This window comes from Hyperolius riggenbachi, chromosome 7, assembly GCF_040937935.1.
Source record: "Hyperolius riggenbachi isolate aHypRig1 chromosome 7, aHypRig1.pri, whole genome shotgun sequence".
NCBI lineage: Eukaryota > Metazoa > Chordata > Amphibia > Anura > Hyperoliidae > Hyperolius > Hyperolius riggenbachi.
This window is the reverse complement of record NC_090652.1, coordinates 267,010,930-268,035,929: the sequence shown is the minus strand read 5'-3', so window position 1 is coordinate 268,035,929 and position 1,025,000 is coordinate 267,010,930. Positions and strand designations below refer to the sequence as shown.

Genomic DNA, 1,025,000 nt, shown 5'->3' with positions numbered 1-1,025,000 from the left:
AAGATTTTTGGCTTTGGTTTGTGTATAAAAATAGGTTTCACTTACTTTACAGCCTTCCAGTAAGACTACCATGTATTAGTGTTGTCCGGATCATGAACGATTCGGATCTTTGATCCGAATCTATTTTGTGAGTCGAATCATCCGAATCATCAAAATGAGTGATTCGGATCGCAAAAGGGGTGGGGCCAGGAGCGACACGCCCCCTCTCAGCGGGCAGCGGGGTCCTGGAAGCAGAGTAGAGATGAATCGCTCTGTTGTAGGGGAGCCAGCCTTGCACAGGGACAGGTAGATGAGAGAGAGGGGACATGGGTGCCACTGCCAGATATGTGTAGAGCACACATACTGGCTATAACGTGCTGCTCATTATAGGCTGTCTGTTCCGTAGTTGTGCACAGTGAACACATTGGAAGCTTTTGGCTCAGCTCAGCACAGCTCAGTAACTTTGCAGGCACTGTGATTGCAGCGCAATATGATCCTCCTGCACTCGCTCTATACAGCTGCACTTCACTTCTGGGAATGCTTTGGGGAATGCTTTCTTTCACCGTGCAACGTTTGCATTCAGGGTATACAGATGAACATATAGGTGAAATATATGTAAAGCATATGATTGCAGCATGAGGGTATTGTGTGCAAGCAAACATTTCTGCTCTCTGCTCGTCCCTCCTCCCTTCTCTGTCCACTCCCTGCCCTCTGTCCATCTTCTCCCCTTCTCTGTGTGTCCACCCCCCTTCTCCTTCTCCTGTCCACAGCAGGGAAAGACCTGTCCTGCTATTCATTTCACCCCTCGAATGCTTCGGTAGTAAAATGATCCGAGATTCGGATCAAAGATCCGGATCTTTTCAATGATCCGATTCGAATCATCCAGATCATTGAAAAGATCCGAACTTCCCATCTCTACCATGTATGTCTTATAATAAAATGGAAAAAGTGGGTCGGGTTGCGGGTCTGGAGGCCTGTGGGTTAGGTACAGGTACCATATTCACCAGAAAGCAGTTTGCAAGTCGGGTGTGGGTAGCGGGTCGGGTGCGGGTAGCAGGTCTGCCAGTCGGTGTGGGTCTGAAAAATTTGAGCCATGCAGGCCTCTAGCACACGTTGCCACTATGCACCTCAAATGAAAAAAGCACCCACACTACAAGTTCCGACATCATGTCCCCAGGTCCCCATTGTTCACAATGCAGGATCAGATCACTATAGTCTTCATTTCAGAATAATTTCTCACAAGCATTATGGATATGTAAATATGCTATCGCCTGTTAGGATAGGACTGGAGTGGGTAGATCATGACATTGAAGGGCTGGCATAGTGAAATGGTACAATAGTTTAGTGATTCATAACCAATCCTGGAGGTAAGCAGTTTGTTGGTAGTGTGAGATAAGATACGAGAAGTAGAACGGAGGGAGTACTAGAGGGTACTAGAGGGTCAGAATTGATAACATGGATGAGCAGATAGATATGAGAGGAACAAAGGCATACTGGATAGCACTATGTATATAAATACATACAAATATTGTAAGGGCACAAAGGGGTCAGTGTTGCCAAGCGTCTGTGAAATTACAGACGGTCCGCCTTTTTAACCCCCAAAAAGGCAGTGTCCCTTCCTGCCCATACTTGGGGAAAGGCATCCGTCCGTGGAGGGGTGGCATGTAGGATTGCAAGTGACCTCTCTCACCCAGGCCATTGTTTTTTCACCCCACTTCCACTGGGTCGGAGACTTCGGGCCATCCCCACCAAGACCACCAGACACAAGAACTCTTTCTTCCCGATGGCCGTTAGCCTCCTGAACTCCCTTAACATGCTACCATCCCCTATCAGCGACCTACCACCCGCATAGGAGCGGCAGACTTCGGCTGTGTATATCTAATTGTTGAATTGTATATTCGTGTATGCTTATATTTTAGTATGATTGTATCATTCTAACCCTTTTCCTGCCTTTCTTTCTATGTACTGCTCCATTGTGCCAAACCCAATTCCGGGCCTGACCCAGTCATGCTTGGCGAAATAAAATTGATTCTGATTCTGATGTAGGGCGTGAACTGACTGCGGTGTCTAATAGACGTCGCATCAGTTCACCAGCAGCAGGGCTACGGGAAGATGGCTGCCGAAGCCCTGCACTGGAGACTATGGGCTTGATTCACAAAGTGGTGCTAACTTAGTTAGCACGCCTAAAGACTTTTGGGCGTGATAAGCATTGCACTAAGTAGGTTAGCACCGCTTTGAGGGAAAAACTCGCGCGCAAAGTTTTGCGCGAAGTCCAGTGCGCGTGAAATGTTGCATAGGATTAATGGCGTTGCGCGCGTAAACTTTGCGCGCATAAACTTTGCATGCGAGTTTATTTTATCACGCTTAAACTGAGTTTAGGCGTGATAATGGGCTTTTCACCAGCGTGCTAACAGTTAGCACGGCTTTGTGAATCAAGACTCCAGTACAGGGCTTCGGGCGCCATCTTCCCGTAGCCCTGCTCCGCGTGTGAGTGTGAGGCTGAGCGTGGGAATTTTGCAGCTGCTGGCTGCGAGGAGTCAGACCAGGGGAGCTGCTCTGGAGGAAGGCCGGGACTCAGAAGAGGAGTCATCTGCAGGCAAGTAAATGTTTTTTTTCTTTTACCAGGTCAGGTGCTGCCCACATAACTGGTGAAATGTGCTGCCCAGTGCCCATGCCCACATGTATTAATGGTGAAATGTGCTGCCCAGTTCCCATGCCCACATGTATTACTGGTAAAATGTGCTGCCCAGTGCCCATGCCCACATGTATTACTGATAAAATGTGCTACCCAGTGCCCATGCCCACATGTATTACTGGTGAAATGTGCTGCCCAGTGCCCATTCCCACATGTATTACTGGTGAAATGTGCTGCCCAGTGCCCATGCCCACATGTATTACTGATGAAATGTGCTGCCCATGTCCATATGTATTACTGGTGATATGTGCTGCTCATATCCACATGTGTTACTGGTGAAATGTGCTGTCCAGGCCCACATGATTTACTGGTGAAAAGTGCTGCCCAGTGCCCATGCCCACATGCATTTACTGGTGAAATGTGCTGCCCATGTCCATATGTATTACTGGTGATATGTGCTGCTCATATCCACATGTGTTACTGGTGAAATATGCTGTCCAGACCCACATGATTTACTGGTGAAAAGTGCTGCCCAGTGCCCATGCCCACATGCATTTACTGGTGAAATGTGCTGCCCATGTCCATATGTATTACTGGTGATATGTGCTGCTCATATCCACATGTATTACTGATAAAATGTTCTGCCCATGTCCATATGTATTACTGGTGATATGTGCTGCTCATATCTACATGTGTTACTGGTGAAATATGCTGTCCAGGCCCACATGATTTACTGGTGAAAAGTGCTGCCCAGTGCCCATGCCCACATGCATTTACTGGTGAAATGTGCTGCCCATGCCCACATGTATTTACTGGTGAAATGTGCTGCCAACATAGTGTATTTACTGGTGAAATGTGCTGCCCACATAGTGTATTTACTGGGGAAATGTGCTGCCCACATAGTGTATTTACTGTTGAAATGTGCTGCCCACAAAGTGTATTTACTGGGGAAATGTGCTGCCCACATAGAGTATTTACTGGTGAAATGTGCTGCCCATGCCCACATATATTTACTGCTGAAATACGCTGCCCACAAGTATTACTGGTGAAATGTGCTGCCCAGTGCCCATGCCCACATGTATTACTGGTGAAATACGCTGCCCAGTGCCCATGCCCACATGTATTACTGGTGAAATGTGCTGCCCAGTGCCCATGCCCACATGTATTACTGGTGAAATGTGCTGCCCAGTGCCCATGCCCACATGTATTACTCAGAGCAGGGACAAGGTCCTCCAGCACCCAAGGCTGAGACACCAAAGTGCGCCCCTCCATCCCTCCCACCCCAGCCGTCACACACTGATTGCTATTAGACTAAGAGGCGCCACAGGGCCCACAACCTCCCCAACACCTTAATATCTAGTTATATGGCTTGCAGTCACTGCTATGTATCCCCTTTTCTTATTTCTTTCTGCTTCATACACAATTAGAAATGACAGCTGAATGAATTGTGCGCCCCCTCCTACACTGCGCCCTGAGGCTGGAGCCTCTCCAGCCTATGCCTCGGCCCGGCCCTGGTATTACTAGTGAAATATGCTGCCCAGTGCCCATGCCCACATGTATTACTGGTGAAATGTGCTGCCCAGTTCCCATGCCCACATGTATTACTGATGAAATGTGCTGCCCATGTCCGTATGTATTACTGGTGATATGTGCTGCTCATATCCACATGTGTTACTGGTGAAATATGCTGTCCAGGCCCACATGATTTACTGGTGAAAAGTGCTGCCCAGTGCCCATGCCCACATGCATTTACTGGTGAAATGTGCTGCCCATGCCCACATGCATTTACGGTGAAATGTGCTGCCCACATAGTGTATTTACTGGGGAAATGTGCTGCCCACATAGTGTATTTACTGGTGAAATGTGCTGCCCATGCCCACATGTATTTACTGGTAAAATGTACTGCCCACATAGTGTATTTACTGGTGAAATGTGCTGCCCACATATATTTACTGCTGAAATGTGCTGCCCACATGTATTTACTGATGAAATGTGCTGCCGACAAGAAGTTTCCTTAAAGGGGCACTACAGCGAAAAACTGTAACATTTAAAATATGTGCAAATATATACAAATAAGAAGTACATTTTTTCCAGAGTAAAATGAGCCATACATTAGTTTCTCCTATGCTGATGTCACTTACAGTAAGTATTCTAAATCTGACAGAAGTGACAGGTTTTGGACTAGTTCATCTCTTTATAGGGGATTCTCTGGGATATATTTATTTTCAAAAGCACTTGGTGAATGGCAGTTGCTCTGTCCAACTGCCAAAAAACTGTGTAGCAAGCCGGGAAGCTGGGCAGCATCATTGTTTAAATCCTTTTTCGGGAATGTCTTTTTAAAGTATAAAAGCCTTGCTGAGAATCCCCTATGAATAGATGGACTAGTCCAAAACCTGTCACTATCTACTGTAAGTGACAGCAACATAGGAGAAAAGTAATTTATGGCTCATTTTACTCTGGAAAAAAATGTACTTCTTATTTGTATATGTTTGCACATATTTTAAATTTTACAGTTTTTCGTTGCAGTGCCCCTTTAAAAGCCTGTCTCCACCCCCGTCCATACAAACCTTGGCGTGTCCAGATTTTTTGACCATGTCCAGGAAAAATAAGAAATTGGGTTGGCAACCCTGAAAGTGGTTGATTCACTAATTGTAGTGCTGCGTAACAGCGAGAGCTATCATCTGTTATGCGCGCTGTATAAGGCTGTAAAAACAAGCGTGCTTTAATTCCTATTACTGCATGCATGTATTGGCATCATAGCGTGCGTAATGGGGGACTGGGCAGTCAGCGTACGCTATGCTGTTGAATTGCAGCATAGAGAACGCTATAAACTAACGTGGCTCCGATCCTCCCAGCATCACCCGCGTGGGTCCAGTCAGATTAAAGGACTTGATCCCCGCAATCTGATTGGCCCAATAGGCTGCCTGTCAAGTGATGTCATGTTAGTTCATAGCGTTCGCTATGCTGCAATTCAGCAGCATAGCGTAGGCTGACTGCCCGGTCCCCCATTACGCACGCTATGATGCCAATATGGAGCGTAGCGTGCAGTGATAGGTATTAAAGCACGCTTGTTTTTACAGCCTTATACACCGCACGTAACAGCTGATAGCTCGCGCTGTTATGCAGGGCTACAATTAGTGAATCAACCCCAAAGTATTTGATCATATCAAGAATATACACAATTCTCACATTTTACTTTAAAAGCTTTAGAAGATGACTTCCACAAATGACAGAGCCCTCATAAGAACACAAACCTGCTGCTACACTCACAGCAAGTCACCATGCAGACCACAGAGACTCACTGCTGGGGCACATGTCTCTTCCAACTGCTGCTCCTGGGTCCTGATCTCACCATTCTGTCCTGTCCATGGCTGGGAGCACACTGGTCTGCTTGTGTGTTTTCTGCACAGGAAAACTGAGAACTAAGAATGCTTGTAAGGGTGCTGGTTTTGACTTTGAGATGGTTTTGATTACGACTTCATGCACTTTCGATTCAACCGTAATCGAAATTACAAATTTAATTTACATTTTGTAATGAATAGCGGAGAAACCGCCGCATGGGCAAGCGGCATGGTGGCTATCTCCGCGTCTCAACTAGCGGCTGCTGCCGAGCAGCAGCGTGATGTTGCTTTGCCTGGTCCTTCTAGTTCACACAGATGGAGAGCTACGTGCACGCGCGCGTGCCAGACGACAGGACCTTTATGCTGCTAGAAGGGGAGTCAGCTGATCATGCCGATCAGCTGACTCCAGCTATGCTCTGGATTGGCTGAGTGGCTGGGGCGGCGCTGTGGAGCGCTTTTAGTATATATAGGACTTGCCTGTCACTTGAAAGTTGTCTGCTGTTGCGAACAGTTACGTGTTAGCGCTCAGACCAGAGTCAGATCCCACAGTGTGTTAGAACCAGCCGGAGCTGGGAATTCACACTGAGTCAGATTCCTTTGATAGCTTAAAGTACTATTGCTTACTACTGTTTATGTGTTAGACTAGTTCCGGGGTGTTGAGACCAAGGACCTCACACCCAAGACTAGGAGAGATCTATATTGTCACTGCCTATCCGTTAGACTAGTTCCCAGTTGTTGAGACCAAGGACCTCACACCTTAGTCTAGGATTGTGACACTTTACTTGTTATCTGTTATGACCGTTGGCTTTCCTGACTATCCTCTTGTGTTTTGATTCGGTACTTCTGCTCATCTGATTATCTGTTGCCGACCCTGCCTGTACCTGGATACCGAATCAGTCTTCCGCTTCTGTACCTTGTCTGTCCGTGTGTTGCCGACCTGACTTGTCTGACCTTTCTGGCTGTCACCTAGTTCTTGGGTGAGCAGCCTTACTGTACGTCTGTGACACCTGCTCTTCAGGTGGTTACTTGCTGCTACTTCAGTCCTATGGTCACCAGCCCCTCTGGGGGCCATCAGGCAGCATAGTCAGTGGATCTCTACCTCTCAAGGTCCACTGGCTGCAGTACAGTCTGATTCCCAGCATTCTGGGAATCCTTGGCTGCAGTACAGTCTGATTCCTTGTTCATCCAGGAATCTCTAGCTGCAGACCAATCTTCACTACATATCTCCAACCAGTGGTCCCTGCCCCTCAGGTGTCCACTGGCTGCAGTACAGTCTGATTCCCTGCTTCTCAGGGAATCCTTGGCTACAGTAGTGTCTGTATCTCCCGCTCCTCGGGAGATAACTTCCCCATTTACTGTTGCACCAAACACAATCCACATTGGGTGTCCTGTGTCTAGCTATACTAGTATTATTGGTGATTCTGCAGATCACCACATAATCAGGTATAGCATCTGCATTATTGGTGATACTGCAGATCACCAATAATCAGAAAAATCTGTGTTGCTGACACCAATCGTTACACATTTCAATTAGAATTTGATTATGAATCAGAATTCCATGTTGTATCCATAATTGCAAGTCATAATTAAAGGGGAACTGAAGAGAGAGGTATATGGAGGCTGTCATGTTTGTTTCCTTTTAATCAATACCAGTTTCCTGGCAGCCCTGCTGGTCTATTTCTCTGCAGTAGTATCTGATTAAAACCAGAAACAAGCATGCAGCTAGTCTTGTCAGATCAGACTTATAAGTCTGAATCACTGAAACACCTGATCTGCTGCATGCTTGTTCACGGGCTATGGCTAATAGTATTAGAGGCAGAGGATCAGCAGGGCTGCCAGGCAACTGGTATTGTCTAAAAGGAAATACACATGATAGCCTCCATATACCTCTCTCTTCAGTTCCCCTTTAAGACTATATATATAATTAGTGATTAAATTATATACTCGCATATAAGCCTAATTTTTCAGCATCAAAAATGTGATGAAAAGTTACCCCCTTGGCTTATATGAAAGTAAGTTCAGCAGAATGGATGGTGGCGCAGGTTTTGTTACTGGCAGAGGAGCTTAAGGATTGTGCACTAGTGATTCTGCTCTTGCCAGCTGGCTCCCTGCTGTGTCTGTACCCACCATCCCCTGTAATGTGGTATGCAGAGTGCGCTGTTTAACTGCCTGTGTCTCCTGGCTTGTGGAGCTGAGCAGGCAAGTAACGTTCAGCGGTACAATAATCCTGTGTGGGAATCGCTGTGTCTCACATCTATGATGCCATCTAATGGCGTCTTGAGACATAGCTGTATCATCCTTGGGGCACATCTGGTTACAGGGCGAGGGGGGGCTGACTTCTACTGGGGGCACATCTGGCTACTCTGGAGGGGGCTATACTGGGAATGGGGCTTATACACGAGTCAATCACTTTTTCCTGTTTTCTGAGGGAAAGCTCACCTTATACATGGGTCGGCTTATATGCGAGTATATACGGTAATAGCAGAGCCCCCGTACATACAAGAAACACCAAATTTGCAGGGTATGTTAAGGAGGACAGGGGAAAGAAGAGAAACGCATTTTTTTTTCAAAAATACCTTGTAGTTTTTGAGATAATTGATGTTAAAGTTAGAGGAAAAAAGTCACTATTTAACTGCAGTAAAATGACAGTTAATGTATCAACATGTACATAAATGTATTTGTTTGCATTTTTTTTTTATGTTCAGAGTGTGGGAATTAAAAAAAAAAAATGAGCCTCACCCGATCCTCTTTACCCCTCTGTCCCCCATGCAGGCTGGGCTAGCTAGAATGCGAAGCCCTGGCCGCATGGGGCTTCACACCTTGAGCTATACCAGCCCGCATGGTCCATGGTATGGGGGGGCTGTGGAAGAGAGGGGCGGCCAAGCCTCACCCTCTCCCCCCTGTCCAATCCATGGACAAGGGGCTCTTCTTCACTTCCGGTGGCCCAGGAGGAGGTGGGAGCGATGACGCCCTGGGCGGGTGACAGTACAGCCGAGCGAGCTCCTCCATCTTGCTCCCTTCTTGGGGAGCGCTCTGCACCTGCACAGTAGTACCACACATGCACAGAACGCTCCTGGCCACAGTAGCGTGACGGGGGCAAGAGTGCATGCGCAGTATGTGCCGGACCAGAGGACTTTCTGGGGCAATTTGCGGAGGATCCAGGACTGAGGACAACAAGGGAGCAATCAGGCTGGAGCGGGCTGGAGGAAGTCCCATGTATGTATAATTTTGTATTTGACCCCATCTCAGGTTCACTTTAAGTTTGTTTTTAACCTCCCTGGCGGTAAGCCCGTGCTGAGCACGGGCTATGCCGCGCAGGAGAATTTCTCAGGCCTTGCTGGGCCGATTTGCACTTTTTTTTTTTGCAACACGCAGCTAGCACTTTGCTAGCCGCGTGTGCACTCTGATCGCCGCCGCTCCGCGCCGATTAGCCGCCGCCACTCGCCACGCCGGGCCCCTCCAGACCCTGTGTACTGCCTGGCCAATCAGTGCCAGGCAGCGCTGAGGGGTTGATCGGGACTCCCAATGACGTCGATGACGTCGGTGACGTCGACATGGCGACGGGGGAAGCCCTCCAGGAAATCCCGTTCTTTGAACGGGATTTCCTGATCGGAGATCACCGAAGGCGATCGAAGAGGGCGGGGGGATGCCGCTGCACAGCGGCTATCATGTAGCGAGCCCTGGGCTCGCTACATGATTTAAAAAAAAAAAAAAACTGCTCTGCTGCCCCCTGGCGGTTTTTAATAGACCGCCAGGGGGGTTAAGGGTGAGGATTTAGATGATCACTGTGTTGCTGTTGTTGTTTTTTGTATTAACATCATATATCGCAGATGGAGTTGAGAAAACTGGAGCGGAACATCTGCGTTGTTCGTAATGCCAGTTTCAGTAGGCAAACGCATAATGTTAGTCAGCAGCTGGCACAGAGCAGGGCTAATGACCCCTGTGTGGGGAGAATCATGTCTCTGCGCATGGATACTGGCCACCAGTGTTCAGTTGCACTTACATCATTTTACATGACTCTGGGAAGAATCTCATGCAGAATTTTATGGATATTTTTTTTTGCTATCACCTCTGTGATTGCTTTGCAGGTATTATTCAACAGGCATGGTTAAGGAAGTAATGATTTAGAAATTACACAGTTCATAGAGGACCGTTTAGCATCAGCTTAGCCACGCCCCCCCTTCCCCAGCTTTCTGATAGGAAGGAATAGTGTGTGGCAGTTTAGCCACTCCTCAAACTAAGGAGAAGAACAATTGTTTATTCACTATACGGCTACCCATAAAATAGAGAATCCTCGTCAAAATTGCCATGCTAACATTCAAATCTCTACACGACATTGGCCCTGGGTACCTGAAGGATTTGTTGCAACTGTGACACACACCGCCACAACCTCAGATCAAAATGATCCAATAACTTGACCACCACCAGAGTCCAACTAAACGCCTTTGGAGCCATAGCTTCCTGTTATGCTGCCCCTACCCTGTGGAATGCCTTGCCAAACTTAATTAAAACAGCTCCAACTCTGGCTATAAATCAAAACTGAAAAGCCACCTGCTTAGTCTGGCATTTATGATCACATAACGTTTTCCCCTGTACACATCACTATGTACTGATCTGTGACAAGTTTAAGCACTTTTGGTCCTACTGGAGAAAAGCACTTTACATTTAGAATTTACATTAAACATTTCTGATTATCTTAAAGGGAGTCTGAAGTGATTTTTAAAATAAAAAAAAGATGCTCACCTGAAGAGAGAGAAGGCTCTGAGTTGAGTTCCGGACAGAGTGGCGGCCCGGCCGGCGGGGCGGATGTGGGCCTCGTGTCCGTCTCCAATCCATCCTTCTATCCTGTACAGGTTAGGACCGGGGTTGTGGACACATTTCAGGACATGATTGAAAGTGAACTCATGTGGGTACAAAGAGTGTCCAGGGCCAGGTCAGACCTTTCTGTGCAGGAACGGGAAGCACTGCAGTCCCTCCAAAACGATAAATCTATTGTAGTACGCAACGCGGATAAAGGAGGGGCTGTGGTTGTTCTGGATGCCAACTCCTATAATGCGGAGGCCCTGTGGTAGTTAAGTGACATTAACACCTATCAGAGTGGAGATCCCACTGCACGTTTCCAGGCTGAGCTCAAACAATTGTTTAACATGGGGGTGTCCTTGGGGGTGTTCACTGAAAGAGAACGGGATTATCTTATGGTTGAAGCACCAGTTTTCCCTATATTTCATCATCTCCCCAAGGTGCACAAACCAGACGTTCCCTCGAAGGGCCGCCCGATTGTTGCGGGCATTGGCTCTCTGGGTGAACGTCTGGGTCAGTGGGTGGATAGTTGCCTTCAGCCCCTGGTCCAGAGATTACCTGGTTACCTACAGGACACAACACACTTATTGAAAAGCCTGGATCCCTTGCAGTGGGAGAATCACTACTCATGGGTCACCATGGATCTGACTTCACTTTATTCATCTATTCCTCATGATAGGGCCCTTCAAGCTTTAGATATTCACATCCATAGATACGGTTCCTTCTCTGCGGATCTCGGGGGCTTCCTCATGTTGGCGGTAGATCATCTGTTGACCCATAATTATTTTATGTTTGATGGGGTTTTCTATCTCCAAAGATGCGGAGCTTCTATGGGAGCCAAGTTCTCCCCATCCCTAGCGAACGTATAAATGGGATGGTGGGAGGAGCGGAGAACCCCTTTAGAGAGTTTATTTTTTGGTATGGTCGTTACATAGATGATCTGCTGCTGATATGGGGGGGGCCCCAGATCTCGTGCCACATTTTCTATCCTACTGTAATGATAATAATCTCAATTTGTCATTTACTATTTGTTGTGACCCCACAGAAGTCAACTATTTGGATTTGACTCTGAGTGGATCGCTTACACTAAACAGAATTGTCACTAGAACTTATCGTAAGGCCTGTGCAGGAAATTCCTTAATCCTGGCAACCAGCTGCCATCCTAAACATACTTTGAGGGCGATTCCCTATAAATAGATAAAAATCATACAGAGTTGCTGCACAAAGGTACTGATCGCAGACCGGGGTATAAAAAGAGGGGGTTAACCATTTTAACTCCATACAGTTTAGAATACAATAAAATAATGAATATAGTCAAAAAATACTTACCCATTCTGCATTGAGACCCAAAACTCCACAAAATTTCGGAGCAGGGTTGCAGTTTCTCTAGCACCTACCCTGGGGTCTCAGCTCTCCCCAAGTCTTTTCTCCAGCTCGGAGAGAAAGGCTCCCACCTGGTTAACTTACACAGGCTCCTTTAAATGTGGGTATAATACCTGCAAAAATTGCTGTGTTCACGGTGCAACTCGTGAGATAGTTTCTACCTCTAATAGTGCAAAATTTTAGATCAAACAGTACATAAATTGTAATACTAATTATGTGGTCTATCTCGTCGGTTGCCCCGTTTGCAGATTGCAATATGTAGGTTGTACCACACGACCTTTACGTCAACGTATCTCTGAACATTACAATGGACCCTCCAGATGCCTTAGAAATAAAGCTTACATTTCCCAGATCTCCAGCGTGTCTAGACATTTTTTGAATGCACACCAGGGAGATATGAGGGGATTTGTTTTCCAGGGGGTGGAGAGGGTCACGCGTTCCATCAGAGGGGGTGACATGTATAGGATTTTACGTAAAAGAGAGGCTGTCTGGATTCCTAAGGGGTTCAAATCCAGAATGGATGTAACGTATGACACCGGTTCGTAGCACTACATCCTTATTGTATCTTTATTCATACTTCAGCTAGAATCATTCATGTCATTTTTCTTACATAGTAATAGTCTAGTTTATTGCTGTATAAAAGACGATTTTTGGTAATTTATACTAATGACTATTATTATTATTCTTTCCTTTGCTATTGGATAACTTGACATTGTATTTTTGCACTTGTTATTGTATATGTAACATGTTGGTTTTATGAATTTTATATTATGGCTTTTGCCATTTTTATGTAGAGATATATGTGTGTGTTACTTTAAGGCCTTCGGCCACGCCCCCCCCCCCCCCCCCCACCTTGTGGTGGGACGGCACTAGACTACTTAAACCAGTGCATTGTAACAAAATGTAGGCTATGATTAAGGAGCCACGAGCTCTGATACGTGTGAGCTTTTTTAACTTTTTGTACTCACTGATGTGATAATAAATGGAGATTTTTTTCACCCAGCCATTCGTGTAGCGGAACATTCCTTTCCTCCTATAGAGCCATCCCATTCTCCTGCCCTTCTCCGCTTTCCCCCGCAAGCTCCCCCGTTAGCAGTCCACGACCAATTGGTCATAGAATGCTCTCTTCCAGGTTGGGGAGACTTCGGCAGTCTTCAGAAGCATTATACGGTAGCGGGAAAAAAGGGCGCCAGCTGAGGGTGGATGAAAAGGGCGCCGCCATAGACTCTAATGCAATAATTGTTAAAAAAGCAGAAAAAAAGGTGCTGCAATAAATATCGTTAACAACATTAGAACATTAGCGTTTTTGAAGTATGTTATCGTTTTAGAAGCTTGCAACTTCATAGTTTTTGTCATATGATTTTGTTTGTATGTACAGATTTTACGTTTTTATAGATATTATCATTTTTATGTGTGAAAGGGTGTTTCTGCAGAGGGAGTGGTTAGGGTTAGGCACCAACAGGGGGAGTGGTTAGAGTTAGGCACCACCTGGGCGGTGGTTAGTTTTAGGCAACACCAGGGGGGTGGTTAGGGTTAGGGACCACTGGGGGGGTTAGGGTTAGGCACCACCGGGGTGGTGGTTTGGGTTAGACACCACCAGGGTGTGGTTAGGGTTAGGCACCACCAGGGTAGTGGTTAGTTTTAGGCACCACCAGGGAGGGTTCTGTGTGAGGGTAGGGTTGGGTTAAGCTGTTTTGTTGAATTACATAACGATATTTAACTTTAATATCTTTTCATTATTATTTCTCGGCTGTTTTTACAACAGTATTTATCGTTAACCAACAGTATTTATCGTTATCAGATTTCATCATCCACTGGTGCCATTCCGTTATCCAGACTTTTTTATTGCACGCCTTTACACACTTTATTAAAATATTATCATGTTTTGGTAGAAAATGTAACAAGGTGAATTTAAAGTTTAAATTGTGGCCAGAAACTGAGACCTTCAAGATCGCCGCAGCCTCTCCCGTTACAGGACGGAAAAGCCGCCTTTGCTTGAGGGGCTTAAAGTATAATTAAAAGTGGATAAGTGGTATTATAAGGTCATTGTAATAGCTCAATCTTCAGACAATATAGAAGTCATTAACTTTTCCTTATGGTAAGCATGTATGTAATTTGTTCCTTTTGATTCCTTAATGCTAGGTTACCCTGGTGAACAATGCTGGGATCAGACAACATTCCTTCAATGTATACAAATTATTTATCACCCAGTAGGGAAGAACTGAAAACAATGAAGAGAAAAATACATGTTAGAAATCAAGTGGTTTTTTTTTCTGTGTTTGTGAATGTTGGTTTCATTATTCCGGGTCATACACTCAGGGAGTTCAAAATGCAATAATTATCACTAAAGTGTTAGCAAGCTTATCCTTAAATTCACTTACAGTATTTTAAAAGTGAGCCCAGATGCCGATACACTTCTTGATCTTCCACCGGAACATCAGATAGATCCCTCTGCAATTGAATCTGATCAGAGAGGGATCTATTGCCTGCCCACACACTGCAGATACTGGTAGAGTATCCTAGCGTCGCCGCCTCTGCTTGGAGGGCTGCCTCCCCAAGTGTATGTGACCACTACCTACCATCAACCCCCCCAACCACCCCCCTCCGGCTCATATACTGTTTCTGCATGAAATCTATTTAAATAGAGTGTCCATGTAAGACAGCTTCCCTACAAAGACTCAGGGACGTAACAATAGACCCTGCAAGGGATGCAGCTGCAGGGGGGCCTGGAAGCCACAGGGGCCCCTGTCTTCACAGACTGACAACTAGGGGCATGGTGAGAAAAAATGTTCTGCTCTCTGCACAATTGTTCTAATGACTGCATCTGTTCAGCCACTGATAAGTAATCATAAAAAGTTTTGCAGACAAAGATTTGTAGACAGTCCCCATTCAGTGTGCAGCAGGGTCTTGTGTACATCACCCAGCCCCCATGGTGGGAGGGGGCCCCATCTAAAGTTTTGCAGGGGGGCCCAGTGATTTCTAGTTACGCCCCTGCAAGCACTGCATCAAAACTGTGTGTCAGATTTATGGGAGTCACTGTCTGGCTGTCCCTGGAGGCAGGTTGAAGAGAAACCTGGGTTCCTGGACCCCAGAGCAGCTGTTATGGCTAGACTTTAGTTTTATCACTTCTTGTACAGTGGCTGGATAATGTACTGGTTAAGGGCTCTGCCTCTAACTTTGGAGTCCTGGGTTCAAATCTTGGCTTTTCCTGTTTAGTAAGCCAGCGCCTGTTCAGTAAGGAGTTCTTTGGGTGAGACTCTCTAACACTGCTACTGCCTACTGAGTGTACTTTGAGTCTGACAAGAGAAAAGTGCTATACAAAAAAAGGAATTATTATTAGAGTGCTTACTTGCTATCCTGTAAGTAATATCCTTATAGGCTGTAGGAGCTTGTTCATACTTTCCAATTTGTGCTTTCCAATTTGTCAGGAGGTGCACATTGCTCACCCCAAACTGAGGAACTCTTGCATTTATAGTGCACCTTGCATTAGAGAGCTGTGGAGACTGCCATCTTTACCTCCTTCTAAAAATAATGGGATTTGCCTGGCTATAAGGGTGAGACATTCCCCCAGGTCCCCCTTCCTGCTTCTGTATCAGTGTGCCTGCTGCTCTCCCCTCCAACACTGCGCCCCAGGTGGACAAGCCTCGCCCGACCCTAGAAACAGGGCTTCTCCCGACGTGTGAGCGCACAAAACTGCCGGGAAGTTGAAAATTTGGCAGCTGTGGCTGGTTTGTGGAGAAGATAGTGGATCCCATTCCCATATGGACAGAGAGCCAGAGCAGTATCTGGTAGGTAGTAATGGGGGATTATCCCAACCTCCACCCTCCCCCCCCCCCCTTTCCTCAGCACCACACTTCATTAAAGGTTTCTTTTAAAAATGGTGATTAGTTTGCCTTATTGTTTGCCATTCTAGCACAACACTGCTAGCAGCATTCGGATACATTGGAATTTAAACTTCCTATCAGTTATACTAAATTGGGCTGAACCCCCCGAGCGCTTTAATTACAGCGCAGGAAGATTTGGTCGCAGCCGCCGCACCATAGACCGTAATAGGAATTACAGCTATATCAGCGCACACAGAGTAACTCTGGCGCCGTCAGAAGACAGAGCTGAAGTTACTTATAAAACACTGTAATTTGGCCTCCAGCAATAGCTGGTAGCCGAATTACATCATTCTCCACTATCCATGTCGACCTAGAGGGGCAACTTCTGCAGCAGCAGGAAAAGCCATACCGGCTGTATCCTGCGCCCAAGTCTACCGGCGCTGATTTGATACGTATCTGCACCACCATACTGGGAAGCAATCCATTACTGTGCAGTTTGCTAGATAGGGCTAGTTTGAATGAGCTCGTAGCGTTCTTTCCATTTCATAGCCTATTAAAATAATACATTTTTAAAATAAGTCGGGGTGTTCATTCTAAAAGTACACTGTGGGTATTAAATTTCATATAACAAACCGTATAAGTTACAGCAACTGCTGAGAGTGACCTCTATTTTGTTCTGCATGCATTTGGGTACATCATAACTTTGGGAACATTATAAAACATTTTACATGCTATATTCTGGATTGTAGCAGTGATGTTAATCTTTAACTTCTCTTTGTTCTTAAAGTGTACTGGTAAGCCCAAGGAATGAACTTATTTGGGCAGTAAAACTATAACTGGACTTAAAGGCTTTAAATGTAGTTTTACTGGGCAGTATTCTCCCGGTGAGGTAGGTGCATTCGCACGCATGCATAATATGCTGACCCATCGAGGTCGCTGATCCTTAGAGGCTGCCAGTGGGACCCTGGAGAGGATCTGAGCTGCAGATATGACTTGACTTCTATGGGCAGGGCTGGTTCTAGTGACAATGGGGCCCCAGGGTAAAATTAGCCTGGGGGCCCCCAACAAACACACCCTGAACAAAAAGCGGAATTAGGCACCCTTTGTTGCAGCCAGAATTGCCTCCTGGGCCCATGAGACGGCTCCTGACCATCCCTCCCAATCCCCCCCCCCCAGCTTAACTGTGCTTCCTGGGGCCCCTGCAGAGTCTTTGGCAGTATAGTGTCTCACCTGCCCGCCAGTACAGGTGAGAAGCTGCTCTGCTAAAACTCTGCAAAGCCCCACGAGGAGCAAGAGTTAAGATGGGGAGACACCTTGGTGGCCCCTACAGGCTCTGGGGCAATTGCTCCCTTTGCCTCTATGGTAGCACCGGCCCTGTCGATGGGCTGAAAGAAGCCCCAGGTAAGTAAAACTACAATTATTTTGTGGCATTAATGTAGTAGTGCCCCTGACTGCAGATGTTTTATGTCTACAAGCTCAGATGTCAGATAAATCACTGGCAACTACCTGCTCAAGTGTTCCGATGCTGGCTTTTTCCTGTACCACACGCTATGTCTTTTTTTAAAGGAAACCTAAAAATCTAAAAAAAAAGTTTCACTTACCTGGATCTTCTGCCAGTCCCCTGCAGCCGCCCTGTTCCCACACCCAAACCACCCTCCCTTCCCCTGCTGGAACGGAGGCACAGTTTTACTTTCTTCATTCGCCATCCACTACGCCTGCAGGGCACAGGTGCAGTAGAAGTTTGCTTGTACTGCGCTCCCGGCTACAGGAGCATGAAGAGGACGCGTGCAGCCAGGGCCGCACAGGCGCAGTGGTATCAGTCGGCGATAACAAAACTGAGCCACGGCAAGAGACCGGAAAATAGTTTGGTAACGGCATGGACACAGGTTGGCTGCAGGGGGCTGGCAGAAGCCCCAGGTAAGTTAAACTTTTTTTTTAGGTACTTCAGGTCCGCTTTAAAGGCCAACTGAAGTGAGAAGACTTTGAAGGCTGCCTGTAAGAGAACGCGGAAAAGCCGCCGCGTGTACTAGTGGCAAGGCGGCTGATTCAGCGTCCAGCGCGGCGGTTTGTCTGCAGCAGCATGCGTCCAGCGAGGTGGTTTCTCCGCAGTAGCATGCGTCTGGTGTGGCTGGGTCTGTTAGTTCACATAGGCTGAGGAATACACGCGCGCCGAGAGGCAGAGCCTTTATGTCAAACGGTGAGGGATCAGCTGACCAGGGAGGTCAGCTGATCTCAAGGCAGCTGACTATTGGTTGATCACATAGGAGTGGCGCTAGAGAGCGCTGCTCTATATATAGTCACTGCTGGGAACTTTCAGGTTGTCTGCCGTTGCGAACACTTACGTGGATGCACTCAGACCTTAGTCAGATCCAACAGTGTGTTTGAACCAGGAGGACCTGGGAATTCACACTGAGCCAGATTACTTATGTTTGTTATTGTATTATCATTCTGTTATACATCAGACTAGTTCCAGGGTGTCGAGACCACGGACCTCACACCCAGACTAGGGACTCTGTATTATCATTCTGTTATACCTCAGACTAGTTCCAGGGTGTCGAGACCACGGACCTCACACCCAAGACTAGGGACTTGTGTTATCATTCTGTTATACCTCAGACTAGTTCTAGGGTGTCGAGACCACGGACCTCACACCCAAGACAGGGGCCTTGTGTTACCATTTTATTATACTTCAGACTAGTTCCAGGGTGTAGAGACCACGGACCTCACACCCAAGACTAGGCATTGTGGTTATCTGTTATGACCTGTTGCATTTCTGACTTTCCCTCTGCTTTCTGATTCGGTACCTCGCACTTCTGATTACCTGTTGCCAGACCCTGCTCGTTTAGGATACCGAATCAGTCTTCTGTCTTTGTACCTTATCTGTCTGTGTGTTGCCGACCTGGCTTGCTCGACCTCGAGAGCTATCTCTCTCGTTAAGAGATAGTCTCCTGACCTGGTAGTGACTACCACCTTCAGGTGTCACTCACTCACAGGTTCAGCCTACCTTACCCTAAAACTCCACCCCTTTGGATTTCTCAGGCTACTGGAAGGTCTCTGTTCTTCCCTAAAGGCAGTATCGCCCGTACTGCCAAAGACCACCCGCTCCCCGGGTGGTCTTACTCAAAGTTATTACTGTAGCATTAAACACTCACACTATAAGGTGTCCAGAGGTTAGTTATATTTGGATTATTGGTGATTCTGCAGATCCTCAATAAACAGGTATAATCTGTATTCTTGGTGATACTGCAGATCACCAATAATCAGATTCTCTCTGTGTGCTGACACCAATCGTTACACTGCCTTGTTTTTTTCCTTTTAAACCATACCAGTTGCCTGGCAGCCCTGCTGGTCTGTTTGGCTGCAGAAGTGTCTGAATAACACCAAAAACAAGCGTGCAGCTAATCCAGTCAGATCTGACAATAATATCAGAAACCTCTGATCTGCTGCATGCTTGTTCAGGGTCTATGGCTGAAAGTATTAGAGGCAAAGGGTCAGCAGGGCTGCCAGGCAACTGGTATTGTTTAAAAGAAAATAAACATGGCAGCCTCCCTATACCTCTCTCTTCAGTTGTCCTTTAAGCTGCTGCTGCTGATTCTGCTGCTGCACTCATCTGCTTCTGGACATGTGATCAGAATATTTTTTTTCTTGCCCAGCCACCTCTGTGCTTCAGGTCAGTCAGCCACAGAAAAAGGCTAACCTCTTCCAAGAGGCGTCACCAGGGTTGTTGTCACCCGGTGCGGAAACACATGGTGTCATCCCCTCCTACCCCATGAACCTCCAGCCTCACCTCACCAGGTAGTAATGTTGCCTGTTACAGAGGGATGTTAAGATTATCATCATGTCGCCCTGTTGACCTCTGAACTCTGTTAGCCTGGTCTGTATTTACACAGCCTACTTAACTTTCCCTTAGGCTGGAGCTTGGTGTCACCCCCTCTGCTGGTGACACCTGGTGCGGTCCGCACTTACCGCACCCCCCGTAGTGACGCCACTGTCTCTTCCTGTGCAGTTTACAGGCTGCTATTCAGTCTTACTAAACTGCATACTCTGCCAGCCAAGTAATTATAGAAAAGAATAATGCAAAATTGATTTATCCGCAGGGCAAATTTTGCAATCATCTGATGCAAATGTAAGCAGCTTAAAAATGCACCAATCAAAGGCAGCAGTCGCGTCATTTGATTGGTCCATTTTCAAGATTCATACATTTGCTTTACATACAAAACATGGTGATGAATGGTTCATATGATTATATGATTTTCAGATGCCCAGACTACCAATCTAATTTTATTTTAGAAGAAAAGTGATATTTGGGTACATTTCCACACGTTCTATATGTTTTCATTTCTGTCAGGAGAAAATGTCACAACACAACGCTGACAATAGCATTCATTTAAGAAATGCAATAAGTACATAACGTGCCCCTTTCCTGTAATCATTCTGAAAGAAAAAGACAGCCTGTAACATGCGGCTTACACAGTAAATCCGGCGTAATTCATATGAAGGTTACCGCCATAGGAAAACAATGGGCGACAGTCACCTCAGAAATGGAAGGCATTGCAGATAAATAAGTGCTGTGAGGTGGAGGGGGAAGGGGAAGGAACAAGGAACATTCCAGTGAAAGTGGCAGCCGAGAGATGCATTCGAATATAATCTGTTATGGGAGGAATGGTGCATTGTGGGAAATCACACGGATTCCATTATTCTGAATAATGTATACCTTTATTTCAATTCTCTGTTCATTATAAATATAATTTCGCTTCTGAATTTAATGTTCCACCGCCATTGTCATTTGCGACTCATAAATATTATGAAACGCTTCTGGATGTGAAACTGTTCTTTCTTTAACTACCACCAGATGAGATATAAGCAATTCAAGGCTTTGTGTCATTTTTCCGTATCTATGGTATCTATCTATCTATCTATCTATCTATCTATCTATCTGTCTATTATCTATCTATCTACCTATCTATCTACCTGTAAGGATCTGCGCAGGCAGATCCTTATCGAGACATAACAGCAATGAGAGTTTACTTCAATGGAAATACTGAGATTTGCAATGGTTGAATTTGAAGAAAACATGTTTTATTTACAAGGTGCAATTTACATACATCTATACATACATACACACACGGTATACCGATAACCCGAAAAAAAAAGATTGAGGTGCCAGCCGCGCGGATGCGGTGTGTGGGATGCGGGTCTGGCATAATATTCTCCCTCCGGGCATCTGGCTCTTCTCTGCTTCCTGTGATGTCACAGGAAGTAGAGTGAAGCCAGATGCCCGTATGCGAGAATGAATGGTACATTCGGAGGGAGGGAGAATATTATGCCGGACAGACATCCCACACACCGCATCCGTGCAGCTGACGCCTCAATCATTTTTTTTTCACATCTGAAATAATGTCATAACAGGACAGCGGGAGAGACCCCCCCAAATCAGGACAGTCCCGCAGGATTCGGGTCAGTTGTGGGGCATGATATACAGATGCAAGACACGGATCACCATATGTACAATAGCAAAACACTGGACATGGAATATACAAACTGACAATCGTACAACAGCAAAGATATATACACAGATATACAGATAACAGCAGGAATCTCAGTACACAGGAGGATAGTCAAACAAGCCAATATCAATAACCAGGAGATCGAGATCAACACAGGGAGTAACAAGAGAGTAGTCAGACAGGCATGGATCGAAACCAGGAGATCAGTATAAGTTCAAGAGGCAAGGCAAGGAGCTAGGAACAGTGGCGTAGCTAAGGAGCTGTGGGCCCCGATGCAAGTTTTACAATGGGGCCCCCCAGGCACTCTATACATAACAATTGATACGGCGCACCAAAATCTGACAATGGCAACTACAGTGTCAGAGGTGCAAGAAGGGGATGGGGAAGAGCTTGTTAATGTTTACCACTACTCAATGTATATATAGAAGTGATTATTATGAGCACAGGACCAATAGAGAGCTAATACTGTAGTTGAGGGAGGGCCCTTCGGGGCCCCTCTGGCCCAAGGGCCCCGATGCGGTCGCTACCGCTGCACCTCCTATTGCTACGCCCCTGGCTAGGAACAAGATGTGACCAGAGCACAGGCCTAACAGCACAGAATGACCTAGCAACGTTTTTCTGCTAGCCACAGTCTTAAATAGAGCAAGCTGGTCATGTGACTCATCCAGGTGTTCACAGAGCTCCCTCTGCAGGTCAGTCCAGAAATTACAGAGCATCAAACAATAATAGAGACCCCTGCTGGTGGACAGCGGAAGTTCATGCCAAGTCCAAAATTCATCACTAGCAGGATTCCCACAGCATGACACTACCTAATCTATCTATTATCTGTCTACTCCGTCATCTATCTGCCTATGATCTATCTTTCTATCTATCTGTCTAATGCTGGGAATACATGAGTCGATTTTGCCACTCGATTCCGCGCACGATCGTTTTCCGTGCTCGATACTGCGGGCAATTCTCTTATCTTCCATTAGTTTTTCTTATGTTTTCCCATTGTCCTCCATGCAGAATCGAGCTTTAAACGATCGGGCGCGAGATTGGATGTGTCGGAAATTATCTATCGAGCCATCTAAATGGCTCAGAATCGAGCCGTGTATTCCCAGAATAACATCTATCTGTCTGTTATTTATATATCTGTCTGTCTATCATCTATCTGTCTATCTATGATCTATCTACCTGCATATTGTCTTTCTATCCTATCTATCTATCTATCTGCCTGTCTATCATCTATCTGCCTATTATCTATCTGTCTGTCTATCATCATCTATCTGTCTATTATCTATCTGTCTGTCTGTCTCTCATCTATCTGTCTATTATCTATCTGTCTATCTATCTATCTATCTATCTATCTATCTATCTATCTGTCTATCCACCCACTTTATCATTCTATTTATCAGAGAGCACTCAGAAATATGAACCCCTATCTAGCTATTGTTCACACATATAGCAGTATATAAAGGGGCCCATACACTGGTCGCTTTCAGCCATCTATTGATCGATTTGCGCCAATTTCGAACAATTTGATCTATCTGATAGGATGGAAAATCTAGGTCGATCTGCTGCCAGCAGCAGATCGATGGCCCATAAGCCCCATCTACACCATACAATTTTTATGTGCAGTTCGATTCAATTCAAATTGATTCATTGATTCGATTTGATTCAATCCGACATGTCCGATCGGGATTTGATTCGATTCATTTTGCCATTGCAGAACAATGGCAAAATGAATCTAATCAAATCAAATCTCGATCGAACATGTTGGAATGAATCAAATCAATGAATCGAATCGAATTGAATCGAATCGCACAAAAAATTGTATGGTGTAGATGGGGCTATAATAGAGTTGCATTGGATCTATTTCCAATAGACTAGAATGAAATCTATTGGAAATCTGTTCCTAATGTGTGGCACACATTAGATAGATTCCTGTCGGATTCGACTTGACAGACATCTGACAGAAATCTATCTGATGGTCTAATCTGCTGCAAATCTATAAGTGTATGGCCACCTTAAGTGTGTTCCAATGGATAAAAAGTGCTGTGCAAAATTTACTTTGCCTTCCCTGGTGAATATAAACTTGCTTGTGAGATATGAATGTGTTTTTATTGTCCGGACCATCTTTACTCTTGGTTCAGTTGATAAAGACCCTGTTTTTTGCTGTGGCAGTTTTTTACATTAAGGTACTTACAAATATGACCCTGGCAAGTTTGTAAACTTTTGTCCACACCTTGCAAGAGGGACAAAGTGCAAGAGGTGGCGGCACTTGCACTGCAAGGCAGTGACAGTGGATGTGGCTAAATGAGATGACACTAGTACACTACACAATAGCACTGAAATAAAAAAAAACTGGTGCCCAAAGCAGAATATAGCTGCTAATTCCAGTTATTGGAGCCTAAAGGTGGCCATACACTTATAGATTTGCAGCAGATTTGACCATTAAGGTGGCCATACATGGTACAATTTTTCAATTAGATAATTTAGTTCGATTATCCCATTAGATCGAATATAAAGATTTTTCCAGCATGTCCGATCATTTTTCCAGAAAAAACGGGATGATCGTTCGAATTTCTTGATCGAGAAAAAAAATATTTTCAACTTTCATTAAATTCGATCATTTAGATCGAATAAACGGGAAAATCGAACGTTTTTATTGTACCGTGTATGGCCACCATTAGATAGATATCTGGCATATGCCTGTCAAGTTGAATCTGACAGGAATCTATCTGATGTGTACCATTCACTAGGAACAGATTTCCAATAGATTTCAGAATTAAATCTATTGGAAATCGATCTAACTGCATTATTGGACCATTTAGGCTCATACACACATTAGACTATAGTCTTTGGAAACTGAAAGATTACAGACCAATCTTACCACCCTTCATGTAGTATGAGAGCCATACTCTACACAGTCTTTTCTATGGAGCTGAGCTCCCCATCAGAAAAAAATCTTTGCAAGATGCTGTACACACAGATGCTGTACAGATACAAAAGATCAGTATCTGCAAAAGATCTGTTCCTGCCAAAAATCCATTCCTGCAAATTGCAATGATAGTCTATGAGATCTGCAGATCATCATACACACATGATTTAACTGACATTCATCTGCAGATCAAGCAATCATCCGCAGATCTGAAAATCCATCCTGGTGGATCTGATCTGCAGATGGATGTCAGTTAAATCATGTGTGTATGATGATCTCATAGACTATCATTGCAATTTGCAGAAATTGATTTTTGGCAGGAACAGATCTTTTGCAGATACTGATCTTTTGTATCTGTACAGCATCTGTGTGTACAGCATCTGGCAAAGATTTTTTTCTGATGTGGAGTTCATCTCCATAGAAAAGACTGTGTAGAGTATGGCTCTCATACTACATGAAGGGTGGTAAGATTGGTCTGTGATCTTTCAGTTTCCAAAGACAATAGTCTGATGTGTGTATGCACCTTTAGATCCAATGCAAAGGATCCAATGCAAGGGAATCAGCATAGGGAAGGAGTGTGGGAGGCACTGGGGGAGGGGAGTGGGCCATCTTTCCATCATCACTGGACTACTGATAGGACTGATGTACTGGACTAACAGGACTGGCGTACTAACAGGACTGGTGTACAAGGTTAACAGAACTGGTGTACAGGACTGGAATACTGGACTAACAGGACTAGTGTACTGACAGGACTGACATACTGGACTAACAGAACTGGTGTACTGACAGGACTGATGTACTGGACTAACAGGACTAGTGTACTGACAGGACTGACATACTGGACTAACAGGACTAGTGTACTGACAGGACTGACATACTGGACTAACAGAACTGGTGTACTGACAGGACTGATGTACTGGACTAACAGGAGTAGTGTACTGACAGGACTGACATACTGGACTAACAGGACTAGTGTACTGACAGGACTGACATACTGGACTAACAGGACTAGTGTACTGACAGGACTGGAATACTAGACTAACAGGTCTGGGGTACTGGCATACTGGACTAACAGGACTGGATCACTGACATCCTGGACTAACAGGAGTGGAGCACTGCTGGGCATACTAGACTAAAAGGACTAGACTACTGACAGGACTGGCATACTGGACTAACAGAACTGGTGTACTGACGGGACTGGCATACTGGACTAACAGGACTGGAGCACTGACAGGACTGGCATACTGGACTAACAGAACTGGTGTACTGACGGGACTGGCTTACTGGACTAACAGGACTGGAGCACTGGCATACTGGACTAACAGGACTGGAGCACTGACAAGACTGGCATACTGGACTAACAGCAGGGCCGGAGCTACCATAGAAAAATATATGCAGCTGCCCCAGGGCCCCAGAGCCTGTAGGGGCCCCCAAGATGTCCCTCCCCATCTTAACTGTTGCTCCCCAGGGACTCTGCAAAGTCTGTTAAGTTGGGAGGTGATTGGGGGAGGGTCAGCAGCCAGCTCAGGGGCCCAGGGGGGAAGTTTGGCTGCAACAAAGGGCCTCTAATGATGCTTTTTGGTCGGGGGGTGTCTGTTAGGGGGGCCCCCAGGCTAATTTTGCTCTAGGGCCCCATTGTTACTTGAACCGGCCCTGACTAACAGAACTGGTGTACTGACGGGACTGGCTTACTGGACTAACAGGACTGGAGCACTGGCATACTGGACTAACAGGACTGGAGCACTGACAAGACTGGCGTACTGGACTAGCAGGACTGGACTACTAACAGGACTGACGTACTAGACTAACAGGACTGGAGTACTAACAGGACTGACCTGCTGGACTAACAGGACTGGAGCACTGACAAAACTGGCATACTGGACTAACAGGACTGGCATACTGACTGGACTGGCATACTGACAGAACTGGCATACTGGACTAACAGGACTGGCATACTGACTGGACTGGCATACTGGACCAACATGACTGGAGTACTGACAGAATGGTAGACCGACAGAACTAGAATACTGGTCTGAGGGGGCAGTGGGACAACATCTGAAGAGGCTCAGGGACAGTGGCAGAGGAAACCATGGGACCTAAGGAGTTCATTACTGAATCTGAGTGCGGGTGAATGTGAGTGTGACTCATGCTAAGGTTTCTTTTTTGTGCTTCTTCATGGTTTGTCATGTTCTTAAACTCTTTATATTCAATGGTTAAGGGCTCTGCCTCTGAGACGGGAGACCAGGGTTCAAATCCCGGCTCTGCCTGTTCAGTAAGCCAGCCCCTATTAAGCAGGAGACCTTAGGCAAGTCTCCCTAACACTGCTACGGCCTATAGAGCGCGTCCTAGTGGCTGCAGCTCTGGCGCTTTGAGTCCGCCAGGAGAAAAGTGCTATATAAGCGTTTGTCTTTCTCTCTCTTTTTTTTTTTTCCAATAGCATGCATCTCTTCAAGTGCTCTCCATCAGAAGATAGCTAAGCACTGTAGGCACATTAGTAGATATCTGAGCACCATAGGCAGCCACATACCTCCGTACACTCCAGATATCGCCAGTGCCAAAACTGAGCTGGAACAGAAGCCTATCAAACAGAGAGAAACAATGTAATGTAATGTTCCCGAGTGTCTCAAAGGATTAAATGCTCGCAAAATGCATTATTTTAATGAATTGTTTTGCAAGTGATTATGGCATTGCATGTGACTCTTAAAGGCCACGGGGAAATCTGGTTTCAAATCCATTTAATCTGCTTCTCAGCTAAAGGAATAGATATATTCAAATATGAAATGAATGTGATACTAAATCAAACTGTTATCATTTCATTCGGTACAGATGGTGCTAAGAATAGGCCGTTTTATTATGTGAAGGGGATACTGGGAAATGGAGATGGGCCCCTTCACAATATAACTCAATGCAGCTCAGCAGAAAGCATTCCTTATGAGCAGGTCACACTGTATATGACTCATGTTGCCTGGAGATGCCTGCAGGGTGATGTCTCCCTAGAGCCTGAAAAAGGATGGCTGGATGGCTGAAACTCTCCTGTCACAATCTCACCTGGGGCATTTTCTGTTTTGCTGCAGCCAGACTGGTGAATTCCCTGCATGCTGCTGCTGCTTACATTCAATGGCTGCTGCGGTGGCGGCGGCGGCTGCTGCTTCTGCTGCTGCTGCTTCTGCTGCTGCTGCTGCTAAGTTTTTTTTTTTTTTTTTTTTGTGCTTCCTTGGCTCCCGCCTTTCGGCAGGGGCCCTGAATGCTAGGGCTTAAAGCCGCATACCCGGGAAAAATGACAGTGCCATTATAACACTGCCACAAAACCGGGCATGCGGCGCCCTCTGGGTCCTTCTCAAAGGGAAGGACCCAAGGGTTCCCTTCCCCCCGAACCGAGGTTCGGAGAGGAGTGGAACCCTTGCTGCTAAGTGTTGCATTCAATGGTAATGAGTGTCCTACCAATCTGCACTCAACCTGCAGTCTTTAATCAGAGTAGCACAGGAGAATGCCCAAGCAGCTCAGGGTGACCCAAAACCACTATAGGAAAGTAAAGGGGACCAAAAGAGACCAAAAAGCCCTCCTACTAAAAGCAACTCTCAGTGTAATTTGCCTTCTTAAAACAAAAGGTATTTGCGATAATTCATCTTCAAGTTAGCAACTGTGGGCTCCCACAATGCATCGCTACTGAATATGCAAATTGAAAATGATGTCTTTATGGCTCTGAAGCCAGGCTTACATCCAGAGCCACAGGTGTACAGCAAGCCTATAGCTTATGACATTTACAGAGCCACATCAACCCAACATGCAGAAATGTTTCAGACTGTTGGTCCTCCTCAGTGCATGGCAGGGAATGATATGGCTCTATGGGATAGGGGCTTGGACCAGAACGACAGAATACCCAAGCAGCTCGGAATGACCCAAAACTCCTGGGAAAGTATAGGGGACTAAAAGAGACCGAAAAGCCCTCCTACTAAAAAGCAACGCTGTGTTATTACAGTTCCTCTTTAAGTGATCTGGCCTGACAGCCGTTTAGTGAAGTATTGGACCATCAGACGCCTGAACACTATGCACCGCATACTGTGTCACACCTCACTGCAGGCGTCTAGTGCCAGATCTTTTCTGCTCCTTTTTGAACAACTGTGGGGTAGCGTCCTTGAATAGGGTGCGCAACCGGACAGAGAATGCACCTTTCATTCAGAAGAACAGTGGGAGGGGCAAAGTTCAAAGACAAGGTGCTTTTTATACCCTCCCGGAAGCCTCTTGCACACTACATGTGATTCCGATTCTGATTTGTGGTTTTTAGTCGATTTTAACATGAGATTCCGATATTCGATTTTTAATCGGTTCTGCATGCTGCGTTTTTCTTTTTGTTTTAATAGCACCCAGGGAAAACCGGAATCGCAAATCGGATTTGCAGTGTGCAGGGGTCCTTATGACGTCTCAAACTCGCCACCCCCCCCCCCCCCCCCCCCCCTCTTAAAGAGAAACTCTGACCAAGAATTTAACTTTATCCCAATCAGTAGCTGATTTTTTACATGAGAAAGCTATTCCTTTTCACAAACAGACCATCAGGGGGCGCTGTATGACTGATATTGTGGTGAAACCCCTCCCACAAGAAGCTCTGAGTACCGTGGTACTTCTGGCAGTTTCCTGTCTGTGAACCTTGTTGCATTGTCATTGTGGGAAATAGCTGTTTCCAACTGCCAAAAAAAGCATGCAGCAGCTACATCAACTGCCAACAGTAAAAATGTCACCATATAATAAATGTCAGAATGTGAATCAGGGATTTAAAAGATTTTACAATGGGCAAACACTGACTAAATCATTTATACATAATTGTTATAAAAATGAAGCACTTTTTTTATTACATTATTTTCACTGGAGTTCCTCTTTATGTGACTCCAGTGAGCCTGCCTGAAGTTCACTCCTAACTCAGGATTGAACTTCATTCCAGTCAGTAGTTGATACCCCATTTCCCATGAGGAATCTTTAACTTTTCTCTATTAAATCATTAGGGCAGTCTGTGTGGCTGATATTGTGGTGAAAACCCCTCCCACAGTGTGATGTCATGGACATGGTCTTGACAGTTTGACTCCCCTCCCCTAGTGGCTCCCTCCCTCCTTCCCTATGCAGAGTCCCGTGCAGAGCCTAAATGAGGGGGCTACTCACCCAGCTCTCGGCATTCTACTGACGACATCTCTCTTCAGTCAGGTGCACCTCTAGCTACTTAATACTGAGGATACTTTTGGCTACCAAATACTTAGGGACACCTTTAGCTACCTATGATGGCAAGGGAAGTAACGGCTCCTGAGGAAGCCGTTGGTGCGGCGAATCGCGTTAGCCGAGGTAAGGGCCTGCCATGGGTCAGTCTCTGTGAGGGATCCTCTTCAATTTTTAACTTTCACTTGTTTTCACTACTTTCCCCTCCTGGGCATTCTTATTGCACCTTAACTGTGTCCTTTTTGCTTGCTGTTGTTTGTCACAGTCTTTTTCTAATATTTTGCACTATCTTGCACTTTTTTGATATATATTCATTATAAGTTTGCTCTTTTGCACAAGTGTCATATCATGGCACCATATGTACTGTCAGCACTTTATATTCCATTAAAGGGTCCCCATACTGCTATTATTTAATACTTGGTGGTAATATTGTGTATTTTGGCCCATTTCCTGAATTTTGATTTTTAAGAAATGTTTTAATATGATGTTTCAATAAAGTTGGATTGAATTATTGCCTATTCCAGTTTGGTGCGGTCGGTTTTTAAGGTGGTCTTTCTCCTGCTGCTAGTATAGTTGTCTTACACCATTCTGCAAGAACTGGATAGTACTTATGGCTACTAATGCTGTTGTACTCTCAGTTTTTCATGCTATATATCTTGTGATGGTGCTTACCCAATTGTCTGAGTAAAACCACTGCTCTATACCTTCCAGAATCTTCACCCCTCCTCCCCCGAGGTAAGTATATGTTTTAATTTGTTTTTCGTAGTGATTACAGGTCTGCTTTGAGGCTGGGAACACACTTAGTAGTGTGTGAAAGGTCGCGTTTTCTATCATGTGCGTTTGTGCGCTTTTAGTGCGTTTTCAGTGCTTTTGTGTTTTTTGGCCACACATGCATTTTTCTAGCTTTTTTCATGTGTTGTAATGAGTTTGTGGTTCACATATACAAAAGCATATGCGTTTTGTAAGCGTTTTGCATACGTTTTTGATTACACATCGCTAGGAAGTCAATAGGAAGTGGAAATACATCATCAAACTTGTTGTTTTTTTTGTTGTTGTTTTTTAAATGCATATAAAAACGCATGCAAAACGCAATACCTCTGCATCATCATTGACTTTCAATATGTGCATTTTTTATGCGTTTTTTTTGAAAAATATGCAACTAAACGCAAGTATATGCAATTTTACATGCGGCCCATTGACTTGCATTAGGTGCGTTTTTGCTGAGTTTTCCGCAACGCTAATGTTTCTGCTTAGCGTGTTCCCTGCCTAAAGAGGTACTGCAGTGAAAATAAAGTAATGAAAAAAGTGTTTCATTTTTACAATTATTATTTATTAATGATTTAGTCAGTGTTTGCCCATTGTGAAGTCTTTCTTCCAGGGGCGTAACTAGAAGTCCCCGGGCTCCCCTGCAAGAATTTGAGCGGGCCCCCCCACCCCCACCCTACCCTGGGGCCCGCTCATGGTCGTTTTGGGGGGGCAGGAGGGGTCACAGCATGAGGGGAGAGCTTTGCACATCAGCGGGGAGGGGGAAAAGTCCCCCCCCCCCCTCCCTCACCTCTGGCTCTCCCCTCTGCGCTCCCCTCCTTCATATATCTAAGTGTCAGCAGCAGCAGCTATAATTACCTCCATTCACCACCGGAGGTCTCCGATCTGCAAGGGCTTCACATTACTTCCTTTTTTAACAGGAAGTAATGTGAAGCCCTTGCAGATTGGCAACCTCCGTTGTGAATGGAGGTAATTATAGCTGCTGCTGCCTCCGCCGCTGACACTTAGATAGATGCAGGAGGGGGAGCACAGAGGGGAGAGCCTCTGATGTGCAAAGCTCTCCCCTCATGCTGCGACCCCTCCTGCCCCCCCAAAACGGCCATGAGCGGGCCCCAGGGAGGCTTGGCAGGGCTGCTTCCCCTATTGTTACGCCAGTGCTTTCTTCTCCCTGATTTACATTCTGAAATTAATCACATGGCGACATCTTTACTCCTGGCAGGTTATGTCTGTGGAAGGAGATACTGCTTTTATGGCAGTTGCAAACAGCTGTTATTTCCCACAATGCAACAAGGCTCCCACAGTGCCTAGATGTGCCTAGATGCTGACATCACAATGTGGGAGGCGTTTCACCACAATATCAGCCATACAGAGCCCCCTGATGATCCGTTTAAGAAAAGGTAAAGATTTCTCATGGGAAAGGGGGTATCAGCTACTGATTGGGATGAAGTTCAATCCTTGGTCACGGACAGTTCTTCTTTAAATATGATTTATACTTCATGTTCTAGCAACCCCACCCCATGACATAGCCCCCCCCCACCCCCATTCTGAAAAAAACACTTCCACCCACACGCTTTATATACCCTTACTCCAAACCCTATTGTCTCCCAAATTTTAAAGTAAATATAGCTCCTATTTACTCATTTAATGAAGATGTCCAACTCCAAATTCTCTGACTGGAGTTCCTGAAGCCTGTTCGGAAAGCAGTCCACGCTACAGTGAACAAAGACTGAGATTACACGGTTGCTGTCGGCGCCTATTTCTTACAAACTCACTGATGTAGTTGTGTGCACGCCATGCATCAGACAGGCTTTCGAAAATGTTCCATGAGTGATTGTAAATTGTCAGACAAATTCTTTGATAAATCCATTCAAATCTTCTACTCAAAACTGGGCAATATATAGTTGCTAGAGTAGTTTTTGTAAGTAATGGATTACAAGTTACAACTCAGGCCCCCACCTTTGGAGAATGTGCTGCTATGTATTTAAAGTGAAATTTCAAAAAAAAAATCTATGAAATTCTCAGGGACGTAACTAGGAGAGCAGCCCACATATGTATTGTTGCGCCGTTGGTGAGCTGGGCGCAGGGTGAGCCGGATGATGGCTCACCCTGCTGCCGATCAAACCCCCGTCGGTGTTGAATAAGTGCATGCAAATTAAAAAATGCTATCTCAGGAGTGAATGGAAACTTTTCCAAGTATAGAGACTTGTTAATGGCAAAGATCATCTCCCAGAACGGTTGTATTAGAGGCCATTGCCACCATATATGAATATAAGACCCTACATGCTGTAGATACCTCCAACAAACATCTGTTTCCCCTGCTTTGTATTTGACTACAGAGTAGGAACACCAAGAGTCAAATACAGTGTAGTATGTACAGGTAGTTGAAATGAAGTATGATAAAGTAATAAGCTATACTCACAAAGCAGGGTTACCTTCAAGGCAACCACTGTATAGGCAGGTGGGGAGATAAGACCTGACCCCACTCAGGATTAAGAAGTCGCTCTCCGTAGATGAGAAAAAAAGGGGGTAACACCCATCCATCAGGTGTGGACTTAATATAGCGCAGTATGGATACAGAGGCGCCAAAAGGATAAAATAATCTAAAAAGTTTAAAACATGAGGAGGCAGTGGTGGACTTACCGCCTCTAAGCAGACAAAAAAATTGCCAATGTGTTTGTCAAATACAACAAGTTAATTTACATACTGCTCTGTTGTTATTGCCTGATGAAGCAGGAACCTGCGAAACGCGTTGTATTGTCCCCCGGAGTATGTAAATAGACTTGTTGTATTTGACAAACACATTGGCAATTTTTGTGTCTGCTTGGAGGAGGTAAGTCCACCACTGCCTCCTCATGTTTTAAACTTTTTAGATTCTTTTATCCTTTTGGCCCCTCTGTAGCCATACTATGCTACTTTGTATTTGACTTTTTGAGAAGGACACCTGTACCAATTGATAGTTACTTTCCACTAGGCAGCTGTATAAAAATAGCAAAGAATACAACATAACTTTATTGACAATTTCCACCAGGCAACTGTATACAAGTAAAACAGTCCATATGCTGCTGCCTTCCCAAGAAACTAGAAAAGGGAAACATATGCTTCCCATAGTCTTGCTTCCTCCAGTAGTGCCATTACTTCTCAAGAAATGATTTTAGCTGCACAGAGAATTTTTGTTTTTCCCCAGTAAGTGAATTACACAGAGCCTGCTACTGACACCTACTCACAGCATGTCTAGTGACTCATGAATAATCTAATACAAGGAGAACAAAGAGGGCTGCCTATGTATGCTACAAGCTGATTTTCATCAGACGGATAGAGCTGAGCGTATGTACAAGATTGATTATTTCTGCGTATATCCATTGTTAGACAACATGGGTCATTTATTGACTTTTGAAGAACAGCATGCAGAAAATTAATTAAAAGTATCTAAAAGAACTGTGCAAAAAAAAAACAACAACATTATTTTGCAAAAATAAAAAATGTAGCCATAAATCAATGACACATTAAAAGCCATAGGCCCTCAGATTACATAGTCGCTGACCAGGCCATCATAGCTGCGCCTAATCATTATTTATAACTGTACGGGGGCCATATTGAATCTTTAAAACCTAAATTGTGTCCAACATATACTTCACTCTCACGCTATATCCTCTGTAAATAGATATACACTTATCGATTTTCCCATTCGATTCTCAGTGACTTTGATCACTCTGATCAAATCTGCTAGGGATCAATTCCCCAAAATGTTTAATCAATTGACCTTCAAATGGTTTAGACTTAAAAAAGGATAATTGAGACGAAATAGATTGTTAGAACTACGAGAGCAGGCATGTATAGGGAGCTGTCCTCAAGCCCACAGCTCATCTCTGTTCCCCTCCGTTCTCATGTAAGAGCAATCAGAAGCTGCTTCCGATTTTCAGCAGTGTGCAAGCGCTAGGCCCAGCAGCAAGCATCATTGATCGCACTGCCATGGCCAGGAGCGCTCTGCGCATGCGCACTATGTCACGACTTGTAGTGTGCACATGCTGCAGGGCGCTCCTGGCCATGGGAGCTTGATCAGTCACGTGTGCCACTAGGCCTAGCACTTGCGCACTGCTGCTGACCAAGCCAATCGGAATGCAGCTTCTGATGGCTGTTATGAGAGAACAGAGGGGGGCAGAGGTGGGGGGGGGGGTAGAGGAGCAGAAGTCAAGAGGACTGCTCCCTATACATGCCTACTACCCCATTCTAACAATCTTCTTTGCCTCGGTTATCCTTTAAAATTGATTCAAAGTGTTGATTGGACAGGACAGAAAATCTAGGACAATTGGGGCAAGGGAGGAGTAGCAGTAGATCGGCAGACCACAGTTTTGCACTCCCAACACTGCCATTCGATCAATTTTCAATAGATTTCCTGTTAGAAACTATTGAAAATATACTATAATAATAATAATAATAATACTGTGTGTAGAAGGAATCAATTTTTTTTTTGATCAGAGAGGAATCCATTTTTTGCCACATTGGGTGGCAATCTATGAGTGTTTGGCCAGCTTAAAGAGGCACTTAAGTCTGGGGAAAAAAATCAGTTTTACTCACCTGGGGCTTCCACCAGCTCCCTGCAGCTGTCCCGTGCCCTCGCAGTCACTCACGGATCCTCCTGTCCCCCGCTGCCAGCTACTTTCGTTTCACCGACAGGCCCAACAGGTCTGGCCACGCGTTGTCTACTTCACGTTCCCGTCCGCAATAGCATCCTGCGCAGGACACTATTGAAGACAGGATTGCGTAGAAGGAGACGTATAGGCCAGGCCTGCGCAGGTGCAGTGAGCCTGTCGGCAGAAAATGAAACTAACTGGCAGCGGGGGACCGGAGGATCTGCGAGTTACTGAGAGGGCGTGGGACGGCTGCAGGGGGCTGATAGAAGCCCCAGGTAAGTAAAACTGATTTTTTTTATTTTTTTTTAGGCTTATTTGATGCAACCTTTCTCCTGTACCTTTTGTACTACATAATCAGGAGCCAGCTCCTTCACTGGCTTCAGTTTGATTTTCCCCACAAACAAAAGTTTTCGTTTATAGAGTAAGGTTTATTACAAATATCATATACAAGTTCGTTTTAACTGTGTGGTTTACGTAGTTTTTCGTTTTAAAGTTTCGCTTACAGGGCTGTAACAAGTAAATTATCGTTTACACTTATATTATTTAAAATTCATTTTCATACGTATAATGCTTAAAGAGAATCTGTACTCTAAAATTCTTACAATAAAAAGCATACCATTCTATTCATTATGTTCTCCTGGACCCCTCTGTGCTGTTTCTGCCACTCCCTGCTGCAATCCTGGCTTGTAATTTCCAGTTTTAGGCAGTGTTTACAAACAAAAGACATGGCATGTGATAGGCTGAGAGGAGCTCAGTCTGTGACTTATACAGAGCATGCAGGAGGCCTGGAGAGGGTGTGTATAGCTTCTATCCTATCACAAGCAGAACAGCACATTCCAGTGCCTGAGCCCGACAAAGCCGTCAGAGGAAAGAAGATTAGATTATATAACAGAGATAATACAGCCACTGTGCAACTAGGAAAGGCTGCAGTAATCCAGACCACATTAGAACAGGCATAGGAACTTATAGGATAGAAGAACTAAGACTGAAACATTTTTTACAGAGTCTCTTTAAATATCATTTTCAACCTTATTCTATAACAAATACATCATTGGTATTAACTTTGTTTTTTACACTTATAATGCGTCAAATATAGTTTTATTAACATACTAATATATCTCTTTTAATATTAGCGTTATTTTAAGTTTTTTATTGTGTTCGTGATTGTAAGGCTATCTATTCTATTATATATATATATATATATATATATATATATATATATATATATATATATATATATATATATATATATATATATAATTTATTTTTCTATCTATAATATTATTAATGTGTATGTGATTTTAAGGCTATTTATTTTATTACAAATATATACATTATTCTATTCATGTTATTTATAGTGAAGTATTTTAAGGATTAAATATATTATTGTTTATATGTGTGTAAGGGTGTTTGTGCAGTGGGGATGGTTAGGGTTAGGCATCACCAGGGGGATGGTCAGGGTTTGGCACCACCAGGGGGATGGTTAGGGTTAGGCACCACCAGGGGAGATTTAGGGTTAGGCACCAACAGGGGGGTGGTTAGGGTTAGGCACCACCAGGGGGGTCTTAGGGTTAGGCACCACCAGGAGGGTGTTAGGGTTAGGCACCACCAGGAGGGAGGTGGGTAGGGTTAGGCACCACCAGGGGGGTGGTTAGGGTTAGGCACCACCAGGGGGGTGGTTAAGGTTAGGCACCACCAGGGGGGTGGTTAGGGTTAGGCACCACCAGGGGGGTCTAGGGGTTAGGGATAGGTACAGGGACGGTTCTGTATGAGAGTAGGGATAGGTATAGTTACAGTACAATATACACCACTAGTGGGTGGTTAGGGTTAGGCACCACCAGGGGGGGTCTAGGGGTTAGGGATAGGTGCAGGGAGGATTCTGTGTGAGAGTAGGGATAGGTATAGTTACAGTACAATATAAACCACCAGGGGGTGGTTAGGGTTATGCACCACTAGGGGGGGTCTAGGGGTTAGGGATAGGTACAGGGACGGTTCTGTATGAGAGTAGGGATAGGTATAGTTACAGTACAATATACACCACCAGGGGGTGGTTAGGGTTAGGCACCACCAGGGGGGGGTCTAGGGGTTAGGGATAGGTACAGGGAGGGTTCTGTGTGAGAGTAGGGTTAGGTACAGTTACAGTACAATAAATGTAATATATACAATTTATTAAATTATGTGTATTTACACAAGGGGGGGTGGGGGTCTAGGGGTTGGGGATAGGGATAGATCTGTGTGAGCCTACAGTTAGGTATAATTGCAGTAAAATACTTTTTTTCGGCTATATCCTGTGCCCTTTTTTCCAGGCTCCCTTTTTTGATACACGCTTTCCAATAGACCTTGTAGTTTTTAAGAAAATTAATTTTAAAAATGCAAAGGAAAAAACATTTTTAACTGTCATTTTTCTAAATTTAAAAACCATTTTCCTTTGCATTTTTAAAATTGATTTTCTCAAAAAACTACAGTCTATTAACCCGCTAAATTTGGTACAAATTATGCAAACATTGTGTGAAAATGTGAAATTACAGTTCCTGATTATAACTACAGACAAAATGAATTACGATTTTTCATGAAATTTCACATTTCGATTCACGAATTGCGAATTTCGATGTGAAATCTGTGCTCATCATCACTAGAAAACATGGATAAATTCCAGATAAATGACTTCTAGCTTATCGCTTGCTGTGTATGTCGTGCTGTGCATCTCTGACTGATAGAGTAGGCAGTGATATGTAGAGAAGCGCTGATGGATTCTTGTCATCTCACATCAAGAGGGACTGATTTATCAAGAGGGAAGAAGGCACTGGAGCAAAAAGGGAACAACTGCAACATCGTGATTGATTCCATACTTTACTTGTCTTAGACTCCCAACACCCACATCATGCAAACTAAATGGTACCATGGCAGCTGCTCAGTCAGTTTATTACTAGCTTTACACTGATGGCAAGTGCCACGTGACACATGCCAAGTGCCAATTGCCACGTGCCACGTCCGGCATGCTCCTGGCACACATTACACCTGCTGCTGCTGCATTGCCCTGCTCTTGCTGCCTGTGCAGCTCCCACCGCCAGGCCAGGGTGCCACAGGCCACTGATACCACCTATATTTAACCCAAAACACAATTGCTGCGTAATTTTTTGGAGGTGTCTTGGCTGAAAACTGTCATATCCCAGTTGTGCGGTTGGACTTTGGACACAATGTGGGCTGCACGACCGCTGTCTGGAACCTAGGCCTAATGTCAATTGACAGCCATTTTTTTGGAGGGGGGGGATTTTAAGTCTTCACATCATCAATTAGTGTTCCCCTTTACAAAATTATGATGCTACATGTCTCATATGCGTATGTTAAAAAAGGGCGCCGGGAAAAAAGGGCGCAGGGTTTTAAACGATAATCATGAATAACGTTTAAAAAAAAATTGTGCTATATTTCGTTTAAAAATAATGTTTTATAAAGTTATAAATCATTAAATAATGTGTATGAAATGGGCAATTTTAAAAACGTTAATCTTCCTTGTTTAAAAAGTGAAATTTATAATAACATTTTATAAAACATTAATAAGAATTTTACTAAAGCTATACCTAACCCTACTCTCACACAGAACCCTCCCTGTACCTATCCCTAACCCCTAGACCCCCCTGTTGGTGCCTAAACCTAAGACCCCCCTGTTGGTGCCTAAACCTAAGACCCCCCTGTTGGTGCCTAAACCTAAGACCCCCCTGTTGGTGCCTAAACCTAAGACCCCCCTATTGGTGCCTAAACCTAAGACCCCCCTGTTGGTGCCTAAACCTAAGACCCCCCTGTTGGTGCCTAAACCTGAGACCCCCTGGTGGTGCCTAAACCTAAGACCCCCCTGTTGGTGCCTAAACCTAAGACCCCCTGTTGGTGCCTAAACCTAAGACCCCCCTGTTGGTGCCTGAACCTAAGACCCCCCTGTTGGTGCCTAAACCTAAGACCTCCCTGGTGGTGCCTAAACCTAAGACGCCCCTGTGATAAGCATTAATAACGTTTTTTAAAAAATATGGTGTGGTTTTTCGTTTAAAAATGTTTTTTAAAAAAATGTACGGTTTTTCGTTTAAAAGTAATGTTTAAAAAAAGTATTGTACTGTTTTTCATTTAAAAATAATGTTTAAAAAATTATAAATCATTAAATAATGGGTAATCATGAGAAGCAGTTATAAAACATTAAAAGTCTCCGGGCGCCGCTTTTAAAACGTTATTTTTCTCCGGCGCCCTTTTTTCCTGTTGGGCGCCCATTAAACGATATTTATTATGGGAGTGAATGGCGGCGCCCTTTTTGTCCACCTGCCTCATGCGCCCAAATTTCCTGCTTCCGTCTCATATACCCTAAAAAATGTTTTTAAAGCAATTTAAAGGCCACTTCCGGTTTTTCTATCCGGATATCCGAATTTGCTTAGATGTCCCGAATACTAGGGTCGGCTATCTGATTCGGATTGGAAATTTTTTAAATCAGATATCCGACCCGGATTGGTTATCTGGGTATCCCAGATCCGGGTCAATCCGGATTTTGAAAAGGGGTATCCGAGCACCCCTGATACTGTATATCTATGATATATATATATATATAAAATGCATTTAAAGTGGTCTGAAACTCTGACATAACATTTAATAAAAATGTGTTTTCCTACTTTTTATTACCTATACCATTATTATATTTGCTTTTGTGCACAAGTAATATTGTCTATTTACAAATTACAAGTTCCCACGGTACAGTGTATCTGCTCTGAAAGCTGCCAATGCATTTTATTCAAGCTGCTTTTAATGATATATTAAAATCTTCTAGTGAGCTCATCTGAACTGTGTGTATGCTTGAAGCACAGACAGCTCCGTTTCAGTTGTTACACACAATGTAACAACTGAGGAACGCAAACAATAGATACTGTTATCTCCGCTTTGGATCGGATCCTAAGCTGAAGGGGCTTTCCATGGCAGGACAAAGTGCTGTGTTTAACTGTTTGAATGCTGTTCTACTACAATTTTCGTTTGTGCTAGCAGGTTTAACCACCCTGGCGTTCTGATAAGATCGCCAGGGAGGCTGCGGGAGGGTTTTTTTTAAATTAAAAAAAAAGTATTTCATGCAGCCAACTGAAAGTTGGCTGCATGAAAGCCCACTAGAGGGCGATCCGGAGGCGTTCTTCCGATCGCCTCCGGCGCCCATAATAAACAAGGAAGGCCGCAATGAGCGGCCTTCCTTGTTTTGCTTACACCGTCGCCATAGCGACGAGCGGAGTGACATCATGGACGTCAGCCGACGTCCTGACGTCAGCCGCCTCCGATCCAGCCCTTAGCGCTGGCCGGAACTATTTGTTCCGGCTGCGCAGGGCTCAGGCGGCTGGGGGGACCCTCTTTCGCCGCTGCTCGCGGTGGATCGCCGCAGAGCGGCGGCGATCGGGCAGCACACGCGGCTGGCAAACTGCCGGCTGCGTGTGCTGCTCTTTATTTGGTGCAAATCGGCCCAGCAGGGCCTGAGCGGCAGCCTCCGGCGGTAATGGACGAGCTGAGCTCGTCCATACCGCCAGGATGGTTAAAGGGATCCCGAGCACCTCTCATGGGTATGCCTTTAAGCCAGACGACTTCCAACAAAGCCGTGCTATGACCCCTCTGGAGGAGCCACTTGCAATGGCCATGTGTGTCACTTCCACTTCCTGCTTCATTCAGTGATGCACTTCTCTAACAGAGAAGACAGGGGTGACCCGGAAGTTATAACATAGCCAAGATGGCACCCATGATTTTTAAATTGAAATCAAAAGAAAACTATTTGGTTTAGAATGGCATCAAATGAAAGAGGAGAGCACAAGCTACAGAAAGGTATGCACCGTTAAGTACTTTGCAGTACTGGTTGGAGTCTCTTTAAAGCCATACCCATGAGAGGTGCTAGGAGTCCCTTTAAGGCTGTAATAAATCTTTTAGAGTAAAGAAGAAATGCTGAGTTTCAGACCACTTTAATGACAACATTTCCTTGTCTCTATGCTGAAAGTAAATTACCATACATTGAAGTGACTGGGGGAAGGGGTGTAACTACAGAGGAGCAGCCACTGCAATAGCTGGGGGGGGGGGGCAGAGCTGTAAGGAGGCCCCAAATACTACTTAACTCCCTCCAATGAAGGGGTCCATCCTTCAGGCGTTTTTGTGGCTAGACTTTTTATGGTTGTGAAGATTACGAAGTACACACTTGTTTTAAGGCCCTTGCAAGATGGTCCCCCAGGCTGTGAGGGTCACAGGGGATTGGAAAGGGACGATCAGGTAATATTATTAACCTGCACTGCTTGTGCATGGTAGCTTTCATAAATCAACCTCAAAGTTACAACCAGGTAAGGTTAGAAGAAACACTTCAGAACAGTAGTGTAGGGATCACCAAAGTAGACATATCTGCTGCTATAGGGCCAGTAGCCAAGGAGCCTTTGCTGTGACTCGTGAGTGGCCAGTGGCAATAACTGGATCTGCAGTGAGCTTCATGGAGACCCGCAGTGAGCCCCCTGAGGTGCAGATGCAGTATAGGTAGTGCAAGCGGAACATGGGAGAGAAGTGACTTGCCTCTCCAAGCTACACTGATGACCAATCTTCTTTAGGCATTCCAGTCTCCATGACTACAGAGCCCTCTCTCGTCACGTGATCTGTCAGTAGGGTTTCAGGATGAGAGAGGACACTCTAATCATTGAGACAATGACATCTGAAGATGGTAGATCATTGGTGGAGCCTGGAGAGGTGAGTCACTTTTGTCCTAAGATTGTGCTACTCTACATGGAGAAAGGGGGAGGGAGGTCATCTGGCTACCTACACTGAGATAGCTACTTCTGGTTACCTATACACCGAGGGATATCTCTGGCTACCAATACTGGCAGAATACTTAATACTGAGAGGCACCTCTATCTGCCTAAAACTGGCATGTTGGGGGAGGGGGCACAAAGGTTCCTTAGACATTTTTTTTTCAAGATGGGGAGACCAAAATTTTATGTGTCCCTGTGTGTTCTACCTATGCTTCTGCTTCGGAAGTTGTGGTACTGTTTTAGAAATGCACAAATCAAATAGGGGTCCACACACACAATAGCTAGTTTACTATCCATATAAGCACTGAGTAACAGATTATACTGTGCATACTGAAAGTAGCATGCCAACATTGTAAAATAAGTCTAAGTTCAATAACGCAACTGTACTGTACTGCACTGTAATCTCACTTAAAAATGTGTAGACACTTACACTTTACATTAAGAACCAAATTATGATTAATCCCTTACATGGATTAAAAGTTTAATTTCTCTTTCCACAGCATTCAAGAAATGTCCACCCCTGATTGCTTTGATCTTTTTCCGCTACTTCAGCCCTCAGCTGTATGAAAGGACCCAATAAGAAGTGCAAACAGCTCTAGTTATTATATCCGCGGCAACAATGAGGTGTTTGCTTGCCAAAGCCCATTACTGGTTGCCATGGGTGATTAATGATGGGTCTATTCTGGTGCTTATTGGTTGGACCACACTACATTTATGCTGGAGCATTTTTATTCTTGTCCTTTTGTGTGTTCTCTTAGCTTTCTAGAAAACAAATATCCTTGGAAATATAGCTGTAACACAAAACAGCTTATAATGACCTCAGAACTCATTTCACTAGGGTAAAAAAAACAGCATGACTGTCTTCATAAAGCCATACTGATAAATAATGCTAAACCAGTATTAGGCTCAGCACTTTTAATTGGAGTTGCTGCTATGTTTCTTTTCGTTTATCCTGGTTGGTGTATCGAAATGAATGTTAAATTCATATCATTTTATTTTTGCTCAGTACTAAAATATTAAATATTGTTTGTTTATCAAGACAACATGAAATATTATATACACTAATTGGTTTAAAATATGTGGACACCAAAACAACACACCAGTATGTGCTTACTGTTTTTTCTTTTTGTGTAATAGTAATATAGTAATGTAGTTAGTTTGGTTGAAAAAAGACATCCGTCCATTAAGTTCAACTAGAAGGAAAATCAAAACAAAGCAAAATAAAAAAGCAAACAAACCTTCCTGATCCGGCACATATCCCAGTTGATCCAGGAGAAGGCGTAAAACCAAACAAGGCCTGGGCCAATTATGGTAAAAATGTGTTCCCGACTCCATGTGGCAGTCAGATAAATCCCTGGTACTGATGATTGTAATCTGCTAATTTCGATAATGTGAAATTTCGCATAAATGTTTGCAATTATGGCCATACGTAATTACGATTTGAACATTCAATTGATATCGTGTAGTACATCCGTAGTTTTGTATAATTTTCACTTAATTTTTGTGTAATTTCTTGTCAACTTTAGTGGTTAATAGTAAAGCCCTTTTACATGTTATCATCATCAAAATTGCAATGTATGTTAAGACATTTTTTAAAAGATCTTGTAGTTTTTGAGAAAATCGATTTTAAAAATCAAAGGAAAAATGGATTTAAACTCAGAAAAATTAGTTTAAAAAACATTTTTCCATTACATATTTAAAATCAAGTGCGAGTTTTACATTGGGCCCCCTTAAAGGAGTCATCAAGCAACTCCTGCTACCCATAGTACTACTTATCCAGGGCTTCCTCCAGCCCCTGGCAGGCGCTATGTCCCTTGACACAGCTCTGATGGTCCCCGTTCCCCGACAGTGTGCAGTCACCATTCACCTCCAAGTGGTTCCAGACCACGTGGAGGTGATTGACAGTGGCGCTCGTGCAGGCGCAGTAGAGGACGTCCTGCGCACCGTCTGGGAATGGGGGTCGGCTAAGCTGCGGCGAGGGATATATCAGCTGCCAGTGGCTGGAGGAAGCCCCAGGTAAGTAGTACTATGGGTAGCAGGAGTTGCTTGATGACTCCTTTAAAGCGCTTCATACTTAAAGGGACTCCGAGCTCAGAAAAAAAAGGAAAGTTGTACTCACCAGGGGCTTTCTCCAGCCCAGTGCTGGTCAGGAGGTCCCACGCCGGCGTCCTGGCTCCTCTCCTTCTCCCCGCTCCGGAATGGCTGGCAGGCCGCAGCCCGGGCGACACTCTCCCGAGTGTCGGGCTGCTTCTTCCGCATATGACGCGGATTACGTCACACGCCGGCCGCCTCGCGTCATCACGGCGGCCGGCGTGAAAGTACTGCGCATGCGCGAACAAAGCGCGCATGCGCAGTACTTTCACGCTGGCCGCCTTGATGACGCGAGGCGGCCGGCGTGTGACGTAATCCGCGTCATATGCGGAAGAAGCAGCCCGACACTCGGGAGAGTGTCGCCCGGGCTGCGGCCTGCCAGCCATTCCGGAGCGGGGAGAAGGAGAGGAGCCAGGACGCCGGCGTGGGACCTCCCGACCAGCACTGGGCTGGAGAAAGCCCCTGGTGAGTACAACTTTCCTTTTTTTTCTGAGCTCGGAGTCCCTTTAACTATTGATATAGAATAGAGCACCAAAACCTGCTGAAGTGTCAGAGAGGTGTAAGCTGGGGGAGAGGAACAGTTTGCTAATGATTACCACTATTTAAAATACATACAGAGGTGATCATTACCAGCATAGAAAACACTTATGTAGGGCCAATATAGGAATTTAATGAGGGACCCCCTGGTGCTACCCTCTAGTCTAGGGGTCCTAGTGTGGTCACATCCTCTGCATTCCCTGTTACTATGCCACTGAGGAAATGCATAGCTCCCAACTGTCCTTCTTTTGGAGAGACAGTTACTCTTTAGGAGCACTGTCCCTCATTCCTCCTCATTTGTCCCTCTTTCAGGAATGGTGCGCACGCGGCGGACGGGTGCGCGCGCATGCGCACTGACATGCGGCTGTGGCGGAGGTGGGACAAAGACCTAGAGCCCGTTTTTAAATGGGCTTAGGTCAACTAGTCTGTATATAAATCTACTGGGAGGTTTTACATCTTTCCCCTTCTAGAAAAAAAAACCCTTATGATTCTTATTGTCCAGAGACTCCTTTTGACCCACTGCCTTGCTCTCTATACTTCATTTATATTATGTAACCTAGATAACCCTACTAAAGGATAGCTGATCATCATTAGAAATAAGTGAATTATTTAATGCAGAATTGGAATTCTTCAATCACAGCTGATCCCTGGGAGTCTGGGACTCAGTAGTCATCCTTATGTGCTGACATTAAATCAGTATACTGTATGTACGGAGGATAGGAGTTCAAACATGTTGTCCCTTGATCGTATTGCAGAATTTCTGAGATGTGCATTTGCAGTGCGATGCCCCTGCCCCCCACTGCATCGCACCGCAACACACAAAATCACAAACAAATGACCCTGCAGCAGAGTGCGCTGACGGTGTCATAAGCATAGATGTCCCCCCGCATGACCCTAACATGGCGACGTACTCCCTGCTGGACAGAAAGTATGTCACTGGTATTCGTAGGAATCTCTGTCGTATTCCATTGCTCCATGCAAGCGCAGCAATTGACTTACATTACTTCTGCTGCCGTGGGAGTCCGGCGATAAGGAACTGTCACCCTGCATTGCCTTGGCAGGAGATCAAGCACTTCTGGTGCAACACAGCACAGCAATAAGTGTGCTAGGCCCCATTACCTTGCATTGCCATCGCATTTCCCTGCAGTAAAACAGGATAACGCAATGCAGATTTTCAATGCAAGTGTAAGGGTACGTTTCCACTTGAGCGGCGCGATTTGCTTGCGGAAACCGCGTCAACGAATCCGCATGCGGTTGCGGATTCGTTGACGTTTCCATGCGGATTTTCACGCGGAATCGCCCGCGGTTTTAACGACGCGATTTTAACCATGTCAATGCCGGCAAGCATTGACATGGGTTTCTAGACGAAATCGCACGCGGAAACGCTGGGAAAACCGCAAGACTAAAGAGCTTGCGGTTTTCCTATTTAGTTACATTACCGACGATTCGCGTGCGGGTGTGCGGCGTGCGAATCCTGACGGCTCTGCTGTGCAGATTTTTTCTGCATAGCGAGCCGCACAGAATTCCTGACAAGTGGAAACAGCGCCATCCACTTGTATTGGTGGAGCGAATCTGCATGCAGGAAACGCATGCAGATTCGCTCGAGTGGAAACAAGCCCTAAAAGAGGCCTCAATGAACCTCCCCATAAGGGAGATTCATAATAAAGTGCCATTGGAGGGCGGGGGTTGGGGTAAGTGTCATTACTTACTTAAGGGGGGCTACTCCTCTGGCCTCTCAGCCTTTTGGGATCCTAGTAAATGTTCCTAGTGAAGGTGTGCACACATCACAATGCATACTGGGAGATGTAGTTTGTGGATATGAGTACATCTCTCTACTTGCATCCATAAACTACATCTCCCAGCATACAGTTTGGCGGGCACATGCACACGCCTTCAGCAGGAAAATGAAGATGCTGCACTGTGCAGTCGGTCTGCGGAGAAGATTAGAGGTCTCATAGAGACAAGAGACCAGAGGGCCCGCCACAATGCATACTGGTAGATGTAGTTTGTGGATTTAAAGGACACCCGAGGCGAAAATAAACTATTGAAATAAACAATTGTATATATCCTCCTTCTCCTAAAAATGACATTTTAAGATATTCCACAGTTTTATTTTATGTTTAAATCTACTTTTTAAGTTTTAACTGTTTTATTGTTTTTGTATGCCAGAGCTAAAATGTATGAACTATTGAACCTTTTTATCTCCTTCCTGCTCTCAGAAGCCATTTTCTGCTAGGAAAGTGTTCTATAGTTGGAATTTCTTATCAGTGAGGGTCACACTGTAGTCACTTCCTGTCTGAGCCAGGACTGAGTCAGCCACTTACATACCTGATATTTAACTCTTCCAGGCAGAGAAAGAAAAAAAGGAACACAGCATAGTTATTTGTGTGCTAGGCACTGTACATACACATGTCAATTCATCATGTCACATGTCACCTCGGGTATCCTTTAAGTACATTTATCAACTTGCTCAGTTTGCTTTAAAGAGTGTCTCTGCTTTCCTTGATAAAAATACAGCTGATCTCTGTGTATTTTTAAAAGCTTTATTTTACAGGACATACCTGTAATAATTCTAGTGTTTGAACAGGCAGCTGTTCACAAGCTTTGTATGTTTATGTGTGAAAAGTGCTTGGCATGGTTGTGTCACCTGTTACTAAGATGGGAGTGAATATTCACAAACTGTGTAGGATTTCTATACTATTATTATCAGAAAAAGTGCAAAAGACCTTACAAAATGCCCAGGATCTTCACCATGTCTGCACCATGTTGCACAGTACAATGTCTGCTCTCTGTTACTACGTCACTGGAGGAGACAGAGAGGAGACACCATACTGAAGTTCCTGGCAGCTGACAGGTGAGTTGTACCCGCACGCTCCACTACGCACTAGCGAAATTAAAGACACATTTTGTTGATTGCTGTTAGGTACGCTCTGCCTGTGACATTTTGTCAAATAAAACATTTCCATGAGAAATAACCCATATAGCGTGTGCAGTTAGCACAGTGGCAGCTGCTAATGAGTGGCAGTTACTGCTGCTGGCACCTGTATGTGGCACCTCAGCTATGACCTGCAGCTTTGGGGGCCATCAGAAATGGATTGGCGGGCCGCATTTGGCCACCAGGCTGGACTTTGGACATGCCAGGGCTAGATAAACTGGGCAGGGGGTTCTTCCTAATACTCGGGGCACATTTTCTATCTATACTGGGGTGGGCACAATTCGTGTAAGGGGGCACAATGTGGAATGTCCCAGTCCTGGTCACATGCCAGTCCTCCTACTGCTCTTGCTCAGAAGTGCAATCAAGCAGCAGTCTTGTCCATCAACTAATTCTAAAGGCTGCTGAGTATCAGGGGCATGGCAATAGCCATAGCAGCCATAGCAGCTGTTATGGGGCCCAGGAGCACAGGGGGCCCAGGTAGTACTTAACCTATTCACCGTTAACTTTCTTGTGTTTCACCAGCCTCTGACTTTGTCACAGTGCCCATGAACTATGTGCAGTGTTGATTGCATGGAAATGTAAATTGCCAATTAACTCATATCCATGGGGTAGGGGCAGGTGGCAAGAGTGCCTCCATCTGAGGGCCCCATGAAAGTTTTCCTGTGGGGCCCCATGACCTCTAGCTACGCCACTGCTGAGTATATAGGTCCATAGACAGCAGCAGGAGACATGATGACCCAACAGAGATCCACAGCTCTGCCTACAGCAAGAGCTGCAAGAGGGAACATAGATTCGAAAGGATTAACTTACTTCCCATAGACCTCTAGAGAAACTGCAACTTGGAAATGTATATTATGTGCATCTCTGAAACATTTCAGCTGCCCTAAAATGTATATTCTCCAGAGTTCCAGCTTAGATCGTGGCATTACATAACCATGGCCCCCGGTAACAAATTCGATTCCCAGAATAGTTGGAGCCTCAATGGTAATGTTCAGAGATAATTTTTCAACAATGTGCTGATGCCCTCTTGTGGCAAAAAAACACTACTGCAAAATCTTCAACACAGAATAAAACATACCACATCATGTTTAAAGGAGAAAAAAACATAAATTATTATTATTATTATTATTTAGTATTTATATAGCGCCAACATATTACGCAGCGCTGTACAGAGTATATATATATCTTGTCACTAACTGTCCCTCAAAGGAGCTCACAATCTAATCCCTACCATTGCCATATGTCTGTATTATGTAGTGTAAGTACTGTAGTCTAGGGCCAATTTTTAGTGGGAGCCAATGAACTTATCTGTATGGTTTTTTTTGGAATGTAAAGTAGAATATCCATTTACAGTGTAAGCAATAACAAACATGCACATATTAAAAAGTGTGTATAAGCACCAGGGGTACCCTCCTGCAATTTTCTGAACTCAAAGATAATTTTAACCTGAGCAACAAAATGTTCTTCCGTTTCCTCCAGCTGAGGCAGGCTATGCAGTCTCCGTTTGGGAAGGAACCCTTACAGCTTGGTTCAAATGATCTTGAGTCATTATATATTACCGATAAAGTAGATAAACCATTATCTGCCACCTATGAATGTCTTTCACGAGACCGATCTGGGCGAATAGTCAGAAGTCTTACAAAATGGAGCCTGACTTAGATATAGAGGACCTAGAAACTTCTATTTCTGACATGCAATCTGATCAGTGGCATGTCGTGATAGATTAATCTCTCTAAAAATCTTACACCGGGTCTACTTTATTCCACTTCGTCTGCATAAAATGAATCCTACGGTTTCTGCCCACTGTGCGAGATGGGGATTGACCCAGGGTACTTTTGGTCGCATGTTCTGGACCTGTTCTCAATTATCCCTTTACTGGGGAGAGGTCGAAGAGACCATTAAGTTAGTGGTTGAGTTTCCTGGTTCTTTAACACCTAAAATAGTTTTCTTTGGTTTGTTTGAAGCAGATCACCTCAGAAGGCACCATAATTCGCTAATCAGAATCCTATATCACTAAGCTAAGAGAGAAGTGCAAATGGAATAATTAATCCCCTCCTACCAAGAAATTGTGGATACAATCGGTGAATGCAAGTCTTCCATTGTATCAAATCACATACCGTAACAGAAATTGTACAAACATTTTTTACAGACTATGTGCTGATTGGACTAAGTTGTTTGCCCGAGTTTGCTCACTAATCCCTCTATTACACAGTGATTCAGCCATCTCTCTGCACCTCTAGAGGTGTTAATTTTCCTTCTTGCTCCCCCTGGTCGGGCTTCCTTTTTCACCCCCCCCCCTTTTTCCCCCCTCCCCTCCTTTCCTCTTCTGCACTTTTTTCTTTTTTAGATGCCTAAACTATTATGTCACGAAAAAAAAACGCCCTCCTTCCATGTCTAGTATGCTTGATTTTGATCGGGCTACTGGATTTTCATTGAGGGATAAGCACGTAATGCTACGGTAGCAGGAAAAAAGGTCACCGTCTGAGGGTGGATGAAAAGGGCACCGCCATAGACTCTAATGCAATTATCATTAATACGGGGAAAAAAGGGTGCCGTGATAAATATCGTTAACAACATTAGAACATTATTATTTTTGAAATATGTTATCGTTTTAAAAGCTTGCAACGTTATAGTTTTTGTCATATTATTTCGTTTATATTTACAAATTTTACATTCTCAAAAATATTGTCGTTACTATGTGTAAAAGGGTGTTTCTGCAGAGGGAATGGTTAGGGTTAGGCACCACCAGGGGGAGTGGTTAGGGTTAGGCACCACCCAGGTGGCAGTTAGTTTTAGGCAACACAAGGGGGGGTGGTTAGGGTTAGGCTCCACCAGGGGAGTGGTTAGGGTTAGGCACAACTGGGGGGTTAGGTTAGGCACCACCGGGGGGGTGGTTAGGGTTATGCACCACTGGGGGTTGGTTCGGGTTAGGCGCCACCAGGGGAGTGGTTAGTTTTAGGCACCACCAGGGGAGGGTTCTGTGTTAAGGGTAGGGTTGGGTTAAGCTGTATTGTTGAATTACATAATGATATTTAATGTTAATATCTTTTAGCTATTATTTCTCGTCTGTTTTTACAACGGTATTTATCGTTAACAAAGCTTGACAACGATGTTTATCGTTATCAGATTTCGTTAATAACCAGCGCCATTTCATTATCAACTCGGGCCCTTTTTTCATGCTTGCAACTAACTATATCCTGATATTTGTGAGCTGTGCTCACTCTTAGCATTAATATTTGGTTGGTTGATTGTTTGCCATTTGTGCCGTACAACATAGTCATTGCACTTTTTATATATATTCTGATCCTAATTTTTTTTCTTGTAGAGCCAATGCGTGGGTCCTGCCTTGACATTTAACTGGTATTGTTGATCTCTTAAATTACTGATAATTGTTATTGGGTGATTTGTGATGTGTAATTATCTCTGTGTTGTTTTTCAAAAAATCTTTATTGTTAAAATAAAAAGTGTGCATAAGAACAATAATTTTTAATACAATGACAAAGATTCCCATCACAATAAGACTATATATCGGGCCATAGCTTGTGTGTAGGTGTGTAACTCCAAATAAGACTGTATATCAGGCCATGGCTTGTGTGTAGGTGTGTAACTCCAAATAAGACTATATACCAGGCCACCCTACATGATACTTGCTGACAGTATTAGTAGGTGTTTGTAAATGCACGCATACAAATCAAATGAAAAATTGCTTTATTGGCTTGGCCAAAATTCATACAGGCAATGCCAGATCAAGGGGAAATGGGGCACATGGAAGAGGGTGGGTTAGGGGTAAAATGGGTAAGCAGTCCGTGGACATTCTTAGGTTTACAGTTCATTTTTGCTCCTCTCAGTCTGTTGTAATTACATTGCACAGGGGAAGGGGGGGGGGGGAGCAGATGACTCAGGAATGCAGGGGAACAAATCGGGACAAGGAGGACACAGGGTCAAAAAACGGTGATACAGAGGGACAAAGGCTGACACATGGGTGACAAAAACGTGGACACGGGGGACAGAGACTTACACATGGGGACAAAACCGGGGACACGAGGGATAGGTGGACACATGGGAGACAAAAACAGGGGGACAGAAGCTGACACATGAGGGACAACAACGGGGACACACGGGACAGAGGCTAACACATGGGGGACACAGGCGGACACATGAGGTATAAAAACAGGGACACAGAAGGACACAAGAGGGACACAAAGTGGACAGGGGGACACAAAACTCCTGATTGTCCTGCCCCGGGCTTTCACAACTCCATCAGGGCCGGTTCCAGTCACAATGGGGCCCTGGGGTAAAATTAAACCCCCCTACAGCATATTAACACCCTTAGGCACCTGAGTCAACTGCCTACTCCCCCACCACCACCACCCCGACGACCTCCACCCTCAACTGTACTGTACTTTACGGGGTCCCTGCATCGTTTTTTTGTCAGCGTAGTGACTCGCCTGTCCCAGCTGCGGTGCTCCATTTGTCCATGAATTCTTGTCTTCATCCTCGCAGGGCCACCTCTTCTTAGTGACCTGGCACATGTTTTGCCTAATGACCTTCGATGAGTCATGGCGAAGCGGCAACAATCAGGGGAATGGATGGAGCAGCACACCGAGGCATTGAGCTGCTTTGCTTGCAAAATTTGCAGGGGCCCTGAGGTGCACAAGTCAAGCGGAGACCTGGGGGGCCTGGCAGCACTTGGGGGCCCTGGGGCAATTGCCCCATGTGCCTCTATGGTAGCGTTGGCCCTGCACCCCACAAAGCGTAAAACTAGCCTCAATGTAATGTGCATCTTTACTGTTGGGGCATGTGCTACTGTATATTACTGGCAGTTATTTATACAGACTATAGTCCTCAATCCTGGCTGAAATCTATTAGAAAGTGAATTATTTAAATCAGAACAGGAGGAGGGAGCCACATGGGCTGGGTGAGTCATGCTTCCGAGTCCATTAGTCAAATTTATTTCTACATTTGCTGCGTCTTACAGATTTTGCTAATTTAAACTCCTAATGCCGCAAGCCTGCTTCTGCTTTATGATAAATATCTTTTAGTAAAAGGGCTTAAATCCATGCAGATCCATAATACAGCAGAATCCTCAATCTGAGAACGGCATAAAAACATCTGTGTAAGGAGCTAAACTATTTTTCTTTTTTGCCCTTTTTTTTTGCAAGGTCAAAAGTGCATAGAAAATCCTGCAATTATAAACAATATGCCAGCAGCATGCAGCAGATGCACACTAGTAAATGCATAGCGCAATGTAGATAGGCAGTGGGTGTAATCCTCAGCAGCCAATTGGATTGCAGTTCCTTATAACTGTGACACTATGTAATGTGTTATCGCACTTTACACTGGTGGCGTAGCAATAGGGGCAGTGGCGTAAGAGTAGACCCTGCCAGGGATGCAGCCGCATGGAGGCCCAGAAGCTGCAGGGGGGCCTGTGGGGTGGGGGGGGGGAGAAATTTATTTTCTCTGAAACTGGCAACCAAGGTCAGGAAAGAAAAAGCTTTCTGCTCTGTGCACAATTGTTTTAATGACTGCATCTGCTCAACCACTGATAAGGAATATTACAAAGTTTTGTAGACAAAGATGTATAGACAGTCCCTGTTCAGTGTGCAGCAGGCTGTTGTGTACAGCGCCCTGCCCCCAGCCATTTCTCCCCCTTCCTGTGTGCTGTAGCGATGCTGGAGAAGTCTGCAGAGCCAGTCCTGCTCCATCAGAGATGCACAGAGTGAGTGTAATAAGCTGAGGCTGGGCGGACACCCGTCTGTCGGTTTTCTCTATGTATTTTCTGCAAACCATGTGTGTCTGTATATGTGAACATGCACATTTTATCAGAGAAGCTAATGTAATTGATGGAGAAAATGTGTGCAGTGCTTCACTGCTGTCACTCAAGTGTGCACTAGCCTATTGAAGAACATTGGTTCTCAGTTTACCTGTGTAGAAAGTGGAGGGAGACCCATCCAAAGTTTTGCAGGGGGGCCCAGTGATTTCTAGTTACACCCCTGATAGGGGGTGCAGAGGTTGCCACTGCACTGGGACCCTTGGGCCAGTGCAGAGCCAAGGGGCCCTCCTTCAACCACAGTATTCGCTCTTTATTGGTCCCGTGCTGGTAATAATCACTTCTATAGATGCTTTGAATAGTAGTAATGATTAAAGCGGACCTCCAGACAAAATAATTAACAAAAATCCTACAGCATCTTAGTAAAAAAAAAAGTATAGTTAGCTGAGCAGCCTTGTCCAGCGAAGCTGTCCCGAAGACCCCGCATCACCCCACTTCTGGCGCCTGACCCCACATCCTCTCTCTCCCCGAAGGAAAATGCCAAACTATATAATGTGGATAAATACTCTGTAGGCACGTGCCTACAGGCGCCTGATGATAGAAAGGTGGCTCATTCCTCACCCTGAGTGCCTCCCTCCCTCCTTCACTATGCAGAATCCTGATAATTGTAGATACGAGGTCTCTCACTCTGCTCTTGGCATTCCACTGACGAGATCTTCTTTCAGTTGGGGCACCTCTAGCTACTTAAGTCTAAGGTTCTTCTAGCTACCTAATGCTAAGGAGCACCTGTAGCTACCTATGACTGGCAGGGGAAGTAAGGGAGAGGTGACAGCTGGGGCAGCCAGCACACTTGCAGTGCAGTTTTGTGGGGGTTTGCAGGTTCAAGGAGGGCAAAGTCTAAGTTGCCAAAGCATCTGTGCCTAAAGGCTCCTGTGATGTAAATCCGGGCCAGCCTAGACAATTGGGTAAGAACATATGCAAAATAAAAGGTGGTGTATTCCTGGTATGTAGTGTCTAGCATTTAGCACAACTGGTCCAAAAAGATGACAGTCAAAAGCTGGTGACAGGGTCATGGGCACTGAGTCCACAGAAGAGCTACTGTAGCACTGATTGCTGCCTGCCTGCACATGGCAATTTTACCAGTATTTCCAGAAATTACATAGTGCATCCTGCACAGATAGCACAACCAGAACTATGTATAAACTACGGGCTTGATTCACTAACCGGCGTTAAGTGTTAGCGCCGATGTGAAAAGCCACTTTGTGCCCCTAGGGCGTGCAAAGCTACTTCGGGCACAGCCCCGCTCCCCGCGGGTAATAGTGCGCGGTGCGATGATAACGTCGCACCTGCTGCCTTGTAAGCAATGAAAATGGCGCATCGGGTGCCCTCGAAACGGCGCATCAATGCTCTTCTTCAGAGGCACCGGATGTGCTGTTTTCGTCCCACCTGGTGCGACGTTTACAAGGCAGCGGGTGCGACGTTATCGTTTCACCGCGCACTATTACCCGCGGTGCAAGCTGCGCGTGCAGTGAGCGGGAGTGAGAGTGATGTGTGGGCGCAAACTACTAAGTGCCGTGGTTTACAGCCACTAAGTGATAGGGCACACTAACCAGGTTAGCGCCGGTCAGTGAATCAAACCCAACTTGTGTTGCTAGTATAACGCACATTAAACCTTTACATAATCTGAGCTGCACTGTTTGTACAACGTGTGTTACATGATTTGCGTAAGTAAGGGCAAAATTGTTGTACGCTGCCTGCCTTTTAGTGCAGTAATGTCAATATGCCTCAGTGTGTTGCAGCTTGTTGCACATGGGACAGCGAAGTCACAGACCAGTAAGTGTGTTTATCTTCACCCCTGCCCAACTTCCAAAGCACATACGATATACACTGACCTAAAGGATTATTAGGAACACCATACTAATACGGTGTTTGACCCCCTTTCACCTTCAGAACTGCCTTAATTCTACATGGCATTGATTCAACAAGGTGCTGAAAGCATTCTGTAGAAATGTTGACCCATATTGTTAGGATAGCATCTTGTAGTTGATGGAGATTTGTGGGATGCACATCCAGGGCACGAAGCTCCGGTTCCATCACATCCCAAAGATGCTCTATTGGGTTGAGATCTGGTGACTGTGGGGGCCATGGTAGTCCGTGGCATTTAAACGATGCCCAATTGGCACTAAGGGACCTAAAGTGTGCCAAGAAAACATATCCCAAACCATTACATCACCACCACCAGCTTGCACAGTGGTAACAAGGCATGATGGATCCATGTTCTTATTCTGTTTACACCAAATTCTGACTCTATCGAGACTCATCAGACCAGGCAACATTTTTCCAGTCTTCAACTGTCCAATTTTAATGAGTTTGTGCAAATTGTAGCCTCTTTTTCCTATTTGTAGTGGAGATGAGTGGTACCCAGTAGGGTCTTCTGCTGTTGTAGCCCATCCGCCTCAAGGTTGTGCATGCTGCGGCTTCACAAATGCTTTCCTGCATACCTCGGTTGTAACGAGTGGTTATTTCAGTCAACGTTGTTCTTCTATCAGCTTGAATCAGTTGGCCCATTCTCCTCTGATCTCTAGCATTAACAAGGCATTTTCGCCCACAGGACTGCCGCATACTGGATGTTTTTCACTTTTCACACCATTCTTTGTAAACCCTAGAAATAGTTGTGCATAAAAATCCCAGTAACTGAGCAGAATGTGAAATACTCAGACCGGCCCATCTGGCTCCAACAACCATGCCATGCTCAAAATTGCTTAAATCACATTTATTTCACATTTTGACATTGCTTGGAGTTCAGGAGATTGTCTTGACCAGGACCACCCCCCTAAATACATTGAAACAACTGCCATGTGATTGGTTGATTAGATAACTGCGTTAATGAAAAATTGAACCGGTGTTCCTAATAATCCTTTAGGTGAGTGTAAGCATCAGGCATGGACCATGAAGCAATAGAATTAGGTGAGATGATTAGATGAGTCACGTTTTCTTTAACCTCCTTGGCAGTTTGATTATTTCCAGATTTGAGGGTCTAAATGCCGTGCATTTTTTTCATGCTTTTAGACCCTAAAACTGCAAAACAATTATGCCGCCAGAAAGCCTGCGGCAGCCCCTGCACTTACTCACCTACCTGGTGTCCAGCACTGCAGTTCTCGCTCCATACTCTGGGTGGTGATGTAACCCTGTAGTGAGATTGCCGTCTGTCGTCATTACGACAGGCGGCAATCTCACCAGGGGGATGCAGAGCCTCGGAGGACAAGAAGAAGAATGGCTGCCGGCGTCTGGATCCTCACGGAGGTGAGTTAAAATGCCCGCTGTGCACTATGCTCTGCATAGACCTCGGGGCAGTCACCACAAGTCTAGCTTGGGGTTGCCGCTCTGACCTGTGGATTTCCAACCCCGACCCTGACTCTGGGTTACCGCCAGGGAGGTTAAAGTGCACCTGGGAGAGGAGGTGCGTGGACTCCCTCACCGTCCTCTCCGGCTGCTCTGTTCACTTCTTGACATCCCCCCTGGCAATCTGGCCTGCCATGGCTATTAGTACGCTTCTGTGCATGTGAGGCCAGGCCACCCTACTGTGCTCCCATACTTGGGAGCATTCTGGGCCCACGCAGTACTGCACAGCCGCAGAACGGTCCTGGCTGCGGGAGTGCAACAAGGCATGTCCAGAAGAGCGCGGCCAGCCAGATTACCGGGAAACATATGAAGTGAACGGAGTGGCCGGAGAGGATGGCGAGGAAGCCCACGCAACTCATGGGGCTGGAGGAAGCCCTAGGTACAACTGGTCCTTTAATGCAGAGTCCTTGCCTCCATTGGTCAGAGCTGTTTTGGCAGCTAAAGGGGATGATGGGGATCTACACAGCGTCTATTCGAAAAAAAGCTGCAAGGAAATTTGGGAACGGATATTACTATACATATAATATTTTATTGTTGTTGTTACTGCGTTATTGTACTAGCGGATATTCTGGATAGTACAATATTGGGTATTTTATCAATATTCTATTATTACCTTACCTTGTCCCATTTCTCACATAAACATTCCTTACCCCCACCTATGCCTAACACTAACCTCCCATTATCTATGCCTAAAACTAACCTACCCATAGCGCAATCCTCCCACCATCCTGCCTAACACTAACCTACCCCTAAAACTAATCTACCCCCAGGGCCGGCTCTCTCATGAAGCAAGGTGAAACATTTGCATCAGGCGCAGAGATTTCATAATGTATGTGCCATTTTTGTACTGTGTGTCCCTTCCTGAGGAGGAATGGAATGGCTGAAGTTGAGCAGTTTGTTTGTTTGTTTCAGACTCACAGCCAACCAGTGTGCTATTGTGTTGAGCTGCAGCATGTCATGTGAGAACATTAAATGAAGTAGAGTAAATTGTCGGGTGTTGTGCGATCACGGGGTGCGGTGGACGGTTGGAGATGCAGCAAAAAGTCTAGAACTGGCCCTGCCTACCCCCACCTATGCCTAACACTAACTTACTCCTTACAACCTTCCACCATTTATGCCTAACACTAACCCCCCACCATCTGTGCCTTACACTAACCTAGCCCCACCTATGCCTAACACTAAACTCCCACCATCTATGCCTAACACTAACCTACGCCTTTCTTCTAATCTCCTCCATGTATGCCTTACACTAACCTACCCCCACCTATGCCTAACACTAAACTCCCATAATCTATGCCTAACGCTAACCTACCCTTTTTTTCTAATCTCCTCCATCTATGCCTTAAACTAACCTATCCCCCCTATGCCTAACACTAACCTCCCACCATCTATGTCTAACACTAACCTACCCCTTACTCTAAACTCCCACTATCTATGCCTAATACTAACCTCCCACTATCTATGCCAAACACTAACCTCCCACTATCTATACCTAACACTAATCTCCCACTATCTTTGCCTAACACTAACCTCCCACTATCTACGCCTAACACTAACCTTCCACTATCTATGCCTAACACTAACCTCCCACTATCTATGCCTAACACTAACCTCCCACTATCTATGCCTAACACTAACCTCCCACTATCTATGCCTAATACTAACCTCCCACTATCTATGCCAAATACTAACCTCCCACTATCTATACCTAACACTAATCTCCCACTATCTTTGCCTAACACTAACCTCCCACTATCTACGCCTAACACTAACCTTCCACTATCTATGCCTAACACTAACCTCCCACTATCTATGCCTAACACTAACCTCCCACTATCTATGCCTAACACTAACCTTCCACTATCTATGCCTAACACTAATCTCCCACTATCTATGCCTAACACTGATCTCCCACTGTCTATGCCTAACACTAATCTCCTACTATCTATGCCTAACACTAACCTTCCACTATCTATGCCTAACACTAACCTCCCACTATCTATGCCTAACACTAACCTCCCACTATCTATGCCTAACACTAATCTCCCACTATCTATGCCTAACACTAATCTCCCCCTATTTATACCTAACACTAACCTTTCACTATCTATGCCTAACACTAACCTCCCACCATCTATGCCTAACACTAACCCCCCACTATCTATGCCTAACACTAAGCTCCCACTATATATGCCTAACACTAACCTCCCACTATCTATGCCTAACACTAACCTCCCACTATCTATGCCTAACACTAATCTCCCACTATCTATGCCTAACACTAATCTCCCACTATTTATACCTAACACTAACCTTCCACTATCTATGCCTAACACTAATCTCCCACTATCTATGCCTAACACTAACATCCCACTATCTATGCCTAACACTAACCTCCCACTATCTATGCCTAACACTAACATCCCACTATCTATGCCTAACACTATCCTCCCACTATCTATGCCTAAAGGTGAAAACTAACGGTACAATTTCTATTGAAAAATCGTTCGAGCGATCAGAAATTGTTGAAAAATCGTTCACTACACCATCAACTAACCAATCATTGCTTCCTATCTATCACGACCAACAAGAAAATCCAAATTTTGGTTCGACGAAAATTCAATCGGACAATTGTTTTTATAATCGTTCATTATCGATTGTGCCCATCAACTGAGATTATTTACAACCAATCTGATCAGAATTTCTGATAGCTCGAACGATTTTTTGCTAGAAATTGGACCGTTAGTGGCCAGCTTAACACTAACCTCCCACTATCTATGCCTAACACTAACCTCCCACTATCTATGCCTAACACTAACCTTCCACTATCTATGCCTAACACTAACCTCCCACTATCTATGCCTAACACTAACCTCCCACTGTCTATGCCTAACACTAATCTCCTACTATCTATGCCTAACACTAGCCTCCCACTATCTTTGCCTAACACTAACCTCCCTGAAACCGTTAAACTGTTGTGGCTGCCAGTATCATTGTATTGTTATAAATAACCATTATAACCGTTAAATAATAGCACTTACCTCACCCATGTTTACCTATTGTATGAGGCTACGTTGCCACTAGTGCGGTGCGATTCCGTTTCGGAAAACGCGTAAACGGATTTGCATGTGAATTTTAACCCGAAAACGCGTTAGAATTCACATATTTTTGTAAGTATGCGATTTTAACCATGTCTGTGCCTGTATGCTTTTACATTCATTCTACGCGAAATGTATGCAAATTTGCATGGAAAATTTGCATGGCGAAAATGCATGCGAATTTTCTATTAATTACAATACAGGCGAAACGCACACTAGCCTTGCAGTGTGTGAATTCTAATGGCTCTGCTGTGCAGATGTTTGGGCTAGTGGAAACAGGCCCATTGACTATTATTGGCTATGCGAATCTGCATGCAGAAAACGCATGCAGTTTCACTCTAGTGGAAACAGGCCCCTAACGATACAATTTTTTTCATCCAATTTTACCAAATCTATGTAGTAAAAGGATAAACTGAGTGAATATATCTAATGGATAATTTAGGCAATCCCTTATATTACATAGAAATGGTAAGATTGGGTGACAAAGATTGTATCCTTAGTGGCCAGCTTAATAACATTGTACTAATGGTATATAACTGTAATGGTACATAAGCTTTAAATTATATAGTTGTGCTCAAAATTATAGTGTTGTGCCCAAATTGTATAGACTGTGCCTACAATATTGTGTAACACTAAATTACACTAAATTGTAGCTGTGCCCAAATTGCCTTTCAGCACAATCAAAGGACTACTGTGTGTGTGTGTGTGTGTGTGTGTGTGTGTGTGTGTGTGTGTGTGTGTGTGTGTGTGTGTGTGGTGGGGGGGGGGGGGGGGAGGGAAAAAGACACATCTTTGCAGCCAGTGGTGTGCCGCCTCTTCATTTACTTTGGGCTAGGGGGGAAAAGAGTTAAACTTACCCGGGAGTTCTAATTGTCCCCTGCAGACGTCCTCTTCCCTGCGCAGCTACTTGCCGATGCTCCGGTCCCAGCCTCGGGATCACTTCTGGAATTTCGGAACACCACTGTGCCTGCATGGCTGTGTTCTCGCTTCTGCTGACGTCCCTAGGAGTGTACTGCGCAGGTGCAGACCAGACTGGGCCTGCACAATATACTACTGGTGACGTCAGCGGGAGCGATGGCACGGCAACGCAGGCACAGTGGTGTTCCGACTTAAAAGTCGGAGATTTTAGAAGTGAACCGGAGGCGGGGCCGGAGCATCGGTGACAGGACATCGGGACCATTAGAAGCCCCGGGTAAGTTCAACTCTTTTTCCCCCTACCCCCTACAGTACTCCTTTAAGTGATTTAATCTACACAATATTAAAGGAATCCTCAGCAAAAAAAAAATCAGCTTTACTCACCTGGGGCTTTCTCCAACCCCTTGCAGCCGAATGTCCTATGCTGCCCGCTCCGCTCTCCGCCACTGTCCCAGGCTCCCGCACGGTGCAGAGGACGACCTCGAGGTCAATCATGGCCATGTTGTCCGCAGCATACTGCGCAGGCTCAGTAGGGCTGGAGAAAGCCCAGGTGAGTAAAGCTGATTTTTTATTATTTTTCCGCTGATGATTCCTTCAAGCAGTTGGTTTTAATGTTTTGGTTTATCAGAGTTTGCCTGCCTGTAAAGTACAGAAAATGATGTAATTTGCTGCCATCTAGTGTTCAAATGACAGTAAATCAAATGGCAATTATATTTGAGGAAAAGACAGTCTATGGTTTACCAATCTTGTATTGACTATTGAAACATATTAGTACATGAGATCTGGATTTCAGGTCTAGCAGGTCACTTATTTTTATTCAAGGGCAGCTAACATTGATACAAAGCCTTCAAGTGCTGAAATGATGTACCTGTAGCTTCTATGTGAATTTCATTTGTATTGTCTTGGAAGTACGTTTGATTAGCCCAGGTCTAAGCAGCATACAATTTGAATGAAATTTACATGGGGGTGCATGGGATAATACTTTAAAATACCACTTATGCTATAAATAAGACAAAAACACCAATTACATCCTTTAACATATCATTATTATGTTTTCTTTTTAATCATTGGAAAGAATAGGCCATAGGCAGATTTATTTGGGGTTTGATAAAATACAATAACGTATTAAATATTTTCTTATTCCTTTTAAAAGAATTTAACAAATAAATAACCAGTATGACAATTCAACATTAGAGATGGCCCAAACCATTCACAAGCGAACAGGCCATGGGGAATGACCTCAGGGTCATTTCCACGTTCGTCATATTACGCATTACGCATATTACGCATTACTGCGCAGACGCTTTCCCTGCGGCCACACGTCCTTGATTGCGCACCCACAGCCGGGAGCGCTCTGCACATGACATCATGCAGAGCACTCCCAGCTGCGAGAGCGCGATCAAGGATGCGCGGCCGCTGGGAAAGCACCTGCACAGCAATGCGTAAAATGACGAACATGGAAATGACCTGAAGGTCATTTCCTATGGCCTGCTCGCTTGAGAACGGTTCTGGCCACCTCGATTCAACATCAGATATGAACAATAGTCCTTTCAGGTGACTCGACGAGCCAACGGCCATGGCGCATGCACAGCCCTTGCCCTACTGCACGTGCATAGTATTATTATTATTATTATTTATTTATAAAGCGCCAACATATTTCGTGGTTCTGTACAATGTAAGAAAACAAACAAGGGATACATAATGATACAGACAATGATATACATCAAATATGAACACTGATACAAGATACAGCACTGCTGATTACAATTTGATTTAACATGATGACTAAAATATAAATAGTAGAGATTTTCCCGCACTGTGCAAGCGCAGAGCACTAGCATCCAGCACGATGAGTAGGGACGGGGACCAGGGCCACACATTCCGATGAAAGAGGGGCACTGTGGGCGTCTTGTACATCGCGGAGTGATGACGCATGTACAGGATGGCTGCAGGGGGCTGGTAGAGGTTAAACTTTTTTTGTTTTGTTTTGTTTTTTGTTTTGCTTTTTTGTTTTAGGTTCCCTTTAAGAGCGCTTTGTAAGGCAAGCAAATGGTTTTATGCAATTATGACTTGATAAGCAAGCAATGCCTTGATATACAAGCTTTAAACGCATAAATGCGTCACATCATAAGTGAGCTGATGGTTCTTCCCTCTTTTTGATGCTGTAGGATTGTATTTAATCAGAGTGTAAGGACTGTATAATGTCACATTTCTGTGAAATCCTCAAATCAGGCAAAAGCAACCGTCATTGAATAAGCTCCTTGTTAAAGCCACACAAGGAAAAGGTTGGGGTGAGTCAACAAATAGCAACAATCAGGGGCGTAACTAGAAATCACTGGGCCCCCCTGCGAAAATGAGGATGGGGCCCCCCCCATAGGCGCCAAATAATCGTAATGGGCAGCGTTTCACTATAAAATAATCCTAATGCAGCAATGTTTTACCAGACATGAATCGTAAATTGTGCAGCATTTCACCAGAAATGAATCGTAAAATGGGCAGCATTTCACCATAAAATAACCATAAAGTGGGCAGCATTTCACCAGAAATTAATCATAAATTGGGCAGCATTTCACCAGAAGTTAATCGTAAATTGGGCAGAATTTCATCAGAAATTAATCGTAAATTGGGTAGCATTTCACCAGAAATTAATTGCAAATTGGGCAGTATTTCCCTATAAAATAATCGTAAAGTGAGCAGCATTTACCCATAAAATAATCGTAAAGTGGGCAGCATTTTACCATAATATAATCGTATAGTGGGCAGCAGTAACCATAAAATAATCATAATGTAGGCAGCAGTCATCAGAATATAATAGTACTGTGGGCAGCAGTCACCAGAAAATAATCGTAAAGTGGGCAGCAGTCACCAGAAAATCGCAATGTGGGCAGCAGTCACCAGAAAATAATCGTAAAGTGGGCAGCAGTCACCAGAAAATCGCAATGTGGGCAGCAGTCACCAGAAAATCGCAATGTGGGCAGCAGGCACCAGAAAATCGCAATGTGGGCAGCAGGCACCAGAAAATTGTAATGTGGGCAGCAGGCACCAGAAAATCACAATGTGGGCAGCAGGCACCAGAAAATTGTAATGTGGGCAGCAGGCACCAGAAAATCACAATGTGGGCAGCAGGCACCAGAAAATTGTAATGTGGGCAGCAGCCACCAGAAAATCGCAATGTGGGCAGCAGTTACCAGAAAATTGCAATGTGGGCAGCAGTTACCAGCAAATCGAAATGTGGGCAGCAGACACCAGAAAATAGCAATGTGGGCAGCAGTTACCAGCAAATCGAAATGTGGGCAGCAGACACCAGAAAATAGCAATGTGGGCAGCAGTCACCAGAAAATCGCAATGTGGGAAGCAGGCACCAGAAAATCGCAATGTGGGCAGCAGGCAACAGAAAATCGCAATGTGGGCAGCAGGCACCAGAAAATAGCAATGTGGGCAGCAGACACCAGAAAATCGTAATGTGGGCAGCAGACACCAGAAAATAGCAATGTGGGCAGCAGACACCAGAAAATAGCAATGTGGGCAGCAGTTACCAAAAAAAACAATTGCATCTGTGAGAAAACAAAACAATTCACTTACCTGGCAGAAGTCTCCTCTCCCAGCATGTGGCGCGCAGCTCCCCGACGATCCTCCAGCAGCACATCTCCCGCGCTGACAGGCAGAGTGCAGGGCTACGTCAAGATGGCTCCTGAAGCCCTGTACTGGAGACACAAATAGTCTCCAGTGCAGGGCTTCGGCAGCCATCTTGCCGTAGCCCTGCTCTGCCTCCCGGGAGACTGCGGGGCTGTGGGGAATGAACTGGCCCGGCGTCTATTAGACGCTGCGGCCAGTTCCTGGCTGGGGGGTCCCACAATCGGGGGGGGGGGGGGGCGGCAGTGCTTCCCCCCTGCACACGGCTGGTGGGGCTGCATCCCCAGTAGGTACGCCAGTGGCAACAATTCTGTTTTAGGTGAAACTCGAAAAATTTGAATATTGTGCAATACTGTAGTCTATTTATTTCAGTATTTCAACTTAAAAGGTGAAACTAATATATTAAATAGGAACCCTTTGCAGGTGTTTTGTATTAATTAGCTGATTATAGTGTGACACTTTGAGCCTAGAATATTGAACATTTTCACAATATTCTAATAGTCTGAGATTTGTATCGTGGGTTTCACATAAGCTGTAAGCCAAAATCATCAAAATTATAAGAAATAAAGGCTTGAAATATCTCGTTTTGCATGTAATGAGCCTATTTCATATATTCACCTTTTAAGATGAATTACTGAAAAAAATGAACTTTTGCACGGTATTCAAGTCTCATTTGAATAATGAACGACTTTTTTACATTTTTGCTTTATACAGTACATTGCTTTGTATTAAATATTTTTCTATAAATGTTTTTGGATTGTGGAATGAATCATCTGAATTTCCATTATTCCGTATAAGGAGATTTGCTTCCATATTTGAGTGCTTTGGATTACAGGCATTTTTCCAGAACTAATTATGCTCGCAAACCAAGGTTCCACTGTAAATATGCCAGACCTGAAAACCCTCTAGTTCAGGGGTCCTTCAAACTTTAAAGTGAACCTTAACTGAGTCATAAAAAACCTTTCACTTACCTGGAGCTTCCCAGACCGGATGATCGGTGAGTGGCGGCGTGGGCACAGGGCGGGCACGGGCACAGGCAGTCTGCAGGCGGCTGGGGAAAGCCCCAGGAAAGTGAATCTTTTTTTATTTTTTTATTTTTATGAAAGAGGTGTAGCTAGGGTTTTTCTAGGGTGCAGCTAGGGTTTTCTTCGCCCGAGAAGAAAGATGGTTTTTACGCCTCCCCAACTGGACAAGATGTGCGTGGCTACACATCAGAATGGAGTCAAATGTACAAATGTTGTTTAGATAGCCAGATGTACCCCCATCCCTCTTAAAGATAGCGATATGTGCCCCCTTACCCCCATTTAGATAGCCAAATGTGCCCACTTCCCTTGTTCAGATAGCCAGATAGGCCCCCTTTAACCTCCTTGCCGGTTATCCCGAACTCAGTTCGGGGTAACCTGTGCAGGAGGATTTCTCAGGCCCCGCTGGGCCGTTTTGCATAATTTTTTTTTCCTACACGCAGCTAGCACTTTGCTAGCTGCGCGTAGTACGCGATCGCCGCCGCTCACCGCCGATTCGCCGCTACCCGCCGCGCCGAGCCGCCCCCCCCCTGCCCAAGACCCCTGCGCAGCCTGGCCAATCAGTGCCAGGCAGCGCTAAGGGGCGGATCGGGATTCCCTCTGACGTCACGACATCCATGACGTCGGTGACGTCATCCCGCCCTGTCGCCATGGCGACCGGGGAAGCCCTGCAGGAAATCCCGTTCTCAACGGGATTTCCTGCATACTCTGATCGCCGAAGGCGATCGGAGTGGGTGGGGGGATGCCGCCGCCCAGCGGCTATCATGTAGCGAGCCCTGGGCTCGCTACATGATTTAAAAAAAAATTTTTAAAAAAGTGCGGCGCTGCCTCCTTGCCGGATTTTTTAGAACGGCAAGGAGGTTAAAGAGACACTGAAGCGGAAAAAAAAATTATGATATAATGAATTGGTTGTGTAGTACGGATAATTACTAGAAGATTAGTAGCAAAGAAAATATTTTCATATTTTTATTTTCAGTTACATAGTTTTTTCTAACATTGCATCATTCTCTAATATGTGCATTTTACACAACACTCAGCATTCTAAATGTTTTTACAGAGCAGGCTGTGAACTACTGACCTGTCCTCTGGCAGAGAAAAAGAAAATCCTTGCCTGACAGCTCAGATAACAAACTTCAGAACTTAGAGCTCTCTGCGACTTTGAAAGTCGTAGAGCTCAATGGCTTTTTTGCATAGATAACAACTGGAGTCTCTTAACTCTTCCTGTACTGGAAACAACATTAGACTTATGTTTCTGCCCATAATGTTTTATTTCTATAGCTGTACTACACATACAAATCATTATATCATAATTTTTTTTTCGCTTCAGTGTCTATAAATAGCCAAAAGTGCCCCCCTTTAGATAGCCAGATGTGCCCCCCTTTAGATAGCCAGATGTACCCTGCTTTTTTTACTGCGTTAACTCTCCTGCACTCCTCTACAGAGGCAGGGAGAGAAGCAGGGGCACCTCTCACATGTGGGGGTGCAGCGGCTGTGCTTAGCCCCTTGCAGTGCTGTGCCCGGGGACATGTGTTCCCCCTTGCCCACCCATAGCTACGCCTCTGATTTAAGGTTCACTTTAAGTGTGATGGGATAAAACAGGCATGTAGATGTCACAATGGGAATCAAATGCTGCTGAATTAATTTTCATCTTACAAATACGGACATATAGCTTTTGAGTTGACTGACCTTCCATGAAAATGTCTGGTTAATAGATGGCCCGGGACGTTGAAGCAGACACAGCTGCCTTTTGGAAAATGTGACCAGAAGGGTACAACACATTTGGGAAAACTTTTATTTTGTTGATGGTTGTGAAAGGTGCTAATTTCATATGCCGTAATGCATGCAAAAACATTTGGCCAAATTCACCACTCAACACTTTCTCTTTTTTTTTACTATGGAACTACAATAATTCTAATTATGGATCATTCTGTCTTCTTTACACCCGAAGTGTTAAAATGTAAAAAAAAATAATAAAGAGATAAAAAAAATTAAACATTGTTCAGTCCTTGCATTATCTTTGTTTATGTTTGTGGTTTTTTTATATAGAATAAAAAAAAATATTTCAACTTAATTTTACTTATTTTTTTTTCTTTCAAAAGTTTTATTGGTCTTTTTTTTAACAAGGTAAAAAAAGCAATACATAAAACGTTGGCAAATGCAATACAAAAACAGGGTAATGGGGTAACATTATCCATAGAAGACCTTGAAACCAGGTAAACAGTAATAGTGTTAAATTCCGGTAAAAGTAAATAAACAATAAGTATGAAAACCTATGGCTAGTGTGTGTTACTGTGCATAACTGCACAAGCCAGCAACAAAATGTGACAACACAAAACAAATGGGGGGGGGGGAGGTTAATTAGAAATTTAGAACTCTACTGAGCTCCAGAGGTATATAACCAGCTATCTGGAGCTTACGCTATGAAGAACAACTGGGAAGGGGATGACTGGTCTGATGAGAGGAATACCGGTAAAGTGAGAAAGCTTATGGAGGTTTGCTCTAGAAAGTGGGCAGAACCTCTGCTGAGGAGTAGGCTGAAGAGGAAAGAAAAGGAAGAAAGAGTGGAGAGCACAGCGGGTAAAGAAGAGGTAGAGAAGAGGAAAAATAGAAGAGAATGAGAGGGGGCCCACCTCACAGCCTGGTTACAAAGGCATCTTCCATTGCTGGGTGTTCATGCTGAATCCAGGGGTCCCAAGTTCTGTCAACATTCTTATGGGTGTCCTGTAAGATACTGGTTAACTTTTCAATAATCATATAAAAGTCTATCCTGGCTTTGACTTCTCCAAAATTAACAGAGGGTTTTTTCCAGTGTTTGGCAATGGTCATAGTGGCTGCAGAGAATATAAAGGAGGCCAGTTTGTTCTGTAAATCGGTTAATGGGTCTATTTTCTTATGTAGTGCCTGCCAGGGGTTTAATTTTACTTGTTTTAATGGAACTTTAGCTGATAAGGAAAGTCTCTTCAGAAATTCTGTGTGTTTTTTGTTAGTCTCTCAGACAATACAAGTTCCTCACCTGTACATTGCAGGACCTTACTGCTAGGAGGAAGTTTAGGCACCCACTAGTGGCGAAGTTTAGGCGCTGCCATAGGGGCCCATTGTAATTATCGGCAAGGAGGGGAAATTTGGGTGCCCACGGCACCCAATAAATAGTGGAAGTTGGGCCTGCGGGCGTCCAAATTCCCCGTTCTTGCCGATAATTACAATGGGCCCCTATTGATGGTATATGCTAGCCACGGGGACGGTTAAAGTGGACCTGAACTCTTTCACAGGACAGACGCAAAACATAGAAAAATGCACCTAGAAAGTATTTAGAGAGTTTAGCCTGTTTAATTCCCCCTCATTTGTGCCTAATAACAAATTGTAATTTGATCTTTCCCCATGTCATATGACATGGTAGATAAGCTCATTTGAAGACACAGGAGGTTAACAATATGTCTGCTTCCATGAATCAGGAAGTAGAAACTGTGTAGATTTATTTTAAGATTTGTATCAGCTGTATCAAATAAATGTTTTTTGCTTAAAGGTTGCAGTTAGGTGTGGTGTAGGAAGGGTTTGTCGTTGGGGGAGGGGGGTTGGAGCAGCAGGGTCAAGTTTAGGTGTAGGGTAGGAAGGGTTAAGGTTAGCTGTCTGGAAAGGGGGGTGGTTTGCGGTGGCAGGAGCAGTTAAAGGGACACTTAAGTCAAACCAAAAAAATGAGTTTTACTCACCTGGGGCTTCCAATAGCCCCCTGCAGCTGTCCGGTACCCTCGCCGTCTCCCTCCGATCCTCCTGGCCCCGCCGGCAGCCACTTCCTGTTAGGTGTGGGGGGTTGGTTAAGGTTAGACATCAGTAGTTGGAGGGTTCAGTGTGAAAATAGGATTAGGTTTCAGCTATAGTAAAATATTGGTATTTAATACCTATATTTTACTATTGTTTTATCATTTTAATAGTAAAATATCTGTAAATTAACCGATATTCTACAATCGGGATAACTAGACGCCCAAATTTCCTGGCGCCCTTTTTTGATGTACGTGCTAGTATTAGCCTAGTTTGTGTCTAGGCATCCCTCTAGGAGTCAGATGGGGGGTATTGTCTTTTTTTTTTGTTCACCACTCCCATACATTAACCCACATCCACATTTTTTTGCAAAGTTCAATATGGTGGCACAGCAATTGTGAGTGCAACTTTTCAGCACCATTGCATTGTGATACCTTCACACAGTGTGACCCTAAGTTATTGGGAGAATTTTTTTTAATTTTATTACTTGTATATAGAGTATATTTTATTTTCAACTTTGAAGGAAGGTATAAACCTGTGGTCCTCAAGAGGTTAATACATTAAAGGATACCCGAAGTGACTTGTGACATGAAGACATGTGTATGTATAGTGCCTAGCACACAAATAACTATGCTGTGTTCCTTTTTTTTCTTTCTCTGCCTGAAAGAGTTAAATATCAGGCATGTAAGTGGCTGACTCAGTCCTAACTCAGACAGGAAGTGACTACAGTGTGACCCTCACTGATAAGAAATTCTAACTATAAAACACTTTCCTAGCCGAAAATGGCTTCTGAGAGCAGGAAAGAGATAAAAAGGGTCAATAGTTCATAGATTTTAGCTCTGGCATACTTCAATGAATGTGTCATTGAGCAAAAACAATAGAACAGTTAAAACTTAAACAGTAAATTTAAACATAAAAACAAACTGTGGAGTAGCTTAAAAAGTCATTTTTAGTAGAGACCACGGGGACCTTTTACACATGTTGTGGAGATGTCCTAAACTATTTAGATATTGGGAGCAAGTTCTAAATATTATTGATACTGTCTCCAAACAAAAACTGAATAGAACTATAGAACTATGTATCTTGGGTTCGTTGGTGGGTTTAAACACTCAGGAGGGCACGCAAGTGATGATAACTCGCTTATTATTCCAAGCAAGGAAATTAATCTTAGTGCACTGGAAGGATCCAAATCCCCCAAACGTAGAAACCTGGATTAAACAAGTAAATATATACCTAAAGTTGGAGAAAATAATATATCAGCATAGAAAAGCTCCCCAGAAATTTGATAAGGTTTGGTCGGGTTGGCTGGCCGGATTTTTCCCTAATACAGGATAGACTGTTTGCTGGCCTAGGTTGATTTGTTAATCCTTAGATAAATGTAAAGTCTAATACCCCTTGCCAACGTGTGTGTTTTGGAATTAGATAATCGCCTCTCTTTATTATGAATAGGCACAATAAATCTCGTTCATTATCTTTCAACTTTGGTATGAAAACTGCTTAATGGTCAAGTTGTGATTCTAAGGCTTATTCTGAAAAATCATTTTATAATGCTGTACTGGAAACGTGATATATCTTCAAGTTGATTGTATTATGCTATTATGTTTAATAAAGGCTGTTTTAAAAAAAGAAAAGTCATTTTTAAGAGAAGGAAGATGGATACAATCACTTTTTTCATTCGTTTATTTTTGCTTCGGGTGTCCTTTAAGATTTTGTCTTAAAGAGAATCTGTATTGTTAAAATCGCACAAAAGTAAACATACCAGTGCGTTAGGGGACATCTCCTATTACCCTCTGTCACAATTTCCCCGCCGCATTAAAAGTGGTTAAAAACAGTTTTAAAAAGTTTGTTTATAAACAAACAAAATGGCCACCAAAACAGGAAGTAGGATGATGTACAGTATATCCACACATAGAAAATACATTCATACACAAGCAGGCTGTATACAGCCTTCTTTTTGAATCTCAAGAGATCATTGTGTGTTTCTTTCCCCCTGCATCTCTCATGCACTGAAGTTTCAGGCTGCTCTTTTCTTCTTGCAAACAGCTTTGCCCTTGTCTGAATTTCCTCAGTATGTGAAAGCCCAGCCAGCTCAGAGGACGATTTATCCAGCTTGTAAAAGATAAGAGAGAAGAGAGAAGCTGCACTAATCTAAATAATACACAGGCAGTGTGCATAGAGGGGCCTGGAAGGGAGAGTTCATAGCAGAACCACAACACTGAAGAACTTGGCAGCCTTCCAGACACAGGCCGACAAGTCTGACAGGGGAAGATACATTGATTTATTACAGAGACTGTGATAGCAGAAAGTGCTGCAGTAAGCAAGAACACATTAGAATAGCTTTTGGAACTTGTAGGATGATAAAAAACAGGATGCAATTTTTGTTACGGAGTCTCTTTAACTAAACTTTAGTTCAGTACAGTTACATTTTCTAGCCTTCTGAGATAATGAAATGCTTCAAAAATGATATGAGAAAAAAATTAAGCCAACATTTAAGAGGAACTTTAGCAAAAAGGGGAAAAAATAAATCAATATATTGCAAAGTGAGACATTAAAACATTGAAGACAGATCAAGAAATGGTTGATCTTTGCCATGTCATTTGTTCATATTATTTGATCCACAATCAGTCTTCAAGTAATCATCTTTTCTACTGGCAGACATGAAAAAAAACAGGCAGCTCCAACTGCCATTATCTATGACACCACACCCAAATAATGCAATAGGCTTAAATGTTTTTTTACAGATATATATACAGTATATGCACAGAGGGAGATACCGGTTGCTTGGAAATAACAGCTGTTATTTCCCACAATGCAACACTGTTCACAGACAGGAAACTGTCAGGACCTGGGTCCTAACATGACACTGTGGGAGGGGTTCACAACAAAATCAGCCATACAGACCTCCATGATGATCTATTTGAGAAAAGGTAAATATTTAACATGGGGAAAGGGGGTATCAGCTACTGATTGAGATGAAGTTCAATCCTTGGTTACAGTTCCTCTTTAACAAGCTGAGCTGAAGTACCTGAAAGCTTATAGGGTCCCTTTATAAGTCAAACAATCCAAGGGGTCCAAACAGTCAAGTTAAGAATTTGACAAGAACAAAATGGTACCATTTTGCTCTTGTTAACTTGACAAAGGGGCCCTTCAGGGGCCCCAAAATATTTGTTGGTTATACAAATGGATGTGAGTCCAAAAGGGCACCCTTTTGTAGCAGAATCAAAAACCTTGTAGCTGAAAACCTTGTGGCTGAATCAAAAATATAGGCTACAAAGGGGCGCCCTTTTGTAGCTGAATTGAAAACCTCATAGCAGAAATGAAAACTCAGGCGCACTTTTCACCACCTTGTAGTCAAAATTTTCAGAACTACCATTGAAGTCTATGGAGGCGCCCTTTTAGTACAGATGGCTCCTGCCACCTTTCTTGACCAAGGCTCAGGGCCGGGCCGAGGCATAGGCTGGAGAGGCTCCAGCCTCAGGGCGCAGTGTAGGAGGGGGCGCACAATTCATTCAGCTGTCATTCCTAATTGTGTATGAAGCAGAAAGAAATAAGAAAAGGGGATACATAGCAGTGACTGCAAGCCAGGTAACTAGATATTAAGGTGTTGGGGAAGTTGTGGGCCCTGTGGCCCTCTTAGTCTAATAGCAATCAGTGTGTGTCGACGGGGTGGGAGGGATGGAGGGGCGCACTTTGCTGTCTCAGCCTTGGGTGCTGGAGGACCTTGTCCCTGCTCTGCCAAGGCTTATGATACCTGCCAGCTTCTTTGTCACAGCTTGCCTAAAAACAATGATATCTGTTGCCTGCCTCGACCTCAGGTTGCTACCTGACTAGGGATACCTGCCACCTGCCTGAACCAATAATCTGTTTGCGGTCTGCTAGTCTAGGACCTTGTAATGTTTGCAAAGGCTAGAAACAACTTCATGCATGCAAATATTTTCAGCATGATGCAACACAATTAACAGTGGAAACCATCAAAATGAAGCCAAGTTAAAGTGGCCATACACTGGTCAATTTTTTACTTCAGTCGCTTACTACAGGGAGTGCAGAATTATTAGGCAAGTTGTATTTTTGAGAAATAATTTTATTATTGAACAACAACCATGTTCTCAATGAACCCAAAAAACTCATTCATATCAAAGCTGAATATTTTTGGAAGTAGTTTTTAGTTTGGTTTTAGCTATTTTAGGGGGATATCTGTGTGTGCAGGTGACTATTACTGTGCATAATTATTAGGCAACTTAACAGAAAACAAATATATACCCATTTCAATTATTTGTTTTTACCAGTGAAACCAATATAACATCTCAACATTCACAAATATACATTTCTGACATTCAAAAACAAAACAAAAACAAATCAGTGACCAATATAGCCACCTTTCTTTGCAAGGACACTCAAAAGCCTGCCATCCATGGATTCTGTCAGTGTTTTGATCTGTTCACCATCAACATTGCGTGCAACAGCAACCACAGCCTTCCAGACACTGTTCAGAGAGGTGTACTGTTTTCCCTCCTTGTAAATCTCACATTTTATGATGGACCACAGGTTCTCAATGGGGTTCAGATCTGGTGAACAAGGCGGCCATGTCATTAGTTTTTCTTCTTTTATACCCTTTCTTGCCAGCCACGCTGTGGAGTACTTGGACGCGTGTGATGGAGCATTGTCCTGCATGAAAATCATGTTTTTCTTGAAGGATGTAGACTTCTTCCTGTACCACTGCTTGAAGAAGGTGTCTTCCAGAAACTGGCAGTAGGACTGGGAGTTGAGCTTGACTCCATCCTCAATCCGAAAAGGCCCCACAAGCTCATCTTTGATGATACCAGCCCAAACCAGTACTCCACCTCCACCTTGCTGGCATCTGAGTCGGACTGGAGCTCTCTGGCCTTTACCAATCGAGCCTCGGGCCCATCCATCTGGCCCATCAAGACTCACTCTCATTTCATCAGTCCATGAAACCTTAGAAAAATCAGTCTTGAGATATTTCTTGGCTCAGTCTTGACGTTTCAGCTTGTGTGTCTTGTTCAGTGGTGGTCGTCTTTCAGCCTTTCTTACCTTGGCCATGTCTCTGAGTATTGCACACCTTGTGCTTTTGGGCACTCCAGTGATGTTGCAGCTCTGAAATATGGCCAAACTGGTGGCAAGTGGCCTCTTGGCAGCTGCACGCTTGACTTTTCTCAGTTCATGGGCAGTTATTTTGCACCTTGGTTTTTCCACACGCTTCTTGCGACCCTGTTGACTATTTTGAATGAAACGCTTGATTGTTCGATGTTTAAAGGGAACCAGAGATGAACGATTCACACAAAATAAACATATCAGTTGATAGCTTGTAAAGAATAAATGCTCTACCTGATATTTTCGCCACTCTGGTGTGCCTTTTTGAGTGTTTTTTATCCATTATTGCTCCAGGAAATATCCAATATGGCTGCCAGGTTATAAGCTGTTCTGGATGTGCTGTCTAGCTTCTATGAGACTATAGACAAGCAGGGCTGCAGCAGGCTTTCATCTGTGTGCTTTCAATTTTGTTATTCTGGTATGCTGTGTGGCTGCCTGTAGGAAGTGTCTCTCATAGAAATGAAACTGCATACAGTAGATAATGACTGGCTGCACAATGCACACAGATACACTTGTCTGTTTCAGAGCTTCTTTCACGGCAGCAGCAGCCCCTCCTATGTCAACAGCTCTGAGTAGGAAATTTGAGCCAAGAGGGGGCAGGTTTAGGCTTGAAAAGACTCCACAGAAGAGTGGCTCAGCTATAATGATTCCAGGTCAAACCTAGACTGAATCAGTCGGTGGATTCTTATCACAGTTGATAACAGATAGATTAGACTGAGAAGAATAAAACTAAAAGCATGGTAGGTGTTTACTGTCATGTTCCCACTGATAAATGTAATAAAAAACATGAGGGTGCTTCGTCTCTGGTTCTCTTTAATTAGATTGCATGCAATATTAACCTTCTGGGCGATACAATTACATTGCCCAGGAGGGGGCGCAGCACTCTTTTTTAAAAATTTTTAAAAAAATCATGTAGCTAGCCTAGCGCTAGCTACATGATAGCCGCTGTGCAGTGGCATCCCCCTCCCCCCTCCGATCACCTCCGGCGATCAGTGCAAGCAGGAGATTCCATTCAGAACGGGATCTCCTGCTTGGCTTCCCCCGGTGCCATGTGACGCTCGCGATGACGTCACCGATGTCATCGACGTCGTCAGAGGGAGTCCCGATCCACCCCTCACTGATTGGCCAGGCTGCGCAAAGGGGTTGGGGGGGCTACGCGGCATGGCGGGTAGTGGCGGATCGGCGGCGAGTGGAAGTTACATGCAGCTAGCAAAGTGCTAGTTGCGTGTAACAAAAAAAAATTATGCAAATCGGCCCACCAGGGCCTGAGAAATCCTCCTGCGAGACATACCCTGAGCTCAGCTCGGGATTATCGCCCAGGAGGTTAAAGTGGAGCCAAACTAAAAATACAAGATTTTAGAAATAAAATCTATTTTCTAAATTATAAAAATAAATAGCAGCCTTTTTTTCAGCTGCACGATGACAAATATAAAACATTTTACATTTATTGGAGGAACCCCTCACTTCCTTTCATATTGCCGGCAAATAATCCGGCAAACTGGTGGAGTAGATGGTGTCCAGTAAAGGAGGAATTGCTAATGGCTGCCACCTGTATAACCCTAGTTATGCAAAGAGGAGGGTGAAAAGCATGTACTGAAATGCTCATAGGCTTGAAGGAGTGTTTATTTATCTTTGTATGTGTCAGAGCGGTGCAACTAAATATTTTGAATTAAAAAAAATGTTTGGTTTGGGTCCGCTTTAAGCTATTGGATTTTGATAAGGCCCAGCTGAAAAATGATCAGTGTTATTCCTGTGCCTGGAGGTACACTATAAACAATAAAATAAAAAAGTAACGTATTGGAACCGATTCATTATGTTTCTCCTGAGCTAAAGAACATTTCAGGACATCCGTCTGTCATCTGTACGCTGTCAGGACATAGAGCTTGCAACCCACGCATGTGTCACTGTGCATAGCAAGAAGAGTACCTAAAAGAATAGTGAATCAGCCTGCATGTAGATCTGCAGCACAATGGTAGTCCTGGATTTATTAATGTTTACTACTATTATTTGGTATTTATATAGTGCCGACATCATCCACAGCGCTGCACAGAGTATATTGTCACTTAATTATCCCTCTTAGAGGCTCAAAATCTAATCTCTATCATACTTATATGTCTATGTATGTATCGTAGTCTAGTGCCAATTTAGGGGAAGCCAATTAACTTGGAGTGTGGGAGGTAACCAGAGTGCCCTGAGGAAACCCACGCAGACATTGGGAGAACATATAAACTCAATGCAGACAGTGCCCTGGCTGGGATTCAAGCCGGGGACCCAGCGCTGCAAGGCGAGAGTTCTAACCACTACGCCACTGTGCTGCCCACTTAACATGTTCTTCCTGCAAGGGAATGCTGGTGACTGCATTAACAAAAAAATGCTAATACACTAACATTTCAGCAGCCCCACTATGGTCTGATATCATCCAGGCAACAGTTGCAAACTTTGGTTGCCTAATAGCAGACAGTGTTTAATCGATCAAATCCACGTTTGCGATATGAATTATGCTTCTACTTGTTAGTAGAGATGTCGCAAACATAAAATTTTCAGTTCGGGAACGTAAACTTCCGCAAATGTTCGCGAACAGGCGATTTGCCATAGACTTCAATGGGCGAATTTTAAAACCTACAAAGACTGTTTCTGGCCACAAAAGTGATGAAAAAGTTGTTTCAAGGGGTCTAACACATGGACTGTGGCATGCCAGAGGGGGATCCATGCCAAAAGTCTCACCAAAAATTACGGAGTTAATCCCTAAAGGGCAGAAATCACATTATGCACAGTTCTGGGTGTCAGTGGGCTGTGGAGTGTCTCACACAGAGAAATGCAAAAGTACTATCAGACTACAGTGAGATAATAATGCACTGGAGTGGTTCTGTGCCTGCAATTTAGTGAGGCAACAGCAGTAGTGTGCACACAGCTCTGGGTGTCAGTGGGCTGTGGAGTGTCACCAAAAAAAATCACAGGAGACCGATGTGATAGCCCTCAAAAGGGCTGTTTGGGGTGCTTTCACAGCAAGTGAGGAACAAGAACGCAGGCCTAGCTAATGCTTTCCTTACCTATCTGCAGCAAGTCTGACCCTGCTCTCCCTAACAGTCAGAAGAGAATTAATCCAATATGGCCACCGCAACTGCTTTTTGATAGAGGGGTGGGGGGTCCAGGAAGGAGTGCTAGCTGATTGCCTGCCATGTGTCTGCTGACTGTGAGGTAAGGGGTCAAAGTTTAGCTCAATGATGATGTATAGTGGGCGAATCGAATACGCCAAATGTTCGCTGCAAATGTGAACAGTTGATGTTCGCAGAATACTGCTCGCCGACGAACTGTTTGGGCCATCTCTATAGATAGATAGATAGATAGAGTCGATCGATGATAGATACCTTACCCAATAAGATGCCCTTTAAACTACCAGCAAGCAAGAAAATACTCAGAATAATGTGGACAGTACTTTTTTTACCTACCTTTTGGTACTTTTTCAATTGCAGAGTGCTGAAAAGTTATTTTAAACAGTAGAGAAAAAAATTATCTCCTGGGAGAGAAGTTAAGAAAAAATGTGAATTGAAGAAGAGCCATAATATTCTTCCAATTTCCAGTTTTCTGATTTCTGTTTTTCCAGTTTTTGTGTTTTTGGTTTTGTTTTTTTCTCATTCTCTGATGCAGAAAAATGACTAATAAAATACTCCTCAAAAATCGGAAATTGGAAAAACAGAAAATTGGACATTTGAAAATCGGAAAAACAGAAATTGGCATTGGCGGAAATCAAAATTTCCACAGAATTGGAAATAGGCATTTCTGACCATCCCTGCCGTCCTCCCCAGTGGCTCCATTCCTCTGTAAAAGACCCAGTGATAGGGCTTCAGTTGCGCGAGTCGGGGCACTCTGCACATGCGTGGCGCATGCGTGGCCCCACCACATGCGGGCCTCGTCACACTCCTGTTGCCGTGAGCACTCTGCGTCTGTACAGTGCTATCTGTGGCAACTGTGGCAACAGAGTTCATGGGGCTGGAGGAAGCCCCAGGTCGATCCTTTCCTTTACTCAGTCTCACGTACACTGTAAAGAGAATGAGCACACAGACTGGAATTATTTCATTTGCCTTGAAGACAGTTCCAGGTTTTTGCTTTTTTTTAAGAAGATAGTTCAGCAAAGCTTTATGATAAATGTTTGCACTACAGCAGAACGCACTCTGTGCAGCAGGCTCTGTACAGTTCATATACATTGCATGGAGCCTGTCAGATGAATGTGGGTGGATGCTGTAGGCTGTATACCAAGTGAAGTTTCTATTTCAGAGTCTGCAGCTGGAGAGAATTAATATGACTGGAGCTTTGCAATGTCGCCGTTTGCCTTGATTATGTAACTCGAGAAGGGACAGCGATAAAGTCGCCATGCTCCTCGCAACAACGAAGAGGTGATTTGCTTTTGAAGCAAAATGATTTACAGACGTAAGATATTTAGCAGAGTTCCTAGCTAGGCCATGGAGAACAAGAAACACTGGGATTCTGTAAGGCACTAATGGAACCTATAAGTCACTTTACTTAAAAAAAAATATGTTACAGCAAACCTGTAACTTTGGGGGAGGCAAAAGTTAGATTCCAGTGTTGCTTGCAAACTTTCAGCAAAGTCATTTTCACATCAAAAACGCTATTTTAGTTTTCACGTTTTTTTCACGAAAAATACACATTTTTCATGTTTTTGCCCAAATAGTGTATTTAAAAAGCAAGTGCCATTTTTTTACTAAATAGCAATTTTTGAAAATAACTGCCATAATTGAAATGTGCTTTGAAAATTTAAAAGAAGTAATTTCTTTTCTCCCCATATTAGGCCTTAGAGAAAGCAAAAAATCAAAGAGAAAAAAAAACCACTCAATTTTTTGACCGTATGTTCGCTTGTCAAAAAGTAAACTGTACTTATTTTTGCCAAAATAACGTAAAAAGAATATTGGCATTTTCACACATCACTGTTACTGTGGATACTTACCTCAGTAAAAGAAAACCTCTGGAGCGTCACATGACTGTTGGGCAAATATCATGCAGTCGGCCACATGTGTACAATGTCATTTGAACAACATTGTTCTCCTGAATGCAGACATGTTGTGCATACTGTCATTTCTGCTTGCATGCGCAGTATTTGAATGAATTGGTTGTTTGCAACATCGGTATGCGGAAAGTATTGTCAGCAACTCCTCGGGTAAATTATTTTACCTTGGTGCTGGTTTTCTGTTTTCCAACTTTTGTTAAGTGTGTGTACAGACCTTACGCAGGCATACTGGTGTTTGCTGATCTTTCACAGGCAAGACTTCTAGTACCCTAACAGCATAAATATAGGCAGGTGGTCTAAAAACCTTGCAGGTGGTCTAAAAATCATTAAGTTCTGATTTAATTGGATCATTATTATTTGTAAAGGTGTCCCCTGCCCTCTGCAGCTAAACTAGCTCAGGGAGATAGAAATTTGCTGCACTACCCTTTAAAGGGAAGGTCCAAGCAAAAAAAAAAAATGAGTTTCACTTACCTGGGGCTTCTACCAGCTCCATGTAGCCATCCTGTGCCCTCGTAGTCACTCACTGCTGCTCCAGTCCCCCGCTGGCAGCTTTCTGACCTCTGAGGTCAGGGCCACATTGCATACATTTTTACACATTCCAGCTAGTGCAGGAACAAAAATGTACACGTTGCACCACTAACGCGTAAATATGTATGTGTTAATGTTCCTGCACTAGCGGGAATGTGTAAAAATGTACGCAATTCGGCCCTGACCTCCGAGGTCAGAAAGCTGCCAGCGGGGGACTGGAGCAGCAATGAGTGACTACGAGGGCACAGGATGGCTGTATGGGGCTGGTAGAAGCCCCAGGTAAGTGAAACTGATTTTTTTTTTTTGCTTGGACCTTCCCTTTAACCCATTCATTTTTTTGTACGTTAGATTGTATGTCTCTGTACAGGGAAGTCTCCTGAAAATGTAGCCCTCTGAAGCCCCTGAGTTTGCAGTGAATGGATCACTGAGCTTTCCATCATATGATGTGTCTCTTGACATTCATTTATTGAATGTATTGAATGTTCTATCTTCATTAGGATACCATGATTCTTTTTCAAAGTTATATAAAATTATTATACTGTATATAGTTTATGCTGCCATTCATTAGTCTCTTCCAGTATGATGTAGAATATATTTATCACATCCACATAGCTGCAATGTATTTGAAATCCAGTTTGTTCCATCTAATATCCTTAATATGAATTAATAAGCACAGAGAAGGCTTTACTCAGCACAGAAAGAAGAATAATTCCTTGACAGTATTTTATTTCATTGCATGTCCCTTTTTAAATATTTTACAAAGCTTTTTTTTCCATCTGTTGTAAGGTGTGTGGGGGAGTTTAACATTTAAACTAAGTCTTCATAATCCATCTTAGGCATATCAAATTTAGCATCATCTACTCTAAGGACTTTTCCATTCATCAAGGGGGAAAGAGGCACCCAAGATATGATACAACACTGTTAAAAACAGCTAAAAATGAAAAGAGTGAGGTTGCTTACCTAAGTAAAGAAACATTTATATGATAGTTTTACGAACTTTTCACTTGGCAATGCATTTCGTGGATCCTTGCCCACTTCCTCAGACCGAATAGAGTGCCAGAACTAGTCAGAGCCAGAGCAAAATGTGCCTCTCCACTTGCCTACTGTGCATCTCCACCTGCCTATCATGGTTGGTTGCCAGTCTGCAACCTTCCTTTGTGAGTACCATAATCTATACTATCTGTTATTCATTGTTGTGACCAGTGGTGGGCCGAAATTTTGCATATGTGAAATATTGCATCGAAATTCGCAATTACGCATCGTAATGCAAAATTTCAGAGAACATCGTAATTAATTTCATATGTAATAGTAATATTTCATAATTTTGCTTATTTTTTCGCATAATTTTCGCAAAATTTTGCATAATTTTGTGCCGCCTTTAGTGGTTAATAACAAAGCCCCCTTATATGCTATTGCTACCAAAATTGCTACATACAGTATATTAAGAAGAATAGTGGATACAAGTAAAAAAAAATAATTGATCAAAAAAACCTTTAAAATCAATTTTAAAAATGCAAAGAAAAATGTTTTTTAAACTGTCATTTTTCTGAATTAAAAAAAAACTTTTTCTTTGCATTTTTAAAAAACGATTTTCTCAAAAACTACAAGTTTTTGGGGGAAATTATTTTTTTTCACTTGTACCCACTATTCTCCTTAACAAATGTATACATTTGGTGGCAATAGCATGTATGGGGACTTTGCTATTCACTGCTAAATTCGGCACGAAATTACATGAAAATTACGCACAATTTTATGCGAAATTACGCATGCCTGTACAAAATCAATTGAATTTACAAATCGTAAATATGTATAGGAGTAAGTGTGAAAAATTTACGTGAAAATTTGCGTAATCGTAATTAGGTAATTACGATCATCATTAGTTGTGACCTACTGCACCATTAAAGGATACCCGAACTTACATGTGACATGATGAGATAGACAAGTGTATGTACAGTGCCTAGCACACAAATAACTATTCTATGTTCCTTTTTTTCTTTCTCTGCCTGAAAGAGTTAAATATCAGGTATGTAAGTGGCTGACTCAGTCCTGATTCAGACAGGAAGTGACTACAGTGTGACCCTCACTGATAAAAAATTCCAACTATAAAACACTTTCCTAGCAGAAAATGGCTTCTGAGAGCAAGAAAGAGGTAAAAAGGGGAATTTCTTATCAGTGAGGGTCACAGTGTAGTCACTTCCTGTCTGAGTCAGGACTGAGTAAGCCACTTACGAACCTGATAGTTAACTCTTTCAGGCAGAGAAAGAAAAAAAAGGAACACAGCATAGTTATTAGTGTGCTAGGCACTATACATACCCATGTCTATCTCATCATGTCACATGTCAGTTCAGGTATCCTTTAAGGCTCCTGTTGTTTCTGTACTTTTTATCCCTAGAGTGCTCTCCGATCACCCTACACACCCTTTTCCATTCCTTGTTTGTCTGTAGGATTCAGCGATTGTGAGATATCAAGATCTTTGTTAATCGGGATGATTGAATATGGTACATTCTTTTCATTATGCTTGATCTCTATTCAAAATTTCTCCACAATGCTGTGCCTATCTGAGCTATTTTTTTTATGCCTTGTGAGATGTTCTTCAAGATTATTTTTGCAGGATTTCTTCTGCTAAAAAATTTCTTAGGCAGAGTTCACACTTGCTAAATGTTTCACGTATCACGAAACATGGACTGCCGCACACCCAATGTTAATCACTGAGTGGTTCACAGTAGTTCACATTATGTGCAATGTTGTGTTAGCCTTGTATGCATAGGAAAATTAGAACAACTTACAGCATCAAGCTACAGCATTTTTTCGGGAGCTGCACACATTCTCCTTTTTATGTTGTGCTGCTGGAGACAAATGTGAACATACATATTATCGTGTTTTATCGCACATGAACCCACATTATGTCCCCCAAAAAAGTGTGCAAAAATAGTTTTCCGCTCATATAAGTGCCCTAACAATTTTGGCTATTTACTATAATTCTTTAGAATTGCTTTAGCACACTGTTGCCTCTCCTTTATTAGCCCTTTCATTCACTCATAGCCTTCAGTCTCCTCTTGTATTTCTTTTGACCTTTCCATAATGTTTTTGAACCATGTCTCAATTTTTGCAACAATTGCATTCTTGCCTTTAACAGACTTTCTTTGACATTCATTCTTTCTTAAGATGACTCCAATAAACAGGCTGTTCTTCATGTATGGATGCCTGGAGAAGATGGATTGTTGGTGGAGATGAGAGGTGAGTAACTTCTCTATAATGCTCTTGCTGCAAAGCTACTCTGGGGCTACGTCTGGCTACATATACAGGAGTCATCCCTGGCTACCTACCTATACTGGTTGGGTGGGGGGACTCTGGGCACCTAAATTTAGTGTGTGTGTGGGGGGTTATAACTTTTTTGAGGGGCAACCAAAACTTCACTATGGGGCTCCCACAATCTCTAGCTACACCAATGCTTTTTCTAAAACTGGCAGCTGATCAATAAAGGGGCATATGCAGGCTGGATGCAACTCGACCAAGGTAGCCACTTGTGGCCACCTTGGTTGAGAAATCAAATGGGTGTGCAGGTGTCCCCCAAGCTTGTTTAAAGATACAGAATACCAGATCTTAAAACAACAGCAACCCTCGAGCATATTGTTTTCCTCCTCACCCCTCCCGATAGAAGCCACTCCGTTGTGTGTCTTGCCATTGCCCCTTCCTCCTCATAGCAACAGACACATTGCTTTTCTATACCAGAATCATACCTCTGTACAGAGCTCAGACCCTAATCTTTTCCCCATTAACGTGCGTCTTTATCTCCCTCGGGTGACAAGAGTTATTCATTTGTATGCACCTTTAGTCTTCTCTTTGCTTGTTTTCTTAGCAGCAATCTACTCCTCCCTATGGTCTATATTTTCTCTTCCTCTTGAGTACAAAAAGGTGTGGCAATCATACTTTTAGCTCCCCAAAATCTACCCATCTGTCCTTGCTGATACCTAAAATATCAAGTCTATATATGGACAATGCCTTTGCAACTTAGTCTAGTAGGCTCTGCCTAAGTTTTCACTTTCCAAAAATCTATTCTAGTTTTTAGTTCCAGAATCCAAGTCAAAAACTGTTGCTATAGCATCAGTCCAGTTTCCATTTTCTTTTGTGTCTATAACATATATGCAGTCAGAGTAGGAGGAGAAGTGAGAGGAGATCGAGATGAAGAGGTCATCTTTGGGGAAAAGCAGCTTGTTGTGCTGTGTGAGGAGTATGACAGGGAGTGAGGAGGGGGGAGGCAGGAGAGCAGCAGTGTTTCATTTGACTTTCACAGCAGAAGGGAGGAGGTGGCAATGCTGTCCTGACTGATGAGGAATGGAGTGGCTGAGGGTGAGCAGTTTGTTTTGTCAGAGGTTCACAGACAGCCAGTGTGCTATTGGGTTGAGCTGCAGCATGTCATGTGAGAACATAAAATTAAGCAGAGTAAATTTTCGTGTGCTGTGCGATCATTGCAAATCACATCCTCACAAGTTTGCCTCAGGCAGCAAAAAGTCTAGAACCGGTCCTACTTCTAACCACATGGCAGTGGGGACTACACTTTTTAAATGGCAGTGCTGCCTCATCATGTCATAGTGTCGTCATGGAATACATGTCGCATTTTTTTGTCTAAGGAGGAGCCAGCTTCCAACATCTCCACACCCTCATAGCACTACTGCCATAGTAGTCCATGGCTGCTAATATGATTTAATGCTTGTTCACCACTAACCCTTATATCTTTAGACTATTCCACTATGTGCCACCAAGTAGCTGAGGTGTTTCCAGCAATGTACAAGCTGCACAAAGCAGAAAGCATTGCATAGCAACTTTGCCTCACAAAGGTATACTGGTAGGTATGAACTGAGTACTGCTCTCCATCCTACTCCAAAAATAGATTTTTTTTTTCTAGAAAATGTAATACCAGATATCAGCATTTTATCCAATTTTTTCTTGGAATAGTTTGGGAAGGTGACAGAACCTTTGAGATGGGGGGGGGGGGGGGTATTATTGCTTTATCTCCATTGAGGTGGTAATATCTTTCCTCCTTTCTCTCAGACCTCCATTGAGGTTGGTGGATTTGAAAGAAAAGGCATGGGGGAGGGGTTAGAGTTAGGCGTCAGGTAGGTAGTTTGTCGGGTTTGTCGGAGGGGGGGTTAGGGTTAGGTGTCAGGTAGGTAGTTTGTGCCCGGGGAGGTTAAGGGTTAGGCGTCAGGTAGGAGGGTTGTGCAGTGGGGGTTAGGGTTCAGGTAGGTAGTTTGTGTGTGGGGGTTTAAGGTTAGGCGTCGGTTAGGTAGTTTCCACTGGGGGGTTTTAGGGTTAGGCATCAGGTAGGTAATTTGTGCATTCGGTTTAGGCATCAGGTAGGTAGTTTGTGCTGGGGGGTTTTAGGATTAGGCGTCGGGTTGGTAGTTTGGGTGGGGGGGTTTAGGGTTAGGCATTAGGTAGGTAGTTTGTGCATTAGGGTTAGACGTCAGGTAGGTAGTTTGTGCATTAGGGTTAGGTGTCAGGTAGGTAGTTTGTGCTGGGTGGTTTTAGGGTTAGGCGTCAGGTAGGTAGTTTGTGCCGGAGGGGGGGTTTAGGGTTAGGCGTCAGGTTAGGTAGTTTGTGCGGGGGGGGGGGGGGGTAGGAGCGGGCATCAGGTAGGTAGATTGTGCGGGGGGGGTTAGGGTTAGGCTTCAGTAGGTAGTTTGTGCATTAGGGTTAGGTGTCAGGTAGGTAGTTTGTGCTGGGTGGTTTTAGGGTTAGGCGTCAGGTAGATAGTTTGTGCGGGAGGGGGTTTAGGGTTAGGCGTCGGGTAGGTAGTTTGTGCGGGGGGGGGGGTTAGGGTTAGGCATCAGGTAGCTAGTTTGTGCAGGGGGGTTAGGGTTAGGCTTCAGGTAGGTAGTTTGTGCATTAGGGTTAGGTGTCAGGTAGGTAGTTTGTGCTGGGTGGTTTTAGGGTTAGGCGTCAGGTAGGTAGTTTGTGCGGGAGGGGGGGTTTAGGGTTAGGCGTCAGGTAGGTAGTTTGTGCGGGAGGAGGGTTTTAGGGTTAGGTGTCAGGTAGGTAGTTTGTGCGGGAGGGGGGTTTAGGGTTAGGCGTCAGGTTAGGTAGATTGTGCGGGGGGGGGGGGGGGTTAGGGTTAGGCTTCAGGTAGTAGTTTGTGTGGGGGGTTAGGGTTAAGCGTCAGGTAGGTAGTTTGTGTGAGGGGAAGTTTAGGGTTAGGCATCAGGTAGGTAGTATGTGTGAGGGAGGGGTTTATGGTTATGGATGAGGGGTTTAAGGTTAGGTGTCAGGGAGGAGGGCTCTGTGTGAGAGTAGGGTTTGGTCTAGCCATAGTAAAATATCGGTATTTAATATCGATATTTTACATTTTAATAGTAAAATATCAGTATTAAATACCTATATTTTACTATTGGGATTACTAGGCGCCCACATTTCCAAATTGTTGATGTACGCCTTTAATCCACAGTACATCCTTGTCTTTCCAAACAGCTCAATCCCTCCTTCCCTTTGTTGTGAGGCCCCCCCCCCCCCCCCCCCCCACCACCACCACCACACACACACTCGTCAATATATTCCAGCCAAGCATACTGTGCAAGAAAAGCTGCCACCAGGCATCTATCAAAATCAACACACCAGAATACTGCATTTCCCTATTTTTGGACATGAAACAAAAAGCTAACTGGCTGCTTCATGCGAGCAAGAGGAGGTCAACTTAGCATCTGTCTTCCTTTGCAATGCTAAACAGATAGCGGCATCTCTCCCGCTCCAACAACACACATTTGTTTCTGAATTGGCTTCCAGCTTCCCTATTCCCACTGCTGGTATTTAACTCTTCCCGCGCTATAAAATGACACCAGCTATTTATGTGTTTTATCACAATTTATTCTTACTGAACTATTTAATTATCTAATTTTTTTTTATTTTGCAGATGTTTACAAGATCTTATGATTTCCTGTTGTTATTATTTATCAGTGCTACTATAATGATGGTAGTAATTACTGTTATACAGTTTCTGAATTACGTATTCATTTTTTATATATAATTAGATAACACAGGGCAGTTTTAAAAGGAAACAGGCAAAGCTACTATTTCTGAAGTACTGTGTATCTTTGTATGTAGAAATGGGATGATCTAGTTTTTGAAATTAATTAGATCAGCCAAGGTATTTTGGATCCAGACAATGTAGCTGATTTACAAAGCTTTATCTTACTTTACTTATTTTTTTACTCTTCTATAAGGAGAGCTGCCAGTCCAGTGGTATAACTACAATTCATGGGGCCCCAAGCGAAACTTTGGGACCTCCAATGTTTACAACCCTTCCTTGCCTCCCCCTTGGTGCCCATCACGGCCTTGGGGCCCATCTCACAAGGATCATAAAACAGTGTAGCCACAAGAACACCTGATCTAAAGTATAGTCCCCTGTATCAGAGGAAGGGAAGGTTAGTGTATGGGGCCCCAACAGCTCTGGGCCCCACTGTGATCACAGAGTCTGCTCCCCTCTAGTTACGCTACATGGCTGTCACCTCTGGCAAGGTGTCCGGACCATTTCCAAAAGGGTTCCTCCATTCCATGCCGTTGTTCCCCATAAGTGGATTATCCAACTGCATCCAAGTTGCCCAGGTCCTTGCATGAGCCCCTGTGAACTGGGCATGTGTGCATGATTGATAGCAAGGTTTTGCGCATGAGAACATGTTTTCAATGAGCATGTGCAGAAGTGAACTGCACATGCTCAGTTCAGATGCTCACTATACAAGGAGGACACTTCCTGTCAAGTGTCAGAAGAGATGCTTAACCAAGGAAACTGGAACACTCAGGTGGAAACAGACACCTCTCCAGAGGAGTCCATTGGTAAGAATACTGATCTAAGCATACTAATATGTGGTTTTCAACTTTTTAGGTCAGCTCAAGTGTGCCTTAAAGAGGAACTCCGGGGAAAATAATGTAATAAAAAAGTGCTTAATTTTTACAATTATGTATAAATGATTTAGTTAGTGTTTGATCATTGTAAAATCTTTCCTCTCCCTGATTTACATTCTGACATTTATCACATGGTGACATTTTTACTGCTTGAAGGTGATTTTAATGGAAGTATCTGCTGCTTGCTTTTTTTGTGTTTCTGCAGCTTAAAGTGGAACTGAAGATTGTCCTAAAACAAAGAGTTTCACTTATCTGGGGCTTCTGCGTGCTCCTTAAAGCCGTCCTGTCCCACGCCGGTCCTCCGTGATCCTCAATTCTCCCGCCGCAAGCTAGTTTTGTTACCGCTGACTTGTAAGTCGACGGCAACTGCGCCTGTGCGGCCCTGGCCACGCAAATCCTTCTTTACATTCCCGTCTACAATAGCACAAGAAAGCGAAGAAGGATACACAGTTGAAGTCGACTTACAAGTTGGCAGCAACGAAACTGAGCCGCGGAGGGGGGATCGTGGGGGACCGGTGCGGGACAGGATAGCTGCAAGGGGCTGGCAGAAGCCCCAGGTAAGTGAAACTCTTTGTTTTAGGGCAATTTTCAGTTCTGCTTTAATTTTAACTCCGCTTTGTTTATTTTTATTTATATTTTGTGGTTCTATTTTTTATTCATATTTATTTGTGGAGTTAAAGGAGGTTAGTACTAAAGGCTGTCATGGGGAAAGGGTGTGTGTGTGAAAGGGGAAAATATATACTAATAAATACTGTATGGAGGCCCCCCCCAAAAAAATGTATAAAATAATTAAAAACACTTTAAAAGAGAGCGTGAAGTGAAGAAACGGAGCCGTGGGGAGGGAACAAAGGGTTGTATAATAACGGTGTGGGCACAGGGAGGCTGGTAGAAGTTCCAGGTATGTGAAACTTTTTTTCCCAGTTTTGCTTTAACTGTATGCTTTAGGGACATGGGAGGGAACCAGAGTGTCCAGAGGAAACACATGCAAGCATAGGTAGTACAGATAATGCCTGGGCCAAGATATGAACCTGGCCTTAAGCACTGCACAAGGAGATCCTTTACACCACCACATAGTGTCTTGCAGTTGTAGTTGTCGCAGGTGCTATGTTAGCTCTTGTATGTGAACCCTAGGCCAGATTTATACTTTGTGTGCCCCTAGGCCAAATATGGTCTGGCTCCCCTTTCTTGTGCAGCAACGTCCCGTCCTTTCCATGTGCCGCTGCCTCTTCTATATGTATCTTCCATGTACAGCAGCCCTTTTCTTTTATGAAAGGCTCCCTTGGGCCTCAATTTCTCTTTTTCATGTGTTGCTCCCCATTTTCAGCCTCCTTTTCCATATGTAGGAACTCCTCTTTCATGTCCAGGTGCATAATAGGGCTCCAGCCGCACAAGACCCAGGGCCTTTGTGGCCTTTCCAGAAATCTGGCCCTATATGGACAATATATAAGAACCATTGTGCTACACTTGTTTCAGGGAGACCATACATTTGCAATAGTCACATGATATATATGATGCTGCACTTGTCATGTTGGGGATCCCCAGGGACGGATTTGTACAGTTTACTGCCCTAGGCCACAATCACCAATCGCCCCCTGGCCAACAGCAACCCCCCCCCCCCCCACACACACACACACACACACACACACTTTTATTGGGCCCAGTAAAAAGTGTATTCAAAGGTGCCCATTACTTTACTGATTGATCAACCTACCGATTGATTGACTGGATTGGACAGGGTAGTGCCAACCGAAAACAATTGATTAATTTGTCAATTGTTTTATCAATCTATTTTGCAGATCAATTTCATCCAAAATAATAGCATTGGTTATAGTATTTATTTCATTTATTGGCCCATTCAATTCTTTATGATCGTTTCCCTCAGATCACAATTATCAGATTGAAAGGTTCATCGTTTGGTATAATTGCATCATTAATGGGCACCTTAAAGGGAACCTAAACTGAGAGGGATATGGATGTTTCCTTTTAAACAATACCAGTTGCTTGGCTTCCTGCTGATCTCTTTGGTTGTAGTAGTGGTTGAATAACACACCTGAAACAAGCATGCAGCTAATCCAGTCTGACTTCAGTCAGAGCACCTGATCTGTATGCTTGTTCAGGGGCTGTGGCAAAAGGTATTAGAGACACAGGATCGGCAGGAGAGTCAGGCAACTGGTATTATTTTAAAAGGAAAAATCCATATCCTTCTCAGTTTAGGTTCCCTTTAAGGACTTGGTGGTGCTATTTTTTAATTACAAAGCATTGCACAATTTGCATACCTCCTTGAACATCTCCTCTCCTGCTGCAGCTCCAACCCAAGTTCTTATCTTCTTCAAGGAGGTCGCTCTCTTTGCGACTGCGCTATGGGGTTTCTCTGACCTATCTGTCAGCCCCAGTAGCACTGCATGACCTCCCCAGACATCACTGAGTCACACAAGGTGTGATGTAACAAACTTTTCAGGCCCTCCATAGCTCTGACAGGCTGGAGCTGAATAAAGGGCGGAGTCAGACTCGAAAAGCAGCTGGTGGTGACAGTGAGTGACAGACTCAGGTTATAAACAGTAATCTTCCCCTGTTTGCTGTCCCTTCATCCCCCAAGTCCCAGACACCTGCCTGACCACTGCAGTTCACATGTTTGGCAGCTTTACTATATGAGTGTACCAGCCCGCTGCCCGCCCCTTGCTTCCTGGTGCCCTAAGCCATGGCCTTTGCGGCCTTGCTTGAAATCAAGCCATGAGGATCCCCATGTGGGTTTTACCGGCACAAAAGAAGTTATGGTAAGATCTGCAAATCCAAGTAGTCTATATAAATTTTGCTTTGATAAAATTATAACAAGCATTCTAATTGCTTCCACAGCAATATGTTGCAGGTGTTTGAACTATATGCATTTATTTTATCTTAATTAATATACATTCAGAGGTGGCCTTTGTGGTGAGGTGAGGTTTGTCTCCTGTGTGGTTGGGGTGGACTCCCTGGTGCACTTTGCTGAGAGACCCAGCGCTCAACATCTGTTTGATAAACTGCTGACCTATAACTTCACTTTGTGATGCTTACATACAATAACAATTCTGTATATAGCACGCTCTTAATTCTAGCTACCAAGGAAACAGCGGCAGAATGTCACCCATTCATGGCACACTCACAATTGCCACTTCATGTCTGGATAAAGGTGGAATGCATGTATATTGAATTTGAAATTGATATTTTCCTTATTTTTCTACTGTACAGCATCAACAACATGTGGTGCAATTCATACTTGGTTGAGATGAGAAAAAAAAAAAACAATGCTTTGACTTCAGTCCTGTACATGCCCCCCCCAAGCTGCACATCACATTACCATGGTGACGCCTGGCCTCCTCTCACACCCCCTTGAGTTGGGCGCTGGCATGGACATCCGATCCATGGCCATTTTTATTGAGGCGCCTGCAAGAGCACATGTGCAGGCGTTTGACCCGCAACAACCCCCCACCCCCACACTTTGTCTATCACTGTAAATTCTTTACGTGTGCCTGCTGATGGCGGTACCTATTGAAGGCATGGATACGCTGAAATGCGGCGTGAAGTCACCACCAGCACACAGAAGTCCAGCGGCGGGGCACCTAGGATCCACTCTCCATCTTATCCACTAACTTCTGCTTGCCACGGTGGTTTAGAGGCTGCACCCACCCAGGACGCATTGAAGGGCTTCATGCCCAATGCCTTGTTTTTACCACACCATAGTAAGTATACTTTTATTGCACTTGTTTCTTAATAAAATATTGTCACACCATGAAGCACTTCTCCTCTCTGCCTTTTTCACTTTATTTTATGAGCTTGGTAGAAGAGGAGGCTTCCCTGCTAAGCTCTGAATTTAGCACAGTTCTTTGTCAAATTCTGTAAGAAGAACTGGAGGGAGACAATCAAAAGAAGCAAACAAAACAAAAATAGAGGTATCTTTGCAGTAAGTATAACATATTAAAGGAGTAATATTGTGCTTTGCATTTGTACAGAGGCACCAGAAGAATAAAAAGTTGATGTTTATCATCAAATGTTTAAAATGAAGTAGGCAGTGGTGGACTTACTCCTTCAAGGCAGACACAAAATGCTGTTGATTTTTTCAGCATGAAATATGCCATCTGCACAAAGTTGGATGCAGACGAACTATCCATCCCCTCTTGCTCTTCCTCAGTGATGTCAGGTAAGTCCTCCTCCTCCCCCCCAGCCACGAACAATACCATGGGAACGTTGAGCAGCACAAGTCCCCTGCGATGCCTGCTGTGATTTTCTTCTGCCGCTGCCTTCTCCTCCTCTTCCAAAGAAACACCTTCCTCATCATCCGAGTCTGACTCCTCTTCCCCACACGACTCTTCCTCCTCCCCCCTATGTGCTGCCGCAGGTGTTGAGGAAACACCTGGTTCTGATGAGAATTGATCCCACAACGCTTCCTCCCGTAACTATTCCTGTTCACGCTCCTCCACAGCTTGAGCCACCGCTCTACGCACAGCACGCTCCAGGAAGTAAGAGTATGGGATCAAGTCGCTGATAGTGCCTTCACTGTTACTCACAAGGTTGGTCACCTCCTCAAACGGCCGCATGAGCCTGCATGCATTTCTCATGAGTTTCCAGTTGTTGGGCCATCTCCCCAGACTGTGTCCTTCTACTGTAGTTGTAGAAGTACTGGGTGATGGCTTTCTCCTGTTCTAGCAGGCAAGAGAACATAAGGAGGGTCGAATTCCAGCGAGTCGGGCTATCGCAAATCAGGCGTCTCATCGGCAACTTGTTTCTCTGCTGAATATTGGCAAAGCATGCCATGGCCGCGTAGGACCGCCTGAAATGCCCACACAACTTCCTGGCCTGCTTCAGGACGTCCTCTAAGCCTGGGTACTTTGACACAAATCTTTGAATGACTAGATTCAGCACATGTGCCATGCAGAGTACATGTGTCAGCTTTCCCAAATTCAAAGCGGAAAGGAGATTGCTGCCGTTGTCACACACCACGTTGCCGATCTCCAGCTGGTGTGGGGTCAGTCACTGATCCACCTGTTTGTTAAGAGCAGCCAGGAGAGCTGCTCCAGTGTGACTCTCCGCTTTGAGGCAAGACATGTCTAAGATGGCGTGACACTGTCGTACCTGGCATGCAGCATAGGCCCTGGGGAGCTGGGGCTGTGTAGCTGGAGAGGAGATCGCAGCACCAGTAGAGTTGAACTGCCACTCTGCCAAGGAGGAGGAGGATGACGACAGTGAAGAGGATGTAGCAGGAGGAGAGGAGGTGGCAGGAGGCCTGCCTGCAAGCCGTGGAGGTGTCACAAGTTGGTCCGCTACACAGCCACGTACTCCCTACTTGTCATCGGTCACCAGGTTGACCCAATGGACTGTGTAAGTAATGTAGCGGCCCTGACCGTGCTTAGCAGACCAGGCATCCGTGGTCAGGTGGACCCTTGACCCAACGCTGTGAGCCACAGATGACACCACTTGCCTCTCAACTTCACGGTACAGTTTTGGTATCACCTTTTTAGAGAAATAATTGCGGCCTGGTATCTTCCACTGCGGTGTCCCAATGGCCACAAATTTACGGAAGGCCTCAGAGTCCACCAGCTGGTATGCTAACAGCTGGCAAGCTAACAGTTCCGCCAAGCCAGCTGTCAGACGCTGGGCAAGGGGGTGACTGGCAGAAATTGGCTTCTTCCACTCAAAGATTTCCTTCACAGACACCTGGCTGCTGTGGGCAGAGGAGCAGGAACCGCTTAAACTCGGGGGCGGAGTGGAGGAGGGTGGCTGTGAAGGTGCAAGGGAGAAAGCGGCTGAAGATGCAGCACCTGAAGGAGGAAGAGGAGAAGGAGGGTGGCTTTTCATTTTCTGTGCTGCTTTTCCTCTGGTGCCCTTCCCATTGCAGTTTGTGCCTTTTCTCCATGTGCCTTCGTAAGGCAGTTGTCCCTACGTGGGTGTTGGCCTTTCCATGATTCAATTTTTGGAGGCAGAGAGAACAGATGGCATTGCTCTGATCTATGGCAGACACTTTAAAAAATTTCCAAACCGCTGAGCCCCCCTGGGGTGATGGCGCTATGGTGGCATCAGCAACTGACGTTGAAGGGCATGTTGGCTGGCTGTCCATAGGTGGCGATACATGGCACCGGACACTGCCACCAGCTGTTTCTGATGATGAGCTCTGCCTGCTTCTTTCAGGAACACGTCTCCTCCTACTCCTCTCTGACTCCCCCTCTGAACTGTCCCCCTGTTCATCTCCTCTATTGGGAACATACGTGGCATCCGTATCATCGTCATCATCATAATCATCCTGCCCAGCTTCGCTTGCCTCAGACACCTCCAAAACTGCACCAACAGCAGGTACTTCATCAACCTCCTCCTCACACGTTACGTCCATAGTGTCGCCTAACTCAGACATATGAGGTGGTGTAACTTGCTTAGCACCTTCATCTGGTTGTAACAATAATGGCTGTGAATCAGTGATTTCCCCACCAAATAACTCCTGTGAACTGTCAAATGCAGCAGATGTGGTGCTTGTAGTAGCACTGGTGACTGCGGAAGATGAGGTGTTCTGTATTAAATAGTCAACCACGCCCTGACAATCTTGGGAGTTGATGGGAAGTGCCTTCTTCTGAGCACTGTACTTTGGTCCAGGGCCACAAGAAATCACATCAGCACAACCTTGCACAGACCTGCCGGGTGGCCTTCTTTTGGGTCTGCCTCTACCTCTGCCTCCACCTGTTTTGTCCGTTTTGTCCATATTGGGGGGATGAAGTGAAAGGTATGCACTGACTTGACTAATACAATGTGCAGTCACACAGGTGCAGTTAACAGGTATGCACGGGGTGATATATCACACTGCGTGCACTCACGTAGGTAGGTGGGTGCACTGTGAACAACAGGTAGTAGGTATATGCAGTGAAGGGTATTACAATGTGCACCTGTCACACACAGACAGGTTCCGGACAGACACAGTGACACTGCGTGCACTCACGTAGGTCGGTGGGTGCACTGAAGTGAACAACAGGTAGTAGGTATATGCAATGATAGGTATTACAATGTGCACCTGTCACACACAGACAGGTACCAGACACGCACAGTGACACTGCGTGCGCTCACATAGGTAGGTGGGTGCACTGAAGTGAACAACAGGTAGTAGGTATATGCAGTGATGGGTATTACAATGTGCACCTGTCACACACAGGTAGTCACTGAATGTGCTGGGCCTGGCAGTAGCACACACAGTAGGAATTTCCAAGGTTGTCTATGCAACACAAGTGTCTGTGGGACACACACACCAAAAAAAAAATAGATCACAAGAACAAGATTAGCTCTCAAAAGAGCTGTTGAGGGGTGCTTTTTTAGCAATAAGAATCAGCAAGGAGCAAGCTAAGAAGCCTACAAGAGCCTAACTAAGCTTTCCCTATAAGTCTCGGCACAGCAGCTCTCCCTTCTCTAATTACTGCAGGCACACGAGTGAGTACAATGCCTGACACTGCCTGCCTTTTATAAGGGGGGTGGGGCTCCAGGAGGGAGCAATGTGCCTGCTGACTGGGATGAAGAGGGTCAAAGTTGATCCTCATTATGCACTATGGGGGCGAACCGAACTTTCAGAAAAGTTTGCGGTTCTCCGCGATCATGAACCCCGGAAGTTCGCCGGTGAACCGTTCGGGCCATCTCTATTCTTGAACTGAGTCTTTTTTTGTGTATAATGTATTCTTGTTGCAGTTGTATACAAAGAATATTAAAAAATGACATAGAACCAGTATTTCCATAGCTAAAATCTCTAGCTACATAATTAGCTAATGGTCAACAGAAATAACATAAGCATAATATAATATTGGTACATACCAAACCCTCTGAGCTGTATGATAATAAATAGGATACATCAGTATATCTATTAAGCTTCAAAATATGTAAAACCTGGTGGGGACACTTCCCTAATGCATCTGGAATTCATGTGAATTTTAGTAATATCAATAGCTGAAGCCAAGGGGCTTGATTCACTAACCGGCACTAAGCCGGTTAGTGTGCCCTAAGACTTAGTGTGCGCAAACCACGGCGTTAGGTGGTTTGCGCCCACACATTGGATACAGCCCTGCTCACTGCGCGTGCATCATGCATCGCGGGTAATAGTGCGTGGTGCGATGATAACGTTGCACCCGCAGCCCCTTAAACGTCGCACTTAGTGCGATTTAAACGGCGCACTTAGTGCGACAAAAACGGTGCATTGGGTGCCCGTTAAGCATCCCTTTGATGCGCCGCTTCCGTCGCACCCGATGCGCCGTTATCGTTGCACCACGTGCCATGTTTAAGGGGCAGCGGGTGCAATGTTATCGTTGCACCGCGCACTAATATAGGTGCACCCGCGCTGCGCGTGCAGTGAGCGGGGCTCCGCGCAAAGTAGGTTTGCACGCACTTGCGGCAAAAAAGGGCTTTTCACACCGGTGCTAACACTTAGCGCGGTTTAGTGAATCAAGCCCAATGTGTGTTTCAGTCGAAGATGAACTTATGTAACCTGTATGCCATCTATTGTGGTTAAATAATGCCTGAGCAAGTTATGAGTCATACAAAGGCAAAAGCCTAAGCCTAATTTCTTATTTATATTATATTCTACCTGCACTTACTTAAAAATAATAACGACTTGATAGTAAAGATATAATAGTTTCTGACATTATATGGGGGCATAAGGCTATGATTTTATGGATGGGGGTAGCTAGCTGCAATTATTATATGGGGGCAAGAAACTGCATTTTTTATGCTGTGAGGCTGCCCTGTTAAATGGGGAGCATGAGGCTACACTTATTATGTGTGAGCATGAAGCTACAATTGTTATATGGTGACATGAAGCTACACTTGTTATGTGGGGGCATGAGGTTACACTTGTTATATGGGGGCATGAGGTTACACTTGTTATATAGGTAGCATGAGGCTATTAAATTAAAATTAAATGTCATATCTCTTTAAGTGTATTTCTGAATGCATGTTGTGTTGCTGCCAGTTTGAGGATTGTTTTGTCTCCTCCTGTGTCGGCATCTGGTAGTGCTAACCATACACTAAAGGTTCTTGTTCTCATAAAAAAGAATACAAAAATAAAAATAAAAATGTCTTCTTACATGTCATTTATGTCATCTGTAACTTGTCTTGTATCTGCAGTCTTCTACATTTAGGTCTGGTGCACACCGGATGAGTTTTTCTGAGCGTTTTGAGTTTTTGAAACCTCCTGCTAATGTTATCCTATGCGTCTATGCACACTGGAGCAATGAGGTTTGGTAAAAAAAAAAAATATATAGCATTACATTGGGAAGAGCTTTTGAAACCTCTAGCGTGTGGGGAGCTTTTCTGGTGTGTCTCAGCCCTTAAAGAGGCATACATCTTTAAAACAGGATTTTTCCTTTTCTTTCAAAAAGTTATTTACAGGAGCTTTTGCTTTCATCACAAAGTCTGTTCAATTGTCTAGTATAAAAAACAATGTTAATTCTCTTGATAGCAGAACCTCTTCATATATAAAAAATGTTCTTTGTTTGATAAAAACTGCCCTCTCACTTTTCTTTTTCATTGAGCTTATCTCAAAAAGTTTTTCTGCACTTCTAAGGTAGCCATTTTCATAATGTATAGCTAGATACTCTGCTTCAGTATGCTGCTCCAATATAATGTGCTTCATTTTGTCAGAAAAATACATGTAGCGCTATTCCTTTTCTTAGGTTCAATAGGCCAAAGTATTTATTTTCTCTTCTAAGTCTTTTCATAGACTATAAACTGAGTCTTGCTCATTAGTAATTCTCTTCTGTGAGACTTTTAAGCATAAGAATATCTTCCTTCTTTGCTTCAGATTTTGGATGCTTCGTATGCATATCCAACTCTATATATGTGTATAAGAACTTTTTTATTCTCTTATCGCGATACAAAACTATGGTCTATGCTTCCACCATAGAAAGTATATTTCAAGATAACAAGCAAGATAACCATCAACTGTTGGACGCCAACTGTCAAAAACCTGAGCAGTTCTTGCCTTTTTCATGATTGCTAACTCAGTAAAGGACCAGCCCTTAAAGCGTTGCTATCATATAAATCCGGCATAGCGGGGTCTGAACCCTCTATAACAGTAATTATAGAATGACGGTGTACCTTGAAATGAATCAGAGCACTCAGTATTTGATTTTATATAAAAAATTGTATTTGCTTATCATACAGCATATATACAAAATATGAACAGTTCCAAGTAGTGTTTCCTTCTAACAGCATTCCATCTTATCAAGGCTTTAGAGCCAAGTGATCATCAATCTTCTAAGTACATTCAAAAAAGGATATAACAGTTGTGTTATGTAGAATAAGATCAAAAGTAGTCTCATGTGTATCTAGTAGCTGTGTAAAACTTGTAGTAATCTTCTTAAAGAAATAGCATACAAAATAACTTCTAAAAAAACTTCTTGTTAACATCTTAACAGAACTTAATGCTGAAAAATTAATAAAGTAAATCACCAGAATATTAAGCATATTACCCCTTCTCTGTCATCTCTTCAGCATCTAGAACCACGTGTGGGAAGGTAGCTTCTGCCTCGTGTGACTTCTCAGGAGATTGTTGGGCTTCTGCAAACTATGAGCTTTCAGCTCCTACTTTTATAGGGATAGGAAGCAATATGGCTGCCTAATCTGGAATTTCCCTAGATCTCAGGTTCTGATTGGCTAAAGCTTCCATGCGTCAATGCTTTATCATGTTTTGAATACCTAAATCATAATATTATTGTTTATAAATTCTGATTAGGTTATTTCGGACGCAGTTAATTAAAAATGGACGTCACCAGCCATCTTGTCTGCTGGTTGACTTTTTTTCCCAGACATTAAGACTAAACAATGTCATTCATGACGCATTTCTGATAATGTCCCCTTCTGCTAATTAGTTTGGAATGTGTCTCTTCTTTCCCAGAAATAGGATTGGTCAGGTTGACACTGTAACCAGACCTGTGAGAGTCTTCAGCAATTTAAGGCTTATTGAAGCATACAGGGCTTCTAATATACTCATTTAAGTATAAAGCTTATTATAAAATTCTTCTTAAAACAATTAATCATGTAAGATATAACTGCACATTAAAATGTAATAATATAAAATCATGTTCTGTATATTTGCCTTTCTTATGAATAAATATAATAACTGCAACCGGCAGACGTCAGCATTTCATCATCTTTAACTAGTTGGGAAAACCCCTTCTTTGTTTTATATTTTATAAGGCCTGTTCCCAAAACATAGCGTATATTATCAGCCATGAGTGTTCAACTAGCTTAGACAGCCTTGTATCAAGAACACATCAACAATTCTCCAGAATCAAAACAATCCCACGAGAATGTTTCACAGACCCAAAGCATCACTGGTAGAATCCAGCTTTTAACTGTATTTCAAAGTATTAAATTCTATTATTTGTAATTATAGGTTTTAACAATAACTATTTCTTTCTTTAGAAGGACTGTATATATTATGCATATTTAGATTAATAATATTTATGTGCAATAACTGAGAAAAATGTATATATATGTCTGCTGCAGTAATGTGAGTGTAAATGTGTTTCTTTTCAGTCTTCACACAGAAGCATCTTTCAAATGTCAAGGCCGCAGACAAGCGCATTAGACAAGACAAGATCGCGCTTTTCTCCTGGCGGACTCAAAGCGCCAGAGCAGCAGCCACTAGAGCGCTCTCTATAGGCAGTAGCAGTGTTAGGGACACTTGCCTAAGGTCTCCTACTGAATAGGTGCTGGCTTACTGAACAGGCAGAGCCAAGATTCGAACCCTGGTCTCCTGTGTCAGAGGCAGAGCCCTTAACCATTACACCATCCAGCCACATAACATAAACAAGAATTTTTTTAGCGTCTGTAACTAAAATAATATTATAAAGATTCACAGGCCCATATGCAATTAACTTTTTCACCTGAGTTATCTCCTAGGAGATAATTTTCATCTTCTCTTTAAACGATCTTTTCAGCATTTTACAATTGAAAAAGTAGCCAAACATTGTTGAAAAAGTACTATCAAATGTATTTTGAGTATTTTCTTGCTTGCTGTTTGCTTAAAATGCATTTTATGATAAGTTGTGAAAATATCACCTAGGAGAAAACTCAGGAAAAAAAGGGAATTGCATATGGGCCATAGCCTGGAGAATGCCGAGATGTCTCAGAGCAATATATTAAAGAAGTACCCCAACTTTACAGTTTACAATGAAATTTTGCATAGAACATTAAAACTTAAAACATACACATATGACAGCTTTTCCTGCATAAATAAAACCGCTAGAATTCTGACAGCTACAATTGTTATATGGGGGCATGAGGCTACAATTTTTATATGGGGGCATGAGCCTACACTTGTTATATGGGGGCATGATGCTACAAGTGTTATATAAGGACCTGATGCCTTATTATATGGAGCAGTAGGGTATTGTACCGTGTTAGCCATCAGTAAAAGCAAGAAGTTTTAAATCAGGATGATACAATTTATTGGCTAACTAAAAATGAATAAAAATAAGCAAGCTTTCGGCCTTGCAGCCTTCGTCGGACTTATATCCTGTTAGTTTGCAGGCTGGTGGTACAGACAGCTTATCTACATGCAACATCAAAAGGGAAAACAGATATTTTTTTCAAGCATAAATACATGTCATTAAGATGCCTTAATTCAAACAGACCTTCTGAATGGGGTTAGAGGTTATTAGCTAAAATAAGGATCCTTGTTTACGCCATGCTCACAGACCTGGGATTAGGATTGACCCAGAGGTATCGTAAATTCTTAGTTCACAAGTTCAGCTAGAATGGCTGAGAAAGTTTAAATATCATCAGTCTCATACCAATATAAAACATTGTTGTCTTTGTTCAAACCGTTCTGCACAGCTTTGAACCAATTTATACATTTTGTTTCTGCTATTAATCGATCATTTGACGTTTTGAAGCCACCCTTCAGGGCAATGACACGAAGATCATCCATGCTGTGTCAGTTAGACCGAAAGTGTGTAGCAACTGGGAGTCCAGATTTGGTATCATTAATAGTGTGCCTGTGTCCATTCATACGTTTGCGCAGAGTTTGTCCAGTTTCTCCCACATACAGAACATTGGGGCATTTAGCACACATGATCAGATATACCAGATTGGTGGAACCACAGGAAAATGTACCTTGTACTCCTGTTGTGAACCTGGTATCGTTACCCTGTCAGTGGAGTAAATGTGTCTGCAGGTCCCACATATTTTTTGTCGGCAGGATGATGTTCCGTTGTGTTGAGGCCTATTCAAAGAACTCCTGACAATCATCTGTTTTAGATTGTGTGGTTGCCGATATGACAAGAGGGGAGGTTTAGGGAATATCTTTCTCAGTCTGTGATCCTTGTGTAAAATGGGATGAAGTTCCTTAGCAATCCTCCTTAAGATTTCCAGGTGTGGGTTGTAGGTGACAACCAAAGGGACACATTCATCTTTCTGGTTTTGCTTATATTTCAGGAGTTCAGTCCTGGGGATGTTGCTGGCTTTCCTGATTTTCTTCGATTTTTGCCATGAATAGATTTGCATATGGCCAAAATCGAAGAGGAATACCTCAATGCATGTGGCATAAAACCCATGGCCTACTTACGCTTCATTGATGATATTTTAATCATCTGGTCCGCAAGTGAGGATGATCTTCTCCAGTTCCACAGGAACTTCAATGCCTTCCATCCTACAATCAAATTGAAACTTACCTACTCTCACACAGAGATTAGCTTTCTGGACACCACCATATACATCAGGGGGAACAACATACAAACCTCTGTGTATCGCAAACCTACAGACCGTCCCACATACCTAAGATATGACAGTTTTCATCCCAAGCACATTAAGAACTCTATAATTTACAGCCAAGCACTTATTATATGGGGTCATGATGCTACACTTGTTATATGGGTGGCATGAGACTACAATTGTTATATGGTGGCATGAGGCTACAATTGTTATATGGGGGCATGAGGCTACACTTGTTATATGGGTGGCATGAGATTGCAATTGTTATATGGGGGCATGAGACTATAATTGTTATATGGTGGCATGAGGTTACACTTGTTATATGGGGGCCTGAGGCTACATTTGTTATATGGGTGGCATGAGAGTACAATTGTTATATGGGGGCATGAGGCTACAAATGTTATATGGGGGCATGAGGCTACAATGTTATATGGGGGCATGAGGTTAGACTTGTTATATGGGGGCATGAGGCTACAACTGTTATATGGGGAGCATGAGACTACAATTGTTATATAAAGGCCTGAGGCTGAAGAAATTATTGGGAGCAGAAAACGTTACTTATCATATGGAGACCATGAATACACACTTGAGTCTGGTCTGTTATATGGGTAGTATGAAGCTATGACTGTTATAAGGGGGGGCACTCCACATGGAGGTCATGAGACTGCACTTGCAATAGGGAGGACATGAAAATGCACTTGTTTTATGGTATCCCTGAAGATGAACTTGTTTTCTGTGAGGCCATGAAGGTGTGGACATGAGGCTGGGTATTTGGTTTAACAGGCATTTGCCAGCACAAAAGCAGTTAAGATCTGCAAATATAACTGGTCTATATAATAACTGGTTATTTAACCATTTCTGCCACCCGGATGTGAAGCTCACATCCGGGCGGCTGCTCTGCTGCGGTGCCGCGCTTCGGCGCACTCCCACGCGCGATCACAGGCGTGCCCCTGTGCTGTCCCCCGGTAGCCCTGGGATCAGTGAATGGGAACATGGTTACCGATCACCGATCCGTGTCCCCAGCAAAAAAAACGAAGCGCTCTTACAAGAGGCTTTAGTCTTTCTGCACGTAAAATTTTCCGCGTCATCCTTGTGCTACCGCTTAGCGAGAAGCACATGGGGAAAAAAAACCTCAAGGTGGCCATCTTGTGACCAAATAGTAAAACTACATCTACATATTTTTTACATTACAATTTACACATATCATAACATAAAAAATTAACTGTTTATTTCCCACAACAAAATATTACCCAAATAAAATTTTTAATGGGAAAAAAAAAAACTACAATAATAAAAAAAAAGACATAAATAGTTACCTAAGGGTCTGAACTCTTTAAATATGCATTTGAATGGGTTATACTACGAACATTTTTTAAATTATAAGCTTGTAAATAGTGATGGATGCAAAACGTAAAAAAATGCACCTTTATATCCAAATAAAATATTGGTGCCATATATTGTGATAGGGACAACATTTAAATGGTGTCATAACCGAGACAAATGGGCAAATAAAATATAAGTTTTAATTATGGTAGCGTGGATTATTTTAAAGCTATAATGGCCGAAAACTAAGAAATAATGAATTTTTTCCATTTTTTTTCTTATTACTCCTGTTAAAATGCATTTAGAAAAAAATAATTCTTAGCAAAATGTACCACCCAATGAAAGCAGATATAGATCAAATAAACAAGATAAACAAGATATAGATAAATAAATTGGGATAAGTAGTGATAAAGTTATTAGCGAATGAATGGGAGGTGAACATTTCCTTTTTTCACTGCTAATCATGGCTTTTATAATAGGCACCTATGGGGGCACTGTTTTTACCAGAAGGGCTCCTGTGCCTTTTTTTTCCTGCTTCTGGCTAGCACATGTGGCTGCATTTGTTATATGGCGGGAGTGGGTAGTTATTTAAAGATTGACTAGTAGTTTTGCTTCTGGTCAAGATCATCCTTAGCCACTGACGGCATTTCGAAAGTAAGTTAGTGTACTTTGCAAATCCAACCAGTTTAAATTACTTTTGATTTATGAAAATGAAACATTGGATGCTAATTGCTTCCACAGCAATATGTTGCAGGTGTGTGAACTATTTGTATTCATTTATATCTTAATTACTACACCCTTCTGTAATGCTTATTATCCAGAGGTGGCCTTTGAGGCATGTTTTCCCTCCCGTGTTGCTGGGCCCTCTGCTGTGCTTCTAGCTATGCCTTGTATGAGTCCCTGGGGCACTTTGCTGAGGGACCCAGTGCTCAACATCTGTTTTGTAAACTGGTGACCCTATAGATTCACTTTGTGGTGCTTACATACAATAACACTTCTGTATCAGCACGCCGGTACCTCCGGGTACCAAGGAACCAAGGAAACGGCGACAGAGTGTCACCTAATTGTGGCTCAGTCACTATTGCCATTTCATGTCTGGATAAAGGTGGAAAGCATGAATGTTGTTGAGCACATCTTCCTTGTTTCTCACTGTACAGCATTCACAACATGTAGGGAAATGTACGCTTTGTTGAAAAGAAGAAAAAAAGCAATACCCTTCAGTTCAGTTCTGTACATTGCAAGAATGTTATAAGCACTATGTGACTTGCTAACCATATTTTGGCACATATTCACTATTCTGTGGTAACATTGTCATCATCAGCAGGTGACACCAAGGCATGGCTCCCAACTGTCCCTCTTTTGGAGAGACAGTCCCTCTTTGGGAGCCCTGTCCCACTGTACCTCTTTCTTCCTCATTTGTCCCTCTTTCAGGACTTTGTCCCTCTTTTTATGTAAATATATATATATTTCTCTACTAACAGATGTGTTTGATTGACTCTAAACTTTATTACCATGCTTTAAATTGATATATTACTAATTTTAAAATGTTAATATGAAGGAAAATGAACCAGGACCAGTGTGGTTTGAATTGTAAAACAACATATTTTTCTTATGACATCTTTATGGTATGCATGACTAGGGGTGTGACGGGGCGTGGCTTAGGTTTCACTCTTTCCCATCTCAAAAAGTTGGAGGCATGCACCAGGGGCATAACTATAAATCATGGAGCCCTCTTGCAAAACTTTCTGGGACACCCCAATGTTCACACCCTTTCCTTTGTCTAGCCTTGGTGACCCTCACAGCCCATCTTGCAAAGGTCATAAAAAAGGTGTAGGCATTGTAATCTTCACACCCATAACATGTGCAGACACAAAAACACCTGACCTGAAGGATGGAGCTTTTAATCAGAGGGAGTAGTAGTAGTTGGCCCCCCACAGCTCTGGGCTCTCCTGCTGCTCTTCTGTAGTTACACCCCTTGGTGGCACACATCAGCAACAGCACTGTTCTCTTTCGCAAGTTGAAGAGGAGCTTTAACTGAAGATCAAACTTCATCCTAATCAGTAACCGATACCCCCTTTCCCACTAGAAATCTTTACCTTTTCTCGAATAGCTAATCGGGGGTTCTGTATGGCTGAAATTGTAGTGAAACCCCTCCCACAGTGTGATGTCATGACCAAGGTCCTGACAGTTTGCTGTCTGTGAACCTCGTCATATTGTGGGAAATATTGGCTTTTTCTCTCTAACTGCCAAGCAAGCAATATCTCCCTCTGTGCATAGAACTCTCAGTAACGAACATTCAGTACAAATCCACTGGCAAAACTAAAGATGTCACCACCGGTGAAAAAATTCAGAGTGTAAATCAGGGAGAGAAAAGATTTTACAAATGGCAAGCACTAAATAATGACTAAATAATCTATAAATTAATTTTGTAAAAAATAAGCAATTTTATTCATTATTATGTTATTTTCACTACAGTTCCTCTCTAAGTAGCATGCATTATGCGAGTAGGTAACATGCACATTGCTAGTATACTAAGCTGTATGCTACTTGCGTAATGTGTGTTACACTAGCAATGTGCGTGTTACTTACAAAAAGCAAAATTGCTCTGCACGGCTAATTCACTACAATTTGGTGAATATGCCCTTTTACGAGCTTGGGAAACAAAGACGGCGACATAGCAATAGGGGGTGCAGAAGTTGTGACCGCAGCATGGCCCTTGGGCCAGAGGGGGCCCAGGGGCCCTCCCTCAATGGCAGTATTAGCTCTTTATTGGTCCTTTGCTGTAATAATCACTTCTATAGATACTTTGAGTAGTAATAATCTATAATAAACTGTTCCCCTTTCCCCGTCTTGCACCTCTGACACTGTGTTGTCCTTGGCAGGTTTGGGTACCTGTGTTTGGGAAGGGGGCAATGTAAGACTTGCAACGGGGCCCATAGATCCTTAGCTACACAAAGATGCTTTCCTGCTAAACTCTGCATTGAGCACACCACTCTGCCAAACTCTGTGGGGGAAGTGAGGGTGAAAGACGTAGACCAGGGGTGTCAAACTCAAATACAAAAAGGGCCAAAATTGTACACTGGGACCTATTCCCAGGCCAACCTCAATGTCTACTGGCCACCTTATAAAGTTCCCTGGTGTCTAATGGCCTCCATCCAACCCCTGATGCCCCCCCCCCCCACCTTTCCTTATACAGTTCCCTAGTGTTTAGTGTTTTCCCCCTCTCTTCCCCATAGGGCTTCCCTGGTTAACTAGGGCTTCACCTCCAGTATAGATTCCCTGGTGGTCTAGAGTGGGCCAAACATAATGCATAGTGGGGGAACCACTTGAGGGCCAAATTGAATGGCTCTGAGGGTCAGATTTGGCCCACGGGCCGGAGTTTGACATAGACAATGGGCACCATGAAAAGCTTGAACAGATCCAGCAAAACACAAAAAAACAAGCCAGTAAAAATCTGAAAGATCTGAAATATTTTGGCCTGATTCATCTCCTCTCCTCAAATTCTCAGGGTATATACAAGTCAATGTTCTCAACTTCATTCAAGGAGATACTGAGAATCCCCCAAGAGGAGATGGACTATTCCAAACCTTTTAAGATCTGTAAGACTTTTACTGCCCACTGTAAGTGACTTCAGCATAGTAGAAAAGTAGTTTATAGTGCATTTTACATAATGAAATTCCAAAAACTATGCGTACAAATGAATTTTTAATATTTCGTGATAGGGGTTCTTTGAAATGCTTGCAGTGCACAGTATTGTGCTTGTTTTATTTTTATTTTACTTTGTTAGTTGAAAGTGTAACAAAACACTGGATACTTTTGCCATTTATAAAATTCAAAAACAGGGGGAGCAGGCATGTGTAGAATGCTCTCCTCATGCCCAACACTCCCCATGTATGCCTCTGTCCCCCATCCATTAAGGCCTAATGTCCCCCCGAACCTAATTCCGGGTCAACGGCAGGTGCGCACTGCCTGGTGACACTCCTGACACAGAAGTAGTTTTGGGGGGACATTAGGTCTTAACGGAGGGCGACGGAGGAGAATGGGGAGAGAGGTGGGCATGAGGAGAGCTTCCTACACATGCCTGTTCCCCCCATTTTTTAATTTTTAAAAGGGCTAAGGCATCCTTTAAAGGAAGTCAACAAATTAGCCATTTTTTTTTATCTCCTGTTTTAAGAAATTGTTGCAGCTAACAAATGGAAAAGAAAAAAAAAACAGATGAGAATATCTTGATTTTTTTTGTAGGGCTTTGTACAGCAGATTAATCCTAAAATACTGTAATGTACCATATCTTAAAATGGATTTTCCCCTTTGTTGTGAAATAAGCAATCCATTCAGTTCAGCTCTACACATTTCTGTTAATGCTACACATTATTGTAGACTGCATACTTTGTATATTTGAATTCACTTGCTGAACATGTCCATACTCACCAGAGCAGAGTTAGTCAAGTCTGGGGGAGTCAGAACTTCCTGTCCGTCACTCAGTTTGTGCAGCTGTGGAAAACAAGCAACAACTGCTTCTGGCTTGTGCAGCTGATTCCTCCTGCAGGAAGGGGAATATAGGCTAAAGAAAAAGAAGGGACACCGAGAGCCCAATATAGTGTAGTAAGTTGGGTGATTGGTAAATGAAAAAGTATATAATAGATATACTCACAAGTCAGGTTTACCAATTAGGCATCCACTGTGTAGGCAGGTGAGGAGGTTAGGCCTGTCTTCACTCAGGATTAAGATGTTGCTCTCTGTAGATTAGGAGAAGAATGGGAATTCAACCCCTCCACCAGGGGTGGATGCTGATATTGTAAGGAGAACAGAGGCACCAACAGAATAAAATATATCTAAAAAATTTAAAATTCCTCAGGAGGTGGTGGTGGACTCATCTCCCCGAAGCAGACATGATACTGTCGGTTTTAGTACAAGCAAATATATTTATATACTCCAACATACAGCGCAATGCGTTTCGCGGGTATATTCCCGCTTCTTCAGGCAATAACGAACAGGAGTACACACAGTGCAGTCTTAAGGTCACGATAAGCACCTCTGGGTATATAGGCTAGGCTGTCTAATATTCAAGCTAGAAGAGTACACTGTAGATTTCAGACTGGAAATGTAAAATTAATATGTAAAGGTGATTTGAATAACAATGAATTGTAATAATCTATAATAAACTGTTCCCCTTTCCCTTCTTGCACCTCTGACACTGTGTTGTCCTTGGCCGATTTGGGTACCTGTGTTTGGGAAGGGGGAGGGGGCAATGTAAAACTTGCACCGGGGCCCATAGATCCTTAGCTACACCACTGTACAAAGATGCTTTCCTGCTAAACTCTGCATTTAGCACACCACTCTGCCAAACTCTGTGGGGGAAGTGAGGGTGAAAGACGTAGACCAGGGGTGTCAAACTCAAATACAAAAAGGGCCGAAATTGTACACTGGGACCTAGTCACAGGCCAACATCAATGTCTACTGGCCACCTTATAAAGTTCCCTGGTGTCAAATGGCCTCCCTCCAACCCCTATCCAGTTCCCTGATGTCTAGTCGTCATCCCCCCACCTTCCCTTATACCGTTCCCTAGTGTTTAGTGTTTTCCCCTCCCTTCCCCATAGGGCTTCCCTGGTTAACTAGGGCTTCACCTCCAGTATAGCTTCCCTGGTGGTCTAGAGTGGGCCAAACAAAATCCAAAGTGGGGGAACCACTTGAGGGCCAAATTGAATGGCTCTGAGGGTCAGATCTGGCCCACGGGCCGGAGTTTGACATAGACAATGGGCACCATGAAAAACTTGAACAGATCCAGCAAAACACAAAAAAAACAAGCCAGTAAAAAACCTGAAAGCTCTGAAAGATTTTGGCCTGATTCATCTCCTCTCCTCAAATTCTCAGGGTATATACACCAAGTCAATGTTTCAACTTCATTCAAGGAGATACTGAGAATCCCCAAAGAGGAGATGGACTATTCCAAAACTTTTAAGATCTGTAAGACTTTTACTGCCTACTGTAAGGGACTTCAGCATAGGAGAAAAGTAGTTTATAGTGCATTTTACATAATGAAATTCCAAAAACTATGCGTACAAATGTCCCCCCGAACCTAATTCCGGGTCAACAGGGTAGGTGTGCACTTCCTGGTGATGCGTGTGCTTGATCGTGCACCTGTAGCTTGGACCACTTTGCACATGTGCACTACGTTACAACTATATAGTGGGAATGTGCAGAGTGCTCTCATCCGCAGGCGCGCGATCAAGAACGTGCATCGCCAGGCAGCACCTGCACAGAGCACAACGACACTCCTGACACGGAAGTAGTTTTGGGGGGACATTAGGTCTTAACGGAGGGCGACGGAGGAGAATGGGGAGAGAGGTGGGCATGAGGAGAGCTTCCTACACATGCCTGTTCCCCTCATTTTTTATTTTTTAAAAGGGCTAAGGCATCCTTTAAAGGAAGTCAACAAATTAGCCATTTTCTTTATCTCCTGTTTTAAGAAATTGTTGCAGCTAACAAATGGAAAAGAAAAAAAAAAAACAGATGAGAATATCTTGATTTTTTTGTAGGGCTTTGTACAGCAGATTAATCCTAAAATACTGTAATGTACCATATCTTAAAATGGATTTTCCCCTTTGTTGTGAAATAAGCAATCCATTCAGTTCAGCTCTACACATTTCTGTTAATGCTACACATTATTTTAGACTGCTTACTTTGTATATTTGAATTCACTTGCTGAACATGTCCATACTCACCAGAGCAGAGTTAGTCAAGTCTGGGGTAGTCAGAACTTCTTGTCAGTCACTCAGTTTGTGCAGCTGTGGAAAACAAGCAACAACTGCTTATGGTTTGTACAGCTGATTCCTCCTGCAGGAAGGGGAATATAGGCTAAAGAAAAAGAAGGGACACCGAGAGCCCAATATAGTGTAGTAAGTTAGGTGATGGGTAAATGAAAAAGTATATGAAAGATATACTCACAAGTCAGGGTTACCAACCAGGCAACCACTGTGTAGGCAGGTGAGGAGATTAGACCTGTCCTCACTCAGGATTAAGATGTCGCTCTATGTAGATTAGGAGAAGAAAGGGAATTCAACCCCTCCACCAGGGGATGCTGATATTGTAAGGAGAACAGAGGCTCCAACAGAATAAAATATATCTAAAAACCTTAAAATTCCTCGGGAGGCGGTAATGGACTCATCTCCCTGAAGCAGACATAATACTGTCGGTATTACTACAAAAAAATTTATTTATATACTCCAACATACAGCACAACGCGTTTCGCAGGTATATTCCCGCTTCTTCAGGCAATAACGAACAGGAGTACACACAGTGCAGTCTTAAGGTCACGATAAGCGCCTCTGGGAATATCGGCTGGGCTGTCTAATATTCAAGCTAGCAGAGTATACTGTAGATTTCAGACGAGAAATGTAAAATGAATTTGTAAAGGTGATTTTAATAACAATGAATTGCAAAAATGTTTTAAGCAGCATGGACACATGTTTATACCATATTTTAGCATTGAGTAGAATTTTACTTTTAAAAGAACTTCATACTTCTGAGTGATCAGCACCAATTACATCAACTGGACTCCCCCTTCTTCCCCTCCTTTTTTTTCCAGTTCATTTGTTCTTATTTTTCTCTCTACTTACTGAACTCCCACTTAATGTTCAGCCTAGCTGGCAACCAACAGCATATGGTCGGATATTAATAAATACCAAAGTCTCTACTGTTTTAACATATAAATGACTTTATTGTGCTTTTTACTGTTAATGAGACACATAGGATCTGAATTACCAACATGTTTAAGGCCTGAAGGTCATTGGACATAAGTGATGCTATAAGCTTAGCCTGGGCTTATTTAAAGTGTACCTGAGATGAAAACATAAAAGGTTTCTTTATTTACCTGGGGCTTCTTCCAGTCCACCTGCTCTGTCACCATCCTCCTGGTCCCCTCGGTTGCACCGATGTAAGCCCCATTAAATCCATACAGACTACTGTGCATATGTGGTCCTGGCTGTGCGCACCACCCAATCACGCTCTCGTTACCGGAAGCATGCTGCGCAGTTTGTTAAGACTATAATTGGCCTGGTCTCCCCCCTATGAAAGTGTGATCAGATGGTGTACATGACCACGGCCGCACATTTCTAGTGGCATGCAAGCCTCACAGCACAACAACAGACGGGTATCTGAGCCAACTGCCTGGCGTCTCAGTCAGATGCTTTTCTGCTAGTGGGCGGGATTTCAGAATGGCAAAGCAGGAGAAGGAGACATTTAAAAAGGCTTTTTTGTATCCATTTAGATGTACATATCTTTAACTGATACACAGAAGAGCTCTCTCTAGTTGGCATAGATGCACATCTAAAGGGATGCCGTGGATGCACTAGACAGGAAATAGAACAGTTCATGCATAGACTTGTATGAGAAGACTGGTAGCTTGCTGCCTGACCTGCTCCACAGCTGGTGAGACTACAGAACAGGGCCTAGTGAAGTGAAGCATGTTTTTTTGGTATATTACTGAACTTCTACTGCATGCGGGAAATCTTAGTGAATTTGGGAAAAAAAAACATGTGAAATACGGTATTTTTAAGACCAAAATTACTTTATTGAACTGTCCTTAGTGAATTGAGGCCCAGCCAAGGCCCTTTATTTTCCTTTTTCTCTTGTCTTAAAGGGAAGGTCCAAGCAAAATAAAAAAAATGAGTTTCACTTACCTGGGGCTTCTACCAGCCCCATGCAGCCATCCTGTGCCCTCGTAGTCACTCACTGCTGCTCCAGTCCCCCGCTGGCAGCTTGCCGACCTCTGAGGTCGGCAGGCCGCATTGCGTACATTTTTACGCATTCCCGCTAGTGCAGTAACATTAACACATACATTTTTGTGCATTACTGGTTCAATGCGTAAAAAATTACGCATTAAACCAGTAACGCGTAAAAATGTATATGTTAATGTTCCTGCACTAGCGGGAATGCATAAAAATGTACGCAATGCGGCCTGCCGACCTCTGAGGTCGGCAAGCTGCCAGCGGAGGACTGGAGCAGCAGTGAGTGACTACGAGGGCACCGGATGGCTGCATGGGGCTGGTAGAAGCCCCAGGTAAGTGAAACTCATTTTTTTTATTTTGCTTGAACCTTCCCTTTAACTAATAGACTTATTAATATATTATTGGACTATCAATAAAAGTATTTTTGATTAACTATATTTAATAAGCAAACCACCATGCAAATACTTTCCTAACATTGAAAAGCTCCCGATAAAGTCTAAAAGTTGGGACAGAGCGATACTTCGCTGCTGATGTTTGCAAGAAAAAAAGATAGACTCTCCGTGATTCATTTTAAAAAGATGAAATTCTTACTGTTGAAGCACGTACACAACTACAGTTATTCAGACACTAATTCACAAACTTTCCAGGAAACATTGGTATAGTCTGATACGACACAAGTTCATACCTTTTGATTTAATGCCTTGCACACTCTGTTCATGGTGAGTGTATTGTTGGATACCTACCTGGCCAGAACCAAAGCAAAAGCAAAGACACCAGTATCAGAAGAAAACAAAGGTGGTAACCGTACTGATGCACATAATAAGAAATTAACCTGCTGCAGGAGTTTGCATTTTTGCTGTAACAATAATGATTTTTTTTTGCATTTTTGCAAAGTTTTTCTCGATATCAAAAATGCCATTTTCAATGCGAAAATGAGTTTGGCAAAAATTTGAGAGCAACACTTAGTAAGCAACACTTTCCTGCAGCAAACTCCGCAACAACCTTTTGGATTCTGTGGCCACTGGCCAGGAGCAAACACTAGCCTCTTTGTGTCGGTCACCAAGTTTATTTGAGTTTATATAACACATTAATTCTAACCAATAAAACCAGAGATAAAAAAAAAACTTTGGATACTTAATTTATCAGGCCACACAGCACAGGATGCTAACTTGAGACATTAATTGTTTTTTCCATGTGCTGTTATACCTGCTGTGTGAGTGATAGTGAAATCAGCTGGAAAATATAACAAACCCATGCTAATTAGAAAACAGCGTGTTGACCATAATTTGATGCTAAGGTTGTACATCAAAACGGTTTTCTTCCTTCTATTCTCTATTTGGTGACCATATGTTTAAATAATGGATATCAATTACAATGGTTTGATCCTAAATCTTATAACTTTTTGAATATCGTATATTCCGGCGCATAAGACGACTGGGTAAATAAGACGACCCCCCAACTTTTCCAGTTAAAATATGGAGTTTTGGATATACTCGCCATATAAGACTACCCCTTTTCCAACACACACCAAACTTATTTTTTTTAATCATATACTGGTGCTATGTATGAACAGATATTGGTGCTATGTATGAACAGATACTGGTGCTGTATGCCCAGTATATAGGCGATTGACTGGTTGGATTGGTCAACTCTCCCTCTCCCTAAGTGAATTGGTCAGCTCTCCTTGTCTACAGGTAGACAAGGAGCAGGTTTATCAGAGCGGTATGAAAGAATAGGTTGTGCTGTGCCCATAAAACACGCCTATTTCACCCTTCTGGCCCACTCTTGTATCCTATTTACCTAATTCTCTGCCTCTCAGATCTCACACATGTGCACCTGCGCCACTTCATTACAGTCCTCAGCAGCGAGATCTGAGAGTGGGTAACAGGATAGGGCGAATCACCCGGCATCAATGACACCCGGCGTATAAGACGACCCCTGACTTTTCAGAAGATTTTTAAGGGATAAAAAGTAGTCTTATACGCCAGAATATACAGTAATTCGGCAAAGGGAGAAAGTGACTTATCTACATATTTTTTTAAAGTGATCCTTAAGTCTATAAAAAAAATGAGATTTACTCACCTGGGGCTTCCCTCAGCCCCCTGCAGCCGATCGGTGCCCTCGCAGCCCCGCTCAGATGCTCCTGCACCCGTCGGCCAACACTTCCGGTTTGCCCGTCACCGGCGATATTATGGCTGGGAACGTGGAGAATCACTCGCGTTCCCATGCCTGTCAGCCGGTGACGGCCAAACCGGAAGTGTTCGCCGGCGGGTCCTGGACCATCGGAGCGGAGCTGCGAGGGCACCGATCGGCTGCAGGGGGCTGAGGGAAGCCCCAGGTGAGTAAATCTTGTTTTTTTTTATAGGCTTAAGGATCACTTTAACTATTTAATTTGGAGCCACAGAGAGAATTTGTATTGTACTATACAGCGAGAAGAAAAGTTGTTTAAAAAGTTGTTACAAGATCCCTTATCTGCAGTAAAAGGCAATACAAGTTTTTTGAACAATGTGTAGAGACCAGCATGAGTGTTGGAGCCCAAGTGGTCTCAACAATGGTCTTATAGTGGCCCACAAATGAAGTGGGACTTTCAGGCATTAGATTGTAGACGAATGTGCAATGCATGATCTAACATTTTTTTTCCACTAGGAAATCTGTGGCATATGGCCATGTTTATTCATCAGTCATAGACCCAGCTGGGGAGGGGGGGGGGGGGTATGCCACTATTTCTCATGGAGATGATAAGGTGGAAATCTCTGCCTTATTCCTTACTTAACAAACCAAAATAAGATGCCCTGGTCATTGTTTGTTGTGGTGTTAGGTGTGCTTATTCCTACCTTAGGAGTAATCGTCGACAACAAGTTGAATAATTCAATTCAATGCTAAGCAGCTGCAGCTAAAGCAAGCAACATTTGGGGATGCGTTAAAAGGGAAATAAAGATGGATTCTAGCATAATATTGTCCCTCTTGATCTCTCTAATAAGGCCATATCTGGAATATGAAATTCAGTTCTGGGATATTGCAGTTTTAGAGCATATGCAGAGACGAGCAAAAACAGCTGATTAGAGGGATGGAAGGTCTCACATACCAGGAAAGGTTAGATAAACTGGGATTATTTAGTCTGGAGAAAAGACACCTTAGAGGAGATCTAATGAAAATGTTTAATCTTTTCGGCCGGTGGGTATTTTTCACCTTATGCATCAGAGCAATTTTCACCTCCCATTCATTTGTCAATAACTTTATCACTAATTATCACCTCTGGTTTTTGCCCTCTAAACCTAGGTGCATCTTATATTCCAGAGCGTCTTATATGGTGGAAAATATGGTAAATATTTACGGTACCTTCCCGGCTCTAGCGCAGGCACAGTAGTGGCTTTCCACTGCGCTCTGGTGGGAATAGCCAAGCCTGATTGGGTCCGCTCTGATCCCAGAGGGTGAACAGGACAGGGGAAGCCTCATTAAGATACAGAGGCATCCCCCTCCCAAGGTAAGCACCCCCAGGAGCTTTTTTTTTTATATAGGTGTACTTTAATGCAATGCAAGAAGGAAATCCCGCTACACCAGTGTTGTATGGTGAAAAAATAGAAAAATCTTTATTCCATATCCAAATCAGCTATGATTAAGGAGCCATCTCTGCTCCGATATGCGTGAGCTTTTATCTGTACGCTGTGATGCTGTGATTTGGATATGGAATAAAGATTTTTCTATTTTTTTCACCATACAACACTGGTGTAGCGGGATTTCCTTCTTGCATTGCTGAACTTGGTCTAGACTCCCTGCTCCCTTGTTGGGTGAGTGTGAGCGTAGCAGCCTCTCTTGTATCTACTTTTTTTTTTTTTATTCAACATTTTTATTGAGAAGTAAAAGCTTAGAACAATTTAACTTGCACTGAATAATATACAGTGTACAGAATAAGACCACAGTGTCCAATAAGAGAGCTTACATAATTACAACATTTCCAGTACAAGGAGCCCCCAGGGTAACCAGCTTAGTATGAACAGCAGATCACAATGAAACTGGAATGGTGGTGGGGACTACTAAGATCCCCAATCATCCTACCATTCCTATGGAGGAAACCCTGGAATATTACAATTATCAGATAACTTCTCAAAGACTTTTTTATTTATTTATAAGAAGAATACCTAAAGGAGGTAAGAAGGATAGAAAAAGAAGGAAGAAAGTATAGGGGGAGAATAGAAAGAGAGAGAGCAGATCGAGTGTCTGGATTATGCCTTTTGGTTAGTAGACTATGGAGACCGTGCAAGTCCAGGATGTGTGTATCCTGAGTTCACATCTAGCTAAACCTTACTCAGTTCACGAACAGAGGAGATTGCTCCCAGATCTTATTAAATCTGTGTATAGTGTCTGACAATTGAGCAGTCAGATATTCTAATTTATAAACATAGGCCACTCTGGCCAGGAACTCCTGTTTAGAAGGACAGGAGGTCTTTTTTCAGTGTAAAGCTATCAGACATCTAGCAGCTGTTAAATAGTGGTTCACTAATCTCTGGACATGCGCTCTGATTTTAGAAATTGGTTTGCCCAGAACGCATATCCAGGGATCTCTCGGAATCTCCAAATCTATCTGGGAGTGTATAGTGTCAATAATCATTGACCAATAACTCTGAATCTTTGGACACTCCCAGAATAGATGGAACATAGAACTAATTTGACCACATCCCCGCCAACATAACGGAGACACGTTGGGAAAACATTTATGCAACCTTTCAGGAGTCCTGTACCATAACATTAGTATCTTGTAAATGTTCTCTTTAGTTGTAACACATAACGAGGTTTTGGTAATATTACACCAGATTTTTTCCCATTGTTGAAATGGGGTGTTTGTTTTACAAGCCAAGTCCCAGTATCTCATATAATTCAAATTAAAATCCGACTGATCCTTCTTTGGGCTGTTGATCCAAGTGTACAGTTGTGATATGATTCCTTTAGATGTGGGGCCCATCTCCCAGATTCTTTCTAGATCCGTCTTAACGGGAAAAGTCAGTGTTGGAGAAAGTGAATATAGAAAACTTCGAATCTGAAGATATTGCAGGAAATGTGAGTTCGACAGGTTTAAACGCTCCTTCAGAGCTTCGAATGAGTACAAACGTTTAGTGAAGGGATCCAGTATGTCCTCAATCCATAGAACTTGGTTGCATTTCCATTGGGTAAAGGAGAGTTCTGGAATTCCTAGCGGAAATTGTGGGTTACCAAACAATGGTTGAAGGCTTGTGTCTTTAGTAAATAAGGTCAATGATCTATGTAGATGTCTCCATAGTTTTAGGTTAGCAGTTATTGAGGTGAGTATTTTAGTATCGGGAGGTACTTTTCTGTCCGTGGACATTAAAGCTGAGCTTGGGTGCCAGGGTGAAAATTGCATGAATTCTATCTTTGCCCATGGGGCGTGGGGAGTCCTAGAGCCCCATGCTAACATCTGCCTAAGCTGACAGGCTATATAATAGTTATAAACATTTGGAACCGACAGGCCCCCAAATTGCCTTTGAAGCATTAGAGTACTCCTAGCTATCCTTGGTGGTCTGTGGTTCCAGATGAAATGAAAGAGCTTCTTTTGCAGAGGAACAAAAAAAGAACGTGGAAGCCATAGAGGCATAACAGACATTAAATATACCAATTTAGGCATCTTAAATGAAGTCATACGACCTATCCAAGAAGGGTATAAGAGGCGCCCTGGTGTAATAAAAGCATCTAAAAGCAGTTTAAAAACGGGAAATAAATTTGAGGTAGCTTACCTCAGTGACGAAAAAATCTTTGTATTTAACAAAGGTTTTTATTAGTAGCACAGGCAACGCGTTTCGCGGGTCAGAGCCCGCTTCCTCAGGCCAATAACAGTGCCTACATCAGTAAAAAGAGGCTCCTTAGCATACCAGAATATTACAATATACATATATATACATATATACAACACAACGTTATTATCACATGAATTGCATATTTACATACTTTCATATCCACTTGTGCACGCCTACAATGAAGGTCCATATATATATTATCATTAATTGGGAGTAATGACAACTGATACAGTTATTAGTGTTCAGGAGGCGTGCAGCAAAAAAAAAAAAAAATCACATACACATACATATATATATATACACACATACACACATATATATATATATATATATATATATATATATATATATACATACATATACACACATACACATAACTACAATAATAATAATAATACTGCTGCAAATGCATGCATCTAGAAACCATTATAAAAAATGAACAAGTAATGAATAAATAATAGAAGTGTTGCAAATCAATGTATATAAAAATCCTAAGGGAATGACATTGTCATTGAAAATAAAATTGCTGCAAGTTTATATGTATAAAAATCTAGGGGGATTCATAGGAGTTGTAATAAAATTATTTACATACATGAATCAATTGGTGATAAAAAAATGTGGTACTAAGAAGACTTGGCCAGCTCTATATAGAGAGGGAAGTTAGGGAGAAAGGAACACACAGCAGACAGTGCTAGACTCTATGGTCTGCGCTAGTGGAAACATCGTTCCCAAAAGATTTAGTTTATACGGCCGACTGGTATATTTACCTCCAATCATGCTCAGTGGGCATGATGGAACGCATCATAACTAAGAGAGAAAGTTTATTGTTTGAACTTGCCGAAAAGATATCCAATCTTAGAGCAAGACTAGCTCCACATGCAGAGACACAAGAATTTTTGACACTTTCATACTCTCTATCCAATAAGTTACATAGGTTTGAGGCAGACATAATGGAGAGCAAACTTAAAAAACTTAAGAGAGACAGGGCCTCCTATGCTGCTCACACACAACACAAAAAGAAATCCTTCAGAATCACACCACAGGGTGATCAGCCGCCTGCCCCGTCCGGACCCACACCCACTATACCCACTCACCTGCCGTCCATCCCACCCACCCCACTCCCGCCCAGGGGTCCCCGTCCTTTCCGACCACACCCAAATCCCCAGCGACCCACACCCCGTCCCCGCCGCTTTCCACACCCCCCCCCCACCCCCCCATTCCTCCCCTTCCTCCATCCCCTCCCTACTATCCCTCCCTGACCCACCCCTCCCTCCCACCCACCTTCCCACACACCCGGCTCCTCCCGCCCTTCCTCCCCCCTCCCTGCCCACCGACACCCCACATTCCACCGCCATAGCACCCTCTTCCCCCACCCCACTCTCTGTCGTCACTGACCTTGGCCTCAACCCCCTTGACCTCAGCACACACAGTGACACACCATCAGATCATTCTTCCACCTCCACACTACCCACCCACGCATCTTTCATTCCCCATACCCCACCAGCCTCATCCTTGACTTCAACATCCATATCCACTGGTTCCAACCACACCAAGTCAGCCCCCACTGAACCATCAACCCGACTTAAGTCCCGCACAACCATCACTGACTATTTCCCCGCCAACAGCGGCCCACAGTCGGAACATAGTCCCAACCCTACCACTAACTCATCTCAATCTGAATCAGATACGTCCTCTTTTTTAGAATTACCTTCCCTTCTCACCAAAGATCCACCTTTGAGACCACTCCTATCGAGCCCCACCTTCACACAGTGCCCCGCCAAAACCCCGAAAGCTCAAAAGCGACCGGCATCCAGCCCAGAAAACGTGGCAGAAGGGGCGGCCAAAAGAAGAGACCTCACAAAGATAAAACCCAGTTAATTCCCCCTGAATCTTCTCCAAACAGCCCATACAAGTCGATTTTCAACCTGTCATCCCATTCTCTAACACAGATTGAATGTAAAGTCCTTGAGCATGGACTTTCCTTCTGTCCCACTAAACAATCCAATCTCTTTGAGCTATTTGTTGACCTAAATTCCTTTGTAAGGAAACTGACCTTAAAGAGATACTTCACCATGAAAGATCTCAAAAAAACTGATCCTTTTCTCAATCCCAAAACTCAACCTATTTTCACAAATGATCCCATTAACTGCCCCACTGCCTTTCTTGACCCAGAGACATTCACTATGGAACAATTCATACACACTGAGTTTAAGAGAAAATCGCAATTCTACCCTACATCTTACCGGGGCCCACACATTGAATCTTTCTATCTTTCAGTTTTAGAGGACCTTAGACAACAGGATAAACTTCCCAATAAACAGAAACCGAATCTTACGAAAGCAGAACGTACAGCTCTAAATTTACTCAAAGACAACAAAGATATTATTATAAGGGCTGCTGACAAGGGAGGAGGCATTGTCATTTTAAATGCCAGTGATTACACCACTGAAGCATTTAGACTACTAGAAGACAGCATTTACTATACCAAACTTTTGACAGATCCCTCACAGGAATACAAACTCAAATACGACCAACTCATTAAGCTAGCATTTAAAGAAGGTATTATATCCAAAGATGAAAGAGACTTTTTGACCACTACACACCCGAAACTGCCATTTTTTTACTTCTTACCAAAAATTCATAAATCCATCACCAACCCCCCAGGTCGTCCCATCATCTCCGGTATATCTTCACTCACTTCACCCCTATCAGAATACGTTGATCATTTTTTACAGAAATATGTTGTCACGTTACCATCTTATCTCAAGGATTCCAGTCAACTACTGGAGGAACTCAGAACCATTACATGGTTGCCCGAATACCACTGGGTTACCTTAGATGTAGCAGCCCTGTACACAAACATTAAACATGAGATTGGTCTCCAATCATTAGCTTATTTTTTATCTCTTGACCCCTCCATGCCCGTTGTTCAAAAAAATTTCCTCCTCCACGCAACTCAATTCATATTAACCCATAACATTTTCTCTTTTCAAGACACCATCTATCTACAAACCCGGGGTACAGCTATGGGGGCGAATTTTGCTCCATCTTATGCAAATCTCACGATGGGCCTTTTTGAACAACTCTTTTTCGATCAAAACCCTTATCAACACAATATCGTGAAATACTGGAGATATATTGATGATATCATACTCATATGGGAAGGTAATACTGACACAATCCATCATTTTGTCCATTCCATTAACAACAATGATTGGGGCCTATCTTTCACTATGAGTACTGACCCATACACTATTGACTTTCTGGACATCACATTATATATAGAAAAAGATCATATTAAATCAAAAACTTTTTTCAAGAAAGTTGATGCGAACTCCTATGTCCATTTTAGGAGTTCGCATCACAAACCATGGAAGACTAATATTCCTTTTGGACAGTTTAGGAGAATCAGAAAGAATTGTACAGACACATCCACATTTGAAATACAAGCCAATATCCTGCAGAATAAATTTCAAGAGCGCTCTTTTCCTAAATCACTTATCAAATCAGCAAGAAATCGAGCGCGACATCTAGACCAGGTATCTCTTCTATCCACATGTAAAAAAGAACAACCCACCATGGCAACACAACCTTCTTTCATCACCCGTTTTTGTTCTAACCACAACAAGATTAGGTCTGTTTTGAATAAACACTGGAAAACATTACGGAAAGATCCCTACCTATGTCCAAACTTGGATGCCAGACCTAAACTGGTTTTCAGAAGAGCAAAAACATTAAAAAACATACTTGCACCAAGTAAACCCAGAGCTCTTACCTCAGGTGAACCTTTCGCTTACAACAGACCATGCATACTAAGATGTAATTCCAGCAAATGTCGGGCATGTGAATATCTACATCCAGGTACTCTTTCCTTCACATGCAATATTACACACGAAACATTCAATATTCGCCACTCTTTCAGCTGTAACACAACATATGTTATTTATGTGATAACTTGTCCTTGTGACAAGCAATACGTTGGCAGAACAAGCCAACAGATGAGAGCCCGTATAGGCCAACACAAAAGAAATATTAACAAAGCATACCCTAAACACAGCCTATCCAGGCATTTTGCAGAACATCATGATTCAAATTCAAAACTTTTTATTTTTACACCAATTGAACACATCCCAGACAACCTTTCCCCTACTGAACGGATGGCTCGATTACGAGCACGAGAGATGTATTGGATCTTCAATCTTAGAACACTTAAGCCAGAAGGGCTAAATGAGTGCCTGGAACACAACTTTTAACCCCCCCCCCCCCCCAAGCCACCCACTGTTCCTGCCAACACCACCTACAGCGTTACACTTTCCTTCACCTTCAACTTTACCCCTCCTTTAGTCCCTTCCAACCCCCTTTTTTTTTTTTTTTTTTTTTTCCATGCCCCTCCCCCACCCACCCCCTCCCTCTGCACCACTTCCCTATCCTTGCTATTGCCATAACCTTACCCCACACTTCTCACGATTTCTCTCATACCATGCTATCATGAGTAATGTGCATTTACAACCGCATACAAATTATCATTTATATGTCCCCATTTACAACACATCCCTATTCATTAGAGACCACATTGTCACCATCACCCCATTAAAGTTAATATAACAACTATTTACCATCCAAATACTGACCTCCTTTAATTTTCCTCCTATAATATTCCTCATATAAAAATACTCTTATCACCCCTTATTTACAGAACAACATGGTAGGAAAAAAAAAAAAAAAAAAAAATATATATTTTTATATATTCCAACATCAATCTTCTAATTTCTGTAGCAACCACGACTAACTCTAATCCATTCATGGAAAAAAAAATTATATTTCTAATCCTATGCTGCCATCCAGTGGTGATAAAAATACATTACCTAGCATTTCTCTAAATCCATTCTATTCCTGATCCTATGCTGCCATCTAGTGGTGATAAAAATACATTACCTAGCACTTCTTGAAATCCAGTCCATTGAAAACATAGAAGGACTGGCAAACACATTGGGAGCCTATGAGGCGACCTCTTCCAAAATGGTGCCGCCTAAACTTCCTGTAGGAGTGGCTTGCGTGATGTCATCACAAACAAGCCACACCCCTCCTCAACCTCAGCAAGTGTGCAATCCTGCAGCTGCTAATTACATCCATAATCTATTTAGCCCAGTGAGAGATGCCTCCCACTAGAGGCTCCCTTTGCTGAATCTGTCATTTAGTTTGGTAAGTGAATCTTAACCTGCTCTTTATTACTGTCTGCCTACAAGCGCTCCCCCTGCTGCTGGACATTCAGATGATGCACACTTTGTGTTTTTGTAACTTACTTAGTGACCAGCTCTTTTTAATATGCAGATAAGCGCAGACCATAGAGTCTAGCACTGTCTGCTGTGTGTTCCTTTCTCCCTAACTTCCCTCTCTATATAGAGCTGGCCAAGTCTTCTTAGTACCACATTTTTTTATCACCAATTGATTCATGTATGTAAATAATTTTATTACAACTCCTATGAATCCCCCTAGATTTTTATACATATAAACTTGCAGCAATTTTATTTTCAATGACAATGTCATTCCCTTAGGATTTTTATATACATTGATTTGCAACACTTCTATTATTTATTCATTACTTGTTCATTTTTTATAATGGTTTCTAGATGCATGCATTTGCAGCAGTATTATTATTATTATTGTAGTTATGTGTATGTGTGTATATGTATGTATATATATATATATATATATATATATATATATATATATGTGTGTAAGTGTGTATATATATATATGTATGTGTATGTGATTTATTTTTATTTTTTTGCTGCACGCCTCCTGAACACTAATAACTGTATCAGTTGTCATTACTCCCAATTAATGATAATATATATATGGACCTTCATTGTAGGCGTGCACAAGTGGATATGAAAGTATGTAAATATGCAATTCATGTGATAATAACGTTGTGTTGTATATATGTATATATATGTATATTGTAATATTCTGGTATGCTAAGGAGCCTCTTTTTACTGATGTAGGCACTGTTATTAGCCTGAGGAAGCGGGCTCTGACCCGCGAAACGCGTTGCCTGTGCTACTAATAAAAACCTTTGTTAAATACAAAGATTTTTTCGTCACTGAGGTAAGCTACCTCAAATTTATTTCCCGTTTTTAAACTGCTTTTAGATGCTTTTATTACACCAGGGCGCCTCTTATACCCTTATTGTGCAATCATACCCCCTTACCTCACCCGTCTGAGGGGTGGGTACAGACCACACGTGGCTTCGACCACGGCGGATATCTGTCCCCTTTCTTTTACCAAGGAGAGCGACCGCACCCAGGTCCCTAGGGACCACCCCGAGTGGAGTCAGGTTTGTTGTCTCCACCTGCTTCCTGTGGTCGGTTGCCCCTCTGCAACCCACCTTTGTGAGTAGTGTCTTACTTTTATTACGTTCAATTGTTTTTGACATACTACACCATTGGGCTCCCACTTTTGTCTCCTGTATCTTTTAACTAGAGGGTGTTTTTGACACCCACATCCCACTAAGACCTATCCAAGAAATTGGGTAAGTATCCCATTTCAGGAGATCCCTGGTAATTCTCTGGATTGCTGGTGTGATATTCAGCCGTGCCGCCTCCTTAGTGTTTCTAGGTATGAGGACCCCCAGATATTTTAGATTGTTTGATTGGATTCTGTAGGCAAATTTGTCTCTCATAATAGAGCTCTCCACAGGAGATAGGAAAAAAGGTAGAATTTCTGATTTTGAATTATTAATTTTATAATTAGAATAACAGCCAAAGTCTTGTAATTCCTTCTGCAGTACAGGCAGAGAAGGCATGGGCCTAGACAGTGACAAGAGAACATCGTCTGCAAATAACGATATTTTGTAGGTGGAATCCCCATGCTCTATGCCCTTTATGTCAGGGTTGCCCCTAATCCTAGCCGCCAGAGGTTCTATAGATAAAGCAAATAATAAGGGGGACAAGGGGCAACCCTGACGGGTACCATTTGAAATAGAGAAGTAATCATGTGGATTTGAATAGGGTATTTTTAGAGCTACTTTTGGAGAGGAATACAACTTGAATATCACATTCAGAAAAATTCCAGAGAGTCCCATCTGTGTGAGACATTGATACAGAAAAGGCCAACTCAAACGGTCGAAAGCCTTCTCTGCATCAAGGCTCAGTAATACCGAAGGTGTATGGTTGTGATTGATTAAGTCTACAATATTAAATGCTCTCCGTACATTATCTCCCGCATATCTCCCCCTAATAAATCCGACCTGGTCCGGATGGACCAACGAGGGCATGAGGAGTGATAACCTGTTTGCAATTATTTTAGTAAATAACTTCAAGTCCACATTTCAGAGGGAAATTGGTCTATAGTTCCTATGGTCTAGGGGGTCCTTTTGAGGTTTGGGAATAACGACCATGTGTGAGTTTAAAAAAGATGGGGGGATATTTTCTGTTAGTAAAAATGCGTTGAACAGCTGTGTTAATTTTGGAATTAATATGTCTGCATATTTTTTATAGTATGCCCCCGTGAATCCATCCGGACCAGGCGACTTGTGCGGTTTCAATGTCTTCAGAGTCTCCACTACCTCTTCTCTACTTATAGGTTTATGAAGTGATGAAGCTTGGGATTCAGACAGCCTGGAGAGTCCACATTTCCCAAGATATTTTTGTATTTCTATTATGGAGGGGTTTAAAGAGGGATCTGAGTCCTGTAGGTTATAGATAGAGGCAAAGTAATTTTTGAAGATACTAACTATTTTTCTAATATCATGCTGAATGGTACCCTGAGTAACCCTTAATGTAAATACTACGTTTCGTGATTTCATTTCCCTTAATTTTTTTGCTAACATTGTATGAGCTTTATTTCCTTTGTCATAGAATAATTGACGTGTAAATAGAATGGATCTTTCCACCCTGTTAAACTGTAGCTCCGAAAGTTCATGCCTTACTGCTTGTAATTGGGAATATGTTTCAGGGATAGGGTTCTGTTTAAAACTTTCTTCTAGTGAAATTAGTTTGGAGTATAAGGAGTCTATCATTAATTGAGCCTCTTTTTTACGTTTAGATGCCAGTGCTATAATTTTCCCTCTTATTGTAGCTTTATGCGCCTCCCACAGTATTCCTGATGTTTTTACTGAACCCTCATTGTGTATGAAAAATTCCTGAATGGCTTCTAAAATTTCTGTGGAAACGTAGGCATCATTAAGTAAGCTATTATTCAGTTTCCATGCTGTTGGTATCTGACCCGCCCAAGCTAGGTGTAGTTCTATGTCTAAGGGAGCGTGGTCCGACCAGGAAATGGGACCTATATTAGCCTTTTTCAGAGCGGAGAGTAAAGTAGGTGTTATAAAAATGTAATCGATCCTGGAAAAGGTTCCATGGTTATGCGAATAAAAAGTGAAATCCTTATCTAAAATGTGTAGGACTCTCCAGGCGTCTAGTAGCCCATATTCCTTTAAAAGTTCCCTGAACTTACGAGAATCTTTACAAATTTCAGAAAAGTTTAGCGGCTTAGTAGTGGATTTTCTATCACTGGTGGGGGAGAAGACCAAATTAAAATCTCCACCTATTATTATGTTAGAACAATTGAAAGCTGCTACTTTCTTTAGTACTTTATCTATAAAGGAGGTCTGTCCATCATTTGGTGCATACACTGAAGCAATGACTATTGTCACCCCATAAAGGGAGCCTTTTAAGATAATAAATCTTCCACCAGGGTCACTATATGTATCAGATATCACGAATGGACAGTTATGCCGAATTAATATCGCTACGCCTGCTTTTTTAGTCGACGCACTAGCCAAAAACGCCACCGGGTAACACTTACTCCTTAGAAAGCCCCGACTTTTATTAGAGAATCTGGTTTCCTGGAGTAAAACAAAGTCCGCCTTTGAACGCTCCAGGTCTTTTAGTGCAAGATACCTTTTGCGAATTGAGTTAAGACCCTTTGCGTTTAATGTTAATATTTTAATCATTTTTTAAAAGGTGGATATACGCATATCTGATATCATAACTACCCTTCCAGGAACCAGCTTCATCATTTATTTTCATAAACCTTAATCTATCTATGTAATCCAGACACTCAGAGGAAAGAAAGAGAAGGAGGAAGAAGATCAGAAAAGAGAAAGTAGACGAATAGCAGGAGGAAGGAAAAGACCCCGCCTTAAAATGGCGGAGTGCCTCTGTTGCTAGTAATTGCGAACAACCTGTTGGAAAAAATATTAGACATAGCAAACAGTGCAAACATCTAAACTTTATGGGAAATAGATTATCCCATCGGGTATGACCCGCTTCATACCCATATTGAGGGAACATGAAGCACTCACCAACGTGGTTATGCCCAGCTCGCCGCCACTCCCAGGGCCCGGTCTGCCCTAAACCATAACTACCATTTAGTATTACCCAAGCAGTAGATAACTCTGTCTCTACACATTTGTTATTAAAAAATTAACATGTTATTCTAAAATAATGAAGGCACCCTAGCTAAGCCTCAACAATTTTTGGGTGAAGGGTATGCAGGGGAAAGCAGAGGAGGATTTACGTTATCCTGAGGAGATTCTTTCTCTGGAGTTTTCGGGAGAGTGAGCCCCAGTCCTTTCAAAAGGTCCCCAGCGTCCACGGGATCGGATATTGCATGGTAGACTCCTTCCTTTACCACTATTAGTTTAAATGGGTTACCCCATCTGTACGGAATACCTTTTTCCCGCAGTAATGTAGTAACCGGCCGTAATTTACGGCGTTTTGCCAAAGTGATAGAGGAAATGTCACTCAAAATTTGTATTTTTGTGTCCAGGTAAAGATATATTTGCATATTTCTGGTGGCCATAGAAATGATTTCCTTTGCTTCATAATAATGGAATCGCACAATTATATCCTTCAGTTGTGGAGCTCCCGGGGGTCTCGGGCCTAGTGCACGATGTGCTCTATCAAACCTCCATAGCTCCTTCGGAGTGTCAGGGGATAGTGAGACACACAGATCAAGTACGTACTGTTTGATGTCCTGTGGGCGAACAGTGTCTGGTACTCCTCTCAATCTTAAATTTTGTCTCCTGTCCCGGTTCTCCTGATCCTCCATCGATTCTGAGAGCCTGGAGTTCTCTGCCTCCAGATAGTCACAGCGCTGTTGTAATGTCGTCATCTCTTTCTCCAATATGGATGTGCGTGATAGTGCTGACGAAATATCCGTCTTCAGCTCCTGTAGTGCCTCTGTTATCGAGGCCTTCACTGAAAGAGTGACCTTGGCATGTAGGTCTGCAAGGCAGCCTTTCAGCACCTCTTTGGTGATATATCCAGTAGCGGATTCCGACTGCACCTCTTTCGCCGCCATCTTTGGAGAGGAGCGAGGACCAGGCCTTAACAGGTAGTGATCGAGACTACGGTGTCCTCCTCGCTTTCTTCCTCTTTTCTTGCCCATATATCGGAGGCTGGCTTGTTCCCCCACCTGATGCTAAGTAATTAGGGTGCCCGAGATGGGATTTATAATGTAAAAGGGCTTTTAATCCGGTGCATCGGGAAGAGCTCCTCGCCTAGGCAGCCATCTTGGTTCGCGGCACGCATGCGCCCCTCTTGTATCTACTTTAATGCAGTTTAAATACAACCTGGGCACCTCTTTCTCGCTGTTTATATAAGTCAATACATTGCTTATAAATGTTTCATCAGAGGGTGATTCTAAGTTGATTTGCCATATTTATGATGCAAAGGCGTAATACTAGTATGCTTTGATGTTTTCCCCATTGCTGGTGACATTCAGACTATAAAACAGGGAGACAAGAGTGCGAACCACCGTTCTGCCCAACAGTCTTCCTTTTCACGGTTTTAGAATCTAATTTTTTAGTCTCGTTTTGCAGATAATACCTCTGCTGCCTGCAGCACTGCTGGCAGGCGGCTACATGATTTTGTTGTTATAGCAGCCACTCAAATGCAGAGAAGCGGAATACATTACATTGCTTAGGCTGCAAACAATATGTCTGACATCAAAATGTAAACAGTAAAAATTTCCCCACACCTGATCAGCAACGAGGACTGACAGTATATTATACCGCCGCTACGCATCTCCATCCCTCGCATCTCGCCGTCTCCGCCCCAACCACAGGCAAGCGAGACATATTTAGCTAACACATGTTTACTGGAAAATATTAACATATTGAGATTAATATTTTAATAAGTAAACAAATTGAAAATAAATGTGAAATGTATTTGTTTTTGTTGTCTTGAAAAGATTCCTTTCCAAGAGAAAGCGAACCACATGAAGCGCATTTCTCCTGTAAGGAAAAGGAAGAAAAAAATATATATATGGCTGTTCAACAAACCCCCCTCATCTTCCTATAACCAGATGGTAATTACTGTGGAGGTGTATAGAATGCTTGGTGCAGATTTTCTTATAGGGTTTTGATTTTTTTTATTTATTTGTTTATTTACTATTTTATATTCGTTTAAATAGGTTAAAAAGTGAAGAAATACTTTTTTTCTGTGTGTTATGATTATTATGATTATTTCTGGATTTTAAAGTCCAAAAGCGATGCAAATTTTTTGCACGCTTTTAGACCCTAAACCCTTTAGAGTCCAAAAGCAATGCAATTTTTTGTGCGCTTTTAAACCCTAAACCCAGGAAAAAATCATGCCACAGTGAGATCTGCGGCAGCCCTGCACTTACTCACCTCCCTGGGATCCAGCGCTGCAATTCTCCCTCCCTCCTCCAGGTGGCGATTTTACCCTGTAGCGTCATGATGACAAACGGCAATCTCACCAGAGAGATCCAGAGCCTCTGACAACCAGAAGGTGAATTGCTGCCAGCATCTGGATCCCGGGGGAGGTGAGTTGAAATGCCGGCTGCGCTTAAGGCTCTGCATAGACCTCCTGCCGGCTCGGGATTACCGCTAATGGTTTCTTTTTTCCACCCTGAGCCTGAGCCAGGGTTACCGCCAGGGAGGTTAAACTTTAATGCTCTGTCACACATGGTGAAATTTGTAGCAGTAGAGATATTCCCTTGTAAGCGTGTGTACACACATTCAATTTTGTTTGGCCAATGATTGACCAATTTTACCACTTCCATGTAGCATGAGAGCCAACAGATTTTGAACACTATAAACAGATTGCGTAGGTAAGCTCTATACTACATGGCAGTGGTAAAATTGGTCAGTCATTGGCCAATCAAAATTGGATTTGAGTACGCACCCTTATCCAGTAGGATTGCTGTTAAAAGGAACCCGAGGTGAGAGCCATATGGAGGCTGTCATATTTATTTCCTTTTAAAGAGGAACTGTCACAAAAATCTTACAATTTAAAACACATACAAATAAGAAGTACATTCCAGAGTAAAATGAGCCATAAATTACTTTTCTCATATGTTGCTGTCACTTACACTAGGTAGTATAAATCTGACATTATCGACAGGTTTTGGGTTAGTCCATCTCTTCATGGGGGATTCTCAGCATGGCCTGTATTCTTTATAAAGACATTCCCTGAAAAAGATTCATACAATGATGCTGGCCTCCCTGCTCACGTACACTTTTTTTTGGCAATTGGACGGAGCAACTGCCATTCACTAAGTGCTTTTAGAAATAAAGAAAACACTAAGAACCCCCTATGAGAAGATGGGCTAGTCCTAAGTCTGTCAGTAATGTCAGATTTCTACTACTCACTGTAAGTGCAAGCAACATAGGAAAAAAGTAATGTATGGCTCAGCTCCTGATGAGTCAGTTTGTTGACGAAATGCATAGGGCGGAGCTACGCCAGACGTGACCAGCCTGTAGACGGGAGACGGAGCGGTGGAAGTTGCGAGAGCCTGAGGTGATATTGACAGGAGCGGCTACCCGGGGGCGCTATGCTTTGTGATATGCGCTATATGAAGAATCGCTTGTGAGTGCAATTTTGATCAATTTGTATTAAAGCTATACGGTTTTACACTATGGAGGCTATGTTTTAGTTTATAGTGACAGAAGTAACTGGTCAGAGATCCCCATTGGATGCATTATCCCCACAAGGCTGTTATTCCTACCTTCGGATATTGCAGGAGGGCAACTGGGTGAGTGCGGGCAGTTTGGGGGTGCCCGGTTTACACTGGGTGATAAGAGTGAACGCGGCCAAGCACAGGGGAAGGTGGTGGTGTTCAACTGTTACAAACGGAGTTACGCTATTGGATTGTATCTTTGTTTTTCTTGCATATGCTGTGTTGGCCACTTGGAAAGTTGCATCAATAAGTGAGAAGAGTGGGAAAGATCGCATTGGATGGTCTATACATCGCTGATTGGTGGTAACAAGCTCTGAACGCTACTCCACTTGTTGTAAATGTATGGCTCGTTTAACTCTGGAAGTACTTCTTATTTGTATATGTTAATATGTATTTTAACTTTTAAGATTTCTGTGACCGAGGTCCTTTAAACAATACCAGTTGCCTGGCCATTCTGCTTATCTTTCTGTTCAGTAAGTCTGAATCACACCCTTGAAACAAGCACGCAGCTAAACTTGTAAGATTTTTGCTAGACAGATCTGATCTACATGATTTTTCAGGGTCATAGAGGCAGAGGACCAGCAGGCAGAGCCAGGACAAGGTCCTCCAGCACCCAAGGCTGAGACAGCCTCCCCAGCCGTCACACACTGATTGCTATTAGACTAAGAGGCGCCACAAGGCCCACAACCTCCCCAACACCTTAATCTCTAGTTATCTGGCTTGCAGTCACTGCCATGTATCCCCTTTTATTATTTCTTTCTGCTTCAAACACAATTAGGAATGACAGCTGAATGAATTCTGCGCCCCCTCCTACACTGCGCCCTGAGGCTGGAGCCTCTCCAGCCTATGCCTCGGCCCGGCCCTGCCAGCAGGACAGCCAGGCAATGTGAATCGTTTAAAAAGAAATACATGTGTGAGCCTCCATATCTCTCTCCTCGGATTCCCCTTGAAGGGAACCCGAACCAAGTAAAATTATTTAAAATAAACATATGGTGTACCTGCAAATAATTATTACATACTTACCTCACTGTCAGTTCCTCTCAGAAGCTCACCAGTTTGAAACATCAGTTTCTAACTGATGTATCTATCACTCATGTGTATGGCATATCCCCCAATTGTGGAAAAATTATTGCAAACTACAGAAATGTTTTTGTTTTGTTTTTTGAAAAATGGATTAAAATTTTCCACCACAGCTAATGGAGAAATATTAAAAGAAACTGGAAATTTGATCCCCGACTGAAAAAAAGGAAAAATAAATCTTGTTCAACCAATAAAAAAGGACAATCGAATATGGCCACCTTCAACTATTCTTGGGGACTTAAAGGTACAAAGTAGAGAAGCTACCTTATATAAGTATAGCAATAGATATAGAATACAATATGATGGAAAAGGCCCTACAAGAAATGTGTCCATTAGAGGTGAAAGTTAGTGTACCTCTATACCCATTTCTTCTGGGATGGGCCAGACAAATGGGGCTTCCAGGTCCCACTATAAGTCACCCTCCCTTGACCTACCACCACATACGTGGTTTAGTTAGTTACCATTACCTTCCTTACAATGAGGAAAGCTCTTGTCCATAACTTTTGATAAAGGCAGGGGATAAAACACTTGTCCTCCTCACCCTCACCTGCAGGAAACCCCCATTGTTATGGACCATGTGGGTGGGTAATGCTCAAGAGGTAGAGCCCCACACCTAAAGGCTCTGAATTCCGCGAGGAATACATTCCTGCATGTAAGACAATGGCTTAAAACTGTTTTTAAAGTGGGATAAAACTTTATGTTACTGAAAAAAATAAAAAAAGAATTATTGAATAAGAAATTACTTATTTAGTTTACATATCCTGTTGTTTTTAGTGCTCATTGTCAGAATTAGGAGAAATGTGATATGAAAAAAAAAAAAGAATATTTCTGCTGGTTTCCATCAAAACTATTTCTCTGTGATACCAAAAGTGACATCACTTCTGCCATTTTCTTTTCTTTTTTTGTTTCAACCCAGCCTAGTGTTAATATTCCCTCCCTACAAAGCTTACTGACCTCCCCACATCAAACATTGGTTGAAGACAACAGGCTTACATCACTGTGTAAACTCTTCAAATGGAGAGGGTTTCAATTACCCTCTGGTTATAAGATCTTTATCATATCCAAAATAGGACGCTTTCTGCTATTTTCATGCTGAGATAAGCTAACCAGCAATTTTTGTGACAAGTTCCCACTATCGGCCTTCCATTGCATTGCAAATTTGGTGATGATAGCAAGTTTGAAGTGTTTGCAATTTTGTGGGGAAAGTCAGAGCTATAGACTTAACTGCAAACTACTAAGAACTGTTGAAACTCGGAAATGAGCAATTTACAGCTTTAGTAGTTGCGTAGAAACTCAAATTTTGGAATTTTGTGGAGTTCAGTAGCTCGTCCCCTACCTGTAGCTGAGTGCCTACACAGATCTAGGAAAAGATTAGTCCAATGTGAGGGGCTTTAATGATAATGAAGGACATGCTGGAGATCAGATAGAACAGCATGAATGATTTCATGCGTGGCCCGTTATATCACCAAACATGCAGAATACAGCTTTATCTCATCTCCACCTGGGTGGAGAGCACCTGGGATGATCACGTAGCTGAGAGCACCTGGGATGATACCACCTGTTGTCTGTGCTGTCTTCTGCTGATATTCATTCTAAACAGTCAGCAAAATAAGAGTGGGCAGTTCTCTACTATGGGATTGCTGGGCAGGAGTCAGATGTGTGGGGGAAAACACATCTCCCACTGTCAGTATGTAGCTCTTTTCTGATAAGTTTTTTTAAGCTTGTATATTTATAAAATAATGAGTTGGGGGACCAAGACATTATGATACAATAAAGAACTTTGAGGAATAAAGTGATGTAACAAAAACTGATAAGCACAAGAAGCCAGAAATCATGAGGTTTTGCTGGGGCCCCCTTAAAGGGGATCTTTAATTTTTTTTTTTTTTTTTTTAAAAGGTTTCACTTACCTGGGGTTTCTACCGGCCCCCTGCAGACATCCTGTCCCACGCCGGTCCTCAAAGATCCTCTCGTCTTCCGCCCCTGCTCACTTTCCGTTTCTTTGTCTAACAAGTCGAACGCAACATCCTCGCACCCGCTCATGTCACCAGGAGTGTCCTGCAGTAGGAAGTTTTCTTGTATTGCTCCTGTGCAGGACGCTCCCAGTGACGTGAGCGGGAGTGAGGACATGCGCACCCATAGCCGTGCAGGCGCAGTGGCGTTCGACTCGTAAGATGAAGAAATGGAAAGTGAGCTGCGGCAGGGGACCGGCGGATCCTTGAGGACCGGCGTGGGACAGGACATCTACAGGGGGCCGGTAGAAGCCCCAGGTAAGTGAAACCTTTTTAAAAAAAAAAGTTAAGAACCCCTTGCCCTTTAATGTTCACAACCCTTCTCTTGTCTCCCCTTGGTGATCCTCACAACATGGGCGCCCATCATACAAGAGTCATAAAACAAGTGTGGTCATCAGAATCTTCACACCCATAACATGAGTAGCCACAAAAACACCTGATCTTGAGTATCAGAGAAAGGGAAGATTGGTAGTTGGGGCCCTCCCACACCTCTAGGCCCCCTGCAGTTGCAGGGGCTACTCCCCCCTTAATACGCACTTGCCTGAAGCTTATGTGCATGGAGGTTGTATATACTCCATTGGACTTTTCAGCCAGCAAAAAATATATTTTCTCTATAGTTTACAGTACATTTTTAAAGGTATTAGAAGTGCAGGCTAGCCAGGGCCGGCCCTAGACTTTTTGCCGCCTGAGGCAAATTTTTTTTAAAAAATTGCCACCGCCGCCCCTCCCCCCCCCCCCTCGGGGGGGGGGCCGCTCTGGGGGGCCGCCGAGCTGGAGGGGTAGCTGGCAGGACGGGGGTATTGGGCCAGCGGCGGGGAGGGGGTCGGACCCCCCCCCTCCCTCGCCTGGGTCCCCCGTCCTCCGCTCCCCTCCAGCCTAAATAGACGCAGCCGTATATGTAAGAGGCACGGGCGGGGAGGACACTCACTCACGGGCGTAGGGCCCGAGGTCGCAGCAGCAGCCACTTCAGTGTGTGTGACTGTTATACGTCACACACACACACACACAACAAAGTCACGCTGTCTGGGCTGGCTCTGATCTCTGAGGAGATTACTCGTCATCTCCTCTCTGCAGCTGCTGTCACTCACTCCATCCTGACCTTTCGGACCGCCCCCTCCACGCTCCAGTTGGCCCTTCACTGATCTCTGGCTGGCCTGGCTCCTCCCACATCCCTCGAGTGAGCTGCAGGTTCCGCCAGAGTCAGTGTGGGAAAGTCGTGTTTGTCGCCTGCAATCTGCTGCCATAGACAGTCAGTGGGGAGGTCGAGGAGTCCAGAGCTTTGTAAGTCCAGGCTGCATTGCCTCTCCTACTGTGTCCCTGTCTCTCTCCCTAGTCCTTATGGCTCTCTCCCCCCCCCCTTGTCCCTGTCTCTCTCCTTATGGCTGTCCCCCCCCCCCTTGTCCCTGTCTCTCTCCTTATGGCTGTCTCCCCCCCTGTGTCCCTGTCTCTCTCCTTATGGCTGTCTCCCCCCCTGTGTCCCTGTCTCTCCCTATGGCTGTCTCCCCCCCCCCCCCCGTGCCCCTGTCTCTCTCCCTATGGCTGTCTCCCCCCCCCCCTCCCGTGTCCTGTCTCTCCCTATGGCTGTCTCCCCCCCTGTGTCCCTGTCTCTCCCTATGACTCCCCCCCCCTGTGTCCCCGTCTCTCTACCTATGGCTGTCCCCCCGTCCCTGTCTCTCCCTATGGCTGTCTTCCCCCCCTGTGTCCCTGTCTCTCCCTATGGCTGGCTCCCCCCCCCGTGTCCCTGTCTCTCCCTATGGCTGTCTTCCCCCCGTGTCCCTGTCTATCCCTATGGCTGTTTCCCCCCCTGTGTCCCTTTCTCTCTCCCTGTGGCTGTCTCTCTCCTTGTGTCCCGGGTCTCTCTGTCTCTCCCTGTGTCCCTGTCTCTCTCCTTAGCTGTCTCTCTCCCAGTGTCCCTATGTCTCTCCCTGTGGCTGTCTCTCTCCTTGTGTCCCTGTGTCTCTCCCTGTGTCCTGGTCTCTCTCATGGTTTCCCTGTGTCTCTCCCTGTGGATGTCTCTCTTCCTGAGTCCCTGTCTCTCTCTCTGTGGCTGTCTCTCTCTCTCTCTGTCCCTGTCTCTCTCCCTCTGTCCCTGTCTCTCCCTGTCCTCGTCTCTCTCCGTGTCCCTGTCTCTTTCCCTGTGTCTCTCCTGTGTCCCGGTCTCTCTCCAAGTCCCTGTCTCTCTCCCTGGCTATCTAAACTGAGGCACCTACTCTTGGCTACCTATACTGAGGCACCTATTCCTGACTACCTATACTGGGGCACCTATTCCTGGCAGCACCCATTATTATTATTATTTAGTATTTATATAACACCAACATCTTCCGCAGCGCTGTACAGAGTATATTGTCTTCTCACTAACTGACCCTCAGAGGAACTCACAATCTAATCCCTACCTGGCTACCTATACTGGGAGCACCTATTCCGGGGTTACCTATACTTGAACACCGACACCTGGCTACCTATACCCTAGGTACCTATACCTGGCTATTTAATGTAGGGGGGGGGCCCAGTTCCAAATTCCGCATCGGGGCCCTGAGGTTTGTAGCTACGCCACTGCCCCCACTGTAATTTGGTGGAAAGAAAGGACATAAAGATACTTTTCCTCCTGACTGAATCAAAGTATCATCATCCTGTACTAAGGCAGGGAACACACGTGACACGAGTTTTCGTACACGTTTTCTGAACAGAAAAACTGAGAACTCATGTTAATGAATGGGCTAGTTCACACTTAATGTGTTTTTCGCACGCAGAAAAAAAAATGACATTCTGCATCCTGATTCTGCACATTTTGTCAGTTTTCTGTATCAATTACATTAGCTGCTGTGAAAAAAACGCACATTTTCCTGCATAGTAACACACTTGTGTGCAGAAAATGTACGCAGAAAAACACGCGCAGAAAACTGAAATACAAGTGTGTTCCCTGCCTCATTGTTTAACTGGAAAGGCCCTTAGGATTTTCCACGGGGTTCATGTACATTTATAAAAGCATCATGTAGGGTATAATAGGTATAAGGCAAGTCATTTATTTATGTTTGTATATAAATCTTAACTACTTTAGGACTGCCTCACGCCAATGGGCGTGACCGCGGCGGCAGCCCTAGGACCGCCTAATGGCAATTGGCATCAAGTCCTGGGGCTGCACTTTACAGGAGATCGCGCGCAGGCTGCGCGTGCATCTCTTGCTCGGGGGCGGAGCTCCGCCCCGCCTTCAGTCTCGGGAGCCTGTTAGACGGCGTGATCGCCGTCTATTTACATGTGCAGTGCTACGATCGGCAGCAGCGCTGTACTGGGGACAGCCATGTGACACAGCTGTCCCCTCCTGAGACTGGGGAGTGATCGGCTGTCATAGGCTGAAGCGTATGACAGCTGATCACCCTGATTGGCTGGCGGGGGGAGGGAGGGAGCAGGGGAAAATAAATATAAAAAAAAAACATTTATTAAAAAATAAATAAAATAAATACTTATAAAATTAAAAAATAAACAACTGTGGATCAATCAGACCCCACCAACAGAAATCTCTGTTGGTGGGGGGAAAAGGGGGGGGGAAATCACTCGTGTGCTGTGTTGTGCGGCTCTGCAGCTTGGCCTTAAAGCTGCAGTGGCCAATTTAACAATAATTAGCCTGGTCTTTAGGGGGGTTTAACACTGCAGTCCTCAAGCGGTTAAACTAATGACCTGGTTCGTACCTATCTTACCCTAATGATGTTTCTATAAATGTGCATGATGCCCATGAAAAATCCTATGTGCAAATCCAATTAAACAATATTTATGTATGCAGGATGTGGGGATAACAAAGGTTAAATATTCCCCCAATTCTAAATTTGATTACCATTATTTGGGATTATCCCTGGTTCCCCCTTTATGGCTCTATGACTCAGATCACCCTGTGCCTTTATGGCCATGGATGCCCTTCAATGGATGGAAAAAATAGAAGTTCCTTTTAAATGCAGAAGTAGAATTAACCAAAAACATTTCCCTTGTTATTGTTATTGTTAAAGCGGAATATAACCCTGCATTTCAACTTTGCTCTAAAACATTATTTACAGTATATTATATGCAACCAGCATTTTTTTTTTACTAGACCAGCATTGGAAGGGTTACACAGAGCTTTAAAATTCCTGGAGATTTCTGCAGACGCATCCGAAGCTGACATAGATACATTTTGTTTACATAAATGTATCTAAGTGTTGAATGTGACTCGCTCTCTCTGACTGAGAAGGAGCTGGAGGACAGCCAAAGAGTGTGTAACATTTCTTAATAGATACATTTGACTAAATAGAATGTAACAATCTGAACTTCTGCATATCTCTCCACGGAACTTTAAACCTCTGTGTTCTAGTAAAAAAAAATGCTTTTTGCATATAATATGCTGTAAATAATGTTTTAGAGCAAAGTTGAAATGCAGGGTTATATTCCGCTTTAAGGTTCACTTTCAGCCCATCCCAGTCAAGCACACTGGAGACCACGGTGGACATCTGCCTCCCTTCTTTTTTCCAAGGGTAGCGACCGTATCCAGGTCCTTAGTGACCTCCCCGAGTGGAGTCGGGTTAATTGTCTCCACCTGCTTCCTGTGGTCGGTTGCTCCTCTGCAACTCACTCTTGTGAGTAGATTCTTATCTTCTACATTGACAATTTTGACTAAACATATTATACTATTGGGCTCCCGTGTTTTTGTTTCCTGTGTCTTTTCCCCAGAAGGTGTCCTGACACCAATCATCCACTATAGTACGGATTAGGTCAGCATATCACGGTTTGTCACGTGTTTCGTTTCGTGGGTCAGAGAGGCTTCTTCGGCAGTATCTCACTTTCGCATACAATTACTGACACCTGCACTTGGCAGGACTAAATATATCACCCACTTTTTTTCCTCTTATTCCCAATGATCTCCTTAACATATCCTGCAAACTTAGGGTTTCTAGAATTTAAGGTGGATTTGCTATTAACCATTAAAGTCGGTGGGTTTTTAAACGTGTATTTTTTTTCCTTTGAAACTTTAAAATCGATTTTCTCAAAAACTATAAGGTCGATTTGATTTTTTTTTCCTCTTGTAGCCACTGGGGGCCCCTACAAGCTCTGGGGCCCTGGGGCAGCGGACAGGCATAGTGACACTGCGTGCGCTCAACTCACGTAGGTAGGTGGGTGCACTGTGAACAACAGGTAGGTAGGTATATGCAGTAATGGGTATTACAATGTGCACCTGTCACACACACATGTAGTCACTGAATGTGCTGGGCCTGGCAGTGGCACACACACAGTAGGAATTATAAAGGCTGTCTATGCAACACAAGTGTCAGTGGGACACATAGAACAAAAAATAGATCACAAGAACAAGATTAGCTCTCAAAAGAGCTGTTGTGGGGTGCTATTTTAGCAATAAGAATCAGCAAGGAGCAAGCTAACAAGCCTACAAGAGCCTAACTAATCTTTCCCCATGAGAGTCTGCAGCTGCAGCAGCAGCAGCTGTCCCTTCTCTATTTACTGCAGGCACACGAGTGAGTAATATGGCCGGCGATGCCTGCCTTTTATTAGGGGGGGGAGTGGCTCCAGGAGGGAGTGTAGCCTGATTGGCTACAATGTGCCTGCTGTCTGTGATGTAGAGGGTCAAAGTTGACCCTAACGGTGCATTATGGGGGTGAACCGAACTTCCGGAAAAGTTTGCGGTCCTCCGTGATCGCGAACCCCCGGAAGTTCGCCGAGAACCGTTCGCCGGCGACCGGTTCGGGCCATTTCTATGGGCAAACACTGACTACAAAATTTATAAATGAATATTGTTAAAAATAATTATTCATTACATTACTTTCATTACAGTTTCTCTGGGCCTGAGCACACTAACGCAGTTGGTCCGCTTTCAGCAACACATCAATGTTACAGATGTTGAAAAGTGAATAGAAGCAGACACAACTGTGTTAGTGGGCTTGGGTCTAATCTTTCAGCAGTCATAGTCATGTTCCAATATAATTCATGTGAAGTTACAGGATATTGGTAAAACATTTTAATGGCCATCTCTGACTGAGTTATGTATATACAGTATATTTATATATAATTGGTCCTGCAGAATATGCAGATTTATGGCTGTGGAGGAAAGGGGCAGAAGCAAGCAGCATCGTCTGCGGTACTATATCTCAGAAGAAATAATTAGTGATAGCTAATGAGATGCAAATCATTTTGAGTTGATGCAGGATTATACAAATGTTGTATGCAAATGTATGCAGCTTGAAAAGGGACAAAATGAATTTTACCTCAGCAGGATTTCATTGGTTCATTTTCAAGCTGTTTCAAATTTGAATAAAAAATTTACATAATGCTGCATCAACTTGAAATTATTTGTATCTCATTGACCATCCCTAAAAAATAATAGTAGTTGCCTTAAGGTGCATACACACATCAGACTATATTCTTTGGAAAATGAAAGATCACAGACCAATCTTACCACCCTTCATGTAGTATGAGAGCCATACTCTACACAGTCTATTCTATGAAGCTGAACTCCCCATCAGAAAAAAATCTTTGCAAGATGCTGCACACACAGATGCTGTACAGACACAAAAGACCAGTATCTGCAAAAGATCTGTTCCTGCCAAAAATCCATTCCTGCAAATTGCAATGATAGTCTATGAGATCTGCAGATCATCATACACACATGATTTAACTGACATTCATCTGCAGATCAGATCCACCAGGATGGATTTTCAGATCTGCGTATGATTGCTTGATCTGCAGATGAATGTCAGTTAAATAATGTGTGTATGATGATCTGCAGATCTCATAGACTATCATTGCAATTTGCAGGAATGGATTTTTGGCAGGAACAGAGCTTTTGCAGATACTGATCTTTTGTGTCTGTGCAGCATCTTGCAAAGGTTTCTATCTGATGTGGAGTTCAGTTCCATAGAAAAGACTGTGTAGAGTATGGCTCTCATACTACATGAAGGGTGGTAAGTTCGGTCTTTGATCTTTCATTTTCCAAAGACTATAGTCTGATCGTGTATGAGCCTTTAGGGTGCATACACACATCAGACCATAGTCTTTGGAAAATGAAAGATCACAGACCAATCTTACCACCCTTCATGTAGTATGAGAGCCATACCTTCACAGTCTATTCTATGGAGCTGAACTCCACATAAGAAAAAAATCTTTGCAAGATGCTGCACACACAGATGCTGTACAGACACAAAAGATCAGTAGCTGCAAAAGATCTGTTCCTGCCAAAAATCCATTCCTGCAAATTGCAATGATAGTCTATGAGATCTGCAGATCATCATACACACCTTGTTTAACTGACATTCATCTGCAGATCAGACAATCATCTGCAGATCTGAAAATCCATCCTGGTGGATCTGATCTGCAGATGAATGTCAGTTAAATCATGTGTGTATGATGATCTGCAGATCTCATAGACTATCATTGCAATTTGCAGGAATGGATTTTTGGTAAGAACAGATCTTTTGCAGCTACAGATCTTTTGTGTCTGTACAGCATCTGTGTGTGCAGCATCTTGCAAAGATTTTTTTCTGACGTGGAGTTCAGCTTCCATAGAATAGACTGTGTAGAGTATGGCTCTCATACTACATGAAGGGTAGTAAGATTGGTCTGTGATCTTTCATTTTCCAAAGACTATAGTCTGATGTGTGTATGCACCTTTAGAAGATCCAGCCTAGCCAATCACTTTTCTAAAAGCCTAGGCAGGCAAGGAGCACTGGGTATGCCTGTATAGGGGTGATCTGAAAACAGATCTACCGTTTTACATTTCATACATAAGCAAAAAAAAAAAAAAAACATTTGATGTTCACCACAGGTAAATATATAGACTTGATACAACAAATATAATGACAGTATTTCTACATCCTATTAACAATAATGGGCCCGATCAAATTCACTTTTTTTCTTAGTTTTCCCCTAGGAGATCATTTTTCATGTTCATGTTGGTGCTATATTAATACTAAAGAATAATAATAATAATCTTCTGTTTAAAATAACTTTTGCAGTTACAGTGTGAACTTGAAAGAGTACCAAAAAGTAGGTAAATAGTTCTCAGTATTTTCCTGCTTGTTTGTGGCTTAAAAGGCATTTTTTATAATGTGAAAAAGGAGAAAACTCAGGAGAAATTAACAACTGAATTGGATCTGGCCCTTGGGACTTTTTGATGAGAGGGGAAGGATTTAACCCAGAACAACATTTTCAAATATATATATGTGTAGTGTGAAAATAGGTTGGCCATGTATGTGATATGGGCATACATTTTTTTATATTAAAACTTACCAAATTTTATTCTCTAAAAAATACAGAAATCACAACAAATACACATAGACCTATCATCATAGACCTATTTGTATGCAAATATATGCAACTTGAAAGAGGACCAATCAATTTAATTTGATTTAATTAATCAATTTAATTAGTCTGATTGGTCCATTTTCAAACTTCATACATTTGCATAAAAGTTTGCATCAACTCGGAAAAATCTGCATCGCATTGATCATCCCTAGCGACAATGGGGACAGCTTAGTAACGTAGGATGTAGCTGGTACAATTTATGACTCAGGCTGAAGTCTCACTCCATGCACAAGAAAAGAAAAATGGCATTGGGGCCAGGCACAAAGCAATTATAAGGCTCCCTGCACACTGCATGCGATTCCGATTCCAATTCCGCTTTTTAATCGGTTTTTACATCCGATTCTGATTTTTAATCTTTACTGCATGCTGCGTTTTTTGATCCGTTTTTCGGTTGAATGTATTCAGGGAAAATCGGAATTGAACATCGGAATCGGAAACGGAATCAGAAAACGGATTTGCAGTGTGCAGGGAGCCTAAGATAGCAATTTTTGTAATATTTTCACAGGTTTACTACTTCACAGCATTTGGACCCATTGGGGCTGATATACCATATATACTCGAATACAAGTTGGCCTTGTGTATAAGTTGACTACGTTATTCAATCCTCTTAAGCTGGAATTTTTTATTGACTCAAGTATAAGTCTACCCAGCAAAGTTAATGGCTGCACTTGGGGCTCAGGAGAGGTTAATGACTGCACTGCATACACCACTGCAGCCATTAACCCCCTTGTGTCCCTCAAGTGCAGCCAATAAGTCCTCCAGGCCCCCAAGTGCTGCAATTATTCACTTCCCTTTTATGCAGCCCAGTATTTTCCCCAGCCCCTTTCATTGTTAATTGTTGTGGCCAGGACTTTCAGACCTGTGTTTTCTTGGCATTTCCTTTCCCCAAAGTATCACTACCACGGGGTAAATTTCTGCAAATGGGAATTTCACTATTAGTACATACATAACTCAGTGTGCTCAGTGCTGCCTGTGACTCATGTATAAGTCGACACCTATACTTTTATGAAGTGAATCAGACCTAAATTTCTAGACTTATACTCGAGTATATACAGTACAAAAAAATAATCTCATGAAATATCTCACTATTCTTATTTTTCAAGGGTCTGTAAAATACATTCAGCATTTTAGATTTTTTCCCAAATTCACTAAGCTTTTCACACATGAGGTAATAGTTCAGTAAATTTCCCCAAAAGTTGCATGACAACCATAAAGATTTTTACCTCATGTGGTATTTAATTCAGTATTTGAAAGAGTCATGAGGCACTTCATTCAGAATTTGATGGATTATTTCAGTGCAGGTTATAGGTGAAACTCAAAAAATTAGAATATCGTGCAAAAGTCCATTTATTTCAGTAATTCAACTTAAAAGGTGAAACTAATGGAACCCTTTGTAGGTGTTTTGGATGAATTAGCTGATTAGAGGCTGACACTTTGAGCCTAGAATATTGAGGCTGGATTCACATTGGTCAGTTGCATAATGCACTTATTATAATGAGTGTGAACTGCAATGAAGACTGGAAATAGACTTCAATACAAAGCATGCAGCGAGTTAGAATAACGTGATCCGTTACTGTGAACAGGCCCATAGAATTGTATGGACAGTGAGTTGACATGCAGAATTATTCTGTAACGCAACTGTGAGCACTGTGAACTAGCCCTGAACATTTTCACTATATTCTAATGTTCGGAGATTTGTATTTTGGGGTTTTGATAAGCTGTAAACCATAATCATCAAAATTATAACTAATAGAAGCTTGAAAAATCTAACTTTGCATGCAATGAGTCTATTTCATACATTAGTTTCACCATTTTAAGTTGAATTACTGAAAAAATTGACTTTTGCACAATATTCAATTTTTTGAGTTTTACCTATAAATGGATTAAAGATGTGATACAGGCAGCATTTTTTGTTTTTATTATACTGACAAGAAAAGTGCAAGTCCAAGGTGCAAAAAGTATACATAGATATTTGTGTCCGCTCAAAATTATTAGTATCTTATTTACCATTTTTAATTACTACCTAATAATATTGTGAAATCCGGGAAATATGTTTTTTTTTCCTAAATAGTTTAACAGTTTAATTAGTTTCATTTTCCTGAATAGTTTAATTAGTTTTTCCTTTTCTTTTCTCTGTTTCTACCCTTATAACCTTACCGGAAAGCCAATTGTCAGTCGCCGACAGCTCCAAGCTGGAGATAAATACTGAACATCTCCCTGCTTTTACCTCATGCTTTATTCGTTGTGAATTGACATTTATTGAGGTATTCTACCTCACAAGTGGGAAATGTTAGCTTCCCATGCGGTAACAGCATTTGTCAATTGACATTTCATAATATGTTCGGTAAAATCAGCTGTTTTACCAAATGCGGTAAGGCGTTGAAAGGAAGCCAACAGGATTCATTAAACTGAACCCGAGGTGAAAATAAACGGATGAGATAAAACAATTATGTTTATCCTCCTACTCCTAAAAATGACTTTTTAAAGTATCACAGGGTTTTCTTTCTTATTTAAACATTTATAAAGTAGGTTGAATGTTTTACAGTGTCTAATCATCAGTGGCAGTCTATTAAGTGCCCCAGAGTTAGAAAAAGGTCAATAGTTCATGTATTTTATTTCTCCCTGCCCTCAGAAGCTGTATTCTGCCAGAAGAACTGTTATGGCTGTAATTTGGTTATCAGGGATGTTTACTATATTCCCGACAAGGTACCAACAAGACAGAAGCTGACACTTCCATGCCTAGAAATTAACTCTTTCAGGCATCAAAAAACAACAACAAGTAAAACAGCCTTGTTATTAACCTGTTTTGCACTGTACATACACATGTTTATCTCATTATGTCACATGTCACCTCGGGTACACTTTAACAAAAACCTAGTAAAATTACCATGTGCATGCAGTATATTTTACTAGTAATTACACATCAATATAATGTATATTGCGCACATAGCACAACTCATGTTATACATACAAGGCATACACCAATCGTATAGCGCATGTTACGCAAATAGCACAGCTCGTGCTACGCAATCAACATGCACGGTGTACATACCACAAGTTGCAGTATGGGCATAACACGATACATTGATGACGTAAATACCAGTAAAATTACTGCGTGCAGTAATCATTCATCCAGCAATTTTACTGGTGTTTTGTGAGCTAATTTGAGTTAAATTAAACACAGATAACAGAAGACATCACATGATAGAAACAGATGAGGGACAATATGCAATGAACATTTCTAGCGTTCATCTTATCTATAAATTGATAAGTATAATAATTATGGTATTTTATCTTTTATCTTTTTCCTTATTTTTAACTGTTCTTTACAGATTGAAAACATTTATTATTATTATTTCGTATTTAGAAAGCGCAGACATCTTTCGCACTGCATTTAGGAATTTATAAAGCAGCAGTAGTCGGTACTGCACACACACACACACACACACACACACAAACACACACACACACACATATAAACACACACACACACACACACAGGCACACACACACACAGACACACACACACACACACACACAGACACACACACACACACCACACACCACACTCTCACACACACACACACACACACACACACACACACACACACACACACACACCACACACACACCACACACCACACACCACACACCACACACCACACACACACACACGCACACACACACACACACACACACACACATATACACACACACACACCACACACACACACACACACACACACACACACACACCACACACACACACACACACCACACACCACACACACACACACACACACACACACACCACACACACACAAACACACACACACAAACACAGACACACACACACACAAACACACACACACACACACACACACACACACACACACACACACAGACAGACACACATACACACACACACACACACACACACACACACACACACAGACACACCCACACACACACACACACACACACACACACACCTGCACTGCATAAGTCACACCATAGTGGCATAGTGGTTAGTACTCTCACCATGCAGCACTGGGTCCCTGGCTCATAACCCAGCCAGGGCACTATCTGTAGTACCTGGCACTCTGGTTTCCTCCCACATCCCTGAAACATACAGGTAAGTTAATTGGCTTACCCCTAAATTGCCCCTAGACATACACTACACGATACATACATAACATAAACATACAGTATGCCTATGGTAGGGATTAGCTTTTGAGCCTCTCTGAGGGACTGTTAAGTGACAAGACAATATATTCTGTACAGCGCTGCGGAAGATACTATAGCAATACTAAATAATAATAATAATAATAATAATAATGGTACACACCGTGCCATTTTCACTACAGATCTCCTTCAAGATCTGTAGTTCTGGCATCGAACACATATAGAAGAAAGCTAACGTACAAACATATTATTATTATTTTTTTCAATTTCCGACCACATTTTCAATCATTTTTCCAACTGGATATCAATTGAAAATGAATCAAAAGGACATACATGCAGAACGATAGCCAGTATTTTAATCAACATTTTCCAGCATGTGTGATCTGCTTCTGATTTAGAAAGAGATCGATTTTAAGCTTGGGATCAGTCACTAGCGATCAATCAACTGTATATTTTTTTCCCCGATCCAATAATTTTCTCGATCAGGAATAGGATAAAATTGCATGGTGTGTAACAGGCCTTATTGCCACCCTGGAGATAGAGACATCAACAACTGTCATTGTCACAAGATATCACACCATGCTTTCTCCTGTCAGTCACCAGGAGGTTTCCTTTGTTTCCATGTGATCACCAATGTATCTCTACAAGAAGCCGTTTAATAATGCCTTTGAATGCTTTCTTTATCATTTCACTTCCCCGCTGGACATTCCTATATTGTGACTTTATAAACACCAGGATAAGTACAGGGAGAAGTGTAGTGATATCACTATGAAATACAGGAGAACACTACCATTGCATTTAATTAAAGTGCACCGGAGGGGCGGCTCGGCAGGGGAGCAGTTGGGACACAGAGGTATGTTGTGCCCCCCCACGCCGCTCTTCCCCCACACAACCCCCACCCCCGTGCCACACTATCACCCCCCAAAATTGTCAACAAGCAATTGTCGCTAATCTTGAGGGCTAAGGGAGGAGAGGTATTCCCCGCTCAAACACGCGCTGAGGGCGTCCTTGCAGCCCTTTCCTGGCCAGGCATTTTCCTGGCAGTCAGTATGTTCTCAGTTCAGAATACTGCATGTAACATCTGGTGGGGGGTCTTTTGCCCCCATCTGGTCTCTGATCAGTTGGGATAGCGCAGTGTAGTTGCCTCACCGACACCTTCACCAGCTGCCCACTAAACTGTCACTGCAGCAGCTGACAGGAGGTGAGGAAAATAAACTACCACCTGTAGCTGCCCATGAGAACTTAGCTGGTTCTGTGCAAGAATTCAGGTCCACTTAAAGGGAACACAAGGTGGGGATCTAAATTAAAATAAACAATGCTACCTGATCAAGGGGCCTGGGTGGATCAGGTAGCCGCAATCCCCGACAATCTCTGCCGCGCCTGTGGCCTGCTAGGGCTCACTTTCGATTCTGTGACCGCTGGCATCACAACGCTGGAAGAGCTGATCTGTGTGTCTCACACGCAGAGCAGCGTGCAGGGAGGTGGGTGAGTGGCAGGGGAGTGGCCAGGGAGATACAGAGCTGTGCAATGGCAGCTGGGGGAGGCCTGCGCAGTACTATTCTTCACCGCAGAGAGATGAAGGGAGCGCACTGCGCATGCGCCAAACCGGCAGCAAATGCAGAAGTTAAGGGACATGGTACCGAAGAGGGTGAAGACTGAGGATGGTGGCATGGGAGCGATCCGTGTGAATGAGGCTGGAGGAAGCCCCAGGTATGTATAAAACTTTTACGTTTACTCCTAAAAATGACTTTTTCCGTTATCCCACAATTTTATTTTATATTTAAATCTAAATTTTAAGTTTTTACTGTTTCACGGCCTCTTCTCAATGACACATTCATTGAAGTATGCCAGAGCTAAAATCTATGAACTATTGCCCCTTTGTATCTCTTTTCTTCTCTCAGAAGCCATTTTCTGCCAGGAAAGTGTTTTATGACTGTAATTCCTAATCAGTGAGGGTTACGCTATAGTCCGACCCAGTTCCGACCCAGACAGAAGCTATGACTTGCATACCTGATTTTTAATCATTTCAGGCAGAGAAAGTAAAAAAGGAACATAGCCTCATTATTTGTGTGCTTGGTACTGTACATACACATGTCTATCTCATCATGTCACATGTCACCTTGGGTGTCCTTTAATTACTGCTAATGCACTGGTCAGCCACTTGCTTGAACTAACCCTAAGGCTATGTTCACAGTGACATTTTGTGGTGCGTATGCTGTAAAGAAAGATTTGCAACAGAGGGGAAAAGTCGCATTATGCGTTATACCTGCATATGCATACAGTGAAGCCTGCAGTACATGCAACGTATTCTTTCCCACCACTGTTTATGCACACTTTATGCAGTACCTCACTAAATGCATCGTGTTATTCCAACAGATTCTCCCACACCTCACTGCTAACACGCCCATGTGAATGTACCATTACAGTATAATTGCATCACAATAGCAATGCGTTTATACTGTCTTATGCAGCGCAACTTGTCACAGTTAACACTCACTGTGAATGATCAGATACAAAATAGTATCTTTCACTAAAAATCGCACTGCCAAGGGTACCTAACGGTAGAGCTGGATCATCCACAAAGCACACTTAGGCAGTTGCCTAGGGCCTGGAGAGAGTCTAGGGGCCTGGTGGATGCTATCCCCCCATCAAATCTTACTAAAAAAGCCAGGTAAACATCAGGGCCGTTTCTTGGGCAGTGCGAGCAGGGCGACCGCCCTGGGTGGAGACCGGCAAGTAGAAGAAGGGGGGCGCAGGCAGAAGAACATAATGGTGATGTGCAGTGCAGCTAAATGGAAGAAGATTATCAACACTATCACCTTCGTTGACTCCTCCTAGGCTGCCTACGACAGACGTCAAGTCATCATCACGTCACCACTGCGTAATGATACCTGATGTCCTGTAGCAGTACTATAGGCTGTCAGTGCACGGCACCCATGTGTTTTCCCGGTCCCTGCTTGCTCCTGGATGAGCAGCTGGTCACTAGTAAGTAGGCAGATCTACTTGTGACCTGTGACTGTGGGACTGTCCCTAAAGAGTAAGGGTTCGTGAGTCCACGGGGGTGGGAAGGAAGGGGGCGCAATTTTTACACCCTCGCCCTGGGTGCAATTTAGCCTAGAAACTGCCCTGGTAAACATCAGCAGTGGACAAAAACTGCTATCTTGCCTAGGGCCCCATTTCATTTTAAAGGATACCCGAAGTGACATGTGACATGATGAGATAGGCATGTGTATGTACAGTGCCTAGCACACAAATAACTATGCTGTGTTCCTTTTTTTTCTTTCTCTGCCTGAAAGAGTTAAATATCAGGTATGTAATTGGCTGACTCAGTCCTGACTCAGGAAGGAAGTGACTACAGTGTGACCCTCACTGATAAGAAATTCCAACTAAAAAACACTTTCCTAGCAGAAAATGGCTTCTGAGAGTGGGAAAGAGATAAAAAGGGTCAGTAGTTCATAGATTTTAGCTCTGGCATACTTCAATGAATGTGTCATTGAGCAAAAACAATAAAATAGTTAAAACTTAAAAAGTAGATTTAAACATAAAATAAAATTGTGGAATATCTTAAAAAGTCATTTTTAGGAGAAGGAAGATAGATACAATTGTTTATTTCATTAGTTTATTTTCGCCTCGGGACGGGTGTCCTTTAAGGCCTGATTCACATTAGCGTTAAGAAAACGGTCCATTCATAGATTAGAAGGGAATGAATCAGAACGGATGCAAATGGGTCCAACGTTAACCTATGGTTCTGTTCACACCCGTCAGTTCAAAAGGATCTGTTCCGTACGACCCGCTTAACGGACCGCAAGTTTCCTCCTGCAACAATTTTTCCAGACCGCTGAGCCCAGCGGAACAGAAACGGAAGCTGAAGCACTGCATTTGGGGCAATGAGAAAACAGAACGTTTCTTCACACTAGTGAAGAAACTGACTGTTCTAAGCAGAAAAATCCACTATGGTGATGGGCGCCTGGGGGGGAGGTGGGGAAACGGAACGGAAGCAGCTGAATGACAAAGGAGTGAAAACAGATCCAATCAACGGGTAATCAGATCTGTTTTCAAGGATCCATTTGCTACTAAATTGCTAGTGTGAAGCGGGCCTAACCCTTTTCTGCCTAAAAGTACCTATTGGCAGTGTTGCTCACAAATTTTCACCAAAGTAATTTGCGCCAAAATACATTGTATTATCGTAATATGGCAAATGTTTGTGAAACCGCAAAAAAAAACGTTCTTTTTACTGCAAAAGCTCAAAAATTATTTTTACTGTGAAAACACGAAAATCATTTATTTTTTATCACGAAAATTCACGAAAAATGTGATGAATCGCAAACTTATTACAAAATGATCTTCGATGGCATTTTCGCTTGAAAGTCAACTTTAACATTATTTTCGCAAAAATTAATGCAAAATGAATATTAGCATTTTTGCTCATAATTGCCTATTGGCAGTGCAATTTTTAGTGAAAGATCGTATCATTTCCTTAAACCGGCATGACTTGTTTGACATGTTTTTTCATACATATGATCATGGCTGGTTTCAATATCAGGAATAGTTTAGATCCCTAAATGTTGTGAATCAATTACTACAATCTGTTCTTTCAGTCTCTATAATCTGATTGATAAACAAAAAATGTTCTCTAAAAATCCCACTGTTAATGGGCTCCTTAAAGGGAACCCATGGTGAGAGGGATATGGGAGCTGCCATATTTATTTTCTTTTAGAGAATACCAGTTGCTTGGCTGTCCTGCTGATCCTCTGCCTCTAATACTTTTAGCCATAGACCCTGAACAAGCACGCCAAAGATCAGGTACTCTGACTCAGCTGACTCGGGATTTACTGGATCAGCCATATGGTCGTTTCAGGATTTTGACTTAGACACTATTTATGTTAGAAAATCAACAGGACTGCCAGGCAACTGGCATGGTTTACAAGGAAATAAATATGGCAGCCTCCATATTACTATCACCTCGGATTCCCTTTAAAGATGCTGATTAATTATATAATCTTGATTGTACAGTCTTGCCAGCTCTATGTAATATAAGGGAATATCTAAGGTATCTAACGTATCTATTCAAACTATATTCACTCACAATACATTACCTTGTACTATATAGATTTAGTATTTTTGTGCAAAAAAGATTGTGTCATTGATGGGCATCTTAAAGGACACTCGAGGTGAAAATAAACAAATGAAATAAACAATTGTATTTATCCTCGTTCTCCTAAAAAAGACTTTTTAAGATATTCCATAGTTGTATTTTATATTTAAATCCACTTTTTAAGTTTTTACTGTTTTATTATTTTTGCTCAATGACCCATTCATCAAAGTATGCCAGAGCTAAAATCTATGAACTATTGACCCTTTTTACCTCTTTATCTCTTTCCTGCTCTCAGAAGATTGTGTCATTGATGGGCATCTTAAAGGGCACCCCAGGTGAAAATAAACTAATAAAATAACCAATTGTATCTATCATCCTTCTCCTAAAAATGACTTTTTAAGATATTCCTGCTCTCAGAAGCCATTTTCTGCTAGGAAAGGGTTTTATAGTTGGAATTTCTTATCAGTGAGGGTCACACTGTAGTCTGACCCAGTCCTGACTCAGACAGGAACTGCCACTTACATACCTGATGTTTAACTCTTTCAGGCAGAGAAAGAAAAAAAGGAACACAGCATAGCTATTTGTGTGCGAGGCACATGTCACCTCGGGTATCCTTTAAGATTCCTCCTAAGATAATAGGAGATCACAGGTAATGCTTAGCGTAGTTACAGAGCAACCCACCCCTACACTGTATGCATAATAATGGCATAATCATGGAGAGTGAGAGGAGAGGTGTAATCAGATGTCTGTTAATGATTATCACCATTCAAAGCACATATAAAAGGTGATCACTAGAACTACAGGACTAATCAAAATGCTAAGGCAGCCACATTGGAGGAGGGCACCAAGTGGGCCCTATCAGCTCAGGGGCCCTGGTGCAGTCACTTCCTCTTTTGCCACTGGCAATGCTGTAATCCTCAGTTAACCTCCCTGGAGGTAAATCCGACACAGTGTCGGGCTAACCGCCGCAGGGGATCGCATGGCCCCGGGAGGATTTTTTAAAATAAAATTTGTTTTATATTCTTCAGCTAGCACTTGGCTAGCTAACTATGCCCCCCAAGTGCCTCCGGTCCTCATCGATCGCCCCCGATCGCCACCGCAATACATACCCCCCAGGGATCCCGCAATGGCGCAGCCTCCCAATCAGCTCCAGGCTTCGCTATGGGGAGGATCGGGACTGCGAATTATGTCATGACATCATGTCCGATCGTCACCATAGCGACGAGTGAAGGTAATTGGGAAGCTGCAGCTCTCGCGGGATCGTAAATATTGCCGGTAGCGATTGGGGCGGTCAGAGAGGTGCCGGGGGACTTGCCGCACATAGTTAGCTAGCCTAGTGCTAGCTAACTAATACAAAACATTTTTTATAAAAAAAAAAAATCCCTCCTGCGGACACAGCCACTGCATCTGCGTACCGCCAGGGAGGTTAAAATATACCCATCACTGTGACTCGGAAGCAGGGAGCGTGGCCACGAGTGGAGCGGACTGAGAGACGGTAGCGAAACGAAGCCCATTAAAACTCTGCGCAAATCTGAAAACTTCATGTTTGTAAGTGTGCATTCTTTTTCAAAATAAATGCCTTAAATAGTTTTACACTATGGGGGCTCCAGTATGCTTTTATTTGAGGTGATATGGTTCAAGGAGGCCTGACAATAAGAAGCTGAGCGTGGAGGGGTCCTGTCAAAGCAGTGATTATACTGCCTAAACTAAAATTTCAGAAACTACTTTTAGGTACAAAGAAGAATATTTCAAAGTATTTTCAAGCATTCCCTGTGTGTAAAAAAATGTACTATGCAGAAGAAGCTTGCTTATCTATGGCTCTTGGGCAAATTTAATCATTGCTGGCTGAACAGCTCTCTGTCTGTGTCTTCCCTCTGCTCCCCCCTCCCTCTGCTGAGCAAACCCATCCCCAATTCACTTCAGTAGAAAAGGGGGTGGGGTAGTGAAGAGAGAGTTAGAGAGCTTCAGCCAGCAATGATTAGATTTGCTGATGGTGCAGATATTAGTAAATGTTAAAGTTAATGTTTTTACACATAGGGAATGTTTGTAAATGCTTTCAATTGCCCTTTTATGTACCTAAGAGCAGTTACTGAAATTTTTGTTATAGGTGTATAACCTCAATGTAAACATCTTCAGCCCTAAAGCACCCTCCAAAATGACAACCACTGTGTAAGAGAGGGGTAAGCAGAGGAGTGGAAACTGTTTGTTACTGTTTATTGCTATTCAAAGATCATATAAAGGTGATCATAACGACTATAGCACAAATAAAGAGCTAATGCAGTGACTAAAGAAGAGTACCATGTGGGCCCCAATAGGGGCCCTGGTGTAGTCATCAGTGGCGTAGCTGAGGAGCTGCGGGCCCCGATGCGAGTTTTACAATGGGGCCCCCTAAGCACTACACATAACAACTGATACGGCGCACAGTGTCAGAGGTGCAAGAAGGGGATGGGAAACAGTATGTTAATGATTACCACTATTCAAAGTATCTATAGAAGTTATTATTATGAGCACAGGACCAATAGAGAGCTAATACTTTAGTTGAGGGAGGGCCCTTCAGGTACCCTCTGGCCCAAGGGCCCTGATGCGGTCGCAACCTCTGCAACCCCTATTGCTACGCCCCTGGTAGTCATATCCTCTACATCCCCTACTGCTACACCAAAGGGTTTCCTATGCAAGTTCTTGTGGCACCCAATGCATAGAATGCAATGTACAAGCAGATCCCCCTACACTGTCACCTCCAATTTGGACACAAAGGCTGGGAAGTGATTCCTGGTCTGCAATACATGTACTTATTCAGCATATATTATTATTATTATCATTATTATTATTATTCAGTAGTTATATAGCGCCAACATTTCCCATAGTGCTGCACAGAGTATGTTGTCTTGTCACTTAACTGTCTCTCCGAGGGGCTCACAATCTAATCTCTACCATTATCATATGTCTATATCATGAAGTATATATATCTTGGTCTAGGGTCAACATAGGGGGAAGCCACTTATCTGTATGTTTTTATGTGGGGATGTTGGAGGAAACCGGAGTGCCCAGAGGAAACTCACACAGACACGGGGAGAACATACAAACTCCATGTAGATAGTGCCCTGGCTGGGAACCAGGGACCTAGTGCTGCAAGGCGAGTGCTCTAACCCCTATGCCACCGTGCTGCTCACGGAAACAAATGTCACCAATTATAAGCCTGCGACGAGTGCAGAGGTTGCAGATATAGCAGATCTCTATAGAGCCAACACTGCTTCCCAAACAGCTCGTTCTGTTTCCTATAATGATAAATAGTATAGCAGGAACAGCTAGGCTGAAAATAAATGCAGATGCCAGCCAGGCTTTATCACACGCTGTTCCATTGCCCATTTCGCCAGTAAAGCTTTCTCCTTCAATATCTGGAATTGAAAATCATGTCATTATCACCAGCTCAGACATCAGCCGGGTTTGAAAATGGGGGAGCGGGCGCTCATTACCTGCACATTTCATCAGCCCGCTCTTAAGAAGCGACTCATCAATTGTGTAACTACCAACATGCATCATTCCGCAGGATCACACTCTGCAGACATCAATTGCCAACACATTGGAAGCGAAAGGTGAGAATGGAAAAGAATTCTCTTCTGTTACTGCGCCTCAGTTCCTCCTATGTCATTATAGCGCCACAGAACAAGGCTCAAAATTAAAAACCGAGACCAGCCTAGAGACGGCCGACTACATATTCCAGCCCTGCCGGTTTGTCAAGACGTGCTGGGAATTAAACGACTACTATCGTGAAATACAGTGAAATTTAAAATACATGTAAACGCATACAAATAAGAAATATGATTCTTCCAGAGTAAAATGAGCCATAAATTAATTTTCTCCTATGCTGCTGTCACTTACAGTAATTAGTAGAAATCTGAGGGAAGTGACAGGTTTTTGACTAGTCCATCTCTTCATGGGGGCTTCTCAGTACTTAATTTATTCTTTACAAAAGCAATCTATGGAAAGGATTCATTCAAAGATGCAAGTCTCCCCTCCCTACCTGTTTACACACTATTCTGGCAGATGGACTGAGCAACTGTCGTTCACTAAGTGCTTTTAAATACAAAAGAACTATACAAATACTAATATACAAATAAAAATAAAGAAAACACTGAAGGAACTTTAACACTTAAGGTGGCCACTAGATGCAATTTGCTGAACAATCGATTACGAACAATTCTTCATATGAACGATCGTAAACAATCGTTTGAGACCACTAATGGACATAAATCTCCTAAACAATCCAATCAGATTGACAGGATCGAACGGCAATTTGTATCAATTTTATTAATCTGATCAGATTGGTTTGGAGATCTTTGTCCAAAAGTGGTGTCAAATGATCATTTACAATTGTTTATACAAAGAATCATTCGTAATCGATCGTTCAGCAAATTGTATCATTAGTGGCAACCTTTAATCAGTTGGTATGCGTTGGTATGCGTTTTCCACAGCAGTGCATTGTGAAAAAGATTTCCGCTAAAACAGGTATAGTGTGAACTGTGCCATAGGAAAACATGGGCATTACTTTGAAAATCAGTTGTCCTTTCAGTTATAACTGAGAGCACATAATTAAGTGTAAAAGGGGCCTGAGGGTTCTTTTACGCTCTTCAGTTGCTCTCAGTTGTAACTGAAAGGACAACTGATTTTCAATGTAATGTCCATGCTTTCCTATGGCTCAGTTCCCACTATATGCGTTTTAGCTGAAACACTTTTTCACAATGCACTGCTATGGAGAAAAAAACGTAACACATACCAATGCATGCTAACGCATACCAACGCATTAAGTGTAAAAGGGGCCTTAGAATCCCCCATGAGGAGATGGGCTAGTCAGATTTGTCAGATTTCTATGACCTACTGTAAGTGACAGCAACATAGGAAAAAATTAATTTATAGCACATTCTACTCTGGGATAAATATACTTTTTAATTATGTGTTTTCATGTATATTAAATTTTACAATTTATCCCCGATAGTGGTGATCTAAAGATTCTTGTAAGCTTTTCTGCAATCCCCAAAGTCACACAGCTGGAAGAAAAAATTATGCTTGCAAAAAATAGGAATTTCCGCAATAGTGGCCCTAATACAAACGATGCATAGAGCTCAGGCATCAAAAACCATATTACTTAAAACCAGCTAACAAACACACAGCAGGATTGTATACCTGAAAAGTACAGAGCACAAACTGCCTCCCACAGATTTATAAACTCTATAGGTTGATAAATGCAATCAGCGCAGTTTAACATAGGAGGTAATTTGCCGCACAAGCTTAATAAATTGCCACAGAAGCTTAATAAATTGCCGCACAACTTTATAGCTAAACAAAGTTTTAAAACATTTCTGGATTATAAATACTCCATCACAACAAGCAAGAAACAGGAGCAAATAAAGTAGCAGTAGAGTCATGTTAGCCATTAGTAAAATCAGGACGTTTCCTTAAAAGGAAAAGAGCAGGCAGGGAACACACTTAACTGTTTTCGTGTACGTTTTCTGCACAGAAAAACTGAGAAGTCATGTTAATCGATGGGCTAGTTCACACTTTATGCGTTTTTAACATGCAGGGGAAAAAAAAACTGACATCCTGCAGGATAATTCTGCACATTTTGTCCATTCTCTATCGATTCTATTAGCTGCCGTGAAAAAAAGTGCATGTTTTTCTGCATACAAACACACTTGGTGTGAAATGTCATGCATAAATCAAGCCCAGAAAAAGACAAGTAGCCCCCTGCCTAAGCTTTCGGCTAATAGGACTTCTTCAGACTCTGTTCCTGTTGACTGACAATGTTAGAACATGCAGGCAGTCCCTACTTAAAAATGACTCAAGTAAGTTACAATTTTTCGTATATACAAACAAAATCGTCTCCATGTACAAAATATACATTTCTGTTTTTTTATTACTTATTTTTGTTGTTAAATGTTACAGTATTGTATAAACTGTTGAGAGTAGTTTAAAACAAATCCAACCCCCCTCCCCCCCCCCCCCCTAAAAAAAAAAACATTGTTTATACTATATGCCCAACTTCACAGTTGTCCAAAAGTAAATCATTTATCTACATTTCCCTAAGTATAACACTAGAGTCAATGTACAAATATATTCAATATAATTGTATAAATATATTAAACTTACAAACCATATCTGGGAACGTAATCTGTTTGCATGTAGGGGACCACCTGTATACACATTTGAACATCTTGAAAAAAAATCTATATACCTCCTTCTCATGTTCAAATGTATATAAGCTGTGTGTCTTCACATCGTTGTCAGTCAACAGGAAGAGAATCTGAAGAAGGCTTATAAGCCGAACACTCAGGGCTGTTTTCAATCACATGCAAATCGCAAAAAACACAAGGACATCAGCAAATTAATGAAAATCACAGAAACACTTATGGTCTCTTTACATCGGAAATCACAATGGCCATTGTAAGATGCCCTGGGATGCGATTGCAATTTTCTTGTTTTTCCCTACGATTCTTGCCCACTATTAAAAAAAAAACAACGGCCAATCACAAGCGCAGAAAAAATGCAGCATGCAGCACTTTCCCGACTTGCCATAAAATAAGTTGCATTAGTGGAAAAGGGGCATCCCAATTAACATGTTAATTGTGGTACTCTTGGGATCCGCAAAATGCACTAGTGTGATGTGATGCGATTTTTGTATCATCCTGATTCAAACCTAGCAAATAATGGAAAGAGAAAGAGGGGGAAGATAGAGAGAGAGAGAGGGAGAGGGCCATACGCAATTAACTATTTCTCCTGAGTTTTCTCCTAGGGGATAATTTTTCAACTTCTTTTCAAAATAACTTTTCAGCAATCTGCAATTGAAAAAGTACCAAAAACTATGTGAAAAAGTACTATCAAAATTATTTTGAGTATTTTCTTGCTTGCCCGTGGTTTAAAAGGCATTTTATTGACAAAGTGTGAAACAACAATCTAGAAGAAAACTAAGGAGGAAAAGTTAATTGCACATGGGCCAGAGAGAGAGAGAGAGAGAAAGTAGGGGAGGGGGGGGGGGGGTGGGGGGGGGGTTGCTAAGAAAATATATAAAGAAAATAGATAAAAACAGACAGCGAACAAGCAGATGTGTTGCGAGTTGGAGAGAGAGAATAAACAAAGGAGAGAGACTAAGTAAATGAGAGAAAAGGGGGGGGGGGGGCGGAGAGATGTAACAGATAGATAGATAGATAGATAGATAGATAGATAGATAGATAGATAGATAGATAGATAGATAGCGTGAAACAGAAAATTAATATAGGAGACAGGATAAGTCTCTTAATTTCCAGAACTAGTTCAGAGTCATTCTAAAATAGTTTAAATGGATATAGCCATATATAGTTTTTAGCTGGTATTTTATAGCTCATGCAAACAATATAAAAAAAGGAAAACATTTAAATGTAAAAATTATTTACAACACCAGAAGCAGCTCATTGGTTAGTTATGGGAAAATCCAAATCTAGTAAATGATAGTTTTTGAAACATTTAACTTTGATTTTTTTTTTTCTGGGTTTATTTTAGCAGTTGAGGTACAGACAATACAGACAAGCGATACATACCTAGGCAGAACAGTATCTTCACATGTGTGAAACTCACAGACAAACAATGAATAAATAAATTAAAACAACTCAATATAAAATATTTACAGAGCTGTAACCAAAAACATAATATCATAAAAATATTTTTCCTTTAAATGGGATACCAGAATGTGGACATTATTCTGAAGAAGATGCAATCCCCCTCCCCCATTTCAGTGTTTTGGATATAATGTTTTAGAGTTGTAAAAAATAAAAGAAATGTTTTCTCCACAATATAATTGTGTAGATCACCATTGTTAAATAAAACTGAAATAAATATGAAAATAAGAATAAATGCAACTAGACTATTCTTTTTTTTTCAAGACAACTATTCATTAGAAAAAAAAAAGACAATTTGTCCTAGAATGCATCAATTTACAATTCACATTTTATTGTCACTACACTATGTCACCAGCAGGTAAGAATTGAAAGGAAGTTAGTATACTGACAGTTTTAAAAGAAAAAAAATACATTATTATAGAAAAATTATAAATAATATTTAAATGAAAAATAAAACAGAAAACTAAAATAAAACAGCAATTAAAACAATCAATATTTGGATTGCTGTAAAAGCTTGAGTTTGGCAACGCCCTGTATTTGGCACAATAAATAAAATATTTTAATAACAAAATAAGGTAAAATAATCAACATACTCTTTCTTTATATAACTGTTGTGTGAGAAGGTATTGCCTATAAAAGAAATATTTGACACAGTTATTGTGAAAATCCTATTGACAATGTGGACATAAAATACTGGGGTGAGTTGTGCAAGTGAGTTCAATTCGTATGTGTTTTTTTTGGTCAGTAAATGTGAATAATGGAAAAAAATAAATAAATACATAAATAAATAAATAAAATAAAGTTACTTTTTTTCAGGTGTGCTGGCGACTTCACAAAGGTAACAAAACGTACAGTCATCTGGGAGTTTAGCAACTGCCAGTTTGTTCGATATCCCATTCCCTACCATGACTGAAAAAATGCCATTGGGGGAAGCGCTGTATGAATTGAGTTCTTCTAGATTGACAACCCTCCAATAAGCCTCTAGATGACTACGCCATAGCAGCCTGGTAAGCCGTGTAGAAATGGTCAATCAGGTTGCCGAAGCAGACAGTCCCTCTCCAAGGTGCTGAATCTACCAGTTTGGTCAGTCAGGCTGCCCTAGCAGTCAGCCGCGCTCTCCAAGGTGCTGAACCTACCAATGTCCATGGATCTCAACCTGCTGCTGTCCGTGGTGCTGAAATTCCTTTGATAAGGAGCCTAACTATAGCGTGGTCATGGGCGTCCGCACATATGGCAAAACCGGGCATCTGCCCGAGCCTGGCCGCCCGCTGCCCCCCCCTGGCCGCGTGCCCGTGCAGCCAGCAGGAGGGGAACACGCAGAGAAGAGAGAGAGCGCTATGGGCACAGTGGGGAAGGGCGGACGTCTCCCCCCCCTTCCCTCACCTTAGGGGTCTCTCTCTCCCTCGCTGTCCCCTCCGGAATGAAGTGTGCAGCGGCTGGCAGCGGTGGGCGGAACTTACCTCCTCTCGCTCCTGCGCCGGAAGTTCTGGTGCCGCACTCTGGTCTGGATCAGGCCAGAGTAGCGGCTAATCCATCCGGCGCGTGCGACGAGAGGAGGTAAGTTCCGCCCACCGCTGCCAGCCGCTGCACACTTCATTCCGGACTCCGGAGGGGAGAGCGAGAGAGGGAGGGAGAGCCCCCTAAGGTGAGTGCCCATAGCTCTCCCTCTTCTCTCCGCTGCTCCCCTCCTCCTGCACACATGGCCACTTTTTCTGGGGACATATCCCCCTGGCTACATATACCGGGACATATACCCCTGCCTACATATACTGGGACATATACCCCTGCCTACATATACTGTCTGGGACATATACCCCTGCCTACATATACTGTCTGGGACATATACCCCTGCCTACATATACTGTCTGGGACATATACCCCTGCCTACATATACTGGGACATATACCCCTGCCTACATATACCCCTGCCTACATATACTGTCTGGGACATATACCCCTGCCTACATATACTGTCTGGGACATATACCCCTGCCTACATATACTGGGACATATACCCCTGCCTACATATACTGTCTGGGACATATACCCCTGCCTACATATACTGTCTGGGACATATACCCCTGCCTACATATACTGTCTGGGACATATACCCCTGCCTACATATACTGTCTGGGACATATACCCCTGCCTACATATACTGTCTGGGACATATACCCCTGCCTACATATACCCCTGCCTACATATACTGTCTGGGACATATACCCCTGCCTACATATACTGGGACATATACCCCCTGCCTACATATACTGGGACATATACCCGTGCCTACATATACTGGGCACATATACCCCTGGCTACCTGTTCTGGGGACATCTCTACCCCTGGCTACCAGTTCTGGGGACATCTATACCGCTGGCCACCTATTCTGGGGACACCTATAGACCTGGGGCTACCTATTTTTGGGGAACCACTGCTGTCAGATTGAGTGTATTTTGGGGAACTGCTGCCAGGTGAGAGGTGTCTACATATTAAGGGGGCATTCTGCCTATTTATGTGAAAAGCTGTCTATTTATGTGCCTCATGACTGCTGAATTTGTCTTGTTGCGGGCCTCATGGTTACTGACTTTGTCTTGTTGGGGGCCTCATGATTTGTTGGGGGCCTCAAGATTGCTGAATTTGTCTTGTTGGGGGCCTCATGATTGCTGAATTTGTCTTGTTGGGGGCCTCATGATTGCTGAATTTGTCTTGTTGGGGGCCTCATGATTGCTGAGTTGGTCATGTTGGGGGCCTCATGATTGCTGAATTTGTCTTGATGGGGGGGGCCTCATGATTGCTGAATTTGTCTTGTTGGGGGTCACATGATTGCTAACTGCGAGACTATGGAAAAAGCTGAATCATCATCATATGAGACAATAGCATTAAACCTACTTTTTCTGCTTTTTAAAACAGAAAATGAAACTGGGAGGTTCTAAAAAAAATGAATAATTTTTTTCAGGAGTACGATGGATGAAATTGTTTATCTTCACAGTTTATTTTCAACTTAATTTTCCATAATGTTCATGTATGAGTTAAAACGTTTGTATTTAGTTTAAATTGCTGTTGGCACTTTGTGATAGTAAAGTGACTTTGCAGTTTGGACACTCGACCTCCAAAAGGTTCGCCACCATTGTCCTAATCTAATGTCCCACCATTGCTTAGTTCATGTAAACTTGTCTCCACCCACGACCACACCCACATTCTGGTTCATGACCACACCCATTTTTCGGCGCGGCGCGCTACGCGCGCCGCATGACGTAGCTCCATTTAACACCAGCCCAAATTTTTAACTCCCCACTTTTTGCCCCCCCCTGGAAAATTTTCTGCGGACGCCCATGAGCGTGGTATGTGCTGTAGTGCAGATGACCATAAGGATAAGAAGTGAAGTATACGTTTGTCAATGAGGTGTTCAGTGCTGTGACTTAGTACAGTTTTCATAACGTGGCATGTCTTTTCTGACCAGGGCTCCAAAGCGCCATCGAGTCCTTCTGCTACGTGAAGAACCCACTCAATGGCATGGATGGTGCATCTGCAAGGACAGGTGCCAAGGAATTGGTCCGTGAGTGTCCACAAGGTAGCAGATCTTGGCCGATTGACCAAGAAGAGGGTGTAAGGGGTTTAAGTGTGAGTGTAGAAGCCATAGTAGCCAAGGTCCTTGGCACAGATCTTCTCACAGTCCCTAGAGGGCAAAACTTCGCTTTTAAGGGGTGAGGAACTACCAGACACGACGGGGTCGGAGGGGGACAGCCGCCTCCTCTTGGCCTGTTCGTAAATTCCGGAATCTGACGAGTCCATAGATTTGATTGAGGGAGGTGTTTCAATCCAGCTGGAATCGGAGAGGTCCTTGGGTTTGGTGTCCTCACCCAGAGGTGACCTGTCTGCAGTTAGACTGTCAGCTTCATCTGAGCCAGCCAGGTAGGGGTTTGCAGCACCCACCCTGCCACTTGGTGCCCAGCAAGAGAGAACAGAACCCGTCTTGGTGCAATACTGCGGCGGGCTCCGCGCTCCCCACCCAGTAGGATCGCTGTAGTAGCCAAGCGGACGCCCAGCGCAAGCCGCTGTGGGCAGGGGCAGGGCCTTTACTCCTGCAGCCGCGTAAGACAGCAAAGTGGCCGCATTGCCGGCAAAGTCTGAGGCGGCGTCATAGGCAGAAGCAGCCGTGAAGTCCAGCCTGTTATTAGTTGGGGTAACAAACCACCGCTGTGGGGATGGTGCTCCCGGGTCCTCACCTTGTTGGGGGGATAGGAGCCCATTAGTGTGAGGGACACTGCGATCTGTTCCTGGCCCCGGTACAACCCCCGCGTGGTGGAAGCGGGATTTGGCATAGTTGCTGACGAATTGGTCCTGCAGAAACGAGGAGGCCATAGCATAGCGGGCACCGGGAACTATCTGGGACCTGGGAGAGTCATTGGGCGAAGGGGTGAGGCGGTCTAAGTCACAGCCAGTGTAGATCCTGCAAGGTAATAGAATAGCAGTCAGCGCAGGTGTGTTCATAGTATTATACGGTGCAAAAAGTGTTCTGGAAAAAAAATGCAATACTTTACACCACAGACACAGATAGGTACAAAAAGCATTATGTACAACAAAAGGAACTACCGCCTTGATATTGGTAGGCCCCCATAGGCCAATAACACCACTCTATCATTACAGTGGTACCGGAAAGATCCACGCACTATATCTATTCCTTTAATACAAGGGTATGGCCTTGGCCACTAATGATCCAATCTTTTTGTCCAATCTTGCCATTCTATGTAATATAAGGGACTGTCTAAAGCGTCCATGCGTTGTAATCACTCAGTGTACCCTTCTACTATAGATTTGGTACGATTGGCCAAAAAATATTGGATCATTAGTGGCCACCATTGGTGATGACACACAAATCGGGCAGTTACAGTGAAGCAGTATAGCCAATGTTTAAAAAAAAGTCTAGCATGCTCCTTCCTATAGACAATATTTTGCATGCACCGTTAAAGTAACGTGTAATGTATTAAGGTATAATAACTGTCTGCTCATGGTAAATGCAGCAATGACTTGAAATTAGTGTGTTGTTTTCCTTAGCTACAGTGCTCCTATGAAAGTAAACTTATGCTGGCTAGCGCCCTAAGTGATATATAAATATATAAAAAGTGCACCATAAAAGTAATAACTTTATTGTTGTAGAATTAACACTTTTCCCCCTTTCCTTGTTTTTTTTTTTTGTTTGTTTGTTTTTTTACACGTCACATCACAATGGACTGTACCGACGCATTGGGGAAGTGTCGTCCTCCGCTTCTATTGACAGGAAGGGGGCATAATCCAGGCTCACAGTAATTATCTAGCACTGCAATACTGAACTGTACAAGTCCCTGGTCACACCAGTCACACAACAATCTTCTGTCCAACAAACGTGTTTATGCCAGATACAAACTATTGGCTACCGCGGTACAGAGACTATTACTACTATTGCCAGATACAAACTATTGGCTACCCCGGTACAGAGACTATTACTACTATTGCCAGATACAAAACTATTGGCTACCACTGTACAGAGACTATTACTACTATTGCCAGATACAAACTATTGGCTACCGCGGTACAGAGACTATTACTACTATTGCCAGATACAAACTATTGGCTACCGCGGTACAGAGACTATTACTACTATTGCCAGATACAAACTATTGGCTACCGCGGTACAGAGACTATTACTACTATTGCCAGATACAAACTATTGGCTACCGCGGTACAGAGACTATTACTACTATTGCCAGATACAAACTATTGGCTACCGCGGTTACAGAGACTATTACTACTAGTGCCAGATACAAACAAAGCCAGAACTGTTCTGTATTGCTCCAGTGACATGGGCCGTGACCCTATCATGACCAAACATAAGCAGAAGATTAACGATCAAAAAAAGAAAGAAAAAACTATATGTTACACATGTTAGAATCCTACTCAGGTTAACTACTCAATCCTACTGCAAGAGAAAAGTGCAGCTATAGTAAAAAAAAATAAAAAAATCCACATATGCAACCAGATTGTGCCAAAAGAGAATAAATAATACCTATATTCCACAGGCACACAAATGAGGCGCTAGAAAGGGTAACTAGACTCATATAAGCTTTTAACTATGTATGAAGCAGTGCAATAGTATCTCATACAATCCAGTATATATTAAACGATTATCTTCTATTATCCAAACCCGCTGGTTCCTGGATAGTTAAGTCTGGTACACACATCCAATTTGGATTGGCCAATCATTGACTGACTTTACCATCTCCATGTAGGATGAGGATCATCAGATATTGAATACTATGAGCAGATTGAGTAGGTAAACACTTTTACTACATGGAGGTGGAAAATTGGTAAGTTATTGGCCAAACTTAATTGAAAGTGTGTACCAGGCATTAGGTAGTTGAATAAGTTGAATATATATATCCACATACATACACATACCAGCAGCACTGCAGCCCTATGAAAGTGCTGTATTAATACATATACTTTTTTTTATTATTATTTTCAATAGGGATACTGCATTATTCCACTTACGTATCGTAGTTGTCTCGGAATCCTTTGGCAAAAGGATTGTGGTCAATTTTGAGCTGGGTGATCTAGGAAAATTAAAAAATATATACATGTTTAAGCAATTTGTTATTGTTTTTTTTTTTTAATGCAGCAAGGCATGAGTGACATGTTTGGCTATGTTTAGATTATTAAAATACTATTAGGCTTTATAAATTAATAATAACAATAGTTAGGCTACTTTGTATATTTGTTTAACACATCACATCACAATGGACGGGACCGACGCACTGGGCATTTGCTGCAGCTAAGTTATTACATTCACACGTAGAGCAGGTAATACACCAAACCTTCCTCTGCATCTGAATTGAATACAAAGTTATACTTTACAAGTGTAAGAAAGTCGTTCTGCAGTTTCCAACTAAAAACATGTATATAAAAAAGTAATCGGTGCTAGTAAAATGTGACAATGATGTGTCAATAAAAGCGTCCTAATTCCCTGACACGCAATCCTGCAACCTACATACAACAATCTAGAATAACTGTATAAGCATAATATTGTATGTGTGCTTCCATTGTGCTTTTGGAGCTCAGCAATGATGATGGTGACGGTATCAGTGACATTAGGTGTTATTTGGCTGCCAGTTTATATCCCAGACAAGACTGAGCAATCTCTGGGGACGATTTATACCCCTAGCTCCCAGTCTAAAGGTTGTAAATAACAGGCAACAAATCATTCAAATATGACTTGTTTTTTTACTCTACAGCTTATTATAGATGCTGCAACTTAATTACTCTTGTAAACATTATATATACATATACAAGAGAGCATGAGCCAAAATTATTATCTCCAGTCCACATGGAGTCATATATATATATATTACAGCATTCGTCCACAAAATCACATCATCGTGGACTGGCTATTTTTTGGGAAAAAAAGCGATCCATCGATAGATAGATATATAGATGATAGAATTTTATTGCCATCATATTTAATAGCAGGTATAATATTTTATACCACATATATTATAGTGTTTGATCTTTTTGCCATCACAGTTAACATTGACAGCGTATTATAAGGTTTTTCTGATTAGCTATCTGTGAATCAATATTATTATTGGGAGTATTGGAATGGTAATGTTTGCTTGGCTAAAGAGGCACATGGCAGCCCGCCACATTGGGAAGAGAACTGAACCTGATGAAGAAGTCAGTGGTGACTGGAGATACGCGTCATGTTTAAAGAAATGTAATTTATTTGCTCCATTATGTTTTGGTAGTCATTAGTCAAGAGTCATCACCCTGGGGGTTCCTCTTATTCTCTAGTTTCCCTATTTGTCTAAGTCTCTTAGACTATTATCAGTATTAACAATAATACTATATGACAAGGCTAGTCTAATTACATATTTTAAGCTGCAGTTATTATTATTATTATTATTATTATTAGTTTCAAACTGCTATTATCATTGATAGCATTGCTGCTATTTTGTTCCTATCAAAGCCCTGGTAGCCAACATTACTGCCATCACCATGATGATCTCACGTACATCGCATGATGTATACACGGACTGCGGTTAAAGAGACAAAAGGTGGATATTTACATCGGTGTTCTGGTAGGCAGTGACCGCAATGAACTGAGTCTCCGGGAATGTGAAGGTCTGCACTCTGCCAGGCTGGCTGCTGTCTTCTGTGCCATCTTCATTCACTTCCACCACATGCAGCCGCGGCTGGTACTTGTGCAGAGACTGCAAGACGACCATCTGCCGAGGCAACATCAGACAGGAGGGTGATCAGGTGACACCAGTCATAGCTCTGCTCGTGTGTGTGGCTATGGTGGGACACAGATGCTGCTGGCTGAATATGGACCAGGCACTGCATGGATGGCTTGTGTGGTTTTTTGTTTTAGATGGACAGATCGCTGGATGGATTAGAATGGATGGATACGCGTTTCTACGGCAAGGCCATCAAGACTGACACCACAACCTACAGCAATCTGTCGTGGGAGGCTACAGAAGACTATAGATCAGCCACAAGAGACCATCTACTGAAATATTGGAATAATGGAAGTACCAGCGATCACTGAGAGCTATTTCCCCCCCTCGGTCTCATCAGCAGCAGCTCCTATACATTGCACACATGCACGGTAATTTATTCCAGGCTGATCTGTGTACTGTATGTGCAAGTGTTTGAGAAATGTCTCATGCAGATGGCGTACAATGACACACATGCTAAAAATACCCTCCATGCTGGGTGCTTCTGCGAGGCAGGCTGGGGAGGGGAGACTGACTACAAGGGGCAGCATGACTTGTGGTGAGTATAACTTCCCCAACAACCCCCCCCCCCCCCCCCCCCCCCCCCTTAATGAGCAGATTTGTACTGACCTGACCGGTATTATTGGAAGCGCCCTTGTTGTTAGTGAGTTTCATCTTCCCAAATGAGATCTCTTGTCTCATCCAGTGAGCTCCTGTGTTGGGCGAGTCCGGATGCATGTACACCCGGTTACCTGTTGCAGGGGAATTAAAAAATAAATAAATAAAAAATAAATAAATAAATAAAAAACACACTCAAGTGTAAATTATACAGAGGCCGAATATTCAGAGATCAACGTTCCATGAATCCCATTCTTCTCCATTCTAAAGATTCCATCATTTGCATATTATTATTTTCTCTCGATTCTCCATCCCCTATCATCTGCTCCTGTAGCAAGGCTTTCTCTTCCCCCCACTCCCTCTCTCTCTTTCAGATCACAAAGGCTCTAATTAATGTTTCTCACCTAAAAGAGTGTCAGAGACTAAAAAGGGAAAGTGTTAATTGGAACTCGCCTTGAACATTGGTGTCCGCCTTGCCACAAGGAACCCACTTGCCCCCTTGAAATCTCCAGTGATTGGGATCAGCCAGTATCACGTCCACGAAGATGTTGTAGTGGGCTGTGGGGTCCAGGCCGGAGATGTTAAAACTCAGGAACGGGAACATCCGTCTGTTATGGGGAGCAGAGACACAAAACAGAAAATAAAAGAGAGCTTCATCAGTTATCTGAGCAAAAAGCACAGATTGAGAACATTTTAGAATATAATAAAAAAAAAAAACTACAACTTTTTCCATATAAGTCAAAAAATGAAAACAAAACCACACAGCCCAGTGTAACATAACAGCCTAACATGACATTTTAAATATATAATCAGATAATAATAGAAGCCTAATATTAAGTCTAATATATTAATAATAATACAAATAATAATAATAATAATAATAATAATAATAATAATAATAATAATAATAATAATAATAATAATAATAATACTATCTGATTATATATCATTATATAGCCTTTCGATAGATTATTCCAGGGTGTCTAGAATAAAAGGTGTAATTTTTAAACAAGGAATACATATAACACAGCAATACAAATGAACAACTAACTTAGCAAAACTGGGGGGACTACAATTCGAAAAAAAAAGAATAACAAATATAATAGTGATAGTACTATTAATAATAATAGTAAATGTAGTAGTAATGATGGTTAGTATTAATAACAATAATAATCTGTATAAAATATACTACATGTAAGTTTGCGTCTGTATTTCTTGCACATAAAAATAACTAATGCATTAAGCAAAAAAAAAAAAAAAAAAAAAACTAGTGATAAAATATATAAAATGTATTTTTGTTGAAAAATGCAACTCTAGTTTAAAATAGTTAAAATTGCAAAAACTGTTTTTTGAAAGAAAAAATAAAGAAAAGGAAAAAAAACATAAAACATTGTCATTTCCTATGTCTAATTCCCAAAAGCAAGAAAACTTCTCAAAATAGGAGTCCAGTGACTGTGTGAGCTCAGCCAGGAGGTAGCCGGCTGGCACGGTACCCACCTGCCCTGCTTGGTGATGATCATCTCAGTCTGGTGTCTGTGGAACTTGAGCCACAGTGGTCGGTTGCACAGGTAGACCTGAGCTTTGCCAGGCACCAGTCCAGGCTGAGCGGTGGAGAACTGGTAGAAGGGTGACCCTTGGTAGGAGTGCCCGTACTGTTGGGTGTATGGGTATGCGGCACCAGGGTATCCTTGCGGGGAAGAATTGCCCAGCAGGCTGTTGTAAGCTCCATTGGTGATGACTGGGTGGTGAGCCATGTAGCGGCTGGGGCTCCCGATGGAGAAAGCTGGGTGAGCAGGTCCATGTTGGCTCGGATAGGGGAACATAGTAGTTGTAGGAGCCGCGGCTGCAGACTGGGACTGACTGGACTGAGGGAGGAGATAGCGATCTGCAGCAGATCCATCGAAATTATGACGAATCTCAGAAACCCCATCCAAGACAGGAGACAGCTTACTCCTCTGGCCATCCCCTGGTGCGTCCTTGGAGTCAGGGAAATTGTCTGGATCTGACTGATTCGTCATCCCCCTGGTCGTTTTTTTCAGAGGTGAACTTCTCTCCAGGTTGTCAGAAGTGGAGATAATGGGATGATCATGCAAAGCAAGCTCAGATGCTCCTGGATGGGGGTAACTGCTGCTCACACTGAGGAATTTCTTGGAGAGCATGATAGAGGGAGAGATGCAATGATGATCCAGCTGCATAGCTAGCACCAAACTAACCCCTAAGCCCCCTGTTATTGGAAAGCCCTCTTTAAAAAAAAAAAGAGGGGGGACACCTCCTAGAGAACAATTAATGTCCTACTCTGGAGCACTTCATTGCCTTGCCTCCCAGAGCTTTGATCCACTTTTGCTTTGGGCGCACAAATTGGCCAATTGAAGCCACCCAGCAATCAGACAACAGTCACTTTTGATCCTGAGTGTGGAAAATGAGACGACCGACGCTATTGGTTAAGCAGCTGACAGTAATTTAATTAGATCGGCATTAATTAGGATAATCACCTGGCTGTTGGTGGCTGGGATGGCAAATTGAGGGAAGGGTTTCTAGTAAGGATGAGGGGAGAGGAGAGAACAAAAGTGTCTGTTTTTATTGCTATGGACTGAAAGCATTTCTGTCACCTTCAGTGTTTTAAGCACAGCTAGCAGTAGGGAGTGCTAAGAATCTGACACTGCTATCTCTGTTAACAGTATCTAGAAGACATACATATATACAGTATATGTGTGTGTGTATGTTGGTGCTGCTTGTGGTCAGTGGTCACTGCTTAGGCACAAGTTTATTTCATAGCCATATGTGGGGCGGGCCTCATTGGCAGAGATGAGAATGAGTTTGGGTAGCAGATGAAGACTAGAGGGTGATTTCTAAATTAAAATAAACGCGTGGGGTTTTTATAGTATTCGTTAAAGAGTATGTTAAAGAGTATAGATATTTTCCACCATTCTGGTAAATGTCTGTGATCAATATTAACCATTCCCACAATCTGCATAAAAAATAAATCACATTACCTTTAAACACTGAGTAGGAGGACTTTTTGGCCCTTGCGGCCCTTTATACTTTCCTAGCGGTACTGGGTCACCAGGGGCGTAACAATATGGGTTGCAGAGGTTGCGACCGCAGCAGTGCCCTTGGGTCAGAGGGGCCCCAAGGGGCCCTCCCTCAACTGCAGAATTAGCTCTCTATTGGTCCTGTGCTCATAATAATCACTTCTATAGATACTTTGAATAGTGGTAATCACTAACAAGCTGTTCCCCATTCCCTTCTTGCACCTCTGACACTGTAGTTGCCATTGACAGATTTTGGTGCGCCGTATAAATTATTATGTATAGAGCACATGGGGGAGGGGGGGGGGGCATTGTAAAATCGGGGTCCAGGGCTCCTTAGCTATGCCATTGTGGGTCATGAAGGGCTACCAAAATCACGAAAAAACGGTGCAGGAGCCCATATGGATAAAACGGCACAACGATAGGAGCCTTTTATAAAAGTCTTAAATTACGGCAAAGAATGGAAATTCGGGTGCACTGTGGCACCCACTATGCAATGCCGCAGTTTGTATATCTGAAAGCCACCAGCTATCCTACGCGGGGTTAAGGTTCGGGGGGGGGGGGGGTAGGGTTGTCCACCATTAGGGGGGTTTATGGTTAGGCACCACCAGGAGGGATCTTAGGATTAGGCATTGGTAGAGGGAGGGTTCTGTGTGAGAGTAGGGTAAGGTTTATCCATAGCAAAATATTGGTAAACATTATCAGAATCCAGCAACAGAATATCGCTAATTAGAGCAATATTCTACTGGCGGCAATCCCAGCATGTATGCGAGCTATCTGGATATTCTATATTACCTTCAAAGGTATACAATCCTCTTGTAGCATGTAAACGATTGTCGTGTTCTCATTGGCTGACAGGATTTTATGTCTGTGGACACATTGCGTGGCGGCAGCAACCCATCTAATCACTGTTAGGACTGGAGCTTACTAGAAATCGCAAAATGCAATCGCTTAGCACTTTTTCTAGTGATTTTGACAGCGGAGTGATTTCTGATGGTTTTAAAGCGCTTTTGAATTTAATGCTAGTGATTTGTACAGCAAATACGAGTACATTTTTTGTGTGGTTCTGGGCAGAAAAAAACGCTGCCAAATCGCTCTATACAAATCGCTCTCCTATACTTTGCATCAATGTGCAATAGCTCCAAAAATGGTGTAGGACCCACGGTTGTGATTTAGGTAAATCTTGCCTTTCATTAGCCTAGCACTTTTGGAATTGTCATTAATCATCAAATCATGGCTGAAAAAACTCCCAGTACTAAAGCCATATGCACACACGAGATTAAATTCAGCTAAGATGATCGTTAAGGACTCTACCGTGTGTACAGGAGTCCCCAATACTCCCAATATCCTGCATTTATCATACCCATGTGTTGTCACTCCTCCCTACCTCTAAAGAGGAACTCCAGTGAAAATAATGTAATAAAAAAGTGCAAATGTTTACAATAATCATATATAAATGATTTAGTCAACGTTTGCTCATCGTAAAATCTTTCCTCTCAATGCAACAAGGCTCCCAGAGTGTGATGTCAGGACCTCAGAGCTGTGAGGCGCTTACATCACACTGTGGGAGGGGTTTCACCACAAAATCAGCTATACAGAACCCCATGATGATCCGTTTGAGAAAAGAAATAGATTTCTCATGGGAAAGGGGGTATTAGCTACTGATTGGGATGAAGTTCAATTCTTGGTTAAGTTTTCTCTTTAAAGCAACAGATGCGACAATAGAGTATGTACAGCATTCAACCCCAAACCAACAGAATGGATCCTGATCCCTATGGGGATTACAAGTTTTTAGGCTGTTTGCAGACTTTTAATAATGGTTATCTGAAATGATCATTTTTAAATTGTGAAAAAGGAGGTAGTGAGGTTGGAGCGAGTTTTTGGCACCTACGGTAATAAATAATAGTAGTGATCAGATATGGTTTTACAGCATTGCTAACTATAATCAGGGCCGGATTTCTGGGAAGGCCAGAAAGGCCACGGCCTAGGGCGTTAAATCAGATAAGATAAGAAGGGCGGCATGACTTGGAGAGATAAGAGGTCATATGTCAAAGTAAATAATCTCTTCTGGTCCCGCAGCGCAGCCAGCCAGCGCCCTGCCCTGCACTAATAGCTGAATTCCAGAGTTCTCAGAACCCTGCTTTTCTCTCTCTCACTTCCTGATGTGTTATAACAATCAGGATAAATCATAACTGACACCTGATAATCCATCCCTCTGTATGATGGACATACAGATGATGTGAGAAATACCACAGATTTACATTACAAAGCAGATAGAACTTAGTTTCACTGGGTTTTAATACAGGCATTCATAAACATCATTGAGCTCTGCTAGTTTCTTTACCTCTTTTACAGCTTTGACACTGACCCCAGCAGTTGTTAATTACTTTATCTAACCCTAATTTATGTTTCTCTTTTTTTTCCCTAGCTAGCAGTGATCTCTTGTCTGCTTCAGTTAACTCTTTCCTGGCTCATTTTCTGTCCTTCAGCTCCTACCATCTATGAGAACTGCAGGAATAAAAATGCTGTTTGCTTCCCTTTCATTGCTAAACTGCCACTTTATAGGACACCTGAGCTGTTACTACCTTTATGCTAGCGTGTTTGGTTTGGCATCCTTCTACTTTCCTGTAGCAGTAGAGCATTGTACCATCTTAGCCATCAGCGAAAAAAGAGAGTTTTGAATCAGGATGATACCATTTATTGGCTTAAAATAAATAGAGTAAGCTTTCTGTTAATAAGACTTCTTCAGACTTTGTTCCTGTATACTGTCAATATGTTAGAGCACACCACCATATGTACATTCAACATTCAAAAGAGATGCATAGATTTTTCAGCAAATATAAATAAATGTCATTCAGATGCTTTAAAATGGAGCTGAACTCTTGCACAGGGCAGAAGGAAAACAGAGAAATGTACCATGTATGTATTTAGAGAGCCTATCTAATTCCCCCTCCTCTGTGTCTAATCACAAGTTGTAATTTGATCTCTACACTGTGTCACCTGACTGCCACAACATCTAAGCTCATTTGAAAGCACAGGTGTTAAAAATATGTCTGCTTCCATAAAAGCAGAAAGTAGACACACTGCAGATTTATTGCAGGATTCGTATCAGCTGTAACAAAGAAATGTTTTCATTTAAAGGTTATGTTGTTGCATATCTTTTAGAGCAGAGAGGAAGTTCTGAGTTCAGGTCCACTCTAATTACAACAGAACATCCAAAATGGGTCTTGACAGGATGTTTGCTACTTACCTGTTCTCTGTTTTGGATGGGCTTCTCTCCATTGCACTGCCCTGCCACCTGTTTGTGGCTCCGACTGCAGCCAGTCTAACAGAGGACAAAGAACCAGCGCATGCTCTGGCCACTCGTGCTCCCTGTAATTTCTCGCTCCTGCCCATGGCCGGTACAGTGTTATGCATTGTTGACAAGTACCGGTCATTAGAGATGTAGCGAACAGTTAGCCGGCGAACGGTTTCAGACGAACTTTGGTGGTTCGCGTTCGCCTGCCCCAGGCGAACTTTTGCGGAAGTTCGATTCGCCCCATAATGCTCTATTGAGCAAAACTTTGACCCTCTATATCACAGTCAGCAGTCACATTGTTGCCAAACACACTGCTCGAGGCCCGCCCCCCCTCCTCCAAGTAAGGTCCTTATGCCATTTGACTCACCTGTCTGCCTACACTAATTAGTTAAGGGACAGCTGCTTCCCTCTTCCCTCCTCTCTCCACCCTTCTACCTACTTCCTCCTCCCTCCTACCGGAGGGAGGAGGGTCTCATCTGCCAGGGAATTACATTATTTCAAAAGCCAGCTTGCATACCGTGGCTGGGAATTGAACCCAGGTCTCAGTGCATGGTAGGTAACTAACATATCCATTATACCACCAACACTACTAGCCAAAACTAGTCCAAGCTCCAAACTCAATCCGCCAGGAGAAAAGCGTGATATAAATGTTATTTGTCTTGTCTTGTCTAATTTTTCTCTTGACAACTGTTGAACACGAAAGGCAAGGCCATGCCTGCCTTCATATCCTTAAGCAGTGGCTGGAAGGTGTAATGGTTAAGGGCTCTGCCTGGCTATGTATCCTTAAGCAGTGGCTGGATGGTGTAATGGTTAAGGGCTCTGTCTGGCTATGTATCCTTAAGCAATGGCTGGATGGTGTAATGGTTAAGGGCTCTGCCTCTGACACAGGAGACCAGGGTTCGAATCTCGGCTCTGTCTGTTCAGTAAGCCAGCACCTATTCAGTAGGAGACCTTAGGCAAGTCTTCCTAACACTGCTACTGCCTATAGAGTGTGCCCTAGTGGCTGCAGCTCTGGCGCTTTGAGTCTTCCAGGAGAAAAGTGTGATACAAATGTTATTTGTCTTGTCTTGTCTAATTTTTCTCTTGACAACTGTTGAACACGAAAGGCAAGGCCATGCCTGCCTACATATCCTTAAGCAGTGGCTGGATGGTGTAATGGTTAAGGGCTCTGCCTCTGACACAGGAGACCAGGGTTCGAATCTCGGCTCTGTCTGCTCAGTAAGCCAGCACCTATTCAGTAGGAGACCTTAGGCAAGTTTTCCTAACACTGCTACTGCCTATAGAGCGTGCCCTAGTGGCTGCAGCTCTGGTGCTTTGAGTCTGCCAGGAGAAAAGCACGATATAAATGTTATTTGTCTTGTCTAATTTTTCTTTTGGATTGAGCATAAATTGTACATGCTAGGCTAGCTTCAGCTAGAAGTGTTGGTGGTATAATGGATATGTTTGTTACCTACCATACACTGAGACCTGGGTTCAATCCCCAGCCACGGTATGTAAGCTGGCTTTTGAAATACTGGAATTCCCTGGCAGATGAGACCCTCCTCCCTCCGGTAGGAGGGAATAGGTAGAAGGGAGGAGGGAGCTTCAGGTATTAGAACCCTTAAAACATGTTTTCTATCATTTTTTTAGCCAGTAGAAATGTTTGTAAATTTTGAAGTTCGCATCCCCATTGAAGTCTATTGCGGTTCGCAAACTTTTTCGCGAACCGAACTTTCTGCGGAGGGGTTCGCGAACCGATAATCGGAGGTCATACATCAGCGTCATTTCTCAAGTATGCATGCCCAGAACACTATCGGTTGCTGTGCACATTCGGGCAGGAGCGCGAATTACAGGAATTATTTGTTGAATGGGGGGCAGAGCAGCACACCTGAAATGAGCCCATTCAAACCAATGATCACTAGTCAGTCAGAGTGTTGGACAAAATATATATTTTTGGGGGGGAGAGGGGGGGGGGCACTGGAAAGTACAAATCGGGCCCTGTTTATAATGACCAGTTGTCAGACATATGCCCCAAAAGAGAATGATTATTTGGAACAACCTAAGTTGCAGCCTAGGAGTCCTCACCTTCCCCTCCCACGGAACGTTCCTTGTTTATTTCCCCAGTGTAAGAGGACATATAAGAAATCATTAACCCTCAGCACTTAAAACTCGCTCACAGCAACCTGGAACTCTAGTAGCAATAAAAATAACCTAGTTGGAAAATTGGGTTCGGTTGCAAAAATGGAGGATCTTAGCTTCAAAATGGACTGCAGCAGCATTTTGTACTAGACCAATTCACAAGCATTGAGGTTCCCTCTGTAGAAGTGGCCCAATACCGGACCTACACCAATTAGCAAGCAAGAGAACACTTCATGCTCTTAAACCCGAGATTAAAGCGGACGCAATATTAGGTTATACCTTTAAAGCAACCCTGAGTGGTCCTAAAAAAAAAAAAAAGTTAGAAACTCACCTAAAAAGTGGGAAGGCTCTGGAACCCATGGTTCCAATTTTGCTGCCCAGTTGTATTTATTGCTACTAGTGTTCCAGCTCGTGGTGTGTTTTGAGGACAGAGGGTTAATGATTGTTTGTATGTACATTGACCACTCCGTTCAGCACCTGCTTTCCTCTTAAAATCAAAGACCCGGCAGGATGAGCATGGCTACCCTTGCTTGTGTAGAGAACATAAATACCTGGAAGAACCAAGCCTACATGTTTGCATATAAATCTTGCTTATTATTATGTATTTGCATGGCACTTACATTTTCCACAGCACTTTAACCACTTTACCCCCGCGCGTACGTATTTCTCCGCCCCTTTTTCCATCCTTTAAAAACCAGGGACGGAGAAACACGTACTTTCCGCGTTCCCGACGCTGTCCGCGCTCCCGCTCGTAAACACGCCGCCCGCCGCTAGTAAACACGCCGCTGCCCGCTCGCCCGGAGATCAATGAACGGGAAAATCCATTCCCGTTCGTTGATCTAAGTCCCACAATGACCCGCTGCTCTCCTATGGGCAGCGCGATCATTGTGAGAAGAAACTCACGTGTCCAGCCTCCTTATTCTTCCTCCAAGCTTCCGGAAGGAGGCTTGGAGGTCGCAATAAAGCAAAAAGTTACTGTGGCCATCTTGTGGCCAAATAGTAAACTACACCCTACACATTTTTCACATACAAATAAATGACTTTTACACAAAAAATTAACTCATTACCTCCCACACTCCCCATTTTTTTTTTTTTTGTAATTAAAAAAAAATTCAAAATTAGTTACCTTAGGGACTGAACTTTTTAAATATTTAAGTCAAGAGGGTATAACACTGTTACTTTATAAACTATGGGCTTGTAATTAGGGATGGACGCAAAACTGAAAAAAATGCACCTTTATTTCCAAATGAAATATTGGCGCCAAACATTGTGATAGGGACATAATTTAAACGGTTTTATAACCGGGACAAAAGGGCACATAAATTTCATGGGCTTTAATTACAGTAGCATGCATTATTTAAAAACTATAATGGCCGAAAACTGAAAAATAATTTTTTTTTCCCCACATTTTTCCTATTTTCCCATTAAAACACATTTAGAAAAAAATAATTCTTGGCATAATGTCCCACCTAAAGAAAGCCTAATTGGTGGCGGAAAAAACAAGATATAGTTCATTTCATTGCGATAAGTAATGATAAAGTTATAGACGAATGAATGGAAGGAGCGCTGAAAGGTGAAAATTGCTCTGGTGGTCAGGGGGTAAAACCCCTCAGTGGTGAAGTGGTTAAAGAGTACATCAAACAATTTATCTCACTGCCCCTCCTTTATCGGGGGGCTTGCAATCTAAAGTTCCTGCCATAGTGTCTCTACCATCTGTACTGCATTTTCCATATTTTAATATCTTTTATTTTGAAACGAGGGCTGGTGGTGGGGGTGGCATTATTAATATGTACTTGGAGTTTAGGAGGAAACACGAGTGCCTTGAGGGAACTCATGTAAAGAGAGGAGAGAATGTGAGATTCAAACCTGGCACCTAGTGCTACAAATGGCCACCGTGCTGTCAAAGGGAAGTTGGCTACCAAGGTCAGTACAAGTTCAGGACAGGTGTGGACAGACCAATTTACAGTCAGTGCTGCTGCAGACAGGGTCAAGACTAGCAAGGTTCACGTGGATAAGGAATTAATCAGGACTAGCTCCTGGTTCAAGACTAACAGAGTTCACATAGGGACTGTCAGGAATCAGGATAACTGCAATTAACGAGTTACTGGAGACTGATAAAAGAGTGTCTGACAGACCTCAGGCAATTATACAGGTGTCCTAAACGCCCTTGAAGGGGAACTGCATTTAATCACTATTATTAAAACAGGTCCATGTCAAGCTTCCCTTGATAAAATCATTGACTTATACATTTCTGGTGGACGGCCTGGTGGACACTGGGCACCTGTTCTGTGACTTCCTATTTCTAGTGTGTGGACAGAGTGGTACATATTATTATGAATACAGAGCTCACTGATGCTATGCCCCCATATTATTACTAATATTACCAAACTCCCCAGTACATCAGCAGAGAAAAAACTTCCTGAATTGGAACTAAAACTTAGGACTTCAAGGTGGTCACCCAAGCCTATCCAGTTGAGCACATCTTTTGGTTCCCCTCCCTACCATTTCCTTCTCCGCAATTCACTCAAAGCTGGAGCCCACTCTACCAGTTTCACCGCAAACACTGGGACTTCCAAAGGGAATATTGTTGATGTCACAGTGGGGCTTCTGCCCAGCACCCCATTGGCCTTCTTTAGTGAAAATCTGTGAGAGGGCTTGTTGCTTGTTCCTTTTGCCCTTTCTTTTTGTTGTGATTGTGCTTTTCTAAAGTCCTGAACCTATAGATAAAGGTTTCCTACTTTCAGGTCAGGTGAATTGTTCAAGGCGCTCTGTAATTTAAATATATTAATGCTGTGCTGCATAAATACGCTATAATAAGAATAATTAGAAGAATTTCGGCTTACCTATATTCCATTTTCAAAGTGAATTATTCTGACAGTGAAGCCACTGACATATGCTTCACCTCGAGGTGTTAATAGTCCCATCTGCACAATCATGGGTAACTAGCGGGCTGGGGGGACGGTGGTGTAATTAATAGGGGGTTTGGGAGGTCCGTGGGTTGTGTGGGGGGACATTGGGGGTCAGGCAGTACATTTTTATACTGGTTTTCAATGATATTGCAAATATGATTAATACAATTTTTTGATAATTTTTCTAAGATTGGTCTTTGGTTGTTTGTGTTCAGTCTGGCCATACCCATTACTTTAATCATCTCACTGTTTTTGACAAATAAGAATAATTATCTTTGACACTGGACATATTAACACACCAGTCACACTATTTAAACAGATAAATACATTTACTGTACAGATCTGAACACTGAAACCTAAATGATAAACAGCTGAGAATTGGGATTGTATTTCATTGACTTAACCAGCCTGGCGTTCTATTAAGATCGCCAGGCTGGCGACCGGATGTTTTTTTTTAATTAAAAAAAAAACTATTGCATGCAACCAACTAAAAGTTGGCTGCATGAAAACCCACTAGAGGGCGCTCCTGTTACGCACTTCTGATCACCTCCGCCGATCAGAAGTAACAAGAAAGGCCGCGATGAGCGGCCTTACTTGTTTCGCTTTCCTCGTCACCATGGCGACAAGCGGAGTGACGTCATGGACGTCAGCCGACGTCCTGATGTCAGCCGCCTCCGATCCAGCCCTAAGCGCTGTCCGGAACTGTTTGGTCCGTCTGCGCTGGGCTCAGGCGGCTGGGGGGACCCTCTCTCGTGGCTGCACGCTGCGGCGGCGATCAGGTAGCACACGCGGCTGGCAAAGTGCCGGCTGCGTGTGCACCTTTTTATTTGATATAAATCGGCCCAGCAGGGCCTGAGCGGCAGCCTCCATCGGTAATGGACGAGCTGAGCTTGTCCATACCACCAGGCTGGTTAAAGGAGTCATCAGGGAAAGTATAGTAAAATGAGTGGTACTTATTGGGGGCTTCCTCCAGCTCCAAGCTCCCAGGATGTCCCTCGCCGCACCTCTGCCCGCAGCCTGGAGGTCGCTCTGACGCCATCGCCGGAGACCAGGACGGACCTGCGGCGAACGGCTGCGAGCAGAGGTGCGGCGAGGGACATCCTGGGAGCTTGGAGCTGGAGGAAGCCCCCGGTAAGTACCACTTATTTTACTATACTTTCCCTGATGACTCCCTTAAACAGTTGCTCAGCAAACACAGACCGCAATGAAAACAGTGTAACAGTGGTTTATAGTCAGGGCGAGTTCTGAGGGTGCCTGAGACAAACTTGTGCGGTTGCGCCCTACTCCCCTCCTCCCGAATTGGAATGATCGTACAGCACCCGACAATTTGCACCGCACGTTACAGCTGCAGTGAACTCCCCCCAAAACACCCTCAGTATAGGTAGGTAGGTAGCAAGCTGTAGGGGTCCTAGTATACAGTAGCTTAGCCAGGTACAGTTGCCCCCATTATAGGTTGGCCAGGCACTCTTTTCACTTCCTGTTTCTGCCTGGTGCTGCCCCCAGACTTCTGCTGCCAGAGGAAGTCTCCTCACTTGGCATCATGGGCCTGTTTACAGTATGTAAAGAGTTTGTTATGCAAGTATACTGCTCTGTGGTGTACTGCTCTGTATTCCAGCAGTTGTGACATTACTGTTAGCATTGGAGAGACTTCTGTGCAACATTTGTGTTTGGGCTGTCCTGAAGATGGGCCTCCATCCAGCTGCTCAGTACTTCCAAAACAATATATGTACTTGGTGTACTGCAGTAGGTAGTATGGCCACATCTTCTGGGTCTGGGTCTATACACAAACACCCATACAAACAGATCTGACCCCAGAAAGTGCAGCGCTAAGGTATGCTGTATACGTGTAAATATGAATTGGATAGATGGTTACCAAGCCATTGAGTAGTCGTGGCCATCATGTGTAGGTAATGTGTTTACTAGTGTTATGAAGGCATTCTTATGGGACATTTTAATGGTGCAATTTCTTCTAAAGGCATATCTCTAGTACTCCTGATTAAGAGAAAAACATACTGAATAAAACTCGTAGTGGTCTAGGTTACCTCTTCTTGAGTGTCCAGATGCTGCTCGTTGTTGTAACGATTGAGTGCTGCTACTCAGACGTCCGATTATTGGGTGATCTGCAGTATCACCAATAATGCAGACACTATACCTGATTATGTGGTGATCTGCAGAATCACCAATAATGCAAGTATAGCTCACAATGTACTGTGTGATAGTGATTGGTGCAACAGAAAACAATAAGAAGATAGCAACACTGTACTTTAATAATCTGACTGAACCTTACCAGAGGGGCTAGTAAGGTACTATCCGTACAGGTAATGGCTATATAAAGCAAGACCTTACCAGAGGAGCTGGTAAGGTACTGTCAGAATGCGTGCCTGTATACTTTAACCGGACTTTACCAGTGGAGCTGGTAAGGGACTACAGTGAACGTAGCTATGAAGTAGGTACAAGGCAAGATCCTATAAGTAAGTACTGAGTGCTCACTAGAGGAGCTGGTGGGCACTAACTGAGAACAACGCTAGTCTTCACCAGAGGAGCTGGTGGGTACTAGCTACAACAGAACTGAATAGGTTGACAAGACCTTACCAGAGGAGCTGGCAAGGTACTATCAGAGATAAGTGACTGGATAGTTTGACAAGACCTTACCAGAGGAGCTGGCAAGGTAATATCAGAAACAGTAACTGTATAGTTTGGATAGACCTTACCAGAGGAGCTGGCAAGGTACTATCAGACACAGTAACTGTATAGTTTGGCAAGACCTTACCAGAGGAGCTGGCAAGGTACTATCAGTAACAAGTGTCACCTCACCAATGAAGCTGGTGGGTAATACTACAAACACCTCACCAGTGGCAAAGGACCACTGGTGAGAGGAGTGGTCAGACAGGCAAGGTTCGGCAACAGAGAGGCAGTATTAGTACAGAAACGACAAGCAGGAGAATAGTAGGTAATCAGGCAGAGGTTCAGCAACAAGGGTCAGATAGGCAGAAGTACAGAATCAGTAAGCAAATGCGAGGTCAGAGAATAGCCAGAATCATACACAGGTAATCAAATAATAACAATATACAATAGTTCTAGTCTTGTGTGAAATCCCTGGTTTCCTCCCAGATCAAAGCACACCGGATACTAGTCTAAGGTCTGAGCGCTAACACAAAGTATTCACGACAGCAGACAGCTAGCTAATGGAGAACGGAGGCTTAAGAAGCAGAGGAAGGCTCTCAGCCGTGCCCATCTCGGAAACAGCCAATCCGAGCGGCGAGAGTCACCTCTGACGTCAGCCGACCGGTCAGCTGAAGCGCCTCCTCCCAGCATAAAGGTCGCGTCTCCGCGCGAGACAGCTAGTTTTGGTTGAACACCTGGATGTTCGGGTTCGGGTCCGTTCTGCCGAACATGGGCCAGATGTTCGGCATGTTCGGCCCGAACCCCGAACTCAATGGAAGTCAATGGGACCCCCGAACATGCCGCTTTTGGGGGCCCTATGGGGTCGCAGGCATAAGGGGGGAGCATGCCCCGATCGCGGGGGGGGGTGTCAGAAATTCCCCCCACCCCCTCCGCTAGCGCTCCCCCCTCTGCCCGCTTCCCCATAAAAAAAGTTTGCGGAAAGTTAATAGTACCTGGTGGCTGGCTGGCTAGCTGGCAGTGGTGAGATGAGTGAAGAGGAGTCCGACTAGGAGACGCGTTGAGGCCGGGCAGTGGGCGGTTCAGCGGTAGTATCCTTGTGGTACTTCCACCCTTTCTCTGACCTCACGTCCTCTACGTGATGACGCATACGAGGGTACGCGTGATGCGTACCCTCGTATGCCTCATCACGTAGAGGACGTGAGGTCAGAGAAAGGGCGGAAGTACCACAAGGGTACTACCGCTGAACCGCCCGCTGCCCGGCCTCAACGCGTCTCCTAGTCACTGCCAGCCAGCCAGCCACCAGGTACTATTAACTTTCCGCAAACTTTTTTTATGGGGAAGCGGGCAGAGGGGGGAGCGCTAGCGGAGGGGGTGGGGGGAATTTCCGACCCCCCCCCCCCGCAATCGGGGCATGCTCCCCCCTTATGCCTGCGACCCCATAGGGGGGCCGTATTCGGGCGAACAGGGCCCTGTTCGGGGGGCATTGAGTAGTTCGGGCGAACCCGAAATAAAAGGCCGAACGCCATCAGGTGTTCGGTCGAACTCGAACAGCACCCGAACAGGGTGATGTTCTGCAGAACCCGAACAGTGGCGAACACTGTTCGCCCAACCGTTCCCGGCGTGCTAGACGCCGACGGAACGGATGAGGTCTGGGAAGAGTGAACAAAGGTGGCTGCGGGTACACCCTGCGTGTCCCCAGCCGCCATTCCTACAGATGTTACAGTTGTCCTCTGGATAACTCTCGTTCCCATACCTGGTTCTCTTACCTCCCAAGCCTTCTTCAAGGAGTGACGTAGTTTGATTTTGAACTGCACATGCACAAGTTTTGTAATGCACAGTGAAAGAAAGTATTCCTGGACAAGCGCTTACTTTCAATGTGCATGCATGGTTTGGAACTTGAGCCTTTGCAGTTCTGAAACACACAGTGCCCTTTGGGGGAACTTCCAGGAAAGTATTCAACTGAAGGATACCATACAATACTTAGAGGACTGGGCACAGGTAACAAGAGAGCATTTATGTAAAAAAAAAAAAAAAAAAAGGTACCTGGAAAAAAGGGGCACAGGGGATTGCTGCTAGTAGAATATCATTAAAATTACCAATATGCTACTACTTAATTCCTATAGTAAAATATCAGTAATCTTTACCAATATCTTACTATGTTTTAACCTAACCCTACTCTCACACAGAACCCTATCTCTACTGGTGCCTAACTCTAAGCAGGGCCGGGCCGAGGCAGAGGCAAGAGAGGCTCCAGCCTCAGGGAAAAGTGTAGGAGGGGGCACACAACTCACTCAGCTATCATTCCCCTACTGTGTTTGAAGCAGAGAGAAATAAGAAAAGGGGATACATGGAAACAAGGTGGTGGGGGGCCTAGGGCCCCTCTTAGTCGAATATCAATCAGTGTGTGACTGCTGGGGTGGGAGGGAAGAAGGGCGAACTTTGGTGTCTCAGCCTTAGGTGCTGGAGGACTTTGTTCCGGCTCTTACTCTAAGACCTACCTCTACCGATGCGTAACCCTAAGACCACCCTCTACTGTTGACTAACACTAACCATTCTTCTACCTAAGCCTAAGCCTTAAACCCCCCCCCCCCCCCCAGGTGGTGCCTGACACTCAAATAATCCCTCCACCCCCCACCCCCCCTATAAAATCATGGTCACCAAGGCTTCCCCATATGCAAATTTTGGCATTACATAGCGGGTACGGTAAAGCTGCAATTTGCATACCGGGAAGCCTTGGCACCGGTGATTTTACTGGGCACCTCTGGGCGCCCAAATTTTTCTTTGATGCAAACCACAGCTTTTATAATTGGCGCCCATGGCAGCGCCCTTTTTCCTCTTTTCCGAAGGACAACGAGCAGCATCTGGACATTCAGGAGATAAACTAGCCCACCATGAGCTTCACTCCGTTTCCTTCCCCCCCATTCAGGGGTACTTTACAAGTCCCTTTTCCTGAAATAATCACTATTTTCCTAAACTATATTCCTAAACAGTTCTCAGTCCCTTTCAACCAAGTCCAAGCTCTATTGCTCAGCAAAACCTTGGGGGAACTTGTGACAGTTCTTAAAGATGGTACTGTATAGTTGCACAGTTCGTTGGTTGATCCCAAAAAGGATGTTCACTTTGCTCACAGATCTCCTAGACCAGGGGTCTGCAACCTTTAAGAATGAAAGAGCCACTTGGACCCGTTTCCGAAAAGAGAAAAAAAACTGGGAGCCGCAAAACCATTATAAAACAGATATGTCCCCAATATGCACAAATCGTTAGCAGATATGACCCCAATATGCACAAATCGTTAGCAGATATGACCCCAATATGCACAAATCGTTAGCAGATATGTCCCCAATATGCAGATATAACCCCAATAAGCACAAATCGTTAGCAGATATGTCCCCAATATGCAGAAATAACCCCAATAAGCACAAATCGTTAGCAGATATGTCCCCAATAAGCACAAATCGTTAGCAGATATGTCCCCAATATGCACAAATCGTTAGCAGATATGTCCCCAATATGCACAAATCGTTAGCAGATATGAGCCCAATATGCACAAATCGTTAGCAGATATGTCCCCAATATGCAGATATAACCCCAATAAGCACAAATCGTTAGCAGATATGTCCCCAATATGCACAAATCGTTAGCAGATATGTCCCCAATATGCAGAAATAACCCCAATAAGCACAAATCGTTAGCAGATATGTCCCCAATAAGCACAAATCGTTAGCAGATATGTCCCCAATATGCACAAATCGTTAGCAGATATGTCCCCAATATGCACAAATCGTTAGCAGATATGAGCCCAATATGCACAAATCGTTAGCAGATATGTCCCCAATATGCAGATATGTCCCCAATATGCAGATATAACCCCAATAAGAACAAATCGTTAGCAGATATGAGCCCAATATGCACAAATCGTTAGCAGATATGTCCCCAATATGCAGATATGTCCCCAATATGCAGATATAACCCCAATAAGAACAAATCGTTAGCAGATATGTCCCCAATATGCACAAATCGTTAGCAGATATGTCCCCAATATGCACAAATCGTTAGCAGATATGACCCCAATATGCAGATATGACCCCAATAAGCACAAATCGTTAGCAGATATGTCCCCAATATGCACAAATCGTTAGCAGATATGTCCCCAATATGCACAAATCGTTAGCAGATATGACCCCAATATGCAGAAATGACCCCCAATATGCACAAATCGTTAGCAGATATGTCCCCAATATGCAGAAATGACCCCCAATATGCACAAATCGTTAGCAGATATGTCCCCAATATGCAGAAATGACCCCCAATATGCACAAATCGTTAGCAGATATGACCCCAATATGCACAATTCATTAGCAAATATGACCCCAATATGCACAAATCCTTCAGCAGAAATGACCCCAATATGCACAAATCCTTCAGCAGAAATGACCCCAATATGCACAAATCCTTCAGCAGATCTGAAAAGAAAACCCCATTTACTCACCTAGTAAGAAGACCTCCTGTCACGATCTCCTCCTGTCCCGACCTCCGGTCCCGACCTCCTTGTGGCGCGCAACTCCGTCGGCTCCTCTTCCTTCCCGACGTCACGTCCTGCCTGCACTACACTGCAGGGCTACGGGAAAATGGCCGCCCGAAGCCCTGCACTGGTCCGGCGGCCTCTCTGATAGGCTGCCGGCCAGCGGCAGCACACGTGACGTCACACGCGCAAACGTCACACGCGCGCCGCAACCACTGACACCCAGTCACCCACTACCGGTGTAGTGTCAGAATGGGCAGCCCTGCAGCACCGGAGCCGGGACTGAGCCGCGGCAAAGGGGAAAAAGAGCCGCTTGCGGCTCCGGAGCCGCGGGTTGCCGACCCCTGTCCTAGACTCTTTACCCTTGATTATCTACCACAAACCCACTTTACACTTAACACACCTCTCTGGATGGGGCCTCCCAAAAAACAAACAAAATAGAAATCAAATTATCAAAAAGGATTAAGAAAATAAAAGTAAACAAAATAAAAATACAAAGTGACCAATGCACCCAGCTATGCCACCCAAATTACTCTCCCACAATATAACTCTTTTTTAGTGCACTTTGACTTTTAGGCTGAATGAGCTCTAATTTAGAGATGTTGCAAAACTTGTACTCCAAGTAAGCGGGCTCTGTATCTTGGTCAAAGGTCAGTTCACTTCTTACTGTAGCACACTTTTAATATCACAAGACAGAATGCAACTCCTCCTCTTTCAATTATGATACTGACAGGTTCTCTTTACTCTCACAGCTTTAGTAAATTCTGGTTTCTTTAGGGCCGTGTACTTAGGTAATATGCATAAATCACACTTTGGTTCACTTCTTAGTAACACTTCAAAACATAGCACAGAAGAACACATGAACTTTAACTCTGGACTTGACAGGAAGAACTTGACAACGTCTCTATAACAGGACTTCATGCAAAGGGGGGTTGGGGTGGGGTGGGGGCATGTATCAGCTCTGCGGGGTACTTATGGAGGCTGTTAATGTCTCTTAGTGACAGCAAGGCCTTTACACTCAATAAGCTTTATATATTCAGCAGATGATGTCTTTACCTTAGCTGGGCAGCTCTATCTTGCATCACCAACTGTATCTTTGTATCTTTAAAGCTTTTGCACACAAACAGTCTCTAGTAACAGCACTTTGAACAGACTTGGTCTCTTCAGGTTCTGGGTTGCTATATTTCTATCTCAGCAAACCTCTGCTGAACACTGGCTACTAACTGAACACACACTGTAACTTGTAGTTGGCTCTCAGGCAGGGCCGGGCCGAGGCATAGGCTGGAGAGGCTCCAGCCTCAGGGCGCAATGTAGGAGGGGCGCACAACTCACTCAGCTGTCATTACTAATTGTGTTTGAAGCAGAAAGAAATAAGAAAAAGGGATACATAGCAGGGACTGCAAGCCAGATAACTAGAGATTAAGGTGTTGGGGAGGTTGTGGGCCCTGTGGCCCTCTTAGTCTAATAGCAATCAGTGTGTGACAGCTGGGGTGGGAGGGATGGAGGGGCACACTTTGGTGTCTCAGCCTTGGGTGCTGGAGGACCTTGTCCCTGCTCTGCTCTCAGGCCTAATACTCATCTGGCTGCTGATGTCCTTTCTGTCCGGACTAGCTCAGATGGACTCTGTGCATGCTGCCTCTGGTCTCCGGTCACTGTCTGGCCGGGTGGCCTCTGCCTTACTTGGTCCACTGTAGTCTCTTTGCATGGCTGCCGGGTCCCCTCTTAGTCTTTGGGGTGACTGCTACGGCCGTTCTCCTCGTGGCCTCCTTTCCCGCTCCTCACCACTGATCCTGTCTCCTCCTAAGTATATCTGCATGGAGCTGGAATTCTGCACAGGCTTTTAAATGTGGTTACCCTTAGTAACCCACCTTTGTAAGTAGCACTACTCTTTCTCCTTATTCCAGTGTCTATATAAATACTACCTTGGTGCTCTTGGTTTTCTGTTTTTTTTTTTTTACTTTCAAGTTCTGGAGTTTGTCCACTGATAGCCCTTCTCCAGGCACATCAAATACTAGCTTTAAGTTAAAGGAAAAGAGAGATAAGGTAGTATAAAAGATTTTATACATACCTGGGGCTTCCTCCAGCCCCATCCGCAAGGATCGTTCCCACGCCGCAGGCGCAGTACTATTCTCCGCCGGAGAGAGCGCACTGCGCTTGCCCAGACTGGCTGCGACTAGCCAAACTTACGGGACCCGATACAGAAGATGGAGAAGACTGAGGACAGTGGCGTGGGAGCAATCCGTGCAAATGGGGCTGAAGGAAGCCCCAGGTACGTATAAAACTTTTAAACTGCCTTGTCTCCGGTACACTTTAAGACACTCTGATAAAACGAGGCCATATAGGATTTGCAGGAGCTGCCGATCTGTGTCCCTGTATTACTCAGCTTCAGGTCTCCAGCCCGTAGATAAAATAACTCGCGGATCATCTGTAGGGACTTTGTGATCTCAGGCGAGAGGCAGAATATTGAGTCCTTGGGACCTGAAAAAATCATAAGCTGCTGTGTTGAAGTGACTTGATGCATTTGTAGTGATGTTTACAACATCTTGGATAAATGAATATTTCATCTGTGTCCCTAATGCAGGAGAATGTGGAGACACAGGACCGTGTGCTGCCTCCGCCGCACTTTCCAACGGAACTGAGAGTTTGTTCTGCTCTTTATGTCTTATATTCTCACATATCAAGTGCATGTAAAACTTCCTGTAAATTATATGTTTATAAACTGTATGCTGTGAATGGAGCAGATGTGTCCTTCAACTTGCCAGTTGTGCATAGCCTGACAGGTAAGGCAAACACACTGCAGTGCATTGCAGCAGACTCCAGGCTGTGTTGGAATAATAGCAATTGTAGATGTTCTTTAAATTTCACTGTTGCCTGTTACAAAGGTACTAAAACATATAATGACACAACAAACGTATTTTAAATGTTATTAAGAATGATCCTTCCATATTCCATTTGAGTTTGCAGGCAATTCTATATTTTAAAAAATCAGTGGCGTAGCTAAGGTGCTGTGGGCCCTGATGCAAGTTTTACAGTGGGGCCCCCCAAGCACTCTATACATAACAATTGCCACTGCGCACCAAAACCTGCCAATGGCAACTACAGTGTCAGAGGTGCAAGAAGGGGATGGGGAACAGTTTGTTAGTCATTACCACCATTCAAAGTATCTATAGAAGTGATAATTAAGAGCACAGGACCAATAGAGAGCTAATACTGTAGTTGAGGGAGGGCCCTCCGGGGCCCCTCTGGCCCAAGGGCCCCGATGCGGTCGCTACCTCTGCACCCCCTATTGCTACGCCCCTGTAAAAAATTAAAATTAAGCATACACTGTAAATCAAATTATGCTTTATTTTCCCCCACAGCAATGGTATTCTGTCTGGAGTACAGAGTGCACAGAGATTCCCATCTTCCTGTATGAGTAAACAAGCTGCACAGGCCAGTAGCGGTTGTTACTCTCTTTACAGTGGCAGAATGTAGGGGACTGCACGGACACTGAGGGAGCTGACAGACTACAGCGGGCTGGAAGCAGTGGTGTAAGGAACACTGTAGCAGCTATTGTGTCTGCTGTGGGGCCCGTCGCCAACAGTGGATCCACAGTGGGTCTCCTGAGGTGCAGAGTAATGCGAGTAGAGAAAAGGAGAGAAGTTATCTATTCTATGTCTATGTGTTAGCTAATACTTGGGGCCCAACTGGCTACCTATACTGAGGGGCTATTACTGGAGGCCCCTCTCTCAGGGGGACTACCTAACACTGAAAGTACCTTCAGCTGCATTTAGTGGGGAGCACTCCTAGATACTATACTGGGGGGCTACCATTAGTGGAAGTACCTCTGGCTACCGTTAGTGGGGAAGGGGGGGGCTACCTAATACTGTGGATACCTCTGACCTCTTTTAGTGGGGAACACTTCTGGATATCTAAACTGGGGGGAGGGGTTCTTAAAGGGGCACTACAGCGAAAAACTGTAAAATTTAAAATATGTGCAAACATATACAAATAAGAAGTACATTTTTTCCTGAGTAAAATGAGCCATAAATTACGTTTCTCTTACAATGCGGTCACTTACAGTAGGCAGTAGAAATCTGACAGAAGTGACAGGTTTTGGACTAGTTCATCTCTTCATAGGGAATTCTCAGCAAGGCTTTTATTTTTTATAAAGATATTCCCTAAAAATGATTTAAACAATAATGCTGGCCAGCTTCTCTGCTCCCTACACAGGTTTTTTGGCAGTTGGGCAGAGCAACTGCCATTCACTAAGTGCTTTTGATAACAAATATATCCCTGAGAATCCTTTATAAAGAGATGGACTAGTCCAAAACCTGTAGCTTCTGTCAGATTTCTACTACTTACTGTAAGTGACAGCAACATAGGAGAAAAGTAATTGGTGGCTCATTTTACTCTGGCAAAAATGTACTTTTTACTTGTATATGTTTGCACATATTTTACATTTTACAGTCTTTTGCTGTAGTGCCCCTTTAATATTGGGGGTACCTCTGAACTCTGATACTACAGGGTCACTTACTGCAATTCTGTGGTTGCACCTCAGGCTACCTAAAACTGGTGGGGGGGGGGGGGGGGGAGGGAACAAAGGTATCTTATAATATTTTCTTTTGGGGGGGGGGGGGGCAATGAAAATATTGCTATGAGGCGGCACAGGGAGACCAGAAGGAGCACAACGACAGAGTAAGATGCAAAGAGGGGACACAGGGAGGCCAGAGAGGGCACAGGGAAGAGAAAGAGGCACAGAGATGTAGCAGGGTACACAAAGGGTCACATTGGAGACAATGGAAGCACAGGAGGCACGAAGTGGTCATAAATGGAGCATTGGAGGCACAGGGGACAATAGGAGCATATTAGAGGCACAAAGGGAGGCACAGGAGGCATTGGGGCAGAGTGTTCCAATTTACAAACAGATTTAAGTTAAAGTCACTATTTCATTCAGTTAATTGGGAACTATCTGTATAATGATCTGAGCTGACTGGACTGTGTTCTTCTCAACAAAAGTATTCTACTTATTTTGAAAAGAATGCAGTCTATTTAGTTCAGATCTATTTATTGTATAGGATTTTTTCAGTTCAAATCTATATACTGTATTGGATTCATTTTAGGGTAAAAGTCAGTTTAATCCTTTGCACATGGGAAGTCATCCATGTTTTTTCTACAGAGTTTCTGGTTCTTACATGGAATACAAAACTGTATTACCTCTATTTCACAGCGGCTTTGAAATCATGAATAATTGTAGTTTTAAGCTGCATATTTTGGTGGCGGCATTAATTACTGTCACCGATACCTATCAAGATGCATTTGCTCCAGTGCGGACCGTAAAGGGGTGGAGTTACTCCAATTAAAGAAGTGTAAATGAGATAGAAAACATATTTGCCTCGGGGAACTGAATGCAGATACATCTCTGAAACTGTCACTTTTTCCCTTACCTGTTCCCTAAATCGCACTTTTATTAGATCTAGATCTGAGTTTAACATATATAGCAATAGTCTACGAAAACCAAGACTGTACATGGCAAATTCTAATAGCAATCAGGAACATAAGTGAAAATAAACAGTTTATTGGGGAAAAAAAGTCCTGGACAGAATACTTATTTCATAGGTCTAATGTACAATAGGCAAGGTACCAATATGCTCAGGACTGCTTAAGAGGATGATGAGACCTCATAAGGCCAGAAAAGGCCACAAAGGCTCAGGCCTTGGGTGGCTGCTGCCCAAGGGACGGCTGGACATGGAGGAGGGGTTGCCGTATATGGAAGTGGAGGTTGTAAACCGAAAAGGGCAGCAGCAAGTGGAGAACATCATATGGAAGAAGGGAGCTGCTGCATAATGGTGTGGTACATCCTGTGAAACAAAAGGACTGGTTTACATGGACGTTCCACGTGGAAGAGATACCGCACTTGAAATGGGAGGTTGGCTGTTGCATATGGATGGGAAGCTCCAAGAAACTTGGCCTACGGCAGTAAAAGTATAGGAGTAAGTTCACAGTGGGTCTGTGTTGCATTCCGTGTAAAAACAAGAATGGATCTGAGGGGAAGTCGCATTGCATGTTATGTGCACATTATATTGCATATAGTGAAGCATACAGCCAATAAGAAGTATGCTTCACTGCCACTGCTAATGCGCATTATGTGGTGACGGACTGCAGGCTCCCTGTTGAGATACCAGAGTCTGTTGCATCACATCGTTCCGAATACTCTGAACATTGCATAAACTTACAATTGCAGTGCATTACTGGATGTTAAATTGCCTCTGTTACATTACACCACAATACCCCTCTAGGAACAATAGCCTTAATCCATCCCTACCACCTCCATCTGCACAGGAAAAGATTGCAAAAAAGTCAGCACAAAAACTTGTAACAAGATTACTGAAAGTTTTGAGGCCACATAGGTCTTCGGTCTTTTCATCAGGGTATCGGTTCCAACATTATCCCTGGACCTTCATATGAATCCACTAATGGACAAGACTTCACTAGAACAAATTCTTTAAGTGTGCCACTCATATTGAAACTACAAAAAAGATCAGCTCCAAGTGGTACCCGGCCCCCCATGTCCCTTCGAGGATGTCACAACAACATTTTCCAGAGTGCTGAAGGGAGTGCTCCTCTATGGATACACTCCTCCATGTGCCCTCTGGGATTGCCCTAAGGTCGTCCCTTTTTGGAATAGAGTCTTTAAACTAATCTCTTCAGTGGTGGGACCACACTGCTCCCCTTCAGTACACCTAGAAGCAAACTAAATACTAAAGGGAACCTGAAGCTAAAGGTATAAGGAGGCTGCCATATTTAATTCCCTTTAACCACTTGAGGACCACAGTGTTGAACCCCCCTAAAGATCAGGCCATTTTACTGAAATTGGGCCACTGCAACTTTAAGGCCTCACTGCAGGGCTGCACAACTCAGCACACAAGTGATTCCTCACCCTTTTCTCCCCACCAACAGAGCTTTCTGTTGGTGGGGTGGTCTGATCGCCCCCCAGATGTTTATTTTTCCACAAATATTTGTTATTTTTTATTAAATTTCCCTATTTTTTTAAAATATATTTTTGTATTCCCCCGCCAGCCAATCAGCGTGATCAGCCGATCACTTCCGCCGTGTCACACCACTGTCCCCAGTACAGCACTGGCTTAGATCACAGCGCTGTACACGGTAATTAGACGGCCGTCTAATAGTCTCCTAGCAGCGATCGCCGCTGGGTGACTGAAGGTGGAGCAGAGCTCAGCCATCCAAGCAGGGATGCGCGCGTATTAGCGCGCACGATCTCCTGCAAACCACGCCCCAAGGACCTTCTGCCGATCAACGTTAGGCGCTCCTGAGGCTGCCGCCGCGTCCACGCCCATCTGCGTGACGCATTCGGCAAGAAGTTAAACAATACCTGCTGATCATTCTGGCGTCAGTCGTGTCTAAATCTCACACCCGAAACAAGCCTGCGGCTAATCTTGTCAGATTATAGTCAGAAACATCTGATCTGCATGCTTATTCAGGGCCAAGGGCTAAAAGTATTAAAAGCAGATGATTAGCAGGACGGCCAGGCAATATACATGGTTTAAAATTAAATAAATATATCAGCCTCCATATCCCTCTCCTTTCAAAGGAGACTTAAGCAGCCCATACACTCAGCCGATTTTCTGGCCGACCGATCGATCGCGATCGATCGATCGATCGATCGATCGCAAATCGGTTGGCCAATCGACCGATCGACGGCCGATTTCGATCGATTTCGATGGATTTCCATCGAACTAGCAGGGTGGAAAATTTAGGTCGATCTGATGAGATTGCTTATCAGTTTGCATTGGCCTTAATGGAAATCTGATGGCAAAAAAATGCCATCAGATCGAATTTCAACAGATTTCAAACTGAAATCTATTGGAATTCTATCCTGGTAAAAAATGTTCTAAAAACGCATCAGATAGATCATCAGATGCATTTCTTATCTGTCTGCTGCCAATCTGACGAGTGTATGGGCACCTTTAACCATAAGTCACCTCAACCCCCATCTAGAAGTATGGGGTTAGTTACCCCCACCGCCTCTTACGCAAGGAAGGAATGAGCGTCTTATTCTTGACATGGACAAGATTCTGCTATGACATGGACAATGCAAGGCAGGGGAAATTCAGGTGGGGGAGCCCCACGCATAACATACTGCTTTTGTATGAGAGACCAGAGATTAAAAGAGTTTATTTGTGGTGGAGACAACACAGCTCTGTTTTTAAATTTTTACTATAAAATGTAACAAAAAAGAAAGAAAGAAAGAAAATAAAAGAAATCAGTTTGGCGCAAAAAGCATCATTCTTAGTTGAAGGATATAATCACATCATCATCTGGATAAAGCCGGTGAAAAGTTTAGCACTTATCTTTCTTGACATGAAATGACATCTAAAATATATCCACATCTAAAAACCACTAATTGGATCGAAAGAAAATAATATCTGGACATTCAGACGAGATTAGATTCATAGGGCCAGGTAAGGTCAATTTTACTCAGTACTTTTTCTCAATTGAATCATGCAAATATATACTAGACGATCGCTAGCCCTTACCGCTAGCAATTATTGGAATTGCATTATGCCGTGGAAAGTACTAAGTCTCACCTCCTCATGTGAACACAGGGATTCTAGTTTCACAGTTTCTACTACTAATATTTAGCTCCTGACCCAGAGCACAGATGCAGACCAGATGCTCTGACATTCAGATACATTCTGACTTAACTAGTTTGTTTCAAGTGAGTGATTTAGACGCTACTGTTTAAAAGGAACTACCGCAATTATGGCAGCATCGAAAGCAAAGTACCATAGTGGTTATCACTCTTGCCTTGCAGCGCTGGGTCCCCGGTTCAAATCCTAGCCAGGGCACTATCTGCACGGAGTTTGTATGTCCTTCCCATGTCTGCTTTTCCCCCATATCCCAAAAACATGCAGATACGTTTATTTGGCTTCCCTCTAAATTGGCCCTAGACTATGATCTTGTATATCGGTGTATACCATTAACTGTATTGTTTTGTACCCCATGTTTCTTACTTTTGTACAGTGCCCAGGAATACGTTGGCACTTTATAAATCAATAATAATAATAATCATCTTTGGCTGCAGTATTGTCTGAATCACACACCTGAAACTAGCATGCAGCTAATCTAGTCAGATTTTGTCAAACATCTGATCTGCATGCTTGGTCAAGGCCTATGACTAAACGTGTTAGATGCAGGGGATGCACAGGACAGCCAGGCAATGTGCATTCTTTAAAGTGGACTTGAACTCTTGTACATGACAGAAGGCAAACAGAGATAAATGCACCCTGCATGTATTTAGAGAGTTTTGCCTGTTTAATTCCCCCTCATCAGTAAGTAATCACAAGTTGTAATTCCATCTCTCAGCTGTTAGCTGATTGCCATGGCAGAGAGCGCATTTGTAAACACAGGATGTTAACAATATGTCTGCTTCCATGAAAGCAGGAAGTGTGCACCCTGCAGATTTATTGCATGATTGGTACCAGCTGTAACAAAGAAATGTTTTTCTTTAAAGTGACACTGAAGCGAAAATAAACTCATGATATAATGAATTATATGTGTAGTACAGATAAGAAATAGAGCGTTTCTAGCAAAAACCAGCAGGGCTGCCAGGCAACTGGTATTGATTAAAAGGAAATAAATATGGCAGCCTCAGTATACCTCTTACTTCAGTTCCCCTTTAAGACTCCAACCAGTACTGCAAAGTGCTTAAAGATCCAATAAGTCAAGATATAGAAAAAGTGTGGGATATCCCTCTGGCATGTGAACTACCCTTAATGGTTGCTGCTCAGACCTGGGAGATCCACTATATACGATATAAGGGGATGACCCACTACTTTGAAGATACTGTATGTAAGATTTACTATGCACTTCTGATATGCTGTTTTGCCACTGTGATATAACAAGATTTAGGCATTTGGCCATGTTGTCACGAGATTTGCAATAAATCTGAGGACGGAAGGTGCGCGCCTCTAGGATCTTTTTGTTGCTATAAAGTGCTTAAAGAGAACCCGAGGTGTGTTTAAAGAATGTTATCTGCATACAGAGGCTGGATCTGCCTATACAGCTCAGCCTCTGTTGCTATCCCAAACCCCACTAAGGTCCCCCTGCACTCTGCAATCCCTCATAAATCACAGCCGTGCTGTGAGGCTGTGTTTACATCTGTAGTGTCAGTCTCAGCTGCTCCCCCGCCTCCTGCATAGCTCCGGTCCCTGCCCCCATCCCTTCCCTCCAATCAGCAGGGAGGAAAGGGATGCAGGCGGGGACTGGAGTTCTGCAGGAGGCGGGGAGAGCAGCAGACTGACACTATAGAGATAAACACAGCCAGCTCTGACAAGCTGTTTGTCAGCAGCGTGGCTGTGATTTATGAGGGATTGCAGAGTGCAGGGGGACCTTAGGGGGGTTTGGGATAGCAACAGAGGCTGGGCTGTATAGGCAGATCCAGCCTCTGTATGCAGATAATATTCTTCAAACCCACCTCGGGTTCTCTTTAAAGATGCATACCTTTCTGTATCTTGTGATCTCCTCTTTCGTTTGATGAATAGCCGTTCTACACCAAATAGCTTTCGTTCAATTTCAATTTAAAAATCGCGGCTGCCATCTTGGCTATGTTACAACTTCCGGGTCACCCCTGTCTTCTCTGTCAGGGCTCGTTTCCACTATCGCGAATTCGCATGCGTCCAACGCATGCGGATTCGCACATGTAATGCAAGTGGATGGGCCTGTTTCCACTGTAGCGTTGTTCAGGTGCGTCTTTTTCAGCGGTGAAAAAACGCACAAAAGAGCCGCAGAATTCACCTGCGAGTGGAATGCATGCGAATCGCCGCTAATGTATTTAATAGGAAATTCGCATGCTGTTTTGGTATGTGAATTTTCATGCGAATTCGCATGAAATCAATGGAAAAGCACACCGGCATTGCCATGGTTAAATTTGCATACATTGACATCCATGCGAATTTTCATGAAAATTTGCACGAAAATTTGCATGCACACGCATGCGAATTTTGCCGCAGCAATTTCGCAATGCAATAGTGGAAACGAGCCCTTAGAGAAGTGCATCACTGAATGAAGCAGGAAGAGGAAGTGACACGCATGGCCATTGCAAGAGGCGCCTCCAGAGGGGTCATTGCACGACTTTGGTGGAAGTGGCCTGTCTTAAAGGCATACCCATGAGAGGTGCTCAGAGTCCCTTTAAAGGTGATTATGCTGTTGCTTATCTTTTAGAGCAGGATGTTCTGAGCTCTGGTCCATTTTAAAAGGAAATAAATAGCCTCCATATTTCTCTCATTTCAGGTTCCCTTTAAACACCAATTAACAAGGCTGATAGTGGAGTTTTGGTAAGTACATATTTATGACAAATCTAACAAATGACACAAATAAACATACAGGACAAGGTTTGAAGTCACACTTTGGGCCATGCCCTAAGGGCGACTGAATATCTCTAGCAGCTAGTCACAGTAACTAATCAAAGCAACTAGTTAAAATATGAATAAACAACCTAGAACAACAATTGTGAAATGCCTGTAATGCGTTTTCATGTCAACCAGAGGAAATAAAATGCTTGACAGGTAATTAACTGATTCAGCTGAAATATAATTACATGTCCTCGTCCTTCAAAATTCTATATATATCATTTTGAGAGAAGTCAAGGAGATCAAGTAGAAAGATCTGTGTTGTACTACTAGTAAGCGCCTATGCAAGGTTAATAGAGGAAAAAAAACTATCAAAGTTCTGTGCAAAGGTCATGTATCCCAACACTGGAAGGATTTGGCATCATTATTAAGCGACTAATGATATATTGCAAGAGATTGGGAAAGCATGGCACCCCATTTAACAATTTGGATTTTGTATTGGCATAGCTTCCCCCTCCTCCTTTTACTATTAGCATATCATGCAGCTACTAATTATCAAAGCTGTCAGTATGGAGATCACACGGATGCAGAGATAGTAGGGAAATCACTTTTACTTCAAGTTAAAGCTCCCGAGGTGGGTTTTAAGAATGCTATTAGGACACAGAGGCTGGTTCTGCATACTATCACCAGCCTCTGTGTCTGTACTGTGCCCCCCCCTTCCCTGCACTCTGCTGTCCCCTACAAACACACCGCCGTGCTAGCAACATGCACCTTGTCACCAGCAGGCTATTTACTTTAATGCTGCCTGTCACCGCCGCTCCCCGCCTCCGTAAGCTGATTGGAGGTAAGGGACGCAGGCGGGGAGCGGCGCTATCGAGGAGGCGGGGGAGCGGTGGTGACAGGCAGCACAAAGGTAAATAGTCTGCTAGCGACAAGGTGCATGCACAGTGTTTTTTTCCTGGGGGACAGCAGAGCGCAGGGGGGCCACAGTACAGACACAGAGGCTAGTGATGGTATGCAGAACCAGCCTCTGTGTCCTAATAGCATTCTTAAAACCCACCTTGGGTTCTCTTTAAGCTAAAAAAAACAAGACCAGATACTCCCCTATTGAGAGGGAAGGCTTTGGGTCCTATAGAGCCCCACGGCCCCCACGTTCCAGCGATGTCACCATGATTTGAATCTCGTGATGCGGGAGGAGTCAGAAGTCTTCGGGAGCCCGAGTGCTCCCGAAGAGGGGCGGTTCTGTAATGTGCATGCGTGAGTGCGTGATAAAGGGTGCTCAACCATGCGCAGTAAGGAGTACTAAGCTTCAGAACTCACATCTCTGCTGTGGTAAAATCATTCTATTTTCATCTGAAGAAAATCACAAAACTCAAACACCTCATCCCCCCCCCCCCCAGATCTGCCAACCCGCAGTTCATGTCTTCTTTAAGCCCCATTCACACCTAAAACCGCCGGCGATTACCACTAGCGTTTTGCGGGAGTGATTTTGGGAGGAATCGCGATTAGCGGTGCTATGCATGCTAATCGTGATCGCTAATCGCAAATCGCTGGGAAACCGCTGCATGCCACGTGTTTGCGGTTAACGCTAACCGCAAACATGGCAGTGAGAACACTGCCATTGGCCTACATGGGCTAATGTTTTTTTAAAAACCGATAGAGTTTTGCGCTCTACACTGGTCTTCCCCCCAAAAAAAGGACTTGTACCGCCTACAGCTGATACAGAATACTGCGGCCAGACTGTTAACTAACCAACCTCGTCACTGCCACATAAAATCAGTCCTGCACTCCCTTCACTGGCTACCTATAAAGTGGAGGATCCTATTCAAGATCGGCCTACTGGCATTTAAATCACTACGTAACCTGGGCCCTGGATACATGAAAGAAATGTTACAGCTGCGTAGCAATCCCCGCAATCTCAGATACACAGGTTCTAATAATCTAGTCCTACCCAGAGTCCACTTGAAAATCTTTGGTCCCAGAGCCTTCTGTCATGCGGCTCCCATATTATGGAACTCCTTACCTCAGCAGATCGGGACAGCTTCATCTCTGGATGTGTTTAAATCCAGACTGAAAACCCACCTGTTCAGTTTTGCATTTGCAGAAATATAATTTTTGTTGGGTTAATACTTCATCCTGTTACCAATTACTGAATCTGAGAGAGCCTAAGCGTTTTGAGTCCTATGGGAGAAAAGCGCTATAGAAATGTTATTGAAGACTTCCAAAGCCTCCTGTGGTGACCAATCGGTCGAATACTGCTACCGGGGGAGTCCTAGGATCGTGGGGACAGTGAGGACCCAGAGCCTTCCCTCTCCATAGCTGAGTATCTAGTTATTTGTTGCTTTTTATTTTTTAGCTTAACATTCACTTTAAAACTTATATCTGGAGGTTTTTTTTTTTGTAAATCCTCTCCCCATGCTTTACTCCTCATTAGAAAACTCGAAGTTCCATTGCTTTTATCATGGCAGGGCTTCTCCTCAGGTCCCCATTGGTAGGGATGGTCAAAAGGATGCAAATAATTTCGAGAGGATGCATCACTATGCAAATTTATGCAGTTTTAAAATGAACCAATTAAATCCTGCTGAGGTAAAATTTGATTTGTTCATTTCAAGCTGCAAACGTTTGCATAATCCTGCATCAACTTAACATTATTTGCATCTCATTGAGCGTCCCTACCCATTGCCTTTTTGAGTTGGACAGGTGCATCTTCATAGCAGCCAAGCATTCAGTGCTGGCATCTGGGATGGAAGGGGGCGTGGCATGTTTGCACTACTGGCTACCACCCTTCCTCACTGAATGGATGGGGGGGCTGCTAAAGCTATGACTCTCCCTCAGTATCTAACATGACAGTGGTGTAATTACAAAGTTGTAATGTATTGGTAGGAATGGCAATGTGGGGGCAGCACAGGGATGCTTGGGATTTGGTATGGAGGGTCAAGGAGCAGATTAAAAATTGTGGAATTGGGTTTTAAAGGATGAGTACAGCTATACATACTTTACCATCCCTACTCGATTTCCATCTACGTTTTTCACTATTCACCCTGCCCCCTCATGTATTCTTTACTGTCCTTACCCTATCACCATTCTATTCTTTACTATACACACTCTACCACCAAAGCATTGTTAACCCATCTTACCCTAACCCCAATTTCATTCTTTGTCATTTTCATCCTGCCCCTCACAATTTGCATCTCACTGACCATCCCTAGTTGCTACGATAACGTTGCACTAAAAGCACAACTTTTACAGCTGGCTGCAGTAACGGTACTATTGTGCGCCCTCTGCACACAGCAATATGACTGCAGCTTCGTGCACCAACCCCTTCTGCATGTCCATATCAGAGTGCAGAGTTCATCATTTGCACTATAAATCTGCTCCACATGGCTTTGAAAAATTTAAATTCAAGGTTACTTTATACCAATGTCAAGAGCAGTCAGATTTGGCCCTCAAGTGTTTTCCACCACTTGACACCAGGAAACCGTATAAGGAGGGAAGAGGGCCATTAAAGAGACACTGAAGCGAGACTAAATCTCGCTTCAGGTCTTATATATAGCAGGGGCACGTGTGCCCCTGCTAAAACGCCGCTATCCCATGGCTTAACGGGGGTCCCTTCACCCCCAACCCACCCCCCGCAAACCTTGGTCGCAGACTTGGTCGCTTTTCCCCTCTTTCTGGAGGCAGGGCTAACTGCTGCAGCCCTGCCTCCCAGCGCGTCTATCAGACGCGCATCGCCGCCTCTCCCCCTCCCCTCTCAGTGAAGGAAGACTGAGAGGGGCGGGGGAGAGGCGGAGATACGCGTCTGACAGACGCGCATGGGGCAGGGCTGCGGCGGTTAGCCCTGCCCCAACCAGGAAGCGCTCCCCCGCTGCACGGAGGGGGTTTGGGGGGACAGGGACCCCCGTTAAGCCGCGCTATAGCGGCGTTTTAGCAGGGGCACGCATGCCCCTGCTAGCTATGAGGTCTGAAGCGAGATCTATTCTCGCTTCAGACTCTCTTTAAACACCACAGAACTTTATAAGGGAGGGAGGTGGCCACTAGACATTGGCCTCAATTCACTAAGCTTTATCGAACACTTTATCGAACGTTGGATAATTTACCTCATGAGTAAAATCTCATTTTGAATTCGCTAAGGCGTTATAGATTTATCAAATGTTTTATCGATAAAACGTTCAATAAACCTATAACACCTTAGTGAATTCAAAATGAGATTTTACCCATGAGGTAAATTATCAAATGTTCGATAAAGTGTTTGATAAAGCTTAGTGAATTGAGGTCATTGAGGTTGGCCTGTGACTTGGTCCCAGTGTTCAATTTCGGCCCAGTTTGTATTTGAGTTTGACACCCCTGCTTTATACTAACACGCTGCATTATAATAATGAGGTGCAATTCAAAGTCTATTAACGGTGTACACCTCAGCAGCCGTGCTGCAATGCAATGGGTTACATTGTTACAAAGCAGAACATTCAATGGCGGTGCTAGAAATCGCACATGTTGACATGCTCAAGGTGTCAATGAAGGTGCACATTGGTCAGTTGCGACTTTGTCTGCATTATATCACATTGCAAATTATGGTTTTAGTTCTATTATTTGTACCTTATAACACAACACCAGCTCCAGGAGGCTGCACCCCCCCCCCCCCCCCCCTTGCAATCAGCACAAATAAAAATTCCATCATGTTTGGTTAGTGCTATGTTTGTGCCCATTTGTGCTGTAAAAATAAAATTTGTGCTGCTTAATTGCACATATTTTTTTTCCCCAGACAAAAACATCACTGAGTCCCTATGCAACAGCCTACGGCCATGAAACGGGTATGGTTGGGTAGTGCTGTGTTTGTGCTCAATTGTGCTGCAAAATTCATCATTCTATCTTTTATAGTTTTCGAGATATTCAAGTTTTTAGGTCAAATCATCCCCCCTTAGAACATCACAAAAGCTGAGTGGACTTTCGTGAATTAACCAAACGTGATGTCCATTATCACCCTTGATATTTACCTTGACCCTGGAATGAACCAATATTTTTTGTTTTTCTAACATAGGAAACTAGGGTTAATATTTCTGGTATTCCCGCCAAATTAAGGATGATCAATGAGATGCAAATATTTCCACACTACAAGCACTTTTCTGAGCGCTTTGTGATGGATTAGCGCTTTCTGAGCGCTATTTAAAAATTTCTGCCATTCATGTTCCTTAGAAATTTTTAAAAACCACTAATCAATTACAAAGTGCTCAGAAAAGCAATTATAGTGTGGCTGGGCCAGAATTATGTAAATTTGTATGCAAATCTATGCAGCTTGAAAATGGACCAATCAATTTAAACCTGGATGGGACTTGATTGGTCTATTTAAAGCTGCATATATTTGCATAAAAAAATTACATAAATCTGCATGAACTTGGAAATAATTCATTGATCATATCTACTTCAAATCTGAATCCTATAAAAGTTGTTTAATACAGATGATCATATTTCCAAACCCATTAAGACTTCTCAACTTTTTATTTCAATTTTCTGTAGAGTGCTCAAAGTTTAAGGAAAAAAAAATTAATACATTTCGTAAAATATAACACCTGGAGCTTTGAAAAGAAACTTTAAATTGAACTAAACCAATGTTGCTACTGTAAAATGTTTGAATACTCTTGTTGCAGCTGATATATTAAATTTTCCTCCTTGATTAGCGAAACTCCAGAAATATTTCAGTATATGGAAGAAAACTTCACTTTGGTGGCTTGGCAGGTGTAATACAATTAAAATGAATGTTATTCCTTGTCTACTATACTTGTTAAAAACACTTTCAATTAGAACCTGTTCACATTTTCTTCACCCCATCAGATCAGTATTGTTAAACTGTATATGGTCCTTAGGCTACGCTAAAGGGTGCATTGCGGGATAATGGCCCCTCTGTAACGCGACTTGCCGCACCACCATGAACCACTTATGCGACCTTCACAGTGCAGCGGGTGCATTGCGGTACAATAAAGTGCGGCTTGGTAATGCACTGCATGCGCAGTAATGGTTACAGTGAAGTATACTTTTCATGAACTGTATGCGACACTGCTTTCTCAATCTGTTGCATTCCTATTGTCGGGGAATGCAACGCAACAATCACTGTGAACGCAGCCTTAGAGGCAGCTACAATTAAAAATACTACCATGTTTCTATCCAATTACTAAGGTGGGCGAAGCTCTCAGACTGCCTTTATTTTCACACAGCTGCACACCTGACCAGAATAATAGATTGACGCAAGCAAAAATACAAACTGGGGAATTATGGGTAAAATTGGAACAAGACTACACATCAATTCCATTGGGTGAGGCACAATGGCTTCATACTGAGACCATAAACCACTAAACTTGCACCCATTAGATAATTTTGATCTTTCAAAATGAATGACCAAATCGCCATAAGGGCCTGGAACCCACTAGCAACGCTATTCTAAGTGCTGGAGATTTGAGAAGCTCTTGCTAATGTAATGCTATGGGCGTGATCCCACTTGAGGGATGTGATTTTTAAAAATCCCCATAGCCTTACATTAGCCAAAGCTTTCCAAATCACTAGCGCGTAGAAAAGACTGCTAGTGGGTTCCAGGCCTAATACCATCTCTATTGACCCCAGCAATTGCCAATCCACAATTTACTGTACTGGATTAGAAGACATGTATTTCTTTTTAAGTATGTTGAACTTGGTAGAGTCAATGCATATTTTTCCATAGCAACTGTTGAGATTTCCAGGGACATAATGGAACAACTTCTATTAAACCATACTGTATACCATACTTTAAATGTCAACCATGCTCTCCAGCTTAATGGCTTTAATTTCCCATAGAGCACTAACTGGAATAATCAAAACAGAGTGTGAAGATGTAGGTTTATGAGTGGAACCACTGAAGCCTGGTACACACATCCAATTTTGATTGGACAATCTTTCCACTCCCATGTAGCAAGAGATCCAACAGATTTGGAATACTTTAAATAGATTGTGTAGATAAGCTCTCATACTACATGGAAGTGGTAAAATTGGCCAATAAAAATTGGATGTGTGTACACACTTCCAATTATGATTGGCTAATCACTGACCAATTTTACCACCTCCATGTAGTATGAGTCAACAGATATTGAATACTATGAGCAAATTGTGTAGGTAAGCACTCATACTACATGGAATTGGTAAAATTGATCAGTGATTGGCCAATCGTAATTGGAAGTGTGTATACACATCCAATTTTGATTGGCCAATTTTACCACTTAAGACTCACACAGTCTTTTTGAAACTTCCAGTGAAATTTTACCCAAGAACTAGATCGAGAGAGTATTTAATCAACAAGGGAAAACAAACAATAGTATTTTTCACATAACAGTATGTTAACTTTACATTTCAAGTAAAAAGTGGCCAGAGTGATTCTCAAAATTCTTTGAAAAAGACCTCCCTTGGTCTGGTTACCTTTCCAAGACACTGGTGAAATCCACACACATCCCCTGGTCCTGCTCAATGTTTACCCACTTTGGACCAAGGTTGTGGAGATAACTGAACAAAGACCTTTTAAATAACCCAGGTGTTGTAGAATATTAGTTAAAAACTTTATTAGTAACCAAGACGCAACAGCTCTTTACACAATCCTTTCAGAAAGTGTGAAGGTGTGTGTGCATGTGTGAAGGTGGGCGTGTGCACGTGTGAAGGTGGGCGTGTGCACATGTGAAGGTGGGCGTGTGCACGTGTGAAGGTGGGCAAGTGCAAGTGTGAAGGTGGGCGTGTGCAAGTGTGAAGGTGGATGAGTGTCTGTCAGTCTGTCCAGATCGCTAATCTTTTCATATACTACAGAGCTTACAAGAGACAATACCTTGACCACTTCACCACTGAGGGGTTTTACCCCCTGACCACCAGAGCAATTTTCACCTTTCAGCGCTCCATCCATTCATTCGTCTATAACTTTATCATAACTTATCACAATGAAATGAACTATATCTTGTTTTTTCCGCCACCAATTAGGCTTTCTTTAGGTGGGACATTATGCCAAGAATTATTTTATTCTAAATGTGTTTTAATGGGAAAATAGGAAAAATGTGGGAAAAAAATTAATTATTTTTCAGTTTCCGGCCATTATAGTTTTTAAATAATGCATGCTACTGTAATTAAAACCCATGAAATTTATGTGCCCTTTTGTCCCGGTTATAAAACAGTTTAAATTATGTCCCTATCACAATGTTTGGCGCCAATATTTTATTTGGAAATAAAGGTGCATTTTTTTCAGTTTTGTGTCCATCCCTAATTACAAGCCCATAGTTTATAAAGTAACAGTGTTATACCCTCTTGACGTAAATATTTAAAAAGTTCAGTCCCTAAGGTAACTATTTATGTATTTTTTTTAATTGTAAATTTTTTAATTTTTTTTTTAATTACAAAAAAAAAAAAAGGGGGGAGTGTGGGAGGTAATGAGTTAATTTTTAGTGTAAAACTAATTTATTTCTATGTAAAAAATGCTAATGGTGTAGTTTTACTGTTTGGCCACAAGATGGCAACAGTAACTTTTTGTTTATTGCGACCTGCGAGCGTCCTTCCGGAAGCTCGCAGGAAGTACAAGGAGGCTGTGAGTGTTTGTTTTTTCTAATAATGATCGCGCTGTCCATAGGAGAGCAGCGGATCATTGTGGGGCTTAGATCAACGAACGGGAATGGATTTTCCCGTTCATTGATCTCCGGGCGACGGCGTGTTTACTAGCGGCGGGCAGCGTGTTTACGAGCGGGAGCAGCGGCGGGAGTGCGCAAAGTACGGATTTCTCCGTCCCTGGGGGTTAAAGGATGGAAAAAGGGACAGAGAAATCCGTACGGGCGGGGGTAAAGTGGTTAAAAACCGAGATGATCAATGAGATGCAAATAAATGCAGCTTGAAAGCAAATTTCATGCAGCATAGGATTTTGCCAATCAGATGCAATGTTGATTATGGATTGGTCCAATACCATGTTGCATACAATTTGAAAGAAATTTTCATGCAAACCAGAACTGTTTGCATCTCACTGGCCATCTCTACTTCGGAACAATTTCCTTACGTCTGCTCTCATAACAGTCTAAATCGTGTTACAGTAGAATCGGGTATTTCAAACAACTTGAATAATTCAAACAAAGCGAGTGGCCCAGCAGATTATTTCAGATTCAGGCAATTTAAACACACGTGAGCATATAAGATTTGGTTTTGGCATCTGTAAGCTGCCGTGCTATTTACATGTGTGTCACGCGCCATCACCCCTGTATCTAATTGCAAGAATAAAAAACAAAAGTCAGAAAAAGTGTAAATGTATTCTTTTATTATGTAGCAAGACAAAATAAACTTGCAAGATTACTATTACTTTTTGTTGTTGTTGTCAGCAGCCATGAAATGGACAGGATAAATGTGCCCTCCTGTTACTCTCAGACATCTCTGCTGTCTTCAGCTCCCGATATATGGGAAGGAAAGTAATTGGACAACAGAGATTCCAAGGTGTTAGTGTGCTGTTCCCAGGTCGCTTGATGCCAGATGTCCCCCATTGAAAGCAGCGGGCTGTGTTATTGGATGTCTTTGAATCACCTGTAGCCCAGTTTACAGCTGCAGTTAGTGCAACGGAACAGGCCTTAACCCTGCCACTGCCAGAAAAGATGCAGTGGGGTCCATGTAGGACGCGTCTACAGAAGAATGGGCCGTGTCTCTGGAACAGTAAAGGGACAAGCTGGTTGGCTGTTAATCATTTCTCACTGCAGGGCAGGAAGAAGCCGATTGGTTGATTCGGGGTAAAGACGGCTTGTTCTTTATTCAGACACAACCTATAAGTAGGGATGGTCACTGAGATGCAAATAATTTCTCCTTGCATTCAAATTTCTTGAAAAGTTTATGCAGCTTCAAATTAGACCAATCAGAATAACATCCTGTCAATTTTTATTGGGGCAAGTTCCAGCTGCATAACATTTTTTCATTAAATTGGGTACAGGGAATTCCTTAGGCAGATAATTACCAGTTGTCAGAAAATATAGTTTAGAGTCTTCATGAATTTTTGACACTTGCTTTTCTGTCAACCTCAGTTGCAGTGGACAGTTACGCTCTATCCACTACAACTGTGGGATAAAAGTCTCCAGAAATGTGCAGAGGTTCAGATACGTCACTTTGCCATTGACCAGATTGCTCTGTCCGTAAAAATGAGTTAACAAAATGGCTACTTATTTTCTTCTTTAGGTTCACCAACAACAATCCTGAGAATACTGCTGCCTACCAGAACATCTACATTTCCCTTTTGACAATCATCTCTGATCCACATTTTGGCTCTCTCCCTCTCCCACTACTCTAGTAAGGCAAGAATAAAAAGTGGAAAAAATATCCCCCTGCACTCACCCCAATGGGAGGGGACTGAATAGCAGTTTGGCCACGTCTCCCTCCGGGGAAGCTGGATGCAAGAGTATCTGTTAATATTAGTGGTTAGGACTGGCTGCATGCAAGCAAGCTGGACCTATTGGCATCTCATTAACATTATTTAACTGCCACCTCTGGTAAAATTAAAAACAACATATTTGTAAGATTTTTTTTTTAACCAGTTTCTGCTTGCCCCACCAAAATAAGTGCGAGAGTGAGATGGCGGTGTTATAAAAATATGCCTACAGAGACTTTCATTCTCTCTTTTAAAAGCCGTATTATATTCAGTAGCCTGAAACGGGCTATTGTGGTAATGTGAAAACCCACACTGGAAATGCTTACGTTAGATAAGAAAATATTACCTGCCTAGGATAGCTCCCTGCCTTGCAATTTCATGATCTGTCCAAACCTCAGTTCATCGTCCGGCTGGAAGCCCCCAGGGAGGCCGTCTATATCATGCCTGAGCTCAGGGATAGTAACTGGTGCTCTCCTCAACTGAAATAACCATCCAAGTATTCCTGAAAACCCCTAAAAACCCGTACACACAGTCAACAAAACTGCCTGATTATTGTCCGACTTAAGTCCGTTTTAAGGTGGCCACACATCATACAATTTTCAAAATATCTGTTCAATTCAAGAATAGCAATCAATTTTTCTGACAGATTGTAACATTTGAAAAATTTGACCAATGTACCACACACATATGTTAAATTCTTCCACAATTATGATAAAAAGTATTGGAAACTGAGAAAATTGTTTGGAAGTATATAAAAGGAAATTGACAATCTACCACACACCATTCAATTTTCATAAAAATTGATCAGAAAAATCCAGCACTCCGGATAGACTTATTCAATAAAAACAGGAAATCTGATCAGATTTCTTCATAAAAAAAAAAAAAAAAAAAAAAAAAAAAGCTATTTCGATTTTTCAGGAAATCCGATATTTTTATCAAATTACTGTAAAATCGGATCATTTTATTGTATCCTGTGTAGCCACCTTTAGACTCTTGGACGACAATCAAGCGGGTGTACGCGTGCAGACAACTTGATGAGCGACTGATAACAGCCGTTGCGCCTGATCCAACTGTCGGATCTATGTTGGCCTAAGGTCGTCTAATATTGCGCAGATGGTCCGTGTGTACAAGTCATTTGAACAACTGTTAAACGACTTGTACTTGTTTTCAGTGTATAGTCCATCATTCCGCTATTGTGCACAGTATGTAAATTAGCTGGTCGTTTATCTGTCCGGACGTGTGGACATACAGGTCGTGCGGTACGTCAAGTCGTTTGGTTCGTGGTGTGGGTGGTCTTTTGCATGTTGTGCACTTGTTGAGCGTGTGTATGTAGCTTTAGCTGTTTGAGCTTTGAGTGTCTTATTTGCTGATGCCCAACACTGATGAAGCTAAACAAGAACAACAGTTTTCCTAGGAACGTAAGATTTCACTAGTTTAAAGAGGGATGATCAGTTTACTACAAATACTCATTTGAGCCTCATTCAACAGTATATTTCAGATTCGACCTGCCTATATTAAAAAAAAAGATCAAATGTATAATTGGTTATATTCTTCAGCTGTCATCTTTAAGGTCTAAATCAGGGGTCTCAAACTCAATGTACCTGGGGGCCGCAGGAGGAAAAGTCAGGATGAGGCTAGGCCGCATAAGGAATTTCACAATCGCTGCGCATCGCCGCCTCTGCCCGCCCCTCTCACTCTTCCTTCACAGAGAGGGGCGGGGAGAGGCGGCGATCCGTGCGGCGATTGACGTCAGGAGGGGCAGAGCTGAAGCTGAAAGCTCTGCCCCTTCCAGGAAATGCCAGCGGATTGCCCCCCGGGCGATTTGGGGGCTCTGCAGCCCTCGTTCAGCGGCGGGGATGCAGCGGATTACTTGGGAGCACTGAAGCGAACTATAAGAAAGCTTTTGCCAGCGATAACACTATCACACTATTTATAACACTATTTACCATTGCCACCATCTGGTGTGAAATTTCAAAAACTAGCGGATTCAGAAAGGAAGGTTTTTAAATTCCTTACATTGATTCCTTGTACCTCCCAACTTTGCAGAACAGACCACCCTCATACTAACCCAACACGTAAGTGGCACTGTTCCTCCCACCACCTACGTGTCCTCAGGGATGTGAGAATGCTGCCACTTTATTCCCTTCCAACAAGGACCAAATGGAGGGAGGTTCACTGGCAGCCTGGGCCAACCACCTTCTATAACTCCGTACTTTGCAAATATCCTTGGACCCTCTACACAGGATCCAATTGAAGAGTAGAGGAGTCACTTACACTGACAAGAAACCCCCTCCACCCCTTTAATAGTGAAAAATGGGAGGGTTGGTGACCATGCACCACAGCACCCTACCAGAAGACACCATAGAAGGTCCTCATTCACCAGTGTGAGTGAGGTCAATTCGAGGCACCGTGCCTTCACAAAACACTGGGCACCTGGAAAGAACCTGTGTGAGGTCATTGTTAAAAATATGTCAGGGATTTTGTACATTTCAGGAATTTGGCATGGGGTGTCAGCCCAAAGGAGATAGCCAAATAAACCCACCCTGGCTATCCCCTCTTGGCATGACGTCCAACTGCTCAATCTACTTGCAAGTTGTAATATCTTCTTCATCCCACACAGATAATGCATATACAAGTAACTGGCAGGAAACAGTGTTGCCTATAGCAACCATTTACCCCACCCTCACACAGAGTAGGGTTAAGGTTGATTGCTAGAAGTACACACAGAACCTTATAAACATGCAAAAATGACAGCACTAAATATGCATTTCAGCAAAATAAAAACCCCAAAAAACAAAAACAGCTTCTTCCATGATAGACGGCATTTTCCTGTAATATATTTATTGTAACGGTTCAGTAATAAAAATGAGATCAATGAAAAGAAGCTTATTGCAGTTCAGAGGACTGTGAAAGAATAAAACAGCACAGAATATGGTCTGCTGCTCCCATACATAGCCGGTTACAAAACCTACAGCGCACACACACACGCAATCCATCCACTATTTAAATACAACGGTGTCCAACATGGCAGCTAAACACTGGACGATATTCGACGTCATGAGAACATCTACGTGTTCCTCCAAGTGCCGCTTGGGATCCTACAAGGAGGAGAAAAGAAATGACTTATTAATGGACGTCAGAGCGCAGATTGTATACAGATCATCAGCATAGAAACGTAAACATACTGCTAAAACTAACATTTGTAACTGAGCAAAGCAGAAGAATGCGTGCTGCAATCCAGGCTGCCTCAAACCTTTTTGTGAATGGATTCGCATGAGGATTTGCATGAGTGTACGGAAGTTCATTTTGACTTTGCGGTTATGCTTGCCACACCCCTTCCAGCACCTCCCTATTACATCTGCAAGTGTTTAAAGTGGAACCGAAGAGAGAGGTATATAGAGGGTGACAGGTTTATTTCCTTTTAAGTAATACCAGTTGCCTGGCAGCCTTGCTGATCCTCTAATACTATTAGCCATAGTCCCTGAACAAGCATGCAGCAGATCAGGTGTTTCAGACTTTAAAGTCAGATCTGACAAGACTACCTGCAGGCTTGTTTCTGGTGTTATTTAGATACTACTGCAGAGAAATAGAACAGCAGGGCTGCCAGGCAACTGGTATTGATTAAAAGGAAATAAATATGGCAGCCTCTGCATACCTCTTACTTCAGTTCCCCTTTAAATGTCCTAGCTTGAGGTGAGGAGTCTGGATTTTGTAGGTTTTAGTTTACTGCCTTAAACCTCTGTGACAATGAAATGATCCCTACATAACTCCTCCAGCAATGTATTCATTTTTTACTTGGTGATATGGACAGAAAAGCTTCCTCTGGTACTTTCTCGTGGGATTCCATGAAAGTTGTTAAGCTAAATACTCACCTAACAATAACGGATGATGGATCACAGCGATGTCCCCGACGACGAGCGTTCCTGTGGGAGGGAACATGCGACGGCACACGATAGGCGCAAAGGAGAGTTCAAGCAACTGTGGTACTTTGCACAGGAGTCGTCAGGGATCTTAAAGACCTGAGCCGCCGTGACGGTCATTACCGATGTGTCACCAAATGTCACAAGAACGCTCACTCATCGCTCGAAAAAAAACCTCAGCTAGTTGTTGGAAAAATTGCATAGTTGGTACGGACTGGTATGGTAGAGCTCTTGCTTTGTACGTCACATGCTGGATGCTGAATAAACTGCTGACATTTTGCAGAGGCTCTGCAGGTGTGCAGATCTTGTCTTTTTCATCCTGGCTACAAACCGCTATTTTTCTTTTGTGGGGGTTGATCATTGCTTTCAGTTGGGGCCATAAACATACACACAGAGAGAAACGCACGCCGGCACGCATACACTTCCAGCACGTGTTGAACTAAAGTTGAAAATGTCTTTAGATTAACCTTAAAGGACAACTGAAGAGAGGGATACTGAGACTGTCATATGGATTTCCTTTTAAACAATACCAGTTGCCTGGCAGCCCTGCTGATCTATTTGGCTGCAGTAGTGTCTGGATTAGCTGCATGCTTGTTTCTGGTGTTATTCAGTCAGATCTGACAATAATGTCAGGAACACCTGATCTGCTGCATGCTTGTTCACGGTCTATGGCTAAACGTATAAGAGGCAGAACATCCGCAAGACAACCAGGCAACTGGTATAGCTTTAAAGGAAATAAATATGGCAGCCTCCATATACCTCCTGTTACTTTCTGCGTTGCTATGGAGGGCACCCCAGAAGAGTGACTGAAAGCAAAATTGCATTGAGAGACACAGAGACCTTTGGGGGCTGGAGGAATCCCCAGGTAAATTAATCTACAGTCATTTGTTTTGCCTCATGTATCCTTTAAGATCCAATAAATGCGATTTGAAAGTAAAAATGATCATTATCATCCCTTACCTGCTTCCCAACATTCTTTATAGCGAGCTGCTCAGGTGTCATCTTATCTTCTTCTTCCACAGCCTATGTGGCCAAAATAAAAACATCACCATGAAATTAAGATAAATCAAGGAGAATTACGGTACTCTCAAATTTATATACAGAAGCAAAACATTTATGCATGACATATAAAGCTTATTGAACAGAACAATATCGGAGTCGAAAAATGCAACACATTTGCTTAATTACGGAATGTTGAGGTTGGAGGTTCAAAATTCAATAAGACCTAACCTTTATTGTTTTAATTTAAAAGAGAGATAGATTATTAAGATTACCAATTGCTACATTCATTAGAACTGTGGTTGTGTCTCAAAAAGTAAGGCAGTCTAGGCGCCATATCTATACCGGACTCTTCTCCCTCAATTCATTTCAATAGCAACTATTTACATGCTATAAAAACACACATTTCCCTACATGTTTTGCCTCCTACGGAGGCTTCGTCAGGTGTGAAAATGATCTAGTGCTCCATCCAATGCGCTAGTGCACTGGGGTGCATTCACAAAAACAAGATGTATTTACATTGTATTATATGCCCTTTACTACTGAAGAAGCCTCCATAGGAGGCGAAACATGTAGAGAACTATGTGTTTTATAGCATGTAAATCTCCTCCCCAGTTATCTACTAGTACAAGCATTAGCAATAGTAACAGCAGACTCAAATATTCCCAATACTGTCTATTGCATGACTTCAATGGTTAAACAAACAAAACAGGTGATGGTGTTTTATTTACCCAATAAAAGGTTAAAGGAAACCAGAGCTGATAAAAGATAAAAGTTTTATACATACCTGGTGCTCTCTCCAGCCCCAAAAGTTTGGATCGCTCCCACGCTGCTGTCCTCATCCTTCTGCAGCTCCGGTACCACCTTAAATTCAGCCACTCGTGGCCAGTCTGACGTAAGAGAAGTGCGCAGTCTACGCATCTCTTTGGCAGCCGCCGGAGAAAGACGTAGAGGGTGCACTTCTCTTGCGCAGACTGGTTGAAGTTACGGGACCCAGTACTGGAGCTGCAAAAGGTTGACGATGGCGGCGTGGGAGCGATCCGAGCTTATGGGGCTGGAGGAAGCCCCAGGTATGTATAAAACGTATCTTTTATCAACTCTGGTACACTTTAAAGAGAAAAGTACCTCATATCCTTACGTATCCTTCCAGTTGACTGGAAGGGTTTTTTTTACTTCCACCCATGTAATCAGTAAAATCAGAACACATGATCCTCGTACTCATTGCAGGTCAGGGAATAATTATAAAGGGCAGAGGATGAGCACAAGATAGTTCAATTTACTGTATTCAGATTGGTTGGGATGATCAGATCATCTCCGAAATCCTTTTACTGTAGCCTGCAAATGTCTCAGCACATTACTACTGTCGGGGCTGCAGCATAAGTAGGCAAGGTTTACCAAAATCAGAAGCAAAGCTAAGTAATCACTATGCAAAATACTAGAAGATGTAGCCTAGTCAGCCAGCCATAGGTAAATGCTAAGTGTGTACAATACAGAGACCACCTAGTGGTCCATGTGATCTATTTATAGCTGGTAGCCTCAGCCTCACTACCCGGCATACTACTCATTATACTGCACTAAACTACTGAGCACTTGTCACTGCGGCAATAGTGTACAGCATTTCCTGGGCTTCTCTGGTGACAGGAACCGGTGAAGTACACACTCTGTTGTCTAAGTAACATCATTAAAATTACAGAATGAGGACAATGTGTTATACATGCAAAACTACTGTACAAAATGCATATGACATACGTGTGGCTCGTATAGCAAGGTCTCTAACCCAGAGGGTCTTTATGTAAATGTGTTCAGCATGAATGCAGTTATTACTGCTCCATAAAAGGGTACACAACGGAAAATGCAAGGTAAAACTGTTTTCAGATTTTTTATTTTTTATATAAAGGACAACTGAAGTGAAAGGGATATGAAGGCTGCCGTGTTTATTTCCATTTAAACAATACCAGTTGCCTGGCAGTCCTGCTAACCTTTCATGCATCAGTAGTGTTTGACTGGATTTGTTGCCTGCTTGATTCAGGTGTATGATTCAAGTGAATCGGAGATCAGCTATTTGGGCATATTTATACTTACCTAGGGCCAACTTTAGCACCATGAGGTGCGATTGCACCAGCACCGTCATCCTCGAATCAGCCTCTGTAATTTGGCCGGTCACACTCCTCTACGCATGCACAGCCTGGCCGCATGCTCCGCCCCAGGGAGAGTTCTGCACCTGCGCAGTAGTACTCCACAGACGCAGAACACTCCCAGGGGCGGTGGGTATACGGTCGAGACGTGAATGCGAAGAAGTCCATGACTGGCCAGATTACTGGGGCTGATTCCAGGACAACCGAGCGGCCGACGAGGACAGTGAAGGAGTGATCGCACCACATGGGGCTAGAAGAAGACCCAAGTAAGTATAAATATGCCTCGTGTCCTGACCTCAGGTACACTTTAAGTCAAACATCTGCATGCTTGTTCAGGGTCTATGACAAAGTAACAGAGGCAGTGGATCAGTAGAACAGCCAGACATTTTACATTGTTTAAAAGGAAATAAATATATCGGCCTCCATATCCCTCTCACTTCAGTTGTCATTTAGGGCCTGAGCCCACTAACGCAGTTGGGTCCGCTTTGTAGCAACACAGTGTTACAGACGCTGATAAGCGGACACAGTTGTGTTAGTGGGTTCAGGCCCTTAAATTCTTGCTCCAGCATTTACCGCTGCCTCCATGCCACATAAAAAGGACAGAGTGGCACGTGCGTGACGTCACAAGGCAGTCAGCAGAGAAGCATCTTCCAAGAAGTTGGCTGCCGCTCGGCCAAGTTGGTCCGCTGGGCGGATCACTTGCCTTCCGGCCGTCGCTCGTTGGGGGCTGCCATACACATGCCTGACTATCGGCTGAGGCGGTCACATTTGGCCATCTCGGCCGACTTTAGTCAGGCATGTGTACGAGATTTAAGGTTGGCAGTAGTGGTTTGCCCCTCCCTCAGTTTGAGCAATACTGTACAGGGGACAAATCTAAAGACAGATTCAGATAGTTATACTTCCTATATACATAATAGAGTTTGTGAATTAAAGAAAGAAATGGTTGAAAGGCATTCAATGTTGTATTTTTATGTTTGCAGCTTTAACCCGCATGACAAAGTGGTAGCAACCAACCGCTCCACATATACTCAGTGACCAATTCTGAACCCCAAAGTCACTGTAAGGGAACATTAGGCGGCAGTAATTGCTCGACAGCCCCTCCTTCCCTACACTGCCATAAGACACACAGTACAGAAATACAGACAACACAAACTACAGGCGCCATTACTAATCACACTGCAGCATATACAGGTTTCACTGATGTATGTAAATGGGATTCAGTAACAAGCTAACTGGAGACAGAAAACACTAAGCTTTTAACCACTGAAGTGCTAAGAAATGCTAATAAACTCAATGCAAAGTAGTCACGCTACAGCTAAAAAGTGGAAATAAACATACAATGTAACAGGTGTAATGTTGTGCATCATACAGCGCACTGTTTATGTCTGTGCATTCATTTATCAGGATACTGCTGTTAGTTGGTTCAACAAAGATGTAATACTTTTGACCCTCAGAGTCCCCTTGAGGGCCCTTTTACACTAGAAGCTTTTTTTTTTTTCACCACAAACGGACACTACGTCAATGAGAGTCTAAGGAGACTTTCATACTAAATGGGATGAGCTGCGATAGAGGTAGTTAAATTACTGCTTACCTGCTGCATAGTCATCTGTGCGTTACTGCATCACCCATGCCTACCCCACGGATTATGCAGTAATGCAAGTCTATGGGGACTCCATTCAAGTAAACGACGTAGCGGTGTGCATTGCGGGACCCATGCACAGACCAACGGGAATCCCGGTAAAGTACTTCATGTCCAACAGGGAGTACGTAGCTGAACAGTGCCAGGCCTATGCGTATGACCCTGTCGGTGAACTCTGCTGTAGGGTTATATGAAGTGCAGGTACATGCGGTGATCCTGTGGCAGGTTCTCCTGCCGTGAAAATCAGTTTGTAGGAAACCCTAGGGGGGAAAAGGGGGAAACAAAAGTGCCCAAATGGGATATTTAACTCAGTAGAGGGAAGCCTCTGTATAATCCAGATGTCCCCCACCCCCCTCCACCTCGCAGTTCCAGCGCTGGGACCACCAGAAGCTCAACAAGGGCTTGCCGACAGAGTTCAGCCACACTGTGCAGGTGACTCGCGCCTGCAATTAGCAGAGAGCTGAATAGGCTTGGCTTTTTCCGCCAAGCCGAGGCCCCTTGCTACTTTGCAGCGGCTCTTTCACATACAGAATGCAGTTGCGAGCTTCCAGGGGCTCCTGGCGTCCACCGGTGGTCTGCAGGAGGATGTAGAGGTGTGTATCTACATTTTTAATCCCCAAAGCTACAGGTTTCCCTTCTCTCTATCCCTTCTCTCTCTCTCTCTCTCTCTCTATATACACTCTCTTCCAGGACACACTGCGGGGATCTGGGACTGCTGCGGAGCTGAGCGAGCGCCACCGGTAGACGGCAGGCTGCTCCCCTCACACAGCACTCCAGACTTCCCCACTTCGTCCTTCACTAGATTAGGGGCTGTGTGTGTGTGTGTGTATGCATGAATGTATGCATGTATGTATGCATGTATGTATGTATGCATGTATGCATGTATGCATGTATGCATGTATGCATGTATGCATATATATATATATATATATATATATATATATATATATATATATATATATATATATATATATATATATATATATATATATATATATATATATATGTATATATATGTATATGTATGTGTGTATATGTGTATATATATGTATATATATATATATATATATATATATATATATATATGTATATATATATATATATATATATATGTGTATGGGTATGTGCTTACTGTACTACTGTACCTGATTGTATGTGTTGGATTGCACGCATGTGTTTGTACCATCTCCGACCCTGTTGTGCCAAAAATAATTCCAGGTACAACCCCGTTGTACTTGGCGAAATAAATATGATTCTGATTCTGAGGCTTTCTTTAAAATGAAGTGCTACCACTGACTCTATTTCGTTACATGTGCTTTGAGTCCTATAGGAGAAAGGCGCTTTACAAATGGTATTGTATTGTACATCCATAATGGGATGATGGGGCATAGTGGCACATGGCAGCCTGTCACAACATCATCAAGGCAGAGGACGAACTTCCACTATTACAGCCATGTTTTTGAGTTGCCGTAGAGGCAGAAGGCCTGGCCTTAACCATCCTACAGAAAAGAGGGACTTAATGGATAGCTTTACCCTGATTCCCCACAATTTTTACTAGAGAAATAGGAACATACATGCAATTAACCCGCCGGCAGATTTGGGCACAGGGTAAAGCCCAAAAATGGCTCACCCTGCTCCTGCACAAGTCCCAGCGTCGTTTAATACTATTCCCCCTCCAGGTCATCATGGATAGTGAAGAAAGATGTAATTCGGCTTCCAGCTATTGCTAAAGTATTTTGTGCTCTGCCTTTTGACGGCGCTCAAATTACTCACTGAGCACCGCTATAGCCATAATTCCTATTACGTTCATATGGTTAAGCCAAAATCTCCAGCGCTGTTTTTACACACTCTGATAGGAGTGTTAGAGCTTGAGGTCGGTCAATAGTTAATCCAGATATTGCAATGAGTAACAATGGCTTTTATTGTGTGCAACCAATGACTTCTGCAGCAAAGCAGGCATTTCTGCTCAGTCTCACGGCAACAGCACTTGAAACTGCTACTAAGATTATAAAAAAGTGCAATTTGAGCTGTCAGGTTTAAAGAGACTCTGTAACATCTGAAACATCCCCTGGGGGGTACTCGCCTCGAGTGGGGGAAGCCTCCGGATCCTAATGAGGCTTCCCACGCCGTCCTCTGTCTCACGGAGGTCTCGCTGCAGCCCTCCGAACAGCCGGCGACAGACCCGACTGTCAAATCAATATTCACCTTTGCAGGCTCTAGCGGGGGCGCTGTGGCTGCTTTCGGCTCGGAAATAGTCGGAAATACACGATCTCCGTCGGGTCCGCTCTACTGCGCAGGCGCCGGAGACTTGCGCCGGCGCAGTAGAGCAGACCTGACGGCGATCGGGTATTTCCGCCTACTTCGGAGCCGACAGCCACCAGAGCGCCTGCGCAGGAGCCGGGAAGGTAAATATTTACGTCGCTGCTGTACGGAGGGCTGCAGCGAGACCCCTGAGGGACGGAGGACGGCGTGGGAAGCCTCATTAGGATCCGGAGGCTTCCCCCACCCGAGGTGAGTACCCCCCAGGAGACCTTTTGACGTTACAGATCCTGTTTAAAATGTCATAGCTAGAGGTAAGCTGAAATGGAAGGACAATGTTTCACAGTATTAAATTATATATATATATATATATATATATAGATATAGATATAGATATATATATATATATAGAGAGAGAGAGAGAGAGAGAGAGAGAGAGAGAGAGAGAGAGAGAGAGAGAGAGAGAGAGAGAGAGAGAGAGAAGAGAGAAGAGAGAAGAGAGAAGAGAGAAGAGAGAAGAGAAAGAGAGAGAGAGAGAGAGAGAGAGAGAGAGAGAGAGAGAGAAAAAGCTACTGAAAGTACCATACATTTGACCACTTTATCCAGCACTACAGTATCTACGTCTGGTAGCTGAAGCACAGCTGTGCACGATTGGGCCTGCTCCTGTGCACACCTCTGGCACTATCTGCTGCAGCACTAATTGGTGAAAGGGAATTTATGTTCCCTGAGCCAATAAGATTGATTTTTATCATTAAAAATATTTTTATTTTCTCAGTTCATAGTGAAAAATACATACTGCAGCATTATTTTAGAACCAAATATCCTCAACATAAATTGTGACAGGAACATAATCCATAATAATTGTGATAAATCTACAGTGATGCTTTTTATTATTAAACTGGAATTGGGAACACTGAGGAAAAAAAATGTGTTTTTATTTTCCTATATTTTCCCTATGTTTACAATTAAAATATTTGCATAGAAAACAAAATTGTTAGAGGGAAAAACTGTCATACAATGAAAGTCTAGTTTGTCTTGAAATAAACAATATATATAATTTAGGCTTCATAAGTAGGGATAAAGTTATTGTTGATTGGATAGGGACATAGCTAAACTGTCAAAACTGCTCTGATCCATAGGGGGGAAACAAGGTCTGGATGCAAAGTGGTTAAACTCACTCCATGATACAATGGGGCAAATGCATGAAACACTGGGAAAATTGCTGTGCACAGGGAACACACGCTAAAGGATACCTGAGTTCTAGAAATATTCGCAAATCAACACCATATGTGTGTGGGGAGTTGTGCACAGGCATACAGCACCTATTGTGGCCAGGCGTCTTCCGTCAGTTTCCGCACACGCATCAATTTGCGGATATTTTCAGCACTAAGGAACCCTTTATTTTATTATCATGCTGATAAGGTGGAGTACGATAGACAACGCGAGCATTGCTATGTCCTTTAACCAGTTCGAGACCACTTATAATTAAAACTGGGCCACACTTGTGGCTGCCTAAGCCTGATGTGGCGTAGCTAACGCCGACAGCTCCCGAACATGTGACGCAATAGTGCTTCCGGTTTTCATTGACTCCTGACCTCCTGATCACTGCGAGCCGATTACAGTGATTGGGTAGTGAAAAGAAAAATCTTCTGGTCCTTAAAAGGGACCAGAGGCTTTGTTCTGAAATGAGTTAACAGTGTACTTGCTAATTGCACAACATGCACTACACAAAATTGATGGTAAGACTGTGCTGCACTATAGAGGTACATAGGAGAAATCTGCTGCACTACACTTACCTTGTTGTAATTCTTAGCCAGCTCCAGCATCTCCTTCACCACTGACTCGTTTAGTTTACAGTGCTCACTGTAGTCCTGAAGCGTTAATCCTTCCATCCAACTCTTCTTATGTAAATTCAGCAGCATCTGTAATATGGAAACCGTGAATCCTTCACGCCAACATCCTATAAGAGCAGCTTAATAAAAATCTCAGGTAAGCGAATATTTGTTGGCTGCTATTTAGCAGTGTGTAACAAAATCAGCAGAGGATGAGAAGCTGCAGAAGCAGGGTGGATCATTAGTGGCAAGTGTTGATAAAGATGAAATAATGGAGGCTGCTGCAGTCTATTTAGACAGCAATATTTAAAGGAGAGAAATAAATCAGGTTTTCGTTAAGTAATAAATTAATGTGCATCTCCAGTAGTAGAAATAAAACTACAAAGCATTTAATATGGCCAGGCTATATTCCAGCAGCCTGTTGCTACATGTAAATTGTGTTGAAACAAACCTGAAGCGAAAAAAAAAACCCTACGATATAATGAATTGTATGTGTAGTACGGATAATGAATAGAACATTTTTTAGCTAAGAAAAGAGTCTCACATTTTAATGTACTGAAGAGATCTCAGCACTAGCACCATAGTCAGAGGCGTATCTACAGGGGTGCAGGTATGGCACGTGCCATGGGAACCACTTACTGGGAGCCCTGCTCTGTAGAATCACTAGTGTTCTCCATACAGACTACTTTTTATCTGGGGGACATTCTGCTGCCTGGTTACATCTATTTTCGGGACAAGCTTCCTGCTATTTGGGGGTTATGTATGAGCTGACCTATTGTCATACTCCATAATTACAGCTCATGCTTTACCTCTACTTGGACACAACCAATTCAACCAAGACTAAATATTTGGAGAGTGCGCCACGCTCCTTTCCCTGGAAACAGATTTCAGTGTTTGTATTAGGCACGGTTTTCCCTAGAAACACCTCTGACCGTAGTCAGAGGCCAAGTGTACCAAAACATGATTTAGGGCCCTTTTCCACCTTTTTGACATGCATTTTGTGTGTGTTTTTTATGCGTTTGCATTTGTTTTTCTGATTGGCAAGAGTTGTCTCGATTTTTTAAAAAAGATACTAGTGGTTAAATCAAAAAGCAAAACGCATTTCTATGCGTTCCTATACTTTACATTGAAACGCAAATCGCATCACAATCGCACAGTCATGCGTTAGCATTTTTTTTTATTAAATGGGACTGCAGCAGTGGAAAAGGCCACCCACGATTGTTATTTTAAACAAGTTGCACTTAAAGAAAATCTGAAGCGATGATAAATCTCGCTGATTCTCATATATAGCAGGGGCATATTTGCCCCTGCTAAAATGTCGCTATAACGCCGCTGAACGGGGGTCCCTTACCCCCCAAACCCCCCCTGCAAAATCCACTACCAACTTGGTCGTGGATTTTGCTGCTGCTGGAGGCAGAGCTAATGGCTGTAGCTCTGCCTCTCGGTGCGTCTATCAGGCGGCGGATCTCCGGCTCTCCCCACCCCTCTCAGTGAAGGCAGACAGAGAGGGGCGAGGAGAGGCGGCGATCAGCGCTGACAGACACGCTGAGAGGCAGGGCTATAGCCGTTAGCCCTGCCTCACCAGGATGTGATCCCGCACTGCACGGAGGGGATTTGGAGGGTAAGGGACCCCCGTTCAGCGGCGGTATAGCAGGGGCAAACATGCCCCTGTTATATATAAGAGAATCAGCGAGATTTATTTTCGCTTCAGATTCTCTTTAAGAATTAGCAAACCCATAAGTTTTGTGTTTTTAGTAAAAATGCAGCTAGTGGAAAAGGGCCCTAAGTTGGCCTAACAGTGGCATATTTACTAAGCAAGGTTAGAATAGTCATAGGAGGATCATTCACGCCCTCATAATAACTAGCTGATCCCAAGTTACTGTATAACCTTTAACCAGCCTGGCGGTATGGACGAGCTCAGCTCGTCCATCACCGCCGGAGGCTGCCGCTCAGGCCCTGCTGGGCCGATTTTCATCAAATAAAGAGCAGCACACGCAGCCGGCACTTTGCCAGCCGCGAGCAGCGGCGAAAGAGGGTCCCCCCAGCCGCCCGAGCCCAGCGTAGCCGGAACAAAAAGTTCCGGCCAGCGCTAAGGGCTGGATCGGAGGCGGCTGACGTCCATGACGTCACTCCGCTAGTCGCTATGGCGACGATCTAAGCAAAACAAGGAAGGCCGCTCATTGCGGCCTTCCTTGTTTATTCTGGGCGCCGGAGCGCCCTCTAGTGGGCTTTCATGCAGCCAACCTTCAGTTGGCTGCATGAAATAGTTTTTTTTTTATTTAAAAAAAACCCTCCCGCAGCTGCCCTGGCGATCTTAAAGAGACTCCGTAACAAAAATTGCATCCTGTTTTTTATCATCCTACAAGTTCCAAAAGCTATTCTAATGTGTTCTGGCTTACTGCAGCACTTTGTACTATCACAGTCTCTGTAATAAATCAATGTATCTTTCCCTTGTCAGACTTGTCAGCCTGTGTCTGGAAGGCTGCCAAGTTCTTCAGTGTTGTGGTTCTGCTATGCACTCCCCCCTCAGGGGGGAAAGAAACACACAAATGATCTCTTGAGATTCAAAAGGAATGCTGTATACAGCCTGCTTGTGTATGGATGTATTTTCTATGTGTGGACATACTGTACATCAACCTACTTACTGTTTTGGTGGCCATTTTGTTTGTTTATAAACAAACTTTTTAAAACTGGTTTTTAACCACTTTTAATGCGGCAGGGAGCGGCGAAATTGTGACAGAGGGTAATAGGAGATGTCCCTTAACGCACTGGTATGTTTACTTTTGTGCGATTTTAACAATACAGATTCTCTTTAATAGAATGCCAGGGTGGTTAAAGAGGGCTGTAACATCCAAAAATCGACAAAAAAAAAAAAAATTGGTAAGTGCCACAAAAATATATTCAAATTCCTTTTTCCCCCTTAAATATGCCCCCATCGTTTTTCTTTTTACCTGGTCTGGGTGCCTTTGTCTAAGTACAGGAACTATGTAGTGTCAGCAGGATTGTGATAGTGTTTTTTTTTTTTTTTGTCAAAGTAACAAGCTTATCAGCATTCATATAACAGAAAGCTTCCTATTCTGGATAAGATAAGGATGCTATGACCAGAAGATAAGTGAATCTTCTCCTCCCTTTTAAGAGTTTAGGTAAGCTAAATAATTTAGAATAGGTAAGCGAAATAATTTCTTATTGGATGATTTTAATTTTTTTCTATCAATATGGCGTTTCATCCCACTTTAAAGCTTCACAAGTGGGGAAAAATTATTTGACTCTCAGTTGCAAATTGACAAGTTCCTGGATAAGTAAAGCCTGGTAACACACTTTCAATTATAATCGGCTAATCACTGACCAATATTACCACCTACATGTAGTATGAGGTTTTTCCTACACAATCTCCTCCTAGTATTCAATATATGTTGATTCACATTACTACAGAGAGGTGGTAAAATGGGTCAGTGATTGGCCAATCATTATTGAAAGTGTGTATCGGGCTTAAGGCTTGGGTCACACTGCAATGGACCCAGCCAAAGCAGTACCAGATCCATATTCCACAGACATAGGTACCACTCCAGACTTGTAAAAACAGGCACATTAAAAACCTATTAAGGTGAACCAGTCTAACGAGAATACCTGCCCGCTTCGTCCTGTTTTTGTCCACTGCCTATTCTGTGGAAAAAACAAAACAAAACAAAAAAACAGAACAGGGCAGCGGCGCGTGAATCCCATTAAAATGCCCAGTAGTGTAGTGCTGGTTAATAGATGGTGATAAGGTATATGTGCAGGGGCGTAACTAGAAATCACTGGGCCCCCTGCAAAACTTTGGATTGCCCCCCCCCCCAGCTGTCGTTGCTGAAGGGGGGAGTGTTGATGGTAGCGCAAGGTGATGGGGAGGGGGGGGGGGGCGGGGGAGTTGGGCCCTCTTTCCCACTGCTTTTTGTGCCTGCTGCTCCCCCTTCCTGTGCTGCACCCCCTCCTGACCCTAAAAATGGCTCTGGAGGACACCAGAGCCAGGGTCCCCTCTCAGGCTTCTCCCAAGGGCCCCCCTGCAGCGCATCCCTTGCAGGGGCTATTGTTATGCCCCCGTATATGTGCTGTATTTGGGAGATATTAATTCACTATTAATTGAGTGTACAGATCGGGGATTATGCAATGCTGATTCATAACATGTATGCTTCCATGCTGTTAATAGAAGTTGTATGTAAGTAGTGGTTAGATTGTTTATTGAACAATTGCAATCAGGACATAAGATGGGGAAATATTGGAATGTTGTTGCAAATCTTGTCAATATGTAGGCAAACCGACACAGTTTTGTTCCCTTGGATTTTGGCTACAAATGCTTATGCGATTTGTCATTGATACTTTCCCAATAAAAAGCTTTGTTCAAAAAAAAAATAAAAAAAATGCCCCGTAGTTTCATAGGAAAAGCAAATGGAAAGAAAGTGAGGGGTAAACCTGAACTGGTAAAAGGTGTACAGTAGTGAGAGAAATCATGAGAGTTTCCAGTTCATGCACACAAACAGGGCACCCATAACAGACACAGGAGTCCAATGCTCACCTTCTGCTCCAGCTCATTCTTTCTGTAGTTGATGGTAATTGAGTAGTAATGTCTGTTAAGACCATGAATTAAAGCCTGGGAAAAAGAAAAATACATGCAACGATTAAAATATAAACTAGCCATAAGAAAATAATCAGAATCAATTTTATTTGGCCAAATAAGTTCGTATTTACAGGAATTTGACTTGACAGTTGCTTAACACAGACAATAAGGTACAAGGATAGACAGTATAGATATTACATGTCAGGAACAGTATTTAAGTTAAAGTTGTAGTAAATAGGGTGAGAAGCGTTCATTTTGTATGCTGTAATGCTTTCCAGTCCTAGTAGCTGTAGCGTGGTTCTGCATTAAGCATGGCTATTGCCTGAGGGAAGCTATTCCTGTGCCTGAAAGTTTTAGTTGTGACTGACCGGTATCTCAGTCCTGAAGGCATAAACTGGAAGATGGAGTGAGCAGGGTTAGAGGCAATCTTGGTCACTCTCTTTCTGCACCTGCTAGTGTAAGATCCTGCAGGGAAGGGAAGTCACAGGCAATTATTCTTTCTGCTGATCAGATGACAGGCTGCAGTTTCACCATTTCTCATACAGAGCATAGGCTGAACCGGACAATCATAGATGTCATGATGGATTTGATGACTGCCATACAGACCTGCACAATTAATTTCTGTGATAGGCCAAACTTTTTCAGCTGTCATGGGTTGTGCTTTCTTGATGATGCTGATCGTGTTATTATCCCATTTTAGTTTATTGGAGATTGTGGACCCAAGAAATTTGAATGACTCTACTCGGGTCACTGTAGATCCATTTATGATTGGCCTGGGGGGAATTTGACTAAAGTCTATTATCTCCATAGTCTTAAGGTCCAAGTTGTTGCTACTGCACCAGGAACAAAGCTGTCCCATTATATGCCTGTATGCAGACTCCTCTTCATTTTGTATGACACCAACGACTGTTGTGCCATCTGCAAACTTGAGAACCTTTACAAATGGAGTTGTGGGAAAACAGTCGGTGTACAGTAAGTAAAAAGCAGTGGATAAAGCACACAGCTCTGGGGTGCTCCAGTGCTGACTATCATAGAGCCTGAGATGCGTTTCTCCAGCATAAGTGGGTATCTGTGATGGATTTCAGAGAAGCCATTAGCAGTTTTTCAAATGCTTTCATGACCAATAATGTAAGGGGAACTAGCCTATAGTCGTTTAGACATGTAATGCCTTTAACGCACTGGTAGATTTTGCTTTTCTACTGAATTCCCAAATACAACTGTTGAAGTATTATGATAGATAGCCTGGCATTTCAAAACTTTGCACTGTGAGAGATGGCGGTGAGCTTTCTCCACGCCACGGAGCAGAGTCTTTGAAGCGTGACAAGCGCGAAACAATCGTCGACTACCTGTCCCTGTGACTGGCAGCAGCCCCAGAAGGGTGATGTATACTCGATGAACCATCTGTCTATTACTATGTACATCTGAATTACAACTGGATTAAATGAAAGCTCATTTGCACTGGTGCCCACATTGTTCTTTCTACAATTTATGCATCAGAAAAGAAACTTGGTTCACAATTTGATAGCCATCTGACCCCCTCATTCAAAACCTACGCCAGATGTAGAGGGTCAGACTGCACAACTAGAATGGTTTGTGAAACACTAAGGATCTAATAATAAAAATTAAATCGAATGTAATAAGCGCTTTGATCTGAACCTAACCCCATTGAAAGCTAAACGGTTCCGTTTCTAACATCGGAGTTACACTTTAATTTCACTATTCATGTACTAAATGCCTAACTAATAGTTGATAACAGCATTATGTTGTGACAAAACTGAAGTTTTTTAGACAGAAGCCAGCAAGAAAAGGTGGATGCAATGACTTCATATATCGAGTCTACAGAGGACTTATGAGGCATCTTTTTCAATCAACAATTAGCGTAACTAAGATAAGCAGCTAATTATTTGAACGTGGCAAAGGCAGATTGTTATGTTCAATTAGTGAAAACCTGCGGCAGAGTGGGACGCGCTGGATCTGGCGGCTGAAGTGGAAAGGTCCTTAACCCATTTAGAGAAATAATGAAGGAGGGAGAGCTGTTTACACTCGGAGGTGGTCATACATTGGCTAAAGGGTCCAGTGTGTGTTCTAGTCTCTAGGAACTTGCATGCACGGACTTGTCCAAGCCCAGCCATAAACAAAACAGAAGCAATTTCTATTCTCATTAAGACTAATGATGATTTTTCACATGGCATTACTGACATTTTGCAGAAAATACAGTCTTGGCTGTTTTGCTCTATCTGTTTTAATCTCAAGTTTGAAAGAGAAAAAACAAGCGGAGAAGCAAAGATGGTTAAAGAAAGAGGAATAGGGACAGAAGTGGAGTTGGTGCTAATGGCTATAAGAACAGACCACAAACAAGACCGTGGAAACCACAAATCCCTAGATGATGGGAGTCCAACTGCAGCACAGCAGGTGTAGAGTTTCAGCTTTACAGTTAAACCTCAGAATTCAGGACTGGGAACTGATCCAAAGCAGCTGCTTATATTTATCACCGAGTGAACAGAATAAAAGTGGCCATACATGGATCGACTGTCGTCAGCTTATGCGATTGATCAACTGTCTCTGATCAAAATACGCAATTGATTCATCACATTCATAATGCCCGATTTATACTTACCTGGGGCCTCCTCCGGACCCATGGGCTCATCCCCATCCTCTCCGTTCTCCCAAGCTTAGCGGTGTTAATTTGGCCAGTCTGTGCAAGTGCCTGGATACGCTCGCTCCCCTTCCCCCCTTCCGCTGTCGAGAAGCGACTGGCTGCAACTGGACAAATTATCATAGCTTAGCAGAGCGGTTGGGGAGGACAATGGTGGAGCCCACAGTCCACCTGGGGCCGGAGAAAGCCCCAGGCAAGTATAAATTAGGCACTATGGCATGTCTCAGGTACAGTTTAACCACTTCACTTCGAAACCTTGTTTCCCCCTTATGGACCAGAGCAGTTTGACATTTTAGCTATGTCCCTATTTTATCAGAAATCACGTTATCCATACTTATGACACCTAAATGAATATAGACGTATATCTACAGTCTTGCGGCTTAGTTGAAGTCACAGAGGACATAGATACACTGTAGTGGAGGATAAAGTGGTTAAACAAGCCTGTGGTGAAAAAAAAGGGACAAGTCGGATAACGTACTTATCTCAGTAGAAAGAGGCCTCTGGATAATCTACAGGCTTCCCTAATCCTCATCCACCTCACCACTGCTTGCCAGGACCTTCTTCTTCGCGGCCACAGTCCTGTCCATGTACGAGTGCAGTTGCACTTCGCAGGCACACGTACAGCTCATGCAGTAGCCCAAGCTGCTCATGCGCAAACGGAAAAGCCATGTACGAGCAGCTCCATATTAATGTTCAGGCCAAACTTGTGCCTGCGCAATGTGGCTATGCTCATACATGGATAGGAATCGGACATGCTCTCTTTTCAAAATATGTTCAGAGGATCCCAGCACTGGAAGAGCAAGGTCAAAGCGGATGGGGGAAGCCTCTGGATTATCCAGAAGCTTTCTTCTACAGAGGTAAGTATAGATTTTCTCTTGTATTTTCTCACAGTTACACTTCATTGGATCGCTATGAAGAAAATGTGTAGAATTTAAAAATACTTTGTATACATAAATTTACCATGTACATTTGTCTCAGGACAAAATGCATGGTTGATTACTTTTGTCCTGTGGATGTGTCCCTTATCATAAATATAACTAACCTGATGGCTCTGAAATACTTTCTGACAAACTTTTGGACTAGTTATCTTCTAGGTTTTTTTTTTATTATTCTATTCAACCTTACTACTTAGATGTCAACAACCTAGTGAGGCTGCCAGAATGGTTGCATGCAACTAGGCCAGCCCACCAGTATCTTTGTATAGTTCCTTTTGAGGGTGGGCTGTCAAAATTAGAAAAGGTAACTTCAAGAATCCCCCCCATAAGGAGATGGACTAGTCCAAAACTTGTCAATAAGAGACTCAGGGCCTTCAGCTTAACAATACAAGTGATCGCTACATAGGAAAGCACTTACAATGCATTTTACTCACTGATTTTTGTCATAGTGGACAGTGTATGATCCTTTGCCCACCTCTCTTTCCTACAAAGGGCAATGAACAGTACTGTGGTTATCATGAATGCACAGATATAACAGTTATGGATAATCTCCTGGTCCTGTTGTCTGCCGCTGTGTGCTTGTAGCTGCTTCTCCTTGGTGTAACTGATTTTTGGCATAGTGGTCCTTTAATCAGGGTTCTACTGATGACTGGCCCAAAATAAACAACACCACTGCCGTCTAGACAGATTGGCAAATTCAATGAAATCTACTGGAAAACCTGATCCTTGTATAGCTTTTAAAGACATCAATGCCTTATTTGCCATTATTTATACATGCTATAAGACCATGCACAGAGCTATGTGGATCCACCAGGAACATGCCCCTGTGCTTGCCTAAGGACAGGTATCCTTTTAAAAGGGAGAAGCACTGCCTCCTCCTCTGCCCGGCTTCCCATGTTAGTGCATAGAGCTGGAGGGGGGAGAGAAGAGCAGTAACAGCAAGCTAATAGTAGAAAGGCAAACAATGTTGCTGTATAAGGTATACAACATTTTTCAGGGGGAGAAAAAAAATGTAAGTGAACCTGAAGTGGGAGAGAGGGAGAGAAGGGGGGGAAAAAAAAAAAAAAAAAAAAAAGGCGGACACAGCTATACCTGTCCTTCAAACCTGGTGGACCAGACCCTACCCCAAAAATAAACTCTTGCTTAGCTGAGCTACAGGCATGGATGAATGATAACTGGTTGAAACTGAATGCTGACAAAACTGAGGTCCTTTTTGTCCAAAGCCAGCACTCGCCATCAAAACAGCTCTATCCTAAAGCAACACCAATCAGGATTGGGAATTCAGACATAAACAGCTCTAACCTTGTGCGCAGCCTTGGCGTACTAATCGATGGAGAATTGAGTTTCAGAAACCAAATTTCATCTGTAGTTAAATCTTCCTACTTTCATCTTAAGAACATTGCAAAGATTAAACATCTGATTCCCCCAGAGGATCCTCCAACCCTAGTCCACGCCTTCATCACATCACGGCTGGACTACTGCAATGCCCTTTATGCTGGCCTCCCCAAAAAGGACCTGCGTTGCCTGCAATTAGTGCAGAATGCTGCTGCCAGAATGCTAACAAACCAGCCTCGCCACTGTCACATTACCCCGATCCTTCGCTCACTGCACTGGCTACCAGTAGAATGGAGAATACTCTTCAAGATTGGACTGCTGACATTCAAATCCCTGCACAATCTGGGCCCTGGATACATGAAGGACTTGCTGAAGCTGCACCACACCTCTCACAACCTTAGATCAGCAGGTTCCATAAACTTGGTCACTCCCAGAGTGCACCTCAAAAAATCTGGAGATAGAGCCTTCTGTCATGCTGCCCCTACTCTTTGGAACTCCCTGCTACACCCAGTAAAGATAGCACCATCCCTGGAGCTATTCAAATCCAGACTGAAAAGCCACCTGTTTAGCCTGGCATTTCCGGACTTATACAATTCTTCCTCTGTACCACGATGGTCTGAGCCATGCTTATGCGCTTTGAGTCCTACGGGAGAAAAAGCGCTTTACAAATGTTGTTTGTTGTTGTGGTTTGTACATATTTACTTATGTAGAGGAAAAGCTCTCCATAGCAAAGAGTCTTCCTAGTCCTCGCTCTGTCCTGTTTCAAAATGATCTACCCATGTACAATTTTAGGGGCACAATTCTATATACAGTATGGAAAATGTAGTGCAGTCGGGATCTACCATGAAGTCCTTTGTGAACAGGGACATTAGTACTTCCTAAGGCTTTGTTCACATTTAAAATTGAAAAATCGCTGACGCCAGTCCTCCCGGCGCTTACCTGCACGTTTCAATCTTGTGTACATCACTTTCCAAAGAGTTTTTGCAGAGCGATTCTGTTTTTTCACTTCCTGGCGTCAGTCAGGATGTGAACTCTTTGACCCGAAAATGAATAAATACAATGTATTTATTCATCAAAGCGTGAACGCAAACGCCACATAAAGCATTTTTTTGTGGGCATGTTGTGCTTTTCCTATACCTTCCATAGTAGCAAAATCGCCCTAAAAATGGTAGCGATGTATTGAGCGGATGGGAAACAAACCGCTCAGATGTGAACTCTCTCATAGGGAATCATTGCACAAGCGCTTTTAGGCTCCCTGCACACTGCAAATCCGATCTGCGATTCCCATTTTCCCTGAATGCTATCAAGAGAAAAATGCAGAAAAAACGCAGCACAAAGTACTGATTAAAATTCAGAATCGCATGTGAAAATCGATTAAAAATGGAAATCAGAATCACTGAGTGAGCAAGAGGCCTCAGGGCAATTTTGCAAATCGCTGTCGCTTAAAAAATAGCAAAAAAACACTCTAGGTGTGAACAAGCCCTAAAGGCTCTTTCACACTAGGAGCTGCTCCTAGTTTGCGTTTAGAAAGGTAACATGAAAGTCTATTTGACTTCACATTAGACGAAGCGTTCCAAAGCGTTACGTTACAACGCATCTGGGAGCTTCGTAACGTCCAGCCGCAGCGGTTTCCCGTAGGGTAAATCAGAACTACCGCCACTCCACCGCAACTTCTCGATGCAGGCCATTAAAGCGGTACTGTCAACATATAAAAATCAAATTTCAACAGCAACTGGTCTGAGTGTATTAAGTGATAAAGATGCTAATCCTGCATTCAAAACTTGCAAAACTTTTTCTGCTGTTATGGTTTGTAGTTATCACATACTTTAAGTGCCAAAGAGTTGAATGCTGGGAGTTATTTTTATCTATAATATATTCCTTCTCTTACATTTATTCGCTTGTTCTTTAACGCGTGAAGGAAATCGGCTCCTGCACGCGTTCTGTGATGTGAAAGATTCCTAAGGCTGCCTGAGGAGCACTGAAGAGGTATTCCACCACAGAACTTCACCAGGGGACAATGCTGGAACAAATAGAGGACTGGGAAGATTCTATGCGATCCAGAGACTTCGTTCTGAATGGGCAAGTATCGACCCCGAGTATCTACCCTGAGGTGAGTTTCCTCACTTCAGGTTTGTTTTAAAATATTGATATGCTTTCAAAATAAATACAAGGCTAACAAATGTATTTAAAAAACAATTGGTCACTAAATCAGGGCTTTTGATACGGTGACATCCTCTCTTAAAATAAAGGTAAAATGACAAGCATAAAAAAAAAAAAAAAATTATAAACCAAAGTCTGAGTTAAAAATAAAAACAAACCTAAATAGCACATACAGGACAAAAAACAGAAGAAAAAACAAGGTTTGCCATGCTACTTTTGCTCACCTGTATAGATGGCTTGTTTAAGTGGCCAAGATTTGAAGTGGTTTGCCTTGGTTCATGTCCCAAAACCATCATGTTGGCATTGATTAACCTGAAGGCATCAATAACGACCTGTAATGAAGGGGAGAAAAGAACTGTCACATCAATTCCTTGTTGGGCACGAGAGCTGAACAACAGTGGACACTGCATGATCCACTCCTCTCTCAGCTGGCACCAAGCCCAACACTCATTTAATTATAATATTAATAAAAAGGACCCCCTGCCGACAGCGCCATCAGGACATTTGTGTCTCTCTGGAAAGAAAACTAACGCCAATTACTGAGTATTTTTCTGTCATTAGAAGAGAAACACACTCATAAGTAGTTATATATAGTCTATACAAATATCCTAGTTTGTATGTTTGAAGTTTTCTGTAGATCTGACAATGATGTTCCACTTTATCTCCTTCAATGTCAGGAAAAGGCTACACGTGAAAGTGAGCATGAGCTAAGGGACCAAGTCTAGGGCCCAGCCCTGTCACTTCGATTACTCCAGGAAGATATGCAGAATGACAAGAAAATTATAGCCAGCTCGGAACAAATCAGATGGCTTTCAGAAGTTATGGCCATCAATGCCTACCTGCTGGCAATCTGTTGTTCGTAAATTCCCCCAGAACAAGAGGAAGAGCTCACACCTGCATATGAAGGCATACAATTCAGGACAAGGCTTGGACTGTCACTGACTGGGGATGTGAGCGTTACAGATGGAAGGATAAATGTTAGCCAGTATGTGCCCGCAATTCATTACACATTCACCGTTAAACCGTTCACCTTATTTGTTGTGCACAGTCGCTCATGTATCAAAGCCCCTGTTCAGCCACAGTTTTCATTAACACCATGGCCTACTCCCCCTAGACTGGTAGTTATAGGGTGATATCCTAAAAGCACAACGGTAACCAATAAAAACAAAAAGTTAAATACTCACCTAAGAGGAGGAAAGGGTCTGGATCCCCAAGAGCCTTCCCTCCGGGCTATCCATTGGCTAGACAGTGTAATGGTTAAGGGCTCTGTCTCTGACACAGGAGACCACGGTTCAAATCGCACCTACTCAGTGAGGAGACCTTGGGCAACACTGCTAATGCCTATAGAGCGAGTCCACCAGGAGAAACGTGCAATATAAATGTTCTGTGTCTTGTCTACTCTGAGACAACATTTAAGCTTTAACAATTAGGGCGCAGGAGTTCCCAAACTTGTATCACAAAGGCTCAATCCCAATTATAAAAAAACTGTTCTTTTTACATACATCTCTGTGAAAAAAAATGGTCAAGACCTTAACTCCGTACAGGTGGTGTACTCTCCAATTCGTTAAAATGGTTGGAAAGAGCATTGCAAAACAGATATGGACTAGTGAGGCTGTGTAACACTCGACTACCATCCCTGTAGGCACCAGAAATTGTGTACATGTGTGCACCTTAAAATGCTAGCATGTTTGTAGATTCACACTCTCACCACCACTCACCAGGTCAACAGTCTCTAGACCTGCATGTCTCCAGCAGGTACACCACTCCTGCTAAACCAGACTGTAGAAACATACAAAATAGAGACCGCACTCAGAAAGGTTTCTTAATCACTGTAAGCCTTAGTAAAGCACCCCCATGTAAGAACCCCTGAATGCAAGTTCCTTTATGGAATGTCTAAGGGGGTAATCGAATGACATCACACTGTTCTTAAAGTGACAAGCAAAAAAAATATATGATATAATGAATTGGTTGTGTAGTACGGATAATTAATAAAAAAAGAAAATAGTATCATATTTTTATTTTCAGTTATACAGTTTTTTTTGTTTTTTTTTAATAACATTGCATCATTCTCTAATATTTGCAGTTTACACACTACATCCAGCAATCTAAATGATTTCACAGAGTAGGCTAATGACCTTTTGAATTTTCCTCTGCAGCAAAAAACAAAATACAGCGACAGACAGTTGAGAGAATAAGCTTCAGAAGACAGAGCTCTCTGTGACTGTCGGCTTTGAAAGTCGGAGAGTTCAGTAAAGCTTATTTGCATAGATAACAACTGGAGTTTAACTCTTCCTGTACTGAAAACAATATCAGACTCATATTTCTGCTGCTAATAGTTTTATTTCTTAGATGTACTACACCAACAAATCATGATGATCTACGTTTATTTTCACTTCAGATTCCCTTTAAAGGCGCATACACACCATACCGCCGGCAACAACGGGTCCGTCAGACCCTCCCGCTGTGTGGACGTTCAGCCGACAGTAGCACATGTGTACGCGCTGTCGGCAGACTGATAAGGCTGTTTCTGAACGATCCGCTCAGCAGATCGCTGGACTTAACATGAATTTTTATTTTTTTAGATTTTATTTCATAAAATTATAATTTCCAAGAAAAATTATGGATATATCGAACCGTAGTAAAAATATTCCCCTGTCGATATAGATATTGATTGTGCTCTGAATCTTATAAGATTTGTATACTTGTTATGAATGGATTAATATAAGAAGAATAACCTAAAAAATAATTGAGATTAAAATAACATAAAATAATTAAATTCTAAAGAAATTCTTTAGAATGTAATTGTTATTTTAATCTCAATTATTTTTTACATGCTTCTCCATGGGTTTTCCTCAGCATTGCCTCCTTATTAGTTTCACAGAAACCACAATGATCCTGGGTAAAATGGTTACTAAACTATGGAGAACATTCAACATTTTCCAGGTAGAGTTCATGATTGCCCGGTTTTTCTACATTAAACACTGCTTTTAATAACATTTTTCCATAATTATAAAGCTGTAAATCCTACATTCGCTGCTCAGATTAGCTGAACAAGATTTGCTACACTAAAGCAATTACTTTTTTTATATGGAAATTAACTATGGATTTTCTTCTACACCCAAATTCATTGCACAATTGTCTGTTAACTGCAGAAGAACAGCCAGAAAATCTGTGAGTATTTGCTCATTTGTAGAAGTATCATGCATTTATATAGCGCAGATATTTTCAGCTGCACTATACAGAGTACACTGAATAACTCATTCGCTATTCCTCTAAAGGACGCACAGTGTAATTGATAACGGTTACCCAGCCTGCCAGATTTGGGCGTGACCTCAGGGAACACCTGTACTCGCACTAAATTCACACAAGAGTCAGCCACCATACAAGTGCCTCAGTTGAATACCATCTAGCATGTGTATAAGGCTTAAAAGAAAAGAAAAAAAGTTCCTCTGGGGGGTACTCACCTCGGGTGGGGGAAGCCTCCGGATCCTATCGAGGCTTCCCCCATCCTCCTGTGTCCCACGGCGGTCTCGCTGTGCCCCTCCGAACAGCGGGGATGTAAATATTTACCTTCCCGGCCCACAGGACACAGAGAGCCCAATATAGTGTAGCAAGTCGCGATACCAGATTACAAGTATTTAACAATAGAGAATTAAAAAAACGAGGGTTACCACTGAGCTTAGACCAGGGCCCACTCAGGTTCAACAAGTCGCTATCTGTAGATCAGAAAGATGGGCTAACACCCCTCCACCAAGAGTGGACTACACAATATACTAGGTTGTGTAACAGAGGTGCCAAAGCACAATGGAAGACGGCAGAGTTAACAAGACACAGAACATTTATATTGTGCTTTTCTCCCTGCGGACTCAAAAGCACCAGAGCTGCAGCGACAAGAGTGCACTCAGTAGGCAGTAGCTGTGTTAGGGAGTGTTGCTTAATGAAAAGGTGCAGGCTTACAGAGCAGGAAGAGCCAAGATTTGAATCCAGGTCTCCCGTGTCCCGAGCCCTTAACACAAACCTGAAGCCAAAAAAAGTATGATATACCGTAATGAATTGTATGTGTAGTATGGATGACAAATTAATTTTCTCATATTTTCTCTCTCTTTTTAATAACACTGCATCATTCTGTCATATCTCCAGTTTAGAAACCACACTCTGGCTTTTAAACTATAAAACAAAGCAGAAATAATGACCCTTTGGACTTTCCTACAACAAAACTTATCTCAAGCTGCCTCTCACAGTTTCTTGGCTGTTTAAAGAGAACCTGTACGGAGTAAAAATATTTAAAATAAACACATGAGGTAACTTCAAATGAACATTACATAGTTACCTTGCCATCAGTTCCTCTCAGAAGCTCACCATTTTCTTCTGACAATGATCCCTTCCAGTTCTGACAACATTTTGTCAGATCTGAAATATATCAGTTACTGTCAGTGAAATATCAGTTGCTGTCAGTTATAGCTGAGAGGAAAACTGATGTACAAGGTAAAGTCCATGTTTCCCTATGGCTCAAGTGGGCGATGTTACAGTTTAACTGTGTGCTGACCAGAAAGCTGGGTAATGGCCATTTTCAAGATGGAGGATGGAAAATTCCCTTGATCACAGTGAACAAACAGGACACGGGACAGGAGAAAGACACTGAGGAGTAGACTACATGGAAGGTAAGTATGACTTGTGTATGCTTATTTTCACTTTTAATTTTCAGTTCAGGTTTTCTTTAAGGTCTTTAGAAAACAGGACTGTATTTGGAATAGCTCAGAGAAGCTCTTTTGCATAGATAACAACTGAAGTTTAACTCTTCCTGTACTGGAAAATATATCAGAGACTATTTTCTTTGCTACTAATGTTCTATTTCTTAGCTTTACTACACATACAATATATCATCTCATAAGTTTATTTTCACATCAGGTTTGCTTTAACCAGCTACTAATATAAATACACAGTACCATCATCCGGCCACAAAAAAAAAAAAAAAAAATGTTTATATGACCAGCTAAAGTGAGATAGTACAAAAAACGAGCATCAGACATACAAAAGATGCGAGAAAGAAATAGATGAAAATGATGGAAGGATTGCTGTGAAAGGCTTAACTCCGTAATAATGCATATTTTTCTGTTATCCCCAGCAACTCAATAACTGTTGGAAAGCTAAAAGAATGGAAATTCTTGCATGGAAACAGTCAGCGTAATACGAATGTGTACAACATGCACCGACTTGTGCTAACCCCATTTAGAGCCCGCTGGCAGCATGCATGCGATTTACCATTTTATTTAAAGAACAAAAAAATGGTTTTCTCTAGCTACATGATACGGTGGCAAATAGCTGAAGCTTATCACTTTGATACTGTGTACGAAGGCAATGAACCGCCCCGGCTCTTGCCAAGGCATTCTGTGCTTCTTTGGCTTTTGGATTCCAATAGCTTGTCATCTTTGTATGCTTGATTGGTCTCCCACAGATTTGAAAACCTTATGTACAACTTTTGGATTAGTTCCTGTTTTCATTTGCTTGGAAAGGCACCAGTACAGCAGGGTAACGGTTCATGCAATTTCTAGGACTCTATAACAAAAAATAACAGCTACAGAACACAACACATGATTATAAAGTGTTATGAAACTCAGCATTTCTTTTCTGCTCTAAGATTTACAGCCTTAAATCTACTACCACAAAAAAAAAAAAAAAACTGTAGCAGATCATCATTCAAACAGTTAAACACAGCACTTTGTTCTTCAGTGAAAAGCTCCTTGCTTCAGTGGGCAGCTTCTGGCTGCATAGGAATAAGTGATGACATTATCTTTTGTTTGCATTCCTTTGTCAGATACATTTAGCAAACATTAGCAAAGTGCTGGAACTGAGCTGTACTGAGCTGAGATGTGATCACTAGACATAATATAATACAGCAGCTATGCAATAAAATGCAATGGCAGCTTTCAGAGCAAGTAAACTGTACTTTGGGAACTTGTCATTCGCAAACAGACAATATTACTTGTGCACAAAAGCAAATATGGTAACTGTATGGGTAATAAAAAGTAGGAAACATTTTTATTGAATGCTATGTCAGAGTTTTACCCCACTTTATGGTCTCTGGATTTACTGGACCACACCAAAGACAGGTAATCATGTTACACGTCAGGATCAAAGCAAAGCACCCAAAAAGCTCCAATCAAATGACCGACCGTAATGTAAAATTTAATATTAAGTGGAAAGGCAGAACAGGAGATCAAGCAAACAAACAAAAAATAAGCAATGATATAAATAATTAGATAAATATAAAGATGAGATTAAAAAATGATTAGATAAACCATTTTATCTATTGTATAGTTCTTCTGCTAAATAGGACTTTCCTTGAATTCTGTAATCTTATTTTGTACTTAAAGTGGACCTGAACGCAGAACTCCTCTCTGCTCTAAAAGATACACAACAACATAACCTTTACAGAGAACCCGAGGTGGATCTTCATTGGGCAGCTCTCTCCTTGGCCACGCCCCCTGCTGCTTCCCCGCCACGCTGAGACACACACCGGTTCTCAGTGCAGCGTCCATACGAATAGATCACGTAAGTGAAAGTGGGCCACTGAGGCCCACATGAGCGGCGGGGAGCGGCGTTTTTAGCGGCTACCTGATCCTGACCTGATTTTTTTTTTTTTTTTTTTTAGCCCACCTCGGGCTCACTTTAACCCTCCTGGCGGTTTGCTAAAAAATTGCCAGGGGGCAGCAAATCTTTTTTAAAAAATTTTTTTTTTGTTTTTTCATGTAGCGAGACAAAGTCTCGCTACATGATAGCTGCTGCTCAGCGGCATCCCCCCAGCCCCTCCGATCGCCTCCGGCGATCGGCGATCAGGCGTTCCCGTTCAAAGAACGGGATCTCCTGGAGGGCTTCCCCCGTCGCCATGGCGACGGGGCGGGATGACGTCACCGACGTCATAGACGTCGTGGCGTCAAAGGGGCAAAAAAAAAAAATTATGCAAATCAGCCCAGCGGGGCCTTCCGGCGGCATAGCCCGAGCTCAGCTTGGGCTTACCGCCGGGAAGGTTAAACAAAAAACATGTATTTGTTACAGCCAATTTAAATCCTAAAATAAATCTGCACAGTTTCTACTTCTTGATTCATGGAACAGACATATTGTTTACAGCCTGTGCTTTTAAATGGGCTTGTCTGCCATAGGCAGTCATGTGATATGGGGAGCCAATAAATTACAAATTTGAGATTAGACACAAATGAGGGGGTTGTAAACAGGCTAAACTCTCTAAATACATACAGGGCGCATTTTCTATGTTTTTTTCTGTCCTGTGCAAGTTAAGTTCCACTTTAAAGCGACCCAAAGGCGAAGCTCGGGTTCAACATCTGTGACTAACCATTAGAGAGGGAAGCCTCAGGATCCTAATGAGGCTTCCCTCCATTGAAACATGCCCCCTTTTACTGAGCACCCCCCACCCCCTTACTACTGCACATGCATGCTCAGCCCGCTATTGCGCGCACTTGAACCAGGAGGCAGAGCCGTGCGGCCTGATGTGAGTAGCGACAATGAATTGTCGCTAATTTTCTGGGGACGAAGGAATAGCGAGAGAATCCTCAATAGGACCCTGAGGCTTCCCTCTCTTTAGGTAAATATCTGATTTTGTGTACTCGAGCTTCGTCTCTGAAATACTTTAAAGAGTACCTGTAGTCAAGATAGAAAAAAAAAACAAGTTCGATACTTCCCTTAGTAGGGGAGGCCTCTGAAGCACCCAGAAGCTTCCCTCTACAGATGGTATCCTGAAGTGAGGTTGCCATATGCATTTCCTCCTAAACAATGCAAGTTGTCTGGCAGTCCTGCTGATCATTCTGGCTTGACTAGTGTCAACTGCTCACCTAAAACAAGCATTCAACTAATTAATCAGACATCAGTCAGAGCACCTGATCAGTCAGCCCAAAATTGGTCAAATGTATTGATCGCACATGCTGGGAAATTTCAGGCCGACGTGGGTGTGTGGCAGTATCGGAGTGCAATATCAGGAAAAGTGCAGCATGCAACAAAACCCCCGGGCTGCTGCCCCCCAAAACGTAAATGTGCCCCCAGTGCCCTGCAATAAACTACTTTACGCGTCCGCTGTCGCCGCTAGTAACAATGGTGCCCATACGTCTTCTGCATTAGTGCCCCACTTGGCTACCTGCCTATAGCATGTGGGAAGTACGTGTGACGTCACAAATGCGCCCCATGTTATATGCCGGTAGTCACACGGGGTGCACATGATGTCGTACACAGCCACAACTACGTACGCCAACGTCGTGTGCATGTGCAGAGAGCTCCCGCCACGGGTGCACAAATCAAGGATGTGTGCCACCAGCCAGCGCCTGCACATTACTTAAAGACCTTGCCGACCCAGAAGTAGCCGCAGGCAAGGAACAGTTCATCACAGGGACATGTGAACCGATTGTTTAATCTCTATACCCTATTGGGAGTTAATTTATAAATGTATCCCTTAGAACACCAGTGTCAAACTTAAGGCCCGCAGTCTGCATGCAGCCGTCCTTGGAATTTTGTGTGGCCCTCAAGAGCTTCCAATGTCAATCATTGAAAGCAGCCTTCCCGTCCAGAGTAGCACACCGGTGACTTTGTCAGTTTGAGCTGGGGTGCACCGATAACTCATGGGACACCCCTAATGAAATTTGCACTGGCCCCCTTCTTGGATCCAATGATGTGTTGGTCTCTTCTGGTTTTCCTGGCATGCTCTGTTCCGTTCTTCTGTGCTTCCATACCACCTCCTCCTGGTAACCTGATATACATCAGGAGCCAGAGGTATGCAGCATGGTGAAGATCAGAGGAGACCAGAAGCAGCACTGGAGCAGGTAAATATTAAACTACTCCAGTAGTACTACAGCAGTGTGGGGAGTAGCAGGATCCCATATTTCTGCACCCCGCACCAGGGCTGTGGAGTCGGAGTAATTTTGGGTGCCTGGAGTCGGGAAAAAATGCACAGACTCAGACTCCTAATGAATTTAAGCTGTAATTAAAATAGAAAATATGATCAAATGTTCTATTTCTCAGATAATAGTCATCATAAATAATTTATACATACAGTAATATCTGTGCTTAGTCCACAAAAATGAAATAAACCAATCAAAATGAGTTACTTGTGCTGCTTCAATAAAGCAGTCCCCGTATTTTTAAAGTCAGATATACATATCTGATTGTGACTGTATATATGATGTGTACACAGGAATCTCATATATACGAAATAACATCTATGCTGTAAGTATAAAGCCTGATGTGTAGCCGTGTCACTAAGGGCCCGTTTCCACATGTGTTGTCTGTGTTAGAACCTTTCTATATCACCTAATCAGTCCCTCGCTGTCCACCTCCACCACCTGGATCTTCTGCTACGAGTCCTGGTAAATCAGTCAGTCAGCGCAGTCCGGCCGCATGCCACTTCCACAGCCAGGAGCGTTCTGCACCTGCGCAATAGTGCTGCGCAGGTGTAGTACGCTCCCGGCGGCGGAGTGTGTGCATGCGCACTATACAAGACTGGCTCAAGTACCTGGACTCATAGCAGAAGATTCAGGTGGTGGAGGAGGACAGCAAGGGACTGATTAGCCTGCAGGGGGCTGGAGGAAGCCCCAGGTATGTATAAAACTTTAATTTCATCTGTCTCAGGTTTACTTTGTTACACAGTAGTACTATACTCTACATATGCACTCCCCACAGAGCTGCAGGGAATCCACTGAGAATGTTGTGCACATTGAACACAGAGGTGTTGTCTATCACCCATAAACCTGATTCAGATTGTGCATGAAGAATGTGTAATAGAGGAAGAATCTCCTCATTCCCCTGCAGAATACCTGCACATCACTCTTACATGTACCCACAGTTACATTGCCTAGGGCCTGATAGATGTTCTTTGTTCCGGTCTGTACCTTTTACAAGTACTCTTACCACAAACACACACACACAGAACATTTATATCGCGCTTTTCTCCTGGCGGACTCAAAGCGCCAGAGCTGCAGCCACTAGGACGCGCTCTATAGGCAGTAGCAGTGTTAGGGAGTCTTGCCCAAGGTCTCCTACTGAATAGGTGCTGGCTTACTGAACAGGCAGAGCTAAGATTCGAACCCTGGTCCCCTGTGTCAGAGGCAGAGCCCTTAACCATTACACTATCCAGCCAAGTGGTCCCGCTGGCCAATCAGCCAAGGACTAGTTTTAGTCTACGACTAAAGGGAATAAATATGGCAGTCTACATATCCTCCTCACTTCAGTCGTCTTTTGAAATTCCTAAGCGTTGGCAATTAAGAGACGAATTTCATGTTACATACTTTCAATCAACAAGATTGTAATATGCAAATTAGAGGAGTCGGAGTCGAGGAGTCGGAGGAATCCTAAACTGAGGAGTCGAAGTCGGTGGATTTTTTTACCGACTCCATAGCCCTGCCCCCCACTCCTACCCAATTACGCCACTTCGCTTGAGACGGTTCATTAAATGTTAAACCTTAAAGGGCCACTATCATGAAAAATTGTAAAATGAGCCATAAATTACTTTTCTCCTATGTTGCTGTCACTTAGGGCGCATTTCCACTTGTGCCGCACGTGTCAGCGAGACGCGCGGCGGCACTTCTGGGTGTGCAGGATCGCAGGCGAATCCCAGAAGCCGAGCCATGCACGGCTATGGGATTCGCAGCCTCCTGCACGAAATCCGCGGGCAGTAGCGCCTAATCGCTAGCGCAAGCGATTCGGCCGGCGGCGCCATCGTTTCCCATGGCAGAGTTTCCCCGCGCGATTTGCCTGCGGGGAAACTGCAGATTCGGAGCGGTTTCTGCTCCAGTGGAAACAGACCCTAACAGTAAGTAGTAGAAAGTAGTAGTAGAAATCTGACAGAACCAAAAGATTTTTAACTAGTACATCACCTCATACGGGATTCTCAGCTAGGCTTTTATTCTTTCTAAAGACACTGCCTAAAAATTACTTATACAAGGATGCTGGCCCGCCTCCTGGCTCGCTGCACACATTTTGGAAGTTGGACAGAGCCACTGCCATTCACTAAGTGCTTTTGAAAATAAACAAAACCCTGAGAATCCTCCATGAGGAGATGAGAGAGTCTAAAACCTGTCAGTTGTCAGATTTCTACTACCTACTGTAAGTGACTGCAACATAGGAGAAAAGTAATTTACGGCTCATTTTTACGCTGAAAGAAACATACTTCTTATTTTCATGTGTCTACATGTATTTTAAATTTAGTAATTTTCACTATAGTGCTCCTTTAATACACAATTTGGCCCCCGACTTAGACTGTATTTTAGATTTTGGCCCCTTACGTGATTGAGTTTGACAGCCCTGCCTTAAAACGTTTTAAAGTCTAAAAGACCATTAACACTGCAGACCATAAAAAAAATGTAACTAATATATTTTAACTTTCATTTTTGCCTGGACTTGGGCTTTAAATACAGACTGCACCTACATAGGAGATGATTTAAATACACAGTTCAGTTGTTAGCATGTAATCCTGAGGTTCTGACTGGAATATAAATAGAATCCTCTCTGAAGCTTGAAGTAGAAGAAACATGTTGGCTGTCATCTTCACCACCTTTCATGCAATACCTGACTGTCATGTTGACTGGTTGGCTTCCGTTGTTTAGGAGACACACAGAACAAATATCCAGCCTACAGCCTTCTACAAATGCTAGACTGTTCTCCGCTGAGGTAGCTGGTTGTGGCCACCTCCGAGTGAGACTTATTATTTATGTATATAGCAGCAACATCTTCTGTAGCTCTGTACATAGTACAGAACAAATAGTGGGGAGCAAATAGGTTCTGTACAATCAGGGCATCCAGAAATAAAAATACTGATCATGTTGAGTGGTTTGAGACATCACCAATACAGTCCTGGCCAAAAGTTTTGAGACTGTCCAAAATATTGGAAATTAGAAAAGTTGGTGCTTACGTTTTTTATAATAGCAATTTGCATATACTCCAGAATGTTATGAAGAGTGTTCAGATGAATGGCATAGTCCTTATTTGCCATGAAAATGAACTGAATTCCAAAAAAACCTTTCCACTGCATTTCATTGCGGTCATTAAAAGACCTGCGGAGATCATTTCAGTAATTGTCCTGTTAACTCAGGTGAGAATGTTGACGAGCACAAGGCTGGAGATCATTATGTCAGGCTGATTGGGTTAAAATGGCAGACTTGACATGATAAAAAGGAGGTTGATGCTTGAAATCATTGATCTTCTATTGTTAACCATGGTGACCAGCAAAGAAGCGCGTGCAGCCATCATTGCGTTGCATAAAAATGGATTCACAGGCAATGATATTGTGGCTACCTAAATCAACAATTTATAGGATCATCAAGAACTTCAAGGGAAGAGGGTCAATTCTTGTTAAGAAGGCTTCAGGGCATCCAAGAAAGTCCAGCAAGCGCCAGGATCGTCTCCTAAAGAGGATTCAGCTGCGAGATCGGAGTGCAACCAGGGCAGAGGTTGCTCAGGAATGGCAGCAGGCAGGTGTGAGTGCATCTACACGTACAGTGAGATGAAGACTTTTGAAAGATGGCCTGGTGTCAAGAAGGGCAGCAAAGAAGCCCCTTCTCTCCCAAATAAACATCAGGGACAGAATGATCTTCTGCAGAAAGTATGGTGAATGGACTGCTGAGGACTGGGGCAAAGTCATATTCTCAGATGAAGCCCCTTTCCAATTGCTTGGGGCATCTGGAAAAAGGCTTGTCAGGAGAAGAAAAGGCGAGTGCTACCATCAGTCCTATGGCATGCCAACAGTAAAGCATCCTGAGACCATTCATGTGTGGGGTTGCTTCTCATCCAAAGGAAGGGGGCTCACCCACAATTATGCCAAAAACACAGCCATGAATAAAGAATGGTACAAAAACACCCTCCAACAGCAACTTCTTCCAACAATCCAACAACTGTTTGGTGAAAAACAATGCATTTTCCAGCATGATGGAGCACTGTGCAATAAGGCAAAAGTGATAACTAAGTGGCTCAGGGACCCAAACGTTGAAATGTTAGGTCCATGGCTTGGAAACTCCCCAGATCTTAATCCCATTGAGAACTTGTGGTCATTCCTTAAGAGGCGTTGAACAAACAAAAAGCAACTAATTCTAAGAAACTCAAAGAAGTGATTATGAAAGAATGGGTTGCTATCAGTCAGGATTTGGCCCAGAAGTTGATTGAGAGCATGCCCAGTCGAATTGCAGAGGTCCTGAAAAAGAAGGGCCAACACTGCAAATACTGACTCTCTGCATAAATCTCATGTAATTGTCAATAAAAGCTTTTGAAACGTATGAAGTGCTTATAATTATATTTCAGTACATCACATAAACAACTGAAACAAAGATCTAAAAGCAGTTTAGCAGCAAACTTTGTGAAAACTAATATTTTTGACAGTCTCAAAATTTCTTGTTCATATGATAAATTACAGCAGAATAAGAAACACTAGGAGGTCGTCCCTGCCCTTGCGAGCTTACCGTCTCCTTCCCTAATGTCTACAATCAGCTAGTACCCTCTAGATTCTAGAGGGTAGTAGTGGATTGTAGACATTAGGCAAGGAGACACAGGTATGAGGCAGTGAGCCTCTACTGCTACCTATAGCAAATTGTAGGCTTATCTGAACAGTTGTGTTTTCAGAGAGCGATTGAAGATTTCCGGGTGGGATGGTATCTGGAGATTAATGAGGAAATGGAAGGCAGTAATAACTTTTGAAGAGCTTTGTATGATAGGGTAAGGAGTTTAAACTGGATCCTTTGGGTAATAGGTAGCCAATGGAGAGTTTGACAGAAAGGGGCTGCATCAGATGAGAAGCAGGAGAGGTGGATGAGTTCAGTAGGGGCTGGAGAGGTGCTAGTCTGGTTTTTTGTAGACCACAGTAGAGTGTTACAGTAGTCAAGACGGGATATAGTTAGAACATGAACAAGCATTTTAGTGGCCTCCTATGACAGAAAGGGACAAATTCTGGAAATGCTTTTGAGATGGAAGTAGTAGGAGATAGATACTGTGTTAATTTGTGGGGTCCACATGAGAGTGCAGTGTACAGCATTTTTTAGTATCACTCAAGATCACCATGATTTCCCAAAGCCTCAACTACAAATCGTGCACAGTTCTAAGTAAAGTAAGTATTTTGACATTATCAAATCAAAATGTTTCCAGTTCACTTATTTTTATCTTTTAGTTGCAGAATAGGCTGCAAATTCTGCACTCAGGTTATACCTTATTCCCACTACAAGCATTTGTGGATTTTTTGCACGGATATATACTTAGCAAGGTTGCATCTTAAAGGGATACTGTAGGGCAGTGCTGTCCAACTGGCGGCCCGCGGGCCGCATCCGGCCCGCCAGGCCACCTGCTGCGGCCCGCTCGTCTCCCTGGGATGCAGGCATGGCTTGCGCTATGGGCGCCATGCCTGCTCCCTCTTATTGTGTCCCCGCTGGCCTCTCCGGTGTCCCCGCTGGCCTCTCCTATGTCCCCCTGCTGCCGCTGCCTCTCCTATGTCCCCCCGCTGCCGCTGCCTCACAGATCAGACCTCACAGATCGCGGCGACTGATGTAAACAGAGGGCGCATGGTACCCGCACGGAGTACGTCACATGCGGAAGTGAATCATTAGTCACTTCCGCATGTGACGTTCTGCCGCGCGGGTGTCATGCGCGCGCTCTGCTTGCTTCAGTCGCCGCGATCTGTGAGGTCTGATCTGTGAGGCAGCAGCGGCATCGTCAGCGGGGACACCGGAGAGGCCAGCGGGGACACCGGAGAGGCCAGCGGGGACACCGGAGAGGCCAGCGGGGACACCGGAGAGGCCAGCGGGGATACCGGAGAGGCCAGCGGGGATACCGGAGAGGCCAGCGGGGACACAGGAGAGGCCAGCCCCAGAGGTAACGGGCTCGCTACTGGTGGGGGCACCTGTCACTAGCTGGGGGGGGCTCCTGTCACTATCTAACTGGGGGGGCTCCTGTCACTATCTAACTGGGGGGGCACCTGTCACTAACTGGGGGGGGCACCTGTCACTATCTAACTGGGGGGGCTCCTGTCACTATCTAACTGGGGGGGCTCCTGTCACTATCTAACTGGGGGGGCACCTGTCACTATCTAACTGGGGGGGCTCCTGTCACTATCTAACTGGGGGGGCACCTGTCACTATCTAACTGGGGGGGCTCCTGTCACTATCTAACTGGGGGGGCACCTGTCACTATCTAACTGGGGGGGCACCTGTCACTATCTAACTGGGGGGGGGACACCTGTCACTATCTAGCTGGGGGGGGACACCTGTCACTATCTAGCTGGGGGGCACCTGTCACTATCTAAGTGGGGGGCACCTGTCACTATCTAAGTGGGGGGCACCTGTCACTATCTAAGTGGGGGGCACCTGTCACTATCTAAGTGGGGGGCACCTGTCACTATCTAAGTGGGGGGCACCTGTCACTAAAGGGGCATTCTGCTTATTTATGTGAAATGCTGTCTATTTATGTGCCTCATGACTGCTGAATTTGTCTTGTTGGGGGCCTCATGATTTGTTGGGGGCATCACGATTGCTAAATTTGTCTTGTTGGGGGCCTCAAGATTGCTGAATGTGTCTTGTTGGGGGCCTCATGATTTTTTGGGGGCCTCATGATTGCTAAATTTGTCTTGTTGGGGGCATCATGATTGCTGAATTTGTCTTGTTGGGGGCCTCATGATTTGTTGGGGGCCTCATGATTGCTGAATTTGTCTTGTTGGGGGTCACATGATTGCGAACTGTGAGACTATGGAAAAGCTGAATCGTCATCATGAGACAATAGCATTAAACCTACTTTTTTAGGAGGTTCTAAAAAAACCCCCACATTTTTCAGGAGTAGGATGGATGAAATTGTTTATCTTCACAGTTTATTTTCAACTTGGATTTTCCATAATGTTCATGTATGAGTTAAAACGTTTGTATGTAGTTTAAATTGCTGTTGCCACTTTGCGATAAGTGACTTTTGGGTTGCAGTTTGGACACTCGGCCTCCAAAAGGTTCACCACCACTATCCTAATCTAATGTCCCACATTGCTAAGTTCATGTAAATTTGTCTCCACCCGTGGCCACACCCGCATTCTGGTCCATGGCCACACCCATTTTTCGGCGCGGCGCATTTTGTGCAAAGTGCTGCCAATCTAATTATCCTTTAATTGCATTTTTTCCGGGGGGGGGGGGGGGGGGGGGGCCTGCGGCTCTAGCAAGAACCTTCGGCCCTCCACCATGGGGTCTGAAAAAAAAATGGCCCTCCATGCCCATGAAGTTGGACAGCACTGCTGTAGGGGGTCGGGGGAAAATGAGCTGAACTTACCCGGGGCTTCTAATGGTCCCCCGCAGCATCCTGCGCCCGCGCAGCCGCTCACCGATGCTCCGGCCCCGCCTCTGGTTCACTTCTGGAATTTCTGACTTTAAAGTCAGAAAACCACTGCGCCTGCGTTGCCGTGTCCTCGATCCCGCTGATGTCATCAAGAGCGCACAGCGCAGGCCCAATATGGTCTGTGTCTGCGCAGTACACTCCTGGTGACATCAGCGGGAGCGAGGACACAGCAACGCAGGCGCAGTGGTTTTCTGACTTTAAAGTCAGAAATTCCAGAAGTGAACCGGAGGCGGGGCCGGAGCATTGGGGAGTGGCTGCGCCAACACAGTATGTCTGCGGGGGACCATTAGAAGCCCCGGGTAAGTTCAGCTCATTTTCCCCCGACCCCCCTACAGTATCCCTTTAATACTGTGCCTACAACATTAAGTACAAAAAGCTGTGTACAAAAGGACGTTTATAAAACACAGCAGCAATTTGCATTGGTGCAAATTCTCTGAATGGAACAACTATAGCGAAATGCACACAAATTCAAATCACAAAACATGTGTTTCAAAATTGGACAAAAACGTTCCGGGTAGGAATGATATAGGAGGGTTTCAGTGATCTTGTAGTGACCTTGTACTCAATACCTGGTAAGCAGAGAGATCAGGAGCCCAATGGTATAGTATCGTTAATAAATGGTAAGTTGAAAGTATATACAGCTATACTCACAAGAGTGGGTTGCAGATCCCTGTAATCACCGTATAAGACAGTGGGAAATTCACTGTCGCAGCTCGGTTTTCCAGGTCCTGCAGGATGCTAGATGGTCGCCCTCTTGAGTTTGTGGTTTTGGGGGAAACAATACTATTACCTACAAAGACACCTATAGCATATTCACCTTGCTACAAGGCACTGTGCATTGACCTGAGGAAGCGGGCTTGTACCCGTGAAATGCATTGTCTACTTTGTGTTTTGAATAAATACTTTTCCAGTACCACTGGTGTATTTGTTATCAGTAGAGGTAAGAGATTGACTCTCATTCTTATTTTACCTATAAGAACTTTATATATATTTTTACACTTGGGCACCTCAATCTTTACAAGTATCCTGGTAGGAATGAGACCTTTAACTCATGGCATTTTTCACCTCCGAAGTGTGTACAAAACATTTCTTACTATTACTTTGAAACAGATCTCTCTTCACTAAGACGGTACAGTGCATGTTCAACTCTTTTTTTGTTTTCCTGTACGGTGCGTGGTATTGCAAATCACTAAGCTTTGAGCTCGGGCTACAAAAACACAGAGAAACTTAACAGACTGCACAACATCAGTGCTCTGGAGCACAATTTAAATTTAGACGGTGCTCATGATATTAGTCCCATATGTCACAATCTCTGACACAGTGTTTCTCTTGTGTTCAGAAATAGTTCTGTGGAAGAAGAAAAAAAGAAATAAACATAGCTTCACGCAAACATCTGGACATTAAAGTTAATGCTGTAGAAAAGAGACGACAACAAAAACAATTTCTACTATTGTGCATGTTCAAAGTCAGCTATATTTACAAGAAGACGTAAAAAACACCAGTAACCTTGAAGCACCTTGTTTTCTAGAAGAACTACGTACAGATGGTCTTCTATGAGCAGGGAATGGATGCAGAACAATTGGTGTGGCTACGGCTCAGTGTTGTGGCAATAGGTTATTGGGTAAGCAATGGTGATAAACAGGAATTAAGCCAAGTGTTGCTAGCCTTGTCTATTTATACTTGCTGAAGACAAACTTGAAAGTAAATCTGTAAGGGAAAAAATTAGCCCCTGGGGAGTATTACGTTAGGAGGGAGAAACCTCTGGATCCTAAAGAGGCTTCCCTGTCCTCGCAGGCGAGAGGATCCAGCGCTGGGACCTCTCGAAGATCTCCTTGTTGGCTCTTGTCGATGTGCACGCATTGACAGTAGCGCCTCTCCACTCAGGCAGAAATGGCCAAACCCGATCAGGTCTGCTTTACTGCGCAAGTGCAAGTCGCTTTGTCTGCACAGTACAGCAGAGCCCAAATGGAGAGCCACTATTGCGCCAGCAGGAGGAAGTAAATATTGTTGTTGACTTTTGCTCTAGGCTTCCAGTACTGGATCGGGCTGGCAGAGGGAGACAGGGGTAGCCTCATTAGAGGCTTCCCCCTCCCGAGGTAAGTACCCCCCTAGGGGTAGTTCTTTTTACCTTACAGGTTTACCTTAAGTTATGTGCATGCTTTACAGTGGTCTTGGTTGAAGTGATCGTTCAATTACAGGTGTCCCCAGATCGCTGTCCTCCAATTGCTTTTAATCAAGCAGGATTCTCCCCTAAAGTTCCCTCAGTGCTGGACCATCTGCTTGACTTGGTTGGAGCTCTCATCACTAAACTAAAGCTAGCGACTATCACCATATATCTTGGGTAAAAAGAATCTTGCGTCTCCACTTTCAGGACAATAATGTACCTTGCTAGAATTTTAACAAAAAAAAAAAAAAAGGTAATTATGGCCCATTATTTTGGTCTTGAGCAAAGCTTTTGAGACAGGGCACTTTAGTGAGTGTCTGAGAAGTGGTAAACAAGAGCATCACTCAGTCCAGGCTAAGAAACAGATCTGTGATCATTGAAATCCCTTCAGATTTGGGCATCACATTGGATAAGTTAAATTCAGGAGCCAAGCAGCAAAAGGACCTTACACAGGTGTGCCCCAAACCCTCTACTCTATCCAGAGGTCCTGCAAAGCCCTCAGATTCCAGATGTGTGCTATGTACAGTCTAAATGTCCATACGCAAATATGTCATCATGTCTCTCAGCATGTTTTCAGGCCACAAGGTAGTGGACTTCATATTAGTCTGTCCAATCATGGGATAGGTGCAGGGCTGTGTCCTCCGATTGCTTTTAATCAAGCGGTATTCTGACCACGAAATCATCCAACTCCAGGTAACCAAAAATTGCTCCAACTCCTCGATGCCAACTCCAGAGTCCTATCAGGGCTAAGGAATCGGTACAAAAATCATCCAATTCAGACCCCACAGTTTATGAAACCACTGACTCCGACTCCAGGTACCCAACAATTGCTCTGACTCCTCAACTCAGACCCCACAGCTCAACTCAGACTCCACAGCCCTGGATAGGCGTTTAGCACTCTGGTGATGCCACACTAGTCATGGGTTTAAATCTTGCCAAGAATACAATCTACATAGAATATATGTATGCTCTACTCACACTTCTGTGGGTTTCCTTTAGGTGCTGTACTTTATTCCCACATTACTGATAGAGTTATTTGTGAAAGAAGCCAGTTAACCTGTGATGGAAAACTTTGATTTTGAGCTCCTCTGAGGGACAGTGAACGTTGCAACTTCCCTACATCAGCAGTACCAAGACATAAATATTTGACAATAATAGGCTTCTCTCATCCCCACATAAATGAACAAAATGCAGAGAAGCAACATTTCACTTTCTGCTCAGTTACTCAAGCACAGACACGGGAGTAAGGGAACACTCTACTTTGTACACCAAAATACTGTTGCCATGGCTGCAAAGAAACGAGAGTTGAACTTTCACACACTTTTTAAACTGAAAAAGTTATTTTTTCATGATCTTCAATTACAAATGGATCATAAAGCAATGATATGCTAAGAGTTATTTCTTAATAAAAGTGGAATTCAAGTGTGGGTGATCTTCTAATTAGGCATGCTTAAATTGTATTTGCACATAGTTGAATTTATCAGTAAAGCATTATGCATCACTGAAAATCAGCCTCATTTTATAAAAGTAAAAATCAATTAACCCTTCGCACACTCACATGCAAATGTTCAAACAAATGCATTCACAGATTTACTCATCCAGGCACAACTGTTATCCCTACAGCTAAATTAAAAGCCAGGGTTTTAGTTCACAGAAGAATGCATTCTTATGCTTAGTCACCTATACTGCGTAGAAGTACCCAGGTAAACATAGGTGTCCTAACTCTGGCCCTGTAACATGCATAGTGCAGACATGCAAACACATTCATTGCATCAAACCTATCAATGGATTAGGAGCACACATCCTAACTTCCTCTCCTGGGAAAGACAGTGCATCTTACCAATCGCACAAGGGAGCTAATGTTATGTGTCCATGTGCACCATGCGCATACACCAGCATAAGCTGTCTGCATGCTGACAAACATACAGGGGAAGGGGGGAGTGCACCGAATTGGACCCTAGCCACAGGGGTCAATGATAAGAATAAACATACATATATCCAGGCACATCGCCTCTAGTTAGGACATTAAATAAATTATTAGGGAAAGGGAGGTGCTGAAGGGGGTGTGGCTAGAAACAGCAAAAATCAATTAACCCTTCGCACACTCACATGCAAATGTTCAAACAAATGCATTCACAGATTTACTCATCCAGGCACAACTGTTATCCCTACAGCTAAATTAAAAGCCAGGGTTTTAGTTCACAGAAGAATGCATTCTTATGCTTAGTCACCTATACTGCGTAGAAGTACCCAGGTAAACATAGGTGTCCTAACTCTGGCCCTGTAACATGCATAGTGCAGACATGCAAACACATTCATTGCATCAAACCTATCAATGGATTAGGAGCACACATCCTAACTTCCTCTCCTGGGAAAGACAGTGCATCTTACCAATCGCACAAGGGAGCTAATGTTATGTGTCCATGTGCACCATGCGCATACACCAGCATAAGCTGTCTGCATGCTGACAAACATACAAGGGAAGGGGGGAGTGCACCGAATTGGACCCTAGCCACAGGGGTCAATGATAAGAATAAACATACATATATCCAGGCACATCGCCTCTAGTTAGGACATTAAATAAATTATTAGGGAAAGGGAGGTGCTGAAGGGGGTGTGGCTAGAAACAGCAAAAATCAATTAACCCTTCGCACACTCACATGCAAATGTTCAAACAAATGCATTCACAGATTTACTCATCCAGGCACAACTGTTATCCCTACAGCTAAATTAAAAGCCAGGGTTTTAGTTCACAGAAGAATGCATTCTTATGCTTAGTCACCTATACTGCGTAGAAGTACCCAGGTAAACATAGGTGTCCTAACTCTGGCCCTGTAACATGCATAGTGCAGACATGCAAACACATTCATTGCATCAAACCTATCAATGGATTAGGAGCACACATCCTAACTTCCTCTCCTGGGAAAGACAGACAATTCTCCTGGGAAAGACTAATAATTTATTTAATGTCCTAACTAGAGGCGATGTGCCTGGATATATGTATGTTTATTCTTATCATTTTATAAAAGTGGCACCCTTTCCCCCACCACCACACACACACCTGACATGGGAGGGTCACATCTGCACCGCACTATCAGCCCTCCACCCCTCCGATTTTATTCTGAGTTGAATTCAGTCTTTCCACTGGTCCAATTTAAATTCCTGATCTATTTCAGCATCCGCCACCTTGCCACTGCCCTCTTGGTGTATAAATCTAACACCCCCCCCCCCCCACCCTATGTGCATTTATACATTACCTGTTCTGTATCATAGTGCTCATCCGTCTTCCAAATCCCCCACTCTTTCACTAGCGGTATACATGACGCATCGCACATGTGTGACGTCACGTGTGTGCTATGCGCCGGTGGGAGGTTCCTTGTGTTCGTTGCTCATCCCAAAATTGCTCACAGTTACCATTGTGCACTTGATCGACCACGACGTCCCGACATCTTGCAGCATGTCTGATCGACACAAAATTGGTGGGATAGTCGATCGGGCATGCTCTTGTCAGCATAGAATTTCATCTGATTCAATAATTATCGAATCCGATAGTCGATTGGCCAAGTCGCTAGATGTATGGGAACCTTTATAGATTTCCGCCCAATGTTCCAAAACAATCGATTCCTTTCAGAAAAGATTTGATTCAGAAGCAATCGATTCCTACTATACATTGCACATCAATTTCCAGCAGGTAATCTATTAAAAATGGACCAAACTGTAGGCCATCGATCTGCTAATGCTCCTGCATTTTAAAATGTTCCATTCTGTCCCATTGATTCAGTCGATCGAATTTTAGTCCCAAAAAATTGATCATTCTGACATTTTGGAGAATCGATTCCTGGAAGATGAATCAAATTGACAAGGAATCGATTGAGAAAATGAGTGTATGGCCACCTTAAAGGGAACCAGAGATGAACGATTCACACAAAATAAACATATCAGTTGATAGCTTGTAAAGAATAAATGCTCTACCCGATAATTTTGCCACTCTGGTGTGCCTTTTTGAGTGCTTTTTGTGCATTATTGCTCCAGGAAATATCTAATATGGCCGCCGGCTCATATTCCTTCTGCTTCCAGGTTATAAGGTGTTCTGGATGTGCTGTCTAGGCTATATGAGACTATAGACAAGCAGGGCTGCTGTAGGCTTTCATCTGTGTTTTTCAACTTCATATTCTGGCATGCTGTGTGGCTGCCTGTAGGAAGTGTCTCTCATAGTAATGAAACTGCATACAGTAGATAATAATGATGACTGGCTGCACAGACAGAGCACACAGATCACACAGCCACACTTGTCTGTTAGACAGAGATTTTTCCTGCAGCAGCAGCCCCATCCCATGTCATAACAGCTCTCAGTATGTAAAGCATGAAATTTGAGCCAGGAGGGGGAAGGCTTGGGCTTGAAAACACTCCACAGAAGAGTGACTCAGCTATAATGATTCCAGGTCAAACCTCGACTGAATAGTCGGTGGATTCTTATCACAGTTGATAACAGATAGATTAGATAGAGAACAATAAAACTAAAAGCAGGGTAGGTGTTTACTGTCATGTTACCACTGATAAATGTAATAAAATACATGAGGGTGCTTCATCTCTGGTTCTCTTTAACACTTTAGGCTCCAAAGCCTACTTTTTGTTGTTATAGATTTATTTTTTTTATTTATTGATTAAATAGATTTTTTTATCTGAGATTTCAGGCCACGATAAAACCTTTATTACCCATTATTGGTTTTGTTAATTTTTTATAGCACAACAGAGCACGTGTCACTGATATAATTGTATTTTCGGAAAAACCTAGAATAGAATACATTAAAATGGTGTCTTTGGAATGATTTTGTTTGAAAGAATCTTCTAAAAAAACAAACACTTTAATGAATATGGAAATGAGAAGCAATGTATACAGACCTACATAGGGTTATTGAAATATTTCTGCAATATTTTCCATATGTATATGTGCATGAATTTGCATATCGTCAAGCAGATTGTTTTCACAAATAGCATTTTTTGGGTAAATCAAGTAAATATGGCCATCCATTAAGCAGGCAAAAACAACAGAATCAGCTGGCATCGCTATAGCAACAGCCTTAAGGAAACCAGTATACTGAAGAACCTGGGATGTAAAATTAGAAGCGACAACAAAACAACAGTGCCTCTGTGTGTAAATACATATATACATGCAAAAGATTAAACAAAAAAAACCCCACATATATGCATAAAAATATGCAAATCTATACATACATTGCACAGGTTGTGTTATGTATTAGAAATTGATGTTTTTCTTTGCCTGCTGTGAAGCAAAACTCTCTTCTGCAGCATGTTGTTTCAATGAAAAGGGGTTTCACATAAGCAAGGCTCTTATGTGACTGGTAGGTAAATTATATGCCATGCACATTGTAGTACTCTGCAAAAGAAGCTCAAGGGATGTGAGGCGGATAGGTTTTTATGTTCCATTTTTAAACCTTTTCAGTTTTTTGTTTTTTTAATAAGGGGTGAAAAAAACAAAAACAAAAAGTTCCCTACTCAGGCAGGAGAACTGATTGAGCACCTGAACCAAATATAGTTACTGGATATGTCTGCTAATGAACTGCTAGACTCAGCGCAAAGAGAATTTTGGATGTCCATGTCTCAGAACAGTGCAATTCTCCCACCATGGTTAAAAGTAAGCATATTCTTGAATGATATAGTCAGAATTATAATTTTAAATACAATAAAATTACAAAATGTTTTTGATAGAGATGGGACCTATCCCAAATCCAAAAAAAGATCTCAAATATTTTGAACCTTTCTAATCTCAAATCTAATGAATCTTGTACATAAGAATTGTGGTATCCATGTAGGACACATAGTTAGGAATTCAAACTCTTTATTCTTATAAAAAGTCCTTCTTTAACAAATAATTCTTACACAGAAAAGAACCTTAAAGTCTCATTTAGTCTATCCCGCTGGAAACAGACATTTTCCCAGGCCCCTCCCCATATGTCCCAAATGTCTTTGAAGGGTAACTGTGACTCAACCCCCCTCCCCCTTCCATTTACTGATCCTGACAAATTTTTTGGGTGGGTCACCAATGGTCTATATACTGCCAAGAAATTCTGGATCAATGACATATTTATACCCTTGAAGCACGTTTACTAGAAGTTTACTTGAGACATTCCTAAATCAGAACGGTTCAGATACCTGCAAGTTAGACACTACTTACGCCCTGTGAGCCTCGATAGGAGAGTTGACTATCCTTCCCTACTTGAATGACTCTGTGGGGATTGTACAGAGGCACAGTACCTGTGGGCAAGGATGTATGCATTATTTCATGCTGTCACAAATTGCACTTGATTTCAGAGATTGTCACTTGGCTTGAACTGGCCACAAAAGTAGCTCTATCGAACACATCAAGAATCCGTACCACTTCTAAGCCTGAAGCAGACATTTGTTCCGTGAGACGAGCTAGCACAGTGATGGCTAACCTTGGCACTCCAGCTGTGACAGAACTACAAATCCCATCATGCCTTTGCCTCTCTGAGTTATGCTTAGAGCTGTCAGAGTATTGCAATGCCTCATGGGACTTGGTAGTTCCACCACAGCTGGAGTGCCAAGGTTTGCCATCACTGAGCTAGCATGTGAAGCTGAGAGTTCCATCTCGTTAGTTCGCCTTGTAGTAAACGAGGAGGTTTCAGATTTAAATTGACTTGAGTGTCTCATAAGGTTTTTATGGCTTTAGAAGAGTGTAATGTCCTACAATACTCCAGCAGGATGCCATAATTTCCTTAATTTCACTCATGTTCAGTAAACCATTTTTTAGAACTAATTGAAATGTATGAGCCAGGCAAGGCAAGTGGTGAAATGGACTGTGTTATAAAGCTGCTACCACATTAGGACCATTGTCTCATGAAACACACAACTTTTGTTAGAGATACTATTCTTTCATAGTGCTGGTAATGAAAGATTCTATTGCAGATGCTGTATGTGAAAACTCAAGTAAGGGAATACATTGTAAGCACAAGCGATGATGCTGAGAGTTGTCATCTAAGAAGTGAACTTAAAAACTGAGGTAATCATCAGATGTAGATGCCCACGTCTGTTGTGACTCAAACAAAATCATTTTTTCCTAGGAGGTCTTCAACGTTTGTCTTTAACGCTTCATACATTTCTGATTCCCGTCGATACGCCGCTCGATTCCCGTCGATTCGTTTATTTGCGCTCGGAAATGCTCGGAAATAATCGAATCGTCGGGAATCGAGCGGCACATTCGATGCGTGAACGCACCGTGTGTATCCAGCATTAAGCTTCATATGTATACTAGAGGGGATTTGGCCAAGGTCATCTCAACCAAGAATCTTGTGTGCGTATAGGTGCCCTCCAAGTTTGCTTAGAGATCTGGTGTGAACAACAGACAAGCAACTTCTCATACTAACCTCAACTTCTGGAAGTGAGTCAACTATGTTATGCCTCCTTCCCACTCTGTAACAAAGCCGTACATGCCACTTGGGTATACCGGATTAACAAGTCTGTACAGTCCTCACTGCCTGCAGTGTCATCCATATGGCTTGAGCCTGATCCTTACAAGCAACACTAAGGCTTCAATTCACTAATGCCAATTGGCAAAAATAAATAAGGGCAGTAAATTACCTCATTCGGCAATTTAGACTTTTTTTTCCAAATTCTCGAAGATTATCACACATGCTGCAAAGTTTAGTAATTCATCTGAAAAAATTTCTTTATTTCACTAACATCTGGATGGTAATATAGAAGTCTTACCAGTTGGGGAGTAGGCCTCAGCAGCAAGCTGCGATTCTTCTCCTACAAGTGGTCAGCATGAGCTATTCCTGTGTGACAGCTTACTAGAGTAAAAGGCTACCTGCATTCTGTTAAATGTCAATACAGGGCCCTCTTCTGGGTATCAGTGTATAAAGCTGCACATCTAAAAGGAATACAGAAAGCCTTTCCTAATGTCCCACCCAACAGTGCATGAGAACAAATGGGGTCAGAAGCAGGAGCAGGTGGCTCTTCCTATAGGTGGTTAACTATTTGTCTGTCCAGTTTACTCAATGCAGATTGCCAGTTACCAGCAGGTCCAGGTTTGTCTTAAATACAGTACATTTTATTTTACTGACATTTATTGAGGTATTTACCGCACAAGTCAGTATTTTACCTCAATAGTTTACTCTTCAATGCGGTAACAGCCTTAGAGAATTCTCTATACAAAGTATAGCGCTCAACAAGGTAAGGTCTCACTACACTTAAAAATTCCAGGGGTTAAAAAACACACTCTGCACAGTTGGATAATAACATGAGTCCACAATAGATAAACAGTTCCACAATGCAAAATGTTCACTTCAGCCAACTCCAGTTGGTTCTTAAAAGCACAATGGTCTCAATCTTCACACTTTAAATATATACTATTATACGCTCACTGGAAATGTTGGCCGACCACATAGATCAGCAAACGCTTATTTGGCCTTGCCAGTAAAAATCATATGCTCCAACTGTTGCCCTTTAGCTCCACCGGGACTCCGTTCATATAGGGGGAAAGAGACACAACAATAGTGTAATACTGCATGCACCTCCAATACCGCAATGTCACCAGTGCATCCAATCTCACACTGTAACACCCAGCGTGCCTCCACCAGATAAGAACTTTAGCCTCTCACCAGTCTCGGGGCTGACCCAGCACAGACTAGCAAACCAGCGTATTTGTATCTCAATGTTGTCACTCCGAATGTAATAGACCTATGACTCAAACAGGGGGTAGCATAGCGTAATTCAGTTTTATTAAAATAGATTAAAAAAGTAGTGCACTCACAAAAATTGTAGATAAAATGCGCATATAACAAGTATGTTCCACGAGCCCAGGCTCCGCCCAACCAGTTTCGTCGAATGACTCATCAGGGGTTGTATTTGTGTAGCACGCACATTAATGGTAGTGAGCGATCCAAGGGTGTTCTTATTGGTTTAAATGATCCTTGTTCTCTTTTGTTAATAACTTATATTTTATTTCCCCTGTTGGTGGGGTGAGGAGCGCACGCAACATTGTCTTTGAGCCTTAGAGAATTGGGTGTTTGGCAAGATGTTCATTAAAATCAGCTGTTTTTTGCATTATCCAATGTGGTACTGCTTAGTGAATTAGAGCCCTAGTATGTGTGTACATATTATAATAATTGTATCAGCAAAGGGAGGAGGGGAGAAGGCCACAGGCCTTCACACTCCCGCCAGAGAGTCACTGTGTCAGCACTCCCAAATGTGATTCAGAGTAACTATGCCTCTGACACGCGCTGCAGCACAATTTCAAGACAAAAACAAACAAAAAAAACAAACAAACAAAAAACAGAAATCAGGACCAGAAGTATTTAGAGCCCAGTACACATAGGCTTTACATTCTGGTACTGGAGTTTTAAAGATCACATTTTTTGCAGGGCTGAATCTTGACTCAAAGCAAGCTAACTTGTGGCGAGTTCCAGGCATAATAATAATAATAATAATAATAATGCTTTGTTTAGACTCCTATAATAGCTGGTATTCCGAAACAGAACAAAACAGCATTGCAGTCTAACACAAAAGAGGAACAAAAAGTCTCCTCCATTTTCCCAGCAAACCAAACCAGGGGAACATGTCTAGCTTTCTCTCCTATACCTAGGGTACCTCCAGGGCGTATGAGAGGAATCGCCGCCGGGAGACTTGGGTGCAGGATACAGCCGGTATGGCTGATCCTGCTACTGCACAAGTTCCCGGCGACGTTATTACTATTCTCCCTCTAGGTCAGGCATGGGCAAACTTGGCCCTCCAGCTGTTGAGGAACTACAAGTACCACAATGCATTGCAGGAGTGTGACAGCCACAGTCATGACTCAAAGGCAAATGCATTGTGGGATTTGTAGTTCCTTAACAGCTGGAGGGCCAAGTTTGCCCATGCCTGCTCTAGGTTGACATGTATGGTTGGGAATTACAGTGTTTTAAAAGTAACTTCAGCTCTGTCTTCTGAAGTTACTCACTGTGCACCACAATATCTGTAATTCCTATTACGGTCTATGGTGGCGCCGGCTGCGCGCAAGTGTCCTGCGCTGGATTGCCAGTGCTCAACCTCCAGGAGCAGCCAGAGCTATGATTTTATATTACAAAAACCAGCAGCCTTTGCAAAATATGGAATTCCACTTATATTAATAAAACATTTTATATTAAAAGAAATGATAAAAAATTAAATGAAGTTATAGGTTATAATGAGTTACTATGTAAAATGGCTAAGAATTATAAAGTGAAAACTCAGGTTAAGCGGACTTGAACTCAGAACTTCCTCTCTACTAAGCAACAGCAAAATAACCTTTAACCTTCCTGGCAGTAACCCCGAATGTAGTTCGGGGTAAGCCGCGCAGGAGGATTTTTCAAGCCCTGCTGGGCCGATTTGCATAATTTTTTTTTTTGATGCACGCAGCTAGCACTTTGCTAGCTGCGTGAGCACACCGATCGCCCCCGCTCCGCGCCGATTCGCCGAGCCGCACCCCCCCCTAGAACCCTTGCGCAGCCTGGCCTATTAGCGCTAGGCAGCGCTGGGGGGTGGATCGGGACTCCCGATGACATCACGACGTCCATGATATCATCCCGCCCGTCGCCATGGCGACGGGGGAAGCCCTCCAGGAAATCCCGTTCTTTGAACGGGATTTCCTGATCAAAGCGGGTGGGCCCGGGGATGGCGCTGCACAGCGGCTATCATGTAGCGAGCCCTAGGCTCGCTACATGATAAAAAAAAAAAACTAAAAACTGCTGCGCTGCCCCCTAGCGGTTTTTAATAGACCGCCAGGAGGGTTAAAGAAAAATATTTATTTGTTACAGCTGATACAAATCCTACACTAAATCTGCAGTGTTTCTACTTCCTGATTTTATGGAAGCAGACATAATATCCTGTGCCTTCAAATGCGCTTATTTGCCGTGGCAGTCAGGTGACACAGGGAGAGGTCAAATTACAACTTGATTAGTTACAGATGAGGGGGAAATTAGACAAGCTAAACTCTCTAAACAATACATGTTGAAAATATTGTTAAAATATAAAAATAAGTTTTGATGTATTTTGAACACAACTGTGATTGTTCATGAGATGCTCTGAGATTAAAACAGGCGATGCTATGGAACCAAGAGCAAAACACCATCCCTTTACACAATGCTGTGCAGCAGGAAGACTCCATCTCTGGAGGATTGTGGAAGATTTCCCTTATTCTCAACACCGTAAAAAAAAAAAAATACATATATATATCTGTTCAGTTTACCGAGTGCCTGGAGACTTATGGGGTCACCAATGCAGGAGACAATTTATAACAAAGCCATTAGCGCTCGGCCTAGCTTCGGAAAGAACCTCTTGTTATTAACGCCGCATGAATCGGCAGAATATGATGTCTTATAATTTCGTCGGCTTGTTAAAATTATGTTAAAGGTCTGTTTGCTCGCTGAATGCATTTGGTGGGTGTAACGCTGCCTATTTCATGCACTCAAGTCTTTAACAGCACCTTTGGTCTACGTGCAACTCGCAGATCAAAACACTGCACTAAAATAAGGGTTGATGATGCTATTTAAATGTGTGATTCCCGCTGTCTTCTTGTTAGTAGATTTAATATAATAGAAGACCTTGTCTGTTTCGTAATTAACACGTCTTTACTGCAGAGATATTTGGAAGCGATTGCTGTGAATAGACTGGTTAGTCAAATAAACACCATTGCACGCACACACACCAATTTTCCTGCTATCAGACAAATTTGTGAATTATACACATAATACTCCAGATCAACAAACTGTGATCCAACAGCCAACTATGATGCACATTAATACAGCCCTTTATTCTCTTCCCCCCCCCAGAAAATATGTATTTTCTCTGACCCTGCAAATATAATTAGCTGGTGGGATGTGTGGTTTCAGTAACATGGCTGCGGTACTAATTGCAACTCTTGGAATTAAATACTAAATATTTGGAAGCTGTCAATAGAAAATAGAAGCTACATCTTTTTTGTACATCTGCGTTCGCTTGTGGAATCATTATGGCTCAAAAGGAAGGAGGGAAGAGGAGGAAAAAAAAAAAAAAAGAGGAAAAAAAAATACTGGATTGGATTCCATGATTGTTCCATACAAACATGGTTGGTAACTGACCTGTGGCGCATTCTAAATAAATATTTTCCTGGAAAAATATAAACAGAATATTTTCAAGCAGTGAAACCTTCCAAAACTGGCTTGTAGGGGAAGACAAAAAAGGTTTCATTTGGATATTTGTCATCTGCTTCCTGATTATTATTTTTTTTAAGCATGTTGGTGTTTTGGAAAGAATGTGAGCACAGTACATAAAGGGTAATTCCATCTTTCACAATACATTCTGGGGATTAAAGTGATACTGCAGTCTAGTCAGTATAATTTTTTTGTTCACCATCTTAAGTCAGTTTCTTATTTTTGAAACTTTGATGTACAGGTGCAACTCGAAAAAATGGAATATCGTGTGAAAGTTTTATTTCAGTAATTGAACTTATAAGATGAAACTAATATATGAAATAGGAACCCTTTGCAGGTGTTTTAGTTGAATTAGCTGATCAGAGTCTGACACGGTGAGCCTAGAATTTTGAACCTTTTGGGCCTGTTCAGACTATGCGCGTTCCTAGCCGTTTTCAGGGAACGCGTACGGGTACCAAAAACGCATGGAAACGGCTCCTAATGCTTTTAAATGGGCTAGTTCACATGTATGCGTATGAGACGCATACGTTTCTTATCCGCATTGCTGCATGCAGTTCTGTGCGTCACACATAGAAACGGACGCAATGAAAGTCTATGGACGCGTATCAAAAACGCGTACTATTGCGTTTTTAGCGTAGGTTTCCCTCTGCGGTTCCCATAATTCTTTTTTTCCCTGGGTCACATGTGTGTGCAAAACGCAATAGAAAACGCATTAGAACGCAAGAAAAACGCATGCGTTTTCCAACTTGCGTTTCTTTGATTTTATACGCGTGCTTCATACGCTGACAGTCTGAACAGGCCCTTTCACAATATTCTAACGGTCTGAGATTCTGATTTTGGGGTTCTCATAAGCTGTAAGCCATAATCCTCAACATTATAATAAAGGCTTGACATATCTTGCTTTGCATGTGATGAGTCTATTTCATTTACTAGTTTCACCCTTTAAGTTGAATTACTGAAATAAATGAACTTTTGTATGATATTCACATTTTTCAAGTTTCACCTGTATTTTCCCATTTTACCGTCTTCGGTTTGTAATGTTCATGGTTAGAGGTGAAAATTTCCCTCACATAACAGTGCAGCTAGTATTGGGCGTAGCCATAGTGCCAGTTCAGATGTAGCTGTATAAGAGAAAAAATAGTCTGCTGCTCAGGGCAAGTGCAGCTGTCAACAAGGTGCTTTTATTCTCTCCCAGTAAAAAGGCCCGCCCATTAAAAAACAGGCACTAGGTCACAGCCGCTACCCCCCGCAATGCGCGGACATACGCGTCCCGCTTGCTCGTTCCCCCATCACTGTCCGAAGTATGTGCACACAGGGAGCGGCTTGCTTGGCAGTTGGAAAAAGCTGTTATTTCCCACAATGCAATGAGAACGTCTGTGAACCACACACAGCAAACTGTTATATCCGGCCCTGTGTCCTAACTGCCCTGGCTGCGCACATGCTCAGTACAAAAAAGCCAGGGACACACAACCATTCAGTTGATGATGCAGGAACACTTGCATTTTAGGCCCCGTTCACACTGCACGCGTTTCCAGTCGCATTTTGGAAACGCGTGCAGGTGGCCGACACGCACGACATCAGACATTGCATAGAGTGCAATGTCTGCTGTTCACACTGCATGCGTTCCGGACCTGTGCGGTCCGGGAACGCATGCTGCACGCATTTTTTGTAAAAACGCGTGGCAACGCACAGAGACGCACATGACGTGCGTTCCTGTGCGTTGTGTTCTGAACGGAACGCGCCTGCGTTCTGTGATGTGAACGGGGCCTTATTGTATAGGATTCAATTACCAAACAAGCATACTGTATCTCATGCTCACTCCGCATCATAATACTGTAGAACGGTGCTGGAAAACATCTTGCTTGGACCACTACTGAAGAGGTTGTTCTGGCTCGACTTCAGTCACTTTTGCTAGCTTGAAGCATTGTGAAAAAGACTTCAAAAGCTACTATACAAGCCTGAAATGGCACTCATCTTAGCAGTCCAAGATCTCTGCATTACACCATTTCGCTGTTAGGCCTTGTTCCCATTAAAAACGCAGAATACCTGTGCGATTGAAACGCAACGGGCGGATTGCATGCCATTTGCGCCACACTGTTGATCCCATTCACTACAGTGAATGGGTCGGCACTGCGCTTTGCCGAAAATGCATACAGCAGTGCAATAGCGCATCCCACTGCTGCACATCGCATATAAATCTGAACGTCAGAAGTGCTGTCTATGCACTTCTGATGTTCTTGCGTGCCGCATGGCAGCGTGTTTAGTGAGAACGAGGCCTTCAAGTATAATCCTGCAGGAATATTCCTTTTTAAAGGTCGTTCTTTAAAAAAAAAAAAAAAAATACCTGCTTATCACAGACTTCTATTATGTTTTTTTTTTTTTTAAACTAAAAACAATTTTGATGGCCAACTACAGTACCGTGAATTATATTCGTAATGGAATTCTTCCTTCCTTCTACCTAAACTATATCCATAGTTGTCATGCTATGATAAACTCCATTCCAAAAGTGATGTCTGTGTGCAATTCCTTTGTGAAATGGTTGACAAAATGCTGTGGACAGGAGCTGACTTTTAATTAAAGCAAGTCTGAATTGTAAATAAAAAAACAAAAAACCAGATACTCACCCAAGGAGAGGGAAGGCTCTGGATCCTATAGAGCCTTTCTGGTTCATCTCCCGGTGCCCTTGTTCCTTTGCAGGCTTCTTCCAGTTGAATCTACAGCTGCGGGATACTTCAGCAGACTTCGGAAGCACTCGGGCTCCCGAAGGCGGGCAGCTCTGTACTGCGTATCTATGAGAGAGGGCGCTCATGCATGCGCAGTACTGAGTGACCCGTCTTTGGAAGCCCGAGTGCTTCCGAAGCCCACCCAACGCAGAAGAGAGCAGGTTGTGAACTGCTAAAGGGGGAGCCTGCGGGGGACTGCAGAAACTGGGAGAACGGGAAGGTTTTACAGGACCCAAAGCCTTCCCTCTCCTTAAAGGGGTTATTTCGCGAAAAAAGTAGGCAGTTAAAAAAATGTGACAGATGACAGGTTTTGGGCCAGTCCATCTTTTTAAGGGGGATTCTCAGGGCTTTCTTTGTTTTCAACAGCATTTCCTGAACAACAGTTTAACTGTCAAAATAGCAAGATACCAGCCAGCCTCCCTAATCACTTGCACACTATTATGTCAGTTAGATTTTGCAACTATAACAGAAAAAGAGAGGGTCCGCACGTTGTCCTAAAACAGAGTCCTTTATTGTGGACGTATCCAAAAATCAGCACACAAAATCACGCATCTCCAGCTGACATGTTTCAGACCTACTGGTCCTTAATCATAGCTATGATTAAGGACCAGTAGGTCTGAAACATGTCAGCTGGAGATGCGTGATTTTGTGTGCTGATTTTTGGATACAATAAAGGACTCTGTTTTAGGACAACGTGCGGACCCTCTCTTTTTCTGTTATAGACTCATGGATCTGGCCGTTCTGGTTCCAGCACTGTCCTGATCTGAGTGAGCAATGTTTCCGGTGGTTTCTATTAGATTTTGCAACTGTTGTTCAGGAAATGCTGTTGAAAACAAAGAAAGCCCCGAGAATCCCCCTTAAAAAGATGGACTGGCCCAAAACTTGTCATCTGTCACATTTTTTAACTGCCTACTTTTTTCGCGAAAGAACCCCTTTAAGTAGCTTTTTTTTTTTTTTTCCCTTCCCTATAGACTTCATTTAACAGACAGGTAATAGTGCATACTAATGGTTGTAAAGTTTGTGCATGTATGCGTTCAATTTGTGTTTACAACCGTTTTCTTCTGTTATTTTGGTGCGGTCCTTAAAAATCACGGTGGTCATACAAAATACTATACATAGTAGTTTTTGTTGTGGGTTGTATTCATTTTTGCTTCAAACATTTTGAGTAAAACTGAAGATTTTGTTCTTGAGCTACTGATTAAATTCATACTTTTTAAAGGGGGTGTACTCATTTATGCTGAACACTATGTGCCAGCTGATATCGAGACTCAGAGTAGGCAACATTTTTCTAATCATGTATTGTCCAATTTTGGCGAGCTTGTGCAAATTGTAGCCTCAGTTTCCCATTCTTAGCTGACCAGAGTGACACCCAGTGTGTTCTGCTGCTGTAGCCAATGTGCTTCGAGGACCGACCTGTTGTGTCTTCAAAAATAGTATTCTGCATAGCTTGATTGTAACGAGTGGCTCGAAAACAAGAAACTTGTCTACAGAGCTGCAACTCACTGGATAGTTTCTCTTTTTCTAACCATTCTCTGTAAACCCTATAAAGGGTTGTGTGTGAAAATCCCAAATCAGCAGTTTCTTAAAGCGGACCTCAAGTGTAATTCCCAAATTCCAGGGGTCCCATTCTAATAGGAAGTTATAATTGCCCCGCCCAACACCTCCCTAAGTCCCGCCCCCATTACCATCTTGGGTAGAGAAAACACCATGGCATTTTTCAGCAGAGGGGAAGTGCTACACATCGGAACTTGGCAGATACTGGGTCAGGGTAGATCAGGGATGTTGAACCGGTCCTTCGAGGGCCGAGGTCCTCACACATTTTTTACACAGCTCAAATGAATTGATGGGTCTGAATCAGGAAAGGTGTGGTCCATCAGGTAGAACACATTCCTCTTTCTCAGTCCATCCTAAACACTGGCATGGATCTGGCCCTCCAGGCCTGGAGTTCGACACCTGTGGGGTAGATACTGGTTCAGGGTAGGGATTCGGGGAAGAGGGGGTGGGGGGGTTAACACAGCAGGTAATAATACTGTCCTATTACAAGAGGACCTCTGGAATATGCAATGTACACTGGAGGTCTGCTTTAAATACTCAGACCAGCCCATTTGGCCATGCCCTGTACATAGTCACTAATAATTACCCTTTCTTTTCCATCCTGATGCTCTGTTTTAATGTCAGCAAGTTATCTAGTTGGCTGATCGTTTGTGTCAAGTATTGAAACGTGTACCAAATAAAGTAGCCAATTAATGAGTGAGTGTGAGTGTGTGTGTGTTGCACTGGATAAGGGCTCTGCTCCGACACAGGAAACCTGGGTTCGAATTTCAGCTCTTCCTGTTCAGTGAGTCAGCACCTATTCAGTAAAGAGACCTCGGGCGAGACTCCACAACAATGTTACTGTCCCAGCGGCTGCAGCTCTGGCGCGTTGAGTCCACCAGGAAAGCGCAATATAAATGTTATTTGTCTAGATAGATGTGTTTTGTTTTTGTTTTTTTTAAATACATTTCACAAGAGATTTTTATAACCTGGTTACTCAGATTTCTGATTTAAACCCATTTTCAGCATTCCGCCAACATGCAAGGCAAGTATAGAGATACGGCTGTCATCACATGCCTCAGTTCACATACTTCCACACATATGAATGGCAAAGCTTGGCCTTCTGCTGTAAGGGCAGGATCTCCATTCCTTCCAAGCACATAAACTCCCTCTACAATGTCACCAGTTCCTCATTGTTCCCGGGGCAGCTGGCCCCTTCTGTTACTGTAAATTATGTATAGTCGTGTTCCCAATTCCATCATCAGAAGCTGTCTGGTATTTTCTGGGTACTGAAAAAAAAAAAAAAAGGAAGCAAACCCTAAACCTGCTAATCATAGCGATCTTTCAGCTCTTCCTCCTCTGGCATCCAGAGACATAACATCAGCTTTGAAGTAATAGCGACAAGTCACAGGGCTACAGAAGAACTCCAGCGGCAAATAGCAGCAAGTAATTTATCGCTTCTCACAGCACTAAGAAAATGTGACACAAATGTTACATCGATGAGCGCCATTCACCGGCGTGTGATAAAAGCTTTGTAACACGAGTAAACGGGACAAAAGACGTCGAGATCCGTCATCCGCGCACCTTGCAATTTGCAAAGGGACGTTTCCAAACAAGCTGTTTTGTAAGCAGATTAACAACTCCTTTGCAGCTAATAGGCACCAAAAGGCCCTACCATTATACAGTGGTTAACCTTATTTAGTAAATACAAAGCATGCCTCTGGTCTGCGGGTCCCTGGTGGGATTACTTGATTAAAGAGAGCTCTAACCACACACGGAAATGAGACAGCGCCACAAAAAGGTTTGCAGCACCACATATAGGCTTAATTCACTTCAAGGAGATCTCAGTCAGAGATACGATTGCTTGCCACTTTACATTATGCAGGTTCCATCAGACTGGGGCTGGGATCACATATGACATAGCCTGAAAGGCTGCATTTTAGGTCAGGTTTTAGGTTAATGTCGTGTGCGGTTTTACTGTGTTTTTGGTGTGTTTGCGATGCGTTTTGCATAGACAAAACGCATATGCGTCTGGATGCATTTTTCTATTTCCATTTATGCAAAACACTAGGAAGACAACATGAAGCGGAAATACAGCATAAAAAATTATTTTTGGGAAAAAAACACTTATAAAAACGCATGAAAAACGCATACCATTGCATTCCCATTGACTTTCATTATGTGCGTTTTTGGCAGCCATCCTACAAAATATGCAACAAAACCAGCGGTTTTAAAAACGCAGGCTTGAAACCGCATTATATGCGTTTTTATATGCGTTTTCTCCTGCGGCCCACAGACTTCAATAAGTGGCAAAAAGGCAGCATTTTACGCAACGCTAGCGTTTCTGCTATGTGTGCACCCAGCCTGAGGCAGAAATTTGATCGAGAATCCATCAGAACACTTTCCCATAAGCCTTCTACTGATCGATTCAGTACAAATGTTTGCGGCCCACATTTGCATGATCGATAAAAGTAATGCAGTCCATTTTTGATTAGTTTTGTTGAAATTGTCAATCAAAAAATCTGATTCAAAGCGGACCTGAACGCGAACTTCCCCTTTGCTCTAAAAGTTATTATGGTGATGCTTACTTTTAAAGAAAAACATTTCTTTGTTACAGCCCACGGAACGCCTGCAATGAATCTGCAGTGTATCTACTTCCTGTATTCATGGAAACAGACAATGGGTAAATCCTGTGTTTACAAATTAGCGGAGACTGCCAAGACTGAAAAGATCCCTGAGCTGACAAAGCTGAGAGCTCAAATTTCAATTGTGATTACTTACAGTTGAGGGGGAATTAGACAGGCTCTTCTCTCTAATCACAAACAAGTGGATTAATCTGTGTTTTCCTTGTGTTCCGTGCACGAATTCAAGTCCACTTTAAATACATTTTTGTCCGATTGTCTGTTTTTATTGAATCAAATATCTGAACGATGAACATAATTGTACAATGGGTGAGAAATTTGGGAAGGTGCCCAAAGAGTAGCGTAATTAAATAATATTGGAAAGGAGGTCTCTTCCCGCCAGGGAAGACTCACATGGATGAAAAAGGAGTCTTTATTAAAAGAAATTGCTTATTCTGCAGACAACGAGTTTCCCGGGGCTCAGCCCGCTTCTTCAGGTGAATACAAACATATAACCTAAAACAAAGATTTACATACAATATATCATGCCTTTACCAATACGAAAATTGTACAATGGACAGGCAGGACCTTTGCATCAGTTTTGTTTTACTCTTGAAAGGCAGTAATTCTTCGCTTGGTGCTGCAGACCTTTTGTAGTTTTCCAGACATACCCATCCCTTGCACCAGGGTGCATTTGGTAGCAGAGCTGGTGGTTTGGTCACGGTTGAAGCACAGCCGAAGAGTACTGTTCGTGTGTGAGGCGTTTCTCTTTGTTTCTGTAGTAGTTACACACACACACACACACACACACACACATTTATGGCGGCCAACAGATCCTTATATGATCAGAAAGGGATCTGTCCATTTGTCAATCGGCCACCGTAAATCGCTAGAAGTGTGTGTACCTTTATTCCTCATATAATCCCCTTCCTAGCTCCTAACGCTAACCTCCTCCTTAGTTTAATCCTCCTAAGGCACACCTGAAGTGAGAAGCTTATGGAGGCTGCCATATTTATTTACTTTTAAAGTATACCAGTGGCCTGCCTGACCTGCTGATGTTTCATGCATCAGTCGTGTGTGTCTGAATCACACACCTAAAACTATCATGTAGCTAATCCAGTCAGACTTCAGTCAGAAACACCTGATCTGCTGCTTGCTTGTTCAGGGTCTAGAACTAAAGTATTAGAGGAAGATGATCAGCAAGACAAGCAGGCAATTTGCATTGTTAAAAATGAAATAAACAGGTTAGTCTCCAAATTACTGTCACTTCGGGTGCGCTTTAAAAACATCTAACCCTAACCTCCCACCAAATAAATCCCCTTCCTTCCAATCTCCCTCCTAACATCATTCCTCCCCTAGGCACAACCGCAACATTAGTCCCTTCTGGTTCTTCGAGTAGGATCACACTAATTTTAAAAATATATCCATGGCTCAGTTTTTTGGCCCGGATCAAAAAAGGAGCCACGGATACCATTGTTAAAAATAGCAGCCCTCTTCACTCAAGTTAAAAATGGATCCATGTGCATTAAGGGGGCCCATGTTGAAAACCTGAACAGACGGCCCGGATTTTCACAGACCCCGGATACACGGAGGGGTAGTGAAAATCAATAGAAAAAAAAAACGGACCCCCCTCTACACAGGCAGCTTTGGACACAGAAACGGATCAGTTTTCTGTGTCCCAGTCTGTGAGTGGGGGGCGGGCGCCATGCTGGAGATTGTAGCAGCCAGGACCCGTCCCACTCCAGCTATTTGCGCAAATCAGTAATTTAATAGATGCAGCGAGCGGGTAGGCTTACCTTCCTTACACTCTCCACTTGCCGTGTTACTTCCTGCAATGCTGGCATCCGAAGTATAGAGGGAGGCACTGCAGGAAGTCAAGCGAGGAGCAGTGGAACGCAATGGAGGAAGGTAAGCTTCCCTGCTCGCTGTATACTTTACATTTAATTACTACATTTGCACAAATAGCTGAAGGGAGGGGGGCAGGGACGAGGGACCCAGGTGAGGACAACCCCCCTCCCCGCCGCCACCCCCGTCCTGGCTGCTTCCCCCTCCAGTTCGGCAACCCCCCCCCCCCCCTTCCCCATGGCCAGGGCTGGGCATGCATTTACATGGACTGCAAACGTATGCTGCAAAAGTGACATTTGCAGAAAAACGGGGGAGAGAATTTTTTTTTTAAAAAACTGATCCAATCGGCAAGCGGAAAAGTGTGGACCTAGCCTTAACCTTAACTCTGACCGCCCTACAAATGCCCTCTCCTTTCTGATGCCTAGACCTCGTCTCTCCCCTCACAAGGTTATCTTCTTGATACTAGAGTGTTCTTGTCTCTGGCGGGCAGTCGGGGTCCTCTCTGGCAAACTGCCCAGATGCATCATCAAGAGATCTGGAGTGCCAGATTGCCTCAACACAGCTCACTCTTGTCTTCTATACCTTGCCCACCGGAAGCCGCTTTGTTGCCACCCCCTCCAAAGCAAGAGAACTGTCTGTATGGCACTTGGCCCTGAGGGATAGAATTCTGATCCTAGTGGGTGACAAGATTTGTGTGTATATGTATGCACCTTAACAATCACATTTTTCCTCCCCATACATAATTCTTAAAATTTCATAGTCACTAGTGACGATTATAACATGCTCATTATGATTACGCAAAATTTTGCAATTACGGCCACATGTAATTACGATTAGGAAATTCAATTGAATTTGCGAAATCCATTTGTAATTACGCATACATTCCGTGCCGACTTCAATGGTTAATAGCAAAGCTTCCATGAATTCCAAAATAGCTACACATGTCAAGCGGAACAGTGGGAACAAGTTAAAAAAAAAAAGTAGTTTTTGAGATTGATTTTAAAATTTACAAATTTCATTTTTTTTTGTTTACATGATCCTACTATTCCCCTTAACCCCTTCCTCTACATGCAATTGTGAAATTACTGTACCAAGCACATTTTTCCCCCAAAATGTTGCATTACGATTTTGTATCATAATTACTATGCAACATTATTATGTGAAATTCACGCCCATCACTACTGGTGCCAAAACAAAGCACTATCTGCTGTATGTAGATGAAGCCCTGTGCCCAAACCGATGGTCCCATAACGACCTGCTCAGCTTGGACCATCAGTAACATATACTCTTTTGTATTACTGTATACTGAAGCACCTGAATCCACCCACAAAAGCAGTGAGGATTAGAACTTTGCAGATTGGTGCCTTGCTTGGGCTGAAACACAACATATGAAAATGACATGGGCAGCACTACAATATACAGCATTGCTGTCTTAAAAAAGGGAGAGACTGGCATACCTTCACTTCTAGCAAATCCAAAGACCGAAGCAGGGATTTATACCGATTCCAGGACAGCGAGTGGAATCAGACAGGTCATTCCTACGTCCAGGGCTCCTGCTCAAATACCCCTCGTTACATTGCTATCAATTCCCACTAGCAATCTAGATTCAGAGGAAAACTCGCCCACTTACCAAGAGCCCCACAACAAAATCTATGACACACTACGCTAATCGTGTAGAGTTTGGCTGGACATACCACAGAAGGCAGTTGGCCTGGAAAATTACAGACTGCACCCAAGTTTAGAATTTCTCTCTGAATAACGTAGATGTGTAAAAGGATCCATGGATCTGTGTCGAATGCCAGCTGCTGTTCACCACTATGCAGAGGTGGCAGTGTGAACAAATCCATTTTCTGATACTCCAGCTATGTGTGAGATGACTAAAGTCCTGTATACATGCCAAGTTTCTGTCTACCTTACATTTATTGAGCATTAGTGCAATGGTTCTGGAAAAGAGCGCTGTATACACACTGCTCAGCTAAGGCCAAGCAGCATCTTGCACTGGAGATCTCTTAAGGTGCCCACACATCAGTTGATGTATGGGCAGATCGACCAGGAGACAGATCTCTGATGTAATCTGTTGCCTGCCCATATCCCACAGACTGATTTCCGATAGATTTCAGCATGAAATCTGAATTTGCACACCACTCCTCCAACCCCCACAAATCTCACCTGTCCACCAGCCCGATTCCTGGTCTCCTCCGCCGTCACCACTGTGTCCGTCTATATCTTGAGCGCATGTACCACGTGTCACACACACCTGATGCCATGTGGTACAAGTGCTTGCCGTAAAAGCGGATACGGCAGAGGCCAGTAAACATCCAGAAGGACAGGCGAGATTTTAAAGAGAATCTGTACTCTAAAATTCTTACAATACAAAGCATACCATTCTATTCATTATGTTCTCCTGGGCCCCTCTTTGCTGTTTCTGCCACTCCCTGCTGCAATCCCGGCTTGTAATTGCCAGTTTTAGGCAGTGTTTACAAACAAAAGACATGGCTGCTAACCAGAGTGTGATAGGCTGAGAGGAGCTCAGTCTGTGACTCATACAGAGCCTGGAGGGGGGATGGAGGGTGTGTATAGCTTATATCCTATCACAAGCAGAGCAGCACATTCCAGCCTGAGTGCCTGAGCCCGACAAAGCAGTCAGAGGTAAGATTAGATTATATAACAGAGATAATACAGCCACTGTGCAACTAGGAAAGGCTGCAGTAACACAGACCACATTAGAACAGATATAGGAACTTATAGGATAGAAGAAATAAGGCTGAACATTTTGTTACAGAGTCTCTTTAAAATAATGCATATGGGGGACACCAGCCAGGGGTTTGTTGGTCGTCGCGATATTGAACGCCATTATCGCTGCAAATCCAATCAAGCACTTGCAACTGAGATTTCACACCATGCACAATCAATCGAATTTGGGCTGAAATCTGTTGAAGGGATTGATCTGGTGGATACATTGTGGCTAATCAGCCCTCAAAATTGCCTGATGTAAAGCCCCCTCTACACATTGCAATTTCACGTGCAATCGATCGAATTCAATTGGATCAAATTCGATCGTATCGATTAAATCCAACATTTCCGATCAAGATTCGATTGATCGTGTGATTGATTTTGCATTGAAAACTAACCAAAGTCAATCACTCGATTGATCGAATCCCGATCGGACATGTCTGATTTAATCGATCCGATCGAATTCAATCCAATCGAATTTGATCGATCTCACGTGAAATGATATTGTGTAGATTAGGCTTAAGGGCACCTTTACTAAATCAGGCAGAGCCTTTACACACTGGGTGGCACAGTGGTGTGGTAGATCGTGCTCTCGCCTTGCAGCACCAGGGTCCCCAAAATAAATTTTTTTTTAATAAAATTAGGGCCCGAAGGCTACCTGCATGGAATTGGTATTTCTTCAATAGATTTGTGTGGATACCTCTTGCAAACAGTTTTAGGTTAATTGGTTACTCCCAAAAATCGACCTTTCTTTACCCCAGCGACATAACTGACTGTGGCAGGGAATAGATTGCGAGCAAGTCTCAGGGACAGTCTGTGAGAGGACTATATACTCTCCAAAAGTGCTGTGGAATATGTCAGCACTATATAAATACACAATAATAGTAGCAAACACAAACAAATCTAAGCAACTGTTAAAAGGAAAAGAAAAGCAGTGTCCCTTTAAACTCTGTTTCTTTTGCTCTTCTGGTTACGTAACATGTACCTAAAGAGAAAATGGCTGCCATTTGCTTCTGTTGGTTTCATTTCATTTGGCATGCTAAGGAACCTGAATGCACATTTCCGATCTGAAGTCAACCATGCTATTGTAATGTATTCTGTGATCACACAAGCATTGTTGATGTGCCAGGTGTGGAATAAAAGACGAGAAACCTCTAATGTGCCATCTAAACATCTCTTATCACCTGCAACGGATCAGCTATCAACCCCTTGCAAAGCTTGCTGGTCGTTTAAATATTAACGTGGACATGTGACCCTGCTAGAGTGCCCCGACTGCGTTAGTTCTGCAGCCGTGCACAGTCGCGCCGCCACGAGTGGAAAACCTCATCCCTCGTCCCCTGTAATCCCCTGGACATAAAAAATTCAGGGAAATCAGACTTTTTATGCCATTTTCTCTGGAAAGCACAAAGAAATGAAACTGACTCATGCCAAATGAATATCGCTGATTTGCTGTGATTGTGTGCTTTGACTTAAGACACATTCAAATTATTTATACAATGTCAATTTTAGCCGTAGAAAGACAGATTCCTTGGAGTATGTGCATTTTCTCCCTCCTTCCTTTGAGGATTCACCACTCAAGTTCTATTTACTAAACAACTTGGAAATACCTGAAAGTGGCAGTCAGGGTTTAACCCCCTCTTGGCTTGGCGAACCAGGGTGGAAAGATATCGTATAGAAAATGAAACCTTTGGCTAGCTTGTTGTTATGATAGGAAGTATTGTTTTTTTCTGGTTGAACTTGATGGAAGGATGTCTTTTTTTCAACCAAACTTACTATGCAATTCCAAGAGATTCCAAATGGTGTCCAAATTAATATTTCTGTATAAGCTCTCATAGGAGAGCAATCAGCTCAGTGTGGGTGAACTCCCTGGTGGTGGCAGCTCCAGGGCTTGTCTGCGCTCCCCCTTTGGTGTTGTATGCGGGTTCGGCGGTCCCGGGTGGTGGCAGAGCTTAGTACTCTCACCTGTCATGTGCACCAGTGTTTGTGTGTTTTTATTTGGATTTTTTTAGTTTTTAGCTCCTAGTATGCAGATAGGGAGGGGGTTGTGAGAGGAATACCTGCATGAGGTACCCCCTGCTGGTCACCTAGTCTACGACTATGTGCGACCGAACCTTCTCTCCTGTCGACGGCTGAATTGCACAGCTCCTGCTTGATTTGGTATTGCAGACATAGGTGTGAGTTATTTGCACCTTTTATTGGCTGACAGGCAGTCTGCACACCTATATAAATGGCAGAGCGCTGTCTGGGAGTGAGCATTTGTTCCTCTTGTGTTTGGCAATAAACTCTCATATGCTCGGGGTCTTGAAACACCAAAAGAAAAATGTAACGCGTCTTCAACAGACATCCTTTTCCTTCCTAGAGGATGGTTTATCAAGCCTGCAGAGTTTTTGGAGCATCAGAGAAACTACATTTCTGATTTCTCCAAACTCAGCCAGACACATACCTGTATGTCATAGGGATCCAAGACCTAACACACAAGCTAATCAATTTGATGTATGCAGTCCAGCGTGACAAAGAGTGCGGAGATTTATACACTGGAGAGACCAAGCAATCCCTAAAGTCCTGTACATATGCAAAGTTAAAGTCGGTTGAAGAGACCGATAACTCTGCCAATAATCCGTCATGTGTACAGCAGCCCCCGACCAGCCAATGATCCGCCAGACGGATCAACTTGGCTGAGTGACGGCTGACAGCTTTGTTCTCGCTGCTTGGCTTGCGCGTGATGCCACGTGTCGCTCCATCGGCCATCGACCCTCCGCCTCCCCACATAGAGCAAGAGAACACATCAGGGCTACAGGCTAACTACGCGTCTGTACAATCTAGGCAAAGCGATGTCTTACAAAAGATCTGGTTCCAATCCCCTTTGAGTGACCTCAATCTAGTGTGTGTACGGGGGCCTTTGGTAAGTGCATGGTCCAACATAGGAGGGACAACACTGCTGATCAGGACGCTTTGGCGACGTGCACTTTGGACAGAGAAGAACTGGTTTAAAAAAGTGTGAAAAGGCAGTCTATGGCAAACTGGAGCAGCCATCTCAAGGGACGTTGCCTTCACACCATATGACCAACGTATACCGCCATTTTACCTTCATTGCCAGTGCACACATTCAGCTTTAGCCAGGTTCTTCTAACATTTGAAAAACTGTATTAATTACAGAGATTGATGGTTGGAGTAAGTGGATTAGGTATACTTTTACATGTCTAGAAATCTCCTTCACCAACAAGAAATTAAGTTACTTTGCAGCAATGACAAAACATCTTCTAGAACAGAAAAATGTGTCCACTTTTTTTTTTCTTGGAAATCTTTTGTATGTCATTAATTCAGAAAGACTTTACATATTCTTACATTTTCCAACACGTTGCAGAATACAAAAAGTTTAATGGCAGACTCAGAAACCCCCAAAAATGACAAGCTTGGCTATGGTCATGCTCATTTTCAGGAAGTGAAGGAGTAGATGTTAATAGTAAGTATCATCAGCGTAAAGGTGAAAGCTGGAAACCAAGGGTATTTCTCTATACCTATGGTATCCTAGACCATAGGTATAGAGAAAGGAAGAGGACCAAAGTCAGACACTTGTGGTACTCTAACTGGGAGTGGATGACATGAGGAGAGGGAAAAACTAAAATGTTCCATCAGAGATGTGGGCATGAAAGAAGCTTGAAACCTAGGAAGGACAACATTTGTTCTAATAAAGAGAAAACAGAGGTGAATTCTGAAGACCAATCAAGATACGGGAGTATGTAGTAGGGTCCTATTAGCAGCTAGAAGATCATTAGTTATTTTAGAAAGAACGGTTTCAGTGGAGTACTTAGGAAGAACACCAGGCTGGAGGTGGTCAAACAGAAGTTAAAGGGAACCCAAACTGAACCTAAAAAAACAAAAACAAAAAAGTTTAGCTTACCTGGGCCTTCTACCAGTCCCCTGCAGCCTCCTCCTGTCCCCCGCAGATGCTCAGTTTCGATTTAGTCGACTGTGCCAGTCAATGGCCACTGCAACTGTGCCACCAAGGCTGCACACGTTCTCTATCACACTCCCGCCACCAGGAGTGTCCTGCGCAGGAGTTTGATCGCATTGGCAATCAACTGGCCCAGTCGCCGAAATCGAAACAGAGTAGTTGAGGGGGGGAATCGGAGGATCGTTCCATGATGGCGTGGGCACAGGGCGGCTGGAGGGGGCTGGTAGAAGCCCCAGGTAAGCTAAACTTTTTTTTAGGTTTGGTTTAGGTTCCCTTTAAAGGGAACCTTAACTGAACGGGGGGTAAAGAGTTTCACTTACCTGGGGCTATTACCAGCCCCCTGCAGCAGTCCTGTGCCCTCGGCGCCGCTCTGGAATCCTCTGGTCCCCCGCTGTCACTTAGTTTCGTTTTTGACGACTCACCAGTCGCTGGCCGCCATGCGTATTATTGGACGCATTTACCAATACAATTAGCGCTATTGCGGACCGCAACGCGTACAAAAATACGCGTTGCCACATTCCGCACGCGTAGATATGCGGCAACGCGTATTTTTGTACGCGTTGCGGTCCGCAATAGCGCTAATTGCATTGGTGAATGCGTCTAATAATACGCATGGCGGCCGGCGACTGGTGAGTCGTCAAAAATGAAACTAAGTGACAGCGGGGGACCAGAGGATTCCAGAGCGGCGCCGAGGGCACAGGACTGCTGCAGGGGGCTGGTAATAGCCCCAGGTAAGTGAAACTCTTTACCCCCATTCGGTTAAGGTTCCCTTTAAGAGAAGTTGTACACAGAATCTGTGTGAACAAGCCTTTCCTAGTTACAGTAGTTTCAATAAGAAAGGAAGGAGAGAAAAGAACCAGTAGTTTCGAGAGGACAGACAGGTCCAATAAGGGTTTCTTGAGACTTGGTTTTATCTCATGTTTGAATGAAGACGGGAAACATTAAAAGGAAGATGTTAAGGCAGGTATGAAGGATGATAGGTGAGAACAATGTAAGAAAGAAGCGAGGCGGGCTTTGGATTTTAGAAAGATTGGTTTCCCTTTAGCTCACTAAATGGAACATGTCAGAACAGATGTGAAGTGAGGTGACAGGACAGGGAGCAAAGAGTGTCCAGTCAAGCTTTATCTATATATGTATTTGGGAAAGTCACAATTTTTCTGGAAGTGGAGGAGGAATGAGTTAAAGGGGAACTGAAGTAAGAGGTATATGGAGGCTGCCATGTTTATTTCCTTTCAATCAATAACAGTTGTCTGGGAGCCCTGCTGATCCTCTGCCTCTAATACTATTAGCCATAGCCCCTGAACAAGCATGCAGCAGATCAGGTGTTTCAGACTTTAAAGGGGAACTGAAGAGAGAGGTATATGGAGGCTGTCATGTTTATTTCCTTTTAATCAATACCAGTTGCCTGGCAACCCTGCTGGTCTATTTCTCTGCACTAGTATCTGATTAAAACCAGAAACAAGCATGCAGCTAGTCTTGTCAGATCAGACTTATAAGTCTGAACCACTGAAACACCTGATCTGCTGCATGCTTGTTCAGGGGCTATGGCTAATAGTATTAGAGGCAGAGGATCAGCAGGGCTGCCAGGCAACTGGTATTGTCTAAAAGGAAATAAACATGACAGCCTCCATATACCTCTCTCTTCAGTTCCCCTTTAAAGTCAGATCTGACGAGACTAGCTGCATGCTTGTTTCTGGTGTTATTCAGATACTACTGCAGAGAAATAGACCAGCAGGGCTGCCAGGCAACTGGTATTGATTCAATGGAAATAAATATGGCAGCCTCCGTATACCTCTTACTTCAGTTTCCCTTTAAAGGTATTATAAAAATATGTTTGGTATTATGTCACTGTGAGGATATGTGGGGTATGAAAGAATAGGTTTGTTGGTGTCAGATGTCACCCCAGCTGTAGCGCACATTCATATTTTTGAAAGTCTCAGCTATCCTTGGGCATCTTTTCACCATTTTAATCTCATTGGTGTGGGTTGATAGCTGACACAGCGAGGGTAAATTTGGGAGCCAGCTGAAGCTTCTAATGGACAATTGGCAATATTGCGGATATTCTACTAACGCTTCTACCTGCTTCCTAACACTAATCCTCACCCTAGCTACTCCTAAAACTACCCCTACTGTAAACCCTATGCCCAAGGCCAGATGCGCACTGGAGCAATTCAGAAGTTACATGAAATTTTCCGAATCGTGGAAGTACCAAGATTTTCTGTACGATTGCCAGAGCAAATCGAGAAAAGGCCCTTATTGCCTCGTATAGCAATTGCTCTAGATAAATTGCTGCAGGCAGCACTTTTGTGATCTTGTAGAATTCTTCCCATAGGGTTCCATTGGTGGAGCACTTTATTGATCACCGGTGTTCGGCAATCAGTGCTAATGGGCTCCAGCCCCCAAACTACCCATGCCTTTTTATTTGGACTTCAGCTATGTGGCACCAAAAGTGTACAGTATACAGTAAAAGTAGTCGCAATCAATATTACCATATATGGCAGAGCCCAAATTACCCGGTGCAGCAAGGCACCCAAAGTACCTGCTTCAAGTCTAACTCCTTTCCCTATACAAGGATGACTCGATAAAGTCAGGATAGTGTTGGGAGGCTTTAGCTTGTTTTTAACTTGGAGAACATAATTGAGGCTGCTCATCTTCATCCTGTGCTTCACCAGAGAGAGCAGAGGGAGGGTGTGAGAGGAGCCAGGTGGTGGTTCTGGGCTGGGAAAGCAACTCCTACTCTCCTGGGAGCTCTACCCATAAGACACAGGGCTTTAGGTTGTGTGACTGACTTGTCCAAAGAAAATTTCTCTAGAAACTTTCTTCAAATCTGAATATCTCACTAGTACTGGCAGTTTCCTATTTCCTGGTAGGTGCTTTGTGCCTTTAAAGAACAAGCGACACCCATGCTAACCTAGAAATAAAAAACACATATATAAGTAGATAAATATGACTTCTACTTACATAACAGATGTATTGTGCTGTCCACCTAATGATTCCTGTGAATTTTATAAAGAAAAAGCAGAAAATCCTATTCTAGGCAGTGGCCATCTTGCCAAGCTAATGCTGACATCATATCCTCCCTGACTCTTGTTTATCCTAGGATTCTAGGAACTGCACTGTCTTTTTTTTTTTATTTACACATCCAATCACTGAGTCACCTCAGCCTTGCTTGTAAACACAAGTAATCAGATGGTTTTTCTGATAAGCAGCTAGGCAGGGAAATAAATGGAAGAGGAGGAATATATTATAGATAAAGATAACTCCCAGCATTCAACTCTTTGGCACTGTATGGCACTAGGGCCAGTGCTCCTAAAGTATGTGATAACTACAAACCATAACAGCAGAAAAAGTTTTGAATGCAGGATTAGCATCTTACTCACGTAATACACTCAACCAGTTGCTGTTGAAATTTGATTTTTATGGTGACAATACCGCTTTAAAGTGTAACTGTCGGGCATAAAATCAAAAATCAATTATTTTTATCTGGTAAACAAGTAATAAGGGTACTCACCAGGCAATACAAAGGTTAAAATCACGATTACTTTTCTTGTTGATAAATGACCATTCCCCAGTTTACCTGACTACTTTGGTACACACAAAGTAAGTTGCAGGGCATGCTGGGTTGTCCTTTTTTGCTTCTCTACTTTCCCCTCAGACTTAAAGAGACTCTGAAGCGAGAATAAATCTCGCTTCAGAGCTCATAAATAGCAGGGGCACGTGTGCCCCTGCTAAAACGCCGCTATCCCGCGGCTAAACGGGGGTCCCTTCACCCCCAACCCACCCCCCGCAAAAGTGTGTCGTAGAAAAAGTCGCTGGCTGTCTCTTCCTGGAGGCAGGGCTAACGGCTGCAGCCCTGCCTCCAGTCGCGTCTGTCAGCGGCGCATCGCCGCCTCTCCCCCGCCCCTCTCAGTGAAGGAAGACTGAGAGGGGCGGGGGAGAGGCGGAGATACGCGCTGACAGACGCGCGTGGGGCAGGGCTGCTGCGGTTAGCCCTGCCCCAACCAGGAAGCGCTCCCCCGGTGTATCGAGGGGGATTTGGGGGTGAAGGGACCCCCGTTAAGCCGCGCTATAGCGGCGTTTTAGCAGGGGCACACATGCCCCTGCTATTTATGAGGTCTGAAGCGAGATTTATTCTCGCTTCAGACTCTCTTTAACTAATGCAGTCTGATTGGCTGTAGCCTCTTTTCCTCCTGTTTACCCCTCCCACACTTCTGTTCCCCTCTGATTAGCCAATATTTCTCATGCTGAGACAATGCACTTTCTATAGTGGAGGGCAGGCAATGCATATACAATCAGGCAGATGAGAGTAAGGGAGGAAATAACATCAGGAAATAGCCAGTTAAAATGAGAAATGCTAAGAAGGATTTTCTCTTTTTTGACTGTAGAAAAATCACTAAAATCAAAACGCAGACAGTGCAATACACATGTTATGTAGAGCAAGTATTTACCTACTTATATGTGTTTTTTTTTCTGAGAAATTATGGGTGACAGCTCCCCTTTAAGGGGACCTTGAAGTGGCATGTGACAGAGAAATAAACATAGCTAGTTCTCTGTAGCTCAAAGTGGGATGACAGTTCATGCATCCTCACACCTAACTCCTGCACAGAATGTGCTTCCCAGCAGTGTGTCTATAGAGCTACAGTTAGTAAGTGGCCAAGTCCACAATGGACCAGAGTGGTGGCTGATGAGATATCAACTCATCCTTCACCCAACTAGTGAAAACCACAATGGAGAACTTGGAGATGAAGAAACATGCTCACTATGGTCTGAAAGATGCGCGTTTGGATTAATACCATCTCATTATATTGAAAGTGTTTTGTTATTTTCATCATGGTTATCCATGTTTAACCCCCTTTGTTGCAAATGCATTCTGAGCGATAACATGCGGAGTTCAGTGCCAATTTCTGGAGATGTAATTTGCAAGTACTAGAACCAACGATTTTCCATTGCGGATTACGCCAAAAGGACAGCACGAGTTTTTATCCCGCTATAAATTTGTGAACTGCCATTGCCAACTTGTTTTAGAAGGTGCAAGCTCCAAGACGACCACCCTAATCCGTGACTAACTATACAGGTAGTCCCCAACTTATGAACATCTGACTTCCGAACAATCCGCCAATATGAACAGCCTGAAAATGTGAAATTTGATTCTGTAGAAAAAAGTTGAATTTTGAAAAGTTTTTTAGAAAATGGATTTCAGAAAAATGTAAAGAAACCACAGAAGCAGGACAATTTGCTGCGGTACACTGAGGGCATAAGGGGACAGAGATGACACCGTAGGGCAGAGTTCCCCAACCCTGTCCTCAAGGCCTACCAACAGTGCATGTTTTGCAGGAAAGCACAAACATTCACAGGTGAGGTAATTAGTGCTTCACCAGAGCTAATTAAATACCTTTGTGGATTTCCACAAAACATGCACTGTTGGTGGGCCTTGAGGACAGGGTTGGGGAGCACTGCCGTAGGGGACAGAGGTGGCACAGAGGGGAACATTGGAGGCAAAGGGGGGCAAAGAGGAGGTACAGAGACAGATTCAAGTCAAGAATGGACCTTAAGTCTATCTCATTCGCTAACAGGGGACTTCCTGTATAGAGAGTCTGGAACAACCAAGTAGCCTGTCCTGGTTTTGTAATGGTCAAGGCTTGTGCCATGTACAGCTGTTGTGTACAGCAAAATAGGTTAAAAGCCAAAGAGCTAAAGGCCAAGAGCTTGTTCCTTTACAACCAATAGAGCAAGTTTCTTTTTAAATAGGTTTGCATTAAAGAAATCCTGTAATTAAAAGAAAAGTCCAATGGGGGGGTACTTACCTTGGGAGGGGGAGGCCTCTGGATCCTAACGAGGCTCCCCCTGTTCTCTGTCTCTCAGTTGTCCAGCTGTAGCCCCCCGAAATGAGCGATGTTAATATTTACCTTCTGGGATCCAGAACAGGTGCAGTAGCAGATCTCCGTTCGGGTTAAGGCGGAAATAGCCAAACCCAATCCATCAGCTCTACTGTGCAGGCCTAAGTGCTTTGCGCCTGCGCAGTAGAGCGGATACGATCGGGCTCGGCTATTACCACCTAGCTGTAACAAAGAGCGGCTACTGCGCCTGCGCTGGATCCCGTGAAGGTACATAAATCATCCCTTGTCAGGCTTGTCGGGGGAGGATTGCGGGAGGCTTCGGGGGAGCCAATGCTGAATTAGCTGCAGCTACAGGGATGGGGGAAGCCTCATTGGGACCCGGAGGCTTTCCCCTTCCAAGGTAAGTACCGCCCAGAGGACTTTTTTTTTTTTACAGAGTCTCTTTAACGGACACCCAAGGTGAAAATAAATTAATGAAACAAACAATTGTATCTATCCTTCTCCTAAAATGATTAAGATATTCCACAGTTTTATTTTATACTTAAATCTACTTTTTACATTTATTGTTTTGTTTCTTTGCTCAATGACACATTCATTGAAGTATGCCAGAGCTAAAATATATGAACTATTGACCATTTTAGCTCTTGTTTACAGCAGCCAATTTTCTGCTAGGAACATGTTCTATAGTTGTAATTTCTTATCCGTGAGGGTCGCACTGACTGTAGTCTGACCCAGTCCTGACTCAGACAGGAACTGTCACTTACAAACCTGATTAACTCTTTCAGGCAGAGAAAGAAAAAAGGAACACAGCCTAGTTATATGTGTGCTAGGCACTGTGCATACACATGACTATCTCATCATGTCACATATCACGGTATCCTTTAAAAACCTGATTTCAAAAAAAAAAAAAAAAATGTAGGCATACAGAATTAAAAAATAAAAAGCTAAACCCAAGGTCTGCTCAAACCCTAACAGTCATTTTCCATTACCACCAAAACATATGCAAATTACTCTGGATAGTTCCTGCTTCATTACTGGAAAAAAAATGTACACCCTGCTGATCCAATTAGTTGAATAATTAATTGGGGGATCAGGCCTTCTAATACCTCCCAGCCTCTCAGAAAGTATTAATTAGATCGGTAATATGTAAAATCACAACAAATAAAAATCTCCTGCACCTGGGAAGCTTGTACTTCTCTTTCCCGCAAATTGCCCCAAACTTCCAGGAACGTCAGTTCACTCCCAATCATAAGACAGAAAACATCGGCGAGCACGTCGGGATGGCGGCGGCGGCACACAATGTTTAGCGCGGTACATAATGATGGGGTTATTTTAAGAGGAAAGGGAAGAATTTCTGTAATAATGCACCGCGATCATTTTTTTTTTCATTTTTTTTACCATATCTATTATTTTACATTACAATGGAGGTGACATGTTCCAACAAGAAACCTCAGCAGTATTTTAAAGCAGCAAAGCATTCAAGCCAATTTCAGTAGCTTCTGAGTTTTTATAATCCACTCTCCCTGTGGCTGAGCAAAATCGAATTGCCTCTCACATTGGCAGACAGCTCTGGGAAGGTGATAATAGACCTGCACCCTGCTGTCACGAGGCAGGAAATAGGAAAATGGCATATGGGGCTGAAGCGAAATAAAAAAAAAAAAAAAAAAAAAAGAAACCAAACAAGAACAAAAGAAAAATTCAACAAAGGACAACTACAACCCAATATGCTACGCCTGCTAATTTCTTTTCAGATGCATTAGGCATACTTAAATCACTCGTCGGCTTCTTTCGGAAGAGAAAAAGCTTGCATGCTTGTTGAGACAGTGGACTTCGGAGAAGCTAATTGTCAACTAATGCTTAAAGAATTCAGGAGTTCTAGGGAAAAAAAAGTTACTGTGAGCCTGTTTAGGCACAAGAGCCAGATGCGATTGGCTAAGCACCGTGTAATCCTTAGAGGGTCTGTAACGATAGGAGTAGCTCGTTTTCAAAAAACTGCTTCTGACCGATTAAGCAACAATGAGGTGAGGGAAACGGCGTGTTTAAGCCGAGCTGTGAGAGCCAGCTTAATCGTGGAGACAAACAAGCCCCATGGGAGCAAAGCACTGTGTTAATTGTACACTTCAGCTCAAATACTTACAAAAAAAATGAAAGAAAGAAATGAAGTTTGAAAGGGCGAGTGGTTAAATACAGTGAATAGTAAATTCATGGCGGCAATCATTATTTGTTAAGCGGTGCTAGAATATAAAAATAACTTGTACCGTACCTTTCCTTTTACACTCTGAATGGGGTCCACTACCACGGCTACGGCTCTCTCCGATAAGGCTTCGAAGCTCTGCTGAGTGTTGATGTCAACGCCGGAAAGCCAGCAGCCAAAACCGGGGTGACTGTGGTACCAACCCACCACCATCTCGGGCCTGGAACGAGAGAAGACCCGTCAGACTCCCGAACATAACCAGCTATGAAAAGGAGGCATTAATCTAACGGGGTATAAATTAGGACGAGGGGGAAAAAAAAACAGGAAAGCGGTTGGTGTGAATTAGGCACCATTAGAAACGTTCACCATAACATCGTTGTGAACGCATGAACATGAATAAGTGTGACAAAGGAGTGCTATCATTAAGGGATACACATTAGCGATGGTAGTTCTTGCTTTCAGGATATCACCCTGTTACCACACCTTTCCTGAGCCAGTTTTTACCCTTTCAGCACTTGAGTAAATATCTTCTCTTTAAATATCAATTAAACCAGCAGTACAACTAGGAACCCAGTCAAAAAGCAATTTGCACTGTTCCGCTCAGCTGCTGAGCCTTTTGCTAACATTAATTTTGAAGTTCTTTTTTTTCTCTCTCTATTTCTTCGCAGTAAAAGAATTTTGAGCAGGCACATGACAACTGTTGAGAGGTAAAGAATAAAAACTGCATAAAAAGATGATCCATGGAATTAATGTGAGGCAGCTTCACTAGACAGAACTGTTTACTAATAAAGCAATTAAGACCAGGCTTGATGGTAGATCTTCAGCTTCCACTCAGAGAAATTAGGAGGGGAAAAATGTTCTGGTTTTATTAAAAAGAGGACCTGTTTGGTCACAACGCATGATCAAAGTCATCTGGCTGCGGCAGAACGTAGGCACCGTGAGAAGCCAGCATGAACCTGTAGTCCCCTTTAGATCAATTTCTGATTCCACTTTGGGCAACAATAGGGTGTCAAACACTCTGACAGTGCCTTTGGTTTGGTCAAGGTTTTTGTTGAGGTGGTGAGGTGTGATGCTTGAGTTGGTAATTCCCCAGTGAGCGTTCTGCTGCATGTCCACCTGGATATGACCAGAAGATGATATGCAGATTGTACTCAGGGGATTGGGACTTCACCTGACGCAGTTTATTTGCCCTCTTCCACGCGCCAATAGCAGCTCCAACACAGAAGATTGTTAGCAGATTGCATGTGGAAAGGATTGCCCAACAAGAATGTTTGGCAAGATCTGGACTCCGATCACAGTCACATAATCCTTGTTTACTGGGATTCTGAACTGGAATTAACAAATATCAACAAATATGGGGCTTGATTCACAAAAGAGTGCTAACTGTTAGCACGGCCGGTTTCGCGTGAAAATTCACATTTGCGCACGAAAACGTTTAATTGCGCGAGGAAATTCGCGTTCGCAAGCAAACATGAAAATTTGCGTGAAAACGCCCGTGCTAACAGTTAGCACTCTTTTGTGAATCAAGCCCAATGTGTTGACAATTTAAGGATCAAGTGTAACTGATGGATGAGAATAGTAGCGGATTGTCATACTAGCCCCAAAATTGCCTTTATTCATACAGTCCATTACATTGGTCTTATAAACTGGAGCCCATTGCATGAGCAATTACTACGCTGCATATTTACATACAAGGAAGACTTTTTGGTTAGGTTGCACATGAGAAGTATATATATGTGCCACAACACATGTACAGTAGTTGTTTCTAATCGGATTGGTTTACTCATTGTTTTCTAGTTTTCATACCTTATATGACAAGACAACATTTATATTGCCCTTTTCTCCTGGCAGACTAAAAGCATTTCAGGGCTGCAGCCACGGGTGACCGGGAGCTTTATGCTAGGTACCAACGATGCAATTTTCTGACAGATTTACTGTCAGATCGATTATTTCCAACATGTCTGATCTGATTTACGATCAATTTTTGCAATGATTTTTCATAGAAGTGCATGGAAAAAACTATTGGAAATCAGATCAGACATGTTTGAAATAATCTGACAGTAAATCTGTCAGAAAATTATATTGTGCGTACCTAGCATTAGGGAGCCTTGCCCAAAGATGCCTTACTGTTTTACATACTGGCTTGAGCCAAGGTTTGAACCCTGGTCAAAGGCTCACACCCTACATCAAAGGCAACAGCCCCAAAAAAAAGTGGTGTCCCTTTTCTAAAAAAATGAACCCAGGTTTTTTTGAGCAGTCTACACTCTGGGAGCGGCTAATCAGCAACCTACGTGTGTACAAACATGAGCACTGTTGCCCACTGGGAACAGGAGTTGATCCCTCTCGCAAAAGTTCAGGGTTAAGTGTTGTGCCGACTAGTGATGCGCACTATTGCTATGAAGAAATTAACCATAAAAAAATTGCTAAGCTCCCAACACTTCAGCATGAAGATCCTGGTAAAAATTACTGTAGTGAGAGGTATATGGAGCCTGCACTATTCATTTCATTTTAAACAAAACCAGTTGCCTGACAGCCCAGCTGGTCCATTTGGCTGCAGTGGCGTTTGCATCAACCACCTGAAACAAGAATGCAGCTAATCTTGTCACATCTGACATAGTCAGAAACACCTGATATGCTGCATGCTTGTCCTGGGTGTATTGCTAAAAGTATTAGAGGAAGAGGATCAGTGGGATAACCAGGCAACTAGTATTGCTTAAAAAAGGAAAGAAATATGGCAGCCTCCATATCCCTCTAACTTCAGGTGTCGTGTAAGTATTTCTGCTGAACCTTGGCACCATGGTAATAGTTCAATCACTGGAAATTTACAGTACTGAAGAACCATGCAAATAATTCCCTTTTCATCTCCAAGCTTGGAAGCATACAAAGAATAGTTTATAGCACACGCATAGTCATTAAACAGAATTCAAGTTGCATTCATGATTCTGTGTACCGGTAAGTTAAAAAATACAGTTGTACTATAAATCAATGTGGTACCCGATAGAGCCTTCCTATCAGTCTGTCCGTCATCACGTGCAAGTGCTCTCCCACACATTTTTTTTGTCAGAGCGTGCTGCGCTTAGTGTCTTATTTAATAGGCATGTTCAGGCACCAGGAAGCTCAGATAATGCTATGCAGAGGTTTGGGCATGTGCATTGATGGGGGAGCAAGTTGAACCCCAGGATCTCCATAGCAATGCCTCCAACAAACCCCAAATTTTGAGGTTAGGGAAGGGGAAACACTAAAGCCACTTCTCAAGTTGTGGAGAGAAGAAAGAAGAAACGCGTGCACCTTCCATCCTGTAGCCAGGACGGACGCAAAACGGCCATCGTGTGCCCGCCACCCCACCTCTTCTCACCAGGCTGCCGTAGCTGCCAGCACACATGGCGTGTCTATGGGCGATATCAGCATGATTCATGTGTGACGAATTAATGCAATTAACAGCACTGGCTACAGGACGGAAGGTGCACGCTTTTTCTCTCCACAAGTTGACGACTGCACATCCATCAAAAAGGTCAAAAGGTCTAATCTCCGCAGGATTGGTGACGTTTCTGGATTCCTGTCACTTTTTTGCCACAGACAATATGCAATAAAGGGAGTGCCGCACATTCTTTCCACAACTCTAATTGAAAACTAAAGCTACTTCTGTCCTTCTATCCACTCCCTGCTTGCTCTAGTGCATCTCACTCTCTAAAGTGGTGTCATTACACACGACATGCAAGAGATGCTGAGCACTAGTGTGAGCGAGGTGGATAGACGGACATGTGGCCAGAGAAGATGAAAGATGCAAAGCTTCCAACCGCTCCCATACTCTACAATATACACTGGAGTCATGCGTCCCGCTCTGCTGCCACTCCTTCTGCATCCCCGCAGCTGAAATTTTGTCTGTCTGGGGAGGACACTAACAGCAATCTAGCCAGACTCCAGATGTCTTAGAGCTCACCTGAAGTGACCCCCAAAATCCTCAACTAAACATGAGAATATATGTTTTACAGATTGGAAATACTTAGAAGTTCTCCAGTTTCACTGAGCTCTCCTCCCTTTTGCCACCCTGCTCCCCGTTCATGGCTTTGACTGGCTTCAGTTTAAAGGAGGCTGAAGGAGTTATCTTCCTTCGGCACATGCTCTGTTCCACTCCAGACTCTCTATAGGTCCATGCTATGTGCTTTCTGTGTACAGCAGTCATGGCTGGAAACATCCTTTGCAAACGGGCTACAGAGATGGGACAACACGTGCAGAAGGAGGGGAGCTTCTTAACCTCCTGATTGACCAAAGCCAATAGAAGCCTCAAAGGGAGGACAAAGTGACACAGCAGAGTGGAGCCTGACAAAAACCAGGAGACATGAATCAGGCCCCCATAATAGAGACAGTCTCATGTTTAGTTTAACATTTTGGAGGTCAGTTCAGGAGTCCTTTAAGTTTGTATGGATAGATGCACATCTGCTGAAAGTCAGGGTTCACTCCTATCAGTGTGGAAATGGCAAACGTTTTTCACATGCAAATTGTCACCAATTTGCGTTTTTCGCATGCATTCTTTTAAAGTAGGTAAAAAAAAGTAAATCTACATTTATGCTACAAGATGTACCATATTTTTCGGACATGTCAGTGTGTCTTATGGTCCAAAGGACACAAGAAGAGTGTCCCTCTGTCCCCTTCTCCCAGCAAGTTACAGGTAATTGCATTATCAGAGATCCTGGACAGGCATCCAAACAGTGATCAGCATTACCGAAGCACAGAGCAAGAGCTCCTATTAGTGATCAGATCCAATACTTCTTCATGTGGGGCATAAACAATCTGCCCACACCCACATCAATCACCATTCTGTTTGCAACTCTCAGCCAATCCTGCAGTTTTTCAAAGCCATGCCTATCACATGAGTGCGCCAAGCTCCAAGTAGTGCAGAACATCAGGGTGTGCCAATCATCTTGTTAATACCACGTTCTTTGTGCACGTAGAGACCTACAAACAGCCCTGGCAAGCAACAACCTAAGTTGCAGGCTACTGAGGTCTGTGCTGTGTGCTGGGAGTCTGCATGTGGTCTAGTGTGCCTCACTGGGAAAAAGTCAAGTTCTGGGGAGAGCAGAGTAGTGCTGAGCCTATGCCAAGAGACCACAGCAGTGAGAGAACCAAGATCCCTTGAGACCCGGGTGAGAGCAGAGTACTGGGGAGAGCACAGCAGCTACAGAACCAAGGTCCTTTGAGAGCCGGGAGCTTTGTCGGGGCAGCTGGGCTAGGATACTGACACTGTACTCTATAGCAGGGGTCCCCAACTTTTTTCAGCCCGGGGACCAGTATAGAGACCAAACTTTTCTCTGGGGTCCGGAAGGGGGGGCGGCAGGGGGCGAGGTTAGCAGCGAAAGCAGCCCCCCCCTAATTGGAGTGGCAGGAGCCCCCCCCCCCCCCCACCTAGATTTGGAGTGTATAGCTAAGCAAGTAGTATCTAGGTATAGTTGCCTCCAGTATAGGAAGCTAATAAAGTTGCCCTTGTATAAGGAGTAAAGTTGCCCTAGTATAGTTACCCAAGTACAGGAAGTATAGTTACCCATGTATAGCTAGTAGTTACCCCAGTATAGCTAGTATAGTTAGCCCAGTATAACTAGTATAGTTAGCCCAGTATAGCTAGTATAGTTACACCTGTGCAGCTAGTATAGTTAGCCCAGTATAGCTAGTATAGTTGCCCCAGTATATTTAGTATAGTTACCCCAGTGTACCTCGTATAGCTAGTATAGTTACCCCAGTATAGCACTAAGTGCCCCCTCCCTCCACGGCCGCTGCTCCTGTTACCTTATGAGCTGGTGGCCGCTTGCTCTTTTATAATCCCTAGTGGTCCCTCTCCTCCACGCTCTATCGTCTAAAACAGCAGCGCGACCCGCGGCTGCTAACGAGGAAGGAAGCAGAAGAGCGGTTACCATAGTAACGGAATATATCGCCGTCAAAGTAAGCAGCTCTCCTGCTTCCTTCCTCCTTAGCAGCCACGGGTCGCGCTGCTGTTATAGACGATAGAGCGTGGAGGAGAGGGGCCACTAGGGATTATAAAAGAGCAAGCGGCCGCCAGCTCATAAGGTAACAGGAGCGGCGGCCGTGGAGGGAGGGGGCGAGAGGCCAGACTGCCCACGGACCGGCAGTGGGCCGCGGCACGGTGGTTGGGGACCCCTGCTCTATAGGATACTGGTGATTGGGAGTAGAGACTGAAAACACTGGAGTCGCAGCCTCACATGACTGACCGTAGGAGCTAACAGTCTACTCCCTGCCTCACACCACCTTAGGAGCTCTGCACCATAGACGGGCGAAAAGAGGCACACAAGATATGATCAAACGGAGTTAAAAACTGTGAGAGGAAAAAAAAAACGAGGTGGCTTATGCTAACGCGTTGCCAGTGCATATAATACAATCGTTAATTATTAATGACTTGTCTTCATTGAGGTAAGCCACCTTGTTTTTGTCCTTTTACTGTTTTATTGTTTTATCATATCTTGGGCGCCTCTCCACCCTGTTCCCCTTGTGTTCCCATCCTCCTCTGGAGGGGTGTTCTAATAGGTCTTTGGATTTTCAACCATTATTATAACTTTTGGTTATCCTTTACCAAGAGCGCGACAGCATCCAGCTGGGCTGGATACCCGAATGGAGTCAGATTCGTGCATCTCCACCTGCCTACAGTGGTTAGTTCCACGACTGCAACCTTCCTTTGCGAGTATCACACTTTACATTACCTTATTGTATATTGTTGTGATTTATTGCACCATCGGGGCTCCCATTGTCTCGGTTTTTCCTCTCAGGGTGTATTCTAACCACCCTCCTCATTTCCCCTGCACCATACACGCACCAGGTTTAGTATATCTCCCCCCCCCCCCCCCCCCCCGCATATTGTCCTCTAAACTTAGGTGCATCTTATGGTAGGAAAAATACAGTATAAAATACAGTATTTTTCATGCACTTGAGAATGCAAATACAGTTTTGCAATTTTTAAACAGAAGTGCAAAAGGGTAAAACGTATTTTATATCGCACTAATTTATGACTGCTTTCAGAATTTGTCTGGTTCAGTTTTGGGTTAAATTTGGCTTCAAGCACAACAAAATGAGCAAATATTTCTGGCTCCCGTCTTTCCTCGACTTCTCATCTCCCAGTGCAGCTCTACCTTTCCCGACTGTGGATGCCGGGTGGCAGCAGAACTATAGGAAGTGGGTATAGACAGAATAAAGAACTGCATTTCAATATATAACAACATTCTTTATTAAGTGTTTAGCTACTTGAAAGTCCATATCCAGGCCCCGGCTTTTTCTAGGTCCGTGTACTCAGCAGCAGACCTGATTTTCATCTGTAAATACGTTTTATTCAGAAATTTGCAAAAACAAGCTCTGCAATATTGTGACAGAAAGCACATCTGCTGGGAATTTGTGACATTATTCACAAATTTCACAGTCCAGGAGAAAATGGAAGCATAGCCCATAGGAAAACTTGATTCACCCAGAAAAATGCTAAACATTTAGAGGACATTAGATAGCATCCTAAAATGCCCAAACACATGCCCCCTGGTTTGGCGACAGACACTGGCCAGGAGATGTTTTGGACACAACCATGTCTATTTTCAAGCTAAGAAAAGTGCACTTCTCATGGACTGTGAATACAGGTAGTTCCCAGTTAATGAGCAAGATAGGGAATTGCAGGTTAGTTCTGCCCCACCTCTTACCTCTGCTCCTCTCCTCTATGCCCCTATGTGTCACCTCTGTTCCCCTGTGCCTTCAGTGTCGCCCTCTGCCCCCCCCCCCCCCTTCCCCCTACTGTGTCACCTCTATCCCAGCTCTTTCAGCGTCACCCTCTGTGCCACCTTTGTCCCCGTTCCCTCAGTGTCCCCCTCCCACTGTTAACTCTGTCCCTGTTCCCTCAGTGTCCCCCTGTGCCCCCTCTGACACTCCATTGTGCCACCTCTGTCCCACTGCTGCCGCAGTGTCCCAACCTGTGCCACTTCTTGTAAAATTCCATTTTACAGAGTATAAATAAATAAATAAGATTTTTTTTTCTAATCAATTTTCTCACAAATGAAGGTCTTTTTTGAAAAAAAAAATTGACTTGTTCTTACAGAATCAATTTTCACATTTTCATATCGGCGGGTCATTAGTAAGTCTGGGGACTCCCTGTACTATTGCAAGTTTCCAGCACATGTGAAATCACTTTTTTTTTTGCAAATTTGTGAATAAAAACAAGTTTAATCAGAATTTACTGCGATGGCGACTACTGGTCAAATCTACATTTGTGCGGTCTTCTTCTTCGACACACAAAGTCTTACCTTCCAGTCTGCTTCAACATATCCAACATTTTAGCTTGGAACACGGGATCTACAGCCTCCACACTAACACCCTGCAAGAAACAGACCCCCAATCATTAGTTCATGTTTTTCTGTTTATTTGCACTACAGAGATTTACAATATGACTTTGCAATTTTTAACAAAATAAAAAAAAAAAAAATCACAACATGCATAAAATGAGAATATGCCCAGTTTATCTCAATATTTGCAGCGGGGAATGATAGTTGCAAACCAAGCTGTTCCGATAGCTAATGGTAAAGGGTTATTGCTGTTACAAAACAAGACACAAAACTGTTAAAGGAAGCAGGATTCATCTTCTAAAAATCAAGTTAATTAGCAAATGGAGCAATTTGTGACAAACATGACAGTTTTGTAGAAAGCCTACACAGTTATGAGTAAGGCCAATCCAAACATTAGTGATGGCGTTATGGAGAAGGCTGTTTAAGCTGTGCAAAAATCTATTTCACGAAGGTTCAGAACGGCAAGCTTGATTCTAATGTGGATTCTAGAGAACAAGGCTTAAAATGCACATGCTAAAAATATCACAGATAATTTGCACCACAAAGACTGCAGAATGGGATAAGTACAGCTTTACATATGTTGTATCAACCACATACAGCCTCTGGTCAATAATGTAATTATCCATTACGGATTGCTTGCCTGATGACCTCTATTCTCCTCTGCCTTCCTGACACTAACCTCTCCTCTGACTGGCTAACACTAACCTCCCCTCTCATCTGACTGGCTAACACTAACCTCGCCTCTCATCTGAATGGCTAACACTAACCTCCCCTCGCATTTAACTAGCTTACACTAACCTCCCCACTCCTCAGCCTAATACTAACCTCCCCTCTTTGATACCAAACTCTAACCTTTTCACCTTTGCCTGCCACTAAACTCCCCTCCCTCCTCTGCCTGCCTGACAGTAACCTCCCCCCCCCCCCCTCTCTGATGCCCAACAATAACCACTCCAATGTCTAATACTAATAACCTCACCTCTTCCTTTCTGACACTATACTCAGCTCTCCACTGCCTGCCCCTAACCTCCCCTCTGCAATCGCGCAAAACACAGCCGCGTCTGCATGGTCTCACACACACACACACACACACACACACACACTCGTGCATGAAGGATTGTGGCCCACAACGTGATGATTTTGGGGGGGAGGGATTCAAGCTTCCCTCTTGTTAGGCAAGTATGTCTTTTCTCACAGAGGCGCCCAGCACACTGGAGTCCCGGTTAAGATACTACCCTTTTCGCCTGATGAAGCGGGCTGCACCCCGTGAAGCGCATTGCATCCTGGAGTTTTTTTGTTATAAAAATGATTTTTTGAATTTACAGAGTCATTAAATAGGAAGTAAGTTCACTACTACCTCTTTATATAAAAAAAAAAATTAATATATTTTTTAACATTTTGTTGGTGCCTCTGTTACATCTTTCGTATTACCAATTGTCCACTGCTGGTGGGGGGCTCTCAGTTGTCTTACAAGTAGGTCTTTCTGTGCTCTGGGTTCACCTTGGATACACACTAATTACGGTAGCCTGCACACAGGGATTTATTTTAGTAATAAACCCAGGCTTTTCTAGAAAGGTTTTGTGTGTGAAAATTCAGTAGCATAGTTATGAATTCACCAACGATCTCTTAACTGCAGTAATAACGTTATGGATGGATTTTGGCACGGATATAAGACTGCCCTGCATCCACTAGAAATATTCTGTGATAGAAAATAATTCATACATGCGTTCCATTTGTCAATTTCATTCAAAATGCTTTCAGCTCAGAAATGAATGAAAAGACCCTTTTAATAGTTAAACAGTAAAAAGACTTACGGTTCCAGACTGCGGCATGGCGAACACATCAATGACTCTGACGGTGTAATCATCCACAAACTCTCCCAGCATCAGTCCCATGACTTCCATAGGGACTCCCGCCCGGCCGTGCTTCAGCATCTAAGATGAGAAGGACACCATTACCGCTAAGGGCCTGCGCTCTTATGGAAGTGTGCAGGTTAATCAGTTTTACCATCACTGGCTTGTTTTTTATAGCATTTTATACAAAAATAATAATAATATTAATCTCTGCAGTTTTAAAATGCAGAGGGAGGCCACCACAGGAGAATCGCACCAAACCAAAGCCCCTTTCACACTACCCTGCGGCAGAGTGCGCTGACAGGGTAATGTGCATAGGCCCGCCCCCCCACTCAGTGACATACTCCCTGCTAAACAGGAAGTAGGTCACCGGGATTCTCATTGGTGTGCACATGAGCGCTAAAAATCTAGCATGTCAGCAGTGCACCCGATCCCCCTCAATGCGTCAGCAAAAGATCTAGACTGGTGGATCCTCTGGGCCAAGCGTAGGCCCCCTCAATAGATACAGAACACGTTGCTCATTATTTCTCAGTTTTCGGCCATTATAGCTGTAAAATAATACGTTACCGTAACTAAAACCCACACATTTTATTTGCCCGTTCGTCCCGGTTATTGCAACGTTTAAAGGAATACTATCGATTCACATATTTTTTTCAATTGACACAGGAATTGTTTGGGAAGTACTGCTAAGTACTGGTGTATACATTTTAGTAGCAACTTCACTGTTTACTGTTAACAAAATACTTTCAAAGTTTACTGACGCCAAAACTGACGGCTGACTGAGCCATGAGGAGAGGGGAAATTCCCCTCACACTTGATTAGTTAACTCTGTGTAGCTGTGTGTGTGACAGAGAAGAGAGCTCCCAACAGCTGCAGCTCCTGTGTCCTGTGTTTCTGACTGACGTGTCTGAAGAGAGCAGAGGAAATGTAACTAATTGTCACAGCTTTTTCATAGTGTTTTTGCTTTCAGAGTTTGATATGTTTGATATTTGCTTTCTGTAGTCTGCTTCAATGCACAGCCAGAGTTGCATATCATGCAAAAAATGTGTCAGCACACCGGTTTTAAATAAGCTCACGCTCTTTTATTGAGCCATGCGTTACCAACAGGTATAAAGCCGACAATTGTTTCGGGGGCCACACAGGGTCCCCCTTCCTCAAGGCGTATAGTAACTATACGCCTTGAGGAAGGGGGACCCTGTGTGGCCCCCGAAACAATGGTCGGCTTTATACCTGTTAGTAACGCATGGCTCAATAAAAGAGCGTGAGCTTATTTAAAACCGGTGTGCTGACATTTTTTGCATAGTTTCACTTGAGACATTGCCTATGTCTCAGTGTCAAGCACCCGATCACATCTTTTGACGGTGTGCCCTCCGCAACCTCTTTTTTCTTGCAAGAGTTGCATATCAGACACCCCTTCTGCTATTGATTTGTCCCAGTATAGCTAAATCCTACCCTCAATAAATTACTGTTTTTGCCTCTGATATTTAACATGAAAAGTAGGAAAATGTTTACACAGCTACTTAGACATTATTTGCACACTGTGTTTTAGAACACTTGGGTATCGATAGTATTCCTTTAATATATTTTCCTAGAACAATGTATGGCGCCAATATTTTATTTGGAAATAAAGGTGCATTTTTTCAGTTTTGTGTCCATCATTAATTACAAGCCCATAATTTAAAAACTAACAGTAATATACCCTCTTGACATACATATTAAATAAGGTCAGTTCCTAAGATAAGTATTTATGTATTAAAAAAATAATATATATTCGCAAAAAAGTTTTATTTGTGTAACTTTTGGGGAGTGTGGAGGTAAGGGGTTAATTTTAAGGCTACTTACACACCAAGACATTGCATTTAAGGGGACGGTATGGTCGCATAACGTGCCCCTAACGCAGCGTATGGTGGTGTTGAAGTTGGACGTCCGATTGAGCTGCGTTATGCAGCTCTCAAAGCAGCCGCTCCAGGTTAGTGATAGGAAGTCCGGATCTTTTTCAGGATTCGGATCATTTGAATTGGATCATTAAAAAGATCCGGATCTTTGAACCGAATCATTTGAATCATTTTACTAGGGAAGCAGACTGGGTGAAAGGACTAGCAGGACAGGACTTTCCCTGCACTGTACATTCTGTATGTTCCTGTTTCTTCCAGACAGACATCCACTGTGAACCGAATCTTTCATTTTGTTGATCTGGATGATTCAACTCACAAAAAAGATCTGGATCAAATGAACGATTCGTTCATGATCCGGACAACACTACAGTCCTACCACGAGTCTCTGCAGTGCAGTGAATATTAATTAGCCATGTGGCTGGCCGCGGAGGAGGGGAGACCTCCTCCTCCAACATTACTGAGCATGTGCAAGCAGTCTAACGCTGCTTAGCCCAGTATAACGTACAGCATGCAGCACTTTGTTTACACGTGCTGCGTTACTATGTAACGCAACGTGGGCACTGTAAACAGCACAATTGATTTTACAGCGCTGTGAGTTAGGCTGCGTTACTGGCTGCTGTAACGTGGGACTTTAACGTCCCACTGTTAAACCAGCCTAAATGTAAATATGAGTCTATTTAATAAAAAGTGTGTGTCAGTGTAATTTTACTATTTGGCCACAAGATGTCCTCGCGCATAACTTTCCTCTGTGTACTATTAGTACGCAAACAGGAAGTAATGCATGGACAAGTATTGTTTTTTGTGAATGATGGAGGCATCTTATTGAGGCTAGCGATCATTCAAACAGGGACTTAGATCAATTAATGGGAACTGCATTTCCAATCATTGATCTCCCCTCTTGACGATCGGTGGCTACAAAGAGCACGGGACGAGTATCTATGTCCCCGCGAGGTGTAGAGGGATTTTGCAGGGACGTAGATACTCGTCCTAGGTGAGGGCAAGTGGTTAATAATACTTATTTTAGGTTAATCCCTGGAACTAAGCCTTTTGCAATATTAAAAAAAGTCCATAGGTGGGGTGTGGGTTGTTAGGATGGATTTCTTGTTGTTCACAGGTTGAAACCTGATAAATGCTTTTACATCAAATTTAAATATGAATATCAAAGTGAAGTCAGGTTTTGCTACCGGGTGATAAATCTTGCAAAGTGAAGAGTACAACATTTGTAAAGCGCTTTTTGTCCCATAAGACTCAAAGAGCATAAGCTTGGCTCAGACCAGTAATTGGTTGACTGGTACATTTTGGTACAGAGGAAGAATTTTACAAGTCAGCAAATGCCAGGCTAAACAGTCTGGATTTGAGTAACTCCAGAGATGGGGCCGTCTTTACTGGGTGTGGTACTTAGAGGTACCATTATTCCCCTAAACTAGCGATCAGAAGCCCCAATGAGTTGTTTTGGAAGTTGCGAATAGTTACTTTGCTACTCGCAACCATTCCAATGTTTGAAGGGTATTGGGAAGCAGCCCATGTATTTTGCACGGCAGGCTACTGCTACATAAAGTGACACACTTCATTGCTCTCCATCGCCCCTTATGGTGTCTGCCACTATGAGAGTGGATTACACAGATCCCTTAGGTTAAACTGCTACTTTATACCACATCATGCAGATCCCTAAGGGCCTGAGCTCACGGCTGCGTTTTTTAAAAATGCATAAAAATGCAGGTGTTTTTCAAGCGTTTTTGAAACGCGTTTGAGGGTTTTAAAGCTTTAAAACTGCTTAAAATGCATTTTAAAAACACTTGAAAAATGTGTGCATTTTTAAAAAATGCAGCAGTGGGCTCAGGCCTTGAGGGATCAGAGTTGATCACTCTGACCAGATTTTATATTTCCAGATCATTCCCACGTTTACATACATAGAACAATTTGAAAAATGACACCATTTCACATAAAAAAAAAAAAAAGACATCCGCCTAATTTTGCAGACAACCGGCCTTTTATAAACAGGGCTTATACTTGGTAACAAAGCCCCATATGTGGAAGCCAGTGTAAAAGTCTCACTTTGGCTGGCTCATCTATCACAGTGAAAAGAAACAAAATAATAAGTTATGAGCTGAACGCTTACCTTGAGCAAAGCCAGAGAGGAGATGTACACCTGCTCAGCTGTGTCCACTGCAGGAGCATCAGTCGGAGGGCCCTGGAAACACAACAAGGAAACCGTGATCAGTTTCATTACATACTCCATGTATGAAGCAGCTGCTTACAGTACAGAGAAGCTGTGCACAGTTATGGAGCCGATGCATGCTATTGGCAATACGCACCCTCCTCTTAGCGCCAGCTACATTTCTTAGGTGCTGAAGACTAGTATATGTATGTAACATATAATCAAGCACAAAATATTGTCTAATGTATACACAACCACGCAGAGCTCTGGGTTATACACTATTACCGATACCCAGTACTCCAGTGCTATGCAATAACAGAGCAAGGGTGCCCAAATGTTCCAGCTACTAAGATAGAAGCACAGTAGATGAGTGAGTAGGTCTTGGTGTTAGTGGTTAGGCATTAGTTTAGGAGGGTAAGTGTTAAAGCGGATCGGGGATGAAAAACTAACAAGTAACTTGTTTATATATCTGATCTAAAGTTTAGATAGTTTACACAGTTTATGATTGTGTATTCCTGGGATACAATGAAAGCATTACCGCAGCATCATCCACACACGTGAGGCACGGAATTCCGGGCTGGCGTTCTCCGTGAAAGAGAGCTGCGGCATGGTTGAGCTAACAGTACTACGCTCCCAGGCCTATCAATAGGACTCTGCCACATGTACCAGCGGAAGTTTCCGGGATGGGATACCTCTACTTGATATGGGTGAGATCTACCCTTATTTGCTTTGATCAAGCGGCTATGTATTCAAGTTTTGGCGATACCATGGTGAACTGAACCGTTTGGAGGAATCAAAGTTAAAGTGAAGGGGGCCCCCCATATCAAATATTCAGGCACATGTATGTGTGATGAATGAATGCGCGGACGCAAGTTTAAGTGCAGCAAAATTGATGTTTCTGGCCAGATACGGTTTTGTCTTCATGCTTAATGTATTGTATTGTTGCAATTTAGAACGCAGTCAGCGTCATATATGCTATCCGCAGTAACTGTTTTTATAGGGATTAATTGGGGAATCTACTGACCTATGGCAAAAAATGTCTGAGGATTGGTGTCTTTTAATATTTTGATTCAATAAACGTGACTTGGTATACTTTATGAGGCTGTGTGACCAATTTTCAATTTGCTTAGTATATATATACAATGAAAGCGGCCATGTTCTATTTGTCACATTACACACAGGCAAGCAGATAGCATCTCCAGCCCTCAGCCTGTGACAAATTCACTCCCCCTCCTCCTCCCTCCACCCCTCTGCATCTGAAATCTCTGGCTACTAACCTCCTCCTGCCCAGACTGAGCTCCCATAAGCCCTTGCTACAGTGCCAAGGCACTCTGGAGAAGTGTATAGCGAATTAGAGTATTAAAAAAAAAAAAAAAAAGTATTTGACTTGAGGAATGCCCTATAAACTATTTGAAAGGAACACAATTATGCAGTGAGTAAAAGCTTATCTCGGATCCACCTTAAAGTGGATCTGAACTCTTGCACAGGACAGAAAGAAAACAGAAATGTACCCCGTATGTGTTTAGAGAGTTTAGATTGTCTAATTCCCCCTCATCTGTGACTAATCACCACTGTAATTTTGACCTCTTCTGCTGTGTAAGCTTAAGAATCTTATCTGCCACATCAGAGCTGCTAATTTGTGAACACAGGATGGTAACAATATGTCTGCTTCCATGAAAACAGGAAGTAGACACACTGGGCTTGATTCACTAAAACAAACAACATGCCTTATCAAAGTTATCAGAGTAGCATAGCGAGCGCTACGGGGCTCAGGGCAGGACGAGTGGAGCTTTCGTCATTGCCAATTAGCAGGCATAAGTTCGCTATGCTACTCTGATAAGGCATGTTAACTTTGATAAGGCATGCTAACTTTGATAAGGCATGCTATTTGTCTTAGTGAATCAAGCCCACTGTATCAGCTGTAACAAGGAAATGTTTTCCTTTTAAGGTTACGCTGTTGCAGATCTTTTAGAGCAGAGAGGAAGTTCTGAGTTCACGTCCGCTTTAAAAGAATGGAGAAAGGGAAGTTGTATTTCACATTTTTAGTTAGGAGGTTAGGGCTAGGTGCCAGAAAGGAGACCATTTTGAAGGGGAGAGGGGTCTGAGAATGGTGGCTAGGCATCAGGAAGTGGGCAGAAGTTGGGGAAGTAACGTGATAGGATTGTTAAGGGACAGTTGGTGGATTAGGAGAAGCACTGTTATATAGCTAACACTAATGAAGGCAACTATAGCATTTTACTGATACTTTATCACTCAGCACCCAACATAACCGACAATTTTTGTGCATGCACCTCTTCACTTGTTAGTGTCAAAGTATGCAGTATAACTTTATCAGTCTGCTACACCGATTTAAATTAACCCCGTTAATGGAAGCATCCTGTGGGAAAAAAAATAAAAACATGATTCTTGGCTACATGGAACCTGGGATCTGTTCAGTGGAGTACGAGAGGTATCGGCACAGGAGACTTGGGCACAGGATACAGCCGGTATATGGCTGATCCTGCTGCTGCACAAGTCCCGGCTGTGTTAAATACTATTCCCCCTCCAAGCCGCCATGGATGGTGGGGAATGAAATAATTTTGCTTCCAGCAATTGGTGGAAGCCGAATTATTATAACTTCAGCTCCGTCTTCTTACTCCCTGTGCGCCCAAGTCTTCTGAGCTGGATTTCCTGTGTTCGGTTCAGTGGCGATTTAGGAATAAAGAAGAAAAGAAGCAGACATTGATTCTGTATGGTACTGATACAGCTGGCTGCTAAATCCAATCAGATAACCAAACAGATCCTCCCGCATTTTCAATACAAATTTACTGGCGATTTCTGTTCTACCCATGTTCCTATAAAGTTAATGATCCTCTCCTAAATTAAAGCACAACTGAAGTGAAAGGAATATGGTGGCTCTCATATTTCCTTTTCAAAGATACCGGTTGCCTGACAGCCCTCCTGATCTCGTGATGCAGCAGTGTCTGAATCACACCTGAAACAAGCATGCAGCTAATCTAGTCAGACTTCAGTCAGAAATTCCCAATCTCCATGCTTGTTCAGGATCGAAGGCTATGAATATTAAAAACAGAGGCTCATAAGGACAACCAGGCAATCTGCATGGTTTAAAATGAAAAATATGTCAGCCTCCATTCCCCTCTCCATTCATGTGTAGTAGAAGTGAATTATGTGAAATAATGTGGAGTTGTGGTTCCTGTATAAAAATCTGACCTCAAAATTAGCTCAATTATGTTCCAAATCATCAACACGGCTTAATGGGGGGAAAAAATGAGGTTCTGCAGCGAACCAGGGCAACAATGGTGTGCTAATGGGAATCCAACAGATACTATAATTTATGCGTGTTTGGACAGAGTCCTGCTGCATGAGCTATTTCCAGCAGACAAGCATTCTTCACACACACCGAGGCCAATTAGACCAATAGAGGCTTTCTGATTAAAGGCATTCATATCCAGTAAGAAACCTTCGTAGATGAGCGTGAAAGCCAAACCCCAATCAAACATGCTTCAGAAATACAATTACACTGACCAGACTACATAGGTAAATTTCAGTTGTCTATTTATGGAAAACTAGTAGACTCAAGCCTGTTTAAAAAAGGGCTCTAGGTCTTTTTTCTACCGCCGCCAGCGTGCATGCGAGCCCAAAACCCGCCGCGCGTTCCCGCACCCGCCCACCTCACTCCCTGGCCCCGTCCAGCTGTCCGTACTGCGTACATGCGCAGTAGCAAATAACAGGGACAGCTGGACGCAGTGACAGAGGGAGTTTATTACAGAGGACACTCTTGATGCTTTGGCATAGAGCCTTAACAGTTTGCATTCAATGTGCTCATTCATAATCAGTGGGCTTGTATTGGATGTGGCTGTTCTCATGGAGTTCATTCAAGAATCTAACAGGTGAAAAGGGCTGATTGCTGGGAATACACAGCTCGATTAGATGGCTCAATAGATCATTTCCGACATGTCCGATCTCCCGCCCAATCGTTTCGCCGCTCGATTCTGCATTGAAGACAATGCAAAAAGATAAGAAAAACGAGTGGATGATAAGAGAATCGTCTGCGGAATAGAGCGGGGAATCGCTCTGCAAAAGTGTTTACAAAAATGCTTACCAAAACCGCCCAACTCACAGAAATCGCCAGGAAGGGGGGAAAAAAAAGCGTCAAATAACGCCCCCAGCGCAAATGCAACCCGCGATCAGAACGCAATGTGAACGAGGCCTCAGTGAACATTTGTGATTACCCACAATTCACCTCTACTGAATATGCAAATTATCTCTTTATGCCCCTGTAAAGGGATTGGAACTGGATTCCTTGGGTGATAGTTCAGGGGCTGAGCGTTGTACAGAAACCTTGCTGTGCTATAGTGGACTGCAGCTATGGAAGGAGAACTTGGGACTACATACAGTGCATAAGGGAGCAGCTTCTGGCAGGAAGGGTACCTATAGGTCGCTGTCGTTTAAACATCCAGCCTTCTGGGTTTTTGAAAATGCACCCGGGGAAACCGATACACACACTCAATTCTTTGTAGCCACAAATAGTCTGCTTGGCTGAGTTTCGTATAGCATGCAAACATGCCCCAAAGTGGGATAAGACTCTGAAATTTCATTAAATAAAAATGTATTTTCCTACTTTTTTTTATTACCCATGCAGTTAGATTTGCTTTTGTGCATAATATTGTCCATTTACAAATTACAAGTTCTGTAAGAACAGTTTATCTGCTCTGAAAGCAGACTTTGCATTTTATCCATAGATTTTAAATAAATACAGCAGATATCTAGTGATAATTTCTCATCTGTCTCTGCTTCGCTGCTCAGTACAGTTCCGTTTCAGAATGTGGCTGGCTGCATAGTAATTGTAGCAATAGAGGAATGTAAACAAAAGATAATGTTATTACTTCTTCAAAAGCAGATCAAAAGCCGCAGAAGCTTTCCTGTGCAGAACAAAGTGCTGTGTTTAACTGTTTGAAAGCTGCTCTGCTACTTTTTTGTGGCAGTAGGTTTATGGCTGTAAGGAAGCCTTTAGAGCAAAGAAGAAATGCTGCGTTTCAGACCACTGTTAAGATGAATGTTCCAGTAATTTTACTGACAATCTGCTGGTGATTTATTGCACCAAACAATCAATTTTAGGTAGTTTATCGAAGGGCAATCAGCTAGTTCGGAAAAGCTTTGGTGAGCAGGTGGGAGATCGACACCTAACGTATTCTGAAAGGCTGTATTTCCACTGGGGTGCTGCGCCAGTCTAGGAAGCAGACGCGGCACCCATGCAGATGTGAAGTCGCATCCATATCACTTTTCCATGCCATGCATGGCTATGGCTATTTAGATATGTGCTGCGGAAATCTGCTGTATGCATCGTTTTTGGCATACATATGAATTGGCCGTGGGGAGACTTGGGCGCAGGATACAGCAGTTATGGCTTATCCTGCTGCTGCTGCACAAGTTCCCGGCGGTGTTAAATACAATTCCCCCTCTAGGTCCACGTGGATAGTTGGGAATAATGTAATTCGGAAGACAGCAAGCAATGGGCAGCGCTCACAGGCTGCAAGTGAAGTGAAAGCTCCAGAGATATGCCCAGCCCCTTGGGGCTAAATACACACCTTGAATACAAATCAGATGCAAATTATGTGCTAACACTAATCTAAATTCTAAAATTTGAATGCAAGCTGACACCCCTGGAGGCAGCTAGCCTGAAGTATACATAAGTTTTGTACAGCAGAAGGAAATGGCAGTGCTTCCAAACAGACGCTGCACCTGAATTGACTACCTGCACAGGTATGCAGAGCTCAAATAACGGGCAGGTTACACACCTTGCATTCAAAACAGGTACAGTAAAGGGGGGCGTTAGCTAACGCCCCCCTTTACTGTACCTGTTTTGAATGCAAGGTGTGTAACCTGCCCGTTATTTGAGCTCTGCATACCTGTGCAGGTAGTCAATTCAGGTGCAGCGTCTGTTTGGAAGCACTGCCATTTCCTTCTGCTGTACAAAACTTATGTATACTTCAGGCTAGCTGCCTCCAGGGGTGTCGGCTTGCATTCAAATTTTAGAATTTAGATTAGTGTTAGCACATAATTTGCATCTGATTTGTATTCAAGGTGTGTATTTAGCCCCAAGGGGCTGGGCATATCTCTGGAGCTTTCACTTCACTTGCAGCCTGTGAGCGCTGCCCATTGCTTGCTGTCTTCTGAACAAATGTGTATACCATTTATGGCTAGCTGCACCAGGTAAGGATTATGATTTTAATTTTAGACTAGCTAGGGTTCACTGTTGGATATGTTTCACTGTTGAATATGTTTCACTGTTACATTAGTTTGAGGTTTTAACCTTTTTTTTGGACAATTTTCATTGTTTGAACATGCTTCACTTTTTTATTTGTTTCACTGCTAGATTAGTGGTTAGTTTCTCTCCTATGGGGCACGTCACCGCCGTTGGAGAGTCTATTAGGGATAATTTGTGCACAACTTATGCTGAAGCTAACGCCCCCCTTTACTGTACCTGTTTTGAATGCAAGGTGTGTAACCTGCCCGTTATTTGAGCTCTGCATACCTGTGCAGGTAGTCAATTCAGGTGCAGCGTCTGTTTGGAAGCGCTGCCATTTCCTTCTGCTGTACAAAAAATAATGTAATTCGGCTTCCAGCTATTGCAAGCAACTTCAGCTTCCTCTTCTGACGGCGCCGAAGTTACTGACTGCGCGCCACTATAGCTGTAATTCCTATTATGGCCTACGGTGGCGCCGGCTGCGCCCAATTCTCCTGCGCTGTAATCACAACGCTTGTCATTTTTTGTTTCCCTGCATGCTATTTAAATGAAGCCTATTGATTTCAATAGGCTGCGATTCCTCATTCGAAATTGCGTGAGGAAAATTTACGCCTAGCGGAAATATGCCCTTACTGTTATGATTTCAATAGTTTTCCTGATCGATTTTCTCAGAGGTGTATGGAAATCAATTGGCCAGTAAATCTGCCGAAAAAACTCATCTTGTATTCCCAGCATTAATAATGTTGACACCTAAAAGCTTTCTACTGGATCTCAACTGTATAGACCCACTCCTAGATATTTTTCTAGCTCTGTCGAAAAAAAAAAAACTATAAAACTTAACTTACAGCATATTACTGATAAATCCGTTTACTTTATTACCCACACACATTCTGCTTTGGGAACTCAGTACAGGCAGCTGTGGTAGCTGGGGAAAGAATTAGAGGGCAGAATTACAGGAAGTAGAAAAATGTGGTGATTAAATGGTAAAACGTTTTTCCCTCCCACAGAAAGGGCCAGCATGTAAAGAAAAAAAAATGTTCAGCTGCAGAAATCAAATGGAAAATTACAAAATTAAAATCAGATGAACAAACACATAGTGACGGCTGAGGAAATTAGAACAAGGTAAATTCTTCAGCTTTCTGCTGAAAGGTCGGCTACAAGACACCTGAAAATCGATCTGACTGATTTAGCTCTTCAGAAAGAAAAAAACTCTAGCTGCTACAATCTGCCTTTAACTGTCAGAAAGTGTTAGGCAGTGAGCTGACCTGCCTGCAGGGCAATAATCAGAGCCTTCACTCAGGAGCGGGAAACAATCTGAAGCCTGGAGCGTCTTATCCTGGGGCTTCCACTAACTCACAGGCCAGGATAATGATGATATCATGATAATGTAATTGCCGGGGGAAAGTCATTTCAGCTCTGCTGTGCCCAGGACCCAATTCACTTCCCCAGGACTTCACTGGAGAACGTGCGATGAAAAGTTGGGGTCAATTTTTTTTTTTTACGAAATAGGGGGGGGGGGGGGGGGAGAAAGGGAACTGTGCACACCAGTGCAAAGGGGAAAAACAGGAAAAGAAAGAAAGGAAAAATGATAAACTAGCATTAAGTGTAAACTGAACTAACAAACAAGAGGAAAAAATGTTGAAGTTTAAAGAGTTGCGCAAACCTGCCACATGAAAATAAAATAGGTATGCTTTATTTTTATTTTTAACTTCTATAAAAGTCTTAGTAAAAGAAAATAATACATTTTTAAACAAAAATAAAAATATTCAGGAAGATTTTTGACTAGCTTTGAACACAAAAAATTGACAAAAAAAAAAAAAGGAGAGATTAGCTGTGAAATCCATATTTAAAGCGACACTGAAGCGGAAAAAAAAATATGATATAATGCTTTGTTTGTGTAGTACAGCTAATAAATAAAACATTAGGAGCAGAGACAGAAGTCTAATATTGTTTCCAGTACAGGAAGAGTTAAGAAACTCCAGTTATCTATGCAAAAGCTCTGAGCTCCACCACTTTCAAAGTCACAGAGAGCTCTGTCTTCTGAAGCTTGTTATCTGAAATGTCTGGCACTGTAATTTTTTTCTGCAGAGAACAGTTAAAGTTTACTGGCCTGCTCTGTAAAATCATTTAGAATGCTGAGTAGTGTGTAAACTGCAAATATTACAGAATGATGCAATGTAATTAAAAAAAAAAACCTACATAACTGAAAATAGAAATACGAGAATATTTTCTTTACAACTAATGTTCAAGTAATTATCCATACTACACATGCAATTCATCATAATTTTTTTTCTTGCCTCAGTGTCTCTTCTCTCCTCATGGGGGATTCGCTCACTTTTTTTTTTCTTTTCAAAAAACGATCCCTAGAAAAGACCTTTTCCAAAGATGCCAGCCAGCATACCTACTCTCCTACACACTATTCTGGAAGCTGGACTGTGCCACTGCCATCCAGAGACTACTTTTGAAAGCAAAGGAAATTCTGAGAATCCCCCCCACCCAATTAGGAGATGGACTAGTCCAAAACGAGTCAATAAAAGGTTCAGAGCCATCAGAATACACCCCCATTTTACTCTAGGTTAAATTTACCCTTTAGAAGTATGTGTAGATATACTGTATTTTACAGTTAACCTTTTTTCATGATAGCAGGATTTTGATCAAACACTCCTGATAGCTGAAAATGTTTCAACAGCCACAAAAGTATTTAGGGGCATTTTTAGGCATGTATATTATACTGCTGCTCTAGTTTGTAGGAGACTGTACCTTTAGTTTAAAGCCCTTGCCCAAGCCTTCTGCTTTCTCAAACTAACAACTCCCTCTAGCCACAGAAATATATTATATAATAATATATTTGCCCAATTAAAAATATCCCCAAGTACATACATCTTGAAAGAAATGTCAGCGATCACCAGCACCAAACTCAGTGCTTGTTGGCCCCGATCATTTGCAGACTAAGGGCCGTACCATCTAACCTCCAATTACACGTCACGCTAGAATGCTCCAACCCCCTTTATAGAAGAGGGGAAAAGCGGCATCAGGCCACACCTCCCTCCTGCATCCTCATTCTGAGATTGGGTGTGATGGTGAGCAGCAGATAAGCACCACCTCCATTTCGGAAAATCAACCCTTGGTAATGAGGACCCTAGAACAGCGGTGGATCACAATACTGACGGCATCTTCTTGAAAATAAATTAAGTTTAGGGCTTAACAGAATAAAACAAAGTTGGAAAGAAGCTTTAAGAAAACTGTAATGCCAGGACAAAGGCTTCAAATCTAGCTGCAACTGCAACGTGTATGTATATTTTTTTGTATATACTGCCTGTGCTCTTTATGTTGGGCAGAGGTGAAAATACACACAAATTGTAAAATGAGCCATCAATCACTTTTCTCCTATGTTGCTGTCACTTGCAGTAAGTAGTAGAAATCTGATAGTTTTTAACTAGTCCATCTCTTCATGGGGGATTCTCAGGGATTTCTTTATTTTCAAAAGCACTTGTACTAGGTACACGCCATACAATTTTCTGTTAGATTTTCTGTTAAGGGGCCCATACACCTAACGATTTTCACGTCGATATACAGCAGATTCGATCACTGTGATAGAATCTGCTGTGAAATCGTGCGCAAACGCTGACAGAACGATCGATTTCCATCCGAAATCAATCGTTCCCATCGGACGGTCCGTGCTGAAGATTTCGCTTGATCGCCGGCGGATAGCAGCGATCGAATGCCCGACGACCGACGCTAGCGGCAACACATTACCTGCTCCGGCGGCGCGTATCCCCTCTGTCCCCGCTGTTCCTTCTCTTGCTGGGTTCCAGGTTCCGGCTGGCTTCCCTTACTTCCTGTGCTGACACGAAGTTTAAACAGTAGAGCGCCCTCTACTGTTTAAACTTCCCCGAACAGAAAGAAGTGAAGCCAGCCGGAACCCGGAGCGCAGTGGGGACAGAGGGGGACTCGCACCGGCCGGAGCAGGTAACGTATAGCTGGCGGGGGGCAGCGGCAGCTACACAGAATGTGATCGGTTTAATACTGATATCGATTCACAATCTGTTTGCAGTAAAAACGGCCATACGATCCCTGTCTGATCAGCTTCGATCAGAGAGGGATCCATCTGTTGGTCGATCTTATGGCAAATCGACAAGTGTATGGTCACCTTTAGAAAATAGAAAATCTAACAGAATATTGTATGGTGCGTACTTTGCTCCGTCCAACTGCCAAAAAAGTGTACAGTGAGCAGGGAGGCTGACCAGCATCTCTGTATAAATCCTTTTGAGTGTCTTTATAAAGGATAAAGGCCGTACTGTCCCCTATGGAGAGATGGACTAACCCAAAACCTGTCGGTTCTGTCAGATTTCTGCTACCTACTGTAAGTGACAGCAATATAGGAGAAAAGTAATGTATGGCTCATTTTACTCTGGAAGAAACCTACTTCTTATTTGTAAGTGTTTAAATATAATTTTAATTTTTAAGATTTTCACGACTGTGGTCCTTTAAGGACATGTTTCTTTCTGCAGAACTTGGAAGACTAGTGTATAATATATAATAAAATCTTCTTCACTTGAATTTCATGATGCAACAAACAACAAGCAGGCGAGAAAAGCATGTGTCAAACCTATGATAAAACATGCTAAAGAAAGGGAGTGGAAAAAAAAAAAGCTTGTTTCATGAGAGTATGTCATTAAAGAGGAGCGTTGTGGTAATGCCTGCACTGCAAGCCTTGCGCTGCCTGTTTCTTCACATGGGCAGTACTTGTTGACAAAGTGCTACAAAAGGCATTTGAGATGGTAACAGCACAAACCTAATGTGTTATCTGCTCAGGCCTTTTAGCAAATTTATTAACACTATTAGCCGTTTTACTTCACCTTCCTGTTAGTGTGAACTTCTATCACTTACTTAGCCAGGTTTATTAAATACCTGCTGATTAAACAAGAGTCAAAACGACTGATAAGAAAACTGTAATCAGACGCAGTACTGTGTTTGCTGTAAATATGTTTGGAAAGTAAGGCTATTAACAAGGGCTAAAATAATACACATTTGTTTTCCTTTTACATTTCTGTGCAATAGGTTTACAAAACATTCTTTTCTTTTAATAGCTAGAGTTAATGCTGGCTTATACGGCTAAGGAAGGAGGTGATGATGGACGTTAATGGGAGTATTACTTCCTACAAAATGGAATGAATTAGGATAACCGATGACAAATGTACATCAGTTACTACCAAAATATCCATGGGTATATCTTAACTACAAGTATTTTCTTGTCCAATGAAAGTGAAATTTAGATTTTATTTATATAAAATAAATACATTTTCCTATGTCATGTCAATGCTACAAGTCCTTTTGTAATGAATAGCCTAAAGAGGTGTTGATTAGTATAAATTACAAGCATTAGCTCTAAAATTAGCTGTGCACGTATTCCAACGTTCTTAAAGAGCGTTGTAACACGCACAAATAAAAAAAATGCTTAAAATTAGTTAGTGCCACAAATATATATGTAAACCCATTTTTTCATAAAAACAGATCCCTACAGTCTTATTTTGTTTTATTACCTGGTCTGTGTGTGTGTTAACGGTGCAGTGCCAACAGGATTGTGGGAAACTTTTTTTTTTCTTTTTAGCTACAGTAACAAGCTTTTCTCAAGATGCAAATAACAAAAACTTCCCATTTCAGAAAAAGATAAAGACACTATGACCAGAAGGTGATGGCTAATTTACGAGAAAGGGCTTGTGCACACTGGCTGCGTTGTGCTGCGATTATAGATAAAGTGTGGCCTTTATTGGGGAGATCCCTCACCACCCCATTGTGAAGCAAGAAGGAACTTTATTTTTATTTTTTTTACTTCAACAGTGTTAACTGGGTGGAATAGGGGGGACAAAAGATTACAGTTATCTTATGAGGTCCCTGCACATTATAGTGTGATTGCTCCACTCAGATTGCTTTCAATTCAATGTAAAAATTCAAATCCCACACGCAGTATTTTTAACCATGCAGACTAGAATAGTCATCATATTTTTAATGATGTATTGAAGCATGTCACTAAATTCCCTTTTCTAATTGAAGTAAAGCTTAAAGGGAACCTGAAGAGAGTAAGATTATTTAAAATAAACATGATATAGCTGCAAATGAATATTACATACTAACCTCACCGTCAGTTCCTCTCAGAAGCTCACCATTTTCTTCTTACAGTGATCCCTTCCAGTTCTGACAACATTTTGTCAGAACTGAAATATACCAGTTGCTGTCAGGTATATATCAGCAGCTGTCAGTTACAACTAAATGTGCAACATAATGTCCATGTTTCCCTATGACTCAAGTGAGTGACATTACAGTTTAACAGTGTGCTGACCAGGAAGCTGTTTTGGGGTAATGGCCATTTTCAAAATGGAGGACGGAGAATTCCATTGATCACACTGGACAAATGGGATGCAGGACAGGAGAAAGAAATTGAGTAGTAGACTACACAAGAAATAGGTATGACTTGTGTATGGTTATTTTGACTTTTTACTTTCAGTTCAGGTTTTCTTTAAAGCAAACTTGAACATAATTCATTGTATGTTTTTTACTAATGGTAAAACTTTAGTAACAAAGAACAGTCATTTTTATTTTCAGTTATTTCTCAAGACTGAATTCTAAACAGCAGCCATGGCAGTATGATGGTAAATCAGCTTCATTCTGCTGTAAAATTAGCAGAATTCATGATCCTTTCAACTTTTCAGCACAAAAGCCTTATCAGCATAGTTTCCTCGGGCAGATAAAAAGTTTTTTGGTTACCATTTACTTTTCAGGACACTGGGATAAAATTTGATTAGCTGTTCAACTGCCTCATTTGCATTGATAACAGGTAGCTTGTTCTGTAAGAAAGCATAAAGGAACTTAAGACAATTTCTTAGTAGGGATTAGCACTATGTGTCTCATCATGGGGTCGGTCGGATGCATGACTCTGCAGGCAGGTAGTAAGTCACTGGGATTCCCGTCGGTCAGTGCGTCGCACCGATCTCCAGCATTTACGCTTACTGTGTCACCCATAACTTATCACCCAAAGCACTGTGCATTAAGGGCGGTGCTTGCGGTAACATGCCGCAGTCCTTGAATCAGATACTACTGCCACATTGCAATGGACCGCAATGGGTTTGAAAGTCCCCATACACTTTTATTACTTTTGCAGCCCCTTGCGGTACAATAGGGTAATGCAACAAAGGTTTAACCTGCAAGTGTAAAAGGGGTCTGAAGCTGCAGTAATATTGCAGTTCACGAGAATATTACCGTTACTAGAGGCAGCAGGTTACCTCAAGTTAAACTATAAGCGCAACCCGCGGTATTGCTACAGTAACATGCGTTAGTAAGATCATTACACTAGAAACGCTCGTATAACTCAAATACCGCAGTCGCACTAAGTGTAACTTGCAGTAACCAGCTGCTGGTAGTAACTGTAAAATTTCCATGCGCATATTGCACATGCCAATATTACTGAGGTTTCCTGCATGAACCCACATGTCCGTTCAAGCATGCTTCTGTACTGTCTGTCCTTGTATTGCACTGTCTGTGTTAGTTAAAGAGGAACTCCAGTGAAAATAATGTAATAAAAAAGTGCTTAATTTTTACAATTATTATGTATAAATGATTTGGTCAGTGTTTGCCCATTGTGAAAGCTTTCCTCTCCCTTATATACATTCTGACACTTATCACATGGTGACATTTTTACTGCTGGCAGGTGATGTCAGTGGAAGTAGCTGCTGCTTGCTTTTTTGGCAGTTGGAAACAGCTGTAGACAGCAATTTCCCACAATGCAACAAGGTTCACAGACAGAAAACTGCCAGGACCATGGTCCTCACAGTGTTCTGTGGGAGGGATTTCACCACAGGAAACTGCCAGGAGTACCATGGTCCTCACAGTTACCTGTGGGAGGGGTTTCACTCCAATATCATCCATACAGAACCCCCTGATGATCAGTTTGTGAAAAGGAATAGATTTCTCATGGGAAAGGGGGTATCAGCTACTGATGGGGATAAAGTTCAATTCCTGGTTACGGTTTCTTTTTAAGCAACTGCCAAGTCAAATTCCTGCAAGTGCAAACTTATTTGGCCATATAAAACCGATTCATAAAATGGCAGTGTACACCTAAACTGCTTACAAAGAGGAATTCCAAATTAACAATTGACTGACACCAAAACAAAAAATAAAAAAGGTGAAAAAAATTAAAGGTTGTTTTAGGACTGCTCAATCTGCATGGAATCAAATGTCTCCCTTTGTTACGGCCCATTGTTCCTTATCAGCAGTGTAACCGCAAGATATCCATACCTGCAATGTATTTGTATGAGTCTAATGTTAATCTGTCTCTCATATTTCCTATATAGGTTACCACTGCACCAAGCTACACATAAAATGTGGAAAGCAAGGATATACACCTCGGCTGTTTATACCCCAAAAGCAACCTTTTAATGCTTTACATTTTGTGAGCATTAAACAACTAGTGCGAAAAATAAGCTGCATGTAAACTACAGCTCGAGCGTCTGCTTCACTTTCGAGCTGAGGCAACCTGTTCCTGGAGGTGTTAATTGGCAATAGGAGTACAAGTCAGAAGCGTGTTCCCCATTGTCCAAGCCCAGCAAGGCTAGGTCATTAAAGTGGAAATGAATTCGTTCCTGCTGATTTAACCCGTTCAGGCCTAAACTGTCACCAGTAAAATCGTCATAAGAAATTAAGTAGGAACAGCGGCTGTAACATAAATTAGGGCTGGTGGCGCTATGTACATATTTTTAAGAAAATCTGAGAACAGGGGGTTCAAATATGTTATGGCTTTCATTTTACACTGTGAAGTCTGCTCAAGATGTTATTATAAGTGAGATCCAGGTCGGTATATTTTAATGAGACAAAAAAGACAAAGTTATATTAAAAGGAATCCAGTGTTTCCTTCAGAATTTTTGTTTTATGGCCCTGAAAATATTTTATTATTTGTTTTGAATTTTTATCTGCTAGTCTGTCTCACATTGCTGTTGCTGTAAAAAAGCCTTTAAAGTGAACCTTAAGCCAGGAAAAAAAAATGAGTTTTACTCACATGGGGCTTCTACCAGCCCCCTGCAGCAGTCCTGTGCCCTTGCAGCCACTCACTAATCTTCTGGTCCCCCGCTACCAGCTAGTTTCGTTTTTGCCGACAGGCCCGTCAGGACTGGCCATGCGTAGCTTTTTCTGCATTCCCGACTGTAATTAGCTATTGCGGGCCGCAACGCGTACAAAAATACGCGTAGTCGCATATCTATGCGTGCGTAATGCGGCAACGCATATTTTTGTACGCGTTGCGGCCCGCAATAGCGCTAATTACAGTCGGGAATGCGGAAAAAGCTACGCATGGCCAGTCCTGACGGGCCTGTCGGCAAAAACGAAACTAGCTGGCAGCAGGGAACCAGAGGATGAGTGAGTGGCTGCGAGGGCACAGGACTGCTGCAGGGGGCTGGTAGAAGCCCCAGGTGAGTAAAACTCATTTTTTTTTCTGGCTTAAGGTTCACTTTAAAGTGAACCCGAGGTGGATTTATGGAATCTTAACACACAGAGGCATGTCCTGTGCACAATGAAATGCCTCTGTGTCTTTCTGGACCGGCCCCAACCTCAACCCCCTCCCCATGCTCCGCTGCCCCCCCCCCCCCCCTGAAAAATACCGCCAGGCTAGCGACAATCTGTTTGTTGCTAGCCTGCTATGCATCTAAGCTTGTCAATTAGCTACCATTCTATAGCATGGCTCCCCACCTCTGCTAGCTTCCTCCAATCGTAAGCTAAGCCGCGACCCAGGAAATACTTCCTGGGTCATGGCTTAGCTTTCGATTGGAGGAAGCTAGCAGAGGCAGGGAGGAGCTACACTATGGAAGGGTAGCCAAATGACAAGCTCAGGTAAATAGCAGGCTAGCCCTGCAGTATTTTTTTTTGGGGGGGGGGGGGCAGCAAAGCACGGGGGGGGGGGGGGGAGGGGGAGACTGGGGCCGGTCCAGAACGACAGAGGCCAGTCACTGTGCACAGGACATGCCTCTGTGTCTTATTAAGATTTCATAAATCCACCTCAGGTTCTCTTTATCCTTCCTGGCGGTAAGCTGCCACGCAGGAGGATTGCTCAGGCCCGTTGGGCCGATTTTCGTAATTTTCTTTCTTTTGTTGCACGCAGCTAGCACTTTGCTAGCTGCGTGCCGTGCATGACTCGATCGCCACAGCTCCCCACCGATTCACCGCGTTAGAGGGTGTCTCCCCCCCCCCCCCCCGGACCCCTGCGCAGCCTAGCCAATCAGTGCCAGGCAGCGCTGAGGGGTGGATCGGGACTCCCTCTGATGTCACGACGTCCATGACGTCGGTGACGTCATCGTGCCCGTCGCCATGGCGACGGGGAAGCCCTAATGGAAATCCCGTTCAGAACGGGATTTCCTGAAGGGCCTGATCGCCGGAGGCGATCGGAAGGGGTGGGGGGATGCCGCTGCTCAGAGGCTGTCATGTAGCTAGCGCTAGGCTAGCTACATGATTTAAAAAAAAAAACTGCTGCGCTGCCCCCTGGCGCTTTTAATTGATCGTCAGGGAGGTTAAAGCCCCAGATTTTATATGAACTTAAAGTGGATCCGAGATGAAAAACTAACTATAACAAGTAACTTGTCTATATATCTTATGTACAGTTTAGATGGTTTAAACAGCAAATCTGTCTGCACACTGCTTTAAAGTGAGCCTTAAGCCCCCCAAAAAAATGAGTTTTACTCACCTGGGGCTTCCAATGGCCCACTGCAGCTGTCCGGTGCCCTCGCCGTGTCCCTCCGATCCTCCTGTCCCCGCCGGCGGCCACTTCCGGTTTCGCCATCAGGACCCGACAGGCTGGGAACGCGAGTTCAGCTCAATAGAATAGACTGTGTAGAGCATGGGTCTTAAACTCAATTTACCTGGGGGCCGCAAGAGGCAAAGTCAGGATGAGGCTGGGCCGCATAAGGAATTTCACAATCGCGGCGCATCGCCACCTCTGCCCGCCCCTCTCACTCTTCCTTCACAGAGAGGGGCGGGGAGAGGCGACGATCCGTGCGGCGATTGACGTCAGGAGGGGCAGAGCTAAAGCTGAAAGCTCTGCCCCTTCCAGGAAATGCCGGCGGATTGCCCCCCCGGGCGATTTAGGGGCTCTGCAGCCCTCGTTTAGTGGCGGGGATGCGGTGGATTACTTTGGAGCACTGAAGCGAACTATAAGGAAGCTTTTGCCGGCGAGGGCCACAAAATATTGTTTCGAGGGCCGCAAATGGCACACGGGCCGTGAGTTTGAGACCCCTGGTGTAGAGTATGGCTCTCATACTACATGGAACGGGGTAAAATTGGTCTGTGATCTGGTCTTTTCCAAAGACTTTTATCTCAAGTGTGTATGTAGCCTTCGCCCTTAGCCTTAGCCCTTAAAGGAAACATGGAACCCTTTACAAACTTTCGTTTTTCAAAGTGCTAAAAAAAAAAATATACATGGCAGTGTTCACATCCTATTTCGTACAGCCTTCTATTAAAGTGGCCACAAACTTGTTTTCAAACTTATCTTCAAGAAGAAGAGTTTGAAGTCTGGCAATTTCTGTCTCTAACTGTCCAATCATCAGAAAAAGCACACGGACAGTTTCATGATCCAGTTGTAGAAACAGAGAACCAGAGCGTCAATTGAAATAGTTTCCAACTCTTCTGACTCTTTTTAAATACGCTTTATTTACACAATAGGAAAGCACAACTGCCAAAGTTTTCCACAAAAGTGTAAAGACTATAATTTTGAATTTCTCTTCCTGGCACTGGTGGGATCACATAGAAATGTGACCTCTATGTAGCCCTTATTTCACAGCTTTAGTAAAATTTCTAAAATCAGTGTTTCACATTTGAAAATATATTCTTGTCTTGGCAAGTAAAAAAAAAAAAAGTTCACTTTCAAAAAAATAAATAAAATATAATAATAATTGTGGAAACCATTACATAAGGTAGCTTGCTTCTTTCCTTTGTATACTTTGTATAGGTCACCTGGCTCACAGGTAAAATATATGGGCCTTGATTCACTAACCAGCGCTAAGCTGGTTAGTGTGCTTTAAGACCTAGGGGGCGCAAACCAAGGAGTTAAGTGGTTTGCGGCCATACATCGTGCACAGCCCAGTTCAGTGCGCACGCAGCCGGTAATAGTGCACGGTGCGACGATAACGTTGCACCCGCTACCCTGTAAACGATTGCGATGAAACCGGCGCATCGGGTGCCCCCGAAACGGCTCTTCAGTGCGCCACTTCGGGGGCACTAAGTGTCTTTTCACTCCGGCGCTAATACTTAGCGCCGGTTAGTGAATCAAGCCCAAGGAATTGTAACCGGTAGTGCACTTGGCCTATGAGCAGACATTTGCCATGGATGGATGTGAACCCTCCACCCGGCATCAATAAAGCAATCACTATAGAAAATAACGGGGGGAAAAAATGGAGTGGCTTAGTCCAAACAATACATTTTGACATGGGCATAACTGAAGGGATCCTCAAGTGTAGAGATTATGGAGACCTTTATCTTTGATACTTAAAAAATGCTATCTGCCTAGATATCATAATGATATTTGACTACAGCAGTTACTAGTGAAACCTCTCCAACAAGCAAGCCAACCAAGCCCAGTCAGTCACAGACCTTTGAAGGTGGTCAGATGTGCGTGACGACTGGTCAGAAACCGCATAATAAAACGGGGACACTGGACGTAGTTCAGCACTACTGCATGTAGTCCATTTCCTAACGGGATTGGGGGGGGGGGGGGGGGGATGATGATTAGATAAAGTTCCCATAAGTGTGAAGGACCCCATTTGAAGGTATTAAAGTACTCTTCTGTAGCTCTTCTGTATTCCAGAATACAGATTTACACATCCAAAGGGATGCAGGAAAGCCTCATAAAATGTCACCTTCCTCTGCTCTAATACAGTGAAAGACCCGCCAGAATCCCTGTCACATCAAATCAGCTGAGAAGCAGGCCCCTATTGACTGCCTGGCTCTCCTAAAAGGCTGTCAAGTTACCGGCTGCTATGAGCTGGCGAAAAATATTGAACACTTTTGCTCGATTTACCGAATGTGTAAAACTTTGTGAATTGCAATTTCTTGACATTTCCTGAGGCAATTAGTCAGTAATTTACCTCACTAGTCGCGAACTCTAACTTTCAGTGCGGTTTTAGGTTCAGTGAATTGTAATTTGGGAAGGTGATCGGTAAAATCAGCTGTTTTCAGCATTACCAAATGCGGCTTTGTGAATAGAGCCAATTGCAGTTTTAAACCTGAATATGCAGTACAGCAAACCTCAAGTTATTCCGATGGATTTTGCCACACCACTCTGCTAACATGCCGATCTATCCCATTACAACACAAATCATATTGCATTTGCAATGCCATTCTTTTGACTGAATTAACGGCCCTTCTTCAAGTAACTTTTTCTCCTAGGTTTTCTCCAAGGAGATATTACATAGGAGAAAAAGCGATCTGAATAAGGGATAGTTTTCTACTTGTTGATATCTTCACACCTTATCAATAAAATGCCTTTTTCAGCGCTCTGCAATTGAAAAAGTACTAAAAAGGTAGGTGAAAAAAAGTACTAGCAAAATTAATCTGAGTATTTTCTTGCTTGCTGGTGGCTTTAAAGCAATTTTATTACTAAGGTGTGGAAATTTCACCTCGGAAAAAAGTTAGGAGAAAAAATGAATAGCCCAATTTGTCATTGTGAAAGTAGCCTTACAGGGAAAAACATTTTTTGTGACTTTCTGTTGCATCAAAAAACTAATTATTGTTCAATGTGAGTGTATTTGATTTAAATGCATTATAGCTACAGTATATACTGTATATATAATTTGTTATCCAGATCATAAATATAAACCTCAGTGCAAAAAATAACCTGCAAAACAAGAAGTACTGGCACAGAGTTTCATCAACCTATTAGCAACCTGGATAACAAAACTATCTGTGTGCAAACTGGTTAAAGAATTTCACATTTAACCCCACACCTATTAATTCACAACTCTCAAATGTCACCTGAATTTTTAAAAGCCAAGAGATTTTTTTTTTTTTATTCTATGTCCCTGGCAATACACGGTCAATTCCATATGCTGTTAACGAGGACTTAATGACCATTTTCATTTGAAGCATCTGATTTTGCAGTCACAAACAATAGGAGGAAAAAAAAAAATCACAGGGAAAAAAAAAAATGGCATTTTTAAAAACTCTACTTAATGACCTTAATGATGTCATGAGTGTCTCTCTGGTGAGTCGATGGTCTGTGGTCACAGGATAACGAGGACAAGTGCATCCCATCGTCTTCTCGTCGGAACGCCTGCGCAAGCTTCTAACACCAATTAATGGTTCTCAGAACAAGACCGCAATATAAGTCTGGCATCACTGGGGAAGGGGGGGGGGGGGTTACCTTGAGCACAGATACGCTATTTTCATTTTAAAGGCAATGGCTGGTCTAATTGTTTTACTGCCTATATATTCCTATTGAGAAACAGGGCTCAGAAACCGTAGTTGAAGGTCAGATGGCCTAGTTTGAAAAATGCGCAGGATTTACAGTAATGACATACATTAATACGTATTAACTAGGGAGTATAAGAGTCTCACATTAGAGCTACATTAAACTGAACCAACAATAGAGCGAATCAGAAGAATAAAACCGCTTAACAATAATGAAACATATAGGTGTTCTCCCCAGTGTACAGCTGACACCATGACAGTTGTGTCCAATACTCACCATTCCTTCTCCACAGAAACAACAGGAGCCTCTGATAGGTCCTTCCTAATTTTAATACAGACTGGCCCCGCCTCTCAGTGTGCAAGTGACCAATCTCTGGGCCTGAGTGTAGCCACTTGGAATCTGAGGACATTCGCAAATATCTAAATCCTAAGTTAGGTTTCACAGTTGTTATAGAATGTGAAAAGCACTTTGAGCATAGAGGGCAAGTACAGCACAGCAGGCAGTCCCCTTGGAATATCAGAAGTGTACAGAGAAGGTAGGGTGTCATATACAGTTTAAATTCAGATTCTCTTCAAACTTCTTCCTGAATTACAATGAAATAATAATAAAAAAAATAAAATGATATGCCCGAGGAACTCCAGGCTCTTAGAAAATCTCCTATACCCCATTGCTGCACAACCCCGTCCATTTTTGCAGATAGTGTAAAATATATTTGTAATATACTGATATACTCAATCTAACCCTACTGCAGTATACAAGCAGCAAAGTCAATGCAAGAGGTTTAAGAGGTTCAACATGATGCTACAGTGGACAGCACTCTGCTTTGCAGGTGTACAGTCCCACAGTAATTCCCAGCCTGAACACCATGTATGATAGGCGTGTCCTCCTCGTGCTTGCATGGGTTTCCCTCTGGATACTCGGATCTCCTCCCCATCCCAAAAACATACTGCACAATTACGGTAACATTTTATGAAGACAAAGGCCAATATGCAATTAACTTTTTCTCCTGAGTTTTCTCCTAGGTGATATTTTCAAAATTGTCAATGAAATGTCTTTCAAAACCACCAGCAAGTAAGAAAATACTCAAAATAATTTTTATAGTTCTTCCTCGCTTGCCTTTTGGTACTTTTTCAGTTGCAAAGTGTTGAAAAGTTATTTTCAATAGAAGATAAAATATCTCCTAGGTGATAAAGTGAATTGCATATGGGCCAATGACTCTGGGCAGGGGCAGTAGATTATGACTCAAGCACTCTCAACAAATATGGTATACATAGGACAATAGCTTACAAGGCTATAATGACTATAATCATTAGTTGCCCAAGTATTTCGAGTCCTACAACCTACCTTACAAACGTTAAAAATGACCATACATCTAGCGATTTTGCACCCCAACTGACCATCCGATTAAATAGTTTTCTCAAGACGGATGAAAATCGGTGACGACCATGGATTAAAATCTCACCTGTTCCAGCAACTGCGAGTGTCCAGCGGCTCCTTTTCCCCCGTTCAAGCCCCACATGCGTGACGTCATGTGGGGCGTAAATGCAGGAGAAGGAGCAACTGGACACTAGCAGCAGCTGTAACATGAGATTTTAACCTCCCTGGCGGTAACCCATTGGCTCGGTGTGATATAAAAGAAGCTGAGAGCAATAATCCTAACCCTGGCAAAAGGGTAGCCACCGGGAGCTATAAGAAAGCAACGTACGCGCAGAGGCAGTAGTAACGCACCTCCCATGGATCTGGTCGCTTGCAGCTCATCTTCTTCCAGCCCTCGGAGGCTTCCAATCTCTCGGGTGAGATCGCCATTTGTCATATCACTACAGACAGCAATCTCACCATAGGGTTAGATCGCCACCTGAAGGAGAGGATGGAGAATAGCAGCGCTGGATCCCAGGGAGACGAGTCTGTGCAGGTGTGGTTGCAGAACATTCTTCGGTATGATTTTTAACATTTGAAGAAACAGCAGCGGAGGTGCTGAAATCAATCAGGAATCGGCTGCAGTGTACTGGCAGCCAACAGATCTCTCTCTGATCAAATCTGATCTGTCTCTTGGTCAATCTGCCCATACATCACTTGATGTACAGTACAGACCAAATGTTTGGACACACAGCCTCATTCTCTTGATGAACGTCAAGAGGTAGTCACCAGAAATGGTTTTCACTTCACAGGTGTGCCCTGTCAGGTTTAATAAGTGGGATTTCTTGCCTTATAAATGGGGTTGGGACCATCAGTTGCGTTGGGGAGAAGTCAGGTGGATACACAGCTGATTGTCCTACTGAATAGACTGTTAGAATTTGTATTATAGCAAGAAAAAAACAGCTAAGAAAAACAAGTGACCTTCATTACTTTCAGAAATGAAGGTCAGTCAGTCCGAAAAATTGGGAAAACTTTGAAAGTGTCCCCAAGTACAGTCTCAAAAACCATCAAACGCTACAAAGAAACTGGCTCACATGCGGACCACCCCAGGAAAGGAAGACCAAGAGTCACCTCTGCTGCGGAGGATAAGTTTATCCGAGTCACCAGCCTCAGAAATCAAAGTTTGACAGCAGCTCAGATTAGAGACCAGGTCAATGCCACACAGAGTTCTAGCAGCAGACATCTCTAGGACAACTGTTATGAGGAGACTGTGTGAATCAGGCATTCATGGTAGAATATCTGCTAGGAAACCACTGCTAAGGACAGGCAACAAGCAGAAGAGACTTGTTTGGGCTAAAGAACACCAGGAATGGACATTAGACCAGTGGAAAACTCTGCTTTGGTCTGAGGAATCCAAAATTGAGATTTTTGGTTCCAACCACTGTGTCTTTGTGCGATGCAGAAAAGGTGAACGGATGGTCTCTACATGCCTGGTTCCCACCGTGGAGGAGGAGGTGTGATGGTGTGGGGGTGCTTTGCTGGTGACACTGTTGGGGGATTTATTAAAAATTGAAGGCATACTGAACCAGCATGGCTACCACAGCATCTTGCAGCGGCATGCTATTCCATCCGGTTTGCGTTTAGTTGGACCATCATTTATTTTTCAACAGGACAATAACCCCAAACACACCTACAGGCTGTGTAAGGGCTATTTGAGCAGGAAGGAGAGTGATGGGGTGCTGTGCCAGATGACCTGGCCTCCACAGTCCCAACCAAGACGGTTTGGGGTGAGCTGGACCACAGAGTGAAGGCAAAAGGCCCAACAAGTGCTAACCATCTCTGGGAACTTCTTCAAGACTGTTGGAAGACCATTTCAGGTGACTACCTCTTGAAGCTCATCAAGAGAATGCCAAGAGTGTGCAAAGCAGTGATCAAAAGCAATAAGTGGCTACTTTGAACAACCTAGAATATGACATATTTTCAGTTGTTTCACACTTTTTTGGTTATATACTATACTTCCACGTGTTAAGTCATAGTTTGGATGCCTTCAGTGTGAATCTACAATGTTCATAGTCATGAAAATAAAGAAAACTCTTTGAATGAGAAGGGGTTTACAAACTTTTGGTCTGTACTGTATGGGTTCCTTAAAGAGGAACTCCAGTGAAACTAATGTAATAAAAAAGCGCTTCATTTTTACAATAATTATGTACAGTATAAATGACTTAGTCAGTGGTTGCCCATTGTAAAATCGTTCCTCTACCTGATTTACTTTCTGACATTTATCACATGGTGACATTTTTACTGCTGGCAGGTGATGTCAATGGAAAGAGATGCTGCTTGCTTTTTTGGCAGTTGGAAACAGCTGTTATTTTCCACAATGCAACAAGGCTCCCACAGTGTGAGGCCATTAGGTGCATATACCCCACTGGCATCAAAGCATCCGGATGGCTGATGTCCATTTGTAGCTCTACTGGCCATTACTTAATAAAGAAATCATACTAACTCCCGTTATCCTAACACAGGAAGAGCAACCATATTTATTCTTTAAACAGCTTCTGCAGAAAAAATATGAGGAACAACAGACAAGAAAAAGTACAAACATTCTCTTCATTTAACTTTACACATATATGATGGCATTTACCAACGCTGATGTCCCCTGCTGCTGTCACAGCTGCCAACTCCCATAAGCCAATTTCGGAACGTAAGGGTTTCTGAACACCATATGCATTTGCCTCCCACGTGACCACACTTGCACCTTGTGATTGGTTGGATTGGAAGGGAAGGTGGTCTGTCAAATACCGCCAGAAAGTGGTGGCGAAGTCTGAAGCCGCAACAACGGCAGGGGAAATTAGCCACCTTGTAATGTTTATTTACTACAGGATCACTTTAAGAAGAGTTAATGTTTTCGTCCTAAGTGTATAATGTTTACAAATTACAACATTAGCTCCCATTTAAAATATGCTATCTATTAACAGTGTAGCAGATATGCTCAGAGATGTAGCAGCCAGTTTGTAGGCACAGATGGAGGAGGTGAGGCAGCCACTCTGATGTACTTGACATACTTGCCACTCAATGACAGAATATTGCATCACTACCCAATCGTGAGGCCTCTATTTAGTTCTAACCATTGATGAGCCTATTACTAATAATAGTTGGAAGGGATTTCTGGTAATCCGGCCTCACAGTCCTACGATTAGTAACCTTTGTGTTTCTATACTGCTAACATCTGGCGTGCGTAAAAATGGGTCTTCACAGTGCTGTAAGGTCCGGTTTACACTTTCGTTCGATGGCAAACAGATTACCAGTTGATCGGATCCATTTGCCTTTCCGCTGCTTCCGGCCCGTTTCCCCATCTCTACCCCCCCCTCCCCGGGCCCCCACACCCAAGTGAGTTTTGCCCCCTTAGAATGGTGCATTTTCTCACTGCGCCCGATGCAGGGCTTCAGCGTCTGTTTCCGTTCCGCTGGGCTCAGCGATCCTAAAAAATTGGTCCAACAGCAAACATGCAGTGGATCACGGCGAATGGATCCGAACGGATGAATGTGAACGGATTCATAGGTTAACATTGGATCCGTTACGATCTGTTTCCTTCCGATCCGGGAACGGACAGTTTTTAAACTCAAGTGTGAACCGGGCCTAAGGGACCTTGAATAGCTCTTTCCTCCTATCTGACCCAAAGCGCTTGAAGGTACTAGGACAAACTCAATAGGCAGTAGCAGTGTTAGGGAGTCTTGCCCAAGCACTCCTTACTGAATAGGTACTTGCTTACTAAATATGAAGAGGGAGGATATGAACCCTGGTCTCCTGTGCCATATCAAGCCACTAAAGTGAACGTAAACTGTCGTTCTCATAAGTTTACATACAATGGCAGAACTTGTAAGATATTGCGGGGTTTTTTTAAACGACTGATCATAGACAAAAATGTTCTCTGTCATTAAAGTGTACTTATTACCCATAACCCTTTTCCCCCCACTGCATAGTGACAAGTGGAAGCACCTAAATGGCCTTGATCAAAGGTTTACATACCCTTGAAGGTTTGGTCTGATAAAGTAAACACAAATTGACACAGCCAGGTTAACTGGAGATTCAGACAGCTTTTTACACTTGTCTTGCAAACCTGCGTTGCGTTATCCTGATTTACCGCAGGGCAACGCAATGGTGCCTAGCACAATTACGGTGTCACGTAGCACCAGAAGTACTCGATCCACCGCTGAGCAGCTCCGAACTCAGCAGCACATTACTGTCGGACACACAGGAACATGTTGGCGGTGCGCATGTGCAGGATGTGAATAAGACGAGGTAACCTGGGAATCCCAGTGAGGTACTTCCTGTCAAAAAGCGGCAAGGGGAGTGCAGGGGGTGGGGGGTGCACTATGCATATGACCCTGTCTGGGCACTCTGCTGCAGGGTTATATGATTGACATTTTGTGCGTTGCAACTGGGGTGGGCCACCACACTGCAAACACAGGCCAGATGCAAAACCGGCCTAAGGATATTGGTTTGCAACTGTTACTTGTTTTCTAGTAATTACAGTAGTGTGTGTAAAAACAGTCAGTGAGATTCTGGGCTCTTAAGGCTGCCATACACTGGTAGATTGCCACCAGATCGACCAGCAGAAAGATCCCTCTGTGATCGAATCTGATCAAAGAGGGATCTATTGGCTACCAACACAGCAAACAGATTTTGAATCAATTTTACTATGAAACCGATTCACAATCTGTGGAGCTGGAGCTGAACCCCCCCCCCCCCCCCCCCTGCATACATTACTTGATCCAGTTGGTGCGAGACCCCCTGGTCTCTGCTGTCTCTTCTCCGCTCTGGGCTCCAGCTTCACTTTACTTCCTGTCGGGGGAAGTTTAAACAGTAAAGGGTGCTTTTCAACAGCATTTCCTGAACAGCAGTTTAACTGCCAAAATAGCAAGATACCAGCCTCCCTAATCACTTGCACACTATTATGTCAGTTAGATTTTGCAACTGTTGTTCAGGAAATGCTGTTGAAAACAAAGAAAGCCCTGAGAATCCCCCTTAAAAAGATGGACTGGCCCAAAACCTGTCATCTGTCACATTTTTTAACTGCCTACTTTTTTCGCGAAAGAACCCCTTTAAAGGGAAGGTTCAGGGAGGGTGGGGAAAAAATAAAAATCAATTTCCACTTACCTGGGGCTTCCTCCAGCCCGTGGCAGGCAGGAGGTGCCCTCGCTGCCGCTCCGCAGGCTCCCGGTGGTCTCCGGTGGCCGACCCGACCTGGCCAGGCCAGGCCGGCGCTCTGACGTCATCGGACCTCCGCCGGGCTGTACTGCGCATGCGCAGAACTACTGCGCATGCGCAGTACAGCCCGGCAGACGTCCGATGACGTCAGAGCGCCGGCGTGGGACGCAGAAGTACAAGGACTTGGAGCGCAGAAGAGCCTGACCTGGCAGCCGGCCTGGCCAGGTCGGCCACCGGTGAGACCACCGGGAGCCTGCGGAGCGGCGGCGAGGGCACCTCCTGCCTGCCACGGGCTGGAGGAAGCCCCAGGTAAGTGGAAATTGATTTTTATTTTTTCCCCACCCTCCCTGAACCTTCCCTTTAAGCATAGATGGAGATATTGCTGGCTTGCAGTTGGGAAAAAAATCAGTTATTTCCCACAAGTTATTTCAGACAGCAAACTGTCAGAATTATGCTCATAACACACCGTGGGACAATATCAGCGATACAGACCCCCCCCCCCCCCCCCCCCCCGATGAATAGGTAAAGATTTCTTGTGGGAAAGGGGTTATCAGCTACTGACTCAATGCTTGGTTAAAATTCTTTAAATAACAGGACAAACTGCCATCACAGAAAGATTACAATTATTAGAGTTTCAGAGGAAAGATTCAGATGACCACCAACAGCAGTTTCTGATCGGTTTACCTTTTCCTTCCCCGTTGGATGGGCCAGAGCACAAGCTCACAGGCCTATCAAGTGGTAGGCGGGCATCTTACAGCCAAAGTAGCTCTCCATAGGGCTGTGACAGGCGCACTTTACTGAGAAATGCTTGCGTGAGTTTCATGGATACATTTTCATTTGGAGTTTTTTATTCGTCCCTCTGTAGAACCGCAGCATTGCAAAGCTCTTTGGTGAATAGATGCATTCTCAGAACAATTTGCTTGCTTATTAATCAAAACACAAGCTTCACAAATGTGACAAGTGATATCTCTGCTCAGTCAAAAGCAGATGAGAAAGCGTTCTTGTGCAACTGACAGGTCTTACAGGTCTACATATATATTATGACTGGGCTCTCAAAAGCTGTAGAAAACAACTTGGATTTATTTATTCCATTTTTTTGTGAGATTAATGACAGGACCCAGGCTCTGGTATTCACTTTCCAAGTGACATGGGTTGGAGTGCCATCCATGATGCCCTATCCTGGAAGTATCCCAACTATCCCATCTGATAAAATACACTCACAGATGGGAGAGCATGATAGATAATTGGCAACTTGGTTTAGGAATTCTACTGGCTACTGCCATGCGAGTTTACTATGGCTCCAAATCAAAGAGCATGACACTGCTAACACAATCCGGCTCCCTAAAAATGGAACAGCCCAAATGACAAAAGGAAGAGCAGTCGCACACCGCCAAGGTGGACTGACCAATGCCAGGTTATGTGAACTATTATGTAATTGTATAGTGCCCACATCTTACGCACCGCTGTACAGAGTATATATTGTCTTGTCGCTTAAAGGAACACTATCCTGAAAAATTGTAAAATTTTAAATACATGAAAATACAAATAAAAAAAGTACACTACTCTCAGAGTAAAATGTGCTATTAAAGCCGATCCGAGATGAAAAATTAACTAAGAAGTAACTTGTCTATATAACTTATCTAAAGTTTAGATAGTTTACTCAGCAAATCTAGCTGAAAACAGCTTTAATAGAATATGATTATTTCTTCCTGTGATACAATGACAGCAGCCATGTTGTTTGTAAACATTACACACAGGCAGGCTTATCTGCATCTTGAGCAAAAAAAAACCTAATCCCCCCTCCTCCTCCCCTCTGCCTCTGAAATCTCTGACTAGTAATACCTCCCCCTCCTCCTGCCCAGACTGAGCTCCCATGAGCCCTTGCTACTGTCTGAAAGTGCCTTGGCTCTCTGAAAACCTGTGGGCGTGGCTTGTTTAGTTTATAGGGAATTAGAGTATTAAAACAAAAACAAAAAAGTATTTGGCTTGAGGAATTCCCTATAAACATTAGGAAAGGAACACAATTATGCAATGAGTAAAAGTTCACCTCGGATCCACTTTAAATTACTTTTCTCCTATGTTGTTCTCACTTACATTAGGTAGTAGAAATCAGACAGGTTTGGACCAGCCCATTTCCTTAGGAGAGATTCTTAGGGTTTTCTTTATTTGCAAAAGCAATTCGTGAATGGCAGTTGCCAAGGCCAACTAACAGAAAAATGTGTAAAAAGGTGGGGGCAGCCTGCATGTTTATATAGAAGGACTCACCATCTAATCCTTACCATAGTCATATGTCTATATATGTATGTATTGTGTACTGTATCTATCGTAGTTTAGGGCCAATTTTAGGGGGAAGCCAATTAACTTATCTGTATGATGTTTTTGGGATGGGAGGGAACCCAGAATGCCCAGAGGAAACCCATGCAGACATGGGGAAAACATACAATCTCCATGCAGATAGTGCCCTGGCTGGGGTTCGAACTGGGGAGTGCCATCTATTACGCCAGCGTGCTGCTCTACTGATCTTTCATACAACGTGATAAGTTGACAACTATGAATCTGAGGAACAGTTTCTAGTACTAGTAGAACATTAACACCTGAAGCATACAGCAGTGGATGGAGACCTCTTAACACCACCTGGTACGATAGACACAAGGAGGCTCACATTAGCAGTTGTCATTAGAGAAAACCATCCAATCATAGCCAACGATTTAAAATCCAAAAGAAAAAACACTGAACACTGCACAAATTTGCTCAAGTCAAATCAACCCCTCCCCAAAAACACCATAGCAAAAAGGAGATTACTACTATAGTGACAAAAAACACAAACCATTCTCATTGGTATTAAATGTATTGAGTTATGTTGCATTTAAAGCGGAATATAACCCAGCATTTCACCTTTGCTCTAAAACATAATTTACAGCATATTATATGCAACCAGCATTTTTTTTTACTAGACCAGCATTCGAAGGGTTACACACAGAGCTTGAAAGTTTGGTGTAGTGAAATGTGGACGCATCCGAAGTAGTAGATTATGTTATCTTGAGTTTACTTAAATGTATCAAGTGAGGAATGTGACACATCCTCTGACTGTGCGGAAGCAGCTTGACACAGACAGAGTGTCAAAGAATGTCTGCCTTCACTACATAATGAATAAAACCTTATTAATAAAATGCAAAGTCAGCTCACAAAGCAAAAAAAAAAAAAAAAAAAAAAAAACTGTACTTTTGGGAACCTATATCATTCTAAATGAATTATAATACTTACGCACAAATGCAAATATGATAACCGTATGCCATATAAAAAGTAGGAAAACATTATTGATTATTGCTGCAATGGAAACAGAGGCGCCAGCAGAGTAAAAATCATAGGTAAAAACAGATAAAAGTTGGGAGGCAAGGGTGGACTTACCTCCCCAAAACCAAACACAACCACTATATATGGTTTAACCAAGATTTAATTCGTACTCCAGAACAAATGCAACGCGTTTCGCGGGTCTCTAGCCCGCTTCCTCAGGCAATAATACAGAAAGGAGTAACTCAGAAGTTGTGTAGCCAAGTACAGCGCCTCTGACATTTGCTGAGGAATCGGGCTAGAGACCCGCGAAACGCGTTGCAGTTCTGGAGTACGAATTAAATCTTGGTTAAACCATATATAGTGGTTGTGTTTGGTTTTGGGGAGGTAAGTCGACCCTTGCCCCCTAACTTTTATCCGTTTTAACCTATGATCAATTTTTACTCTGCTGGCGCCTCTGTTCCCATTGCACTTATTGTTATCCACCTGGTGGATGTGTGAACACCCTTTCTTTCCTTCTACAGAGAGCAATTTTTTAGCCTGAGTGGGGACAGGCCTAAGGCCTAGTGCACACCGGAGCGTTTCCGCTGCGGTTTGCGATCTGCTTGCGGGTGCGGATCCGCTAGGGTAATGTATTTCAATGGGCTGGTGCACACCAGAGCGGGAGGCGTTTTGCAGAAACGCATACTCCCAGGCTGCTGCAGATTTTGGATTGCGGATGCGTTTCTGCCTCAATGTTAAGTATAGGAAAACCGCAAACCGCTCTGAAAAACGGCACTTCAGAGCTGTTTGCCAGGCGTTTTTTGTTACAGTAGCTGTTCAGTAACAGCTTTACTGTAACAATACATGAAATCTACTATACCAAAACCGCTACACAAAACCGCAAAACGCTAGCTGAAACGCTGCAGAAAAATAAGAAAAAGCTTTTTAAAATCTGCTAGCATTTTGCGGATCTGCTAGCGGTTTTTGGTGTGCACTAGGCCTAAGTGCTGTAAAGAGAAACTCCAACCAAGAATTTAAATGTATCCCAATCAGTAGCTGATACCCCCTTTTACACTATTGCTTTTCACAAACAGACCATCAGGGGGCGCTGCATAACTGATATTGTGGTGAAACCCCTCCCACAAGAAGCTCTGGGACCGCGGTACTTTTGGCAGCTTGTTACAATGTAACAAGGTTCACAGACAGGAAATAGCTGTTTACAGCTGTCTCCAACGACCAAACAGCTAGCAGCAGCTACATAACCTGCCAACAGTAAAAATGTCACCATGTAATAAATGTCAGAATGTAAATCGGGGAGAGGAAAGATTTTACAATGAGCAAACACTGACTAAATCATTTATACATAATTATTGTAAAAATGAAGCACTTTTTTCATTACACTATTTTCACTGGAGTTCCTCTTTAAGTGGTTGCCTGAACCCGGCAACCCATACTTGTGAGTATATTTCTTATTGCTACTACCTTGGCATTCCTTTGTCAACAATAATACACTATTGGGGCTCTCGACTGTGTTTTTCCTTTCTTTTACTTACTGAATATTATGTCAGGGTTTTAAACCGCTTTAAATCATTATCCTCCTGCATCAACATATCAATGACACATCACAAACTGCCTCTATGAAAACTCATAATCTAATTCCAAACCACAGTCAGTCTTATGTCCCTATCATAGTCTAAAGCCTCAATACACACGCTCAACAGCGGTCTTTTATGCAGCACAATTATCAACTTTTGTTGTGAAACAAGTTGAAACAACCCAAAAAAAGTTGCTCGCTATTGTTCACACAACTAATAAGACTGATAAGAGGTCAATCCAACAACTGGTTTGACGTCTTATCAGTTGTGTGAACAATAGCAAGCAACTTTTTTGGGTTGTCACACAACAAAGGTTGTTTGATAATTGTGCTGCATAAAAGACCGCTGTTGAGCGTGTGTATGGGGCTTAAGGGAAATTTGAGAGAGGAATCAAACTTATTTGTACATTTTTGGCAAGTGGGAGGAAACTGGAGTGCCTGGACAAAACAGATGCAAACATAGGGACAACATGTAAACTCAATGCAAATGGGTGCCCTGGTCCAAATTTAAACCATGGACCCTAGTGCTGCCAGTTCTACAGGTTATGGTAGTTATGTCCAGGTGTTGCACTTAACCACTTGAGGACCACAGTCTTTTCGCCCCTTAAGGACCAGAGCCTTTTTCTCCATTCAGACCACTGCAGCTTTCACGGTTTATTGCTCGGTCATACAACCTACCACCTAAAGGAATTTTACCTCCTTTTCTTGTCACTAATACAGCTTTCTTTTGGTGCTATTTGATTGCTGCTGCGAGTTTTACTTTTTATTATATTCATCAAAAAAGACATGAATTTTGTCAAAAAAATGACTTTTTTAACTTGCTGTGCTGACATTTTTCAAATAAAGTAAAATTTCCTATACATTTGAGCGCGAAAGTTATTCTGCTACACGTCTTTGATAAAGAAAAAAAAAAAAAACATTCAGTGTATATTTATTGGATTGGGTAAAAGTTATAGCGTTTACAAACTATGGTGCCAAAAGTGAATTTTCCCATTTTCAAGCAACTCTGACTTTTCTGCGCACCTGTCAGGTTTCATGAGGGGCTAAAATTCCAGGATAGTACAAATACCCCCCAAATGACCCCATTTTGGAAAGAAGACATCCCAAAGTATTCGGTGAGAGGCATGGTGAGTTCATAGAAGATTTTATTTTTTGTCACAAGTTAGCGGAAAATGACACTTTGTGACAAAAAAAACAATACATATCAATTTCCGCTAACTTGTGACAAAAAATAAAATCTTCTATGAACTCATCATACACCTAACAGAATACCTTGGGGTGTCTTCTTTCTAAAATGGGGTCACTTGTGGGGTTCCTATACTGCCCTGGCATTTTAGGGGCCCTAAACCGTGAGGAGTAGTCTTGAACCCAAATGTCTCAAAATGACCTGTGAAATCCTAAAGGTACTCATTAGACTTTGGGCCCCTTAGCACAGTTAGGCTGCAAAAAAGTGTCACACATGTGGTATCGCCGTACTCAGAAGAAGTAGTATAATGTGTTTTGTGGTGTATTTTTACATATAACCATGCTGGGTGGGAGAAATATCTCTGTAAATTACACATTTTTGATTTTTTTTTTACACACAATTGTCCATTTACAGAGAGATTTCTCCCATCTAGCATGGGTATGTGTAAAAATACACCACAAAACACATTATACTACTTCTCCTGAGTATGGCGATACCACGTGACACTTTTTTGCAGCCTAGGTGCGCTAAGGGGCCCAACGTCCTATTCACAGGTCATTTTGAGGCATTTGTTTTCTAGACTACTCCTCACGGTTTAGGGCCCCTAAAATGCCAGGGCAGTATAGGAACCCCACAAGTGACCCCATTTTAGAAAGAAGACACCCCAAGGTATTCCATTAAGGGTATGGTGAGTTCATAGAAGATTTTATTTTTTGTCACAAGTTAGTGAAAAATGACACTGTGGAAAAAAACAATAAAAATCCAATTTCCGCTAACTTTTGACAAAAAATAAAATCTTCTATGAACTCATCATACACCTAACAGAATACCTTGGGGTGTCTTCTTTCTAAAATGGGGTGACTTGTGGGGTTCCTATACTGCCCTGGCATTTTACGGGCCCAAAACCGTGAGTAGTCTGGAAACCAAATTTCTCAAAATGACTGTTCAGGGGTATAAGCATCTGCAAATTTTGATGACAGGTGGTCTATGAGGGGGCAAATTTTGTGGAACCGGTCATAAGCAGGGTGGCCTCTTAGATGACAGGATGTATTGGGCCTGATCTGATGGATAGGAGTGCTAGGGGGGTGACAGGAGGTGATTGATGGGTGTCTCAGGGGGCGGTTAGAGGGGAAAATAGATGCAATCAATGCACTGGGGAGGTGATCGGAAGGGGGTCTGAGGGGGATCTGAGGGTTTGGCCGAGTGATCAGGAGCACACACGGGGCAAATTAGGGCCTGATCTGATGGGTAGGTGTGCTATGGGGTGACAGGAGGTGATTGATGGGTGTCTCAAGGTGTGATTAGAGGGGGGAAATAGATGCAAGCAATGCACTAGCGAGGTGATCAGGGCTGGGGTCTGAGGGCGTTCTGAGGTGTGGGCGGGTGATTGGGTGCCTGCAAGGGGCAGATTAGGGTCTAATTTGATGGGTAACAGTGACAGGTGGTGATGGGGGTGATTGATGGGTAATTAGTGGGTGTTTAGAGGAGAGAAGAGATGTAAACACTGCACTTGGGAGGTGATCTGACGTCGGATCTGCGGGCGATCTATTGGTGTGGGTGGGTGATCAGATTGCCCGCAAGGGGCAGGTTAGGGGCTGATTGATGGGTGGCAGTGACAGGGGGTGATTGATGGGTGGTAGTGACAGGGGGTGATTGACAGATGATCAGTGGGTTATTACAGGGAATAACAGATGTAAATATTGCACTGGCGAATTGATAAGGGGGGGTCTGAGGGCAATCTGAGCGTGTGGGCGGGTGATTGGGTGCCCGCAAGGGGCAGATTAGGGTCTAATCTGATGGGTAACAGTGACAGGTGGTGATAGGGGGTGATTGATGGGTAATTAGTGGGTGTTTAGAGGAGAGAAGAGATGTAAACACTGCACTTGGGAGGTGATCTGATGTCGGATTTGCGAGCGATCTATTGGTGTGGGTGGGTGATCAGATTGGCCGCAAGGGGCAGGTTAGGGGCTGATTGATGGGTGGCAGTGACAGGGGGTGATTGACGGGTGATCAGGGGAGATAGATGCATACAGTACACAGGGGGGGGGGGGGATCAGGAGGGAGTAGGGGGCAGATTAGGGACTAAAAAAAAAAAATAGCATTGACAGATAGTGACAGGGAGTAATTGATGGGTGATTAGGGGGGTGACTGGGTGCAAACAGTGGTCTGGGGGGTGGGCAGGGGGGGGGGGGGTCTGAGGGGTGCTGTGGGCGATCAGGGGGCAGGGGGGGGGGGAAATCAGTGTGCTTGGGTGCAGACTAGGGTGGCTGCAGCCTGCCCTGGTGGTCCCTCGGACACTGGGACCACCAGAGCAGGAGGCAGCCAGTATAATAGGCTTTGTATACATTACAAAGCCTATTATTCCAAGTTAATGCGGCGATCCGGGTGCTAGTAACCCGCCGGCGCTTCCGAGCGGCCGGCGGGTTAGGGCGAACGGGGGGCGGAGCCAGTCCCCGGCGGCTGATCGCGTCACGAATGACGCGATCGCCGCATAGCAACACCCGCAGCCGCCCCCGCCGATGGGCGTATTGCGGTCGTTTGGGCCCGGACTTTGCCGCCGCCCATCGGCTGGGGGCGGTCAGGAAGTGGTTAAACAGTTAATCTCTGCTCGCAGTACCAGAACCAGATGTGCTAGACAGAACTAGACATGTCATGACAGCAGCCAATCTAACCTCATAGCCATCTAAGAAGGGGTATGGCCTAAGGCCCACGCTACATCAACCCTTTCGGTTTACATTTGTAGCAGCTGCATAAATCTATGTGGTCCCCCCCCCTTGCATCCCATTTGGTACTGTGAAAAAGGAAGTAGCTACAGAGTGGGTAGGACATGGCTTTATAAAATGTAAAGGATCCAATAACTTGACAACCCCAGAGTTCAACTAAAAACCTTTGGAGCCAGAGCCGTCATGCTGCCCTTGCCGTGTGGAATGCCTTGCCAAACTTAATCAAGACAGCTCCAACCCTGGATATGTTTACCGTGAGATAAATAAGTGTTTGAACACCCTGTGATTTTGCAAGTTCTCCTAGTTAAAAAAAATCATGGAGGGGTCTGAAATTCACACTTCAGATGCATTCCCACTGTGAGAGACAGCATTTAAAAAACAAAAAACAGGATATCATATTGTATGATTTTAAAAAACAAAAACATACAAAAAAAAAGCAGAAATAATCGCTAACCACAGCAACAATGCGGTGGATTCTTAAAAAGAATCAGTGGATTGCTGGTTTATAAAGCACCGGAGGAGACCGGATATGCCAAACATCATCTATAGAGAGGAATTAGAGCATGTACATGTAGCAGCCTGTAAATCTCAATGTACACTACACACATTGAATTTCTGCAGCTCGTAAAACTTTTTTTTTTAATACTGGAATTCCAGGAATTAAAAGCATTATTAACATATCTTAAAGATTCATTTGAAATTTGCATAATTTTTAATTTAAATTGATAAAAATGCTGACAGCCTTTTAAATACAAAATATCATGTATGAACAGCTGCTATACCTCAGATACAAGGCTTATTCAAAACGGTTGCCAGGATATAGGTTTTAAAGCGATAAACACAGCTTGGATAAAGGTTGCCAGCAGCAATCATTCACGATCACTTTGCTTGATGGTTACCCCTGACCTTATTACAGGTTTGCTTCCTGTAGTCCATTGCGTTCTATGGAGAGTGGAAGGGGAAGAACAAAACATAGGCAGCGTGCTGAAGCATACAAGTGGAAGCATAATGGACACCTTCCCCAGCCCATCATCACCCACATGACCTAGTTTGTGAGGAGCTGAGGAGATACTGACCAATCCTTCCCTATGAGCACAGAACTGACCACTTCATCTCTCCTGCTTCCTGCGTATTATACTCAGAGATGAACTCTCTGTGGCCAGCACTGCAGCTACAGTATGGTATTCTCTCCTATTCCTAATACAGAGTGGAATACAGTATTTAACCCTTTCCTCATCTCTACAGTGCCTCTATAAAAATGGTTAAACAAAATAAGTGAAGACGGGTTCTTCTTTCAGGCAGAGCAAGGAGATGATGGGTATTCATGGCTTTTATAAATCCACTGGGAGCGTGTGGTAAGGGTTGAAGTCTTTATTACACACTGAGTAGGGAGAAAACAGGCTGGAAATTGATGCGACTCTATGGAGTAGCAATACTGGCTGCCAAGAGTTAATCTCGCAGCAGCACAGGACGAAGGGAGGTTGGGTTATGGTGATCTGCTCAATGCTGAGCAGTAAGCTGGTCCCTAGCTGGGGAACTGCACTCTCTTGGCATTCTTGTAAACAGATTATGGGTCCCATGACTGATCATTCCAAAGGGAATTTCCCTACGGTGGTTGGTTCAAATATGATCATTTTAACTCTCTCAGTCTTCTTTACCAACCGCGAAAAACCAGGTACTCTGAACTAGGGTTGGTAGAAGCCTTATAATAAAAGGATGCGATTCAAAGAAAAAAAAAACACTTTTCTGGAGCTTCACAAACCGCTAGACTTATAAAAAACTGATTTTAGAACTGCTAAATTGTACCCAGGAAGTGGAGCTAAAAGTCCTAAAGCTAAATACCAGCTAACAGAACTTTTGGTATTAAAATTTTGTTCGTGAGAACTTAAAATTAACAATTGAAACCTATACTATTAAAGGGATTACATTAGTATAACAGTATTTGATAGGCACTGGAGAGTACGTTTAATGCAATAGGACTAGCACCATAGTAACATATAGTAGAATTTTATTATGTATTTATATAGCGCCGACATATTATGCAGCGCTGTACAGAGTATATTGTCTTGTCACTAACTGACCCTAAGAGGGGCTCCCAATCTAGTTCCTACCACAGTCATATGTCTATGTATGTATCGTGTTGTGTATGCATCATAGTCTAGGGCCAATTTTTAGGGGTACGCAAATAAACGTATCTGTATGGTTTTGGGATGTGAGAGGAAACCAAATGCCCGGAGGAAACCCACACAGACACAGGGAGAACACAAACTCCTTGTTGATATGGCTGGGATTCGAACCGGGGACCCACCGCTGCAGAGCGATCACGCTTACCCACTACGCCACCGTGCTGCCCCAGTTAATTATTCAGGATAACCACATTTACAGTAATTTTCCTGGTTTCGGCATCAGAAACACTTCCTATATCTTGCCCTGCTTTCCGTGTGATGTTCAGCCTAGGCTGTTTAGCTATCTCAGCAGTTCCTCTTCAAAAGGCTATTGCGCTATGAAGCCAGAGGCCTGGGAGGCATTGAATGCAACATGGATGTTCAGCAACACTTTACAGACATCTGAATAATGTTACATTACAGAATGGGCAGCATGGTCACAGCAGGCGATGTCAGCACTCAGCGCTCGGCACCGAAGCTGGGTGCCTTCAAAGCATGGCGGCCCTATAATATGTACGCAGCAAGCTGGCGTAATGGTTAGCACTCTCGCCTTGCAGTGCTGGGTCCTCTGTTCAAATCTCAGCCAGGGCACTATCTGCATGGAGTTTGTACATTCTCCCTGTGTCTGTGTGGGTTTCCTCCAGGCACTCTGGCTTTCTCCCATGTCCCATAAACATACAGATAATGTGATTGGCTTGCCCATAAAAAATGGCCCTAAACTATGTTACAAACACTACACAATACATACATAGACATAAGACTATGGGGGCCCTTTTCCACTACAGCGTTTGCTTAATCGCAAAACCGCAAACCGCTAGTGATTTTACAATCGCTACTGTTTGCTTTTTAACATAGGAATCGCGGTAGGTAATTTCCACTACCGCGATTAGTTTTTTTACTTGATCGCGATCGCGCCGCGGAACGATTTTTGCCGCGATTTTGCTATGCAGTGCATAGCATAGCAAAATCGCGATCACAAACGTCGGGAAATCACCGGGAATTTTTTTCTTTTGCTGAATCGCAATCGCTAGCGTTCAGCGCGAACGCTAGCGATTGCTAGTGGAAAAAGGCCCTGGTAGAGATTAGATTGTGAGCTCCTCTGAAGAACAGTTAAAGAGAGACTGAAGCGAGAATAAATCTCGCTTCAGACCTCAGAGTTAGCAGGGGCATGTGTGCCCCTGCTAAAACGCCGCTATAGCGCGGCTTAACGGGGGTCCCTTCACCCCCAAATCCCCCTCCGTAATGCGAGGGAGCGCTTCCTGGTTGGGGCAGGGCTAACCGCCGCAGCCCTGCCCCACGCGCGTCTGTCAGCGCGTATCTCCGCCTCTCCCCCGCCCCTCTCAGTCTTGCTTCACTGAGAGGGGCGGGGGAGAGGCGGCGATGCGCCGCTGACAGACGCGACTGGAGGCAGGGCTGCAGCCGTTAGCCCTGCCTCCAGGAGCGACCAAATGCACGACCAAGTCGTGCTGGGGTGGGTTTGGGGGTGAAGGAACCCCCTTTGTGCGGCGCAATAGCGGCGGTTTAGCAGGGGCACACGTGCCCCTGCTAACTATGAGCTCTGAAGCGAGATTTATTCTCGCTTCAGAGTCTCTTTAAAGGGAACCTGAGGTGAGAGGGATATGGAGGTTGCCATATTTATTTCCTTGTAAACAATGCCAATCAGCACTGTAGATCTTTGGGCACAAGTAGTGTGAGTCAAAAACCTGGAACAGGCATATGGCTAATCCAGTAGAGTCAGCAGAGTCAGAGCACCTGATCTGCTGCATGCTTGTTCAGGGTCTATGGCTAAAAGTAATAGAGATACGATCAGGAGGACTGCCAGGCAATTGGTATTGTTTAAAAGGAAATAAACATGGCCGCCTCCATATCTCTCTCACTTCAGTTTTCTCTTTAAAGTAAACCAGAGATCAAATAATATAAAGAATGGATACTTACCTGGGGCTTCCTCCATCCCTATAAGCACGCGAGTCCCTCGCCATCCTCTCGCAGTTTGCCGTTCAGCATCAATCAGCCCCGGTAACAGGCTCAGTTCCGTCAGTTGTGGTCTTCTGCGCATGTGCGAAGGTCAATACAATACACTCTGTACAGCGCTGTGGAAGATGTTGGTGCTATATAAATACTAAATAATAAAATGAAACATTGCTTCCAATTTGTGTGTCTAAAAGGTGGCCATACACTTATGGATTTGCAGCAGATTCGACCATCAGATAGATTTCTGTCAGATACCGGTCTATTCGAATCTGACAGGAATCTGTCTGATGAGTGCCACACACTAGGAACAGATTTCAGAATGAAATCTATCTAAATGCATTATTGGACCAACTCTATGGGCCATCAATCTGCTGCAGATCGACCTAGATTTTCCATCCCGTTATGGTGGCCATACATGGTACAATTTTTTCATCCAATCTTACCATTTCTATGTAGTATAAGGATAAATTAAGCAAATATACTGAAACGATTATTTAAGCAGTTCCCTTATAGTACATAGAAATGGTAAGATTGGATGAAAAAAATTGTATCATGTATGGCCACCATTAGATAGATCAAATTCCATTGAAATCGGCCACAAATCAATCGATAGATTTTGATAGAATCGATTTCTGATCGATTCTATAGAATCGATCGATCGCTGAACTCAACCAGTGTATGGACCCCTTTACTGTAAAGCGTTAATAAGCATGTCTTCGCAAGTATGCCAGTGGAGCCATAACACGCAGCAGCAAGGTATACATAATGAAAAGTCAGTACAAATTCATGTAGCGCTTCAGATCCACTACAGTCTGGCTTTACCAATATAACCAGAACCGAGATCTAAAAACAGGGCTGGAAGTGTTATTTATTGCACCGTATTCATCATGCATATGATTTGCACTACAAGAGCAAAGGGAAAAAAAATTAACATTTTGCTAATTTCTCGGCAGAATCAATTGTGTACAGCCCATATGGCGACCTTTCAGACACATTTTCTCACATTCCGGGGAAAGAAAAAAAAAAAAAAAAAAACAGATGACAGAAGCTGGAATTAAGGAAGTTAATTATGACATCATTAAAATGCGCATTGAGAAACTGTAGCGGTAGTCAGATTGCCTGCACAAGGTGAGAAAAAAAAACTAGAGTCTGAAGCCATCCCGACACAAAGGTCGTGGCAACAGACAAAGATCAGAGGTACCCGTCAGCTGGTCATCTGTACGTCGTCTGCTTGGGTGAGGCAAGCAGATGTGTTTTCATGCCAGTTGGAGCAGACGCCCCAGACTCTCCCCTCTTCACATGGAGCAGTTGCTGCTATTATTGGTGTTTTTTCGAGCCATAAGGCCAACGGAGTTCAAGAAGTCAAATGTAATTAATTTTTAACTATGAAGTTTAGTCTGTGATGACATCATTCCCCGTATGTGCTCAAGATCATTAGAAATGTAGAGTAAGTTAGAGTACCTCTAAATCATACATGTTAAACTCCAGTGTGTGGGCCGAATCTAGCCCTCTGAGCCATCAGATTTGGCTCTCAGGCCACTTTGCATTATATTTGGCCCACTCTACACCACCAGAGAAGTAATATTGGAGGGATAGCCCTAGATCAACAGGAAAGCCATATGGGGAAGGGGACAGCACTAGATACCAGGGAACTGTATAGGAGAGGGAAGGGGCCACTAGACACCAGGGAACTGTACGGGGAAAGGAGGGACCACTAGACACCAAGGAATTGTATGGGGAAAGGAGGGGGCCACTAGACATCAAGAAATTGTATGGGGAAAGGAGGGGGCCACTAGACATCAAGAAACTGTGCAGGGGAGGGAGGACCACTAAACATCAGGGATTTGTATAGATGAGGGAGGGATGACCACTAAACATCAGGGAATTGTATAGGGGATAGAGGGGGCAATTAGACAACAGGAAACCTTATAAGGGAGGGAGGTGGCCACTAGATGTTGAGGTTGGCCCGCGACTTGGTCCCAGAGGTTAATTTTGTCCCACTTTGTATTTGAGTTTGACACCCCTGCTCTAAGTTGAGATCATCCAAAATGAATGAAGGCAATAGTGGGCTAGATGACGGCCTCCTGAGAGTGCTGGCGCTGCTTGTTGTCCCCCCTCCCCCGTTCCTCATAGTATTAGGGCCCGTTTTCACTAGCTGTGGTGTGATGCGCTCATCACATCGCAAGCAAATTGAAACTAATGCAAGTCAATGGAGTAGTCTCCACTGATGCAAATTTACAGTGCGATGCCAGGAAAATTATGGATAGCATGCTGCAGATTTCCGCAGCACACATCCAATTCCTATAACACAGTGATCTGCAAACTTGGCTCTCCAGCTGTTAAGGAACTACAAATCCCACAAAGCATTGAGGGAGTCTGACAGTCAGTCATGATTTCGAAAAGCAGGCAAATGCATTGTGGGACTTGTAGTTCCTTAACAGCTGGAGAGCCAAGTTTGCAGATCACTGCCATAGCACTAGTACACAGCCGCATCCGGACTTCCGCAAGACGACCGGAAGTCACCCGTGTCTGGATGTGATGATTGCACCGTGGCATGCGGCTAGTGGAAATGGGCCTTTAGGCTAGGTTTCCACTTGTGCGTTTTGTGTCAGATTTTTCTCTCAGAAAATTTGCATTGTTTTGGCAACTAATGGTAATGGATGGGGCAGTTTCCATTCAATGCAAATTTTCGTACACCTTCCTACGCGTGAAAAAAAAAATCTGAGGTCCTGCATAATTTTTTCGGGGATCGCGTACGACTCGCGCACAATGCTCTGTATAGGCAGCGCACGTTATTTGCCCGAAAATTTGCATTAGATCCATGGTTACAGTAAGTTGTCAGCAGTCATGACTAAGCTGTTCCTAGGCAGATTACGGTATGTTATATTTTACTAATGCATAAAATTACATAATGCATAAAAATTTACATGCAAATTTTCAACAAGCAGAAAAATCTTCTACGATTTTTTGCAGGCGAAAATTTCACGCTACAGTGGAAACGTAGCCTTAGATCTTTAAGTTCTGAACCGCATGTGAACAGCAAAAAGCAAGAGCTCATTCACAAGTGCTTTCTCTGCGAAGTCCGCTCCTCGTTCACTAGTAGTATGCCGGGAGTAGGTGGTGGCTGTTAAAAGGAAACTAAAAAGGGCAAGAGGTCTTGGGGTTCGAACATATAATGGAAGGTGTGCACAGATGCAAGCCACCATCTGCACCATGGGTTGAACCTTCAAAAGTTCAGTTCTAGTTCGAGGGCTTTAGAAAGCCAAAGAAAGATTTTTCTGTAGGCCCCTTTAGGATTCTACTATTATTGGATTGGGCATAAAAGAACTAAGGATGGATTCACACTGTACCAGATCGGTTTTCCATTTAAACCATACATGTAAAATTCTGGCCCTCGGGACAAATCTGGCCCACAGTGCGTCAAATTTGGCCCCCAAGCGGTTTCCCCACTTTGCATTATGTTTGGCCCACTCTAGACCACCTGAGAAGCTATACTGGAGGCGAAGCCATAGAACATCAGGAAATATATATTGGAGGTGAAGTCTTAGATCAACGGGGGAGCCATATGTTGACGGTAGAGGGAAAGCTGAGACACCAGGGAACTTTATAGGGGAGTGAGGGGGCCACTAGACGCAAGGGAACAGTATAAGGAGAGGCATTAGATAACAAGGGACCATATGGGGGGGGGGGGGGGACCAGACACTAGGGAACTTTATAAGTGAGGGAGGTGCCTACTAGGCATTGAGGTTGGCCCGTGACTTGGTCCCAATGTTCAATTGCGGCCCTCTTTGTATTTCAGTTTGACACCCTTGATTTAAATGGATCACTTTCTTACATTGTGCATCAGGTGAGTATCCTGTGAATCACACGTGACGAGTAGCCTATTGAGAATGGACACCGTCTGTTCTCATATAGGCTAGCATCAATTCCGTTTGCTCATCAGGAGATCTAAAAATCTCTTATTGGGGCTGAATGGCATCAAAAATACAAATGGGGGCAACGATAACTGCATAGAATACACACTGTATTGTAAAGAGGACCTAAACTAGCACAGCGTGATCATTGCAACAGTTACAAAAAGACTGCAGAAAACATATTAAAGTAGAATATACGCCGTATATTCCGGCGTATAAGATGACTGGGCGTGTAAGAAGACCCCCCAACTTTTCCAGTTAAAAATGTAGAGTTTGGGAAATACTCGCCATATAAGACTACCCCTCTCCCAACGCACACCAAATAAAAATTTAGAAAAACATCATATATTAGTGCTATGTATGAACAGATACTGGTGCTGTACTGCATGTGGTACCCAGTATATAACAGTATAGGTGATTGACTGGTTGGATTGGTCAGCTCTCCTTGTCTACATGTTTATCAGAGCGGTATGGAAGATCGCACTGTGCCCATAACACATGCCTCTTTCACCCTTCTGGCCCACCCTTGTATCCTATTTACCTCCTTCTCAGCCTCTCAAATCTCACACATGTGCGCCTGCGCCGCTTCACTACAGTCCTCAGCAGCGAGATCTGAGAGTGGGTAACAGGATAGGGCTTATCACACGGCATCAATGACACCCGGCGTATAAGACGACCCCTGACTTTTCAGAAGATTTTCAAGGGTTAAAAAGTAGTCTTATACGCCAGCATATACAGTAGATAGAGGAATGAAAGAGGACAGAGAGAGAACGCCATGGATATATTTTACTCTCTCCACGTGGGCGGTATGTTTGTGCATGCTGTTTTTTTCTGTATATTCTGTATATATGGTACCTATGTTTATTTCATGTCACATGTCAGTTCAGGTACCCTTTAAAGACAGTTGTGCTATGCATATAACACAACAAAAACATGAAGGTATAAGAATTTATAAACACTGCTCAGTTCTCTGGATAGAATTTCACAGGTTTTCATGAGGATCAGTTGTTGTTTATCCATATGGTGCTTTTATTTTATACTTTCAAAGAATGTTTACCATAGAATTAATAGTGTATCAATATGACTTAAACTGAAATTCACTCACCTATGAAGAGTCCCAGGATATGACATTTTAGAACATTTTATTAGCTAAATATAAAGCACAGGTTTATAAAACACAATTCATTGAGTTCTAACTAGTCCAATTGAAAACCTGTTAAATTCAGAGAGAACTACATCTCAACTTATTTGTAGGTATTTATATTTAGTTTATTATGCATAGGATAAACAATTTTTGCAGCCAGTATAAGGACCTCTATAAAAAAAAAAAAAAAAAGTAAGCAAGACCTGTCAGTTTTTGACAGCTTACTTTTGTCGCTGTAGTAGCCCTTTAATATTTTCTTTTCAGGAGTTGATTCTGCTCATAAATTTTTTTTTCCAAACATACCTCACCAGGAAGGGCTTCCCTGAGTCTTCTCTCTCATCCGTCCTCCTAATGTAAACACCCGGACTAAGCTAATGTTTTACTACACATCTCCCTTCTTTCCAACCCTGGCAGTGAATGTTACATAAAGGTCCAGAAATACCTTAGGCAGGGGACACACTTGTCTTTCAGTTCTCCACGCACGTTTTTTTTCTGCATGCATTTTCTGCACACGATGGCCTCGATTCATAAAAGTGCTGTCGGGAAGGTAACGTCGAGCGGGGAAACACCGCTGTCGGTATTTCCGCCTTCAGGGTGGTAATTCATAAAAATTTTGCTAGTTGTGACAGGCGTGCGGAGATATTCCGCTGTAGGCAGGCGTTAGGCTGTCGGGAGACATGCGGAAACAGGAGAAGCAGGCGGAATCCCTCCGTGCGGTGTTCTCTCTGCAGCTGCTTGGGAGGTCTGTCCCATTCACTGCAATGTATTCCGCACGCTTCTCGCCACATTAGAGGTAGCGGTAATACTCGTCCGCATACCGCTACCTCTAATCTTTATGAATTGACTACTTGTTACTTTTGCTATGATAATCACCGCGCAAGGCGGTGATTGATCACTCTGCTCGCGAATGTCGGCTTTTCATGCGGAAAAAGCCTTTATGAATACAGATTTTGCTGTGTGGTCGGTAAAGTGAGCAGTTTTCAGCATTTCCGAATGCGGGAATGCTTTATGAATCGAGGCCCATGTGTGTTTCTATGCAGGAGAACGTGAATGTTTTGTTTTTCACAGCAGCTGTAATTGATAGAGAAAACTGACAAAATGTGCAGGATTATCTTGTGGGCGAAAAACGCATGAAGTGTGAACTAGCCCATTGATTAACTTGAGTTCTCAGTTTTTCTATGCAGAAAACGTACACGAAAACAGTCAGGCCCCGTTCACACTGCACGCGTTTCCAGCCGCGTTTTGGAAACGCGTGCAGGTGGCCGACACGCACGACATCAGACAGTGCATAGAGTGCACTGTCTGATGTTCACACTGCATGCGTTCCGGACCTGTGCGGTCCGGGAACGCATGCTGCACGCGTTTTTTGCCAAAGCGCGTGGCAGTCCCATTCACTTTTCAGTGATGGGATCAGCCACGCAACGCATACAAACGCGGATGGCGTGCGTTCGTACGTGTTGCGTTCCGCATGCGTGGCTGTCCGCGTTCACATTACAGGCAGGGAACACACTTGTCTTTCAGTTTTCTGCGCATGTTTTTCTGCGTACGTTTTCTACACACCAAGTGTGTTTCTATGCAGGAAAACGCGCACGTTTTTTTCACAGCAGCTGAAGTAATTGATAGAGAAAACTGACTAAATGTGCAGAGTCATCATGCAGAATGTCAGGTTTTTTTTCTGCGTGCGAACTAGCCCATTGATTAACATGAGTTCTGCATGAAAACAGTTGTGTTCCCTGCCTCAAGTGTGTCCCCTGCAAGTGTGTCCCCTGCACAGAACGTTGTGATTATTACATGACAGTACTTGAATATATTTTTAAATCATAGTCCAATACCAAAACGAATGAGCTAACCACTTCCCCACTCAGTATAATACAGCACAATGGCTAACAAGGAGATCTGAATATTTTGATGGAATCCCAACAAAATCTATTTTCCATCAAAACAAATGTCAATGTTTAACAAAATTCAACAGGGAATTTCTTAGAGATAGAATTCAGGACTCTCAACAAACTAGAGGAGGACTAAAGATCATATATCTGTCGACTTGGCAGGCAATAAACTATCCAATCCAATAATTATTGAATGAAAATCAGTGCCGCCACAAGCATACCCGATCGACTGATTTCAAGACGAAATTAGTTTAAGGCATCGATTGGACATGCTGGGAAATCTCAGGCTGATAATCGCAACGGAAAATCCCACCAGTGTCCCCCCATACGTTTTACCTGTCTGCTGCGTCTCGGCCATACTTACACATTTGCAGCCCACATGACTACCAACATGCATCATGTGGGGCTCGTGACATTACTTGCTATACGTCAGTAGTCACGTGGGGCTCCAATGCGGAAATACAGTGTGGACCCTCGGGATGGCATGACAGGTAAAGTATAAAAATTCCCTATATATTTCATGGTGAAATCAATCGGCCTGTGCCATATGGGCAGCCAACAGATCTCTCTCTGATCAGATTCGATCAGAGAGAGATCGGTCTCTTGGTTGAATCTACCCATCATCGCTAGATAAATGAGCACCTTAACAAGTGATTTTGTCGTCCATCAGGTAGTGTAGCAGTGGTTTCATTAGGTCTTGATCTGCTCAAAATCTCATCAGTTTTCTATGAGCAGGATAATGATTGGGGTATACTGACTTTGAACGATATAGTGAAACTGACCACCTACATATCTACCTGCTTCACAGAACAGAAATATACACCTCGTTTCCATTGGTATCAAAGGTTATTTTTCTTTAGATTTCAAGTAAGCAACTGAAATTCCCATGTATTAAACAGGACTTAACACTGGAATTCAGAGGTAGCATTCAACTTGCAAGTTGCAGAGGTGCACACTAGCAGCAAGGCTATATATTATTTTATTAAGCCCTTCCTTAGCCCTGGAGTTTACCTGGAGTTCCTAGTTTTAAAGCCCAGCCACCTGCCCATATTATGCCTTCTCATGTCCCAGCCCCTCCCCTCCCATATCAGCCATGCCCTTTTCCAGCTCACTGGAGGTGCTAACACACGCATCTGTTCTAGGGCAAAATTCCATACCTCCCAACTTTGAGATGAGAAAGAGGGACACTTAAGCCACACCCCTGATCACGCCCACATCACACACCTAGTCACACATTCCATAAAAATGTCATAATAAACATGCATTTTATAATTCAAACCACACTGGTCCTTTCTATCCTGGTTCATTTTCCTTCAGATTAACATTTTAAAATTAGTAATATATGAATTTAAAGGATGGAAATAAAGTTTAGTCAAACATTTTTTAGAAGAGAAATATATATATTTACATAGAAAGAGGGACAAAGTCCTAAATGAGGGACAAAAGGAGGAAAGAGGGACAGGGTTCCCAAAGAGGGACTGTCCCTCCAAAAGAGGGACAGTTGGGAGCTATGAAATTCAGCGTCATAAATTTTAATGGTGCTGGGGCAGTAAAGTATCATTGCTTGAACAAAGGCAGGTACCGATCAATGTACTTAAACACAGATCATGCATCTGTTACACATTATAATAACACAACTAATCAGTATGTCTAGTGTAGCTATTAGGTCTCCATTATGTCAAGTAAAGACTTAATGCCCCAATATCAACGCAGAGGCCAGCAGAGAAGAATGGAGTACTGGCTATACTTACCAGGCTTGTTCTGAACTCTGACCCATCTCACATCCTCCTTCCTCTCCTCCTGCATTTCGAATTATGTCACTCGACATGTACCAAAAGAGGAAGATGAGACAAGAGAACGAGCCCACCAATGGAGCATGATAAGTATACCCAACACCCTAATGCTTCCCTGCGGACCTTGGGAATGAGTGGAGGCCAGGCAATGAAAATCACTTGAAACTGCCTTCCCACCGCACCCAGAAACCCTGCTAAATGGTGGATTTGGTTTAACTACCTTTGTAGTGTATGACTACAGTGCCCTAAAAAAGGGAAGGCTAGGAACCAGTAGTGTGGGAATAACCCCAAACTATGTTCATCAAAGAACCTTGAGACGAATGGAACCAGGGCTGTGGAGTCAAAGAGTCTGAGCAATTTTTGGGTATGTGGAGTTGGAGGTTTAATAAACTGAAGAGTTGGATGATTTTTGTACTCCACATCCTTGAGTGGAACAAAAGACTTTTTAAATACCAGAGGCTTCTTCCCGCCCCCTGTAGTCTGTCTGGTCTCGATGTTCTTCCAGTGTGCTCCACTGTGCTGCTGTCAATCAAATGAAATGACTCATGAGCTGTCCCAGGCTGTGTGTCTCCTTGATCACGCTCCCATAACCAGGAACGTTCTGGGCATGCACAGAACACTTCCGTCCTCAGGAGCGCAATTGAGGCCTGCGGCCAGGACAGTCTATACATTGTAGCCGGCAACTCAGCCAATCGGGGACTTTAATGGGGGTGAAAGCAGCTGAGCCAACTGGGAGGACGCAGAGGGAGCTGGAAGAAGCACCAAGTAGAAGTCCTCTTGCTCCCCAAATCTCAGGTATACTTTCTTCAGTGTGTTTTTTAAGCTGTCCAGAATTCACCTTTAATTAGAGAGAAATAAGCGAATCACTGCTTCCGTCTGTTTGCAGCACCCACAGTCAGGTTTCGCTGTGCGGCTGATCCATCAAGACAGGTGCTAAGAAAACTGAAGCAAAGTTGAAGCAGTTGCTCACCGCAATCAATCAAAATCCATGATTTCATTCAACAGCAAACACCCAACTGGCTGCTGTAGGCAACGGCTCTACTTTGGGTCTAGTTTTTTTTGGAACACATTAATACAATTGGTCCTAGGTCCGAGACTCTTGCAAGAGATCTACTCACCTGCCCAAGTCCAGGCATTCCCCCACCAAGCCTCAGGAGTCGGTCCATTATCCTAGAAAAAGAAGATAAACCCCGATCAGTCAACTTCCATCTATCCACCTTCAATCACTCAGCAGGCCAAGTATACTGGTGGTAATTACAACACAACATCAGTCTTCCTGTTAATTAACGCCACATATTAATGCAAGAAGCTGTCTTCTGCACTAATTAACAGACAGAATTTGCTTCTTTAGGTTTAACTTACCGTAAGTCATAAGGGAAAAAAAAAAAAAAAGTTGTTTTCAAGACAAAAATTTCTAATGCGGGAGGTAACTTTTGCTCAATGCGCGTCAGGGAGAAAAAAAAAAAAAAAAGCACCTAAATAGCTCAGTAAACATTTTTAATTGCTGCACACAGCAGAGTCCCTCGTGCCGTACTTTTGCATTTTATTTAAAAAATTAGCGTCCTCATTAGTACGCCTCTGCTAATTAACTTCCGGCTTGTCAGTTTCTATCAAAACGGCGACTGAGCGGTGTCAAGAGAAGAACGTAGCCGGAACGCTCGGATGAGGTCTTTCGTTTGGGCACTTTCTAGCTGATTAAAAAACTTTTACATAAAAACAACAAAAGAAGAGGTAAATGGGTTTTACAGTCTGAATGCGCACAGTTCACGCTTACACCAGCTATTCAATACGGTTCACAACCAAATATAGGGAGAAAAAAAAACCCACATAACTGTGAAAATACTAAGCAGATCAATTTCCCACCGCTTACAAAGTAATAGCGTGCCACTGAAAGTTTAGGCTGGTGCTGTGGTGTTCATAAATAGCCTATGGGAGAAGACTGATGAGAAAAGTGGCTTTTAAAATGAGGACCCGTTCAAATCATAAACTAACTAAAAAAAGCAAAGCTCTTTAGGGCTACTTCATACTTAACACGTTAATTCGAAAATCGCAATCTTATGCCGTGATTTGCATTTTGATTCCCGTTCAACACAATGAGAATCACAACACAACTGCCCCCAAAGCACAGCATGCAGTGCGTTTGCGATTTATACAAACCGTAAACGCTACAGTGAGAATGATCCCATAGGGATACATTAGCAGCAGAGGTCAGCAAAGCACTGATGTGTGAACCAGCCCTTACAAACTTTAGAGTTTGGACATTTTGATTGTTTCATCTAAAGGTGGCCATACACTGGTCGATTTGCCATCAGATTCGACCAACAGAGAGATCCCTCTCTGATCGAATCTGATCAGAGAGGGATCGTATGGCCACCTTTACTGCAAACAGATTGTGAATCAATTTCAGCCTGAAACCGATCACAATCTGTGGAGCTGCCGCTGCTTCGCCCCCCTCCCCCCCGCATACATTACCTGCTCCGGCCGGCGGGTGTCCCCGCTGTCACCTTCTCCGCTCCGGACCGTTCCTGCAGCTACTGAACTTCCTGTCCAGGGGAAGTTTAAACAGTAGAGGGCGCTCTACTGTTTAAACTTCCTGCCGGGAAAGGAAGTTCTGTGTAGCTGCAGGAACGGTCTGGAACCCAGCGCGGAAAGAAGACAGCAGTGACAGCGGGGAGTCGCGCCGGCGGAACAGGTAATGTATACCCGCTGTATTGCGTCGGGCATTCGAACGTCGCTATCGACGCACTCCCGACCCGCCGGCGATCGAGAAAAATCTTCCGCATGGACGGATCGACGGGAACGATCGATTTCGGACGGAAATCGATCGTTCTGTCTGCGGTGTGCGCAGCGATTTCACAGCCGATTCGATTATTGTGATCGAATTGGCTGTATATCAACGGGAAAATTGTTAGGTGTATGGGCCCCTTAACAGAACACTTCTATAGTTTATGCCGTAATGCATGTGTTGTCCTACGAAGGGGGTCCATGCACCATCCTGAGAAAAAGAAACTGGCTGGGGAGAAAAAATTATGCCGGATCCTACCCCTATGAGGGGGGGGGGGGGGGTGTGTGAAGGGGGAATCGGAGCCGGTGCAGGAGAGCAGCTGACAGGTGGTGAATTCACCACCTGTCAGCTGGCGTGTGTAAGGGGCCTAATGTTGGGAATACACCATGAGATTTTTTTTGGCAGATAGATGGTTCGATAGATAATTTCTGACAAGTCCGATCTGATTTTTAATCTTTTTTTGGTCAATTTCTCATAGAAGTGAACGAATAACAAAATCAGAAAATTGATTGGACAGTAAATCTGCTGAAAAATCTCATGATGTATTACCAGCATAACTTATGCAACACATAAGGCGGTTCCAGCACCTCCATCCCACCTACAGCATCAATGCAGTGGCAGGGGAGTCAATACATTCATCAATAAAAGAAGAATGAAGGTATTTCTATAGCACCTTCTGCAGTGGCTCAGTGGACGGAGCTTAGGAGAAGGTTTTTCTGGTAAAGTATGGATTTCAAAGTATAAACATAACCTCTCCATTACTGTATAATTCTGGAACTGGACATGCACAGTAAACAATGTATGTTTAATCGTAATTTGATGGGAGTCTCCTTACCAAGATATCAGAGCATGTATGTGGAAACCAGCTCTCCTCAGAATGCTTTCCGATAATCATTCTTGGGTGTGGATCACCTTTGAACTCCTGTATAGGTTCTTTCCGGTCACTTCCCAAATCAGGCTAAGGGCTGAGCCACACTGCAGAGCACTTTTTGAACTTGTCAGCACTGCATTCGCATTTTTCAAAACATACACATTGACTTGTATTAATTAAAGTCACGGTAAAACTGCTGCGATTTTTCGGAACAAACCATCAATTTTGCAGCGACTTTACGAGTTTTTAAAAATGCCAACACAGCGTTGACAACAATGCGGCTCAGCCCCTTAAGGTGCCCATACACTGGCAGATGGTCAGCAGATTAGACCATCAGAAAGAGCCCTCAAATCTGATCAGAGAAGGATCCATTGCTGCCAATGTAGTGCAAACAGATTTACGATAGATTTCAACATGAAAAATGCAAACACACATGCAACCTTGATTTTACCACTTCTGTTTAGTGTGAGAACTGACCTACACAATCTGTTCAAGGTATTCGAAATCAGTTGGACCTAATACTACACGGAAGTGCGTAAAATTGGCCAGTCAAGATTGGATGTGTGTACCAGGATTACAATGCAAATCTCCACCAACCCTGAGTGCACATTAAAATTCAACGAAAGTCTGCAGTTCTTGATTAACACAAACATGTAGAAGAATTGCTAACTTCTAGCTAGAGCAATCTCCTGCCTTTATCTGGTCAGCAGACTCCAGTCAGCCAATCAGGTGTACTGTTATACACCCTTTGCCTGCTGTACCAAATCTAGCAGGAGTTGCATAAACTAGCATTCAGGTGGGAGGCTTAAGTTGGATGTTGCATTGTTTTACAGGGATGCCTTGTTTAGGCACATCTCCCACACGGTCCCCTCCCTAACCACTCACCTGTCAACCGCATCCTGGAAGCTGTAAAATGAAATTTAAAATCACAAACACTGGTCTGCACGACAGCCGGGGGCCCCAGGTCTCTCTCACTGGCTGGGGCCCCCAAACCACCATGCGATACCTAGAGGAAAGTGCGGGCAAGCCCTGGACCTCTCACCTCCAGGGAACTCACCCCACCACCTCTAAACTGAATGCCAACTGCAACAAACACAATTGCTAACTTCCAGCTAGAGCAATTTTGAGGCGGTGGGGGTGAGTTCCCTAGGGCTTGCCCGCACTTTCCTCTAATGTATCACATGGTGGTTTGGGGGCCCCAGCCAGTGAGGGAGACCTGGGGCCCCCAGCTGTCGTGCGGACCAGTGTTTGTTATTTTAAAGCTTAAAGTGACTCTGAAGCGAAAATGTTTTGCTATATTTACCTTTTAATTAGCTTCAGAAGTCTCATCAGCGGTAAACCGCCGCATCCCCGCCGAAAAACGAGGGCTGCAGACCCCCTCCCCCCAAACCCCCGGGCAAACATTCACCACCAACTCGGTCATGGATTGTGCTGCCCTGAGAGACAGAGCTATGAGCTGTAGCTCTGCCTCTCCTGCTATCAATCACCGACTCTTCCCGCCCCTCTCTGTGAAGGAAGAGTGAGAGGGGCAGGGAGAGACGGTGAGCTGCCGCGATTGACATCAGAAGAGGCAGAGCTACAGCAGAAAGCTCTGCCCCTTCCAGGAAGCGCCAGCCAGATTCTCAACCCCCCGGGGATTTCGGGGGTCTGAAGCCCTCGTTTTTCGGGGGAAGTGCGGCGGTTTACCGCTAATTAATACTGAAGCGAATTAAAAGGTAAACGTAGCAAAACATTTTCGCTTCTGACTCTCTTCAAGTGAGGCGGAGAAAGTATTTGATCCTCTGCTGATTTTGCTTGTTTTACCCTGACCAGTCTAACTGTGATGGTAGGTTTATTGTAGCTGTGAGAAACAAAACTACAAAAGAACACTCAAAACGCACTTCCCCAAAGTCAGAGCTTGATGTGCATTGCAATGAGTGAAATTATTATTTGATCTCCTCTCAAAAGATGACTTAGTACTTAGTGGCAAAACCCCTGTTTCAGAGGTCAGTTGTTTCTTGTAGCCAAAAGGTTTTCATACATGTCGGGAGGGATTTAGGCCCACTTTTTGCAGATCCACTCCAAGGCGGTATGGTGTCGACTGAGTTTGGCAGCTTGAATCTTCAGCTACCTCTATAGTTTTTCTATTGGTTTAAGGTCTGGGGACTGGCTAGGCCACTCCAGGACCTTCATATGTGCTTCTTGAGCCAATCCTTTATTACCTTAGCTGTGTGTTTTGGGCCATTATCATGCTAGAATCCCAATCCATGACCCATTTTCTATGCCCTGGTTGAGGGAAGGAGGTGCTCACCCAAGATTTGACGTTAATGTGGTGAAGGTGTCCTGTCCCCTAGCAGAAAAAGCATAATGTGTCCACCGCCATGCTTGACGGTGGAGATGGTGTTCTTGGGGTCATAGGCAATGTTTCTTCTTCTCTTCCAAACATGGTGAGTTGAGTTAATGCCAAAGGGCTCAATTTCAGTCTCATCTGACAACACTTTTACTCAGTTCTCCTCTGGATCATTCAGATGTGCACTGGCAAACGGCAGATGGGCCTGTGCATGTGCTGTCTTGAGTAGGGGAACACTGAGCTCTGCAAGAGTTGAGACCTTTATGGGGTTATTGTGTTACCAATTGTTTTTGTTAGGCATCTATGGTCCCAGTTGCCCTGAGATACATACACACCCCCCCCCCCTCATGTAGTTCTGGGCTGCTTCATCACTGTTCTCATGATCATTGCAACTCTACAAGGTTTTGCATGGAGCCCTTAACCAAGGGAGATTGACAGTTATTTGGCGTTTCTTCCACTTGCGAATTATTAGGCTAACTTTTGTTGTTACTTTCTCACCAAGCTGCTTGGCGATAGTCTCCTAGGTCCTGTAAGAAGCTGGGATTAGGACCACTCTCTTACAGAGTGTGCTCCTACCTGCATACAGTGGAGACACCTGGGAGCCTGAAATCTTGCTGCTTGATAGGGGGATCAAATATTTATTTTACTCATTACAATGCACATGAAGCTTTGACTTTGGGACACTGGGTTTTTGAGGGTTCTTCTATTGTTATTCTGTCTTTTGCAGCTACAATAACCCTACCATTACAATTATAGGCTGGTCCTTTCTTTGTCAAAGGGCAATCTAGCAAAAGCAGCATGGGATCAAATACTTATTATCCTCACTGTATATACTACATAGCTTTGTCATCCCAGCAGAAGGAAGCTGTCATTAAGGAGGATCTACTGAGCCCAAGCAACCTCCAAATGTTGGCTACATTTCATGCTCCTCCTAAATCCCAGCCATGCTCCTTTCCCTGTGAACCTAGCCTTTTTGGTGATGTCTTTACTCGGCCTCTGCATTATTCATTAGCGGTCAAGTGAGTTTGTGGTAGGAGGTTTGTAGCAATGCCCCCAGTTAGATTTTCGTACAAGTACAGGGGCTTGCTAAGATTTAGCAAAACCCAGTTTGTGAATGCAGCCAGTGCTGCCGAGGCAACGCAAGTACGCAGTTAAAAAAAGTTTATAAAATATTAATAGGTTTACTTTAATTTTCCCCGAAAAGCTTCATCAGTTACTGAGCTGCGTCAGAATGAGTTGCATTAAGCTTTCCAGATCTGCTTTTTGATCTCCAAATCCAGGACATAAGGCATAATTTATAGACTGTAGCTTGTTTGTGGCAGGCGCAGTATGCTCCCGGTGATGTTGGCCCGTAGCGCCAACCTTCAGAGGCTGCCAGCAGAACCCAGGAGACGACTGTAGCGAGGGACAAAAATGACTTGTAGAGGATGGAAGAAGTCCCAGGTAAGTAAAGCTACATTTAATTTTTCACCTCTCAAATCCTTTAAATGTCTCTCAGAGAGGCACAATCTTATCCCTACCATAGTCATAGCTATCATCATAGCCTAGTGACAATTATTATGGGAAGCCAATTAACTGATCTGTAAGTTTTTGGGATTTGGGTGGAAACCAGCGTATCTTGAAGGAAACACACACAGACACAGGGAGAACACACAAACTATGCAGATAGTGCCCTGGCTGGCATCTGAACCAGTGGGGACCCAGCGCTGCAAGGCAAGAGTGCTAACCACTACTCCACCATGCTGCCTAGATTTCACATTATCATCCAAAACTCAGCTTCCAGTTACAGCTTGTTATGCCAGGCAGCAATTCTACTAAATAACCAGATGTCGGATAATTGATCAGTAGCTGATGGCATGAATTGGCTCGATTTCTTTCCAAAGCACGGGTTAGTGTAAATTTGCATATTAGAGCTATTTTTTGTTCAGCACTAGCAACGAAGGTCAGAGATGAAAAGCCAAATCTTGTGGACAGCCGTTTTCGAGGTAAGGTTGTAGAGTCTAATGAGAACAAGTCCCCTTTTCTACAGGCTGTGTGCCATCAGCCTGACCACACCAGAAGCTGTGTGAGGCCTTCTTTCATCAGGACACAGAAAAGAGAAAAAAACCAGGAGTTAGCTCACCTGGTAACGACATTTTTAATAACACTCCAGGACAGGTACACATTGAGACTTGGCTCCTCCCAGGAACAGGAAATATCCTTCAGCCTCTCTATAAATTAAAGATGGACCCAGGGTCAGGCAGTATAATATCAAGTAACAGGAACTCTATACTAAACCTAACTCCTAATATTACATTTTCAAACATATAACATAACATGTATATCATGCAATATTTGATATATATGGGGGTGGGTACCCCCACCTGTCCTGGAGTGTTATTAAAAATGTCGTTACCAGGTGAGCTAACTCCTGGTTTTTCCAATAACACTCCAGGACAGGTACACATTGAGATGATAAGCAAGAAATCAATCACCAACCTCAGGGTGGGCTAACTGCCCTTAGGACAGTTCTTCCGAAGTCCTGATCGGTCTCCGTTAGCCGATCCAGTCGATAGTGCCTCATGAAGGTTCCCAGGTTCTTCCAGGTTGCCGCCTTGCAGATGTTCAATGGCGACGTACCTGCCCTGTAAGCCCACGTAGTTGCGGCTGCCCTGGTGGAATGGGCCCTCAAGTTCACTGGAGGCTCTTTACCCATGATCTTATATGACTCTATGATGCAATCTTTGATCCACTTGGCTATGGTTTTTGTGGATGCTTTTAATCCTTTGGATTTACTTGCATAATTGACGAATAATGATTCCGACTTCCTGAATTCCTTGACTTTTTCCAGGTAGATTAATAAATTCTCCCGCACATCCAATCTATGTTGTTTAGCCTCTTTCTCTGTTTTTGGATTCATACAGAAAGAAGGTAAAATTATCTCTTGTGTTCTATGGAACATGTCTCCTACTTTTGGTAGGAATTCAGGGCTTGTTCGGAGTACAACACGCTCATTAAAGAATGAACAGTACGGCTCTTTGTGTGACAGAGCTTGGAGCTCACTTATGCGTCTAGCAGACGTGATCGCTACTAAAAACACAGTTTTTAGCGTACACATTCTAAGAGAATCTTCCTCAAATTCGTTAGATGTCAATGCCTGCAAGACTAATGACAGATCCCATTTAGGAAATTGTCTTACTGTTATTGGTCTATTTCTTTCAATTGATTTTACAAATCTAATTATAAGTGGATCTAGTGCTAATTTCTTATCTAAATAAACTGATAGCGCGGATATCTGAACCTTAATAGTGCTTAAGGCCAATCCTTTTTCCACTCCCTCCTGCAGAAATTCTAAAATTGTTGCCATTTCTGTCGATTGGAAGTTTGATTTTTCTAACCATAAAATAAAAGTTTTCCAGTATTTCTGGTAAATAAGGCGAGTATTTTCTTTCCTACTCTTTAGTAAAGTATTTACTACTCTGGTTGACAGTCCTTTACTCTCAAGGACTGTCCTTTCAGAAACCACGCTGTAAGTTTCCATCTTTCCAGGTTTACTACAGCTTGGCCCTGCACCAGTATCATATCCTCTGATACCGGTATTTCCCATGGTTGTGTAGCAAGCATTGACAGGAGAAGTGGATACCACGATCTCCTGGGCCAGTTTGGGGCAATCAGTATCATTTGACACTGTGATCTCAACAATTTTTGGAGCACTATGGGAATCAGATTCAGTGGAGGGAAAGCATAGAGTATGCTCTGATCCCAATTCTGAGCCAGGGCGTCTATTGCCATTGGTTTGTCCATCACATTTAGGGAATAGAATTGTTTGCATTTCCGGTTCGACCTGTTTGCAAAGAGATCTATGTGTGGTTGTCCCCACTTGCTCACTATCAGTTCGAACAACTTCTGGTTGAGTGACCATTCTGTGTTCGTAGTCTGCACCCTGCTCAGCTGATCTGCTAGAACATTCAATTCCCCTTTTAGATGTACTGCTGTTAATGAGAGGAAATTGTGTTCTGCTATTTCTAGAATTTCCAGCGTTAGGAACAATAACCTCTTGGACCTGGTTCCTCCCTGGCGATTTAGGTATGAAACTACTGTTGAGTTGTCTGACTGAACTTGTACGTGACATGACTCTAGAAGATGCATCGTGCTCATTATTGCCATTTTCACTGCCATCAACTCTCTGAAATTTGATGACTGCTCTGCCATTGAGTGATTCCATAGTCCTTGTACTTGAACCTTGTTCACATGGGCTCCCCAGCCTGTTTGGCTTGCATCTGTCGTCAAGATTTTTTGTATCGGTATGGACCACAGTCTGCCCTGTGTGAGATGTTGCGATGTCTGCCACCACCTTAGACTGTCTTTTATGTGAGGTTCCACTGTCACTGTATTGTCTAGAGTGTCTTGTTGTTTGTTCCACTTGGATAACATCCATGATTGTAGAACTCGTGTGTGCATCAGCGCCCACTGTATCGCCGGTGCCACCGAGGACAGAAGACCTAGCAGTTGCATAATCTGTCTGATCTTTATTGTCTGATAGGTATTGAATTTTTCCACCTCGGACATTATCTTCTGTACTTTCTCCTGTGGGAGAAGAATCCTCTGTTGTACTGAGTCTATAATGAATCCTAGGAACAGAATGTTCTGTGTTGGCGTGAGTTGTGACTTGTCCTTGCTCACAATCCAGCCTGCCTGCTGCAGCTGTTTCAGTACAGTCTGTCTGTGTTCCTCTAGATCTACTAAGGTTCTTGCCACTATTAACAGGTCGTCTAGATAAGGTATGACGATAATACCCTGTCTGTGTATGTCCCCTATCAGCTCTCCCATGACTTTGGTAAAAATTCTTGGGGCTGATGTTATGCCAAATGGAAGGCAGCGGAACTGGAGATGCTGAATTCTTCCCTCCATCTCCACTGCAAACCTTAGGAATTTTTGCGATTGTAGCTCTATTGGTATATGCCAATATGCGTCTTGTAGATCTATGCTTGCCATGAAGCCATGTGGTATCAGTAGGTTCTTTAATGAGTAAATTGATTCCATTCGGAACTTTTCGTATTTTATGTATGGATTTATGGGTTTTAGGTTCAGAATTATTCTGTACTTTCCTGAAGGCTTCTGAACCAGAAAAATCTTTGAGTAGAAGCCTTCGCCTCTTTGTGTCACTGGCACTACTGATACCACATGTCTGTCCAGCATATCTGTAATAATTTCTTTTAATGCTGTCTGATGTTGAGGCAAGCTGAGCGGCTTGGTCACTACAAACTTTCTTGGCGGTTTTGTTTGAAAGGCAATATGATAACCTCTTTTTATAAGATTTAAAATAAAAGGGCTCTTTGTTATAGTTTTCCAATGTGGAAGGAAATATCCCAATCTTCCCCCCACTTTCAATTCGTCATTGTTTGTTTTGTGTGATAGGGGTTTTGAAACTCGGCCCTGGTTTCCTTTGATCCTTGTTGAAGGACCATGTACGTCTTTTATTTTGGTTATCAGGTCTGTCTGTTTGCCTGTTTTGACGAAAAAATCTCTTTCCTGCTTTAAACTGTTTCTTTTTCGGAAAGGATTTTTTCTTGTTGGCAGTTCTTTCCAGGACTTCATCTAACTCTGGCCCAAAAAGAGTATCTCCTACTACAGGAATAGCACATACTCTGTTTTTTGAAGCCATACTCCCATGCCAGGTCTTGATCCACAGATTACGTCTGGCCACGTTAGATATACCTGCTGCCTTGGCTGTTAATCTAATAGATTCCGAGGCTGCGTCAATAATATAAGCTACAGCTTTATGCATAACTGTCATTGAGTTAATTAGCTGATCTTTTGGCATATCCTTATTAATATTATCTTCCAATTGCTGCATCCATAGTGCTAGCATTCTCGCTACACAAGTTGTAGCAGTGGATGGTCTGAAATTTGCACAAATAGCAGGCCATAATCTTTTTAGGGCATACTCTATCTTTTTATCAGATTGATCTTTAAGATAGCCCAAATCTTCAAACGCAAGTTCATCATCCTTGTTTACTTGTGAGAAAGCAGAGTCTAATTTGGGACTCTTGTCCCACATTTTACAATCTTCCTCAGAGAACGGAAAGCGTCTTTTAAATCCTCTCGACATAAATAGTTTTTTATCTGGGTTTTTCCACTGGCTTGTTATTAGATTTTTGGTAGATTGATGTACAGGGAAATTCAACTCTTGTGCGCTTTCCATGCCTTCGTACAATTTGTCATGCAATGATACTGTCTCAGTAATAGTCTTATTTAGATTTAAATCTTCATATATAGCTGATAACAACATTTCTGTCTCTGCCACAGGAAATTTAAATTTTGACGGTTTGTTTTCTATTTCCTGTGCTTCTGTAGAACTTGCAGAAACCTCCTCATTCTCACTAATTTCCTCTTCATCTGAAACAATAACAGGCCTGTTTGTTTTACTAGTAGCTTTTTTGGGGATTACTATTTCAGACTCTTTAGGCTGAGTGGGTTGATCAGCTTGTGTCGGAGCGTCGGGCTTAAGGGGTACCGACGTAGCTTTAAATTCTTTTAATGTATCTTTTAAATCCTGTCTCAGAGCTTGAATATCTCTCTGAGACGCTGATTCATGTTTCATAACTTTATAAGTGCAATCCTTGCATAATAATTTAGTTGATGCAGGATTCACTTTCACATTGCACACAGGGCACCGTTTTGAGGGCTTTGCAGGGTCAGGTACATTTGCTGTAGTGCCCTGAAACAACATAAAGAGAAACAAACTAACTTGTCTTCCAGCCTATGTTATAAGTCTCAACATATTAACATATTCTTTTATGCATTAATTAGCTTGTGCATTAATTGATTACATCAGTTGCCCATTAGTAAATATGCAAGAGTAGGTTTATCATAAAAACCTGAAACACCACTTTGCCTTGATATGGATATTATTTTTTAAAACACAATAACCATCCAAGCCTGCAGTACAAAAGATTATACAAACAAATAGTAAGGTAGCTTGCTTTCAAAATACAAAACAGCTTCCTGGTATACCAATACCACAGACTCTTTGCAGCCCATCAAAGTTTCCTTGCTGCGTACGGTTTTCCGCCCCCACAAGGGTCACCACCGCTGCCCAGATCTCCGCAGAGCAGTCTTACCCGTCCTGGTTCCTGCTCTACCTCCGACATTCTCCTCGCTGCGTGAGACGCCGTGTGCGGAGAACTCCGGGCGGCTACCCCTCTTCATCCGGCGCACAGGTAGTGACGTCACGCGACCCGGAAGTAATTCCGTAGGTTGCGGCCGGAGGACTTCCGCACTCTGCCTCCGCTATGCGCATCCTCCGGACGTCCTCCACCTTGCCGCTGCCTCCGCATGACGAGTCCTCGGGGCAGCCCTTCCTGAAGCGGAACCCTCTTTGCAAACCAGGCCGACCAACAGGGCTAAAGTCCACTGGGAGCGACGCATCAAAAGCACAAACCCACAGGTACTCCACAGGGTAAAACGGACCTCCTTTCTATCCAGGCCCGCTTCAGTGCCAACATATCCCTAGCCACCCAGGCTCTCCGGGACAGCGAGCACACATAGAGAGACCTGGTTCCTGGACCAGGAAATATCCAATACTGCCTGACCCTGGGTCCATCTTTAATTTATAGAGAGGCTGAAGGATATTTCCTGTTCCTGGGAGGAGCCAAGTCTCAATGTGTACCTGTCCTGGAGTGTTATTGGAAAAAAATGAATAACTTTGGGAAATGGCTATGGGGATAATATGTATTTTGTAGTCTGGTTTATTTTTGAAGAACACATATGCTCCTAAAGAAGAAGGGAGGAAAAAAAAGCCTTGCATTTGCATGGAAGTCGTCCAACATCTATGTCTACCACTACACTGGAAGAATGCAGTGTAGTCTGACATTAAACGGGAGAATGACAACACATGCAGGCACAAGCTAATCAGCAAGTCTTTTCAAGGAAATCTTGTGTCACAATAGTGTTCCAAGGCAGGGAAATCCCTCCATAGACTTCTGTCTCTCCGCATGACTTGACAGGTGTGGCTTCAAAAAAATGAAATGTAGGAATTGTGCAATATCAATGGGGATGTCATTCACAAATCAACCAGCGCCAATTCTGAAGCCTAAAATTTCCATAAATGTATTTATGTTAACAAAAAAAAAGCAAAAAGCTTCTCTCTGTCAAAAAGTCCAACTTCAAAGGAGAACTCCAGGATTGGGATGGATCCCTTCAGGTGATAGTTCAGGGCAGAATTCTCAAGATGCCTTACTAGCCTAGAGGCTAGCGACATGGCTGTTGCTATGGAATGGTGCAGAGAGATGACAGTGGGGCATACAATCTTAACGGGAGCGGTAAGCAGAAAAATGGCTTTGCCGCTGACATCACTGTACACTTGCTTCATTCTCCACAAAGGCAAACCCAACCCGCCTGTTACAGGCTTGGCACTAGTTTACTTGAAGTGACTCAGTGGGTAACCTCCTAAGAAAAAGTTCTCCAAATCACAGCACCATTAGAAGCCCCGGTTAAGTTAAACTCATTTTCCCCCAACACCCCCCCCCCCCCCCCCCCCCCCCCAACAGTATTCCTTTAACCATTTAAGGATCAGCGGTCTCTGGGCACTTAAAGACCAGAGACCGCTGGTATAAAATCCCGACGAATTGCCGCACATACCCGCCCCAACCGCCGTCATCGCCGCTTGCCGAGACCCTCAGGATATAGACTCTACCGTCTGTATGACGGCAGAGTCATGTGAGCCGGTCAGGAGCCGCTTTCATTGGCTCCTGACCCTGTTTTTCAATGTAAGCCAATGGGAATGGCTTACATTGAAAGACAGGGCCAGGAGCCAATGAAATCGCCTCCTGACCGGCTCACATGACTCTGCCATCATAGAGACAGCCAGAGCCTGTGAGATGCAGTGAGACTCGTCGGGTTTGAGCGGCGTGATCAGCGGGTAGCGGCGGAAACGCATTGCGGACAGTGATTGAGATCTACGCCCTGCCAGCCAGGAGCCCACCAATACAGGGCGTAGATCTCAATCACTGCGGTCCTTAACTGGTTAACCTCCCCGGAGGTAAGCCCGACCTGAGCACTGGCTGTGATTTGTATGGTCACAGCGGTAAGCCCATGCTCAGGTCGGGCTGTCAAGAATTTGTTAAACTGGGTCCCGTGCGCGATCAGTGCTGCCAGCGGGACCCAGGTATCTTCCCCCAAGTTTTTCGGCTGCCGGGATCCCCAAGTCCTTTCTATTCTTTACAGCATAGTACCATGTATATTTTTCCAACTGCACTCACCACTTCTTGTAAAAAGAGTTCCTACAAAAAGTAAACACTGACATTGCGTGAACCTTTGTTAGACGAGGATAATGGTGGCCATACACTTATAGATTTGCAGCAGATTCGACCATCAGATACCGTCTTTCCACGAATATAAGACACTGTCTTATATTCCTTTCGGGGAGGAAATACGTGCTAGGGCTTATTTTCAGGGGGGGGGGGGGGGGGGGCTAGACGCTTTGTGTATGGGGAGGCTCTTACCGCAACTCCCTTGTGGCTGCGTCCCCCTCTGTACCAAGTAATTTCTCCGGTGGTGGCGACGGCGGCATGGTATTCAAGCTGTGAGGGAGACCTTTGACCCTCACGCTGCACGCAGTACGCTTTGCCGGCTTTGCTCTGGCGCTCCCTTCCTATCATAATCGTGCGCCTGGCTGATGCGTCCCTGGCGCACATTGATTATTACATGAGGGGAGCATCAGTGCCGAGCCGGCAAAGCGTACTGCGTGCAGCGTGAGGGTCAAAGGTCTCCCTCACAGCTTGAATACCATGTCGCCGTCGCCACCACCGGAGAAATTACTTGGAACGGAGGGGGACGCAGCCACAAGGGAGTTGCGGTAAGAGCCCACACACCTCCCCATACACACAGCGCCCCCCCAGCTAGGCCTTATTTTCAGAGTAGGTCTTATATTTCAAGCATGCTTGAAATATAAGTGAGGCCTTATTTTCGGCAGGGCTGTGGAGTCGGAGTCGGAGTCGTGGAGTCGGAGTCGTGGAGTCGGGCAATTTTGGGTGCCTGGAGTCGGAGTCGGAGTCGGGAAAAAATGCACCGACTCCGACTCCTAATGAATTTGTAACTGTAATTAAAATAGAAAATATGATAAAATGTTCTATTTCTCAGATAATAGTCATTAAAAATAATGTATATATACAGTAATAGCTGTGCTTAGTCCACAAAAATGAAACAAACCAATCAAAATTAGTTACTTGTGCTGCTTCAATAAAGCAGTCCCCATATTTTTAAGGTCAGATATACATATCTGGTTGTGACTGTATATATGTGTACACAGGAATCTCTTATATATACTAAATAACATCTATGCTGTAAGAATAAAGCCTGATGTGTAGCTGTGTCACTAATAGAGATGGTCAACGAGATGGAAATAATTCTGCATTGATGCTGATTTATGCAAATGTATGCACTCCCTTTGCTGATGAAATCAAATAATTTGATATGTTGTTAAAATTTTGTTTGGTGACTACAAATTAAAGGGTACCTGAGACGGATGAAAAGTAAAGTTTTATACATACCTGGGGCTTCCTCCAGCCCCCTTCAGGCTAATCAGTCCCTCGCTGTCCTTCACCACCCGGATCTTCTGATATGAGTCCTGGTAATTCAGCCAGTCAGCGCTGTCCGGCCGCATGCGGCTCCCACAGCCAGGAACATTCTGCACCTGCGCAATAGTGCTGCACAGGTGTAGTATGCTCCTGGCGGCGGAGTGTGTGCATGCGCACTACGCCTGACTGGCTCAAGTACCTGGACTCATAGCAGAAGATCCAGGTGGCGGAGGAGGACAACGAGGGACTGATTATCCTGAAGGCGGCTGGAGGAAGCCCCAGGTATGTATAAAACTTTAATTTCATCTGTCTCAGGTTTACTTTGTTACACAGTAGTACTATACTCTACATATGCACTCCCCACAGAGCTGCAGGGAATCCACTGAGAATGATGTGCACATTGAACACAGAGGTGTTGTCTGTTTACAATCTCCTCATTCCCATGCAGAGTACCTGCACATCATTCTTACATGTACCCACACTTACATTGCCTAGGGCCTGATAGATGTTCTTTGTCCCGGTTTGTACCTTTTACAAGTACTCTTACCAAGGACTAGTTTTAGTCTAAAGGGAATAAATATAGTAGTCTACATATCCTTCTCACTTCAGTTGTCTTGTAAAATTCCTAAGCGTTGGCAGTTAAGAGACGAATTTCATGTTACATACTTTTAATCAACAAAATTGTAATATGCAAATTAGAGGAGTCGGAGTCGTGGAGTCGGAGTCGGAGTCGGTGGAATCCTAAACTGAGGAGTCGGAGTCGGACTCGGTGGATTTTTGGACCGACTCCACAGCCCTGATTTTCGGGGTAGGTTTTATTTTAGGGGAAAGACGGTAGATACCTGTCAGGTCGAATCTGACCGGAATCCGATGTATGCCACACACTAGGAACAGATTTCCAATAGATTTCAGAATTAAATCTATCGATCGAAAAAGCATTATTGCAACAATCGATCCAATGCAACTCTATGGGTCATACATTTGCCAGCATCCGATCGACCCAGATTTTTCATCCAGACCGTTTGAGCAAAATCGATCCAAATCGACAGAAATCGAATGATTGGCCAATCAATCATGCTTCCTGCTGCATTGAAGTCTAGCAGATTCGATCAGAGTGGTCGAATCGGCTGTCGATCGATGGCTGAAATCGATTAGTGTATGGGCCCCTTAAAAGGTATGATAGTTGCAGGAAGAGCCCCAGGTGTCAATACACTCAAGTCCCAACAAAAACAGCACCCGCGGTGATCACAAACACAGACGGCCCCTCACCAACAGTGAAGAGGCTCACCAAAAATTATTCTTACAGCAGAGAGATTTGTTATATATGTTACAGCCAGAACCCGAAGTCTGGCCACTTCGGTTTCTGGCCGCTCAGAATGTGAAGTGGCTGTCTTGCAGCGGCCAATTTCAGAAATGAGTTAAGATTCCGGCTCCACCCCCTGCCTTACTAACTATTCATCCATAGTCCTGCGGCTCTAGCTCCTCCTCCTCTGCCCCTCCTCTCACCACTGGCAGGTGGCAGCTGGTATCCCTACCCACCCTGTATCTTCCCCATTACCGTTCGTCACTGCAGGAAGCGCAAGGAGCAGGGATTCATGCCACCAGAGCAGGTGCTGGCAGAAGCAATGTCTACAGCATTCCTGCTGCCTGCTCCTCCAAGTTCTTGCCTGCGGCGGGGAATGGTGTGCAAGGGGAGATAGAGGGTAGCTAGGGGATAGCGGCTGCCAGAAGTTATAGGGGAGGAGCCGGATTAGTGTCACAATAGCATAATATGGGCTGAATGGTAAGAGGAGGGGGCAGTATATATGTATATCTGACTTCAAAAACAAGGCTGTGAAGTCGGTACAAAAATCATCCGACTCCGCAATCTATGAAACCACCGACTCCAGGTACTCAAAATTGCTCCGACTGCACAGCCCTTGCGTGGCTATGGAGTTGGTACAAAAATAATCCGACTCCAACTTGTGCATGTGCTCGTGTGTGTGTTTATGATGTAATTTTCTTCATATGATTCATCATATGACGATGATTAATTGAGAAACAGACAAATAGAACATTTTATCATATTTTCTCTATTTATTACTGTTTAAATGTATTATGAGGCGGAGTCTGTGCATTTTCTTCTGACTCCCTCTCTGCCTCCAGGTGTCCACAAACTTTTGCAGCTAACAACTTAAGATGCACAAAATATTGTTAAAAAGGAATAAATATTGTTAAAAAGGAATAAATTGCTTCTCATAGGAGGGAGGCACTGCCCAAAGGCTTCAACAGGCGGGTATTAGAGTTGTGAATCTACAGATTCACACAATCCCAAAGAGAAAAAAAAAATTGTTGGTGTAAGGCACAATTTTCTGATAAATATGACGAAAGGGCCAATAGCATGGAAAGGTTTAGCACATTCGGATGACAGAATTATAAAAGCAACACTTTGCTTCGTTCTTTAACAAAAGCTATTATTTTTCAAATTAACAGACATTTTGTGAGAAAATAATGGCTACACTTGCTAAACTCCTCAACAAAGAACTCCAAGATCTCACTCTCGGTGGAGAAAACAGGAATAAAAATCCAAGGGAAAAAACAACAACTTGTACTGGAAAACCGCCAACATCAGCCGGCTCTGCTTTCTAGACAGTCAACTGCAGCAAAACATTATTTCAGAGTAGCAAGCATTTCGTTAAAATAAAAAAAAATAATAATCTTACTTCAAAAAAGAAGGCAAGAAATGTTCACGAAACATGCTGTTCCTCTGCCTAATACCCAACTAAATAATAAAAACTGAATAAAATAAAAAAAGCAAAACATTTTTAAAACAAATCAAGTTGATTGGTGTTAAATATTATTCCGGTAACCATTCTTTCTAAGCTGAAAATTCCAGTGAAAAGCTGTGCATCTCTCCATACAGATTTAGGACTAGAGTTCTCAGTGTTCTCCTCAGGCTCTTTTAGCCGGGTGCTCCATCCGGCTGTCAACTTGCCTCCTCCTCTTCCTATGGTATAAGCAGAGTTGCACTGGCCCTGCATTCCCCCGTAGCACCCCACCCGGCTACTTTTTCATGCCACCCGGCTGGAAAACATTTTTTGGGTAGACCGTTAAGTTCTACAAATTATCTATGAGCATATTGCGCCTTGACACTTATGGTTGAACTTTTCTGGTTGAAACTCGATGGACGTATGTCTTTTTTCAACCCAAATAACTATGCAACTATGTAACACAAGCTAAATTAAAGCAAACCCACAACTTTAAATGAGACAAAGTTAAATAACGTATTTTTCAAAATATAACATGCATGTAGGTTTAAAGGTTTGGCCACGTTCACATCATGAAGCGTGGATGGCGTGTGTTCAGAACGTAACGCGTACGAACGCACACCATCTGCGTTTGTATGCGTTGCTGATCCCATTCAATGAAAGTGAATGGGTCAGCCGCGCGTTTTGTTAAAAAATGCGTGGAGCATGCATTTGCGGACCGCACTGGTCCGGAACGCATGCAGTGTGAACATCAGACAGTGCACTCTATGCACTTTTTGATGTCGTGCGTGTCTGCCTCCTGCACATATTGCCGAAAAACGGACGGCAACGCATGCAGTGTGAATGGAGCCTAAAAGCATCAGGGGTGAAGAAAAAAAATAAAATAATACTGAGCCTATACTTCAGGGGCTATCTCCAAGCTAGTCAATCTAAGCTACACTGACCAGCTACACTACACTAACCCCTGCTGCCTCTACCAGTTACACTGCACCAACCCCCTACTGGCCTCCCAACTAAGCTACAATGCACTAAAATTCATCTCTTACCCATCCAGTGCCGCGCTCCTCTCCCACCTCCTCTGGCAACTTCCGTTATAGCTGTACACCACGGTCACTAGCCACTGCACAGCTCCAGGTCATCCGCTCCCAGTGGCCTACTACTATAACACAAGCGGTGTACAGCTATATCGGAAATTGTCAAAGAGGAAAGCTTGGAGAAGTCAGACCAGGGTGACATGGGAGAGGAGCACAGCGCTGGATGCGGTGATCGCGATCTACCAGTAGATCACAAAAAAGACTACACGGTAGATTCCGACCACACTACATTTTCCAATCTTTATATACAATTGTACTCCTTAAATTGTACATAGGTAGATCATTTTGACTTGCTAATTTTTAAAGTAGTTTACAAGACGAAAAAGTGTGGGCACCTTTGATTTACAATATATTTTGTATATAAAAACGCAGCCACCTTTTCCCCAAATTTTGGGTAATTAAATGTGCGTCTTATATTCCAAAAAAATACGGTACTTGCCTCGGTAGAGGGGAGCCTCTGGATCCTCCAGATTTCCCACAATCTCCTCGAGACCACCGAATCCAGCTCTCTGACCCTCTTGAACAGGGGAAGCTCCTGAATTATCCAGTGGTTTCCCCCTACTGAGGCACTCCTACAGGTACACTTAAAACTCAGCCACAATGACCACTAAGGACCGTCTTAGCTGAGATTTTACAGTAGAGTGCATACGGGGGCAGAAACCCTTCCTGAAGATTCGGCATGCCAGACCTTTTTGTGACACCTAACCCAACATTATTCTCCTCCCCAGTTCTCCTGCTGGAAGCCGCTTTGTCATGCAACGCACATTCCTTCCCACTTCATTGCAAAACATAAATAGCCAGCCCACTGGAGCATGGAAAAGAACCAAATACAGGGAAATGCCGCAGAAATTTTCACTTGATTCAAGAGAGATGGAACAGCACCTCGGCAATCCTCTGAGGGTGTGCGGGAACCAACCCCTTGTACAAACAGGGTGGAGATCCGTCTTGTTTGAAGATAATGGTCTGCACCACACCCAAGTATAAATCAGCTTTATTGAAGATCCATAAAATGCTGTGTAGCAGCTACAGCCCGCTGTTTCGGGTTACATGCCCTTTTACAAGCTGCTGAGCGCGTTGTAAAAGGGCATGTAACCCGAAACAGTGGGCTGTAGCTGTTGAACAGCATTTTATGGATCTTCAATAAAACTGATTTATACTTGGATGTGGTGGAGACCATTATCTTCAAACAAGGCATACATTTTCATTGAATTTCCAACCACTTGGAATTATTGGCATACCAATGACCATCCCTGACCTTTGGCAGCATTGGCTTAAGCAAAATGGGCTTTTTCCATTCACTGTTACTTCACTATACCCTCACTGCCAGCTTGTGGCTTGAAGTACTTCTTCCAGCCGAAAGATATGAAGGCTGCCATTATGACCTTGTAATGCTGATCCTCTGCATCTAGTGTCTTCTCAGCCACTCCACTGCAACAGGCATGCAAATCAGAAACGTTGGACAGCTGATCTGTATCCTTGTTCCAAGGGAGCCATTCAAAAGGAATTCTTGTGCAGGCCAAGCTAGACTGTTAAAGAATTTCACTGATGTGACAGTAAGTGCAGTTTCTTTTCCCGTAACTAAACTGAAAGACAACATATAAAGATGGAAATGAACAGATCTTTATTCAACTCTTCCCAGATTGGAACTGAGGCTAAACAGTCTCAGCCTTAGGGCCTGTTTCCACTACACGCAGATTCTGCATGCAGAAAACTGACTCCAATGAATGTCTATGGGCCTGTTTCCACTGAACGTGATTTTTCTGATGCAGATTTCCCATAGGCATTCATTGGAGTCAGTTTTCTGCATGCAGAATCTGCGTGTAGTGGAAACAGGCCCTCAAAGATGAAGATCAAAAGAATGCACACCAATAGTCTTCAAGTGAACCTGAGAGGCAGGGTGGGAGAGGTGGAGGGAAATATAGAGTGGTGTGAAAAACTATTTGCCCCCTTCCTGATTTCTTATTATTTTGCATGTTTGTCACACTTAAATGTTTCTGCTCATCAAAAACCATTAACTATTAGTCAAAGATAGCTTAATTGAACACAAAATGCAGTTTTAACCACTTCCGGATACCGGGTGGTTTGGCTGATCTGTGCTGCGGGGGCTCTTCAGCCCGCAGCACAGATCAGAAATCAGGCAGGGCGATCAGACCTCCCCCCCTTTTTTCCCCACTAGGGGGATGTCCTGCTGGGGGGGTCTGATCGCCGCCGCGCTGCCGTGCCTAGCGGGGGGGGGCTCCTCAAAGCCCCCCTCCGCAGCACTAGTCCTCCCTCTGCCTCCTTCCCTCCCTCTCCCGTCCCCTGTGTGCGGCGCAGGACGGAAAGCCGTCCTGCGTCGGATAGGATAGGCTTTAGCCTATCAGATGCCGGCGATCCCCTCTACGGCGCTGCTGCTGCGCAGCGCCGTATATATGTAAACACCGGGGAAGATCTTCCCCGCGTGTTTACATTTACCCTGCGAGCTGCGATCGGCGGCTCGCAGGGTGTTCACGGAGACACGAGCGGCCGTTTCCATGGAAACCACTTCAGGATTCAGGGGCGTAGTTAAGCGTACGCAGAATCCTGAAGTGGTTAAATGATGGTTTTTATTATTTAGTGAGAAAAAAAACCTCCAAATCTACACGGCCCTGTGTGAAAAAGTGATTGCCCCCCCTTTTTAAAAAAATAACTTAAAGGTGGTTTATTACACCTGAGTTCAATTTCTGTAGTCACCCCCAGGCCTGATTACTGCCACACCTGTTTCAATCAAGAAATCACTTAAATAGGAGCTATCTGACACAGAGAAGTAGACCAAAAGCACCTCAAAAGCTAGACATCATGCCAAGATCCAAAGAAATTCAGGAATAAATGAGAACAAAAGTACTGTAATTGAAATCTATCAGTCTGGTAAAGGTTATAAAGCGATTTCTAAAGCTTTGGGACTCCAGCGAACCACAGTGAGAGCCATTATCCACAAATGGCAAACACATGGAACAGTGATGAACCTTCCCAGGAGTGGCCGGCCGACCAAAATTACCCCAAGAGCGCAGAGAAAACTCATCCGAGAGGCCACATAAGACCCCAGGACAACATCTAAAGAACTGCAGGCCTCACTTGCCTCAATTAAGGTCAGTGTTCACGACTCCACCATAAGAAAGAGACTGGGCAAAAACGGCCTGCATGGAAGATATTCAAGGCGCAAACCACTTTTAAGCAAAAAGAACATTAAGGCTCATCTCAATTTTGCTAAAAAAACATCTCAATGATTGCCAAGACTTATACCTTGTGGACCGACGAGACAAAAGTTGAACTTTTTGGAAGGTGCGTGTCCCGTTACATCTGGCGTAGAAGTAACACAGCATTTCAGCAGAAGAACATCATACCAACAGTAAAATATGGTGGTGGTAGTGTGATGGTCTGGGGTTGTTTTGCTGCTTCAGGACCTGGAAGGCATGCTGTGATAGATGGAACCATGAATTCTACTGTCTGCCAAAAAATCCTGAAGGAGAATGTCCGGCCATCTGTTCATCAACTCAAGCTGAGGCAATCTTGGGTGCTGCAGCCGGACAATGACCCAACACACACCAGCAAATTCACCTCTAAATGGCTGAAGAAAAACAAAATGAACACTTTGGAGAGGCCTAGTCAAAGTCCTGACCTGAATCTTATTGAGATGTTGTGGCATGACCTTAAAAAGGCGGTTCATGCTAGAAAGCCTTCAAATACAGCTGAATTACAACAATTCTGCAAAGATGAGTGGGCCAAAATTCCACCAGAGCGCTGTAAAAGACTCGTTGCAAGTTATCGCAAACGCTTGATTGCAGTTATTGCTGCTAAGGGTGGCCCAACCATTTATTAGGTTCAAGGGGGCAATTTCTTTTTCACACAGGGCCATGTAGGTTTTGAGGGTTTTTTCTCACTAAATAATAAAAACCATCATTTAAAACTGCATTTTGTGTTCAATTATGTTATCTTTGACTAATAGTGAACGGTTTTTGATGAGCAGAAACATTTAAGTGTGACAAACATGCAAAATAATAAGAAATCAGGAAGGGGGCAAATAGTTATTCACACCACTGTATGTACCTGGGGCAGGATGGAGTAATGGTTAAGGGCTCTGCCTCTGACACTGGAGACTTGGGTTCGAATCTCGGCTCTGCCTGCTCAGTAAGCCAGCACTTATTCAGTAGGAGACCTTTGGCAAGTCTCCCTAACACTGCTACTGCCTACGCCCCCTAGTGGCTGCAGCTCTGGCGCTTTGAGTCCGCCAGGAGAAAAGCGCAATATAAATGTTATTTGCCTTGTCTATTTGTCTTCTTCCAGGCCGATCGCTCCCTCGTCTTTTGGATGTTCTGAAATTGCCCTGTAAAGTCCTCCGGTCTACTGTGTACTCCGCATGTGCCGCCCCGCTGTGCGCACGCAGGATGCTCTTGGCCACAGAAGAGTAACGGAGGGGTGCGCACGGCCAGACTGCTCCAACTGGCAGATTTTCCAGGATCAATGTTAGAAGATCCAGGCGGTGGAGGCAGGTAAAGTATACTGCACAGGGCACATTTTACACTGGGGGAGGGGGATTAGACAGCACCGGGGGGGGGGGGGGGGGGGGGAGTGTTCCACCGTATTTGTCTTGATATCATCCACTATTACTCCCACGCACCCAATCGAGCACGTCGGACCTTCCAGGACCTACATCTTGCAGCATGTCCGATCAATACATGCGACCAATTTCGGCATGAAATTGGTCGCATTGTCGATTGGGGATGCTCTTGGTGGCACAAATTTTAATCAAATCCAATTATAGCAATCAAATCGGATGGTCGTTCATCCGCCAAGTCATCTGATGCATGGCTACCTTTACATGACCGGTGCAGGACCACTAACCAGTGGAAATCCAAAACCCATAACAGGAATGGTCCGCACACCACTGTTCAAGAACTGCATCTATGGTTCAATCTTGACACGCATATGACCACTTCACCAACGATTGTTTCAAGGCTTTGCAGGGTCTCCTTCGTCAAGACACTACTACAGTCCATATTTTATTGTTTGTGGGATACAGGATCCTTGACTAGTATTTATTGCGGTCTCCAGGACTTCTAGCTTTCACATTGAAGCCACTAAGCTCTATGGGTGTCCTAGAGACAGGACATGAGAGAAAAATATCTCCAAGAAGGAGATAATTATTTTTTTAAAAAAAATTGTTTTTTTTACATGATGGTTTGCCTTAGTCTGGTAAAAGGTGGAAGTTGGCGAGAATGAATGCACAAGTGGCACAGTGCTCTCCCCAGGCTCTCAGCTGGGTGCTCCTACCAGCTAATTTTGGTGAGCTGTCATCGCCTCGCCTCCTCATCCAATGCTGTAATCAGAGTTGCACCGGTCCTGCATTGTCCCGTCGTGCCCCACCTGGCTACTTTTTCATGCCACCTGGTGGGGGAAAATGTGGTATGTACTGTTCTATGAAGAGGAGAGCGAGGCAGGGTTCAACTTCCTGACGACTGATGGATACCCCTGCTGGTGTCTCCCCCGCTGGGACACCGCCACATGTATCAATGTCACGTTGCACAGGCACCTGTAGTGATGCCAGACACCGAAGGAGGCCATGATTCGTGCAGGCAGACAGGGGAGCTTTCCACACTCAGCACCGGCCAGGGGGGGGGGGGGTCGCTAGGATGATTTCCAATAAATTTCCTACTGAGATCACAGAAGGGATCTATTTAATGGTCGATCTTGTAGCAAATCGAATAGTGTATGGTGACCTTTAGGGACGTCTCAATCCAATGAAGGTCAGTTTACCAGAAAAAAACAGATTTATTGCAGACCTTTCAGATTTGGCATGTAACGACATGAAAACGGCATATGGCAAATGCCATTGGCCTAAAACATTGTCCCATTGTTTGTCCGATTATGCCAAAAAAGAAAAACCTGCAACAAAGCAGTGGAATTGGACATGTGTATCTGATAGATTGACCTCATTGGATTGAGATGTCTGAAGGTTTTTCGGTACACCCAGTTGTATTATTTGCTATAATATTGATGCAATAGCTATATACATACATCACAGTCAGGGACAGTCAATTAAAATGCAAATGATCCCAACTTGATGTACCATATTTTTCAGACCATAACCAGGGCTGTGGAGTCGGTCCAAAAATCCACAGACTCCGACTCCTAAGTTTAGGATTCCACCGACTCCGACTCCTCGACTCCTCTAATTTGCATATTACAATTTTGTTGATTAAAGGTATGTAACATGAAATTCATCTCTTACCTGCCAACGCTTAGGAATTTTACAAGACAACTGAAATGAGAAGGATATGGAGACTGCCATATTTATTCCCTTTAGTCAGACTAAAACTAGTCCTTGGTAAGAGTACTTGTAAAAGGTACAGGCCGGAACAAAGAACATCTATCAGGCCCTAGGCAATGTAAGTGTGGGTACATGTAAGAATGATGTGCAGGTGCTCTGCAGGGGAATGAGGAGATTCTTCCTCTATTACACATTCTTCATGCACAATCTGAACAAGGTTTATGGGTGACAGACAACACCTCTGTGTTCAATGTGCACCGCATTCTCAGTGGATTCCCTGCAGCTCTTTGGGGAGTGCATATGTAGAGTATAGTACTACTGTGTAACAAAGTAAACCTGAGACAGATGAAATTAAAGTTTTATACAGACCTGGGGCTTTCTCCAGCCGCCTTCAGGATAATCAGTCCCTCGTTGTCCTCCTCCACCACCTGGATCTTCTGCTATGAGTCCAGGTACTTGAGCCAGTCGGGCGTAGTGCGCATGCACACACTCCGCCGCCAGGAGCATACTACACCTGTGCAGCACTATTGCGCAGGTGCAGAATCTTCCTGGCTGTGGGAGCGGCATGCGGCCGGACAGCGCTGACTGGCTGAATTACCAGGACTCATAGCAGTAGATCCGGGTGGTGGAGGACAGCGAGGGACTGATTAGCCTGAAGAGGGCTGGAGGAAGCCCCAGGTATGTATAAAACTTTACTTTTCATCCGTCTCAGGTACCCTTTAATTTGTAGCCACCAAACCAAATTTTAACATATCAAATTATTTGATTTCATCAGCAAAGGGAGTGCATACATTTGCATAAATCAGCATCAGTGCAGAATTATTTCCATCTCATTGACCATCTCTATTAGTGACCCAGCTACACATCAGGCTTTATTCTTACAGCATAGATGTTATTTAGTATATATATATAAGAGATTCCTGTGTACACATCATATATACAGTCACAATCAGATAAGTATATCTGACCTTAAAAATACGGGGACTGCTTGATTGAAGCAGCACAAGTAACTAATTTTGATTGGTTTATTTCATTTTTGTGGACTAAGCACAGCTATTACTGTATATATACATTATTTTTAATGACTATTATCTGAGAAATAGAACATTTTATCATATTTTCTATTTCAATTACAGTTACAAATTCATTAGGAGTCGGTGCATTTTTTCCCGACTCCAGGCACCCAAAATTGCCCGACTCCACAGCCGTGTGTGTGTGTGTGTGTCAGTACGTTTTGTGGTCTGAATACTACGCTCGGACCGACACCAAAAGGGTCCCCTCAAATCGCTATCGCAGATGCGTCTGCAAAATCCTCCCCACACACCACCTCCTGATCTCCACGATGACCTGATCCAGCCGTCAGGCATTCCGATCCAGGCTGGGAGAAGGATGATGGGAGTCTGCTGGGTAGTGATAAGAAACATGCTTTCTACATGTAGCAGCATGTGGTGAGGTGCAGAAGAGCCTAGCTGGTGCAGTATACGACACTGCACTGCAAGCTCAGGCTCCTATAACTTCCTGGCCCCCTTCTCAATGCATGACGTGGGCAGGACCTACAAATCCTGTCACCCCCAATCGCCATCAAATACAGGGCCAGGCAGCCAAACCAGGAGGGGGCGTTGTAGCCCTCAAGTCACTGAACTCACCTGTCCACCTAGAGGGTTTAAATTGGACCTGAACTCAGAACTTCCTCTCTGTTTTAAAGATATGCAACAGCATAATAACCTTCAAAGAAAAACATTTCATTGTTACAGCTGATAGACACACTGTAGATTTGTATGCAGCATTTGTACTTCCTTGTTTCATGGAAGCAGACATATTAACACCCTGTGCTTTCAAATGAGCTTATCTGCTGTGGCAGTTAGCTGACAGGGAGAGATCAAATTGCAACATGTGATTAGATACAGATGAGGGGGAATTAGACGGGCATACAAGTTGCATTTCTCTACATTTTTCTTCTGTCCTGTGCAAGAGTTCAGGTCCACTCTAAGTAAAAATCATCTTGTTAATTGATTTAAAATGCGGCGGTAGCCCCAGTGACCGTTGGCAGGGTCCTGGTGTGCAATCTTACAGTTTTTGTTTCCCGCTGGGTAACCCATTTCATGCAAATTAGTTGGCGCCAGTATGGTTGAGGGGAGTCAGCATGAAAGTCCATAGGACAACTCTGCTAACATGACTGGGTGAAAAGCACCCTTTCAAACTGCTAAGTTTCAGATAGGTTGTAGTTATAACACACCCACACTATTTGGCCAATTAGAAAGCTTCAAGTTGTAGATGTTGCTGTGATTGGAGAACTGTTCCTGATGGACTTTCATGCTGGCTCACCTTAATCATATTTCAGCTCCAGTTAGTGCTTGCGACAAAATTGCCATGAGCAGGGAGCAACTGTTGGTCTATGAGGTTTCCTGCTCGGCCCTTACAACTAGATTAATTCCGAACTTTGAACACTACTACTATTCAAACAGGGAATGTTATGCTAGGTACACAGGATGCAATTTCAGATTGACTGGTAATCTGACAGGAAACTGCATCGTTTGTACATGTCCAAACTGGTTCTGATTGATGATAAGATTGATCTTCAGTTCATTTCTTCATTTAAAAAAAAAAAAAAATTGATCAAGTTATCATTCGACAGCAAATTGGACATGTCGGAAATAGTCAGTGCCACCCTTCAATCTGACGAGAGGTAGCACCATGTGTCCTTGGCATTAAGATCAACGTATGCTTAAAATAGCACCGACATCCTCTGCAACGCTGCACAGAATATATTATCTCGTCATCCCTCGACCCTTCGCTACCCCCCTATCTCTCTCCTCCCCTTTGCCTCAAAACTCCTTGAGCATCTGGTTCACAAATGTCTGACCCAGTACCTCAATGCCAACTCACTGCTAGACCCACTGCAATCTGGATTTCGGCCCACTCAACCGAAACTGCTCTCACCAAAGTGGTCAATGACCTTGCCTTAGCTAAAGCTGAAGGTAAATACTCCATTCTCCTCCACCTTGACCTTTCAGCAGCTTTTGACACAGCAGATCACCCACTTCTCCTCCAATCCATGGGCATTCACGACCTCGCCCTGACCTGGCTTTCATCCTACCTCTCCAACCGCTCCTTCAAGACCTCCTTCAATGAGTCCTCATCCACCCCCAACCACCTCCCGATGGGAGTCCCCCAAGGCTCGGTCCTTGGCCCCCTACTGTTCTCCCTATACACATCCTTCATTGGCAAGGTTATCTCCTTCATGGGTTTTAACTATCATCTGTATGCAGATGATACCCGGATCTACCTCCACATCCCTGACATATCCACCACTACCATGGACCCTCCTGTCTATCAGCCATCTCCTCCTGGATGTCCGCTAGGTTCCTGAAACTAAATCTAGATAAAAACGGAATTTATGATCTTCCCACCCCGGCCATCCCTGAACCTCCCAGATGTGCATGTCACTGTCAACCACACTACCATTCGCCCTACCTCTCAAGCCCGCTGTCTGGGAGTCACCCTGGACTCCGCACTCTCCTTCACTCCTCGCATCCAAAACCTCACAGAGTCCTGCAACTTCCACCTTCGTGACATCTGCAAGATTCGCCCTTTCCTGACCTCTGCCACCACCAAACTCCTTATCCATGTCCTCATAATTTCCCGCCTCGACTACTGCAATGCCCTTCTGTCTGGTCTTCCTTTGACCCGAACAGCCCTGCTGCAGTCCATCATGAATGCAGCAGCCAGAATTATCCACTCCTCCCATCGCTCCCCCACGGCAGCTCCCCTCCGTGAATCCCTCCACTGGCTTCCTATCCAGTCCAGAATCAGATTCAAGATACTGTGTCTGACCTACAAATCTGTCCACAAACCCTGTCCAACCTACATTTCCAATCTTACTGAGAGGTACACAACTAGCCGCACACTCCGCTCCGCCAATGAACTTCACCTGACCAACCCTGCATCACCCAGTCCCATGCAAGCCTCCAGGACTTCTCAAGAGCTGCTCCAACACTATGGAACTCCCTACCTCCACCATCTTCAAGAAGGCCCTCAAAACTCACCTTTTCACTCTAGCCTACCCCCTCCCCCTCACAAGTGCTCTAAACCTGCAGCTGAACTCTGGTCTCCTACCTTTCGTGTCCCTACCTCTCCCTCTAGATAAGCCTTTGGACAGGGTCCTCCTCCTTTTGTGTCATACCTGATCATGCACCTCCACTACTGTGCACCCATGCTATGCAATTGAGTGAACTAAAATTGCCTAATCTCCATGCTCCCATCCAGTGACTGACTAAGCATTACCTTGTACTCAAACTGTGTGATCTGGTTTTTCTTGTATTCCTGTATTGTCATATTGCTGTATATCACCCCTAAATATTGTCTGTAACCTAAACTAATGTCCAGCGCTGCGTAATATGTTGGCACTTTACAAATACAATAAATAAAATAAATTTAAGTGTCCCTCAAAGGGGCACACAATCAAATCCCTACCATAGTTATTCATCTAGGTACGTATCAGGTAGAGTAAGAATCCTAGTCTAGAGTCAATTTAGGGGGAAGCCAATCAACTTATCTGTATGTTTTGGGATGTGGGAGGAAATCAGAGTACCCGGAGGAAACCCACACAGACATGGGGAGAACATACAAACTCAGTGCAGATAGTGCCCTGGTTGGGAATAGAATCGGGGACCCAGCGCTGCAAGGCAAGAGATCTAACCACGACACCACCATGCTGGGTTTTAGAGGAAAATGTATCAAGTGTGTTTGTGGAAACCATTCAGGGTGACAGGTCCAAATCCATTACCCACATTACAGACATTCCCTTCGGAACATGCAGCTCCCCCTAAATAGTCAGATAATCACTTACACGTCTGATTAGTCCTGTGGTAGTTATAATTCAGCCCCCACTACTTTGAGACGCATAAACCAATACAAATCTTGTCATTTTAAACAACAACAAGCTACACCCATGCTAACCTAGAAATAAAAAAACACATATATAAGTAGATAAATACTACTTCTACTTACAGAACAGATGTATTGTGCTATCCACATAATGATTCCTGTGAATTTTATAAAGGAAAAGCAGAAAATCCTTTTCTAGGCAGTGGCTAACTTGCCAAGCTTAATGCTGACATCATATCCTCCCTGACTCTTGTTCCCCCCCCCCCCTTCCCCCTTGCTTATTGTGTATTCATTAGCTGCCCTCCTCCCAGAGTCTTCAGACACTCCCACTGAGATGTATATTAGGAACTGAACTATCTTATCCTCCAATCGCTGAGTCACCACAGCCTTGCTTGTAAACACAAGTGATCAGAGGGTGTTTCGGATAAGTAGCTAGGCAGGGAAATAAATGGAAGAGAAGAATATATTATAGATAAAAAGAACTCCCAGCATTCAACTGTTTGGCACTAGAGTCAGTGCTACAAACCACAACAGCAGAAAAAGTTTTGCAAGTTTTGCATGCAGGATTAACATCTTTATCACTTAATACACTCAGACCAGTTGCTGTTGAAATTTAATTTTTTTTCGGTGACAATATCGCTTTAAAATGATGCACCCATCTCTAGCAGTGGAGGCACAGTGTAAACAATGAGTCTGCACTCAACACAAGACTTCAGGTGAAGTCAGGCCAGTCTGCAGCTCAGCCACACACAGAGGCAAACTGGAGCACACAGCGTAAGTCAGATTCCTAGCTGAGCCCAGCAGCGCCCTCAGCCTGCAGACACCAGGCGTGCACAGCTACTCCAGTCCCTGGATCCACCTGCGGCCTACTGACCACTGCCCTGCCCTCCGTGTCATTCACCCCGGAGGCATCCTGTGTGGAATGGCGGCAGCTGCTCCAGACTCACCTCGCAGTACAGCGCCGAGCACGGGTACACAAAATTCACCACTGGCCGCAGTGAATCAGCCGGATTTCATTCAAAAGAAGATGCACACACTACTTCCGGGTGTGCCCTGACGTGAATCTACTTCCGCTTCTGTTTAGCCAATAGTGATTAGTGTAAAGCTACAAGAGGGCTGATGTCATGCTTTGCGTCACGGGTGAACTGTGCCCGCTGGGGGCTCTAGAGGGAAAGCCTGGTGTGGAGTTCCTGTCTGCGATGCAGGAGACATGATTGCTGGAGCTCTGCGGATATCTGTGTCATGGTGACTCTGCCAAAAGACACCACGAGGGGGGAATAATAGAAGGGGATATAGTTCTCTATGTCCACATCAGAATTATTGTCAAACTAAAGGCTAAATTGGAAAACAGTAAAGCTGGCCACACACAATACATTAAAATGAACCGATTTTACAGCAATTTGATAAATAACATCAGTTGTACAGAAAACATGATTTTTTTTTATTCGTTCGAGAAATCTGATCGAATGTTAAGTTTTTGGGGGGGGGGTTTTTTGGGGGGGGGGTTAAATGAAAGTTGTTCGGGAGTGGGCGGTGCATATTTCTGATCAGTCTTTATGGAAATTGAATGGTGTAGGGTGTATTGTTAACCTGAGATGGGCAGGAAATAAAAAAAAATATACATACCTGGGGCTTCCTCCAGCCCCCTCTAGGCTAATCACTCCCTCGCAGTCCTTCTGTGCTGTCTGGAAATTCCTCCAGTCTGGGGCATAATACATGCCCCCGTTGCGCTCCTCTTGACGGGACGGTTCTGCGCAGGCACAGAATGCTCCCAGCCATGGGACTGCTCGGGCGGACTGCGCCTGCGCAACCTGGCCTCAACTGGAGGACTTTCCATGGCAAATTGCCGAAGATCCAGACAGCGCAGAAGGATGGCGAGGGAGCGATTAGCTTAGAGGGGCTGGAGGAAGCCCCAGTTATGTATATTTTTTTCTTCCCTGGCCATCTCAGGTACCTTTTAAAGTGTACCAGAAACCATAGAACCTAAAAGTTTTATACATACCTGGGGCTTCCTCCAGCCTCATGCGCACGGATCGCTCCCATGCCGCCACTCTCAGCCTTCTGTATCACCGGTACAGGGTCACATAACTTCAGCCATTTGTGGCCAGTCTGCGCAAGAGAAGTGCGCCCTCTATGTATCTCTCCGGCGACTGTCCATCCTTTAAACCAATATTTTTTTTTTCACTTTCAAATGTTAATATGAAATAAACTTAATGACTATAGAAAGGACCTGTGTGGTTTGAATGATAAAACTACATCTTTTGCTTATGAATTTTTAGCAGTATACATGGCTAGGGGTGTGGGTAGGTGTGATTTGAGGTGATATCCCCACCTTTTAAATTGTTATATTTTGAACCTTCAATTATACTATAAGGTAGCCCAGCTTGCCATTTTACCTGCTATTTATGATGATATTTATGCTTTCCAATGGGTTCAGTTAGAAAATGTGCTTATAGCTCCACTTACATGGAAAGCACTACTACTGTGGTCTTGTGTGAATGATTTGACTGTGATTAAGGAATCCTCAATTATAACCATGCCCACCCTGAGAATTTGGAAGGCTTTGTTCCTTCCCTTCAGTCCAAACCGTCCCCTCTAACTGAAATCAAAATGAACCCTGACTTTTAGGGGGGGGGGGGGGGTTCTTCAATTGCCAGGTTTCTCTTTGGTGGTTAAGCCAAGGGGAAACCACCCTCTAAACTTACCTATATAGAGGCATGATTCCTACATGGGCTCAGCTCCTAGATATTATAAAACCATGCCTTTCTGCTTTGCTTACTGCTAGACAACTGTACCACTTTACCCTCTCTTTGGCTAAACCTGGTACATTTATTTGTCCTACCTACTTTGAGGCTGCTTGCACACCAAGACGTTACAGGCGCACGTTAGTGCGCCTGTAACGCTCCCCCAACGCACAGCAATGTAACACAAGTGGGCTGTTCACACAGCCCACGTTGCGTTACATGTAACGCTGCACGTTCTGTGCAAAGTGTAGCATGCTATGGCGTTGGAGCGGCTATAGCCGCGTTAGACTGTTTGCACATGCGCAGTGGGGGGCGGAGGAGGCGGGGAGAGCCAGCTACAGTAGCCGCGCACATGGCTACTTAATATTCACTGCACTGGCGGGCGCTGATTGGCCGGCGGGACCACGTGATGCGGAGTGTCTCGCTCCGCATCACGTGGTCCCGCTGGCCAATCAGCGCCACTCTGGGAGACATTATAGGACTCGAGCCGCCTAACGCGGCTCACTCTACCGTCGGCTCTTGCAGCACCATACGTTGTGTTAGGTGCACGTTATGCGACCTTAACGTGCCACCTAATGCAACGTCTTGGTGTGCAAGAAGCCTAAGAGTATATGCGTGCAGGATCCTATGCAGAAGGGTGTGTTGTCTTTCCTTTATTCAATTTTTAATTCACCCCCTCGTAGGTTCATTCAACCTTACCGGAAATAGTGGGAGCAAGACTAGAGATCTCTGAAAGATGATCAGTGGGCCCTGATGTCATTAAAACACTGTCTAAGGCTGGTTTCACAGTGGGACGTTACAGGCGCACGTTAGAGCAGCCTGTAACGCACCCCACCGCACAGCAATGAAAAATCAATGGGCTGTTCACAGTGCCCACGTTGCGTTACAGTGTAACGCTGCGCCATAATATAACGTACTGCATGCAGTACTTTGTAAGCGGCAGAGCCGCGTTAGACTGTTTGCACATGCTCAGTAACGTTGGGGAGGAGCGGAGAGCGGACAGGCATGGCTAATTAATATTCACTGCACTCAGTGACTGGCAGTGTTTACTTCCTGGAGCGGCCGCTCTGTGCGGCGATTGGCCGGCGGGACCACGTGATGCCGCATGCGTCCAAGAGTGCGCATCACGGCATCACGGACGCCAGAGTGAGCTGCACAACGCGGCTCACTCTGACGTCCAAAGCAGAGAACACCAGGCGTTGCGTTAGGGGCACGTTGTGCGACCATAACGTCCCCTAAAACGCAACGTCCTGGTGTGAAACCAGCCTAAAGGTAGTAGGCGGTCCACTAATCTGAAGTATCTATCCATCATCTACAATCTACATCACATATATTTGGTTCCCTATAGACTACATCTCATTGATGCAACAAAGGATTCCCAATGTTTTAGAGGATGCAGGGCCCCTGGAAATATGTTTCACATTTGGAACTCCTGTCCGAGGGTGTCACGCTTGTGGAAGAGGATTCATGCACTTGTAAACAAGCTATTTGTCCACTTGATCCCTTCTGACCCCAAGATGTTTCTACTGGGGCTTAAACTAGACTCCATACCCCATGTCCAACATAAATTGACCCAGTTTATCATGACAGCTGTGAAGACTCACATTGCAGCCAATTGGAACTCGTCCATGCTTTTCTATAAGCAGGTTATTGATAAAATGAATCATACTCTGATTTGTGAGCATATCAACTCCATGATTTATGATGGGATCCTCCACTTCCACAAGGTGTGGGACCCTTTTATATCTAATGAGCATTCGAGTGCGGTGTGCATAACCAACTGAACCTTTAGCTGTGTCTCTACCTTTTACCTTACCTTTTTTGGTAATAACTCTAGTTGTTATAATACCTTTTCATTACCCTGATAGGTCACCTATGCTTTCGATTTATCTGATTACACTGCAAAATACTATACCTTGTGTATCTTTCCTACCTATGTTGTCCTAATGCTGCCATTGTTAATTGACTTGTCATGTTATTAACACTGCATTACCATCACATGCAGTAGGTACAGTAAAGCATACAGGTAATGAAAAGTATGCTTTCCTCTACCTGGTAACCTGTGCATGTAGAGGCAATGCACTGCAAACAGTGCTTTACCATAATGCTACACATTACAATGCAACGCTAACGTTGCACTGTGAACGGCCCATAGGAATATCATTGCAGTGTGGTAAGCTGCGTTATAAGACTTTATAACTCAGCTCTGCAACGTTCACTGTGAATGTAGCCTCAAACCTTGTTTTATTCTTTATGATATTTGCAGTCCATTTCTGGCTATTCTGTCATTTATGAAAATTGGCACCATGTGCCTTATAAAACATTTTGATACTAAATTGTTATATTTCTTTTTTTTTTTCAAATGTTATAGGTGAGGAAACTCCCTCTAGGGTAGATACATACCCAATAAATGGTATCACCCTGATTTAAAACGTCTTGCTTATACCTAAGTAGAGGAAAGGCTCTGGATAGCCTAAAGCCTTCCTCAATCACTACATTTATTCCTGCACCATATGCAGCACACTTGAAAGTGGAGTACAGATGCGCTCATCTTCAGTACTGCTCAGGGATGCGAGTAGTTCCAAAGGCTGTCTGAGTAGTGCCAAAGACCTAGGAGGATGAGTAACTCCAACCTGGGACAGCACAGGAACGATGGGACAAGCCCAGCACTGAAAAGGCTCTATGGTGGCTATGGCAAACCTATGGCAAGTCTGTCGGAGGCGGCATGTTGAGCCATCTCTGTGGGCATGTGATGTGAGCCATCATCACTGTTATCTGGGAAGTCCCCAACTGTTCTGTAGCCTACAGAGGTGCTGTGCAATTTGCGAATATAGCACACAGCAACAAGGTCACAGGTTGCACCGCCCCTGTCTCCATTGGGCAATGTGCAAGCCAATCCACAGCGGGTGGATGACAGAAGTACTCCTACATGCATGCCAATGCGTTGCAGCATTACATGTGGGCAGCAGAGGGTTCTGCTACATCGGGAGACTGACGTTCATCTAGGCGCAAGAATTGGGGAGTGCAGCAGCCAGGGCAGCAGAGGTTTTGTTACAATACAGACAGACTCAATGCACTGTCCGGCTAGCTGCAGCCTACTTCTGCTGTAGATATCCTGCTGTCCTGGCCAGGGCTGGTTCTAACCACAGTGAGGCCTTTGAAGAAATGACATAGGGTGCCCCTGTCAACCCCATCCCCCTGGAAGCAGCATTATGCAGCTCCTTTTGTTCCTGAACCCCACTTCCCACCTAGATAGTATTAGGTTGTCTCCTGGGGCCCAAAGCTGGCTGGCAGACTCCCCAGGTCTCCTCCCAAGTAGATCAGGGCTGGCACTTCTATAGGGGGACACTGGACAATTGTCCAGGACCCCAGAGCTGGCTCATGGGGCTCCCCCGAGGTCTACCCCCAAGTGAATAGTGGTTCCTCAGGGCCCCATAGAGTATTCCAAGCAGAGTGAACTCACCTGTCCAGCCAGAGGGTTTAAGTAAAAATCATTTTGTTAATTGATTTAAAATACGGTGGTAGCCCCAGTGATGTTCACTAAAGTGGACCTCCTCTCCCTCCCTTGAGCAGCCTTACAGTGCTTAAAGTAAACCTGAGATGGGGGGATTTAAAAAAAAATCATATATACTCAGCCATCTGGATCATCTGCAATTCGCCCTGAAAGTCCCCCAGTCTGGGGCGTACGGCGTATGTGCGGCCAACTGGCCCCAACTGAAGGACTTTCAGGGCTGATCTAGGAGGTGGCGGAGGACAATGAGGGATCGATCAGCCTGGAGGGGGCTGGAGGAAGCCCCAGGTATGTATATGGTTTTTTATTTTTTCTGCCTCAGGTAGACTTTACCCTGCTGCCTGTCTCTTATATATATCACTGAATGTCTCTGTAGTTCCTGTGTGACTCTGGGGAAAAGCTGGGTGCCAGGTTAGGGCACTCTTCACCATACCCTTTGCATGACTTTAGCAGCAGTAATTGTGTTTTCTTTATAGGATCCTTCATAGATGGCAAGATACCCAAACCTAATTAACATGTTCTGCCCCCATTGCATCGCACTGCAACACAAAACACTTCATTCATATGACTCTGTGGCTGACAGTGTGCTAACAGGGTCATATGCATAGCACCCCCGCCGCCCACTCCCCAACCCCCACACACGCACATTCTTCATTGTCCATCTCCGTCCCTTGCCCAGCGAAGTACTCCCTGCTGGACAGGAAGGGAAGTACGTCACTGGGATTCCCGGGTTTTCCTGTCATATTCACATTACTCCACACATTCATGCCGCACTGCCGCTGCCAACAAATTTTAAATTCCTGCCGGATCGGCAGAGAAAAAAGGGAACTTCAGGCACAACGCGGTAAGTCTGCTAGGCCCTATTGCCTTGCATTATCTTTGCGTTACCCTGCAGTAACACACGGTAAGGCAAGTGTAAAAGGGGCTTTAAAGGGACACTGTAGGGGGGTCAGGGGAAAACGAGTTGAAGTTACACGGGGCTTCTAATGGTCCCCCTGTGCCTGCGCAGCCACTCCCCAATGCTCCGGCCCCGCTTCTGGTTCACTTCTGGAATTTCAGACTTTAAAGTCTGAAAACCACTGCGCCTGCGTTGCGGTGTCCTTATACCTACTGATGTCACCAGGAGCGTACTGCGCAGGCCCAGTATGGTCTGTGCCTGCACCGTGCGCTCCTGGTGACATCAGGGGAAGCGAGGACACGGCAATGCAGGCGCAGTGGTTTTCAGACTTTAAAGTCTGAAATTCCAGAAGTGAACCGGAGGCGGGGCCGGAGCATCGGTGAGTGGCTGTGCGGGCACAGGATGTCTGCGGGGGACCATTAGAAGCCCCGGGTAAATTCAACTAATTTTCCCCTGACCCCCCCCCCTACAGTATCCCGTTAATTATCAGTTAAAAAAACATCAGGTCACAAAATGAAAAGAAAAAGCAGTAAAGTCCTCATCATCACTCTACAATGTTACTACATTCACATTTAAATTATTAAGCACATTTTTGATCATGTAACTTTTTCAACTTTTGCTCCAGTTTTCCTTGCACCTTTCTTGATAAATCAGCCCTTGCATTTCTGTGTAGGACTTCACCTTGACAAGTGCATGGCAACACCAGCAGATGAAAGGTGGCATTTTCTCTCTTTAAAGCAACAGTGTATCTAGGTGAGAAATCATTGTACAGCTACAGGAGCAATTTGTAATTGTGCATTCCTTATTACAGTAATTAGCTGGGAAAGGTCAGTGACTGTCATTCATTCATTTCAGTTCGATCTCACCCTGTAAACAAACAACAATACAAAGGCAAATCTACAAAATCGAGGTGCCCTTTAGCAACAATTTATTGCGGTTTCCGACCCTGGTACCCTTCATCAGTTGAGGGAAAACCCACAGCTATAAATGGATGTGGCAATGTACATTGACATACAACACCGAGTGCATAAAGTGCATCATATAGAGCCCACTGATTTCCTCTGCCCTGTGAAGACTCCTGTATACCAACCAAGTCTGTCAGGGTCTAGTGCACAAGTCTGGCAACTGTATGATGTTTTTTGTTTTATACTGTATATTGTATTAGAGTGAATGTCCCGCCTCATAGTGCCTTGTTTGTTGTTTTCTCAAAAGGCATGATACTCGACCTGATGAAGCGTTTGCTATCGCGAAACGCGTTGTTAATCTAAAAGTGCCCTATTAAAGTACTCTTTACATGATATCCTGAGTGAACACTTTATAAGGTAGGATCCGTCCATACCTTTTGTTTGTTGTTTTTTAGATATATGCCCCTATAGGGGTTTTATCAACTAGTGGTATATTAATTATGTTATAAGTACCCCAAGGGCGCCTCCTACCTCTTTCCATTGGCAACCAGGAGGACTACAAGATGGCAAGGAACTGCCTGAAAAGAGAACTGAGAGCCGCAAAGAGGGAGCATGCGGAAAGGATAAGATGCAACCTGCAATCAAATGACACACGTCTGGAAGGGGCTGAAAGCCGCCACAAACTATAAGCCTCCCCCACAACATGCTACACCCAGCACTGAGCTAGCTAAGGACCTCAGCAACTTCTACTGCAGGTTTGAGGACCAGGTAGTACCAGGCGAGCCAGCGACAGTACCCACACACCCCACACCCAATGAAGATTCCGTCTTAGTTTTGAGCCCACCACCTCCAGCTGTGAGTGAGGCTGATGTCCTCTTCCATCTGTCCTCGCTAAACCCCAGGAAAGCCTCTGGCCCTGATGGTGTGTCACCAGCCTGTCTGAATTCCTGTTCACATCAGCTGGCACCCATCCTTGCTTCCATCTCTGCCAATGCAAAGATGGAAGCTTGAGATGAGGTTTTACTGCAGGTAAGTTTAAAGGGTCATTATTTCCTCTTTGTTTTATAGCTTAAAAGACAGAGTGTGGTTTGTAAACTGCAAATATGACAGAATAATGCAATGTAAAAAAAAAAAAAGCTACCAGTATATAACTCAAAATAAATATATGGGACTCTTTTCTTTGCTACTAATGTTCTATTCATTATCCTTACTACACCTACAATTCATCATAAGGGGTTTTGTTTGCTTCAGGTTTTCTTTAAAGTGAATGGGAACTGCATTTAAAAAAAATGAAGCAAATACTTACTTAAGGAGAGGGAAGGCTCTGGGTCGTATAGAGCCTTCCGTCTCCTCTCTCGGTGCCCTCTATCCTGTGCTGGCTCCCCTCCGTTTCAATCCCCCATCGTAAGGCGTGCGGTTCCATACTGCACGCACGTGAGCGTGCAACACAGCGTGCTTGCGCAGGCGCAGTACAGGGCCGCCCTTCTTCAGGAGCTCTCGGGCTCCCTTTGGCTGGGTAAAGCAGTATTTGACTAAGTTAGTCAAATACTGCTAATGGGCGAGCCAGCACCGGAAGGAGGGGACCAGGAGAGAAGCCGGAAGGCTCTATAGGACCCAGAGCCTTCCCTCTCCTTGGGTAAGTATCTGTCTCATTTTTTTAAATGTGGTTCCCATTCACTTTAAATCTCCTAATACATCACGGACAGAAGCCAGGCCTGAACCGAGCGACACATCCCAACAAAATGTTGATGTTTCTTATGTATTGGTAGAGGCTCAGAAATAATGTGGGCTATTAAGAGAAAATCTGTTGATTTTTTTTTTCACTGGTATTTGTGAGTGTGTAATTCAGTTCCCTCTCACTGCTCTGCTTCTTCTCCCATCTGTTTATGTTTGCTTATGTTAGGATGTCTATTCCTCATGCTATGTGTCCATTTCTTTTTCCAGCTTTCCAGCTGTCTGTCTGTCTCTTTGCCATTTCTTTTCTCAGCGCAATTGATCCGCTGAAGAGAGATTTACAGTATGCTGCAGGTAAGTTTGGGATTGTTTTTTGACACACTTATTTACATCCATTTTACCTAATAAAGAAAACAGTATAAATCTTTGTTTTTGTGTAACTGATGCTAAAATAGCAATAATGGCACATTTGATTTCATGCAGTTTTATTGAAAAGACTTAAAGGGAACCTAAACTGAAAGGTATATGGATGTTTTCTTTTAAACAATACCAGTTGCTTGGCAGTCCTGTTGATCTTTTTGTTTGCAGTAGTGGCTGAATCACACACCTGAAACAAGCATGCAGCTAATCCAGTGTGACTTCAGTCAGAGCACCTGATCTGCATGCTTGTTGAGGGGCTGTGGCTAAAAGTATTAGAGACACAGGATCAGCAGGAGAGTCAGGCAACTGGTAATATTTTAAAAGGAAAAATCCATATCCTTCTCAGTTTAGGTTCCCTTTAATGTGAACACTTAAAGTGTTACTGTGCCACAGGAGCACAACTGTGAGTGGCGCTTGCAAACACCTGCGCATGCGCAGAGGGTCGGCAGACGCTACGGAGGGGACCCCAGAAGATTGGGTGACATTGGAATTGTGGCAAGGGACCCAAAGACTTCTAGGGGTTGCAGGAAGCCCCAGGTAAGTAAAGCTGCAGTGCTTTTTTTAGTATCCATCTATCCATTCATGTATCCTTTAAACTTTATTTATAAAGCACTAACATAATATGCAGCGCTGTACAATAGATAGGGGAGACAGTACAGCATTAAACAATGTTACACAGGGACATTATAGAGTTCAAAATAGCAATGTAACAATGTAGGGCTAGGGATAAGTATAACAGACGAGTAGGGATACGTATAAAAGACGAGTCACAAGTTCATAGTGTGGTGGAGAAGTACAAATGAGGAAGAGGGTTGTGCTAAATAGGTTTACAATCTAAGTGCTGGGGTAGAGGCACACATAAGGGGGGATGTAAATCCAAGGGAGGGGGTGGAGCTATGGAGATAGTGGGTAAGCAATGGTGAATAGATGGGGTTTTAAGGCCTGCTTGAATTAGTTGAAGGTGGGGATGAACCTATGATCCTGATGGGGCAGGGGGAATGTTCCATAGAGTAGGGGCTGCTCTAGAAAGGTCCTGGAGTCTCGAGAGAAAGTGATGCAAGAGATGGACATCCATAGAGTGTTGGAGGGCCAGAGAGAGCAGGTTGAGGAGTATCTCTGGATGAGATCCAAGATGTATGAAGGGGAGGTTTGGTGGATGGATTTGTATGCCAGGCAGAGCAGTTTAAATTTGATTCTGAAGGGGACAAGGAGCCAGTGAAGGGACTTATGAAGCGGGGAAGATGAAGAAGAGGCATTGGGAGCAGTGAAGGAGCCTGGCAGGTGCGTTCTAAACAGATTGCAGCAGTCAGAGTCTGGTCTCAGGAAGTTCAGAAAGAACGATATTTCAGTATTCCATTCATGAATGTAAAGGAAGATTTTAGGCTAAAAATATTCCTCCTTCTTTCACATGCTGGTGTATATTTGGTTTAATTCAGAGAGTCCTCCTGACTGTCGTCACTAGTGTCTCCTAAGACCACAGCATAGATCTTTTAACCAGTCAAACCTGCCATGTCTGCTGCCTGCCATTGAAATACAAGTAACTCAATAAAGCATTCCCCCAGCGCCTCTCACCATCCTCTAGTGACCCCCATTACAGAAAACATCTTCTGCCTTTGACTCCTCCTTTGTTCCCCTTTGGTAATCCAACTAATGCACAATATATGCTGTGGAGATAATGTATAGTTAGTAACCTTTTTCTGAATTCCAAGCTGCTAGGCTTCCATCTTCATCCGTTGCCTCCCAGCTGTCCTCCGTTCATCGCCGTGTTTTAACTATGTAGCTGATGTCCTGGATCCCACCCTTCGTCGCCAATATGAAGATGCACATTGGCAATAAAGAGAAGGACCCAGATAAAAGCCTCATACTATAGGGTTCTCGGCTGAGGAGGTTGGTTGGGGCAGCCCCTGCTGGAAATCTAGTGTGTGCACCACGGTCTTGACATATTACCGAGAGATCCAGAGTACTGAATTATCTCAGCCAAGTGTAGGCCATGCCCATTGTTCTCCTCATTACCCCTGCAGATGGTATATCTTGCAATCTATACTTTCATTGTAGAGTACGGGCTGCCTAGAAACCTCCCATCATGCTGCAGGAGTATTGAGCTGCAGAGAGGAGGAGCTACTTACTAGTTTTTCACACCTGGACTAATCACTGACTGGCAACAAACTTAGACACTCCCACACCACAGTCTCTACTAGGACCCCCTTTCAACAACCTTGCTTTACAGGCACATGTTTTACTTGCTTACGTGTAAACCGCGTACTGAAATAACGGTTTTCACCACCGAGTTCTGAAATTAGACAATGGGCTTGATTCACTAAGACAAATAGTATGCCTTATCAGAGATAACACGCCTTATCAAAGTTAACACGCCTTATCAGAGTAGCATAGCGAGTGCTACGAACCCACAGGGGTTCAGGGCAGGACGAGTGGGGCTCTTGTCATTGCCAATTAGCAGGCATAAGGTGCGTACACACGCACTATGGAAGCCAACAACAGGTCTGTCAGACCCTCCCGCTGGGCGGACTTTCAGCAGACAGTAGTGCGTGTGTATGCACTGTCGGCAGACTGATAAGGCTGTTCCTGAACAATCCGCTCAGCGACGTGAAAAGAGGTTACCAGAGAGGAAGGCTGGAGAACATTGCTAGTAGAGCAGAGATTAAGTGTGTAGGGTGGTATCTGGAAATAAGTGAATTTAGATAAGGAGTGTAGGTTATAAATTGCTTTGTAGAGGACTGCTAGGATTTTTAATTGTATCTTTTGTGTAACTGGCAGCCAGTGAAGAGACTGACTGAGTGGCATAGGGCTGGAGAAGCAGAAAAGGTGGACGAGTCATGCAGCAGAGTTCAAGATGGTCTGTGGCGGAGTCAAACAGTTAGCAGGTAGGCCACAAAGCAAAGAGTTTTGGTAGTCTAGATCTGAAATAATCATCGCATGCACTAGAAGTTTGGTAGTGTCCTGTGTGAGAAAGGGTGGATGCGGGAGATGTTTTTTAGGTGGAGGCGACAAGAGGATAATAGTTTGTCAATCTGTGGTTTGAATGAGAGATTCGAGTCCAGTATTACACCTAGGCAGCACCCCTGGAGGACAGGTATGATTGAAGTATCATTAGCAGAGATTGTGTTGTCGGGCAGGGGCACTGAATTGTGGGGTGGAAAAATAACTATTTCGGTCTTGTTTATGTTGAGTCTTAGAAAACGTGAAGACATGAAGGAGGTTATAGCATTGAGACAGTCAGGAACATAAGCTGTTAGAGTAGCCAAGTCAAGAGCTGAAAGGTAGATTTAGGTATCATCAGCGTATAGGTGCTATTGGAAGACAAGGAACTGATGAGCTGACCAAGACCATAAGTGTAGGTAGAGAAAAGGAGATGTCCGATGACTGAGCCTGGTTTTCTGAGCATCAGTGAACTTACTGTACATTGTAGGTCAGTAGTGAAAGTAATTAAGTGTGTCCAGGGATCAGGTTATCCGAAGTGCTATAGCTATAGGGGATGCATAGGTTGTGACCGCATTTGGTCCCTACTTCATCCATCTTATTAGCTTTTTAATGGTGCTATTCTGATAATGAACACCTCTATACTGTATGTGCATTAAGTAGTAGTAATCCTTACCAAGCTCTTTTGTCACTCTAAATACACCTCTCTGACACTGCTGTCCTTGGTAGGTTTTGGGGCTCCATATCAAAAAAGTGCTTGGGACCCCATGTACAACATACACCGGGACCTCAAGCTCCACAGTAACGCCACTGGTTATCCGAAGGGAATGAATAATCAAAAGTCTTTTCCTTAGGGGTTCAGTGGCTTGATATAACAGTTCAAAGCCTTATGCGACAAAAGAGAAATGAATATCCTCTGGCACTGTTGTTTTAATATCTAGTAAAGTGCATGTGCAAAGGGTTACATCAAATGCATACAACATAAGTCATGCAAAATAGCAAAGTTTTGAGATACTTATCCCATCTGGACCTGGACACAGGGTATGGGGAGGTTGCAGTGGGTGCCATTGAGGTGGACAGCCTTATGACCATTTCAAAGGGTGATGCCTAACTTCTACTGAGGCCAACAGTGTGCACTTTTGGCCTCAGAAGAAGCTACACAGAATAATTTTGATAGTACGTTTACACCTACTTTTTTGTACTTATTCCAAATACAGAGTGCTGAACAGTGGCGTAGCTAAGGAGCTGTGGGCCTCGATGCAAGCTTTATAATGGGGCCCCGTAAGCACTCTATACATAAAAATTGATACGGTGCACCAAAACCTGCCAATGGCAACTACAGTGTCAGAGGTGCAAGAAGGGGATGGGGAACAGTTTGTTAGTGATTACCACTATTCAAAGTATCTATAGAAGTGATTATTATGAGCACAGGACTAATAGAGAGCTAATACTGTAGTTGAGGGAGGGCCCTTCAGGGCCGCATGGCCCAAGGGCCCCAATGCGGTCGCAACCTCTGCAACCCCTATTGCTACACCCCTGATGCTGAAAAGTTGTTTTATAGAGAAGATGAAAAATTATCTCCCAGGAGAAAATTCAGGAGAAAAGTGAATTGAATGAGGGCCATTGTGCGGTGCTGTACAGAGTAGAAGACAAACGTGTAACCATAATACAGACATTCATACATAGTACAGAATTTGTAGACATCATATACTGTATATCATGATTATCATGATCATATATATCATGTTTATCATGAATAACGAAACGTACAACATCAAAGACACAAAAGAGAGAGAAACCTCCAGCTGATCTCTGTGGACAGTGGAATCAAAAAACAAAATAAACAACGTCATCAATCACAGAGGAACATCTCATGCTGGTTATAGTAATACAAATCCAGTACGGCAGAGTTTTTCCCATCACCACACTGCGCTCCCAGCGACCAACCAGATTAGGGATGACGTTCGGAGAACGGAAATCGGATTTCTTCAGAAATACTGCATTACTGCATCTGGGTGATTTTATCCCAATTACAGAGTTCAGAAGCATTGGTCCAATCAGAGACTGCAGAGTCAACTCAGAAGTATTTGTCCTATCAGGGAATGCAAACATGACAAAAAAAAAGACTCATCGGAATTCGGAAAAGGAAATTTGAAATCTGCGGAATCGGTTATGGGCATTGGTGGAAATTGGAATTTACACAGAATCAGAAATCAGAATTTCCGATCATCCCTAAGGCCTCTCGCACGCTACATGCAATTCCGATTTTTTTATACAATCCAAATTTTGTTTCTGATGAAAAAACGTTGCAGCATGCAGTACATTTTTTAATCAGAATCAGAAATCGGATTGTATAAAAAAATCGGAATCGCGTGCAGTATGCAAGAGGCCTTAGCAGGTAAGTGACTACTGACCTTTTTTTTTTTTTTTTTTTTTTAAATGGTTTTGGTGGCATTAGCTGATTAAGAAGTTTAAAGGAGACCCGACCGAGCTGAGAAGGATATAGAAGCTGCCATATTTGTTTCCTTGTAAACAATGCCAGTTGTCTAGTAGCCCTGTTGATCTTCTGGCATAAGTAGCGTCCGAGTCTAAACCCTGGAACAGGCATATGGCTAATCCAGCAAAACTTGAGTCAGCTGAGTCAGAGCACCTGATCTACTGCATGCTTGTTCAGGGTCTATGGCTAAAAGAATTAGAGACACAGGATCAGTAGGACAGCCAGGCAGCCTCTGTATACCTCTCACCTCGGGTTCCCTTACAGAGAAGCAGAGCAGGAACAAGGTCCTCCAGCACCCAAGGCTGAGACACCAAAGTGCGCCCCTCCATCCCTCCCACCCCAGCCACCACACACTAATTGCTATTAGACTAAGAAGCGCCACAGGGCCCACAACCTCCCCAACACCTTAATATCTAGTTATCTGGCTTGCAGTCACTGCTATGTATCCCCTTTTCTTATTTCTTTCTGCTTAATACACAATTAGGAATGACAGCTGAATGAATTGTGCGCCCCCTCCTACACTGCGCCCTGAGGCTGGAGCCTCTCCAGCCTATGCCTCGGCCCGGCCCTGCAGAGAAGACAAGCTTAGCCACTGACTGCCTACACAGGGCTAGGAAAATACTTTTGTCTGGAGTTGAGTTTTAATAAGTACAAAAATTGGGAGCGATCCAGAAAAATCATAAATCTGCAAGATGGAAAGCTGGCTATATCTGTTGTCTCACACATAACTCCTGGCTATCTATATATATATTATATGCTGTACTGTATAAAGCTGTATAAAGGTAAAGTGAGGATGCATTTGCATGTTATAGTCTAGACAATATATACAGCATTCCAAGTAATGATTTATTCTTTCTTCTAATTTCCAATTATACAGAACTACCTTCTCAAAACAGAAGGTGTTTACATGCCATTACTAATCTAAACCCGAACAACAAGTTCCTTTTTAAAGAACCAGTAAAGTGAACATTTTGGCATTCTACGAGTTGTCGCAAACCTCCGATTTTGGTTCGCGAACACGCAAAAAAGTTTGCGAACCGGTGAACCTTGAAACCGCCATAGACTTCAATGGGCAGGCAAACCTTTACAACTACAAACATTAATTGTGGCCACTAAAGTGATGGAAAAGATGTTTCAAGTGGTCTAACACCTGGAGGGGGACGTGGTGAAGTGGGATAGACACCAAAAGTCCTGGGGAAAAATCCAGATTTTACACACAGCAGGGTTTAAGGGCAGAAATCCCATTTTATTGCTAAATTGGAGGCCTAAAGTGCTTTAAAATATCTTGCATGTGCATACATCAATCAGGTAGTGTAATTAGTGTAGTGCTTCACACTGACAGACTAAACTCGCTGTGTAACGCATCGCAAACAGCTGTTTGTGTAGTGACAGCCGTGCTGGACCGGTGCGCACCAATGGGGACAGTGCAGGCAATGGCGGTTTTCAAGCCCATATGGTCGGGCTGAGGTAGCTCAATGACAGAACAACAGTGACTGAGTGTCCAGCTGATTGAATTTGGTCTGTCCACAATGAAGTAACAACCTTATTATCTTCTTGGGTCAGGTGTGCCCCCAACCCCAACACACTCATTTAGCCGGTCATTGCTTCATTGTGATACGCAAGCCCCTTCACCGCGGCAAGGTAACGATCACGAAGGGGAATTGACACATGTACATGCCTTTTGTTTTGTTGTTGCAGCCACAGTGCAGCACCGCTCCATCCCTCCCACCCCAGCCGTCACACACTGATTGCTATTAGACTAAGAGGCGCCCCAGGGCCCCCAACCTTAATCTCTAGTTATCTGGCTTGCAGTCACTGCTATGTATGCCCTTTTCTTCTTTCTTTCTGCTTCAAACATAATTGGAATGACAGCTGAATGAATTGTGCGCCCCCTCCTACACTGCGCCCTGAGGCTGGAGCCTCTTCAGCCTCTGCCTCGGCTCGGCCCTGGGCATGTACACACACCAGAAAAATTATTAGAGTGGCTGCTGCTAGCCGCAGCCTTAAAAATTCAGGAATCCACCTGGAGTCCTGGACCCTGTTGGTGGTGGCAGAGAAGGCAGTCAAGTGGCCTGCAGGCAGAGATGCTGTGTGGGGATCGACTTAGTCTTAGGGCAGGCAGTCACACGGCGTGCAGGCAGAGATGCTGTGTGTGAGGACTGACTTAGTCTTCGTGCAGGCCTGACCGTGCTTTGCAGACCAGGCATCCGTGGTCAGATGGACCCTTGACCCAACGCTGTGTGCCAGAGATGTGACCACTTGCCTTTCAACATCATGGTACAGTTTAGGTATCACCTTTTTTGAGAAATAATTGCGACCTGGCATCTTACACTGCGGTGTGTGGCTTTCCTTTTGTGTGCTGCTTTTCCTCAGGTGGTCATCCCATTGCAGTTTGTGCTTTGTAATCATGTGCCTTTGTAAGGTAGTTGTCCCTACGCGGGTCTTGGTCTTTCCACGGCTCAATTTTCGGTGGCAGAGAGTATAGATGGAATTGCTCTCATCTGAGGCAGACACACAAAAAAATGTCCACTCCGCTGAGCCCTGTGGTGATGGCACTTTGATGATGGCTGCCGACGGAGTGTTAAGTGGGGTGCCAGAATCAGAGAAGGAGGAGGAAGATATGTCACGGTTCCGTGCGAAAGCTCAGGAAGATGAGGTGTTCTGTGTTAAATAGTCGACTACGTCCTGACAATATTGGGGGTTGATGGCACATGCCTTCTTCTGAACACTGTACTTTGGTCGACGAGAGCCGCACAAAATCACGAAAGTGTGACCTCGAATAGACCTTCCGGGTGGCCTGCCTCTGTCTCTGCCTCTTATTTTGTCCATATTGAGGGGGATGAAGTGAAAGGTATGTACTGACATAACTAATATGATGTGCGGTTACACAGATGCAGTGAAAAGGTGACTGCTGGTATATCAATGTGCGGTTACACAGTTGCAGTGAAAAGGTTGCAGTGACTGCTGGTACAACAATGTGCGGTTACACAGGTGCAGTAAAAGATATGCAGTGACTGCTGGTATATAATACAATGTGCGGTCAGTCACAGGTGCAGGTACAGGTAAGCACGGACTGGTATTACACAATACAATGTGCAGCTGTCACACACACAGGTCCAGTGAAAATAAATGCACTGACTGCTGGTATATAATACAATGTGCGGTCAGTCACAGATGCAGTTATGGGTATGCACGGACTGGTATTACACAATACAATGTGCAGCTGTCACACACACAGGTGCAGTGAACAGTTTTGCAGTGACTGGTATTATATAACACTGCCTGCTGTCACGCAATTGCAGTGAACATGAACAGGTATGCGCGGTTGGACTGGTATTATAAATGTGCAGCTGTCACACACAGGTGCAGTGAAAAGGTAGGCACTGAATGTGCTGGGCCTTTCACAATATAGCAGTTAGCAAGGGCCAGCTGCGACACACAGGGCTGTATAATGCAGTGTCAGGGGCACACAAAAAAAAAACTTCACAAGAACATTAGCTCTGAAAAGAGCTCTTTTTGTGGTGCTTTTCAACAACAAATATCAGCTAGGAGCAAGCTACAAGAGCCTAACTAAGCTCTCCCTATGTCTACAGCAGGTTCCTCTCCCTTCTCTCTCTACTGCAGCAGCACCGAGTGAGATAATGGCCGACGCAGCTGCCTTATATAAGGGGGCGGGCTCCAGGAGGGAGTGCAGCCTAATTGGCTGTCATGTGTCTGCTGACTGTGATGTAGAGCAGTGGTCCTCAAACTAAGGCCCGCGGGCCGAATGTGGCCCCCTGAGGCTTTTTTACCGGCCCCCAACACAAAAAAAGGAATTATAGATGCAGTCAGCTACATCTTTAAATATTAATGGTCCGCATATAAATGAAGCCAGAAAGCAGTAATTTGCTGCTTTCCAATCAAATTCCACATCAGGTGACACTGTTGTCCAATTGGACTGCAGGTTGTTACCTTGGTATGCTTCATTGTCTGGCCCGCCAAGACGTCTACATCATTTTATGTATGTTCCGGTCCCCCAGCAGTCTGACATATGTTGACCCGGCCCTCAACCCAAAACGTTTGGGGACCCCTGATGTAGAGGGTCAAAGTTTAGCCCAATGATGTAGTATAGGGGCGGGTTGAACTCGCCATAAAGTTCGCGTTTCGACGCGAACGTGAACCACTGATGTTCACGCAAATAAGTTTGCGATCGAACAGTTTGGGACAACTCTATCTACTACCCCTGTAGTTAGTCAAGGAATAGAAGCAGAATCAAGGCCGGATTTACCATAAGACACTGTGGGCACGTGCCTACAGGCGCCTGATGATGGAAAGGCGGCTCACTCTCCTCCCCTAGTGCCTCCTTCTCTCTTTCCTTATGCAGAGTTTTGATGAGAGTGTAAATGAGAGGTTACTCACCCAGCTCTCCGCATTCCAGTATTGAGATCTCCCTACACTCAAAGGCAAGTCTAATTACTTAATACTGAGGTTCCTCTAGCTTTCTAATACTTGGGGCCTAATACTAGCTACTTAATATTTAGGGTACATCTGGCTACCTAATACTAAGGAGCACTTGTAGCTACCTATGAAGAGGATGGGAAGTAGGAAAGAAGTGACAGCTGGGCCAGCCCACACCCTTGCGGTGCAGATTGGTGCGGGTTTGTAGGTTCATGGAGCGCAATGTCTAGGGTGCCAGGACTTCTGTGCCTATAGGCTCCTGGGAGGCAAATCGGGGCCTGAGCAGAATACAATTACCAACATTCTTTCTGTCCTAATAAATGCTTAGAAAGGCCACTTTTCAAGATGTTTCACCTGCTACCACTCTTCACCCTCACAAAGGCAACTGATCTCAGATATTCATCCTACTTCTGGTATAACACTTCAATGAGTCTTCCTCTACTCCCTGTAACTCATAAAATCTGAGTAAAATCACTACGAGCTAATACTGAGGCATGGGTTATACTCTATTTAAACTTCAACCTGCTCGTGTTGTTTAGACCACTGTATTTATATTGACTCTTGAGACATCTGGGGTCCATTGGTCAGTTGTATAGCCAACTGGTGAGTCTGTTGTGGGATTTGCACCCTTTGACAAGGGTTCAAATCCTGGCTCAAGCCAGTATGTAAAAACAGTAAGGAGTCTATGGGCAAGGCTCCCTAATGATCCTGGTTGCCTGGGGAGTGCACCTTAAACGGCTGCAGCTCTAGTGTACTGAGTCTGCCAGGAGAAAAGCATGATATAAAAGTCTTATCTTCATTCGGGTGAATCTTAGATGACAGCTTTGAATCATTTTCCCCTTTTCTGTTTGATGGCTGGTCAGTGAAAAACCAAGCTATCTTAGTGGAACCATCAACAAATGTTTATAATGGGATCAAAATCCAAGAAACAGTTTAACTGCACTCCATACTGAATAGGTGCTGGCTTACTGAACAGGAAAAGCCAAGAGGCAGAGCCCTTAACCATTACACTATCTAGCAACCACTACCAGTCTAAAGATAATGGCGAGTCAGTTGGGTAGAATGTTCATTAGATATATCATCTTGTGCCTCCCCCACTGGGGTTGAAGCAGGAACAAATATGGCCACCTGTGTCCAGAAAGCATCCTAGACAAAGACTGAACTGGAAGTTAGGTAGTGTTGTGGACACCGACAGGAATCCTCATCGGACACTATAATCAGGCACTCTATAATGCCTTTGTCTGTCAGTAATACTTATGGATGCAGCTTTGTCCCAGAACCTTTTTCTTCTGAGGATTATGCCTCTAGTAAGATCACCGTACCCAGTTGATCATAGCTTAGTCTGACTAAGGTAAAGGCTCGTTCACAAACTAGATGTATGTCGCCCAATGGGGATCAGGATAGGATAGCACCTATCCCTCAGGTGCTATCACTTGACCAAGGCTGTACAGACATGTAGTTAAAACATTATTAACCCTATAGAGGAAAGCTATCTAAAACATAATATTTATTGAGCCACCTAAAAATGATCTTACTGTTATAATATTCATTTGAAATATTACCAGCAGCCTGGTAGAGCAGACGAGTACTCTGATCTATATTGTGTCTATTTAAAATGTATATTAAACATTCTGTATCTGCACATTGCACTTGCACCCTAGCAGTGGCGTAGCTAAGGAGCTGTGGGCCCCGATGCAAGTTTTACAATGGGGCCCCCCATGCACTCTATACATAGCAATTGAAACGGCGCACTAAAAGCTGCCAATGGCAACTACAATGTCAGAGGTGCAAGAAGGGGATGGGGAATAGTTTGTTAATGATTACCACTATTCAAAGTATATATATAGAAATGATTATTATGAGCACAGGACCAATATAGAGCTTATACTGTAGTTGAGGGAGGGCCATTCGGGGCCCCTCTGGCCCAAGGGCCCCGATGCGGTCGCTACCGCTGCACCCCCTATTGCTACGCCCCTGCACCCTAGCACTTCTTTTTCCCCTGATGAAGCCCCCGTTTGAGGGGATAAAACATGTTGGGTTGGTGGGGTGTCTTTATGTAATAGAAGCATTTTTGTCAGCACACAGTGATTATGGTCCTAGTGTATATTTACCTTTAAATCAAGTATATGAGGATTCAGAATAGATTAGATCCTGTTCCTTGTTTTTAATAATATTTTAAATGAATATTATGACAGTTAGTTCATTTTTAGGTGTTCAATAAAAGTTACATTTTAGATAGCTTTTCTATGTAGGGTTAGTAATGTGTTAAATAATTAAATCAGAATTTGTGCTGGGTTTTTTTCAGACAAGTAGTTGTTAGCCTGCAGGCTAACAACGTGTTCTGTTGCAATGCGGGGGGTGGAGGGCCAACAGAGTCGTGCAGGTGTGACGTTATACTGTGGGCAGAGTGATCAGGGAGAACAAACTTTGGCCGAATAGATCCACCTGGCGGCAGCCATCGGCAGTTGAGGCTGCTGATCACATGCAAGATTATCGGCAGAGGCGGTTGTTATTTGCCTCCTCACCCAACTTTAATCTAGCGTGTATAAAGGCCTTAAAAGGACAGGTGAAGTCTGCAGGCTGTATTAGTTTCTCTTTTTTCCCAGCTTTGATCTGTAGATATCCATTGTATGGGAATTTCTCAGCCATGATCACCTAAATTAATGATGATCAATAAAATGAAAATCATTCGGAGTTGATGCAGGAGATGGCAATTTCTGCATGCAATTTTATGCAGCTTGAAAAGGGAACAATCACATCCTTACAAGGTTGAATTTAATTGGTCTATTTTAAAGCTACATAAATTAGCATGCAGAATTTGCATAATCATGCATCAACTTGGAACAATTTGCATCTTATTGACCATACCAAATGATCTGGCAATCTGGATCTCTTGGTGCACATCCCGGTGGCCATACACAAACTAAATTTAGCCAGGAACAGACAAGCAAAGGCACAACAATAACTTCATATAACTTTGGACTTGGCAGAGTGATGGCTAAGGGTTAAACACTTTGCAACATTAGAGTTCCTGGTTCAGTTCTTGGCCAGGACACTATCCACATGGAATTGGTGTAAGTTTCCCTTGGGTAATCTAGCTCTAGTCTGTATTAGGGACTCTGGGACTGTATGGTCAATGAGATTCAAATAATTCTGAGCTGATGGAGATTTTTCTGCTAACTTACATGCAAATATATGCAGCCTTAAAACAGACAAGTGGAAAGAAGCTGCTGCGATATTTGATTGGTCCATTTTCAAGCTGGACAAATGTGCATAAAATTAGCATGCAATTTACATAAATTCTGAGTAATTTGCTTCTCACTGACCATCCTAAGGGCTGGGACCAACTGAAAGGAGTTATTCCGCTTTGCACAGCATTTTTTGTGGCATTTTCCAGCGTGATTTGGAGTGATTTAAAAGCTCTTGTTAATGTAATTAATGTTATTGTTATTACTGGGTTTTGGGTGTTTTTTAAATTTAATGTGGGAAGTAGAATTGCTATAATTGCAAAGCATTTTTGCAGTGATCTTATTCTTTGTACTGGAGCTCAAATGCTCCAAAAATGGTGCAGAGAACCCCAATGGCTATTTGGGGTAATCACAGCCGCCCCCTATGTGATCATCCACTTTCATTACCCTGCAGCTTTTTGTAATCTAGCAATTCCAAGGCACAGCTGATACCACACCTGAGGGTCCCAGGCAGGGGAACATCTGCCATGACGAAGCCTGAGGCACGTCATTCAGGTGGTAGAAGGGCGGCACCAGGCACAACACTTCTGGAAGTGACATCGCCACCCACAGTTTTCCCACCCGCCATTTGCCTGCACGCCGCTATGAAGGAGGAGAAGCAGCTGCAGAAGGCGTAAAGACCGGGACTTGCCGCCTGGAGAGCCACAGACATCGCTGACTGACGGAGCTGGAGGGAGGTAAGTGACCACCTGTCTACCTATACCGGGGCACCCAGGCACCTGTGATGGCTACCTATACTGGGGGCACGTATGCCTGGTTACCTATACTGAGGCAACTATACCTGGATACCTATACTGGGGGCAGCTGTACCTGGCTACCTATTCTTGGGGCACATATGCTTGGCTACCTATACTGGGGGCAACTACACTTGGCTACCTATACTGGGGTCAACTATACCTGGTTACCTACCTATACTGAGGACAGGTGTATTGGTCGCACTGTGAGTATATGCAAAATGTTGTGTGCTGTGTGATCATCCTCGCAAGTTTGCTTCAGACGGCAAAAAGCCTAGAACCAGCCCTGATCCCAGGCCTAATAGGGACTTTAGATTGTGACCCCACTGAGGGAAAAGCTACCCTTTAAAATTCTGTGCAAAAACATCCATACTAAATATCCTTGCAAAAATATCCATGCTAAATAAACATAAATATAGTAATATGTGAATAATCCTTGTTTTATGTTTCCTACAGTTTGTCTTTAACAAATAAAGAGTTTGTACTCTATGAATATTGTGCACTGTTGTTTAGCATGAAAAGCATCACCACTGGCTTTGATCCTTGCTAGAAGTATAAGAATATTCCCCAGCGCAGACCTTTATATAGCTAGGCATACAGATGGTTTTTCTGCAGATGCAACATGCCTTTACACAGCTTTATAAAAATAACACAGCGTGACATATGAGGGTATTTTTTTCTTCTATGCATTCTTTTCCCAAATGGTTCCTCAATTTATTTATTTATTTTTTACAGACATAAAATGTAGCAAATCCCTTTTGCCGTACATTTTATTTTATTTATTATTAATAATAATAACAATACAAATTATAATAATTCAAAATAAAGTTTTTGAATTGTCTTTTTTAAGTCAACACTTTGTAGGCAGCCTTATTCAGTTATTAAATATTTTTCTGCATTTACTTCCTCTTTAAAATACAGATGCTATTGACTGTTTATGCCTAATTGTAACTTACGTAATGTTGATTTTAATTAGACATATGCTATTGCATAAGATACCTGTGCAGGAACGTTGTAGTTTGCAAGAATCATTATCCATTAATTATGGAAAGCCAGCAGCTGGATTGCTGACAATATGAATCAATGCATTTCAATGTAATTTCTTTGTTACTATAGCAGAAAGCATGTGACCACTTTGCTATTATATATTTTATTTATTTATTTGATTCCGCTGGATCACTTAATTGCTTTAATTTAGGAAGGTGATATTTGTCTGTATGTTGTGTATCTATGCAGTATATTCAATTATTGTATTGAAGTAATTATATGTCTGTTAATAGCATGTCGAGGAAATTGAGCCAATTGGTCATGGCCTTTGAGGCGTGTCCAAGGTCATTGCGATGGCATTTGTCCTATAGAAGAATCGAATAAATGATTGCTTTTTATTTGCTGACCTATAAGGCTAATGTTTAATGTAAACAGCTGTTTTGTTCTGTTTTCACCAATGTAAATGAGCTCTGTACTGAAAAAAATAGTAACAGTATTGTAGTATACTTTTGAAAAGTGTTAAAATAAAATATTGACGGTTGCCAAAGATTATGAAAATAAACATGTTGATACCTCATAAAAATAATATTTAAAATTAAAGAAGACCTAAATAAATAGTAAATAGTTGTTAGATTATCTTTTTTCAGTTATAATTTCTCAAAGTGCTAACTCCCTCTTACAAGAAGGCCAATTTAAATCCTTTCCACAACTCCAAAAAGACTACCAAATACCGCCAACTGAATTTATAACCCATTTTCAATTAAAACACACCTGGGCTACCATAAAAAGAATATTCCCCAGTATACCTAAATCAGTTCTATGTTTTGTCAAAGCCCCGATGTCTCTTAAAAAAGGTATATCGTGGTGCTACTCGGAACTACTCAGGTCTTCTGAACCTCGTCTTTTGAAATATGTTACTTACTGGTCACACGAGTTGAAAGTAAACATTACACTAGACCAAATTCAACTTGCTTCAACTCTACTTCTCAGATATTCTCGCTGTACCACTCACCGGGAGACATTCCAGAAAATTCTGCTGCACTGGTATTCCACTCCTTTATGTCTCTCAAAATTTAAAAATGACACTTCTTCTGATTGCTGGCGAAACTGTGGCTCCCAAGGATCCTTATCCCATATATTTTGGTTTTGTAAACCTATTAAGGCACTATGGCAAGAAATTAGTCTCCATATAGTATCCTTTATATGAGCACCCTTTAAACTCACCCCTCAACTTGCAATTCTCCACGTAGGCCTGGATTGCATTCCTTCCCCGTATCGCCTTGAGATCTCTCAGATTATCTGTGCCACTCGCCACCAAATAGTGTCCAATTGGAATACCACTAATATTCCCTTGCTATCCCATACCATAGCACTTGCCATTGCTAATATCAACATGGAGGTCAACCTCCGACAAATCCTGGGTGACCACAGTATACTTAACTAGATAATTATTTCTCATCATTTCTCATGTTTTCATTGACTTCTCTTACTTCAACTCTAGAAAATATCCAGAAATCTAGCCCATGTTGACTCTAGAATAAGATATTTGTTCATACAGCATGTTATGTTTCTCCTGTATTCGTGCAGGGATGTTTAAGTTTGTTTTGTTATATGCCAACGATAAGCTGTATATTCTCAATGACTGTACTACCTCTTTCTGTTTTGGCAATAAAAATTTAATGATAAAAAAAAAAAAATTCACGCAAGTGCTTTTATTCACGTAAATCTCCTGAAATGTTCAACCAACAACTTAAAGCGGTATCGTCACCATAAAAATCAAATTTCAACAGCAACTGGTCTGAGTGTATTAAGTGATAAAGATGCTAATCCTGCATTCAAAACTTTCAAAACTTTTTCTGCTGTTATGATTTGGAGTTATCCCATACTTAAGGAGCACTGGCCCTTTAGTAGTCCGTGCCAAAGAATTGCATGCTGGGGGTTCCTTTTATCTATAATGTATTCCTCCTATTTCCTTTATTTCCCTGCCAGCTGCTTATCTGAAACCTAATCCCCTACTCACTTGTGTTTACAAGCAAGGCTGAGGCGACTCAGGGATTGGAGGAGACAAGAAAAAAAGTAAAGGGCAGAAATGACATCACGAGTTAGCCTTAACTGTGGGCAAAAGACATGGCCCCCACCAACAGAATTCTCGTCATTTACTATATAACAATCACTGAAATCAAAACGTGGACAGTATAATACATGTGTAATGTAAGTAGATCAAGTATTTATCTACTTATATATGTGTTTTGTTTCCCTGGCATAGTATGGCTGATCCTACTGCTTTAAAGGGAACCTGAAGTAAGGGGGATAGCTTGGCTGCCATATTTATTTCCTTTTAAACAATACCAGTTGCCTGGCGGTCCTGGTGACCTCTTTGGCTATAGTAGTGTCAGAATCACACACCTGCAACAGGCATGCAGCTAATCTGGTCAGATGTTTGTCAATAACATCTAATCTGCATGCTTGTTCATGGTCTATGGCTAAAAGTATTGGAGGCAGAGGATCAGCAGCACAGCCAGGCAACTGGTATTGTTTGAACGGAAATAAATATGGCAGCCTCCATATCTCTCTTACTTCAGGTTCCTGTTAAAGCACAATGGGATAGGTGGGTACATTCTTGGATCAGAGCTTAATTCAATAAAGTAGAATGGTTCTGTGTATAATAGATTGCTGAGCCCAGCCCAGCCTGGTTTTCAGCATTTGAAAATACAGTATATGGCCTTCTCTGGGTAGGAAATAAGACAACTTACTAGAGACACACTACAGAGAATTTTAAAAATAATACTTTTTTATTCCAGTAAAAAAACCTCCTTCAAATGTTAGCCCTATTCAAGGCAGGGTCCAGTCACACTTAAAAAGTTTTTTTCTTTAAATACACATGTAAAGTGAAATAAATACACTAAGATCACGATTGCATAACATGCAGCCTTGCTTACCTCTCTGCAGGTTCAAAACCACTGTACTCTAGCAGGTCATTTAAAAGCAGATGATTGTTACCAGGATCCATTTTCTTGGTGCTCCTCCATCCAAGAGCGTTCTTCAACTTTCTGTATTTTCAGGGTCATTTCAAAGCAGGTCATTTTGGCGCATGCTCTTCCTCGTGCTGCGCCAGACCTGGAGCGCCGCCATAGAAGTAATGTTAGAACTTCTAGGGCCGCACAGTGGGATTTTAAATATAATTTGGGTGCCCCAAATTACTTCTCCCTCCGAGTTGTAATGACTCGGAGGGGGAATAGTATTTAACGCAGCCCGGTATTCCAGTGGCAGCAGGGCTCATCTTGCATCCAACTGGTGGAGTCCTGGGGGGGAATACTTATATGTGCGCAGGTCGATTACCTGTTAGAGTTTGGTGGCTGGTACTCATAGTTGTTAATGCTTGGGTTTACACACTGAAACGTGGCCTCAACATGGGATTACGTTCATTTCATTCACAGCATTATGTAGGACTTGGGGTTATGAGCAGTGATTTTTACATGCAGAATAATTTGTGCATGGGTGCAAAAATGGCCTCCATAAGCCCAGGGAGGACCACTTCTAAGTGTTGCAGAATGGCACGTAGTAAGTGTGTCTGTAATATTTTGCTTCTGTGTTTGAAACCTTGCTTTGTATGTTGCTCTTGTTGCTGAACCTCTATTTGTTTGGTTGTCCGTTCTATTATTGAACTCTGACCTGGCATAGCCAACTCCCCACTCTGTTGCTGTACCTCTTCTTGTCTGACTGCTTACATTGTTGATAATCTTAATTTTCAAACAGGCAAGTAACCTTCCCACTCAGGTATCACGGAATTTACTGTCCACCAATGGATAACTACTAGGAATACAGCTCCTATTCAACTGTGCCACTACTCAAATCAGAAGGTTGAACCAAATTCATTCAAAGGAAACAACCTGGGCGCTAGTCATCTAAAACTTTCATTTATTCCCATGCGTGATAACAAGTAGTTGACAAGCAAGATGACATGCATGGTATACATCACCCTTTCAGGATTTGCAGCCGCACATAGAGACAATTGTTTTTTATGGGTTGTGATTCCTCGCAGGCTCTGCTCCATGGTGGAGAGTAGAGTCATGATGTGATATTTTACTTCTTTGTTTGTGACCTTGTTATGACCTGTATTATTCAGTAACCTCTATTTGTTTGGCTATCCATTCTGTTATCGAACGCTGGTCTGCCCAACTCCCCAGGGCAGGATTTAGGTCAAGTCCCCCTAGGCCATGGCCTAGGGCACCACAGGAGCAAGGGGCAGGTGGGCAGCAGGCTAAACTGGTGCAGCATCTGCAAGCAGGGAGATTGTGCAGGCGACTGGCCACGGTGGCTGATCGAGACAGAGCTTCTGCGCTGGAGAAGAGCGGAGGTGTCAGTGACATTGATGGCTGCTGCTGTGTGGAGGTAAGCTGGCTACCTATACTAAAGGGAAGGGGTCATCTCGCTACCTATACTGAAGGGGGCAGCTGGTGAGTGACAGTGGCCTTGGACGGCCAAGAGTAGAAATCCAGCCGTGCAACTCCCCACTCTGTTGCTGAACCTCTTCTTGTCTGACTACTTAATATGCTGATAATGCTTGGCCTGGCTTATTACCCGCACCTTTGCTGAACCTCTGTTTGTCTGATTGCCAGCTCTGTTGCTGAACCTACCTTGGTTAGCTACCCAAGTAACTGCTGATTATGCTCATCTGACTATTGATTTCCTACAAAAACTTTGGTCCATGTTTGCTCTGTGATCCCTGCATCCACTCCATGGTCTTGAGATGAGAAGTTTCAAGAGAAGCTGAGGTTTACCTCAAGTCTTCACTATCTGCTATTTGCAAAAATCCCCACATCATCAACATAGATGGTCAGATGTTCTTGAGCCTGAAAAAAACATTTTAGTAAAGATTTAGATTTGTTTCTTATGCAACTAGTCAGATATGCTGGTGTGAATCCATATCTGCTGCCAAAACCCACATTTTTGGTTCTCTTTGTCATCCTTTAGAGGTCACGTGGGTTGGAGAAAATATTGTATGTATTGGAGAAGTACCAAGGTCTAACAGAGAAACTAAAGAGGATGTGTAAAGTGAAGGCCAAAGTGGTTCAAGTGAGGGTAGGAGCAGGGCCGGATTTGTACTTTTTACCGCCCTAGTCCCATTACCTCCAGCCGCCCCATGACAACAACGTGGTTAGGATAGGTTTATCGGTCATAGAAAAGGGGGGGAGGTTAGAAATACTAATAGATCAGGTTATTAGGTTTAAGTACTTACAAAAAAAAAAAAAAAAAAAGGGCTTAGGAAAGATTAAAAAATAGGGCTTTTGGCAATTTAGGTTGAGGCTAAGAATTTGAGAATAGCATTATGGGAAAAGGATTAAAATTGAGTATCAGGTTAAAATGCAGCTGGCCATACAATTATAGATTTCTACCCAATTTTCCAAAGCGATCGGCCCCTTTCTGAAAGGAATCTGTTCAGAAGGAATTGATTCCTACCACACACAGCACATTCATTTTTAATAGATTCCAGCAGGTTATCTATTGAAAACTGATCGAACCCCAACGTTGCACTGTTTGATATAACGCAACGCTATGGCCTATCAATCATCTACCACTCCTGCTCCACCCCCAATTGACCCAGCCGTCCTGTTTGATTGATACTTTAGATACATTTTTGGTCAAAATCAATGAAATATAAAGGAATTGATTTCCATTTGATTTGATCAGAGTGAACGAATCTGCAGGGAATCCAATTAGAAATGTAATGTGTGTGTATGGGGACCTTTGCTGATCACAATACTAAGGTGATTAAAGGACCACTATCGTGAAAAAAGTAGGCATTTACAATCTGACCGGTTTTGGGCCAGTCCATCTCCACATGGAGGATTCTCAGGGTTTTCTTTGTTTTCAACAGTATTTCCTGAACAGCAGTTTAACTGTCAAAATAGTAATCTACCAGCCAACCTCCCTACTCACTTGCACACTATTTTGTCAGTTACACTTTGCAACTGCTGTTCAGGAAATGCTGTTGAAAACATAGAAAACGCTGAGAATCCTCCATGAGGAGATGGACTGGCCATAAACCTGTTGTTCAGTCAGATATTAACTGCCTACTTTTTTCACGATAGCGGTCCTTTAAAGTGCTGCAGAAGATGTTAGCACTATATAAATACATAATAATAATAATGTAGGTCATTAGACTATGACTATGGTAGGATTAGATTGTGAGCTCTTCTGGGGACAGTCAGTGACATGACTATGTACTCTGTACAGTGCTGCAGAAGATGTCAGTGCTATATAAATACATAATAATAATATGGTAGGACATTAGACTATGACTATGGTAGGATTAGATTGTGAGCTCCTCTGGGGACAGTCAGTGACATGACTATGTACTCTGTACAGTGCTGCAGAAGATGTCAGTGCTATATAAATACATAAAAATAATATGGTGGGACATTAGACTAGGACTATGGTAGGATTAGATTGTGAGCTCCTCTGAGGACAGTCAGTGACATGACTATGTACTCTGTACAGTGCTGCAGAAGATGTCAGTGCTATATAAATACATAATAATAATATAGTAGGACATTAGACTATGACTATGGTAGGATTAGATTGTGAGCTCCTCTGAGGACAGTCAGTGACATGACTATGTACTCTGTAATGTGCTGCAGGAGATGTCAGTGCTATATAAATACATAATAATAATATGGTAGGATATTAGACTATGACTATGGTGGGATTAGATTGTGAGCTCCTCTGAGGACAGTCAGTGACATGACTATGTACTCTGTACAGTGCTGCAGAAGATGTCAGTGCTATATAAATACATAATAATAATATGGTAGGACATTAGACTATGACTATGGTAGGATTAGATTGTGAGCTCCTCTGAGGACAGTCAGTGACATGATTATGTACTCTGTAATGTGCTGCAGGAGATGTCAGTGCTATATAAATACATAATAATAATATGGTAGGACATTAGACTATGACTATGGTAGGATTAGAGTGTGAGCTCCTCTGGGGACAGTCAGTGACATGACTATGTACTCTGTAATGTGCTGCAGGAGATGTCAGTGCTATATAAATACATAATAATAATACGGTAGGACATTAGACTATGACTATGGTAGGATTAGAGTGTGAGCTCCTCTGAGGACAGTCAGTGACATGACTATGTACTCTGTAATGTGCTGCAGAAGATGTCAGTGCTATATAAATACATAATAATAATATGGTAGGTCATTAGACTGACTATGGTAGGATTAGATTGTGAGCTCCTCTGAGGACAGTCAGTGACATGACTATGCACTCTGTAATGTGCTGCAGGAGATGCCAGTGCTATATAAATACATAATAATAATAATGTAGGACATTAGACTACGACTATGGTAGGATTATATGTATGCCACTTCCCCACCTGCAGCGTGACGTCCCTCTCCCTCCCAGCATGACAACAGAATGCCTTGTCAGTTAGGCCCAGTGCACACTGGGTGGATCCGCCGGCCGCATCCGCTTGAAAATTCGCATGGCTAATGTATCTCTATGGGATGGTGCACACCGGCGGTTTGAGGTTTTTAGCAAGCCGCAAACGTGCCTCCTGCTGCACGCTTGCGGTATGCTTAAAACCTCAAACCGCCGGTGTGCACCAGCCCATAGAGATACATTAGCCACGCGGATGCTGATGCGGATGCGGCCGGCGGATCACATACAAAATCCGCTCGGTGTGCACCCAAAACCGCTAGCGTTTTGACGATCTACTAGTGGTTTTGGTGTGCACTGGGCCTCACACAGCTGAGACACATCTGTACAGTCCAGCATTGTCACCCAAGGGGATTGGATCTTTATCCCGGACAAGTGACATCAGTCGCAGGTGTGTACGCACCTTAACAACGACCCATAAGTACTAAGAGCGGTACAAACTAATCAGGCAGGTTCAATTAGATAAAAACAAGTGTAATACATTTGTAGTCAACTTTCAAAAGTGCTATTAACCATATAACGTAGCTGCAGGGAGAAAGTGCTGGTGCTCAAACATAGATCTAATTAGGTTGATTCATGACATGTTAGTGCGCTAAGCCACATGGGTTAAACCGGTGAGCGTACGCAATCAGCGTAGCGAGCGCTCTTGGCTGCTTCTTTGAAGTACAGTGCGATGGTATGTAGCACCACCGTCATACTTTACTAGTGCGGCCGCTGCTACATTAAATGTAACAGCAGCTGCGTTAGTAAAGTATGACGGTGGTGCTACATACCATCGCACTGTACTTCAAAGAAGCAGCCAAGAGCGCTCGCTACGCTGATTGCGTACGCTCACCGATTTAACCCATGTGGCTTAGCGCACTAACATGTCATGAATTAACCTCCAATATCCTTTAAAAAATAGGGTGAACCAGTGATCTCAGAAGACTAAAAGTGCAATAAAAAAAGGAGCAAGTGTGGATAGCTGTGCTAGGGCAATGGAAAGACAAATGACTGTGGGGGGAGGAGAAGGGAAACAAATGATAAAATGAATGACGGTGGTATGGAGAGAAGAGATGGAAGCCAGGCTACAGGACAGAGGGGACCACCAGGCAGCCCTGTTTTTAGTCAGACTCCTGGGAAGGAAGAAGGAGGGGGAGAGAGAGGGATCCCAGCTGGTCACTCATTCCCCAGGATCAGGCAGGCACATCGTGATTCTAGTCTAGTGTCCTGCAGACACTTCGACTCCCTCCCTTCCCTCTCACAGCTAGCGCTGCCACCATGTACAGATACCTGTATGCTGTGCTGAGATTAGCCGCCCGTCTTCTTCCTGAATCTGAATCTCGCGGCTTGGCTTCTCTGCTCAGCCCCTCCTCCCTCAGTGTCAAAGTGGAGAGGAAAGGAGGGGAGGGGCGCTTTCCTCCGTGCAGTTCGTAGCAGAGACAGGGGACAGCTGATCTGCAGCCTTGTGTACAGTGTGCGACAGCCGCCCCAGCTCTCCTGTCGGCTGGTTTCCGCCCTAGGAACCGGCCTAGGTGGCCTGTGCGGAAATCCGGCCCTGGCTGCCACCATGTACAGATACCTGTATGCTGTGCTGAGATTAGCCGCCCGTCTTCTTCCTGAATCTGAATCTCGCGGCTTGGCTTCTCTGCTCAGCCCCTCCTCCCTCAGTGTCAAAGTGGAGAGGAAAGGAGGGGAGGGGCGCTTTCCTCCGTGCAGTTCGTAGCAGAGACAGGGGACAGCTGATCTGCAGCCTTGTGTACAGTGTGCGACAGCCGCCCCAGCTCTCCTGTCGGCTGGTTTCCGCCCTAGGAACCGGCCTAGGTGGCCTGTGCGGAAATCCGGCCCTGGGTAGGAGTTTTCAGGGCTGTGATTCTTAATCTAGGAGAGTGACTCCTAGATGTTTGAAGATGAACATCATGGCTGTATGTCCAGAAAGGTGTTGTGCCAGAAACAGCTGTGCAAAGCCCTGAAGCTCCAAAGTTGAACAAGACATATCACCAACAGGGGGAGAAGGAAATCTTTCTATAATCACAAAATACAATTATCTAAGCTCTAAAACTGAAATTACAGTCAACATTTTCCCTCTGTTTCATCAGATTTGCTACACTGTTATAAAGTCTTAAAAAATAAATTCTGTTGAAGAAACAAAACGAAAATGCAAATGGCCCACAGTAACTGAAATGTAATATGGGGGTTATTGCACTTTTTATACAAATACAATTACTTAAAGAGGAACTCCAGTGAAAATAATGTAGTAAAAAAAGTGCTTCATTTTTTACCATAATTATGTATAAATGATTTAGTCAGTGTTTGCTCATTGTAAAATCTTTCCTCTCCCCGATTTACATTCTGACATTTATTACATGGTGACATTGTTACTGTGGGCAGGTTATGTAGCTGCTCCTAGCTGTTTTGGCTGTTAGAGACAGCTGTAAACAGCTAATTCCTGTCTGTGAACATTGTTACATTGTTTAAAACGACAATTATGGACAGCACCATCAAATAATAAATATTGTAATATTATAGTAGGGGGTATGTGCTAAGTGGGTAATAGAACATCAAACAAGCAAAAAAGGAAAGAGCCCACTAATAACAGCACCAAAACACTCCAAAATAATTCAATATATATATATATAAACTTTATTGATAAACAAAATATTAAAATCAATTAAAAATCACCCAAAGTGATTACAGCGGTACACATGGGGCACCAAGGTTATATTATATTGTATTACCTCTCAAAAAGCCTCAAATTTATGCCAATCATACAATCAAAAATATCACATTATACAAAAAAAAGAGTCAAAAAGAGTCCACACCACTGAAGGTATTGTATAAACCTAATAAATTTATAAATATATAACCGTATATATATGTTTCTATATTGCACACAATCCAATTTCCATCAAAATAATGATTGAAAAACCAGCATGTGAAGTAATAATAAATAAATAAATGAATAACAAGGTGTAGTGAATCGTACTCTAAATAGAGTTACTGCATATGAGTATAACAATCCTAGAAGGGGACAGTCCTAAGACCCCGAAGAAATAAGCGTGCAGACAGTGAAGGCAGGAATCAAGACTTACGTGGCAGAGGCTGGAGGAATAGGTGGGCACCGCTGTGCGCCTTAATGCATCTTGCGGGCTCTACCCACTTCAGGAAGGGCCTCTTGTATAATGTGATATTTTTGATTGTATGATTGGCATAAATTTGAGGCTTTTTGATAGGTAATACAATATAATTGTGATGATTTGCTCAGCTGCCTGTGCAGGCAGGCAGCCCTTTGACCATTGTGTAGGTTTGCATGCTGCAGGACTCTGGAAAGAAGAGCTTCTGTCAGTTTTGCAGCTTGTGCTTGCAGAGGAATTTGCATACGTTGTCATGCAAATTGCCTGGCCACATTCATTGGAGGCGTGTACTCAGGGCCGGTCCTGGACTTTCTGCTGCCTGAGGCAAAGATCGTAAAGGCGCCCCCCCCCCCCCCCCCCCCCCAATATTTCTACATAACATGAGCGGCGGCCGGCGGCAGCCAGCCAGCCTTATCATCATCATCGACACGTCGGCGGCGCTCGCTGCTCAGTGACTGACCGTGACAATCAGCCGCAGCCAGGGCAGCAGAGCGGGCGGCAGCCGCCGCCATCAAATCAGCAGGCTTAGGCACTAGGCAGCGTCACCAGCATGCAGCCTTGGAGGAGACAGGAGAGGCTGCAGAGCTCGGAGTCGTCGGACTCGGAGGCCGGCGGCAACAGTGCAGTTTCTAGGCTAAAATGCACCCAGGGCGAGGGTGTAAAAATTGCGCCCCCCCCCCCCCCGGTATAGGTAACCAGCTATAGGTCCCCCCCGAGTATAGGTGGCCAGGCATGGGTGAGCCAGTAAAGTTGCCCCCAGTATAGGTTAGCCAGGTAGTTGCCTCCAGTATAGGTAGCCAGTATAGTTGCCCCCAGTATGTTAGATAGGCAGGCACCCCCCCCCCCGGTATAAGTTAGATAAGTAGGTGCCCCCAGTACAGGTTAGCTAGGTAGGTGCCTCCAATATAGGTAGCCAGTATAGTTGCCCCCAGCATAGGTTAGATAGGTAGGTACCCCCAGTATAGGTTAGTGAGGTAGGTGCCCCCAGTATAGGTAGCCAGTATAGCTGCCACCTGTATAGGCTAGCTAGGTAGGTAGGTGCCCCCAATACAGGTTAGATAAGTGCCCCCAGTATAGGTTAGATAGGTAGCTTCCCCCCAGTATAGGTTAGATTAGGTCGCTGCCCTTCAGTATAGGTTAGATTAGGTAGGTGCCCCCAGTACAGGTTAGATTAGGTAGGTGCCCCCAGTATAGATTAGATAGGTAGCTGCCCCCAGCATAGGTTAGACAGGTAGCTGCCCCCCAGCATAGGTTAGATAGGTAGCTGCCCCCCAGTATAGGTTAGATAGGTAGCTGCCCCCCAGTACAGGTTAGATTAGGTAGGTGCTCCCCAGTATAGGATAGATAGGTAGCTGCCCCCAGTACAGGTTAGATTAGGTAGGTGCCCCCCAGTATAGGATAGATAGGTAGCTGCCCCCAGTATAGGTTAGATAGGTAGCTGCCCCCCAGTATAGGTTAGATAGGTAGCTGCCCCCCAGTACAGGTTAGATTAGGTAGGTGCCCCCCAGTATAGGATAGATAGGTAGCTGCCCCCAGTATAGGTTAGATAGGTAGCTGCCCCCCAGTATAGGTTAGATAGGTAGCTGCCCCCCAGTACAGGTTAGATTAGGTAGGTGCCCCCCAGTATAGGATAGATAGGTAGCTGCCCCCAGTACAGGTTAAATTAGGTAGGTGCCCCCAGTATAGATTAGATAGGTAGCTGCCCCCAGCATAGGTTAGACAGGTAGCTGCCCCCCAGCATAGGTTAGATAGGTAGCTGCCCCCCAGTATAGGTTAGATAGGTAGCTGCCCCCCAGTACAAGTTAGATTAGGTAGGTGCCCCCCAGTATAGGATAGATAGGTAGCTGCCCCCAGTATAGGTTAGATTAGGTAGGTGCCCCCCAGTATAGGATAGACAGGTAGCTGCCCCCAGTATAGGTTAGATAGGTAGCTGCCCCCCAGTATAGGTTAGATAGGTAGCTGCCCCCCAGTACAGGTTAGATTAGGTAGGTGCCCCCCAGTATAGGATAGATAGGTAGCTGCCCCCAGTACAGGTTAGATTAGGTAGGTGCCCCCCAGTATAGGATAGATAGGTAGCTGCCCCCAGTATAGGTTAGATAGGTAGCTGCCCCCCAGTGTAGGTTAGATAGGTAGCTGCCCCCCAGTGTAGGTTAGATAGGTAGCTGCCCCCCAGTATAGGATAGATAGGTAGCTGCCCCCCAGTATAGGTTAGATAGGTAGCTGCCCCCCAGTATAGGTTAGATAGGTAGCTGCCCCCCAGTATAGGTTAGATAGGTAGCTGCCCCCCAGTATAGGATAGATAGGTAACTGGCCCCCAGTATAGGTTAGATTAGGTAGGTGCCCCCCAGTATAGGATAGATAGGTAGCTGCCCCTAGTACAGGTTAGATTAGGTAGGTGCCCCCCAGTATAGGATAGATAGGTAGCTGCCCCCAAAACAGGTTAGATTAGGTAGGTGCCCCCCAGTATAGGATAGATAGGTAGCTGCCCCCAAAACAGGTTAGATTAGGTAGGTGCCCCCCAGTATAGGATAGATAGGTAGCTGCCCCCAAAACAGGTTAGATTAGGTAGGTGCCCCCCAGTATAGGATAGATAGGTAGCTGCCCCTAGTACAGGTTAGATTAGGTAGGTGCCCCCCAGTATAGGATAGATAGGTAGCTGCCCCCAAAACAGGTTAGATTAGGTAGGTGCACCCCAGTATAGGATAGATAGGTAGCTGCCCCCAAAACAGGTTAGATTAGGTAGCTGCCCCCCAGTATAGGTTAGATAGGTAGCTGCCCCCCAGTATAGGTTAGATAGGTAGCTGCCCCCCAGTATAGGATAGATAGGTAGCTGGCCCCCAGTATAGGTTAGATTAGGTAGGTGCCCCCCAGTATAGGATAGATAGGTAGCTGCCCCTAGTACAGGTTAGATTAGGTAGGTGCCCCCCAGTATAGGATAGATAGGTAGCTGCCCCCAAAACAGGTTAGATTAGGTGGGTGCCCCCCAGTATAGGATAGATAGGTAGCTTGCCCAGGTAGGTGCCCCCTCATAATGGCGGAGGGGGGAGCCGGAGCCGCGGGGAGGGCAGCCCGACCTCTCCCTCCCTCTCCCCGGGCCGCCCTCCATGCTCCCCCCTCGGACTTTAGGCAGCAGAGTTAGCGCGCAGGGAAGCGCTGCTGTACAGAGCCTGTTACTCACCTCCCTGGATCCGATCGCCGCTCCCGCCCTGCTGGTCTCCTCTCTGCAATGTAGCCGCTGATACACACGCGGCTGCTTCCTGTTTACACAGGAAGCAGCCGCGTGTGTATCAGCCGGCTAGGCAGAGAGGAGACCAGCAGGGCGGGAGCGGCGATCGGATCCAGGGAGGTGAGTAACAGGCTCTGTACAGCAGCGCTTCCCTGCGCGCGAACTCTGCTGCCTAAAGTCCGAGGGGGGAGCATGGAGGGCGGCCCGGGGAGAGGGAGGGAGAGGTCGGGCTGCCCTCACCGCGGCTCTGGCTCCCCCCGCTCAGACAGTCACAGCCACTTCATCTGGTGCCGCCCCTCCACTTCCTGCCGCCTGAGGAACCCGCCTCACCCCGCCTCATGGGCGGGCCGGCCCTGCGTGTACTATAAGTACTATGTCTTTCCCACAATGCTTCGCTGGTCATACGGATTACGTCCTATGTAACACTCCTGGTGGGGTGTCAGCCTTGCTCTCTGTTTGAACATCAGCTTAGAGTAATTCCTGAATCTGCGCTAGGCAGATTTCCCTAGTGCAGTTAGGATTGTATTATCTGTATTGCCTGTTCTGTCTTGTCTTGCCTGTTGCCATTGTCCTGTCCCTACGGTGGTCGACAGGAAATGGTTCTGATCTCTGTTCTTGGAGTATAGCTGGTGCAGCGGTTGCTACCAGCTATCTCTTCTGTTCTGTCTCCTGGGATCGCGCTAGCTACTTTTCGCTAGCGCTGGGGATCCTTCTGTTCTGTCTCCTGGGATCGCGCTAGCTACTTTTCGCTAGCGCTGGGGATCCTTCTGTTCTGTCTTCTGGGATCGCGCTAGCCACTTTTCGCTAGCGCTGGGGATCCTTCTGTTCTGCTACTCTGTACTTGGATCGCGCTAGCCACTTTTCGCTAGTGCTGTGGATCCTATCTCTCGCTTGTCCCTGTTTTCGTGTGTCTGTCTTGTCTGCTACGCTTGCTGGAGGCTCGGTGAGGTAACCGTTAAGCAAGCGCTCGCGTCCTCTGTTTCATGTTTGTCTGTTAATGGTTAGTTAGGCGTGCTTGTCACTATTGTGCTTATCACGTGGAGACCGCGCATAACCGCGTGCACTGTTGCGAATGAGTGCGGTGTTCGCGGTTAGCTAGCGTTTGTTATTTTCCGTATCTCCTCATTGTTTTATTTGCTGTGCCTTTGCTACCCTCGTATTCTATTCTGATCTGCCTTGTGTCACGTCTGGCGATCGCACCTCTCGCGATCGTGTTCCTATTTCATATCTGCTGTTGTGTGTGCGCGGTCGCGGGGTGGCGACTGGATTGGCGCACACACATACAACCTGTTCCTTTGCTCATTTTCATTTGCAATCGCCTCTCTTGCGATTGCGTTCTGCGTTTCGTACAATTCCTGTCTGGCATTTGTGGAGGTACAGAGGATTGGTTCCTCTGCACTCCCCAGCGCCATCTGCCGACAGGAATTTCCCTCTACAGGTGCGTAGCACCTTTTGCTGGGTGCCTGCAATTACACGCTTGTGGAGGATTTCCACCGTGTCAGCGCACGCGTTGTGCGCTGATCACGGAGAAAGTTCCACAATCGTTACAGTATGACAAGCCCAACCAAAATTCCCAGTGTAGAGGGAATTTCTGATTTGTACGATTTTGTCAAATATGACTCCTGTGCCTTTAAGAGGTTTAAGATACTGGACTCTGAAACCAGAGATGAGTTTATATCGGAATGTTTCAGATTCTTGGCTAATCCTGAATTTCAGGCCACCAATATTTCCACTTGGAGTGGTCAGATTGCTTGCAATCTTTTTCAGGATGATTTGTTTGTATGGGCGGATGAGTGTGTCAAACATGTGAATCTGAGACATAACCCTCGCAGATTTTTGAGGCATATATTTTCTCGTAAGCTTAGAATTCCCCTGCCAGGTCAGTTCTATGAGTTTTTTCCTGCAGAGCATGAAGCTGATCAGATTAGCTTAGACAACAGTTCTGTGTCATTATCATATGTTAATGAGTTGGTGCTTGCAGGCCAATCTGCTGATTTGGCTTGTCAGTCAAAAGATTTGTTGCCCATGGCAACCACAAATAAAGAGGTTGTTTCTGTCAAGTCTGAAATGTGCAAAACCATTCAGTACGATGATATTATTGTCACAGAAATTTCTGAATTTGTATCCGAGTCTTCTTTTGAAAGTCCAGTGCCTGTGACCTCCACTCATGATGATTCTCTGTCCGGTACTGGTTTTGGTCTTGTCGTGCCGGACTGTGAGGTTGGCAGTTCCCCGACATGTCCTGAGGTTTCTCCTGTGCTGGTGTACCCCAGTGTGCTCTGTGACCCAGAAAGCCCAAGTGTGCCTCGGTTACCAGCGTACTCAGATGCTTCCTCGGTGGAGACATGCTTTGATATGGCCTGCCTGCTTGCATGCCCAGAAGTGGTCCCTGAAAGTCTTGATCTTGATGGGTGTCCTCGTAATTCTGAATCCGGAATTGTCATTGGTTCCATGGGGGTTCTTGGTAATTCTCCATGTGAGCCTGGTGATTGTTCTACCCTCTTGGGATCTCTGTGGAGCTTCAAAAGGTTCTGGGAGATTCCGGGAGAAATTTTGCTTGGTACACTGGATAAGATCAACGGTGGCTTTTGTGTTGTAAGAGACACTTCGAACAGGTATTGTGGCAGGTTTGGTATTTTCGGACGCTCCTTGGAAGGTGGTGGGTATTGTCTGGAGGGTGTCGATGGCTTCTTCTCTGGCGTTCACAGTTCTGATGGGTGTTATACTGAGACTGGTAGTACTGATGGGCATGTTTCGGTGGCTTCTGTTTCCGATGAGGTCGGTTTCGGGTGGACTGACTCTGGAATTGGACCTTGTCGGGCTGCCCCGACCTTCATGAGTCTTCAGTTTGAGTCTGTTGCTAATAGCAGTTTTGAGGGTCGTCTGGAATTCGACCCTGGAGGGGGGGTACTGTGATGATTTGCTCAGCTGCCTGTGCAGGCAGGCAGCCCTTTGACCATTGTGTAGGTTTGCATGCTGCAGGACTCTGGAAAGAAGAGCTTCTGTCAGTTTTGCAGCTTGTGCTTGCAGAGGAATTTGCATACGTTGTCATGCAAATTGCCTGGCCACATTCATTGGAGGCGTGTACTATAAGTACTATGTCTTTCCCACAATGCTTCGCTGGTCATACGGATTACGTCCTATGTAACACTCCTGGTGGGGTGTCAGCCTTGCTCTCTGTTTGAACATCAGCTTAGAGTAATTCCTGAATCTGCGCTAGGCAGATTTCCCTAGTGCAGTTAGGATTGTATTATCTGTATTGCCTGTTCTGTCTTGTCTTGCCTGTTGCCATTGTCCTGTCCCTACGGTGGTCGACAGGAAATGGTTCTGATCTCTGTTCTTGGAGTATAGCTGGTGCAGCGGTTGCTACCAGCTATCTCTTCTGTTCTGTCTCCTGGGATCGCGCTAGCTACTTTTCACTAGCGCTGGGGATCCTTCTGTTCTGTCTCCTGGGATCGCGCTAGCTACTTTTCGCTAGCGCTGGGGATCCTTCTGTTCTGTCTTCTGGGATCGCGCTAGCCACTTTTCGCTAGCGCTGGGGATCCTTCTGTTCTGCTACTCTGTACTTGGATCGCGCTAGCCACTTTTCGCTAGTGCTGTGGATCCTATCTCTCGCTTGTCCCTGTTTTCGTGTGTCTGTCTTGTCTGCTATGCTTGCTGGAGGCTCGGTGAGGTAACCGTTAAGCAAGCGCTCGTGTCCTCTGTTTCATGTTTGTCTGTTAATGGTTAGTTAGGCGTGCTTGTCACTATTGTGCTTATCACGTGGAGACCGCACATAACCGCGTGCACTGTTGCGAATGAATGCGGTGTTCGCGGTTAGCTAGCGTTTGTTATTTTCCGTATCTCCTCATTGTTTTATTTGCTGTGCCTTTGCTACCCTCGTATTCTATTCTGATCTGCCTTGTGTCACGTCTGGCGATCGCACCTCTCGCGATCGTGTTCCTATTTCATATCTGCTGTTGTTGTGTGAGCGGTCGCGGGGTGGCGACTGGATTGGCGCACACACATACAACCTGTCCCTTTGCTCATTTTCATTTGCAATCGCCTCTCTTGCGATTGCGTTCTGCGCTTCGTACAATTCCTGTCTGGCATTTGTGGAGGTACAGAGGATTGGTTCCTCTGCACTCCCCAGCGCCATCTGCCGACAGGAATTTCCCTCTACAGGTGCGTAGCACCTTTTGCTGGGTGCCTGCAAATATACGCTTGTGGAGGATCTCCGCCGTGTCAGCGCACGCGTTGTGCGCTGATCACGGGGAAAGTTCCACAATCGTTACAGCAATATATATGTAGCATCCTTACTATGTGATAATATCTTTATACCATATATCCTACAGTATGATTATCTGATATCTGTGTTTATAATTATAATTTAGTGGAGAGGGCCTGATGTATGAAAGGCTGGTAGTGTACAGCTTTTTTACCAGTTCTAACATCAGAGCAGCACCGTCCATTTCTCTATTAGCGTCACGCACCTTACCAGTATCACGTACATGTTTCTATGGTAACATGTGATGTAACATGCATTACAATAGCAGCATATGTGTTACCATTAATAGAGCAATTGGTTTTGCTCCTCTGGTGTTAGGACCTGGGCCGGATTTGTACTCTTTACTTCTCAAGGCTACTGTCAGCAGCTGCCTCCCTTCAGTATAGATAGCAAGATGACCCTTCCCCCTCCCTCCAGTATAGGTAACCTGTTGACCCTTCCCCCCTTTCCTCTAGTATAAGAAGCCAGAGAAGCCCCCCCCCCCTTCCATATAGATAGCTTGATGACCCCCCTTCCTCCAGTATAGTTAGCCAGGTGGCCCTTTCTTTCCCCCTAGTATAGCCTGCTGCCCAACCTCTCTTAATCGTGTGGTGCCCTAGGCCATGTCCTATGTGGCCTTGGTTTAAATCTAGCCCTGGTTAGGACCAGTAAAAGTGCTATTAGCTAACTACAATCAGGCCCAAAGATAGATACTTTTGAAGACCTGCTGAGAGGAACATGGAATACCCTTATGGTTTCGATTTGGTAGTGATCTGAATTTCCATTTTATAAGCAGCCTCCAGGTAAGTCCACTGGCATGTTTGTCTACAGCAGTACATGACCTGGCTTTGGACTCTAGAGTGAGTACAGTGGGTAACACAGAAGTGATACTCGATGAGGCCCCCATGGTTGTTTTTGCAACTGAAAAAGTACCAAAAAGTAGTTGAAAAAGTACTATCAAAAGAATTTTTAGTATTTTTGTATATTTACTGGTGGTTTGACCCTTTAACATACCTAGTATGTGTTTGGCAGGCAAGAGCTTTAACTGTCAACAACGTTCCTAGTACGTTATTTGGCAGTTTGTGCCCCAGGAAGCAGTGGGGAGGGGGCTGACATCATTCGTCCCTTCCTCCACATGGGCCCCCCTCCTCTGCTTCCCTGTAGAGCTGGAGTAGTAGTTGGTGTGTCATTAATCACCTGATCGCTCGCTCCATGCGGTGTCCCTGCCGGCAGCTGTCTCTTCTTTATTTCCTGTATGACGCGTGATTACTACGCAACATTCAGAGATCGGGAGAGGAGCCAGCAATCGGGTGAGCAATGACACCGAACTCCGCTCCAGCTCTGCAGGGGGCCACAGGAGGGAGGCCCATGTGGAGGGAGGGAGGATGATGTTGTCCCCCCTCCCCGCAGTGGCACTTATACCTGCTACCTATACTGGGAGCACCTATACCTACAACCTACACAGGGGCAACTATACCTTTTACCTATATTGTGGGCACCTATACCTACTACCCATATTGGGGCACCTATACCTGTTACCTATACTGGGGCACCTATACCTGCTACCTATACTGGGGCACCTATTCCTGGCTACCTATACTGGCTGAACCTATGTCTGGCTACCTGTACTGGCGGCACCTACACCTGGCTACCTATACTGGCTGCACCTATACCTGGCTACCTGTATGGGCTGCACCTATGCCTGGCTACCTGCATTGGTGGCACCTATTCCAGGCTACCTGTACTGGCTCCACCTATATCTGGCTACCTGAACTGGCGGCACCTATTCAAGGACAGAAAAGTGAGATACCAATACATATCTGGTATCGTTGGATTCAGCAGAATCAGGGCTTTTAAAACAGTAACATTTTGTCAGAAAATTCTCCTTTGAAAAAAAATACAACAGAAAAATATTTTACTTTTTATTTCACTTTTTTTTACACATTTCACTAAAAAATGTTGTTATATCTCTAGAAAAAGTAAAACATTTTGTTTCAGTGTTCAAGCAGAATTCATTACGGAAAAAAAAACAATGGCCTCAATTCACTAAGATCATGCTGGAGATAAGGCAAGAGAAAACGTACCTCCACACAGTAAGAGAGTTATCTTATCTCTTCAGTCCTTAAGTCGCCTCCTCTGTAGTTATTTTCACATGCAGTTAATAAACAGCCTGTCTTTAACTGTGGAGTTATTTTAAGGATTGAAGAGTTAACTTAAAGACAGAAGAGTTAACTTTAGGTTTGCACAATAGGAGAATGATAGGATTGGCACATGCAGCTCCGTATATAAAACAGCTTTATTGAGACCGGCTGTACTTCGTGGGAAATAAAAGTTCCAATGTTAGCAAAAGTTCCTACCCGATCCTGTGCTTGGTGGGGTGAAGTGGGAGTGTTACAGCCACCAATCTACAGTTATTGTACTGAACACTTGCGACTGCAGTGCCTGTTGTTTTCTCTGCTTTTAACTTTAGGTTTGCCTGAGGTAAAATGTTTCCTGAATACGACATGCCTCATCACCATGGTGAGCACTCTAGAAACGTTATTAAAGACAGGAGATAAGCTTAGTGAATTGAGGCCATTATATCATATGTCATATTTCATGTAGGCTTTCTTGTGAAAAATCCTAAGTAAACCTAATGAGTGCAAAATGTCTAAAACTGCTTCAAAATAGATGTTTGCATTTAGGACAAACTGACTGGCAGGGGAAGGGTTAAAGGGCACTTTATCAGCAAGTTGTGAAAATATCCCCTAGGATAAAACTCAGGAGAAAAAGTTTATTGCATATGGACCAAGAGCCTTTATTCAATTCACTTTTTCTCCTAAGTTTTCTCCAAGGTGATATTTCACATCATATCAGTATTCAGTATAAGGCCTATTGCACACTGCAAGTGATTCCGATTCAGATTCCGCTTTTTAATCAGTTTTTACATCCGATTCAGATTCTGATTTGCAGTTTTCTCCCTGCACACTGCAAATCGGAATCTGAATCTGATGTAAAAACTGATTAAAAAGCGGAATCTGAATCGGAATCGCGTGCAGTGTGCAAGAGGCCTAATAGCAACAAAAAGAGGGACTCCAAGAGCCCAATATAGTGTAGTATGCACTGGTAAATGAAGGTGTGTTTAAAGAGTATGTGCAGTATACTCACAAGTCAGAATTACCGCATCGGTAACCACTGTAAAGGCAGGAGGGGACATTAGACCTGTCCCCACTCAGGATTAATGCTACCTATACACTTGAAAGATAAATGAAAGATATCAGACCAATCTTACCACCCTTCCATGTAGTATGAGAGCCATACCTACACAGTCTATTCTATGGAGCTGAACTCCCCATCAGACAGAAATCTTTGCAGGATGCTCTACACAAAGGTGCTGTACACATTCAAAAGATCAGTATCTGCAAAAGATCTGTTCCCGCAAAAGATCCGCTCCTGCAAAATGCATTCATAGTCTATGATATCTGCAGATCCTCATACACACCTTGTTTAACAGACTTCATCTGTTTGCAGCTAGATTTGCTGTGTAAACTATCTAAACTTTAGATAAGATATATAGACAAGTTACTTGTTATAGTTCGTTTTTCATCTCGGATCCGCTTTAAAAGTTGTAAAGTAGTATTAAAAATATTTTGAGGGTTTACTTACTTGCTGGGGGTTTAAAGTACCCCCGAACTGAGAGGAGGTTTGACTGCTGTTAGTTCCATTTTGTGAATGGGGCTGTGATTTAACTCACATTACCATCCTCTCGTTTCTAGGGGTCCCTGCTCTAGTCAGCCGAAACCTTCGACTGACTAGAACGTCGAATATGGGTGGAAAGGAAGTGGCAGTTAACCTCCATTGGAATGGCAATTAGCATACAGAGGCTGGGTCTGCATATAATACCCAGCCTCTGTTGCTATACTGTTTGCCCTAGTCTCCCCTCTACGCTCTGCTGTGCCCCCATAAATCAATCGCCGTGCTGGCGACATGCAGCGTGTCGCCAGCCGGCTGTTTACATCTGAAGTGTCAGTCTCTGCCGATCCCCCGCCTCCGATATCGCCGCTCCCCTCCTGCGTCCCTTCCCTCCAATCAGCGGGGAGGGAAGGGAGGTGGGCGGGGAGTGGCGCTATGGAGGAGCCGGGGAGCGGCTTCAGATGTAAACAGCCGGCTGGCAACACGCTGCATGTCGCCAGCATGGCCATTGATTTATGGGGGCACAGCAGAGCGCAGGGGGGAGACTGGGGCAAACAGTATAGCAACACAGGCTGGGTATTATATGCAGACCCAGCCTCTGTAGGCTAATTGGATTCTTAGAACCCACCTCGGGTTCTCTTTTAAAGTTATTTTAAACAGAATGTGAAAATTATCTCCTTGGAGAAAACTCAGGATAAAAGTTAATTATATATGGGCAAAGTGAATTGAATGAGGGCCCGCAAGTTAAAAGCATGCATAGCAGATTTCCATTGATTTTTTAAATGATTTAAAAAAAAGTATACCTTATAAATGAGATGCTGCCAAGAGTAGAGATAGACTTCTGTAAACCCCCATTATGTATAGTGTAGCAGTTGCGGCAAAATTCTAATAAAGGTTATTCTAGACTACAAGAAACAGTGGAAGATTAGTGTCCAACTCCTTTGTTTTCTTGTACTTGTTCCCATGGTAAAGCCTAGTGGCTCATCAAGTCACATTGTCTTTATACCATAAGTCACTGCACAATATCGTGAAAATATTCAATACAGTCATAAAAATATAAAGTTTATCAACATCAAAGTACAAAAAAATAAATAAACAAATGGCAATTAGTGTTTGCATCCAGTAAATTCATAGCCTGTCATTATTGCATGCCCGTTTTGTGATTCACTAGTCACTTCCTCAGAGGCTAATTGTGAGTTTCTATACCAACGAATGCAGGCTTAAAGCAAACCTGAACTGAAAATAAATTCAAAAAATAATCAATTGCATACATAGCAACAATGATATATTGAAGTTTACTTAAAGGGACACTTAAGTAAAAAAAAAATGAGTTTTACTCACCTGGGGCTTCCAATAGCCCCCTGCAGCTGTCCGGTGCCCTCGCCGTCTCCCTCCGATCCTCCTGGCCCCGCCGGCAGCCACTTCCTGTTTCGGTGACAGGAGCTGACAGGCTGGGGACGCGAGTGATTCTTTGCGTTCCTGGCCACAATAACGCCATCTATGCTGCTATAGCATATATCATATACCATATAGCAGCATAGAGGGTGCTAATGTGTCTGGGAACGCGAAGAATCACTCGCGTCCCCAGCCTGTCAGCTCCTGTCACTGAAACAGGAAGTGGCTGCCGGCGGGGCCAGGAGGATCGGAGGGAGACTGCGAGGGCACCGGACAGCTGCAGGGGGCTATTGGAAGCCCTAGGTGAGTAAAACTCATTTTTTTGGTTTGACTTAAGTGTCCCTTTAAGTCTCACATTGTTATTTTTTTCTACAATAAAGATGCTGGTTTTAACTGATCAGAGTATGCGAATCAAATCATCTGCTTTTTTCTAAGGTGTTTAATTTCTACTGTAAAGTCTGTATAACTGCCATGTCAGTGTGATATAAAATATTTTTCATTCAGCTCCTAACAAAAATAAATTTTGATCTTTTGAGAAGTCTCTTATCATCTCTGTACAGCGCTGCGGAAGATGTCGGCGCTATATAAATACTAAATAATAATAATACCATCTTGCTATTTTCAGCTTAAGACCTTATTCTGAACTTGTCCATTCCTCACACATAACATCACTAAAATGCTAGTCCATACCCTTATTATTATATTATAACTAGCCTTGATTATTACAACATTCGTTTTTTTTTTGAAATTTGATATCTTACAGACTGGCACTACTCATCCCAGCTGAACAGATTCCAGCTGCATGACAAATCCACCTCTTTTCTCACTCTTCAAGTACTAATCCCCTGTGCCAAGTCCTCTACTGGCTACTAAATGCCCATTGGATCCAGTTCAAACTTCTAGTTCTTTAACTTCAAACCTATTCACTAACTTTCTCTTCATACATCTCTTCACTAATTTCCACATACCACCCCAGCCACAACCTACATTATGCTAGCCACCTTCTTCCTTCCTCCTCTAGAATCACCTCTTCACATTTAGGTATACAGGATTTCTCACGGGCCTCTTCTCTCTTCTGGAACTAGCTCTTACTACACATTAGCCACTCTCCAACTCGTGAGTTCAGGGCCGAGCCTGGGCGGGTGCTGCGGGTGCATTGCACCCAGGCACCTGTCTCCGACAGGCGCCGCCCGGCCGCCGCTCACCCCCTCTGGCCGCCGCTCCCTCCCTCCCTCCCTCTAGCCGCTGCTCCCTCCCTCTCTCCCTCTAGCCGCTGGTTACGTCGGAACAGCGTCGCCGCGTCAGAGCTCGATCAGGCGGCGACCAATAGTGCGGGCGCTATGACCTAGCACGCCGCACTGATATGCGGAAGTGACATCACTTCCACATATAGAGCGGGTGCGTCCACCGCTCTGGTCGGATCTCCCGCTGATCCTGTGGTCTGACTGATGCTGCAAGTGAGGGGGGAGCGGTGGCGGCTAGAGGGAGGGAGGGAGCGAGCGGGCGGGCTCCTGTCACTCACTAATGGGGGTCGCTGTCACTCACTACCTAAACGGGGTCCCTATACCTGGCTACATATACTGGGACATATACCCCCTGGCTACATATACTGGGACATATACCACCTGGCTACATTTACTGGGGGCATATACCCCCTGGTTACATATACTGGAACATATAGCCCCTGGCTACATATACTGGGACATTTACCCCCTAGCTACATATACTGGGACATATACCCCCTGGCTACATATACTGGGACATATACCTATGCCTACATATACTGGGACATATACCTATGCCTACATATACTGGGTCATATACCTATGCCTACATATACTGGGACATATATCCCCTGGCTACATATACTGGGACATATACCCCCTGGCTACATATACTGGGACATATACAGCCTGGCTACATATACTGGGACATATACCCTCTGGCTACATATACTGGGCACATATACCTCTGGCTACATATACTGGGCACATATACCCCTGCCTAAATATACTGGGACATATACCCCCTGGCTACATATACTGGGATATATACCCCCTGGTTACATATACAGGGGACATATACCTCCTGGCTACATATACTGGGACATATACCCCCTGGCTACATATACTGGGACATATACACCTGCCTACATATACTGGGACATATGCACCTGCCTACATATACTGGGACATATGCACCTGCCTACATATACTGGGACATATACACCTGCCTACATATACTGGGACATATACACCTGCCTACATATACTGGGACATATACACCTGCCTACATATACTGGGTACATATACTGGGCACATATATCCCTGGCTACATATACTGGGGACATATACCTCTGGCTACATATACTGGGCACATATATCCCTGGCTACATATACTGGGGACACTGGCTGTTTGTCATTATGTGCATTTGCTGGTAAAAAGCTGTCTCTTATTATGTGCATTTGCTGGTGAAAAGCGGTCTCTTGTTATGTGCATTTACTGGTGAAAAGCGGTCTCTTGTTATGTGCATTTACTGGTGAAAAGCGGTCTCTTGTTATGTGCATTTACTGGTGAAAAGCTGTCTCTTATTATGTGCATTTACTGGTGAAAAGCTGTCTCTTATTATGTGCATTTACTGGTGAAAATCTGTCTCTCATTATGTGCATTTACTGGGGAAAAGCTGTCTCTCATTACGTGCATTTACTGGTGAAAATCTGTCTCTCATTATGTGCATTTACTGGGGAAAAGCTGTCTCTCATTACATGCAATTACTGGTGAAACGCTGTCTCTTATGTGCATTTAGTGGGGAAATTTTGTTAGTAAAAATAATCTTTTGTCAGTAAATTTTTAGGTATTTGTCAGTAAAAAATAACGTGAAAGGTTGGCAACACTGGCAGGCTGCGCGGTGCAATGGGAAAGATACAGGCAACCCACCTCACGCTTGGGCTTGGCGGTGGGAGGAGCAGACGACAGCGAGTGAGAGTAGGGTGGTCGCAAGTAGCCATAAATACGCAGTGTGTGACTGCGTCGCACTCGCAGAGCCTCTCAGCCTGAGTCAGTCCAGAGACTAGCAGACTTGAAGGCAGCCAAAGCCAGCCAGGAGCAAGCCCATGGAAGAGGGGTAGGAATGGGGTATCACATGCATGCGTAAAGAGGTGGAAGGTGTGGGTGTGATTAGGCAGGACATGGGTGTGGTTATGTGGTTGGGCACGGTTAATTTAACCACTCCCATAGGCGCCAGAGAAAATCTTGCACCCAGGTGCCAGGCACCCCAGGCTCACCCCTGCGTGAGTTATTGAAATGCATCTTTAAAACTATAATTTTTACACAATGATATACCTTATATACTTGCGTATATGCCTAATTTTTCAGCACAAAAAAATAAAGTAGAGGCTAGACATAGAAAGATAGGTGCACAAAATGAAGCTAATAAAGCAAAAAAAAACCACAGTATACATCATACAAAACAGTTCACAAAAAGTGACAAGAAAAAGTCTGAACATTTAGTCTTGTGGGCACGTTGACTGGGTTGGCCACAGCTTGGGGGAGCAGTATGTGTAGGGAATTTAGGAGACTGACAGCCGAGGGGAAAAAAAGTGTCTAGTAGTCCTAGTGGAAATGGTCCAGAGCCTTCCGGCCCGAAGGGAGCAGTGGCCTGGGTGAGAGGGGTTCATGAGCATCACTTCATCAGGACAGCAGGTATACAAAAATAGCCCGGCATTGAGTGTCTCTCTGAGATATTTGGCTATATGAAGTAAGCTGTACCTGCTCATGAAACGTGTTGCCCAAGTGCAAATAAACTTCTTTTTTTTCCTATATACATTTCATCTCTGAGGTAATCCACCTTCCATGTTTTTTAAGGGTGCCTCTGTGGTTTTTACCCTCCAAAGAAGGGCAGCTTTGTACCAGCTGATCCTAACTGACAGGCCCCAGACTGTTTTCGTTTGAGAGAGCAACTGAAGTACAGTGGTGGCCCTGTACCTGAGTGGAGATGGTTACTCTTAAAAAGGCTGTATTGGTTGGTTGCCCTTTATAGCAACCCTATCTTGTGAGTACTCACCTCTACTATCCTATTCTCCTCTTCATCAGAAAATACTGCAATATTTAGGATCCCGTTGTCTGAATGTTTATTTTCCTTTCCTTATCTCTATAGTTGAGTTTATTAGGAAGTGGGAGTGAGGGACTATGATTCATTTCGTGCCCACCAACCTGCTTGCCCACACTGTCTATCATTTGTTGGGGAAGTGGGGAACTGTAGTCCATGCCTCAGAATAAACACTACAAAGTCTTTGTTTGTAGACAGGAAGGTCCTATACTATTACATGTAAAGTATAATAACACTGTTTTCGCCTTGCATAATTGGTTGATTAGGAAGTGAGAGTGAGGTACTTTTTGATACATTAAGTACCCACCCAAATGCTTGTCCATACTGTTAGAGTGTGTGTTGTCTTTTCCTTTTGAGCACATCTACATCGCTCAAGACTGCATTGGCTCTAAAAGACTTGCTTCCAACTCCTCCCATTAAAATGATGTTTCCATTTTTCTTCTTAAAAAGCCAATAGAAAAAAAATTGGTACACTAGCAGGAAGAAAAAACACATATACACACATTGGCTTATTACAAAATTTGGCACAGCCACAAACCCACCCTTATACTGTATACTATATTTAACAACCTACACTTGTAGAACTGGGAACAAAGCCACAAAACACTAAGTCAATTTTAAAAAATTGAGAGATTTAGCTATGATCACCCCACCTCCAGAGTATAATTAATCCCCGGACAGTGGACAACTGCAAAGCCGCCTATTCAAAGCTAAGGTTAGAGCTCAGGTAGTTCCAATGATTTTTTTTTGGTTTGGATTTTTTTTTTTTTTTGCAGAATGTTATACTATTAATTGCCAATTTGCATATGTGTGCAGCTGCTGTTTTGGCTCCTATCTGAATCCGTTAAGCTCGCTGGAGGTATAACAGAGCACTTGGCAGCTTTCCTATTTGAAAAGCAAGCCTTCCCTAACTACAGAACAGCTGATAAACCCTGATGGCGTGAATGACAATTACACTACTTTTCACACTAAATCTGGGTGATAGCTACTTGGAAAGAAGTTTCATCATCTCTTACCACAAACTGGAAAAAGAATTACATGGTCATGCTGTGCTTTTAAAGGCAGGTTGATTCAGTTTTTTTGTCTATTTAACACCTAATTCTATAATGTCCATAGGTATCCAGATTTTCAGAATTCTGCAGAACAAAATCTCTGTTTGTAATGAAATTTTTTTAATATATTTTTCTTTTTGATCTACCTCAAATTACATTTATTAGCGAGAAGAAATGGAAGTGTTAAAGCTGTCAGACACCTCACTTATTAAATAATTTCTAAGTTTTTTTTCAGTTTTCATAAAAAGAGTCACAGGGTTTCCTTTTTTAATTAGTAATCCATTTTTATTGCAATGCAACTTATATTGCGTGCATGACACAGCAAAAACAAAAAACCCATAAAGAAGGCATTTTTTTCGTGACTGGCATTAAGTAAGGCTCTGCAATTGTGTTTACAATAATAAAATTCAAACATATTGGTTCCGAGGAAGGCTGGAACTGCCTGCTGTACAAACACTCATTAGCCAAATAATACAAATAGGATGGAGACTGACATCATTATCAAAGCATCTTTAGACTGACAGACACAAAAATGGGCAATACTTGCACCACAAGCCATAAGCAGAGTTGTTTTATTTGCATGTGTGCTGTGTCTTTGTGTACATACATGCATGCTCGTCCATGCAAATAAATAAATATGTATGTGAGTATATTTTTAATGTTCTAAGCTTAGTTTTAAATTATATATTAATATCTAAAAGGGTCTATATGAAAATCTAATAATGTAAATATATATACCAATGTAATAAAATATTAGAAAGATTTAAAAAGTATTTTAATGGTAAATATTCATTTTCGGCATTAATATAATAATGAAGATAGTGCGTTTTATTATAATGGATTTTATATGGCATTTTTACAAGTAGGAGAGATAGGAAACATTTATGTAGTATATATGATAACATATTGTGGCCTAACGCATCCAGCATGACTACCATGAAATAGTTTCAAAAATGTTTACAGTTATGGAATATTTTCAGATATGTTAGCATTTCATTTTCATGTATTTCCCTTTAATGCTTTGGAATATTATTTTTGTCGTTTCATCTTTTAAAAGAAACAAATTACCCCATCCGTCTGTCTGTCTGTCTGTCTATCTCTATAGCTTTCCTGTGTATATATTTATGCAGAAGTAGCTAGTAGGTTTTATCTACTGTTTTCCTTTTGTTTCAGTTTCTTAAATATATATTTTTTTATTTACATTCAATATTAATTTATTCTATTTTTACCAAAAAATTTGTTCTTTTTCACTGCCCCAGAACAAATATGTAACATCTACTGGTATGTTACATACCCTATTATTATTATTTTAGTATTTATATAGTGCCGACATCTTACGCAGCGCTGTACAGTGAATATAGTCTTGTCACTAACTGTCCCTCAGAGGAGCTCACAATCTAATCCCTACACTATAATGAACTTCCAGACTTTTCTCAAATGTGAAATCATTTTAAATATTAATTTTTAATGATTTTGTATTGTATTGTTTTGCAATATAAATGTTTGTATAGCTTCATTTGAACTCATCCTAAAAGCAGTTGATTTATTAACTTTATACTCTGGCTATTCAGCAGTTATCACTTTTTTTAATTTAATTGCGCAAGGTTTACATAATATCAGCAAAACAACAATTAAATATATTTATCCAATTTTGGCTATTTCATAGTCAGTGCTTGTGGTCTGTTAAACAATTAATTGATACAAAAAATGATATTAAATTATAAACAAAAACTGTGTGTTAACTTAAAAGGATAAAGCAATTGTATTTATTGTTTAAGTGGCATCCATTTAATATTGTACACTGACCTAATTTAAGATATGAGGAATAGATTTCCTTTTTTTCCCAGTTGCACTGCAGTGTGCTTGTTTATTAGAGTGGCCTACCTCCCACACAATACACATGGACTAGCCAGTGAATGACCCCCTGCAGTGCTGCATTTGATAGAAAGAAAATCCTCACTGCTTTATTGGATCTCAGGGGACCTGGAGAACAGAACAAGATATTGAGAAAAATAATCATGCTTTAACAAGGTAATGATGGAAGGTTAAGACTTCAAAGCCCAGTGATGTGTGATAAATTATCCCAGCGTCTCCTTTCATCAATGATTGGAAAAAACATGTTCTCTTTTTTGTTCATTTACAAAGTATATGTATTAATATTACATCTGTTTTACTTTAAAAAAAAGTATAAAATAGAAAATCAGACTCCATCTATATAAAATACTACAGATTTTTAAGATTATTATTTTTTTTTATTATTTGTTTGTTTTATACGTGCAAATTCATCTCAAACTGAAGCAACGAAGGTGTTAATAAAAGACAATAAAATATTTAATAGCAGAATAGATAAGAGGGTTGTACATGATCATATTAGTAATCAGTTCATTCTTTAATTAATGTATTGATTCAAGGAAGACTTACCGATTTTTTAAATGAAAAAAAAATTATGATTTATTATGTTATTATTGTCATACAGGACAGTTTAAAATAGAAGTTATTTCCATTGGATCACTTCAATTGTAAACCCAAAATGCCAGGAGTTTATTCACAGTATAAGGATAATGGGTGATGCCATGCATTCAATTTTTTTTATATATCTCAGCCACCCACCAGGCATAGAGAATTGCTCCTGTGTGGCACAGAGCAAGCCTTATGTAAAAAGTAATTATTTTTCCATGTTGCATATAGCGGTTTTCAATTTGGTTATCATCAGTTCAAGGTATGGATTTTGTGATATAATAAGATAGTGTAATCAGTCAGGATATTTTCTGACAACAGGAACCCAGTTTAATTGTAGCATTTCTTTGCTAATTTCTGTAAACTTCTGGATAAATCTAATAGCTTAAATGAAAGGAATGTGTAGGCGTACTGTATATGAAGTATGTAATGTGTATATATGATATGTATATGAAGTGATAAGCAGAGATCCCCATATTTTAGAGAGTTAGGCTTAAATCCTGTTGCGCATTTGGTTTTCAGTTTTTATGATAAAGGGGTTCAAGCAGGACAATAATTACCCTCTGTCAATCAAAGACCTGTGCCAAGGCCTCAAGGGTAGCGACTAGCAATAATCATGAAAAAAAAATCTCCTTCTAAGTTTAGTTGCCCCAGCCAGGAAACATAAGTTTGGATTAGCAAATCACAGCTTCTAGAAGCAGATTTAGTCAGCTTTGTAAATTATATATTGATTTTTTAACCTTAACGTCACCTCTTAGGTCAAACATGAGGATGCTACAATCATTTTTCATTCATTACTAGTAGAATTATAAAAGTGGCAGAATGGAGCAACACTTTTTTTAAATTTTTCTTGACTATTTTCTTTAAATAAAACCTGTAAGATCCACAAGCCAAAAATGCAGATACTTAAATGAGAACTGTAGTGAGAAGTATAAGGAGGCTGCCATATTTATTTATTTTTAAGCAATAACAGTTACCTGGTTATCCTGCTGATCCTCTGCCTCTAATTCTTTCAGCCATAGACCCTGAACAAGCATGCAGCAGATGAGGCGTTTCTGACATTTTTGTCAGATCTGACAAGATTAGCTGCATGCATGTTTCTGGCGTGATTCCGACACTACTTCAGCCAAATAGGCCAGCAGGGATGCCAGGCAACTGGTATTGCTTAAAAGAAAATAAATATGGCAGCCTCCATATACCTCTGGATCCACCAGAGGTTTCCCACGTCCTTCCAACCACAAATCCAGTGCTAAGGCCATCAGAAGTTTGCGGCCACACTCCTGTATGCAAATGTGCGTGGCTGCCACTCGGCCTTCGAAGCAAAAAGCCTGTTCGATTCCGTGCTACTTAGCCACCTGCGCAGTGCAACGGAGCTCTATCGACAAGCCTTTGTTAACGAGCGTTAGAGGGTCCCAGCGCTAGAATGGCAGAATGGAGGGGAATAGAAGAAACTTCTGGATTATCCAGAGGTTATCGTTTGCTTAGGTAAATACCCAGTTGATGCCCTTTTTACCCCTTCAGGCACATTTTCGTGTTTCGTGTTCTTTTTATGTATATGATAATACATTTGAATAATTGGTCACGCACAAAGTTTTGTGCATTGCATTTTTGTACGTTTTTCAAGAAGTATTTTAAGCCACTTAACCTCCCTGCCGGTTATCCCGAGCTCAGCTCGGGGTAACCTGCCGCGGAGGATTCCTCAGGCCCTGCTGGGCCGATTTGCATAATTTTTTTTTTGTTACACGCAGCTAGCACTTTGCTAGCTGCGTGTAACTTACGATCGCCGCCGCTCCCCGCCGATTCGCCGCAACCCGCCGCGACAGAGGGTGTCCCCCCCCCCGAGACCCGTGCGCTGCCTGGCCAATCAGTGCCAGGCAGCGTCGAGGGGTGGTTCGGGACTCCCTCTGACGTCACGATGTCGATGACGTCGGTGACGTCATCGCGCCCGTCGCCATGGCGACGGGGGAAGCCCTCCTGGAAATCCCGTTCAGAACGGGATTTCCGGATGGGTATATGCGCCGGCGGCGATCGGCGCATTCGGGGGGACGCCGCAGGGAGGGGGGAAGCATGTAGCTAGCGCTAGGCTAGCTACATGCTAAAAAAAAAAAAAAAAATGCGAAAAAACACCCTCCCTGCCGTGCGCAGCATTTTTTTATAACGGCAGGGAGGTTAAGGACCACAGGCTTACACCCCGTAGTGATCAGGGTATTTTTTTTACAAATCAGTGCTCTACAGCTTTAACAGCTCGTTGCAGAGCCATGCAACTTAGCACACAAATGGATCTGCCCCTCTTTTCTGTCCACCAACAGAGCTTTCTGTAGATGGGCTCTGATCGCGGCTGCCATTAGTAATTTTATTTATTAATTTAAATATTTATTTTTATTAAAAAACTGTAATTTCCTTTTAAATTATTTCCTTATCCCTCCCTCCCCCCGACAGCCAATCCCCACGATCGTCTCTTATAGGCATCAGCCTATAAGAGCGACCACTCTGTGAGCCACTCCAGGGGACAGCTGAGTGACAGGGCTGTCCCAAGTACAACGCCGCTGTAGATCGCAGCGCTGTACAACAATAACAAACGCCCATTTGTTTTTTCTTTTAGTCTGCCAGTGATGATCGCCGCTGACTGTTGATGATCCGTTACTCAAGCGTGCGGGGATGCGCAATCCCCGCTAATCTTTTCCCCCAGGACTTGACGCCTTTCAGTGTTAGGGGGTCCTGGGGTAGCCATTCTGCAGCCGCCAATTGCCGTTAGGAAGTCATAGAGTGGTTAAGCACCTGCTTAACTGAGTCCTGTAGCTGTTTGGTGCCAGGAAAGAGTGACTTGTGTTCCTATCACAGACTAAATCACCTGACCATTCCCACCTTTTTCCTCTGCTGTTGAGAGATTAACATTTTGTGGCCAGAACTGCAACACTCATGCTGGGAATACACGGGTCGATTCTGGAGCTCGATTCTGCTCCCGATCGTTTTGCCCACTTGATTCTCATATCTTCCACTCATTTTTCGTATCTTTTTTCAATTCACTTCAATGACAAATCGAGCGGCAAAACGATTGAACGGTGATCGGACATGATGGAAATTATCTATCTAACCATCTTATCAGCTTAGAATCGACCTGTCTATTCACAGCATAAAGCTCAGCAGAATCTAAGCCTCATCTACACGCGTAGATGAGGCTCCGATCCGAGGGCTCGATTAGCCGCCGGATCGCCTCTTCCGCGTACCCGCCAGATTCGATTCCCCGCTCGTCCCCGCCAGCGCCGCTTATCTTCCGCTCGATTCCCTGCCATTGTCCCCTCGCGGGGAACGAGCAGGTAATCGGCGGTAGCAAGATCGGACCTGTCGGATCTTATCAATCGAGCCGCATAAGCGGCTCGATTGATAAGCCACATCGCCGCCTCATCTACGCGTGTAGATGAGGCTTAACTCACTAACCCTCCTCAGTGTGTATTAAAGATTATACCCCTTCCCATAGCATACCCATTGTGATTGTAAAAACTATGTGTACCTTTGATTATCCTTTTCTGCATGCAATTAAGAAAGTTTTTAAGAAGTGTTTTATTTAACCTTGTTATGAAGTCACTGGGTATGGTGTGTTTTTTATTTGTTTGTATTGTCTTTTGAAATCAATGAGCAGGGGTTGAAAGATAAGATTCTGCTGCGCTGTGATGCTGCAATGCTTATCACCAAGTTACTTTCTCAGCAACAGAAAGAAGAAAACAAAGGGATTCAGGTGATCATCTCTGTGCTCATGAGAGAAGACCAGCTGGTACTTCATCCCACCCCAACCCTGACTAACCCCATGTGGGTGATGATGGGATGGGAGCAGACCTTGGACAGCACCCATAGACCTGGACTGCCACAATAAAATGTACTGTCAAAAAAACATTTCTGATTAATGCAAATATATTACATTGAAAATGGACGGTTAAGATAGGTCTTTCATTTTTTTATGGCCAACTCTGGAAACTTATTTAGAGAGCAGTGAGAATAATTAGAATCATGAGTCAAACGATTTTGTAAATAACAATGGCTGTCTCCTTTTCTTCTTCAGGTTGAATGACAGTACCCTAAAGATGAGTACACACATCCCATTTTGATGGACCAGTTCCAACACTTCCATGTAGTAGGACGGCCAACAGATTTTGAATACTTGGGTAGGAAAGCTCTCATACTACATGGAAATGGTAAGATTGGTCAATCAAGATTGAACAAATGTACTTGGCTTAATACTATGGGTGAATAGAAAATGGCCTGTCTGCAAGCATTCTGGGGATCTGTAACGATTGTGGAATCGTATTCGCGGTCAGCGCACCAGACGTGCGCTGATGCGGCGGATTTCCTCCACAAGCGTATATTTGAGGACACCCAGGCTAGGTGCTATGCACCCGCAGAGGGCAATTCCCTCCGGCAGATGGCGCTGTGGAGTGCAGGCGAACACAGTCGCTGCACAGCCACAGATGCCAGACGGGAATTGTACAGATCCAGGACAAGGTACAATCAGGCAGGGCTGGATAGCCCACAAGAAACAGTGCAAAGGGACAGAACCAATGTGTGTCCACCAAACTAGTCGCCACCCAGCGACGGTGAACACACAACGGCGGAAACGAAGTGGGAATGCAATCGCAAGAATGGCGATTGCCGACAGAGACACAAGACTGAGCAAAACAGGGCACGAGGGTAGCAGCAAATAATACAATAAGGAGATACGGAAAATAACAAACGCTAGCTAACCGCGAACACCGCACTCATTCGCAACAGTGCACGCGGTTATGCGCGGTCTCCACGTGATAAGCACAATAGAGACAAGCACGCCTAACTAACCATTAACAGACAAACATGAAACAGAGGACGCGAGCGCTTGCTTAACGGTTACCTCACCGAGCCTCCAGCAAGCGTAGCAGACAAGACAGACACACGAAAACAGGGACAAGCGACAGAAGGATCCCCAGCGCTAGCGAAAAGTGGCTAGCGCGATCCCAGAAGACAGAACAGAAGGATCCCCAGCGCTACCGAAAAGTAGCTAGCGCGATCCCAGGAGACAGAACAGAAGGATCCCCAGCGCTAGCGAAAAGTAGCTAGCGCGATCCCAGGAGACAGAGTAGCAGAACAGAAGGATCCCCAGCGCTAGCGAAAAGTGGCTAGCGCGATCCCAGGAGACAGAACAGAAGAGATAGCTGGTAGCAACCGCTGCACCAGCTATACTCCAAGAACAGAGATCAGAACCATTTCCTGTCGACCACCGTTGGGACAGGACAATGGCAACAGAACATACAAACAGATAATACAACCTGACTGGGCTAGAAGGGGAGCCGAAAGCAACCCCCAGGAATTAACTATACTAGATAGCAACGGCTGACACTCCAGCAGTGTCCATCAGGAACAGACCATGGAAGGGAAATGTCCAGCAAAGCATTCTGGGAGCAGAATGCTTTTATAGTGCCAGTCATCAAAAGAAGGCAGGTAAGGGATTTGCATGACTAATGTATGCAAATTCCTCAGCAACCCAAGCTGCAAAACTGACAGAAGGTCTCTCTTAAAGAGACCTGCAGAATGCAGACGTGAACAGTGGTCAAAACGCTGCCTGTCTGCACAGGCAGCTGAGCAGATTCTCACAGGATCCCATCATTCATTGGTGAAGAAATTGTGCTGTAACGGTAATAATTGTTATCAAGAACAAAAAAGAGTTGTCCAACTACCTGATTTGTCTTTGGATATACCATGACCAGAAATACAATATAACTTAAAGTGGTCTTAGTAGCTCATGGTTTCAAATAGCTGAAAGGACTGCAATGTTTGAGAAGTTACCCCCCCCCCCCTTCTTTGCCATTATCCAGGGTTGGTGTGAAGTTCATCAAGTATGACTTATCTTATCTGTTTGCAGCACAGTGACCCTCCGTCCCAATGCTATTTGTTTGGTCTCAGCTTCTGGGCAATTAAGTCTAATTAGTAGAGTCCTTATCTGTCTTCCATTTTCTGTGGCTTGTGGGCAACTTGTAGACGGAAGAAGTAGAGGAGGTAGAAAAATACTTCCTGTAATTGACCCTTACATGCAAAAAGGTGAGATACAATGAAAGGAGTTTTTTTATTACCGAGCCACATTTTTAGCATACATTTTTAATGTGTTATTGAGCTACCCTGGGAGTTAAAAATTATGCTTGGTTCTTTTTAAAGAAGCACATTAAGGTCCTGAATAACTTTTATTGTCCAGCACTGTGTAATAAGTTGGTGCATTATATATAAAAGAAATAATAAAAAAATAATAAGGCATCGCAGGCATGGTGTAATCCTGCAAATGCAGGTGGCATTGATGAATAATTGTCTGCCTTTTCAGCTGGGGTTACTAAAAGGTTAGAGTAACGATTGTGGAATTATCTCCGTGGTCAGCGCACAAGATGTGCACTGACACTGCGGAAGTCCTCCACAAGCGAATAAAACAACAGAACCCAGCTTTGGTGCAATGCACCTGTAGAGAGAAAGTGAGCACAGAGACAGAATGTATGTGTGTCCACCAATCTAGTCACCACCTGGCGACGGTGAACACACAACAGCGGAAACCAAGTGGGAACGCAATCGCAAGAGTGGCGATTGCCAACAGTGACACAAGACCGAGAAGACAGTGCACAAGTGTAGCAAGAAAGACACAGCAAATAACAATGATCAGAACGCCAAGGAAAATAACAAACACACTTGCTAAGCGTGGTCGCCGCACGAAAAGCGCAACAGCGACAAAGCACGCTAATGGCGCGGTCTCCGCACGAAAAGCGCAACAGAGACAAAACACGCCAACCCTAACTAACCAATGTAACATGAAAACGAATAGAGAAGGCGAACGCTTGCTAAATGGTTACCTCACCGAGCCTACAGCAAGCGTTCGTTCCAGACAAGACAGACAGAAGGAGTAGCCAGTAGCAACCGCAGCTCTGGCCTACACTCCCAGACAGAGTACAGAAGGAACCACCGCCACTACCGCTAGGGCGGATGCGATCCAGACAGACAGAGAGATGGAGCAACCAGTAGCAACCACTGCTCTGGCTTGCACCCCTAAGACAAAGTACAGAAGGAACCACCGCCACTACCACTAGGGCAACTGCGATCCTAATAGACAGAACGATTTCCTGTCGACCGCCGCTGGCGACAAGATAATTGCAACAGATAGACAGTACAAGGCAAAACAGATAATACAACCTGACTACACTAGAAGGAATGCAAGTGCAGTCCCAAGGAATTACTCTAAGATAATCTTAGCAAACAATTAGCAAAGACTGAGACTCCAGGTAAGTTAGCAGGAACAAACCATCATGACCAGCAGGGAATTCTGGGAGGAAATGGCATTTATACTGCAAGCCATCAAAGGAAGTAGCTAAGCAATTTGCATGACAAGTGGATGCAAATTCCTCACCAGCAGAGCAACTCTGAAACTTGCAGAGTGAAGACAGGTCTCTTTTCCAGAGACCTGCAGCACTCAGACCTAAAAAATGGTCAAACAGCTGTCTGTCTATGCAGACAGCAGCGCGGATCATTACAGTTAGTAAATTAGTGGTTGTGGGATTATCAATGCGTTGCTAATAATTCTGTGTTTTGTTCATGGCTGAATTCATACTTTTTCCACCCCTAGGCCAACATTCTTGCAGCATCCCTTCCATGTGCAGCACCCCCTCCTATTCCTTGTGCAGCCCCCTCTTCCATGTCTAACATTAATGTACAGCAGCCTCCTTCATTTCTATACAGGTCCCTTGGGCAGCAGCTCCCTATTTCCATGTATTGCTCCTTATTTGCAACCTTTGTATTTTACTTGCAGCTTCTTCTTCCATATACAGCAATCCCTCTACCATGTCCAGCTGCCCCATGGCCAGCTGCCGTCCAAGACCTTGGTGACCTTTCCAGAAATCCGGTACCGTTGTTGATGCAACAATTGCTGCATTTGATTAGTCCAATTCCAAACAGCCTAAATTTGCATAAAATCGGCATCAGCTTGGAATTATTGGCATTCTACCATGTATTTACCCATAGCAAAGGCATGCTAAATCCATAGCAAAGGCATAACTTAATTCTGTAACAGCCTGGATACAGAAGATGGAGTGGAAGGCAATGTTGTTTATGGTGATGGTGACTCAAATTTAAAGAGGAAACAAATAAATCAATACATTGCAAAGCATGATGTTAAAAAATAGAAAAGAGATCAAAAAAATGTACTAAAGCATTTATACTTACCTGGGGTTTCTTTCAGCTCCCTGTAGGCTGTTGGCTCCCTCGCCATCCTCCAATTGTCCGCTGACTGGCCTTGTCTCTCCCTACAGATGGCTTGCACTGCGCTGCGCATGTCACAGGGAGTGTTCTGTGACTGCACACTCCAGGCGACAGGAGCGCAATGAGGCATACACAGTACAGCATGACTGAGCCAACTGGAGGGAGAAACCAGGCAGGCCAGCGGATGATCGGAGCAGCTTGGCGAGGGAGCCAACGACCTAAACGGGGCTGAAGGAAGCCACAGGTAAGTATAAATAATTTATTAAGGTACAGTTTAAGGATGTACTGGGTATATACTGTATTTCCCACCTCTATGTACAATGCATTAGCTGACCTGTGCGTCCGTTTATTATCTGTATTTCAAACTGTGTAGTTTGTATACTCTATACACTCAAAATAACAATAATAATATTTAATAATATAGAATGTAGTCACTGGAAAGGATTCTCCAAGCAGCTTCAGCACAGCAGTCAAGGCGCGGACCCCACCTCTTGTTGAACTCTATTTTCATAGTAAGAACTGATTTATCTAATATGTAAAATATGTTGAATGTAAATAGGCTGCACATTACATTGAAGGCAATAGACTGGAAGACCAGCATCCTTGCTTTTTTTACCCTCTGAAAAATGAAGACGTTAAAAGCCCTACATGACTGATAGTAATAGCTTGACACAGCTATTAATGGATGTTGATGATTTCTAACAGGAAAAACTAGTGAGATAGTCAAGTTTCTTTGCAGTGTATCGAGGCCAACACATCTCCTGTGAACATGGAGAAGCTAGGTAGGTTTCTAGGGCAAGATGAACACACTCATTGGCATAATATGGTAATGCTCAAGGTGGCATCAACATTATAAAGAGATTTATAGGAAAAAATCTTAAAGTGTTCCCGAAGCGAACCTCAGGATAAAAAAGAGATGCTTACTTAAAGAGGAACTTCAGCCTAAACAAACATACTGTCATACATTAGTTATGTTAATTAAAATAGATAGGTAATATAATATCTTACCCACCCTGTTTTAAAAGAACAGGCAAATGTTTGTGATTTATGGGGGCAGCCATCTTTTTGGTTGAAAGGAGGTGACAGGGAGCATGAGACACAATTCCAACTGTCCTTTGTCCTGATTACCCCTCCCACCTGCACACACTAGGCTTCAAATCTCAAATTAAAAATAAAAAAAAATACATTTGCGCCAAAACAGCAGAACGAGAACAACAACATCAGAAATCCCATCATGCTTTGCACAGCATCAGGGGAAAAACGCCCGGGCAGTTTTCTTCTATGCAGCTAAAAATGAGGCTTGGGAAAGAAAAACAAAGTACTGATGCTGTGAAACTGTTAAAGAAACACCAAGCTTTACCAGTGCTGCTGAGCAGAATTTTAGTCTGGAGGTTCACTTTAACAAGAGGGAAGCCTGTGGATCCTATAGAAGATTTCTGTCAAAGGTCTTTTTAGAAATGAAAATCGGGGCCACGCTCCTCTTCAGGCAGGAACGCAGCCCTACTGCAACTTCACAAGTACGACCGCGCCTGCGCAGTAGGCCGGAGCCGCTCATGCACAAGAGGCATTGTGCTACTGCACAGGCAGGGTCATGCTCGAGGGGTTGCAGCACAGCCATATTTAAACCTTATGAGGGCCGCAGCCTGGAGAGTAATGGTGAAGGACGCTAGCAGCAAGGAGAATATGGGAAGCGTCTACAGCATCCAGAGGCTTCCCTCTTCTTCACCCTCGGGTACCGTTTAAGGATGATATTAAAGAGGAAAGCGAAAAGGGGGGAAAAAAATCAATACATTGCAAAGTAAAAATTATAAAATAGAAGAGAAATCAAGAAATGATTGATATTCGCCATGTAACTTGTTCATATTGTTTGATCCACAATTAGCCTGTACATAATCATCTTTACTACTGGCAGACATGGAGGGAAAAAAAACAGAAAACTGCCAATTATCTTTACCCACCCTCAATAATAATGCAATAGGTTAAAGGTTGTTTTTTTTTATAGATATACATATGCGCAGAGGGAAATACTGGTTGCCTTGCAGTTGGGAACAGCCGTTATTTCCCACAATGCAACAAGGCTCCCACAGTGTGATGTCAGGACATAGGTCCTGACATTACACTGTGGGAGGGGTTTGACCACAATATCAGCCATACAGACCCCCCTGATTATTTATCTGAGAAAAGGTAAAGACTTCTCATTGGAAAGGGGGTATCAGCTACTGATTGGGATGAAGTTCAATCCTTAGTTATAGTTGCTCTTTAAGTATGATATTAACATTCGCCTTGGGTACCCTTTAAGTATGATATAGATGGCCATTCTTTAGATTTACTTGATTGAGCCCCAATTGTCTGAAGAACTTGTTTAAAAAGTATGAGGTCTCTTTTCTACTGTCTAGACCTGCAATTGTATATACGCACAACCTAACTACTCATCTGTCAGCAGTTCTGTCTCACTTATTATTTTCTATCCGGATTGACAGTCTAGAGTTTTTTATTGCGTCCTTGTCAACCGAGGTGATTGTAAGCAATAACAGCCAGACTTTTTTTCATTAAGAGTGACTTCTTGCAAGCACTTAAAAGTTTTGGACAGTTAGTGGCAGAATATCACAAAGTTATGCAACGCCAAAGCATGCAAATATACTGTATACAGAGATAATGTGCATGGTGTCCAGAAAGAAATCAGCCAGGCTGTCAGGTTTTTATTTTTATTTTTTGCATGTGAAAAAACACAATGTATGGATACAGTCAGATCAAATGGTTTTTGCAGGTGGAAAACCACAGAAAAATGCATGTAGTATGGTATCAATATGGTTTCCTTACCCCCAGGTAAGTAAAACGGTTTTCTTTTTTAGCCTTAAAGCGGATCCGAGATGAAAAACTAACTATAACAAGTAACTTGTCTATATATCTTATCTAAAGTTTAGATAGTTTACACAGCAAATCTATCTGCAAACAGCTTTAATAGAATATGATTATTTCTTCCTGTGATACAATGACAGCAGCCATGTTGTTTGTAAACATTACACAGAGGCAGGCTTATCTGCACCATCAGCACTCAGCCTGTGACAATAACCTAATCTTCCCTCTTCCTCTGAAATCAATGGCTAGTAACAGCTCCTCCTCCCCCTGTCCAGACTGAGCTCCCATGAGCCCTTGCTACTGCCAAGGCTCTCTGAAAACCTGTGGGTGTTGTTTATTTCGTTTATAGGGAATAAGAGTATTAAAACAAAAAAGTATTTGGCTTGAGGAATGCCCTATAAACAATAGGAAAGGAACACAATTATGCAATGAGTAAAAGTTCATCTCGGATCCACTTTAAGAATCCCCTAAAGGCCTGCTTGAAGGTGGGGGGCGAGCCTGATAGGGGAGCACATTTCATACAGTAGGGGCTGCTCTGAGGAAGTACTGGAGCCTTGTGAGTTATGTAAGGGGTCAACATCACCTAGGTTGGCAAAACTTCATCTGACAGCTATCCATGTTACTATAGGGGTTAGCAGTTTAGACTGACTAGGTGCCTGAGAAGGTGATGAAGGACTAGAAACTGGTGCAGCAAGTATTTTTTATATGAGAAAATCAATTTTAAAAATTACAAAGAAAAATGTAAAAGAAATTAAAAAACATTTTTAACATCGATTTTCTCAAAAACCACAAGGTCTTTTTGAAAGATTCTTTTTTTTTTTTTTTTTACTTGTATCCACTATTCTCCTTATTATATGCAGCAATTTTGGTGGCAACAGCATGTATGGGTGGCTTTGCTGTTCACCGCCAAATTCGACACGAAATTACGCGTAAATTACACATAAGTTCATGCAAAATTACGAATGATTATACAAAATCAATTGAATTAACAATTCGTAATTACGTATAGGCGTAAATGCGAAAATGTACACAAAATTTTACGTAATCATAAGTAGCTGATTACGGTCATCACTGATCTCATGGTCCAAAAAAACGGAAAATTGAATACTTACCTAACCGGTAATTTTCCTTTCCTGTACAAACTCCACGTCAGCATACCATGGGTTAACTCCGCCCCTTTAACTCCCTCAGGACATGTAACTATAAATTCTAAGATGGCTGCCTCTGACAGTGCTTTTTTGTAACTAGTAGTAATATTCCCTTCACATGCGGGTGGGAAAAAGCCTGTATGCTGACGTGCAGTTTGTACAGGAAAGGAAAATTACCGGTTAGGTAAGTATTCAATTTTCCGTTTTCCTATACAAACCCACGTCAGCATACCATGGGATTTAACTATTAACAATAAGACACGGGTGGGCGCTGATAATAATGCTTTAACCAGTGTTTAATTTTGCACATATATCATAAAGTGTTACATCACACTAAATTGACTTGTGAGGTTGAGAGAATCCTCTTCCCGAATTCTGATGTAGACCCCGCTGCTGGGTCCACCTTATAATGATTTATAAAAGTGTTGATGGACGACCAGTTGGCCGCTCTGCAGATGGTTTCCGCCGACACCTTAGTATATGCGGCCCATGAGGCCGATACCGCCCTTGTGGAGTGTGCCTTCACTTGTTCCGGAGGCTCTCTGCCCATTGCCTTATAAGCTGCCCTGATTGCCCCCACTAGCCACGTGGCAATTGTTCTTGATGTGGCTGGATGTCCCTTCCTATATCCTGATGGGATTACAAAAAGTCTATTCGACTTCTGGATGGGCTTGGTTAGGTCTAAGTAGGTAGCCAGTATCGTGGGTATATCCAATGATTTAGGATACTCCAAAGATGTGTCCGTAAAATTAGGTAGTTCCTATTCCTGATTGAAATGATATGAGGTCGCTCTCTTGGGGATAATTTCTTCGACGGGCCTGAGAGTGATTCTGTCCGGGAAAAACTGCAAGTATGGACTTTCGCAGGCCAAAGCTTGTAGCTCTGAACTTCGGCGTGCTGATGTGACTGCAATTAGGAACACTATCTTAGTTGTAAGGTTGTTTAGCGAGCATTGTGATAGTGGTTCAAAAGGTGCCCTCGACAATCCCTGCAGTACTAGTGGTAGGTCCCACTGAGGGTACAAGTTTTTCCTTGCAGGTCTTATCTTTGTCACAGCTCTTATAAATTGATCGATTAAAGGATGATTTGCCCATCTTTGATCCGTCAGAGATGATAGTGCAGAAATATGTACCCTTAAGGTATTTACCCCTAGACCTAGGTCTAGTCCCTGCTGTAAAAATTGCAGGATTTCCGTTACCTCCGGGCTGTAGGGGTTAGTGTGATTTTTGGTTGCAAATTCTGTGAATCTGTACCATATACGGTGATAAGTCGCATTCGTTGTCTTTTTCCTGGCGCGTAGCAGGGTGTCTATTACTGCCTCAGTGCAGCCCAGCGTTAGTAGCTTTTGCCTTTCAGCTTCCAAGCCGTTAAAGATAGTATGCCCGGATTGGGATGGACCAGCTCTCCCTGAGTCAGTAAGTCCTGTGGACATGGAAGCGGGATGGGTGCTGCTATAGACAGTTTCTGAAGTAATGGATACCATGGTCTGCGAGGCCAGTTTGGAATTACTGCTATAACTGTGGTCCTTTCTCGTTGTATCTTCAACAGCAAATGATAGATTATTGGTATTGGAGGGAAAGCGTATGCCAGATTCTGGGGCCATTCTGATGTTAGCGCATCCCAACTCACCGCCTCCCTGAACTTGTAGCGGGAGAAAAACATCCTGCATTTCGTATTGAATGGAGTAGCCATCAAATCTATCTGGGGATGGCCCCATCTCTGGCAGATCATTCCGAATACCTTCTGGTTCAACGACCACTCGTTGTTGTCGTATCGATATCGGCTCAGACTGTCTGCTATCAGATTCTTCACTCCTGGTATATGAATTGCTTGTAAGTTGATTAGATTGTCTTGTGCCCATGACATTATTGGGGACTGCGTGTCCCCCCTGGTTCTGAACATACGCTACTGCGGAGGTATTGTCCATCCTTAAGAGTAGACTGTTGTTGCGTAATGTCTCCGCAAAGTGACGAATTGCTTCGGCCGCTGCTCTCAGCTCCAATATGTTGGCTGATATATTCTCTGTCGGGTATGGCCATGTGTTCTGACTGAGCATATTGTTGGTTGAGGTGAGCCCCCCAGCCTATTTGACTCGCATCCGTGGTTAATACCAGAGGTGCTGGTGTTTGCAGACTGTGATAGTTCAGTAGGTTCTGTGGATTCTTCCACCAGGTCAGCTGCTGTCTGGCTGGCGGCTGAATATAAATTAGCTGCGTCATGGACCTTCCATCCCACTGATCGAGGAAGTTTGTTTGGAATATCCTCACGTTCCATTTCGCCCATCGCACCATGGGAATGGTTGCGGTCATTGTTCCCAGTAGGCGTAAACATTCTCTTGCTTGAATGGTTTGAGTCTGTTCCACTGCTACAACTCTCGATATGATCGATAACATTTTCTCCCTTGGGAGCTGGACTGCATTCTTTAGAGTGTCTATGTGTGCTCCCAGAAAAAGGATCTTCTGTGATGGTTCTAAGCTGCTTTTTTCCCAGTTGATAAGCCAACCGAAGTCTTTTAGTGTGACGAGCAATATCTCCCTGTGCTGAATTGCTACCTCCTGCGAGGTTGCCACCAAGAGAACATCGTCCAGATAGGCATGAATCCGAAGACCTCTCTCTCTGAGTAGAGCTATAATTGTTACCAATATCTTTGTGAATGTTCTGGGAGCTGTTGAAATGCCGAAGGGCAATACTCTGAATTGATAATACTGTGCTCCTATTGCGAACCTGAGGAATCTCTGATATTCGTTATGTATCGGGACGTGTAGGTACGCATCTGCGAGATCCAGTGAAATTAACCAATCGCCCAATTGGATTGATGGTAGTATTGTCTGGAGGGACTCCATCTTGAATGCCTCTAAATCGATTTGTACGTTCAGAAGTCTGAGGTCTAATACTGGCCGCAAATTTCCATTCTTTTTTGTCACGAAGAATAGTGGGGAGTAGAAACCTGTGAATCTCTGCAGATGTGGTACTTGTATTATGGCGTTCTTGTCGATTAATTTGGCTAAATACTGGGACAGTATGTCCTTGTGTTGCGATGCCCTTGGGATTCTTGTCGCCTTGAAGTGGTCTGGGGGAAAGTCCTGTTTGAACCGCCAAGAGTGTCCGTTTTGTATTGTGTTGACCACCCATGGATCTTGCACATGTTCCGCCCACACCTTGCTGTATAGTTGTAATCGTCCCCCAACTTTTGGTGTGTGAGCGGGCGTGATCTCAGAATGACTTTGAAGGCTGTGGTGCTGAGTTTGTAGTGCGCTGTCTGTTAAACCTGGCGATGTTTGATTGTCCACTCTGCCATTGGCGACGAAAATTTCTTCCACCTCTTCCGGTGTTAGTCTCTCTATATCGAGATTGAAAGTTTACTCTGTTCCCCATCCGTTGTCTTTTTAGACGACGATCTTGAGGGATTAATCCAGACTTACCCCCGGTTACCCGGCTTATAGCTGCATCAAGTTTTGGTCCGAATAGGTTCTTACCGTCGAAGGGGATCTTGCACCATGTGCTTTTAGAATTAGGGTCAGCGGACCATGACTTTAGCCATAAGGCCCTTTTGGATGTTACTGAGTATAACATGGCCCGGGCCGAAGCCCGAATGATATCGAAAGCGGCTTCGCCGATAAATTCCGCTGCAACACGAAAATCGTCTAAAGCCTGGATAAGAGATTCCCTGTCGAGTTTTGCCTGGATCGCCCCCTCAAGGTTGTCTGTCCAAGAACATAACGCCTTCGCTATTGAGGTTAAGGCCACAGCTGGACGACAGCCCCCCCCCCCCCCCCCCCATACTAGTGTATGCCTTCTTTAGGTCAGCGTCTATCTTCCTTTCCATTACATCCTTAAAAGGAGTTGAGTCCTCTGACGGTAACGTGGTGTGTCTAGCTAAGCGTACAATTGATGCATCAATGATCGGTGGAGAGTCCAACTGTTGGGTTAGCTCTACCTCCAAAGGGTACATCTTTTGAAGTCTGTTAATTAATGGTGCTTTCTTTTCCATTCTGGACCATTCCTCCTTGATTAAATCCGTCACCTCCTCCATAATAGGGAAAGAAACTGCAGACTTCTTAAGATGGGGGTAATAAGATCTGGACTTACTGGGAGGTTCTGATTGTTCATCCCACAAAATAGCCTCTTTGACGGATTTAATGAGGGGGTTGATCAGCGCGAAATCAAAGCCCAGTCTACAATCATCATTATCTATGTCTTCCTCACTCTCTGTTGACCTGTCATCTTCTCGATTGGTCGGTATTAAACTTGAAGATGTATTATGTTCCCGAAGGGTCTGTTGTACTATATCCTTAACTAATGTTGGCAAGTCAGGCATGGGGGGCTGTTTTTCCTTTGGCAATGAGTAAAAACAGTCTGCGCATACTAATTTTCCGGGCATTGGATACTCTCCACAAGCCCAACAACACTCCTGTTCATTATAAAAGCGTTCACTAGGCTGCTGGGACTTTCTCTTTGAGGTAGCCTTCCTGCTTGACCCCGAAGATGACCCCCGTGCATGTGAGGCATCGGGTGTCTCTTTGGAAGTTCCAGGAGTTTGGGGGCTGAGAAGACAAGGAAAAGATAATAGAAGACTGTCAGTATCTCTGATATCCACCCTTTTTTCCTACCTAATACTTACAGTGCTACCAACTCTTACCAATCATTAGGGGGCTGGTCTGATATGCGGGCAGGCAGATTATCCTCTTCCATATTGGGAAAACCCACTATGAAAAAGCATACAAAGATAATGTAAATAGGAGGTAATGTAATAGGGTATATACATGATACAAAAGTTTATGGATGCAAACCTTACAAGATCAATAATACTGCTTTGGCTGAAGCGCACTGGAAAGGGGACCTAGACCTGGAGGAAAAATACATCAAATATATAAATGGCCACAGGAAAGCAAAATCAATAGCTGTAGGGAGGCTCACAGTTGCTCCCTCCTACCTCCTCCAACTCGACAGAGTCCTGGCGATCAGCGACCTGCTGGGGGATTCCTAGGTCCTATATGGCCGACTCGGCGTCTTCCGGGTGGCAAAGCGCATGCGCGTGACGTCGCCACGCTGCTCCGTCAGTGGAGCGCAGCGCTAGAGACCCATGCAATGCGGAAGTACCCACTGCCTAGAGGCACGCCGGAATCCTAGACGAAAGGGGAACACGTCACCCTCTGCCGCCAACATCCGCATGCGGATGGATCAATAACCCCACAGACCAGCAGAAGGGGTCCCGCATGGATAACACAACTTTCGGTCATTGCCATGCGAGCCTCACTCAGGAGAGGGACAGAACCTGAGCGGTGGCCGCAAGAAAACGGCCTGGTAAGAGTAAAATAAAAATACTGAAGATGTCACTAATGTTGTCCTGAGGGAATTGAGACAGATGAAAAAAAGCACTGTCAGAGGCAGCCATCTTAGAATTTATAGTTACATGTCCTGAGGGGGTTAAAGGGGCGGAGTTAACCCATGGTATGCTGACGTGGGTTTGTATAGGAAATGACGGTATACACAGCGAAACATAATCCTCTATAATAAAACCCTAATGTCCCTGCGTCTGTGTGTGTTAGTGCTTTTTAGCACTGCGCATGTGCAGGGACAGACGCAGAGACACTGCGGAGAGCCGGAGTAGGACGGGGCCAGGAGGGACGGGCGTGCGTGCATAGCACGCACGACGGGTACGCGACGTGCACGCGCATGACAGGTGCATGGCGTGCGCTACGGGTGCGCGGTGGGCGCGCATGCGGTGCATTAGGGACAGATCTAGCCTGTTTTTAAACGGGCTAAGTCACTAGTACTCTATAAAATCCATATAAAACAATTCTACTTTAGCTGACGCTTTAACACTCTCAACTGGACCACATCAAGTCATACGGACAGATGATTAATAACAAAGTCTGCTTAAAAGATATTTGTTCTAGAAAATGTTAAGATGGCACATCCCCTTAATTATAAACATGTATACTGTCAGGACAGCCAGCCATTCAGAGGCAGCAAGCTGTGAATTCAGGCCCCCCCAGCAACCACAGTAACGCATACATGGTCTCCTGGCTACCTAAACTTATGCCCATCTGTCACTAGCGAGCCAAAGACTGGTTGGACTTTTTCCTCCACAGTAAGAAATCCCAAGCAGCGATACAATATGTCAGCTGCATAATGCCGTCCCCTATAATGTCTCTCATTTGTGACAGTTACAATTATTTCTGACCGCATGCCTCTGTGCACTTGCTCACACTTGTTAGCACCTAAACTGTTCAGAGAGAGCGAGCGAGGGGAAGAGGGGGGGGGGGGATCTACAGCTGGAAATGATAGGGAGAAGTATGGAGGGTTCAGTTAATTCTGGCAGCAACAAAGGCAAATCACATTCAGGGAAAACTGTGGCAATCTCATAGAGAGCAAAAATGTAAAGGCAATAGGCGAAAAGTAATAACGTGTGATAATGTGAAATAGACTGAAAGGATCGCTGCGAGAGCGCGGTTTCGGAAGCCACGGCGACGCTATTTATTTTGTCACAAACAATGTTTAAATAGGAAAGAGACGGTAAAAAAAAGGTGCCTGGTATTCTTAGGTACAATTCTTCGAATGGGATAAAAACTGCGATAAGACAGCAGCCTCCTAACATCTGTGTTTACTCTCAGTAATAAAGTAAAACCCCGCTTCGCCTGAAATCTGCTGCACGCAAATATCAGCGCACTGCAAGACTTTTTGTCATTTATTGTTCATAAAAGAGATCCTTTTTTTTTTTATTATTTGCTGACAGTTTATGAATTTCTAAAAGCGACTAAAAGCTGAAATCACACTTCCTGGTAAGCCAGGAATCTGTACTCTCTGTATAGAGCACAGACTGCCTACAAAGCACCTATTTTGCTGAAGGAAGAATAAGCTGCACAGAGCAGGATCTGGTTACTGAGTTTCCACACCCGCGCAAATCGAATGACTGAAAGCTAAGTACTATAACACACATACCTATGAAATCCCCGCTGGGAGACCTGTGCGCAGGATACAGCCAAACTATGGCTTACCCTGCTCCTGCACAAGTCCCGGAGGTGTTAATTACTATTCCCCCTCCAGGTCAACGTGGATGATAGGGAATTATGTAATTCGGCCGCCAGGTACAGTGTTTTAAAAAGTAACTTTAGCTCCATCTTCTGAAGTTACTCACTGTGCGCCGCTATAGGCGTAATTCCTATTATGGTCTATGGTGGCGCCGGCGGCGCCTAAATCTCCTGCACTGTTATTACTGCACTCGCTATAACACAGCCTGTATTAGGAACCCTGTGGATAAACTGTGTTTGACAGGCACAAGTTTTTCATGCTTATGTGAAAGTAAGCCAAAATATGATTTATAAATACTGTATAATTACTGGTAATCCCTGCAATGCATGTTAAAAGTACTGGAGGCAAGAAACGGTGGAGTTTCCTTTTAACGGCCTGTGTGCAATAGTTGGAGGAGTTAAAGGATCACTCCAGCAAAAAAAAAAAAAAAAAAAGTTAGGGCCTGAGCCTACTGACGCAGTTGTGTCCGCTTTTCAGTTACACATAAATGTTACAGATGCTGAAAAGCTGACAGAAGAGGACACAACTGCATTAGTGGGCTCAGGCCCTAAGCAGTTAAAATCTGTCAGAGCCGACAGGATTTGGACTAGTCCATCTCCCCACGGGGGTTTCTCAAAAGCATTTCCTGAACGACAGTTGCTAAGTCTAACTAACAGGTGAGTAGGGAGGCTGTCTGGTCTTACTATTTTGGAAGTTAAACTGCCATACAGGAAATGCTCTTGAAAACAAAGAAAATCCTGAGAATCCCGCAAAGCCTGTTGGTTCTGCCAAATTTGAACTGCTTACTTTTTTCGCTTAAGTGGCCCTGTAAATTATGAATGTGAGAGTTTGGCCCGCGACCAAAGTACAGTGTTCAGAAGAAGGAACGTGCCATCAACCCCCAATATTGTCAGGACGTAGTTGACTATTTAACACAGAACACCTCATCTTTCTCAGCTTCCGCACAGAAGCGTGACATATCTTCCTCCTCCTGCTCTGATTCTGGCACCCCACTTAACACTCAGTCGGTCGCCACCACCAAAGTGCCATAACCCCAGGGCTCAGTGGTTTGGAATTTTTTTTGTGTGGCTGCCTCAGATGAGAGCAATGCCATCTGTACTCTCTGCCACCAAAAATTGAGCCATGGAAAGACCAAGACCCGCGTAGGGACAACTACCTTATGAAGGCACATGATTACAAAGCACAAACTGCAATGGGATGACCACCTGAGGGAAAGCAGCACACAAAAGCAAAGCCACACACCGCAGTGGAAGATATGCAATTATTTATCAAAAAAGGCGATACCCAAACTGTACCATGATGTTGAAAGGCAAGTGGTGTCATCTCTGGCACACATCGTTGGGTCAAGGGACCATCTGACCACGCGGTCTGCAAAGCACGGTCAGGCCTGCCCGAAGACTAAGTCAGTCCCCACACACAGCATCTCTGCCTGCACGCCATGTGACTGCCTGCCCCAAGACTAAGTCGCTCCCCACACAGCATCTCTGCCTGCAGGCCGCTTGACTACCTTCTCCGCCACCACCAACAGGGTCCAGGACTCCAGGCGGATTCCTGAATTCTATACTAATTTTTCTGGTGTGTGTACATGCCTGCCTAATTTTTCTGGCTGCACTGCGGCTGCAACAACAAAACAAAAGGCATGTACATGTGCCAATTCCCCTTCGTGATCATTACCTTGCCGCGGTGAAGGGGCTTTTGTATCACAATGAAGCAATGACCGTCGGCTATATGATTGTCTCAGGGGGGGCACACCCAAGATAATAAGGTCGTTGCTTCATTGTGGACAGACCAAATTCGATCAGCTGGACAATCACCTCAGCTTGGCGACCAAATGGGCTTGAAAACCGCTATCGCCTGCACTCTCGCCGTGGTGCGCACCAGTCCAACGTCACAACACAAACAGCTGTTTGCGGTGCGTTACACAGTGAGTTTGCTGTGTCAGTGTGAAGCAGAACTCTAATTACACTCCCTGATTGATGTATACACATGCAAGATGTTTTAAAGCACTTTAGGCCTGCAGTTTAGCATTTAATGTGATTTCTGCCCTTAAAATGCTGCTTTGCGTCAAATCCAGATTTTTCCCCGGGACTTTTGGCGTCTATCCCACTCATCCATGCAAAAACTCAGATTTTAGACTCCTTGAAACATCTTTTTCATCACCTTTCTGGCCAGCATAAATTTTTCTAGTTTTCCAAGTTCGCCTCCCCATCTCTACAGGGCAATAGGATTTGCATTTTTCTGATGATTTGTAGAAAAAAACAAACCCGTGGGAAAAATGCAGCAAACAATTACTATTATAAACATGTTGCCCTTGTGATTGGAAAATTGTTGGCAAATAATATGTTTTCCCCTGAGGGGGCTTTACAGCATGGGAATTAGTGACACCATAAAAGCTGCATTGTTTTTTTATGTGTTTATTTCTGATAGAAGAAATAGGTTTTACTTAGTAGTTTTAGAATCAAATAATATTCAAAACAGTTTTCTTTAAAGTCTGGTGAGCTGAGTCACATACTGACCTAATGAATCCTTCCATTGCTCCACATCTACCACAGACATTGTAAGGCTGTTCCTAATCCTCTTTGAGTGACCTTAGGTTGTCCAGAATATCCTAGGTGTTCCTAGTTCTCATTGGGCACCCTTAGATGTTTTCAGTCCTCCTTGGGTGTCCTTAAGTGATATCAATTATCTTTGTGTCTACTGATGTATTCCAGAACCCCCTTGAATGTCCTTAGGTGTTTCCTCACTGGGTATCCTTAGATGCCTATAGGTGATTCCATTCCCTCTCATTCTTAGTTTTTGCTAGCATTTTTGTAGTGTCCTTAGTTGTCTTCAATAATCCTTGGATGTAATTAGATGGCCCTAATCCTCGTTGGGAGTACCCAAAACTTCTTGATTGTCTTTAGGTGTGTAACGATTGTGGAACTTTCTCTGTGATCAGCGCACAACGCGTGCGCTGACACGGCGGAAATCCTCCACAAGCGTGTAATTGCAGGCACCCAGCAAAAGGTGCTCCGCACCTGTAGAGGGAAATTCCTGTCGGCAGATGGCGCTGGGGAGTGCAGAGGAACCAATCCTCTGTACCTCCACAAATGCCGGACAGGAATTGTACGAAGCGCAGAACGCAATCGCAAGAGAGGCAATTGCGAATGAGAACGAGCAAAGGGACAGGTTGTATGTGTGTGCGCCAATCCAGTCGCCACCCCGCGACCGCGCACACACAACAGCAGATATGAAATAGGAACGCGATCGCGAGAGGTGCGATCACCAGACGTGACACAAGGCAGATCAGAACAGAATACGAGGGTAGCAAAGGCACAGCAAATAATACAATGAGAAGATGCGGAAAATAACAAACGCTAGCTAACCGCGAACACCGCACTCATTCGCAACAGTGCACGCGGTTATGCGCGGTCTCCACGTGATAAGCACAATAGAGACAAGCACACCTAACTAACCATCGACAAACAAACATGAAACAGAGGACGCGAACGCTTGCTTAACGGTTACCTCACCGAGCCTCCAGCAAGCGGTCGTAGCAGACAAGACAGACACACGAAAACAGGGACAAGCGAGAGATAGGATCCACAGCACTAGCAAAAAGGGGCTAGCGCGATCCCGGTACAGGAGTAGCAGAACAGAAGGATCCACAGCACTAGCGAAAAGTGGCTAGCGCGATCCCAGGAGACAGAACAGAAGGATCCACAGCGCTAGCGAAAAGTGGCTAGCGCGATCCCAGGAGACAGAACAGAAGGATCCACAGCGCTAGTGAAAAGTGGCTAGCGCGATCCCAGGAGACAGAACAGAAGGATCCACAGCGCTAGCGAAAAGTGGCTAGCGCGATCCAAGTGAGACAGATAAAAGAAGAGATAGCTGGTAGCAACCGCTGCACCAGCTATACTCCAAGAACAGAGATCAGAACCATTTCCTGTCGACCACCGCTGGGACAGGACAACAGCAACAGAACAAACAAACAGATAAACAATCCTAACTGCACTAGGGAAAACCTGCCTAGCGCAGATTCCAGGAATTACTCTATTATGATCTTCAAACAGAGAGTAAGGCTGACACCCCACCAGGAGTGTTACATAGGCCGAAATCCTTATGACCAGCCAAGCATTGTGGGAAAGACATAGTACTTATAGTACACGCCTCCAATGAATGTGGCCAGGCAATTTGCATGACAACGTATGCAAATTCCTCTGCAAGCACAAGCTGCAAAACTGACAGAAGCTCTTCTTTCCAGAGTCCTGCAGCATGCAAACCTACACAATGGTCAAAAAGCTGCCTGCCTGCACAGGCAGCTGAGCAAATTATCACAAGGTGGTACCAATTTTCCTTGGATGTCATTAGGCGATCCCAATCCTCCTTAGGTGTCGATAGGAGTTGCCAAAACTTCTTGATTGCCCTTACATGTTGTCAATATTCCTTTGGTGTCTTTAAATGGTCCTAATCCACCTTGGACATCCTTAGATGGCGCAAAACGTTAAGTTCTCTTATTTATAATATAGATTTTATTGAGAGTTGGTGCACTTCCTTTTTAAGGACAAAAAGATTTTTCTTTGAAACAGAATTTCCTGGAACAATACATCTTTGGTTACCTCAGTGCAATATTTCCTCTTTTCTCTTAATAATTACTTTGATGTTACAGATTGTGCTGTGCCTTCATCTGTTACAGCACAGCAGTTTATATACAAGCAGGCTGACAACTGGCAGTCCTATTGTGAGGCATTAAATGTCTATGGGACCACCCTCGGAAGAGAACCTCAGATGAACCTTTCCCAAATTTCTGTTTCCCTAGTAACGCACACTGCAGTTTACCTAAACCAAAATATTGCTGCCATTTTGTTCTGTTTTTAGTTACATTGTCAGATTGTTTTACAGGACATAATACACAATTAATAGAAAGTATTCCTATAGGCAGTTTGAATCCCCAGTGTTGCAGAAGTTGGAAGGTGTAAGGAAAGAAGACTCATATAACTTGTCCAACAACCACCTGTTCTTAGAACAGAACTAAAGTCAATTAAGGACAGAAATAACAATCATTATACACTACAGTATAATCTCATTATAGTATACTCCAAGGGACCAGGAAAAGTGGTTTACTGTATCGGAAATTTACTATATTAGAAATTGTCCTAAAAAATAGCCCAGCATGCCTTGGTACAGTCTCTGCTGCAAATGAGCAACTCTGTCCTCCTATTAGAGGTACAGTACAAGCACTTGGACATTTGGTGGGGGTGCGGCTGCCGAAAAATAGGGGGTGCGGCTTTGATGTCTGCAGCACGCGCGGAAAAATGGGCGTAACCATGACATTCTATGGGCGGGGCTAACGTAATGATGCAACAGCGAGGCATAAGAAAGCAGTGTTTACGCCGTGATGTGGTCAAACGTGGATTCGCATCATGGGTGTGCAGAAACTGTGTGATGCTATAATAGTATGCCATAACCCCAAAGCAGCAAACACAGCCAACTATGACCATTAAATAATAAATGCAGCAACAGTTACCCCAGACACCACAAAATAAACGCAATGGGCAACATGTCAGCACAAAATAAACGCATTGCGGCCAACTTTTCAGCACAAAATAAACGCATTGCGGGCAACATGTCAGCATAAAATAAACGCAATTGGGGCAAACATGTCAGTACAAAATAAATGCAATGGGGGCAAACATGTCAGCACAAAATAAACGCAATGGGGTCAAACATGTCAGCACAAAGTAAACACAATGGGGGCAACATTTCAGCACAAAGTAAACGCAATGGGGGCAACATTTCAGCACAAAGTAAACGCAATGGGGGCAAACATGTCAGTACAAAATAAACGCAATGGGGCAAACATGTCAGCACAAAATAAACGCATTGCGGGAAAACATGTCAGTACAAAATAAACGCAATGGGGGCTTCAGCCTATCAGATGCCGGCGATCCCCGGCCAATCAGAGGCCGGGGACCGCCGATCTCCTCTACGGTGCTGCTGCGCAGCAGCGCCGTATGTATGTAAACAGCGGGGAAGATCTTCCCCGCGTGTTTACATTTACCCTGCGAGCCGCGATCGGAGGCTCGCAGGGTGTTCACGGAGACACCCTCCGTGAACTGACATGGAACGTTTCCATGGAAACCACTTCAGGATTCAGGGGCGTACTTATGCGTACGCAGAATCCTGAAGTGGTTAAGTTAGCCAAAAAATGGTATCATCCTGATACTTCTTGCTATCGCTAATAAGGGAAGAGTTACCTTGGGTCGCGTACAATCCCATGGGAGGACTGTGATGATACTTTTATCTGTGATTGCAAAGTGGAATTAGTAAAACTGCAATTTCTTTTCTTTATTATGTTCACATTATTACTAATTTTCCCCAAGATGCTAATTTGTACAGTACTGTATATCCAGCGCCATTATTCTTCTCTTACAAATCTTATCAGGCATCGACTCACCTTTAACCAGCCTGAAAAGAGCAGCCGACCAGGGGTTTCACATTGACATATGACGCATGCGCTGCACACTGTCAGGGCCGGTTTAAGCAACAATGGGGCCCCAGGGCAAAATAAACCTGGGCCCCCCCAACATATACCCCGGAATAAAAATCGGCATTAGGGGACCTTTTTTGCAGCTGGTATAGTCAGGGTGTGAAGCCCCAATCGGTCGGAGCTCCACATTCTGGCTATCCCAGCCTGCATGGGGGACAAGGGGTTAAAAAGTTTCAGGAGGGGGGACCCCACATAATTTTTTTTTAAAATTCCCACACTCTAAACATAAAAAAAAAAATTGGGAAAATAGAAAAAAATGCCAGGGATCTTCATACAGCCATATTGCGGCTGTATAGCAATCCCTGGCCAAAGCGCTGCGGCTGCGTATAGACCCCCTGGAAACCCCGTCAGGAAATTTATTGCGCTTTCGTTTGATGCAAGTAAAATTACACTACTGTTAGGTTTGCTACTAAAAGTGACATTTACCGCATTTAAAAGTATACTTTTTTCCTTCGAAACTTTAAAATCGATTTTCTCAAAAACTATAAGGTCTTTTTGAAAAATTGTTTTTTCCTCTTCCTAATGATCTCCTTAACATATCCTGCAAATTTAGCATTTCTAGCATTTAAGGTGGATTTGCTATCAACCATTAAAGTCGGCAGGTTTTTAAATGTGTATTTTTTTTCCTTTGAAACTTTAAAATCGATTTTCTCAAAAACTATAAGGCCGATTTGAATTTTTTTTCCCTCTTGTAGCCACTGGGGGCCCCTACAAGCTCTAGCGCCGGCCCTGCACACTGTTTACTATATCCAGAGTCAGCATCACATAGGGGCCAAAAATTACATAACAGAAGTTTTAATATATCAGAGTTTATTATACCAGGCTTTGCTACCATAGACTTGTAAAGGAGATTGACGGGACCTGGAAAGATAGTTTACTATACCAGAATGTTTACTATATCGAGAGTTTATTATAACAAGATTATATTGTATTCGCTGTATATAAATAAAGTATGGCAAAGCACTTCTGAAAACAACATCCAAAATACAATGTCCAACAACCTAAACTGAGCTATGATTTCAGCGTTTTGCCTTTAGAAATGAAGACACTCTCCAAAGCTTCTGATTGGAGAATTGGAAATGTGCCCCCAAATCAGTCTCCTGTCTTTCTGCAGACCTTTTAAACTTGAAGTCATACAGAACTCAAAGCAAAGGGTTTTGTTTCAAGAAAGGAAAAACGCTTTATGCACAATGCATGGGCAGTAGTGCTGGCCTGATTTATACATTTTCCACCCCTTGGCCCACTGTCAGGGTCCTGTTGATCTCGGCACCAGTAATTGATGTGGGCACTCACAGGACATCGAATCTAAGTGAGTACCAACCTTGGCTATAGCTTAGTGTTAGGCATAGGTGGTGGAAGGGCTTAGTGATAGGCATAGGTAGAGGTTAGTGTCAGATAAAGATAGTTAGTGAAGGCGATACAGCAAAGTCCCTGTTATCCAGAACTCAGGCAACTGTAAGTCTCAACTAATCGGCATGCCTAAGGGGATAACGGGTACTTTGTTTTTGGGGGTTTCAGGGGTGTTTGCAGGCATTAAAATACTCACAAAGCCTCCAGCGACGTCTTGTAGCCTTCCAGTAGCTCCAGAGTCTGTTCACAGTTCCCGTCTTGTCTCCTGACCCAGGTTGGGCCAAGTGACACGCCTGCTTCTGTGAACGGAGAAAGCCGGAAGGCCGGTAGGAGCAACAGGAAGGCTAATGTTACGCTCGGTGGTATATTCTCCATGGTCAGCACATAATGCAGATCCTGACGTGAAGAACACACACACACGCAAGCACAAGGAAGCAGGATATCCCCAGTGTAGTGGAGGAGAGGACTGACTCCCATAGGAGATGTGTCGCACAGAGCAGGCGTAGATCCGAGCAACCACAAACAATACTTAACAATAATGGCTCAGCGCAAAAGTAGCGCTGAGCGTATCAATGAAACTACAAACGACTGACTAACATATGTATATATCGGCGATGAACCGATATATAACATAAGCAAGGAACACTGGCTAGGAACTGGAGCAATACAGGGAACAGGACTCAGAAGGATTCGCTACTTCTACGCAGAAGTGAGCGCAATCCACGCAAGGTAACAGGAACAGGACTGAACTAGCTAAGCACGGGTGATCACGATACGCGCAACCTACCAAAACGTGCTAGAGCAGACTGACTGAACACAGGATATAAACAGTCCCAGTACGTATATATCAGCAGCACTGATATATTAACGTAACACGAATACAAGGAAAATAACAAACGTGCTAGTAAGCGTATATATCAGCGATGAACCAATATATGATGCAAGACTAGCAAAGTAACAAATACTGATAAACAGGAACAGGACTAGAAGGACTCACTGACTCCTACACAGGAGAGCAATGCAGTCTACATGAATTTACACTAGAACTAGAAACACGGTCTGGGGCCAAAGTAGCAGCAAGACAGGCTTATGCTGGAACTATGATAGCCCATGGAGCACTGCAGGAAGCAGTCCTTTATACTGAGGTCATCCAATGGGAGCAGACATGCAGATTCCCACACAGGTGAATGATAATCAATCACAGGCTGACAGCAGGAAAGGGCAGACAAAGCTATACAGCCTGCAAAAAAGGAATTGCAGCCCCACTGCAACAGACAATGTTTGCTTTCAGAAGAGCATCCTAAACTGTCATTAACTTCAGAGCGACTGCAGATGGAATCAACACTCAGTGTTAGCGCAGGCAGAACTATGCGAGCAAATGCACGCAAAAAAATCAAAAACTGCTTGTCTACAGTAAAACTGCAGCCAGCAGTACATGCTGCAGAAGTGATCATAACAGCTAATGTCAATGGAAGCTCGGTGAGTATTGGGGGGGGGGGGGGGGGGGAGGGGGGGGTTGTGCTTTTTCATCCAGTTGCTCAGGCAACTGGCTATGGCAAATACATGTAACTGGCATCAGGCGATCCCCACTGATGCCGGACACTAGGGATTTGCTGTAGTAAAATATCGGTAACACTACCAATATGCATTAAAGAGCACCCAAATTATAAGATGCCTTTTATAGATGTGTGCAGTAAGGTGAGATCATTTATGTGAAAAGTTTTGTGACTCAACCCCTTTGTGAACAGGGCTGCTGCTTTAGATGCTTTATTAAAGGATACCCGAAGTGACATGTGACATGATGACATAGACCTGGGTATGTACAGTGCCTAGCATGCAAATAACTATGCCGTGTTCCTTTTTCATACCCGATATTCAACTCTTTCAGGCAGAGAAAGAGAAAAAGGAACACAGCATAGTTATTTGTGTGCTAGGCGCTGAGCCAGTCATGTACATACCTGATATTTAACTCTTTCAGATAGAGAAAGAAAAAAAGGAACACAGCATAGTTATTTGTGTGCTAGGCACTGTACATACACATGTCTATCTCATCATATCACATGTCACTTCGGGTATCCTTTAAGTCCTGAGTAGCATTTTATATGAAAGTCAGAGCCTGCAGCTCTGGAAATATGTGCTGTTGGAGGTGGCTACTGAACAGGCTCTTTGAAAGTCATTAATTTGGTAGTAGTTATCAAGGAGCTTGGAAACAGTTCTTCACTAACTGCGTGAACAGGATTAGCAAAACGGTCTTCCCTTGTTGATACACAGGGACATATATGGATATTGCTATGGAAAGAATATGTTTCTATATGAAAAGTTTTTTTAATTGCATATATACACTGCTTGTATGTATAGATTTACAGATACAGATATAACAGGACAATGTAATGCATATCACCTAATATTTATGCATATCACCTAATAGCATTGCAGAAGTCTCCTGTACATTTCATATGGTGGTTTTAGCCATGATTATTATTATTATTATTTAGTATTTATATAGCGCCGACATATTACGCAGCGCTGTACAGTGTATATATATATATATATATATTATCTTGTCGCTAACTGTCCCTCAAAGGAGCTCACATTGATGCAGGACACCTCTATTAACCCTATCATTGACAGTTATTGATATACAGGTGTAGGTATGTTTCAAAGATGGTTTTTAGCCTGGCTATATTTTCTCTTGTTTTTAGTTTGCTCCTTTTGTAGTTGCCTGAGGAAGCGGGCCTCAGACCCACAAAATGCGTTGCATCACTTTTTAGAGTAAATAATGGCTGTTCTTATACTGATTCTGAACCGTCGAGTCTTCTGTGGGGAGATAAGGCCACCACTAATCACCACCACCACCGCATTTTAACAAATTTTATACTACTCTGGCGCCTTAAAGGAATCCTGAAGTGAAAGGGATATGGTGGCTGCCATATTTATTTCTTTTTAAGCAATACCAGTTGCCTGGCTATCCTGTTGATCCTCTGCCTCTAATGCTTTTAGCCACAGACCCTGAACAAGCATGCGGCAGATCAGGTGTTTCTGACATAATTGTCAAATCTGACAAGATTAGCTGCATGCTTGTTTCTGGCGTTATTCAAACACTACTGCAGCCAAATAGATCAGCAGGACTGCCAGGCAACTGGTATTGTTTAACAGGAAATAAACATGGCAGCTTCCATAACCCGCTCACTTCAGGTACACTTTAAATCCTACACAGGATTAGCAAAACATTTAGGCAGGAGTTCTACTTTAATGTTTGACATTTGCCTGACATCCATGCGAAGCTTCGCTCTCACCACTAATATCTTTTTATAGAAGCGTGGCTAGCAAGCTGGGGTCTTCCACCCCACTCCCCCATTAATACTCTATCAGTATGTGTTGCTATTTGCTCATTATGCACTGTAAACAAACGCGACGCACCATCCCAGCACCTTACTATTATTACCGAAATTGTTATAAAAATGCAGTTGGCACACCCACCTACTCAGTAATCCTCTAGGCTCGTCCATATGATGCGTTTATTGTGCAATCCGCATTACAATGGGGATATTTTCCCTGGTTACCATTATGTGCTTTGACAAGCTGTAATGCTAACAGATGGCTTATTACAATAGGGCACTTTAGACATCAAATCCCTTGCATGATTCTCCTTCATCGTGCTCATCCACATAACAGAGCCTGCAAGGGCTGTCTGAAAATCACACCTACCGTTTTAATTACCAAAAGTATTAGAGTTTTCTTATCAGAGCGCATCGAATTGTTTTGTTCTTTTTCTCTGGGAAGAAAAAAAAGAATAATAATGGAGAAGTTGGAGATGAAAGACTGTGATGTAACAGAAGAGCGGATGTTATTTATAATGAGAGGTCTCTGGAAGATTTAAAGAGCTTCATTTACTAAATCGAGGGATTGCACTTTGCGGTCTCTTGGCATGGTTCTGCCATGATCGCTAGGAGCGAGAGCGGTGCGCAGGAAGTGTGAACTAGGAGACTTTCCTGTATTCCTGGAAGCAGCGCAGGATCATCCACCAGGCAACCTAGGCAGGTGCTTGGGGCCTAGTGGGTGTCATGGGGCCCGCCTGTCACCTCTCTTCAGTTCAGCCAGGGGCGTACCTGAGTAATATAGAGCCTATGGCAAACACTGAAATTGTGCCCCCACAGTCAGAGCCCCTTTCCATTCTAAAAACAGCATCCTTTCTTGCGTACATGTGTTATGGTTGCCTGTGATTTTTGGCCCGGGATATTGCTGAATGCTGGAGTTACTTTTTTGGAAATATCTCTTCTTATTCCCTCTCTGTACTCTTTTCTAACACTAAGCGAAGTGCGCCCTACATACATAAATTAAGTAGCTATATTCCCCAGATAACAGAATATTATCAGTAATATTCTGATCTGAGTTGTGAGTGATGGGGACGCATAGGGCAGGCATGGCAGCACAGCACAGGGGCAGGCATTTGGGAGCAGCACAGGGGCGGGCATGGAGCCCATGGTGCTGTGGAGCCCATGGCATGAGCCATGCCTGTACCCCTCCAGATACGCCTCTGATTTCAGCTTACCAAACAGAACACAATGGGGATCCAAATCTAATACTTTGTGTAGGCCCCATTACATCTTAATCCTTCTGTGTCATGGAGCTTTAATCTGCTTGATGATATACATGGTTCCATTCAAATATATAGGGACACAGTGCATTTGTATGGAAATTTCCCTTTGAGCAGGACAGCCAGGTAACTGGTATTGTTTAACAGGAAATAAATATGGCAGCCTCCATATCCCTCTCACTTTAGGTGTGTTTTAAATATTATGATGACAATAGTGTATTTTATGGCTTTTTTCTGTGGTTACAACAAGATTACTCTGATATCGATGGAATAATTAATTCAATGAATTGGTTCATACAACAAGGCAATGACCCTAAACACAAGAATGGTTAAAACAGAAAAATATTCATACTGGATTTGACTTATGTATATGAGGCTTTGACTATGCATATAATGTATATCTTACATGGATAGTCAAAGCTTCACCTTCAACTCATAACAATATTGTAGAAGGATTTAAAGGATACATCTGGGAATTAAAAAAAAAACATTATTTACTCACCTGGAGCTTATTCCAGCTCCTGGAAGCCTGTTAGGTCCCACAGCGCGGTTCCCCTCTTAGCCAGGCCTCCGGTCAACCCTCCGTAAGATCACAACCTGTGGCCGGGTCGTGATCTTCTGCGCATGCGCTGGCATGCCGTGCGCTTCCTGTGATTGTGCTCCCAACGCCGGGAGGGCTCTGCGCTTGCGCAGTTCAATTCTCTCTGAACGCAATCACGAGAGGCATGTGGCACGACTGCGCATGTGCAGAAGATTCCCACATGTATCCTTTACAGTGAGGATTTATTCAATGAAACTCAACAACAGCCTTGATTTGAAGTTTTTTTCAAGAAGGAATGGTCTAACATGCCGCCATGCTGATGTGCTGGACTGATCAGCAACTGAGGGGCATGTACTGTAGAGGGATGTAGCTATTGCTGAAAACAAAAGGTGCACATACTTTTTCCACACAGAAATACAATATGTAACTTTGGATAATTTTCCTCAATAAATGAGTAAAAATGCATCATGTTTTAGACTTTCACCTTATCTACTTTGAGCACTTACCGTATATTCCGGCGTATAAGACGACTGGGCGTATAAGACGACCCCCCAACTTTTCCAGTTAAAATATGGAGTTTGGGATATACTCGCCGTATAAGACTACCCCTCTTCCAACGCACACCAAATTAAAATACAAATTTAAAAATCATGTACTGGTGATGTGTATGAACAGATACTGGTGCTGTACTGTATGTGTTACCCAGTATATAACAGTGTATGGTCAATTGACTTGTTGCATTGGTCAACTCTCCTTAAAGAGAAACTCCAACCTAGAATTGAACTTTATCCCAATCAGTAGCTGATACCCCCTTTTACATGAGAAATATAATGATTTTCACAAACAGACCATCAGGGGGCGCTGTATGACTGATTTTGTGCTGAAACCCCTCCCACAAAAAAGCTCTGAGTACCGCTGTACTTTTGGCAGTTTGTTACAATGTAACAAGGTTCACAGACAGGAATTAGCTGTTTACAGCTGCCTCTAACAGCCAAAACAGCTAGGAGCAGCTACATAACCTGCCCACAGTAAAAATGTCACCATGTGATAAATGTCAGAATGCAAATCGGGGAGAGGAAAGATTTTACAATGAGCAAACACTGACTAAATCATTTATACAGAATTATGGTAAAAAATGAAGCACTTTTTTACTACATTATTTTCACTGGAGTTCCCTGTTTAAGTAGACTGGTCAGCTCTCCTTGTCTACCTGTTTATCAAAGTGGTATGGAAGAATAGATTGCTCTCCCTCAGCAGGGAGATCTGAGAGGCAGTAACAGGATAGGGCGTATCACCTCACCTGGCGTCAATGACACCCGGCGTATAAGACGACCCCCAACTTTTCAGAAGATTTTCAAGGGTTATACGCAGGAATATACAGTACGTGAAAAATAAATAGACAACCTGTTAGGTAATATTTATATGGAAATGTTGGATATTCAAAAGAGTTGACAAACTTTCAAGCACTGCTGTAAATATACAATATTCACAAGACATGATTTTCATTTTATCCGAGGCTCATTCACCAAACGCTTATCATGTGTCCCAAATGATCTTTCCATTGGACTAAATAGTCCAGCTTTGTATACTATGTGCCAAACTGGATCCAGTAGTGATCTGGATAGTTAAAGGGAATCTGAAAGTTATTTTAAAACAACAAAAAAACAGATACTGTACTTATCTAAGGAGAGGGAAGGCTCTGGTTCTTTCCGTTCCCCTGCCGGTCTCCTTGTTCCCCAGCAGGCTTCACGGTTTAAATCTCCCACAGCGGGTGCCGGGAGACATTGGCAGTCTTTGGAAGCACTTGGGCTTCCAAAGACAGGCGACTCTGTACTGCGCACGGGTGAGTGCGTGAGAGGGGGCTCGTACATGCACAGTATGGAGCGGTCTGTCTTCAGAAGCCCAATGGCTTCCGAAGACTGCCAAAGCCAGCCCAACCCAGAAGAGAGCAGTCCACAACCGGTTGTGGACTGTTAACGGGGAAGCCTGCCAGGTAATGCAGAGCCCGAGAAGGACCTAGTGCCTTCCCTCTTCTTAGGTAAGTATCTGAATTTTTTTTTATTAGGATTTCAGACTCCTTTTAAGGGCTCTGCCTCTGACACAGGAGACCAGGTTTTGAATCTCGGCTCTGCCTGTTCAGTAAGCCAGCACCTATTCAGTAAAGAGACCTTGGGCAAGACACTGCTACTGCCTACTGAGCGTGCCCTAGTAGCTGCAGCTCTGGCGCTTTGAGAGTGGCAAGAGAAAAGTGTGATATAAATGTCCTGTGTTTTGTCTTCCTACAAATTTAACCGGGTCTATAATCCCAGGTTCGGGTGATACGGAGTGATATGTGCTATGCCTTATCACCCAAACCTGTTAGTACAGTCTCAGCCTGGTGCACTGGAGGATCACTGCTGCAGGAGACAGAGTAGGCTACAGGCTGAAGGACATGAGTAAACTTCAAGGTAAGTTTGAAGTCTCTTAGTTTAGGCAATCCATAACATCAATGAATTACAGGATGTAACTTGGAGGCACACTGCATAATTATGTTCGGGGGTAAACTTTGGCTAATTATATATGGGGCATACAGCCTAATTATGTTACAGGAGGCACCTTGGATAAGTATGTTATGTTGGGAAAGCGAGATTACTCTGCAAAATTAAAGTATTGGGGGGGGGGGGAACTCCAATCTCAGTTATGTGATTTTGGCAAGCATCTATCAATGTATTGTAATTACCAAATATGTGTCTGCTGGGCACCACACGGATTAAATTAATAAATGGGCAAGGGGACTGCAATAATCCCAGTGATGCCTGTTGAGGAATAGGGGTAGTAATTGGGGGGTTTCCAGTGAAAATGGTGGCATGATTAATTCATTTTGGAACAGCTAAGATGGTGGTGAGGAAGAGTGGATCAAACACGACACATAGTTCATAATAATGGTGTGCCATAAACATGGATGCGGTGGTGGAAGGCAACACGAAGTAGGAAAGCATGGCAAACAAAAATGGAGGTGCCAACATTCTAATTAAGTATTAGCGCCTTTGTCACACTTGTTGCCACCACGTTTTGGTTATGTGTTATTCTTCTGGCTGTGTTTTCCACCATGTCTCCCTTATTATATCCTTTGTTTTGACCTGCCCATGCCACATTTAGGCCCAAGGCATGACTCCTGCCTTGCCTTATCATGCCTGCTGCATTGCATGAGACTAATTGAGTGAAATCTGATTCACCTACTGTTTATTGCCAATACAGTTATCCTACTTGCTTTTGTTCTAAGGTAATGTCATCTGTGTAAAAAAGTACAAGCTCTCCTGTAGAATACAGCAGAGCTGGAAACAGCCATTACAGTGGATGTATTATATCAAAATAATTCAGACAACTCTTTCAGTGCATCGCATGCCAGAGAATGCATAGTCACATATGGAGTTTTTCCTGCTCGATCCCTGCACTTTAGGTCAGGTACCTCACTAAGATGCATAAGGAATGCCGCTGTAAAGAGAGTGAGTGCACACCATGAGCTCACATTACGTCAGCTCATAGTACACTGCGCCACTATCGTCTACACCCTTTGAAGTTATCTGTGATGGAAGGCTACTTTGCATTATTTCAGAGGGCCCTCTTATTACATTATAGAAAAGTTGAAAGTTAAACTTACATTCTGTACACAATGGGGAGAGATGAGAGAGCTTCAAAAATCAGGCTGCATCTGAATGACTTACCAGCAACAGGTGTGCAGAGCCAAAACATAGCTGCAGCCTCTGCATATGAAACAGGTGCTACAAATTCACACCATTGGAGGATGTTAGCTTCCAAAACAATTTGCATGCAAAACATTTTGTACTAGACCCTTTCGCCACAGTGAGGTCATCCTATTGGCAGGGTGCCTATGTCTTTAAGAGGCTCCGCACACCTTTTGCTGGTAAATCATTCAGATGCAGCCTAGTTTTGGATGCGCTGCCATCTCTCCTCTTAGTACATTGACTGTATTACCTCTGCATTATCTGCTTGGCTGTATGGGGATTCCTGCAATTTAATATATTATTTTTCAGATTGTTTACCTGTGTTGTAAGACTGCAACAATATCTATGAATTAGGTTGTTTACCTGAGTCATCTGTAATACACAATTGTTACCAAAAGTGATCTGAGGGTAGATATCTAATGTCGGTAGTGGCCAATATCGATATTGGAATTTTTGTGCATTAATGGGTTAACTTGGATGATGATGTCACTATGGTCAGCTGATCAGGAGGTGGTGTAATCCAAGATCAGCTGTGATTCACTTTATGCTTATACATCTTATATAACCCCTTTGGTTACCTGAAACATGATTATAGAAACACAAGTTTTTTTGAGCCATTGGTGTCCCTCTTTCATTCCTACATTAGGTAACCAATTAACTTACCAGTATGTTTTTGGGATGTGGGAGGAAGCCCATGCAAACATGGAAAGAATACACAAACACCAGGCAGATAGTTTCCTGGCCCAGATTTGAGCCTGAGACACCTGCATTGCAAGACACGAGAAGCATCCACAACACCACCATGCTGCCCAACATTACATCAGATGTCAGCAGGCATCTGATCTATAATCAGATCTATGATGCAACTCCCTTTCCTCTGCCAGATGCAGCCTTGCTATCGTTCCATACTACCTGTTCACCAAAGCAGTTGAAAAGGGCAACTGTGGTCTGTGAAGGTTAAGGCTAGGTGCTCACAGGGGGTTAAGGTTAGTCAGGTTAGTTGCCCACGGGGGAGGGAGGAGGGGTTAAGGTTAGGCTCCCACCTAAGGGGGTGAGAGTGTTAAGGGGTTAGCAGGGCGGGGGTTAAGTGCAGAAGGAAGGTTAAGGTTAGATGCGCGGGGGAAGGTTAATGTTGGGTGCCTTTGAGGAGTTTAAGGTTAGTTGCCCGTTGGGGGGAGGGGATAATGTTAGGCTCCCACTTGGGGAGGGTTAAAGTTAGCAAGGGGGGATTAAGTGCAGAAGGGGGATTAAAGTTAGTTGCCCGGGGGGGGGGGGGGTGACAATCTGCTCAGCTGCCTGTGCAGACAGGCAGCTTTTTGACCACTGTTCAGGTCTGCATTCTGCAGGTCTCTTTAAGAGAGACTTTTTGTCAGTATTGCAGCTTGCTGCTGAGGAATTTGCATACATTCGTTATGCAAATCCCCTACCTGCCTCCTGTGATGACTGGCAGTATAAAGGTTCGGATTACCCACAGTCCTTGGCTGGTCATTCCTTCAGGGTTTGTAGTAAACACTCCTAGAGAGTGTCAGCCATGCTACTTCTTGTTGAAGTTATCTTAGAGTAATTCCTGGAAAACTGCACTAGGCAGGTTTTCTTAGTGCAGTTAGGATTGCTTATCTGTTTGTTTGTTCTGTTGCGATTGTCATGTCCCAGCGGTGGTCGACAGGAAATGGTTCTGATCTCTGTTCTTGGAGTATAGCTGGTGCAGCGGTTGCTACCAGCTATCTCTTCTGATCTGTCTCCTTGGATCGCGCTAGCCACTTTCCGCTAGTGCTGTGGATCCTTCTGTTCTGCTACTCTGTACCTGGATCGCGCCAGTGACTTTCGCTAGTGCTGTGGATCCTTCTGTTCTGCTACTCTGTACCCGGATCGCGCTAGTCACTTTCGCTAGTGCTGTGGATCCTTCTGTTCTGCTACTCTGTACCTGGATCGCGCTAGTCACTTTCGCTAGTGCTGTGGATCCTTCTGTTCTGCTACTCTGTCTGCCTGGATCGCACTCGCCTAGCGCTAGTGCTGTGGATCCTTCTGTTCTGTCTTCCTGGATCACACTTGCTCTGACGGAAGAGCGGTGGATCCTTTCTGCCTAGTTCCTGTTTCACGTTTGTCTGTCTTGTCTGATACGAACGCTTGCTGTAGGCTCGGTGAGGTAACCGTTAAGCAAGCGCTCGCGTTCTCTGTTTCGTGTTTGTCTGTCTTTGGTTAGTTAGGCGTGCTTGTCTCTGTTGTGCGTAACACGCGGAGACCGCGCACGAACGCATGCACTGTTGCGAATGAGTGCGGTGTTCGCGTTCAGCTAGCGTTTTTTATTTTCCTTATCTTTCTCTTTGTATGATTTGCTGTGCCTTTGCTACCCTTGTGCTCTGTCCTGCTCAGTCTTGTGTCGCTATTGGCAATCGCCATTCTTGCGATTGCGTTTCCTACTTCGTTTCCGCCGTTGTGTGTTCGCCGTTGCTGGGTGGCGACTAGTTTGGTGGGCACACATTGGTTCTGTCCCTTTGCTCTGTTCCCGGTGGGCTATCCAGCCCTGCCTGATTGTACTTTGTCCTGGATCTGTACAATTCCCATTTGGCATCTGTGGCTGTGCAGCGGGTGTGTTCGCCTGCACTCTACAGCACCATCTGCCGGTGGGAATTGCCCTCTGCGGGTGCATAGCACCTAGCCTGGGTGTCATCAATTATATGCTTGTGGAGGAAATCCGCCGCGTCTGGTGCGCTGACCACGGAGACGATTCCGCAATCGTTACAGAATGACCAGCCAAACCAAAATTCCCAGGGCAGAGGGAACCTATGATTTGCTTCAGATGTCATTGCCTGAGACAAAAGCTTATGTGGATCCTGCTATAGGTAGGATTGCACACTATATTAAAGCAGTTAAAAAATCTGTTCTTGTTCCTGAACTCCACCCATATGGAGATTATCTGGATACTGGCCTGTTTGAACCCCCATTTGCTTCCTGGGATGTTGGGGCCCTGCTGGAAGAATTCGATTTTGATTGGAAAGCCTTTTGCGATTTTTACATCGCAAAAAGCAAAGATGTCTTGAATGATTGTCTCGATTCTATGTACCTTTTGATTGATTCCGGTGAATGTGACGAGGGTGATGTGGATCTGGTGAATTATGTGTGGCAGACGATTTTGGATGAGTTGCACACACACCAACCAATTGATTCCAATAAAGAGACATCGTTGTCGGATGATTGTTCCTGCCTTTCTGGGGTAAAGCATGAGGGTAAAGCTTGGATGTTCCTGCAGATTGTGATCGGCATGAGTCTGCCGGTTTCCTCAAGGAGGTGTGGGATCCTTTTTCATTTAGAAACAGATCTTTGAGATCTTCCGTCTGTGACCCTGCTATGGGGAAAATTTCTCGACTATGCAGCGTCAAAAGTAAAATTAATATGCCTAATAAAGTTTATTCTGTTGATGTCACTATTTCTTCTGCTAATGAGTCTCTGTCTCACCCTGTTCACACCTGTAAGGGCCCGTTGCCTGGTGACAGTTGCTCCAGTGTTTCTGTCCTGAACACCTTACAGTCTGCTCCGCAGATCGCGGAGGTTTGCGCTATGGAAGCGTCAGTTTCACAACCTAAAGTGATTTTTGATTCGCAGGTTTTGCGTTCTGACTCCTCGGATTCGACATTGTTAGCCGAATCTAAGAGTGAGACAGCGCTTCGGTTTTGCGAATCTGATGCTGAACCTTCTTTGCCTTGTTCAGAGACGCTTTCTCTGAACCTGCCCTGTACCATGAATGAAAACGTGTTTTCCTTTCACACTGACGTTTGTGAGCCCCTTTCTTGCTCTGAGGGAAGTGCTGATTCTGCACCCTGTACTCTGGATGAGTCAATGTGGCCTTGCTTAGAATCCCCTGCAGTGTCCCTAGAGGCTTGTCTAGGTATTGCTGCTATTTTCACCTGTTTTTCTGCACTTTTGGAATTGCAAGCTAGTTTGACTGCTACGCAGAATTCTGGGTACAGTGAGAATGAAGTTAGGGAGTCAGTGAGTGTTCCAGTAAATATTCCTGTACATCCCGCTAATTATGATGAAGTTCAGTCTCAGTTTATGGTGGAACCTTGCCTGGGACATCTGCCCTGTCCACAAAATAAAGTTCCAGTTTTGCCCTGTAACTTGAATAGTTCAGAATCCTTCTTAGAAAACCTGGAAAATGATGTTCCTGAGGTCTTGTTTGATGTTCTGGAGGTCTCCGAGTTCCTCCCAAAGGGAGCAGAACTTGTGGGAGATGTCTCCTGCCCCCCAAGTCCTTCTGAGGTGTTGCCCACTTCAGTAGGCATTGCTGTTGTGCTGACTACCTTTGCAGCTCTGGTGGAGCTTCACTCATATGTAGTCAATGATGATATTACAGTCACAGAAAATTCTGAATTTATGTCCGAGTCTTCTTTTGAAAGACCAGTACCTGTGACCTCCACTCATGATGATTCTCTGCCCGGTACTGGTTTTGGTCTTGTCGTGCCGGACTCTGAGGTTGGCAGTTCCCCGACATGTCCTGAGGTTTCTCCTGTGCTGGTGTACCCCAGTGTGCTCTGTGACCCAGAAAGCCCAAGTGTGCCTCGGTTACCAGCGTACTCAGATGCTTCCTCGGTGGAGACATGTTCTGATTTAGCCTGCCTGCTTGCATGCCCAGAAGTGGTCCCTGAAAGTCCTGATCTTGATGGGTGTCCTGCTAATTCTGAATCTGGAACTGTTATAGGTTCCATGGGGGTGCTTGGTAGCTCTCCATGTGAGCCTGGTGAGCGTTCTGGCTTCTTGGAATCTCTGCGGAGCTTCAAGGCGTTCTGGGAGATTCCGAGAGAAGCTTTGCTTGGTACCCTGAATACGATCAACAGCGGCTTTTGTTTTGAAAGAGATACTTCGAACAGGTTTTGTGGCAGATTTGGTATTTTCGGACGCTCCTTGGAAGGTGGTGGGTATTGTCTGGAGGGTGTCGATGGCTTCTTCTCTGGGATCCACAGTCCTGATGGGTGTTATGCTGAGACTTGTAGTGCTGATGGGCATGTTTCGGAGGCTTCTGTTTCCGATGAGGTCGGTTTCGGGTGGACTGACTCTGGAATTGGACCTTGTCGGGCTGTCCCGACCTTCATGAGTCTTCTGTTAGAGTTGTTTGAAGATATCAGTTTTGAGGGTCGTCTGGAATTCGACCCTAGAAGGGGGGGTACTGTGAGAATCTGCTCAGCTGCCTGTGCAGACAGGCAGCTTTTTGACCACTGTTCAGGTCTGCATTCTGGAGGTCTCTTTAAGAGAGACTTTTTGTCAGTATTGCAGCTTGCTGCTGAGGAATTTGCATACATTCGTTATGCAAATCCCCTACCTGCCTCCTGTGATGACTGGCAGTATAAAGGTTGGGATTACCAACAGTCCTTGGCTGGTCATTCCTTCAGGGTTTGTAGTAAACACTCCTAGAGAGTGTCAGCCATGCTACTTCTTGTTGAAGTTATCTTAGAGTAATTCCTGGAAAACTGCACTAGGCAGGTTTCCTTAGTGCAGTTAGGATTGCTTATCGACAGGAAATGGTTCTGATCTCTGTTCTTGGAGTATAGCTGGTGCAGCGGTTGCTACCAGCTATCTCTTCTGATCTGTCTCCTTGGATCACGCTAGCCACTTTCCGCTAGTGCTGTGGATCCTTCTGTTCTGCTACTCTGTACCTGGATCGCGCCAGTCACTTTCGCTAGTGCTGTGGATCCTTCTGTTCTGCTACTCTGTACCTGGATCGCGCTAGTCACTTTCGCTAGTGCTGTGGATCCTTCTGTTCTGTCTTCCTGGATCACACTTGCTCTGACGGAAGAGCGGTGGATCCTTTCTGCCTAGTTCCTGTTTCACGTTTGTCTGTCTTGTCTGATACGAACGCTTGCTGTAGGCTCGGTGAGGTAACCGTTAAGCAAGCGCTCGCGTTCTCTGTTTCGTGTTTGTCTGTCTTTGGTTAGTTAGGCGTGCTTGTCTCTGTTGTGCGTAACACGCAGAGACCGCGCACGAACGCGTGTACTGTTGCGAATGAGTGCGGTGTTCGCGTTCAGCTAGCGTTTGTTATTTTCCTTATCTTTCTCTTTGTATGATTTGCTGTGCCTTTGCTACCCTTGTGCTCTGTCCTGCTCAGTCTTGTGTCGCTATTGGCAATCGCCATTCTTGCGATTGCGTTTCCTACTTCGTTTCCGCCGTTGTGTGTTCGCCGTTGCTGGGTGGTGACTAGTTTGGTGGGCACACATTGGTTCTGTCCCTTTGCTCTGTTCCCTGTGGGCTATCCAGCCCTGCCTGATTGTACCTTGTCCTGGATCTGTACAATTCCCATTTGGCATCTGTGGCTGTGCAGCGGCTGTGTTCGCCTGCACTCCACAGTGCCATCTGCCGGTGGGAATTGCCCTCTGCGGGTGCATAGCACCTAACCTGGGTGTCATCAATTATACGCTTGTGGAGGAAATCCGCCGTTTCAGCGCACGTCTGGTGCGCTGACCACGGAGACGATTCCGCAATCGTTACAGGGGGGAGGTTAAGGTTAGTTGCCCACTGGGGTTGGGGGTTTAGTTGCCACCAGGGGGTTAAGGTTAGGCACCACCTGGGGGGTTCTTTGTGAGAGTATGGAGAGGTAGGTTCATAGTAAATTATTGGTAAATACTACTGATATTTTACTATATAAATGAAGTAGTAAAATATAGGTGAATTAACTGATTCTACCGGCACTCTTTTCAACAGGTGCCTTTATCAAATGTACACCCTGTTCATCCCCTCCACCCCCCCCCCCCCCCCCCACACACACACACACCAAGTCCTCCTGAGTCACCATCTGAGAAAGAACGGCCTTTCCCATGCAGTAAGATTATAAGCCGCGAATCAAGAGAGCCTTCATTTAAATAGGTTTTCATTTAATTCAATGAATTTATCCTGTCTAGTATCCTATAGCGTACACCTATCTTCATTCCCTATTGCCTTCCTATTTATGGACATCCTGCAACTGTCCTTGAGAACTGCTATCAGTCTAGTGGTGAGAATCAGGCCTGTATCCGTAGTGCAGACGTATAAGCAGACAGTGGGGTAGCAGGTCACTCCCTGGAGCCTGGGCTGCTGTAGTGGCTGGGTTCTCTGGCCAGTGTGTGCTCTTATTAGCATGCATCTCACTGCACGGTGCGTAACTTCTTCTCGCTGCTCCAATCTGTCATGGCTCAGCCAGAGGACGCTGCTGCCTCAGACGTTGCTCCTCAAATGAGACGGATAATTAGCTGCCCCGTACGGATGCTGCACTCTTCTCACCCCTGATTGCTATCACCTCCTTGCTCCTGGCAGTTTTGACACCTCATAATCAGCCTGCTGCTTTTCTCTTTCTTTCCCTGTTTCTATCTGTTTTTTTTTCTTTATCCCTTTTTCAAACCTATTCATATTTTGTTTCTTCTAAGTAGTTTTTTATTCTTTTCCTTTAACCTGGCGTTAAATGTATTTCCATATGAAGAGAGCTGTTATTTCTCGCATTCATATTTAAAACTTAGTTTCTAGATCACATTAGGCCTCCTGCGCTTGGCAGATATTAAACCTTCTGTTTTCCAGGAAAATATGCCTACGGCTTCACCGTAGACCGCGGACGGATTCTCGTTAGCTGGAGGAGAGTTACAAGTAGGTATACGGGAGTGTTTAACCTTTCTGTGCTTTAACAATTAACATCTTGGCTTAAAGTGATGCTGATGTCCAGTATAAGAAGAAAAATACCCGTGCCTGAAAGAATACTTATAAAAGTGACACTGCAACTATAATGCATTGTACAAAATAAAGCTATAATTTACTCAGAGCCAGATAATGCATAGGCCATATAGGCCATAGCAGAGGACAGTTGGTGCCCACTCCCTTTACTTTCATTATACTGTTTTGTACCATGGCAATCAAAAAACCATATAGGAATAAAAAAAAAAACACTTTTATTGTTTTGGAAAAATTAAAACTTTTATCAATTAACTTAAAATAGCACCATAATGGAAGCTTTTACAGACTTTGGGGTACTTCTCTGGGCAATCATCAGCAGAGATGGATTTGCCGCGCCAAAAATGGGCGTGGTCATGGACCAGAATGTGGGTGTGGTCACTGGGAGCTAAATTTACATGAACTTAGCAATGGTGGGACATTAGACTAGGACTATAGTAAGAATTAGATTGCGAGAACCTCCGACACAGGTGCCCCCCAGTTTAGGTAGTGACAGGTGCCCCTAGTTTAGGTAGTGACAGGTGCCCCCTAGTTTAGGTAGTGACAGGTGCCCCCCAGTTTAGGTAGTGACAGGTGCCCCCAGTTTAGGTAGTGACAGGTGCCCCCTAGTTTAGGTAGTGACAGGAGCCCCTCAGTTTAGGTAGTGACAGGTACCCCCAGTTTAGGTAGTGACAGGTACCCCCTAGTTTAGGTAGTGAAAGGGACCTCCAGTTCAGGTAGTGACAGGGACCCCCAGTTCAGGTAGTGAAAGAGACCCCCAGTTCAGGTAGTGAAAGGGACCCCCAGTTCAGGTAGTGACAGGTGGGGGACTCACCATTTCACAGCAGGCAGCACAACGTGAGCTGCAGACCTCAGAATCAGCCAGCGACCAGTGAGAGCAGGCGCACGGTACTCATTATAAAAATGACACTGCAACTATAATGCATTGTACAATAAGCAAGCAAGAAATTACTTAAAATAGTTTTGATAGTACTTTTCCACCTACTTTTTGCTTTTTTTTTTTCCATTTGCAAAGTGCTGAAAAGGTATTCTAAATAGAAGATGAAAAATTGTCTCCTAGGAGAAAAAGTTAATTGCATTTGGGCCTCTGTGTCTATAGAAAAGGGAGGTGAGGCGACGGCACCAGGAATGAAAGAACAGCTTCCACTGGTGGGGTAAGAAGGGAAACAATAACAATGGACTCCATCACTAATTGAATGCCAGATCGTTTAACGACCTTGGAAGATCTCAGGGGACAACTGAACATGCATGCGCTAGATTCTTGGCGGATATCGTCCCGACAGGCTGCCTCTTCCAAGAACAGTTTAGTGGGTATATGAGACTTAAAGTGGGCTTATACTCCCAAAAACTAAAATTTCAGTAAATACTTTGGGTACATAAAAGAACATTTGAAAGCATTCCAAAGCATTCCATGTGTATAAAACATTTACTTTCACCATAGAGAGCAGTACAGGCTATCGTATATCTAGCTAATCGGAAAATGTAATCATTGCTGACCAGAAGTCACAGGCAGAGTTAAGACACAGGCAGAGAGATTCTTCCTGGCAATTATTACATTTGCCAATTAGCCAGAGATAAGCAAGACTGTACTGATCTCTGCAATGCAAGTAATTTTTGTTTACAAACGGAATACTTAGTTACATAGCTTTTGGCTCAACAGGGTCGGTGGTGGTACAGTACAGAAATTGAACAGTCAGCATACAGTAAGTACACAGTAGATACATATAGTGCAAACATATATACAGCGGATACATACAGTAGGTACAATGCATAAATACAGACAGAGTAAAACATAGGCAGAGAACCCGTAAAGAATGGACCCAAGAGAAGGACATCTGCTGCCGTCTATGAACCTCAAAACGCTCCTACAGCGATACTTTGAATCAGATGCCCCTGGTTTATCTTTGGGAAGAGAGAGAGAGAAAGATTAAGAAAGAGAGGAGGTGTAGCAAAGTGAAGCGAGTCCCCTCCGGTTGTGACTTCACCTGTCCGGTTAGTGTCCCCAAATTCTGGCTTCCAACAGCAATGAGATCGCGGCTGCGGTCTTACCAATTTGTTCCACTTCCTTCCCCTCTTAAAAGACAACTGTAACAAGAAGTATATGGAGGCTGCCATATTTATTTCTTTTTAAACAATATCAGTTGCCAAGCTGTCCTGCTGATCCTCTGCCTCTAGTACTTTTAGCCATAGACTCTGAACAAGCATATGCAGATCAGGTGTTTATGATATTAATGTCGGATCTGACAAGATTAGCTGCATAGCTGTTGCTTGTTTCTGGTGTGATTCAGACACCACTGCAGCTAAATATATCGGCAGGGCAGCCAGGCAACTGGTATTGTTTAAAGTCAACCCAAGACGAGAGTGATATGGAGGCTGCCATATTTGTTTCCACCAGAAAAAAAGCTTGCAGCTAATCTTGTCAGATCAGACAATATTGTCAGAAACACCTGATCTGCATATGCTTGTTCAGGGTCTATTCCTGAAAGTATTCGAGGCTGGGGATCAGCTGAACAGCCAGGCAACTGGCAGGAAATAAATATGGCAGCTTCCATAAAACTCTCACCTTGGGTTCACTTTAAAAGGAAATAAATATGGCAGCCTCCATATTGTTCTCATTCCAGTTGTCCTTTAACCCCTTCCAATCCCATTTCACGATCACCCACATCCCTCCTGTTGTAAAGAATAAGGTCAAGTTTAGAATGTCTTTTCAGCACCTGGCAAGCAATAAAGTCTTCAAAATAAAGTTGGCCCTGATAAATAAAAGGTTATTATTATTTTTCTCACTGCATTTTACTACCTTTTTACTTGCTGAAAAAAAAAGTATCATGCAGCCTAAGGTGGGAAACAGATAAGGTTAAAAATGTCACAATAAACATTTGATACGTCAGGGCCAGAATCACAAAGCTCAATCAAATCCTGGCTAATTAGCAAGACTTGGGCAGAGCCTCGCTCACAATACAAACCGCAGCAAACACAGTAAACACATTCCCAGCTCTCGGCCCTGCTAGCCAGGAGTGGCGTCTATGTAACAGAGCTGTTATACTTGTCTTTCAATATCACAGCAATTGAAAAAAAAAAAAGGGAAAGATGGATTTTGTTCTCTAGATCCACAAAGCTACCAATTATGGTAGTAATAATAATAGAATAATAATAACCTAAAAAAATCCCTGACAAAATGGAGAGTCTTGGAATCTGTCAAAGTGCTGTTTTCCTCTCTAATATAACAAGCAGTGACAGTATAATTATCTACAAGCAGCTGTCTGTGGTTCCAGGGAGAGAATGGGGGTGCCACAGGCTGTGCGTGGCATTCCATCTAGACACTGACAAAATAATAAGCAGACCAAGGTGTAGGATTGCTGTCATTTCCAGCATTTCCTGCCTTCCTCTTCCAAGATGCAGAGCAAGAGGGGGATTGGGGGCGCGGCCAGGATGCCTCTGTCCTCTGTCAAATGACAAACTTCCTTCGTTGAAGCAGAACTCCAGCCGACCAAATTTAAAATAGACTTGCATGCAAAAAGTAATCACTAATCACTGACTTTTTGAAATGTACCTGAGATGGGGCAATATAAAAAAATTATACATACCTGGGGCTTTCTCCAGCCCCTGCAGGCTGATCGCTCACTGTCCTCCCGCGCCATCTGGATCTTCTGCAATTCCTCCCCCGGAAAGTTTTTCAGTTGAGGCCAGTCGGCTCAGGCACAGTCCAGCTGTGTGCACTCCCCTGTCGCACTCCCATGGCTGGGAGCGCTCTGTGCATCCAGTGACAGTAGCGCAATAGGGACACATGCACAGGCAGGCAGGCAACGCATACACAGTATGCCCCAGACTAAAAGACTTCCTGGGGCAAATTGCAGAGGATCAAGATGGCGCGGGTGGACAGCGAGGGATCGATCAATGCCTGGAGGGGGCTGGAAAACTGGAAGAAGCCCCAGGTATGTATTATTTTTTTCTGTCCAGTCCATCTCAGGTTTCCTTTAAAGGAAGCATCAAGGGGAAAAAATGAGCTTTACTTACCTGGGGTTTCCTCTGGCCCCTGGAAGCCATCCTATGCTTTCGCCGCAGCTCCGATGGCTCCCGGGCCCCCTCTGGTACAGATGCCAACCTTCGCAAAGGACGGCATCTACTGCACCTGCGTGAGCGCCGCTGTCAATCACTCGCATGTGGTCTGGATCGTTCTGCACAGGTGCCGAAGTATGTCCGAGTGATTGACAGCCGCGCTCGCAGAGGAAAAGTAGATGCCGACCTGGCGAAGTCAAAATCTGCACCGGAGGGAACCAGGATCCACCGGAGCTGCGACGAGGTCACAGGACAGCTGCCAGGGGCTGGAGGAAGCCCCGGGTAAGTAAAACTCCTTTTTGTTCCCTGATGCTTCATTTAAAGAGCACCATTTTCATGAAATGAAGAAGTACCTGGCAGTGTGCCCCATGTTTCCCTGAGCATTTCTCATGGTGAAGTCATGGCTGGGGGATGCGGTTTGAGTACAGTTAGGCCTTTTTCAGACAGGCAGCTGTCAGGCAGTAAATTCACACGGAGTCACATCTGAGCACGGTCGCAGCCATGTTTAAATGTGACATGTCGCATTTCACCTGGCTTCCACCTGGTAATGCCATCGCTAGTCAAGCGCTGACATGAGGGGTGTTGCAAGCGCTCACATTCAGCTGCATTTTAATTGAATGCTAATGGTGCTCGGGACGCTGAATAGCCCAGCAAGCGTACAGTTCTGACATCCGTCTGAAAGAGGCCTAAACGGGCCCATACACCTAACGATTTTCCCGCCGATATACAGCAGACAGAACGATCGATTTCCGTCCAAAATCAATCGTTCCCGTCGATCCGTCTGTGCGGAAGATTTTGCTCGATCGACGGCGGGTCGGGAGTGCGTCGATAGCGGCATTCGAATGCCCGACGTCCGACGCTATACAGCGGCAATACATTACCTGCTCTGGTCGGCGCGAGTCCCCCTAGTCTCCGCTGTCTTCTTCTCCGCTGGGCTCCGAGTCCGACATACTTCACTGACCTTCCTGTCCTGGCAGGAAGTTTAAACAGTAGAGCGCCCTCTACTGTTTAAATTTCCCTGGACGTGAAGTGAAGCCAGCCGATCCGGAACCCAGCGGAGAAGACAGCGGAGACCAGGGGACTCACGCCGGCCGGATCAGGTAACATATGCAGGGGGGGGGCGGCGGCAGCGGCAGCTCCACAAATTGTGATCGGTTTCATGCTGAAATCGATTCACAATCTGTTTGCAGTAAAGACAGCCATACGATCCCTCTCTGATCAGATTCGATCAGAGAGGGATCTATCTGTTGGTCGATCTGATGGCAAATCGACCAGTGTATGGCCACCTTAAGATGAGCTTCTGCCCTGCCCAGTGACTACAAAGAATGAGCTCTGCTGTGAGGGAGCGCCCACCTACAGACCTGAATTTTCTATACATATATTAATCGCCAGTGAGTTGGGTTCAGAGTGAGCTGAATGACGGGCTCGGATAAAGAAAAAAGACACCGAGAGCCCGATATAGTGTAGTACAGGTATGTACTGTAAATGTGAAATTGAAGAGGTAAGTAGTGTTATACTCACAAATCTGGGTTACCGTCCAGTAACCACTTAAGTAGGCAGGTGGGGAGTATTAGATCTGTCCCCACTCAGGTTTAAGAAGTCGTTCTCTGTAGATCAGAAAAAAGGAACCAAGTCCACTGTCAATAGTTAGACAGTAGTACAGAGGCGCCAAAAGTATAAAAAGAGATACATTTTTTAAAAAGAACACGGAGGGGGGGGGGGGGGGGGGAGGGTTTTGTGGTGGACTCACCTCCCCCAAAATAGACACAAAATGCTGTTGATAATTTCAACAATTAAATGGTTTATTTGCGAACTCTGGATAGGTGCAACACATTTCATGGGCACACCCCACTTCATCAGGCAATAGATTGAAGTACAAACAACTCATGCGTTCTGCAAAATAGCTTAGCGCCTCTGTCTCTGTCAAGGCGCTAAATTTTGCAGAATGCATGAGTTGTTTGTACTCCAATCTATTGCCCGAAGAAGTGGGGTGTGCCCACGAAACACGTTGCACCTATCCGGAGTATGTAAATAAACCATTAAATTGTTGAAATTATCAACAGCATTTCGTGTCTATTTTGGGGAAGGTGAGTCAACCACAAAAACCACCCCGGTGTTCTTTTTAAAAAATGTTGTATTCTCTTTTTATACTTTTGGCTCCTCTGAATGACGGGCTCACCCTGCTGCCACTCGAATCCCCAGCTGCCTAAAATACTTTTCCCCCTCCCAGTCGTAGCAACTCGAAGTGAGATGTAATTTGGGGTCCGGTGATTGCCGGAGCCCCGAACTACCCTTATGCACCCCAAACCGTAACCACTCTATCCGGTGGGTGCCTAACTTTAACTCTCCCCCCCCCCGCGATGGACAACTAACCTAAACCCTATGGCCATCTGACATTGCCCACTCCCGTCACTCAACCCCCTGCCAAGCCTTAACCCCCCCTCCCAATTTAATTGAGCTGACTCAGGGCTGCCCAGTGCCCGCTGTGTGAACTGTGGCTACTAATAGTCGGGGCTTTCTATTTACCAGGCTCCCAAATTTGTCCACGCTCCAATTAGCTTTTCTAGTTAAGATTCGATACCCTGGGACAGCCCATGCCAACCAATGATTCCAGGGTCAATGGTTTATTTATTTACTAACAACGAAAAAGCCAAGAAGTCGACCTACAGCTTTAAAGACTCCATCTGAAAAGGTGTAGTGCTCTGATATATTGTTCATGGCACTGATGTGCTGTCACATTGCACTACACATAATATGATATTTATGAAACAGAGAAGATCATCTGACATTTGTAGAGTGATGTGAAAAGGTGCAATGTGTTAGTGCAGTAAGGTCTGTAGATCTGATGTTACTGTGTGAAGAATGTGATGTTTATGAGTTAAGCTGATGCTAACCACAAGGCTGGATTCACATTGTGCGCATTGCATTATGCACGCAACATAATCTGTGTGAACAGCCATGGAGACTGGACATAGATGTTAATTCAAAGCCTTCATGCAGCGAGTTAGAATAAAGCGATCCATTACAACGCAGAGATGTGAACAGGCCTATAGATTTATATGGGCAGTGAGCTGACGTGCAGAATTATTCTGATGCAATGTGAAATAACCTTTAGGGCCCGGTTCCATTAGACATGGTGTGATGCGGCTACATAGCCGCATCGCACTGCGGGTGTCCTGAAACACATGCACGCAATGGAATAGTTTCCATTGCGTGCATGTTGTGCGGAGCGATCCGAGAATCTGCAGCATGCTGCAGATTCTTGCACGGCCGCAACCACCCACAGCCACGTCTCCATCTCCTCAATTCACTTCCGAATCAGGAGATGCGGAAGTGACGCGGGCGCCAGCGGAAGTGATGCGATGCAGCTAGTTAGCCGCATTCGTATCACAGAATCAATGGAAAAGGGCTTTAAGGGATTGATGAGAAAAAACTTGCCATATAACTGCAATAAGAACATATTTATAACAGCAAAAGGAGGTTTGTTCAGAAGGTATAAAATGTTTTGTGCATCTAAGATTGGTTTATTAACATTCTAGTCTTTACACAATCTGGGCCCTGGATACCTGAAGGACCAGTGGCGTAGCTAAGGAGCTATGGGCCCCGATGCAAGTTTTACAATGGGGCCCCCCAAGCACTCTATACATAACAATTGATACAGCGCACCAAAACCTGCCAAGGACAACCAGAGTGTCAGAGGAGCAAGAAGGGAATGGGGAACAGTTTGTTAATGATTACCACTATTCAAATTATCTATAGAAGTGATTATTACCCACACAGGACCAACAAAAAGCTAATACTGTAGTTAAGTTTGGGCCCTTTGGGGCCCCTCTGGCCCAAGGGCCCCGATGCAGTAGCTACCTCTGCACCCCCTATTGCTACGCCCCTGTGAAGGACTTGTTGCAAATGCACCCCCCCTCCCAAACTTAGATCAAAAGGCTCTAATAACTTGGTCACCCACAGAGTCCACCTCAAAACCTTTAGAGACAGAGCCTTCTGTCATGCTGCCCCAACACTTTAGAACTTCCAGCCACACCCAATCAGTACAGCTCCATCCCTGGAAACATTTAAGTCCAAAACTGAAAAGCCACCTGTTCAGTCTGGCATTTATTAACAACCGACCATTTCCTCTGTAACACAGTCCAGCCTGCAACCATGTATTGATCTGAGGCATAGCTATGCGTTTTGAGACGTGTGGAAGAAACATGCTTTACAGATAATATTGTATTGCATTTTTGTATTGATCCCTTCAAAATTCTGTCATGACACAGCCTATTAAAAACTTTGACAATGCTACAAGTAGGGATACTGTAAAAAAAGACAAAAAGGAAGTGCTCCATGTGTTTAAAAGTATAGAATAAATCCTCGCCTTTATCCCGAGAGCGGCTCACCTTATTAGATGGCTGAAAATCCCAGTATTGACAGTTCAACATATGAGCGTATTAGTGGCTAAAGCACTGTTGATCTGTCCTCAATCTCGATCATCTTGTTTGTGTGGAAGCACCATCCAGAGATCCAATATGGAAGCCGTTGAAGCTCTCCAGATGGGTCCTCGGCCGTATCGGGATATGTAAATCACTGGCTAGTTGCACCAATAGGTAAGTAACAACATTTTATTGGACCAAAAAAAAAAATGCATGCAGTGGTCTGACCCATTTCACAAGGATTACCATTGTTTCATCAGAGCTAGTTTGGCAATGACTATCGAGCTCAAGAGGTCTCCAGTATAAAGACTACTTCTGATTCATTCTGTTGGTCAGTTAGGGATCAATGATGTGTTGCGATCTAAACCACGCTCCTGATCCAATGAACGAGTGACATGTGGACCAATATTAGAAACATTAAAGAGACTCTGTAACAAAATGTTCAGCCTTAGTTCTTCTATCCTATAAGTTCCTTTGCCTGTTCTAATGTGCTCTGGCTTACTGCAGCCTTTCCTAATTGCACAGTGGCTGTGTTATCTCTGTTATATGATCTAATCTGTTTTCTTCTGTCAGCTCTGTCGGGCTAGGCTGGAATGTGTGGAATGTGCAGGGCTGCTTGTGATTGGATAGAAGCGATACACACCCTGTGCAGGCCCCCTGCAGGCTCTGTATGACTCACACACTCTGCTTATGTGAGCCTATCACAAGCTGGTTAGTTTGTTTGTAAACACTGCCTAAAACTGTTAATTACAAGCCAGGATTGCAGCAGGGTGTGGCAGAAACAGCACAGAGGGGCCCAGGAGAACATAATGAATAGAATGGTATGCTTTTTGCTGTAAAAATTTTAGAGTACAGATTCTCTTTAAGACAGAGATGCAGTGATAAATACTGGGATTGTTAGTATTGGGAAGCTCAGTGAAGTGGTAGCGGTAGGATAGCTCAACCTGCTAAAGTGTTCCTCAAATAGAGCCGCATGCTAGAAGCAGATATTTTTTACTTTAAAACACAAGAAATGCCTCCATATTATCTTTTATACAGTTTCCCAGCTGTATTGTGGTACTCTACGGAGGAACAACTGCATACTTGTGTTTTTAGCCTTGGAACTATTTACAGTGTGCTCCAAGAGATCTCCCCCATGCATTAGGGGTTTGATATACATTTTTTCTTTGATTGATGTCCACAAGTCAAGTAAGAATAGTTAGTGAGGTGCAAATAATCAAGAGTTGGTGGAGGATTATGCAAATTTATGCAATTTGAATATGGCCCAATAATAATCCCTTACTTAAATAGGAATTTCAAGGCAGGATAGAACTTCAGCTCAATCAGTAGCTGATACCCCCTTTCCCATTGGAAATCTTTACCTTTTACATCAGGGGGGTCTGCATGGCTGATATTGTGGTGAAACCCCTCCCACAGTGTGATGTCAGGACCATGGTCTGGACAGTTTGCTGTCGGTAAACCTTGCTGCATTATGGGAAATAATGGCTTTTTCCAACTGCCGTGCAAGCAGTATCTCCCTGTGCATAGAACTCTCAGTAACGAACACTCCGTACACATGGCAGAATTTACATGGCAGAATTAAAGATGTCACCACCAGTGATACATTTCAGAATGTAAATTAGAGACAGGAAGGTTTTTACAATGGGCAAACACTGACTAAATTATCTGTAAATTAATATTGTAAAAAATAAGCAAATTTACTCATTTTGTTATTTTTCACTACAGTTTCTCTTTTAAGTGTACCTGAGGTGACATGTGACATGGTGAGATAAACATGTGTATGTACAGTGCAAAATATATTAATAACTGGGCTGTTTTACATGTTTTATTTTCAGGCATGCAAGGGACAGCTTCTGTCTTGTCTATACCTTGTTGGGAATAAAGTAAACATCACTGATGGACAAATTACAACCATAAAAGGCTTCCTAACAAAATACAACTTCTGAGGGCAAGGGAGAGATAGAAAAAGTCACTAGTTCATGTATTTTAACGCTGAGACACTTAACCACTTGATGACCCAACCTTTACCCCCCCTTAAGGACCAGCGCTGTTTTTTTGTAATCTGTGCTGGGTGGGCTCTGCAGCCCCCAGCACAGATCAGGGTGCATGCAGAGCGATCAGATCGCCCCCCTTTCCCCCCCTTATGGGGATGATGTGCAGGGGGGGGTCTGATCGCTCCTGCCTGCCTGAGGTTTGCGGGGGGGGGGGGGGCACCTCAAAGCCCCCCTCCGCAGTGAAATTCCCCCCCCCTCCCTCTCCTACCTGTCCCCCCTGGTGATCGGGGCTGCACAGGACGCTATCCGTCCTGTGCAGCCTGTGACAGGATGTCCTCTGTCACATGGCGGCGATCCCCGGCCGCTGATTGGCCGGGGATCGCCGATCTGCCTTTAGGCGCTGCTGCGCAGCAGCGCCGTTCAATGTAAACAAAGGAGACAAATGTCTCCTGCGTTTACATTTAGTCTGCGAGCCGCGATCAACGGCTCGCAGGCTATTCACGGAGACCCGCTCCGTGATCTAACAGGAAACGGCCGCTCGCGCGAGCGGCCTTTCCTGTTTAATTAGGGAGGCACCTGGCGACGCAGATCTGCGTCGCTGGTCCTCCAGCTACCACTTTGCCGCCGCACGGTATGAGTGTGTGGTCGGCAAGTGGTTAATAGACAGCCATTCATCAGAGACAATAAAACATTCAATCTACTTTGTAAATGTTTAAATATAAGATAAAACCATGGCATATCTAAAAAAAGGTTATTTTTAGGAGTAGGAGGATGAATACACTAGTTTATATCATCCGTTGTTTTTTCACCTCTGGTTCACTTTAAGAGCATCCATTTATGCATTTTTTTCAGATTAATCTCCCTGGCGGTCTATTAAAAACCGCCAGGGGGCAGCGCAGCCGTTTTTTTGAATTTTTTTTTTCTAAATCATGTAGCGAGCCTAGGGCTCGCTACATGATAGCCGCTGTTCAGCGGCATCCCCCTACCCTCTTCGATCACCTCCGGCGATCAGGAAATCCCGTTCGAAGAACGGGATTTCCTGGAGGGCTTCCCCCGTCGCCATGGCGACGGGGCGGGATGACGTCATCGATGTCGTGACGTCATCGGGAGTCCCTATCCACCCCTCAGCGCTGCCTGCCGCTGATAGGCCAGGCGGCGCAAGGGGTCTAGGGGGGGGGGGGGGCTTTGCGGCGTGGCGGATAGCGGCGAATCGGCGCGGGGCGTGCAGCAAAAAAAAAATTGTGCAAATCGGCCCAGTAGGGCCTGAGAAAACCTCCTGCGCGGCTTACCCCAAACTACGTTCGGGGTTACCGCCAGGAAGGTTAAGAAATGCCACTGATATTAACAGACAACCAATGACTAACATTGTTTGAAAGGAAAGTCTGTTCTGTCCATTAACAAAAAGACATTTAAACACAATTTGAACACGTAGATTGTTCTTTATTTACCTGATGAAGGTAGTTTAAACCTACGAAACACAGTATTCCATGTGCTGAATAAAGTACTGTGTAAAATGGCTATCCAATATGATCTTTCACAGAAGGTTACTGTACAGCTGCACCACTTTTTAAAGTGGAGCTGTCAGCCATACTATCTCAGAAAGAAACACACATATAAGTAGATAAATACTTGCTCTACTTCGATAACATATGTATTGCACTGTCCACATTTTTATGTTAGTTATTTTTCTATATTAAAAAAAAGTCCTTCTTAGGATTTTCCATTTTGTCTGTGTCCATCTTGAAGCCAATCCAGACATCCTTTCCTCCCTTACTCTGTCTGTGTATTATTGCCCGCCTCCTCCCAGTCTTCAGACACTCCCAGCCAGCTCTGCGGTAGAAAGTGAATTGAGAAATATTTGTGTGGCAATTGTACCAAATAAGAGCCAAGGAAACTGGGCGATGATGTTTTATGGAGAAGAAAAGTAATGGTGATTATAACTTTTGAATTGCCTGGTTAGCATCCGTATTACTTATTTACCAGATAAAAATAAAAAGTTGATATTTGATTTTATGCCTGACAGTTACTTTTTAAATAGACACTGTAGTGAGAGGCATAGGCACTGTCACTTACAATAAGTAATAAACATTTTGGACCAGTCTATCTCTTCCGTGGGGGATTCTCAGGATTCCCTATGTTCTTTACCAAAGCACTTCTTGGAAAGGAACTATACAAATATGCTGACCAGCCTACCTACTCATTTACACCACTATAGCAGTTGTATTGATCGGTTGTTGTTTAGTAAGTGCTTTTGAAAATAAAGAAAATCTTTAGGCCCCATTCACAGTACATCAGTTGCATTGCAGAATACCTTTGCATGTCAACTAGAGATGGCTCCAACCTCCGATTTTAGGTTCGCAAACCTCGAACGCGAACTTCCGCAAAAGTTTGGTTTGCGCGAACTTTCGCGAACTTTGAAAATTGCAAACATTTATGCTGGCCACAAAAGTGATGGAAAAGATGTTTCAAGGGGTCTAACACCTGGAGGGGGGCATGGAGGAGTGGGATAGACGCCAAAAGTGTATACATCAATCAGGGAGTGTAATTATTCACACTTACACACCAAACTCACTGTGTAACGCACCGCAAACAGCTGTTTGTGTAGTGACGGCCGTGCTTTACTGGTGCACACCATGGCGAGAGTGCAGGTGATAGCGGTTTTCTTTTTTTATATATTCTTTATTCATCAAAAGCATTATTTATATTTTTTGACAGGAGAAGTGACATATAAATACCAATAATACCAACTACACCAAGATAATTACAAATCCACAACAGAGATAACAACCCAGATCCCATCAGATACCGCCCCACCTCTCCATCCCTACCCCCTTATCATCCCACTTGGCCCTTCTCCTCTGTGCCCATTCTTCCCCTAAGATATGCGCCAACCTTCAAGTTACTACAGTATCTAATCTAATTTTTCCTGGGGGGGGGGGGGGGGGGGGGGCACTAGAAGCTGGGTTCCGTCCGGGCAGGGATGCCCTTATAAGGACCTCCTCTCCCCGGCACTCATCTCTGAGGGGAAAATAGATAAGATAAGAAAAGAAAAAATAGAGAGAGAAATAGTTATACCAAAGAGCGTACAAAGAGAAAAATTCCTGCCACTCTGAACCCGCCTTTAAAAATTGGCACCTCTCTACTATAGGCCTCTACTCCCTACTTCCGATAAATAGCCTGTTATTCCCCGCCCATGGTCAAAGATCTGGTTAGTTCTTCCGTCTTTCTGACTCTGAGTCCCTTATATTCCATCGAGCTCTTAAATTCAGTCCATTTGTCCCATCTCTTCTCCTCTCTTCCAAACATTATACAAGATAGCTCTTCCATTTTCTGAATATATTGTATTTCATTTAGCCACTCCAGCATGGAAGGGACTGTCTGTGTCTTCCAGTTTTTACAAATTACATTTCTTGTGGAATTTAACATGTGCATCCCCAGAGAACCTTTATATTTTTTTTCAAAGCTCTACCATTGAGATGCAACAGGTATATACTTGCATCATCCGGGAGACCGGGATATCTGCTAGCTTCCAGGTGTAGTGTTTAACTACCTTCCAAAAAGGTTGTAGTTACTTACAACTCCATATAATATGAAGTAGAACCCCTTCTTTCTTCCTCACATCTCCAACATAGGGGATCAGCATCACACATCTTATTCAATTCTTCTGGGGTATAGTACCAGCGTCATTATTTTATAGCCTGACTCTTGTAGCCTTGTTGACACTGAGGCCCGATGGGACATTTTAATTATCCTATTCCATTGGGTTGGGGTCAATTCTCTACATCAGTCCCTCTCCCAGCTGTCCCTGTATATCTGTGTCCAGTCTGTTCCCTCCCCCAAAAAAGAGTATATTCTTGCCAATGTGCCCTTTGTTTGTCCTTTTTCTACACAGAGTTTCTCAAACGGTGTCAACTACCTTGAGAGTTGTTCTTTACTACCTAGTGTAAGGAGGAAATGTCTAAACTGGTTCAAACTCCAGTTATCCACTTTCTCAACCTGTAATAGTTGTGCTACCTGTTTCTCGTTCTTCCAGATTTTATTTGAGATCAAGGTTTTACTCTGAAATCTCTATCCTTTCCGCCATTGCCTATAATTTCCTCTTTGACATCCCAAACCAAATTTCGAATTTCCTAGGATCGGCATCAAAGGGGGAGGCTTGGTGATATATATTACTTTTTTAATTCAACCTTTTAAGGACTGTGTTCAATCAATACCCCAGCAGGTTATTGACATTTAGGTATATATGGCAGCCAGAGTGTAGCCTCTATAGGGCCTTCTATAAATTCCTGTTCCAAGGAAACCCACTGCTTGGTTTCTCTATTCCTGTTCCAATCTTTTTTCTATTAAGGACTGCAGCTTTATAGTACCTATGGGGATCCGGGACTGCCGCTATAGCGGTTTTCATGCCGATATGGTCGCCGGGCTGAGGTAGCTCAATGACAGAACAACAGTGACTGTCCAGCTGATCGAATTTGGTCTGTTCACAATGAAGCAACAACCTTATTATCTTGGGTGTGCCCACCCCCGAGACACTCATATAGCCAGGGGTCATTGCTTCATTGTGATATGCAAGCCCCTTCACCGCAGCAAGATAACAATCACAAAGGGGAATTTTCACATGTACATGCCTTTTGTTTTGTTGTTGCGGCCGCAGTGCAGCCAGAAAAATTAGGCAGGCATGTACACGCACCATAAAAATTATTATAGCGGCCGCTGCTAGCAGCTGGAGTCCAGGACCCTGTTGGTGGTGGCAGAGAAGGCAGTCAAGCGGCCTGCAGGCAGGGATGCTGTTTGGGGACCGACTTAGTCTTGGGGCAGGCAGTCACACGGCGTGCAGGCAGCGATGCTGTGTGTGGGGACTGACTTAGTCTTCGGGCAGGCCTGGCCGTGCTTTGCAGACCAGGCATCCTTGGTCAGATGGACCCTTGACCCAATGCTGTTTGCCAGAGATGACACCTCTTGCCTTTCAACATCACGGTACAGTGTGGGTATCGCCTTTTTTGAGAAATAATTGCGTAATGGTATCTTACACTGCGGTGTGTGGCTTTGGTTTTGTGTGCTGATTTTGCTCAGGTGGTCATCCCATTGCAGTTTTTGCTTTGTAATCATGTGCCTTCGTAAGGTAGTTGTCCCTACGCGGGTCTTGGTCTTTCCACGGCTCAATTTTTGGTGGCAGAGAGTACAGATGGCATTGCTCTCATCTGAGGCAGACACACAAAAAAATGTCCACACCACTGAGCCTGGGATGATGGCACTTTAGTGATGGCTGCCGACGGAGTGTTAAGTGGGGTGCCAGAATCAGAGCAGGAGGAGGAAGATATGTCAGGCTTCCGTGCAGAAGCTGAGGAAGATGAGGTGTTCTGTGTTAAATAGTCAACTACGTCCTGACAATATTGGGGGTTGATGGCACATGCCTTCTTCTGAACACTGTACTTTGGTCGAGGGCCGCACAAAATCACGACAGCGCGACCTTGAACAGTCCTACTAGGTGGCCTGCCTCTTGTTTTGTCCATATTGGGGGGGATGAAGTGAAAGGTATGCACTGACTTGACTAATAAAATCTGCGGTTACACAGGTGCAGTGAAAAGGTTGCAGTGACTGCTGGTACAACAATGTGAGGTTACACAGGTGCAGTGAACAGGTTGCAGTGACTGCTGGTACAACAATGTGCGGTTACACAGGTGCAGTTAACAGGTATGCACGGACTGGTATATAAAACAGCGTGCGGTCACACAGGTGCAGTGAACAGGTATGCAGTGACTGGTATTACAAATGTCCAGCTGTCACACACACAGGTACCCTGAACAGGTATGCAGTGACTAGTATTACAAATGTGCAGCTGTCACACACACACAGGTACCGTGAACAGGTATGCAGTGACTGGTATAAAATATAACACTGCGTGCGGTCACGTAGGTGCACTGAACAGGTATGCAGTGACTGGTATCAATACAATGTGCAGCTGTCACACACACAAAGGTACCGTGAACAGGTCCAGTGACTGGTATATAACACAGCGTGCTTCTGTCACGCAGCTGCAGTAAACATGAACAGGTATGCAGTGATTGGTATTACAAATGTGCAGCTGCCTGTCACACACGTGCAGTGAAAAGGTAGGCACTGAATGTGCTGAGCCTGGCAGTGGCACAGTAGGAATTAGCAAGGGGCCAAGGGCCAGCTGGGACTGACAGGGCTGTATTTGCAAGTGTTAGTGGGACACACAAAAAAACAAAACAAAAATAGATCACAAGAACAACATTAGTTCTCAAAAGAGCTGTTGAGGCGTGCTTTTTAGCAATAAGTAGTAAATAAGAGCCTAACTAAGCTTTCCCTAAGTCTCTGCAGCAACTCTCCCTTCTCTAATTACTGCAGCCACACGAGTGATGGAAATGGCCAAGGCCATGCCTGCCTTTTATAAGGGGGGGGGGGGGGGGGGGCTATAGGAGGGAGTGTAGCCTGATTGGCTACCCTGTTTCTGCTGGCTGTGATGTAGAGGGTCAAAGTTGAGTCTAATGATGTTGTATAGGGGCGGGTCGAACTCACATATAGTTCGCAGTTCACTGCGAATGCGAACCATCGAAGTTTTTGCATTCGAATGTGAACCGTTCAGGCCATCTCTAATGTCAACTCACTGCCCATACAACACTATGGGGCTGTTTTGTAAATGGTGAAGTTATTCTAACCTTGCTGCATGCTGCCTCTGTATTAAAGTCCATGTCCAGTCTCCATTGCAGTTCACACTCAAAATAATGCATGGCACCACTGCAAACCTAGCCTGAGAATGCCCCATAAGCAGATGAAGCAGTCCAAAACAGGGTTGCCAAGCATCCAGCTTTAGACAGACAGTCCGTACAGAAATAAGGCACAAATGGGCTGTCCGTACTTTCAAGAGACACCTGGCTCAGTCCAGAACCCCTAGTGCCCATGTGTGTTTAGTGTGGCCGCAGCAACTTTTAGCCACAGCTTCTCCCTCTGGCAACGATCCTTGCTTGACTTGTTTGCTAAGATTTTTTTTTTTTAAAGTGAACCTGAGGTGATCATTTTTTATGTTAAACACTAAATTATACAGCGCTCCGACGTAAAAATCTGCCAAAAACCAATATGGCTTAAGGATGTATTAAATACAATCAATATGATTAATAACTCCACAACATATATGCTTATTGTATGTAGCAATCTCACACCAATCTGGTATGTTTGCACAGTGTGTATAGTCCCTATATTATACACAGTTCTAAAGGTAAGCTTCTGGAAAAAAGGCTTGAGTTGATCCTTTATTATAAGTATTGTCTCTGCTCCAGACCAGCGCTCCACCGTAGACAATATGCAACAATCACCGCCACCAGGAACACCCTAAAAGATCCTCACTCACCAAATGAGGTGGGCCAGCGGTTACAGTGGCCTTATCTCGCCTCTGGGGTATTTTCCAGGCTCCCCACACCTTATGGTAAACGAATGCTACTCAGATATCAGCTCTTGTCTCTTCTTGAATGTACACCTCAATGCAAACAAACGCTATCATTGCGCAGGCATCTTATTAAGTCAAAAAATGTATTAAAAGGTTCCACTCACATGATACAGGTAGATGGTAAGCCTGTGGAGTTTAGGAAGGGGCTCCACCCCATGCGGCCTCCCGGGCTGGCCGCCGTATGCTGTAATTCAGGGTTCGCTGGCTCCTCCACGCCACCGCATCCCACCACGCCGTCTGTGTTATTTCCGCATGTGGCTCCTCCCTATCGATTTAGTCTTGAAATGACTCATTCAGGGGATGGAGCCACCATGCGGAGATCCTTGTAATAAGGCTGTATGCTACGCCCCTCCGTGACGTCACACGTTACTCCTCCGCAACTCCGCACGCCCACCGGCCAATTAGATGGACTTACTCCGGCCGTCATTACATCACGCGCCACCCTCAACGTGCGCTCCATCTTCTCTGCGTAACACTATGCGTTCCGGAGCTTGGGAAGCTTACAACCAAATTCAAATAGAATAAAACTTTATTAAAATACATCAAACTTATAATACTAAAAGATTCCACATATATTACTTTCTCCCTTATTATCCCCAATTAGGGTTCCCACTATACCTAATCAAGACAAACATTATCCTAAAAAGATCGAACACAATCATATTATCATAAGCCTTCATGTTAACCATCACATCATCATCTCATATGTTCTACCATTACCACTTAGCTTTGTAAAATACATATTTCCTGGAGCATCCATTACTCCACAGGCTTTTACATTACAAGACAGCACAATTTATGTTTTTTTATGCCAGACCCTAATCCACTATCATGTTTTCTCTAATTCCAAAACACCATGTAAATTATCTCCCTTTTTGCACATTATAATGCACAAATTATACTAAGTAGCCCAGAGTAGGATAGCATAGCAATGCTGGCCCCACCATATCGACTCCCTCCAGTGGTACGCCTTGGCATTACCTTCTCTCCCTACCCCTAGGTAAACCTCCTCATTCCTCAGCTATCATCAATGAAACAGTTGAGATCTACCTCCACATTCATTCCTTTTGGTTGCATAGTTTCCATCCTAAAGATCCACTCCGTCTCCTTCCTGGAAATCAATCTGATTTTAATACCCCCTCTCCATGGTATACTTACCTTCTCAATGGCACAAAAATTCAGCCCACTTGGATCCCGATCATGTTCCTTTCTAAAGTGCTCAGATACACTGTGCCCCCTCACCCCCTTTCTTATATTTCTCACATGTTCTGCTATACGTTCTGTTAGCTTCCTCTTTGTCCGGCCTATGTATTGCTTCCCAAACTCACACCACAGCAAGTACACCACTCCCTTACTGTGGCATGTCACATTCTGTTCTATCTTAAAAGATTTCCCATTATGAAAGAATACAAAGCAATCCGTCTTCACACCCTTAGCACCTCTGCACGAGAAACATCCCCCACATGGAAAAAATCCCTTCCTCTGCCAAGGCGCCAATCTGGGAGGAGACGGTGGGTCTACACAACTAGGGGCCAGCATATTCTATAGATTGCTAGCTTTTCTATATATCATTGTAGGTTTATCAGGTAGCAACCCTTTCAGGGTCACATCTTCCAATAAAATTCCCCAATGCTTTGTGACAATTCTTTCTACGTTTTTATGCTGACTACTAAAGTCTGTAATAAATGCAGTTTGATATTGTTGTTGTTGTAGTTCCACTCCTTCTCTCTTATTTTGCAACAAATCCCTTCTCTCCCTTCTTCCCACATCAATCATAGTTTTTTGCAACGTTTCCTCATCATACCCCTTTTCTATAAATCTGTCAATCAGAACCTGTGACTGTTCTCCATATTCCTGTGTGGTGGTACAATTCAATCTCATCCTCACCATCTGGCCCCTAGGTATCCCTCCTATCCACCTAGGATGATGGTTACTATCCATTGGAATAAAACCATTCCTATCAGTGTATTTAAAGTGACTCTTAGTCACTAATCCTGTGCCTACTTTCCTAATAGTTAAATCCAAAAAGTTAATAGTGCCGTGTCAAATTCCACATTGAGTTCAATATTCCAATTATTATTATTCAACCGTAAAATAAATTCATGTAAGTGCTCCACCGACCCATTCCATAGCCAGAACAGGTCATCTATATATCTAGACCAGTGGTGCTCAAATACCCCTTTTCAAAATTCGAGTTAGGTCGAATTCGAATAGTAAATTATTCGAGATCAGTCGAATATTCGAGTCGAATAATTTTTACTATTCGATTCGACCTCGGAATTCGAGCTCACTATTCGAGTCGGTATTCGAGCTCATTATTCGAGCTGACTATTCGAAATGGCCTTAAAGGGATACTGTAGGGGGTCAGGGGAAAATGAGTTGAACTTACCCGGGGCTTCTAACGGTCCCCCGCAGACATCCTGTGTTGGCACAGCCACTCACCGATGCTCCGGCCCCGCCTCCGGTTCACTTCTGAAATTTCAGACTTTAAAGTCTGAAAACCACTGCACTTGCGTTGCCGTGTCCTCAATCCCGATGATGTCATCAAGAGCGCACAGCGCAGGCCCAGTATGGTCTGTGTCTGCGCAGTACACTCCTGGTGACATCAGCGGGAGCGAGGACACGGGCGTGCAGGCGCAGTGGTTTTCTGACTTTAAAGTCAGAAATTCCAGAAGTGAACTGGAGGCGGGGCCGGAGCATCGGTGAGTGGCTGCGCCAACACAGGATGTCTGTGGGGGACCATTAGAAGACCCGGGTAAGTTCAGCTCATTTTCCCCCGACCCCCCTACAGTATCCCTTTAAATAGCTTCCAACACTTGTTTTGAGGGTGAATGATGCAAGAAACCTCTTTTTTTTCCAAGTAACAACAGCAAGTGATTATGTGGGGATGTTCCTTTAAAAAAAAAAAGTTGAAAAGAGAAGTTGTGTCCAGAAATTTGTTCAGTACTGTATATACTTCTTCTTCTTCTTCTTTATCTTCTATATCTTCTTCTTCTTCTATATCTTCTTCTTCTATATCTTCTTCTTCTATATCTTCTTCTATATCTTCTTCTTCTTTTATATTGTCTTCTTCTTCTTCTTCTTCATCTTCTTCATCATCATCTTCTTCTTCTTCATCTTCTTTTTCTTCATCTTCTTCATCTTCTTCTTCATCTTCTTCTTCATCTTCTTCATCTTCTTCTTCATCTTCTTCATCTTCTTCTTCTTCTTCTTCTTCATCTTCTTCATCTTCAACTTCTTCATCTTCTTCTTCTTCTTCATCTTCTTCATCTTCTTCATCTTCTTCTTCTTCTTCTTCTTCATCTTCTTCATCTTCAACTTCTTCATCTTCTTCTTCTTCTTCATCTTCTTCATCTTCTTCATCTTCTTCTTCATCTTCTTCATCATCTTCTTCTTCTTCATCTTCTTCATCTTCATCTTCTTCATCTTCTTCTTCTTCATCATCTTCATCTTCTTCTTCATCTTCTTCTTCTTCATCATCTTCATCTTCTTCTTCTTCATCTTCTTCATCATCTTCATCTTCTTCTTCTTCTTCTTCATCTTCTTCATCTTCTTCTTCATCTTCTTCTTCTTCATCATCATCTTCTTCTTCTTCATCTTCTTCATCTTCATCTTCTTCATCTTCTTCTTCTTCATCATCTTCATCTTCTTCTTCTTCATCATCTTCATCTTCTTCTTCTTCTTCTTCATCTTCTTCTTCTTCATCTTCTTCATCTTCATCTTCTTCATCTTCTTCATCTTCTTCTTCTTCATCTTCTTCTTCTTCATCTTCTTCTTCTTCTTCTTCTTCTTCTTCTTCTTCTTCTTCTTCTTCTTCTTCTTCTTCTTCTTCTTCTTCTTCTTCTTCTTCTTCTTCTTCTTCTTCTTCTTCTACTTCTTCTTCTTCTTCTTCTTCTTCTTCTTCTTCTTCTTCTTCTTCATCTTCTTCTTCTTCTTCTTCTTCTTCATCTTCTTCTTCTTCTTCATCTTCTTCATCTTCTTCTATATCGTCTTCTTCTTCACTTATTTCTCTTTTCAAATTTTTTTCTTTTAAAGAAATGCAGCTATTTTTGAGCGTAACAAATAGCTGGTGGCGCACGCATGTTGGAAGCGCCATTGTATGTGCTCCCTGGCAGTGGAAACACACAGACAGCAGGAGGTAAATTCAGCAGCAGGAGGAGGAGGATGAGTGTGTGGCAGCAGGCAGTCAATGAGGCAGGCAGCGTGACATAATAGCCCTGGTACCTAGCGGTGATACCAGGGCTGTAAATAAACACAGCAGGCAGGAGGTCCCAGACAGCGGTCGTGCAGTCCACATTGTGTCCAATACACAACTGGGACAACACAGTTTTCAACCCGGGCACCTCAGAAAAATTAAACCTTTTTTTTTTTATGGTTTTGTAGTTTTGTTTTTACAACAAATTACACAGACAGATATAGCTATTTTTTGACGTAATAGCTGGTGGCAGAGTGGCAGCAGAAAGTTAAATCTGTGTACCCTGGCGTTGGGAAACACAGACAGACAGACAGCAGCAGCAGCAGCAGGAGGAATGGAGGAGTAATGTGAGCAGCTATTGTTTGACGTAATAGCTGGTGGCAGAGTGGCAGCAGAAGGTAAATCTGTGTACCCTGGCGTTGGGAAACACAGACAGACAGCAGCATCAGCAGGAGGAATGGAGGAGTAGTGTGAGTGTGGCAGCAGGCAGGCAGCGTGACATAATAGCCCTGGTACCTAGCGGTGATACCAGGGCTGTAAATAAACACAGCAGGCAGGAGGTCCCAGACAGCGGTCGTGTAGCCCACATTGTGTCCAATACACAACTGGGACAACACAGTTTTCAACCCGGGCACCTCAGAAAAATTAAACCTTTGGTTTTTTTTTATGGTTTTGTAGTTTTGTTTTTACAACCAATTACACAGACAGATATAGCTATTTTTTGACGTAATAGCTGGTGGCAGAGTGGCAGCAGAAGGTAAATCTGTGTACCCTGGCGTTGGGAAACACAGACAGACAGACAGCAGCAGCAGCAGCAGGAGGAATGGAGGAGTAATGTGAGCAGCTATTGTTTGACGTAATAGCTGGTGGCAGAGTGGCAGAAGAAGGTAAATCTGTGTACCCTGGCGTTGGGAAACACAGACAGACAGCAGCATCAGCAGGAGGAATGGAGGAGTAGTGTGAGTGTGGCAGCAGGCAGGCAGCGTGACATAATAGCCCTGGTACCTAGCGGTGATACCAGGGCTGTAAATAAACACAGCAGGCAGGAGGTCCCAGACAGCGGTCGTGTAGCCCACATTGTGTCCAATACACAACTGGGACAACACAGTTTTCAACCCGGGCACCTCAGAAAAATTAAACCTTTGTTTTTTTTTTTATGGTTTTGTAGTTTTGGTTTTACAACCAATTACACAGATATAGCTATTGTTTGACGTAATAGCTGGTGGCAGAGTGGCAGCAGAAGGTAAATCTGTGTACCCTGGCGTTGGGAAACACAGACAGACAGCAGCATCAGCAGGAGGAATGGAGGAGTAGTGTGAGTGTGGCAGCAGGCAGGCAGCGTGACATAATAGCCCTGGTACCTAGCGGTGATACCAGGCCGTAAATGAACACAACAGGAGGTCCCAGACAGCGGTCGTGCAGCCCACATCGTGTCCAATACACAACTGGGACAACACAGTTTTCAACCCGGGCACCTCAGAAAAATTAAACCTTTTTTTTTTTTTTTATGGTTTTTTGGTTTTGTTTGTAAAACAAATTACACAGATATATAGCTATTGTTTGACGTAATAGCTGGTGGCAGAGTGGCAGCAGAAGGTAAATCTGTGTACCCTGGCAGTGGGAAACACAGACAGACAGCAGAAGGGCAGTACACAGCAGCCCACTGTAGGTGTAAAATGTGTGGCTGCAGGCGACGTAATAGTCAAAGTGAACCAGGCTGGCTTAGTGAGCAGGAGCCAGGAGGTGGTAAAGGGTGGTAAGGCACATTAACGATGGTTCTTAGCCAGTTCATGTCCCCCTCTCGCCGACAACAGGGGCCAGGAACTCGCCTTCCACCCACGCCTGGTTCATCTTGAGAAACGTCAGTCTGTCCACAGACTTGTGAGACAGACGTGAGCGTTTCTCGGTGACCACACCACCAGCTGCACTGAAGCAGCGCTCGGACAGCACGCTGGAAGGGGGGCAGGACAGCACTTCCAGGGCGTACTGCGCCAGCTCGCTCCAGATCTCCAGGCGCTTGACCCAATACTCCATGGGATCAACAGGGGCATCGCTGTCAAGCCCGCTGTAGGACCCCATGTAGTCAGCCACCATGCGGGTCAGGCGCTGGCTGTGACCGGTGGAGGATGCTGCTGCATGCACCTCCTCTCTAGTCACTGCTGCCGGAGCCTCTACAGTCCTGTAGAGCTCGTGGCTGAGAGACAGCAGGTCTGTGGGGCGTTTGCTGCTGGATGCAGGCACCTGCTGCTGCCTCTGTGCTGGCTGCTGGACAGTGGGGGTGGAAGGCTGGGGGAAGGCTTCCTCCAAGCGCTCAACAAGGGCCTGCTGCAAGCTCCTTATTTGTTGCGCTGGGTCTCCTCCTGCAGGCGGCAGGAACTGGCTCAACTTCCCCTTGAGGCGTGGGTCCAACATCATGCTGATCCAGATGTCCTCCCTCTGCTTCATCTGGATCACCCTGGGGTCTCTGCGCAGGCACGTCAGCATGTGCGCTGCCATTGGGAAGAGGCGGGCCACGTCTGCTGGCACATCGACGGCAGTGCTGCTGTCCTCATCCTCCTCCTCTGCCTCGTCAGCCTCATCCTCTCTCCACCCCCGCACCAACTCAGCTGCACTGTGCTGATCCCCCTCATCAGCAGCAAAGTCATCATCTTCTTCTTCTTCATCTTCTTCATCTTCATCTTCTTCATCTTCTTCTTCTTCATCATCTTCATCTTCTTCTTCATCTTCTTCTTCTTCATCATCTTCATCTTCTTCTTCTTCATCTTCTTCATCATCTTCATCTTCTTCTTCTTCTTCTTCATCTTCTTCATCTTCTTCTTCATCTTCTTCTTCTTCTTCATCATCTTCTTCTTCTTCATCTTCTTCATCTTCTTCATCTTCTTCTTCTTCATCATCTTCATCTTCTTCTTCTTCATCATCTTCATCTTCTTCTTCTTCTTCTTCATCTTCTTCTTCTTCATCTTCTTCATCTTCATCTTCTTCATCTTCTTCATCTTCTTCTTCTTCATCTTCTTCTTCTTCTTCTTCATCTTCTTCTTCTTCATCTTCTTCTTCTTCTTCTTCTTCTTCTTCTTCTTCTTCTTCTTCTTCTTCTTCTTCTTCTTCTTCTTCTTCTTCTTCTTCTTCTTCTTCTTCTTCTTCTTCTTCATCTTCATCTTCTTCTTCTTCTTCTTCTTCTTCTTCTTCTTCTTCATCTTCTTCTTCTTCTTCTTCTTCTTCTTCTTCTTCTTCTTCTTCTTCTTCTTCTTCTTCTTCTTCTTCTTCTTCTTCTTCTTCTTCTTCTTCTTCTTCATCTTCCTCTTCTTCTTCTTCTTCATCTTCTTCTTCTTCTTCATCTTCTTCATCTTCTTCTATATCGTCTTCTTCTTCACTTATTTCTCTTTTCAAATTTTTTTTTTTTAAAGAAATGCAGCTATTTTTGAGCGTAACAAATAGCTGGTGGCGCACGCATGTTGGAAGCGCCATTGTATGTGCTCCCTGGCAGTGGAAACACACAGACAGCAGGAGGTAAATTCAGCAGCAGGAGGAGGAGGATGAGTGTGTGGCAGCAGGCAGTCAATGAGGCAGGCAGCGTGACATAATAGCCCTGGTACCTAGCGGTGATACCAGGGCTGTAAATAAACACAGCAGGCAGGAGGTCCCAGACAGCGGTCGTGCAGTCCACATTGTGTCCAATACACAACTGGGACAACACAGTTTTCAACCCGGGCACCTCAGAAAAATTAAACCTTTTTTTTTTTATGGTTTTGTAGTTTTGTTTTTACAACAAATTACACAGACAGATATAGCTATTTTTTGACGTAATAGCTGGTGGCAGAGTGGCAGCAGAAAGTTAAATCTGTGTACCCTGGCGTTGGGAAACACAGACAGACAGACAGCAGCAGCAGCAGCAGGAGGAATGGAGGAGTAATGTGAGCAGCTATTGTTTGACGTAATAGCTGGTGGCAGAGTGGCAGCAGAAGGTAAATCTGTGTACCCTGGCGTTGGGAAACACAGACAGACAGCAGCATCAGCAGGAGGAATGGAGGAGTAGTGTGAGTGTGGCAGCAGGCAGGCAGCGTGACATAATAGCCCTGGTACCTAGCGGTGATACCAGGGCTGTAAATAAACACAGCAGGCAGGAGGTCCCAGACAGCGGTCGTGTAGCCCACATTGTGTCCAATACACAACTGGGACAACACAGTTTTCAACCCGGGCACCTCAGAAAAATTAAACCTTTGGTTTTTTTTTATGGTTTTGTAGTTTTGTTTTTACAACCAATTACACAGACAGATATAGCTATTTTTTGACGTAATAGCTGGTGGCAGAGTGGCAGCAGAAGGTAAATCTGTGTACCCTGGCGTTGGGAAACACAGACAGACAGACAGCAGCAGCAGCAGCAGGAGGAATGGAGGAGTAATGTGAGCAGCTATTGTTTGACGTAATAGCTGGTGGCAGAGTGGCAGAAGAAGGTAAATCTGTGTACCCTGGCGTTGGGAAACACAGACAGACAGCAGCATCAGCAGGAGGAATGGAGGAGTAGTGTGAGTGTGGCAGCAGGCAGGCAGCGTGACATAATAGCCCTGGTACCTAGCGGTGATACCAGGGCTGTAAATAAACACAGCAGGCAGGAGGTCCCAGACAGCGGTCGTGTAGCCCACATTGTGTCCAATACACAACTGGGACAACACAGTTTTCAACCCGGGCACCTCAGAAAAATTAAACCTTTGTTTTTTTTTTTATGGTTTTGTAGTTTTGGTTTTACAACCAATTACACAGATATAGCTATTGTTTGACGTAATAGCTGGTGGCAGAGTGGCAGCAGAAGGTAAATCTGTGTACCCTGGCGTTGGGAAACACAGACAGACAGCAGCATCAGCAGGAGGAATGGAGGAGTAGTGTGAGTGTGGCAGCAGGCAGGCAGCGTGACATAATAGCCCTGGTACCTAGCGGTGATACCAGGCCGTAAATGAACACAACAGGAGGTCCCAGACAGCGGTCGTGCAGCCCACATCGTGTCCAATACACAACTGGGACAACACAGTTTTCAACCCGGGCACCTCAGAAAAATTAAACCTTTTTTTTTTTTTTTATGGTTTTTTGGTTTTGTTTGTAAAACAAATTACACAGATATATAGCTATTGTTTGACGTAATAGCTGGTGGCAGAGTGGCAGCAGAAGGTAAATCTGTGTACCCTGGCAGTGGGAAACACAGACAGACAGCAGAAGGGCAGTACACAGCAGCCCACTGTAGGTGTAAAATGTGTGGCTGCAGGCGACGTAATAGTCAAAGTGAACCAGGCTGGCTTAGTGAGCAGGAGCCAGGAGGTGGTAAAGGGTGGTAAGGCACATTAACGATGGTTCTTAGCCAGTTCATGTCCCCCTCTCGCCGACAACAGGGGCCAGGAACTCGCCTTCCACCCACGCCTGGTTCATCTTGAGAAACGTCAGTCTGTCCACAGACTTGTGAGACAGACGTGAGCGTTTCTCGGTGACCACACCACCAGCTGCACTGAAGCAGCGCTCGGACAGCACGCTGGAAGGGGGGCAGGACAGCACTTCCAGGGCGTACTGCGCCAGCTCGCTCCAGATCTCCAGGCGCTTGACCCAATACTCCATGGGATCAACAGGGGCATCGCTGTCAAGCCCGCTGTAGGACCCCATGTAGTCAGCCACCATGCGGGTCAGGCGCTGGCTGTGACCGGTGGAGGATGCTGCTGCATGCACCTCCTCTCTAGTCACTGCTGCCGGAGCCTCTACAGTCCTGTAGAGCTCGTGGCTGAGAGACAGCAGGTCTGTGGGGCGCTTGCTGCTGGATGCAGGCACCTGCTGCTGCCTCTGTGCTGGCTGCTGGACAGTGGGGGTGGAAGGCTGGGGGAAGGCTTCCTCCAAGCGCTCAACAAGGGCCTGCTGCAAGCTCCTTATTTGTTGCGCTGGGTCTCCTGCTGCAGGCGGCAGGAACTGGCTCAACTTCCCCTTGAGGCGTGGGTCCAACATCATGCTGATCCAGATGTCCTCCCTCTGCTTCATCTGGATCACCCTGGGGTTTCTGCGCAGGCACGTCAGCATGTGCGCTGCCATTGGGAAGAGGCGGGCCACGTCTGCTGGCACATCGACGGCAGTGCTGCTGTCCTCATCCTCCTCCTCTGCCTCGTCAGCCTCATCCTCTCTCCACCCCCGCACCAACTCAGCTGCACTGTGCTGATCCCCCTCATCAGCAGCAAAGTCAGGGACCTCCACCAAGTCCTCCTCCTCCTCCCCCCTCAGAGGTGGACTGTGCAGCTGCTTGCCGCTCCCTGTTCCAGCAAAGCATCGAGGGCCCTGTTCAGCAGACAAACCAGGGGCACCCACTCGCAGACCATAGCATGGTCCCTGCTCACCATGTTAGTGGCCTGCAGAAAGGGAGCCAGCACTAAGCACACCTGCTGCATGTGCCTCCAGTCATCATCGGGGACGATGGACGGGATGTTGCTGGTCTTGTCCCTTCTCTGAGCGGCGGAAACAGTGGCCAGGGCAAGGTACTGTTTGACAGCGCGCTTCTGTTCAACCAGACGCTCCAACATCGCCAGGGTGGAGTTCCAGCGAGTCGGAACGTCAAGGATCAGCCGATGGCGTGGCAGATCCAGCTCCTTTTGCACGTCTTCCAGGCTCGCACAGGCTGCAGCCGAGCGCCGGAAGTGACGCACAACGTTCCTTGCCGTTTCCAGCAGTTCGCCCATCCCCTGGTGGGTGCGCAAGAACTTCTGCACCACCAGGTTCAGCACGTGGGCAAGACAGGGGATGTGGGTCAGGTTTCCCCTGTCTATTGCGGCAACCAGATTGGCCCCATTGTCGGCCACCACCTCTCCGACTCTGAGGCCTCTGGGGGTCAGCCAAATCCTCTCCTGCTCCTGGAGTTTGGCCAACACATGGGTTGCCGTCAGCTTGGTCTTCCCAAGGCTGACCAAGTGCAGCAGCGCTTGGCAGTGGCGGGCCTTCACGCTGCTGCTGAGGCGGGGGGTTTGGCCAGGTGTGCCGGAGGATGGCAGAGGATCGGAGGAACCTGCTGCAGTTCCCCTGACCCTGCGGGGTGGCACCACCCACTGTGTTGCTGCTGCTGCTGTGCCCGCTGCTGCTCTCCCATCCTCACCCCCTTCCACCAAGCTGACCCAGTGGACAGTGAAGGACAGGTAGCGGCCTGTCCCGAAGCGGCTGCTCCAGGAGTCCATGGTGACGTGGACCCTTTCACCAACTGCGTGCTCCAGCCCTCGCTCCACATTGGCCATCACAAAGCGGTGCAGTGCAGGAATGGCCTTGCGGGAGAAAAAGTGTCTGCTGGGGAGCTGCCAGTCTGGGGCTGCGCAAGCAAGCAGCGCACGAATGTCGCTCCCCTCCTGCACGAGCGTGTACGGCAGGAGTTGGGAGCACATGGCCCGTGCCAGCAAGCCGTTCAGCTGCCGCACGCGACGGCTGCTGGGAGGCAGAGCCCTAACCACCCCCTGGAAGGACTCGCTCAAAAGGCTCTGGCGTGGCCTTTTGCTGGCACGGGAATCAGCAGACACAGCGGAGGAGGCCACTGAGGACTGGCTGCCAGAACAGGCCTCAGTGTCGGCGGCAGGAGTTGCAGAGGGGGGAGGAGCAGTGCGTTTCCGCACTCCTGCTGGTGCTGCTGGAGGAGCAGGAGGGCGGGTGGCTGCTGTTGCTGCTGCTGCTGAAGGCTGTGCAGTGATGGGTGTGGTGCCACTGCCAGCACCAGATGCCTTCAGCCTCTGGAACTCCTGATGCTGGTGGAAATGTTTCGCAGCAAGGTGGTTGATGAGCGAGCTGGTGCAGAACTTTAAGGGGTCTGCACCTCTGCTCAACTTCCGCTGACAGTGGTTGCAAGTGGCGTACTTGCTGTACACTGTGGGCATGGTGAAAAAGCGCCAGATTGGTGACAGAAACATCCCCCTACGGCATGGAAGCGCTGCTGCCTGTCTCCCTGTGGTGGTTGGGGGTGGGGCTTGGGGGGCTTGGGTGCGGCTGGTGGTGGTACTGGCAGATGCTGCTGCTGCTGCTGCTGAGCCTGAGACACCAGCAGGCTGTGGGACCTGCCTACTGCTGCTGCCAATGCTTGCAATGATGCGCCTCCTTGCAAGGCCCACAAGAGCATCCTCCTCCTCCTCCTCAGAGCTGCTGAGGACGACATCCCCTGGAGGTGGTGGCACCCAGTCTCTGTCTGTCACCAGGTCATCAACATCCTCCCCCTCCTGAAACATGTCCTGCTGGGATGAGGACCCCCCAAACTCCTCTCCTGATGCATGGATGGGCTGCTTGACTGTCGCCACAGTCTTGCTGTCCAATCCCTCATCCCCCAAAGTGCCCATCAGCATCTCCTCCTCAAGATCGCCAACAACAGCAGACAATTTACTCATGATGCCTGGGGTCAAAAGACTGCTGAATGACAGGTCGGCGAGTGACGGTGAACTGGCCTCCTCCCCAGACCCTGCTGGGCGGCTGCTGCGAACAGGGGTGGTGGTGGTGAGGGTGGAGGCCTCAGATGCAGAGCTGATGGCGGGCTGCTCATCCTCCGTCATGAGTTGCACCACAGTGTCTGCATGCTTTTCCTCAATGGGACGTTTCCGACCCGGCTGGAGGAAAATCGGAGCAGGTGCTACACGCTGCTGCTGCTGTGTCTCTGCAGCGTGAGTTGCAGATGCTCCTGCTGGGCGGCGCCCAAGGCGTCCACGGCCAGTGGCTATGGGAGGAATGTTAGCCACTGACGCTGCTGCTGCTGCGGAACTGTGCATGGTGGCGCGCCCGCGCCCGCGGCTTGCCACAATGCTGCTCCCTCTCCTCCTGATTCCCTTGCTGCCCTTCCCCTTGCCCAAACCGCGCTGGCTGCCACTTCCAGACATCTTCGATGTTTTGGGCGTATAGACAAAAGTTTTTTAAAAGGGCGGGTGAAAAGTGGAGTACTTTAATGGAGTGGGTTGGTGGGTGAGGTGACTGAGTGAGTGTCCCTAGTACAGTAAGTAAGTAGTAACAGTCAGGAAGTACAACTAGCAGTTACAATAATCAGTAGTAATCACAAGTAAATTTAGTGTGTGTACACTACAGACAGTGAGTGCACGCACGCGCAAACACGCGCAGGAGCTAGCCTATGAACAGTGACTGAGTGAGTGTCCCTAGTACAGTAAGTAAGTAAGTAGTAACAGTCAGTAAGTACAACTAACTAATTACAATAATCAATCAGTTATCAGAAGGAAATAGAGTGTGTGTAGTGTGTACACAGACAGTGAGTGCACACACGCAGGAGCTAGTAGCCTATGAACAGTGACTGAGTGTCCTAGACTCCTAGTACAGTAAGTAGTAACAGTAAGTACAACTAACTAATTACAATAATCAATCAGTTATCAGAAGGAAATAGAGTGTGTGTAGTGTGTACACAGACAGTGAGTGCACACACGCAGGAGCTAGTAGCCTATGAACAGTGACTGAGTGTCCTAGACTCCTAGTACAGTAAGTAGTAACAGTAAGTACAACTAACTAATTACAATAAGCAATCAGTTATCAGAAGGAAATAGAGTGTGTGTAGTGTGTGTACACAGACAGTGAGTGCACACACGCAGGAGCTAGTAGCCTATGAACAGTGACTGAGTGTCCTAGACTCCTAGTACAGTAAGTAGTAACAGTAAGTACAACTAACTAATTACAATATTCAATTACAATAATCAATCAGTTATCAGAACTTGGAAATAGAGTGTGTGTAGTGTGTACACAGACAGTGAGTGCACACACGCAGGAGCAGCTAGTAGCCTATGAACAGTGACAGTGAGTGTCCTAGTACAGTTACAGTATATAACTACAATACTAATACAATCAGTAGTAAAGGACAGCAGAAATACTGGTATAGAATAGAGAGAAATAAACAGAGGACAGGAGGACAGCTGCCCACACAGGCAGGCCCTGAGGCCTAAAGCTGTAAGCCTGTAGCAGCTGGCCTGTCTCTATGTAACACAAAAGCTACTAACTAAAATACAATGTCTAACTAACTAACAACAATATAGGTGTGTATAGGAGGTGTATGTGAGCAAAAACGCTAGATAAATGACCACAATAAAGCTCTTGCTAAGCCAAAGCACAAAGGAGCAACTCTCTCTCTATGCAAGTCTCAGGCAAGGACGGAGAAACGTAACATGGCGGCCGCTATTTATAGGGTAGGGGCTGGCCAGGGTCCCCCTCTGTGATTGGCTGCCGTCAGAGGGCCTGGGAGCCCTCTGATTGGCTCTAAGGACATCAATCTGGGCTATGACGCTATTCGAGCTCGGTACCGAGCTCGAATAGCGCTGTTTGCTCGAATAGCTCGAATAGTGAATGGGCTATTCGAGTGTACGCGAATAGCCCATTCGAATAGCTACAGCTATTCGGAGCTCGAATACCGAGCTCGAATAGCTGAAAAAGAGCTCGAATATTCGAGCTACTCGAATATTCGAGCTCTGCTGAGCACCACTGATCTAGACCAGTGACTCACCGGTACCTGTGTTTCCACCTCCAAAATACCCTCTTCCCATCTAGACATAAAGAGATTGGCCAAACAGGGGGCATACCCCGCCCCCATGGCACAACTCCGTATTTGTAAAAAATATTCACCTTGGTGCCAAAAATAGTTCCTCTTAAGTGCAAAATTTAATAATTTCAATAAAAAAATTCTCTTCTCTTGGTGTATTTCCTCATCCATGGCAAGATAGTGTTCAACCGCTTCAAGGGCCAGATGGTGAGGAATATTAGTATACAATGATGAAACATCTGCACTCACCAATACTGTATCCTGCACAACCCCCATATGCTCAATTTGATTCAACATATGTTTAGTATCCTTAATCACATAAGGCAATTTATCTACTATTGGTTGAAGATACCCATTCAAAAATTTACCCAACTTATGGGTAATGGATCCCAACCCACTAATGATGGGTCTTCCCGGTGGGTTCACTTTATCTTTATGTACTTTTGGGATTTGATATACTATTGGTATCCTTGGTGCCGACGGAATCAAGTATGAGAACTCCTGATCATTTAGAATGCCCTCATCTAATCCCTGTTTCAATAAACCTCTGAGCTCTTTCAAGTATATATTTGTGGGATCTCCCCTCAATTTAACATATGTTTGAGGGTCATGTATCAACCTATCAAGTTCTTTTGCATTTTGGGCTTTATTCAACACCACTACTCCCCCTCCCTTATCCGCAGGGCGAACTACCAGATTTTTCTTGTCCAACATATCCCTAGCTATTTTTCTTTCATCACTACATCTGTTTTCAGGAATTTTCCTAATCTCATTTTCAACCATTTTTTTTAAAAACCTCAATGGACTTGCCACTTGCTTGGGGATTAAAAGTTGATGGGTTCCTCAATCCAGAATGACGATATGGTTCCACTTTATTAGCTCTATTGTTTGGGCCTTCTTTCTGTGCAAAATATTTTTTTATATTCAATTTCCGTGTAAACTTCTGCAAATCAATATTTGTCTTAAATTTGTTTATTCCACTCCTAGGGGCATATTTGAGACCTTGATCCAACAAACGGATCTCTTTATTCTCCAATGCCACCCCACTGAGATTATATATACCTTCTCCCCCTAGTACCTTCTTCTTTTGAATTCTCCTCCCTCCCCTGGATCCCCTTCTGCCTCTCTTTTCCTTTCCTTTGTTGGTGTATGAAATTCTACCACCTTCCGCTCCCCGATCTCCTCCCCACCTGGGGTTCTCCAACCTGGAGGGGACCTCCCCCTCCAACCCTCTTCTAAAAAAGGCCTGTACTGCTGTTCACTTCTCAGTGGGTCATACCTATTATGAACCGGAACCTGATATCTGTTTTGATGGCCTCTTCTAGGTTGTGATGGATAATGTCCCCCTCTCCCCCCATGATACTGTGGTCCCCAATATCTGTTGGGAGGGGTCTGTGGGTTCTTTTTAGGGGTCCTGGGGCTATGGTACTTATTTGGTGTCCTCGGGGGATAATATCTTTGTATGGGTTTCTCCTGTTCCCCATTAGCTACAATGTTGGATTCTTGTATTATCTCCTTCCTCTTACTGGTTTGGCAGCTATATTTTTTATGTTCCAAAAAGAGCATTTTTTATGTTCCAAAAAGTTTCAAATACCAGAAAGGTATGGATTGAATTGAAAATACCAGATAGGTATAATATAGCCTGCTGCAGCCATTAATTTAGCTTTTAAAAATGTGAAAAAGTGACCATGCCCACAGTTTAGCTTCACCAACAATACACTTCACCAACAAAGTGCGTTGCTGACTCCGCCCCATCCGTCCAATAGTTTAAGTGTCCAGATTTTTGGGGCCTTTTGTCTGTGAGAAACTAGAAATTAGGTTGCAACCCTGTTCCAAAATCTGTCAGATTTTTACTACTGGTAATTACTGCATATGACAGTGGTACAGGAAAAAAAACTATATATACACTGTATATGTATGTAGTATAGAGCACTTTACTCTTGGACAAATGTTCATCTTACGTGTGTTTTACCTTTTACAATTTTTATGATAGTTGTCCTTTAATGATACATATAGCTGTGTACATCAGTTTTTAATGGAAGTGGAATATCTGCTGTTTAGCTTCTGCTAGTTTTTATCGTTTGATTTACTACAATTTTTTCCATATATACACGCAACTTGCAGTTTACATTTAGCTTTCTTTAAAAATATGTGAAAGTCCTGAAATCATTCCAACTGGCTGGGAATAGAAGTCATTTTACTGTTCACGCATCTTCTTAATCTGTCTTCTTTTTTATGAATAGTGAAGCCTTTCATTTGTCTTCTCTACACCCCCAATAGCAGTCATCATGTCATATGTTATGTATTCTGCAAATGTCTTTGTTTAGCCATAGTGGGGTCTACTCATTCAACTTTTGTAGTGCCTTTAAAGCCTGTTATGTTAATGTTTTAGTTGACTTCACCTTATCTCATGACTGAAAGACATAAAGAGACCATGAATTTTGCATGAGACTGTATAGTGACCCTTATGTGAATGAGGTATGCAGACAGCCATATTTATTTCCTGCTAAACAATGTCAGTTGCCTCGGTGTCCTGTAGTCAAGGGGTGCGGGAGCCACAGAGTCAAAGGCTAAAGTTAAGGTGTGATAATGAGCACTTGTTAGCTCAGGTTCGGTAAAGGAGGGTAGAGGATGCAGAGAGGTTGATAGTGTTTGGAGGTTGAGATTGCAAGTGTTTCTGAACTTGTGTATAGAAGTCTGTGGTGGGGGTGTGTAGGGACTGGATGGGAGAATGTCGAATTAGAGTAAGTTATTATCAGACAGTGGGAGGGAAGAATTGATGAGGTTGCATAGGGAAAAGCATCTAGTAAAGATTAGGGTGAGTGCATCGCTATCAGCATGGTTAGGGTTGATGGGATTAGGCGTGGGAGGTGTTAGGGTTGATGGGATTGTTAAACTCCCCAACAATGACTGAGTGAATGTCAGCAGACAGGTAGAGAGACTGGCTGAACATCCGGGGGAAGGATTAGCAATTTGAAAGTGAAAGGGGGAACAGTCTCAGATTATATATATTGGGGATTTATTGACTCTACATTTACACTAGAGGCAAATATGTAAGGGGACTTAGGAAGACCCATGTACATAGTACTGCTGCATTGTCATATAGTGGCCTCCAGTTCGGCCACACACCCAGACCTGGTAATATGGTGGGGGTGTAGGCATAATTCTTTCCCAACACTGTTCTTTAACCCATTCCCCTGCCATTTGCTTTTCATCCTTCGAAATCCACTAATTTCCTCCATTTATTTTCTCAGTCATTTTTGGATACTATCTTTACTTTTGCTCTGACAAAGATACCCTCTATCCTTCACTTTGGTCAACTCCTTCAGTTTCCCATGCAGGACTTTTCACAATCTTCAACTTTTCTTTGGAACCCTTTCCAACATCTCATCTGTCAGGCCCTCTCTGAGCCTTGATACCTTCATTCACACAATTAAAATGTGCCTCTTCAGACTGCATCAGATTTCTTAAGACTCACAGTCTTATCCATTAGAGTCTTCATCACCTTATTTACTCCCCTCTAGACTGTAAGTTTGCAAGGGCAGAGCGCTCCCCTAGCGTTTTTGTCTCTGCTGCACTTTATGATGTCAATTAACATATGGCGGTATTGCTGAATGATGTCATACAATGTATGTATTTATGGTTTCTAATATTGTCGACATTAAACTCTGTATGGCACTATGAAAGATGGCGGCACTATATAACATAAAATAAAGATAGTCACGCAGGAGGTTGTATTTTTTAAACCTTTCTTTCAAATGATTGAAGTTTTTTGGGGACTCCAATCTTGATCCACAAGTTCTGATAGAAGTCTACTTCCATCTAAAGCCTGATACACCTGGAGGTGGGAAAATTGGTCAGTGATTGACCAATCATAATTGATAGTGTGTACCAGGCTTTACTTGAAGAATCTTAATAGTTTGGTCTAGGACTCCAATCTCACCTGCTGGGTACATTGTATGCCTGGACTGTTGTATTTCCATGGTTCAGTAGCAGATATCTTTCTGCGAGTTTTTCTGGCTAACTTCCTGCTTCATCTGCTATTGGCATGGTATATCTGGTTTTCAGTAATTTCACAGCTCACTAGAAGGCAGGTTTGTGCATTGAATCTAATGGTCCAATAATGCATTTAAATCGATTTCCAATAGATTTCATTCTGAAATCTATCGGAAATCTGTTCCTAGTGTGTGGCGTACATCAGATAGATTCCTGTCAGATTGGACTTGACAGGCATCTGCCAGAAATCTATCTGATGGTCGAATCTGCTGCAAATCTATAAGTGTATGGCCACCTTTACATGTTAGTTTATGCTGTCATGAAGGCTTGCTTGCCACTGTTTCTACATTGACCGTGGAGATCCTGCAAGGCATTACTGTCAATCCTATTCACGGTCTTCTGATAAACTGAGGTAATACCACCACTCCACTTCTATCTACAGTAGAGTCTCATTTATCCGACACCAACGGGTATTGGCCGATGCCAGATAAGTGTGTATTCTGGTTGCTTGTGACTCAATGTTAAAAATAGGCCCAGCTAATACAGTACAATTCTATAAACATACCATGAGCTCTGTATTAAATGTTAAAATTCAGTAATTGAAAGTATATTAACCTTGAGGGAGCCATGGAGCACAGCCTACAAAAAGCCTAAGAAGGTGACTTTCACCACTGTGAGAACTGTCGGCGATGTTTGCTGGTTGGTTGAGAATGCTGGTTAGCTTAGTTTAAATAATTGGAACTCTCTGCCTGGCTTAGGTTTTCTGGATCACGTTGGTTTTCCACCCTTGGAGAAATTAAAGAACACTTGAAATGAGAGGGATATGGAGGCTGCCATCTTTGTTTTCTTCAGTTGCCTGGTGTCCTGCTGATCTTTCATGGATTAGGTCTGATTCATAATAGGACCTCCAGGAGAGGAGCAGGTATTCACAATGTATTTCAGAGACATGCTGTCAAACACATCTTTGCTGAGGGATCGGCATCTGAGGGGGTGGTTACTATACATGTGTCCATGTGCTGCTATATGCTTTATCTAAACCCCTGTTCCACATTTGTTTTTTTAAATAATCACTCCCAACCTCATCTACTCCAATATTAATGTAAGACTGTTGTCAGCCCCAGGAGCCCTCTCACTCCACTGTCTTAGTGACCCTCTGAGGAACTTTGGCTTTAACGCACTGTCCGTAGGCAGCCAACTCCAACAACACCTAAGCCACAATTAAGAAAACCCCACACAGATTTGACATTGTGCTCCCACCAGTGCATCATACCTATAGCCAAGCCCCTGTGAATCTATATACTGGAGAGGTAAATGGCTGAAACAGCCACACTCGCTACAATCATGAAAGGAGGGTGTGAATGGGCTTCAACTGTACACTGCCATGCCCATTCATAACCACGTGGGATCCTAGGAGCCGAGGAGGGCACCATGATCTGCAATTACAACTCTGACATTGTACAAAGTAACCACATTCTTTGCATCACTTTTCCCATATACTGTATCTCATTAATTTGTTTTAGCTGTGCTTCTTTCCCACTGCTGCTTTTATAAAAAGGCATAGAAACACATGCGTTTTTTAAGTGTTATGAATTGCATTTAAATGCTTAATAGAAAGTTAAAACGCATTCAAACCCTTTAAAAACACATTTCTAAATGCTTTACAAATGCATGAATGCATTTCTATGCGTTTTTATAAACGCAGCAGTGGGCTCAGTTCCTGAATGGCTGCGCACATCGCTGGTTTTTTAGGACAGCACATACTATATACCACAGTGTTCTCCCCAGGCTCTTTTAGCCGGGTGCTCCACCCGGCTAGTTTTGATGAGCACCCGGCTGATATCAGCTCACCACCTCCTATTCTGTAAGCATAATTGCTCACAGAAGCACCAGCCCTGTATTCTCTCATCTCGCCCCACCCGGCTACTTTTTCATGCCACCCGGCTACTATTTCATGCCACCCGGCTGGAAAAAATTTCTGGGGAGAACACTGTTACTTGTGTATACTGTATTGTATACTATATATATATATATATATATATATATATATATATATATATAAAGATTAAAGACACTTTAGTGCTTAAATGGTGATCATCTCTAAACCAAGGTGAAATGCAGTAGCCAGTACCCAGATTCAGGGATATATATCCATCTCCTGGAAGCTGCAAACAACTGGCAGTGATCGTACAGGCAAGTGTATTCATCATACATTTACAGTTCCTACTGTAAAACCATCTTTGTTTATGTGCACTTCCAGTGTGCCCCTTGTTACACGTATGGTTTAATTAATGGCTCTTACTTTTATGCAGGGGCAGGGAAAGGTGCACTGGGAAGCATCACAGTTCTCACTACAATTACTCACCATAAACAAGATTAGAACGGAGAAGAAAGAAGCTGGTGCTCTCCCAGCAATACTGTGGGCTTGCTAGGCTGCTCAAGGTTGTTAGGGAGAAGTGCAACATCCCTGGGGATCTGCTACTATGGGGAGCTCCTCAACAGACCAAGCGCTCTGGTCTCTGCTGCACACAGAGCGGGAAAGCAGCTTCTTAACTACAATCCTGATGGTGATAATCTCAGTGTGTGTGTGTGTGTGTGTGTGTGTGTGTGTGTGTGTGTGTACACACACATACGTATACACACATACACATACATACATGAATATACACACACACTTATGTATACATACACGTATATTTATACACAAAACAATTTGATTCTGATTACGTTTTGTGAAGGCACTATTTTAAATCTTGGTTTAGCAGACTTGACTGCATCAACCATTAAGTCAATTTAAAAGGGGGTTTTATTTATTTATTTATTTTTGATCAAGGGTGCCAAAATAAGTTTCTGGGTTAGAATATGAAGGAAGCATTTAATCCAAAAATTAATCCATTTATTTTAATGTTTATGTTAATTGCCAACACAAATTACAAAAAATTACTTAAATCTTTACATCAGTGTGATGCCTTTGCAAGATATTGTTTTACTTCTTTCAAAATAATAATAATAATAAAAAAGAAGAAGATGATGATAGCTATGCACAACGAAAAAAATCATAAGCATTTTCTCACACACATACACATGCTCAAAATAATGGTCATAAAATCCCCCTTTTAATGCTTTCGTTTGACACAAAATATTAACTGAAACTATAAATAGAAACATTTTTATTTATTACTTCCGAGGTGTATTTATAGAAAAAAAAAAAAGTTACAGTTTTATACAACCTATCTGGAATATAATACAGCATATTCTTAAATATATCTCTACATTAAAATGCATCAATAGAATACGCAAAGACACAAAAACATATTTTGAACAATGTATTGGTATTTTTCATTCCATCCGCTCTTAATTAACACATTTTATTAATTTCCTATCACGTATTGATAATAAAGCAATACCTTTCAGGCAGTCGGATACAGAATATCTACTGGATTCTAGTGCTAAAAAATAGTTGTTGGCTTGTTGCTCTGGGGTATTGACACTTATGTGCTGGGAATTTTTTTTTTTTCATGTAATAAACAGGGGAAAAGAGCATTTTGTATTTTAGTATAAAAGTGTTTTTAGCTTAAGGAAATAACCCAAATGTTGTCAACAGAATAAAACAGATAAATATATAATTCATGCTGCCAATATATTATTATTTTACAATGGACATTGTACACATAGAAAAATTAGCATAATGCGGGGTTAACCTGTTCAAGACTCCTGTTTTGTGGGTTATTTATAGGGGAGGAGGCTCCATTCCAATACACGCCCGAACTTCAAGTTTGTATTTCTGCTGAATAAAAACACAGTTTGAACACAATGTCCTTATCATGACTTTTCAAGACATGAAAAAAAAAAAATATTAAAAGTGTGAATCTAGATGCCTAAGAAAGTCTCCCTCAGCTGTCGTAGATGGAGGGAAAACGGCTTGGCAAAATTCACATATGCCCGCGCCATTCCATTCCTCACCACATACATCTAATGAGTCGCTGTCTTCATGTGAAGATGGCTGCCAAATGGTCTACAAAGAGAAAATAAAACATTTAGGTTTGATTTTGCAATTTTACGTTTTGTGATTGTGCTTGGCTGTATTTATTAGTTTGTGTTTTTTATTAGCTTCCGATACTCTCATGCAGTAGACTACCATTATGCTTAATGGAAACAATGACGACTTCTCCAGCTTTGTGCTCTGATGGAGGACCCAATTTTGGCTATCTACTATAATTCCTGAGTTCAGTGTGAGGAAAAAGGTTCATTCCCTCACCATATTAGTAAGCAACCACTCCAAGTGAGCAACCACTCCCAGGGCCGTTTTAAGCAACAATGGGGCCCCAGGGCAAAAATAACCTGCCCCCCCCCCCCCCCCAACAGATACCCCGGAACACAAATCAGCATTAAGGGACATTTTTTGCAGCTGGTATAGTCAGGGTGTGAAGCCCCATTCGGTCGGAGCTCCACATTCTGGCTACCCCAGCCTGCATGGGGGACAAGGGGTTAAAAAGTTTCAGGAGGGGGGACCCCACATAATTAAAAAAAAAAAAGAAAAAACTCCCGCACTCTAAACATAAAATTTTTGGGGGGAAAATAGGAAAAAATGCCAGGGATCTTCATACAGCCATATTGCGGCTGTATAGCGATCCCTAGCCAAAGCGCTGCGGCTACGTATAGGCCCCCTGGAAACCCAGTCAGGAAATGTATTGCTCTTTTGATGCATGTAAAATTACACTACTGTTGGGTTTGTTACTAAAAGTGTCATTTACCGCATTTAAAAGTATACTTTTTTCCTTCGAAACTTTAAAATCGATTTTCTCAAAAACTTTTTTGAAAAATTGTTTTTTCCTCTTATTTCCAATAATCTCCTTAACATATCCTGCAAATTTAGGGTTTCTAGCTTTTAAGTTGGATTTGCTATTAACCATTAAAGTCGGCGGGTTTTTAAATGTGTATTTTTTTTCCCTTTGAAACTTTAAAATCCGTTTTCTCAAAAACTATAAGGTCGATTTGAAATTTTTTTTCCTCTTGTAACCACTGGGGGCCCCTACAAGTTCTGGGGCAATTGCCCCCTTTGCCTCTATGGTAGCGCCGGCCCTGACCACTCCAAGTGTTTATAAAGTGATCAGGGTGCCCAGGCTCCAATCAAATAGCCTATGAATAAATGTAATTGTAGTCATTGGATCCAGGATTAATCTCTGACTCAATCTACTTCCATAGTACTGAATGACAAGGGGAGGTGGACACATAATAGCCTTATAACACGTCCCAAACCAAAAAGAGTGTGTGTGTGTGTGTGTCCTTGGAATTATTTGCATTTCAGTGAACATCCCAATCATATCACCGCCCCACACTTTGGTCTTCAACTGCGCATAAATAATTAGCAAGTGGTAGGAGATTTATTTTTCCTTTTTAAACCAGTTACTAGTTGGTTTATGCCATTTTTCCTTTTTTTTGTAAGCATATAAAAACCTGGTATCCCTCCCTCGTGCCCCCCCCCCCTAAATTGGCCTTACAATACGATCCATACACTACACATGAAATACCTAGGCCTATGATAGGGATTACATTGTGAGCCCATCAGAGGGACAGTTAAGTGACAAAGCCATTCTCTTTACAGCGCTGTGCTAGACCGCAGCGCTGTATACATATATTTTACCTTTTTTGTTTGTTAAAATCAGCCTTCCTAGCTCTGATCGCTAGCTAGCAGGCTGTTCGTGGCGGCCCCCTGTGTTAACTGCAGGGAACATGCACTTGAGCGAGCGCTCATTCCCTGCAAATCTCCCCTCTCGCGAGATGACGCCTATTGACTTTACTGAGACCTGAGAGAGCCACACTCCCGTCGCCGATCGGCCTTAGGCGGTCGGGTGGTGGTTAAAGCTAACCCAAGGCGGACTTTTTTTTTTCTTTTAAAAATATGCTACCTGATCGGGGGGGGGGGGGGGGCTAGCCGGATCAGGTAGCGTCAATTACCACCGCCCCTACATCCTGCAAAAAATGTGCGGATTTTCAGAAAAAAAACAAACAAATATGGCTGTGACCTCTGGGGTCACGATGTTGCAAATCTGTGCTCTGTGTGTCAACACAGAGCGGGGAGTGGCGTGGGAGAGGCGGAGCTGCTCAATCACAGCTGGGGAAGGGTGGGCTAGAGTGGGTGTTTTGCAAGAGTGCCTCTCCTGCAAGGGAGGCCCATTCCCCCTTCTAGCTGCCGACAAGTTCTAGTTTCCCGTTACGTTGCAGAACCAACACAAGAATAATATATAATTATATATATATTCCATTAAGTGCAAAATAAATTCTGCATTCTATGTACTAAGAAAACCTGGCCCGAAGTCATAAAATTGCCAAGATAAAACACAAAGAATATCTTGGAGAGAAGCCACATAACAGAACGACCCCATAATCTTTCATCATTTTTTTTCTGGGTTTTTTTTATTATTTTTATATAGCAAATGTTTATCTCTGATGCATACGTGACACGTTAACCAGTTGTCCTTTAATTAGGCTGTTTTTGTTCACGTTTATAAAGTTAATCTCCGTAATGTTGCTATATTTTCAGTTAATTAATCCATCAGCAAAAACTTACATGAGAAATATAAATAAACTGATCGCAGCCAGATTTGCTAACGGTAACCTGAGAAAAGAAATGAGCAAAGCAACTTGTCGTAGATCTAGCTTGCTATTAGGCTCTCTAAATTATAAAAAGAAAAATTTAAGTGTAAGTGGAGGGTAAACATAGTATTTAACTTAAAGAGACTAACAAAAAAAAAAATAATCCCCTGGAAGGTACTCACCTCGGGAGGGGGAAACCTAAGGGTCCCAATGAGGCTTCCCCCATCCCTGTAGCTGCAGGCAATCCAGCGCTGGCTCCCCCGAAGCATCCTGGAATCCTCCCGACAAGAGCTGATTTATTTACCTTCCCTGGCTCCAGCAGGGGCGCTGTAGCGGCTCTCAGCATGGAGATAAGCAGAAATAGCCGATCTCCGTCGGGTCCACTCTACTACGCAGGCGTAGGAGATTTGCGGCTGCGCAGTAGAGCGGAACGTCAGCGATCAGCTATTTCCATCAAATCTCTGAGCGGAGAGCCGATACTGCGCCTGCACTGGAGCCGGAAAGGTAAATATTTACATCCCCGCTATTCGGAGGGGCACAGCAAGACCGCCGTGGGCCACAGGAGGATGGAGGAAGCCTCGATCGGATCCTGAGGCTTCCCCCACCTGAGGGGAGTACCCCCCAGGGGAACTTTTTTTAGTTACAGGTTTTCTTTAAGAGCTAGTCTGAACAATTAAGGATTGTGTTTTTGGAGCAAAGCATCTCAAAAGGTTGCCCATACTTCAGGCAATGTATGGGCAGATCGACCATGAGATGCATCTCTCTGATCGAATCTGATAGAGAGAGACCTATTGCCTGCCAATACACCACAAACCAATTTCAGGAAATGGCCTAGCGAGGACGTCTATGCCGCCTGCATGGCCGCCTACCATTGGTGCATTTACAGCTGTCCTCCGTTATATCCTAGTTACTGCAAGTGCCTGCAACACTTGCCACGTTAACCACTTAGTGTGTGTGACATGACATGGTACAGGCATGGCGACGGTGTGATGGTGGCAGATGCCAGGAGTTACACCAGCGGTACAAGAGAGAATTTACAGCACAAATGCATATAGGCGGGTGGGGGGCATTTTACGTTTGATGAGGCATTTTACCACCTCTATGCAGTATGAGAGCTTCCTTACAGAATCTGCTCATAGCAGTCAGTCTGTTGGCCCTCATACTACATGGAAGCGGTAAAATTGGACAGTGACTGAATGCTGAACTTTTGTCCGTTGAGACTCAATGAGACTCAATTCTGAGTCGTAAACAGTGCCCTTCCATTCCTCCCTCACTAAGCTCCTAGCAGCTCCCATTAGCCAAATGTTAAGATCTCCAGTCATGTGATTTTGGTGGGAGATTAGTGGACACTTGTCTAGTTATAGTTGGCCCGAAGGAGCAGCTTAGTGAGGGAGGAAGGGGTTGGCACAATTAACCCATTTGCGTTCCGTCGTTTTCACTTGAGAAATGTTCTCCTCCCATTCATTAGCCTATAACTTTATCACAATGAACTGATCTAGATCTTGTTTTTTCCGCCACCAATTAGGCTTTCTTTGGTGGGTACATTTTGCTAAGAGCCACTTTACTGTAAATGCATTTTAACAGGAAGAAAAAGAAAAAAACGGAAAAAATTGATCATTTCTCAGTTTTCAGCCATTATAGTTTTAAAATAATACATGCCTCCATAATTAACGCACGTATTGTATTTGCCCATATGTCCCGGTTATTACACCATTAAAATTATGTCCCTATCACAATGTATGGCGACAATATTTTATTTGGAAATAAAGGTGCATTTTTTCCGTTTTGCATCTATCACTATTTACAAGTTTAAAATAAAAAAAAATATAGAAATATTTCATCTTTACATTGATATTTAAAAAGTTTAGACCCTTAGGTAAATATTTACATGTCTTGTTTTTTTTATTGTAATGTTTTTTTTTTTTTTTATATTAAACATTTTATTTGGGTAGTTTTGGGAGAGTGGGAGGTAAACAGTAGTGTTATAATGTAAATGTGTGTTGATTTTCATTTTCTTTTTACTTTTAGTTGTAGTATTACTTTTTGGCCACAAGACATGAGTTTGTTTACATGGCGTCACTTTAAGTGTAACACACGCTTAGAGCGACGCATGGGGGAGGTAACAGCCAGAAAAGGCACAGCTTCCGAGAGAAGCTGTCGCTTTTTCAGCGGGGGAGAGGAATCAGTGATCGGGCACCATAGCCCTAATCACTGATTGCCTGGCTAACGAACCGCGGGCCGGGAGCCCGCGTGCACGCGCGCGGTCGGGCCGGGAGCGCGCATGGTTCCTGGACGTAGTTTCTACGTCCAGGAACCAAAATAGGTTAATAACTCAGGCCTGAGTCTCACTTCACTTATAGTTGGGCACAGTTTCACCTTAAGGATAACTTGGGAGGCATGTGCGGGCTGTCATATTTATTTCCTTTTGGCATTAGTAGTGTCTGAATCACACACCTGAAACAAGCATGTGGCTAATCCTGTCAGACTTGGGTCAGAGCACCCGATCTGCATGCTTGTTCGGGGACTGTGGCTGAAAATATTAGAGGCAGAGTGTAAGCAGGACAGGATCAGGATGATTTAAAATAGGGAAATAAATGCGTGAGCCTTCATATCGTTCTCATCTTGGGTTGCCTTTAAAGGACCGCTATCGGGAAAATCACTAAATTTAAAATAAATGTAAACACATACAAATAAGAAGAAGTATTTTTCTTCCATGGTAAAAGGAGCCTAAATTACTTTTCTCCTACATTGCTGTCACTTACAGTAGGCAGTAGAAATTTGACAGAAACGAGAGGTTTTGGATTAGCTCATTTTATCATGGGGGATTCTCAGGGTTTTGTTTAGTTTCAAAAGCACTTAGTGACTTGGCAGTATAGTGGTCCTTTAACCTCCTGGGTGATAATCCCGAGCTTAGCTCGGGGTAAGCCGCCGCGGAGAATTTCTCAGGCCCTAGTGGGCCGATTTGCATTTTTTTCCTTTTTGTTACACACAGCTAGCACTTTGCTAGCTGCGTGTACATGCTGATCGCCTCCGCTCCTCGCCGATTCGCCGCTACCCGCCGCGTTAGAGCCCCCCCGAGACCCCATGCGCAGCCTGGCCATTCACCGCCAGGCAGCGCTAAGGGGTGGATCGGGACTCCCTCCGACGCCATGACGTGGATGACGTCATCCCGATCGTCGCCATGGCGACAGGGAAGCCAAACAGGAAATCCCGTTCTGAACGGGATTTCCTGTTTGCTCTGTTCGCCGGAGGCGATCGGAAGGGGTGGGGGGATGCCGCTGCACAGTGGCTATCATGTAGCTTGTGCTAGGCTAGCTACATGATAAAAGAAAAAATTAAAAAAGTGCTACCGCACCGCCTGGCGATATTATTTTATCGCCCAGGAGGTTAAGGTACTTGATAAGATTACTTGCAGATATCAGGACCGGGACAAGGTTCTCCAACACTAGAAGAGGAGATTCCAAATTGTCCTCACCCCCCCCCCCCCCTCGCAAAGTGCATCTACCCCAGTATAGGCAGCAAACATTCCCCCAGTATTTGCTGGCCAGAAGTGCAACCCCCACCGTTCTTCAAGAGTTAGTGAGCACCGCGGATGAGGATTAAAGGCAGCAACCACTCACCGACTCTGAGATCCAGGTGCTGGAGGTTCTGACTGCCTTATCTGTTGTGCCACTGCTCTGTATTTCCTGCTTCTCTGACTGGGCACTAGAGCCCAAACTGAGAAGCAGGTAGTAAAGAGCAGCGACACTACAGAGAAGACAGACATGACCTCCGATGCCGGGCACTAGGAGGAGCGGTGTATGCGCTTCCTGTCCCCCACTGCACTCCGTAACACTGCGGGTGGAAGTGTGTATGTGTGTGTGGGCTGAAGTGCATATGCTGTCAATACCACATAGTGGAAGGAGGGGAGGGAAGGGGCTTGAGGAAAGGGAGGGAGGAAGATGTCAGGCCCCCTCTCCACGCCCTCACAGCCCTGCGCCCAGAGGCTGAAGCCTAACTAGCCTCTGCCTTGGCCCGTCCCTGGCAGATATTAATGACAATTTCAACTACACGGGTTAAATTACGACTTGGATAAGTGTCTGTTATTTCAGTTTTCAGACGTGAGAAGATGAAATAATAAAATCTGCAATGTTGAAATGATTCGAAGCCTTTTTCCCAAAAGGTGCCTCTAATCATGTAACAGTTGATAATCATTTTCACCACTGCTACACTAAGCATCACAGCTCACCACAGTTGCTACGCATCTCCACAATCACTTACAGCCACAGAAGCTGCTGCGCTGCTCAGTTCTATAAACAGCCATGTTTCGTAACAGTGCTTGCTTTCATAGATGGGAAGGGGCCAGCCATATGGACCATATGGGATCTCTGGAGCATACTCGAGATGTCCGTGTTAATATGTCAACCTCCGGCGTAGAGGAAAAGTTGTGTACAGCAGTCTGCATTGGATGTCAGGACAGACGGATTATAGCATACTGAGATTGGGGAAGGGAATTACTTGGCAGTACGTGAATGTGATGACTTATGTGTCGAAACATTCCGTAGACCTCAATTATGTGCCGGAAGGACGACAATGTGTGTCGCTCCCAATTGTGCTCTCAGTTGTCAACAAACTTCTATGTTTTAGCTGACCTTCCTGCTCTAGCAAAAAAAAAAAAAAAAACACACACAAAAAAAAAACAAAAAACAACCTGTTCCTTTCCCATCATGCCTGGTGCATTGCAGGGCCATGTTTGTGAACTGTGTTCGCGGACATGGCTCTGGCAGGGAAACGCTTTCAGAGGACTGGTCAGCAATAGGAATTTGTGACATTCTCAATCCCCTTTCTGAAAATGGATGTGTGAAGATACCTGTGAACATGATATTTTGAAATGACTAATATTTTGGCAAACTGTCTGCTGCATAAAAGGCAGAAACCCGATTTGCCTGGAGTCTCCACAGCTGAGCTGACGTCTGTGAAACCATGATAGATCAGGTGACTTTCCTCAACTGCAGACTTGTTCCAGATGACAGTTAGCCTTGCAGCCAAGCAACTTCTAAAAAGGTCAGGTGTGCAGTAAACCTGAGGCAAACCTATCCCCCCAAAAAAACAAACAAACAAACAAAGATAGATACTTACCTAGGATCTTCCAGAGGCCTCCCTGCGCAGAAGCATGGAGCCACCTGCACAGCCGTACTTGTGCAGGAGCAGTACAGCCACACGAGTGCATGAAGAGGAGTGCGGTCATGATCACATTTCCGACCAGCTTTTGTTGGAAATGTCCTTAAAGTGAACCTCCAGACTAAAAATCGACTCAGCAGCACTGAAAAGGCCTGGTGTTTCTTTAACAGTTTCACAGCATCAGAACTTTGTTTCTCTTATACAAGCCTCATTTTTAGCTGCACAGAAGAAAACTGCCCAGGCATTTTTCCCCTGATGCTGTGCAAAGCATGATGGGCTTTCTGATGGTGTTCTCGTTCTGCTGTTTTGGTGCAATTTTTTTTTCTTTACATTTTGAATTTGACATTTGAAGCCTAGCGCATGCAGCTGGCGAGGGGTTATCAGGACACAGGACAGTTGGAACTGTGTCTCATGCTCCCTGTCACCTCCTTTCAACCAAAAAGATGGCTGCCCCATGACAAAGATGGCAGCCCCCATGAATCACAAACATTTGCCTGTTCTTTTAAAACAGGGTGGGTAAAAAATGATATTACCTATCTATTCTAATTAACATAACTAATGTAACTTAATGACAGTATGTTTGTTTAGGCTGAAGTTCCATAAGTGGCAACACTGGGGGCCAGGATGATATGTGAAGCCTCTGTACGATCCGGAGGCTTCCCTCTTCTTAGGCAAGTATCTCTTTTTTTAATTTTATTTTTCCTCAGGTAACTTTAAAGGGTACCTGAAGTGACATGAGATACACGTGTGTGCAAATCCTACTGGGAACTGGTCTGTGTTACAATTTTTTCTTTTTTTCCTCACTATAAAAATAAGGAATTCAGTTTATCTGTAGCGCTCCTCTCACTGATGACCAATTACAGCTGATAAACCTTTTGCGTAGCAAGGGGACACTTCTGAGGGAAGGGAACATATAGTTCAACAGTTCAAAATGTGTCTGTGTGAGAGCCGGAAAACTTTACAAAGACTGTTATTCACCTGAGAAAGCAAAAACTAAACTTACATTTTAACTTTTAGGTACAAAATAAGACTATGGAATTACAGGAAAGTCTTATTTAGGATTTGGACTATAGATACAATGGTACAGTATATTGAATCAATCTTTCACTTCAGGTGTTACTGGCCTTAAATGTGCTTTGATCAGTAATGCAATATTTTTGATTTTACGCCCATTTGAAGATATGGATATGTCTCCCTAGTGTGTACTGCATAACCTGCTAATCAGTGCTAATACTGATAGAAAACCAATGACAGTGTGTACTGATTCTCGTTTGAAAAAAAAAAAAAATTATGCTTCTAAAATGTTCCCCACTTCTCCCCTTTCCCCTCCTTGGTTAAAAATTGTTCCCATCCACGGTGTTTCAGAATGCTCAGAGAGCCTTAAAGGACAACTGAAGCAAGAAGGATATGGAGATTGCCATATTTATCTCCTTTTAAGCAATATTAGTTGCCTGGCCAGCCCTGCTGATCCTCTGCATCTAATACTTTTAGCCCTAGACCCTGAACAAGCATGCAGCAGATCAGGTCTTTCTGACATTATTGTCAGATGCATATTTGTTTCTGTTGTTACTCAGACACTACTGCAGCCAAATAGATCAGCAGGGCTGCCACGCAACTGGTATTGTTTAAAAGGAAATAAATAGGGCAGCCTCCATATTCTTCTCACTACAGTTGTCCTTTAAATGTTATGTCCTGCTTTGTCCCTTCATCATGATGTTCTAATATGTCAATGTTTGCAGAGAAAGGAATAAGTCCCAAGATAAAGGTTGAAAAAACAAAATCCACTATATATTCCCTTCTTTTTCTTTGGTTTCATATGTTTTTCTCAGCTTAGACGCTATCGGTTTTGTATGTTCTCCCCATGTTTTTTGTGAGTTTCCCCTGGACACTCCAATTTCCTTCCACACCCCAAAAAACATACTAGTTACCCTCCAAACTTGGCCTTACACTATAATAATGACAAACATGACTGCTATACATTTACGGATTATGTAAAAGCTGAATATTCTCCTCACGACCCAGGATGATGGATCCCAGCGACATCCAATGGCGATGAGCGTTCCAAGAGCCACCTTCCTGCGCACATGTACACGCGATGGCATGCCGCGGGCATAAACGAGACTTCAAATAGTTGCAGTACTTTGTAGTCGGGGATCTCAAAGCTCCAATCCGCTATGACAGTCATTATCGCCGCACGTCACTAAGTGTCATTCGCGCCTGTACCCATGTCGTGGAAACGATCGCTCGTTGCTCAAAAATCCCCCCAAAAACACCGGTTGTCGGAAAAATCACACGGTGGGTACGGACCTTTAAACTACATATTGAGTCATGTAATTAAGCATATTTGATATATCAGTCTTGTTAGATTTCTGCAACTGTCTTTAATAAAACCAAATTTAACCGATTAAAAAAAAATCAAAAAAAAATCTTGTTTCGCAAATTATTCTTAGGCTTACAAGTCAAAGTCATCTAAAGACCCCTTCTCCCCCCTGAACCCTGGTGAGAAAGGCAATTATCTAACCTTCTGCCCTGTGCCTTTTGACAGCTCAACACCAATTCACTTGCATTTTTTATCTTTTTTATTTTCTTCCTCCTGCTTACTTTCCTTGCAATCACATACCAGCTGTTTCTTGTGTTCTGGTATGGGAGGAAAAGAGGCAATGTAGCCTGACACCTAGAGGATGAATAATGTACAACAGGGAAGAGAACACATTTATTCCATCAAAAATAAAATTTCAAAATGCGGACAACTAAGTGTGGTAACAAACAGGCAGTGCATTAAGCTATTTACTTTTCTATATATGGTTTAGGAGGGGGAGAAAAAAAAAAGAAGTATTTAAAGGAAACCTGAATCGAAAATAAACGTAGGAGATAATGGATTGAATGTGTAGAACAACTAATAGAACATAAGTAGCAAAGAAAAAAAAAGTCTCAGTGTTTTCCAGTGCAGGAAGGTGCAAGGTTAAAAAACTTCAGTTATCTATGCAAAAGACCTTCTCTGAGTGGGTTAAATGCAGTCCTATTTTCTGAAACACTTACACAGCCAAGAAACAGAGAGATTGAGATAACGTTTTACTGCAGGAAAGTTCACAGGGTCATTATTGCTGCTTTGTTTTATAGCTTAAAGCAAAGCCAGATAAAAAAAAAAAAAAAAAAAAAAAAATCACCACCTCCTCTGGTCTGGGGCATACTGCGTATGCGCAGCCAGGCCGCATTCTGCACCTGCGCAGTACTACTGTGCAGGCGCAGACCGTTACCCTAGATGGGAGCGCGCTTGGCTGGATTGTGCCTGCGCAGACTGGCCCTGATTGAACAGCTTATTGGGGCCAGTTGCGCACAATCCGGGCGGCGACTGAGGACGAAGAGGAAGCAATCAGGCCAGAGGGGGTTGGAGGAAGCCCCAGGTATGTAAACATTTTTATTTGGCCCCATCTCAGGTACACTTTAAAAGACAGTGCGTGGTTTTAAAACTCCAAATGTGACAGTATGATACAATGAAAAAGATATTTAACTGAAAAAAAAAATATGAGACTTTTCTTTGCTACTAATGTTCTATTCCTTATCCGCACGACACATACAATTCATTAGATCATAAGGTTTTTTTTTCGCTTGAGCCTTGATTTAACCTTTTCGGGACCACGTGCATTAGATTCTACGCCGCACTTGTGGCTGTTCTAGCCTGATGCAGCGTAGGATCTACGCCGGCCCGCAATTTCCGCTCCCGACGCGATCGTGCGCACCCGGAGGAGGAGATTAAGCTGTCATATGACAGCAGACATCTCCCTCGAGTGATCAGCAGCCATCGCGTATGGCTGCTGATCACATGATCACTACGATCGCCGTCCGATCGTAGTGATCAGTTTGACAGCTGCGGCGGCAGGGGGGAAAAAGAAGAGGATCCACTTACCTCCCTGCCGTTCCCGCAACGATCGGCACCCCCCTCCGCTCTGGCCGGCATCTCCGCTTCGTCTGACGTCAGCGCCGGGTCCCGGCTTGATGACGTCATCAAGCCGCAACCCGGAACTGATCGTCAGACAGAACGGAGATGCCGGCCGGAGAAGAGGGTCCCGTGCGGCTCATCTCTGGAGCCTGGAAGGTGAGTGAAGGCTGCTGGCAGAAGGGGGAGGCACAGGCCACCATGGGGGGGTGCACCAATCTAGCCAGCCACAGACGGGATCCGGCCGCCTGACCCCCCCAAACGTGCGCACCCCTCTCCCGCGCAAAGTGCCTGGTCCTTAAGGGGGGGGGGGGGGGGGTAGGCGGCCGGTCCCAAAAAGGTTAAGGAAAGCTATATGTATGCAGATTTAAATTGTTAGCTTACATAAGTGTCCTAAAACAGAGCCCTGGCCATTATTATTACGGTTTATCTTCTGTAGGCGATTTACAGATCCATAGTCATGTCATTTAGAGGAGCTCACAATGTAATTTCTATCATAGTCGTAGTCCTATGTTCCTATAAGGCGAATTGACACTAGATCCGAATATACACATTTTCTTGCACATTCAAATTCACATGTCAATGAAAGTGTACCGTAGAACAATTTTCGTGCACGTAAAAAAATAAATAAATAATAATAAAAAATCTTAATACTGTAGCATGTTTTTTTGCACATACTGCATGCATTCTTCATGCAGAGAATAAATGAGCACAAAAAAAATAATAATAATGTGCAACATCCTTTCTGATATGTTGGCAATAGATTTGGTTAGCTGGATCACCACTGTTCATTTACTCACCCCATTGGCTCTATCATGACTGTCATCCCTCAGCCACCTCCACAGCTACAGAAAGCTTGCTAGCCTCTAGGCTTGCAATACGTCTGTACAGACCTCAGCCCCAAACGGTTATGCAAGGGATCAAGTCCCTGATCCACAGTAATTGTATGTTTGTTCAGACCTTAAAATCTCCTTTAACACTCATCAACGCTGTGCAGAGGTTATCAACTATCCAGTATAGATCAGTAGGAGTACAAGACAGTGATGAGTCATTCTTGTAAAGTAGACAATATGAAAGACATGCTTCTATATAAAAGACTCTGGAGGCTGCAGAAAGATATACGGGAAGCCATCAGACCAGTGAGCTACTATAAGCTTGTGAATATGTCCTGCATGCTAGATTTAAGATATTTCAAAGTAAACCTAGCCTTTAAAGGACACCTGAAGTGAGAGGTATATGGAGGCTGCCATATTTAGTTGCCTGGCTGTCCTGCTGATCTTTAATGCATTAGTAGTATCTGAACCACTCACCTGAAAGAAGCATGCAGCTAATCTCGTCAGATTTTTGTGAGAGACATCTGATATGCATGCTTGTTCACTGTCGATGACTAAAAGTTTTAGAGGCATAAGAACAGCAGGACAACCAGGCAACTGATATTGTTCAAAAGGAGATAAATATGGCAGGCTCCATATCCCTGTCACTTCAGGTGTGCTTTAAGTCAAAGAGCAGGAATGGATGATAGTGAGAGAATCTAATATGTAAATCTAAATGTGTACTGTTTAAAGCCAACATAATCTTGGATTCCTATAAAGGCCTAATAAGGATAAAGTACTACATCATCTGCCACCTTAGGGCTGGTTCAGACATACGACTGGTGGTATCTGTCATAGATTAAAGCCAGGATCGAACATTCCCTGCATTGAGATGAATGGTAGCGTTCATCTTAATGTATTTATCGACGATTGTGCGATTGTCGTGGTCGATTGGAATGCCTGAGGTGCTGGGTGTAGCATCCCTCAGCAGTTTGCGTTTGGAGGTTCCATGTCCCCTGTAGGCCTCAAAACGTGATGGAGTGATGGGAACCAATACCAAATGCTACAAATACAGAGGTGCCCAAAGTTCATTGATACTCGTTGGCAGTCACTCCTCTACTGCTTGAAGAAGTAAAACGAATCGTAACAAGGTGGAGTGCTCTCCAATAAAGTGTGTTCTATTCTGAAACAGACCCGTGTCATCTGTTGGGAGGTAAGTCCACTACTGCTTCCCACTTTTAAACAGTTTTTAGTGTATTTTCATCTTTTTTTGGTGCCTCTGTTGATCCTACTTTCAGTCTAGTGGTTGTCCACCCTTGGTTGAGGAGTGTTACTCCTATTTCTAACTACTGCATAGAGCTACTTCTTAACCTGAGTAGGGTCGGATGTATTCTCCCCACCTGCAGTTACAGTGGTGGTCTGTCTGGTAACCCACACTTGAGTATTAGTCCATTCATTTATGTGCAATTTTTACCACAACATACTCTTAAATACTACATTAGAGTGGGCTCTCAGTTGTTCCTCTATACCCCCACCCCTCCATAACCCCACCCCTCTGTGGTTGTTCCTCCATACCCCCACCCCTGTTTTGCTCAGTTGCAGAAAATAATTTAGCATCAGTTGAGCATGCTGTATGCAGAAACCCATCTGAACCAGCCTTAATATTCTACAAGGCTACTACACCCAGAACATTGATCATTTTTTAAATATACTGATATACATAGATTCTGACTTAAGGTTCAGATAAAAAAAGATAACTAAAAGTATGGAGACTAAAGAAGAGAAAAATAAATTATTACCTGCTGAGGTCCTCGGACTGTAGTCCTCGTCACTTCTATGGAGTTATCCATGTCTGGATTCCCAAAGGCATTGTCGCTTCTCCCAACTGGACATTTAGCTCCTAAGAAGAGACTGCTGTCCTCAACTCCTGCCACAAAGTTGTCCCTATAGTTAGATCCTGGTTCACCAAGCTTGACATTGTCCATAGGACACACAGTTCTCGGTGAGCGTGGCGAGTGTGGGGGGCTTTTCAATACTACGCTGAACTTCCTCAGGTTGGTGGGATTTGCCCTGTAAAGTTTGGCATCACTTATGTTCTGCTCCAAAGGTGGCGGGAGAATGGGCAGCTTTTCTGTAGAGCTTTCCAGAAATTCAGAGACATCATTGCTTGGTGGGAACTTGACGCTAAGGTTTGAGAGAGATTCTACGGAGATGCTGACATCGTCTTCTGGTGTCAAGCCTCGTGCCATGATGGGTGCAAAGCGGGATCTGGTCACTTTCACATTTGGTTTTGCCAGGACCTGGGCCTCCTCGTTTTTTTCATCTGTGCACTGGACAGGCATCGAGAACTGCAGCTGAGGCTCTGCATGAAATCAAGCATGGTCTATAATTATTTTTTTTACTAATGACACAGACCCAGTTGCTCTACATTCCCTCTTGGAACACCGCAGTTGTACAGATTTTATTCTTAGAGCAAGAGAAGGTGTGACAAAGTTTATTTAAAAAGGAACTAAAAATAAAACTGAAATTTAAATTCTTTTCCTCTGAAGGTTAGTTCCTTCAAAAAAGGATATCATTGTATTGTTCCAGACATCAATGAGGTAAATCCCCTATACTATTGAGAAACCAGTTATCGTAAATTCTACCCCGTCCACCAAGAGTTTTTATAAAACCTCCAGAGGACTTATTGCCATTATCACAGGCCAGGATATATCCAATAAAAAAGAAGCTGCTTTTAACTGGATTTTTTATTTTCCTATTATGGAGGATATTTCACTAACTGGAACTGAGGAAGAAACTTGGCTTAAAGCAGATCAGAGATGAAAAACTAACTATAGCAAGTAACTTGTCTATATATCTTATCTAAAGTTTAGATGGTTTACACAGTAAATCTAGCTGCATACAGCTTTAACAGTATATGATTATTTATTCCTGTGATACAATGAGAGCAGCCATATTCTGCTTGTTATCATTACACAGGCAAGCTGATCTGCATCTCCACCCCTCAGCCAGTGAAAACTCCACTTCCCCTCTCCGCCCCCTAGCTTCTGAAATCTCATGCATGCTTCAGCAAAAGCCTTTTCCTCCCCAGACTGAGCTCCCATGAGCACTTGCAGCATGGGACTCAGAATGCCTAGGCATTGGAAAAGCTGGGGGTGTAGATACATTGATTTACATGCAATCGGGTAATAAATAATAATAAGGCAGCAAAAGTTTGTCTCAGTTCCACTTTAGGGTGGCCATACACATCAACATGTTCTTATTCGATTTCTTTCAGATTCAATTCATCTGCTGGAAATAGAGATTCTCCAAAATGTCAGATCAATGGATTTTTGATCCATTTCAAACATACATCGATTGATAGAATCAATTGGACAACATGGAAAGTTTAAAACAATCGAGGCGCAGGAGCATTGGCAGTTCTGGCCTTGTTTATATCATTTTTAACATAAAACCTTACATTTAAAGAGAATCTGAAGTGAAAGTAAGAAAAATAAAACAGACTAGCCGACCTGCGGCATAGCATACGCCGAGCTGGAGGGGGTAGCGGGTGGGAAGGGGTAATTGGGCTCAGCGGCGGGGAGGGGGTCGAACCCCCCCTCCCTCACCTGGGTCCCCCATCTGCGCTCCCCCTCTAGCTCAAGTTCAGCAGCAGCTGCTGCTATTAGTAAGAGGCAGCGGGCGGGGATGACTCACCTCTTCCGCGTTCCAGCATGCGCTCCACTTTCGTCGCTTCCGCAATGCCGCCCACTGTATTGTATCTGGACGGCATTGCAGGAAGTGACGACAGTTGAACGCACGCTGGAACGCGAAAGAGGCGAGTCATCCCCACCCACTGCCTCTTACTAATAGCGGCGGCTGCTGCTGAACTTAAGCTAGAGGGGAAGCGCAGATGGGGGACCCAGGTGAGGGAGGGGGTGGTCCGACCCCCCTCCCCGCCGCTGTGCCCAATACCCCCTTCAGCTCGGCGGCAACTGTAGGACCGCCTCTGGGGGCAGGGCACTACTTCTTGCTTGGCCCGGCCCCTTCTTGCTTGGCCCGGCCCTAGGGGCAGGGCGCTACTTCTTCTTGCTTGAAGGTTGAGGCACTTACTCATATATATATATATATATATATATATATATATATATATATATATATATATATATATATATATATATATATATATATATATATATATATATATATATATATATATATATATATATATATATATGTGTATATATATATATATATATATATATATATGTGTATATATATATATATATGTGTATATATATATATATATATATATATATATATATGTGTATATATATATATATATGTGTATATATATATATATATATATATATGTGTATATATATATATATATATATATATATATATATGTATATATATATATATATATATATATATATATATATATATATATATATATATATATATATATATATATATATATATATATATATATACACATACATACATACATACATACATACATACATACACTTTCCAGAGGAAAGGCTCTGGGTCCTAATGAGCCTTCTCATTCCTCTCACGGTCCCCATGTTCCAGCACCTGCTCCCCCGTTCAAATTTCCTGCTGTGGGAGGCTTCAGAAGTCTTTGGGAGCCCGAGTGCCCCCAAAGACAGGCGGCTAGGTAGTGCGCATGCATGCAAAAGCATGCTCGCGCATGTACAGCATGGAACGGCCAGTCTTCAAGAGCACTCAGGCTAACGAAGACTTTTGAAGCCTAGCCCAGCGGCAGAAAGCAGTCTCTGACCCATCGCTCACGGAGACTGCTAACGGGGGAGCCTGCGGTGGAACGTGGGGACCGTAAGAGGATCGAGAAGGCTCTATAGGACCCAGAGCCTTCCCTCACCTTAGATAAGCATGTTTTTTTTGTTCCAGTTTCACTTCAGTCTCTCTTTAAAGGGAACCTGAAGTGAGAGGGATATGAACGCATCCATATTTATTTCCTTTTCAACAATACCAGTTGCCTGGCTGTCCTGCTGATATCTTTGGCTGCAGTAGTGTCTGAATCACATACCGTAAACAAGCATGTAGTTAATGCAGTCACACTTCAGCCACATCACCTGATCTGCATTCTTGTTTAGGGTCTGTGGCTAAAAATATTAGAGGCAGAGGATCAGCAGGACAGCCAGGCAATTTGCATAGTTTAACGGGAGTCTGAAGGGAAAATAAAAAACAAATACTCAACTAAGAAGAGTGAAGGCTCTGGGTCCTATACAGCCTTCCCACTCTTCACATTTCCCTTCAGGCTCCTCCTGTTAGCAATCTACCACCATTCGGTTGTAGACAGCTCTCTTCCAGGTTGGGCAGGCTTTGGCAATCTTAGGAAGCACTCGGGCTTCTGAAGATGGGCCGCTCCGCACTGCGCACACACAAGTTCCCTCTCCCGCACACAGTACAGAGCTGCCTGTCTTTGGGAGTCCAAGTGCTTCGGAAGACTGCTGAAGTCTTCCGCGGCGGGAGATTCCAATGGAGGAACCTGCGGGGTCAGAGTCAGAAGGACAACGGGAAGGCTCTATAGGACCCAGAGCCTTCCCTCTCCTCAGGTATCTATTTTTCATTTACGCTTCAGACTTGCTTTAAAGAGAACCTGTAACAAGAAAAAAAAAAGTCCCCTGCGGGATACTCCCCTCAGTAGGGGGAAGCCTCAGGGTCCCAATGAGGTTTCCCCCTCCGCTGTAGCTGCAGGCAATCCAGCGCTGGCTCCCCCGAAGTGTCCGGCAATCCGGGCTCGACAAGCCTGACAAGGCTAATATATTTACCTTCCCTGGCTCCAGCCGGAGCTGCCGTTGAGGCACTCAGCACGGAGATAGGCCGAAATAGCCGATTTCTGTCGGGTCCGCTCTACTATGGAGACTTGCACCTGCGCAACAGAGCAGCCCGACCGCGATCGGCTAATTCCGCCTATGTCTGAGCAGAGAGCCGATACTGCTCCTGCGACAGTAAGGTAAATATTTACATCCCTGCCATTCCAGGAGCTTTTTTGCCGCCGCCGTGGGACACCAGAGGACGGGGGAAGCCTCGATCGGATCCAGAGGCTCTCCCCACCCGAAGGTGAATACCCCCCGGGGAACTTTTTCTCATTACAGGTTTTCTTTAAAAAGAAAAATATGTCACCCTCCATATTTCTCTCAATTCAGGTGTGCTTCAAAAACAGTATCTCAGTTCATACAATTATGTGGGAAAAAATCAGTATCTTCCACTGCAGCCGTGCCCTGGCAGAGAGACGGCAGGGTTAGTTACATGGGGAGATGTGAAATTATGCATTTCATTCACTGTGAAATATTGAGCACTTTACCAGGCACAATTGCTATCTTCGCGAGAAACGTATTCACGTAGCCTCTTTGTTCCTTCGTTAACTTGCAAATCCGTCTGAATTCTTCCTTTATATCAGAGAAAAGCCGTTCAACACTTTGCCTGTGTGGAGGACATTTCATTGAAAATCTTTTGGAGGCGGCAAAGAAAACAGACACATCTGTGACTTTCAGATTTCATTCGACTTGCAACAGATGAGCATTTGTGCTGTAGACACAGATCATTTCATACAAGCAGCTAGCTACCCAAATCTTCTGCACTGGTAAGTGTATCTGTAGTGACATGATATGATGAGATAAACATATGTAGAGATAGTACCAGTTCTACTAAAGGTGCGTACACCAAACCACCTTGGGTGACATCACCGGGCTCAGCTGTACAGACTTGAGTCAGCTGTATAGCTGACGATGTGCTGTATTGCTGTGCTGGGAGGGGGCAGAACAACGATGGAGCGACACATGCATGATGTCACATGGTGGGTGGAGTGAGTAATTAAGTTGGCCGTCACTGGGGGTGGGTCGAGCCGCCAAGCGAATCACTTGCATGTTGCATCCGCCTCTGTACACACATCTGATTATCTGCAGTGGAGGTCATTATCGGCCGTCTCAGACGACTTGAGTCAGGTGTGTGTACAGGCCTTAAAGTGGATCCGAAATAAACTTTTACTCATTGCATAATTGTGTTCCTTTCATATAGTTTATAGGGCATTCCTCAAGCCAAATACTTTTTTTGTTTTGTTTTAATACTCAAACAGAACATGGCAGCCCTCATTGTATCACAGGAATAAATAGTCATAAACTTTTGAAGTGATTTGCAGCTAGATGTAAACTTTAGATAAGATATATAGAAAAGTTACTTGTTATAGTTAGTTTTTCATCGCGGATCCGCTTTAAGAACTTGTCAATGTTCCATTTTCAGATTTTCATTTATTTATTTTTTTAATTGCAAGGGTAAATAAACCAGTGCTTTATTTCTGCACTCGGAGAAGTTGCAGCTGGCAGGACTCCTGAACTGTAGACAGAAGCCAAAACAAACGTGTTTCTGCCTGAACAAACCCTTTATTGGTAGGGTAGCGTTAAAAATGTAAAATGCTTAATCATTTCTTTTTGTGGGGACTGAATGAACCAAATTTTATGTCGCACTGACATTGCGGCTATTTACACTTCAGTGTTAGAATCTGATACCTTAAATTAAAGATAAGAAACTCCAGAAATATTTAATCTATCATTACTACTTTACATACAATTAACGTCATAAGTTTATTTTTGATTCAACTTTGTTGTACGCAGCTCTGACTGCAACCCAACCTTTATTGTAAGGACAAAAAAACAAAAAGTAAAGGAACACAGGATTGAGACTGTACATACTGTACACAATTATCTCATGTTACATGTCATTTCAGGTACACTGAAGTAACTATAATGTCCGCCCCCTCTACACACCCCTCTCTGCTTAGGGTTTCTTCAAAGCTTAAACACAAAAAAATAGTTTGAAGATACCTTAAAATAAAGTGTTCAGCCTAAATGTATTCCAATAACTAAATTGCAAATATTGTGCTGCTTTGTTTGTGTGGAGTGTTACCAGAAAGTAGGAATAGGCTTCAACTAACTGAACTAGTTTGCCTTGTTGAACACCACGTAACGGGAGTTTGCATGCATAACTGGAGTGGACCTCAAAACCCATTCCTACTCCCAATGAAGTGAACTGTGATTCATGGAATGTATCTTTGGAATTGTGGAACAATTCTCTCTCTTTGAACATTTATGACAATAATTATCCCAGGTTGGTGCATCACTGGAAAAAACTTAAATCATTACTTTTTATACAGTGGATTTAATATCGATATATTAACCCATTAGCAGCTTCAACAGAGTTAATCTGTTTGAGATCAGTGCTCTGCTTTTGACCTCAGTCGACAGAACTCGTTGTGCTGTAAATTCTTTGAATGCTTTGATCTCTCTCCCTAGCAGAAAATATAGAAACTGAAAGCAGAAGTCCTCTGTTATTGTCTCACACTGCCACCTAGTGACAAGTGGCCATAAATACACATTACAGCAGTACTAATTAGAAGCCAGAAAATGTAACAAATAAAGAAATATGATCTAAAATAAATTGGCCTTGAGCACTTCCAAGCCACTAAATTTGCTGCTAAAGGGTTAATGTTTATTTTGGAGACTTGTTTTCCCTTTTTTAAATATCTAATTTGATACTGTCCATTTTCATATTGTCATGAATAAACAACTTCATATTCATGTAAATATTGTTTTATTTTTCTCATTTTATCCTCTCATTATTGCTCTACTATTATCAAATGTGTAGGGAATTCTCATTTAATTAATTATAATTAAAATTCCTACCTTATGTAAGCACCCCTTTTGGAGAGTGCGTTATTTATTTGACCTATCACATTAAATGAATAATTAAAAGGCTTAAAAGATCAAATACGAGGGATATTTTTTACACACAGGGGAATTAAGCATCAGTAATATTGTCCTAGGCATATCAAACTTGTTTTGTTGTCACATTTTTATTGTAGTTCGCCTACAATTATGCTTTTTATCATATGTAGGGATGGTTTAGGTAAAAATGAATTTGTTGATTAAAAATAAATAAATTAATAATAATCATAATAATAATGAATCTTGGTTTAAAAGTACATCCTTCAAGGGATGCCACACCCCAAGTCCCTTTAGGATGGTAAACACAGAGAATACCTTATACTGACAAAAAGAGTTTAAAGGTTATCCCCTTTCAACCTATAATTTATGTTGATGCTTCTCAGCAATGGCCGATTTCTACTTCAAAGGGCTGGAATGCTTCTCCTGAAGAAGTGAAAACTGGTACACGAAATATGTCAAGTATGTGGTGCTAGGCCCCAGAAGATATATATGAGCTAGTATGTAAATTAGATCTTCCTATATGTAGAGTTTTATCTGATGTAATAATCACCAGTGAGAGGAACTCTGGCACTCTGTCTTGATAGTACAAAGCAAAAAAGTCAAAATCCACAGTTGTCCCTTTGGGATAAAAGGATATCCCCCTCGGTACTGGGAACCAGAAATTTAACGTCCATATCTCTTTACGATGGACATTAGTGAGTTTATTCTAGTATGTTTTTATGGTATGATAAAAGTTTTTTATAATGTGAAAGCTGCATGACCTATTCTCTTCCCGGTGACCACAAATGAGGTCATGTGACTCGCATTGTTTTCTCTAAGAAATGACTTACAAATAAACAGCCTGTGCAGTTGAACTTTGTATGTGTTAAAGAACGCTGTGCTCATATTACTAGCCATTGCAAACACTGTTGATCACCTCTATCCCTGATGCTAACAATCAAAATGATTGTCTTATTACATTACATCTTTTTTTAACAGTGATGGCTGACTTGTCACATTGAGTTCTATGCATTTCACCTGCTACTAGTGACTATCTATGCCCCTGATGTGATTATAATCAGAAGATGGTTCTGTCTTGATGCACTTTACAATCACATACTGCCAGCCAGTTTACCTAACATTGGTCCTGTAGTGATGTGACTGGTCAGGTTGGCGTTATAGATGTGTGGATAAGATTTCTCAAGTGGCAGTGTTACATTCCAGGGACAAAAGACTAACCTCCATAATTATGTTGATCCCAATGGACACTGTTACTCCACATCTTGTAGAGGACTATTAATGTCTGAGGGGTGTTGAGTGGATTACCATATATAGTGGATGTGGTTTTTTTTTAAAAAACTTTTGATATGTTTTTATTATGATGGAATACAGTTATTGTGATTTATATTTGAAGCTATGCTTATCTACGCATTACCTGTTTTTTAACCTGTTGGTATTTATCTTATTTTATTTTTTTATCATTGCTTGATGCCAGGTACAGACTTCAGCTATAAGTAGGCAGCTCACTTATTAATCTCAGGAAATGTTTGGAAACTCTCTACTTCGGTGGGCATGCAATAGCAATTAACCAATGAAATCTAGCCCAGAGGACTGCTGATCTTAGCAGCTCCTGGTTTCAAATAGCTAAAAGGACTGCCATGTTCAATAAGTTAATCCCCCTGCTCCCTTTTCACTGCCATTATTCAGGGTTGGTGTGAAGTTCATCAAGTCTAACTTATTTTGTGTTGTTCTTCCTCCCCCCTCCCTAATGCTGAATGGGTTTGTTTGATCTTAGCTTGTGGGCAATTAAGTCTAATTAGAAGAGTCCTTATCTGCCTTTCATTTTCTGTTGCTTTGGACCTGCTTGCACACGGAGGAAGTAGAAAAATACTGCCTGTAACTAAGCCTTAAATGTAAAAAGATGAGCTAAAATTAAAGTTTTTTTTTCCAATAATGAGCCACATTTTTTACATTCATATTTAATTTGCTATTGAGGAGTTCAAAAATGATGCTCGGTCCCCTCCAAAAGACACCTGACGTGAAAGGTATATGGAGGCATATATATATATATATATATATATATATATATATATATATATATATATATATATATATATATATATATATATATATATATAGTTGCCTGCTATCCTGCTGATCTCTTTGACTGCAGTAGTGTCTGAATAACCCACCTGTAACAGTCATGCAACTAATCCAATCAAAATTCAGTCAGAAACATCCGATCTGAATGCTTATTTAGGGTCTATGGCTAAAAGCTTTAGAGGTAGAGGATCAGCAAGACAGCCAGGCAACTGGTATGGTTTAAAATTAAATAAATATGGCAGCCTCCATATCACGTGTCCTTTAGATAATAGTTTCTGGATCAGAAACACTTTTAAAGTCTGTAAATAGCTTTATGAGCTCCCAGCAGTAATACAAACCATCCATTGCCCATCTACATCCATACACCAACACACCAATCAACATGGGAGTGAGATGCAGCAGATACGAAAACATAAATACTTAACATTAACGGTATAAATGGTAAAAGACTGTGCTAATGATATTTATTTCATATGAGCGGCTAGGAAAGCAAGAAGTCCCTGTGTTAGTGGATACTAATTACGGATGACATGATTGTTAATAAATGCTTGCAAATACAAGCAGCAGATGCTGCGAACTGTTAGAAAAATGGAGGAATGTGCTAATAAATGCTTACAGAATCAGAGAATTATAAACTAATACTAGTGAATGCTAATGAAAACTAATAGGAGGAGGGGGAAAGAAAAATCACTGGTTATGTATTAATGGACATTAACAATGAGTGGTGCGGGCTAATTAGTGTTACCGGTGGCTGGGTAGTGCCAAGCACATATTACCCAGGCAGGCTAATTATAGAATATGGAAATAAGCTATACTAAGGAACGACAAGGAGGGACCGGGAACACTGATGCGTGTTAGTGTGAAGCTTTATCTACAAAGAGCCCAAACTCTGCATGTTAATGACTGTGGGGGGAGAGTGGGGAGGGGACAAAAGACACCTGTCACAATCCACAAACCTGGCCAACTCAAACCAAGCATAATGGAGAACAACATAGAGGAGAGAGGAGATCATTAAAAGGTTGAAATTCCGGACTGGAAGGACTTGCCTCGCCGAGGACTTAAGGTGGCCATTAGCTCATCGATTTCTCCAATCCATATATGGTCGTTTCGATTGCTCTGCTCGTATCGATGAGAAATTGGTGCATTTGGCCAGATCGAATTGACCAACAGAGATAGAGCTCTCTCTGATTGGATAATGATCAGAGAGGGATCTAGCTGCTGGCCATATCGATCATTGTATCGAGTAGTGTATGGGCACCCTAAGCTAAATACTAGAATGGTATTTTAATGCACAAGGGACCATAAGCAATGGGCCCTAGTTATCTTCGCCTAAAAACAACTTTTCGGCATTTTACAATTTAAAAAATACCCAAAAGTTGGTTAAAAAAGTACTGTCAAAATAAGACTGGTGGCTTAAAGTTATTCAAACAGAAGATGGAAAATGATCTCCTTGGAGCAAAGGTAGGAAAAAAAGTGAATTGAATAAGGGCCCTTGGCCCATATGCAACTCACCTTTTCCCCTGAACTTTTTAAACCATCAGCTAGCAAGTCATTTTAATAGTTCTTTTTTAACCTATTTTTTTGGTACATTTTTAATTGCAGAGTGTTGACAGTTATTTTAAACAGAAGATAAAAAAAAATTATCTCCTAGGAAAAAAACTTAGGAGAAAAAGTGATTTGATCAGGACCAAAGTGTTTTATTGGGACTAGACCATTTCCTTAGGCCAGTACAGTCCAATTGCTGTAAAACTAATTATGAGGTGCTCAAGTTTTTTTTTGCAGCAGACTATGGGCCATATCCAAATTCACCTTTTTGACAAGTTTTCTCCTAGGTGATATTTTAACATCTTATCAATAAAATGCCTTTTAACCAATTCAGCCTACAGGCCAATTTACCTTAACGCCAAAAGCCATTTTTACCTGTCAACACTCCCTCCCCATTCATTTGGTCATAACTTTATCACTGCTTCTCACACTTGAATGATCTATATCTTTTTTTTTTTTTTCCACCACAAATTAAAGGAAACCAGAGACGAATATTAGTCAAAGTGTTATACATACCTGGGGCTTCCTCCAGCCCCATCCGCACGGATCATTTCCACGCTGCCATCCTCAGCCTTCTCCAGCTCCGGTACTGGGTCCCATAATTTCGGCAAGTCTGAGCATGCGTAGTGCGCTCTCTCCATCTCCCTTCAGCCGTATTGCACCGGAGAGAGATGGTACTATTCTCTGCCGGAGAGAGACAGAGAGCGCACCGTGCATGCTTAGATTTGCCGAAGTTATGGGACCTGGTATCGGAGCTGCGGGAAGACTGAGGGGGGCGGCGTGGGAGCGATTCATGCGGATGGGACTGGAGGAAGCCCCAGGTGTGTATAAAACTTTGACTAATATTCGTCTCTGGTAAGCTTTTTGTGGGAGATACTGGTTTTCAGTAATTATTTTCTATGCATTTTATAGGCAAATGCAAGAAAAAAAATTGAAAAAATACACTATTTCTCCAATTCCATCCTGTAGTTTTAAAATAAGCAATGCTACTATAAATAAAAGCCACCCCCCTTTTCTTTGCCCATTAGCCCAGGCTATCACAAAAATTATGTCCGATATATTATTTGGAAATAAAGTTGTATTTTTTCTGTTTTGGGTTTTTTTTTTTTTTTTGTGTACCATCAATTGCAATTGCAAGCCCCTATATACTAAAATAACAGTAATGTACCCTCAGGACATACATATTAAAAAAAAGCTAAGTCCACTATTTATGGATTTTTTTTTTTACATGTGTTTGCTTGATTACCAGGGTGGGGCTTTGGAAGGGATTTTATTATTTATTTTATTGAATGTTTACCAGTTTTTTTACTTTCATTTCTTTAATTCTTATGAATGGACATGATTGGGGTCATGTCCATTCATAGTAGGAACTCTGATTCGTTTGGGGAAGCCTTGCTTCCCTTTCCCAACCGCCGATGCGGAAATACGTCCGAGTACGAGCGGCGGTCGTGTGCACCTGCTGCTTGAACACTGGACATGTATACTCGTCGTTAAACTTAAGGGGTGCCTATCTGGACGACTATAGTTGTCCAGATAGGCAGAAGTGGTTAAAGAGACACTGAAGTCTTTTTTACCCTATTTTATTCAGTATATTCACTCAGTTTACCCTTATACTACATAGATTTGGTAAAATTGGGTGAAAAAGATTGGATCATTAGTTGCCACCTTAAAAAAAAATAACACTATGCCTGGTGCAAACCTAACAATTCCCATCACTCTGAGAACACCAGTCACACAGTAAAGCATGGTTTTGACACAGTTACCACAGTAAAGCACCTTGGTGACACCATTCCCACAGTGAAGCACCTTGGTGACACCCATTCCCACAGTGAAGCATGATGGTGGTGACACCATTCCCACAGTAAAGCAAGGTGGTGACGCTTTTCCCACAGTGAAGCATGGTGGTGACACCTTTTCAACAGTGAAGCATGGTGGTGACACCTTTTCCACAGTAAAGCATGGTGGTGGTGATGATTTTCATCAAGAAAACTGTACAGAACTGAGGGAAAGATGGAGGGTACTAAGCACGGGGCAATGCTTGAAGAAAAGCAGTTTCAGTATGCCAACAGTTTGAGACAAGTAAAAAGGCTCACTTTACAGCAGGACAATGATCCAGAGCATATTGCTAGAGTCACAATGGAGTGGTTTAAAGGCAAACATTTCAAAGTCTTAAAATAGAAAATACGACAAGGGGCACTGCTAATACAATATACTCTTAAATTGGGGGTTCAATTAACACACCTCAATCAGCCCAATCACAAAGGGTCAATAACTTCCACCCGCTGCTTCCTAGTCTGGCGGGATATCCCCTGTATCCCACCTCTTAGGCAAATCGATTATAAATAATAAATAGGAGTGCTGAGTATGTAGTCAATATAACATTTATTTCTAAACTAACTTAAACTAGCAACCACAATGCACACACATACCTAAGTACAGGTATGTGTGTGCATTGTGGTTGCTAGTTTGAGTGGAGGATTAGTATTACCACTATATGGTCCCTCTTTTTTATATATAATAGAAATAAATGTTATATTGACTACATACTCAGCGCTCCTATTATTTATAATCAAAGTCTTAAAATAGCCTAGTTGGAGCCCAGACATCAATCCAAATGACAATCTGTGGCATGACTTGAAGATTGCGATACACTAAGGCAATCCATCTAACCTGAAGATGTTGGAGCATGGTTTTCCAGGTCCTATTGTCGGGCTGAGGTAGTTCAATGACAGTTAAGTGACCAAAAAAACACTGATTTTGCATTGAGGCCTTATGCAGGGGGCAGTAGTGGATACTAGATGCCAGTAGTGGTTCTGGACACCCAGGTGTTTTTTTGTTTTTGTTTTTAAACTGAATGTCAGTTCACGCAGGTGACAGATTTATGGTTTATGCTATATGCAACAATCAACTCCAAATATAGGCCTTATCCAGGAGGTAGGGATAGCTGATTGGCTGCCATGTGCCTGCTGATTCTGGGGTGAGGTGTCAAGTTTTGGCCCCATGATGATGAATAGGGGGCGGGCCAAACACGCCATGTTTTGCCTGCCGATGCGAACACCCGTTGTTTGCTCGGAACCGTCCACCAAACAACAGTTCGGAGCATCTCTAAATACCTGTGCAAACTCATGATTTCCCGATTTAATGTTTTGAGGCGTTAGGCTACATATCTGCCTATGCTGCATTTTATTGCACACCAAGTTGGTACGAGTATATGGGTGTCAAATTATGCAGTGCATTTTAATGAAAAATGTGAGCGCCACACAGAAAAGCAAGTTTTTTTTTCCCATTGATTACCATTAGCTAATAGGTCTAATGGGTTTCTGCATGAAGAAAAATCAACATTTACAAGAAACGGGGTCTTTAATGTTTGTGTCACAATTAAAAAAAAAAATCTCTCATTTTCAGATTAGTAAGGATGGTGTGTAAATCAGCTGGTGCTATGGTGTGAGTTACAAAGGTGTCACTGGGCTGAGAAAATTGGGAAATGCAAATTATATTGCAAAACAGGCCTGGAAGAGTATGGGCAGTTTCATAAACATTTCTGCCTCTGCCCTCCTCACTGTAAAGAAAAAAGATACAAGTCTGTATATGTATGTGTAGTACAAGTCTGTATTTAAAGTGATCTCTGACATAACGTTCAATAAAAATGTGTTTTTCTACTTATTATTTATGCTTTTGTGCACAAGTAATATTGTCTGTCTACAAATTACAGGTTTCTAAAGTGTAGCTTATCTTTCCCTGAAAGCTGCCATTGCATTTTATTCCAACTGCTTTTTATTATATATTAAAATCTTCTAATGCGTTGTTCTGAACTGTGTGTGCCTGAAGCAGAGGCAACTTCTCAGAAATTGTTTTTTACTTGTTACACACGAATGTATCAACAATGGAATGTAAACAAAGATACTGTTATCTCCAGTTTGGATGCAGATCTGAAGCTGAATAGCAGGACAAAGTGCTTTGTATACCAATTCAGTGATGTTCTGCTAAAAAAAAATAAAAAAAAAAAAAAAAAATCTGGGATAGTAGCATTAAAGCCATGAGAAATCATTTTACAGCAAAGTAGAAATGTTGACTTTCAGACCACAATGTCCAAAATCAATACTGGGAGGACACTGAAAAGTTCAGAAAGTATCTGTAGGGGAGTGTACCCTTTTCCTGCCCCCCCCTTCACCACCACAGTCAGGCCCTGTTCCGATTTGTGCCGAACCACGTGCGGCCAGCGGGAGAGGACAGCGTAAAGTCCGCTCTGATGGTCCGCCTGTAGCCTGGGGCAGATGCGTTACCCCCATAGGCTATATGGGAGAATGATCCGTCTGTCTGTAATTATTGGACTGCAGAGATGTGCGTTCTGCTTACTGCAACGGATCCATCGCAGAGTGACAACTACATAGTCTCCCCTCTTCCAGCATGCTTTAAGCCCTTGTACCCCTTGCTGGTGTTTAAAAAAAACTTCAGTTAACTATGAAAAAGAGCTTCTTCTATTCGACCAACTTTTGTCAAATACAGTCCTGTTTTTTGAAGCACTTAGACAAGAAACAAATCAAAGACAGCTTGGGATAAGGTTTTACTGCAGGAAAGTTCAAAGTGTCATTCTTTCTGCTTTGTTTTATAGTTTAAAAAAGACAAAGACAGTGTGATTTCTAAACTGCAAATATGGCAGAATTATGAAATGTTAGGAAAAAAAAAAAAAAGGTATATTACTGAAAATAAAAATATTAGATTCTTTGCTGCTAATGTTCTATTATATAAGTTGTTTTTTTCACCTCAGGTATGCTATAAGGAGAATTTCCATTGATCCAATGAATACACCTTTGGAGAGCCCTGGCAGCAGATTACAAGATGCTTCTAGCAGGATGCTTTTGGCTGGGGTTCTCCATACTTACTATTGCATCTCTTCTAGAAACCCTCACAACCGCATCTCTGAACTGGCTACCAGTCTCTCCTGACCAATGGGATTCCTTGAGAGTTCCTGAAATCCTGACCTTTGAATTCAGATGCCGTTTTGGGACTTGCGGCAAACAAAAGAAGACGCTGGAATGATGCGGAGCTTATCGCCATTCACGGGAAACTGACAGATTTTAGAACAGCTGTTACAATTGCCCTGCGTAAATAACCAGATATTTAAAAGCTCCCCTATCCAAGTCTAAAAGGAAGAAATAAAGCTACTGCAAGCAATACCAGATTAGAAGACAGCAAGATGAGCAATGGAAAGCCTCCGCTTCAGCCTCACTGATTAGTTTTGATACAAATCTGTGCTAATTGGCAACTTGTTTTGCTGCTGAATGTATATTTACTGGCATTTAAGGGCAAGAATGCAGCTATAACCTAATCTGCCAAATTAGGAGACATTTTTATAACTGCAGCATGTGCGCACTGGGATCCGTTAATGGAGGTGTCGCTGCGTCATAATTAAAGTGTGACCCTAGGCGCAGAAATAGCATGTTACAGCTTCTCAGTGTGGCCCCAACAGCATATTACTGCATGTAATTGTTTTCATTAGATCCTGCGATTCTTGTGCAAAATCTTCTCTATACGCAGCTAGTGATACGCTATCTGGTGCTCACTGATCCTTCCGTAGCGATTGAATGAGCTGGTCAGAGGAACAACCCAACTGAACTTGTCTGATGGTGTTTACATAATCCCCTTGTGTAGAAGGCAGAACATGCCTTTATTTATTCCTAAAGGTGGTCATACCTCAGGCGATTTGGCGGCTGATCGACCATCTGATTTAAGGTGGATCCGAGGTGAACTTTTACTCATTGCATAATTGTGTTCCTTTCCTATTGTTTATAGGGCATTCCTCAAGCCAAAATACTTTTTTGTTTTTGTTTTAATACTCTAATTCCCTATAAACTAAATAAACCACGCCCACAGATTTTCAGAGAGCCTTGGCAGTAGCAAGGGCTCCTGGGAACTCAGTCTGGGCAGGAGGAGGAGGCGTTACTAGCCAATGATTTCAGAGGCAGAGGGGAGGAGGGAGGAGGGGGGATTAGGTTTTTTTCACAGGCTGAGTGCTCAAGATACAGATAAGCCTGCCTCTGTGTAATGTTTACAAACAACATGGCCGCTGTCATTGTATCACAGGCAGAAATAATCATTTTCTGTTAAAGCTGTTTGCAGCTATATTTGCTGTGTAAACTATCTAAAATCTAAACTTTAGATAAGATATATAGACAAGTTACTTGTTATAATTAGTTTTTCATCTCGGATCCACTTTAATAATTACCGAATCGGATGCAAATCGCTGTCACATAATGCATGCCCGATCAGGCTGAAATTGGTCACGCGTATCAATCGGACATGCTGCAAGATGCTCAGTCGGGTGTGTGGCGGTAACAGCGTGCATTAATAGTGGACGACGAACGTGACGGAAACCCGAGCCACTGTCCTCCCAGTTTAAATGTACCCCTGAACGCCCCTGCATGAATACATTATTTCTCCACCACCCACCAGACTCCTCTGTGGAAGGCCCCAGGAGAATGCTGGGCAGGGAGAGTGAGGGGTTTGGCTGTTTTAACAATAGGTCTGTCCCAGAACATTTTAGCTTTTTTTGAAGGGTGCAGAGTAGTCCTTAAAGGAAACCAGAGCCGAGATAAAATAAAAGTTTTATACATACTTAGAGCTTCCTCCAGCCCTATGTGCACAGATCGCTCCCACGCTGCCATCCTCAGTCCTCTCCTGCGCCGATATCGGGTCCTGTAACTTCAGCCAGTCGGACATAAGAGAAGTGCGCTGTTTGCGTATCTCTCCAGCAGCCGCCGGAGAGATACGTAGAGGGCGCACTTCTTTTGTGCAGACTGGCGGCGACTTACTGAAGTTAGGGGAACCGGTACCGAAGAGAGAGAAGGCTGAGGACGGCGGCGTGGGAGCAATCCGTGCGCATAGGGCTGGAAGAAGCTCCAGGTATGTATAAAACTTTTATCTCGGCTCTGGTACACTTTAACGAATCTCTAAAACTAAAAGCTGCAGGTGTACTGCAATTTAGTTATTCGTGTACCACAACCTAGGCCATGCCTTGCTTTTCAGACACTTGAAAGCGATGACCGGTAAATACCTTCTATTTTAAATGGAGAAAACAATGCATTTTAAACGATACCTAAGGTGACATGTGACATAATGTGATAGACGTGTATATACGATGTCAAGCACATCAATAACTAGCCTGTGCTCCTTTTATTCTTTCTCTGCCGGAAAGAATTAAAAAAAAAATAAAAATCAGGTACGCAACTGCCAGTTTATGTCCATTCGGAACTTGGTCAGACTATAGTTTAACCCTCATTGATAAGGTATTACAGCCATAAAACACTTTCCTAGCAGAAAATGGCTTCTGAGAGCGGGGAAGAGATAAAAAGGTCAATAGTTTATAGATTTTAGCTCTGGCATACTTCAATCAATGTGTCATTCAGCAAAGACAATTAAACAGTAAAAACAAAAACAAAAAAAAAAAACTTAAAAAGTACATTTAAAACTAATACAAAACTGATATATTAAAAAAAAAAAGTGCAATTTTTTCGGAGGAGGAGGATAGAGACAATTGTTTATCTCATCAGTTTATTGATTGATTATTCAGGTTTCCTTTAAAAATGACTTGTGAAAATATTTACACCATTTATAAGTAAAGATGAGTGAACAGAAAGTGTTCTTGTCAGTCATCTGTAATGATAACAATCAGTGTGCACAATGTTCTAGCAGGCTGTATTGTATCCCTATTCACACCACATGTGAGGACAAACAACCACTACAAACAATGATATAAAAGTACTTTCCCTCTATTCACATCACATGTGAGGATAAACAACCACCACAAACAATGATATAAAAGTACTGATCCTCTATTCACACCACACGTGAGGACGAACAACCACCACAAACAATGATATAAAAGTACTTTACCTTCCGCTGAGAGCTGCGGCAGCCGAGTCTGGGAGTAAGTTTCTACTTCTCATCGCCTGAAAAAAAAAAATACACCTTCAAATCATTCCCGCTTTGCAACTTTATTGAAAAGTGTTATCTTAGATTGACAAAATGTTAAGTGAAACATCTATACACTACCATCGTATTGGTAATTATCAGGCATAGCTTCTGTCAAGGTAATATTGATGGGTTGATAGAATAACAAAGAGACAGGATGAGATGATGCAGAACAGGCATGATACAATTTAAATACTCCTAATGGAACAAAAATTGCAAATAAAAATGTAGTGTTACACCACCTCCTAGTGGCCAGTATTGGCATTTCTCAAACATGATAACTTAAAAAAAACTATACGCCAAACACTGTGTCACAATAGTTTTGCTGAATGAAGTTTCATTGGATCGGGCACTGAATACAAATGACATTTTTAATTTAAAGTGAACCTGAACCAAGTAAAATTATTGGTACTTGTGTATTATCCCGTCTAGCAGGACAGCTCGTCCGTTAGACAGGCTTAAAAAGTGTGCACTGTGTTTCTTTAGCAGCTGATTCATCACAAATCAGCTGCTCTGTCCTGCTAGACGGATAATACACAATATTAATAATAGGAGGAGGATCAGGGCAGACGGGGCGTTTCCAGTGACAGCTCCCCTCCCTCCCTTACATCCCGGATTGTCGCTGCTTCCCCAGGCTGGTGGCCGGAACAGCCCGGATCACGGCTCGCTGTATAGTGCTGCGCACGGGCAGCGCCTCCCCGTGTCAGCTGGGCCGCTCCTGATCAAGCCCGCCAGCTGCACAGACTCGTCAGGAATCAGGCTAGATTATACAGATTAATGCACGAGAAGTGCTGTCGACTCGCTTCCCGGAGACTCTGCTGCATTTCCAAGTATCCAGAGTTCTCTCGTGAAAACGTGTGCCTCCGAGTTAAAAGTTGCAGGATGAACCTACTGCATTCAGTATTCCCTGAACTAGGGTTTCCCGCATACATGTATAGCACCGCACGGCTGCAGGAGGGGAGTAATTACTGCAGCGTGGAAATCCTCCTGCCAGCACAGCCAATCTGAGTTGGAGAGCCTGAATATTCGGGGAACACTGTACAGCGGATAGCGCAATAGCAGTATACCGCTCCGTAGTGATTGAATGAGGCAGTGGCTACTACTAGATTGTAAGGGATAGGTAATTAAATTCATAACAGTGTTACACAGCTCCGTAGTGCAGTAGTGGGTGGCTCTGAAAAGAGCCTTTGGGTTCACTTTATAGTCGGGTGAGAAGAGATGGTACTGTGCAGAACAGAGCAGCTGATTTGTGATGAATCAGCTGCTAAAGAAACACAGGGCACACTTTTTAAGCCTGTCTAATGGACGAGCTGTCCGGCTAGACGGGATAATACACAAGTACCAAATTATTTAAAATAAATATACCTGCAAATATTACATACTTACCTCAGTTCCTCTCAGAAGCTCACCATTTTCTTCTAACATGGATTCCTTCCAGTAGTGACAACATTGTGTCAGAAATGAAATATAGCAGTTGCTGTCAGTTATATATCAGTTGCTGTCAGTTATAACTGAAAGGACAACTGATAAGCAAGTTAATGTCTATGTTTCCCTATGGCTCAAGAGGGCGATATTACAGTTTAAACACTGTGCTGACCAGGAAGCCGTTATGGGGAAATGGCCATTTTCAAAATGGAGGACGGAGAATTTCATTGCTCACAGTGGACAAACAGGACACAGGAGAGGAGAAAGATTGACGAGTAGACCACACAGAATGCAAGTATGAGGTTTGTATGTTTATTTTGACTTTTTAATTCTTAGTTCAGGTTTGCTTTAGACATGTTTAAAAATGTTTTAGTCCTTTAAAAGTCATCAGTTACAAGAGTTTGAATATTCTTCAGACCATTTCTGAGTTCTGACCAGCCATCTGATTTACAGAAAAAGACTGCTAAATTAATAGGTACCAAGATAATATAACATTATCTTTCAGGTAAGTAACTTCTTCTAGCCAAGACAAAGTCATTCTTTGAAACGGTTTGTGAACTGCAGGGCCACCTCTGCCGAGAATACAGTGTGTGTACAGTGGCAACCAGGGACGGATTACCAACCAAGCACCTGAAGCACTTGCTTGGGGCCCCAGGAAAGGTAGGCATGACTCCCCTTTTCTCCCTCCCTCTCCGTGCAGCCAGGACAGTGCAGGTACAAGAAGAAACTCACCGGCTTCTGATATTCTTACGCTGACAGCTCTCTTCCGCAGCGCCCCCGGTATCTTCTCCATGGTTACAGCAACGGCATATGACAGTACATACTTGGCGTGTCACATGACTAGAGACGCGCCGTACGTGCTGTCACATGGTGCTGCTGTTACCAAGAAGAGGACACCAGGGGTGCTGCGGAAGAGTGCTGTCAGTGCAGGAATGTCGGAAGTTGGCGAGCCTCTTCTTTAACGCTCCGCTCACACTCTGCAAAGGGGAGGGTTCTAGGCGTACTGTGCAAAACTTTCACCCAGTACACCTACAGTCCCCCCTCTCCCTGCAGAGTGCGAGCAGAGCGTTTCACCAAAAGGGGGGGGGGGGGCACATCTGACTATAGAGGGGAAGGGAGGGCACATCTGACTATATGGGAAGGGGGGGATGGGGGAGTGGCACATCTGGCTATAGGGGACAAATCTGACTATAGGGAGTAAGGAGGGCACATCTGATTATAGGGGGAGGGGGGGGGAAGGTGCACAAATGACTATAGGGGGAAAGGGGGGCACATTGACTATAATTTATTACATTTTTGAAGGGTGGTGGAGGTAGGGGGCCAAAATTGGGTACTTTGCTTAGGGCCTCATTGGGCCTTAATCCGGCACTGGTGACCATGATCCCCCTTGATGCATTGTCGAGCGATCTGCCTGGTTGATCACTTCGGCCAAGCACAAGCTAAAGGCATTGTTCACCTATTCACACCACCTGCTCTGTGCCGCGTTGTGATTCGATAGTAACAGATCTCTGGAGGCTGGCCATTTATCTGTACAACATTGGGCCACGAATTGTCGCCCACGCATGGCAACAGAATTTAAAGGTGTGTACTTACCTTAAGGGTAAAGGCACAGACCAAATCAGTGAGAAGACCGAAGCTTATAGAACAGACAGCCTGGAGTAGGAAGTGGCCAGGGTCAAGGCTCCTGATGTGAGAGACATATGGAGGCGGACACATTTATTTCCTTTTAAACAATGCACATTGCTTGGCTGTCCTGCTAATCTATTGCCTCTAATAATTTTAGTCATAAACCCTAAACATGCATGCAGATCAGAGGTTTCTGTCAAAAAATCTTACAAGATTAGCAGCATGCTTGTTTCAGGTGTGCGATTCAGACACTACTGACCAAAAGGATCAGCAGAACTGCCAGGTAACTGGTGTTAAAAGGAAATAAATATGGCAGCCTCCATATGTCCATGCATTCCTCACAAATTGCTTTTCTAAACTTCGTTTAGGAAACGTTTATTTTTCATAATGTCCCCCCCTCTTTTGTAATGTTAAGTTCCAGTTTTAGTTTTGCTGACAATCGCAGCCTCACTACTATCAATGAAGCACTTCTGCCAGATCAGTTTGAAGTATATGGACAACTTCCCAGATTTGAATAGCTCTCTTCTCTCTCCCACGGCAGAACACAAATGGAAGCAGGAAATTTGGGCGCATGAGGCAGGTGGACAAAAAGGGCGCCGCCATTCACTCCCATAATAAATATCGTTTAAATCGGCGCCCAACAGGAAAAAAGGGCGCCGGAGAAAAATAACGTTTTAAAAGCGGCGCCCGGAGACTTTTAATGTTTTATAACGGTTTCTCAGGATTACACATTATTTAATGATTTATAATTTTTAAAACATTATTTTTAAACGAAAAACAGTACAATATTTTTTAAAACATTACTTTTAAACGAAAAACTGTACAAATTTTTTTTTTCATTTTTAAACGAAAAACCGCACCATATTTTTTTAAAACGTTATTAATGCTTATCACATGGGGGTCTTAGGTTTAGGCACCAACAGGGGGGTCTTAGGGTTAGGCACCAACAGGGGGGTCTTAGGGTTAGGCACCAACAGGAGGGTCTTAGGGTTAGGCACAACCAGGGGGGTCTTAGGGTTAGGCACCAACAGGGGGGTCTTAGGTTTAGGCACAACCAGGGGGGTCTTAGGGTTAGGCACCAACAGGGGGGTCTTAGGTTTAGGCACCAACAGGGGGGTCTAGGGGTTAGGGATAGGTACAGGGAGGGTTCTGTGTGAGAGTAGGGTTAGGTATAGCTTTAGGAAAATTCTTATTAATGTTTTATAAAACGTTATTATAAATTTCAATTGTTAAACAGGGAAGATTAACGTTTTTAAAATTGCCGATTTTATACACATTATTTAATGATTTATAACTTTATAAAACATTATTTTTAAACGAAATATAACACAATTTTTTTAAACATTATTCATGATTATCTTTTAACCACTTTACCCCCGCGCGTACGTATTTCTCCGCCCCTTTTTCCATCCTTTAAAAACCAGGGACGGAGAAACACGTACTTTCCGCGTTCCCGCCGCTGCCCGCGCTCCCGCTCGTAAACACGCCGCCGCCCGCTCGCCCAGAGATCAATGAACGGGAAAATCCATTCCCGTTCGTTGATCTAAGCCCCGCAATGATCAGCTGCTCTCCTATGGGCAGCGCAATCATTGTGAGAAAAAACTCACGTGTCCAGCCTCCTTATTCTTCCTCCAAGCTTCCGGAAGGAAGCTTGGAGGTCGCATTAAAACAAAAAGTTACTGTGGCCATCTTGTGGCCAAATAGTGAACTACACCCTACACATTTTTCACATACAAATAAATGACTTTTTCACATAAAATTAACTCATTACCTCCCACACTCCCCATTTTTTTTTTTTTGTAATTAAAAAAAAATTAAAAAATTTACAATTAAAAAAAATACATAAATAGTTACCTTAGGGACTGAACTTTTTAAATATTTATGTCAAGAGGGTATAACACTGTTACTTTATAAACTATGGGCTTGTAATTAGGGATGGATGCAAAACTGAAAAAAATGCACCTTTATTTCCAAATAAAATATTGGCGCCAAACATTGTGATAGGGACATAATTTAAATGGTTTTATAACCGGGACAAAAGGGCAAATACGTTTCATGGGTTTTAATTACAGTAGCATGCATTATTTAAAAACTATAATGGCCGAAAACTGAAAAATAATTATTTTTTTCCCCACATTTTTCCTATTTTCCCATTAAAACACATTTAGAAAAAAATAATTCTTGGCATAATGTCCCACCTAAAGAAAGCCTAATTGGTGGCGAAAAAAACAAGATATAGTTCATTTCATTGCGATAAGTAATAATAAAGTTATAGACGAATGAATGGAAGGAGCGCTGAAAGGTGAAAATTGCTCTGGTGCTCAGGGGGTAAAACCCCTCAGTGGTGAAGTGGTTAAAACCCTGCGCCCTTTTTTCCCGGCGCCCTTTTTTAACGTACGCAACACAAATACTGTATATTTATGATTTTTTTTTTTTTTTTAAATCATATTTTATTTTGGCATCAGCAAAATCACAACTTCATGATGTCAGCAGAGTTCATAAAGCATCGGTGGGAACACGTTTTCTTTCTACTTCCTTCCCATCCCAGTTGGTAGAACTCTCAGATACCAGATTAAAAAAAACAAAAACAAAGGATTTATCACAAGCACATCAATTAAGAAGATTATTATCATTATTTAGAAATAACACTTAATCTAGCAGTTCATTGCTCTGACGCTTAACTAGTAAAAGGAGCAAAGGCAGCAATTGGTGTCAGGAAGAAGGCGACAGGACACACATAGGTCAATAGGAGGATTTAAACTACACCTCACTCCATGAAAAGCTATCTAAGGTAAGCACAGAGGAATATTCATGCTGGTCTCACACATCTCTGTGCATTGATCGTTTTCTTGCCTCCCCTGGTCTCTGTAAATCACTCCTTGAAAAACAAAAAGTGACTTTTGGCAAAAGCCAAATCTTCATACAAGAAGAGGCAGGCTTTCTGCAATGCTCCCTCCTATTCCCTTTCTTGTTACATTCTCTCCCCCCCATGGCTAGCTTTGGTGCATTCGGCAAATTGGAATTTGGAACCTTGTTCCAAATTCTGCTTATCAAAACCTGAATCTTTGTGCATTAGGTTCTGGTCAGCATAATTTTGAACAAAATTCCGAATTCGAATATGACGGATGCAACAACACTAATTGTGGCAAGCCTGCCACCTTCCTAAATATGTGACTTTAGTCAAACGTCAATTTTTTTAAAGCAGGAGGGACAGCCATACTATCCCAGGAACCCCCCACCCACACATTATATATATATATAAATAGTAAGTCGAGATAACTCCTGACTTTTGTGAATCAACCCCTACCTCTGATAGTTACAGGAACAGTTTAGAGAGTTAGGGAACTAAACTCAGAATTCCCTCTCTGCTCTAACAGATTAGCCACAGCATGATAACCTTTATGAACAAAATTTGTGGAAATCCTAAAAAAAAAAACCCTGAAGTTTAGAATTTGGTTTCACTTTGCAGGTAGCACTGAAGGGGTTAGTCTCAGTGTTTACAGTATGGGGAGAAGTCAGCAATGGTGTTCCTGCAGCCTTTTCACCGCTGCTAATCGGAAATAATTAGACACTAGGATTTGGGTAAACGAACACAGCGCAGTGGATTTCTTCAGCAACAATATGCAGAATAAAGACTTTTCATTGTGTGCTTTGCAAGAGTTCAGTTTTGCTTAAAGGTTAGAAAGGTTAGCTAGTAAGGGAAGCCCAGGTAAGTTTTGTGATAGGGTGAGTAGGATGGTTTGGGTCAGGCTAGATTCAGCTTATCCAACACTCAGATGACCCAGAACAAGAAACCATTTCCAAAAAAAGCATAATTTGTGTTTTTCTCCTCATAGCCGTTTTAGATTATACAGTATAATGTCATTACAATAAACTCTGGCATAGTATACATTCGGGTATGGTAAAACTACCTCTCCAGGTCCAGCCAATGTCCATTTTAAGTCTATGGGATCAACACCTGGTTGCATGCGAGTTGATGCCTTATAACATTTATTATGATTGGCAGCATTTAGAAGAGATGCTTCATGATTGGCTCAAGTGTGAGAATAAAGTTTTGTAGGATACCTGCTGCAAGCCCCGCCCACTGAGGTATTGGAGCCACTCACAGGAAGCAAGTGGCTGCCTCTATTTAGTGACGGCTGCAATTTTTAAGGAGCCCTGGATACTGCACCAGCAATTTGTCCAGCCTGGCTATGCAGCCCTAAAGTGTACTTAAAGAAACATTGAAGCCAGTATAAAAATGGCTTTTTACCTTTTATTTATGTGAGGCATGTTTGCCCCTGCTAAAACTCTGCTATCCCGCGGCAGAATGAGGAGTCTTTATCCCAAAAATCCCCCCTGCAAAATCCACGACTTTCTTGGTCATGGATTTTGCTGCTCATGGAGGCAGAGCTTTCGGTTTCAGCTCTGCATCCATGTGTGTCTATCAGCCTTGGATTTCCCCCGCCCCTCTCAGTGAAGGAAGACTGAGAGGGGTGGGGGAGATGCGGAGATACGCGCTGATAGACGAGTGTAGAGGCAGAGCTGCAGCTGAAAGCTCTGCCTCTCACGGAAGCGCTCCCCGTAGGGTGTGCCCCAGGGGATTTGGAGGGTAAAGACCCCTCATTCTGCCGCTGGATAGCAGCGCTTTATCAGGGGCAAACATGCCTCACATAAAGAAAAAGGTAAAAAGCCGTTTTTAAACTGGCTTCAGTGTCTCTTTAACCTTGTAGTCCACCAATTGTGCAAGTGCTTGTACTGAACCTCCAATAGGAGGACAGAGTTGGTGCTTTGCAGCAGACAATGTACCAGGGTATGCTGGGTCATTTCTAAGACAATTTCTGATATAGTAAACAACATTTCCTGGTCCCTTGAGGTTTACTACAATGAGATTAGACTGTAAATAGTTTTTTTTGCCTAACATCACTTCATTATCGATTTACCTCTACTTCAAGCCCATGGACTGTTCTAGAATCCTGTTTGTCTTGCCTCTCATTGGCTTCTTTCAAGAGATTTTTCAAACACTGAATTTCCTCATTCTTACTGGTAAGGTCGGACTTCAGCTTGTTCCGTTCAGCTTCCAGATCCAAATATCGGAGCTTCTCTTTGTCCAGCTGTTCCTGAACCAAGATATAGAGCACCTCTGGTGTGATTACTATTTTCACAGAAATAAAAACATACATTTTCATATTCTTCAGTTCAAAAGTAAAGAAAACAAACGTAAATGCCACACTGACTTATTTACAGACCCGTTTCTAATTTAAGGGACTTAAATTCACTAAGCGTTACCAAATTCAGTTTTACTGAACAGCTTGTAAAATGCCAAAATCACTAAATATACCCCCACTTTGAAAAGTAACATTACCGACTAGTTAGGTAAATGACCAACTTTTGTGGTAAATAGCTCAATAAATGTAAATTCATGAAGATTCGCACTCAGTAAAACAAGGGAGATTTTCGATCGTTTAAGACCAGCCAGAAGCTGTCAGTGACTAACAATCAGCATTCGGTAAAATGGCAAAGGAGACAGCCAATAGCAAGAACCACCCTGTTCTACTACTCAAACCATTGGTGCAGTTAAAGGGACATCAGAAAGTAAAAATAACATAAGATGCAGAAGTAGAGAAAACTCATAGAGGCTTTTTTTGTATCCTTTTGCGTGCGATGCAGCAAAGCTTGCTGTGGAGACCTACTCCACAGCTGGTTAGACATCTACATGCGATTAACAAACTAATATCGCATGTGTGGAAATCTCAGTGAATTTAGAAAATAAGTCCAAAATAACTAACGTGGTATTTTACTGACCTATTATGAATTACTGAACAGCACTTAGTGAATTGATGCCAAGGTCTCTTTCACACTATAAGCTGAAGGTGGTCAATCCACCTGTCAGCTGCTCCTTTCCACTACCTGTGCACTTGCATGTGGAGACACGTCCATTACATTTAATCACACCTATAACTGTATTCATATCATGGAACATGGTTAATTTTTTAGCTGCAGTGCGCTCTCAGTGACGCGGCCGCGCAGGCCCAGTGGTTTGCGACATTAAAGTTGCAAATTCCGGAAGTGAGCAGGCGGCAGGGACTGGAGGATCATTTTGTCCTGGCGCAGGCACAGGATGTCTGCGGACGACCGTTAGAAGCCCCAGATAAGTTCAACTCTGTTTTCCCCCTACCGACCTTACAGTACTCCTTTAAGGCTGAACTGCCCAACAAGCAAGTAGCTCAGCTTAGGGCCTGTTCAGACTATGCGCGTTCCTAGCCGTTTTCAGGGAACACGTACGGGTACCAAAAACGCATAGAAACGGCTCCTAATGTTTTTGAATGGGCTAGTTCACATGTATGCGTATGAGACGCATACGTTTCTTATCCGTATTGCTGCATGCAGTTCTGTGCGTCACGCATAGAAACGGACGCAATGAAAGTCTATGGACGCGCATCAAAAACGCGTACTATTGCGTTTTTAGCGTACCTTTCCCTCTGCGGTTCCCATAATTCTTTTTTTTCCCCTGGGTCACGTGTGTGTGTAAAACGCATTAAAAAACGCATTAGAACGCAAGAAAAATGCATGCGTTTTTCAACTTGCCTTTGATTTTATACGCGTGCTTCATACGCTGACAGTCTGAGCAGGCTGGGCCCACAAATTTTGGACAGAGACAACTTTTTTTTTTTCTAATTTTGGCTCTGTACATTACCACAATGAATTTTAAATTAAAAAAAAAAAACCTATTCAGATGCAGTTTAAGTGTAGACTTTTAGCTTTAATTCAGTGGGTTTAAAACAATTGCATAAAAATGTGAGGCAACTAAATTACCAGTATTTTTTGTAACGCAATCCCTTCATTTCAGGGGCTTAAAAGTAATTAGACAAATAGATGGAAATAAAATGTTCATTTCCAGTGGCATAGCTAAGGAGCTATGGGCCCCGGTAGGCACTCTATACATAATTGATACGGCGCACCAAAACCTGTCAAGGATTTCCACAGTGTCAGCGGTGCAAGTAGAGGATGGGAAACAGTTTGTTAATGATTACTACCATTTCAAGCATCTATAGAGGTGATTATTACCAGCACAGGGCCAATAGAGAGCTAATATTGTGCTTGAGGGAGGACCCCTCGGGGCCCCTCTGACCCAAGGGCCCCGATGTGGTCGCTACCTCTGCAACCCCTATTGCTACGCCACTGTTCATTTCTAATACTTGGTGGAAAATCCTTTGCTGGCAATGGCAGCCTGATGACGAACTCATGGACATCACCAGATGCTGGGTTTCCTCATTTTTAATGTTCTGCCAGGCCCTTACTGCAGTGGTTTCAGCTGCTGTTTGTGGGCCTTTCTGTACGAAGTTTAGTGAAATGCATGCTTTAACTAACATCATAAGACTAACTTAATTCTATCACCATTTCTATTCACAATATACAGGCTATTATTTTGCAAACGTATCCAATCAATGGACAAATCCAGGTTATGAAAATTTACTGTAAATATGGCCTAAGCTCTACAGCTCAAAGCAGCGTTGGAGTTTATCTGCAATCTGGATTCCAAACAGAGCTGCTTGGAAATACTTGCCGTAGTTGACTGTAAGCCGAATTGTATTTTTATTAACATTACACTATAATAGAATCCCTTTATATACCATAGTAAACTCTAATGCTGGGCATACACGGTTCGTTTATGCGCGGAATTGAGCCGCACGATAGATTCCAGTGCGTCCCCGCGGGCGCTTCTTATCTGCCGCTCGTTTTCTTCCATTGTCCACCCGCGGGGATCCAGGGCGGAAATTATCAATCCAGCCATCAGCGGCTCGATTGATAAGAAGAAACTCACCGTGTATGCCCAGCATAAGGGACCTGGGCCAAATAGTTTTCTATATCAGAATTCGTTATACATTGTGTTGTATATACCAGGGCTGTGGAGTCGGTACAAAAATCATCCACTCAGACTCCTCTATTTATAGAATCGCCGACTCCAGGTACTCAAAATTGCTGCCACTCCGACTCCTTAGTCTAATTTTTACAAAGGCTATGGATTTGGTTCAAAAATCATCCAACTCCTGAGTTTATTAAAACCACCAACTCCAGGTACCCAAAATTGCTCCAACTCCTCGACTCCAACTCCACAGCCCTGGTATATACAGGCGCATGGCTGGGACCTGGTGACAGAGTCTACTATAAGGAGATTTTACTGTATTTAAAGGGACACTGAGCATAAAATTTAAAAATGCAATCCTGAACATACTTAGCCAGTGAGGTCCTTTAGCATACTCTGGGTCCCCACTGTTCTACCGCTGCGTTATCTACGCAACCTGGCTGGGAGTTATGCGCAGCCCATCCGCACACCTGTCACCGTGAGGGTTCTGCAAAGCATAACCAGAGCGTGCGCAGTTACGCATGACTCCCAGCTGGGTCACGCTGCTAACAGAGTTGCCAGCAGGAGAACGGAGGGGACCCAGAGGATGCAGAGGGGCCTCACGGGCTATGGGGGGCTGGTGGAAGCCCCATGTAAGTTTAGTATTGCATTTTTAAGGTCTATTTAGTGTCCCTTTAAAGCTTATGGCAGCAATCTGAGTTTATGGCGGTTTTATAATAAAAGTGAACTTTGCCTTTAAGAATGTCATGCTTTTGATGGAATGGGTCATGAATATGTAACTTGAAAGGCGGCTCTTACATACCCATATATCAGTGAAGCAGCGGCGGGCTGATAATTTCTGACAATGTTTTGTCATATAACTGCCAATGTCTTTTGGCTTTCTGGAGCCAAGTAAGTGAATCAGTAACCGGAATGAAGGGCACTATTGTAATATTTATGTCTGCTGACAGCGAGTAGCTTTTTCTTTAGAATGATCATTTCCTGTTCCATAGCACAGTAAGCGTGTAAATTCCCAGCTTACAGGCAGACTATAGGAAACTGGCAATAGATGCAACTATGAGGTCATCCCTAGTAGTTCTCTCTTCTATAATTAGTTTAAACACACAGGAGAGGCGCAATACAGTTCTTCTGAATAAAGTAAAGAAACAGTAACTTAAAGGGGCAGTATGGCAAAAAATGATTTTCTGATAACCATACTAACATATACATAATAGGGAAGACATTTATTTTTCAGCAGAATTTTCTGTTTAGGAGTCTTGCAGAAGTGCTGGTTTACACGTGACAGCTGCTCTCCCCTCAGTGGGCTGCTTACTGAAATGAAGTCTTGGTTTTCCCTAACTGATTTCTGTATCTCTTTACCAAGCAGTAGCTGACCTGAACTCTTGCACAGGAGAAAAGGAAACACAGAGAAACCCACCTTGGGTGTGATTATAGAGAACAGTCAGTCTTCTCCCTTGTCAGCAAGTAATGAGCTAGTGTAATTTGAACTGTCAGCTGTCTGCTGAATTCTGAGCTAATATGTAAACAAAGGAGGTTAACCCTTTCTGTGCTCCCGGGATATCAGGAAGTAACCACTGTGCAGAACCTCAGTAGGAGTTCTATAAGCTGTAACCAGGAAATGTTTTTCTTTAAAGGTTATTATTCTGTTGCTTATCTTTTAGGGCAGAGAGGGAGTTCTGACACTTGTTGCACGGAGTGACATCTGGGCACAGCTGCAGCTGCACACAGACACGACATGAGGTCGTTTCTTGCTATAGGGTAACTGTAATACGTGTCAAACATTCACACATTTGGGGTTCTAAACTCTACCACGAAGCTGCATTAAAATTATAGCTAGAAGGGGCTATCTGACTCGCAAATAGGAGGATGAACTCTCTTGACAAGTGCACAGTTCAGTCTCCCATGGGAAAGAGGCCTAACTGTGCAACCTGCACACAGCTAGCATAATGGTCGCAGAATACCCATGTAAATTTCATTTCTGGTGCACAGGTAGGATGTTGATTAACAGACACCTGCATGGAGTGGAATGTGAAGGCTTTTGTTGTCATTTCCTCTTAAACAATACCAGTTGCCTGGCTGTCCTTCTGATGTTCTGCCTCTAATACTTTAAGCCACAGACCCTGAACAAGTATGCAGCATATCAGGCATTTCTGACATTATTGTCAGATCTGACAAGATTAGCTGCATGCTTGTTTCAGGTGTGGTTCAGACACTACTGCAACCAAACAGACCAGAATGGCTGCCAGGCAATTGGTATAGCTTAAAAGGAAATAAATATGGGAGCCTCCATATTCTTCTCACTTCAGTTGTCCTAAGTGAACCCTTTGTGAGAGGGCTATGGATGCTGCCATATTTATTTCCTTTTAAACAGTACTAGTTGTTGTCTGGCAGCCCTGCTGATCTATTTGGCCGCAGTAGTATCTGAATCACACCAGAAACAAGCATACAGCTAATTTTGTCAGATCTGACAATAATGTCAGACACACTGATCTGCTGCATGCTTGTTCAGGGTCTATGGCTGAAAGTATTAGAGGTAGAGGATCAGCATGACAGCCAGGTAACTGGTATTGCTTAAAAGTAAATAAATATGGCAGCTGCCATATCACTCTCATTTTTTCTCTCAGTTCACTTTAAGTCTCATCACCAGCCAAAATCAATAATACTGCTATACTTTGGCCCTGTTCAAACTATTTTAGAGTGACTGCATGTTTGGGCTGTGTTTCTGATGCATACCACACATACATTAAAACATGCGCATTTTCAATGGCAACTTAACCTCTTGACGACCAGCTAACGCCGATCGGCGTAAACTGGTCGTCTGCGGGTTACCATGGAAACGGCCGCTCAATCGAGCGGCCTTTCCATGTCAGTTCACGGAGGGTGTCTCCGTGAACAGCCGGAGAGCCGCCGATCGCGGCTCTCCGGCAAAATGTAAACACGCGGGGAAGAAATCCCCGCTGTTTACATCATACGGCGCTGCTGCGCAGCAGCGCCGTAAGGCAGATCGGCGATCCCCGGCCTCTGATTGGCCGGGGATCGCCGGCATCTGATAGGCGGAAGCCTATCCTTCAATGCGCAGGACGGAACTCCGTCCTGCGCATTACGGAGAGAGGGAGGGAGGGAGGTAAGGAGGCAGAGGGCGGAAATGGCTGCGGAGGGGGGCTTTGAGGAGCCCCCCCCCCCGCAAACCGCAGATGGCCGGCGGCGATCAGACCCCCCCGGCAGGACATCCCCCTAGTGGGGAAAAAAGGGGGGGGGGGGGAAGTCTGATCGCCCTGGCATAATACTGATCTGTGCTGCGGGCTGGAGAGCCCACGCAGCACAGATCAGCCAATACAGCCCTGGTCGGCAAGTGGTTAATACATTTTAACGTCAATCGCAAGCAGGAAAAAGCAGCAAGCTGTAATTTGTTTTGTGCGCACTAAAATCACTCTGGATGTAAACTGGCCACTACATTTACAGGAATTGTCAGACCGGATTTACTTGCATACACAGGAAAATGCGCACAGTGTGGATGAGGCCTGTATTAACCGATTCCAAAACAGTTGCTCTATAAATACAGTATTCTTTAGGCCACAATATTAGTTTCAATGTTACCTTATAATGCCGTTCGCGCTGCATGCTGACCCTAAGCTCCTCCTGAACCTGGTCCAGCGACGGATTAGGAGAAGATTCACTTTTCCATCCATCTTTATTCTCAAATGTTGGGGACTGTGGTGGGATATGTACACCTATAGAAAAACGTAAAATTAAACTCAGGAGATTTACAGAGGCAGGATCGTGTTGCAGGTTTGGACAATTCGATTACAACAAATAGAACGTTCTGCACTGAATTTGCTGACTGATTCATTCTCTAGAAGTAACTTGTCCTGCAGCTGGCAATGATGCAGTCAGCTTCAGTGAGGTGCAAATATGCATTCAAAAGACATCAGAGCAGTTTTATAGTGTTTTATATTCATTTTTTAGAGTGTTTAATGTGTTAAACTTTTTTATATGATGATAATACCACTAAATGTGACAATCTCCATATTCCTCTCATTTCAGGTGTACTTTCAAGGACAACTAAAGTGACAAGAATATGGAGGCTGCCATATTAATTTCCTTTTAAACAATACCAGTTGCCTGGCAGCCCTGCTGATCTATTTGGCTGCAGTAGAGCCCGAATACCACAGGAAACAAGCTTGCGGCTATTCTTGTCAGATTTGACAATGTCAGAAACACTTGATCTGCTGCATGCTTGTGCAGGGTCTATGGCTAAAAGTATGAGAGGCAGAAGATCAGCAGGGCTGCCAGGCAACTGGTATTGTTTGAAAGGAAATGTGGCAGCCACGATATCCCAGACAGGTTTGGAAATTCAAGGGTGCGTAGGTGAGCCCTCCTCCTGACACTGGGGGGGGGGGGGAAGGGGGGGAGGGGGGTATTTCCTCCGAGTACATTTATTAAAAGCAGTATTTCTCGATTTCATATAAAACTCTGGCTTGAAGACATTTTTTATTTTGTAATATTTACTTTAGTTAACATCTAATCATGTATTTTATCCTCATTTTATATTCCTAGTTTATAATTCCTAATTTTATATTCCCTCATGGGAACACAAATGGAAAAAAAAAGTCTCATCTCTACCATGTTATTCCGCATTATCCTCACCAGTCCATTTATCAAATCATTTCACATAACAGAAAACCCAATAGGTGCAGCACAATACCCTCCCCTCAGCTCTTCAGTAACAGGGGGCAGAGCCCAATTATCCACAAGGCAAACCTAAGCAGTTGCCTAGGGCCTGAAAAGTGTTTAGGGGCCTGGGGGATGCTAGCCCCCACCATATCTATTTTATTCTTGATGCATTTTTAATAATTATTTCTCAGTTTTCAGCCATTATAATTTTAAACGTGGTACTGTGGATAAAAGGCACAAATTGCCTATTTATCCCGGCTATTACAACGTTTAAAATTATGTCCCTAGTACAATGTATGGCGATAATATTTTATTTGAAAATAATTGTGTTATGTTTTCAGTACAGTGCATGTACTAACATTTTAATTGTGTCCTGAGTAGAAAAAGTCGGATGCGTGCTACAGTATGTTTTTGAGTTGGAGATGACAGGAGCTGGTTAAGGATTTAATTTTCAGGAATAAGTGAGAGAGACTAATCAAGTATTACCCCTAAGCACTGCTTTGGGAACAGAAGGGGTGTTATTAACATTTATTGTAATATCAGGCAAAGAGGTGGACAGAGATGGTGGAAAGACGATTAGTTCAGTTTTATTTATATTAAGTTTTAAGAAGCGAGAAGACATGATAGAGAATATAGCAGACAGACAGTTGGGAACCCATGTGGAAGGGAGTTGAGGTCTAGGGCCAAGAGGTACAGTTGTGTATCATCTGTATTGTGTATCATCCGCGTATAGGTGGTATTGAAAGACAAATGAGTTAATTAAGTTGCCAAGGCCGTGCATGTATGTGGAAAAGAGGAGGGGACTGAGGACAGAGCCTTGAGGTACCCCCACAGACAAAGGATGTGGAGAGGAGGTCAGAGTAAGAAACGGTGAAAGACCTTTCAGAGAGATAGGACGATATCCAGGAGAGAGCGAGGTCCTTTATGCCTATAGATGAAAGGATCTGTAGGAGTAAGGTGTAGTCGAGAGTATCAAAAGCTGATGACAGATCAAGAAGGATAAGTATTGAATAATAGCCTTTGGATTTAACTGTGAGATCATTGGCCACTATAGTAAGGGCCGTTTCCGTGGAGTGGTTTGCCCGGAAGCCAGATTGGAACTGGTCAAGCAGGTAATTAGATAAATAATGGCTTAGTACAGCATGAATGTGGCATTCCAGTAATTTAGATTCGAATGTGTATCTTTATGTATGTTATACTTTCACTTTTGTCAAGGATCACCAGCATCTCATTGGTGCCATCTTATCTTATTGATGCCGGTAATCATTGATCACAGGCACTTAGATCGGTGGATGGGAACTGTATTCCCATTTACAGATTACCGTAGTAACGGGTGATGATGAGAAGACGCTGAAGCGCGCACTGGCACATGTGGTGGGTGATCATGGTGGGAGACGAATATCTTCTTCACTGGGACTTCAGATGAAGTCTGTTAGGGCATAGATATGCTGCACGTGGTGCAGTAACTGGGTAAAAAAATAAATGTATGTATGTATGTATGTATGTATGTATGTATGTATGTATGTATGTATGTATGTTTATTTTTCTTCTTCTATACACACACACACACACACTGCTGAGACTCACCTGCTCCGGCAAATGACGAGAGTTGTGATGTCAACAGCGAGATATGAGCTTTCAGATTTGCTATCTGTACCTGCTGCTCGCGTGACTGCTGCTCATGGAGCTCGGCCTTAAAAAAAAATAAAAAAATAATAATTCTATAATGAGTTAGTACAAGCAGAGTACAACATTTTACTGCACACATGGATGCCTAGGCCATAATGCCTTTCATGGGCGGGGAGTAATGTACATCTGTGTTAATGAAAAACTTAAGAATGGATAATGTCAACCCCTTAAAGGAAACATCCAAGCTAATAAAAAAAAAAAAAAAAAAAAAAAAAAAAAAAAAAAAGGATCCACTTACCTGGGCCTTCCTCCAGCCCATGGCAGCCATCCTGTGCCCTCACCGCAGCTCCAATGGCTCCTGGTCTTCTCCGCTGGCGCAGCCGACTTCGCCAGGTCAGGTTTCCGGGTCGGCTTCTTCTGCACTCCACCGCGCGGGTCACGCAGAACTACTGCGCCCGCACAGTACCATCCTGATGACGTCGGAGGGACCACCTGACCCGCACGGTGGAGCGCAGAAGAAGTCGACCCGGCTGCGCCAGCGGAGAAGAACGGGAGCCATCGGAGCTGCGGCGAGGGCACAGGACGGCTGCCACGGGCTGGAGGAAGCCCCAGGTAAGTGGATTTTTAAAAAAAAAAATTTGTAGCTTGAACCATTACCATTAAAAAAACAACTATTGCAAAAAAATCTTAAAGGACCACTATCGCGAAAAAACTGTAAAATTGAACATACATGTGAGCATGCACAAATAAGTATGTTTCTCCCAGAGTAAAATGAGCCATACATTACTTTTCACCTGTGTTGCTGTCACTTACAGTAGTTGGTAGAAAAAAGCGACAGGTTTTGAATTAGTCCATCTTTTCATGGGGGATTCTCAGCATTAGGCCTTTATCCTATATAATAAAACCCCTGTGTCTCTGTGTCCTGTCCCTGTGTGTGTGTCTCTGCTTCCAGACTTCACAGTTTGCTGTCTGAGAACCTTATTGCATTGTGGGAAATAACAGCTTTTTCCAACTGCCAAGCAAGCAACATCTCCATGTGTGCATATACCGTATATACTTGCAAGCAAGCCGACCCGCAAATAAGCCGAACCCCAACTTTTTCCTGAAAAACCAGGAAAAAATGATTGACCCTAATATAAGCCGGGCGTAGGAAATGCTGGCCGTGTGATCCCCCCAGTGTGTCCCAGTAGTTAGTATAGTGGCCAGTATGGGTAGGTAGTGCCCAGTATAGCTAGTGAAGTGCCCAGTACCGCTAGTAAAGTGCCCAGTATAGCTAGTATAGTGCACAGTATAGGTAGTATAGGGCGCAGTATAGCTAGTATAGGGCCCAGTATAGCTAGTATAGTGCTCGGTATAGCTAGTATATTGCCCAGTATAGCTAGTATAGGGCGCAGTATAGCTAGTATAGGGCCCAGTATAGCTAGTATAGTGCTCGGTATAGCTAGTATAGTGCTCAGTATACCTAGTATAGTGCTCAGTATACCTAGTATACTGCTCAGTATAGCTAGTATAGTGCCCGGTATAGCTAGTATAGTGCCCGATATAGCTAGTATAGTGCTCAGTATAGCTAGTATAGTGCTCAGTATAGCTAGTATAGTGCCCAGTATAGCTAGTATAGTGCCCAGTATAGCTAGTATAGTGCTCAGTATTCTAGTATAGTGCTCAGTATAGTTAGTATAGTGCTCGGTATAGCTAGTTTAGTGCCCAAGTATAGCTAGTATAGTGCTCGGTATAGCTAGTATAGTGCTCGGTATAGCTAGTATAGTGCCCCCCGCCTCGCCTCACCCACCCTCCCCCCCCCCCCACGGCCGCCGCCGCTATTAGCTTACTGTGCGGCTTCCTCTATTCCACTCTCCGTCTCCCTCTCCCGGGCATGTAAATAGTTCACAGCAGCTCGCTCCACGGCGGCTGCTGTGTGATGACAGGAAGCTGGAGGCAGAGCGGTTTCCTGTAACGGCGATGTGTATTGCCGTTACTATGGAAACCGCTCTGCCTCCAGCTTCCTGTCATCACACAGCAGCCGCCGTGGAGCGAGCTGCTGTGAACTATTTACATGCCCGGGAAACGGAGAGGTGAATAGAGAAAGCCGCACAGTAAGCTAATAGCAGCAGCGGACGCGGGGCTGGGGGGGAGGCGGCCTTCCACCAAAGAGACTCGCAAGCAAGCCGACCCCCCAACTTTTGGGGGGTCAAAAATTCGGCTTGCTTGCGAGTATATACGGTACTTCAGACAGTGGTGCCGGGGTTTAGCGGGCCGTGGTCTAGCGTCTTGTTTTTAACGGGCGGGCCTTTTTTTTTTCTTTTTTTTTACTAGTTCTTTATAAAGACAGTCCCTGAAAAGGATTTATTCAAGGACCAGCTAGCTTCCCTAGTGGTCTATAGTGGGTCAAACATAATGCAAAGTAGGGAAACCCCTTGAGGGCCAAATTTAATGGCTCTGAGGGCCAGATTTGTCCTGTGGGCCAGAGTTTTACATGTATGCTCTACACAGACTTGCATACGCACCTATTGACCTGAAGAAACAGTTTATACACTGCAAAATGCATTGTCCTATGTGCTGTTCTAATAAATTTAGCTTGAAGCAAATACCGGTAATGGAGTTGTGTTGATAATCTATTGTTTAGTTCCTTTTTAAGGCCTGGTGCACACCAGAGGAGTTTTTCTGAGCGTTTTGAGTTTTAAATCTGCTGCTAATGTTATCCTATGTGTCTGTGCACACTGAAGCAATGAGGTTTTGTAAAAATAAAAAAACCATAGCATTACATTGGGAAGAGCTTTTGAAACCTCTAGCGCCCAAACGCTAGAGGTTTCAAAAGCTCTTCCCAATGTAATGCTATGGGGTTTTTTTTTTATACAAAACCTCATTGCTCCAGTGTGCACAGACACATAGGATAACATTAGCAGCAGATTTAAAAACTCAAAACGCTCAGAAAAACTCCTCTGGTGTGCACCAGGCCTAACTGTGTTATACGTATTGGGAACCTACCTTATCAGTTCATGTCCCCTCAGTGTTTTAGATGTTTTTATATAATTATTGTTTTTGGAGCACGAACAAGCTTACACAGTGGTCGCTTGCTTTTCTAGACAGCACAGGTTTTTGAGTATAGATATCTAATTTATATTAATTATAGAGAATACAACACTACATGATCTCCTGGTGTCCCTGCACATTTGCACACTATTTTGGCAGTTGTACTGAGCAACAGCAGTTCAGTAAGCGTTCTTGCAAATAAAGAAATGAGAATCCCACATAGTACAAAACCTGACAGATTTTCATTATCTACCTAACCGAGAGCTGAAGAAATTACAAAACACGTTAATCCCTCACAGTCCTCTCCACGGCTGAACGGCAGACCGGATCAGCCCCGGTAATAGGCTCAGTCGCATTAGTCTGGGTCTACTGTGCACGTGCAAAAGGTACGCGCATGTACAGAAGACCCAGACTGGATGCAACTGAGACAGTTACCGGGGCTAATCACGGCTGAACGGGAGACCGCGGGAAGACGCCGAGGGACTCAAAACGTGTTTATGCTGCTTGAGGTAGCTGGTACACTTTAAATGGCAGGAACAAAGAGAAAGGGAAATTAATACTGCATTCTACTCTTGGAAGGAAATGTAAACTAGTATAAATGCATTTTACAAATTTTCGCAATAGTTGTACTTTACTTTAAAGGGAAACAGGAAGTGATCTTACCAATGTTCCTTTAAGATCACATGACTAGAGAAACAGTAGTAACATTTCCCTACCATGTCTGCAAAATAGAAAATCATCAACAAATGCAGCTTTCCCTGCAGATTCCAGGTTGACGAAATATGAATGCACTCTTAGGGCTCGTTCACATCTACCTGAAGTAGATGGCCGTGCGATCCGAATGCAACGCATCCGATCGCACGCCATCTGCGCCGCTGCCCTGCTGATCCCATCCATTGACAGTGATGGGATCAGCTCTGCGCTTCCAGGTAAAATGCATGCAGCAGTACGCAAGCGCTTCCCAGCGCATCGTACTGCTGCCCAGCGCAGTAGATGTGAACGGCAGTCTTTGCCCTTCTGCTGTTCCGGCGGTATGCATGGTGTCAGTGTTGTGCAGCAGCGCTTAAAAGCGCCCTAGATGTGAACGAGATGACAGTTTTTTTCCCTTTGAAACCTTACTTTTGCTTTCACAATATGAAAGCACGCCACACAAAAGCTACACACACACACACACACACTGGTCTGAGCTCGGCCACGGGCGACGATAATGACCGACATTACCAAGGATTTGGATCAGACACGGGTGTGTACAGGCCACACATCTGCTAAAGAATGAGCAAGCCAGATGTTGAGCAATCCCTGATGCCCGAGCAATTGTAGTGTACTTGGGAAAGAGACAGGCGGCACCTTTTATACTTTCTTATTGGCTGTGGACCAGCATACAAGCGCAATATTGTTTCGGGGTTCCCATTGCTTGGGCCCCGTATGTAAGTTTTATTGAATTTTATTCATTTTTTTATGGCTATGTGCTATGTTTTTTAATAAACGGGTTACACTTAGATCTACCGTTTATTTGCATGTTTTATTGGCCGTGTACCCGAACTAACAAAATGATTTTTTGAAGTCTTGGATCTTGGGTGGTTCCTGGTCCTTTTTACCACTGAATGCGAGACATACAACCTTATAACGTGGGTTGTCAGCAGTTGGTAAGCTCCCTCTAATCCTTTGGGTGACGGTCTACCACTTGGATATGAGAACTGAATGACCACTTTGTTGAAAGACGATTGACTGTGAAACAGTGGATTCACTTACGATCTGCGCCGACTTTTTTATAATTGTAGTGTACTCCCTATTCTCCTGCCTGCGGGAATTCACTCAGTCGCACGTAGCTTGTTGTTCCTCCAACTCCCTCGCATAGCAACAGACAACAGCCAAGAGGGTGATGATGCCAGGGGCGTAACTACAAATCATGGGGCCCTTTAATGGTCACAACTCTTCCTTTGCCTCTCCTTCATGGTCCTGACAGCCTGGGGGTCCATCTCACAAGGCTCATAAAAAACAAGTGTGGCCATCAGAATTTTCACACCAATAAGAATTGTAGCCATAAAAACAACTGATCTGGACCATCAGAGAAAGGGAAGGTTAGTAGTTAGGACCTCCACACCTCTGGGCCAGCCTGCAGTCGCAGGGGCTGCCCCTCGTTACGCCCCTGGCTGACACGTCTGTACAGCATTGGCAATACTCTGTTGCCTGGCAGGGATTGGTATACAATCCCTTGGGTGACAAAAATCCTGTGTGTATGAGGCTAAAGTGAAACCACCATCTCTGCATGAACTTCACTCAGCTGAACTGTACATCTGAGCAACAGTGGCTCATTTTATGCACTGCTGACGATGACCTTTTACCTTTTGCTGCAGCTCTTTCTTGTAGCGCTCCTTCTCCATACATGCCTGCCGATAGGCTTCATAGGCTCTGTTAAGTTGATCTCCTGGGCTTTTATCCATATTTCCCAGTTCTGTATCATCACTAAAAAAGGGTGTGGAAAATGACAGCAACCTAAGAAAGATTAAAAAAAATTAAATAAATGAATGATGAAACCAATCCAGAATGTCTGGCTTTACAAGGAGTTACATAATCCGTTTATGTCAGAGTTAAACACTCACGTGAAAAAAGGACGAGGAACTGCTTATTGTTCTGCTGAATTTCCTGTTCATTCAAGTCATTCTTGGGATCCTGGAGGTATATCGTAGTATCTATAGGAGAGAAGCCAGAATCAAAGAATGTGATTGGTTGCTGGTACTGCTGCATCCAATGTTATTTTATTTTTTCTAAAAATAACAATAAAATAACTGTGCAAGGAGATGAAGGGAGGGCAAAACCTCCCTCCATTTCCACTGCGCCTTTTAACTAATGCTAAGGTACACCACCTATCTGTGCCCCATAAAAAAGCTGTGTATAACTGAATGGTGGCCTAGAAGTAATGGTGCTAGCAGGGATAGCCATACTATCCCATGGAAAAAAAACAAAAAAACAGAGTAGATATTATACTTGTTCTACTTACATAATATATGTTTTGTACTGCCCATGTTTTAAATTTCAGTGAATTTTATATAGTAAATAGAAGAGGCATTTTCCATCTTGACTGCCTCTAACTGAAGCCAATCTTGATGTAATTTCTTCCATTATGATTCATATCTAGCTTGCTTTGTAAACACACTTGAGCACAGATCGTATTTCAGTAACTTCTGCATAGGGATGAGGTGTGTTACCCTTCTCAGCCTCGTTTCACACTGAACTGCCCTCAGCCAATCAATGAGGAGCAGAAAACTCAATCAGTAAAATGAGTACCTAGCATTTTGTGATCATAGCGCGATCAGATCACAAAACGCACTCAGTGGAAAATATCCCTTATGATGCTCTGGGCCTGATCTAATTTTTTTCGCCTAAGTTTTCTCCAAGGTAATATTTTCCCATACATAAAATGCAGATTGCTGAAATGCAATTTTAAACAGGAGATGAAAAATCATCTTCTAGGAGAATAGTCGAATTGGATCAGGAGATGCACGCGGGTGGACGTCCACTTTTTTTTTTTTTATTTAAGCGTGGGCGCTATCCACCCTAGCAGGGCTCGTTCTTTTTCCCCAGTTACTTCCTGGTCGGGAGCAGCGGTCATGTGACACCTCTCCTCCAGGTGGCAAAGGAGGACAGCAAGGGACTGATTAGCCTGAATAGGGCTGGAGGAAGCCCCAGAGGTGTATAAAACTCTTCATCCATCTCAGGTACCCTTTAATTCGTAGTCACCAAACCAAATTTTAACAACATATCAAATTAGTTGATTTCATGAGCAAAAGGAGTGCATATATTTGCATAAACCATGTGAGGAAACGCAGAAAAGCCGCCGCAAGGACTCAGAGTGAGGCGGCTGTTTCCGCGACTAACATGGCGGCACAACGCGAAGAAACCGCCGCATGGGCAGAGCGGTGGATTCCGCATTGGAGGCGGCAGATTGCACGCAGAGCAAAGCAGCTGACATTGCGGCCGGACGCGGGGAAACGGGTTCACCGCCCCTGAGTCAAGGGTTACATTGCAAGACATGTCTGGTGTGGCTGGGACTGCTAGTCCACATAGGTTCAGAAGAGCGCGCGCGCTGAGAGGCAGAGCTTATATGACAGCCAGAAAAGGGTCAGCTGACCAGGCGGGTCAGTTGACAATTTCACTACCTGCCATTGGTCCAGCACTTAGGGGAGGCGCTGGAGAGCGCTTTACTATATATAATGGGTGCTGGTCATTCTCTGGTTGTCTGCCGTTGCGATCACAACGTGGTAGCACTCAGACCTTGTCTGTATCTGTGTTCTAGCATAGTTTCCAAAGGTGTTGACATGAAGGAGTTCACACCTTAGCATTAGGAACTTTGAATTGTATTATTTGTTATGACCTTCTGCGTGCCTGACTATTCCTCTGAACTCTGATCCTGTACCTTGCTATTTCTGATATCCTGTTGCCAAACTCTGCTCGTTCCTGGACTCTGTATTTGCCTCCTGATTCTGTACTGTGCCATTCTGATACTCCGTTGCTGAACTCTGTCTGTATATTGGATTCCGTATCTGCCTCCTGTATCTGTACCTTATCTGTCTGTGTGTTAACGACCTGGCTTGCCGACCTCGAGAACTGGCCTTACTGTTAGAGGCAGTTCCCAGACCTGTTAGTGACACCCTCCCTCTCGGGTGTCACTCACGCTCTGTCCTTCCTATCCTCAGCCTAGCTCCTCCCCCCTGGAGAGTCTAGGCCATAGGAAGGAACATACTTCTGGAGAAGTACTCAAAGTATACCGTTGCATCTAACACTCACTTGTTCTCTCTGGTGTCCAGGGGTTAGTAGATATATCGGATTATTGGTGATACTGCAGATCACCAATAATCGGGTATATTCTGTATTCCTGGTGAGACTGCAGTTCACCGGTAATCAGATCCTCTCTGTGTTACACCGATCGTTACAAACCAGCATCAACGCAGAATTATTTGCATCTCATTGATCATCTCTATTAGTGACACAGCTACACATCATGCTTTATTCTTAGAGCATTGATGTTATTTAGTATATATAAAAAAAGATTCCTGTGTACACATCATATAGTTACAATCAGATGTGTATATCTGACTTTAAAATTACAGGGACTGCTTTATTGAAGCAGCACAAGTAACTATTTTTGATATTTTGATTATTTCATGTTTGTGGGCCACAAGCGTGCGTGCGTACACACATATACGGATACACACACACATACAGTGGTTTGCAAAAGTATTCGGCCCCCTTGAAGTTTTCCACATTTTGTAATATTACTGCCACAAACATGAATCAATTTTATTGGAATTCCACGTGAAAGACCAATACAAAGTGGTGTACACATGAGAAGTGGAACGAAAATCATACATGAATCCAAACATTTTTTTTTTACAAATCAATAACTGCAAAGTGGGGTGTGCGTAATTATTCAGCCCACTGAGTCAATACTTTGTAGAACCAGCTTTTGCTGCAATTACAGCTGCCACTCTTTTAGGGTATGTCTCTACCAGCTTTGCACATCTAGAGACTGAAATCCTTGCCCATTCTTCTTTGCAAAACAGATCCAGCTCAGTGAACAGCAGTTTTCAGATCTTGCCACAGATTCTCTATTGGATTTAGATCTGGACTTTGGCAGGGCCATTCTAACACTTGGATAGGTTTTGTTTTAAACCATTCCATTGTTGCCCTGGCTTTATGTTTAGGGCTGTTGTCCTGCTGGAAGGTGAACCTCCACCCCAGTCTCAAGTCTTTTGCAGACTCCAAGAGGTTTTCTTCCAAGATTGCCCGGTATTTGGCTCCACCCATCTTCCCATCAACTCTGACAAGCTTCCCTGTCCCTGCTGAAGAGAAGCACCCCCAGAGCATGATGCTGCCACCACCATATTTGACAGTGGGGATGGTGTGTTCAGAGTGATGTGCAGTGCTAGTTTTCCACCACACATACCATTTTGCATTTTGGCCAAAAAGTTCCATTTTGGTCTCATCTGACCAGTGCACCTTCTTTCACATGTTTACTGTGTACTCCACATGGCTTGTGGCAAACTGCAAACGGGACTTCTTATGCTTTTCTGTTAACAATGGCTTTCTTCTTGCCACTCTTCCATAAAGGCCAACTTTGTGCAGTGCACGACTAGTAGTTGTCCTATGGACAGATTCCCCCACCTGAGCTGTAGATCTCTGCAGCTCGTCCAGAGTCACCATGGGCCTCTTGACTGCATTTCTGATCAGCGCTCTACTTGCTCGGCCTGTAAATTTAGGTGGACGGCCTTGTCTTGGTAGGTTTATAGTTATGCCATACTCCTTCCATTTCTGAATGATCTCTTGAACAGTGCTCCTTGGGATGTTCAAGGCTTTGGAATTTTTTTTTTGTAGCCTAAGCCTGCTTTAAATTTCTCAATAACTTTATCCCTGACCTGTCTGGTGTGTTCTTTGGACTTCATGGTGTTGTTGCTCCCAAGATTCTCTTAGACAACCTCTGAGGCCGTCACAGAGCAGCTGTATTTGTACGGACATTAGATTACACATTAGATTACACACAGGTGCACTCTATTTAGTCATTAGCACTCATCAGGCAATGTCTATGGGCAACTGACTGTACTCAGACCAAAGGGGGCTGAATAATTATGCACACCCCACTTTGCAGTTTTTTGGAAAACGTTTGGAATCATGTATGATTTTCATTCCACTTCTCACGTGTACACCACTTTGTATTGGTCTTCCATGTGAAATTCCAATAAAATTGATTCATGTTTGTGGCAGTAATATGACAAAATGTGGAAAACTTCAAGGGGGCGGAATACTTTTGCAAATATGAGATAGCGATATTATGACTATTATCTGAGAAATAGATCATATTTTCTATTTTAATTACAGTTTAAATTCATTAAGAGTCGGAGCCTTTTTTCTCCCACTCCAAGTACCCAAAAACAGCCCTGATACACACACACAGTGAGTGGCCAGAAAATTAGATACACTTTCTAATAACGAGTTTGTCCACCTTTAGCTCTGATCACAGCCAATTTTCTTCTTTGCATGGGCTCAACAAGGTGCTGATAACATTGCTGAGAAATGTTAGCTCATGCTAACATAATGGCAGCTCTAGGTTTGGTCAGATTGGATGGTGGCATTTCCAAGCTCTGAAGTGATCTTTCAACTTTGTCCAATAAACCAGGGCTGTGGAGTCGGTCCAAAAATCTTCCGACTCCAACTCCGACTCCTCTGTTTCTGAAAACACGACTCCGACTCCGGGTACCCAAAATTGCTCAGACTCCGACTCCTTAGTCTAATACTTAACAGGGCTGTGGATTTTGTACAAAAAGCATGCGACTCCCGACTCCTCAGTTTCTGAAACCATGACTCCGACTCCGGGTGCCCAAAATCGCCCCGACTCCGACTCCTCGACTCCAACTCAGACTCCACAGCCCTGCAATAAACTGCTCAATAGGAGCATTTGAGACCAATCAGGCATGATGGCAAGGGCCCACAACAGGTGTCTTTTACTATTTTTCTGTGCTATCAAAAGGCACTCAATGATTTTCTGCTGCTAAAGCCCATCCTTTGCAAAGTCAGTCTTGTTACACGTTGGGATATGCGTTGTGATGCACCTGCCTTGAATTTAGCAGTAATTTGTTGTGTTGCCCTTCTGTTGCTGTGGACTGTGTGCGCTACTTGTCTTTCCCCCCCACCCCCTCTTGTTCACCAGCCTTTCCCACCAGAATAGTCCTGATCCCTTGAAGTTTTTTTTCCCTCAATGGCCACTCTCTAAACACCTGAGAGACTGTTAGGCAAGAAAATCCCAAGAGCCATCGTTTCAGAGATGCTCTTCTTGCACCATCAATGATCCATCTTCAAAGTCACTTAAATCATTCGTCTCACCCATTTTCACATTAACTTCCATTATAACTATGTCGCCCAAAGCCGACACACACACACACACACACACACACACACACACACACACACACACACACACACACGTGGGATGCGAAAGTTTGGGCAACCTTATTAATCATCATGATTTTCCTGTATAAATTGTTGGTTGTTACGATAAAAAACGTCAGTTAACTAGATCATATAGGAAACACACGCAGTGATATTTGAGAAGTGAAAAAGTGTGCAATAATTGTTTAAATAAAATTAGGCAGGTGCATAAATTTGGGCACCACAAAAAAGAAATGAAATCAATATTTCATAGATCCTCCTTTTGCAGAAAATAAAGCCTCTAAACGCTTCCTTGCGCACAATAGCTGGCTGGTGAAGCCCCTTTGGGTGATCAAAATTGAGGTTTGTATGATGAACTGTAGATATTTTTTGCCTAACTCAGGAGAAAAAAGTTAAGGCTAGCGCATTCAGCAATGATAGGAACCAAACATAAATAATACAAACAGAACTCAGAGGCTTTTGGGCAGAGCAGATTGTCCAAATGATGGTGCAATTATTGAAGAAAAGTTATCCGCAGATGTAGTTGGCTAGTTTGCTGGCATGCTTTAAGGCTTTTTTCAACTACCCTTCGATTTGTTTCCAAAGGTACATTAAACTAATGGAAACGGCAGCAGCAATTTCCATTAGTGCGATACGATTGCGATGGGATTTTGGTCTAAGCGCAATAGTGGTCCTGCCGTATGTTGGATGCGATTGAGCTCTACTATACTGAGTATAGTAGCTCAAATCGCATAGTGAAAATTGAAACACGATTGAGGTGATCGCATTTCATAGTGGAAAAGAGAGCCCTGAATCCTTACTTGCTAGCAAGCTGCTTTGTGTGAACAGATCACAGACAAATCATTCCAGTTCCCAGCCTGTGTCTGACTACTCTACAAGCAAGGAGGAGGGGAGGGGGAAGAGGCTGGAGGGAGATAAACACTGTGGGTGCACATGGTCTCCCCGGTGGTGGTAGCACTTGGGTTGACCGTCAGCGCCCTCCCTCCCCTCGCCCCACCTACCGGCGTGTTCGCTCCCAGGACATGCATTCTGCAGTATCTTGCAGTTGGGTACAATTTGCAAAAATAAGGTATCTCTCCTTTGGGGGAAGGGCAGCATGAATGGTTCCCCGCCTGGGCCTTGGCCACGTCCGGGGGTTGTGCTGTCTGCGTTTCTTTTCTCCCTCGCCCCGGGGTCAGTTGTGACGCTCCATAGCAGTGGTAGTGCTTTGTGGGGGTGTCTGCACTGCCCCTCATTTCTTGAGGGCATGAGGAGGCCTATGTGCGGTGCCCCCGTTTAGAAGCAAAGTATTTTGCGTGGGCTAACTCCTGCAGGAAACGGCAGTGAGGTAGTTTTAGATGCTGCATATTCTGGCAAGCAGATGCGAATTGCAAATGCTGTACCATTTTAATTAAATAGACATGAGGCAGCCAGATGGCCCAGTGCACACTGAGCGGTTTTAGGTGCGATCCGCCGGCCTCATCCGCATGTAAATACGCTTGGCTAATGTATTTCAATGGGATGGTGCACACCGGTGGTTTGAGGTTTGTAGCAAACCGCAAACGTGACTCCTGCTGCACATTTGCGGTTTGCAGAAGCATTTATGCCTCAATGTAAAGTATAGGAAAAATGCAAACTGCTCTGAAAAATGCTACTTCACAGCGGTTCGCCCGGTGTTTTAGTTAGAGAAGCTGTTCAGTAACAGCTTTTACTGTAACAATACCTGTAATCTGCTACACAAAAACGCTCCCAAAACCGCTAGGTATGTTTAGAAAACCTCTCTAAACATACCTAGAATCGCTTTGAAATCATCTCCCAAAACCGCTAGCGTATTGCGGATCGGCTAGTGTTTTTTTTGTTCACTGGGCCTAAAAGTCAGGCGACACTGGTCTGAGCACACACCCCTTTCTTTTCTTGAAATTTTATCTACTCTTAGGGCCTTTTTCCACTAGCCTGCGATTTGCTTCTGATCGCAAATCGCAAGGTACATTAAACTAATGGAAACTGCAGCAGCAATTTCCATTAGTGCGATCCGATTGCGATGCGATTTTGGTCAAAGCGCAATCGTCGTCCTGCCGCGTTTTGTATGCGATTGAGCTGGACTATAATGAGTATAGTAGCTCAATCGCAATCGAATGGTGGAAATTGAAACGCGATTTCATAGTGGAAAAGAGCCCTTAAAGTGATTCTGTCACAAATGGACCTTTGTAAAAGCTGGAATCCCCATTCTTACATTGTTATCTCGGGGGTGATTTACTAACCACGCCAGGCTGCTAAGCTGGATTCTTTAGTCTTCATTTCCTTTTCAACCCTGAGAGCATCACATGAAGAGGTGTTTTACCTGATTCCTTCACATTAACATAAGTTTGTAAAGCTGCAACATATCCAATCATTAAAAAAAGTCAAGTAGAAGAGCTTGAAGAGGTTAGACACTTCTGGCATCTCCTCAATCAAGCTAGAAGACAAGCACTGCAAGGCAAGCTACTAGGCGGTCAACAGAAGAAGCTACTATCAAGTGGCGGTGGTTCAGAAGACAGGAGTTCAAAATAAAGGGTCCCTTTAAATTTTGCTCTGTGTATTTGCGCAGCCTTGTAAGATTTGTATTGGTTAAGAACTCTGCTTCTGTCACAGGAGACCTGGGTTCCAATTTTGGCCCTGCCTGTTTAGTAAGCCAGCACCTACTCAGTAGGAGACCTTGGGCAAGCCTCCCTAGCAATGCTACTGACTATACAGCGTGTTCTACTGGCTGGAAAACACATATACCAGAGCTAAAAATCTATGAACTATTGACCCCCCCTTTTTTTTTTATATCTCCTTTCACACATGTCTATCATCATGTCACCTTGTGTATCCTTTAAGTACACTAACACTTTACAGCTTGATGGTATTAAATTACACTGGAATTTAGTTAAGTTACATCATCGCACTGAAACATAGCCTCTCACATGACAAGGTCCTGTTTTGCTGGAATTACGCAAGATCATGTAACTGAAATGTCACAATACCTTTGATTAATAAAACAGTGTTTTTCAAGAGTTGCCCAATCCAGTCCCAACCTCAAAAAACTTCTCACCGTACTAAATGTACCATTACAAAGGACCGCATGCACTACACCACCTGCCGTCATTGCCAGCATCCACTCAGGATCTTGTCTATTCAGGGAGTATGACATATTAAAAAAGGTGTGTACTACAAAAATGGATGTATTCACCAAGCAAAACATACGTGACGCAAGGCTGGCGATTGTTGACATTATATACACTAACTCAGGGGATGTCAAACTCAAATACAAAGTGGGCCGAAATTAAACACTGGGACCAAGTCGTGGGCCAACCTCAATGTCTAGTGACCGCCTCCCTTATAATGTTCCCTGGCGTCTAATGGACCCTCTCCCTCCCCTATATAGTTCCCTTGTGTCTATGGGCTCCCCTCCCTCCCCTATAAAGTTCACAGATGTACTGTGTCCCTCCTCCTTCCCCTGTATAGTCCCTTGGTGTCCAATGGCAACTCTCCTTCCCCTACACAGTTCCCTGGTGTTTAGTAGCCCATTTTCTCCCCATACAGTCCCCTGTTGTATAGAGGCCCTCTCTTTCCCTTATACAGTTCCCTGGTGGCTAGAGGACCCCCCCCCCCATGCAATCCCTGTTATCTAGTGCTTTCCCCTTCCCCCCCCCCATATGGCTTCCCTGGTGATGTAGTGCTTTACCTCTAATATTACTTCTTGGTGGTCTAGACTAGAGAGTGCGAAACATTATGGAAAGTGGGGAAACCACTTGCGGGCCAAATTTGATGGCTCTGCGGGCCAGATTTGGCTCGCAAGCCAGAGTTTGACATGTATGCACTAACTCAATCCAAGCCATCAGTAATGATGCAGCGCATACCCAATGGGGGAGCATTTTAAAGAACACCTAAACTAAGAGGGATATGGGAGTGGACATATTTAATTTTTTTGAACCAATAAAAGTTGCTTGGCTGCCCTGCTGATCTTTTTGACTATAGTGGTATCTGGAGCACCCACCTGAAACAAGTATGGGACTAATCCAGTCAGAAACCCCTGATCGGCATGCTTGTTTATGGTCTACAGCTAAAAGCATTAGAAGTAAATCAGCAGGACAGCCAGGCAATGTGCATTGTTTAAAAGGAAATAATTAGGTCAGCCGCCATATCCCTCTCAGCTCAGGTGTCCTAAAAGTCTTCCCTTCACATTTTCGTAAGAGAAAATTTTTATTAAAAAAACATTCCAACAATTCTTGAGCTTTTTTTCAATGAGGCTAGGTAAGCAGTGGCCAGTTGAATAATGCACGCGTTATAATGTGTTAGGAGTCATGACTGAACTGCAATGGAAACCAGACATAGGCCCATATGCAATTATCTTTTTCACCTGAGTTTTCTTCTAGATGATCATTTTAAACTTGCCAATAAAATTTATTCTAAGCCACCAGCAAGCAAGAAAATACTCAAATTAATTTTACTAGTACTTTCTCACCTACTTTTTGGTGAAAAGTGCTGGAAAGTTATTTTAAACTGAAGGTGAAAAATGATCTCCTAGGAGAAAACTCCGGTGAAAAAGGGAATTGCTTATGGGCCATAGACTTTTATACAAAGCTTGCATGCAGCGAGTTAGAATGATGTGATCATTTATAATGCAGTACTGTGAACAGGCCCATAGAATTGTATGGGCAGTGAGTTGGCATGCAGAATTATTCTGCAACAAAAGAAGTTTATCATTAAACATAAAAAAAAATATATATATATATATATATATATATATATAATAATATTAATAATAATAATAATAATAATAATATGGGAGCCTGCCTCATCAGTAGCCTCGTTCACATTGGGTGCGTTGAGAAACGTGCAAAACGCATGATAAAAAAAAGCATGCGTTTTGCGTGTTTCAGTGCGTTGTGGTGTTTTGTTTTGTTTTTTAAGCATGTTTTGCATTTGTGTAGCAGTTGTCAAAAACTTGTTTTCAAATGAATGTGTTTTTTTTTTCTTTCAATTTAGGGGTAAAAACAAAAACACATTTGTTTCTATGCGTTTGTATGCACTAAAAAAGCGAACCCATTCACTTGCATTGATGTGCGCTTTACAGCTCAACGCACAGAAATGCATGCAACCAGGGCTGTGGATTCGGTACAAAAATCTTCCGACTCCAGGTACCCAAAATTGCTCCGACTCCTTAGTCTAATTTTTACAAAAGCTATGGATTTGGTTTAAAAAAACATCCGACTCACTTTATTAAAACCACCGACTCCGACCTTAGGTACCCAAAATTGCTCAGACTCCACAGCCCAGCATGCAACACTAAGTTTTTGAAACGCAGCTCAGCGCATAGTTGTGAACCAGGCACATAACTACAAGGGAAAATCAATACCGTGCAGAACGCACAGCGCAATGCACTCTGAAGAGCGCGCAAAAACGTACCTTGTGTGAACGAGGCCTAAACCCTTAAGTGTTTGCTGAGGAATACCAACCCACAAGGTCGATAAAATTGGGGTAAGGGAATTTGGGGGGATATATTAATCTGAAAAAGATGAGCAGCAAAGCCCCCCCTCCCCTGCACAGTAGTGTGCTCTTGTCCAATGTTAAAGTACAACCAAAATGAAGAAAAAAAAATGGTAATTACCTTATTTAGTAGTTAGAAGCCCCTGGAAGGTCCAGAGGCTTACTGAATCCTGGTAGAGCCACCATTCTAGGAGCAGGGCCCCTCTATACCTATTCAGCATGCACCAGTTGCATGTTTCTTCCAGCTATGCTCACAGCCCTGGATGAGCGTATCTGGGCCGGGAATGAGCATAAGTAAGTCCAAGCATGCCCAGTAAGTCCAAGCATGCCCAATAGAACTAAGCGCTCAAACACAGAGGGGAAAAAAAAATGACGAAGCAGCTTTGTTCTACTGGGCATGCAGGGATGTTACAGGGACATCCCCAATCCAGATGTGCTAGTCCACAGCAGGGAGTGCAGCCAAAGGAGAGATGGTGGAGTGCCAGAAGATACAGGAAGCCTTTGGGACATTCATAGGCTCCTGGCAATGCCCAGCTCAGATGCACTCATTCCTGTGCACTGGGCATATGGGGCTCGTGAGACCCCAGTTTTCACAAGAATGCCTTGGATGGAATGATGGACCCCAACTCCTAGTGAGTACAGTAGTAGGCTATATGCTGCCAGCAACAACCATAGTGCAGTAATGTGGACCATGTTCTGGTTGTGATTTTGGTGATTATCAAGATCAAGGTCTGTAGACATTTCGGGGTCAAGGGTTGGCAGCAACAGTCATGTAGGGGAAGCTAAGCCAAGGTCAGAGGTAGGCTGCAGACATATGTAATCCTGGCCACAAGCCAAGGTCAGGCCGATAACCAGAACAAGCAAAAGAACCAAAGTCAGGGCAGGCAGATAGCATAGTAAGATCAACTAGGTGAACAGGCACCCATGTGCATAAAATAGTTTTAAATTCTGTAGATCTGAGTTGGTGTAACCATATAGTCAAAGCACAAAGAATTTAGGAAATAAACAGGTACAACGCACCTTAATCAGTACTTATCCAAAGCAATAACTTTATTTTGCACACGTATAGATTTAGAACACAACGATTATTTAAAATCAGATGTCATGTCAAGAAATGTACTTAGATAAAAAAAAATGTCTGCACAGAAAGCAATAAAACCATAAGGCGATGCCATTGAACCTATTCAAGTCTAGCACATAGCTTAATATAGTAATAATTAGCTAGCTCAAAAAAGACCTGGCTGGCCAGAGCCCACACTCAAATCACACCACCTAAGCATTCATGCTGGAAGCCCCATGCACACAGCAGCTGCCTCCCTCTAAGAGGGAAATAAGTCAGATATCATATAGAGAAAAAGTCAGAGGCGGAGGTCAAACGAGGAGAACAGATCAGGAACAGCACAAATAGAGAGATCAGGCAGGCCAAACCTTCTGGATATTACCAGGTAAAGTCAGGCACACCAGCTGGTGCAGCCATCAGCACTGTCTGTTTTTAAGGCCCGCTTCACACTGGCCTACAAATCAAAAGGTTTAGCGGACTGTAATGAAACGGACGATAATAAATCCACGGTTAACCAACTGGTCCGTTCAAACAGATCCATTTGGCACATTCTGTTGAATGGACAGCAAGTTTGGGTCTGCCGTGATTTTTCCAGACGTCGCATTGACCGCACCCTAATGGAATGGAGGGTTGTAGATAGAAAACTGAGTGTTTATATGTAAGCTTCTGATGAATTTCTGGCGCTAGTCTACTTTAGGGCACCAAGCAGGAAACTTCATAGGGAAATTCTGCTAATGTGATTGGGTGAATGGCACCCTCTCAAACTACGCCCCCACTATTCAGCCAATCCCAATGCTTTGAGAAATAGAGGGTTCTATGATTGGAGAACTGTTCCCTATGAGGTTTCCTGCTGGGTCCCCTAAAGCAAACTAGCAAAAATGTACTGTGACATGCATGTTTGCCAAACCTCATGCAAAGGTGAACACAAATACCCACACCTCCAACCATGGCCAGAAGGCCACAACCACCTACATGTGCACACATAGAGGCATGCTGATGTCTTTACAGGAGTGTTAAAGGGAACCTAAACTGAGAGATATGGATGTTTCCTTTAAGACTACTTGCACACCAAGACGTTGCGTTAGGTGCTACGTTAAGGTCGCATAACGTGCACCTAACGCAAGCCCTGGTGCTCTTCAATGTGGACGTCAGAGTGAGCCGCGTTGTGCAGCTCACTCTGGCGTCCGTGATGCCGTGATGCGTACTCTTGGATGCATGCGGCATCACGTGGTCCCGCCGGCCAATCGCCGTACAGAGCGGCCGCACCAGGAAGTAAACACTGCACGTCACAACATGCAGTGAATATTAATTAGCCATGTGCCTGGCCTCTCTCCGCTCCTCCCCAACATGACTGCGCATGTGCAGACAGTCTAACGCGGCTTAAGCCGCTGTAACGCCGTAGCATGCTGCACTTTCGGCAGAACGTGCAGCGTTACATGTAACGCAACGTGGGCTGTGTGAACAGCCCACTTGTGTTACATTGCTGTGCGTTGGGGGAGCGTTACAGGCTGCACTAACGTGCGCCTGTAACGTCTTAGTGTGTAAGCAGCCTAAAACAATACTAGTTGCCGGACAGCCCTGCTGATCTCTTTGTATGTAGTAGTGGCTGAATCACACACCTGAAACAAGCATGCAGCTAAAGCAGTGTGACTTCAGTCAGAGCACTTGATCTGCATGCTTGTTCAGGGGCTGTGGATAAAGTATTAGAGACACAGGATCAGCAGGAGATTCAGGAACCTGATATTATTTTAAAAGGAAAAGTCCATATCCTTCTCAGTTTAGGTTCCCTTTAAGTATACCAGCTTTGTACTGAATTGGGTATAACAAAGCTGGTAGCAGTACCAGAGCTATTAGATCAGACCTCTGTGGAGATCCAAACTCAGGACTATGGAGTTGCCTAGAGATGGACTTCATGTTCAACTTTAAGATGTTTTTATTGCACCATAGGAGCAGAGTTCACCTGGGATGACCTGGATTTTGCAAAAAAAGCTAATCAGGTTTGGAAGAGTCAAGATTAAAATACCTGACAGCTAATTAATCACACAAGCTGACAGGTATCAATCTTTAACTGCTCAAGGTCAATTAGTTCTGGATAAACCTAGGTTCATCCCAAGGAATTTTTGTATATAAAGCAATGCTTTAAAAGACTGGCACTGTCAAACTTCCCATCACATTTCTAGTAGGGACAGTCCACGTTCACACTGGCCATTGTGGTCTCTTTGACAGCAGGAACGCCAGAGATCGGGACAGCGACGCTGCATGGAAAAGTAGGCTTCACTTCTGCTGTGAATGCGCGCATTTTACAGTAATTTTACCAGGCTGTACTCCATTGTACCGCAATTCACCTGCCCCACTGTGAACGACGCTTAGGGGGTGCATTGCACTGCAGTAAGCCACATTACAAGGTCAGCCGTTACGCTGCAACACACCACTATGAACGCCGCCAGAATGGACTGTGAGTTCTGCGGAGAAGCATTGTCAGCTGCTAGACTAGAATCCACATGAGGAAAGATGCGCCAATCACAGCACTCTCCTAAAGCACGATGCGCTGTGATTGGCTGAGTAGTGTGGGTGTAGTTCATTATAACTAGCAGTTTGAGTGGGTGCAGTCCAGCCAATCACGTTAGTGGAATGTGGAATTTCTCTATGAGGTTTCCTGCTGGGTCCCCTAAACTACACTAGCGCCTGACAACGGTTCTCCACAGAGCTCACAGTCCATTGTGGCCACGTTCATAGTGGTGCATTGCAGTGTATCGGCTGGCCTTGTAACCTGGGCTGTGAAGTCAGGGTCAGAGTTGAAGAGTCGGAGCAATTTCTGGGTACCTGGAGTCGGATGATTTTTGGGTACTTTTCCGTTAGCCGGGCGCATCCACTAGGTGGCGTTAATTACTATTCCCCCTCCAGGCTGCCATGGATAGTAAGAAAAGGTGTAATTCTGGTGGAGTTTCAGGCTGGTTTCACAGTGGGACGTTAAAGGGACACTTAAGTCAAACAAAAAAAATGAGTTTTACTCACCTAGGGCTTCCAATAGCCCCCTGCAGCTGTCCGGTGCCCTCGTCGTCTCCCTCGATCCTCCTGGCCCCACCGGCAGCCACTTCCTGTTTCGGTGACAGGAGCTGACAGGCTGGGGACGCGAGTGATTCTTCGCGTTCCTGGCCACAATAGCGCCATCTATGCTGCTATAGCATATATCATATACCATATAGCAGCACAGAGGGTGCTAATGTGTCTGGGAACGCGAAGAATCACTCGCGTCCCCAGCCTGTCAGCTCCTGTCACCGAAACAGGAAGTGGCTGCCGGCGGGGCCAGGAGGATCGAAGAGGGGGGGGGCGGGGAGAGCACCGGACAGCTGCAGGGGTCTATTGGAAGCCCTAGGTGAGTAAAACTCTTTTTGTTTGACTTAAGTGTCCCTTTAAAGGCGCACGTTAGAGCAGCCTGTAACACACCCCACCGCACAGCAATGAAAAACCAATGGGCTGTTCACAGTGCCCACGTTGCGTTACTTAGTAACGCTGCGCCATAAGACAACGTACTGCATGCAGTATTTTATAAGCGGCAGAGCCGCGTTAGACTGCTTGCACATGCTCAGTAATGTTTGGGAGGAGCGGAAAGCGGCCAGGCACATGGCTAATTAATATTCACTGCACTCAGTGACGTGCAGTGTTTACTTCCTGGAGCGGCCGCTCTGTGCGGCGATTGGCCGGGCGGGACCACATGATGTCGCATGCGTCCAAGAGTACGCATCACGGACGCCAGAGTGAGCTGCACAACGCGGCTCACTCTGACGTCCACATAAGAGAGCACCCGGCGTTGCGTTAGGGGCACGTTATGCGACCATAAAGTCCCCTAAACCGCAACGTCCTACTGTGAAACCAGCCTTATCGCCACCTAGTAGTACCGATTTTTGTACCCACCTCATAGTTCTGCATGGGCTGTGGAGTCGGAGTCAGATGATTTTTGTACCGACTCCACTGCCCTGCTTGTAGCGCAGCTTGCTGCAGTGCTATGCACCATCTAAGCAACATTCACAGTGCGGCGGTTGAATTGCGATACAACGGAGTGCGGCATGGTAACGTTACTGCAAAATGCGCACGTTAACAGCAAAAAGTTAAGCACACTTTTCATTGATGGCATCTTCATTGTACCCCACGCAACGGGAGGATAACGTGCAGCGCCGCTGTCCCGATTTGTTGCGATCCTGCTGTCACAGGGGACACAACGGCCACTGTAAACGTCGCCTGTCCCTACCAGTAATTTGAATTGTCATAAGTATATACTGTTAAGCGCCTCCGAAAATTTTCTGTACTTACATTATTGCATGATAATGAAAATCACCAGCGACAAATCTCAAACAAATTAAAATGAAAAGTTTGCTCAAAAACTACACTTTCCCTTTAGATCTTCTTCCTCCTTTACAATTCCTATTTCTTATAATAAAAAGGACTTTCCAGTTGTAACTCTTTCACTCTCACAACCAGGATGTAAAGAGAACTAAGACAGAACAATATAAAAAATATGGACAATTTAAACTACAGATACCCAGCTAACAAAACTCCCCCTGGAGGATCAGTACAATGTGATCCTGGAGGAGCCTAAAGCCACAGACTCTGCCACCCCAAATAACCTCTGTTACAGTGAGATCCTCCTGGAACCCCCACAACTCACCCAGGCAGCCAGCCCTTGGCACTAATACGGAAGCAGCTTCCTGGCCAGAACGCAATAGGAAGAGCTACATACACACACCAGTCATTCTGAACGCAAAGACCCGCCCCTTATGCAGATGAGATTAGGTAACACCCGCAGATTTCTTTGAGGAAAGGAAACCGAACGGAGGGTGAGCCGCGCCCCCTTGACGTCGCAGACACGCCTTCTTTGCACACGCTGTAACTGTAGACTGTGCGGAAGAACTTTGGTATTACGTTTTCTGACTAGAAGTAGAACTGGCAGCACTTCATGCTCGCTCAGGGCAGGACACAGCACTGATTGTGGAAGAAGAGGACTAATATTTTATAACTATGTAAGCTGACCATACATCAGGGAATTGTGGGCAGATTTGACCAAGAGACAAATTTCTCTAAAGCCCCCTCTACACCATTCAATTCCAGGCGAGATCGAATTCGATTGGATCAAATTCGATTAGATCGATTAAATTCAACATGTCCGATCGGGATTCCATCTGTGTGTTCGATTTGCATTGAAAAATAGCCAAAATCGATCAAATGATTGATCGAATCCCGGTTAAATCCCGATCGGACATGTCGGATTTAATCAATCTAATCAAATGCGATCCAATCGCGCCTGGAATTTAATGGTGTAGAGGGGGCTTCAGATCGATTCTGATCAGCATGAAATCTCTTGGGAATTGGCCACATATGCCGTTTCACCGCTGTTCCCCTAGCCTAGTGTATAAATGTGCATGTATGCGTGCGTTTATACAACATTACTTGTCCTGTGTCGCGGTGCCCATCCAACTTCCCAATCCTCCGCTATTCCACTAGCCCTGTACACGCTGCTGGGGTGGTGCGTGTGTGATGTCACATGCTAAGCGCCCGGCGGTGTGTATAGGGCTAATGGAAGGGCGACGGATTCGGAAGACGGACGGACACCGCGACACAGGACAGGTAATTATTATTAAGTATTTCTAGCACCCACATCTTCTGCAGCGCTGTACAGAGTATATTGTCTTGTGGCTGAACTGTCCCTCAGAGGGGCTCACAATCTAATCCCTACCATAGTCATATGTCTATTTATCGTGTAATGTATGTATCTTAGTCTAAGGCCAATTTTAGGGGGAGGCCTATTAACTTATGGGTATGTTTTTGGGATGATGGAGGAAACTGGAATACCCAGAGGAAACCCACACAGACACTGGGAGCACATACGAACTCCAGACAAATGTTGATCATATGGGATTTGAACTGGGAACCCAGCGCTGCAAGGTGAGTGCGCTAATCACTGTGTCACCGTGCTGCACGCATACATGTACAGTTATACACTAGGGGACAGCGCCAGGGGGTTTAATGCGTTTGTCACACACTGGGGTGCTTTTCAGGAGCACTGTAACAATGTATCCTTATAGGACCATTCTCACTGCAGCATTTGCGATTTGTATAAATGGCAAATGTGCTGCATGCATCGTTTCAGGCATAATCGCGAAGTGAGCCACGTTCTCTTTGTATGATAATCGCAAAAAGCACAATCGCCATGAAATTACCATAAATAGCGAATGTGTTTTTTGATCTGAGAGTGAACCAGATCAATCTCTGGCAGAAATTGACTGACATTACAAATCGGACAGGACTCTTTCTTCGATCGATCAGATGCATTAGCATCTATGGAGGGGTGCTGTATCCAGAAATGCGTCTTCCCTGCTAATGCTGCTCTCCTCTGGACCAGGTGTGCTTCCTCCTATGTGCTGTGTCATCTCCTAGTGCCTCTACTGATCCCATGGCGGTGTACGCACTCATACACCGTCAGCTCACGGGGGACAGTACAGGCACGAGACATGATGGCAGCATTGAGGAAGGAACGCGCCAGCTGGAGAGGTGAGTGAGAACACTTCGGTGCAGTAATAGTCAGCACTAGTATGGTTGAGGTGAGCCAGCTTAAAAGTCCGTAGGGAAATTCCACTAACGTGATTGGGTGGACAGCACCCTCTCAAACCCATAGGCTTTAGATAGGTTTGTAGTAATAATGCACCCACACTATTTGGCCAGTTAGAACGCTTCAAGTTGTAGACATTGCTTACTGGAGAACTATTTTCCATGGACTTTCTCACTGGCTCACCTCAACCATACTAGCTCTTCATACTCTTCATATGGCCCCAAAAAGAGCAGCATTAGTAGGGTAAACATCCGGCGGAGTGGTTGTAATTGATTTTTCATAGATGTCATGCTGATATTTTTTAAAGATCCATGTGCAGAGAAGAATCCATGTTTGGATTTGGGATTTGGATTTGGAAAGTCTGTCAGTGTGCGGCAATTTTTACATTTGAAATGTGCAGTGACTCCTTTAAGCTACTTACTTACCACCCGACTGGTCCAGCGATGTCCCCTTGACGACCGTCGTTCAGCGACGCCTCTTTCTGCTGGCGGGTATGCACGCATCATTCCACGTTACACGCCAGCCGAAAAAGAGTTCAAGCGATCGCGGTACTTTGCTTGGGAGTCGTCAGGGATCTTAAAGATCCGATCTGCCATGATCCGATATCGCGGAATTGACCACTTGCCGCTCAAAATAACCCCGCTGGTCGTTGAGAACATTTTCTGTAAAATCGCAACTTGGATACATAGCTTTAAAGTGCAAGTGCTCTCAGAGAAGTTAATTCATATTTTAAACTATGATCATTTTTATATTTCATATTCTGGACCCAAATCAATCTCACTCCCCTTCCCCATACTGTAGTCTTTAGAAAAGTGTACCTATATTCATCATATTTAGTTGCTTTTGTTGGCACGTAAACTGTGATGTTGGAAGATCAGTTATCACCTGAGTTTAAATATGAACGCTAGGCTTAGGCTCAGTTCACACTGCATAGATCAGAAAACTGATCTAGTAAAAAACTGATCCAATTTCACATCAGTGTCAGTTTTCTCCCCAGAAATATTTTACAGCTGGGTGGAGTGAGATGAGAGAATGGAAGGCCGGAGCTTTTCTGCACAACTCTGCTTACAACAGAGGAGGAGGTGAGCCAATAACAGCCGGGTGCTCATCAAAACTAGCCGGGTGGAGCACCCCGCTAAAAGAGCCTGGGGACCCTGAAGGGACCCTGAACAGATGCATTAAAGCAAATCTGAACTTACCTGGGGCTTTCTACAGACCACAAGGTCCCTCTACGTCCTCTGGGTCCCCTTAGTGCGGCGACTTCAGCCGAAGTCATGTGCAACTGTGCAGGCCAACTGCACCTAGCTTGATCACGCACCTGTTGCCGTAAGCATCTAGCACAGGGGTCTCAAACTCGCGGCCCGCGGGCCATTTGCGGCCCGCGATACAATATTTTGTGGCCCCAGGGCCCCAGAGCTTGTAGGGGCCCCCAGTGGCTACAAGAGGAAAAAAAATTTTTTCAAATCGGCCTTATAGTTTTTGAGAAAATCGATTTTAAAGTTGCAAAGGAAAAAAATACACATTTAAAAACCCGCCGACTTTAATGGTTAATAGCAAATCCACCTTAAATGCTAGAAACCCTAAATTTGCAGGATATGTTAAGGAGATCATTAGGAATAAGAGGAAAAAACAATTTTTCAAAAAGACCTTATAGTTCTTGAGAAAATCGATTTTAAAGTTTCGAAGGAAAATAGTATACTTTTAAATGCGGTAAATGTCACTTTTAGTAGCAAGCCTAACGGTAGTGTAATTTTACATGTATCAAAAGAAAGAGCAATACATTTCCTGACAGAGTTTCCAGGGGGTCCATACGCAGCCGCAGCGCTTTGGCCAGGGATCGCTATACAGCCGTAATATGGCTGTATGAAGATTCCGGGCATTTTTTCCTATTTTCCCAATTTTTTTTTTTATGTTTAGAGTGGGCGGGCAGAGGCGGCGATCCGCCGCGATTGACGTCAGGAGGGGCAGAGCTGAAGCTGAAAGCTCTGCCCCTTCCAGGAAATACCGGCGGATTGCCCCCGGGGCGATTTGGGGGCTCTGCAGCCCTCGTTTTGCGGCGGGGACACGTGAACTCCCTTATGCGGCCCAGCCTCATCCTGACTTTGCCTCCTGCGGCCCCCGGGTAAATTGAGTTTGAGACCCCTGATCTAGCACATTCTCGAAAGACAACCATGCATGCTCAGGACGCTTGCAGCGACAGGCACGTGATCAAGTCGGGTTTGTGGACAGGCCACACATACGCAGTTGTTGCACTAATGGGGTCGCCAGCGAGACCACAGAGGGGACCCAGAGGACACCGAGGGACCTTGTGGTCTACGGGGGGCTGGAGGAAGCCCCATGTAAGTTCAGATTTGCTTTTAATGCTTCTGTTCATGGTCCCTTTAACATTGGGCATCAGTTTTTCATCCGTGCGTTCCGTTCACCACTCTCTCAGAGCAACAAATCTGATGATCTGGAATTGCACACTCCCCATATTTGCGTTCTATTCGCAGGTACAGAATAAACGGATCCGTCACGAATGGACTGATGTGAACAAATGCTATTGCTTTGCATATGATCCCTTTCAAAAACTTTTTTTGCGCAGTGTGAACCTGGCCTAGCACAGATGGATTTGAAAGCAGGTGCTTTACCACCATCGTATCTTCACACCATGAAAATAAATAAATAAAAAATTGCTTTCCCTGTTCTCACATAAACGGTTGAAATGATGCAGAATGCACTGCCAGATTAAGGTAGCTACCTCCAGACCAGCTGTGAATGTCGGGATGGGCTGCAGTATTTTTTCCACAGTGAACTGTGGTGGGGATGATCCATGAGATGCAAATAACTTCACAGTGGTGGGATTTGGTCCATTTTTCCAGCCACATCAATTTTCATAATCCTGCATCAATTTGTAATTATTTGCATGATTGACCAGCCCCAGGGCCGGCCCTAGACTTTTTGCCGCCTGAGGCATAATTAGAAAAAATCGCCGACCCCTCCCCCCCCACCCCAGCTGTGGGTGGGGGGGGGGGGGCACCGAGCTGGTGGGGTAGCTGAGAGAAAGGGGGTATTGGGCCTAGCGGTTGGGAGGGGGGTCGGACCCCCCCCCCCCCCCCTCCCTCGCCTGGGTCCCCCGATCTGCGCTCCTCCTCCAGCGTTAAGTAACCAGCGTGCATAAAGATGAAGAGGCAACGGGCGGGGGAATCACTCACCTCTTCCGCGTTCCATCGTGCGCTCCACTGACGTCACTTCCTGCACGGCCGTCCACTTACAATACAGTGTGCGGCGTTGCCGGAAGTGACGTCAGTGGAACACACGATGGAACGCGGAAGAGGTGAGTGATTCCCCCGTCCGTTGCCTCTTCATCTTTATGCACGCTGGTTACTTAACGCTGGAGGAGGAGCGCAGATCGGGGGACCCAGGCGAGGGAGGGGGGGTCCGACCCCCCTCCCCACCGCTAGGCCCAATACCCCCTTTCTGTCAGCTACTCCTCCAGCTCGGCGGGCGGTACCCAGCATCCACAGACAGGCGGGTGCCCCCCCCCCTAGAACTGCCGCCTGAGGCAAATGTTTCACCCCGCCTCATGAGCGGGCCGGGCCTGACCAGCCCTAAACTATGGCATCCACTGTGCAGTAGAATTATGTTGTTACTGTACCATCGCTGAGTCTGACCCTGTATGTGTCAAAAATAATTCCGGGTACAACCCCCTTTGTAAAAGGCCAAAGATAGGCAAACTTGGCTCTCCAGCTGTTAAGTAACTTCAAGTCCCACAATGCATTGCAGGAGTCTGACAGCCACAGTCATGATTCATAAAGGCAAAAGCATTGCAGGACTTGTCACTCCTTAACAGCTGGAGAGCCAAGTTTGCTTATCACTGTTTTCTGAAGTATGAGAGCAATTTTTCCTCATGTGAAAAAAAAAATTTGATTTTCACTTTAGGTGGCGCTTTTGAAACCAGGAAAAGTCAGGGCCTGATACTGAAAGCAGTAATATGAAGATGGAGATTCCCAGCAGGGACCAAACACTTCCAGTTATTCTGCTCCAAGGACACAATGATACCTCCAGGGTAAGTAAAGACATTTTCATTGTACTGCTTTTCAACTGCTGACCCTGGTTATTCACTACTATTACTGGTGAAGTTCTATACGCAGTAAGGGCGTGTTTCCATATAGCGCGCTTTCAGTCACGCTTATGGAAACACGATTGCAGGGACAGCAGACAGTGCATGGACTGCACTGTCTGTGATTTCCATTCACACGTGGCAATCAGGGCCGGATTTCTGAAAAGGCCACAAAGGCCACGGCCCAGGGCGATAAAATCAGATAAGATAAGAAGGGCGGCATGACTTGGAGAGAGAAGAGGTCATATGTCAAAATTAATCACCTCTTCTGGTCCCTCAGCGCAGCCAGCCAGCGCCCTGCTCTGCACTAATAGCTGAATTCCAGAGTTCCCCAATTCCATCAAGTCTCTCTCTCAATCAACATCTGCTGTCACCTCATCTGATGATCAATTCCTCTTATCATGATCATACAAGTTGATGTGAGAAATACCAGGGATTTACATTACAAAGCAGATAGAACTAAGTTCTGCTGAGTTTTAATGCAGGCATTCAAAGACATCAGTGAACCCTGCTAATTTCTTCACTTTCTCCTTTACAGTTGTGACCCAGCAGCTGTTAATTACACTTTCTTATCTCTAGTCTACTTAAATTTATGGCTTTAGGGTTTTTTTTTCTTCCTAGCCAGCAGTGGTCTCAGTTAACTCTTTCCTGACTCATTTTCTGTTCCTACCATCTATGAGAGGAATAAAAATGCTGTTTGCTTTACTTTCATTGCTAAACTGTCACTGTCACCGGAGCTGTTACTACCTCTATGCTAGTCTGTATAGTTTGGCATCCTTCTCCTTTCCTGTAGCAGTAAAGCATTGTACCATTTTAGCCACAGCGAAAGCAGAGAGTTTTGAATGAGGATGATACCATTTATTAGCTTAAAAGAAAAAAAGTAATCTTTCTGTGAATAAGCCTTCTTAAGACTTTGTTCCTGTATACTGTCAATATGTTAGAGCACACCACCATATGTACTTTCAACATTCAAAAGAGATACATAGATTTTTCAAATATAAATAAATATCATTCAGATGCTTTAAAGTGGAGCTGAACTCTTGCACAGGACAGAAGGAAAACATAGAAAAATCTACCTTGTATTTTTTTAGAGAGCCTGTGTAATTCCCCCTCATCTGTGTCTAATCTGACGTTGTAATTTGATCTCTCCTGTGTCCCCTGACTGCCACAACATCTAAGCTAATTTGAAAGCACAGGATGTTAACAATATGTCTGCTTCCATGAAAGCAGGAAGTAGACACTGCCGATTGATTGCAGGATTTGTATCAGCTGTAACAAAGAAATATTTTTTAAAGGTTATTATGTTATTGTGTATCTTTTGAAGCAGAGAGGAAGTTCTGAGTTCAGGTCCGCTCTAATTACAACCAAACTTCCAAAGTGGGTATTGACAGGATGTTTGCTACTTACCTGTTCTCTGTTTCTCTCCATTGAGCTGTCCTGTCACCTGTTTGTGGCTATGACTGCAGCCAGTCGCACAGAGGACAAAGAAGCAGTGCATGCTCTGGCCACTCACGCTCCCTGTCACCTGTTTGTGGCTCTGACTGCAGCCAGTCTCACAGAGGACAAAGAAGCAGCGCATGCTCTGGCCACTCACGCTCCCTGTCACCTGTTTGTGGCTATGACTGCAGCCAGTCTCACAGAGGACAAAGAAGCAGCGCATGCTTTGGCCACTCACGCTCCCTGTCACCTGTTTGTGGCTATGACTGCAGCCAGTCGCACAGAGGACAAAGAAGCAGCGCATGCTCTGGCCACTCACGCTCCCTGTCACCTGTATGTGGCTATGACTGCAGCCAGTCGCACAGAGGACAAAGAAGCAGCGCATGCTCTGGCCACTTGCGACTTGCGCAAGTTTTCTGCTCCTGCCCAGATGTGCACAGCAACCAACGCCAGTATAGTGTTATGCATTCTTGACAAGTACATATATCAGCGTCATTTCTCAAGTATGCATTCCCAGAACACTATTGGCTGCTGTGCACTTTCGGGCAGGAGCACAAATTGCAGGAATTATTGAGCAGACAGAGCATCCTCTGATTCTTGGCTGAATGGGAGGCAGAGCAGCACAACTGAAATGAGCCCATTCAAACCAATGATCGATAGTCAGTGTTGGTCAGAATGTTTTTTGGTAGTGGTGGTGGTGGCGGGGGGGGGGGGGGGGGCGTTAGATGACAGCAGGCCTAGGGCACTGGAAAGTACAAATCCGGCCCTGGCGGCAATACCGCAGGAACGCCTCACATGGTTTGCTGCATTTCGGGGCGATTCAGCCCGCAATCCCATTCAATGTAATGAATGGGATCGAAAGCTCCGCCCCCGGCGTATGACGCGCAATGCATTAAAGTGGAAACGAGCCCTAAGGGCTTGTTCACACTAAGAGCGATTTTGCTCTTTTTTTAGCGCTGGCAATTTGAAAAATTGCCTTAAAAGCGCTTGTGCAATGGTCGCTTATGTGAGTGGTCTCACATAAGTGATGAGCTTTCTATCCAATTGCAAATGTGGCTCCTGCACCATTTTCTGAGCATTTGCGATTCAATAGAAAGTATAGGGAAATAGCAAAGCGCTTGAAAAAGCGATTTTAAAAGGGAATTTCTGAGCGCTTAACCTCCCTGCCGTTATACAAATTTGCTGCGCACGGCAGGGAGGGTGTTATTTTGCATTTTTTTTTTGTTTAGCATGTAGCTAGCCTAGCGCTAGCTACATGCTTCCCCCCTCCCTGCGGCGTCCCCCCTTAATGCGCCGATCGCCGCCGGCGCATATACCCATCCGGAAATGCCGTTCTGAACGGGATTTCCATGAGGGCTTCCCCCGTCGCCATGGCGACGGGCGCGATGACGTCATCGACGTCGTCAACGTTGTGACGTCAGAGGGAGTCCCGAACCACCCCTCGACGCTGCCTGGCACTGATTGGCCAGGCAGCGCACGGGTCTCGGGGGGGGCAACCTCTGATGCGGCGGGTTGCGGCGAATCGGCGCGGAGCGGCGGCGATCGTACGTTACACGCAGCTAGCAAAGTGCTAGCTGCGTGTAACAAAAAAAAATTATGCAAATCGGCCCAGCAGGGCCTGAGGAATCCTCCGCGGCAGGTTACCCCGAGCTGAGCTCGGGATAACCGGCAAGGAGGTTAAATGAATAAATACATTGTATTTATTCATTTCCAGGTCAAAGAGTTTACTCTGACGTCAGGAAATGAAAAAAATCATCGCTCCACAAAAGGGCTTAGAAAAGTGCTTTTCTAAGGGAAAAAAGCGCTTGTTTAAAATGCTTTAAAAATCACCCTGTAAATCGCTCAGCGCTTGTGATAGCGCTGGCGATTTATAATGTGAACAAGGCCTCAGGGTTTGGACTCAGTTCACACGGTCACTAAAAACATACCGTTTATTAGATCGGAAAGGCAGCAGATAAATGGACATGTTATGGATCTAAGTTTAGGATCAGAAATGTCTAATGTTGGCTGATGGTGTAATGGTTAAGGGCTTTGCCTCTGACGCAGGAGACCAGGGTTCGAATCTCGGCTCTGCCTGTTCAGTAAGCCAGCACTAATTCAGTAGGAGACCTTAGGCAAGTCTTCCTAACACTGCTACTGCCTATAGAGCGCGTCCTAGTGGCTGCTGCTCTGCTCTGGCGCTTTGAGTCCGCAAGGAGAAAAGCGCAATATAAATGTTATTTGTCTTGTCTTGTCTATTGTGAATGGATCCATTCCTTCTGTTCTGATAAGTGGAATACATAAAAAGTCTACATATGGCTGACACTGTGAAGGCTAATTGAATTCAGATGCTACTCGGGCTTCTCTGCCACGGGTTGCCGCTTCTGCTGCTGACGATCCTAGTTGCACACTCAGTGGACCATTAGAATCCTCCTTAGCCTATCACATTGTTAGTGGGTGTGTAAAGATAAGGGCAGTTGGTGCCGTCTGTTTGCTGTTTTTTTTTGCATGCCTGTCAGCAGTAAAGAAGCTGAACTGCAGGCTCACAGAGGATCAAATAACAAGAACAAATTACACAGCGAATATCTGTCATTTCTTGATCTATATTCTACTTATAACGTCTCACGTGTCTTGGTTTGTACAAATCAAATCAAAAATAGCTTTATTGGCATGACCAAGCTTCAATACAGGTATTGCTAAAGCAGGGGGAATGAGGGACATGGGATGGGGTGGGGGTGCAGTGAGTTAGCAGTTTGTAGACATTTGGGGGGGGGGGGTAGTTTACAGTTCATTTATTCTTCCCCTTACTAGTAACGTTCAGTAAAGTTACTCTTTAAAGTAAACTTGAGATTCATTAAAAGGAAGAATTCATCCATACCTGTGGCTTCCACCAGCCCCCTTCGGCCTGATAGCTCCCTCACCGCTGTCCTCCTCCTCTTGGATCCTCTGCTATGGCTTTTGGTAACGTTGGGAGTCAGAGCTTACTGCGCATGAGCGGCCTGGTCGCGCGCATGCACCCCATTTACTCCCGATGCAGGGAGCATGGTGCGCCTGGCGCAGAACGCTCCCGGCCACAGGAGCATGACGGGGGAGTGCACGTGGCAGCACTGCACTTGCGTTGAATGGCAGTTACCAGGAGGATTGTGGAGGAAACAGGAGACGGGGGACTGCGACAAGGAAATGATCAGGCCAAAGGGGGCTGGAGGAAGCCCCAGGTATGAATGGCTTCTTCCTTTTATTTAATCTCAGGTATACTTTAAGTGAGAAACAAACTTCCAATCTAAAATAATAAGGTTATGTGTTACAAAAAAGCTGGCACAAAAGCGGGGTACTTTCTTAGCATAACCAATCTGGTGTCAACTGTTAAATTAATTAAGTATCCTGATTGGTTGCCCTAAAGTGCTCTATTTTTGTTCCATTTTTTGATAATCTGTATGATTATGATAACTTACTGATTAAAAAATAACTGAACTTAACAAAAGTACAGTCATCCTGGTGCCTTCTGGAGTTTTTCTTAGTAGGTATGGAGGTGTCGAACTTCCATCCCATAATGTCCAGCATGACCTGTGACGTGAAGTCAGCTGGCCAGTAAGGATGGAGTTCATTACGGTGACCACATTTGCGAACCCGCGTTCCCAACAGAACACACAGGTTTGCCAAAAGCACTGACTACTAGTTAACTACCAGTACATTGTCAAGGACCGTAATATAAAAACTTGACCCCCACCTTATACTCTCCACTACTAACATAGATGGAGAATGACATCAGGGATTATAGTTCCCTATCTCAGTCAACTCCTATGGATCAAAAGTAGTGATGTGTAGGGTCCACAACCAGTCCAATGGAGCATTTCTTCAGGCTCAGCACTGTGCTTAAAGTATACGAGTCAAACAAAATACAATCAGATTTACTTACCTAGGGATTCCTCCAGCCTCTAGAAGCCTATGTGTCCCTCTCTACAGCTCCTCTCTAATCCAGTATCCTGGGGTCCCCTCCCCTGAGTTCTCCTCCTTAGCGAAAGCTAGCCTGGTCAGCTGCTTCTGTGCCTGTGCAAGCCTGCGCAGAGCACCCCAGCCACGGGACTGCAAATAGCGCGCTACGGAGGGGAACCCAGGAGACTGGCTGACAGAGGAGCTGTGACGAGGGACTTATAGGCTTCTAGGGGCTGGAGGAAGCCCTAGGTAAGTAAATCTGATTTTATTTTCTTTGACTCGTATCCTTTAAAGGATCACTATTGTGAATATATACAGTACATGTAAAATGTACATTTCTCCCAGAGTAAAATGCAAAATGAAATACCTTTTTCCTATGTTGCTGTCAGGTACAGTAGGCAGTAAAAAGCCAACAGATCTGACAGATCTGAGTTTGGAGTAGTCCATCTCCTCATCAGATATTCTCAGCATTACTTTTATTCTTTACAAATGCACTCCCTGCAAAGGACCTATACAAAAATTTCAGCCAGCCTTCTTATATGTTTGCAAACTGTGGGGTTGATTCACAAAGGTTACTTATTTTTCACCTTAACTGTAAGGAGTGCTAATGCAGGAGATAAACAAAAAAGGAGAGATAATTTACGAGATAAATAGATAAGGAGAGCAAAACCATGCGTTATGTCAAATAAGGAGAGCTAAACCATGAGCACGTCAAATAAGGAGAGCTAAACCATGCGTTATGTAAAATAAGGAGAGCTAAACCATGAGCATGTCAAATAAGGAGAGCTAAACCATGAGTTATGTCAAATAAGGAGAGCTAAACCATGAGTTATGTCAAATAAGGAGAGCTAAACCATGAGTTATGTCAAATAAGGAGAGCTAAACCATGAGTTATGTCAAATAAGAAGAGCTAAACCATGAGTTATGTCAAATAAGGAGAGCTAAACCATGGGTTATGTCAAATAAGGAGAGCTAAACCATGAGTTATGTCAAATAAGGAGAGCTAAACCATGAGTTATGTCAAATAAGGAGAGCTAAACCATGCGTTATGTCAAATAAGGAGAACTAAACCATGAGTTATGTCAAGTAAGGAGAACTAAACCATGAGTTATGTCAAATAAGGAGAGCTAAACCATGAGTTATGTCAAATAAGGAGAGCTAAACCATGAGCATGTCAAATAAGGAGAGCTAAATCATGAGTTATATCAAATAAGGAGAACTAAACCATGAGTTATGTCAAATAAGGAGAACTAAACTATGAGTTATGTCAAATAAGGAGAGCTAAACCATGAGTTATGTCAAATAAGGAGAGCTAAACCATGAGTTATGTCAAATGAGCAGAGCTAAATCACGAGTTATGTCAAATGAGCAGAGCTAAACCATGATTTAAGTTAGATAAGGAGAGCTAAACCATGATTTAATCACTTCAGGACCATAGGCTTACACCCCCCTAGTGACCAGGCTATTTTTTATAATTCAGGCCACTGCAGCTTTAAGGGTTTGCTGCAGGGCCATACAACTCAGCACACAAGTGACCCCCCCACCCCCCTTTTCTGCCCACCAACAGAGATTTCTGTTAGTGGGCTCTGATTACTGCTGCCATGTTTTTGTTTTTAATTTGTTTATTTGAGTTTATAAAATAAATTTGAGTATTTTTTCCCCCCCTCCCTCCCGAGTGACATGGCTGTCTCAGTACAGCACTGCCACAGATCGCAGCGCTGTACAATGTAAATAGATGGCCGTTTCGCCGTCTAACAGTCTCCTAGCGGCGATTGCCTCTGGGAGACTGATCTCCTGCAAAACCATTTGACGTTAGGCGGTCCTGGGGCTGCCACCCTCCCGACGCCAATCAGCGTTAGGTGGAGGGGGTTAAGTTAGATAAGGAGAGCTAAACCATGAGTTAAGTTAGATAAGGAGAGGTAAATTATGAGTTAAGTCATTTAAATTGAACCTTAAGTCTATTAAAAAAAATGAGATTTACTCATCTGGGGCTTCCCTCAGCCCCCTGCAGCTGATCGGTGCCCTCGCAGTCCCGCTCCGATGCTCCAGGACACGCCGGCGAACACTTCCGGTTTGGCCGTCACCGGCCGACAGGCATGGGAACGCGAGTGGTTCTTCGCGTTCCCAGCCATATCGCCCCTTATGCTGCTATTGCGGCATAGGGGGCGATATTATGGCTGGGAACGCGAATAATCACTCGCGTTCTCATGCCTGTCGGCCGGTGACGGCCAAACCGGAAGTGTTCGCCGGCGTGTCCTGGAGCATCGGAGCGGGGCTGCGAGGGCACCGATCAGCTGCAGGGGCTAAGGGAAGCCCCAGATGAGTAAATCTCATTTTTTTAATAGACTTAAGGATCACTTTAAGGAGATAAATTGTGAGTTAATAAATAAGGTGAGATAATTTAACAGAAAAGATTTGTGAATCATGCCCTATTTCAGCAGTTGGACTGAGCAACTGCAGTTCAGTAAGTGCTTTTTAAAATAAATAAATCCCTTAGAATCCCCAATGAGGAGATGGACTAGTCCAAAAAGCTGTCAGAACTGTCAAATTTTGACCACCTACTGTAACTGAAATGTACATTCATACAGTACGTATGTATTTTAAATTCTACATATTTTCATGATAATTGTCCTTTAAAGTCCAAACTTTATTATAAACACACGAAAAAAGATTCAGACACTGCCAACAAACTTCCATGCTATTACAGATCCGATACATAACTGTACAGTATAAACACCATCAAAATAAAGCCAATTATTGCTTCGAGTAGGTGCAAAGAGAATCAGAACTTAGAGTGCAATATGGTCAATGTTTTGGATACGCCATCCATTTTTTTATATTTATATGGCTCACTAATCTCAGCCTCCAATCACATTACATTAATATCCCTTGCCATTGACCAATTACATTATCTCTGACAGAGAGGAGGTAGTGGAGCTGATGGGTAACAAAATACTAAACTAACAGTCATATTTGAAAAAATTAAACTAGAAAGGAAAGTGGGCGTGGTTACAGATAATGGCAATTGGTGCTGTCTACTTTTTTTTTCATCTGCCAGTAGTAAATATGATGACGTACAGGCTCATTGTGGATCAAACAACATGAACAAATTACATGGTGAATACTTTTGCACTTTTCAATTCTCATTTTGCAATGTATTGATTGTATTTTTTCCCCCACTACTATTTTTCGGGAAAAGTTTGTCTTTAAAGTGATTGTAGTGACAGACTGGCCCACCATGTGACCACATGGCCTCACTGGCTAGTAATGTATAGAACAGGAACGTTTTAACAGCATAAAATACTATTGAGAACTTCGGGGGTACATGCATTTCTGAACTTCGTATGTAAGTAGTTAGCCTTTAATCCAGGGGAGCACTGCCACCCAGTGGCTTTTACAGGTATGTGTTAAAGTACAACTTGTGTTTTTATTTTCAGCTCCAGTGTTGTTTCCTAACTTTAAAGCAAGTCTGAAGCGTAAAAAAAAAAATACTTACCTAAGGAGAGGGAAGGGTCTGGGTCCTATAGAGCCTTCACAATCTCCTCATTCCCTGCAGGTTCCTCCATTTGAATCTCCCACCGCGGGAGACTGCGGAAGTTTTCAGAAGCACTCGGGCTCCTGAAGACCGGCGGCTCTGTACTGCACACGAGAGAGGTTGCTTGCGGGTGCGCACTAAAGTGTGCTTCCGTAGACAACCAAAGTCAGCCCAATGTGGAATAGAGTCGTAGACTGCTAACCGGGAGCCTGCCGCGGAATGCGGGACCGGTTGGAGACCAGGAAGGCTCTATAGGACCCAGAGCCTTCCCTCTCCTTAGGTGAGTATCTGTTTTTTTTTCCTTTCAGACTCCCTTTAACCTTTGCCTAAAGCTATGTGTGCACTATATTATATAGATTAGATATAAATATTGAATCTATCAAATATCAATTGAAAAAGGAAGACGCATTGATTGATGTATAGCAAGAAGATCAACCATTGCTTGGAACTGAGCCAATTAAATTTCCTTCCAATAGAATTTGATTGGCCTAATTCAAGAGCTGAATACAATGTGCATGCAAGCCAGAAGTAGCATCTCATTGACTCTCAACAGACCACACCAATAAAGAACCGAATAAGAATAAATAAATTAATAGACAGCTAGATTGTCTCAACAAGACTGTAATACTTCCCTGAGGCAGGACGAAATAGACTTCAGAGAATGGACAGACCAATGAGGAGTTAAAGAGAATCTGTAAGTTAAAAAAGTGCCCTTATGGGGTGCTGACCTCGAGAGGGGGAAAATTCTGAATCCTAATGAGGCTTCCTCCAACCTCATGTGTAGTACAGCGCTGGCTCCACCAAAAAATCCACAGAGAGATGCGCTCAGGTGCTGTAGTGCATGCAACACGCAGCGATATTCATCTTTGGGATCCAGCGGAGGCATAGTACAATCTTCCCCTTCAGGCTTCGGCGCAAATAGCCAAGCCCGAATGCGTCCGCTGTACTGCGCAGGTGCGAGAGACTTGCACAGTACAACGGACCTGATCGGGCTCGGCTATTTCTGCTGGAGCCCGGCGAGGGGGTGGAAGAGATAATATATACTATGCCTGCGCTGGATCCCAAAGATATCTATCGTCACATTCTGCTGTCCGGGGGTCCCAGCGTTGGATCCAGGCTGCACAGGATAAAGGGAGAAGCCTTTAGGATCCAGTGGCTCTTTTTCTTACAGGTTTTCTTTAAATGAACTACATTTCAAGTTGACGCTTCTTCGATGTTAAATTCATGCAGCTTGGAAATGGATCAATTAAATGCAGCAGCTGATTATTTGAGTCATCCTGTTCTGGGGTTGATCAGTGAGATGCAAATAATTCAAAGTTGAAGAAAATTGTTATGCTTGTGTTATTTCTATTTATGTAGCTTGAAAATGGACCAGACAATGACACAGCAGCATTTAGTTGGTTATTTTCAAACCACCTATCACTACCTAGCCTATTCACAAACAAAAACAAGCTGTGCAACAGTCCGATGGAGGATTTGGGCATGGAGTGGGGCATTAAATATTATCACTATTGTGGCTTTGATATATTGTCATGAATGAAATCTACTGCAATATCCAGAAACACCACTAGGTGGCGCAGTTATTGTTATTCACAGTTCCTTTTTTTATACTCCTTTTGTTGTATGTTCCCCTCTCTATGATTCAGCATTAAAAGAAAAATGTATTCTCTTTCTTCTTTTGTGGAAAACCTCTTAGGCTATCCAGAGCCTCCTCTAGCTCACTTATCTAAAGTAGGGGCCCTCTTTACCTGATTGACTCAGTCCAAGTCGACTATGTTCCTTCTGGCCGCCGCTCCCAGTCATGGGTGAATAAGGTTTGTGCATGCTCCCAGTCGTAGGTGAGTAAGGTTTGCGCATGGTCTCAGTCATAAGTGAGTAAGGTTTGCGCATGCTTCCAGTTGTGGGTGAGTAAGGTTTGCGCATGCCCCAATCGTAGGTGAGTAAGCTTTGCGCATGCCCCAATCGTAGGTGAGTAAGGTTTGCCCATGCTCCCAGTTGTTGGTGAGTAAGGATTGCGCATACACCAAGTTGTAGTTGAGTAAGGTTTGAGCATACTCCAAGTCATCGGTGAGTAAAGAATGTGCATGCCCAGTAGAACAAATTATGCAACTTTTTTTTTATTTGGGTAACAAGACAAGACACTAAACATTTATATTGTGCTTTTCTCCTGGAAAACTGAAAGCACCAGAGCTGCAGCCACTAGGATGTGCTCTATAGGCAGTAGCAGTGTGAGGGAGGTCTGCTGAATAGGTGCTGGCTTACTGAACAGGAACAGCTGAGATTGAAACCTTGGTCTTCTGTGTCAAAGGCAGAGCCCTTAACTAGTACACTATGCAGTACACAAGTATACTTTAAAAAGAAACCGTAACTAAGAACTTAACTTTATCCCAATCAGTAGCTGATACCCCCTTTTACATGAGAAATCTATTTCTTTTCATAAACGAATCATCGAGGGGCTCTGTATGCCTGATATTGTGGTGAATCCCCTCCCACAGGAATCTATGAGGACCATGGTCCTGGCAGTTTCCTGTGTGTGAACCTCGTTGCATTGTGGGAAATAACTTACTGTGTACAGCTGTTTCCAACTGCCAATAAAGCAAACAACATCTCCTTCCAGTTACATCACCTGCCAGCAGTAAAAATGTCACCATGTGTTAAATGTCTGAATGTAAATCAGGGAGAGGAAAGATTTTACAATGGCCAACCACTGACTGAATAATTTTGACATAATTATTGTAAAAAATGAAGCACTTTTTATTACATTATGTTCACTGGAGTTCCTCTTTAGCATTGTTAAAGGTTATTCTACAGTGTAGTAGCCTGTGACTTACCAATCCCTGGAATGTATTATACTTGCTGGGTTTCATGCTTTGATAACTCCTGCTTCCAGGAAAAACGTTTTGGATGGTATGGTAAGAGGTTAGAACCTTTGCTTACAGTCTTCTGTCCTCATCTGTGAGAATGTCCTGTCCATCACTTCCTGTACTCAAAGGAAATGGGGGAAATTTCTCCAAGTATGAGACTGGAAAAAATACAACTTTCTTCTAAATTGCAGAATTGTTAGAATCCCTGACTAGTTTTTATTCCTCTGCCTCATTTCCTGTCCCCAGGACTAATTAAGGTCACAAAACACCAGAAACAAGAAATAAGGTAAGAATTGCTCACATGAGGTTATAGACAGCAGTAGAACCCCCAAACCTTTCTAACCCTATTCTACACTAACTAAAACTAGAATTTAAAAAAATGAATTGGGATTGGGACTTAACCATGCTGCAAAGGACAACTGAAGTGAGCGACATATGGTGGCTGCCATATTTATTTACCTTTAAATAAAACCATTGCCTGGCTGTCCTGCTGATCTTTCTGCTCAGTAGTGTCTAAATGACACACCTGAAACACGTATGCAGCTAATCTTGTCACATATTCATCAGAAACACCCGATCTGCTGCATGCTTGTTCAGGGTTTATGGCTATAAGTATTAGAGGCGGAGGATCTGCAGGATAACCAGGCAATATGCATTGTTTAAAAGAAAATAAAAGGGAAGCCCCCATATCCCTCTCACTTCAGGTTTCCTTTAAGAGGTCACTTTTTTGTTTGCTAAAACATTTTGGAGTAAATTCTGTTTGCTAGAATTGTCCATGGTTTGCGTGACCCATGCATATCAGGTAATTCAACAAATCTGATGATAGACAGGATAAATATATGTATAATGGTTTTCAGCAGGATCATCCACACGGCAACTTAAGCAGGTGCCTAGGGCCTAGGGAGTGTCAATAGGCCCAATTTCTAACTTCTCTGACCCCTCTTCACTTCAGATTACCAGAAGGACCACAAGGGGGAGCCAAAGCTGCTACCTTGCTTAGGGTCCTTTTTTATGTTAACCCATTTCTGATGGTTCATCCTTATTTTCCTATGAATATTGACATGGTATATAATCAATCAATATCATCTGAACAGGGCCGGTTCTCTCATGAAGCCAGGTGAAATATTTGCATCAGGCGCAGAGGTTACGGGGGCACCATGTTTGGACTGTGTTTACACTAGCAGCATGCAGTCAGAGTGGGAGGAGAAGCGAGAGGAGAGCGAGGTGAAGAGGTCATCATTGGGAGAAAGCAGCTTGTCATGCTGTGTGAGGAGTCTGACAGTGAGTGAGGAGGGGGGAGGCCGGAGATCAGCAGTGTTTCATTTGACTTGCACGGCAGAAGGGAGGAGGTGGCACTGCTGTCCTGACTGAGGAGGAATGGAGTGGCTGAGGGGGAGCAGTTTGTTTGTCATAGACTCACAGCTAGCCAGTGAGCTGAGCTGGCTGTGTTGAGCTGCAGCATGTCATGTGATGTGGGAACATTAAATGTAGCAGATTAAATTGTTGGGTGCTGTGCGATCATTCCAAATCGGGAAGGGCGAGGGGGGGGGGGGGGGGCACATCCTCACAAGTTTGCCTCAGGCAGCAAAAAGTCTAGAACTGGCCCTGCATCTGAATGACCCTTGTACCCATTTGTAGAGGGTAAAATGTAACAAAGAAGAAGACATGCAGAGTTAGGGCTCTTTTCCACTGAGCGAGATTCAGTTTGAATCACAAAACGCCATTTTTATTTAAATCGCTAGGGTTGGTAATTTAAAATGGGAATCACGGAAAGTATTTTCAATTTCCGTGATTCAATTTTATGTGAAGCATAATCACTTTTTGGAGCGATTTTACCTGCAATTGAGGTTCAATGTTAAAAGATAAATACATGATTAGAGATGTCGCGAACCTCCGATTTTCGGTTCGCGAACCCCGTTTGCGAACCTTCGCGGAAGGTTCAGTTCGCGTAAAAGTTTGCGAACCGCAATAGACTTCAATGGGGAGGCGAACTTTGAAAAATAGAAAAAAGTATGCTGGCCACAAAAGTGATGGAAAAGATGTTTCAAGGGGTCTAACACCTGGAGGGGGGCATGGAGGAGTGGGATACATGCCCAAAGTCCCGGGGAAAAATCTAGATTTGACGCAAAGCAGCGTTTTAAGGGCAGAAATCACATTGAATGCTAAATTGCAGGCCTAAAGTGCTTTCAAACATCTTGCATGGGTATACATCAATCAGGGAGTGTAATTAGAGTTCTGCTTCACACTGACACACCAAACTCACTGTGTAACGCACCGCAAACAGCTGTTTGCGTAGTGACGGCCGTCTGGACTGGTGCGCACCGTGGCCAGAGTGTAGGCCGTGGCGTTTTTCAAGCCCATATGGTCGCCGGGCTGTGGTAGCTCAATGATAGAACAACAGTGACTGTCCAGCTGATCAAATTTGGTCTGACCACAATAAGCAAACAACCTTATTATCTTTTGTTTGCCACCCCCACCCGAGACACTCATATAGCCGGCGGTCATTGCTTCATTGTGATACGCAAGCCCCTTCACCGCGGCAAGGTAATGATCACGAAGGTGGATGGGCACATGTACATGCCTTTTGTTTTTTTGTTGCAGCCGCCCGCAGTGCAGCCAGAAAAATTAGCCAGGCATGTACACGCACCAGAAAAATTAGTGTAGCGGCCGCTGCTAGCAGCGGCCTTAAAAATTCAGGAATCCGCCTAGAGTCCTGGACCCTGTTGGTGGTGGCGGAGAAGGCAAGCGGCCTGCAGGCAGAGATGCTGTGTGTGGGGACTGACTTAGTCTTTGGTCGTGCAGTAGCCCTCCGTGATCCATTCCTCATTCATTTTGATAAAGGTCAGGTACTGAACACTGTCGTGACTTAGGTGACTTCTCTTCTCAGTAACTATGCCTCCAGCTGCACTGAAGGTCCTTTCTGACAGGACGCTTGCGGCAGGGCAAGATAGAAGTTGTATGGCAAATTGGGACAGCTCTGGCCACAGGTCAAGCCTGCACAACCAGTAGTCCAAGGGTTTATCGTCGCTTTTCACAGTGTCTACATCCACACTCAAGGCCAGGTAGTCGGCTACCTGCCGGTCCAGGCGTTGGTGGAGGGTGGATCCGGAAGGAATATGGTGAGGAGTTGGACTAAAGAACGTCCGCATGTCCGACATAACCCTGAGATCGCTGCAGCGTCCTGTCCTTGCCTGCGTGGACTTGGGAGGAGGAGGGTTACTGCCAGTGGTACCTTGATTGCGTTGTGCAGCCACATCACCCTTAAACGCATTGTAAAGCATCATCGACAGCTTGTTCTGCAAGTGCTGCATCCTTTCCGCCTTGTGTTGAGTTTGTAACAGGTCCGCCACTTTGTGCCTGTACCGAGGGTCTAGTAGCGTGGCCACCCAGTACAGGTCATTCGCCTTGAGTTTTTTGATATGGGGGTCCCTCAACAGGCTGGACAACATGAAAGTGGACATCTGCACAAAGCTGGATGCAGACGTACTCTCCATCTCCTCTTGCTCTTCCTCAGTGACGGGATGCAACTCCTCTTCCTCCCCCCAGCCACGAACAATACCACGGGAACGTGGAGCAGCAAAAGCCCCCTGTGACGGCTGCCGCGGTTGTTATTCTTCTGCCGCCTCTTCCTCCTCCACAGAAACACCTTCCTCATCATCACCATCATCAGAGTCTGACTCCTCTCCTTCCCCACACGACTCCTCTTCTTCCTCCTCCTGCCCCCTCTGTGCTGCCGCAGGTGTTGTGGAAACACCGGGTTCGGATGTAAATGGCTCCCACGACTCCTGCTGCCGTAACTCTTCTCGTTCACGCTCCTCCACAGCTGTATCCACCACTCTACGCACGGCACTCTCCAGGAAGTAGGCGTAGGGGATCAAGTCGCTGATGGTGCCCTCATCGCGACTCACCAGTTTGGTCACCTCCTCAAAGGGCTCCATGAACCTGCATGCATTTCGCATCAGTGTCCAGTTGTTGGGGCACAACATCCCTATCCTCCCAGATTGTGTCCTTGTACTGTAATGATGGTGTAATGGTTAAGGGCTCTGCCTCTGACACAGGAGACCAGGGTTCGAATCTCGGCTCTGCCTGTTCAGTAAGCCAGCACTAATTCAGTAGGAGACCTTTGGCAAGTCTCCCTTACACTGCTACTGCCAATAGAGCGCGCCCTAGTGGCTGCTGCTCTGCTCTGGCGCTTTGAGTCCGCAAGGAGAAAAGCGCAATATAAATGTTATTTGTCTTGTCTTGTCTTGTACTGGGTGACGGCTTTCTCCTGGTCTAGCAGGCGAGAGAACATCAGCAGGATGGAATTCCAGCGAGTCGGGCTATCGCAAATCAGGCGTCTCACCGGCAAGTTGTTTCTACGCTGAATGTCCGCAAAGCGTGCCATGGCCTTGTAAGAGCGCCTGAAATGCCCACACAACTTCCTGGCCTGCTTCAGGACGTCCTCTAAGCCTGGGTACTTGGACACAAATCTTTGCACGGCCAGATTCAGCACATGTGCCATGCAGGGTATGTGTGTCAGCTTTCCCAAATTCAACGCAGCAATGAGATTGCTGCCGTTGTCACATACCACGTTGCCGATCTCAAGCTTGTGCGGGGTCAGCCATTGCTCCACCTGTTTGTTAAGAGCAGCCAGGAGAGCTGCTCCAGTGTGACTCTCCGCTTTGAGGCAAGACATGTCTAACACTGCGTGACACTGTCGTACCTGGCATGCAGCATAGGCCCTGGGGTGCTGGGGCTGTGTAGCTGGAGAGGAGATTGCAGCACCAGCCAAGTAGGAGGAGGAGGATGACGACAGCGAAACTGTGCTAGCAGGTGGAGAGGAGGTGGCTAGAGGCCTGCCTGCAAGCCGTGGAGGTGTGACAAGTTGGTCCGCTGCGCAGCCACGTACTCCCTGCTTGCTGCCATCGGTCACCAGGTTGACCCAATGGGCTGTGTATGTAATGTAGTGGCCCTGCCCGTGCTTGGCAGACCAGGCATCTGTGGTCAGGTGGACCCTTGACCCAACGCTGTGTGCCAGAGATGACACCACTTGCCTCTCAACTGCACGGTACAGTTTGGGTATGGCCTTTTGTGAAAAATAATTGTGGCCTGGTATCTTCCACTGCGGTGTACCAATGACCACAAACTTACGGAAAGCCTCCGACTCCACCAGCTTGTATGGTAATAGCTGGCGAGCTAATAGTTCCGCCACGCCAGCTGTCAGACGCCGGGCAAGAGGGTGACTGGCAGACATTTGCTTCTTACGCTCAAATACTTCCTTCACGACAGCTGGGTACTGCTGTGGACAGAGGAGAAGGAACCGCTGAAGGGAAGAGGCGGTGTGAAGGAGGGTGGCTGTGAAGGTGCAAGGGAGAAAGTGGATGAAGACGATGCACCTGAAGGAGGAAGAGGAGAAGGAGGGTGGCTTGTCTTTTGAGGGGTGCTGCTTTTCCTCAGGTGTTCTTGCCATAGCTGTTTGTGCCTTCTCTCCAGGTGCCTTCGTAAGGCACTTGTCCCTACGTGAGAGTTGGCCTTTCCACGGCTCAATTTTTGCTGGCAGAGACAACAGATGGCTTTGCTTCGATCTGAGACACACACGTGAAAAAATTTCCAAACCGCTGAGCCCCCCTGGGGTGATGGCGCTACGGTGGCATCAGCAGCTGACGTTGAAGGGCATGTTGGCTGGCTGGCCATAGCTGGCGATACATGGCGCCAGACACTGCCCCCAGCTGTTTCTGAGGATGAGCTCCCTCTGCTTCTATCATGGAGTCGTCCCCTCCTCCTACTCCTCTCTGGCTCCTCCTCTGAACTGTCCCCCTGGTCATCTCCTCTACCAGGAACAAATGTGGTATCCGTATAGTCGGCATCATAATCCTCCTGGCCAGCTTCGCTTTCCTCAGACACCTCCTCAACTGCACCAACTTCAGATGGTTCATCATCCCCCTCCTCACACGTTACGTCCATACTATCGCCACCTAAATCAGACGTATGAGGTGGTGTACCTGTGCCTTCTTCTTGTTGTTGTAGTAGTGGGTGTGAATCAGTGATTTCACCACCACCACCAAATAACTCCTGCGAAGTGTCAAATGCAGCGAATCTGGTGCTTGTTGTAGCGCTGGTGGCTGCGGGAGATGAGGTGTTCTGTGTTAAATAGTCAAGCACGTCCTGATCTTGGGAAGTGATGGCACGTGCCTTCTTCTGAGCACTGTATTTTGGGCCAGGTCCGCACGAAATCACAGCAACACCACCTCGCACAGACCTTCCGGTGCCTGGTGGCTTTCCTCTGGGTCTGCCTCTACCTCTTCCTCTACATGGTTCGTCCATTTTGTCCATCTCGGGGGGATGCTAGGTATATGCAGTGAGGTGGGTTCACTCAACACAACAGGTAGTTAGATGCAGTGAGGTGGGTTCACTGAACAGTAAAGGTACTTAGATGCAGTGAGGTGGGTTCACTCAACACAACAGGTAGTTGGATGCAGTGAGCTGGGTTCACTGAACAGTAAAGGTACTTAGATGCAGTGAGGTGGGTTCACTGAACACAACAGGTAGTAAGATGCAGTGAGCTGGGTTCACTGAACAGTAAAGGTACTTATATGCAGTGAGGTGGGTTCACTCAACACAACAGGTAGTTGGATGCAGTGAGCTGGGTTCACTGAACAATAAAGGTACTTAGATGCAGTGAGCTGGGTTCACGCAACACAACAGGTAGTTAGATGCAGTGAGCTGGGTTCACTGAACAATAAAGGTACTTAGATGCAGTGAGCTGGGTTCACTGAACACAACAGGTAGTAAGATGCAGTGAGCTGGGTTCACTGAACAGTAAAGGGACTTAGATGCAGTGAGCTGGGTTCACTTAACACAACAGGTAGTTGGATGCAGTGAGCTGGGTTCACTGAACAATAAAGGTACTTAGATGCAGTGAGCTGGGTTCACTGAACACAACAGGTAGTAAGATGCAGTGAGCTGAGTTCACTGAACAGTAAAGGTACTTAGATGCAGTGAGGTGGGTTCACTCAACACAATAGGTAGTTGGATGCAGTGAGCTGGGTTCACTGAACAATAAAGGTACTTAGATGCAGTGAGCTGGGTTCACTCAACACAACAGGTAGTTGGATGCAGTGAGCTGGGTTCACTGAACAATAAAGGTACTTAGATGCAGTGAGCTGGGTTCACTGAACACAACAGGTAGTAAGATGCAGTGAGCTGGGTTCACTGAACAGTAAAGGTACTTAGATGCAGTGAGGTGGGATCACTCAACACAACAGGTAGTTAGATGCAGTGAGCTGGGTTCACTGAACAGCAAAGGTACTTAGATGCAGTGAGGTGGGTTCACTCGACACAACAGGTAGTTAGATGCAGTGAGCTGGGTTCACTCAACACAAAGCTAGGTATATGCAGTGATGAGTTGGGTTAAGTAAACACAACAGGTACTGGGTATATGCAGTACTGGGTAGTACAATGTGCAGCTCCCTGTCACACACACAGGTAGTCACTGAATGTGCTGGGCTGCTGGCAGTGGCACACACACTATCAATTAACAAGGCTGTGCATGCAACAAAATTGTCAGTTTGACACACAGAAAAAAAAAAAGTACAAGAGCTGTTGAGGGGTGCTATAAAAGCAATAACAATCAGCCAGGAGCAAGCTAAGCAGCCAAGAACCTAACTAATCTGTCCCTAGAATAACAAGTCTGCAGCAGCTGTCCCTAGTCTGTCTCTACTCTCTAGCAGGCACACGAGTGAGGCTAATGGCCGCCGCAGCCTGCCTTATATAAGGGGGGGTGGGGCTCCAGGGCTTCGTGTAGCCTGAATGGCTACAATGTGCCTGCTGACTGTGATGCAGAGGGTCAAAGTTGACCCTCATAGTGCTATATGGGGCGAATTGAACTTCCGCAAAAGTTCGCCTGGTGCAGGCGATCGCAAACCCCCAAAGTTCGCCTGGAACCGTTCGCGGCATCTCTATGCATGATCACAATTGCAAATACAAAATAGATGAAAAATCGCAATTGCTTGCGTTTGTGTTTGCATTAGGTGATTGCTAGTGGAAAAGAGCCCTAAGGCCCTTTTCACAGTGGGACATTCGTTTGATGCGGCGTTAGTCGCACAACATGCCCCTAACGCAGCGCATGTAGATTATGAAACTAGATGTTATTTTGCACTGCGTTATGTGTCTACTGGTGCGCCGTTTTCGTCGCATACTGATGGAACGAAGACGGCGCATGCGTTACATTTAAGAAAAAAAACAAAAAAAAACCTTACTGAGCATGTGCAACACACATAACGCAGCAAATTTATTGCTTAACGCACAGCATGCAGCACTTTCTAAATATTGCTACACGTTACACACAACGCAATGTGTGCACTGTGAATGTCGCACAGACTTTGTATTACTGTGCGTTAGTCTGTGTTATAATTTTTTTATAATGTGCGACTTTAACATCCCACTGTGAAAGAAGCCTTAGGGTCCTTTCACACTATACATGTGGTGAAAAGTTGCATTGCACAATAGAAGAGCGATAGAAGTTTATAGCAAGTGAAAGTATGCTTCACCACCACTGTAAATGCGCACATTGTCCAGAAAGCGTACAGCATGCTGAAATATATTAAATTGCATTAGGATACGATTGTCTAGGAACTGCAGTGAAAATAACGTAATTGATAAAATTGCTTATTTTAATTACTTACTCAGATTTTGGTCAGTGTAAAATCTTTCCTCTCCCTGATTTACATTTTGAAATGAATCACAGGTGGCGACCTCTTTAGCTCTGCCAGGTGATGTCATTGCATAGAACGCTCAGTAAACGAACATTCCGCCAAGGGAGATACTGTATTCTTGCCAGTTGCAAACTGTTGTTATTTCCCACAATGCAAAGGGGTTTACAGACATGATACTGTCAGGGCCATTTTCCTGACATCACACTGTAGGAGGGGTTTCACAACAATATCAGCCATACAGAGACCCCTGATGATCTGTCTGAGAAAAGGTAAAGATTTCTCATGGGAAAAGGGGTATCAGCTACCGACTGGTATGAAAGTCAATAAAAGTTCCTCTTTATAAGGAATATGTGTCTTTGACCACAGAAAATTTGTACTCTGGCTGGAGAATGCCACAGAGCAGGGAGCAGCTCGCTGAATTCCAGCGCAGTGATTGCAGAGACCCACATATTGCCTCAGACCGGACTATGTTGCACAATGCCTGGCAGTGTTTAGAAGAACAGTTCACCAAGCAAAATCACACTGGTTTTCGGGGTTAAAAGGAAATTACGCTTTTGTTAAAAAAAATAAAAAAAACTGCCACAAACCTAGACCTGTTCTTCACATGCTGTTTTGCAGTTTAGTGTTATCAACATTTCTCTTCCAATTTCACTCTGAAACCAGCTAAGATTTTCCTGATAATAGGCTGAAATAGTCCTTGCAGCCTGAGGGCCCTTTCACACCAAGGCAGTGCGGTATTTCTACCACACTCCACCGCCAGGCAATGAAAGTTTGTGGAGACTTTCATACTACTTCTGTGGTATGGCATAACGCGACAGAAGTGACCTTTTCTACGCATCCCCGATGCAGGTCAAGAAGTACGTTAACGTTGTGGCACTGTATCAAGTTGCGGTGATCTGCATCTGCCCGGAAGTCATGTTAGTCTATGGCGATGCATGGACTTTTAAAAATTCACAGATACGATGTCGCGGCGCACATTGGCAGAAGCGTATTTTAACAATACTCGTGCACTTCCACATACCCGAAGCAGAAAGTGACGGCAAGCGCGCGCCACACGGGCATCACTTCCTGCTTGGCCGGTGGCCAGACTGGGAACACCGTGATACAGCGCAGTGTTCCCTGAAGGCCTGTTTTTGACGGTGTGATGCAGTGCGTCGGGCGCAACACACCGCATCGCTGACACTGGTTTCTGGTGTGAAATCAGCCTTAGCAACAACACTTTGTTTACCATACCTCCAAACTTTTGGGGATAAGAAAGAGGGACGCTTTAAGACACACCCCTGTCACACCCCTAATCACACCTCCACCACGCCCCTCCTCATGCATATTACAAAGAATTCAGTACCAAAACATATATTATTCAAACCACACAGGTCCCTTCTATCATCATTAGTTTTTCTTCATTTTAATGTTTGAAAATAAGAAATATATCAATTTAATTGATGGGAATAAAGTTTACAGTCCGTTATACACACTTTTCAGTAAAAAAAAATACATATATTTACTCTGTACACCAGTCGTGAGAAAGGCACAAACAAGAAAAACGAACAGAGGGATTTGGTTCAGGGGCATCAACTACTGTACAAATCATGGGGCCCCAGAAAAACTTTGATGGAGCTCCCTAATGTTCACCACACCGCTTCCCTTGCTTCCTCTTGCAAGCCTCACAGCATTGGCCAGGCAGCGCACGGGGTCTCGGCTAGGGGGGCCCTGTATCACGGCGGGTAGCGGGCGAGCGGCGGCGATCGAGTAAGGCACGCAGCAAGCAAAGTGCTTGCTATGTGTTTTAAAAAAAAATTGTTCAAATCGGCCCAGCAGCGCCTGAGCGGTGACCTCCAGCGTGTCTGGACGAGCTTAGCTCGTCCAGAACGCCAGGGAGGTTAAATGTTGCTGTAACCTGGACAAATGAGCAAATAAAATGTGTGGATTTTATCCACAGTAGAATGTTTTATTTTAAAACTATAATGGTCATAAACTAAGAAATAATAATTTTTTTTCTAATTATTCCCATTAAAATGCAGTTAGAATAAAATAATTCTTATCAAAAGTACCACCTAAAGAAAGCCTAATTGGTGGCGAAAAAAAACAAGATATAGAGTGTTTTGTTGTGTTAAGTAGCAATAAAGTTACAGGCAAGTGAACAGAAGGAGCACTGAAAGGGGAAAATTGCTCTGGTTTTAAGGGGAAAAACCCTTGGATGTGAAGTGGTTAAGCCACCAACAAACAAGAGAATTCCAATCATTTTGGAACTTTTTTAATTGCACAGTGCTGGAAATTTACTTTGTGGGAAAGATGAAAAATTATCTCCTGGGAGAAAACTCAACAAGCTACCATACCAAAAGACTGTAAAAATCATGCCACTGTCAGATCTATCTTGATACACTTCTGCACACCTTCCTGTGTTAAGGTGCATATGCACCTCTAATTTTGATTGACCAATCAGTGGCCAATTCTCCCACCTCTATGTAGTTTGAGGGCCTACGGATTTTTGAATACTATGAACAAATTGTGTAGTTAAGCCCTCATACTACATGGAGATGGTAAAATTGGCCAATCATTAACCAATCAAAATCTGATGTGTGTACACACCCTTAGGGCTTGTTCACACTGCAGGCGTTTTTGGCTTTTTTTTCAAACGCGTGCGGTTTATAAAAATGCCCCCCGACCGCGTGAACAATGAATGTCTATGAGAAGGTTCATATCAGCGCCAGTCATGCGCTGTGCAGCTAGCAAAGCAGTGCATGTAGCATTTTTGAGGGGATTCCGCCTCAATGGAAAGTATAGGAGAAACGCGAAATGCTCACAAAATCGATTTGTGCATCGATTGCGGTTGCATTTTTAAGAATAAATACAATGGCCTCAATTCACTAAGCTTAACTCCTGTCTTTAATAACTCTTCTGAGCTATTTTACAGTTATCACCATGGTGATATAATTGTGATAACTGTAAAACAGGTCAGAAGAGTTATTAAAGACAGGAGTTAAGCGGCGGAGACACCGCCGCGCGGTCTGGCGGTGAGGCGGCTGTCTCCGCGTTGAGACCGGCAGTTTCCGCACAGCAGCATGCGTCTAGTGTATCTGAACCTTCTAGTGCACTCAGATGGAGAGCTAGGCGCGCGCGCTGGGAGGCAGAACCTTTATGGCAAGAGAAGAGGGTTCAGCTGATCAGCTTGATCAGCTGATCCCAGCGCAGATCGTCATTGGCTGAGCGGCGCTGGGTGGCGCCGGGGAGTGCTGCCCTATATATAGATCTCGCTGGTCAGTCTCAGGTTGTCTGCCGTTGCGAATGCTTATGTGTTAGCACTCAGACCATAGTCAGATCCCACAGTGTGTTAGAACCAGGTGGACCTGGGAATTCACACTTAGCCAGATTACTGTGTTATTACTGTGTTATACTTTAGACCAGGTCCAGGGTGTTGTGACCACGGACCTCACACCTAAGCTTAGGGATACTGTGTCAATACTGTGTTATACTTTAGACCAGTTCCAGGGTGTTGTGACCACGGGCCTCACACCTAAGCTTAGGGATACTGTGTCAATACTGTGTTATACTTTAGACCAGTTCCTGGGTGTTGTGACCACGGACCTCACACCTAAGCTTAGGGATACTGTGTCAATACTGTGTTATACTTTAGACCAGTTCCAGGGTGTTGTGACCACGGACCTCACACCCAAGCTTAGGGATACTGTGTCAATACTGTGTTATACTTTAGACCAGTTCCAGGGTGTTGTGACCACGGACCTCACACCCAAGCTTAGGGATGCTGTGTCAATACTGTGTTATACTTTAGACCAGTTCCAGGGTGTTGTGACCACGGACCTCACACCCAGCTTAGGGATACTGTGTCAGTACTGTGTTATTCTTTAGACCAGTTCCTGGGTGTTGAGACTACGGACCTCACACTCTAGACTAGGCCTCTGCTTGATATCTGTTATGACCTATTGCTCGCTTGACCTCTCTCCTGCTATCTGATTCGGTACCTATGCACATCTGATTACCTGTTGCCGACCCTGCCTGTACCTGGTTACTGAATCAGCCTTCTGTCTCTGTACCTTATCTGCTCGTGTGTTGCCGACTCGGCCCGGCCGAGCCTTCTGGCTGTCACTCACTCCTTGGGTTATCAGCCTGGCTGTACTACCTGTCATACCACCTGGTTAGGTGTCAAGTAGCTGCAGAGACTCCCTGCCTCTCAGAGGGGATTCTCTGCAGTCCAGTCAGGGACTCTATCCCATAGAGTCTGATTCCCAGCAGTTCAGGAAATCACCGGCTCTCTGGTTATCTCCAGTCCTTTACCAAGGAGATACTCCTCATACGGTCAAGGGCCACCTGCTCCTCAGGTGGTCCATGCTCATCTACTGTTGATCCAAACACTTACACGTTATCAGGTGTCCAGAGGTTAGTTATACTTGTATTATTGGTGATTCTGCAGATCATCAATAATCAGGTATATATCTGCATTGTTGGTGATACTGCAGATCACCAATAATCAGATTATCTCTGTGTGCTGACACCCATCGTTACACCTGCCGGATCTTTTAAAAGTCTTAGGGCCCATTCACACTAGAAAGTGCTCAACGCAATCGCAAAAGCTGAGCGTTTTTCTGCCATTTTCCAGCGTTTTTTGCTAGTGATTTTGCAGCGTTTTTACATTGTACAAGGAGCGTTTTGTAGGTGTTTTGCATTTTCTAGCTCTGGGCTGTCAATTAGGAACTGTCATTTATTGAGAATTGAGAAGCGCTAATCGCTCTGAATCACTCAGAAAATGCTGCATGTAACGTGTTTGCGTTTCAGCAAATTACTGATCGCTTAAGTAACTTATCGACTAAACAGCGTTGTAGCGCTTTTTGAAACGCTAGCGCTTTCCTGCGATGCTGAGATCGCTAGTAAAGCGCTCTAGTGTGAATGGGCCCTTAAAGAGGAACTCCAGTGAAAATAATGTAATTAAAAAAAGTGCTTCATTTTTACAATAATTATGTAGAAATGATTTAGTCAGTGTTTGCCCATTGTAAAATCTTTTAAATCCCTGATTTACATTCTGACATTTATTACTTGGGGACATTTTTACTGTTGGCAGGTGATGTAGCTGCTGCATGTTTTTTTGACAGTTGGAAACAGCTGTAAACAGCTATATCCCACAATGCAGCAAGGTTCCCAGACAGGAGACTGCCAGGAGTACGTACTCAAAAGTTTCTTGTGGGAGGGGTTTCACCACAATATCAGTCATACAGCACCCCATGATGGTCTGTTTGTGAAAAGGAATAGATTTCTCATGTAAAAGGGGGTATCAGCTACTGATTGGGATAAAGTTCAATTCTTGGTCGGAGTTTCAATTGAAGGTGGGTACACATATCAGATAAAAGTCTTTGGAGAATGAAAGATCACAGACCAATTTTACCCCTTTCCATGTAGTATGAGAGCCATCCTCTACACAGTCTATTCTATTGAGCTGATCTCCCCATCAGATAAAGATCTTTGCAAGATGCTGTACACAAAGATGCTGTAAGGCCCGTACACACGCCTGACTGCAGGCAACGACGGGTCCGTCGTCACCTCCCGCTGGGCGGGCGTTCCAGCGACAGTCCGGCGTGTGTACAGTCTGTCTGCAGACTGATAAGGCTGTTTCTGAGCGATCCAGTTATGAAGGTGGAAGTTGCAGGACTTTGTGAGGTTTTGAATGTGGGGAGTGAAGGAGAGTGCGGAGTCCAGGGTGACGCCCAGACAGCGGGCTTGAGAGGTAGGGTGAATGGTAGTGTGGTTAACAGTGACCTGCACATCTGGGAGGTCCAGGGATGACCTGGGTGGGAAGATCATAAATTTCGTTTTGTCTAGATTTAGTTTCAGGAACCTAGCGGACATCCAGGAGGAGGTGGCAGATAGGCAGGAGGAGACCTTGTCCATGGTAGTGGTGGATATGTCAGGGGTGTTGAGGTTGATTTGGGTGTCATCTGCATACAGATGATAGTTAAAACCCATGGAGGAAATAACCTTGCCAATGGAGGATGTGTATAGGGAGAACAGTAGGGGGCCAAGGACCGAGCCTTGGGGTACTCCCATTGAGGATAGAGGAACTCCCATTAGGATCCAAAGGAGCACTTTTTTTCCCTTACAGATTATCTTTTAGTTTTGTGATAAATGGAAGAAATAGCCAGATAAAGTAGTTTTTTTTTCTACAGTAGCACTTTTTATTGTTAAACTAGAATTGGTGAAAAATGAGAAATGATGTATTTTTTTCCTCTTTTATCATAAAATGTTCTTGGGACAAAATGCCACCCAATGAAAGTTTAGTTTGTCCTATAAAAGCAATATATATTTACTGGTCTATATAATTTAGTTGGGGGGATAAAGTTATTGCTGATTAAATAGTGACATAGCTAAAACGTCAAAACTGCTCTAGTCCATAAGGGGGAGACAAGGTCTAGATACAAAGTGGTTAAACTACAACAATGACCAAAACTGTATAATAAAAGTTACATTTATGTTTCAGATAGAAAAGCTAAAATAATATGTCTTTACAGTGGTCACAGTGGTTGCAGAGAGTTGATTGAAAAATTAAGTTCATTTACATATTTTTTGCAATCGAGCTCTTATTAAAACCACGTTGGTTACAATTTCCTCTTTTTTACATACTTTATATTTCACCTTTAAAGTAACATTGTATTTATATTTATGAGGAACATGCAAATCTTACTGTGAAAAGCTAATGCAATTCAATCACCAATTTGGGAAAAAAGCAATACAGTACTTTATTTATGTATCATGAAAATCCCCCAAACTTTAAAAAAAATGTCCTATATATTCTTTCATAGTTTGTCTCGCGCCTCATTCACATTGAGTGCGTTCAGAAAAGTATTTAATATACATAATAATAAATGCATGCGATTATGTGCTTTTCATAACTTGTTTTAAGTGCGATGCAGTGCTTTTTTTTTTAAGCGGACCCCTGCATTTCCATGCGCTTGAACGCATTTTTGCATAGTATGTTTTGCTTATTTGATGTAGCAGTTGATACTACAGATTTGTATTAATTTAAATTTTTTTTTCTTTTTCATTGGAGGTAAAAGACGCATCTCCAAAACGCATTGCTATGTGCTTCTATGTGCTAAAAAAGTGCACCCATTAATTTACATTGCTGTGCGCTTCACAGCGCAACGCATAGAATTGCATGCAACACCATGTTTCTCAAACAGACAGTAACAAAACGCATAGATGTGAACTTGTTACATTAAAATCAATGGAAAAAAGCCGTACCTAGCAAAGCGCACAGCACAATGTGCTATGAAAAGCGTACTACAACGTCCCTAGTGGAAACGAGGCCTAAACTTTGGAATACATAAGCAGCTTAGGGTGACCCAGAACCACTAGGAAATTATAGGGGGCTAAAAGAGACCGAAAAGCCCTCCTACTAAAAAGTAACACTCAGGCTAATTTCACAGTGGAGCGTTGCATTGTAAAGTTGCAGCGCAACATTACAACGCAACAAAAAAGTGGTAACGCAGATTAACGCTGCGTTACTGTCGCATAAAGAAGGTACAGTAAAGCATACAGGCAATGAAAAGTGTGCTTTCCTGTACCTGGTAATGTGTACGTTTAGAGATAATGCACTACAGCAGTACGTTACCATAATGCTAATAATACTAATGCAACGCTAACATTGCACTGTGTTTTAATTACATTGCGGTAAGCTGCGTGCGACTTTATAACGCAGCTCCGTAACGTCCTACTGTGAACCTAGCCTTAGTCTTAAAGCGCACCTGAACTCAGAAGTCCTCTCTGCTCTAAAAGCTACATAACAGCATAATAACCTTTAAAAAAAATGTATTTGTTACAGCTGATACTAATCTTAAAATACATATGTACTGTTTCTACTTCCTGATTCATGGAAGCAGACATATTGTTAACATCCAGTGCTTTCAAATGGGCTTATCTGCCATCTCGCCATGTGACACAGGGAGAGATCAGAATACAATTTGTGATTATAAACAAATGAGGGGGAATTTCACAGGCTAAACTATCTAAAGATACACAGGGTGCGTTTCTCTCTGTTTTCCTTCTGTCCTGTGCAAGAGTTCAGGTCCACTTGTAAAACAGAAGGTTTCCCACAATGCATCACTACTGAATATGCAAATAATCTCTTTATGCCCCTGCAGCCAGGCTTACATCTAGAACCGCTGGTGTACAGCAAGTCTGTAGCTCTGAGCTTGAACTTTGCTGACATAGTTTTCTTGAAATCTAATACAGCCGTCTCCAGGCATATCCTGTTTTCAGCTGAGACTGACATTTCCCAAGCAAAATACCTTTGAGGCAATCAGGAATCCACTAATTACAGTGAAATGTTAGCCAACATCAAACCAACATCAATTTGAGCTTGTAAAGTGATAAAAAGTGATAAAAAAGTGATAAGTGATAAAAAAGGACCACTATCAAAAAAACACCAAAAATGTAAAATATGTGTATTTTTCCTATGTTATCACTTACAGTACATTTTAAACATATGACAAAACTCGCAGATTTTGGACTAGTCCATCTTCTCAAAGAGGATTCTCAGGGCTCTATTTGTCTCCAAAAGCACTTAAAGAGAATCTGTATTTAAAACATGTAGAAAAACATACCTATGTGTTCGGGGACATCTATTACCCTCTGTCATAATTTTGCCGCTCCCCACCGCATCAAGCATAATTAAAAACAGTTTTATGAACTTTGTTTATAAAGAAAAAAAGGCCGCCAAAACCGGAAGTACATCAGCAGAGCTTTTTTTCCCCTGCAGCTCTAATCCACTGAAGTGTAACAGGCTGTTTGTTTCTTCTGAGCCTGCAGACTCGAGCACTCTGCCTGTTACTGGGATTGCTCAGCATGTGACAGTCCAGGCAGCTCATTTATCCTGGTTACAGCTTGATTTTACAAGCTGTAAAAAGCCTGCTCGAGTCTGCAGGCTCAGAAGAAACAACCAGTCTGTCACTCTATACGCAGCTCTCTCCCTGGTCGGCCTCAGATGCCGCTCTCACTGATAGACAGCAGAGAGGCTGCTTAATCAAAATAACACACACGGGAGTGTGCATAGAGGGGCATGGAGGGGGGGGCGTGCATAACATCAACAACGCTGAAGAGTTGGCAGCCTTCCAGACACAGGGCAACAAATCCAATAGGGGAAACATAAGTTGATTTATTACAGAGACGGTGATAGTAGAAATTGCTGCAGTAAGCCAGAGCACATTAGAATAGGTTTAGGAACTTGTAGTATAGTAGAAAAAAGGATGAACATTTTGTTACAGAGTCTCTTTAAAGGGAACCCAAGGTAGGTATATAGAGGCTGCCATATTTATTTCCTTGTAAAGAGTGCCAGTTTATTAGCAGACCTGCTGATCTCAATAAGTAATTTCTGAGTCACAACCCTGGAACAAGCAGATGGCTAATCCAGGAAAACCTGAGTCAGCGTACCTGATCTGCTGCATGCTTGTTCAGGGTCTGTGGCTAAAAGTATTATAGATACAGGATCGGGAGGACTGCCAGGCAACTGTTGTTGAAATGAAATAAATGTGGCAGCCTCCATATCCCTCTCACGTAGTGTTCCCTTTAAATGGAGTCTGAAGCGATTCTGAGAAAAAAAAGATACTTATCTAAGGAGAGGGAAGGCTCTGGGTCCTATAGAACCTTCCTGGTCCTCTCCTAGTCTCCTTGATACCCTACAGGCTCCTAAGCTCAAATTTTCCGCTGCGGGAGCCTTCAGAAGGCTTCAGGAGCTTGAGTGCCCCTGAAGACGGGCCGCTCTATTGCGCACTCGCGCATGCACAGTACAGAGCAACCCCTTTTTCTGGGCACTTGGGTTCCAAAAACCTTCCGAAGCCTACCGCGACGTGAGATTTCAATGGATGAGCCTGCAGGGGATCAAGGGGACCAGGAGGGGAACAGGAAAGCTCTATAGGACCAAGAACTTTTTAGAGATACTGAAAAGTTTTGGAAAAGTAGAGGATTTGGACTAGTCCATCTCCTTATGAGATGGGGATACTTAGTATTTTTTTTATTCTTTACCAAAGTACTCCCTTGTAAAGGATCTATACAAAGATGGCCAGCATTCCTACCTGTTTGCACACAATATTGTTTTTTGGACCAAGCAACTGTCCTTCAATAAGTACTTTTGAAAATAAGAAATCCCTGATCATTTCCCATCACTCACAAAACCCTCTATTAGATGTATTGGATGTTTACTACATACCGTGACAGCAACATAAGGAGACAAGGGGCGTAGGAATAGGGATAGCAGGCATAGCAGTTGCTATGGGGCCCCAGGCCACTAGGGGGCCCCATCCTGGTAGCAGGAAACATTTTTTTTTAATTATAAAATTTAGTTTATTAACAGAGCAGGAAGAAAGCACCCTCTACCCTCCCCAAAGCCCCATTTCCCAATGATCCTGGCTAAAATCTTGAAGCAGCAGCAGGCAGGTGAAAGGGGACTATTTTCTCACCAGTCTGTTGTGAATAGATGCCTCCCTGGCTGGCCGACAATTAATCTGTAGTTCCGACCAGGGAGGAGGAGCTGCTGGTGGTGGTGGTGTGCACGGAGGATTCCCTGATGCTGCTGTGCAGAGTGAGGGGACAGCCTGTGTGTGACATACAGCTCCTAGGAGTGAGTGCAACCTCACTGTTCCATCCATGTGAGTGGAGAGAGCAGCGCTGCTGATGCTGTTTCTCTGGCTACTAATTACACTGTCTGCAAGTAGAGAGTAAGTGTAGAGGGGGAGGGGGTTGCAATGCTAACTTCTATTAGAAAAGATTAGAAAGGGGACAAAACTTGTAACCTGATCAGAGGTGTATTTACTTACAGATCTGACACATGGCTGTAGCCCACCAGAAAAGAGTTCCCCATACACAATGCTGCATGTGGTGAGGAACAGCTCTTTCAGCTGAGGGGCAAATGTATATTCACTTTCCATCAGACTGCACTTCTCACATTTTCCTTCATTTGACCATTACTAGCTGCCCAGTGCAAATTAGCATGTCCCCAAAAAATCCAGCATGCATGTACAAGCTCTGTTGGTACTGTTTCCACTGCGTACATTTGTGACAGTTTTCCACAATTGCGTTTAGACAATCTTCTGCAGCACATTACAGAGTACATAGTCATGTCACTGACTGTCCCTCAGAGGAGCTCACTATCTAATCCTACCATACTTATAGTCTAATGCCCTACCATATTATTATTATTATGTATTTATATAGCCCTGACATCTTCTGCAGCACTTCACAGAGTACATAGTCCTGTCACTGACTGTCCTTAGAGGAGCTCACAGTCTAATCGTACCATAGCCATAGTCTAATGCCCTACCATATTATTATTATTATGTATTTATATAGCACTGACATCTTCTGCAGCACTTTACAGAGTATATAATCATGTCACTGACTGTCCTTAGAGGAGTTCACAGTCTAATCCTACCATAGTCATAGTGTAATGTCCTACCATATTATTATTATTATGTATTTATATAGCCCTGACATCTCCTGCAGCACTTTACAGAGTACATAGTCATGTCACTGACTGTCCTCAGAGAAGCTCACAATCTAATCCTACCATAGTCACAGCCTAATGCCCTACCATATTATTATTATTATGTATTTACAGAGCACTGACATCTTCTGCAGCACTTTAAAGATTACATAGTCCTGTCACTGGCTGCCCTCAGAGAAGCTCAAAATCTAATCCTGCCATAGTCATATGCCCATCGCAGTCTAGGGCCAATTTTAGGGGAAAGCCAATTAAGTTATCTGCATTTTTGGGATGTAGGAGGAACTGGAGTGCCTGGCGAAAACCCATGCAGACATGGGGATAACAAACTCCATGTAGATAGTGCCCTAGCTGAGATTTGAACCGGAACCCAGTGCTGCAAAACAAGAGTGCTATCCACTATGGCACCATGCTGCCCACACATTCTAGCCACATTATGCTAGAAAAAGACAAACAACATTATAGACATCATTAGTAGAAGGCTGTTAGTAGGCTGTTAGCACCATCAAAGGGAGACCACTGGCAAGTAGGTGTTTGTTTGGCCAGGTGGGCTGGTCAAAAAAATTGCTATGGGGCCCAGTGAGCTGTAGCTACGCCCCTGTAAGGAGAATGTCATTTATAATGCATTATATTCTGGGGCAAAAGTATATCTTCCTCACATGCATGTATTTCAAATTTATTATGATAGTGGTCCTTTATCTAGTTTCTGCCCACCCATTAAAATGACACTGAAGTGTAAAAAACTCATGAATTGGTTGTGTAATATGGGAAATTAATAGAACATTAGTAGCAAAGAAAATAGTGTCATATTTTTAGGTATATAGCTTTTTTTTTATAACATTGCATCACTCTCTAATAATTGCAGTTTCCACAATACACTCAGCATTTTAATTGATTTCACAGAGCAGGCTAGTGAGCTTTTGAACTTTTCTCTGCAGAAAAACCATAAACAAAGAAGGAACAATGAGAGACAGTTGCGATAAATGCTTCAAAAGACAGTGCTATCCACAACTTTATAAAGTCGCAGAGCTCACAGAAGCCCTTTTTTGCATAGATAACTGAAGTTTCTTAACTTTTCCTGTACTGGAAACAATATAAGACTCATATCTGTGCTAATAATGTTTTATTTCTTAGCGCAGTACTACACATACAAATTATTATACCATAAGTTTATTTTAACTTCAGATTCCCTTTATACAATCATTACCGATCATGCACCCCCCCCCCCCCCCCCCTCGTGGGTGTCACTTGATTGCTGCTACTGCAAATTGAATGCTTATAAAAGTCCTAGTTGCAATACAAAGTGCAAAAATAGGACATTTTAAAATGTCCATTTTGCAGGAAGTGGTTAATGTAATGGTATTGCCCTGCTTATATAGTCTACATACATTAGTTCAGTTAACGTTAACCCTCCACTCCAAGCACAAGTGATTTCTGAGATCTGAATAGCAGAGCTTTATTGCCTGTACACAAGTTCCTGAATGAGCTGATTTTAAATAAATCACTTATAAAATATCTGGTTAGGAGTCCAGATACTGGCCACTTCCTGCTCCACCTACTCTCATTGTTATAGACTGCAATCTTCTCAAACAAATTTAGTGTGTGCCTTTCCCTTGCAGGCTGAACAGTGCGGATGATGCAATCCAAGCAACATTAGCAGCCACACCCACAGCACCTGAAAACTGACATAGGCCTCAATTCACTAAGATCACACTGGAGATAATAAGGCAAGAGAAAACTTGCCACGACACAGTGAGAGAGCTATCTTATCTCTTCATTCCTTATGTTATCTCCTCTGTACTTAAGTTACCTCCTCTGGAGTTATGTTCACACACAGTCTTTAACTTTAGAGTTCTGGAGTTATTTTAAGTATTGAAGAGTTAACTTTAGGTTTACCTGAGGTAATATGTTTCCTGAATACTACATGCCTTATCACTATGGTGATAACTCTAGAAACGTTATTAAAGGAGTTGTCAGGCATATTTGAATAAAATAAACGCTACTTATCGGGGGCTTCCTCCAGCCCCAAGCTCCCAGGACCTCCCTCGCCGCAGCTCTGCCCGCAGCCGTTTGCCGGAGCTCCGACCCGGTCCCCGGCGATGACGTCAGAGCGACCAGGAGGTCGCTCTGTACTGCGCCTGCGTGATCGGCGCTGTCCGCTCCGGCCCACGTGGCGGTGATTGACAGCGCCGATCGGCAGGCGCAGTACAGAGCGACCTCCAGGTCGCTCTGACGTCATCGCCGGGGACCGGGTCAGAGCTCCGGCAAACCCCTGCAGAAGACAGAATTTTTGCCAATTCCTCAACTAGATTTTCTGGCAAATAGCCCCACCCCCTTTCAGCATAGGGGGAGGGGTTACATTCCGGAAGCTTGCAGAGATGGGGCTCTAGAAGTTATTCAGAAGATATAGACCCAGCAGGCATTTATAACTTCATAAGAGGAAAGGATCCATAGAATGTTTAAATTAAACTGAAAAGCCTCTTTAAATGGTCAGTAAATCCTGGACTGGATTTAAACAAATAAACAAATAATGCCTGTTCCTAGGAGGCAAACTTTTCTCAAGTTTTGCCAGGGTCACAACTGATTGCAGCACAGATTTCTGAAAGCTTAAAGAGAACCCGAGGTGGGTTTGAAGAATGTTATCTGCATACAGAGGCTAGATCTGCCTATACAGCCCAGCCTCTGTTGCTATCCCAAACCCCCCTAAGGTCCCCCTGCACTCTGCAATCCCTCATAAATCACAGCCATGCTGCTGACAAACAGCTTGTCAGAGCTGGCTGTGTTTATCTCTATAGTGTCAGTCTGCTGCTCTCTCCGCCTCCTGCAGAACTCCAGTCCCCGCCTGCATCCCTTCCCTCCCTGCTGATTGGAGGGAAGGGACAGGGGCAGGGACTGGAGCTATGCAGGAGGCGGGGGAGCAGCTGAGACTGACACTACAGATGTAAACACAGCCTCACAGCACGGCTGTGATTTATGAGGGATTGCAGAGTGCAGGGGGACCTTAGGGGGGTTTAGGATAGCAACAGAGGATGGGCTGTATAGGCAGATCCAGCCTCTGTATGCAGATAACATTCTTTAAACACACCTCGGGTTCTCTTTAAATAGAGCTCACAGAAATGCAGCCGTGTGCATTTTTTTTTAAGTATAAGACAAACTGGATTTAATAGAAACATTTTTCAATGAAGGTGATCACTATTTGATCAAAAAAAACAAAAAAAAATATTTTTTTGCCTTATGTAAATTTTCAGGCAATATGCTTCAGAGTGGAAAAAACGTACAGACATTAATTATCATGACGTTTCCTGAAATGTAAAGTGGAATGAAACTCAAAACTACCGCTGTGCTCTAAAAGTTTAATCACACAGTGCTAATTTTTATGGGGGAAAAAATTTGAATTACAATTTAGGCCCGGTTCACATTTGCGCTAAAAAACGGTCCCTACCCGAATCGGAAGGGAGCGGATCAGAACAGATGGGAACAGATCCAATGTTAACCTATGGATCCGTTCCCATACGTCCGTTATAACGGATCCATTCCGCATGATCCACTGAACGGACGGCAAGTTTCTTGGAGCACCAAATTTTCCGGACTGCGGAGCCCAGTGGAACGTAAGCTTTAGCGCTGCATTGCGGGCAATGAGAAAATGGAACTTTCTTCACACCAGTGAAGAAACAGAGCATTCCAAATTGAAAAATACACTTGGGGAGGGGTGTCTGGGGGGATATGGGGGACGGAAAGAAAACAGAGCAGCAACAGAGTGAAAATGGATCCGATCAACCAGTGATCAGATCCCTTCTCAAGGATCCGTTTGTCACTCTAACGCAAGTGTGAACCGGGCCTTATGGAAATCTTAATAAAAAATGAAGTTTTACTTGGTTTCACTTTTGCAGAATGCACTGAAAGGATTAAGCCTCAGTGTTTACTATCTGGAGAGCTCTCCTGCAGTCTATTCACAGTTGCTGATAAGAACTAATAACACACCTTGATCTGTAGGAACTAACACAAAAGACGCAGAGAAGTGTATTTCTTCAGCAACTATATTGCTAACATTGAAACATCATGCAATATCGTGTTCAGTCTCGTATCACTGAGCCAAAACAGGTTACTTTTAAAGTGGGCCCTGAACTCTTGCACAGGACAGAAGGAAGATATAGAGAAATGCGCCCTGTATGTATTTAGAGAGTTTAGCCTGTCTAATTTCCCCTCATCTGTGACAAATCTCCACTGTAGTTTGATCTCTTAGCGGTGTCAACTGGCTGCCTTGGCAGAACAGCTAATTTGAAAACACAGGATGTTAGCCCTATGTCTGCTTCTATGAAAGCAGGAAGTTGACACACTGCAGACACACTTGCAGGATTTGTATCAGCTCTAACAAAAAATGTTTTTCTTCAATGGTTATCATGCTGTTGCTTATGTTTTAGAACAGAGGGGACGTTCTGAGCTCAGTAAGAAATCCTTCAACACCTATTATAAGCATAGACATTATTTGTTTTGTATTGAGAGACACTATTATATAAAGTGGCACTTTAGTGAAATATAGTAGAATACAGTAAAGTATTCAGGATACCCTTTTTTTAATTACATGATTTTCACTACAGTTTCTCTTTAATGGATCAAAGCAATCAAAAAGACTGGGGCCCATATGCAATTAACTTTTTCTCCTGAGTTTTCTCCAAGGAGATAATTTTATTTAGAATAACTTTTTAGCATTTTGCAAAAAAAAAAGTGAACAAGTACTATCAAATTATTTTGCGTATTTTCTGGCTTTCTGGTGGTTTAAAATGCATTTTATTGACAAGTTTGAAAATATCACCTAAATGAAAATTCTGGCCTGGATGTTTGGTGGAGAATGGATGATAAAAATCCAACTGTACATTTTTAAAATTTCCACTCAACACTTAGTAAAAAAAAAAAAAAAAAAAAGAGAGACAAATTAACATTTCTTATATTGTACTGTATTGCATTATGTGTGAGGATACCTAAACTTTCCCAGGGGCAGCTAGACGGAGTTCTTCTGCAAAGGTATGGCAATAAAACTGAAATCTGACCATCTCTGCATGTGACTTACGGTCATAAACCACAAAATGTACATAAGCAATTGTAAAAGCACTTAACAGGACCAAGGCCTGATTCAAGTAGCTTTTCTCCTTAGTTTTCGCCCAGTTGATAATTTGTCAACTTACCTATAAAATACGTTTTCAACACTTGGCAAAAGTAGCCAAAAGCAGATAAATAGTAATTTCATACTTATTTTGAGTATATTTTTTTACTTGCTGGAGCTTAAAGTGTATTCTATCGATAAGGTGTAAAAACATCTCTTGGGAGAAAACTCACAAGAACAGTTAAATAAATAGTGGCCCAACAGTTCTACTGCTCTCCTGGCTGATTTACAAAATTAATTGTAACATTGTAGTGACTTGAGTAGGAATTGCTTGAGGTAAGCATATTTTATATAAAAATAAAAAAGAATCCCTTCTTGCCCCCAGCAGATGGTATATCTCTTCCAAAACTCAGGTCTTGGGACCTTGACGGCCCTGATTAGTATTACAGCTGTTTTTGAGACTGCACCATCCTAGAAAGAGAGCTGCGCATTTTTATTTTTTTCATTTTGTTTTGTCTCGGATGGAGTAGAGAAAAAAACTTGTTTGTGTGTGTGTGTGTGTGTGAAAATGTAATTTATATCTCCTATTTTAATAAGTGTGTGTAAATATATAATATATGTGTGTGGGTGTGTGTGTGTTACTAAATTCCAGAATGTATAGCATCGGGATCTTTTACATGCTGTGTGTACTGAGCCACACCTATACTGATTTACAAGTTGTTTTGCTCTGTCATTTTGTAAAAGTTGAATCCCTACAAGTGATGAAATTACTAAAAGAAGCTCCATATGAATACTTCTACAGCAAACCGAGTGCATAGAAAAACAGTATCTAGAAACAGCGCACCATAAGTCACATTTAACCCAGGCAGTGTTATGGCTTCAGAAATGCAATTCATTTTTAGTTTTTAATCCTATTAGATTTTGAAGCACTCTGATGATTTATTGGAGCAATGTTCCACTGACACTACAGGTGTGTGTCCCTGTCTTTGTTTGTATGTATTTCTATGTGTGTGTATAGAGAGTGAATGAATGTGCGTGACTGTGTGACACACACACACACACACATATATATATATATATATATATATATATATAGTGAGATATATAGTTTGCTGTATCAGAATTGGTCATACATTGTATATTTCTACAAACGCATTTGCTGGGACCTGAGGACTGAGTTTACTATAGGCAGAGGTTTACTATATCAGAGTTTACTATAACGACGAGATTCTATCTATCTATCTATCTATCTATCTATCTATCTATCTATCTATCTATCTATCTATCTATATATATATTGTCTGCAAACACTTAGCACTTATTTACAAAGCAATACTACATTTCACATCTTTAACATTTTTGCGTTTTTAATGACACCTATCCAGAAATAATTGCTGGCTATTATTGTTATAACTTATCGGTTCATTATTATTACCAAATACAGTTGATAGCAGTGATAATAACTAACTAATCACTTTAGTTATATTAGAGATGGATTCAATTTTTTTTCTGCCACATACTTTGAACGTTTTCATTAAAGAAACAATGAGTCATTTCCAGTTTCACTCTTTATATGTCTCTCTTTTGATCAGTCTACAAGAAAGTGGAGAGAGTTTATTGGCTGTATCTGTCACATGCAATGCAGATATCAATACTTTGCCCAAAGAGGCCCAGTGCAGAAAAAGTACAGCTAGCAAACAAATATCACCCGAGCAGCAACTTCTGCCAAACTGCATTGCTGCCGACGCATAAGACTGACAATAACATGGCTCTATAAACAGATTGACATTTACCTTACAGTCCTGGCGGTTTGTGGGGGTCAGCAATAAGCGGGGATAAGGAGAGAGGTTCAGTGTGGGAGGCTGTGTGGGTGCTGAATGTGAAGTTACAGCAATCACACTGGCTTGTACAGATGGTGATTGCTGCTAATGTGTGGGAACTTCCAAGGGGAATCCCCACGCAGCTCAGCTTCCTTATTTGTTATACATTATCAACCAATTGCTTTCAGTATCTCTTAACCCAAACTGCTCTGCAGCAGTGGACTGTGCTCAGGCAGGCGTGTGTTTCTCTCTTTAAAAACTGACTTTATGTTGTTTTTTTCTTCTCTAAAGATTTAAAATGTTGTGCTTTTCCAGCATGCCGAGAGCTAAAATTCATTAACTAGTGAATGCTCAAGTGCCATTCCTATGTGTGATGCAACTTAGGACTAGCTTCCTCTTTCGATGATATTCACTATCTATGTAGGTGTCCTGTCATAATGTTACAGAGGAGTTTATTAACCTGTTGCTTTCCAGCAATAACAATGCAAAACATTTTGATGTCCCTTTTCAGGCACTGGTTTAAAGGAGTACTGTAGGGGCATCGGGGGAAAATGAGTTAAACTTACCCTGGGCTTCTAATGGTCCCCCGCAGACATCCTGTGCCCGCGCAGCCACTCACCGATGCTCCGGCCCCACCTCCGGTTCACTTCTGGAATTTCAGACTTTAAAGTCTGAAAACCACTGTGCATGCATTGCTGTGTCCACACTCACGCTGATGTCACCAGGAGCATACTGCGCAGGCACAGACCATAATGGGCTTGTGCTATACACTCCTGGTGACGTTAGTGGGAGCGAGGACACGGCCATGCAGGCGCAGAGGTTTTCAGACTTTAAAGTCTGAAATTCCAGAAGTGAACCGGAGGTGGGGACGGAGAATCGGTGAGTGGCTGCGCGGGCACAGGATGTCTGCGGGGGACCATTAGAAGACCCGGGTAAGTTCAACTCATTTTCCCCCAACCCCCCTACAGTGTTCCTTTAAAGCGAACCTGAAACCTTGCGCAGGATAGAAGGAAAACAGAGAAATGCAACCTGTATGTATTTAGAGAGTTTAGTTTGTCTAATTCCCCCTCACCTGTGACTAATCACAACTGTAATTTGATCTCTCGGCTGTGTCAGCTGGCTGCCTCGGCAGAGCAGCTAATTTGTAAACACAGGATGTTAACTTTATGTCTGCTTCCATGAAAGAAGGAAGTAGATACATAGTGCATTTATTGCAGGATTTGCATCAGCTGTAACAAATAAATGTTTTTCTTTAAAGGTTATTATGCCATTGCTTATCTTTTAGAGCAGAGAGGTTCTGAGTTCAGGTCCACTTTAAACATACCGTTTGATAGCTTAGTAAACAGACTGTCCAGAGCTTTTGTGTTCTGTCAGATTTAGTAATCCGATAATAATAATCCAAACGTTTGTGTAACGCTTTTCTCCTGTTGGAGGGAGGAGGAGAGGGGAATTAAGTTTTCACAGGCTGAGGGTTGGAGATGCAGGTCAGCTTGCCTGTGTGTAATCTGACACGCTCTCATTGTATCACAGGAATAAATAATCATAAACTGTTGAAGCTGTTTGCAGCTAGTTTTGCTGTATAATCTAGACTTTAGATAAGATATATAGAAAAGTTACTTGTTATAGTTAATTTTTCATCTTGGATCCGCTTTCAGTTAAAGAGAACCCGAGGTGGGTTTTAAGAATCCTATTCGCACACAGAGGCTGGTTCTACATATAATCACCAGCCTCTGTTACTATACTGTTCCCCCCCCCAGGCCCCCCTGCGCTCTTTTAGAAGCAACTTTTAGAAGCAACAAATGCAACTAAATTTAGCTTTAACTTGCAATAAGTCTTGCTTTAAATTAACTTGCAATAAGTCTGTGGAGGATGTTTTAGCCCACTCCTCTTCGCAGAATAGTTTTGATATACCCATATTTGAGCATTTGCATACCTAACCCACCTTTTTAAAGATAATCTGTTCTCTAAAATTCTTACAATAAAAAGCATACCACACTATTCATTATGTTCTCCTGGGCCCCTCTTTGCTGTTTCTGCCACTCCCTGCTGCAATCCTGGCTTGTAATTGCCAGTTTTAGGCAGTGTTTACAAACAAAAAACATGGCTGCTAACTAGCATGTGATAGGCTGAGAGATGCTCAGTCGGTGACTCATATAGAGCCTGGAGGGGGCGTGGAGAGGGTGTGTTAAATTTCTTCCTATCAGAGCAGTGCAGCACATTCCTGCCTGAGCCGACAAAGCTGACAAAGGAAAGAAGATTATATAACAGAGATAATACAGCCACTGTGCAATTAGTAAAGGATGCAGTAAGCCAGACGACATTGGAACAGGCATAGGAACTTATAGGATAGAAGAAATAAGGCTGAAAATTTTGTTACAGAGTCTCTTTAAGGCCATTCCACAGCATCTTAGTTTGATTCAAGCCTGGAGTTGACTAGGCCATTCCAAATCCTTTATTTTTTTTAGCTTCTTTTAAGACACTCAGAAGTGATCTTGCTGGTGTATTTTGGATCACTTTCCTTCTGTAAAACTCAAGGGCGCGTCAGCTTAAGGCCACTATCTAATGGCCAGACATTCAATCACAGCAAGTCGTTCAGGTAATAAAGCAGCCACAGACCATTACACTTCTACCACCATATTTGACAAGTTGGCATGATATTCTTTTTCTAAAATTCTGTTACTTTTACACCCTATGTAACGGGAAGCTCCAAAAAGTTCAACTTTCTAGTCAATCCCCAGAATATTTTCCCAAAAGTATTGGAGATCATCTAGATGTTTTTTGGCAAAAGTGAAATGGATGCTTATGTTACTTTTGGTCAGCAGTGAATTTGGCTTTGGATCTCTGCCATACTTGCCATTTTTACCCAGTCTCTTTCTAATGGTTGGGTCATGAACACTGACCTTAACTGAGGCCTATTGTTCTGTAGATGTTGTTCTGGGTTCTTTTGTGACCTCTTAGATGAGTTGTTGCTACTCTCTTGGTGTAATTTTTGTAGGCCAGTCACTCCTGGGAAGATTCATCACTGTTCCACGTTTTCCCCATTTGTTGATAATGATTCTTACCATAGTTTACTGGAGTCCCAAAGCTTTAGAAATAGCTTTGTAACCTTTTCCAGACTGTTGTTTCTCATCTGTTACTGAATGTCTTTAGGTCTTGCCATTTTGGGATCTCTTGGCCTACTTCACTTTGATAGGTGCTACTTAAAGTAAACACGAGATGGGCACACTAAAAGATTTTATACTTATGCTTCCTCCAGCCCCATGAGCACCGATGCGTCCCTCGCTGTCCTCCCGGGTGGCTCTATTTGCCTGTTATGGGTGCCGGTAACGGGCTCAGCCGCGCCACTCGGGCTCTTCTGCGCATGTGCGGAGGGGTCGCCCATATGCAGAAGAGCCAACTGGGGCAACTGAGCCAGATCACCAGGACCGATACCAGGTGAACGGAGGCACTCAGGAGGACAGCGAGGGATGCATCAGTGCTCATGGGGCTGGAGGAAGCCCCAGGTAAATATCCAATCTTTTAGTGTGCCCATCTCAGGTAGACTTTAAGTGATCACACCAATCAAAAAATTTGATTAACCATGGTTACTTCATGATTTAAAAAGGAGGAGGCAATTACTTTTTTCACATAGGGCCATATACGGTAAGTTTTTATTTTATTCCTTACTAAATAAAATCGCCAATTAAAAATGGCATTTTTTAACCTTCTTTACAGGACTGGATTTCGACACTTGTGCTCTAGAGGGAGGTGCAGAGCAGCTACGTAGCTGGTAAGTCCCATCCCAATAAATATCTGCATCTGTATATGTTCGATCATGGATATTTATCCTGTATGACCGGATATTGCTTGACCCCAATGGTTGATCCTCTTAGGCTGCGTTCACATTATGTATATTGCTGGGCTCTGCATTTTTGGATGCTGGATGTGAAGACGTTGCCAGTACAGTTGTAATTGCATGTTTTCTTCTTGGTTTTATAATGGACCACATTAGCTTACTGTGCATTTTTGGACAACGTGCATTAACAAGCACATTACCTTAAAGGGAAGGTTCAGGGACAGTTGAAAAAAAATAAAAATCCGCATCCACTTACCTGGGGCTTCCTCCAGCCCGTGGCAGGCAGGAGGTGCCCTCGGCGCCGCGCCGCAGGCTCCCGGTGGTCTCCAGTGGCCGACCCGACCTGGCCATGCCGGCGGCCAGGTCGGGCTTCTTCTGCGTTCCAAAATGCGCCTCACGGCGGCGCACTGAAGTCATCGGACGTCCTCCGGGCTGTACTGCGCAGGCTCAGTAGTTCTGAGCCTGCGCAGTACAGCCCGGAGGACGTCCGATGACGTCAGCGCGCCGCCGTGAGGCGCATTTTGGAACGCAGAAGAAGCCCGACCTGCCCGCCGGCCTGGCCAGGTCGGGTCGGCCACCGGAGACCACCGGGAGCCTGCGGAGCGGCGCCGAGGGCACCTCCTGCCTGCCACGGGCTGGAGGAAGCCCCAGGTAAGTGGATGCGGATTTTTATTTTTTTTCAACGGTCCCTGAACCTTCCCTTTAACAATTAAAACTATCATGCACATTATAATATGCAGATTGCGCATTGCAGCATGCCCACATTATAGCACGGGCGATAGGCAATGCCCATTGGGCCATATCCTGTCAACTTTTCTCCTGAGTTTTCTCCAAAGAGATCATTTTTTCTCTTATCTAAAATGCACTTTTTCAGTACTTAGCAACTGAAAAACGACCAAAAAGTTAAAAAAGGTAATATCAAACTACTTTTGAGTAACCTCTTGCTTGGTGGGACCTTTAAAAGTATTTTATTGATAAGGTTTGAAAATAACTACTTGAGAAAGCTCAGGAGAAGGGTTAATAAGGTATGGTTCATTGTGTGAACTTGGCCTAAGCTTATTAATTGTCATTTTCAGTTTACTGTAATTCTTACAAAGTTTCATATGAGAATTTTTGCGAAAATATGTGACTATAAGAAAACACATGGGGCCTGATCCAATTCACTTTTTCTCCTTAGTTTCACCTAGAAAATATAATTCTGAGAATACAGCAAAGTCCCTGTTATCCGGAACTCAGGCTACCGGAAGACTCAACTAAGCAGCATGCCTGACTTTGCTTTTGGTCGGTTTTGAGGCTTTTGAAATACTTACTGAGCCCCAGTGACGTTTATCAGCCTTCCTGCAGCACCTAGCAGGCTCCTAGCGGCTTCCACCCTCCCTGCATGCAAATTGACGTGTCACCTAACTCGATGAGGGTCAGGTGACATGCCAGATTGCATGCACCAGGGAAGTTGAAAAGCTGCTAGAAGCTCTCTAGGTGCTGCAGGAAGGCTGCTAGATATCGCTGGAGGCTTGGTAAGTATATAGGGGGAGGTTTGTGCTTTTTAGGCTGGTTGCTCAAGCAACTGGCAAGCACAAAGATTGGCATCAGGTGATCCCCGCTGGTGCTGGATACCAGGGACTCTGCTGTATATTGCTTTCTGGTCGCTTAAAAAGCATTTTATTCATAGGACCCAGGAGAAAAGGTGAATTGTATCGTGCCTTTTTTCATCTAATTTGTGTGAAGTTAATGGACATGAAAAAAAACCTCTTTCATACAGATGGGAATGTTTGCTAAAATATATAGGCACTAATATTGCAGTTGACGTGTACCAGAGATGAAAGAGAGGAAAGGATTTTTACCTACCTGAGGATTCCTCCAATCCCCACTTGTGTGCCATCCTCCCGCTCTCCTTGGTTGTGCCACTGTCACCCCTGTAAAGTTGTGGACTATAGGGATAAACTTTCGGATTGGATTAGTTCCGCATTCCAAAGTTCCGCATCGGAATTCGGCCATTTCGAGTAAAATCATGAAGCTCGGAATATACACTGTTTTGAGTACCAAGTTCTGCTCTGAATATTAGCTTCTAAAATAAGAATTTTCAGCCCATATTGATGTCAACAAAATGTATGACAGGGACTCCCTGGTCCCCGGAGGCCACACTAAAGTGGCAGAATTAGCAGTTTTTCACATGAATGGGGGTCCAGGGGACAAGAGCATCCCCTTTCCTGGTCCCTTGGACCACTGATCTATGTGCAAAACTGTTCATTCTGCCACTCTAACATGGCCTCCTAGGCCAGAGATTATCCAGAGGCCATTTTGTTTGCTGAAAATTCTCGTTTAAGAAAACAATTTTTGTGTTGTCTGCCTTCGGAACATGAAAATCGGAACTCGAAATTTGGAATTTGCCTGTGGAACATGGAATTCAGATGGAATCAGAATTTGGCTGTTCTGATCAACCCTAAAAATTAGCATATCGTCTATGTACCTTTGCCATATATTGATCTTACCACATTCTAATCTATTAGCTTCCTCTTCCCATTTTGACATGTATATGTTCGCCTGGGTAGGTGCAAAAGGGGCCCCATGGCACACCCCTTAATTGGCACATAAAATTCTCCCCTATACCAGAAGTAATTTCTCTGTAATGCGAACCCCAAAAGTTGTATGATAAATTCAGTTTGTCTGATTGGCCGCTGACCTTCTTTTCTAAACACCCTCTCCACCGCCTCCAACCCTCCCTGATGCGTAATATTTGTGTATAGGGATTCCACGTCTGCTGTAACCAACAACGTAATATCCTCCACCACCGCATTCCTGAGGATCTGCAGTGTGTGGGAGGTGTCCTTTATAATTCTGGCAGTCTGCCAACCAGTGGTTGTAAAAACCAATCAAGATATTTACCAACTCTATGCGAGATGGACTCGATCCAATTTATAATGGGTCGCCCTGGTAGTGACGTGACAGACTTATGTATCTGGGGTGATTGATATATAATAGGAGTTTGGGGGCCTAATGGTGCCCATATACGATACAATAAAAAGTTTGATTTTCCCGTTTTTTCGATCTAAATGATTGAATCGAATGAAAGTAGAATTTATTTATTTTTTTTGCGATCAAGAAATTCGAATGATTATCCCGTTATTTAAAAAAAAAAAATATGATCGGACATGTTGGAAAAATCTTTATATTCGATCTAATGGAATAATCAAACTAAATGATCTCCTTATCACCTTAAGGGTGCCCATACATGGTACAATTTTTTTCATCCAATCTTACCATTTCTATGTAGTATAAGGGTAAATTCAGTGAATATACTGAAAGGATAATTTAGGCAGTTCCCTTATACCACATAGAAATGGTAAGATTGGATGAAAAAAATTGTACCATGTTTGGACACCATAAGGAACAAGATAATCAAATTCAGCTTCACACACACCGACATGGGACGCAGAGACACAGGGGTTTTATTAGGTAGGATGTTACTTTTATCTCTGTCATTACCAATTCTGTATTTAGTATTCTGTATTTTGTATCGTTTTTTGTATTTTGTCTCTAATTATGTACCTTGTATATTGGTGTACACCATTGTCTGTATTATTATGTACCCCATGTTTGTTTCTTACTTTGTACAACGCCACGGAATATGTTAATAATAATAATAATATTAGTTTGAATATGTTTAGTACCTGTATTAGCTCTAGTGGTGGGGCCTTTTTTGTCCAAAAAGTAAATAAATTTGATACATTTATCGATATACAAAAATGTGTTCGTAAGATCAACCTGCGTAGGGCAGGTTGATCTTACGAACACATTTTTGTATATCGATAAATGTATCAAATTTATTAAGGTCATTTTTGGGGGCATATTTAAGACCCATATCAAATAGCTTGATTTCCTGTTTTTTTAATTCAAACCCACTAATATTTAAAAAACCCTCCCCCCACTACTCTTTTCCTTTCTTGAGCTCTCCTTCCTCCTCTGGGTCCCATCCTAGCTCTCTTGTTCTTACATTCTCTGGTGTGTGGTAAGGTTCCATACCTCTTGGCAACATCTTGCCTTGGAAAAAAAGGGGGGATTTCCTCCTTTACATAAAGCTGTAGGGTTCAAGCCTATTATACACCGGTAATTCAGGAGGCCCAGGATTACTGGGATAATTCCTGTTAAAGTTATGATAGGGGTTGTTGAGGGTGCTGGAACTGCCCATTTCTATCAATACCGTTAAAACTATAAGATTTCTGTGGTCAAAAATAAATACAAATTGAATCATGTATGGGCTCCTAAACAGTGATAGAAAGAGAAAGGGACTGCAACAAAGTTCTATGAAGAATTGGGGCTATACTTTCACATTATCATCTCATCGTATCTCGTGTCATTTCAAGTACCCTTTAATTCACAGTTTATCTCTCCTTATCTGTTTCTATCTCATTAACTATTTCCCCTTATCTGTTTCATCTCATGAACTATTTCTTGTTATATGATTTATTTCATGAATTGAGGCAAGAGGAGTTGAAAAATAAGAATGACAAGATAATTCATGAGATATGTTTTGTGAATAAACAACATATTTGTAACGATTGTGGTATATCTCCGTGGTCAGCGCACAAGATGTGCGCTGACACTGCGGAAGTCCTCCACATGCGTGTCAGAAATGATAGGACCCAGCTTTTGGTGCTAAGCACCAGTAGAGGGGAATTCCCACTGGCAGATGGAGCTATGGAGTGCAGAGGAATAAACCCTCTGCGCTGCCACAGATGCCAGACGGAAATTGTACGAAGAGAAGCAACACAGGGCAAGATAGCCCCTAAAGAGAGAGAGCACAGAGACAGAATCAATGTGTGTCCACCAAACTAGTCGCCACCCAGCGATGGTGAACACACAACAGCAGAAACGAAGTGGGAACGCAATCGCAAGAATGGCGATTGCCAAATAGTGACACCAGACTGAGCAGGACAGAGCACGAGAGTAGCAAAGGCACAGCAAACAACAATCAGAGGATAAGGAAAATAACAAACGCTAGCTAAACGCGAACACCGCACTCATTCGCAACAGCAAACGCGTTTTTGGCACGATCACCACGCGTTAGGCGCCCAGTGATAAGCGTGCCAGCCTAACTAACCACAAGTAACACAAATGAGCACAAACAGACAAGACAGACAAATGAGGTAGCCAGTAGCAACCGCTGCTCCAGCTTACACTCCAGGAACTCAGATCAGAAAGATCCACAGCCACTACCGCTAGAGGCTAGTGCGATCCAAACAAGACAGACAGATGAGGTAGCCAGTAGCAACCGCTGCTCCAGCTTACACTCCAGGAACTCAGATCAGAAGGATCCACAGCCGCTACCGCTAGAGGCTAGTGCGATCCAAACAAGACAGACAGATGAGGTAGCCAGTAGCAACCGCTGCTCCAGCTTACACTCCAGGAACTCAGATCAGAAGGATCCACAGCTGCTACCACTAGAGGCTAGTGCGATCCAAACAAGACAGAGCGATTGGCTATCAACCGCCGCTGGCGACAGCGCAATCGCGACAGACAAGACAGGACAGAATAGGCAGTACAAATTATACACAAACTGAATTCACTTAATAGGAATGCAAGGAGCACTGCCCAGGAATTAACTATACTAAGATAGCAGTGGCTGACACTCCAGGTGAGTCCAGTAAGAACAAACCTCTATGAGCAGCAAAGGATTCTGGGATCACATGGCATTTATACTGCAAGCCTTCAAAGGAGGCAGCTAGGCCGTTTGCATGACAAGTGTATGCAAATTGCTCATCAGCAGAGCAGGTCTGAAACTTGCAAAGCACAGGCAGGTCTCTTTTCCAGAGACCTGCAGCCCTCAGACTTAAAGAGACACTGAAGCGAAAAAAAATATGATATAATGAATTGGTTGTGTACTATGAATAATTACTAGAAGATTAGCAGCAAAAAAAAATATTCTCATACTTTTATTTTCAGGTATATAGTGTTTTTTCTAACATTGCATTATTCTATAATATGTGCAGATTACACAACACTCAGCATTCAAAATGATTCTTTCAGAGCAGTCTGTGAAATAATGACATCTCCTCTGGCAGAGGAAAAGTAAATAGTCCAGGAACAGTTGAGATAATAAAAGTCAGAAAACAGCCCTCTCCACGACTAACTTAGTCGGAGAGCTTAATGGCTTGTTTGCATAGAGATAACAACTGGAGTTTCTCAACTCTTCCTGTACTGGAAACAATTAGACTGATGTATCTGATCTTAATGTTTTATTTTTTAGCTGTACTACACATACAAATCATAATATCATAATTTTTTTTTCGCTTCAGTGTCTCTTTAAGGAATGGTCAAACAGCTGTCTGTCTGTGCAGACCGCTGAGCAGATCATTACAATATTGTACAGGACTTATCATACACGTGTTATACAGACTACAAAATTTTGAATTCTATAAAATGATATAATTAAATAGTCTGAATTAGTCCTACTGCAAATGCCTTTCCCCGAATGAGGCCTACCAAACACAAAGATATTATTATTCACGTTATTTTTCCATTCTTGCTGGTAAGAGCATTGGCGGTAGATATGGAATACAATGGAGGGAGAACAAGCATACAAACACTGCAGGGAATTGAACACCGTCCTGCCAAGCAGGAGTGCCAATCACGAATGTTTTTTGCTTTTTTTTCTCCTCCTCTGATCTGGACTGGTTGAAAAGCAAAACCTATTGGAATGTCTGAAAATCTGACTTTCTGATAGGAAAAGAAAAACTACTCAATGATACTTACAAGCAATTAAAGATAGGGGTTATATCGAGGCTGCCATCTTTATTTATTCTTCAATATCTAACAATAACCTCCCTGTGGTGAACATTACGGAAAGTCGTGCGCAATTGCCAACGACTTGCGTAATGGTCCAGCCCATTACTGTCAGTCCTGTGTAGAATAAAACAAAATACCTTTCCTTTTGCTCTTCTCACTGAAAGCAAAAGCCCCTCACCCCATATCCAGAGTCCTGATAACATGAAAAAAGGAATTTCACACCTGGCTGACCTCCTGCCAGGACCATTTCCTGCTTCAGCCCTCTCCCAAAAGAAAGCCAGCTCGAACCAGTAAGATAAGAGATTCCCTCCAAACTCATAGACTCAAACAAAGGAAACTTTAATTGATTAATAACTAGCTGGTCGCCCGGCGTTGCCCAGGTATGTAATTGGCTAGTGTTAGGTCTGCCCACTTTTTCTAATCCTAACACACAATTACTCAATGATGACCTAGTTTGTGAGCTTTGCGGTCTTTGGCATCAATAATTGGCATTGAAATGAAATAAATCTAATTGGCTGTGGCTCCACTCCTTTGAAAATCAATAGGTGAATTTTGATTAGCTTTTGTAGACTCCACCCACTTGTCTGAATATTAATCCCGGTCACCCAGTGACCAACTGTGCAAATTTTAAGAACCCTGCCATTGACAGACAGTGTAAGAATGGCTGCAGTTTACATTCTAGCAGTGACATTTGTATTTTTCTCCACACACTGATGTCCTAATGTTTCCCGGGTATGTATTTGGCTGCTGTTGGCTGTGGCCACTTTTTCTAACCCTAACACACAATTGTCAATAGTCAATGACCAAGTTTGTGAGATTTGTGGTCTTTGGCATGAATAATTTTCATTGAAATGAAACACATCTGATTCGCTGTTTGTGGCCCCACCCCTTTTCTAAATTTTTAACCGCAGTCACCCAATGATCAACTGTACCAGGTTTGAGGCTTGTGCTATTAACAGTGCAAAAATGGCAGCAATTAAATATTTGCCTTGAAAATCAATAGATGAATTGTGATTGTTTTTTTTAGGCTCCACCCACTTTTCTGAATATTAATCCCAGTCACCCAGTGACCAACTGTGCAAAGTTTTAGAACCCTACCATTAATAGTGTAAGAATGGCTGCAGTTTACATTTTCCCAGTGAAATTTCTGTTTGTCTCCACCCAGGTATGTATTTGGCTGGTGTTGGCTCCGCCCACTTTTTCTAACCCTAACACAAAATTACTTAATGACCAAGTTTGTGAGCTTTGCGGTCTTTGGCATCAATAATTTGCATTGAAATAAAATAAATCTGATAGGCTGTGGCTCCACCCCTTTTCTGAATTTGAACCCCAATCACCCAATGGTGATTAACAGTGCAAGAGGCTTGCACCATTAACAGTGCAATCAATGGAATCATTTAAATATTCCCCTTAAAGATTAATAAGTGGATTTTGATTGGCTTTTTGTAGGCTCCACTCACTTTTCTGAATATTAATCTCAGTCACCCAGTGACCAACTGTGCAAAGTTTGAGAACCCTACCATTAATAGTGTAAGAATTGCTGCAGTTTACATTTTCTCAGTGAAATTTGTATTTGTCTCTGCCTACTGATGACCCAGCATTGCCCGATTATGTATTTGGCTGGTTTTGGCTGCGCCCACTTTTCCTAACCCTAACACACAATTACTCAATGACCAAGTTGGTGAGCTTTGCGGTCTTTGGCATCAATAACCTGCATTAAAATGAAACAAATCAGATTGGCTGTTTGGGGCTCCACCCCCTTATATAAATTTAAACCCCAGTCATGCAATGATCAACTGTACCAGGTTTGAGGCTTGTGCCATTAACAATGCAAGAATGGCAGCAATTAAATATTCCCCTGAAAAATCAATAGGTGATTTTTGATTGTTTTTTGTAGGCTCCACCCACTTTTCTGAATATTAATCCCAGTCACCCAGTAACCAACTGTGCAAAGTTTGAGAACCCTACCATTAACAGTGTAAGAATGGCTGCTGTTTACATTTTCCCAGTAAAATTTGTATTTGTCTCCGCCCACTTATGACCCTGCATTGCCCTGCTTATGTATTTGGCTGGTGGGCACCACTTTCCTAACCCTAACACACAATAAATCAATTACTCAATTACCAAGTTTGTGAGCTTTGCGGTGTTTGGCAACAATAATTTGCATTGGAATGAAACAAATCTGATTGTCTATTTGTGGCCCCACCCCCTTTCTGAAATTGAACCCCAGTCACCCAATGATCAACTATACCAGGTTTGAGGTTTGTGCCATTAACAGTGCAAGAATGGCAGGTTTGAGGCTTGTGCCATTGACAGTGCAAGAATGGCAGAAATATTCCCCTTGAAAATCAATAGGTGAATTTTGATTGGCTTTTATAGGCTCCAACCACTTTTCTGAATAATAATCCTAGTCATCCAATCAGAGGCGGGACAAGGTCCTCCAGCACCCAAGGCTGAGACACCAAAGTGCGCCCCTCCATCCCTCCCACCCCAGCCGTCACACACTGGTTGCTATTAGACTAAGCGGTGCCACAAGGCCCACAACCTCCCCAACACCTTAATATCTAGTTATCTGGCTTGCAGTCACTGCTATGTATCCCCTTTTCTTATTTCTTTCTGCTTCAAACACAATTAGGAATGACAGCTGAATGAATTGTGCGCCCCCTCCTACACTGCACCCTGAGGCTGGAGCCTCTCCAGCCTATGCCTCGGCCCGGCCCTGCATCCAATGACCAACTCTCAAAGTTTGAGAACCCTACCATTAACATTGTAAGAAAAACAAAAGTTTGCTTTCTTAAAACAGAAAGAATTTGCGATAATTCAGGTTGGAGTGAGCTTGAGATGTCTCCCAGTGCATCACTGCTGAATATATGCAAATTAACCATTGTACCCTTAGCTAAACACACCTCCAGTGTAACAGTGTAAGAATGGCTGCAGTTTACATTTTTCCAGTGAAATGTGTATTTGTCTCTGCCCCTTTTTGGTTATAGGAATAAAAAGTATCCTATACTTTATTCCAGGTAATGTACTATGTGTGTGCCAAATTTCATTCAAATCCATTCAGCCGTTTTTGTGTGATCGAGTAACAAACATCCAAACATCCGAACTTTCCCATTTATTATATTAGTAGGATTCAAAATAGGTTTGGCACAGAAAGACAAAAATTACATTTTCGGATACCCATAACGCAGTTCTATCATTCACCTGAACTACAATTTTCTAACTGTCAGGAATCCGTAGTAAAACCACTTTATCCGGCCTGCGTAGAGCGAATGCGATAGAATAGGCATGTATAGCGTCGTTTGATACAGGGTCGCAGGCCACTTATGAATATAGCCTCGGATTTGCGATGCGCCAATATGGGGCGGAGTCACACAGAGACTTCATAATTGTTACAATTTTTGCCTTGAGTCTGGGGGGTGGCAACCTGCTGATTAGGAGGTAACCCCGCCTTAAACACACCTACTTTCCAGGTAGTGACAGCCCAAAACTCAGGTCCTATAAAAATGGGGCGGGACCAAACCCACCCAGTTCTCCAAATTCCATCGACCAGGAAAGTCCAAGCAGGCGTTCAAGGAGAACCGACGCCTGCTGTGTTCAAGGACTCTTAACATTAATGCCTACTTTTAAACTGGACTCTGTTTCTTCATTCTCCAAATGGACTATCAGCCATACTAAGTAAGAACTTTCTAATTTTACCCCTTTATTTTTAAGCTTTGTGATATATGTTAATTGGTGTATATAACTGCATGTAATGCATTTTTGTTATTAAATGTTTTAAAAATCGTTTAGCGGTTATGACCTGTTGCTGAACATACACAATCGTACCTATTCTCCTGAAATCGCTACCCTGTGTTTAATAGAAGTGTGCCTTTATAACCCGTATGCGAGAACCCGGCCCAGATATAACGATTGACCCAGGTTCCTGCATACTGCTAAGGGTTAATAGAGGGTTCTCGAAGTCCTAGTATAATTACAGTAGCGGGCTGTGTAACCTGCTTGGTGGCAGATCTTTGAATTGTATGTGTGTGGTGAATCCGTTGGCGTCTGAACGCTCCGTGAGTCAGTTCATCAAATTGCGAAGTCAGGTTACCCTTCGTGATGAGCAAAATGACTGTGTGAGAGGATTTCTGACTCTAATTGATTGACCCCATCCGCAGACCGGCCTTGCGGTCTGTGACACTCCCCATCTCCATTCCTAACACTAACTTCTGCATCTCTACTCCTAACACTAACCTTTCCCTTTCCACAACTAATCCTAAACTCTCCATCTCCACCCCAAATACTAAACTCTCCATCTTCACCCCTAACACTAACCTTCTTCTCTCGACTCCTAACACTAACCTCTCCCTCAACTCCTAATACAAACCTCTCCATCTCCACTCCTAGCACTAACCTCTCCCTCTCCACTTCTAACACTACCTTCTCCCTCTCCACTCCTAACACTAACCTCTCCCTCTCCATCTCTACTCTTAACACAAACCTTTCTATCTCTTCTCCTAACACTAACCTCTCCATCTCTACTCCTACCACTAACCTCTCCCTCTCCACTCCTAACACTAACCTCTCCCTCTCCACTCCTAACACTAACCTCTCTCTCTCCATTCCTAACACTAACCTCTCCATCTCCACTCCTAGCACTAACCTCTCCCTCTCCACTTCTAACAATAACCTCTCCACTTCTAACACTAACCTCTCCCTCTCCACTCCTAAATCTAACCTCTACATCTCCACTCTTAACTCTAACCTCTCCATCTCTACTCTTAACACTAACCTCTCTATCTCCACTTCTAACACTAACCTTTTCCTCTCTACGTCTAGCACTAACCTTCTCAGTGTACATTGAATCTGGTGAAAAAATACTTATGAACAAAAAGTAAAAGCATACATTCACATGTTTTCATATTTATGGGTTGGCAGCTCAGTCTTCCCTCTGTAGAAGATGACCCAAAACTGGCACCATACTGACATCACATTACTTTTCCTTCATTTATGTTGAGCTTCATGGAGCCATCCCCATAATCACCTGTGTTCATTTCATTACATTTTACTGTATAACTTCTAATACGTTACCATGTTTCACTTTCCACTTATCATTTATATTTTCACTTTGCCAACATATTACTATCATAAGAAGTAAAATAAAAGGGAAAAAAAGATCTGCATCAGCTTTCAGGGACACTTTTATTACATTTCATCACATCAGAGAGTCCTTTGATTGTGTCAAATTGGCCAGTGGCCCAGATAAGTCAGATTGGATAGAGCCTCACACTGGATCAAATTTGGAACAGAATCTGGGTGTGTTTCTGGTATGTGTTATGGTGCTGCAGATACCCATTTCTGTTTAAGATTTATGTCCACCGTGCCAAGGTAGACTCTTGTTCGGCAGGTCCTACTCTACACTATCGCTAACCTATCCTAACTGATGCTAGTCATCATCTTGTCTTCCCTATTCTGTGTGTGTTTGTGTGTGCGCATGTGCATGTGTGTGCGTCAGTCCTGATTTACTACTAATCTATAATCTACAACCCTCTCAGTGAATGTTCTCTAACCTACCCTATTTCTATACAGTCAGTGATGCTGATTTATCCAAACAGATACCGTATATTCTGGCATATAGGACTACTGGGCGTATAAGACGACCCCCCAACTTTTCCAGTTAAAATATAGAGTTTGGGATATACTCGCTGTATAAGACTACCCCTCTTCCAAGGCACACCAAATGAAAATAAAAAAAAAATCATATACTGGTGCTGTGTATGAACAGATACTGGTGCTGTACTGTATGTGGTACCCAGCATATAACAGTATATAGTCAATTGACTGGTTGGATTGGTCAACTCTCCATCTCCCTAAGTGGAGTGGTCAGCGCTCCCTGTCTAGCTGTTTATCAGAGCGGTATGGAAGAATAGATCACGATGTGCCCATAAAAGACGCCTCTTTCACCCTTCTGGCCCACCCTTGTTTCCTATTTACCTCCTTCTCTGCCTCTCAGATCTCGCACATGCGCACCTGCACCATTTCACTACAGTTCTCAGCAGCGAGATCTGAGAGGCGGTAACAGGACAGGGCATCACCTGGCATCAATGACACTCGCCGTATAAGACGACCCCCAACTTTTCAGAATATTTTCAAGGGTTAAAAAGTAGTCTTATACGCAGGAATATACTGTACTTTAAAATTTAGGACAAAAGGGAAACAGTTGCACAGAGCAGCCAATCACAGCAACTGCTCCACTCTTGCTCCATATTTCTTTGCACCTATCTTGACAAATCAGCACCGGTGAATGTCGGTTAGTATGTGTCAATCTAAATCTGTCAGTGTTTATTAGTTAGTGACTGTAGGACTCATTTATCATCACAGCTGCAATAAATAAATCTCCAGAGTTCTTTGCCCTTGTGTTAATAAATCATATTTGGTTTGTAAATATATGCAATTGTGAAACATGCGCGGGAACGCTATAGCGGGCGGGAATGCGAACAAAGCTATGCGTAGCCCGGGCCGCACAGGCGCAGTTGCTGTAAGTCGACGGTAACAAAGCTACACCGTGGCGGGAGAACGGAAGATTGTGCAGAACCAGCGCGGGACAGGACGGCTGCTGGGGGCTTGGGGAGCCCCGGGTAAGTGAAACAGTTTTTTTCAGGGAATTTACAGTTTCGCTTTAAGAATGGCAAAAAATCCAGGATCCGGGAAATTATAGACCTGTAAGCTTAATGTCAACTGTGTGCAGACTATTTGAGGAGTTACTAAGACTAAGACTACAGTATACAAGACTTCATAGCAGAAAATAATCTTATTTCTGAGCATCAGCATGGATTTACTAAGGACAGGTTCTGCTTGACTAACATGCTCAGCTTTTATGAGGTAGTAAATACTAATGTGGATATTAGATATGCTGTAGATGTGATATACTTGGACTTTGTAAAGTCCTTTTACACTGTTCCCCACAACAGTCTGATGCAAGGACTGGTGAAGAGTCTTTGTGCATGGATAGGAAACTGGTTAATGGACAGAAAAAGAGTTGTGGTCAATGGATCTTATTCATAATAGGTGACTGTTAGCAGTGGGGTCCCACAGGGGTCAGTACTGGGTCCAGTGCTCTTCAATGTATTTATTAATGACCTAGTAGATAAAGTAGAGAGCAATGTTGCTATTTTTGTAAATGATACAAAATTTTGCAGAACCAACAGCTCTTAGGAGGATAGTGACATATTGCAATATGTTCTAGATAGGATGGCTATATGGGCACATACTGTAAATGGCAGATGAAATTCACATTTTCCTCAGTGCATCTGGCTGCATTTCTTTCCCCTTTCGTTTACAAGCAGCCTGCTAGCCACGGTCGGCGGCTAGCAGGCTAATCACAGAACTCCGTTCCATGAAGTGCCAGGGAACGATCGCGCATGTTCCCTGGAAAACTGCAGCCCCAGGACTTGACGCCAATTGGTGTTAGGCGGTCCTGGGGCTGCCGCCGCGGTCACGCCCATTGGCGTGAGGCAGTCGTAAAGTAGTTAAGCAGATACAAAAGATGCTTAAGGCTGAGCTGGCAGCTGCAACTAAGACTATCACATGCCAATTATATGAGATTGGGGGCAGAGTTGGGGAACTGGAGGATCGCCACAATGTCATGGCTGAAGCTATTGAGGAGGATAGGGCTAGAATTGATGAGCAAAATGCCAGAATTGGATGGCTTGAAACCCATATGGAAGATTTTGAAAAGCGTACAAGACGCTCAAACCTACGCATTAGGGGCCTGCTGGAGGAGATCACTGCTTTAAAGGAAACTGCACTGAATTTGTTTTCTGCGTTGCTCCCACAGACCGACCCATCACACAGACAGCATTCATAGGGCCTTAGGTTGCCCACATAAACCCGATATCCAGCGGTGACGCTATACTCAAGTTCCATTATAGTGAAATTAAAGATCAGTTATTACTAGCAGCGAGGGACCTTCGAGCTCACCCTGGAGTTCCACAGTCTGTGCAGATCTTTTCTGACATCGCTCCCGCTATGCTGCAAAAGCGCAGATTACTCAGACCAGTTACACAACTTTAATTTGAGAAAAAATACCATACAAATGGGGCTCAACTTCACTGCAAACTACATGACCGCCAGCGGACAGTGCGCTTGTTAGGCGAAGGCAAGAGTCTTTTTGGTGAGGAGCTCATCAGTATGGAAGAAGTTCCTGCTACGTCTTCTCAGACCCCTAAGCCACAGCAGCCAGAACGGATCTGGAGAACGTTGACTCGCCGCTGACACCACCAAATCTCCACTCCTCCCCCAGATGAGCCCACCTGGCTATGCTGGCTAAGTACTGTCTATTGCTTCCTATCTGAGTCCACTCCTACCTAAACTTTTTTAGGCTTAACCAAGTCATCTTGGGCATACTGCGAGGTGATATAAGATGTATTCCACCCACTTTTATGTTATATAGTTTTATTTGGGGTTTTCGCAATCCAGGGGAATGACCTTGTGTATTGCAGGATGGACCCAGTTGGTAGATGATGTGTTGCCTAGCTCCGTGCATTATGGCTTTAGCCCTACACACATGTTCTATGTTTTCATATGCACTGTTGCTGATTGATTTAAAAACGTACAGTATATGTTCACATTCTACACCCCTGATGCTACTCTGTGTTTATAAGATTATTTAACTCATCTTTGAGGCTTGATTAATGCCTGCTCTGCTTGAGGATTAAGTGCTGTTTATCCCAATTTAGAGGTCAATTGCGACTAGTCCATATTGGACATGTCTCAATACCCTCTCTTCAGGAGGTTTGATAAATCTCCTATTTGATTTCTAAAGGTGGCCATACACTGGTCGATTTGCCATCAGATTCGACCAACAGATAGATCCCTCTCTGATCGAATCTGAACAGAGAGGGATCTTATGGCCACCTTTACTGCAAACAGATTATGAATCGATGTCAGCCTGAAACCGATCACAATCTGTGGAGCTGCCGCTGCTGCCGCCCCCCCCCCCCCCCCCCGCATACATTACCTGTTTCGGCCGGCGCGAGTCCCCTGGTCCCCGCTATCTTCCTCTCCGCTCCGGGCTCCAGACCGTTCCTGCAGCTACTTCCTGTTCAGGGGAAGTTTAAACAGTAGAGGGCTCTCTACTGTTTAAACTTCCTGCCTGGACAGGAAGTTTTGCGTAGCTGCAGCCGGTCCGGAACCCAGCGCGGAAAGAAGACAACGGGACCAGGGGACTCGCGCCAGCCGGAACAGGTAATGTATACCCGCTGTATTGCGTTGGTCGTCGGGCATTCGAACGCCGCTATCGACGCACTCCCGACCCGCCGTCGATCGAGAAAAATCTTCCGCACGGACGGATCGACGGGAATCGACGGGAACGATCGATTTTGGATGGAAATCGATCGTTCTGTCATCGGTGTGCGCTGCGATTTCATAGCCGATTCGATCACTGTGATCGAATCGGCCGTATATCGGCAGGAAAATCGTTAGGTGTATGGGCCCCTTAAGTCTTACTACCATTGAAAACTTGCATTTTCTTTTAGTTTTCATTTTGGTTTGATGTTTAATTTCATCTTTATTTGGTGCATGACAAAATCTGCATGATTTCATGACGTTTAACTCTAACAACGGAACAGTCGCAGAGGACCTATCTCTCTAAATTATCTCCCTTCACATCAGGGGCTTTAACTCCCCTGCAAGAGATGGAAAATATTTTTGGCACTTCAAAAGCATAGTCCTGATATAATTTGCTTCCAGGAGATCTATTTCTCCCATGTCTCCTTTCCAAAATTTATGAACCAGAAATATGGGATGTTCTTTACGTCGACAGCCCCTAGGAAGCATAGAGGAGTTATGACTCTTATTATAAATAACCTAACACTAGACATTACTGATGTGTCGAAAGACAACAACGTTAGATATCTTATTATAAAAGGAGCTATGCTATCCCCTTATAATCATTTCCTATGCCCCTCCTGGAACGGCCTTCTCCACCTTCCGTCTCATTGCAAAGAGGGTTGACGTCCCCCCCACATACCTACATATGCACAGTGCGGTGATTTTAACTTCACATTGAATGAGGCTCTAGAAAAATCAAAGCCAACACCTGATAAGCTTACAAAAACGCAAAGGCAGGCCCTGACGTCCGTACTGGAGGAGAACTTTTTCATTGGCGCCTGGAGGGCAAATAACGGGAACAAAAAGGGGTACTTGCACCACTTGCAGGCGCATAACATGTATGCAAGAATCGACCACATTTTGCTCACTTCCTTTTCGATACCCTGTCTATTATATGCCAGGCACCTGATCTTTCCTCTCTCGGACCATGACGCTGTCCTTGTAGGGCTAGATATACAAATCCCTGTGGCGGGGCTTTCAAACGGAGGTTAAATTAGTCCATTCTCCTTAACCCCGACTATAAACAGACCATAGCATCAGAACTTAAAATGTATTTTGAGGTCTCACTATTATCCCTTGATGATCATAAAGCTTTAAAGAGACTCTGTAACAAATTTTTGCAGCTTTAGTTCTTCTATCCTATAAGTTCCTATGCCTGTTCTAATGTGCTCTGGCTTACTGCAGCCTATCCTAATTGCACTGTCTCTGTAATAAATCTTATCTCCTTTCCTCTGTCATGTATGTCGGGCTAAGGCTTGAATGTGTGGAATGTGCAGGCTGCTTGTGATTGGATAGAAGCGATACACACCCTCTGCAGGCCCCCTGCAGGCTCTGTATGACTCACACACTCTGTTTATGTGAGCCTATCACAAGCTGGTTAGTTTGTTTGTAAACACTGCCTAAAACTGTTAATTACAAGCCAGGATTGCAGCAGAGAGTGGAAGAAACAGCACAGAGGGGCACAGGAGAAAATAAGGAATAGAATGGTATGCTTTTTAGTGAAAGAATATTACAGTACATATTCTTTTTAAGAGCTAAGAGATAAATGTATACAGCTGGCCTCTCATCTTTCGAAACAGAGGTCTGAGGCCTATAACAAGCTGTAATCTAAGCTACACGCTTTATTATTCTGAACTAGAATGAACTTTCAAAGTTTTTATCCAAGCAGATCAGAGATGTCCAACTCGAGTTAGACTTGCTACTTGCCCGTGAAATAAAAAAATCCCTTAGATGGACCAAGGTGGTACTATTTATGTGCTAACAAACAAAATACTTGGCTCGCTAGGAAATTTAAGTCCCAGCAACGGGCGAACGTTATCTTTAAAATCAGGAACCCGACTGGTCAGGTAACTGACAACCCATCAAATATAGGTGTTGCATGATTTTTATAGCCAGCTATATGACCATGACCCAGCATATCCTACTCATAAATTGGACTCTCTTTTCTCACACTTACAACTTCCTCGATTGTCCCAGGAAGTTATTAAAGGGGAACTGAAGAGAGAGGTATATGGAGGCTGCCATGTTTATTTCCTTTTAAGCAATACCAGTTGCCTGGCAGCCCTGCTGATCCTCTGCCTCTAATACTATTAGCCATAGCCCCTGAACAAGCATGCAGCAGATCAGGTGTTTCAGACTTTAAAGTCAGATCTGACAAGACTAGCTGCATGCTTGTGTCTGGTGTTATTCAGATACTACTGCAGAGAAATAGACCAGCAGGGCTGCCAGGCAACTGGTATTGCTTAAAAGGAAATAAACATGGCAGCCTCCATATACCTCTCTCTTCAGTACCCCTTTAAGACATTAAATAATGTGAGGTGATAAGATAAATGAGGAAAAGTTGGTCTATCTGTAAGAGTGGAAAGGCACCAGGCCCCAATGGGCTATCAGCAATCTATTATAAAAAATCCCATAGTCTGCTGTCCCCAAGCTTACTAAAGTCCTGAATAGCTTTCAGAAGGTACCCCAGATCCTGCCGGAGTTCCTTGATTTACAAATTACCTTGATACTGAAGCGGAAGAGAGACCTGCTTGATGTTAAAAATGTTCGACCCGTCTCCCTACTTATTAATTTTGATTTTAAAGAAAACCTGTAATGAGTAAATCTTCCCCGGCGGGTACTCACCTGGGGTGGGGAAGTCTCTGGATCCTATTGAGGCTTCCCCGGTCCTCCTCGGTCCTGCGGCGGCGGAGAATAAACTCCCCGAACAGTGGGTATGTAAATATTTACCTTCCCAGCTCCAGTGCAGGCACAGTATCAGCTCTCCGCTCGGAGATAGGCGTAAATAGCCGATCGCTGTCGGCCCTGCACCTGCGCAGTAGAGTGGACCCGACGGAGATCGCCTATTTTCACCTATCTCCATGCGGAGAGCCGCAACAGCTCCCCCGCTGGAGCCAGGAAAGGTAAATAAATCCGCGCTTGTCAGGCTTGTCGAGGGAGGATTCCGGGACACTTCGAGGGAGCCAGCGCTGGATTGTCTGCAGCTACAGGGGAGTGGGAAGCCTCATTGGGACCCTGAGGCTTCCCCCTCCCGAGTTGAGTACCCCCCACGGGAACTTTTTAACTCTTTAAAATATTTACGTAAATTTTGGCTGCTAGGCTGAACAAATTTCTTCCAGCTCCAGTCGACAAAGACCAGGTTGGCTTCGTCCCCCTTTGTAAGGCTAACGATAACATCAGGCAGGTCGCTAGTCTTATTGCACACTCCAATAGGACACAGCAAAAGCTAATGCTGTTAGCCTTAGACATCGAAAAGGCATTCAATACGATCCTCTGGCCTTATATGCAGTGCCTTCCTGCAGTGGATTCATTGACAATACTCTAGCCCTACCACATCCCTGAAGATTTTAGGTGCTGAGTTCAGAGGGTTTTCCATCAGGAGAGGGACTAGGCAGTGGTGCCCTTTATCACCTGCTATTTTTGCTCGCATGATGGAACTCGTTGTGGACCTCATTAGGAAAAATGGGGGTATCTCGGGGTATGGAATAGGGGGCCAAGTACATACTATTCAAATGTTCGCGGACAATACCTTGCTTACCTTAACAAACCCACTTGTCTCCATACCTAACTTACTTCAAATGCAATACCAGTTTGGGAAAATATCTAGTTTGAGGTTAAATGTTTCTAAAACTAAAGCCTTATACTGTAACTGTAAATATAAGGAAGCTAAACAGATCTCTGCAATCTTCGCCTTTCAGCATAGGGAACATTACCTCACTTACCTAGGAGTTGAAATATGCAACAAATTAACTTCTATGTATAAACTAACTATACCACTATATATGCTAAACATAGAAATCTCCTGGCTACTCTTCCCTATCCTGGGCTGGCCACTATTAAAATGACCAGGCTGCCCAAACCTACATACAGTGGGTTGCAAAAGTATTTGGCCCCCTTGAAGTTTTTCACATTTTGTCACATTACTGCCACAAACATGTATCAATTTTATTGGAAATCCACGTGAAAGACCAATACAAAGTGGTGTACATGTGAGAAGTGGATCAAAAATCATACATCACTCCAAACATTTAAAAAAAATAAATAACTGCAAAGTGGGGTGTGCGTAATTATTCGGCCCCCTGAGTCAATACTTTGTAGAACCTCCTTTTGCTGCAATTACAGCTGCCAGTCTTTTAGGGTATGTCTCTACCAGCTTTGCACATCTAGAGACCGAAATCCTTGCCCATTCTTCTTTGCAAAACAGCTCCAGCTCAGTCAGATTAGATGGACAGCGTTTGTGAACAGCAGTTTTCAGATCTTGCCACAGATTCTCGATTGGATTTAGATCTGGACTTTGACTGGGCCATTCTAACACATAGATATGTTTTGTTTTAAACCATTCCATTGTTGCCCTGGCTTTATGTTTAGGGTCATTGTCCTGCTGGAAGGTGAACCTCCGCCCCAGTCTTAAGTCTTTTGCAGTCTCCAAGAGGTTTTCTTCCAAGTTTGCCCTGTATTTGGCTCCATCCATCTTCCCATCAACTCTGGCCAGCTTCCCTGTCCCTGCTGAAGAGATGCACCCCCAGAGCATGATGCTGCCACCACCATATTTGACAGTGGGGATGGTGTGTTCAGAGTGATGTGCAGTGTTAGTTTTCTGCCACACATAACGTTTTACATTTTGGCCAAAAAGTTCCATTTTGGTCTCATCTGACCAGAGCACCTTCTTCCACATGGTTGCTGTGTCCCCCACATGGCTTGTGGCAAACTGCAAACGGGACTTCTTATGCTTTCTGTTAACAATGCCTTTCTTCTTGCCACTCTTCCATAAAGGCCAGCTTTGTACAGTGCATGACTAATAGTTGTCCTATGGACAGAGTCTCCCACCTGAGCTGTAGATCTCTGCAGCTCGTCCAGAGTCACCATGGGCCTCTTGACTGCATTTCTGATCAACGCTCTCCTTGTTCGGCCTGTGAGTTTAGGTGGACGGCCTTGTATTGGTAGGTTTACAGTTGTGCCATACGCCTTCCATTTCTGAATGATCGCTTGAACAGTGCTCTGTGGGATGTTCAAGGCTTTGGAAATCTTTTTGTAGCCTAAGCCTGCTTTAAATTTCTCAATAACTTGATCCCTGACCTGTCTTGGACCTGTCTTGTGTGTTCTTTGGACTTCACGGTGTTGTTGCTCCCAATATTCTCTTAGACAACCTCTGAGGCCCTCACAGAGCAGCTGTATTTGTACTGACATTAGATTACACACAGGTGCACTCTATTTAGTCATTAGCACTCATCAGGCAATGTCTATAGGCAACTGACTGCACTCACATCAAAGGGGGCCGAATAATTATGCACACACCACTTTGCAGTTATTTATTTGTAAAAAAATTTGGGAATTATGTATGATTTTCGTTCCACTTCTCATGTGTACACCACTTTGTGCTGGTCTTTCATGTGGCATTCCAATAAAATTGATTCATGTTTGTGGCAGTAATATGACAAAGTGTGGAAAACTTCAAGGGGGCTGAATACTTTTGCAAACCACTGTATTTCTTTCAAATATTTCTATCATGGTCTCCATGTCAGATATTAGCTTGCTTCAGAAAGATGTCACCTGATTTATTTGGAATGGAAGGGGCCACACAATTGCTGGAAGCTGGTCGGTCCCTAACCTACTATTATATTTTTACGGAGCTCAGTTAGCCCCGTTCCCCTTTTATCCTCTGCAGAGCACGCTCCTAAGTGGGTTGCCCTTGAAGATGCTTTGCTTCATCCTGTGTCCCTTAAAGGTGTATTGTGGGCCTCTATAGCTAATATGCCTGCTATTCGTCAAGCATTGCCGATCTCTGCCCTTACGGTAATGCAATGGCATAAATCACGCTTTAATTTTTCCCTCCAGGCAATTCCATCTCCTCTTACACCCATATTACGCAATCCTGATTTTCCAGCAGACCGTTCTGCGTCTCTATTTGATTAGTGGAGTTTACAAGGTCTCACTACTATTGACCAGTTCCTCTCAGGCGATAAATTATTATTCTTGAATACCATACGAGAGACTTACCATCTTCCCCTAGGTGAAATCTTTAGGGCTAAACAGATATACCACTATGTCAATTTGCAGGTTGATGGTAACTGGGAGATAATCATGAAATCTTTTGAATTATTATGTCATACTGACCCAGAACGAAGAGGCACTCTCTCCTGGCTATACTCTGTCCTGAACAAAGCTCCACAGCCCCATAGTCTACACTTCGTTCAATCATGGGAGCAGGATTTAAACATATCTTTAGATTCTGAGGAAATGGTCTGACTTCTTCGAAATGCTATCAAGGGGGGGGGGGGGGGGTCTCAAGGCATCTCATATCAAAGTAGCTTTGCGACTCTACATGGTCCCAGAAAGGCTTTATAAGGTGGATCACTGAAACTCCTCATTTTGTTTTAGGGGATGTCCCTCTACCGGAAGCCTTCCCCATGTGTGATGGACATGCCCGATGTTGGCGGACCTTTGGTCCAAAATTTTGGCTGACTTTTGGTCTTTCTACAGAACATTTTTAAAATGTACGCACGCTCCCGCACATGCTCCCTGCCGTTCATTCATTGATCTAAGTCCCTGTATGAAAGACCGACACCGCCAACGAGACGGCTCTGTCTTTTAACAAATCTCCTGCTGCCCCATCCACTCATTACTTCTGCTTTGCGGAGGAACTTTTCGCATGCGGAAGTGAACTGCGAGGGCATCTTGTGGCCAAATAGTAAAATTACTTCTGGAAATAAAAATTTCCAGATAATGACATTTTTTTACTTTTAAAATTAGCCCCTTACCTCCCACACTCCTTGAAAAGGTACACATATTTTTTTTTGCAAATAAATAAATAATATACAATCCAAAAAATTACATAAATAGTTATCTTAGGGACTGAACTTTTTTTTAATATGTATGTGGTAAAGTATATTACTGTTATTTTTTAGTTTCAAACGTTTTTTATTGAAAAATAATTTTCAAAACATACAGTCATGCTTTTGAGAAAAACCCTTGCAAAGGGCAAGTCATAAAGATATGCACAACATATTTATCTGGCTGAAAAATAACAAAAATAACAATTAACAACGAACAATAGAGCACAGATCCTTGAAAGGTAAATTGGCTGGAACAATCAGGGATGAGGTATAATTATCAGAAGGATAGTGCACAAGATCTTAGACCCAATAAGGTAGTAGCAGAAAGCCAGGGCTGCCATGTTCTGGTAAGGGATAGAGTTGTGTCATTAACAATGGCCAGTAGTCTTTCGGAAATTAATATATCTTTAATAATTAAGTCTGCACTTTCCATAGAAAGAGTGGGCTTTAGCCATTGTCGGGCAATATGCAGTCTTGCCGCTTTGGCAATATGTTGCACTAATCGATGGTGAGGAAACTTCCATTTCCGAGGTTTATCTCCTAGTAAGAGTAGTAGCGGGTCAGGGGAAAGTGGAGTTTCAAGGGCTGTGCTTATAGCATAAGTAATTTCAGCCCAAAATGTTTTCGCAATTGGGCAGAACCACCATATGTGTGCCATATCTCCTACTTGAATCCTCTGAAACAGAGGCGTAATGTGGAGCTAGAGATACAATGGAGTTTTTGGGGTGTTAGGTAAGTACGGTGTAGTATTTTATAGTTAGTTTCGATATGTGAGTAGTAGTTGCTTCCTTTAGTTAGGGTGAGACAACATTTAGCCCAATTTTTCTCCGAAAGAGTCAGACCTAAGTCGGTTTCCCAGGCCCTCATTGAATTTAGTTCAGTGAATATGAGGGTTTGGGAGATGACTGAATATAAGTAAGAAATCAATTCCTTCCACCCATGGTCGGGTAAGGCACCAGGATTCATATGGGGTGCGAGAGACAATGGTATTGGTCTCTATTGGAAGGGATTTTAAGAAGTGGTACATTTGTGTAGCCTGGAAATATTCAGCGGGCGGAAAGGAGGTAGCAGAGGAAAATTGTGACCAAGAGGGGGTTTTGTCATTGACTAAGAGTTTACCGATGGTAGTTATGCCTTGTGAAACCCACCAGTTAACGGATCTTATTTCAAGTCCTGGTGGAAAATTGGGATTGTTAAAGAGTGGAAGTTGCATCGGTATGATAGATTGCAGATGTTTAGTTAGCTTAATGCGATTCCAGATCTGCAAAGGTGGGCAGTTAGAGTTGACTTTATGGCATATTTGGCTGGAGATACATGAAGCGACCACTGGAGGGCAGGAAAGGATGCCGGAGGCAGAGACAATAATGCGTTTTCAATATTGGCCCAAAGGGAATGGTTGTGTTGTGAATGCATTTGGACCAACTGAGCAATTTGAGCAGCACTGTAGTAACTAAATACATCTGGAACACCCATACCACCACTGAGTCTGTTCATATACATTATTCTTTGGCTTATCCTGCTTCTTTTTTTATTGTTAAAGAATTTGAAAATAGATGATTGGAGGTCCTTAAGTTAGACCTTAGTGACTTGTATAGAGAGAGTTCTGAATAGATAGAGCAGACGGGGGAGCAGATTCATTCTGACTGCTTGTATGCGTCCGGTCTACAATAAGGAAGGAGAGTTCCATTTGATAAGTTCTCATTTCAGCTCAGCCGACATTGGTTTATAATTAGAGGCAAAAAGGTCTTTAGGATCGGGGGATATTTTGACTCCAAGATAAGTTATATAGTTGGTTCTAAGTGTTAGGCCTAGGGAGGTTGCTAAAGAGGTTGCGCTTTGTTTAGTGAGATTTATACATAGGATTTCCGATTTATTGATATTGAGACAAAGGCCTGATAAATTGCCAAATTGCTTGACCATAGAGAGGAGCTTGGGAATTGATGTGTGTGGGGAGGTTAGTGTAAGCAGTAGATCATCTGCAAATAAGTTAGCTTTGTATTCTCATGAGCCTATTTTAACTCCCTGTATGTCAGAAGATAGTCTAATCTTGCTAGCAAGAAGTTCTATGTTTAGGGCAAAAATTTCAGGTGACTGAGGGCAGCCCTGCCATGTGCCATGTTGGATAGGGATATTAATGGGAGATTGTGTTTGAATTTTTAATTGAGCTGTGGGATTGGAATATAAACATTGGACTGCTTGTAGGAAGTTTCCACTAATTCCTGCCTTTTGAAGAGCAATTAGCATAAAGGGCCAGTCTGTGGTGTCAAATGCCTTTTCCATGTCGAGAGATAGCAAGGCGAATGGAAGCTAACGGGATTTTATTACATGTGGGATATTGACGACTTTTCTAACGTTATCAGGGGCCTGTCGAAGTGGGATAAATCCCACTTGATCTCTGTGGATCAGGGGGTTCATAACTTTATTTAGTCTAGCTACTAGAATGGACGTTAATAATGTGTAGTCAAGATTGAGTAGGGAAATTGGTCTATAGTTTTTTTTATGTCTACGGGGTCTCTTTTTGGTTTGGGTCTGACTGGTTTGACAGATTGCAGGAATTCAGAGGGGGGGGTTCCATCTAATATTGAGTTAAAAAGGCATTTAGATATGGTTTGAGAATTTTCTTACATTTTTTATAATATGGGGCTGAAAAGCTATCTGGGCCAGGAGCTTTGCCATTTTTGAGTTTTTTCTTGGCAAATGAGAGTTCTAGGTCAGTTATTGGGACATTGAGAGCCGAGGACTTCTCTGGAAGTAAGTGGGGAGTTCGTAGTTGGTGGAAGAATGGTGGTAGGTTAGTTTCACCCTTGGTGGGGGGCTTAGCTGAATGGAGTTTTTTTATAGTATTCTGCAAATTCTTGATGGATCTTAAATGTGTAAGAGGTTACGTTGCCATTCTTAGTACGTATTTGCAGGATTTTGTTAAGAGACGGGGTTTGGCGCAATTTCCTCGCTAGCCAGGTATTGGGTTTATTGTATTGTACATATTGCTTCGATTTAGATTGCTTTCTCACTGCGATCTGAAAGAAGAACTTCTATCTGGGTCTGAGTGTCATTGATCTTTTTTTCGAGATATCTGGAAGGCAGGTGAGCATGTGCTCTTTGAAGTTGTGAGAGTTTACGCTCAAGGTTTGATTGTTTTTCTGTTTTGGCTCTCTTTTTTTGAGAAGCTATTCTAATTAAATGTCCCCTAATAAGGGGCTTATGAGCCAGCCAAAGAGTATCAGATCGCACGTCATTAGTGTCATTTATTTGAAAGTATTCTTGAAGTTTTTCTTCAAGATCCACGATGGTCTCATTGTCAACTAGCAGGCTCTGGTTAATCCTCCAGGGAGGGCGTATGGTTGGAGTTATTAAGGAGCTACAAGCAGTCCAGACTATGTTGTGCTCAGACCATGAACTAATAGCATGTCGAGAAAAAATTAGGTTAGGTATCAGAGTGGCTGATATATATATATGATGTCTATTCTAGAGTAGGTATGGTGAGCTGCTGAGTAAAAAGTGTAGCCTCGGTTTGAGGAGTTATATTCTCTCCAGGTGTCTACAAGGTGGGCTGTAGCTAGAGCCTTAGTAAGGGAGCACGCTAGTTGACGTTGTCTAGCAGAGTTGGTAGGATGTGACCTATGCAGTGTAGGGTTAGGAGCGACATTGAAATCACCTGTCCAGATAATTAAGTGGTGAGGGAAGTCATTTAGTTTTTCTGTAATCTCCCTAAGGCTCCCTGCACACTGCAAATCCGTTTTCCGATTCCGATTCCGATTCCGTTTCCGATTCCGATTCCGATTTTCCTTGAATACATTCAACAGAAAAACGGATCAAAAAACGCAGCATGCAGTTAAGATTAAAAATCTGAATCGGAATCGGATGTAAAAACAGATTACAAGAGGCCTTAAAATCTGAATCTGAATCTGATTTGCTTGCAGTGTGCAAGAGGCCTTACAGCTATCATGGGGGACTCGGGAGGGAAGTAAACATTTATCAAGCAGATTTGGAGGGATTGTATTGATCCTATAAGAATAACATAACATCCATCATCATCTGTAATGCACTTATCCACCACCAAGGGCAGATATTTTTTTAGTAGGGTGATTACACCTCTATATTTGGTTGAAGAGGAGGAGGCAAAGTGTCGCTGAAATTGACTATGGAAGTATCTAGGTGCAGAAGTTTTGGTAAAATGCGTTTCTTGTACACAAATAATATCTGGTGAACATTTTTGATAATCTATAAAGGCTTTACATTGTTTAAAGGGAGCATTTAGCCCCTTCGCGTTGTGAAAGATAATATTCAAGGGTGGCATTTTTGTTGAAAGTGAGCAGCTAAGAGAAGAAGGGGAGCAGTGTCACTGTGCCTCCTCATCCTCTTGTAGTTCGAACCCCTGCATCGTTCATTAGGAGGAAACATAAAGATCTGTGCTAACATAAAGATATGTATAGATAAGTAACCAGACCAGCGTGGTCTAACAAATAACATGGTGTAACGATTGTGGAATCGTCTCCGTGGTCAGCGCACCAGACGTGCGGTGACACAGCGGATTTCCTCCACAAGCGTATAAATTTGCAGGAACCCAGCAGTAGGTGCAATGCACCTGCAGAGGGAAATTCCTGACGGCAGGTGGAGCTGTGGAGTGCAGAGGAACAGCTCCTCTGCTCTACCACACACGCCAGACAGGAATTGTACGAAGGGAAGAACCGTAATCGCAAGAGAAGCGATTGAGAGTGAGCACAGAGACAGATTGTGTGTGTGTGCATAAAACTAGTCGCCAACCCGCGACTGTGCACACACCACAGCAGATACGAAGCAGGAACGCGATCGCAAGAGGTGCGATCGCCAGATGTGACACAAGGCTACAGCAAGGCGGAGCACGAGAGTAGCAAAGGCACAGTAAATCATACAAAGAGAAAGATAAGGAAAATAACAAACGCTAGCTGAACGCGAACACCGCACTCATTCGCAACAGTGCACGCGTTCGTGCGCGGTCTCCGCGTGTTACTCACAACAGAGACAAGCACACCTAACTAACCAAAGACAGACAAACACGAAACAGAGAACGCGAGCGCTTGCTTAACGGTTACCTCACCGAGCCTACAGCAAGCGTTCGTATCAGACAAGACAGACACACGAAAACAGGGACAAGCGAGAGATAGGATCCACAGCACTAGCGAAAGTGGCTAGCGCGATCCAGGTACAGAGTAGCAGAACAGAAGGATCCACAGCACTAGCGGAAAGTGGCTAGCGCGATCCCAGGAGACAGAACAGAAGGATCCACAGCGCTAGCGAAAAGTGGCTAGCACGATCCCAGGAGACAAAACAGAAGGATCCACAGCGCTAGCGAAAAGTGGCTAGCGCGATCCCAGGAGACAGAACAGAAGGATCCACAGCGCTAGCGAAAAGTGGCTAGCGCGATCCCAGGAGACAGAACAGAAGAGATAGCTGGTAGCAATCGCTGCACCAGCTATACTCCAAGAACAGAGATCAGAACCATTTCCTGTCGACCACCGCTGGGACAGGACAACAGCAACAGAACAAACAAACAGATAAACAATCCTAACTGCACTAGGGAAATCTGCCTAGCACAGTTTCCAGGAATTACTCTAAGATAACTTCAACAAGAAGTAGCATGGCTGACACTCTCTAGGAGTGTGTACTACAAACCCTGAAGGAATGACCAGCAAAGGACTGTGGGTAATCCCAACCTTTATACTGCCAGTCATCACAGGAGGCAGGTAGGGGATTTGCATAACGAATGTATGCAAATTCCTCAGCAGCAAGCTGCAGAACTAACAAAATGTCTCTCTTAAAGAGACCTGCAGAATGCAGACGTGAACAGTGATCAAAACACTGCCTGTCTGCACAGGCAGCTGAGCAGATTCTCACACATAGTAATGGAAGGAGAGGAAATCTTCCTCTGAGCAATGGAGTGAATTGTCAGCAATAATAGGAAGCTGGACTCGGACCATTTGTTACTGTTATTTTTTAAATTATGGTCTTAAGTGATGAACGCAAAACTGAAAAAATACACCTATATTTCCAAATAAAATATCGGCTCCATACATTGTGATAGGGACATAATTTAAGCAGTGTAATAACCGGAACAGATGGGAAAATAAAATACCTGGGTTTTTAAGTACGGTAGCATTTTTTATTTATTTATTTATTGTATTTATAAAGCGCCAACATATTACGCAGCGCTGAAAGCATGTATTATTTTAAAACTGTAATGGCCGAAAGCTGAGAAATAATGCATTTTTTCAATTTTTTTTCTTAATCTTGGTAAAATGAATTTATAATAAAATAATTTTTAGCAAAATTTACCACCCAAAGAAAGCCTAAATGGTGGCAGAAAAAACAAAAAAGATATAGATAATTTTATTGTGGTGATAAAGTTATTGGCAAATGAATGGGAGGTGAAAGTTGCTCGGATGCATAAGGTGAAAAGACACTGAAGGCTGACGTGGTTAAAGCGGAATATAACCCTGCATTTCAACTTTGCTCTAAAACATTATTTACAGTATATTATATGCAACCAGCATTTTTTTTTACTAGACCAGCATTGGAAGGTTTACACAGGCCTTTAAAGTTCCTGGACAGAACTGCAGACGCATCCGAAGCTGACATAGATACATTTTGTTTACATAAATGTATCTAAGGGCCCGTTCAGACTGCACGCGTTTCCAGACGCGTTTTGGAAACGCGTGCAGGTGGCCGACACGCACGACATCAGACAGTGCATAGAGTGCACTGTCTGATGTTCACACTGCATGCGTTCCGGACCTGTGCGGTCCGGGAACGCATGCTGCACGCAGATTTAGCAAAAACGCGCGGCTGTCCCATTAACTTTTCAGTGCTGGGATCAGCCACGCAACACATACAAACGCCGATGGCGTGCGTTTGTACGCGTTGCGTTCCGCATGCGTAGCCATCCGCGTTTGTAATGTGAACCGGCCCTAAGTGTGGCATGTGACTCACTGTCTCTGACTGAGAAGGAGCTGGAGGACAGCCAAAGAGTGTGTAACATTTATCACTTGTATCTATCTGAACTTCTGCATATCTCTCCACGGAACTTTAAACCTCTGTGTTTAACCCTTCCAATGCTGGTCTAGTAAAAAAAAATGCTGGTTGCATAGAATATGCTGTAAATAATGTTTTAGAGCAAAGTTGAAATGCAGGGTTATATTCCGGTTTAAGGACACCAAGATGTTGCTTCTTGGATACAAGCCTGAATCCGTGAAATTTGCACCCCATAAACTCATCCAGTTTATAGCGGTAGCTGCTAAACACCAAATTGCTTCACAATGGCTGAAGCCAGATTTAAGCTATTCTCGCCTCCTATCGTTAATGCCATCTAGTCAATGAAAAGATAGCGGCATTGTATAATGACTCTATGCCCCTTTCTCTTACGGTTTGGACACCATGATTGAGAAGATGGGGAGTTCAGGTGTTCACGCTCTTTTGATTGTTTGATTACTTTATTAAGCTGTTGCAAATTAAGTCCCCCTATGCTTAACTCTATTTTTATTAAATACCCTCTATACAAGCTGATTCACTGATTTTTTTTAATGAATTTTATGCTCAGATCCACATTTAGAAGATATAAAACCACCACTAAAAACATTCTTGGTATCCCTACATATACAACAATCTCTGCAAGGATGGTAACCCGGTCTCTGCCATGGTATCACCCTTAGAGGTGGATCTGAACAGCTGGGTACCAGTAGGACCTTTAAATTTGGAGCTCTTCTGTATATACATTGAGGTTTTTATGGAATTACTCTATTCAGCTGTGCGACTCTATTCAGCTGTGCGACTATGAAAAATACTCTCCAGTTGTCTAAATTGAGTGTTAAATGTAGAAATGAACGGGAACTCTAAGGGGTTAGCCCTCTTACCATGTCTCTCCTCTAATAATACAGTTCTATGCATTAGGGCCACCTGATTCTCTAGGTCCCCACGAGCCTACATTTCATACCCCTTCTGAAGAAATCTCTTTGTTAGAACAGGAGCCTGATCACGATAGTCCGGCAAATTAGAACAATTCCTCCTCACCCTCTGTAGTTGTCCTTTAGGGATCGCCCTGATCCAGGCAGGATGGTGGCAGCTAGTGGTGGGACTAAACCCATTTCGATTGGTCTTCTTATAGAAACAACATGTATTAAGAAACTCATTATACTTAAAAATCATTAAATCCAAAAAGTTAATATTAGAATAGCTAACTTCTGTCTCCAGTTTTATATTAGGACACAAGTTGTTTACTTCATCCAGAAAGACTTTCTACTCATCTACTGACCTCTGCCAGGAAATGAGTAGTGTCAGGAACCGGCCCGCGGCACGCCTGCATATACGGTTCCCGACTGCGGGTTTGACCAGATCAAGCGGGGAGCAGCCTTATTCAAGCTACAAACAAGGCTGTGACCCCTCAGAACACTTCTCACTGCCACCACTAGCGGTGTGCTAGACACGTCAACTCTGCTGTCGAGTCCTCAGCGCGCAATCCGCGTTTTCGTATTCGGGTCAGCTTTGCGCTTTAGGCCGAATATGGGAACGCCACAGCACAATCAGGCACTGACTTGTAATGCAAGTTACACTGTCGTGCAGCCAAACCACTAACAGTCGTTTCGAACGATACTGTTAGCCACTCCCACTCTGCTGTCGAGCACAGAAGTGCCCCATACACACAATGCAATTACAATTTCATATGGTAGTGTTGTTCAAGCATACAATTAGGCATGGACTTATACACAGTTACACTGCAGTCTCTTCTATCCTATGAGTGTTAGTTTAGTACAGCAGAAGTCAAACTTATTTAAATAACGATTTAATATTCCAGGAAAACGTGGAACAGTGCAGAAAGTAATATATACAACAGATGTGCAAAAAACAAAGTAAAAAAAGTTACAAAGTAAAAATACAAGATAAGAGTTTACAAAGATACACACAAGGATATTTGCGTAAAAATCAAATAGTTATTAAAACGTTACCAACTGGAAGGTCTAAACGTTGTTGGCGGGAGCATGCCGTTTTTTCGACCAGGAGTCGAGATCATCCCTAGCTATGCGCTATCTCCAGGAGAAGGTACCTGTGACTGTCCTGGACCAACTTAAATAGTCAGAAGTGTCCCCTGGGGCATTTAATGTCCAGCCCCCAGGAACTAATGCAATTTCCCCATTTGTGACATCACTGAACGCTTGTCCTAGTCTTCCTGTGATATGCAAACTTAAAAGGGTTCCTGTTTTAGCTTTTTGAAGGTTGCAGAATTCAACAGGTAAGATTGTATCCTAACAGACATCAAAAGGCTTCCTCAACATTATGTCCTAGCATCAAAGCTTTCCTGTCTCCGTTTTTAAAGTCTGCAGAGATTTCCAACCCCTTCCAGCCGGCTGTCAGGTAATTTCAAAACTTCAGGTGTCAGCTTCCCCTGTCCCCCAAGACTCTGGTAGACTTGCTTTGTATAATGGGACAATGGCTGACTCCCGAGTTCAAAAGCCATGCCAACCAGCCTATTCTTCCTCAATTGGCAGCTAATTAGCAGTAGACACAGTTTCCCCTGCTGGACAATGAGGGCAGAGGTAATGTACATTTACATGCAGATTTACATTAGCCTTCAGTTTACTCTGGCCAGGTGACCAATTACTCCCAAGCACAATACACATCTGAGGTTTCACCCAGTAGACAGAAACAGGACAGAAATATGTTCTGTTATTATCCTTAACATTATCAGCACCCCAATATATCACCACACCTCCCCTCTTTAGAATGGTGCTGGGAGGTGACTCCCATGAATCACCTTGCCAGCGCCTACATTGCCGGCCGAGCCTGGGGGGGGGTCAGTGACCGTGAATTCACGACCATAGAGACAGTGCTGCAGCTGGGGAAGGGTTCCAACCGTCGCTACACACACTTTCTCTATTGTGGCAGGAGCTATCTCTCGGTCCCTTTGGGGAACGATTATCTGCCGGTCTGCCTCCTCCACTTCGGACAGCTCCGAGGGAATAACTTCCCAGAACCCTCTCAGCTCGCCCCTCCCAGCTGGTGACCTGCTGGCCAGACCCCTGCGCTGTTCCAGGCTGCTGTCAAGTCGAACAGCCCCAGAGAGCTCAGTGCTGCCTGTCACACATTCCAGGAAGGCTGCCGACAGAGAGGCTCCTGGGCCCTCAGGGCCAGGTTCCGAAGTGGAGGTTGCTGACCCAGCAACATTTGTCACTTCAGTGGACAGTTCCTCTGCTGTAGACTCGCTAGCGCTGCGGGTTACCACGGCAGCTGAGGGAGCGCCCACATTACACATATCATAAACCACATCACCTTTGGTCTTGAAAACATCTGAAAGGGGAAGATCTGGCCTGGTGCCATCTGCCCCTTCAGTGGACAGTCCATCTGCTGCAGCCCAGCGAGCACGGCTGGTTACTCCTGCAGCTGACGGAGTGTCCACCTGACACACAGCATTATGTAGCACAACACATATGACATTAGCATTATCCGTCTTACACACATTGACATTTAGAACATCACATTCCACATCAACATTATCTGCCGCATTATACACAGTGCTACTCAGCACTTCACAAGTAGCATCAACAGTTCCTGCATCGATCACCTCGATAGTCCGTACGTCATGAATAACATCATCAGTTTCTGCATTCTTTGTATCAACATGTCCCACTCCAGGCCTAGGCACTGGAGAATCACTAGGGCTGGCTCCTAGTACACAGTCCGTAGCCCCTGGGGCCTCACCAGCACTCCCCACTTGCCCAGCATTATCAAACAGTACCTTGCAAGAGTCCTTAACGTCTGCTGGGGATGCAGGCTCCACGGGGTTGGGAGTAGGCTCATACCGGGCCACTAACTGTCCCAGGTCAGTACCCAACAAAACGTTTGTGGGATGGCATCCGTTACCCCCACTTCTTTCATTCTGCTGCCGGCCCCCCAATCCAGGTGGACCAAGGCGGTGGGTATGGCTGGGGTGACACCCCCAACTCCTCTGACAGCAATAATTTTCCCAGTTATGTACTGCTCCGGGTTCACAAGCTTGGGATGTATGAGAGTCACTTCTTCTCCTGTGTCTCTCAGCCCAGTGGCAACTGTACCCCCAACCGTGACAAGCTGCAGATTCTCTGCATAGCCAGTGACATTTCTGGTAGCACACAAAGCAGTTGGGACTTCACTGGGGTTTGAGGCCTCACTGGATTTTGGGGCCTCCCTCTTCCTCTCTGGGCAAGTCGTGCTGATATGACCCACCCTGTCACATACAAAGCATTTCCAAGTGTCAGTGGTTGGTTGCTTGAATCCAGGAGACAGCGGTGCTTGCCTCCTCTGGGTGCTGGGTGAAACCGGTTTAGCAATCTGTTCTCCCCTCCAGCTGGGCGTAGTAGTCCTCCGGGACTCGGGTGCTCTATGGGCCGTGTAGGAATCGGCCATTTCCACAGCCTCTTCCACTGTCTTTGGTTCTCGATCCAGCACAAACAGCCGGACCTCAACAGGACAGGTGTGTAGGAACTGGTCTTTTATCATCAGCTCCTGCAGGGCATCCAAGGTTTTGACTGACAGTCCTTTTAACCACTGCTGGAAGGCAGTGCGCAGGTTGCACGCATGATCCAGGTAACTGTCATTAGGACCTCGCTGCACTGTCCTGAAACGTTTGCGATACACCTCTGGCGTGAGGTGGTATCGCGCAATGATGGCTTTCTTAATTGCCTCAAAGTCTGTTTCTTCCTCCTGGGGGAGGCTCACAAACGCCTCCAGGGCCTTGTCTCTCAGCCCTGGTGTGAGGTATCTTGCCCACTGCTCACGGGGCACCCCATACTGCCGACAAGTCCTTTCAAACCCCTGTAGGAAAGTGTCTATGTCAGAGTCCTTGTCCATAGCGGGGAACTTATCCAGGGGGATTCTGTGGACTCGCTCACCTTCGCGTTCTGCGGGTCCAGCAGGCCGGTTCTGCTGCTGAAGTTTAGCCAGCTCCAGCTGGTGTCGCCGTTCAGCTCTTCCCTCCTCTGCCCGTAGTCTCTGTGCAGCTTGTTCCTTCTCTGCCTGTCGGTGCAGTAGGATCAGCTTTAGGCGCAGTTCGGGATCAGCCGAGTTCAGTAGCTGTAGATCAGCTTCCAGAGATGGCATCTCCCTGCTCTGTGGATCGTCCAGGACATCGTCTCCACTTGCATTCTGTGGCGCGAGCGATTCCTCCTCTTGCGTGTCCTGAGCTGCATCCGCTGACGTTGTAGCACGGGCTTGCTCTACCTCATACTCCTCGAGGGCACAAACTAACTGCTCCTTAGTCTGGCCGCTCGCCGTCTCGATGCCTTTGTGCTCACACAGGTTGAGTAATATCTCTTTGCTTTGCCTTGCATAGCTGGATGCTTTCTAAGCCATCATGTTGCCAAATAAAAAGAAAAGAGGGGGGAGGAAAAGCAAAATACCAAGTGTGTATCTTTGAAAAAAGAAAAAAGTATATAGATTCTGCACTGAGTAGACTTCTGTAGGCTAGTCGCTTCTAGCAAGCTTCCAGCCTTTAGTACTCAGAATAGCGAGCTAAACTGCGTACTAATGTACTAAACATCCCACCACTGCCAGCCAATTATGTCAGGAACCGGGCCGCGGCACGCCTGCGTATACGGTTCCCGACTGCGGGTTTGACCAGATCAAGAGGGAAGCAGCCTTATTTAAGCTACAAACAAGACTGTGACCCCTCAGAACACTTCTCACTGCCACCACTAGCGGTTTGCTAGACACGTCCACTCTGCTGTTGAGTCCTCAGCGCGCAATCCGCGTTTTCGTATTCGGGTCAGCTTTGCGCTTTAGGCCGAATACGGGAATGCCACGCACCCACACACACAGTACAGTTGTACAGTAACACAGCACAATCAGGCACTGACTTGTAATGCAAGTTACACTGTCGTGCAGCCAAACCACTAACAGTCGTTCCGAACGATACTGTTAGCCACTCCCACTCTGCTGTCGAGCGCAGAAGTGCCCCATACACACAATGCAATTACAATTTCATATGGTAGTGTTGTTCAAGCATACAATTAGGCATGGACTTATACACAGTTACACTGCAGTCTCTTCTAGGCTATGAGTGTTAGTTTAGTACAGCAGAAGTCAAACTTATTTAAATAACGATTTAATATTCCAGGAAAAACGTGGAACAGTGCAAAAAGTAATATATACAACAGATGTACAAAAAACAAAGTAAAAAAGTTACAAAGTAAAAGTACAAGATAAGAGTTTACAAAGATACACACAAAGATATTTGCGTAAAAATCATTATTAAAACGTTACCAACTTGAAGGTCTAAACGTTGTTGGCGGGAGCACGACGTTTTTTCGACCAGGAGTCGAGATCATCCCTAGCTATGCGCTATCTCCAGGAGAAGATACCTGTGACTGTCCTGGACCAACTTAAATAGTCCGATGTGTCCCCTGGGGCATTTAATGTCCAGCCCCCAGGAACTAATGCAATTTCCCCGTTTGTGACATCACCGAATGCTTGTCCTAGTCTTACTCTGATATGCGAACTTTAAAGGGTTCCTGTTTTAGCTTTTTGAAAGTTGCAGAATTCAACAGGTAAGATTGTATCCTAACAGACATCAAAAGGCTTCCTCAACATTATGTCCTAGCATCAAAGCTTTCCTGTCTCCATTTTTAAAGTCTGTAGAGATTTCCAACCCCTTCTAGCCGGCTGTCATGTAAATTTAAAACCTTCAGGTGTCAGCTTCCCCTGTCCCCCAAGACTCTGGTAGGCTTGCTTTGTATAATGGGACAGTGGCTGACTCCCGAGTTCAAAAGCCATGCCGACCAGCCTATTCTTCCTCAATTGGCAGCTAATTAGCAGTAGACACACTTTCCCCTGCTGGACAATGAGGGCAGAGGTAATGTACATTTACATGCAGATTTACATTAGCCTTCAGTTTACTCTGGCCAGTTGACCAATTACTCCCAAGCACAATACACATCTGAGGTTTTTCCCAGTAGACAGAAACAGGACAGAAATATGTTCTGTTATTATCCTTAACATAGAATCTCGCCAAAGGACCAGCACCACTCGATGTATTTAGAAGCTCTTTATAAATTTATTGGCATCAATATGATAGCAACGACAGACGCTGTTTCGGCCCCCATGGGCCTTTATCAAGTTGCACAGGATCATCAAATGACAATATCAAAACTGCACATATCTATAGTCAAACACAATTACCCATGATTCCTCCATCAGCCAATCACCAACACCCTAGGGCAGAGGACCTGATGGAAGACTCATGTAAAAAATACACCACCAATAAAAACACAATGTTCAAATTTGAATCTCACCACTCAGAGATCAAGAGATTAGTTTCCACAATAACATGTAACTGCTGCAGCAGTCCCTGATAGGCAAAATGGTGTCATGATCACATGACAAATCACATGTCTTGTCAGCTGACCAGCACAAAAAAAATAAAAAAATAAAAACATAATCAAGATGCGACGCATAAAAAACGCCACAACGCTGCAACAGCAACGCGTACAAGAAGCTGCATCACCGCAACAGCAACGCGTACAAAAAGCTGCATCACCGCAACAGCAACGCGTACAAAAAGCCGCATCACCGCAACAGCAACGCGTACAAAACGCCGTATTACCGCAACAGCAACGCGCACAAAAAGCCGCAGCACCGCAACAGCGACGCGTACAAAAAGCCGCAGCACCGCAACGCGTACAAAAAGCCGCATCACCGCAACGCGTACAAACAAGCCGCATTGCCGCAACAATGCGGCACGCGTAAACACGTGCAGCGCGTAATAATCGCCGCAACAAAAATGCAACGCATACAAAACGCCGCGTCGTCGCAAAAAGAGCACACAAAAAAAGCAACCGGCGCTACGCGTAACTACACGAAATGTGGTAGAGGTAGTCAGCTATAAAAATTAGACATGCGCAATCCAGACACTTACGCGCAGACAAGCAAACGGTACCAATTAGAAACCAATTGCATGTCAATGCGCATAATGTCAAAAATACATGGATGGGCGGAGCTGGAGGCGGCTACCAAATATCAAATATCATATAAAGCGCAGAAAAATAACGCTAGAAAAATTATATATAGCCAAGCCAAACTCAGCACTCACCCATCCACGATGTTAAAGGGGAACACCTCGATCTCTAAAATCCTAGATATGTGAGATCTACAATAAATTAAAAACTACAGTAAGCCTAATAAAGTACAAAAGGATCATATACATCAAAAGTTACACAGTACAATAAATGTGAATACCATAATCATAAACAGAAACCCAGGTCCAACTCACGATTAAGACCCGCCCTCCCCATGGCATCCAATCGTTTAATCCATGCTGCTTCTCTCCGTAGCAATTCTTTCTGTTTATTACCTCTCCATTGTGGGGGTACCCCATCTATAGCCATTATCCTCAGCTGGGAAACATTATGTCCACAATCTCTAAAATGTTCTGACACTGCCTGACCCACCGTTTTATTCCTAATTGCTGATTTGTGTGATGAAATTCTCAACTTAAGGCACTGTGTAGTCATACCTACATAAATAAAACTGCATGGGCACTTGAGTAAATAAACAACATGATCAGAGTCACATGTGTAGTGCTCCCTGATATGATAAACAGTGCCCAAAGTAGGATGTTGGAATGTATTCCCACGTATTACGCTATTACACATGTGACATGATAAGCACGGAAACATGCCACCCCTACGTGAGCGAGCCCGTTCGCGTGGTGTCACTTTCGCGCGCAGCTTGTCGCGCAAAGTGGGGGCACGACGAAAAGACATCATTGGAGGGTACCGAAACTCCGGCACCCTCGGAAAACCATCACACAATAAATGCCAGTGTCTCCGGATGACCCTAGCAATGCCGTCACTGCAAGTGTTAAAAGTAGATACAAAGGGGATACGTGGTATCCCATCATGATTCCGTCGGCGCCGTGACCTATCCCTATGTAACACTTCTGAGGGATAGCCCCGCATACGAAATTTTTGCGATAATTCTTCCCGACGATCAACAAGCAACTCCGGCTCACTCACAATACGGTCAATCCGTGTGAATTGGCTTTCAGGAATGCCATCCTTAACCGAAATGGGATGAAAACTCCCATAATGGAGGGTGGAATTCCTGTCTGTAGCCTTCACAAATAGGTCAGTAGACAATGCTCCATCACCTTTTTTAACAAGAACATCCAAGAAAGGAATCTGTTCAAGGTCCCAGTTAACTGTTAGTCTAATTGCGGGGCACTGCTGATGGGCTGAAAGGATGAAATCATCCAAAGTATCACGCGGCCCCCTCCATATGCAAAACACATCGTCGATGTAACGCCACCAACAAAGCGCATGTTTACGAAAAAGGGGGCTTAAGTAGACAAAAGTCTCTTCATATAGTCCCATAAATAAATTTGCATAGGAGGGGGCCACGTTAGAACCCATAGCAGTACCCCGCAGCTGACCATAATACCGCCCTTCAAATTCAAAGTAGTTCTCTGTGAGCACAATCTCCAATAATTTAATCAAAAACTTTCTCTGTGGTACAGTACAATCTGACTGTGTCATTAAATACCAGTCTACAGCCTCTACACCCCCATCATGAGGGATGGAGGTGTAGAGGCTCTCGACATCCAAGGTCACAAGAGCTACCTCATCATCCAAGACAGGTAGTGCCCTCAATCTGTCCAGAAACATATTTGTGTCTCTTAAATATGAATCTAGAGACTGCACCATGGGCTGCAGGAGTTTATCAAGATATCGTGCCAGAGGAACAAAGACCGATCCGACTCCCGCCACAATCGGCCGCCCCGGAGGGCAGACCAGAGTTTTATGAATTTTTGGTAGAATATAAATATGCGGCGTAGTCGGATCGGTCTGTTGTAGATAGGTGAATAAAGATTCATCTATAACATCTCTGGCAAGAGCCTCCCTTAGTATTCCCAAAATGAGTCTCTGAATCCGAGGCAGAGGATCACCCTGTAAGATAGAATATACACATTTATCGGATAGCTGTCTTTCAATCTCAGACACATATTGACAGCGATCAAGCACCACAACAGCTCCACCCTTATCAGCAGGGCATATAATGATGTTATTATTATTGTGCAGAGCACTAAGGGCAAGCTTATCTTCCCTGGACAAATTATGGGACACTCGAAAGAGTCCGCTCCTAAAGTCACGCTCAATATTAGCAACTTCTTCACTGACACGAGTAACATACGTATCAATCAATGAGTGACTGGGTGGCTTGAAGGTACTTTTGTTACGTAAACCAGTATCCTTCAAGCGTAAAGCACTGTTCTCAACAGTCTCCAAATTTCTTGATACAGTGCCCTGTGGAAAAGTACTGAAAAAATGTTTCAATTTAATGGAGCGAAAAAAGCGATACAAGTCCTGTTCAAGTAGGAAAAAATCAGGTAGAAAAGTGGGACTAAAAGATAAACCAAAGTTAAGAAAATGTTCCTCAGCTTCAGATAATGTGTAGGAAGAGATATTTACCACCAAATTGGAAGTCACATTCTGCCCCTCCTGGGTCGTAAGTTCATGGGGTTCCTGGGAGGCTTGTTTTTGGGTCCTCTGCCTATGCCTCCTACCCCCTCTCCTCGTCCTTGTTCTTGGGGGCGGTTTGGAGAATTCTCTCTAGATGTAATAACATCCTCCGAACCTGATGACCCGACTCCTGAACCTCCACCAATAGGGTACTTCCTCCCTGGTGTCCTCCTGGGGCGTCGTGGTGGTCTATTAGGAGATGGCGTAACTTGCTTTTGCCATGGATACACGTAACCATCAGTATAATCGGATTTGTCACGATTAAATTTTGAACGCTAGACTTCTTCTTGAATTTTCAGATGTTCCTGGAGTTTTTTATCCACAGATAACATATATTTGTCATAGTCCTCCTGAATCATGAGGTCTTTCATCTGTTTTTGTAGGGATTCCACTTTCCCATCTATGACAGGTATCTCTTTCTGAATCCTCACAATTGTGTGGAGCATGGCATCGTAAGAGGCTTTATTCCAGATCCTAACCCATACAGCACAGAAGTCCGGATCTTTAGGAAATAATAATGGTGCCACATGCGAACGCATCGCCCGTGGTATTCTGTGCGTTTTGCAATATTCCGCCAGCGTTTTGGCATGCACCTCCAAGTTAACCTTTATTTTCCTCAGATTCTCATACTCCACCTGAAGAGGCTTGACATCTGGTTTAGAAAGAAAGGCAGTGTCAGTTTCAATGGACGCCAAGATGGAGGCGGCCTGGGTTCCAGAGTAATAAAAAGTATCTTCCACAGATGTTGCTGTGTCAGCCATGGTGCTCTACCGGAAGTGGTACAAACAAATTTCTTCCAAGTGCCCAGGAGCACTCACAGTGGCTTTAGTGCAGGAAAGTGTGCCTAGGTCCTCACCCCAGTACCAAGGGCTCACAACATAGAATCTCGCCAAAGGACCAGCACCACTCGATGTATTTAGAAGCTCTTTATAAATTTATTGGCATCAATATGATAGCAACGGCAGACGCTGTTTCGGCCCCCATGGGCCTTTATCAAGTTGCACAGGATCATCAAATGACAATATCAAAACTGCACAATCACCAACACCCTAGGGCAGAGGACCTGATGGAAGACTCATGCCAAAAATAAAATATTTTTTTATTTTTTTTTGTGCTGGTCAGCTGACAAGACATGTGATTTGTCATGTGATCATGACACCATTTTGCCTATCAGGGACTGCTGCAGCAGTTACATGTTATTGTGGAAACTCCTCTTGATCTCTGAGTGGTGAGATTCAAATTTGAACATTGTGTTTTTATTGGTGGTGTATTTTTGGCATGAGTCTTCCATCAGGTCCTCTGCCCTAGGGTGTTGGTGATTGGCTGATGGAGGAATCATGGGTAATTGTGTTTGGCTATAGATATGTGCAGTTTTGATATTGTCATTTGATGATCCTGTGCAACTTGATAAAGGCCCATGGGGGCCGAAACAGCGTCTGTCGTTGCTATTATATTGATGCCAATAAATTTATAAAGAGCTTCTAAATACATCGAGTGGTGCTGGTCCTTTGGCGAGATTCTATGTTGTGACCCCTTGGTACTGGGGTGAGGACCTAGGCACACTTTCCTGCACTAAAGCCACTGTGAGTGCTCCTGGGCACTTGGAAGAAAGTTATTATCCTTAACATTATCAGCACCCCAATATATCACCACAAGTAGGGTTGAGCTTTTGGATTTGAACAGTTCTGAGCTACAAGTGTTCCGCATCAGAATTCAGCAATTTTGAGTAAAATCCCAAAACTCTGAATTTACACTGTTCCGAGTACCGCATTCTGTTCCAAAATTAACACGGCGAAAATTGGCTTCTAAAATAAGATTTTTTAGCCCATATTGATGTAAAAAAAATGGCATCCAGGGATTCCCTGGTCCCTGGAGGCCTCACTACAGTGGCAGAATGAGCTGTTTTTCACATGAAAGGGTGTCCAGGGGACAAGGGCATCCCCTGCCCTGGTCCCCTGGACTCCCGATCCATGTGCAAAACTGCTTGTTCTGCTGATCTAACATGACCTCCGGAGACCCAGGTGCCATTTTGTTGGTGTCACTGTTGGAAAAAAAATTATTATTTCCTCCAGCTTCAGGTAAGTAAAAATCCTTTCATCCCTTTGTCTCAGGTCTACTTTAACCATTTATGCTGCTGGACATGATTGTCACGTCCAGGCGGCTGCTGCTGTGCTTCGACACACTCCTGTGCTTGATCACGCGCATGCCCGCGCGCTCCCGTGCCGCCCCCGTTAGACCGGGGATCAATGATTCATTGATCTAAGTCACCGGTAGAAAGACCGACGGCTTCTTTTCAGAAGCCGCAGTCTTTCTGAGAAAAAAAAAACTGTTTTCCATCCTCCTTATACTTCCTGGAAGCTTCCAGGACAAATTTTTTTTTTTTTACTGTGGCCATCTTGTTGCTTAATAGTAAAACTACAGCTACATACATTTTGTTAATAAAATAAACACACGTTATTACATTTAAAATTAACTGTTTACCTCCCACACCAAAAATTTACCCATATAAAATTTTTAATAAAAGAATATTACAAAAAAAAAACATAGACCCAAGGGTCTGAACTTTTTTAATATGCATGTGAAGAGGGTATATTACGAGCATTTTATAAATTATAAGCTTGTAAATAGTGATGGATGCAAATCTGAAAAAAGTCACCTTTATTTCCAAATAAAATATTGGCACCATACATTGTGATAGGGACATAATTTAAATGGTATAATTACTGGGACAAATGGGCAAATAAAATACATAGGTTTTAATTATGGTAGTATGTATTATTTTAAAGCTATACTGGATGAAAACTGAGAAATAATTATTTTTTTCCTTAATATTCCTGTTAAAAGCATTTAGAAAAAAATAATTCTTAGCAAAATGTACCACCCAAAGAAAGCCTAATTGGTGGTTGTGTTTGTAATTAGTGATAAATTTATTGGCTAATGAATGGGAGGTGAAAATTGCTCTGATGCATAAGGTGAAAAATACCCGGGGGCTGAAATGGTTAAAGCAAATCTGTAGCATAAAAAAAAAAGTCTTATACTTACCTATGGAGTGGGAAGGATCTTGATCCTGTTGAGACTTCCCTGTCCCTTCTTAGGCCTCGATTCATAAAGCATTACCGCATGCGTTATCACCCAATCAGTAAATTACCACGTGGTATGTTGTTGATAGTGGATTCATAAAATGTATCGCATGTTTACGCATGTTTTACCGCATGGTAATGAAAACGTTGTTTGTGTCGGTAAACTGAATGAAGTGTATTCATGGAAAAATAGGGGGAGTAAGGATGCGATAAATAACAGCTTGTTATCGCCAACAAAGACCTGGCGAGTTTGCTCTACACAGTAGCATTTTAGGTGACAAATGGAGCCCTTTGAACTTAATGTTATGGAATTTTTAAGTATACAGAGGAGGAAGGGTGGTTGTAATATCACCCAGGTTTTTAGAAATCGCACAGTTAGATAATTTATAAGAATAATTATAATATATATACATATTATAATAATAATAAAAAAAAATTATAATTTTATAACAAATAAGTCACGTGTGTCTAAAACTGCTTACTTCTACTCAGCATGCACCTTGTCATTAGGAAGTCAGCAGCAAACTACCGCACTCAGCAAATTATACCGACAGCTTTCCGCACCACACCGCACACTTACCGACTGCTATCGCAATCTCCTCGCACTCTGAATTTTTTTTAATGAATTCACTGCAAAAACTCCCATTTACCGCCAGCGGTAATTTCCCGCCCTTCTCTGAACTACCGCACTCACTTTTATGAATTGAGGCCTTAGTCTCCTCATTCCAGCATTATCCCCTGGTGAAGTTACGCTGCCTCTGGGAGCACTTGGAACACTTTGAGAGCCCGAGTGCATCTGAAAAAAAGGCAGCTTCATACTGTGAATGCACAGTATTTGTCTTTGGGAGCATTCGGGAGTACAAATGCTCTCAGAAGCCTTCCAATGGTGCCTAAAGGCTTGTTCAATCAGTTGGCTGAATACATGGAAAGGAGGTCAGGGGCACTTCTGGAATGAGGGAACCAAGAGGGGACAGGGAAGGCTCTACAGGATCCAGAGCCTTCTCTCCCCATAGGTAAGTATCAGATTTTTTTTTTTGCTTCAGATTTACTTTAATGAGTAACCATAACCAAGGATTGAACTTCATCCCAATCAGTAGGTGATACCCCTTTTCCCACGTGAAATCTTTACTTTTTCTCGAATAGATCATGCTGTGCTCACATGTGGTTACAAAGCAAGCTAGCTCTGACAGTGCAGTTTCTAGGAGAGAAAAAAAAGTAAGGGAGGAAATTACATCAGTATTGGATTCGGGCAGATGGAATTTAGATGGCAATTGCCTGGAACATAATTTTCTTTATTTTCTATATACAATTTTGTGAAATCGAAATGTGGATAGTACAATACATACTGTATGTTATGTAAGTAGAACAAGTAGTTATCTACTTAGTTATCTAGTTATATATGTTTTTTTTCCTGGGATAGTATGGCTGTCCCTGCTGCTTTAAAGATCATATAATTAGGTTGTGGCAAAAAAAAATCTCAATACTAATAGGCTTTTATACTATAGATTTTAGCTTGGCCATGTGGAAGGGAATACCGTCCTTTTTCTGAGACTGGAATATCTTATGTGTGGCTGACAGATTAGGAAATGAACTTCCAAAGTTCTTCAAAGATGAACAGTAAATGTGATGGTGTGATGAGTTTCCGAGATCATCCTCATGAAATGCTAGATCAGGCTGATCAATGGATCTGTCATTTTGCATAATTAAAGCACGAGAGAAGAAAAAAACCTGAACTTGGCATGAATTCAGCCTTTACATTCACCAGCTGCTGCTCCATCTTCATATGCCTGAATGGGTTTTCAAAGGCAAAACACACCTGTTTTGCTACCATTTATTGCTGGCTGTGACAGATTTTCTGCTGCCGTCTTTCCTATATCATCCTAATTTGTGTCATTCAGTAATCACTGAAGAATGAGGAAAATAAAGGATATTTGTGAGAGAAGATTTAAACGGGAAAAAAAATCTTATTTTAACCCAGTGGTGCACTTTCCACAATCTCTCCATACTTAAAGTGACCCTGCAGTGAGAGGCAAATGGGAGGCTACCATATTTTTTTCCTTTAAAGGGAAGGTTCAGGGAAACCTTTAAAAAAATAAAAATCCATATCCACTTACCTGGGGCTTCCTCCAGCCCATGGCAGGCAGGAGGTGCCCTCGCCGGCGCTCCAGAGGCTTCCGGTCGTCTTCGGTGGCCGACCCGACCTGACCAGGCCGGCTGCCAGGTCGGGCTCTTCTGAGCTCCAAGGACGGCTTCTTCTGCGTCCCACGCGGGCGCGCTGACGTCATTGGACGTCCTCCGGGCTGTACTGCGCAGGCGCAGTAGTTCTGCGCCTGCGCAGTAAAGCCCGGAGGACGTCCGATGACGTCAGCGCGCCCGCGTGGGACGCAGAAGAGGCCGTCCTTGGAGCGCAGAAGAGCCCGACCTGGCAGCCGGCCTGGTCAGGTCGGGTCGGCCACCGAAGACGACCGGAAGCCTCTGGAGCGGCGGCGAGGGCACCTCCTGCCTGCCACGGGCTGGAGGAAACCCCAGGTAAGTGGATATGGATTTTTATTTTTTTAAAGGTTTCCCTGAACCTTCCCTTTAAAGGGAAGAGAGAGGTGAGAGTGATATTGAGGCTGCCATATTTATTTTCTTTTAAATAATGGACACAATTCACTAAGATCATGCTAGTGTATAATAAGGTAAGTGAGAACTTATCACCACATATTGATCGATATTTTAATTCAGTGAAGAAGCTTGCCTCATTTTAATGTGTAGTGATGGGATTTCACCATGAGAGTGTTATCTTATTACTCCAGTCATTAAAGGACTTCTGAGGTGATTAACCAGATTTAGCTTTACTTACAAAGTCATTTGTGTCCTTCACTACAGCTCTGGTCTTCTTCCAGGTCCCACTGGCAGCCTCTGAAGTATCGCGGACCCCAATGGGCATGCACTTGCACCAAGCGGGAACGCACGCACGTCATCTACTGCGGTACTCATTATGGGTCAGCGATACTTCAGAGGCTGCCAGGGGGACCTGGGAGAAGCCAGGAGCTGTGGTGAGGGACACAAATAACTTCTAGGGGCTGAAAGAAGCCCCAGGTAAGTAAAGCTATATTTAGTTACTCACCTCAGAAGTCCTTTAAGTTATCACCTCTGTAGTTACTCTTACATGCAGTAGATAGGGAGGGGAGGAGCACAGGCAGGCAGTAGCTCTGTCCCTCTTGCTGCCATCTCTGCCAGAACGATTATAGCTAACCTGCAGGAGGATCCTGTGTATGGTAGCCAGGGAAGGAGCGGATGTGTGGCTGTGTATACATACACTTGATGTCTCTCTCTTCCTCCCTCTCTGTGTGCCTACTGTGTGTATTAATCTCTATTTAGAGTCCCCTTCTGCATAAACTACTAAAACAAAAGGCCCAGTAATAATTTCCCACACACTTTACAATTGTTATCACTTGGATTCCTCTCTGTGAATTAACATCCTGGCCCATATTTAACCTTTTCTCCTGAGTTTTCTCATAGAAATTAATTTTTAAAATTTTAAAATAACTTTTCAGCACTTTTCAATTGAAATAGAATAGAAAACTCCACGCCGATCGACGTGAACGCGGCAGCAGCCCCCGAACCGCTCAACACCAATTGGCATGAAGTCCTGGGGTGGGATTTTGCAGGAGATGCGCGCGCATCTCTGCTTGAATGATGGAGCTCCACTCCGTCATCAGTCTCCCAGCGACGATTGCCGATAGGAGACTGTTAGACGAAACTGCCGTCTATTTACACTGTACAGCACTGCAATCTATGGCAGCGCTGTACTGGGGACAGCCGTGTCACTCGGCTGTCCCCTCTGGCAGCACAGTAGCGATCGGCTCTCATAGGCTGATGCCTATGACAGCCGATCGCTGTCATTGACTGGTGGGGGGAGGGCGGGGAAAGAAATAATTAAAAAAAAAATTATTAAACAAACAACAACAAATTAATAAAATAAATAAATAAACACAGCAGCAGCCATCAGATCCCAACAACAGAAAGCTCTGTTGGTGGGCAGAAAGGGGGGATCACTTGTGTGCTGAGCTGTATGGCCCTGCAGCGAGCCCTTAAAGCTGCAATGGCCTGATTTGTAAAAAAATAGCCTGGTCAATAGGGGGGGGGGGGGGGGGGGGGAGGTTAAAGCCTGTGGTCCTTACATAGTTAAAGGACCACTATAGCAAGACATTGTACTATTTTAAATACATGTAAACATATACAAACAAGTAGTATGTTTCCTCAATTGTAAAATTAGATTATTTTTCTCCTATGTTGCTGTCACAGTAGTTAGCAGAAATCTGATGGAACTGACAGGTTTTTGTCTCGTCCATCTTTTCATGGGGACTTCTCAGTATTTCTTTTATTCTTCACAAAACTACTTTCTGGAAAGGGTCTATAAAAAGATGCAAACCATGCCCACTACCTGTTTGCACACTATCCTGGCAGTTGAACTGAGCAACTGCCATTCGCTTAGTGCTTTTGAAAATAAAGTAAACCCTGAGAATCCCCCATGAGGAGATGGGCTAGTCCAAAACATGTCTGTTCTGGCAGACCCACCCCTATACGACATCATCGGGCTAAACTTTGACCCTCTACATCAGTCAGCAGACACATGGTAGCCAATCAGGCTGCATTCCCTCCTGGAGCCCGCCCCCTTATATAAGGCAGCAGCGTCGGCCATGTTCTCACTCTGTGTGCTGCAGTATTAGTGAGAGAAGGGAGAGACATTGGAGAGATAGGGAAAGCGATAGTTAGGAGGTCTGTTAGCTTGCTCCTTGCTGATATTTGTTGCTAAAAAGCACCCCAAAACAGCTCTTTTGAGAGCCAATGTTCTTGTGATGTGTATTTTTCGTGTGGCCCACTGACACTTGCATATACAGCCCTGTTTGTCGCAACTGGCCCTTGCTAATTGCTATACTGTGCCAGGCCCAGCACATTCAGTGCCCACCTTTTCACTGCACCTGACCTCTGTGACTGCTGCACATTTGTAATACCAGTCTGTGCATACCTGTTCACTGCACCTGCGTGACAGCATGCAGTTTTATATACCAGTCACTGCATACCTGTTCACGGTACCTGTGTGAGTGACAGCTGCACACTGTAATACCAGTCCGTGCATACCTGTTCACTGCACCTGTGTGTGTGACAGTTGCACATTGTATTGATACCAGCCCGTGCATAACTGTTCTCTGCACCTGCGTGACAGTACACAGTTTTATATACCAGTCCGTGCATACCTGTTCACTGCACCTGTTTGACTGCACATTGTATTAGTCAAGTCAGTGCATACCTTTCACTTCCCCCCCCCAAAATGGCCAAAACTGGCAGAGCCAGAGGCAGGCCACCAGGCAAGTCTGTTTGAGATCTTGCTGTCGTGATTTAGTGTGGCCCTGGACCAAAGTACAGTGTTCAGAAGGCACGTGCCATCAACCCCCATGATTGTCAGGACATAGTTGACTATATAACACAGAACACCTCATCTTCCTTAAACTCAGCAACAAGAAAAAGGACCACCTGACATCATTAATAATTCAATAGAGCAAACAAAGGAAAAATCCAGGATATGATTGAATGCAAAATGTCTTTATTGATAGCCACTACAAATTTAAAATCAATTAAAAACAATAAGACCAACCTGGACCAAATAATCCCTATAACTCAATAATATATAGAGCCTGTTACCAGCACTTGGCTTGGTAAAAATATATATGTGTCACAGTCTGAGCTTCCTGCGAAAAATCAGGCACAGTATCTGGACTGAAAATATACCCAATACTTGTAATTATATATAAGTATACTGTGTCGCAGAGAATAATTCAGACATGAAGGCACATATGGGGCAATCCCAGTATCAACAAAAAAGGCCCCCCCACATCTAGTTGTTAATTTATGTCAAGTTGCACTTTGAGCACTTTATATTAATATGCACTAGCACCTCATCAGTGGCAGCTTATGTGTGTCAGTCCCCACACACAGCATCTCTGCCTGTGACTGCCTGCCCCAAGACTAAGTCGGTCCCAGCACAGCATCTCTGCCTGCAGGCCGCTTGACTGCCTTCTCCGCCACCACTAACAGGGTCCAGGACTTCAGGTGGAATCCTGAATTATTAAGGCCGCTGCTAGCAGCGGCCGCTAACAAAAAAGAATATTTTTTTCTGGTGCGTGTACATGCTTGCCTAATTTTCCTGGCTGCACTGCGGCTGCAACAACAATACAAAAGGTATGTACATGTGTCAATTCCCCTTCATGATCGTTACCTTGCCGCGGGGAAGGGGCTTGTGTATCACAATGAAGCAATGACCGCCGGCTATATGAGTGTGTTGGGGGGCACACCCAAGATAATAAGGTTGTTGCTTCATTGTGGACAGATCAAATTCGATCAGCTGGACAGTCACTGTTGTTCTATCATTGAGCTACCTCAGCCTGGCGACAAAATGGGCTTGAAAACCGCCATGGCCTGCACTCTCGTCATGGTGCGCACCAGTCCAGCACGGCCATCACTACACAAACAGCCGTTACACATTGAGTTTGGTCTGTCAGTGTGAAGCAGTACTCTAATTACATTCCTTGATTGATGTATACACATGCAAGATGTTTTAAAGCACTTTATGCCTCCAATTTAGCAATGCAATGTGATTTCTGCCCTTAAAATCCTGCTCTGCGTCAAATCCGTAATTTTCCCCCGGGACTTTTGGCATGTATCCCACTCCGCCATGCCCCCTTCCAGGTGTTAGACCCCTTGAAACATCTTTTCCATCACTTTTGTGGCCAGAATTAATGTTTGAAGTTTTGAAAGTTCGCCTGCCCATTGGAGTCTATTGCAGTTTGCAAAGTTCGCGCGAACCCAAACGTTTGCGGAAGTCCGCGAACGCGGTTTGCAAACCTAAAATCGGAGGTTCAAGCCATCTCTACTGTACATACCTGGGGCCTCCTCCAGCCCTCTCCGGCCTTATCGCTCCATCTTAGTCCTCCACCTCCTTGTCCTTCAGCAATTAGCCCCGGAAAATCCTCCAGTCGTGGGCCAACTGTGCATGCGCGTCTCAGCTCCCGCCACGCTCCCATTGCTTGAAGCATTCTGCACCTGTGCAGTACTACTGCGTAGGAGCAGAATGCTTCTGGCAATGGGAGCACAGTGGAGGAATGTACGCAGCCGGTCTGCGCCTGCCCCGACTGGCCTCGACTGGCAGACTTACTAGGTCCAGTTGCCGACGAACCAGGTGGCGACTGAGGACGATGAGGGATCAGGCCGGAGGGGACTGGAGGAACATGTATATTTTCTTTTTAGGCCCCATCTCAGGTACACTTTAAATATAGTCAGGAGTAGGTTTGCAAAAGAAAGTGTAATGTGAATAGAGATGATCCATGAGACGCTAATAATTCCCTCTTACAAGAACATTTGAAGGGAACCTGAACAAAGGAGATATTTACCTAAAGAGAGGGAAGCCTCTCTTTAGCTTTAGGTACACTTTGATGCAAAATCTATTCAGCTTGGAATTGGGCCAATCATATGTACTACCTGCCCATTTTAAATGGCCCAGTTTCGAGGTGTCTGGAGTCTTAAAGTGTACCCAAGGTGTCAAAAAGATCAAAAAGTAAATACTTACCCAAGAAGAGGGAAGCCTCTGGATCCTATAGAGGCTTCCTAAGTCATACTCTCTGGTCTCCCGTTGCCAAGTGTGGACCCCCCTGATGACTACTGACAAGGGCTTGTCGGTGGGAACAACGGGGCCACACTGCTCTTCAGGCACAAAACACGGCCTGCGTAGTAAGCATCTGTCACTTGAGCAGGTGCGGATTTGCTTGCGCAGGTGCTACCCCACTTAGAAGAGGAGCATTGCCCCGATGTTCCTGAGGAACAGAAAACAGCATGGGAAGCCGGAGGATCCAGAGACTTCCCTCTCCTTAGGTAAGAATTTACTTTTTGAGTTGTTTGATGCCATGGCTTCCCTTTAAATATAGGATTTTTTTAAGTATACAGACTTGGGAGTTTTTTGTTTTTTTTTACATTTGGTTGACATTTCTCCTGCATTTTCTAACAGGACATGTCTACACATCTTAATAATACAAGGTCCCATATGCAATTAAAGGGGAACTTCAGCCTAAACAAACATACTGTCATTAAGTTACATCAGTAAAAATCTATGTACTACCTTTTGATGTTGCATGTATAAAGCTGTCTGTACCATCAGCCTGCAAACATACAGGATTGTAAGCCCGACGAAGGCTGCAAAGCAGAAAGCTTGCTTATTCTTATTCTTTTTAGTTAGCCAATAAATGCTATTATCCTGATTTAAAACTTTATTATTATTATTTTTTATTTATATAGCGCCAACATCTTCCGTAGCGCTGTACATAGTACACACAAATAATGAGGAAACAAATATACATAAGAAATACAAGACACTGTACAGTCATGACATTGAATAAAATAAATACAGATACATACAGTTGATGTGTAGTTGGTACATGTACATATGTTAAAATTACAGCAGTATGAGAAACACTAGGAGGAGAACCCTGCCCTTGCGAGCTTACAATCTAAAGGGTGGTGGGGAGGAAACAAAAGGGAAGGAAACACAAGGATTAGTGGGTGAGCCAGTGTGCCTTCAGTGCTGCCTATATCAAATTATAGGCTTGTCTGAACAGGTGTGTTTTCAGAATACGTTTGAAGGTTTCCAGACTCGTGGCATGACGAACCGGCTGAGGGAGAGAGTTCCAAAGAAAAGGGGTAGCCCGTGAGAAGTCTTGGATGCGAGAGTGAGAGGAGGTGACTAGGCTGGAGGGTCCGGGCGGGGAGGTATCTGGAGATTAAAGAGGAAATGTATGGAGGCGATAGCTTGTGTAGAGTTTTGTATGCAAGCGTGAGAAGTTTAAACTGGATCCTTTGGGCAGCTGGCAACCAATGGAGAGATTGGCAGAGAGGGGCTGCCTCAGAGGATCTAGAAAAGAGGTGGATGAGACAGGCCGCGGAGTTTAGTAAGGATTGGAGAGGTGCCAGTCTGCTTTTTGGCAGACCACAGAGTAGGGTGTTGCAGTAGTCAAGACGGGAGATGATTAGGGCATGCACAAGCATTTTAGTTGCTTCTTGTGAAAGGAAGGGACAGATTCTGGAAATGTTTTTGAGATGGAAGTAGAAGTAGGTAGTTAAAGTGTTAATATATTGTTTAAAGGAGAGCTCAGAGTCCAGAGTTGCCCCTAGGCAATGAGCTTTGGGGGTTGATGCCACCGGGAACCAGGAGGAATACAGGAAGGCAAGAAACCTGCTCGACAAGGAACTGAGAAGCGCAAAAAAGGGATACGCAGACAAGCTGAAGGAGGACCTCTCCTCAAACAACTCCCAAGCTGTCTGGCGGGGACTAAAAGCTGCCACAAATTTCAAGCCCCCCCCCAAAGCGCACCTTCCAGCACTGAGCTGGCGGAAAAACTCAGTGACTTCTACTGCAGGTTCGAGGAGAATGAGACTCCTGCGAGGCTCCCGGGACTACAGGCTACCCACTCTTCACCCAATACCGCAGTACCACCATGCCAAAACCTGCCTCCCCCGACCGTAAATGAATCGGACGTGGCGTGCCACCTGTCCAGGCTAAAGGCCAGGAAAGCCTCAGGACCTGATGGAGTGTCACCAGCCTGCCTGAAAGCATGCGCACAGCAGCTCGCTCCTATCCTTTCCTCCATCTTCAACAAGTCCCTCCAGTGTGGCATAGTACCGGCATGCTTCAAGAGGTCCACCATCATCCCTGTTCCCAAAAAGCAGGGCGCGTCCAACCTCAATAATTTCAGGCCTGTCGCCCTCACATCGGTCATAATGAAAACTTTCGAAAAGGCAGTCCTGCCCCTACTGAAACACAAAACAGAAACCCAGCTAGACCCGTACCATTTTGCTTGGGCAAATAGGTCGACCGACGAGGCCATTAACATCTGTCTGGAGCTTGTCAACAATCACCTCGACAAACCAAAATCATATGCCAGGGTTCTCCTCCTCGACTTCAGCTCGGCATTTAACACCATTAGCCCCCTGATACTACAGGAGAACCTGGCTGAGCTCGGGGTCCACCTCACACTCCAACTGTGGATCAATGACTTCCTTACAAACAGATCCCAAGTGGTAAAGCTGGGCGCCATCTACTCGCAACCAAAGACCACCAACACAGGGGCCCCACAAGGCTGCGTCTTGTCACCATTCCTGTTCTCCCTTTACACGAACAATTGCAGATCCTCAGCAAGCTCTGTCAAGGTAATTAAATTTGCAGACGACACCACCATAGACGGCCTGATCTCCAACAACGACGAGCAGGCATACCGCCACCAGGTGGAAAGGATTTGCCACTGGTGCGAGGAGAACAAGCTGATCCTCAACAATGCAAAAAACAGTGGAGATTATCATTGACTTTAGGAAACATGCCTCCACCCCACCTCCAATGCACATTGGTGGAACGGCAGAGGCTTTACCTCCTCCGCCAACTGAACTGAAGTTCGGCATGTCACGGAAACTCCTGGCGAACTTCTATACCGCAACCATCGAATCCGTCCTCTGTTCTTCCATCACTGTCTGGTATGCTGGCTCCACCGAAGACGACAGACACAAATTACAGAGGGTCATCAGGTCAGCTTCCCTTGGGTCAGAGGTACCGGTCCATCTCCACAAAGACCACGAGACACAAAAACAGCTTCTTCCCCTCAGCTGTAATTTCACTAAACTCTATAAACTCTGCTCATGCTCTGCCCCTGTAGGCCCCCCATGTTGACTTTGTGCATGCAAACCACATGACAGATGTATTTGGAAAAGTATTATGTATGTTTTTGAGATGAAGTGTTGTCTACTATGTTCTATGCTCTGTTTGTCTCTTATGTTTCTATACATATGCCCTGTATTCATGTGCCAAGCCCAATTCCGGGCATGACCCAGTCGTGCTTGGCGAAATAAATGCGATTCTGATTCTGATTCTGATAATCGGAGGTGGAACAGAGAGCGAAGGTGGAAATATCACAATCTCCGTTTTGCTCATATTAAGTTTAAGGAAGCGGGATGACATAAATGTAGATACAGCGGATAGACATTCGGGGATTTTTGATAGTAGTGTGGAGAGGTCTGGGGCAGAACAATAAATTTGGGTGTCATCAGCATAGAGGTGATATTGAAACCCAAAAGAGCTTATTATTTGTCCCAGGCCATGGGTGTAAATGGAAGAGAGGAGGGGTCCAAGGACGGACCCTTGTGGTACTCCCACAGACAGTGGGCGCGGAGAGTAGTTGGTATTGGCATAGGAGACCATGAAAGAACGTCCAGACAGGTAAGAGTTGATCCAGGAGTGCGCTAGGCCCTTGATTCCCAGTGTTGAGAGGGTCTGGAGAAGTAGGGTATGATCAACAGTGTCGAAGCTGGAGGACAGATCTAGGAGTATTAGTACCGAAAATCTGCCTTTGGCTTTAGCAACTAGGAGGTCATTGGCAACCTTAGTGAGAACAGTTTCCGTAGAGTGTTGAGGGCGGAAGCCAGACTGGAAGGGGTCCAACAGGGAATTAGCAGAGAGAAAGTTAGACAACTCTGAGTAAATGTGGCATTCCAGCAGTTTGGAGGCAAAGGGAAGGAGAGAGACTGGGCGGTAATTAGAAAGGACAGTAGGGTCTAAGGAGGTTTTTTTTATTAGGGGTGTTATGATAGCTCGTTTAATGAAGAAGGGAAAATGACAGTTGAGATGGAAAGGTTAAACAGTTTTGTTAAAGCAGGAATGAGTTGATAGTAGTGGAGCTGTCGGGCAGAGAAGAAAAAGGAAGAGGTGATTGGACTGGCGAAGAGGGTTGCTTTTGAACGCTGTTCTGTAGTGTTTCAATTTTGCTCACAAAATATGCTGCAAAGTCTTCTGCAGACAAGCATGTGGTTGTAGCGGGAGGCGGGGGGTGGAGAAGAGAGCTGAAGGTGTTAAAAAGTTGTTTAGGGTTATGGGATTGTGAAGAAATAAGTGTAAAAAAGTATGAGTGCTTTGCAAGTGAGAGAGCATCCCTGAGCTGGAGCAGCGTGTTTTTATAGTGGGCAAAGTCGTCTGCATTGGAGCTTTTCCTCCACTGCCATTCTTCTGCCCTGGACTGTCTTTTCATTGATGGGTTCAGTTAGCCAGGGCTCTCTGTTGATGTGGTGGGGGCGGAAGTTGGTGAGAGGGGCGGCTGTGTTCATGACAGCAGTGACTGTGGTGGAGTAGTAGATGGAAGCTAACTCGGGGTCAGTTTAGGACGACAGGGAGCCCAGGGGTTTTAGAGAATAAGCTAGGGAGCAGAGATCGAGGTTGCGATAATTCCTGCATAAGCGTGATGTCTGCACTACAGTAGCTGGAGGAGGCAGGGAGGGGCTGATTGTAAAAGTTATGAGATTGTGATCTGAAAGTGGGAATGAAAAGTTGTTAAATGTGGAAACTGGGCAGAGCCGGGTAAAAACTAGGTCCAAAGTGTGGCCATCTTTGTGGGTGGAGGTTGAGGACCACTGGGAGAGGTCATAGGATGAGGCGAGTGAGAGGAATTTTGTGGTAGTGGAACAGTTAGTGCCTATGGGGATGCTAAAGTCCCCAATGATGATGGAAGGAATGTCGGTGGATAGAAAGTGGAGGAGCCATGTGGAAAAGTGGTCAATGAAGGTGGAGGCTGGTCCAGGAGGACGGTAGATGACAGCAACCTGGAAGTGGTTAGGGGAGTAGATGCGGACAGCATGAGCCTCAAAAGAAGAGAAAGCCAGAAAAGGTGCAGGTGCAAGCGGTGTAAAGGAGCAGTGTTCAGAAAGAAGAATTCCCACCCCACCCCCATGTTTGTCCTCCGATCTAGGTGTGTGGCTAAACTTGAGGCCACCGTATGAAAGGGCAGATGGAGACACAGTATCAGATGGGGTTAGCCATGTCTCAGTGAGCCCCAGGAAGGTGAAAGCATTAGTGATGAACAGATCATGGACGTGGGCTAGTTTATTGACTACAGAGCGGGCATTCCAGAGGGCCCCAGATATGGGAGGGGGAGAGCTGGGAAGGCAAGGAATGGTGATCAGGTTACATCGGTTAATGTGTGTGGAGGAGTGAGGACGGTCAGTGCGGGATGTGGTATTTACCAGAGTGCAGTGAGGTCTGGGAGAGGGTCCTGGATTGGGTGATATGTCCCCAGCAGCAAGTAGGAGTAGTAGGCAGAGATGTGAGAGGTGAGGATATCATTTGTATGTGACAGAGGGCTGTTTAAGAGATGTGGAGGAAGGTATGTGTGATTTGAGAAATAAGAATAGTTCATGAGTAGAGAGAAGAGAGAATGGTAGGAGAGAGGGAGCAATGTAGATGTTATTGCTGGCAGCGGGAGGGGTGAGTGATGTAGGTATTTTAAGTAGTGGGGCTGACAGGATAATGGCTGTAAAAAGGATATTAAACATTTTGCAAGTTGGTGTGTGTGTAATTATAATTATGTTAATTAAAATAGATAGGTAATATAACCTCTTACCCACCCTGTTTTAAAAGAGCAGGCAAATGTTTGTGATTTCATGGGGGCAGCCATCTTTGTCATGGGGGCAGCCATCTTTTTGGTTGAAAGGAGGTGACATGGAGCATGAGACACAGTTCTAACTGTCCTGTGTCCTGATCACCCCTCCCAGCTGCATGCGCTAGGCTTCAAATGTCAAATTAAAAATAAAAAAAAAAAAACATTTGCACCAAAACAGCAAAACGAGAGCAACAATATCAGAAATCCCATCATGCTTTTCACAGCATCAGGGGAAAAATGCCCGGGCAGTTTTCGTCTGTGCAGCTAAAAATGAGACTTGGGTAAGAAAAACAAAGTTCTGATGCTGTGAAACTGTTAAAGAAACACTAAGCCTTTTCAGCGCTGCTGAGTAGATTTATAGTCTGGAGGTTCAGTTTACGTTTTTTCTCCTTAGTTTTCTCCTAGGTGATATTTTCACAAGCACCAGCAAGCAAGGAAGTACTCAAAATAATTTTTATAGTACTTTTCACCTACTTTTCAGTTCTTTTTCAGTTGTAAAATGCTGAAAAGTTATTTTAAATAGAAGATGAGAAAATATCTCCTAGCAGAAAACTCAGGAGAAGACATGAATTGCATATAGGCCAATATCTTTTAAGCCATCAGCAAGCAAGGGAATAGTTACATTAAGTTTGGTATTATTTCTTTCTATAGCTTCTTTCTAGTACTTCTTCAATTGTTAGGTGCTGAAAAATTTGTTTCTAGAGAAGATGAAAAAAATATCTCCTGGAAAAAAAAATATCTTTTATGTTATTTTTTTTTCATGACTTTCTCCAAAAACTGTTTTTTCATTTGGGGAATACATTCAAGCTAGAAATAGTTCCAAACTATGGGCTTGATTAATGCATGCCTTACAACATAGTAGCGCTCGCTGCTATGTAAGGAGCGTCCCTTCCTTAGAAGCGTGTCGTACTTAGATAGGAGCGTGCCTTTCTATACATAGTTACTATGTATAGGAAGGCACGCTCCTATCTAAACAAGGCACGCTCATAAGTAAGGCACACTCCTATATAAGGAAGGCACGCTTCTAAGCAGGGCCAGATTTACTATAAGGCACTGTAGGCACGTGCCTACAGGAGCCTGATGATGAAAAGGTGGCTTACTCTCCTCCCATAGTGCCTCTCTTCCTCCTTCCCTATGCAGAGTACTGATGAGAGTGTAAATGAGAGGTTACTCACCTTGCTTTTGGTATTCCACAGACGAGATCTCCCTTCAGTCAGGGGCACCTCTAGCTTTTTATACTGAGGTTCCTGTAGCTACCTAATACTTGGGGGCACCTCTAGCTACGTAATATTGAGGGTACTTCTGGCTATCTAATGCTAATGGGCACCTGTAGCTACCTATGACGGGCAGGGGAAGTAAGGGCAAAGTGACAGCTGGGAAACTTTGGTGGGGGTTTGTAGATTAATGGAGGGTGAAGTCTATGGTGCCAGGAGATCTGTGCCTATAGGCTCCTGTGGGGTAAATCCAGGCCTGCTTTAGCAGTGCAGCTTAAAGAATCAAGCCCTATGTAAAAGACATTTTAGCATAACATGGTCTATGGAGCAGATTTATCAAAGGTGAGAGGAAAAGAGAGGAAAATTGGAGCAAAATTAGTGCAAGACAAATGGAAAAGTGGAACAGTGTTCCACACATTTTGTACTGCAAGGTGGCAGATATGCAAATCCATTTATTAATATAGGTCTGCAATGTAGGCCCAAAAGAGGGACAACTGAGAAGGAAAGACCAACAGGTTAATTTAGTTCCAAAAGAGCAAAATTCCATGCAAAAAAAAAAAAAAAGATAGTTGGGAGACTATGTACATCTTACGGTGCCCACACCTGACACAATAAAATGATTTAATTTTCACATTTTTCTTTTTTCCAAAATAGTTGGTTCTACAGAAAAATGTAAAGTTAAATTTGTGGGAGTGGGAATTGTAATCGAATTTCCTGTTTTGTCTTTTTTTATTTTTTTAGTTTTTTTTCTATAAGTTGATCAGGAGTAGCAGAAATTCTGATCAGTTTTTCAGAAAATTGAATGGTGTAAGTTGGATTGTCAATTTCTTCCAAGAATTGACAATTGATCATTTTTTTAATAACTGTGGAAAAAATTAACCCAGGTGTGTGATACATCAATCGGTAAAAACTGAATGGTGTGTAGCCACCTTTAGGGCCTGTACACACTGCTGCGCTTTTAAAATCGCATGCGATTTTTAAATCGCAAGCCTTCATGAGAATAGGCAAAGCGCATCGCACCAGTGTGTACAGGTCTCCACGATTTTCATGATTTTTCAAAAGACCTTGCGATTAAAAAGCGCATGCGATTTGAAAAGCGCAGCGCAAGCGCAGCAGTGTGTACAGGCCCTTAGCCAGATTCGTAAATACAAAGCATTGTAAGCTGGCAAGGGCAGGGCTCTCTCACCCTTTTGTGTCTTTTAGAATTAGTCACACATTTATTCATTTTAATTTTGTCACTGTAATGACCAATTTTGTATTTTAAACCACTTCTGTATTTTGTAATAACTGTGTATTTTGTGTGTTGGTGTTTACCATTGTCCGTATTATTATGTACCCCATGTTTGTTTCTTACTTTGTATAGCACCACGGAATATGTTGGCGCTTTATAAATCAATAACAATAATGATAAATAAGAAAGTAGCTGCAGGTGTGGTAGAGGGTAAGAGCTACCGAGGGTCATGGGGAGAGAAGGGATCAGACAAGCATTTAGGTGACAGTAACTAATAAGGACACTTATCCTTTAAGGTCTTTGGCCTCCTTACAGTATGTGCTGTATCCCAGATCAACATAAAGAAAGTCAACAACCCTTGTAATATGTTCGTTTTATCAGCCAGCTTGAAATTCGAAGCATTTACAGCACATAGCATATGGCGCTATCTAGCACCTCAGCTGCTGCTTGCCTCTATCTGCCAAGCTGCATCTCAATGTTACTTTTTCCTACTGCCAGGATGTTAAATATGACTGTTCCTATCATTTTGGTTGACTCATTCTTTCTTTGCCTAGTTTATTCAGAAAACACAGTTTCTTAAAGCTGAATTCCAGTCCCAGATATGATCTTACCTATGGATGATGCTAGCATGACATGATCAGATATACTCGGAGGATGCTGGGAGTTGTAATAACTGAATGCAAAGTTTAGTGCTAAAATTGCAACCGGTGTTAATCTTGCCAGTCAGAAGGCCAATCGGCCTACCTCAAGTGCAAATAACCATAATTCTGGATGTAGTATATTGAAATCTACAGTGGCTTGCAAAAGTATTCGGCCCCCTTGAAGTTTTCCACATTTTGTCATATTACTGCCACAAACATGAATCAATTTTATTGGAGTTCCGCATGAAAGACCAATACAAAGTGGTGTACACGTGAGAAGTAGAACGAAAATCATACATGATTCCAAACATTTTTTACAAATAAATAACTGCAAAGTGGGGTGTGCACTAACACTAACCTCCCCACTCTCTAGTCCTAGCACTAGACTTCTCCTCTCCTAACACATTAACCCCTCCTCCACTCCTAACACTAGCCTTCCCTACTCCTAACACTAACCTCATCCCACTCCACTCCTAACATTAGCCTTCCCCTCTCCTAACACTAACCCCCCCTCCACTCCTAACATTAGCCTTCCCCTCTCCTAACACTAACCTTCCCCCACTCTACTCCTAACACTAGCCTTCTCCTCTCCTAACACTATCCTCCCCCTATCCACTGCTAACACTAGCAACCCTAGCACCTCCTACCTCTCCACTCCAACACTAACCTCCCCCTCTCCACTCCTAACACTAGCCTTCCCCTTTCCTAACACTAGCCCTCTCCTAATACCAACCTCTCCCCTCTCTACTTCTAACACTCACCTCTCCCCTCTCCAATCCTAACACTGGCCTTCCCCTCTCCTTACACTAACCCCCTCCACTCCTAACACTGGCCTTCCCCTCTCCCAACACTAATCCCCCCCCTCTCTACACCTAACACTAACCTTCACCCTCTCCTAACATTAACCTCCCCCTTCTCCACTTTTAACACTAGTCTTTCCTTCTCCTAACACTAACCTTCTCCATCCACTCCCAACACTTGCCATCTCCTTTACTAACACTAACTGCCCCCTCTCCATTCCTAGCACTAGCCTTCCCCTCTCCTAACACTAACCCACCCCCACCCCCTCTATTCCTAACACTAGCCTTCCCCTCTCCTAATACTAACCTATCCCCTCTCCACTCCTAACACTAGCCTTTCCCTCTCCTAACTCGAACTTACCCCCTCTCTACTCCTAACACTAACTTTCACCCTCTTTACTTCTAACACAAGCCTTCCCTTCTCCTAACACTAATCTACCCTCTCTACTCCTAACACTAACCTCCACCCTATCCTCTCTTAACACTAACCCCCCTCTCCATTTGTAACACTAGCCTTCCCTTCTCCTAACACTTACCTCCCCACCCACTCTTAACATTAGCCTTCCCCTCTCCTAACACTAACTTACCCCCCACCATTCCTAACACTAACCTCCCCACTCTCTAGTCCTAGCACCAGACTTCTCCTCTCCTAACACACTAACCCCTCCTCCACTCCTAACACTAGCCTTCCCTACTCCTAACACTAACCTCTCCCCACTCCACTCCTAACATTAGCCTTCCCCTCTCCTAACACTAACCCCCCCCCCCCCTCCACTCCTAACATTAGCCTTCCCCACTCCTAACACTAACCTCCCCTCTCTCCTAACACTAGCCTTCCTGTCTCGTAACACTAACCCCCCTCTCCAAACACTAGCCTTCCCTACGCCTAACACTAATGCCCCCCCCCCACTCCACTCCTAACACTAGCCCTCTCCTCTCCTAACACTAACCTCCCCCCTCTCCATTCCTAACACTAGCCTTCTCCTCTCTTCTCCTAACCCTAACCCCCCCCCCCTCTATAATCCTAATGCTAGCATTCACTTCTTCTTTCCTAACCCCCACCCCCCTTTCCCTGTAGCCGATTGCCGCAAGATGAGGCTACAATGTTTGCAGAAGATGGTAGGAGCTGCAAGCATTGATGGTTCAAGATGGCGGGAGCTGCAAGCAATGACGGATCAAGATGGCGGGAGCTGCAAGCATTGATGGTTCAAGATGGCGAGAGCTGCAAGCAATGATGGTTCAAGATGGCAGGAGCTGCAAGCAAAGATGGTTCAAGATGGCGGAAGCTGCAAGCAATGATGGTTCAAGATGGCGGGAGCTGCAAGCATTGATGGTTCAAGATGGCGAGAGCTGCAAGCAATGATGGTTCAAGATGGCAGGAGCTGCGAGCAATGATGGTTCAAGATGGCAGGAGCTGCAAGCAAAGATGGTTCAAGATGGCAGGAGCTGCGAGCAATGATGGTTCAAGATGGCGGGAGCTGCAAGCAATGATGGTGTAAGATGACTGGGACTGTAAGAAAAGATGTTTCAAGATGTCGGGAGCTGCAAGCAATGATGGTTCAAGATGGCAGGAGTTGCAGGCAAAGATGGTTTAAGATGGCAGGAGCTGTGAGCAATGATGTTTGTAGGTGGTTGAAGCTGTAATCGATGACAGTGGACAAAGGAGACGTACACTGCAGGAGATGACAGACACTGCAGGAGATGAATTAAAGGAGAAGATCACTGCAAGAGATGACAGGCAGTGTAAGAAATGAATTGAAGTAGTCGCTCACTGCAGTAGAGGAGTCACTGCAGGGATAGATAGGATCTGCACGTGATGGCTGCAGAAGTCGCTCACTGCAGTTGATGACATGCACTGCAGGAATAGATTGGAGCTGCAGGTGATAGCTGCAGAAGTCGCTCACTGCAGATGATGACGGGTACTGCAGGAAAAGGTAGGAGCTGCAGGTGATGGCTGCAGAAGTCGCTCACTGCAAGCGATGACAGGCACTGCAGGAAATAAAAAAATAATTTAGGAAAAGCCAGGAGCAGGAGGCGGTGGAGAAGCTGACAGACACTGTGGCAGAAAGACAGTAGGTGCAGATGACAGCAACTTCAGCAGATGGAAGAATTCTCAGGAGCTGCATGAGAAGGAAGGAGCTGTATAGGATGGAAAGAGTTGCAGGACATGGATGGAGATGACAGGAGCTGCAACTACCCTGGCAGGAGGCAACAATCACTGCATGATGCAACACAAGAAACGGGGTCTGGACCTAAAACACTGGTCACAGACATATCCGCTCCCTGGTTCCATAGCAGTGCGTTCCTCTGTGGTCAGTCTGGAACCCCGGGTGGCCAGGCCATGATGGTCCATTCTCTTCCTTCTCCATCCCCGATGACTCAGTCTCTTCATGACCTAAGGGAATTAAACAAACATACATGTTAGACGTTTGTAAAAAAAAACAAAAAAAAGATTCATCATGTTTCATATTCTGGATTGCGTGATTACACGAGTGCAGGAAGAGATGGCGGTCAATAGAGGTAGAGCTGAGTGGTGACAGATTATTGTTTAGGATTTAGATTTTTTTTTACTTACATGACGGCACTCCTCACGACTGACCCAGGCCCGGAATCTCATCCGTCTAAAGAGGGTCTTCGTGGCCTCCTTGAATTCTTCCTTGCTGCTGAAGTACCAGGTGGCGAACAGGAAGATGGAGTGGTAGAAAGGGATGTCTTCTTCCATCTGGTTGGCCAGGAACCTGCAAAAATGATGGAATAATAAGAATGTGCTATAAAAACATCCCTATTTGTATTGCTAACTATATACTGTATATCTATATGCTACCAGACCCCTCAATATAAGTTACCCCTATACTGTCAGCTATATGAAAATATACATGAGAAGAGGACATTATATACTTACAGAGCAGCATAGAAGTTCTGAATGTTGTACTCGGCGATGGAGAGACCAGCTCTGCTGAAATAGATGAGCACCATGGCCAGTAGGTACTGTAATGGGAAACACAAATACAGATTAGATTAATCGTTACTGATAGACAATCTTTGCTATTGCAGCTAGAATTTGTAAAAGAAACACAAAACAAGCCTTCTATGTAACATTTGATAATATTTACCTTGTCTGAAATTCTTTTGCATCCATCATCTTCCATGAAGAGTTCGATGGTGCGGTCATCTGTGGGAGACAAAACAGTAAAATGTGAGAGTCGTGGTATGTTGTATAAATGACTTTGCTTTATGAAGATATTGTCAGACGCAACCCAACTTGTCACTGCGCATGTAGCCAAACATTTTTGCACTCTCTGTTCTTTCTCACCTATAAAAACATTTATTGCAAAATGTATTCCCAAAATAAATATTAATCCAAAGACAGTGAGGTACAGAAAAAACTGGAGCCAAAGTGGAGGAGTTCCTGGAGCAACCAATCAGAATCATTATTTCAGTTAAAGCGGACCCAAACCAAAACATTTTTTACTTTAAAATATTTAGTTGCACCACTCTGACACATACAAAGATAAATAAACACTCCTTCAAGCCTATGAGCATTTCAGTGCATGCTTTTCACCTCTCTCTTTCCATACCTAGGGTTATACAGGTGGCAGCCATTAGCAATTCCTCCATTGCCAGACACCTCTTACTCCACCAGTCTGCCGGATTCTGTCATCATGCAGCTGAAAAAAGGCTACTATTTATTATTATAATTTTAGAAAATAGATTTTATTTCTGAAATCTTGTATTTTGAATTTGGGTACACTTTAATAGTTAAAAAGACCTGCTTATTCTTTGTAATTGTTAGTGATTGTTCCTCCAGTTTACTTTGCAATTCATAAATGACACTCACATATTGTTTGTGATGGTTAAACAGGTTAAATATCTCACCAAGGAGCTTGTAGAAGGCTCTCCTCATCTCTCTTGTGATGGTGACCGGCTTCTGAGGAACTGATGGACCGGCTCTGGCTGGTTGGTCGGGGTCTGTCACACTCTCCCACTTCACACTCCTGTACGGCACATCCTCGTTTCCAGGTGTGATGAGTGGGCTGGGAATGCGAGGTCTTTTGATTCGGATGGGATTGTCAGGTGTTTTGTATGGATTTGGACACTCAGATGTTTTTAGTGGACTGGGAGACTCAGATGACACAACTGGACTCGGAGTCTCAGGTGTTCTGAGTGAGCTGGCAGACTCAGATGACACCATTGGACTCGGAGTCTCAGGTGTTCTGAGTGAGCTGGGAGACTCAGACTCAGAAACGACTTTGCCTGGTGGTATAGGTGTCTCTGCAGGCCTGTCTGAGATCTGTGCAGGGCTAGATGGTACAGGTGAAGCTAGTGCAACCAGATCACTAGTGGGTGATGGAGATGGTTCATCAACCCCATCCAAGGCCTCTGCAACCTGTGCCATGGAGAGAGTGTGGATGGTAAAACTCTCATTTGGAGAAGGTGCAGTTGGCACAAATTCCTCAGGTGCATAATAGATAGGCACTGCAAAGTCAGAGTCTGAGGAGGAGTCAGACCTGCCAGTCATGACACTCCCATCCTGGGAATCAGAGGGAGAGAAGCTGATGGTGTTTGTTCTGTAGGAGACGATATAAAATAAATAGTGTAAGTTAAAGCATTCCTGTGATAATGACCATTAAAAAACATAGCGCAGCTCTGGGCAATGTGTGCGTATATCGCATATAAACGCACCAGTTATCTGCAAAACCGCATTGCACCTGGAGCTAGTGGAGCTGAAGCTAAATCTTATAGTCTAACAAAATGTACCTACACATCGATGTTCACATGCCATATACTATAACTAACTATACTACAATATTTTGGTATTATTGGCGTTATACTATTACCTAGTGGCCACTGTTTGCAGCACTTATGATTACATTGATTGGATTAGACTATTGCTCGTATAGGTAGTATAGGTAGCATAGTGGCCCCCAGTATAGGTAGTATAGTTGCCCCCAGTATAGGTAGTTAGTATAGTTGCACCCAGTATCGTTACTATGGATACCCCAGTATAGGTAGTATAGTTCCTCCAGTATAGGTAGTATAGTTGCCCCCAGTATAGGTAGTTAGTATAGTTGCACCCTGTATAGGTACTATGGGTGCCCCAGTATAGGTAGTATAGTTCCCCCAGTATAGGTAGTATAGTTGCCCCAGTATAGATAGCCAGTATAGTTGCCCCCAGTATAGGTAGCATAGTTGCCCCCAGTATAGGTAATATAGTTGCCCCAGTATAGGTAGCTAGTATAGTTGCCCCCTGTATAGGTAATATAGTTGCCCCCAGTATAGGCAATATAGTTGCCCCAGTATAGGTAGCTAGTATAGTTGCCCCAGTATAGGTAGGTAGTATAGTTGCCCCCAGTATAGGTAATATAGTTGTCCCAGTATAGGTAGCTAGTATAGTTACCCCCAGTATAGGTAGCATAGTTGCCTGACGCATTAGACCACCTGAGGAAGCGGCGTCACCTGGCGTCATGGGCGGTCTGGAGGTGGTTATTGCCCTGGCTATGCCAGTGGGTGGCAGGAAATGCTGCACCTTCTTGTGTCACAGTCATATTAAAGAGTAGGGAAGCAGATACTGTGAGTAATACAATGATGGCATGTGTGGCAGTGGCAGCAGAGTATGATCTGCACACAGGGTAGCAGCCGATGGAGAAGGTTGGGGTTCGGGGCAGTCAGATGGCTGCATGGAAATAAAATGCTGCAGCTGCCTTGTGTTATGCAGAAAGGGATTCAGATGAAATGAGGCCCAAGGCAAGATAGCACTTTATGCCCACCGCTGATGATCACCTGGCCTTTTTTAATAAGATTTGGTGGGGGCTAGCATCCACCAGACCCCTAATCTCGCTCCAGGCCCTAGGCAACTGCCTAGGTTTGCCTTGTGAATGATCCTCCTCTGGTGTAAGCTTCTTATGGTGCCCATACATGGTACAATAATAAAACATTTGATTTTCCCATTTATTCGACTAAAATAATCAAATCGAATGAAAGTAAAAAATAATCTTTCTTTTTCCGATCAAGAAAAACAAGCGATTATCTTGTTTTTTCAATAAAAATCCGATCGAACATGTTGGAAAAATCTTTATTTTCCATCTAATGGAATAATGCATTATATTTAAAGCATTTTCATAATTTTCAGATATTAATTTGGAATGATGTGAAACATAACACTGCACATAGACCATGCCAAGCTATCCAAGCATAGGGAAAGGATGCCGTCATGTTTCTCACATCCTTACTTTAAGGGCCGTTTCACACTAGGGAAGTGCGATAAGTCAAATTGCCGCACTGCTACCGCAGCCTAATGAGAGTCTATGGGGAAGTTCATACTCCCCACGTTGCAGTACACTGCGCCGGAAGTGCCCAATTTAACGCTAGCGCATATCTACATTAATGTGCAGCGATTTGCATCGGTCCAGAAGTCATGTTAGTTTATGCAGCGCAGGGTTCTTTAACCACGTTGGCGTTGTGACGTCACGGCGCACATGTGCGGAAGCGTATTGTTAGCATACCCGAAGCAGGAAGCGACCACAAGCGCGCGTCGCTTCCTGCTTTGCCGAATGCCAGACAGGGAATACTGAGTACTAACGCGGTATTCAATTAAGGCCTGTTTTTGGTGCCCGCCGCACCGCATCACTAACGCCAAGATGCAGTGTGAAACCAGCATAAAGGGAACCAGAAGTGGGGAATATGGAGGCTGCCATTGGAAGCAATGCTAGTGGCCAGGCTGTTATGCTGAGCTTTAAGGGCCCTTTCACATATAACTTTGTCTCCTGAGTTTTCTTCTAGGTGATATTTTCACACCTTGCCGTAAAAATGCATTTTAAGCCACCAGCAACTAAGAAAATACTCAAAGTAATTTTGATAGTACTTTTTCAACTACTTTTTGGTACTTTTTCAATCCCAAAATGCCGAAAAGTTATTTTAAAAAGAATTTGAAAAATAATCTCCTAGGAGAAAACTCAGGAGAAAAAGTGAATTGCATATGGGCCATGAAGCGTTGCGATTTGCATGCAACATAATAAGCCTGCTGCAGTGCATCCCACCTAGGGCCAGATTTGTACTTTTTACTGCACAAAGCCGACTATCACTAGGTGCCCCCTGACCATAGCATCCAGCCTCCAAGAACTGGTAGCCTGATGCCACCCCCTCCCTTCATACAGGGAGCTCACTGCCCCCCCCCCCCTACAGTATAGGTAGCCAGTTGTGCCCCCCCCCCCCCCCCCAGTATAGGTAGCCAGATGCCTCCCCCAGTATCGGTAGCCAGATGCCTCCTCCTATATAGGTAGCCGGATGCACCCCTTTCCCTTAGCATAGGTAGCCAGATATCCCCCGCCCCTCCCTTAGTGGAGCAGCCAGATACCTTCCTTTCCCTAAGTATAGGCAGTAATATGCCTCTCTTCCACTTAGGATAATCAGATGCCAGCCCCACTTGTATAGTTAGATGCCCCCCCTTCAGTGTAGTATAGGTAGCCAGAAATCTCCCTACGTATAGGTAGCCAGATGCCCCCCTTAGTAAAGGTAGCCAGCTGTCCCCTTTAGTATAGGTATCCAGTAGTAAATTTTCCTTTTAGTTCACATGGAGTTGAGCACTTTATTTCTTGTATTTTGATTTCTTATAAAGAGATGCTGGTCAGCTACGAGCCATTCTGCTCTATGGAGAGGGGAGGGGTGGTGACACGTGAGCAGGAGGTGAAGAACAATAGTGAGTGTTTAATGCTTGTTTAGTTATCCAGTATAGCACACATCTGAACCATGTCTTTGAAGCTTTCCACACACTCTTGATTTTTGCTTGCAGCTTTCCATCTGCTTTTCTCTCTCTCCTCCTTCTCGCTCCACTTTCCCTCCTTTAGCCCTGTCTCTGCTGACTGCTTCTCTAGCCTTCTATTCCTGTATTGCCCCCACTCCAGTCTCCTGATTTTGTCTCCCATGATGATTTGCGCACAAATGAGAATATATATGAAAACACATGGGCATGCAAAAACGCATTTTTTTCAGAATTCAACAGACATGAGAAAACACCTTTATATAGTATACATTTTACCAACAGCCATTATAATTTTGTGAAAATTTTGCACCTGGTGAAAATATAAATTTTTATGCAAAAATTACTTTTGATACAACCATTAATTTGAGCTCATCCCTAAACATAAAGCCCTGTAAAGAGATCAGAGTTCGGTCTACACAGGTGTCTCCTCACCTACAGCCGACCCTACCAATAAAAAGCAGTTTAGGTGCCCATTGACGACACCATGTTAGCGAATGGATCAATGAAACGATCGATTGATTGAACATTTTTGTTGGATTGGCACCATCAACACTATCCAACCCTGTCAATTGGAAGATCAATTGGTTGCTAAAATTGTATCGTTACTGGGCATCTTAAATCATATTAGATCCATTTGATTGATTGCTATTTTATTCTACAGCAAGATCCCCTTCTCTTTATACTACATGATACTTGGATAAGAGGCAAACACTGCCAGGACACTCCAACTTGTGATCTTACAGCATTCCAGGTTATCCAAGTCACTTTGTGGGAGGGGGCTACAGGTTATAGTGCAGAGTGTAGCAGGCCCTGTACAATATGGAGAAGGGGAGATTGCAGGTTACAGCAGAGGGGCAATTATAAATGGGAAAGGGGGGGGGGGGGGGTGCAGGCCACAGCAGAGGGGGCATGGTGTAACACCTCAATACATGTGCCTTGACTGATGTTTTGGTGTAGTGAACAGATATGTATGTAATGTGCACTGTTATGTATGTGGACACTGCTTGTGCTGCTGGTATATTTGTTGTGCCACTGCTGGGCATTTCATGACTGTCTGTTGCCAATGTTTAGTACATATATTTCTACATTTCCTTTAAAGAGTCTGTAAAGTCTAAAATCTACAATGCATGCACCACATTGTCATAAAAAAACGTATAATGACTTCACCTGTGTTTTTAAAGTAACCAGAAATGAAAATAGATGAAATGGGGCCCTAGCAGTGGCATAGCAATAGGGGATAAAGAGGTCTGTGATTGCACTGGGGCCCTTGGACCAGAGGGGCATACTAGGGGCCATCCCTCAACCACAGTATTAGCTCTTCAATGGAGCTCTGCTGGTAATGATCACTGCTATATATATGCTTTGACTAGCTGTGATCATTAATGAACTGTTTCCCTCCTCTGCTTGCACCTCTTACACTGTGGATGTCCTTGCAAGGTATTGTTGCGCCATATGAATTGTTATGTTGTCAATGCTTGGCGGGCCCCATGTAAAAGCTGCAAGATCCTTATCTATGCCACTGTGCCCTTGGCAAGATAACAGTTTTTGCAGACCGCAGATGGTCATCTGGCTTTTTTAGTAAGATTTGATGGGGGTTAGCATCCACCCTGCCCCTAGACTGTCTCCTGGCCCTAGGTAACTGCCTAGGTTGGCTTTGTGGATGATCCGGCTCTGATGCTAGGCCTAAGCCCTACCTAGGCTACTTCGTCACCAAGGAGAAAGCTAGGCCTAAGGCGTACCTATTCCACATGTCACCACAGAGATGAATATCCCACAATCAGGCAATAAAAGGTCCCCTTGCAGCCCAGATTTAGTAGCAGGGCTCTCCTCACTGGCTTTTTTTTACTAGGATTTGATAGGGGTTAGCATCCACCCTGCCCCTATACTATCTCCAGGCCCTAGGCAACTGCCTAGGTTTGCCTTGTGCATGATCCGGCTCTGATGCTAGGCATTAGCCCTACTTAGGCTACTTCATCACCAAGGAGAAAGCTAGGCCTAAGGCCTACCTACTCCACATGTTACCAAAGTGATGAATATGCCACAATCAGGCAATAAAAGGCCCCCCTGCAGCCCAGACTGTAGCAGGGCTCTCCTCACTATCTTTCTATCCCCCACAGCTCTCTGATGCCCTCTGTTGGCTCCACTTACCTCTCGATGTCTTGTCTGGCACTCATCTTGGGCGAAAAGGACCAAAATTGATTAAAAATATCACTGGTTGATAGTAAGTCGCTGGAAATGTTGCTTTGGAGTAAAAAAAATCGACTGGAAGTCACAAATATTCGCTGAAAACCAAAGAAGCAGGAGAAAATCCGTTAAGATGTTTCCTGATCGAGGGGTTGCATGCGAATGAGGACCAACTGCCATTCTCAACTGCTTTTATCAACTGCCAGTCTCATGGCAAGTCTCACGGCCAGTCCCATGGTCAGTCCCATGGTCAGTCTCATGGCCAGTCTCTTGGCCAGTCTCATGGCCAGTCTCACGGCCAGTCTCACGGCCAGTCTCATGGCCAGTCTCATGGCCAGTCTCACGGCCAGTCTCACGGCCAGTCTCATGGCCAGTCTCATGGCCAGTCTCATGGCCAGTCTCATGGCCAGTCTCACGGCCAGTCTCATGGCCAGTCTCATGGCCAGTCTCATGGCCAGTCTCACGGCCAGTCTCACGGCCAGTCTCATGGCCAGTCTCATGGCCAGTCTCATGGCCAGTCTCATGGCCAGTCTCACGGCCAGTCTCATGGCCAGTCTCATGGCCAGTCTCACGGCCAGTCTCACGGCCAGTCTCATGGCCAGTCTCACGGCCAGTCTCATGGCCAGTCTCACGGCCAGTCTCACGGCCAGTCTCATGGCCAGTCTCATGGCCAGTCTCATGGCCAGTCTCACGGCCAGTCTCGTGGCCAGTCTCATGGCCAGTCTCGTGGCCAGTCTCACGGCCAGTCTCGTGGCCAGTCTCATGGCCAGTCTCATGGCCAGTCTCACGGCCAGTCTCATGGCCAGTCTCACAGCCAGTCTCACGGCCAGTCTCATGGCCAGTCTCATGGCCAGTCTCACGGCCAGTCTCGTGGCCAGTCTCACGGCAAGTCTCATGGCCAGTCTCATGGCCAGTCTCACGGCAAGTCTCATGGCCAGTCTCACGGCAAGTCTCATGGCCAGTCTCATGGCCAGTCTCACAGCCAGTCTCACGGCCAGTCTCACGGCCAGTCTCATGGCCAGTCTCACAGCACTGCTGCTTGTTGACAGGGAACTGTCCCTCACCTGCAGCACTCATCCTATTCATTTAGCCACAATTTTATTACTGCTTATGACACCTGAATGATCTATATCTTGTTTTGTTCACCACAAATTAGGCTTTTTGAGGGTGATACTTCTTTGCAGTAATTATTTTATTTTCTATGCATTTTTAAGGGAAAAATTAGAAAAAAAATGAAAAAAATCCTCTATTTCTTAAACTCTTCCCTATAGTTTTAAAATAAACAATGCCACTGTTGACAAAAAAACACACATTTTATTTGCACATTTGTCCTGGCTATCACAACATTGAAATTATGTCCCTAGTATTTTGTATAGCGACAATATTTTATTTGGAAATATTATACAAAGTAGAAAAATGGTAGGGCTTGTGCACACCAAGAGCGCTCCTAAGCGCTTTTCAAATCGCCATTGCTTTGAACTTGGCTAATGTAACCTATGAGGATGTTCCCACAGCAGCGCTGCAAACGTGCTGCATGTAGCATTTTTGGGAGCGATTCAGCTTTAATGAATGAGCAAAAATTGCTCTGAAAATCTCTTGACAAAATCGCAACCTGTAAGCGCTAGCCTCTTTTTCTCCACACATAGGCTATCATTCATAAAGCATTTCCGCACGTGGAAATGCTGAAAACAGCCGACTTTACGGAGCACATAGCAAAATTTCCATTCATAAAGGCTCTTTCCACATGAAAAGCTGACATTACCAAGCAGAGCGATAAATCACCGCCTTGTGCGGTGATTATCGGAACAAATGTAACAAAATGTCAATTCATAAATATTACGGCAAGCGGTATGAGGACGGGAAATACCGCTCCCTTGGATGTGGCGAGAACCATGCTGAGTTAATGGAGACACAGACCTCCCAGGCAGCTGCAGTAGAGTGGAACACGGAGAAATGTATCAACTCGGCAGCTTCCTGTGTTTGCGCAAGCCTACTGCCTGCCTACCGTCAGCCTAGTTCGGGAAATCTCCGCACTGCTATCGCAACTGTGCACTTTTTCATGAATGACCACACTGTGGTCCAAAGTACCGACAGCTGTGTTTTCCCACACTGATTCTCATTACCGACAACACTTTTATGAATGATACACATATTGTTGTGTGTTTCTTCCAAACAACTCCACCTTGGTTTCATCTGTACACAGAATATTTTACCAGTACTGCTGTGGAACATTCATGCAAGCTTTAAACCTGCAGCAATGTTTTTTTTTGGACAGCAGTGGCTTCCTCTGTGGTATCCTCCCATGAACTCCATTCTCGTTTAGTGTTTTATGTATCCATACCATTCCAACAGGTTCACATTATTTTCCTTGCTACTGTAATTGCCAAGCTAAACAGGTGGTTTTTCAGTTTTCATTTAAATGTCTCCAGGGTTAGAGCTGTCCTAATTAAGTTTAACAAAGCGTTCCACAGGGTAGGGGCAGCATGACAGAAAGCTCTGGCTCCAAAGGTTTTTAGTTGGAATCTTGGGGTGGTCAAGTCATTGAATCCTTTGTGATTGTAATTATCATTGATAGTAAAGTGCCATTTCATGCATCATTGCAAGAACTTATTAATGTAGTTTCACACATATTCAAAAAATGTATTTGTGCATTTAAAAAAAACAGGTACTCCTGCTAGGATTAATCAGTGTATTTCACCAGTACCCTTGTCTTGCATCTTCCTCTCTATTCCAAAGCATATTGAGCAATGGACCTCAAAATATACCATCAGAGTGAGGTGGAATTGATGGAGGAGGGGAATGGAGGGAGTGTGGTCATTTTTCTGATTTTCCGCACTTCCCTGATGAGGATGAGCACTGCAATGAGATAATGGTTATCCCTACTCTTGGTGATTTATTTCAGCACATTAATTTTAGAACAATTGAATGCTCCCGAATACAACAGTTCAGCACAGTTTCAGTACCAAACATGCAGATAGGGTCGGGGGGAGGTCACTACGTGCGTTTCAGAGACTCCAGTGCTTCCTCAGAATCAGAATATCATTTATTCGCTTGTACAAGTCCACACACAAATACCAAATATTCAAAATACAGGTGTCTGCTGTTGCTTGCACCCATGGAAGAACATTAAGGAAGGAGTGAACTGGCGGATTGATTGTAATAACTGCAGCCGGGGGTCAGCACAGCACAGGGGAACAATGGGGCGCAGGGAGTGGAGTGAGTTCAAGAGGTTGACAGCACCTCCTTGCCTACAGAAAACTGTGATACGAATTCAGACCAAAAGGACGGACTAGCGAATAAGCTGCTGCCAACCCGAGAAACAAATGCCTGGAATATAAACATAGCAGCCTCTGCTTGTTGTCACATTTTAGCCACACCTAAAAAGCCATTTGTAAATGATGACAAAAGTTGCAACTCAATAAATAACTGATAAAGCTTATCTTAAGGCCTCTTTCACACTGGGACGTTTTAATTGTGTTGCGATACCCTTTTTTACTGCAGTGTAATGCTAAAGCAATGAAACCCTATAGGACATTTCATACCTCCTGTGGTGCGATACAATGTGCCAGAAGTTGAGAAGTCAAGCTCTGCATACTTGTGCAGGTAGTCAATCAGGTACAGCGTCTATTTGCAAGTGCTGCCATTACCTTCTGCTGTACAAAAAACATAAGTACACTTTAGGCTAGCTGCATCCATGGGCTTCAGTTTGCATTCAAATTCTTAGTATAGTGATTAGTATATCATTTCCAAATGATTCATATTCAAGGTGTGTCATTAGCCTCAGGAGGGCTCTGCACATCTCTGTAGGTTTCATTTCATTTGCAGCCTGGAGCGCTGCCAATCGGTGGCTACCTTCTGAATGATGCGCCAGATGTACCAATTTACAGCAATGACAATAGCGCGTTATCAGTGACCACCTGCGGTGTTGTGCTGCAACCGAAAGTCATGTAAGTCTATGGCGCGTGGAGATATTTTAAACTGTTTGGCATTAACGTCGCGCATGTGCGGAATTGTATTTTGTCTGATTGCACCGCACCTATAACGCTGGTTTCTAGTGTGAAATTGGCCTAAAGCTTCCTCTCCTTGTATCCAACCATCAACATTAACCACTTCTGTCTTCAGTGTATTTTCCCCTTATGGACTAGAGCAATTTTCACATTTCAGTGCTCCTCCCATTCATTCACCAATAACTTAATCAAAACGAAATGATCTATATATTTTTTTTTTTTGTCACCAATTAGGCTTTCTTTTGGTGGTACATTAGACTAAGAAGTATTTTATTCTAAATGCATTTTAACAGGAATAATAAGAAAAAGGATGAAAAAAAATCATAATTTCTCAGTTTTTGGCCATTGTAGTTTTAAAATAATGCACGCTACTATAATTAAAACCTACGTATTTTATCTGCCCATTTGATCCGGTTATTACACCATTTAAATTATATCCCTATCACAATATATGGCGCCAATATTTTATTTGAAAATAAAGGTACATTTTTTCAGTTTTGTATCCATCACTATTTACAAGCCCACAATTTAAAACATTACAGAAAGATTCCCTCTTGAGTTACATATTAAAAAAGTTCAGTCCCTAAGGTAACTTAGATCAATGAATGGGAACTGCGTTTCCATTCATTGATCTCCAAGCTAACGGGCGTGGCGAGAACGAGCACGGGTGCATGCTCATGAGTGGCGCAGAGCGGGGTTGCGGCGGTGGTGCTTACATTTACGCCCCTAAGGCTTAGGTGAAGTTTTTAGATATACTGCCTTGGAGGCAGAAAAGGTTAAACTATTGCTTCTGCTTTTCTGAAGCCGAGTACCCACGCAGATAGTGGAACATTTAGAGGGAGTCCATTCATACTCCAGAGAGAGTACACATTTCATACCTAAAAGGAAGGCCAAATTATGCTGCAGTCAGTTTTGGAACTTAGAGGCTTATAGAGGCAACGCAATAACATATTGTATAGTAGAATGTAATGCATTATTCAGGATACACAAATTTATGTTAATTATCTTGGTTTCAGCATCAGACACACTTCCGATCAGAGCTGGGACAAGGTCCTCCAGCACCCAACAAGCACAGCTTGAATCTCTTCTGTGAGAGCAACTGACAACTGTGCGTGGTTTGGCAGAGAGAGGACCGATGGACATTGGTACCCAAAGGTTTCTCAGCACAGTAATCTTGAAAAATGACCAACTTTGTATTTCTTAAAGTAGGATTCGAAACTAAAATTTTAGCAACTACTCTTAGTTATATAAAATAACATCTGAAATCATTCCCACACATTCCCTGTCTAAAAACTTTTATTTTCACTGCAGTGAAGCTTGCTTATCTCTTGTCATCAGCAAAGGCAACTATAATCATTGCCATCTGAAGCTCTGTCATGGATGTCTCTTCACTCATCCTCTGCTGAACATACACATTGCACTGGCAACAGCTGAGTCACTTCAGCAGAAGAGGAGGGGGGCAGAATGAAGACACATGCCTCATAGAACTTCAGCTAGCAATTATTACATTTGCAGATATAAGCAAGCTTCCGCAACGAAAATAAACTTTTTTACACACGGGAAATGTGTAGAAATGCTTTCAAATGTTTATGTAACTAAGATTAGTTACTGAAATTTCAGTTTTGAGAGTATAATCCCACTTTAAAGCCCTTGTTCAGCCTCCCAGGTTTTTCATTGTTAGTAAAGGTGATCAGAGGACTACGCCATTGCTAACACCATTTTCATACAGTATTTGATGCAGCTATTTCAGATTTTTTTTTCGGTCGCATGACACAGAGAATTGTGTGCACAGTTTAAGCTGCCAGCAGAGTGGGAGTTTCTCTTTGTACACTGCCTTACTTTATTCCTTTCCTTCCCCCGACAGCTGTGTACACATCATACAGTTTGTCAGTGAGGACCTTCTTCAGCACCATACTAGAGCTTCCAGAAAGTGTAACACTGATCTCCTGTTTCCAAAGTCCCGAGATGGACATCAGGAGGGATAAGCAGACAAAAATTATGTAAGTACAGTATAATAGGTGCAATGTGTTAGCCACCAGTAGTAGAGAGCTGCCCTTTTCCCTGTACAGCCTGAAGCAAAGCAGAATATGTGAAATAGGACGCAACACAACTCGTCTCAACGCTACACATTAAGTGTGGTTAGGGCCTGAAAGAACAACACGTTCGTCCACTACACAAACCCCTTTTTATCATTAGAGCTATCAGAAGACAGGTTGTATAAATTCTGTTTGTAATCATATGCCTGGTACACGCCACACAATTTCCCATCAGATCGACAGGTAGAATTGATAATTTCTAGCAAGTCTGGTCTGCTCCTGATCCAGAACGGGATCTGCATGGCGCAGATCAGTACTGCAAAAATCCATTCCCGTTTTCGACTGAGAGCAGATCAGACAAGCCAGAAATGATCAATCCGACCCGTCGATCTGATGGGAAATTGCGTTCTGTGCACCAGGCACACCAGGAGAGTGATTATTTTCCTCAGAGAAATGCTGGAAATGTGAAAAGGGTGGAGAAGAAAGTAATGCCAAAACTCAGATGCTGTACATTGGGTGCATTTGGTGGCCATGCTTGCGGCTGGGGACTGGAGCACAAAATAATGTTAGTTACATACAGCAGATAACGATAAAAGTGATGTTTATGAAAGATTAGTGCTTTACAAACAAGTGAAGAGACAGAAAACATAAGAGGAACTAAAACACTTTAGGAAAACGCATTTCATTGGGTGCCCACTGCTTCTTCAGGTGAATGACACAAATTGCGCCAAGTGGCTTAGATGAGCAGGTGAGAGTACTAATCCTTACTTTGGCACTTATAACCTTTCATCAATGCCCACATTGTTTCAGTATAACCCAGGCTAAAGCTGCAATCCTGAACCACAGCAAAAAAATAAACAAATACACAATCCTGTTTAGGTTTTTAGGGTTATGAGAAGAGCTCAAAAGATGCTTTAGTAGAAAAAAAAAAAACAATTCCCATATAGCCTTAATGTACACTCAAAAACATAGTTATAGATAAGCTGTAAGTAAAAAATTACCTTAAGTTAGCCACACAGGTTACATAAAAAAGTTTTTTCACTAAACATGGTGAAAAAAAAAATTGATCAATTTTGTTTATGATAGATTGTCAATTTCATGATCTATAGATACAAGCAATTTTTTTCCTTGGGGGAGGGGGAATCAGAGTTTTCAAATCGGGAAAAAAAAAATTACAAATAATGTACATGATTAGATCATGAGCTCTATTAGTGACAGGACATTTGTACTCTATAAAGAGCTTTGGAAGGTGTCATCACTATAGAATCAGAATTTATTTTCCGCCAAGCACGACTGGGTCGTACCCGGAATTGGGCTTGGCATAAGCAGGGCATAGAAACAGTAAAATGACACACACCAGAGATAGCAATACATCAAAAACAAATACAATACGGTACAGTAATTACATAAGCAGCCATTTCCAAAAAGAGAGTTCTGCAGTGCAGGTAATGCTTAAAAGACTATTCTAGCTAGTGAAGCAAGCGGCCTAAGGAGGGGCCGCTCTTCTTTCAGTTGTGGGGGATGGGAGCGAGTCCAGTGAGTTCAGTGATTTGACAGCTAAGGGGAAGAAGCTGTTCCTGTGCCTTGAGGTCCTGGTGTAGATGGCCCGATACCTCTGGCCTGAACGGAGACGACAGAAGAAGCGGGAGCCTGGGTGCGAAGGATCATTTGCGATCCGCAAGGCTCTGGAGCGCAGTCTGGTGTTGTAGAGTAGGTCCAGTGGGGGAAGTGGTTTTCCGATGATCCTTTCCGCTGATCTGATGACTCTCTGTACCTATTGTCTGTCGCTGGCAGAGGAGCCAGCGTACCAGACGAGGATAGAAGAACAGATGACGGATTCGATGGTGGCTGAGTAGAAGCTCGTCAGCAGTTTCTGGTCCATGCCGAACTTCCTCATATATAAATATATATATATAAATACACAATGATTATAATTACAGTATTTTCTTTATTTTCAAAACAGTTTAATGTGGTTGTTCGTCAAATACACAACTCCTACAGTACAGACCAAAAGTTTGGACACACCTTCTCATTCAAAGAGTTTTCTTTATTTTCATGACTATGAACATTGTAGATTCACACTGAATGCATCCAAACTATGAATGAACACATGTGGAAGTATAGTACATAACCAAAAAGTGTGAAACAACTGAAAATATGTCATATTCTAGGTTCTTCAAAGTAGCCACCTTTTGCTTTGATTACTGCTTTGCACACTCTTGGCATTCTCTTGATGAGCTTCAAGAGGTAGTCACCTGAAATGGTTTTCACTTCACAGGTGTGCCCTGTCAGGTTTAATAAGTGGGATTTCTTGCCTTATAAATGGGGTTGGGGCCATCAGTTGGGTTGTGGAGAAGTCGGGTGCATACACAGCTGATAGTCCTACTGAATAGACTGTTAGACTTTGTATTATGGCAAGAAAAAAGCAGCTAAGTAAAGAAAAAGAAGTGGCCATGATTACTTTAAGAAATGTAACTTAGTCAGTCCGAAAAATTGAGAAAACTGTGAAAGTGTCCGCAAGTGCAGTCTCAAAAACCATCAAACGCTGCAAAGAAACTGGCTCACATGCAGACCGCCCCAGGAAAGGAAGACCAAGAGTCCTGCTGCGGAGGATAAGTTCATCCGAGTCACCAGCCTCAGAAATCGCAGGTTAACAGCAGTTCAGATTAGAGACCAGGTCAATGCTACACAGAGTTCTAGCAGCAGACACATCTCTAGAACAACTGTTAAGAGGAGACTCTGTGAATCAGGCCTTCATGGTAGAATATCTTCTAGGAAACCACTGCTAAAGACAGGCAACAAGCAGAAGAGACTTGTTTGGGCTAAAGAACACAAGGAATGGACATTAGACCCGTGGAAATCTGTGCTTTGGTCTGATGAGTCCAAATTTGAGATTTTTGGTTCCAACCACCGTGTCTTTGTGCGACGCAGAAAAGGTGAACGGATGGTCTCTACATGCCTGGTTTCCACCGTGAAGCATGGAGGAGGAGGTGTGATGGCATGGGGGTGCTTTGCTGGTGACACTGTTGGGGATTTATTCAAAATTTAAGGCATACTGAACCAGCATGGCTACCACAGCATCTGCAGCAGCATGCTATTCCATCCGGTTTGTGTTTAGTTGGACCATCATTTATTTTTCAACAGGACACACCTCCAGGCTGTGTAAGGACTATTTGACCAGGAAGGAGAGTGATGGGGTGCTGCTCCAGATGACCTGGCCTCCACAGTCACCAGACCTGAACCCAATCGAGATGGTTTGGGGTGAGCTGGACCACAGAATGAAGGCGAAAGGGCAACAAGTGCTAAGCATCTCTGGGAACTCCTTCAAGACTGTTGGAAGACCATTTCAGGTGACTACCTCTTAAACCTCGTCAAGAGAATGCCAAGAGTGTGCAAAGCAGTAATCAAAGCAAAAGGTGGTTACTTTGAAGAACCTAGAATGACATATTTTCAGTTGTTTCACACTTTTTGGTTATGTACTATACTTCCACATGTGTTCATTCATAGTTTGGATGCATTCAGTGTGAATCTACAATGTTCATAGTCATGAAAATAAAGAAAACTCTTTGAATGAGAAGGTGTGTGCAAACTTTTGGTCTGTACTGTATATTTTCAAGCTCTCACAAAAAAGCACTTTTTAGAGAGATGCAATAAAATATAACACCACTAGATGGCACCTTCTGCTTTATAAAACAGCAACTACTGTATACTAATGACAATATCTAAGTGGTAAATATTTTGAAATCATTACTAAAGCCTTAGTGCTAGTTAACATTTGGAGCGCTTATTGCGATCACATTAATACATTTGCATTTTTACTGTAATATATGCTTGTGATTCCAGTAGAACAAGAATCACAACGTGATCATCCCAAAAGCACTGCATGCAGCTCCTTTGTGATTAATAGCACACGCTGCAGTGAAAATGTATCCTTAGGGATACATTAGCAGTAGTGCTTTGCTGATCACCGTCGATCAGGAAAGCGCTACAAAAGCGCCCAGTGTGAACCAGCCCATACTCAGAACTCCTTTTTGATATCTGCTAGAACTGTTTAGTTTTCATTGTTTGTAGCAAACATTTTTTTACCTTTTATAGTGACAGAGGGTTAAAGGTCCTTTTACACTTAATGCGTTAGTATGCGTTGGTATTCGTTTCTTCCATAGCAGTGCATTGAGAAAGAGATTCAGATAAAACGCGTATAGTGTGAACTGTGCCCTAGGAAAACATGGGCATTACTTTGAAAATCAGTTTTCTTTCAGTTATAATGGAGAGGAACTGATTATGGCCTCTTTCCCAACAGGACGTTGCATTTTAGGGGACGTTATAGGTCGCATAACATGCCCCTAACGCAACGCCTGGTGGTGTTAGAGGCGGACGCTACCTAGAGATGCGTTATGCAGCTCTTGGTGCGCCTTTTTTGTGGCATGCGATGCGGAGACCACGTGATCCGCATCACGTGGTCCCGCCAGCCAATCGCCGCACAGAGCGGCCGCTCCAGGAAGTAAACACTGCACGTCACTGAGTGCAGTGAGTATTAATTAGCCATGTGGCTGGCCGCGGAGGAGGAGGGGAGACCTCCTCCTCCAACATTACTGAGCATGTGGAAACAGTCTAACGTGGCTTAGCCGTGTATAACGCACAGCATGCAGCACTTTTACTTGACGTCCAGCGTTACAATGTAACGCAACGTGGGCACTGTGAACAGCCCATTGATTTTTCATTGCTGTGCAATGGGCTGCGTTACAGGCTGTACTAACGTGCGCCTGTAACGTCTTACTGTGAAAGCTGCCTAAGCGTAAAAGGGCTGTAATAAGGATCCTTTTACACTTAATGCATTGGTATGCGTTAGTGTGTGTTAGTATGCGTTAGTATGTGTTGGTATGCGCTTTTTCCATAGCAGTGCATTGTGAAAAAGCTTTCAGTTAAAACGCGTGTATTGGGAACTGAGCCACAGGGAAACATGGATATTAAAACGTAGCTTTTATTACTTCTACATTTAAAATAATTTACTTTCCTAGGTCGCTGTCACTAATATACAAACTCAATTTCTTATGAACTGGGAGTCTCCAGTCAGCATCACAGGAGAAATATTCTCCGCCCCTCAGTTTATATAGTAATAATAAATTACACTACTATTATTATTATTACTATATGAACTGAGGGGCGGAGAATATTTCTCCTGTGATGCTGACTGGAGACTCCCAGTTCATAAGAAATTGAGTTTGTATATTAGTGACAGCGACCTAGGAAAGTAAATTATTTTGAATGTAGAAGTAATAAAAGCTACGTTTTAACAGTCCTTAGTTTGTCCTTAGTTTGAGGTAAATTACTGTTTATCGTTATATATTTGTTCACGTTTTGTGCGTTTATTAAACATGGATATTACTTTGAAAATCAGTTTTCTTTCAGTTATAACTGAGAGCAACTGATTAAGTGTAAAAGGGCCCTTATTTATGTTTCCAATGCCAAATAGCAGAATGTTAATCCATGGACTTTGATTCTATATAATTGCTTTCTTATGCTTTTAGTTAAAGAGACTCTGAAGTCTCATAAAATGCAGGTTTTTATTTAAAAAATGTCTTTAACATCAATGCCCTAACTAAAACGCTGCATCCCCGTGGCTGAACACTAACTAAATCACCCCAAACTCCACAGCAAAAATCCACGACTTTCTTGGTCGTGGATTTTGCTGCCCAGGGAGGCAGAGTTTTGATTAGTTTTAGTTCGGGCATTGATATTAAAGAGATTTTTAAAATAAAAACCTGAATTTTGAGAGACTTCAGTCTCTGTTTAACTAAAATATACCATAATAGACGTTCCTCTCCCTGGTGCCGCATTGCTAATCTCAAACTGTATGTGGAAAGACCGAGATTAGGGCAATGAAAGAGTAATCTGGGACAGTGACTCGATATACAGAATGAACGACTTGAAATGTAGCAAAGGGGGTTGGATAAATTTAGAAGAGGGGGGTTGAACAGATGTTGGACAGCGGTTGGATTGACAAAAAATCACAGCGATTGCCCTATGAAATCCAACATCCAAAACATTTTTCCTGACCAGAGTCCAGACAGGACTTCAGAGGATGCCTATAAAGATATCAGATCGCAGTCCAGTCAAACCACATTATTCACAGTGAGCAATATTAATCTGATTTCTACTCAGATTTTAATACATTCGATTTTTTTTTAGGAATCCCTGTAACTTTTTTTATATACTTTGTTACAAAATGACAGTCAGTGAAAGTATTTATTAACACTTAATTGGAACATGGATACTCTATTATTATCCTAAACTTTCAACTGAGTTATAAAATAAATGCATACTAATTAACATAAGCTAATTACACATCACTTAACTAAGAGCACAAAAGGATACTCATCCAGCCGAATTCTACAGTTCCTCTAATTACCAGGCGACCAAACAAATTTACTGACAAATTGTCGAGAAACTGTAAAACGTTCCTGATCCGTATCAAAGGCAGCTGGGAGTTCTCACAATCCCATAATATTCTTTATTTTGTAATTGCTGCTTCAGTTCGATTAGCTAGAAAAACAAGTAAGTTATGTTTTGTTTTTCAAGTCTGGACAGAGAAAATATTGTGCCTCTCACAGGAAAAATCAGTTTTATGGATGTAGAGTAGGTAGAAAAAAAGTTTTGTAAAAGTAATAACTTTTAATGGCTAACTGCTAAAGTTCAATTTTGCAATCTTTCTGTGATCTAGAGGTAATGCCGCTGCCTAAAGTGTACCAGCTGTAACAAAAAAATGGAGAATGCCATTACCAGTTTTGTTTTTTTTAGATATATTTTTATTATAGAGAGTCATAAAAACAAAACATACACAATAGCATCTCTGAGACTACGTTATATTTCACCAATAGATGAACAATGCAAGATTAAATTATACAACAGAAAAATCAAGAAAAAGAAGGCTCTCTATAGGATTTTCGCTTTTTTATAAACCCAACACTACCACCCCATCTAAATTTCCCCTTCCCCCTTGGGTTTAAGACCACAACAATGGGAAAGTTCTGGGCAGTTCCAGTGGTAGTGAGAAAAGAAAAATAATACATTAACTAAAAGAGAGTATTTTTGCCCAGAAACAATGTTAGAGTATAAGATTTAAAGAGGAACTCCAGTGAAAATAATGTAATAAAAAAAGTGCTTCATTTTTACAATAATTATGTATAAATGATTTAGTCAGTGTTTTCTCATTGTAAAATCTTTAGTCTCCCCAATTTACATCCTGACGTTTATTACATGGTGACATTTTTACTGTTGGCAGGTGATGTAGCTGCTGCATGCTGTTTTGGTAGTTGGAAACAGCTGTAAACAGCTATTTCCCACAATGCAACAAGGTTCACAGACAGGAAACTGCCAGGAGTACCACGGTCTTCAGAGTTTCTTGTAGGAGGGGTTTCACCACAATATCAGTCATATAGCGCCCCCTGATGGTCTGTTTGTGAAAAGCAATAGATTTATCATGTAAAAGGGGGTATCAGCTACTGATTGGGATAAAGTTAAATTCTTGGTTGGAGTTTCTCTTTAACAACCCTCAAACAATGTCAATCAGGAACAACTTCAATATCTCTAGAGTTACTCTCACTACTTCCAAAATATGAAGTAACAGAACCTATACCCCACAGCCGTCTAAAATTCCAAGTTATTTTCTCTAAGGATCTGATCCAGTTTACTATGAGTAAATAAGTAAGGAAAGGGTCAAGAACATATTACAAGGAAAAGCAGGCAAAGCTTTTAGATAACTTCATCAGATGTCATCATCAATCTCCAATGGACCCAAGGTTCCAGCTATCTTCCTCTTTGGGCATCAAAGTTAACTAAAATTCTAAATGCCAGTAATTGCTAGCAAATAGCAATACAAAGGCTTTTTTTCATCTTTTCATTTTTTTATGTGAAGAAAATATGACATTTACAGAGAACAGTTTTCACTGTGGTTATTAATATGGAGGCCTTTATCCAGAACATTCAGCATACAGAAACAGTCCTCACTGTCTGTTATCCTGTGACACAAATCTCTTCAGAATGTTAGAAATCAGAAATATAGATTCAAAGAGTGTGTAAATGACTCATCAGCTGATCCTGTACCTCAGGCAGTCTAAGGTAAACAGAGTCTACAGCCAGGAAAAGCTCATTCTTAATGGGGGGAAGAGGCATCCAAGAACAGGAAAAAGTACAGGTCCTTCTCTTCAGATCCTTCTCAGCTGTTCTTATATGATCTGTGAGCAAGCAGTGTGTGTGTAAGCAGGGCGGAAACAAACAGTAAATCTACCCTCTGTGAATAGTAAAAGCAATATGGAACTTATCTACATAGTACAGCTCTTGCTTCAACGCTGACACCAGCTGTTACAAAAGCTGATGAACAAAGCATTCCTTTAACACAGGCTGTGATGAGAGACTTCTGAAAAGCTTTCTAGTGTTGCTGGCTAAAAGCTCTAGAGGTATGTGGGGTTTAACGTCAGTTTCTATGATAATTCCTCTTTAACCTCCCTGGCATTCAATTTATGCAGGATTTTTGTGCAAAAATTGGTTCAATTAATTTTCGTGAAATCTTTGCTTGCAACTTACTAAAATCCATCAAGCAAGGGTCTAGTATCCATTCTGAGTATAATAAACATTTTAAATAAAAAATCATGTCAAAAAATTAAATTAAAATTTCTAAAATAAACTTTTTAATCACAAATAGAAAAATCCTCCTCAAATATGGATGAATAAATAAATCTACAGATGCAGAAATAAATACTGTCCAGTGTTTACCTAAAACATCTCCCTTGTGTGGTACAACAACTAAGGGACAGTTCACACGCATACTTTATTGCCGTTTATGCAAAAGCAGCATTTTGATCTTTATTTTTTCCACTGTCTGGAAGCAGCTCGGTCAGGTCGTTCTGGGGTCCATTAGCACCGCACTCCGGTGTCCACCTACGGGATGAAAAATTACAGTAGCTGGGAATCGCCATTGAAAGTCGACAAATGCCTTTCTGCATGCTTGCAGAAAAGCATTTGGAATAGACACTAGGCAGGTGATTGAGACATCCGTCTGAACCAGCCCTACAGGCACATTGTCTGAACTCTGAGTAGTGGACCATAATGACTGCCATGGCGGGGTGGTCATCATGGTCAGACCAGTGTGACTACATCAGGCACACAATGATTGCATGAAGATCCGGCGTGTTAGATTTTTAGCAAAACCCGAGCACAGCACATTAGCATTGTTCTCGCTGCAAAGGCTGATGACACTTCTGTACAGTATTGTTAGTGCGCTGTTGCCTTTTGCTGACGATGCATTTGTTGTGATGTGGGGGGGAGGGGGCAACAAGTGCTTCTGACGGAGTGGCTTCCAGCAGGTGGGGAGGTGCCAAGAACAATGTCGTTGGGTCATGCTTAGGCATAGTTAAAGGTCCGATATGCCAGATATTTAGGGATCATCATTGGGCCGCTGTACAGACAGACTCTGGTCTGCTGCACAACTCTTAGCCATGGTGGTCGTTATAGTCCATCACGGCTGAGTTCAGACCAGTGTGGTAATAAGTGTCATTCTCTGTACAATAAATAGCAGGCTTTCTAAACCAGGGTTCCCTAAAAATAAGCACTAAATTGGGGGTCAGAATAATAATGAGCACATAATAAAAAGAACTAGAATAAGAAGACATGGTAATGATGGCACTGTAATAGAGGGTAGTGACAAACAGCTACACCAGCTTTTGAAGGCCATGCCAGGGGTTTCCTGAGATTTAAAAATTACTTGCAGGGTCCCTCCAGGGTAAAAGGTTGAGAAAGGCTGATATATAGTATGGTATTAGATTCCAGAAATGTTCTGTAATGCTGTAATATGTGGCTACTGCCAGTAGGTGGTGCACATGCACCATTCTAACTCTTTCCAGGCCAGTTTTCAGCGTAGACAAGGCTAACTCGTCAATACCAATTGTAGAAAGTTTTTTAATAACGAGTCAGCCTCATCCTTACCACCAGGAAGGCTACGCTATGTACACACATTAGATACAAATTGCTTGGAACCCTAGTAAAACGACCAATTAATGATGTTTCGACCGATCATCGTAGAGCAGACGTGACCAACTGACCTGATTGACTGATCGTTTCAGCTAGCTGCATCTCAGACGTCACTTTCATATTATTTGTCAATTCCTTCTTTCTTGGATTGTTCATCTGTGTATACAAGTCAGTCGTTTGAGATTGTTGACCTTCATCGATTGATCGTCGGTCAACGGTCATTTAGACCAATTTCCACCTGAGGTGTGTATGTACTTCTAGGCTGCTTTCACACAGGAGGCTAAACAGATCTCGTAAAGGATATTTGAGACAATTCCCCCCCCCCCCTTCCCCCTTCAAATCAGTATACATTTACATGCAAAATGGTATTAACTCATGGACAGCGTTGACCGCTTGCCCCCGTAAGCCTCTGTTCATCCGCTATAGTTCCTTTACTAGGCCCAGACTAGTAGCGCTCAGGACCTTTGAGCCAGAAGATATATGTTGCACGTATGCGCAGTTGCTTACTCTGAGAGCTGTGAGTGTACAAGCAGACACAAGAAGGCCACCAGGAGAACAGATGAAGTGTAGTGAGAATGGCCACAAGTAAGCAGCTGCGCATATGTGCAGCATATTTCAAAGGTCCCAACCACTACTAGTTGGGGCCTAGTAAGGAGGATGTACGGTGGCTTATGGGGCAAAAGGTCAATGCTGTCTATGAGTTCATACTAATCTGCATGTAGGTGTATACTGATATATGGGGATGGGGGGCAGAGTTGGCTCAGATATCCTTTTAGATGCAGTTCAGCCTCACATCTGACTGCCACTGAACACCTTCCAGTTGCAGCTTAATGAAACTAATAAGTTTAATACTTATCTAAGAAGAGGAAAGGTTCTGGATAGATAGAGCCTGCCAGGTCCTCTGTCTAGCTTGTCGTTGCAACGCTGTCCCATTTGAAACTCCTTTGACAACCTGCGGAACTACTTGTGTCCCTGAACAGTACTGGGGACTCCAGCATGCTCAATACAGATGTGCCAGTCACCGGTACTACTCACAGACATGGATGGATGTGCATGTCCTCAGGCACACAAGTAGTTCCAAACAGCTATTTGACTGAACAGGTACAACCGAGTTGGCACTGCAATGACGGGCCAGATGGAGGAATGGGAAGGCTCTATGCTATCCATAGGCTTCCCTTTAATTAGGCAAGTATCAAAACTAAAGTGAGATTACTTTATTTGTGTATGAATGTTTTTCAAATATTGTGCTTTTAATGAAAACCTGAGGCCAGCATGACCTAAAAAAAAAATGACTTGTCTAGGAAGATGGAAGCCTCTGGATCCTCCAGAGTGTCCTACCATATCACTGCCGCTGGCGAGAACCTGCTGTAGACGAGTGAGGCTGAGTTTGGCTCCACCTGCACAGTAGCAAAAAACTGCTCGTGGACAAGAGTAGTGATGAACGTAATCAGCCAATTACGATTACGTGAAAGTACACGTACATTTTTGCAAGTATGCCTGTACGTAATTGCAAATTGGATTTTAAAAATGCAAAGAAAAATCTCAGCAAAATGACAGTTTGAAAAACATTTTTCTTTGTATATTTAAAGTCGATTTTCTCAAAAACTACAGGATCTTTTTGAACAATTCTGGTTTTTTTTAACTTGTACCCACTATTGTCCTTAACATACTGTATGTAGTAATTGTTGTAGCAATAGCTTGTATGGGGGCTTCGATATTCATCAGCTAAGTCGGCACAAAATTACACGTAAATAATGCATTAATTCATGCGTAATTAGGTATGCTTACAATAAAGTACGACATTGATTACGCTTTTCCCTGAAATTTTGCATTACGATTATGATGCGTAATTGTGAATAACTATGCGTAATTACGCATAGGCGTAATTTCTGCTCATCACTAGACAAGAGGCGCGGTCTTACTTGCGCAGGAACAGTGCAGCTGTACACGGCCATGATAACATATCCGACAAGCTCTTGTCGGATATGTGCTGGGGGTCCATGCTTGGCAACATTGGGAGCAAGGAGGAAGTATTGGAGGAAGTATCAGAGCTAATTGAAATGTACCCTGTCCAGGTGTTCGGTGCTGAAATGGTGCTGAATGCACGTGTTCAGGTCCCAAACACAGTAATGCCGAATTCAACCAACAACACTACTGCTCAGCAACACTGACTAGGCTCTGATATGACGCTGATAAAGGATGCTACATCCTAACCACCTAATAGCAGGCAATGTTTAATTTACCCAATCCATGTTTGCTGGTTACTTTGTAGTATGCCCACTGAAGATGCTTGGAGATCTTTGGAAGATGCTTTAGTAAATTAGTCTCTGAGTGTCTCTTTTACTCCTCATTAGCACCCCAGTGATCCTCTTGTAGGCTAACAGGATGATGCAGAGTTGTATCTGGTGGGAACAGATGCCTCATATTTTTTGGAAAGCTATCTTTGGCAGTATTCATGGGCATAACAATTCCCCCTGCGACCCCTGCCATCACAGGGGGGGGGGGGGGCAGAGGCTTTGAGGGGCCCCTCCTCCTCCACAACCACAAGTGCAGCCAATTAGCAAAAAAATTCTCCCTGTTTGCTCACAAAAACCATGTGTTGGAACATGTGTACATTTTTCCTGCTTTCAGACGCTGCTTAACAGCAGAACACTCTCTGCTGCCATTTGCTGGCTTCCGATCATGTGACTTGCATAGGGTTTGGGGACCAACAGGGCCCTGTGCTATCATTTTTGAGGGGGGGGGGGGCTGTTAAGTCTAGTTACTCCCCTGGCTGTATATATTTTTTCTGGCTCTTTGGAAATTCTCCGAAACGGGCTAGTGTCGCCTGAAAATTTGACATTATCTATTGACATAATTGTCAAATTGTATGATCCTCTGTTAGGCCTTGTTCACATTGCATTCGGCTCACGTGTGCATCCTTGGGCATTTTTTCCACGTTTTTGAAAGCGTTTTCTGGCGATTTTCTGCGCACTCGCTCATTTTTGTGGGCGTTTTTGCAAGCTTTTTTGACGAGCACTTCTGTCTTTTGATGCGGAAAAAAATAAATACAATATATTGTTTCTTCAAAAACGCTTGATCGCTTGCCAAAGCGATTTTGTGAGCGTTTTGCGTTTTTCCTCTACGCCCAGAAGGCCATGTGCGCTCCCGCGGCCAATCGCGCGGCCGGGAGTGCACGCATACTCCCGGCCGCGTATCAATAGCCCAGGAATCAATGAATCGGGACATGGTGCTCGATCACTAATTCCTTTCCCTGGCAGAAAAAGTGACCGCTTCTCTCGGAAGCCTTGCTTTTTCTGGGTCCTATGTCCCCCTACGTCCCTCTAAGCGTACATGTTACGCTTAGAGTGACGCCATGTAAACAAACTCAAGGTTGCCATCTTGTGGCCAAGAAATAAAACTACATCTACATGTAAAATAAATAAATAAACACATGTTTACATTAAAAAATTACTATCTACATCCCACCCTTCCCAAAAATACCCAAATAAAATGTTTAATAATAAAAAAAGCATTACAATTAAAAAAAAACAAACACATAAATATTTCCCTAAGGGTCTAAACTTTTTAAATATCCATGTAAAGATGAAATATTTTTTTTTTATTATTATTATATTTACATGTAAAGATGAAATATTTTTTTTGTTTTATTATTATTATATTTACTAGCTAATTGCCCGGCGTTGCCTGGGTATGTATTTGGCTAGTGTCATTTCTGCCCACTTTTCCTAACCCTAACACACAATTACTTAATGACCAAGTATGTGAGCTTTGCAGTCTTTGGCATCAATAATTTGCAATGAAATAAAATTAATCTGATTGGATGTGGCTCCACCCCTTTTCTGAATTTGAACCCCAATCACCCAATGGCCAACTGTACCAGGTACAGGTGATTAACAGTGCAAGAATGGCAGCAATTATATATTCCCCTTAAAAATCAATAGGTGGATTTTGATTGGCTTTTATAGGCTCCACCCACTTTTCTGAAAATTAATCCCAGTCACCCAGTGACCAACTGTGCAAAGTTTGAGAACCCTACCATTAACAGTGTAAGAATGGCTGCAGTTTACATTTGCACAATGACATTTGTATTTTTCTCCACTCACTTATTTCCTAACATTGTTTAGGTATGTATTTGGCTGGTGTTGGCTCTGCCTACTATTTCTAACTCTAACACATAATTACTCAATTACCAAGTTTGTGAGGTTTGCGGTCTTTGGCATCAATAATTTGCATTGAGATTAAACAAATCTGATTGGCTGTTTGTGGCTCCACCCCTTTGTCTAAATTTGAACCCCGGTCACCCAAGGACCAACTGTACCAGGTTTAAGGCTTGTGCCATTAACAGTGCAAGAATGGCAGCAATTACATATTCCCCTTGAAAATCAATAGGTGAATTTTGATTGTCTTTTGTAGGCTCCACCCACTTCTCTGAATACTAACCCCAGTCACCCAGTGATCAATTGTGCAAAGTTTGAGAACCCTACCATTAAAAGTGCAAGAATTGCTGCAGTTTACATTTTCTCAGTGAAATTTGCATTTGTCTCCACCTACTGATGACCAGGCATTGCCCGATTATGTATTTTGCAGGTGCTGGCTGCGCCCACTTTTCCTAACCCTAACACACAATTAATCAATTACTCAATGACCAAGTTTGTGAGCTTTGCGGTCTTTGGCATCAATTGCCTGCATTAAAAGGAAACCAATCATATTGGCTGTTTGTGGCTCCACCCCCTTTTATAAATTTAAACCCCAGTCACCCAATGATCAACTGTACCAGGTTTGAGGCTTGTGCCATTAACAGTGCAAGAATGGCAGCAATGAAATATTCCCCTGAAAAATCAATAGGTAATTTTTTATTGCCTTTTGTAGGCTACACCCACTTTTCTGAATATTAACCCCAGTCACCCAGTAACCAACTGTGCAAAGTTTGAGAACCCTACCATTAACAGTGTAAGAATTGCTGCTGTTTACTTTTCCCAGTAAAATTTGTATTTGTCTCTGCCCACTTATGACCCGGCATTGCCCGCTTATGTATTTGGCTGGTGTTGGCTGTGCCCACTTTTCTAACCCTAACGCACAATTAATCAATTACTCAATTACCAAGTTTGTGAGCTTTGCAGTGTTTGGCATCAATAATTTGCATTGGAATGAAACAAATCTAATTGGCTGTTTGTGACTCCACCCCCTTTCTGAATTTGAACCCTAGTCACCCAATGATCAACTGTACCAGGTTTGAGGCTTGTGCCATTAACAGTGCAAGAATGGCAGCAATGTAAATATTCCCCTTGAAAATCAATAGGTTAATTTTGATTGGCTTTTATAGACTCCTCCCACTTTTCTGAATATTAATCCCAGTCACCCAGTAATCAACTGCGCAAAGTTTGAGAACCCTACCATTAACAGTGTAAGAATGGCTGCTGTTTACATTTTCCCAGTAAAATTTGTATTTGTCTCTGCTTACTTATGACCCGGCGTTGCCCTTTTATGTATTTGGCTGGTGTTGGCTGTGCCTACTTTTCTAACCCTAACACACAATTAATCAATTACCAAGTTTGTGATCTTTGCGGTGTTTGGCATCAATAATGTGCATTGAAATTAAACAAATTTAATTGGCTGTTTGTGGCTCCACCCCCTTTCTGAAATTGAACCCTAGTCACCCAATGATCAACTGTACCAGGTTTGAGACTTGTGCCATTAACAGTGCAAGAATGGCAGCAATGTAAATATTCCCCTTGAAAATCAATAGGTTAATTTTGATTGGCTTTTATAGACTCCACCCACCTTTCTGAATAATAATCCCAGTCACCCAGCAACCAACTGTGCAAAGTTTGAGAACCCTACCATTAACAGTGTAAGAATGGCTGCAGTTTACATTTTCCAGTGAAATTTGTATTTGTCTCCGCCCCCTTTTTGGTTATGGGAATAAAAAGTATCCTATACTTTATTCCAGGTAATGTACTATGTGTGTGCCGAATTTCATTCAAATCCATTCAGCCATTTTTGCGTGATCGAGTAACAAACATCCAAACATCCGAACTTTCCCATTTATTATATTAGTAGGATTATTATAAGCTTCTAAATAGTGATGGATGCAAAACGGAAAAAATGCACTTTTATTTCCAAATAAAATATTGTCGCCATACATTGTAATAGGGACATAATTTAAATGGTGTAATAACCGGGACTATTAGGCAAATACAATACATGGGTTTTAATTATGGAGGTATGTATTATTTTAAAACTATAATGGCCGAAAACTGAGAAATAATGCATTTTTTCCGTTTTTTTCTTATTCTTCCTGTTAAAGTGCATTTACAGTAAAGTAGCTCTTAGCAAAATATACCACCCAAAGAAAGCCTAATTGATGGCGGGAAAAACAAGATATAGATCAGTTCATTGTGACAAGTAGTGATAAAGCTATAGGCTAATGAATGGGAGGTGAACATTGCTCCGATGCATAAAGTGAAAACGACTGAAGGCTGAAGTGGTTAAAGCGGACCCAAACCAAACATTTTTTTAATTAAAAATATTTAGTTGACACATACAAAGATAAATAAACACTCCTTCAAGCCTATGAGCATTTCAGTGCATGCTTTTCACCCTTGTCTTTTCATAATTAGGGTTATACAGGTGGCAGCCATTACTTCTGAGCTTAGTAGGAGGTTTTAGATCATGGGTGTGTTTGTCATCAGCTACCCTCCCTCACAGGGGCATCGTCTATGTGAAATCTCACACAAGCTGAGATCACCTCCCCTGTGACATCATCCGTAGCAGCCTGTGTTTTGTTTTTGTTTTTTATCTCCTCCACCAGTTTGCCGGAAAATCCCAGCAATATGAAAAGAAGGGAGGGGTTCCTCCAATAAATGTAACATTTTTTATATTTGCCACCATGCAGCTGAAAAAAGCCTGCTATTTATCACTATAATTTAGAAAGTAGATTTTAATTCTGAAATCTTATATTTTTAACCATTTCTGCCGCCCGGATGTGAAGCTCATGTCCGGGCGGCTGCTCTGAAGCGGTGTCGCGCTTTGGCGCGCTCCCGCCCTCGATCGCGGGCGCGCCCCCGCCTCCCCGTGGTGTCCCCCGGTAGCCCCGGGATCAGTGAAAGGGAAAACCGAAGCGGCTCTTCTGCCCAGAAGAATTTCCGCATCCCCCTTGTACTTCCGCTTAGCGAGAAGTACAAGGAGGGAAACCAAAAATGAAGGTGGCCATCTTGTGGCCAAATAGTAAAACTACATCTACACATTTTTTATATCACAATTTATACACATAATAACATTAAAAATTTGCTATTTATGTCCCACACCAAAATATTCCCCCAAATAAAATTTTTAATGGAAAAAAAAATTACAATTAAAAAAAAAAAAAAAAGACATAAATAGTTACCTAAGGGTCTGAACTTTTTAAATATGCATTTGAAGGGGGTATACTACAAACATTTTTTAAATTATAAGCTTGCAAATAGTGATGGGCGCAAAACGGAAACAATGCACCTTTATTTCCAAATAAAATATTGGCGCCATATATTGTGATAGGGACAAAATTTAAATGGTATAATAACCGAGACATACGGGCCAATAAAATACATAGGTTTTAATTATGGTAGCATGGATTATTTTAAAGCTATAACGGCCGAATACTGAGAAATAATGAATTTTTTTCCATTTTTTTCTTATTAATCCTGTTAAAATGCATTTACGGTAAAGTGGCTCTCAGCAAAATGTACCACCCACAGAAAGCCTAATTAGTGGCGGAAAAAATAAGATTTAGATCAATAAATTGTGATAAGTAGTGATAAAGTTATTAGCGAAAGAATGGGAGGTAAAAAATTGCTCCGATGCATAAGGTGAAAAATCCCCGCGGGCTGAAATGGTTAATTTGGGTCCACTTTAAGGAAAATCGCCTCAAAAATGGCCCAAGCATCGCTTTTCAAAGCGGATCGCAAACGAACCGCTCTGATATGAACTCTCTCATAGAGAATCATTGCACAAGCACTTTCAGGGCAATTTTGAAAATCGCCTGCGCTTAAAATTTAACAAAAACGCCTGTAATGTGAACAAGGCCTAACTGATGGACTCTTTGTCTCTGGAGCTTCTCCTTTTGACAAACAAAAAGTATTTCATTGGAAATGAATGCAATTTTGATACAATAAAGTTTGCAAACCGAGTTTTGGAATAATCAACAATTTTGCAGTGGTTTTTCAAGATTGTTTATCCTCCTAACTCCATATACAGTATGTCTCTTCTACATAGCCATTGCTCATCACACTCAGAAATTTGGTATTTTAGATAACACAGCTTTAGCTCCTAAAATGCTTATTCTAAACCGTGACGGCTGAGGATGAGAAAGTGGTATAATTTCATGAACTGCGCAGTGCTGGTCTAGTGAACATGACCAATGTTGCAGAGAGTTCTGAAGGAATGCGCTACAATCTCTAAGCCTTTATTGATGGATGGCAGGAATTGGTGAGGCTGTGCAATGATTCCTGGCAGAGACGGAGAGGCAGCTGTCAGTTTTATGTCTAGGCTGCAGATTCATGAAGAGGACATGTCATTCATCAGGCCACAGGTGTGTGTCGTACTCTCCAGTAAGGAATGTCAAGCACACGCTAGCCATGGAGCATTTTAATCAGGGTGACTGGGAATTAAAGGAACAGGGGAGCATGGCTATTCCATGTCATAAAACGCTCACATGCTGAAGCCGTGGCCAATTACTTATATCATTGCATACAAAAGATCTTTCAGTGAATCACATTGGGCTTGATTCACAAAGCCTATTGTGCTGTAACAGAGCAAGGTAAATCTTCTTACGGTCATAATTAAAAATAGCGGCACTTCCTCTTAGTGCAGGCATGCTACGCGCGCTAGTGGCAATATAGCGTGCCCTCCTTAAAGAGAAACTCCAACCAAGAATTGAACTTTATCCCAATCAGTAGCTGATACCCCCTTTTACATGAGAAATACAATGCTTTTCACAAACAGACCATCAGGGGGCGCTGTATGACTGATTTTGTGCTGAAACCCCTCCCACAAGAAGCTCTGAGTACCGCGGTACTTTTGGCAGTTTGTTACAATGTAACAATGTTCACAGACAGGAAATAGCTGTTTACAGCTGTATCTAACTGCCAAAACAGCTAGCAGCAGCTACATAACCTGCCCACAGTAAAAATGTCACCATGTGATAAATGTCAGAATGTAAATCGGGGAGAGGAAAGATTTTACAATGAGCAAACACTGACTAAATCATTTATACATAATTATTGTAAAAAATTAAGCACTTTTTTTTATTACATTATTTTCACTGGAGTTCCTCTTTAACAATGCCGCTCTTTCCATATGCTGCGCGATAGTAACATATCGCAACCGCGATACTTCACTACCGTGGCCACTACTATGTTAATTGACATAGTTACTATAGTAACTATGTTCATTAACATAGTAGCGGCTATGCTAGTGGAGTATCGCGGTCACAGTATGTCAAAGTCATGCAGCATATAGAAGGAGCAGCCGTTGCTAAGGAAGGCTCACTATGTTGCCACTAGCGCACGTAGCATGTCTGCGCTAAGAGGAAGTGCCTCTAGTTTAAATAACAAGCGTAAAAAGATTTACCTTGCACTGTTACAGCGCATTAGGATTTGTGAATCAAGCCCATTGTTCCCTCCATAAAAGATCATATAGCCACAAAACATACAATACATTTAAAGCAGACTCAAACACAAGTATACCCAAATTGTGCGTACATCCCTAAGGGCTGGAACCCAATAGAGCGCTTTTGGCTGCGATGTTTGGATCGCCAATAATTTCCGGCGATTCCAAAAACCACTTTGTAATCTAGAGAGTGGGGAAACCACTAGAGAGATTGCAAATAGGGCTAGTTTGCAATCGCAGAATACGAGTGCTGCGAACATTGATTTGAATCACCTTTCAATAGCGACTTTGCAGCGATTTGTGGGCCAATTATTTTTTGTTTGTTTAAATAAAGTTTAATTTACTAACCAGGAGTGCCGATATCTGATTAGAGCTAGAGAAGCACCTAAGACCTTTTGCTAGGGGCCGGGGCTCCGGGCATAAGCCAGACATTGGGACAGCTGGTAAATATAATGGCCTCAATTCTAGTAGAGTTATCAAACAAATTACCTCATGTGAGGTAATTTACCTCGAGAGGTAATGACATTTAGCAATTCTGTTAGGTTTTAGTCATGTTTTACCTCATGAGGTAAATTATGAGGTAATTCATGAGGTAATTTACCAAAAATAGCTGTTCTCATGGAAATTAGGGTGCATGTTAGCACATAATTTACCGATCAGTTTAAGACTTGCCTGTACCTAGAGATAAAGTCGAATTTGTATGCATTTTGCAGTTTTTAGTGGAGTTCTTATTGCTGTTTTAGTGTCGTTCCTATTCAGGCTGTGTAATAGAAAAGAATAGTAGAAATAAAACTCCAAATATTTGCTGGATTTTTTTTTCAAGGGATGCCTATAAATATACATTCCATAGGTTGCTACATGATCAAATACAGCTTCCCCACTCAAAAGAAAAAAAAAAAAAAAACATCTTCCAAAGACTATCCTAACTTATGGAAGACAATTAAAGACTACTATTATTTATTTACTGCATGCTTACCGCTGAAATACCTCATGTTTTACCTCACATAATGGATTTACCTCATGTTTGACCTCATGTTTTACCTCATGTTGGAAATGAAGAAAAATATTTCAGAACTGCTAAAAAAAAGAGGTAAATAACTCATTAGGTATTTTACCTACAAAAAAATATTTACCTCACATAGCTACCATAATTGAGGCCAATAAACTTTATTCACACAGAAAAAAACGCCCACAAATTTGCATTGCTTTAGAAATCGCTGCGCACAGCTTTTGCGCGATTTCAAAGAGATGCAGTTGTTGCTAGTGGGTTGCCCGCCCTTTGTGTGCTTGTATTTATGCATGATCAATAACTTTCAGGGGATACAGCACTGTATCCGCTCTGGTGAGGAGGATGGGGGGGAAGTCTCTTTAGGATCCAGATGCTTCCCCCGCCCAAGGTAAGTACTTTAACTTTACTTTAAAGCACATCCGAGACATAAGAAAATCAATGTTATGGTGGCCATTAACCTTACAATTCTCCGAACAATCAATCATCTGATTGGACCATCATATTGTTTGTTTGGGCCCACTAATGGAAGGAAAGCTGCTATGGATGATTGATTAAATTGATGGAATTGATCTGAAAAATGGGTAATTACCATTAATTTGATCTGATTGCAAAGTAGCCTTCCTTCCGTTAGTAGGCCGAACAATCTTTTTCGATATTATGATTGTGTCAGATGAGCAATCATTGGGAGAATTCTATCATTAATGGCCACCTTAAAATGTATTACCTCAGGTTGTTAGTAATGCCCTGGGGGCAGCACCAGGCAGAAACAGGAAGTAAAGAGAGTGCCTGGCCAACCTATACTAGTGGCAACTGTACCTGGCTACCCATACTGGGGGCACCTATAACTGGCTACCAATGCTGAGGGCACCTATACCTGGCTACCTACCTATACTGAGGGTGTTTTTTGGGGGGGCTCACCATAGCCATAACGTGCAGTGCAAATTTTCGGGTGCTGTGCGATCATTCTAATGGGGGGGGGGGGGTGGCGCATCCTCACAAGTTTGCCTCAGGCAGCAAAAAGTCTACAAACATCTCTGCCTTCGTTATCAGGTTCTGACTAATACTAGTCAAGACGGCCCTTTCACACCGGGGCGGTGCAGTTCGGTATTTTTACGGCACCCCACCGCCAGGCAATGAAAGTCTATGGAGACTTTCATACTGCCACGGTACGGGATGTTTTCCCTGCATCCCTGAAGCTAGGACACTACGTTACCGCACATACTTGCACGGGAATTTAAAAAATGTTGGCGTTGTGGCGCGCATGAGTGGAAGCATATTTTAACAATATGCTTCTGTGCACTTTCGCATACCCAAAACAGGAAGTGACGGCAAGCGCGTGTCACTTCCTGCTTGGCTGGTGGCTAGAGAGGGAACACTATGTACTAGCCCTGAAGGCATTTTTCTGGCAGTGCGATGTGGTGTGGCGTGCGTGATACACCACATCGCTGCCGCCAGTTTGCAGCATGAAACTGGCCTTAAACTGGAAGCTATGGAAGCTGTGCATGCACAGCAGCAATGCACGGATGGCGCATGCAAAGTAACAACATGTGGACAGCATCCTGGGGAGCGCTCACAGCACTGGGAGCAGTGCATGTTAAGCTATTCCCCCAGGACAAGTAAACACTGCCATTGTTTACACAAGGTTTACACATTGTTTACAGAAAGAGTTAAGGTGCGTACACAGACACTACCAGAGGCAACGACGGGTCCGCCAGACCCTCCCACTGGGCGGTCTTTTAGCCAACAGTAGTCCTGTCACCAGACTGATAAGGCTATTTCTGAACGATCCGCTGAGTGGATCGTTCAGAAACAGCCTTATCAGTCCGCCGACAGTGCGTACACGCACTACTGTCGGCTAAAAGATCACCCAGCTGGAGGGTCCGGCGGACCCGTCGTTGCCGCTGGTAGTGCGTGTGTATGCACCTTTAAACATCTGTGTTTACATATTAGCTCTCAACTCTGCAGACAGGTGACAGCTCAAATTACACTGGATAATTACTTGCTGAGAAAGGAGAATTAGGCAGGCTGTTCACTATAAACACACACAGGGTGGATTTCTCTGGGTTCGCCTCCTCTCCTGTGCAAGAGTTCAGTTCTGCTTTAATGTAACACCCACAGAATAATTATTATTAATGGTCACCTCAAGAAAGCCGCCCAGTTAAAAGGCTTCCTGTCACATCTGTGTGCATCAAGTATTGCCGTTAGTTATATTTTTAGTCCGGATAATGAATAGCGTTGTTAGAGAATTAAATGAGCTAGCATCTAAACATATCCTCTTTTAGAGACAGAGAGAGAGAGACACCCTCCTCTGCTGTTGTTAATAACGCTGCTGTAACAAATCATTCAAAGCATCTAATGACAATCATTCAGTCACTCATTTACACAGATTCAGGAAAAGCTGAACACATGCCAGAGCTTCCCATTCAAATATCACTTAAAAATCTGTTTCTTCTGTTTCATCCTCTGAGCTTGCCAACAGGGATGGGGCTGTGCCAGCTTTCTTCTGCTGCCATGCTGAATTTTGGTCATCAGTTATCTAAAAGTAAAAAAAAAGAAAAAAAAAGAAGTTTATTATAATATAGGGAATGTGACATATTTTAAACAACACTGGTGTTTGTAATCAGAAGAGAAAGATGGCATAACATCTTTAGGATGCTCATTTTGTTGGCATTGATGTTGATGTGTTGGTTGGGATAATATGTTCCAATTTAGAGTGGCGATTAAGGCGGAGTTCGTGCTTATTAAAGGACCACTATCGCAAAAAAAGTAACATTTATAATTCATATACAGTGGTGTGAAAAACTATTTGCCCCCTTCCTGATTTCTTATTCTTTTGCATGTTTGTCACACTTAAATGTTTCTGCTCATCAAAAACCGTTAACTATTAGTCAAAGATAACCTAATTGAACACAAAATGCAATTTTAAATGATGTTTTTTGTTATTTAGTGAGAAAAAAAACTCAAAACCTACATGGCCCTGTGTGAAAAAGAAATTGCCCCCTGAACCTAATAACTGGTTGGGCCACCCTTAGCAGCAATAACTGCATTCAAGCATTTGCGATAACTTGCAGCAAGTCTTTTACAGCGCTCTGGAGGAATTTTAGCCCACTCATCTATGCAGAATTGTTGTAATTCAGCTTTATTTGAGGGTTTTCTAGCATGAACCACCTTTTAAGGTCATGCCACAACATCTCAATAGGATTCAGGTCAGGACTTTGACTAGGCCACTCCAATGTCTTCATTTTGTTTTTCTTCAGCCATTCAGAGGTAGATTTGCTGGTGTGTTTTGGGTCATTGTCCTGCTGCAGCACCCAAGATCACTTCAGCTTGAGTTGACGAACAGATGGCCGGACATTCTCCTTCAGGATTTATTGGTAGACAGTAGAATTCATGGTTCCATCTATCACAGCAAGCCTTCCAGGTCCTGAAGCAACAAAACAACCCCAGACCATCACACTATCACCACCATATTTTACTGTTGGTATGATGTTCTTCTGCTGAAATGCTGTGTTACTTCTACGCCAGATGTAACGGGACATGCGCCTTCCAAAAAGTTCAACTTTTGTCTTGTCTGTCCACAAGGTATTTTCCCCAAAGTCTTGGCAATCATTGAGATGTTTTTTTAGCAAAATTGAGACGAGCCTTAATGTTCTTTTTGCTTAAAAGTGGTTTGCACCTTGGATATCTTCCATGCAGGCCGTTTTTGCCCAGTCTCTTTCTTATGGTGGAGTCGTGAACACTGACCTTAATTGAGGCAAGTGAGGCCTGCAGTTCTTTAGATGTTGTCCTGGGGTCTTTTGTGGCCTCTCGGATGAGTTTTCTCTGCGCTCTTGGGGTAATTTTGGTCGGCCAGCCATTCCTGGGAAGGTTCATCACTGTTCCATGTGTTTGCCATTTGTGGATAATGGCTCTCACTGTGGTTTGCTGGAGTCCCAAAGCTTTAAAAAAGGCTTTATAACCTTTACCAGACTGATAGATTCAATTACAGTACTTTTGTTCTCATTTGTTCCTGAATTTCTTTGGATCTTGGCATGATGTCTAGCTTTTGAGGTGCTTTTGGTATACTTCTCTGTGTCAGATAGCTCCTATTTAAGTAATTTCTTGATTGAAACAGGTGTGGCAGTAATCAGGCCTGGGGGTGACTACAGAAATTGAACTCAGGTGTAATAAACCATCTTTAAGTTATTTTTTAACAAGGGGGGCAATCACTTTTTCACACAGGGCCATGTAGATTTGGAGGTTTTTTTTATCACTAAATAATAAAAACCATCATTTAAAACTGCATTTTGTGTTCAATTAGGTTATCTTTGACTAATAGTTAACAGTTTTTGATGAGCAGAAACATTTAAGTGTGACAAACATGCAAAAGAATAACAAATCAGGAAGGGGGCAAACAGTTTTTCACACCACTGTATATGAAATGCACATTTGATCCACAATAAAATGTGCTATCCACTTCACCCCAAGGCGGTTTTTACCCTAATGGACAAGAGCGATTTTCACCTTTCAGTGCTCATCCCTTTCATTTGCCAATAGCTTAATCATTACTAATCACAATGAAATGATCTATATCTTGTTTTTTTTCACCACCAATTGGGCTTTTTGGAGTTGATTTTTGTTTTCAGTATATACTTTATTTTCTATACATTTTAAAGGGAAATACAAGAAAAAAATGAAAAAAATACACTATTTCTCCAAATTCCTTCCCTATAGTTTTAATATAAACACTGCTACTGTACATAAAACCCACACATTTTATCTGCCTATTTGTTCTGGTTATCACAAGATTTTAATTATGCCCCTAGTACAAGTATGATGAAAATATATTATTTGGAAATAAAGGTGTATTTTGTCTTTTGCAGGTTTTTTTTCTCACTATGTGCACGTACGGGAGCACGCATGTGCATGCGGGATCTTGCGCGCGCGCGCAGCAGCAGCACTGTCTGATTTATAAAAACGTCCTGGAGCCATTAAGAGGCTCTAGCAGGACGTTTTTATAAGTCAGCATGTCATTAAGTGGTTAAATATTTTCCTATGTTCCTATGCTTTCACAGTAGGTAGTTAAAGGGACTCCGAGCAGTGCAGAAACTATGGAAAGATGCATATCATTTTAAAGCTCTCTTTCTCCTCTTTCCAATGATATATAAACCACCACCCTATGCCTTTTAGTTTTCGCAATTTTCGCGATTGAAATTGCCGCGGCCACGACTTCGATCGCGAATATAGAGAAGACTAAAAGGCGTAGGGCGACGATTTAGGTGTCGCCGCCAGAAAGAGGAGAAAGAGAGCTTTAAAATGATATCCATCTTTCCATAGTTACATTGTATTACACAGGGCGACTTTTTCTCAAAGTCAGCAGCTCCATTCAGCAGAAAAGTCGCCCTGTGTAATACAAGTATAACTATGGAAAGATGGATATCATTTTAAAGCTCTCTTTCTGGCGACACCTAAATCGTCGTCCTATGCCTTTTAGTTTTCTCTATTTCGATCGCGAAAATAGCGAAAACTAAAAGGCGTAGGGCGGCGGTTTATATATCATTGGAAAGAGGAGAAAGAGAGCTTTAAAATGATATGCATCTTTCCATAGTTTCTGCACTGCTCGGAGTCCCTTTAAAATCTGACAGATCTGACAGGTTTTGAACTAGTCCATCTTCTCATGGGAGAATGTCAGAGTTTACTTTATTTACAAAAAGCACTTACTGAATGGCTGACTGGCATCATTGTATAGATCATATACAGAGAGTCCATTTGTAGAGAATAAAAGAAATGCTGAGAATCCCCCATGAGAAGAAAGACAAGTCTAAAATCTGTGAGATCTGTCAGATTTGTACTGCTTACTGTAAGCCCCAGCCACATAGGAAAAAGTTAATTCATACTGCATTTTACTCAGGAAGAAATATACATCTTATACATATGGGTTTCACATCTTACAATTGTTCACGATAGTGGTCCTTTAAAGGGAATATCCAGGCAAAAAAAAAATGAATTTCACTTACCTGGGGCTTCTACCAGCCCCATATGCCATCCTGTGCTCTCATAGTCACTCACTGCTGCTCCAGTCCCCCGCTGGCAGCTTGCCGACCTCAGAGGTCGGCGGGCCGCTTGTGTACATTTTTACGCATTCTCGCTAGTGCAGGAACAGTAACACATACAGTTTTACGGGTTAGTGGTTCCATGCGTAAAAATTTACTTCAGAGGACTGGAGAGGATGGGACTTAGACATAGCCTTCTGGGTAGATATTACCTGGCTTGGACAAACACTGTTGCACTGTGTGGAAATAAGACACAGATGGAACTCACAGAAAGCCAGTGAGACGGACACTGGGGTACTATAGACAGGGTGTGTGTGTGTGTGTGGTGGTGGTGGGGGGGTTGCAGCTGAGTTGGACTCACAAAAGCCCCCAACCTCTCTACTCCTCCCCAAGTGCTGTGTACTGTACTGAGGGGGGGGGGGGGGGGCATCCAAAGTTTTGCAGTGAGGCCCAGTGATTTCTAGTTACGCCCCTGCACAAACAGAACTTTTTTTATTGTCAATGTGAGCTGGGCCTAAAACACAGCAGTTAAAACCCTTTTGTGAATCAAGCCCAATCTCTTTGAATGCAAGTTGTGTAATCTGCCCGTGTTTTGGGCTCTGCACATCTATGCAGCTGGTCAACTCGGGTGCAGCCTGCATTTGGAAGAGCTGCCAATATCTCCTGTTGTATATGAAAAGTTTTGAACTGAATAGGTAATATGGACAAAGCTGAACACAGGGAATGCACATGAGTTGAAGGTGAGTAGAAAATAAATGTAATTAAAAAAAAAAAAGTTTTACAGCCATGTTTTGACCCTACCTGCACTAACAGGTAATCTCTATGGAAGCGTGAGAAGAGAGTGAACAGTACAACTACATATGGTGGCGGCCGTTAACAACTTATTGGCTGCCTGCAAACAGTGCTAACTTAATGTGGAGGGTCTCTATATGACCTCTGGGTTAGCAGGCCCATGCCACAAATGTCATCAAAGTGAACACTGTTCCTTTGCGACTGGTCCATGAGACATTCGAAGCTGAGTTTACCAATCCTGTGGACATTCCCACACATTCCAGGTATGATTGGGGATTTGGGTGTGATGGTGTTAGGGAAGCTGAGGGAGGAGGGGGAATTAAAATCCCTCAGCAGTTATTAAAATTAATGTTGTGGATACGACAGGGGACAAGGGAAATGTTAGGCTACTCTGGAGGCAGTGGCATAACTACAAATTCGCAGGGCCCCAGAAAAACTTTGATGGAACTTGCCCTATGTTCTCACTACCTTATCCCTGTGGCCCAACTGCAAGTGTGGCCACAATGTTTCAATCATAACAGTGTACTTACTATGACTACTCCACTCATAACAAATGTGGTCACAACAAAAACAGCACTTAAAGATAGGGCTCCCTGTGGCCATGGGCCCCTCCACACCTGCATGGATCTCCACCGCAGTAGTCATGCCTCTGCTATGGGGAGTTGTGGTTATGGCAGGTCAATATGGGGAGGGGGGTTCCGTTTCTAAGAAATCAGTGTACAAATATTAAGAACCAAAAGGAGCCGCAGCTCAGGCTTATAAGCTTAAAGTAGACATTGCAATCAAAAGGATGTATACTACCAATGACTTCCTCCAGCTACCTGTAGGCCATGGGCTCCTCATTGTCTGTCCGGTCCCTTTTGTTGTCCTGCTGTCAGCCCCGGTTTTTGGAGACTACTGCATATGTCTGACCCTGGTCCTGTGCCTCCTAGGCTGCGTTCCCATGGTCGAGAGCATTACCTATGGCAGAGGACAGTGCCAAGTCCCACTAGGCTTCACGCCGCAGGAAAAATGCATACCTGTCCCAAAGAAATTCAGCGCCACCATCCCGGCTCGTCCTGGCTCACCCTGTCCCCACTTGTCCCAGAGAACCGGAAGCATATGGCTTTTTGTTGGTTTGCAAAAGAACCATTGGGAATCCTCCTGCAGCAGAGAAGATTCTCATTGGTTCATGTGGACCAATGAGGATACTCCATGTTGCTAGGTTGGATTCTCATGTTTTTGGATTTTTTTTTTTACAAACCAACAGGAAGCCCCAAACTTCCTGGTCCCCAGGTGAGATGCGGATGAGCAGCAACGAGTGGGCATGGCACGGACGACGGAAAGTATTGGGAATATCGGCAGATGGGTGAGTGGAAAGGGAACGTGTGAACGACACCAGCGCATCTGCTCAGGTCCTGTGTATTGTAGCCTTGCAGGGGCACAAGCAAGGAGGCACATACGCAGTAATCCTCAACTGGCTAAGTCTGGGATTTTACCATAGCTGACAGTGGTGGAACGGACAAGACCAGACAGACACAGAGGGGGCCCATGGACCAAAGAGGCTTAGAGGAAGGCAAGTTATACATTTCTTTGATTGCAATGTCTCCGGTACACTTGAACCTTCATCAAAAAGACTCTGCACAGGTATATTGCTACCAAAGACTATCAATGCATCCCGGTGGATTACATTATGCATTTACTTCATCATTTTACTTGAATTGCTTTAAAAAAAGAGTGCCTTGTTATGACAAGCTGCAACACACAGACTAATTCTCTTTCAAAGACTGTAACTGAATAGCTTTACAAGTCGCTGTTTTTCTCCCCCTTTTCGAAAAGTGTCGAGTCTGCCTACAAAAGCCCGCCGTTTATTTTTTTATTTTGTATTGTTCATTTAATTGTGCATTTAAGCTTGAAGAATCAATGTTATCGCAGGCGGCCGCGGCGGGCTCCCATCCATTTCACACGTTCTGATGAATAGGCAGCAACTCGAGAGGCTGTTCAGCTGCATAATGTTATTCTTCTGATACTAGTGCCACTTGTAACTAAATAGTCCCGGTTAAATTCAGGCAGCCTTAATTTATTCTCAATAGGCCGCGGAATGGAAGTGTTTATATGTTTTACAAAGTGTCAAGCTGGAGAGAAGAATGTGACAAATGCATCATAATATTAGTGCGCGGCGAAGAGGGCTCCAGAACCAGGCAAACTTCTATTACGCTGTCAGCAGCTTCTCTTCTGCTTGCTGAAGCAGTTTCTTCATTTAAGAGGAAGCTGTGCGACGTTATCCAGTTATTTATGCCTTCGCTTAAAGTGAACCTGAGGTGAAAATAAACTAATGGGATAAACAATTGTATTTATCCTCCTACTCATAAAACTACATTTTTTTAAGATATCTCATGGTTTTATTTTACATTTAAACATTTACAAAGCAGGTTGAATGTTTTACTTTCTTTAACCACTGGCAGCCTATTAAAGAGAACCCGAGGTGGGTTTGAAGAATATTATCTGCATACAGAGGCTGGATCTGCCTATACAGCCCAGCCTCTGTTGCTATCCCAAACCCCCCTAAGGTCCCCCTGCACTCTGCAATCCCTCATAAATCACAGCCACGCTGCTGACAAACAGCTTGTCAGAGCTGGCTGTGTTTATCTCTATAGTGTCAGTCTGCTGCTCTCCCCGCCTCCTGCAGAACTCCAGTCCCCACCTGCATCCCTTCCCTCCCTGCTGATTGGAGGGAAGGGACGGGGGTAGGGACCGGAGCTATGCAGGAGGCGGGGGAGCAGCTGAGACTGACACTACAGATGTAAACACCGCCTCACAGCATGGCTGTGATTTATGAGGGATTGCAGAGTGCAGGGGGACCTTAGGGGGGTTTGGGATAGCAACAGAGGCTGGGCTGTATAGGCAGATCCAGCCTCTGTATGCAGATAACATTCTTTAAACACACCTCGGGTTCTCTTTAAGTGTCCCAGAGTGTCCCAGGTCAATAGTTCATGTATTCTATCTCTCCCTGTCCTCAGAAGTTGTACTGTTCCAGGAAACCGTTTATGCTGTAATCTGCTTATCAGTGATTACTTTACTTTATTCGTGACAAGCTACCGACAAGACAGAAGCTGTCACTTCCATGCCTAGAAATTAACTCTTTCAGGCAGCAAAATAAAACAAGTAAAACAGCCTTGTTATTAATGTTTTGCACCGTACATACACGTTTATCTCATCATATTACATATCGCCTCGGGTACACTTTAACCACTTAAATAGACTCTGAAGTTTCTCAAAAATCCTCTTTTTATTACAAAATCCTGTGTAACATTATTGCCCTACCTAAACCGCCGCATCCCCGTGGCTGTAATCTAACTAAATCCCCCCTAACTCCCCAGGGGGCAATCCGGGCAGCTCTGCCTCTCAGGGCGTCTATCAGCCCGGATCGCCGCCTCTCCCCCCCCCTCTCAGTCTTCCTTCACGCCTCCTTTTTCCTAACCTTCCTAACGCGTCCTATTTTACAACAGTTGTAGAAGGAAATGGCACTATCTAGTTATGTCTTAAGATGTCTGTGACACGGATTTCTAAAAACCTGACACTATTTTGTCTCAGAAACTCTTGATAAATGTCCCCAATCTGAACAAATTACATGGCAAATATCAATTATTTATTGATCTCTGTTCTATTTTCTAACTGCTCACTTTGCAATATGTTGATTTATTTTTTTCCTCCTTGTTCGGTAAAGTTCCACTGAGTTTTCTCTCTTGCCATGCTGTCACCATAATCCCTGCACACCTTCAAAGTGGCTTTAACATATTGCTTCTCAAGAAAAAAAATTACAATAACGATGACCTTGGTGATCTTTCCCATTGGCCTGTCTGGGTGACATTGGCCACCTGATACTGTCAGCAGCAAGGATAAAGTGCAGCTGTTGGTTTCAGCAGATCCCTTGACCTTATTCTAACCTCTCTCCTGCATGTTTGTTCCATGTCTCCTGCTGTATTTCACTCTGCACTTGAACTTTGTACGGAATAAGGCTGCCCTTTCACACACATTAACGTACACAGAGACTTTTCATTGCATATGTGTGTAATTCACGTGAATTTTAAATAACCTGGCCGTAAAATCCACTTCTGCTTCAATGGAAGGTGTTGTTTAAATAACACAAGTTATGCAAGTCTATGAATGTAGTTCTCCTGGCAATTATTTCATTACAGCAATTAAAGGGACACTATAGCAAAAAATAGTAAAATTTAAAATATGTGCAAACACAGACAAATAAGAAGTACATTTTTTTTCCAGAGTAAAATGAGCCATAAATTACTCTTCTCCTATGTTGCTGTCACTTACAGTAGGTAGTAGAAATCTGACAGAAGTGACAGGTTTTGGGCTTACTTTTCTCCTATGTTGCTGTCACTTACAGTAGCGACAGGTTTTGGACTAGTCCATCTCTCCATAGGGGATTCTCAGCAAGGCTTTTGTTCTTTATAAAGATTTTCCCTAAAAACGATTTAAACTATGATGCCGGCCAGCTTCCCTGCTCGCTACACAGCTTTTTGGCAGTCGAACAGAGCAACTGCCATTCACTAAGTGCTTTTGAAAATAAATAAATCCCTGAGAATCTCCCCATGAACAGAAGGACTAGTCCAAAACCTGTCGCTTCTGTCAGATTTTTACTACCTACTGTAAGTGACAGCAACATAGGAGAAAAGTAATTTATGGCTCATTTTACCCTGGAAAAAAACATACTTCTTATTTGTATATGTTTGCACATTTGCATATTTTAAATTTTACAATTTTTCACCATAGTGCCCCTTTAATTTATTATTGTTTTATATTCAAATAGCAATGTGTAACGAAGGGTGTCAGCACACAGAGAGAATCTGATTATTGGCGATCTGCAGTATCACCAAGAATACAGATATATACCTGATTATTGATGATCTGCGGAATCACCGATAATACAGATATATCGCTAACCTCTGGGCAACTGAAGCGTGTAAGTGTTTGGTGTAACAGTATGGATCGGACTACCGGGGTAGCAGGTGGTCCAATAAGTAGAAACAGACTTTACTGCAGTCAGGGACTCCAGGAGAGAGCAGACCTTGACCGGTATGCAGCAGTGCCCCCTCTGAGAAGCAGGGGACCCCTGCAGGAGGACTGAGCACCCAAGGGGTGGGTGACAGTCAGACAGGTCAGGCAGGCCGAGTCGACAACACACAGACAGATAAAGTACAAAGACAGAAGGCTGATTCGGTATCCAAGGCAAGCAGGGTTTGGCAGCGGAATATCAGAAGTGCAAGGTACCGAATCAGAGAACAGAAGAATAGTCAGGAAAGCAAAGTCATAACAGATATCAAACAATGCCTAGTCTGGGTGTGAGGTCCATGGTCTCTACACCCTGGAACTGGTCTGAAGTATAACAGAATTATAACACAAGTTCCCTAGTCTGGGTGTGAGGTCCGTGGTCTCTACACCCTGGAACTAGTCTGAAGTATAACAGAATGATAACACAAGTTCCCTAGTCTGGGTGTGAGGTCCGTGGTATCTACACCCTGGAACTAGTCTGAAGTATAACAGAATGATAACACAAATTCCCTAGTCTGGGTGTGAGGTCCGTGGTCTCTACACCCTGGAACTAGTCTGAAGTATAACAGAATGTTAACACAAGTTCCCTAGTCTGGGTGTGAGGTCCGTGGTCTCTACACCCTGGAACTGGTCTAATGAATAATACAGATGATACACAGTATTCCTAGTCTGGGGTGTGAGGTCCGTGGTCTCTACACCCTGGAACTGGTCTAATAAATAACACAGATGATACACAGTAAACTGGCTAAGTGTGGATTTCCAGGTCCTCCTGGTTCCACCACACTGAAGGATCTGACTAAGGTCTGAGTGCTAACACATATGTATTCGCAACGCCAGACAACCAGCAACTGAACAGCAAGAGATATATTTAGTGAAGCCCAGCTCCCATCAGCCAATCATCTGCTGAGCTGGGGTCAGCTGACCGTCCCGATCAGCTGACCCTTCTCCTATTGGCATAAAGAGCCTGTCTTGCGGCGCGCGCGCGCTCGTAGCTCTCCATCTGTGTGCACTACTAGGTCCAGATAACCCAGACGCATGTTGCTGTGAGGAAACCGCCGCTCTGTGCGCGGAAACCGCCGCCTCACTGTCGGCACAAGCGGCGGCTTCTCCGCAATCCTTCACACAATGGCGTCTTCCACAGAGCTTTACAGATTATATAGCCATGTCACTAACTGTCCCTCGTAGAAGCTCACAGTCTAGTCCTTACAATAGTTACAGTCTAATGTCTTAAAGGGGGATCTGAAACAACCTAAAAAAAGGACTTAGATACTAAAGACTAGAAAAAAGAAGGTTGTGGATCCCATAGAGCCTTCCCAGTCCTCTCACTGTCCCCTCATTCCACCAATATCCCCTTGTTTGACTTGCAGGTTGAATAGTTCATCGGCCCTCCTCAGGCTGCCTTCGGAAGTAGGGGGAGGTGGTAACGCTTCCCAAGACAGGCTGAATCTAAATGACTAACAGCATAGGTGTGCAGAGCCTAATTATAAGCCAGGTACATATCTTGCATTTAAAACAGATGCACTAAATTAACATTAATGGAGGATGTTAGCTTCTAAAAAGAGTTTGCTTGCAGAGTGTTCTGTACTGGACCCTTCCACCACAATGAAAAGTACTTGTGTCCCCGAGTACTTCTGAAGACAGGCATCTTGTTCATGTGCGAGTCTGGATGGACTCACGGATACAACTCGTGGACGCAAGTTCTTTCCGAAGTCATCCAAGGAATCCTGAAGGCACCAATTTTGAAAAGGAAGATAGCGGTGGAATGAGGAGACAGAGAAAGGATCTGGATGGCGCTATGGCTTCAGAGCCTTCCCCCTGCCTGAATATCGAAGTGTTTTCTTTATGTCGTGTTTTCTTTATGTCACTTCAAGTTTAATTAAAGGACTATTTTTGGGGGAACTAATTAACCACTTGCCGACCGCCTACTTCATATTGGCGGCGGCAAAGTGGCAGCCCCAGGACCACGTAACGCAGATTGGCGTCAGGTCCTGGGGCACTCTCTGGCCGGGGATCGCGCGCTGGGATGCGCGCGCATCCACCGGCAATAGGCTCCGCCCACCCGCGACGTCAACCCGCCGGCCAATCGGAAGCGCCGGCGGGTTGTTAACCCGACGATCCCTGGATAGGAAGCGTATAATACGCTTTGTAATGTTTACAAAGTGTATTATACAGGCTGCCTCCTGCCCTGGTGGTCCCAGTGTCCGAGGGACCACCAGGGCAGGCTGCAGCCACCCTAGTCTGCACCCAAACACACTGATCTGCCCCCCCCCTGCCCCCTGATCGCCCACAGTACCCCTCAGACCCCCCCCTGCCCACCCCCCAGACCACCATTTGCACACAATCACCCCCCTAATCACCCATCAATCACTCCCTGTCACTATCTGTCGACGCTATTTTTTTTTAGTCCCTAAACTGCCCCCTGCTCCCTCCTGATCACCCCCCCACCCCTCAGATTCTCCCCAGACCCCCCCAGACCCTCCCCCCCCCTGTGTACTGTATGCATCTATCCCCCCTGATCACCTGTCAATCACCCGCCAATCACCCGCCAATCACCCGTCAATCACCCGTCAATCACCCCCTGTCACTGCCACCCATCAATCAGCCCCTAACCTGCCCCTTGCGGGCAATCTGATCACCCACCCACACCAATAGATCGCCCGCAGATCCGGCATCAGATCACCTCCCAAATCCATCGTTTACATCTATTCTCTCCTCTAAACACCCACTAATTACCCATCAATCACCACCTGTCACTGTTACCCATCAGATTAGACCCTTGCGGGCACCCAATCGCCCGCCCACACGCTCAGATTGCCCTCAAACCCCCCCCCCCCCTTATCGATTCGCCAGTGCATTATTTACATCCGTTCTTCCCTGTAATAACCCACTGATCACCTGTCAATCACCCCCTGTCACTGCCACCCATCAATCACCCCCTGTCACTGCCACCCATCAATCAGCCCCTAACCTGCCCCTTGCAGGCAATCTGATCACCCACCCACACCAATAGATCGCCCGCAGATCCGACATCAGATCACCTCCCAAGTGCAGTGTTTACATCTCTTCTCTCCTCTAAACACCCACTAATTACCCATCAATCACCCCCTATCACCACCTGTCACTGTTACCCATCAGATTAGACCCTAATCTGCCCCTTGCGGGCACCCAATCACCCGCCCACACCTCAGAACGCCCTCAGACCCCAGCCCTGATCACCTCGCTAGTGCATTGCTTGCATCTATTTCCCCCCTCTAATCACACCTTGAGACACCCATAAATCACCTCCTGTCACCCCCTAGCACACCTACCCATCAGATCAGGCCCTAATTTGCCCCGTGTGGGCTCCTGATCACTCGGCCAAACCCTCAGATCCCCCTCAGACCCCCTTCCGATCACCTCCCCAGTGCATTGATTGCATCTATTTTCCCCTCTAACCGCCCCCTGAGACACCCATCAATCACCTCCTGTCACCCCCCTAGCACTCCTATCCATCAGATCAGGCCCAATACATCCTGTCATCTAAGAGGCCACCCTGCTTATGACCGTTTCCACAAAATTTGCCCCCTCATAGACCACCTGTCATCAAAATTTGCAGATGCTTATAACCCTGAACAGTCATTTTGAGAAATTTGGTTTCCAGACTACTCACAGTTTTGGGCCCGTAAAATGCCAGGGCAGTATAGGAATCCCACAAGTGACCCCATTTTAGAAAGAAGACACCCCAAGGTATTCTGTTAGGTGTATGATGAGTTCATAGAAGATTTTATTTTTTGTCAAAAGTTAGCAGAAATTAGATTTTTATTGTTTTTTTCACAAAGTGTCATTTTTCACTAACTTGTGACAAAAAATAAAATCTTCTATGAACTCACCATACCCCTAACGGAATACCTTGGGGTGTCGTCTTTCTAAAATGGGGTCACTTGTGGGGTTCCTATACTGCCCTGGCATTTTAGGGGCCCTAAACCGTGGGGAGTAGTCTAGAAAACAAATGCCTCAAAATGACCTGTGAATAGGACGTTGGGCCCCTTAGCGCACCTAGGCTGCAAAAAAGTGTCACACATGTAGTATCGCCATACTCAGGAGAAGTAGTATAATGTGTTTTGTGGTGTATTTTTACACATACCCATGCTGGGTGGGAGAAATCTCTCTGTAAATGGACAATTGTGTGTAAAAAAAATCAGAAATGTGTCATTTACAGAGATATATCTCCCACCCAGCATGGTTATATGTAAAAATACACCACAAAACACATTATACTACTTCTTCTGAGTACGGCGATACCACATGTGTGACACTTTTTTGCAGCCTAACTGTGCTAAGGGGCCCAAAGTCCAATGAGTACCTTTAGGATTTCACAGGTCATTTTGAGACATTTGGGTTCAAGACTACTCCTCACGGTTTAGGGCCCCTAAAATGCCAGGGCAGTATTGGAACCCCACAAATGACCCCATTCTAGAAAGAAGACACCCCAAGGTATTCCGTTAGGAGTATGGTGAGTTCATAGAAGATTTTATTTTTTGTCACAAGTTAGCGGAAATTGATATGTATTGTTTTTTTTTTTCACAAAGTGTCATTTTCCGCTAACTTGTGACAAAAAAAAAATCTTCTATGAACTCACCATACCCCTAACGGAATACCTTGGGGTGTCTTCTTTCTAAAATGGGGTCACTTGTGGGGTTCCTATACTGCCCTGGCATTTTAGGGGCCCTAAACCGTGAGGAGTAGTCTAGAATCCAAATGCCTCAAAATGACCTGTGAATAGGACGTTAGGCACCTTAGCGCACCTAGGTTGCAAAAAAGTGTCACACATGTGGTATCGCCGTACTCAGAAGAAGTAGTATAATGTGTTTTGAGGTGTATTTTTATACATACCCATGCTGGGTGGGAGAAATCTCTCTGTAAATGGACAATTGTGTGTAAAAAAAATCAAATAATTGTCATTTACAGAGATATTTCTCCCACCTAGCATCTGTATGTGTAAAAATACACCCCAAAACACATTATACTACTTCTCCTGAGTACGGCGGTACCACATGTGTGGCACTTTTTTGCACCCTAAGTGCGCTAAGGGGCCCAAAGTCCAATGAGTACCTTTAGGATTTCACAGGTCATTTTGCGACATTTGGTTTCAAGACTACTCCTCACGGTTTAGGGCCCCTAAAATGCCAGGGCAGTATAGGAACCCCACAAATGACCCCATTTTAGAAAGAAGACACCCCAAGGTATTCCGTTAGGAGTATGGTGAGTTCATAGAAGATTTTATTTTTGTCACAAGTTAGCGGAAAATGACACTTTGTGAAAAAAAAACAATTAAAATCAATTTCCGCTAACTTGTGACAAAAAAAAAAAAATCTTCTATGAACTCACCATCCTCCTAATGGAATACCTTGGGGTGTCTTCTTTCTAAAATGGGGTAATTTGTGGGATTCCTATACTGTCCTGGCATTTTAGGGGCCCTAAACCGTGAGGAGCAGTCTTGAAACGAAATTTCTCAAAATGACCTGTGAAATCCTAAAGGTACTCATTGGACTTTGGGCCCCTTAGCGCAGTTAGGGTGCAAAAAAGTGCCACACATGTGGTATCGCCGTACTCAGGAGAAGTAGTATAATGTGTTTTGGGGTGTATTTTTCCACATACCCATGCTGAGTGGGAGAAATATCTCTATAAATTGACAATTGTGTGTAAAAAAAATAAAACAATTGTCATTTACGGAGATATTTCTCCCACCCAGCATGGGTATGTGTAAAAATACACCCCAAAACACATTATACTACTTCACCTGAGTACGGCAATACCACATGTGTGGCACTTTTTTGCAGCCTAACTGCGCTAAGGGGCCCAAAGTCCAATGAGCATCTTTAGGCTTTACAGGGGTGCTTACAATTAGGCACCCCCCAAAATGCCAGGACAGTGAACACACCCCACAAATGACCCCATTTTGGAAAGTAGACACTTCAAGGTATTCAGAGAGTAGCATAGTGAGTCCGTGGCAGATTTCATTTTTTTTTGTCGCAAGTTAGAAGAAATGGAAACTTTTTTTTTTTTTTTTTTTTTTTTACAAAGTGTCATTTTCCGCTAACTTGTGACAAAAAATAAAATCTTCTATGAACTCACCATGCCTCTCACTGAATACTTTGGGATGTCTTCTTTCCAAAATGGGGTCATTTGGGGGGGATTTGTACTATCCTGGAATTTTAGCCCCTCATGAAACCTGACAGGTGCGCAGAAAAGTCAGAGATGCTTGAAAATGGGAAATTCACTTTTGGCACCATAGTTTGTAAACGCTATAACTTTTACCCAATCCAATAAATATACACTGAATGTTTTTTTTTTTTTATCAAAGACATGTAGCAGAATAACTTTCGCGCTCAAATGTATAGGAAATTTTACTTTATTTGAAAAATGTCAGCACAGAAAGTTAAAAAAGTCATTTTTTTGACAAAATTCATGTCTTTTTTGATGAATATATTAAAAAGTAAAACTCGCAGCAGCAATCAAATAGCACCAAAAGAAAGCTGTATTAGTGACAAGAAAAGGAGGTAAAATTCATTTAGGTGGTAGGTTGTATGACCGAGCAATAAACCATGAAAGCTGCAGTGGTCCGAATGGAAAAAAAGGCTCTGGTCCTTAAGGGGTTTTATGACTGCAGTCCTTAAGTGGTTAACTTATCTGAATAGTTTTGGGATATGGGGGACACCAGTGCACCTAGAGGAAACCCATGTAAGCAAAGAGAAAGCATAGAAGCTCCATGTAAATAGCGTCCCACAATTATGTCAGATCTCGAGGCCTCATCATATACTTCTGTTATTTGCTTGGAAACTGAACTGGCACTAGACAATGTGTGTCAGAAACGGAGCTGGATGATTTCCTACTTGCAACCTTGTAACACTGACCTCTCTGCTCATGGGTGAGAGTTTAGGAAATTCCTCAAGGATGGAGAAAATCAGGCACAGGAGGTAATTGCAACCATGTTTATTTCAGGTCTCAGCACTCCACACTGGTGATGGGTGATTGGTAATGGGTGAAAATTCTTAACAGCTGTTTCACACGGTGCTTTCTCAGAGGACTAATCCCATGCGTGCCTGGCTGGTGGGCTCTTTCCCTGAAGATACTGCATTCACAAAGGAGCAGCAACGGCTAGGTTACCTGTGTCTCAAGACTCCCAACGCAACCCATTTCTAAATTCTACCTTCATTCATCCCAATATGACCTGCTAACAAACGTCACTCAACACTTCAGAGTGAGCTGAACACTGCTGAGAGAGTTACCTGCACCACCCACATTCACTCCTTCTGTGACTGACTGCCAGTGAAAACTAAGAAGGAGAAAAGCCTTAAAGCAAACCTGAACTGAAACATAAAAGTCAAAATAAACACATACAAGTCATACATGCCTCCAGTGTTGTCTACTCAGCAATCTCTTTCTCCTCTCCTGCGTCCTGTTTGTCAACTGTGCTTTGTGTCCTATGGGAGAAAAGCGATTTACAAATGTTTTGTTGTTGTTGATCCATGTAATTCTCTGTCCTTTATTTTAAAATGGCAATGAGCACATAGAAACTTCCAGGTCAGCGCTCTAACCTGTAATATCGCCCACTTGAACCACAGAGAAACATGGACATTACCTTGCACATCAATTCTCGTTTCAATTATAACTGACAGCAACAGATATAGTAGAAATCGGACTAGAACTAGATCTAGTCAGAACTGGAAGGAATCATTGTTAGAAGAAAAAGGTGAGCTTCTCAGAGGAACTGGCTGCAAAGTATATATTCATTTGCAGATACATCATGTGTTTATTTTAAGTAATTTTGCTCAGTTCAGGTTCACTTTAAGGAAGGCAGAGGGAGGAAAGAGCACTCTAGTGGTCCCCTGTCACGGATGAGGCAGGCAATGCCAATTGCACCCTGTGTTGAAGAGCCAACTGACGTGCTCAGAGAGTTGCAAAGACAGTGGCCTTTATTAATTGCAAAGGTCATTAACAAACCAGCTGTGGGTTTCTAACTGGTACTGTGTCACAGAGCCCCAGAAGATGTGCGGGAGCGCAGAACGAACATAGAGTCATCGTACTAGTTGGCAACCAACAGCTGGTGCGGTTTTAACAGCGTTTGGTAATTACCCTTGCAATTAATAAAACCCACCACTGACTCGCAGTGCAAGGTGTATTTTTCTCTTTTTGCCAGTTTAGAGAAAAGCCTTACTTCCCTGAACAGCATCATTTGAATGTAGCTCTGCCTCGTTCATGGAAAAGGCCTCGATCTTTCTCTGCCTCCATTGTTAAAGTTATAGAAAAGGCCTCTTTATTCAAAGGCAATCATACAAGAAGGACACGGCACTCACAGGCTGTTTGCAGCACAAGCTGTATTGGAGCTTAGTGAACACACGACATGTTTCGGGCGGAGCCCTTCCTCAAGTGTGTCAAGCTGCGCCTGAAACATGTTGTGTGTTCACTAAGCTCCAATACAGCTTGAGCTGCAAACATCCTCTGAGTGCCATCTTTTGGGGGTGAGAAAAAGACACAGAGACACCGGGAGCCCAATCTCGTGTAGTATCGTCAGGTTAAGGATGGTAGCAAGTAGAAAGAAGTATATATACTCACATAGGTGGGTTGCAGACAAGGCAACCACTCATACTGGCGTGTGAGGAAGTACCGTCCCCACTCGGCCTTTGTGAGAGGATGATCTAGCGGTCGCTGCTTCAGTAAACAAAAAAGGGGAGTCTTTCCACCTTCAAGGATGTCTAGGACTCAGTTTGATCCTCTAGAGGAGTGCACTAAGTATGTTAGGGGAGGGTAGGAGGCGCCTAAGGTGTAAATATCCAAATTGATTGATAAAATGGTAAGAAGATCTTACCTTAGTGCTGCCAATTTCAAGAAAGCAAGGTTTTTCGTTAAAAATATATGTTTTTATTATGCACATCATACAACGCATTTCGTGGCTACAACCGCTTCATCAGGTCAAATTCAAGTGCCCTTAATGGTTTGATAGTGGTAATCAGCCCTGAGCGCCTAAAAAACATATATTTTTAATGAAAAACGTTGCTTTCTTGAAATTGGCAGCACTAAGGCAAGATCTTCTTACCATTTTATCAATCAATTTGGATATTTACACCTTGGGCGCCTCCTACCCTCCTCTGAGTGCCATGTCCTTCTTGTTTGATTGCTATTTTACTACAGGATTGGTGTACCTGTCGGACACTGGGCACCGGCTGGCCAGATTATTGCCGGTTTCTCCAAAGGTTTGGAAGTTGTGCCTTTTCTTTTTATTCAAGGGGGAGGAGCTACGCATCAGAACCCAGATAAAATGGGTTAGCTGTATAACTTTACACTATCAGGTATGTTGTTGTTTTTATATTCACCAGACGTACGATTTGTATTGATGAATAAAATCAGGGTTTTTTTCAATGTTATTTTATAAATGATTTGTAATATCAATATTTGTCCATTGAAAAAAAAATCTTGCACTGCAAGAGAGAAGCCGGTATATGTAGACTGGGCTATGCAGAAACATGGGGCTCCCCATTTAAAAGCAAAAGACCACTGGGAATCCTCCTTTACAACAGGGGGATACTTTTTGGTTCATGGTGGACCAACGAAAATCCTCCCTTTTGCTAGAGAGGAATGGTCTATTGCAAACCAATGGGGAACCCCATGCTTACTCCGGGCTCTGATCTGTGTATACCAGCTATTCCCTAAACAGCGGCTGTGGTGGACTGCAGCGGCCAAAGCGAATGGGTGGCGACACGAATGGAGTGAATGTAAATTGGCAGGTAATGTAAATGATGGCACATAAATGATGTTACAGAGCACAAATCATCCACTGCGTTATTTTGCATCCACTTAAAGAGACACTGAAGCTAGAAAACAAATTATGATATAATGAATTGGTTGTGTAGTACGGATAATTACTAGAAGATTAGTAGCAAAAAAAAGATTCTCATATTTTTATTTTCAGTTATATAGTGTTTTTTTATCACATTGCATCATTCTCTAATATTTGCAATTCACACACTACTCAGCACTCTAAATTATTTTACAGAGCAGGCTAGTGAACTTTTGACCTGTCCTCTGGAGAAAAAAAGAAGATAAAATGACTGACAGTTGAGATAGCAAGCTTCAGAAGACAGAGCTCTCTGCAACTTTGAAAGTCAGGGAGCTCAATGGTTCTTTTGCATAGATAACAACTGGAGTTTCTTAATATTAGACTTATGTCTCTGCTCCTAATGTTTTATTTCTTACATGTACTACACATACAAATGATATCATATTTTTTTTCTGCTTCAGTGTCTCTTAAGTGGGAACTTCTTTCTTCTACCTTATCAGAGTCTATTTATGTTAGCGTAGCATTGCTTGGTTGAAAAAAAACAAAAAGTAGAGTTCTTTAGAAAACTTTAGACCTACTTTCCGTTAGCTTCTAGGGGTCCTTGACAGATTCAGCAGGTTAAGTGAATTTCATAGAGTCAACAATGTAACGGGAAGCTTCCATTATCTTTTGCTCCCGTTCCATCAATTTTTTTTTCCCTGATGCGAGAAATCTTATCTGTCTTGGCAGCTTCCTACCAGTCCACAGATTCCCTCATTGACCTCTTCTGAGGATTTTATTGCTTTGTTCTGAACCTTCCTATCTGTCGGAAGAACCCACAAATCACACATTTTTTACAATGTGTTTTTTTGCTAGCCAGATGATATGAATGTTGCTTATTGGTTTTCTCTTCTAGATTTAGGAGGTTTATTGATACTGACGGCTGTAATGTAGTGAAAGGAGGAGGTGGAGAAAAACCTCAAAATCACTCAAAAGTGAATTGCAGAAGAACAAATATGATGACAGTGGGATTAACAGACACAAAGTGTTAGTAGACTTATACTTATGTGTGCCCACAATAAATTAAAGGAAACTGACCACCAGAGTCTTTATTTTTTAAATGAACCTCTCCTTAAAGTGAACCGAGCACCATTTTTAGCAACCAGGGCATCTCAAATCACAAAGCACATTTAAATGCATACTAACCATGTGATTCATTAATAAAAACATCTTTCATTTTACCTCATCTTTTTACATTTAAAGAGAACCCGAGGAGGGTTTGAAGAATATTATCTGTATACAGAGGCTGGATCTGCCTATACAGCCCAGCCTCTGTTGCTATCCCAAACCCCCCTAAGGTCCCCTAAGGTCCCCCTGCACTCTGCAATCCCTCATAAATCACAGCCACGCTGCTGACAAACAGCTTGTCAGAGCTGGCTGTGTTTATCTCTATAGTGTCAGTCTGCTGCTCTCCCCGCCTCCTGCAGAACTCCAGTCCCCGCCTGCATCCCTTCCCTCCCTGCTGATTTAAGGGAAGGGACGGGGGCAGGGACCGGAGCTATGCAGGAGGCGGGGGAGCAGCTGAGACTGACACTACAGATGTAAACACAGCCTCACAGCACGGCTGTGATTTATAAGGGATTGCAGAGTGCAGGGGGACCTTAGTGGGGTTTGGGATAGCAACAGAGGCTGGGCTGTATAGGCAGATCCAGCCTCTGTATGCAGATAACATTCTTTAAAAACACCTCGGGTTCTCTTTAAGGATTAATAACGGACAGTGTTCTTCTACTTCGCCTCAGTCTTCTTCTACCTCAGTCCACAAGCTATCCACAGGCCACAGAAAATGGAAGGCAGATAAGGACACTTCCAATTAAACTCTAATAGATCGTTTCCGTGATTTTGCGATGTGGGTACGGGTGCACGATCACGGGAACGACATTTAGCGATGCACGTCCATAAAAACCGGAAAACAAATCAGATCTTTAAGTTTCCCGAAGATGCTCAAATTACTACGATCACTTGACTTTCTGTTCACACCCGTCGTGTGACGTGTGAGGCCCGTCGTGTAAAGATAGATCAGGGGGCGCTTGTCATGGGCGGGGGGGGGGGGGGGGGATGTCATGGAGGGGAGGTTATGGGGGGGATGCATTTATCTTATGCTAAATGCATTTTAATTAATTTCATTAATAAGAAAAACATGGCAAAAATTTCTCATTTTTCAGCCATTATAGTTTTAAAATAATACATGCTATTGTAGTTAAAACCCACCTATTTTATTTGCCTGATTGTCCCGTTGATTACAACACTTAAAGTATATGCCTAGTACAATGTATGGCGACAATATTTTATTTGGAAATACAGTTTTTTTTTGGGTTTTGCATCTGTCACTAATTACAAGCCCCTATTTGCAAAAATAACAGTAATATACCCTTATGACATACATATTAAAAAGTTTAGTACCTAAGGTAACTATGTGTTTGTTGAATGTCATATATATATATATATATATATATATATATATATATATATATATATATATATATATATATATATATATATATATATATATATATATACAGTGGTGTGAAAAACTATTTGCCCCCATCCTGATTTCTTATTCTTTTGCATGTTTGTCACACTTAAATGTTTCTGCTCATCAAAAACCGTTAACTATTAGTCAAAGATAACATAATTGAACACAAAATGCAGTTTTAAATGATGGTTTTTATTATTTAGTGAGGAAAAAAAACTCAAAACCTACATGGCCCTGTGTGAAAAAGTGATTGCCCCCCTTGTTAAAAAATAACTTAACTGTGGTTTATCACACCTGAGTTCAATTTCTGTAGTCACCCCCAGGCCTGATTACTGCCACACCTGTTTCAATCAAGAAATCACTTAAATAGGAGCTATCTGACACAGAGAAGTAGACCAAAAGCACCTCAAAAGCTAGACATCATGCCAAGATCCAAAGAAATTCAGGAACAAATGAGAACAAAAGTACTGTAATTGAGATCTATCAGTCTGGTAAAGATTATAAAGCCATTTCTAAAGCTTTGGGACTCCAGCGAACCACAGTGAGAGCCATTATCCACAAATGGAAAAACATGGAGCAGTGATGAACCTTCCCAGATGTGGCTGGTCGACCAAAATTACCCCAAGAGCGCAGAGAAAACACATCCGAGAGGCCACAAAAGACCCCAGGACAACATCTAAAGAACTGCAGGCCTCACTTGCCTCAATTAAGGTCAGTGTTCACAACTCCACCATAAGAAAGAGACTGGGCAAAAACGGCCTGCATGGCAGATATACAAGGCGCAAACCACTTTTAAGCAAAAAGAACATTAAGGCTCATCTCAATTTTGCTAAAAAACATCTCAATGATTGCCAAGGCTTGTGGGAAAATACCTTGTGTACCGCCGAGACAAAAGTTGAACTTTTTGGAAGGTGCGTGTCCTGTTAAATCTGTCGTAGAAGTAACACAGCATTTCAGCAAAAGTACATCATACCAACAGTAATATATGGTGGTGGTAGTGTGATGGTCTGGGGTTGTTTTGCTGCTTCAGGACCTGGAAGGCTTGCTGTGATAGATGGAACCATGAATTCTACTGTCTACCAAAAAATCCTGAAGGAGAATGTCCGGCCATCTGTTCGTCAACTCAAGCTGAAGCGATCTTGGGTGCTGCAGCAGGACAATGACCCAAAACACACCAGCAAATCCACCTCTGAATGGCTGAAGAAAAACAAAATGAAGACTTTGGAGTGGCCTAGTCAAAGCCCTGACCTGAATCCTATTGAGATGTTGTGGCATGACCTTAAAAAGGCAGTTCATGCTAGAAAACCCTCAAATAAAGCTGAATTACAACAATTCTGCAAAGATGAGTGGGCCAAAATTCCTCCAGAGCGCTGTAAAAGACTTGTTGCAAGTTATCGCAAACGCTTGATTGCAGTTATTGCTGCTAAGGGTGGCCCAACCAGGTATTAGGTTCAGGGGGCAATTTCTTTTTCACACAGGGCCATGTAGGTTTTGAGGTTTTTTTCTCAATAAATAATAAAAACCCTCATTTAAAACTGCATTTTGTGTTCAATTATGTTATCTTTAACTAATGGTTAACGGTTTTTGATGAGCAGAAACATTTAAGTCTGACAAACATGCAAAAGAATAAGAAATCAGGAAGGGGGCAAATAGTTTTTCACACCACTGTATATATGTATGTGTGTGTGTTTTACTTTAGTATCTATGGGAGAGTGGGGGAGGTAAGTGGTTAATTTTAATGGTGTATATATATATGTAGTTTTGTTTATGTATGTGTAATTTTACTATTTGGCCACAAGATGTCCCCCACGTTATCTTTTTGTGTGTATAGTACGCTAACAGGAAATAACGTGTGTATGTGTTACTTTTTGTTTTATCATTGATGCTGGTGGCCATTGATCACAGGCACTTAGATCAATGCATGGGAAACATGTTCTCATTTACTGATCGGTGTACTAGTGCACCACCACAGAGGGGTGGTTGCCGGCATGCATATTTGCGCGCACCGCACATAGACAATAGAAGATTACTATCTACATCCCTGGCAGGGCGTAGATATACTGCCGCAAACGTAGTTAGTGGTTAATTACGCAAGAGGCGACTGGACATAAAATGTGATGTGATGCAAACCATATTGGAAGCTAAAGTTCCTCCTAGCTTAATAAATGTTAGCACTTGTGTTGGATGCAGGGCATGCATTTTTCAGTCTGGCAGAGGTGGTGTATGCCTGTGCGATTAACCATTCAATTGCAACATGTGTTTAGGGATGCGCAGCCTTTCCCCCCAACTTTTCTTAACTTTGTAACTATGTAACTATCAGGTTAGCTGCTCCCAGCCCCTCCTCCTGAGTTTCCTGTTTGCATAATAAGTAGTAGCAGATTTGCATGTGATTTGCATCTGAATTGAATGCGAGGTGTGCAGGAAGTCTATTTAGGTGCTGCACACTGAGCTGGTGGTCATTTCAGATGCAGCCTTAGCGGTATGCGCTGGCGTTCTCCTCGCTATAAAATGTGATGTGGCTGCTGCACACACAAGGGGCTTGATTCACTAAAACAAATAGCACGCCTTATCAAAGTTAGCACGCCTTATAAGAGTAGCATAGTGAGTGCTACGAACCTGCAGGGGCTCAGGACAGGTCAAGTGGAACTTTCGTCATTGCCAATTAGCAGATATAAGTTTGCTATGCTACTCTAATAGGGCTTGTTAACTTTGATAAGGCGTGTTAACTTTGATAAGGCGTGCTATTTGTCTTAGCGAATCAAGCCCATGGAGTCTACTTCATATATAGAAGCAGATCTGCACATGGAAGAAGAAAGACGAAAGATTAGGAGTTCCTTCGATAGTTGCTGACATGACTACAGACTCTGAAACTGTGCAGAAGATTTTAGTGCAATATAAATACACAATAATAATTAGAAGAAAAATCTATATAACATACATGATCACTACAAATCAGGACATAAAACTTATTATTTACCATTTCACACCTATAGGTCTGCTGGGTTGCAGTGACACATGATTCCCCAAGGTGGAGATAACTTCATGTCCATGAGGATGCAGGCTATGCATTTACAGCAGTTGAAAGAACCTACTTCCGCCTTGGTAACAACTGACAGCCAAACAGCTCTGCTTTCCCAGTAAAGCATACGGAGCGACTCAGAGGTAAATCAGTGGGCTCATTCATATCAAATGCAATTTTTTATTTGTGGCAAAAGCTTGCAGATGTTTCACCCCCCGCATATAGATTCACGTTTTTGTATATTAAAAATGTATTGCTTGGCAGCTGTAGAAGTTGCATTTTATTGCGAGTGAACAACAATTGTGTGTGTAGGAAAATTAGGGTCAAAAGATGACTGCAAATGTAGTAGTGTGATCTCTCCCTGAACCGCTACACTAAAGGCGTGTACACACCTCACAATTTTTCTGATGACTGGAGATTTTTTGAGTGATGAGCGATCGTTTCCGCTATCTCGCGGCATGGGTACAGGTACGCGATTATGCAAATTAAAGAGGAACTCCAGCCTAAACAAACATACTGTCATTAAGTTACATTGGTTATGTTAATTAAAATAGATAGGTAATATAATCTCTTACCCACACTGTTTTAAAAGAACAGGCAAATGTTTGATTCCATGATGGCAGCCATCTTTTTGGTTGAAAGGAGGTGACAAGAAGCATGAGACACAGTTCCAACTGTCCTGTGTCCTGAGCGCCTCTCCCAGTTGCCAGGCAACGTGAATAACAACATAGGAAACCCCATCATGCTCTACACAGCATCAGGGAAAAAAAGCCCGGGCTTTTTTTCTTTGATGGGTGGAGCTTAGGTAAAAATGCAGCTAAAAATGATGCTTTGGTAAGAAAAACAAAGTTCTGATGCTGTGAAAATGTTAAAGAAACACCAAGCCTTTTCAGTTCTGCTGAGTAGATTTTTAGTCCGGAGGTTCACTTTAAGCATAGTGATGCGCGGCAGTAACAAACGTCTAGGTCAGGCATGGGCAAACTTGGTCATGACTGTGGCTGTCAGACTCCTGCAATGCATTTTGGGACTTGTAGTTCCTTAACAGCTGGAGGGCCAAGTTTGCCCATGCCTGGTCTAGGTGGATCAGATGTTTAAGGTCCCTGAAAATTCCATGCAAAGTACCGTAATCACTTGACATTATACTTGCGCCACAGGTAGATGGATCGGGGAACGTTTGTCCTTGAGTATGTCCTTGAGATCCATCTTTCTGGGTCCCGAGGTGAGTATTCAGCTTAAAGGACATCCAAGGTGAAAATAAACTGATGAGAAAAACAATTGTATTTATCCTCCTTCTCCTAAAAATGACTTTTTTAGATATCCCACAGTTTTATTTTATATTTTAATTTTTTACTGTTTTTACTGTTTCATTGTGTCTGCTCAATGACACCTTCACTGCAGTAGGCTAGAGTTCAAATCTATGAATTATTGACCCTTTTTATCTCTTTCCTGCTCCAGGAAGCCATTTACTGACAGGAAAGTATTTTATGGCTGTAATTACTTATCAGTGAGGATTATGCTATAGTCTAACCCAGTCCAACCCCAGACAGAAACTGTCACTTGCATACCTGATGTTTAACTCTTTCAGGCATAAAAAGAAAAAGAAGCAACACAGCATAGGTATTTGTGTGCTTGGCTCTATACATACACATGTCTATCTCATCATGTCACATGCCACCTCTGTTGTCCTTTATTGGTACATACATAAGGCATACAAATGTCTTTAGCTGCCAGGCAGAGACAAAAGATAAAAGATTTCAGCGTGCAGGCACAAGCGACAGTTCGCCTCAGTGACGAATGTACACACGCGACAACATTCGTAGCAAGTTCACAGCAGAAGCTGTCTGTCAGGGACTCCGTAACGACGGTGTGATGTTACGCATATGCTTATTGGAGACAATTCTGCCATCTTTAGCAAGCAGTCGTACTCACGGCACAACATGGCGAGTCTGCGCGACGGTTTTCACAAAAGTTGCGAGCGATTGGACATTTCAATCACTCGGAATAGAGCTAGTCTTTGTTGCGCACTGTATACACACAGCACAATTGTCACATGAACCATTGCTCATCGTGTGTCTGCAGAGACATTTGTCTGCCGTGTGTATGGGCCTTAAGGGCACGTTCATGGGGCTTGATTCACTAAACCGTGATGACTCATATCACGGCCGTTTTCGTGAGCATTTTCGCATTTGCGCACAATCGCGAATTATCGCGAGTGAAAACGGCCATAATATGAGTTATCACGGTTTAGTGAATCAAGCCCCTGCTATGGTGATTAGCGGGCAATTCCCGCTAATGGCCAAAGCGCTAGTGCTATTTTGCCCTAAGACATTGATCTCACTGCCACAATTGGCGCCGATCGCGGGCGTTTTTCCATTAGCACCAATCGCAAAAAAGCATTACATGCTGAATTTTGCTGCAATTCTGGAGCGATCGCTATACAGTGCTTATAAAGCATTGACCGCATTCTCTCTGAATCACGGAAGTGTTAGCATTGATTTTACCGCGCAAAATGGTAGCGCTTAGCGATTTATAGCGTGAATTGGTCGTAACACTTATAGGTCACAGCAGTCCCTGGCTGTCCTCTGGCTGTGTGTACTTTGCTCCAATGTTTGCATGTCAAAGACTTGTGTAAAGTTCACAAGTAAGGTTAGCTATTAAATTAACATAAGGTTTGTAAATAACTGTCCGTGTGTTCAGGTCAAGAAGTAAAGGTCTAGGAGCATCTAAAATAGCAGAAGATTTACACGCTAGTCACACTTATCTAATCCTTTATCCAATCCCGGTCCTATGTCAAGTACAAGTTGGCTACAGAACACCCCTGGAATGTAGTGTAGCCTGTTGATATACAAAGAGTACAGCTTCTGACTAACAGATGAGACATTTTTATTAGTGCTATCATAAATTCAAATAGCACTGACGTATTTTCTTTAGTGCCTTATAGACTACCTTGATGAGACAGACTATAATGTTCGTCAGACACTGAGGTGTGCATAGGGACAGAATCTGCTTGGTTCCCACCCCTCCTCCTTTACTTTGGGTCATCCCATTGGCCCTGGGGCTGGGGATGGGACCAAAATGAATAGGTAAGGGTTGGGATGTTGTAAGATATTGTCACACACCTCTACTCAGAAATGGACACAACCTAGTCTTCCTAGTATAGTTTAGGGCCAATTATTTGGGGAAAGATAGTTAAAGGAAGTGCATTTCAAAATGTGCTTGATAAGATAAATGCATATACAGGTATAACCTGTGATAATTAGTAGTTGCTTCCCATCCGCTTTCATTTTTATGGCCTGTAGGTTTTATAATCATAATGATTTAAATCTCTTCATGAGCGCAGGAAGTCTGTGTCCTATATTTGATTACTTCTGTCTATGTGAGAATAAAAGCTGGTTCCTCTGAAACATTTGTTCTGATTCCAACTGTCATTACTATAGTGTTGATTTGCAAACAAGTAAAATAACTGGTTGCTCCGAGCAACAAGCACAAGTACTTCCCACACATGAAGCTCTGGGGTGCAGTTTTATGTTTCCCACAAGAACAGTTCTACAAGAATATCCAGCAGTTGTGACCACTCATGATGTCATTAGTTTCCCAAGAGGAACCCAACATGAGAGACATATGGAGGCTGCCATATTTATTTCCGTTGCGTGATTTCCGATCGTTAGGGAGCATTACTCAGGCAAAAGCCTGTGCGATGTTCCCGTGTCCCGGGCGATGTAGAACGAGGTTTTACACTGTGGTGCTGTCCTTCAGCACCACGGCCCTGCTGCCTCGCTCCCCAGAGATATGTACACACCCACCAAACATTCACCGCCATCTTCCGCCGCTGTATCTCTAGGTCTCTTTTAATAAGGGGACTCCCACAGCTCCCTGTCAGGCCACCGCACATCGCCGAAGCTCCCCACAGCTGTCCTAGTCACCCCTGATCAATTTACCTGCAGCTGCTAAACATCCGCCGCCCTGTCGCCACACGTCCCGATGTTGTAATTACAGTATCTCTCGTAATTACTGTATCTCTTGTTGTAACTACAGTATCTCTCGGAGCCCCGACAAAGCATCTTTGGAGTTTCTGCTGGGGTTCCCAATTGGTCCACTGTCTGGACTATTTTTTATTTTGGGAGCGCCTCCTCCCAGCTCAGAGGATTGTGGCAGCCTGACTGGACAGTGGAGTCATGTGACACCACAAATTAAAGATCCCCATAGAGGGGGCAAATGAACGTTTAATGCAAAATGATTAAGTGAAAGTACATTTGATTGGCCCAATTCTAATGTGTGTAGAGTCTGCATTTTATTTGCACACAAGCGCGTTTTACTAACACATAATTAATCACCTTTGTCAACTGGGTGCAATATACGTTTCTGCAAATTTCTGGGAGTAACACTTAAAAATGGCCATGTTTGCTTATAAAAATCAAGACTAACAGGCAGCTGTGCCAGTGCTTTCATAGGGTCAAATTGGGTACTTCCCAAGGCTCCAAGCTCCTTTAAGGCCCCACAAGTCCGGGACTGTAGAGGTCACACTTTTACTGTCAGTACAGTATGAATATGTAAGGGGCCCCACATTTATGTTTGCCCTATTTTAGCAAGGAATCGTTAAATTAGCATAGATATTGCAATTCTTGCAGCTGAACTGAAATCAGTGCTTTTTTTTATTTTTTATTTGCTGATCAAGAATGGAACTACCTTTATCCCTTCATACTGCTTAGCAACTGGGATAATCAATGAGAGATGTTAATTTTCTGAGTTTTCAATGCTACATTTTTACAAATAAAAAGCTACTTCTAACTGAGCCAATTAGAATCAGTGGCTGCGGACTTTGATTAGACTAATATTTTATTAGCTATTTCTGTTTTCGTGGACAATGTTTCAGCAATGGGTTCAATGAGTAGCTTCAAATCACACAAAGAGAGATTAACAAGAGAGCCAAAATGTATACATTGGTTCAAACCTGTAGATGAAGGTTTAAACAAGGACTCTAACTTCTTGTGCTGGTACAATGGGGTTTAAATACCACAATTCTTTTTATTTTTTATTTCTTTTGTTTCATTTGCTGATAAGATGGTATTTTAGTGTCACTATTCATTTTCTTTCACATGCTAGGAAGATGGGTTTTAAATGCCACAATTCTCTTTAGCTTATAACTAATGGTGTATGTACTCTGCACAGTCACGTTTGAACTCCAGATTTATGTCTCCCCATCACCCAGAGTCTGTGGTATGTGATGTTTGAGCAAACTAGGGGTTTTATCTATTTGTCATAAATTAGCTAGCATCCCTGTGAGACCCTCCTGATGTAATGAAGGCATCTAATGACATTTATTTATGTTTGCAAAGTAATGTTTCTCTTCTGAATGTCCAGTGTATTTAAAGGGGTTATTTCGCGAAAAAAGTAGGCAGTTAAAAAATGTGACAGATGACAGGTTTTGGGCCAGTCCATCTTTTTAAGGGGGATTCTCAGGGCTTTCTTTGTTTTCAACAGCATTTCCTGAACAGCAGTTTAACTGCCAAAATAGCAAGATACCAGCCGGCCTCCCTAATCACTTGCACACAATTATGTCAGTTAGATTTTGCAACTGTTGTTCAGGAAATGCTGTTGAAAACAAAGAAGCCCTGAGAATCCCTCTTAAAAAGATGGACTGGCCCAAAACCTGTCATCTGTCACATTTTTTAACTGCCTACTTTTTTCGTGAAATAACTCCTTTAAGCTGTGTGATTCAACATCTTGTTAATATTCAGGAACTAAGGCCTCGATTCATAAAGCATTCCCGCATTCGGAAATGCAGAAAACCGCTCACTTTACCGACCACACAGCAAAATATGTATTCATAAAGGCTTTTTCCGCATGAAAAGCCGACATTCGCGAGCAGAGTGATCAATCACCGCCTTGCGCAGTGATTATCATAGCAAAAGTAACAAATGTCAATTCATAAAGATTAGAGGTAGCGGTATGCGGACGGGTATTACCGCTACCTCTGATGTGGCGAGAAGCGTGCGGAATACAGTGCAGTGAATGGGACAGACCTCCCAAGCAGGTGCAGAGAGAACACCGCATGGAGGGATTCCGCCTGCTTCTCCTGTTTCCGCATGTCTCCCGACAGCCTAACGCCTGCCTACAGCGGAATATCTCCGCACGCCTGTCACAACTAGCAAAAGTTTTATGAATTACCACCCTGAAGGCGGAAATACCGACAGCGGTGTTTCCCCGCTCGACGTTACCTTCCCGACAGCACTTTTATGAATCGAGGCCTATGTCTGAAGAAGGCTTATTAGCCGAAGGCTTACTTTTTATTTACCTCTAAGTTAGCTAATAAATGGTATCATCCTCATTTGAAACTTCTTGCTTTTACTAATGGCTAACACAGTACAACACTCTACTGCTTCTATTGGGCTAATAACAAATTGCACGCTATCTCAGAAGATTAGCATCTCATTGATCATCTCCTGATGTGCAGCAAACAGAACACAGCGAATGCTTTATCAAGGAGTGAACACACGAGGGCAGTAGAATGCAGAGTGATAATGCAGCTGCTAAACTCCATCATGTAGCAATGAAATTAGGATAGAGCCTGATGACCAAACATTGAAGTTAAATATTTAAATAGTCCTAATAGATGTTTCTTGTCCTACAATATCACATGCAGAAGTTGACGTAAGCATCTTGGAGCTTGATAACTGATTAAACATTGTGACAGATTTTTTAAGGGCTCTCAGAAAAATAACAGTCAATTAGGGCTCTTTTCCACTATGAAATGCGATTGCGATCGCGATTCCGATAGCGATCGCAATCGCGTTTCAATTTCCACCATGCGATTGCGATTGAGCTACTATACTCATTATAGTCCAGCTCAATCGCATACAAAACGCGGCAGGACAACGATTGCGCTTTGACCAAAATCGCATCGCAATCGGATCGCACTAATGGAAATTGCTGCTCCAGTTTCCATTAGTTTAATGTACCATGCGATTTGCGATCAGAAGCAAATCGCAAATCGCAGGCTAGTGGAAAAAGGCCCTAATAGGGATTTAAAGTGAACCTGAACTCTTGCACAGGAGAGAAGGAAAACAGAGAGAAATGCACCCTGTATGTATTTAGAGAGTTTAGCCTGTCTAATTCCCCCTCATCTGTGACAAATAACAACTTTATCTTGATCTCTTAGCTGTGTCAGCTGGCTGCCGTGGTATAGCAGCTAATTTGTAAACACAGGATGTTAGCCCTATGTCTGCTTCCATGCAAGCAGGAAGTAGGCACACTGCAGATTTATTGCAGGACTCATATAATCTGTAACAAAGAAATGTTTTTCTTTAAAGATTATTATGCTGTTGCTTTTCTTTTAGAGAAGAAAGGAAGTTCTGAGCTCAGGTCCGCTTTAAAGCAGGAGGGACGGCCATACTATCCCATTGTCCACATTTTGATTTCAGTGAATCTTACAAAGTAAATAAAGAGAAAACAGCTCCTGGAATGTTTCACTTTTATTGCTTCTGAGTTCTGACTGAAGCCAATCCCGAAGTCAATTCCTCTCATACTCTTCCCCCCCCCCCAAGAAACTACACTGTCATATCTAGCTTGCTTTGTAAACACATGTGAGCACAGCATAGATCATATTACAGCAGCTCACTGAACTTCACTCAGCCAATCAGTGAGGAGCAGGAATGTGGGAGGGGTGATGACAAGCTTCCTTCTCCTTGGCAATGGAACAAATAGAGCCAGGCTCACTGAGATAAGCTTTATAACAGCAGAACCATTTATGATTATATTGTAATACTTGCAGTGCAGACTGCATGTAGACTACATAATAAACACAGAGCAGTGGGTAAATGGAATTTGATTTTATGGTTGACAATCCCGCTTTAAGAGGTTATTTTTGTTTATTTTAGGAAAACAAAAGCAACTTAGTCAGGGTTTTAAAAGGAAATGTAATATTGTAAGGATTGACTGAAAACCTCGTGTCAGTTTGCTTACTTTCTTATGTGTGCATATCTTTTATACTAAATGATGTACAGTAATTATGGACACACTGTGGCCAGTTCACAGTTAAACTGCACAGTTAGCAAGTGGCAACTTCTTATTCAACAGCCGACCTTTCAGGAATCCTATATACTAACCGAAGGTTGTACACATGCACGGACCTGGAAGTACTACACATTCAGCTCTCTTGTGAACCAGCCTTAAAGAGAACCTGTACTGAGTAAAAATATTTAAAATAAACACATGAGGTAACTTCAAATGAACATTACATAGTTATCTTGCCATCAGTTCCTCTCAGAAGCTCACCATTTACTTCTGACAATAATCCCTTCCAGTTCTGACAACATTTTGTCAGATCTGAAATATATCAGTTGCTGTCAGTAAAATATCAGTTGCTGTCAGTTATAGCTGAGAGGAAAACTGATGTACCAGGTAATGTCCATGTTTCCCTATGGCTCAAGTGGGCGATGTTACAGTTTAACTGTGTGCTGACCAGAAAGCTGTTATGGGTAATGGCCATTTTCAAAATGGAGGGCAGAAAATTCCCTTGATCACAGTGAACAAACAGGACGCTGGACAGGAGAAAGACACTGAGGAGTAGTAGACTACATGGAAGGTAAGTATGACTTGTGTATGCTTATTTTGACTTTTAATTTTCAGTTCAGGTTTTCTTTAAAGAGGGAATGTCAGCCTCAAAATCTAATTCCGTTTACCCACTGCGCTGCATTTATTATGCAGCCTGCAGCCGTACCCTGCATTGCAAGCACTCCAATCTATTCAGAAATGGTTCTGCTGTAATAAATGTCACCTGTCAGTCTGGCTCTATTTTCGCCATTGCCAAGGAGTAGGAGGCTTGTCATCACCTCTCCCACATCTCTGCTCCTCACTGATTGGCTAAGGGCAGTTCAGTGTGACATGAAGCTGAAATCTGATCTTGCTGTGTTCACATGTTTACAAAGCAAGCTATCTATTACCAGGCAGATTCTAGGAGAGGAAAAAAAAGTAAGGGAGGAAATGACATCAGATTTGCCTTCAGTCAGAGGGAACCAAAATGGCAAATGCCAGGAACAGTTTTCTCTTTATTTACTATATAAAATTCATTGAAATCAAAACAAGTAGTTATCTACTTATATATTATAGCATAGCTGACCCTGCTGCTTTAAAGTGCTGTGTCAGTGCTATGTGAAGACATAGTAATATGATAGGATCATTCATGTCCTGTTTTGAAGGCACAGTAACAGAATAATAAATTGTGTTGTTTTTTTGTCATTGGATAGCAAATAACATGAATAATGGATCTCAGAATCCATCCCTCCCACATCCCCCCATTCAGAAAAATACCTAAACTATAATATATGAGAAAACCATTACCCTGACTGTGGTAGTAAATGGAGACTTCACCACCATGTGGTGACCGGTATTCAGCCAGTGGTTACATTATATCTTTATCTTGTTTTCTATAGCGGGTGAATGCTGTCTGGAAATTGACAGATTTAAATAATGCGGTGAGTCTGGGCAGATCAGAAATGCCTGCTTTGCAAAGTCCATGAAGGGAGTTAGGTCATTTCCTATTTCCCCCCTCAGAGTTCTCTGAAAAAATGTTATCTCCCGCCTTCCAGCGACAGAATGGTGTTTTTCCCTGATGTCCCTCAACACTTCCACTACAGTGTGTGCTGCGGGGCTCTGACTCTTTCCAGGTTAATGTTAAGTTTGGCAAAAGACCTGTTGAGTGTTTTAGGAATCACTAATTGTGTTTATTATTGCAGTATGCACATAGTGCCAACACAATCCACTGTGTTTTCCAGAGTGATTATAAAACCATCTACATCTGCCCATCATAATATAATCTACCCGCTGCACTCATATAAGCAAACACACTCAGGAGGTCACCAGACAGAAACTAGCCAATCAGATGGTTTTGGTTTCTGTGAGGAATCCTACACAGAGTACTTAGAGTATCGTGACTCATACTTAAAAATCTACAGCTACAGCTCCCAACTGTCCCTTTTTGGGGGGCGCAAGATCTCGCTTGTTGGGAACCACAAGCTTGATTCACACAGGTATGGTAAGATTGCTGGGAACATTTTATTGTTACTAGTACCCATGGCAGCTCAGTGTGTGTTTCCTAATTAACATGACCCATTGCTAGAGTTACATATGGTACAATGGGCCTAATGCAATTTACTTTTTTTTCTAAGTTTTCTCTTAGGCCCCGTTCACACTTGCGGTTGTTTGCCAAACGGACCGGATGACCTGACCGGATCCGGACCGGATCCGGATCGGAACCGTACGGTTCTGATCCGGATCCGATCCGGATCCGGTCAGGTTGCATCAGGTGTTCATCAGGATGCGATCCGGATCCGTTTGGCAAAAGTAACGTAAAAAACAAAAAAAATGTTGGGGTCTGGGAGGTCAGCAGAAGGGGGACCTGTGGAATCAGGCCCTCCGCTGTTTAGCACTCACCTCCACCTGCGACATGCTGCCAACATCTCCGGATCCGGATCCAGCTGTGCTGCTCCACTCCAAAATGCTTGCCCATGTGTCCCCATCCAATATCGCCGCAACAATCCGCATAGGAAGTGGGGTAGAATATCCGGATTTCTCAGCCAGTGTGTTGTGCACTCTCCGGTTCCCATTGGTTTGTATTGGCCGGATGGTGCAGTCCGGCTCCGCCCCGGATACGGCTGCCGGAGGAGCCGGATCAAAAAATAGCGCATGTTGGAACGGAGGCCGGAGTCCGGATCCGGCCCGGATCCGGTCCGGCTCCGGTCCGGCAGAACGGACACATGTGAACGGACGCATAGGCTTTCATTGCTATGCCGTGCGTCCGTTCCGTCCGTTCTGCAAGCGGTGCGGCTCCGGCACGGCGATTCCGGACGGCCACCGCTAATGTGAACCGGGCCTTAGGAGATAATTTTTCATCTTCTATTTAAAATAACTTTTGGTAAAGGAGAAAAAGAGAAAGCCAGCACTGCTGACACTTGCTTTATTCAAAAACATGTTTACAATCTTGTTACACATGCTCATATGCTGATAATAATGTGTCACATACCAGTAGGAGTGATGGGTAGCGGTTGGGGTTGGCTTCTGAAGCCTGACGACTGTTTCACACAAATTGTGTTTCTACAAATGCTGCAGGGCGGTGCACATAGACTTCTGGTAAATGTAGCCGGAAGTCACTCTGTAATTGAAAAAGTACCAAAATTAAGTGAAAAGTGCTGTCAAAATTATTTTGAGTGTTTTCTTACTTTCTAGTGGCTTAAAAGTCATTTTATTTATAATGTGAAAATAGCACCTAGGAGAAAACTTAGGAGAAAAAGTGAATTGCACCGGGCCCAATGTGCATTACCCACAAGCAACGTTAGGTAATTCACCTTTTCTCCTGAACATGCATTTCAAACCAACAGCAAGCAAGAAAACACTCATGTAATACTGACAGTACTTTTTCATTTGCTGTTTGGTACTTTTTCAAATGCAGAGTGCTCAAAAGTTATTTTAAACAGAAGATGAAAAATTATCTCCTAGGAGAAAACTCAGGAGAAGTTAATTGGATCGGGCCCTATTTCTTTTACTAATGAATTCTTTGTGATGTGTGTACCTAGGGGCATTACGGGGATGTGATTATTGGTGTGGCAGGGGCGTGTCTTACAGGTGTCCCTCTTCCTTTTCTCAAAAAGTTAGTAGATAATGGTGTGCCGTACTTCCACTCACACAAGCCTCACCACATGCAGGATGCACTGATGAAGGGCTTGTACTCTAAAAATCTTTATGTAAGTTGGATTAATAATTCTGTGTAATTAAAGTGACTTCATAGTGCGGATAACCTTACTAAACTAAACCCATGTGTACGGTGAGTGCTGTCAGTGTTCTCATCCTCATTAGTATCGTGTAGGCAGAGGCGTATCTAGAGGGGTGCAGGCATGGCTTATGCCATGGGCGCCACAGCACCATGGGCGCCATACCTGCTTCTGTACTGGGCTGCAATGCCTGCTTCTGTGCTGCGCTGCCATGCTTGCCTCCGTGCCTCCCTGTCAATTAGATCTCATATCAGATTCATTCCGTTATCCGGGGTACATGGCAGTAGTAGAAAAGAGGACAGAGAGGGAAGAAGAGATATTTCTAGAAAAGTTACTTCAGCAATGTCACAAGTCAAAAAAAAAAAAAAACACAGGCAGCCGTAACACATGTATGTGAGAAAGTATGCTGTTTTTAGTCGGGAAGGGAGCTCTAACGGGAGGGAGCAGGGAGGAGGGGCGCAATTTCTGTGTTTGCCATAGGCTCTATATTACCCAGGTACGCCCCTGAGTGTAGGGTTCCCCTTGGACTGGTGTCAAACTCTATGCACAGCCAACCATCAGCCTTGTCACCAGAGCAAGGCTAATGGCTCTGACCACCTCATCTCCTTCCTGTCCACATTGTGATAGCACTCCCACCCGCCTTGCCTCATGTAACGATTTATAGTGTGTGCGTGTGGGGGGGGGGGGGGGGGGGTAGGTAGGAATTGGAAAGGAGCAGGAGGTAAAATTCTGTTTACCTACAGACAGTATAAAGGAAAGATCATCAAAACCCCTAAAAGTACTGTCCCAAGCTCAAAAGCAGAATATTGGCGATAACACTTTACTGATATTCTAACAGCCCCGCCCATCGCCTAGTAAACAGGCGTGTCAATCAAACATATACCTGCAGTGGTCTTTTTAGGTCCTGGATTATTATATACTGTATATTATAAATCAGAACTCATCATGTTCTGCGAAACAGGCAAAAACATAGATGGAAATTTGGGTGCGCCATGCGCCACAATAGGCTGTAATGTGAATTACGGCTATAGCGATGCTCAGACAGTAATATGGGTGCTGTCAAAAGACAGAGCCCAAATTACTATAAAAACAGCATAATTTGGCCACCAGCAGCAATAGCTGGCAGCCAAATTACGTCTTAAACCTGAGTCCACGGAGGGGAAATAGTAATTAACACCATATGGACATTTGCAGAAGCGGGGTCAGCCATTTTTCGGCTTTGCCCTGTGCCCTAATTTTTCAGCACCTCAATTACATGCATGCCACGTTCTGTGGTTGGAGGCACTTGACCCGCCATCAGTTTTTATTACTTTTAATTACTTTATCATAGTTGGGCAGCTCTTCAGTAGTATTGAACCTTTAGGCAGATAAGACGTTTACCTTGTGCATTAGTTTGTCGGTAGGTTGAGCTGTTTGCCTGGATTTGCGCTGTACTGAATAGCTGGGAGGTTTATGTTACATTTTACCGCTCCTTTACATTTCCAGGCATGGAGTGTTGCATTTCATCCAGAAAAGGAGGAGTATTTCCTGCTAATTAGTTTTGCACATTTGATAGTGTTTGGTCTGTCCCTCTCAGCTTAGAGGAATCAGCTATTCAAATATTTCTTCAACATTTTGCCCCCAGTTTTTAGACTTTATTAAAATAACCAGAAGAAGGATGTGTGTTTTGTCTAATGAAGGGACCTTGCCGCTGTGGGGTGGCAGCAGAGGATTTAGCTCGGGGACAGAGGACATGAGAAAGTAGATACTTGTAAAATATTTTCCTTACACTTAAAGTGACACTGAAGCGAAAAAAAACCTCATGCTATAATGAATTGGTTGTGTAATACGGATAATTAATATAACATTAGTAGCAAAGAAAATAGTGTCATATTTTTATTTTCAGTTATATAGCTTTTTTATAACATTGCATCACTCTCTAATAATTGCAGGTTCCACACTACACTCAGCATTTTAAATTATTTCACAGAGCAGGCTAGTGAGCCTTTGAACTTTTCTTTGCAGAAAAACCATAAACAAAGAAGAAACAATGAGAGACAGTTGAGATAAGTGCTTCAAAAGACTCTTTTGCATAGATAACAACTGAAGTTTCTTAACTCTTCCTGTACTGGAAACAATATGAGACTCATATCTGGGCTAATAATGTTTTATTTCTTAGCTGAACTACACATACAAATCATTACATCATAAGTTTATTTTTACTTCAGTTTCCCTTTAATAGAAGCCTAAATTCAATTATATGATTTGTAGATCTGATCTGACCAACTAACTTTGTGAATCAGGGCCCAGATCCCCTGTCGTTCATTTCTCTTTATTTGTCCCTCTTTCGAGCATTCCGCCAATCCATCTTCTTACCCGGGGAGCACACGATGTCACGCGATGGCACACGATGGGCGTGAATGAGAGTTCAAACAATCGCAGCACTTTGCGCTGTAGATGTCAGAGATTTTAAAGTATTCTCAAGGCAACATATGATATAATGAGATAAACATGTGTATGTTCAAAACATATTAACAACCAGACTGTTTTACTTGCTTTATTTTGCTGCCTGAAAGAGTTAACTTTTAAACATAAAAAAGTGACAGCTTCTCTCTTGTCGTAGCTTGTCAGGAATATAGTAAATATCACTGATAAGCAAAGTAGAGACATAAATGTTTTCCTGGCAGAATACAACTTCTGAGGGCAGGGGAAGATAAAATACATGAACTATTCACCTTTTTCTAACTCTGGGACACCTAATAGGCTGCCACTGATTAGAGACAGTAAAACATTCAACCTACTTTGTAAATATATATAGTGGGATGCGAAAGTTTTGGCAACCTTGTTAATCATCATGATTTTCCTGTATAAATCCTTGGTTGTTACAATAAAAAATGTGAGTTAAATATGGGGCTGTGTGACCAGTGCAAGGGACTGGGAATCTTGTCAAAGTTGAGAGACGCATGGATTCCACTCAGTATCAGCAGATTCTGGAGACCAATGTCCAGGAATCAGTGCCAAAGCTGAAGCTGTGCCGGTGCTGGATCTTTCAACAAGGCAATGTCCCTAAAGGGCCCTTTTCCACTAGCAATCGCAATCACAAATCACAAACGCCAGCGATTGCGATTGCGATTTTTCATTAATTTTGTTATGCGATTGCGATTTGTGATTTTCATTTGCATTGCATTATCATTGTAAAAATCGCTCTAAATCGAATCACTGTAGTGGAAAATACTTCTCGTGATTTCTATGATAAAGTAACAACCCTAGCGATTTAAAAATCACTAGCGATTTGCGATTTTGCGATTCAGCAATCACAATCGCTCTAGTGGAAAAGGGCCCTAAGCACTGCTCACAATCCACTAAGGTGTTCATGCAGAGGAACAAGTACAACGTTCTGGAATGGCCACCTCAGTCCCCAGACCTGAATATAATTGAAAATCTGTGGTGTGAGTTAAAGAGAGCTGTCCATGCTCGGAAGCCATCAAACCTGCATGAACTGGAGATGTTTTGTAAAGAGGAATGGTCCAAAATACCTTCAACCAGAATCCAGACTCTCATTGGAACCTACAGGAAGCATTAAGAGGCTGTCATTTCTGCAAAAGGAGGCTCTACTAAATATTGATTTCAATTCTTTTTTGTGGTGCCCAAATGTATGCACCTGCCTAATTTTGTTTAAACAATTATTGCACACTTTCTGTAAATCCAATAAACCTCATTTCACTTCTCAAATCTCACTGTGTGTGTGTCTCCTATATGATATACTTAACTGACATTTTTTTATTGTAACAACCAAAAATGTATAAATGAAAATCATGATGATTAACAAAGTTGCCCAAACTTTCGCATACTGTATATATATATATACACATATATATATATATATATATATATATGTATATATATATATATATATATATATATATATATATATATATATACATAGAAACCCTGGGATACTGTAGAGGGATGAATATAATTGTTTTATCTCATCAGTTTATTTTCACCTCAGGTTCACTTTAAAGATCCGATCCGCTATGTCAGCCGTAATTAATGTGCGGCACAAAATGTAGTTTACTATAACGCACACTCGTATGCCGCAACATCACAGAAACAATCAATTATCGTGCAAAAGAAGCCAGTCGTGGAAAAAAATTGCTTCAAAAATCGCGGCATGGGTATGTAGCTTTAGATGACAGTCTTAGATACTAAATGGTTGGTTATCTGACTGTGCCCTATACAGAAGGCCGAATTTATACTTTTTCTACCCCTAGGCTAACGTTCTTGCAGCTTCCCTTCCACGTGCAGCACCCCCTCCTATTCCGTGTGCAGCAAGTCTAACAATGATGTACAGCAGCCTCCTTCAGTTCTATACAGGTCCCTTGGGCAGCAGCTCCCTATTCCCATGTGGTGCTTCTTATTTGCAACATCTGTATTCCATTTTCAGCATCTTCTTCCATATGCAGCAATCCCTCTTCCATGTCCAGCCGCCCTTGATCAGCTGCACCCAAGGCCCACGCCTTGGTGGCCTTTCCAGAAATCCAGTCCTGCCATTACACCTGATCAAACATGTCCTTAATGGGATGACTGGATTGTGTGGCCACTTTATATGTCGCACTGGGTATGTACTTGCACAATTAGAAAATGGTCTGTCCTGTGTTATAGTTATGTCTGTAATTTCAAACTTGAGCAGACACTAAAGGCTGCTACACAGTCCACGGTGTTCTTGCCTGAGGGGGCCAGTCAGGGCCGTTTCTGCAGAGTAACTAGCGTGAGTGTGGCCACCCCAATCAGTTGCAGAAAGACCCGGATTGCTGGATACAAAAGTGGAATTGTTTTCTAAATTTCAAACCTAAGAATCCCCTTCCCCCACTATTGAAAATGTGGCTCTTGCTCCACAAAAATCCTTATACTCACCATAGTGGTTTTCAGCTTTTGGGGTAAGATTAAACAACTTTGGTGGTAAAGTTCAACACACCCTCCAGGAAGAAGGAAATTGTTCTCCCACGATCAGTAGAAACGTGGGCACTGCTATTGGTGCTAGATTTCCCACTCTTGCCGCTATACTGGTGCCAATGGTGGCACCTGAACATTTTTGTTTTTACAGTGGATTGGCGGTGGGAGGGGGAAGTTGGCTAAAGTGAGGCATGGGGGTAGTGGTTAAGGGTAGTCCTGGGGGGGGGGTTAAGGTTAGGCAGTGAAGGGGAGTGGTTAAGGTTCGGTATGGGGGGGATTTGAGGTTAGCCGTGTGTGTGTGTGGGGGGGGGGGTGTTAAGGTTAGGCATCCTGGGGGGTTGGTTAAGGTTAGGCATGGGGGGGTTGAAGTTAGTTGTGTGGGGGGGTTAAGGTTAAGCATCCTGGGGGGTTGGTTAAGGTTAGGCATGGGGGGGTTTGAGGTTAGTCGTGTGGGAGGTTAAGGTTAGGCATCCTGGGGGGTTGGTTAAGGTTAGGCATGGGGGGGTTTGAGGTTAGCCGTACGTGTCGGGGGGTTAAGGTTAGGCATCCTGGGTGGTTGGTTAAGGTTAGGCATGGGGGGGTTTGAGGTAAGTCGTGTGGGGGGTTAAGGTTAGGCATCCTGGGGGGTTGGTTAAGGTTAGGCATGGGGGGTTTGAGGTTAGCCGTATGTGGTGGGGGGTTAAGGTTAGGCATCCTGGGGGGTTGGTTAAGGTTAGGCATTGTAGAGGATTATAGGGTTAGGTTTTACTTTTGTGAAATGTCGGTAAAATGTACCCATATTTTACTAGCAAGAAATAACACTGTACAATATAAGAATATCTGTAAAATACCAATTTTTTACTATCGGCTATTCCCAGGCAGCCACATTTCCCTGCACCTCTATTTCATGCACGACCGCCTCCCACCCAAGAGGATAGCAATGCACCTCCCTGCACCATCATTGTTTCCATGTGTCCACCTACCATTTAAAGGGAACAAGAGCAGGCTTCCAGGCCGTGTCTATCTCCTTCTTCAAACCTCTGTGTCACATTGCACAGTGCTCCATGGGGCACCCCGTTAGCATTGGCTGTGAAGTCCCCCAATAACATTACAGGAATTATAGGCATTTACAGCTGCGACCCACCCCTATATGGGACAGAAAGGCACTTCAGCAGGAGCCTAACTAGAGGGGAGCAGCCCCTGAGATCACAGGAAGGCCCAGAGCTGTAAAGGGGCCCCAACTACTAACCTTCCCTTCCTCCGATACAGAGCACTATTCTTCAGACCTGTGTTTTTCCGGCTACACTTGTTATGGGTGTGAAGATCATGATGGCCTCACTTGTTCTATGGCCCTTGTGAAATGGGCCCCCAAGCCAGTGAAGGGCGGCCGGCCATGGGAGACAAGGGAAGGGGTGTGAACATTGGGAGGCCCAATCAAAGTTTTGCGTGGGGCCCCCATGAATTGTAAACAAATACCAAGGGGTGAGCAGCACAAACCAACTTTAAGCATGCACGCAACAATGCAGATTCCCAATCTCCACAAGAAACATATATAAATACAGAGGGTGCTGCAGCACACAACAGGGAAACAGTGACAGGGGCTCTTGGTTACGCTTTAACGCACTTAAGCTCACCAAGTGCGCCAAAGTGTCCCCGATCTGGTGAATTGTAATTACGGAACTGCACTTCAGGAAATGGGGCACTCTGGAGACCAGGCTGGAAGGCACCTGGTGGTATCCTCACTAAGCCATTACTGCCAATTTTATAAGTATCTGAGGATTTGTGGGTGAAGAGAGGATGTTTTATTGAATAAGTTGTACCCAGAGGAGATGGACAGAATAAGTCCTGTATAGCCACCGAAATCCATGTACTTTACTTCATCTTCATTAAAATTCCGAATAGCCCAGGAAACTGTTAGAAAGTGTCGCTCACGACGCAGGAGATAAGAAGTTGACAGCTGTTTCGTGCAAGTAACAAAGCTTCATGCAGAATTTTAATGAACAAGAAATAAAGAGCTTGGATTTTAGTGGATGCCCTCCAGAATTTTCTGTATTTTAGAGACTTTTGGATTGTATGTTAGTCTGCTTTTTGCAGATGGACATCCGATTTAAACAGAAAAAAAAAAGGTAATCAGAAATAAAGAGCGAAGAGAAGATTGTATCACAAAACAAAGAAGAGAACGCTAGCTGCATCCCATATGATAGATATAAGGCTGGAGCAAAAATAAGTTGTACAAAACTCAAAGCTTATGGAACCCCCTAATTCATTTATCGCCTGCTCTGCCAGCAAGCAGGGGTGTAACTACAAATCAAGGAGCCTCCAGCAAATTTTTTATAGCCCCCCCCCCCTTGATCTATTAGCGGGTTCAATAGAGATAAGTTCACTGCTTTTGACCTCAGTCGGCAGAACTCGTTGTGCTGTAAATTCTTGGAATGCTTTGGTCTCTCTCTCTAGCAGAAAATATAGAAACTGAAAGCAAAAGTCCTCTGTTATTCTGGCACACTGCCCCCTAGTGACAAATAGCCATAAATACACATTACAGCAGTACTAATTAGAAGCAGGGGAATAAAAAATGTGCTAAAATAAATTGGCCTGGAGCACTTGCAAACCTCTGAAATAAATTAGCGGCTAAAGGGTTAATGTTGACAACCCTTCTGATGCCTCCGCTGGTGACCCTCAGAACATGGGGGCTTATCATACAAGGGTTATAAAACAAGTGTGCCCATCAGGATCTTTACACTCATAACATGTGTAGCCACAAAAAAAACCTGTTCTGTTGTATCAGAGAAAGGGAAGGTTAGTAGTTGGGGGTCCCTCCCCAACACCTCTGGGCCCCCTGCAATCACAGGGGCTGCTTCCCTCTAGTTACACCCCATCCAGCAAGCTCCTGTGAGAAACACAGATTGGTGTATAGAAATATCTCGAAATTCTGAAGCTGGAAACAGATTGTGCTGCCTCATCAGGCCCCTTCGATTGTCTTCCCCAAAGCTATGAGACAACAGTAAATCAATGGTCTGTCAATGACAGGGAAGACACAGACAGGAAGCTCATAACAAGGTAGACTTACTGCGTAAACACACTGAAAGCCATTCTGTGCTGATGTCCTGGCCAGCGGCAGCCACAATGAAAGCTATAGCTTACCTTATGCTCCAGTCTTGCCTCTGGGTCTTAAACTGGACCCATAACATCACAAAGCATGACCACACTAACAGCTATGTTACATACAAACATCTTGCCGTGCCTAGGGTCAGTCAGTGGGAAAATTCACCTTTGATAAAGTGGAGCTGAACTCTTGCACAGGCCAGAAGGAAAACATAGAGAAATGCACCCTGTATGTATTTAGAGACTTTAGCCTGTGTAATGCTGGGAATACACCATACGATTTTCAGCAGATAGATGGTTCGATAGATAATTTCCGACATGTCCGATCTTATTTTCGATCGTTTTTCTGATCGATTTCTCATAGAAGTGAATGGAAATTGATAAGAAAAGATAAGAAGATTGATCGGAAAATCGATCGAAAATAAGATTGGACAGGAAATCAACTGAAAAATCTCATTATGTATTCCCAGCATTATTCCCTCTCATCTGTTTCTAATCACAAGTTGCAATTTGATCCCTCAGCTGTGTCAGCTGACTGCCACGGCAGATAAGCTCTTTTAAAAGCACAGGATGTTAATATGTCTGCTTCCATAAAAGCAGGAAGTAGACACACTGCAGATGTATTGCAGGATTTGTATCAGCTGTAACAAAGGAATGTTTATCTGTAAAGGTTATTATGCTGCTGCTTATCTTTTAGAGCAGAGATGCAATTCTGAGTTCAGGTCTGCTTTAAGGCTATTACATAATGTACTGCTTTGCAAGTCATTTTGTAATCTATTGTTATTAGAAATGTTCTTTCTATGTCAGTTTGCAGCCATCTTTGAATGCTTGTAAAGAACTATAAGTTTTAATAGCATTTTTTTTTCTGATGGTGAAATCTGTAGATTTTAGTGTTCTCCCCAGTAACAGTAACATCCTCCCCAGTAACACCTAGTAACTCCCTCTTTCTGCAAAAGCAAGAACCGCAGAATGTATGTGTCTGTGTGTGTATGATGATCTGTCATTCTGTCTAAAGCTACAAACACACACTAGATTAAACTTGGCCGTGTTGGCCGATAAAGACCACATTGGCTGAGGACCTAGCATTCATCTGGTGTGTGTACAGAGGCTGCCCGAAGTCTCCTAAAGATCCGGCATGCCTACAGCCCCTCCCCAACATCGCTTCCCTGGTGTCTAGAGCTTCCCCCTCCCTCCCTCCCTCCCTACCCAACCTTACTTCCCTAGTGTTTAGAGCTCACCCCCTCCCTTCCTAACATAGCTTCCCTGGTGTCTAAAGTTTCCCCCTCCCTCCCCAACCTAACTTCCCTAGTGTTTAGAGCTCACACCCTCCCTTCCCAACATAGCTTCCCTAGTGCCTAGTGCTTCCCCCTCCCTCCCCAACCTAACTTCCCTAGTGTTTAGAGCTCACCTCCCCCCCTTCCCAACATAGCTTCCCTAGTGCCTAGTGCTTCCCCCTCCCTCCCCAACCTAACTTCCCTAGTGTTTAAAGCTCACCCCCTCCCTTCCTAACATAGCTTCCCTGGTGTCTAAAGTTTCCCCCTCCCTCCCCAACCTAACTCCCCTACTGTTTAGAGCTCACCCCCTCCCTTCCTAACATAGCTTCCCTGTTGTCTTGAGTTTCCCCCTCCCTCCCCAACCTAACTTCCCTAGTGTTTAGAGCTAACCCCCTACCTTCCTAACATAGCTTCCCTGGTGTCTAAAGTTTCCCCCTCCCTCCCCAACCTAACTTCCCTAGTGTTTAGAGCTCACGCCCTCCCTTCCCAACATAGCTTACCTAGTGCCTAGTGCTTCCCCCTCCCTGCCTAACCTAACTTCCCTAGTGTTTAGAGCTCACCCCCTCCCTTCCCAACATAGCTTCCCTAGTGCCTAGTGCTTCCCCCTCCCTCCCCAACCTAACTTCCCTAGTGTTTAGGGCTCACCCCCTCCCTTCCCAACATAGCTTCCCTAGTGCCTAGTGCTTTTCCACTCTTTTCCTCCCTCCCCCATATAGTTTCCCTGGTGGTTCTTGTCTTGTGCCCCCCCCCCCCCCCCAGTCCAGTATATGCAGAGTAGCAGCGGTAGCCGTGCTTATGTCATCTATTCCGGGCTCCTATGATTGGCATCCATCCCCTACAGCTCAGCGTTGTGCCGATACTCTGCTGCATATACTGGAGCTGTAGAGCACAGGACAGGGGTGGGCTAAAACACAAGGAGGGTGCCACAGGACACGGGACCACCCCTCTCGACCCGGAATAGCCCCAGCCAAATTAGGATGCTTGGAAGGTATCCATGAGATTGTGTCATCTGCGTGTGTATCTTTCTGCTTGTGTTTGTGTGAGTTTATGTCTGTCTGCTTGTGTGTGTGTGTGTGTGTGTGTGTGTGTGTGTGTGTGTGTGTGTGTGTGTGTGTGTGTGTGTGTATGTGTGTGTGTGTGTGTGTGTGTGTGTGTGTGTGTGTGTGTGTGTGTGTGTGTGTGTGTGTGTGTGTGTGTCTCTCTCTGTGAGTGAGTGCACTTTGTGTGTGTATGAAGTGACTAATGTAAACGGTTCTTGGTATTCTCAGAAGTACTGCAAAATATATGCAAAACATAACCTAATTTTAAGACATTTTTTTCCAATTTAAGTTTATAAAATAATATTTATAGTTTTTCCTGTGCAGAGACTGATTGTGTGCCACACTGTGTGCCATCATATGAATAGGAAGGATAATATTTATCCTGGGAACAGACAAGTCTTACTTGGGTTGCATTTATTACTGGATGTGTCTGGAGCTGAACTGGGCAGATGTTATGGTAGGAACTTGACTCTGTACCATCAGCTCCATTAGCAGCGGTCAAATGGGTAGCATGAAAAAAAAAACATTCCCTTGCAAAGACCATAATTCCCCCCATGCATGTACTAGTCACAACACTGCTCCTTTCCCAGTCATCAAAACCTAGTCCTTTTTTATCATGTCTACAAATGTTAATTCTGAAGACCATAACCCTTCTATGTCTGCATGCCTAGGAAATGTCCAAAGATCACACATACATTTTATCTTAAAGGGATCCTGAAGTGAGATGCATATGATGGCTGTCACAGGTATTTCCTTTTAAAAGGACTCTAAGCAGAGCCTTACCAGAGGCTTCCTCCAGAGCCCCTCCCCGTAGTCTGCAAGGTCCCTCAGTGTCTTCTGGTTCCCCTGCGGGAACACAACACATATAGGGAGAGGGTGGAGCTACAATCTTAAGAACTCAATCTGAAAGGCTCACCACAAGGTGACTTTGTTAAACATACAATAGAGGAATAATCAGGCTTATTTTATGCATTAAAATTCTCACTGTTAAATTACATTTATTTACTATTTTTCTTCAGGTAATCTTTAACCTGCTGAGCGGTCTGGACGAGCTCAGCTCGTCCAACACCGCCAGAGGCTGCCGCTCAGGCCCTGCTGGGCCGATTTTAATGAAATAAAAAGCAGCACACGCAGCCGGCACTTTGCGAGCCGCGTGTGCTGCCTGATCGCCGCTGCAGCGCGGCGATCCGCCGCGTGCAGCGGCGAAAGAGGGTCCCCCCAGCCGCCCGAGCCCAGCGTAGCCGGAACAAACAGTTCCGGCCAGCGCTAAGGGCTGGATCAGAGGCGGCTGACGTCCATGACGTCACTCCACTCGTCGCCATGGCGATCGGAAGAACGCCTCCGGAGCGCCCTCTAGTGGGCTTTCATGCAGCCAACTTTCAGTTGGCTGCATGAAATAGTTGTTGTTTTTTTTTTAAAAAACCCTCCCGCAGCCACCCTGGCGATTTAATCAGAACGCCAGGGTGGTTTTAACAGGAACTCCCTTTTTTAGTTGAAAAAATACTCAGCGATTTCTGTTCATCTATCTATATTTCAAGGCTCAATAACAAATAGTATTACAGCTTGTTCTGCTGCTCTATGTAGCTAATTTCTCGTGCAGCAAGGTGGGAGACTCTGTACCGTTGCTTGGCAACAGTAGACCAAACAGGCTTCCATTGCCAAGGTTGCAAAGTAGAGCTATTGAGCTTATTGTTGTTGTTTTTTGGGGAAATCCTTAGCTAACTAGAAAAAAACTGAAATGGAAAGATCATTTTTAACAGCATTACATTACAAAATGACTTGGGCAGCACCAATCTTTATTTATTGCAATTTTATAACAAAAGTGAAATTTTCCTTTAAATAAAAACACACACACACAAAAAGCCAGTGTTTATTAGACAAAATGTCACTAATGCTCGCTGCAGACATCTTGCTGAATGTTTCAGCAGCTGAGGCACTAAACGTGCTGCCATTTAAGCTGTAATTCTACACTAGATTCCACATTTAACATGGCAAGCCGACTGTAAACACAATGTATTGTAATTGGCGTCTAATAAAAGACTCTCAGCAGCGCGGTGCAAGTTAAATCCGTAAGAAACATGGCTGACACCTTTTGTGATCCACAATACCTTCATGGCATGCCAAACAAAATGAAACATTCCTCGGGCCTCTCTCTGACGTCCGCTTTCCTCGGCTGTGCTAAGTTTCAGAAGTGATCCATGGTCGGATAAGGCACGTATTATCCCAATCGTTCTCTGCAGAGTATTAGTGGAGCAAAAACAGATTGCCAGGTTCTCAGGAAAATAATTCACTTTCACGGGATTAGGAAAGCTCTATAATAAAAATACATTTAAGGGATTGTGACAGGCTGAATACACAAGTTTTAGCTTGAGATTTTATATGGTGATGTGATCCACAGAGTTGGTACAGAGAATGTAACTGGGGCCTTGCAGAATAAGGAATCTGAAATTGTATCCTAGGATGGAGCCACTCCCATTTATTAACACGTCCTAGCAGGGTCGTAACTAGAAATCACCTCTCTGTGAAGCTTTGGATGGCCCCCTTTCTCCCCCCTCTCAAAAACAGAAATTGGAAAGGCAGGCCAGGTAGGAAAGAAACAAAAAACATACTTATAGGTAGCCAGCTATAAATGCCCCCAGAGCTACTGGCCCTATACAACCTAATTGTTTTATATTAGTGGCTAGATAGTGTAATGGTTAAGAACTCTGCCTCTGGCACAGGGGACCAGGGTTCGAATCTCGGCTCTGCCTGTTCAGTAAGCCAGCACCTATTCAGCAGGAAACCTTAGGCAAGTCTCCCTAACACTGCTACTGCCTATAGAGCGCGCCCTAGTGGCTATGCTTCCTACTCATCAAATACCAACTTTGTGTATGCATCTTAAATTACTTTCGATAATTTAAGAAAAAAACTGTTTTTGATATTGATATTTTTAAATTAATAAATGTGCTGAATAAAGCAAATTTTAAAAGCAGGTCTAATATTCAACTCACTTTCTCTCCTCAGTTTCCTCATAGGAGGTAGTTTTTCATCTTCTATAAAAAAAAAAAAAAAAAAAAAAAAACTTTTCAGCAATCTGCAATTGAAAAAGTTGGTGTACTGTCAAAAGGGCCATTTCTGCTGATAATCTAGCATGTGTACAGAGACCCTCCCCAAGGAGTTGCCAAGTGATCCAGATGAAATCCGAGGTGGCCGATAATGACTGCCTCTTCCGAGAATCGAGTGTGTAGAGCAGCCCCTGATGACTCCCGACAATTCGGTCAGCGATTCCTCCTGGCGGACCCCACTCAGTATCACTCCCATGCCACTTGCCCTTTCCCCCTTCATTTTGCAAGCGAGTGACATATCTGCACAGCCTCGGTCCTGTAATGTCGTCTGAGGGATCAGGTACTAAACCCTGTCAGGTGATTAGTAACTAGTTACCACCCCACGGACAGTATATACGCCCCTCAGGACTTCATCTGAAGTCCCAGGGATGTAGATATTAGTCTCTCGCCGCGATCACCGCTGTGCACGCTCCCGTCGGCTCCCACATGCCATTCTGGCCGCGATCTGTTAGTGTACAGATCAGTGAATAGGAACACGGTTCCTATTCACTGATCTAATTGCCCGATATCAATGAATTCCGGCATCAAGGAGATGCCAGAGTTCGTTGAAAAATATTATTGTATTGCGTACTTGCGTTACTTCCTGTAACACGTGTCCGCCGTCAAAAGTAGAATGTAAAAGTAAAATTACACCTTAAAACTTCAATGCTATTTTAAATACATTTTAAAATAGCATTGATTAACTCCTTACCTCCCCTCCTATAGTTACCCAAATAAAACTTTTAATAAAAAAAAGGGGTGCTGTGGGCGATCAGGTGCTTGGGTGCAGACTAGGGTGGCTGCATCCTGCCCTGGTGGTCCCTCGGACACTGGGACCACCAGGGCAGGAGGCAGCCTGTATAATAGGCTTTCTATACATTACAAAGCCTATTATACACAAGGATCGGCGGAGATTTGTATTCCTCCGCCCGCCGGCGCTGCTAAGTGGCCGGCGAGCTGGAGGCTAAATCCCCGGCCATCGATCCCCGGCGGAGGATCGCGTCACGGATGACGCGATCGCTCCGCCCATGCCCGTACAAGGACCGCCGCCATTTGTACATGCGGCGGTCCTTGCGGGATCAACTTTCCGTCCGCCCCTGTGCAGTGGGCGGTCGGCAAGTGGTTAATGTAGTTTTTATATGATATGTTTGCTACGTCAGAAATTTGTAATAAATATTTTATATAGATTTAAAGTGATACTTAAATGAAAACAAAGTGAAGAGATAAAAAATTGTATCTATCCTCCTACTCCTAAAAATGGCTTTTAGATATCTCAAGGTTTTATGTTATGTTTAAAATCTTAAGATTTCTTGTTTTTGTCTCAGCGGCATGTAATGCATGGTACACACGATGAGATTTTCTGGCAGATTAACTGCCAGATTAAATATTTCCAACATGTCCAAACTGATTTCCGATCGATTTACCGTTCACTTCCGTGGAAAAATGATCGAGAAATCAATCGGAAATCAGATTGGACATTTTGGAAATAAAATCTGCCAGAAAATCTCATGTACCAGGCATAACAGTCTGTCTCTGTGTCTCAGAGCACATAAATATACTGTATGAACTATTGACCTTTTTTATCTATCCTTCCCTGGCAGAGAACTGGGCTTCCTAGAGCAATTTAGTTTTTGGCTGTAATTCCGTATCATAGTTTGATTGGGTCGCACTCCTGACTGGAGAAAAACTGTCAGTTGTATAGTAGAATATTTAAGGTAACCATTCATCTCGCAATTCTGATTCAATCGACAAAGCTATCGACTTTATTGAGCAATCAACTTTAGTTTGGTTGATCAAAAGTTGATTGATTACTGGCCCACACACTACAAGCAATTTTCTATGTGATCAACTTTCACTAATCGATCTGACCAATGTTGTATCTCCATGCTCTGAATGCAAAAATCAACTCAGAGTCCATCGAATGATAAGTGAACATTAGTCGATTCCTGTGCGATCGACCGATATCTGCTCAATCCACTAAGCTTCGTCATGATATCAAACATTTTTAATTGATTCGGCATACTGGAACACACTCGATACTCTCTCGATCCGATAAAATGAGCAAATCAAATGGTCGATTGTACAGCCAAATCGCTAGATGTATGACCACCCGTGCTCTTTAAGGCAGAGAAAGGAAAAAGCATCACAGCATAGCTATTTGTGTGCTGTGCACTGTACAAACACGTCTTTCTCATCATGTCACATGTCACTTAAGGTTTCCTTTAAATATTAAGATATTATATAAGCCACTGCAGAGACATCACGGTAAACACTGTATGTCACTGATCAGTAACTAATGAAATAAGATTTCAGCCATGTGGTGGAGGGTGTTTTTCCAAGTCACACATGACCCATTAGGCTTTATATATTAAACTTCATAGAGTGCAACAATAGTGCATAGGTTCAAACCACAGTGATGCTCAGGGCTCCCACCTTTATCATTTGCTTTACATTTTATGTTAACACTGACACAATAAAAAAGTAGTGTGTTTCCACCCCTAAGTATACAATCTTCTAAACACACACGAAAAAACTGGGTTTTTCTTGAACCTAAAAGTTCTCTTGTTTATTCTTCATATATTATATCTTCAGATTACGGATAATATGTGTAGATACAACATCAGACCTTCACTTCACATCACAGAATGCCTGACACGTGTTTCACGGCCAACAGCCGCTTCCTCAGAGGCAGACCGTATACAAAAACATCCGTGGGCCTACGTCAAATTCAATAGTCGCAATCTGAAGTGTAAAATAAAGCTGCTATCAGCGTAGATTCCCCAGCTGAGTGGGCTGCAAGAGACTCAGCTGGGGAATCTACGCTGATTGCAGCTTTATTTTGATGTGAAGTGAAGGTCTGATGTTGTATCTACACATATTATCAGTAATCTGAAGATATAATATATAAAGAATAAACAAGAGAACTTTTTGGTAAAAAAAAAAAACAGTTTTTTCGTGTGTGTTTGGAAGATTACATTTTATGTTTCCTACTTAAAAAATACCAAAATTTGTTCATGCATAATAAATTATTTTAGATAATTTGAAAAAAATACCATTTTTGATATTGAATTTTTTTTTTTTTTAATTAATAAATGTGCTGAATAAAGTATATTTAAACATGTATATATTTTTATATTATAATTGATAAAATGAGTAACTGTTTTTTTTAATATCAGAAATAAATAGATGGCTGTGCATTTCCATACAAGTTTATCTGCAATCGCCCCGCATCATCATGCTTTAGTTTATTTTTCATCCCAAAATTTACTAGAAAAGTACTTCTCAGCTAGGCGAGCACGCTGATACGATTAGGGATAGTCGAAATTTCCATCGAAATTAACATTTCTGATTTTCCGATGGTAAATAGGGTTTCCATTTGGAAAATCAGAACTCGGTAATCACCATCTAGTAATCGGATTTCCGCGGATATCTGATTTACCACAACTCGGTAATTTTAGCTCAATCACAGAACTCAGAAGCATTGGACCAATCAGAAAATGCCGACATTTTCAGCAAAAATCGGATTGCTATGGTAATTATAGACCAATCACAAGACTCCAATACTACCGAGTATTTTTTGAGTCTCCTGATTGGCCTAAAATGTCCATGGTTTTCCAATGTTTGCATTAAATCACCCCATTCTCTGATTGGTCCAATACTACCAAGGATTTCTCCACAGGGGCATGACTGTGGTTGGGGCTGTTGCAACCCTCGCTGTGTGAGTATATTTTTATACCACCGATTATTCCAGTTATTCCAACATACTACACTACAAAGGGCTGCTGGTGTCTTTCTATCTTTGTTTTCTCTCTAGGAGGCACATTGTGACATCTGAGACCTCCAATCTGGCTCCTTCATAACCCCATACTTATTTACAGGTACCATTCAATGCATCTGAGCATTGCTAATGATCTCCCTTTTTTACATCCATTCTATACACCCCCTGCACCCCCACATCTTATCCTTGCGCCTCCGCAACTCCTCCCATGCCTCTCTCCCCTCTGGAACTTCCTCCTTAATATTGTACTATCCATCCATTCCTGGATAGTACACTTTCATGATAAACATCAGAATTTAAGTGGCTGGGTAGTGTACTGGTTAATGGAACTGCCTTTGACATAGGAGACCAGGGTTCAAATCTTGGCTCTTCTATTTCAGTAAGCCAGTACCTATTGGGTAAAGAATCCTTAGGCAAGACTCCCTAACACTGCAAGGTGGTCTACTGAATGTGTCATTAGTGGCTGCAGCTCTCACACGATTTGAGTCCGACAGGAGAAATGCACTAAAAAATGTTTTACTAAAATTACTGTAACCCATTCCACCTGTGTATGAGTGAAATTGCCGCTGGGAGATTTGGGCGCAGGATACAGCCGATATACAGCTTAGCCTGCTCCTGCACAAGTCCTGGCGGCGGTAATTACTATTCCCCCTCCAGGTTGACATGGATGGTAGGAAATGATGTAATTCGGCTTCCAGGTATTGCTAGCGGACGAATTACAGCATTTTAAAAGTAACTTCAGCTCTGTCTTCTGACGGCGTCGAAGTTACTAACTGTGTGCCGCTATAGCCGTAATTCCTATTATGGTCAATGGTGGTGCCGGCTGCACCAAAATCTCCTTCGCTGGATTTGACGTGATCGTTCCACCTTTTGTAATGTTTATATCCGCCCCCAAAACTCAATTCAACGACAATCACATAATCTGACATTGGCCTTTTTAGCTGGTTAAGGATCCAACATTGGTTTCAGCTATGCCTTGCATAAAGTATTACTAAGTCTTACCCTAACATCACCTCTTGTGAACACCCCTTATCGTGTAAGCGTGAAAGGGTTGGGCCATAGATAAATGGATAGGCAAATACATACTAGATGGATTAGTTGTTATATTGAACTTTATTCCTGTCTCAAGGTTTTTTGATGGATGGATTAGCACAAAGCTATGTGGGCTCAGGTTTGTATACTTGATTTAGGCTACAAATTCATGGATAAGTACTGCGATACATTATTATTAGTCCATTTCAAAATAATAATTGTCTCTGAAAGGATTTCACATTTATTTAAAATACAGAAATAATTGTCTCCATGTTGTATAAATAAGGATAATTAAGATATTTATAATTAATTAAGTAAATGATTAGCAAAGGCTGATAAAGAGAGTTTTAACAAGATGTAGTTTAATCATTTTATAACAACAGAATTTTGGCTTCAAACATGTATATATAATTAAAATATGAAAACAGCCTACAGCAATGTTTAAAAATTCATTTTTCAGCAACAACAATATTTAAAAAAAATCTTTAAAGCGGCAACGTAGTGACATATAGTAGAATGCAGTAAATTATTCAGTATATCCACTTTTACGTTAATTATCTTCTGGGAGGGTTCAGTATGAGAATAGAATTATGTTTAGCTATAGCAAAATATCGGGATGTATTATCGATGGCACTTAAACAATTTCTGGACCACATTGGTAGAAATCTATGTCCTGCAGGTGGCTGCGTAGCTCTGTCAGGACATAGATTTCTCCTTCCCTGCTGTGCGCTATCGCCGATCTTGTCGCTCTGCACCCGCCCTGCCGTCTGCCGACGTTCCCATTCTAGTTTTCATAATGGTAACATTTATGACAAGTATCGAATGTTCTGTCACTCCAGGGCCTTTGATAAGAAAAAATGACATTGTTACATTTGGTGAAAAAAAATGGCCTTTAGTGCTACTTGTAGTTAACAGTCAGCCATGTGCCCAAAAAGCTATCTGATTATGTACAGGTAGTCCCTGGTTTACAGATTCCCGACTTACGAACGACCCGCCAATACGAACGGTCCGATCCCGTCGCAATGATGTCATTTCCGTGGGCGAACTTTATAGAAGCAGTTCCAAACGTCCCGACTTAGGGAAGAACGGATTCAAGTTGAGAACAAATCTACAGTCCCTATCTCGTTCTTTACCCGGGGACTACCCAGGGACGGATCAAGACCAAGTTGCGCCTGAGGCAAGGTCAGGTTTTGGCGCCTAAAGGTCAGGTTGTGGCGCCTAAACTGCCATTCATTTTGCCGCCTTTTTAAGAATTCAACAAACTACGCCTGGGGCAAGATACCCGCTTGCCCCCCCCCCCCCCCTAGATCCGTCCCTGGGAATACCTGTATATAGGTTATGAGTTTAACCGTGACAAGCCAAATAATAGAATTTGAGGTGTTTGCGAGCTGAGGCCTATGTAATTTGATTTTTTCTTTGACCCAAAGTGTAAAAAACTGTAAAAATAATACCATTTTCAAATTTATGGTACAATTTCAGCAGAACCGCATAAGTCCAAATATTACAAAATATGTATAGCTGAGTAGGCCTGGCTGGGTCTCTACTTTTCAGAATGATGACATTTATGGTTTTTCTTGACTGTTCAGTTGCTCCATGGGCTTTGCTAAGAAAGTATGACTGTATTACTTTTGGTGCAAAAAATGGCTTTGAAAAATCAGTTGGTGCTGCTCATGGTTAACAGTGTATTACGTGGTCAAAAAGCTATCTGATTGTTTATATAGGGTATCATTTTAACCGTGACAAGCGAGAGAATATAATTTGGGGTGTTTGAGATCTGAGGCCTATGTCATTTTACATTTTTTTGTGCCAAAGTGAATGAAAAGCAAGAAAATTGTTATTTTTGTACACACTCTACCAAAATAAAACACTTGTAAAAAACAAACAAAAGTGACAGACTTGAGAAGATAATACATAAATTGTTACCTTAGGGATTCAGCTTTTTAAATATGTATGCCATGAGGGTGTATTACACTTATTTTTGCTAATAAGGGCTTGTAATCATTGGTAGTGTACAATGAGAAAAGAAAACCACAACACAGAAAAAATATACCTTTATTTCCAAATAATATATTGTCACTATACGTTTTACTAGGGACATCATTTAAATCTTGTGATAACAAGGACAAATAGGCAGATAAAATGTGTGGGTTTTATGTACGGTAGCACTGTTCTTTTAAATTTTTTAATACTGTAGGGAATGTAATTGGAGAAAGTGTATTTTTTAATTTTTTCTCTTTAAAGTACATATAAAATAAAGTAATTACTGAAAACAAATATCACCCCCAAAAAGCCTAATTTGTGGCAAAAAAACAAGGTATAGATCATTTTGTTGTGATAAGTCGTGAAAAACGTATTGGCAAATGAAAGGGAAAAGCGTTGACAGGTGAAAATTGCTCTGCTCCATTAAGGTAAAAACCCTTGGGAGTGAAGGGGTTACAGAATGACTGCAGTGAAAATAACGTAATGAATAAAACTGCCTTTTTTTGTTTTGTTTTAACAATATTCACTTATAAATCATTTAATCAGTGTTTGCCCATTGTAAAATCTTTCATCACCCCTATTTACATTTGGTCATTTATCACAGATGGCTACATTTTTAGGCCTGACCGGTGATCTCTGTGGAACGTTCGTTTCTGAGAGTTCTGTGCATAGAGGAAGATACTGCTTGCTTGGCATTTGGATACAAACATTATTTCCCATAATGCAACGAGGTTCACAGACAGCAAAGACCTCAGGAGGGTTTTTTGCACAATATAAGCCATACAGACCTCCCTTATTATCTGCTTGAGAGAAGGTAAATATTTATCATGGGAAAGGGGGTATCAGCTACTGATTGGGAAGAAGTTCAATCCTTGGTTAAAGCTCCTCTTTAAGTTCAATAATCAGCTTTTGGACAGCACAGGTAAAACCCGGCTGCCTACCTTTATGTCTTTAAGAGTGTTAAAATATTCAGCTTTATTTTACTAATCACAGCATTCCTTGAAGTCACATCAGCTCTGTCTGCAAAGTTTCCCTTAAATTGCAAATCACTGCAGTGAAAAAAAAAATACAACCAGCAATTTTGCAAAACATAATTATTCCCATGAGCCTCCTCTCTTCCTGTTAATGCCACAGAAGTATTTGTGAAGAAGTTGAGAGTTCAGCTGCAATGCCTGGACTGGTGCAGCGCATAGTGCACACGTTTTATCTCAGACAATAGACGGAGCCCCTGCTCACATTACCCATGTGGAATAAAAGATTATTGTGCGAGGCAGGAACCTTGGCACGTGACGATGCTTCTTAACATCGCCAAGCTCAGGTGTGAAATCAAATATTCAAAAATCCAGATAGCGACACTTCCTTCCCCATCAATAAGCTCATGGAATGAGGACACAAAGGAACTTCAGAGATCTGAAATTACTTACAACTAAAAAGGCTCTCTTTGTTCACGGAAAACATAAAAACACAGGGAAATGTTTTGCTTGATGGATTAGCTAATGTGTAGATCCCTTGAAGAAGAACTGCTGAATTAATGGAAATGGATTATCATTATCAGAAAAGGGCATTTTAATAAAAAAAAAATATAGATATAATTATACATATATTCTGTTGGCAGTATCAACAGAATTGCCTAAACTGCAGTATAGTTAAACAACCACAAGATGTCACTGCTATGTAAAGTGCTGCAATGATCTCTATGGTATGATGGTGATTTCCTGTATCCACTCTGTGTTCCTCTCTGTTCTAAGTAAGCTGTATTACCTGATGGTGGTGTATGATATATTTCTGGATGTTTTTCTTCAGTGAAAAGTTCTAACTTGTTATACTTGGTACCTATCTGTGTGTACAGACCACCCTGCCCCATTATATTTTCCGAAAACATTTTTTTACATTTATGTTTTATTAAAACTAGCTGTGTACTGACAGTTAGAGATGGGCCGAACCTCCGATTTTAGGTTCGCGAACTTTCGCGTAACGTTCGGTTTGCGTTAAAGTTCGCGAACCGCAATAGACTTCAATGGGGATGCGAACTTTGAAAAAAAAAAATAATTATGCTGGCCACAAAACTGAGGGAAAAGATGTTTCAAGGGGTCTAACACCTGGAGGGGGGCATGGCGGAGTGGGATACATGCCAAAAGTCCCGGGGAAAAATCTGGATTTGACGCAAAGCAGCGTTTTAAGGGCAGAAATCACATTGAATGCTAAATGACAGGCCTAAAGTGCTTTAAAACATCTTGCACGTGTATACATCAATCAGGTAGTGTAATTAAGGTACTGCTTCACACTGACACACCAAACTCACCGTGTAACGCACCGCAAACAGCTGTTTGTGTAGTGATGGCCGTGCTGGACTGGTGCGCACCATGGCGAGAGTGCAGGTTTTGGTGGCTTTACAGCCCATATGGTCGCCTGGCTGATGTAGCTGAATGACAGAACAGTGACTGTCCAGCTGATCAAATTTGGTCTGACCACAATGAAGCAATGACCTTATTATCTTTTGTGTGCCCCCCGAGACACTCATCTAGGCGCCGGTCATTGCTTCATTGTGATACGCAAGCCCCTTCACCATGGCAAGGTAATGATCATGAAAGGGAATGGGCGCATGTACATGCCTTTTCTTTTGTTGTTGAAGCTGCCCGCAGTGCAGCCAGAAAAATTAGGCAGTCATGTACACGCACCAGAAAAATTATTACAGCGGCCGCTGCTAGCAGCGGCCTAAAAAATTCAGCAATCCGCCTGGAGTCCCGGACCCTGTTGGTGGTGGCGGAGAAGGTAGTCAAGCGACCTGCAGGCAGACATGCTGTGTGGAGGGACTGGGAGCGACTTAGTCTTCTTGGGGCAGCCCAGGCAGCCAGTCACACGGCGTGCAGGCAGAGATGCTGTGTGTGCGGGGACTGACTTAGTCTTGGGGCGGGCAGCAGCCCTCCGGGATCCATGCCTCATTCATTTTGATAAAGGTGAGGTACTTAACACTTTTGTGATTTAGGCGACTTCTCTTCTCTGTGACAATGCCTCCAGCTGCGCTGAAGGTCCTTTCTGACAGGACGCTTGCGGCAGGGCAGGAGAGAAGTTGGATGGCAAATTGGGACAGCTCTGGCCACAGGTCAAGCCTGCGCACCCAGGAGTTCAAGGGTTCCTCATCGCTGTTCACAGCAGTGTCTACATCCACACTTAAGGCCAGGTAGTCGGCTACCTGCCGTTCCAGGCGTTGGTGGAGGGTGGATCCGGAAGGGCTACAGCGAGGCGTTGGACTAAAGAACGTCCGCATGTCCGACATCACCATGAGATCGCTGGAGCGTCCTGTCTTTGACTGCGTGGACACGGGAGGAGGATTAGTGGCAGTGGTACCTTGCTGGCGTTGTGCTGTCACATCACCCTTAAAGGCATTGTAAAGCATAGTTGACAGCTGGTTCTGCATCCTTTCCACCTTCCGGTGAGTTGGTAACAGGTCCGCCACTTTGTGCCTGTACCGAGGGTCTAGTAGTGTGGCCACCCAGTACAGCTCATTCCCCTTGAGGTTTTTTATACGGGGGTCCCTCAACAGGCAGGACAGCATAAAAGACGACATCTGCACAAAGTCGGATCCAGTACCCTCCATCTCCTCTTGCTCTTCCTCAGTGACGTCACGTAAGTCAACCTCCTCCCCCCAGCCGCGAACAATACCACGGGAAGGTTGAGCAGCACAAGCCCCCTGCGACGCCTGCTGCGGGTGTTCTCCTGCCGCCGTCCCCTCCTCCTCCTCCTTCCCCAAAGAAACACCTTGCTCATCATCCTCTGAGTCTGACTCGTCTTCTGCACACGACTTCTCTTCTTCCTCCTCCTCCCCTCTCTGTGCTGCCGCAGGTGTTGAGGAAACAGCTGGGTCTGATGAAAATTGGTCCCATGCCTGTTCCTGCCGTAACGGTTCCTGGTCACGCTCATTCACAGCTTCATCCGCCACTCTACGCACAGCACGCTCCAAGAAGTAAGCGTAGGGAATTAGGTCGCTGATGGGGCCCTCACTGCGGCTCACCAGGTTGGTCACCTCCTCAAACGGCCGCATGAGCCTGCATGCATTTTTCATCAGTGTCCAGTTGTCGGGCCAGAACATCCTCATCTTCCCAGACTGTTTCATTCTACTGTAGTTGTAGAGGTAGTGGGTGACGGCTTTCTTCTGTTCTAGCAGGCGGGAGAACATGAGCAGGGTCGAATTCCAGCGAGTCGGGCTATCGCAAATGAGGCGTCTCACCGGCATGTTGTTTTTCCGCTGAATTTCTTCAAATCGTGCCATGGCTGTGTAAGACCGCCTCAAATGCCCACAGAACTTCCTGGCCTGCTTCAGGACATCCGCTAAGCCAGGGTACTTTGCCACAAATCTTTGAACAACTAGATTCATGACATGTGCCATGCAGGTTATGTGTGTCAGCTTCCCCATATGCAAAGCGGCAAGCAGATTGCTGCCGTTGTCGCACACCACGTTGCCTATCTCCAGGTGGTGCGGGGTCAGCCACTCATCCACCTGTTTCTTAAGAGCAGCCAGGAGAGCTGCTCCAGTGTGACTCTCCGCTTTGAGACAAGACATGTCTAAGATGACGTGACAGCGTCGTACCTGGCATGCAGCATAGGCCCTGCGGAGCTGGGGCTGTGTAGCTGGAGAGGAGAACTGCCACTCAGCCAAGGAGGAGGAGGACAGCGAAGAGCATGTAGCAGGAGGAGAGGAGGTGGCAGGAGGCCTGCCTGCAAGCCGTGGAGGTGTCACAATTTGGTCCGCTGCGCCCTGCTTGCCATCGTTCACCACCAGGTTCACCCAATGGGCTGTGTACGTAATGTAGCGGCCCTGCCCGTGCTTGGCAGACCAGGCATCCGTGGTCAGGTGTACCCTTGACCCAACGCTCTTCGCAAGAGATGACACCACTTGCCTCTCAACTTCACGGTGCAGTTGGGGTATGGCCTTTCTCGAAAAATAAGTGCGGCCTGGCATCTTCCACTGCGGTGTTCCGATGGCCACAAATTTACGGAAGGCCTCAGAGTCCACCAGCTGGTATGGTAACAGCTGCCGAGCTAACAGTTCCGCCACGCCAGCTGTCAGACGCCGGGCAAGGGGGTGACTGGCCGAAATTGGCTTCTTCCGCTCAAACATTTCCTTCACGGACACCTGACTGCTGCTGTGGGCAGAGGAGCAGGAACCGCTCAAGGGTTCGCTTGCCTCAGAAAAATCCAAACATGCACCATCAGTAGGTCCTTCATCCTCCTTACACGTTATATCCATAGTGTTGCCGCGTAACGCAGACATATGAGCTGGTGAAAAATCATCTGGCTGTAACAACAATGGCTGTGCATCAGTGATTTCACCACTAAATAATTCTTGCGAAGTGTCAAATGCAGCGGAAGTGGTGCTAGTAGTAGCGCTGGTGGCTGAGCAAGATGAGGTGTTCTGTGTCGCTAAATACTCAACCATGTCCTGACAATCTTGGGAGGTGATGGGACGTGCCTTCTTCCGAGCACTGTACTGTGGGCCAGGTCCACACGAAATTACATTTACACGACCTCACGCAGACCTGCCGGGTGGCCTTCCTCTGGCTCTGGCATTACCTCTTCCTCTACCTGTTTTGTCCATATCGGGTATGCACGGAGTGGTATATCACACTGCGTGCACTCACGTAGGTAGGTGGGTTCACTTAACTGCACAGGTATGCGCACTGATGCGGTGGGTTCACTGAACACAACAGGTATGCAGTGGCGGGTTCACTGAACACAACAGGTATGCAGTGGCGGGTTCACTGAACACAACAGGTATGCAGTGGCGGGTTCACTGAACACAACAGGTATGCAGTGGCGGGTTCACTGAACAGGTATGCAGTGGCGGGTTCACTGAACAGTACAGGTATACAGTGGCGGGTTCACTGAACACAACAGGTATGCAGTGGCGGATTCACTGAACACAACAGGTATGCAGTGGCGGGTTCACTGAACAGGTATGCAGTGGCGAGTTCACTGAACAGTACAGGTATACAGTGGCGGGTTCACTGAACACAACAGGTATGCAGTGGCGGGTTCACTGAACAGGTATACAGTGGTGGGTTCACTGAACAGAACAGGTATACAGTGGCGGGTTCACAGAACAGGTATGCAGTGGCAGGTTCACTGAACACAACAGGTATGCAGTGGTGGGTTCACTGAACAGGTATACAGTGGCGGGTCCACTGAACAGAACAGGTATGCAGTGGCGGGTTCACCGAACACAACAGGTATGCAGTGGTGGGTTCACTGAACAGGTATGCAGTGGTGGGTTCACTGAACACAACAGGTATGCAGTGGCGGGTTCACTGAACAGTACAGGTATACAGTGGCAGGTTCACTGAACAGAACAGGTATGCAGTGGCGGGTTCACTGAACAGTACAGGTATACAGTGGCAGGTTCACTGAACACAACAGGTATGCAGTGGCGGGTTCACTGAACACAACAGGTATGCAGTGGCAGGTTCACTGAACACAACAGGTATGCAGTGGCGGGTTCACTGAACAGGTATGCAGTGGCGGGTTCACTGAACAGTACAGGTATACAGTGGCGGGTTCACTGAACACAACAGGTATGCAGTGGCGGGTTCACTGAACAGGTATACAGTGGCGGGTTCACTGAACAGAACAGGTATACAGTGGCGGGTTCACAGAACAGGTATGCAGTGGCAGGTTCACTGAACACAACAGGTATGCAGTGGCGGGTTCACTGAACAGAACAGGTATGCAGTGGCGGGTTCACTGAACACAACAGGTATGCAGTGGTGGGTTCTCTGAACAGGTATGCAGTGGTGGGTTCACAGAACAGGTATGCAGACAATCTTGGGAGGTGATGGGACGTGCCTTCTTCCGAGCACTGTACTGTGGGCCAGGTCCACACGAAATTACATTTACACGACCTCGCGCAGACCTGCCGGGTGGCCTTCCTCTGGCTCTGGCATTACCTCTTCCTCTACCTGTTTTGTCCATATCGGGTATGCACGGAGTGGTATATCACACTGCGTGCACTCACGTAGGTAGGTGGGTTCACTTAACTGCACAGGTATGCGCACTGATGCGGTGGGTTCACTGAACACAACAGGTATGCAGTGGCGGGTTCACTGAACACAACAGGTACACAACAGGTATGCAGTGGCGGGTTCACTGAACAGGTATGCAGTGGCGGGTTCACTGAACAGTACAGGTATACAGTGGCGGGTTCACTGAACACAACAGGTATGCAGTGGCGGATTCATTGAACACAACAGGTATGCAGTGGCGGGTTCACTGAACAGGTATGCAGTGGCGAGTTCACTGAACAGTACAGGTATACAGTGGCGGGTTCACTGAACACAACAGGTATGCAGTGGCGGGTTCACTGAACAGGTATACAGTGGTGGGTTCACTGAACAGAACAGGTATACAGTGGCGGGTTCACAGAACAGGTATGCAGTGGCAGGTTCACTGAACACAACAGGTATGCAGTGGTGGGTTCACTGAACAGGTATACAGTGGCGGGTCCACTGAACAGAACAGGTATGCAGTGGCGGGTTCACTGAACACAACAGGTATGCAGTGGTGGGTTCACTGAACAGGTATGCAGTGGTGGGTTCACTGAACACAACAGGTATGCAGTGGCGGGTTCACTGAACAGTACAGGTATACAGTGGCAGGTTCACTGAACAGAACAGGTATGCAGTGGCGGGTTCACTGAACAGTACAGGTATACAGTGGCAGGTTCACTGAACACAACAGGTATGCAGTGGCGGGTTCACTGAACACAACAGGTATGCAGTGGCGGGTTCACTGAACACAACAGGTATGCAGTGGCGGGTTCACTGAACAGGTATGCAGTGGCGGGTTCACTGAACAGTACAGGTATACAGTGGCGGGTTCACTGAACACAACAGGTATGCAGTGGCGGGTTCACTGAACAGGTATACAGTGGCGGGTTCACTGAACAGAACAGGTATACAGTGGCGGGTTCACAGAACAGGTATGCAGTGGCAGGTTCACTGAACACAACAGGTATGCAGTGGCGGGTTCACTGAACAGAACAGGTATGCAGTGGCGGGTTCACTGAACACAACAGGTATGCAGTGGTGGGTTCTCTGAACAGGTATGCAGTGGTGGGTTCACAGAACAGGTATGCAGTGGTGGGTTCACAGAACAGGTATGCAGTGGTGGGTTCACAGCACAGGTATGCAGTGGCAGGTTCACTGAACAGGTATTCAGTGATGGGTTCACAGCACAGGTATGCAGTGGCAGGTTCACTGAACAGGTATGCAGTGATGGGTTCACAGCACAGGTATGCAGTGGTGGGTTCACAGAACAGGTATGCAGTGGTGGGTTCACAGCACAGGTATGCAGTGGCAGGTTCACTGAACAGGTATGCAGTGATGGGTTCACAGAACAGGTATGCAGTGGCAGGTTCACTGAACAGGTATGCAGTGGTGGGTTCACAGTACAGGTATGCAGTGGTGGGTTCACAGAACAGGTATGCAGCCAGCCAGGAACAAGTTAAGCCTAACTAATCTTTCCCTGAGAGACAGTCTGCAGCAGCTCGCCCTACTCTCACTAACGCAGGCAGCACACGAGTGACCGTAATGGCCGCCGCTGCCTGCCTTATATAAGGGGGGGGGTGGGGCTCCAGGGGCTAGTGTAGCCTAATTGGCTACACTGGGCCTGCTGACTGTGATGTAGAGGGTCAAAGTTGACCCTCAAGGTGCATTATGGGGCGAACCGAACTTCCGCAAAGGTTCGCCAGCGGGACGCGAACGCGAACCACCGAAGTTCGCGTGGAACCGTTCGCCGGCGAACCGTTCGGCCCATCTCTACTGACAGTTTCCAAAGCTGTAGGTACAGCTTTGTCCCTGCCAGTATCACTAGAACGAAATCATGTCCAAATAGATTTTCGCAGACCCAAGAATTATTTATTTATTTATAAAGCGCCATCATATTACGCAGCGCTGGACATTGGTTAAGGTTACAGACAATATTAAGAGGTGACATACAGCAAAATGACAATACAGGAATACAAGAAAACCAGATCACACAGCACAGTATGAGTACAAGGTAATGCTTAGTCAGTCACTGGATGGAGCATGGAGATCAGGCAAGTTAGGTTCACTCAAGAGTTCACTCCATAGGATGGGTGTACAGTAATGGAGGTGCATGAACAGGAGAAACAAGGAGGAGGTCCCGGCCGAATGCTTACAATCTATAGGGAGAGGTAGGGACATGAAAGGTAGGCGACCAGAGTTCAGCTTCAGTTTATAATGCTCGACATATGCGGCTTGTTTGCCTGTTTCCAAAACTCCTTTAGATCAGATTATTGGGAATGATATTTATTCCAACCATTTAGCTGTTCTAGAGAGGGTGAGGGGCGGTAAAGCTGGGTCAGGCCCACCTCACTTGCTTTAGAATAGTATGTTAACAAAAAGGAGTTTACTTAAAAAAAACCAAGCAGCATGTGTAAGCAAAATTGTTTCTAGATAGGTTAGCTTACAGGGACAACAAAGGATGAGTTGCATATTCAGCAGTGATGCATCATGGGAGACATCACATGTTTACTCCAACCTGAAGACAAACTTTTTTTTTTGCTTAACATTTTAGTAAGAGGGCCTTTTGGCAGCGGCGTTTCTAGGTTCTTGGGAGATCTGGGGTACCCCTGGACGCCAAGAGGGAATGAGTGTGTGGCGCACGTAAAGTGGGCGTGGTCATAGGTGGGGCCAAATGGCCTGGCTGACGGTGATGCTGTGCCAGCTTGGCTGGTGGTGATGTTGAGCCAGCCTGGCTTTGCTAGGTGACTTGTTGGGGGCTTTGCTGGGCTGGGCAATTTGCTGGGGGCATTTTGCTTTACTAGGCTTTGCTTGGCTGTATGCTTTGCTGGGCTGTGACCAGGAGGCTTTGCTTGGCTGGGGGGAGGGTTGCTTTGCTGAGGGCTCTTCTTTGCTGGGCTAGGGCCCTGGGGCTTTGCTTGGCTGTACATAGGTAGGTGCCTCCAGTATAGGTTAGAAGCCAGGGAGGAAGTCGGAAGAAGCTGGAGGCTGCGATCGGAGGTGAGTTTTTAACTGCCCGCTCCCCCCCCCCCCCGCCCCCCCCCCCCCCGCCGCTCTGCCCAGTGCCCCCTCCTGCAAATCAATCGATTCGGGGCACCATGGCAACAGGTTCCAGGCCGGTGCCCCGGATCAAAGGCCCTAGCGACGCCTCTGCGTTTTGGTCCCTTGTAAGTTGTAGCCCCTTACAGACTCCAATGAGTTCTCTTTTGGTTGGGTAGTCTGTGGGCCATATGCAATTCACTTTTTCACCTGAGTTTTTTCCTAAGAGAAATTTTTTAACTTGTCGATAAAATGCCTTCTAAGCCATCAAAAATCAAGAAAATACTCAAAATAATTTTGATAGTACTTTTTGTTACATTTGTGGTTGAAAAGTGCTGGAAAGTTATTTTAAATCAAAGATGAAAAATTATCTCCTAGGTGAAAAAAGTGAATTGCATATGGCCCTGTAACTCAAGCTAGGGAAGCGAGAGATATTTTCTAACCCACAGATATGCAATATGTACTTTGGCTTCTGAGCACATTCCTACTGCTGACATGTCTTGCAGTATGGTCACTTAGTCAAGTTGAAACAAATGAGATGCAAATAATTGTTGATGTTGGATTGTGCCAATTTTGAAAAAGGACCAATCTGATTCCACCTTAATAAGATTTGATTGCATAATCTCGTATCATCTCAGAATTATCTGCATCTCATTGACCAGTATTATTACTAATTTCTAAAGTGACAACATATAAACATTTACAAAGTAGATTTGATTTTTTATTTTGTCTGCTCAATGGCAGTGTCTCAAGAGTTCAAGAGTAATAATACATGAACTACAAAGCGTTTTCATCTATCCCTTGCAGTCAGGATTTTTTCTGTGCAGGTAAGATTTTATGGCTGTAATTCCTTAATCAGCAAGGTCTACCCAACAAGGTACCAACAAGAGAGAAGCTGTTACTTGCATGCCTGAAGATTAACTCTTTTATCGAGGAAAAGAAGAAAAAAAACACAGCCTAGTCATTAACTCGTTTGGCACAGTACATACACCTATATACATATACATGTTTCAGGCTGGGTTCACATATGACATACCGTGAAAAGGGAGTGTTTTAGGATGGTGTCTTTGCAATTTTTTGCGTTTTTGATGCACTTTGCATATGCGGTTTTTTTTTACGCAGATGCATTTTTCATGCGTTTTAATACCTTTGCGGTTCGCTAATGAAAAACGCATATGCATTTTGTATGCATTTTTTAATTTAAATTTATGCAGATCACTAGGAATACAATAGAAAGCGGAAACACATCGGAAATCTTCAATTTTTAATTAAAAATGCATTAAAAAAACGCATGCAAAACGCAATGCATATGTGTTACCATAGACTTTCATTATGTGTGTTTTTGCAGCCATCCTGCATAATATGCAACACTACCAGCGTTTACGAAATGCATACTGTAACTTTATTACGTCTTATCACAACAAAATGATCTATACCTTGTTTTGTTTTTTTGTCACAAATTAGGATTTTTGCGGGCAATACTTGTTTTTACTTTCTATGCATTTTATAGGAAAAAACAAGAAAAAAAAAAAGAAAAAAATACGCTATTTTTCCAATTCCATCTAACTATAGACCCTGCAAGGGATGCATCTGCAGGGGGGCCCAGAAGCAGCAGGGGGCCCCATGAAGGGAGAAATGTATTGTCCCTTTTCTGAGAGACTGACAACTAAGGGCACTGAGAGAAAAAAACTTTCTGCTCCCTGAACAATTGTTCTAATGACTGCATCTGCTCAGCCAATGATAAGGAATCATTCAGAGTTTTGTAAACAAAGATTTGTAGACAGTCCCTATTGAGTGTGCAGCAGGCTCTTGTGTACAACACCCAGCCCCCAACCTCTCTACTCCTCTGTACTGTAGTGATGCTGGATGAGTCTGCAGAGCCAGTTCTGCTCCATCAGACATGAACAGAGTGAGTGTAATAAGCTGAAGCTGGGAGCTCACTCATCTGTCGGTTTTCTGTATGTGATTTTTTCACACCTTTTGTGTTTGTATGTTTTGAAAACATGCACGTTTTATCACAGAAGCTAATGTAATTTATAGAGAAAATGCTCCCAGTGCTTCATTGCTGTCTGTTTTTATCTATATGGGTAAAACACATGCAAGTGTGCGCTAGCCAATTTAATAACATTGGTTCTCAGTTTTCCTGTGCAGAAAGCGAGGGTGGGAGGGGGCCCCAACCAAGGTTTCGCAGGGGGGCCCAGTGATTTCTAGTTACGCCCCTATAGTTTTAAAATAAGCAATGCTGCTATAAATAAAGCCCACCCATTTTATTTGCCTGTTAGTCCCGGCTATCATAACATTTCATTTGTGTTCCTAGTACAATGTATGTCAACAATATAATATTTGGAAATACAGGTGTAATTTTTCTGTTTTCGTTTTTTGTGTGTGTCTGGTCCATAATTACAAGCCCTTACGTACTACAGTGAGTCCCTAAGGCAACTATTTATGTTTTTTTTTTTTTTATAAACGTTTTTCTTTTTTTACATGTATTTGGGGGGCGGGGGCCTTTGGAAGGGATTAATTTTATTATTTTATTTGTAATTATAAGTGTATGGTGTGTGTGTGTGTGTAATTTTACTCTGCCACCATTAGATGGCTACAACAATTATCCTGGTTTACCAGGAAGTGTTCACTTTTTTTTTACATTTTACTCACTTTTACTACTTCCTTTACTATGAATGGACATGGCCCCTGATTGGGGTCATGTCCCTTCATTCCAGGCACTGTGATTGGTTTGGGAATGCTTATTCCCCTACACCAATCACGGATCTCCGAGACCAATGGATATGAGCAGCAGGCAAGCACACACACGTGCACGGCGGCAGCGGGGGGGATGGACCATTAAACTGTCCTGGAGCCGTTAAAAGGCTCCAGCATGACATTTTAATGCGGTGGCTTGCTGCTTAGAGATTAAAATCTTTAAGCCACTGGCCCAGATTAAGCTTGCAGTTCGATGCTTTGACTCTGGAGCAACTCCATTGGCTGCATGTTTGTGGCAGGTGTATGACTTAAAAACAACTAAAGTAAAAAGCTCAGCATGACACCCAGGCAATTGGGGGACGCCCAAAAGATCAGGTTCATTCATAGTATGTGCTCATTCATTCACATTACTCTACTGCACTTTGTTTGCTATCTGCATGTCACTTCATAGTTTCAGGAATTGGCCATATACTGTAGGTTTAGCGCTCAAGTGCTCGCAGGCCAAATATAATGCGAATTAGGGAAAGTATTTAAAGAGGAACTTTACCAAAAAATAGTAGTGGGGGGGAAATAAAACAAAATATTGCAAAGTGAGAAGTTTAAAAATAGAAAAGAGATCAAGAAATGATTGATATTCACCATGTAATTTGTTCATGTTGGTTGATTCACAATCAGCCTTCACAGAATCATCTTTGTGACTGGCAGACATGAAAAAAACTATATGGCACCAACTGCCATTATCTAAACCCACACCCAGTAACAATGCATTAGGCTAAAAGGTTGTTTTTTTTATAGATGTACCCAGGGCTGTAAAGTTGGTCCAAAAATCATCCGACTCGAACTCCTCAGTTTATGAAACCACCGACTCCAACTCCGACTCCAAGTACCCAAAATGGCTCTGACTCCTCGACTCTGACTCCAGGTACCCAAAATGGCTCAGACTCCAACTCCTTGACTCCTTAATCTAATTCTTACCAGGGTTGTGGATTTGGTAAAAAAATCCGACTTCCGACTCCTCAGTTTATAAAACCACGACTCCGACTCCAGGTACCCAAAATTGCTCCGACTCCAACAGCCCGGGATATACCTATGCACAGAGGGAGATACTGGTTGCTTGCCAGTTGGAAACAGCCGTTATTTCCCACAGTGCAACAAGGTTCACAGAGAAGAAACTGTCCAGACCTTGGTCATGACATCACACTGTGGGAGGGGTTTCACCACAATATCACCCACAGTCCCACACAGACACCCCTGATGATCTATTTGAGAAAAGGTAAAGATTTCTCATGGGAAAGGGGGTATCAGCTACTGATTAGGATAAAGTTCAATCCTGGGTTAAAGTTCCTCTTTCAGGGTTAAATTTGATGGCACTGCTGGCCAAATTTGGCCCTCAGGACAAAATTTGACATGCATGGTGTAAGTAAATTGGGTCAGTGCTCCACATGATAGTGTTGCAGTATAATGCATGGCCACCATACACTCCTGGTTTGATCAAGTGCTTAGCGATGAGAGATGACCCGTGTTTTCTCCACGGTAAAGAACAGCAAGGAATAGGTCTGAGAATGAACTTCAAAGATCAACTGTGGCTTCCCTGGCATCTCGAGTGTTTTTGTCTGCAATAATAATTATGAGAGGAGAGAGTGAGGGCACTTCCCAAAATGTCTCTCCACGTTCCTATAATATAACAATTCAGATGCTTTCTGCAGAAACTTGTCTGGTAACAATGGGGAACCCAATCAAAACAGTCTCAAGATTCCTCGCTGCATAACTGTGGTTAAGAGTCTCAGTCTTTCCTAAGTAGTCATCTTTCCCATATAGCCTGGGTTGTTGTCTTAGCCTCCTGCAAAAACACTCAATGCCCTAATGACTGCACGGCTTGTTCCCATGGAAAGAACGGAGGTCATGTAGCCTCACACAGCACCATTATCACTTTCAGCTAAACCTTCTAATTTCACCTAATTCATACAGGACAAAAAGAATTCTTCCGAGTCTTATATTATTCTTATGAACATTTGAGCTTTTTGTTGTGTTTTAGTTGGTTATAACTATATTTTAAAACAAGCAATAAACAATTACAAAGTTGTTTATTTAAAGCGGATCCGAGATGAAAAACTAACTATAACGAGTAACTTGTCTATATATCTTATCTAAAGTTTAGATAGTATACAAAGCAAATTTAGCTGCAAACAGCTTCAACAGTATATGATTATTTATTCCTGTGATACAATGAGAGCGGCCATGTTCTGTTTGTCACATTACACACAGGCAAGCTGATCTGCATCTCCAGCCCTCAGCCTGTGAAAACTTCACTCCCCTCTCCTCCTCCCCTCTGCCTCTGAAATCTCTGGCTAGTAACCTTCTCCTCCTCCTGCCCAGTCTGAGTGCCCATAAGCCCTTGCTACTAAGGCTGAGAGTGCCAAGGCACTCTGGAGAAACTGTGGGTGAGGCTTGTTTAGTTTATAGGGAATTAGAGAATTAAAACAAAACAAAAAAGTATTTGGCTTAAGGAATGCCCTATAAACTATATGAAAGAAACACAATTATGCAATGAGTAAAATTGTATCTCTGATCCACTTTAAATGCGCTGCCATTTCTCCCTACTGTGTATAAAAATGTAAGTTTAACTTTTCTATTGTGTACATTTCCTGAAAGGGTGTATGCGTGCCACTCTGCCAGTGTACAGCGCCATACAGAGGCACTGTACACTGGTACACAACTTTTGAGTTACTCCTGTTTTTCCCTTAGGAAGCGGCTTGAGACCCGTGAAACACGTTGTAAGCTGTTTTTGGAGTAAGAATAAAAGTTTTTCCTGATTGTGAATATATACAATACTTGTGTTTTTCCTTGGGAGGTAAGTCCACCCTTGCCCCCCATTTTATGTTGATTTTAACCTTAATTGCATTTTATCCTGCTGGCACTTCAGCTTCTCTGGCAAACTACATTTGTTAGTATACATCTACTGTTACCATTTATGCCTATTATTATTGGTAATACACTATTGGGGGCTCTCAATTGTGTTTTTTTTCTCTGTTTTACATACTGAGGGTGAAGAAAACCAGTTGAAAGAGCACTAAATAAATTCCCAGATAGTGACAGATACGTCATGAGGCCAGCTGGATGCTTGAAAGACTTTCCCAGTAAGAGTATATGAGGACAATCCATTTTTTGAATTGCAATAGGATGTCAAAGATATTTCAAGAAAAGAAATAATCACAGAGCAATTGAAAATACCAAACAGGCAGATTGTTTATTGTGACATGTATCTGGAAAGCCATGTTTGCTGCTAGCAAGAGCTGAACTTCAGAAGTCTATGGTGTCACCTCGTATGGCCCAGGCTCTTGGCCTCAGGCTCTCTGTACACAGCTGCAGTGGCGAGGATCCATCACATAGTAGTCCCAGATGTTGTAACACCCTACCTGGCTTACCCCCGTATCCCTTCAGCTGGGATTCCTCGACTCACGAAGCTGGCTTGCTGTCACTGCAGATCTTTCATGAGATGTGTTTGTGCTGCTATACAGTAAACGTCTGGAGTCTTTACAAATTGGGAGGACCGTGGCCTTCAAAGAACCTATTGTGTCCAATCTGTACACAATCCATCACAAGGACAAGCAGCTCGTGTGAAATAAATGAGCTACAAGATAGTTTGCTGGGCCCATTCAAAATGCTTTTTGAAAATGGCATGCAGCTATACAGGATTAATTAGCCATGCAGAAGAGGAACATATGTTACAGGCTGCTTTCTGTTATGGAACCCCCATTCACAGTTCACTTGGGAGCTAGTGGGCAACACCATGTTTGAACAGCTAGGAATTTATAAGGACAGGTGCTACTAAATCTTTGTCAGGAAAGGGACAGTGCACATTTAGTTGTGTTTTTTTTCAGGGAAAAAAAATCTCACTGCCTGGAATTGTGTTGGATAATTTTAAAGTAAAACGTAGAACTTGATGTTTTAACATACTTATACACATGGTTACATATTGCCCCTCAAAAAAAGCATATATAAATAAACTGGATTCCTGTCCCAGGATGATTGGGTAGAGGAAGCTGAACACTCAGGCCCCTTCCACACTGGCACCTTTTCATTGTGTTGCATTACTCAAGTTTAACTCAAGGTGACGCTAATGCAATGAAAGTCTATAGGACATTTCATAATAGATGCGGTGCGATGCCCCAGAAGTATCTGATTTGACGCTAGGTCAACAGCGCGTTATGGGACAGCATCTGCGTCAGTGACGAACTCTGTGGTAATTCCCCCCGTGTCATCTCAGCCAACACCCAGCTCAGCAGCCATGCAGCCTGATTCACAAAGCGGTGATAACTCAGTTATCATGCCTAAAAGACTTTAGGCATGATAACCTTTGCACCGCTGAGTTAGCACCGCTTTGTGCTGATTATCGCGTGCAAAGTCCCGCGCGCAGCGCAAAGTCCCATAGGCCTTAATGGGCACTGCGCGCGAAGCACGGTGCGCTGCACCCGCGCGATTGCGCGAGCAAAACTTTGCGTGCTGAAAATTCGTGCGAGTTTCTTCTTATCATGCCTAAACTGAGTTTAGGCGTGATAAAGGGCTTTTCACTGGCGTGCAAACACTTTGCACCGCTTTGTGAATCAGGCCCATGGCCTAAATGGGAAGGGGGGTAGGGAATGGCAATGCAGGTGAAGGTGGACACAGAGCATTGGGAACACTTCAGACCATAGCGGGTGCGGGGGAGAGAGCCTGACGTCTAGACAAGGTGCAAGACTCCATCTATTGCGTGAGGCTCAAGCAGGCAAGGACATCTGGGTTAGAGCTGCGATTTGCGAGAGAGATAAAAAAGGTCATTGCAGTTTTTCTAATAGGGAGGGGGTGGAGTTATTGCCGCTGACACACGCAGATCCTTGCAGCTATAACACAGAGCTTTACATTAAGGACTCTTTCCCCCTTTTATTAATGTACAAGCTTCTTCCTCTTACACTTACAAAGAAGCAGCTCCTCATGTTCAAATTACTGTTGCCATAGCTTGTGAAGGAACTCTTAAAGTTCATATCTCATATCTCTCTCTCTTCTATCCCTCTTGAGTGGTTTTTGGGGGTTGATCTTCATCCTCCATCACACACACCATCAGTCACTGATATTCTTTTAGTTAGTAGAACAGGAAATGTCAAAAATGCCATTAATGCCGCTGAAATCGCCTAAGAAACAAGTGTTCATTATAATAGCTCTTATCTCCACATACTGAAAGCTGAGACAGCAAGCATTTTTTTCCTTTCATTTAATAATGTAGCTGCCAGAGTGTTCTTCAGAGATCGCAGCTGGTTAGAAGCTGTAGTGTTTCTTGAGGGTTCTTTGAGTGAAATCAAGTCTTGAAGGTAGTTTTTGTTTCTGGTTCTCAAAGCTGGCGAGTGTTGGGTTGAGCGTTATTCTTAAATGTTCCTGTTGATAAAAGTACGGGGCACTTTAAACGGACAGACAGGATCTCTGGACTTGCATGAGTGAAAAGCAGAAGGAAATAAGCTGGAGAAAAACAAGATGACATTCAACCAACTTTTTTGTGAATTTCCAAGGGACGATGATATGGATGTTATGGCTCAAATTGGGAGAGTGAATGGAACAAAGGCCTCAGATAACCACAGGCAACACTACTCTCATAGAAACATATTTAAAGCGGTATTGTCACCATAAAAATCAAATTTCAACAGCAACTGGTCTGAGTGTATTAAGTGATAAAGATGCTAATCCTGCATTCAAAACTTGCAAAACTTTTTCTGCTGTTATGGTTTGTAGTTATCACATACTTTAGGAGCACTGGCCCTAGTGCCAAACAGTTGAATGCTGGGAGTTCTTTTTATCTATAATATATTCCTCCTCTTCCATTTATTTCCCTATCTAGCTGCTTATCAGAAACACCCTCCGATTACTCGTGTTTACAAGCAAGGCTGAGGTGACTCAGTGATTGGATGTGTAAATAAAAAAATAGACAGTGCAGTTCCTAGTATACACCTCAGTGGGAGTGTCTGAAGTCTCTGGGAGGAGGACAGCTAATGAATACACAATGAGCAAGAGAAGGGAGGGGGGAAAACAAGAGTCAGGTAGGATATGATGTCAGCATTAGCTTGGCAAGATGGCCACTGCCTAGAATAGGATTTTCTGCATTTTCTTTATAAAATTCACAGGAATCATTACGTGGTTAGAAAAATACATCTGTTATGTAAGTAGAAGTAGTATTTATCCACTTATATATGTGGTTTTATTACTAGGTTAGCATGGGTGTCGCTTGTTCTTTAACCACTTGCCGACCGCACGCTTATACCGTGCGTCGGCAAAGTGGCAGCTGCAGGACCAGCGACACAGTACTGCGTCGCCAGCTGCAGGCTGATTAATCAGGAAGCAGCCGCTCGCGCGAGCGGCTGCTTCCTGTCAATTCACGGCGGGGGGCTCCGTGTATAGCCTGCGGGCCGCCGATGGCGGCTCGCAGGCTAAATGTAAACACAAGCGGAAATAATCCGCTTTGTTTACATTGTACGGCGCTGCTGCGCAGCAGCGCCGTAAGGCAGATCGGCGATCCCCGGCCAATCAGCGGCCGGGGATCGCCGCCATGTGACAGAGGACGTCCTGTCACTGGCTGCACAGGACGGATAGCGTCCTGTGCAGCCCGGATCACTGGGGGGACAGGTAGGAGAGGGAGGGGGAGGGAATGTCGCCACGGAGGGGGGCTTTGAGGTGCCCCCCCCCCCGCAACATGCCACCAGCAGGAGCGATCAAACCCCCCCTGCACATCATTCCCATAGGGGGGAAAAAAGGGGGGCGATCTGATCGCTCTGCGTGCCCGCTGATCTGTGCTGGGGGCTGCAGAGCCCACCCAGCACAGATCCCATCAAACAGCGCTGGTCCTTAAGGGGGGGTAAAGGGTGGGTCCTCAAGTGGTTAAAAAGGAATTTTAACCCAGGATTCAATTACATCCCAATCAGTGGCTGATACCCCCTTTCCCACGAGAAATCTTTACCTGTTCTCAAATGGATCATCAGGGACATTTGTATGGTTGATATTGTGGTGAAACCCCTCCCACAATGTGATATCAGGGCCGTGGCAGTTTGCTGTCTGTGAACCTGGTTGCATTGTGGGAAATAACGGCTTTTTCCAACTGCCAGGTAAGAAGTATCTCCCTCTGTGCATAGAACTCTGAGTAACGAACATTTCACAGAGATCACCTACCAAGATGTTACAATGGGCAACTCTGAGTAAATGAATAAATCAATATTGTAAAAAATATGCAATTTTATTCATTGCATACACTGCTGCGATGGGAGTGTGGCGCAATCGGCGGTAGCGACAGGAGCGTGTGGCGCGGTAATTTAAATCTACGCCCTGGCAGAGATAATAAGTCCCAAACACGGCATAGATTTTAATTACCGTCGTCCGGAAGCAGTTAATATCTATTAATATTATTATTATTGTGTATTCACATAGTACTTACATGTTCTGCAAGGTTTTACAGAGTGTATCATCATGTCACTAACTGTCCCTCAGAGGAGCTCATCATTTCATCCCTACCTACAGTAGTAATATTCAAGCATTCCCACCAGTTTTAGGGGCAACTAATTCACGAAACCTCTTGAGGACTGCAGGGCTAAACCCCCCTAGTGACCAGGCCATTTTTAGTCAAATTGGCCACTGCAGATTTAAGGCCAAGCTGCAGGGCCGCACAACTCAGCACACAAGTGATTCCCCCCCCCCTTTCTCCCCACCAACAGAGATCTCTGTTGGTGGGGTCTGATCGCTCCCCCCATGTTTATTTTTTTTGTGACAAATATTTTTGTTTGTCGTTTTTTTTTTTTTTTTTTAAAAGCCTGTTTCTTTAATTTCCTTCGCTCCCTCCCTCCCCCCAGCAAGCCAATCATAGCGATCAGCTCTCATAGGCTTCACCCTATGAGAGCCGATCGCTCTCTCGTCCCCCAGGGGGACAGCCGTGTCACACGGCTGTCCCCAGTGCAACGCTGCTGCTGATCGCAGCACTGCACCATACATGATCGCCGTCTAACAGTCTCCCGAGCGGCAATAGCCGCTCGGAGACTGAAGGCGGCGCGGAGCTCCGCCCCCCAAGCAGGAGATGCGCGCGCAGCCTGCGCGCGATCTCCTGCAAAACAGAGCCCCAGGACTTTACGCCAATCAGCGTTAGGCGGTCCTGGAACTGCCACCGCGGCGTGGTCGGCAAAAGGTTAAAGAGGAACTGAAGGGAAAATACGGTAAATTAATGAATAAAATAGCTTATTTTTTACAATATTCGTTTATAGATGGGCAGCATGGTGGCATAGTGGTTAGCGCTCTCGCCTTACAGCGCTGGGCCCCCGGTTCGTATCCCAGGCAGGTCAACATCTGCAAGGAGTTTGTATGTTCCCCCCGTGTCTGCGTGGGTTTCCTCCAGGCACTCTGGTTTCCTCCCACATCCCAAAAACTTACAGATAAGTTAATTGGCTTCCCCCTAAATTGGCCCTAGACTACGATACATACACTACACCGGGGGTGCCCAATACGTCGATCGCGATCTACCGGTAGATCGCGAACGAGTGTCAGGTAGATCGCGGCGGCGTGGCAGCGACCTGTCAAATTTTACTGCCGGCGCATTGATTGCGTCCGCCGCGTTCTGTTACATTGTGCTGCTCTGCTTTCCAATGCAGAGCAGCACACAGCCAATCAGACGAGAGGGGAGAGGCAAGATGAGAGGTGCGGCTGAATTGGAGTGGCGCGGCTGAATGAGAGGCGGCATCTCCCCCTCCAGCACTTCCTGTAGGAGATAGCCATCCTTCGCGTGCAGTTCACATGCGTTAGTACCCTACTGCTACTACTATGCTTTAGGGAGGACGAGAAGCTGGCGAGTTGCAGCCACACAGCAAGGAGAATGGATCTAGCTAGGACGAGGAAGTGAAGAGAGTATGGAAGAGAGGAGACTGTGGAGATAGCTGTAGGTGAGTATCTGTGTTTATTTTTGTTACAGGTGGACACAAGGGATTTGGGGGTACGCTGCACTATGTGGGGGTCTAATTACTTTGTAGATGGAAATCTGTTACTATGCTTGAGAAGGGTGATTGCATCTAATTATGTTGGAATGGGAAAGCTGTGACTGGGGTTATGATAGGTAGCTAGCCCAATTATTTTTGAAAGATTGAGGATATTTATTATATGTGTGCATTTAGGGGGGACTCTGATCTATATTTGAATATTTATGGGGGACTCTGCCTAAGTACTGTAAGTTTGGAGATGGGGAAGTGGGAGTCTGACCAATTATGTGTGTGCTTCTTTTTTTTTTTGGGGGGGGGGGTGCTGTAGTGCAGTAGATCTCTTTGACTGGATGATTCTAAAAGTAGCTCGCAAGCTGAAAAGTGTGGGCACCCCTGCACTACACAATACATGCATAGACCTATGACTATGGTAGGGATTAGATTGTGAGCAGGGCCGGTTTAAGCAACAATGGGGCCGCAGGGCAAAATAAACCTGGGGGGCCCCCCAACAAATACCCCAGAACAAAAATCAGCATTAAGGGACCTTTTTTGCAGCTGGTATAGTCAGGGTGTGAAGCCCCAATCGGTCGGAGCTCCACATTCTGGCTATCCCAGCCTGCATGGGGGACAAGGGGTTAAAAAGTTTCAGTAGGGGGGACCCCACATAATAATAAAAAAAAAATCCGACACTCTAAACATAAAACAAAAAAAATGGGAAAATAGGAAAAAATGCCAGGGATCTTCATACAGCCATCCCTGGCCAAAGCGTTGCGGCTGCATAAGGACCCCCCTGGAAACCCCGTCATAAAATTTATTGCTCTTTCTTTTGATACATGTAAAATTACACTACCGGTTTGCTACTAAAAGTGACATTTACCGCATTTAAATTTCCTTCGAAACTTTAAAATCTATTTACTCAAAAACTATAAGGTATTTTTGAAAAATTGTTTTTTCCTCTTATTACCAATGATCCCCTTAATATATCCTGCAAATTTAGGGTTTCTTGCATTTAAGGTGTATTTGCTATTAACCGTTAAAGACGGCGGGTTTTTAAATGTGTATTTTTTTTCCTTTGAAACTTTAAAATCGATTTTTCTCAAAAACTATAAGGTCTTTGTCACGGACGATTGCGGGGACGCAGGCGCGTCCTGGAACCGCCCGTGAAGAAAAGAACGATCGCACTCGATTCCTGCATCGATTGCGCTTCAGATCAATAGAACCAAGATTTGATGCCTAGTATTCCTCTGCCTAGGAACAGCTGGGGGATCTGTCTTAGCTGAAGTGACAGCCTGGGGGGAAGGTGCTAATTAGCTTGGACATATTCCCTGTGGAAGGCACAATTTCCCTTTTGGTTCTGGGATCCAGGTGACACTTAGCTGATCTCATGGAGATGTTAATTAACCAAAGGATGCCTAGGTGCAGCCAAGCAGGCTACAAATCCACGGGAGGTCTTGACACTTTGCTCCCTAGTAAAGATCAAAGGAAAGTCAGCTGTTAGCAGCTAGAACACAACCTCAGTCTCATGGCATAATCCATAACTTCCCAGATCTGTCATATTTCTGGGGTTCCTGAGATGGCAGCTTCGCCAAACGTGGGGGAAGTGTAGCATGAGCCCCGGTGCTGGTTCTGAGGAAGTTTCAGAACATTCTGAGGTAAGGACTGCCAGTTAGGCAGTTTGAAAATGCCCTGATGATACCACAGGGGTCCCACCCCTCATGTCTGGTATCAGGGCGCTGGGTAAATCGAGACAGACCTGAAAATGTTAATAAATCTGCCCTGACCTGTACGGTTCTGTGAGATAGAGCCCATATATGGGTAGATATGATTTCTAGCCCCAGTACAAGGGGAGGGCTCATCTCATCTTTGAAGAGGGTGTATGGCTCCCCGCCCTCACTCCCTCCTACTGAAGCAGGGGCATAAGAATGGCTGAGGACCCAAACTCAGTGTCCTCCACCCTGAAACATCTTGAACTCATCTATGCCAGCTTGAGGATATGCTGGCATCCACCTGGTCTGAACTCTGAACTCTGGACTTTGAAACCAAGAACTTTATGATTCTTCCCACAATAAGGACATCTTTCCAGGAACTAAGTATTTTTCTCCCTTCTTTTATTTTTCATACTGGCTATTACTGTCTTAATAATTGTGATTTTTAATAATTGTCTGTATATATTAATTATTTATATTGCGTGAATAAACGACTTTCTCCAAGTCATTCACTTTCCGCTACCCTGCTTATCAGCACACACAGAAATGATCCCGGGTCTCTGAAGATACGCTACTGTTTGTTTGTTGTTGGCTAGACAGAATATCGTGTGTTTAACCGTTTTATTCGCAGGATTAGTCAGTCAGTTAGTGGGCCCCACGGTCCCATAGTAACCGCGGTGGTGGCAGTTTACTCTGAACCAGTAGGTGACGTTGTAATTACCCGTGTCTCACAGGCTCCCTTCGGAGTTGTCTGCGGCTAATTCTTAACGGTTCCTGCGCATTGACTGCGACCAGAGTTCGCACGATCTGTGCGCTGGCACCGTTTAGAAGGCTAAGTGCGGTCAGCCACGAGGGCCCTTGTGACAGTGTTAGGCAGCGGTTGGGACCTGTGTTGTGCTGAAAGTATCTACGATAGCGCTAGCGCTATCGAGAAACGAACTAATTCGTTGGTGTAGCTGGAAGGCAATATATTTTTTATATATACAGAGAGACTGTGTAGCCAGTACCCCTCCCCAAAAGTTTTATTTTATTTGGCGTGGAAATGTCCGGGAACTACAAGAAAATGTGCCTGGCGGACCTGCAAAATCTTTGCCAAGAGAGAGGCATTGATGTCGGCCGCAAGAAACAAGGGGACCTGGTAACGGAATTGTTTCAATGGGATACCCAGCAACTGCAGGAGCTGGATGTGTCTGCTGAGGTAGACGCTGACCCATCTGACTCAAGGCAAGGGGAACCAGAGACTGAGACTCCTGACCGTACAGAGGTTGTGCATCCTGAGGGCCCTGCATCAACAGTTACGCAGGAGAATGTCAGTGTGGACCCCAATCCCAGAGTTTCTGAAAGTACTCGCCTGGAACCGGCCAGTACTGGACTGTCCGTTTGTACTGATCCGCTAATGCAGCAGGCATTACAAAAGCTGATGGACACTGACCTGGACAAGTACCTGCAGTACATGCGTGAGGAGCGCCAAATGCGGGAGGAACGGGAGCGGCAAGCCGCTGCTGCTGCAGCCGCTGAGCGAGAATGGGAGCGCCAACGACAGCATGAGCTAAACATAGCAAAAGTGCAACAGGCCAGCCGGAGTTCACCGCCCAGCCTCCCTGCTGAAGGAGCTGCACCACCCGTAAGTGCAAAATTTAAATTTGCTAATATTGAAAAAGACACAGACATTGACTTGTTTTTGCGGTCTTTTGAAAAAGCATGCCGTCAGTATCGTCTGTCCCAAGACCAGTGGGCCAGACATCTGACACCTTTGCTGCGCTACAAAGCGTTTGATGCCTTCGCAGAATTGCCTGCGGAGAAGGATAATGATTATGCTGCTATAAAAGACGCTATCATTACTAAGTACCAGCTGACGCCAGAAGCCTATCGGAAAAAGTTCAGGGCCTGGCAGAAAAAGCCTTCTGATTCGTACCGAGATGTGGCCAGCAGCTTGCTCACCACACTCCGCCAGTGGACGCTAGGCCTCACCAAAGGGTCTTATGGCGTCCTGGAGGACTTGATAGTCCTCGAACAATTTCTGAACATTTGCCCTGCTGATGTACGACAGTTTGTGTTAGAACGCAGGCCGGCTTCAGCCACTGTCGCTGCAGACCTTGCTGAGACTTTTGCAACTACCCGGGTGGCTGATACCCGCAGAACTGTCCCATCCAGCTGGAGAGGAGGTCAGCCCAATACCTCAGCAGACCCTCCTGCCCCTGTGAGCCGTCCGCCACAGAGGCCACCCAGCGCAGCTGCTGCACCCAGGCCTGCAGCGCCTGGGGAGGTCACCTGTCACTACTGCCGCCAGCCCGGACACATGAAATTCGACTGTCCGGAGCGGAGACAGACACCACCAGACACCCACAGCAGAGGCAACCCGCCAGCGAACCACAGCCTGGATCATCAGATTTTGTCCTGTTTGCCCGCGGAAAGGAAATCCGCGACCGAACCGACCAGCAGCAACTTGTTAGAGTGAACGGCAAAGTTGTCACCGGATTCCGAGACACCGGAGCTGACATCACGTTAGTTCACTCACACCTAGTGCCAAAGGAGAACATCAGCCCCAGCCGATCCCTTGCCCTTACTGGAGTAGAGGGCACCCTTTTTCACATAGCCCACGCGAGAGTGAAGCTGGATTGGGGAGGAGGGGTCCACGAAAGGGTTGTTGGGGTTATGAAGGATCTCCCAGTCCCTGTGTTGCTAGGGACTGATTTGGGCAAGCTTGTGTCCTACTATGAACCTGCCACGACCGCCTTGTCGCTCACGGAAGGAGACGGACCCTCCACCCACCACCAGGTACTTTATACACTTGGGGGAGCACCAGGGGGAGGTGGGTTGAATGTGCCCAGTTCAAGGGTACCAGGTTCAATAGTGCCTGCTTCAAAGGCACCTGAGTTTGATGTACAGACTGCCTGTTGTGATGATGCTGTAACTGTACCTGAGTTTACTGTACAACCTGTCTGTAATGAAAAAATGTCTATACCTGTCAATGTCATTACTGCATGCAATGATGATTTGAGTAATGTCCGTCTGTGCCATTCTGACAGTGTACCTGTGCTAGCAGTACCGCGCAGCTGCACTGCTCAGAACCCGAGCTCAGAACAGGTGGAGGGGTTTCCGGCCTCCTCCCCCTCCTCTGACCGCAGGGATGAGACCTTTCAGCCGCTGGCCTCGTGTGACATGAGCCAGTTGGCTGAAACTGACAGCGCCATATTCTCAGCCGCACTACAAAGTGACCCAAGCCTGGAGGTGCTCAGGCAGCAAGCCGCTGAGCCCCTCACAGACGGGGCCGCTTTCAAGGTTTACTGGGAAGGTGGGAGACTGTACAGTGAGTCTGTACAGCCCCCTACAGGTAGATCCCATGCGAATACCAAGTGGCTTGTGGTCCCGAGTGCGTTCAGGGGACATGTGCTGAAATCCGCACATGGTAATCCTCTGACAGGGCACTCGGGTGTCCGCAAGACACTCGCCGGTATTCGGAACCAGTTTTATTGGCCCCGGATGAACAGGGATGTAGCAAACTACTGCAGGGCATGTGCCGTCTGTCAGGAGCTGGGAAGGTCCAGGGATTCCCGTGGGGTTCCCTTAGGTCCACAGCCACTCAGCAGGGGAACCCTGCGTGGGCTGGCTGTTGACCTAACCAACCCACTGCCCGTTGTCAGCAGTCCCGGCAGACACCACGTCCGACTGCAGTGGCGCAAACGCCCTGTCCAGAACGGTCCATGTTGGGTCAACCCTGAGGGTAGCAGACCGCGACCGGTCCAGGGGAACCGAGCCACAGGCTCCAATAGGTTCTCCCGCCGTACCGGCAACTCGAGGCCCGTCAGCCAGGTTAGCGGCGCCGCCACACATCTTGCGGATGAGTGGCTAAGCCACAGACAAGGGGGAGGGCTGTCACGGACGATTGCGGGGACGCAGGCGCGTCCTGGAACCGCCCGTGAAGAAAAGAACGATCGCACTCGATTCCTGCATCGATTGCACTTCAGATCAATAGAACCAAGATTTGATGCCTAGTATTCCTCTGCCTAGGAACAGCTGGGGGATCTGTCTTAGCTGAAGTGACAGCCTGGGGGGAAGGTGTTAATTAGCTTGGACATATTCCCTGTGGAAGGCACAATTTCCCTTTTGGTTCTGGGATCCAGGTGACACTTAGCTGATCTCATGGAGATGTTAATTAACCAAAGGATGCCTAGGTGCAGCCAAGCAGGCTACAAATCCACGGGAGGTCTTGACACTTTGCTCCCTAGTAAAGATCAAAGGAAAGTCAGCTGTTAGCAGCTAGAACACAACCTCAGTCTCATGGCATAATCCATAACTTCCCAGATCTGTCATATTTCTGGGGTTCCTGAGATGGCAGCTTCGCCAAACGTGGGGGAAGTGTAGCATGAGCCCCGGTGCTGGTTCTGAGGAAGTTTCAGAACATTCTGAGGTAAGGACTGCCAGTTAGGCAGTTTGAAAATGCCCTGATGATACCACAGGGGTCCCACCCCTCATGTCTGGTATCAGGGCGCTGGGTAAATCGAGACAGACCTGAAAATGTTAATAAATCTGCCCTGACCTGTACGGTTCTGTGAGATAGAGCCCATATATGGGTAGATATGATTTCTAGCCCCAGTACAAGGGGAGGGCTCATCTCATCTTTGAAGGGGGTGTATGGCTCCCCGCCCTCACTCCCTCCTACTGAAGCAGGGGCATAAGAATGGCTGAGGACCCAAACTCAGTGTCCTCCACCCTGAAACATCTTGAACTCATCTATGCCAGCTTGAGGATATGCTGGCATCCACCTGGTCTGAACTCTGGACTTTGAAACCAAGAACTTTATGATTCTTCCCACAATAAGGACATCTTTCCAGGAACTAAGTATTTTTCTCCCTTCTTTTATTTTTCATACTGGCTATTACTGTCTTAATAATTGTGATTTTTAATAATTGTCTGTATATATTAATTATTTATATTGCGTGAATAAACGACTTTCTCCAAGTCATTCACTTTCCGCTACCCTGCTTATCAGCACACACAGAAATGATCCCGGGTCTCTGAAGATACGCTACTGTTTGTTTGTTGTTGGCTAGACAGAATATCGTGTGTTTAACCGTTTTATTCGCAGGATTAGTCAGTCAGTTAGTGGGCCCCACGGTCCCATAGTAACCGCGGTGGTGGCAGTTTACTCTGAACCAGTAGGTGACGTTGTAATTACCCGTGTCTCACAGGCTCCCTTCGGAGTTGTCTGCGGCTAATTCTTAACGGTTCCTGCGCATTGACTGCGACCAGAGTTCGCACGATCTGTGCGCTGGCACCATTTAGAAGGCTAAGTGCGGTCAGCCACGAGGGCCCTTGTGACAGTCTTCTTGAAAAAATATTTTTTCCTCTTGTAGCCACTGGGGACCCCTACAGGCTATGGGGCCCTGGGGCAATTGCCTCCTTTGCCTCTCTGGTAGCGTTAGTGACAAGACTATATCCTATGTACAGCGCTGCGTAAGATGATGGTGCTATATAAACACTAAATAGTAATAATAATAATAGATTATTTAGTCAGTGTTTGCCCATTGTAAAATCTTTCCTCTCCCTGATTAACCTTCTGAAATGTATCACTGGTGGTGACATCTTAAGTCCTGCCAGGTGATCTGTATGGAATGTTCGTTACTGAGAGTTCTATGCACAGAGGGAGATACTGTATTTGTGGCAGTTGGAAAAAGCTGTTATTTCTCAAAATGCAATGAGGTTCACAGCAAACTGTCAGGACCATGGGCATGACATCCCACTGTCACCTCAATAATATCAGCCATACAGACCCCCCCCCCCCTGATGATCTGTTCGAGAAAAGGAAAAGATTTATCATGGGAAAGGGGGTATCATCAGCTATTGACTTGGATAAAGCTCAATCCTGGGTTATAGTTACTCTTGAAGTGGGTTAAGATTAGGTTTAGATTAGGAGGGGAGGTTGGTGTAAACGTTCGTACACAAGCCTGACTTAAGTCAACAATCAGGCGTCTGTACAACACACAATTGCCCCCGACGTCTAACCAGTGAGCGATCCACCGGACAGATCTACTCAACCCCAGCGACGCCGATTCCACCGTTCACACCGAACACAGCAGCTCTGAGTACCTATACGTTACTGCATATAATCCGTTAGAAGCGCAGCTAATAAGTCATGCAAAAATATTTTAGTACCACAAAACCTGGCAAGCGTAAAAGCTCTGTGCTGCCAACTCCTTAAACTTTTCTTTGGCAAGAACATTACTTGTTGTGCTATTTCAATAACTTTCTGTTCTTCCTCATATCCTTCTTTTTCACAATTTAGGAAATAATGGGTTTCATTTCCTATCAGTAGTCTGTGAATGATTTCTCACCCGCACTTTGTATGCCAATTAGCTGTGACATAAGAAAAAATCTCCCTCATATTTATGGAAAATAGTGTTGGGGAGTTTATCAAGGCAGACAGAACTGGGACGACTTGCAGCTCGGCATTCATCTTCCGCATCCTACACGGCGAGCTTGGCGAAGTCTGTAGCTATAGCGACAAAAGTCACTCTAGATTGTCCTGATGGATGTTTGAGAATGTAAAGTCTGGAAATGACTCTGCTCTGCCATTTTTTGTGTCGCACTTTGATCCTCTGCGCTCTGCAAGTTAGATACATGGCAAAACAACTCAGGGCTTGTTCTGGCTTTTAGGTGCAGCAGAATGAAAGCAGTTCATTTGGGCAAGAATAATAAACGTTACTGAATGTTCAATCGGCATCCCACATTGCCCAAATGAATATTCACGATGTACACTTACACCACACACTGCTGGGGTGGTTCCTGCTGGTTTGTAAGCTTCTGATTGCTCCTCTGCTCCCTACAAACATCCTGGCTGCAAGGGCATTTTTTACACATTAGTAACAGGCCTAGGGGACGCTGTTACTATGAGATGGAACTCAGGACCAGGAAGCTAACAGTGCATGCGGCACATGGAACCCAGCAATGTGAGTATCTGCTTGGGAAAAGAATGGCAGCGCTCAATCAGGCTGCCACTGAAATGAAATCGACAGAGGTGTGTACCCCCTGGAAAATACCCCCCCCCCGGGAATTGAAATTACACACCTTGAATACAAATCATATGCAACAATATGCCCTAACCCTAATCTAAATAAATTGAATGTAAACTGATACACATGGATGCAGCTAGCCATAAGTGGACTTACATTTTTGTACAACAGGAGGTATTGGCAGCGCTTCCAAATATAGGCTGCACCCGAGTTGACCAGCTGCATAGATGTGCAGAGCCCACACAACTTGCATTCAAAACAGATGCAGCGAATGGAGGACGTTATCTTCAAGGACAGCCTGTGCACAGATTGTACAATACTACACTCTTCCACAACAATGACGTTCGCTCTCTGAAGAGACCCAACCACTAGCTAACAGTTAAAACATAGTATGAACCTGAGGCCGCTGGCCATAATTGAGATATCTGATTACCCACTCAGCTGCTCTATGTGCCCACCGCTGCACCCCCCACGCAGTACTTGGGGAGGACAAGTGCCCACCCCCAGGCCCAGTCGCAGTGGAGACTTCCGCGACTGTGGCCCCTACACCATTGATTAATGATCAGCAGAACTGCCAGGGAACTGGATTTGTTTAAAGAGACACTGAAGCGGAAAAAAAAATATGATATAATGAATTGGTTGTGTACTATGAATAATTACTAGAAGATTAGCAGCAAAGAAAATATTCTCATATTTTTATTTTCAGGTATATAGTGTTTTTTATAACATTGCATCATTCTATAATATGTGCAGATTACACAACACTCTGCATTCAAAATGATTCTTTCAGAGCAGTCTGTGAAGTAATGACCTCTCCTCTAGCAGAGAAAAAGTAAAAAATTAACTAACACTTGAGATAGTAAAAGTCAGATAACAGCCCTCTCCACGACTTTGAAAGTCGTAGAGCTTAATGGCTTGTTTGCATAGAGATAACAAGTGGAGTTTCTTAACTCTTCCTGTACTGGAAACAATTAGACTGATGTATCTGATCTTAATGTTTTATTTCTTAGCTGTACTACACATACAAATCATAATATCATAATTTTTTTTTTCGCTTCAGTGTCTCTTTAAAAAGAAATATGACTGCTTCCATATCCGTCTTACTTCAGGTGTCCATTAAGACAAGAAAAAGATAAATTAACTGCCAGCAGAGATATATACCGTCAATCTGCAAGAAATTTGCATATTTGGTTGTAAAATGGAAAATAAAATAGTGAGGTATTCACTCCACTTTAGTAACTGTATTAGAAAGAATAGCTCCCTATATACTGTGTAATGGTGCAGGGAAATTCTGCTATCAGAACAGGATATGGGGTAACCTTGAACTTTTACCGATGTACTCAGTGCATTCTGTCTCTGGCAATCCCCCAGTGCAGGGAAGTTTATTTATGGGCGGTTGTGTGAAGATCTGCTCAATATCATTCTCCTCTGTGCCTTGCTAACATTATACTCTCGTCTGGTCTTTGTGAGCGATCACACTGACAAAAAACATTCAGACCTAGTTCACAGTGCATCAGTGTTCAGACCTAGTTCACAGTGCATCAGTGTTCAGGCTTAGTTCACAGTGCATCAGTGTTCAGGCCTAGTTCACAGTGCATCAGTGTTCAGGCCTAGTTCACAGTGCATCAGTGTTCAGACTTAGTTCACAGTGCATCAGTGTTCAGGCCTAGTTCACAGTGCATCAATGTTCAGGCCTAGTTCACAGTGCATCAGTGTTCAGGCCTAGTTCACAGTGCATCAGTTGCGTTGCAGAATAATTCTGCATGTCAGCTCACTTGTCCATACAATCCTATGGAGCTCTTCACAGTACTGCTATGTAACTGACTGCATTTTTCTAACTCTCCCCATGAAGGCTTTGTATTAAAGTCTATGTCCGGTCTCCGTTGCAGTTCACAGTCATTATAACACGAGTGTTATGCAACTGACCACTGTGATTCCAGGCTCAAATAATGCGAAACGTCCCTGAAAAATTTAAAAATGCTGTTACTAGATTTTTTTCACAGTATAGAATATGAATCTAAAGAAGAATTCTGCATGTGTGTATTCCCATGTCTGTTGAAAGTTTTTGGAATCTTCAATTTGTCTTTGTACTTATAATTAAAGGGGCACTATGGTGAAAAAATGTGAAATGTAAAATATGTGCAAACATAAACAAATAAGAAGTATGTTTTTTTCCAGAGTAAAATGAGCCATAATTACTTTTCTCCTATGTTGCTGTCACTTACAGTAGATAGTGGAAATCTGACAGAAGTGTCAGGTTTTGGACTAGTCCATCTCTTTATAGGGGATACTCAGGAATTTATTTATTTTCAAAAGCATTTAGTGAATGGCAGTTGCTCTGTCCAACTGCCAAAAAACTGTGTAGCTAGCAGGGAAGCTGAGCAGCATCATTGTATAAATCCTTTTTAGGGAATATCTTTATCCTCTATAATAAAACCTCTGTGTCCCTGCGTCACGCTGTCCCTGTGTAGCTTGGTCCGTGCTTTTTGCTACTGCGCATGTGCGTAGCACGGACCCAGCCTCACAGAGACAGGAGGACAGGGCCAGGGAGACTGGAGGGTGTGTGAGCGGGTGTGCGGTGGGTGCGCGAGCACACGCAGTAACATGTGGCTGAGAATCCCCTATGAAGAGATGGACTAGTCCAAAACCTGTCGCTTCTGTCAGATTTCTACTACCTACTGTAGGTGACAGAAACATGGGAGAAAAGTAATGTATGGCTCATTTTACTGTGGAAAAAAATATACTTCTTATTTGTCTATGTTTGCGCATATTTTAAATTTTACAATTTTTCGCCATAGCGCCCCTTTAAGTGTGGTTAAAGGGTCTTAAAATGAGACTTTCATTATTAATAATGCATTATACTTATATACTATACTCTTTTCTTCCTCCTGGGTCACTCCCGCTTACAAGATTTCTCTCGATCCTCTCCCCTTCTCTGGAGCTCTCAGGAAGAGAGGCTTGGTAAGTTACTTGCCTCTCCTCAGAAATCTAGCATCAATCTACTGAGCTTCACATCAAGCTGGCTGTAATGACACTCTGGCCCATATGAAATTAACTTTTTATCCTGAGTTTTCTCCTAGGAAATAATTTTTCCTCTTCTATTTAGAATAACTTTTCAGCACTTTTCAATTCAAAAACTACCAAAATGTAGATGGAAATTTACTACCAAAACTACTTATGTATTTTCTTGCTTCCTGGTGATTTAATAGGCATTTTATTGACGAGTTTGAAAAGATCACCTAGGAGAAAACTCAGGAGAAAAAGTGAATTACATATGGGCCCCTGGCTGGTGCGGTGTTATCTCAAGCTGCATCACCCAAGCTGTCATATAGCTGGATATAGCAGCTGTGGTCAATCCCTTCGTTGCCACTCTGATGGAACATCATGGGGGCTGTTGTGGGACATGGGACTATAGTACTGGTAGAAACTGGTAGGAAGGCAGTTGGTGCTGCAGCAGTGTGTAGCCAGCATGGAAGGGGATTAGGCAGGTAGAACACATCTCACCCACAGTGCTGTAGCTTGCGTGCTCTGATCCAAGGGAAGTACATACATGGAAGAAGGAGAAGAAGGAATGATCGGCACTGCAACGTACATTTATTCTTCAAAAAGTGAGGCACAGTCCAAATGCATAAATACAAGACAGTAGTGCAGCATACATGGACATACCGCTGCTCAGAGGTGTGGTGGTGGTGACGGTGGGTGCTGGGCACTGCTCGCCTGACGGCCATTTCGCGCTGTGTCGCGCTTCTACGGAGGCTGAACAAGACATGGGACTATGCCTCCCAACCAGGGACAGTCCCAACAAAAATCTGGACAGTTGGGAGGAATGTATAGGGTTACAAATGCTGCCGCTTGGCTGCATGTAATTGCAGTCGAAAGGCGCTTGTGGCTGGCAGCTGTAAGGTCTTTTTCCACTAGCGTGATTGCGTTTGCTGAATCACAAAAGCGCAAATCACTAGTGATTTTAAAATCACTGGGGTTTGCTAAATAACATAGGAATCACGGTAGGTTATTTCCACTACCGCAATTCGATTTTTACACAAACGCTAACGCGCGGCGGAGCGATTATTGCCACGATTTTGCTATGCCCTGCAGTGCATAGCAAAATCGCAAATGCTATCGCCGAGGAAAAAAAGGATTTTGCTGAATCGCAATCGCTAGCATTTAGCGATAACGCTAGCGATTGCAAGTGGAAAAGCTCCCTGAGGCTGATCTGCCCAACAAGTGTGCAGTCCAGCCTCTTGTGTGAAAGAGGCCTTACTGTAGTACCCAAGAGAAAGGGGAGATCACCAAGCTGGCTCAGGTCTCTGGCTGGGGTACTCAGAACTGTCTGAATCACAAGGACAGATAGAGAAAGCTACAAATCTGCTGACTTGTGAGATATTTGAGGTATTTCATGGATACAGTATTTCATGAATGAATATTAGGAACTCAGAGATTTCCAAAAATAAATATTCGCTGTATTTGGCCTAGAGGAGCGCCACAAAGTCTTCCTCCAACAGGAAGGTTTCTGTATGCTCCGGGGATCAGCAGCTGTGCTGGTGCTGTAATTTAATCTAAATATTGGAACCTCCAACCACTCTTGATTGCAAATAAATGCAGGTGCAGTGTGGGAGTTTTTTTTATAAGATGTGATTCTTGTTACTCTGATAATTACTGGATACCAAAATTCAGATCTTGAGAAGGGTAAACACCAAATATCAGATATGCAGAAAGCAGTCAAAATAGTTTTTTTAATTACCTACAACAGAGGAAAAGGCGCACCTATAATATAAAAATGGGTGCGAAATAACGGTAATAGAATATCAGTAATTTTACAGATATTCTGTTACCCACTATAGTAGAATGTCAGTAATTTTACCAATATTTTACTATGTCCTAACCTAACCCTATTCTCACTCAGAACCCTTCCTCTTGATGTCTACCACTAAATGATCCCCCCTGCTAGTGCCTAACACTGAGGACTCCCAGGTGTTGCCTAGCACTAAAACTCCCCTGGTGGGCACCTAACCGTAACCCCCCGATGCCTAACCCTAGGTGGGTGACTAGCCTTAATCTCCCACAGCTAACCCTAGGTGGGTGCCTAACCTTAACTCCCCATTGCCTAAGCCTAAAGACTCCACACCATAGGCACACATATAAAATCTGGCTATAACAGTAAATTTAGGCACCAAACTCGCCCGATAAAATAGCATGCGCTGAGGCCACCTGCAATGCAAATTGTGGCTATAAATGGCAGCGCCTAAATTTAATGTCACGAATCGCGCCCAAATTTATGTAAGGTTGCATCTGTTATGCCTGTGGTACGATGCATACAGTATTGGAGACCAGAAAAGAGTGAGAAAAATTTTGTGAAAAGCAAAACTGTCCTGAATGTTCGGAGGGCATGGATTTAAAAACAGTTTAAAAGTTGAGATATTGTTGGTTTACCTCTCACGAAGATACACACCAGTCATTAATACATTTTGGCCTCGATTCACTAACCGCCGCTAAGCCGGTAAGGAGGCCTTAACAGTTTGTGGGCGCAAACCACAGCGTTATATGGTTTGTGCCCACAGGACCACCCACATCCGGTATTAGTGGCCGGTATTAGTGCGCGGTGTGACGATAACGTCGCACCTGCTGCCTTGTAAACATGCAACGAAAATGGTGTATCGGGTGTGCATCAATGCGCCGCTTCGGGGACACCTGACCGGGTGCGACGTTCACAAGGCAGCGGGTGCGACGTTATCGTCGCACCGCGCACTAATTCCGGCCAACCGCGCTGCGCTATGTGGGTGGTCCTGTGCGCGATGTAGCTTTCCGCGGCTGTAAGTCCGCGCAAAGCTACTTTGGGGGCACTAAGTGGCTGTTCACTTTGGCACTAACACTTAGTGCTGGTTAGTGAATCAAGCCCTTATTGTTTTATTGCTCAAAAACAAGGACAATGTGTTTCGCTGGTCTATCTCGCTTCTTCAGGTCAGTAAAGTAAATGTGCTGATGCTGAAAGGCTGGCATGGATAAGACTAAAGGGCCTCTTTCAAGGTAACTTCCCCATGTCACTACCTCTCACCTCTGTGTTGCATGCTGCCCTTCATCTTTCTGAAATCCGGCTCTGAATGCGGAAGTGGTGAGAAGATGGAGAGCATCATACACCACAGTGGTGAGAGGCAGATACATAGGGAAATTGTCCTCGGTTCTTGAACACTCCAGGAAAGTTTTGCATTTCACAAAACTTTCCTGGGCCATCCCTTATGGGCACATTCTTCTTTTTGCCAGCAGCAATACCAACAGCATGCCTGGTCACAGAGATCTCCGGAATTTAAGGTAAATTAACATTTTCTCTTTTTTATTTTATATAGAGGCCCAGGCCCATTACACAACAAACAACGGTCTATCCTTTAATGCTGCCGGCATGTAGATCTCAAGCGGATATGATGTTTTTCTTTAGATAATAGACTTGATATGGACCTCTATGTCTCTAAAGTTTGTCCTTGTTAAAATATTTTAGGGGGTAGAAAAGGCAGGGTAAAGAAGCTAGGGGCTATGTTCGCTTTAACAGGAAAATATTTTTCTTTAATTCTGCTAAGTTTAATTTGGCTGCTTACCAGCGATATGAGCTCACTGTGACCCAGTTTCTCCAGCCACCCCGCGACCTTCCACCTCCTCTCCATGCCTCTTCCTTCCTCCTGGGCTTTGCTGACCAGAAACATTTTTTCAGAAGAGGGTTGAACTTCTGAGTATTTCCACACGGACTAGGTTGTTTTTATAGCCCAGTTGTTCATTTTATCTCCTAACAGGGCCACACATAAACCCTGAACCTGAAATATGGATGAATTGCTAACTCTTGTTCTCATTTTTGGATTTACAGCCACTTTCCCATCAACTGGAACAAAGGCAGTTTATAGTAATATATATATAGACATGTTTTTTACATTGCTTTTACCTGTATTGTTTGCGCTAGATCATTTATAGGAATAGACGTGCTATTATATAGAGCAGATAAAAATCAATGACATGGCTAAGTGAAGCACTCATAGAAAAATAACTGAGCGGGCAGCGCTGAACACCACTACATTTACCATAAACCAACTGGGCAAAGTTTCACGCTTGCTACTGTAGTCTAAGCAGAGGGCAAATTTAAAAAACAAATACGGGCAGCCTAAAAAGTGTTTATATTTATAGGTAACTTTTTTATTTACTAGAAATTAGGGATGAACGCTCAGAAACAGTCAAAATCAGTTTTGCATTGGTTTTAAAGGAAACCTGAGACGGGGAATACAAAAATGTATAAATACCTGCGGTTTCCACCAGCCCCCTTCAGGCTGTTCGCTCCTTCCCCATCCACCCGGGCCACCTGGATCCTCCACTAGCTGCCCCGGTATTTCCTGTGCATGCAAGGCCCAGCCGCATGCCCCAATTTGGTTTTGGTCTCTGAGGAAGCGAGTTGTACTCCCGAAACGGCTGAAATGGACGAATATCAAATTTTGGGTTTGCAATTTCAAACCCGAATCTCCACAAAAGTTGACGAATCTGGCGAATCTGCGAATCTCCATAGACTTTAATGGGCAGGAGAATTTTAAAACCTACAAAGACTGTTTTTGGCCACAATAGTGATGGTGAAGTTGTTTCAAGGGGCCTAACACCTGGACATGCCGGAGGGAGAAGTGGCAAAAGTCTGACCAAAAATTATGGAGTTGACGCAGAGTCATGTTGCTAAAGGGCAGAAATCACATTACATTCCTAAATTGGTGGAATAAAGTGCTTCAAAACATCCGGCGTGTGTAAATGTCGATCAGGTAGTGTAAGGGTTATGCCTGCTTCACACTGACAGACGAAACGCCACGTTTAACACATCACAGTCCACAAACAACCACAAAGACCTTTAGTGATTACATCAGGCGAGCAAATCTTTGTTTTTACCAGTTGACACCTCCAGGACATAAATGTTGGTCCTCTCGGCTGCAATCTTTGTGTAGTGGTGTGTAGTGGCCGGCTTGCTTGTGCGCACAATCCTGGGAGTGCAGGCGATTGCGGTTTTCCAGCCTCTATGGTCAGGCTGAGGTAGTTCAATGACCCAAAAACACTGATTCTGCACTGAGGCCTTACACAGGGAGCAGTAGTGGATACTAACTAGATGCCAGTAGTGGTGGTGAAGGATTATTGGGTTAGGGTCAGTGCACTACTAGGACCAGCAGCAGAGCAGACCTGTCTCCAACAGCACTGAGGTTTTACACAGGGACCAGTGGATGCTAGATGCCAGTAGTTGTGTGAAGGTGGGTTATGGTCGATGTACTACTGGGACAAGCAGACCTGTCTCCAACAGCTAACTTGTGCACTGGCCACAGAAAAGCAATACACTGCCAAGAACAACAATGTATCAGCCCTAATGCTGGGAATACACGGTAAGATAATGCGCCAGAATCGAGCCAGAGGCTCGATGCCGGCGTGTCCCTGCGGCCACCCGGATCGATTCCCGCTCCTCCCCGCGGGCACTTCTTATCAGCTGTTTGTTTTTTTGCATTGTCCACCCGTGGGGATTGAGCGCGGAATCGATCCGCCGCGGTGATCGGACACGTCGGAAAGATCAATCGAGCCATCAGCGGCTCGATTGATAAGGATAAACTCACCGTGTATGCCCAGCATTAGAAGGGCTTAGCTGTTCAGGACAATGTGGTAGCAGCAAGAATCTGCACTGTGAGGATACAGAACACAGGCCTACCTAACTCTCTCCATGTCACAACACACTGTCCCTCATCTGCCTTGCACAGAAGCCAAGCACAGACTGCAAAATTCTGTCTGTGCTGGTTTTCTAATAGGTGAGGGGCGGTCCAGGTGGGATAAATAGCTGATTGGCTGCTATGAGTCTGCTGACTGTGAGGTAAGGGGTCAAAGTTTAGCTCAATGATGATATATAGGGGTGGGTCGAACACGCCATGTATTTGCCTAAAGGGGGCAAACGCGAACACCCCTTGTTCGCCGCTTAAAATTCGCCGGGCCCATCTCTACTGTTAGGCCGCTTATACTACTTATGTGTCTGTTTGTATTGAGGATGCAATTAAGAATGGCGTCTTGCAACAGCAATCTTACTGGTTCCCCGGAACCTGTTTCCTACTGTATTGGAGTGACAAGGTTGTTCGTGTCCTGAGGCACAGTAAGTCAAGGCTTCCCTCAATTTGCTGTCTAGTCAGCATCTAGTACCAACCTGCACCTTTTCTACTACTTCCTCTGCTGCAGCCTCTCACTCTCACTCTGCTTCAATCTTCCTCTCAGGGGGAGGAGGGGGGGGGGGGATTGGATAAGTAGGATATGATAAAACTAATATAACGAAAAATGAAGTCCATATTTTGCGATATTATATTTGGCTATACCAACACCAGGGTAAATGGGAACCTTCACAGAAATATATTTCCAATCATTTCTTTAGTACACATACATTTCTTCTCCATCATTTCCATTCTTGCTCCCTGAAGACGTGGTGAATTTGGATAATTTTCAAAAGGCAGTGTAAGATCTTAGCCGATAAGCATATTCACTTCATTAAAGCGTACAGCCACATTAATTATTTGGAAAGGTTACGTTTTCTCGTTCTGTTATTTTAAACATCCAAATTGATGCTTAGTAATAAAACGACTCCCACACACATTCCAAGACTGATGTCGCAATTTTTAAATTCAATTACCAGTAAACATAGTTATGCCTTTCACATAATAATATATTTCTTTATGGTTAAATGAGAACAGGTCACACAATTTAATGTTTCCAGGTTTACAAGCCTCAGAGGAAATCTATATCCAGCCTGATTTACTAAGGCACCTCAAAGGTTAACGATAAAATAATATACATCCGTGTTGCTTAAAGCAGCGGGGACAACCTTACCATCCCAGGAAAAAAAAACACATATAAGTGCATAAATACATGTTCTACTTACATAACCTGTATTGTACTGTCCACATTTGATTGACTATTATCCTCTGCCTCTAATACTTTTAGCCATAAACCTGGAACAAGCATGCAGCAGATCAGGTGTTTCTGACATTATTGTCAGATCTGACAAGATTAGCTGCATGCTTGTTTCTGGTGTTATTTGGACACTGCTGCTGCCAAATAGACCAGCAGGGCTGCCTGGTAACTGGTATTGTTTAAAAGGAAATAAATATGGCAGCCTTTAAATCTAAAACAATACATACTGTATTTTAGACTCACTTTTTCTCCCCCAAAAGAGAGGGTAAAAAGTCACTGCGCCTTATAGTCCAAATGCAGGGAGTTCCTGACTTGTATACACCTGCCAATACGAACCTCCAACCCGCTGCAATGTCGGGGACTCCCTGTACTGTGCCCATGCAGAGGAGGACACAGGGAGACAAATGGAGGACACAGAGGGACACAAAAGGGGCATAGAGGAGGACACAGGGATACGCAAGAGGTACAAGGGGGCATAATCCACAAGATGCCCATTCACCATTAATGCACCTGGTTTAATATATATTTTTTTCCCCCTGGATTTTGTCCTCTAAACCTAGGTGCGTCTTATGGTCGGGAGCGTCTTATAGTCCAAAAAATACGGTATATTAAATCTTGCATGTGCAATAAATACAAGACAAAAGATTAACAACCTACAATAAATACAGCTCACGCAGCTAGCTATCTTATTGAAAAGTAGGAATGATCAATATTGCCAAATTCTGAAATCTCATGTTGTATTCCAAACGATTTTTTGATGTTGTATATTCCGAGTCTGCTTTGCAAAATTGTAATGTATAGCAGCGAATATATTGTTGTACTAGCCATAAGGTTAAGTATGGTTAGCGCTAACGTGGGAAACTATGTTCACAATAGGTCAAAATTTCACTTTGAATTTTCCCATTTTTGCTTAGAATTTTCCCTCTTTATGTCTCTTGCTTTCACTATGTGTGCAAAACAATTTTACAAAAATAACTTTCTGAATTTAGATGCCAGAATTCCACAAATTCTGACTTTCAACTCAAAATAGAAAAATTCAGAATTACACATCCCTGTTGAAAAGAAATCCACACCAAAGTGTACCTGAAGTGACATGATGGTAATGGCCACCATTGGGCCATTGGTGAACAAGCAGAGAAGCTGGAACTCAGGATGGGCAAACAATCAGTGAAGAGGACACACAGAAGCCAGGGAGATATATTTGAAACTTTCTCACTCCTTTAGCTGAGGACAAAAAATACCGCAAGAATTAAGCCAACTGTTTTTCGTCCTGTGTTCAATTATTATGCCTCCAGCTGTAGCACTGCATAAGAGGTCAGCTAATTGTACATAGGCATTTAGGCATTTGGCTTGGACCCAGACTTGTCTAGTTTTTACTCCTTTGATTGCCTGATGAAGCAGGATAGAACCTGTGAAACGCATTGAATTGTGGCGTACTTAAATAAATGGTATCTTTGTTGAACATTTAATCAACACAGTCTGTGTTTTACTTGTAGGGGAGGTAAGGCCACCGCTGCCACACATTTTAAACGTTTTTAAAATGTTTTTACTCTAGTCTGGCACATATGTTCAAGCTTCTCTTCGAATTGTACATAAAGATGAACTGTGTACTGGATAATTATAAGTTATGGCTTTTTTTCTGGTAAAATTCCATAACACTACTATTCCGTTGGATAATCTCCTTTTAATCCCCCCCCCCCCCCCCCCCAGCACAAAAAATGAGTTTGGCAGATAGGTCATTGCTAATACAATAAGTGACAGGTATAACTGTAGCGAGACTGTGCTTCTAGTGCACCTAATCGTAACAGTCTGCGGAGGTTTCCTGTCTGTAGCTAATGGGATGTTTCTGTATGATTTTGTCACCATGGCGAGTGCTGTGTAATACACAAACATTTGCGGTGCTGGAAATACACCCACTCTTGTTGAAAGAGAGCAAGGGGTTTCGTGGAAATGAATTCCAACCTCCCCGCTGAGCTTTAAGATAAGCCTTCTGAGTTTGCATTCTGAGTGGCAGAAAAGAAAATGCTGCTGGTTTTATTTCTAGGAAACCTACACATTCCTTTCCAGGCCCGCGGTGGGGAAATTAGGTAACACCTGAAGCCAATTGCTTTGTCATATTTTCATCCCGTAGAAATAAATTAAAAGATGAGGCCAGTTCTAAAAGGAACCCGAGATGAGAGACATATGGATACATATTTATTTCCTTTTAAGCAAAACCAGTTGCCTGGCAGTCCTGCTGATCTTTCTGGACAGTAGTGTCTGAATCACACACCTGAAACAAGCATGCAGCTAATCTCAGATTTTTGTCAGAAGCTTCTGGCCTGCATGCTTTTTCAGGGTCTATGGCTAAAAGTATCAAGGTGCCCATACATCTAGCAATGATAGGCAGATTTGACCAAGAGACAGATTTCTCTCTGATCAGATAGAGATCTGTCAGCTGCCCATACCAGGGGCAAACCCAACATTTTTAAGGGGGGGATTCCTGAAAGGTCTTCCTCAGCCACGCACAATACAGTATAACAATATGGTAGGACATCAAGCTGGGTACACATAATGCAATTTCCCGTCCGACTGACTGAGGATTATTTTCGAGGTGTCCGATCTGCTCCCAATTGACAACGGGATCAATCAGGAGCCGTTTGGATACAGATAATAATGAGGACAGCCGACATTGCTAATGAAGGGGAAAGTAAGGCATTCACACAGCAGGGCACAGGGCTGTACTCATACCTGGCTCTGTGCTCTGTTAATTGCCCCAGAGCTGCTCCATGCTCTGCACATCCAGTCAACTGTAGCAGGGAAAGAAAGGTGGCAGTGCTGTGGGCTGCAGGATGCCTTCTGATGTCTCAACTTGTGCCTGGCCCCAGACACTGCACCGGCCCTGATCTGAGGGGAGATTCTGGGCAGCTGTAATTCCCCTCTGTGTTTGCCTATGCATACACCACAGGAGGATTTCAGATCGATCTCAGCATGAAAGCGATCTGGAGAATTGGCCTGGTGATGCCGCATCCAGCACCTCTGTCGCTGCCCCCTAGTGTAAATGTGCCCCCTGTGCATGCATTTATACTTTACCTGTCCCCTGTCACCCGCTGTCTTCGGCTTCCTCCATTTGTGCCTCACACGCTGCCGGTGTTGCATGTGTGACGTCACAAATGCGTGCACGGGGCGCACATTTACACTAGAGGAGAGAGCGCCGGGGGTTCCATCACATTCGTGGCTCATCCTGATATCGCACGTAGTAACTACCACACACCTGATCGAGCACATCGGCCCGAGATTTACCAGCATGCCCGACCAATACATGCAACCAATTTTGGCCTGACATTGGTGGCATTGTCGATCGGGCATGCTCTTGGCGGCATCGATTTTCATTTGATCCGATAATTATTGAATTGGACGGTCAATCGGCCACCAAGTTGAGTGATATATGGCCAATTTTAGAGGTAGTAGATCAAGAGGATAGCCAGGCAATTTGCATTGTTTAAAAGGAAATAAATATGTTAGCCCCTCACCTAGGGTAAGGTGGACATATTATTTTAATGTATAGGTCTGTAAAAATAAACATGTTATGTCTAATATACTGTATGTCTATATCCACTTTGATTACAAAAGTGTCTATTTAACTTTATTATTTTATACATTTTTTATTACTTATACTATGTAAACATTGTCTGTCACAGCATATAAAAAAAAAAACCTTGTTTCCCTACTTTGTATTGCCCTTACTGTACAGTAATCCTATTCACACAGCTTAGGCCTGGTTCACATTAGCGTTCCCTGTCCGGATCCGCCTGATCGGATCCGGACCGTATACTGAACAAACGGAACGTACGTTCCGCATAGCAATGCAAAGTCTATGCGGACGTTCACATGCGTACGTTCCGTACAGAACGGAGCCGGATCGGATCCGAACTCCGGACACTTTTCCAACATGCGCTATTTTTCGGGTCCGGATCATCCGGCCCACGCACCCGGACCGGAGCCTGACTGCACCATCCGGAAATAGAAACCTATGGGGAACGGAAAGCACAGAACACACAGGATACAAACACCTGACGTTCTACCCCACTTCCTATGCGTATTCTAGCGGCCATTTCGGATGGGGACACATGGGCAGCAGTGGAGCAGCAGTGACTAAAGTGCTGGAGCTGTTTGGCAGTATGTCGGAGGTGGAGGTGAGGCCTAAACAGCGGAGGACCTGATTCTACAGGTGCACCTTCTGCTGACCCCAACAATTTTATTAGTAATTTCTCTGAGGGACAGTTAGTGACAAGACAATATACTCTGTACAGCGCTGCACAATATGTCGGCGCTATATAAATACTAAAATAAATAAACCCTAGGTGAAAGTAAACTAATGAGATAAACAATTGTATTTATCCTTCTACTCCTAATAACTTTTTTTTAAGATATCCCATGGTTTTATTTCATATTTAAAGGGATACTGTAGGGGGGTCAGGGGAAAATGAGTTGAACTTACCCGGGGCTTCTAATGGTCCCCCACAGACATCTTGTGCCCGCGCAGCCACTCACCGATGCTCCGGCCCCGCCTCCGGTTCACTTCTGGAATTTCAGACTTTAAAGTCTGAAAACCACTGCGCCTGCGTTGCCGTGTCCTCGATCCCGCTGATGTCATCAAGAGAGCACAACGCAGGCCCAGTATGGTCTGTGTCTGCGCAGTACACTCCTGGTGACATCAGCGGGAGCGAGGACACGGGCGTGCAGGCGAAATGGTTTTCTGACTTTAAAGTCAGAAATTCCAGAAGTGAACTGGAGGCGGGGCCGGAGCATCGGTGAGTGGCTGCGCCAACACAGGATGTCTGCGGGGGACCATTAGAAGCCCCGGGTAAGTTCAGCTCATTTTCCCCTGACCCCCCTACAGTATCCCTTTAAACATTTGCAAAGTACCGTATTTTTCGGACTATAAGACGCACTTTTTCTTCCCCAAAAGTGGGGGGAAAAAGTGGGTGCGTCTTATAGTCCGAATGTGCATCCATGTGTCCCCCCAGAAGGAAGTGCAGGGGCAGACTAGAGTGCACTCACCTACTCAATCCCGGCTCTGAGTGCTGCATCTGCCTATTTCACCTTCCCTGCAGGCAAGTGATAATCACAGGCTTTGTCCCCGCTGATGGTATCAGCCGACATGCTGCATAGGTGGCTCTGGCACGAGCCTGGTCATCCATATGATCTTCACTGCTGGTGGCTGACATCGGAGCGGTGCATCTGTGCACCGGCTCTCTAGTGGTTTCATCCCGATGTATGTCCGCATATCATCCGCGGGCCCCCCTCGCCGCAGATCCATGAACGGGAACATGGCGTCCACCCTCTTCTATCTCCTAGACCATTATCCAATCAGGCGGGGGGCGCTGTCCCTGACCGCCAATCACAGCCATCCTCTGCCTCCTCTCCTCTCCTGATTGGCCGCGATGGTCCCGCCGGCGGGACCATCGCGGCCAATCAGGAGAGGAGAGGAGGCAGAGGATGGCTGTGATTGGCGGTCAGGGACAGCGCCCCCCGCCTGATTGGATAATGGTCTAGGAGATAGAAGAGGGTGGACGCCATGTTCTCGTTCGTGGATCTGCGGCGAGGGGGCCCCGCGGATGATATGCGGACATACATCGGGATGAAACCACTAGAGAGCCGGTGCACAGATGCACCGCTCCGATGTCAGCCACCAGCAGTGAAGATCATATGGATGACCAGGCTCGTGCCAGAGCCACCTATGCAGCATGTCGGCTGATACCATCAGCGGGGACAAAGCCTGTGATCATCACTTGCCTGCAGGGAAGGTGAAATAGGCAGATGCAGCACTCAGAGCCGGGATTGAGTAAGTGAGTACATTCTAGTCTGCCCCTGCACTTCCTTCTGGGGGGACACATGGATGCACATTGTCAGGGAACAGAGGACACAGGATGGACAGAGGACAGGGGTATGGACAGCAGACACAAGGGGCGTAGACAGGTGACACAAGGGGATGGACAGGTGACACAGGGGGACAGATAGAGGACACAGTATGAACAAATGTCATAGGGGGTATGGTCAGCAAACGCAGGTGGCGCAGACAAGTGACATAGGGGGACAGAGGACATGGTAAGGGCAGAGGTCACAGGGGCTATGGACAGAGGACACAGGTGGACATAATAATTGGGGGGAAAGGGTCTACAAGACACCCCTGCTCTGTAGATGCAGCAGGTTTACCATATATTTTTTTTTCCTGGATTTTGCCCTCCAAACCTAGGTGCGTCTTATAGTCCGGTGCGTCTTATAGTCCGAAAAATACGGTAGATTGAATGTTTTGTTGTCTCTGCTCAGTGGCAGCCTAATAAGTGTCCCTAAATGAAAATACATGAACTATTTCTATCTCCTCCTGCTCTCAGAAGTTGTATTCAGCCAGGAAAACTTTTATGGCTGTAATTTGCTTATTCATGATGTTTACTATATTCCAGACAAGGTACAGACAAGTCAGAAGCTGTCACTTCCATGCCTAGAAATTTACTTTTTCAGGCAGCAAAATAAAGCAAGTAAAATAGCCTGGTTATTAATATGTTTTGTACTATACATACACATGTTTAACTCATCATGTCGCATGTCGCCTTGGGTACACTTTAAATCTGTGTTAACTAGGGTGTCGTGTAATAGAGGATGAAACATTTCACGTCAAAAACCTGAAGAAGTCACTGAAGACTTCATTTTGCAATATTTTTAATAAGGAATCCATTAAGTCTGTGGCTAATGTAATGAGTGAGAAGATCAGTGCTGTTTGCTCATGAGCCAAGTGCAGTTCATTCAGTAATTTGAGGCTCTGCAGTCCCCTGTCTGCTTGAAGGTTATATAAACAGTTCTGTAAGTAGACACCTATTCTGAGCGGGAGACCATTACTGACAATAGCCTTTTTCAGACTGCAGAGGCACTGCTCCATTACGGCACAAAGGACAGAGCTGGAAGATTTATGATTGAGCACAGATGTTTTTTTCAATCGGTTGCACAGCCCAGATCTTCATCGATCATTTTCTTCTCTCTTTCGCCTCTCTGATACAAGTCAGTATTAAAAAGTGTAATGCTGAGCACACAGGGGGAGATTTTATCAGGAAGATTTTCTTTCTTTCTTTAGTTTGTAAGTTGGAAGGGCAGGGCTCTCTCCCCTTTTGTGTCTTGGAATTTGCTGTATGTTATACATGTTACATTTCTTGGTGAAATTTGCCTTCTTAAAACAGAAGGAAATTTGCAAAAATTCAGCTATAAGTGAACATTTGTGGCTAACCACAATGCACCACTACTGAATATGCAAATTATCTCTTTTTGCCCTTGTAAGCCAGGCTAGCATCCAGAACCGCTGGTGTATAGCAAGCCTATAGCTTTAAATATTACACAGCCACACCATCCCCACATGTAGACAGCCTGTTTCGGGCTTTTGGTCCTCATCAGTACATGGCAGGGATTGATAAGGCTGCATGAAATAGGACTTGGACCAGAACAACAGAGTAACCAAGCAGCTCGGGGTGACCCAAACCACTAGGAATGTATAGGAGGTTACATTTGTAACTGTAATGAATACGTCTACCAATTCTGTATTATGTAGCAATGTCCATATTTTGGGTATGCCATTGTCTGTTCCCTGCCTTTGTGAGCTTACAATCTAAAAGGAGTATGGAGGAAACAAGAAGAGGGGTACTATATTATGTGTGTACCTAGAGGCAGTGTGTTTCTCCTATCCAGTTCTCTGGTGTCTGGTGGCCCCCCCTTCCCCAAACGGTTCCCTGGTGTCTACTGCCTACCCTCTCCCTCCTCTATACAGCTCCCTAATGTCTAGTGGCCCCACTAACTCTCATTTACTGTTTCCCAGTGTCTAGTGGTTCCCCTCCTACCCCTAAATAGTTTCCTGGTGTCTAGTGGTCCCCTCTTACACCCCTAAACAATTCCTTGGTGTTTAGTGCTTTACCCTCCCCAGGAAGGTGAGTGGATCCTCTTCTTTCTCCCCCCCCCCCCACCCCCCACTGCCGCAGCTCTAATTGTGATCACTACGATCCGCTGACGATCTTAGTGATCAAAATGCTCTGTGAATCGTTTTTTTCCTATGCCGCTGTCACTTACAATAGGTAGTGAAAATCTGACAGATCTGTCATGTTTTTGACTAGTCCATCTCCTTATAGGGGATTCTCAGTTATTTCTTTATTTACAAAAGCACATACTGAATGGGAGTTGCTCAGTCCAACTGCCAAAATATTGTGCAAATGAGTAGGGAGGCTGGCTGACATCTTTGTATATATCCTTTCCAGGAAGTGCTTTTAAGAAAATAAATAAAGGTAATACTGAGAATTCCCCCAAGAGATGGACTAATCCAAAATTTGTCAGATCTGTCAGCTTTTTGCCACCTACAGTAAGTGACAGCAACAGAGGAATAAAGTAATTTATGGTGCATTTTACTCTGGGAAAAATGTACATTTTATGCGCATGTATTTTACATTTTACATTTTTTTTGGGTGATAGTGGTCCTTTAAAGTAAACCTGAGATTAAAGAAATTTAAAAAAAAATGGGGTATCCTCCAGCTCTCTTCAGGCTGCTTGGTGCCACGCCATCCTCCTCCGCCACCTGAATCGTCCGCAGTTTGGCTCAGTGATCCTGCTAGTCGGCAGGTACAACGCATTTTGCACATGCGCCCTGCCGCTCTATTGTTGCCAGGAGAGTTCTGCACAGTACAACTGCACAGGCGCAAAATACTATTGGCCTCAGGAGCATGACGAAGGAGCACACGCAGCCGGACTGCGTCGACTGACGGGATTACTGGGCCGCCTAGAGGAGGATCCAGGTGGCCTTTGAAGACAGCAAGGGACCCGTCAGGCTGGAGGAAGCCCAGGTATGTATATATTTTTTTCTGTCATCTCAGGTACCCTTTTAGAAGTTTCTGCTAGATCTGAAAGATACACAATATATTCCTCTGGCACAGGGGAGAGTAATCAATTACATGTTCTGTTCTGATTGGACAGTAAATGTTACTGCTTTGCTTCCTCCACCAATCAGCATGACTTTATGGCATATTGTATAAAAAAAAACACTGCAGGATATCTCTTCTGATTGGTGTAGGGATGGGGTAGCCAATCAGAACAGGGAAACATTTTACTACTCCATGAAAACATGAAAACCTATACCATAGCTTAATATAGAATAATGCTGAAGATGTACTTTGTTTTTTCTTTTTTTTATTCCCATATGCTTTATTCTTTCTTTTTTTTTTTTTTTCAGTTATTCTTTAGTTCTTAGTTTAACAACTGATCTGAGTTTTTGTTTTTTACTTCCGGATCTTGTTTAAGCGGCCTCAGTGGCTTGCAAAACTTTGTTCTTTAATAATAGTTTGGAAGTAAAAAATGGATTTGTAATACAAGAATATATTAAAAAGTCATCGCCGGTGCGTGAGACGCAGCAAATGCAGAAGTGACAGGGTATATAATTAATGGTATTTTTCTACCAAGGAGAGCAGCAGCTTTCTGTTTCCTGACATCCCACATATTATTCCTGCTGGAGAGTAAAAAGTCTTCTGAGACCTTGAACTAACTGGTACACGGAGCATTAAGGTAACATTAGACGTTGGTGAGTGGGAGGAACATTTCTGGCACACATAACTCATTTGCCATGAGCAGAAATTCACCTTAAAGGAAAATTACACTACACGTTGGTAAGGTTTATGTAAATATTTTAAGTAGTTTTTTTTAAATTGGTGCTGCAAAACTTTGAAATACTGGGCTTAATTTACGAAACCACAGTTGTTGATCTGACTAAACAATTAATAGGCATGTGAAAACAGAAGGCAAAAACCTGGCACTGCTGCAGGCAAGTTGACATTTTATTGGTCACACCATCAGCACTGTAACTAGTATGCGAGTAGCAGGTGCAATAGAACGTGCGTACCGTATTGCCGGGGAGACAGTGGGTGCGGGCACTGGAGAGCCTGATGGCCGGTTTGCGCTGGGCGGCGCTTCTTCTGTGTCTTTCTGGAGCCCACTTCCCCCCCCCAAAAAAAAAACCAAGGCAGTTAATTTAGTCACCGTGCAGCACCTGGTAGTTTGGGGCGCCGCCAAAGACCCCAATTTTAATTAAGTGGTGCTTGCTGTATAACTTAGGCGTCAGATGTAGCTCGAATTGTATTGTTGAAATGTGCTCAATAAATCTCTTTGATAAGAAAAAAAGATGTAACTCGAATTTACACCAAGAAGGGATGGGTAGTGTTAGGTGTAAGGTTTACGGTAGGGCTAGATTGAGGAATAGCTAAGGGGGAGGAATAACATAAATACTATATTCTACTGGCAGCTTCATCCGGCACCCAATGTATGCAAAAGAAAACCCAAATACCCGTGCAAATGTATGACAGTCACCCATTGAAAAAACAAATTCCCCAACAACCGATCATTGTAGCTTGAAATAATATTGGCGAATGGCGATGATCATACCGTTATCCGAAGATACCAGGCAATGCTGATTTACAACATTTTCTTGATTTTGCTGATTTGTTGATTTTAAAATGAAATTTTGAAATTGAAATACAATTTTAGCGAAAGTGTAATTTAAGTTAAATGGAATTTTGAGTGCAATGGAGACTGGACATAGATGTTATGTTGGAGCCTGCATGAAATCGTAATGCAAAATTTGGGGGAAAATCAGGAACCATCATTTTGCAATTTCACTAAATGTTTGTGTAATTTTGTGCCGACTTTTGTGGTTAATAGCAAAGTATGTTAAGGTGAATGGTAGAAACAAGACCTTGTCGTTTTTGAGTAAATCAGTTTTAAATATGCAAAAAAAAAATATATGGTTTTTAAACTGTCATTTTTCAGAGTTTAAAAAAAAACTTCTTTTCCTTTCGTTTTTAAAAAACAATTTTCTCAAAGACTACAATGTCTCTCTCATGTAGGTCAGGGCTTTGCATCAAAAGAGATCTGTTGTAAATTGATTTGTGTGAAGGGATCCTATTGACAACATAGAATTTGTTGACACGTGTGTTTGCTGACTGGTAAAAAGGATAAAAAATGTAAGTTTTTCTGCTCAAATGTTAATTGAGCCTTAAAGGGGTTCTAGGGGGTTTGGAAATAAAAACGGACACCTTCTACCGGCCCCCTGCAGCTGTAATGTCCCGCGACATCCTCCCAACGATCCGCCATTCCCCTCCGCCGCTCCCAGTCTAATTCGGCATCTGATCCAACTGCGGCTGCGCGTCTGTGGGCACGCGCGTGCGTGCTTGCTCCCGCGCGCATCATCGGGAGCTTACTGCGCAACCGCAGTACAAGAAAACTTCGTACTGCGCCTGCGCAGTAACCTCTAGATGAAGCATGCGGGAGTGAGCACTATTTGTCTTGTTAGACGAATATCAAACCGGGACCGGTGGTTGGGAACCGAGGATCGTAGGAGGACGGTGCTGGACATGACAGATGCATGGGGTTGGTAGAAGGTCCAGGTAAGTGTCCGTTTTTATTTTCAACCACACAGAACCCCTATAAGCTGGGTTCTCACCAGCAGATGGATCAGGGAACCTACAGCGACCTGACCTGACAAGGAACGAGTTTTCCCCGATCCATCCTCTACCGCGGGGACACGCGACGGCACATGATGGGCATGAACGATAGTTCAAACGATCGTGGCACTTTCTGCGGGAGTCGTCTGGAATGTAACGATCTGATCCACCATGACGGTGGTACGTAGCCATGGTCGCGAAATTGCAGAAATGATCGCTGGTCGTTGAAAAAGTCTTGCATCATAGAAAATATTGCCGCAAAAATTGTTTTGTGGGTACTGACGTAAACCTCACTAATAGACAGTTATTGAATTATTAATTTAAATTCAAAATGTGTCAGCTCTATATAAATGCATAATAATTGTAATAATAGTAATTTCCCCCTAATTACTCATTGCTTATTTGTTTTCTAAAACGCAGTCCTTTTATAACATGATGATGATTAATACTGTGTAATTTAAATGCCGCCTCTGTATGAATACACTCTAAGTGAACGAGAAAACAACTTTTGATCGCATAATCATATATTTGTAGGAAAGCTGCCTATCCGCCACACAGCGATGACCCGGCGACTCGCGGCCCGCTGCGCCACTACTTTACACTTTCTATCACGGTGAAAAAAAAGAAAATATATACTGTATGTATATATATGGCAGCTCCATCCCCACCAAGACTGACAGCGTGAGGTCTCAAACATCCATATTCAGCTCTGCAGGTTCTTCATTTCAGCCTATGTCGGCACCTGAGTCTATTTCCTGATGCTTTTATTCTTGCGACAACTTTAATTAGTCTTGTAAACAGCATTCTTTGATAAATGATTACCTGTGAATTGCATTAAACTGGTTTCCTATAAACAGCACTGTGACGGGACCACCCAGGGAGACAGTAATGATCCATTTCTCTCTGCCTCCCTTCCAATGGAAGCTGTGTGCTGTCTTCCTTCTTGCACCCATTAGTGACTTTGTCATCCGCACATAATGTTTTGGTCATATATATTTCTGCAGTGTGTGCGGAATAGGGACATGGCGGGTCACACAGGCCACAGCTGCAGGCAAGATACAGCACCTGAGAAGGGTGGGGGACTTTCCCGCCATCCATCAGGGCAGCCAAAGCTTGCTCACCCTCTCCAGTAAAATGCACCTGCCGACAAAGCCGAATGTATACTTTTTGTGCCCCTAGGCCAGTGATGGCTAACCTTGGCACTCCAGCAGTGACAAAACTACAAATCCCGTCATGCTTCTGCCTCCCCGAGTTATGCTTAGAGCTGTCAGAGTATTGCAAAGCCTCATGGGAATTGTAGTTCCACCACAGCTCAAGTGCCAAGGTTAGCCATCACTGCCCTAGGCCAAGTATGTTTTTAGCTCCCCTTTCTTGTGTCACAGCACCCCTCCCATTCCATGTGCTGCCCTCTCTTCCATGTGTAACATCCATGTACTGTAGCCATTCTCTTTCATAAACAGCTCCCTTGAGCATCATTTTCCCTCTTTCATGTGTTGCTCTCTATTTTCAGCATTCTCTTTTATATGTAGCAACCCTCTTTCATATTCAGGTGCAACATTGGTTTGCAACCACCCAAGGCCTTTGTGGTCTTTCCAGAAAACCAACTCTGCCTGCCAATTTAAAAAAGGAATACATTATATTGGGAAGTGCTGCATTTTTTTTATTATGGTTTAATATTTCTCAAAAAAGAGATAAAATAGCTTAGACTGGCAACCTTTCTGTCCTCTAGAGCAGTGTTCCCCAACCCTATCCTCAAGGCCCACCAACAGTGCATGTTTTGTGGAAATCCACAGAGGTAGATAATCAGCTCTGCTGAGGCACTAATTACCTCACCTGTGCATGTTTGTGTACTGTTGGTGGGCCTTGAGGACAGGGATAGGGAACTAGGCTCTAGACCAGGGGTAGGGAACCTATGGTTCGAGAGCCAGATGTGGCTCTTTTGATGGCTACATCTGGCTCACAGACAAATTAGTAGGGGTTGATTCACTAAGTTACACTGCTCAACCAGTGCAGCTTAGTGTGGCAGCGCAAATAAAATTTTTAAAGTAGGCACGCTACTGCTGTAACATGCACTACTAACTTACACTCCCCCCAAAACTAACAGTTGCTCCAATTGTCCCACTCTGGATCCTGTCAGGTCTAGAGATGGCCCGAACCTTCGATTTTCGGTTCGCGAACTTCCGCAAAAGTTCGGTTTGCGCAGACTTTTGCGAACCGCAATAGACTTCAATGGGGAGGCGAACTTTGAAAACTAGAAACACTTATGCTGGCCAGAAAAGTGATGGAAAAGATGTTTCAAGGGGTCTAACACCTGTAGGGGGGCATGGCGGAGGGAGATAAACACCAAAAGTCCCAGTGAAAAATCTGTATTTGACGCAAAGCAGCGTTTTAAGAGCAGAAATCACATTGAATGCTAAATTGCAGGCCTAAAGTGCTTTAAAACATCTAGCATTTGTATACATCAGGGGTCTCAAACTCGCGGCCCGCGGGCCATTTGCGGCCCTCGATACAATATTTTGTGGCCCTCGCCGGCAAAAGCTTCCTTATAGTTCGCTTCAGTGCTCCCAATTAATCCGCCGCATCCCCGCCGCTAAACGAGGGCTGCAGAGCCCCCAAATCGCCCAGGGGGCAATCCGCCGGCATTTCCTGGAAGGGGCAGAGCTTTCAGCTTCAGCTCTGCCCCTCCTGACGTCATTCGCCGCACGGATCGCTGCCTCTCCCCGCCCCTCTCTGTGAAGGAAGAGTGAGAGGGGCGGGCAGAGGCGGCGATGCGCTGCGATTGTGAAATTCCTTATGCGGCCCAGCCTCATTCTGACTTTGCCTCCTGCGGCCCCCCAGGTAAATTGAGTTTGAGACCCCTGGTATACATCAATCAGGGAGTGTAATTAGAGTACCGCTTCACACTGACACAACAAATTCACTGTGTAACGCACCGCAAACAGCTGTTTGTGTTGTGATGGCCGTGCTGGACTGGTGCGCACCATGGCGAGATTGCTCTTCCTCAGTGATATCAGGTAATGTCTGACTGCCTTATCAACTTTCGATGATAAAGCTTACATCTATTTTTTTTAAATTACATTTTCTGCTGGCTGTTCAGTACCTGCAACGAGAATCTGTTATGGAAGGCAAGTCTGCCATTGTCAGTGACCACGGGTAATGGTCGGGGAATCAGGGTTCAATTCCGGTCCGGAATGGGAGCCTGAGAACTGGCTACCACCACCGCACATCCAAGTAAGGACCCATTTGCTATATAAATAATGTACCAGCCCTGACCGTGCTTTGCAGACCAGGCATCTGTGGTCAGATGGACCCTTGACCCAGCGATGTGTGCCAGAGATGACACCACTTGCTTTTAACGAGAATGTGTTATGGAGGGCAAGTCTGCCATTCATTCAACTGTGTGAAACTTTAGATGTTACTTTCTCAGTAGCATGTTGACCACGGGTAATGGCCGGGGAATCCTGGCTCGATTCCGGTCCGGAGTGGGAGCCTAAGAAACGGCTACCACCACACATCCAAGGAAGGCAGCAGGCACGCTGTAGGCAAAGGAGCAGAAACGGCTACCACACATCCAAGGAAGGCAGCAGGCATGGCATGCACGTCCCGAGGTAGTGAATAAAAAATAACAATACAGGAGGACTTTCGAGGCCCTGCTGTATATGACACTGATAGGCTTTACTACCTGTAAAGGGAATCTGTTATGGAGGGCATGTCTGCCATCCATTCAAGTGAAAGGTGTAACGAATGTGCGCTGACACTGCAGAAATCCTCCACAAACGTATAACTTGCGGAAACCCAGCAGAAGGTGCAATGCACCTGTAGAGGGACATTCCTGTCGACAGGGGGAGCTGTGGAGTGCAGAGGAACAGCTCCTCTGCCCTACCACACACGCCAGACTTGAATTGCACGAAGGGACGGAACGCAATCGCAAGAGAGGCGATTGAGAATGAGCACAGAGACAGATTGTATGTGTGTGCACCAAACTAGTCGCCAACCCGCGAAGGTGCACACACCACAGCAGATATGAAGTAGGAACGCGATCGCGAGAGGTGCGATCGCCAGACGTGACACAAGATTACAGAGCACGAGAGTAGCAAAGGCACAGCAAATCATACAATGAGGAGATACGGAAAATAACAAACGCTAGCTAAACGCGAACACCGCACTCATTCGCAACAGACACACGAAAACATGAATAAGCGAACGATAGGATCCACAGCACTAGCGAAAGTGGCTAGCGCGATCCAGAAAGACAGAACAGAAGGATCCACAGCACTAGCGCAGGATGCTAGTGCGATCCAGGTATAGAGTAGCAGAACAGAAGGATCCACAGCACTAGCGCAGGATGCTAGTGCGATCCAGGTGCAGAGTAGCAGAACAGAAGGATCCAGGGAAACAGATCAGAAGGGGCTACCGGTAACAACCGCTGTTCCGGTTAGCACCCAGACACACAGAACGATTTCCTGTCGACCACCGCTGGGACAGGACAATCGCAACAGACAAACAAAACAGATAAGCAATCCTAACTGCACTAGGGAAACCTGCCCAGTGCAGTTTCCAGGGATTACTCTAAGCTGATATTCAAACAATGAGCAAGGCTGACACTCTCCAGAGTGTTTCATAGGAGGAATCCTTATGACCAGCCAAGTTCTGTGATATCACATGGTATATATAGAGCAGGCCTACAAGGGATGTGGCTAGACAATTTGCATGACAAACGTATGAAAATTCCTCAGCAACAGCAAGCTGAAAAACTGACAAAAGGTCTCTCTTCCAGAGACCTGCAGAATGCAGACCTGAACAATGGTCAAAAAGCTGCCTGCCTGCACAGGCAGCTGAGCAGATCATTACAAAAGGTATGCACTGACTGCCAGGTATAATACAATGTGCAGTCACAGATGCAGTGAAAGGTATGCAGTGACTGGGATTACAATACAATGTGCAGCTGTCACACAGGTGCAGTTAACAGGTATGCTCGGAGTGGTATATTACACAGCGTGCGGTCACACAGGTACTGTGAACAATTATGCAATGACTGGTATTACCTGTTCACCTGTCACACACAGACAGGTACCGGACAGACACAGTGACACTGCGTGCGCTCCAGTAGGTGGGTGGGTGCACAGTGAACAACAGGTAGGTATATGCAGGGGGTATTACAATGTCCACCTGTCACACACACAGGTAGTAGTCACTGAATGTGCTAGGCCTGGCAGTGGCACACACAGTATGAATTAGCAAGGCTGTCTATGCAACACATGTGTCAGTGGGACACACAGAAAAAAAAATAGATCACAAGAACAAGATTAGCTCTCAAAAGAGCTGTTGTGGGGTGCTTTTTTAGCAATAAGAATCAGCAAGGAGCAAGCTAAGAAGCCTACAAGAGCCTAACTAAGCTTTCCCTATGAGAGTCTGCAGCACCTATCCCTTCACTAATTACTGCAGGCACACGACGAGTGAGTGAAAAGCCTGACGCTGCCTGCCTTTTATAAGGGGGGTGGGGCTCCAGGAGGGAGTGTAGCCTAATTGGCTACAATGAGCCTGCTGACTGTGATGTAGAGGGTCAAAGTTGACCCTCATGATGCACTATGGGGGCGGCCTGAACTTCCCGGAAAAGTTTGCGGTTCTCTGATCACGAACCGCGGAAGTTCGCCAGTAACCGTTCGCCGGTGAACCGTTCGGGCCATCTCTAGTCAGGTCTAGTGTAGGACGAGATCCCCATACTTTGATTGGCCCAGTAGGCTGCCTGTCACTTGACAGGCAGTCTATTGGGCAAAAGTGCGGCGATCTTGTCCTACAAAGTGAATCAACCCCCAAGTCAGCTAGCTAATTGTACAAGCTGTTAGTTGGTATTTCTCCTGTCTGGCTCTAGGGGAAATTGCTGATGCTGCTGAAACCCTCGAGAAGCTGAAGACATGTCTCGCACTTCTGCTGCCTGGTGGATCAACTGTACACACATCACCATAGCAATAGGGACATGAGCCCTCTGCTGCACATGCACACAGTGCCATTTTTAAACATATTGTATGGCTCTCAGGGAAATAGATTTTAAAATATTTGGTGTTTATGGCTCTCGGCCAAAAAGGTTCCTGACCCCTGCTCTAGACTATGTTTCATCGCTCTTGCTGCACAACTTCAGTTCAAAAGAGGTGAAGGAAATTCTCACACCTAACTACAAGTAATAGACTGGGAGATGGATTATGATATAATGGGGCCCTAGGCAAGGTAGTTGATTTGACGCCCCCTTGTGGTCCTTTTGGTAATCTGAAATAAAGAGAGGCCAGAGAAGGTGGCAGGAGGGTAGCGCTGTATAAACGGTGCCGGAGACTTGGGAGCAGCCGGCGCCATTGTAGGCCGTAATAGAAAGCGCTCAGTGCGTAATTTAAGCAACGCACAAATTATGATAAAAAAACACTGTAATTCGGCTGCCAGCAATAGCTTGCAGCTGAATTACATTGTTACCCCACTGTTCATGGGGACCTGGTGGGGGAATAGTAATTAACACAGCTGGGAATTGTGCAGAAGCAGGGTGAGCCATTTATCGCTTTACCCTGTGCCCAAAATTCCCGGCAGCTTAATTATATGTGTGCGGCAGGTGGGCCCCTTGACACCCACTAGACCCCAGGAACCTGCCTATGTTGCCTGGTGGATGACACTGCTCTGAATATACTTCCTCCAGCAAAAAGTGTAGTTTACCGATATTGATTGTTCAAATGTAATGAATGTCTCATACTTATGGTGTGTGTTTTTTTTAAAACATTCAGTACATTGACCCCCAACTGCAATAAAAGTCTTTTAAAGCGGGATTGTCACCATAAAATCAAGTTTCAACAGCAACTGGTCAGAGTGTATTAAGTGATAAAGAAGCTAATCCTGCATTCAAAACTTTCAAAACTTTTTCTGCTGTTATGATTTGGAGTTATCACATACTTAAAGAGAATCTGTACTCTGAAATTCTTACAATAAAAAGCATACCATTCTATTCATTATGTGCTCCTGGTCCCCTCTGTGCTGTTTCTGCCATTCTCTGCTGCAAACCTGGCTTGTAATTGCCAGTTTTAGGCAGTGTTTACAAACAAACTAACCAGCTTCTAATAGGCTCAGCTAAGCAGAGTGTGTTAGTCACACAGAGCCTGCAGGGGGTGTGTACAGCTTCTAGCTAATCACAAGCAGCCCTGCACATTCCAGTCTGACTGCCTCAGCCTGACTGTGCCGACTATAGAGAGAAGATTAGATCATATAACAGAGATAACACAGCTACTGTGCAATTAGGAAAAGCTGCAGTAAGCCAGACCACATTAGAAAAGGCATAGGAACTTATAGCATAGAAGAAATAAAGATAAACAATTTGTTACAGAGTCTCTTTAAGGAGCACTGACCCTTTAATAGCCATTGCCATTCAGTTGCATGCTGGGTTTTTTTTTATCTATAATATATTCCTCCTCTTCCCTTTATCTCCCTGCCTAGCTGCTTATCTGAAACATGATCCCCTGCTCACTTGTGTTTACAAGCAAGGCTGAGGTGACTCAGCGATTGGAGGAGAAAAGAAAAAAAAAGTAAAGGGCAGAAATCACATCAGGATTTAGCCTAAACTGTTGGCAAAAAACATGGTTCCCACCAGGAACAGAATTCTCTTCATTTACTATATAAAATTCACTGAAATCAAAATGTGGACAGTACAATACATGTGTTATGTAAGTAGATCAAGTATTTATCTACTAATGTATGTCTTTTTCCCCTGGCATAGTATGGCTAATCCTACTGCTTTAAGGAGTGGTGCCCTTGCTGACTTCTTTTCTGTTAAATACAAATTTTTGTACTACTCAGTATACTGGACTGCGTACACCAAATTGCCTGGCTTGTATTTAAATGTTGAATTATCTTTACAATATATACATTTCTATCAGTGTATAGCTTGTCTTCAAGAAAATAAGTATGTAATAAAGATCCTCCTGTGTTTTTCACATTTCACACATATGTGGGAGCCAATGACACCAATTGTCATCAACAAACAATGCTTACAGCCTTATTTTACAGGCAATACACCTTCAGTCAGGGAATCTCAACAATTAACACCTGACTAATTAGTGTCAATTAGCTAAGCTGTTTGTGTCTCACATTTTAAATAAGCTAGGCATCAATACTAAGCCCAGTTTTAAGGCCTGTACCCACTACGCCATTTTGCAGACGATTTTTACACGACCGGCAATTTTTTGAGCAACGAGCGATCATTTCTGTGATCTCGCAACATGGGTACAGACATGTGATCATGCAAACAAACTTAACGACACACAGCGACAAGGACCGTCAGCCACAACATCACATTCCATTTACCCACTGCTCTTTGTTTATTATGCAGTCGACATCCTGACCCTGCATTGCAAGCATTCCCATATAATCATAAATGTTTCTGCTGTGATAAATCTTATCTCAGTCAGCCTGGCTCTACAGTTGTAATGATCTGCTCAGCTGTCTGCACAGGCAGACAGCTGCTTGACCATTATTTAGGTCTGAGTGCTGCAGGTCTCTGGAAAAGAGACCTGTCTTCACTCTGCACGTTTCAGAGTTGCTCTGCTGGTGAGGAATTTGCATCTACTTGTAATACAAATTGCTTAGCTGCTTCCTTGATGGCTTGCAGTATAAATGCCATTTCTTCCCAGAATTCCCTGCTGGTCATGATGGTTTGTTCCTGCTAACTCACCTGGAGTCTCAGCCTTTGCTAATCGTTTGCTAAGATTATCTTAGAGTAATTCCTTGGGGGTGCACTAGGCATTCCTTCTAGCGTAGTCAGGTTGTATTATCTGTTTTGCCTTGTACTGTTTATCTGTTGCGATTGTCTTGTCGCCAGCGGCGGTTGACAGGAAATCGTTCTGTCTGTCTGGATCGCATTCGCCCTATCGGTAGTGGCGGTGGTTCCTTCTGTACTCTGTCTTAGGGGTGCAAGCCAGAGCAGTGGTTGCTACTGGTTGCTCCATCTGTCTGTCTGTCTGGATCGCATTCGCCCTAGCGGTAGTGGCGGTGGTTCTTTCTGTACTCTGTCTGGGAGTGTAGGCCAGAGCTGCGGTTGCTACTGGCTACTCTTTCTGTCTGTCTTGTCTGGAACGAACGCTTGCTGTAGGCTCGGTGAGGGTACCGTTTAGCAAGCGTTCGCATTCTCTATTCGTTTTCGTGTTCATTGGTTAGTTAGGGTTGGCGTGCTTTGTCTCTGTTGCGCTTTTCGTGCGGAGACAGCGTCATTAGCGTGCTTTGTCGCTGTTGCGCTTTTCGTGCGGCGACCGCGCTTAGCGAGTGCGTTTGTTATTTTCCTTGACGTTCTAATCATTGTTATTTGCTGTGTCTTTCTTGCTACACTTGTGCTCTGTCTTACTCGGTCTTGTGTCACTGTTGGCAATCGCCACTCTTGCGATTACGTTCCCACTTGGTTTCCGTTGTTGTGTGTTCACCGTCGCCGGGTGGCGACTAGATTGGTGGACACACACACATTCTGTCTCTGTGCTCACTTTCTCTCTACAGGTGCATTGCACCAAAGCTGGGTTCTGTCGTTTTATACGCTTGTGGCGGACTTCCGCAGTTTCAGCGCACATCTTGTGCGCTGACCACGGAGATAATTCCACAATCGTTACAGTATGACCAGCCAAACCGAAATTCCCAGTGTAGAGGAAATTTCCAAGTTGTCTCAGTTTCATTGCCCAAAGCAAAAGCATATGTGGATCCTATTATGGACAGAATTATACATTATATTAAAGCAGTAAAAAAATCTATGCATGTTTCTGATCCCAACCCATATGAGTGTTTCTTTGATATAGGGTTGTTTGAGCCTCCATTCGCTCCGTGGGAGATTGGGGCTTTGATTGAGGAGTTTGAATTTGATTGGAAGGCTGTAATGGATTGCGGAGACACCGCCGTGCGGTCTGGCAGCGGGGTGGCTGTCTCCGCGTTCAGACCGGTGGTTTCCGCACAGCAGCATGCGTCTGGTTTGTCTGAGCCTAGTAGTGCACACAGATGGAGAGCTGTGCGCGCTGGGAGGCAGGACCTTTATGCAAGTAGGAGAGGGATCAGCTGATCAGGACGATTAGCTGATCCCAGCGCAGTAGGTGATTGGCTAAGTGGTGCTGGGCGGCGCAGAGGAGCGCTGCACTATATATACATCTTGCCTGTCATTTGCTGGTTGTCTGCCGTTGCGAATACTTACGTGTGAGCACTCAGACCAGTCAGATCCCACAGTGTGTTAGAACCAGGAGGACCTGGGAATTCACACTTAGCCAGATTACGCTTGTGTTATATGTTAGACCAGTTCCAGGGTGTTGTGACCAAGGACCTCACACCCAAGCTTAGGGATACTGTGTCATTGCTGTGTTATACTTTAGACCAGTTCCAGGGTGTTGTGACCAAGGACCTCACACCCAAGCTTAGGAATACTGTGTCATTGCTGTGTTATACTTTAGACCAGTTCCAGGGTGTTGTGACCAAGGACCGCACACCCAAGCTTAGGGACACTGTGTCATTGCTGTGTTATACTTTAGACCAGTTCCAGGGTGTTGTGACCAAGGACCTCACACCCAAGTTTAGGGATACTGTGTTATACTCTAGACTAGTTCTCGGGTGTCGAGACCAAGGACCTCACACCCCAGGCTAGGACTCTGTGATATTTATATGTTATGACTATTTGCTCTGTCGATCTTTCTCTTGCTTTCTGATTCGGTACCTCTGCATATCTGCCTACCTGTTGCCAGATCCTGCCTGTACCCGGTTACCGAATCAGTCTTCTGTCTCTGTACCTCATCTGCTCGTGTGTTGCCGACCTGGCCTGCCCGACCTCCCAGGCTGTCACTCTCCTTGAGTGCTCAGTCTATCTGTACTAGCAGTGACACCATTCCACCAGGTGTCAGCTGCAACCAGGACTCCCGCTCCTCAGAGAGTCCGGCCTGTTAGCCGCCAGTGGCCTCTTCCTCTGGAGTCCCCTGGCTGCAGTACAGTCTACCATCTGATTATTATTATTCCTGGTTGCCAGGTCCTCACTATCAAGGAGATAGTTTCTGCACTGCCCAGGCCCACCTGCCCCTCAGGTGGTTCTTGGCCAGGCTGCCTATATCTCCCGCTTCTCGGAAGATAGCCTTCAGTTCATCAAACACTTTTTAGGTGTCCAGAGGTTAGTCATACTTGTATTATTGGTGATTCTGCAGATCATCCATAATCAGGTATACATCTGTATTGTTGATGATTCTGCAGATCATCAATAATCAGATTCTCTCTGTGTGCTGACTCCAATCGTTACAGAACGGCAGACCTGAAAAACAAAATGGATGCACTCAACAGCCGTCTTGATGCACTCACCACCACGGTGGAGAATTTCATCAGGGTGCTGGACGGTCATCAGACCCAGATCACTGAATTGGCTGGGTCCATACAGGTCCTTCAGACGGCTGTAAATGCAGCGCGATCTCCTCCAGTTACAGACTTACGCATGTCTGTACCCGAAAGGTTTTCTGGTCATAGATCTGACTTTCAGAACTTTAAAAATCGAGTAATGTCGTATTTTGAACTAAGGCCCAATTTATCAGGAACTGAGGCACAGAGAATTACATTTATTAAGACCCTTTTGTCAGGGGATTTTCAAACTTGGGCATATAGCCTTCAGGAAGGGCATGAGGCTTTAACGTCAGTTGAGGAATTTTTTAAGGCTATGGCCATAATTTATGAAGATCCGGACATTGCCTCCACTGCTGAGTGGAAGCTTAAGACTTTGCGTCAAGGCAAGGATCCGGTAGAAGTCTACGCAGCTGAATTCAGGAAGTGCTCTGTGTCAGCTAGGTGGGGGGCATTTGCATTGTTAGACTGTTTTTTATCAGGGTTTTTCAGACGCAGTCTCTGATTTGATGGTGGGACACCCTGAACCAAAATCTATTGATGAGCCAATCGCTTTAGCAGTACGGGTTGATCGCCGTTTACGGTATCAGAAAGAAACCCGGGGTAAGAACACTGTAAGGTATGTCTCCTACGCCTCTCCTCCACCCGTCTCACCTCCGCCAGAGCCAATGCAAATTGGACAATCCAAATTGACACGAGTGGAAAAGGATCGCAGGAAAACAGAACAACTCTGTTTATACTGTGCAGAGGAGGGTCATAAAGTGCAGAATTGTCCCAAAAAAGTCGTGAAACGCTGCCGCCTAGGTGTAGTCAAAGGTAATACCGTAGGCGCGCAGTCATTACCTCTAAACAATAATCGTTTGCTCCTTCCCTGTTTTGTCACATGGGAGGGCCAGACCGTTACCACTGAAGCTTTCATAGACTCTGGTTCAGCGGCTAACTTTATAGATTACGAGTTTGCAAGAAAACTGGGGATTCCTATACTCCCATTAGACCAACAGGTTTTGGTCACTGCAGTAGATGACTCTCCTCTGCAAAGTAGACATCCCCTGTCTCGAACCCTGAATTTGAGGTTCAGCGTTGGGGTGTTGCATAAGGAGAATCTACAATTTCTGGTCCTGAGTATGGCAACCTCCACCGTCATTCTTGGCATGCCATGGTTACAACTTCACTCTCCTCAGATAGATTGGGTTTCAGGTCAGCTAACGAGCTGGTCTACCCGTTGTTATCATCACTGTTTAGCGAAAGTAACCGTGGGTAACACCAAGATTCAGATTGAAGGTGTGCCAAAACAATATGCAGAATTTGCTGACGTATTCTGTCCCAAATCAGCAGATAAACTTCCCCCTCACCATACCTTCGACTGTCCCATCGATTTGAGATCTGGTTGTATGCCTCCCAGGGGTCACCTCTATAATCTGTCTGGGCCTGAGAAACTGGCAATGCAGGAATACATCAGAGAAAACTTGGCTAAGGGTTTCATCCGTCCCTCTCGTTCATCAGCAGGGGCAGGATTCTTTTTTGTAAAAAAAAAAAAGAATGGAGGCCTTCGTCCCTGCATTGATTATCGAGGCTTAAACAAAATCACAGTGAAAAATCGTTATCCTTTACCCTTGATTGATGATTTATTCACTCAGGTCACCAACGCCAAGATTTTCTCGAAACTAGATTTGAGAGGTGCATACAACCTAGTTCGTATTAGGGATGGTGACGAATGGAAGACGGCCTTTAACACGCCCGACGGGCACTACGAGTATCTGGTGATGCCCTTCGGGTTGTGTAACGCTCCGGCCGTCTTCCAGGAGTTGATTAATGAGGTATTCAGGGAGGTGTTGGGGAAGTTCGTCTTAGTCTATCTGGACGATATACTGATTTTCTCATCCAATCTCTCGGGAACATCGCAAGCATGTTAAGTTTGTTCTAAAGAAGTTAAGACAGAACCTGCTTTATGCTAAACTAGAGAAATGCCTCTTCGAAGTAACCTCTGTTGCCTTCTTGGGGTAAATTATCTCTATGTCTGGCCTCTCTATGGATCCAGGGAAGGTTTCTGCTGCCCTGGAGTGGCCTCAGCCTGTAGGACTGAAGGCACTCCAGAGATTTCTGGGCTTTGCCAACTACTACAGGAGGTTTATAAAGGGGTACTCTACAGTAGTCTCGCCCCTCACCAGTCTTACCAAGAAAGGGGCTGATACTCACCACTGGTCAACAGAGGCACATGGTGCTTTTTCTACACTGAAAAAACAGTTCTGTTCCGCACCTATATTAAGACATGTTGATGTCACCTTCCCCTTTATCGTGGAGGTTGATGCTTCAGAGGTGGGGGTGGGAGCTGTATTGTCTCAGAGATCAGGCTTGCAGGGCAAACTCCACCCATGTGCCTACTTCTCTTGTAGGTTTTCACCCGCAGAGAAAAACTATGACATAGGCAACCGGGAGCTTTTAGCCATCAAATTAGCTTTTGAGGAATGGCGACATTGGCTAGAAGGTGCAGAACATACTATCACAGTTTATACAGATCATAAGAATCTGGAGTACATAGAGGGCGCCAAGAGACTTAGCCCCCGTCAGGCCCGGTGGTCCCTGTTCTTTGCAAGATTCAGATTTGTAATTACGTATACCCCTGGTAGTAAAAACATCAAGGCCAACGCCTTGTCCAGGTGTTTCGAGCCCGAGACAGTACAGCCCTCAGCCCCTGAGACCATTCTACCTCAGAAGGTAGTTCTGGCAGCCACTGAGACCTGGAAGGATTGGACAGTCACTCTGAGTCCTTACCAACAGGATGTCCCAGAAGGGAAGCCTGATGAAGTCAAAATTTGTGCCACTACCTTTCCGTCTACAACTCTTGCAACTGTTTCATTCCCACAAGAATACTGGTCATCCCGGGGCCACCAGAACTCAGGATTTACTGGCCAGATGTGCTTGGTGGCCTACATTGGCAACAGATTGTAAGGAGTTTGTAAGAGAGTGTGCAGTGTGTGCTAGGAGTAAACCTTCTTGTCAGGCTCCTGTTGGTACTTTACAACCCTTGCCAGTCCCAAGTGAACCATGGACCCATTTGTCCATGGATTTTGTGGGAGAACTCCCCAGGTCCGAGGGCAAGACGGTCATTTGGGTGGTAGTGGACAGATTCAGTAAGATTGCTCATTTTGTTCCTTTGAAAGGACTCCCCTCGGCCCAGGAATTGGCTGACCTCTTCATCCAGCACATTTTCCGGCTGCATGGCATTCCGGAAAATGTAGTGTCAGATCGGGGAGTCCAATTTGTTTCTAAGTTTTGGAGAGCCTTTTGCCATCAGCTGGATATGGACCTTGCATTCTCATCAGGCTACCACCCACAGACCAATGGCCAGACCGAGAGAGTTAATCAATCCCTAGAACAATTTCTGGTTCTGGTTCCCACTTGGTTTCCATTGTTGTGTGTTCACCGTCGCTGGGTGGTGACTAGATTGGTGGACACACATACAGTCTGTCTCTGTGCTCACTTTCTCTCTACAGGTGCATTGCACCAAAGCTGGGTTCTGTCGTCTTATACGCTTGTGGCGGACTTCCGCAGTGTCAGCGCACATCTTGTGCGCTGACCACGGAGATAATTCCACAATCGTTACAACAGTATTCTGGTACATTGCCGGGGAGAAGGAAGCATGTTATCACCCCTCCCACATTTCTGCTCCTCACTAATTGGCTGAGGGCAGTTCAGTGTGACACAAAGCTGCTGAAATAGGATCTATTCTGTGCTCACATGTGTTTACAATGCAAGCTAGATATGACAGCGCAGTTTCTAGGAGAATAAAAAGAGTAGGGGAGGAAATGACATCAGGATTGGCTTTAGTCAGAGGTGGAAAGATAGAAAATGCCTGGAACAGTTTTCTCTTTATGTGGATAGTGCAATATATATGTTATATAAGTAGAACAAGTAGTTATCTACTTATATAAGTGTTTTTTTTTCAGGGATTGTATGGCTGTCCCTGCTGTTTTAAAGGATACCCGAAGTGACAGGTGACATGATGAGCTAGACATCTGTATGTACAGTGCCTAGCACACAGATAACTATGCTGTGTTCCTTTTTTTCTTTCTCTGCCTGAAAGAGTTAAATATCAGGTATGTAAGTGGCTGACTCAGTCCTGACTCAGACAGGAAGTGACTACAGTGTGATCCTAACTGATAAGAAATTACAACTATAAAACACTTTCCCAGCAGAAAATGGCTTCTGAGAGCAGGAAAGAGATACAAATAGTCAATAGTTCATAGATTTTGGCTCTGGCATACTTCAATGAATGTGTCATTGAGCAAAAACAATAACACAATTAAAACGTAAAACGTAGATGTAAACATAAAATAAAACTGTGGAATATCTTACAAAGTCATTTTTAGGAGAAGGAAGATAGATACAGTTGTGTATTTAATTAGTTTATTTTTGCTTCGGGAGTCCTTTAAGCATGGAATGGTGACAGAACTTTCTGAACTAATCTGATATCAGCTATTCAAGTACTTACACACATACTGTATTCTGGGATTTAATCAGAACTGCAGTCTGTAGGCTTTCCAGAGGGTAGTTTTGATCTCTTCTTCAAGCTTGAAGAAGATCTCTGAACTACCAGAAAAGCTCACAGTCCTCTTTCTGCTATGACAAAACAGCCCTGAGAAGCCGGAGCACAATCCAGTGGCATCTGTGACATTTGAATTGCGACTGGTTTGCACAGTATATAGTCTTCGTTTAAATGTAAAGGTACCTGATAACCTCTGCTCTGCCCCCTGGTGATATGAATGAAAACTGTTATTTCATGTCCGATCTGATTACCTGTATATAGCACAGCAGCCTTTCTCAGCTGGCAGCTGCCTCTAGATTATAAGGGCCTTTAATCATATGGATCTCCTTGAAGGTCACTTTGCCAGGAGAAACCATAACATGAGTCCCTGTAGACAATAAATAAAACAGTAATAAATTGCGGTCAGCGTGTGCAGTTGCACCCGAACCTCCCAGCATCTTCCAAACAAATATGAAAGACGACCTGGAATGTGTCAATAAATATCAGAGTAGGAGGAGAGCCAGGGAGGCAGAAAATGCACTTGGCTGTTCCAGTTAAGAAGGCCTCCGTCTGTTTTTAAATCAGCAGAGAGGGACAGCCATACTATCCCAGGAAAAAAACACATATATAAGTAGATAAATACTAGTTCTACTTACATCAAATATGTATTGTACTGTCCACATTTTGATTTCATTGAATTTTATATAGTAAATCAAGAGAAAACTGTTTCAGGCATTTTCCATCTTTACTTTTTCTGACTGAAGCCAATTCTGATGTTGTTTCCTCCATTACTTTTTTTTTCTCCTAGCTTGCTTTGTAAACACGTGAGCACAGCATAGATCAGATTTTAGCAGCTTCACACTGAACTGTCCTCAGCCAATCAGTGAGGAGCAGAAATGTGGGAGGTGAAATGACGAGCTTCCTTCTCCTCGGCAATGTACCAAACCCAGAGCAGTGGGTAAATAGAATTTGACTTTGTGGCTGACAATCCCGCTTTAAATGTACAGCATAAAAAGGATTCTAGCATAAGAACTGTATCCAATGTGTGAAACCTGTATGGTGGGACCATTCTGGGTTTGTCCTGTCTTGCTTCATCTGGGATGGATGTTTTGCCATAACTGAGGAAACAATGATTTCTGAACTGTATTGAGTATTCTAAAGGAAGTTGTCAAGGTGTCTGTCTGTGAACAAGTCATTCTACGTAAGAATGATTAAAGCAAATATGTGAATGATTTGAAATGGCCAAGGCAGTGTCCTGACTGTCATCCAATTGAAATGTGGAAGCAAGGGCCAAAGCAATATAGTTCATGTGATGAAACCCCCCAACATATGAGTGCTGAAGCTGTTCTGTATGTAAGAATGGGCTAAAATCCCCATGAATCAATAGTCAACAGTTGCCACAAACCTTTAGTTAGAATTATTGCTGTACATGTGTGTGTGTGTGTGTGTGTATGTGTGTGTGTGTGTGTGTGTGTGTGTGTGTGTGTGTGTGTGTGTGTGTGTGTGTGTGTGTGTGTGTGTGTGTGTGTGTGTGTGTGTGTGTGTAGGGGGGGGGGGGGGGCGTAATACCAAATACTGGGAGCACGATCCACTTACTGTTTTCACACTTAGATATGTGGCACTGTGTTAAAAAAATACATGTCCTAATATAATATTTTTGTACATTTGTTTAATTATGTTTCATGAATCTACTTTTAGGACTTGTTTGAAAATTCATGTTGTTTTCAGTCACATCACATTCGTATAAAGATATGAAAGTGATCACAATCTTTCAAACACCACTCTTGTTTGAAAAACAAATAAATCATAACATAAACATTGTAAAAACATGTATGTAAGAACATATTCAATCATAAGCTTTATACCCATATGTGGTATAAAAAATATTACGGTAATAAACTTTAATCATAAACTGGCCTTTTCTTGAATATATCTCTTCTGGCTGTTTCATTGCTATTATCTAATTGTACTATGATGGGCCGGTTCTAGACTTTTTGCTGCCTGAGGCAAACTTGTGAGGATGCAGCCCACGCCCCCCCCCCCCCCCCCCTTCTCCCGACAATTTTAATGATCACACAGCACCTGCCAATTTACACTGGCTGGCTGTGAGTCTGTGACAAACAAACTACTAACCCTTATTCCTCCTCAATCAGGACATCAGTGCCACCTCCTCCCAACTGCTGTAAAAGTAATAAAAAAAAAAAAACACTGCTGCTCTCCTGCCTCCCCCCTTCTCACTCACTGTCAGGCTCCTCACACAGCACAAGAAGCTGCTTTTCTCCAATGATGACCTCTTCTCCTAGCTCTCCTCTCGCTTTTCCTACTACACTGACCGCATGCTGTTAGTGTAAACACAGCACAAAAATGCTGCCCCTGTAATCTCTGATGCAAATGTTTCACCTTGCTTCATGAGAGAACCGGCCCTGGTACTATGTGTATGCTGATCTAAATATACTGTATATTAATGTGTTTTCTTCAGAGCAAATAAATGCCAAATATGATAAACTGAATTGTGACATTTTAGCTTAGAGGGAGAAGAAGCAAAAAAAAAAAATGGAAAAAAAAATAACCGGGAACAGAGAAAGCTCATACCACGATTTTTCTGATGACCAGGGATTTTTTAAATAAGAGATTGTTTTCGCAACCTCGCTACATGGGTACAGTTGCGCGATTTGGCAACACATGGCGACAGTGGCGTAGCAATAGGGGTTGCAGAGGTATTGACCGCATCGGGGCCCTTGGGCCAGAGGGGCCCCATGGGGCCCTCCCTCAAACACAGTATTAGCTCTCTATTGGTCCTGTGCTCATAATAATCACTTCTAAAGATACTTTGAATAGTGGTAATCATTAACAAACTGTTCCCCATCCCCCTCTTGCACCTCTGACACTGCAGTTGCCCTTGGCAGGTTTTGGAGCACCGTATCAATTGTTATGTAAAGAGTGCTTGGGGGGCCCCATGTAAAACTTGCACCGGGGCCCATAGCTCCTTAGCTATGCCACTGCATGGCGATAACAACTACCACAACGGATTGGATCTTTAAGATCCCCGATGACTCCCGCACAAAGTAGCATAATCGTTTGACCTCTTGTTCATGACCGTCGCGTGTTCCACGCGTAGGAGGATGGATCAGATATTCTCATTCGTCGGGGGCATCGCTGTGAGGTTCCCCGATTTATTGTTAGGTGAGTATTTAGCTCAACACACATTTTACTAGCATTGCACACATTGTGAACACAGCCTTGGTTGTGCTATTTGCACTACGTATCTTGCAGCACAGAAATGTTACTGCAGTTACATGATTATGTCTCAAAGTTTGGAATTAAAATTATTCCATTGATTGGCTATCGCTAAAAGCAAGAAGTTTTGAATCGGAATGATATCATGTATTGGCTAACTTCACTTACTTGGCCATTCAAATCTTTTGAAGTTAACCAATAAATTGTATCTCCCTAATTGAAAACTTTCTAATCTAATAAACATAATAGCAATATAAATGACATTTTTAAAAAAAAGTGTTAAAAAATAAAGATCTGAAAAGATGTAACAAATTAAAAGATGCAACATAACTTTTAGATCCATGAAACAGCTTTGGTTGATTGTGTGTGTTTCCTGGTGTAACATATGGGGAAGCTGTTAGTGACCCCATCCATCAGAGAGATGGTAAAGGTCACATTCGCTCCACAGAGTATCCCTGACCTGCGGTCGCTGTACCATGTTGTGGCTCTTTTCTCCTTTGGGCCTCAACTTCTTCCACTTCCTTTTGACTTCATTCCAATCTTGACCTATTTCACTTTCGAGAAAATTAAATGCAGCCCTAAACTTGCTAGACACCAATTAGTTGAGCAGTTCTTTCTCTTCCAGCCCCCCACCCCCCTCTCCGCATTCTTCAGTGCATTCCAATGTGTGTCCTCCTTCCAGGAGGAGGACATAGAGATTGGCTGCCAGCAAAACTCCTTCAAGGAAAAAGTTAACCCTTCTTTAGAAAAAACCCTCTAGGAATTCAGTTCAGTGCTGAGAGATAGCTGAAGAGGTAATTGATTCAACATGACTTGGAAACAGCGCTAGTGCCAGAAATTCAGACCGCAGTCTGCTGTACCTTTTACTCTTTCCACTTTAGTTATGCTGTCTTGTGTATATATTGTTATTATTATTATTATTTAGTATTTATATAGCACTGACATCTGATGCAGCTCTGTACAGAGCAAATTGTCTTGTCACTTCACTGCCCCTCAGAGAGGCTCACAATCTAATCCCTACCACAGTCATATGTCCATTGTAGTCTGGGGCCAATTTTAGGGGAAAGCCAATTCATTTATCTGTACGGTTTTTGGGATATGGGAGGAAACCAGAGTGCCCGGAGGAAATCCACACAGACATGGAGAGCACATACAGATAGTGCCCCGGCTGGGATTCTAACTGGAGACCCAGTGCTGCAAGGCGAGAGTGCTGATCACTACGCCACCGTGTTTCCGGTAATAATTACCTGCAAAAAATAACACAAAAAAACCCTTCTGCTTTTGCCTGTTCCAAATCTTGTTTTCTTGTGCATACAGTGTACCCAGGTGTCAATGAGCCAGAAGTATTAAGGTGGCCATACATCTAGCAATTTCTATCAATCAACCAATTCAATAATTGAATCAAATCGAGATAGAATTGTGTGTGTTCCAGTATGCGTGATCAGATATATTTGACCGCTGTTTGGGTGAAATTCGAGTTGTCGATCGATGAGGATAGAAGATCTCAGTCGACAAGGGATCCAGGCCAGATTTATTCTTTAGTGCATTTATACACTTGCCCTTAGGCTAAGTATGTTTTGTCTCAACTTTCTTGTGCCGCAGCGCCCCTCCTATTCCAAGTGCAGCCCCCTCTCTCATGTGTATCATCCATGTATGCAGCCCCCTCCCATTCTATGTGCAGCCCCCTCTCTCATGTGTATCATACATGTATGCAGCCCCCTCCCATTCTATGTGCAGCCCCCTCTCTCATGTGTATCATACATGTATGCAGCCCCCTCCCATTCCATGTGCAGCCCCCTCTTCCATGTACATCATCCATGTACAGCAGCACCCCTCCCATTCCATGTGTAGCCCCCTCTCTCATGTGTATCATCCATGTATGCAGCCCCCTCCCATTCCATGTGCAGCCCCCTCTTCCATGTATATCATCCATGTACAGCAGCACCCCTCCCATTCCATGTGCAGCCCCCTCTCTTATGTGTATCATCCATGTATGCAGCCCCCTCCCATTCCATGTGCAGCCCCCTCTCTCATGTGTATCATACATGTGCTGCAGCCCCCTCCCATTCCATGTGTAGCCCCCTCTCTCATGTGTATCATACATGTGCTGCAGCCCCCTCCCATTCCATGTGCAGCCCCCTCTTCCATGTGTATCATACATGTGCTGCAGCACCTCCCATTCCATGTGCAGCCCCCTCTCTCATGTGTATCATACATGTATGCAGCCCCCTCCCATTCCTTGTGCAGCCCCCTCTCTCATGTGTATCATCCATGTATGCAGCCCCCTCCCATTCCATGTGCAGCCCCCTCTCTCATGCGGAGCAGTGCTTTTCAGCGCTGCTAGATTTGGGCGCAGCCGGCGCCTCCATAGACTTCAATAGGAATCATTCCTATTGAAGTGCTCAGTGAGTAACGTCGGCTCCGTCAGAAGACAGAGCCGAAGTTGCTTAAAAACATAATAATTCGGCCTCCAGCAATCGCTGGAAGCCGAATTATTTCATTCCCCCACTATCCATGTCGGCCTGGAGGGGGAATAGTAATTAAATCTGCCCGGACTTGTGCAGAAGCAGGATCAGCTATATAACGCTGTATCCTGCGCCCAAGTCTACCGGCGCCGATTTCAAATGTACGCCTCTCATGTGTATCATACATGTGCTGCAGCCCCCTCCCATTCCATGTGTAGCCCCCTCTTCCATGTGTATCATACATGTGCTGCAGCCCCCTCCCATTCCATGTGTAGCCCCCTCTCTCATGTGTATAATCCATGTATGCAGCCCCCTCCCATTCCATGTGCAGCCCCCTCTTCCATGTATATCATTCACGTACAGCAGCACCCCTCCCATTCCATGTGCAGCCCCCTCTCTCATGTGTATCATACATGTGCTGCAGCCCCTCTCTTTCATGAACAGCTTCCTTGAGCATCAGTTTCCTTTTTCATGTGTTGCTCCCCATTTTCACCCTCCTCTTTCATATGTAGCAACCCCTCTTTCATGTCCTGCGACCGCCCAAGGCCCATGCCTTTGGGGCTTTACCAGAAATCCTGCCCCAAAAGGAATCGGCTACTGTTCACATGATTTCATTCGACAAAGAATCGATTTTTGGATTCAGAGCATGAAGACACATCATTCAGATCACTTAGTGAAGGTGAATTGCATAGACTATTGCTGCTTGTAGTGTGTGGGCCACTAGTCGATCAACTTTTGATCAACCACACTGTATTTGATCGCCCAATAAAGTCAATCGCTTGATGCAAAATCGCTAGATGTGTAGCTACCTTTAGGATTTTGAAATGGACTAAATATAAATATACCTCCTGAAAAATAAAGTATTTGCAATGATTCAGCCTTATGTGAGCAAGAAAGATATCCCATGATAAAAATGCAAATCATTACTGTGTATTCCTAAGGTAGTGTTCACTCTTGTACTAGTGTTTTATGCATATCATTTTGAATGCCTGATTGTGCATTTGCCTTTTTTTTGGGGGGGGGGGGGGGGGTTGTATGAACTTACAGAATTTTGCAAACCTTCACAATGCAATGTTCCATGAATATAAAGAAAGATAATTTACATTGAAAGCTATTACATTAACTTCAAAATTGCATACAAATTGTTGTGCACAATGCCAATTTTTAAGGAATCGCACATGAAAAAAGCAGACCTGACTTTTGAATTTCACACGCAGAAAAATCACAAACATAAATTCACATATGATTGCAAAACATATGAATTAATAGGGCTATATGGACTAAAATGAATCTTAAACCCCTCTTGCGTAATAAAATAAATACCATATTTTTCGGACTATAAGACTCTCCATACCATAAGATGCATCTAGGTTTAGAGGCCATAAACCAAGGAAAAAAAAAATATATACTAAATCTGGTGCGTCCGTATTCCAGGAGCGTTTTGTAAGTGTTGAAAAGCTTAATGCCCATACAGCTATCGACTTGGTGGCCAATCAACCATCTGATTCCATAATTATTATCGAAACAGAAGCCACTAAGAGCATGCCGAACGATGATGCAACCGATTTCAGGCCGAAATTGGTCGCATGTATTGATCGAACATTCTGCAAGATGTTGGGCCATCGAGATCAATCGGCGACCGATATCAGAACATGCTCTTATTTTTGTTGTCATACGATATCAGGACAAGCGACGAACGTGACAAAAACTCCGGTGCTGTTCCTCCAGTGTATAAATGCACCCCCCTTGAGTACATTTAAACAGCATTTGTCTTGTGTCGCCCACCGTTTGGTGCCGATCCGTCTTCCGCCAACCCCCCCCGCTCTTCCATTAGCAGTATACAAAGCACTTTGTAGATGTCACCGGACAGGTAATGAGGGGAGGGTGTGTGCATCAATACACTAGGGCAGCACCAGTGAGGTGGTGGACTTTTCCGGCCCCCGAGAAATTTCACGCTGAAATCGATCGGGAATCACCCTGCGGTGTATGGGCAGCCAACAGATCTCTTTGATCAGATTCGATTAAGAGAGAGATTCATCTCTTGGTCATATCTGCCCATCATCCCTAGATGTATTGCTACGCATATGCTTGGCTCTGTCTGCTGTCTAGTAAATGTAAACATTGCCTGAGAATATTATGCTTTGCCTCCTTGTGACTTGCTCCTTTCACAGTTACCTTTATTGATTGAGCAACTTACCTTACTCTTCACCTCTGCGGTAAATAAAACATGTTCCCCGCTTCTCTGTAGCCAATTTCACTCTAGCCTTGAATAAACTCGTACTGTTGTGCCTGGAATGATTTTTATGAATGAGATCATTCTGATGGATTATGCTTTCCTTGGCCACGCTAACCTGCCCAGAACGTGATGTCAGAGAGTGATAAATAGATGTCTTGTGTTATCCCATGCAGGGAAATGAAGGCCAGCTGTATAGTGTGTAAAAAATATGTTTTCACTTTTGAATGATTACGTCAGAATTCTAATATTCGAGTCATGTTGTGGAGATGGGGAGAGGTACGGTAAAAGGAAGCCACTGTGTTAATCCACAAGTGCCTCCATCACCGTTCCTGCTCTCTGTTTGTGTTACTTATCAGATGGTCAACAGGTCCTCTTTTTCTTCTCTAATGCCTGGAACACACGATGAGATCTTTTGTCAGATTTACTCCCAGACAGATTATTTCCAACAAGCCAGATCTGATTTTCCATAGAAGGGAACGGAAAATCAATCAGAAAATCGATGGGAAATCAGACCGAAATAGCCGATCTGGCAGTATATCTGCTAGAAAATCTCATCGTGTATCAGGCATAACAAATTCAAGTTCTTTACCCTCCCCAAATAGAACAATACATTTTTCATGACAATATTGAGTTGTGTCAGAATGTATCAATGCAGAGCTAGGCATCTTCAGCAGGCTTTCTGGCTGGGTAACAACTGAACTTCATCACAATCTATAGCCGGTACCCCCTTTCCCATGAGAAATCTTTATCTTTTCTCGATTAGATTATTAAAGTGGTCTGAAACTCTGACATAACATTCAATAACAATGTGTTTTCCTACTTTTTATTACTCATACAGTTCTCATATTTGCTTCTGTGCACACATAATGTCTATTGATGCACCACAGCTCCCAGCATGCCCACCATTGAGGCACCACAGCTGACTCTGCCTGGGGGACATCCGGAGCACCCCAGAACAGATCCGGGGCATGTGCCACTGATCTTTGGGGCAAGCAATGCCCCTGGTAAGGTCGATGGTTAGTCAAGAGCAATAACTGATTTCCTATTTGCTTTACAATGGTGCATTCATCTGGGTTTTTGGTACTGCTCCCCATGGTCTGGCTATGCCCAAATTACCACCTACTTCTTCCTAATGTCTAGCTCTAACCTATCCAACGAATATGGACCCATTTCCAACGTCTAATGCTATCCACCCCTTAATGTAAGCCTTTTCCTAATGTCTACGTGTAACCTCTATAGTCAAACAACACAACACTGGATCTCAACCTTGACTCAGTTTTATTCCTTTATTGGAGAATGTTTAGGCAGATCACAACATTTCGGGCCTATGCTTTCTGCAGGAGCACCTGCGGAAGCACACAGGCCCGAACCACTGGGCAACCTATTACTATGTCATCTACCGAAACTTTCTCCAATAAAAGAAGATATTGACTAAGGTCGCATTCACGGTTAAAGTCGCAACGTGTCTGTGTTAAGAGATAACGCACTGCAACCAGTGAGTTTCCACAACGCAACATTTTCAACACGACTTTGACGTTGCACTGTGAACAGCCCATAGGATTAGCATTGTAGTACGGTAAGCTGCGTTATAAGACTTTATAACGCAGCTCCGCAACGTGCCACTGTGAATGTGACCTAAAGGTTGAAATCGGTTGTCATGTTGCTTCAATGTATGGATTTCATAGTTTTTTTCTATGATACCTGGCAGATAGACTTACTGTCTGATGTAGGAAAGGGTTTGTAAACATTAGGGGAGCATGAAGGTTTTTTTTGGTTGTGCTGTCTTTTGCAGTTAAATTCCTGGGGATGAGGTTAGGCTTGGGCTAGGTGGGGAGCAGTTGCATCTACAACAAATCACTTTGCTGTCTCTCTGTGAAGATCCGCGAGGCAGCCTTTTGACCACTGTTCAGGTCTGCATTCTGCAGGTCTCTGGAAGAGAGACCTTTTGTCAGTTGTACAGCTTGCTGCTGAGGAATTTGCATATGTTTGTCATGCAGATTGCCTAGCCACATCCCCTGTGGGCTTGCTCTATAAAGAGCTATGTTTCCCACAGTAAGTTGCTGGTCATAAGGATTCTTCCTGTGAAACACTCCGGAGAGTGTCAGCCTTGCTCATTGAAGATTAGCTTAGAGTTATTCCTGGGACTGCACTAGGCAGGTTTCCCTAGTGCAGTTAGGATTGTATATCTGTTTTGTTTGTCTGTTGCGATTGTCCTGTCCCTGCGGTGGTCGACAGGAAGTCGTTTTGATCTTTGTTCTTGGAGTGTAGCTGGAGCAGCGGTTGCTACCGGCTAACTCCTCTCTCTGTCGTGCCTGGATCGCACTCGCCTAGCGCTGGTGCTGTGGATCCGTCTGATCTCTATCTCTCTGTCTCCCTGGATCGCACTGGCCTCTTTTCGCTAGTGCTGTGGATCCTATCTCTCGCTTGTTTCTGTTTTCGTGTGTCTGTCTTGTCTGCTACGAACGCTTGCTAGAGGCTCGGTGAGGTAACCGTTAAGCAAGCGCTCGCGTCCTCTGTTTCATGTTTGTCTGTTGGTGGTTAGTTAGGCGTGCTTGTCTCTATTGTGCTTATCACGTGGAGACCGCGCACAAACGCGTGCACTGTTGCGAATGAGTGCGGTGTTCGCGTTTAGCTAGCGTTTGTTATTTTCCTGATCTTCTCATTGTATGATTTGCTGTGCCTTTGCTACTCTCGTGCTCTGCCTTGCTGTAGCCTTGTGTCACATCTCACGATCGTGTTCCTACTTCATATCTGCTGTGGTGTGTGCACCGTCGAGGGTTGGCGACTAGTTTGGTGCACACACATACAATCTGTCTCTGTGCTCATTCTCAATCGACTCTCTTGCGATTACGTTTCTTCCCTTCGTACAATTCCTGTCTGGCGTGTGTGGTAGGGCAGAGGAGCTGTTCCTCTGCACTCCACAGCTCTACCTGCCGACAGGAATTTCCCTCTACAGGTGCATTGCACCTTCTGCTGGGTTTCCTCAAATTATACGCTTGTGGAGGAATTCCGCAGTGTCAGCGCACGCCTTGTGCGCTGATCACGGAGAGAATTCCTCAATCGTTACAGTATGACCAGCCCAACCAAAATTCCCAGTGTAGAGGGAATTTCCGATTTGTATGATTTTGTCAAGTATGGCTCCTGTACCTTTAAGAGATTTAAAAATCTTGAACCTGAAACAGCGGATGAATTTTTGTCTGAGTGCACTAAGCTTTTAATGAATCCTGAATTCCAATGCACCCCAGTATCTACCAGGGCCCCCCAAATGGCCTACCTTCTGTTTGGGGGCGAAATGTTAAAGTGGGCTTATGATGTGTTAGATCATACCACCCTGAGTCAAAGACCCCTGGAATTCTTGGCCTTTACAATTCATAATTGACGGAGATTACCTCAGTTACCATATCCCCTTAACGAGTTGTTGTCGGCAGCTCAATCAGCTGTTCCATCTACTCCGTGCAAAATCTCTCAGCCTGCAAAGATTTGCATTAACAGCTCATCCTCATCCAAAAAACAGCCATCCAAAGCCTCTAAGTCTAAACGTAAAAAATCTAGAAGGCTTCCCAGCGGAAAGATCCGTTGCCCATAGCAACCACAAATAAAGAGGTTGTTTCTGTCAAGTCTGAAATGTGCAAAACCATTCAGTATGATAATGATGTTTACCATGATGTTGCTTTGTCTCCGGGTTTTTTGCCTCAATCCAAAGCTTATGTGGATCCTGCTATAGGTAGGATCGCCCACTATATTAAAGCAGTTAAAAAAATCTGTTCTTGTTCCTGAACTCCACCCATATGGAGATTATCTGGATACTGGCTTGTTTGAACCTCCATTTGCCTCATGGGACATTGGGGCCTTGATGGAGGAATTTGATTTTGATTGGAAAGCCTTTTGCGATTTTTACATCGCAAAAAGCGAAGATGTCTTGAATGATTGTCTCGATTCTATGTACCTTTTGATTGATTCCGATGAATGTGACGAGGGTGATGTGGATCTGATGATTTATGTATGGCAGACGATTTTGGATGAGTTGCACACACACCAACCAATTGATTCCAATAAAGAGACATCGTTGTCAGATGATTGTTCCTGCCTTTCCGGGGTAAAACATGTGAGTCGTGACATTGTGCGATCTGAAGTGAGTGGGTGTGCCACTGTGGTTGATTCCTGTGCGAATCCTGGAGGATTCTCTCCTGACTGCGTGCGGTTTGAATCTGTGCGATCTGATGCCTGTTTCCCTGATGTTGTCGCTATTTCTACTGCAGATGCGTCCTTGTCTCACCCTGTTCACACCTGTAAGGGCCCGTTGCCTGGTGACAGTTGCTCCAGTGTTTCTATCCTGAACGCCTTACAGTCTGCCCCGCAGATCGCGAAGGTTTTGCGCTATGGAAGCGTCAGTTTCACAACCTGAAGCGATTTTTGATTCGCAAGTTTTGCGTTCTGACTCCTCGGATTTGACATTGTTAGCCGAATCTAAGAGTGAGACAGCGTTTCGGTTTTGCGAATCTGATTCTGAAGCATCTTTGCTGGGTCCAGAGAAAGTTTCTCTGAGCCTGCCCTGTACCATGAATAACAATATGATGTCCAATCACACTGACATTTGTGAGTCCCTTTCTTGTTCTGAGGAAAATGCTGATTCTGCACCCTGTACTCTGGATGAGTTAATATGGCCTTGTTTAGAGTCTCCTGCAGTGTCCCTAGAGGCTCGTCTAGGTATTGCCACTATACTCACCTGTTTTTCTGCAGTTTTGGAGTTGCAAGCTAGTTTGACTGCTACACAGAATTCTGGGTGCAGTGAGATCAAAGTTAGGGAGTCAGTGTGTGTTCCAGTAAATATTCCTGTACATTCCGCTCCCTGTTCCACCAAGATCTAGCCTCTATCCCAGGCATCCTCCTTCTATTCGAGAGCATGAACCTTCTCTCAGTTACGAAACAGCTACTTTGTCCAGCTTCAGGTCTAAGGCCCCTGCTCCAGATACACTCAGTTACTTGGACTCTGTCAGTCTCATGTCAGGCACATTGGAGTCTCTCGCACACCTTGATGATGCCAGTTCTCTGGGCTCAGACTCTGAGATTAACGGCATGCCATACCGGAAGACCGACAAGTATGGATTCCTGGGAGGAAATCAGTTCAGTGGACTTGGGGAGGGTGCTATTCTGGTGGAGATCGCCCAGCAGAGAGAGCTGAAGTGGCTGGACATGTTCAATCACTGGGACAAGTGGCTGACTAGACGCTTTCAGAAGGTAAAGCTGCAATGTAGGAAGGGCATCCCCTCATCTCTGCGCGCCAGGGCCTGGCAGTTCCTCTCCAACAGTCATGACCTTTTGAGCAGAAACCCTGGGAAATTTGAGGAGATGGAGAGGCAACCAGGGGACCCAAAGTGGCTGGATGTGATAGAGAAAGACCTGCATCGCAAGTTCCCCTTCCATGAGATGTTTGCTGCACGTGGAGGACATGAGCAGCAGGATTTGTACAGGATACTGAAGGCATATACCGTGTACCGGCCAGAGGAAGGAAACTGCCAGGCACAGGCTCCGGTGGCAGCGGTGCTCCTCATGCACATGCCTGCAGAGCAAGCCTTCTGGTGTTTGGTCCAGATTTGTGACAAGTATCTGCCGGGGTATTATAGTGCTGGCCTGGAAGCCATACAGCTGGACGGAGAGATCTTCTCTGCCCTCTTGGGATCTCTGTGGAGCTTAAAAAGGTTCTGGGAGATTACGGGAGAAATTTTGCTTGGTACCCTGGATAAGATCAACAGTGGCTTTTGTGTTGTAAGGGACACTTCGAACAGGTATTGTGGCAGGTTTGGTATTTTCGGACGCTCCTTGGAAGGTGGTGGGTATTGTCTGGAGGGTGTCGATGGCTTCTTCTCTGGTGTTTACAGTCCTGATGGGTGTTATACTGAGACTGATGGGCATGTTTCTTTGGCGTTTGCTTCCGATGAGGTCGGTTTCGGCTGGACTGACTCTGGAATTGGGCCTTGTCGGGCTGTCCTGACCTTCATGAGTCTTCAGTTAGAGTCTTTTGCAAATATCAGGTTGAAGGGTCCTCTGGAATCCGACCCTAGAGGGGGGGTACTGTGAGGATCCGCGTGGCTGCCTGCGCAGGCAGGCAGCCTTTTGACCACTGTTCAGGTCTGCATTCTGCAGGTCTATGGAAGAGAGACCTTTTGTCAGTTGTGCAGCTTGCTGCTGAGGAATTTGCATATGTTTGTCATGCAGATTGCCTAGCCACATCCCCTGTGGGCTTGCTCTATAAAGAGCTATGTTTCCCACAGTAAGTTGCTGGTCATAAGGATTCTTCCTGTGAAACACTCCGGAGAGTGTCAGCCTTGCTCATTGAAGATTAGCTTAGAGTTATTCCTGGGACTGCACTAGGCAGGTTTCCCTAGTGCAGTTAGGATTGTATATCTGTTTTGTTTGTCTGTTGCGATTGTCCTGTCCCTGCGGTGGTCGACAGGAAGTCGTTTTGATCTTTGTTCTTGGAGTGTAGCTGGAGCAGCGGTTGCTACCGGCTATCTTCTCTATCTGTCATGCCTGGATCGCACTCGCCTGGCGCTGGTGCTGTGGATCCGTCTGATCTCTATCTCTCTGTCTCCCTGGATCGCACTGGCCTCTTTTCGCTAGTGCTGTGGATCCTATCTCTCGCTTGTTTCTGTTTTTGTGTGTCTGTCTTGTCTGCTACGAACGCTTGCTGGAGGCTCGGTGAGGTAACCGTTAAGCAAGCGCTCGCGTCCTCTGTTTCATGTTTGTCTGTTGGTGGTTAGTTAGGCGTGCTTGTCTCTATTGTGCTTATCACGTGGAGACCGCGCACAAACACGTGCACTGTTGCGAATGAGTGCGGTGTTCGCGTTTAGCTAGCGTTTGTTATTTTCCTGATCTTCTCATTGTATGATTTGCTGTGCCTTCGCTACTCTCCTGCTCTGCCTTGCTGTAGCCTTGTGTCACGTCTGGCGATCGCACCTCTCGCGATCGCGTTCCTACTTCATATCTGCTGTGGTGTGTGCACCGTCGCGGATTGGCGACTAGTTTGGTGCACACACATACAATCTGTCTCTGTGCTCATTCTCAATCGCCTCTCTTGCGATTGCGTTTCTTCCCTTCGTACAATTCCTGTCTGGCATGTGTGGTAGGGCAGAGGAGCTGTTCCTCTGCACTCCACAGCTCTACCTGCCGACAGGAATTTCCCTCTACAGGTGCACCTTCTGCTGGGTTTCCTCAAATTATACGCTTGTGGAGGATTTCCGCAGTGTAAGCGCACGCCTTGCGCGCTGATCACGGAGAGAATTCCTCAATCGTTACACTCTCCCTTCACTTTGCTCTCTTGGTCCTCTTTTCCCTTCTTATTCTGTTTCTGCACCTCCACCGTTCTTAAAGTGGGATACATAGCATTTAATAAAAATGTGTTTTCCATCTTTTTATTACCCATACAGTTGTTATATTTGCTTTTGCACTCAAGTAATGTTTATTGTCTGTTTACAAAATTACAAATTCCCAAAGTACAGTTTATCTGCTCTGAAAGCTGCCATTGCATAGCTTCTAAGTTGCACACAAACTAGAAGCAGAGAGAGCTCAGTGTCTGCACTTTGCTAATGTTTACTAAATGTATCTGACAAAGAAATGTAAACAAAATATACTGTTTTTACCTCTTCGAATGTGGACAGAAGCTTTCCACTGAAGCAAGGAGCTTTCCACTGAAGAACAAAGTGCTGTGTTTAACTGTTTAAATGCTGTTCTGCTTAACTTTTTGTGGTAGTAGATTTTATGCTGTAAATAATCTTTTAGAGCAAAGAGGAAATGCTGAGTTTCATACCACTTTAATTCCAGCTGTGCCCAATCGGGCCTTCCATTGCTGGTAATAATAACAACATGGAATGCTTGTGCCTGTATAATTCGAACATCCACTCATTTGTGTTCAATGTATTTTACCGTTTAAAAAAATGATTGTTTTGTTGTGACAAGAAACATATCTACTTTGAAGAAAATGTCCTCATTTGCATGTCATTAATTCCGAAATGATAGTTAAGGTGCTTAAGATGATGAATGTAAAGCAAAATCTCTTGTCATCTTAGTGACAAAGGGCTGACATCCAGCAACGCAGCCGATGAACTTGGAATCTAAAATTGCTAATTTGGAAAAATACAAAAGATTAATCAAAGCTCATGCTTGGAATTCCTTTGATAAGTCAAAATATCAAAGTGAACCTTTCACCACCTCATTTGTAATAAAGAAGAAAATTTGTAATTCAGTTTATTTATTTATTTATAGATAAGGTTGCCATATCATCCCTTTAAAGAGAACCTGTAACAAAAAAAAGTTCCCCTGGGGGGTACTCACCACAGGAGGAGGAAGCCTCAGGGTCCCAATGAGGCTTCCCACTACCCTGTAGCTGCAGGCAATCCAGCGCTGGCTCCCCTGAAGTGTCCCCCAATCCTCCCTCGACAAGATTGACAAGCGCTGGTTTATTTACCTTTCCTGGCTCCAGCAGTGGCGCTGTTGCGGCTCTCCACACGGAGATAGGTGAAAATAGCCGATCTCCGTCGGGTCCGCTCTACTGCACCTGCGCAGTAGAGCGGCCCGACAGCGATCGGCTATTTCCGCCTATCTCCAAGCGGAGAGTCGATACTGCACCTGCGCTGGAGCCGGGAAGGTAAATATTTACATCCTCGCTGTTCGGGGAGCTTTATCTCCGCCGCCGTGGGACCGAGGAGGGCGGGGGAAGCCTCAATAGCATCCAGAGTCTTCCCCCAGCCCAGGTGAGTACCCCCCAGGGGAGGTTTTTCCTCATTACAGGTTTTCTTTAAAGACCACCTAAAGCAAGAGGCATATGGAGGCTGCCATATTTATTTCCTTTTAAACAATGAAAATTGCCCGCCTGTCCTGCTAATCCTCAACCTATAATACTTTTAGCCATAGACCCTGAACAAGCATTTAGATCAGGTGCTCTGACTGAAGTCTGATTGGATAAGCGGCATGCTTGTTTCAGGTCGATGATTTAGCCAACTACAGCCAAATAGATCAGCAGCACTGCCAGACAACTGGTATTTAAAGTGAACCTCCGGACTAAAAATCTACTCAGCAGAACAGAAAAGGCTTGGGGCCTGTTTCCTCTACATGCAGATTGGATGCAGAATGAATGCAGAAAAACTGACTCCAATGAATGCCTATGGGCCTGTTTCCACAAAACGCAATTTTTCTGATGCAGATTTTCCCATAGGCATTCATTGGAGTCAGTTTTTCTGCATCCATTCTGCATCCAATCTGCGTGTAGTGGAAACAGGCCCTTAGTGTTTTTTTAACAGTTTCACAGCATCAGAACTTTGTTTTTCTTATCCAAGCCTCATTTTTAGCTGCATTTTTAGCTAAGCTCCACCCATCAAAGAAAACTGTCTGGGCTTTTTTTCCCTGATGCTGTGCAAAGCATGATGGGATTGCCTATGTTGTTATTCACGTTGCCTAGCAACTGGGAGGGGTGATCAGCACACAGGACAGTTGGAACTGTGTCTCATGCTCCCTGTCACCTCCTTTCAACCAAAAAGATGGCTGCCCTCATGAAATCAAACATTTGCCTGTTCCTTTAAAACAGGGTGGCTAAGAGATCATATTACCTATCTAATTTAATTAAGATAACTAATGTAACTTAATGACAGTATGTTTGTTTAGGCTGAAGTTCCTCTTTAATAAAAGGGAATACATATGTCAGCCACCAGATTCCTCTTACATACTGACAGTATCTCAGTTATGCAGGTTCTGGGGCTACTTACACATAGTCAGTGCCTAAACTAATTGTAACTAGCCATAAGACCTGCATAACTGATATGTGCCATTTATTAAAGGGATTTCCTCTCTCAGGGCAGAGAGAGGAAATCTAACAGCAGCACAAACTACAAATACAGATGCCTCCTACTGCAAAATGGATTAGTCTGAGTCACGTCAGAAAGGTAAATATGCCGACGTGACTCTAAAGCTATATAAAGGCATCGTGGCAGTGTAAAAAATGCTTTTGATCTGCCATAATACATGTTATTAACATTGCTCCACATACAAATATTTATGTAAAAAGTGACAAAAAATCAAGAAATTATCCATAATGCCCCTTTAATTGTTAATAAAATGCCTTAAAATGCAACCTAATTTGATAATGCAATGCACCATATTTTTCAGACTATAAGACGCTCCTGACCATATGACACATCTGGGTTTCGAGGACAAAAAAACAAGGAAAACCAGATACTAAACCTGGTGCGTCCAAAGTGCATGGGCATCTTGTGCAGGGGCATCTTGTCCTGGGGCATCTTGTCCTGGGGCATCTTGTGCAGGTCAATAGTTCATAGATTTCACTCTGGCATATTTCAATGAATGTGTCATTGAGCAAAATTAATAAAACAGTAAAAACTTAAAAAGTAGATATGAATATAAAATAAAACTGTGGAGTATCTTAAAAGTAATTTTAGGAGAAGGAGGATAGATACGATTGTTTATTTCATTAGTTTATTTTCAATGTAGGTGTCCTTTAAGCAATTCCTGTTGCCTGGCTATCCTGCTGATGCTTCGCCTCTAATACTTATAGCCATAGACTCTGAACAAGCATGCAGCAGATCAGGTGTTTATGACATTATTGGCAGATCTGACAAGATCAGCTGCATGCTTGTTTCTGTTGTGAATTAGACACTACTGCAGCCAAATAGATTAGCAGGGCTGCCAGACAACTGGTATTGCTTTGAAGGAAATACATATGGCAGCCTCCATATACCTCTCGCTTCAGTTGTCCTTTAAAACCTTTGATGTACAATAAAACAAGTTTTTATCCAGTAAGTAGCAGTATCTGTGCGCAGGATTTATTTCTAACGCAGTCTGCTCTATTTTGTCACCCTTTATCTTCCCTTACTTAGAGAAGAGCAGCCGGCCCTCTAGTGGAGTGGAGTAGTGCCCTATTAGGAAGTCCAGTGGCTCCTTGTGCTGCATGGTTGTGGGCAGTGGGTATCAGGATTGCTGGAAGTTATCACAAGCAGCAGAATCCATGCAGACAGCGGCAAGAGGCGACCAGCCGGCTCACCTAGAGGTTTGTACCCCTGTTCAGGTACTCTGATTCCTCCACATGTTTCATCACCGTACCATTGCTTAGTGTCTCATAGGTCCGGGGGAACCTTTCTAGACACAGCCACTGGAGTGCTCCGCCTGCAGTATCACAGACACTGAGGCATTGGAAGTTTGATTACACACTGTGGATGCATATATTGTTGCATTTTCTGACACCTCACTGAACATTAACTAAGTACTATATTTCATCATAGCACTGGGGTGCTCTTTTAGGCATAGAACCCACTAGGAATCTGCAGTGCTTTAAAATCGCTGCGGCGATCTGTACATCGATTTAAAGTGCAATTACTATCGCGTTTCCCAGTAAACTGTACAGCGCTTCTGATTAGCTATTCGTGTTTTTTTAAATGTAAGTAAACTTTACTATATTTACCGTGTGTCAGATATCCGGCTTGGGTCTGAACCCTGCCCCCAAAGGAAGAAGTGCTTCTCTAGGACCAATCAGTGAAGCGCCTGTGACCTCTTCCTTTAGGGTGCGGGGCTACGGACTGAAGCAGGAAATCCGGACACCTGGTGAATGGATTAAATTGTAATCGCTCGGCCCCCTAAAACACTGCAGAATCGCTTTTCAAAGTGCTTATATACTACAGCATTGAGCGCAAACACCTGCTGTTGTGATTACCCCTCACACTAGCGGGTTCCCCACCACTCACTTTCATTGGCAAAGCTTTTTGGGAACTGTCAGCTATCCCAAAACACTGCCAAAATCACCATAGTAGGTCCCAGGCCTTCCACATATTTACGAGATGTGCAGCTGCCTGGGACCCAATCTTGTTAGGAAGGCCAAATCCAGGAATACTGAGGGCACAACAAGTTCGCTATTAGTAGGAAAATATAAGGAGATCCATGTTCATTTTTGTGCTCAGGGCCTCATTTACCTAAAACTGTCTCTGAATTTTCCATTTGCTGATGTACACAAGAAAATCAAGAGGCCACATTAAATTGATGAGTGTTACTGCTTTGAGCTTGAAGCTGCAGTGATTGCAGAATACCTTGAACAGACTGTAGGAGTTATGTGTTGCTATCGCGCTAATGAGTTGCCAGATCTGTTTTCATGCAGTGATTAACTCTGAGTGACTGTGTTTGGGGTTCTTTAGCATGACAGTCTGCTAATGAATGTCCATAAAATCGCATTACAGCCGCAACTAAAAATGCTTCATAATATTGGCTCATATTGCAATGCTGGTACTGCGATCAACAGATTTCAGTAACATAATTTTGCTGTGGCGAAGCCATGGGGATCACACAAGACATATTTGTGGGAACCAGAAGGACTGAGCGCAAAGTGTGCTCACTTACAACTAACATCTGTTATGATATTAGTTGGCAGTCAGTGGGTCTGTTATGGCCAAGGTAACCCTTTGTGAGAGATGTGTCATACTGAAGCAAAGCACGGTGTTTTCCACATAGTCATTAATACGTACATGTATTAAAGCTAATGTCGCGGTTTGTCTTTGGGAGGGATTGCTTAAAGGGGAACTGAAGAGAGAGGTATATGGAGGCTGCCATGTTTATTTCCTTTTAAGCAATACCAGTTGCCTGGCAGCCCTGCTGATCCTCTGCCTCTTAATACTATTAGCCATAGCCCCAAGCATGCACTACATTTTGGTCTAAATGGACAGTAAGAATGATCAATGAGATGTAAATAATTCTGAGTTGATGCAAATTTACTGTTATTATTATTCCTTAATAATAACACTACATTTGCATCAACTCATAATTATTTGCATCTCATTGATCATTCTTACTATCCATTTAGACCAAAATGTAGTACAATGCCAGTGGCTTAAAATGGTTGACATTTGAAGGCTCATATCCCAATTGTTCACAGTCACCCTATAGAATTCCTGTCACCACAAAAATGGAAGCCAAGGCCCCATGTAAAGAGACATTTATCTCCACTCATAAGACTCCATGATCTTGCTCAGTGCCACCCTCTGATTGGCTGTTATACACCATTGTATACATTAGTCATAGCTGACATCAAGAGCCAATCACCTAAAATGACTTTTCTCCCAAGAAAAATGGGCACATTCCATACAGTTCCTCTGTATGCAGCTTAAAAATGAAGCTTCTGTTCGTAACTCCCAAATGTCACTCTTGGGGACCATATCCCCTGCCCTTCTCCCCTCGTTATTTGTCTCCTTTCAGGCCTGATATATATCTGTGCAACTATGTGTATTTCTCTGCTAAAAAGTATTATGTGACTTTACTCAGGTCCTCTGAATCGATGTATGGCTTTATTTAAAATCCTAATATGAAAATGTAGGGAGCATGAAAAAGGACCATTGTTGTTTGGGGTTGATTCAAGAAACAATGCCATGTGCTATTGCCACCTAGTGCCTAACAGCTAACCCTGAACTATACTCGCCTTTCTTTTTTTCAGTGTCAGATGTTTTAGATATTAAGTAGCTATTATATTACCCTCTTACCACCGTTAAACCTGCCACAGTGTTTCTGGCTATACAATAGTTAAAGGTCCATGCCCATAACTTAGCACAGTTTTGGCTATAGAATAGCTGTAACACCAGGCACTATAATCAACTGATCTGCAAATGTTCTCTTTGTACAGTGCAGACATTCAGTAGGAAATTCTGTATTTATCTGTGCTTGAGTGTATGGGCTCCCTGATTTACTGATGTCATATCTGATTTTTAAAGCACACCTGACCTGAAACAAAGCTACCTAAGCTAAGCCCATGTTCAAGCTGGATCCATATACTGTAACTATGTGGCCCATATGCAATTCACCTTTTCTCCTGAGTTTTCTCCTAGTAGATCATTTTTTCAGATTTGATTTAAATTTTTAGCACGTTACAATGGAAAAAAGAAGTGATTATGGAGACCGTGGAGAACAAGGAGAAAAACGGCCAATGCACAGAAGTATGTGGATCCAGCCTGGATTTACCTCTGTGCTTACCTTAGGTAGCTTTGCTTCAGGTATACTTTTAAAGTCCCTGGTCAGAATCGCACCTTGACTAGTCACAATCTGTTTGCCCCGCCCAATGAAGGTCTGCACAGCATGACAATCCAAGCAGCTGCCCTGCCTACAGGGTGTACTAATGTTTCAGTTGGGATACTTCAATGCTGCATCTAGCATTGGGATTTACAAATCAGAATCAATTTTATTTCGCCAAGTAAGTTTGCACCTACAAGGAATTTGTCTTGGCAGTTTCTTAACAAACACAAACAAAAACAATACAAGGGCAGACTATGTGTATATTACAATGATGTACAAATGGGAGTGGCAGTGTCATTTTATGAGATTTATAGCACCTCTGTTTCCCCAAAAATAAGACCGGAACCTCAGCTATGCTATGCTTTGTTGCAAAGGACTGATGTGTAGACTGATTGAGTGCTTTGTTATTTTTATAAAAAAAAGTGGCTGTATTTGTAAAGATGTGATCTTGTAACAGGCTGTTTTTCTATCTTGCCACAATAAAAAAAATGTAAAAACAAAAATAAGACCGGAGCCCATATGCAATAAACTTTTTTTCTTAAATGTTCTCCTAGGTGATATATTTTCTTTATTCTCTGTAAAATAACTTTCCAGCACTTTGCAATTGAAAGAGTACCAAAAAAAGTAGGTGAAAAAGTACTATCAAAATTATTTTGAGCATTTGTTTGCTTATTGGTGGTTCAAAATGTATTTTACTGGCAAGTTGTGAAATATCACCTAGGAGAAAACTCAGGCGAAAAAGTGAATTGCATGTGGACCGGGGTCTTATATCGTTTTTTGCTCCAAAAGATGCATTAGGCCATATATTCAGGGGTGTCTTATTTTCCATGAACAACAATCTACATTTTACAAAAAAATGTAACTTTTATTTAAATATAGTCATGTTATCACATCCTGGAATATCATCATACATTTCCAAACCCTGCATTCCATGGTGAATTTCCCGTGAATCTATTTCCTTTTGTCTATTTACAACATTCTACATTTTCAAGACCCTGGTATTTGCCAACACTTAGGGTACGTTTCCACTTGAGCGGCGCGATTTGCTCGCGGAAACCGCGTCAATGAATCCGCATGCAGTTGCGGATTCATTGACGTGTCCATGCGGATTTTCACGCGGAATCGCCCGCGGTTTTAACGACGCGATTTTAACCATGTCAATTCCCGGCAAGCATTGACATGGGTTTTTAGACGAAATCGCACGCGGAAACGCCGGGAAAACCGCAAAACTAAAGAGCTTGCGGTTTTCCTATTTAGTTACATTACCGACGATTCGCGTGCGGGTGTGCGGCGTGCAAATTCGGATAACTCTGTTGTGCAGATTTTTCCTGCACAAGAAAACGCAACGTTTTCCTGACAAGTGGACACAGGGTCCTTCACTTTTATTGGTTATGCGAATTTGCATGCGACGAACGCATGCGAATTCGCGTTAGTGGAAACGTACCCTTATTGTTTTTGGGTCTCATGGGGATTTTTAAGATTGGTTATTTTTGGGGTGTCTGCTTTCCTTGGTGAAGGGACTATCTATCCTGCTGTAGTCTGTTTCCATTTTATTTAACTTGTTTCCATGTATACCATAACGGCTTGGGCACCATTTAAATGAACTAGGAATTATTTTTGGCGCAGTGCTTATATTTCGAGCATCCTTAAAAATCCTGAAAAAATCAAACTAGGGCTTATTTTTGGGGTAGGTCTTATTTTTGGGGGGCACAGGGTAGACACATTTAGAACACTTTAAAAATCACTTTAGCTTGTTGAATGCAGTCTATATGGTATGTTATCTTTTTTTATTATTATTATTATTATTGTTTTTCTTCAAGAGAGAGTTCATATCTGGCCAGAATTAGCTGACGATGTCTGTTGTTTGCCTCTAGAGGAAGCCTCTCTCAGAATGAGGAATGGCCTTTGGTTTCCAACCTCCTTGGCAAGTGGAAGTAGATCTCAGATCAGCCCAGACTCTCAGTAAGGTGGCTAATGGCCTCATCACTCAGAAGCATTTTCCTCTTATTGAGTCCCTTTAATGAGCACTTGACTTTTTTTTCGCTGCTAGTTGGCTCTCCACCAATCTGCTGCACAGGCAGGTTTGGGGAAAGCAGAGCTGAAAGCAAGGACAGCTGTCTTATTACTTGTTGGAAAGACAGAGTTATGGCTGAAGACTCTCCGACCAGGTGGGGACCCGGAAAGAGTAGCTTAACCCTTTGCTGAAATACTTCTCTGCTGTGCAAAAACAACAAAACTATACAACATAGCAAAGAGCAAACAAAAAACTCATACAGTATAACAAAGGGCTAATTCTAGAAAAATATGCTACCAACAGCAGATATTATACAGTCTCTTTAAAAAGTGGTTAGCAATAGCAGTCTCCATATCTCTCTAAGTACAGACTTACTTTAACCACTTAAACGACCAGCTAACGCCCATAGGCGTCAGCAGGTCTTAAGTGGGTTACCATTTCCATGTCAGTTCACGGAGGGTGTCTGTCAGGAACCGGCCCGCGGCACGCCTGCGTATACGGTTCCCGACTGCGGGTTTGACCAGGTCAAGCGGGGAGCAGCCTTATTCGAGCTAAAACAAGGCTGGGACCCCTCAGAACACCTCTCACTGCCACCACTAGCGGTTCGCTAGACACTTCCACTCTGCTGTCGAGTCCTCAGAGCGCAATCCGCGTTTTCGTATTCGGGTCAGCTTTGCGCTTAGGCCGAATACGGGAACGTCACGCACCCACACTCACACACAGTTGCAATCTTACACTGTAGTAAAGCAAAACCACTAACAGTCGTTCCGAACGATACTGTTAGCCACTCAGCTGTTGAGCTACTCGCACTGGCGTTTTCGTACGTTGGGTCAGCTGCGCGCTTTAGGCCAACGTATGACAAACGCCCCACACACAATGCAATTACAATCTTTTACAGTAGTGTCGCTCAATCATACAATCAGGCACGGACTTATACACACTTCAATCTCTTCTAGGCTATGAGTGTTAGTTTAGTACAGCAGAAGTCAAGCTTATTAAATAATAATTTAATATTCCAGGGAAAAAAGTGGAACAATGCAGAACAGAATATATACAAAAGATTACAAAAACAAAGTAAAAAGTTACAAAGATAAAAGTTACAAAAATACACACAAAGCGATTTGCTTACCAAAATAAACGGGGAAATAAACGTACCAGCGTATCGATCTGGCGTTGTTGCAGGAGCACGCACTTTCTGGTCAGGAACCAGGTTAGTTCTAGCCGTGTGTGCTATCTCCAAGAACTACCAGTTGTGGCTATCCTAGCTGCTGTTTTATACTGTGAGATATGCCTGGAGGCTGCAACTTCCTTGGGGAGGGGAGGAACTAGTTTTTAATTAAATCTCAGACATAATTCCATTTCCAGGTAAAAGTCTATACATCAAAAGATTGTGAAGTGAGGCTTTTCAACTCAAGGTGAAAACTTGATTAAGGCTTTTTCCTGTCTCCGTTTTTAAAGTCTGCAGAGATTTCCAACCCCTTCCCATAGATGTAATTTACAGGGTATAGTTTGCACCTCCACCAATAATTCAATTTCCTCACAATGAAATAGTGTTTAACACACGTCAACTTTTGGTGAAGAGACTCTTCCTGACTAGTCTAGAGTTCTTCACAATGCTTTAACAGCCTTCATCAACAGAAGTGTAAATATTTCAAGTGTCAATGACTTCAACACTTCACTTCTGCCATTGTCTGATTACCCCAGCTCTATTCACTGAAGTCCTCTTAGATGCAAATGTAGGTCTATTGACCCACACACACAATCACATGAACAGTCCATGAATCTAGCCTGGCATATCTACACCTTTGACATAACACAGCAGATATAAAAATGGGAAACTGAAAATATATTACTGTATTATCCTTAAAGGAGAACTGTAGTGAGAGGGATATGAAGGCTGCCATATTTATTTCCTTTTAAGCAATACCAGTTGCCTGGCTATTCAGCTAATCCTCTGCCTCTAATACTTTCAGCCATAGCCCCTGAACAAGCATGCAGCAGATCAGGTGTTTCTGACAAATTTAGACAGATATGACAAGATTAGCTGCATGCTTGTTTCTGGTGTGATTCAGACACTTCTTTAAGCAAATAGACCATCAGGGCTGCCAGGCAACTGGTATTGCTTAAAAGGAAATAAATATGGCAGCCTCCATATACCTCTCACTACAGTTCTCCTTTAACAGCATGAGCACCACAATATATCACCACAGTGTCTCCGTGAACAGCCAGAGAGCCGCCGATCGCGGCTCACAGGCAAAATGTAAACACGCGGGGAAGAAATCCCCGCTGTTTACATCATACGGTGCTGCTGCGCAGCAGCGCCGTAAGGCAGATCGGCGATCCCCGGCCTCTGATTGGCTGGGGATCGCCGGGATATGATAGGCTGAAGCCTATCCTACAATGCGCAGGACGGATATCCGTCCTGCGCCGCTCACAGGGTAAGGGAGAGGGAGGGAGAGGGACGGAGCGCCGAAAACACTGCGGAGGGGGACTTTGAAGAGCCCCCCCGCAAAGCGCAGCAAGCCGGCGGCGATCAGACCCCCCCCCCCCCAGGAGGACATCCCCCTAGTGGGGTAAAAAGGGGGTAAGTCTGATCACCCTGGCTCTATCCTGATCTGTGCTGCGGGCTGGAGAGTCCACGCAGCACGGATCAGGAAAACCACCCCTGATCCTTAAGTGGAACGCATGATATAAACAGAATAGAATTTCAAGCGCTTGGGTAACTTGAATAATGTCGCCTTAATAAGTTATGGCTCCAAAACAAAACCCATCAGGGGTTGCGCAGCGATTCCTTGACAGCCTGAATATATAATTCAAGAGGAAAAAAAAATCAGAGCTAGTATGGTTAAGTAACCCAGTGGCCAAGTCATTAGGGAACAGTTCTCCAATCACAGCACCCTCTACAACTTGAAGCATTGTAATTGGCTGAGTAGTGTGTGTAGTTATTAACCAGTTCGGCCTATCTGGACGAGGATGTTTATCCAGATAGGCTCTGCTGCTGCTGCGCGGTGCGCACAATCGCACGCTCCCACCGCCTGCCGCTAGACCCCCGATCAGTGAATGCGAATATAGTTCTGCAGGAAAACCGATGATCTCTTATCAGAGACTGCCGTCTTTCACCCCCCAAAAAAATTTCCCGTTCTCTTTCTAGTTCCTGGATGCGAGATCATTCGCATCCAGGACTTTTTTGACTGTGACCATCTTGTGGCCAAATAGTAAACTACACCCCCATACATTTTTTATTAAACAATTACACTATTTTACATTTAAAATTAGCTGTTTTCCTCCCACACCAAAAATTACCCAAATAAATTTTTTAATATAAAAAAAAAAATTACAATTAAAAAAACAAAAACAACATAAATAGTTACCTAATGGTCTGAACTTTTTAAATATGCATGTCAAGAGAGTATATTATTATATTATTGTAAATTATAAGCTTGTTAATAGTGATGGACGCAAATTGAAAAAATGCACCTTTATTTCTAAATAAAATATCGGCACCATAAAGTGGGATTTTAAACGGTGTACTAACCGGGACAAATGGGCAAATAAAATACATGAGTTTTAATTAACTATAATGGCCAAAAACTGAGAAATATTTTTTTTTTCATTTCTTTCTTAATCTTCCTGTTAAAATGGATTTAGAAAAAAATTATTCTTAGCAAAATGTACCACCCAAAGAAAGCCTAATTGGTGGCAGAAAAAATGAGATATAGATCAATTCATTGTAACAGTGATAAAGTTATTGGCGAATGAATGGGAGGTGAACATTGCTCGGATGCATGAGGTTTTCGACACTGTGGGGCTGAACCGGTTAAAGGACAACCGAGGTGACTTGAGACATAATGAGATAGACATGTGTATGTACAGTGCCTAGCACACAAATAACTAGGCTGTGTTCCTTTTTTTTTTCTTTCTCTGCCTGAAAGAGTTAAATATCAGGTATGCAAGTGACATTTTCTGTCCGGGACGGACTGGGTCAGACTATAGCATAACCCTCACTGATAAGTAATTACAGCCATGAAAGACTTTCCTGTCAGTAAATGGCTTCTGAGAGCAGAAAAGAGATAAAAAGGGTCAATTATTCCTAGATTTGAGCTCTAGCATATTTCAATGAAAGTGTCATTGAGCGGATACAATGAAACAGTAAAAACTTAGAAACTAGATTTAAATATAAAATAAAACTGTGGGTTAGCTTAAAAAAATTGATTTTTAGGAGAAAAAGGCTAGATAGAATTGTTTTCCTCATCAGTTTATTTTCACCTCGGATGTCCTTTAAAGAGACACTGAAGCGGAACAAAAAATTATGATATAATGAATTCTATGTGTAGGACGGATAATTACTAGAACATTAGTGGCAAAGAAAATATTCTCATATTTTTATTTTCAGTTATAAAGTTTTTTTTATAACATTGCACCATTCTCTAATATTTGCAGTTTACACACTACTCAGCATTCTAAATGATTTTACAGAGCAGGCTAGTGAACTTTTAAACTGTTCTCTGCAGGAAAAAAAAAACAATACAGTGCCAGACACTTGAGATAATAAGCTTCAGAAGACAGAGCTCTCTGCGACTTTGAAGGTCGTGGAGCTCAATGTCTCTTTTGCATGGATAACTGGAGTTTCTTAGCTCTTCCTCTACTGGAAACAATATTAGACTTATGTCTCTGCTCCTAATGTTTTTTTCCGCTTCAGTGCCTCTTTTATACAACCTATCCAAAACGTAAAAGTTGCAGAGGGTTCCGTCATTGGAGAACTGTTGAAACAGCAACCAATCATGTTACTAGAACTTCTCTATGAGGTTTCCCGCTGGGTGACCCAGAAAAGGATTAAGGTGAAATAGGGCCATAGGCAAGACAGCAGTTTTTGCCGATTGTCACCTGGCTTTTTTAGTAATATTTGGTGGGGGCTAGCAGCTACCAGGCCCCTAGACTCTCTCCAAGCCCTAGGCAATTGCCGAGGTTTGCCTTGTAATTGAGCCAGCTCTAGGGTCACCTAATCCACACTAGTGCCAACATTTCGAACAGTAAATCTGTAACGCTTACCACTACTCATCGATAATGGAGGAGAGTCCCTCTAAGACCTTCTGTTAGCGGAGGAGCAGATACAATGAGAGCTGCAGAAAATACTGTGAAATTTCCCAAGAATGTTTAAATTAGGATCAGTTCATACGATGGCAAGTGAATAAGAGGAAATCAGCAAATAACTGTTATTTTCAGGCATTTACAGTGTAATTTGGGCTCTGTGGATATGACAAGTTGACAGCAGAATGAAATGAAGTCGTCTGTGTATAGATCTCTTGCTGAATGGGGGGGTATTAGAGCTGTGTTCAAGGCTGTTTTTACTTGTCTTATCATTGTCTGAAGCAGTTGTTTAAAGAGTAAGCGCACTTTCACTCTACAGAAAGCAATCCTTACCACATTCATATCATTTCCTCCATTTCCTCCCTTGTCATTCTGCTTCTGACAATTTGGAGCCTTGTATTTTCTCAGCGTAAGTGATTCATTTGTTTTTCCCAGAGCTGAATTGTCTGTGTTGGATATTAACCACTTGCCGACCGCACGCTTATACCGTGCGTCGGCAAAGTGGCAGCTGCAGGACCAGCGACGCAGTACTGCGTCGCCAGCTGCAGGCTGATTAATCAGGAAACAGCCGCTCGCGCGAGCGGCTGCTTCCTGTCAATTCATGGCGGGGGGCTCCGATCGGCGGCCCGCAGGCTAAATGTAAACACAAGCGGAAAAAATCTGCTTTGTTTACATTGTACGGTGCTGCTGCGCAGCAGCGCCGTAAGGCAGATCGGCGATCCCCGGCCAATCACCGGCCGGGGATCGCCGCCATGTGACAGGGGACAGCCTGTCACTGGCTGCACAGGACGGATAGCGTCCTGTGCAGCGCGGATCACCGGGGGTGGACAGGTAGGAGAGGGAGGGGAGTAATCTCGCCGCAGGCAGGAGCGATCAGACCCCCCCAGCACATCATACCCCTAATGGGGAAAAAAGGGGGGCAATCTGGTCGCTCTGCCTGCACCCTGATCTGTGCTGGGGGCTGCACAGCCCACCCAGCACAGATCAGCTAAAACAGCGCTGGTCCTTAAGGGGGGGTAAAGGGTGGGTCATCAAGTGGTTAAAGCAAACCTAATGCGAAAAAAAAACCAAACTGATGATATGATGAATTGTATGTGTAGTACAGATAATGAATAGAACATTAGTAGCAAAGAAAAGAGTCTCATATTTTATATATTTTTTTTATAACATTGCATCACACTGTCACAGCTGCAGTTTGAAAACTACACTCTGTATATTAAGCTTTAAAACAAAGCAGTATAAGGAGCCTTTGAACTTACCTGCAGTAAAACCTTATCACAAGCTGTCTCTCACTGTTTCTTGGCTGTTGAAGTGCTTCAGAAAACAGGCCTCTATTTCACCCAAGTTGGGTGGAATTGCTCAGAGAAGCTCTTTTGCATACATAACAACTGAAGTTTTCTTTTAATAATATGAGACTATTTTATTTGCTTCTAATGTTCTATTGCTTAGCTGTGCTACACATACAATACAATAAGTTTATTTTCTTTTCAGGTTTGGTTTAAAGGATACCTCAGAGTTGTAAGTAATGGCTCCTCCCCCACCACCAATTCCCTCCCCCCTAAACTCTTCCTGGTCCTACAAACATTATCCCTATAACACCCCCCCCCCCCCCCCATGTGAAATACTATTCTCCAAGCTTCAAAACCTAGGCCCTCCCCAATGACAAATGCTTCCCCTATTCTTTAAAGAGAATCTGTACTCTAAAATTCTTACAATAAAAACCATACCATTCTATTCATTATGTTATCCTGTGCTCCTCTGTGCTGTTTCTGCCACTCCCTGCTGCAATCCTGGCTTGTAATTGCCAGTTTTATGCAGTGTTTACAAACAAACGACGTGGCTGCTAACAGCATGTGATAGGCTGAGAGTAGCTCAGTGTGTGAGTCATACAGAGCTTGGTGGAGGCCTGGAGAGGGTGTGTATAGCTTCTATCCTATCACAAGCAGACCTGCACATTCCAGCCTGAGTGATTGAGCCCGACAAAGCCGTCAGAGGAAAGAAGATTAGATTATATAACAGAGATAATACAGCCACTATGCAGCTAGGAAAGCCTGCAGTAAGCCAGAGCACATTAGAACAGGTATAGGAATTTATAGGATAGAAGAAATAAGGCTGTTACAGAGTCTCTTTAAAGTAGCATAATCCCATTTCCCAGAGTAACCATAGTGGCAATCCACCTCTAAACTTAAACTACCACTAAAACTACCCCAAAATGTAAAAGAACTCCCTAACAAGCAGTAAACCCTCAAAAATACTCATCTCCAGAGGATGCAGCTGAGGAGAAAAGGGCCACACCAGAACAAAATTCTACATTGGGAAGATGAAAGTTGAGATTATACAGACAAGCAAGTAATCTCAGCATAGGCCATCAGGCAGCATGTATGGTTCTGCCTTGATCTTTTTGAGTTCTAGTCAATTGAATGGAGTAGTCACCGTGTTTAAAAAGAGCAGGTGCCACTGAGGTTGTGGTAAGTACAGCTGCTTCAGTCCTTACCAGATAACTTGACCCCACTCGGCCTCCAGACAGTGCCAGGTCAGCAAGCCCACCAGAACCACGAGAAACAAGAAGGTCCGCACTTGTCCAGGTAAAAAAGCTTTTGTTTTAGGACGTATCCACAAGAATCCACATAAGTCACACAGCTGACATGTTTTGAACACTCAATTCTTAATCATAGCTCTGATTAAGAAACTGAGTGTTCGAAACATGTCAGTTATGTGACTTATGTGAATTCTTGTGGATACATCCTAAAAAAACGGCTTTTACCTGGACAAGTGCGGACCTTCTTGTTTCTACTTACCAGATAAGCTACAGACAATGCATTTTTTATATAGGAGGACGAGGGATTTTTTTTGGCTAGAAAGATGGCGGCTTCTTATAAGAAGCTGTCGGTCTTTCTACCAGAAACTTAGATCAATTAATGAGAACTATGTTCCCATTCATTGATCTCCGGGCTAATGTGGGGCAACACGGGAGCGCACAGCAGAGCAAAAGCAGCTGCCTGGACGTGATAATCATGCCCAGGCGGCTAAAATGGTTAAATGATTGCTATTAAAGCAGACCTGAAGCGGAAAAAAAAATCTTATGATAAAATGAATTGTATGTGTAGTATGGATAACGAATAAGACATTAGTAGCAAAGAAAAGAGTCTCATATTTTTTATTTTCAGTTGTATAGAATTTTTTTATAACATTTCATAATTCTGTCATATTTGCAGTTAAGACACCTCACTCTGTCTTTTAGGCTTTAAAACAAAGCAGAAATGATGACCCTTTGATATTTTCTGCAGTAAAACCTTATCTCAAGCTGTCTCTTACTGTTTCTCGGCTGTTTAACCACTTCAGCCTACAGCGTGGAAAATCTCATGCATCCGAGCAACGTTCACCTCCCATTCATTCGCCAATACCTTTATCGCTACTAATCACAATTAATTGATCTATATCTTGTTTTTTTCCGCCACTAATTAGGCTTTCTTTAGGTAGTACATTTTGCTAAGAATAATTTTTTTCTAAATCCATTTTAACAGGAAGATTAACCACTTTCCCCACCACTACAGTATATCTACGTCAGCTGTGGCACCCTCCAAGCCACAGCGACGTAGATATACTGACCTGGTTGCAGCCCTGCTGTGCACGGTCGGTTGCGCTTTAGAGCGCACCCTCCGGCACTGTCAGCTGCATTACTAATTGGTGGAAGGGAACATGTTCCTTTTGGCCAATTAGTCCACCCCCCTCCCATGAATGATCGCTGCAGTAGTGAACTGCAGCGATCCTTCATCTGTCCCCCTCGGCGCACAAATAGTTAAAAAAATCATCCAGCAAGCAGCCTCACTCACCTACCTCGTTCCTGCGACGATCCTGAAGCCTGATCCTCCGATCACCGCTCTGCATTCAGCCGCGTATTGCCGGTGACCCGGGTCCCGGCTTGATGACGTCATCAAGCCGGGACCCAAGTTACCGGCAATATGCGGCTGACTGCAGAGCGGAGAACAGAGGATCGGGCTTCAGGACAGTCGCAGGAACGAGGTAGGTGAGTGAGGCTGCTTGCTGGATGATTTTTTTTTAGGATTTCTGCACGGAGGGGGCTGCCTCATGGGGGGGGGGGGGCATCTGGCTATCGATCCTGGGGGGTGGGGGTAGCATAAATAAAAGGGGGGGTTTACATATTTGTTGGGGGGCATCTAATTGACTAAGGGGAGGGGGGTTTTACTAATTTGGGCAACGGGGGAGGGGGGGCAGTAATCATTTACTGGGGGCACATTTGGCTATAATGGGGGGGGCAGCACTAATCCTGGGGGTACATCTGGCCATAATGGGGTTAATCCTGATCCGGGGACACATATGGCTATAAAGAGGGGCACTATTCCTAGGGGTGCGTCTGTCAATCTATTCTGGGGCTGTCAAACACAGGGGACACATCTGGCTATGCTAGAGGGGGCTGATATTGGGGACACATCTGGCTATACTGGGGGGGGTGATACTGGGGACACATCTGGATATCTATACTGGGGCGACTTTAACTGGCGGCACAGTTTTTATGTCAATCGCACTTTTTATTTCCAAACAGGAATTGGTCAAAATTGAGAAACAATGCATTTTTTAAAAATTTTCCCACTTTTTCCCATTAAAATGCAAAGAGAGGAACATTTTACTTTGTACCAAATATCTCCAATGAAAGCTTAGTTTGTCTTGAAAAAAAAGATATATAGATAATTTAAGTGGCACGAGTACAGATGAAGTTATTGCTGATTAACCACTTCACCACTGAGGGGTTTTACCCCCTGAGCACCAGAGCAATTTTCACCTTTCAGCGCTCCTTCCATTCATTCGTCTATAACTTTATCATTACTTATCGCAATGAAATGAACTATATCTTGTTTTTTTCCGCCACCAATTAGGCTTTCTTTAGGTGGGACATTATGCCAAGAATTATTTTTTTCTAAATGTGTTTTAATGGGAAAATAGGAAAAATGTGGGGAAAAAAATAATTATTTTTCAGTTTTCGGCCATTATAGTTTTTAAATAATGCATGCTACTGTAATTAAAACCCATGAAATGTATTTGCCCTTTTGTCCCGGTTATAAAACCATTTAAATTATGTCCCTATCACAATGTTTGGCGCCAATATTTTATTTGGAAATAAAGGTGCATTTTTTTCATTTTTGCATCCATCCCTAATTACAAGCCCATAGTTTATAAAGTAACAGTGTTATACCCTCTTGACATAAATATTTAAAAAGTTCAGTCCCTAAGGTAACTATTTATGTATTTTTTTTAATTGTAAATTTTTTAAAAAAATTTTAATTACAAAAAAAAAAAAATGGGGAGTGTGGGAGGTAATGAGTTAATTTTATGTGTAAAAGTCATTTATTTGTATGTGAAAAATGTGTAGGGTGTAGTTTACTATTTGGCCACAAGATGGCCACAGTAACTTTTTGTTTTAATGCGACCTCCAAGCTTCCTTCCGGAAGCTTGGAGGAAGTATAATGAGGCTGGACACGTGAGTTTTTTCTCACAATGATCGCGCTGCCCATAGGAGAGCAGCGGATAATTGCGGGGCTTAGTTTAACGAACGGGAATGGATTTTCCCGTTCATTGATCTCTGGGCGAGCAGGCGGCGGCGTGTTTACTAGCGGCGGGCGGCGTGTTTACGAGCGGGAGCGCGGACAGCGTCGGGAACGCGGAAAGTACGTATTTCTCCGTCCCTGGTTGTTAAAGGATGGAAAAAGGGGCGGAGAAATACGTACGTGCGGGGGTAAAGTGGTTAAAAAGGGACACCGCTAAAGTGTCAAAACTGCTTTGGTCAATAAGGGGAAAACAAGGTCTGGATGCGAAGTGGTTAAGAAAGAAATGGAAAAAAAATCATTATTTCTCAGTTTTTGGCCATTGTAGTTTAAAATTAATACATGCTACCGTAATTAAAACCCATGTATTTTATTTGCGTATTTGTCCCACTTATTATGCCTTTTAAATTATGTCCCTATCACAATTTATGGCGCCGATATTTTATTTAGAAATAAAGGTGCATTTTTTCAATTTGTGTTCATCACTATTTACAAGCTTATAATTTTTAAAAAAATTAATAAGATGCTCTCTTAACATGTATATTTAAAAAGTTTAGACCCTTAGGTAATTATTTATGTAGCTTTTTTTTTAATTGTAATTTATTTTTTTATTTTTTTATTAAAAAATGTATGTGGGTGATTTTATTTTGGGAGGTAAACAGATATTTTTAGGTGTAATATAATGTAATTCTTTAATTAAAAAATGTATTTGGGTGCAGTTTACTATTTGGCCACAAGATGGCGACAGTCAAAAAAGTTCCTGGAGCGTACGATCACGCTGCCAGGAACTATTAGGAGGCTGCAAAAAAAATTTCCGGGCAGAAATACCGCACTCTCTGCTTAGAAAGCGTCGGTATTTCTCCGGGGGGCTTAGATCGGTGAATGAGAATTATTTTCCCATTCACTGATCGGGGGGCTAGCGGCAGGCAGCGGGAGCGCACGCGGGAGAGCGCCCGATCGCGCGCACCACGCTGCAGGAGCAGCACAGTCTATCTGGATGGATATATCCGTCCAGATAGGGCCAAGTGGTTAAGTGCTTCAGAAAGCAGAACTGTATTTAACCTAATGGGTCGAAGAGCTCTGAGAAACTCTTTTGCATAGATAGACAGTTTCTTTGCTGTACTACACATACTATTCATGATCTCAAACATTTATTTTCACTACAGGTTTTCTTTAACCTCTTGAGGACCACGGGCTTAAACCCCCCTAAAGACCAGGCCATTTTTCTATAAATGAGGCCACTGCAGCTTTAAGGGCTCACTGCAGGGCCGCACATCTCAGCATATAAGTGATTCCCCCTCCCCCCCTTTCTTCCCACCAACAGAGCTCTCTGTTGGTGGGGTCTGTTTACTTATTTTTTGTAAATATTTATGTCTTTATTTTTGTAATAAATTTGACAGTTTTTTGTTTATTTTTATTCTTTTAAGCCCGCCAGCCAATCACCGTGATCAGCTGTCATAGGCATCAGCCTATGGCAGCCGATCACTCTTATATCCCCCAAGGGGACAGCGCTGCCTTAGATCACAGTGCTGTACTGTGTTAATAGATGGCGGTTTGGCTGTCTAACAGTCTCCGAGCGGCGATCGCCACTGGGAGACTGAAGGCGGAGCGGAGTTCCGCCATCCATGCGGAGATGCGTGCGCATCTCCTCGTGATCTCCTGCAAACCACGCCCCAAGGACTTTACGCCGATCGCCATTAGGCGGTCCTGGGGCTGGCGCCACTTGCACGCCGATTGGCATTACGCGGTTGCCTAGTGGTTAAAGCAGCAGGGTTAGCCATACTATGCCAGGAAAAAAAGCACATATATAAGTAGATAACTACTTGTTCGACTTACATTACAGTTTTATTGTATTGTTCATGTTTTGATATCAGAGAATTTTATATAGTAAATAAAGAGAATTCTATTTTAGGCATTTTCCATTTTGATTCCCTCTGACTGAAGCTAATTCTGATGTAATGTCCTCCCTTAGGCCCCGTTCACACTTGCGTTTTGGCAAGTAAACGGACCGGATCCTGATCGGATCAGGACCTGATCCTGATCAGAACCGTACGGTTCCGATCTGGATCCGGTCCGTTTGTATCAGGCATGCATCAGGCTGCCATCCGGATCCGTGGGCAAAAAATAGTGAAATTTAAATAAAAAAATTGTGGGGTCAGCAGAAGGTGCACCTGGTGCACCTGTAGAATCAGGTTCCTCCGCTGTAGGCCTCACCTCCACCTCCGACATTCTGCCAAACAGCTCCAGCACGTCTGTCACTGCTGCTCCACTCCAGACATGCTTGGCCCATGTGTCCTCATCCGAAATGGCCGCTTGGATACGCATAGGAAGTGGGGTAGAACGTCAGGTTTTTGTAGGCAGTGTGTTCTGTGCCTTCCGTTCCCCATTGGTTTCTGTGTTCCGGATGGTGCTGTCAGGCTCAGGTCCGGCTCCGGTCCGGGTGCATGGGCCGGAGATCCGGACCCAAAAAATAGCGCATGTTGGAAAAGTGTCCGGAGTCCAGATCCGGTCCGGCTCCGTACTGTATGGAACGGATACGTGTGAATGTCCGCATAGACTTTGCATTGCTATGCGGAACGTACGTTCCGTTTGTACAGTATACGGTCCGGATCAGATCAGGAAAATACGGACAGGGAGCGCTAATGTGAACCGGGCCTTACTCTTTTTATTTTCTCCTAGAATCTGCTCTAGCTTGCTTGCTTTGTAAACATGTGGTCACAGCAAGATCAGATTTCAGCACTAGTTTCACACTGAACTGCCCTCAGCCAATCAGAAGCAGTAATGTGGGTGTGGTGATGACAAGCTTCCTTCTCGTGGGCAATGTACCAGATAGAGGCGGGCTGACAGATGAGATTTATTAAAGCAGAGCAGAAACATTTCTGAATAGATTGGAATGCTTGCAATGCAGGGTAAAGCTGCTGGTTGCATAATACACCCAGAGCATGTTTGTTGTGCTAAGCTTTGTGTACTTTCTCTTAATCCTTACCTTGTTTATTTTAAGATAGGGCAATGTGGACTAAAAGTACCAATTAAAGAAGTACTGTATAGGTCCCAACTCACCTTTTATGAAGGGACAGTCCCTCTTTGGAAACTAAACCCCTCTGTCCTTCTTTCTTCATCATTTGTCTTTCTGGACTGGTGCACAGATTTATGTAAATACAAGCATTTTCTACTGAAAAATAGTTTAATTGGCTCCAAACTTTATTCAGATAGTTTAAATTGATATATTTCTTAATTTCAAATGTTAATATGAAGAAAAAAAACAGAGATGAAATTAACAACCAGTGTGGTTTTAATTCTAAAATAACATTTTTTTTATGAATTTTCAGTGGTATGTTTGGCAAGGGGTGTGGATTGGGGTCTCGATTAAAGCATACCTCTTTCTCATCTGAAAATGTTGGGAGGCATGGTACTGTTACTGGTACTGCAATTTAGAAATAAAATTGTGTGACTTCTTCATGGACTGCATTATGTAAGAGTTGTGGGGTTATCTGTGGTAGGGCAAGGCAAGGTGAAAGGTGTAGGTGTGACCTCGATGAGGGCATGACTGGAGATATGGTCAGGGCCGGCCCGCCCATGAGGCGGGGTGAGGCGGGTTCCTCAGGCGGCAGGAAGTGGAGGGGCGGCACCAGATGAAGTGGCTGTGACTGAGCGGGGGGAGCCAGAGCCGCGGTGAGGGTAGTGTTGGGCGAACACCTGGATGTTCGGGTTCGGGAAAGTTCGCCGAACATGGCCGCAATGTTCGGCATGTTCGGGCCGAACCCCGAACTCCCCGAACATCCCGCTTTTGGGGGCCCTATGGGGTCGCAGGCATAAGGGGGGAGCATGCCCCGATCGCGGGGGGGGTCGGAAATTCCCCCCACCCCCTCCGCTAGCGCTCCCCCCTCTGCCCGCTTCCCCATTCAAAAGTTAGGAAGTGAAACTGTACCTGTGCGGTAGTGGGTGGCTGGCAGTGGGCGGCACTATGGAGTGACTGAGGAGGAGGAGGAGTCCGGAGAGTGACGCGTTGAGGGAGGCCGGGCAGTGGGCGGATCAGCAGTAGTACGGTACTACTGCTGAACCGCCCGCTGCCCGGCCTCCCTCAACGCGTCACTCTCCGGACTCCTCCTCCTCCTCAGTCACTCCATAGTGCCGCCCACTGCCAGCCACCCACTACCGCACAGGTACAGTTTCACTTCCTAACTTTTGAATGGGGAAGCGGGCAGAGGGGGGAGCGCTAGCGGAGGGGGTGGGGGGAATTTTCGACCCCCCCCCCCCCCGCGATCGGGGCATGCTCCCCCCTTATGCCTGCGACCCCATAGGGGGCAGTATTCGGGCGAACAGGGCCCTGTTCGTGCCGAACAGGGGCCCTGTTCGGCCAGGCAATGAGCCGTTCGGGCGAACCCGAACAGTTTGGCCGAACACCACCAGGTGTTCGGCCGAACGCGAACATCACCCGAACAGGGTGATGTTCTGCAGAACCCGAACAGTGGCGAACACTGTTCGCCCAACACTAGGTGAGGGCAGCCCGACCTCTCCCTCCCTCTCCCCGGGCCGCCCTCCATGCTCCCCCCTCGGACTTTAGGCAGCAGAGTTAGCGCGCAGGGAAGCGCTGCTGTACACAGCCTGTTACTCACCTCCCTGGATCCGATCGCCGCTCCCGCCCTGCTGGTCTCCTCTCTGCAATGTAGCCGCTGATACATTACACACGCTGCTTCCTGTTTACACAGGAAGCAGCCGCGTGTGTATCAGCCGGCTAGGCAGAGAGGAGACCAGCAGGGCGGGAGCGGCGATCGGATCCAGGGAGGTGAGTAACAGGCTGTGTACAGCAGCGCTTCCCTGCGCGCTAACTCTGCTGCCTAAAGTCCGAGGGGGGAGCATGGAGGGCGGCCCGGGGAGAGGGAGGGAGAGGTCGGGCTGCCCTCACCGCGGCTCCGGCTCCCCCCTCCGCCATTATGAGGGGGCACCTACCTGGGCAAGCTACCTATCTATCCTATACTGGGGGGCACCTACCTAATCTAACCTGTTTTGGGGGCAGCTACCTATCTATCCTATACTGGGGGGCACCTACCTAATCTAACCTGTTTTGGGGGCAGCTACCTATCTATCCTATACTGGGGGGCACCTACCTAATCTAACCTGTTTTGGGGGCAGCTACCTATCTATCCTATACTGGGGGGCACCTACCTAATCTAACCTATACTGGGGGCCAGCTACCTATCTATCCTATACTGGGGGGCAGCTACCTATCTAACCTATACTGGGGGGCAGCTACCTATCTAACCTATACTGGGGGGCAGCTACCTATCTAACCTATACTGGGTGGCAGCTACCTATCTATCCTATACTGGGGGGCAGCTACCTATCTAACCTACACTGGGGGGCAGCTACCTATCTAACCTACACTGGGGGGGCAGCTACCTATCTAACCTACACTGGGGGGCAGCTACCTATCTAACCTATACTGGGGGCAGCTACCTATCTATCCTATACTGGGGGGCACCTACCTAATCTAACCTGTACTGGGGGCAGCTACCTATCTATCCTATACTGGGGGGCACCTACCTAATCTAACCTGTACTGGGGGGCAGCTACATATCTAACCTATACTGGGGGGCAGCTACCTATCTAACCTATGCTGGGGGGCAGCTACCTGTCTAACCTATGCTGGGGGCAGCTACCTATCTAATCTATACTGGGGGCACCTACCTAATCTAACCTGTACTGGGGGCACCTACCTAATCTAACCTATACTGAAGGGCAGCGACCTAATCTAACCTATACTGGGGGGAAGCTACCTATCTAACCTATACTGGGGGCACTTATCTAACCTGTATTGGGGGCACATACCTACCTAGCTAGCCTATACAGGTGGCAACTATACTGGCTACCTATACTGGGGCACCTACCTATCTAACCTATGCTGGGGGCAACTATACTGGCTACCTATATTGGAGGCACCTACCTAGCTAACCTGTACTGGGGGCACCTACTTATCTAACTTATACTGGGGGGGGTGCCTGCCTATCTAACATACTGGGGGCAACTATACTGGCTTATTCAATTTCAGCAAAGCGCTTCCAATAACCAACTTTATAGCCGTTCTCTATTCGCTACACCTCCACCAGGGTCACCCTGTGTGATCCGAACTCACCAACTCAGATGGGCCATATATCACAGTGGCCTAACACGCATCTGGGGCATTAACAGGCTCCCCACGCCCTCGGGCTCTTTGCCTTCCGGATGGTCACCAGCCCAAACAAGCAGATTTTCTTCAATAAGTAGCAGCATTCATTTCCATACGATAATACCTCAATGATAATAAAATATCCTCATTGCGCAGTAAGTTTAAAACCAGTGTACTTTATTGTGCTATTACACTCACGTTTAGCAGATGTAAATCAGGCCTGTGAAGTTACTAACGGGCTCCCCCCCGTGCGGCCTCCCGGGCTGACCGCCGTTCAGTTGTTATCCAGGGTACGGGCTCGCTTTCACCCCGCCTCGCTTCGCTAAACGCAAGTCTCCTTCCGCATGTGGCTCCTCCCAACTAGTTTCGTCACACTCACGTGACTCATTCAGGGGATGAGCCAGTCATGCGGTGGGATCCTTTTATTCCGTGCGCATCGCTTCCTCCCGCTGGACGCCTAAGACTCCGCCTTGCCATGCACCTCCCCTCCACGTGATGCGTTCCGGAGCCCAGGAAGTCCGCACTATTCCCTTATCCACTACACAACTTTATTAAAAACATATTTAAAAGCAATTCCATAGCCAGACATTATTTTGCATGCGTCCCCATTAGTTTATAGCCAGCAAAGTACATCTCTATTCTAAACAATCCCCATGTCTACATGCCCTAAGGTGGAAACCTTTACACTATATGCCATTTACAACCATTTAGTCAATGCATATTATCTATGTCCAAACACTGCGGGCAGGACCTCCATAGTCATTTGATAGTGGAAAGCATTATCCCACTTAATACTGGCTACCAGGGCCGGGCCGAGGCATAGGCTGGAGAGGCTCCAGCCTCAGGGCGCAGTGTAGGAGGGGGTGCAGAATTCATTCAGCTGTCATTCCTAATTGTGTTTGAAGCAGAAAGAAATAAGAAAAGGGGATACATGGCAGTGACTGCAAGCCAGATAACTAGATATTAAGGTGTTGGGGAGGTTGTGGGCCCTGTGCGCCTTTTAGTCTAATAGCAATCAGTGTGTGATGGCTGGGGTGGCAGGGATGGAGGGGTGCACTTTGGTGTCTCAGCCTTGGGTGCTGGAGGACCTTGTCCCGGCTCTGCTGGCTACCTATACTGGAGGCAACTACCTGGCTAACCTATACTGGGGGCAACTTTACTGGCTCACCCATGCCTGGCCACCTATACTCGGGGGGGACCTATAGCTGGTTACCTATACCGGGGGGGGGGGGCAATTTTTACACCCTCGCCCTGGGTGCATTTTAGCCTAGAAACTGCACTGTTGCCGCCGGCCTCCGAGTCCGATGACTCTGAGCTCTGCGGCCTCTTCTGTCTCCTCCAAGGCTGCATGCTGGTGACGCTGCCTAGTGCCTAAGCCTGCTGATTTGATGGCGGCGGCTGCCGCCCGCTCTGCTGCCCTGGCTGCGGCTGATTGTCACGGTCAGTCACTGAGCAGCGAGCGCCGCCGACGTGACGATGATAAAGGCTGGCTGGCTGCCGCCGGCCGCCGCTCATGTTATGTAGAAATATTGGGGGGGGGGGCGCCTTTACGATCTTTGCCTCAGGCAGCAGAAAGTCCAGGACCGGCCCTGGATATGGTGGGGCAAGTCGGGAAGTATAGTGGAGGTATGACCTGATATCTGGGGAGGGCATGACTGGAGGTATGGTGGACGTATGTGCGGAGGTATGGTGGGGCAAGTCTGGAAGTATGGTGGAGGTTATGTCCTGATATCTGGTGAGGGGCATGACGGAAGGTGTGAAGGGAGGTAACGGAGCTAGTGGTGGAGGTGTGACTCGAGGAAAGGTGAAATGACTGGAAGTGTGAGGTGTAACTAGAAGTGTGGTAGGGGCATGATTGCAGGCATGGAGAAATGTGGCTGGAAGTATGGTGGGTGTCTTGACTGGATATGTGGTGGGACTTTTCCTAATGGTGTGGCATGATAGATTGTGTGCTGGAGGAGTGTGACTGAAAGTGTGATGGTGGTGGGGCTACAATTATGGTAGAATCATGACTGCAGTTGTGTTAAGATTGTGAGTGGAGTTGTAGCAGGTGCAAAATTGGAGGTGTGGAGAAAGGTGACTAGATGTGTGGTGGTGGTGCGTGACTGGAACTATGGTGGAGTCATGACTGGAGGTATGGTGGGAGTATGATTGGAGGTGTAGCAGGGGTGTGATTGAGGTATAAAGGGATGTGACCAGACGTGTGTTGGCTGTGTGGTGGGGTTGTGTCTGGAGGTGTGACAGGGGCATGGCATGATATGTGATAGGGGTGTCTGTTTTGCTTATTGCTTTTACACTAACAGGTAACCATTTATCACCTCAAAAAACTGAAAGATACGACAGCACTTTAGAAGAAGTTTTCTTCTTTCCTTTAACCCATCCTAACAGAAGACTGACTATTTGACGAACGATTTGATTTGGAAAGTACTGCTTTAAGCGGTACAATCATAATTCAAGCATGTACTTACTGAAATGAGTTTTCCTTGAAGAGGTTTCTGAGCTGCCACGGGAAGCGTGATCTCCTCAGCGTGTCCCTCAGCGGTGAGTAAAACCTTGGCTGCGATTGTAGGTAATTATCCCGGCTTATCAGAGAGTCTGGCCGGCACGTGAGATCCTCTTATTGATCCCTCTTAACGGCAATAATAATAGCAACAAGTAAAAAAAAAAGGAAATAAAATAAACACCGGGGTCATTATGGCAGACTGCTGCTGCATTCAATAGAGGCCAAGGACCATTGTAGAGGAGTGTAAGTGGCAGGCGAAACTCCATGCCGGGCTAATAGGTGGAAAGCACTATGATTAGCTGAAACAAGTGATGATGAGTGGGCATTATCTTCCTGTGCATTCACGAAACAGTCAATATCAAATTCAACTCCAAATCAATCCACAGTCACTGGCGAGAAGCAATTGACATCTCCTGAATAGTTCCCGGCAATTTCTTACAGGGGAATTGCAGCCTTTGTCACTTTATGATTAAGTTGTTCAGCACCTGCCACACAACCTGCAATCTCCTGATCTACGAGGGCTGATTCAGTGCATCTGGAGAACACTGAAGGACGTGAGCGATCCAACAAACCTGGACTGGAATATTTAAACATTGTTATTAGGTGGTTAAAATTAAATTGGTGAGATTGCTGACTAAGTAGTAGTGGGCATTTGATTGCAGTCTTCTGTACACACTTACAGTGAGATTTTTTTTTTTTTTTTAATCAAAGAGTACCTCCAGTAGGAAAAAACAGAGCCTGTTATGAGCCAAAAAAGGATTAAAGGAAACCTGTGATCTTAAAGTTAACCAGAGAGAATTAAAGTAAAAGTTTTATACATACCTGGGGCTTCCTCTAGCCCCATCCGCACGGATCACTCATACACCTTCTCCAGCTCCGGTACCGGGTCCTGTAACTACGGCCAGTCTAGGCAAGTCAACGCAAGAGAAGTGTGCCCTCTACGTATCTCTCCGGCGGAAAATAGTACTGCGCAGGGAGAGACGGAGAGAGCACACTGCACATGTTCAGTGGCTGGCCAAAGTTATGGGACCCGGTACAGAAGACAGAGAAGACTGAGAACGTAGACGTGGGAGCGATCTGAGCTTATGGGGCTGGAAGATGCCCCAGTTATGTATGGAACTTTTACTTTTAATCTTCTCTGGTTAGCTTTAAAGGGTAACTGAAGTGAGAGGGCTATGGAGGCGGCCATATTTATTTCCTCTTAAACAATACCAGTTGCTTCGCTATCCTGCTGATCCTCTGCTTGTTCAGGGTCTATCCTTTTAGCCATAAACCTTGAACAAGCATGCAGCAGATCAGATGTTTCTGACATTATTGTCAGACTTGACAAAGATGCTTGTCAGATCATGCTTGTTTCTGGTGTTATTCACACACTACGGCAGACAAATAGATCAGCATGGCTGCCAGGCAACTGGCATTGTTTAAAAGGAAATGAACATGGCAGCCTCCATATACTTCTCACTTCAGTTGTCCTTTAATATTTTGTCTGTAAGGAAGTAGAGTCGTGCACCATCCGACTGTCCAACAAATGCTTTTATTTGTAATCCATAGTAATAATAATAATAATTCCAGTATTTGTATAGCACCTTTCTCCTGTCAGAGTTAAAGTGCTCGCAAGACAGCCACAAGAGCACACTCAGTAGGCAGTAGCAGTGTTAGGGAGACTTCCCCAAGAAATTCCTTAAGGTAGCCATACACTAGTCGATTTGCCATCAGATCCGACCAACAGATATATCTCTCTCTGATCGAATCTGATCAGAGGGATCGTATGGCTGCCTTTACTGCAAACAGATTGTGAATTGATTTCAGCATTAATCTGATCACAATCTATGAAGCTGCCACTGCCTCCTCCCCTTCCCCCGCATACATTACCTGCTCCGGCCGTCGCGTGTCCCCCGGTCTCCACTGTCTTCTTCTCCGTGCTCGGCTCCTCCAGCTTCACTGAACTTGCTGACGGGGAAGTTTAAACAGTAGAGGGCGCTCTACTGTTTAAACTTCCTGTCAGGACAGGAAGTTCAGTGAAGTTGGAGGAGCCGAGCACGGAGAAGGGACAGCGGAGATCGGGGACTCGCGCCGGCGGAGCAGGTAATGTATTGCCGCTAGCGTCGGTCAGCGGGCATTCGAAAGCCGCTATCGACGCACTCCCAACCCGCTGGCGATCGAGGAAAATATTCCGCACGGACGGAACGACAGGAACAATTGATTTCAGACAGAAATCGATCGTACTTTCTGCGTTTGCACAACGATTTCACAGCAGATTCGATCACAGTGATCAAATCTGCTGTATATTGGCGGGAAAATCGTTAGGTGTATGGGCCCCTTTACTGAATAGGTGCTGTCTCACTGAACAGGCAGAGCCGAGATTTGAACCGAGGGTATCCTGTGTCAGAAGCAGAGCCCTTAACCAGTACACTATCAGCCACTACACTGTTCAGCCACAGTAGTGCAATGTATGCTTACAATAGCTGCCATCACTGCTGCAAAGGGGGCTCTGCATGCAGTTGCCAATCATGCAGATGACCTTACAAAGGGGGTCACAAGGTGTGGGTGCAAGGGCACAAAGGACCATACATGACGGCCATTTTCATGTACGAAAAATGTACTCACACGGAGCCCATGGAGTAGTGCAAGCATACCTTGCACTACTGTGGATTACAAATTAAAGTATTTGTTGGACAGTTGGATAGCGCATGTCTCTCGCCACTATTCTGAGGGGGGCGTAGCGATCACTTGCCTGGGTAAAGTACAGTTTGCTAGATCAGGTAAGGATTGAACCCTAAGGACCTGACCCCCCTTCCCTTCCCCAGTCCTGTACCATTAAGACAGAGCCTGTCATGACAGGCTCTGCCTTTTTTCCCTTTATGTAAATTAAAAATAATCATCCTAAAAAGTGGTAGAAGCATTACAATGTAACTACACTTCTATTAAAAATATTACACAGGTACTAGACTATGGTAAGGATTAGATTGTGAACTCCTCTAAAGGACAGTCAGTGACATGACTATGTACTCTGTAAGGTGCTGCTGAAGAAGTCAGAGCTATATAAATACATAATAATATTGGTAAGAGCCTAAACCTTTCATTAGTTTAGGGATTCAATGGGACATAACTAGAGGGGGGCAGCGCCGACCTGTGATCGCAAGAAGGCTCAGAGCTGTGGGGGGCCGCAACTACTAACCCTCCCTCTGATACACGGGACTGTCCTTCAGATCAGGTGTTTTTGTGGCTACACTTGTTATGGGTGTGAAGATCATGATGGCCACACTTGTTGTATGACCCTTGTGAGATGGCCCCAAGGTCGTGAAGGTCACCAGGGGAGAGGAGAGAGAAGGGGTTTGAACATTGGCCAGGTGTGGAGTTTCCATCAATGTTTTTCTAGAGATTCCCATGAATTATGCCACTGACCAATGCGTTCCTGGTTCATTTGTATCACTGCAAGTGACTTGGGTTGAGTAGAGGGGTCATAGAATGTATATAAAGTAATATAATAAAATAAAAAATATAATAAATGTGAGCACATTAGATTCAAAGCAATGAGCTGTCAAACTCAGCTGGTGGGTGAATTGCTGCCTTCAAATTGCCACATGTTCCAGAATTTAGCTGAGGACTTGGAAAGTATGGACATCGGTGTTTGTTTATCATTGATGAGGTCATTCTGATTTGAATTTCTCAGAGACTGAGAAGGGGACTTCCAAGCTGTCGGTAGAGTCTGTTTCATGGCTGTGGACAGACAATTGTTTAAACTAGGCATTAGGAAGTTTATTTTACAGCATATGCGGTAGTCTTGTCTGAAAACTTCCACCCATTAATGTGTTTAACCTCCTCTAAACCCTAGTCTATGACTTCACAACAGGTGGACTAGAGATGGATTAAGATGGAGTGGGGCCCAAAGCAAGGTAGTAGATTTGGGGCCTCCCTCCTCATGGTTCTTTTGGTAAGCTGAGGTAAAGAGGGGTCAGAGAAAGTAGTAATTGGGCCCTTTGATGCCTACTAGGCCCCAGGCACCTGCCTAGGTTGCTTTATGGATGATCCTGCTCTGCTCTGGAATGCCACATAAATTACAAGTGAACACCTGGTGCTGATGGAAAAGCATTTTGGAGGCTTCTCTTTGTATATTATTATTATTATTATTTTTATCAGGGGTGTTCCTTCCATAGAGCGCTAGGGGGCAGGGCGCACCGGGGGACAGACAGGAGATTGGTGTCAGAAAGGCCTCACACAGATGCCATAAGCAGGAGGGGAAGCAGCGTGAGAAGGAGGGGCAGTGGGGACAGCGGTGGGGAGGGGGACCAGGCTGGGGCAACTATACTACTTTCACTGGGGGCAACTATACTACCTACACTGGGGGCAATGATACTACCTATACTGGGGGCAACTATACTAGCTATACTGTGGCAACTATACTACCTACACTGGGGGCAACTATACTACCTACACTGGGGGCAACTATACTAGCTATACTGGGGTAACTATACTAGCTATACTGGGGCAACTATATTACCTATACTGGGGGCAACTATACTAGCTATACTGGGGCAACTATACTACCTGTACTGGGGCCACTATACTAGCTACCTGTACTGAGGGAACTTTACTACCTATACTACGGCAACTTTATGGGGCCAACTATGCTACCTATACTACGGCAACTTTATGGGGCCAACTATGCTACCTATACTACGGCAACTTTATGGGGCCAACTATGCTACCTATACTGGGGCAACTATATTACCCATACTGGGGGCACCTGTACTTGGCATTACCGGCTGTGGCGCGCTTAGCTTGCAACACTCACTCCTTTCCTTTTTTTGTGGGGGGGCAGATGGGGGTGTCTTTTAATACCCAGCGCTGGGTCTCAAATGTCCTAGGTACGCCACTGATTTATTATTATTATTATTATGGCATAGCCACGAAAATGCCTGTAAACAGTATGTACAGTTATTTTTCTTCACTGTTCCAACTGTTAGTAGGGAAAATGACTTCTGCAAATTCAGAAATATTGCAAAAGCCTCAAGTGGAGCTTTATTCGGAACATCATTTAGAACATTCAGGAATTAAAAAAGTTTTGTTTTTTTTAAATAAACTTTTGCAGAGGGTTGGGTTCCCCCCTCTGAGGCTTTCAGTACACATACTGCTTCTCACTTACAAACAAGTGAGAGATGCCAAACGCTGACAGAAGGATTATTAGCAGGCCTGGATGCAGCTCACTACAATGCATACTGATGAGCCAATCCGGAATGACAATAGCAGAATTTATATTCACAGTCCACAAAATACAGATGAGTGGCAGCTCTGTACGAACCGCAAAAATGAAAAGATATTGTTCTGTGTGTGTGTGTATGTGTATGTATGTGTGGGCGTGTGTCTGCATAGCTCCCAACTGCCGCTCTTTTGGAGGGACAGTCCCTCTTTGGGAACCAAATCCCTCTGTCCCTCTTTCTTCCTTATTTCTCCCTCTTTTAAGACTGATGTACAGATCTGTATTAATATATGTGTGTTTTTTCTACTGAAAAATGTGTTTAACTGACTCTAAACTTTATTCCCATCAATTCAATTTATATATTTCTTATTTTCAATTGTTAAAATGAAGAAAAACTAATGATGATAGAGAGTACCAGTGTGGCTTGAATGATAAAATGACATCTTTCGGTTCTGAATTATATCTGATATGCATGGTGAGGGGATGTGGTGGAGGCGTGGTTAGAGGTGTGACAGGGGTGTGTCTTAAAGAGGAACTGAAGCGAAAGGGGGGAGGGGGATAAATCCATAAATTGCAAAGTAAAAAGTTAAAGAAATAGAAGAGAGATCAACAAATAAATGATATTCACCATGTAATTTGTTCATAGTTGCACAAGGAATCACTGGAAAAGAGTGGAGCGCGCCATAGTGTATTACATCAAAGAGGGAACGTTTATTACACTTTCAAGTTATACTCACAATGTTCACAAATCAAAAAGGCGTGTCAGCGGGCTGCCAGCCGCTACAGTTCAGTGGAGGATGATGCGCTGTGGCCAGCAGCGCAGGTCCCGATCGTCTGGGCTCCGTCTCACTGATCTGACGAAGGCGCAGAGCGCCGAAACGCGTAATGACGTCGTACGCGTGTTGAGGGTCAAGCCACGCCCACTACCAGTGAGACGGAGCCCAGACGATCGGGACCTGCGCTGCTGGCCACAGCGCATCATCCTCCACTGAACTGTAGCGGCTGGCAGCCCGCTGACACGCCTTTTTGATTTGTGAACATTGTGAGTATAACTTGAAAGTGTAATAAACGTTCCCTCTTTGATGTAATACACTATGGCGCGCTCCACTCTTTTCCAGTGATTCCTTGTGCAACAAACCCCACCACGGAGCGTCGCAGCGTACACATCTATAGAGGAAGTATCCATTTGTGACAACTTGAGTCCAGGAGCGCAAGAAATTTGTTTGTAATTTGTTCATAGTTACCTAGTTAGTTTGGTTGAAAAAAGACATCTCTCCATCAAGTCTAACCACACAAAAAAAAAATAGCTAATAAAAAAAACCCACCATCCTGAACCTGCACATATCCCAGTTGATCCAGGGGAAGGTGAAAACCTTACAAGGCCTGGGCTAATTAGTCTTAAAAGGGGAAAATTCCTTCCCGTCTCCAGATGGCAGTCAGATAAATCCCTGGATCAACTTTTCCGGGAATTACCTAATAATTATACTCGAGGATGCCATTCAATGCAAGGAAAGCATCCAAGCCATCTTTAAATGCAGATATACAGGGAGTGCAGAATTATTAGGCAAATGAGTATTTTGACCACATCATCCTCTTTATGCATGTTGTCTTACTCCAAGCTGTATAGGCTCGAAAGCCTACTACCAATTAAGCATATTAGGTGATGTGCATCTCTGTAATGAGAAGGGGTGTGATCTAATGACATCAACACCCTATATCAGGTGTGCATAATTATTAGGCAACTTCCTTTCCTTTGGCAAAATGGGTCAAAAGAAGGACTTGACAGGCTCAGAAAAGTCAAAAATAGTGAGATATCTTGCAGAGGGATGCAGCACTCTTAAAATTGCAAAGCTTCTGAAGCGTGATCATCGAACAATCAAGCGTTTCATTCAAAATAGTCAACAGGGTCGCAAGAAGCGTGTGGAAAAACCAAGGCGCAAAATAACTGCCCATGAACTGAACAAAGTCAAGCGTGCAGCTGCCAAGATGCCACTTGCCACCAGTTTGGCCATATTTCAGAGCTGCAACATCACTGGAGTGCCCAAAAGCACAAGGTGTGCAATACTCAGAGACATGGCCAAGGTAAGAAAGGCTGAAAGACGACCACCACTGAACAAGACACACAAGCTGAAACGTTAAGACTGGGCCAAGAAATATCTCAAGACTGATTTTTCTAAGGTTTTATGGACTGATGAACTGAGAGTGAGTCTTGATAGGCCAGATGGATGGGCCCGTGGCTGGATTGGTAAAGGGCAGAGAGCTCCAGTCCGACTCAGACGCCAGCAAGGTGGAGGTGGAGTACTGGTTTGGGCTGGTATCATCAAAGATGAGCTTGTAGGGCCTTTTTGGGTTGAGGATGGAGTCAAGCTCAACTCCCAGTCCTACTGCCAGTTTCTGGAAGACACCTTCTTCAAGCATTTCCAAAGTGAGACAGGCACACCATCCGTTTCTCGGGGTGCTTGGTGAGGAAGCATAGGCAGTGCCACACTCAAAGTTCAATCTCAAAGATCTCACCAGCACACCTCAGATTAAAGCACACCTTTTATTGTGCCAGTGTCCACAAGGTTCCAACAATTGTTTCGGGGCCACGCAGGGTCCCCCTTTATCAAGACATATGGTTACATCACACTTACATAACAATTCCTCTATATACACTCCTAATCACCAATACCTCACCCGAGAAAAGTGACCTCACAAATGACATCATGATTATTAGCATAAGTAAACACAATCTGTTTTGGCCAAATGTAAACCATCAGGGGGCTATTCATATCAAACACATATCTCTGTGTGTACATCATATAACTCTCTCTCCACACCTACCATCATCAGGTGCGCCCAGATCGCCCCTGGCGTACAATGGTCCTATTTGAAATATTCAAACTTCCAGTGCCTTCCCCCTCCGTCCGTTACCTGATCTCCACTGTCCACATCCGGCGGAATACTACCCGCCGATACCGCTTGTGGGCGTAACCTCCGCGCATCCCAACGCTTCCATTGGAGGAGTGCCATGCTGGTGCACGATGACGCGTATGCGGCTTCCATGTCGCATGCGTCACGTGTCAAAACAACATTGGCATCTTGCGATCAGGGCGGGCGTGTCTACAGACCCCGACCCCGCCCCCATCCCTCCACCGGCCGAAGTGGCTATTCAGGGAGATCAGGGCGGGCGTGTCAATAGACCTCAGCCCCGCCCCCATCTCTCCCACTGGCCCCATATATCTCTCCCATCAATCATCGCCAGGTGTCCCGAATACTGTAAATATTAATGTGGACCATCAATTAAGCATCAATAGCGATGCTAATTCGTTGCATAAATATGCATTTATAACTGTCCTCAGGACTAGTACATCACAGTAGATTCGATGAGGTGATCATCCCCCCATCGACTGTGCATAGGTCACTTCTGGTGGGGAAGGTTTAGAGTTGAATAAAACATAATTTTGTTACTCACCACCTGCGATCTCGGGGCACCTCATGATGTAAAACAATGTCTGGACAAGTAGGAGGGGCAGGGGAGCAGACTGTCATAGGGAAAGATGGGGAAGACTCTGAAAAATAAACAAACAAGATTTCACATATCACTCTCAATGCAATTAAACATTATTATGCTAATAATCATGATGTCATTTGTGAGGTCACTTTTCTCGGGTGGGGTATTGGTGATTAGTAGTGTATATAGAGGAATTGTTATGTATGTGTGATGTAACCATATGCCTTGATAAAGGGGGACCCTGCGTGGCCCCGAAACAATTGTTGGAACTTTGTGGACACTGGCACAATAAAAGGTGTGCTTTAATCTGATCTGAGGTGTGCTGGTGAGATCTTTGAGATTGAACCTTCTTCAAGCAGTGGTACAGGAAGAAGTCTGCATCCTTCAAGAAAAACATGATTTTCATGCAGGACAATGCTCCATCACACGCGTCCAAGTACTCCACAGCATGGCTGGCAAGAAAGGGTATAAAAGAAGAAAAACTAATGACATGGCCTCCTTGTTCACCTGATCTGAACCCCATTGAGAACCTGTGGTCCATCATAAAATGTGAGATTTACAAGGAGGGAAAACAGTACACCTCTCTGAACAGTGTCTGGGAGGCTGTGGTTGCTGCTGCACACAATGTTGATGGTGAACAGATCAAAACACTGACAGAATCCATGGATGGCAGGCTTTTGAGTGTCCTTGCAAAGAAAGGTGTCTATATTGGTCACTGATTTGTTTTTGTTTTGTTTTTGAATGTCAGAAATGTATATTTGTGAATGTTGAGATGTTATATTGGTTTCACTGGTAAAAATAAATAATTGAAATGGGTATATATTTGTTTTTTGTTAAGTTGCCTAATAATTATGCACAGTAATAGTCACCTGCACACACAGATACCCCCCTAAAATAGCTCAAACTAAAAACAAACTAAAAACTACTTTCAAAAATATTCAGCTTTGATATTAATGAGTTTTTTGGGTTCATTGAGAACATGGTTGTTGTTCAATAATAAAAGTATTCCTCAAAAATACAACTTGCTTAATAATTCTGCACTCCCTGTAGAGTTTGCCATAACTACTACCTAAAGTAACATTTTCCAGATTTTAACCGCTCTCACTGTGAAGGACCCCTTTCTAAATAGATGGCAAAAACTTTTTTCCTCTATACACAGATCATGTACCCTTGTCCCTTGTACAACCCTAGGGCCAAGCTTTTGTATTGCCCTCTGATGTATTTATACATGTTAATTAGGTCACCTCTCATTCGCCTTGTTTCCAAGCTAAATAAGCCCAGTTTGTCTAACTTTTCACGGTAAATGAGCTCTTCCATCCTTCTGTTTTATTTAGTTGCCCGTCTTTGTACCCTTTCTAGAAGGTCAATGTCCTTTCTATAGTGTGGTGCCCAAAACTGTATCCTATACTCCAGATGTGGCCTCACAAGTGATATATACAGAGGGAGTAGTATACTAGCATCTCAAGATATTTCCCTTTTTATGCATCCCAGAGTTTTATTTGCTTTAGCTACAGCTGTTTGGCATTGTATACGATTACCTAAATTGTTATCGACCATTAAGTCGTTCTCTAAGTCTGATGTTCCCAACTGTATGCCATTTATTTTATATGGTGATCTACCACTGGCACATGCAAGGTGCATGGCTTTACATCTATCAACATTACATTTCATCTGCCATGTGCCTGCTTACATGGCCTTGTTTTCAAGATCCTGTTATAATATGTCACCAACCATTAAGTGTTAATAATCCTGCATAATTTTGTATCATCTGATGGCTACATTACTCTGTATTCCGTTTACTAAATCATTAATAATAAACAAATTCATGTTCAGATTGTTTGATCCACAATCAGCCTGCACGCAATCATCTGTACTACTGGCTGGCAGATATAAAAAAAACCCAGACAGCACCAGCTGCCATTATCTGTAACCACACCCGCTAACAATTAGGTTTTTTGTTTTTTTAATAGATATAGCTATGCACATATTGAGCTACTGGTTGCTTGGCAGTTGGAAACAGCTGTTATTTTCCACATTGCAAAAAGGCTCACAGACAGGAAACTGTCAGGACCTAGGTGCTGACCTCACACTGTGGGAGGGGTTTTACCACAATATCAGCCATATAGGCACTCCTGATGATCTATTCAAGAAAAGGTAAAGCTTTCTCATGGGAAAGAGGGTATCAGCCACTGATTGGGATGAAGATCAAACCCTGGTTACAGTTCCTCTTGAAAGTGTTCCTCTTTCTTACCTCAAAAAAAGTTGGAAAGTGTGTGTGGGCGTGTGTGTCACAAGGGTCTCATTGATGGAACAGGGCCTGGTTCACGAAGAAAACAGCAGTTGTGCCACTATGGTTATTGCACCTCAATGTAGGTACTTAAAGGATACCTGAGGTGACATGTGACACAATGAGATAGACATGTGTATGTACAGTGCCTAGCACACAAATAAACCGCTTACTTTTTTTCTTTCTCTGCCTGAAAGAGTTAAACATCAGGTATGTAAGTGGCAGTTCCAGTCAGGACTGGGTCAGACTACAGTGTAACCCTCACTGATAACAAATTACAACAATAAAACACTTTCCTAGCAGAGAATGACTTCTGAGAGCAGGAAACAGATAAAATGGGTCAACGGTTCATAGATTTTAGCTCTGGTATACTTCAATGAATGTGTCATTGAGCAAAAACAATAAAACAGTAAAAACTTGAAAAGTAGATTTAAATATAAAATTAAAAAAATGCAATTTGTCAAAGCATCGGGTAGTGATCTGCATAAGGAGATTTACACATGCTTTTCAGGTTGCAAGCAGATTGAAACCACCAATCGGGCAGATGGCAGAATTTCCACCACTAGTAGGGTAAGGGAAGGTCCTCACAGGTCACACTTCCAGTGGCGTAGCTAAGGAGCTGTGGGCCCCGATGCAAGTTTTACAATGGGGCCTCCCAAGCACTCTATACATAACAATTGATATGGCGCACCAAAACTTGCTAATGACAACCACAGTGTCAGAAGTGCAAGAAGGGGTTGGGGAACAGTTTGTTAATGATAACCATTCTTCAAAGTATCTATAGAAGTGATTATTATGAGCACAGGACGAATAGAGAGCTAATACTGTAGTTGAAAGAGGGCCCTTCGGGGCCCCTCTGGACCAAGGGCCCCGATGCGGTCGCTACCTCTGCAACCCCTATTGCTACGCCCCTGCACACTTCTGGTTATAAGCCAAGTCACTGAGAGTAGTAGACCGAGCAGAAAAAAAACCAATAAACTCCAAGGGAGTTGTAAATTATTATGGGAAGATGGTGAAGGAGCTTAACAATATAAAATAATTAAAAACAGCTGAAAATGGAGAGTCAGTGGTGAGACGCACCTCTCCTGACGAAAAAAGCCAATGGCGACTTGATTTAAACAAGGCAATTTATTTATACCGTACAAAACAAGGGTATAACAACGCGTTTTGCAGGCTTTACTCGCGTCCTCAGGTCAATGATCTCCAAAAGCAAGTACCCAATGGTTGAGTAGAGAACGATTAGAGTGCATCTGAGAGTCTCTCTTCCCATCTATACTCTTCACTACCTCTGGCAGTAGTGCAGAGTATAGACGGAAACTCCAGCACCTGGAACCATGAGTAGGTGAGTCTATGTGCGCTGCCTTTATTCCTCCACGCTGCGCTCTGTAATGCTGCGGGGAGGAGGGGGGATGTGTGGAGTAAGGGAAGAAATGACATCAGGATTGGCTTCACCTTATGGGACCCAAGATTGCCCCTGCCAGGAACAGAATTCTCTTTATTTACTGTAACGGTCGGTGTCAGCACACACAGAGAATCTGATTATTGGTGATCTGCAGTATCACCAAGAATACAGATATATACCTGATTAGTGATGATCTGCAGAATCACCGATAATACAGATATATTACTAACCTCTAGACACCTGAAGCGTGTAAGTGTTTGGTGTAACAGTAGGAATTGGACCACCGGGGTAGCAGGTGGTCCACTAAGTAGAGAAAGACTCTACTGCAGTCAAGGTGTAACGATCAGTGTAACACAGAGAGGGTCTGATTACCGGTGAACTGCAGTCTCACCAGGAATACAGAATATACCCGATTATTGGTGATCTGCAGTATCACCAATAATCAGATATATCTACTAACCTCTGGACACCAGAAAGAACAAGTGAGTGTTATATGCAACAGTATACTTTGAGTACTTCTTCAGAAGTATGTTCCTTCCTCTGGCCTAAACTCTCCAGGAGAGAGGAGCTAGGCTGAGGGGAGGAAAGACAGAGCATGAGTGACACTCGAGAGGAAGGGTGTCACTAACAGGTCTGGGAACTGCCTCTAACAGTAAGGCCAGTTCTCGAGGTCGGCAAGCCAGGTCGTTAACACACAGACAGATAAGGTACAGATTCAGGAGGCAGATACGGAATCCAATAAACAGACAGGGTTTGGCAACGGAGTATCAGAATAGCACAGTACAGAATCAGGAGGCAAATACAGAGTCCAGGAACGAGCAGAGATTGGCAACAGGGTAACGGAAATAGCAAGGTACAGAATCAGAGTTCAGAGGGATGGTCAGACAGGCAGAAAGTCATAACAAATAATACAGTTCAATATTCCTAATGCTAATGTGTGAGTTCCTTGATCGTCAACACCTTTGGAAACTATGCTAGAACACAGATACAGACAAGGTCTGAGTCCTACCACGTAGTGATCGCAACGGCAGACAACCAGAGAATGACCAGCACCCAGTATATATAGCAAAGCGCTCTCCAGCGCCTCCCCTAAGAGCTGGACCAATGGCAGGTGGTGAAAATGTCAGCGGACCCGCCTGGTCAGCTGACCCTTTTCTGGCTGTCATATAAGCTCTGCCTCTCAGCGCGCGCGCGCGTCCTTCTGAACCTGTGTGGACTAGCAGTCCCAACCACACCAGACATGTCTTGTAATGTGACCACTGATTCAGACGCGGGAACCGCCGCCCCGCTCTCTAAGCGAGCGGCGGTTTCCCGCGTCCAGCCGCAATGTCAGCTGCTTTGCCATGCGTGCAATCTGCTGCATCCAACGCGGACTCCACCGCTCTGCCCATGCGGCATGCGGCGGTTTCTTCGCGTTGTGCCGACATGTTAGACGTGGAAACAGACGCCTCACTCTGAGCCCTTGCGGCGGCTTTTCCGCGTTTCCTCACACAAGGGCTCCAGGAGGGGGAGTCCCTGACTGGTTTGCAGCAAGGCCCCCTCTGAGGAGCAGGGGACCCTTGCAGGAGGACTGAGCACCCAAGGGGTGGGTGACAGCAGAAAGGTCGGGCAGGCCGGGTCGGCAACACACAGGCAGATAAAGTACAGAGACAGGAGACTGATTCGGTAGCCAGGGACAGGCAGGGTCGGCAACAGTAGTTCAGATGTGCGAAGGTACCGAATCAGAAAGCAGAAGAGAAGTCAGGAGAGCTACAATTCATAAACAGATATCCAATAATGCCTAGTCTAGAGTGTGAGGTCCGTGGTCCCACACCCAGAAACTGGTCTAAGGAATAACACAGATGATATACAGTATTCCTAGTCTGGGGTGTAAGGTCCGTGGTCTCTACACCCTGGAACTGGTCTGAGGAATAACACAGATGATATACAGTATTCCTAGTCTGGGGTGTGAGGTCTGTGGTCTCTACACCCTGGAACTGGTCTAAGGAATAACACAGATGATATACAGTATTCCTAGTCTGGGGTGTGAGGTCCGTGGTCTCAACACCCTGGAACTATGCTAGAGAATAACACAGATAATAATACAGTGAACTGGCTAAGTGTGGATTCCCAGGTCCACCTGGTTCCACCACACTGAAATATCTGACTAGGTCTGAGTGCTAACACATAGGCATTCGCAACGCCAGACAACCAGCAACTGAACAGCAAGAGATATATATAGCAAAGCGCTCCACAGCACCGCCCAGCTCCCATCAACCAATCACCTGCTGAGCTGGGATCAGCTGACCGCCTCGATCAACTGACCCTTCTCCTATTGGCATAAAGAGCCTGTCTTGTGGCGCGCGCACGCGTAGCTCTCCATCTGTGTGCACTACTAGGTCCAGACAAACCAGACGCATGCTGCTGCGGGGAAACCGCCGCTCTGTACGCGGACACCGCCGCCTCACTGTCAGAACGCGCAGCGGTTTCTCTGCAATCCATCACATTTACTATAAAAAATTCACTGAAATCAAAATGTGGACAGTACAATACATATGTTATGTAAGTAGAGCAAGTAATTATCTACTTACATATGTGTTTTTCCCCCCTGGCATAGTATGGCTAATAGTTCCTCTTTAAGTCTCTTAGCCAACTGATAGGAGTTTTGTAGAATAGTAATGCTAAGCCTTTATGCTTTTTATTGTCTTTGAACTTGTTAGTGTAGTTTAACATCTTCATGTTTTATACTTACAGATAACATGTTATTTCTATTTTCATTCTCATCACTATTCTCTTTACATCACCATCATTATAATTGCTACAACTGCATCCATCTTTACCATCCAATAACAGCAGATGGCCTCTAAAAGTAGCGCAGCCGTTGTGGAAACAAGAAACCATTCCGCAGTATATTTCTCCCATCGAGATGCAACATTTAAGCCCAAGAAAGAATTGGGAGTCTGTTATGAGCTTAGTATTTCTTGACACTAATGAGACAGATTGTAGCATTCCTCTGGTCCTGCTTGGGTTTCACAGGAATTCCCATATTTGCGGTTCTTACCGCTGCTTGCTATGCATTCCCGAATCGGAGTGTTAATTTCCTGGATTATGGAGGCGCAAGAGACGGGGCCCATGTCCTGATAAATATTTATTTCTGTAGACTTTTCGCATATTTGAAACTCAGCTACACAGCTGCAGGTCATGGAGCAAGTCTTTATGGCTAAATATTGCAAGATGGGAACATTTAAACAATAATACAAAACCATACAAATAGAAAGTTAGTACATCTGCGGTGGTATGTAAAGTGGACTTACATGTAGGTGTGGTTGAAGTGAATTAAATAAGGTTTCAGTGAATAAGGAAACACACTTGTAATTGTAGACACATGTGAAAGTACTGGTATGTACTGTAAAAGCTAGTACAGCAAAGTACCCGTTACCCGGAACTCAGGCAACCGGAAGTTTTAAGTAAGTAACCGGTGTTCCTGAGGGGAGAACGGGGACTTTGTTTTGGTTGTTTTCGGGGTTGTTTGTAGGCATTAACCACTTAAGGACCGGGCTATTTTTTAAGTATCTTTGCTGCGTGGGCTCTCCAGCCCACAGCACAGATCATATAACAAGCAGGGCGACCAGACTTCCCCCCTTTTTTCCCCACTAGGGGGATGTCCTGCTGGGGGGGGGGGTCTGATCGCCTCCGCTCTGTGTGGCCGAGCAGGGGGGGGGGGCTCCTCGAAGCCCCCCTCCGCAGCGATTTCCGCCCTCTTTGCCCTTCCCTTCCTCTCGCTATGGGCTGCGCAGAACGGATATCCATCCTGCGCCACCTAGGATAGGCTTCAGCCTATCAGATGCCGGTGATCCCCGGCCAATCAAAGGCCGGGGATCGCCAATCTCCTTTACGGCGCTGCTGCGCAGCAGCGCCGTATGATGTAAACAGCGGGGATTTCTTCCCCGCGTGTTTACAATTAGCCTGCGAGCCGCGATCGGAGGCTCCCAGGCTGTTCACGGAGAGCTGCCGTTTCCATGGTAACACCATGGAACGAGCGGCCGTTTCCATGGTAACAGCACTTCGACCTAAGAGAGCTCCTAGCGGCATCCGGCGTCCTTGCAAGGCTCCCAGCATGTCACCTGACCCAATGTGGGCCAGTTGACACGCCGACTTCCGTGCTCGGAGGACGCCAGAAAGCTGCTAGTAACTACAGGAACACTGCAAGACGTCACTGAAGGCCTTGTCAGTATTTGGGGAGCTGGGGAGGTTTGTGCTTTCTTTTTGGCCGGCTGCTCAAGCAACCGGTAAGCACACGTATCTGGCAGGCGATCCCGATGGATACTAGGGACTTTGCTGCACTGCTGGTCTATTTTGACACTAAGCTTAATTGCTTGGAGTTGTGCCTTTACAATGAAAGTAATTTCTATTTATTTATTCATAACATCTTTGTGAACTTACATTGACCTATCAAGGTTGTGGTTATTCTATTTGGCAAAGTGATTCAGATCCTTTATCATATTTAGCTTCACCTAGGAGAAGGAAGCTGGGGCTAACAAATCATTAAAGAATTAAGACTGCTACCGTTTAACTGGATCTGCAGCTAAAACTGATTTGCTAATCATTACTTCTGCCTCGGGACTCGGGACAGGAGCTAATAAGCCTATTAGGAGATTTTTATGTTTATATCTGGTAGTAAAGAAGTAATGGCTTGCAATGGCCCCAGTGGTTGGGTAAAATGGAAACACAGAGGTGCCATATGGAACAGAGTGAAAATAGGCAGCAGCTATGCTTAAAGGGAACCTTAACTGAGAGGGATATGGATGTTTCCTTTTAAACAAGACCAGTTGCCTGGCAGTCCTGCTGATCTCTTTAGCTGCAGCAGTGGCTGAATAACATACCTGAAACAAGCAGGCAGCTAATCCAGTCTGACTTCAGTCAGAGCACCTGATCTGCATGCTTGTTTAGGGGCTGTGGCTTAAAGTATTAGAGACACAGGATAAGCAAGAGTCAGGTAACTGGTATTATTTTAAAAGGAAAAATCTATATCCTTCTCAGTTTAGGTTCTCTTTAAACAGCCAAAAGGTAATTTTACCTGTAATTCACTGAAAATTGTTTCATTGCACAGGAACCTTCCACAGCCTTTAACCACCAACATACCATTGTATGGGTCTCAGTAATAGTATTTATAAATAGCTCTAACAACATAGAAAAATGCTCAGTAGCTTCCATTTTCTCATTTTTACCATCACAGCCATAGAAGTGTACATCCGCATGACCCTGGCATCTCTTCACAAGAGCCCTTTATTGGCTTGTGTGCTTTATATACTTTATGTAGCATTTATTTAGGCTTTGTACAGACAATGTGGATGTCTGTTGCCTTGTGGTTTTATGTTTGTTTGTTTTTTTACTCTGATATTTCTCTCTTGTTATTGTGTTGTTGCCGCAGAAGATCAAAGCCATGTATTTCCTGGTAGTCACTAAAACATCACGGAAAGGTTAAAAGAGGATATGTCTGACATTTTCAAAACTATTTTGATATTTGTTCAAGATTCATTAGAGGGAAATTCATGCTTTTACTGGCATTACGATCGCTTACACTATCACAGTACACTTACGGAATCAACTTTTACACTATTAGATACTGAAGAATCTAATGTATGTCACACGTGACCTTGTCTCATTTGTAAAGTTACCTCCTCATTAAAATGTTTTAGAGGCTGCCATCTTGAGCGCCTTTTAAAAATATTATTTTTCTGTCTTTTGTACTGCTGTATATGGAGCTCCAAAGTAATAATAAAAAATATATTCTAACAGAATATTAAACAGAACCCGAGGTGGGATTTAATTATGTTAGTGGGGCACAGAGGCTGGTTGTGCACACTAACACCAGCCTCTGTTGCCCCATGGTGTGCCCCCAGGACCCCCCTGCGCGCCGCTATACCCCCCGCAGTGCTAGCGACACACAGCGTGTAGCCAGCACAATGTTTACCTATGCGCTGTCTGTTAGCGCCGCGCCCCCGCCTCCTTCGTATCGGCGCTACCCGCCCGCGTCCCTTCCCTCCCGCTGATTGGAGGGAAGGGACGCGGGTAGCGCCGATACGGAGGAGGCGGGGGAGCGGCACTGACTGAAACGGCATAGGTAAACTTTGTGCTGGCGACACGCTGTGTGTCGCTAGCACTGCGGGGGGTATAGCGGCGCGCAGGGGGGTCCTGGGGGCACACCATGGGGCAACAGAGGCTGGTGTTAGTGTGCACAACCAGCCTCTGTGCCCCACTAACATAATTAAATCCCACCTCGGGTTCTCTTTAAAAAAAAAATCTGTATTTTTTTCCAATATATTTTTAGTGCTTTACAAATGTTATTTTAACTAAAATTTTTCAACTTTATCTATTACTAATGTTGAAAAATGTGTTCAACTTAAAGTGATTCTGAAAATGCCAAGGCTTTTTTTTAGTTTATAGGGAATTAGAGTATTAAAGCAAAAATGTATTTGGCTTGAGGAATGCCCTATAAACCATATGAAAGGAACACAATTATGCAATGAGTAAAAGTTGATCTCAGATCCACTTTAAAAGTTTAGCAGAGACGTTTATTATCCTACTTCCAGGGTCTGCCCAACCCCAGAAGTTTCAGGCATATAAGGGTAGATAAAACACTGTGCTTCAAAGCGTTTAACGAAGTCACAGATGCTATCTTCATACCTATCCCTTGATAAATAATTGGCAGCTAGAACGGTAGGGGGAAACATGGCAGCTCCTGTAGCTATAAGAAACCAGAAAAAGAAAAGTGGTGGTAAGTTTTCTTTAAATTTTGGTTTAAGTAAAATATGGGTAAAACTTGCTTTACCACCTTGTCACCCACAAATAAGGTAGACAGAGAGGAATTGGGAGGGGTTGACAGCAAAACAGGAGAAAATTAAGTTATAGGGCATTTCATTCTGTGAGAAACATACCGGTAATTCTTATAAATATTTGTAAATATATATATTTTAACCACTTCAGTTGCCTGGTTGTTTTCACCTTAGAGAGAAACCGTGACCATGAATTGAACTTCATCCCAATCAGTAGCTGATGCCCTCTTTCCCATGAGAAATCTTTTCCTTTTCACAAACGAATCATCAGGAGGCGCTGTATGGCTGATATTGTGGTGAAATTCCTCTCTCAGTGTGATGTCAGGACCATGGTCCTGACAGTTTCCATCTGTGAACCTCATTGCATTGTGGGAAATAACAGCTGTTTACAGCTGGGTCCAACTGCCAAAAAAGCAAGTAGCATCTCCTTCCAGTGACTTCACCTGCCAGCAGTAAAAATGTCACCATGTGATAAATGTCAAAATGTAAATCAGGGAGTGGAAAGATTTTATCATGGGAAAACACTGACTACATTTTTTATACAAAATTATTGTAAAAATGAAGCACTTTTTTTACTACATTATTTTCACTGGAGTTCTTCTTTAAGGGCGGAAGCAATAACTTTATCACTACTTATCCCACCTAGACGATCTATATCTTTTTTTATTCCACAAATTAGGCTATGGGGGGGGGGGGGGGTTGATACTTGTTTTCAGTATTTGCTTCATTTTCTATGCATTGTATAGGTCAATAGTAAAGTGGCAACACTCCTGTAGAAAGCCTGTTCAATGTGCCTGGCTGGTGGGGCTCACAGCACTCGAGTCCCATTCAAGTCTTCCAGAAAAGTATAGGCCGGCGGCACCATTATGTATTATGCTCTTTCAATTTTATTAAAAGACTGACAGACACATGAAGTAAACAACGTTTCAGAGGCGAACCTCCTTTGTCAAGTTATGTCTGTGTCACACATATAACAATCCAACATCCTCTTATATATATTATCAGCAATATGGATACACCAATCACGTCAGGTTGTCGCCTATGGCAACCCCTCCCCCTCCGTCCAGCCGAGCGGACCTAATGGGGAACTGCATACACATTCCTATGATGTATCTCTACCCATGCGTCCTCTTCCAGTAAAGGCATGCAACCGCCGGGCAAAATATAGGGATAGGGCAGGGGCGTACCTGGGTAATATAGAGCCTATGGCAAACACAGAAATTGCGCCCCTCCTCCCTGCTCCCTTCCGTTAGAGCTCCCTTCCCGTCTAAAAACAGCATACTTTCTCACATACATGTGTTATGGCTGCCTGTGGTTTTTTTTTTTTTTTTGACTTGTGACATTGCTGAAGTAACTTTTCTAGAAATATCTCTTCTTCCCTCTCTGTCCTCTTTTCTACTACTGCCATGTACCCCGGATAATAGAATGAATCTGATATGAGATCTAATTGACGGGGAGGCACAGAGGCAAGCATGGCAGCGCAGCACAGAAGCAGGCATTGCAGCCCAGCACAGAAGCAGGTATGGCGCCCATGGTGCTGTGGCGCCCATGGCATAAGCCATGCCTGCACCCCTCTAGATACGCCTCTGGGATAGGGAAATACAAGGAACAAAATGAAAAAATACAACATTTCACTAAATCCGTCCCCTATAGTTTTGAAAAAAAAAAATGCTACTGTAGATGAAACCCACACATTTTATTTGCCCATTTGTCCAGGCTATCAAAACATTTACATTATGTTCCTAGTACAATGTATGCCATCAATATATTATTTTGAACTAAAGGGGTTTTTTTTGTACCCTATCAATAATTACAAGCCCTTATTTGCTAAAATAACAGTAATATATATATATTTTTTTTAAAACTGTAACTTTTTTAACATGTGTTTATCTTTGGTAACTACTGGGGGTTAATAAGGTTTTAATAAATATTATGTTTATTTATCTTTATTTCTTTCACTTTACGTAAACTTTTTGGCCAATAGATGGAGCTATACACTATGCTGGAAGTTACCAGGAAGTGTTTGATATTTTTTTAATTACAATTGTTACTTTCACTTTTATGAATCAACAGCCTACTGTTTCGAAGCATGTTAATTTGTTCACAGGCGCATTGATTGACTCTGGGATCACATGTTCCCCTTCACCAATTGCTGCCATGTAAATTCCGCCATGAATGAGCAGTGGGAGTGTGTGCATGCACGTGCACCCACTGCGACAGCACTGGACGCATATATGATTGATTTACAGCGGCTCCACCTGAACAGAGATATCCGTCCGGTTTGAATTAAATGATTGAATTCTACACTTTTACACGTTAGTGTAAAAGAAGAAAGGGGAAATAAAAGCAAACATATGCATATTGCAACTGTTTCTGTGTGGCTGGAGATCAGGTTCATCAGTCTATACATTTTCAAGCAATTTGGTGAGTTGTTTAAATCAACAAGTCCGGGCAAGCATTTCCCGTTCATTTTAGATGCGATATCTGTTTGGAGAGAATAATTTAGTTTTCTCAGGATTCCAGGCAATCAGAATTCTGGAGAAATGTGGGGTTTCATGAAGCCGTTTGCAGCCACCATGTCACTGGCTCCTATTAAAGATCCAGACAGCAGAACACACCCAGACCAGACAGACGTTAATCAGACAGTTCACTCGAGTAGTGAAACACTGTCTAAAAAGGAAGCATTACAGCATCTTATGCTCCGAAAGGATCCTCAGAATGTCATCCAGGCAAGGCTGGGGACAGCGCGTGACAGAACTGCATTTTAAAAGCTTAAAGGGAAATTTAAATTAAACCTAAACTGAAATTAAACTTAAAGAGGAACTCCAGTGAAAATAATAAAAATTTCAATTTTACTGCTTCATTTTTACAATAATTTTGTATAAATGATTTAGTCACTGTTTGCCCATTGTAAAATATTTTAAATCTTTGATTTATATACTGACATTTATCACATGGTGACATTTTTACTCCTGGCAAGTGATGTAGCTGCTGCTTGCTGTTTTGGCAGTTGGAAACAGCTGTAAACAGCTATTTCCCACAATGCAACAGGGTTCACAGACAGGAAACTGCCAAGAGTACGTACTCAGAATTTCTTTGTGGGAGGGGTTTCATCACAATATCAGCCATACAGCGCCCCCTGATGGTCTGTTTGTGAAAAGGAATAGATTTCTCATGTAAAAGGGGGTATCAGCTACTGATTGTGATAAAGTTCAATTCTTGGTCGGAGTTTCTCTTTAAGAGATAATTGTGTGTGTATATATAAATACTATATAGATCTTTTCTGGAGTCTCACATTCTTCAGTAGGGATTCGTATTCTGAATTGTGCCTATGTTCTGAATGCTTCTAACAGACCTCAAATTTTAAGTGATTAGCTGCCCTACACATTGCGTTTCAGCTTTCCAGCGTTTTCCTCCCTCTGGCTTTGAAGGAGGAAGTATTGAGAGCTGGAACACACCATGGAGGGCAGCACACAAAGGCGGCAATGGTGCAGCTAGGCCCAGGCGAACCAAGCGGGTGCTTGGGGCCTCATCCACAAAAGGGGCCTGTGCACACTCATTCCTGCCTCCCCATCACTCAATCACAGACCTCAGATCAGCAACAATATGAACAAAGGCGAGAGCAGTGCAGTGACTACGGAGTGTACTTCAGATGTGGAAGTGAGGTCATTGCTCAGTTCCTACATTTCTCATTTTGGAACAGAGATGGGTCTTGTTTTACTGCAACAATAACCAGAATCCAAGACCTAGTACGAGAACAGACAACACACAGCAGTAAGAGTATAAAACCAAACAAAATACTATGCTTTCTCTTTATATTGCTTGTCCCCAAGTGTTATTGCACAAAAATTAACCTTCCTGGCGGTAAGCCCGAGCTCAGCTCGGGCTATGCTGCGCAGGAAGATATCTCAGCCCCTGGTGGGGCGATTTGGGCCATTTAAAGTGCTGTACGCGCAGCTATTGCTAGCTGTGCGTACAGCTTGATCGCTGCCGCTCTGCGGCGATCACCCGCACGCAGCGGCAGAAGAGCCCCCCCACCAGAGCCCTGCACTGCCCGGACCAATGAGTTCCGGGCAGCGCTATGGGCTGGATCGGAGGCGTCTGACGTCAGGACGTCGGCTGACGTCCACGACGTCATTCCGATCGTCACCATGGCGACAGGAGAAGCCAAACGGGAGCGCGTTATATACGCGTTCCCCTGTTTGCTATTGATGCCGGCGACGATCGCACTAGAGGGACACATGCGCCCTCTAGTGGTGTTTCATGTAGCTACCACTCTGGTAGCTTTACATGAAACGAAAAAAAAACAACAACAAAAAAGGATTTTTGCCTATTTGGCAAAAAAAATTAACGGCCAGGGAGGTTAAATACTATGATAATGTTTTAAATCCACTTTTTTATCTTAAAGGACCACTATTATTAAAAATTGTAAAATTATAAATATACACAAATAAGAAGTATGTTTCTTCCAGAGTAAAATTAGCTATAAATTACTTTTATCCTTTAGTACTGACACTTAAAGTAATTAGTAGAAATCTGATGGAACTGACAGTAGTCCATCGCTTCATGGGGGATTCTCAGTATTTCATTTATTCTTTACAAAAGCAAAGGATCTATGCAAAGAGGCAGGCTGCCCCCTCTCTACCAGTTTGCAGACTAAGCTGGCAGTTGGACTGAGTAACTACTGTTCACTGAGTGCTTTTGTAAATAAAGACAACCATGAGAATACTACATAAGGGGGTGGGCTAGTTCAAAACCTGTTAGTTCTGTCAGTTTTGTACTGCTTACTGTAAGTGACAGCGACATAGGGTAAGAGTGATTTGTAGCCCATTTTACTCTGGAACAAATGTACTGTTTATGTACAGGGGTTGGACAAAATAATGGAAAAACCTTGAAAATCAACAAAATATATTTTAATATGGTGTAGGTCCACCTTTTGATGCAATTACAGCCTCAATTCTCTGAGATATTGATTCATACAAATTGTGAATTGTTTCCAAAGGAATTTTAGCCCATTCTTCAGTTAAAACACCCTCCAGTTCTTTTAGAGACGATGGTGGCGGAAATCGACTTCTTAGTTGAATCTATAAAACGACCATAAATATTCAATAATGTTGAGGTCTGGGGATTGTGGTGGCTAGATGAGATGCTCAACTTCATTAGAATGTTCCTCGTGCCATTCTTTAACAATTCTAGCTGTATGGATTGGGGCATTATCATCTTGAAAGATGGCATTCCCCTCCGGAAACAGTTCTTGAACCATAGGATGACCTTGGTCACCCAAAATTCCTGAATAGTCTCGGCTGTTAATTCTTCCATGAAGGGAAATCATTGGCCCTGCGGATTTCCAAGAAATAGCACCCAGATCATCAAAGAACCCCGCCATGTTTTACGGTTGGGAGAAGGCAGTCTGGATGAAAATCCTTCTTTCGGCTGTCTCCATACGTACACTCAGCCGGAGGTCGGAGATAAGGTAAAAGATGATTCGTCAGAGAAAATAAAATTTTTCCACTGCTCGAGGGACCAATTCTGGTGGTTTCTACACCAATCTAAACGCTTTGAAACATTTGTCTTTGAAAGCAGAGGTTTTCTAATTGCAGTTCTTCCGTGGAATCCAGATTTGTGCAGCTTCTGATGAACAGTGTTTTTGGAAACTGAGTTCTGTAGGGGTTCATTCAGCTCTGCAGTGATTTTACGAGCCGTGGTCCTGCAAGCTTTTCTAACAATTTGATTTAGAGTGCGACGGTCTCTCAGACAACTTCGACTTTCGGCCACAACAGTGCTTTGCTGAGGACGTTTTTTCCTTCTCTTTCAAAGGCAGTCATTACCTTTGAGATAGTACCTCTTGAAATGCCAAGCATTCGGGCAGTTTCTGTTAGGCCTCGTTCACACCTAGCTAGCGCAGATGGCCGTGCGATACGAACGCAGCGCATACGATCGCACGCCATCTGCGCCGTTGCGCTGCTGATCCCATCCATTGTATGTGATGGGATCAGCTCTGCGCTTCCGGGCAAAATGCATGCAGCAGTACGCAATCGCTTCCTAGCGCATCGTACTGCTGCGCAGTGCAGTAGATGTGAACGGTAGAAGGGCTGTCTATGCCCTTCTACCGTTCCTGCATTTCAGCACATCATACGCGCTTCCAAATGCGCACGGAAGCGCGTATGATGTGAACGAGGCCTTACAGTAGTGCCTGCCATACGAGCACCAACAATTTGGCTTCTTTGAAAGTCTAAGAGATCTGCCATTTTTATAAATTATAACCAACTTTTGTTTAAATATCTGTAAAAAAACAATAATTTTAATTAAACATATCAAATAACAAAAATAATAAAAAAAATTAACATATGTCAAGTTTTGATTGCATAAAACATGTTCAAAGATTATGATGCCAAAATGTTAGATGTTTCTATTATTTTGTCCAACCCCTGTACCTCAGGTCGTACCTCATTAATGGCGCATACATATGATGCGACGTAAAGGAATCCACCGCCCCACCGCCCCCAATGATTGGTTACTGGGCTGATTCCCAGTACTATATAACTGGCCATTTCACAGCACCTAGGCACAGAGGCGCCAGGTGTTACCCGGACCAGATTCTGGTAAGTTGCTACATTTCAATTTTTGTTTTACCACCTTTGCTCAATTGTTGGTAAGCCCTATGGCTCCAGCACTATACTTGTAGAAGCTATGGTCACTCCTCTATCACTCTTATAAGTAAACTCTTATGTCCTGATTACCCCACCACCCCCATAAACCCTTATACACACTATAGCAGGGCTTTTCAACCTGTGGTACGCGTACCACCAGTGGTACTTTGCTGTTGGCCAGGTGGTACATTCCAAGTTTGTCTGCTACTTATTTGCCCACCTGCCGCTGGTCCTGGCCCCGTCCTGCCTCCACAAAGTTTGGCTACCCCTCACTCGCTCCTCTGCCTTCCCACCAATACCTCCTGCTATTCCCCTACCATATGCCCCCCCCCCCCCTTTCTTAAAGTGTACTTGTAAGGTTCAATGCTTATTATAATTGTTCAATGTTCACTATTGTTCTGAATCTTGGACACTGTTCTTTTTCTTATGTACAACCTCATGTGTTATTCTCAATAAAAATCTTTATAACGAAAAAAAAGTGTACTTGTAAGAAAAAAGTGCTCCGGGAGGAGGCTTCCCCCTTCCTCCTCAGTAGAGGGGATCCAGCGCTGGAACCCCTCGAAGATCTCCTTGTTGGTGTGAGTGTATGCGCGGAAGCGGCTCTTTCCCCTGGAAACAGCCGAGCCTGATCTGGTCAGATCTATTGTGCTGGCACACTGGTGGTACTTCAAATTTTTCAGGTGATAAAAGTGGTACAATGAGTAAAAACATTGAAAAGCCCTGCACTATAGAACTAATGCTACAGCTACTCACTACTGCACTACTGCACATTACCACCTTATAACGTGATAAAATCACACAAACATCAACTTATAATAACAATACAATATCTACAGAACTATTGCACATTAGAACCATTGCACAGCACTTCCTTACAGTAATGATACAATACTTTTGATACCATATATATGTTTGTATTTGGCCCTGATGTACACCAATTTCTGCCTTTGTCTCCAGTTGTATGCTCCTTTATTCTATTGCCTGAGGAAGCAGGTTCATGCCTGTGAAACGCGTCGCAGCCCCCCTTTGGAGTATGCCGATAAAATCTATATTATTTTGAATAGACAGTTTCTGGTGACTGCTTGTGGGAGGTAAGTCCACCACTGCCTCCCTAGCTTTTTAATCTTTTATCATTTTGATTTTATCCTGTTGGCGCCTCTGTTTTCTCTACAAATACTTTAAGTTTGTGTGTTTGTTACTGGGCTTTGCAGATCCTTGGTGAAGAAGATTTGTGCCTTGGGTTCTGCTTTATTGATCACCGTGTGTCATTGTCAGCTTGGTTTTATGCTCTTTAACATCTGCTCCACAGCAGACAGAATTTAAAAAAGACACAGAAGGAAGTGTGGTTATTTGTATTCAGACTGCAATACAGATGGCTCTTCTGGAGATAGAGGCCAAGAGGAACTATTTGCAGTTTTCTTTAGCATTGTTTTCTGTGGTTGTTGCTTTAAAAGGGGGGGCAGAAAATTCCTTGATTAACCCAACATATACCTCCCCAGTAACCTGTTCTGTCAATTATTTATGTGCTTCCGATGTTTTTTTCTCTGATTGTGGTCATATATTATTTATATACAACTGATGTCGATGTCATATTTAATTCATTTGCATTCTGTTTTTGGCATCGTTCGGCTTTCTGTAGTGTGAATGAGCTCACAAACAAAACAAGCTTTTTTTGTTTGTTTGTTTCCTTTTTTTGCTAATTTAAAGCAGACTTGCCATGATTTCATTTTGCTGGAAAACCATCTTCTGAACAGTCTGGACATATTCTCTTCTCCCTGATGCCATGTAATTGAGAATCACATGAGCTCTGGCAGAACAGGCAAGATCTAGCACAACTATTTAAAGAGGCACAGTCTGTAGTAAAAAATAGTAGAATGCAGTACTTTATTCATAATACACACTTTTACTGTAATTTTCCTGGTTTCAGCAAGCATCAGAAACGCTTCCTATACCTACATATTGCTGAATATCTGTATGTAGCACAAGGGCCGGAGCTACCGTAGGAAAAAATGGGCAATTGCCCCAGGGCCCCAGAGCCTGTAGGGACCCCCAAGGTGTCCCTCCGCCATCTTAGCTGTTGCTCCCCAGGGACTCTGCAGAGTCTGTTAAGTTGGGAGGTGATTGGGGGAGGGGCAGCAGCCAGCTCAGGGACCCAGGAGGGAAATTTGGCTGCAACAAAGGGCCTCTAATGACGCTTTTTGGTCGGGGCTGTCTGTTGGGGGGCCCCAAGCTAATTTTGCCCTAGCTCCCAATTGTTACTTGAACCGGCCCTGTGTAGCACCGCCCACCCAGTGATGCTTAGCCTAGGCTGATTAGATAAGCAGAATTCCCCCAGAGCATTCTGGGAGACTAGGTTTATTTTCTACTGACTTTCGGTAAACAAACATTCCGTAGATCACCTGACAGGACTAAAGATGTTGCCACCAGTGATAGAGTTCCTCTTAAAGAGACACCGAAGTGTCTTTTTTTTTACCTTATTTTCTTATTCAGCCAGTTTCAGCATTACATTCCGGGTATAACTATGACTAGTAGTACTTTTCTAGTTATTCTTTTGGGAGATGGAGTTGTGTATAGTTATACCCGGGTCTTTATGTATGTATATGCATGTATCTGTGGTGGGCTCATCAGTGGAGTTATGCCACTGTATGCCCAGGACTTTGTGGGTAAACTTGCTTGACACTTTTTCTTTCACCCACAGCCACTGTGAACTTGTCCATTTAATATGGGATTTTAGGGCTCAAGGGTGCTGGATGTATTGTTATATTTTCACTGGGGACTGCAAGCCACTCCTAGCCGCATTTTTTGGGATGGGGCATGCTCTTATCTTTCTCCTACCTTCTCATTACTTTCCTGTTATAAGGTTTTATAAATTTATAGGAGCGTTTTTCTTGCCATCGTAGGTCACTGTATAGACCAACCTTTCACAACCTTTCTACCCTGGAGGAACCCTGCAAATAACTTTTGGATCTCAAGGAACCCCTGCAAACATTTTTTTGATCTCAAGGAACCCCTACATTTATTTTGCAGAAGGCATGGTCTTTAAAAGTATGTATGGCTGTTTATTTCACTACCCCCTATTACACTGCCACTCGTTATACTGTCTCCTGACCCCCCAATTTAGTGCTTCTTGTTACAGTACCACCTATTATAGTGTGCTCTATTATACTTCCCCCACGATGGGGGAAAATGCCAAGGAACCCCTGCAGAGTGCTCAAGGAACCCTGGTTGAGAAAGCCTGGTATAGACTGCAGGTCTTTCAGATTGCGGTTTGGTATTTTCCTATGACCTGCACCTGGTAAGATTGATCTGGTTATTTATTATTGGCCATTGTATCCTGATGTGCACATTTATCATAACTTGGGTATGTTTTCTGATTTGTACAATTATATATCATGTGTTTTTAACAGATGTCATAAACACTGTGTGCCTCTGAGGAAGCGGCTTTTGGCCGTGAAACACGTTAGGCAGTCTTTATGTGAATTGGATTCCTAAATGATGCCTACGCCTTATGTCTGAAATCTGGAAGATTTGTGTGTTGAAGAATAAAGATTGAAACTGTTCCTTTAAAAAAAAACTATTTTCTTGTTTGGACTTTTGCTTGTGAAAGCAATGTGCTGCCATTTGCAGTACAAGAAAGGTGGCAATAGAGAGCAGCAGCCTGTGCTGTATACTGTATTCCACAAATCTGTTTACAGCAAACTGGAAGCTACATTGCATTATGGAATACCTAGGCCAGTGGATGAGGTTGAAGTGGAAGGGGTGGCAGCTCTAAACTTAAAACAGCTGTCTCACTTATCCCATTAGCAGCTTTGAGGCAGGGAACACACTACATGCGTTTCTGCGCGTTTTGCCACGAACGGCAAAACGCGCACGATTTTAGAGGCTATTGAAAATAATAGCCTAGCTCGGGAAACGCTGCGCCGCATGCGTTTGTGCGCGTTTGTGTTCGCGTTTTGTAGCCGCACAGTTTTCTGCTTTTTTCCGCACATTGCATGACACTACATGCCATGCAAACGCAGAAACGCACGCGGAAAAACGCACGCGTTAGACGCGACCGCAAAACCCGACGGAAACCTGGGAAACGCAGGGGAAAACGGCCCTGCAAGTGTGTTCCCTGCCTCAAGGATTTATCTCATTTGAGATAAGTGCACTGCTTTTGACCTCAGCTGGCAGAACTGGTTGTGCTGTAAATTCTTGGAATGGCTTGATGTCTTTATGCTAGCAGAGGATATAGAAACTGAAAGCAGAAGTCCTCTGTTATAGTCTCACACTGCCCCCTAGTGACAAGTGGCCATAGATACACATTATAGCAGCACTAATCAGTAGTAAGGAAATATAACAAATAAGAAATAAAAAAAATGTGGTGATATTGGGATGGAGTAAAAGAGAGCATGGTGTCATAGTGCTTAACGCTCTCACCTTGCAGTGCTGGGTCCCCGGTTTGAATCTCAGCGCAATCTGCACGGAGTGTGTATGTTCCCCCTGTCTCTATGTGGGTTTCCCTTGGGCACTCCGGTTTCTTCCCACATACCAAAAACATACAGATAAGTAAATTTTCTTCCCCCTAAAATTTTCCCTAGATTACCATACATACACTATACAATACATACATACACATATGGCTGTTCTCTGACGGACAGTTCAAGGAGTCATCAGCCAATCTATATTATAAAGCACCAACATATTACGCAGCGCTGGACATTAGTTTAGGTTACAGACAATATTTAGGGGTGACATACAGCAAAATGACAATACAGGAATACAAGAAAGACCAGATCATGCAGCACAGTATGAGTACCAGGTAATGCTTAGTCAGTCACTGGATGGAGCATGGAGATTAGGCAAGTTAGGTTCACTCAGATGCATAGCATGGTTCACAGTAATGGAAGTGCATGATCAGGTAGGACACAAAAGGAGGAGGACCCTGCCCAAAGGCTTACAATCTAGAGGGACTTACAATCTAAAGGGATAACCCCGATCTACTTACCTGGGGCTTCTTCCAGCCTCTTGCAGCTGACATGTCCCCGCCGCAGCTCCACTCTCAGCTGCAGGCCCCGGGTCCCCACGCGGTGTCTCACCAGGCATCTACTGCACCTGCGCAAACGCTGCTGTCAATCAAGTCCATGTTGTCCGGACTGTACTGCGCAGGCGCAGAACTACTTCGCCCGCACAGTACAGTCCGGACAATGTCGATCTGAGGTCCCCTCAAGGTCTCCCTCTGCACTGGCGGGGACCCCGGGCCAGAGGCTGAGGCGTGGGACATGTCATCTGCAAGAGGCTGGAGGAAGCCCCAGGTAAGTAGATCGGGGGTTAACAAAGATTGGCTGATGACTCCTTTAAGTGACATGACAATATACTCTGTACAGAGCTGCCGAAGATATCAGCACTATAAATACTAAATAATAATAAGTTGTTTTCCCTTTAAACAGAAATGCCAGCAGTTGAACTGTGGCATTTTAAGAGTCACAGAAAAAAGTTTATTTTGGGCTATTTGGTATGTGACATTTGCCTTCCATGTTCCTGCCTTTGACTGAGAGTGGGGTTATTGCACTGTGTGCTGCTCACACAACTCCTCTCTCTCTCCTGCAGCTGAGGGAGTTATTCAGTCTCTTGCCTGCATTCATATGTGATGGAGACACAACAGGAAATTCTTCTGTGGCAGCCGTCATCATTATGCAGGAATCAACCCCTACATAGCTGCACAGCATGCTCCAAGGCTCTGAAAGACTGCTGCAGAAAGCTTTAAAGGAACAGCGAGAAGCACTTGTTTTAGAGCTGAACTCTGGCATCACGCATTAAAATAATGGAGCTAGCTATAAATCCAGCACCATTTGCATGCAATCTGTTTTAAATATGTAGAGAACCGGCTTCCATTCCTTCAGAAGAATGTCTATAAGGCCTCTTTTCCTCGGACGGCTGAACGGCTCGTTTGTCGAGTAGTTCAGCCGCCCGGCTGCCGCTGTGGTGAAAATTAATGCAACTTTGTTCGCATTTGAAACCTCTATCATTCTTCTCCTATGGGGTGCAAATTCTGACAGGTTGCATAAAATGCTACGTATAGTGAAAATATTTGTAACTTCGTCAGAATTTGCAACCTTCATAAACACACACACACACACACACACACACACACACACACACACACACACACACACACACACACGTCCCAAGCCACGAGCATTACAGGTGTTCGGCCAGGTCATGCATGCTCCTTGGAGCGCAACTGACAGAAGTACTGGGATAGCTAGTGTCCTGCAGTAGTGTGAATCACACCAGAAACAAGCATGCAGCTAATCTTTTCAGATCTGACAATAATGTCAGAAACACCTGATCTGCTGCATGCTTGTTCAGGGGCTGTGGCTGAAAGTATTAGAGGCAGAGGATCTGCAGGATTGCCAGGCAACTGGTATTGCTTACAAGGAAATAAATATGGCAGCCTCCATATACCTCTCACTACAGTTCTCCTTTAAGTAAAACTTTAGTGTGAATGCAGTCATAGAAAACAAATATTTTATTTGCCCCGCGTCGTCCCACTTTCTTATATTGACGGGAAGTGCAGGAAAACACAGACAGCATTTGATGCGACTGTGAACATTGCCTAATGGTACTCCTATATTCTGAATGACATCTGTGCACAGGTAAGGTGGGATAACAGTCGCTGTACGACAGATTGCAGAGTCGCGGTAATTGTGGGGGTGGGCCTTGCTCAGCATGAGGACAGCAGCGTGAGCTTAGCTGACATTATTTGCTATGTGTGATTTTATGTGTACGTCTGATGGGGAAACAAGATGTCATAATGTGTACTTGGTTAAATGCGTACAATTATTGACCGGCAAAATCAATAAAGGTTCAAAAGCTAACAAAACCATCAAGCGATTTTTCATGGCTAGCTTTGCAGTGTTGATGTTGACTAACTGTAGACAAACAAAGAAGAACTCTGGTTTAATCAAATCCTTATTTGTATATTTCAATAGCAGATCAGCAGATCCATTCAGAGTTACCAAGAAACAAAACAAACATGTCTGTCTTGAGGTAGACCTACGCTGTACAGATTAGATGTACAATTCGGAAAAAAAATATTGAATGTTATTGTTATTATTATTATGTAATTAAGGAGCGCTGACATCTTGCATAGTGCTTTTACAGACAGTGGAACAATTAATATTAGAAGGGTCATCAAGACTGTAGTGTAATAAAAGTTTTAAAAAATAAATTAGGCTGGTTCAGAATGAAACTGAAAATTAAATCGCTAGGGATATCAAATCTAACCCAAAGAAGTTTTGCAAGCACATCAACTCTAAAAAAGAAAGGTAGACTGTATTGGACCAGAGATGGCCCGAACGGTTCGCCGGTGAACGGTTCCTGGTGAACTTCCGTGGTTCGCGGAGAATGGTGAACTTTTCCGGAAGTTCGATTCGCCCCCATAGTACATCATTAGGGTCAACGTTGACCCTCTACATCACATTCAGCAGGCACATTGTAGCCAATCAGGCTACACTCCCTCCTGGAGCCCCCCCCCCCCCCCCCCTTATAAAAGGCAGGCAGTGTGCCTGCCACTAGTGTGCCTGTAGTAATTAGAGAAGGGAGAGCTGCTGCAGACTCTCATAGGGAAAGCTTAGTTAGGCTCTTGTAGGCTTGTTAGCTTGCTCCTTGCTGATTCTTATTGCTAGAAAGGCACCCCTCAACAGCTCTTTTTTGAGCTAATCTTGTTCTTATGATCTATTTTTGTGTGTGTGTGTGTGGCCCACTTGCATTATATACAGCCCTGTCAGTCAGTCGCAGCTGGCCTTTGGACCGTAATTCCTACTGTGCCACTGCCAGGCCCAGCACATTCAGTGACTACCTGTGTGTGTGACAGGCAGCTGCAGATTTGTAATCCCATCCCAATCACTGCACCCGTTCACTGTTCAGTGCACCTACCTACCTACCTACGTGAGCGCATGCATTGTTAATACCACCAGTCATTGTACCTGTTTATGGCGGTACCTGTGTGTGTATGTGACAGGTTCACATTTGTAATACCCATAACTGCATATACCTACCTGTTGTGTTCAGTGCACCCACCTACCTACGTGAGCGCACGCAGTGTGATAATTAATACCACCAGTCACTGTACCTGTTCACGGTACGTGTGTGTGTGACAGGTGCACATTTGTAATACCCATCACTGCATATATCTACCTGTTGTTTAGTGCACCCACCTACCTACGTGAGCGCACGCAGTGTAATATTTAATACCATCAGTCACTGTACCTGTTCACGGTGTGTGTGTGTGTGTGTGTGTGTGTGTGTGTGTGTGTGTGTGTGTGTGTGTGTGTGTGTGTGTGTGTGTGTGTGTGTGTGTGTGTGTGTGTGTGTGTGAGACAGCTGCAGATTTAATACCCATCACTGCATATACCTACCTGTTGTGTTCAGTGCACCCACCTACCTACGTGAGCGCACGCAGTGTGATAATTAATACTACCAGTCACTGTACCTGTTCACGGTACGTGTGTATGTGACAGGTGCACATTTGTAATACTCATCACTGCATATACCTACCCGTTGTATTCAGTAAACCCACCTACCTACATGAGCGCACGCTGTGTGATATTTAATACCACCAGTCACTGTACCTGTTCACGGTACGTGTGTGACAGGTGCACATTTGTAATACCCATCACTGCATATACCTACCTGTTGTATTCAGTGCAGCCACCTACCTACATGAGCGCACGCAGTGCGATATACCACTATGTGCATACCTGTTAACTGCACCTGTGTGACTGCACATTGTATTAGTCAAGTCAGTGCATACCTTTCACTTCATCGCCCCCCCCCCCCCCTCCCGATATGGACAAACTGGACAAAACAGGTAGAGAAGGCCACCCGGCAGGTCTGTGCGAGGTCGTGCTGATGTGATTTAGTGTGGCCCTGGACCAAAGTACAGTGCTCAAAAGAAGGCACGTCCCATCAACTCCCAAGATTGTCAGGACATGGTTGACTATTTAAGACAGAACACCTCATCTTCCGCAGCCACCAGCGCTACTACAAGCACCACATCCGCTGCATTTGACACTTCGCAGGAGTTATTTGGTGGGGAAATCACTGATGCACAGCCATTATTGTTACAACAAGATGAAGGTGCTAAGCAATTTACACCACCTCATATGTCTGAGTTAGGTGACAATATGCACGTAACATGTGAGGAGGAGGAGGAGGAAGTACCTGCTGTTGGTGCAGTTTTGGAGGTGTCTGAGGCAAGCGAAGCTGGGCAGGATGATTATGGTGATGACGATGATACGGATGCCAGGGGGACAGTTCAGAGGGGGAGAGAGTAGTAGAAGGAGACGAGTTCCTGAAAGAAGCAGGGGGAGCTCGTCATCAGAAACAGCTGGAAGCGGTGTCCGGCGCCATATATCGCCAGCTATGGACAGGCAGCCAACATGCCCTTCAAGGTCAGCTGCTGCTGCCACCGTAGTGCCATCACCCCAGGGGGGCTCAGCAGTTTGGAAATGTTTTAATGTGTCTGCCTCAGATAAGAGCAATGCCATCCGTTCTCTCTGCCTCCAAAAATTGAGCCGTGGAAAGGCCAACACCCACGTAGGGACAACTGCTTTACGAAGGCACATGCAGAAAAGGCACAAACTGCAATGGGAATAGCACCTGAGCAAAAGCAGCACACAAAAGAAAAGCCACCCACCTTCTCCTTCTTTCTCCCTTGCACCTTCACAGCCACCCTCCTCCACTCCGCCTCTGACCTTGAGCGGCTCCTGCTCCTCTGCCCACAGCAGCCAGGTGTCTGTGAAGGAAATCTTTGAGTGGAAGAAGCCAATTTCTGCCAGTCACCCCCTTGCCTGGTGTCTGACAGCTGGCTTGGCGGAACTGTTAGCTTGCCAGCTGCTACCATACCAGCTGGTGGACTCTAAGGCCTTCTGTAAATTTGTGGCCATTGGGACACCGCAGTGGAAGATACCAGGCTGCAATTATTGCTCTAAAAAGGCAAAGTGTACCGTGAAGTTGAGAGGCAAGTGGTGTCATCTCTGGCACACAGCGTTGGGTCAAGGGTCCACCTGACCACCGATGCCTGGTCTGCCAAGCACGGTCAGGGCAGGTACATACCTTACACAGCCCGTTGGGTCAACCTGGTGACTGCTGAAAAGCACGGAGTACGTGGCTGTGCAGCAGACTTGTGACTTGTGACACCTCCACGGCTTGCAGGCAGGCCTCCTGCCACCTCCTCTCCTCTTGCTACATCCTCTTCGCTGTCGTCATCCTCCTCCTCCTTGGCTGAGTGGCAATTCAACTCTACCGGTGCTGCAATCTCCTCTCCAGCTACACAGCCTCAGCTCCCCAGGGCCTATGCTGCATGCCAGGTACGACGGTGTCACGCCATCTTAGACATGTTTTGCCTCAAAGCGGAGAGTCACACTGGAGCAGCTCTCCAGGCTGCTCTTAAAAAACAGGTGGATCAGTGGCTGACCCCACACCAACTGGAGATCGGCAACGTGGTGTGTGACAACGGCAGCAATCTCATTTCCAATTTGAATTTGGGAAAGCTGACACATGTACCCTGCATGGCACATGTGCTGAATCTAGTCATTCAAAGATTTGTGTCAAAGTACCCAGGCTTAGAGGACATCCTGAAGCAGGCCAAGAAGTTGTGTGGGCATTTCAGGCGGTCTTACACGGCCATGGCACACTTTGCCGGTATTCAGCGAAGAAACAAGTTGCCGGTGAGACACCTGATTTGCGATAGCCCGACTCGCTGGAATTTGACCCTCCTTATGTTCTCTCGCCTGCTACAACAGGAGAAAGCCGTCACCCAGTACCTCTACAACTACAGTAGAAGGACACACTCTGGGGAGATGGGGATGTTCTGGCCCAACAACTGGACACTCATGCAAAATGCATGCAGGCTCATGCGGCCGTTAGAGGAGGTGACCAACCTGGTGAGTCGCAGTGAAGGCACCATCAGCGACTTGATCCTGTACGCTTACTTCCTGGAGTGTGCCGTGCGTAGAGTGGTGGATCAAGCTGTGGAGGAATGTGAACAGGAACAGTTACAGGAGGAAGCGTTGTGGGATCAATTCTCATCAGAACCAGATGTTTCCCCAACACCTGCTGCAGCACAGAGGGGGGAGGAGGAGGAGGAGGAAAAGTCGTGTGGGGAAGAGGAGTCAGACTTGGATGATGAGGAAGGTGTTTCTTTGAAGGAGGAACAGGAGCCGGCAGCAGAAAAACAACCGCAGCAGACGTCGCAGGGGGCTTGTGCTGCTCAACGTTCTGGTATTGTTCGTAGCTGGGGGGAGGAGGAGGACTTACCTGACGTCACTGAGGAAGAGCAAGAGGAGATGGTTAGTACGTCTGGATCTAACTTTGTTCAGATGGCGTCTTTCATGCTGTCCAGCCTGTTGAGGAACCCCTGTATAAAAAAACTCAAGGGGAATGAGCTGTACTGGGTGGCCATGCCACTAGACCCTCGGTATAGGCACAAAGTGGCGGAGATGTTTCCAAACCACCAGAAGGCAGAAAGGATGCAGCACTTGCAGAACAAGCTGGCAACTATGCTTTACAATGCATTTAAGGGTGATGTCACAGCACAACGCAATAAAGGTTCCACTGCCAGTAATCCTTCTACCATGTCCACGCAGGCAACGACAGGACGCTCCAGCGATCTCATGGTGATGTCAGACATGTGGACATTCTTTAGTCCAACGCCTCGCCTTAGCCCTTCCAGATCCACCCTCTACCAATGCCTGGACCGGCAGGTAGCCGACTACCTGGCCTTAAGTGTGGATGTAGACACTGTGAGCAGCGATGAACCCTTGGACTACTGGGTGCGCAGGCTTGACCTGTGGCCAGAATAGTCACAATTTGCCATCCAACTTCTGTCTTGCCCTGCCTCAAGCGTCCTGTCAGACAGGACCTTCAGTGCAGCTGGAGGCATTGTCACTGAGAAGAGAAGTCGCCTAAGTCACAAAAGTGTTCAGTACCTCACCTTTATCAAAATGAATGAGGCATGAATCCCGGAGGGCTACTGCCCGCTCAAAGACTAAGTCAGTCCCCACACACAGCATCTCTGTCTGCACGCCGTGTGACTGCCTGCCCCAAGACTAAGTTGCTCCCCACACAGCACCTCTGCCCGCAGGCCACTTGACTGCCTTCTCCGCCACCACCAACAGGGTCCAGGACTCCAGGTGGAATCCTGAATTTTTAAGGCTATACTACTTTTTCTGGTGCGTGTACATGCCTGCCTAATTTTTCTGGCTGCACTGCAGCTGCAACAACAAAACAAAAGGCATGTACATGTGCCAATTCCCCTTCGTGATCATTACCTTGCCGCGGTGAAGGGGCTTGCGTATCACAATGAAGCAATGACCGATGGTTATATGAGTGTCTCGGGGGGGAGGGGGGGACACACCCAAGATAATAAGGTCGTTGCGTCATTCTTAACAGACCAAATTTGATCAGCTGGACAGTCACTGTTGTTCTATCATTGAGCTACCACAGCGCGGCAACCATATGGGCTTGAAAACCGCCACGGCCTGCACTCTCGCCATGGTGCGCACCACTTCAGCATGGCCATCACTACACAAACAGCTGTTTGCGGTGCGTTACACAGTGAGTTTGGTGTGTCAGTGTGAAGCAGTACTCTAATTACACTCCCTGATTGATATATACACGTGCAAGATGTTTTAAAGCACTTTAGGCATGCAATTTAGCATTCAATGTGATTTCTGCCCTCAAAACGCTCCTTTGCATCAAATCCAGATTTTTCCCCGGGACTTTTGGCGTCTATCCCTCTCATCCATGCAAAAACTCAGATGTTAGACCCCTTGAAACATCTTTTCCATCACTTTTGTGGCCAGCATAAGTGTTTCTAGTTTTCAAAGTTCGCCTCCCCATTGAAGTCTATTGCGGTTCGCAAAAGTTTGCGCGAATCAAACTTTTGCGGAAGTTCACATTTGCGGTTTGCGAACCGAAAACCGGAGGTTCGGGCCATCTCTATATTGGACCCGTAAGGGATGGGGGAGGGAACTCAATGGTGGATGACCAAGGTAGGGCAGAGCTATTGAATGCTTTCTTTGCTTCTGTCTTCACACGGGAAACATCACTGTTGCAAATTACAGATGCGGAAGGATCTCAATCTCCCAATTGTAATATTAAATACTTAACGCAGGAAGAAGGGAAGGCAAGCCTAAATAAAATAAAATCGGCTAAGGCACCTGGCCTGCATGGCATGCATCCTCGGATCCTAAGGGAATTAAGTTCAGTTATCGATAAATCCCTTTATCTTATCATTTGTGACTGTCTTTCAAGTGGCAGAGTTCTAGCAGATTGGCGTATAGCCCACATTTTCCTATTGTTTAAGAAGGGCAAAAAATCAGATCCTGGAAATTATAGACCTGTAATTTTAACATCAGTTGTGTGCAAACTAGTTGTGGGGTTACTAAGAGATTTACAATACAAGACTTCATAGCAGAGAATAATCTTATTGTTTAGCATCAGCATGGGTTTACTAAGGACAGGTCCTGTTTGACTAACATGCTCAGCTTTTATGAGGTGGTGAACGCTAATGTGGATATTGGGAATGCTGTAGATGTGATATACTTGGACTTTGCAAAGGCCTTCAATACTTTTCCCCACAACAGTCTGGTACAAAAGTTGAGGATGCAAGGACTGGGGAAGAGTCTGTGTGCATGGATAGGAAGCTGGCTAATGGACAGAAAACAAAGAGTTGTGGTCAATGAATCATATTCAAAATGGGTGACTGTTAGCAGTAAGGTCCCACAGGGGTCTGTACTGGGTCCAGTGCTCTTCAATGTATTTATTAATGACCTAGTGGATGAAGTAGAAAGCAATGTTGCTATTTTTACAGATGATACAAAAATTGTGCAGAATCATCAACTCTCAGGAAGATATTGACATATTGCAAAAGGCTCTAGATAGGATGGCTGCATGGGCACATAAATGGCAGATGAAATTCTATGTTGAAAAATGTAAAGTCATGCATTTCGCTTATATCAACAGTCTAGCACCATACAAAAGAGGATACAGATGGGGACATCAAACTTTGTAGAAGGACTTTTGGAGTAATCATCGACAACAACTTAGATAATCGTATACAATGTCTAGCTGCTGTAGCTAAAGCAAATACAATTTGAAGATGCACTGAGAGGTAAATAAAAACTCGGGATGCTAACATAATATTGCCTGTTTAACTGCAGTTTTAGAGCAGGTGCAGAAACGAGCAACAAAACTGATTAGAGGGATGGAATGTCTCACTTACCAGGAAAGGTTTTCTAAACTGGGCTTATTTAGTCAATAAGAAAGATGCCTTAGAGGAGATCTACTTAACATATATAAATACATCAGAAGGCAATATAAAAGCTTGGCAAATTAACTTTTCGTCCTTAGGCTTTTGCAAAGGACTAGGGGACATGATTTGCATGGAGGAAAACGTTTTAGATATTTATTGAGCGTCTGAGACCAGGTGTTGTTTCTACTGACTTCAAAACACACAGTACACAAACATTCCGCAGTGATGCACGTACCAGCAGTAAAGATACGGTGGCACAGGATCATATGAAGGCTGGCTTCTGCGGTACCGCAAACCCCAGTTATAAAACTGGCCTTAAACGACGTCACAATTACGTAATGCGCATAGCACACCCGGAGAACGGGGGGACCAGTGGGCATGAGGAGAGCCCTCTACACATGCCTGCTCCCACCATTTTTAAATTTTTGTTTGTGCTAAGGTATCCCTTAAGTTTACTCCTAGGAGGTAAATCTCCATCGTTTGCCAGAAGTCATTTTAAGGGACAATGCACATGCCCAACTGATGTCGTCTGTCATGGATCAGAAACTGATCCCCTTGAGTGACATGGCTGGGCTGCACACACGCGTGTCACTTTCGATGTGTTGCTATGCAGGGAGGGGGGAGCGACTGAGGGACAGCATGCAGTACATGTGTGGCATCACGCGTCAAGTGGGGAAAATGCACAAACTATGGGATCGGTGGGGCATCAGCTTTTCTTGGGTTGGGAAGATCCATCTGGCGGATCACACACAGGTTGGCTGTCAGGGATCATTGGGTGCTGTACACACAGCTGACTGTCGGCTGAGGCATTATCGTTATTGACCACCTCAGCCGACTTAAAGAGAGCCTGAACTGAAAATAAAAAGTCAAAATAACCATACAACGGTCATACTTACATCCTGTGTAGTCTACTCCTTAACCACTTGAGGACCACAGTCTTTCTACCCCTTAAGGACCAGGCACTTTTTCCCCATTCAGACCACTGCAGCTTTCACGGTTTATTGCTCGCTCATACAACCTACCACCTAAATGAATTTTGGTTCCTTTTCTTGTCACTAATAAAGCTTTCTTTTGGTGCTATTTGATTGCTCCTGCGATTTTTACTTTTAATTATATTCATCAAAGAAGACATGAATTTTGGCAAAAAAATGATTTTTTTAACTTTCTGTGCTGACATTTTTCAAATAAAGTAAAATTTCTGTATACATGCAGCGCGAAAAATGTGGACAAACATGTTTTTGATTAAAAAAAACCCATTCAGTGTATATTTATTGGTTTGGGTAAAAGTTATAGCGTTTACAAACTATGGTGCAAAAAGTGAATTTTCCCATTTTCAAGCATCTATGACTTTTCTGACCCCCTGTCATGTTTCATGAGGGGCTAGAATTCCAGGATAGTATAAATACCCCCCAAATGACCCCATTTTGGAAAGAAGACATCCCAAAGTATTCACTGAGAGGCATAGTGAGTTCATAGAAGATATTATTTTTTGTCACAAGTAAGCGGAAAATGACACTTAATGACAAAAAAAAAAAAAAAGTTTCCATTTCTGCTAACTTGCGACAAAAAAAAATGAAATCTGCCACGGACTCACCATGCCCCTCTCTGAATACCTTGAAGTGTCTACTTTCCAAAATGGGGTCATTTGTTGGGTGTGTTTACTGTCCTGACATTTTGGGGGGTGCTAAATTGTAAGCACCCCTGTAAAGCCTAAAGGTGCTCATTGGACTTTGGACCCCTTAGCTCAGTTAGGCTGCAAAAAAGTGCCACACATGTGGTATTGCCATACTCAGTAGAAGTACTATAATGTGTTTTGGGGTGTATTTTTACACATACCCATGCTGGGTGGGAGAAATATCTCTGTAAATGACAATGTTTTCATTTTTTTTACACACAATTGTCCATTTACAGAGTTATTTCTCCCACCCAGCATGGGTATGTGTAAAAATACACCACAAAACACATTATACTACTTCTCCTGAGTACGGCGATACCACATGTGTGGCACTTTTTTGCACCCTAACTGCGCTAAAGGGCCCAAAGTCCAATGAGTACCTTTAGGATTTCACAGGTCATTTTGCGACATTTGGTTTCAAGACTACTCCTCATGGTTTAGGGCCCCTAAAATGCCAGGGCATTATAGGAACCCCACAAATGACCCCATTTTAGAAAGAAGACACCCCAAGGTATTCCGTTAGGAGTATGGTGAGTTCATAGAAGATTTTATTTTTTGTCACAAGTTAGCGGAACATGACACTTTGTGAAAAAAAACAATTAAAATCAATTTCCGCTAACTTGTGACAAAAAAATAAAAACTTCTATGAACTCACCCTACTCCTAACGGAATACCTTTGGGTGTCTTCTTTCTAAAATGGGGTCATTTGTGGGGTTCCTATACTGCCCTGGCATTTTAGGGGCCTTAAACCATGAGGAGTAGTCTAGAAATCAAATTCCGCAAAATGACCTGTGAAATCCTAAAGGTACTCATTGGACTTTGGGCCCTTTAGCGCAGTTAGGGTGCAAAAAAGTGCCACACATGTGGTATCGCCGTACTCGGGAGAAGTAGTACAATGTGTTTTGGGGTGTATTTTTACACATACCCATGCTGGGTGGGAGAAATAACTCTGTAAATGGACAATTGTGTGTAAAAAAATCAAAAGATTGTCATTTACAGAGGTATTTCTCCCACCCAGCATGGGTATGTGTAAAAATACACCCCAAAACACATTATACTACTTCTCCCGAGTACGGCAATACCACATGTGTGGCACTTTTTTGCACCCTAACTGCGCTAAAGGGCCCAAAGTCCAATGAGTACCTTTAGGATTTCACAGGTCATTTTGCGGAATTTGATTTCTAGACTACTCCTCATGGTTTAAGGCCCCTAAAATGCCAGGGCAGTATAGGAACCCCACTAATGACCCCATTTTACAAAGAAGACACCCCAAGGTATTCCGTTAGGAGTATGGTGAGTTCATAGAAGATTTTATTTTTTGCCACAAGTTAGCGGAAATTGATTTGAATTGTTTTTCTTCACAAAGTGTCATATTCCGCTAACTTGTGACAAAAAATAAAATCTTCTATGAACTCACCATACTCCTAACGGAATACCTTTGGGTGTCTCCTTTCTAGAATGGGGTCATTTGTGGGGTTCCTATACTGCCCTGGCATTTTAGGGGCCCTAAACCGCGAGGAGTAGTCTTGAAACTAAATGTCGCAAAATGACCTGTGAAATCCTAAAGGTACTCATTGGACTTTGGGCCCCTTAGCGCACTTAGGGTGTAAAAAAGTGCCACACATGTGGTACCGCCGTACTCAGGAGAAGTAGTATAATGTGTTTTGTGGTGTATTTTTACACATACCCATGCTGGGTGGTAGAAATATCTCTGTACATGACAATTGTTTGATTTTTTTTACACACAATTGTCCATTTACAGAGAGATTTCTCCCACCCAGCATGGGTATGTGTAAAAATACACCCCAAAACACATTATACTACTTCTCCTGAGTACGGCGATACCACGTGTGACACTTTTTTTGCAGCCTAGGTGCGCTAAGGGGCCCAACGTCCTATTCACAGGTCATTTTGAGGCATTTGTTTTCTAGACTACTCCTCACGGTTTAGGGCCCCTAAAATGCCAGGGCAGTATAGGAACCCCACAAGTGACCCCATTTTAGAAAGAAGACACCTCAAGGTATTCCATTAGGTGTATGGCGAGGTCATCGAAGATTTTATTTTTAGTCACAAGTTAGTGAAAAATGACACTTTGTGAAAAAAAAACAATAAAAATCAATTTCCGCTAACTTTTGACAAAAAATAAAATCTTCTATGAACTCGTCATACACCTAACAGAATACCTTGGGGTGTCTTTTTTCTAAAATGGGGTCACTTGTGGGGTTCCTATACCGCCCTGGCATTTTACGGGCCCAAAACCGTGAGTAGTCTGGAAACCAAATGTCTCAAAATGACTGTTCAGGGGTATAAGCATCTGCAAATTTTGATGACAGGTGGTCTATGAGGGGCCGAATTTTGTGGAACCGGTCATAAGCAGGGTGGCCTTTTAGATGACAGGTTGTATTGGGCCTGATCTGATGGATAGGAGTGCTAGGGGGGTGACAGGAGGTGATTGATGGGTGTCTCAGGGGGTGATTAGAGGGGAAAATAGATGCACTCAATGCACTGGGGAGGTGATCGGAAGGGGGTCTGAGGGGGATCTGAGGGTTTGGCCGAGTGATCAGGAGCCCACATGGGGCAAATTAGGGCCTGATCTGATGGGTAGGTGTGCTAGGGGGTGACAGGTAGTGACAGGAGGTGATTGATGGGTGTCTCAAGGTGTGATTAGTGGGGGGAATAGATGCAAGTAATGCAATGGCGAGGTGATCAGGGCTGGGGTCTGAGGGTGTGGGCGGGTGATTGGGTGCCCTAGGGGCAGATGGGGGTCTAATCTGATGGGTAGCAGTGACAGGGGGTGATTGATGGGTAATTAGTGGGTGTTTAGAGAAGAGAACAGATGCAATGCACTTGGGAGGTGATCTGACTGCGGGTCTGCAGGCGATCGGATGGTGTGGGTGGGTGATCAGATTGCCCGCAAGGGGCAGGTTAGGGGCTGATTGATGGGTGGCAGTGACAGGGGGTGACAGGGGGTGATTGATGGGTGATAGGTGATTGGCAGGTGATTGACAGGTGATCAGTGGGTTATTACAGGGAAGAACAGATGTAATTAATGCACTGGCGAATTGATAAGGGGGGGTCAGAGGGCAATCTGAGCGTGTTGGCGGGTGATTGGGTGCCCGCAAGGGGCAGATTAGGGTCTGATCTGATAGGTAAAAGTGACAGGTGGTGATAGGGGGTGATTGATGGGTAATTAGTGGGTGTTTAGAGGAGAGAATAGATGTAAACAATGGATTTGGGAGGTGATCTGATGTCGGATCTGCGGGCGATCTATTGGTGTGGGTGGGTGATCAAATTGCCCGCAAGGGGCAGGTTAGGGGCTGATTGATGGGTGGCAGTGACAGGGGGTGACAGGGGGTGATTGATGGGTGATAGGTGATTGGCAGGTGATTGACAGGTGATCAGTGGGTTATTACAGGGAAGAACAGATGTAATTAATGCACTGGCGAATTGATAAGGGGGGGAGGGGGGGTCTGAGGGCAATCTGAGCGTGTGGGCGGGTGATTGGGTGCCCGCAAGGGGCAGATTAGGGTCTGATCTGATAGGTAACAGTGACAGGTGGTGATAGGGGGTGATTGATGGGTAATTAGTGGGTGTTTAGAGGAGAGAATAGATGTAAACAATGGATTTGGGAGGTGATCTGATGTCGGATCTGCGGGCGATCTATTGGTGTGGGTGGGTGATCAGATTGCTCGCAAGGGGCAGGTTAGGGGCTGATTGATGGGTGGCAGTGACAGGGTGTGACAGGGGGTGATTGATGGGTGATAGGTGATTGGCAGGTGATTGACAGGTGATCAGTGGGTTATTACAGGGAAGAACAGATGTAATTAATGCACTGGTGAATTGATAAGGGGGGGTCAGAGGGCAATCTGAGCGTGTTGGCGGGTGATTGGGTGCCCGCAAGGGGCAGATTAGGGTCTGATCTGATAGGTAAAAGTGACAGGTGGTGATAGGGGGTGATTGATGGGTGATTGATGGGTAATTAGTGGGTGTTTAGAGGAGAGAATAGATGTAAACAATGGATTTGGGAGGTGATCTGATGTCGGATCTGCGGGCGATCTATTGGTGTGGGTGGGTGATCAGATTGCCCGCAAGGGGCAGGTTAGGGGCTGATTGTTGGGTGGCAGTGACAGGGGGTGATTGATGGGTGATTGACAGGTGATTGACAGGTTATCAGGGGGGATAGATGCATACAGTACACAGGGGGGGGGGGGTGATCAGGAGGGGGCAGGGGGCAGGGGGGGAGATAAAAAAAAAATAGCGTTGATAGATAGTGACAGGGAGTGATTGATGGGTTATTAGGGGGGTGATTGGGTGCAAACAGGGGTCTGGGGGGTGGGCAGGGGGGGGGGGGTCTGAGGGGTGCTGTGGGCGATCAGTGGGCGGGGGGGGGCAGATCAGTGTGTTTGGGTGCAGACTAGGGTGGCTGCAGCCTGCCCTGGTGGTCCCTCCGACACTGGGACCACCAGGGCAGGAGGCAGCCTGTATAATACACTTTGTATACATTACAAAGTGTATTATACACTTTGTAGCGGCGATCGCGGGGTTAACATCCCGCCGGCGCTTCCGTATGGCCGGCGGGATGTTACGGCGGGTGGGCGGAGCCAGTTGCCGGGGGAAGCGCGCGTCATCAATGACGCGATCGCTCCCCCAGCATAGGAAAAGGACGCAACGCCCTAAGGCGTATTGCGGTCCTTAAGGCATCCACTTTGCCGCCGCCCATGGGCTGTGGGCGGTCGGCAAGTGGTTAATCTCTTTCTCCTCTCCTGCATCCCATTTGTCCACTATGATCAATGGAATTCTCCGTACTCCATTTTAAAAATGTCCATTACCTCATAACAGCTTCCTGGTCAGCACACTGTTTAACTGTAATATCACCCATTTGTGCCATAGGGAAACATGGACATTACCTTGTACATTCAGTTATAACTGACAACTGCTGATATATAGCTCACAGCAACTGGTATATATCAGTTCTGACAAAATCTTGTCAGAACTGGAAGGGATCACTGTAAGAAGAAAATGGTGAGCTTCTGAGAGAAACTGACGGTGAGGTAAGTATGTAATATTCATTTGCAGCTACGCCATGTGTTTATTTTAAATAATTTGACTCGCTTCAGGTTCCCTTTAAGTCAGGTGTGAGTACAAGGCATAGTACCTCTTGCTAGCAAAGATAAGCATAAAGGAGTTCTTCCCGGTAAAGTCTATTGTTCCTCAAGCTGATGTTATTATTATCATCTTTGATCTGTCATCCAAGCGATCTTTTTCTCTAATTATCTCTTTGACTAATTCAAAATAATTAGTCAGATTTCTGACAGCATTTCAGCACTATTGTAATCAGAAGTGTTGCTGCTTTTTTAAGAACAACAAGAAGAAAAAAAAAAGGAAAAAAAAAGCATGAATGACAAACAGTATTCCAAGTCTTGTGTCACTTCTTGGAATTTTCCTTTGATGTGCTAATCAAGATTGTAATTATTTTAGATGCCTCCTTTCTTCATTGTCTCTACATCTTTGGATTCCCAAGACAAAAGTCAGGAACGAATTGCAAATTTCTGTAAAAACTTGCATGTTTATACAGTATGCCTGTATGTAGTCTATTACCGTATATCACCACGGATAGGCAGACTTTTTGACACCCAAATGTTGGGTGTAAAGTGAGGGGAGTTGGCCCATCTGCGGGTGACAGCCTGTTGGTGACATCCTGCCAGTGTTGTGTCCAGGGGACCCTGTGTGCGGAGTGCACTGTGGAGCATACTTCAGTATGTACCTCTAGTGTCTCGTGCAGCTTTTGAATTGGCCACTAGAGCTCCAGGCACACTACGGTCACATGACAGGAAGAGCACTAGTGGGCAATCCAGAAGCTGTGTGGGACAATAGAGGATGCAAGCTGAAGCGAGAACAGGCTAGCTAGACACGCTGAAGCACACTCTGCAGTGCACTCTGCACCCGCTGGCACACTCCAATGCGTGCTTTGCACAGGGGGCGACTGTGGCACATCGAGCGTCACCCATTTGGCGGATCATAGCTTTTGGTCTATTTTTTGGCTAAAAGTTTGGTGGAGGGGAGCGGTGGTGGGGGTCAGTGCATAAGGGAGGAGCTTCTTGGTGGCTGGAAAATGAAGGTATTTAGCTTATGATCTTTATGTCCAAAGTGTAGCCATGTGAAAACAGCATCAGCCACAATAACTCATTACTTACTAATAAAGACAGTGGTAAGGATTTTTTTTTTTTGCTTCTAGCTGGCTACTGGCACTTCAGAGATACTTCCTGCTGGGATTCAGATGCCTTCTACATCCTACAAACCAGCAAATTTCCCACCTGGGCAGCTGTTTGGGGTGGGCCTGATTTCGCTCCTTCCTCCCCTAGGGTCCCCCTCCAGTGATCTCCTCCCCCTCTATGCAGAACAGCAGTGGCAAGGCACTTAGGTTCAGCCGCCGGTGAGTCTCCCCTTTGATGTGCCTGCAGCCGCCGGTGGGTCTCCCCTTTCATGTGCTTGCAGCTGCCGGGTATCCCTGTGATCTGCCCTCCGTAGCCTCCGCTACGGAGGGCAGATCACAGCTCATGGCGGCTGCATACACATCAAAGGGGAGACCCGCCGGCGGCTGGACGTCACATAAGTGCTATGCGGCTGCTATTCTGCATTAAGGGGAGCACTGAAAGGGGACCCTAGGGGGGTAACCTTCCTCAGATGGCAAATCCCACCCTAACGCTTATGCAGCCTGAGGAAGTGGCGTCATGGGCAGTCTGGGTATGAACATTTTTTTGGGGGATCTATTAACTACCCAAAATCGTTTAAAAATGAATCAAATAGGTTGGGGACAACGGATAACTGGCAGATTTTATCAAAGTGACAAAATCACTCGGAACAGTCAATATATGTGTAGCCAGCCTTATGCTGGACATAGATGTACCGTCTATCATCTTATACCGTCTTATCAATCGAGCCGCTGATGGTTCGATTGATAATTTCCAACAGGTCCGATCACCGCACGGATCTATTCCCCGCTCGATACCCGCGGGCTGACAATAGCGGAAATCGAGCGGAAGATAAGGAAGTGCCCGCGGGGACGAGTGGGAATCGATCCGGGCGGGCGCGGGGATGCGGCGGGAGTCGATCCGGCAGCTAATTGAGCCGCCGGATCTAACCGTCTATGCCCAGCATTAGAAACTGTGCAGGGGACATGTACAAAACTTAATGGTTTGAAATGTGTTTGCTTGGGAGCTGTAAGCCTGTAAACATTAAAACTGATCAATCGAGACACCTAAAACCTTAAAGGATACGTCCAGGCAGAAAAAAAAAATCCACTTACCTGGGGCTTCCTCCAGCCCCTGGCAGCCGCCCTGTGCCCTCGCCGCAGCTCCGGTGGCTCCCAGTCTCCTCCGCTGCAGATGCCGACCTCGCCAGGCCGGCTTACCAGGTTGGCTTCTTGTGTGCTCCACCGCATGGGTCCTGTGGTCGCACTGATGTCATCAGGATGGTACTGTGCAGGTGCTGAAGTACGGCACCTGCGAAGTACAGTCTTGATGATGTCAGCGCTACCACGTGGTCTGGATCCTAATAAGGCTTCTCCCATCCTCTCCTGCAGCCCCCGAACGGCTGAACGGAACGAAGGGGACCGGAGGATGGCGTGAGAAGCCCTTTATAAGACCCAGAGGCTTTCCTCTTCTTAGGTAAGTATGTACTTGTTTACCCGAGGTTCACTTTGATTACACTTTAACCTTATTGTTTTTCTGAAAAACGGATCCATTTGACATGGATCTGATCTGGATAGTAGACCTCGTTCCGCGTCCGCACGTCGATCGCATCAGTACGTACACGTCGGCCGCTCACCTGTCTCGCCGCCACCGATTGCCCCGCCGCTCGGTCCCTTCCACAGCCCGGAGGCCAGCAGAAGCATGGCTCTCCATAGGCTGCAACAGGCCAATTCTGCCTAGCAACAGGGAGAATTTTAATTGTTCATCATGAGTCAATGAGAATTCCCTCTGTTGCTGAGGATTCCCATTGGTCTATTATTGCAGCCCAATGGAGAATCCCCATGCTTCTGTCAGCCTCCTGGCTCCTCAGAATGGACCGAGCGGCGGTGATGGATGGCGGGGCACTTGAGTACGACATCACGACGGCAACGGGATGCAGCTGAAATGAGCGACGCGGATGCGGCGACTAGCCTAGTGAGAGCGGACAGTGTCTGTTCTCATAGGCTTGCATTGGACACGTTTTCCCGTCCAGTCCAGGAAAAGGTGTCAAATCCGGACTCGTTTTTGTTCCGTGCAACACGGATCTTTGTGTGACTCGCGTTTCTGCACAAGTGGGTCCTATTTTTAACATAGGATCTGCTTCCTGCATTTCTGCAGAGCTTTAAAAACGAATCCCACGGATACGTTTTTAAAACAAGTGTGAATCGGCCCTTAAAGAAGACAATGCGATGCCAGGAATCAGGGGCGTAGGAATAGACCCTGCAGCCCCTGCAGTTGCAGGGGGGCCCCTAGCAAGTCAGGGGCCCGGAGGAGGAAAGGCTGTCACCACCGGCGTACCTACCGGGGATGCGACTCTCTCAGCCGCAGGGGGGCCCGGCCGCCCGGGGCTGCTCTGGGGCCCGCTCACTGTGCGTGGGGGGAGCGCTGCTCTGGACCCCCCAGCAAGGTGCTCAACTGGCCGCAGCGTCTAATAGACGCTGCGCCAGTTCATTCCCCGCAGCCCCGCTCCACCAGCAGCCTGCATAGTCTCCGGCAGGCAGAGCAGGGCTACGGCAAGATGGCCGCCGAAGAAGCCCTGCACTGGAGACTATTTGTGTCTCTAGTACAGGGCTTCGGCAGCCATCTTGCCGTAGCCCTGCACTCTGCCTGTCAGCGCGGGAGATGTGCTGCAGGAGGACTCGGGGAGCTGCGAGCCAGATGCCGGGAGAGGAGAAGACTTCTGTCAGGTAAGTGAATTGTTTCTTTTTCACAGGTGCATTTTTTTTTCTAGTGTCTGCTGCCTACATTGTGATTTTCAGGTGCCTGCTGCCCACATTGTGATTTTCTGGTGACTGCTGCCTACATTGTGATTTTCTGGTCACTGCTGCCCACATTGTGATTTTCAGGTGTCTGCTGCCCACATTGCGATTTTCTGGTGCCTGCTGCCCACATTATGATTTTCTAGTGTCTGCTGCCCACATTATGATTTTCTGGTCACTGCTGCCCACATTGCGATTTTCTGGTGTCTGCTGCCCACATTGCGATTTTCTGGTGACTGCTGCCCACATTGTGATTTTCTGGTCACTGCTGCCCACATTGTGATTTTCAGGTGTCTGCTGCCCACATTGCGATTTTCTGGTGTCTGCTGCCCACATTATGATTTTCTGGTGTCTGCTGCCCACATTGTGATTTTCTGGTCACTGCTGCCCACATTGTGATTTTCAGGTGTCTGCTGCCCACATTATGATTTTCAGGTGTCTGCTGCCCACATTGTGATTTTCAGGTGTCTGCTGCCCACATTATGATTTTCTGGTGTATGCTGCCCACATTGCGATTTTCTGGTGTCTGCTGCCCACATTACGATTGTCTGGTCACTGCTGCCCACATTGCGATTTTCTGGTCACTGCTGCCCACATTGCGATTTTCTGGTGTCTGCTGCCCACATTGCGATTTTCTGGTGTCTGCTGCCCACATTGCGATTTTCTGGTGTCTGCTGCCCACATTATGATTGTCTGGTCACTGCTGCCCACATTGTGATTTTCAGGTGTCTGCTGCCCACATTGCGATTTTCTGGTGTCTGCTGCCCACATTATGATTTTCTGGTGTCTGCTGCCCACATTACGATTTTCTGGTCACTGCTGCCCACATTGCGATTTTCTGGTGTCTGCTGCCCACATTGCGATTTTCTGGTGTCTGCTGCCCACATTACGATTTTCTGGTCACTGCTGCCCACATTGCGATTTTCTGGTCACTGCTGCCCACATTGCGATTTTCTGGTGTCTGCTGCCCACATTGCGATTTTCTGGTGTCTGCTGCCCACATTGCGATTTTCTGGTGTCTGCTGCCCACATTACGATTTTCTGGTCACTGCTGCCCACATTGCGATTTTCTGGTCACTGCTGCCCACATTGCGATTTTCTGGTGTCTGCTGCCCACATTACGATTTTCTGGTGTCTGCTGCCCACATTACGATTTTCAGGTGTCTGCTGCCCACATTACGATTTTCAGGTGTCTGCTGCCCACATTACGATTTTCTGGTGTCTGCTGCCCACATTGCGATTTTCTGGTGTCTGCTGCCCACATTGCGATTTTCTGGTGTCTGCTGCCCACATTGCGATTTTCAGGTGTCTGCTGCCCACATTACGATTTTCAGGTGTCTGCTGCCCACATTGTGATTTTCAGGTGTCTGCTGCCAGCATTGTGATTTTCAGGTGTCTGCTGCCCACATTACGATTTTCTGGTCACTGCTGCCCACATTGCGATTTTCTGGTCACTGCTGCCCACATTGCGATTTTCAGGTGTCTGCTGCCCTCATTACGATTTTCAGGTGTCTGCTGCCCACATTACGATTTTCAGGTGTCTGCTGCCCACATTACGATTTTCAGGTGTCTGCTGCCCACATTACGATTTTCAGGTGTCTGCTGCCCACATTGCGATTTTCTGGTGTCTGCTGCCCACATTACGATTTTCTGGTGTATGCTGCCCACATTACGATTTTCTGGTGACTGCTGCCCACATTGCGATTTTCTGGTGACTGCTGCCCACATTGCGATTTTTCTGGTGACTGCTGCCCACTAGTGTTGGGCGAACAGTGTTCGCCACTGTTCGGGTTCTGCAGAACATCACCCTGTTCGGGTGATGTTCGAGTTCGGCCGAACACCTGATGGTGTTCGGCCTTTTAAGTTCGGGTTCGCCCCGAACTTCTGTGTGCCCCCGAACAGGGCCGAACAGGGCCCCTGTTCGGGCGAACAGGGCCCTGTTCGGCCGAACAGGCCGCAATACGGCCCCCCTATGGGGTCGCAGGCATAAGGGGGGAGCATGCCCCGATCGCGGGGGGGGTCGGAAATTCCCCCCACCCCCTCCGCTAGCGCTCCCCCCTCTGCCCGCTTCCCCATAAAAAAAGTTTAAATCAAGTTCAATAGTAGTGTACCTGGGCTGGTGGCATTGGCTGGCAGTGGAGTGAGGAGGAGGAGGAGTCCGAGTAGCAGAGTGACGTTGAGGCCGGACAGCGGCCGGTTCAGCGCTAGTACCCTTGTGGTACTTCCGCCCTTTCTCTGACCTCACGTCCTCTGCATACGAGGGTACGCATCACGCGTACCCTCGTATGCGTCATCACGCAGAGGACGTGAGGTCAGAGAAAGGGCGGAAGTACCACAAGGGTACTAGCGCTGAACCGCCCGCTGCCCGGCCTCAACGTCACTCTGCTATTCGGACTCCTCCTCCTCCTCACTCCACTGCCAGCCAATGCCACCAGCCCAGGTACTATTGAACTTGATTTAAACTTTTTGTATGGGGAAGCGGGCAGAGGGGGGAGCGCTAGCGGAGGGGGTGGGGGGAATTTCCGACCCCCCCCCCGCGACCGGGGCATGCTCCCCCCTTATGCCTGCGACCCCATAGGGCCCCCAAAATGGGCATGTTCGGGGGTCCCATTGACTCCCATTGAGTTCGGCGTTCGGGCCGAACATGCCGAACATCTGGCCCATGTTCGGCCTGTTCGGCCCGAACCCGAACATCCAGGTGTTCGCCCAACACTACTACCCACATAAGGATTTTCTGGTGACTGCTGCCCACATTAGGATTTTCTGGTGTCTGCTGCCCACATTACGACATTCTGGTGACTGACTGCTGCCCACATTAGGATTTTCTGGTGACTGCTGCCCACATTACGATATTCTGGTGACTGCTGCCCACATTAGGATTTTCTGGTGACTGATGCCCACATTGCAATTTTCTGGTGACTGCTGCCCACATGGCGATTTTCTGGTGACTGCTGCCCACATTGCGATTTTCTGGTGAACTCTGCCCACATTACGATTTTCTGGCCCACATTACGATTTTCTGGTGAACACTGCCCACGTTACGATTGTCTGGTGAATGCTGTCCACGTTACGATTTTCTGGTGAACGCTGCCCACATTACGATTTTCTGGCCCACATTACGATTTTCTGGTGAACACTGCCCAAGTTACGATTGTCTGGTGAATGCTGTCCATGTTACAATTTTCTGGTGAACTCTGCCCACATTACGATTTTCTGGCCCACATTACGATATTCTGGTGAACGCTGCCCACATTACGATTGTCTGGTGAATGCTGCCCACGTTACAATTTTCTGGTGACTGCTGCTCACGTTACTATTTTCTGGTGACTGGTGCCCACATTACGATTTTCTGGTGAACTCTGCCCACATTATGATTTTCTAAAGGCCCACATTACGATTTTCTGGTGAACTCTGCCCACATAACGATTTTCTTGCCCACATTACGATTGTCTGGTAAAATGCTGCCCACTTTACAATTAATTTACAGTGAAACGCTGCCCCATTACGATTATTTGGCACCTATGGGGGGGCCCCATCCAAATATTCGCAGGGGGGCCCAGTGATTTCTAGTTACGCCCCTGCCAGGAATGTAGGACCATAGATACAAATGATTGTCTCATCAGTTTATTTTCATTTCACATTTGCATTAATTTAACTTACCTTGTTTTAACAAGTCTTTGCCTACTTCAGGAAGGCAGATCTCTTCAGTCATGAATCCTGCTTTCCACTTTTCAGGATAATCAGGCGTTGTGCAGACTTCAATGTAAGGGTTTATATATGATATGGACTCTCTGCTCTTATTTAAGCAAAGATTTCAGCATGAGCTTCCTTCACGAATGAGCCCTGCTGCTTTCTTGCACTTTCACAGCTCATTTCTTTTGGGAAAGCTCACTTTTTGGAGTTATAAAATGATATGGAAGATTAGATGATAGTTAAGAATTTCAAAACGTAAATTCATGTATCACGCAAACCCAAAAGAACATGGTTAGAGTGGGGTAACGGCCATATTACTCATAGTTAAAGGGAACCCGAGGCGAAAATAAACTAATGAAATAAACCATTGTATCTATCTTCCTTCTCCTAAAAATGACTTGTTAAAGAGAATCTGTATTGTTAAAATCGCACAAAAGTAAACATACCAGTGCGTTAGGGGACATCTCCTATTCCCCTCTGTCACAATTTCGCCGCTCCTCACTAAACTCATTAAAAGTGGTTAAAAACAGTTTTTAAAAGTTTGTTTATAAACAAACAAAATGGCCACCAAAACAGGAAGTAGGTTGATGTACAGTATGTCCACACATAGAAAATACATCCATACACAAGCAGGCTGTATACAGCCTCTCTTTTGAATCTCAAGAGATAATTTGTGTATTTCTTTCCCCCTGTTCTCATGCACTGAAGTTTCAGGCTGCTTGTTTCTTCCTGCAAACAGCTTTGCCCTTGTCTGAATTTCCTCAGTATGTGAAAGCCCAGCCAGCTCAGAGGACTATTTATCCAGCTTGTAAAAGATAAGAGAGAAGCTGCTCTGCTCTAATCTAAATAACACACAGGCAGTGTGTGTTATTTGTGGGCCTGGAAGGGGGAGTTCATAGCAGAACCACAACACTGAAGAACTTGGCAGCCTTCCAGACACAGGCTGACAAGTCTGACAAGAGAGAGATAAGTTGATTTATTACAGAGACAGTGATAGTATAAAGTGCTGCAGTAAGCCAGAACACATTAGAATAGCTTTTGGAACTTGTAGGATGATAAAAAACAGGATGGAACTTGTAGGATGATAAAAAACGGGATGCAATTTTTGTTACGGAGTCTCTTTAAGATATTCCACAGTTTTATTTTGTTTAAATCTACTTTTTAAGTTTTTGCTGTTTTATTTTTTTGCTCAATGACACATTCATTGAAGCATGCCAGAGCTAAAATCTATGAACTATTGACCCTTTTTATCTATTTTCGGCTCTCAGAAGCCATTTTCTGCTAGGAAAGTGTTTTATAGTTGGAATTTCTTATCAGTGACGGTCACACTGTAGTCACTTCCTGTCTGAGTTAGGACTGAATCAGCCACTTACATACCTAATATTTAACTCTTTAAGGCAGAGAAAGAAAAAAAAAAGGAACACAGCATAGTTATTTGTGTTCTAGGCACTGTACACACACATGTCTATCTCATCATGTCACATGTCACCTCGGATATCCTTTAACCTTCCTGGCGGTAACCCCGAACGTAGTTCGGGGTAAGCTGCGCCGGAGGTTTTTTTAAGGCCCTGCTGGGCCGATTTGAATAATTTTTTTTTTTTGCTGAACGCAGCTAGCACTTTGCTAGCTGCGTCAGCACTTCGATCGCCGCCGCCCCGCGCTCGATCGCCGCTATCCACGTCGCAAGACAGCCCCCCCCCCCCCTAGACTCCTGCGCTGCCTGGCCTATCAGCGCCAGGCAGCGGCAAGGGGTGGATCGGGACTCCCTTAGACGTCACGACGTCCATGACGTCGGTGACGTCATCCCGCCCCGTCGCCATGGCGACGGGGGAAGCCCCCCAGGAAATCCCGTTCTTTGAACGGGATTTCCTGATCGCCTATCGCCGGAGGCGATCGGCGGGGCTGGGGGGATGCCGCTGAGCAGCGGCTATCATGTAGCGAGCTCTCGGCTCGCTACATTATATATAAAAAAAAAAAAAAACCGGCTGCGCTGCCCCCTGGCGGTTTTTAATATACCGCCAGGAGGGTTAAAGGTAACCTTAAGTCTGCCAAAAAAAATGACATTTACTCACCTGGGGCTTCCCTCAGCCCCCTGCAGCCGATCGGTGCCCTCGCCGTGTCTCGGAGATCCTCCCGTCCTCGCCGGCGACCACTTCCGGTTTCGCCGTCAGGACCCGACAGGCATGGGAATGCGAGTGATTCTTCGCGTTCCCAGCCACAATATCGCCCCCCTATGCTGCTATTGTGGCCAGGAGGCCGCAAAAGCAGCATAGGGGGCGATATTATGGCTGGGAACGCGAAGAATCACTCGCATTCCCATGCCTGTCGGCCGGTGATGGCCAAACCGGAAGTGGTCGCCGGCAAGGACGGGAGGATCTCCGAGACACGGCGAGGGCACCAATCGGCTGCAGGGGGCTGAGGGAAGCCCCAGGTGAGTAAATGTCATTTTTTGGGGCAGACTTAAGGTTACCTTTAAGAGACACAGGCATATTACTGATAGTTCAATCGCATGCAATGTGCAAAAAAAACCCAGTGGTGCTGGCTTTTTTTTTTTTTTTTTTGCTGTTGCAGGAAAACACACATTTCTCTTACTGCACTGTGCAATTGTGTTTTCACATTTTGCAGAAAACGCCAAAGATTTTGAGCGAGCGTGACCCCTGCCTTAGTGTTTCATCTCCTCTTGTCATTCCACTCAGTACTCCTATTATAAGCAGATCACCAAATTTCGAACAATTTCATGGTACAATCTATTGAAAATCTGCGTTCAGGGATTGATCTGTTTGCCACATTGGGTGGGAATCTATACATGTATGGCTACCTTCAACACTGCATTACAATAGGAGTACTCAGGGCCAGCACTTCCATATTAGCAAACGGGGCAATTGCCCCTGGGACCCAGAGCCTGTAGGTGCCCCCAAGAGGTCTCCCCCCCCACCTCCCCCCACACAACTTAACTGGGCTCCCCCAGGAGCCTGCAATGGAGCCAAAGCACTAACAGAGGGGCACTCCCCCACCAGGACATGTGAGATGCTGTACTGCCAAAGACATTGCACGGGCCTCGGGGAGCACAGTTAAGTTGGGGGCATAATCTGGGGTGGAGGGATGATAGCTGGCTCAGGGACCCTGAGGTAAAATTTGGCTGCAACAAAAAGGCCCCTAATGCCACTTTGTGGTTGGGAGGAGGTCTGTAGGGGGACCCAGGTTAATTTGGTTACTAAAACCGTCCCTGGGAGTACTGAGTGAGATAACAGGAGAAGAAGCAATGCTTATAAAGCAGACACTTTTGAATTCAGTAAACATGGCCGCCTCCCCTCTGATACACGCTCCGTTTGTTCATGTTAAGTGTGACTTTCGTAATAGTTCGCTTTAAATGAGTCCCTTCTATAGTTTGTTTAAGTAGGTCCCTGATCACCAGTCTGGCCTGTTCCATCTCATATTGAACACATGTGCAGGAGGGAGGGGGCTTTCTAAGTATATGTATTTCATAGAACAACCTTAATCTTGAGGATTTGTCTCCCCTCAAAGCAAAGAAAAACAAATATTAGCTCATAGGTCACAGGGTCCATGTGTAAGAAATTTCCAGCACTCACACACAGATGTCCTCCATCTCTCTACACTCAATCTCAGTCCTTCTCCCGGGCCTCTGCTAGGATGTGTGTCTTGTGTCTTTAAATGAGTCCTACAGAAATAATAAGGACATAAAGATGATGATATGTTCCAGTCTACCCACATTCTTTGTATCTATCAGAGAGCTGATTCATTGGGAATGGCTTTTAACTTTCTTTGATAAGATTCGCTTTACTAGCCTCAATTTAAAAAAAGTTAAGTACGGTAAGTTTTCAAGCACAGGTCTTAATATACCTTCTAAAACCTCAGTAGTCAAAGTGCTTGAATGTTAACTTCTCATATAAAATAAGTTGTTAGGCCTTAAAGAGAGCCCGAGGTGGGCTCATACAATTATAAAAATGTAGGCTACCTGATCCTGGGGGCTGAGTGGATCGGGTAGCTGCAAAAACCGCCGCTCCTGTGGGGCACACTGGTCCACTTTCACTTTCATGACCTCTGGGTCATGACGCTGAAAGGAGAGACTGTGTGTCTCTCATAGCGTGCAGGGAGGCGGGGGAGTGGCAGGGGGCATGGCCAGGGAGAAAGAGCTGCCCAAAGGCAGCCCAGGAAACCCTGCAGGAATGCCCCTGGTGGGCGTTTTGAACTGGGAATCCCTCTCCCCTATGTTTACCTACGAGATAGTGACAAATATTGTTGCTAATCTCGGGGGGCTATAGCGTGGCGGTGGGGGGGTGGGGGACGCAGAGAGCGGCAGTTGGGGGACACAAAGCCATGTCATTAAGCAGACAACATGCCTCTGTTTCCCATCTGTCCCCCATGGAATTGCCTCAGGTTCTCTAAAGGCCAACCTTCTCAGAGCATAAGTGAACTGTACAATGTTAGACCAGAAGGTCCTAAGTGCTCTTTCACATTAGGGCAGATTTTCTGCGTTTCAACGCAAAGGATAAAGTTTGCGTTACCCAAGGTGAAATGAAAGTCCATAGACTTTCATTTTAGCTTTCACATATAACGCAGCCTTTTTGTGCGTTGCGTTCCACTGCACCCAGGCGCAGTTTTTTGGCCAACGCTAGCTTTATGCGTTACAATGTTAGTCAATGTAAAACGCACACTATGCGCGTTTTTAATCCGTTAACGCAGGCAATCAGTCCCAGAATGCAACAGAGGAACAATGTAGAAAGTTGACAACTAAAAGAAAAAAAAATTACCTGCGTTTTTCTATGTGCAGTAACGCATTGAAAACGGATTAAAAACGCACACTCACTGCAGTGCAACGCATATCAAAACGCAGTAAAAGGCATACAACAAAACGTATGCTTTGAGCGTTCTCCAACGCAAGCTCTGATGTGAAAGAGCCCTAAAGCCTTGAAATGAGAGCTAAATATGAAATGTAATTATAGGGAGAGGTCAGTTTGGTCTTTAGAGGAGCTACAGCCCACTAGAACAAGATGTCTCCAGTTTATGAGTAAAATGTTATTTTATAATTTTTATTATTGATTTATAAAGGGGCAACATATTCCGTGGTGCTGTACAAAGTAAGAAACAAAGATGGGGTACAAAATAATACAGAAATGGTATACACAGAATCTGTGCAGTATACGGAATTGGTAATTACTGTCACAAAATTAATATGAATAAATGTGTAACACATTCCAAGACACAAAAGTGCGAGAAAGCCCTGCGTAGGGAGCTTACAATCTAAAGGAATGGGGGGAACAAGAGGTGGGGTAGTATGCAATATTCATACCTACAGGCAGAACTGGCCTAAGGTAGAGCGTATGCTTGACCTAGTGACAGGAAGTACGTCACAGGGAATCCTGGGTTTCCCCGTCGTATTTCCGTCATTCCGTAAATGCGCACTGAATCACCGCCGCCAACATATTTAACATTTCTGCAACGCCCATCGACCTTCATTACTTCTGCTGCCGCTGCATCGCTGCAGGTGTCCAACGGTAAGGGCTGTTGACTTCGCAGCGGGTTGGCAACTGATTGGGCACTTCCGGCGTAACGTGACGCCATAAGTGTTCTACACCCCATTGCCTTGCATTGTCACTGCATTAAAACAGAGTAACACTGCGCACGCTTGCAAGACAAGTGTAAAAGGGGCCTTAAGAATGAAGCAGTTAATAATAGCGTGACCAAAAATGGGCCACCCACTATGGGAACTACGACTACAAATAGTGGGCGGGAGAGGGTATTAGTTGCCAAGGGGGAGGTTATTAGTTGCTGGGGGGGGGGTTATTAGTTGCGAGGGAGGGGTGTTATTAGTTGTCCAGGGGGGAGGGTTCTCTGTGAGAGTAGGGAGAGGTTAGGTCGTAGTGAAATATCGGCAAATATTGGCAATATTTTACTACGGTATATCAATCAGGTTGTAGAATATCAGTAAATTTACCAATGTTCTACCACCACAATAAAATGCTAATTCACCAAGTTCTTTTTTTTCGTTTAATGCCGTACCTAAATTATCGTGCAGCATTTTCGAATGTATGCCCTTAGGGTCGTTTTTTTGTGGCAAAATCAATGCTAAACTGCTGAAGTTTTCATTACATCGTATTTCAAAGTGAACCCAAGAGTTAGTGTAAAAAACTGATTCAGTAAAACTTCCTGGATCATCCCGAGTTCAGACTATTTTTACCTGGGAGGCCAGACAGATGGTTGGTTAAGCAAGGATGACTTCCTACACCAGCGCATGTGCCGCCCCAGCTCTGAACGATTGAAGAAAAAGCGTTCTTTTCATTACTAGAGAACGCATCTCCCTATAATTGCAAATCCCGCTTCTTTTATGTGTCTTCCTCATTCATCCTAAGCTGAAAAGATTTAGGCTTACAAAAAGGAGGAAAAAAAAAGAATTGAAAGTGAAAGATTTGACTGAAATCCCACTTTGTAGGCAGATGCTCGGCGAGCAGTGGATTGATGTTGCCGTGTATTCCGCAGTATCGCAAACACCAATCAATACATCCGAATGATGCCGGCTGCGTTCAGATACAGATATATAACACCAGCAGTAAAATCCACCCCGATGAGCTTTAGAATTCCTGATAGTATCAAAGGCCAGGTTGTCAAACAAGCCTGACTTATGGAGCTCACTCAAAATCGTTAAACGGCAGAGATTGAAACCCAACTTGACCTTTTCACAGTTTGGGGACTATCCAGCGGAAATTAATTGACTGAAGCATGATCTGAACACAGCGGACGCTCAGTGTTACCCACATTCATAATTCTGGATAACCTTTTCTGCCGACCCTCTCTAGAAGGTGGATATATTCATAGTCTTCATCTGAATGCAAAGCAACGTTTCTGGTTCTGTACGGCAATAGGAGAGTATCAAGGAAATAAAGGAAACCTGATTTCCTCTCTTTCAGTATACTTTTATTAGAAACTTTATGAATAAAATGCCAATGTATGATAAGCTGTGCAGCAGTCGAATTGAAAGAAATATATGTAATTGGAGAGTGCAGGAGTAATTCAGTCATATTCTAATTAATGTATATATTATTAATATTGATTTATAAAGCAACAAATATCATATGGCGCTGTACAGAGTACATAGGAGTTCTTAGAGGGGTACAGGCATGGCTTGTGCAATGGGCGCCACAGCACCATGCCCTGCCTGCTCCTGTGCTGCGCTGCCATGCCTGCCCCTGTGCTGTGCCCCCATGTCTGCTCCTGTGCTGTGCTGCCATGCCTGCCCCTGTGCTGTGCTCCGATGTCTGCTCCTGTGCTGTGCCCCCATGTCTGCTCCTGTGCTGTGCTGCCATGCCTGCCCCTGTGCTGTGCCCTATGTCTGCTCCTGTGCTGCTGCGCTGCCATGCCTGCCCCTGTGCTGTGCTCCCATGTCTGCTCCTGTGCTGTGCTGCCATGCCTGCCCCTGTGCTGTGCCCCCATGTCTGCTCCTGTGCTGTGCTGCCATGCCTGCCCCTGTGCTGTGCCCTATGTCTGCTCCTGGGCTGCACTGCCATGCCTGCCCCTGTGCTGTGCTCCCATGTCTGCTCCTGTGCTGCTGCGCTGCCATGCCTGCCCCTGTGCTGTGCTCCCATGTCTGCTCCTGTGCTGTGCTGCCATGCCTGCCCCTGTGCTGTGCCCCCATGTCTGCTCCTGTGCTGTGCTGCCATGCCTGCCCCTGTGCTGTGCCCTATGTCTGCTCCTGGGCTGCGCTGCCATGCCTGCCCCTGTGCTGTGCTCCCATGTCTGCTCCTGTGCTGCTGCGCTGCCATGCCTGCCCCTGTGCTGTGCTCCCATGTCTGCTCCTGTGCTGTGCTGCCATGCCTGCCCCTGTGCTGTGCCCCCATGTCTGCTCCTGTGCTGTGCTGCCATGCCTGCCCCTGTGCTGTGCCCCTATGTCTGCTCCTGGGCTGCGCTGCCATGCCTGCCCCTGTGCTGTGCTCCCATGTCTGCTCCTGTGCTGCTGCGCTGCAATGCCTGCCCCTGTGCTGTGCCCCATGTCTGCTCCTGTGTTGCGCTTCCATGCCTGCCCCTGTGCTGTGCCCCCATGTCTGCCCCTGTGCTGCACTCCCATGCCTGCCCCTGTGTTGTGCCTCCATGTCTGCTCCTGTGCTGTGCCCCCATGTCTGCTTCTGTGCTGCACTGCCATGCCTGCCCCTGTGCTGTGCCCCATGTCTGCCCCTTTTCTGCGCTGCCATGCCTGCCCCTGTGCTGTGCCCCCACGTCTGCTCCTGTGCTGCGCTGCCATGCCTGCCCCTGTGCTGTGCCCCATGTCTGCCCCTGTGCTGCGCTGCCATGCCTGCCCCTGTGCTGTGCTCCCATGCCTGCCCCTATGCTGTGCCCCCATGTCTGCTTCTGTGCTGCATCCCATGTCTGCCCATGTGCTGCACCCCCATTTGTGCTGCCATGCCTGTCCCTGTGCTGTGCCCATGTCTGCTCCTGTGCTGCGCTGCCATGCCTTCCCCTGTGCTGTGCCCCAATGTCTGCTCATGTGCTGTACCCCCATGCCTGCCTATGTGCTGTGCCCCCATGTCTGCTCCTGTGCTGCACCTCCTTGCCTGCCTCTGTGCTGCACCCCCATGCCTGCCTCTGTGCTTTGCCCCCATGTCTGCCCCTCTGCTGCACCCCCATGCCTGCCTCTGTGCTGCACCCCCATGCCTGCCTCTGTGCTGCACCCCCATGCCTGCCCCTGTGCTGTGCCCCCATGCCTGCTCCTGTGCTGCACTCCTCTGCCTGCCTCTGTGCTGTGCTGCCATGCCTGCCACTGTGCTGCACAACTATGCCTACCCCTGTGCCTCCCCGTCACTCAGACCTCAGGTCAGATTAACTCTGTTATCTGGGGAATATGGCTACTTAACTTACGGCACACTTGGCTTATTGTTAGAAAAGAGGACAGAGAAGAAATAAGAGGAGATATTTTGAAAAAAGTAACTTCAGCAATATTTCGAGCCAAAAAACACAGGCAACCATGTACACAAGAAAGGAGGCTGTTTTTAGATGGGAAGGTGGTTCTGACCAGGAAGTGGGCATTTTTAGAGGGCAAGGGGGCTTTGACTGGGGAAGGGGGGGGGGGGGGCTCAATTTCAGTGTTTGCTATAGGCTCTGTATTACTGCAGTGTATGATTCCCTGAATGATATGTCATAATGCCCCTTCCATCTCCTCTTTTAGAATCATGACTGCACCGGGATGTTAGCTTGAAAATACTTGTGAGATGCACTTTGCTGTAAGATCAGGAAAATTCACAGGCAGATGGTAAAGGAGGAGGTGCCGAATCAAATTTAGGTAATCCTGTAAGCGGCCGCGCTGCACCTGCATGAGTAAGCTTACTGCGCAGGTGCCGCCATAGTCATGCAGGTAAAATATGGCTGCCCTCGTGCATGAAGAGGAGCGTGGTCGTAATCACAAATCCAACAAGCTCCTGTCAGATTCCTTTTGGGGGTCCGCATGCAGCAATAGTGAGGAACAGTAGGAATACGGAAGCAGGATCCAGAGGCTTTCTTCTTCTTAGGTAACTGTCTGGTTTTTAACCTTAGGCTACCTTGGGCTTGATTCACAAAGCGGTGCTAACTGTTAGCACGCCTGTGAAAACCCCCTTAGCACATCTAAACAAGCTTTTCGCGCATAAAACTTTACGCGCGCAAAACTTTATGCGCGAAGTGCCCATTAAAGCCTATGGGGCTTAGCGCGCGTAAAACTTTGCGCGCGTAAAACTTTGCGCGCGCAAAGTTAGCTCGCGATCTGATTGAGAAATCCTGTGCTAACCTACTTAGCACCCTGGTTAACGCGTCTAAAGACTTTAGACGTGCTAAGTAGGTTAGCACCGCTTTGTGAATCAAGCCCCATGTGTACTTTAATTTAGTGTGAGAACAGATGACCTTCAGGCTTGTACCCTGGGGAGAGGAGATGTGTGACTTGGATACGGGGCTCACCACTACTCTGATCAGTTTACACTCATATGCCTGTTACAATTTAATCTAAATCACTCAGAGCCATATCAGAGTCCACTCAAATCCATCCCCCTTATAGCAAAATAGACCAGAGCTCTTGTGTGACTTGGCAGAATCAGCACAAACTGCATGTATATTATTCTCAGGAAATCAGCGAATCAGCGTAATCTATAGGGTATTCTGTTGGATATTTACACTTCTCCCTGGAACTTAAACTATAGAAATTGTAATACCAAACATTGCAGTCTAGAGAAGAATGTTATATATGTATATATATATATATATATATATATATATATATATATATATATATATATATATATATATATATATATATATATATATATACACATACACACAGTGGGTTGCAAAAGTATTCGGCCCCCTTGGAGTTTTCCACATTTTGTCATAAACACCAACATGAATTAATTTTATTAGAATTCCACGTGAAAGACCAATACAAAGTGGTGTACACATGAGAAGTGGAACGAAAATCATCCATGATTCCAAACATTTTTTACAAATAAATAACTGCAAAGTGGTGTGTGCATAATTATTCGGCCCCCTTTGATCTGAGTGCAGTAAGTTGCCTATAGACATTGCCTGATGAGTGCTAATGACTAAATAGAGTGAATCTGTGTGTAATTTAATGTCAGTAGGTGAGGGCCTCATAGGTTGTCTAAGAGAATATTGGGAGCAACAACGCCGTGAAGTCCAAAGAACACACAAGACAGTTCAGGGATCAAGTTATTGAGAAATTTAAAGCAGGCTTAGGCTACAAAAAGATTTCCAAAGCCTTGAACATCCCACGGAGCACTGATCAAGCGATCATTTAGAGAGGTGCCAAGCGTATTTTGGACTCCGTGCTGTGTATCACTCCTGTTGTTTATTGCCTGAGGAAGCGGGATTTTGCCCGTGAAACACGTTGCAACTTGTCTTTGGAGTATATAAATAAATTATTTATTACTTGAATCGACAGTACCTGTGTCTGTTTTGGGTTGGCTGGTCCACCACCGCATCCCGAACGTTTTAAACGTTTTAGTGACTTTTATCCTACTGGCGCCTCTGTACAGCTCTACAGATCATTCAGAAATGGAAGGAGTATGGCACAACTGTACACCTACCAAGACAAGGCCATCCACCTAAACTCACAGGCCCAACAAGGAGAGTGCTGATCAGAAATGCAGTCAAGAGGCCCATGGTGACTCTGGACGAGCTGCAGAGATCTACAGCTCAGGTGGGAGACTCTGTCCATAGGACAACTATTAGTCATGCACTGTACGAAGTTGGCCTTTATGGAAGAGTGGCAAGAGGAAAGCCATTGTTAACAGAAAGCATAAGAAGTCCCGTTTGCAGTTTGGCACAAGCCATGTGGGGGACACAGCAACCATGTGGAAGAAGGTGCTCTGGTCAGATGAGACCAAAATGGAACTTTTTGGCAAAAATGCAAAACGCTATGTGTGGCAGAAAACTAACACTGCACATCACTCTGAACACACCATTCCCACTGTCAAATATGGTGGTGGCAGCATCATGCTCGGGGGTGCATCTCTTCAGCAAGGTCAGGGAAGCTGGTCAGAGTTGATGGGAAGATGGATGGAGCCAAATACAGGGCAAACTTGGAAGAAAACCTCTTGGAGACTGCAAAAGACTTGAGACTGGGGCGGAGGTTCACCTTCCAGCAGGACAATGACCCTAAACATAAAGCCAGGGCAACAATGGAATGGTTTAAAACAAAACATATCTATGTGTTAGAATGGCCCAGTCAAAGTCCAGATCTAAATCCAATCGAGAATCTGTGGCAAGATCTGAAAACTGCTGTTCACAAACGCTGTCCATCTAATCTGACTGAGCTGGAGCTGTTTTTCAAAGAAGAATGGGCAAGGATTTCAGTCTCTAGATGTGCAAAGCTGTTAGAGACATACCCTAAAAGACTGGCAGCTGTAATTGCAGCAAAAGGTGGTTCTACAAAGTATTGACTCAGGGGGCCGAATAATTACGCACACCCCACTTTGCAGTTATTTATTTGTAAAAAATGTTTGGAAGCATGTATGATTTTCGATCCACTTCTCACATGCACACCACTTTGTATTGGTCTTTCACGTGGAATTCTAATAAAATTGATGCATGTTTGTGGCAGTAATGTGACATATATATATACACACACAGTGGGGTGCGAAAGTTGTTACAATAAAAAGTGTCAGTTAAATATATCATATAGGAGACATACACAGTGATATTTGAGAAATGAGATTAAGTTTATTGGATTTCCAGAAAGTGTGCAATAATTGTTTAAACAAAATTAGGCAGGTGCATAAATTTGGGCACCACAAAAAATAAATGAAATCAATATTTCGTAGATCCTTTTGCTGAAATGACAGCCTCTAAACGCTTTCTGTAGGTTCCAATGAGAGTCTGGATTCTGGTTGAAAGTATTTGGGACCATTCCTCTTTACACAACATCTCTAGTTCATTCAGGTTTGATGACTTCTGAGCATGGACAGCTCACTTTAACTCACATCACAGATTTTTAATTATATTCAGGTCTGAAATGGCTATTCCAGAACGTTGTACTTGTTCCTCTGCATGAATGCCTTAGTGGATTTTGAGCAGTGTTTAGGATCGCTGTCTTGTTGAAAGATCCAGCCCCAGTGCATCTTCAGCTTTGTCACTGATTCCTGGACATTGGTCTCCAGAATCTGCTAATACTGAGTGTAGTCCATGCGTCCCTCAACTTTGACAAGTTTCCCAGTCCTTGCACTGGCTACACAGCACCACTGCATGATGGAACCACCACCATATTTTACTGTAGGTAGGAGGTGTTTTTCTTGGAGTGTTGTGTTCTTTTTCCTCCATGCATAACGCCCCTTGTTATGCCCAAATAACTAAATTTTATTTTCATCAGTCCATAGCACTTTATTCCAAAATGAAGCTGGCTTGTCCAAATGTGCTTTAGCATACCTCAAGCTGCTCTGTTTGTGCTGTGGGTGGAGAAAAAGCTTCCTCTGCATCACTCTCACATACAGCATCTCCTTGTGTAAAGTGCGCCGAATGGTTGAACGATGCACAGTGACTGCATCTGCAGCAAGATGATAAAGACAGGAGGCCAAACGCTCTGAAACCCCCAGAAAGAAAACACTCCACCGGTGCAGGATCAGGTGAGCCAGGCCACAGATGAGATCAAACAAAGGAGGATCCGCAGTCACAGCGAAGTGATAAAAGCTGGTAATGTTTATTGAAAAAGCCACAAAAAATGACACAAATAGGACCATAAGTGACTGACGCGTATCGGGCTCAAAGTTTGCCCTTAAAGAGACACTGAAGCGAGACTAAATCTCGCTTCAGGTCTTATATATAGCAGGGGCACGTGTGCCCCTGCTAAAACGCCGCTATCCCGCGGCTTAACGGGGGTCCCTTCACCCCCAACCCACCCCCCGCAAACCTGGGTCGGAAAAAGGTCGCTGGAGCTGAGCTTCCTGGAGGCAGGGCTAACGGCTGCAGCCCTGCCTCCAGTCGCGTCTATCAGACGCGCATCGCCGCCTCTCCCCCGCCCCTCTCAGTGAAGGAAGACTGAGAGGGGCGGGGGAGAGGCGGAGGTACGCGTCTGACAGACGCGCATGGGGCAGGGCTGCGGCGGTTAGCCCTGCCCCAACCAGGAAGCGCTCCCCCGCTGCTCGGAGGGGGTTTGGGGGGACAGGGACCCCCGTTAAGCCGCGCTATAGCGGCGTTTTAGCAGGGGCACGCATGCCCCTGCTAGCTATGAGGTCTGAAGCGAGATCTATTCTCGCTTCAGACTCTCTTTAATCATAGTCATACTGTAACGATTGTGGAACTTTCTCCGTGATCAGCGCACAACGCGTGCGCTGACACGGCGGAAATCCTCCACAAGCGTATATTTGCAGGCACCCAGCAAAAGGTGCTACGCACCTGTAGAGGGAAATTCCTGTCGGCAGATGGCGCTGGGGAGTGCAGAGGAACCAATCCTCTGTACCTCCACAAGTGCCAGACAGGAATTGTACGAAGCGCAGAACGCAATCGCAAGTGAGGCGATTGCGAATGAGATTGAGCAAAGGGACAGGTTGTATGTGTGTGCGCCACCCCGCGACCGCGCACACACACAACAGCAGATATGAAATAGGAATGCGATCGCGAGAGGTGCGATCGCCAGACGTGACACAAGGCAGATCAGAATAGAATACGAGGGTAGCAAAGGCACAGCAAATAATACAATAAGGAGAAACGGAAAATAACAACGCTAGCTAACCGCGAACACCGCACTCATTCGCAACAGTGCACGCGGTTATGCGCGGTCTCCACGTGATAAGCACAATAGAGACAAGCACGCCTAACTAACCATCGACAGACAGACATGAAACAGAGGACGCGAGCGCTTGCTTAACAGTTACCTCACCGAGCCTCCAGCAAGCGTAGCAGACAAGACAGACACACGAAAACAGGGACAAGCGAGAGATAGGATCCACAGCACTAGCGAAAAGTGGCTAGCGCGATCCAGGTACAGAGTAGCAGAACAGAAGGATCCCCAGCGCTAGCGAAAAGTAGCTAGCGCGATCCCAGAAGACAGAACAGAAGGATCCCCAGCGCTAGCGAAAAGTAGCTAGCGCGATCCCAGGAGACAGAACAGAAGAGATAGCTGGTAGCAACCGCTGCACCAGCTATACTCCAAGAACAGAGATCAGAACCATTTCCTGTCGACCACCATTGGGGCAGGACAATGGCAACAGGCAAGACAAGACAGAACAGGCAATACAGATAATACAACCTGACTGGGCTAGAAGGGGAGCCTAAAGCAACCCCCAGGAATTAACTATACTAGATAGCAATGGCTGACACTCCAGCAGTGTCCATCAGGAACAAAGCATGGAAAGGAAATGACCAGCAAAGCCTTCTGTGAAACATAAAGCTCTTATAGTGCCAGTCATCAAAGAAGGCAGGTAGGGGATTTGCATAACGAATGTATGCAAATTCCCCAGCAAGAGAACAGACCAGAAACTTGCAATGGAAAGACAGGTCTCTGTTCCAGAGACCTGCAGCCCACAGACTAGAGGAATGGACAAACAGCTGTCTGCCTGTGCAGCCAGCTGAGCGGATCATCACAGTACCCCCCCCCCCCCCCCTCTAGGGATGGATTCCAGACATCCCTCAAAACTGGTATCATCACAAAACTCTAACTGAAGACTCATGAAGGTCGGGACAGCCCGACAAGGCCCAATTCCAGAGTCAGTCCATCCGAAACCGACCTCATCGGAAGCAGAAGCCACCGAAACATGCCCATCAGCACTACAAGTCTCAGCGTAACACCCATCAGGACTGTGGACACCAGAGAAGAAGCCATCGACACCCTCCAGACAATACCCACCACCTTCCAAGGAGCGTCCAAGAATACCAAACCTGCCGCAATACCTGTTCGAAGTGTCCCTTACAACAACAAAGCCATTGCTGATCGTATTCAGGGCACCAAGCAAAACCTTTCCCGGAATCTCTCAGAACGCCTTGAAGCTCCGCAGAGATCCCAAGATGCCAGAACGCTCACCAGGCTCACATGGAGAACCACCAAGAACCCCTATGGAACCTATGATCATTCCAGACTCAAAATTAGCAGGACACCCATCAAGATCAGGACTTTCAGGGACCACTTCTGGGCATGCAAGCAGGCAGGCTATATCAGAACATGTCTCCACTGAGGAAGCATCTGAGTACGCTGGTAACCGAGGCACACTTGGGCTTTCTGGGTCACAGAGCACATCGGGGTACACTAGTACAGGAGAAACCTCAGGACATGTCGGGGAACTGCCAACCTCAGAGTCCGACACGACAAGACCAAAACCAGTACCGGGCAGAAAATCATCACGAGTAAAGGTCACAGGTACTGGTCTTTCAAAAGAAGACTCGGACTCAAATTCAGAATTTTCTGTAACTGTAATATCATCATTGACTACACATGAATGAAGCTCCACAAGAGCTGCAAAAGTAGTCAGCAAGGCAGCAATGCCTACTGAAGTGGGCAACACCTCAGAAGGACCTGGGGGGCAGGAGACATCTCCTACAAGTTCTGCACCCTTTGGGAGGAACTCGGAGACCTTCAGATCATCAAACAAGACCTCAGGAACATCATTTTTCAAGTTGTCTAAGAAGGATTCTGTACTATCCATGTTACAGGGCAAAACTGGAACTTTACTTTGAGAACAGGGCAGATGTCCCAGGAAGGTTCCACCATAAACTGAGACTGAATTTCATCATCATGAGTGGAACGTACAGGAATATTCAATGGACCACACACTGACTCCCTAACTTTAATCTCGCTGCACCCAGAACTCTGCGTAGTAGTCAAACTAGCTTGCAACTCCAAAACTGCAGAAAGACAGGTAAAAATAGCAGCAATACCTAGACGAGCCTCTAGGGGCAGGGCAGGAGATATTGTACAAGGCAATATTGACTCATCCAGAGTACTGGGTGGAGAGTCAATACTGTCTTCAGAATCAAACTCGCAAATGTCAATGTAAGTGGACATCATGCCTTCATTCATGGTACAGGGCAGGTTCAGAGAAAGCTTCTCTGGACAAGGCAAAGAAGCTTCAGCATCAGATTCGCAAAACCGAAGCGCTGTCTCACTCTTAGATTCGGCTAACAATGTCGAATCCGAGGAGTCAGAACGCAAAATTTGCGGATCCAAGATCGCTTTAGGTTGCGAAACTGACACTTCCATATCGCAAACCTCAGCGATCTGCGGAGCAGACTGCAAGGCATCTAGGACAGAAACACTGGAGCAACTGTCATCAGGCAACAGGCCTGCACAGGTGCGAACAGAATAAGACATAGATTCATTTGCAAAAGAAGTGGCGACAACAACAGGAGAAACTTTATTAGACACATCAATAATTTTCTTAAAGTTGCATAACTTAGGAATTTTCCCCATGGCAGGCTCACAAACGGACGATCTTAGAGAACCTGAGGGAAAAAAATCTGTCTTCCTTAGACACAGGACCACACAGACCTTCTGCAGCCATACGTGCGGTGGCGACATCAGACCGCACTGGTTCAACTTCCACACAAGCAACTGCTCTGAACGACTTGCACTCAGACTTCAAACACTCAGTTGCTTTGGGAAAGGGAATACATTCAAAACTCACTTTCTTTAAATCCAGAGGATTGGAACAATCGTCCGCTGACAATGTGTTTTTAGCAGATTGAAGCGCATGTAGTTCATCCAAAATCATTCTCCACACGTCAAACAGCGGAGTCACAAAGTCAGAGATACATTCACCAGTCTTGATTAAAGTGCACGCAGACTCAATGCACGCATACAAAACTGCTTCGTTTTTAGAACGGTAATGATTGCAAAACGATCTCCAATCACATTCCAATTCATAGACCAGGAGCTCGATCTCCCATTTCTCAAACGGGGGCTCCCATGCACACTTAACAAAGGATGAACAATCATAGTGCGCACAGTCTACAGATGGAACTGGAGCAGGAACAGAACGGGAATCTTTTACCTCTTTATTGGGATCAATTAATTGGTGTGTGTGTAATTCATCCAAAATGATCTGCCACACATACATCACCAGATCCACAACACACTCGTCACATTCATCAGAATCAATCAAAAGGCACACAGAGTCAAGACAATCGTTCAGGACATCCGCGCTTTTTGCGATGTAAAAATCGCGAAAGGCTTTCCAATCCAAATCAAATTCCTCCACCAAGGCCCCGATTTCCCATGAGGCAAATGGCGGTTCGAACAACCCAGTATCTAAATAATCTCCATATGGGTGGGGATCAGGAACGAGTACAGATTTTTTAACTGCTTTAATATAGTGTGCGATCCTACCTATAGCAGGATCCACATAAGCTTTGGATTGGGGCAAAAAACCTGGAAAATGATCAGCAGATGCATTATAAACATCATTATCATACTGCATGGTTTTGCCCATTTCAGACTTGACAGAAATAACCTCTCTATCTGTGGTTGCCATGGGCAACGGATCTTTCCGCTGGGAAGCCTTCCTAGATCTTTTACGTTTAGACTTAGAGGCTTTGGATGGCTGCTTTATGGATGAAAGAGTAGATGGAACAGCTGATTGAGCTGCTGACAACAACTCATTAAGGGGGTATGGTAATTGAGGTAATCTCAGCCAATTGTGAATTAAAAAGGCCAAGAATTCCAGGGGTCTTTGACTCAGGGTGGTATGATCTAACACATCGTAACCCCACATTGACATTTCGCCCCCCAACAGAATGTAGACCATTTGGGGGGCCCAGGTAGACACTGGGTTGCATTGGAATTCAGGGTTCGCTAACAGTTTCGTACACTCAGACAAAAATTCGTCTGCTGATTCAGGTTCAAGTTTTTTAAATCTCTTAAAGGTACAAGAGCCATATTCGACAAAATCGTACAAATCGGAAATTCCGTCTACACTGGGGTTTTGGGTTAGGCTGGTCATTCTGTAACGATTGTGGAACTTTCTCCGTGATCAGCGCACAACGCGTGCGCTGACACGGCGGAAATCCTCCACAAGCGTATATTTGCAGGCACCCAGCAAAAGGTGCTACGCACCTGTAGAGGGAAATTCCTGTCGGCAGATGGCGCTGGGGAGTGCAGAGGAACCAATCCTCTGTACCTCCACAAGTGCCAGACAGGAATTGTACGAAGCACAGAACGCAATCGCAAGTGAGGCGATTGCGAATGAGATTGAGCAAAGGGACAGGTTGTATGTGTGTGCGCCAATCCAGTCGCCACCCCGCGACCGCGCACACACACAACAGCAGATATGAAATAGGAATGCGATCGCGAGAGGTGCGATCGCCAGACGTGACACAAGGCAGATCAGAATAGAATACGAGGGTAGCAAAGGCACAGCAAATAATACAATAAGGAGAAACGGAAAATAACAACGCTAGCTAACCGCGAACACCGCACTCATTCGCAACAGTGCACGCGGTTATGCGCGGTCTCCACGTGATAAGCACAATAGAGACAAGCACGCCTAACTAACCATCGACAGACAGACATGAAACAGAGGACGCGAGCGCTTGCTTAACAGTTACCTCACCGAGCCTCCAGCAAGCGTAGCAGACAAGACAGACACACGAAAACAGGGACAAGCGAGAGATAGGATCCACAGCACTAGCGAAAAGTAGCTAGCGCGATCCCAGAAGACAGAACAGAAGGATCCCCAGCGCTAGCGAAAAGTAGCTAGCGCGATCCCAGGAGACAGAACAGAAGAGATAGCTGGTAGCAACCGCTGCACCAGCTATACTCCAAGAACAGAGATCAGAACCATTTTCTGTCGACCACCATTGGGGCAGGACAATGGCAACAGGCAAGACAAGACAGAACAGGCAATACAGATAATACAACCTGACTGGGCTAGAAGGGGAGCCTAAAGCAACCCCCAGGAATTAACTATACTAGATATATACTAGAGACATCAGGAACAGAGCATGGAAAGGAAATGACCAGCAAAGCCTTCTGGGAAACATAAAGCTCTTATAGTGCCAGTCATCAAAGAAGGCAGGTAGGGGATTTGCATAACGAATGTATGCAAATTCCCCAGCAAGAGAACAGACCAGAAACTTGCAATGGAAAGACAGGTCTCTGTTCCAGAGACCTGCAGCCCACAGACTAGAGGAATGGACAAACAGCTGTCTGCCTGTGCAGCCAGCTGAGCGGATCATCACACATACAGGCTCTGAAAGAGGCGGGGACTTTATAGCAGAAGGAGAGGGGAGGGAGAAAGCTCACACCCACTCAATCTAAAGAAAGCCACAACCTCTTAAGGAACAGAGTACATCTTATAATAAACATTGCTAAATAACAATAACCCATGATTACAAAGATACAAAAGCAAGATGATGTTGTAGGTCTTTGGTGCTGGTTTGTGGGTTGACTGACTGTTCTCACCATTTGTTGCTTCTGTCTATCCGAGATTTTTCTCGGTCTGCCACTTTGAGCCTTAACTTGAACTGAGCCTGTGGTCTTCCATTTCCTCAATATATTCCATAACTGTGGAAACCGACAGCTGAAATCTCTGAGACTGCTTTCTGTATCCTTCCCTTAAATCATGATGGTGAACAATCTTTGTCTTCAGGTCATTTGAGAGTTGTTTTGAGACCCCCATGTTGCTACTCTTCAGAGAAAATTAAAATAGGATTTATGCACCTGCCTAATTTTATTTAAACAGTTATTGTGCACTTTCTGTAAATCCAATAAACTACATTTCACTTCTCAAATATCACTGTGTGTCTCCTATATGATATTTTTAACTGACTTTTTTTATCGTAACAACCAATGATTTATACTGGAAAATCATGACGATTAACAAGGTTGCCCAAATTTTCGCACCCCACTGTGTGTGTGTGTGTGTATATATATATATATATATATATATATATATATATATATATATATATATATATACACCGTATATACTCGCAAGCAAGCCAAATTTTTCACCCCCAAAAGTGGCCCAAAAGTTGGGGGGTCGGCTTGCTTGCGAGTCATGGGTAGGTGGGTGGGTAGGTGGTGCCCCTCCCCGCTCCCCCCGCGGCTGCCGCTGCTATTACCTTAGGCGGCGCCGCTTCCTCTATCCCCGTCCTGCTCCGATAACTAACTCATTCACAGCAGCGCGCCCCTCGCTGCTGTGATGATGGAGGAAACCATAGAGAGCGGCTTCCTGTAGCGGCGATGCCATTACTATGGTAACCGCTTTCTATGGTTTCCTCCGTCATCACAGCAGCGAGGGGAGCGCTGCTGTGAATTAGTTAGTTATCGGAGCAGGACGGGGATAGAGGAAGCGGCGCCGCCTAAGGTAATAGCAGCGGCGGCCGCGGGGGGAGCGGGGAGGGGCACCACCTACCCACCCACCTACCCATACTGGGGCACTATGCTAGCTATACTGGGGCACTATGCTAGCTATATTGGGCACTATACTAGCTATACTGGGGCACTATACTAGCTATAATGGGGCACTATACTGGCTATACTGAGCACTATACTAGCTATACTGAGCACTATACTAGCTATACTGAGCACTATACTAGCTAAACTGGGGCACTTCACTAGCTATACTGAGCACTATACTAGCTATACTGAGCACTATACTAGCTAAACTGAGCACTATACTAGCTATACTGAGCACTATACTAGCTATACTGAGCACTATACTAGCTATACTGGGGCACTATGCTAGCTATACTGAGCACTATACTGAGCACTATACTAGCTATACTGGGGCACTATGCTAGCTATACTGAGCACTATACTAGCTATACTGAGCACTATACTAGCTATACTGAGCACTTTACTAGCTATACTGAGCACTATACTAGCTATACTGAGCACTATACTAGCTATACTGAGCACTATACTAGCTATACTGAGCACTTTACATTTCCTACCCCCGGCTTATATGGGGGTCAATCATTTTTCCCTGTTTTTTCAGGTGAAAGTTGGGGGGTCGGCTTACATGCGGGTCGGCTTGCTTGCGAGTATATACGGTATATATATATATATATATATATATATATATATATATATATATTTATTTTTATTTTTATTTTTTTCTTCTTGACTACGAAAGCAGATACCCAGGATTAAGCAACATTTCCCCTTCGGCCTGAATGTAGAAAAAGAAAAACAAAACAAAAGTAAAGACGATGAGTTGATCAGTATAGTTTAGGCCTGGGACCCACTACAGATCCTGATGTTTTTTGTAACAATTTTGTTTTAGCGCCAAAGACTGCAAATTGCGATTAGTTATTGCGATTGAAAGAGTTAATTAAGTCAGAAAAAGCCGTTTTACTTACCTGGGGCTTCTTGCAGCTCCCTGCAGTCATCCTGTGCCTGCACTGTCCTTCCACAATCCTCCAGGCAATCCACTCAAGTCTGGCTAGTCATGGCCAGTTGCAGGCTACTGCACATGCGCGACCCAGTGCTGTGAGTAGGCGCAGTAGCGATCTTCCCGTACAGTGCATTCGCAGAACGCTTCCATGCACAGGGATGTGATGAGGAGAGGCATGGCCGGCCAGCTTTGAGAGGTCACCACTGCTGGCTGTAGGATCGCGGAAGGACGCCACGGGCACAAGATGACTGCAGGGAGCTGCAAGAAACCCCAGGTAAGGCCCCATTCACACTGCACGCGTTTCCAGTCGCGTTTTGGAAAAGCGTGCAGGAGGCAGACACGCACGACATCAGACATTGCATAGAGTGCAATGTCTGATGTTCACACTGCATGCGTTCCGGACCTGTGCGGTCCGGAAACGCATGCTGCGCGCATTTTTTGTAAAAACGCGTGGCTGTCCCATTCACTTTCAGTGAATGGGATCAGCCACGCAACGCACAGAGACGCACATCACGTGCGTTCCTGTGCGTTGTGTTCTGAACGGAACACGCCTGCGTTCTGTGATGTGAACGGGGCCTAAGTTAAACTTTTTTTTTACTTAAGATTTCTTCTGCAACTACAGAGCAATTTTGTAACGATCCTATACTTAACATTGTACAAGAGTTTCTGGAGTGGCACACCTTGCCCGAGTGTTGGGTGCTAAACCTGGGTGCTAAGCCACGTCACCCGATTATCAATAGTAGCAAACCAAGTTAGGTCAGCACACCGTCGTCACAGTGTCATTGTATGCCTGCACTTTTCTGAAGAAGGGCACCCTCTGAGGCCTCGAAACAATTGTCAAGCTTATGCTGTCTTATGCAATAAAGCTAAAAACTACATTGTGACTACTGTGTGGTGGCCTAACTTCGTTTGCTACTATACTTCACATTGAGTCGCAATGGCTAGCTCGCTCTAGTGGGCTCACCTCCATCCACTTTCACAGTAATTTCTGGAATCGGCAGCAATCGTTAGTGATTCCAAGTCACTAAAGAAATTACTCTAGTGGGTCCCAGGCCTTAGGTCAATTTACTCTCCTAATGCATCCAAGCCAAGGCCCATATGCAATTCTCTTTTTCTCCTGAGTTTTCTCCTAGGTGATATTTTCATATCTTGTCAATAAAATGACTCTTAAACCTCCAGCAAACAAGAAAATACTCAAAATAATTTTGACAGTGCTTTTTCACCAACTTTTTATAACTTTTTTAAAGTCATAAAAAGTCATAAAAAGTCACTGTGTTTTAAAGAGAAGATGGAAAATTACCTCCTAGGAGAAAACTCAGGAGAAAAAGTGAATTGCATATGGGCCCAAGTTGGGTGTGGGTATACTCATGATTTCTCTCCCCTTGGCCCATATTCAATTAACTTTTCTCCTGAGTTTTCTCCTAGGAGAGATTTTTTTCATCTTCTCTTTTTAAATAATTTGTCACCACTTTGTAATTGGAAAAGCACTAAAAAGTATGGTGTAATCGCGCATGCACAGTACTGTCACGCCGGCCGCCGTGGTGACGGAAGGCGGCCGGCGTGGTGACGACAGACGTGACGTTCCAGGAAGAAGGAGCCCGACACGGGCCCAGTGTCGCCGGGAGCCGCCGGGGAGCCATTTCTGACCAGGCCCTGGGAGAAGAGCCAGATGAACGCCGAGGGATCTCCCGACCTACGGTGGGCTGCAGAAAGCCCCAGGTGAGTACCAATTTTGTTTTTATTTAGAGCTCGGTGTCCTTTTAAGAGGCTATGAAAATATCACAGAGGAGAAAAGTCAGGAGAAAAAGTTAATTGCATATGAGCCCTTGACTTATTTGCAATACACTTTTTCTCCTAAGTTTTTTCCTAAGTGATATATAACACCTTGGCCCATATGCACTTTTTAATCTGAGTTTTCTCCTAGAAGATAATTTTTCATCTTCTCTTTCAAATAACTTTTGAACATTTTGCGCCTGAAAAAGTACCAAAAAGTAGTTGAAAAACTACTATCAAAATTATTATGAGTATTTTCTTGCTTGCTGGTGGTTTAAATGGCATTATATTCACAAGTGTGAAAATACCTAGGAGAAAACTCTAAGGAAAAAAGTTAATTGCATATGGGCCCTTGTCAATAAAATTCCTTTTAAACTATAATTAAACAAGAATATAATCCAAATAATTTGCATAGTACTTTTTCACCTACTTTTTGGTACTTTTTCAATTGCAAAGCGCTGAAAAGTCATTTGAACAAAAAGTAAAAAAACGATCTCCTAGGAGAAAACTCCGGAGAAAAATTGAATTGTGCCTTTGAGCCAAATGCAATTCACTTTTTCTCCTGACTTTTCTCCTGGAAGATCATTTTCACCTTCTCTTTAAAATAACATTAAACCCCCCAGCAGGCAAGAAAATACTCAAAGTAAGTTTTAATATTACTTTTGTTCCTCTTTTTTGTACTTTTTCAATTGCTAAGTATAGACGCAGGAACAACCATACTAGATCTGCTAAAGACTGAAAGCTTTACAGAACAGAACTGAAAATGAACACGTCTCACCCTTGGCCTATATGCAATTAACTTTTTCTAATGCATTTTCACCTAGGAGATCATTTTTCATCTTGTATTTAAAATTATTTTTCAGCACTTTTCGATTGAAAACGTACCGAAAAGTAGTGGAAAGGTACTATCAAAATGATTTTAAGTTTTTTCTTGCTTGTTGGTGGTTTTAAAGTATTTTATGAAAATATGACCTGGGTGAAAACTCAGGTGAAAAAGTTAATTGCATATGAGCCCTTGACTTGTAATATATATTGGCCCATATGCAATTAAAGTGTACCAGAGACGGCATTGCCTAAAGATTTGATACTTCCCCGGGGCTACCTTCAGCCCCATAAGCACGTCTAAGTCCCACGCCGTCCTCCTGCGGTCTGCCGTTCAGCCACAATCAGCCCCAGTAACTGGCTAAGTCGCGTCAGTCAGTCAGAAAATACACTCCCGTTCTATTAAAGTGGGATACAACTTTGACATAACATTCAATAAAAATGTGTTTTCCTACTTTTTATTACCCATACAGTTATCATATTTGCTTTTGTGCTCAAGTAATATTGTCTGTTTACAAATTACAAGTTCCTAAAGTACAGTTTTACAGCTGAAAGCTGCCATTGCATTTTATGGCATAGCTGCTGTATTTATATACTAAAATGTATCTAGTGATCACTTTTCAGCTCTTTCTGCTTCTCAGCTCAGTACAGCTCAGTTTCAGAACTTTGCTAATTTTACTAACTATATCTGACAAAGGAATGTAAACAAAAGATAATGTTATCACCTCTTTGGATGTGGCCAGAAGCTTTTCACTGAAGCAAGGAGCTTTCCACTGTAGAACAAAGTCCTGTGTTTAACTGTTTGAATGCTGTTCTGCTACAATTTTTATTTGTGGTAGTACATTTTATGCTGTAAATAATGTTTTAGAACAAAGAGGAAATGCTGAGTTTTATACCACTTTAAGAAACCATTACCCTGTTACATGAAAAAGCCGTAGGGAATAAATTAAACACTGATGATAGTTGTGGGGCTACAGATTCCTTTCAAAATGCAATGATTTTTTTTAGAATATTTAGACATTTTTTTTACGAAACTATCATCTAGCTGCCCAGCTCTGCATTATCCATTCTTTACTATACTACTATAGAAATACGGAAATAAATAAATAAATAAAATTCACATATAACAAGAAGCAATGAGCCAGAGTGGTGGAGCAAAGGTCTACAGCCCGTTCCTCCTTCATCTCAGTCATCCTTCTCTTTGTATTGATTATACTCTATTCTATATATTTCTAACACAGCATCTCCTCTGCTGAGCCTGGTATTGCAGCCTATTAATAAAGAAACAATTTATCTGTTATAATGTCAAGTCAACACTCAGGCTCTATTGATTGTGCATGGTGTCAGCAACAATAACCCATAACATAATGGGATTACTCTGCTACAAGCTGCTGTTGGCTACCTCTGGCTCTGCTGCAGATGAAAAGTGTTCCTGTCTGTAAGTAGCCCCTGAAAGCCAGAGAAGAATGGCATTTAAAAGCGCAAGAATGATTGCACTGCAGACTGGCACTGGCCTTGTTAGTTTGATGCTTTCACTCAACTTTATACAGTTACTTGTCAAAGTGTCCCTGGTCCCAGCTGAATCATTCACCCATTTCACCCAGAAGCAAGTCTTCATGGATGCCCAGAAGCTTGAGAAAGAAAGAGAGAAAAAGAAGAAAGAAAGAAAGAGAGAGAGAGAGCATGAATAGCACCTCTCTTATTTCTGTCCAAGAAAGAAAATGATCCCTAGAGGTTCTCATGTAGATATGGATGAAGGAAGTGTGCACTCAGTATTGCATCAGTATCGGTGCTACACTTCGTCCAAGAGAAGAATCTGTATGGAGAATAACACACTCTGGACCAGGGGTGTCAAACTCAAATACACAGTTGCCTGAAATTGAAAACTGGGACCAAATCGAGGGCCAACATTGATGTCTAGTGGCCACTGTCCTCCTTCCCTTACACATTTCCCTGGTGTCTAATCACCCTTCTCTACACAGTTTAGTTTCCTAGTGTCTAAAGGTCCCCCTTGCACCCATGTACAGTTCCCTGATGTCTAGTGGCCTCTCTCTCTTCCCTACATAGTTCCCTTGTATCTAGTGGCCCATCTCCCTTCCCTATATAGCTCCCTTGTGTCTAGTGGCCCCTCTCCCTAATACTGTGGAAAATGGTCTTTATTTACTGTCTGTGTCACCAGTGAAGTTCATTTCCCTTGCAGCCTCTACCCGGAACCATCATGGAGCTTTGTTGCTTTGAAGGGAAACTGAAATGAGAGGAATATGGGGGCTGCCATCTTCATTCTCTAATAAACCATGCCAGTTGCCTGAGTGATGCTGTTGTGCTGATGCTCTGCCTCTAATACTGTAAGTCACTGGCCAGGAATGAGTATGCAGATGAGATGCTTTGACTCTGGTCTGACTCCACTGGATGCCTGTTGCAGGTGTGTGACTCAAAAACAACTAAAGCCAAAAGCATAGCATGACAGTCAGGCAACTGGCATTGTTTATAAAGGATTGAAGATGGCAGCCTTCGTAAACCCCTCACTTCAGGTTCCCTTTAATATGAATGCTGTTATTCCCAAGAACAGTAAAACAGACACAGCAATAAAAACCAGGTAGGGTTCTAACTCTCTCCCTATTATACAGTAAGAACAGTTGTAAAGCAATTTTTCGTATATGACTCAAAACACATAGTATATCTCAGGCATGTAGTCAGAGCCGGTACAAATCTACATGTCAGTCTAAACCGGTGGCCTACCTGGCGTTGGGAATCATGGTCTTCTACTTCCTGCCTGCTGGTGGTAGTAATGAGTTGGACTTCCCTCGATTTCCGCTATACCATAGTCCCCAACAGTCCCGATTTGATCGGGACTGTACCGATTTGGGGGGCCCCTCCCGCCATCCCGCGCTGCCCCCCTTCTGTCCCGGCCGCTGGGCAGAGAGAAGGAAAAAAATTGATCGAGGCACCAGCCCCGGGGATCTGCATGCGGGATGGATTACCGCCGCTATTTATTTCTCCCTCCCTCCTTCCTAATGTGTCCCCCAGTGTCCCCGGCTTCCCCCCGCACAGTAATATGGGCAGCGGAGCGGGCAGTGAGTCTTTCCACTGCCTCTCCGCTGCGTACCGGGATCTCCTCTGATCTTCTCGCTTCCTGTGACGTCACAGGAAGCGAGAAGATCAGAGGAGATCCCGGTACGCAGCGGAGAGGCAGTGGTAAGACTCACTGCCCGCTCCGCTGCCCATATTACTGTGCGGGGGGGAAGGGGACACTGGGGGACACATTAGGAGGGAGGGAGAAGGATAATGATGGCGGCGGCGGCCATACATGCCGCATACCGGGCGGGCTGGTGCCTCGATCGGCTTTTTTCCCCCCTCTCTCTGCCTGGCCACCCCCCTCCTCCTCCTCACCACAACCACCCCGGCACCCTCCCATTTGGGAGTAATTTAATAACAAAATTATTTTAAAAAAAACAAAACTTTTTTTTCCCCCTGGGGTGGGCGTGACTAGGGGGTTGGGGGCGTGGCCAGGGGTGTGGCCTAATTGTCCCGTTTTGGGACATTGAAATGTTGGGAGGTATGGCTATACACTTGCAGGTGGCTGTTTCCTGATTTTGGCAACCCTGGACTTCCGCCATCCACCAGCAGGTGGCCTTTCATTGATTATATGTACAAGGAACTGCAGTTCTCACTATGGCCTGTGACATATGGAGGAAAATACGTAGAAAAGGTGGTACTCATAAACCCTTACCCCCCCCCCCCCCCCCCCCCCCCACGTGGTGCCTAACACTTAACATCCCCCCAGAGACGGGACAAGGTCCTTCAGCACCCAAGGCTGAGACAGCAAAGTGCGCCCCTCCATCCCTTCCAACCCAGCCATCACACACTGATTGCTATTACACCAATAGGTGCCCCAGGGCCCCCAACCTCCCCAACACCTTAATCTCTAGTTATCTGGCTTGCAGTCACTGTCATGTATCCCCTTTTCTTATTTCTTTCTGCTTCAAACACAATTGGGAATGACAGCTGAATGAATTGTGCTCCGTCTCCTACACTGCGCCCTGAGGCTGGAGCCTCTCCAGCCTCTGCCTCGGCCCGACCCTGCATCCCCCCCCCCTTTCCAGCACCTAACACCCTCCTCCTAGCCTGAACCTGCCCCCCCCCTTCCCCCGCAAAAGCCACTCCCAGAGGCGCCTCTGCCTGGGATTTGCGACATAGAAGGTACATTTGGGCGCCCTGCTTTGGCACAAATTGCAGCTATGGTGGAGCCATTTTTTCTGTATTGGCTCCTGCGCCCTTTTTCCCTGTTTCTGAATATTTTGTCTATTTTTTTATTCTGTTGCGCTGTTCCTATTGAGATGTGTTGCATCAGCAGCTGATCTTTCTGTGTTTTGCTTCTAAAAGGCCAGTAAATCATTTGCTTCTTGCGCTATGAGCTTTCTCTGCTGCCCAGCAGTAGGTAATATAAACAAGCTGCTGTAGGTCTTTGCTGTTTCTAGCACAGAGAAAAGAGAGTGAAAGAGCCTTCGCCTTTATAGTCCATGGGAAACTCAGCCATCAACCCCCCCCCCTCTTCCCACCCCCCCACCCCCCCCCCCCACCCCCCGATATAACGGAGGTGTGTATCATCTTACCGGCTGGATAAACAACCCGCTCGACATTAAAGTCATCACATCAGGTACTCCCAAAATGTTTTAATTAAATTAAAATTAAATATACATTTTCTGTTGCAGGGCCGTCTCAGCCAGATAGCTGTTGGATCAATCAGGATTTGGCCCATTGCCCGATGCTGACAAAGCAATTCGCTTCTAAGGTTCTGCTCCTCTGTTCTTGCCAAAATAATTATGCCTTTTTAGCCCTTGTTTTTTCTCCCTTTCTCATTAGCCCTGATTCAAAGGGATACGTATGAAATGACACCAGGCATTAGCTCAAGGGAAGGCGGCATGCGAAACGCGGATGTCACAGCAATGTGGAAATCGCAGAAAGCACAGTTCTATAGCCTATCAACAGTGATAAGGCTTTACTTTTAGAAACCAAAGATCAGTGCAAAGTGGAGACTGTGCATAGCAAACCTTTCAATAATTACTGCTGTTGTTTTTGCTGAGTAAGGTTTAAAGCCATGTGTCCCTAGATTACTCAATTTCCCTACGCGATAGACCATTCGATTCAATAATTTTATCAGATTAGGGGGAATCGATTACGGGTAGTCTCCCGGTTAACGAACGAGATAGGGACGGTGGGTTCGTTTTTAACCTGAATCTGTTCTTAAGTCGGAACAATGTGCCCTCTATGTCCCTTGTACCTCCTCTGTGTCTCCAGTGTCCCCCTCTGTGTCACCCCTGCCCTCTTTGCCTGCTTATACAAGTTTAAAAGCCATTTTTTCTTTGAATTTTTAAAATCGATTTTCTCAAAAACCACAAGTCCAATTTGAAAAGAAAAATTGGGGGGCTTGTTTCCATGGAAACACTGAATCCATGCCGTTCGTATCGGCGGGTCGTTCGTAAGTCGGCCATTGTAAGTTAGGGACTACATGTATTAATATTTATTTTTAGTATTTATATAGAGTAAACATCTTCTGAGGGTCCCTCAGAGGGGCTCACGATCTAATACCTACCATAGACCTACAGTATGTCCATTGTAGTCTAGATACAATTTTAGCAGGAAGCCATTTAACTTATCTGTATGTTTTTGGGATGTGGGAGAAAACCGGAATGTCCAGAGGAAACACACGCAGACATGTGGAGAACATACAAACTCTGTGCAGATAGTGCCCCTGACTCTGATTCAAAATGGGGACCTGCAAGGCGAGAGTGCCAATGTGCTTAACACCTTGTTGCCATACTGCTCTATAATTCCATTCTGTTCAATCCATGGCCGATATCTGGTTGAATCAAGCAATTTACTGGGGCAGGATGGAAAACATCGGTTGGTCTTAAAGGAAGTGGCTATTGTTCACATGATTTGCATCAACACAGAATCCATTTTTGGTTTCACACCACAGAGGCAGAATATCGCCCAGTGAAGGAGAATGGCATAGGGTCGTGCTTGCAGTGTGTGGGTCACCAGTCCATCGACTGTCAATAGACCACACTGTTGCTGATAACCCAATAAATGTGATTAATTTAAGTGGTGGAAAATCAAGTAATGTATGTGCACCTTAACTCTAGGCATTAATCTAAATATGGCAAATATCTCCATATGTGCTTTGTAGGAGTGGTCAATGAGATGCAATGATGAAAGAATATTTAAAGTGAACCCGAGGTCAAAGTAAATTGATGAGATAAACCATTGTATTTATCCTTCTACTCCTAAGACCCTTTTTTTTTACATATCACATGGTTTTATTTTAACATTTACAAAGTAGACTGAATGTTTTGATGTCTCTGTTCAGTGGCAGCCCATTGAGTGACCCTAAATTAAAATACATAAACTATTGACCTTTTTCTATCTCCTTCTGCTCTCAGAAGTTGTGTTCTGCAAGAAAAACGTTTATGGCTGTAATTTGCATATCAGTGATGTTTACTATATTCCCCACAAGGTACCAACAAGACAGAAGCTGTCTTCTCCATGCCTAAAAAGTAACTCTTTCAGGCAGCAACATAAAAGTAAAACAGCCTGGTTATTAATATGTTTTGCACTGTGCATACACATGTTTACAGTGTCAGACTGGGAGATTAAAAAACTGAGGAAATCCACCTGCTGGCCAAGCAGCAGTAACCCTGTGTTATCACTCCCAATAGAAACCAATAGCAAGTCTTCACTGTGAGCAACAGCACATGCTTACTGTTGCTTGTCCAGCAAGTGGATTTCTTCAGCTTTTCCACTTCCCAGCCCAACACTGCATGTTTATCTCACTAGGTCACATGTCGCCTCGGGTACATTTGACACCAGTCAAATTCAATCTTTGCGGGATTGCGTAGGCCATTTTTCAAGCTCCATCAATCTGCATACAACATTTGCATAATCCTTGTCCTGCCTCAAATCAGAACTATTTGCATCTCATTGGCTGTCACTTAGTGCTTTGTAGTGCAGGTGTAGTTCTGACAAAAAATCTGATAAGATGAACTCTCACTTCAGGCTCCCTTTACAACTGAACTTATATTACTTTCAGATCTTTTGATGTGGACACCGTGGACCCGCTGCTGACGTCTATCAGGAATGAGATGGTGATACAGTAGATTACAGCTGGCAGATGGTAATATGCATTTATGTAAGGAATAAGGTTTATCCAGATGTTCATTATTACAGTGAGCATGTGAGAAAACAAGGCAGCAGAATTAATGTCAAGGGGATCCATTTTGGACCTGGCATAGTACTTGATGGGGGGTAACCTATAAATTACTTGCTTTCATCTGTAGGACTTTTCGGGGAAGTCATCTGGCATCTCCTCCATCCAAATTATATAGTAAAGAAGTGGTGACACATGACATGAGAGCAAATGTTTGATTAGGTTGTGTGGAAATCAGCTGGTGACCAACACATGGTGAAGGGTGATTTGTAACCAGCTAAGTCTTTGAATACCAATGTGTAAAGTGTATCCTTACATACCGTGGATGGAACATCCAAAAGAGTAAGTGTGATTAATGAAGACACATGCCAAGATGAACTGGGACTGAGTAGCTCCTGAAAGAGATTCCAACCCACTGTCTGTTGTTGTTGATCAGATGCTCAACTTCTGCCTCAGCACTGTACATTTCATATGAGAGGTAGTCAACACGAGATGTGAACTGAATTTTGGGAGAAAAAGTGTCCATATGGTGGCATAACTACAAACCTTGGGCCTCCACCCAGAAAAACTTTCCAGCCCTTGGTGATCCGCACAGCCTTGGGACCGATGAGCCATGGGCCATATGACAAGTTTTGCACATAGAAGAGAGGCTGAGAGCACAGCTCCAGTCTGGATCGCTACCTTTACTGTAGAGGTGCATAGACGAGGGCATGGGCACCAATGCTAATGCCCACATTGTTCTTCTTTCACTGAGGAAGGGGTGTACCTTGACCCCAAAATGACCATCTGTGGTGGTACAGATGTACATGGATATGGAATGCTTGGAATAAATCACTCTGGTTGATATGGTTGAGTGTGTGCACCAGTTTTTATCGGTATATAACAAATGTGTCTGCCATGCTACCCCCTCCCCCATTACAGTATAGTCACAATGAGTCTGTCACCTCATAACAAGTTAATAATTTGAAGGCCTCCCCATGCCCTTAGGTCGCCCCTGCGGTGGCATTCTTTATTTTTCATTCACACTGATTCCTCAGTAGTTAACACCTCTGTGCCCGCATTCATCTGATGACTGGACCGAACCTTTTACTTTAACCTCTTTAACTATTTCTATATCACTTACGAGATCCTGTCAATGGAAATGGTGCTGCTATTTTAAGTGGAACTTGTTTTTCCACTCCATGTACTAATGATAATTCAACCTGACCTTGCCACCTCTACTGAACTAATGTGGTTTGGTCCATAGTGCTCCTACCTCATTAGTGGTGCACAAACATCAAATACATCTCCTACTGAGAAGCTGCCTGAAGATCACTTCTAGCAGCTCCTCCCAAAATGCATATACAGCAGAGTCCCCATTATCCAGAATTTAGGCAACCGGAAGTCTCACCTAATCAGCATGCATGATGGATAACGGGGACCTCTGTTTTGGGTGTTCTGGGGGGGTTTGCACTGCCAGAGAATACTCACCGAGCCTCCACCAATTCTCCAGTGATGTCCTGCATCACCTCATGGGCTCCTAGCGGCTTCCGGCATCCATGCACGCAAGTTAGCGTGTCACGTGACCCGATGTGGGCCAGCTGACTCTCCAACTTCCGTGCATGGGGGGGCCCGGAAAGCCACTTAATGCCGCAAGGTGATGCAAGACATTGCTGGAGGATTGATGGAGGCTCGGTGAGTATTCAGCCTGCCCCTGGGGGGAGATTTGTGCTTTTTTGGAGGTTGCTCAAGCAACCGGCAAGCACATGTATCTGGCATCAGGCAATACACTCTGGTGCCGAACACTGTGGACTGTACTGTAAGAGAGTTGAAGGGCTTCTCTAATCATACTGTTATGTCCCTTGATGGGCTTGTCTAACCAGACTGCAATGTCCCTTAAAGGACTTGACTGACCAGACTGTAATGTCCCTTGGAGGTAGGCGTGATGTGAATGGTTCTGTGTACTCTGTAAAACGATGCATTGCAATCTGTGTAAGTGATATATAAACCCAATACATAAATAATGGAATAGCCGTACTCCTGTTAGGAAGAGAAAATCACATTTTGTTTCTGTTTAGGATAAGCTCCAGGCAGATCCAGACACCTGCAGGATACATAATAAACAGCACAGCCAAAGTTTGGCACCGGCAGTACGTGGTGATGAGGGGTTTGGGCTGCTAATCTCACTGAGCTACTAGTGTATAAATGATGATTTCCTGCCCCCACTCCCACTTCTTTTCGCTCTACAACTATATTTTTTCCCTCTGTGGAATATGGCTGTAAAGACTGGAAAGATGAGATACACCAGCTGCATTGGCTAATCTGAAGTCCTCGTCACACAGTGCACATTGCCTGATGTCATCGTTTATGCCAGAGGCATAACTACATGGAAGAAGCCCCTGCGAACGCAGGGGGGCCCAGAGCTGTAGGGGGCGGGCCTCAACTCCTACATCACTCCTTCTGATAAAGGGGTCAATCCTTCAGATCAGAACAGTTTTTGTGGATACACTTGTTATGGTTGTGAAGATTATGATGTCCACACTAGTTTTATGAATCCTGCAAGATGGGCCCCCCCTGGCTGTGGAGGTCATTAGGGGTTGGCAAGGGAAAGGGTGTGAACATTGTTGCATCAAAATTTTGCTGGGAGGCCTTATGATTTATAGTTATGCCACCGGAAAGGGGCACAATGAGGCACCCATAAAACAATATGCTGAACACCACCGATCGACATTCATCAGGGACAAGCACCAATATTCATTAGCTTTCCAGATCAATATTTAGATCTATAGAGTTATAAAAATTGAACGCAGACTTAAGTCACAACTGAAGAAATCATTAACCACTTCGGTACCAGCAGCCTCTGCCCACTTAAGGACCAGAGGCTGCTGGTATGCTAAAACGCTGCATTCCGACAAATGGCCGCAATAATCCGTCGCTCCCGCCGGTCACGCCGCTCTGTCCCCGCCGCAGGCTGCTCTCTCTGCTGTCTCTATGACGGCAGAGCGCTTTGTGACGGTCAGGAGCCGCTTTCATTGGCTCCTGACCCTGTCACTCAATGTAAGCCAATGGGATTGGCTTACAGTAATGACAGGGCCAGGAGCAAATGAAAATGGCTCCTGCCCGGCTCACAGTGCTCGGCCGTCATAGAGGCGGCAGCGCAGCACATTGCGGCGGGTAGAAAGCAGCGGGAACGGGCGGGGACGCGCAGTGAATGGGACGTAGCGTTTACCTCCGGTCAGAACCGCAGCGCCACCCGCACCGACATAGATTTAAACTGCGGCGGTCCGCAAAAAAATTAAAAACTGCATTTGGCAATAAAGTTGACTATTACAAAGTTTTACCTTCTTGTTTACATTATTGGTTTTGGTTAGAGAAAAAACCCACTGCATTGAGCTGTAGACTTTCAGACTTCCTGGTGGACCTTACTGCACTCCAGCCTCTGCACTGATGCAGAGTCCAGTGCACGAACCAGAAGGAAGACAAGAAGGATCAGAATCGGAATTTATTTGCCAAGTACAGTTGTACCTGGAATTGATTTCGGCACATACAGGGTCGGTGATGGAACAATAAAAGCATACACTTAAAAACATGGTGCTAAATAAAACATACAGTACATAGACAGCAATACAGTAGCAAGAGAGATAAAGAAGGGGGAGATGGAATAGGACCAGAGCAGTAGTCTTAGTGTTGATTGAGCAGTGCCATTTAGGGCACTCATACGCTATGTAGTGAAACAGTGCTATGTGATCTGTGTATAGAGCAGAGGTGGTGTAGAGTTGGCATAGTGAAGGCTGAGAGGACATACGAGTTTATCCTGGACCAGGAATGAGTTCATCAGTGGCCACAAAAAGGAAACTGAGAGTCCACAATGGTGCAGTACAATAGGTTGTAGATGTTGAGAAATAAAGATGAATTAATTATACTCACAAACACGGGTTACCATTCAGGCAACCACTATATAGGCAGGTGGGGAGATTAGACCTGACCCCACACAGGTTAAGAAATCGCTCTTTGTAGACAAGAAACAAGGGGGTTGCACCCCTCTACTAAGGGTGGACTATTATATGTAAGTTAGAAGAGACGCGCCAGCGGCCAGTACCAGTATAAATGTATTTAAAACCATTTAAAGAGTCACCTTATCTTATGCTTAAGTCCTCTTCAGCATTACATTCTAAGTGGATTTGCCGCATTCCCAAGGCAGAACGAGTTATTTAGAGCAGAGAAATAGACCTGCAAAGTTTGCAGGTCGCAGATTTAGCTGCCCCGGGGAGGCAGAGCTGTGCGGAGTAGCTCTGCCTCCTCTCCGGTCAATCTCCGCCAATCGCCACCTAGACACAATTCTGTGTTATCATCAACAAGTAGCTTTATTCATATAATCTACAATGCAAATTGCAGATTCAATCTTGCTTCACCTCCTCTTTTAAACGGTTTTTAATACATTTTGTACTTGTACTGGCGCCTCTGTTACAACTTAGAGTTCATCAGTGGAATGGGGGAGACATGTTCAGCTGGAGATAGTCCAAGGGGCCAGACCTAGGCGTTGGCATGATAGATGGGGGGGCTGACTTCTATGGAGGCCCTTTGAGTCCAGGGCTCTTGGCGCTGGGGCTCTTGGTGGTGGCTGGGATGTCTTGTAGCTGACAGTGGATTGTTCATCAACAATAAATAATGACAAATATACAGCATACAAATATTGGGGCACCCCTTGATCTATCCCTTGGCAGGTTCTAGCAAATAGGTGCCGTGGTGAGGGAGCTGCAGCTCTTGGCTTCCTTTGGTGAGAGGGGTATGGAGGCTGCCATATGTATTTAATTTTAAGCAATACCAGTTGCCTGGCTGTCCTGCTGGTCCCTTGCCTCTAATACTTTTAGCCATAGACCTGAACCAGCATGCAGCAGATCAGGTGTTTCTGACATTTTTGTCAAATATGGCAAGATTAACTGTATGCTTGTTCCTGGTGTTACTCAGACACTAATGCAGCCAAATAGATCAGCAGGGCTGCCAGGCAACTGGTATTGTTTAAAAGGAAATCTGGCACCCTCCATGTACTTCTCACTTCAGGTTCCCTTTAAAGAGGAACTCCAGTGAAAATAATGTAATAAAAAAGTGCTTAATTTTTACAATAATTATGTATAAATGATTTAGTCAGTTTTTGCTCATTGTAAAATCTTTCCTCTCCCTGACTTACATTCTGCCATTTATAACATGGTGACATTTTTACTGCTGGCAGGTGATGTCTCTGGAAGGAGAGGCTGCTTGCTTTTTTGGCAGTTGGAAACAGCTGTTATTTCCCACAATGCAACAAGGCACCCACAGTGTGTTGTCAGTACCTCAGTGCTGTGAGGAGCTGACATCACACTGTGGGAGGGGTTTCACCACAATATCAGCCATAGAGAGCCCCCTGATGATCCATTTGTGAAAAGGAAAAGATTTCTCATGGGAAAGGGGGTATCAGCTACTGATTGGGATGAAGTTAAATTTTTGGTTACGGTTTCTCTTTTAGCCCTACTCGTGTCAATTTCAAACTGAGCCAGAATTTACAAAACTGGCATAGATAAGGGCAGACGACGCTTTAGTGCGTTTTAGTTGTGGAGTTTCAAACCTGATGTGTTCAAATTGCTAAGCATGGAAGCTGCAGTTGTAATTGGTGATATTTCGTGATTTCAGCGGCTCACCTGAAAACGATATCTTGTTTTCCTCCCAGGTTTGTTTAATCACAGCAGCTTTTGCATGAAAGTAATGAGAGATTCTCCAGGATTGTAAAGCGCGGTGGTATCACTGATATTTCTATTGAAAGGTACATTCTGTACGGTCCACATTGTCTGACCGTTTCACTGGTCCTTTTAAAAAACACGACCGTAGTTACAATTATCACTTCTTGTTATCCACAACCCTGGTACACAGGCAATTATCACTCATTCATATTTTATAGCGTGTGCCCGGAGAGGAAGGGGAACGCGCGGCGCAGGGACAGCATCTAACTATCTACTAATGCCTATTGCAATGCATTGAATTGCAAAGTGTTATTAAAAAATGCATAATACTGATTGTCGACATTGTAATTATTTAGAACCAGAAGTTTGTGTTCTGCGGTCTCCTTAAAGCCAACCTGAAGTGAAAATAAACCTATGAGATAATGAATCGTATGTGTAGTATAGCTAAGAAATAGAACATTAGTAGCCAAGACAAGAGATAAGGGGGAACAGCGAGAGCCCAATATAGTGTAGTATGCACTGTAACTTATGGGTATAGAAGGAGAAGTATAATGTTATACTCACAAATCTGGGTTACCGTATCAGGCAACCACTGTATAGGCAGGTGGGGAGTATTAGACCTGTCCCCACTCAGGATTAAGAAGTCACTCTTAGTAGATCGGAAAAAAGGGAACCAAGTCCCCACCACCAGGGGGACACACACTTATTGTACAGTTGTACAGAGGCGCCAAAAGTATAAAAGTAGGATAAAATGTTTTAAAAGAGAACAATGGGGGGTTAGTGGTGGACTTACCTCCCCAAAATAGATACAGAAAAATGTTGCTTAATTCAAGAAAAGCGATTTATTTACATACTCCGGATAGATGCAACGCATTTCGTGGGCATATCCCACTTCATCAGGCAATAAAATTGGAGTACAATCGACTCATACGTTCTCAGTACAAGCATTTTTTTCCAGATCGGAACCAGATCTTATACTGTACAAATGGAACGAATGTGAAAGGATCCAATGTTAACCTATGTATCCATTCACATGCGTCCGTTGGTACAGATATGTTCCGTACATTCCGGTCCCCGGCCCTAAAAATTGCTGCAGGCCCTAATTTTCTGGACCGTTCTGCTTAGCGGAACGGATCCGGACAAAAAATGCAGCAGCATTGGGGCTATGTAAAATGGAACGTTTCTTCACACTAGTGAAGAAACGGACCGTTCCAAGGGGGATGTGGGCATGGGCTGACGCGAACCTGAGCGACGGGAGGGTGAGGGAGGGTGCAGCAGCCGGGTGGGTGAGGGAGGGTTTATGCATACCTAATCTTCCGTAGCAGCCGGCGGTAGAGGCTTCCGTCTTCTTCAGCGTCATGTAACTACATGACGCATCATGTGACTAGTCACATGACGTGCTGTGCAGTCACAGCGGAATAGGAGAAAGCCTCTACCGCCGGCTGTTATGGAAGATTAAGTATGTATTGCTGAGTGAAAACAGATCCGATCAATCATTGATCAGATTCATTTTCACTATGTAAACCGGGCCACGGCAGAGCCATCCAGATCCGGTGAAGCAGAGACCGGATCCTCTCACCAGATCCTTTTAGCTCAAAAACGCAATGTGAACCGGGCCTTAGCGCCTCTGTCACCCCCCATTGTTCTCTTTTAAAACATTTTATCCTACTTTTATACTTTTGGTGCTTCTGTACAACTGTACAATAAGCAAATAAAAGAGATTCATACTGTTTTCCAGTACAGGAAGAGTTAAAAAAAAACTTCAGTTGTTATCTATGCAAATGAGCTTCTCTGAGCTCTTCGACTCACTGGGTGGAATACAGTCCTGTTTTCTGAAGCAATTAAACAGCAAAGAAACAGTGAGAGAGCGCTTGAGATAAAGTTTTACTGCAGGAAAGTTCAAAGGATCATTATTTCTGCTTTGTTTTGTAGTTTAAAAGACAGAGAGTGCTTTTAAAACTGCACTGTGACAGAAGGATGCAATGTTATAAAAAAATAAAATAAAAAAAAGCTATATAATTGAAAAAAAAAATATGAGACTCTTTTCTTTACTACTAATTACTTAATTTCTGACTATTCCTTATCCATACCACACATATAATTCATTATATCATAAGATTTTTTTTGCTTCAGGTTTGCTTTAATATGATGAATTTGTGACAAATATTACTTACATTTTTAAAATGGAGCCGTTCTCCACCAGAGCAAAGAAAATGAATTCCAGAGTAATTCTCTTTATAGAGAAAGTGAATAAAGATCCCTCCCCTAACCGTGGGTATGTATGGATTTGGGCATTAGCTCCCAATAAGCAGAATGTGATGCCCAGTGGATCTCCCACCTACCTTCAGTCTCAATTCCCCAATCTCCTCTGCAGTCTTTACCCTGTGTCGCCTTCAGCCGAGGGTCCGCCAGTGCCTCATCCCAGCACTCAGTTACAGGTAGGCCTTTAAAGAGGAATGCCAGTGAATATAATGTAATAAAAAATGTGCTTCATTTTTATAATAATTATGTATAAATGATTTAGTCAGTGTTTGCTCATTGTAAAATCTTTCCTCTCCCTGATTTATATTCTGACATTTATCACATGGTGACATTTTTACTGCTGGCAGGTGATGTCAGTGGAAGGAGATGCTGCTTGCTTTTTTTGTCCGTTGGAAACAGCTGTAAACAGCTATTTCCCACAATGCAATGAGGTTCACAGACAGGAAACTGTCAGGATCATGGTCCTGACATCACACTGTGGGAGGGGTTTCACCACAAAACCATCAGACCCCAATAATGATCCTTTTGTGAAAAAGAAAGGATTTCTCACGGGAAAGGGGGCATCAGCTACTGATTGGGATGAAGTTCAATTCTTGGTTACGGTTTCTCTTTAAGTACGCAAAGAATTGGGACTGAGGCCGGAAAGGCGAGAGTACCACTAAAACCACCTTGGGGGGATTTAGGCAAGAAGGCAGACGCAGTCTGGGCTCAGCAACAGGTATTCAGAGGCACAGTACAAAATCGAAATGAAAATTACGGTCCAGGGGCCATTACACATGAGATCAGAAATATTGGGGTGCCAAAGTAGAAGGCAATAAAAAGGTCAAGTTCAAACCCAGTGTTGGTCCAGGCAGCAATCCATGAGGTCAAGAGGTCAAGCAAGATAATACATCAGAATTCCAATATCAAAAACAACCAGCAGAGTAAGGCTAAGGCAACTTAACGCTATCATGGCCAAGGAACTCTGGAAGAGGCAATCCTTATACAGCAACCTCCATTATTGCTGGGTACACACTATGAGATTTTCTGGTCGATTTACTGTCAGATCGATTATTTCCAACATGTCCGATTTGCTTTCCGATCGTTTTCCGAGCATTTTCTGATCGATTTCCTATTAAAGTGCACGGAAATCGATCGGAAAATGCTCAGAAATCGATCGAAAAGCAAATCGGACATGTTGGAAATAATCGATCTGACAGTAAATCGACCAGAAAATCTTATAGTGTGTACCCAGCATAATGCTAAACTAAACGCTAAACTAAAACTAACTGACTCAAGCAGAACTACACCTCCCAGCAGCCTTTGCTGCTAACAAGAGAGTGACTCTAATTGTTGAGCTGTTCCCAGCAGCTAGCCCCAGCACATAGAGTATAACATTTTCTGCTTCTGTAGTTACTACAGAGACACGCTTCCTGGTTTTGTGGAGTTTAGATTAGCCTAGAAACAGACAGCAGTATATCAGCTCAAACACACAGCAAGTCTAAAAGCATACCTGCCTCTAAAATTTATTAAAACCAGGGATATTAGTCACATAAGTCTGCCATTTTTCTTCAGCTCCACCCCCACTTCCAACTGGTAAAGTTTTGTTGGCAGAAGAGAGAGCGTGTCATTACTGCTGCAGTAAACAATTCCCTAACGCGTGAAACAGAAGTTTCTTGGCAAGCGCTATGCCTACACTCTCTGCACAGGCAACATTTTGAAAAACCTATTTTGATACTGGCAATCAAACCTGCCAAGTAAAAAAACATAAGAAAAACAACTATGTATGTATGTATGGGTAGTTTCTAGGCGAAATTTCAGTGTAGGTGTGGAAAAAGCCCCTCCCCCATTCATAACCCACAGGGTAACCCACTTGCAAGTATCCCAGAAGATATGGGGCACCTCTGGGGACCACTGAAGGGGAAATTCTGTGGTCGCAAAGAGTGAACTTATAATATATGTGAACTTAGCAGTAACAGTAAGTAGAAACAACACAATTAGACAGCATGTACCCCATCTTGTTATTGGGAAGAGTGGACCTCCAAACAGAATATATCAGCAGCATACCCACTCAAATCCATAAAAAGGTTGTGCAAGCTCTATGGCAATGGAAATCAATGGTAGTGTTCACACACTGTAGTGATGACTAGCGATTTGCTGAAATCGCAAGCATGGTGCATGCTGCAATTTTTTAGCAAGTCACACAACGCAATCACTCCAAAATTGCTTTCCCATACAGTGAAAAATCACAGGAAAATCGCTTTGCAAAACACTAGTGATTTTGCTAGAATTTTGCTATTTCCAGTGTGAATGGGGCCTAACCTGTGTGCCCACAAAACATAATTAGGCAGTGTCCCCAAACATTAATAGGCAATGTGTCCTAGAGTGTGATATAATGTCCTAGAGCATACATGTCAAACTCCGGCCCGTGGGCCAAATCTGGCCCTTGGAGCCATCAGATTTGGCCCTCAGGTGGTTCCCCCACTTTTCATTATGTTTGGCCGACTTAGGACCACCAGAGAAGCTATATTTGAGGGTGAGCCCTAGATCTGCAAGGGAAATGATCTTCACTGGTGACACAGACAGTAAATAAAGACCATTTTCCACAGTATTAGGGAGAGGGGCCACTAGACACCAGGGAACTATATAGGGAAAGGAGGGGTCCACTAGACACAAGGAAACTGTATAGAGGAGGGAGGAAAATTTTTGGGATAAAAAAATCACTAGAGACAATGGATCTCATAATTGAAAAAAGATCAACACTGATCCTTTCACTCCAAACTGGCATAGAGCACTGTGCCACAAGCCTACAAGACTGCAAGCACACCCAGACATCTAACCTATAGAATTAAAAAATAGCATCTGGATGATGAACCTAGAGAAAGATGTATATCAAAAGAAAATGTAAACGAGGCCTATAAGTTAAGACACACCAGAATCTGGCTCTGCTTTATACCCACATCCAATAGTGAAGAATAACAACCAACACACCCCAATGCCCCCCATCCCCCATCCAACCATTGATGTCCTTGACCAACCTGGTCCTGGACATCCACCTCTTCTGCCAGTGATCACAATCATACCCCATCACGAGGATCACGCCATAACAATTCAAAACCTAACGAAACAAGAAGTTAAAGCAATAAAATCCTTAAGTTCCAAAAACCGTGATAAGCGAGGCATATAAGAGAGGAGGAGTAGCTATACAAGACAGAAACTATTACATTAAGGAGGGCCTGAGAATACTCCATGACACCACCTACTATAAGAAGTTAAGTAACGACCCTACTAATCACTTCTAATTATCTCAACCTCTATTCCATTCCAGCCAGCTCTGCTGGAAATTCCTAATGTGCCTCTCACATTACTTTTGGTATCTATCTAGCTTTTACTTCTTTCTCCGTTTCAGGTTTGCAATGCACCATTTGAGAAAAAAAATCCAGTATCAACTTGCCACAGCCTGCTCCCAGGTTTCCTATGTGGACAGTCAGTGTATAAGTAACATGATCTGGTGGGAATATGACGTCATCGCATTGTTTGTTGTAACAGACATGTCATAGATCCTCTCCCATCTATGACCTACCTATGCATTGTCCAGAAAAGCTTTGCAAGATGGTAATTTGTTCTGCTGCTGCAATGGATACATTAAAGACGAACATGTGTGATGAAATGGGATTGGGATACATCGACATGTCCATTTGTCTGCATGTGTCTGTTCCATAAACCAGTCCGTTATCATGACTAGCGTGAACCTAGCTCAACAGTCAGGTCTCTCTTGTTTTTAATATGAGTTCAAGGCTCAGTTGACATATGAACTAAGCCGGATAACTAATGGCCAGCTGTAGCGGACCGTGCTGTGTCCGCTGTGATGGTGCGTTGGGGTTGGAGGTGTCTGTGGGAAACGCATCTGCCTTTCTAGGAAAAATCATGCAGGTTGGAACTTTGCTTTGCGGCTACCTGTTGCCGACTGACAAGTGTGAACCGATCCTATTAAGAACATAACATCCACCCTCCTAACAAATACAGCCACCCCTCATGATTCAGTGTGTAATCCATCATCCATACTGGGCTTGCATGAGTAAGCTCCACGCATGGCCAGTAGGATGAAACACTGGTGCATGGTAGTAAAAAGCCATGCTTGAGAGGCTTCGGTCTACTGGGCATGTGCGGCACTTCTCACACATGCTCAGTATGGATAAGCTAGAACACGGGGAGAGCACGACCATGAGAAGCATATTTGACAAACTTGTTTAGTGGGACCCAGCACTGGAACGGTGGGGTGTAAAAGTATCAGGGAAACCTCTGGGCAATCCAAAGACTTCATACTACTGAAGTATCTGTTCAAATTTCGCTTCAGGTACGCTTTAAGCAGGTAAACAATCAATATCAGCAAGGTATTGATAATTGCCCTGATCTAATCGTTTCTGGGCCAACTTAGCAGGGCTGAAGGAGGTGAGGGAGAAGTTAATAATAGCAGTTGCTCTGTCAGCACATGCTTCTGCTTTTAGACTACGTCTGGGTAACAGATTAGTGAACTCTGTGGGGCTCTTAAGCTTGTAAAGACTATTGAACTATCCATAGAACTTTTTTTTAAGTTTATTTTATGATTCTTTCAAACTTGCTGCCCAACATCATATGGCATGACTTAGCAGTTCCTCTGAAACATCTGGTTGCTCATTGCATAACTGTGTGATTTATCCCGCTGACAGATTCTGTCTCATGATAGATGTAACGTTGCCTTCATAAACTGGTCTGAAACTCAGCAATTTCCTCTTTGTTCTAAGATATTATTTACAGCATAAAATTTACTACCACAAAAAATGTGTAGCTGAACAGCATTCAAACTGTTAAACACAGCACTTTGTTCTTCAGTGGAAAGTTCCTTGCTTCAGTGAGCTGCTTCTGGCCAACATTCACAGTGGTGATAACATTATCTGTTGTTTACATTCCTCTGTTGCTACAATTAGTATACAGCCAGTAGCATGCTGAAACTCAACTGCACTGAGCTGAGAAGCAGAGAGAGGTGAGAAATTATCACAACTGGATTTTAATATGTAAATACAGCAGCTATGCAATAAAATGCAATGGCAGCTTTCAGACCAGATATACTGTACATTAGGGATTTGTCATTTTAAAGGGGTTCTTTCACGAAAAAAGTAGGCAGTTAAAAAATGTGACAGATGACAGGTTTTGGGCCAGTCCATCTTTTTAAGGGGGATTCTCAGGGCTTTCTTTGTTTTCAACAGCATTTCCTGAACAACAGTTGCAAAATCTAACTGACATAATAGTGTGCAAGTGATTAGGGAGAGCGACTGGTATCTTGCTATTTTGGCAGTTAAACTGCTGTTCAGGAAATGCTGTTGAAAACAAAGAAAGCCCTGAGAATCCCCCTTAAAAAGATGGACTGGCCCAAAACCTGTCATCTGTCACATTTTTTAACTGCCTACTTTTTTCGCGAAAGAACCCCTTTAAGCAGGCAATACTTGTGCACAAAAGCAAATGTGGTAACTGGTACAATAAATAAACTGTCTGGATAATAAAAAGTAGGAAAACACATTTCAATTGAATGGTTATGTCAGAGTTTTATTCCACTTCAAAAATGAACGTGTTTGCGATCATTCATCTGCAAGAGAGGAACTGTGGTTTCCCATGATGCATCACTCCCAATTATGCAAATCATCTATTGACGCCTTTGACTCATAGTGATATATCTGTTCTTCCAGAGAAGAGGAACAAAAAACATTTCTGCAAAATGTTGTCACGATGAACTTACATTCATGAAAAAATATAGAAGCTGAAAAAAAACCACCATAACGGGTTAAATGGGGCAGCCTCCTCATTTATTAGTGTCCAGTGATTGTTCAGGAAAGAATTTGATTTGATCCCACCCATCAATGTGACCCCCTCCAACAGATGGGTCATCGTCAGGTCTCTGCTAAAACCAGATTGCAGCCTTTATACATGAAAGCACTCTGGGAAAAAGCGGCACTATTTTTTTCTGAAATAGTGAATATCATTTCCAGAGCAACCTAAAGCTTGTGTTTTTACAAGGAAATGACTCATTTGTTTTCTTTGGCCTGGACCTGTTTTCTCAGATTTTTTCATATTTTAACTGCCTAACAGATTTTGCAAAAAGCCAGAAGGGAAAAAAAAACACTTCTAGCCTGGCAAAGAGCTGCAATTTAGGGATCAGTGGTTTCATAAAGCAATTATGGGTATGGCAAGATAGCAGCCATCTTGTGAAAACTTGTCCCTGAACATTGTTGTGTTTCCAAGATCATCAATAAAGAATGTTTTGATGGGTACATTCATGCAAAGCCATAGCTTTGGAGTTAAAGGGACTCCGAGCAGTGCAGAAACTATGGAAAGATGCACATCATTTTAAAGCTCTCTTTCTCCTCTTTCCAATGATATATAAACCACCACCCTACGTCTTTTAGTTTTCACTATTTTCGCGATTGAAATTTCCGCGACCGCGATTTCGATCGCGAAAATAGAGAAAACTAAAAGGTGTAGGGCAACGATTTAGGTGTCGTCAGAAAGAGGAGAAAGAGAGCTTTAAAATGATATCCATCAAGCCATAGTTATATTGTATTACACAGGACGACACTTTCCCCAGTGTCAGCAGCTCCATTCTGCTGAATGCAGCTGCTGACTTTGACAAAAAGTCGCCCTGTGTAATACAATATAACTATGGCTTGATGGATATCATTTTAAAGCTCTCTTTCTCCTCTTTCTGACGACACCTAAATCTTCGCACTACGCCTTTTAGTTTTCTATATTTCCGCGATCGAAATCGCGGCCGCGGCAATTTCAATCGCGAAAATAGCGAAAACTAAAAGGCGTAGGGTGGCGGTTTATATATCATTGGAAAGAGGAGAAAGAGAGCTTTAAAATGATGTGCATCTTTCCATAGTTTCTGCACTGCTCGGAGTCCCTTTAAAGTGGGTCTCCGGTCGAAGAAACAGGATAGTGTTGCCTTCCACCTGGATTGGTTGATATCTACTAGCTTAATTTTTAGAATTGTTTTCATTATAGTCTAACTTTTTTATGTATAAAGAGCTGTGTGAGTGTCCTCTCCTATTGTCTGACCCTGAATGCTTTTTCCATAGTGAAACCGTGGTGCGTGAACTAGAAACACCCGACAAAGAAAAAGACAACGGGAGCCACAATGGTGCAGTATGTCACAAAAATGGGTAATGTGAGGTGTTTAACGTGATGGAATACTCACAAGGGGAGGTTGCAGCCAGGCAACCAACCACTGTAGGCAGGTAGAGTGCAGTATCCCGGCTCCACTCGGGTGTCCAGACGAGCTGGAAATGGTCACGCTCTTGGAGAAAAAAAAAAGAGCTAGGAGGGTCCAAACATAGTTAAACCACGAGGGGTGAGCTAGCACTCCCCTCCAAAGGAGAGTGGGTAACACAATGGGGAAAAGAGGCCCACAGGATGGGATAAAACAGTGTTAAAAACAATAAAAAGAGAAAAGATGAGGTGGCTTACCTCAATGGAGATAGTTTGTGTATAGAGCACACAAATTTTATTCGTATGCGCTGGCAATGTGTTTCGTGGGTCTACGCCCACTTCCTCAGGTCAAGTAAAAGTGCCAAAGCAGTAAATAAGCCGAGAGAAAGGCACCTTTTATCACATCCTGTGTGCCTCTTTTCCCCACTGTGTTTTCCATAGCGACTGAATACAGCAAATCAAAGAATTGATTTTCTAGATTGCTCTCTGAATGTTATCACCTTCGTGAACTTTTCTATATACTCCTAATCACTAATCATGAATCCTCAGGGTATGTTTACATATTTACCTGGTAAATGGGGTTTTGGAAACAGGCAACCTCCAGAGGGAAACACGCGCCACTGAACGGAAATGGAGGAAAACTAGACTTAACCAGGATTTCCTACAGTACAAGACCAACCTGCTGCAGTTCCACACTTCCCTTGCTCATGCGAAGCAGGAATACTTTACCAAGCTCATCGGAGCACAAGCTTCCAACCCCTGGCGTCTCTTTGCCACTTTCAACTATCTGCTTAAACCCACCCCCCCCCCCCCCCCACCCTCCGTTTCCTCCCTCTCTGCCACAGATTTAGCCACCCACTTCACTAACAAAATTGTCTCCATCCGCCAGGAAATATCCAATCTCAAATCTTCACCTCCCACCCCCTCCCAACCAGCTCCTCCTCCACCCTATCCTCCCCTCACCTCCTTCACTCCTACTACCACCGAGGAAGTCATCTACCTACTGCAGACTTCCCATACCACTACTTCCCCCCTTGACCCCATCCCTTCTGATTTACTCTAGCCTCACTTCACGGAATTGGCCCCAGTCCTCACTACCCTGTTCAACCTCTCCCTATCCACAGGCACCTTCCCCTCAGACTTCAAGCAGGCCACTGTACTACCCCTGCTCAAGAAACCCTCCCTTGACCCCTCGCTACCCTCCAACTACCGTCCTATCTCCCTCCTCCCCTTTGCCTCAAAACTCCTTGAGCGTCTGGTTCACAAACGCCTGACCCAGTTCCTCAATGCCAACTCACTGCTAGACCCACTGCAATCTGGATTTCGGCCTGCCCACTCAACCGAAACTGCTCTCACCAAAGTGGTCAATGACCTTGCCTTAGCTAAAGCTGAAGGTAAATACTCCATTCTCCTCCTTCTTGACCTTTCAGCAGCTTTTGACACAGTAGATCATCCCCTACTCCTCCAGTCCCTCCAGTCCATGGGCATTCACGATCTTGCCCTGTCCTGGCTTTCATCCTACCTCTCCAACCGCTCCTTCACAACCGCCTTCAATGAGTCCTCATCCACCCCCAACCACCTCTCGGTGGGAGTCCCCCAATCTTCGGTCCTTGGCCCCCTACTGTTCACCCTATACACATCCTCCATTGGCAAGGTTATCTCCTCCATGGGTTTTAACTATCATCTGTATGCAGATGACACCCAGATCTACCTCCACACCCCTGACATATCCACCACTACCATGGACAAGGTCTCCTCCTGTCTATTAGCCATCTCCTCCTGGATGTCCGCTAGGTTCCTGAAACTAAACCTAGACAAAACGGAATTTATGATCTTCCCACCCCGGACATCCATAAACCTCCCAGATGTGCATGTCACTGTTAACCACACTACCATTCACCCTACCTCTCAAGCCCGCTGCCTGGGTGTCACCCTGGACTCCACACTCTCCTTCACTCCCCACATCCAAAACCTCACAAAGTCCTGCAACTTCCACCTTCGTAACATCTGTAAGATTCACCCTTTCCTGACCTCTGCCACCACAAACTCCTCATCCATGCCCTCATAATTGCCTGCCTTGACTACTGCAATGCCCTGCTGTCTGGTCTCCCTATGACCCGAACAGCCCCACTGCAGTCCATCATGAATGCAGCAGCCAGAATTATCCACTGCTCCCATCGCTCCACCATGGCGGATCCCCTCCTTGAATCCCTCCACTGGCTTCCTATCCAGTCCAGAATCAGATTCAAGATACTGTGTCTGACCTACAAATCTGTCCACAAAACCTGTCCAACCTACATTTCCAATCTTACTCAGAGGTACACACCTAGCCGCTCACTCCGCTCTTCCAATGAACTTCGCCTAACCGCCCCCCGCTTCACCCAGTCCCATGCACGCCTCCAGGACTTCTCAAGAGCTGCTCCAACACTATGGAACTCCCTACCTCCACCCATTTGGGCAGCCCCCTCCTTCAACATCCTTAAGAAAGCCCTCAAAACTCACCTTTTCACTCTGGCCTACTACCCCTCACAAGTGCTCTAAACCCACAGCTGAACTCTGGTCTCCTACCTCTCGTGTCCCTACCTCTCCCTTTAGATTGTAAGCCTTTGGGCAGGGTCCGCCTCCTTTTGTGTCCAACCTGATCATGCACCTCCGTTACTGTGAACCCATGCTAGGCCTCTTGAGTGAACCTAACTTGCTTAATCTCCATGCTCCCCTCCAGTGACTAACTAAGCATTACCTTGTACTCATACTGTGCTGCATGATCTGATCTTTCTTGTATTCAGGTATAGTCATTTTGCTGTATGTCACCCCTAAATATTGTATGTATCCCTATTTGTTGTCCAGCGCTGCGTAATATGTTGGCGCTTTATAGATACAATAAATAAATAAAGTGGAGTAAAGGAATAACACGAACAAAAAAAGAGAAATATAATAACAGTGAGAACTCACTGCATTTACTGACAAGACTGAACAGAAGGGAACTGACGTGGACTGGACAGGAAATGTACACTTTTTATGTTTGAACCAAGCCATAGAAAACATATACAAAACTGATGTAAAACTGACAGGACAGGACTGGACCGGAAATGTACACTTTTTATGTTTGAACCAAGCCATAGAAAACATATACAAAACTGATGTAAAACTGACAGGACAGGACTGGACCGGAAATGTATTATTATTATTATTATTATTTAGTATTTAAATATAAGCACAGGGACCACCACACACCACTACACAAAGATTGCCGCCGAGTGGACTAACATTTATGTCCTGGAGGTGTCAACTAGTAATAACAAGGATTTCCTCACCTGAGGTTATCTAGAGTGACCAGACGTCCCGGATTGCCCGGGACACGTCCCGGATTCGGGGTCCGCTGTCCCAGGCTTAATGAGGTCCCGGGAAACGTCCCGCTTTCAGCAGCGGGACGTCCCGGCCTCGGGACTCTGGCCACTCTCTCCTCAATGAACTGGCAGCGGCGTCTATAGACGCCGTGCCAGTTCATTTCCCGCAGCCCCGCTCCAGCCTCCTCTTCCGGTGTCTGTTTCCGACACCGGCAGGCGAGCAGGGCTACGGCAAGATGGCTGCCGAAGCCCTGTACTGGAGACCTATTTGTGTCACTAGTACAGGGCTTCGGGCGCCATCTTGCCGTAGCCCTGTCAGCGCGGGAGAGAAGAGCAGGAGGAGGAAGACGGTCCCGGGACGGAGCAGCGCGCCAGAGACCGGACACTTCTGCCAGGTGAGTAAATGCTTTCTTTTCCAGGTGAAATGTTTGCCCGCATTGTTTCTTTTCCAGGTGAAATGTTTGCCCGCATTGTTTCTTTTCCAGGTGAAATGTTTGCCCGCATTGTTTCTTTTCCAGGTGAAATGTTTGCCCGCATTGTTTCTTTTCCAGGTGAAATGTTTGCCCGCATTGTTTCTTTTCCAGGTGAAATGTTTGCCCGCATTGTTTCTTTTCCAGGTGAAATGTTTGCCCGCATTGTTTCTTTTCCAGGTGAAATGTTTGCCCGCATTGTTTCTTTTCTGGCGAAATGTTTGCCCGCAGTGCGTTTCTTTTCTGGCGAAATGTTTGCCGCATTGCGTTTCTTTTCTGGTGAAATGTTTGGCCGCATTGCGTTTCTTTTCTGGTGAAATGTTTGCCCGCAGTGCGTTTCTTTTCTGGCGAAATGTTTGCCGCATTGCGTTTCTTTTCTGGTGAAATGTTTGGCCGCAGTGCGTTTCTTTTCTGGTGAAATGTTTGCCCGCAGTGCGTTTCTTTTCTGGCGAAATGTTTGCCCGCAGTGCGTTTATTTTGTACTGACATGTTGCCCGCATTGCATTTATTTTATACTGACATGTTGCCTATTGCGTTTATTTTCTGGTGTCCGGGGTAACTGTTACTGCATTTATTATTTAATGGTCATAGATGGCTATGTTTGCTGCTTTGTGGTTATGGTATACTATTAGCATCACACAGTTTCTGCACACCCATGATACAAAGTCTCGTTTGTCCACATCATGGCGTAAACACTGCTTTCTTATGCCTCGCTGTTACATCATTACGTTAGCTCCGCCCATACAATGTCATGGCCACGCCCATTTTTTCGGCGCGGCGCGCAGCCCCCCTCCCCCAGTCTTCGCCGCTGCGTGCTCCTCACTCCTTCCCACTTTTCGCTCTTTGCGGTTGTTTGCGGTGCGGTAAACGCGGTGTTTCATTTGTCAGTGTGAACCGGGCCTGACACTTAGACTACCTTATTGACGTATACACATGCTGGGCGTTTTAAAGTACTTTATTCCACCAATTTAGGAATGTAATGTGATTTCTGCCCTTTCGGGCCCGTTTCCACTAGAGCGAATCTGCATGAGTTTCCTGCATGCAGATTCACATAGACAATACAAGTGGATGGGACTGTTTCTACTAGTCAGGATTTCTGAGTTTTTCTGTGCAGAAAAAATCTGCACGGCAGAGCCATCAGAATTCGCATACCGAATACCGCTATACGATTCGCATGCAATGTATTTAATAGGAAATTCGCATGCGGTTTTGGTATGCGAAGTTTCATGCGAATTCGCATACGATTTCGCATAGAAACAATGGAAAACCACACAGGCACTGCCATGGTTAAATTCGCATACATAGTCATCCATGCGAAATCGCATGAAAATTCTCATACAACCGCATGCGAAATTCGCATCCGCATGCACATTTTTTCCACGGCACTTCCCACCGCTCAAGTGGAAACGGGCCCTTAGAGATTAAAACACGACTCTGCATCAACAACGGTACTTAATTGGATCCCCCTCCGGCATGCCACAGTCCAGGTGTTAGACCCCTTGAAAAAACTTGTCCATCAGTTCTGTGGTCAGAAACAGTCCCTAAAGTTTTTATAATTCGCCTGCCATTTGAAGTCTATGTCGGTTCATGCGGTTCACCTGTTGCAAATGCTATTTACATTCGCAACGTCACTACTTGTGATGCCACTTATGGTAACATTTTAAAGGGGTTTTTTCGCGAAAAAAGTAGGCAGTTAAAAAATGTGACAGATGACAGGTTTTGGGCCAGTCCATCTTTTTAATAATGGTGGCCATACATGGTACAATTTTTTCATACAATCTTACCATTTCTATGTAGTATAAGGGTAAATTAAGTGAATATACTGAAAGGATAATTTAGGCAGTTCCCTTATATTACATAGAAATGGTAAGATTGTATGAAAAAATTGTACCATGTATGGCCACCATAAGGGGGATTCTCAGGGCTTTCTTTGGTTTCAACTGCATTTCCTGAACAACAGTTTAACTGCCAAAATAGCAAGATACCAGCCGGCCTCCCTAATCACTTGTACACCATAATGTCAGTTAGATTTTGCAACTGTTGTTCAGGAAATGCTGTTGAAAACAAAGAAAACCCTGAGAATCCCCCATGAGGATATGGACTGGCCCAAAACCTGTCATCTGTCACATTTTTTAACTACCTATTTTTTTCGCGAAATAACCCCTTTAACTACATATTTGAAGAAGTGCATTTCTTGTATAGTAAAATGTACCATAAATTACTTTTCTCCTTTGTTTCTGGCACTTACAGTAACCAGTACAAAGCTGACCGATCTGGTTTTGGACTAGTAGTCCATCTCCTCATGGGGGACTTTCACTATTTCTATTAATCTTTACTAAAGCACCCCCTGTAAAGTACCTATATAAGGGTGCCAGCTGGCTACCCTACTCACTTGCCCGCTTTTTTGGCTGTTGAAGCAAGCAACTGCCATTAAGTAAGTGCTTTTGAATATAACGAAAACCCTGAGAATCCCCCATGAGCAAACTGACTATTCCAAAACCTGTCAGATCTGTCACATTTTTACTGTAATTTACAGTGCATTTTACTTTTGGAGAAATGCACATTTTATACAGATCATACACATGCATTTTACATTTTAGAATTTTTCGTGATAGTGGTCCTTTAAAAGAATGAGTACACTGGTCACAGTATGACTTGCAGAAGATCAGGGCCAGGTAATACTTGGTCATGCATTTTTCATGTCTAAACCCATTCTATATTAAGCATGTGGAACTAATGGATAGGGTGGAAAAAGGACAGCCGGAGCATCAGCCAGCAGTGATGGGAGATTACTGATTGTCTCTTATCTCCTCTGTCAACTTCTTTCCTCTGATCACCGGATCAAACAGTCTCCATTAGAGATTGTATTTGCTGTCCATTCATAATTTAAGGCTGTGGTAAGACACAGCTGCTGTCTAGTGAGATTAGCGTGTGCCTTTTGTGTCGGGCTTTGCTTCAAAATATTCAGGGTGTTAAAAAGTATTTTGAAAGTTTGGATTTAGGCCGATTTGTTGCTGCAACAGGTTACTGAGTTACTGTATGCAGCACCATGTCTGTATTGAGGCGCTTTATCACTGGCAAGGTCTATTATAGGCTCCGGAGCAAGATAAGATATTAATCAAATGGATAACAAAGCAATCCACTGTCCACTAAAATATGTGCAGTCTAATTTTTCCCCAAACAGACTTAAAGAGAAACACCGACCAATAATTGAACTTTATCCCAATCAGTAGCTGATACCCCCTGTTACATGAGAAATCTATTCCTTTTCACAAACAGACCATCACGGGGCGCTGCATGGCTGATATTGTGGTGAAACCCCTCCCACAAGAAACTCTGAGTACCGAGGTACTTCTGGCAGTTTCCTGTCTGTGAACCTTGTTGCATTGTGGGAAATAGCTGTTTACAGCTTTTTCCAACTGCCAAAAAAGCATGCAACAGCTACATCACCTGCCAACAGTAAAAATGTCACCATGTAATAAATGTCAGAATGTAAATCAGGGATTTAAAAGATTTTACAATGGGCAAACACTGACTAAATCATTTATACATAATTATTGTAAAAATGAAACACTTTTTTTTTTATTACATTATTTTCACCAGAGTTCCTCTTTAAGGTGCGTACACACGCACTACTAAATGCAACGACGGGTCCGCCGGACCCTCCCTTGTACGCACCTTATATGAGTCAGTGCCCAAAGTCCCCAACACGTCCGTATTGAGTCTGTTTTCCAAAGTGCCACAAAACAGGGCAGTGGACATAATGGCCTCAATTCACTAAGCTTTATCAAACACTTTATCAAACGTTTGATAATTTACCTCATGGGTAAAAACGAATTTTTAATTCACTAAGGTGTTATATTATGTTATATATTTATTGAACGTTTTATCAATAAAACATTTGATAAATATTTAACACTTTAGTGAATTCAAAATTAGATTTTACACATGAGGTAAATTATCAAACGTTTGATAAAGTGTTTGATAAATCTTAGTGAATTGAGCCCATTGTGTATGGACCTTGTTCAGAGTTCTGAAGCCAGTAGAAAATAGAGTATAACTGGTCTCCCAGAATGCTCTGGGTGAATAATTTTGCATAGTTAATCAGCCTAGGCTAAGAATCATTGGGAGGGCTGGGCTGCATACCATTATACAGCAATATATGGATATAGGAACTGGGATGCTGATGCTGAAATCAGGAAGATTACTGTACAAGTGGGTATCCTGAATAACTTACTGCTTTCTACTATATGTCACTTCAGTGCCTCTTTAAATTTTAGAATGGTAAAAGGAAAAATCAGCAACTAAATAAATCGAAGGGATGGAAGGTCTAATTTACCAAGTTAGACAAACTGGGCTTATTTAGCTTGGAAAAGAGACAGCTTAGAAATAATCGAATTAACATGTATAAACCTAACCGCCCCCCCCCCCCCCCCCGCATCACCCAGTCCCATGCACGCATCCAGGACTTCTCAAGAGCTGCTCCAACACTATGGAACTCCCTACCTCCACCCATTAGGGCAGCCCCCTCCTTCAACATCTTCAAGAAGGCCCTCAAAACTCACCTGTTCACTCTGGCCTACTACCCCTCACAAGTGCTCTAAACCAGCAGCTGAACTCTGGTCCCCTACCTTTCGTGTCCTTACCTTTCCCTCTGGATTGTAAGCCTTTGGGCAGGGTCCTCCTCCTTTTGTGTCCTACCTGATCATGCACCTCCATTACTGTGCACCCATGCTATGCATCTGAGTGAACCTAACTTGCCTAATCTCCATGCTCCCCTCCAGTGACTAAACATTACCTTGTACTCATACTGTGCTGCATGATCTGGTCTTTCTTGTATTCCTGTATTGTCATATTGCTGTATGTCACCCCTATATATTGTCTGTAACCTAAACTAATGTCCAGCGCTGCGTAACTTGTTGGCGCTTTATAAATACAATGAATACATAAATAAAATAAATAAATAAACACATCCAAGGGCAATATAGGAGCTTGGCAAATTAGCTTTTTATAGGATACCCGAAGTGACGTGTGACATGATGAGATAGACATGTGTATGTACAGTGCCCATCACACAAATAACTATGCTGTAATCCTTTTTTTCTTTCTCTGCTTGAAAGAGTTAAATATCAGGTATGTAAGTGGCTGACTCAGTCCTGACTCAGACAGGAAGTGACTACAGTGTGACCCTCACTGATAAGAAATTCCAACTATAAAACACTTTCCTAGCAGAAAATGGCTAGAGCAAGAAAAAGATAAAAAGGAGAATTTCTTATCAGTGAGGGTCCTCTAACACCTTGATCGCAGCGCTGTACTATGTGGAAAGACGGTGGTTTTGCCGTCTAACAGTCTCCCGAGCGGCAATAGCCGCTCGGAGACTGAAGGCGGGGCGGAGCCCCACCCCTGAGCCCGAGCAGGAGATGTGCGCGCAGCCTGCGTGTGATCTCCTGCAAACTGCAGCCCGAGGACTTGACGCCAATTGGCGTTAGGCGGTCCTGGGGCTGCCGCCGCGGCCACGCCCGTTGGCGTGGGGCAGTCGCCTAGAAGGTAAGAAGATGTAATGTTGCCCTAGGCAAGGTAGTAGATATGGGCCCCCATTGTGGTCCTTTTGGTAAGCATAAGTGGAGAAAGGTCGAAGAAGGTGGCAGGTGCATTCCTTGATGCCCACTGTATCCCAAGCACATGCCTAGGTTGCCTGGTGGATGATCCTGCTCTGATGATAAGGGGAGCTGCACCAAAACAACAATATAAACATAGTTGCAATCCCTCATTAGCAGAGTATAAGTAAAGTCATTGCTGATACTCTGATTTCCGGACATCCATGCTAAATCCACCAGCGCCGGATTCAAATGTACACAGAGGGTGACAGCGGGTGGCTAGTCTGCACCAAATAATGTGGCCCTGCCTCTTCCTCACTTATCAGCTTTCAGCAGAGGTTTGACGTATGTACATTGGCTCACACTGTGCTGAATGTATGCCAGCAGAAGAGAGGAGAAACAGGACTGAATTCATGTTCCACGAGCAGGCAGGAGGGGATGCTGTACACGTAGTATGCCAGCAGCATCATTGATAGGCTATATAGTCTGAAATGCGTTTCTGTCTAGACAGCAGCTTGGTTGGGTCAGCTCTGTTCCTGGAGTTTTTCCACTTTCCATCATAAGCCGTGCTGATCAATAACAGGAAGCTTACACTGTGCATTACTTAGTGAGAACAGCATTTAAAGGGAAACGGATCTGCTTTCATCAAGATCATTTAAAGCATGCTTTCTCTACTTCCTGTCAGATGTTATATTCCATAGCAGACCAGAAAAATTATACTCTCTGCAAATGTTGTTTTACCTTCTATAATGTTCCAAGAAAAATAAAATTCAGTCAAGGTATTATTTTACCTTCCCAGTGTGGATATAGACAGCCCTTTGCTAATATTGCACAGTCCTCCTCTCCCAGTGGTGTAACTAAGGAGCTTGGGGCCCCTGTGCCAGTTTTATATGGGGTCCCAAGAACTCTGTTGATATGGAGCCTCGAAACCCACCAAGACAGCTGCAGTGTCAGAGGGGACATTTATCAAAATACTAGTAGGTTTTTCGAAATCTGTGCAGAACTGTCTCAGACATCCTAAGAAATCACTAAATAGTGCAGATTCCTTCTTAAACTGTTAGGAACGGGAGGAGTAGAAGAAAAAACTGTCAGTAATGCTTTGATTTGGCCCAGAGAATTGTAATCAGAATAAGGAAACAGTTTGTTAAGGAATACCAATATGCAATGCACCTGTAGATCGTGATGCATGTTATCATGATGCAATGTTATAAAAAAAAACCCATATAACTGAAAATAAAAATATTACAATATTTTTTTTTGCTACTAATATTCTAGTAATTATCCGTACTACACATACAATTCATTATATCATATTTTTTTTCGCTTCAGTGTCTCTTTAGGCCCCGTTCACATTACAAATGCGGATGGCCATGCGTGCGTAACGCAACGTTTGTACGCGTTGCGTGGCTGATCCCATCACTGCAAAGTGAATGGGACAGCCGCGCGTTTTAGCAAAAAATGCATGCAGCATGCGTTCCCGGACCGCACAGGTCCAGAACGCATGCAGTGTGAACATCAGACAGTGCACTCTATGAACTGTCTGATGTCGTGCGTGTCGGCCTCCCGCAAGCATTTCCAAAACGCGGCTGGAAACGCGTGCAGTGAGAACGGGGCCTTAAAGAGGAACTCCAGTGAAAATAATGTAATAAAAAAAAGTGCTTCATTTTTACCATAATTATGTATAAATGATTTAGGCAGTGTTTGCTCATTGTAAAATCTCTCCTCTCCCAGATTCACATTCTGACATGTATTACATGGTGACATTTTTACTGTGGGCAGGTTATATAGCTGCTCCCAGCTGTTTTGGCTGTTGCAGACAGCTATAAACAGCCATTTCCTGTCTGTGAACATTGTTACATTGTGGCAGTTTGCCCAGAGTACCATACGGTACCAGAGCCTCTTGTGGGAGGGGTTTCAGCACAAAATCAGTCATACAGTGCCCCCTGATGGTCTGTTTGTGAAAATCATTATATTTCTCATGTAAAAGGGGGTATCAGCTACTGATTGGGATAAAGTTAAATTCTTGGTCGGAGTTTCTCTTTAAGGCCCCATTTACACTTAATCAGTTGCTCTCAGTTATAACTGAAAGGACAACTGATTTTCAAAGTAATGGCAATGTTTCCCAATGGCTCAGTTCACACTATATGCGTTTTAACTGAAAGATTTTTCATAATGCACTGCTATGGAGAAGAAAAAAAAACGCTTACCAACTGATTAAGTGTAAATGGGGCCTAACTCTCGTATGGACCCTCCCCTATCTATGCCTAACACACACACCTACACACACACACACACACACCTACACACACACGCGCGCGCATGCACACACACACACACACACACACACACACACATACATATATATATATATATATATATATATATATATATATACACACACACACCTACTGCTAACAATAAACACCCCCATCTACGTCTAAATCTTACCACCTCCACTTGCCGCAATTTTACACTGTAAATCGATATATTTCAAGTAAAATTATATTATTATTTCCATTGAATGGAAGGTTTCTATTTGCTGTGTCATTTTGGTTTTGTCTTGCTGTGCCTACTGGTCAGTCCATTCAGAATTGGTATAGACTTTGATGGCCTTAAATTGAACCAAGCGCATTTTTAACCCCTAGCACATCTCAATAACACATTAAAAATGCATGCTAACAATGTGGATCATTACTAAAAAAATCCATTCTACCTCTTTTTACATTTAAATATTTGTTAAAGGCTTTTGCTGCCCTACTTCCACAGTCTGCCATCCACAGAAAGAGCAGGCAGATGAGGTCTGGTAGCAGTAGCAATGAGTAAACAAAAGCTTTAATCAGAAATGGGGGGGGGGGGGTTAAGAACACTGTACCTTAAATCAGAAAATGAGACCAGTTGGTGATAGCTGTCTCTGAAAATGCTGAACATCTATTCATACATTTTTTTCACTGAAGATAGCTTTTCTGTGGTCTTTTGTGTGGGATCTCTTTCTCAGTTATGTGACAGGTTTTCTTTAATCCTGCAGTACACACATGCATAACTTGGCTATAGGACGGCCCTGCCAAGTCTTAGAAGCTGCTCATTTTCAGGTGAGATAAATGGGTAGCATGTCGGTGAACCGGCCCTGAGCCATGTCATCTCATCAGCATTGGCTGTTATAAGCTTGACAGATTGTGTTGGAATTCTGAAAATAAGCTCAGAGACAAATAACTGGCCATTATTTCCCATGTATAGAGCGACCAATAGAGGATATATTTTTGGAGTTGTAAATCCAATTCACTGAAAGTATGCACATGTGTAAAACTATATAAAGACTAGATTTTTGGTCAGCCAAAAATGATCTTTTTTTGATTGTTACAGTATAAAGTCTGCAATGCGTACATAACATGCAGTAACATGTAGTAAATAGCTCCGCTCCATCATCATTCTCCCATCCACGATCGCCGCTAGGAGACTGTTAGACGTGTCTATTTACATTGTACAGCGCTGCAATCTATGGCAGCGCAGTACTGGGGACAGCCGTGTCACTCAGCTATCCCATTGGGTGGCACAGAGAGCGATCGACTCTCATAGGCTGATGTCTATGAGAGCCGATGGCTGTGATTGGCTGGAGGGGGATATAAAAATAGCAACAACAAAAAAAGATTTAAAAAAAACCAAAAATAAATAAATGAAAAAAAAACCTAAACATGCCGGCAGCAATAAGAGCCTACCAACAGAAAGCTCTGTTGGTGGGCAGAAAAGGGGAGGGGATTACTTTAGTGCTGAGTTGTATGGCCCTGCAGCAAACCCTTAAAGCTGCAGTGGCCTGAATTGTAAAAAATAGCCTGGTCACTAGAGGGGTGTAAGCCTGTGGTCTTCAAGTGGTTAAAGGTTATTTTTAGGGATGCTCATTCGGATTTTGCAGAACTGAAATGTCCACATTTCAAAACTTGGGAAACAGAAATCATTAAATGGATTTCTGAAGAAATAGTGCCACAACTCGGTAATTTTAACCCAGTCACAGAACTCAGAAGCATTGGACTAATCAGAGAAGCAGCAGGGCCGGATTTCTGGCAAGGCCACATAGGCCATGGCCTAGGGCACCAGAAATTTAGGGGCGGCTCAGTGAGGGACAGTAAAGCTGTTCTATGCAGCCATCCCTATCTGCAAGGACTGCTTTAACCTTTGGACTCTCTGTCCTGTGTACTTGTGTCGTCCCTGCAAGACCTGTAAGCTCTATACTGCAGGTACACTTCAGCCTAACTCTCATGGTGACACAATGGGTCCATCATTAATGAGATGGCAAACATAACGTAAAAGTTCTTAAGGAAAATATAACTTATAATTTATACGTGTATTTCTGAAATAGTTATTGTCTGTGACATCCAATGATGTAAGTACAATTCTCACTGGGGCACACAGAGATAATAACCATACAGATGGTATAGTTGGCCTTGGGCGGTAAAAAATACAAATCCGGCCCTGAGAAGCAGAGTCAACTTGGAAGTATTTGGCCAATCTGTGAATGCAAAAAATTACCAAAAACACTACTCTGAAATCCA

At 44.0% G+C, this 1,025,000-nt stretch overlaps 3 protein-coding genes and 2 long non-coding RNA genes across 13 annotated transcripts; 2 read left to right on the top strand and 3 right to left on the bottom strand.

The window, feature by feature from the left end:
* Positions 1–161,613: 161,613 nt before the first annotated feature.
* Positions 161,614–169,399, bottom strand: TBR1 (T-box brain transcription factor 1). Its single transcript, XM_068247060.1, has 6 exons — positions 168,702–169,399; positions 167,658–167,812; positions 167,217–167,338; positions 166,437–166,595; positions 164,866–164,927; positions 161,614–162,787 (listed from the first exon to the last, which is right to left on the bottom strand). The coding sequence occupies exons 1-6, from the start codon at positions 169,397–169,399 to the stop codon at positions 161,953–161,955; spliced, it is 2,031 nt and encodes a 676-aa protein (XP_068103161.1). The 3' UTR covers positions 161,614–161,952.
* A 20,570-nt stretch (positions 169,400–189,969) lies between these two features.
* LOC137525019 (uncharacterized) lies at positions 189,970–232,877 on the top strand. Its single transcript, XR_011022843.1, has 4 exons — positions 189,970–190,050; positions 196,998–197,041; positions 231,660–231,851; positions 232,579–232,877. It is a non-coding gene; the product is annotated as an uncharacterized lncRNA (long non-coding RNA).
* Positions 210,262–381,800, bottom strand: PSMD14 (proteasome 26S subunit, non-ATPase 14). 2 transcript variants are annotated; one of them, XM_068245663.1, is made up of 11 exons: positions 381,671–381,800; positions 350,284–350,335; positions 300,224–300,295; positions 296,171–296,290; positions 294,321–294,391; positions 286,108–286,258; positions 232,126–232,233; positions 224,774–224,848; positions 220,186–220,311; positions 212,318–212,380; positions 210,262–210,535 (listed from the first exon to the last, which is right to left on the bottom strand). In XM_068245663.1, the coding sequence occupies exons 2-11, from the start codon at positions 350,329–350,331 to the stop codon at positions 210,437–210,439; spliced, it is 933 nt and encodes a 310-aa protein (XP_068101764.1). In that variant the 5' UTR covers positions 350,332–350,335; positions 381,671–381,800; the 3' UTR covers positions 210,262–210,436. The 2 variants fall into 2 exon arrangements, with proteins under 2 accessions (XP_068101764.1, XP_068101765.1); XM_068245664.1 differs by lacking the exons at positions 350,284–350,335; positions 381,671–381,800 and adding an exon at positions 327,073–327,157.
* A 138,201-nt stretch (positions 381,801–520,001) lies between these two features.
* On the bottom strand, positions 520,002–638,016 carry TANK (TRAF family member associated NFKB activator). Of its 3 annotated transcripts, none has more exons than XM_068245652.1 (10): positions 637,919–638,016; positions 576,484–576,573; positions 576,226–576,376; positions 570,809–570,914; positions 568,145–568,278; positions 561,624–561,800; positions 553,573–553,628; positions 539,637–539,782; positions 535,102–535,664; positions 520,002–520,811 (listed from the first exon to the last, which is right to left on the bottom strand). In XM_068245652.1, exons 3-10 carry the CDS (start codon positions 576,322–576,324, stop codon positions 520,653–520,655), a joined length of 1,440 nt encoding a protein of 479 aa, XP_068101753.1. In that variant the 5' UTR covers positions 576,325–576,376; positions 576,484–576,573; positions 637,919–638,016; the 3' UTR covers positions 520,002–520,652. The 3 variants fall into 3 exon arrangements, with proteins under 3 accessions (XP_068101753.1, XP_068101755.1, XP_068101756.1); XM_068245654.1 differs by lacking the exon at positions 637,919–638,016 and adding an exon at positions 593,041–593,117; XM_068245655.1 differs by having other exon boundaries at positions 520,003–520,811; positions 539,637–539,755.
* On the top strand, positions 593,228–1,003,902 carry LOC137525016 (uncharacterized). Of its 6 annotated transcripts, XR_011022834.1 has the most exons (9): positions 593,228–593,392; positions 598,900–599,026; positions 641,660–641,714; positions 718,573–718,708; positions 766,626–766,794; positions 814,141–814,246; positions 885,246–885,415; positions 995,750–995,833; positions 1,003,801–1,003,902. It is a non-coding gene; the product is annotated as an uncharacterized lncRNA (long non-coding RNA). The 6 variants fall into 6 exon arrangements; XR_011022835.1 differs by lacking the exons at positions 995,750–995,833; positions 1,003,801–1,003,902 and adding an exon at positions 890,286–890,364; XR_011022836.1 differs by lacking the exons at positions 885,246–885,415; positions 995,750–995,833; positions 1,003,801–1,003,902 and adding an exon at positions 831,997–832,033 and having other exon boundaries at positions 593,231–593,392.
* The last annotated feature ends 21,098 nt before the right edge of the window (positions 1,003,903–1,025,000 follow it).

Excerpts from the sequence above, each read along its gene's own strand:
- TBR1 (XM_068247060.1), bottom strand. The coding sequence starts at position 169,399 with ATGCAGCTGGATCATCATTGCATCTCTCCCTCTATCATGCTCTCCAAG. Across the intron at positions 167,813-168,701 it reads ATCATCACCAAGCAGGGCAG|ACGGATGTTCCCGTTCCTGA; the intron begins GTGGGTACCGTG and ends TCCCCATAACAG. Across the intron at positions 166,596-167,216 it reads CTTCCAATAATACCGGTCAG|ATGGTCGTCTTGCAGTCTCT; the intron begins GTCAGTACAAAT and ends TTGCCTCGGCAG.
- PSMD14 (XM_068245663.1), bottom strand. The coding sequence starts at position 350,331 with ATGGACCGACTCCTGAGGCTTGGTGGGGGAATGCCTGGACTTGGGCAG. Across the intron at positions 300,296-350,283 it reads GAATGCCTGGACTTGGGCAG|GGCCCTCCGACTGATGCTCC; the intron begins GTGAGTAGATCT and ends TTGTGTTTCCAG. Across the intron at positions 220,312-224,773 it reads AGAATGAGCTGGAGCAGAAG|ATGCTGCTGAATTTACATAA; the intron begins GTGAGCATTGGA and ends TCCATATTACAG.
- TANK (XM_068245652.1), bottom strand. The coding sequence starts at position 576,324 with ATGGATAAAAGCCCAGGAGATCAACTTAACAGAGCCTATGAAGCCTAT. Across the intron at positions 568,279-570,808 it reads CTCGTCATTTGCCGGAGCAG|GTGTACATATCCCACCACAG; the intron begins GTGAGTCTCAGC and ends GTTTTTCTATAG. Across the intron at positions 535,665-539,636 it reads GAAGATAGCAATTGTGCCTG|AGCCTCAGCTGCAGTTCTCG; the intron begins GTAAAGTGCTCA and ends GATTTCATGCAG.